The sequence below is a fragment of the Aedes albopictus genome, chromosome 3, assembly GCF_035046485.1.
Source record: "Aedes albopictus strain Foshan chromosome 3, AalbF5, whole genome shotgun sequence".
Lineage (NCBI taxonomy): Eukaryota > Metazoa > Arthropoda > Insecta > Diptera > Culicidae > Aedes > Aedes albopictus.
The window spans coordinates 284,427,823-285,581,255 of record NC_085138.1 but is presented as its reverse complement, the minus strand read 5'-3'; the positions used below and the strand labels follow the sequence as shown (position 1 = coordinate 285,581,255).

At 40.2% G+C, this 1,153,433-nt stretch overlaps 10 protein-coding genes across 18 annotated transcripts; 7 read left to right on the top strand and 3 right to left on the bottom strand.

Annotated features, from left to right (window-relative positions):
• The first annotated feature begins 209,153 nt into the window (after positions 1-209,153).
• LOC134292209 (uncharacterized) lies at positions 209,154-213,709 on the top strand. 2 transcript variants are annotated; one of them, XM_062861151.1, is made up of 2 exons: positions 209,154-209,870; positions 209,935-213,709. In XM_062861151.1, exon 2 carries the CDS (start codon positions 210,234-210,236, stop codon positions 212,580-212,582), a length of 2,349 nt encoding a protein of 782 aa, XP_062717135.1. In that variant the 5' UTR covers positions 209,154-209,870; positions 209,935-210,233; the 3' UTR covers positions 212,583-213,709. The 2 variants fall into 2 exon arrangements, with proteins under 2 accessions (XP_062717135.1, XP_062717134.1); XM_062861150.1 differs by having other exon boundaries at positions 209,154-210,151; positions 210,216-213,709.
• Positions 213,710-257,142: 43,433 nt separating this feature from the next.
• LOC134290761 (uncharacterized) lies at positions 257,143-257,809 on the top strand. Its single transcript, XM_062857956.1, has 2 exons — positions 257,143-257,397; positions 257,456-257,809. The coding sequence occupies exons 1-2, from the start codon at positions 257,143-257,145 to the stop codon at positions 257,807-257,809; spliced, it is 609 nt and encodes a 202-aa protein (XP_062713940.1).
• An 11,181-nt stretch (positions 257,810-268,990) lies between these two features.
• LOC109405805 (A disintegrin and metalloproteinase with thrombospondin motifs like) lies at positions 268,991-796,100 on the top strand. 4 transcript variants are annotated; one of them, XM_062861142.1, is made up of 15 exons: positions 268,992-269,637; positions 270,931-271,409; positions 367,297-367,383; positions 433,306-433,956; positions 528,313-528,414; positions 655,880-656,015; positions 664,405-664,664; positions 772,873-773,015; positions 774,372-774,427; positions 783,358-783,484; positions 783,575-783,739; positions 783,866-784,097; positions 784,193-784,293; positions 784,510-784,712; positions 794,081-796,100. In XM_062861142.1, the coding sequence occupies exons 3-15, from the start codon at positions 367,312-367,314 to the stop codon at positions 794,191-794,193; spliced, it is 2,361 nt and encodes a 786-aa protein (XP_062717126.1). In that variant the 5' UTR covers positions 268,992-269,637; positions 270,931-271,409; positions 367,297-367,311; the 3' UTR covers positions 794,194-796,100. The 4 variants fall into 4 exon arrangements, with proteins under 4 accessions (XP_062717127.1, XP_062717126.1, XP_062717128.1 ...); XM_062861143.1 differs by lacking the exon at positions 774,372-774,427 and adding an exon at positions 773,622-773,674 and having other exon boundaries at positions 268,991-271,409; XM_062861144.1 differs by having other exon boundaries at positions 269,041-271,409; positions 784,510-784,700.
• LOC109418818 (homologous-pairing protein 2 homolog) lies at positions 693,541-1,068,791 on the bottom strand. Of its 3 annotated transcripts, XM_062861149.1 has the most exons (7): positions 1,068,636-1,068,791; positions 1,034,085-1,035,245; positions 1,015,785-1,015,813; positions 774,036-774,168; positions 697,467-697,620; positions 697,262-697,358; positions 693,541-696,777 (listed from the first exon to the last, which is right to left on the bottom strand). In XM_062861149.1, the coding sequence occupies exons 5-7, from the start codon at positions 697,586-697,588 to the stop codon at positions 696,346-696,348; spliced, it is 651 nt and encodes a 216-aa protein (XP_062717133.1). In that variant the 5' UTR covers positions 697,589-697,620; positions 774,036-774,168; positions 1,015,785-1,015,813; positions 1,034,085-1,035,245; positions 1,068,636-1,068,791; the 3' UTR covers positions 693,541-696,345. The 3 variants fall into 3 exon arrangements, with proteins under 3 accessions (XP_062717133.1, XP_062717131.1, XP_062717132.1); XM_062861147.1 differs by lacking the exon at positions 1,034,085-1,035,245; XM_062861148.1 differs by lacking the exon at positions 1,068,636-1,068,791 and having other exon boundaries at positions 1,034,085-1,041,535.
• On the top strand, positions 821,887-828,108 carry LOC109408785 (uncharacterized). The gene has a single exon (XM_062857954.1). The coding sequence runs from the start codon at positions 821,887-821,889 to the stop codon at positions 828,106-828,108; it is 6,222 nt and encodes a 2,073-aa protein (XP_062713938.1).
• LOC109405806 (fatty acyl-CoA reductase wat) lies at positions 889,072-1,057,310 on the top strand. 2 transcript variants are annotated; one of them, XM_062861146.1, is made up of 9 exons: positions 889,072-889,545; positions 965,236-965,976; positions 993,816-993,931; positions 994,013-994,407; positions 1,007,079-1,007,188; positions 1,050,424-1,050,622; positions 1,050,693-1,050,944; positions 1,056,058-1,056,315; positions 1,056,390-1,057,310. In XM_062861146.1, the coding sequence occupies exons 2-9, from the start codon at positions 965,802-965,804 to the stop codon at positions 1,056,475-1,056,477; spliced, it is 1,593 nt and encodes a 530-aa protein (XP_062717130.1). In that variant the 5' UTR covers positions 889,072-889,545; positions 965,236-965,801; the 3' UTR covers positions 1,056,478-1,057,310. The 2 variants fall into 2 exon arrangements, with proteins under 2 accessions (XP_062717130.1, XP_019534410.1); XM_019678865.3 differs by lacking the exon at positions 889,072-889,545 and adding an exon at positions 944,489-945,243.
• LOC109418819 (transmembrane protein 14 homolog) lies at positions 1,067,826-1,068,498 on the bottom strand. Its single transcript, XM_019693048.3, has 2 exons — positions 1,068,300-1,068,498; positions 1,067,826-1,068,195 (listed from the first exon to the last, which is right to left on the bottom strand). Exons 1-2 carry the CDS (start codon positions 1,068,373-1,068,375, stop codon positions 1,067,936-1,067,938), a joined length of 336 nt encoding a protein of 111 aa, XP_019548593.1. The 5' UTR covers positions 1,068,376-1,068,498; the 3' UTR covers positions 1,067,826-1,067,935.
• A 1,514-nt stretch (positions 1,068,792-1,070,305) lies between the features above and the next one.
• On the bottom strand, positions 1,070,306-1,088,655 carry LOC109418820 (palmitoyltransferase Hip14). 2 transcript variants are annotated; one of them, XM_019693049.3, is made up of 4 exons: positions 1,086,976-1,088,655; positions 1,073,063-1,073,225; positions 1,072,749-1,072,868; positions 1,070,306-1,072,680 (listed from the first exon to the last, which is right to left on the bottom strand). In XM_019693049.3, exons 1-4 carry the CDS (start codon positions 1,088,191-1,088,193, stop codon positions 1,072,310-1,072,312), a joined length of 1,872 nt encoding a protein of 623 aa, XP_019548594.2. In that variant the 5' UTR covers positions 1,088,194-1,088,655; the 3' UTR covers positions 1,070,306-1,072,309. The 2 variants fall into 2 exon arrangements, with proteins under 2 accessions (XP_019548594.2, XP_019534413.2); XM_019678868.3 differs by having other exon boundaries at positions 1,070,306-1,072,671; positions 1,086,976-1,088,653.
• A 14,523-nt stretch (positions 1,088,656-1,103,178) lies between these two features.
• Positions 1,103,179-1,106,834, top strand: LOC109405808 (DNA polymerase delta catalytic subunit). The gene is made up of 3 exons (XM_019678866.3): positions 1,103,179-1,103,386; positions 1,103,452-1,103,707; positions 1,103,768-1,106,834. The coding sequence occupies exons 1-3, from the start codon at positions 1,103,334-1,103,336 to the stop codon at positions 1,106,738-1,106,740; spliced, it is 3,282 nt and encodes a 1,093-aa protein (XP_019534411.3). The 5' UTR covers positions 1,103,179-1,103,333; the 3' UTR covers positions 1,106,741-1,106,834.
• A 22,016-nt stretch (positions 1,106,835-1,128,850) lies between these two features.
• Positions 1,128,851-1,144,261, top strand: LOC109418824 (ADP-ribosylation factor-like protein 1). Its single transcript, XM_019693053.3, has 4 exons — positions 1,128,851-1,129,091; positions 1,129,316-1,129,532; positions 1,129,591-1,129,702; positions 1,143,483-1,144,261. Exons 1-4 carry the CDS (start codon positions 1,129,088-1,129,090, stop codon positions 1,143,690-1,143,692), a joined length of 543 nt encoding a protein of 180 aa, XP_019548598.1. The 5' UTR covers positions 1,128,851-1,129,087; the 3' UTR covers positions 1,143,693-1,144,261.
• The last annotated feature ends 9,172 nt before the right edge of the window (positions 1,144,262-1,153,433 follow it).

Below are 1,153,433 nucleotides of genomic sequence, written 5' to 3'. Positions count from 1 at the left end.
AAATCATTGTTTATTTTGTATTGAGTCGCTACAATTAACATATTTTAAATTTTTCCCGAATCATTCTATCCTTGTTTATTAGTTTAAGGGAATCGAATACACTCTAAAATTATTTTCCTTAAAATTACACGGAAAATAAAATTATCTGTGAAAAAAATTTAAAATAATAATAATTTAACAATAATCATAAAATCTCAAAATGTTTTCATCTCAAAAAATCCGTTTCCCAAATTGGCTTCCAGGAAAAATATAAAAGTGTGGGGATGTTCAAAAATAAAAATTAGAAAAATCAAAAACTGAAATTCACGAAATCGATAATTAAAAAGAATCATCTTCCAAAACATGTTTAAATCGATTTTAGATGACGAAAAATGATATTTAGATAGAAATAAAAAATTTCGGTATTAGAGGGTTAATGGACTTTCTAACGTCCACCACAGGTAGCTGAACTAAAGCTATCTGTGTCCCTGCTGATCCCTTCCGTAGCCTAACGGTTGCGGCGGTCACCTGCACATCGCACTGTTGCCGCAGTGCTGTAACAAGCTCTTTCACTTCGGTAATCTCGTCAATGTGTTTGACCTTCAGAGTCGCCTCATGTGTAAGAGCTCTCACATCCTCACCAAGGACCTCTTCTGCCAGCCTCTTGTAGGCGGTGCCCTTGTGTTCCTTCTCGCGCTTCAGCTCCAGGGTCATCTCGCCCGTACGAGTACGGTTAATACTGCGTACGTCGGCTCCAAGACCCTCAAGCTTGGCGTCGCTTCGCATCGCCTTCAAGACGTCCGAGTGCTTGGACTGTTCCGTCTTGATGACGAGCGCGTCGCCTTTCTCACGCTTGGCACGTACCCTCGTACGCCTTGGCTTGGCGTCCTGTACTTCTACCGGCGGATTCTTCTTCTTCCGCTCTACCTTCGTTCAAGGAGAGTCCTCGTCTTGGTTCGCCCTACTCTGTGGCTGCTTAGGGCCCGTTAACGGTCGCAACTCCTCGGTCCCATCGTTCCGGGATGGGCCAGCCTTTTCAGGCACACCCTTCCCAGTTTTCCGGGAACCCTGGCTGGGGTCCGACCTTCCGGCATTGTTACCGACCGTCGGGGTAATTATGCGCCTGGCTTTGCGTGCACCGCCAGACAGCTCCTCGCATGACGGCTGCCTCGCTCGCTTCTGCGAGTGCTTGTCCCGTTTGTCGCGAGCAGTCGCTTCTACTTTTTTTGGACTTCCTGCGAAGGAGAAGGCCTTCGTTTGTGTAAACTTTGGCACTTTCTCCTTTGCCGGTTCCGCCGCTGCAGCAGCCAGCAACGCGAGTACCGCGTGCTCCTGCTTGGCACCCTAAGTCGAAGCAAGGCCGTTTTCAGGTCCTTGCTTATGTTCGACTTGATTCGACTTTGCACCACCGTGTGGGTGCCCAGGACTTAAGGGCGAAACTGGATCCATTTCCTCACTTTTTGGTTTTTGATTTTTTATTGAATAACGAAGCAATATTTTCAAAATCGGTTTTCGTGCACCTGTTGAGTATGGATCAAGGTATCTCCTGATTTTTTTTCGTGGTGGAAAATGTTTTTCGTTTTTGCAGAAACCATTTTTGAATATAATTTCACAAAAAATGGTTTCTGCAAAAATGGAAAACTTTTTCCACCACAAAAAATTTAGAAGATACCTTGATCCATGCTCTACATGTGCACGAAAATCGATTTTAAAAATATTGTTTCGATATTTAATAAAAAATCAAAAACCAAAACAATGGGGAAATGCTTCCAGTTTCGCCTTAAGGTAAGTAAGTAAGGAAGTCAAGGAAATTTATTTTACGAAAAGTTAGATGACCGACTGGGTCAGCATGGCCGGCGCTTACTGCATCGGCTATACTGGCACTCAAAGCGAACATGTAATTTTAAAACCACGATATCCCGCATGCTCTGCTGTTTGAATTGTTTGAATCGTTACATTTTTCTGAATTCCCTCAATCTCCAGCTCTATGTCATCTAGAAGTCTGACGTAATTTATGGACCCTCTCTAATCGACATGTACTTTCACATGTCAATCGAGTTTGGAGCCTTTTCTGACGCAATAAGATTAATCGTCATTCCGCACAGACCGGATGCATACCGAGCGCCAAACCTGCCGGCTGTCTATTTGCAGATTATCAAGACAAACTACCGCACCATGGCAAATAAGAAAAAAATCCTTTATTCGTAAATTTGTAGCCACAAGGCAGTCAGTCAGTAACCCGTAAAGCACGACGACAACGACTCGCGATAAACTTCCATCAGTACGGTGAACTATCAGTACCGCAAGTAGTCTCGTAAAAATGGTTAGACTTAATCCCCCGGGCCAGGCACGACTATACGGCAGCCAGCTATGGTACTTGACTGACTGAATTCCGCCGCACATATCTTAGGGATACCCACATATACTCGTAAAATGCTCGGTCAGCTTTGCATGTACACATTCCCCCCTTGCCGGTTGAACCGAGAGCCGTACTCTCGCCGGCTTGCGGTCTGTCAGAGGCGAGGTGCAAACCGAAATAAGAAAATTATATGTGTAACGAAATTTTTTCGTGGCAATAAATTAGCCAGATTAAAACAGTTATTTAACGAGAAACGCCCACGAGCCATTTCTCCGTCGTCATCGTTTTGCTGCACTTAGCCAACCAACAACATAACAAACTAGTGTACGCCAGCAACGTCGCTGTTGTTCATTTGTACGTTAATACCATTCTTGAGTGGCGGGCCTGGGTGCCCGACTCATGATGCCAATGCAATGCAAGCTCGGGTAATGAGATAAATTCCATCTGTAAACAGCTTTTCCTGACTAGGTAATTAATCCCATATATACACAAAACAAATCTCTAGTGCATATGTGGCGGTAGCGTTTAGTTGACTTGATAGATAGCAAATCGTACCAAGTATCTTTTGTCAAATAGCTTTTTCTTCTTTTTATTTTCGCCGCAATGTCCCAATTGAAACAACCAGCTTTTCAGCGTAGTGATCTATAAGCACTTCAACGGTTATTGCGGACTTCCTTTGCCAATTGATCTCCGTACAACTTGATTAGTAGGAGGCAATCAGTGAAGTACTAGATTGAAAGTAGTGAGCTGGATTTTAGTATGGTGAGATAATCAATTCTCCATTTTAGCTATGAAATGGAGAAAACAGCGTGGGTTATATGATTTCATGTCCAATTTTATGCTGTTTGAGCAAAAGTTTAGGTAACTGTGCTGTTGAAGTTGCAAGAAATAAATAATACAACATCACAGTTACCCAAACTTTTGCTCAAATAGCATCAAATTAGTCAAGAAATTATATAACCCACGCTGTTGGCTCCATTTCATTGCAGAAATGGAGAATTGATTATCTCACCATACTAAAATCCAGCTCACTACTTTCAATCTAGTACTTCACTGATTGCTTCCTGTTGATCGTACTTTTAGAACGAACTGACTGTGTTCTAAAGAAGGAAGCATTTCCTCAATGTGATTTTTCAAATCTATGCATGGTTGCTTTCCGGCATTCTTGCAACATGTCTTGCCCACCGTATTCTTTCTGAATTGGCAACCTTCTGGATACTGGGTTCGCCATAGAGCGCAGCGAGCTCGTGGTTCATTCTTCACCGCCACACTCCTGCATCACCGTTATCCTGCACGCTGCCCTGCCCATCTATCGTTACACTGAAGCCAAAGCCAGTCCTGCCTTGCTTAGTCTCTTCTACCAGCATGTAGGGGAAGGTGGGTAAGATGCAGTTTTTCAAACTTTCATCGTTTTCAATGATAAATAGCCTCATTTGTTAGACATTCAAAGTGGTAACAGAAACTAAACAATATTTGCTTGATACTTCAGCGGAAATATTTACGAAACTAATGTATTTTCATCGATTTTTAGCTATTTTAAAAGTTGGTTGGAGCCATGGGGTAAGACGCCACTTCATGAAAACATTCAAAAATTACTTTCATCATTTTTCGGGCATTTCGGACTTCCTCCTCTGTCTCGCCTTTTCCGTATACTCAATACATGGAATGTCACCTCCTCCCCGCTAAATAATGGTCGTCATATTTGAATAGCCCCTAAAATGGATAGCGTAGACATCAACCACCATGCGTCTCCACGTGTTTGTCAATCTCCTTGGTAACACATGGCTGGTAATAAAATCACCAGACAACCTTAATTGCTTGCACGAAAAACCAGAAGTTTTAATTTTTCATTGGGAAATCAAAAGATTTTGTATGGGTTTGACGGCCTAGCTTCTAGAAGAATGTTTTATGAAAACATATATTGACACCATTCACCTATTCCAAATCCCAATTTGGAATGATTTTATGAGTTGGGCCGTTTTAACCCATCTTGACATTTTGAACTTTACCCCTACCTCGTTTTTGGCGCATTCATCACTAGTCCGACATTTGCTGCTTCGCGTTTCCCGTGGATATACAGCTCTTGCACAGCTTAAAATGTTTTGCCGGTGATATCCATACATACATACATACATACATTTATTTGTTCAACATCACATTTAAGACAAGACATAATCAACAATAGTACGCCACAATACTCGGTTTCTGGCTGCCGCTCTCCATCCTCGGTCGCTCCCAATGCTCGCCAGGTCACGCTCCACCTGGTCCGCCCATCGTGCTCTCTGCGCTCCACGCCTTCTTGTGCCAACCGCATCAGTTGCAAACACTAGCTTTGCAGGGTTGTTGTCCGGCATTCTTGCAACATGCCCTGCCCACCGTATCCTTCCGGCTTTGGCCACCTTCTGGATGCTGGGTTCGCCGTAAAGTGCAGCGAGCTCGTGGTTCATTTTTCTCCGCCACACACCGTTCTCCTGCAGGCCGCCGAAGATCGTCCTTAGCACGCGTCGCTCGAAAACTCCGAGTGCTTGCAGGTCCTCCTCGAGCATGGTCCATGTCTCGTGCCCGTAGAGGACCACTGGTCTTATTAGCGTTTTGTACATGGTGCATTTGGTGCGTGGGTGAATCTTTTTCGACCGCTTTTTCTTCTGGAGCCCGTAGTAGGCCCGACTTCCGCAGATGATGCGCCTCCGAATTTCACGGCTGACGTTGTTGTCAGTCGTTAGTAAGGATCCGAGGTAGACGAATTCCTCCACCACCTCGAAAGTATCCCCGTCTATCGTAACATTACTACCCAGACGGATCCGGTCGTTTTCGGTTCTGCCTACCAGCATGTACTTTGTTTTTGAGGCATTCACCACCAGTCCGACCTTTGCTGCTTCGCGTTTCAGGCGGGTGTACAACTCTGCCACCGTTCCAAATGCTCTGGCAATAATGTCCATGTCGTCCGCAAAGCACACAAATTGACCGGATTTCGTGAAAATCGTTCCCCGGCTGTTGAGCCCGGCTCGTCGCATCACACTTTCCAGAGCGATGTTGAAGAGTAGGCATGAGAGTCCGTCATCTTGTCTCAGTCCTCGGCGAGATTCGAATGAACTGGATAGTTCACCCGAAACCCTTACGCAGTTTTGCACACCGTTCATCGTTGCTTTAATCAGTCTAGTAAGCTTCCCAGGAAAGCCGTTATCGTCCATGATTCTCCATAGCTCTGCGCGGTCGATACTGTCGTGTGCCGCTTTGAAGTCGATGAACAGGTGATGCGTTGAGAGCTGGTATTCACGGCATTTCTGGAGGATTTGCCGTACGGTAAAGATCTGGTCCGTTGTCGACCGGCCGTCGATGAAGCCGGCTTGATAACTTCCCACGAACTCATTCGTTTTAGGTGAAAGACGACGGAAGATGATCTGGGATAGCACTTTGTAGGCAGCATTCAAAATAGTGATCGCCCTGAAGTTCTCACATTCCAAATGGTCGCCTTTCTTGTGAATGGAGCAGATTACCCCTTCCTTCCACTCCTCCGGTAGCTGTTCGGTTTCCCAGATCCTGACTATCAGCCGATGCAGACAGGTGGCCAACTTTTCTGGGCCTTTCTTGATGAGTTCAGCTGCGATACCATCTTTACCAGCTGCTTTGTTGGTTTTGAGCTGGTGAATGGCATGCTTAACTTCCCTCAGCGTGGGAGTTGGTTCATGTCCGTCCTCCGCTGCACTGGCGTCGTCGTTTCCTCCGTTGTCGTGGGCTCCCGTGCCTACGTTCTCCACGCCGTTCAGGTGCTGATCGAAGTGCTGCTTCCACCTTTCGATCACCTCACGTCCGTCCGTCAAGAGGCCACCGTCTTTATCCCTGCAGATTTCGGCTCGCGGCACGAAGCCATTGCGGGATGCGTTGAGTTTCTGATAGAACTTCCGTGTTTCTTGGGAACGGCACAGACAGCAGTTCCATTTCTTCACACTCCGCTTCTTCCAGGCGGCGCTTTTTTTCTCGAAAGAGGCGGGTCTGCTGTTTCCGCTTCTGTTCATAACGTTCCTTGTTCTGTCGAGTCCCTTGCTGCAGCATTACCGCCCTAGCTGCGTTCTTCTCCTCCAAAACCGTTCTACACTCTTCGTCGAACCATTCGTTCCGTCGATTCCGTTCCACGTACCCGATGGTGTTCTCGGCTGCGTCGTTGATGGCTGCTTTCACTGTACTCCAGCAGTCCTCTAGAGGGGCCTCATCGAGCTCGCCCTCGTCTGGCAACGCGGCCTCGAGATTCTGCGCGTATGCTGAAGCGACATCCGGTTGCTTCAGTCGCTCTAGGTTGTACCGTGGCGGTCGCCGGTACCGTGCATTGTTGATGACGGAGAGTTTTGGGCGCAGTTTGACCATCACTAGATAGTGGTCGGAGTCGACGTTGGCGCCACGATAGGTCCAGACGTCGATAATGTCGGAGAAGTGCAGTCCGTCAATCAGAACGTGGTCGATTTGAGATTCCGTCTGCTGTGGTGATCTCCAGGTGTAACGATAAGGGTGGCTGTGTTGGAAAAAGGTGCTACGTATGGCCATATTTTTGGAGGCGGCGAAATCAATGAGTCGTAGGTCGTTTTCGTTCGTCTGCTGGTGGGCGCTGAACTTACCAATGGTCTGTCTGAATTCCTCCTCCTGGCCTACCTGAGCGTTCAAATCTCCTATGATGATCTTGACGTCGTGGCTTGGGCAGCGATCGTACTCGCGTTCGAACTGCGCGTAAAACGCGTCCTTGTCATCATCAGTACTTCCGGAGTGTGGGCTGTGCACGGTGATATCCATGTCGTCAGCAAAACAAACACATTGCCGCACTTTGCTGCACTCAACTTTCCGCATGACACCCTCTAGCGTTATGTTAAACATCAGATACGAAAGCTTCCTGATAAAGGAAGGTTATGTCATTATCATGCATTGATGAGGAGAATAAGTAGCTACTTATACATTTCTACAGAAAGCTTAACATAGAGTTCTAACTACGAACATATACAGCTACAGGGATAGTTTAACGTTACAAATGTTCTTTTATTGTTTATTAGAAGCTGTGCAGTCGAACGGTTGAGTTTTCTGTCACACTTTTTCCGGATTTACGATGGAGTTTGTTTTTCATGAAAAATCGTGTAAAAATCGCTGAATAATGAACATAAAGCGTTCATTCATTGTGAAACTGTTCAAGTTTTGCGTGTTTAGCCTGGTGTGTTAGCGCATTGGGAAGCTGTAGCAGCTGGAGAAAGATTTCGTTTGGATTGGGTTTGTTGTTGTTAGAAGTGGAAATGAATGCCCATTGGAATGTGAACAAGGAGCTATACGGCGAAGCCAAACGGTGTTTCCCCAGTCTAAGATTTTCCAGTTTGTCGACAATAATCGTCAACGGTGGTAAAACCTGGATGAAATCGAGCGCCTCCGCAATCGGGTCCCACAGCAGCTCCAGTAATATCAGGATCTGATGGACGTCAAGATCTCACTGAACAAGCTGCAGTCGTCCGAAGAAGTCTGTATGATCATCACCCCCGGAAGCCAGATCATCATTTTTCAGACATCCTCGAGTAGCTGAGCGAGCTGCGTAATACACCGCGGCATGCAGCCGCCAAACGCAAGCGTACCAAGCTGGAGGAATCTGACGAGTGGAGTTTGTCGCTCTTCTTAGGCGAATCATCCGCCAAGGGAGACATCATATCAAACAAGAAATTTGGTGAGTTCGTTCTGGTTTGATCTATTAATCATGATCATGGTAATTTCTTTGGAACCACCAAACCCAACAATAATAGTCGCTTTACTTACGTATAGTGAATCCTTGACCATTCCCTTACCAAAACTCCAACTCCTCTCTACTTTCGAGGACGTCGGTGAGTCGCTGACCTCTCGTTAAATAGATGTCCTCCCTTCTTAGCTATCCCTTCCCATCGTCTCAGGAAGCATCAATTGTGTTTCTTTTCGTTTCAGAGAGCGACCAATGGCGCTTTAGCCTAGGCTTGTAGCCAGGACACAGTGAAAATGACTGTGCCCCATCCCTGAAGCAAAATGGCCCATGGAGTGACAACATCTCTTAACTACGTCACACCCAACGTTCGTGTTTAAATATAAACATAAAACATGATCTACTCAAATACACTTACACAATCACTCGCTTATAGTGAATCCCAAATTAACCCTTTCCAAATATCCAAACTCCTTGACACCTATGGGGACGTCGGTGAGTCGCTGACCTCACCTAAAGTAGTTGTCATATCATCACATCCTTTCCTATCCTCGTAACGGAGAATATGGGCGTGGCCGTCAATGGAAGTTTTCATGTCTTTTTTACTTCAACCTCTGATTGGATAGCTGTAAGCTGTAAGGTTGACTCTGTCTTTAAGCAGCCTTGAAATCTATAAAGAGACGATGCGTGAAAACTGGTATTCACGACTTTTCTGGATGATCTGCCGTACGGTAAAGATCTGATTCGTTGACGGCCTTTGACGAAGCCGGCTTGATAAGCTTTTCACAAACTCATTCGTGATAGACGACGGAAGATGATCTGGGATAGCACTTTGTTGGTAGGTTCTCTCTATATAGCTGTTACGTTTTCCAGATCTTGACAGTCAGCAGGTGCAAAAAAGTGGCCAACTTTTCCAGGCCTTTTAAGATGAGTTCAGCTGCAATACCATCCTTTCCAACTGCCTCATTGTTCTTGAACTGTTGAACGTCATCCTTTATTTTATCCAACGAGAGACAGACATAGTTGGTTCCCATCTTCCGCCTTGATTCCGCATGATTCGTCAAGAGGCTGTCGTTCTTTTCCCGGTAATGTCGGAGAAATGCACCTCCTGCTGTGTTATGGTACCGATTCCACGCCACAGTCCTTAAGTACATCGGCGAGTATGCAGGTCCTCCCGATGAAATTGAAAGATCGTCTGTTCCACGTACCGAGTTTCAAATCGTAAGGTCCTATCCGTTATTGCAATTGGATCTGGTTCGTATTCTTTTCGTGCCCTTGCACACTCAATCCTGAATTGACTGTTCGGTACTTTGTTGACGAAATTAGAAGAGCAGAACTATTACGGTAGCTTCAGTAATACCGAAGCTCAGTACATCAACTGTCAAAATGTGTGCAAAAGGTGAACAAAAACTTTTCAGAAGTATATAAGGGACTGAGTACGGGGCGTTTGTGTACAGAAAGGTGCAAAAAACGCAAGAGATATTTCAAGGAGGTCCAAAGGATGTTAAAGGGGATTTAAGACGATTTTCCGAGGCTTAGGATAGTTTCAGAGAAACTTCTGGGGTCATCTGTAGATAACAGAGCAATTTTATACAGCCCCAACGACTATAAAACATTCCATGACACATTTTTTATTTCAATGCTGTATGAATTCTGATTCCAATGTTCCAGTACTCGACAATCCATTGCCGCAAATCGCCCGTCCGTGATATGTCGCCGTTTAACATGCTGAACGAAACGCACTCCATATATGATTCTGAATATCCCTCAAGATCGATCATACCTGAACTCCAGGGTCCTAGAGCATGTACTTCTCATCCGAACAATTCAACAATGTAGCTCACTAGCCCACGAATCGTTTAAATATGGTCATCCTTAAGGCTCATTCAACCAATGGCATGAAGTATCATGTTCGATCGCGTCCACAATAGACTCACAATGTGTCGCGCTGGTCAACGGGCTGATTTATGACCACACATAGGAACGCACCCCAGTACCACAGCACCGCCCGTGAGGCTCTATCTCACAAGAGATCCCCGCGCAAGAAATGCTCCATCAATATAAGCCGATCACAATGTTTGGGCTCACTCACGCGCCAAGACCTAGACCTTGGTCAATCTCAATACCACCCTGACTATGTAGCTTTGGCGCGATCTTTCCTCTATTTGGATTGAACTGGCCAGCTTTTACCCTCTTACTGACTGACTGACTGCTGGCCTGAAAGACCTTTCAACTTGAACTTCAAAATTATTTTTGTCGATTAGTTTCCTCCGGTGTCCGTGTGCTGGCGAAAAAAAAACATACATATGCTGGTTGCGATGGCGGCTGGCAAATGTAGTTCTGAAGTGCAGACATGAGTGCCTGCCCTTGACAAAGAAATACAAACGCTGCTGTAAGAATTGAAAGGCGTTTCAAATCGAGACACCAACAGCTGATCGATCGACTTTTTCGGGGGTATGTACTGAATTCCTGAACTCGAACAGGGCAGCCAGATTTTATTTAGGCATACAGTTCTCATTATTTCAGATGTTCTTAATGCCAAACGTCCTTAAACTGTCTCACCATCAGCCTGGTCCTGTGTCCGGTAGAGGTTGATTCTTCATCTTGATATCTGACATAAGTTCTTCTCAACCATTTGTTTTGTAACCCAAAAAAACTTCAGGCAAGCATGTTACAGATAAAATTATGTCATATGGATAAAATGTACATCTGGCAGCACTGGTGGTATGCAGTGCTAAGATCAACCTGTAATGCAGACTCAATTTCGACTGAAGGCCTATTGATTTCAACAAGCCCCTTATGGACACGCGGTTCGATATTTGATTAGATGACATGCTCGTTACCCATATGCACACGTCCGGCAGCCAGCGTGACGGGAGGGGAGCCAAAAAAGGGTGGTTTCATTTTTTCACTAAGGTAATAAACACCCGTCTGTCCGTTTGGCTCGGCGCGGCGGCAGGAATGACTCGTCAAGTGCCTGCTACCACCACGATCAAGTGCAGGAACGCGTGCTGCACATGGACAAGTGAAACGCGATCAGAGCAACATGAAAGGATCCGAATTCGTCCCACTCACAATGGCGCTGTGCGCAATCTATTTGATCAGTTGCGTAACCATTCATCATCACACACTGACTGTGGTCAGCACAACGTCCCGTCGTGGTGGTACTTGACCCTGGCCGTGACAAGCCACGACCATTTGTTTGCCGGGAGACCATCATGTTTCGCGCCTACATATGCAACTAGTAAGTATTAAATTAACATTTATAGCTTTGTTAAATCAGATTGAATTTGAATGAATAGTTTCAGGCATATCAAGGGACACCAATTCCAATTCTCCTTTACTTTGTCGACAAGTTCTCAAAAGAAGATAGGTTGGTGGTCGAATAACTACCGCTTCTACTTGGCAATCAGAAAGTCATAAGTCAGATCCCAAGCATGTCTATTTCATTTGCACTCACAATGTATACCACCCATACAAGCAATAACATAATATAAATTCATGACAGTTTCTTCAATTTCAATACTCTTGTCCATCTAGTCACAGCTGTAAAGGCGTCCTGAGCAGAGGGAAAAAGCTCAATAATAGCATATTTTGATATGGAGAACAAAAAGTGATATTTGTTTGTTTGAGATGAGAGGTAAAAGTACTGAAAATAATATCTCAATTTTACTCCTGGAGCATCATCATCATAGCACATTTAGCTCTTGGTAAGATCTAACCAATAGCTGTGAACTATTTGATTGATATTCAAATATCATATTTTGCTATTGGTTAGATGGTTCAAGAACAAATTTTTGCTATTTCTTTCAGTACTTTTACCTCTTATCTCAAACAAACCAATATGACATTTTGATCGTCAGTACTTGAACTCTGCCTGGGGTGGGTACCCGAGCAGAGTAAAATTGCTCAATAATAGCATATTTTGATACGGAGATCAAAAAGTGATATTTGTTTGTTTGAGATAAGAGGTAAAAGTACTAAAAATAATATCTCAATTTTACTCCTGGAACATTATCATCATAGCTCATTTAGCTCTTGGTAAGATCTAACCAAAAGCAGTGAGCTATTTGATTGGTCTTCAAATATCAAATTTTGCTATTGGTTAGATGGTTCAAGAACAAATTTTTGCTATTTCTTTCAGTACTTTTACCTCTTATCTCAAACAAACCAATATCATATTTTGATCGTCAGTACTTGACCTTTGCTCGGGTATCCAGCATGTCCTTTAGAGTGGGTCAACGTTGTATGGAGAAAATTTAAATTTGATCGCATCAACCCGGAACAAAGCTACTTCAATCTATAGGGGCTGTCCATAAACCACGTGGTCATGGGGGGGTCGGCCAATGACCATTTTGTATGGACAAATAAAAAATTTTGTATGGACTAATGACCACGCGAGGGGGGGGGGGGGGGGGTGGGTTTGAAAATCCCAAAAAAATGACCACGTGGTTTATGGACAGCCCCATATTAGCGACCAAAACAACCGTGCAATATTTGGATGCGATTGAAATTTGTATGGAATTTAGTATGGGAAAACGTAGTTTTTTTTTTTGCATTTTACTTATAAGTTGTATTCTTTTGTCTAATACCATGTAACTAATGAAGTTGAAATATAGCCTAGGATATGCCGAAAAACTTTGCCGAAGACCGCAAAGTGATCACAGAAACAACCGGTACGACAGGTAATGTTGAACAGTTGAAAAACGAGATGAATGCTGCATGGGCGAGAATGTTGCAGCACCGTACGAGGGCGAATGAGGCGCGGAACAGACAGAGGAAGAAGCGCCAGCAGGAAGAACGAGATCGCGAAGAGATAGAAGAGCTCTATAGACAGCGCTAAGGATACACGAACGTTCTACGAGAAGCTGAACCGCTTGCGCAGAGGCTTCGTACCACAAGCCGACGGGAATCTTCACGCGTGCGAGCGTGAGGTGATCGAAAGGTGGCGACAGCATTACGATGAGCACCTAAAGGGCGACATTGCAGGAATCGAAAGAGGCTAGGTAACTGATCTTGGAGTAAGTGCAGAGGATGAAATACGTCCGACTACTGATCTGCAGAAGATTGAGGAGAAAGTTGGGCGGTTGAAAAGCCGCTGGGGCAGATCGATTACCAAACGAGCTTCTAAAATACGGTGGGGAAGCACTGAAAGGGGACTGCACTGGTCATTACACCAAGATTTGGGAGGAGGAGATATTACCGGAAGAATGGATGAAAGGTTCGTGTGTCCCAACTACAAAAAGGGCGACAAGTTAGATTGCGGGAACTATCGTGCGATCACATTACTGAGCGCTTCCTACAAGATACTCTCTCAAATTTTTATGCCACCGTCATTGGCGTAGCTAGAGGAGGCCCCCCCTCAGAAATTTTTGATGACTTTATATATGGAAAATAGAAAAAATCTGAAAACCACTGTCGTGGTGACAAACATAGATCTATAATAGACATTTATATGGCATAATATGTGTTCAAATTGGCAGTTATTGGAGACTATTCTCAACTTGTCACTCTTTACAAGATCATTGTTCGAAATGGTCTATGTAATTAGTTAGTTTTGATTTCCAAACATTATATATCCAAAATTATATAAATAACAATGCTTTGTTAGTCTTCTTTTTTGAATCGCTGAGAAATTAAATCTAAATGATAATTTCCAGGAATTCTTCGATGAGTATCCTTAAGAATCTTTAAATTTTCTAGCAGCAAAATATGGTTAAGTGCTTCTTTGTGGAATTCAAGTATCATGTGGGAAAAAAATCTGGTTGAATTTGCAATGGAATTCCAGCAAAAGTTTTTGAATTCCTAGTGAGAATAGATGTTACATAATAAGAAATGATCCATGTAGCTCAAGCGTAAACGCGAGTGTATTCTTTAAAACCATGTTGGAGGTGATTTCTAGTCGGTCACTAATATATTTTATTTCGTGAGCCAGGGGTATTTGTGCGTCTATCAAACAATGCACACATTCAAAAGGCCATTGATGAAATTTTAATATATTTAAAAGCTTTTGCTGCAAGGGGTTATCTTGAAAGTATTCATGATTGGATTCCTTAAAGATTTCTCAGAGATAATTGGGTTTTTAAATTAAGAAAAATGTATCGATTTTTTTTATTTTATTCGAAAGGGCACCTTTTTCTGAGCCACTAGGATTTTTTTCAGATTTTTAGAACTTTGTTTGGCACCTAAAATCAATTTCAAAGATAGTTTTTGAAATCACCTTTTGACAGCTGGGTAACTGTTTGACAGTTCCACCCAGTACAAAATGTGACGAGGAGTGATTCAACAAATCCCTCCCATACAAACTTCAAGTTGATTTTTAAATAGGTTCCTGGGCACCAAAATTCATGAAAATTTGGATTTCGGCTCAGTTTTGCATGCAGATTCAGAATATGAAATTATCTCAACAACGCTAAAGAAGCCAATTGTGAAAGAACTCCTGGATGACTTGGAGAATTTCTTGGCTTCTGTGTCCCTCTAAAATTATTCAAAAGAATTCCAATACAAATCGCTGGAGGAATTCCTCTAGAAATCCTTCAAATTATTCAAAAAATCTACAAGTCATCCTAAAAAAACCCTGGAGTGAATCCGTGATAAAGATTATGAACGGATTACTGAAATTTTTGAACTTATCGCTGAATAAATTTTTGAAAAAATCCAGAGAGAAATTTCGGAAGAAATCATTACAGGAATTCTCGGAGCAAAACCTGCAGGAATCCCTGGAGAAATTTCTGAAAGTATACCTGGAGAAATTCCTGGATGAATTCCTGGAGGAATCCAAAGAGCAATTGTGCGAGAATTTCAGGAAAAAAAAATCTGAAGAATCCGCATCACAAATCTCTGTAGAAATTACTAGAAAAAAATTTAGATGAATCCTTGGAGGAATTTCTGGACGCATTCCTGGAGGAATCTTTGGAGGAATTCTTCGAAAAATCACAGGAGGAATGCCTAGATGTATTTCTGGAGGAAATCCTGGACAACCTTCTGGACAAATTCTATGCGGAATCCCTGAAGAAGTTCCTGGACTAATGCCTGGAGCATTAGGGTTTTTTTATTGTTGTGCAAATTGGTACGAAATCCTGGAGAATTTTCTGGACAAATTCCTGGCGTAATCCCTGGAGAAGTTAATGAAGAAATTTCTGAAGGAGGCATCCCTGGAGAAGTTCCTGGAGTAATGCCTCGGCTATATGGGCCCTTTCTAGAGGAATCTCTGGAGTTGAAATTCATGGATTTATTCCTGGAGGAAACCTGCAAGAATTTCCGGAGGAATCCCTTGGAAAAAATCCTATAAAATTTCCTAAAGAATATCTGAAATAATCTCTGAAGGAGTTCGTGCAGAAATACTTGAAGGAATGCTGTAGGAATTTCCGAAGAAATTCCTGGAGGGATTCCTGGATCAATTTCTGAAGAAATTCCTGTAGGAATTTCTGAAGAAATACCTAGGGTATAAATTCACAGAGAAATTTCTGGGGGAATTTCTGAAGGAATCATTGGAGGATTTCTTAGAGAATTCCCGAAAAAATCCTTGAAAGAATTCCTAGAGGTATCTCAGAAGGAATTCATGCCGGAACCCCTGGAGGAATTCTTGGGTTAATTCCTGTAAAAACTCCGGGAGGATTTTCTGGGGGAATTTCTTAAGGAGCCCCTGGAGAAATTGCGGTAGTAATTTCTGAAGGCATTCCTTTAGGAATTCCTGAATGAATTCCTATATGAATTCCTGGAGGACTTTCTGAAGGAATGCCTTGGGCATTTCTGAAGAATCCTCTTAAGGAATTCCTGGAAAAATTCTTAGATAAATTTCTACAGAAATTCTTGGAAGAATCCTTGGGGGAGTTCATGGAAAGAACCCTGAAGGAATCCCTGAAACAAATTTCTGGAGGAACCTCAGAAGGCATTCCTGGAGGAACTTCCGGACAACTTCCAGGCGGAAACCCAGGAGGAATTCCTGGAGAAATCTCTATAGGAAATCGTGGGGAAATTCCATGGAACTATTCATGGAAGAATTCCAGGAGGAATCCCTAAATCAATTCTTTGAAAAATCCTTCAAAGAATTCCTGGAAGAATCCGTAGAGGAATTCTGGAAGGAATCCATGGAGAAATTTCTGAAGAATTTCCTAGAGGAATTCTAATAGGAATTTCTGGTGGAGTTCCAGGAGAAATTTGAAGAGGAATTCTTGGAGGAATTCCTGGAGCAATTTCAGAAGGAATTTCTGGAAGAATTACTGGAGGAAGCATCGGTGGAATTTCTGGAGGAATCCATGAAATAATTCCTAGAGGAATGTGTAGAGGAAACCGAGGAAAAGAAATTCCTGGATTAAATTTTAAAGATAATCCTGGAAGGATTTCTGGAGGAATTCCTGGAAGAACTCCTGAAGCAATTGCTGTACGAATTTCCGAAGAAATGCCTGGAGAAATTCCTGGATCCATTCCTGAATAAATTTGCGGAGGTATTCCTGAAGAAATACCTGGGGTAATTCCGGTGAAATTCGTGGTAGAAATGCCTGGATGAAATTCTGGAAGAATGCCAGGGACAATACCTGGGACAATTCTTAAATGAATTCCGGAAAGAATTTTTGGGGAAATTTTTAAAAGAATCCCTTGAGGATTTCCTGGAGGATTCCTGAGCAAATATTTGAAGGAATTCCTAGAGAAATCTCAGAAGAAATTCATGCAGGAATCCCAGAAGAAATTATTGGAATAATTCTTGGATAAACTCTGGGCGGAATTCTTGAGGAAATTTCTTAATGAATCCCAGGAGGATTTTATCCAGCTTTTTACGCTGTAGTGAGGGGTGATTCATTTTTGACGGATCTTGCCGACAGCCCTTGAAGCATCACAGCAACCGAAAATTTCAGTTTACTGCTCCACATTTGTCAAATGTTTTCATATGGTGTTACCATTGTTACCATCACAACAAATATCGAAAGGATTGCTCCGGAAAAAATGGACAACAGATTCTCGAATGGATCTCATGGAGGATTGTTCGGAATGAAGTGTTCAAAGATTCCCCAAAAGCAATTTCTGACGGATACTCTGACATAGGAAGATTCTCCAAAATTAATTGTTAAAGGATTTCTTGGTTCATTGGTAGTGGGAGGAATTACCAGAGGACTTACGGAAGGAGCTACACTGTCGGATGAAATGATAAACTGAGGATTTTTGATTCCTCCAGCACGTAGTTACAGCGATTTAGCCCCCTCAACTCCAAAGTTGTGCGCTGGCTGTAGTACATAACAAGCGGGCACGACATTGGGGCTGAGGGGGCAAATGCGCTGTACTTACGCGCATGTCCTCCAACAGTTCCTTTTGGGAATTCCTCCCGAAACTCCCACCGGAGATCCTCCAGGAATTCTCACTGAAGATTCCTTCAGGAATGCCCACCGGGGATTGCTCTATTAGGTCGTACCGAGGGGGGGGGGGGCGATTCCGGTGGGAATTCCTGGAGCAATCTTCGGTGAAGCATTCCTATACGGACGGCGTGGTGAAACACTCCTGAGTTGGATAGGGGACTCACCCACACCAACACGACCCACAATCTGTTGAGGAAAAGGGTAATTCATAGCTTCAGACGGAAACTGAGGGAAATTTCAGGTTTTGGAAGGAAACCTGGTCGATTGGGAAGCGAAGGTGTTCCGGGTTCGCATAGTGATCCCGATGAACAAATCATGCCAGGCAGCTAAGAGTCCTTCGTGTTACTCCGGTCGGTGAAACCACTCCACGAGGGCCAAATGAAGGTTACGACGGTCCGGCTGAAGATCAGCACTAAGCAGCATCATCAGGGTCCCACCTGACATGAGTTACCCGTAATTACGCTTGTAGTAGGGCATAAATCAAGTAAATATGGTCGAATAGACGATGGGAGTTTCCTTATAAAACCCGTCAATCGCAATTCATTTTTTTCTCCCTTCTTACGAAGCCTCGGCGAAAAATGCCGACTCTGAGCGGGCTGGTAGTCCTGGCTGAGCGGCTGGTGGTAAATCCTGATTACAATTCCTCGGTGTCAACTGGTTCTGCAGCTAAAGGTGGCGGACAACGATCATAAACCTAAAAAGAAATCAATTTTAAATCATAACAAATGTTTCCACTAGCTGAAAATTTTTGACAACTCAGGAGCGATGAACTGAAATTTTCGGTTACTGTGTTGCTGCATGGGCTGTCGGCAAGATCTGTCAAAAATGCATCACCCCTTATCAAGCGTAAAAAGCTGGATAAATAAATTCTTGGAGAAATTGCGGTAGTAATTTCTGAAGGAATCTTGGAATGCCTGGAGGAATCCCTATAGAAATCTCTAAAGAAACTTTTGAAGGAATGCCTGGAGGAATCCCTGGATAAATTTCTGGAGACATTCCTGTATCAATTGCTGGAAGAGTATCTCGAGAAATTCCTTAAGAAATCCTTTGAAGAAACCCTGGAGAATTTCCTTCAAGAATCCCTGAAGAAATTCCTGGACTAATGCCTGGAGCAATCTCTGGATAAATTCCTAGATGAATTGGCTTCTTTAGCGTTGTTGAGATAATTTCATATTCTGAATCTGCATGCAAAACTGAGCCGAAATCCAAATTTTCATGAATTTTGGTGCCCGGGAACCTATTTAAAAATCAGTTTGAAGTTTGTATGGGAACGATTTGTCGAATCACCCCTCGATGCATTTTGTACTGGGCGGAGCTGTCAAGCAGTTGCCCAGCTGTCAAAAGGTAATTTCGAAACATTTCTTCGAAATTGATTTAAGGTACCAAAATAATGTTCTAAAAATCTGAAAAAACTCATAGTGAAGAAAAAGGTGCTCTTTCGTATAAAATCAAAAAATCAATACATTTTTCTTAAATTAAAAACCCAATTCCTGGTGGAGTTTTTAGAAGAATTCTGGGAGGGACCTCTAGAAGAACTTCCGGAGCAATCTCTAGATGAATTCCTAGAGAAATCCTGAGATGAGTCCATGGAGAAACTCCCAGGAGAAATTTCTTAAGGAACCTCTTGAGAAATTCCCAGAGGAATCCTTGGAAAAATTTCTAGAGAAATTCTTGGAATAATTCCTGGGAAAATTCTTGGAAAAATCCCAGGAGGAATCCCTGGAGGAATCCCTGAAGCAATTTCTGGAGGAACCTCAGGAGGAATGCCTGGAAAGTTCTGGACAAATTCCTGCAGGAAGTTCTGGACAAACTCCTTGCGAAATCCCAGGAAGAATTCCTGGATAAATTTGTAATGGAATTTTCGGGGAAATTCCGAGGTACTATTCCTGGAGGAATCTCGAGATAAATTTTGGAAGCAATTACTGGAGGAATTTCAGAAGAAATTCCAAGATAAATTTCTGAAGAAATTCCAAGATAAATTTCTGAAGAAATTCCAAGATAAATTTCTGAACAAACTCCAAGATAAATTTCTTAAGAAATCCCAAAAGAAATTTCTGAATAAATTCCAATAGAAATTTGTAGAGTAATTCCCAGAGCTATTTTTGGAGGAATTCCTGGAGGAATTGCGGTAGTAATTTATGAAGGGATTCCTGTGGAAGTTCCTGGATCAATTCCTGGAGGACTTTCTGAAGAGATTCTTGGGGTAATTCTAAAGAAACCTCTTGATAAATTCCTGGAGGCATCCTTAAAAAATTCTAGAGAATTACTTGGAAGAATCCCCGGGGGAATTCTTGGAAATAAACCTGGAGGAATCCCTGAAACAATTTCTGGAGGAACCTCAGGAGGAATTCATGAACAAATCTCTATAGGAAATCTTGGAGAAATTCCGTGGAACTTTTAATGAAAGAACTCCATGAGGAATCCCTAAACGAATTCCTTGAAGAACCTCTAGAGGAATTCTGGTAGAAATCCATGGAGAAATTTCTGAAGGAATTCCTGGAGGAATTCTGAAAGGAATTTCCGGTGGAGTTCCTGGAGGAATTTCCAGAGGAATTTCTGGAGGAATTCCAGGATGAATTCCAGAAGGATTTTCGGGAGGAATTTCTGCAGGAATCATCGGTGGAATTTCTGGAGGGATCCATGAAATAATTCCTGGAGGAATGAGTAGAAGAAACCCTAGAGAACAAATTCCTGGATTAATTCTTGGAGGAAACCCTGGAAGAATTCCTGGATCCATTCTAGAATAAATTCCCGGGGGAATTCCTGAGGAAATACCTGGGGTAATTCCTGTAGAAATTCTTGGTAGAACTCTTGCAGAAGTCCCTGGAGAAATGCCTGAATAAAATCCTAGAGGATTGTCAGGAGGAATACCTGGAATAGTTCTTGAAAAAAAAATCCGGGAGGAATTTCCGAAGGAATCCCTTGAGGAGTTTCTGGAGGAATCTCAAGATTTATGATGAAATACAAACTTCGATTTCTGAGAGAATTCCAGGAGGAGTTTCTGATGAATTCTTGGAAGAAATACTGAAGAAACCGCTAAAATTCCTGAGGAAATCCTGAAACCCTGGATTAAATCCTGGGGGAGTTTCTGAAGGAATCCCAACAAGAGCTCTTGCAGGAATTTTTAAAATAATCCCGGAATTCGTTTTTGAAAGAATAACAGAAGAAATTTCTGGTGAATCCCTGGAGGAACTCGAAGTAATTTCTGAAGAAACCCGATGAGCAACCCCGGAAGCAACCCCATGAGGAACTCTATGGAATCTCAGGAGAGCTTTCTTAGCGAATACCTGGTAGAATTTTTGTAGGAATATTCCTGGATAAAAAAAAACTGAAGCAATCAATGTCTGCAGTAATTGTTGAAGGAATACTAGGATCGCTAAAGGTTTTTCTGTACAATTTTTTCAAACAATTCTTGGAGTATTTTTTAGTAATCTCTAAGTAAAATTTTCTCAAAGATTTTCTGGAGTACATTCTTGCAGAAATACTTCGAATCATTCCAGATGTAATTATTGGAGCAATCACTAGTGGAATTCTGGAAGGCAAATATGGAGAAATCCCTGTAGAAATCTCTGAATACCTGCAGAAATACCTTAAAGGATCTCTGGAGAAATTCCTAAAGGAAACCTCGAAAAAAGCACTGGAACAGTTGCTGGAGGATCCTCTAAAGATATCCCAAAACAAATCCCCGAAAAAATGTTTAGTGGAATTCCTAGATGAATTCTTAATTGAATTTCTGGAAGAAGCCATGATGGAATCACTGAAGCAAGCTATGAAAAAAAAATCTTGGAGGAATTGTTCGTACTCATATAGTTTACGAAACTATGAATAAATCTAAAACAGTCATTTTGATTACTCAAAACTACAATACCAATTTGCATATTCACATATCGGACGCCCATCCCGCCTAAAATTCATCTCAAGTCAGCCCCCCTCCCCCACCCCCCCCCCCCCCCTGGGCCCCCTCCAGGAAAAAAATCCTAGCTACGCCAATGGCCGCCGTTTATCACTGATTGCAATAGAGTTCGTGGGGCAATATCAGACTGGGTTCATGGATGAACGCGCTACAACGGACCAGATGTTCGCTAGTACGGATTCCCGGATAAACTGATACGATTGATCAAGGCGACGATGGATCGAGTGATGTGCGTAGTTCGAGTATCAGGGACAATATCGAGTCCTTTCGAATCGCGCAGAGGGTTACGGCAAGGTGATGGCCTTTCGTGCTTGCTGTTCAACATTGCTTCAGAGGGTGTAATAAGGAGAGCGGGGATAAACACGAGTGGAACGATTTTCACGAAGTCCGTTCAGCTGCTTGGTTTCGCTGATGATATTGATATTACATCCTCTCTCCTCTCTCCTCTTCTTGGCGTAACGTCCTCACTGGGACAAAGCCTGCTTCTCAGCTTAGTGTTCTATGAGCACTTCCACAGTTATTAACTGAGAGCTTCCTCTGCCAATGACCATTTTGCATGTGTATATCGTGTGGCAGGCACGAAGATACTCTATGCCCAAGGAAGTCAAGGAAATTTCCTTTACGAAAAGATCCTGGACCGACTGGGAATCGAACCCGTCACCCTCAGCATGGTCATGCTGAATACCCGTGCGTTTACCGCTTCGGCTATATGGGCCCTTATTGATATTACATACATACATTTATTTGTTCAACAGCACATTTAAGATCAGGGAATGAAATTATCAGCAAATTGAGACGAAAATGGGCGTTTTCCGAGCAACCAAACAATTCAACGGTTCTTTTTCCAGCGAGAAATGTTTATCGGTCGCTGCTGTTGTCCACGATCAAAGATAGCCGAAAACTGAAAATCGCTCTTGCCATTTTTGCTATCCAACTTTATCGCCTTGCCGGTTATCGCGATAATTATCAGAAGGCAAATAACAAAAATTGTGCCGCCAACGGGATTCGAACCTAGACCCTCCACAAAAATGTTTCTTATCGCGCACCATAACCACGTGGCCACACAAGCTGCTCGAGAGGTGGGTGAAATTTGATGCATGAAAGCTACCTTTGGTGGCGACGGCAAAACGGAAAGGCGAACAAAGAGCAGAGAGTAAACCAGTCGGCTTTTCATTGCTGGTGATAATCCATTTTCGGCGCTGCGGGACGAGCGAGAACAAATTATCGGGAGAAATCCGAGTCTGAATTTATCGCATGTCTTTTTTCGCCGATAATGCGTGTGTGCGAGTTTTCTATTATCGCGATCGTGATCGATAATTTCATTCCCTGACTTAAGATAAGACGTAATCAACAATAGTACGTCATAATACTCGGTTTGTGGCTGCCGCTCTCCATCCTTGGTCTGCGCTCCACGCCTTATTGATATTATAGCTCGTAAATTTGAGACGATGCGATGGCGGAAATGTACATCCGACCAAAAAGTGAAGCCGGGCGAATATCATTAATGTGTCGAAGACAAAGTACATGTTGGCAAAGGGTCCAGGGAGAAACCACCAGGGAGGGATTCGTGTACTTGGACTCACTGGTGACTGCCGACAACGACACCAGCCGAGAAATTCAGAGACGCATTGTGGCAGGAAATCGAGCTTACTTTGGACTCCGCAGAACTCTACGATCGAATAAAGTTCACCGTCACACGAAGTTAACTATCTACAAAACACTGATTAGACCGGTAGTCCTTAATGGGCACGATGCATAAACCCTACGTACAGAGGATCAACGCGCCCTTGGAGTTTTTGAACGGAAGGTGCTGCGTACCATCTACGGCGGAGTGCAGATGGATGACGGGACATAGAGAAGGCGAATGAACCACGAGCTGCATCAGCTGCTGAGAGAACCAACCAACGTCCACACCGCAAAAATCGGGTGGCTACGGTGCGCGGGTCACGTCATCAGGATGTGGAGGACAATCTGCGGACCATTCGAAGAGTGCGGAACTGGAGACACACAGCCATGGACCCAGTAGAATGGAGACGGCTACTTTGTACAGCAGAGGCCACCCAGGCCTTAGTCTATGGTATGGTAAGTAAACATGGTGGCCTCAAAATTGAATCATCAACGCGAAGCTTTTTCGTCAATATTATCTAAAACCGATGACATCAGCAATTCGGTAGCTAATGTCGAGGTAGCTAAGGGACCATTCATAAACCACGTAGACTTTTTGGGGGGAGGGGGTTGTTTGGCCAAAGTCTACGCTTCATACAAATATCAATTTTTTAGTATGGACGAAAGTCTACGAGGGTGGAGGGGGGGTCTGATATGGCCAAAATTTGGTCTACGTGGTTTATGAACAGCCCCTAAGCCACACTCTACTCTCGGGGCGAGAACGAAATCTGCAAGCAAGCGTTAAGCCTGGAACACATAGCGTCCGTTCCGTCGAGGTTTGCGTTTTTTGACAGTTTTCCTATAGGAAATGTGTCAAACTACTGTCACGCACACGCAAACGTATGCATTGTTTTGGGCACTTTAGACTGAAACCCAGCAGAACATCATAGTAGAAGCTGGTTCAGAGCCTGATGACGGTGCAGCCTCAACAATGAACTAAGAGGAGTCGACAGTAATTTGATCTGATTGGCGAGTAATATTTATCCTAGGATATATATCGTTTACTTCGGATATCTGCACCACAATGGGTGCTCAGCATTGGAAATAGTAGCTGAGCTGCTAGTCATGTTCTGGGAGACGGAACTAAACTACAACAGGAGGAGTGGAAGCTAGATTTTTAAAGAGCTAAATGAAGTCCGGTTGTAGCCAAGCATACTCATACGAAAAGTTATTGGTGATTTGCATGACTCATATGTTTTCCTATTTGAAGCATAATTTTTTACCGCCGTAAAAAGCGCACGCCGCACTTTCCAGTCTAATAATCCCATTGCTATTTGTCAGCGTCAATTAACTTCACCCAAGCCTCATGCATGGCGCGGAATGGCTCGCGTTGCACTGATTCTTGTACGTCGGCACATTATTGGACAGTAATATGTTCAACCTGAAGGGAGGAAATAACGGAGCAAAAAATCAACCCAGCAAACTCCCGAACCACCATGGGAAAACCTTTATTGAAATTACTTTTCAGCTTTTTAGATCATTAAGAAATTTATGCATAGCGTTTGCCTTCTTGGCTCCCTTCGCAGCGGCGACTTATGCAATTCGTAACCGAAACGAAAGCACCTTATGGTGTCCTACCTACCTACCGGGCCAACCGACCACCGAGAGTTGATCCAGTTCGACGGCGACATACCTAGGTACCTTGTCATGTCCAAGTCACAATCCAGCAGCGGCGTCCATCGCCGCGTGAAAAGCTTTCCTTCTGTCGCAGTGGAGCAGTCAGTGCGGGCCTATGTCGAACGGCTCACTCACAGCTAGTGCGCATAAGGAACTATGGGAAATTTATTTTCCGAACTAATGAGATAGAAATTCCCTTCCTAAAATAGACACTTCACAGCTCGTTTGCGGTGTGCTTGATTTTGTTTTTTGAAGAAATTGAAAACTGGAGCATTTGAGGGTGGTCAGCTGAACGATAAACGATCGGTGGTCAACGGTTTCTTCCGTATTTTTATAAAGGATCGGGGCTAGGATGCCGTTGAATTAGGTTTGTACAAATGATCTTTGCTACATTTTTATGGTAAGTTGATTATACGTCCGTTCTACGTATAATTGTCCATATTATTTGCGAATCCATATGAATATTGTATTGGAAGGTTATTCGTAGAACGGCAGTATAGTGTGAATTACATAAATACAAAGGCTTTAAGATTTTATTAATAGTAGTTTTTAATCACTTCTTGCCACATCCATGTAATAGTAAAACTATCTAATTTTGTAAAATATACAATTTTGAGCTGAATCCGTAGTGTTGTTGCACCACTGGACTTAAATTTTCATCATTTTCTTTGAGAACAAAACAAATTACTATATCAAGCTGAATAATGAGTGGTGAATCAACTGACCAACTATTAAGCTCTATCTTTAGAAGAATACAGCCGGGTCTGCTACCCACTTTACGCTCACCACGTTTTCCAGGCTGTCTTAGAACCAGTTTAGGGTAACGGTCGAATTTTGGATCCCTAGAGGACATTAGTTTAAATTTAAGCCAAAATCTAACAGATTTAAAGGGTATAACACACAATGATGATGTAGGATCGTAAAAGCCTGAACTGTCCGTTAAAAATATCCACAGAGTCGTTTCTGGTTGAAAATTTGATGTAAATAATTGATTTTTGAAGCATCAGTTTTCACTATCTTGGGCACCCCAATCAGTTTTAGACACTCTTAAGTATATATTTTGGACACCCGGTGTTTAAACCCGTTTAAAACTATTTTCGAAGTTTCTGCCCCTTGAATATGCTAGATCACAACCTAATTATATGATTGATCGGAAGAACTTTGCGAATTTATTACCCAGGGGGTCCAAAATATATGGGGGTCCAAATTATATTGGTTACATAACTAAACGCAACATGATAAGATTGAGCATATTTTATTATTTTATATATTTTACAAGCATTATTTAACCCTTCAGCAGTCAGTGACCAATTTATGGAAGATTTATGATTTTTCTATACACGTGCATTATTTATTTGGGCTCATTTTTTAAAAAGTTTAATCCACAAAACTTTCGTAAGAAATCATAGCTAAACTCTTTTGGAAATTGCGAACTCTTTTTTGAACTGACCTAGAATTTTGTTCATAATTTACTTCAACAGTTCTTTAGTAGGACATTTCAGAGCATAATCCTGTAGAAATGTCGTTTGATGTATTTCTGGAAAGATCCTTGGAAGAATTCTTAAAGGTATTCTCGTGAATGCCTTGAAACTATCACTGGAGAAAACCCTCGAGGTATCCCAGCAAGAACCCCTTGAAATGCTTGAATAATTTTATGGAGGTATTTCCAGAGAACTCTCAAATAATGCAGTTCTAGGAAACATCTGGAATTCACCTGGAGAAATTCATGCACAAAATCGCTGGAATGTATTCAAAAAGAAATGTCTGGAGGAATTTTAGAAGGAATTCCAAGAGAAATTCATGATGCATTTCCTACAGAAATTCCCGGAGGAAATCCTGGGAGAATTCCAAAAGAGTCTTCCCTAGGTGAGTTCTCTAAAGAAATGTCTGAATGCGCTTCTAGCATGTTAGAACTAATTTGTTCAAATTAAGCCACAATGACTTCTGCGCAACCAAAACCTGCGTTGTAGAACTTATTGTAAAAAATCCTGATGAAATCTCTGATTGAACTCCTGAAGAAAATGCTAGAGGGATTCCTGAAGGAGTCCCTGGAAAATGTTTAGGAAACTCCTTGGAGAAATTCCAAGAGAAATTCTGGAGAAATCTTTACATTATTCGGAAGGAAATCTTTGATAATATTCCTGAAGAAATCCTAAAACAATCGATGAAGGAAACTTTTGAGGCATTCCCGAGGGAATTTCTAAAGGAGTCTCTTGGTATTTTTTTGGAAGAATGTCTGAAGGGCTATCTAAAGAAACACTTTCAAAACATCCCTGGAAAAACTCCTAGAGAAATCTCTACAGGAGTTTCTGAAAAAATCAATGAATAACTTCTTGGAGGGTTTCTTGGAGTAAAAAAAGAATATCAGGATATATTCCTAAAAGAATCGCAGAAAGAATTTCTGAAGGAATGCCTATGCAGGAGTTGCAGGGGGTATTGAAGAAATTCATAAATGGATTCCTGAACAAATCCGTGGATGAACTCCTAGGACATTATTTGGAGATAATTCCTGGTTCCTGTATGATTTTATCTAAAACTATCTTAAAGAATTATAATTCTTATCGCAGGAAGAGTTCCTCGAAATCTTCAGGTAATCCTGGAGATATTCTTGGGTGCATCCCTGAAAAAGATGATGGAAAGATTTCTGAAATTTCTGAAGGAACCCCTGAATATTTTTTTAAAGAAATCCCGTGAGTTTCTGAAAGCATCACCGAAGGAATTCTTGCAGTAATCCATGGAAGAGTTCCCGGAGCAATCTTTGGAAAACCCTTGGAGAAATCTCAGGTGGAATTCCTGAAGAACTGCCTAGAGGAATTCTTGGAGGAATTCTCGGAGCAATCCCTGGGTGAATTGCTTGAGAAACTTCTGGAGGAATTCCAGGAAGAAATCCTGAAGCAATTTTTGGAAAGTCTCAGGAAGAATCCTCGGAGGAATTCATGAATGAATTCTCGGAGGAAGTCATATGGTGATTCTTGGAGTAATCTCTGCAAAAAAAAAATCTGGAGGATTTCCTGAAGAAACTCCTGGATGAATTACTGTACGAATTTTGGAGCGAATTCCTGGAGGAATTACTTAAAACATTTCTGAAGATATCCCTGACGGAGTTCCTGCAGCAATCTCTGGAGGAGATCTTATTCCTAGAGGAATTCCTGGGAGGGTTTCTGGATAAATTCCGGAAGGAATACCTGGGGAAAATTCTGAAGGAATCGCTGGAGAATTTCTTGGAGAATTTACTGCAGAAATTCATAGAGAAATTTCTGGAGGAATTCCTGGAAGAATTCCTTGATCAATTTCTAGAGGGATTTCGGAAGGTATCCCTGGAGGAATTACTGGGGTAATTCCTCGATAAATTCTTAAGGGAGTCAATTCCTGGAGGATTACCTGATGGAATGCTTGAAGGTAAGCCCAGAGAAATTCCTGAAGAAATCCACATAGAAATCTCAATAGAAATCCCTGGAGGAATTCTTGGAGGAACTCCTGGAAGAATGCCTGGAGGTATTCCTAGAGGAGTTCTGAGCCCAATTCCCAAAGGTTTTCCTACAGGAATTCATGAAAGAATTCATAGAAGAATGCCGGTAACAATTCCTGAAAGATGTACTGGAGACATGCCTGTAGGAATTCCTGAAGAAATCTGTAGACAAATTCTTGGAGGAAACTCTATAGGAATTCGTGGAGGAATCCCTGCATATATTTTCTGCATGGGATTTCTTGAAGATTCACTGGTATTTCAAGGAGGAATCCCTGGAGGAATTCTTTGAAAAATCCCTGAAGATATTCCTGGACTAAGGCCTGGAGGAATTCCTGGAGGAATCACTAAAAGAATTTCTAAAGTATTTTCTATTGGAATTCCTGAAGGAATTTTCAGAGCAATCCCTACAAAAATTCCCTTAAGAATTCATGGGAGAATTCTTAAATTTGCGGAGGTATTCCTAGAGTATTTCTTGGAGAAACCTGGAGAAATTTCTGGAGGTATCCCAGAAAAAATTCATGAGGAAATTCCAAGAGAAGTTTCCGAAGAATTCCCAGGAGGAGGAACTGAAGAAATCACAGAAGGAATTCTCGGAGAAACCCTGATGGAATCCTTAGAAGAGTTCGCGAAGGAACTCCTGTAGGCATCCTTACAGCAGTTCCTTAAGGAATACCTGGAGGAATTCCTGAAGAAATCTCAGGTGAAAACCCGGAAGCAATCCCAAGAGGAATTTCTAAGGGAATCTCGAAACAGTTCATGGAGGAAGTCACGGAGTAATTATTCCTGGTGCAGTTCTTGAATGAATTCCAGGAGGAATTCCTCAAAAAATTCCAGCAAGAGTTCTTGGAGGAATTCGTTAAAATTATTCCAGATGTTGTTCTTGAAAAAAATACAGAAGGAATTCTCGAGTGAATCTCTGGAGAAATTCTTGAATGAATACTTGGAGGAATTCCTGAAGAAATTCCTTGACGGATACCGGAAGCAATACCATGAAAAATTCCTAAGGAAATTCTAGGAGAGCTTTCTTAACGAAGAAATACCTAGAAAAGGAATCCATGTCTGCAATGATTTTTTTAACGAATCATCGAAAGAATCCTTAGATGAATTTCTAGAGTATTATTTTTTTGTACATTTTTTAAAGGAATTCTTGAATTGATTTTTAAATAATTTCTGGTAAAATTTCGTGAAAAAAAAATCATGGAAGAAACTCTTACAAAAATTTCGAAAAATTCCATATGGAATTATTTTAGCAATTATATGGGAAAATCCGTGTATAAATCTCAGAAGAAATACTTGCAGAAAACCCTAAATGGATCTCTGGTGAAATTCCTGCAGCAGCTGCTTTCATCGTACTACAGCAGTCCGCGAGAGAGGCTTTATTGTGCACGCCCTCGTCTGGCAGTTACTCCGGAGTATCAAGAGCTTTCGGTACCGTCGGTACCGTACGTTGTTAGTCACGGAAAGCTTCTGGGGCATTCTTATTACCACCAGATAGTGGTCAGAGCCGATGTTAGCGTCACGATAGGTCCTGACATCGATAATGTAGGCAGGAGTGCCGTCCGTCAATCAGGACGTGGTTGATTTAGGATTTCATATGTTGTGGTGATCTCCAGGATCTTACCTAAGGCTGCTTATATCCCGTTCCTTACTACGTGGAGGTAGGGATCGAAGTTGCATGGTAAGAGACTGAAGGACCTTACTAGAGGTCTGAATCGCATTGCCAGCCTTTACTGTGCCGATCATTCAGAAAGCCGATCTCTATAGGTATATTTTATACCAGATGTAGATTGAAAATACCTTTTCCAATCATCGATAGTTTTCCTTTATGTCAAGTGTACCTACGGAACTGTCCCATTTGTTGCCACCAACAACAGTTGCTTATGAAACTGCAAGATCATTATCGCTCCAATCGCGGAATTCGATGCAGATATTGCTACAGGCACATAACATATGTGTATATAAGCTAAGTTTTGGGAGTTCGGGTTTGTGTTTTTAAAAAACTAACACTCAAACTTGACTCTAGAACTACTGACAAAACAATGACGCATTCTTTATTCCGTCTTCCTTATTTATAACCTATCCAGAAAATACTTATCGTTATGTCCTACGCTATCTTACCATTCCCTTACTGGCTCCCTTCGTTGGAAAGTTCCGTTGTCCCTTCGATGTGGTCCATGGGGTGCCAGCCTGTACTATCATACCGCGTCGTGTTGTCCATGTCGTCGGCTTATCAGGTTCTGCTGTGCAATGGTTCGCCCATTGCCTTTATGCTAATCGCGTTCCTCTCGTACCATGCAGAGTCTTCGTTATCGGGTACGTTTGTTGGTCGAGTACGGAAATCCTTTTCGTAACTGCTCCCTCCTTCAGATCGAAGCGTCCCGATTCGATGGTTTGGATGTTGTTTGCTTTTGGTTTCCCTTTTATGGCTTGATAGGTTGTCGCTCGTAGTTGTGTTACTTCCGCCTTTTCCTTATCGCATTGCGTAGCAGGAAGGCTGCTCCTAAAAAGAAACCAACGAAAAGCAGTCCAATACTCGCGTTCCTTCGGGTTGACTTGATCTCCTCCATTTCTTCTAGGTTTTTCAGTTGGAACTCGTGTAACCTTTCCAGGGATATCAAGGGTTCCACACTCTCTTGCTTTATCTCTAGTCCATCCAGTGGAATGATGAACGATGGAGAACTTTGGTGGTGTTCCAGGCTACTGAAAGACTTGTTGTTTATTGAAACAGAGCAGTTGTTGAAAAATATTAGAAATGTTCCCGACAGCATCCGATCGGACATATGGCAATCTGTCGTAAGGACCGCTGATTTCGCATTCTTAACGGCAATATGATTATCGGTGATTCTCTTAACCGTCGTCTCGTTAAGAGTTTCTACCATATTACAGTTTCCTGATAATCCATGAAGCAGTTTCGAGTAGCATTTGTCGTCCGAGACGTCCATTAGGTCTTTTGCGTCGCAGAGTACATTGGCATTGATAGTTTGGCAATTACCTATGACGAAATACGTTGTTCCCGGGCTGGTTATGGCGTGTGTTGCTGGTATCTTCAGTGCTGCTCCGTTGATGGGGAGTGGTTCCAATAGAAGGTGCTTGTAGATCCTATTCTCAATTTGTGGAATCAAAATAATAAAGTATATTTTGGATTTTTTGTAAAGTGCCTTGATTCCTAAAAATTCATAAGCCTGATCCGCGCTAAGCAAAGTAATGTTTTGTTCTTGCAATCTATCTGTGACGAATTTTAATTCCTCTGGTTCCAGAAAGGTTTTAGATATCAAATTGAGGCGGGCTAGTTGGATTGTTTCGAAAACTGTATCTAAATGGGTTTTCAATAGTTCTATATGATGCGAGATTTTAAACACCTGAGTAAGAGCAGTGAAATTTTGATTTATTCTGTTATGATTCATCATTTCCTCTCTAGCTTTGATTATTTGTTTTGTGATTATTGATTGTTGTTCGTTAACCACCCTGATTACCTCGTTTATTCTATTCTGGAGTTGTTTATTTATTTCAATTTGCTGGTTATTTGCCCTGACAAGTTTGTTATTGCCTGCTCTCAAATCGTTTAAATCATTATTGATTTGGACAAGGTCGTTGTCATCAAGATTGCCAGTAATAAGCTTTATCCCAGATCCAATAATATTAAACAATCCCCTCTTTCCCCTGTGTTTGGGATAAAGATTATTATATAGGTTAAATACCGTAATGTACCTGTCCTGTAGTAAGTCTGTCACGTCTTTAAAGTTCGGGAAAATTTTTAGTCCGTTGATGATGGTCTGAATCTTATTAAGTACTGGAGCGTACTTGTCCAAGTCGATCTCATGATAAATCCTATGATGTCCGTCTTTTATCATGCTGCTTCCTATTTGCATCGATAGGAGTCCAGGATTTTGGGAAAGGTCGTGGATCTGTATGGTTTGGGATAGGCATTGTGGGATGATAAATAGTAGGGATACAGTAAAGAGCGCCATAGTCCTATAGGAGTAGAAAAATAAGCATGTTAGAATTATATAGATGTTGAGAAAAAAAAATGGAGAGACGTGTTCTATTTTCTAACGCGGCGCAAATTGCTTTTATGAAGTTTGCGTCTTGAGTCATCTACATATGTTTGATGACGATCGGTTGCTACTTTCACGTTATCGAACAATTCTCTCGTTTTCTTTCGTATTCCTTGGCGCTTGTTCTGAACGCTCTGGCCTGGATCTAGAGGAGGTGGATCCTCTCTATTTTTGTTATGCCAGGTAAGTTGTTTTTGTTGGCTTGCAGTCATGTTTAAAATTACTTCGTCATAGAGACAATCTCTGGCTTCGATAATTTTTTCGATTTCTAATGGTCTTTCCTCGCCATCTTTCAGCCCGATATGTATCTCCCTTGGCTTCAATTTCGTGGAGGTGTGTATCGCGTCGTTATACATCATGCATGCCAATAAAAACTTCTCTTTCTGGGGTATATTTTCAAATTTGTGTTGATTACAGCGAAAAATTTCGCTCACTGTTGAATGAAACCTTTCAACCATGCCGTTACTTTGACTATGATTGGCAGGAGTAAAATATTGTTGTACATGAAGGTCATTTAGTAGACCTCGCACTTCAATAGATTTGATTGCTGGTTCGTTGTCCGATACCAACAATTTCGGTCGTCCGTGCATACAGAAATATTTTATCAGCCCTTTTTTGACATGTGGTATTGATCTTGACTTGATAGGTATAAGTGTTCCGAATCTGGAAAATTTATCTATGAATGATAAAAAGATGTTTGGTTGGGCAATAAAAATATCCGTATGAACTATTTCCAGTGGGGCATTTGGTAAGGGTGTTTCGCCGTACTTGATTTGGTAGGGCTTCCTCTCATATTTGTTGCGGTTGCAGATGTCGCACAAGATTACGAAACGCCTTATCTTTCTTTTCATGTTCGGGAAGTAATATCTCCTGACAATCTCGTCGTAGTTTTCTCTAATTCCTCTGTGAGCGAGCTCGTGTGTTTGCTCGATCATGACATCCTGTTCTTCCTCAGAGGTTAGGTCTGCGAGTTGTTTCTGGGATATGACAACTTTAAAGTTTTTATGTCTACTGAAATAATTGCGGTAGACAATCTGAAGAGACTGTATAACTCTTTCTGGGCACATTATACAGTTGACTCTTTTGGGGTTGGTGTAATCCCTTAAAATTTTTATCAATAATGGTACTCCGAAATTTATTCTAGTGATGACTCGTCGAAATACTCTCGGAAAAATTTCATTGAAGTAGTCTTCGTCCTCACTCCCAATCTGTAGAATAATTTGATTAGAAAAGAAGTTTACTGGTTGCTCAGTACATTTGATTAAATCAGTAATATCTGAATCTGCAGAATGTACTGATGAAGAGTCCGATGAGTCTGTTATGTCTTCGTTAATGTTGAGCTCCAAACCTTCTGAAGGTATCCTGGAAAGCGCATCGGCAACAACGTTCTGTTTACCGGGTTTGTATATGGGAGTAAAATTAAACTCAGATAATCGAAGCCTCCATTTCACCAGTTTTGAATTTGGAGTCTTCAAATTCAATGCGAATGTTAGAGGTTGATGGTCTGTATACAAGGTAAATTTCTTTCCGAATAAATAAGGCCTAAAATGCCTGGTAGCCCAATCTATTGCCAAGAGCTCCTTTTCAATTGCTGAGTAATTTTCCTCGGACTTACTCAGAGTGCGGGAGGCATACGCAACTGGCCTGTCTTTTCCCACAGTACCTTGCGATAACACGGCACCTATTGCAAAGTTGCTCGCGTCTGTAGTTAAAATGAATGGCGCGGACATATCCGGGTACTGTAGTACATCGCTACTGGTGAGCAAATGCTTGCAAATATCGAATGTTTTTAGGAATTGGGAAGTGTGTTCAACGTCTTCTCCTTTTCTCAGTTGGGCAGTGAGAGGTTTGGTGATTTTTGCGAAATCTCTGATAAACCTTCGATAGTAACCTAATAGTCCTAGAAAAGCCTTCAAATCTTTTTGATTTTTAGGGATTGGCCAATTTTCTATAACTCTAATTTTATCCGGGTTAGGTTTTACACCTTTATCCGTCACAATATGACCAAGAAAAGCAACTTCTTTTCTCAAAAACTCGCTTTTGTCTAGTTGAATTTTTAAATTTACCTTTTCAAGTGCCTGCAGAACTTTGGAAAGGTTGACTAAATGTTCTTGTAGGGAGGCCGAGAATATTATAATGTCATCCATATAGACAAGACAACATTTTCCTATTAGGTCCTTCAAAACATGATCCATTACCCTCTGAAAGGTAGCAGGGGCATTTTTTAGTCCAAAAGGCATTCGCACGAACTCGTACAGTCCATGATCTACCGAAAATGCGGTCTTTTGTACATCATCTGGATGAACTTCTATTTGGTGAAAACCCGAGGCGAGATCCAATGTGGTAAAGTATTGGCAACGCCCAAGTTTATCCAGGATTTCGGTAATGTTCGGTATGGGATACCGATCATCGATGGTCTTTAGATTCAGTTTTCTGTAATCTATGACCAACCGCCATTTTTTATTCCCCGAAGCATCCTCCTTTTTTGGAACAATCCAAATTGGAGATGCCCATGGAGATGTGCTAGGCTTTATGATTCCCTGTTCGAGCATCTTTGATATCTGTCTCTGCACTTCGTCTTTATGACAGAATGGATAACGATAACTCTTTGTATAACAGGGTAGGTCATCGGCCGTTCTTATTCGATGTTTAATTACGTTTGTGAAGCTGAGATCAGCTCCTTCTTGGTAAAAAGTGCTCTCATGTTTATGAAGTATTTTCATCAAACCGGATCTTTCCTCCTGATTGAGGTGATCTAGCCTTAATTGTTCATAGAACTGGGTACCTATTTTCGGCAGTACACTCGGCGGTACAATTTCCTCGAAGTTGTGTATTTCCAAAGGAATACTTTCAAGGTCTAATGAAACTGTTCGCAATTCCGAATCGGTATTTACCAATGGGAAAACTGCTTGATAATTTTCTGCTCGGTATATTCCGGATGGTATTTTGATTCCTGGGGAAATTTCTACATCTCTATCAATATAGAAATCTCCACTTTCGATGGGAGTTCTTATGGATTTATTTAAGAACGATTCCTGAAAATTACATTCAGTCATTCTTGGAAACCTTTTCTGCATCTGAATTTTTTGGTTGTTGATAAGAAGGGAATTCTCCGCTGTATCGATAATAGCTTCCAGGTTACGTAGAGTTTCGTACCCTATAAGTCCATCAAAGAAAGTGTGGAACTGGAAAATATAAAAAAGTTGTTTTGGCAGAATTTGATTTTTCAAAAGAATTTCGAATGGGTTCCATTCGACATACTCGTTTATATTGAAAATACCATTAATGTTCTTAACTTGGTGAGATATAATTTTCCTTCGAAATTTTTGTTCCACAAGACGTGGTGAAATATAGTTCTTGTTTGCACCTGTGTCAATGAGAAGTCGCACTTTCCCAATAATGGTATCAAACTCGAGATATGGTAAAAAGTTATTATCTAGGTTTGTTGACTTGGTTCTGAAGCCATGGAAAAATTTGCTTCTTGTTCTACTGTTTCATAATCTAAGGTTGAATGTGCGGCTTCTGTACTAGCACACTGATGGGTGCTTTCTTCATTTATGTGACTGTCGTCCTGAACATACTCATGCTGCGCAGGAGGTAAAGGGTAAGGAGGATAGCCGTAATAATCATAAAATTGCTCATGCATATTTATCGTTGAGCGATTTCTGGGAAAAGGTCTGAACCCGGTTTGAGATCTAGGCTCCTGTTTTATTGCCATTTGTGTGTTGGAATGATTTGGTGCATTTGGACCAGGTGGAGTAAATCTCTGAAATGGTCGGGAATGCGAAGGGGTGAATGGTCTTTGTTGAGGCATCTGTGAAAAGTAAGGCGGTCGACTGTGGACCGCAGGGGCGTACGCAAACGGCCTGTTTTGTTGATAGCCTGTATTTGCATTTAGTGGTTTTGTTTTCGGTGCTTCTTTAATCTGTTTAGAATCCCTTTCCTTTCTCCTACGTATTGCTGCCTCCTGTTCGGATGCAACTCGATAGGCGTCTGTCAATGATTGTGGGCGTGTGGATCTTGTTAAATCCGACATCGAGTCGTGCAGACCGTCGACGAAGGCGTTTATCATAAGGGTCTCATAGGTACCCATAACTGCCTTTGCTTCGATTGGTGTGCTATTATTAATCAGTATCTTTGCATTAATCTCCGCTAGGAGAGATTTGCATTCCTGATAAAATTCGAGAACTGATTGGGAACCTTGTCGCAGGTTCGTCAATCTCGACACAAGAGAGGACAGGTCAGATTTGTCCCCAAAATACTCAATCAATGTTGACTTTATTGCGTTCCACTCTAAAGGAGTGTAACTGGTGGAAAGAGCGTCATTAGCTTTTTCCGTTATTTTGTCTCGGATTATTCCAAGCCAGATGGGTAGAACCCTATCGTATTCATCGATAGAAACAAACTTTTTTGATTCTTCCAGTTTTTGCTCTACTGATTCGATCCACCTAGGTAGATTTTGCGGGTTGCCGTTAAATTCTGGCACCATCCTAATCAAGTCAGGAATTCTAGGGCAATTAGCCGGTGCACTAGGCGCTACGGCTAAGGGAGAAACTATGGAAGATGTTTCAGATGCTGTTCTAAGGGCAGCGATCCGTTCTTCCGCCTCCTGGGTTTTTTGGCTCTGAAGTTTCATAGCTTCTATGAGATCGTCGATTTGTTTCTGCAAATCGTTGATAGACATCGCTCTAGTAGCCATGTTTTGAAAGAAACACTGTTTCACAAGATTCTAAATAATATAATGACACTGTTTCGTATAAAATAAGCACTGGTTTTTTTTTTTTTTTTTTTTTTTTTTTTTTAATGCACTATTAATTCGATTGATTCGCGATAGGAATGATTCACTATGTATTACCTAGATTTCTTAATCTATGGACTCACCGTTATCGTATTCTCCGATTCGATGTGTCCGTGGAACGTGGATCGATCACCTAGGAGAGATTGTGTTCCAGCGCTGTCGTCTCCCGATATGCCCTCGGGGTGCTGCTTCCGATGAGATAGTATGATTCACTCACGCAAACCGCTAATATTCACTTAACGGCGGTTACAACCTAACTACTTGCACTGGTACCTAATCCACTCGAAGACGATCCTACCAAGGCTGCGCCAGCTAAGTTTTGGGAGTTCGGGTTTGTGTTTTTAAAAAACTAACACTCAAACTTGACTCTAGAACTACTGACAAAACAATGACGCATTCTTTATTCCGTCTTCCTTATTTATAACCTATCCAGAAAATACTTATCGTTATGTCCTACGCTATCTTACCATTCCCTTACTGGCTCCCTTCGTTGGAAAGTTCCGTTGTCCCTTCGATGTGGTCCATGGGGTGCCAGCCTGTACTATCATACCGCGTCGTGTTGTCCATGTCGTCGGCTTATCAGGTTCTGCTGTGCAATGGTTCGCCCATTGCCTTTATGCTAATCGCGTTCCTCTCGTACCATGCAGAGTCTTCGTTATCGGGTACGTTTGTTGGTCGAGTACGGAAATCCTTTTCGTAACTTATATGTGTAGGTATATTCCAACCAAATTGAATCGATTGTTTGAGCTGTAAACTAGAGCTGCTGTCCGGTGGCGAGTGAAAATGGAAACCAATTTGGCCTGGCCGCTTAAGGCGAAACTGGAAGCTTTTTCTCATTTTTTCGGTTTTTGATTTTTTAACAAATAACAAAGCAATATTTTCAAAATCGGTTTTCGTGCACATATAGAGCATGAATCAAGGTATCTTCCGAATTTTTTTGAGGTGGAAAATGTTAACCATTTTTGCAGAAACCATTTTTTCGTGAAATTTTGTTCAAAAATGGTTTCTGCAAAAACGAAAAACATTTTTCACTACTAAAAAAATCAAAAGATACCTTGATCCATACTCTACATGTGCACGAAAACCGATTTTGAAAATATTGCTTCGTTATTTAATAAAAAATCAAAAACCAAAAAGTGAGGAAATGCATCCAGTTTCGCCTTAATTGACCAACAGAGTTTGCTTTTTTTTGTGCGACATACATCCAAGTGACGACGATGAAGACGTGTGACATTGGACTCGTTCCTTTCTGAAAAGCGAAAATCGATGCATGGGGAGAGTTGGGTAAAACGTATCTGCGGAAATAAGATAATCTGGTAGTATACAATACCATTCGAAGATGTGTTCCAAGAAAAAAAAAGATTCTCAAATTTAAGGACGCCATTTTTTTCTCAATACGCAATAGTTTGTAAGGTGTGGTAAGGATTTTCAGTGTCTGTTCATTAATATAATATTTATTTTATGTTTTTCTTCTTTATTTGAAGTGTTACCAAGGCAGCTGTTTTTAAGTGTAGGATGAAAGTGCTAAATGTCATAGATATATTATAAAATTATACTAAATTATTATAAAATTATACTAAAAGATCTTGCTGCCGGAGGATAAGATTTGAATGAGATTTAAAGGTCCGACCCACGCGATTGAAGTACAGTTTTAGGAGAAGCAATAATGGCTTAATTTCCCCCTTCCCCCCTATCATCGGCGGCAGTGAAACGCGTGATCTTGGCCATCATCATACACAGCAGCAGCAGCGGCAGCCGACAGCAGCTGCAGTCTCACTCAGCGCCAATGAAGTGTGTCGCTTATGTCGGCTTTGATGGGACGACAATTTGTTTATTATGAGAACAATTAAAACTGATTGTTGTGCAGTAATGTTGGTCACCACAAGCAAGATTTATTGGTGAGGGGGATTGAATTTGGGACATGTGACGGGCATATTGTATCATGTGTAAGATTTTCTTATGCCAATGTTAAGACAATGAAAGTTGTTAAAAAAAGTCTTGTTTTTGAGAAGGTTAATCTTGAGCTATAACTAAAAGTATTAATTGTATCAATATATTCGTAACTATCATTGCAGTATAATGCGACCAATTGATAGTGTAGAGGGATAAAATAATGAAATCTCAGCGGTTACATTATAAAGGGTGATACGGTCAAAATTTGGTCACACAATTTGTTTGATAACTTGAGACTGCGTGCACCAAAACAGCTGATTTTTGTACCAGTAATGGTACATTATATGTAGCTTATAACATAAAATTTTCATCAAAATCGGTTCAGTATTTGCGGAGATATTGTGAATGCTGAAAACTGCAATTTGAAAATTTTGTACAAAGAGGATTAAAAAATAAGAACACATTTTTACTCTTTTATTTATAGAGCCAGAAATACTGGACCAATTTAAATGAAAATTTTTCTGTATGTAAAGTATACATATCAAAATGCTGTGTAAAAATTTCATTCAATTTGATCCAGCCGTTACAAAGTTATATTTGTTTAGGTGGTCAAATTTGGTCAAATTTTTTCAAGTCAAGTCAAAATTTGGTCACACAATTTTTTTCATAACTTCAGATTTCGTACACCAAAACAGCTGATTTTTGGATCAGTAATGGTACATTATATATAGCTTGTACCATAAAATTTTCATCAAAATCGGTCTAGTATTTGCGGAGATATTTTTGAACCCTGAGATCTACAATTTTAAAATTTTGTGAAAAAAGGATTCACACATTTTTACTGTTTTATTTATAGAGCCAGAGATACTAAATCGATTTCAATGAAAATTTTTCTGTATGTGGAGTATGCATATCAAAATCTTGTGTAAAAATTTCATTCAATTTGATCCAGCCGTTACAAAGTTATATTTGCTTAAGTGGCACCCGGTCAGTTTTTTTTCATAATTAAACTGCTACAACTTTGAAAGTATTCATACAAAATGGCTCAAAATTTTACTAAGAACATATTTTCATAATAGTACTATACTGTAAAATTTTGATAAAAATCGGAGCAGTATTGGTAGTTCTATAATCAAAATTGTGTTTTACTGCCTTAAATTTCCGAAAATTTACTATGAGGCGCCTTTGTACAAAATTTTAAAAAGGTAGGTCGATGGTTTTATCTATATATCAACCAATACTCAATCGATTTTGATGAAAATTTTATGGTATAAGCTACATATAATGTAGCATTACTGGTACAAAAATCAGCTGTTTTGGTGTACGCAGTCTAAAGTTATGAAAAAATTGTGTGACCAAATTTTGACCGTATCACCCTTTAGTGGCATTATTTAAATCGTATGTATTGAATAACGACTTTAATTATGTTTTCGTTTCTGTTCGGATGAGCCACTGCATAGTATTTAGATCTTATGTGGCACCCATATCTTTAGTATTTGCTGCATGTCGTTTTACTCCATTGTCATTGAGAGGCAATGAAGCATCGATTTCTGTACAGTTCTTGTTTTGTTACCTCAGAAGTTCGACATATCGAATATAATGAAAAAGTACCATTTTCATAGGGATATAAATCCCAGCGGAAGTGCACCCCTAATCACACATAATCGATTCTACTTCTGAGAAAAAACATAACGGTAGAACTAATATTTGTCCATGCATCGGGACTCTGGCACCATCCATGTCTTGCTTCTTGTTTAGTCCCAGGAAAACATAAAAAAACCGGGGCTTTAGGCTAGTTGCTAAATTAGAGAATGTGGTCGGTAATAAAACTCTCCGCGAATCCTTGTCACTAGTAACAAGGGCTTTTTACTATGAATACTTATTACTAAAACGCATTAACCTAGTTTAACAAGTTGGATGTCACCAGGGTTCAGTTTGGTAGATCTTACTCAGTAACGCAACCCAAAAAGGTGATCTACCCACGTTACGAGCTCCGTTAAAGATTGAGCATGTTTTAAACCCCCTCAACCATTCATCCCTCAGCACGGATCGCCTGACACCTTGGATTGGGATTCCCTGTTTGGTGGACTTTTACCCCGGAACAGGGGGTCCGTAGTGCTGTTCTAAGTCGACAACTACACGGACATTAGTTAAGTTACGTTACTACATGAAATCAAAATACTCCACTTTTCAAACATGCAGTTTTGCAGGATTTTCCCCATCTATAGTAACACTGGAGCTGCCGACTGTCGTTCGCAATTCCTTTTGCCAGCATGTACTTCGCTTTTGACGCGTTCATCTTCAGTCAAACTTTTGCTGCTTCACGTTTCAAGCGCCTGAACAGTTCTGCCGCCGTTTCAAAGAGACGAACCAGCCAAGGGCTGAAAGTCTCTTTAATAAAAACAAATCAATCAATCAACCGTTTCAAAAATGTCATGTTCACCCGTCAAAAGGCTCTGGGTCTGATATTTCCACTTCTGTTTGTATCGTTGAACATTCTGCTGGTTTCAATGCTGCAGAATTGGGTTTTTGAATTAAAAAAAATGTATCGATTTTCTCATTTTATACGAAAGAGCACCTTTTTCTGAGCCACTATGATTTTTTCAGATTTTTAGAAATTTATTTTGGTGCCAAAAACCAGTTTCAGAGATTTTTTGAAATCACCTTTTGACAGTTGGGCAACTGTTTGACAGCTCCACCCAGTACAAACTGCGACGAGGGGTGATTCGACAAATCGCTCCCATACAAACTTCAAATTGATTTTTAAATAGGTTCCCAGGCACCGAAACTCATGAAAATTTGGATTTCGGCTCAGTTTGACATGCAGATTCAGAATATCGAATAATCTCATCTCAACACCGTTAAAGAAGCCAATTATCGCCCGCGTCACGTAGCCGACTGCGCTTTCGGTTGCGTCGCTTATGGTTGCTTTTACAGTTCTCCAGTATAATATAGTCCTTTAGAATGGGTCTCCAATTAGCCTAGTGGTTAAGGCTATGGATCGCCAATCCGGAGACGGCGGGTTCGATTCCCGTTCCGATCGGGAAAATTTTCTCGACTCCCTGGGCATAGTGTATCATTGTACTTGCCTCACAATATACAAATTCATGCAATGGCAGGCAAAGGAAGCCCTTCAATTAATAACCTGGCTATCGATCGACTATAAGGATTAATCTTATGATTTTCGGCAACGCAGTCTTTATTGTGTATTAAGCGAAATTTAAGCTATCTGCCCAACGTTTCGACACTGGATTGGTGTCATCTCCAGTGTCGAAACGTCGGGCAGATAGCTTAAATTTCGCTTAATACAATAAAGACTGCGTTGCCGAAAATCATAAGATCAATTAATAACTGTGGAAGTGCTCAAAGAACACTAAGTGGAAGCGAGGCCGGCCAAGTCCCAGTGGGGACGTAGAGCCATAAAGAAGAAGAATAAGTCCTTTAGAAAGGCCACTTCAAGCTCGCCCTCGTCCATCAATGGTGCCTCGAGATTCTGGGCGAATGCGCTGAGGTGATATTCAGTTACTTTAACCATGGCGATCGCCGGTACCATACATTGTAGATGGCGGTAAGTTTTGGGCGTAGTTTGATCACCCGGTACTGGCCGAAGTCGATTCTAGCACCACGATATGTCGGAGAAGTACCGTCCATTAACCAAAACGTGATCGATTTGTTATTCCGTCTGCTGTGGTGATCTATCTCCAGGTGTAATGATAAGGACGGCTGTGTTGACCTTGTAGGGCCATGTTTTCGGGAGCGGTGGAATCGAAAAATCGTAGACCGTTTTCGATCGTCAGCTGGTGGGCACTGAACTCTCCAATCGTCGGTCTGAACTCCTCCTTCTGGCCTACCTGAGCGTTTAGGTCTCCTACGATGGTCTTCTTGGCGTCGTGCCCAAGCAGTCACACACGCGTTCGAGCTGCACGTAGAATATGGTTTTGTTTTCATTAGCCGGAGTGAGGACTGTGCACCTTACTTATGCTTAAGAATCGTCCCTTGATCCTCAATCGGCACATTCTTTCGTCGATCGGCAATTAACAGATGACGCGCATATCATCCATCGCGATGAAAGCTGTTCCCGACTCCCGTGTGTTACCCCAGCTCTGGTAGATGCTATGAATCAGCTACATATATGTACTTCTAAACAGTCGCATGGATGGATCGTGTCCAAAGCTAATGCAGCGCTACAATGCCGAAGGACCCTGGTTCAGTAGATCGGAGAGTATGCGGGTGCTCCAAATGAAGTTGATTGATCGGCAGAGTTCCACGTACAGTGTTTCTGATCGAAAGTCCTTTTTGTTCTCTGAGGTAGTCTCGTTGGTCTAGGTTGGTACACGCAGTAAAAACTATGTTAAAAACAAAAATATTTGAGGTTAATTCAAATAAATTGTCAATTTGTTCAGGCCACAAAAATAAAACTGTTTGGAGCAAGTCGAATGCCACATTTGAAGCGAATGCAATCCATGTTTGAAACAAACATGCATCTTCTGACAGATTATGTTAGAAATATATGTAATAATTTTTGTTTTTGTGGCAGGCTGGCCCTACGGAAATATTTGTTTTCCCATTAAACTTATAAAGCCATTTCCTTCGCTGGAAAAACCCACCTTCCGTGTAACCCTTCCAATGCCATTCATTCATTTATTTAGTTAACATCAAATTCATGACAATACTGAATCAACAATTTGCCGTCATAATACTCGATTTGCAGCTGCAGCTCTCCAACGTCGGTCACGCCCAACACTCGCCAGATCACGCTCCATCTGGTCCACCCATCGTGCTCTCTGCGTTCCAAGCCTTCTTGTACCAACCGGATGGTTAGCAAACACCAACTTTGCAGGGTTGTTGTCCGGCATTCTTGCAACATGCCCTGCCCATCGTATCCTTCCGGCTTTGGCCACTTTCTGGATGCTGGGTTCGCCGTAAAGAGCAGCGAACTCGTGGTTCATCCTTCTCCGCCACACACCGTTCTCCTGCACGCCGCCAAAGATCGTCCTTAGCACCCGTCGCTCGAAAACTCCGAGTGCTTGCAGGTCCTCCTCGAGCATCGTCCATGTCTCGTGTCCGTAGAGAACCACCGGTCTTATTAACGTCAATGCCAACATAATGTAAATAACATACGCTCCCGAAAACAACGGGATTTGGCGGAATTTTTTGTGAAACTTGCCTTTTTTTGCAGGAGGAAATCTGCAGCTGGAACTTGTGAGTTTTGTTTATGTTCTCGAAGACGAAACGGGGGGCTCCTCAATGTGTATTGTCAAAATCAATATGTAATTGAGTTAGTTTTAAAAAAATAAATTTTGGTTTTAAACATTTTATCAGTTTACCGAATAAACATGAATATTTTTGTTTCAAACTAATGAAACTTTTCTCCGTGTATCATTCTGTTGTTGATTTTCCATTACAATGCTTTTTTATGTACAGCTGGCTCGTAGAGCCGCAAACCAAACCCCTTCTTTCCGGAGAATCATAGTGAACAATTGTGCTTGGAGTTCTTCCCTGGTATTCGGACATCGATCGACCGTTCCTAACATGGGGATCAGATGCCGTTGTGAGCCACTCTTCCTGGAGAACAGACGTTCAGGTTTTCAAAATAATAGTGACTTCACATTTCCAATGTTCTGATGTTAATCAGCGCAATAAATGTCCCAAGCTAGGTAAGAAAGTGACTAGAAACTCACTCTTCCACCACCGAACGCGTGAAATGTAGTCCTATCGCTTCGGGCCATAAATCAGATGGTTGCCTACTTCCGGAACGGAATAAACGACGACGACGAGGAAATTCAATAAATTGCAATTCATTTTCCAGCCTATTCAACTATCGCCGTCGTTGCGGAACGTAAACGTGTAGGCGTCAGAATAGGAGCAGTTGTGCCCTGCTGTAATTGTGATTGCATGTTAGGTACGGGCTTGACTAGCCACCGCGGATAGATGGTGCCAATCCGTTTGGTCAATTTATGAAGGAGCAATAAAGCGAGATAAAAGGGCAATCAGCAGCGAGTGAAAGGAATTGTTCGGCGGATCGGTAGCCCAGGTCAGACGGATGTCTTTTTATGGATTGTTTGTTATCTTAGACTTGAACAGAGTTCAAACGTCGACGAGTTGAAGTGGCTTTTTCCCATAGGTATATCTTATTGGGATTTGATTCGTGATCCTGCTCCCTCTAAGCTTCTAAGTATCTGATCACGCAGGCACCCCAATTACAAGGGGTCAAGTTTGTGTGTAAAAATAAACACCGAACGCGCATTCCAAGCTTGCCGAGTATTGATTGCAGTGGCACGGTCTGGCCGCGACAGGCGGTAGTTCGAATTGGTCTAGGTCACGAATGAGGAAGCATTTGCGCATTACACACCCGCCGAGACTATAGTCAAGTGAACATCAACCTGTCTGTTGATGAGCAGAGCACCCAACCAAGAGTATCATCGTCATCATCGATTCTTCTGTATCTACGTGTAGACTGTAGAATGTAGATAAATGATCGCTTACGGGGCTCGGGGTGTCAATCAGGGTCAGCTGATATTATTTTATGAGTTTGTTTTAAAATATGAATGATTAAACTTTTGCGTGATCGCAGCATTGTAGTATGATGGTGGCATGATGGGATGATATCACAATGCGATTAATTCTGTTGTGTTCCTTTTCTTTATTTATTGTTTGAATTCAGCTACATATATGCTGTGCGTGTCTCATCGCGTACCAAAAAGTCAGTGAAATAAAATTGTCCGAGTCATATTTATGCTGTATAGAGCAGAAGATGCTTAAAATAGGATCCCCTGCCCAAACGAACCCACACCCTATACCATCAGAAAACCTTAAGAGAAAATCCCTCGCAGAGCAAAGAATAAAAATTCTTTCCGGGCCATTTTCTTTAGAAATAGTATCTTCCGTAGGTGATGTCATTCGGTCATTTGGCGTAGAATCAACAGGTTCTTCGCTTTCACTCCTCCCCAAGGTAGCCGTCTCATTTTGGTACATACAGGTGGAGACGACCACTGCTGGCTGGTGCGCTAGCGATATATCCATACAACATATGGGAATACTAAACTATAAAAGAGTTTATCCTCATAATTTGCATAATTCTTCTACATTTTCTCGAGTTCGGACTGAAGCAGTTTTATTTTAGACTAGGGTCGGCTAACTTGGCTCTATGTGTGTGAAGCAGTGGCGTAGCAAGGGGGGTGCGGAGGTGCGGTCCGCACCGGGCCCCCGAATTCAAGGGGCCTCCTAATCAGTGAAGGTTTCTTACACTAGTTTGAATGAAGTTCTTTAAATAGCGAAAGTTTGCTACAAGTATAAGTTCAATACTTGCAGATCTGCTGATAGGTATGTAGGGGCCCCTTCGTGAAATTTTGGAATGGGCACACAGATGACTTATTTGAAGTCCTATCATTAACAATTCGATGATTGCTCTTTGAACCTACAGGGATCCAAAAATACAAGAAAAAATGTGCTAGAAATCCAAATATTATTTTACGAAATTCAGTACCGATATGGAAGTAAAATTCATGAGCATAATGAAAATGTCATAATAAGTATCATCCCAACTACAGGACTAAACATAGCTGTTCACTTAGCTTAAGGTAGCAGTTGAAATTCAGGGATCTCATTTATTAAAGTTAAGATCTGAACACATGTCACGTCAAAACTGTAATAACAACAGTTTGTTGATAAGTTTTACTCTCGTATAAAAAATGCAATCAACGTATTCCAACTATTTCATCGAGTATTTCTTTCTACATATTCCTTGAAGGGTTTCTGTGGGAATTCCTTCAGTTAAGGTCCTTGTCTCTGGGTGTTGCGGGAGGTGTTTCTTGGGACTAAACCGACTCTTACAGCAAACACGACATGTACTGTCTTAGTTAGCTAAAAAGCTAAACATAAAATTTATTAGTATAAATAAATACATTTACCTTATAATACACTAACAATTTCGGTGACCTATCACGGGAACACCTCCAGGCTATACTGAAAATCCCTATTCAGTTTTATTATTTTGCTCGTCAAGTGTATGGCACTGAACCCCAGTGGTTCTCAAGTATAACTGAGGTAGCCTTAAAATTTAAGGTACGCAACTTTGCGTAACATGGTTCGCAAACTATATTCTTACGTAACACTGAGGATATCTTTTACGATTTATCTAACTCCTGGAGTTCTACAAAAAAATCCTCTAAGATTAACTTCAGAACTTTTTTCAGGGATTACTTCAGAAATTCCTCTAAGCATTGATTTTGGAAAGCTTACAATAATGCATTCTTTCAGGAACTCCTCCAAGCATTCCTACAGAAACTTCTCAAGAAATCCTTCAGGAATTCCTTCAAGGATTTTTTCCGGCATTTCTTCAAACATTCGTTCAGGACTACCTCTTCGAATTTCTTCATAAAATCCTACAAGGATTATGTCATGAAGTCCTTCAAGGAATCCCTCAGATGAACCTTAAGGAATTTCTAATAGGATTCCTTAAGATATTTATCCAAATCTTGTAGGAGTTCCTCATGGGATTGATTTTTCATGAATTTCGGAGATCACGCTTGGAGCCATACCTGAATGGTCCTTGGAAGATTTTCTAAAGGAATTGTGGAGGTATTCCCGAAGGAATTTTTGTAGAAATGTTTGCAAGAATTTTTGGAGGAATTTTTAATGGAATCTTCGTCTTGATGAATTCCAAGACGTATTCGGAAAGAATCATTGGGTTGAGTTTGCAGGTATCTTTGATGACATTCTTGAAGGATTACTACAGTACTATGTAGTAGTACTAGAAGTACAATGAGTACATTGAGGATTTAGGTAAAGAGTTCCTGAAGAAATTTTGAAAGCAAAGAGATTTTTGGAAGAACTAATGATGATATGCCTATTATTTCTCAAAGAAATCAATGGCGGATACCTCAATGAATTCCTCTGAAATTCTTTGGAGCAAATCGAAAAACAAAAAAGATCCTGTATATTTGGAGGAATTTATGCAGGAGGCCTTGGGGCAAATTCTGTATATTCAAATCCTTTGGGGACGAATGTGTTCATACTTGTAGGATTATCTTGTGCGGCTCCGTGGTCGTGTGGCTAGGGTCACCAAGCTCTTAGTCGCATCGTGCTGAGGAGCGCGGGTTCGATTCCCGCCGCAGCTGTCAGGAAAAGTTTTCGGCTGTGCCACTGGGCGTTGCATGCTAGTCCGTTGTCTAGTGTCGTGTTTCCTTCAAAGAGCGAAAAGCTCACTGGAAGCATTGAACGTGTCCGTGTCTTTTATCTGGAGAAAAATTTTAAAAAATCCTTGAACGAATCTTTGTATTGTAGCTTGAAAAAAAAATCCTTGAAGAAAAGATCAAATCTTCACTGAACTTCCATAAAGGATTATTGAACGAATTGTGAAAAAGAACTTGAAAAATCGCATAAGGAATTTTTGGTCGATTTCCTACAGCAATTATTGAAGGAGTTCTGACGAAATCCCTGCAGGTATAACTAAAGAAATGCTTGAACAAATTCTTTAGAAATCCTTTGAAGAACTTCAAGAAAAACCGTTTGAGGCATTGCAAAAAGAAATTCTTGAAGATTTAAAAAAAAAAAGAATTCCTAAAGGATTCAAGAAAAACCGTTTGAGGCATTGCAAAAAGAACTTGGAGATTTTTTTTAAAAAAGAATTCCTAAAGGACTCTTCTCCAAAATTGCTGAAGTGATTATTTGAGGTAGCCCCAAAAAAATCATTTGTGGAAATCTTAAAAAAAAACTTTTGATGGAATTTATGGGCATACATACAGGGTGTTAGGTTCGTGAGTGCAAACTTTTTAAGGGGCGATAGAGGATCAAAAATGGTGAAAAAAAAATTGTTCTACGCATATGGCAAATCTCAACCGTAACGTAGTTTACATTTTTTGACTATTATTGCCTTAAACTGGCTATAACTTTAAAATGGTCAAACTTTTCTCAATTTGTTATCCCCTTATTCGAAAGATTATTGAATTTTCTATCAAATCACATCTTTGGATCGATTGGTTTAGTTAAATAAATAAGTTTTCTAGAGCAAATAGCTCGAAAGTAGTGTGTGTTTAATTTGTTTTTGTCAATTATCTTTGAAAAAAAAGCATAATAATTTTAAATTCTGACTTAGGCAAAGTTGTGGCCCTTGTTCCACTCTACAGTTCGTTTTTTGACACCAAACTTCTAGCTCTTATCGTTTCCCGACTAGAAGATTCTAACAAAAATATAACATAATTATAACAAACCATGATATGTATAACTCATTGTGATATAATCATGTTTAACATCTTTGGTGTTTAAAAATATTATAACTCAATTGTATCATATTGTGTTATAAATGTTGTTCAATAACTCATTGTGAAATAATTTAGTTTTGATTCCTTGACATTCAGAACATCATTTCACACAATTGTATCAAAATATGATAGAAACTAGTTTTCTTGAAGCTAAAATTTATATCATATTGTGTTAGAATTTTGATCTGATTATAACAAAATAGGTTATTATTTTGATTAGACCGGTGTACTTTTTGTTACGATTTTAGTTATTTTAACATCATCCTGCATCTAGTTTATAACATAATGAGTTATAGAAAAAAATCATAACATCATAACACAATGTGTTATAAACTTGATATATTTTTCTAGTCGGGTTTCTTGCAATTTTGATTTAAATGTGCGGCACAGTGAGCAAAAAAGAGCTTACCTTGACAGTAGCAAATTTATGATCTAGAATGCGATCTTTTAATCGAAATTGCAAGAAAACGATAAGAGATAGAAGTTTGATGTCAAAATATGAATTGTAGAGTGGAACAGGGGCCACAATTTTGCCTAAGAAAGAATTTAAAATTATTACGCATTTTTCAAAGATAATTGACAAAAACAAATTAAAACACACTACTTTTAGGATATTTGCTCTAGAAAACTTAGTTATTTAACTAAACCAATCAATCCAAAGATGTGATTTGATAAAAAATTCTATAATCTTTTAAATAAGAGTATAAAAATTGCAATAAGTTTGACAATTTTCAAGTTATAGCCAATTTAAGGCAATAATAGTCAAAAAATGTAAAGTTCAATAACTACGTAACGGTTGAGATTTGACCATATGTGTAGAACAATTTTTTTCACCATTTTTGATCTTCTATCGCCCCTTACAAAGTTTGCACTCATGAACCTAACACCCTGTATAATTGAAGAAATTGTTTCAGAAACGCATGGAGGAGTTTGTAGCAACTTTCGAAGGAAATCTTAGAGAAATTTGTAAAGAAGTCCTTGAAGTAATTCCTAGATATGTCGTAAAATATATTCAAGAAAAAGTTCTTGGGGTTCCTCACTTGGAACAAATGCTTCATGAAATCGTAATAATCATTTTTTAAGTTTCGTGAAAGGAATCCGGACGAAACTGGTGTTCCTGATGGAAACCTTGTAAGAATACCTGAAGGATTCATTGAAAGAATCACAGTAGAATTTTCTGGAGGAATTTCTGCGAGAATTCTTGAAGGAAATTTATTTTTTTTTTTTATTAGAATTTCTGATGTATTTCTTCGGAAATTTCTTTTGGATTTTTTCACCAATTACTTTGAAAATCCGTGCAGCAATTCGTTAAGGAATATCTTGATCCCTTCAGCAAATACTCTAAACAATTTCTTCGGAAATTCCTTTGGGAATTCCCTAAGGTTTTTCTGTCTGATTTAATTCTGCATTATTTCTAGAAAATTTCTGTGGCTATTATTTTGGAAACTGTTTTAAGATCTCTGTTAGAAGTATCATTGAAAATTTCGGCGGCAAATCTTTTGAGAAATTGTTAGGCAATTCCTTTGAAAACTTCTTTGATGAACTCTCGGCAATGCTTCAGCAATGACTTCACGAACTTCAATTTTTTATTTCTACGAAAACTTCTTTAAAAATTGTGGCTGTTTTTTTACTATTCATTTGAAAAATCATCTGATAATTACTTTGGGAATAACTTTAACACTCTTCTGGAAACTTCTTCGCCAATTCATATGGAAATTGATTGGTTAATTCAATTGGCATTTTTTTCGGCAATCCCTTTGGATTTTGTTTTGGTAGCTCTTTTGATAATTTCTCGGCAATAATATTCGAAATTGATTTTAGTTATTATTTTTGAAGTTTCGATATTCTTTGGGCAATTGCTTTGGAAATTTATCAGGAAACTCTTACGGGATTTCAGCAATTTCATTGAAAGTTACACCGGCAGTCCCTTTGCTAATATACCTGAAATTTACGTTTGTTTTTATTTCAATAGTTCCTTTAGAAATTCATTCGATAGCTACTTATAATTTAATTTAATTCAATTTAATTTAATTTGATAATTCCTTTCCTTTGGTAATTCCTCTGGATTTTTATTCATAATTCTTTACAGAATTACGTCTGTTATGCAGCTGGTTTTTGTCTGGTTTTGCAGTTCTATGAGATACACTCTTGCGAATTAAAAAAAAACCCAAGAGTTTAAAACGGAACGGCCGAAGAAATTCGCAAAGGAATTTCCAAAAAAATAAGGTGATTACCAGAGAAGTTTACAAACAATTTCCTAAGAAAATCACAAAGCAATTTCTAAAAATGTTTTTTTTATTTATTGAAAAAAAAAATCTTATGTTTTTTTTAAATTTCTCATGAAGAGTTCTTGAATCCTTGAATAAATTACACAAGTTTACAAAATAAAACGAAAGTCGTGAACTTCTGTCAACGACCAACATTTTTGAAGCACAATTTAGTGCTGATTTCGAAATCGACCTTCAAAAATTTTTAAGTAGAACAGTTTTTGAGTTTTAGCTCAATATCGAGTTTTGCAACTTTTCAAAATATGTAATTTACTAAAATTCAAATATATTGCGTTTTGTTCAACCAATTTTAAATCTTTTTCCATAAATTAAGAGCTGAATACAATACCATTCGATCATCTGAGTACAGGTTTTGCGTCAGATTGATGAAATTCAAAATATTAGCGAGTTTTAGGGACGATCTCCTTAAATTTTAGTACAATTCCCAAAATTTTTTGAAGAAATGTATTTTTTTCAATAAGAAAAACCCAATTTAAAAATTCTCTCTCGACGTTTATTTGACATATCATATGTAGGCGAGTTACAGTAAAAATTTCAGATCAATCGGAGCATTGATAACGGAAAAGGAGATGTTTGAAGTGAGCGACTTTGCTTAAAAATAGAACAAAAATCGATTTCAAATCATCAACCTTGTATGGAAAGTCGAAAAATTTTCCGCTCTACTGTAATTTTTTTCTTTCGCGTTTTCGAACTCAGGGCATGATTCTACACCAAAAATGATCATCAGCTTACCGAGTTCAAAAATGCTGTAAACTAGTGTTATTAGAGGAATTTCTTAAGCATTTCTAGCAAAAACACTCAAATCCTCTGGAGGAATTTGTGTAATAGTCTTCAAAAATCTTGCTGAAGTAATTATATAAATACATGAAGAAATCCTTGCATGAAGAATGCCCGAAAGATTTGTTGGAAAAAAAATAATTTGTGAAATACTTGGGGACATCAGTTTAACCCTTCAGGACGCGCGCCGTTGTAAAAAGTACAACAATGCCGAAAAAAAAACCTCGCTCGTCGTATACAGCGCAAGCACAGAGCATTTTTAGGCTCGAGCAGGCGCGCGTTCTGAAAGTTTAAGTAAGAATGAATGAAATCAATTGAGGAAATTAATAAATATTGAACGAATCTTTGGAGGAATCGTAAGAGCATTTATTGGATGAACTACTAAAGACATCTTTAGAAAAAAATCCTGAAGAAACTTTGGGAGGGATTTCCACAGGCCTCTTTGAAGGAATTTCTTTAAAATTTTGAATAAAACCTTGGAAGAAGTCCTGGAAAAATCCCGAGTCCTGGAAAAGTCCCAAGAGTAATCCTCGATAGAATTCTTGGAGAAATTGTTAATTAAATTAAACATGGAAAGCTTTATCCGATTGATGAAACCCTTGCAGTAGTTTCTAACAAGATCCTTGAAGGAATTCTGAAAGAATTTTTTGGTAAAAGAAGGTCTCGAAAGAACTTTGAAGGAGTCTTATGAAAAATCACAATAGATTTTTTTTAAATAGTTCCCAGAGAAATGTTAGCAAAAATTCCTGCAGGAATCCTTGGAAAATGTCCTTGAGTTGATGGATATTAAAGAATTCGTTGGAGGAATTCCAGAAGGATTTTTCGAAAGAATTTCTACAAAACTCTTACGAAGCTCCTCTGAGATTCTGAAGGAATCTTTGGAGTTCTTCTGAGCATAACGTGATTTTATTGCGTTCCAATTCCTTTGTGTTGCCGGTTAAATTAACTAAACAGTTTTAATTTCCGTGGATAGAATGACAATTTAATCGATAAAATGACAGTTCGCTCGAACAAAAAAAAATCCCCATACAATCTTTAAATGGATTTTAAAAATAGTTCCTGGACACCAAAAATGATGAAATTTTGGACTTCGACTATTTTTTGGACGGAGATTCCGATTATGAAATAATCTGGATACCCCTACAGAACCCGATTTCAATTTTATTTTTTCGGAAGAATATGTGGTTCCAACAAATCTTTGGATAATTTTTGTAGCAATTTTTTTCTGGAATCTTCTAAATGAATCCTCAGAGATATTATTGATAGAAACCCTGGTGGACTTCCTGAACAAATGTTTCGAGAAATACTTGATGAAGGCTTTGCAAGAATCTTTTGAAGTACTTTGAAGTATTTCTGAAAACATTTATCATTGTAAAATATGTACATCTGTCATTTTCATGGGGGCCCACGAATTTTGTTCCGCACCGGGCCCCCAAATTCCTAGCTACGCCACTGGTGTGAAGCTATTATAGGGTAATGCTTCTCGCTCATTTTTTATTCGAAGAACATGCAGCTTATTATTATGTGTTATGATGAACATATGATAGAACATAAATATTACAGAATTGTTGTATTTGAATGGTGATTAAAACAAATCAACCCAATATACAAATTATTTGATTCTTTCATAGTATTAAAAGTTGATTCTCAAATCTGTGAAGAACTAAATTTTTATAAGCAGTAGTATTTATACAGATTAACGTTCAAGATCTCTGCATTTAAATAATCGACATCGTCAAAAATATTATTTGTGTGCTTCGCGGACGACATGGACATTATCGCCAGAACATTTGGAACAGAAGCACCCGCCTGGAACGCGAAGCAGCAAATGTCGGACTGGTGGTGAGTGCCTCAAAAACAATGTACATGCTGGTAGGCGGAACCGAAGACGACCGGATCCGTCTGGGTAGTACAATGTTACGATAGGCGGGGATACTTTTGAGGTGGTGGAAGAATTCGTCTACCTCGGATCCTTACTGACGACTGGGCCTTTTTTCCATTACCGTACGGGATTGGGGTCCCAGGTTTTAATAAAACTTTTTTCACAGGCAGGGCTCATGGATATATGAACAAAAAATGGAGAAAAATTCAGTGTCGCCTATTTTACCGGAAAACTAAGGTGGAAATTCTTACTTAAACATTTTTTTTTTTTAGAAAATGAAAGCAAATTTTCTCAGAAATCCAAAAAATATGAACTGAAAAAAGTTTTCCACAAAATTTTCCACAGTTGAGAAAATTCGTAAAATTTGAGAAGGTTATTCCATAAGCTTTGATCGCTGAAAATTTTGGAATGCACTTTTTTTTGTTTTTGAGTTATGGCCAATTTTGTTGAAAAATGTCCAAATGTGTCATTTAAGCCTTTTCTTTGAAAAATCATAACTCAAGAATGAAGCATCGTAGAAACAATGTTTTTTTTTTAGAAAATGAAAGCAAATTTTCTCAGGAATCCAAAAAAATATAAAAAAGGAAAAAAAGTTTTCCACAAAATTTTCACCGTTTAGGAAATTCATAAAGAAAAACCGAAAAAAACTATGCCCGAACACACGCGAAATTTTCAAAAAAAAAACTATTTTTGAGAAGGAAGTTTCATAAGCTTATGAAATTATCTATTAATTTTCTGCTAGTTCCGGAATTGTTTTTCCGGCTTTTCTTTTTCAATTTTCTCAACAATGGAAAATTTTGTAAAAATCTTTTTTCACTTCATATTTTTTTTGATTCCTGAGAAAATTTGCTTTCATTTTCATTAAAAAACTTTGTTTCTACAATGCTTTGTTCTTGAGTTATGATTTTTCAAAGATAAGGCTTATTTGATACATTTGGACATTTTTCAACAAAATTGGCCATAACTCAAAAACGAATAAAAAAAATCATTCCAAAAAATTTCAGCGATTAAAGCTTATATGTTTTTGAAAATTTTCCACGAGTTCGGGCATTGTTTTTCCGGCTTTTCTTTACGAATTTTCTCAAATATGGAAAGGTTTGTGGAAAACTTTTCCCGTACATATTTTTTTTGATTTTTGAGAAAATTTGCTTTCATTACCTAAAAAAAACTTTGTTTCTATGATGCTTCGTTCTTGAGTTATGATTTTTCAAAGTAAGTAGTGTCAAAGGAAAACAAAGAATTTCCATTTGAGTTTTCCAGGAAAATATGCGACCCTGACTTTTTCTCAATTTTTTTTGTTCATGAGTCCAGCTTGTGGAAACATTTTCATGAAAATCTGAGACCCTTCGGCGCAATTTGTACGATAAAAAAAAATGCCCGGCTGACAACAACAACGGATTATTTCATCAGCACATCCTTCAGATGTTGTTACGGATTTTTTTGCTAATCATTTTGGGAATTTCTCAAGCATTTTTTGTTCAGCAGTTCTTTTGAATTTTTTTGCTCTGTTTTTTTTCTTAACCTTCCGTAACTCGCGCGGTTGACTACCTGCGTCAGCACCACGCTAATGCTGAGTACAAAAAGCGAGACTTTTTCATCGTGTTGTACAAAATACAACAGCGCGATCGCTCGAGGGTTAATTATACGTTTGGAGTTCACCACGCAATCCTTCCGGCAATCCGGCAATGAGAATTTCTTCAGTGATGCCTTCAGAAATTAATTCGGCAATGCTTTTGGGAAATTTTGTCGCAAATTGTTTGGTTTTTTTTTCGTTTTCTTTTAAATTCCGGAAGCTATTGTGTCGGGAATATATTTTGTAAATCTTTTGTTAATTTTCAAATAAATTCCTATCGTTGTCAATTTCTCTGAGGAATCTTTCGTTAATCTCTTTAAAAAATTCTTGCGGAAGGTGTTGATTGATTAATTGATTGATTGATTTATTTTTATTTTAAAGACTTTCAGCCCTTGGTTGGTTCGTCTCTTAATACTTAATATTCTTAATAACTCTTTGTGAATTCCTTCTGCAATTTCTATGATTTTTTTGAGACAATTTCTTCGTAAATGTGATACTTTTACAATTTTTTACGAGAGTTTCTTTGATAATGTCTTCGGCAATTCCTTTCGGACTTACTTTGCTTTCGAAACTTTGTTTAGAAATGTCGATGTTCCTTTACAGTTTGCTCGCAAATATCTTTGAGGTTTTTTTTCAGGAATTTCTTTGAAAAAAAAAACTACGGTTATTCTTTTTGGATTCTTTTGACATTTTCTTCAGAAATTGCTTCGGAAATTCATTCGTCATTTCCTTCTCAAATTCTTTTGAAAATGCCTTAATTCTTTTGAGGAGTCATTTATAAAATCGTTCGAAAATTACTTTTTATTTTCTCGAGCAATTCTTTCGGGAAGTTTTTCCGAAGTTCCTTCAGCGTATTATTAGGAACGTCTTTCAGAAATTCCTTTGTGAATGCTTGAAAAAAATTCAATCGAAGTTTTTTTGACACGATATATTTTTTTACAATTTTGATTTGGAAATATCTTCGAATTTCTCACGCAGTTTTTCGAAAGTGTCTTCGGATTTTTTGTGGCTGTTTCTATGAAAATCCATTGTAAATTATTATGGAAATTACATTTTCAGATTCTTTTCTGCCTAGCGATCATAAATTCTCTCTAAATTTAAAATGTTCTTTTTAAGGACGCGTAGCCCGTCATCAGCATCTTTGAATTCTCACTCGAAATTTAAAAGTGATAAAACTTAGTCACCAAAGCGCATATTTGTATGAAAATAAATCATCTTATATGCTACCTTGTGGTGAGTGTGGTGATACTTTTTTATCACTTCAAAAACGCGAGGCAAAAAATCATTGAAAACCAAAAAGTCAACGATTCCTATGAAAATTCTGCGATGCACCAAGTCACCTTATAAACTACCGAAGGATTAAAAAAAAAACGAATCGGTAGAAATTAATTAAGAAGTTTCCCACGGAATCCCTGTTTCCCTGTTACAAGTATTATTGAAGCGATTCATCGACATTTTTTTTGAAGAATCTTCCAAATAGTTTTCCAAAGAAATTATCGAGGAAATCATCAAAGGAATTGTTGAAGCAGTTTTCAGAGGAATGATTATACCACAAAGAAACAGGCGTCACACTCTGTTCGCTGCCCATCGATCATTTTTTAACGGTTTATTCAAATATAGTAGGTCGATTGGCCACTCGCGGCGCTGGCATCGTTATTGCTCCTGTTTGACGTTTGCTTACTACCGAAGCACAGTATATTTAGCATTGGGCGATTGCATTTTTGTGACGATCTTTTTTATTGAAATTTGTTCTAAGTGTTACGCATGTTTCTCTGTGATTATAATTTCAATAAAATTCAAATGCATTACAGAAGGAGACTCAATGAATGTGCCAAGGAAATTCTCAATGACGTTGTAAATAAAATCCAATGCAATTTCCACTTGATTTTACATTAGAATAACTACTATCAATAAAATTACCATTGAAAACTATATTTTTTGTGAAATTAAATTTACTTGCTTGTTCCAAAGAAATAAAAATTTCAATGCTTACAGAATTGCAATTAAATTACTGAAGAAATTCTCACTTCTTTGCCAAAGGTTTTTTTTTTAAATTAATATCCGAAAGAGTTACCAATGAAATTCCCAAGGAAATAAACGAAGGAGTTTCGAAAGAATTGCGGACTAAGTCTGGAAATTTCTTTTTAAAAAATTCTCAAAGAAATTAACGAACAAATTCCAAATACATTATACTTGAAAAATTCACCAAAGAATTAAAAAAAAAAATGCCGAAGGAATCCCAAAAGGAATTGTTAAGGGATTTTTCCATAGGAATAACCAAGCAATTATTATTATTATTATTATTATTTATTTTAACTTCAAATTTTGAAAGAGGGAAAAACCCCTTTGAGTGATTTCAAAATTCCAAAAACGAAATCTTTCTCAAAAAGGCACAAAACCTCTTCTTCTTTTCTCAAAACATTATAATGATCACTTAAAAATAAAGGCTCACACGGAAGTGAACCATAGCAGAGCCGTAGTCTTGAAAAAGGGAAGCAACCCAAATCACGAATCGTCAATCTTCTCCAGAAATCCAGAAGGTAGGTGGGGTCAGGGGGACATCAAATTTCGGGTCAAAGCTGAAAATAAAAATACCAAAAGGAAACCGAACAGTATCAAACAAAATAGGAGATCTCATTTAAAAATTTGAATAAATGCTTTAATATAGGTTCATATTTTAAGCCCAAAATATCCCGAATAGATATTGGAATTGGAAGACCTAATGCAATTATGCTATCAAATAATGTTATCCTTGGAGCGATAAATCGAGAACAATTTAATATTATGTGATCAATGTCTTCATAAGCAACACCACATTCACATAAATTAGAATCTTGTATGTTAATGCGATACAAATGACTATTACAAATATAATGATTGGACATCAATCTTGAAAAAGTACAAATGAAATTTTTACTCCCAGATAAATTTCTAAACCAAGGAAAATTATTGACTTTGGGGCATATTGAATGACACCATCGTCCTTTATCACTAGAATTCCAATTAGATTGCCATGTACCTAGAGAATGACTTTTCAGATTAGGATAATATTCAGAAGGAAATATATCACGATTATAGGTTTTACCACGAGTAACCCCAAATTTAGCAAGTAAATCTGCCTGTTCATTGCCATAAATATTACAATGAGCAGGAACCCAAACTAATTTCACAACAAATCCTTCAGCATGCAAATCAAATAATATTTTTTTTAACATCAACATGATATGATGTGATTTGAAATTAAATTTAAGAGTATTCAGAGCACTCAGACAACTGAAACTATCAGAGCATATCACATATAAGTTTGGAGGGCAATCTTTGATTAAGTTACATGTAAAATACAGAGCAATCAGTTCAGCTATAAATATAGAACATGGAGATTTCAATTTATGAAAATGAGCTGAAAATAAGTTATATACTCCAAAACCTGCCATACCATCAATCAAAGATCCATCTGTGAAATAAAACTGCGTAGGATTAATTCCATCAAATTTTCGTTTAAATAGTAAATTTGCAAATTGTGAATGTTGAAACTTTGGTATTTGTTGCAATTCATGATATAAGGACAAGTCAATCAATGGTTCATATGTATGAATCATTAATTTGTGAACATAGAAAGCATTGGAATGCACAGGTAAAATATTTTGATTCAAACAATGAATAAAAGGATTCAATATTCTATTCGTAGGATTTATTTGGTACAACGACTCTAACGTGCTTATGATTTGATGATTATTTGCCAAACAATTAATCAAAAATTTACAATTTAACTCCTGAAAACGAATTTTAAGTGGAATAATACCAGCAAGTACTTCTATGGATTGAGTATGAGTGGAATTCATTAATTTTAAACAAATCCTTAAACAACGGAATTGTATTTTTTCAAGTTTGGTAAAATAAGTTTTCACAGCACTACCAAAAGTAAAACAACCATATTCCATTACTGAACGAATAGTGGTTTTATAAAGTGTAATCAAATCAGAAGGATTTGCACCCCACCAAGTACCCGTAATAGTGCGAAGAAAATTTATTCTTCTTGAACAAACTTTCTGAATGTATATAATATGAGTGTTCCAATTTAATTTAGAATCAAACCAAATGCCAAGATATTTATATTCACAAATTTGTTCTATTTCAATACCATTGAGATATAAATTAACACTTATGTGGCCGGCAGGGTACCCGGGTACCTTTTTCAATTTCAAATCTCGATATTTTAATGGTTATTGAGACTAGGATGTTGGAACTCTGTTAGATCTTAGAACTCGTGAATATACATCTATTACTGGGGTTGACCAAATTTTAAAGTGAGGAGGGGCAGGGGGAGGGGCTCCTGCATTTTTTTATTACGTGGAAGGCCGGCAGGGTACCCGGGTACCCACGAAATTGAAATGATCATATCTCCGTCAATTTCTCATCGATTTTGGAAATTTTTAGCTCATTCAATTCAGAAACTCATCATCTATCGGGAAAATATTTGGTTAGACCGATCTAATCACCGTGGTTTTCGGAAAATCCATATTTTTGGGAGCATGTCCTTATACCATATTGAAACCCACATTGTTAAGGCTAGGATACCTTAAAGTGTTTATGGTCAACCATGGCCTCACGGGAAGCGGGTTCCGAAATCACAGTTTCAAAGTCAACACGTTTTATGATTCCCTGCCGGTCAGATACAATATGCCAAAGCAATTTTACGATGCTTGGTACCGAAATTGCTACTAACCTACCGAAAATCCCGTATATTCTATTGTATAAAAACACGGATCCGGAAATCCGGATTTTCCGGTACCTATGGTGATCGGACCGGTCCAACCAAATACGATCTCGATAGATAATGAGTTTCTGAGTTGAATGAGGCAAAAACTTTTAAAATCGGTGGAAAAATCGCTGAGATATGATCATTTCCATTGCGTGGGTACCCGGGTACCCTGCCGGCCTTCTACGGGTGTTTTTTTTTGCTGGCCACACTACGGTTAATACTTATGGGAGAATGCTTTCTCGAAAATATACAGTGACCCCACACCGATGAATCACCTTAATTTTGTACACTATTTATGAATCACCATGTTGATCAAATGAGTGATCCATAAACTGTGGGCATTTTTGGTGATTCAAAAATTGTGGGGTCACTGTCATGAATTTTGTTTTATGAACTGCAAATGAAAATCCATTTTCATGTGCCCACATATCCAAATTATCCAAGGTACATTGCATAAAATGTTCAAGAACGTCTCTGTTTTTTCCACAAACAGAAAGAACATTATCATCTGCAAATTGAAGTAAATAACATCCATTGGGAATAATGGATTCGATGTCACTAGTAAATAAATTGTACAAAAAAGGGCTCAAGCATGAACCCTGCGGAAGACCAAAATAACTATACCTTATTGTTTTTGAAGAACCATTGTGATAAAAATGCATTATTTTGAATGAAAATAAATTATATATAAAATTTGCAATGATATTTGGAATTTTCAAATTGTTCATTTTTCTGAACAACAAATCAATAAGCACAGAATCATAAGCTCCAGAGACATCAAGAAAAGTAGATACTACGTCTTGCTTCTTATTAAATGCAAGTTGAACTTGAGAAGCTAAAAGTGAAACACAGTCACGGGTTCCACGACCTCTTCTAAATCCAAATTGAGAGGTAGAAAAAATGCTATTTCCTTCAGCCCAAAATTCAAGACGATTTAAAATCATTCGCTCCATAAGTTTACGTAAACATGATAGCAAACTAATAGGTCTTCTGCTATCAGCTAATGAAGGATCTTTACCAGGCTTAAGAATACTTATTACTTTAATGGAACGCCATTCAGAAGGAATGATATTTTGAGACAAGAAGTGTTGTATATTGAAAGTAAATGAAGTTTCCCTTCATCGGGTAATTTGTTTAAAACAATAAATTTAATGTTATCAATACCAGGAGCTGTATTTAAACCAAGCAATTCAAATTACCGAAAAAAATGTACAAAAGGAATGAAAAAGATTTGCTGAAAAAAGTTCAAAAGAACTCACAATGTTTGAAATAATCGCTGAACAAAATTATGTGATTGTTGCCAAACAATTTAAAGAGGAAGCTACTATGAACGTTGTGTTCCCACGAAAAATACTGTTTTCCTGTATTATACGTAATTTTGTCAAGATATTTTAGTTCTAATTCAACCTTCTCACAATCATTCTGGAAAATCATTCTTATATACCCAAGATTATTTGCAGGCAATTATACAAAGAGGTTGTCATGTCACGATGGACACTGAGCTCGGAAAGGAAATACAAATTTCTTGTTTTATACTTAATCTTGTGAAAATTTTACAGTTCTAAGTGTTCAAACTTATCGCTGTTATTCTGGAAAAGTACGATTATAAACCCTTGATTGTTCTAAAAAAAACACGTAGTATAGTTCAAACCGTATATACAATTGTCCAGAAGTTCAACCAGTAAAAACCGATTTCTTGTATTGTCACGTAATTTTGCTTAATCAAGAGAAAGCCGATTTCTACCTCTGGTGGTAAACCATTTACATATTTCCAAATAAATAAATAAAAAAAAAATAACTAAAATTCAACGCAGTGATAAATGCCCTTGTCCATTGAAAGGGCACCACAGGTGAAAAAACTAATAAAATATTCCTTGCAAATGCATGTAACCTAACGACAGACAACAGTACATAAGGTTGACCTACAGAGCAACTTTAGTCTATGATTAGTCCATTTGAAAAGATCAATGCCCCTATGTAGGAATCTACTCTCCAAATCTGATAAGTACTTTTCACCGGACTAGGTCAAACACAAACTTAGGAGAACGTGCCTCTGGAGCCGACCTACTGATGTCCAAAAAACAAACTCTGTACCATTTGGTCACGATATCACCGGGCGTGTGGGTACAGATAACGAGAAAACGCAGCACTTCGTCGATTCCTTGCCAACAAAATCCTATTGGTCACGTGCCAGCACAGTCTTTCCATATAGCATCGTCGGCTGCTGCCTGCTAGCTATTTGGTGTCCTATGAGATTAGATCTGCTGCATGACCCAACTGTACGTATCCACCTTTCAGATGGTAGCGCGATACCACACCGGCGTGTCCAATTGATTTGTAATACATTTTGACAGGAGTTTTGTTGCCCGGTCACACTTTCAATTATAGACTTAGCCTAATTTGCGTCGCATTAGAGGCGTTATTGTCCCTATTTGGGTTTCCCAATCGAGGAGCAGAAAGAAAGACTTTGGAGGAGCGCATGTTGCGTCATTTGTGTGCCTACAGTTGAAAAGTTAGGGTCCAAAATGTCATTTGTAGTAACTGACACTATGGAGTAACAGCAGCAGCAGCTCCACACTTATAATGAGAATGTCGGTGAAATATATGGGCATGGGCATTCACGACTCTAATGGGGGAGGCTTCTGGGTTTAAAATATGAACCCACAACGTGCCAGAGTGTCGACTAGACAAATTGTAATACTTTCTCATCAATCATGTCCAGTGGAGGTGAATGTGCAACAGTTCGGTATGAGCCGGGTACAACCTAACGTCACGCAGACCCTTCTCTAGGAGTGGATCACTGATTTGATGAAAATGAGCAAGATCTCTTCAGAGTACCAAAATGAAATGGTGCCAAGTGGAAGTAAGACCAATTCAAGTGGCATTGGTCGTTAGTTGTAATAGCAGTACGTTGATACATATTCTAAATAAAATAATTTAGCAATTAAATCACCGGAACGAACACGCTACTGTATTAAGTATGTAGCCTAAACATTAAATCACTATACCATGTGTATACTATACATAAATTCAGATCGCCACCATTGATAGGTGTTTTATGGCCATCTGATCAGCGATTTCAATTACCTCCTCCGGTTGCCGACTATTGGACAGACTGCATCAATTCAATAAAGGAAAAGACCAAAAACGGGCGTACCGCACCCGTCGAATTTCAAGCGGCGCTGTACAGAAAAAACGCTGAAAAGCAACGACAGCTAAATAAATAACCATTAATCTGCCGGTAATCTGCCTGGGCGCTCTGAAAGCCAGATTTGCGATCGGACTCGAAGGCTTTGCGCGATTTGTAGCTTTGGCTTTCGGTGGCATTCTGGCTTCTTGTATCCAATTTGCTACTTCATCAAACGTCCAGTCAGAGCGCGTACTAATGCTTGATGAAGCTACTACTTCTTGCTTAGTGCTTTTAACATTTCAACAATCGTCTCGAGGGAGGCGGCGACTATGGCTATGGATCATCGCAACAGGATGATGATGACGATGCTAGTACCTACAGTTTCCTTTGACTTAACGATGATCATATCGTACCTATTGACCATCGCTCTGGGGATGATGTTACACGGCGCGGTGGTGTATTACATTGAGAGCCCTATGGCGAGCCGTTACGTAAGAGGATCATTTCTTCTGACTTGGTCATGTAAGGTTAATGGTTCAATGGGTTTTGTGTTTCGCTCGTGTAGGGCTTAGCCCCCCTCATGGGTGAAAGGGCTTGATCCTGGAACGTGCTTTGAAGATGATTGTCGGCTGTGAAGAAAAGGCGGCCGCCGAGGTGAAACCACAGCTTGGTCACGATTCTTGTGGTGCGGTAGTTTTTTTTAGCGCTTTTTCATTCTTGTTCAGTGCTGATGGTTCAGGCGGTTACCTCATATTAGGAATCCGCCCTCTTGCAATGCATTATTGTATGGTAGAGTAGAAGATGTTGTGCTTCACAATTTAAGTGCAATAATAGATTAAATCTCATCTGCCAATTCATCGTCTCAACAATTATGTTAGGTGGTAATGAGAGCGATTTTTGCTTACTGTTTGCATTTCAATCAATAGCTTTTCAGTGAACATCGTGGTCGTTCGATCTTGGATTTCAATGAGCTTATTAAGACTTCTCATGGTTGCTATTGTAAAAAATAAGTTTTGAGATTTATTGAGCGAACATGGTTATTAGTCTGGGTCAACAAGTTTCATTTTATGGAACAAATCTTTTATCGTTTCATTTTACCGTCCAAAACGTACAAAATTTGAGTGAAATCGAGTCGCATCTCCTTACTCTGCATTGCGAATAAAATTTGTATGGTATTTAGTATGGACAAAAGCAAATTTTAGGCATTTTCTCAAAAGTATAAAAACAAAATATTTAAAACCATGTGACGTTACCAAAAATCGATCAAATCAAATCTGACTATACATGTCAATGGTTGCTACTCCGTGATTGATCTGAGCTGGTACCAATTGCACTGAGATCCAAATGAATAAGGGCAGGGACACTCCACTTTATTCTCAAAGTGCAATTCTAGCAGCTCATACATTTTGGATCAATAACGGCGCCGGCCACGTCCTTATAGTCAGTTGGGAAGGGAAAGAAATGTTAGAGTGCGCTGGTTGTTGCTACTAAAGACCGAGATCACCTCTGCATCCCCACAACCAGCACGGACTGGGGTATTTGTTAGACGGAAAGGATGGCAAATCTGGGAGTCACCGTTGGGTCGGTGATGCGATCCATGGATAGGGGGTTATTTATAGTGTTCGTTAGGTGATAGATTATGTGGTGAATGAGGTGAATAAGGTCAAGCGGCACAGCACGCTTTGGTTGCATAAATATAGTTTTTTATTGCAACTGTTGATTTATTTGTGGAAATTCTTACATTTTTCATTGCTAGAAAATCAATTATTTATGGGAAGTTTCGATTTAGTTTTCGCTTTTTGAATTGTTTATGGAACTTTTCTAGTTTATTATTGCTTCCACCCCTAGTTATTTATTGGTAATTTTCGAATTATGTATGGAAACTTTTTAATTTATTATGGGACGATTAATTGGCTGCCTAAAACTTTAACACTCCTAGGGCCAATTTCTTCACCTCGGCTTAACCGGTAAGCCAGGCTTACCCATACAGTTAAACCTGGCTTAACGCTTAAGCCAGGGTGAAGAAATCGCCCCCTAATCTAATTGCTTATGGAATGCTATTTGGGAAGGAACAGCTATCCAATTAGAGGTTGAAGTAAAAAAGACATGAAAATTTCCATTGCCGGCCACGCCCATCTTCTCCGTTACGAGGATAGGAAAAGATGTGATGATATGACGCCTACTTTAGGTGAGGTCAGCGACTCACCGACGCCCCCATAGGTGTCAAGGAGTTGGATATTTGGAAAGGGTTGATTGGGGATTCACTATAAGCGAGTGATACGGCAAGATTCAGATTGTGTAAGTGTATTTGAGTTGATCATGTAGATGTGTTGATGTGAGTGTAAGTGATTTTTTTGAACACCAACGTTGGGAGTGACATAGCTAAGAAATTTGTCACTCCATGGGCCTTTTTGCTTCCGGGATGGGGCACAGGCATTTGGACCATGTGTCCTGGCTAACAAGCCTAGGCTTAGCGCCATTGATCGCTCTCTGAAACGATAAGAAACACGTAATGTGGATTGGAAGGGATAGTTGGGAAAGGATATTATCTATTTATCGAGATGCCAGCGACTCACCGACGCCCTCGTAAATAGAAAAGAGATGGGATTTTGATACGGGAATAGTCGGGAGCTATGCGGTAAGATTATTATGAAATTATATATGTTGTTTTATATATTTAAACATGGTCGCTTAAAATACAGTGTACGATCACACAAAAACTGATCAATTTGCGCTGTAAATAAGAACTTTCTCACCCATTTAGCATCTGCTAGCAAGGAACTTCGTCTTCAGCTAATTACTCGCTTGTTTCTGCCGGGGAAGCATCTTGGGGAGCCAAGCTGTGGTCGTTCACTACATTCCCCACGACGTCGTACACCGAAACACTCACACTTCTGCGACATATTTTTGGTTTTTTCTTATCGCTCTCACTCATTTTTCAATGCTCACTCCAACACCATTCTATTGATGGAATTTACGCCAGCTAGTTTGTCTCCGTTTCACAAGTTCTTTTATTCGCAAACCATCACTTCATAATCTTTAAAATTCTCTTAATCAACTGCAATTGATCTGAATCACAAAATTACTTCAATTCCTTCTTTTCAAATATATATCATTTACATAAATATGAAAAAATCTTTGAAAAAGACGCAAAAACTTGACAGCAACAAAATCTCCGACCGGTCGCAACCACCGCACAGTTCGATCACTGTTGGTGATCTTCTATTTTAGGCGACAATCAGGTCAGGTTGCAGGTCAATGTGGGGAAGGGGAAGAAAGTGATGATTGCAATCATGTGTACCCACAGCAGACCGAATATACCTCAGCGCCTGCACAAATTTATGCGGATGTCGGAGTGTTGGTGGGATATGGTTGGCAAAGGGTTCATACTTTGGGGCGTGGATGCCAGGCATAAGGCGAAAGATTAGTGTGTTTATTATTACTCTGAAGATAATACGACACAGTTTGCGTAGATTGACACAGTGCTGTGAAAGTTGGAAGAAAGGGATACGGCTTTTACAACTCGTTTCTGTTTTAGCGATGGTTATGATGAACCTTTGCATATACATGAGTTGAATATGTAAAGCGGAGGAGAAAGTATATAGAAAGATACAAAGTAGGAGGAAAGGGACTGGCCAGCGATTGAACCCAGGACCTTCTGCATACGAATCAGAAGCGACGAGAAGCACAAGGGTAGGGGGGGGGGGAGGGGGAGGGCGGTAGAGTGTTGGACCCCTTCTATTACTGACGCTCCATACACTAGGCGTCCCTCCGCTTTTTGCCGAAATTGTGAAAAACCCCTCCCTTGGCGCCACTTCTGTGCACGGGCCTGCTGGGATTCCTCCACGAAAACTGATAAGGAGTTATCCATTGATTTAGTCCTGGAATCCTTTGAGGATTTCGCCAGGGTTTCCGTTTTCTTGTGATTTTTCATGTTATTTTCATAAGGATTTCTCCAGATGTTTTTCTAGGGATTTCTTCAGCAATTTCTCAAGAGATTCCTTTGGAAATATTCCAGCAATTATTCTAGAGACTTTGATATCTCTAGGGATTAAACCCAAGGGATTTCTATAAGAACTTATCCTTGAGTTATCCCAGAGATGTCGTCATGAATTCCTCCTAGGGCTTATTCAGGGTTATATTCGATAAAACTCTAGGTAGGTACTATCCTAATGGATACCTTCAATAACATGGCAATCATTCTTCAAAACTTTTAAATACTGCATTACCAATGCAATGTTCCATTCACGTGTACCCAGTTGCAAGTCACACATTGTTGCAATCCTACAAATGCAAACCAAGCATAATAAGTAGATATCGTACCATAAATCACCGTCCTCCACTTCTCGATCTGCTACAATCCCGGTAATTACCGGATCTCAATGAACCCATAAGTGCATTAGGGTTCAATCACAGCGACTCACGCGACATTACTCTTTGCCGGGGATACACAGGCTGGACCTGGAAGGCGAACTGCAACGGGCTCAAAGTAACCTCGATCGATCAATCAATAATGTTTGAATAAAATTACAATCCATCTTACATAATGCATCCGTGAGTGAGTACACCGCACCGCATCGGCCGACCACCGTGCCACTGACTGACTGTGTTCAACCGTCGACATATCCATGCCCCTACTGAAAGCTGCAAAACGGACGAATGCTTTCCAAACAAATTAGTTAATCGAAACAACTCTCGATCGGATTCGGATAGCACAAGAAACTAGGAATCAGCAAAAACGGCAGCCACTGTTGATCATCAATGGAGCAAACTCTCCCCCACAAAGCGCGGCAAACTTGTATTGTGGTTTATTTTCGTCGACATTTTATTTTGTTTGTTTTATTGGGGACTCGGAAAGTGATCCATCGAGGTTCTCGTGTCGACGGTTGGCTGGCGGCATTGGGTGCCGTACTGGGATATTTATGTATTTGGGACACGACCGCCCTCGAATGGCAACTCGATGAAAAGACCTATGACATCGCGGATCCTTTTCGGCGGTCGTGTGTCCGACTTTGCCGAATGAAATCATTATGATACGAGATGGAGGGTGGAGAAAGAGTGACTTATTTAACCGGCAGCTTTGCTTTTATTTTCGAAAGAGGTTGGGTTTATTGAGCTTTTGACCCCGTAATGTTTGAACATATTATATTGGTATGATAATGACAGAGAAATAATTAATAGTATACCCAACCAACATATGCCAGATTTTGATACACTAAAACCTTTTTTTAAGGATGCATGTTATTTTTATGATTTTTCTATTTATGCACCTTTTGCAAAGCCTGCATTAAAAGAGGGAAAGCTACATATGTATAACCAATATTGAGCATCAGACAATTTGATAATGGCGGTAACTACAGCAACGACGGACAGGAGGTGCTTATATGTAGGGGAGAGCAATAGGAGGTGGCATGGTAGTTTCAGGTGGGACCCTCTGAAGTTAGAGGATTTTCGAGTAGATCTTGAGGGGGCTTCGGAGACATTTTTTGGAAGTCTCAGAGCATTTTAGGTTGGTTGCAGTAGCGTTGCGGGGGCGTTTTAGGGGTTTTGGATGGTCTCAGGTGCGTTACATGGGGTCCGAGGGGATTTTAGATGCATTTTCAGCGCGATTCTAAGACGTTACGGAAGCGTTTCCGGGGGTTTAGAAGAGTCTGATGTGCGTCACATGAGATCCGAGGAGGTCTTAGAGTATCTTTGAGGCATTCCAGGAAGCATTCAGAGCATTTTTGGCGGGATTCAGAGGCGTTACGGAGACGTTTTCGGGGGTTTCGGAGGGTCTCAGGTGCATTACATGGGTTTCATGTGAGTTTTAGTGGGATTTCGGGGGCATTTCAGGAAGTTTCAGAGGATTTTCGGGGACCCCATCACCATATTTTTTGAAACGCCTCTGAAATGCTCTTTGATTCAAGGGCGTTTTTGAAACCCCTGAAACGAAATGCGTCGAAACGCCCCTGAAACCTCTGCAATTCCATTGAAACGTCCTTGAAATCATCATAATCAATTTGAAATGCCTCTGAAATCCTTTTAAGCGCTTTTAATAGGCGCCAGAAATCCCCTGGATCGCACCTGAAACCCCCCCAAATATCTCAGAAACCAGTAGAGATATCGCAATTTTGAGCACAAATTTGGCCGAATTGGGTTCTAGAATCACCGATTTAGTCTAGAAATGTTATGTTTGAAAATAAAATTTGAAATTGTTTTCGAAAGTTTGTTCTAGCAAAAAAATCACTTAAACCCTTTGCGCCACCCCTAAATATCAACCGAAATCGCTCATTTTTGTACAGCTAACTAATTTCGACTAGTAGATCACTTTCCACTTGGGAAATCATATATCGGAGAGATTTTTTGAAATCAGCCCCACCCTACTTCTACAGCCGTGGCACGTAAATTAGAAAGTGGAAATGTGTTGTGGTTCTAGCATCACTCATCTCTCTTAGCTGTTTCATAGCAATAATGTAGCAGTTATGATGCCTGTTGCCCAAAACATTCCGTGCATTTGAAATGCTGTGAAACTGCTGTCAGATTTTAAGTAGCATTTGAATTGTTATTATAGGGCAGTTTAGCAGTCGAACTGCTATGATGCGGCAGTAAGCAGGCCAAATGCAGATATAAAACAGAAATACGGCTTATTCAAATGCTTATTGGTTACCTGGGTACTTTCTTCCCACTTTCTTACTGCCTATCTCCTACCTCTTTCTTGCTACATCTTCACTCCAAGCGGAGCCCCTTTCATCTTGCCACGCTAATACATCCATTGGCGCCAACTTAGCATGGTTTTGCCCCCCAATAATTGACGATTTTTAAATTTTCCCATACAAAAAATCAGTAAAAACAGGTTTTGCCCCCCCCCCATTTTTTGACCAAGTTGGCGCCCCTGACTACACCTTCTCTTCTGTCTCTCCTGTGGTGTCCTTCGCTGCTTCTTGTCTTCCGTTCGGTGCAGTCCGAGTCGCGACGGTTGGCTGAGCGCGTGATCTCCAGGACACGCTTCCAAAATGGCCGCGCCGCTATTGTCTGGCGTTTGACTGGCCAACGGTGGTCTATTTGGTCGACGGAGCGGCGCACTTGACGGCGGGGCCAACTCCGGACCTTGATTGCTTCTCACAGAGCTCGATGAACTTGACGGAATTCTCCGGGCCCTTTGGAGGGTAGCACAGGTAAGAACCGGCTTTTAAACTTTAGCACAGGGCAACGCCCAGGTAAGCCCTAGGGGTCCTGTAGGGGGGGATTTTGGCGGTTAATGATGGGCTTGGTCGTAATTTGGTAGGCCTTGGATTACCTGGATGCTATTTTGCCATCGCTTCTTCTACTTCCACTTTCGCTCGATTTAAAAAAAATGGCCCCCTTTACACCACCCATCATGGCCGCCCAACATGTCCTTCTGCGACGCCTGGTGGTGAGTAGCGGAACTATTTGCTACTTTACATCACAGTGGGTGTTGGGTAGTGTCCAGATGTAATATTTAAGCACTTCCTTGGATATATTTTACGCAACAACGATACACAAAATCACGACAATCTCACAAATCTTGGACACTTCACACACCACTGGTTACAATGCTGAGGAGCAGCGGACAATCAATGCTGCCTTTTTTTTCCTTCTAAACCATAGGGGGATAATCTGCTCAACAGACACCCTAACAGAAGGTTAGGGTAGTGTAGGTCTGAGACCGTCTTCTACAACAAAAGTAAAAGCCAGGACTACTCTCTCCTCGTACCCACTAAACCATTCCTATGGTCGCCAAACCCTACGTCTCTCCGGAACCACCAAGAAGGTATTGCTTCAGAGAGGGGCTAGTGCACATCGCACCCTCAAGGTTAGCTGCGTAGCCTAGCAGCAGCGAACATCGATGACTCGCTCTGGAGAGTCCATCACGGTAACATGCTGGCGCCTAGCCAGTTTCCCGAGTGGTCCTCGCCACTCCCTTTGTCCTCGGAAGGCGGGCAGGGTCAAACTCGCCCGCGTCCAACTGCTTTGCAGACATCAAGAACTGATGCCCACGTGCAACCCGATCTGACCTGCTGAAGGCAAGGGTATCACTACCCTTCAGGCCCTATCAGCTGCACCAGAAGTTTGCTGACAGCACGGTCTCCACCTGCCCCGACCCTTGCCGGGGACCCCTTTCCAACCACGGGCTCGGATCCAACCCAGTAGACCGACGCCACGACAGCGCCGCTACCGGGACTTCCTCTCCGCGGCCACTTAATCGCTGTAAGGGTCGATCTCGACCGCAGGGCACCGGTATGACCTACGAAGCCGACTCCGAACCCCTGGACCACCACTTGTACTGTATCTGGACTAGCCACTCTCCGAGTCCATGCGCCACCTCCTCTGTAGCTCCCAGACGATATGGGTGATAGCCGTTGAAAAGGCGTTCCAGCCAAACTCATCCCTACACATCCTCTGGACCAAGTTGTCCGGGTTTGTGTCCTCCCCGCATGTGGCAAGCATGCGGTCACGCATTGTGCGAAAACGCGGGCACACGAACAAAACGCGTTCCGTCGTTTCCTCTAAACCATTGCACACTGGGCATTCGGGAGAATCCGCATGCCCGAAACGGTGTAGATACTGTCGGAAGCAACCATGACCTGTAAGGACCTGTGTCAGGTGGAATGTAACTTCCCCATGGCGCCTATTAATCCAACTATCTACCCTCGGTATCAACCTATGGGTCCACCTTCCTTTGGTGGAACTGTCCCACGCGCGCTGCCATTTGACCATAGAGGCCATCCTGGCAGTCCTGCGGATGCCTCTTGTGCCGCGCATTTCGAAGCACTCCATGTCCTCACTGATAAGAATGCTGATAGGCACCATGCCAGTAATGACGCAGAGAGCGTCGTGTGACACGGTACGGTACGCGCTCGCAATCCTCAGGCACATAAGCCTGTAAGTACTTTCCAGCTTCCGTCGGTAGCATTTGGTACTTAGCGCGGTGCCCCACGCCGGGCCGCCATACATAAGTATGGACGTAGCAACACTAGCCAGAAGCTTGTGCTTACTGGTGTACACCGCAGAGCTATTGGACATCATCCGGGACAGTGCCGCAATAGCTATGGAGGCTCTTTTACAGGCATAATCGACGTGGCTACCGAAGGTAAGCTTATTAAAAAAAAATCCACGCATCCACGCCTCCACAACCTTGATCGAGTGGTCGGTAGTCAACTTCAAATCCTCGATCGTTTCACCGTAGACTTCCAGCGTAATGTCGTCGGCAAATTCGACAATCTCCACTCCCACTGGGTATTCTAACCTCAACACCTCATCGTGCATTCCATAACACCGGACCCAGGATGAAACCGTGAAAGCACTTCCGACCCACCTCCGTGTCGTAGACTAGTACACGATTCTGAAAGTAAGTTTCGAGAATCTCATACAGGTACTCCGGTATCCCCAGACGCAAGAGCGCAACGGCAATAGCAGACCAGCTGGCGCTATTAAACACATTCCTTACATCCAGAGTCGCTACCGCGCAGAAGCGAATTCCTCTCCTCTTAGGCTCGATTGCTTTCTCGGCGGTTTTTGTAACCGACAAGATAGCGTCTACGGTGGACCTCCCCTTCCGGAAGCCATACTGGTTGCTCGAAAGACCATTTTCGCCCTCGGTGAACCTCAACATTCTATTGAGGATGATCTTTTCGAGCACCTTCCCCGCCGTGTCAATCAAGCATATTGGTCTATATGCCGACTGGTCTCCGGGTGGTTTCCCTGCCTTTGGCAATAGTACCGTAATCCGGGGTCAAATTGATCACTTTAAAACAATTTTTGCGCATAACATCAGTGGCAATTCAAATATTGACAAAAGAATTTCTGGAAAACCAGTACCCAGTGGATCTCCATGGAACCATGTTTTAGAATTTTGTTCAACAAATTTAAACTTTAAGTTAAGCAACTCCAAAAATCAAAAAATGGAAGTGCCACGTGGGGCGAAATTAATCAATATAAAATTAAGCATCGGTTGGAAAGAAAAATTTCCTTCTCCGCTTAATTTTGCTCTTCTAAAACCGAATAAAGCGTTTAAAATCTTATAACTAGTGAATTTAATACCTAAAATGCAAAATTAAATTTCAAAATTTCCACATAAACGCCTAAAGGTAGGCGATTTCATTTGAAATAAGTGATTTCTGTCACAATAAATAGCTATTTCATCATAATTTTTTTTTTAGAACTATTTCATGTTCAGAATAGCTACATAACTTCCCAACTTAGGCTCCACGAAAATGTTAAAACAGAGAATTTACGGGAAGTCCTATTAGCAATCGATTGTTTAGTAGCAATGATTTCAGCTAAATGAGAAATACATTGCAAATTCTTTTAAAATAAGGCAAAACCAACTTTTTTCTAAAAAAAATAAAAGCCTACACTCATCTCTAGACATCTAACGGGTGGCCACTAAATAACGGGAATGCTTTTAGCAGCTGATTAAAAACAATAGAAGCGTCCACCATAGAGTAAACATTTTTTAGACAAAACCATCGTCTATCTATCCACAAAGTCAGCGTATTTTTTATTTTGTGTCAACTTATTCTGTTCTGCAGAAAACGACATTGAAACAAGAAGCACTACCAAAACGCCTTGGACGGCTCTACTGATTGCTCAAAACAACCGTAAAAAAAGTTAATAGTAAACCATTATAAAACTAGAACCCGCCCGGTTTTGAATGAATTCCATATTTCGGCATCCCAAGAAACAGATCCTGAAGGAAATAGAGGAAAACTAGCAAAACCAATAAGCATGATATCATTTCACATAATCAAATCTTCTTTTGTGACATGGGCTGGATAAATCAATAGAATGCCTTGTTAAATAACAAATATTTACATCAAATCACATTTACACATTGAACAACATGTAAATGGTTCGTTATAAAAAAATAGCACAAAAAAGTTCAACAATGAACCGCAGTGCACAAATTACATCGACACGTTTTGGTGATACAGAAAAATAACATTTTTTGGAAATTTCTATAAATGTCATTTACGGGAAAAGGCTACAACCAAAGCAAAAAAAAAAAACAAGTCAGTATCCCCATTTTTTCTTATTACTGTTTGAGTGTGTAGATGCTAAAGGTAGCTGAGAAACCATTTATTTTGATCAACGATTTCACAGACGCAGAAAATGCGTGAAAGTAAACTCTGAAAAGTCGTACAAAGCAGTTGCTCCAACATCACTGCAAAAAAATACTGTACAAATTACTACGTTCAACTTTCTTAAATTTTATATTTTCCATGGACGTACATTGTTAAACCTTTATGATAGTAAAATTCAGATTGCCATTTTTAAAGATCATATATTTTTAAGAGCACATTCAAAGCATTCCCGTTATTTAGTGACCACCCGTTACGAACCAGATGACGTAAAAAGTTTAAAATCATTTCGACGCTTAAGAGTTCCTAGTATGAAATTACAACGTAGTACCCGAATGATCAATTTCACCCCGCTGATCAATTTGACCCCGGTTTACGGTACCAGGCTCTGCCTCTTCCAAGCTTCTGGGAAAACTCCCTCGTCCAGGCATTTCTGCATAGCAGACCTGATCATCTCGGGAGCCTCTGCAATAGCTACTTTTAAGGCCAGGTTCGGAGCTCCGTCCGGACCTGGGGCCTTACCTATGTACACTAAGGGACTTAGCTATCCCCGCAAGTTCCACATCGGTAACCCTCTCCTCATCGCTAGCCCCAGTTCCCGGCTGTCCTACGAAAGCAGGCCAAGAACTAGGATCATGACGCGGAAAAAGTCCTCCAATGATCCCCTCCAACATCTCTGGAGATTGCTCTGTAGGAGCCATCACACCTCTCGTCTTGGCCATAACGATCCTGTAGGCGTCACCCCACGGGTTCGTACTGGCAGACAATGTTGCATTGTAGGAAATCCTCTGTAAAACACGCTTTTGCCACGCCGCGTTTTGACTCGAATAGCTCCGGGCATATCAGATTGCAGCGGCTTTCGTTACTTGGCAAATTTAACTGATGCCTCCAACTGAGGTGACGAAAGGCGAAAAGGACGAACTTACGCTGGACGGCCTCAATCTGTTGAATTTCGTTCCTATAGTATGTTACCAAAACCATGGCAACAATACTACGGGACAAACGCAATAGATTGAGGGCCTTTATTAGGAAACAAATCCTATGTAGCTTTGGAATAGTGTGAGAGAAAACAATAGGAAATTGTTAAATGTCATTCTACAAATTAGAACAAGATAGGCAGCGTATAAATCCCTCGTAGCTGTCTCAGGGCCCATATAGCCGAGGCGGTAAACGCCTGACCATGCTGAGGGTGACGGGTTCGATTCCCGGTCGGTCCAGGGTCTTTTCGTAAAGGAAATTTCCTTGACTTCCTTGGGCATAGAGTATCGTCGTGCCTGCCACACGATATACGTATGCAAAATGGTCATTGGCAGAGGAAGCTCTCAGTTAATAACTGTGGAAGTGCTTATAGAACACTAAGCTGAGAAGCAGGCTTTGTCCCAATGAGGACGTTACGCCAAGAAGAAGAAGCTGTCTCACTTCTCAGAATATCATCTCCTGTATTTTAATATGTGTATCGTCAAAGTTGTCATACCAATGCATTAATGTACTTCAGGATGAATCGAGAAAAAGAGAGATGGAACAAACGGAGGAGAAAGTGATTGGGAAAGAGCACAGAAGGCAGAAAGTTTTGCCCAACGAGATAGTTCGGACGTGGAAGAAAGGTTTCTATTTATCTACAAAACGTGTTCGCTGGGAATAAGTCTCTAGAAGATTGTTTCCGATATCACCGGACCACACTGGGAGCTGGATAACGTCGACGACTAATTCCCGGTATTAGGAATTTTCCCCGGAAGAGCTCTGCCGAGTTAGAAAAGTAAGGAATTGCTCCGTGAACCTCCGTCGGGAAAACAGCCGGATATCCTATCCTACGAATAGTTGCTGCTGTTTCCTTGGGACCGCTGGCGAGCTCCCATCGCTATTTCGCCGCGCCATACGTGGCGTGAGTGTGGCAACCGCCGCCTTAGGTGAGAGTCCCTGCTCTCGGGAGTACTCAACACCCGATTTGCTGTCACCGCGTACATGAGTCTATGGGACGTCATCAAACAGAACAAAGTCTACGTTTCTTAACCTCACCGGAGAAAAAGGCGGACGAATCGAACCACGACCAAGATCAGGACATCCCTCGGAAAGTTCCTCCGGGGTATCCAATCACCTTCAATCAACCACCAACTCCTCAATCGCCAGTAGAGGAAGGCCCACCCGACTAGGAGTCCGGCAGGAGAGCCACGGAAACCGTACAACTAGGTGGTCCCTATCAGGTTGCAGCTTGGGCAAGCACACTCAAAATCTTCCAACGTTTGGCATGGCGCAACGATATAACCCCCCCCCCCCCCCCCCATCCCATGAATTAATAAGAATAACAATGTTTAACCCCAGGACAAACTTTTTATTTTTGATCGGCTGATACTCAAAATCTGTAAAATATAAAAATAAGCGGTTTTCAGTATGATCGATGGGAAGAGTTGTACTTCATGCGAGGGTAGTTGTCAAACCGGAAATCCATGTTTGAACCTGATTTTGCACCGGAAATAAGTGTTCCCTGGTGCTATGTTTGGCGATATGTTCTACAGCTGCCTTTAGGCTATTTTTCAATAATTAGTTGTTAATTCTCGATAGATCAATCAAGGTGGAATCTCAATCAGGTCTTAAATTTCTTAGCGAAGTGTGTTTTTACAAATTGGAATCAATTTTGTAAATTGGGACAGAAACCGATAAACGCCTAAAAGTATGCAATGATCTAGTAATAATTCGTTGGCTAAAAGTATGGTCCGTGTTTGAATTTTAGATGGATTAATCACATGAGTGATACTTTTAAAAGAAGGGCTCAAATATACGAAACAAATTCTTCATAGACACCAAACTTCTAAAATCATCTTTTCTGGTGCAAAACTATTATGATCACGAAATTGGGTCTTAGGGAGTCCTACCGGAAGTACACTCCTGGAACCAAGTTTCAGATGCATCTCATGCCAGAAAGCAGCCCCAGCATTGTGTTCTTGCGTTGGCCTACCGTTTCAAGTTGTTAAAGATTTCAGAATTATTATAAAATACCAGATTCATAGACGACTCGCCAAAACATTGCCCCAGGGAACACTTATTTCCGGTGTAAAAACAGGTTCAAACATGGACTTCCGGCTTGACAACTACTCTTACATGAAGTACAACTCTTTCCATCCATCATAGTGAAAACTGCTTATTTTTATATTTTACAGATCCTGAGTATCAGACGATTAAAAAAAAGAAGTTTGTCCTGGGGCTTTGAGGGTTAAGCTAAGTTTTGTGCAGCGTTTTTTCATTTATTTAGAAAGAAGGGCTTGAGTTTCCTGTGTTGTCCTCCTCCGTTGTTGACTGGTGTGTGTGTTGTGAGTACTCCCGTAGGAAGTGGCCCAAGATGACAGTTCTATTAGGAATGCTAGATCCTCCATTGCATCAGTGATTATAAATAGTTTTGTACAGACCTCAAATGGGGTTTCATAACTATTTATCATGGGTGGAAAAATATGGCGATCTAGCATACCTTAGAGCTGTCATCTATCCAGCTTTTTACGCTAGTGTGCCATAAACTGTGAATGACATTTCTTGCCGACACTATAAATCCCATTATGGTTAAATCAAAGTAAGCTTTGGGGAAAATTTTCAATGTTGACAAAGTGGAACGTCAAGAATTTTCACGCCTCCGGAAACAAGAGAAATTTAATTTCAATGTTTTATGGTTTTCAATTCGTTTCTTACATTTTTTACTATTCTAGCTTGACAAAAAATGCTGACGATAACTAGCAGGAAGGAAATATGGAATCAGTCGTAAGTTTCAAAATGGCTTTACCATAAATATTTATGTACAACTAGGAGATACTACACCGAACTGTGTTCGCACGAGTCAACACCTGTGTCGACCATCCAGTTGAGCCAGGTTTAGGCTTTTTTTTACTGAACATGACCTAGAAGGACCGAGATCAAGCGAGATTTGACGGGTTGCACTCTTTGCTTTTGCCCGAAATTACTTCACTTATGGCTTCACTTATACCCGCTCTCGGTGTAGCCTGGTGTAGCGCGATCAATCGACTTTGTTTAACGCCAGTTGCTCAAAAACATGGCTGATTAACACCAAATAATCCCTCTAATTTACCACCTTGCGTTTTGGAGACATGAGACGTTTCTGGTTTTGTAGTCAGGCTTATTCTGCGAAGCGTGTGAGGTGACTAATACAAATCAAACGGGATTGAGCCGATTTTTGTCACCTAATTCGACTCGTCTCATTTTAGAGGACGCGCAGAATAAGCCTGAGTGTATACTTCTCTACCTTTAATCAATCACCAATTGAGTCTGATCAAAACCCAATTGCAGTTGGAAGTGGGGAGGCAACTATCGCTTTAGGATTGTAAATATATGTTTGTTCTTGTATAAAGTGCGGCACGAAAAGCAACATAAGATAAATAATCATAAAACAAAGTGTAAGCCGCGCAAAGCCGCGTAATGTACACTGTTCGTTGTGATTTCAGTAGTCATTCTCATTCCTCAGCTCCTTGTAACTAAGCCCTTTTTCATTTTTGCAGCCCTCGGATGCCTAAAATAGTATAAAAATCAATTAAAAATTTAATTTAATGTGTTACGCAAGAGAGGTTTGAAAAAACGGTGACCTCCAAACAGTGAAAATTTTTGACAGATGAGTCAACAAATCTGAATACCCTGCCTACTAAGATCAAGCTATAAAAACTGTCGGCAAGAATTGTCAAAAACGAATCACCCCCCGTTGTTTTATAGCCAGCGTAAAAAGCTGGATACTTGGGTAAGTGGCAGCCGACGCAGAGAGGAGCTAGAGCGTTATTACAAGTATGGCGACCATAACGCACAATCGAGTAATACAAAGCTTTCAAGCAGTACACGTTCGTGAACTTTTTACAGAGTGAAACAGTAATATGTAGAAATGCAATAGGAAGCGTTTACGGACGAGTGAAATTACCGAGCATTTTGACACATTAAGCGACATTCGGTTGACACGGCACCATCGAGCGAAAATTTTCAACCGTTGTTGCAGGAAAGACGCTCACTACGTACTACAGCTTTAGATCATCAGCATACAAGAATTTCAGACAATCCAACTCAAGATTGACATCGTTCGTGTAGAGCAGGATCAATAATGGACCAAGGTGGCTGCCTTGAGGAACGCCAGGCCAGTCCGAGAAAGGCATCGAAATGCCCCTGAATTTCCCGTAAACCTATTAAAACACCAACAAAACCTGACAGAACGTTCTTAAAAGGCTCCTAAAACCCTTAAATGCCCCCCGAACCCTCTTTTTTTGGCTCTCCGGGAATTTTCTGGAAACCCCCTTAGCCCCACTTCAAATGCACGGGAGCAGGACCTGTTCTAGCAAACTAGATTCTTTCATTGAAGCCCAAGCCTATTTATGTACAAATTTCCCTTTTTTATGCCTTTTTGCAACCCCAGCTATCTAAAAAAATGAGTTTTTTTTATCTGTGTTAACCTTCACGTACCCGACCCCCAACATCTCATTTTCAAAATGCTGGCATTTCGTCAATTTTCATCCAAATTTTTTGAAGTCGCCCTCAATCGATCATAAATTGGTGCTTGTTTATTACACCCAAGCGGCCATGCAATATCCGGAACCATTCCGGAGATATTTCGGATTGAACTGGGGTCAGGGAGGGTGCCGAAATGGCAAAAAATGATTTTTTCATGTGTTATGGTATTTGAACCATCGATTTTGAGCGGAATTTTCATTGCGAACAATGAAACACATCTGCGATAATCAGATTTGAATAAGTTGACCATGAAGTTGACCCATCCGGATCACCGTGACAGGTTCCGCGGGGGCCTCATTGGAGACACTTCTGGTTTTCATCCAAAACATGTCGTGCGACATATCAAATTTCATGATTTCGAATGACTGAGTCAGAAATTATACCCTGAAGTCTGTATCAACTAATATGGCCACCGCAGAACATCTAGCATAGGTTCCATGGGGGTGACATCAAGGACATTTCTGGTTTGCAACCAAAACATGCCGTGCGACGTATCAAACTTCATGATTTCAAGAGAACGGGGCAGAAAAAAGTGACTGAAGTATAAAGTAACTGATAAGGCCGCTCCAGAACACCTGAAACAGCTTCCGCGAGGGCCTCTCAAACACAATAACACACGAAATAACCACTTTTAGTCATTTGGCAAAACAGACCCCTCCCCCACCCCCTGACCCCAGTACAATCCGGAATATCTCTGGAATGGTTCCGGATGTTACATGACCACTTGAGTTTAATAAACTAGCACCGATTTATGATCGATTAAGGGCGACTTAAAAAAAACGGATGAAAATTAACGAAATGCCAGCTTTTTCAAAATGAGTTGTCGGGGGTCGGGTATGTGAAAGTTAACCTTCACATCCCGCCCCCCTACAACTCATTTTCAAAATGCTGGCATTTCGTCAATTTTCATCCGATTTTTTTAAGGGGCCCTTAATCGATCATAAATTGGTGCAAGTTTATTACACCCAAGTGGTCATGTAATATCCGGAACCATTCCGGAGATATTCCGGATTATACTGTGGTCAGGGGGTGGTGGAGGGGTCTGTTTTGTCAAATGGCTAAAAGTGATTATTTCGTGTGTTACTGTGTTGTAGAGGCTCCCGCGGAACCTGTTTCAGGCCGCTCCGGAACGGCCATATCAGTTGGTACATACTTCGGTCAATTTTTTCTGCCCCTTTCTCTTGATATCATAAAGTTTGATACGTCGCACGGCATGTTTTGGATGCAAACCAGAAATGTCCCCGAGCATTTGAAAATGAGATGTTGGGGGTCGGGTACGTGAAGGTTAACGAGATTTTTAGCCCTAGGCTAGTTCATCTCGGGACCTACGCTTTAGTTCCCTTCCGAAGGAAGACCTTACATTGTTGCAAGTTTGTGTATACTTATTAGTGTGGGTCATCAGAACCGTTTTCTCAGATCAAAGCTTTTTTGGATCCGTTTCGGGTCCTGAGTATCTGTGCAAAATTTGAGCACGATCGGTTGCGTCTACACTTTGCGCATTGCAATTGAAATTTGTATGGGATTTTGTATGAGAAAACTTACTTTTTTGCTTTTTAGCCATAAGTCGAAAAGTTTTGTCTGAAACTTTTCAACCGATACTGTAAAATGGTAGCCTATGATGTTCTGAAGAACTTTGTTGAAGACCGCAAAGCGATCCGATGCTTGTGAAAATAGTTATAACCAACGAACCGCATGCATGTGTTTATGTTCTAACATGTAAAGGAATAACAATAGCAACAAAATCATGATGTTTCGCCAAGCAATGCCAACGCTATAACTTTATTTATAAGCATTAGATCACTTCGCGGTCTTCGACAAAGTTTTTCAGGATACCCTAGGCTATGTTTTCACTTTAACGGTTACACGGTTTTAGAAAAAATCGAGCTTGTTATGAGAGAAATGCAAAAAAGTGTGTTTTCCCATGTAAAATCCCATACAAACTACAAACGCGATGCGCAAAACGTAGACATAACCGATCGTGCCCAAATTTTGCACACTTATTTGGGTCCTGAAATGGGATCAAAAAAGCTTTGATATGATGGGATACCATTGAATTTTTCACATTTCCATATAAACGATGACCCACTCTAATACTTATGCTAGGTCTATCCCAGGTTATTATCATGCGCGTAGCCGGCTGTCGAAATTTCAATGATGACGATTATATCATCGCTATCGACAACTTTTTCAACCATAGCAGGCTATAACTTTTTGAGCACTCTTTCGTCGGCAAATTGGGCACTGCATGAAATTCTCTCCTTCTCTTTCACTCTAACAGAAATTTTGTAAACAACAAGGCCACGAAACGTCAAAATCTCATACAAATTCAAAACAGTGCGGTGCCCTATTGAAGGCTGGTTTTCGTGAGAGCCGACGAATCTTTTATTCCACTGCTTTTTTGGCTTTTCTAAACACTTGGCTCCTCTTTCGTCCTTATCTTTTCCGAGTTTATCAACGAAAATGAATGAGACAAATGAAAACACTGTGTATGCTACTGCAACAAACTAATTGAATCGTAAAATGGAAAACACTCACCGACTTCACTGAAATCTTAAATGAATCAAAATCAGATACGATACAGCCAAATTGAACATTTTTTTTCTACACAAAAAGTCAAGATTGCTTTCTTGATAGAAAAAAAGACTGTATGCTCTACGTTCAATGTTCCCAAAAAAAAACGAAAGTAAACGCCAACGCTAAGCTGCCCGTTCGAATCGCAAGTCTTATAGGATCTAATTGATCAATTCGCTCAACATCTACGCGGTCAGTCAGTCAGAGCCTCCGGTGTTAAACTTCGCCAACGACAGCTAGGAAAGGATAAACCCAATTTAGCGAGTCGCACTGGAGGTACATGTTTACCGGCAGAATTAAGATCAAATCACGGCTGTCTCTAGCTAGATCGATGTGTTGTGGTACGTGTGGAGTTTGGAGGTACCTACTACTCTCACTCACATGTGATACGCGATATAATAAAGTTTAATATTCTCCTTCATCCACGGCCTGTCGACTAGCCTGATTCCCGAGATAGAAGTCTACCGACCGTCCGGACTGCTGGCGATGTCTTTACATAACTTACTCTCTTTCGATCGTGGCAGCGGCGTTATGTTTCTGCATTATTTTTTTTTCTGATCGTTTGCGGTCGCATCTGGTTTGGTGTTTTGATTTTGGACTTACATTAATCGCCCGGTAGAGAACCATGACGAAGGAGAAGCCGCCACCACCGGTACTGCTGCCTGGCTGGCTGACTGGGTGCCGGGCTGCTGTATACCTTCTCGCTATGTAGGGGAGAGCAGGTAATAATGGAAAAGATTTGATTTTTTTTGTAATTACTTTGTAAAAAAGCCCACATCAATTGCTGAAATGGTCTACTTTCCACCACTGATACAAGTGTATTGAAAAGCACTTTTTATCGGCACCTTTGCCAGCAAACACTTATTGCTAATTTCCGTGTTTTCCATAGATTGCTGATTTTAAATCCACTGACCATCTTGAAATCGAATCTGGACGATTTTTAGTGGATAACTGACACTAAGGAAGATTACAAGTGGTAGTCAAAATACCAACCTTCCTAAAAATCCCAGAAACATCAACGAAAATCGATTCTGAATACCGACAGAGAAATTTTGTGTTATTGACTCGATTTTGGTTTGTTTCGACGCAGGATTTTTTTTCATAGATTTTAAAGATTAAGAACACCGTAGACTTGTTTTTCCATATTGATATAAATTCCTCAAAAATTACCTCCATTTTTAGTATTTTCGCTTCCCAATCTTCAAATTACTATTTTTCGCTTGCTTGGACCTGGTTTTCGCCCCCTAGTGGGTGATTTTGCCCACAATGGGAATCTCTGTTTAAAGAGAAGATACTCGCATCCGTTTGTTTTTATGCATGATTTTATGACGCTGCGTAATGGTTCCATGACTCAGTGGCAAATGAATTAAAGATTGGGTTAGGAGCATCGCCTTTGGCAACCATGACATTTTTTTATGCATACATTACATACATTTATTTGTTCAACATCATTAAGATAAGACATAATCAACAATTGTATGCCACAATACTCGGTTTGTGGCTGCCGCTCTCCATCCTCGGCCGCGCCCAATGCTCGCCAGGTCACGCTCCACTTGGTCCGCCCATCGTGCTCTCTGTGCTCCACGCCTCCTTGTGCCAACCGGATCAGTTGCAAACACCAGCTTTGCAGGGTTGTTGTCCGGCATTCTTGCAACATGCCCAGCCCACCGTATCCTTCCGGCTTTGGCCACCTTCTGGATGCTGGGTTCGCCGTAAAGTGCAACGAGCTCGTGGTTCATCCTTCTCCGCCACACATATTTTTATGCAAAAAGGTTTGAAATATTTATTGTCGTTAACCTCATGATATCATGACTCGTAGTTATGATATCATTAAATGCAGCATTTCGTAATTTCATGTTTCGTCACAGATTTGGATACGGATTTTTCCCATTCTGTTTTCTTGGTCACTCTAAAAACACACGAGAAAGCGCGTGACGGAAGGGAGGGAGATGGCATCTTCCTCCATTCTCCCTCGTATTTCTTTAGGAGAGTTATAAAAAAAGAAAAAAAACTGCAATCAAGCTCAGCGTAAGCCCACAAAAGGTTATACTGAAGAATGTGCCTACAATTTATTTCTCAGGTCAATTTCATTGGTGATCTTTTTTTTGGTCAAATCTATAACAGTTCTAAAAATATGGAATGCTAAAATTTGATCAAATTCTGTTCAGTTTCACTGGTGTTTGTTTCAAATCAAAATAACGCATGTCTCGAAAACGTTGATTTGAAAGAGAAGGGATTTTTCCTTTGGAATAAATTGAATTCATGAAGATACCGGAGGGTTCTGAAGGTAGACCATTGTTATGGAAAGAATCTAAGGATTCCAGAAAATCTAACAATTCCTGGTGTATTGATAATGGATAATGTTCACGAGTTTCAAGAAAGTACGAGTAATTACAAAAAAATGTTCGGGTAATTACCGTTAGAGAGGGATTTTCTCCAGCAGCTTTTTAAAAAATTCCTCCGTAGGCTTAATCAGGAACTCCTCTGGGAAGTCCTGTAGAAGTTCCTCCGCAAATTCGTACAAGAGTTCTACTTCGAATTTCTCTAGGATTTCCACTAGAAAATCGTCCAGAATTTTCTCTGCGAATTCCTCTTGCAGTTTCCACTGCCACGAGCTCCCCTGTGGAGTTTTAATTAGAATTCTTTTAGAACTTCCACTGGGAATTAAGGAAGTACATAGTTTGACTGGGAACTCTTCTATAATTTCAGTAGGGATTTCACTGGGAATTTCTCTATGAGTATGTACCACTGGGAATTTGATCAGGATTTTCACTGAAAGTTCCATTAGGAATTTGAATGTGAAATATTCCAGGATTTCAAAAGTTACTCCAGGAATTCTACCGGAAGTTTACTGTGAGTTTTATTTCAAATGTTTATCAATGAAATTCTCAGAAAAGTGTGACGACCCTTATTAAAATTTTAGAGGTCTCATACAAAAAGTGTGTCATAGGGGGGAGGGGGGGGGGGGGGGGGGGTTGAAAATGGGCAATTTTTGCGTGACGTAATTTATGGACGTTCCCTAAATGAGTGCCCCGAGGGCAATCGAATAGTACGTAAGAATAAATGTTTAAGTTTTGTCTCGTGCTTTAAACTATCAACATCGTGTCCGGTTATTTCTAAGTACTATCTGAAATACAGAAGTGAATATATAACAAGTGTCGACGAGGTAAAAGATTTTTTTTATTCGCATGTGAAAAAAAATTTAACTAAGCAATTAAGCGAAATATACTCCAAAAAGTATAACTGTGGAGTTGATCCACAGGAGTGAATTTTACGAAAAGTGCCATTTTGTGGAAAAAAATTAACGTGCCGTGAAAAGCCATTTTGGAGAGGCAATTATTACAATTGTGACAAAAGGCTATTCTACGTTTAAGAATACAAAGGAAGATAACTGACCTTGGAAAGGTTAACAGCTTCTAAATCTGAAGTTTTTTTTTTAACTGATAGTGTTCGTGAAATCATTTCTTTGGATTAAAAAAAATAATAATAAAAAAAAAGTGTGACGTTTTCCAATTTCCAGTTTCTTCTTCAACATTAACAGCTGAGCCAAGGCAAGAGTGCTGAAAGAAAATTCGAGCAATTCAACAAATGAGATCCACCTAAGAAGTGTTAGAAATCTAGTACGAAGAAGAGAGTGAGTGATTCCGTGGAAAATCATAAGTTTCTATAGGAAAGATACGAGTGCATGGTCTATTACGGTGAGAGTCAAAATTACGCTCAACACCCTTAAACGAAAGTACACAGCGAATGAGTAACTTGCGAAAAGACATAGGATTTTTTCACTCATATTTGCGTACGACTGGATCAGCACAAAAAAATGTGCTGATCCGGTATTACACAAATTTGCGTAAAATTTCACACAAGTTTGCATGAAATCTTTTGTCTTTTCGATTGCTGCGTGAAAGTTACTCCTTGGCCTGTGTACATCGATCTTTCCGTGTAGTGTGCTTTAAAACGAGCGAATAATTGGGAAGTGTCTGGCTGAGAGAGAACAGCACCGAAAGCATTTCAGTGAGAGCGGCAAGCTTTGAGTGAGAAGTTGTAAATGGTGAAGCATCTCATTGGTGAGAGAGAGCTGCTTGGCCATCCTGATTGTTCAGCCGGGGTGAGAGGTAAACTACAAGATCGGTGAGTCGCAATATTGTTTCCAAAATTCAATAGTTCTTACTTTGTTTTGATTCCTCGTTTGTGTTTTTTTACTGCATAGACATGACTACCACTAATTTGGTCGGTGTAATTGAACCGTACGTTGTTGGCAATTCTTTTACCGAATATGCGGAACGGTTTGAAGATTTTTTTGAATTCAATCAAATCGATGATAACAGAAAAAGGTCTACCTTTTGCACCCTTAGTGGCCCAACTATTTACTCTGAAATCAAATGATTGTTTCCAGAGAAAAGGGTTAAGGAATTGTCTTATACAGAAATAATTCAAAAATTAAAATCTCGTTACGATAAAATTGATTCTGACGTGATACAATGTTTTAAATTCAATACACGTATGCAAAGAGCTGATGAAACAACAGAAAGTTTCATAATAGACCTGAAATTGCAAGCATCTCTTTGCGATTTTGGAACATACAAAGATAAAGCTATAAGAGACCGGATTTTAGTAGGAGTGTATGACAAGAATTTGCAAAAACAACTATTGAAAGAAGAGAAACTGACATTAGCGGATGCTGAGAGAATCATTACAAACTACGAACTTGCAAATACGCGTGCTGCTGCAATCAATGGACTTATCCACCGATGAACCGAATTCATCGCGGTCCGAGAATTTTGACACTAGAGCGGGACCGTTTCCAATCAGAATTGGACGATTCTGATTGGAACAGACCCCGCTCTAGTGGTAATCACGTTCAAATGTATGCGTGCCTTTTTTATAGATGTAGTGGCGAAACTGCGAGGAAAATATTTGCACTCTTGCCCCGGACGTTGGTTTTATCATTATTTACCCGTTTTACCCAAATCGATTGGGTAATATTTGTATATGCAATCTGAGTAGCCTTTCAATCGGCGTGCACTTTTGTGTGAGGAAAAATTTGCGCTAGTGTTCGTGTGTTGAAATGTCACTTATCTCTCTAGTGTCAAAATTTTCGGACTGCGATGAATTCGGTTCATCGGAGGATAAGTCCATACGGAAGGTCACCAGGTAGCATCAGTACGGGAGCGCCTGGGTCGAAGAGCAACTTATGATCACCGCACCTGTACCAGAAGTGCAAGCTACCAGAGGAGAGTGACATGGAGTGACGAAGGAAGGAAACGGGATCAACAAAACCATTATGCGAACTATTATTGCAACAATTGTGGTAAAAAAGGCCACATCAAACGTCAATGTAGAAGCAGAGAGGGTACAAATTCAAAAACCACATACAAGGTTCAAAGCGTAGTTATTCCTTGTGAGGGTGTACAATACACCTTGAAGCAAGCGATGAACCGGTTAAAAATGGAAATGAGTGACGAATCTGGCGATGATTTCTCAGGTGAATACATTTCACAATGGGTCCAGAGCCGTATTTACGAAGACAAAAATGTTTGTGTCTAAACCTTAAGTTTTAGATACATGGTGTCTTTAGGAAAGTTTCATCTTATTTTTCGACCTTTTTTCTCATTATTGTGAAATTAGGGTGGTCCCTCTATTTTAGCTGATCCAAACATCTGCTTTTTAATAGTTTTATGTGCGTATACAAAATGTTCTACAAAGTTGTAAAAGAACTTATTTGGAGCAAGTTTGCCGAAGAAACCATTATTCTATCTCTTATGGTTTCTAGCTTATATTTTTTTAAAAGATTCTTGTTAGGGTGATCCGTGAAATTCAGTTTTCTGGAAATAACTTTTAATTCGTTCGTTTAGAACTATCAACGACGCATATTTTTTCCGAGGAGCTCAATGTTCTAACTCTCATGGTTAAAAAGATATTGACATTTTACTTCGAAAAATCACATTTATTCAAAAAGTCATATATCAAAAAGAAGCAAATGGTTTTTCATTCTCTCGGTTGCATTGGAAAGATCGTACTCTGTTCTATTCATGGTGAAAAAACTACAGGTACCTTTTTTGTTTGAAGCTTTTTATTGAATTTTGAAGGTACGATTTTTTTCATAGAAAAGCAGTTGTAACTTTGAAAATCGATGAGATACGAACAAGTCGTCTCGACAAAATTGTGAGTTTTTGGCTGCTCTAAAAGTGCCTAGAACAAAGAATTGCGAAAAAATCAACACATAAAATTATATTGAGTAAAAACAGGATTTCATATGAAAATCGACATACTTCAAGCAAATTCAAGTGGAATAGGATGGCCACTAATGGGATGCGTACACTATATACAAAAGTGCAGATAACTTTTGATTGGAAAAAGATACATCTCTTAATTTTTTATATGTTGTGTAAAAATGTCCCCGCTTTCGATTGACGCAAAAATTTTGAAAATCGGCGGTTGCCAACATGGTGAAAAAACAGTTTTGGTATAAAAATCCAAGATGGCGGCCAAAATCAATATGGCCGACCCTAGGGCCGACCTAACTTTTTATAACTGTAAATAGTAGCCCTATCTTTCCTCTTTTCAACAACATTTTGTTATGAGGTGGTTTTTGGAAAACTTTTGAGCTATAACGGTTTAAATGAGCAAACAATTGATCAAAATCGAGCGATCCGCAAAAATGGTATTGGCTCTAACTAACGGGGGATCCATCAAATTGATAAACCATATGCATTTTTCTTGCTTTTTTGGGGGGACTTTCAGAAAATCGCCACCTTAAACATTTTTGAAGAAATGGTGTAAATAGTGGGACGGTCTCAGCGAGAGTTACCCTCATGTGATCAACGGTATGGAGAAACCAATATGCTTCACATCGTTTTCTTTGAACGAAGCCCAGAAAAAATACCAAATTTTACATTTGGAGGCGTTAGCTCTTGTTTGTAGCATTAAAAAATTTCATAAATTTGTTTATGGGCAGAAATTCACAGTTTTCACTGACCATAAACCGTTAGTAGGGATATTCGGCAAAGAAGGAGGTAATTCCATACAGTGATGGAAACCAGTGAGGAATGCAGCTGAACAGACACAAACGCAAAGCTATCTTACTCGTGAACAACAGAAGCCTGAATATATTCGCACTTCCTTCACTCGCGAGCTAACGAAGCTGGTCGCACTCGTGATTGATTCGCAAAGCTCTGAACATTTTTCAATTTTGTGAAAATACGAATTTACACGGTCGACAGATCTACTTTTCAGGAACAATGAAGCACAAATCACTACTATCCGACGGATAATTACTTGTTTTGCTATTAAAATCGCACTAAAATACAATTCCCGCATCTCCACTTGTTCTTCGCGGATAAAAGTTCATGAGTGTTTTTGTTTTTGTTTTGCTTCATACTCATGAAGCAAGCGGGTGCGAATAAACTCACACAAGGCTTACTCTCGGCACCGTGAGTAAACCGTTTGTTGGTTTTTCACTTGCGAGTTGATTCACGATGAGAGTGTTTCCATCTCTGAATTCCATATACGTTACACGTTTGCAACGATATGTATTAGAGTTGTCAATTTACGATTCCGATATTATATATCGTCCATCGGCTAAAATGGGAAATGCAGATTTCTGCTCGCGTTTCCCATTATTACAAAAAGTGCCTAAAGAGTGCGATGTAGAATACATCAAGAGTCTCAACCTTACCAATGAACTACTGATGAATTTTTCTAAGATTGCTAAGGAAACAGCAAGTGATGCTTTCACGCAAAAACTTATAACATCACTTCAAAATGGTTTCTGGCCAACTAGACAAATTATTCCTAAACATACACGCAAATCAGTATGATCTTGAAATAGTTGAAGGATGTGTAATGTTTCAGGATCGTGTAATGATCCCGTTTAATTTAACCCTTCAGCGCGCGCGCTGTTGTAGAAAGTACAACACTACCAAAAAACCTCGCTTTTCGTATACAGCGCGAGCGCGGTGCAGTTTCGGTTGCTCGATAGCGCGCGTCCTGGAAGGTTAAGAAAACCAGTTCTTAGGATGTTGCATGTAAACCATTCGGGAATCGTTAAGATGAAACAGTTTGCGAGACGCACCGTTTACTGGCCAGGGGTGAATAAAGATATAGAAGATTACGTGAGAAATTGTGATACCTGTACAAAAATGTCGGATGTACCCAAACCTAGCTCAAACACATAGTGGATACGACGCGGCCATTTAGCAGATTACACGCAGACTTTTTCCATTTGGAGCATAAAGTCTTCTTGCTCATTGCGGATAACCATTCTAAATGGCTGGAAATAGAGTGGATGAGGAATGGCACAGATGCTTCTAGAGTTATTCGGAAATTTACGAAGATGTTTTCCTGTTTTGGATTACCTGACGTGGTAGTGACTGATGGATGACCACCTTTCAATTCCACATTATTTGTATCCTTTCTTGAACGACAAGGAATTAAAGTATTTAAAAGTCCTCCTTACAATCCGTCCAGTAATGGGCAAGCTGAAAGGATGGTGAGGTTGGTGAAAGATGTCTTCAAGAAGTTTTTGCTTGAGCCAGAAGTCCGCCATTGGAACACAGAGGATCAAATTGACTAATTAACCACCGAAATACTTGCGTGACGAAAGATGGATCTATACCATCTGAGAAAATCTATAACTACAAGCCAAAGATATTGATCGACCTAATTAACCCCAAAATGCATTATTCAAGACAACTGGTGGAAAACCCTGTATGTTTCAAGAACCAGCAAAAACCATTGACAACTTCAAAACAAACGTTAGTAAACATCGATCCATTTGACAGTTTAATGCCAGGAGAAAAAATATGGTTAAAGAATAATAAAATTCGTAACGTCTTTCCATCATTTTTTTTTCAGGTGGCACTTGGAAACGTAACAACAAACGCGCATCGCAATCAACTGAAGATTTCGAAGACTAAAGCTTCCACCATGAACGTAATGGTCCTGGTAACCTCTACGAAGAGAAACCGTTACCGGTGGCAGAGGAAGAAGCTCCAACAACATCAGGATCGTTTCAATCTGAACAGACGAACTCGCAGCTTCCAATCAATCCAGAAGTAATCCTTCTAACGTTACGACGATCATCGAGAAACAAACGAAGAAAAATAAACGAAGATTTTGTGTACACGTAAAACCTATCTTGAATTATGCATGAATTTTAAATTGAATAAGTGTTAAATAATGAATTAGTTTTCTTTCGAATTGTTTGCGTATACTATTGTTATATCTAAGTCTGAATTGTCAATGAATTATATGTTATAGTTACTTAAGGGGAAAGAACTATAGTATCCGTGAATTCGACTTCAGAGCGAATTGCCTTACGATTGTATTCTCGAAGTTCATCGTAAATGAGTGCCCCGAGGGCAATCGAATAGTCCGTAAGAATAAATGTTTCAGTTTTGTCTCGTGCCTTAAACTATCAACATCGTGTCCGGTTATTTCTAAGTACTATCCGAAATACAGAAGTGAATATATAACAGATGTCTTTTGGAAATTTTCTAAAAAAATCTTCCACTAATTCATTTGAAAGTTCCTACGGGAACTCTCGTACAAGATTCTCTGGACATTCTTTCAAAATAACAATTTCGACGAAAATTTAAATTGGAAACTCCATTCGATTGTATTTTTCAAAGATTCTTCGGAATTTTTGTTGAAAGTTGACACGGGAGTTTTCCAGAAGGTCCTTTTGGAATTCTTTCGCAAGTTTTCCGTGCAATTTTTCTGAGATTCATTGAGACAAATTCTTGTGGGTGTTTTGTTGGATTTGTTCCAGTTTATTCGATAAAAATTCCAGTGAATTATGCATGGTGTACTCCAGGAGCTCCACCGAAGTTTTTATATCGGTACCGTGATTTCGGGTAAAATTGATCACTTTTCGTAGTTTTTGGCGAATAATTTTTGATACTTATCGATATGGTTAAATTGAATGCTTTAAAACAAGTACGACCATGGTATTCATCAGTCAACGAGGTTCTACTGCAAATTATTTTATTACAAAAAATATCATTTGAAATAAAAAATCATAATTTTTAATTTCGGGATGAAATTGATCAGTCAGCGAAATGTTTTTGTTAGTGCTGAAAATATTTTTTCCTCCTAGATTAACCACTCCGGAATGCGAAAAGCTAGGCAAAATTTTTACAAGTTTAGTAAATTTTTAAATATTTATGTTTAAAGTTTACTAAATCTTAACAAACCGCCTGCAAGCATGCTATTTCCGTACTAAATATGTTATTACTTCCGGAAAAGTACAATTTATTGCATAAATTTCTATATATTTATGGAACTTATATGACGAAATCGGGTTTAGCGCATACTTGGCAGCTAGAAACATTCATTCGAATATTCATTACATTTGCGATACAGTTACGGTAACAAAAGTTTAAAAGTGTGTTTAAATTTCGCCTGACAGGCAGTTTCGGAAAATATTGCATTTTATACAGAAATATGTGACTAATTGGTTGTAAAACTTGTAAACTCATCAATCATCATTTAATAACCCTTGGGTCAGATGATCCAAGTTTAAAGCGTTTAAAGCGTTATTTTTAACAAATAAAAATGGCCCTCTCGTCGATCAATTTCACCCCACTGATCAATTTCACCCGAAATCACGGTAATTCTTACATGACTTCCTCCAGTTCTTCTTCCGAGAATTTTTGTGGTAGCTACTCGAAAATTCCACCTGGGATTTCTCCAGGTGCTTGAACTGGACTTCTTTCTGTTTTTTTTTCCTGGGATTACTCCCGAATTGTTTTTAGTAGATTTTCCTGGGAATTCTTCCGTAGCTTCCACTTTAACAGGGAAAACTCTGTGAAAGCTCTAGAGATCCACAAGCATTCTTGAGAAAATCAACGTTCCCAATAAAAAAGCTCGGAAGAAATTCTTCAAGAATCAATAAAATGCAGAATATCTCAAACACGAGAAAAAATGTGTTTGCAGGAATTTCTCGGCCGATCTGGCTGCATGGGATACCCCTTGCCTGAATCACAAGAAGAAATGACAATTGAAATAGTTGTCACTGTAGATAATCTGCAGCCATTGTTCTGGGATATTTTTTTTAAACTTTCCGAAGAAGTGACACAGGGAGACTTAGGAAGGGTATTTACTCAATGTAGTAAAAGTAAGGTGAAGAGATCATTTCATGTACTACAAAAGCATTTGCTTGTGTTAGTGCACAGTTTGTGTTGTTACATAGCAACCCCTAACCTCCCCTTACCGATTGCCGCTCTCTGACGTCATACGAGTTGTTATCAAAGTTTCCTTCACGCTGAACATTGTTATGTCAAAACAGTTCATAATTTTACACAATAATTTTTAAGTTAAATTCTTTCACCCTGTGTATCCATTCTTTCAAATACAGTTTTAATAGCATTTATTCCAAAAAGTAATTTAAAATACATATGGGATTATAAAAACTTATTTCAATACAAACTTTTATATCTATTCAAAAGTGCCATTTTCATATGAATGAACACAAATATGTGATAACGATCTTTAGCGTGCAGTGCATTGCAAGCACTGCCCCAGTTTCACCCAAGGGTAACTAGGACATTGTTATCCAAATAGAAACAAGGAAAATTTTTCACGGCGGTGAGTAATGATGTTTCAAGTCATTAATATTGTTTTTTCGTTTTATTCTTCAGGTTTCGGGATTTCAAGCCACATAGAACCGAAGATCCTTCAGTTAGAAATTTGGCACACACAAAATTGGAAAGATTAGCCGAAACTCTCAGGCTAAAATGATTCTCGTTTGAAGGCAGTTCCGAAGAGAGTGCATAGGAAGTGCTACGACTGGCAACGTTTCTCTTGCAAGCTCTTGAAAAACACAAAAACACTTATTTTGTGTGCCGATTTTGGGCTGGATTTGCAATCTTTATGCTAATATTTGCCATGTCTAAGAATATTTTCGAGGTTTATCGACAAAACCGACAAAAAACAGTTGTAAAACGAATAATTTCATTGTAAAGACATACTGGTGACGTTCTATTGTTGAAACCGTATGCCTTCCCCTTAAATTTTGTTTATATTTTAGACTCACTTACACAATCAAAAGCTGACTTCCTCCACACCTTATATAAATCACATTGGTATTTACTGTTTTCTCGCTTTATTTTTCATTTTTTGTCGGTCCAAGAAGCCTGAAACTTGACCGTATAATTCAGTTTGGAAGGGAAAGTTTTCAGGCCAACGATAAGTTCAACCGGTTTTAGAAAACACCCCATGACGAAGAAAAAGAATCTGCCGAAAATAATATAAGTTTCTCGACTTTTCAGGGAATCCTTATACATTTACGTTTAGATCTCTGAATTAATTCTTGATTAAATTTCAATGGGAATCCCAAATACTCTAGAAGGTGTTTCTGATAATGACTTTAGGAATTCCTACAAATAGCTCTAAATATTACATTGAATAAATCTCAGGTTTTTCTGGGGAATCTGTAACCGACGGTTACAAATATCAATTGTAGCTCCACCACAATTACCCAACTCCCACAGTCCTTCCCGGATTCTCTAACCATTAAGCCCTTTTAAAAGAATACCCTCATAAACATTGGAACAGCGGCACTCATTTGTGAGCTTGGCGATGAGTGAGCCTGAACCACTCTCATGTTCCACTGTGTCAGAAGTGACAGGATTTATGTCGAGCAGTTTGAACCGGAAAGGCAAAATATTACCAAGCCCAATCAACAGATGGAGCGCACGTAAACTGATTAGGGTGTGCATCAGATGAACAACATAAATGTCAAATATCATTATATTGAAATTATTGTTACATATCATGATATTCGGCATTTAGACCGATCACCTATAAATAACGGGTAGTGAGAATAAAAATTCCTCTTCTTCGCTTGTGACCCCAGACCGACTAGTAGTGCGCGCGGTTATAATTAATTTATCGAAAAATTTGTGTATAAAACGCATTCAAAATGTTAGTAAAACATGCAAATAATGTTAGTACAAAAGTAAACTAAAAGCAATGTGCGATAATGTACAGCTTAACCTAAAAGTGAAAACTAGGAAGAATTGATATCGAAAACCAACAAGAAAAAGCAAAATTCGGTGCACAAGTGGTCCAATCGCCCGCCTTTGACAAGCGAGAAGAATTCTAAAACGAGCTCGGGTGCAAATACGTTTTGCAATGCTACCGACGCTACTAGCCGCCATCTTCAGTAGCAAAGCTCTGTCGAGCAGTCCAGCGGCCGTCTTTGCTATAAACTCCATCGAGAGCATCAGCCGATGCATCAATACAGCCACCATCCCAGTTGGCGAGAACGTCGCCAACCATAGCAACAATCACTACAGTCAGCATCTCGTCTAGCGAGAACATCGCTCACCATGGCAACACCACTACAAACAACCCTGATCTTGATCCAACGAAATGCGCAAGTACCCTGTAAATCATGACGTCACCAATAAATTTTGTATATAGTATGCCTTAACACCTTTGTTGCAACTTGGCATTAGAAAATACCCTGAGTGTTAGTGTTTCCCCTTTGTTTTGTGTTTGTTCCGTTTTGCCGGACCCATAAAGGGGTCTCCAACCCTCGTCGCTCTTGCGGTCCCTCGAAAAGTGGTGAATTTTAGATTCGAGCACCCGGTTTGATGTTTCACCTTATTTCTTTGTGCGTCATTTGTTGATATTCGTTCCATTTCGATATGTCCCTGCTCAAGTAATTGCCTTCTGCTGACCAGGGGAGAGAGAACAAGCAAAAAAATCCACTTCAACGACCCTGTAGATGAAAAACCTTAATCCCTGAGCTGGCGAGTTACAAATCCGAGGCGTACCCGAATTATGGGACGCTTCTGTAGAAATTTAGGAAAAACTGTTTTGTAGTTTCCGACCCCGTGAAGTGATTCCCAAATAATTCCTTAAGAACACGGTTGTTAGAATCCGAATATTTCTGCACAATGGCCGCTTTGTTATTAATCCAAACTTTCAAGAGCACACATATGCTTATATAGCAGTGTAACAAGATTGAAAACACTAATTGTTGCTTGCTCACTCGCAAAGAAAATTGGGCTCGCAACAACGTGAGGCAATTACCTTATTTAGAATATATACCCATGAGCCTTAATGAATTCCTGGTGGGACTCATGAAACAAGTGTCTTGTTCAGAGTTTTTTTCTAGTTTTTTTTTATTCATGAATTTTAACTTATGATAATTTTTCACACAATTGCCAGAGAATCTTAAGAAGAGACTTGTGGGAGGAAATTTCTAAGTAATTTTCGGCGACACATTTTATGCATATTACAGCGAAACTATGGAGATATTCATGGAGGAAGTCCGGATTTATTTATTGGAGGATGTCTTGGTGAAACTATTAAAAAACGCCACTTTCGTTAAGACTGAATCAATTCTCAAAAAAAAAAAAAACCTGATGGAACTGCTGTATTAATTTCTATGGAAAATAACAGTAGGATTTTCCAAAGCAATTTCCAATTGCAGGCACACCGGTGGTGATCGATTGGTTCATAAAAAAAATCTGATGATGGCAGAAGTTCAGTAGGCCGAAACGTTATGAACATCGAGTTTTAGTGTGTGTTATCACCGAAAATAATCAATAACCGAAATATATAAGATTAGATGGTGACCTAAACTCCTTAAGAAATAAGTGAATGCCTGTTAGAGGCATTTACAAAATAATTTCAGAAAAGTTGCCGAAAAAATGCCCAAAAAAAGCCGGAACAATTTTCGAAATGATTTCCGATGGAATTCCCAAAATAATTACAGAAACAATTCGTAAAGAATTTACCGAAGAAATTTCCATTCGGATTGCCGATGGAATTTCCAAAGGTATTATAAGAGGAATTTTCAGACCAAAGAATTTTCAAATTAACCGAAAAAATTGTGGAATAACTCATTAAAGGAATTGTAGAGGGAATTATTAAAGAATTTTCTTAAGATATTACTGAAGAAAATTCCAAACTTTTAAAAATCAAACGTGGAAGAACTTGTGGTGCAACTTCTAGAAGAACTACATGTGGAATATCTGGAGTAATTTTCTAGACAAATTTCGGAGGAACTTCTGGAGAAATTTGCGAAGCAACTCCTAGAAGCACGTATACAAAAAATTTTGGAGAAACTCTCGTGCATCTATTCAATGTTCAATTCTTCACCAGTCTCCCCTACAGCTCGCGGGATGGAAAGCGGGTGTTTTGGCGCAACAACGCAGACGGTCCACCGCAGACAGTGAGTCGGTTATTGGATCACCAGGGCGCTCCGATGTCGATGCATAATAATCAAACAGGGCAGGCAAAACTATCAATTTCTCACGTTTTGTAAACAGATTTCAATTTTTGCTTACCACCACCGCTTCTGCTGCGGTGCCACCGTGCCACCCATCGCTCGCCATCTCCATCCGCATCACGCGGCCGGCGAAAAGGCGAAAATAGGTAGGTAGGTTAAGGTAGGTATGTTATGGAAGTCCCCTCCTGATGGTGACTGGTGCTTTCACGCGCTCTCGACATGTGAGGGCACGATTTCCACCATGTGCTTCTCAGTGGCGGATTATACATGGAACAGTCACTTTTCCATAAGGGTAATTATAGTAATTCAATCAAAAGCGGCCAAATTGATCGTATCGAGATCTATTGATGGTTATTCATGCCAGTTTCCAGGGCAAATGGAGAAAAATGTTTTGACTGCGGCTGGGATGAAAACATATATTAGCGGGGTATTACATATTGAGCTGTGAAACGTTTAGGGCTAAAGTGTGTTGACATTTGGAGAAATCATTGATTTCATTTGAATATTCCCTCTTTTAGATCTAACCAACAGGCGTGAACAGGCGTTATTATCTAAATTTGTGCTTGAAATATCGAAGTGCGGAGAACAGTTCAAGTCTCATCGTAAATATTGTGTGTTTGTCAACTGGAAAAGGATCTCCGTCGTAGATATGTTTTGACGGAAGTAGAAATAAGGTCTGGGTGGTTACAATTAAGTTATTATTAGTCACGATCTCCGTTATTTACAATAAAGAAGCAATTGTTCAGACAGTTGTTGATCGAATAGTTAGAACCGAATAATCAAAGGTAATCGGTTAACTCCATTATTTGTGTCCAAGTTAACAGACGTGTTTATACAACGAATTAGACAACGATTACGCTTCCAATTGGAGACCACGAATCAATCAAATCAACAACCTATTAATCAAAATTAGTTGAGATATCCTGAGGAGACGGACACTAGAATAACTATAATCATCGCCCTATGCGCAGAATCACGCTCCGGTTGAAAACCTTCGAGAAATTACGTATTACGGGTCCATCGGAACTGCTCTACAATTATGTTTGAGGGCAGACAGAAGTGTCTTCACATATAAAAGCGTTCGCACGATTAGCGGCACCCAGCTGGTGCGACACGGAAGTTGTTCCGATCTGAATGCCCCTAGGGCCAAGCGATCCGTTCCTCGTGGGTCGTCCAAACCTTGAACGGGCGGATGGTGCTTCTCTCGTTTAAATATGGACCTAGACAATAGGCTCGAAGATTAAGTCGTACCTCAACGCCGCCGACGTGTGTGACCTCATCTATCAAATTATCAAGCAATTTGTGCTATTTATAAAAGCGGTTGGACGACTGGCATGCGCCCTCAAGCTCCGAAGTAACCGAGAAACCCATTGACATAGTCATTCATCCTGTGCTAAATCATCTATTTCATGGAGTAGTGACGACGACGACGCCGACGACTGCGAATCCACTTGACCATGTCAAAGTGTTTTTAATTTGATCAACCTTTTCACGTCGCTATCCTTAAACTAAAGAGCATCGGGTCTTCCAACGCCGCCGCCGGCTCAATCAGGTGAGTAGATCAACTTGGTAAATAGGGATGTGCGCCGACTCACAACGGAATGAAATTTTGGAATGAGATTAGAAAGTAACATTTGAAATTCTATTTGGTTTTGTTACTCGTAGTTGTCGGCTATTTAGTCATGCGAATTCAAACGGTAGTTAGTTAATTGTCCGTCGTTTTTGCTGTGTTTGGCCGCCTTCTTTTAGGCTAAATAAGGCTGCCAATGTCAAACACAGCCGAAACGTCCACTTAGTCTATCGGCTTGCCTTATACCACAAAGGTAATATCATCGGCAAAACCGACCAGCTTTACGCCCGGTGAAAGTTTGATCCTCAATACGACATCATACGCCGCGTTCCATAGTATAAGGCCCAGGATACCCCTACGGTGATATCCTAGGTCCTCTCGCCTTCCTCGGTGTCATAGATTAGCACTCTATTCTGGAAGTATCTTTCCAGCATCCGGCATAGGTTAACCGGGGCTCCTAGGTGGTGTATGGCGCACTCGTCTCGATGGTGGCCCAGCTGACGCTATTGAACGCATTACGTCCAGCGTGACGACCGCGCAACAGCGGGTTCCTGTTTGCTTCTTTTGGAGCGCCATCTTGACCGTGTTGGTTACAGCCCTAATAGTATCCACCGTCGATCGACCTTTCCGGAAGTCGAACTGGTTATCCGAGATCTATGACCTCCATCGGGTTTCTCGGTATAGACCACCAGCTTCGATAGAATAATTCGTTCCAACAGTTTTCCGGCGGTGTCTAGAAGGCAGGTAGGTCTGTATACCGACGGGTCGCCAGGCAGCTTTCCGGGTTTTGACAGTAGAACCAATCTTTGTCTTTTCCACCTCTCTGGAAATTCGCCTCTGTCTGGGCACATCTGCATAGCAATTCAGAACATGTGAGGGGCCAGCCACGATGGCCGTCTTGATGGCTACTCTCGGGATACCGTCCGGACCCGGAGCCTTCGTCGTTCGTCGCCGGGGCGACCACGCTATGGCCGGTTTGGCCATAGACGGGGCACATGGCCTTGTATCGTGGCATGAGAACAACGTTTCCACGATCTCCTACAGCATCTCGGGGGTGCGTTCTGGGATTGCTGACATGCCATTCGTTTTGACCTTGACTATTCTGTATGCATCACCCCAAGGGGTCGTGTTGGCTGCCGGGCAGACATTTTCGAAGCACGCCCGCTTACGCGCATCATCTTATCGATCAGGCTAAGGCCGGGGTGGCCTCTGCTGTACATAGTAGCCGTCTCCATTCCACTCGGTCCATGGCTGTTTGTCTCCAGTTCCGCACTCTGCGTAGGGTCCGCAGATCGTCCTCCATTTGGTCGACCCACCTAGCTCGCTGCGCTCCACGTCGTCTTGTACCGGTCGGATGACTCTCGAGAACTATTTTAGTCGGGCTGCTATCCGACATCCTGATGACGTGACCCGCCCACCGTAGCCTCCCGATTTTCGCGGTATGGACGATGGTTGGTTCTCTTAGCAGCTGATGCAGCTCGTGGTTCATTCGCCTTCTCCAAGTCCCGGCTTCCATCTGCACTTCGCCATAGATGGTACGCAACACCTTCCGTTCGAAAACTCCAAGGGCGCGTTGGTCCTCTGCACGTAGGGTCCATTTTTCGTGCCCATAGAGGACGACCGGTTTAATCAGCGTTTTGTAGATAGTTAACTTCGTGTTACGGCGAACTTTATTCGATCGTAGAGTTCTGCGGAGTCCAAAGTAAGCACGATTTCCTGCCACAATGCGCCTTTGAATTTCTCTGCTGGTGTCGTTGTCGGCGGTCACCAGTGAGCCCAAGCATACGAATTCTTCAACCGCCTCGATTTCATCACTGTCGATAGAAATTCGGGGTGGCGGGCACGGTGATTCCTCCCTGGAGCCCTTTGTCATCATGTACTTTGTCTTCGACACATTAATGACTAGTCCGATTCGCCAGGCTTCACTTTTTAGTCGGATGTACGTTTCCGCCATCGTCTCAAATTTACTTATTGCTCGTAAATCAATATCATCAGCGAAACCAAGCAGCTGAATGGACGCTTACGCGCTTTAATCTCTTTGTTCAGTGCCAGTTTAGCCACCCTGTAGGCCTCACACCCGTCGGTGCAAGCGCTTTGCATCCTTTTTCTAGCTCTTAGGTAGGATGCGCGGCCTTCACCGATGACCACGGGACTCAATCCCACTAGTGCACTTGTTAGCGAATCCAGCATAGACGAGAATGGGTCTGTCGGCCATTTGGGAGGGGCATAACAACTGCAATAGTACACCCTGTTGATCTTCGTTCGTTCGGGTAACCAACCCCGGTGGGAACTTTGGTCGTAGGCTGACAGGGAAGGGGGGGGGGGCTTGCTTCGGCAAACCTGAGCGTCTGTTCTCCAAGAGAAGCGGCTCACAACAGCGTCTGATCCTCATGTTAGGGGCGGCTGATCTACGTCCGAGTTCCAAGGAAGGACTCTAAGCTCAACTGTGCACTATGGTCGTCCGGAAAGTAGGGGGTTGGTGTCAGGCCCTACGAGCCAGTCGTAAAAAAGCATTATAACGAAAAATCAGCAGAATAATACGAACCGATACCAACGGTCACGACCCCAGCGACCAGAAAGGACTGCCGATCTCTCAACTTCATTGGGAGCACCCACATACTCGCCGATCTACTGAAGGACCGCGGGTTCGGCATCGTAGCGCTGCAGGAGGTGTGTTGGACAGGATCCATGGTGCGAACGTTTAGAGGTAATCATACCATCTACCAGAGCTGCGGCAACACACGCGAGCTGGGAACAGCTTTCATCGTGATGGGTGATATGCAGAGGCGCGTGATCGGTTGGTGGCCGATCGATGAAAGAATGTGCAAGTTTTGGATCAATGGCCGATTCTTCAACTTCAGCATAATAAACGTGCACAGCCCACACTCCGGAAGTACTGATGATAACAAGGACGCATTTTACGCGCAGCTCAAACGCGAGTACGATCGCTGCCTAGCCACGACGTCAAGATCATCATAGGTGATTTGAACGCTCAGGTAGGCCAGGAGGGGGAATTCAGACCGACGAATGGAAAGTTCAGCGCCCACCAGCAGACAAACGAAAACGGCCTACGACTCATTGATTTCGCCGCCTCCAAAAATATGGCCATACGTAGCACCTTTTTCCAACACAGCCTCCCTTATCGTTACACCTGGAGATCACCACAGCAGACGGGATCGCAAATCGACCACGTTCTGATTGACGGACGGCACTTCTCCGACATTATCGACGTCAGGACCTATCGTGGCGCCAACATCGACTCCGACCACTATCTGGTGATGGTCAAGCTGCGCCCAAAACTCTCCGTCATCAACAATGTACGATACCGGTTACCGCCACGGTACAACCTAGAGCGACTGAAGCAACCAGATGTCGCCTCAGCATACGCGCAGAATCTCGAGGCCGTGTTGCCAGACGAGGGCGAGCTCGATGAGGCCCCTCTAGAGGACTGCTGGAGTACAGTGAAAGCAGCCATCAACGACGCAGCCTGGAGCACCATCGGGTACGTGGAACGGAATCGACGGAACGAATGGTTCGACGAAGAGTGCAGAACGGTTTTGGAGGAGAAGAATGCAGCGAGGGCGGTAATGCTGCAGCAAGGGACTCGACAGAACGTGGAACGTTACAAACAGAAGCGGAAACAGCAGACCCGCCTCTTTCGGGAGAAAAAGCGCCGCCTGGAAGAAGCGGAGTGTGAAGAAATGGAACTGCTGTGCCGTTCCCAAGAAACACGGGAGTTCTATCAGAAGCTCAACGCATCCCGCAACGCCTTCGTGCCGCGAGCCGAAATATGCAGGGATAAAGACGGAGGCCTCTTGACGGATGCCCGTGAGGTGATCGAAAGGTGGAAGCAGCACTTCGATCAGCACCTGAACGGCGTAGAGAACGTAGGTACGGCAACGGAAGAAACGACGACGCCAGGACAGCGGAGGACGGAAATGAACCAACTCCCACGCTGAGGGAAGTTAAGGATGCCATTCACCAGCTCAAAACCAACAAAGCAGCTGGTAAGGATGATATTGCAGCTGAACTCATCAAGATGGGCCCAGAAAAGTTGGCCACCTGTCTGCACCGGCTGATAGTCAGGATCTGGGAAACCGAACAGCTACCGGAGGAGTGGAACGAAGGGGTTATCTTCCCCATTCACAAGAAAGGTGACCATTTGGAATGTGAGAACTTCAGGACGATCACTATTTTGAATGCTGCCTGCAAAGTGCTATCCCAGATCATCTTCTGTCGTCTTTCACCTAAAACGAATGAGTTCGTGGGAAGTTATCAGGCTGGCTTCATCGACGGCCGGTCGACAACGGACCAGATCTTTACCGTACGACAAATCCTCCAGAAATGCCGTGAATACCAGGTCCCAACGCATCACCTGTTCATCGACTTCAAAGCGGTATACGACAGTATCGACCGCGCAGAGCTATGGAGAATCATGGACGAAAACGGCTTTCCTGGGAAGCTGACTAGACTGATTAAAGCAACGATGAACGGTGTGAAAAACTGCGTAAGGGTTTCGGATGAACTATCCAGTTCATTCGAATCTCGCCGGGGACTGAGACAAGGTGACGGACTCTCATGCCTACTCTTCAACATCGCTCTGGAAGGTGTGATGCGACGAGCCGGGCTCAACAGCCGGGGAACGATTTTCACAAAATCCGACAATTTGTGTGCTTTGCGGACGACATGGACATTATTGTCAGAACATTTGGAACGGTGGCAGAGCTGTACACCCGCCTGAAACGCGAAGCAGCAAAGGTTGGACTGGTGGTGAATGCCTCAAAAACAAAGTACATGCTGGTAGGCGGAATCGAAAACGACCGGATCCGTCTGGGTAGTAATGTTACGATAGACGGGGATGCTTTCGAGGTGGTGGAGGAATTCGTCTACCTCGGATCCTTACTGACGGCTGACAACAACGTGAGTCGTGAAATTCGGAGGCGCATCATAAGCGGTAGTCGGGCCTACTACGGGCTCCAGAAGAAACTGCGGTCGAAAAAGATTCACCCACGCACCAAATGCACCATGTACAAAACGCTAATAAGACCGGTGGTCCTCTACGGGCACGGGACATGGACCATGCTCGACGAGGACCTGCAAGCACTCGGAGTTTTCGAGCGATGCGTGCTAAGGACGATCTTCGGTGGTGTGCAGGAGAACGGTGTGTGGCGGAGAAGAATGAACCACGAGCTCGCTGCACTTTACGGCGAACCCAGCATCCAGAAGGTGGCCAAAGCCGGAAAGATACGGTGGGCAGGGCATGTTGCAAGAATGCCGGACAACAACCCTGCAAAGCTGGTGTTTGCAACTGATCCGGTTGGCACAAGAAGGCGTGGAGCGCAGAGAGCACGATGGACGGACCAGGTGTAGCGTGACCTGGCGAGCATTGGGCGCGACCGAGGATGGAGAGCGGCAGCCACAAACCGAGTATTGTGGCGTACTATTGTTGATTATGTCTTGTCTTAAATGTGATGCTGAACAAATAAATGTAGCAGCATAGTTTTAATGCGGTGTAAGAAAACAAGAAGACCATAACAGCCCCCTGGCGCTACCATCTAGCTTGTGCACAATTACCTTAGTGTGTACCATATCAGTTACCAATTAGGTGCCGTCCACAAATTACGTAACGCTCTAGGGGGAGTTCGGCCGAGCGTTACGGCCCATACAAAAATTTTGGGATTCTCATACAAAAAAGCGTTACGTAGGGGAGAGGGGGTAGAAAAATGACAATTTTAGCGTTACGTAATAAATGGATGCTGCCTTACAAAGCATGACCAGAATACTACCATAATCATGAACTTGCTGGTGTCGTTCCTAAAGTGCCCGAGGTACTCCTAGCTAGGCTGTGACTCTTTGGAAGCGGTGCCATGTTGCTTGTGCAGAGTTGCTCACGGATGTGTGGAATTTCTGAAGAGGTCCAGTAGAGCCCGCTGTTGGCCCCCGCCACGCTTAGGCTTAATGTCTCAGGGCTTAATCCGCTTGAGCAATCCGTATGCCCCGGTACTCAGTCACCTCCCGGTGCCAAAGGTGGTAAGTCCACACTGGTGTGTAGATATTGGGCCGTTCCTAATTTTGCTAACATCGGTAAAGTTAAAAGTTCGTTGGTGGAAAATGATAATAGATCCGTATCTAAAGGCTAAGTGGTCCCTCAAGAGTCCTTAAGTTGTCAAAAATTGTATGGGGTTAAAAAACATGAACTTTTTTTCGTCGAGAAAATACGCTGTTCTACTGAAATTTATGTTTTTGTGCTTAGAATTGCGATATCTCCACTCATTTTTGAGTAATTGACAATACATTACTTAAAAATCAGCATTATTGATCTTATTTTTAGATCTCGAAGGAAACTTTCACTATTTTGCGCAATATTTTGAACGAATGGAGATATCGCAATTCTGAACACATTTTTGGCACTCTAGGGTCCTAAAACCATTCGTTTTAATTTTAGTTACCCGATCATTCCTTAACTAAAACGGTGATTTCCTACAAACTCTATCTTAAAATTTCCAATTTTGCAAAATAAGGGACGGCCTAGGGGATATGGTTCACTTAGAAAAAAAAATCTTAGGCTCCCACCCACATATGGAAACGCGGACCAAAATAAAATGACATGAAAAAGAATGACCCATAATGCACGCATGCAATAACTCCCATATACGCCGCCACCGGTAAAATATTCATCGGCGCCCAGCTCTGCTCGGCACATGGTCGATTGAATTGATACGGATGAACTGTCGTGTTCTACAAAATTGCATCGAATAGTTGTCCCCTCGGGGGGTTTGTCCATAGTTGTGATCAGGAAGATTCGCAGCAATTTCGGGGACATTTAAGACGTGACCAAGATATCAGCACTGTGATATGATGAGCGTGAAAATGCAAGGATAGCGGCCGATCGCTTTACGCAGTTCAATTGTAGAAAATCGGCGGACCAACGGTCAAGGCTCGCCTTTGGAGCATCCATATTCGCGTGGTTTTCGGCGCCTCATATATGGGGCTGTCCATAAACCACGTGGTCATTTTTTTGGGACTTTTCAAACCCCTCCCCCCCCGCGTGGTCATTAGTCCATACAAAATTTTTTATTTGTTCATACAAAATGGTCATTGGACGACCCCCCACCCCCCCACCCCCCCCCCCCCCCGATGACCACGTGGTTTATGGACAGCCCCTATGGTAAGAATTGCGGCGATGATTGAGGCTCTACCAAATAACCAGTTCAAAACCATGCGGAGCGTGTGGTTTGCGTTAAGTGGGTAATCGCGGCGCGCCAACCAACGCCATCCAATTATGATGGGTACATGCGGATGATGGAACGCAAACCTCATAGGCGCTCAGCACACACGCGGCGCTTCTCGTGGGCTCGCTTTATTGAATTGTTGTGCTAGGTTAAGAGTATTCCCCACATTGGGGTGGTCAGTAGGTCTCTGCTACAAGGCCAAAATGTCTCGTTTCATGAACACTTAAAGTGAGCCTGCTGCCGTGCCGGTCGCGTTTGGACTACCGCGATAGAATCGTCAGAGGATAATTGTTTTCGGTAGGCTTGGCTCACCTGCCTGCCTGCCACGCTGCCAGTGCAGCGAGCCATCGGGTAAATTTGACGTGTTCAAACGATAGGTACTCAGATTGCGCACATGAAGTTATGCTTGAAAACTGTGACTGCGCGGTCCATTTAGTCCAACATCGTGTCGAAACCTTTGTTTGCGATCGATAACATCAATTGTTTTCTTGTTTCCCACTGTCAAAGGAGGGCCGGTTTGAATTCAATCACGATTTCGATGGCTAGGCAGGAGGTCGATTGAACAGTGGAATTTCGGAAACACCTCCTGCTGGCCAACTGACCCTGACCATGATAATGAAAAATTAAAAGGAAGTGTTTTGGCTTTTTGTTTCACACATAGGCTTACAGTACGACTTTAACTTACCTAGCCGATGACGATGTTTGATTTCAATTCGAACGTGTTGCAGATGTTTCAAAATATCAATAAAATTGTCTATGGTCCGGGCAAAACTATGATCACAGCCATGTCTGTGCTATGATTGTTATACGCTAGCTACGCGCATTCTACCTAGTGAGAGAAACCCACCGCACTGCCCATAATCGCATAGTTGACGAAACCACCATTGACAATGACAGCACTCACAAGCTAATATCTATCAAATGTGCATAATTGTGACTAGTTTTATTCAATAGAGCACAAGATCTAATCACTAGCTAGATATCAACGTGAAAAAATCATAATCTTTTCATTAATCATTGTTAAAATTTCAAAAGTTTGTTGGAAACTTCAGTGGCGCATACGTCAACTATGTGATTATTGGCAGTGCATGACACCTAGATTCTGTCTTAGATAAGAATAATCGTGCCCTACATCTCACGGAAAACAATTTTGTTATAGGTTCTACCGAATCCATGGTAAAATTAGGAACAGCGCCAACAATTTTCAACCGAATACAAAATTCAGTTAAATACAGGGTGTTGGGTTCCTTACCCAGAATATTTCAGGGGGTGATTAAGGATGATATTTGATGAAAAAAATTGTTCTACGCATATGGTCAAATCTCAACCATTACGGAGTTATTGAACTTTTCACGATTTTGACAATGCTTTTAATAAAACGACAATAACATGAAAACGGTTTAACTTATTCAAGATCTCTCAGCACCGTTTGAAAGATTATGAAATTTGCTATTGAACGTCATCTTCGAACATGCAAGTTTTTGTTACTTACACACTTTTTAAGAGCAAATAAGTGAAAAGTAAGTGAATTTTTAACTGTTTTTGTCGATTTATTCTAAAAAATGCGTAATTAACTTATTTTCTTCCTTAGACAAAGTTGAGCGCCTTAAAATGCCCTACAATTTGTTCTTTGACACCAAACTCCTAACTCTTGTCATTTTTCTGCAATTTTGATTTGAATGCACAGTTTTGCATCATAAATTTGCTTCAGCAAGTGCATTAGAATTTAGTTCTCTTGACCCCACTGTGACAGCGAAACTAGCGTCATGTTTACTTCGCGCACAGGGCTACTTGATTCCCCGCGCCGAACAACAACAGCATGGCGCGCTGGCGCATGAGTGAAAAGAACGACGCCGCTCGCTGTGTGTTCGGCAAGGTGTTCAGTTGAATCAGTTGAATGCTTTTTGTAGTCCCGATGATTCTGGGAAGCTCATGATAATTTCGGGACGAGTGTTGGATTTTGGTAGACAGTAACTGAGAGGCTTGGTTAGGCTGTGTTATTATTCCAGCATCCTCTTGGAGGATGAGAAACATCAGAATAAAACTGTTTCAATACCTGGAGGTTCGCGATGATTTTAATAGTGAGCTGGTGATCCCGGAAGGAACCTTGTTAGCTATAAAGTAACTTTACTCCAGCTTTGAGCGCATAGTACAGCACAATCTTCGTCGGTCTTGGACGCTGTTGCTCCTGTTTCCCCGAACATTTAATAATTCTCAGGTCTTTTTCAACCACGTGTAGCCAGCACGTTCGTAGACGTCCGTGTAGTCACCGACCATTACCTGGTTCCATGCTGAATATTGTTTTTGTTAATATTCTTTCTTTTGACATTCGCACTACGTGCCCAGCCCACTGAAGTCTGCCGTAATTTATTCGTTTCTCAATACTCCGTTTTGATGAAGTAGGTTGATCTTGATCGAAGTTGCTGCTTCCTGCTCTAACTCATTCGTCAAACAAATAGGTAAGAGCAGGATGTAGCATCTTCGATCATATTCAATCTATCTCATTAAACATGATTAATATTCGCAGCATTTTGTGCTCTGTCTCTACTCGGGACCTTGTAGTTTTGGTCAAGTTTCAAAAGCAACTAAGCAATGCTCATTTAGAATTTCGGAATGAATTTAAGATTTTGGGAGTATTTCGAGAAACTCGAAGTGGAAAATTACTGATTTTGGTTGTATTGAATGAAGTGCTTGCAGAAATTTCTCGATTTCTTTCAGAAGAATTTGTGCAGATCATAGTCTGAGAGTGTTTACCAAACTTATTTATGAGCTGCTCTGCGAACATTGGTTTAGACCTCTCTCAAGTATTCACAGTCGCAATTGAGGTTGAGCTAATGGTTGGAAAATTCTGTAGGGGATCTTTCAGTAATTCTAACAGGAGTTCTTTTAACGATTTTTCCAGCAGTTTCTTCGAGAATTCATCCAAAAATTACTTAGGAATTTTTGTAAGGGATTTTAAGAGGTTCCACAAAGAATTATTCCGTGAGTTCATTTGAAGTTTAGTCAGGATTTCTTGTTTAAGAACATTTTTCAGGAAAATCATTTGGATGTTCATCTGTGAATTCTTGTAGAAGGAATTAGGAATTTCTTGCAGAACATCCTTCGGATTTGTTTTTTAAGAGTTTTTAGACAATTTATCCTGAAATCATTTGATAAATTCTGCAGAAGCTTCTCCGAAAGTATCTACAAAAATTCAATTAGGGATAATTTTATTAGCATCTTTGGAGGAATTCCCACAGGAGTTTCTCCGGAAATTCTTTCAGGGATTCCTCCAAAAGATAGCTCCAGGTATTCCCTCAGAGATACCTCTACAATAACTTCGAAGATTGTTCCAGATTTCCTCCAGAGATTCCTCCAGAAACTTCTCCAGAGATGCCTCTAGGGATTCCTCCAAGAATTTCTCAAAGGACTCCAAAGGACCAGCAATTTCTCTAGGGATCACTACAGGAATTCCTGAAGAATTTTCTCCAGGAATTACTGCAAAATTTTCTCCAGAAATACGTTTAGGGATTCCTCCAGAATTCCACTGAAAGCTTCCGCCGGAATGCCTCTACAGATTCCTCCAAGAATTTCTCCAGGGATTCTATGAGTTTTTTTTTATCCAGGGCTTAGTCCAGGAATTCCTGCAGAATTTCCTCCAGAAATTCCTGCAAAACTTCCTCCAGGAATTCCTCCAGGATTCCCTTGAAGATTCCTTCAGGAAATTTTCTAGGAATTCCGCAGAGGATTCCTCCAGCAATTTCTTTAGGGATTACTACATGGATTCTTTCAAGAATTCCTCTAGGAGTTTCAGCAAAATTTCGTGCAGGAATTCTTCTAGGGATTTCTCCAGAATTCCCCTTAAAGTTCCTCTAGGAATGCCTCTAGGAATCCGCCAGAAATTCTTCCAGGAACTCCTCCAGGAATTCCTTCAAGGATTCCTCCAGAAACTTCGTAAGTGATATATCCAGGACCTGTATGAATTCTTCAGAAATTTCTCTAAGGACTTCTTCAAGGATTGCCCCAGAAATTCAACAGTATTTTTTCAGCAATTCTGACATCAATTTCTCCAATGATGCCTCCAGGTATTCCTCCAGGGGTTTCTCCAGAGATTTAGTCAGTAATTGATGCAGGCATTTTTAAAGTAATTCCTTTTTAAATATCTCTAGGAACTTTTCCAGGGATTACTTCAGGAGTTCGCTCAGAAATTCCTCCGATGGTTTCTTTAAGAATTTCTCTAAAAAATTTCTCCAGGAATTCTTGGATTGCTTAAGGAATTCCTTCGGAATTTCCTCCAGAAATTTATCCAGGGATTCCTCCGGGAATTCCTCTAGGGATTCCTACGAAAATTTTTCCTCCAGGGATTTTATCAGGATGCTTCGAGGTATTCCTCCAGAGATTGCTCCAGAGATTTTGTCAGTAACTCTTCCAAGCATTCTTCTGAAAATTCCTTAAAAGATTTTTCCAGCAACTCTCCTAGGGATTACTTCAGGAGTTCCCTCAGGAATTCTTTTGACGATTTCTATGGGAATTTCTCTAAGAATTTCCCCAGGAGTTTCTCTTGGGATTTCTAAGGGAATTTCTCCAGAGATTTCTACGGAAATTCCTCCTCCAACGATCCTTCACTAATTTTTCCATGAATCTCTCAAGGAAATCTTCTAGGAATTCCTCCAGGGATTCAATGAGGAATTTCTCCAATTCACACTTCCACAGTTATCCCTGAAAGAATTCCTAGAGAAATCCCAAGAGAAGTTCTTTGAGTTATCCCTGGAGGAAACTCTGGAGGAGTTCCTTGAGGACTCTTTGAAGGAATTCCTGGAAGAATCTCTTCTGGAGGAATAACCGAAGTAATCTAGTAATCTCTAAAGCACTTTCTGGAAGAATCCCTCGAAAAACTCCTGAAGGAAACTCAGAAGGAATGCCTGAAATTACCCGGAAAAATATTAGAAGGAATCCCTGGACAAATCTCTGAAGAAATGCTTGGAAGAATCCCTGAAAAAAAAAATCCCTGGTGAAATTCCTAGAAGAGCCTCTGGCGAAATAGATAACATAATTCCTAGAGGATTTTTTTTTTTGGAATCTTTGGAAGAATGCGTGGAAGAGCATCTGTAATTCCAGAAAAGAAAATCCTGAAGTAGACCCTGGAGCTCACTCTGCAGGAGTCTCTGGAGGAATTCATGCAGTAATCTCTGTTACAATCCTTGGAAGAATTCTGGAGAAATCCTTGAAGGAAATCTAGAAGCAATCCCTGGAGAAGTTTTTGGGGGAATCCCTGGAGGAACTTGTGAGGACAAATTTGGAGGAAACCTTGGAAGAATCCCTGGAGTAAAAACAGGAAGAATGTCTAAAAAAAAATCTCTGAAAGAATTCCTAGAGGAATTCCTGAAGGCATGCCTAGAGGGATCCAGAAGTAATACATGGAGCATTCTTTGAAGGAATACTTGGAGGATTCCATGAAGGAATTCCTAGAAAAATTCCTGATGGATTTCCTAGAGGAATCCCTGGAGGAATCTCTGCAGGAATCCGTGGAGGGATTTATGCAGGAATTCGTGGAGGAATTCTTGAAGGAATCTTAGGTGAAATTTCTGGAGGCATCTAAGGTAGGAAATTACTGAAGGAAAACCTGTAGGTAATAACCAAGAAATCCAGGGAGGAAACCTGGAAACATCCCTGAAGAACCTTCTAGAGGAAACCCTGAAGAAATTCTTGGACAAATTCCTGGGGGAATTTGTGAAGAAAATTTTGGAGGAAAATTATAAAGAATCCCTGTAGGAATTTATGGTGTAATCACTGGAGAAATGCATGGAGAAATCCTGGAAGGAATGCCTTGAGAATTCCTTGACGGAATTCTTAGAAGAATCCATGGAGGAATCTGTGGAGGGAATCCTGGAGGTATTCCTGGAGGAATTCGTGAAGAAAGCCTTAGGAGAATTCGTGCAGGAAACTTTGGAATTCCTATAGAAATTCCTGGAGAACTCCCTGAAGGATTCTCAGGAGGCATCCCTGGTGGAATTTCTGGAGGAATTCTGGATGAATTACTGGAGAAACCCCTGAAGGAATGAATCAAGGCATCCAGGGAGGAAACATGGAGAAATCTCTGGAGCACTTTCTGGAGGAATCCCTGAAGGAATTCTTGAAGAAATTACTGAAGGAATTTGTAAAGGAAACGTTCGAGGAATTTCTGGAGAAATCCCAGGAGAAGTTCTCTGAGGTATTCCTGGAGGAAATTTCGAAGAAGTTCCTAAAGGAATTTCTGAAAGAATTCCTAGAATAATTTCTGTTGATGAATTGTAAAGTTATCACTGGTGCATCTCCTGGAAGAATCTCTAGAGGAACTCCTGAACGAAATTTTGAAGGAGTTCCTGTAGAAAGTCTTGGAGAAATTCTGGAGGAAATTTTGGAAAAATCCCTGGAGAAGTCTTTGGAAGAGTTTCCGATAGAATTTCTTCAGGGAATTCCTGGGGAAACCCCTGAAGAAATTCCTGGAGGAATCTCTAAAGGAATTGCTGAAGGAGTCCGTGGAGGAATTCCTGAAGGAATCTCTAATGGATTTGCTGAAGTAATTCCAGGTGGAATTTCTGAAGAAAACCCAGGAGAAGTTTCTGAAGGATTCGAGGAATTCGTGGAGGAATCACTGGAGGATTTTATGGAACAATTTCAGGAATTCCAGGAATTTCTTCAGGGATTCCTCCGGGAATTCCTCCAGGGTTTCCTACGAAAATTCTTCCTCCAGAGATTCTATCAGGAATACCTTCAAGATATTCCTTCACTAGTATTCTATGGATCCCTCAAAGAAATCCTTCAGGAATTTATCCAGAGAATCTCTGGGAATCTCTGAAGGGATTCCTGGAATAATCTTTGCTGGAAGAATAACTGAAGTAATCCCTGGTGCAGTTTCTGGAAGAATATCTGGAAAAACTCCTGAAGTAATCCCCGGAGAAAACCTGGCGAATTCCCTGAAGGAATCCCAAGAGTAATCCCTTGAAGAATTTGAGAACCTTCCTAATGAATCGCGTTGGGAACAACTCGCTGATGTAGTGTTTGGGGTCAATAATACCCAATGCACAACGAGGAAAGAATCTCTTGAGGAATCCTTGGAGGAATTCAAGTAGTAATTTCTGGTGTAATTACTGGAGGAATGCTTCGAAAAATCCCTGGAGGAATTCCTGGATGAATCTCCGGAGAAATTACTGGAAAAATTTCTGAAGTTATCTTTGGAGGAAATCTGAAGAATTCCTTAAGGAATTCTCGAGAGTAATCCCTGGAAGAATTTGTCAGCCTTCCTTCTGAACTTCAGAAAGAATTAATCGAAGAATCCCTGGAGGACACCTAGAGAAAACCCTGGAAGAATCCCTGAAAGAATTCATGGAGCAATCCCTTGAAGAATTGCTGGAAGAATTCCTGGTGGAATCTTATAGAGAATTCCAGAAGGAATGCATGAAGGAATCCTTGGAGAAATCCCTGGAGAGATCCCTGGACGAATTTGTGGAGAATTCCTTGAAATAAATCCCGAAGGAATTTATACGAATACCTAGAGGATTATTTCAGAAAGAATCCCTGAAGCACTTTGTGGAGAAATGCCTGGAGAAATTCGAGGAAAAATCTCTGGAGGAATTTATGGATGAATCACTGAAGAAATTCCTTATAGGAATGCACGGAGGAATCCCTGGAGATATTCCTAGAATTATTCCTGGAGAAATTTCTAGAGAAATCGTCAGAGATTTTTTTAGAATATTATCTTTGAGGAATTTCTGTAGGATTCTCTGAAGGATATTCCTTGAGAAGCTCCTAGAGGAATCCCTGTAGAATTGGCTGTCAGAATTCTTTGAGAAATTTTGGAGGAATCCAGAGATTTACTCTGGAAGAATTCTTGAAGCAATCTTTGGAGGAATTTCTGGAGGAATCTCTGGAGAAATTTTCGGAGGAACTCCTGCAGGAGTTTCCAAAGATGCTAATGAAGTTATTCCTAATTGAACTTTTGTAGATATTTTCGGAGACACTTTTATAAAATTTTTCGAATAAAAATCCTACAAGTACCTATTTGTATAAATTCTTCAAAGATTTTTTCAAGAATTCCTTCAGAAAATCCACTAGCGCTTTTTTAACAAATTCCTGAAGGAAATCTTCCAGATTTTTGTTCCAAGTATTTCTCCAGGGATTTCTCCAAGGATTGTTCCAGGGATTTCTCAAGGGATTCTTCCAGGAAATTCTCCGGAATTTTCCCTAATGATTGCTCCAGGAATTTCTCCAGAAATTTCTTTTTAAATTTTTCCAGGGATTCCCCCAGGAATTTGTCCAAGAATTTCTTCAGGGTTTCCTCTAGAAGGTTCTCCAGGGATTTTTCCAGGTTTCCTTCACGGATTTCTTGGTTATTACCTACAGGTTTTTCTACAGTAATTTCCTAAATTAGATGCCTCCAGAAATTCCACCTGGGATTCCTTCAAGAATTCCTCCACGGATTCCTGCAGAGATTCCTCCAGGGATTCCTCTAGGAATTCCATCAGGAATTTTTCTAGGAATTCCTTCATGGAATCCTCCAAGTATTCTTTCAAAGAATGCTCCATGTATTACTTCAGGAATTCCTCTAGGAATTCTTTCAGAGATATTTTTTAGACATTCCTCCTGTTTTTATTCCAGGGATTCTTCCAAGGTTTCCTTCAAATTTGTCCTCACAAGTTCCTCCAGGGATTCCCCCAAAAATTTATCCAGGGATTGCTTCTAGATTTCCTTCAAGGATTTCTCCAGAATTCCTCCAAGGATTGTAACAGAGATTACTGCATGAATTCCTCCAGAGACTCCTGTAGAGTGAGCCCCAGGGTCTACTTCAGGATTTTTTTCCTGGAATTACAGATGTTCTTCCACGCATTCTTCCAAAGATTCCCAAAAAAATCCTCTAGGAATTATGTTATCTATTTCGCCAGAGGCTCTTCTAGGAATTTCACCAGGGATTTTTTTTCAGGGATTCTTCCAAACATTTCTCCATAGATTCGTCCAGGGATTCCTTCTAGTATTTTTCCAGGAAAATTTTCAGGCATTCCTTCTGAGTTTGCTTCAGGAGTTTTCCAGGGATTCTTCCAGAAAGTGCTTTAGAGATTACTAGATTACTTCGGTTATTCCTCCAGAAGAGATTCTTCCAGGAGTTCTTTCAAAGAGTCCTCAAGGAACTCCTCCAGAGTTCCCTCCAGGGATAACTCAAAGAACTTCTCTTGGGATTTCTCCAGGAATTCTTTCAGGGATAACTGTGGAAGTGTGAATTGGAGAAATTCCTCATTGAATCCCTGGACGAATTCCTAGAAGATTTCCTTGAGAGATTCATGAAAAAATTAGTGAAGGATCGTTGGAGGAGGAATTTCCGTAGAAATCTCTGGAGAAATTCCCTTAGAAATCCAAGAGAAACTCCTGGAGAAATTCTTAGAGAAATTCCCATAGAAATAGTCAAAAGAATTCCTGAGGGAACTCCTGAAGTAATCCCTAGGAGAGTTGCTGGAGAAATCTTTTAAGGAATTTTCAGAAGAATGCTTGGAAGAGTTACTGACAAAATCTCTGGAGCAATCTCTGGAGGAATACCTCGAAGCATCACTGTAGAAATTGATGTAGGAATTGCTTAAAAATCACTGTTAAAATTCTGAGGCAATCCTTGCAGGAGCCTTTAGAGACATTTTCAATGGATTCCTGGGAAGGGAATTTCTCGAAAAAAAATTATGCAGGTATTCCTGGAGGAATCTCTTACGAAATTTCTGGAGGAATCCTCGAAGGAATTCCTGGAGGAGTCCCTGGATGAATTTCTGGAGGATTCCCTAGAGGCATTCCTGGAGGAACTTTAAGGGAAATTCTGGAAGTACCCCTAGAGAAATTCCTTTACAAAATTCTGCCGGAACTTTTGGAGGAATATCAGAAGGAATTCATGTTGAAATCTCCATAGAAATTGCTAGAGGAATGCTTGGAGGAATTCCTAGAGGCATTCCTGAAAGAGCTTTTAGACTATTTCTGGAGGAATCCGTAGACGCATTTCTGGAGGAACTTCTGCAGCAATTCCTGGAAAAAATCTGCAGGAATTCCCGGAGGAAATTCTGCAGGAATTACAAGAAAAATTTCTGCAGGAATTCCTGTTGCAATTTTTGTAGAAATTGCTCCTTTGGAGTTCTTCGAGAACTCTCTAGAGGAAAATGTAAAGAATCCCTGTAGGAATTTCTGGTGTAATCACTGGCGAAATGCCTGGAGAAACCCTTGAAGGAATACCTGGAGAATTCCCGGGAATTCTTAAAAGAATCCATGGAGGAATCGGTGGAGGAAACCCAGGTGGTATTCCTAGAGGAATTCGTGAAGAAAGCCTTGGGAGAATTTGTGGAGGAAACTTTGGAATTCCTGTAGGAACTCCTAAAGGAATCTCAGGAGGCATCCTTGGTGGAATTTCTGGAGGAATCCTTGCACGAATTATTCGAAAAACTCGTGAGGAAATCTCTGGACGAATTACTGGAGAAACCCCTAAAGGTATGAATCAAGGAATCTAGGGAGTAAACTTGGAGAAACCTCTGAAGCACTTTCTGGAGAAATTCCTGAAGGAATTCTTGAAGAAATTACTGGAGGAATTTGTAAAGGAAACTTTGAGGGAATTTCTGAAGGAATCCCAGGAGAAGTTCTCTGAGGTATTCCTGTAGGAAACTTTGGACAAGTTCCTAAAGGAATCTCTGAAAGAATTCTTAGAATAAATTCTGTTGGTAAAAAGCTGAAGTAATCTCTGGAGCAGCTCGTGGAAAAATCTCTGGAGGAACTCCTGAACAAAATGTAAGAAATTTTGAATTCTTTGAGAAATTACTGAAGCAATTTCTGGAGGAAACTTAAAAAAAACCCTGGAGAAATCCTTGGGAGAATCTCTGATAGAATCCCTGCAGGAAATCCTGGGGAAATCTCTGATGAAATTCCTGGAAAATCTCTAAAGGAATTGCTGAAGAAATCCCTGAAGGATTTCCTGGAGGTTGCTTTGTGGAATCCATGGAATAATAGTGAAGGAATCTCTTGAAGGTATTCCTGATAAAATCCCTGGAGGAAAAATTTTCGTAGGAATCCCTGGAGGAATTCCCGGAGGAATCCCTGGATAAATTTCTGGAGGAAATTCTGAAGGAATTCCTTAAGCAATCCAAGAATTCCTGGAGAAATTTTTTAGAGAAATTCTTAAAGAACCCATCGGAGGAATTTCTGAGCGAACTCCTGAAGTAATCCCTGGAAAAGTTCCTAGAGATATTTAAAAAGGAATTACTTTAAAAATGCCTGCATCAATTACTGACTAAATCTCTGGAGAAACCCCTGGAGGAATACCTGGAGGCATCATTGGAGAAATTGATGTCAGAATTGCTGAAAAAATACTGTTGAATTTCTGGGGCAATCCTTGAAGAAGTCCTTAGAGAAATTTCTGAAGAATTCATACAGGTCCTGGATATATCACTTACGAAGTTTCTGGAGGAATCCTTGAAGGAATTCCTGGAGGAGTTCCTGGAAGAATTTCTGGCGGATTCCTAGAGGCATTCCTAGAGGAACTTTAAGGGGAATTCTGGAGAAATCCCTAGAAGAATTCCTGCACGAAATTTTGCTGAAACTCCTAGAGGAATTCTTGAAAGAATCCATGTAGTAATCCCTAAAGAAATTGCTGGAGGAATCCTCTGCGGAATTCCTAGAAAATTTCCTGAAGGAATCTTCAAGGGAATCCTGGAGGAATTCCTGGAGGAAGTTTTGCAGGAATTTCTGGAGGAAATTCTGCAGGAATTCCTGGACTAAGCCCTGGATAAAAAAAAACTCATAGAATCCCTGGAGAAATTCTTGGAGGAATCTCTAGAGGCATTCCGGCGGAAGCTTTCAGTGGAATTCTGGAGGAATCCCTAAACGTATTTCTGGAGAAAATTTTGCAGTAATTCCTGGAGAAAATTCTTCAGGAATTCCTGTAGTGATCCCTAGAGAAATTGCTGGTCCTTTGGAGTCCTTTGAGAAATTCTTGGAGGAATCCCTAGAGGTATCTCTGGAGAAGTTTCTGGAGGAATCTCTGGAGGAAATCTGGAACAATCTTCGAAGTTATTGTAGAGGTATCTCTGAGGGAATACCTGGAGCTATCTTTTGGAGGAATCCCTGAAAGAATTTCCGGAGAAACTCCTGTGGGAATTCCTCCAAAGATGCTAATAAAATTATCCCTAATTGAATTTTTGTAGATACTTTCGGAGAAGCTTCTGCAGAATTTATCAAATGATTTCAGGATAAATTGTCTAAAAACTCTTAAAAAACAAATCCGAAGGATGTTCTGCAAGAAATTCCTAATTCCTTCTACAAGAATTCACAGATGAACATCCAAATGATTTTCCTGAAAAATGTTCTTAGACAAGAAATCCTGACTAAACTTCAAATGAACTCACGGAATAATTCTTTGTGGAACCTCTTAAAATCCCTTACAAAAATTCCTAAGTAATTTTTGGATGAATTCTCGAAGAAACTGCTGGAAAAATCGTTAAAAGAACTCCTGTTAGAATTACTGAAAGATCCCCTACAGAATTTTCCAACCATTAGCTCAACCTCAATTGCGACTGTGAATACTTGAGAGAGGTCTAAACCAATGTTCGCAGAGCAGCTCATAAATAAGTTTGGTAAACACTCTCAGACTATGATCTGCACAAATTCTTCTGAAAGAAATCGAGAAATTTCTGCAAGCACTTCATTCAATACAACCAAAATCAGTAATTTTCCACTTCGAGTTTCTCGAAATACTCCCAAAATCTTAAATTCATTCCGAAATTCTAAATGAGCATTGCTTAGTTGCTTTTGAAACTTGACCAAAACCAAGGTTGCAACCATTCATTTGCAAAGATTTACATTCATTTGCTATTATCTCAGTTCAGAAGCATGCTATCGAAAAACAATGTATGCATGAATTTAACCTTGTAGTTTTATCTGAAAGTTTACCGAATAACATTGGGGTCGCACACGCATTCCAAAGTCGTGAGCGAGCTGTGAAGGCAACTTTCCACAGCGTGAATGAAATTTACATTCACCGCGTGGAGAGTTGCCTTAACAGCTCGCTCACGACATTTGTATACGTTTGCGACCCCAATGTTATTCGGCAAACTTTCAGATGAAACTACAAGGTTAAATTCATCCATACATTGTTTTTCGATAGCATGCTTCTGAACTGAGATAATAGCAAATGAATGTAAATCTTTGCAAATGAATGGTCGCAACCTTGACCAAAACTACAAGGTCCCGAGTAGAGACAGAGCACAAAATGCTGCGAATATTAATCATGTTTAATGAGATAGATTGAATATGATCGAAGATGCTACATCCTGCTCTTACCTATTTGTTTGACGAATGAGTTAGAGCAGGAAGCAGCAACTTCGATCAAGATCAACCTACTTCATCAAAACGGAGTATTGAGAAACGAATAAATTACGGCAGACTTCAGTGGGCTGGGCACGTAGTGCGAATGTCAAAAGAAAGAATATTAACAAAAACAATATTCAGCATGGAACCAGGTAATGGTCGGTGACTACACGGACGTCTACGAACGTGCTGGCTACACGTGGTTGAAAAAGACCTGAGAATTATTAAATGTTCGGGGAAACAGGAGCAACAGCGTCCAAGACCGACGAAGATTGTGCTGTACTATGCGCTCAAAGCTGGAGTAAAGTTACTTTATAGCTAACAAGGTTCCTTCCGGGATCACCAGCTCACTATTAAAATCATCGCGAACCTCCAGGTATTGAAACAGTTTTATTCTGATGTTTCTCATCCTCCAAGAGGATGCTGGAATAATAACACAGCCTAACCAAGCCTCTCAGTTACTGTCTACCAAAATCCAACACTCGTCCCGAAATTATCATGAGCTTCCCAGAATCATCGGGACTACAAAAAGCATTCAACTGATTCAACTGAACACCTTGCCGAACACACAGCGAGCGGCGTCGTTCTTTTCACTCATGCGCCAGCGCGCCATGCTGTTGTTGTTCGGCGCGGGGAATCAAGTAGCCCTGTGCGCGAAGTAAACATGACGCTAGTTTCGCTGTCACAGTGGGGTCAAGAGAACTAAATTCTAATGCACTTGCTGAAGCAAATTTATGATGCAAAACTGTGCATTCAAATCAAAATTGCAGAAAAATGACAAGAGTTAGGAGTTTGGTGTCAAAGAACAAATTGTAGGGCATTTTAAGGCGCTCAACTTTGTCTAAGGAAGAAAATAAGTTAATTACGCATTTTTTAGAATAAATCGACAAAAACAGTTAAAAATTCACTTACTTTTCACTTATTTGCTCTTAAAAAGTGTGTAAGTAACAAAAACTTGCATGTTCGAAGATGACGTTCAATAGCAAATTTCATAATCTTTCAAACGGTGCTGAGAGATCTTGAATAAGTTAAACCGTTTTCATGTTATTGTCGTTTTATTAAAAGCATTGTCAAAATCGTGAAAAGTTCAATAACTCCGTAATGGTTGAGATTTGACCATATGCGTAGAACAATTTTTTTCATCAAATATCATCCTTAATCACCCCCTGAAATATTCTGGGTAAGGAACCCAACACCCTGTATACTGAAACATTTAGATGCAATGTTTCGGTATACCAATCCGCGTGCTTAATTTTGATTTTCAAAATTACGTGTATATATTCAGACGGATATAATATTGGTGGAATTATGAAAAAATAGTCACAGCTCAGGTTCGTTGTATGCACCCCGCTTTCCTTATGGCATAAATGGTACCAGCGTATAATTGCAGCAGTTTCATTGGTGAGGACACTTATTTGAGAAGGTTTTGTTTGCGTGGTTGTAGGCTTTAGAGATTCTCCAGTGAATTTCACGAAAGTTTCATGGGAATTTCAGAGCGTTTCAAACCATTTCAAAACGTTTCAAGGTGTTTTAATGCGTTTCAGGGCATTTCTAGAGAGGCGTTTTAAGGGGCTCCAAAGGTTCTCAGGTGCATTTCACGGACATTTCGTGGGATGATTTAAAAGCCTTTCAATGCGTTTTTGGAGGTTTATGAGTGGTTTTATAGGGCTTCCGACACTCTCAGGGGAAATTCACAGAGGCGTTTCAAGGCGTTTCTGGAGGTTTCAGGGGGCTTCAGAGGCTCTTAGGTGAATTGTACGGAGGTTTCAAGGAGTTTTAGAGGCTTAACGAAACGTTTCAGAACATTTCAGGAGGTTTCAGGGGTGTTTAACCGTTATGTGTCCGACATTTTTTTTTTGCTTTTTCTACACCGTGATTTTTACCCGGGTACCCTGTCGGCCACATAAGGGTTAAGGGGGCCTCAGAGGCTTGCAGGTGAACTTCACGGTTTTAGTGGGCTGCACAGGCCCTCAGGTGAATTTCATGGAGATTTCATGTGAGTTCAAGAGACGTTTCAAAGCGTTTCAGGGCGTATAAATGTGTTTAAGGGGGCATCCATTTAGTACGTCACGCAAAATTTGGGAATTTCAGACCCTTCCGCCTCCTTTCGTACGGGTTTTTCGTATACCTAATGCATTACTTGTCACACTTTCCTGAACCCCCCCTCCCCCCTATGAGCGTGACGTACTTAATGGATCCCCCCCAAAGGCGTTCTTATGCGTCTCAGGGCTTTTCACGAGGTTTCCAGTGGGCCTAAGGAGACTTGCTCTCAGGTGAATTTTACGGAAATTTATAGGGGTTCCAGAAGCGTTTCAAAAGGCTCTTACAGACAACCAAATGCGCTGGTAGATCCCAAGACATACACTCAAGGAAGTTCTTGGAGATCCTCGAATGAACTCACCACTTGACAGCACATAGTTGCATGAGGCTGTGTAAGCGTGAATTTCATTTTTAATGCTGCATGAGATCACTGATTAATTGAGGCGATAAGAAGAGCGTCCAACATAGCTCTGGTCCTCACAATTTCCTACCTCATGCTTCCACGGGTCAAGCGATGATGAAGACCACCAACTAAGAGTTGTGTGCCTAGCTGGTAGTGCAGCTTGATGGGTACTGTTGTCCTTCTGACTTCAGCTAGATTGAGGAGGTACGACCCGCACGTCTGTTCACCTAGGAAATGTGGCTCAAACAGCATCTGTTCTGGCATCCAGCGGCTGAGTAAGAAACGGTGCATCCATTGGCGTAGCTAGGGGGGGTTCCAGGGGTGCCTGGCACCCCCTAGAACAAATTTGGCACCCCCTAGAATTTTTCCTTCACAGTTACCAAAAATTTAAAACTTTACACAATAATTCCAATATTTATTATTGGCACATTTCAACAAAACTTAAGCACACCTGGAATTACTTATATAACTGTTGTACGTTTTGGCGTTTTGGATATTGGTAAGAACAATCAACAGACTTCTCCACAGATTCCTCCAGAAATACCTCTATCTATTCGTACAGTGATTTCTCTAGCCTTTCTCTATGGATTCCTCCCGATGTTTCTACAATAAACTTCCCTTAGGATACTCCAGGCAGTCCTGATGGGGTTGTACATACTAGAAATTTCGGCAGAGATTGATCCAGTAAATTCTGCTAGGATTTCTTTGGAAATTCTTACTATGAATTTTCTTGGAATTCTTCTAAGGCTCCTTCTAAAAATTTCTATTAGGATTTCTTCAGGAATTTCTGGTGGAATTATACAAGCAATCTTCCTGGGATCCTTTCAGAAGCTCCTCCGGTGATTCTTCCAGGAATTCCTTCAGAGATTTCATCAAGGATTTCATTCAGAGATTCTTCCAGAAATTTCTCATGGAATTCCTCCAGGCGCTTATATTGGCCTTCATCCGAGAATTGTGGCTAGGATTTCTCAAGCAACTGCTGCTGCAATTCTTCCAGCGATTTCTCTTCTTCTCTAAAAATTCTCACTGTGATTCCTTCTGGAATTCTACTAGGAAAGTTCATCCGGAAGATCTCCCTGAGATTTTTATATAAAATCCCTTCATTGATTCTTCCATACATTTCTTCAAGGACATATCCAGGACTTTCTACAGAGGTTATTCCAGAAATTCTACAGGGGATTTCCCCAAGAACTTCTATTGACCTTCTTTCATGAATTTAAGCTGGAATTCTTCAAGCAATTCCCATTAGGACTCCTTCAGAAATACTTCTAGGGATTTCTCCTAGCATACTTACTTGCAGCAATACTTTCGGGAAATCTTCCTGAGATTCCTCCAGAAAGTCCTCCTGCGATTCCATCAAGGATTCCTCCAGTACCTATACTTCTACCGATTCTTTCAAGGAGAACTGTAGGTATTCCTCCAGGAATTTGTTAGAGGAACTTCTCTTAAGATAACCCATGCATTGATTATTCTAGGATTTCTCTAGAAATTACTTCTATGATAGCTCCCAGAATTCTAGGAATTCCTCCAGATATTCCAGTTGTGACTGCTCAAGCAATTCATGCGGTTCTTGCAGCTATCCTTTTTCCAGAAATTCTAACTGTGGTACTTCAGAAATTATGCTACGGATTCTTCTAGACCTTTCTCCTGGCTTTTTTGCAGAGATCTTTCCAGGCAATCTTTCTGTTTTTTTTATGCAGAAATTCCTTTGGTTGCTCCACCAGGGATTTCTCCAAGGACTAACCCAGGAATTCATCCAGAGATTTTATCCAAATATTCCGCCAGAAAACCCTCATGGAATTCCTGCAGAAACTGTTTTTGGCCTTTCTCCAAAAATACCTCAAGCAACTCCTCATGTGATTCTTCCAGCAATTCCTCCACAAATTCTTTATTCGAATTTATCCTAGCATTATGGCTGGAATTCTTCATGAGATTCTTTCAGAAAATCTTCCTGCGATTCCTTCAGGGCCTTCTGAATAGATTCTTCCAGAATACCTTTACCGGTTCTTGTAGGGACTTCTCTAGGTATTCCAAGGATTTTTTCTCTGGATTCCCCTGGTATTCCTAATGGGGTTTCTCTAGAAATTCCTGTACAGTTTTCTCCAGAAATTCCATCTAGGATTTCAGCTGAGGTTTCTTCAGTGATACATCCCGGAATCCTTCTAAGTATACCTCCTGAGATTTTTCCTGCGGTTTCTTCAGAAACTCTCCGGTGATTCCTCTAGGAATTTTTATCCAAGATATTTTGCCCACGGATTCTCTCATAAATTCCCCATGGGATTCCTACAGGAACTCCTCTTGGCCTTCATCCAGAAATTTCAACTGGATTTCTCAAGCTATTCCTGCTGTGGTTCTTCCAGCAATTCCTCCTAGGACTCCTCCAGTCATTCTTACTGTAATACCTCCCAGAATTCTTCTAGGAATTCTTCTAATAATGTCTCCAGGGATTCCTTCAAAAACTTGCTGGGATCTCCTAGGAGTCTTGCAGAAGTACTTCCGGTGTGTCCTCCTGGAAGTCCTAAAAAATATCTTCAGGAACTCCTCTTGACTTTCATCCAGGAACTCCTCCTAGGATTCCATAAGCGATTTCTGCTGCTTCTAATGTTTCAGGAATGCTTCCTAGGTCTCCTCAAGAAATTTTTTCAGTGATACCTGCAGGAATTCCTCTAGAGATTTGTTCTGGAATTCTTGCCGGGATTCTTCTAGGCAGTTTTCCTACGATACTTCCATAAATGCCTTTGATTCTTCCAGGGATTTTTCTAAAGACTCATCCAGGAATTCATGGATAACTCTGGAAACTAATCATGGTATTACACCTGGAACTCCTCTTGGCCTTCTTCAAGGAATTCTAGCTGAAGGAATCCCACTAGAAATCTAAAGAAATCCCTGAACGAATTTCGAGAATAGTAGGAATTTCTAGAAATATCATAAAAGGTATTACTAGAGAAATCTCTAGTGAAATCTCATAGAATGTACGGGAAAAATTTGTAATTAATAAGAAGGCACAGAATGTTGCTAATTGAATAAATGAGAAATGAATTTGTGGAATAAAATCGCGTTCTGGTGGAAATCGAGAACACACGGCTCCGTATTTGCTAAACCGCAGTATGGCCATTTCTTTGAAGGTCCCTTAGGCATGGTTGTTTTTTTTTTATTTCTACGGTAGTTTCATTGGAACCCAACAAACATTTTAGCTTTTTAGGAGAGGAACAAACCATTCTTAAGAAAACTATAGTTTAAGAAATTGATATTTAGCTAATTACGTTTCTTGGGAATGTAATCAACAATTTCTTTGATATTTTTTTCATATTTCAATGGTTATTCCACCGTAATTATTTTAACAATTTCTTTTTCAGTTATTTTGAAAATTCCTCAGGCAATTTTATTGTGATTACTTTTGTAATTCTTTAGGATTTTATTGTATTTAAATTCCGAAAAATGCTGGACTGGAAATTCAGAAATCCTCAAATGGACTTGCTTAACCCTTTGGAGCCGGATAATTTCGCCACTGCTGCCGCAACTTCGCTGGCCTCGAATACGTTTGTTATGCTTGGTTTCATCACCGGGGTCACATTGACCCCTCCGGCTCAAAAGGGTTAAAGAAAATCCTATGAAATTCACGAAAAATTTCCTGGAAAAATCCCAAAGAAATTGCCGGGAAATATCCATCAAAATTATCTTAGAGCTTTCAAAGTAGTTGCCAAGAGAATTCATATAAGAACTACCAGAGGAATTCCTGATGAAAATGGTAAGGCTTTTAAAATAAATTGGCCGAATCCAATCTCACAGTAAATTGCCAAAATATATTCTCTAAAAAAATCCACAAACATTCACAAAAAAAAATCGAAGAAATTCTGAAAGAATTTTCCGAAATCATCAAAGGAATTTCTGAAAAAAATTTAGAAAGAATTCCATAAGTAATTGCAGTAACAGATTTTTTAAAGAACCACCAGAGTTTTTTTACCAAAGAAATTCCCGAAGGAAAACTCTTAAAATATTGCCTAATTAATTTCTAAAGGAATTACCGAAGAAGTTCTTGAAGTAATAATAGAAGTTTCCAATTCCCAAATAAATGTTCAATGCAAGTAATACCGGAAATGCCGAAGGTGTTCCAAAATCATCTGCTGCAGGAATTCCTTACATAATTACTGAAGAAATCTAGAAGGTGAATACATACCTAATAGCATAGATAATGGAAGTCCAAAAAATCGATGAAAATCTAGAAAAAAAGTAGAAATGATTTGCCGAAGACATTTACAAAAAAAAAAAAAAAATGAGGTGAAGTTCCCAGAGTCAATGTCGAATGAATTACCAAAGGCTTTACTAAAAGAATTCCCGGAGGAATTGCCAGAAATGTATTTGGAGAGTTTTAAAAAGCAAATATCAATAGAATTATTGACATTAATAAAACATCGCTTGAAAGACTACTGAAAAATTGGCGAAGGTACTCCCGAGAAAACATTTCAAAAGATTTGCCAATGGAATAAAAAAAAAAGCCAAATAAACTCCTAGTGGAGTTTCCAAAGAAATTTCCAACGTAATTTTCGATGATTTTTTTAAAAAATGTCTAAAAAGTGTTTAGTATCAAATTCCAGACATATTACCAAATAAATTCTTAAAGAAATTGTCGAAGAAATTTGCCAGAGATTAAAAAAAAGTCCTAATTAAAATAAATTGCACAACAATTTTCAAATAAATTGTCCGGGAATATTCCCTGAGGAATTACCGAAACAATGTTTTGCCGAAAACACAAATTGCTCTGAAAATGTATTCCTAATCTATGTACCGTGGAGGGCCCATATTCTGCGCACCTGAGACTTTTTCAATTTCAATCAGCTGTAATAAATTCCGAATGGAACCGATTTGGCTGAATTTTTGACCACGCATAGTTATTAGCCTTGTAATTAGGGGAAAAATATATTTTTTATACAAAACACTCATTTTTAATGTAAAATCATGGAATTTCTAAAGTGTGTCTATATTCCTAATTCTGCGCACCCTTTTTTGGAATGTTCCTAATTCTGCGCACATGGAAAAAACTCTAAAAAGATAACATAATGTAATGAAAACATGATTCATAGATCAAATTCAATTGAATTCTTAATTTTCAACTTTCATGCGACGTTACGACCGTATTGGAACCTTGCATGTTCCCAACATTGATACTACCAACTTTGGTTACTAAGCAAAGTGAATTTTAATCATGTTTTACAAACGGATTTGGTAGCATTACCGAATACTACTATGTAAAGCTTTTTTAGTTATCCGCGTAATATGTACAATCATTACATTTTAGTAAAATTTACTTTCATTTCTTAAAGCAATGTAAACTTTTTCGCCATGAAAAGGTGGCACATTCTTTGCTTGCAAATTGAGACTTCTTTCTTGTTAAACTACAGGGTTTCCTCTGTGTAAGCAAATTTCATGTAAACTCACATCATATGTCCCATTTGATGTATGCTTGCATGAATACATAAATTTTCTCCCGAGGTTGATAGCAAATGTTTTAAAACAAGTGGTTAGTCCGGTCGAACTATCAGATCAAAAATGCAAGATTCGTAAACTAGCCTTTAAAATTTATAAGCTAACTTGTTGAAACGTAATTACATTCTCCGGATTGCTAGAAACATAGAAGATCCTAGTTATAATTATGGTGGCATTTATATGATGCTTGTTTATTAATTAAATGTGCAAAACTTAGTGTTGAAATGTCTGCGCAGAATTAGGACCACCATTCAATTCCGGTTCCTAATTCTGCGCACCTAAGAAAAACAAGAAGATTAAGAAAAGAAGAAGAAAACTCAATTGTTTTTTGCCGATTCTGATTCCTCGAAGACAGCAGTACGGGATGCGCATGGAAAAGCAGACATTCTCTTCATTATTTATGTCGCAAAATGCTTCAGCTCATGAGGCAACTTTTACGCAGCTTCTCTAACGGACACAGATCTCAGGCAATTTCAAGTACTTGCAACACCATTTTATTTTTTTTACAAAATAATGGTTATTAGTTTGAAAAATTTTTCTTCACAAACTTTTTCGCTACTATTGAAACAATATTCAAAAAATATATTTGAAGCTAATATTGAACTAGTGTCCATGATTTTGTGGTACATTCGAGAAAGTGCGCCAAATTAGGGACTGCGCAGAATTAGGGCCGGTCACGGTATTCAATCCACAAAACAAAGGGATTGTAAAGTTCAAACTGAAAATACAAATTCCATGTATGATTACGTATAATGTTATCAAGTTCTCAAACCTCACATGACGGGGAGATTGTTTATTCAGTACAACGGGTCGGATTAAAAAAAAACTGTTCTTTAAAATATAGCGCGTTTAAATTTTCGTGCTAATTTGTCCCGCGACGCAGTATATCATTGTACTAAGAAGTTGAAGGTGGATCGGTATCTCTTTTTACAAATAAAAAGCATAAAAACCTGGAAGCCACTGAAACTGGCACCCCCCAGGCACCCCCTAGGAAAAAATCCTAGATACGCCAATGGGTGCATCACGCCCAGCTAGATCGAAGGTGGTAGCCCCATTAGCGTGGTCGTCCCAGTGTTGGTTGGGAAGTTAAACAGAACTGGCACGATGGCCCTCCGGCGAGACAGGAGTGTTGGCGTAGGCCCAATAAGCCACCCGTAAAAATCCACATTGCGAATAACATAGGAGAAAATACGACTCGATACAATCGGCATAGACCCACGCGACGAAATAAGGACTACGATTGGAAGCTTGAAACATGGAATTGCAAGTTACTAGGTTTCGCAGGATGTGACATAATAATTTACGACGAACTACATCCCCGCAACTTCGACATCGTGGCTTTACCGGAGCTTTGTTGGACTGTACAGAAAGTGTGGAAAAGCGGGCATCGAGCGGCTACCTTCTACCAAAGCTGTGACACCACCAATGAATTGGGAACAGCATTTATAGTGTTGGGCAAGATGCGACAACGTGTAATCGGGTGGCAGCCGATCAACGCAAGGATGTACATGTTAAGAGTTAAGGGCCGTTTCTTCAACTACAGCATCATCAACATCCACTCCCCCGCAAGGATATCCACAAAGCCACCTGGAGATCATCCGACCTCGTTCGACGGTAAATTCTTCTCGGATATAACAATGTCCGCACATACCGCAGTGCGAATATAGATTTGGATCACTACTTAGTCGCTGTATGCATGCGCTCAAAACTTTCGACAGTTATCACCACGCGTCGAAGTCGAACGCCGCGGCTCAACATCGAGCAACTTCGTAACGTAGAAGTGGCTCAAGACTACGCGCAGTAGTTAGCAGTGGCCCTACCAACGGAAGAGCAGCTTGGCGCAGCTACACTTGAAGATGGCTGGAGGGATATCCGATCCGCCATAGGTAGTACCTCGGCTACAGCACTAGGCTTCGCGACTCCGAATTACAGAAACAACTGGTACGACGGCACATGTGAACAGTTGAAAAACGAGGAGAATGCAGCATGGGCGAGCGAATGCTGCAACACCGTACGAGAGCGAATGAGGCACGTTACAGACAGGCGCGGAACAGGCAGAACTCAGTCTTCCGGATGAAGAAGCGCCAGCAGGAAGAACGAGATCGCGAAACGATGGAAGAGCTGTACCGCGCTAAGGACACACGAAAGTTCTACGAGAAGCTGAACCGCTTGCGCAGAGGTTTTGTGCCACAAGCCGACATGTGCCGAGATAATCACGGGAATATTCTCACGAGCGAACGTGAGGTGGTCGAGAGGTGGCGGCAGCATAACGATGAGCACCTCAATGGTGACGTTGAAAGTACTGAAGGTGGCATGGTAACAGATCTAGGAGTATGTGCACAGGACAAAAGACTTCCGGCTCCTGACCTCCAAGAGATTGAGGAGGAGGTTGGCCGGGTGAAAAACAAGAAATCCGCTGGAGCAGATCAACTACCAAGCGAGCTTCTAAAAATACGGTTGAGAAGCACTGGTGAGAGCACTGCACTGGGACCCTACGTGCAGAGGACCAACGCGCCCTTGGAGTTTTCGAACGGAAGGTGTTGCGTACCATCTACGGTGGAGTGCAGATGGAAGACGGGAGTTGGAGAAGGCGAATGAACCACGAACTGCATCAGCTGCTGAGAGAACCAACCATCGTTCATACAGCGAAAATCATCAGGATGTCGGATAGCAATCCGACTAAATTGGTTCTCAAGAGTCATCCGACCGGTACAAGAAGACGTGGAGCGCAGCGAGCTAGGTGGGTCGACCAAGTGGAGGAGGATCTGCGGATCCTACACAGAGTGCGGAACTGGAGACTAAACAACAGCCATGGACCGAGTGGAATAGAGATGGTTACTATGTACAGTAGAGGCCACCCCGGCCTTAGCCTGATCGGTAGGGTAAGTAGAACACTGATTACGCCAGTAGATAAGATGGCCTAAACTCCAGGGAGTTCTCGGATAGTCCTATACAATCATAGAACCCATCACTTGATAGAACATAGTCGCCTGAGGCTGTGGCATTCATATGTTTTGTAGATACAACTAGTAGCTCTCGTACACACTAAACGCTTTCAGCAATATTTTGCTGAATTTCGCCGAGCTGAAGGGTCCAGCAAAATTTTTTGCTGAACTTTCAGCAAAGTTTGCTGAATTTCAGCAAAACATTACTGGTGATCAGCAGAGTTTACTGAACAAATCAGCAAAATTTTGCTGAATTTTAGCAAAATTTTTGCTGAAGCCTCCAGCTCGGCAAAATTCAGCAAAATTTTGCTGAAACCCTCAATCGATTTTTGGTGTGTAGGTTCGATGACATTCACTCAAGGGAGTTCTTGGAGGTCCTTAAAGAATCATCGAACTCATCATTTGGTAGACCATATCTACCTGAGGCTTTGTGAGTATGTACCTTAGTCGTGAAGCACCTAAAATTCTAATCCTTCATCCCTAAAGTTTTTTACCGATTTTTTTAAAGCAGCTCAAAAACAGCAAGACCTACCAACAAGTTATGCAGATTTTATACCGACTTTTCGAACCCTCTAAGCAGAATACCCTCTTCGAATGAGTGTAATCAGTTTCGTACCTTTTAATTCCGCCCTATGTTGCTTATCCTTTGACGCGTATTTCGACTACCACTTGTAATCTTCCTCAGTGTCAGTTATCTGGATAACTGACACTTAGGAAGATTACAAGTGGTAGTCGAAATACGCGTATCTGTCAAAGGATAAGCAACATAGGGTGGAATTAAAAGATACTAAACTGATTACACTCATTCGAAGTTATGCATAGGTGACTTTTAGGAAATTGTCTTAACTTTCATGTAAGAACAAAATAAAAAAAAAAACAATATCTACACGCTAAAAATATTTAAAAATGTAATTTCAATTTGCAAAATTGCATACCCAAGTAGCACACATGTTCTACAACAATACTAACAACTCTTGTACGACTGGATATGGTCATGTAAGAGTTGAACACACTTTTGTAGAGCATATGTGCTACTGAGCTAGTTTCTTTAAAATACAAAGTCTGCTTACTTACAAAGTTTCATTGGATTCTGAAGGGGTGCTGCCAATCCCAAAGACGAGTTGGTATGAATTTCGCCTAAATTAGATTCTTAGCATAATAACAATAAAAAAACACAGACAAATTTAACTTAACCCTTCAGGACGCACGCCGTTGCAAAAAGTACAACACCACAAAAAAACTTAGCTCGTCGTCTACAGCGAGAGCGCGATGAAATTTTAGGTTCAATTAAGCGCGCGTTCTGAAGGGTTAGGAGCTGTCCATAAACCACGTGGTCATGAGGGGGGGGGTTCGGCCAATGACCGTTTTGTATGGACGAATAAAAAAATTTGTATGAACTAATGACCACGCGGGGGGGGGGGGGGGGGGGGGGCGGGGGGGGGGGTTTGGGGGTTGAGAAGTCCCAAAAAAATGACCACGTGGTTTATGGACAGCCCCTTAACGTATTTTTGCTTATGCATTTTGAACATGACAGTTTTTTTTCATTGAATTAGAAACTGTGAAGATCATAGGCTTCATAAGATTTTATAGTGTTATTTAGAATAAGTTTATCAATTTATGCACAATATTATGCACATTGGCAGTGCTCGATCATTAGGGAATTGCGTCAGTCTTGTCTAAGAGTCAGAGATTAGTCCTAAATCTTTATGTTTTGGTTTGAACGGGAAGGAGGCAACCCTCAACACAGCGGTCGGTCTAGGACTGTACCACCTACGAATTTTTGTGACACGCTTAATGCTAATGCTAATGCTAATATTCTACACATTGGCACCGCACAGAGCGACAAACTGATCATAAGAGAAAACTGCCTGAGACATAGTTGATACATTAACCGAGTGAAAGTAACAAACTCCTCGTGAAAACTAAATCACTTGTAAGGTCCGGTTCAAGCTCCAATCTTATGTTCGTCAACGAGATTGGATGAGGTACATATTCAGTTTCGCCCTGTGACCAACACCAAAGTCACGTGCTCGTGATTTACTGGATTTTTCCACAGCTTACTCCAACAACGGAACTCCATCGAGTAGTAACCAAATAAATTCCCAATTCACTTTCCGGAACGGTCATTTACAAATACAAACCGTTAGTGCTTGCTTTGGAAGCATTGTAACTTTCTTCCAACATACCGGTTATTTCAAGTTAAGGCTCTTTTTTGGCAAAACATTGGAATTACGATGCAGCTATTAAGCTGCAGTAAAATCACAACCTTTAAGTCGGGAGAAAATTGAAATTTTCATTCAATGTAAACTGATAAACGTTGACAGATTTCCAAAGAACCATTTTTCCCAACGAAACTGCACCCACAACAAATCACATAATCGGTGCATTCGACCACTTTTATTTTTACACCACTGACTGCGGCGGTACTGCACGCTAGGGTAACGCGTTGTCGAACCGTCCGAAAGAACAGACATTTACAGCTTGTACCCCAGGCAGTCACACTTAATCAACCAGTTTGGTTCGGTGGCACCAAGTTTCGCGATCACATTTAGGGTAAGGTGGGGCAACAGTTAAGATTTAGCGAAGCTATGTTGTTGTTTTCGAACTTGAATGAATCTCTTTTCGTCACGTAGATAGTTTGAGACCTACAAAAAAACATAATTCAAGTGATAAAGTTTCAACAGGCCCTATCTGCTAAAGAGAAGATTCTTCCTTTTTTATTTTAAGATATCATTGTATGACAGTTTTGCAAGGTAACAACATTGGCAAGGAAAAGCTTTTTTTTAATTTCCATACACAATAGATCACTTATGATTTGTTTCATTGTTTTGAGCTTTTGGAAGAATCTGATTCATCAAACTATGAAGAATTTTACCCCAACGTACACTAAGTGTCCAAACCGCAACACTTTCTTCCATGTGACTTACTTGCGCTCGTCCAGCTCAGCAGCTCCAAATGCGATCAGATCATTGCGCTGTGCTGAACCGAAGGAACGCGACCATTGTTATTGGCTGCCCGGTTGTAGCTGAAAATGGGCTACTGTTTGCGAGCGTGCATTATTTGAATTCGTTACTTAACCGTTCGTTCCTTTGGTGGTTACTCAGGTTTTAGTTTCAGTAACATTCGTGTGATACTTATTTTTCCGGGTTTATAGGGCAAATTTTTACATTCAGGGTACACACAAAAAGCAATTTCGAAGTCCCATTCATCTCCTTTTATTACATTGGCACGATTTATTAGTCACCTTTGCTCTGACAACGGCTTGACTTGAATGGGCTTTATTTCAGTCTTCAGCATTAATCACAAAAAGCTACCTTCAATAACAAACAGGGCACATAAATTCACAGCATAGCTTGAGACGTCCGAGAATCGAGCCCCCGCGATCATGGTACAATCATCACACTGCTATGTAATCCGGCAGTTCCCAAAATTTCAACAATCTCTTTCCTAGCCACTAAATCGTTGCAGCCCACGCCCAGACACCTCCCGGTTAGCTAACTGAGACAACATCACCTAATACGGGGCACTTCACCTGTAGGTACTGGTGGTGACACCCTGCGCGCGATCCACACACAGCCAGTGTCTCTTGAGAATTCCCATTCAGCTGCGATCGTTTGATCGTTCAGTTTGGGGACGAAAGTCAATCAAGTCTGTGACTGGGTACGAAAAACGCACCCTCCAGTTATGTCAACATGGCAAATGATGTGGAGGAAAAAATCTACGAAAACAAGACAAACCATCCCAACTTGGTCCTTTCCCATGCTCGAGGGGAGACTTTGCCAGGTAGTATTTCACAAGGTTTGACCGACATTTGTGACAATTGAGCTATGTGGACCCAAGCTTTATTTCCCATAACAGTTTAGTAGAAAGACTCTTTTGCATCAGAAGCTACTGGTCAAGATAATAACATTATTTTTATGATGATCTTGAACCGTCGTTGAAAAACTGGTATCCACTGGTATCCAACTGGTAACCTACCATACCAATCCAATTGGTGGTATGGTAGGTTACAATACTTACCTTACCGATCAGGCTAAGGCCGGGGTGGCCTCTGCTGTACATAGTAGCCTCCTCCGTTCCACTCGGTCCATGGCTGTTTGTCTCCAGTTCCGCACTCTGCGTAGGGTCCGCAGATCGTCCTCCACTTGGTCGACCCATCTAGCTCGCTGCGCTCCACGTCTTCTTGTACCGGTCGGATGACTATCGAAAACCATTTTAGTCGGGTTGCTATCCGACATCCTGATGACGTGACCCGCCCACCGTAGCCTCCCGATTTTCGCGGTATGGACGATGGTTGGTTCTCTTAGCAGCTGATGCAGCTCGTGGTTCATTCGCCTTCTCCAAGTCCTGTCTTCCATCTGCACTCCACCGTAGATGGTACGCAACACCTTCCGTTGGAAAATTCCAAGGGCGCGTTGGTCCTCTGCACGTAGGGTCCATGTTTCGTGCCCATAGAGAACGACCGGTCTAATCAGCGTTTTGTAGATAGTCAACTTCGTGTTACGGCGAACTTTATTCGATCGTAGAGCTCTGCGGAGTCCAAAGTAAGCACGATTTCCTGCCACAATGTGCCTCTGAATTTCTCTGCTGGTGTCGTTGTTGTCCCAGATACTCGAACTACGCACATCACTCGATCCATCGTCGCTTTGATCAATCGTATCAGTTTATCCGGGAATCCGTATTCGTGCATAATCTGCCATAGCTGTTCTCGATCGATTGTATCATACGCCGATTTGAAATCGATGAACAAGTGATGCGTGGGCACGTTGTATTCGCGGCATTTCTGCAACACCTGGCGGATGGCGAACATCTGGCCCATTGTAGCGCGTTCACCCATGAATCCAGCCTGATATTGCCCCACGAACTCTCTTGCAATTGGTGATAGTCGGCGGCATAAAATTTGAGAGAGTATCTTGTAGGCAGCGCTCAGTAGTGTGATTGCGCGGTAGTTCCCGCAATCCAACTTGTCGCCCTTTTTGTAGATGGGGCACATGATACCTTCCATCCATTCCTCCGGTAATACTTCCTCCTCCCAAATCTTGGTAATGACCCAGTGTAGTGCTCTCACCAGTGCTTCTCCACCGTATTTTAGAAGCTCGCTTGGTAGTTGATCTGCTCCAGCGGCTTTGTTGTTTTTCAACCGGCCAACCTCCTCCTCAATCTCTTGAAGGTCAGGGGCCGGAAGTCTTTCGTCCTGTGCACATACTCCTAGATCTGTTACCACGCCTCCTTCGGTACTTACAACGTCGCCATTGAGGTGCTCATCGTAATGCTGTTGCCACCTCTCGACCACCTCACGCTCGCCCGTGAGAATATTCCCGTGATTATCTCGGCACATGTCGGCTTGTGGCACAAAGCCTCTGTGGAGCGGTTCAGCTTCTCGTGGAACTTTCGTGTGTCCTTAGCGCGGTACTGCTCTTCCATCGCTTCGCGATCTCGTTCTTCCTGCTGGCGCTTCTTCATCCGGAAGACTGAGTTCTGCCTGTTCCGCGCCTGTTTGTAACGTGCCTCATTCGCCCTCGTACGGTGTTGCAGCATTCTCGCCCATGCTGCATTCTTCTCGTTTTTCAACTGTTCACATTCGCCGTCGTACCAGTCGTTTCTGTGATTCGGAGTCGCGAAGCCTAGTGCTGTAGCCGAGGTACTACCTATGGCGGATCGGATGTCCCTCCAGCCATCTTCAAGTGTAGCTGCGCCAAGCTGCTCTTCCGTTGGTAGGGCCACTGCTAACTGCTGCGCGTAGTCTTGAGCCACTTCTACGTTACGCAGCTGCTCGATGTTGAGCCGCGGCGTTCGACTTCGACGTGTGGTGATAACTGTCGAAAGTTTTGAGCGCATGCATACAGCGACTAAGTAGTGATCCGAATCTATATTCGCACTGCGGTATGTGCGGACATTTGTTATATCCGAGAAGAATTTACAGTCGATTAGAACGTGGTCGATTTGATTTTCTGTTTGTTGGTCGGGTGATCTCCAGGTGGCTTTGTGGATATCTCTGCGGGGAAAGAAGGTGCTTCGGACTACCATACCACGGGAGGCTGCAAAGTTTACGCATCGCTGGCCGTTATCATTCGATACGGCGTGCAGGCTGTTTCGCCCGATTACCGGTCTGTACATTTCCTCCCTTCCTACCTGCGCGTTCATGTCGCCGACAACGATTTTCACGTCACGCGGCGAGCAACCATCGTATGTTTGCTCTAACTGCGCGTAGAACGCTTAATGGACGTTAATGATGCTGTAGTTGAAGAAACGGCCCTTAACTCTCAACATGCACATCCTTGCGTTGATCGGCTGCCACCCGATCACACGTTGTCGCATCTTGCCCAACACTATAAATCCTGTTCCCAGTTCATTGGTGGTGCCACAGCTTTGGTAGAAGGTAGCCGCTCGATGCCCGCTTTTCCACACTTTATGTCCAGTCCAACAAAGTTCCTGCAACGCCACGATGTCGAAGTTTCGGGGATGTAGTTCGTCGTAGATTATCCTGTCACATCCTGCGAAACCTAGTGACTTGCAATTCCATGTTCCAAGTTTCCAATCGTAGTCCTTATTTCGTCGCGTGGGTCTATGCCGATTGTATCGAGTCGTATATTCTCCTATGTTATTCGCAATGGGGATTTTTACGGGTGGCTTATTGGGCCTACGCCAACACTCCTGTCTCGCCGGAGGGCCATCGTGCCAGTTCTGTTTAACGTCCCAACCAACACTAGAACGACCACGCTGATGGGGCTACCACCTTGGATCTAGCTGGGCGTGGTGCAGCGTTTCTTACTCAGCCGCTGGATGCCAGAACAGACGCTGTTTGAGCCGCACCTCCTTGGTGAACAGACGCTCGGGTCGTACCTCCTCAATCTAGCTGAAGTCAGAAGGACAACAGTGCCCAGGCTGCACTACCAGATAAGCACACAACTCTTAGCTGGCGGTCTTTGTCATCGCTAGACCCGTGGAAGCATGAGGTAGGAACTTGTGAGGAACAGAGCTATGTTGGACGCTCTCCTTATCGACTCACCGTTTTGCAGCCCATGGTAGGTTACAAAGCGCTCCGTTTATTCTAGGCACTAAGTCACTGGACTTAGTTCTGGACCAATAGCTTGCAGACCTCTGGACGGTGAGTGGTCTTAGATCCTCTTCAATGGCAAACAGCATCTCCCTGACTCTCTGATCGAATATTTGCTCAAAAAAGTTCAAAATCAGTGGAAAGTTCACGGAGATATGATTATTTCAAGGGTGAAACGAGGAAATGGATGAGGCTCCAGAGACCCACCAAAAAACCTCTGAATCTGCCTAGCAGTGACCCCCAACCCACCGTGACAAATTCTGGGAGTGTTAAGAAAGGCAACAAACGTTCACCTCCTGGATTCAAAATCGAAGATGAGCGAGACTTTCCTTCGCTCCCGGGAACATAAAAAAACCCAGATGTCCCAATTTTTTCGACTTCTCAGCCAGAGGGACAGCATTCGGAGAACCAGGAACAAACCCTTGGTGCTCCGATGTTTACGCTTTCTGGCATCGTAGACATCATCCTAAACTTCTTTAATGCTTCCGACTCAGTGAAGAGCATTGCACAGTGGTCCACGAATCAGATTTACGAGGAAAGATGCATGCAGCGCCTTCAAATGATATTTTAGACAAATATGGTCTTCTACAAAGTTGTTCCTAAAAATAAGGCCATTTTTTCAATATACATGAAAATTAGGGTGGTCCATATTTTCAAAGAAATTGGTAACCAAACTTTTTTATTTGCAAGAATAACTGTATACATTATTCGGGAAAGTTGTAGATCTATCAATTTTGAGCAAGTTTGCTGAAGACACTTTTTATGTAGCTTTAAAATTGACCGATCTAGAGGTATTTTTCTGAATAAGCTTAGGGTGGTTCAAGAAAAACCGGTTTTCTGGCGTTAACTTTTTCAGTTTCGATTTTTCATTAAAGTCGCTCAAGAAACACTTGTAGAGCATTTAAAGACGCGTCGTTTCGTGCGCTGAGATGATCGTTATCTCTTTTGGTTCAAAAGTTATAGGCATTTTTCGTAAAAAATCATAGTTTTTTAAAAAGGTGTTAAGACGGGTTGGGGCAAACATAAAAAATATCTTTTGCCCGCATTCAAAAGAAGAAATGTTGTTATAAAACATATCAAAAAATTAGAGGGGTGTTATTTTTGTAACTCAAGCGAAAAATACTTGGAAAGTGCCTATTTTTTCTAGAAAATCATCAATATCTTTTGAACGGAATGACGTAGCAACATTTTCAGCGCACGAAAATGCGCGTTTTTGGAAGCTCTAAAAGTGGTTCTTAGGCGACTTTAACGAGAAATTTGAAACAAAAAAGATAAAGCAATAAAACGATTTGTTCTAGCGTCACCCTATGAAAACTATGGGAAAATGCTCCAAATTTGGTCAAAACAGTTTAAACCCTTTATCTTTTTTGTTTCAAATTTCTCATCAAAGTTGTCTAAGAACCAGTTTTAGAGCTTTAAAAAACGCACATTTTCGTGCGCTGAAAATGTTGCTACGTCATTCCGTTCAAAAGATATTGATGATTTTCTAGAAAAAAATAAGCACTTTTCAAGTATTTTTCACTTGAGTTACAAAAATAACACCCCTCTAATTTTTTGATATGTTTTATAACAACATTTCTTCTTTTGAATGCGGGCAAAAGATATTTTTTATGTTTGCCCCAACCAGTCTTAACACCTTTTTAAAAAACTATGATTTTTCACGAAAAATGCCTATAACTTTTGAACCAAAAGAGATAACGATCATCTCAGCGCACGAAACGACGCGTCTTCAAATGCTCTACAAGTGTTTCTTGGGCGACTTTGATGAAAAATCGAAACTGAAAAAGTTAACGCCAGAAAACCGGTTTTTCTTGAACCACCCTAAGCTTATTCAGAAAAATGCCTCTTGATCGGTCAATTTTAAAGCTACATAAAAAGTGTCTTCGGCAAACTTGCTCAAAATTGATAGATCTACAACTTTCCCGAAGAATGTATACAGTTATTCTTGCAAATAAAAAAGTTTGATTACCAATTTATTTGAAAATATGGACCACCCTAATTTTCATGTATATTGAAAAAAGGGCCTTATTTTAAGGAACAACTTTGTAGAAGACCATATTTGTCTAAAAAATCATTTGAAGGCGCTGCATGCATCTTTCCTCATAAATCTGGTTCGTGGACCATTGTGCATTGTCAAAGCACTTCTTCCTTGTGTGTTCCCTCTTTTGAAGCAGTTGGCTTCTAAAATGCCCCTCCTTGCGACAATCGTATCTTTCGATGGCTAATTTAACCATCGAGATCGAATATATGATTTCTATGCTACATTGGAGCTGTCGTAGTATCGTACCAAAATAAGACGCTTTCAAATTTTTAATTAACAATTTACAATGCGATGTTTTTGCGCTATCCGAAACATGGCTGACACCTGATGTAACCTTACCTTTTTCCGATTTCAACATTATCCGTCTTGATCGGACCGACTCGTACGGAGGGGTGCTTTTAGGGATCAAAAAGCAGCACTCATTTTACAGAGTCGATTTTCATTCGTTGACAAGTATCGAAGCCGTCGCATGTGAGGTGACTATCCGAGGTAAAACCCTCAGTGTTGCCTCCATACATCTTCCACCGAGAACTGCGATGTTTCACAGGGATCTCGCCCACATCTGCTCGGTTATGCCTGAGCCACGGCTGCTCATGGTAGATTTCAACTCCCATGGTACAGGCTGGGGGGAACTGTACGATGACAGCCGTTCAAATTTGATATATGACCTCTGCGACGACTTCAACATGACAATTTTGAACACGGGAGAAGCTACGCGAGTGGCACCTCTAGCTAAAGATTCGCAGGAAACCCCCCGTGGTGGGATAGCGAGTGTACAGAAATCTATCGCGGGAAATCCGCTGCGTTCAAAGAATTTCGGAAACGTGGTGTAGAGAATAAGGTGTTGTACTTTATAATAGGAAGCAATCAGTGAAGTACTAGATTGAAAGTAGTGAGCTGGATTTTTGTATGGTGAGATGATCTAGAGTGGGTCATCGTTTATATGGAAAAGTGAAAAATTCAATGGTATCCCATCAGATCAAAGCTTTTTCGATCCCATTTCAGGACCCAAATAAGTGTGCAAAATTTGGGCACGATCGGTTATGTCTACGTTTTGCGCATCGCGTTTGAAATTTGTATGGGGTTTTACATGGGAAAACACACTTTTTTGCACTTCTCTCATAACAAGCTCGAATTTCTCTAAAACCGTGTAACCGTTAAAGTGAAAACATAGCCTAGGGTGTCCTGAAAAACTTTGTCAAAGACCGCGAAGTGATCTGATGCTTATGAAAAAAGTTATAGCGTCGGCATTGCTTGGCGAAACATCATGATTTTGTTGCAATTGTTATTCCTTTACATGTTAAAACATAAACACATGCATGCGGTTCGTTGGTTATAACTATTTTCACAAGCATCGGATCGCTTTGCGGTCTTCAACAAAGTTCTTCAGAACATCCTAGGCTATCATTTTACAGTGTCGGTTAAAAAGTTTCAGACAAAAATTCTCAACTTATGGCTAAAATGCAAAAAAGTATGTTTTCCCATACTAAATCCCATACAAATTTCAATTGCAATGCGCAAAGTGTAGACGCAACCGATCGTGCTCAAATTTTGCACAGATACTCAGGACCCGAAACGGAACCAAAAAAGTTTTGATCTGAGAAAACGCTTCCGATGACCCACACTAGATCAGTTCTCCATTTCTGTAATGAAACGGTACAAACAGCGTGGGTTATATGATTTCTTGACTAATTTGATGCTATTTGAGAAAAAGTTTGAGTAACTTTGTTGTTGTAATATTTATTTCTTGCAACTTCAACAACACAGTTTACCAAACTTTTGCTCAAACAGCATTAAATTAGGCAAGAAACCATATAATCCACGCTGTTTGCACCATTTCATTGCAGAAATGGAGAACTGATCATCTCACCATACAAAAATCCAGCTCACTACTTTCAATCTAGTACTTCACTGATTGCTTCCTATTGATTAGAAAATGTTGAGCGTATCTCTGGTCAGTACTAGAATGGACGTGACAGGCACTGATGATGATGATGATGATGATGATGATGATGATGATGATGATGATGATAACATTGTATGCGTGCGCAGCGTGCGCTTGCTTCGTTCTGGCATCCTGGAGGCCGATGAATGGAAGGGGAGAATTTGAAAGAGGCCGAAAAGAGAAAAGGGTACCAAGCGACCGAGTGCCAAGGGATAAAGTGTGTCTGCGAGTTTTGAACGGGAGAGACAGAGAAAGATAGTAACGGAGAATGGAATGCGTTGGCTATGTGAGAGGAGGTGTGTGCGTGTGAGTGCAAGACTGTGAATGAGGTTTCTGGTATTCTGTTGACGAAGTTTGCGGGTATCGGACGCGTGTACAATTTTGAGAAAAATAATTCGATCGGAAAAAATGTCGGGCGTGTGTAATTTGGATAAAATAAAATTTTTTCGAAAGAAAAACTATGGGATATACTACACGCGGTTCGGTCGAAAACTTTAAGCGGTACGTTTCTCTTGAAAGCAAGTCCAAGAACTTGATCAAGGCGAAGAAAAGCGGTTAATGGCGTAGGTTCGTCGAGGGTTATCAATGAGAACATCAATGAGAACATCAATGAGACATCAATGAGAACTCTTTGGAACGTCGGGAGAAGAATGCGTAACGCGTCACCGGTAAACGAGGACCGAGAAAGCTCTTCTCGGTGGATTCTCAAGTTCGCAAAAAAAGTTTGTCCAGATTCCGTACCCGTGGAGCGAATAATTCGTGATGTTTCCGAGGATAGGGACGACATGGATAGGCCGTTTTCGATTATTAAATTCTCACTTGCTCTTCTTTCATGTAACAATTCCGCTCCAGGAATGGATCGAATTAAGTTCAGCTTGCTTAAAAACCTCCCCGACGTCGCTAAGAGGCTCTTGTTAAACTTGTTCAATCAGTTCCTGGATAACAAAATCGTTCCGAATGATTGGAGGCAAGTGAGAGTAATAGCTGTTCAAAAACCCGGGAAACCCGCGTCGGATCATAATTCGTACCGTCCAATCGCGATGTTATCTTGCCTGCGGAAGTTGTTGGAGAAGATGGTTCTCTTTCGACTGGACAAATGGGCTGAATCGAATGGCATGTTGTCCGCTACACAATTTGGTTTCCGCAGAGGCAAAGGAACGAATGACTGTCTTGCGTTGCTTGCTTCAGCAATTCAGCTTACCTTTGCTCAAAAGCAGCAAAAGGGCTCAGTGTTTTTGGATATTAAGGGTGCTTTTGATTCAGTTTGTGTTGATGTTCTTTCCGACAAACTACACGAAAGTGGCCTTTCACCAATTCTGAACAACTTTTTGTATAATTTACTGTTTGAGAATCAGATGAGTTTCGCTCATGGCGACTTGACAGTTTCACGAATTAGCTACATGGGCCTCCCCCAGGGTTCATGTCTAAGCCCCCTTCTTCACAATTTTTATGTTGTGGAACGGACCTGGTGTGATGGTTAGAATACTTGACTATCACGCCGAGGACCTGGGATTGCATCCCACTCCCGACAAACTCGCAAATTGTGAGTTCTTCCTTCGGAAGGGAAGTAAAGCGTGGGTCCCGAGATGAACTAGCCTACTTTTATGTTAGAGACATGGATGATTGTCTCAAGGAAAATTGCACGTTAAGACAGCTTGCGGATGACTGTGTTGTTTCTATAACGGGATCAATAGCAGTCGATCTGCAAGGACCACTACAGGATACTTTGGACAATTTGTCTACTTGGACTCTCAAGCTGGGTATCGAATTTTCTCCGGAGAAAACTGAGATGGTTGTCTTTTCTAAAAAAACACAAACCGACAAAGTTTCCGCTCCATCTGATGGGTAAGACAATCACTCATAGCATTTCTTCTCAATATCTCGGCGTCTGGTTCGAATCCAAATGCACATGGGGGAAACTCATTGTGTATTTGATACAGAAATGCCAGAAACGAATCAACTTTATGCGAACTATAACCGGAACATGGTGGGGGGCACACCCGGAAGATCTGATGAGGCTGTACCAAACAACCATTCTGTCGGTCTCAGAATACGGTAGCTTCTGTTTTCAATCCGCGGCAAAAACACACTAGCTGAAGCTTCAACGGGTTCAGTACCGTTGTCTTCGGATCGCGTTAGGTTGCATGAACTCGACTCCCTCTATGAGTTTAGAGGTACTTGCTGGGGTACAACCTCTGACAGACCGCTTTGCGGAGTTATCGTTCCAGTTCGTCACCGGATGCGAGGTTGTGAATCCATTGGTCAAAGAAAATTTCGAAAAGCTGCTCGAACAGAACCCTCAAGCTCGTACTACTGGTACATGACGCTGGAGGTAGGCCCATCTCCGGTTAACACCAATCGTGACAACTTCTCAAACTTCGACAGATGCTCTGTGGATTTTGATCTGTCCATGAAGGATAAGATCACCGGAATACCAGAATCTTTTCGTTCCGTGTGTATTCCACAAATTTTTGCAAGTAAGTTCAGGCATGTTAGCGGGGACAGACAGTTCTTCACAGACGGTTCGAAAACCGATGATTCGACTGGTTTCGGTGTCTACAACGAATTTTATAGCGCCACCTTCATGCTTCAAAAGCCATGCTCGGTATACATTGCTGAGCTAGCAGCTATATACTAACCTTAGAGTACATTCGCACTCTCCCACCTGAGCACTATTTCATTTTTACCGACAGTCTAAGCTCTCTGGAGGCTGTTCGATCAATGAAACCGATGAAGCACTCAGCGTACTTCCTAAATGGAATACGCCAAGTCTTGAGTGCTTTGTCCAAACGCTTATACATCATCACCATAGCTTGGGTCCCTTCACATTGTTCAATTCCGGGCAATGAGAAAGCGGACTCTCTGGCTAAGGTGGGCGCTAGCGAAGGCGATATTTACGAGCGTCAAATCGCCTTCGACGAATGTTTTGCATTGGTCCGTCAGGAGACCTTGATCAGCTGGCAACACAAATGGGGAGATGGGTACATGGTTACACTCCATTATTCCACAGGTGTCGAAGAAGCCTTGGTTCAAAGGGTTGGATTTAGACCGCGATTTCATTCGTGCGATGTGTCGGCTGATGTCCAACCACTATTTGTTGAACGCAAATACCTTCCGTATTGGGCTCTCAGAAAGCAATCTCTGTGTCTGTGGCGTGGCTTACCAGGATATCGAACATGTCGTGTGGGGATCGCGAGGTCAGATCTGAACTGCATGAAATTCTCCGGGTCCGAGGAGAACAACAGATACCCGTTAGAGAAGTGTTGGCAGGACTTGATTTGGAATACATGAACCTGATTTTCCAGTTTTTGAAACGTGTTGATGTCAGAGTTTGATGTAGTACGTTCCTTGTTTTCGTTGTCCGCCTTTTGGTTTTGTTGTTCGCTCCTGTCTGTCGTCGCCCCCCTTCCATTTGTCCTCTTATTGTCGTTGTCTACCGATAAAGTCCTTTCTTTTTGGTTCCGTTACAGATATGGACAATTTGTCCCATCAATGTTTTTAGTATAAGTTAGCAAATAATTTAGTTTTAAACCCATAAATCCGTCCTTCCCAATTTTATTTTATTCTTTTTTTTTTCTTCAATCCTTAACCTCGAAACAGCCGCGAGTACCAGGGATGCCAGATGGTTTTTTCAAAAATCTGTATCAGGATTTTGAAAAATCTGTATTTATCTGTATTTTTGAAATATACTTTTTGTGTCACTCATTTTGCATGAAAATTGCTTTTTATGATACATTTTCACTAAATGGTGTAACTAGCGTTGCGATATGATCGGCAAACATTTATAATTCGAAAACTCTACTTGATGCACCCAAATATGTTGCCTCCTAATCAGAGGGTGCGATTAACATGCGTGTTGCCAGCTACTCCATATGTGGGGTAACTTGCAACACACAGGGATGCCAGATGATTTTTTCAAAAATCTGTATCAGGATTTTAGAAAATCTGTATTTGGCTGTATTTAGAAACTGTGACTGAAAACCAAAAAAATACCTGTCAGACCCCGTTAGAAATCTGTGGGTTCAACATGTAAACAACATGTTTGTGTCCCGAATTTTGCACGAACATTTCTATTTGTAGTAAGTTTTCACTAAACGGTGTAAATAGCAGAACGTTATGGTTTTGAATAGTAAAATAAATATGTCTATTCTTAATAATTCTGAACTTTTACATCACTGGATTTCTGTGAAAATTTCTCCAGGGATTCTTCCAAGAATTTTCCCTGGGACTTTCCTGGGAGTTTCTCAAAAAATATCCTGAAACGGGTTTCCGCAGAAATTCTTTTCGAAAATTCTCATGGGATTCTTTAAAGGATTAAAGAGAAAATTCCTTCAGGGATTGCTACATAAGCTATGCTTGTATTTCTTAATATATATTTTTTTTAATATTTTTGGGGAAATTCCTCCAAATTTTTTTCAGGAGTTTTTCTATAGCATTTCTCTGAAAATTTATCAATGAATTTCTCCAGGGGTTTCTCCATTAATTTCTTTTTTCGTATGTTGAAAAATGCAATTCTAGGAGATATTTTTCTTTAACAAACATTCAGAGATTCTATAAGAAATTTAAAAACTTTAAGTTTGTATGAAGAACTAGCATAAGTTAAAATACACAAAAATAGAGAGAGTATAAAAAATAATCTTCAAGAACCATTCCAGAAATTTTTGCTTGAATTTCTTTCTAAAGGATTACTCCATTTTTTTAGAAATTTTCTCGGGATTTTGTTAGAAAATCCTCTATAAATTCTCGGAAAGATTTTTCTGTAAAGTTCCTCCAGGAGTTTATCCAATAGTTCCTTGAAGTATTCCTCTAGGCAATGCTTTGGATTTGTTCAGACCTTTCTTCAGGGATTTTTTTTTTCATTTTTTTTTCCAAAAGATTTTCTTAACAATTAGTACTGCAGCAATTGTTGGGAGAATCCTTTGGAACTACTTATAAACTTTATTCAAATATTTTTTTCTAGAAATGTTTCAAAGTATATTTGTAGAGGGTTCTCCAGTTCTTGTAGGTTTCTCAAAGATTCCTTGAAAAATCACTTTTTTTATTTCTTTATTGGTTCTCTAAATTATTCTTCCAAGAAATCTCTTCATAAACTGCACGAGTTTTTTTTTCGATAAATCCTTCAGAAGTACCTCCAACAGTTCTTCCAAGGATTCCTTCAGAAAATCCTCCAGGGAATCTTTAGAAACTCAAGGAATTCTTAAAAAAAAAACCACAAGTACCTTTGTCTGCAAAGTCTGCATTTTTTTAAAAGATTTCTTTAGAAATTCCTCCACCGATTTTCCAGGAATCACTGCAGAAATTTCTCAAGGATTCTTGCATTGATAGAGTTACTCCAGAAGTCTATCGAGATTTTTTTCATTTTTTCTAAAAAAAACATGAAGGAGTTTCTGCAGGAATCACTGATCGAATTTCTCAAAAAATCTTGGAGATCCCTGTGAAGAGTTTCCGAACAAATTTCTTTAGGATTTGTGAATAATTTACTTGAATTGCAAAATTTTTATTTTTTCAAGTATACTCCATGATGGAACTTCTAAATTTTGAAATCTTGATGAAATCTCTGGAGATAAATATATCTTCACATACGAATTTCTAAAGAAATCTAAGCAGAAAATTCTGAAAGAAAGCTAACTCTTAAGTAAAGTAAAGTTAGTGGTAATTAAAAAGAAAATCGGGTTAAGTACTGTGCCTTTGAATTCCACTAAGAATTTGCATCCTTTGGCAGATACGTATTTCGACCTCAACTGTAAGGTCGTCTTCGGTATCTCGTACTTGACTCGACTTCAGTCAAGTCCAGTCGAGTCAAGTGCGAGACACTTAAGACGACCTTACAGTTGAGGTCGAAATACGTATCTGTCAAGGGATGCAAATTCTTAGTGGAATTGAAAGGAACAGTACTTAACCCGAATTTCTTTTTTTACATCATAGAAGAAGTACCTGGAGAAACATTTCGGGAAATCCTTGGTGGAACGCATTACAAAACATTTGCAAAGATCACAGAAATAAATTCTTCAGGTATTTCTTGAAACATTTTCGTAGAAATTCTTTGGAAATATTTCTGAATGAATTTCTCAAAGAATCCGTGGAGATATCAATGGAGTTATCCGTCGAAAAAAATTTTTCGATGACTTCTTAAACAAATCTCCAGAAGAGTGTGTAAAGTTTTTCTTGCTGAAGTTTAAGAAGGAACCCATAGAAATCTATTCCAAAGAATTCCTGGAGAAATTAATCAAGGAATATCTTAAGATTGCCCTCTAGAAATTTCTCAAGGAATCCCTGCAAGAATTTCTTAAAAAAAACCCATCCCATTACCGGTGTTCCATACACTAGACGCCTCTCCGCCTTTTACCGAAAATAGAAAAAAACCTCCCATGCCGCCTTCTCTGTTCTTCAACAGGCTTAGATGGGCAAAATTACTAGGGCGTGATATTCACACCCAAGGGACCTGAGTTCAATTCGCGTTCGCAATTCTTTTCTTTTCATCTGCAAGGTAACGTTGAGAATGTTCGAATATTTTCATCGCATATGAAGTGTTCCTTTTGCTACATTCGGTGCATCATATTTTTACAGGTTGTATTCGTACTCTGTAGTTTCCAAAAGCTCTATCGATTTTTTTATCTTCAACATAATTTTATAGTTGTTTGAAAATGTGTGTACTGGCTATTTCTTCTCAGGTTCGATTCGATATTATTATTTAAAAAATAAAAAACTGTCATTGTTTTCAATTTTTAACGAAAACATTATTCGTAAGTTTACTCATTATTTTCATTCAACAAATAAAAATGAAAAGCATAAAGAAAACCAGGTCGTTTGCTTAGCAAAGTTTCCAACTTTTATTTCATTTTTCATGTACTGAAGCTTAAATTTTCCTTACATCTAAATATTTCACTGGAAATTCGCGACTCTTGCAAATTGTCAAGCAAACAACAATACACATAAAAAAAATCAGCAAAGATATAGTTTATTCGATTTTTCCTTATACAGTGATAGACATTCGTTTAGCCGAGGCCAAAAAAAATCAAAAACAGTGTCAGGAAACTCATACAAAAGATTTTATGATAATTTTTTTATCGAAGTGAAAGTATATCTAGTACTGTTTTATAAAAATATGATACATCACACTTACATGTACACTGAAACGAAAACGAAGGTAAAAATCCTTCAAATGTCATTTTTTGCCTAGACATTCGTTTAGCCGAATTGTACAATTTATTGAATTCCATAATAAAAAACTAACAAATTTCGAAAAATATCCAACAAAATCATTTTGTTCGGTGACCTGTTTTATAGATCGACTTGTAAATCATGAATTAGATCGTTTTTGGAAGTGTTGCCATATCAATTTTACATGCATCTCGTATAAATATGTCATAATATTGTAAATGTTTCCAAATTGAGATTTGATGTAGTTATTTTTATCGGAAGTGTTTCAAAAGAATCTAATGAAAGTTACATGACGAGTGCAGGTTGAAAATTTACGAAAAACAATGTTTTTAACAGAAAAAATAACGCAAACCATCAAAAAATCACGTATTTAAGTATTGTTGCCTTTCTCGTACACTAAGTGTACTGGAAAGGCTATATGTTCACTCCAAAAATGCCTTTTTGATTGAAGGCCCGGAGGGTCAAATCACATATACCAATCGACTCAGCTCGACGAATTGAGGTGATGTCTGTGTGTGTGTATGTGTGTGTGTATGTGTGTGCGTGTGTGTGTGTGTGTGTCTGTATGTGTGTGTACAAAAAAACTCACATCACTTTTTTACAGTAAACCTTATCCGATTTCAATGACCGACGGTTCATTCGACGCGGAATCTGGTCCCATTGTTTCCTATTGAAAATGGTTTGGATCGGTTCAGCCGTTCCGGAGATATGGCCATTTAGGTGTTCCGGAACGGTACCCCAGGAAGGGACCAGATATGAAAATGCATCAAACCTATGCATGCGACACATCAAACCACGGCATTTTCGATGACCTGATGGATAATGAGCAGGAAAATCATCTCAGACCATATCTGAACCGGTAGTGTTCCGGAACCGGTTCTAGTCGTCCCGCTGGAAGTGGTCAAATATACAATTGAACCAAACCCATGCATGCGGCACATCAAACCACGCCATTTTCGATAACCTGATGAATAATGAGCAGGAAAGTCATCTCAGACTATATCTGAACCGGTAGTGTTCCGGAACCGGTTCTTGGCGTCCCGCTGGAAGTGGCCAGATATACAATTGAACCAAACCCATGCATGCGGCACATCAAACCACGGCATTTTCGATGACCTGATGAATAATGAGCAGGAAAATCATCTCAGACCATATCTGAATCGGTAGTGTTCCGGAACCAGTTCTAGTCGTCCCGCTGGAAGTGGCCAAATATACAAGTGAACCAAACCCATGCATGCGACACATCAAAATAGTCTCATGTCATATCTGAACCGGTAGTGTTCCGGAACCGGTTCTAGGCGTCCCGCTGGAAGTGGCCAAATATACAATTGAACCAAACCCATACATGCGGCACATCAAACCACGGCATTTTCGATGACCTGATGAACAATGAGCAGGAAAACCATCTCAGACCATATCTGAACCACTAGTGTTCCGGAATCCGTTCCGGGGTTCCCGCCGAAGTGGTTAAATCTGAAAGAGAAACAAACCCGTACATGCGTCACATCAAATAGCGGCTTTTTAGATTACCTAATGAACGGCCAGCAAGTGTTTCGGAATCGGTTTTGAGTGGCCGGAAGATGCCAAATGTAAAAGTAAACTAAATCCAGGCATGTGATACATCAAATCGTGGCTTTTGCGATAACCTGATGAACAGTTAGCTAGAAAATAGCCTGACGTCACACTAAAGACAACTGGTAGTGTTCCGGAATTGGTTCCGAGAGTCCCGTCGAAATGGTCAAACCCCGCATGTGACACCTTCAATTTGCAACGTTTTTGGTTAACCGATGAGCAGTTAACAAGACAATAATGTTAGACCATATTTGGTTCAGCCGGTAGTTACCCGGAATCAGATCCGGGTAGTAAAATGTAAAATTTAACCAAACCCATGGATGCGGTACATCAAATCACGACAAGTCTTGTAAACATTCGACACTTTTTACTACCTTCATTTCGTTGCCGCAGTCGGGTGTCAGTCGGCTTTGTTACATTCGTGCGCTATCGTTACCTCTTACCTACACACAACACGAGCAGTAGAATAAAGATCAATAAACATAAGAAAGGGTCAAATAAATGTCATCTGACACGATGACATGTGTCTAATTCTAGCTTTACGCATAGATTTTCAGCCAATTCCGATTATGAATGTTAATATTAGTTTGTTATTGCATGTTGCATTGAATACGACACACAGATGGGCAACATAGCTCTTATTATGGAAGAAGACAGGAATAACAAAAGCCGAACCGTCTCCCGAAGCCGCTATCGTGGTGAAGTGCATTCGTTTGACATTTTTGTTTCGAACAGTAGTTTGATTACTTTTGTTGCGAATGTCGGAGACAAAGGAGGCCGAATATCGACGAAAAGGTTCAAATGACTGTGATCTCTAACAAGACTGATCACGACTTATCGACAAAATAGGGTCAGACCACATTAGATTCCCGGTAGTGTTGCGGGTTGAGCTGTGGCTTCGAAAGTGGTTAGAAGTAAAAGTGAAGCAAACCCATTCATGCGATATATCAATTCGCGGTGATTAGGTAAAGGTGAACAAATAGCAATAAAATATTCTCAGACCATAATTGGGACAACCGGTAGTGTCATGGTCCATGACTCATGGAATCAGATCCGGCTATCCCACCGGAAATTACCAAATATAAAAATGAACCAAGCCCATACATACGACACATCAGATCGCAGATTTTTTGATAATCTAATGAACGGTTAGCAAGAAAATAGCCTTAGATCACATTAAAGACTAGCTGTTGTGTAGCAGAACCAACGCTCATGTGAAAAATTAAATCGTGGCTTTGTTTAATGGCCTGATAAACATTAGGTATGAACAACAGTGACGAATAGGTCTAAGTTCTCATATATGAGAACAAAATATAGACAAAACTAAAGTGATCTCATCAAATCGTACCATTTCAGATTCCTAAGGTGTAAATTTATAGCAGGATGGGTCAACGTTGAATGGAAAAATAAGAATTTGATCGCGTCAACAGAAGATGGTGGCTGTTTTAAGGAATTTTGAGCTCTAAAACTATGTAAAATAAGTGTATTTGGTATGGGAAATGTGTTCGGAGTCCATCAGAGCATCCAAGATAGCGGTCCAAAGTCCAAGATAATGGCCCAGTATTCAAGTTAGTGCCTATTTTATAGGATTTTTAATTCTTGCATTATGGACATATTTTGTATGGAAATATGTCTAGAATTCAAAATTTGTAATCAGAAAACCCAAGCTGTGCGCTGTTTCACAAGGTCTGCAATATGGCTATAGTTTGAATGGGGAAGAATGCCGGTCTTCGTCCAAAACTGGTAACCAGAAAATCATAAACGACATGCCAAAAATCAATACGGCGACTATTTTATGTAATTTTAGGTGCAGAGTTCAAAAATGAATACCAGAACATCCAAGATGGTGTCTCAATGTTCAATATGGCGGTTAGTTTAGTTGGGGTACATATCCGGAGTCATAAAATGATGACCGGAAAATCTAAAATGACGTTTCAAAATTTTGCGGCTTCATGACACATGTTTGGTTTGAGTATTGGATCGTTGTCTTATATTTTCTGAATATTGGATGTTATGCTCAAATAAAATGTATCCATATTGAGTAGATTTAGCAAGCAGTTTTCATTTTGTATTTATGCCAATGTCATCAACATGTCGCTCGAGTTTTGTTGAAAGGATATTTTAAAGCACGAGAAAGGCACCATCACCGCTAGGTGGATTAATTAGGGTTTTTTGATGAAATATGATAGTTTCACTTGCATAAATCACAGCGTTTACTACTATTACGTCTTCTAATAGCTCCCAATATCTTCTAGACTGTATTCTGGCTGAAATAACATACATTGGACGGCTCACTTTTCGAGAAATGGCACCGAAAGTATTCAAATTTCTAGCATGAACTACTTGTTTCATAAATTAAACGTTCTTTTCAAATAATTCATGTTAAAAATGAATGTGGTTCACAACTAAGACTCATTTATAATATATTTCTTCAGATTGAATGAAATAATCCAATGTTTGACCATATCTTGCATTTTTGTATGAGCATCTGCTTTTAAATAAACAGGGTACAAAAATTCTGATACTTCTTGAAGTTCTTTCACTTAGTAGTCTTCTAACTCATTTAGTAATGCTAGTATCAAACAGGTATACTCCACAGGCATTGGGGCACGTCTTTATTTCAACGCAGAACTATTTATTTTAGCTTTTATCAATACCATTTTAAGGTTTAACCAACCAAAAACCAATATACATAATTTTTTCATGACATTTTATGCAATAATTTGAACATTTCTAACAATAATTCTGTGCCATATTTTCAAAACTGCTAATCCTGCTTACGTTTGAGTGTTTACAGAAATAATTTTCCTCAACAAATTTGTTTATCATCGCTTCTCCTTTTCGGGACATTTTTTTATAATATTTCTCTGAATTTCACAAATAAATAAACTTTTAAGGTCAATTATCTTGCTAACACGTCATAAACTAAATGCCTTGGGGTATATCCTCGAAATATACTCACGAAATTGCAAAAAAATCTATTGAAAACCATTTTTTCATTAACCTCGGCTAAACGAATGTCTAGGCAAAAAATGACATTTGAAGGGTTTTTACCCTCGTTTTTGCTTCAGTGTATATGTAAGTGTGATGTATCACATTTTTATAAAACAGTACTAGATATACTATCACTTCGATAAACAAGTTTTATCATAAAATCTTTTGTATGAGTTTCCTGACACTTTTTTGGAAATTTTTTGGTCTCGGCTAAACGAATGTCTATCACTGTACAAACATACTCTTTGAAAACTTGCTAAAAACTTCATTTTGGGCGAAGGTTAAAAAGTTTTATTTATTTTATTTTACTTATTTGACTATGTCTTCAACAGTAGCTGTACAGACTGAGTAATTATCCTATTATCTAATACTAGCTTTAAACCTATTTCTACTTATTACAAAATCAAACGATTCAACAGTGTTCAACAATTTAAAACATTTCTCTTAAGGATTGTGCTGACCAAAGATTAAGATTTCATTACAAGATTAAGATTTCAACGTCATAAAAACATAAAAAACGCCCTTAACGTATGCTTATTACATATCTAGGACATTTTATGTTTTGTAATATTTGTTTTATTAAATTCAATTCCAGAGAAAAATTTCCTGTAATGAAATGATTGAAAATTGAGGTCAAATGTGAAAAATATAGATAATTTAATGGGTTTGTACTCTCATTTTTTTTTCATTTTATTCTCCATCTTGCATGAATGTATGAGGAAAAAAAATATGTGGAGGAAAAATCTGTATCAAGATCATAAAATCTGTATTTTTTCTGTACTCTGTATCCTGTCTGTATCAACCTCTAAAAATCTGTATAATACAGAAAAATCTGTATATCTGGCATCTCTGGCGAGTACTTCGGCTAACCAATATAGTTTTAAGGCAGTAATAAATTGTAAAATGTAAAATCATTGTAAAAACAAAAGATGGCGCCCGAGCCTTCCAAATAAACGAATAAGTAAAAAAATATGATTATTTCAATTCTGTGGATACCAGGTATCCTTACGGAATTCCACGGGTGCTATTAGGCCAGTTGAGTGAGTACCATTTATAACAATGTTAATCCCAACTAACAAAAGTAGCTGCATAAGAGCTTATAGAACAAACGCTTATGTAAAAGTGGTTGATTAAGCTCTTATGCAGCAAAAATGTTAGTTGGGATATTAATCAATAAGAAAAATGAAGATAGGAGAAAGTACCAAACCAAACCCACTTATATTTTATTACAAATCCAACATTAAAATTACGATTGTGATCGCTGAAACATTTTCAGATCATGATGTCATAAAATCCTTACTAAATGACTACCCTCTAAAAGCAGTACTCGTTTGAAGTAAATTGATTATCGAACTTTGCGCCTTCTGAGAGTTTTCCCTAGATACCATAACTTAGGTTGGCATGGTGCACTTCTAAATAGATGGATGCTTTCACATCTCGCGTGGCGGTTATGATTGAACGAGCATTAATACTTTTTGCAGCTCAATTTTCTCCGATTGATCGGTTTATTGGCAATTGGCGTGTCGCATAGACCGATAGCAGTTAGCTTGTGGGTATTGGATCAAAACCCACGCACAGCTAAACGTACTGGCCGTAGGTACCGACAGTTTTGTTGCAGTCAGCCAATACCTACACTTCGCACCCGGGGTGGTCTATGGCAAATGGACGGGCGGGCGGGTGTTATGTAAAGAAAAGGGTACGCCCGTTATAATATTTCACAAACATAATTTGCCAGGGCTCAAATCAATCAGCATCGAGTGCCTAATAGAGCCTGACACTCAGCTAATTCTAATCATAGCGTGTGGTGGTGGTGGCCTCACGCGCCGCTTACGCCTTCCACCGTTTAAAATATGAACTGTGGGGAAATTATCAATCATTTGACTCCGACGGTCGACGATCGACATACACACGCGCGTGACTCGTTCAATCCGCAGCATGGCCGGAGGATGAAATTGCTTTCATTCAGCCGATACGAAAATCACTGTGGAGTATTTAGCAAATTTGGATGACCAAAACTTACTCATTCTCCATTACCACTTAGAGGGGGTGGCCAAAATGTTTGGGATAGGCAACTTTTTTTTTCTCTCACTAAAAAGTTCAACATGATATAACTTTTCATTAAGTGCATCAAAAAATCTCAAATTTTGACTGTTTGTCAACCTATTATATGTGCATCATTTGGGGCTCGATTGAATGATGTTTCGCAAAGTTAGAACCGTTCGGGTAAAACACTATTATTTAGACAACTCATTTTTGAGCTGTCATATCTCGGAAACGAGTGAACCGAATTGAATGAAATTTTGAACGTACACTATATTCCTGGAGAAATCCCTGGAAAAAATCCTGGAGAAATTGCTGGAGAAATTCATTGAAGAATTTCTCACGAAATCCCTATGGGATTTCCTGGAGAAATTTCTGGAGGAATTCCTGCAGGAATTTTGCCAGCAGGAATTCCTGGATCAACTCCTGGATGACTTTTTGGGGAAATTTCTGAACGAATCCCTGAAGAAATTCTTGGAGTAATGCTTAAACGAATTCCTGGAGAATTGCCTAGAGGAACTACTAAAAGATTCCTTGGAGGAATCCCTGGAGGAATCCCTGAAGGAATCCCTAGAGGAATTCCTGGAGAAATACAGAAATACAGAATATAGAATGCCTGGAGGAATTCTTATAGACATTCTTGGAGGAATTCCTTGGGGATTTCCTGGAGGAATTCTTGGGGAAGTTACTTAATGAATTCCTAGATAAATGCCAGGACGAATTGCTGAAAAATTTCAAGACAAATTCCGGGAGGATTTCCTAGGGGAATTTCTGAAGCAATACCTGGAAGATTTACTGCAGAAATTGCTGTAGGAGATTCTGGAGGAACTTTTGAAAGAATTCTTGGGATAATACCTGCAGGAACTCTTGAAGGAATTCCTGGATTAAAACTTGGTAGAATGCCAGGAGGAATTCATAGAGGAATTTCCGGAGGAAACCTTGGAGACATTTCTGGAGGAATCTTTAGAGGAACTCTTGGAGGTATATTTGGCGGAGATCTTAGAGTAATTTTTGCAGGAATTCTCAGAGGAATCTCAAGAGGAATCCCTGGAGGAATTTTTGAAGGAACCCCTGGAGGAATCCCAGGAAGTATTCATGAAGAAATCTCTGGAGAAACTCCTGAGGGAATCCCAGGAGGAGTTTCTGAAGAGATCCCAGGAGTATGTACCGAAGAAATCACTGAAGAGATTCTTGAAGAAATCCTGAAGGAATTCTCAGAGGAGTTCGTGGAGGAACTCCTGGAAGGATCTCTGTAGCAGTTCCTGAAGATATCCCTGGAGGAATTTCTGAAAAATAAACATGAGGAATTCCGTGAATCTAAACATTTTCTGGAGAAAGTTCTGGATTGGTTCCTGGAAGACTTCCTAAAAAAATCCAGGAGGAATTCCTCAATCAATCCCAAGAAGAGTTCCTCGAGGAGTCCTTGGAGGAAATTTTGAAAAAAAAAATCCCTGGATTTGTTACTGGAACAATCACAGAAGGTATTCTCAAGTGAATCCCTGGAGGAATTATCAAAAGAAAACTAAAAAAATCCCAAATAAACCACATGAGGGATCCCGAAAGGATTTCCATGAGGAATTTCTTAGGAAATTCTAGATAATTCTTAACGAAATTTTTTGAAATGATTCTTGGAAGAAATTCCTGAAGAAATACTTAGAAAAGTATGGAGAAAGAGAAATTCGTGAAGGAAACTCTGGAGGACTTCATGGAGGAATCACTGAAAGAACCTATAGGAAAATGGCCCCCTCTGGCTACGCCTTATGACTGTAGAATAGAATATGGGATAGGATTGAAATGAAAGCAAAACCTTCTACCTTACCTTATCGTTAAAAACAAACCATTTAATACATTTTGGCCAGTAAATACTGTTTGTCCTATGGTGGTGTGTTAGATATCGGCACGGGCTGGTCGTGCCGGCAAAATTGATTGCTTATGGCATCGCAGCCATGCGTTAGAGTATTGGAAAGGTAGAATTTTGAAAAATTATCTCAGCTCATAGTCATTGATCCTAATGAAAGAAACTGCACTCTTATTATAGACATTTGTTTATGAAATTGCTTTTTCAATTTTTAATTATTTTATAATAGTACAACCACAGAGGAAACTCGTAGAATAAAATAGCAATGGGATATGTTCTATTATTTGCTTGATTTATCTGAATACTTTTTGCTTCGTGAGGTTTAAGCAATCTCATTGTTAAATAAAAAATACCCAGTCAGATTGGCACCACCGATCCTGCTGTAATCAGCACGACACAATCTCGCTTCCTTAATTAAATCTCTTAGGCCACTTTGGCTCTCAGCGGACCAATCAAAGACATTTCAATAAAAATTGCACAGCTCGATGCTAATCACCTTCTGTCAGAAATGATCTTTCATTCATTAAATCTCAATTGACGGCGGTCAGTTCCATTCATGCGATCGCGCATGATGGTCTGCCTGCCTATTCGATGGTATACCACCCGCTTAATACCTATAGTGTATCCAGCTGTCTCGAACGCCCGCTGACACAATAATGAAAAACCGCATCGTTATTGGTTGTAGGTAATCACGAAAAATGCGCCATGCTTAGAAAATGCTTGACTTTGGCTTTAAAGTGTATTAACAAATCTTGTTTTGAATTCTATTACAGGAAGGTGGAACATGCTATCTTCTAGAACTGACAACACCAAATATAATTTGTATGATTTTATGAGGCTCGATATCCTAGTGTCCATTTTACACCAAAGGCACGTTTCATACCTCTTCCCCCTGAACCTACACCTTGTACAAACATTCAATCGAATCGCACATCTTGTGAGATATGATCACTCTTATCGGATGCGATTGCATTGGGGGATGGGGCGTAAGTGCCCTTCGTAAATTGCGATTATCGCAGCGTACCGTACCTGGCAGCCGCGATGGGAGATCATTTTACAAAAGAACCATTCTCTGAGATCGCCGCCGTCGCCGCCTTCTGACCGCAGTCGGTTGAGCAACGCTCACTATGCCACAGTCAGGCTAAGCAGACGATCTAGACAGCTCAGAGGCTAGATGATGAACACTGATAGCCATTGAGGCGTCGTCCAAGTTGAGCACACAATTGGTCAAAGGCCATAAATCATAGCAGATTTAATTTTTATCGCCGTATGGAATAGTGATAATTTGCCTATTATTGGTGATAATAAAATAGAAAACCTGTCCCTGCGTTGAGAAGGGAAACTACACATGTGAATGAACCAGGAGTGACCTTCGAACAAGGGAGCTAGATGATCTTTACAGGTGAAATAATGAAAATACTCAAACACAATGCAATGCAATGCTTATTATACTCTGTTACGTATTTTGCGTCCCCAAATCTCCCAAAAAATGACCACGTGGCTTATGGACAGCCTCATACTAGATTGACCAAAACTTTGAAGTCGATTTTTTCACTTCAGACAAGGGGCGCAGCACTGTGCGCTGTACTCCTGCACACCGCCAAAGATGGTCTCAAGCACCCGCCTTGAACGCTTTGAGTGCATGTCCTTCTCGAGTCCAGGTCTCGTGCCTGTGCTTGAGAAACTACTTTCATAGCCACAGACAAGGATCGGTATATTCGCCTCACTCCATTCATATTCACTCCTCTTTGCTGAAGCGAATCGAGAAAGATGCAGCAAACGGATCGTCGTGATCAAACACGCAACCCCATCACCAGTGGGAAGCGATGAGCCAGCTGCTTGACATGAATATTCGTTGCCATTCGTCGCAGTTTGGATCGCAAGCGAATGAATGAATGGCGAATGGTGAAGAATGCTGGTGAGCGATCGAAGCGGCTATTATCATAAGTAGAAGGGAATTTCTGCATGTAATGCATACATTTTTACTGTATTCTTGTTGAAATTCTAGATTAGCAAAGAAAATAATTCGAAAACATCAAAAATTCGTATGCACAATGTCAATCGCATCACTCACGAATCGCATTCGTTTGCGAAGCGAATGTGGACGAATGAGTAATTTCCAAGTGTGGCTTCCCACCGTTCGCCGGAGTTTGCTGTCGTCGCTGACAAGCATATACACGAACTAAAGCGACAACCGTTCGCTGATGACTGTCTTCGAATGTGGAAGAAGATAAAAAGGGGAAATCAGGAACCCTGGCCACAGATGTTTAAGAACTGAGCTCCAGAACACTTAGGATGACCCAGAAAACCCAAAAGTTTCTAAGAATACCTTGTGACCTAAAACTATTCAGTGAACATGATTGATTATGTAAGGTTATTCTATGTAGCGGGTAAGAATTTTGATACAAACGTTAACTGGAAGTTCATAATTGTAGGGAAAATTAGTAATCTTGAAATAGCTCAAAGGTATTCTGGGATGAGTTTCACAGAAGTTCACGGATCTGGGTAGGTTAGACTAGGTAACGTAACTTTGCATCGCAAGTGTAGATATAAAGTTGTGTACCTACTTCATGAATGATTGGATGACCAAAATTATCACAAAACTAGAATTGAGTGTCCTATGAAAGTAAAGAGGTTCATGGATCCTAAATATTTGGTTGCAATGAGAGTTTAATGAAGGTGTGGAAGAGATACTTCGTGTGCGTGAGATCCGTGTCTGGTGCAAAACATGTCACTACTACAAGCAAAGCGAGCTCCCATAAGAACGCGTGTCAAATAGTGACGTCACTATTTGTGTTTACATTTTTCTTTGCTTACTAATACATAGCCATCTCTTCTTCTTCCTCACCTGTAATATACTCTCATTGATTTGGTTGTGTAAGGTTACTCTCAAAAACGAAACCATCAGCGGTTGTTTTTATCAACCAAGCTCCATAACAGTAACCCATAATATCCCAAAAATATATAACAACGCTCAATGTTCCACGAACTACTTAGGCAAATACAGTTGGTTATGTAACACCGCAGAGAACAGACGTTTAAGATCGAACAAAAATACGTCGAAATCGTGTGTAGAGGATTTAACCCTCGAGCGATCGCGCTGTTGTATTTTGTACAACACGTTGAAAAAATCTCGTTTTTTGTACTAAGCATTAGCGTGATGCTGACGCAGGTAGTCAACCGCGCGAGTTACGGAAGGTTAAGTGCACCTCAACGCCATCAACAGAGACTGCCCCACTTAATAACTCAATTTGATCACACGATGGCAGTGTTCATCCTTAAAACACACTAGCCCACAAAGCGATACGAGCGCTCAAATGCCAAAAACAGTGAACACTGGAAACAACACTGACAACACGACAGTGTCACCGGGGCCCGTGGCGTAGTGGCTACACATTTGCTTTACAAGCAGATGGTCATGGGTTCGATCCCAGCCTCGGTACTTTTCGTCAGCTGCTCTTCCCCCCTGAGAGCAGCTGACATTGACGCTCTTCTGAGCCCATGGCTCAAACGGACCCGGATACTTGGACATCGGCGAAATGTAACTTATAATGGACCCCCAATCGGACTGGAAAAGGTACAAGAGCCACATATCAACACCCTCGTGCTCATCATTCTACCATGATAGGGTAGAAAAAAAAATGAAAGCAGTGCAACGGCAACCAGTTCGATATAGTACAATTAGAATAGAATACATTTAGGCGCTGTACAAAGTGTAAGTACAGCTTCCAATTGGAATTGCCGTAGTGGTTAATGGAGCTGTAAATTAGGTTAAGTGATTGAAGAGCATAACCACATACTCTGACATGACCGTTACAAAGTTTTACACAAGGCAGAAAGCAAAGATAGACGTCTGTTCTCTGTGATAACACTACGTAACGCAGGGGCAAAAGCTATTATCACAAGTGTAGACCTGAAGCTATGGTCTCCGGAGTAGTTTGGTTGATCTGGAATATGTGACAGTTCATTGTGAGAATAACTACTGCTACTGTTCAAAGATGAACTTCAGAACAGTTTGGATGACTCTGAATGTCCCAAAGGTGTATAATAATGTGTAGTAGACTTTAGGTTGGTCCAGTAACCGCGATTGATTATGCAAAGTTATTCCAGATTAGCTAATCTGGAATATCCCTATAGTGTCTCTAAATGACATTTAGGATTTCAAGAGCTTCACCGATCCAAGCAGATTATGCAATGCTGTTATTTATGGTGAAAACGCATATAACCGTTATTGTCGATTTGACGGATTTCATTATAGGAAGTTTAGACGACCCTGATTGTCCCAATGGTTTATAATAATATCGATTATACTTCAGATTGGGATGATTAGGTAACATTACTCAGTATAACAGATATGGCTACCGTTACGAAGTTCTGAACTCCAAGGTAGTTTAGCTAGCCTGAAATACCCCTATAGTATCTCTAAATGACATTTGATATTTCAAGAGCTTCACAGATCCCACCAGATCATGCAATGCTATTGTTTACGGTGAAACGCATCAAGTTATTCTTGTAGATTTGAAGGATTTCATTATTAGACAGTTTGGACGGCCGGACGTCCCTGAATGTCCCAAAGGTTTAAAATAATATCCAGGTACTTCAGATTGGTCCAGAAACTACGAATGATTATGCAACTTTACTCAGTATAACATATATGGCTACTGTTACGCTGAGGTTCTGAACTCCAAGGTAGTTTGGCTGACCTGGAATATTCTTATTGTGGCTTCGTGGTCGTGCGGCTAAGGTCACCAAGCCTTTAGTCGCATCGTGCTAAGGAGCGCGGGTTCGATTCCCGCCGCAGCTGTCAGGAAAAGTTTTCGGCTGTGCCACTGGGCGTTGCATGCTAGTCCGTTGTCTAGTGTCGTGCTACCTTCAAAGAGCAAATAGCTCACTGGAAGCATTAAACGTGTCCATGTCTATATATGGCATTATGGTCTTCAAGAGCTTCACGGAACCCAGTTTATTATGCAATGCTATTATTTATGGAGAGAACACATAAAATTATTCTTGTAGATTTGAAGGATTTCACTACAGGACAGTTTGGAACACATAGAACATCCCAGAAAATAAAAGACCTTTTGATAATCTTGACGAAGGTTAAATGAATACATTCGAACGTTACCCATATCCAAATTCAGCCTCCAAACATCATGGTGTTCAGGATGTTCTAGGTTGTCAATAAAGTCTCAACTAAAAATAATCCCCTTTTCCTTAATAGAGGACTAAATTTCCAACAACTTTGCCGAAGACAGTGTTCTGTTTTGTTAAATGTGTGAATTTATACAGCCGTGTGTGAATTTATACATAGAAGCGTTGGGGCCATATATGACCCCTCCGGCTCCAAAGCGTTAAGGTATTGCTTATTGGATTGATCCATGTAATCAAAAAGGGACTTTTTTCAAGACTTCATTTTGAATGTCCCAGGAATTACTCCCGGGACTCCGACAGAAGTTTCTTCAGGTAATCGCCCAGAAATTCCTTCTGACTCATTGGACGACTGTGTTCAGGATTTCTCCAGGAGTTTCTCTCTGGACTTCTCCAGGAGGCTTCTTTAATACTTTTTACAGTTCTTTCTAGTATTAGTTCCCGGAATTTCTGCTTTGTTTTCTGCAATATATAAAATCATCCCATGAACTCCATCCGGTTCCATGAATCCTCTAGCAATTTCTTCCGGTATGATCCTAGTATTGCTTCAGGGATCCCATAAAGAAATGCATACAGAAATCCTTCAGAAGTTTCATCAATTCTGAAGGAATCTCGGAGGAACTTCTGGAGAAATCCCGTAATGAAAACCTGCAGGAAAGGAATTCCGAAAAGAACTCCAGGAGGAATCCTGAAAGGAACTCCTCAGAGATTACCAGAAGGAACTCCTGGAGGAACACAGGAGCGAGTCTCTGGAGGAATCCCGAAAAGATCTCCTGGAGAAATATATATCGGAAGGAACTACTGGAGGCATACTACCAGGAATGATTCCTGGAGGAATCCCAAAATAAACTATTGTGGGAATCTTTAAAGCAGCTCCTGTGTGAACTTCTGCATGAATCCCGGAAAATCCATCTGCAGGAATCTAGATTTGGAAAAAAATGTGTTTAATACAATGCCGTTGACACCATTGCGTTGCGTTCTCATTGTGAGGAATTGTTCGGAGCTCCATACATTAGAAATTTGCGATTCCGCTCTTATTGTGATTACCCAAGTAACACAACAATCTATATAAGTGTTTAAAGTTCACTATTCATACAAAACGTAGTGTATTTTTCTTGTATTATTTACTTAATTTTGAACACTTGTACAATCAAAACAGCGCAAAAAATGGCGGCTTATAAAACATCTTACATGTAATATAAGTTGTATCTCAACACATTTATATCGCTTGAACTAATGATGTAGAACATACCATCCATCTCCCAAATATGTATCCAAAATTCCAAATATTTATCAATAATATCACTTGCAAAATACACATATAAAACAATTACATTCATAAGCTCAAATTATACATTTTGGTAGTAATATAACTTGTAAACAACATTTATATTACACATTATTTGCACAGGTTGGATTTAAGCTATCCCAAAGCTATATAACTGGTACAAAGCTTTTATACTACAAACATAATATATCCAACAATATGTGTTGCATAAAATAAACTGTCAAAACACAGAAAAACAAAATAAATTTAATTATAAATATATTTGGCTTCTTCAACCACATGAATGCATGGATTTTGAAAAATGTTCTGAATTCAATAATGGTTGTTGATTATTTGAATAGCCAACTAAGACATGGTTTATGCTCAATGATGGTAGCGCTATTTTACATGCGAATTGAAATTTATGGTGGAACTGTCGATTTTGCTCACCCAGATTTCAAGCGCTGCAGAGTTCAATTCAAAAAGTCTACCATAACCATTAAAATTTTCCACCCAAATTGTGCTGTTCTTTTAGTTTATTGACTCCACATGAAGAATCAATATGGCTGAATGTCTATGAAGCTTACAGTGCCGTACAAAATATGTAAACAACTATTAAAGTTATGATAATAATTGTTTTTGGGCCTAAGATTTATCTCTGTTCAGAACACACGTGAGATTAGAGTGATATGAAATCAATAAATAGTTTTGTTTCGAAATTTATAATGAATTGAAGGAAAAATATATTTCCAATTGGTTTCCATATTTATATTGGTACATGCACATTTTTGACAGGTACTGTAATTTGGATGAATTTGCTTTGGAGAAAACGATATATCTGGAGACCTTGCGTTAAAATTGCGTTAGCAATACATACTTAAAACATTCTTACTACAAACGTTTTATTGAGCTATAATAATGTTTTGAGTTCTAAATTTAAACTTTTAAAAAACTACATTATAACTTAGCTTCAGCATAGTTGAATCTGTCAAAATGTAATCGAAAACATTATTATTGTTATCTCCGCTCTGCTGTTGGTGCTGAATCTGAGTCGTTTTTGGATATTTGAGAATTAAACTAATCGCTTTTTGATTCGGGATGATACCAGCTGCTGCCGAGAGGTCTTAGGATGATGCTTGGTGATATCCAGAAAAAATATGTGAGTAGCTACTATTCGGCCGTACACAAGATTTCGAGTAGCATCGCGAAATTCAAGAGTCAACTTGCTCAGATCAAACTTGTCCGTTGTCGTAGTCATCGTCTTCGACGCTCTGTATAAAGACAGTCAAAACAAATCTACTTCAACATCATCATTTTCGTCGGAGATCTTTCTGTCCACTACCGACCAAAATATGGGCCATGAAAACTATGCTTCCGATTGAATTGTGCTGTTATGAAAATTGGGCTGACCGAAAATAAGGCGCTTCCGTAAAATAAAAATATTGTTGCTTTTATGAGTGATTTGCATGATGCTCTATTATTGTTATGTATTAGTAAAATGTTCTTATTTAATACTTGGTGCAACCTATGATATTTTTCTGCTGTTTGTAATCGGCTAACATTATTAAAGCCTAAAAATAACACAACATGCTTCCAGATACACTTATATTACAGATAGGGGTGATCGGGGCAATATGGGCCACCTAAGGAAATCGTTCTGAAATGCACAGAAAATCTCAATAAATAATTATTTTAATGTAATTGAACCATGATTAGGAGTGTTTCTCTTCATATTGCGTTGATAAATTATGAAAAAAACTTTTTGTTAATTGTTGGGATATACTTTTGAAAACCATTGATTTTTATGTGTTTCCCAGCTATACGGGGCAATATGAGCCACCAGGCGGGGCAATATGAGCCACCATTTAAAACTCTTGTTTTTTTTTGGACAATGTTTCGTAACAAATGAGAAATAGAACAATATGATAATTTAACAACAATTTAGTGTATTTTATAAAAGTTTGATTGTTTTCGTTTCAAAATAATAAAGAAACATAAGCAGATTTCATCGCATTTTACAAACGCAACATTTGGTTCAACGTAGGCATATGTTTTTCATCACAGGCTAGAATCCAAGAATGGCATCGATGGCATTGGTTCCATTCCTCACATTCTGAGGATGAACGGACGAAGGGAGACACAGTAAGGGAGCACTTACAAATTACGTACCATTTTTGGCCAATTTTCTATAGTCCCTCCCCATCTGTAATTTGTTTTCACATACCTAATGCATGGCTCGTAACAATATCAAGAACTCTTCCCTCCCCCTCCAATGCTACGTCATTTATGGACGGTTCCTAAAACAACCTTCCTTGGCCGTTGCCAGAGAGGATATCGTTCCAAGCGAAGACCGCAAATATCCGGTTTCATTCAACGTTTGAGATTGGGATGTAATCTGTAGTGGCGCCTGTGTCTTGGCGGCGTTCAGGCTGCTATGTGACCTATTTTTTCGTTCCGATCGCCGCTTGTAACCTCACACCATGGTGTGCAGTGATGAACCATGGTTCTGCAGATAATGTTCATGTTTTGACAGCAAAATTTTGAGGTTAGGTTACAAAATAAAACCGATCATGTTGGTCCGAGCAAGTATGACCATATTGCCCCGTAGAGACTAGTTTCGGAAAATTCATGTTTTATTGTAATTTCAGTTTCGAAAAAAAATGCAGACTTGTTCACAAACTGCTCAGTAATAGTAGGAGTATAAACTGTAATGGAATATTTACCTGGGTAGTAGGGAGTTATCTGTTAAAAGCTTATTTTGGAGTATTAAATCTTATAACATTTTTGCGTTCGTAGCAAAAAATTACATTTTCATTAATATTTGCATTTCAGAATCGAATTTCGGTACGATTTTTACAGTGAGACATGATTGAAGCACTCTATAAAAGATCCTAAGGCTTTGAACAGAACAAAACTTGATAATATGGCCAAATTCAGGGTGGCTCATATTGCCCCGTATGGTCATATTGCCCCTACTACCCCTATAATACATCTTTTGAAGTTTTGATTTTGAAAGATGTTTTCTGTGTTACTTGGGTAGGCTCTAAGTAACAATATTTTCTCGGCCATCCCATTCGCACTTTGGTTAGTTTGATGTTTTCTTTGAATTGGCAAATCATATTTTTATCGCGTTTTTTTTGCACACAAAATGCTTCTGATGGTTTTACGGTAGTTCCTTAGTATGGGTGTGAATTGGAATAAGAAAATAAAAATAAATATTCTTGCTATTCTGCGTCCGAGTTTGACTGTTTATGTTTATGCATTTTTTTCATGAAAAAGGGACAGTTTTTGTCAAAGGATGACGATAGTGCGGATGCATCGTAATTTAATATGAAATTTCAAGAAAAAAAAACTCTACAAAAATCATTGCTTAAGAACCAGTACAATAAACCGTTTTGACGTTTCGGAAAGGCCCAAGCCTATAACGCGGAGTAATAATTTACAACTGGTTCGTAGAACTCACCGGCCAAACTCTTCCAAGAATCTCCTTCCATTCACAGCTTCCATTCATAATTCCACTAAGCAAATTTCTGTAATAAATTCAACCGGTCGGCAAACTACGTCTCCAAGGAAGCAAACACACATTGTGCTTTATTGACAGCATGTGAGTATAGTTGATGACGTGACCGACTCATTTGCCACCAAATAAACTAATAAAATGCTGCCCATCTTTCCTGGAAATATAATCGCTACTTGGCTGTTTACAATGGGCTTCAACGGTCGGCACGCTTCCTTTGAGGTGGATTGAAAAACACTCAACCCTGTTTGCGGTGACTTCAAATTGCATGTCCGCGGAGTTCAACCCCCAGATTCATAGCTATCGAAATCCTCCTTTGTTTTCGAGACAAGTGCAATACTCCACTTCTGTTTTCTGAAGCATCCCGAGAATGGACCCAAAAAAAATCGCACACACCGACACGCAGCGCAACCTGTCGCGTGTGATATCGTTAGGCTCCGGAGCCGGTCTGGGATCGAAGAACTTGGCCCCGCAAACACCTGGACCGGAAAAACCTGCTCTGCCCGCTGGACCACTACTGACTGGACCAAACTGGCCCATCCAACAACGGACGACGACGATGAGACGAAACCATCTGGTTCACACAACGACATTTTTAACGCAAAAATCCCGAAAAATATGCTAATTTATGCCGAAATAATCATCGTGTGCTACACAGGTTTTATCAACGAAATAAAAAAGGAGGTTCGATGGAGTGCTATGCGTTGCTGCTGGAATACCAAGAGAGTAGTACAAATAAACGATGGGTAAAATTGTTTGTTCAGTCGATCAACCTACTAAATTCGTTTAATTGAATGCTTTGATCAATGATTTCATAAAACTTATCGTTTCTGGTTCGTATACCGAAGGTCTTGGGTTGAATCCGCAACTCATTCCTTTACTCAAATTTTGTATGTTTCTATTTACTTTCTGCATCTTCTCTACATATTCTATACATCCAGACTGCGACAATATGGTTGCTTTTTTGGCACAAAGCCATTCCTTCTAGTGTCCAAAATAACTGTGAAAAATTTGGGTGATATTGATTGTATCCCCGTATTCGATATGGCAATTGAAATTTCTATGGGATTTATTGCGACATTTGCACCCAGTTAGAATCGGCCCGAAATCATTATTATCACAGTTAAATTTCACACGCGACTTCACATCAGAAGCACGTCATCATGAACTGATATCGCGAGACATGGTCAAGCCGATTGATTCGCAATGCTAATTGTAAGTTAACATCATTCTATTGATTGGATTGAATTTCGCATAGTTTGTACGATGATGACCAACTGCAAATATGTTTCTTTGAGAGATTTCGTCGCTTTGTGGCATTTGTCTCTATAGCTTTATTGTAAATATGTTTCGATTTCTTAATTGTCGAGTTTAAGTCAAGTCTGACTTTACCATCCTTTAACAGATCTAGGAGTACGCACGGTGTCAAAATTTCGATTATTATCGAACATTCATGTACCTCGGATTTTTCTTCGAAAATGAATAGTATTTCGGCTATATATTCATAATCGGAAAACTAGAAAATATTTCATCGGCGAAAATTCTTCCATACATTTTGTATGGGACGTTTTTTGGGCTGAAATAGTAATTATTGATTTTTAGTATGGAAAATAATCATCTAACTCATCTAACTCAAATTTTCCCCGATAGAATATTTTCAAATTTTGCATTTATACATTATAGCCGATATTCTAACATTCTATGAAGAAAAATCCGAGGTACATGAAAGTTCGATAATAATCGAAATTTTGACACCGTGGTACGTGCGCAGGATGAAAGTTTTCCAGCCCCTAACCTCCAAGAGATTGAAGAGGAGGTGAGCCGGTTAAAACGCAACAGAGCTGCAGGAGCAGATCAACTATCAAGCGAGTTACTAAAATACGGTGGAGATGCACTGGTGAGAGCACTACACTGAGTCATTACCAAGATTTTGGAGAAGGCAGTATTACCGGAGGAGTGGATGGAAGGTATCGTGTGTTGCATCTACAAAAAGGGCGACAAGTTGGATTGCGGGAACTATCGCGGCGATCACACTGCTGAGCACTGCCTACAAGATACTCTCTCAAACTTTATGCCGCCGTCTATCACCGAATGCAAGAGAGTTCGTGGGGCAATATCAGGCTGGATTCATGGGTGAACGCGCTACAACGGATCAGATGTTCGCCATCCACCTACACTAAGACTAAGACACTAACACTAAGACCGCTCAGCACCTAGAATGTGTAAAACCTACTCATAAGTGCATAATTGCCAGACCGCACAAAAATGTGTTGCAGTTACACATTCACAAAAACAGTTCGTACACTCCTCTAGATGCGAAATGTCGATATTTTTTGTTTACCAAGGTCACTAGTAAACCTAGCTAGACTGCCGTCTAAAATTGTTTGCGAATTTCACGATTTTGTGGACGCAGGAGCTGATTTTGTGAATGTGCAAGGGTTACACATTTTTGGTGTAGTCTGGAAATTATGCACTTTAGTGCTGAGCAGCTTTAGCGTGAGGTGTTGCAGAAATGCCGCGAATGTAACGTGATCATTTTTTTTTGTAGGGTTACTTATCACTGCGACCATTTCTCTGAAACGTGATCATAGCTCATCGATTTTAAACCGGCGTCTGACAAAATCGATCCATCTGCCAACTATGGCAGATTATGCATGAATACGGATTCCCGGATAAACTGATACGATTAATCAAGTGATGTGCGTAGTTCGAGTATCAGGGACACTTTCGAGTCCCTTCGAATCTCGCAGAGGGTTATAGAGTGGAGCCAAGTGAATCGAATTAGTCATTAATGTGTCGAAGACAAAGCACATGATGGCAGAGGGCTCCAGGGAGGAATCACCACGCCTACCACCCCGAATTTCTATCGACGGTGATGAAATCGAAGCGGTGATGAATTCATGTACTTGGGCTTACTGAGGACTGCCGACATCGACACCAGCAGAGAAATTCAGAGACGCATTGTGGCAGGAAATCTAGCTTACTTTGGACTCCGCAGAACTCTACGATCGAATAAAGTTCGCGCTAAACACGAAGTTAACTATCTACAAAACGCTGATTAGACCGGTAGTCCACGGTATGGGCACGAAACATGGACCCTACGTGCAGAGGACCAACGCGCCTTTGGAGTTTTCGAACGGAAGGTGTTGCGTACCATCTGCGGCGGAGTGCAGATGGAAGACGGGACGTGGAGAAGACGATTGAACCACAAGCTGCATCAGTTGCTGAGAGAACTATCCATCGTCCACATCGTGAAAATAGGGAGGCTACGGTGAGCGGGTCACGTCATCAGGATGTCAGATAGCAACCCGACTAAAATGGTTCTCGAGAGTCATCCGACCGTGGTGCGCAGCGAGCAAGGTGGGTCGTAGATCGCTACTAGGTACAGCAGAGCCCACTCAGGCCTTAGCCTGACCGGTAAGGTAAGTAACTTTACCAAACACCGTATCTAACAAAATCTACGAACGGAAAAAATCGAAGGGGAAGTTCGCTGTTCCTAGTGAAACTTATATATTGAGCATTTTTGAAACGTGAAAAATCAGGGTAATTATGTAATTTGATTTTTTGTATAGTGTTGCATACTGTGCGTATCTCACCGTGTACAAAAAATAAAGTTGTTGGGTATAAAATTGACTTAGTTATAGCGGCACTCTCATGCCTACTATTCAACATCGCTCTGGAAGATGTTATGCGACGAGCCGGGCTCAACAGCCGGGGAACGATTTTCACAAAATCTGGTCAATTTGTGTGCTTTGCGGACGACATGGACATTATCGCTAGAACATTTGGTACGGTGGCAGACTGTACTCCCGCCTGAAACGCGAAGCAGCAAAGGCCGGACTGGTGGTGAATGCCTCAAAAACAAAGTACATGCTGGTAGGCGGAACCGAACACGACCGAATCCGTCTAGGTAGTAATGTTACGATAGACGGGGATACTTTCGAGGTGGTAGAGGAATTCGTCTACCTCGGATCCTTACTGACGGCTGACAACAACGTGAGCCGTGAAATTCGGAGGCGCATCATCAGCGGAAGTTGGGCCTACTACGGGCAGCAGTAGAAACTGCGGTCGAAAAAGATTCACCCACGCACCAAATGCACCGTGTACAAAACGCTAATAAGACCGGTGATCCTCTACGAGCACGAGACATGGACCATGCTCGAGGACCTGCAAGCACTCGGAGTTTTTGAGCGACGCGTGCTAAGAACGATCTTCGGTGGTGTGCAGGAGAACGGTGTGTGGCGGAGAAGGATGAACCACGAGCTCGCTGCACTTTACGGCGTACTCAGCATCAAGAAGGTGGCCAAAGTCAGAAGGATACGGTGGGCAGGGCATGTTGCAAGAATGCCGGCCAATAACCCTGCAAAGCTGGTGTTTGCAACTGATCCAGTTGGCACAAGAAGGCGTGGAGTGCAGAGAGCAAGATGGGCGGAGCATTGGGCGCGACCGAGGATGGAGAGCGGCAGCCACAAACCGAGTATTGTGGCGTACTATTGTTGATTATGTCTTGTCTTAATGATGTTGAACAAATAAATGTATGTATGTATTCATATACAGTGGCGCTTTTGTTTACATGCGGTGAATGCTAGAAAAGTTCGATCCATTATCGTATGAATTCAATCCAGATTGGCATCCTTTATATCCAGCGGTTTTCAGATCGTGCACCGCGGTGCACTTGGTGCACCGCAAAGTCTCGACAAGTGCACCGCAAGACATATCAAAAGTCCTGCCATTACTTTAACGAACAATTTTCGAAAATACTTTGTCCACTGCAAAACGAAGATTCGAACGATCGCTATATGAATCTTCAAGGTTCTTGCTGAGGGAGAGTTTTGATTTACCCTTGATTTATCAAATATGTCGAGAGAAATGTAAGAATGATTTTTGCCTTTCTCGTACACTAAGTGTACTGGAAAGGCTATATGTTCACTCCAAAAATGACTTTTTGATAGAAGGCCCGGAGGGTCAAATCACATATACCAATCGACTCAGCTCGACGAATTGAGGTGATGTCTGTGTGTGTGTATGTGTGTGTGTATGTGTGTGCGTGTGTGTGTGTGTCTGTATGTGTGTGTACAAAAAAACTCACATCACTTTTTGGCAGTAAACCTCATCCGATTTCAATGACCGACGGTTCATTCGACGCGGAATCTGGTCCCATTGTTTCCTATTGAAAATGGTTCGGATCGGTTCAGCCGTTCCGGAGATATGGCCATTTAGGTGTTCCTGAACGGTACCCCAGGAAGGGACCAGATATGAAAATGCATCAAACCTATGCATGCGACACATCAAACCACGGAATTTTCGATAACCTGATGAGCGGTAAGCAGAAAAATAGTCTCAGACCATATCTGAACCGGTAGTGTTCCGGAACCGGTTCCGGGAGTCCCGCCGGAAGTGGAAAATATCAAAGTGTACCAAACCCATGCATGAGACACACCAAACCACGGCATTTTCGATAACCTGATGAGCGGTAAGCAGGAAAATAGTCTCAGACCATATCTGAACCGGTAGTGTTCCCGAACCGGTTCTGGGCGACCCGCTGGAAGTGGCCAAATATACAATTGTACCAAACCCATGCAAGCGACACATCAAACCACGGCATTTTAGATGACCTGATGGACAATGAGCAGGAAAATCATCTCAGACCATATCTGAACCGGTAGTGTTCCCGAACCGTTTCTGGGCGTCCCGCTGGAAGTGGCCAAATATACAAGTGAACCAAACCCATGCATGCGACACATCAAACCCCGGCATTTTCGATAACCTGATGAGCGGTAAGCAGGAAAATAGTCTCAGATCATATCTGACCCGTTAGTGTTCCGAAACCGGTTCTAGGCGTCCCGCTGGAAGTGGCCAAATATGCAATTGAACCAAACCCATACATGCGACACATCAAACCACGGCATTTTCGATGACTTGATGGACAATGAGCAGGAAAACCATCTCAGACCATATCTGAACCAGTAGTGTTCCGGAACCCGTTCCGGGGTTCCCGCCGAAGTGGTTAAATCTGAAAGAGAAACAAACCCGTACATGTGTCACATCAAATAGCGGCTTTTTAGATTACCTAATGAACGGCCAGCAAGTGTTTCGGAATCGGTTTTGAGTGGCCGGAAGAGGTCAAATGTAAAAGTAAACCAAATCCAGGCATGTGACACATCAAACCGTGGCTTTTGCGATAACCTGATGAACAGTTAGCTAGAAAATAGCATTACGTCACACTAAAGACAACTGGTAGTGTTCCGGAATTGGTTCCGAGAGTCCCGTCGAAATTGTCAAACCCTGCCTGTGACACCTTCAATTTGCAGCGTTTTTGGTTAACCGATGAGCAGTTTACAAGACAATAATGTTAGACCATATTTGGTTCAGCCGGTATTTACCCGGAATCAGATCCGGGTAGTAAAATGTAAAATTTAACCAAACCCATGGACAGGGTTCCTGATTTCCACTTTTCATCTTCTTCCCCACTCGAATACAGTCAGCAGCGAACGGTTGTCGCTTTAGTTTGTGTGTTTGCTTGTCAGCGACGACAGCAAACACCGGCGAACGGTGGGAAGCCATACATGGAATTTAAACATTCGTCCACAATCGCATCGCAAGCGATGGAGAGGTGATGCGATTCGTGAGTGAATTGCGCGTACGAATATTTGAAGTTTTCAAAAAATGTTTATTATTTTCTTTGCTAATCTAGCATTTCAACAACAATACACTAAAAACGTATGCATTACATGCAGAAATTCTCTTCTAGTTATGATAATAGCCGCTCCGATCGCTCACCAGCATTCGTCACCATTCGCCATTCATTCATTCGCTTGCGATCCAAACTGCGACGATCGGCCACGAATATCCATGTCAACCAGCTTGCGCATCGCTTCTCACTGGTGATGGGGTTGCGTGTTTGTTCATGACTATCCGTTTGCTGCATCATTCTCGATTCGCTTCAGCAAAGAGGAGTGAATATGAATGGAGTGAGGCGAATTTACCGATCCTTGCCCATGGATGCGGTACATCAAATCACGACCAGTCTTGTAAACATTCGACACTTTTTACTACCTTCATTTCGTTGCCGCAGTCGGGTGTCAGTCGGCTTTATTACATTCGTTACATTTGTTACCTCTTACCTACACACAACACGAGCAGTAGAACGAAGATCAATAAACATAAGAAAGGGTCAAATCAATGTCATCTGACACGATGACATGTGTCTAATTCTAGCTTTACGCATAGCTTTTCAGCCAATCCCGATTATGAATCTTAATATTAGTTTATTATTTCATGTTGCATTGAATACGACACACATCGGCAACATAGCTCTTATTATGGAAGAAGACAGGAATAGCAAAAGCCGAACCGTCTCCCGAAGCCGCTATCGTGGTGAAGTGCATTCGTTTGACATTTTTGTTTCGAACAGTTGTTTGATTGCTTGTGTTGCGAATGTCGGAGACAAAGGAGGCCGAATATCGACGAAAAGGTTCAAATGACTGTGATCTCTAACAAGACTGATCACGACTTATCGACAACCTGATGGAAAAATAGGGTCAGACCACATTAGATTCCCGGTAGTGTTGCGGGTTCAGCTGTGGCTTCGAAAGTGGTTAGAAGTAAAAGTGAAGCAAACCCATTCATGCGATATATCAATTCGCGGTGATTAGGTGAAGGTGAATAAATAGCAATAAAATATTCTCAGACCATAATTGGGACAACCGGTAGTGACATGGTCCATGACTCATGGAATCAGATCCGGCTATCCCACCGGAAATTACCAAATATAAAAATGAACCAAACCCATACATACGACACATCAGATCGCAGATTTTTTGATAATCTAATGAACGGTTAGCAAGAAAATAGCCTTAGATCACATTAGAGACTAGCTGTTGTGTAGCAGAACCAACGTTCATGTGAAAAATTAAATCGTGGCTTTGTTTAATGGCCTGATAAACATAAGGTATGAACAACAGTGACGAATAGGTCTAAGTTCATGTAATTTTAGGTGCAGAGTCCAAAAATGAATACCAGAACATCCAAGATGGTGTCTCAATGTTCAAGATGGCGGTTAGTTTAGTTGGGGTAGATATCCGGAGTCATAAAATGATGACCGGAAAATCTAAAATGACGTTTCAAAATTTTTCGGCTTCATGACACTTGTTTGGTTTGAGTTTTGGATCGTTGTCTTATATTTTCTGAATATTGGATGTTATGCTAATATAAAATGTATCCATATTGAGCAGTTATCATTTTGTATTTATGTCAATGTCATCAACATGTCGCTCGAGTTTTGTTTAAAGGATATTTTAAAGCACGAGAAAGGCACCATCACCGCTAGGTGGATTAATTAGGGTTTTTTTTAATAAATCCGGCCATCATTTTTTTTACAAGGAATCTATAGTGCATCTTCAAAAACTTCGCTGGAAATCTCAAAAGAAATTCAACCTGTATTGCTACGAATTCTCGTATGACCTGGGAAAGGGTCTCGCAAACAGCTTTCTAGAATTTCTCTCAATTTTCCATTGCTTTTCGTATTTTGATTGTTTTTGTATTACCTTCAAATTTCCTTATGAATCGGCCAGAAAACAAGGATGAAATTATATGTCAATTATAATAAATTTGCCAGGTATCTTACGAGAATCCAGTTATAATTGAAAAATTCTGAAAAATGATTCAAGGGTAAACGCAGCAATTCGTCGAGGTTCTTGTTAACTTGTTAGGAACCCACCGGAGATTATTGTTGTCCGAAAATTTTCAAGAATACCGTCAACAACAGAAAAAAATGTTTCAGGTTCATCAACAAGTTTACTCGTAGTAAGCTTCGACAAGTTACAAAAAAAAAGCTAACCAATGTTATGCCGTCTACCCCTGTTAGTTTGACCGCATCTTATCTGAACACTTTTTAATTTGACCCCCGTAAAACTGCACAACGTTCAAACTGAAAATGATTCAAACGTCATGAGCAGAATATGAAATGGAGTGAAACAGAACGCAGGATTAAAACAAAACAGCAAACCGCCCTTCGGATTACTAGAAGTTCAAATTAAGGTTCAAATTAAAAACTGGTTGGTTTGCATGAGGAGTTGTTCAAACAACGGGGGTTGACGGTTATCATATCAATGAAAAAAGTTTTTCACCATATATCGTCGCACCAGGAAGACACCCTCAAATCGGATTCTTTGGCTATAATGAACAGGTGCACCGCGAAGCAACTCATTTCCCAAAAGTGCACCGCGAGCCAAAAGGGCTGAAAACCCCTGCTTTATATCTATTAAATTACATATACGTGTTAAGTGCGTCTATTCATGCATACTATTACCATGAAAATTAACACTTATTCTGAAATTCATTATAGATTGTAGCCATTGATCATTACCATATCCTGATCGATAACCTTCCAGTACATTTAGACAGTCATGATTTACTGCAGTAAGCCTTTTGTTTTACGTATTTTGGTTAAATGCCATTAATGATTTGTATATTGATAGATTAATTACAGTTACGATTGTAGAATCTCATTGTTTGAGGACACTTGATTAGGCTTTACTGTTGCACTGAATTTGTAAGTTATTATGATTGTGATCAAAGTTTAATAAACTCTTTTAGCTTAAAGCTTTCGCTAGAAAGAATCAGTAGCGTTTCACTTGTTTCCCAACAATCTATCTGAAGTCAGAAGGACAACAGTACCCAGGTTGCACTGCCAGCTAAACACACAACAGTTGTGTTACTCTTAGCTGGTGGTCTTTGTCATCGATTCACCGTGGAAGCATGGGACTTGAGAGGACGCTCCGGGGTGTCAACACATTATTTTGTACAGTGGTTTTAGACGCCAAATTAGACCATAAAAAATGTATAACGTTGACGCAACCTACTACTACCAATAACCATACAATGGTATTTTCACAGAATAACGGATCATATAATCACATCATATATATTTCAAGTTATATAGAACACCCATAGTTTTCCATAGATCATCATAGTTTATAAATCAAATTCATATTAGTTCTCGCTAATCGTCATCAATTAACAATCAAAAGGCCATCTGAAGCATCAATCTCACACTCGCCAACAGAATATCACCCCAGACAAACATCCCTAACCTTACGCTAATAAGGAACTGAATAGAACACGCTCCTTGAACTCATCGCAAGTGGCGTGATCAGTAGAGATTCTCCTTAAATCCTTCAACTTACATGCAGCCGGATGTTCCACCTTACGGATTGCCATCGTATCGCTTTGACATTCAGGTCACATCACACGCTCCAGCCAGTCAGCCAGCCAGCCAGCCAACGCCGTATAGACACTGGACTAACCCATTAATCATCTCTCCGCAAAGCACGGTCGCCATCACGTATACCGGCCAAGTGTCAAGATAGTCATCATCCAGCAGCCTAGGGATATGGGAGGTGAAATTAGCCCAACCATTCAGAGAGGAACAACCGGTGTACGCCTGAGCGATCTCAGATTTGGAGGTCAAACACCTATTGAAAACTGTAGCCTCTCGGCGGATGGTGACCGGCGCGGCGGTGCGTCTCTCTGTCAGATCAGAATGGAATACATCGGGCGGGAGATGACCACCGCCGCCACCGGTCAGTCAGTCAATTGAGGAAATTTCAATGGATTTGCTAATGCTATTGCAAATAAATCATTTTGCACGCTAGGTGATTTCAATTACCATTGGCAATCTCGCGATACTCGTTCTTCTCGCAACGCAACGCAACGGTACGAGATGGTGTCAATACGAGGTGGCCCGGTCTGGCGTCTCCATATTGAAAGCTATTAAGAAATGTTAGGATGAACGGTCAGCGTTACTCGGCCTGCAAATTGAATGGGCGTTTTTGACCGTCGCCATCAATAAAAGTGTAATTACAGAGGAAAGTTTGTAGATCAATTGTATTAGAATAAGTACGATTATGATGTTACTTTATGGAGAAGGCCTTGCGTGATTTGACTGAATCCACAAAAGGGTCACAAAGTAAATCAAGAAAGGGCGCATACTGAATGGGCAAAACAATGCTGAGGGTGATGGGTCCAATTCCCGGTCAGTTCAGGAACTTTTCGTAATGTAAACTTCCTTATTTTTGTTTGGGTATAGAATCTCTTCGTACCTGCCACACATGCACAGTAGTCTATGGCAGAGGCAGCTCTCAGTTAATAACTGTGGAATTGAACATTACTGAGAAGCAAACCCTTTCCCAGTTTGGACGTAACACCAAGAAGAAGAGAATGTAAATCTTGGATGTAGCAATAGCGAAAGTATATGGGAGAAAATATTGGGAAATATATGTAGGCTTAAGCATTTTGAATATTGAAGAAGATAGAAAATAAAATAAATCAGATTAAAAACAAAAAAAAATGAAGAAAATGAAAGAAAAACATGAAACGAACCTGGGGTGATGGTTAGAACTCTTGACTATCACGCCGAGGACCTGGGATCGAATCCCACTCTCGACAAACTCACAAAATGTGAGTTCATCCTTCGAGAGGAAAGCAAAGCGTGGGTCCCGAGAGGAACTAGCCTAGGGCTAAAAATCTCGTTAATACAGATAAAAAAAAACAATTTTACGTTTTACTGATATGAACGTTCGTTGTGAGTATTTTTATCTGAGTTATTCGTCAAACTGACTGACTACTTCAGATTACGTAATGCATTTATGATGCATAACACAAAACTCACAACAACCGAGAAATACGCCCGATGATATCGACGTTTCATGATATTCATTCTGACCTCTGTAGCCAGACATAGGATCAAGGAAACTCATCGACGCCGACCCATTCACGACTTTCAATGAAATATTTTCGATCCTGCCATCGTTCCCCGACCATCCATGAAACTTGGACGGAAATGCGACCCGCGTAATCGATCTGATAAACGTTTCACTCCCAACCTCTCCGTACATCCTCTCAACTCTGTCATCTCCACCTCTGGTACTTAGCCCCGACTCTAAAAGGGTCGATCGTGGCACGCAAAAAGAAGCCGCGGTGATCGATGAGTGCCGCAAGGTTTTGCACTAAACGACATCTTTATCGTCGATTTGAGACTGCGCACGCGTGCATCCTACCACGAGTGGCCGTGGCTCTTGCACCGCACTGAGCTGCAATAAGGGAAGAATGTCTCGAGTGGCTGTCATTTCCTTCTCATAATAATAGCAATAAAGATGATAGAGGATGGCATCTTGTACTGAGGGGATGACTTTTTATGATCGTGAAGATGAGCAATGCGCTCATGAACATTGTAATTGTAGCTGCGCCTCCCTTATTTGTGAGGTGACGAATTCGTGATCGATATGAACTTTTGGACCAGGTATGTATTTATGGTACTATTCTCTTCCGGGTTGATGGTGCTTAGAAGGCTCATTGGAAACAATTATTCTACTAAAATATACAGATAAATGCGGGTATATCATCTAGTTCTAAGATTATCTGATATATCTTTTTCTGATGTATAGTTGAAACATTTGGTCAAAAGGGCATTTTTGTTTCTGTTCGAAAGAGCCACTGCGACCATTATTTAGATATTTTGTGGTAAAACCCGTGTCCTTCAGTGCACTTTGTATTACGTATCGCCGTATCCCGGGATAATTGAAGAGAAAAACAGTGTTTCTATTTTTCTGGATTCGGGTGCAATTTTTTTATGCACGCTGCCACCTATTGGACGATCGCGTGAGATATAGCGCATTTAGTTCAAGAGTGCGAAAACGTAAATGACGGATTTCGCGCCAACTCGAACAAATGTTGGCAGAACTCTCTCAGATCACAATGAAACTTTCTGGGTGTGTACATCTTGACTAGATAAGCCACTTTGCATACTTAGTTTCTTCAAAAATTATCTAGACTAACATTGGGCAAATCTGACTGAGACATCGATTTTTGTGAATCGATTCGAATCGGATCAGCAGGATCGATTCACCGATTTAATCGAATGCTTTGAATCGATGTTTTCACATCGATTCAATATTATAAAATTTTACAAAACTATAAAATGATTCGTTAACTGCATTTGAACTAGGTACATGATATGTTTTATTTGTCTAAAATAATTCAATATCAAAATTTGAGATTGCACATCACATTTCGCGACTCTGATTCGAAAATGGATATAATGTTGAGATTGCATTCTAAAAAAATGAAATTTAATATGTTTGAACTGAAAGAAAAACTCTGAGATTCCTAAGAACCTTCTCAGAGTTCTTCCCATATAGTACTGAGATAAATTCCCGCAGACTGCTGAGATAAATTCTCCTATAATCTTTAAAGAGACTCCTCCAGAACTCTGAAAGGAGTTCCTCTAGAATTTGAGGGAATTTTCTTCAGAATGCTGAAAATGATTACGCCAGAATCCTAAGCGACATTATCTAGAAAAGAAAACAAGACTCTTCCGGTATCTTGGTAGGAATACTCTCTGAATTCTATTAAGGATTTTCCTAGAATTCTGAGACAGATTACTCTATATCTATGAGATGGATTGTATCAGAGTCCCTAGAGGAATTCTTCCAGAAAATTTTGATAGATTGTCTCAGAACCCTAAGAGAAGCTTTCCCTTGGGATTCTCAAAAATGTTCCAGAATCCTAAGAGAAGTTTCAAGAGCGATTCTTTCACATTCTTTAGATAAATTCATCTAGAATATACTGAGAGAGATTCTCACAAAAATAATGGAATTCTCAGATGCATTCCTCAAGAAACTTTAAAGAAATGACCCAGAATCCTGAAAAGGGTAGCTTCTAAAGATTCTAAGGAGGATTAATGCAAAATCCTGAGAAAGGTTTTATTAAAATACTGGGGGGATTTCCAAAGAAACCTGAGATATACTCTCACAGAATTCTGGGTGATAGGAATTCCCCAGAATCCTGAGGAGAATTCCTCCAGAATCCTTTTAAATATCGACCCAGAATTCCCTTAGAATCCTGGGTCCTTTTTAATGCTGAGAATTATTCTGCCAGAATCCCGTGAGATATTCCCCAGAATTCCAGATAAGGATCATAAGAGGGGTTCTTCCAGATTCTTGAGAAAAATATATCTAAAAACCTAAGAGGGCCTTTTCTGAAAATCTGGAAGATTCTCCCTGGAAGGAATTACGAAAACTTCTAGAATTGATTTCCCAGCATTCTGAGAAAGATTCTCTGGAGTTCTAAGTATTCCCACATAAAACAGAAAAATGACTCAAGATGTCTTCCAGGAATTCCACCAGAATCTTTGAAAGGACTCCCCTAAATTACTGAAAGTGATTGTCCCGGAATTCTGAGAGTGATTTCTCTAGAAACTAGAATACTTTAAATTATGACACCAGAATCTAAAGAGAATTTTCCCATAATCTTATCATTGATTATCCCTGATTACTAAGAGGGATTCTCCCAGAATTCTGAAAGAGATTTCTGGGAGCAACTGTCCAGAACACAGGAAACAGAATTCTACTGGAATTCTCGTAGAATGCTGAGAAGGATTTCTTCCGAACCCTAAGAGGAATCACAAAATTTATGTGAGAGATGCTCCAAAATACAAATTTCTCTAGAGAATTCTGTCCAGAATCTCGTGAGAGATTCTTCAAGAAATAATAATACTGAAAAAGTGCCCTAAAATCTTAAAAAATAAAACCCCGGAATCCCAAGGATTTCCCCAGAATCATGAGACAAATTCTCAGAATCTTGAGAGAAATGGCCCCAGAATCCTGGCGGGGATTACTCCAGAAAGCCGAACTCAGTGATATTCCCCCAGAATCTTAGAAGGAACTTACGCAGAATCCTGAGAAAGGTACCACTAGAATCTTATGTGGGATTCCCCAGAATCCTGAGAAATATTCCTCCGAAATTCTGGAAGGAATTTCACCACAATTCTGAGAATGCTGAGTATGATTCTCCAATAAGTCTGAGAGGAGTTTCTGAGAATGCTAAGATAGATTGTCACAGAGTGTAAGGGTCTTCCAGAATCCTTAGAGGAAACCACCAGATCATCCAGAGAATTCTTAGAATCCTGAAAAGGACTTCACCATTGGTAGGGAATACCCCAAAATCCTGAAATGAATTTCCTTAGAATCCAGAGATTCTCTAGAATATCAATAGGTATTCCTTATATAATGCTGTCGAGAAAAATTCCTCCAGAGTTTTTAAAGGGGCTTCTCCATAATTCTGAGGATTCTGTGAGAGATTCCTTCAAATTGCTGAAAATTATCACACCAGCATCCCGAGAGACCACATCCGAGAAAAGAGAGAAAGACTCTTCCAATAGTAATTCTCCCTGAATTATATTAACGATTTGCCTAGAATCCTGCAAAAGATTGCTCCAGTTTTCTGAGATGGATTTTCTCAGAATCTTTAGAGGAATTCTTCCAGATTCCCGAGATAGATTCTCCCTGAATCCCTCGGGATTTTCCCAGAATGCTTAGACGGCCAGAACTCCCAGAACTCCCTGGCGGATTCTTCCAGAATCCTGAGAGAAATTCTCCTGTAGTATTGAAAAACATCCCATTAGAATCCTGAAAGAGAATACCCCAGAACCCTGAAAGGGATCCTAAGAGGAGATCTTCCACATTATTAAAAATAATCATCTAGATTCCTGAGAGGGATTCTAAAAAAAATCGGAATCCAAAGTAGGACTGACCTCGACTCCTGAGAAGGATGCGCTAAAACCCTGAAAGGGACTCTCTGGATCATAAGGAGGATTCCTTCAGAATCCTGAGAATGATTCACTTAAACTCCTGGAAGGGATCGCCCAAGAAATCTGAGATATAAAGTATACCTCGTTTTAGTGGACCCTAGATTATACAGAACCTCGATTTCATGTATATTTTTTAATGGTTAAACTCTGCTGTGCATTCTGAAAAAAAAAACAAATTGAATATTTTTGAATCGAAAGATAAATCGAATGTAAAAAATCGATTCGGTCGATTTCGTGGGGCTTCAACATCGATTCAAAAAATCGATTAATAGGAACAAAAACATCGATGTTGCGAACATCGATTCAAAATTGCCCAACGCTAATCTAGACTATCTTTTGAAAAGGGCGAAACTTTTTTTACCGATTTTTTCAAATGTGTTTAATAAAAAAATGACTACTCCTACAAAAAAGTGTTGTATGAGTGATTGTGACTAAATACGTCAAGTTTCAAGAAAAAAATATTGACAAAATTTCAAATTGAGCCCTACACTGAAAAAAAAAATAATTTGAAAAATTCAAAGTCGATTTACAACAAAACACCATCTTCGATTTCGATGAAATTTTGTCTCCAGATAGGTAAATGTATTCCCTACCAACCGTCCATACACTACAAGATGGGCACTTTTAAGGGAAAAAGGTTTTTTTGACAAAAACTTTTTCATGTCCAAATGATTTTTTTTCAGTGTCTTTTGTTATCAAAAACTAAACCAGTGAAGGTCGTAATCATCACAGAATCCGAACAAACACAATTTGTTAGGAAATTGTGTCTCATTTATTCAAGCAGATTTTGCCTTATTCATTCAATCAATTCGTTTTTTTATATTTTCAAATAAATACTGTATTACAAATGGTTTCTCCTAGGAAATGGCGAATTTCGTCCTAACTCGTATTTGGAGTTAGCAGCTTCCTCTCAGATTACAATGAAACTTGCTGAATATGTAAACCTTGACTAGATAAGCCACTTTGCATACTTGGTTGTATACATCTAGACTGTCTTTTGAAAAGGGCTAACTCTTTTTTTTATCGATTTTTTGCAAATGCGTTTATTAAAAAAAATGACTACTATTAAAAAATATTAGTAACTAGCAGTCCCGGCAAACGTCGTCCTGCCTGCCCACTCTGTTTTTTGACATCCGGTTCCATGAAGAAATGCCCCTCAAAATGGAATTTCAGATTTTCCCGTTTTTCTTGCCTTCCCGGTCACTTTTTCTAATTATTTTTTCGTACGAACACGTCGGAGCCCTGCAACAGTGAAAGAATCATGCCGATCTGTTGACCCGTTCCCGAGCCTATTCGTGACATACAAACACCATTCCATTTTTATTTATATAGATTCGTAACACAAAATAAGTCAAGTTTTAAGAAAAAATATTGGAAAAATCCAAATTGAACCCTAGAATGAAAAAGTAATTTTTAAAATTCAAAGTCGATTCAAAAACAAAAACACCATTTTTTTGAGGCAAACCTTTTTACTTAAAAGTGCCCGTCTTGTGGTGTATTTTGCTTCTAACCCCCTCAATTAAAAAAAACTACTTAAACGTGACTACTGCAACGTGCATTTAATGTTGAATTCATGACGAACTTTTATTTTTATTTAAATTGTAACTTTCATCAAAATCAATACAATATCTGATTCAACCGATAGGTAAACTTAAACTGTCCATTCTCTTTTTCCGATAGTCCGTTCTCTCCATAACATTGGATGCCGCAGCTATCGGAGACGTAATGGTTTCATGCTTTTCTCTGAGTACTCTGCAGCTGGATTTGATGAGAGATGGTTCGAATTTGGTGACGACATCAATGTGCTCATTACACTACTAGCGTGGGTCATCGGAACCGTATGAAAAACTGAGAATAGCGGGCGCTAAAATATAGTTTTCTTGATCGATCTTGAATTTTGCACAGTGGATATGGGGCCAAAATGTAATTTAAAAAGTATACAGAAGCTAGAGTTTTTGCATTTTTTTTATATTTTCAGATATAAACCGTGACCCAGGCTAATGTACAACCACTTAATATGGTTTCTAAAACGATGTTTTATGGCAATGCAGAAGTAGTCTACATCTGTCTGTTTCAGACTACTTCATAGAAAATCATGAAATACCAATAAAATTAATGTGCTGTTCCAAAAACTCCTAACATTTCCATACTTAAATTTATAACATTTACATACTTTGGTTTCTTGATGTATTTTGAAACCGACGAAGTCGACAGTAAGATTAAGTATATGCAAAATGTAGCAATCGTGGAACACCCAGAAATATGGAAATCATTTGTCAACCCTGAAAGATGACCTGTTTTTCATTGAACATCCCGGCATTTCACTAAGGACTGTATCGGAAATTAACTATAAACGTTCACAATTGCCTAAAAAATAATCTGTTCGAAATAAACAAAACTTTATTTTTGGAGATACTATATAAATCTCTTAAATAAAGAATGGCAGTTCTGATTTTCAAAAAATAATCATTTAACTTGGACTTTTATCTCAAAGATTGCACACATGTTTTTAAAATTTTGGACACCTCCTAAAAATTTCAAATTGCGAATACTGTGGGAAAATATTCAATTTTTTCTCTTATTTTTGCGCAAATATATTCTTCTCCAGAATGCTCATGATATAGGAAAATTATTTTTATCAAGAAAAATTCCCTCCGGAGTTTAGGGCAATTTTTAAAAATGGAAAAAGGCCATTTTTCGAGGAACACTTTTTTTTATGCGTCATCAAAAAACGATTACGCAAATAAAAAATACATTAAGTTGAAAATTTGCATTTTTTCCGATTGGGTATGTATTTAAATCTATTGAAGAGGTAGTTTTTCCAGAGAACGGAATTTTATAACCTCTAAAGATATTTAAAACAGAGCGTCAAAGTTCGGCCAAAAAGTAGGTTTTTTTTTGGGATAGTCCATATTCTTAATGTTGGAGGTTTTTCTATCCAAAATAAGAATTTTAAAAGTCTATTTTAGTGATATGTATTGTGTACGTAACTGCGAGTAATAATCATTATTTTCCAGATTTTTCCCCGTAGAATTTTTTTTCGCAAAAAATATTTGAAACGTTAAAAAAATTTAAAAATAATGCAGTTTGTACAGATTGTTATTTTGTGTGGTATACTCATAGAACCATATTTTCAATAATACTAAACAATTTTCAAATTTCTTCAAGCTGTTCTAAACTTAACTATATTGTGAAGATTTCATAGAAGAACCGGAATGAAAATACCAACCGTGCGTCGAGATAGAGTATTTTGAATGTTTATAGTTAATTTCCGATACAGTCCTTATGGAGTCCTACATTTGACGTCAAACCAAGTCTTTACGAATCTAAAAATATATGAAACTCGTAAAGTTAAAAATAGATTTAGATACTGGTCTGCTGCTCGATCGAATAACAGCGGAACCCCAGCCAAGATTGACAAAGCTGGTTGCAGTTTTAAGTTTGGTTAGACCCATGCTCTGGCCGAGAGCCTCTCGATATACCTATGCCTGAAACTGATCCCGGTGTGGCATTTTAAATGACAAGTTTATACAATAGCTAAACTCGATGCACATCACCCGAGGGGCGACAGTCGGTAAATCATCCGGAGCATCCCAGCACCGAGAGGTGTATAGAATTATCACCCATTACGGGTGGTGGATCGAAAATCCTGTAAACCTTGGGGTTAATCGGCAGTGCCATCAATTTCGCCGACTGTCGACCGACCGTAGTCAGGGGCGCACTTTTGAACTTGAATTTCACTTACCTTCGCGTGTCGTCGCGTGATGGAGTCTATCAGCCAGCAGCAACAGTTACCTATAGGTACCGCAGCCGCACTATCACAGATCGCCGAGAGAGATGAGCCGAGTCGATGCAATCGATTTGCATATTGATTGTACATGGGGGACAACGTGTAAAACAAAGAGTCCTCTCGGGCCGTGATGGGGCGGCAAGTGGAGATGAAGCTGGACAACTGATTGCAGTCATTAAATTTGAATGATTTATCACCACTGGCGAAACAGGAAGACCACTAAGCGAGGCAAGTCATTTCACTTAAGGATGAGAGGTGAGGTGTTTTGAAGGTGAAGTCTAAACAAAGCGGATGTTAGTTGCAAACATGTATTGTCAAGGAAACAAACTCTATGATGATTTTTGAGGCATATTACAATAACGAGGCCCGGATTGGATTAAGGACAGACTCTTTGGAATCCCAGGATGACCGCCACAATGGCCGTGTTTCTCACCTTATCACGGTTTTAGGCGTACAAGTCTCATAAAAACTAAACCAGGACTCAAGAATTTTTAATTTTAAACTTATTACAAATGAGCAAGAATAAAATAAATAAATTCGCTATCATTAGAAGTTTACTTCTTGAGATTTGTGCGTCTGCATGGACAGAAATGTTGTATGTTCGATAGGCGCCGTTTACAAATTACGTAACGCTCTAGGGGGAGGGGGGGAGTCTGGTCGAGCGTTACGGCCCATACAGAAATTTTAGGGTTTTCATACAAAAAAGCGTTACGGAGGGGGGAGGGGGGGTCAAAAAATGTCGATTTCAGCGTTACGTAATAAATGGATGCTGCCATATAACTTTTCCTATTTTTCTCTCAAACTTCGAAGATATTCTTGGTATAAGTGTTTCAAATGGTTGATTCACAATGATTTGAGGCCCACATCAAGCATAAGTTTCGTTAAAATCAACATCATTGCACATGCACACCAACCATCAAATGGTAAGGCCGGGCATATATGTCGTTACGTGAACTCTGCTTGAGCCCGTGTTGACGAGCCTCCAGACTGCTGTCTTCTCAGTTTTTGGTTAGCATCGTGGGAGCAGCGACGGTAGTTCAAAATGACTACGGCGATGTTGTATTGTATTGATTTTAAATAACACGGTCCGACAATTTTTTTGCCCAGCTCCAAATTTCACTTTTTCTGATTGCTCCCGACTAGAAACTGAAACTAAATCTGAACTTTTGTCCCTCCCCCTCCTGGGAGAGGGATGGGAAGCAAAACTGGGTTCTCAAGGTAACCTATACAAAAGTTACCCTACGAAAATGATCTTTTTGAAGAAGAGCCACTTGGGCTCCACTCGCTTTTTACGCTGAAAATTGATCTGAGGTTTCCTAGCCGTAGCCACAACGCAAACTAGACAGGATTACACTCTTCACAATCACAGCACAAAAAGGAAACATCAACGATAAACCAAATCTGTGTCTATTGAAAAACGCAATGGCGAAAACGCATTAAGCGCATTGAGGTAGTAATGTAAGCTGATTTACAATATTTGAATAATCTCGCCCTTATTTAGCCTTCAAATTGAGACTTAAGAAGGGCAACCAATTATATCTCGGAGAAACGCAAGGTCCACTGCACCGTTGCTCCGGTTAGCGCAGTAAGGGCATAATACTGTGGAGGGCGCCCTAATTCTCCGCAGGCTCCGTTTGTGGTTAGGTTTTTATTAGACACCCCTCTAATCATTCATTCCTTGGCACGGTATGCATAAAGCCGCATAACACCATGAATTAGGGGTCACCTGTTTAGTGGACTCTTACCACTGGATCAGGCGATCCGTAGTGTTATTCTTAGCCAATTGAGACAACCACTACCGACACTTCACAGCTATCTAGGCTGATCGGGAAAATAAGTTATCATTGATGGTCAACTTCCAAACGAGCACGAATAGCCTACAATCATCACATGAATGGAGTTCGGTTCCCTTCTACATTTGATCACTTCCGGTAGGACACCCGGAACCGATTCCAGGATATTACTAGTTTTCCCAAGTATGATCAGAGATTTTTTTTCTTGTTCACTTTATCAGGATACCGTAAAATGGGGTAACTTTGATAGCTTTTCCGCGAATTTTCTGAATATTTTTTCATGTAACAGTATTTTCCCCAGTTTTATATTTTTAAAACAAGTACTGGGGTATCAGTTATCAATTGCAATTGAAAGATTCGATAATCTGAAATATTTTGGATGACTTTTAGTAGTCCATATGAGCGAGAATCAGATTATCATTTTGGGGTAACTTTGATAATTCCCTGAAATTGATGTGTTTTAAAAAATAATCACAGATTGGAATCTTAGGAGTATGAACATGAAGAGAGAAGCCTTGTGGAATATATCAGATAGATTTTTCATATCAAAACTTTGATTTTTACCAAATTCTGCATATAAAAATGTGTTTGTGGAGTACTGAGTGAAAAACACAGTGAATTTAAAAATATATGTTTAACGGTACATCATCATGTAATTACATGTTATTCATGGTGAATTCTCTTAATTTTTGGGTTGTTTTTAATGTTTTATTAACAAGTTTTAAAAAACACAGATTTATCTACATGATAATACAAGGGAATTGCATACTTTTAGGCGTTTATCAATGTATGGAGATTTATGACACAATTTACAAAATTGCTTTCATTTCGAAAAAAACACACTTCGTTAAGAGATTCAAGGCCAGATTTAGAATCTACTATGATGATTCTAACGAGAATAAGAGTCCATTCATTGGAAAAATATTTGCAACGAAGTAATATAGGAGATTGTTTGAAGGGCTTGACAAATGATAAAAATATTAACAATTTTTATTTTTTGTCCAAAAAGTTGCATTCAAACTAGTTTTTAATGAAAATATATCTAAGATGAACTTTCATATGTATAGAATTGATCTACGTTTGCCTTTTTCTTAACTGAATGAAGGAATCATAGTTGTAAGATAAACTATAGGGGAGACTGGGGAGACTTGATCCCTTTTTCTTAATTTACCTGAAACTTTAAGAAAAAACACAAAACTAGATCCGATTTCCGTACAAAATGGCAGGTAAACATCTATTGCAAGTTAATACACAACAGAAGGCCTTTAAATTATTGTTAAAGTTTTCAAAACTGTGTTTTTATGGAGGCATGTCTTATGATATATTTTTCAAAAATGGGTGACACTTGATCCCCCTTCGAGCACATGGTTTATTTTAAGGGACAATAATTCCAGAGTTTTCCTATTCATTTTCTTTTCGAGTTATCTTGTATTTTCGATGAATATGGAGTGTTTGAAATTGTAATATTTCCTTAAATTTTTAAGGATATGCCGTATTTTCAAAATGGGGAGACTTGATCCCCCTTTTCTTGGTTTGTACTAAAGTTATAATTATCCGACACATTTTATCGTTGAACAGACTATAATTCCTAGTAAATAGATGCTTCCGAATAGAATTTTATTTTTCACATGTATAATGTGTGTGTAATCCTCGAGGGATCAAGTCTCCCCATGTCACTGTTGTGCATACTAAGCTGAATAATTTAAAATATCTTAACAACAGCCTTATTTGGATAAATAAGTTTGAAAGTATTTTATTTAAACTATGTGCTGTAAAATTTTGATAGGATTTGGTTCAATTTTCACAAAGTTATTGAGATTTTTTGGAATCGCCTAAAAGATTTCTGAAGGACTGAAAACAAACCATCAGCCGTTAAAAAATAATGCAATGTACAATCGAAATCACTAGTAGCCAAAACATAGTCGTATGTCCAGGAGTAGTTTTGGAAAAATTATGCTAGAAGAAAAATGTTTTTGATTCCGAGCAAATATGGGGGGAACAAGTCTCCCCAGGGATCAAGTCTCCTCAGTCTCCCCTACAATGCCTGTCGAACTATCAAAGTTACCCGCATTATCAAAGATACCCCATTTTACGGTACCTAAAAAGTCATTTGATGTGTCGCGAATATTGGTTTAGTTCTTTATAGGGTATGTGTGCCATCAGTAATCTCATGCTCCCATTTTCATCCTATTCGAAAACAAGCGATTACGGCACCGATTGACTTCGTTCTTTTTGTTTTCATGGGTGCTCACTTCTAACAAAAAATACAAAAATAAGAAACAAAACAAACAGCGCATCAATCCTTTGTTTTTCGTGGGATGAAAATGGGAGCCACATGCTTAATAAGGGAACCAATACCCTACATAGTATTCGGCCACTTTGAGCGAGACATCCGGAACCGGTTCCAAAACACTACCAGTTGTCCCAAATATGGTCTGCAACTATTTACAGTCGAGTCTCTTACTAAACGAATTCCTATTAAACGAACTCCATACTAGACAGGGGTGAGCGTTATAGGAGACTAAGAGCTTATGGGATTTTGGGGGTGTGGCCTATTATCTCGGGTGTGTTAAGAGTTAACGCAATACTTTCTTCGGCAAAGTTTTAGGGCTTGATAAGATCTACAATTTAGAATTTTGGTTCATATGATTAGTTGGCAATTTTGCCGCTAGAGGGACCATCAACAATTTGATGCTAAATTGCACTACAGGAACCATATCAGGTTGTCTAGCAAACGTTATGATATGCGACAGCTCAAGACCCTGACAATTTGGAAGGATAGTGTCTTCGGGAAAGTGTTTGAGTACGCCAATAACTTACTGACGATGAGTTGCGAAGTTCGAAATTCCTCCACTGGGCGGCGCTAGTGAGCAAGTAAATTTTCAAAACCACATATCTCAGAATCCTGATAACTTAGGACGATGGTGTCTTCGGCAAAGTTGATCAGTATGACATAAACTTACATAAAAATAAACACTTGTTTCGCAATTCTGCCACTAGGAGGCGCTAGTGAACATGCAAATTTTAGAAATCTCATAGCTCAGAATCCCGATAACTTAGAAAGTAGGTGTCTTCGGCAAAGTTAATCAGTATGACATAAACTTACATAAAAATAAACACTTGTTTCAAAACTGCCACTAGGAGGCGCTAGTGAAGTTGCAAATTTTAGAAATCTTATAGCTCAGAACTTAGAAAGTTGGTGTCTTCGGCAAAGTTAATCAGTATGGCATAAACTTACATAAAAATAAACACTTGTTTCAAAACTGCCACTAGGAGGTGCTAGTGAAGTTGCAAATTTTAGAAATCTCATAGCTCAGAATTCTGATAACATAGGAAGTTGGTGTTTTCGGCAAAGTTGATCAGTATGACATAAACTTACATAAAAGTAAACATTTGTTTCGCATTTCTGCCACTAGGCGGCGTTTACCGATTTTTTTCGCCTTTTTTCGACTTTTTTGGCCGTTTTTTGGCTTGGCAAAACTAGTGTCGCTCCCCCCGATAACTTAGAAAGTTGGTGTCTTTGGAAAAGTTGATCAGAGTGACATAAACTTACATAAAAATAAACACTTGTTTCGCAATTCTGCCACTAGGCGGCGCTAGTGAACATACAAATTTTAGAAATCTCATAGCTCGGAATCCTGATAACTTAGAAAGTTGGTGTCTTCGGCAAAGTTGATCAGCATGACATAAACTTACATAAAAATAAACATTTGTTTCGCAATTCTGCCACTAGGCGGCGTTTACAGGGTTGTTTCGTCTTTTTTCGATAATTTTGGCGGTTTTTCGGCTTGACAAAACTAGTGTCGCTCCCCCCGATAACTTAGAAAGTTGGTGTCTTCGGAAAAGTTGTTCAGAATGACATGAACTTACATAAAAATAATCACTTGTTTCAAAATTCTGCCACTAGGAGGCGCTAGTGAACTTGCAAATTTTAGAAATCTCATAGCTCAGAATCCTGATAACTTAGGAAGTTGGTGTTTTCGGCAAAGTTGATCAGTATGACATAAACTTACATACAAATAAAGACTTGTTTCAAAATTCTGCACTAAGCGGCGTTTATTGCTTTTTTTCGTATTTTTTCGACTTTTTTGGGGGTTTTCGGCTCAGCAAAACTAGTGTCGCTCCCCCCGATAACTTAGAAAGATGTGTCTTTGGCAAAGTTGATCAGAATGACATAAACTTACATAAAATTAAACAATTGTTTCGCAATTCTTTAATTTTTTAATTGTTTTAATTCGTCTTGTAGTTTCAGCTGGCATGCTCTTAAACATTCCACGGAGGATTCCTTTCGATTCCGACTGACATCAAGGTATACAACAAATAAAATATGCATGCTGCCCAGGGGCAGAATTTCAACCTAAGTATCTCATCAATGAAGAAGTGTTTATTTATGTAAGTTTATGTCACTCTGACCAACTTTTCCAAAGACAGCAACTTTCTAAGTTATCGGGATTCTGAAATATGAGGTTTTAAAAATTGCGAAAGAAGTGTTTATTTTTATGTAAGTTTATGTCATACTGATCAACTTTGCCGAAGACACCAACTTTCTAAGTTATCAGGATTCTGAGCTATGAGATTTCTAAAATTTGTATGTTCACTACCGCCGCCTAGTGGCAGAATTGCGAAGCAAGTGTTTATTTAAATGTAAGTTTATGTCACTCTGATCAACTTTTTCAAAGACACCAACTTTCTAAGTTATCGGGGGGAGCGACACTAGTTTTGCCAAGCCGAAAAACCGCCAAAAAAGTCGAAAAAAGGTGAAAGAACCCGGTAAACGCCGCCTAGTGGCAGAATTGCGAAACAAATGTTTATTTTTATGTAAGTTCATGTCATACTGATCAACTTTGCCGAAGACACCAACTTTCTAAGTTATCGGGATTCTGAGATATGTGGTTTTGAAAATTTACTTGCTCACTAGCGCCGCCCAGTGGAGGAATTTCGAACTTCGCAACTCATCGTCGGTAAGTTATTGGCGTACCCAACAACTTTCCCGAAGACACTATCCTTTTAAATTATCAGGGTCTTGAGCTGTCGCATATCATAACGTTTGCTTGACAACCTGATATGGTTCCTGTAGTGCAATTTAGCATCAAATTGTTGATGGTCCCTCTAGCGGCCAAATTGCCAACTAATCATATGAACCAAAGTTCTAAATGGTAGACCTTATCAAGCCCTAAATCTTTGCCGAAGAAAGTATTGCGTTAACTCTTAACACACCCGAGATAATAGGCCACACCCCCAAAATGCCGAAATCCCATAAGCTCTTAGTCTCCTATTAAGCGGATTCCTATTGCGCCCCCCGACCAGTGATCTTATAAGAGTCTCGACTGTATTGCCAACTGTTATCGGGTTATCTAAACAGCCGCGAATTCACGTGTCGCATGCATGGTTTTGGTTCACTATTATATCTGGACGCCTCCGGCGGGACATCCGGAACCTTACCGGTTTCGATATGGTATGACCCGAATAACACAGATGTTGTAGATGAGTCTATATGACTCCTATATGCCCAAATTTGGTCACATTAGAGTCATACCGACTCATGTATGACATGTGTGCTACTAGGGGATACTATTTACTTGTCAATTTCATTAGCCTATCTAAACAACAGCGAAAGAACTTCTGGAACAATATCCTAGATGAATTAATAGTGGAATCTCTGAGTGTAGCGCTGCGACAAATCTCTGGAGTTGGGAGTTGCAGCAGGAAATCTACCGCATAAGCTTCAGCATAAATTCCTGTAATAATTTCAGTAAAAGGTCGTTTATAAGCAGCGTTGACCAAATTTTGGTAATTTCAAACACCCCCACCTTTACCCTCGTTCATACGACAATTTTCAACAGACAACTCTCCCTCTCTTTCCTAAAAGTCTACGTGGTTTATGAATGTCCTCGAAGTATTCGTGGAGGAATCCCTGGAGAATCTCTTGTACAAAGAAACAATTTTTGCATTTTTTTTCATATTGGGACGGGATTTGATTAAAAAGGTGCTATCCCAGCGTCTCATGTTTGGGGGTGTCTAACATCAACAGGCAACATATGGGTTTGTTCTTTTCAAGAGGTTACCAAAAAAGAGAGTCTTTCAGCAATTAGAAACAATAATTGTTTAAAAGGGTGGTCAGAATTACGCCATGTTAGATGCCAATGTAGCAGCAATCGGTACCAACATTTCAAAAGAGCGTAACTGCTTTTGCAACCAATGCCTTCTTATAAAGCTGTGGACCGTATCTAATCCCTCCCGAGTAATCCACTAGCACAAATAGAAAGATAAAATCCTCCTCTTTCGTTTAATGGGTGTGAATTGCGTAAGATAAATGATATACGATGCACAGCTCTGTGAGAAGTTATTGGTTGTAAAAGCAGTTACGCCCTTTTGAAATGTTGATGCCACAATGTGTTAGTTCACAAAAAAATGACGTAATTTATAAGTGACGCCAAAATACATTAATTAAATGGTAATGCAGACTGAAAAACACTGCTATTTTACTTGTTAAAAAAGCTAATAAAATTCGAGGTAGGTAGAACTGGGGGCTGACAAAATCGACTCATCATTTTTGTTTGTTCGTGTAAAGAACTAGCACAAGATTAAAATTCACCAAAATAAAAAGATTTAAATAAAATTGGTCCGAGCAATATGTAACAGTAACAATGCTAAAGTTTCGTCGGCTAATTTCCATTGAAATCTTTCGTTACCATCTAATGCAGTTTTCCTTGAATCAAATGAGCACTTATGAGTTACAGCTTCCCAAAATAGTCATCTGCTCGTTGGCGTTTGTTAAATTGCTTTCAACGGTTTCACGTGCTAAAATTCTATCACCATAAATCACCGATTGAAGCAGTTATGAAAGAACAAAAACTAATTATCACTTTCCGCTGGACAGTTCGAACGTTTTGCAATTTTGACAGCATCCGCTCACGCTGTTCGTGCCAAACAACCTGTACCCAAATCCCCAACTCATGACCCGACCCGACCACGTAATAAATCCTAAGCTAGCAGCCATCAAGTCTAATCAGTTCTCGAAAATCCCACAATGACTCTTCCACCACACCCGAACGACGCGGCGACGCCTATCTCCCCCTACAGCAAAGCCAGTTTCCATTCATGAACAGCCGAAAAGAAGATGATCCGTCCATGCGCGCACATTACACATGCCGCGGTTGACAGTTGTCTGTCCAAACATTAGCACCAACAACCACGCCAATTTCGATCTATGGCGTGCAACAAAGTCTGCCTGTTAATATTTCTTCAAATGGACAGAAACGATGCCACGCCACACCAACAACCGGGGCGGCCGGCAGTAATGGTGATGCTGCGATCGGTGATGATGGAAAATGTGCGGCAAACAAAATCACTTTGATCCGAAAAAATTTACATACAGTCTGTCTAACTTATTCAGTGGACTTCAACCTAGAATTAATTGTACTGCCAAGAGGAAATTTTAACAATCAAAGAGATAAGTAAATCACAAAACAGCTTGAGATCGAAGGCTAAAAATGTTTGTTCGTATTGCTACGTGTTTTATTTTACAGAAAATAAGAAAGAATACTCGACTTTTTAAAATTTGACCAATATTTTGAAAATTTTGTTTGCTATGAAAATGATATTTAAAAAATATTATAGGTAAACATATGATACGAGAAAAGTTTCAAACCTCTGGTCCAAACACCAATTTTTATGGAAATAGTGGCTGTGAACACCAAAATGGAAGAACACGAGAGGCACGAAATGGAAATGTGTCGCGTCTGAATCAACATGGAAAACGAGTTTTGCTGTTCTTTTCAGAATCCAAAATTAGAGAAGGAAGATTTGCAGATCTATAGCTGAAGCATCTCACCAGTTGGCGGGAGATGTTTTCGGTTGTTCAGAATGATGCTGATGGGGAGTCGAGAACACACAGGTCTATGGTTTGTGTATCTGTACCGTACGGGCTAAATTTCAGAATAAATATTTGCCTAAATTGATGTGCAAATTGATGCCAGTTTGGTATGAGTATGATTTCTATGGGACACCGAAGTTGTGGTGGTTCATTATAGATCAAACTGAGTAGATTTTAGTCCTAGACACTACACAATGAAGTGATGGACTCTCTGTAGGAGCGATGACCGATCGCATGCAAGATCAGCATACTGATTAGTGACATTTAGTCGTCAGTTTTCAGCAAATTATGAATAGTTGAATAATATTATAAACATGTTTGCAATCTTGATAACTGGAAGAATGTTATGAGATATTAGGATCGTTAGTCATAACAACTGTATCTATCGAAACATAAATGATGGACAATAGCGTTTCTTCCATCCTATACTTCACGTACCTTGATACTTACTGAAAGTAGGTTGGGAACCCCTGTCCCATATAAAACCAATGGAGCAGTGGTTGTCAACCTGCTTTTCTCAGGGTCGTTTACGGTGGTTCTCCCGGACAATCTTCCCGTGTATATTTGGTGGCAAGGCGGACAAATACAATTCAAAATGGCGGAACAAGATTCTTTACATGGAAAATAATCTTAAACAAAGAACAGTTGAGGTTAAGAAGGCCATACACAACATTTATTAAAAAACAAGAAACGGAAAACTCTATTTGACGTTTTTTTACTTTATTAACTTTTAGCGCTCACCGTTGCGGCCGATCGTTGACTTCGTTGGCATGCATGGTCGACGACTCCGGAACATCGTTCAGCGGGCACAAAGGGGAACTTTCTTTCTTCTTTCTCCTTCTACACTTCCAATTTCTTCTCCTCTTCTCTCTTCTTCTTGGGGCTTGGGGTTTTCACTGTGGTTTCCAAACGTTTCGAAAAACCCGGTCGCGTGTCGGTAAGGCCGATTGTAACGGTGGCCAATGTCCCAGTCCGGGGAGTGGTACTAAAGAGCGCGCGTTTGTGGCCGATCAAGCGAGCATGCACCAATAACCGGACAACCACAGGTTTGACGAAATGCCATTGTTCACGGGTCTTCCACAATATGTCCGGTTGGCCACAATAACACTATTCACAAATAACTGCAGTTCATTGTTCACCACTGGCTCGCTTGATCACATGGCGTACGTTAACGATCACCGAAAATCTAGCGCGGTTAAAACTAACTAAATTGTCTGGGGTGCACTTTTTTTAACCGTTAGTGGTGAGTTTCCGGTGATCCGTACAACTTTTAATTTGTTTTAGATGTTTAACTTTTAGGGCATTTTAACTGTGGATTTTGGTTTTACATCTATTATTCGTAGTTTTAATGTAGGTTCTTATTAAAAACTTCTAGGCTCTAAAGGCACTTCCTACACACTGTAACGGAACTACGAGGGACTACCGCGGTCAGTATGGTGACGGACTAACTCGCGGACCGACACTATCACGTCACTCCTCCGGACTTTTAAAAATTACTAGAGGCCTGGCTCTATTCCGCGGCAACTATTTATAGCTCCCATGAGCCAGCACATAAACCCCAAACATACCCTATCATAACTCATAGCTGACGATCATACTTCCATGACGACGATGACGATGATAGCAGACACGATGATGGACGAAGTTTGACGGTTCGGGAACACAGGCAGAACAAAACTTACACACTAGAATGGTTGATGTCCCATACTACTTTAAAATTTACTCCGACAAATTGGCTGCATGCTTAGCCTTAACAAATGAAAAGTCCCTATATACTTGTTCCGCATATATTATTAAATTTTGTAAATAAATATGAAAAAAACTATGAAAAATAAAAAATCGGAATAAATAAATAAACAAATAAATAAATAAATAAATAAATAAATAAATAAACTAACTCAAAAATAAATAAATAAGAAAATAAATAAATATATGAATAAATAAATAAATAAGAAAATAAATAAATATATGAATAAATAAATAAATAAGTAAATAAATAGAAAAATAAATAAACTACTGTCGGAATAAACACAAAACAAAAAATATATTTCAGAAAGACATCAACCATGGGGCTACTAAATGACAAAATAGACGTCACTCAAACACTAATAAGAGTGGAGACAGACGAATATTTTGACATTTAGACATTTAGAGTTTGACAACACGAACATAAATAACAATATTTTTATTTCTTTTCTCAACCTTCAACTGGCCTTGCCACCAAATATTTTATTGTGACGATTGAACGGTCACAACCTATAAAAGAATTAATTGAAATGAAACATTTCATGTCGGATTTATGAATACTATGAAAAGTAAAAGTGAAACACACATTGAGGGTAAAAAATGACTCACAACCTTGCACATAACTTAGAGGCGCTCACAAAATCACATTTCTGATCCGATTTTCGTTCTTTTGACCTTAAACGAAAGATATAAGCTTCAACAACGTAAATCTGAAATTAAACTTGAGAATGTCAAACGTCGTTCCAAGAGCAAAACACCTGGGAATTCTTCCAGAGACACCTCCACAAAATTCCTCCAGATTCATTAATTTCTTCAGGGATTCCTCCTGGATTTTTTAAGGAACTCCTCCAAGAATTTTTACTTCGTTGATTACTCCATGGATGTCTTTCAGGGTTCCTATTGTGATTGTTCTAGAGCTTGTTTTGAGAATTCTTTCAATTATTCCTTTAGAAATGTCTTTGGATGTCTTTGAATGTTCGTCGAGTTATGGTCTCCCTCAACAGTTTCTCCAGCATTCCTAAATTAATTTCACCACTAGTCCCTTTAGAGGTTTCTCCAGTGATTTCTCCATGTGTTCCTTCAAGAGCTCCGCTACAGATGTCTTCAATAACTCCATCTGGAACTGTTTTTTGAATTTCTGCATGAATTTCTCCCAGAATTTTTTTTTAAAGAAATTCTACCAGTGATTCTTATAAAATTGATCCAGGGATTTTTTACAAAAATCTTTCTGGAATTGCTTCTGGGTTTCCTCCTAGGGTTCTAGGGATTTCTCCAGAAATTTTTCCAGAAACTCCCTCAGAAATTCCTCCAGAGATTCCCTCTGCAATGCAGTCTGGAATGCTTTCAGGAATTTTCCCTCTTCTTCTCTTCTTGAGATTCCTTAATGAATTCCCCCTGGGATTATTTCAGGGATTCCTCTTAGGATTCCTCCAGAAATTTCACCTGAGATTTGTTCAGAACTGCTTATTTTCAGGATTTCTCTCTTTCTTTTTTTTGAAAGGCTTTCAGCATTTGGCTGGTTTGTCTTTATTTTCAGGTATTCTTCCTCTTCTTTTTGGCGTAGCATCCCCACTGGGACATAGCCTGCTTCTTAGTTGAGTGTTGAATGATCACTTCCACAGTTATTAACTGAGAGCTTTCTCTGCCAATTTTGCATGTGTATAACGTGTGGCAGGCACGAAGATATTATATGCCCAGGAAAGTTAAGGAAATTTCCTTTATGAAAAGTTTTTGAACCGATCGGGAATCGAACCTCAGCATGGTCATGCTGAATATCTGCGCTATTACAGCTGTGGCTATGGGGTCCTTCAGGAATTCTTCAGTGATTTCTATTTAATTTCTGTGGTTCTTCCAGAAATTTTCCATGGGAATTCATCTTGGATTTCTCCAGGAATTCATCTAGGAATCCATCCAGGAATTATTTCAGGAATTCCCCATGGAATTCCTTCAAGAATTGCTCCAGCAACTCCTCCAGAAATTTCTACAGGCCTTCTCCCAGAAATACCCTAATGAGTTGTTCTGGGAATTCCACCAGGAGTTCTCCTATAAATTCCACCAGGAACTTCCGCCAAGAAATGTTTCAATCATTCTGTCAAAAACTGCTCCACAAACTCTTGGATTTCCTTCAGGAATTTCTTCAAGGTTTTTTCACGAATTCTTCCACAAATTCTTCATGAATTCCTCGTGGAATTCCTGCAGAGATTTCTTCAGGAATTCATCCAGGAATTCAGAAATTCATTTGGAGGTTGCTTCATAAATTTCAGAAATCCTTCCATCATCTTTTCCAGGGATGCACCCAAGAAGTTCCCCAAGAATGCTCCCAAAATACCTGCGGATCTGAAAAAAATCTTTCAAAGATTTCTAGAGGAATTCTTCCAGTGATTTATCTTGGTATTCTTCAGGAACAGGGATGCATTCAGGAGCTTGACCAACAAATTCTCCGAGAGTTCATACAGAAACTCTTTCAAAATTGCCTTCAAAAAATACTTTATAAGTTCATCCGTTCAGGTTTCTGCACTCCCCCCCCCCCTCATCATCTACTAATGAATCATGAATACTCCCAGTAACTCATGTGAGGAATTCCTTCGGAAATTCGTTTTGCTATTCCTCCAGGAATACATCCAGAGATCCTTTTTTTCTCCTAGACATCCTTCGAGAAGGTATCCGCGAATTTCCTCCAACGATTGTTCTTTTTTTTATCTGTATTAACGAGATTTTTAGCCCTAGACTAGTTCATCGCTTTACTTCCCTTCCGAAGGAAGAACCTACATATTGTGAGTTTGTTGGGAGTGGGATCCGATCACAGGTCCTCGGCCTCCAACGATTGTTTTGCGGCTTATCCGAGGATTCTTTCAAGAATTCCTCCCGGGATTTCCGTCTGAAATTTTTGATGGGATTCCTCTTGAAATTTATCCAATAATTCCTCTTAGAATTGCTCCAAAGAATACCCTAAAACTTTTCAAGGAATCCATTGGCAATACCTCTAGCAGTTTCTTCAGGAATTTACTCAAGGATTCCGTCAGAAATTCGTTCAATAATTCATCTTCTTTCAGACATTTCTTCAGGGAGAAGTTCTCCCCGGGATTCCTCCCAAAATTTCCCCTGGTGGAATGCACCAGGAATTCTTCTAAAGATTCCTTCATGAAATCCTCCAGAAATTTCGAATACATTCAGCGATTGGTCCAGCAATTCTTCCAAGTTTTGCAAATGGAGTTCTTCTGGGCTTTCTTTGGATTTTTCCAAGAATTCATTTACTTGATAGTTCTCCGAGAATGCCTCCAAAGATTTCCTTAAGGAATTCCTCCGGTGATAGTTTCGCACCTTTTACGAGAATAACTTGAGGAATTCCTCCTAGGATCCTTCGGGAATACGCCAAGAATTTCTCCTGGGACTTTTGCCCCAGAATTATCCAGGAATGTATATTTCTTCATTGATTTCATTGAATTGGTAATTTTATATGGTGGTTTATGAATTCGAACTATTTTACTTCCTGCTGATGTAGTTTCCCAACGGCATTCCTTCAGAAATTGGAAAAAAGTCCCGGACACGTTTAATGCTTCCGGTGAGCTGATTGCTCCTTGAAGGAAGCACGACACTGGACAACGGACTAGCATGCAACGCCCAGTGACACAAGCGAAAACTTTTCCTGACAGCTGCGGCGGGAATCGAACCCGCGCTTCTCAGCACTATACAACTAATGCTTGGTGACCTTAACCACACGACCACAAAGCCAAATTCTTACGATTTTTTTTCCGAATTTCATCTTAACATTTCTTTAGCAATTCTAGAAATGTCTTTATGGTTGCCTTAAAAAATCTCCAGGGATTCTTTCAGTTAAAGCTCGACTGTCGTAGATTTTCTCAGATTTTTTTCAGAAATTCTTCCAGGGATTTTATAACAGATTCCTCCAGAGATTCATTCATAAAATTTTCAAGGGAGAAATTGCTCAAGTGATTCTTTCAGAATCTCAGAAAGACTTCAAGAACCTTCAAGATTCCTTACGGAAATCTTTCCTTTTTACAGAAAATCTTCCTAAAATTTCTTCAGAAATGCGTTCAAAATTATTGCCATGACTCCTCTAGGAAATTTCCCAAAAAATCCTTCATGTACACACTTAATTTTGATTACCGAGTTCGGTAATTTTTTGATGAGATTAAAACTGCTGAGCACCGAACTCGTTCAGCAACAATGCATTGTTTACCTTTTCCATACGATTTTGACAGTTGTTTTACTGAACCTAAGTAAAATCGATTACCGAAACTACCGAGATCTTACTGCTGTTATAACCTCGTCAAAAAAGTACCGAACAGGCAATTCAGAAATAAGTGTGTATACTTTCAAAAATCGTTGTAGAGCTTCCATCCGAAATGTATGGAATGAGTCGTTCAGAGAACGTAAAATTGATTTCTCTTGAAATTCATCTATGGGTTCCAGGGGTTCCTTCAGAAATTCCTCCAGAGGGGATTGCAGGAAGTTTTCCAGGGATTTTTTTTTGTAATAGTCAGATGGTTTCTTCGGAACTTTCTTCAGAAATTTCATTATAAAATTGTCCATGAGCTCCTCAACAATTTCCACCAAAAATTCTTTCTCAAATCTTCCCGGAATTCAATTAGAATTTTTTTAACGAATTTTTTGAAAAATTCTCTAAAGATTTCTTCAGAAATTTCTCAAGGGATTGCTTCAAAAATCTTGCTTCCTTCACTTTCAGAAATCCCTCCGAGGATTCTTTCAGACAAATCTTCCATATAATCTCTCCAGCGATTTCTTAAAAAAAATAAAAATTCATCATTCTGAATGATTCCCTGAGAAATTTCTCCTTAAATTCCTTCTACCAAAATGGCTTCACGGATCCAGTTAAAACAATTCTCTTTCAGAAAATATTGCACGGAACTCTTCAGAAATTACTTCAGGAATTATTTATAAAACCTTTCAAATATCTCTTCAGGAATTCATTAAGCGGATCCCTTAGACAATTCACACCGCCTTCAGCCAGAGGCTGCACAGACTGAACACATTACTTATACTAAACAACGGACAACACAGAACATGCACCCAGTGCCCCCCAGTGATGAATTTTTCGTTTGACGAAAAGTTTACACCGTCTGAAGTGGGAATCGAACCCACACTCCGAGGCTTACGATACGCCTAGAGAAATTTCTTCAGAGATCCCTTCAGATATTTTTTCTCAAGGGATTTCTTCCAAGAATACTTACGGAAATACATTCAGATGTTTCTTCAGCTGTTCTTCCAAAGATTCCAAGGATTTATACAGTGATTCCATTGGACATTTTTGTAGTAATGTCTCCAGAAATTCCTACAGAAAATCCTTGATGGATTCTGATATGTGATTAGTGACACGAACAGGAATTCCTTCAACAATTTCAGCAGAAATTAATATTTCACACTCTGTGTAAATAAGTCTAGGATTTCCTTCAAGGATGCACTAAGAATTTCAGACCAAACATGTCCAAAGGCCCTATCTGCAGAAGTGAGGCTCTCTTTGGTTTCCCTCTCTTTCGTTAATTTCTTAGCTGTTTATTTGTATTACGATTGTCTCTTTGCATTGAATGATGGTCAAAACAATCGTCTTTTGGTTTGTACTGCAAAAATAGTTGAAAAGTGTACCATTACATTGCAATAATTGAAAGAGAAAGTGAACAAAGAGAGCCTCTCAAATGCAGATAGGACCTATTGAAATGTTTGGGCTGGTTTTTGCTCGTTGTTTTAATTCTATTTAAACTTTTTTCCGAGCTTTGGAGAAAACTTCAGAAATTTTTGCTCGGACTTTTTTTTTTGAAAATGTACACTCCCGTTCAAAAGTTTGGGGTCACCCCCTCAAAAACATGTCATTTTTTTAGGCCCATATCTCCGCCAATTTGCGTCCGATTTCAAAACCCTAGGTTTCATACAAAAGATAATAAGTCAAAGAAACTTTGAACATGATTTAAAAGAAACTTTTTCAAAAAAATTTGTATGTAAACTTAACCCAAAGTTGTCAAATTTTCTAAAAAATGAATATAAACTTACGGCAGTGTCGCTGGGAATTGGGTCGACCAAATCTTAAGTGATTTGGTGATATCTTCGTCATCTATAGTTCAATTTTAATTATTTTTGGCTCATTTCAAAGATAATTAACTAAATTCACGTTTGATGTCTTTAACTTAACGTATTTAACGATTTTTGTTTATAAAAATGTTATGTAAAGTTAGTACATTTCACCACGCTTCAAAAAATGAGGCAACTTTACGTTAAGTTTTACTATGTAAATTTCAACAAATATGTGTGGTTCAATGTCTATGCAGTAAGTACCATTCATTTTGTTTGAAATAAGCCAAGAAGAATTAAAATTGAATGAAAGATGACAAAGATATCAACAAATTACTTTTCCATGTTTTACGATAGTGACCCCAAACTTTTGGCCGATGACATCAAGGATTAATTTACTTAATAACTTTTTTTCTAGATTTTTAAGCTAAGTTCTGTAAAAACCACTTGAAAGCTAATAGAAAATGTGTTATATTACCGCTCTCATCTTAAAATTTGGTCGACCCAATTCCCAGCGACACTGCCGTAAGTTTATATTCATTTTTTAGAAAATTTGACAACTTTGGGTTAAGTTTACATACAAAATTTTTTGAAAAAGTTTCTTTTAAATTATGTTCAAAGTTTCTTTGACTTATTATCTTCTGAATAAAACCAAGGGTTTTGAAATCGGACGCAAATTGGCGGAGATATGAGCCTAAAAAAATGACATGTTTTTAAGGGGGTGACCCCAAACTTTTGAACGGGAGTGTATGTACATTTCTTCCCTGACCTTATAATTTCTACAGAAATTCTTAAAGAATTTCCTCAAAAGATTTATTCAGGCGTTCCAGGTGTTTTCCCAATTACAAATATCTTCAAAAAATCCTTCAGAAATACATTCAAGTGTTTTTGCAGAAGTTCCATAGGAAAATCTTTCAGTCAGTAATTTTATTAGGAGTTTATCCAGAAATTCTTCTTGAAATTTCGGAAAAAAATCTTCTAGAAATTTCACTAGTAGGGTAAATCGCCAATCATTGCATACCTTAAAAACCCACCAATTGTTGCACACTACATGCTTTTCTTATGGGGTGTGCAACAATTGGTGAGTTTTTAAGGTGTGCAATAATTGGCGATTTACCCCAATTTCCAAAAGCGTTCCAGGTGGTATTCTTGCGAAATCCTTCTTTGTATACTATCAGAAATGTTTGTTAAATTCTTTCCAGATATTCCTCCACAGATTTCTACAAGAATGCATACCGAGACTTTTTAGAATTTCGTTTGGGAATTTATTTGAAAATTCCTTCGGAGATTCTAAAATACTCCAGGAACTCCTTCAGATATATCTTCAAAGGCTCATTCGGTGCAGTGCAACCATACTTGCATCTTGTCACTTTAACTTGAAAATGAGAAGGACATTTCTTTTATGACAAGGGATTTATGTATATTAACAATCAACACATTTTTTTCATGAGATTGCTATAAGCATAGTGCACCATAATTTGGCTAAATCGAAATGTACCGCCTCCGCAAGGCGGAGGTAGCGGCAATCTTTCGGATGCTCTTTGGTTGGGTCATCTTTTCGTTTGTCGTTCCACTGCAGCAACAGCAGCCACACGCATCACACCGCATCGTTTTGCCTTTTAAGCGGTGAGAAAAATAGCAGATGAAACCCCATTTCGGGTGCGCAGCACATGGCCACGCATGCATCACGACGACAGAGCGGTTCTCATTAGCGTGTAGAAGAAAATATTGCAAGCTTTTAATTGGCAATCGCACCAAATTGCCATCTTGTCTCGCTCGACAGACGAACCTAGATATGGGGAAAGATGACGATGATATCTGATGCGCGATGTTATGGTAAGAGCTTGGACGGACGGCCTGCGGCGGCGGTGACGATGATGATGATGGTGATCAGGGCAATTTCTAATGGCATGAGAAAACACCGACTGACCCACGAACGATGGATGCGATGCGATGCGATGGACGGATGGATGGAACAAACGCTGCCCATGTCACTCGTTGACATAGTGACCTTTCGGTGTGCATTGGGTGATGTTGTCGGGCGACGAAAGTGATGAGCTTTTGATTTTTTTTCCTTGGAGTGCGCCCTGTGATTATGCGAAATGCATCTTGTGGTAGGGTTTCGAAATTGGGGAATACCCTGTCATTACGACGTACAAAAACCTATGATTGTTCACTCAGCTATTGACGGGTTAGGAAACACTACAGTTGAAGACATAGGGGTCAGCCCAAATGTTGAACTACGATGCCAGTTTGGAAAAACGACATTCGAATGCATTTCACAGAGTAAAAATGTCGACGACCTCAAATTTCGCAAACTAAAAATAATTGCACGGGAATTGGGTCAGCGTTTTTATGCGCTAACTACTGTTTTCTTCTTTATTGAAATTGAAAAGTGATTTAAACAAGAGATTATTTGTATGGAACAAATGCAGTTGCACTGTGCCTAAATTAAAACGATTATTCTAAGTAGAGAGTCCTCGTGAATATGCATTCGTAAATCAAATCACAATACGAATGGTAAAATGACAATATCCAAGAGGCCAACCCTCAGTTTTTATTTGCGAAAGCACCAATTGAATACTAAGGGGCTGTCCATAAACCACGTGGTCGTGAGGGGGGGGAGGGGGGTTCGGCCAATGACCATTTTGTATGGACGAAAAAAATTTTTTGTATGGACTAATGACCACGCGGGGGGGGGCGGTTGAGAAGTCCCAAAAAAATGACCACGTGGTTTATGGACAGCCCCTAAGACTCTCAGTAAGGCTGTAATATTAACAATAAAATAAGAAAACCATTGATCAGTTACAAATAAGAACTTTTTTCCCGGAGTTCGTCGCCTGGGAATGAAATCCAAAAACGATTTATCGACTAAATGCCCCCAAGGTCAAACGATCCGAATATCGATTGCTTATTGATGGGTGTCTCTGATAAATAAAAATATTTGGCAATTTACTAATCTCCAGAATACCGGTATTCCGCAATCAACCATCATTCGATCGCATGTGTTGCTGTAACCCGACACCTTGCTGGGAAAGCATAATTTAACATAAATTGCATATCATATCAGGCATTTTGTTTGCTTAACATGTTTATAATGATAGGCTTCTCTTTTCCCGCGTTTAACAGATTATCAATGGGGCTGACGGTGACGATCCCATGATGGTGACGAAGAATTGTCTGATTTCAACGGAATATTATATTTCGGATTTTATGAAGGGTCAGAAGACACACACATTGTATGAATCATTATAAAGTCCTGACTTGTAAATTTGGAAAACCTTTGATGAATTATTTTGCCGATTATTCTTATTATCATTGTTAATATAGCGCCTTGGAAATTCTCAGCAAAATGCTGGGAACTTGCCGAAGGGTGTTAGGCTCAGTAGCTCTCATAACCCGGTTTTTGCTTATTACATACTCTAATGAGTCAGAATTTGTATGTTCTATATAATGTCATCGGGATTACTCTATGTTTCTCACTGAGTAAAAAGCTCCTGAAATAAAGAAAACGTTACTAGAAAAACTACACAAAAAATATTTAAGATAATCTGGCATAGCTTGCTTCTGAAATACCTTCATGAATTTCAGAAATCTTTTAGTTATTACTCCAGAAGCAATCTCTCAAGCTCCAGAAATTTATCGAAGGATCCATTTAGAACTACATCCATGAATATTTTCAGAAATTCATCCATGGATTCCTGTAAAAAATCCACCTGGTATGTATTCAGAAGTTTCTCCAGCTTTTTCTTCTGAAAGTTTTCCAGGGAATTTTCAAGAAATTCTGCCAGACATTGCTTTGCAGAGATTTCCCTGAGAATTCTTCTAGAGGTTCCTTGTTGTGGCTCTAACAAACGAGGGGTCCATCAATTTGAGAAACCAAATCCATTTTCTTTACTTTTTTGGTGAGGACTTTCTGAAAATCGCCACCTAAAACATTTTTAAAGACAAAGTGTAAATAGTGGGCCCGTCTAAGCGAGACTTACTCCTCTAAGGATAACTGAAGGAATTAGCTCTGGAGCCTTCATCCTGACCTGTTGGAATACGTTTAAGAGAGTTCATTTACTACTCAAAAAAACTGAATCAAAACTCAAACACCACTCAACAATCCGTTGACCATTTCCAACAACGCTCCCGTTTAAAACATGAGCAAGGCTCATTGAATCACCGATACCAGCCAGTTTCAACACCAGGATGCACGCCTGCAAGCCTCATGGGAGCCCCTAATCCCCTCGTCACAGTCGAGCCCTTCCTGCCAGCGATCCGCAGCCATCCCGGTCCTGTGTACGAGTGTGGAGAGGGGGTCTTCCAAGCTCCGTTTACAGTTAGTAGTAGTTAGTACAGGGGATAGACAAAATGATCGGGACAGGCAAAATGTTGCCTTCTCAAAAAATATTCAAATAGCTGTAACTTTTCGAAAAGTGCATCAAATATTTTCAAATTTTTACTGGAAGTGGATCAACTCGTTGTGTATCAGTGGACAAAATTTGAAAAGATCGGGCTATTCTGCACGAAGTTAAAAAGATTCTAGAAAAAGGTATATTTAGCCGATAGCCAATTTTGAGCTGTTATATCTCCGGATTCAATGAACCGAATGCAATGAAATTTTGACCATTTACGACTTATATAATGAGCTCTTAAAAACGTTTGACTCAATTTGAAATTATTCACAAGAAAAAAAAATATAGCGATTTCATTTATTTTATGATTTTTTAGTAAATTGGCTTTTTTTTAATATGCATCCCATTACTTTTTCAATGAATTGCCGGCTATGCTGTTACTTTCTTTCAAAACATATTGTTCGCATACGCGAAGAGGAGTTCTGCGCCATCTATATGTGAAGTGGCAATCATCGACAACACCAACCATCGTCATTCGTCGATCATGGTGCTTTGCAGAGACAAACAACTTGATTCATCTCACTCTATCCGGTCAACCATGTTTTTGATGGAGCGACCCATTATAAAAGCCGAAGAGGATTCGTGTTCGGTCTCTTTTCCGACGACAACTCGACACCGTCACGATCGTCATCATCAGTGATCGCTACCACCCACCCGAGGTGAATTCTAATAATTTGAAATGTAACGAGAAATTAGTAGTTTATTGAATATAGAATAGTTAGAAGTAGAATTGATTAACCGAATAAAGTGTAGATGTTAGTGAAATGAACTTACCTGTAATGTGAAGAATCCCTGAGTGCCTGAAAAGAAGAGAAAGAAGAAATAAACGTGATACTTACCTTACTCTATGAACTGTGTCTCCGTTGTGCGGTGTGGTGAGAAAGAATCGAGCACAGAAAAACGTTTCAAACTGAGTTAATCGAACATTTGGTCCTTCGAGCCGGATATCGGCCGTCGAACTCCGTCCGTTCCGGTGCTCCCCGCGGTGAGCCGAACCGCCATTGCTACTACTACACCGTTCTGTACCGCTCCGCCATCGTGAGGATCACGTAGTCACGGGATTCCGCCATAGTTAAAATACGAGTACAAGGCATTCTACCGCCTTGAATAAGGTAATTAGCGCTCCATCCAACCATCTACCTTCTCGTTTGAGCTACGCGGTCTTTCGTTTTACAGACCGAGCTCGCCTTTCCGTGATCCATTGCACTACTCTAGCTGCCGTTCCATCTGGAGTACCCGAAGACATTCCCGCCACAAATTAGTGATCTACTTCTACTACTTCAACGTCCATTCCGTCCGAAGAACGTCTGGAACAACTCCTGTAACCCGCAGTAACTGTCTTCAAGAGTGCCAACAATTCCAATTTTACAAGGCATAAATTGCCTTTTCAAAGGTAATTAGATTTCCATCTCTCTCTATTCTTCCTCGTGTGATCTGCGCGGTCTTACGCTTTACAGACCACTCCAACGATCATCATGTCCACGGAACGTCGCATCAAGGGGCTCAAAGGCAGACTGAAGAGTCTCCTTGCCTCCTTCAATATCATCAAGGATTTTGCCGATAAATACCAGGAAGAAACGGGTGCAAATGAAGTTCCAGTGCGCCTGGAGAACCTCAACAAGTTGTGGGCAGACATCCAAAGGACCCAAACCGAACTTGAATCCGCCGACGAAGCATCCATCGACGAACAGATAAAGGATCGAGTTGACTTCGAGACATCCTACTACCGTGTGAAAGGCATACTCTTAGCAGCGAATAACTCCTTCGATAATCCGTCCGTCCCCGCATCACCTACTACAAACCCACAAGGCACTGTCCAGTCGTCACACGTACGTTTACCCGACGTCAAGCTTCCTGTATTTAGTGGAAACATCGACAGCTGGTTGAATTTCCACGATCTCTTTGTCTCACTAGTGCACTCTGCAGTCGAGTTGTCGAACATTCAAAAGTTCTATTACCTCCGCTCTTCCTTGTCCGGAGAAGCACTGAAGCTGGTTCAGTCAATTACCATTAGCGCTAACAACTACCTCGTCGCCTGGAATTTGCTGGTAGATCACTACCAAAACCCCTCGCGCCTAAAGCAGACCTACCTAGACTCCCTCTTCGAATTCACCACCCTGAAGCGTGAGTCAGCAGCAGATCTCCATTCGCTAGTGGAGAATTTCGAAGCCAACGTGAAGGTTCTGAAGCAACTCGGTGAGAAGACCCAGTTCTGGGATGTCATCCTGATTCGCATGCTCAGTGTCCGCCTAGATCCCACTACTCGCAGGGACTGGGAGGAATTTTCATCCAGTCAACAAGCCACGACCTTCAAAGACCTCACTACCTTCATTCAAAGAAGAGTTTCAGTGCTACAGACTATCCAGAGAAATGTTGTCGACACTCCAGCATTCCCTCAGCAACCCAAGAAATCTGTCCAGCGTCCGCTTACTTGTAATACCGCCAACCAGTATCTACATCAACGAAAATGCGTACTCTGTTCCGACCACCATCCACTGTACATGTGCGAAACCTTTTCCCAACTCACGCTAGAGGACAAGGAAGCCGAGGTCCGTCGTCATCAGCTTTGTGGCAATTGCTTGCGAAAGGGTCATCTTTCCAAGGATTGTTCGTCGTCATCCAACTGCCGCCGTTGTCAAGCTCGGCACCATACCCAGCTGTGCCCAAGTACTTCCACATCGTCAGCGTCTCAACACGTTAGTTCTCAACCGGCAAGATCGATGATACTTCCTTCAACGAGCGGTACTACAATAACCTCTGCAACCGCAACGATCACAGAGGTAGTCAGCTGTGCTTCATCTGGTCAAACCCCAAAGAGAGTCCTCCTCGCCACTGCAACTGTCTTCATCATCGACGACGATGGTACGAAACACATTGCTCGAGCCCTTCTCGACTCGGGAAGTGAATGCTCATTCATAACCGAGCGATTTGCACAGGATCTCAAAGCACAACGAAGAAGAATTTGCCTACCGATCAGTGGAATTGGTCAGACTACCACCAAAGCAACAACGAAGTTTCTCGCCTGCATGCGCTCTCGAGTTGGCGACTTCTCTACCAACGTCGAATTCGTCGTCCTACCGAAAGTCACCATCGATCTTCCTGCCACCTGCATTGATATTTCATCCTGGAATATGCCGCCCGGAATACACTTAGCCGACCCATCGTTCTGCAAAACCAGCCAAGTGGACATCGTCATCGGAGCTGAAATCTTTTTCGAACTCTTCCGCGTCCCTGGTCACATTCCGCTCGGTGACAATCTACCAGTGCTGGTGAATTCTGCCCTTGGATGGGTAGTATGTGGAAAAGCAGATGTCAACTCTTCAACGCCTGTCGTAGTTCATTTTGCAACCACCACATCGCGCCCACTCCCTGAAGCAATTCGCGAGGACGCTTTCCAAACTGCCCAGGACGGAAACTCACGATTTTCGTATCGCCAATTTCGCAACGACCTTCATCCACCCAAATCATCTTCGCCTTCGGAAACGCAGCAGTTAGTTTCTACACCAACGAAAGGGGAAAGTTCATCTCATGCACTCGGAGTCAACATTCACCGTATCAATCATCTCGCCCAGCGAACGGAGCTGGCACCTCGTCCCAACATCAACAACAAGCAACTCAACCACCTACGCCCGTCAACGTCATCGGTTACAACGAAAAGCTACATCGCTGCATCTACAACAACACTCGAGTCGTCTAATGCTTCGATGAACCAACCATCATCCTCAAGCGCTCTGTTGGCTGAATCAAAATGCCGATGTTGTGCTCTAATTAGTTTCCGAAATCCATTGTCACCTCAACCGAATCACTTCACTCGCCAATCCTGAAGTCAGCTCACAGGGGCCAGATCGAACAAACCAATCGTCCCATTGATGTCTGGTCTAGTAACATCGACGGGAAAATCATCAATGAGCCACCACCTTTTCGGAAGTCCAATTGTGCAACATCATCGTCGATCTAATCCAGCATTGGTCATCAACGTCAAAATTCGCATCGCTTTCGCTTCGCCACTTGCATCCAAATCAGAATACGCTGCCATCGACTTTCGAACCAATCTACTATCCGAACTCTCATATCCAAACATCGCTCGAAGACACCAACTATAACATTCTCCGCTAGAAACCAATATTCCTTCTGCTGATCCATTCCGGCTGTACCTAAAATGAATTTAAAGGCTTTTATTATTAGAAGATCAGGTAAGAACCTGTCCAATCTCATAATTTGCGTCGTAACCCGCTACCGGGTCTTATCTTGTTCCATGTTTACTATCGTCACCGTCGTCAATCATCGAGATCGATACCGAACCGAGACGAGAGGCAACGAATGTTGACAACCATTGATTCCGAAACGTCACCATTTCATCGACATGACCGAAACCATCTTGGGCGAATCAACTGCCAGAAATGCTATTTCTGAGGGGCCAGTATGTTCGCATACGCGAAGAGGAGTTCTGCGCCATCTATATGTGAAGTGGCAATCATCGACAACACCAACCATCGTCATTCGTCGATCATGGTGCTTTGCAGAGACAAACAACTTGATTCATCTCACTCTATCCGGTCAACCATGTTTTTGATGGAGCGACCCATTATAAAAGCCGAAGAGGATTCGTGTTCGGTCTCTTTTCCGACGACAACTCGACACCGTCACGATCGTCATCATCAGTGATCGCTACCACCCACCCGAGGTGAATTCTAATAATTTGAAATGTAACGAGAAATTAGTAGTTTATTGAATATAGAATAGTTAGAAGTAGAATTGATTAACCGAATAAAGTGTAGATGTTAGTGAAATGAACTTACCTGTAATGTGAAGAATCCCTGAGTGCCTGAAAAGAAGAGAAAGAAGAAATAAACGTGATACTTACCTTACTCTATGAACTGTGTCTCCGTTGTGCGGTGTGGTGAGAAAGAATCGAGCACAGAAAAACGTTTCAAACTGAGTTAATCGAACACATATTTATATTCAAGACAATTAGAGGGAATATAAATGAACTATAATTAGCATCTTGAATTTTGAAACGATGTTGAAATTTAAGAAAATTTGGTGATTTATTAGAAAAATAATCTAATCGTTATAATTTTCTTCCGTGCTAAGAATTTTAAGTTAAGTTAAAAGTTTTCCAAAGCTCATTATATAAGTCATATATGGTCAAAATTTCATTGCATTCAGTTCATTGAATCCGGAGATATAACAGCTCAAAGTTGGCTATCGGATAAATATACCTTTTTCTAGAATCTTTATAACTTCGTGCAGAATAGCCCGATCTTTACCAAATTTTGTCCACTGATACACAACTAGTTGATCCTCTTTCAGTAAAAATTTGAGAATATTTGATGCACTTTTCGAAAAGTTACAGCTATTTGAATATTTTTTGAGAAGGGAAAATTTTGCCTGTCCCGATCATTTTGTCTATCCCCTGTAGTTATTCACAAATAGAGCGCGAAACTCGTTCGTTTTTTTTATTAAATATCGGTCACAGAAGTGGGAAGAATCCAGAATAGATTAAATGCATTGGTCAATTACCTTCTGGAAAAACGAAGTTGCGGGAAATGAGATACACAATTATTTTGGATATCTTGTTTCAAATTCGTCACTTGGACAGAGTGGCTATGTTAGAGAATATTAATTTTCAACAACCTAAACCCCATGTATGTACCTAATTAGAACTAGAGAAAAATTCGTTCCAATGTTGTAGGACTTCACTACAAATAACTATATTGTACTGAAATTTCATGTGGAATACTGATTCGGATATAAATCATTAATATTTATTTAAGACTGACTGATTCGGAAGGAGAACGATACCAGGAATAAAAATCTATCAAGAATTTAAAAAGGTCACCAAGCCAGAGCCAAGTTTACAGAATGTGTTTGTTGCTGAGCAAGTTGAGGTTGCTGATGACAAAGTTGTGACCATTGGTACAAAATCATTCGGGTTTTCGACGTCGTCTGCATTTTCCATTCCTTTTGTTTCGTCATTACAAATAATGGCGGCTATCATGTACCTAAAATTCAAGAAAATGCTGTAAAATATTAAATTTGTACTAAAAAGCTGAAGGAAAAACTTGAAAACATCAACAGTGAAAATTTTTGACATTCTAGTGGCGTTGAACTGAAATTTTTGGCTACTCTGATGACCTCTGATGCTGCAAGGGCTGTCGGCAAGAATTGTCAGAATGGAATCACCCCTCATCATAGCGTAAAAAGCTCGATACTACCTAGCAACATCCGACGGCTGCTACGATGTTGTAGTACTGACCGAAACCTGGCTTGATCCCCGAACCACATCCAGTTCGGTCCCGATTGCGAAGTATTTCGCTGCGACCGGAGCCCCAGAAACAGCCGCAAACTACGATGAGGGGTGATTCATTTTTGACAGATCTTGTCGACAGCCCATACAGCATCAAAGCAGCCAAAAATTTCAGTTCAATGCTCACAAGATGTCAAAAATTTTCACCTTGAACTTTCGCAAAGCTTGTTATTTGAATATATTTAACATTAAATGGAATTATAAAATTATTTCTTTTTTAGGCTGTGATCGTGTTCCATCTAGGTGTAACAAATAATCACGAGTGAACATTGAGCAGCTGGTATAATGGTTGTAAATGTTTCAAAACATTTCCTGCCTCAGTTCCGGAGCCTGTAATGGACCAAGCTCGGTTCAGAGTTCATAATTTTTGAAGTTTTAACTCATAAAATCCAAAACATTATGCAAGCCATCCACTTTACGGATTGATATCAATATTTCTGACAAAATAATGGTTATTCATTTCGATCTTAGTTGGATTTCCGTGGGAGTCCTTCAAGTGCTTCCTGATGGAAATTATAAAAATGGTCACGAATTAGCTCCTCCCGTTTTACCACCCAACTTCACATAAGGACTCGTCCATAAATTTAATGAGCCGGCGGTGGTGGTTCTGACATAGGTTCTTGACTAATTTCGGAAACATGATGGTATGGACAAACGCGTACAATGGAAAGAGGGGGAGGGGGGGTTCATAGATTACCCAAAATGACCTCTGTCTAAGATGGCACATTCGCCACACCTAATTGACTAATGAAATTAGATTTATTGGATCATAATTCCCTACTTTTGGAATAAAAGATTAAAGTTGTCCGGGGTGTCCGGGGGTCATGGAACTCAATGACGAAAACACTTGAAAGGGTTTTTCACTGTGATAAGAGGTAGAATTGATCGGTTTTCAATATCAATCCCCAATGTCTCAAGATCCTCTGACATTACTGAACCGTTATATTGAGTTATTTCCTTCCTGCAAAGAATAAAATGCATTAAAAATTCCAAATAACACTAAAACCCCAAAAACTGTTGCATTTCTTACAACAATAACGACGGTTACAATGGTAACGTTGCTATGTGAAAACTTTTGACAATTCGAGAGCAGTGAACTGAAATTTTCAGCTACTGTGATGCTGCAAGGGCTGTCGGCAAGATCTGTCAAATATGAATCACCCCTCATCGTAGCGTAAAAAGCTGGATACGGTGCTTTCAAACTCCTCGATTGTTACAGTACCGCTACGCTAAGACAGATTAATCAAGTGACTAATGAAAACAATCGCTGCTTGGATTTATGTTTCGTTAGCGCTCAAGACGAAGCTCCAGTTATTATCGAGGCTCCGTCACCTTTGGTCAAGGATGTCAATCACCACAAAGCGTTAGTTATCACACTCCATGATCACCAGATTAGCTTGGCGCAATCGATTAGTTCGGTTTTTTACGATTTTCGTAAAGCCGACCATCCGAGCATTACCGAATACCTGGCAGCTATTGACTGGAATGATGTTCTCAATGAACGTGACGTGGACATTGCAGCGCGGACTCTCTCGCACATTCTGGGACATATCGTCGATAGACATGTACCTAAAAAGATTCGCGCCAACAATGACCATCCATGGATAACTCGCGATCTGCGCAGGATGAAGACAACAAAACGAGTAGCACTTAAGCGTTATTCGAAATACCGGACCTTCTCTCTCCGTGAGCACTATACCAGATTGAACTCGGCGTACAAGGTCGCTAGTCGTCTGTGTTTTAATCGATATCATCGCAAAATTCAGCAAAATCTGAAGTCCAAACCGCAGGAGTTTTGGAGGTTCGTGAATGAGAAGAGGAAAGAATCTGGTCTTCCTACGACGATGACTTTGGACGAAAAGGTGGCATCCACACCAGACACTATTTGCCAGCTTTTTGCAGAAAAATTCTCCAGCATTTTCTGCAATGAAACTCTTCCGGCAGCGCGTGTTGCTGAGGCAGCAAATAATGTTCCTTTGGTAGAGGACACTTGGGCCAACTTTGTTGTCGATGCGACAATGATTTGCGATGCGGTTGCGCGGTTAAAAACATCCACGAAACCCGGGCCGGATGAAATTCCTTCTGATTTTCTGAAAAAGCACATTGAAAGTTTGCTGATTCCCATACTGCACGTGTTTAATCTCTCGTTGTCCAATGGAGTGTTCCCATCAATTTGGAAGACGTCTACGATGTTTCCTGTGTATAAGAAAGACGACCGGCAAAATGTCAACAACTATCGGGGTATTTCGTGTCTATGCGCAATCTCTAAACTGTTTGAATTAGTTTTGATGGACCCACTGCTGTCTCATTGTAAACAATACCTGAACGAAACGCAACACGGATTCATCCCGGGCAGATCCACCACTACTAATCTCCTGTGCCTTACATCTGATATTGCTGACAGCTTTGCCGACAAAATCACAGACAGATATTATCTATACTGACTTGTCCGCGGCCTTCGACAAAATTAACCACGCCATCGCAACCGCTAAATTAGAGAGACTCGGCTTAACCGGCAACCTTCTGCGTTGGTTTGAATCGTATCTTACTATGCGTAAACCAAGCGTCTCCGTAGGCGATTGCCAATCCACCGAGTTCTTGGCAACAACCGGAATTCCCCAAGGAAGTCACCTAGGGCCTCTGATTTTCCTACTCTATTTTAATGACGTGAACCGCATGCTGCGATGTCCTCGGCTGTCATACGTGGACGATATGAAGCTTTACCATTTAATCCGTTCCATCTCATGGTGCGCATTAAATCGGATGGTTGTGAAACCAAGTAAATGTTCGGTGACCTCGTTCTCCCGAATAAGCCAACCAATTCAGTTCAACTACAAGCTCCGTGACGCAACAATCCAACGCATCGATCAAGTGAAAGATCTTCGAGTAATCCTGGATACTAAGCTTACGTTTAAGCACCATGTCGCATATATCGTTGACAAAGCGTCTAGGACCTTAGGATTCATTTTTCGCATCGCCAAGGACTTCACCGACGTTTACTGTTTAAAATCCCTGTATTGCTCCTTGGTCCGTTTAACCCTCGAATACTGCTCTGCTGTTTGGTATCCGCATTATCAGAATGGTTCTGACCGAATCGAATCAGTGCAGCATCGTTTCATCCGCTATGCGCTCCGTCTGCTTCCATGGCGTGATCCGCTCCGGTTACCAAGCTACAGCAATCGATGTCAGTTGATTCGACTCGAAACTCTCCAATCGCGCAGGGATATGGCAAAGGCTATGCTTATTGCCGACACTTTGCAGGGAAGAGTCGATTGCCCTGCCATTCTGGAAGCGGTTGACTTGAACGTTCGTCCTAGGGCCCTTTGGAGCAACGCGATGCTTAGATTGCCTTTCCGACGAACCAATTACGGTCAACACACGTCGCTGATTGGATTGGAACGTGCGTTCAACAGAGTTGGCCACCTTTTCGACTTCCACATATCCCGCCAAACGATGCACCAAATATTCCGCAGATATTTTACGAACAATAACGAACTGTGATTTTATATGTTTTTTGTTACGGCATTTGACTTTTTCGCATTTTTGTTCGTATTTCAAATGCAGTTTTGTTTTTAGTTTTTATAGTTATGTATTAGTTATAAGAGGCCATAATTGGGGCATAAGATGTTTGTTGATGTTAATAATAAATAAATAAATAAATAAATAAATAACTCCCATGAATTGGATCAAAAATTCTTTCAGGAATTAATTCAGAAATATTTCCTAGGCATTTCCACAAAACTTCCTTTAGCAATAACTCGAGAGTTTTTTTATAAGGATCTTTACAGAAGCTTATCTAGACGTAGACATGTCTTCCAGAATTCCTTTTAAAATATGTCCAGAGGACGCTCCAGGAATACTTTATGACAATCTTCCCTGATATTTTTTTTCTACATGAATTTATCTGAGGTTTTTATCCTGTAAACGAAATTTCTCCAGGAAGTACCTTTAAAATTCCCCAATTAACTTTTCTGGGAATTCCCAAGCGTTTTTCAAGGAGTTTTTTTTTCAAATTTTTCTTCGGGAAGATTTTTAGAAATTCTTTCCGGGATTTCTTTAAAAATTTTCTCCGGAGATTCTTACTTCGGAACTTTTACATGGATAGTACTTGAAATTTCTTCATGGATTCTATCAGAAATTCATTCTCGCATTTCTTCTGAAATCCCATAAAAAATACAGAAGCTCCGAATCTTCGTGAAAAATCTCTTGGAATTCTATCTTTTCAAGAAATCTTTGGTGCCAGGACCCGTGGCGCAAGTTTTTAAGCAAATGGTCATGAGTTAGATCCCAGCCTCGGCACTTTCGCCATTTGTTTTTTTCTCCTTTAGAGCAGCTGAAACTGACCCTTTTCTGAGTCCATGGCTTAAACGACACGGCTATTTGGACATCGCCGAACTGCAGCTCATAATGGACCCCCAATTGGACTGGAAAAGGAACAACCAACAGCCACACTTCAACATCCTTGTGCTCATCATTCTACCATGATAGGGTACAGTGAAAGCAGCGCGAAAGCAATCAATTCGATAGTAGAACGATAGAATACATTAAGGCGCTGTACAAAAGTGGAAGTGCAGCAGCCAATTGAAATCGCTCACGTAGTGCCCTAGAGCATAGACGACCGTACAATTCATAGTTGCTACTCCGTGATTGACCAGAACAATCGAAATTGCACAACGAACTAACAAACGGAGCTTGGGAATAGCTACCGCTCTAAATGTGTTCGAGAATTCCAAACTTTATTAGGTCAATACCGGCACCGGCCACGTCCTTACGGTCATCGAGGAAGAGAATAAGGAATGTAAGTGTGACGTACGTTGCTACTAGAGACCGAGATCACCTCATCTTCTCCACGATTGTCACGGGAGGAGTTTTTGTTAGTGGGGAAGGAAAAGTCACATGATCTGGATTCACTTTGTGTTTCATGCAACTTTTTAGCTTAGCTGTAGACTAAGGTGGCCCACACTTATATGAAAAACAAAAATTTCGAAAAATGCCAAGTCTTACCTCCTAAATCAGTTGTTTTGGACTCTCAGAAGCTACGTTCAAAATTTGAGCAAACTTGGTTGGCCCTAAGGGAGCGCTCAAAACGCTTGAAGTTTGTATAGGAAAACTGGACCAAATGTATGCAGAAATTTTAGGTTTTCGAATTTTGCCGCTAGGTGGCGCTGTAAGCGTTCAATAAATAAACCCTTTGGCATTATTGTAGGTGACTATATGTCAAAGAACTTTGTCGAAGATCGCAAAGTAATCCAACGTCTGTGAAAAAAGTTATACCCTAGGACGATGTCCATGTCCGCCTTCTAATCGCAAACACAGTTCCGTACATTATGAAGTTGGATTTTTTCTAACCTGTACGTGAGCTCTTCGCAAATGCTGGTACTCCAGGCGTTCTAGGTAAAATACTGAAATCTATTACTTAAGTGTTTTCCCTTTTTCTGCTCATATTATGAAAAATGAATGAAGAAAGAAACGCGTCCATATTGTGCAAGCTGACTGTCAACTGATGATGCTGAAGTTGAAAAACCGGCTCTTGACCCACAACCAGCACATTCTAGGGATAGAAGTTACTTGGCAGATGCTATGACGGTAGTGTTCTCAATGGGATCTGAATTTTGCCGTGCCACAAGACCATGGCCGTGCGCTAAAAGGGAGAGGGGTTAACACAACCCGCATCCTCGCTTTCTGCGTACGAGAAGGCACTCTCACCACTAGTGGATTCTGGGTTTTTCCTTTGAAAATGTGTTAAACATAGTATACCGCATTTAGTTCACCACTGGACTGCGAACTGCGACTTCATAAGTGCGAAAACGTAAATAAAAGTGCGCGATTGCATCAAATTAGGTTGATGTCTTCAGCGCACTATTTCTTCAATCTATGGTGAACAAGTGCTCTGAAGACACCGAGTTGATTTGATGCAATCGCGCACTTTTATTAGCGTTTTCGCACTCGTGAAAACTAGTGCGATAGTCCAGTGGTGAACTAAATGCGCTATATTACTAATGACAATCATCTCTATTTCATATGGCAGATAAGTTGTTCGTTTGAGTCGATCTGCCGGCCAAATCGGACGTTTTGATTATTCCATTAATTTGTAAATCTATAATTAGTAGGTCGTTAAGCAGCGTGATAATTTTCTGCCTTTTTCAACTATCTCCCATCCAACTTTCTGCATCGAAAACCAGCTCCAGCTGGGTGGTCTTCGGTTTAGAACAGTACAGCCCAATACCGATACTAGCTAGGTTAGTAACCTTTTGTTTCCTTATGCCAGCAGATGTTCTTCTCACCAGTCAGCCCCCAAAGCGAACAAAGACATCTCTCACGACGACCTTTAGTTCTGCCCCAATAAGCATTCGGCTTCGCGGATTATCGACAATTAATCGTCCCCATAAACCACATTTTACGAGCGCGGTACCCAGTGGGATCTGTTCTCCGACCTACGCGAAGTGCTTCCCAGTTCCAAGCATCCAGCTGTTTCCACTTGATCGGAGCGGATTATGTTCTCGGAAAAGGTAATGTCAAAGCACGTAGAACAGAACGTACCGCACAGATTTGGAATAAATTTTACTCGCAGTTGGGCGGAGAAAAACGTGACCAAGGAACGCTAAGACGCATCTCAGATTTTTGACAATGGCACTCTTGCGCACCTGACGGGAATAAGTGATGTCGGTGGAGTCTGCGGTTTGCTTTCAAGTGAAGAGAGAGATTATCGTTTAAGTTCAGTTCTTATCCCATTTAGGTTGTTCTTAGCTGAGTCATAGCTTTCAGTGCAGGTCACGTCGTCGCGTCGTCTTGTCGCCACTAAGGGACGATTTATTGGTGACAGACTCATTATTTCGCGGGGAACGTGGACTGGACATGAATATAATTGGATTCATGTGGAGATGAGTAGAAAACTGGCAGTAGGAGGGATTGGGATAATTGGTTGAACTCGTCTTTTGTCTTTGGATTCTATTGAACACAGCAGTGTCACCAGGTTTTCATGTTAGGACAGAATCTATAGCCTATACAGGAATAAGCTTGAGCTTAATTGACTACTAAGAGCTGCTACTGACGGATTTCGCGCCAACTCGAACAAATGTTGGCAGCACCCTCTCAGATTACAACGAAACTTTCTTGGTGTGTAGACCTTGCCCAGATAAGCCACTTTGCATACTCATTTTTCTAATTTTTTTTCTCGACTGACTTTTGAAAAGGGCTAAACTTTTTGTATGGATTTTTTTAAAAATGTTTTAATCAAAAAATGACTACTCCTACAAAAAAGTGTTGTATGGGTGATTATCACAAAATAAGTCAAATTTTAAGAAAAAAATACTGAAAAAAATCCAAAATGAGCCCTACACTGAAAAAAATCATTTCTAAAAATTCAAAGTTGATTTTAAAAAAAAACACCATTTTTGATTTTGAAGAAATTTTGTCTCAAGACAGGTAATTATGTTCCCTACCAACCGTCCATACATCACAAGATGGGCACTTTTAAGGAAAAAAAAGTTTTTCTAACAAAAACTTTTTCTTGTTCGAATGATTTTTTTTCCAGTGTATTTTGTTATCAACAATAAAACCAGTGAAGGCCATAACAATCCCAGAATCCAATGAAACTCAATTTTCTAGGAGATTTTGTGTTATTTATTCAATCATTTGGAAGGGTTTTTCTATACATAAAAAACTTCAAAATATTACAAATGTATTTTCTTAGGAAATGTAATGTTTGATCGCAATATGTATTGAAGTGCACTTTTAAATATACAATCTATATATATAAAAATGAATTTCTGTCTGTCTGTCTGTCTGTCTGTCTGTCTGTCTGTCTGTCTGTCTGTCTGTCTGTCTGTCTGACCGCTATGGATTTGAAAACTACTGGACCGATCGGTTTAAAATTTTGTATGTGGGTATTTTCGGAGCCGGGGAAGGTTCTTAGCTTGGTGCGGGACCTCTCCGGTCTCTGGAACGGGGGGCTCCCATACAGATGACTTCGCCGGGGACGTCCCTATGGAGCTGCATGACAAAAACACAGTAGGCAGGCAGTACGACGTTTGCCGGGACAGCTAGTTATTTATAATTATGAATTTTTCAAATATATATATATGTGTCTTAGAGCCAATTTCAAACATGTTCTTTTCTATTTTTTTCCGATCATACTAAATATTTTTGGTTCATCTTCTGAATTAGAATACCTGTTTGCCTTTACTTTGTCGCCAGGAATAGGCAAAAAACTATGGAATTTCTGAGTGCCTGGTATTGTTTTGGCGTTATTATATGTTTCTTCGAGATCTTCTGACATTTTAATGTACTGTTCAGTGAATACGTAACAGGAATTTAATTTAGTTATGTTTTTATCTGTCTGTACAACTGCCCAGTTATATAACTCTCGTGGAGTTGTTATGGTATTTCCATAATCTCGAGCAAGACTTGCTCTCTTTGCCATTCGCTTGAGAGTGCCACCAATAGCATCACATGGACCTTTACCGTGGGACGTTGCAAAAAAAAAAATGCCATTCTGCTCTTAATGCATGCTTTGACTGGAATCTACACAGACTAGCAAAGTTCTTCTTATTTTTGTATTGTGATGCTGCCCCATCAGACATAAAATAAATTTTAGAAAAGTTCGTTAATTGTTTCATAAAATCTATCATTTTTGAGATGAACAACTGGACCGCAACTGTATCGTGAGCCATTACTTCCGATATGATAATGAAGCTAACATTTACAAGTTTATTATCTTTCATATAGTAAATTTCAAATGGGTGTATTGTTGCTTGCGAGTTGTTCCAATGATATCCTTGAGCAGCGTTTTGAATTATGAAAGAATAGTTTTCAGAGAAATCACAAATCGCAAGAATTTCATCATCCTTTAATGTATCTTTTTTATTTCTGAGAAATGATGATTGTTGTTTATGAATAAAGTCGTGTGTTATAAGTTTGTCAATTTTATCAACAAGATACGGAACAAATTCATCAACAGGTTTAATAATCGTTTCTAAATTACAGCGATCAGTATTCAACCACTGCTGAAATATAATCTCTTCTTTGTCATTTGATTCTAATATCAATGTAAGTTCCTCTTCAATGTGTTCATTACAAGCACACTTTTCACAAGCACGGAAAAAGCTGCTATAACAACATTCCATCCTCTCTCGATGTACAATAGTATTCGGTCATCATCTACATCCGATCCAAACCTAGCTACAGTGTTTCCAAAAAAACAGTGTTCCGCCGACAGAATTAGACCATACTCATACAAGATTCGTACCAAACCACCCCCACATGATATGCACCATCCAACCAGCTGTAACCCTCTCGAAACTGACACACCGAAACAAGATTTTCATTTTTTGAACAAAGTTGATTAGAATCGAGCCCTGAAGAAGGTCCGATCCAAGGACCGAAACGTCGGCGAAGATTAAGTAGAATCAACGCTTTCATTCAAGACTGCACAGCCGAAAAAACAAATTTCATTATTGAAAATATGAACACCCCTTTAAATCATATCAGTGACATTATTGTGCAGTAGTTCAGTAAAGACATTTAGGAGCTAGCGAGAAGGTACCTTCAGTAAATGAGCAAATCGTGCTCACTAATTTTATCAACGAATTTGTAAGTTAATTATTGTATACAGGGTGACTGGTAATTCGTGTTACACCCGAAAGGAGGTGAAAGTAGACCATATTTGCAGCAAAAAATTGTTCTACAGGTAGGTCCGGAAATCACTGCTAAGTGAGTTATTCAAAATTTAGTGTTATTAAATTACCCCATCTTTAAACACCTCTAACTCAGAAACTATGAACCGTATCATCAATCTTAGCGCATGGATAGAAAGCTTAAAGCTTTGTCTTTTAATGCTCTTTGGGCAGGTAAATGATAAAAAGTCATTTAAGTGCAGAAATTTTGACTTTTATGTAAAAAAGTGCCTAAAAATGTACCCCATTTTCACCTTTTTTGATAGTTTACTCGTGAAAAACGTGATAAATGTGAGGAATGTTCTTCTACAAAACATTCGATACGCTACCAAACTGTCCTTTGGAGCAACATTGTATCTTTCATAGTTTTGTCACAATCTTGAATTCAAAATTTTATGAAATTAATCAATGTTTTTATTGCAATACTGTCTGGCAACCCTACACGTTTACTTGCTGTTGGTCGTCGTGCGCATGGCAACGAAGTCCAGCGTCGCGGCGGCGGTCATCGTTTGACAGAGGCAACAGTGAACGGCAAATTGCGCGCAATGTTTATGAATCAATCTCAAGGCATCCTTTTCTGTGGGTGAAGATTCAATTCGCCTAGATGCCATGGCATGCATACACCCACACCCACTCACTGGTGGAATTTAGCGAGATCATACCGCTGGGTGGCACCGTTTTAAGGGATATTCAAACCTACGGGCCGGGACTGGGTCCTGGCAGGGGTCGCGGCCGAGACTCGATAGGGCTTTTGTCGCTTCGTTCGCACTGCACACAATGCTCACCGGGCTATAGCGCCTGCACACCAGCAATTTATGTTGCGCGAACGCACGCACAGTACGAAGCGGTTGTCATTTATTTTTGTTTTTGTTTCTTTGCACTGTCTCCAGTGTGTGTGATGTACATTCATCAAGAATTTTCTTTTGTAATTTCTACAGGAACCTGGGATTCCTCCAGCTTTTGTATGATTTCCCTTGGAGTGCTTTTTGGGATTCTCCCGTAGTTCTTTCTGGAAAACCTCTAATGAGATTCATCTAGGAGTCCTTCCTGGCATTTCTCCAGCTACTCCGTCTGGGTTTTTGTCCTGGAGTTCTACTAAAATTTCTTCTGGGATACTTTCAAGAACTGGTTTAGATTTTTTCTCCAGAAATTCCTCCAGGAGTAGCTTCCCACAGTTTATTTATTTTCAGTTCAACGGGAAGCCCTCCTGAAGTTCCTGAGAGTGAGTCCAGGAGCTCCCCAGGCATTCCTCCAGGGCACCCCCAAAAAATACCAAGGGAATTTCTTAAGAATTAGCCCAAGAATTCCTCCAGCATTTGTCGTAGAATTCCCCTAGGATTTTACTGGGAATTTCTCCATTATAACTCTGGAAATTAATGCAGGAGCTGATCATAAGTTCGCCAGCAATAATGCATGCTTCTCTTCAGGATTTTTCCCTAAAATTACTGAAGCACTCAAGGGATTTCTCCAGAAATTCCTGCATTAATACCACCAGGACTTCCTCAAGGGATTCCTCCAAAAAATCCTCCACGATGTCAACTAAAAATTCTTCCAGTAGTTCTTCCAGGAATAACTCCAGAACTTCATCTCGAAATTCCTACAGGAATTTCTCTTCAGGAATTGTAGAAGGCATTCCATCAGGAATTCTTCCAGGGATTTCACAGAACAATTTTTCAATAAATTGCTCCAAGACTTTCTCTACGAATTCCTGCAAGGATTCATCTAGGAATGCCTCTGACGATTTCTCTAGAAATTTTTCCACGGTGTCCCCCAAGAATTCTTCCAGTTATTCCTCCATGAGTTCCTGCAGGAATTTATCCCAAAATTCTACCAGGAAATACTGCAGGGATTCCTCCAGGAATTCCTCCAGGAATTCCTCCAGGAATTCCTCCAGAAAATCCTCATGGGATTCCTTCAAGGAATTCCCCCGTAAATCATCCAGAGATGCTTCCAGGAATTCCTTCAAGGGTTCATTCAGGAATTCCTCCTGGGATTCCACCATAAATTCCTCCTGTAATTGCTGCAGGTGATTCTCTAGAGATTCCTCCAAGGATTAATCTAAAATTCCTTCCAGAAATTCTCCCAGGAAATCATCAAGAAATTCATCCAGGAATTCCTTCAGTAATGCCTCACAGAATTCCTCTAGGAATTTCTACAGGGATTTCTTCAAAAATTTCTCCAGAAAGTACTCCATGCATTTCTCCAAGAATTGCATGAATTTCCTCCAGAAATTATTCCAGGAATTCCTCCTGAAATTACTTCAGGTACTACTCCAGGAGTTCCTCCAGAAATTTCTCCGGAAATTCCTCAAGGAATACCTCCAGAAATTTCATCAGGTATTTTTCCAGGAAGTCTTCTTGGAAATACTCCAGGCATAACTCCAAGAATTTCTCCGTGAATTTCTCCAGATATTCTTACAGGATTCCTACAGGTGTTTATTCAGGAACTACTGCAAGATGTCCTCCAAATTTTTCCCCAGGAATTCCTCCAGTGATTCTTTCATAAATTTCTCCAGTAAATGCTCCAGAAAATTCTTTAGAGATTCCTCCAGAATTTCTTCCTGAATTTCCTCCAGGAAATCGTCTAGAAATTCCTCTAAGAATTCCCCCAGCAATTCCTTTAAGAATTTCGCCAGTGATTCGTTAAATAAATCTTCTAGGAATTCCTACAGAATATCCACCAGAAATTCATCCAGGCATTCCTCCAGCAATTTCTCCAGAAAATACTCCTCGAAATCCTCCAGGAATTCCACCAGGAATTACTCCAAGAATTTCTTCAGGAATTCTTCCATAAAGTCTTCCAGGAAATACTCCATTAATTACTCCAAGAATTGCTTCAGGAATAACTCTAGGAAATTCTCCAAGAATTGCTCGAGGAATGACTTCAGGGATTCCTATGGGATTTTTTCCAGAAACTTCTTCCGAATATCCTCAAAAAAATCCTCCAGGAATTCTACAAGGAAATACTTACGGGATTCCTCCACGAATGACTCCAGGAATTCCTCTAGGATCTACTCCAGGGATTCCTGCACGAATTCTTTCCGATATTTATCCAGGACTCCTCCAGGAAAGACGTCAATAATTCCTCCTGGAAACAATCCGAGAATTCCCATAATTTCTCTTTGAATTACTCCAGGAATTCGTAAAAAAAAATCCTTCCGGAATTTTTCCAGAATTCCTCCCAGAATTCCTTTTAGAATACATCAAGGAAATGCTTCAAGAATTTCTTCAGAAATTCTTTAAAGAGCTGCTCCAGAAGTGGCTCCAATCTTTTAGGAATTCCTTCACGAATTATTTCAGGAATTCCTCCAGATATTGCTTACGAATATCTCCAGGAATTTGTCTTGAAAAACTATTCCAGAACCTACTCTAGGAATGACTCCAGGATTTCCTCAAAAAATGTCTCTAGAACTTCCTCCAAGAATTTCTTCGGTTAACTTTCCAGGAATTCCTCCCGGAATTATCTCAGGTACAGTATACTACAGGGATTCCAGGAATAGCTCCAGAAACTCCGTTAGAATTTACTCCAAGAATTCCTCAAGGTAGGATGTCATCCAGGAATTTCTGTAGGAATTCTTGGAAAAAAATTTGAACGGATTCTTGATTGAAATCTTGGAAGAATTCTTGGGGGAGTTCCCGTAGCAGTTTCTGGAATAATTTCTGGAGGATTTTCAGGGAGAATTCTGGAGTGATTTTTGGGGAAGATCCTATAGGAATTTCAGGAGGATTTCCTGGGAGAAGTCCTAAAGAAAATTATTTAGGAATTCCTCCCAGACTTCCGCCAAGAATTGCTTCAAGAATCCCTCTATGAATTTCTCCAAAAATCCCTCGAACAGTTCTATATGGGATTTTGAAGGAATTTATTCAGGAATTACTTAACAAACTCCTCCAGGAATTCCTTCACAAATTCCTCCAAGTATTTCTCCATGAATTCCACCAGGAAATCCTCCAAAAATAACTTTTGAGATAGCTCCAGGGATTCCTCCTTGAATTCCTCCAGGTATTCCTCCAGTGACTCTTTCGAAAACTCCTTCAAGGCTTACTTCAGGTATTTGTCTAGGGATTCCTAATGAAATTTCTCCAAGAAAATCCCCCAGGAATTCTTCCAGGACTCCCTCCAGGTCTTTCTTCAAAAATTCCTCCAGGGATTATTTTAATAGTTCCTCCAAGGATTCCACCAGGGATTCTTCCAGGGAGTAATTCCTGAAAGAAACTCTGAAGGAATTCCTGGGAGGAATTCTAAGATAAATTCCCGGATAACATCCTACCTAGAGGAATTACTGGAGTGATTCCTGGAGGAATTCTTGAAGTAAGTTCTAACGGAGTTTCTGGAGCTATTCCTGAAAAAAAAATATGAAGCGCTTCCCAGAGGAATCCCGGGAGTAGCTCTTTAAGGAATTCCTGTACCTGAGATAATTCCGGGAGGAATTTCTGGAAGATTACCCGAAGGAATTCTTGGATAAAATTCTAGACACATTTCTTGAGGAAATCCTGGAGTAATTCTGGAGTAGGTTCTGGAAAAGATTTTGGAGAAAGCCTTGACTTTATGGAAGAATTCCTGAAGCAATTCTTGGAGTAATTAATGGTATATTTCCTGGAAGACTTTATGGAAGAATTCCTGAAGAAATTCTTGGAGTAATTCCTGGTGGAATTCCTGGATGATTTCGAGGATTATTTTCTGGAGAAATTGCTGGAGGAATGCCTGGATGAATTTCTGGTGGATATTCTGTAGGAATTCCTAGAAGATTTATTTAACGAATCACTGGCGAAATTTTTAGATGAAATTGCTGGGGAAATTCTTAGAGGAATTTCTAGACGATTTCCTGGAGGAAATTCAGGAAGGAATTCTGGAGGAATCTCTAAAGAATTTTCTGGAGCATTTACTGGAGAAATTTATGAAAGAATCACTGGAGGAATTCCTGGGGAAAAATTTGGAGGACATCTTGCAGTAGTTCCTGAATAAACACCTGTAGGAATCCTGTAGGAATATCTGGAGAAATTCACGGAGAAATTCTTGGAGTTATGCCTGGAGTATTTCCAAGAAGACTTCCTGGAAAAATACCTGATGAAATTTCTGGAGGTATTCCTTGAGGAATTTCCGGAGAAATTTCTGGTGGAACTCCTGGAGTAGTACCTGAAGTAATTTCAGGAGGAATTCCTGGAATAATTTCTGGAGGAAATTCATGCAATTCTTGGAGAAATGCATGGAGTACTTTCTGGAGAAATTTTTGAAGAAATCCCTGTAGAAATTCCTAGAGGAATTCTGTGAGGCATTACTGAAGGAATTCCTGGATGAATTTCTTGATGATTTCCTGGGAGAATTTCTGGAAGGAATTTTAGATTAATCCTTGGAGGAATCTCTAGAGAATCACCTGCAGCAATTACAGGAGGAATTTATGGTGGAATCCCAGGAGGAATTCCTGAATGAACCCTTGAAGGAATTCCTGGAAGCATCTCTGGATGATTTACGGGGGAATTCCTTGAAGGAATCCCATGAGGATTTTCTGGAGGAATTCCTGGAGGAATTCCTGGAGGAATTCCTGGAGGAATTCCTGGAGGAATTCCTGGAGGAATCCCTGCAGTATTTCCTGGTAGAATTTTGGGATAAATTCCTGCAGGAACTCATGGAGGAATAACTGGAAGAATTCTTGGGGGACACCGTGGAAAAATTTCTAGAGAAATCGTCAGAGGCATTCCTAGATGAATCCTTGCAGGAATTCGTAGAGAAAGTCTTGGAGCAATTTATTGAAAAATTGTTCTGTGAAATCCCTGGAAGAATTCCTGATGGAATGCCTTCTACAATTCCTGAAGAGAAATTCCTGTAGGAATTTCGAGATGAAGTTCTGGAGTTATTCCTGGAAGAACTACTGGAAGAATTTTTAGTTGACATCGTGGAGGATTTTTTGGAGGAATCCCTTGAGGAAGTCCTGGTGGTATTAATGCAGGAATTTCTGGAGAAATCCCTTGAGTGCTTCAGTAATTTTAGGGAAAAATCCTGAAGAGAAGCATGCATTATTGCTGGCGAACTTATGATCAGCTCCTCCTGATTTCCAGAGTTATAATGGAGAAATTCCCAGTAAAATCCTAGGGGAATTCTACGACAAATGCTGGAGGAATTCTTGGGCTAATTCTTAAGAAATTCCCTTGGTATTTTTTGGGGGTGCCCTGGAGGAATGCCTGGGGAGCTCCTGGACTCACTCTCAGGAACTTCAGGAGGGCTTCCCGTTGAACTGAAAATAAATAAACTGTGGGAAGCTACTCCTGGAGGAATTTCTGGAGAAAAAATCTAAACCAGTTCTTGAAAGTATCCCAGAAGAAATTTTAGTAGAACTCCAGGACAAAAACCCAGACGGAGTAGCTGGAGAAATGCCAGGAAGGACTCCTAGATGAATCTCATTAGAGGTTTTCCAGAAAGAACTACGGGAGAATCCCAAAAAGCACTCCAAGGGAAATCATACAAAAGCTGGAGGAATCCCAGGTTCCTGTAGAAATTACAAAAGAAAATTCTTGATGAATGTACATCACACACACTGGAGACAGTGCAAAGAAACAAAAACAAAAATAAATGACAACCGCTTCGTACTGTGCGTGCGTTCGCGCAACATAAATTGCTGGTGTGCAGGCGCTATAGCCCGGTGAGCATTGTGTGCAGTGCGAACGAAGCGACAAAAGCCCTATCGAGTCTCGGCCGCGACCCCTGCCAGGACCCAGTCCCGGCCCGTAGGTTTGAATATCCCTTAAAACGGTGCCACCCAGCGGTATGATCTCGCTAAATTCCACCAGTGAGTGGGTGTGGGTGTATGCATGCCATGGCATCTAGGCGAATTGAATCTTCTTCTTCTTCTTCTTCTTATTTCTGGCGAGCCGACACCGTTCGGCATCAGCTCTAGTTTAACGTCCGCCTATTTCTGGTACTAAGCCTAAACACGGACGGTCAGGGAGACATCCACACACACCTGACACCCTACATATCGAACCCATCAACACATGGGCCGGGACCTACGGCTTTACTTCCTATCCGAGGGAAGGCGTGATCAGATATTTTTGTCTCAGAAATACCGACGGCGTCGACTAGGATTGAACCTAGACCGACTGGGGTGAGAGGCAACCACGCTTACCACTACACCACCGACGCCGCTAATTGAATCTTCACCCACAGAAAAGGATGCCTTGAGATTGATTCATAAACATTGCGCGCAATTTGCCGTTCACTGTTGCCTCTGTCAAACGATGACCGCCGCCGCGACGCTGGACTTCGTTGCCATGCGCACGACGACCAACAGCAAGTAAACGTGTAGGGTTGCCAGACAGTATTGCAATAAAAACATTGATTAATTTCATAAAATTTTGAATTCAAGATTGTGACAAAACTATGAAAGATACAATGTTGCTCCAAAGGACAGTTTGGTAGCGTATCAAAAAATGAATGTTTTGTAGAAGAACATTCCTCACATTTATCACGTTTTTCACGAGTAAACTATCAAAAAAGGTGAAAATGGGGTACATTTTTAGGCACTTTTTTACATAAAAGTCAAAATTTCTGCACTTAAATGACTTTTTATCATTTACCTGCCCAAAGAGCATTAAAAGACAAAGCTTTAAGCTTTCTATCCATGCGCTAAGATTGATGATACGGTTCATAGTTTCTGAGTTAGAGGTGTTTAAAGATGGGGTAATTTAATAACACTAAATTTTGAATAACTCACTTAGCAGTGATTTCCGGACCTACCTGTAGAACAATTTTTTGCTGCAAATATGGTCTACTTTCACCTCCTTTCGGGTGTAACACGAATTACCAGTCACCCTGTATTTGAACTTATAATTTAATAAATATGAGTTTGCAGCTATGTAGCTGATCATGACAAATACCTGTCTAATTTCTGCTGAAAGAGTCGGTGGTATCGAGCACCTCCCGCAACAACCGGTTCAGATGTCTTATTATCTGGATTTATTGGCAATTATCGTTGACAAATAACGGAAGCAGCTTGTTTGGCGTGACGCTTTTCGACCTGCTATTCTTCGGTCTGCATCAGATGCCTTCAGCTGGATTCACCACTTCGACTCCGTCAATATAAGCGGTTCAGATATGATCTGAAACTATTTTCCTGCTAAAAGCCCAGTTTCATGTTCGAAAGGAATCGCTCAAGAAATTTCTTGATCGATTCCTGGCAGAAACTTTCTATAATGACTGCCATTGGAACTGTCATTTCTTCTCAACTGCGTACTGCAATCGAAGAAAAACGATTTCTTGAGTGATTCAGGCAAGGAATTTCCCATGCATTAAGATAGGGTGAGAAATTCCTTCCGAACTGCAAACAGCTCTTTACCGTTCATCTGGTTATCGAAAAAGCCGCTAGTTGATGTGTCACATGCATGGGTTTGGTTCACTTTCTTAATGTGCCACTTCCGGCGAGACCTCTGGAACCGGTTCTGGAACACAATCGGTTCAGATATGGTCTGAAACTATTTTCCTGCTAAACATTCACCTGATTATCTAAAAACTCGCTATTTGATGTGCCGCAGGCCTGGGTTTGGTTCAGTTTTTTAATTGGCCACTTCCGGTGGGACACTTGGGCCCGATTCCGGAACACAACCGGTTCAGATATAGTCTGGAACTATTTTCCCACTAACCGTTCATCTGGTTATCGAAAAAGCTGCTCTTAGATGTGCCACATGTCTGGGTTTGGTTCACTTTTTTAATTGGCCACTTCCAGCGGGACACGCGGAACCGGTTCCGGAACACTACCGGTTCAGATATGATCTGAAACTATTTTGCTGCCTACCGTTTATCTGTTTATCGAAAAAGCCGCTATTTGATGTGTCGCATGTATGTGTTTAGTTTACTTTTATATTTGGCCACTTCCGGAAGGGCACCAGGAACCGGTTCCGGAACATTACCGAATCAAATATAGTCTGAAACTATTTTGCTGCTTACCGTTCATCAGGTTATCGAAAATGCCGCGGTTTGATGGGTCGCATGCATGGGTTTGTAACATTTTCATATCTGGCCCCTTCCTGGGGTACCGGTCTTGAACACCTAAATGGCCATAACTCCGGAACGGCTGGACCGATCCAAACCATTTTCAATAGGAAACAATGGGACCAGATTCCGCGTCGAATGAACCGTCGGTCATTAAAATCGTTTGAGGTATACTGCCAAAAAGTGATGTGAGTTTTTGTGTACACATTAGCCTGGTACACGGTTTATATGGGAAAATACAAAAAATGGAAAAACTCAAGTTCCTGTATACTTTTTGAGTTCCACTTTGGTCCCATATCAACTGTGCAAAATTTCAGATCGATCGGAAAAACTATATTTTAGCGCCCGCCATTCTTAGTTTTTCATACGATTTACTATGGGGAAATTTTACTCCTGCAAAGAAAAATCGCTAGGAGTCACCCCTGGATCCCTAAAAATAAGTCGACGAATGATTTCTGTAGAATACTTTACTAGGAATCAGACCTTCGAAGACAGCAAATCGATGCGACGTTCGAGGAAAAAGTTATAAGGCCTCACCCGATCGATAAAATAACGAGATTTTATTATTTATTGTTATTCCTTACATGTTAAACAGCGTTTGCATGCCATTCGGATTTCAATCAATAACTTTTTCCACATGCCTCAGATCGCTTTTCGGTCTTCGGAGGGTTGGTTCCTCGTAAAATTTCCGACATAAATCATTCATCGATTTATTTTTAGGGGTTAAGGGGCAACCTATGGCGATTTTTCTTTGAAAAAGTGATTTTCCCCATACTAAATCGTATGAAAACTTAAAATGGCTGGCGCTAAAATATAGTTTCTCCGATCGATCTGAAATTTTGCACAGTTGATATGGGACCAAAATGGAACTCAAAAAGTGTACAGGAGTAAAATGTCTTTTTGTGTCCCACGCTAGTACACATACACACACACAGACATCACCTCAATTCGTCGAGCTGAGTCGATTGGTATATAAGACTTGACCCCTCCGGAGGCTTTATCAAATTTTCATTTTTGGAGTGAACATATAGCCTTTCGGTACACCTTGGTGTACGAGAAAGGCAAAAATTCATAAAAAAAAAAGTTTAGCCCTTTTCAAAAGTCAGTCCAGATAAATTTTGAAGAAACTAAGTATGTGCAAAGTGGCTTATCTAGTCTTGGTGTACATACCCAGAAAGTTTCATTGTAATCTGAGAGGGGGTGCCAACTCCGAATACGATTTGGGGCGAAATTCGTCTACTGAAGTATGTGATAATGGCGCCTGCAAAAAGAAAAGTGATGATACAATCGCTTCCCCTTGGCAGACCTTATGTGCAAGTTTATAGGTACAAACTACACAGTAATCAGTTACAATTTCTCTCTTCAATACCATACACATATTAATCCGTTCTAGTTTTGGCCGTCTCAACAATATTTCAAGTTAATTTTCCCATTATCAGTTCATTAGGCCATCATCACTCGCATGATCTCCAGTCTCTCTCTCTACCATCTGAAGCGGAAACCCCAATCACCAAGCAGTTGCGGAACAAACCTTCGCGTGGGAGTGCACGAGAATGCGATCAGGTTACTCTAATAACCCTCATCCGCCCCCTAGTGAGCGCGCCAAGACGGCAGAAAGTAAAACGCGATTGCATAATCTCATTTAACACAACAGGCATCGCGCCGCGCCAACTTGCCAGCCCCCAAACGGTCCAAGACGTTGAGGACGACGACGCCACCGCCGCCGCTCCGCTGGTAGATACTTTTTGCTACAGCCTCAGTAGTGGCGTGCATTCAAAGAATTAGCTCAAACAACCCAAAACAAGCCTGCTCCGAAGCTCATATTGGTTGCACATTGCAATTCAAAGTCTCGTGAGAAGCTCACGAGAAACAAAAAACTGGAAAAAGAAAAGTGCAATTTATGGGCATGGAGTTTAGCTGAATCCGACACCTCATTTGACTGGTTTTTGGTGGAAAGGTATTGACTTCAGAAACAAGTGTATGAGTCGTTCATTCCTACATGTCACACAAGCTCCGTGGGACCGTTGATATTCTACACCTTTTCGTGTAAGAAGTTATAAATTATACTAAAATGACCGCCCATGCATCTCAATCAGCCTAGATAAGTATGGATTATCGAATGCAGGTTGTGGCTAAGATACGGGGAGCTTAGCTTGTTCATCAGCATGAAAGAGTAGCAACCAACTACATTTTCAAACATATGCGAAAGGTTACATCCCAATGTGTTTTGCTCGAGAACTTTGCCTCTTACCTGGCTACCTTGTGAGCCAGGTTCATTTTATTTACAGGAAAAATAAAATGAAAAACTTTCGTGTCATGCATCGAGCATGTATGCTTGTCAACAACGTACACTCCCCACAGTGGCCGGAAGCCGGACAAAACCTCAAAAATCGACTTCAATATTTTATTTATCTAATATTTTTCATCCAATATAGATACTTCAACTAAGAAAACCCCAAATTTTCAAGTCATTTGGTCATAAATTGAGTCTTGTAGATTTTTTCAAAGTTGAGGTTTTGTGTGGTACTTTATCAGGGATTATTGTCTTTATTTTATGAGCTTTCTTCATGACCTCGTTGTAAAACTTAGGAAGATTTGGATAATGTGACAATATTATTGGTGTTTTTGGGTATGAATGACCATACCATTTCAGGGTTTGTTTGGAATCAGATCACAAAATTATTATGTTTTTACAACATGCAAAAATATTGTCTTTTATGAAATTTTGGAGAAAAACTTCTTATTAAAGAGATCCAGTACTTGTTTAGGAAACATAAGAAAACAACACCATATCCCGGATCTGACGTACAATTTTGTCTAGTTTTTGGCTATATAGGTCACTATTTGCGCATTTTTGCGTTAAGCGCGAAATTTTTTTTTTCCTATTATGGCACAATGGAGCCGCATGGTTGTGGAGGAAGTGATATTGTTTGAAGTTTATATTTAATCTTAACATAATTCAAATTGACATCCGAATACTAACAATTTAATGTAAACCTCAATCTAGTAAGAGACCTTCACTAAGTAAAGTGGTCATAAGCGGAGGGGGAGGAGGTGTTTGAAAACTGGATGGCCACAGCTCTAACATTTTTTTTATTTTTTTTAATTTTATTTATTTATTTATTTATTTATTTTTGACAGAAAAACACAAGATGGAGCGTGCTCCAGTTGAAAAGAGTGAGCTGAAGAGAAGGGGAGTGATGACTAAGAATGATTAAGCCTTTATTCACTTAGACGCTACCTACATCCCGCATTATTAAAGACCACCAATTATAACTAACTCTTTGATCTTCAAAAATAAAGACGAAAAACAATCGTGAAAAAAATGTAACAATAACTACATACCATTGCTCATTGGTTTTCTTAAACTGATCGTTTTTTGATTCCTCTCCTCTAGTTAGAATTGCTCAAAAAGCTTAGAAGCGATCTCTTCAAGAACTTCTATCGTAGTTTCAATATATAGTGACACAAATTCGTCGACACCTACGCACTTCTTTTCTACACGCACATCGTTACAGTTTATAGCAGTAGTCATCTATAAAATATGGAAGGAATACACTAAACGGCGTAAAACACTACGTTCTGCGTAAGCGTCGCGATCACCAAGCCAATCTTTAATTATTTTTCTCGTTTTTTTATTTTATTCAAAAACTTGAAGTTTTATTGTATGTTATTCATGCATTTTCTTTGAAAACATTTCTACTGAACGACACACAGAGTGATATAGATTTTGAAAATATTTGCTGGTGCTCTACTGTTTATCAATAATATTACCGATCTCTTATGATCGTTTATCAACAACTCCCTTCAATACATGTAAAGCCTAAACTCGGAGAAGCATATATGAAGTCGTTGAAACGAGATTTATGAAAAGCAGTTCAAATTTAATGCAGTTCACTATATGAGACTATCTGAACCCATTTTATATCGTTAATTTACCTCCGTGTACCCACCATAAAACTTCACGTGGTCTAGAGAGGGTCCCTGAGAATAGACCACGTCTTTTCAGCCAACATTGTGTGTATCTGAATTGATCCATTGACAGAAAACATAGATAATCGAAGTTTTCTAATGATTTATATGATTTTAAAGATTTTGGACCACCCTAACAGCAAAAAATACACAATTATAGGTAATTTCAATGCCAATACATGATATAGGAACCCTCAAATAGAAAGGTTGATCAAAATCTACGTTCAAAAAACGCATCGTGTTAGCTTATTATCGATAACTTTTTACATGCCTTCCATAATCAGCAGATTTCAAAATTTTGAATCACCCTAATATAGTAAAATCAAATATGAATAGTTCCATATCAGAAATAGGTTTAGGGCACTTAAATCATCATAACCAATGAATTTTAGCCATTTCGGTTAACATTTGAGGTTTTGTCCGACCTTTGTATGGAGGCCCGCCACTGTGCTCCCGTGCAAAAGTTTGGGGTCACCCCTTCAAAAACATGGAAATGTTTTTCGGTCATATCTCAGTCATCTTTCATTTAATCCACTCGTTCTTAGACTCTATCGAAAGATAAAGAGTTAGATTAGATTTGTAGGTTCTTTTCACAAATTGTATATGCAATTTTTAGTATAAAAAGTTTACCTAAACTCACCCGTTTTTCCTAAATCTGTAAGAAAAATTGTTTTTCGTGTAATTCGAAATTAGGCCGACCAAATTTCAAAATTAAAGTTGCATTAGAACCCTATTTCTATCCTCTTTGAGAGCCATTCATAAGATTTTAGCGGAAAAATTTATACATAATATAATTTAAATTATCGAGTTAGGTTTGCAAGTCACCGTGCAAAAGTTTGGGGTCACATTAAAATGAAGTCTAAGTCGGATTTTTATCCAAATCGTCATTTTTTTTGGTGCAACTTCAATTCCTTCTTTGATAGTTGAATGGCAATACAAATAAATGGTTATGTAATGTTCTTAAACTAAGTTTTAGACTAAGTTAAAGTAGAAAATGGTAAATAAAATCCATATAAAATCAGCTAAGTACGCTATATAAAGTGCGAAAGAAGATGGAAGTCAGATGAAAATGCCTGCTTCGTGAATTCTACCCTATATAACTGTAAGTGTTATAACCACAAACATACCATTGCCCCAAAATCCACAAGTTTCAGGAATGTTACACATTTAAATTTAAATGGCATTTTCATCAAAAAGTTATCCCTTTGCTTTGCACCAAAACCCAAAATCTCGAATGTGATAGTACATTCGGAGAAATGACATTCGTTGTAATGGTTTTTGGGGTAATGGTGTATTTGTGGTTTCAACACTTACAGTTATATAGGGTAGAATTCACGAATTAGTCATTGTTATCTCACTTATATCCTCTTTCGCACTTTATATAACGAACATTGTATGGATTTTGTATGGATTTTATATACTATTTTCTACCTTAACTTAGTTTAGAACTTAGTTTATGAACATTTCATAACCATTTCTGTGACTTGCCATTCAACTATCATAGAAGGAATTGGAGTTGCACCAAAAAAATGACGATTTGGATAAAAATCCGACTCAGACTTCATTTGGAAGGTGACCCCAAACTTTTGCATGATGCAGCATCCTAAGGGGTGACCCCAAACTTTTGCACGGTGACGTGTAAACCTAATTCGATTATTTAAATTATGTTATGAATTTTTCCACTGAAATCTAATGAATGGCTCTCAAAGAGGATAGAAATAGGGTTCTAATGCAACTTTAATTTTAAAATTTGTTCGACCCAATTTCGAATTACACGGAAAACAATTTTTCGTACAGATTTAGGAAAAACATGTAAGTTTAGGTAAACTTTTTATATTAAAAATTTCAAAAGAAATTTGTGAAAAGTACCTACGAATCAAATCTAACTTTTTATCTTTCGATAGATTCTAAGAACGAGTGGATTAAATGAAAGATGACTGAGATATGACCGAAAAACATTTCCATGTTTTTGAGGGGGTGACCCCAAACTTTTGCACGGGAGTGTAATTGTAGCTGCGATCATTTCTGAACTAACTACACATAGCAATTGACGTATACTTTTGTTGAAAACCACAACAGGAAATTCTTCTTTTGATCGGATTAATTACCACTTGACGAACAGTCCAGAATTTATGCTTACAAGCCAAGCAAGTACACTTCAAAGGTTCCCGTAACGTGGGTAGATCACCTTATAATGGTGCGTTACGGCGTAAGATCTACCATAACAAATTTTGATCTTGTATTTTTTTAGCTTTGTTAATTTAAATGCAGAAAAATTCCAAGATCACGATTTGCTCTACTTTTTTTTTCTTTTACATGTTATGTTTTTCATTGTTAATAAACCATTTCTTTCAGGAGGATTCAGGTAATTTGTAATTATGTAACTGTTGTGAACCTATCACCATTTAAAAATCTATAATTTTACTTTTTATTTCAGATTTGGAATCGAACACCCAACAAGGAATCAGGAAAGGAACCAGGCATCAACCAAAAATATTGCGTGCACCTGAACGTTGACCAAACGTTTCCTTTGAACTTTACCCTTCCACTAACATCCAAATTCCCGTGATGCCTAGGCCTGAAAGAATGTAGAGGTCTCTATGTACTTTTATAGGTGTCCAACTAATCTTCCTTCCCCATCCCTCAGCTGTCGCAAGGACGTGGCCAGGACAGCACTCGACCGTTGGAGGATTGCGTCAATCTTGTCTAAGAGTCAGAGATTAGTCCCAAATCTTTGTGCTTTGATAACGGACAGGAAAGATGCAACCCTCATAACAGCGATCCAGGGCTGTACCACCTACGAATTTGTGCGACTTGCTTAATGCTAATGCTAATGCTAATGCTAATGCTAACAAGCAAGTACACTTCAAAGGTTTTCTACCAATTGCCAAAAGTGATGTTAATACTAATCAATTCATCTGGGTCAGTACTTATAGGCATCGACATGCGAGCTTCTATTTTGAAGAACTACTTCAGTAGTTCAAGTTTAGATTCGATCAGACTAAGGCTTTTGCATCGTCTGCTGTACGTAACAATCGTTTCCATTCGCCTGGGTCCTAGAGCCCTTTAAAGCCTGTATCCGCAATAATCGGGACACAGAAGTACGTCAGTAGCTCTGTAATGAATCGGTAAAATTGGCCAAATAATTGACTGGGAACTCTTTGGTGTATGTTTATTATTTGTGCCAAATTTCATAAAAATCGATGCATTACTTTTAACTGTGGATGAAAAACAAACAGACGTAGTTTTAAGCATTTTGTACAATCATGACCAATTTTCATTCGCATAGTAGATGGTTCTTTTACGCTACAGTTCAAAGTTCTGTGATGATAATTATGAAATTTCGTAAGCAGTTATGATACTTATAGAGACACTTTCTTGCAAAATTTCATCAACTTTGATCAATTGGTTTGAAAGCTACTGGTGTTGATAGGGGTGAGTGTTAGTGAAAATGTTTCGTGTTTTTCATGTGCGATTTTTGCCTATTCATAACTTTTGAATTTCTCTGCCAATTGTTATGAAATTTTCACAGAAGTTAGTTTATTATGTGTATATTATGCCTGCAAAATTTTATGATTATTGGTATAGTACTTTCAATAGTACAATCGAAACAATAAAGGGTGCTTACTAATTGCTGTCTGAGAGGCTAAAATCACGTTCAGTCCCAAAACATGTTTCAACTATGAAATTGTTGATAGTGCGTCGATTTTTTTGAAATTTTGCCCATGCAACAAATGTAGATTGAGAGGTTTGTGTTCAAAATTTCAGCAATTTCCTTTGCCAAATTCAAAAGTTACAGCGCTGACAAGCAAAACTAGGGGCTGTACAAAATTCAGAGGCGCACATTTTACTCTTTCGTTGCTACAACAAAAAGTACTGCATTGATTCACATAAAATTTTGTCGGTGAAATGAACACATCTTAAGATGTTATTAGACAAAATTTCAGCAATTTTAATGTATCTATTGCAGAGTTACAGCTGTGTTTCTGTGTCCCGAATATTGTGGATACAGGCTTTATCATCATGTATTTTGACTACGACACATTAACGACTAAAGTGGTACAGAACTTTAACTAATCAACATGGGCGGTAGTATAGCCTCCGTATTTGATAGATAAGGACTGCTAAGGCGTTATTATCTGTCCAAGCAGAATACTCTCTAACACAGAGGAGGGCCGCAGCAAGTCCCTCTGTCTGTAAGCGGATAGGACCTAATTGCGGGGTGCAGTACAGAGGGAAGCAGGCAATCCGTGAGAACCACAAGAATACCCTTTTCAAGGAGTTCTGATACGACTAAGCTTTCAAAATGGAGGCCTAAGTATGAACATGGTGAAATTGACCAGAGACTTGCTTTCACTGGAAATCCCCGCAAATCTATTCCAAAGTAGAATTTTCAAGCCAAATTGAATAGAAGATGTTCCTAGAACTCTCATAAAACCAAAATAAAAGTGTAAGGTTTTATGGCGGTTCTCAAAACCTCACAAGACTAATTGATCTTCAAAATAGTGCCACTAAAACTGGCAACCAACCTAAAACTGGCACTAAATGGCAACCAAACGTGAACATGATCCCCAAATGTTTGACGGAGTGCTTCGAGGTGATCGCCTGCCCTAATCACACCCTGTTGCTTAAACTTGCGCTTGTTCATAACAACCATCTTAGTTTTGTGACGATAAAATACCTTAGAGCTTATCCACTTCTACACAACCATGATCGATTAGGCAGTAATCAACTCATTACCTTCGTACCTATGATTCACCGTGGACATTTAGCAGACTTTGACGGCTTCTCTCGAGATAACCGTCGCAAGCCTCCTGACAGTCACAGCGTACTGACTCCTACCGAGTGGGATACGGTATTAATCCATGAGGCCGCTGATTGCCACATCCCAAAGGCATACAATCATGATGACTGAAAAAGAGTACCATGCAGGAATACCGAGGTCTACCGGGCTAATAAACTTAAGCGCAAGCACTTAAGAGCCCTGCGTAGTCTGCGTAGTTAGTTGAAAAAGTTTCAACTTGCGCGTGCCAAGGCCAGAAGAATCATCTGGGGAGGCCATAGAGGGCACCCCAGACAACCAGGAGTCGCATAAGAAACCACGCTGTACATCGTATATAGTACTATTTTAAGTCACTATCGCATATCCATATGTATGGCAGACGGACAATTTTCATCGCATATGATGTTATTTTTTGAACTTATTACGATGTATCAGGTAAAGTCATATAAGAATACAAATCAACTTTTTCGTGGTATGAGTACTTCGTAGTTGATGATATTTTTATGCTTTATTGCGATGAACTTTACTTATTCGCAATAGCGTGCGAGCGAACTCGTAAAGAGTCAAATGAATTCGCATAATTGCGAACTGCGATGATTATACGACTTCGCTTGGTGCGTTTCATATTGCGTCAGTTTAACTCGCATTGATGCATGGATGAAATCGCATAAAAGTACAAATGAACTCGTTAAAGTGTGCATACAAACTCGCATAAGCTAGAAGCGTTTTTGTTGACATAATGCGATTTGATATGTGGTAACAATTGAAGATTTGCTGTCGGACTGTAGATGAAGTGCCAAGAAAGTGAACAGTCATAATTATGATTACAAAATCATCATTATTTGTTTTGTTGGCGTGGTAATCAACAATGGGAGGCGTTAGCCAGAGAAGGGCAGTGAAATCTGTGCGGGAAATGGTGTTTCGTCGTTTTTAGCCTGCCAAACACGCACAGCACAAGTGAACCAAGTACATTCGAACAAACACTGAGGTGAGTTAGAATATCATGATAATTAACCAGCTTGTTTCATAAGTAGAGTTTAGTGTTGAGTGTGAAGTGTGGCTCGACAATCCAGAGGTCATTAGTTCGATATCGAGCTGACAATAATTGTTTGTTTTGTTTAATTATTAAGTCGCATAAGATGCTGAATTACGTCGCAATAGGGTACACGGTACATCGCATAAGATATCGCTTCAAGTCATATAGCTTTATTATTGTTCCGGCAATGCACGTATAGCGCCTCCACTTTTGTACGCAAAAGGCACTTTTATTGCATCTTATGCGATGTAACTTTAACGCATAAAAGCACGTATAACATGAACATAAACTTTATTATACGTGCAAATTGGTTGTCTGGGACGTGCACTGACTTCACAGTGAAGTTCACTGAGACCAGTAGTTCAGCGGAACTATGGAGGAAGGTCAAAGCTGTCTGTAGTGGTAAGAACAAACACGTGGTAAAAGTCATAAGAGTGGAGGACACCAATAATTCACCAATGCTTCATCAATGATGCAAGTACGCTCGCTGAGGCCCTTGCTGACCAGTTTGCCAAGCTGTCGGCAAACAACAATTTCAGTGAATTCTTGCTGCACGCCAAGTCATTGACAGAAGCCAAGTTCTGCTTCACACTTGAAGATGAAAGCGGCCTTAGTATAGAAATATACTACAGTAAGGATTTCAGTTTAACCCTTTGGGGACGGATGGGTCATATGTGCCCAGCCGAGAAAATCGACCATCACAAACGTGTTCTAGATCAACGAGGTTGCATCCAGGAAGGTGAAAATTCCGTCTCCAAAGGGTTAAACGAGCTGAACTAGGCCCTCAGCCATGGCACTGGAAAGGCTGCGGCTCCCGACGATATTGGATATATTTTATCTTTCGCGTTGACGGAGTGATATAGACCTATAACCTTGCTTAGTTGCATAAGGGAAACATTCTAGCGGATGATTAACCGTCATCTCCTGTCAACAGAACTGAAAAAATAAATATAAAAAAATAAATAAATAAATAAATATAACTTGATCGTCTTTGGGAAAAGCGTCGAGTGAGGACCTCTACGTAGATGTAGTTTCACTTGACCTTTCTAAGGACTATGTCATGACATAGAAACTTTCTATCCTGATTACCCTCAAGATGTGGGATATCCAAGAACGTATCCTTAATTCCGTAGCTAAGTTACTACGTAACCGTAGTTTTTGACAGGTTTGAACGCAGGAGCCACCTCCTTCCCGAGGTTGCTCGAGAATAGCATTTCGCTAGGGTCTGGCATCTTAGTCATGCTGTTTCTCATTGCGATGAACTAAGTCTTTGAACGAATAGCCTCAGGAGTGCACCCCATTGAGTGCGCCGACGGTATGACTCTAGGATATAAGCAGTTGATTGTAGGGTGGAATAGGCATATAGTGTAGGCTTTGGCCGAATGCTGTATGGCCAAAAAATGATTGAAGAACTTAAGTGACCATGCCACAATTCCCTGCACCACTCGAAAGAACAGACTATGACTCAAAAAATAAAATATCTCTGATAAAATATTGACAGTTTCAAAGCCATCTAATCTCTGAATGTCAGAACTAGTAAAAATAGCATATCATTAAAAGAAGGGTCATCAAATTGGTAGTTAGGTCAAAAACTTCCTCTGAATTCGTTTGATCTTATTCGTCCAAACGACCCATTCGGCCAGGTGGCATTTGGCCAAATGACGTTCGGCCAAACGACATTTGGCCAAACGACATTCAGCCAAATGGACGGACACCGGCCTTAAGATATCTCCCGAAAAGTCGAACCTACAGTTCTGCTTCGACTAAGCACACAGGCCGGCATTGCTACCCGTCAGCATCGCCGTGCGTGAGACGAAACTACTTGACTTCCTAATTGATAATAAGCTAATCATTATCAATCACGCCAAGCAAGTGGACGAGAGACTCAGATTCAATATCAAGTTGAGCATTCTTTGAGCTAAAGTGTAATACGAGTCCTTAGCTCACTTAACGGATCCGAACTGTGGATCAGAGGTAGCACAGCGGTGCTAAATATTCCAGAACCTCAATACAATGAGAGTGTTATAATCTCAGGGCCGGATCTAAGGGGGGGGGACGGTGGGCCAAGGTCCCAGGCCCCCACATTCTAGGGCCCCCTACAAAAACCGATTATGCTTGCTAAACATTAACTTTATTTTTCATTTTGCTCAAGTACTGTTCAAATACAAAGAAAAACTTTTTTACCCATCGCATTTGTACCTCCGAGGGGCTTCCACATTCGCTCCAGCCCCCACAATCCTTAATCCGGGTCTGTATAATCTGCTGAGTCGCTTTCAAGACTTCATCGGTAGCTTTTTACTGGTGGAGCTATCACTGGTGCATCTGGTAGCGGAGAACCTAGCTACTAAGGCTGCGCGAGTCTTAAAAAGGGATCATCTTTATGGTGGGATGCCTGTAATCCAGCGTGCCTCGAGTCAATGGCACGATCTTACGTCAACGAACCGCCCTTTGTAAGCCACTAGGCGTCGCCTATAGCATTTGACATGGGGTGTAGCCGTCCTTAAAATTGTCTGGTGTGTGACTGAAGCAGGCAGGGATGGTGCCAACCCTGAAGTGATTATTTTCAGCAAGGTTGCAGCTTCGTATGCGGATTGACTACACTATTTCACTGATGGCCCATTAGTACAAGAGGAATTATAGGTTATGAAGTGTCTGGGAAGGCCATAAGCCGCTGCGGCCGATTACCCGGCTTCTATGGTAACTTCTCAGTGGAAGCCCATGCATGTAAGCATGTAGGCGTGCAAACGGGTCTCGGGCTGTGGTTTCCTCAGATTCCGCGAGTTATCTCTCTGCTGTAGAGCAAGGAAAGGTTGAACACCCGTGGCTGATTGACGTACATGAGTACACTAACATAACCGTCGTATGGGTACCTGGACACGCAGGCATCCCAGGCAATGAGGTTTCTGACATTCTAAAAAATCAAGGCATCATACTCCGCAGGAGGTAACTGATTCCTCTCTGTCACGTAGCTCGCTGGATCAGACGGACCTCAAGGGAAACGTGGTATACAGCCTGGAACTACGGGATGCGTTCTTCCGCGGGATTTTAAAAGGCAAACAAGAGTAAAGAGATGTGTCAAGTTCTCGAGATCAGAAGACAGGGGTTTGGGACTCTATATATGTCACAGTGAAAGAATTTTTGAAAAATATTGGAACGGGACTTATGACCGAAGTTTGTATGGAGCACTTGGGATGTTCAATTGATAGAACGTGCTGTGCATATATTTAGGCGTTAGAAAATAACGAAACAAACCTAAAACCGAAAACGCCTAAATATATGCACGGCACGTTCTGATGCGCATAGCAATTGAACATCCCAAGTGCTCCATACAAACTCCTATTCAAGTCTCGTTCCAATATTTTTCAAAAATTCTTTCATTGTGACATATCTACACGGAGAGACGAAACTACCCAAAAGTGAGTTCATTCCACCCAACTTCGGGGTTGCGTGCGTCAAGCCAATTTTGAGTTGATGGAATCGATGTTTTTGTTGGGTTGTTCCCGCTTGCTTCCATATGAAAAAAATACCTAATTTTAAGTTTTTTCCACCCAACCGAAATTTTGACTAGGTTGTATTCACTCAAATTTGAGTACTACGCTAGAAACTCAAAATTGGCTTGACGCACGGAACTGCAAAAGTTGGGGTGTTTCTCTCTTCACTCTCTGACAACAATAGAAAGAGCGCATGAAAAGGGAGATGAAAAAGAACTCAAAATTGAGTTTAAAAGTACCTAATTTTGAGTTTTTCAGTTTCTCCGTGTAGGGTCCCAAACCCCTGTTCTTTGTTTCTCATCCCATAACGCGAACATTTTTACAATTTTGTCGAGCAGTGTTACCAGCAAAACTAAAAACTTGTGTGTAAGAAAAGCCCATTCTCACTTCATATCGCGGCATATGTTCTAACAACCTACATTTGTTTTGATGAGCTTGAACTCGTACGCCAGCTCCGCACTTAGGACTCACCCTTTACCATCCCATCGTCAGCAAGCCCACCGGCTGCGGCTGAAATTGAAGTAGGAGGTACCTGCATACGAGCAGTTGCGTTCATTCTGCATTTCAGTTTCAATTTCTCATGTTCCCATCTTTTCTCAACCAATTACAATAAATTGACTATTTTATAGGTAGTTTTTTTTTTCGCTCTCTTTCACAACACCAGTCGCAGTCAGACCGATTCTCAAAGGCTAGAAATCCAATTCCCGCTGCTGATGGAGCGAAGCGATGAGCAATTGGTGTGGCTAGAGAGCGGCAAAAGCTGGGGTTTAACTACTGTTCGTTCTGTCGAGACGACCGACGACGACGCACCGTGCGCCGCCAGCTAGGCCCTGTCGGTAGACGTGTGGTTAGCAAGCAGTTTAGGTCGATGAAGTTTGGCAAAGATGGGGGAAAAGTGATGCGAAATTGCGATTTTTTTTCTTCAAATTGCAACAGTAAATGAGCGATGTACCTACAGTACTGCAGTGGTGTTTGATGGGAAATGCAAACGACTTCATACCAGATTTAGGCACGCACGTTTCGCCCATGAACGGACGCTCATCTTTTATGGAGGTTAGGAGATAATTGCAATGCTTTTGGAAATTGACTGTTGTAATGTGATGTCAATGTGAAAACAAATAATACACGAGTTATGAAACGGTCGTGTGTTGGAACTTTTTTGATCGTAATATTGAGGCTATACAGAGATTGCCATAAACATGCGTCACTTGAATACCTCACGTGCTTCCTTTTCAACCGCTGAAACACGGTACATGTAGACTGAGAAAGATTATCCCTCTTTACACAGTAACTGTTGTGTTTTACAGTTTTGAACTTGTGCCCGGTGCAGATATATTTCCAGGCCCACCTTAATGAGGTCATCTAAGACCAAGCCCACTCATGGGCTCAATCAAGCGTTTTAACGTTAAGTAGAGCCCCGAACAAAGAAGCGAACCGCACCGGTCGCTGCTAAGTAGGGCTCGAAAGCGAAAAGTTTACGTACGGTTCGTAGCAGGGCTTAGAATATAGAGACACGCAAAGTACGGTCTCTATCCGTAGGCTCGTGCGCTCTCTCGCGTTTAGCTCTCTGGGTAGCGTAAAGAGGAGACGAAAGAACATGAGTATGGATTTGTTTCCAGGCATATAGTTTCTAGAGAATGATTTTCTTGTTTTGTATAGGTAGGAATTTATTTTAGTTTGCAGCAAATATTTAAAATTTTTATTTTTACTTGCTTTGAAATCTTCAACCAAACAATATCATAGATCGAATAACACAACAAATTGTCTGACATACAATTGTGATAGAGTGACAATACAAACGCAGAAAAATAATAGGTTTAAATTGACAAGCTTTGCTTAAGTATGTTATGAATAAAGTTTTCCCTTCTTCGCCAATTTTAGGATCATGCATAACGAAAATGTATTGATTTTCTTATAAAAATAGTTACGATTGTTCATAATCACACCTTTAGTTTTTGATTCGGCCGATCGTTTTGAAACTAATATTTGAATAAATGTATAGTGATTCAGTGAGTTTTGCTATTTTAACACGTACATGTTTGAGCCGGGGTTGCTACGCAGCAAGTAAAGTTTAGTTTCGCACATTTAGAAAAATGTCCAAATAAATAACTCGCGAAGTTCGTTCCGACAAGTTCCAAAATTATCGTCATCCGTCGCAGATTCCGGTGAGAAGATGTGCGTATTTTCTAACCCGGAAAGATACCATTTGACGGTAATATGTGACCACAAGGTTTTCTTTCTTCACTTTCCGGGATGAGATCCCCCGCTTTGAAAGAGCTGTGCCTCGCCTTTCGTTTTGTCGTGAATATTTCGAAAAAGGCAAAGGAGTTTTGGTTTGATTGCTGTTTTTGAAAATGGTGGTCGTCAGTGGGTGGTTTATTAAATATAAATTTAAAAATATAAATTAAATAAACGAGACATTAGGAAGAAAGTGTGCGAAATGGGTAACTTCACCCTTGTAGTAACAATAAGGCAAAGCAGAAAAAAAAATCTGCGAAGACCCCATGTGAATAACACCGATCATACAGAATAGGAGGTTCGACATTAGATCTATAAAAACAACCCAACAATTGGGGAGATCTTTCCAATATTACACATTTATTCACAGGTCTTTTATCCACATTTTCATATATTTAAAACATATTTATCAACATGTTATCTGGATCGTTTGGTACAATATGTCCACGCATCCTTCCTCCCCTGTAAATTCGAGAAGTACCTTGCCGAAAGAAAATATTCTGTACTCCAAGTATTTATTTCGAAGAATCATCTTTGCGCGTAAATACAACGCAGTAGACCTGGCCGCTTTGATACATGTGTCATATCTATGATTTGCTGCAAGCATCAAAATTGACAGGAAAAGTAACACGATTGCTTTCCAGGGTGATTCCAGGGTGATTCCGTACTGGCTGCGTATGTATAAGATTAGATAAGAGTAGTTACGATTTTTCAAAGATGCTTTGACTGTACCTAACTCAATTCAGATATCATAGAAACACTTCAGTATTTTTTTTTTGTAAAATCAAACTTTAATCATACCGATAATAATCTAAAAAAAATGTAGTCGAGCTGCCAAGTTTCATCAATTAAAATAGGCGGTGTGCAGGACTGCCATATTGTAGGTTCCTCGTTATAGAAAAAGCAAGGTGTTGGATGTTAAAATACATCAATTGTTGTATGAAGTGCCAACAAGGAGAGTGGGCTCATTATGTACTTTGACAAATACGCAGTCTACTTCAAGCGCATAGAATCTGCGTCCAACAAAATATTCATATACCAGCATCCAAAGGATCTCCATATATATATTAAGATTTCCGATTGATGCTTTGTAACTAAAAGGTTGTGACTGAGTATAGAATAAGCTGAAGTTAAAATACACGTTAATGAAAAAAGGTTGCGCAAACTTATCGCAGACTGTTAGAAGACTACTATGACCAGGATTCAAAAATCTTGACCTACGCGAAGTTGTAAAGGAGACAACTACGTTATAAATGTGTTGGGAATGCAAGGGATATAATTATTCAATAAACCTAATTATTAAAAAGATGCTCAAAATCTCAAATTCAGATAAATTTCTTGCGAGAAAGGCAACATGGATATCGAAGAGATGGATATTATTTTAGATAAAAATTCAACCTACAAGTCATGCAGTAAGCAACAAGCACATAATTTAAAAAAGATTGCTTGAATTCCGAGATTAAATACAATCATACATTATTGAGAAAATAATATCTTTAAACGCACCAAAACTGGTACAAATTTCCAAGGGAATTATTTATTTGAGCTCAATTTTTACTAACTGTTTTCAGTTTTATCCAAAACCCCTTCTTTCAAAATATGAGCACAGATTATTATACTGAATAAGATTTGCAATAACACCATAGAAATACACAAATTATTGCAATGATTTACAGAAGTGCAAAAAACCGATGGTACGGATAGAATAGAGACCACCGGTGCGCAAAGGCGACCGATCATTACTTTACTCACATGGAAACGAACGACCGGTGCGAAAATGGGTGGATAACGAAATTAAAAATCGTTAACGACGTGCTGTTGCGTGTGTAGTGTTAAGCCCACGAGTGGGCTTGGTCTAAGGAATCATCCATATCACCTGTTTTGTTATTTTAGATCTAGTGAATGGCATCACACTGTCCTCAATGAAGCACAGTACGGTGAATTCTCGTGTAGAGTACTGTACAACGGTCCGTTCTCATCCGGGTCGTCGATAAAGGCAAGGATGTTTACTACCACCGCAATTGTTCCCCGCATCGTATAATTGATGAAGTCTTGACGGTTGACCGAGAACTAAATCGTGCATTGCTGTGGCAACCCATTACCATGGAGTATCCAAAGTACTTTGAACTGGTTGTTGACGTTGCCCCTTGCTTGCCCTCTCAGTTCAACGACACTACGATATGCAGAGTAAGCTCGATGATCTTGACCATCGCTCCTCGGCTGCATGTCTTATCTTGAACATCAGCAAGACCAAATTGTTGGATAACCACGATTTCGGTCTTTCAGCTTTCGGTAGCTGGGCAAGCAGTAGAGCATATTGAAAGCTATCAATATATTGGTAACCAAATAGTGGAACTATGATTAACATAGGCCCACGGATCAGATAGGTAAGGGTTGCTGTGGCTAAGAATAGAACTATGGATGACCTGTTCCGGTGGTAGGAGTTCACCAAACGGGGTAACCCCATTTCAAAGTGTCTAGTCAAGCGACCCTTACCAAGGAACGCATGATATTTATTATGAGGGACGCCATCATAGCGAATCCATACCGAGTACTTCTGCCGGTAACGGCAACTGGAACGCGCATGAGTACAAAATGGCGGCAATATCGACGACGGGAAAATAAGGCCAAACATGTCTAAAGGTTCTACACGGTTACAGAAGTTACACAGATTTGTGTACTACTAGATCAGCCTCACCGCTGTGTCAAATGTACACAGATACTTTTCCGGCTCCAGCGCTGGCATGAAAACAAAATTAACAATTGTTTTTGCACTGATCGATTCCTGATAATGCATGTCATCGTTCAGAGAAAATTAGTTATGAACTTTGCTCCCATACCAGCGCTAGAGCCAGAAAAGTGACTGTGTACATTTGACACAGGGGTGGAGGCTGATCTAGTAGTACACAAATCTGTGTACATTGTACACAAGCCTGTGTACATTGTACACAAGCCTGTGTTGTTTCATTTTAGGGTGTATCTGCAGAAGAGAGGCTCTCTTTGGTTTCCCTCTCTTTCGTTAATATCTCAGCTGTTAATTGTATTGAACGATGGTCAGAACAATCGTCCTTTCATTTGTACTGCAAAAATAGTTGAAAAGTGTACCATTATATTGCAATAATTGAAAGCAATTGAAATGCAGACCTATTGAAATGTTTGGCCTATAAATATCCTGTTCAGAAGAAGGCGTTTACATGTTACGAGGTGTTTTAGTCGCCAAAGTGAACGGGATCTTCTTCTGTAGCATCTACGCACCTTCTCAATAGTGGTCGTACGGGTCGAACAGATAACGCAGATGCTAAAGCTAGACTGTATGCATAAAACAGAGCGAGAGCTGATGGTAATAGCGGATGACTTCAATGTTGTTGGGTACAACATTAACGCGGATAACCCCTACCTAAGCCGCCGCCCTTGGACTCGCGGACGACTAAACAAGCTGTCACCATTTTGATGTCAATACAGCGCATACATGCATTTACGTTAATGTGAATGAATGTCTTCCCGGAATGTCGGATAGGAAGTAAAGCCGTAGGTCCCGGCCCATGTGTTGATGGGTTCGATATGTAGGTTCCCAGGTATGGTGGCTGTCTTTCTAGGCGTCGGAATTTAAGGCTTAGCTCCTAGACCCTTCTCGGTACGCAAGTTTTTCCACCACGTATGGACGCGGGATACAGAAGTGGCGACTTCGGGAGTGGTTAATATTGTGAAAAATCATTAATTAATTAGCCACCGTGTCACTCACTGCGAAGAATGAGGGATGGTAGTGCTGGTCAAATCCCGTCTCAAAATGGGAACCAGCAGCCTCCGACGAACGTGCAGCAGCTGTTTCAATTGCCGCCGGTAGTGAATGTGCCCCCTTCAAGTGCGAGTTTTCCTCCGCCCGGACAAATGGACCCGTACTTATTGTGGTTCCAGCAGCAGCAGCAAAGTTTTGTTGCTGAACTTTTCCGGCAGCAGCAGGAGGCGATGCAACAGCAGCAGCAATCGTTCATGGCCCAGCAGGAACGATCCCAGGTCCTCGGCGTGATAGTCAAGTGTTCTAACCATCACACCAGGTCCGCTCCACATCACTAATTCTGCTTTTATATCTTGGTTTGTTATTATTAACTTATTGAGGCATTACTTTTCCATAACATGTTTTGTTGGACAAACTTATTTTGTTATGATCGTGCTATTAATATATTTTCTCTAAGCAACATTTCAATAACATGTTTTGCTGTAGAACAAGTTCAGTTATTATTGATTATTTGGGACTTTTCAAATATTTGATCATCAATCAAAACTACACCATTCGAGATTGACGTTGTTCACAGCATTTCGCAAGGAACTGTTGAGAAAACCATGTTTTCTGGTCAGTTACTCTTCCTCTTCTTTCTGACATTACATTCTAACTGTGTCAGTAGGGAGCATCCGTTGAGTACGTCACGCTAAAATTGGGGATTTTCGTCTCCCCTCTCCACTTCGTACGGGGTTTTCCTTTACTTAACACATTGCTTGTCACATTTTCACAAACCCCTCTTTCTCCTTAGACCTTATAAGATCTTATAACTCATTTTGTTTTAAAATTGTTATCAATAACTTGTTAATTTCAAAATTTGTTATTGAAATATTGCACAAATTCACTGTTAAGTATTAAGTTGTTATTGAAACCAACAAAACCTGTTATTCAACTGGTCTTCCAGGAACATATTTTTGTTATGATTTTTGTTATTTTGCCGCTTATGATATGTTATGTTAATAACACAAAAATAACTCTTTCCGTTTCTCAGTTATTTTCTCAAAATAACATATTTTGTTATGCTGTAGATATTCTCTACTGCTCGGGTTGCTGTTTGGTACAGTCGGTATGAGGACCTGTTCGAGAAGGATGCCAGCCGACTGAATGGAGAAGCGGAAGTGAGATTGCTGATGCGGAAGCTGGGAATATCGGAACACGAAAGGTATGTGAGCCTCATTCTGCCGAAAGCACCGCAAGAGTTCGACTTTCCGACGACGGTGAAAAAAATAAGTGTTTTGTTCGGTGCTGCCGAGTCCGTCATCATTCGGAGATGTCGTTGCAGATTTCGAAGCAGCCGCAGGAGGAATACGTGTCGTACGCGTACCACACGTGTTTATGACAAATCATGTGTGGAGTTCGAGTTGTCCAAGCTCTCGGAGGAGCAGTTCAAGTGCCTCGTGTTTGTGTGTGGACTGAGTCGGGCAAAGATGCGGAAGTGCGGCTGCGGCTATTGTCGAAGATCGAGAAGCAGAACGATGTGACGTTGGAGCAGCTGTACGAAGAGTGTCAACGATTGCTGAATTTGCGACACGTTACGACGATGATCGAGGAGCACTCGACCGCCGCGAATGCCCTGAGGACGAATCAGCAGCGGTTCAAGAGTGGATCACCACCGAAATTCCGCCAGTCTGGTGGGGAGAAAAATGGTTCCGGATCAAGTAGCGGCAAGGCAAGTCCGTTGGCTCTGCGAAGGAATGCACTATGCCAGATAGTACAGCTACAAGTGCAGCGATTGTGTCAAGATTGGCCATAAAACTGGTCACTGTAGGAGAGCAGCGAAGGTCAAGCTCCGCTGCAACGACGAAGGTAGTGACCATCAATTCGTGCAGTGTACAGCAGCGTCGGAAGTACGTGCCGGTCGGGATCAAAGAATCGCCAGTGCGTCACCAAATCGATAGGGTAAACACAGAGCCGTAGCGTGGTTCCCCGGCGCCCTTGGCAAGCACCCAGATTTGCGCCCCATAGTAATGTCTATTGTTTTTATAATATCTCAATACATTGATCTGTTTGTTTCATTCAGTTTTTTATATCACCTTTCAACACAATTTAAATAGCTTTTTTTACAACATACTTCCTAAAGTTTATAACTATCCTGGAGTCCTCTAAGAAGCCTTAAACGATCCATTTTTATATTTTCCGTGGAAAGTTCATTCAGTTTTGTACTTACCATAGATGCTTTATGAAATTTTCAAGAAATTAAATCGAAATATTTCATAAGTAGATCTGTAGTAGTTAATTGTAAGAACAATTGAAATTGGTAAGGGATGATTTTCTAAATTAGTTGCTCCAATAACAAAATCTATCTTACCAATCTTAACTTTCATCAACTTTAGTAAATTTGGGGGCTTGGACTTTGAGTAGAACGCTTAGCAAAAAAAATTGAAGGAACATAACTAAGATAAACAACTTGTAGCCATAAAGCTAGATTTTCACAAGAACCATATTCATTGGCGAGAACAAGTATTATAATTTAATGCTCAAGATTTTTTTAAAATCTGTTTTTGCGAATTGGTCGAAAAAATATTTGGAAGATAACTTGAGACACAGTGAGAATGCTGATGGATTTTATAAAACTTCCACAGAAATTGGGAATTTTTGAAAATTTACACAAAGCTTCGTTCCTGTTTTATTTCATTTGATTAAATTGGGAAAAAATATATATTATTGTCTTGAAAAGGGTATGAATTCCCAGGAAAAACTGTTGTAAACATGCAAAAGAAACTCTGAACAAATCTGTATATAGAAAAATGCAACAACAACAAAAACACGATAACTGTGGGGTGTGAACATAGAATAGTCATTCCCCTTGGCCTTGTGTGTTTCTGAGATACAGTACATTAGTTTGAATCCTGTTAAAAACACCATCTCATCCCTTCCAACGTTTGGCTAATTTGGCGCCCCTCTGAGGCTGGCGCCCTTGGCGGGGGCCAACCTGGCCAACCCCACGCTACGGCTCTGGGTAAACAAGTATAATATGCCCCCAGTGAATCAAAATTCTACCATCGCGCAAAAATACGACAATGTCGCAACCTGAATTTGTTGCGACATTCTACCCAAAGCGAAATACGTTTGTCCCAACTTAAACAGATTAGAACAAAGATCGTGCACCACGAGTTAAGAGATTTTCAAGCCTTGCATTATGATTTTCGAGCGGGTACTTCGAGTTAGTAAACACTGCAACGCTGCTGATTTCTCACCGAAAAAAATCAACAAACAAGGAATATAAAACTCAACGGTGACCGAAACCCCATAAAGTGAAACTCATTAGTATCCATTACCTCTGCTGCAGGACATCTTCGCCAATCTTGCAAACAGGACGGTCTTCAGTTAGATTGACCTGACGAATGCGTGGAGCTGGACGAAGACTCTAGTAACCTCCTGGCGATCATCACGCATCGTGGACTGTACCGCTACAAGCGCCTTTTGTCGGGAGTAAAAACTGCACCCGGAGCATTTCAACAACTGATCGACACGATGTTGGTCGAATTGAAAGGGGTGAGCGGCTACCTGGATGACATTGTTGTTGGCGGCGTCGACTAAGAAGACCACAACAGGAATCTTTGTGCGGTGCAGCAGCGGATCCAGGAGTTTGAATTCGCCATCCGAGCGGAGATGTGTAGTTTAGGGAAGAGCCAAATCCGCAATCTGGGGCATTCTGTGATCGACACGGAATACGGCCAGCCTCGGGAAATATCGAAGCGATCCAGATGCTGCCTGCCAAAGGACGTCAGCGGAGTTCGTTCTTTTTTGGGCGCAATACATTATTACGGAAAGTTCATACCCAATATGCGCACGCCGAGGCACACGCTTCGATTCCCGCTCGACGAGCTGCTGAAGGTAAAAGGAGAGATCCGTTGGACCACTGAGTGTCAGCGTTCCTTCGACCGGTTCAAGGTGATCCTTGGTTCCGACCTTCTGTTGACCCACTAACATCTGCGACGAGGGATCATCGTTTCGGCGGATGCGTCATCGATTGGCGTCGGTGTGACTATCAGCCATAGGTTCCCCGACGGTTCAGTGAAGGTGGTTCAGCACGCGACACGAACGCCTACGAAGACGGAGATGGGCTGCAGCCAGCCAGATTGCAAAGGACTGTCAGAGGTGTTTGTTGGAACTCCACAACATGATTTTTGGCAGGAAGTTTCGTTTGCAGACCGTCCACACACCTTTGGTCCGGATCTTCGGCTCATGGAAGGGTATTCCGGTGTACACGGCGAACCATCTTCAGCGCTGGGCGCTGACGTTGCTATTGTACGACTTCACCATCGAGTATGTGCAAACGGAGAAGTTCGGGAATGCCGATGTCGTGTCGAGGCTGATCAACAACCACGCCAAGCCTGACGAGGATTGCGAGCGTGATTCTGGAGGAGGATTTGCGGTTTATGGTGGATGAAGCAGTAAGCTACCTTCCGCTCAGTTTCAAATCGGTGAAACAGGAGACGCAATCCGATGAACAGATGTACCGGTACCTTCGAGAAGGCTGGCTGGAAGAGGCGAAGATCGTGGATCCAGAAATACGTCGGCTCAATGGAAGACGAGATTCACTGTGCACCGTTGGGAAGTGCATCATTTTCGGAGAACGCTTGGTGATTTCCGAGAAGCATCGGCAACGATGTCTGCGACAGTTACACCAGGGACACCCCGGAATTCTACGAATGAAAGCATTGGCGAGGAGCTACGTATATTGGCTATCGATAGACGAGGAGATCGCCCAGTACGTGAAGGCATGCAAGTACTGCGCTTCCGTAGCTAGAAGTCCACCGAAAGAAGCACCGGGGACTTTGGCCTGACCCTCCCCCCTAAGAGTTTACGTAATTTATGGTCAGGCCCCTAACAAGTACGTTAAAGTAAAGAAGCTTAAAGTTGGCGTCAGTATGTCAACTGACACGTTCTTTGAGGTGGCGAATCATCGCTTTTTCCCGGGAGCTTGTTGAACTCTCCAGTCGGCCTAAACTCCTTCTTTTGGCCTACCTGAGGTATCCTATAACAATCTTGATATCGTAATTTGTAATTGGTAAGTATTTTAAATGAGGATTTTTTATGAGTATAATCTTCATCTTATCGTTTATCATTTTAGAATCATCACAATTCAATTGGGTCGACTTTGATGACAATGAGAGATGTAATTTTAAATTATAGCTATCGTGATACTCAAGAAATTATTATCACGTCGTAAGACCCCTCGGCAGAACCAAACTCTCAATTGCTCTCCCAACTATTTGTGGTGAATATAACTATCGAGTTTGGTGAGTCAGGCGATGCCTGCTTCAGTCAAACTAAGATCTCTTACCGAGTAGGTCACGTTCAATCTGTGCATTGCTACGTCAAAATTAAGATCGTTGGATACATGTCAGGCGAAGTTAATGTTTTGGTCGATTCAATAAAATAGTTTTCTCCTAGTTGATTCTATTCTCTTGGGACGCCAAAATGACACAGTGTGTACAAAGGCTGTCCGAAGCCTTTCATTCCGATCGAATGTGGCTGACCTAGTCTAGTTGAAATTAAATTAGCGTGTACCATCCAATGCCTACGATACTCACCACGATTATCTCTCACCGTGCCATCGCTCCACTCTCAGCGCTCAGTTCGCATGGTTTAACTCTTTCATTCCGTACTTCTTCAATAAAGGTGTTTTTACTTTCGATTGAACCTATTACTAGCTACCTGCCTGCAGCATGTGGTCTCTCCACTTTCTGGTATCTACTGGTTTTCTTCGTGTTGCATAGCTCTATCGTGAGCATAGACAGGCCTGGGTATGAATCGGTGTAGCGGGCGAGCGCAATCACTTTCGCTCTCGCGTGGAATGTGGTTGCTCGCTGCGCGCAAAGACTACACCCTAAAATGAAACAACACAGGCTTGTGTACAATGTACACAGGCTTGTGTACAATGTACACAGATTTGTGTACTACTAGATCAGCCTCCACCCCTGTGTCAAATGTACACAGTCACTTTTCTGGCTCTAGCGCTGGTATGGGAGCAAAGTTCATAACTAATTTTCTCTGAACGATGACATGCATTATCAGGAATCGATCAGTGCAAAAACAATTGTTAATTTTGTTTTCATGCCAGCGCTGGAGCCGGAAAAGTATCTGTGTACATTTGACACAGCGGTGAGGCTGATCTAGTAGTACACAAATCTGTGTAACTTCTGTAACCGTGTAGCAGCGGTGGTAAGATATCGGTGGGTAGTTGATCATTTACGATTGCAGAGCGGCGCAATGCTGCGCTGAGATGGGTGGGTGATGCAATAGGTAATGGGCAAAACTTGTTTCGTTCGTTGCTTGGTTGATGGCAGGAGCTTTTGCAGTGATTTTGAAGCTGGAGCTTTTTGGGAGTGATGTTTTATGTTGTGTTACGAATGTTGCATAGCGTTGCCGTAGAGTATGACAGCGGCGGTGCGAGCAAATGATTGGTATAAAGAGAGAATGTAGGTTTTTTTATTTGACAGGAGAGAGCTGCAATCTATTGGTTTTAAAACGCCAATTCAATATCGATTTCAAAGGGTTGTAAAAGTATTAGCTAGGTATGATATTACGTTTCTTAGTAAGAAGGTAATCGAAAAGTATTTGAATGCAGGCTTATTGAAGAGTTATGCACACCAGCTGACGAACACGAACAATCAACGACTAGTTGATTTCGACGCGACTAAAATATGCCCATTCGTTGCACCTCCTTCCAAAACATCCTGCCTTGTCGTTGAACATGGAGATAATGCTTTATGACCATGAGTCAATTACGATGAAGAACAGTAGCGGTGATAGTATTCATTCTTGCTCCACTCCAGCAACGACCCGGATAGGATCGGACAAGACACCGTTGTGCAGTTTTCTGCACGAAAATGCCCTATACTGTGCTTCAATGAGGCCGATGATTTTCTCAGGGACACCCTTGCGCCTGAGGATTCTCCACATGAATTCGTGATTAAGACGGTCGAAAGTTTTTTCGCAATCAATGAACACCCGGTAGAAATATTCTTGGAATTCATTGATTTGCTCCAAGATGATACGGAGCGTAACAATATGGTTCACACAGGATCGTCCAGCACGGAATCCTACTTGCTGCCGCCGAAGAGTTGCGTCAATCTTCTGCTGTATCCGGTTAATGATCACTTTGCAGAGGACTTTGAGAACGATGCACAGTAACATGATATCCCGCCCATTATTATCGCATACAGTCAGGTCGCTCTTTTTGGGCACCTTTACTAAGACGCTTTGCCTCCGGTCGACCGGAAATGTCGCAGCTTCCCATATGTTTGCAGAATAATTGATGCAGTTGTGCAGATACTTCGGAATCAGCTTTGAGCATCTCTACTGATATGCGATCGACCCACGGGGCCCTGTTTGATTTCATGCTACGGATGGATGTTTCTACCTCATGCAATGATGAAGCTTCGGTGTTGACACGGGTAATGCGTCGAACCCTTGGCGGAACATGCTGAGGTTTTGGTGGCGTGGACGACACTTGACACTTGCGGGTATTTGCGTCTTTCTCGCTTTCGTTGGCTAGGGAGTCCGCCCACACTCTTTTGCCTCGCCTCTGCAAACAGGTCACCGTTCTCGCTCATTCCTTCGAAACCATGGCGTTCCATGACGTTCTCATAGCCCGAGTTGTCGGAACCAACCTTCGCGTTGAAGTCGCCCATGAGGATCTTTTGGAATCTTATCCATGATAATAGCATTCAATTGACTGTAAAAGTTCTCTTTGTCTTGCAATTCGGCAGCATCGGTTGGCGCGTAAAATTGGATCATGGTAAGGATTCGAAGCCTACAATTATCCTCCCATTAACAGGTTTCCTTTTCATGTGAGCTGCGTGGGCGTGAGCGCTGAGCAGGAAACCAACTCCACGGTGACGAGGATCGTGTTCACCTCGTAGGTCAGAGTATAGCATAATTTGACCCTACACCAATCTGTGTTCTCCAAAGTTCAGTCAATGGACTTCGCTCAGTTCTAGGATCTCAAGTTTCACACGGCATGGCGCATTGGCTAGTCGTGGCACACTCTTAGAAAAAATCATGTACCGTCAAGGCACCATTCACCGTGGATCTAAGAGGATTCGGGGCAAATAAGGGCTGTCATTTGACACCAGTCTTATAAACATTGTTGGTGCCGCTTTTAATTGCCTTCATTATAGGTTAAAATTAAAGCAATATCCACAGAAGTAGAAAAATTTTCACAAAATTTGGTGATATAGTACAATTAGTAAAAAGTAGTAGGGTCGCTCAATTCCGTGGTAGGTCACCATTCACCGTGGTAGTAGGGACCCATTCACCGTGTATGAGAAATTTTATTCTACTTTGTTTAAAAATGGTCAAAACAACCCAGCCAAGGGAATTTTCTTCGTTTAAATTCATTTCAAGTAATAACTTGCAAGATTTTATTAGAAAAACGAATGTTGAAATTTACGATTTTTTCTAGATATACACTCCCGTTCAAAAGTTTGGGGTCACCCCCTTAAAAACATGTCATTTTTTTAGACCCATATCTCCGCCAATTTGCGTCCGATTTCAAACCCCTAGGTTTCATTCAAAAGATAATAAGTCAAAGAAACTTTGAACATGATTTAAAAAAAAAATTTCAAAAAATTTTGTATGTAAACTTAACCCAAAGTTGCCAAATTGTCTAAAAAATGAATATAAACTTACGGCAGTGTCGCTGGAAGTTGGGTCGACCAAATTTTAAGATGAGAGCGGTAATATGACCCATTTTCTATTAGCTTTCAACTGCTTTTTACAGAACTTAGCTAAAAAATCTGGAAAAAAAGTTTTTAAGTAAATTAATCCTTGATGTCATCGACCAAAAGTTTGGGGTCACCCCTCAATATGATGTATCGGCCAAAAGTTTGGGGTTACTTTCGTAAAACATGGAAAAGTGATTTGGTGATATCTTCGTCATCTATAGTTCAATTTTAATTCTTTTTGGCTCATTTCAAAGATAATTAACTAAATTTACGTTTGATGTCTTCAACTTAACGTATTTAACGATTTTTGTATATAAAAATGTTATGTAAAGTTATCACATTTTACCACGCTTCAAAAAATGAGGCAACTTTACGTTAAGTTTTAGTATGTAAATTTCAACAAATATGTGTGGTTCAATGTCTATGCAGTAAGTATCATTCATTTTGTTTTAAATAAGCCAAGAAGAATTAAAATTGAATGAAAGATGACAAAGATATCAACAAATCACTTTTCCATGTTTTACGATAGTGACCCCAAACTTTTGGCCGATACAGCATTTTGAGGGGTGACCCCAAACTTTTGGTCGATGACATCAAGGATTGATTTACTTAATAACTTTTTTTCTAGATTTTTTAGCTAAGTTCTGTGAAAAGCAGTTGAAAGCTAATAGAAAATGGGTCATATTACCGCTCTCATCATAAAATTTGGTCGAACCAATTTCCAGCGACACTGCCGTAAGTTTATATTCATTTTTTTAGAAAATTTGGCAACTTTGGGTTAAGTTTACATACAAAATTTTTTGAAAAAGTTTCTTTTAAATCATGTTCAAAGTTTCTTTGAATTATTATCTTTTGAATGAAACCTAGGGTTTTGAAATCGGACGCAAATTGGCGGAGATATGGGCCTAAAAAAAAGACATGTTTTTGAGGGGGTGACCCCAAACTTTTGAACGGGAGTGTATGGGACAATATGGGGCACGGTGAATGGATACCATTGATTTCTAGGGTACCCATTTACCGTGCCTTTTTGTTTCAACTAAAAAGTACGAGTAATCGTACTTTCTTGTTAAACTTACTTCGGTAATGCAAAATACATACCTGATATGTGAATTTAATTGCTTCTTGGTAGAATTAAAACGTTACTACATTTAGTTTATCGCTTAAATCACCTTAGCGCAGTTTTCGTTTTTTCACTATGAATGCAATGAACGAGCAGAAACCCGCTTCATGTAAACACACTTTAGTGTCAAAATGATACTTTTAAATGTTTTTAATGAGCGTTTTGACATGATAACAATACATTAGTGTTATATTGGTGAAATTGAAGGGAAATTGCCATATCATTCAATCATAATATGGAAATAATGAAAAAATATTCGAAGGCACACGGTGAATGGAGCCCCCACGGTGAATGGCGCCTTGACGGTAAATGTAAGTTCACTTGGATGGGGATCGCAGCAAGCTGCGGGGTCGGACGGTTGAGTCGTTGAGTTTTATGTCACGCTTTTTTCTCCAAATTTACGGAGTGAGTTTTTTTCATGAAAAATCGTGTAAAACCCGCTGAAAAGTGAACATAAAGCGTTCATTCTGTGAAACTGTTCAAGTTTTGTGTGTCAGCCCTGGTGTATTAGCGTATTTGGAAGCTGTAGCAGCTGGAAAATAAAATTTCGTTTGGATTGGGTTTGTTATAATAACAGTGGAAAGGACTGCCTGGATGTGAACAAGGAGCTACACGGCGAAGCCAAACGGTGTTTCTCCAGTCGAAAATTTTCAGTTTGTCGACAATAACCGTCAACGGAGGTAAAACCTAGGTGATATCGAGCGCCTCCGCCATCGGGTCCCTCAGCAGCTCCAGGAATATCAGGATCTGATGGACATCAAGATCTCACTGAACAAGCTGCAGTCGTCCGCGGAAGTCTGTATGAACACCACCCCCGGAAGCCAGACCATCATTTTTCAGACATCTTTGACATCGAGTAGCATTTGTGCGGCCTGAACGAGCGCGCTGCGTAATACACCGTAGCATGCCGCCCCCAAACGCAAGCGTACCAAGCTGGAGGAATTGGACGAGTGCAGTGTGTCGCATTTCTCAGTCAATTCGTCCGCCAAGGGAGACATCATATCAAACAAGAAATTTGGTGAGTTCGTTCTGGTTTGATCTATTAATCATGATCATGGTGATTTCTTTGGAACCACCAAACCCAACATCGCATTACTCACGTAAAGTAAACCCTATACCATTTCCTTACCAAAAATCCAACTCCTTGCTATTTACGAGGGCGTCGGTGAGTCGCTGGCCTCTCGGTAAATAGATGTCCTTCCATCCTAACTAACATTTCCCACCGTCAGGTAGCATCAATTGTGTTTCTTTTCGTTTCAGAGAGCGATCAATGGCGCTTAAACCTAGGCTTGTTAGCCAGGACACAGTGAAAATGCCTGTGCCCCATCCCCGGAAGCAAAAAGGCCAATGGAGTGACAAAATCTTTTAGCTACGTCACTCCCAACGTTGGTGTTATACTAAAACACTCACACTCACACTAACACATCTGCATGATCTACTCAAATACACTTATACAATCTGAATATTGTCGCTTCACTCGCTTATAGTTAATTCCAAATTAACCCATTCCAAATATCCAACTCCTTGACACCTATGGGAGGTCGGTGAGTCGCTGACCTCACCTTAAGTAGGTGTCATATCATCACATCCTTTCCTATCCTCGTAACGGAGAAGATGGGCGTGGCCGACAATGGAAGTTTTCATGTATTTTTTACTTCAACCTCTGATTGGATAGCTGTTCCTTCCCAAACAGCATTCCATAAGCAATTAGAATAGAAGTATTAAAGATTTAACATGACAACTTTCAGTATGCAATCTACGAATTACTCCGTTACCACGCAACGCAACGCAACGCAACGCAAATGTAAGTTCACTTGGATGCACATAAAAGGAGCGGCCAGTTTGACACAAATTTACGTCTTCTATCACAAATAAAGTCGAGCTAGCAATCGCTAGAGCCGAAGTTGTAGAAGGCTAGTCCACCATGACCATCCATGCCATGGTGGACTAGCCTCCTACAGGTTATGGGCCCAGGAGCGTGTTCCACAGCACGTATCGACTGGGAGAAGGATCGGCCGCATAAGTCGCAGCACGGGATCCTTGGGCGGATGGATTGGCTGCAACGGAGGACAGAATCCATGGGAATGTTGGCGATACGGGTCAACTGGATGACTGCTGGCTGATCACGAACGGAGCTCGAGGATTGTTGATTTGGATCGGATGCAGCTCGGTAGTCGCACCTGGACGAAGAGGTTGGCGACAGGAGGAGTGATACGGAAGACAACATGAAGGTGGAGCTCGAAATGGAACTGGCTGGTGCAAGCGTCGGAGTTGGGCCACTTGCAAGCGTTGGAGTGAGGAGGAGCTTCGAGCCAGGAGGAGGGGATCTTGTTCGAAGGTTGCGACGCTAAGGAGCGTCGAACCTTCAGGTACGAGTTTGGAGTGTTGGAGTGAGGTAGATTTGTTGGCGTAGGTATGTTGTTATTAAAGAAGATAGTCAAATTGTATATACCTGGAATGAATAAAGAGTGTGACGGTTGCTGATTGAGGTATCAGTCGGCAGCCGTCTAGTTTGATGGAAGTTGTCTTGCGTTCTATTTTCATTGTAATTTAGAAACAGGCATCGACGGAGCTAGCCTCGCTATGGCCTGCGTGGTCATGGTGGACTAGACTCCAACAGAAGGGAGAGTAAAACATGTGTAAGAAAAATAATGAACTGGATTCGAACTCTGGTCCGCTGATTGAGAGGCACGTATTATACCTCTCGGCTGTATCACCGAGTTGTGAGACAAATGATAAATGTAAAACTGTTTCTACCTATCTGGTCAGATACGTTTGTTGAGATCTAGTGCAACCAATTCGAACTTACATGATGGATGTAAAATTCAGTGAAATTTGCCATTCAGTAATGAAATGTTTACGTACGTTGATGGTTTACGTCACGTGTAAGTTCCTAATTTTTTAAGAGTGTAAGCACACAACTTTTAGTTGGCGATCTTTGTCATCGATTGACCCGTGAAAGCATGAGGAAGGGTCTTGTGAGGACCAGAGATATGTTGTACGCTGTCCTTTTAACTCACCGCTTTGCAGCTCTTTCTAATCAATGTTGATTTTTTTTTTTGCATCGGCCGCGGGCATTCTCGTTGCAGCCACAAATTGGCTGGCAAATTGGCCAGATGTCGACTCAGCGAGCTGTACCTCAGCCTTCAATCCGAAAGGACTCGGCAGTTATGGATTCAGCGGATAATTAAGTACGTCACTGCGAAGTCCCTGGTAACGAAACTGCAGACCACTTAGTAGAGTCATGTGAATCCGACTCGTACAGTGCCATCGATTGACGCTAAACTGTGGCGCTGGATTTGCTCAGTATTACACGATGCTTGACAGAAGTACCCCGTAACGTGGGTAGATCACCTCAGAATGGTGCGCGGCGGTGTAAGATCTACCAAATCAAAATTTGATCTTGATGTATACCGTTTTTATAAATATTCCAAAATCAAAGTTTGATGCACTTTTTTGTGTTTTGAAGTATTTTTGATGAACGAGACAATTTTTCGGCAATAGCAGTCTGAGTGGTAAGCAAACACAGTTGTTGCTCCTGTGTCCGACGTTTCGGTTCTTTATTGAACCTTCTTCAAGGGGATCTAAAAATTTGGTGTTCAAATAGACGTTGATTTCCGATTCTTTCTCTCAATTTGCCCCACTTTTCCCTACTTACAGGAGTTTGTATTTTTGTAAACATGTGTAGTGGCCTTCATTTGGTTGTCTGTAAGGTGTCTGTAGATGGTTTGTAATGGCGTCTTTGGTGCCTAAAACATAGGGGTTTTTCTAATTTTATCATTTTAATTTGGTTTTGAAAATCACTTACTGCAAGTGTGTCGATTGGCACCTACACTCTATGCATTCGATACTGATATTGACGTTTTCAAACTTGTGTGAGTGGTGATTCGGCTATGTTGTGTGTATGTGTATTATCCGTGTTTTTTGTGAGTCCGTGTATGTTTACATTTTCTGTGTTTTTCGCGAGAACCCAACTATTGTAGTCCTGAAGTCGGGGCAAAGGGAACAAGACGGTATTGATGGAGACACAGGACTACAAGACCAAGATGCTAGGACTACTACAAGATCGCAGTACGTACGATCCCATCTCAAGACCCCACATCACGCTACCAGCAACAGAACAACAGCCTGGTCAACCGACTCAGGAATCTGGGTCTCATCGACAGAAAAACAGCTAGTAGGTAAACCGCATATACAGCGGTATGCCCTAGAATCTACAGTCAACCAAAGGCTCACAAACCCGGCCTTCCTCTGAGACCTGTGGTACCAAATATGATAGCACCGTCGTACCACCTTTCGAAGTTCGTTGGGAGCATCCTCCAGAAGTCACTGGTAAGTGAATACAACATTAAGGACTCCTACACTTTTTGTGAGTTCATCAACAACGTAACACTACCGGAATACTACGTGTTGATATCACTCGATGTAAAAGCTCTCTTCACATCAATTCCGAAATCGCTGGTCTTGAACAACATCATAAAGAGGTGGGACGAGATAAAACCCAACACGAATATAAACCTAGATCTGTTCTTAGCCATCTTCCAGGTAACCATTTTAAAGCAGCCTTCATTTGAACAAAATCTGAGCACAAGATGTACAATCCTTCATTCAGCCCCTAAACATCTAATTTTGGTGATTTTATCCAACCTTAAACTGGTTTGAGGTTCATTGAAAGGCTGATTTAAGGCTTAATAGGCGTTTAGTCAGCAATCAACGAAATGTATTGAATTTGAGTAAAAATTTAAAAAAAAACTTATTTTCTCCATTTGCGGCTTTCTATTTCCAGAAGAAATGCTTCGGAATGTATAAATTAATCTATGGGGAAACTGGGAATTGAACTCGGAATTCCTGATTTATAGTCACTTAACTTATCACCTACGCACATACAAATGTATACATATCCTCGAAAACGAGAGCAATGCTGGTTGTATCTGAATAATCAAGAACATAAGTAGAACTAAAGTTGCATTGAGGCTGAAGAACCTATGCGGACTCTTTGAAAACACTGCTCCAGTCAGCTGTCAAACATTATTTGATTAAAGGGTGAACAACAGTGAACTGCATATTGGTGTACGTTTCAAAGCTGGATATGAATAATTCTCTATTCAACTTGATGTTCAGCTATCTATGTATTGCTGATCAAAGAGATTGAACTTGCAATACTTCAGACCAATATTCAGCTGTTATTGTATTAAGCCACTGCCACCATTAATCAGCCCATGTTCAGATTATACTCTCACTGTTCAGCATTCATTGTTACTTGGGTAGCAGAACTTATTAGAAGAACATAAAGTCCATGGCCAGTACATGAAGAATCAGATGATCATATTTAGACTGCAAAAGCGGCACACTAGGATGTCCCATGGTTTCGGAGGCGTTTCTTTCCATCGGATCTGTGAAATTTGCGGAGTCAACAACTCTGCTGAGCACATCGTCTGTATCTGTCAAGCATACGCGGGCCCACCGAAGCTGTATGTACGGGACCCTTCTTTATGGTTTAGATTTGCCTCTTCAATGCTCCATTGTTTTTAGTTTTATGCTTCCTCTTCGTACTGCAACGTGTTCTCTTTTTTGTTTCATCTATTATCAAATTTTCGGATTTCGACTGCTTTTGAAATACATCGGACAAGGAGTTCTGGGAAAGAAACCGACTTTTTTATGAGTATTCGGTATAAATTAGATTAGAGGTGACGCAACAGTTTATAAACCAAATATAGGCGATTTAATATATTCGCCGAAGGAAATAATAATAAAAATAAATGGGAAAGAAAATTTACTTCGACTGCTACCTCATACGATCGCTGAATTTCTCCACGGTGTGCAAATCACGATCACATTGCGATATTACCTCATACAGCTCAATACCAACCCACCTCATTGCATAGGCTCCGTCAAACTCAACCCCCGATTGTTGGGGGCAAAGAGAGACGTATGCAATCCATACGCAAAACAAGTTACACATTCAAAGCGTGGGTTGTTGCATCGCACCAAAAGTTCACCACGCGATCTCTCTCACCTCACTTGATCCGCGCCGGATCAAACCCGTGAGAGAGAATGCAGTGACGGTGGTGGGAAAGATCGCGACGCGAGCTTTTCCTTTCATTCCATTGAATGTTGGTTGCTGCAACTGATCGTGTGCCCAGTGACCTCTGAACGGTCGCATCGCACACGCCGTGTCGCACTCGTGGAGCGATCGAGTCGCGCAACATTGGCAACCGTCCATCCGTAGAACAAAACTGCAATCGATTCTCGCTCTCTCGCTCTCGGCGACAGCAGCAGAAGCAGCAACAGCATCGGCAAAACCGTCTCAGAAGTCTCAGTGTTACGTGTTACGCGTCCGATCGGGTATACTACGCGAAGTGGTGTAGTTGTGTGCGGTGTACGTGTGCACGGCAGCGATCACGATCGACGACGACGACGGTGTGGCGAGGAGACGGCCCAAGGCGCGCGCGACCGATCGCTTAGTAGACTGTTGCGAGCGTTCGCGAATCGATCTCGCGCAACTTGCCTCGTCCGACAGCGCCGAAAAAAAAGTTTGTAGAGGAGTTTTTTTTTGCGCGCGGCCAAGAAGCAAAGGTGTCTCCGCTCGGGTTCAGATTTTTTCGGATTAGTTAGCGTTTAACCGTCACACCGATAACAAGCTCCGAGAGGTTCTGGTTCTTGAAGTGGCACAGCGTGTGCGGTACTGTTGTGTGGAACGTTGCACCAGCTTTGGTGGTTGCAACGAACTTAAGTTGTTCTTGATTGTAGAGTGTTCGGTGTTCGGTTCTACTGTTTTGACGACGTCGTTCAGATCGGCATTGGAACAGTTTGACGAAAGGTAGAAGTGGTTTTTGTGTTTCTGTCCGTTAAGTGAGGCGTGACATTGATCGTGATCGAGATCCGTCCAGTTCTGGGGACTGAATAGTGAAGCAATAGCGTGCGGTAACCCCAGAGGGAGAAAGTGAATCGATTTTCCTCTCGACGGAGCTTCTCGATAAATAAAACAAAGTGAGTGTGTATGTTTTACCTCTAAAACTCATCAACGCGGATCGCTACGAGTGGCACCTTTTGCCTCTCCAGCGTAGGCCCCTAACCAGTGGCCAGCAATACGGTTTACAATTAAAAGTGAAGTTGAGCACTTTTTCTTCGCGGCCAGTGAAGGCAAAATAAAATCATAATAATAACATACAGCTGAGCCGTACGAACGGACGTAAAGTCGTGCTTTTTTGCAGTGTGCACAACGACCACGGGACGGACAAACTAACGAACGAAACGATTGGACGACCGACGAAACGGGCAGGTTCCAGTAAAACCAGCTAAGGCTGACCGCGCGCGCCGTTCGCGAAACAAGTTACTCAGTACCCGCATGGTGCCAACAGTTTTTTTCCTCTCGCCTCTAGAAAAATCAACCAACATCAACAAACACTTAAGAAATTGCCCGAATCGCAGAAATTTCACCCTCTGATCCGACCAATAAAAAACCCAAAAGAAACCCAATTTGAAAATTTCTCAGCATACTCGCACTGACTGGGGCGACGAGGAAAACTTCGACATCTCGGACACATTCGAACGTTACTTAACCGAATTATAAGGCACGCAAGTGAATCTCCACCACGCGCGAAGCTGTGACGAACGACGCGCCGAAAACGCCGAAGAAGACAACCTCCAAAAAACAAAAATACCAAGAAACAGTGAAGTGAATCAATTAAAACTCGAACAAACAAAAGTAGCCTATTCATTCGGCGGAGAGGCCTTGGGAGCCTGTGTGCCGTGTTTCTGCCTGCGTGCCTGCCTGTGTGTGGTAGTGAAGATCGCACCGTGTGCATTGTTTTCGACGCGCGCGGGCGCGATCGCGATCGCCTCAATTCAGGCGATTCTTTTATGTAATTCGTGAATTTGAGTCGTTTCGGTGCCAGAAGCATTAGCGGAGGTGCCCGACGACGGGAGGACCCACTCAAGACTCCATACCAACAAACGACGCCGGAGAAAGAAGCAATGGGAAGCTCTTAATTAGTGGAAAATTAGATAAAGTTTTCGAAAAACCCTAAACAGGCTACCAGCCAGCAGCCACTCACAAAGAGGCGTGAAGGTTGGGAGGAAACCGGAAAAGTAATCAAAACTACTTTCATAGGTGCAGTAGACAGTCGGAGTGAAATAATAACTCGATCATAAGTGAAAACGCAAGGGTTAGAGATCCGATCGGATCTGGTTAGGAACCTTAGCAGCACAGTCAGTGGTGAGAACGAAAGCGCGAAAGAGAACCCGAGTGGAAGTGATTATCATCAATTGAATTGAAGTTGGTGCGCTACTCTAAGCGAGTGAGTGTGGTGTAATTTCAGAATAAAAGCCATCGACGAAAACCGAAAGTGATTGAGATTTCAGTCCGTCCGGAATGATTTTGATGATGATTGTAATCATGTTGGAGTGAAACGAAGCAAACAAAAACGGGTGGAAGAATTTTGAGTGAAGACGAGCGTGAAAAAGGAGTTGCGGTGATCAAGTGACGAAAGATTTCGACGCCAGGGAGGAGAGCAAGAAACGCCAATACCAGCGAAAGATTGACTGCGCCCTCAATGAGCATCATCGTGCTTCGGAACGATTAAGAGAAATGTAAGTTTTATTTTTGGGGTGGTGATTTGGAAAACAATGACCGGCTAATAAGCGGGATTATTTATGTTTGTTAGTCTAGTGGACGGTTTGCAGTTACGAAACAAGCAAGCAAGTTCGTCATGCGTGGAACGGAACAATAACAACAGAGATAGTGTTATGAAGTGTTTTGCTTTATTTTAATGGCGTTCATGACGTTACGTGAGGTTTGCATTACAGGTTTATATGAGCTAAAATGTGCTAGAATTGTTAAGAAATTGACATTTTTGCTGTTTTTTTTCGCTTTTTGCCCCTTCAATGTTATTAGTCTTAGTAAGACTTGATAACTGATTTAACAACAAGATAATACCTCGTGGGCATTTCCTGTAGTATTATAAAAACTAGTCTAAATTCCTCCGAATATCGCTCCACAACACTACGAAAATGAGCTCTACCACAAATGTTTTTCAATACTTTCAAACTCTAATTCCGTCAGGTATTTCTTTAGAAATAATTTTAGAAATCGTTTACTCATTCATTCGTATTTCATTTCCGAGTATGAAGATGCGAAACTTCTGGTAAGATTGTGATAGAAATGTTGGAAGCGTATTTGGAGAACAGATATTAAAAAAAAGTGGATAAGATTCTAAATTTTGAATTTGTGGTGAATTCTTGAAGTGGCTTTCGAGAGTTGAAAAAAATTAAAGCTTTGAAATTTAATTTAAAATTGAATTGTTGCAATGTAGAGATTCTCTGATGTATTTCTCGTAAACACGTTTGATTTTTGGGAAAAAATTAAGGCACGTTTGAAGATCCTTGCGAAATTGTTCAGAGCCCAAAGGTATACCTTTTTCCTCACGGTGCACATTTAGATTTGAAATTATTGAGCAGTCCATCGGTTCATCGTTTGGAGAAAATTTAATCTTGGCAAAACGTTAAGTAGATCATTAAGCGATTACAAGAAAATAGTGATTGCAACTCATGTTTGGGAATATTCTTCCATGAATGTTTTCAAGTTCTCGTGGTATTTTTGATGGATTTCTTCGTATGCCTTGTGATATTTTTGTTTAGTCTGCAAGAATAGATTTTTTACGGATTCTAAGAAAAATCATCGGAAACTTCAAAGTTTAACTATTGCCCGATTACAGCTGAAAACTTTTGATGTAATTTCTGCTAGAACACTGCAAAACGCTGTGAGAATCATAACGAGAATCTGATTGTCTAATATCTAGGTCCATGTAAAAACTAACCACCAATTTCAACAAGAATATTCCATTGATGTTATGCCTTGTTTTTCCTTCGGAGTTAATATTTTAACTAAACTTGATAATAAAAGAGAGTTTCTTTGTAGAATTTCTAAATTATCGCAAATTTTCCATTTTTAGAATTGGGTACTCAGAAAATGGTTTTCTTCTGTAAGTTTTCCAGTTGATTGAAAAACATTATTATCCTTAAAAAAGTTCGTTTTCACTATACTACAAAACAAAGTATGTAATAGAACCTTTTTCGAAATTTCAAGTTTTTTAATCTATCTATATATATTTATATAAATGAATTTCTGTCTGTCTGTCTGTCTGTCTGTCTGACCGTTATGCATTCGGAAACTACTGAACCGATCGGTATGAAATTTTGTATGTGGGTATTTTGGGGACCGGGGAAGGTTCTTAGCTTGGTGTGAGACCTCTCCGGTCTCTGGAACGGGGGGCTCCCATATAAATACCTTAAGAAATTCCTTATTCCTCTTACAGGAATCATAGTTTCTTCTTTGATTCCTTTGGTTTTTTTTATACAATTATTTTATGTAATCTTCAATGATACATCCAGAAAATCAAGAAAAGCTTCATCCAGGAATTGCTCCTGGAGTTTCTCCTGGGATTCCTGCAGGAAATTCTCGGATTCCATCTAAAAAAAACCTTGGCTTCATTCTTCCTCCTCTTCTTGGCGTAACGTCATCACTGGGACAAAGCCTGCTGATCAGCTTAGTGTTCTATGAGCACTTCCACAGTTTTTAACTGAGAGCTTCCTCTGCCAATAACCATTTTGCATGTGTATATCGTGTGGCAGGCACAAAGATACTCTATGCCCAAGTAAGTCAAGGAAATTTCCTTTACGAAAAGATCCTGGACCGACCGGGAATCGAACCCGTCACCCTCAGCATGGTCATGCTGAATACCCGTGCGTTTACCGCCTCGGCTATAGGGGCCCTTGGCTTCATTTTTGGATTCAGCTATTAGCTTCAGCTGGATTCTCTTCAGAAGCGTTTTTCAAATATCTTCAAGAACTCCTTCTGGAAATACATCAAGAGTTCTTTTCGCTATAAGTGCTTCTAAATCGCTCTAAGAGCTACTTTCTGGTGTCCACCAGGATTTTGTTTTAAGATTATAGCAATTCCACAATTCCAATCAAAAAATTATTTAGAATTTGTTTCAGAAAAGCTTACGGAAATTTCTTTTAGAAGGTTCCCTACAGTTCTCCCTGGAAATCTTCCAGAAGTTCATTTAAAAAAAATCCTCTTGGATTTTTTGTAGGGATCGTTCACCATTTCATCCTGGAATCTTCCAGGATATCTATCTAGGTACTCTTAAGAACCCTAAACTCGAGTTCCTTTTCCCTTCTGACTCGAGTTCCTTTTAAGGATCATCCAATATTTCTCTTTGGGGTTCCTCCAGGGGTACTTTTTGAACATCCTCTTGAGAATCTTTCAGGATTTTTCTTGAAAAATCATGTAGGAGCTCCTTCTAGGAATCTTTCAAGAGTTTTTGGGATAGAAACCCCAAAAGGAATTTCTGGAAGAATCCAGAGATTGAGTTTTTGGAGAATCACACAGAAGAAGGGTCTGAGGAAATCCCTAAATAGATGGATTTTCTGGAGGAATCTGCGGTAAAATTTTCAAAAGGTATCTTCAGAAATGCCATTTCCTGAAAAAAATCTGCAGATGAGATTGCTGGAGTAATCCTTAGAATAAATTGCTAAAGCAATCTCCAGATGTAACTCCAGAAGGAATCTCCACTAGGAGTTGTTGGAACAATATCCTGGAAGAATTACCTTTCTCGGAGGAAACCTTGTCAAAAATCTTAGAGAAATCGCTAGCAGTATTTCTGGGGAATCCACAAATGGAGTTCTTGGAAGAATTTTTACAAGAAATTTGAGATTCTGAGTTTCGCGCGGGTCTTTATAATTTTTGCAGAAAAAAAATCAAATGTGCATTTATTCAAATGATTATTTTGAACTTCCGTTGGACTTCAAATGGAAAATCGCCGGTTAGTTATTCCACATACCAATGGTATTCAGTATCAATGAATCAATGAGATTCAGTGACGACGTTTTTAACCATATTTACCGGTAATTGTAGGAGATATTGAGCTAGTTCTCCAAGAGTCATATTTATTTCCAAATGTAATATTTACATATTACCAATGGAATTTTAGGGTATTATTCTGGATAATAATCTTAAGTTTAGTTAAGATTGATATACTTTCCGAATCGATTACAAACAGTAATTTCATGGACGCACTTAAAAAAATACATTATGTATACATACAATAATGATTGTAGCTCGAAATCAAAGCTCATCATATTCGACAAAAGTCGTTCATACATACTTGTTCAATTCTCGCACATTTCATCAGTAATAAATGGAGTTAAATCTGTATCTTGGAATCAAAATGGCCTGAGAAGCATGAATTGACGAAATTCTTGGAGTTGAAATACCCATGCAATAGTCATGTCTTATTTTCAAGACGAACCCCGTCGAACCGAAGGAAAATGTTGTGGAAATACTTGATTTTACATATATCTGCGGAAATTTAGGAATCCCATATAGTTGTTCCCTCACATTTTCTATTCAGTGTCTGTAAGAATTTTTGGTCGGTTTCAAACAAGTTCCTGCACATATTTAAAGAGGTATATATTTGAAGATCTGATGTCCGATGGAATTTCCAAAAATAAGTTTTAAAAAGTTGTTTTTCAGGCAATTCCCAGTTATTACTTTAAACAAAATTTCTGAAAAAAATCTGAAAAGTGAAAACATTAGAGTAAAAAGACACGGACACGTTCAATGCTTCCAGTGAGCTATTCGCTCTTTGAAGGAAGCATCCCAGACAACCACTGGTTGATCTGGTTGACTGGGATGACACTAGACAACGGACTAGCATGCAACGCCCAGTGGCACAGCCGAAAACTTTTCCTGACAGCTGCGGCGGGAATCGAACCCGCGATCCTTAGCACGATGCGACTAAGTGCTTGGTGACACTAGCCGCACGACCACGAAGCCACATAATTGAGTAAATAATTAACAGATTTTACAAATAAATCAACAGGTTTAATTTCTTTCAAAATAACTTTTTTTTTTAATTCCTGTAAGAAATGTTGTATACACTCTTAAATTTTCTAATGTACTTCTGAAAGAATTCCAAAACAATTTTCCAAATCTTTACATAAATATACATGATTCGCCAAGAAATTTATTTAAGTGTACCATCCGAAATGAAATTCACATTTTTTTTATTTTTGTCTTTTGAAATTAGGTTGTTTGTTTGTTTATTACCAGGGATTTTAACCTTTTATGGGTCATTCATCCCGTTTTGAAATTAGGTATTGTATTTTTTAAATTTTCTACTTGAAACCGTTGTTTTGGAGAAAACGAAATTTGTTGCATGTTACAAAAATTAAAGAAATTTAATTATTATAAAGTATCAACACATCACAAAATATGGAACATTACAAATGTACAAATAAGCGACATTACAGACTAACACAACACGACACAAAACATAAATGTGCCCGGTTATCCAGATGGAAGATATTTTCCGATCACAGGATGACGAGGTTTCATGTATTGGTTTCGGTCCATCAGTCATTGTATTTAAGTTGGCAGTTTTCCTTTTAGTACACAGTCTTTGTTTCTGTGTTCATAGCTTGGTTTTGTCTAGGAAAACTAATCCTAATCGGGCATCTGAGCAAAACTGAGTTAAGAAATGGAATGTGAGCGGCCGAATAAAAAAAGAAGGTCAAGATCAATGTTTTAAAAATGTTCAACATTTTGGAACATACTTGTTTTGAATATAGTCAGAACTTCATTTGAAGCTTTGGGAAAAATTATAATCATTTCGTAAAGCTGTGAATGTAACTCCAATCATTGAACTCTTTTGAAATTTGAAAAACATTTCAAAAATCACCTATCATTATGGTGGATCCACAACGTAACATACAGGTGATAAACGCTCGACATATGAGAAAAATATATGCTACCCGAGCAGGGAATGAGAACTAATTGAAAACAAATTGAGTTATTTAGATATCACAAATTTTCATAACAAAGTGAGTTTTCATTTTGTTTGACTTAAGTGTTAACATAACAAAAAATTATAACAATATTATATACTGGACTGTCTAATTGAAAAAACAGAATGAGTTCTCTTTGATAACATATTGATATCTCATTTTGTTATCCACATTTTACGACTTGATATCATATGCAGTTCTCAGGGAGTTATCAAATCTCTAGGGTAATAATTAAAAATTTAAAATGATAACAAAATGATATCTCAATTTGATATTAAAATAAAACAATTCGGAACAAAGACTTGTTTTGATTTCATTGTGTTATCAATAACAAAATGAATTATCAATTTGTTATAGGTTTGTTCTCATTCCCTGCTCGGGTATTATACCTTTGTAGGTGTAGGTTACAAAATGTTATGATTAAAGCGATTCCCTTCGATTTTCTCCGTTCGTGGATTTTTACGGTGTTTGGTAAAGTTAGGCTTGAATAGGAAGCAATCAGTGAAGTACTAGATTGAAAGTTGTGAGCTGGATTTTTGTATGGTGAGATGATCAGTTCTCCATTTCTGTAATGAAATGGTACAAACAGCGTGGGTTATATGATTTTTTGACTAATTTGATGCTATTTGAGCAAAAGTTTGGGTAACTGTGTTGTTGTATTATTTATTTCTTGCAACTTCAACAACACAGTTACCCAAAGTTTTGCTCAAACAGCATCAAATTGGGCAAGAAATCATATAACCCACGCTGTTTGCAGCATTTCTTTGCAGAAACGGAGAATTGATCATCTCACCATACAAAAATCCAGCTCACTACTTTCAATCTAGTACTTCACTGATTGCTTCCTATTCAGACTTGATACAGAGTAAACTATACTCCTTAATTTACTCGTTGAGGTTGAATGCTTCTCTACGATGCATTCGTTTCGAAGGTAATTTTCCTTCTCATCCAATTAATAAAAATTAATGTTGAATTTCATACTGCCATAATGGAATATATCATCGAGACACATCCTATTCATTAAAAACTCAGTTGGAGGGTGCACTTTGGTGATCACTGAGCTAAAGTTTTATTGATTGCCAGTTGATTTACAACCGTTCGAGAGTCTGATACTGCAGCGGAGTAAAAAAACAGAACGTTTTCTGCAAAAAAGAAAACTTCAAAAGGGTGTGGGATCGTGGCATGGATCCTATGTTGGGATCTTTCCGCTGGAATTCAGTTAACTTCATATTAACTGACTTGATTTTTTTTGTGCATCATGTGATACTTTCAGTAGCTAGTCGAGTTACAAACTCAAATTCTTTATATTTGTAGCGGAAAGTTAACTTAAATCCTTTGATATCTACTCATTTTTTTTATTCTCACCTAAATGTCAATTTTTTTTGTCATCTCAAATTAATTTAAACATGTTTTGAACGACGATTCCTTTTGCCTTTCTCGTTCACAAAAGTGAACTGAAAGACTATATGTTCACATTAAAAAAACGAATTTCGATAGAAGGCTCGAAGGGGCAAGTCACATATACCAATCAACTCAGTTTGATGAATTGAGATGATGTCTGTATGTGTGTCTGTGCGCAAAAAAAGTTCACTTACTTTTAAGGCACTTCCCATTGACTGATTTGCTATTTAAAATAGTCCGGATCGGTCAAGGCGTTCCGGAGTTATGGCCATTTTAGTGACCCGGAGCAGCACCGGTAGTGCTGACCGTATATAAAACTGAACCAAGCCTCATCATGCGACACATCAAACTGAAGCAAACTTTGAAATCTTTAGCATGGTTGACGAACTTCCACGATGTCTGCTCAAAATTCAAGATGGCAGCCTAACATTCAAGATGGCGGATCCAAATTTAAGATGGCGGCTGTTTAATAGAGTTTTAGGTTCTAAAACCATGCAATATGGGGTATATTTGGTATGGGGAAAATGTTAAGAGTCCAAAAATGGAGACCAGAATATCCAAGATGGCAGTCTCAAATCCAAGATGGCGGTCTTAAATCCAAGATGGTGGCTTAAAATTCAAGATGGTTTATTAGAGTTTTAGGTCCTAAAATCATGCAATATGGGTATATTTGGTATAAGGAAGATGTCCGCAGTCAAAAAAATGGCGACCAGAATATCCAAGATAGCGGTCTAAAATCCAAGATGGCGGCTCCAAATTCAATATGGCGGCTGTTTAATGGAGTTTTAGACCCTAAAACCATGCAATATTGATATATTTGGTAAAGGGAATTTGTTTGGACTCCAAAAATGGTGACCACAATATTCAAGATGGCAATCTAAAATCCAAGATGGTGGCGCCTAATTCAAGATGACGGCTGTTTAATGGAGTTTTAGGCTCTAAAATCATGCAATGTAGGTATATTTGGTATAGGGAAGATGTCTGGACTTCAAAAATGGCGACTAGAACATCCAAAATGGCGATCTAACATCAAAGATGGTGGCTGTTCAATGGAGTCGAAGGCCCTAAGACTATGCAATATGGGCTTGAATATGGATATATTTGGTATAGGGAAAATGTCTAGACTACAAAAATGGTGAGCAGAATATCCATTATGACGATCTAAAATCCAAGATGGCGCCTCCAAATTCAATATAGGGGCTGTTTAAAGGAGTTTTAGGCTATAAAACCTTGCAATATGGGAATATTTGGTATGAACACAGAGAACAGACATCCAAGTCCAATTCCAAAACTGTGTAAGGAATTTAACGGTCATTTGAAATGGTAATACATGTGGCAATATCGTGGTGGCGCTACCATAGCAAAGTTCCCACGCTGTTGTCAGTGGTGAATATAGAACTTATCTAGATATGCATACTAGTATGGGACAAATATCAAATCCTCGCTCCAGTCGACTTTTTAGATCCCATTTAGGTCCCATATGAACTGTGCAAAATTTCAGCGCAATCGGTGAAACTATAATTTAGCGCAAGCGATTCAAAGTTTTCATAGGATTTACTATGGGAAAAGTTACACTTTCAGATAAAAAATCCCAGAGGTCGGCTGAACGGCTTTTTGTTTTGTTTTATTAGCAGCACTGTAGCTGCTGCCTTGGCTGCTGCTGTTTCTGGGGGTGGTGATGCCACCCGCCACCCCATGCAACAACGGCAGCAGCAGTGCTGCTAATAAAACAAAACAAAAAGCCGTTCGTTGGATCACTAATCGGTAATAAATCAATAACTTTTTCCACAAGCATCCAATTGTTTTGCGGTCTTCGAAGGAAAGTTTCATATTTGATTTTTCTACAAGAAACATTGATCGATTGGAATTAAGGAGACAAGGGACGACCTCTGGGATTTTTTATCTGAAAGTGTAACTTTTTCCATAGTAAATCCTATGAAAACTTTGAACCGCTTGCGCTAAATTATAGTTTCACCGATTGCGCTGAAATTTTGTACAGTTCAAATGGGACCCAAATGGAATCGAAAAAGTCAACTGGAGCAAGGATTTATTTTTTTCCATACAAGCGTGTACCATACTAATGCATACTCATCACTGACTGTAGCAACTTGCCGCATAGGTGACGCTAGTGTAGTCAACGCTGAAAATATGATTCCTTACACAGCTTTCGAGAAAATTTTTCATAGGCTTGGATGTCTGTTCTCTGTGGTATGGTAAAGATAACCGAAGTTAAGGCGTCTCAAATTTCAAAACGGTGGCTGTTTAATGGTTGTTTGGGCTCTGAAATCATGAAATATGGATATATTTGAAATGTAGAAGGAGTCCGGAGTCCAAAAATGGCGATCGGAATATCCAAGTTGGCGGTCTAAAATACAAGATGACGGCCATAATTCAATATGGCGGCCGTTTAATGGAATTTTAGGATCTAAACCCTTGCAATATTGGTATATTTTGTATGGGGAAAAGCCTGGAGTCCAAAATTAACGACCAGTATATAAAATTTGATGGACTTAAATCCAAAATGGCGGTTAAAAATTCAAGATAACGGCTTCTTCTTAACAGTTTAACGCTTAAACATCAAACACCAGATAAACAATATGATTTCTGGTGCCATAAAATGAATTTTTGTTAAACGTATGAATGTGAGATGCAGGTAATCTTTGATATAACAAACCTCGATATAGCGAATACGATATAACGTACATTTTGCTTCGATATAACGTACAACATTGAATTTTTTTCCAGTAATAACCCCCAGACAAACTACGAAGTCACTCGAATCAATGTTTTGTTGCATCATTACCCTGTCACCCAGAATTTGTGCAAATTGGGAATAACATTAGTGTAAGCTATATCGAAACCCTGATCGAAACACAAAAAACGAAATAACTTTATCGTGAAAACTCATGTCGAATTCATCAACATGTCACTTGAGTTTTGTTGAAATGGGGTTTCCGAAGACACGAGAAAGGCACCATCACCGCTGGGTGGATTAACTAGGGTTTGCATTCATGGAATTGTGAATTTCAGGTTTTGATTTTTCTTATTTTTATATTTGTAGTAGGGATTTTTTAAATAAAATATTGTGAGATTTCAAATTTGGAATTTTGGATTTTTAGGCTTTCTTAGAAAAAAAAGACATATTCCGTGTGTGTAACTTTTTGGAAAATTTTGTTGGAGTGTATTTTTTTACAATGATGTCATGGTTGGGGAAAATTTAGAAAAAAGAAATTTGTTGCAAATCAATACAGTAACAATTAAGCAATGTTTGGACCATAAAGTTTGTAAACGACGTTCTTATGAGATGCATCATACTTATTCAATGAGATTATTTCAATTTTGTATTCAAGATTTGTCCAAAAAACCTATTATAAACAATTATTTTGTTTAGAGACGAAAGCCTCTTCAGGGCAGTCTCTCGGAACAAAAAAATTACCATTTTTTGCTCTTTTGCACCGATAGTGGTGGTTGTGATCCTAGAGTGGTAGGCCCCCTAAGAATTCAACAGGAAACGCCACTTTAGAAATTACAGTTAGGTTTTATCTACATAACAGGAACCGTGTACCTAAAGTTGAAGCAAGTGATTTATTAAAAAAAAAACTGGAATAAACGATGGTAGTTGCATGTTTCCTATCCAATATATCCAATTTGAATGAAAAACTACCTCTTAACGTTTTCAGATTTTATTTATCAATTTCATTCAATTATTTTATTACAAAGATTTACTAATGCACCACTATTTTGAAGACTATTCTAAAGGGTCTAAAATCGTGAAAAATAATAATTCTAAGATCCAGATGCTATCTGCTGAATTGTTTCAATATTTTAATTTGCCTCATTTTTTTCCGAACCGCATTCTTCCTCTTTGGAAAAATTCCACAATTCCAACCCCCAGATGACATACGGGTATCGATCGTTCTAAGATCAAGCCTGATATGTTCGACACCCCGTCCTATCGCGAATCTGTTAAAAGTCATCACCCCATGACTGTAGTCACGTCGTGTTGGCCAAACCACCAAGTGTCCAAATGATGACGGAAGCAATATGCTAAGCATTCCGTCAAATTGTACGATTTTTTCTCGGTTTTCAGAAATTTTGGCGCTTGGTTTGATCAAAATTCCTCACCCCCCTATTTATGAGTCTGGTTCGCGATTATTAGCATAATTTCGGCAAACTGTCGTTCCAGCATGCGCTGCGGCGGCAGCGGTGGTCGACAGCCGTTATTACCCTGCTCTGCTCTAAAACTTTGTATTGGTGCAAGCAACAGCAGCTCGTGGTGGCGGCAGGTCTTTGTTTTTACGACGCGAAAACGAAAACTCCTGAGTTCCGTATTGGACGGTTTCCAAACAGGTGCCACCACCGCGCACCGGATCTTTTTTCGAAGTCTATTTCTAACTCCGCGCCATCACCCCCTTGTTAAGCGTTCCATGGGGTTCGGTTCCCAGTAGGTAGTCGTCGATAGAGCACGTTCACTCCGTTTTTTGGCGTGTCAATTTCTGCCGACTTGTGTCGTCGGGTGGACGTGACTTCCATTTGGACAAATCTGTTAGCTGGCGTCAAAACATCTCGAAGGTGAGATAGCCGATCGGTCGGAACTGTGTATGAGACGTTTGCGTTCGTAGTTACGCGGTAATTAGGGAAGGTTGAGTTGAAGACTGACGGTGTACTGACTTACTCGCTGAACAACACCAGTCTGGTGACTCAACGTAGTAATTAAAAGTAATTGAGTGTTACTTGGTGATTATTTGCTTCCGTGGAACGTATTTGAATACCAGTTGAAGTCTGAGATCCACACGTTCAAGAATTGCTAAAAGCTGAGCCTTATTACTACAACTTATAGTTGCTTTTCCGTGATTGACTGGAACAGTAGAAATTTCACAGAGAATCAATGAATGTACTTTTCTATAACTTATCATTCTCAATGTGCACAATCTAAGTGAACATGTTTCATACAGTCATTGAAAGCGCTGGCAACGTCTTCATAATCATCTATGAATATAGAAATGCTAGTCCAACGATTTTGGTTCCCATTTCACCTCTGAATCTCCACAGTTCTTTTGGGAATCATCTATTGCTAGTGCAATAATGTAATTCTGGAGTGTTTCTGAAGATCATCATAAAACTTATGTCAATGCATGTTGATTTTATGGTAGTTCAAAGTACCTCCTCAAATCTTGTAGACTGGATACTTTTACTCGGACATGGTAGTCCCCTAAAATTACGTCAGCACTATTGTTAACCCTGTAAGATACTTTAGAATTAAACCAATATAAATGCACTGTAGCTGCTGTTTCTACTTCTGAATTTATCAAACACTACTTCAATGCTTAAAAGAAAATACCAACTTAGTCATAAAAATAGCCATAATCTAAACGCCAAACGTCATTCACATAGTTGCATTCACTGTAGAAGCGGCCGGTGCGGCGCTCTACCTGTATTTGCATGTGCCGATGGCTGCTGACTGGAAGTAATATTTAAATATTATGAGACAAACCGATCAGAGCTGCAACAGCAACAGCAAGAAAACAACTTTCACTCAATCGAGAAGTGGTGCACCGGGACCACGCGACGGCGACGACGATGATCATCGCCACAATCATCACCCAACTTATAGCGAATGCCCAAGTGTTGTAGAGATTCCGAGATAACTGGGACATCGAAAACTGGCAAGAACTATTAGAGGAAATAACGCGTTAAATTATTTAACACAATCAACGAAACTATTTTTCGCTTACTTTGGGACACAACCTTGGGTAACGAACGATCTCCGTTTGTTTCAGGAACGAGACAGAAAACGCTGCTGTCTCTGGCATTCGACCAGCCAACTCAGCTAATCAAATTATATCTGAACGGTTAGGATGCTGATGCTAATTTTGGGATGAGCGAATAGTGGTTGACGTAATCTCGGGTGAAATCTGGGGTTTTAGTGGTGGATGGAAACCAATGAACGGTGGTAGCAGCAACGAGATTTTTTACCTGCGTTACGAAAAGAAAGACTTATTTTGAAATATTGAACTAAATATAATGATTTTACTTAAGAGAGTTCGACTGATATGTATGATCTAGCTACTTTATCGGCGCTGCAGTCTTGGGGAATCAAAACGACTGTTTTAGAATTGTCCCGACGTTTTGACTCTGTTTCCCTTTGAAGAAGACTCGAAACAGAGTCGAAACGTCGGGACAAATCTAAAACAGTCGTTTTGATTCCCCAAGACTGCAGCGCCGGTAAAGTAGCTAGATATAACGATTTTATGTGATTCTCCTTCATTCTGGTAAGAAATAGCGTTATAAAAAAACATAACTCGTTTGTTTGCCAGCAACCTCATTGCAATAGGCAACACGATTCGTTTGAAGACATTTTGACCCTGTCACTTCTCCACTACACTGCTGGAGGGACGTTATTTGAACGATGATTGGTCGGACTTGTGTGAAGTTCTTCCAGTTTCCCCGAATAGTTAGGGTTCCCAGAAAGTTTCCGAACTTCAATGTTTTCGTTATTCTCTGTTCTGACGTTACACAAAGCTGCCGGATTTTATTTTTTTTTTTGAATTTTAGAAGAACTATCGTTGTTAGAAATCCTACCTTAATAGTTACAAGTACGATTGATGGTCTTGTTCATCTGCCGGGCACATTATTCAACAACTTTTTATAGGAAATTCAATCAAGCAATTTAAAAATTTCATTTTCTGGTATCTTCCTTAACCGGAAAATTGATCTTACCACGAGTACTTTTAACCGTTATGTGTCCGACAAACTTTTTGCTTTTTTCTACACCGTGCTTTTTAAATGGGCGCTGGGTACCCGGGTACCCTGTCGGCCCAATAAGGGTTAAATACAATTCATGTTTCATTTCGTGATCCCTATCTTGGCATTTGCGGCGGTGATGATTCATTTCATTTATTTAGTTAACATCAAATTCATGATAATACTGAATCAACAATTTGCCGCCATAATACTCGATTTGCAGCTGCAGCTCTCCAACGTCGGTCACGCCCAACACTCACCAGATCACGCTCCACCTGGTCCGCCCATCGTGCTCTCTGCGCTCCACGCCTTCTTGTACCATCCGGATGGTTAGCAAACACCAATTTTGCAAGGTTGTTGTCCGGCATTCTTGCAACATGCCCTGCCCACCATATCCTTCCGGCTTAGGCCACTTTTTGGATGCTGGGTTCGCCGTTAATAGCAGCGAGCTCGTGGTTCATCCTTTTCCGCCACATACCGTTCTCCTGCACGCCGCGGAAGATCGTCCTTAGCACCCGTTGCTCGAAAACTCCGAGTGCTTTGGTCCTCCTCGAGCATCGTCCATGTCTCGTGTCCGTAGAGAACCACCGGTCTTATTAACGTCTTGTACATGGTACATTTGGTGCGGGGTGAATCTTTTTTGACCGCAGTTTCTTCTGGAGCCCATAGTAGGCACGACTTCCACTGATGATGCGCCTTCGTATTTCACGGCTCACGTTAATTGTCAGCCGTTAGCAAGGAACCGAGGTAGACGAATTCTTCTACCACCTCGAAAGTATCCCCATCTATCGTAACATTGCTGCCAAGGCTTGTCCTGTCTCGCTCAGTCCCACCTACCAGCATGTACTTTGTCTTAGCCGCATTCACCACCAGTCCGACCTTTGCTGCTTCACGTTTCAGGTGGGTGTACTGTTCTGTCACCGTTCCAAATATTCTAGCAATAATATCCATGTCATCCGCAAAACAAGGCGCAAGAGGTGGGCTCTGAATCACGTAGACATTTCCGTCAAGTCGGGGATGTCGAAATCTAAATTCCTGGTAGACGTGGATGAATTTGGAAGATAAAATTTATCCAGAAATTCTGTCGAGGATTCTTTCTGAACTCTTACCTACCTCCCTTCCAGCATTTTTTTCAACGATCACTCTTTGTGAATCTTCCTGAATTACTGAACCCTTATCGATTTTACTTGGAGTGTTTCACAGGGATGTTGCAGAGTTGCTTTCCAGAAGCAACAAAAGATTTTGTCAGGACATTTCTCAGAATTCGCAGGATTTCTCTTAGAATTTCTCCCGAGATTCTTCTTGAAATGCTTTCCGGCGATTATCGAAGGTGGTGCTACCCGGGATTTCTCCCTGAGTTTCTTCAGAAGTTTTCCTGAGACTTCTAATAACGTTCCTTCCAGAATTTCTTCAGGAACGGTTTATTTTTTTCGGAGTTGCTCTCGGGATTTATTTTACTGCCCGGTTTTTCTGGTACTGCCCCGGGGTCCCTCGCAGGATTTCTCCAAACAATTATCGTCAGCATTCTTCTAGAACTATGTACGAAATTTCTACAGGTCTTTCTCCCAGTAATAGTTTTCGCGAAATTCTTCTAGAGGTTTCATCTAAGCTCCTCCCGGAACATCTCTTAGAATATTTTTCCTGATTGTGCTCCCAAATTGTCTCTCAGAGCTTTTTTAGGACCCATACTGAACTCCCAAATCTTCTTATTGTTGATATTTTTCATGTAGTTATTGCTGTGATTTCTTCCAGAGTTTTTTTTCCAGAATTTTTCTAGTAGTTGTTCTAGTAGTTCTAGTGATGTTCCTGTGATTTCGTTAAAAGATTTTCCCGAGATTACTTCCAGTATCCGTACCGAAAATTGTCCTAGGATTCCTGGAGTTTTTTGCCGTGAATCTCGTAAAACACTGCGTGACTACTGCAAAAATAACGAGAGGAATCGGCAGAAATCCCAAGAATAACTGGAATCTCTCAGAAGAAAAATATGAGACGACAACAAAATTAATTTTATAATGCTTTTGAAATATTCTTCAACACCTGTGCTTTAAAACCATGCATAAACCAAATTGCTCTGTAAAACAACATCAACTCAACCATAAACCCGCCATAAGACCAAAGAGGCCCATCCCAAGATGATCTTGGAGAGTTGTTTTTGAATTTCTCTTAAAACTTGTTGTATTTCCCAAGTTGTCCTCAAGGCGAATTACTCTCTCCTTGTAGAATTCTTCAAGTGCACGATAAAACGATAATAAATTTGTCAGTGTTATTGCTGATGCACCTCTTATGTCGACAGAAAAGTTTGATGAAATAAATTGAAAAAAAAAATACACAATGAAAATGACACATTATTGTAATTGGGATTAATTTATTACACAAATTGGAAATATTTCCGTGATGTAACAATGATGCCAAATGCCAAACAAAATTCATCGTATAATTGTTGCAAGATACTTCCAAAAATTGCAACGCGCTTCCATTATAATGCACTAATAAAATATTCAAACATATTATTCCTGGTCTTGAGAACATTGTTCATGAGTTTTCTCAACATGGCTTCCATTGAAATCTAGGCCGGTGGTCGGTCCATTATCGATGGTTTTAATCAACATCACCATAAGATCGTCTTAAACTTCTTTCAACTCATGCCAGAGCAAAAAGCATAACTCAAGAATACTAGGATTTATAACGTTCTCAATGCAGCCTGGTTGGTCTCCATCAAGAACGTCTTAAATTTATTTCATCTTAAGCAAGGGTGAGAAGTATTTCTCAAGAGTACTCAGGTTTATAACGTTCTTTATGTAGGTTTATGCCGAGAACGTAATAAATCATGTACGCCAAATTGTAAACAATAAATTATCGCACCGCGGTGGATTTTGTGAATCTCGTCCGATTAATTTTATCATCAGCCCGGTACTGTTGCCAACCAGGCAGACCAGAATCTCTCAGAAGAAAAATATGAGACGAGCTTGGTGGTCTAGTAGCTACCGCTTCTGATTCATATGCAGAAGGTCCTGGGTTCAATCCCTGGCTCGTCCCTTTCCTCCTACTTTGTATCTTTCTATCTACTTTCTCTCTCACTCTCTCTCTCTTTCCCCTACATACACACCTCATGTATATTCGTATGTTCGTAGCGATCGCTAGAACCAGAAACGGATTGAATAAAAGCCGTTTCCCTTCCTTCCAACTTTCATCATAGGGGCTGTCCATAAACCACGTGGTCATTTTTTTGGGACTTTTCAACCCTCCCCCCGCGTGGTCGTTTGTCCATACAAAATTTTTAATTCGTCCATACAAAATTGTCATTGGCCAAACCCCCCCCCCCCCCCCGCCCAATGAATACGTGGTTTATGGACAGCCAGCGCAGTGTCAATCTATCATATAACGCCTTCAAGTTATGCAACCAAGCGGACTGTGCCGCTTCACAGTAATCTTCACACAATCTATCGCTTTACGCCTGGCATCCTTGCACCAATGCATGATCCATGTGCCAAAAATAAATATTTCCCACCAACACACCAACATCCGCATGACCTTGTGCAGAAGCAGAGGATTCAACGGCCTGATGTGGGCAAGCGATTGCAATAATCACTTCCCTCCCCTTCCCCATTGACCTGCAACCTGACGCAGCAGGCGTCATTGTCGCCTAAAAATACAAGACCACCAACGCTCACACACTGAAGATGCCTGTTAGTCCCAAGCAGCTACCTCATTGGTTCCTTGTGTGAGAGTAGCTGATCTGGCGATACTGGAGTAGCAACTGCGGGTGGTCAATCAAGCTCAAGCTCAATTTCTCAGAAGAAACATATGGGAGTATTCTCGAGTGGAATTCCGAGAGGAACTCTGATAACCGTTGAGCGAAATATCCGGTGGAATACCGCGTGAAGTATTGAAATACATCTCTGAAAATGTTTGTCGTAAATTTCTGAAAGAGAAGATTGCGGTAAGTTATCCCGGCGAACCCTCGACACTAAGAGAAATCACTGACTAAACTTTGGAAAAACTTGGTTAGCACCTCTCATATGATTCTCTCGAAAAATTCTGGGAGTTATACCGGCAAAACCTCAGTAAAAAGTCCTGGGAGGTACTCGTGCAAAAAACCCATGAAAAACTCCTACATGAATCCAGGGGCGTTCCAATTCAAGAGGTATTTCAAATGGTCTCGGTGGTTTTCAAGGTGTTTCAGGGTCGTTCCAAGGGATTTCAGCAACGTTCAGGAGCTTTCGAGGGGTTTAAAGAGTGTTTCAGGGGTGCCACGGGATTTCAAGAGGTTCTCAAGGGTTCTCAGGGGTAGGGGAACAAAGCCCAAAATGCCAAGATGGGGTAAAATGGCCCAACTCATAAAATCATTCCTCGATGTGATTTGACCATTAATATAGGTGAATGGTGTCAATATGTTTACATAAAACATTCTTGTAGAAGCTAGGCCGCCATACCCATGGAAAATCTTTTGATTTTCCAATGAAAACTGGCAACTTCCGGTTTTTCGTGCTTGCAATTAGGGTTTTCTGGTGATTTTATTACCAGCCAATTGTTTCCAAGCAGATTGAGACACACATGAAGACGCATGGTTGTTGATGTCTACGCTTTTCATATTAGGGGTCATTCAAATATAACGACCATCGTTTAGCGAGGAGAGGGGTGACACTCCATGTATTGAGCATACGAAAAAAGTGGACCAGAGGACAAAGGGAGTCAGAAATGCCCGAAAAATGACGGACGTAATTTTTGAACGTTTTCATGAAGTGGCATCTTACCCCATGGCAGATGGACTTTTTGCACCACTTCCGTTTTACGAACCAGTTTTTGAAATCGCTATAAATCGATGAAAATGCATTTGTTTAGTGAATATTTTTGCTGAAGTATCGAGCAAATATTGTCTAGTTGCTGTTAACACTTTGAAAGCCTAATATATGAAGCTTTTTTCATTGAAAACGATGAAAGTTTGAAAAATGGCATCTTACCCCACTTTCTCCTAATACGTGGGATTGAGGAGCGTTTAAAAGTTTCAGGAGCATTGCAGGGGTGTTCCAGGGGATTTCAGGGGTGTTCCAAGGGGTTTCAAGGGTCCTTTTAGGGCGTTCATGAGAATGTAAGAGGCATTCCAGGGTTTTCCAAGAGCTTTACATGGGTTTTTGAAGGTTTTCAGAGAAGGGTCAGAGGCTTCACGGGCGTTCCAGCGTTCTCAAGCAGTTTCACGGGCGTTCCAGGGGTTTCAAAGGCGTTCCAGTGATTTTCAAAAAGTTTTAGGGTTATTCCAGTTGTGTTTCAGGGGGTTTAATGGAAGTTCAATGCGTTCCAAGGCGTTTCAAAGGGTTTCAGGGACGTTCAAGGGGACTTCAGAAACGTGTAGGAGCTTTCGAGAGGTTTCAAGATTGTTTCAGGGGCGTAACGGGGTTCCAAGAGATTCTCAAGGGTTCTTAGGGGTAATACAGGGAATTTGGAACGTTTAAACAGTTTCAGGAGCATTGCAGAGGTGTTCCAGGGGATTTCAGGGGGTGTTCCAGAGGATTAAAAGGATTGGGGCGTTTATTGGGATTTAAGAGACTTTCCAGGGGTTTTCAACAGCTTTAGATGGGTTTTCAAAGGGTTTCAGGGAAGGGTCAGGGTCTTCAGTTTAAGGGACGTTCCATGAGTTTCAGAGGCGTTCCAGTGGTTTTCAAGGGATTTAAGGGTTGTTCCAGGGAGTTTCAGGGGTGTACCAGGGGTTTTAAAGCGGTTTCAGAGACATTCAATGAGTTTTCAGGGATGTTTCAGAAGGGAGGAGTTTCAGAGATGTTCCTGGAAATTTCAATGACGTTTCAGGGTTATCAGGAGCGACCCAGGTGATTTCAGCGTTCGGCGTTCCAGGGTATGTCATGGACGTTTCAGAGGTTTTCGAGGGGATTCAGATGCTTCCTATGGGATTTCAGCTTCATTTAGAGTGATTCCAGGGTTGTTCTTGAGTTTTCATTGTCGTTCCAATAGTTTCAGGAAGTTTTTAACGGGTATCAAGGGCGTTCTATGGGAATTTCAAAAACCCCTGAATTTCAAAGAATTTCAAGAATGTTCCTGGGCGTTTCAGAGGTGTTACAGAAGGGTTCAGGTATTGTCGCGGGGTTTCAGGAGATTTCCAGGGGGTTCCAATATCGTTTCAAGGGTTTTAAAAAGGTTTGAGGGACGTTCCACGGGACTTAAGTGACGTTGTTTGGGCTTAGGGGGCGTTCCACACGCAGAAAAACATATTGTATACTCAACAAAATGTTGGGTCAAATTCGACAAACTTGTTTGTCATCTGAAGGCTCACAAACATTTTTGTTGAATTCAACCCAAAATGTTTGTTGGTTCGACAAACCTGATAGTAAGCGCCAAATATAAACATGTTTGTCATTTCAACAATCATCTGGGTATGATCAACTATCTGGTTTGTCAAACTGACAGCTGGGCTTATTTTCTGTTTTTTTACTTATATTGAAAAATATTATCTTTGGCTGTTTATTCGTTTATATTTTCGCTGAATAATAAAATAATCGAAGTATAATTCACATTCATGTTTTAAATCATGTTTTAACATCTGGTAAAATAGTTATGTGATCCTTCAAAAGGTTTCGGATCTAGTGATAACACCTTCTGCGAGGTCGAATGATAACAGCATTATTTGCTGAAAAAAGAAACAAAAAAGACATGATATTGCTGTTTTCGAAGATTATCTGTATCAATAATTACTGAAGGGCTTTTGTTAAGCTTAAGAAGGACGAACAAAGCGGCTGTATCAGAGCGTGTCGAAGATGCTTCCGGATGTGGAATTGTTTCGGCCTGTTTGCCTCCTGACATAATACATATGGAACAGATATGTTGCGTGGAGGAAAAACCGAGGAAAAACATTACATTTCATAAGTAAAGCAAACCGACAAAAGAAGAAGGCTTACCGAAATATATAGATGTTGAAAAATCACTTTAAACATCTTTGTTGCTAAATTGCACTTTCCGTTGACGAGCTCACCATCGAATGACTGAAAACGGTACACTCTACATTTTTGGGCACGCTGAACTTAAGATACACATTTTCAACAAAACAGTTTGTTATGCTTAACAATATGTTTGTTGGTTCAACAAAATGTGATTGTTTGTGCAACAAAATATGATGTTTGACTTAACAAGCCTGTTGGTTTGAATCCAACAAACCGATTTGTAGATTCAACCTGACCAATTTTCTGTGCATGCATGGTAATTCCAGGGGATTTAATGGGTTTCAAGGGGGCCATATAGCCGAGGCGGTAAACGCACGGGTATTCAGCATGACCATACTGAGGGTGACGGGTTCGATTCCCGGTCGGTCCAGGATCTTTTCGTAAAGGAAATTTCCTTGACTTCCTTGGGCATAGAGTATCTTCGTGCCTGCCACACGCTATACACATGCAAAAATGGTCGTTGGCAGAGGAAGCTCTCAGTTAATAACTGTGGAAGTGCTCATAGAACACTAAGCTGAGAAGCAGGCTTTGTCCCAGTGAGGACGTTACGCCAAGAAGAAGAAGAAGAAGAAGTAATGGGTTTCAAATGGATATCAGGTGTATTTCAGGGTCTACAGGGGTTTCATGGACGTTCATGGGGCGTTTCAGGGGATTTCAACGGAATTGCAGAGGGTTCAGGGGGGTTTCAGGGAGTTTCAGGGAGACTCAGGGGCTTTCCAGGGGGCTTCAGGAGCTATGCAGGTATTCCAGGGCGCTACAGGGGATTTGGAGGCGTCCCAGGTATTTCAAGGGGTTGATACACCTCTGAAACATACCGGAAACCCCCCTTTATGCTTCCTAAATCCTCCGGGAACTCCTCCGAAACCGCAATTGAAACTTGAAGAAGAAAATCTGACATATTTTTAGTAGATACATTGCAATTTCAACTACGACAGTGTGAACCGTTCAACACTTATCGAGAATCGGTCAACATTGGCATGAGGAAGCGTTCAACATTTGGGCTCAAGATTTCCGTTGCAAATGCCAATTTTCTTTAAAAATGAAGTTTGTCGGAATTCAAATTTAAAAGTAGAGGCCGATTTCGTTTACAAACTCGAAATTTAAAAGAGTTGTTCCAAGGGTGCAGGGGGCAGATCTGGGTCCGAATCCTACCGTACCCATGAATGAAAGAAACCCTCATCGAGTACCTAGTTTTGCACCTAGTTTTAAAGGGTGCATACAACTCGGACCATCCACCAACCGTGGAAGGAGGTGTAGGATGTACAATTTTCTTGCATGACTCACTTCGTGATCGATCAACCGTATTCACGACGACGGTGCAGCGGGTCGCGAAATCGCTCAAACACAACTGAACCCGCGTTACGGCGTCTAACGACGGTGGTGTGGTGGTATGCCCTATGGGTCTAGTTCCGAGGCACTTCTACTAGCTCACCGCCAACAACATCGACCGACCGACCAACCGACCGCTAGGTTGTCGTTTTTTGTGTAAGGTCCCCCCTTAGGGCATGTGGAATGCCTCGAATGGATTGAGCTGGGTTTGCACTGTCGATGGCAACATCAATGTTTGTGCACTTTTGTAACGTGATTGGTTTTGTTTATTTACTTTTCCAAGTGGATTACTGGTTGGCTGGCTAGCTGGTGGGCTCGTGAGTTAGTAGCTCTTCCTCGATCACCCTGCGGTTCAGGGGGCAGTAGAGTGAGAGGGGCCGGCCCCGACCGATTGCATCGTGATGGCTTCAATTTCGCAGTATAATTTTGTGAAAGATGGTTCAATTTCCATGGCAATTTGAGCAATTGTGTTGATACAGGTATGCCTCGCTAGATAGGTAATTGTTGTTTGGACCTTCGAATTGAAGTTTCCGGCAACTTTGTAATCGATAAAGCACAAACGCATAGAGAATAAAAGTGTTTTTTCGTAATTAACAGATTTACGTTATTGTTCAAAGCTTTAGTCAAAGCTAAGTTTGACCTCAGTTCAGCTGATAGTGTTGCAATGCTGTTTTTTTATCAGTTTTTTTTTATTTAATCCTATAGTATATAGGACTTTATTTGTGTAAAAGTCGTTGATCTTTCTATTTTTAGGCAAGAATGGCGCCTGCTACGTGATGATTGTAATCGTTTGCCCACGACAGACCATTGTGTCCTCTGCGTCTGCATAAGTTTATGCTAGGATGTCGGAGTGTTTGGGAAGGCTGTATTAGAGCGTGGATTCCCTTTGGTAGACGTGCTATGTTATTTTATACTTGTTATACTCTGAGTTAGAAGGTAGGAAAACAGAAAGTAGATAGAAAGATATAAATTAGGAAGAATGGGACACGCCAAGGATTGAATCTATGACATTCTGTATACAAATCAAAAGCGATTGCCATGAGACCACCAAGCCCGTCTCTCGCTATTATTAGAAATCGATAAATACTACATCGCAAGATACAATGGCTGGAATAATGTTCTTCACGCAAGATTGTGAATAAATATTCAAAAAAACCTAAAATAATCCTATAAACCTCAACAAAGCATAACGTATTGGTCACAAAAGAAACACCCAGAGATGGGAAAAGACTGATTTCGCCAACGATCTGCATATCTCACACGCGCACTTCCAAATGAGAACACCTGGAAGAAAAATACAAATAAAAAACCGTTGAATCGAGCGTATTTTGCACCACTCCAATTTAGCAACCCAAATTTGCCCATATTATGACGAACGTCACATAAATTTTCCGCTGATACAATCGTGTTCGTCCGTTGCTCGTTTTTGTCCGGTGTCAACAAACACTTTCACGGTCACACTTGATCCGGCGTTTTCAACCTGCCGTCGATTACCCTATCAGTGACAACCGTTTGATCGTCGTCCGATCATCGATTTGAAATTGATGGTTGACGAACAGTTTATATTTACCTTCTGGTGGCAGGTGGGATCGGGGTGGAATGCGTTCTTCAGGGAAATGCCTTGAGTTTGTTTAGATATTTAAGAAGTTCAATACATCGAACAACGAACGAAGAAGGTTGATAAAAGTCGGACCCTATCAGCTCACTAGATAAGTGTTGAGGTGGGTCGTTATTCTCATTGCTCCCCCGTACCATAGATCCGGCTTGACAACGCTCATCACTGCTAGTTCAGATGAAAAAAAAGTCAAATCAACTGGTTTTCTTCTGAGTTGTTTGATCGATCGTCACATGGTCGACATGGTGGCGGCACCGGTCGGTCAGTCCGAAAGTTAAATTTTCGGTTGATAACCTGTCGATGATCGCGATTCGGCTCGGGGGAAAACCTTGGACGGATTTTTAAAAGCTTTCTGGTGGTAACACCCCATGATGATGGGAGCTGGGTTCATTAAGTATTGTTCTGATTGTTGTGGCGAGCATTATTGTGGTCTGAAGCTTCTGAGGAACTGGTTTTTGGGCTAACTGGTCGGGGTGATTTTATTGCACCGGATTAGTTGATAACATTTGCTCCTTCTAGGGTTGACACGGTTGGAAATTGACTGGCTTTGCGTTTTTTTTTTAAGATTATGATTAAGATGAAGTTTTTTTTTGCGTTGAAGCGTATACATGAATGTGAAGTGAATTTGATATTCACAATGGTATATTTTATATAATGAAATTTGCATTCTTAGAGATTTTCGATACACATTTTATAATGACAAAAGTGACGAAACGCCGATTTCTCTGCTGTTAAAGGATTGGATCTGTTTCCTTTAAAATTCGATGCTGATAAATGGGTGACAAAACAAGCAATAATAATGAAAAGGCTAAGCAAAGAGATGAATTTGGATAAAAATTTACTTTATCATATGCACTAATTCCCGTCACATCAGACGGAAAATAATCAATTACTTTGTATATTTCTACTTACCTTTGCCAATGATGAAATGGATAGAATTATAACTATCACTATCAATAACCAGCCTCTATAGCAATGGAAATCGAATAAATATCCTTAATTTCACATTTAAATTGCACTCCACTAACGAGTTGACGTTTTCCTCCTGATTTGCATTTGTCGAAGAAAACCGCGAGAAAAGTGCCCAACTAGGTATTGGGTTTCTCATTAATGTTTAGACTACTGTGATAAATTGAGAATCCACTGAATCATCATTTCCCAGCGAAAATTGACACTAATCAAAATTATTTTGTTTACCTGTTGTGCATCCGACTCCCCTATCATGAACTCAACCGAACTTGTGTATGCCAGCCGCTGCGAAGTCGTGTGCGAAATTCGACTGTGATGATAATGAATTTCGGCCGAGTCTAAATGGGTGCAAATGTCGCAATACCCAAAATACCGGCCACTGTCCAAGTAGTTCGCTATCGGCTATCCCAGCTTAAATTTTACTAATATAAAGAGAGGAACAAGGCTCGAATCTGACCAGTCATCCACCAAGTTATCCAAGCATCTATTACATCAAACAACTCTACGGGACTTGTCCGGAGTTTTTTATCATGAAATGTTTCGAATTCTTCGGGAAGAAGCCGTCTGGTTCCTAATTTTTCCTGCGAAATGCATCTTCGATGGAATTCGACAAGGATCACGTTAGACATGGGCAAAAGCTTCTCATAACCAGCTTTGTTTAAAATGATTTTTGGATGTTCATCAATATCTTTAATCAGATCGGCCACAGGTTTATTACATTACTTCAAACCAGCATATCTTCATTTAGAAGATAACTGTTTTATACCAAAACTCCCAGAACTAAATAGGGTCTTGTGTCATTTGGGCAGGTGTACCTATTTTGGGCACTTGTCGCTATAACTATGTCAATTGCAAACAGATTGATTTAAATTTTTGTATAGAGTTGGCATGTACAGTATCTTACTCTACACAGAAAGAAATTCTGAAAACTACACGTGACGTAAATATTAAAACGTTTAAATTTCCATTTCATTTCATTCGATTTTACATAAAATAATTTCTTGCACGCAAAGTTGTAAGCAAGCTCCATACTGCAGATCACTTGTAATTTTAAAATCCGATGGGGAATTGTTTGAAAGCGATGGAGGTCAATTTGTTACAGCGAACTCGATGTAACAATTTTTAACTGTGTATACAAAAACTCAAATCAATCGGTTTGAAATTGACTTAGTTATAGTGACAAGTGCCCAAAATAGGTACACCTGCCCAAATGGTACAAGACCCTAGTTAATTTGATGAAATTCACTTAGAAAATTATATCCAAAACACGTTTTTCTTTTTTTATACGAATGCTTACATCAATTCAAAAGCGTTTGAAATGAGGGCATGCCACAATTGCTACCGCTGGCGCTGAATGAGTTCTATTTATTTGTCGGGAACTCACAAAGTTATCCCAATACTACTCAAAAATTGCCTTGGCCATATCCTTACAACGCGGAAAACAATTTTAACCAATTTAAAAAAATTAATAAAAATAGATGACAGAACTTTCTAAGAAATTCACAAAAATATTTCTTGTCAACAAGTCGGTAAAATACTTAGAAATTGATGACAAAGTTGAGAAGGAAGCTTCTAGCAAAAAAGATAAAAATTATCCTGGATATATTTAAAAAGAGTTCGACGGCATTTAAAGGCAACAAAAAAGTCCCTCATTCGATGAAATTCATAAAGCAGTTGGTATCACTTCACATTGGTGGTAATGCGCAAATTCTAAAAGAATTGATGGTCCATACTGTCTGGATGGTTCGTGTATCTTTTTGGTAAAGTGTTCACAGATTTCAACTCAATTTGCTTTATAACGAATAACAGAAAACACCCTGAGCAAAGTGCTTTTTCAGGTTTGGAAAATACTCCAATTGTTCCTTTACCAAGAATGACTCAAGAACTTGGGATGACCCTTGACGTTATGAACTTTTCAATATTTTTCGGAAAACTATACGAAAACTATCGTTTAGCTTTGTATAAAATATTGATTTATTTAATAGACTTCCATTAATTTTAATGATATGGAATGAGTCCACCGACTTGGATGCTTGGACATCGGCGAACTGCAACCATAATAGACCCTCAATCGGACCGAAAAAAGAACAGCAGCCAGTGCCTGTCTGCCACATATTAACATCATTGTGCTCGTTATTCTACCACAGACAGAGTAGAGGAGTGAAAGCAGTACAAAAGGCAACCCATTCAATGTAGTAGAATAGAATGCATTTAGGCGGATTATGATGGATGATCAATCTGCGCATTGAGAATATGAGACAAATTCCTGAAATACAGCCCAATGTCAAAACCCGATAATCTTACAGGATGTCTACTACCTGGAAAAACCTGGAAAACCGGGAAACCTAAGGACTTTTGTTATTATTTAACAGGGAAACACCTAGAATATTAAGGGAATTTTCACATCGATAAAAAAAAACATTGGTTGGTATCTTGGTTGGTATCAAGGTTGGTATGAATAACAAGTATGTAGTGAACTTTTCTAATTGTAGATCTACTCAGAAGTAAATAGGGTCCACAGAGATTACTACATTGAATGAATCTGGTAGTTGAAATTAATCTAAATACTGTAACAAGGATTTTTTCCAGAATTTTCGTCAGGGTTTCTTTCTGGAACTACTTTAGAAATACCCCACACAGGATTTCTTCCGTATTTTTCCATGTCAATTTTTCACGGTAGAATGATGAGCACGACGATGCTGGTGGTTGGCTGCTGTTCCTTTTCCAGTCCAATTGGGGGTCGTCGATTATGAGTTGCGGTTCGCCGATATCCAAATTCCGGGTCCGTTAGAGCTATATGCTCTGAAGGTCAGGTGCCAGCTGCTCTCGGGGGGAAGAGCAACTGACGAAAAATTGCAAGTGCCGGGGCTGGGTTCGAACCCATGACCATCCGCTTATGAAGCGAACTTGTGGACCACTGCGCCACGGGCCCCGACGCGACACTAGTTTAGCCAAGCCGAAATATAAAAAAAAGAAGCCGAAAAAAGACAAAAAAACGGTAAAACCCACAAAAGATTTACCGGGTTTTTCGTCTATTTTCGTTTTTTTTATTTCGGCTTGGCAAAACTAGTATCGCCCCTTTCCTGTATTTTCCCTAAATTTTGCCCAATGAAATTTTCGCGGGATTTCTTCCATGATTAGTTGCAAGATCTCCACAAGAGCCTCTCTCAAGATATATCGCAGGTGTTTTCATAGATTTTCTCCTAAAGTTTCTCTCAGGGATCCTCTTGAAGATTTTCTGCTATTTCTTCCAGTGTTTGTCACAACAATTAATCAGAACATCTCCCCGAGGTTTCCGCTAAAGTTGCTGCAGGAGTTATTGCAGGGTCTTCTACAAATTTTCTTCCTGTTCCTCCAGGGATTCTTCTGAAGTTTCTCCTGCAAGTTCTTCTGGAAATTTTCGTGAGCTTTCTGATCCTGGATTTCTACAGGAGTTCAGCTGTTTTTTTTTCTTAAAATGTCTGCGGAATTTTTTAAGCTATCTGAGATTTCTGTTGGAGTTTCTTCCGGTACTCCTCTCAGAAAATTCCTTCGAGCGTTGGACCTCGGATGTCTCACAGCGTTTTTCAGAATTTATCCTAGACTTTCTCCTATTTTTTCAGTGCATTTGGGATTTCTGCAGGAGCTTGTGATGATATTTCTTGTGGAGTTCTTTCCGTGATTTTTTTCGGAGCTTTTCAGGGTGTTTCCTCGTAGTTGTTTACCGCATTTCTTGCAGGATCCACATGAGATTATTTTTACAGCTTTTATTGCAATTATTCCCAGAAATTTTCTCGAAAATCTCTACCTGAAATCGTTCCCTGCCTCAGGAGTTCTTTAACGATTTTTTCCGAGAATTTTTCTCGGAATGTCTCCTAAGATAATTTACAAAATTCTTTGTGGGAAATTCTCGGAAAAATATCAGAAGGAATCCTAGTGAAAACTTGCGAGAAAACCTTAAAGATTTCTTGGAAAAACTCGAGAGGTAGTTTGGAAGAAATTCTGAGAAAAACTGGTACATCTCGGAAAATAAATTTTAGGAGTAATCCCGGTAGGAAATATAAAGACAATTCAAGCAGAAACCCTAAAAACATTTAAGAGAAATCCTAAGAGGAATTGCGGGCGAAATTCTGCAAGGATTTCAAAGAAAAACATCGGAAAGCTTTCTAGAAGAAATCCCTGGAAGAGCTACTGCAACAGTCTATCAAAAATCCTGAGAAAAAACTGTTAAGAAGCTAAACCGGTTGCTTAAATTTGTCTGATTATGCTAACAACCACTAAGAGTATTTTCTGAAGGAACTTTGCATGTGTTTCGGAATGATCTCCGAAAGCAATCCAGCGAGAAACTTAAGAAAACCTTTGAAAAAGATCCCAGCAGAGACTTCGTGATGGTTTCTGTACTGTTTTTGAAAAGAATACAAATTTAACTTAAACTTGGAATTATTTTTTTTCGAAAGATTGTAATCAGTTTCGTACTTTTTAATTCCGCCCAATGTTGCTTATCCTTTGACAGATACGCGTATTTCGACTACCATTTGTAATCTTCCTCAGTGTCAGTTTTCCACTGAGGAAGATTACAAGTGGTAGTCGAAATACGCGTATCTGTCAAAGGGTAAGCAACATAGGGCGGAATTAAAAAGTACAAAACTGATTACACTCATTCGAAGAGGGTATTCTCCTTAGAGGGATCGAAAAGTCGGTACAAGATTGGATTTTTTTTTTAAATATAACATTTTCAAAATTTCCGCTGGAACAACCTGGAAAACTCAGGGATTTTTATTTTGTCTTCAGAGTAGGCACCCTGTTTTAAGGATGCGATTTATGGTTGTCTTGACAAGACCAGTGGAGAATGTCCAAAACACGGCGCTAAGATAGATTTCGGTAACGCCCAGGTCGAAAGAGAGAACTTTTTCTGTCCATTCATCGGTACAAAGAGCCTTCACTAACGATATGGGCCATAGGTTAACCAACTTTGCTCTTGCCAGAGGGATGGCCATTAGTAGCACCAACTTTGCAGAAACCGGCGATCAATACTTTCAATATCCCGCGTTTTCCAGCAGACAGTATGGTAGCTGATTATCACCAGAAGCTGGACGAGCGGATAAGTGAGAGCAACGAGAGCAATAATCTCAACAATCTATGGGAGTCTATCTACGGAGCGATGAGTATGACAGCGCGGGAAGTGATAAGCACTGCTCAAAGACGACCTACAAACGGGTGGTTCTCTAAAATTTATAGAGGGTAACTGATGAGAAGAATGCTGCTAGAAGCCGGATACTGGTGTCATGGATCTGGCAGAGCAGCGAGTAAAATAGGGAAACAAGAATGGCCGAAAAACGAATGCACCGCGAACAGAAAATAGAGCATGTGAAAAATGTGCGTGCTCAGGCGCAAGATCGTACACCCTTAAATGAAACAACACAGCACACGAGTAACTTTCACGCAGCGACCGAAAAGACAAAAGAATTTTCACGCAGATTTGTGTAACACCGGATCAGCACATTTTTTGTGTTGATCCAGTGTTACACAAATCTGCGTGAAAATTCTTTTGTCTTTTCGGTCGCTGCGTGAAAGTTACTCGTTCCGCTGTGTACATCGAGTTCTGCGTGTATACGAGAGTATACAAGAGAGTACGAAAAAAAACAGCACCTGCTCCCGTCACGTGCAACGACCGTGATGGAAACTTGCTGACAGATAAAACAATGATGGTTGCCAGGTGGAGAGAGCATTTCAATGCATTGTTGAACGATGAGAATGCAAGAGCGACATACAGGCCGTTGAACTTGCAACGGTAGACGATGTCCTGAACGTGCTTCTTAAGCAAGGTAGTGAGCAGCTGTATCAACTCTTACACGTAGGTATTATATTGAAGGTATACAAAGAGGAAGGACTGCTAGTGGGTTGAATGGTCTCATTTGCTCTATATAAAAAATGACATCGATTGGGCTGCGTCCTAACACTTCTCAATTCAGCGTACATGATTTTGTCCGGAATACTTTTTAACAAGCTGGGACCAATTAAGAAGTTCTTTCGCGAGGGCCGATCAACCACTGATCAAATGTTGATTCTGGGGCATAGTTTCGATGAATTTCGGGAGTACAACTTGCAGACCCATCATTTGTTTATTGATTTCATGGTGGTTTACGATTCAGTGAAGAGAAACGAGCTATAGCAGATTATGATCGAACATGGTTTTCCGGCTAAACTGATTAGATAGATTCGTGCGACGCGCATGACGGATCGAAATCAAGTGTATGGGTTGCGGATGAAATTTTCTCATCGTTCGTGAACTTAGACGGACTGGAGCAGGGCGATGCTCTTTGGAACTTACTGTTCAACATAGCACTGGAAGGAGCGATACCGAGCGGGACCACTCTCACGTGGTCGCATATGCCCTCGAAATAATCGGGATCGGCCGTCGGGCCGTGAACGAGGCATTTATAACTTTTAAGAGGGAGACTGTGAGGATAGAACTTACGATTAGCACCACAAAGTCCAAGTACATGATTGCTGGTGGCCCACGGCGGTCCGCAGTGGTGTCAGGTGTTGAAAAGTTTGATGTTGCGGACGAATTTGTTCATCTTGGTACTCTAGTGATGGACGATAATGATGTTACCGCGAGGTAAGAAGTTGGATTGTAGCTGCGATTCGGACCTTTTATGGTCTGCGAAATCAGCTGAATTCCCGTAGTCTGCGAACGAAAACCAAACTTGTTTTGTACAAGAGTCTGATTCTTCCGGTCATACGACCATGCATCTTGGACGTTAAAGAAGTTGATCGGAGAGCCTTTGAATCCTTCAAACGTAAAGTGCTTATAATAATACTCGGCGCTAAACTGAAGAACGGCATCTGCCGAGTCGCAGCAACTTCGAATGGTAACGAAGCGTATAAATAAGGCAGGCTGCGTTAGGCTGAAGACATAGCTTGTGTGCCGGAGGAACAACAAGCTTAAATTATAGGTATTTAGCAGAGAACCAGGAATGGGCCGTCGTTTTCGTGGAAGCCGCACTCACGTTGTTGAGGAGGATCTAAGGACGATACACGTTCAGGGTGACTGGAAGCGATTGGCCCAGGATCGAGATCAGTTATGCCAGTCAAGTTAACCGCTATGAGTCATCATGTAAATATTTAGATCAAAATGAGGCAATGCTTAGCACTTAACAACTCTTCTTTCCTTCAGTTGTCCGTGGGACACCTTTCCCAGCGGGTTGTTTGCACTTCTTTCGCAATTCCACTTTAATCTTAGATAGATTCACTCCCCCGGGGAACTGTACGAGCGGACGAGAGTAATCCCTTCGCAAATGGTAATTTTCCGGACACCACAGAACCGGAATACGTGTAAACGCGGCGGGATGCGAAATTCAACTGTTAATTGTTTTGTCTCTTATACTGCTATTTACATGAAGGTTTTTTACACAGTGTGTTAGTGTGGACTTATTTGGGTGGTAAATTCAATGTGTTTTTATGTGATTAGTGTGTTAAAAATGTATAAGGAAATTTCATTCTAAAATTATGTTAGTTTTAAACAGGCATATTTTTGTAAATTAGACCCAAACACTTCTTCTTCTAACCAAGGGCTGAAAGTCTCTTAATAAAGACAATCTTCTTCTTCTTGGCTTAACGTCATCGCAATTGAACAACATGGTGCTTCAGAAACAACTTACTCATACAGTATCGGACCATAAAAATGCACCAAAGCCGTTTTCCCATACAAACTATTCAACTTTTGATTGCCATATCTCAGTTATCTCTCAACCGATCGTTTTCAATTTTCTGTGACAAACTATAAAACATGTCAATTCTTAAAAGAGATGGAAAAAGTTCGGGAATAACTTTTGATACTAAAGTTACAGATAGGTTGAATTTTGACAATAAAAATGCACCAAGACCAAAAAATAATAGCAAAAAATGCTGAAATCAAATCATGTTGGTCTCTCCAGTAAATTTATTCCTCATAACAGAAGAAACATATTTGCCGAAGACACCATAATGTTATGACGTAGCCATTTTATGTATGCTATTAAATTTTTTATCTTGGTGCATTTTTATTGTCAAAAATCAACCTATCTGTTACTTTTGTATCAATAGTTGGCCGGGGTTCTGCTAAACCGAACTAAGCGCCAAAAAGTGTATTCCGAGATAATTAAGTTTAAAGTTCAACAACTCACAAATAAACAACAGCTAAGATAATTTGAAACTTTTCTGCACACATGTAACTTCCAACCATCAGAGATGAAGAATACATGTAAATTATTTGAAATCATTGATATAATTACATTTAATTTCTCAGTACTTTGCACTCAGTCCACACTGGCTGAACAAAAACATTGGAATATGGTATATAGTTCAGTGTGGCTGACTGTGTTTCTTTGTTTCAGAGAAAACCAGTCGGATTCTGACAAAAAATCTCGATTTTTCGATATCACTCACAATCCTGAACATGAATCAGAGAGGACGCGTACAGTATAGTAGAACGGAGGTCTCAAAATAGTTTGAAATATGAACGGCGGAAGCCCTCCCAGCACAGCAATTGCCACCCATGTTTTTTTTTTCATAGGCCATGCATTGTGCAGGCACAGAGCAAGAGTGATGATGTCAAATGATGTCCTTGCATGCCCTGAGATCCTGAGATGTGAAAGTGGAGCAATTTGTGTACTTCAAATTTATACTGGTCGAAGAAAACCATGAAAATGTTGTGCCAAAGTGAACCAAAACATAACAAATTTCAAAAATAAGAAAGAGATTCGAACTTGGTTTATTTGAGTGATAACCAAGCGCGTTACCTCTAGGTCATTTTACCTAGCTGAAGGTCAGTCGTTAAGTCAGAATCAACTTCTAAACATTCTTCTGAAGGATGGTTTTCGTGAAAACGCCATTCTTCGATCAGCCAAAGCGAACCAAGTGTTTGATTTTTTTTTCAACCTTTATTATTCTTATTATCCTTGTTGTTCAATGACGGATCCTGTGTAAAAGTATCAGTATAAGGTGTATCGAAATAACGCAGGTATTCAAAACCAGTTGATTTTTGAATTGTTGAGAATAAATTGATTCTAAAATGCAGTGGATTTGGTTCACTCTGGCTGAATATGATTTGGAAAAACGGCGATCAGGTTCATCGACATATAATTGGATCCTCCAACACCCGTATTTCTAATTATGTGTTCAATTCTCTCACAGATTGTTACTATGACTCGGTTAGAAGTTAGAAATCTGACGGCGATGAGGAAAACTTGAAATGTGCATCATCTAGATCAATACTAAAACATTTCGCTGATTCTATGAAATGGTTCACAGTTCACTCTGGCTGGGTGGAATTTTATTTTTTGTATGTTCTGCCAAACAGAAATTTTGAATTTACTCCACGAAGAGCTGTAAGAATTACTGGATTTTACACTGAAGGTAGATCATCATATTCTTCATCTAATGGTTAAGAAAACTCATTTTTTTTTTTCAAAAAATGGTCTTTGGTTCGGTTTAGCAGAACCCCGACCAGTTATCCCCAAACCTTTTCAATAATTTTCAAGAATTGACATGTTTTGTAGTTCGTTATAGAAAAATTAAAACAATCGGTTGCGAAATAACTGAGGTATGGCAATCGAAAGTTGACGAGTTTGTATGGGAAAACGGCTTTGGTGCATTTTTATTGTCCGATACTGTAAACCTTATTGGTGAATGTGAACATTTTATTTATATATAGTAATATATTACTTGCACCACCATCAGAAAAAAAGTTCAGCTGCATTCTCCCAAACAGCTTCGAACCTCAACAAAGTTCTTTAGCCTTCCAACCAGTGGAAAATCCTAAGATCATTGACGACGAGGGAAATAATAAACACCGCATGTACAGTATGGACCAAGCCTTCTTACGGCGGCGTGATCTCCGTTCCCATGTAAGCAAGTACATACGACGGCAGCGGCTGTGGCGCCACCTAGACTACAGTCAAATGTTGGCATTTTTGCGCAAAAAGCACAATACCCACCCCCCAATTTCGTACATACTTCGTTGAATCCACCGGCGATGCTGCTGCTGGTGGTATGGCACCAGCAGACGAAGGGCGGTGGATAATCAAGATTCCGAAAGGTGGGTGGGTTGCAGCTATATACTCCGGCTACATACCGCGGCGTGGCGCGCGCGACTGACACTGAAGTATGCACAACATATAGATTCAATTCTGAGACGACGACGACGACGACGATGGATGGCGCAAAAGGGTGTATTTCGAAGGACCGAAAGAGCACTGCATTCAAGTTAATTTGAGTGCAAAAAGTTGTTGGATTTGCTCTGGTGGTGTTGGTGTAAGATAGAACGTGATCCGGCGGCGAGACATTGCGCTAGACTACAGCCGGGCCGACGACGACATGAACTTTAGCTGAACTCTAGCAGCTCGAGTCAGGGTGCGGCAACCCTTTGCTTTTACGCTTTGGTTGACGCGATTCAGATTTCAGAGCCGCGCGCCACCCATGAAACCGTTGCACACACTCTCAATTAGTCCCGGAAAGATTCCTCAAAGTCATGTTGGACAACAATTCGACAATTTCCGCACACGTTTTGAAGACCCCCTAATTTGTCATTGTTAGGTATAAGCTACTTCAAAGTTCAGTCAAAGTTCATTGCTGGGGCTTGGGTGGAAGACGACGCAAAGTTCAAATTGTTGGATTGTCTTGACGCAAGGAAGGATGGGCCACTTCAAGTCGGCGTTCCGCGAGAATGACGATCGACAAATGCCAAATGTTCACTAATTGATGCGCGGCGTTGTCGGTTTGATGCTGAAGATCACTTTACACACTGATCGTTTTGAAGACTCCGCGTGTGAGACAACAGCGCAGCGTCGAGAGGTGCTGACATAGCCATTGTGTTCTTGGGTTACAGATCGCGTCGGAAGGACTGTCGATGGCTTGTTAAGTGTTAGGTGGAGATTCTCAGGTGCGAGTGTTTGAAGTATCATCGTGTTATTGTCGGAACCTCGATGAGTGTAAGAAACATCAATTCGCAATGATATTTCAATTAGGGATACTGCAAGATATCAAAAAACTGCTTCACTAAGCAGTTAACGATGTAACACTTTAACTGATGAAATGCAATTCGCAACAGTTTAATAAATCGAATCAATTACGGAACAACGACTGTTTTTTTCTGCTCCTCATCGATTATCAATTAAAGAAGCCAATAAAAAAACTAGGCTGAAACGCTCACAAATCAAAATAAACAGAAATCGGCGTCTCAATTGGCCTCCAAAACCCACTCGTTCGATCCGAATTGGAAGACCCGTGCCCATATACAAATGCTGTAACCTAACCGTCTCAACATTTCTGTTTGTATATGCAGATCGCCTATCACCAATAAGGAAAAGCACCAAGCCGAAGAAAAATAACTGCAACTTGGTACGCTCCACTCTAGTTGATATTACACATGCGTTTGGACCACATACTAAACGCTGTACCAGGCCAACAGCACACCAATACACCCCCAACGGCAGCACCAACAACGCGCTGAGCTAGCTCGCTCACGCTTAGAAAACGAGCGCTCACGCGATCGCCACCTATCGGCGCCGCGATCACGTTATATGGCAAACTCGCGCAAAAATTAAAAGCAAAAATCCGCTGAAAATGAAAGTAAAGTCCACCAGCGAGCGCGATCGCCGCCGCGGCACTGTGACGTCACACACCTAGTATCTCTCCACTAGTTGGTTGGTAGTGGTTCAGTTGTTACGGAGTTGCGCGATCCGATTACATACGACGACGGCGGACGATCGATCCCGATAGATGCGAGGGCGGTGGTGGGTGGCGGCGTGGCACGATGCCGTACCGCTGGCTGTTGGTTCGCAATCGATCCATCCGTTCCGTTGTCCGATCCGATCGATGGAAGTGAGTGTAATGTTAAATGTGCAAGCCAGTAAAAAGGGAAAACATTCGCGCAGTTGATTGAGCCATGGCGCTGCCGCGCGATTGACAGACAGAGTCGTCGTCATCGTCGTTGTTGTTGTTTGTGGTGTTGGTGCGAGTGAGCGATCGATCGATCGATCACGACGACGATCATCAAATTGAGGAAATCGAAGGAAATTGACTTTTCGGTTGGGCAAGACCCAGACGGTCGCTACGAGAGAGAATCAAGGTAAGCAGCTAGCCACGGATTTTTTGCTGCTGCTGCTGTTGTTGAAGAAACTTTCGATTTTTTTTTGTTTTTGCTCAGAACGAGATCGGTTTGGATTGGGAAATTTGAAGTGGACTGTGGTTTCACACTGCACTGGTTGTATTATTGATGCAATTCAACGGTTTGGTTTGCATATATGACCATTTCGGTGACCAAGGTTTTACCATGTTCTTTACACACGATTGGTAATTAAAGCAACAAGTATTCTTCTGCACTGATTTTTTTTTACTTTAATTGTTTTTTTTTTAATGCGTTATATGCGGCATATACGCAGTTTCCATTGACTAGAAAGTACGGAAATCAAACTTTGGAAATGCTTTCAAAATTATAACATTGAACAGCAGTTTTAAACATATAATATTTAGGACGATGTCATAACAATCAATTTGATAAAATCCATGAAGGGTTTTGGTTTGTCCGAACGCCATTTGGCTAAATGGGCCACACGGCATGGGTCATATTGCCGTATTGTTATCAAAGAATTCAGAGGAACTTTTTGTCATTGTAGCTGCCAATTTGATAATCGGAAATATTTCTTTATAGGGTATTATTTCTAGTTTTATCATTCGGGGATAAGTTGGCGCTGAAACTACTAATAATTTATAAACGATTTATCCTTTCTTAACCCTTTGGAGTCGGATTATCTTGCCACCGCTGCCGCAACTTCGCTGCCCTTGCACGCACAAGTTTGTAATGATAGTTTTCAACGTCGGGGTCAATATGATCTCTTCGGCTCCAATGGGTTCAGAAATAAGCGGTTTTTCCGAGTTATAATGATGTGGAGAACAGTAGTTTGATCACTTAAATTCATCACTCCCTTTTCCGCCAAACAAACCAAATTGCGTTCGATCAAATGATAATTTCGGCCAAATGACCTGGAGCAGTTCATATAAGTGATCCAACTATCCGTTAGGTATTAGGTACCGTGAGTCGTTATCCTTTTCATTAGATGGATTGCTCGGATGTGGATCAGTGTTAAGTGACGATTTGCGCTAGCTGTTTTGAAAATTTTTTATCCAAGCAGTAAACTGAACCAATGAGTACCTATCTACCTATCAAGAGAGAGTGCAGTCATAAAGACATCAAGATCCTAGCTCTTTTAAGCTTTGGCGGACTACGAATTTTTGACAGGGCGTGCACTACGAAAAAAAAAATCATTAGTCCGTCCGTGAAATTCTAAGGGGTTGCACCCCCGATAGTTTAAGATGTTAGGTATTAAACTTCAAAAATCTTTTAGATCATGTTTCTAACCACTCTTCTTGAATTTCGCTTGTTTTTGCATCTAATACTCATTGATTTTCTTTTATCTCTTTGCAGGTAAGCCAAACTGAACGACTCTTAAGAGAATGTTTGACAGTAACATAGACAGTAAGGTTAAGTAATCAATATAACAGCAACATTGCATTGATTGTAGCCGATTGTGGATTCTATCTTGAATTTAATCCTAAAAGTTTCCATATAATTATCAGTTGAGCAAGAGCATGACCGTTCCCAATGCTTAAAAATCGAAGTTTCACAAGGAACCAACAAACAGAGCTTAGCATTAGCTTACCGTTCCCAATGTACACATTCCAGAATTATAAAATTTCTCGATTCAATGGTGACGCAGCACAGTGTTTTCAAGGGTCGATACCACGATCAAATTGAATAACTTCAAAATTATTGAATGTGGAAATTAGGTGTCTTCGGTGAAGTTTCTTGATATGATAACGCGCATACTTTGCCATAATAAGTTTTGTGATTTATACACCTAAAAGTGAGATCAAAAAATATTTTTGCAAAAACTCAAATTAGACACAAAGTTTTTTTTAAGAAAAGTTGTAGACATTTTTTTTACAAGGAACTTTGCTAAAAACACCAAAATGTTGGAATTTAGAACGTTTTCATTTACAACCCCTTAAAACTATAGTTTTCTTAGTATAGCTTTTGCACAGTATTTTTTTAAATACGAAATTATAAGGAATGCAAAGGTCCTACCTCTCAAATAAAAAAAATATTGTGGGTTTTCTGAATATTTTAGGTAAACTTTCCCTCTAATTTGTTCAGTTCTACGCAAATCCACGCAGCTGGGATTTTGGCAGCTGAAGCTTACATGCTTCCTCTATCACGTGATGGTAATAACTATTGTCCGTTTTTGTGCAAATGGTATGTTTTTTTTTTACAAAACAAACATCTTATGTTATTTCACTTATATTTAATAATCATTTTATTCTACTTGCAATATCAATAATAATAAAATATTTTTTTTTATTTACATAGCTAAATTTTGTAAATAGATATTCACATTTTCTGAGGGTGAAACAAGGGGTGAGAATTGTTTAAATTTTCTTCTACGCTGAGAATGAGTGCGTTCTGGCGCTCTTATTCAAAGATTATCCAAATTATAAAATGTTGCTTTCGACTTGGAAAAACAGAAAGTGTTTGGATAACTTTTAAACATGCTATGCCATACATATTACGTTTAACAGCTACTCAATAAATATAAAAATAAATTTCTGTCTGACTGTCTGACCATTATGGATTCGGAAACTACTGAACCGATCGGTGTGAAATTTTGTATGTGGGTATTTTTGGGACCAGGGAAGGTTCTTAGCTTGGAGTGAGACCTCTCCGGTCGCTGGAACAGGGGGGCTCCCATACAGAAGACTTTGTGGGTGACGTTCCTGTACATCTGCATGTCAGAAGACACAGTAGGCAGGCAGTACAACGTTTGCCGGGACAGCTAGTAGTAACTATATAAATTAGAAATAAAATAAACAATAATTCCGGAAAAATATTGAAAAATTCAAAAATACCGTTCAAAAGTTATACCGCAAAATTTAGTATGAAGGGGTTGCTCATGAAAAACGTTATAAATTCCAACATTTTGAGTATATTATAGAGCTTTGATGTCTTCAGCAAAGCTTCTTATAATAAAACTATCTACAACTTTTCTAAAGTAACTTAGTGTCTAATATTATTTTATTTTTTTTATCAAAAATAATTTTTCGATTCCACTTTTAGGTGGATTAATCACCAAACTCATTTTGACAAAATATGCGCGTTACCATATCAAGAAACTTCACCAAAGACTCCTAAAATCCAAATTCAATAGTTTTGAGTTATTCAATTTTGACCATATAAAACACTATGCGCCAGTGACGTCCTTACGTTAATGGGGGGGGGGAGAGAATATTAGTATTCCTTTCGTTGCTTCTAAAGAACGAGATAACCTCTGTATTTTCACGGCTGTCACGGGAAGGAAACATAGATCGGGAATACGCTGAAATTTCGATTACCATCATAGGTTTTTACAAATTCAACCAAACCAAGTTATCATTCATATAATCTTGTTGGTGAAGTGGCAAAAACAAAATTAAAAAAAATCACCCTCGAAGTCTACCCACCATCATCCAAAATCAGGTAAACTCCTAACAAACAACACGAATGAATCACAACACGTAAGAGATAACAGACACAAAACTTGCAGACAAACCACAAAACCCATTCCGACAGCCCACAGCCCAGCAAAGGGCGATGAAACGCAAGGGGTACGCTTAAAATACAAACCATAATCCCAATATAATGAATAAACACAATTTTAGACCTCCCTGATGAAGGCCCAAACCAAGGGCCGAAACGTTGGAAGCTATTAAGTAATTCCCCCTAAAACCAAAGGCCGGAAACAGCCAATAACAGACAGACAGTTCATAGGTAATCTTACATAAACACCACCCCAGAGAACACTGCCGCATGATATTAGCTATTTAGCACTAGGAAATGTAGGAAATGTCAATGAAGAACCCGTAGCTTCCTGGAAGTTAAGCCCAGGCTCCTGGATTAGTGGGTTGATGTCAGGCCCTGTGAGCCAGCCGTATGGCAACGACCTCAGTGACAAAACAGATCTTGCGATTGTGTGTTATGCAGGATCTGCGCTAGTTTAGAAGAAATCATACCATCTACCAGAGCTGTAGCAACACACGTGAGCTGAGGACAACTTTTATGGTGACAATGAGCAACATTCGGAGGTGCGTGATCGGTTGGTGATCGATCGATGAAAGTATGCGCAGGTTTAGGTTCAAGGGCCGAACATACGCATAATGAACTTAATTATTAAATATGCCAGGCAGAGGAATTCAGGTCGACGGCTGGAAAGTCCAGCGTTTATTAGCTGGCAAACGAAAGCATCATACGACTGACTGACTTCACCATCTCCAAGAATATTTGGGGTATTACCTTAATATTAGCACCTTCTGCCAGCGCAGCCGCTTTCATCGTTACACCTGGAGATGATTACAGCAAACGAAATTCGCAAATCAACCACGTTCTGATCGATGTACGGCACTTCTCCGACATCATCGACGTGAGTATATATCGTGGCGTAAACATCGACACTGACCACTATCTGGTGATAATGAAGCTGCTCCCCAAAACGCTCCGTTGGTATTAATGTACGGTACCGGCGGCCGCCTCTGTTCCACCTTGGACGAGATTGGAATCCCGAGGCAGCGTAGCCGGACGAGGGTGTGCTCGATGTGTCCCACTGGAGGACTGCAGCCATCAACAACGTAGTCCAGAGCACTATTGGCTTCGTGGAACAAAGTTTTTCGGAACGATTGGTACGAAGAGAAGTTCAGAGTGGGTTTGAAGGAGAAAAACACTGCGGCATTGAATCCGAAGAATGTTGAGCGATACAGACTGAAGATGAAGCAGGGATGAGCCGCAGAACGTCGCCTGCAAGAAGCAGAGTACGAGAAAATGGAACTACAGTGCCATTATCAGAGTAAACATAAGTACTGCCAGAGACTCTATGCATCCAATAAGGGCTTTGTGACGCAAACTGAAATACCGAAAAACAGTTATCGGATGATGATGAATCTGGGCGTGTTAGTGAAATACCTGTAAGTAAAAAGGGGCTATTCATAAACCACGTAGACCAAAATTTGGTCATCTCAGACCACCCCCCCCCCCCCTCGTAGACTTTCATCCATACAAATTTGTATGAAGCGTAGACTTTGACCCCCCCAAAGTCTACGTGGTTTATGAACGGCCCCAAAGGAAAATCGGGTTAAGTACTGTTCCTTTTAATTCCGCTAAGAATTTCCATCCTTTGACAGATACGTATTTCGACCTAAACTGTAAGGTCGTCTTCAGTGTTTTGTACTTGACTCGAGTAGAATTGTGTAAACAAATCGAAAAACACAATTTCGTTTCATGTTTCGGGTAGGATCTTATTTTAACTATATTGCGAGAAATTCCAACTAGATAACTAACTGAAGTCGTTATACTAGAAAACCGATGTGATTTAGGATTCTTTGTCTAGTCTAGTCTGGACATACGCAGTCATTCATTGAAAGAATCCAGGAAGAAACGAGTACTTCTATAATTTTTCTTGACAATATTGATCCCAAGCAGCACACAAGTCAAAAAGAAGTGTCGGCTGCGCAGATCTTTGGTTGTACAGAAGTTACATTCATGTAATTCTAATTCAAAGGAAGAATAACTTGAAAATGACTCACGTCCAATCAAAAATCTGCGCTGTCGTCATTCCTTTGTGGCTTGCGTGCTGATTGGGATGCTTGCGGTACATCAGATATGTATTACACACATTATATCGGTCAGGCCTACTGTGCAGCGTGATTATTCTACAACTAGCTGTTCCGGCCAACGTCGTACTGGCTGCCTACTGCATTTTTTGACATGTATGTAGTTCTGTAGGGAAATTCCCCGGAAAAGGTAATTTAAGATTTTCCCGTTTTTCTTTCTTTTCCGATTATTTTTTCCAATTATTTTTTATACAACCTCATCGGAGTTCTAGCCAAACACAACAGTGAAAGATATTTTCAAATACATTGACCTGTTGCACAGTGAAAAAAAATTGGTATACAACGCGAATAAATTAAATATCTGCTCGGAGTGGATAGATTCGAATGAATTTTTGACACAAACTGCAAAAATCTTTACAGTTTGAGATAAGGAGGTTGTCATTTGCCGCACGATGCTAAAAATCAGTGCATTGAACTCGTTTTGGTACGGCAAATCTTGACATACAAACACCATACTATTTTCAGTTATATTTATAGAAAATAAAATCATAGAGTGGGTACATGTCGTACCAACCGTTCCGTTTTGTATGAGATATAAAAACGATACAGAACGTTGGGAGTGACTTTGCTAAGAAGTTTAATGTTACTCAGTTGATGCTCTTCTTCCTGGAAAGGGACATAAGAATTTCCACCTTATGTCCAGGCCAGGAAAACTAGACTTAAGCGCCATTACTTGCTCTCTAAAACGGGGAATGGTTTGTACTTTAAACACGTGTTTCTGTTGGTTGCATGAATGCCAAAGCATTTATCGTTGTAATTTCTATTTGGCTTGGTTAACCTAAACAAAAATCGAGAAATTGACATATTTCTTCTATAGTGCGCGCTCTAGATGGAAACCAGAGAAAGGTACCCAAACTTCTTCCAGCAGAATCCACTATAACATTCCCTTTGATAAGCGGCTTTTCCATCTATTTGAGGCCAAATATCCAGACTGATGAACGTTTCTTCCGTGGTTATCACATTATGTTGCCCCGAGGCGAACCAGCCTAGGGCTGAAAGCCTCGCAAATAAAGCTAATAATAATAACATTAGGGGGATTCACATAACAGCGTTAGCTGATTAAACTGATTAAACGTCGCGATCACCAAGGCAATCTTCGATTATTTCATTCGCAAAATCATGAAACATTTCAAATAAGCAGAAAATCATGGCTTACGCAGCAATTTAATCTGTTTAGTGAATACCCCTATTATGTTGCTGTTCAATCGTGGTTTGGTGTTCTACTTTGTTTTGGTTAACAATTTATCAATATGTTGCCAATAAACTTCGTCATATATGCATGCCAACCTTGGCATTCCTCTTTCTCTTTTACTTTTGCAGTGATCTGAAGGAAATTTCACCATTTAGCAGTTTGATGTGTTTGTTTAAGAATCATGTATGCCTTAAGGGTCTCCAGTTAGTCTAGTGGTTAAGGCTATGGATCGCCAATCCGGATACGGCGGGTTCGATTCCCGTTCCGGTCGGGAAAATTTTCTCGACTCCTTGGGCATAGAGTATCATTGTACTTGCCTTACAATATACAAATTCATGCAATGGCAGGCAAAGAAAGCCCTTCAATTAATAACTGTGGAAGTGCTCAATGAACACTAAGTTGAAGCGAGGCAGGCCAAGTCCCAGTTGGATCGTAGAGCCATAAAGAAGAAGAAGAAGAATTATGCCTTACGATATGATAATTCGACGAAAAAGACTAGATCTATTTCATAGTTCATCATCATTATCATCATCATCATCATCATCATAGTTTAAGTAACAGTACACTCGGGTTATTCAACTTGGCAATTTGTAAGTTACCCAAAAGCCGATATTAACGATAAAAAAAAAAATAAAATAAAATAAAATAAAAATAAAGAAAAAAAAAAGATGATGTATACCTTTTCCATGCTTAAAGGGCGAACACGATGAAATTGCCACACAGAAAATATTGTATAACTTTTGATTGCGTTCGCCAAAATAGCTAATTTTTTTACCATGAATAGTATATTATGTGTAGCTAATACCATAAAATTTTCATTAAAATCGGTTGAGTAATGGCGGAGATATCGTTGAAACAAGGAAATTGCCACTTGAGAATCATGTGCAAACAAACATTTTGGAAAATATCACTTTTTTGCCGTTTCAACGCTGGCGCCAAAAATACTCAACTGATTTTATTGAAAATTTTATAGTATTAGCTACACATAATATACTATTCATGGTCAAAAAATTAGCTATTTTGACGGACGCAATCAAAAGATATACAATATTTTCTGTGTGGCAATTTCATCGTGTTCGCCCTTTATAACTAGAAATCAGCCCAGTCACTATAGCACGTTCCCAAGTCGAAATGTCAATTCAAATCACTTCAATTGGATGCCTCACCTTCTAATGTTGTGTGTACTTCTAAAACCTCCAAAGCCGCTAATGCAAACCTTGATTCCTAGAGCGTTCGTAACCCTTCGTGAAGGAATCATCAACCGTGGCAAAAGCAGCTATTTCGTTGTTTGCAAATAGGAGCAAATACATAATTTAGCATCGAATGCTGAAAAAAACAGCCATTCCTCGCCTTAAAACAAAACATGCCGCCCGCCATCACCAAGTGGTGGTGATTCCATTCATTATGGGGCCGGTTGTCACCATCGCGCGCCGAGTGAGCCAGCGCAGCGTCGATTTCGGTGCGATTTTCAACACTCACACAGAACTTCGCCGCACCGAAATTGATGTTAAGTAATACGCTCCGCGCCGCGTCAACCCAAGAAAACAATTGCCTCAGCCAAACAACAGTGAGCAAAAAATAATACACAATTGAAATCACGGTCGAACTTACCCAGGGTCTTGCAGCAGCAACAGCAACTAGGGTAACGGTTGAATTTTGGACCCCTAGAGGACATTACTTTGAATTTAAGTCAAAATCAAACAGATTCAGAGGGTATTTACATATAATGATGATGTTAGTATGTTCGTTAAAGCCTCCACTGTCCGTTAAAAATACCCACAAGGTCATTTCTGGCTGAAAATTTGATGAAAATAACTGATTTTTGAAGCATCAGTTTCCACTGTTTTGGACACCCCAATTTATTTTGGCCCCTCTTCAGTATATATTTTGGACACCCGGTGTTTAAACTCGTTTGAAACTATTTTGGTAGAATTAGCCGCTTGAATATGCTGGATCACATCCTAATTACTTGATTGACAAAGGCTGATTAGACGAACTTTGCGAATTTAATGCGCTAGAATGATAAACGTTTTTGTTTACATCTGCAAGTTTCCTCAGCACCGCAATCTCTTTTTGTAAGCATAACGCGTCACTCGCACGGATGACGAGATTGGCAAAAATTAATTTCAAGGCAAATAAGGATATTTCCAGTGAGGAAATGATTGCTGCCCGTGCAGAGCAATCTTAATAAGCGAATGATACTAAAAATTTCCTTTATCTCATCATTAAACCTGTATAAGTTGTGATAATACGACCCAGGGGGTCCAAAATATATGGGGGTCCAAATTATATTGGTTACCCTACTAAGACCAACGGTGGCAACCCAGCAAAACAATCAAGCGCTTATAGGCGCTATAAAGCTATTTCAATATGGCAACTCTTTCCTGCTAAATGTCATGCAGCTAGCGCAGCACAGCGACAGCGCAGCGGTTCACATTAGGAGGGCCAGACAGTCAGTCCAGCCAGCCAACCATTCAGCAGCCTCATTTAAAAGTGTTTGCTCAAGTGAGACATGGTTCTAAGCAGTAGACCCCCAGCCGGATCGAGTATGCGTATATGACGGGTATCAGACAAGTGATCAGACGACACAAAGTTCAACCGAGTTCCATCCAACCATGTATGACGTGCGTTAAGTAGTCTTCAGCTACTACTGGGGGGTTGCACTATGGGACAAACTTTGGAATTGTATGGCAATATTCTCACTGGGAGCTTCAGTAGGGTGACAGACGGCAATGTCATTGACGTCTGTCTGAACGATATTATCCAACTGAACGAGCATGATATGTAGCATTAAGGTTTCATGAGATCCAATCAATTTGTTTGCTTCGCGCACTGTTTTCAAATCGCCCTAGACCGCGGAGCATGTCCTTCTCCGACGTTTCTGAAATTCCCGAACATGGATTTAAAAAGCTTTAACGTGAATATCTATATTTAGTTCATAGTGTTCCACTGACTGCACTGCCGTAGGACTTTTGAAGAGGCATGATAATAAATCCACTTAATCCTCCGCGTGCGCGATCGTAATCCTCTATGGTGCCTAATCTACTGCCTGATGCCGGTGCTGTTGCTGCTGCTGCTGTTGGACCCCACGGATCAACGCTGTTGTTGACTTCTTCGATCCGAGGTGGGTGCACTCGTCGTCGTCGTCATTCATTCGGTAGCGTTAGTTTATGTGCGAAGATGACATTCAAAGCGTAGAGAGGAAAATGAAAGTGACTCCAAACGGACTGTTGTCGTCGTTGTCTTCGTCGCCGGTCAGCTGGTTGATGGCCGGTGTTGTCTCTTCCGCCACCACCACGCCGGTAGTGCACTTTATGAATCCCCCCGCCGGCCACCTGATGGAGACGGTCAATTGACCGCCCCGAGCCACCATCGCCATTGCGTGATGATGACGATGAAGATGATGCGTAAGTGCTGATTAGTTTGTGAGTAATCGAGTCTCTGAATGTCATCCATCGCGACGTGACACGACGCTGGCTCGTGTGGCTGTTGCTGGGTCGAGTTCGGACGACAAGTTCAGCAGTTCTGGTGAATGGAGTGGTGGAAAATTCTCAGACTGCGCGAGAAGCTTCAAATGAGATGCCGAGATTCAAAGGATGAACATAAAATTTGATCACCTCGTATATTTTGTCAATAACAAGCGCATGAATTATTCTAATCGGTGCCCTTCGTGGACAGGGTTGCCAGATTGAATTTAACATTTGGCAGTAGAATCGAAAGCTTGAAATGAGTTAGAATCTTATGGTAAGATATTATTTAATTGTTGAACACCAACTTTGTAATCGCCACTCAAGAACAACTTCACGCAACTGTTGAAATTATATATATAAAATCCCAGCGTTGTCTGTCTGTCTGTCCGTAACGTTTTGAAATGTTTCGTTGAAATGTTTCACCATAGTTGTATCAAATTTTTAAAAGGTACGAGTACATTCTGGATGTTTTTTGACTTTCCATAAATAATAAGAAGAACCTTCTGGAATGTTCTGAAACATCAATATTCTAAAAATTCCAAGAGCTTTCTGGAAGTTCCAGAAAATAAATAACGTTCTGGAATGCTTTAAAATATGGAACTTCTTAAATTGTCGAGAGTCCCCTTGAAGTTTCTTGATGGTTTAGAAAGAAGAAGAAGAACAACCTTCTGCAGAATTATGGAACATCTGTTTTTTGGCGTAACGTCCCAACTGGGACAAACCCTGCTTCTCAGCTTAGTGTCTATGATCTCAGTTATTAACTGAGAACTTCGGCTTCTAATAACCACTTCTAAGTTGTTAAACGTTTTAGAAAAGAACCTTCTAGAATGTTTCAGAGAGCACGAAACTTTATTATATTGGGAAAAGGTTATGGACGTTAGGGAACGAGCAAGGAACCAAAAAAGAACCTTCTAGAATGTTCTGGAACACAAAAATCCATAAAATTTCCAGAAACCTCTTGAAAGATACTGAACGTTACAAAAGTAAAACAATCATCTGAGATATTCTGGATATCACACTTCCTCAAATATCGAAAACTGTCTGTGCGTTACTGAACGTTTCAATCGGAGAAAGGAGAAGAACCTTCTGGAATGTTCTGTACACTTTTCATTCTTAATTTCAAGAACTTTCTGGAAGCTAATGAAAGTCCAAGAAAGAAGTAAGTCCAAGAAAGAAGTAAGCCTTCTAAAATGTTCTGGAACACCAAAATTCATTAAATTTCTATTCCTTTCTAGAGATTACTGAATGTTTCAGAAAGAAGAATAATAATCTACGAAAATGTTCTAGATAATCAAAATTCTTAGAACTTTCGAGAAGTTACTGGACAAAAACAAGACAAAGACCTTCTGCAACCTTTTTTAAATTTACGAAAAGTGTCTGAGAGTTTGTGAACGTTCCAGAAAGAATGAAAAGTACCCTTTAAGAAGGTTCTGGAACAACCAAATTCATAAAATGTTTGAGAAATTTCTGGAAGCTACTGAATATTCCAAATGAAAACAGAAAAAATCTCTAGAATATTCGTGAACATTAAACTTCCCAGGTACTTTCCAGAAGTTACTGAATGTTTCAGAAAGAACCAGAAAACTAACCTTCTGGAATTTTCTGGAACAAATTTTTTAATGCCGATTATGTTCGGGGAGTTTGTCAACGTTCAAGAAAAAAAATGTCAAATGGACCTTCTGAAAAGCTCTGGAAAATCAGAATTCATTAAATTTTGAGAACTTTCTGGAGATTACTAAACGTTCAAGAGAGAAGCATTCTGGAGAGAGATTCTGGAATGTTCTCGAAAACAGTTTCATTGAAGAAGTGTAACTGGAATTTTAAAAACAAACTTTTTCTAGCTAACGTGGCTAGCCACGTCGGGTCAGCTAGTCAACTAACATTGAGAGAATTTCACACACAAATATACAAAGTTAAAAAAGTTCGTCATGTTGGAATGGGCACGTAGATACAGAAATATGAGGAAGAATATAATAAGAAAGATTTAAGACACCGTACAGTAAGCGAATTAGGTAAAATTCCAAATCCTTACTTCCAGAATCCCTATTCAAGCTCTGAATTAATGCTTTAGAAAATATCAAGCTACCATAAGTGTCTGCTAACGCTATTCCCGAAAGTTCTTGAATGAACTATCTTAAGATATCCATTTACACTGGGTATACCTGCAGATCTGTAAGCCCAGTATTTCGTTCCAGTTCGTGGATGGCCTATACACAGTACTGCCATAGTAAAATCAGAGCTGGTTATTCAAGGTTTTTAGATTCTAGCGCCCGGCCCCCTTTACTGGTACGCCCCCATGGGAATGACTTCAATATGGCGCTTTATCATGAATAATGCCGGGAAACCCCTGCATAAATTTTCTCACGATTTCTTTCTGCAATTATCGTAGACGTAGCATTCTTGCAGAAATTTTTTTATAAGTTTATCAAAAAATCTTCTAAAGATTCGAGGCTTCTTTTAGAATTTATTCCATCTCATGTACTTTTTTAGAACTTTATTCTGGATAACCAAAAATTCTTTCAGGATGAATCAAAATGTTTATTTTTATTATAGAAGATTCTTGCAGGATTTCCTAGAAGAACTGCAGTAAGAATTCTGCTTAAAAATCCTCCTAAAGTGTCCCTTTAGATTTCAGTCCTGTCCATATATTTCTTATTTTTCTTTGAAAACTTCTTCGAGATTTCTCCAGAGATTCTCGAAAGATTTTCACCGTAAACGTTCCTAGGGCCTTCTTCTGTTTTTTAAAGAGATTTCTCAAAAGATTCATCTTAAAAGTTTTCACGAGGAGTTTCCTCAGAACTCAATATTCTTTAGAAAATTCCTTAAAGGATTGCTGCACAAGTTCGTGCATGTATTCCATCATGTATTCCTTCATGCATTTCTTCAAATATTTTTGAAGGAATTGCTCTAGGTGTTTTCTTTGGAATTTCTTCAGGAATTCTTCTAGAATCTTCTCAAGAAATTCGCCAGTAGACTCTTTGAGAAATTCCTCTTTCCTTCAGAAATTCAGACATTTTCTCAGAACCAAAGCAGCACACATGTCACAAAGGAGTGCCAACAGCGCAAGTTTTTGGTTGTTCAGGAGCAACATTCATGTAATTCTAACCAAAAGGCAAAATAACTTGAAAATGACTCATGTCCAACCAAAACCTGTGCTGCTTGGGAAGGCCTTTCAGAAATTATTTTCTCCAGAGGTTTATGCAGAAATTCCTTCAGGTATTCCACCAGGAATCGGTTAGGATTTACAAAGGCATTTCCTTAGAGTTTCTCTCAGATATGTTTCCGATAAGGCTCATTCAATGATTATTCCAGTAATTCCTGCTGCAGGCGTAGAACGGCAGTGCAAAAGTTACTCTATTTCGTATCATTTTCAACGATTTTTTCAAGAAATAATACATGCAGTTCTTCTCAGTATTCTTCCAGAGCTTTCTTAAAAAATAATTTCTGATGGTACTCTAAAAAAAATCTTCCCAATTTCCTTCGAAAATTGTGTTAGAAATTCTTTTATCAATTCCTCCTGAGATATCTCCAGGAGTTCTTTCAAGGGTTTCTTCAGAAATTACTCCAGGGATCTCTCAGAAATATGTTGAGGGATTTTTCCAAGAACTCCATCAGTACTATTGTACTGGGTCTCCACCTAGCCTAGTGGTTAAGGCTATGGATCGCCAATCCGGAGACACTCTCAGGGCATAGTGTCTTTGCCTCACAATGAACAAATTCATGCAATGGCAGGCAAAGAAAGCCCTTCAATAAATAACTGTGGAAGTGCTCAAAGAACACTAAGTTGAAGCGAGGCAGGCCAAGTCCCAGTAGGGACGTAGTGCCATAAAGAAGAAGAAGAAGAAGAAAATCACTACTATTGTCTGAAATTTCTGCAGTCATATTTTTCATTTAGAGTTTCCTTCAGAATCCTATTAAAGATTTGTTCAGGAATCTCTCTAGAAATTTCCAAAGAAAATAGTTCCGTTTCATTTTGTCTAGAAATTAACAAGGTATCTGAAGGAATTTTTAATGTATTCTCCCAGGCATTCATCAGAGAATTGCTCTAGAAATAGCTTCAACAATTGTTCCCCCCAGAAAATGTTACCGAATTACTTCTGGAATTTCCAAAGGTACCGTCAGAAACTTTTTAAGGGATTCTTTCAGACAATCCTCTACAGATTTTTTTTAGAAATTTCTTCAGAGATTTTTTCAAAAATTCTTCCAATTATTTGTATGCAGTTTGCGGAAGAACTCCTGAAAAAAAATCCTGGAGTTATAACTGAAATAATTTCAGCCGGAATCTCTGAAGAAATTTCACAAGGGATTTTAGAAGGCACCATGTGAAGAATTTCCGAAGGAATCTCTTCTCAAATATTACAGAAGTTTCTGTAAATTGTTTCAGAATCCCTGAAATTCTGAAGAAGTCTCTGGAGATATATTTGAAAGAATTCCTAAAGGAATTTTAAAATAATTTGAGCAGGTATTTCAGAAAGAATTCGATCAGGAATTTCTGAAAAACTCTCTGAAGGATTTCCTGAAGAAATCTTCAGTTGAATCTCTGTGAAATCTCAGGAAGCACACTTGCATGAACTTCTAGAGAAAGATACTGAAGCATTCCCAGGAGGAATTATTATTAAAGATGGATAAACTCCTCGAGAAACCCTTTGTAGAATTCTCTGAAAAAAGTGAATATTTTGGACAATTTCTTAAGATAAAATTGAATTAATTGTTTAAAGTATTTTCTGGAAGTATGCCTGGAGCAATCTGTGGACGTATTTCTGAAGAAATAATAGATAAACTTATGTACAGATCTCTACAAAAAATCTCTTGAGATATTTTCAATTAAATTTCATGTAGAAATTCCTCTAAGAATCCTAGAAGAAATTCTTAGAGTTATCCTCAGAAGGAATGCCAGACTGTGATTTTTGGCTAAATACATAGAGCAATTTCTGGAAAAAATCTTCAAGTTAACGATGTATGAATCCTGTAGATATTTCTGATGGAATTCTTGTCCGAATCACTGAAAGTGATCATGCAAACTTTACCAGCTTGCGATAACTTTTGATTGAAATAATTCCTGAAGGAAGTCTCTTAGAAATAACCGAAGTCATTTCTGGCAGTGTTTTTTTAAATAATCCCTGTGAGATTTTTTGGAACAATTTTTGAAAGAATGCTACTTTTTTTTCAAGAATTCATGGAGGGCTTTTCATGGATGGTTTCCAAAATAAATTCGTCGATATAGTTTTTAAAGGAATCTCTCAAGGATTTCTGCAAGATTTTCTTAAATAATCTTTTGAGAAATTTTGGAGGAATGTCTAACAAAACATCAGAAATATTCCCTTTAAGGAACTGAATTTCTAATTCCTGGAGAAAATTTATGAATGATTCTTTGAAATATTTTTTAAAGAGCGTATAGAGTAATTTTTGGATGAATTTGAGGAATAACGCTTGAGTTGAAATGTGAAGAAATACTGTGACGAATTTCTAAAAAAAATCCTTAATTTTTTTTTTCATTTCTAAAGAGACTGTCAATGGTGTTTTTTACATAAACAGGGGCACAAACCGATTCGTAGGTGGTTTTCTGGCTAGGGCGCTCATAGTGTGAAATAATGCTCTGTTTTTTTGATCTGGTTGTAACTTGGAATAACCTCGATGACACCACTGCCTATAGAAGATCATTCGTCAAACTCAAATCTGTATTCAGCCCAGCTCTCAGCTCGCTTGTACATACGTCTATCATAACATATGAGGTGACAACGGGTAGCACCTTAAGTTACTATGGGCTTTACTCACAGAAGCTCTTGGGTGACCAGAACGTCAACTCCATCTTGCTGGAATCGAACCTGCTTCTAAGCATGAGAATTTGTTTAAGCGTTCACAAAGTTAATAACTGAGAGTTTGTGTGAAACGAATCTTTTGGGGTGGTTAGAACACATGACTATAACTATGTGGGCTCTTCCTTCGGAAGGGAAGTACATGAAGTCGACGGGTCCCGAGACGAATTAGCATCGCGTTTTAAAATCTCGTTAGCAAAAATAAACAAAATTAGAGTTATGTTTGTTCATTAACCATGTTGTATTTGCATATCGTGTGGCAGTTACGTTGATAGATTCTAAACTGGCAGGGAATCGAACTCGCCATCCTCAATGAGGTATTTATGAATACACGCGTTTACTCCTTCCCAATGATTAATCCTGTACAGCTGTGTGAACTTGCTCCTATGTTCTAGGATGGTTTTGTGTAACATGTAACGTACGTATAACTCCTGAAACCCCAGATATACCATAATTTCTATTAAGGTAACGGGCCGAGGGTGCACAAATGAAGTTTTCGCGTAAATAGAATAAATTTACTTCCTTTTGTAATATTTATTTTAGTCCACCCTTGAAAAAGGCCAAAAACAAAGTGCCGAAACGTCCGGCAGAACAAAACTATCCGTTTTGATCTCTTAGGCTGAGAGAGCCAGTAAAAATAAGTTTATTACCCATGTGAATTTCAAAGGCTGCCAGGTAGTCGAAAGAGTGTGAGTGGCAACGGATAATCAAGGCGATGCCATGTGGAATTTCAAGAGGGTTTCAAGTCGTTTCTGACATTACCGGGGAATCAGAAGAGCTTCAAACAGTTTCATTAGGGTTTCGGGGGCTTTCTAGGCGTCTGAAGGCGTTTCAGTTGGTTTTGTGGAATTTGGGAGCTTCAAGGACATTCAGGAGAGCTTCAAAGAGATTTCAAAAGGGTTCAAGGTGCTTTGTAAGGCATTTCTGGGTCTTCATAGATCTTCTGTAGAGTTTACGGGAAATCTATAAGAATCTCAGGGGGTTTGCAAAGGCGTTGCAAGGCATTTCAAGAGGTTTCAAGGAATTCAAGCGTCTTTGGTAGAGTTTTAGAAAAATGTACGGTCGCAGGGGATTTCTGAGGGGTTTTAATGCGTTTTGAATCGTTTCAAATCATTTCAAGACGTTTCAATGCCGTTTCATGCCGTTACAGGGACAAATTGTTGTGGGAAGTTTGGCTTACACTCACTCAAAGTGCAAGTTTACGGTATAACAATCCGTATGGTCAATTATGATTTTCAAATATCTCAGCGTACTTATGTACATATGATTAAATTATTTATGAATTTGGAAAAAAAAACCGCTGCTCAGCTGAGATTTGAACTCACGACACTTATACGCTAGACGCTTTACCAACTGAGCTACCGAACAACTTTGACTCTATGATCAACCATGATCTTTGAAGAACGCTTGACTTAATTTAAAACTGGAAACAAGGAAAAATAAAGCAAATAGGGTAGGTAATCAAAAGTTAAACCAAATTGCGGCTTTCCGAAGTAGAGCAAATTTGGAGTGGTTTTTTCTACCAAATGGAAATATTTTACTACGGCAAAAACTTATGTACATGAAAGCCACGGGTATAAGCTTTATGTTAAGTAGTAAAAAGTTTGTATTTGTACCAAATTTCATTGAAAAATTCGATTATTCGTCAACAATGATTTTAATCTTAATTTGAACCATCGTAATCATAATTTGAACCAATTTCAATCTTAATTTGAACTACTGGCGGCAGCAGCTCGAGCATCTCCCACAACAGCCAATTTCGTGCTGAACAAAAGAAAAACACATGGATCTGCTAATTCCCATAAATATTTTTCATTAGGCAGTGGAATTTCAACTAAGAATGTTCTAGGCACTTGGAAATTAAATTTGGAATTTTTCATCCCCCAAGAGTAAACAAAACAACACTGGAAGCTCGCCCCCGTTTACTAGTTCAAATTTAGATTACAAATGGTTCAACTTAAGATAACATTCTCCAAGTAAGAATTACTTAAATTTGATAATTTTATGACAAATAATGCGGAATATTATTCGGTTGGTCGATTCTACGATAAATAAGCTTTCATTTGACGTGTTCACTTATTGCGTGTGATACAATGCATGAGCTGTACGAGTGCACCGAAAGTGTGCTTTCTCTGGGGGGAAATTGGTGAAATCACAGTGATTTTTCAATTGCCTGTTTTCCATAACAAAAACGCTTTTTTTCAATGCTTTTAAAGTCCATGTTATCAGGTTATATTACGGAAAGCTGTTTAACATCTTTTTCGGGACAACATTTGCCTAAAAAGTACGTCATTTTAATGAATTTCGAAATAGTTCAAATTAAGATTACAAATTGACTAGTTCAAAGTTTGATTTCTTACCCTAATTCACTTTCATTATCAAAAATAAGTCAAAACTATATCATCTTGTTAAAAATCAAGACAATAACCTTAGTTCACTCAAAGGGCCTCTTGTTGACTTCAATATAAATATGTTTTCAACGGCAGCAACAAAACAGCTGGAAATAAATAAATAAAATAATGAGATTCATGTGAAAAGTAGACCAATTTTTCATAAAAAAAATTAAAACACGAATACCGTCAAGGCACCATTCACCGTGGATCTAAGATTATTATTATTATTAATATTTATTAAAGACACTTTACCACTTATGTGGCATTCGTGTCTGGGTGGATCTAAGAGGATTCGGGGCAAATAAGGGCTTTCATTTGACACAAGTCTCATAAACATTGTTGGTGCCGCTTTTAATTGCCTTCATTATAGGTTAAAATTAAAGCAATATCCACAGAAGTAGAAAATGTTTCACAAAATTTGGTGATATAGTACAATTAGTAAAGGGTGGTAGGGTCGCCTAATTCCGTGGTAGGTCACCATTCACCGTGGTAGTAGGGACCCCAAAGGGACCCATTCACCGTGTGTCTGAAATTTTATTCTACTTTGTTTAAAAATGATCAAAACAACCCAACCAAGGGAATTTTCTTCGTTTAAATTCATTTCAAGTAATAACTTGCAAGATTTTATTAGAAAAACGAATGTTTAAATTTTCGATTTTTTTTTCAGATATATTGGACAATATGGGGCATGGTGAATGGAGACCATTGATTTTTAGGGTACAATGGGTACCGTGCCTTCTTGTTTCAATTAAAAAGTACGAGTAATCGTACTTTCTTGTTAACCCTTATGTGGCCGACAGGGTACCCGGGTACCCAGCGCCCATTTAAAAAGCACGGTGTAGAAAAAAGCAAAAAAATTGTCGGACACATAACGGTTAAACTTACTTCGGTAATGCAAAATACACATCTGATTATGTGAATTTAATTGCTTCTTGGTGGGATAAAAACGTTACTACATTTAGTTTATCGCTTAAATCACCTTAGCGCAGTTTTCGTTTCTTCACTATGAATGCAGTGAACGAGCAGAAACCCGCTTTATGTAAACACACTTTAGTGTCAAAATGATACTTTTGACTGGGTCCCTGGGTCCCTGGGTCCCTGGGCATTATGTGTGTTGCCTTCTTTTTGATTGTAGTGCTTGTCCAGTCTTAAAACCTCTGGTGCAAGACTATCTCTCTTTTTTCTAAATCATAAGTTAAAGTGGAGAATATCACGGAGGATAATAATATCCAAAATACGTAACAATTGCAATAAGTTGTAATGATTCCATCCTTGATGGTTATCAGAAAAAATATGTTCAATTCAACAAATCAGGCAACCCTACTTCTTAAGGGACTTACAAACAACTCACGCAAAATTAGATCACTAACCGCTTTTGCGTCACACCCATCGGACCAGACTTCGATGGGCGACAAATTTTATAGCTCGTCGCCTCGTCGTTTGCATAATCCCTTCGCGATCGCTATGGACCTCAACCACATCAGCATCAGCACACATCATTCGATAGTAGTAGGTTAGGTAGAGGTGTGTACCACAAACTTCTGGTTGACCGCACCACCTCAGCAGGAGGTGCTGTGGCGCTTATCTTCTATCACTACACTTGGTTCAGCGCCTTTCGACAATCTGAATGTCTGGATTTTGCGTGTGCCAAGTTGTGTGCGTATGCGGTGATAAAATACGCGCGGGTTGTCAACCAAAAACGCAGCGACCGCGCAGCAGTGCTCTGATTGTGGGGACCTAGTTAAGCGCACTACTCTTGGAGTTGAAGCCAGACACCAAATCAGGTTGCCCTGCCGATCGATCGCGGAGGTTGCTGGCTGGGTATACCTTCGAGTATAGTTTTAAATTGGACCAATAGAAAGGAGATTTAGGGGCCGATCGATGCCGGGTGACGTTGAAGGTAAGTATGGCAAGTGTCTGCTGTTGATAATTATGCAATTCCTGACTGCGATAGTGGACGCAGCAGTCAGTGGTATCGACAAGCCGAAGTGGATTTGCATCTTAATGAATTTTAACTGTTTGCGGTTGGCAAATTTGATAAAGCAGTTGTCGGCACGGCATGGATTGAATTACCTATGTTTGTCTGGGCTGATTACGTATATGTAAAATATTAGTTTGGTTGTAGCTTAGCTATTCGTCGCTCCGTTAGGCTAGCGTCCTTGACAAGCTGACCGTACGCCACGACGCTGAGCTGACGTCACTGCTTAATCTCTGACGTTTAACAACTTCATGAAATAATGTCGAAAAGCTCATAGAACTCAATCATCGTCTTAACTATCTGACTCATCGCTCAAGCGCTAATCAATTCAATTATTCCTCGGACAAATCGGCTCTAATGTCCGGCCATTTTTCAAATTTCGTCGAAGCAGCCCCGGCTAAAACCTCTAACACGTGCCAGCCCATAAATTTGTTCCAGCTTTTTCCTGACACCAACAGACCGGTTGCCATATCGTCATCGAACCTGCTCTCCTCTTTAAAATTCACCAAACCGTGTGCTGCTGCTGGCTCCATCCATATGCCGGCTCCGGTGCGCCGGTGGTATCATCTTTCCTTCGAAAATTATCACCTGAAAGCCGCCACCATCGCCACCAAAAACCGAAAACAGCATTAAAGCAGAACTCTTCCCTCCTCCCTCTCTGGGACTGGCTCGGGATGTCTCCAAAACCCATCTCGTCGTCGTCGTCGTCGTCGTCGCTGTGGAAAACACAGACCAGAGATCCATGTGTGTGCTGCGAGGCGGCAAGCGGCGCAGAAACCTGTTATTCTAGCAAATATTTGAGAAAAACAGAAACGATCTCTGATGATGGTGGGAATGGACGGGAACTGTGACCGCTCCCCGAAAAAAAAAGCAGAACAAATATGAATAAAAATTGAATAAAATCTCAAATTATTGATCTTTCTTATGTCACACGTACAGTCCCAAACGCATACACACGTTCGAGCTTGGAAGCGTGTTGGATGGAAGCTGGTTCTGTGTCGTCCCGTAGCTCTAAGCACCTGTTGAGGTTTTTTGGCTGTTGATATAAAGATACTGGCGAAGATGTTTTGCAAAAATATGTAGGCATTTTGGGGTTCGAACAATGGGGAAAAGATTTTTTTTAGAAAAGTCAGATTTGAAGGACTTACCTATAAGAAGGAAGATTGTGTAAAAATAATGAATCTTAGTCATATGTCTAACACATTAGTATGTATGATTTTTTATGCAGAGATACCTCCATAAACATGGAGAATGTCTTGAAATGGTAAACACTTTAAAATAGCAACAATGGGAATAAATAGTTTTAAAATTAAGGACAGGCTCTGTCAAATGTAAATTGCTTCTGTAATTATTTAGCTACTCCAACCTATAGCGCTTCTGAATGGGTCACCGAAACTGATGTTCGCCGATAAAATTTTACAATGGAAATTTTGGAATTACACTCTTAGAAAAAATCATGTAAATTTAAGTTCACTTGGATGCACATAAAAGGAGCGGCCCGATTGACACAAATTTACGACTTTTATCACAAATAAAGTCGAGCTAGCAAATCACTAGAGCCGAAGCGAGAGATAAAACATATGTAAGTAAAATAATGAACTGGATTTGAACTTTGTTCCGCTGATTGAGAGGCACGCACTACCGTCTACCCCCGTTGGTTTGAACGACACCTCATGCAAACCAACGGGGTTCATTTTTTAATTTGAACTTCTAGTAACCCTGTGGGCATCGGAAAACACACTGATGGCAACCCTTTTTTCTGTTTTGTTTTGATTCTACGTTCCGTTTCACTCCGTTCCATGAGCATAATGACGTTTGAACCATTTTTAGTTTGAACGATGTGCAGATTAGAGGGGGTCAAATTAAAAAGTGTTCAGATTAGATGAGGTCAAACCAACCGGGGTAGACGGTATACCTCTCGACTGTATCACCGAGTTGTTAGACAAACGACAAATGTAAATCTGTTTCTACCTATCTGGTCAAACAGGTTTGTCGACATCTTGTGCAACCAACTCGAACTTACACGATGGATGTAAAAGTAAGTCAAATTTGACATTCGGTCATGAAATGTTTACGTACGTTGATGGTTTACGTCACGTGTAAACTCCTAATTTTTTAATAGTGTAGTAATATTCAACTGTCAAGATCAAGTTAATTCATGACATTTCGAAGAACCGGATCGGGCAACATGAAGTACATTGAACGCATTTAATGCACGCTATATAGAAAGTCGACGATGTATTATAGTTGGACCTGCTGTGGTCAGTACATACTACATAGTTTAAAAAAGAAATAAAATTTGTAAAATAATTCTCAATAAAAAAAAAAATAGAAACCTTTCCAAAATTATTCAGTAGTTTTCCGGAACACAGTGATGACCCGACTTTGTCAGCCCCTGATTGAATTTTGGGCCGACAAAATCGGGACATTTGTTGTTTTGTATTTTTTTTTTCATAAATTTGACCTATTAAACCGGATTTGTGAAAATACAGTGGTTTTTCGATTTTGTCACGACTCTATTTAATCACGCTCCATTATATCACGCTCGATTTTAGCACGGTATTTTTTTCGATTATATCACGCCATAATAATCGCTAGAAAGATTGCCAAGCACATATTCTAAACTAGATAGGACTAATAGAAGCGACCCTAGTGTCATGTTTAAGGCACATAGTTATCAAGCCGATTACCTGAAATCGAACCCCAATTCCCGACAAACTCACAAAATGTAAGTTCTTCCTTCGAAAGGGTCGTAATATCGTGGCTCCCTAGATAAACTAGTCTGGGATAAAATTCCTTTCTACGCATAATTGTCCCATGTTGTATGAGCTTCCCTATTATATGTAGAATTACAGAAATAACCTCGACAATAAAAGAAGAATAAAGGACGTATGCATTGTCATATCATACTCATATTGCACATTAAGATATGGTTTTGTGTACCACCAATGTATGCCGGACGCTGGACTCGATCATACGGAGTCGTGTAGGTATAAACTTCCCAATTAACAAATCTAAACCCCCATCCAACAAATGGAATGCTTTACAAAGCTGAAATTTAGACTGAACACTAACCAGAGAGTTTGTTTGCAAAAATGTTTTAGAAGTTTCAGTGCTCGCTTTGGGTTGAATACGGACTGTATTTGATTTATTTTTAGATCATTGTTACGTTTCTATTTTTGCTAGCTAGCTGAGGGAATAGTTGTACACCTCTCTACAATGCAGCACAAAAAAAGATGACTTCTAGATCTTAAGTCAAGATAATAATGTTCATCAATATAGGGTAAAAGCTCCCTTAGTGGAGGTAGTACCAATAGTGGTGGTAGTGGCAATTTAGCACCATTTTGACCAAAAAGCTTGCAAATTACATTTTTAATAGATGTATCATACCTAAATACTAACATTCATTCAGTTTTGTGTTCAAGATTTGCCGAAAAACCTATTTAAAACAATTATTTTCCTTAATTTTTTTGCTCCTTTGCACCTATAGTGGTGGTAGTGTTCCCATAGTGGTGGGTCCCATAAGAATTCAATGGGATGCGCCACTATAGGAACCAATGTTAAATTTTACCTCCATAATAGGAACCGTGTACCTATAGTTGGTGCAAGTCATTTATTAGCAAAAACTGAAATAAACAATAGTTTTTGCATTTTTTTTAGAAAGTTCATGTGAAAAACTACCGATTAATGTTTTCAGCCTTTTTATTTTGTGGTTTTATCAATTTTATTTAATTATTTTACTACAAGGAGCTACTAATAGCACCACTATTGGTACATTTACCCTATTACCTAACGAGACAGTTCATTTTTTAAAAAGCTACACAGGGCATCGTTTCCCAAACTTGGCTTTCTCAAACACCCGGTTGGTTGTCTTGTCATCTCACTTCGTAAAGAACAACTCAAACGTGCCTCAAGGGGTTGGGGAGTCTTGTAACGAAGTTTTGGAATCTATGGCCTTGGGCAGTTTCGATAAACTGTAATGGAAAAATCATAACAATAAAAGTAATAACCATTACTTAAAACCAACATTTCAATAAGGCATGATAAAGATAAAGATAAAAAAAAATAAAATAAAAAATGAAATAAGATAAAGATATAAAGATGCTTGCCGTATTTTATCACTCCCGTGCATTCCATACCTAATACAGTAGACGTTCGATAACTGCAACATGTTTACGTTTCACTTACCAATAACCGATAACTGCAACAACTGACAGACGTCGAATAATTGTCAGTCGCTGCAGAATGCAGCTAATGTGCATTCAGAAAACATCGCACTGCAACAAAAGTACATGCGAAAAACATCGCATCGCTGTTAACATTTCATTTTGACGGATAGCGGTGCGATAACTGCAAAATTGTTGCACTTAGCGGACTTGCACATAAAAAGCATTACGGTAAAACCATTTGCACCGAGCGAACGTCTACTGTATCGGAAATATAAGGACTTCATCTTTCCATCAAAATTGGTCGATTGCTCGGAAAAGATTAAATTCGGAACACAACTTCAGAAAAAGGTACTTTAGTTACGTCATTTTTAAAGGTCGGTGACTATTTGTTCGGTTTTTGTTTTCGTTTGTTAGAGTCGGGCTTGGTGGTCTAGTGGCTACCGCTTCTGATTCGTATGCAGAAGGTCATGGGTTCAATCCCTGGCCCGTCCTTTTCATCCTACTTTGTATCTTTCTATCCACTTTCTCTCGCTCTCTCTTCTCTACATATACAACTCATGTATACTCATATGTCCATAGCCATCGCTAGAACCAGAAACGAATTGAAAAAAAGTCGTTTCCCTCCCTTCCAACTTCCACTCACAGCACAGTATATATAACGCCTATAAGTTATGCAACCAAAGCGTGCTGTGCCGCTTGACCTTATTCACCACACAATCTATCACGAACACTATGAATAACCCCTATCCATGGATCGCATCACCGACCCAACGGTGACTCCCAGATCTCCCATCCTTTCCGTCTAACAAATACCCCAGTCCGTACGGGTTGTGGGGACGCAGAGTGCTCTCGGTCTCTAGTAGCAACAACCAGTACACTCTAACATTCCTTTCCCTTCCCAGCTTATAAGGACTTGGCCGGCGCCGTTATTGATCAAGAATGCATGAGCTGCTAAAATTGCACTTTGAGAATAAGTGGAGTGTCCCAATTGGATCCCAGTGCATTTAGTACCAGCTCAGATCAATCACGGAGGAGCAACCATTGACTTGTATAGTCAGGTTTGATCGTTTGATCGTTGATCGTTTGATCGATTTTATAAACCACAGTAATTCAGCAACTTAATACAAAGCGTGGCTGCTTCAGAACTTTCATTTATAAATCACCACTGACCAAGTGACCAACCATGCTCCAACCAGTTTGCAGAATCTTCTTGATGTGCTCGCTTCAACCACCACCAATCACCGCTGTTACTAATGGAATAACCATGATCGGCACTCTACCGTGGCGACATTGAACGTTAATGGATCTCGAAAACAATCGCCCAAGTGACCATTTGATTTGTTTTCGAAACGCTGAGAAAAATCGCTTGATTTACGCCACCCAAAATTGGACCCCAGAATAGTTAGATAGGAAACGTTGTGTATGAAATGTAACGCTGAAGAATATCGGGAGAATTTTTCATGGTTGGTACTGTTATTCACTTTTAGAGCAGCTGATCAAAATCATTGTTAGAATGTTACTGTAGGAAAGTGGTTATTTTTCCCAGAGTACGGTAAGAAAAGTCGCTTTTCTCCGTAAGTGTATCGCCAGTCCAATTTTGAAGTTGCTCTCACTGTCCGTCCATTTCCACTCTTTCCTTCCAAACCGTTGTTGACCACCTCCGATCATCCATCGCACTTTCGGGACAAGTTTTCATCCTCCCGCTCATATCTTCCCGACCTCCCCATCACCTTCACCACCCTAATGTGCGGTGACCCAACGCCAACCCCGCCCCATAAAACCCGGCCATTTCTGGTTCTGCCACCGCGGCGCGCCGGTCTATGTTGTTGAAATCGAACCCTCGCTCGCGGGACTGTCGCAGCACCCCGCACAACGAAATGATCGCAAATTTATGCAAAATTTTACAGCACTCTCGCTCGAACGAGAGGAGGCCGAGAAGGTAGGGCCCAGATCCAGAAGTGTGTCGCGCACCGACTGACTGACTGTGATCCAGAGATGTAGATGGTCGGCAGGCTAGCCAGCCGGCTAACACAACCACCTTTGGCCTTTTGGGCGAAATCTTTGAATTTGAAATCGGTAGAATGGGAATAGATCACGCAGTCGTTGGATGGGAATCTGGATAGCGGGGTGGAGGTTTGAAAGTTTTGCGGGATTTTGAGGTGGTGGATTTTGGAAAGACCTTTCGAGAAACTGGATTTCTAGCAAGGGGGACTTGTTTGGTGGTGGTGGTTTGTTTTTACATGCTAGAAGTGAAAATCAGGTGAAGCTTGTGAGAGAACTTAGGTTTAAGATGACTCATTTCGGCTTTTGATATGTAATTTATGGAAATACATGTTGGTGTCTATATAACATTTGAACTGAATGGCCTTTCATACAGTGCGTCAGGCTTTTGGAAGAAAAGTCAGAGGGGGCCGTTAAATTGGACCAATATTTTCAGAGGGCGTAACTACTTTTCGATATATCAGCTTCTTTCAGAATTTTAGATGGTATTTTATATTTTACATTTATTTCACAGATGGATGAATTGCTCTTCTTTCCGATAGTGATGGTGAAATGAGTGGGAGCTATCAAATACTTTCCTTTTATATCCTTCAAAAGATGGATATTAAATATGTTGACAAGTCCAAGGCTTGTGCAGTCTCTTCTGTGTGGTCCAATGACCACCCGTATTTATACTACCTTAGGTAGGCATAATAAATCATACCTAGACATTTAGGTACTGTAATAAATAGTACCTATTTTATGTATGTAGATATCCTATGCACACAACCATTAGGTAGACACTACATTTCCAAAGTTATGGAATAAGGTCCTGTTATATAAAGCAGTTGTGCACGTTTGGCATGTTGATGCTTGTACGAGAATTCACAAATTTAACCTAAAATTATTATTCTGTTGGATTATCCCTGCAGTGTATTGCTGACTAAGGCTAAAATTGGAAATCTTTAAACCTTCTCTTGCTTCGTTGAAGCTATACATTGCATGTCTCGCTGTTTGCAATCCCCTCTTCAACGTTCCAATTGCCGAAGCATACCTATAATGCTGATTAGGATTAATCACCGCGGAATCTTATTGATTTCAGTGGATTGGCTCTTTTCGGTGACGTAATTACGTCACCGAAAAGAGCCAGTCCACTGAAATTAATAAGCATACCTATAATGTTTGTATGATATACATACATCATTTTTAAATGTTCACTAACTATGCAATATATAACTAAGAGCCTTTTATTTTTCTTATTTACAGGTAAGCAAAACTTAACAACTCTTTGAGAGACGACAGGAGTCATTCGATAGCGATATCAAGATAAGTGTGAAATGCAGATGTGAAATTCTTTATTAAGACAGAATTTAATTGAATTAGTTAAAAAATCCATCTATTCGAAATTATTTTAAGAAAATTCGACGGTGTTATCCATCCAATGTTGTGGTTTTACTACATTTTAGATGAGTACTGTGTGCAGTACGATTGTATTGGACCGTAATCAGTCCCCAAGCAACACAGAGCTACGGCAGCGCAGATTTTTGTTGTATAGTAGTAAGTTTTCGTTATTCGTGCGTTATGTTAGAATAACGTCAAATTAACTTCTATACAATCAAAAGTAGCGCTGCCGTAACTCTTATGATTTCCAATTGGATTCATCAAATGCTTAAAATCCGATATCTCTTCTCGACATTTCGTCTATCAGGGGTTAGGAAATTGAGTGTTTGTGGATGCCCCCAAGGCGGAGTCTTGTCACCGCTTTTGTGGGATCTCGTAGCAGATACGCTATTAAGGCAACTCAATAATAGCGGTTTTCCTACTTATGGTTCTGCCGACGACTACCTAACATTATTGTTAGTCGGTATGTGCATCAGCACCCTTTTCGACCTGATGCAAAACGCTCTTCAGGCAGGTAGTTGAGGGTTGGTGTCGCCAATATGGTCTCTCGGTTAATCCGAGTAAAACATCTATTGTTCTTTTTACGGAGAGGCGAAAGCGTAATGGCGTTCGACCTTTGCGCCCCTTTGATTCTGAAATTGATGTGACTGAACTGGTAAAGTACGTTGATGTTATTCTTGATTCCGAGCTTTCCTGGACACCTCACATTGAGTTCGGAATCAAGAAAGCTTGTATGGCCTTCGGGCAATTCCGGCGAACCTTTGGTACAACTTGGGGTCTAAAACCCAAGTACAATCAAATGGATCTACACAACTGTGGTCCGGCCAATATTGGCTTATGGATGTCTTGTGTGGTGGCAAATGGGCGAAGTGAGAACGGTCCAATCAAAATTAGGCCATCTCCAAAGGATGTGCTTAATGGCAATGTCTGGAGCGTTCTCTTCAAGTCCCACGGCAGCGCTAGAAGTTGCCCCACTACACATTCATCTCAAACAAGAAGCACTTTCTTGCACTTACCGTCTACGGGTGCTCGGTCTACTAGAGGAAACTCCTGTGAACCGCACATCAACACACATCTCGTTGTTTCCACTCTTGGTGAATTGGGACAAAGTTGTCCTTGCTCCAAGTGATCTTAAAATTGCTTGTAATTGCCCATATAGGACATTTTCCACGAAATTCCCTTCCCGGGAAGAGTGGACATCTGGATATCTGGAAAGAAAAGTTTCAGACGGCATTGTATGTTACACTGATGGCTCCCTTCTCGAAGGTAGAGCAGGTGCTGGTGTTTATTCTCGTGAGCTAAGGTTGTATCAGTCTTACTCCCTTGGTAGACACTGACTGCACCGTTTTTCAGGCCGAAATCTTTGCTCTTATGTGCGGAGTGCAATCGACACTTCAGCAGTACGTAATGGCAATGGGTAAAGTAATATATTTCTGTTCAGATAGTCAGGCAGCTGTTAAAGCACTTGCTTTGGCCAATTCCAGGTCGAAGATAGTTATCGCTTGTCGAACTCAAATCGAGGAGCTGAATTCAGCAAACGCTGTTCACCTTGTATGGGTGTCTGGCCATTCTTCCATCGCTGGAAATGAATTGGTTGATGAGTAAGCTAGCACTGGAGCATCACATGACTTCATTGGCCCTGAGCCAGCTATTCCGATATCTGAGTGTTGGGTAAAGTTTCAGATTCACACCTTAGCAGCCACTCAACACAGACAATACTGGAATAGTTTGGAGTCATGTCGTCAAACCAAATTGTATTGCACTGAGCCATCTCCAAGGGTGGCGAGGTATCTTACAAATCTGTGAATGCAGAATTGCAACATTCTGGTCAAAGAATTGACAGGCCACTGCCAACTCAGCTATCACATGGCGAATATTCAGCAAGCTGGTTCATTTGTATGTGATGGCTGTGAATCCGATTACGGAACTTCGTATCATTTGATATGTAACTGTCCAGTTTTTGCGCAACTGCGTTTCCGAGTATTCGATTAACACTTATTAAGTAAAACTGATTTCATAAATCCGAATCTTCAGGTTATTGTGTTGTTTTTAACCCGGTGTGGTAAAGAGCTATAGGCTCTCTTTCGATTTATCCGTTAGTACAGTGCTCTGTTCAGGGCGCTGTTTGAAAGAATTGTGATACGCTTATTCGTAATTACCCTAAACCAGTGTCGCGAAGCATCAGCGTACAAGTCACAAAAAAGCTGATAAACACCAAGCTTGTATCACCCTGTCTCTGCGGTTTCTGATTCGCTCTTCCTACAGTCGCTAACACCAGAAAAGACAGAATACCATCATAGTCACCCGGTCACCCTTGTTTTGCTACAATCATCCCTGACTTGGATACGGCTCATGTGAGTGTCATGACTCTCTCCGTCGCCTCAAGCAGATGCACGCACAACAGCATGTAAAACTATGCATGTGTATTATCACAAGCACGGTACTACGTCATAAATCCTATTCGTTTTGCATAGCTCAGTTTGAACGCACACATTGAGCGCACCAAGCAGTTCGCCCTGGCTACGACAAACGCTGTCACTTCGCCCGTTATGCATCGTTATGCATTCTCTCGCAACCCGCCTGAAGCATACTAAGCAACTGCTATCGCTGCAAAGCTGCGAAGGGTGGAACCCACAACATGTTTGTCATTGCAGGCGTGACATGCTTGCTGGTTCGTATCACCTTGGGAAGGGTGACTCCAGAAAGCGGTTCAAGTGATTGTCTCGTGATGGTCGCGATTATTCGCAAGACTGCCCTAAACGCATAAAATAGATCAAATTACGCCCAGTTTCACCGGTAGTTGTTTTAAATTCTAAACTTCGCATGTCGTATCAACGATGTTTTGAAAGTGAAAAAGTTTGTCCTTTGAATTAAATCGAGTATACAAAGATATCAGGGGTTCCTGAAGACAACTGATGTCTGTAGAAAGAATCTACGGACTCCGAAGATTGATGAAAATGCTAGTGATTTTAAAAACATGTTTTTGTCGTGTTCATCTCCAAACGAGATAAAATTTCTCCAGCAACTCTGCTGTGGATTCTTCCAGCAGTTTCGCCAAGAATTCCGCTAGGAGTTCCTCCAGGAACTCTAGAAGGTTCTTCTGGAATTCCGAGAGTTTCCTCCGAGACATCCCCTAGGAGTTTCTCCGGGCGTTGCTACAGAAGTTTCACTGGGACTTTTTCTAGTACTTCCTCTAGAAATTCCTCCAAAAGTTACTCCGGGTATTCTTTTAAAAGAACCTCCGGCAATTCCTCTGGAAGTTCTTCCTGAGAATTCCTCAAGGAGCACCCTCGGGAATTCCTCCTCGAGTTCATCAACGAGTTCATCCGGGAATTTCTTCACGAATTTCTACGGGAATTCCTTTAAGAGTTCATAGAAATTGCACTGGTAAGACCAGAAGTTTGCTCCGATAATTCCGAAGATCTTCCGGGAATTCTTCTGAGAGTTCTTCCTGTAATTTATGTAGCAATTCCTACTGGAATTCTTCCAGAAGTTTCTTTAAGATTTCTTCCTGAAATTCTTCCAGAGGTTTTTCCGGAATGTTCTAGAAGTTCCTGTTCCTCTAGCATTTCCTCCAGAAATTCATCCGTTAATTCCTCCACGAGTTCCTTCGGGGATTCCTTACCGATTTTTTTTTCGGGAATTATACAAAGAGTTTCACCGTGACTGTCTCTAGAAGTTCTTCCGGGAATTCGTCTGGAAGTACTTCTGGGAATTCGAACAGTTCCCCAGACAAGTTCACTACGAGTTGCTCTAAGTTTTATCTAGCAGTTGCACTGGGCATGTCGAAGTTTCCTCCGAGTATTCCTTTAAGAATTCCCCGGAAGTTCCTCTGGAAGTTCTTCCGGAAATTCCTGTGAATTTCCTTCAGTAATTCCTTTAGGAGTTCCTCCGAGAATTCTTCTAAAGAGATCCTTCAAGATATTTTCCGGGAATACATCCAGGAGTTTCCTCAAACGCTCCTCTAGGAGTTCTTCAGCAATTTCTTTAAAAGTATCTCGGGGGATTTCTCTAGATGTTCTTTCGGGAATCCCTTTATGAGTTCATCCGGGAGTTCCTCTAAGAGTTCTTCCGGGATTTTTTTCATGAATTTCCTGGGAATTCTTCTAGAAATTCCATCGAGAATTTCTCTACAACTTCTCTCAGAAATTTATGTGGGAATTCATCCGGGAATTTTTTGGAGTACCTCCGGGAACTCCTCTACGAGTTTCTCTACGACCTCTTCTATGAGTTCCTCAGGGAATTTCTTTATGAATTTCTTCGAGAATTTCTCAAGGAATTCTTCCGAGAATTCTTTTAAGATTTTGTCCGGGAACTCATCTAGGAATACCTCTGCAAGTTTTTGTACGAGTTCTTCCTTGAATTCCTGTCCGAATTTCTTCGGTATTTCCTCTGAAAATTCCTCCGAAAGCTTCTCCGGCAATTTATTTACTAGTTGCTCTAAAAGTATTTCTGAGAGTTGCACAAGGAATGACCAGAGTTTCCTCCGAAAATTCCTCTATGAGTTCCTCCGGTAATTTCTCTAAGAATTCCTCAGGAAATTCCTCTAGGAGTTCTTCCGTGAATTCCACTGAAAGTTCCACCGGCAATTTCTCTAAGAGTTCTTCTAAAATTTGTTTCCGGAATTCTTCCAGGAGTTTATCCAAACGTTCCATTAGGATGTTTTTTTGGAAATTCGTTTAGGAGTTTATCCGGGAATTCCTCTAAGTGTTCCTACGGGAACGCCTGTACGAGTTCCTCCGGGAATTTTTTTAAAAATTTATGTGGAAAATCCTCGAGAAGTTCCACTGGAATTCCTCTAGAATTTCGTTTCACGTCGCCGCAGTCGCCGCCGAAAATGCATTCGGCGTCACGCCGATCACGCCACCGCCGCCGGTTAAAAGAAAATGAAAAAGGCCGCCGCCGAACGATTTAAAATCGGCACACACTTCTAGGCTCAGTGTACCAGTTATGGCTATAGTACCTCAAATTCGCCATAGTTGATTTTCAACCTTTAACGATGCAAATCATCGAGAAAAAAATATGTGAACAATAGATCACGTTCATAAAAGATGATTGTACTCATTCAAATTTCACATTTTGCTCAAATTATGATAGAAATAAATCATTTTCCTTATAATTTCGGCTTCCTTGCACCCTATTTCGCCATAGTGTACCAGTTATGGCAAATCCCATAAGGAATGCATGTAAATAGTGCGAAGTGGAACCGAAATTAAATAGTATGTCCATAACTGGTACAGGGTTCCTATCATTGGCACACGCCGTAATAAATAGTAAAAGTGGGTTTGGCTCAGATTTTATATTTTTCCTGTAAAGTATGAAAACAAATCTATCATTTGACGTATTGACGACATTCGTCGGTCTTCTTCTTATTTTTGTAGAAGTAGTTTTCCTTAGGTAGTGCGATAACTGGTACAGGCACCCTACTTGAATAGGGGTTATTTATAGTGTTCAGAAGGTGATTGATTGTGTAGTGAATTCTATGAAGGTCAAGCGGCACAGTTCGCTTTGGTTGCATAACTTGTAGGCGTTATATACACTTTGCTGTGGAAGTTGGATGGCAGGGAAATGACTTTTTCAATTCGTTTCTGGTTCTAGCGATGGCTATGTACACATGAATATGCATGAGTTGTACATGTAGAGAAGAGAGAAAGGAAGTAGATAGAAAGATACAAAGTAGGAGGAAAGAGACCAGACCAGAAAGAGACAGAAGCTAACCAGTCATCCTCAGTATGGTATTAATGAATACTTGTGCACTTACGACAATAGCTATATTTTTTTGACGTCTTTATTTAGAAAACTACACAGACCGATACCGATACTATTTTTAAGTTTATGAAACATTAATGGCTTTACCTTTGGCGGAGCGACGGGAGAATCTCACTTTCGTATAATTGATCCTGATTTTTATCCTTTTTTGAAGATTCTGTTTTCAAACGAAATCATAGCCTTTCAGCGTCCGATTGCTGTTATAAACAATAACGGCAAAAAGCGAAATTCACGCTCACTTTTCGTACAGCTACGAGTTTCTGTTGTAGCTCGGTATAGGGTAAATCACAACCCCCCTTTCTGATCGCAAGCCGGCTTCAGAGCATACACACCTTTTTTTCGTCAGTCTACAAGTCTACAACGACGCGTCGATGACAATTATCCACGCGGCTGACTAGGAGTGGAACGCGTCTACGCGCGCATGCTCAGCACTGGTATTTGTAAGGTTTGTAACGGTAGCAGAGGGAGAAGTTCAACGCGTGGTGAACGGTTACTGATTGGTACCTAGGTAGGTAACCACAAAAACTTCGAGGAAGAACCTTGACTAGCCGAGGAATGCCGTTACGTTCACCGCGCAATGGACATGGCGCATAGTTTTGTCACACATCCGCGTGGTGAATGATATTGGGGGGATGGGAAACATCACCGAGCTTTTGTAAGTGACTCGGGGAAAATTTCACCATCTCATATTGTTTCATATGCTCCTCCGCTTATGATTGAAACCTAAAAGCGTTTCGGCAACCTTAAAAGCGTTCTTTCAGCATAAATCGCTGCGCACTTCGCATGAACGAACGAACAGTAGTGGCGGCGAAGTCTCCACACCACACATCTGTTTGTTGTGTTCCATCCAAGAGCCAAGTCGGAGACGCGAAGCGAAGAAAGAGCGGCTTTTCGGCGGGGTTCGCAATCTCATTTAGCAAATCCCACAAATAATTGCACTTGATGGTGTGAATGCTCGTCGCGGTGATTATTACTAATGGATTATTGCCTCATCGATGGATGATGATGTGATGTGTGGTTGTTGCGGCTGGCTGGCTGGCGGTCGAGAAGACCGCGACCGGTCCGGCGGATCGGGAAGGCCGCCGCGCCGGTGGCAATACTGACTGCTGCTGCGAATGCTTATTCGTGTGAACCTGATCGCTGCGTCCGCGTCGGGTCAGGACCGTGTGACACCTCAGCCAATCCCAAAATTTATTTCGCCATCGGTGAATATTCTTCGCGATCATTAGAGAATTCTTGGGGTGGCAGCGTGTGGTGATTGTTAGGAAAATTGTCATGTTTCAGTATTTTATTAACCCTTGCCACTCATAACTTTCGGGATCATTGGTCTCGGGCTGAATTGAGGACAGAGGCGATACGATTTGCTACGGATTAAACTAGCTTGCAGCTAATACTGAGTTAGGTTGGCATTTGAACCTTTCAGCGCAGTAATTATACAGAATCTGGTAAAAGGTATGCCTGAAAGGCATATTTATTATTGCATTAGTCATATCAAGTTTAGAGGAATAACCAAAAGAATGTGATGTTATATATATAATATAACAAGTGGAGCTCAGTAAGAAAGATCGAGGATATGTTGGGATAAGGATAAATACAAATTTTGTCTAATCATAATAATTTAGAAAAATAATTCAGAAAATACTATTTTGTTTGTCAGTTTTAATATTTCATTAACCACAGACGCTTGGTAAAATTAGTTAATCGACGTTTAAAATGCATAATTTTTGGTTATGAGCTTGGTAATCTAATGGCAATCGATTTAATCCCTGGCTCTTTTTTCCTAGAGATTTAAGATAATTACCTTTTTTATTCAAAGAATACATTGTCTTACCACAAAATAAAGCCAATCGGAACGGGTATAAACAATCAACAAATGGCTAAATATACAGGTTTGTGTTAAAAGTACAAAGCTCACGCCCGTTTGTTTTGTTGCATTCCTTCATGCCACTGTTTTATGGTTTCATGACGCAGCGGCATGGTTCTATGACTCAGCGTCACAATTTTCCTAAAGGTAAACAAAGTAAAAGTTTTGTCGTAACCATGACTGCAACCATGACTTTTTTTTATGATATTCGCCATGATATTATGACTTACAGTCATGATATCATAAAGCGGCATATTTTATGATTTGATGATTTTTTTCTTCATGTTTTCGGAAACGGATTCTTCCCGTGTAGATGGTAGGGTGAAGGGTTGGGTAGAGAATAGGGTTAAAGGTAGGGTATAGGATTAGGATAGAGGGTTAGGGTACAGGTTAGGGTAAGGGGTGGACTAGACACTAGAGCATATGGTAGAGGATTAGGGTAGAGGGTGGGGGTATACGTTATGGTAAAGTGCTAGGCTAAAGTGTAGGATAGAGAATAGAGTAGAGGTTAGGGTAGAGGGTAGAGTAGAGGGTGGGGTAAAGGGTAGAGATAAGTGTTAGACCCAAGCCCCTCACATGTCATAGAAGAATTACGAAAGCGCAGATTTTGATTGTATTGATATTTTTTTACACTATTCTAGCATTGTGTTAGAATATGAATTAATCGGTGAAGTACTACAATTAAAGTAGTGAGGTGAAATCATTATTTCTTCGTTTCTGCAATGAAATTGTACAAACAGCGTGGGTAATATGATTTCTTGCTAGAGTTGATCCCGTAAGAGCAAAACTTTGAATCACTGTATTGTTGTATTCTCCGTTTCATGCCTCTTTAACAACACAACTCAAAGTTTTGCTCAAACTTGATGCTGTTTGAGGCAAGAATAATTGTTTGCGCCATTTCATTGCAGAAACGGTGAATTAACCAGGTCACCATACAAATATCCGGCTCACTGCTTTCAATCTAGTACTTCACCGATTGCTTCTTGTAATGTCAAATTAACTTCTATACAACCGAAGCTTGCGCTGCCGTAGCTCTTATATGACATGCGTGTTTCTTAGTAGGTTGAGAGGCTGGAGTAGAGGATAGGGTAGAGGGTTAGGTTAGAGGGTTAGGATAGAGGATATGAAAGAGAGTAGGATGGGGGATTGGGGTAGAGGGCAGAATAGGTGGTTACGGTAGAGGCTGGGTAGATGGTAGGGTAGAGAGCTAAAGTAGAGTGGTGGATACACAAGGCGAGGGTGAAGGGTTAGGATAGAAAGTATCGTAGAATGTAGGGTAGACGATAGGGTAAAAGCTAGGGTACAAGGTATAGTGTAGACGGTAGAGTCGAGGATTAGGACATTGAGTTGAGTAAAGGGTTAGGGTAGAGGGTGGGGTGGAGTAAAGGATAGAGGGTTATGGCCCAGGATGTCTCTCAGAGCTCCAGATGTGACATCCGGAATTGCTGTAGAGATTCCTTCCGGGATTCCTTCCTCCAGGAATTTCTGCAAAGGCCATCCTCAAACGATTCTTTTATGGATTCTAGTCGGCATTCTTTCAGGGATTCCTGCTGGAATTCCTACAAAGATTATTTTCGGGATTTCATAAAGGATTCTTTGAAAATTCCTACTAGTATTCTTTCAGGGATTTCTCCCGAAAGGGAATATGAAAGAATATAGATTTCTGATTACTTCAGGCAACCCTAGGCAGATACTTTTAGATATTCGTGCCGTAATTCCTGATTTCTCCAATAATTCCTTTCGAGATTTCTTCTACGTTTTTTCAGGGATTCCTGCTCAAATTCCAGCGTGGATTCCAGAATACAACAATTATATGAAAGTTGTGACAAAATTGAGCATGAAAAAATTATCAGATGTTGCATTGAAGAATTTTAGACATTACAACGTAGGCTTCCAATTTTTTTGGGAAATCGTCTTTAAAATATAAATGCAACTTGACTGTTGATTACACATTTTTATGAAAATTCAAATTGTGAGACACGTTGGTCTTTTACGAGTTAAAATGCAGAATATCCAAAAATGCTAACAATTATCAATTTAGTACCACAACCTTAAACCATTTGAAGTAATTGACGCCTGACTGATCCTCGAAATTTTCAGATTTGAACCCCTTCTCCCGAGTTTCTGGCAAATTTAAAAAGAAATCTACTCTTTGAGAAGCGTTTATGAGAAATGAAGAGAAATTTGAAACATCATTTAATATTAACTCCTGTAGGAGATGTCCGTCATTCTAATCCAGCATTCCTTCAACAATTTAAGTCAAAAAAAGGCACATCTGGCGAAAATAAGGGTTATTTATCAATTTCCATGTACATTTGCCTTTAAGCATATTTTCCTCACGATTTTTTTTTAAGGAAAACTTTCAAATGCATGTCCTTAAAGCAGCCCATTAGGAAATAACATCGTATATACTTCTAGAACTCATACACAATATTGATAGTGAAATTCCTCAAAGATTGTCGCCAGCATTACCTTTTAAAAGCTCACTAGCCATTGCTGAGCTTGAGCTTGAAGCTTGAGCTTGATTGACCGCCCGTGGATGCTACTCCAGTATCGCCAGACCAGCTACACTCACACAAGGACCAATGAGATAACTACCGGGGACTAGCAGGCATCTTCAGTGTGTGAGCGTTGGTGATCTTCTATTTTTAGGCGACAATAGCGCCTGCCACGTCAGGTTGCAGGTCAATGTGGGGAAGGGGTAACGAAGTGATGATTGCAATCGTTTGTATCCACATCTGGCCGAATATGCCTCTGCGCCAGCACAAATTCATGCGGATGTTGGAGTGTTGGTGGGAATTGGTTGGCAGAAGGTTCACACATTGGTATGTGGATACCAGAGGAAGGTGATAGAATTGTGTGTTTTTATTATTTTGAAGGTGTGCGGTACAGCTCGCTTCATTGCATAACTAGGCGTTTTCTAATAGGATTGTGACACTGTGCTGTGAAAGTTTGGAAGGAAGGGAAACGGCTTTTTCAACCCGTTTCTGTTCTAGCGACGGCTATGAACATGTTTAAATACATTAGTTGTACATGTAGAGAGCAGAGAGAAAGTATATAGAAAGATACAAAGTAGGAGGAAAGGGACGGGCCAGGGATTGAACCCAGGACCTTCTGCATATAAATCAGAAGCGGTAGCCACTAGACCACCAAGCCCGTCAAAAGGCCACTAGCAATGACTTTAAATACTAAAAACCAAAAAAAAACTGACTCACAAAGTAATGGTTCAGGTGGAGCGGACCTGGTGTGATGGTTAGAACACTTGACTATCACGCCGAGGACCTGGGATCGAATCGCACTCCCGACAAACTTGCAAAATGTGAGTTCTTCCTTCGGAAGGGAAGTAAAGCGTGGGTCCCGAGATAAACTAGCCTAGGGCTAAAAATCTCGTTGATACAGATAAAAAATAATGGTCCAGCACACACAGATCTTTTCAATCAAAAAATTTCAATTGAATTGTATTCAAACAACTATAAAAGTCGAAAGCCCCGTCAACAATCTAGTAGGGCCTACCCGTCCCGAATCTTTTCATGCATTTTAATAAGGCTGCAACTGCCTACGTTCAACGAAACACTCTCACAGATGAACTTTACTGATTTGTTAACCCGATTAAGCGAGATTGCCATGGACAACAGCGGTTTCAACAACGCGTAAAATAACGACAGCCTCGATCTTGAAGTTGATTGTTTTAACCTGAGAAAGAAATTATCGTCCACTCTGTTCCAACACCACACCATCACACTAGATTGGATATGCTCGGCTCTATCCTACCGTTGCCGCGTATCGGACACGGATGCACTGCCATCAGTCAACCTTACAGCCTGGAAGGCTGGAAGCCACCACGACGCGATGGCTATCGCCGGTTGACTCTCGGTGACGAAACACGGATGGACAACCGGTGAAATTACTCTCACTTTCGATGGAGAGACTGTCGGCTGGTTACTCACGAGTTGAGCCGGCTCGCCACTAGGTACAACGCAACGTAAGCTGGGGTACCTACCAACAAGCGGAAGCCAGAGAGGTCACACCATCGATATGTGCGATAACTTCATACAGGTATACCTCGATTTAGTGGACCCTCGATTATATAGACCCTCGATTTTATGTACTTCGATTTTATGTACATTTTACCTCGATTTTATGTACAATTTTTTTAATGGTCAAATTTTTAATATTCAATCAGTTTGAAACTTGCAGTTTGTATCATGATGACTTAAAATGCAGGGGTTTTTAGTCTGACACGCGGAGCACTTCAAACGTGACAGTACTAGATTTGTAGTAATGAGCTATGTGTATGGGAGAAGGTTAATTCTCCGTATCTGTAAGGAAATGGTACAAAAAAGCGTGGGTATTATGATTCTTCGTCTAGTTTGGTGCCTGCTGATTGAATTCCAAAATTTTTAGCAAACTCCATAAAAAGGTCATTGTAATACTTCGGAAGATTACAAGATATGTGATAAATTATTTCTAGTGCTGCTCATGGTAGAATCAGTGCTAATTAGTCAAGGTTTCCCGATTTCAGCGTCCCTTCACTGGTACATCCATAAGGATGAATTCCTGGAGGAATCTTTGAAGGAACCGCTTGAGTAATTCCTGAAGGAACTGCTGGAATATCTTGTGAAAGAATTCATGGAAGAACTTCTAAAGAAATCCCTGCCGAAATTTCTGAAGTAATTCTAGCAATATTGAAGAAGTCTCTAAAGATATTTCCGAAAGTATCGCAGAAGAAATTTAAGGAGAAATTAAAAAAAAAATCTAAAGAAAATTATAAATAAATTCTTGAAGGAATTCCTTATAAAGAAGGAATATTTTCAGAATCCATAGAAGAATTTTCTGAAGAAATTCTGGAAGGAGTATCTTTAAACTCCTAATGACAAAACCTCTTAAGATATTTTTGAAAAAAAAAATCCTGGAAAAAATCCCAAATGGAAATCCTTAACAATTTTTTAATGTACTCATGGAGAAATCCATAGAGATATTCTTAGAGGTACGCTTGGTGGAAATCCAGGAGGAATTTCTGAGAAAATACATACAGCAATACCCGGCGGAATTTCTGATGAAATCTCTTTATCAATTTCTGCAGGAATCTCTGCATGAATGTCTTCCTTTTCAAAGCAATCCTCTGAAGAAGTCTGCGAAATCTGTAGAAACATTTCTGAAGTAATCCTTAGAGGATTTCCTAAGACATTCTTAAGAAACCCTCGGAGCAATTTCCGGATGAGAAATGTCTTGAAAGAATATCTAAAGGAACATTAAGAAATTTTGGGAATTTCCTTAATATTCTCATAATGTAGAATTCCTAAAGCAATCTTAGGAGAACTCATCGAAAGGAGAACTCACATTCTGTGAGTTTGTCGGGAGTGGGATTCGATCCCAGGTCCTCGGCGTGATAGTCACGTATTCTAACCATCACACCAGGTCCGCACTATCTCCATTTTGGAGATAGTTTTTTAGGAAGCATCTGAGAAAAATTTGAAGGAGTTTTGAGCTTCTGATACTCAATATATCCATGAATCAAATTCTAAACAAAAGTTTATGGAGTATTTTTGAGAAAGTTCATGGAAGGTATTCTAGACGAATGCTTTGAAAAAAATCTGGAGTAATCTTTATTAAAAAATCTGAAGAAATTCGTTGATGAATTTCAGGAACAATCTATGCAAGATTTTTCGAATCCATGCAACATTTCTGGAAACTGTCCGTGCAAGTTTTTTTAGGAGTTCTTGGAGAAATTTCTAAATGACATTCTAAAGCCGAAAGGAATGCCTAGAAGATATTGTGCAAAAAATTCTAACTGAATTTCTTTAAAAAAATCCTGGAAGATTTTTTTAGGAACTCGTGAACGATTTTTTTTTAAATTAATCGTAGGATGGATTTCAGCAAATGGTTCATGAAAGAATTATCGAAAAATCTGTAGAAGTTTTTTCAAAGTAATTCTTGGAGAAATTTGTCGAATTCATTATAAAAGCCACTGGAAATTTTCCGAGAGAACCTTTCGAGAAAATTGTGAAGGAACCCCCTGAGTAGTTTCTATAGGGCTCCTTGCAGAAAATTCCCGAATGGACCTCACATTTTTTTGAAGAGTTCCTGGAGGAATTCCTAGAGAAATCCCAGAACGTTTTTCGGACAGAAATTTAGATTAAAAAAATCTCTGGAGCAATTTCTAAAGCAAACCCCGGAGAATGTTTTGGAATAAATCTTTGGAGGATCATTTGAGAAAATGGTTAAAGGAATTTTGGTAGGATTTCTCGGGAAAAAATCTTAAAGAGTCTCGAAAAATAGGTAAATCTCTGAAGGATTTTCTGAAGAAATCCCTGGAGAAATTTCTACAAAAAAATCATACACAACTTTTGCTGAAACTTCTGGAGAGATCCCCAGTGGAATTTCTGAAGGAATCTCTGAACGCATTTTTGTAAGAATCCCTAGAAGAATTTCTACTCATATTCAAGGATATTTTTTTGGAGAAAAAAATGAGGAATTTCAGAAGTAAATGATGAAAAGTGCTTTGAAACAATTCATTGTGAAATGTATAGAATAAAAGGAATTTCTAAACAAAACTCTGAAGAAAATTAACGACTGAATCCATGGAAGGTTTTTTAAAAGAATCCGTGAAGGATGTTTTGGGCGAATCCTCGGACAAGTTTCCGCAAACAAAAAAAGACGCTTTAGAAGAATTTCTGAAGAAACTTTTGGTAGATTTTCTAAAGAAACCTTCAAAGGATTTTCCAAACGAATGCCTAGGGAAATTTATGAATAAATAACTTGAGGAATTTCTGAAGTAATCGCTGGGTGAATTACTTTGAAAAAACCTCTGAAATGATTTGTGAAAAATCACGGAGGAATTGGTGAAGCAGTTCTTGCCAAATTTCGTTAAATAATTCTTGGTGTCTCTTCTGGAAGAACACATCGAAGATTTTCTGAAATATTCTGCAACATAATGATTTGATGTGGAAAGTTTTATTTACATCTCAGAATTGCAACAAAAGGCGACCGAGCAGATAGCGGCACAAACCTACACTGCTTATACAGAAAGATCGTTCGGCAAACACAGCACAACCAGTAACCACGCTCTATCAAGTGCTTGTCACGAGCCTCTTTATTTTCGAAGGAACCCCTTGAGGAATTCCAGATGGGATCCCTTATGAAGCAATTCGTACAGAAAATCCAGGGTAAATAAATTCTCGGAGACATTTACAAGGAATGCCTGAATAAATTTCTGAACTTTTTAAATGTTTTGGGACATTTATGCAAATAACGTTATTGTGTACGTCAATTGCTGAAAATATTGGCTTTTTAATCAACCATACATAGTTTTGATGACAGAAGATTTCGATAGTAACAAAAAAGTGAGATAGTGGTTTATTCGTTATTTTGCGAAAATTACAAATATATACCAAAAATTCCGAGCCTTTTATCGAAAACTCAAATTTCATGCAATTTTTGTATGTTTTGGTACAATTTGGTACATATAAAATTTAAATAAAAAAAAATAAAAAATTGTGCTTCGATTTTATGTAAAATTCGATTTTATAGACAGTTCAAAAACTGAATTGTCCACTAAATCGAGGTATACCTGTACTCGGAGGAAGCAAACGAGCATCAGCTGTTGAACGATGCGATGATACGTTAAAAGTGAGTCTTAACGGAAAACAACAAATCATTAATGCATAATAACTACTCGACGAAGCAGACATGTGGCAACCGGCTCTGCAATTCGGTCTGGCAGTGAAGTGAACGAGTAAATTATGAGACTTAGCGCATAAACATAGCCACGCGTTGTTTGATTAGACCTTGTCAGATTTAGTTGCTAAATCATCGTAAACGCAGTGCAATTGGCTCGATGCATCTTATCAAATTGCTGTCAAGGTCCTCCAACATTCAATTATACGATCGCTCTAACAGTAAACAAATTGCTGGGAAAAAAGTTCAATGCCGAGACCAGCATCTTCAATCGCCTCCCTGGACCAAACCAGTCGATGACTGACGCCGCACCAAAGCCATATTACAAAAAACTCAATCACTTGGACCCGCTCAAACCCGCCAATTACAAACTGTTTCGCGTATCAGTTCGCATCGTACTCTTGTGCTGTGCGGACGTAAGCTCTCTCTGCTGCAGGAAGTTTTACTACCTAAAGCAATTCAACAGTACTTCTCAGTACTACCCACAATAGCACTTTTCAGCGCTAAATTTATACCTACTGATTCCTTTTCGATCCTTGCCTGGACCCGTGCCTTCGATTATTCGTTGGACCCGTTTACGGAAGTCAAATTCCGTGAAACGGTGGTAATCCTACTTGGACACCGATTAGGGAAAAAACCTCCTGGAAGGTCGCTTTTAATTAAACCATGGTTGCATCATCGAACAAAAGGAAGGGTGAATCCTTGAATTCACCGCTTCCTTCCAAAAAAGTCGGTTTCAAAACTGTCGCTAAACGCGGCAAAGTTAGAAGGAAAGGAGAACTTTCAGCTTCTCCGCTTCCTTCTACTAAAACAATTGTTTCGGATGAAAATTTCGTTGAAATGAGTAATCCTTATGAAACGCTGAACAATTTTTCGGAACAGCAAATTGAGGATGCCTCTAGCCCAGGTACTTCAATTTCTGCTAAAAAACAACGGGTGCCGCCAATCGTGGTCAGCGTCTGTGAATTTGCTGGTTTTAGGCAGGAGATCTTGAACTCCATAAGGGGAATCAAGGTTTCCTTCCAAATTGCCAGGAAAGGAGACTGCCGCGTATTGCCGGAAACCCTGAAAGATCGGGATCTTCTTCTCAAGTACCTTACTGAGAAGAAGCATAAATTTTTCACATATGACGACAGGTCTGCACGCTTGTTCAAAGTCGTATTAAAAGGTCTCTCTAGTGATGATAAATCACCTGATGAGATCAAAACTGAACTCAACTTATTACTTGGATTCACTCCAGTCCAAGTAATAAAAATGAAAAAGAGAACCCGCTCTGAGAATCCTCGGCAGGGTATCTCTCAAGAATTTTATTTAGTTCACTTCAACAAAAGTGATCTAAATAACTTGAAATATTTGGAAAAGGCGAAGAAAATGTTTCTTGTCCAAGTGACATGGGAACATTTTCGTAAGCCTGGGGGAAATTTCCAGAACCCAACTCAGTGCCGTCAGTGCCAAGGTTGGGGGCACGGAACGAAACATTGCCACATGGATGCTAAATGCATGATTTGTGGAGGTTCTTCTCACGCCAAGGACGACTGTCCGGTAAGGGAAGATACCAGAAAATTTAAATGTACGAATTGCGGTGGCAACCATAAGTCAAACTTTTGGGATTGCCCTATCCGCAAAAAAGTTGTTGAATCACGTGCCCGGCAGATGAATGGGAACGCTAGTCGTACCCGAAACTCTGCAGGTAGAATTTCTAACAACACAAATTCTTCCATCAACGATCGGTTGAATAATTTTCATACCGCTCGTACCTATTCGCCGGAGGTAGTTAACCACCAAACAAACATTCGAGCGAATAATCTACCCTCCAGCAGTGGAGTGAGTAATATTTCTAATTTTGTTCAAACGAATCGAGCTACCTATGCCCATGTAGCTGCGGGTAAGCAAAATTCAAATAATTCCTATCACCAAACATCAAATTCGGAAAATGCACGTGATTCAGGCATGTCTGCTTCCGATTTTGACTTTTTATCTGAACAATTGCAACAAATGATTGATGCAATGTTCAAAACTCAAACTATGGCTGAAGCAGTCCAGGTTGGAGTTAAATTTACAAATAAAATAGTAATTGGATTACGTTTTGGTAATGGATCCAAATAAATTTTTGAACATTTTAAATTGGAATGCTCGTTCTCTAAATGGCAAAGAGGATGAGCTATTCCATTTTTTAACAGTTAATAATGTGCATATTGCAGTTATTACTGAAACTTATCTAAAACCTGGGTCTTCAATCAAACGAAACCCAAACTATTTTATTTATAGAAATGATCGCCTAGATGGAGCATGTGGTGGAGTTGCTATCATCGTTGACAGGCGCATCCAGCACCAAATTTTTTCATCATTCGAAACCAAAGTTTTTGAAACTTTGGGTGTTTCTGTTGAAACAAACTTTGGTAAACATACTTTCATTGCGGCCTACTTGCCTTTTCAATGCACTGGCCAGCAAATAGATTTTCTTAAATCTGATTTGCGAAAATTAACTCGCAACAGGACCAAATTTTTCATAATTGGTGATTTTAATGCGAAACACCGTTCGTGGAATAATCTTCAGTCCAATTCAAACGGCAGGATTTTATTTGATCAGTGCTCTTCAGGATATTTTTCTATTCTATATCCCGATAGCCCCACTTGTTTTTCTTCTGCTAGAAATCCCTCAACAATTGATTTGGTCTTAACTGACTCAAGTCAGCATTGTAGCCAATTGATTACTCATGCTGACTTTGATTCTGACCATCTTCCTGTAACATTTCAAATTTCCCATGAAGCGATTTTTAATCCCATCAGCTCTACTTTCAATTATCACAGAGCTGACTGGGATACATATAAAACATACATCGATAGCCATTTAGATGTTAATGTTTCATTGGAAACACATTTTGATATTGACAATGCCCTCGAAACTTTGACTAGTACTATAGTCGAAGCTAGAAGCGCATCAATACCAAAGTGTGAAGTCAAATTCGACTCAGTTATTATTGACGACGATCTGAAACTTCTGATCCGTCTTAAAAACGTGAGAAGAAGACAATTTCAACGAACTCGAGATCCTGCTTTGAAAGTAATCTGGCAGGATCTTCAGAAGGAAATTAAAAAACGTTTTACTGAATTGAGAAACAAAAATTTTGCAAATAAAGTTTCTCAATTAAACCCCGGCTCTAAGCCGTTTTGGAAATTGACAAAAATTTTGAAAAAACCTCAGAAGCCTATTCCTGCGCTGAAAGAGGATAACAAAATATTATTAACTAATTCTGAAAAAGCACAAAAACTTGCCAAACAGTTTGAAAGTGCGCATAATTTCAGTATACAGGGGATAGACAAAATGATCGGGACAGGCAAAATTTTCACTTTCCAAAAAATGTTCAACTAGCTGTAACTTTTCGAAAAGTGCATCAAATATTCTCAAATTTTTACTGTAAGTTCTTCAACTAGTTGTGTATCAGTGGACAAAATTTGGAAAAGATCGGACAATTCTTCACGAAGTTATAAAGATTTTTGGAAAAGATAAAATTATCCGATAGCCTACTTTGAGCTGTTATATCTCCGGATTCAATGAACCGATTGCAATGAAATTTTGACCATTCATGACTTATATAATGAACTCTGGAAAACATTTAACTTAACTTGAAATTTTTAACAAGCGAAAAAGTTATAGCGATTTTATTTTTTTCACGATTTTTTAGTAAATTGGTCTATTTTTAATATGCATCCCATTACTTTTTCAATTTATTGGCGGCTATGTTGTTACTTTCCTTCAAAACGCATTTATATATAAGTCAATTAGAGGGAAACTAAATGAACTATAATTTGCATCTTGAATTTTGGAACGATGTTGATGTTTTGGATAATTTTGTGTTTTTTTTAGAAAAATAATCTAATCGTTATAACTTTCTTCCGTGTTAAGAATATTAAGTTAAGTCAATGGTTTTTCATAGCTCATTACATAAGTCATAAATGGACAAAATTTCATTGCATTCGGTTCATTAAATCCAGAGATATAACAGCTCAAAGTTGGCTATCGGATAATTTTACCTTATTCAAAAATCTTTATAACTTTATGAAAAATTGTCCGATCTTTCCCAAATTTTGTTCACTGATACACAACTAGTTGAGGAACTTACAGTAAAAAATTGAAAATATTTGATGCACTTTTTGAAAAGTTACAGCTAATTGAACATTTTTTGAAAAGTGAAAATTTTGCCTGTCCCGATCATTTTGTCTATCCCCTGTAGGTCTCACTAGTCCAATAGAACATCAGGTTGCCCGCGAATTCGAAAACATTCTCAATCATGAGAACATTTTCGACAATTCATTGGGCACTGATTTGGACGAAGTGAGATCTATTATAAAGAAGTTTAAGAATATGAAAGCTCCGGGTGATGACGGAATTTTCTATATTCTCATCAAAAAACTTCCAGAAAGTTGCTTATCATTTTTGGTTAATATATTTAACAAATGTTTTCAGTTAGCATATTTTCCTGAAAAATGGAAAAATGCTAAAGTTGTTCCAATTTTGAAGCCTGACAAAAATCCTGCCGAAGCTTCTAGTTATCGTCCAATTAGCTTACTGTCATCTATCAGTAAACTTTTTGAAAAGCTTATTTTAAATAGAATGATGATTCATATTGATGAAAATTCTATTTTTGCCAATGAGCAGTTCGGATTCCGCCATGGACATTCGACTACTCATCAACTTTTACGGGTAACGAATTTCATTCGTGCCAATAAATCTGAAGGTTACTCCACTGGTGTAGCACTTCTTGACATAGAAAAAGCATTCGATAGTGTTTGGCACGAAGGCTTGATCGTAAAATTGAAACATTTTAATTTTCCACTATATATTATTAAAATTATTCAAAACTATTTATCGGATCGAACACTTCAGGTAAACTATCAAAATTCCAAGTCAGATAGATTACCTGTAAGAGCTGGTGTTCCACAAGGCAGCATACTGGGACCAATCTTATACAATATTTTTACCTCCGACTTACCTGATTTGCCACAGGGATGTCAAAAATCGTTATTTGCAGATGACACGGGTATCTCAGCCAAGGGGCGAAGTTTGCGTGTCATTTGTAGTAGATTGCAAAAAAGTTTAGATATTTTTTCTTCTTATTTGCAAAAATGGAAGATTTCTCCAAATGCTTCCAAAACTCAACTTATCATATTCCCACATAAGCCAAGAGCTCTTTATTTGAAACCCTCAAGTAGACATGTTGTCACTATGAGGGGAACTCCAATAAATTGGTCGGAAGAAGTTAAGTATCTAGGGCTCTTACTAGATAAAAACTTAACTTTTAAAAACCACATAGAAAGTATTCAAACAAAGTGCAATAAATACGTTAAGTGTTTATACCCACTTATTAATAGAAAATCAAAACTTTGTCGCAAAAACAAATTTTTGATTTATAAACAAATTTTCAGACCGGCCATGTTGTACGCTGTCCCAATATGGTCGAGCTGTTGCAATACCAGAAAGAAGCAACTTCAGAGGATTCAAAATAAAATTTTGAAAATGATTCTGAAGTTGCCTCCCTGGTATAGCACTAATGAGTTGCATCAAATTTCTAATATTGAAACATTGGAACAGATGTCAACTAAAATCATTGCCAACTTTCGTCAAAAATCGTTGCAGTCTTCTATTGCTACGATTAGTTATTTGTATAATTAGTTTAAGTTGGGTTAGGGTTAGGATAAGTTAAAAAAAATGTATTTCTGACACGCAGGTGAAAAATAAAGCCTGCAAAAAATCTTAACAGCTACAGCAAATGAAATGTAATGTGTTATTAATTGGTATTGATAATAGCTTAAATTTATTTCACCAAATTAGGATGATAGTGTGTTATAATACACAGAACACCTAGATTGAGTTGAAGAATGTAAAAATTGATTGAGATACTAACAAAGATTATTAAAAAAAAAAAAAAAAAAAAAAAAAAAAAAAAAAAAAAAAAAAAAAAAAAAAAAAAAAAAAAAAACTGTTTCGCGTATGATTATCAAAAATTGATTTTTGCCATAAATGTCGGACCACAATTGAAAAAAAAACTCATAATTTAAGACGGCTTGTCAACAGCGTTTTATGCACTCTAATTGGGTCCAACCGGGTGGCTGCTGCAGCGGCCTCGACGAAAGGTGGGCGCACCGACCGCGCGCAAAAAAAGACAAGAATCAATTTTCTCCAAACAATTTCCCACGTCGTCGCGTCGCTGACCATCCTTCTGGCTCAAAGTGCAATCTGCTACTGCATGGCACATCGAGAGATTGCTTGCATAAAAGTGGTCAAAGTCAAAACAGTGTTTGGGTTCGTTTTTTTGTCAATTCCAAGGGAATCCACCTGGAGTTACATTTATTTATTGTAACAGACACTTATGCGAAACATTCGGTACACAAATGTTTGAAAGGGTGAAGATATGACGAAGCCACATATGAAATTTTCAAGAGCATCAGCAATTATCATTAGAAACTATCAGGATTCAATCCAAATTTAGCTACGCTACTCTTGCAGCAAACAGAGGCTTTTCTAACAATCACTGAAATCCATCTTTCCATGCTTATAGAGGATGGCAAATAATGCTGACTTCAAACCTTTGGCAACTTGAGTTATAACATGGAAAGAGCTCACCAATTTCCTTGTATCAAACCATCGCTCCATCGCTGTCAGACTTGAGTTTTAAATAAAAGTTGTTACCTACCGGATCTAACGAAGTCAAAAATTTAGCAAAAAATATTAGACACATACTTCACGAAGACATCTGGTTGAATCTCTTGAAACATATTTGGTGGAGTTTTTTAATGAAATTTGAGCAGTGTAACTCTAAAGAACGAGCTGACTAGTCTAGTAACTTTTCGAAGAGTTTGCAGTTTGACCGTCAAACAACTCTACATCAATATAGTGGTATAATTTGGAAGACCAGAAGAAGTGAAACTATAGTATGACGCCATTTACGCCAAGCATCTGGGATTACATTCCACTCCCGACAAACTCGAAAAAGTGAGATCTTCCTTCGGAAGGTAAAACGTGGATTCCATGAAGAGCTCAGATAGGCAAAATATTATCTCCTGGGCGCCCATTAAAAACACCACCCCCGGCGAAGACTGGCGCTCGAGCCTAGCTATTTAGCACTGTAGTTGGAGGAAATGTCAATGCAGAACCCGTAGCTTCCGGGAAGGTAAGCCCAGCTCCCTGGGTTAGTGGATTGGTATCAGGCCCTGCGAGCTAGCCGTAAAAAAGATTAGCACCGGAAAATCAACAAGAGAAGAATGCGAACCGATACCAATGGCGACGACAACAGCGACGAAAAGGGACTTGCGATTGGAAGCTCGGTACGTGGAACTGCAGATCTCTCAACTTCATCGGGAGCATCCGCATACTCGCCGATATACTAAAGGATCGCTGGTTCGGAATCGTAGCGCTGCAGGAGGTGTGTTGGACAGGATCTATGGTGCGAACGTTTAAAGGTAATCATACTATCTACCAGAGTTGCGGCAACACACGTGAGCTGGGAACAGATTTTATAGTGATGGGCGACATGCAAGAGGCGCGTGATCGGTGGCCGATCGACGAAAGAATGTGCAGGTTGAGGATCAAGGGCCGATTCTTCAACTTCAGCATAATAAAAGGGGAACAGCTCACACTCCGGAAGTACTGATGATGACAAGAACGCGTTTTACGCGCAGCTCGAACACGAGTACGATCGCTGCCCAAGCCACGACGTCAAGATCATCATAGGTGATTTGAACGCTCAGGTAGGCCAGGAGGAGGAATTCAGACCGACGATTGATAAGTTCAGCGCCCACCAGCTGACGAACGAAAATGGCCTACGCCTCATCGATTTCGCCGCCTTCAAGAACATGGCCATGCGTAGCACCTTCTTCCATCACAGCCTCCCGTATCGTTACACCTGGAGATCACCACAACAAATGGAATCGCAAATCGACCACGTTCTGATTGATGGACTTCTCCGACATTATCGACGTCAGGACCTATAGTGGCGCTAATATCGACTCTGATCACTACCTGGTGATGGTTAAACTGCGCCCAAAACTCTCCGTTATTAACAATGTACAGTACCGGCGGCCGCCCCGGTACGATCTAGAGCGACTGAAGTAACCGGATGTCGCCACCGCATACGCGCAGAATCTCGAGGCAGCGTTGCCGGACGAGGGTGTGCTCGATGTGGCCCCTCTAGAGGACTGCTGGAGTACAGTCAAAGCAGCCATCAACAACGCAGCCGAGAGCACTATCGGGTACGTAGAACGGAGTCGACGAAACGATTGGTTCGACGAGGAGTGCAGAGCGGTTCTGGAGAAGAAGGATGCAGCGCGGGCGGTAATGCTGCAGCATGGAACCCGACAGAATGTGGAGCGATACAGACAGAAGCGAAAGCAGCAGACCCGGGAGAAAAAGCGCCGCCTGGAAGAAGCGGTGTGCGAGGAAATGAAACTGCTGTGCCGCTCACAAGAAACACGTAAGTTCTACCAGAAGCTCAATGCATCCCGCAAAGGCTACGTGCCGCGAGCCGAAATCTGCAGGGATAAGGACGGGAGCCTCCTGACGGACAACCGTGAGGTGATCGAAAGGTGGATGCAGCACTTCGACGAGCACCTGAATGGCGAAGAGAATGTAGGCACGGAGGACCAAGGCAGCGGAGGAAATGACTATGTTGGTGCAGCAGAGGACGAGAACGAACCAACTCTCACGCTGAGGGAAGTTAAGGATGCCATCTACCAGCTCAAAAACAGCAAAGCGGCTGGTAAGGACGGTATCGCAGCAGAACTCATCAAGATGGGCCCGGAAAAGTTGGCCACCTGTCTGCACCAGTTAGTAGTCAAGATCTGGGAAACCGAACAGCTACCGGAGGAGTGGAAGGAAGGGATAATCTGTTCCATTCACAAGAAAGGCGACAAGTTAATGTGTGAGAACTTTCGAGCGATCACCATTTTGAATGCCGCCTACAAAGTGCTATCCCAGATCATCTTCCGTCGTCTTTCACCTAAAGTAAATGAGTTCGTGGGAAGTTACCAAGCTGGTTTTATCGACAGCCGATCTGCAACGGACCAGATCTTCACCGTACGGCAAATACTCCAGAAATGCCATGAATACCAGGTCCCAACGCACCACCTGTTCATCGACATCAAAGCGGCATACGACAGTATCGACCGCACAGAGCTATGGAAAATCATGGACGAGAACAGCTTTCCCGGGAAGCTTACCAGACTGATAAGAGCAACGATGGACGGTGTGCAGAAAAGCGTAAGGATTTCGGGTGAACTATCCAGTTCATTCGAATCTCGACAGGGACTACGACAAGGTGATGGACTTTCCTGGCTACTATTCAACATCGCCCTTGAAGTTGTTATGCGACGAGCCGGGCTCAATGATCTTCAAGAAATCCGACGAATTTGCCTGTTTTGCGGATGTCATGGATATTATTGCTAAAACATTTGTAACGGTGGCAGAACTGTTCACCCGCCTGAAACGTGAAGCATTAGCATTACTTTTGAAGTTAGAAAAAGACATCTCCAATTTTTTGATTTGTTAGGTATGTATAAGTGTCTCAGCTTTCAATTGAAGCAACAATTTTGAAAATCGGTGGTTGCCATCATGGTGAAAAAAAAATGTTTTGGTATAAAAATTAAAGATGGCGGCCAAAATCAATATGGCCGACCCAACTTTTTATTAATGTAAATAGTAGCTCTATCTTTTCTGTTTTCAACAACAATTCGTTTTGAGGTGGGTTTTGGCAAAACTTTCGAGATATAACGGTTTAAATGAGCCACCATTTGATCAAAATCGAGAGGTCTGCAAAAAATGTTGTGGCTCTAACTAACGGGGGGTCCATCAATTTGAGTAACCAAATGCGTTTTTCTTACTTGTTTAGCGAAGACTTTCAGAAAATGGCCACCTTTAACATTTTTGAAGACAAGGTGTAAATAGTGGGCCGGTCTCAGCGAGAATTACCCATCTATAGATTCAAATTTCATACTGCTTTATTGTTTAGTTAGAATACTGCTCTATGAAATGGTTTGCGGAGGTTGCAAAGATGTTTCGTGGGGTCCCAAGGGGTTTCAGCGAGGTACCAGGAGATTTCAGGAGTGTTTGTGGGGATCCCAGGAGGTTTCAGAAGCGTTCAGGAGAGTTTCAAGGTCCTCTTAAGAAGCCCCAGCAGATTTCAGAAGATCTCTGTGGCATTTCAAGGGGTCTCAAAGGTGTTCCAGGGGGCTTCATGTGCGCTTCTAGGGGTCCAGGAGGTTCCAAGTGACCTCAAGAGGGTCTCAGGGGCGTCTCAGGAGATATCATGTGCTTATGGTTTCAGGAGTAGGAGTAGTTTAGGGAGCTTCCAGAGGGTCTCTGGGTTAATTCAGGGCCTCAGAAGCGTTTCAGGAGGTCTCAGGGATGATTCAGGGAGTCTCTGGAGCGTTTGAAGAGGTGTTAGGGGCGATTCAGGGTACCCAAGGGGGTTTCACGGGGGTATCTGGTGGTCTCAGTGGAGTTTCAGAGGGTTTCAGGAGCGCTTCAGGACTTTCATTATGTTTAAAGCAAAACAAAATGACCGTAATGTAATGTAGATCAGGTTCCCGTTGTTCCTAATTAGAATGTTGTTTTGGGGTTTTCGAAGGCATTGTAGGGATTTCAGAGGATTTTAGACGGGTTTCAGTAGCGTTATGGAGGCGTTTACGGTAATTTCGGAGGGTTTCAGGTGCGTTACAAGGAGTCCGTAAGATAAGCAGGCTTTTGAGGACTTTTCAGGAATTTTTGGATGGTTTTCAGAAACCCCTTCACAAAAACTCTCCATTTTCAATGCCTCTGGAATACTTTGGATTTAAGGGCGTTTCCGAAACGACCTGAAATTCCTAATTTGAATTATGCCAATTCCTGGAAGAGTAATTTAAAACTAGAAACTCTCTGAAACTACTCTGAATCGCCCTTGAGATCCCCTGTAACGCCTTTTAAAGGCTAAGTCTCCCCTGAATCGCCCTCAAAGCCCTTTGAAACGTCCCTGAAACCCCCGTAATTTCATTAAAAACGAAAGGCACTTGATAGGCTCCTCAAATCCCTTGGAACAACCACCTGAAACGCCCCTGATGCCCTTTGGAATCCCTTTTTTAAGGATTTTCTGGAAACTTCTTGGAAACTCACTTGACCCCAAAATGTTCAGTCTTAATTTTCTTTAGATCGCTAAGAGTTTTTTTTTTTCAAATAGTAATAAGGCTGATACAAATTTAATTTTGACTTTTTCTCTCCCCCCCCCCTTCAAAAATTTTTGGTTGGATTTTGCATTTTCAGTGGGAAGATAAAATATATTTTTCAAAATGTCGGGCTTTGTAGAAAATTCTTTAACAAATCCGATGAATTTTTAATATTTTTCAAATTAATTTTATTTTTATCCCCCCCTCCGCGACCAGCCAAAGAGCGGTGGGACAAAAAGTGAAATAAATATTTGTAACGGCCTAAATGTAAAAAAGCATCGCAATTCAGATCACAAATTTGCAACTGTCAAGGTAAGAACTTTTTTGCAAAATGTGCCGCACATTTAAATCAAAATTGCAAGAACACGATAAGAACTAGAAGTTTGGTGTCAAAAAACGAATTGTAGAGTGAAACAAGGGCCACAACTTTGCCTAAGAAAGAATTTTAAATTATTACGATTTTTTCAAAGATAATTGACAAAAACATATTAAAACAAACTACTTTTGAGCTATTTGCTTTAGAAAACTTAGTTATTTAACTAAACCATTCGATTAAAAGATGTCATTTGATAGAAAATTTAATAATCTTTCGAATAAGGGTAAAAATAACTGCGATAAGGCGCTGTCCATAAACTACGTAGACTCAATTTTGTCAATTCCCCCCCCCCCCCCCCCCCCGTAGACTTTCGTCCATACAAACTTTTCGAAATTTGTAAGGACCGTAGACTTTGGCTAGACCCCCCCGTCCCCCCTCAGGGTCTACGTAGCTTATGGACAACCCCTAAGTTTGACCATTTTAAAGTTATAGCCAGTTAAGGCAATAATAATCAAAAACATGGAATGTTCAATAACTACGTAACGGTTGAGATTTGACCATATCATCCTCTAAAAAGTTTGCACTAAAACACCCTGTATATTATACTTTATCGATCTTGTTGCCGTCCTTTTCATGCTCATATTACATCTGTCAAAATGACCTGAGAGTTATCAGTCATTTTGAGGTTAGGTTCGTTGGTGTAATGAAGAATATTTGAAACTTAGTAACTGTCTCAGTAAACGCTGTATTGCCACTATAGCTTGTAGCAGTACGGACTTTTTTGACATTTTTTACTCTATCGAGCAAATTTCTTAAAAATGTAAATATGACTGGAGTTTTTCTTCATAACTAGTTAGCTACAACAGCGAGCTTTGGATTGAGCATAAGTGTTTAACATTTCTGTTAAGTTTTTATTTATTTCTAATCTCATGTTGAGCAAACATGCGAAAAACGCTGAGCACCACTGACGTAAAATGTAAGGTACACCGGGGCAAGTTGAAACGGGTGGGGCAAGATGAAACAGCGGGTTATAATGATGTTTTCTAATGATTATAAACAATTTTATTGCCATGACTCATAGTTTTTGATTCAAACAATTTTTTAGCGAAGGATAAATTTCCAAATTGTATTCAAATCTATTTCATAACTTCACGTTTCATCTTGCCCCGGTGTACCTTATATATTTAAAGTTGAACAAAAATATGAAAAATTTGATCTGATGAATTTGATCGAATTCTTGAAATTCTTCTTCTTCTTTGTGGCTCAACGTTCCCACTGGAACTAGGCCTGCCTCACTTCAATTTAGTGTTCTTTATGCATTTCCACAGTTATTAATTGAAGGGCTTTCTTTGCCTGCCATTGCATGAATTTGTGGCAAGGACAATGATACACTATGCCCAGGGAAGTGGAGAAAAGTTCCCGACCGGAACGGGAATCGAACCCACCGGCTCCGCATTGACGATCCATAGCCTTAACCACTAGGCTAATTGGAGACCCCTCCTGAATGCTTGAATTCCTGAATTTACAGTGCTCGATTAAGGAGTAATGATACTCAATATTGTCGATAACTTAATTATTTTCATAAAAATTAAATAAACTTTCCAAATTTCAGAAATAGTTTCAGAAGGAAGTAGAATTTATATTTCTTTAAAAATACATATTACATAAATACATATTTTGCCTAATTTTGGGGGCTACCTGAAATTTGGTTAGTAAGTTTGTATATAATAAGCCATTCTGAAACTTCTGTCAAAACTAAGGTTGAATAGATCAGGATTGGTTCAACTTCAGGTTTGATTATTTTCGGTTATTCCCTGAAAGCAAAATAATATCAACTAGAATGACTTTCGGTTTTATCGGAAGGCTTGTTTTCTTCATGAAAGGTTTTTGTCGGCCAAATTTCCTGAAACATGACGAAGATGACAAAACAGCTAAAAATACGTGATTTCCCCTAGGTGATTTAATAAACACACCAATGCATGCAAAATCTGAGTGGCATGTTTTCCCGTCATATTTTTATTATGGGCATTTGGGCGTTAAAATCTTTTACATAAGCCAAGAAGCAGCCCAAATTTCAACTTTTGACCTCCTGCAATCCCATTGTGCACTGACAACAACTCCGAAGGCGAACAGATGTCCATCGAGAGCGCACAAACCACCATCATATCAGGTGCTTTGGTGGCCGGTCAATGTTGGGTTGACCCGAGTTTTTTGCAGAAGAAGACAGCATCACTTATCGATGTTCAGAGTTGAGAGACACGGGGCATTGGCTGACTCACTATTTACTACTGCCTACTGGACCATCCATACACGGGGGAGGGCGGAGGTGAACGAGATGAAATATGACCATTAAGGCATTAAAACGCTCGTTCGATTACCATAATTCGGCCGTTGCCGTTGATTGGTGTACCACCCGGCCGGGCCGACCTGAGTGGCGGAGGAAGCCTCATCGTGTTTGTTGGCGCGTTTTTGTGGGTGATACCAGACATGTGTGCTTGCGCACTCTAAATTATGCAAAATGTAGTGGAGCAATTTTTTTTCGGTGTCCAAAGATGATTCTCATTACGCTGCTGTCGAGTTAGTTTTGAGTGTCAGTAAGACGTGAAATTTACCGATTCAGGAAGTCATTGGGCCATCTCTAGCTCTTATGGCAAAATGAAACTACTCCGGTGATATGGAGAGCGAATTTCAATCACCGACCAGAAATCGAGTGCACATTGTTCCCCAAGAAACCCTACAATAACAATTCAATTATCGATTTCGAATGCGAAGTCGTGATATAGATTGCCCCAATCTGATAACCACTTATGATCGAAGCGCGTGATTCAATTTAGGGCAGGTACCCTTTCTCGTCCCATATCCATGAAATCGCGACATATTTTCAAGAAATTCGATCCAAACGCGGAGTAGCAACCCTAAGCCGGCTTACCAGGAGATCGTCGTCAAGCACTCCTCCTTCTCGTATTATGAAGGCGGCGCAAACTTTCGCCTTCCTCCTTTCGAGTGATTTATGGGTGCAAACACCTGTGCGGCTCCATTTACTGAATCAACTTTGTAGGTTTACAGGTACATACATATTAGATTTTTCTGTGGTGTGCGTGACTGACCGATCACCACAGTGAGTCAGGTGTGTACCAGCTTTGGAACACTTACTGGCCAGGAGGAGTGATAGTTCCGTTAGTCAGATGCTGCACCCTTTTGGCGGGGACTATCCTAGACATTGTGATCAACAGCAGCGCGGTGCGGTCGCTCGCTGCCTGTCATTCTTAGCGCTAGGTGAAATACTGGAGTAAACTGTAGATTGGATTGTCTATACGCTCGCCGCGCTATTGCCTTTAAAGTGGATGTGTTTCGAAATAGTTCAACAAACCTTCTTTCCAGACCTCGCTGGCGGTGTCGCGTCACATACCTGCAGGCATGGATCGAGGTAAAGGTAGTTGTTGTTTGTAGCTATGAACACATATCTAAGTCGGTATACTCAAACTATGAAGCAGCCTGAGTTCTAGCAGAGACGTTCTTCCAGAATAAAGTGTAAGAATGAATAATGATAGTATGAAAGGCTGTCTACGCGCTGCCAGGCTGTCAGGCGCATTGCAGCTCGAACGAGAGTACGGCCGCTGCCTAAGCCACGACGTCAAGATCATCATAGGAGATTTAAACACTCAGGTAGGCCAGGAGGAGGAATTCAGACCGACGATTGGTAAGTTCAGCGCCCACCAACAGACGAACGAAAGCGTCCTACGACTCATTGATTTCGCCGCCTCCAAAAATATGGCCATATGTAGCACTTTTTATTTCCAACACAGCCTCCCTTATCGTTACACCTGGAGATCACCACAGAAGACGGAATCTCAAGTCGACCACGTTCTGATTGACGGACGGCACTTCTCCGATATTATCGACGTCAGGACCTATCGTGGCGCCAACATCGACTCCGACCACTATCTGGTGATGGTCAAACTGCGCCCAAAGCTCTCTGTCATCAACAATGTACGGTGCCGGCGACCGCCACGGTACAACCTAGAGCGACTGAAATAACCGGATGTCGCCTCAGCATACGCGCAGAATCTCGATTCCGCGTTGCCAGACGAGGGCGAGCTCGATGAAGCCTCTCTTGAGGACTTCTGGAGAACAGTGAAAGCAGCCATCAGCGACGCAGTCGAGAGCACCATCGGGTACGTGGAACGGAATCGTCGGAACGAATGGTTCGACGAAGAGTGCAGAAAGGTTTTTGGAAGAGAAGAACGCAGCGCGGGCGGTAATGCTGCAGCCAGGGACCCGACAGAACGTGGAACGTTACAAACAGAAGCGGAAACAGCAGACCCGCCGAAAAATCACCGCCTGGAAGAAGCGGAGTGCGATGAAATGGAACTGCTGTGCCCTTCCCAAGAAACACGGAAGTTCTATCAGAAGCTCAACGCATCCCGCAACGGCTTCGTGCCGCGAGCCGAAATATGCAGGGATAAGGACGGAGGCCTCTTGACGGACGAACGTGAGGTGATCGAAATTTTTTTTCACGATTTGCCCATTTGCAAATTAGTTAAAACCTCGTAAAAAGTCGGGTAGCTTCAGGAAAAAATCGTGCGAAAAAGGAATTTAGTGATAAGCCAAATCATAATTCTAATTTCCCGCATCTTGTACTTTGAACCCATTCTAATCTCGACTCTCCAATCTCTATCTCCCTTTTCAGACCCACCCCGCCAAGATGACGCGACTTGGCCTGTATATAGCGGCGTCATGGACGTTATTTTGCACCTACAGCGTTGCTATGCCAGACGTAAGTATTCGTAAATCTCCCTTTGCTTTAGCCTATGATCGAAGCGCTGGCTGCTGCCGTAGTAATAGAACAAACATTCCTCAACAAACATCTTTAGAAGTTAGTACACGACGCCGGCTGCGGCTACGGCTACTGCTGCTGTCCGGCACAGCCTTAGAACCGTGTTTAGTAGCAACTAATAACTATGATCACACCGTGCACTCAAGTGCCTACTGTCCGCGAGCTTCTAATTAAAATATCTTATCCATCAGAGATCGAGACGGTTGGAGAACGACGGCGATCAAACGAAAGTGTGTGCACTCAATGTTTAGCAGTTTGCTGATCGGGGCTTAAAGTTTTTACAGCAATCTAAGATTTCATATATGTATTAGAATATGAAGGGTTCTGTTGATTTTTTTTTTCTCTTCAAACCAAACAATTCGTTCCACGAGAAAACTGTTAAAAACGATGAAAAATTTTGATCATCGCTTTTAGATATTTTCCTCCATAAATCAAAGTTCTGTAAATTATTACAAAAATAGTTCAATGATCAATGTAGAGAATGCTCTCTTTTATGTGATACACTTGGTGTATTCTATTGGTAACTTAGGAATCCTACTTTCTTAAACAGTATAGTGGCTTTGAGAGTCGATATCGCTCCATTCAGTTTACTGTGCACTAGAGTGCATAGCCGTCAATCAGTATCTGTGCAGCGTAATTACAATCGGCGTGCCGTGAGAATTTCCTCCCCGGTCGTCGTTGCCGGTGAGAGATTGCCTACTTATGAGCGATATAGATATGCAGTAAGAACTGCGAAAAAAAAAAACTCGATCACTACACTAAGTAGTCTCAGTCTAAGTAGCGAGCAATTGCTAAAGCGCGAGGGCTTTGCGGTGGGCATTAGTCTACCCCCTTGCATATCATTATTGGAAAATCTATACTTGCACGTACACCGACCCTCCATCAAACCCTCCCAGCCTTCGTTCACCGCCCGAATTAAATCGAAGCAAATTGCAGCAAAACTCAGAACAAAAACCACATAACTCACTTATGAGCGTGGCTTGGCGTGGCGTGGCCCGCAAACCAAGTGCGTTTCTACGTGGTGGTGGTGGTGGTTGTGGTTGTTCGTGAAACTGCAACAACAACAAGGCAACCCTTTTTATCAGATTGCATAATCTGTGCGCGCAGTTTCGGCACGGCTACTCAATCTCTTTGCTCCGGCTCCCATGCTTTGCCGGCGGAGGTTCTCAACCGAAGAAATTCAGAGTGCCATCAGCTTGTGCCTAACACACTCGTGACGACTCTTGTGAAATAAGAAAAGATCATGGATGAGACAAAAAACATTGGATTTTTCAAAAACTTTCGACACTTTCTGGGGAATTTCGAACTTACTTTTGCCATGCTTTTTCTACTGGTCGATTGATCCCATTTATTAGGTACCGACTGCCTAAGGAACTTTGTCCGCTTTTGATTCTCTATTCGACTCAATTTCGACTATATCACTTTTTACTTACTGTCGAGTTATTGTCAACTCACATTCAGCTCAATCTCAACTCCCTCAACTCATACACGCTCTCAGTTTACTGTTTCTTCTTGGTTAACTCTCGGTCCGCACTCATCTCACCATCAACTCAATTTCGATTCATATTTGACCTATCTACTTAGTTTCAATTCTGTCTCACTCTAAATCCACGCATAAGACACTTTCAACTTATTCGACGTTTTGTTATTCTGAAAATTTGCAATGGGGTTTCTTGATGTTTCACCTTAAACCCGTGTTTTTTTTATTTCGTAATAAGGATGATCAATTTTAACCCTTAAAAGATGTGGACAACTTTTTTGCATAGTTATACTTATAGCTTTTGACCCAGTGGGTGGATTTTCATAACCAAAATGTTTTTATCAAGGGCATTAGTTGTGCTATTATATGCATATATGGAGATTATGTTAGGCTAGAACATTTTGGAGATATAGCTGTAAATGTAGTGTACACCATTTGTTATTCGCTCGATTTCGGGTAATATTTTTATGCAAATGTAATATATATTGGTGAAAATTTCCCTAAACTCCTTGTTTGGGTTGTAGCTGCTAGATAGAAATGAGTTATGTCCTTATACAGATGTTACATACATAGATGTCCAGGTTATCCAAAACGTCCAGAAGTTTTGAACTCTGTCTACTGAATACAAATAGTTTTGTTTACTTTTTAAATCACTTGAACTTGAAGAATTACATTCAAATATACATTTTAAAACATGAAATGATGGTAATCATGACCTGGTGATTTAAAACATATTTCTCAACTTCAGAATAGTTCGGATGATCCAGGATGCCTCTATGATGTGTATACAAGTATCATATGATTCAACTGATCTTCTATGACTACCAATACGCACTATACTAAGTTTGAAATGCAACCGATGCGTTATTACCGGTGTAGATGTAAAGGCCTTAACTCCAGAATGATTTGGATGGCTTAAGGTATCGCCATTGATGTGCAGTTAGTCCTTCATACTCTGATTTACATGTATGGATCTAATGAAATCAGTTCTGACATGCATACATTATTTTGATATACTATTACAGGTAAAGGCTTTACAATCATAACTTCAGAGCTTTTTTAAGTTGCCCAGAATATCACCAGGTCATGATTATCATCATTTCATGTTTTAAAATTTTTATTGGATTGTAATTCTTCAAGTTCAAATGATTTAAAAAGTAAACATTACTATTTGTATTCAGTAGACGGAGTTCAAAACTTCTGGACATTTTGGATAACCTGGAGATCTATGCTACATATATCACATTTGCATAGAAATATTACCCGAAATCGAGCGTATAACAAGTGGTGTACACTACATTTACAGCTATATCTCCAAAATGTTCTAGCATAACATAATCTCCATATATGCATATGATAGCACAACTAATCCCCTTGATAAAAACTTTTTGGTTCTGAAAATCCACCCACTGGGTCAAAAGCTATAAGTATAACTATGCAAAAAAGTTGTCCACATCTTTTAAGGATTAAGAAAAGGTAAACCATGACTTTTGAACCAGTTGGTTGATTTCACCGTTCAACACTAAATTTTGTTATGGGATAAGAAAAAAAAAATAACAGGGGTTTGGGATCCGAGAAGTGTCATAGTGAAAGAATTTTTGAAAAATATTGGACCGGACCTTCACAGTTCAAAACCGAAGTTTGTATGGAGAACTTGGGGTGTTCAATTGATATGTGCATTAGAACGCGCTGTGCATATATTTAGGCGTTAGGCAATAACGAAACTAACCCAATTACCGAAAACGCCTAAAAATATGCATGGCACGTTCTAATGCGCATATCAATTGAACACCTCAAGTACTCCATACAAGCTTCGGTTTTGAACTGTGAAGGCCTGGTCCAATATTTTTCAAAAATTCTTTCACTATGACACTTCTAGGGTCCCAAACCGCTGTTATTTTTTATTCTCATCCCATAACACAAATTTTGTAAAATTTTGTCGAGTAGTGTTTTTTTTTTGAATTATAACTTTAATGAAAAATACGTGGATACCCAAATATCAATGAATACTGAACAGTGAGAGTAATAGCTGAACATTGGCTGATTAATGGTGTCATTGGCTGAACATCTCTTGTTCAACCTTTAATCAAATATTGTTTGCATCTCTTGTTCAACCTTTAATCAAATATTGTTTGCCAGCTGACCCAAACAAGTTTTCGTAAAGTCCACATCGCTTCTTCAGCCTCAATACAGGCTTAGATCAACTTATGCTCTTGATTATTCAAACACAACAGGTAATGCTTCCGTTTTCGATGATTCGCATGAAACTGTGTGTTGTTGCTAAGGTGAGTGACTATAAATCAACAGATCAGCAGATCCAAGCTCAATTCCCAATTTTTCAAAAGATTAATTTATACAATTTAATCAACTCTTTTTTAAACAGAAAGCGGCCTTTCAATGAACCTCAAATCACCTAAAGGTTTATTAGAATCATCAAAATTAGAAGTTTAGGAACTGAATAAAGGATTGTATCTCTCATATTCAAATTTACTAGATTTTTTCGTTTTTTTATGGTTTTGGAACCAAAAGAATGCACTGGATTTATATTATTATCAGAAAAACCAGAAAATTCGGCATAACATATAACAAAATTAAAGATATATGATTTTTCAGTTTTTAGGATATGCTTTAAAAAGAAATATTATTTTTTTGTTTGTTTGAAAGATATCAGGTTGAAGTTTTTAGTAAAAATACGACGAAAGGGCCAAACTGTGTTTGGGTGCAAAAACTGTGTAGTTTGTTCGCGTTTTCATGTTTTAGTGACCAAAGGCGTATCCTGTTTTCATATTTTTGTTTTTGGAAATTTGTCTTAACATACAGACGCATATAAGTCTTTACAAAGAAACAAATAAGTCGATAAGGGTCACCAAGCTTCTTAGTCTAGTCTAGTCTAGTCTAGTCTAGTCTAGTCTAGTCTAGTCTAGTCTAGTCTAGTCTAGTCTAGTCTAGTCTAGTCTAGTCTAGTCTAGTCTAGTCTAGTCTAGTCTAGTCTAGTCTAGTCTAGTCTAGTCTAGTCTAGTCTAGTCTAGTCTAGTCTAGTCTAGTCTAGTCTAGTCTAGTCTAGTCTAGTCTAGTCTAGTCTAGTCTAGTCTAGTCTAGTCTAGTCTAGTCTAGTCTAGTCTAGTCTAGTCTAGTCTAGTCTAGTCTAGTCTAGTCTAGTCTAGTCTAGTCTAGTCTAGTCTAGTCTAGTCTAGTCTAGTCTAGTCTAGTCTAGTCTAGTCTAGTCTAGTCTAGTCTAGTCTAGTCTAGTCTAGTCTAGTCTAGTCTAGTCTAGTCTAGTCTAGTCTAGTCTAGTCTAGTCTAGTCTAGTCTAGTCTAGTCTAGTCTAGTCTAGTCTAGTCTAGTCTAGTCTAGTCTAGTCTAGTCTAGTCTAGTCTAGTCTAGTCTAGTCTAGTCTAGTCTAGTCTAGTCTAGTCTAGTCTAGTCTAGTCTAGTCTAGTCTAGTCTAGTCTAGTCTAGTCTAGTCTAGTCTAGTCTAGTCTAGTCTAGTCTAGTCTAGTCTAGTCTAGTCTAGTCTAGTCTAGTCTAGTCTAGTCTAGTCTAGTCTAGTCTAGTCTAGTCTAGTCTAGTCTAGTCTAGTCTAGTCTAGTCTAGTCTAGTCTAGTCTAGTCTAGTCTAGTCTAGTCTAGTCTAGTCTAGTCTAGTCTAGTCTAGTCTAGTCTAGTCTAGTCTAGTCTAGTCTAGTCTAGTCTAGTCTAGTCTAGTCTAGTCTAGTCTAGTCTAGTCTAGTCTAGTCTAGTCTAGTCTAGTCTAGTCTAGTCTAGTCTAGTCTAGTCTAGTCTAGTCTAGTCTAGTCTAGTCTAGTCTAGTCTAGTCTAGTCTAGTCTAGTCTAGTCTAGTCTAGTCTAGTCTAGTCTAGTCTAGTCTAGTCTAGTCTAGTCTAGTCTAGTCTAGTCTAGTCTAGTCTAGTCTAGTCTAGTCTAGTCTCGTCTAGTCTAGTCTAGTCTAGTCTAGTCTAGTCTAGTCTAGTCTAGTCTAGTCTAGTCTAGTCTAGTCTAGTCTAGTCTAGTCTAGTCTAGTCTAGTCTAGTCTAGTCTAGTCTAGTCTAGTCTCGTCTAGTCTAGTCTAGTCTAGTCTAGTCTAGTCTAGTCTAGTCTAGTCTAGTCTTGCACGCAAAGTTGCAAGCAAGCTCCATACTTAAGACAATTTTACAATCTGATAGAGAATTGTGTTGAGAGCGATGAAGGTCATTTTGTTACAGTGAACTTTATGTAATAATTTTGAACTAAGTAGAAACTCTTGCTTGGATTCCTCCAGCAATTCGTGCTGTAATTTATTCATTGATTTCTACCAAAATTTAGTATTTCCACTGGGAATCCTCTGTTATTGCTCCAGGACTGCTACTGGGATTTCTCTGGACATTTCTGGTAGGAATCCTTTAGTATTGTTTTCTGGGATTCCGATATAATACTTGCAGGGAATGCTCCAGGTATTCCTGGAGGACTTTTGAGAGAAGTAGTTGCTTGAGAAATCTCAGCAAAAATTCCAGAAGAAATTCTTGTAGGAGTTCCTGAAGTAATCCCAACTGTAATTACTCGATATTTTTCAAGATGACCCCCTGGATGAATCCATGGAGAGAACCTCTGGAAAAATCTTAGCAGAATTCCTGGAGGAACGGCAAGGGAACTTTCTTGAGGAGTTCCAAGAGAAAACCCTGGAGGGATCCTAAAAGGAATTTCCACAGGATCCCTAGCAGGCATCTAAAGAGGAATCCCAAGAGCAACAGCTGGAGAAATCTTTTGAGAAATCCTCCTGGAGTTCTTTCAGGAATGTCTAATGGAATTTTTTTAGAACGTTTGGCTGGGATTACTCCAAGAATTTCGTGAAAAAATCCTACTGAATTTGCGCCGATGATTCCTTTAGAAATTTTTAAAGAGGAATTTGGGAAGAAATCATTTTAAAAATCCCTTTAGAAATCACAGAATGAACTTCTGCTGGAATCCCAGTGATCTTACTCAAATGATTTTCAAGAGGAATTACTGAAGGAACTCTTGAAGAAATCAGTAAAGAATGCCAGGAGGAACTCTGAGAGGAATTCATCTTTGAAAAAAAAAAAATCCTCTTGGAATTCCTCCACAAATGCCTGTTGGGATTTAGAAATTCTTGCTGAGACGGCTCCAAGTATTCCTTGCAATACCATAAAAAATCCTGCTAGAATTCCTTCGGATAATTTCCACTAAGATTTCTTCAGGAATTCCTGCTGAGATTTCTCAATCAGTTTCAGCTGGATGTCCTCAAGTAATTGCTCTAAGTAGTTCTTCATGTATTTCTGGGGGATTGCTAGCCGGAATTGCCTGAGATATCCCAGTGAGACCTCCTGGTGGATCATAGCAAAGATTTTAAAATAAATCCCAGCCAAATCTCTGCATCTATCCCCATAAAAAAATACCAGGTGGATTTCCAACACAAATCACTGGATTAATTCAAAGAAAGAATTCTGAAGGCCTCCTTGTAGGAGTTCCTGAAGAAATCACAGCAGAAAATTTTGGTGAAATATGAAGAAATATTATTGCAAGGAATCCCAGCAATAATTTCTTGAGAAGTACTAGTATAACTTCATGAGTTTTTTCAAGGTTCGTCCTGTGATTTTCCTGGGATTTCCCTGCAAATGTTTTTGATATTTCTTCAGTTAAGATGCGGGCTTTGTTCCACTGTATTTCATACTAACGAACAACTTTGTACAACACACGAAAATTCACAAAAATCACTTGCTCTTAAATCTCCACAGTGCGGTTCTTTTCTAGCTACATCAATAGGACTCCTTGAAATAAAGTCCTGCAGATTTATTTGATCAAATCTTCTCAAACTTATTTCAGGAGGAAACCAAGCAGAAATTGCCTATAGAAACCCTGAAGGATTCTTTGAAGGAATCTCTGTAGAAATCTCAAGTACTTCTGACTGAATCTCTGGAAGGATATCCGAAAAAATCCCAAGGAAATTTTTGAAAGAATCCTTTAAGGATTTCTGGAGAAATACCTGGAGAAACCTCTCAGGAATCCCTAGATGGAGTTCCTAGAAAAAAAATAGCGTGGGATATATAAGAAATTTCAGGAGAAATACTTTAATAAAATTCTTGGAGTATTTTCTGAAAGTATTCCTGGAGAAATCCTCCAGAAATTCCTTCAGGTATTACTCCATTTACTCAGGAATTTTTTCGGGCATTTATTTGGAAATTCCTGAAGAAATTCTTTAGAGATTCTTCTGGAGTTCTTCCAGGGATTTCTCCAATAGATTCTTTGGGTATTTTTGTTCAGGAATTCTTCAAAAAAAAAATTCCAAGTTTTTTTTTCTTGGATTTTTTTAGGAGTTTTTAACGGATTTCTCAGAAATTCCTTCCTAGAAAAATTGTCAGTAATATTCGTGCAGTTCCTGGAAGAATTCCTGAAAAGTCCCAGGGGGAATATACTTACTAAACTAAAACTGGAACTAAAATAATACCTGGAGTTGTTTTTGATGGAACTGCAAGAGCATTTTCTAAAAATAATCCTTGCAGGAACTTCTGCAGGAATCACTGAAGGAATTTTTCTGGAGAAACCCTGGGAAAAACTTGCAAAACAATTTGTGTAGGATTTGTAAATATTTATTTGAAGATTTTTTAAAAACTCCATGGAAGATCAGTCCAAGAAATCCGTTGCTGCAATTCCAGACAAATTCACTAAAATTTTGAAAAAATCTCTGGACATACAATATTTTCACCAGGAGAAATCCAGGCAGGTATTTCTGAACCAAAACGGAACTTCTGACTGAATCTCTGGAAGGATATCCAAAGAATCGCCAAGGAAATTCTTGAAGGAATTCTTGGAGGTGTCCTAGAGAATACTTGGAGTTGCTTTTCGGGAATCCCTTGGTGGAATTTCAAGAAAAATATATTTCGGGACTTATGGGAAATACTTTAATAAAGTTCTTGGAGCATTTTTTGAAAATATTCCTAGAGAAATCCGCCAAAGGTTTCTTTAGCTATTGCTCTATTCATTCTATTTTCTCGAGCATAAATTTGGAAATTCCTGAAGAAATTTTTAAGAGATCCTTCTGGAAGTTTTCGCAGTGGTTTCTCCAATGCAATTTCTGGAGAAACTCTTGAAAATCCCGGGAGGAGTATCTGAGCAAACTCTGCAGGTATCCCAGGAGATATTTTTAATTAACCTGCAAGAGCAATTTCTTGAAAATCTTTGCGGGAATCACAGAAGGAATTTTTCAAAGAACTTTTGGAGAAACTCTGGGAAGATCCTGCGAGGTTTTTCTGTTGGATTTGTAAATATTTTTTTTAAAAACTCTATGGAAGAACTTTTGGAAGGGATTCCTGATAAAATCTCTTAAATTTTGGAGAAATCTGTGAGGATAAAAATAACTTCTCAAGGTATTTTCAGAAGGAATCTGTGAGGATAAAAATATCTTCTCAAAGTATTTTCAGAAGGAATCTAAGAATTTCTGCAAGAAACCCTGAAGGAGTTTTTGAAGAAGTCTTCGGTAGAATCCCGGTATAAATCCTAGGTACTTCTGACTGAATCTTTGGAAGGATATCCGAAGAAATCCCAAGGAAATTCTTGAAAGAATCTTTGTAGGAATAACTGAAGAAACTTCTCGGGGATGCCTTGATTGCCTTGAATTCCTACAAGAAATAATAGAAGAAAAACTTTAACAAAGTTCTTAAAGAATTTTCTAAAAGTATTCCTGCAGAAATCCTCCAGAGGTTCCGTCAGGTATTACTCCATATATTCAGCGATTTTCTCGGGCATTTACATGGAAATTCCTGGAAGTTCTTCCAGGGGTTTCTCCAATAGTTCCTTCAGGTATTGAAATTAAGTCCTGCAGATTTAGATGGAAATTCTCACAATTGATTTCACCGTTGCATGTTCTAAGAGTTATTTTTCATCAGTTTTTCAGCTTTGCGATTATCTAAAAAATTTCCATACCTTCCTACCACCTGCACAGAAAAAAATATTCATGTAAAATTCAGCGAAAAATCATACACATAAAGGGAATGCTAGAGTTAGTGCATGTTTACATGAGAGATCATGTAAAATTACGTTACGTTCGTGTCAATTTCCGCTAATAGTCGTGTACCCGGTTGGATTCCATAATGGTTTACGCGATGGTTGGCGGAAATTTACACGATGGTAATGTAATTTTACATTATATCTCATGTAAAAGTGTACTAACTCCAGCATTCCCTTTATGTGCACACAGTTAAAATTTTCGTGTAATTTTGCGTTTATTTCGATGCATATATTTGGAGCATCGAAATAAACGCAAAATTAAGTGATGTTTTATAAATACACGGCCTGTAAATTGAGTCGTGTAAAATAAAATTCGTTTAAATTTAAACGATGGGTTCATAAACCACGTAGGTGTATTTTTACAGCTTTGGATTGCATCCCACCAGTACCCATGATTTCCTAATGATGCCTTCTTGTCAAGAATTCGGTCCCTTTACAAAGGTTTGCTCTGTTTTACCATAAACTGCGCCATGAATGTTGTTGTCGATGCGAAGCGCATCGCAAAACGGAGCACTGGAAGATACGCGGGGGCTGCTGTTGGAGGCGCCATTGCCGATTATTTTCGCTGTTTTTGTCAATACTGTGATCCACACTCGACGCCACGCACTCGTTTGACTTATGGTTTTCTTGTATTTGCGTACTCAATAACTCAAGAACACGAAACAAAACTTAGAAACAGCACATCCTCCGGTGCTTTCCGTAAGAACAACTCTTGCGATCGCCAGCAAAACAAAAGTAAACCCAGGGACGCCATTTGTATTTTGAGTTTTAAACGAGTGATCGTGTAAATTTACACGTTAGTTGAAATTTCTAGCTTCGTCAACGGGAAATCGGATGCTTTTCAATTTATTTATAAACGCAAACATGAAAATGCAATGCGGTGCAATATTAAGATAATAAAAATGTAAAACTGAGTGTTTTTAATGCTCAAAATGTGCATCTATTTCAACTCAATTTTCAATCGTTTATTTGTTTGAACTGGTGAGAATTCACAGTTACTACGATTTACATGTCGTTTAAATTTAGTTATCTTTTCCTGTGATGATTTCTCGCTGAATTTGAATTACATTTTTTTTCTGTGTGGCGCAAGTTTATGATATATTCGCATATTATCAAATAGAACTAGATTACGTTAAATCTTGAGTAAAAGGCATTTCCAGATTCTCTTAAAACTCCACAAAGTTAATGGCTTAAGATGTTCGTTGGTTTCTAACGATCTGATGGACGCTATTAAGTTTGATGTTTAGGGAGTTCTTGCACAGAAAAAAATATTCGTGTAAAATTCAGCGAAAAATCATGCACATAAAGGGAATGCTAGAGTTAGTGCATATTTACATGAGGTATCATGTAAAATTACGTTACGTTCGTGGAAATTTCCGCTAATAGTCGCGTAACCGATTGGTGTCCATGATGGTTTACGCGATGGTTGGCGGAAATTTACACGACGGTAATGTAATTTTACATTATTTTTCATGCAAAAGTGTTCTAACTCCAGCATTCCCTTTATGTGCATGATTTCTCGCCGAATTTTAATAACATATTTTTTTCTGTGTGGTCCACAAACAACACAAGCTGTAATTCAATTGACTATCTCAATTTCTAGCAAGTTTACATGTTTTCCACGCAATTATGAAAAATCTCTGATGTTGATTCGGTATGAGCCAACTCCGATCATTCAAGCTTTTGAGAACCCCTGGCGCCATAAGCATGGTGCAAGAATGAAACCTCTCGCTTGCCCAGCGCCGTCGCACAACTTAGTGTAAGCAAAGCGTTCATTCAGTTTAACCCACTGCTGCTGCTCAATATGGGTGCATTGTTTGCCCACCCAAGAGACGCCGGTCTCCTCGAGGGAGCTCAAATAATTTGTATATTCAGCCACTTTGACTTGACTGTGGCAATGCTGTTGTTGTTGCTGCTGCTACTGCTACCACAGCTGCACGACCAACCAACACCCAACACAGCACACACGTGGAAGTTTGTGTAAGTGGTGCACTGTTACCAGTTGCATGCAATTGAAGCCGCCGCCGCCGCCCACCCCTCATTGAAGTGCTGTAATTTGGGCTTGTGAACATGGTTTGCATACCTTGGCACCGAGGACGACGACGACGACTATGGCGGCGTCGACGACGGCAGCCGCGACCATGAGGTTTTTATTATTGCTGCTGAATGGAATGGATCAATCGATTTAGCAAAATTGATATCTAGAGCGAGGAATATTACCGTACTCAGTGAAACGTGCTTCCTGGCCGTTGTTGTCGTTGTTGAATGTTGGCGGATCGGAAGCACACAATAGGTGCTGCGAGTGAGGCAATCAACGTTTATGTGTGCCGGTATTTTTGCTTCTCATCGGGGTGCTAATTATTTCCTAATGGAATTTGAAGAATGTTGTAAAAACTGAAATGGCCACGGGTGTTCCTACAAGCTGGAAAATTTTGACCTAGTGTAACTGAAATTGCAATATGTGGATATTCAAAATTGACTGAGTTTTTGCAGAAAAGCGCCCAAAATAGATGCCCTGCCGAGATGGTTCCACTTTCCTTTTTATTCTAATTTATTCTTTTTAAATTTATTCTTTGTTTGGATCTGTGGTTTTGCTTTGGGTACTTTATGGCCTAATATTCCCATTCGTCAGAGAAATCAAGGTGTACATATGAACGTGCTTCATAACTAGAGCAACTATTGAATTGGTGAGCTCGTTCTATATTTAATCGAATTTATATTTTGTGTATAGCTTTTTCCAATTGATTTTACAAATTACCCATGTGTAATGCGTATGTGTTATTCCAAGTAATTGCCTCAGAAAACCTTTCCTCCACTTTTGGTGTTGCAACCTTCAATATTAAATCAATTTACCTTGAAAATTACTCCATCGTGTGTAGCAGCCATTACCGTACACTGTTCATTAAGCCGATACACCTCTGATTACGCACTCGATCCGAGACTCGGCAGCCCCTTTTGCCCTCGGGGCTGTCGACGACGGCTTGACGGATGGCATAATAATCCCTCTCAATTACCACCACGATCATTTTCCCCCCGGTGAAGGCAAAGGAGATTCATCAGCTTCACTCACCATTGATTGCACTGGCTGACTGGGAGAAAGATGATATCAGGAAGAGCGTCGTTAAAACACAACTTTGTTCATCGCCCGATAAGACCAGATAAGGGAAGGCGTCAGTTACTGGCAGGCGGCAGCAACAACCGAACTTCCACCTTCTCCGGCTAATTTCTTGCCGTTTACATAATTCCTTAGATGAGGATGGTGACGACGGCGGTAGTCAGTGTGCAGTGCAATGTGGTAGGTAATAAGCTCCCATTAGGGCAACTTCGTTGCTTTCATCAGCGACTCAAGTGGTGCGCCGGCCGCGCAGATCATCTCCCGCACTATAGAGGTTGTCGAGGCACACGAAGATCAAGGTGTGCACGTACAGCTCATTTGCATCGATAAAGAAGAGTGAGTGTGAGGTGGGTTTGCAATTAGCAGGTACTAAACGAGATTGAAGTTTTTAAGTTTGCTCACGAATGTAGGTGTTTTGGAGTAACTCCACTAGTGGATAGAATGTTGACACCATATTCAGTGGATTCAGTTGTTCAGATTATATGCCGAATATCAGACTAATTCAGTTTCAATCGAACGCTGCGGGAACTACAGCTATTAGACATGCTTCCACTCACTATTTAGTTCTATGATTTTTCGTTATTCGATCCCTATTTTTCTAGTGGCTATCATATTGCCTCTACAACCTTTCAATCATAGTATTAGGATATTTATCTTGATCATGCTAACGATTAGTTGAAATTTATCCCGGTATTTGTAGTAAAGATACTAAGGGCCGTTCCTAAACCCACATTGGTTTGGGATAATAAAAGATTTCAAACTTTTCGTCGTAGACTTTTGCCCCTTCAAAATGTTGAGCATTAACCAGAACCTCAAAAAATTTACTTGGTGTCTGTTGGGAACCACTGTACCTTCCTTTAATCTTCGATAGCTACCACCTTGTAGCTCTCCAACACTCGGTAGAAAATCCAATTTTCCGGGCGACGATAATTTCGTGGACTTCGGGCTACCTTCTCAGCCAAATAATAACACTCGCGATTTAACACTACATGAAACAGTTTATTGGACACCTAACAACACAACTTTATTAAAAACACTACGAACATTTTATTTCTTACATTCTAACATTTCTCTTAAGGCTAACACACAAAAACGAATTAAAATATTGCGCGCCGCAGGCTCCACGCACGGTCGGTGGTCTGTTGGAATCTGGCCCATATATTTCCTACTGATCATCATCTAACCCTAGCTCACTCCATGCGATGAATTTAGCAGTACCTAGATATTCTCCCATCTGCTCTGAGGATTCTCCCGTTAACGGCATCACAGATAATCACCACTGCAAAACCTAATGACAATATACATGGAGCACTGGTGATACAAGTCAATTTCTCTCGAAGCTCTCATCACCGTCCACGTCTGACCTTCTGCCTTGCACCTCTTCAGCTGTATCCTTCCATCGCCCATCGACTCGACTGCTGCCACGGTACAATATTAGGTAGACAATAGATGTTTGTTGCATTTTCGTAGTAGGCCAACTGCAGTATCAAACACGGATACAGGGTTGAAGTCTGACAGGGGTTGATGTAAGTACCAGACATTCTCACCCACCCAGAAATAACTCATTTCTGAAAAGAAAGAATCCTCTACTGATTGGGAAAGGGAAATGGGAGGGTTTCGCAAACTATTTGTCTGACTGTTGATTCTGGTCATCCACGGGTATAGGCAGAAAGCAAAGTTTTTCAACTGCTCTCTTCATCAACCCGGTTGAGGTCCTTAAGGTAACAACGCGCACTATTCCATCATCTCCAGGATGTAGTTGTAGAATCCGACCCATTTTCCATTTCATCGGAGGTGAATTGTCATCTCGAATAACTACTAACTTGCCAACTTCCACTTTAATTGGCGGCTTCCAGCGCTTAGTTCGACCTTGTAACTGGCAGAGATATTCCCTTCGCCACCTTTTCCAGAAATCTTGCAATATTCGCTGTACCAACTGATATTGGGATAGACGATTTGTTGGAATTTCTCCAAGATCTGGTTCAGGTAGGGATTGTAAGGAGGAACCAACTAAAAAATGGCCTGGTGTTAGAGGTTCAAGATCGTTTGGGTCGTCTGACATCGGGGTTAAAGGTCTCGAATTCAGGCAACCTTCAACTTGTATAAGGAGTGTGTTGAAATCCTCGGGCGAAAATGAAGTTTCTCCGACAATCTTCATCAGATGGTTCTTAGCCGAGCGGACAGCTGCCTCCCACAATCCTCCAAAGTGAGGTGCACTGGGCGGACTAAAGTGCCATTGTATGCCCTTTCCAGCGCATTCGTTCGTGACTATTACCCGATGCTCTGGATCTTTCAGCAGCCTTACGAAATCCTTCATCTTGTTCCTTGCTCCTACGAAATTCGTTCCGTTGTCGGAGTAAATATCACGGCATATACCTCTCCTAGCAATAAACCGATGCAGAGCTTGCAAGAATCGATCCGTACTTAGATCGGACACTAGTTCTAAATGAACCGCCTTTGTACAGAGACATATGAAAACCGATACATAGACCTTAACTGTAGGTCTTCTTGGAGCTGGTCTTACATGAAACGGCCCAAAATAATCTACGCCGGTCTGTGAAAATGGCCTAGATACGGTGACTCTTGGTGCAGGTAACTCTCCCATGAACTGCTGGATCGGTGAAGGTTTACTACGAAAGCATTTTAAGCAACGATGAACGATGTTCCTTGCAACGCTACGTCCACCCAACGGCCAAAAACGTAAACGGACAACTCCAAGTAGCAACTGCGGTCCAGCATGTAATAGTTGTAGATGGTAATGTTCCAAAATCATTCGGGTGAGCCTATGTCTAGCAGGCAGGATCATCGGATGTTTGACATCTTCTCGCTCAGCAGAATGACTTAGTCGTCCTCCAACTCGAATAATTTGATCCTCAGAAATATATGGATTGTACCATCGAAGTGGAGATCGTCGTGGTACGCTATCTCCTTTAGCAAGTGCTTTCCACTCTTCAGCAAAGGACTCCTGTTGGACACGTCGGACGATGGTAAACTCGGCATTCCTAAGTTCCTCTGTTGATAGGAACGCTGCAGGCCTCCTGTTCTGTGGTTCCGTTCGCAGAAGTTGTATCAGCCGCAGCCATATCGCAGTTTTCCGGATGAGATCTGAATAGGCCGAAAACTTCCCTAAATACCATTCGTTGAAGTCAATGCCCACTGATGCTGTACACATTGCCGTTCGTCGTTTTTCATTTTCGGCCTCTTCTGATGGTAACTCATTAGGAGAAATTGGCCAGCAGTCCTGATTTTTCTTCAACCAATTCGGTCCCTCCCACCAGAACGTGTTATTGACGATGTCTGCTGGGGATATTCCTCTGGAGATTAAATCTGCTGGATTCTCCTTTCCAGATACATGTCGCCATTGCAAGGATTCTGCGATAGCCTGAATTTTCGTTACCCGATTCGCAACGAACGTGGTCCACACATTCGGAGATGCTTGTATCCACCGTAGAACGCAAGTTGAATCGACCCAGAAATATGATCGAGCAGGAATCCTTAGAGAATTACGAACCTTCTCATACAATTGCGCTGTCAGCAACGCACCACACAGCTCTAACCTGGGTATGGACTGTGTCTTCAAGGGTGCCACCTTGGATTTAGAAGACAATAGACGGACTAGCAGTTTTCCTTCTGAATCTTGACTACGTATATAGATGCATCCGCCAAATGCCTTACTTGATGCGTCGGAAAAGCAATGAATTTCGATCACTGTTGCTTCAGGAACTACGACACAACGATCAATGCGAATGTTGTTCAAAAGATGAAGCTCCTCGTAGTATTTTCTCCAAAGCTCACCCACCGTCGAAGGAAGTGTTTGATCCCAGTCCAACGCTTGTCCTTCGTCATTCCGTGTTTTCCACAAAAGTTGCATAATGATCTTGGCTGTTGTTATTGTAGCACCGGGGAGTCCTAGGGGATCGAATAAACTGGCAATCACCGAAAGAACTTGTCGCTTTGTTGGTTGGTGAGTTGAATTCCAATCCGGAATGGTGAACTGAAACTTCAGTTGATCGGTGATAGGCAACCACGTCAGCCCCAGAGTTTTCACAGCTGGATCTCGGTCGAGTGTAATCCCTTCCGAAACTCGAATAGCCAGACAATCCTCAGAAACACCATCCAACACTTCCGGCAAGTTTGATACCCATTTCCGGAGTTTGAAACCTCCCTTCGATGTCATCTCGTCGAGTTGCTTGCATAACCCTTGTGCGGCTTCCATCGTATCCGCTCCGGTGATAACATCGTCCATATACGTATCCTCCTTGATTGCCCTTGCAGCCATTGGATACTGTGCTCCCTCGTCCTCTGCGAGTTGGTTTAACGTGCGTGTTGCCAGGTAAGGAGCCGGCTTTGTTCCGTATGTGACAGTATCAAGCTCGTACACATCTACGCTGTCTTCCGAATTGAAGCGCCACAAAATGCACTGGAGCGGCCTATCCTCCTGTAGTACGAAGATTTGCCGGAACATCTTCTCTACATCGGCCACTAACATGATTTGCCTTACGCGGCTCCGAAGCATGATCGATCGTAAGTCATCCTGCACAATTGGTCCAACCAGTAGAGCGTCGTTTAGCGAAACCCCGGACGACGTCTTGCACGACGCGTCAAATACCACTCGTACTTTGGTCGTTGTGCTCGCTTCCTTAATAACGGGATGATGCGGCAAGTAGCAACGTTTTGCTAGATCAGTTGTTCCTTCTACCTTTGTCATATGCCCCAATTGAACATATTCCGCCATGAACTGATGGTATTGTTCACGCAGATCAGCATCCCTCGCCAATCTACGTTCCGTGCCTAGAAACCTCCGGAATGCGATGTCCCGTGACTCGCCCAACTTCCAAATTATGTCCTCATCCTTAGGCAACGAAACAGAGTACCGACCATCGGATTCTCTGCGAACCGACTTCAGGAAGATGTCCTCACATTTCTTTTCTTCCGACGAAAGTACTTTGGAAACACCTATTTCTTCACTAGCCCAAAACCGCGAGACTAGTTCTTCCAATCCTTGTGTAGTTGCCGTACTACAATTGATATGAAGACCTTGAGAAGTGTTTGTCTGACCTCCACAGACTACCCAGCCGAACACAGATGCATTGAGTGTCGGCAGCTGATCTCCGAGGGGAATTCTTCGGCCAGATTCGAAGAAATCGAAAAAATGTTCGATGCCCAACACCATATCCACTGCACTTGGATTGAAGAAGGTGGGATCTGCCAGGTTGATCCCGTCAGGCACTGTCCAGCCTTGTGTATTCACCTTAGCCGTAGGTAAATTCACCGTAACCTTTGGTAGAACTAGGAATCTCATGTTCTGCGAGAAAGCCGAAACTCGTGAACGGACCATTGCTGTAATCTGATGTTTCACTTTCGTTGCTGTATGACCAATACCAAGCACCGATACATCCACCTTCGCTCGTTGTATCCTAAGACGTTGACTCAACCGTTCTGCAATAAAATTGCTCTCGGAGCCGGAATCCAACAGAGCACGAGCCGTGAATTGACTACCCTCGTCATCTTCCACGATAACGACCGCAGTAGCCAATAAAACCTTGGAGGAGAAATGTTGAGTAGTCCCAGAAACTATTGTTTCGGCGGCTGCCATGTTGACCACCTGGGAGGATGTTGAAGGAGTTGGTTCATCAGATTCCGTTTGTGGAGGAGGATTATTGTTCCCAACCGCAGCAGCGACCTTCGCTGCACCAGCCTTGTCCTGCTTGAAGCATACCAACGTATGGTGACGACCTTTGCAGGTACGGCAGAAATACTTCGATGGACAGTCCCTCGCTAGATGGCCCGATCTGAAGCAATTTCTGCACAGAGAGTTCGACCTCAGCACCGCTTCTCTTTCACGTACCGATAACCGTTGGAAGGAAGAACAGTGGTAGAGTTGATGGTTCTCCTTGCACATTGCACATCGTACTCCAGACGACTGCACAGAGCCGTAGCTGGCCTTCACAGCTGACGACTTCTGTCTTGATGGTTGTGGTTGAAAAGTCCTGGAATCCGTAGCCTTCGTTGGAAGTGACTCCAGAATCCGGATCCTACGGTGCAGGAAATCCGTGAGGTTCGCTAACGTATCATGATCGTTGGTAGAAGAATGTTCTTCCCACCCACGCCGAGTTACAGGATCCAATCGCGTTGAGAGTAGGGTGACGAGCAAAAGATCCTTATAATCCTCAGGTTTGATTACCTGGTCCAGGTTCTGCACGACTCTCTCGAAACCATCGATAAGAGAATGTAGATCGGTCACCGATTCCTTGGACATGGTTGGCAAATTGAACAAAGCTTGAACCTGCCGCTTTTTCAATAGCTTGCTGTTGTCGTATCGCTTTAACAGCATGTCCCACGCGATCTGGTAATTTGTCCGTGTGATCTTCAAGGAATCAATAAGGCCTTTTGGTTCCCCTTGAAGACATCCCTTGAGATAGTGGAACTTCTCGACCTCTGGCAAGTCCGTTTTCCTGTGTATGAGTGAAGTGAACAAATCACGGAAGCTAATCCACTCATCGATATCCCCATTGAAAACCTGGAGCTTGATTTGGGGTAACCGCACATGATCGAGAGTACCGTGTCCTTGCACCAGCGTCTCGTTCGCTCGTACTGAATGATCAGCTTCTTCCGGTCCTTGCAGTTCCCTAATCTTATCCATCAAGAATGCCTTACAATGGTAATAACTATCGCTATATGCTAACCTAGTCTTGTCTATCGTTTCATCCTTGGCTTCAAAGTCGTCATGACCCTGAATGTCTACCAAAACTTCTGCATATCTTTCCCACATTTCATCGAGACTGTCCATGCGAATCTTGACCTGGCTGACAGTAACGGTCGGCTGGTCAGCTTCCACAAATCTCCGGATGTCGTCCATGGATGTCTGGATGTTCTTGAGCTGCACCATCAACAGCTTGAGTGCTGGCTTCTTCTTGCGGGATGGCGCCATGGTATGTATACGTCACTCAAAATCGGCAAATAAAATTTGATGATGTAGAGATCCGAAACGTCCAAGGCTTCGACTGGCATATACTGTTGAAGCCTACCTGACAGAACAGGAAGTTGTACTACGATCCGCTACACTCATCCAGGGAGGTTGTAGAACCACTGTTGTGACGTCATACACCGTTTACTTCCATCCAATTCGAGTCCATTTGAATTCGGGAGAGAGGGAATAGAACCAACTGTAGTATCCAAAATGTGGCTTCGGTGGACATATACTGTTGTAGCTCACCTATGAGGATGGACAACAGCAGCAGCCTCGATTGCAAATCTTGTTGTTCCCGCACACGAAAACCAATTTCCGTACAGTCAGCTCGTCAGACAATTTTAGTTCAGGTTGGGATCCAAAGAAGAGGGAGGAGTGCATGTAGTATTCAAGTATAAAGCTTCGGCAGAACATATACTGCTCAAACTAACCCGTGCAACCAGTAACTGCACCAATCCATATCCAAAACGACCAGAAAATCCGTCCAAAAATATCCAAATGTTGCGGCAGAATGAGACAATTGTTCTGATAACGAACAGATTTGCTCAGGGATTGCGTGGCAAATGAAGAGGATTCAAAATTTCATTTAAAATGCGTGTATTATCTGAAACCTGCTTCGGGGACATATACGTTCTTGGCACTCACCACACAAAACAGCAATCCATACAGCCTCTTCATGTCACGCATAGAACCGCTTCCTCGCAGATGATCTTGTTGCTTCGTCACAAATCGCTTCCTCGCTCATTCGGGTTGATAGGCTCGGAGGGATGTCAGCCCTAATACAACTCGCACTCGCCTCAGAAATGCTGGCCGGAATGGTGAAGTAACATCGTCTTCAAGAAATGGCCTTTCCGTCTCGATCGAATGGGGAATCCAGAGAAGAACGACGAATATGGTGTTAGAATCACAAAATCACTAGCTACGACCGGACATACACTGATCTAAAGTATATTTACCTGGAAAAGTAAATCCGATGCTGGATCAGTTGTCCACGCTAGCTGTAGATCACGGTCTCCTTTGAATAGTTGATGGGTTGATATCACGGTAGAATCCAGATTCCGACGTCCAATAGCCCTGGCATGCGAGCGCAGAATACCTCGTCCAAGAAGTCCAGTTGAGATTACGAAACAAATTTCCAAAAGGTTGTGTGTTAGGATGGCGTATTTTCCTAGCTTCGAATGGACATATAGGTCTTTGTTCCAACTCACTTATGGAAACAATCCAGTTGATGGATGCCCAAACGAAGCTACAGTGTCCATTATCCTCCAATGTCCTTTTGTGCGGTAATGTAGTGATGGCGCGATGTGTTTTATCTCCAGGTGTGATGGCTGCACAATGATTGTTCAGGGAGAACTATGGCGAGTCCACTTTCATCCTCGTTCGATGGCGCTGACCTCAGGTCTATTGCACGCGACCAGCTCTCGGTCAATCCAAATTCGTCCTTTCCAAATCCTCACCGGGATCCAACCATCCGGCTCGAAGGACCAAAATGTTGGGAACCACTGTACCTTCCTTTAATCTTCGATAGCTACCACCTTGTAGCTCTCCAACACTCGGTAGAAAATCCAATTTTCCGGGCGACGATAATTTCGTGGACTTCGGGCTACCTTCTCAGCCAAATAATAACACTCGCGATTTAACACTACATGAAACAGTTTATTGGACACCTAACAACACAACTTTATTAAAAACACTACGAACATTTTATTTCTTACATTCTAACATTTCTCTTAAGGCTAACACACAAAAACGAATTAAAATATTGCGCGCCGCAGGCTCCACGCACGGTCGGTGGTCTGTTGGAATCTGGCCCATATATTTCCTACTGATCATCATCTAACCCTAGCTCACTCCATGCGATGAATTTAGCAGTACCTAGATATTCTCCCATCTGCTCTGAGGATTCTCCCGTTAACGGCATCACAGATAATCACCACTGCAAAACCTAATGACAATATACATGGAGCACTGGTGATACAAGTCAATTTCTCTCGAAGCTCTCATCACCGTCCACGTCTGACCTTCTGCCTTGCACCTCTTCAGCTGTATCCTTCCATCGCCCATCGACTCGACTGCTGCCACGGTACAATATTAGGTAGACAATAGATGTTTGTTGCATTTTCGTAGTAGGCCAACTGCAGTATCAAACACGGATACAGGGTTGAAGTCTGACAGGGGTTGATGTAAGTACCAGACAGTGTCCAAAGTTTCACTGCTGATAACATTCGAGCTGGTAACTCAAGGTTTCAAAATTTCAGCGCCCCTATACTGGTACACATCAAGGAATTGACTCTGTGCCTTGAAAGTCATTAAGTGTCGGCAAAACCCTTCCATGAATTATTATACCACGACTTTTTGTCTGTTATTATCGCGAAAAGGACATTCTTGCTGCAATTTATTTTATAAGTTTAGCAAGAACACTTCATAAATTTTTGGAAAATTCTTCAGGGAAACAACACCAGAAATTATTTTGAGGATTTTTTTATGATTTATCCAAAACTTTTCTGGAACGTTTGCAGTAGGTAGGTTTTTACAGAATTCTCATAGGTTCTTAGATTATTCTTGGTAATCATTTATCTAAAGGTTTCCATAAGTATCCTTTTAGAATGTATCCCTTTCCACGAATTTCTTTTGAAAATTTTCCAGGGATTCCTCCAGAGATTATTTTTTACCAGGGATTTCTTGGGGAGTTTCTCAAAAGATTAATCTTGAAATGGGTCCACGAGTATCCTCATAAATCTTTTCCGAAATTTCTCCTGCGATTCCTTAAGAAAATCTATTGAGTATTCAACCAAGGATTGTCTTATAAATCCAAGCTTTCAGGAAAAAAATATGTCAATTTTATCAGCAGCTTTCTTTGGGGTTTCCACCGAAAATTCTTTGAGCAGTTTCTCCAGGAACTCATCCACCACACGTTTCTTCAGAAATTATAACGAGAACTTCTCCAGTGGTTCTTTTAGACATAACTCCATTTATTCAGGGATTGTATCGGGCATTTATTCAAAAACTCTTGAAGAAATTCCCATAAGATTCTTCCAGAGGTTACTCCAATAGTTCTTTCGGGTATTTCGTCCGAAGTTCTGTTCGAAATTGCTTCTAAAAAATATTCATTAATGTCTTCTCGGAGTTCTCAAAGGCTTCTCCTCGAGTTTTATAAGGTTTCTTGAAAGAATTCTCTTGGAATTACTTAGAAAATCGTCAGTTATGTTTGAGCAGTTTTTGAAGGAACTCCTGAATAATCCCAGGAGCAATATCTGAACAAATTCTGCAGGAATCTTTAAATATAGGAGATATTTTTGATGAAACTGCAAGAGAAATTGCAAAAAAATCCTTGCAGGAATTTCTGTAGGTAAAACTGATGGATTTTTTCGAGAAACCCTGGGAAAAACTTGCAAAGCAATCCCTGTAGGATTTGTCAATATTTCTTGAAGATTTTTTTTAAAGACTCACTGAAAAACTTTTGAAGAACTTTTTGCTGCAATTCCAGACAAATACGGTAAAATTTTAAAGAAATCGCTGAAAAAAAATATGAAAAAAAAAACCGGAGGAATTTTTGAAAAAAAATCTTCAATAGAATTCCATATGTACTTCTGACTGAATATCTGGAAGAATACCCGAAGAAATCCCTAGGAAATTCTTGAAGGAATCCTTGGAGGATTTTTGGAGAAATATCTGGAGAAACTTCTCGGGAAAGCCTCTGTGGAATTCTTAGGACAAATATTTAGGAATTTATCTTAAATTTCCGGAGAAATATTTTATTAAAATTTTTGAAGGGTTTTCTGATAGTTTTGCTGGAAAAATACTCCATAGGTTCCTTCAGGTATTACTCCATTTAATCAGGGGTTTTCTTGGGCAATTATTTGGAAATTCTTGAAATTCTCAAGAGATTCTTCTGTAAGTTCTTCCAGATGATTCTTCAATAGTTCCTTCGGGTATTTTCGTCCTGGAATTTTGTTCGAAGTCCATTCCTTCCAAAAACTTCCAATAATTTGTTCTAGGAGTTCTCAAAGGATTCTCCTGAAGTTTTATGGCGTTTCTTGAATCAATCCTCCTGAGATTTCTTAGAAAATCGTCAGTAATGATTGTGAAATTTATAGAGGAACTGCTGAAAAAACCCCGGAAAGAATATTCTTTAAATACATCCCTGGATTTTCTAAATATAAACTCCTTGCAAGAATTTCTGTAGGAATTACTGAAAGAATACTTGGAGAAAACCTGGGGAAAAATTGCGAAGCCATTTCTGTAGGATTTATAAATATTTTTTGAAGATTTTTTGTAAAACTGCATGGAAGAGCTTTCGAAGAAATCCCTGGCTGCAATTCCAGACGAAATCCCTAAAATTTTGATGAAATCTTTGGCGATAAAATATCTTATCAAAGTAATATCAGGATGAATCCAGGCAGGAATGAAATGAAAAGAAAACTTCAGTGAAATCTCTCTAGAAATCTAGGTACAACTGACTGCTTCTCTGGAAGGATATCCAGAAAAATCCCAGGGAAATTTTTGAAAGAATTCTCGGAAGATTCTTGGATAAATACCCGAAAAACTTCTCGGTAAAGGGATTTATTGGATTTATAGGAAACTTCCTGAAGAAATGCTTGTCAAAATTCCTGGAGGATTTTCTGCTGTGGAAGAATTTCTGAAAAATAAATCCATGCTTCCAGGAAAAAATATATCTGGACAAACGCATAGGTAAGGGTTCGCAAATAGAAAAACAAAAATTCTTGAGATATTTCTAAATTTTTGTAGAAATTCCCAGGGATTATTTTTGAATAAATTTCTTTAAGAATTGGTGGAGGAATTATTGGAGAATTATTGCTTGGAGGGAACTCCGGATAAATTTCTGTAGTAATTCGTAAGGGAATATCTGGAGGAATTTCGACCTGACTCACTGAAAGTAGTAATGCAAGAATTCTGGAGGAATTCCTGCATGAATTTCTGGATGAATCTCTAAAGAAATTTCTCGACAAATTCATGTGGTAATTTTCAATGCTGGAGGATTTTTTTAAATAAAACTTGATAGATTTCAAGACTGAGTCCCCGGGGTAATTCCAGACGGAAACTGAATCTGAAATAAATCCATAGAAGATTTCCTTGCACAAATTAATGAAAGAATCTAATTAGTAATATTTAAATTAATCTCCAGGGAATTTCTTAAGTTTGTAACGGATATCTTCAGAAATTCATCCAAAAATCCTGCAGGTACTTCTTCAGAAATTGCTCCAGGGATTTCTTCAGATCATCTAGGGAGTGTTCAAGAAGTTCTGCCATAAATGCCTTTGCAGAGTTCTTTGAGAAATTTTCAGAAATATCTCGAAGAAAATTCTAGAGATTTCTTGAAAATTTTCTAGAATCCTGGACATATTTGTTTACAAAACCTTCCCTGGATTTCCTCCAATATTGCTTTATGGATTCCATAGGATAACTCTCCAGGAATTCCTTATGGAAAGTCTTCCGTGGATTTCTTTTGAAAGTTCCTTAGATCATATTCCATAGATCATCGCTTCAGAATTTGCTGCAGAATTTCCTCGGTTTTTTTGTTAGATGATCCTCCAGAAATGTCTCCAAAAAATCCTCTAAAAAGATTTTGAAGAGTTTCTTTAAAAATACTCCCATTGTTTTTTTTTTTAGGAACCCGTACGAAAATTCAGGAAATCATCCACGGATTTCTTCACGAATTTGCTTCATTTTTTATAAAATATGCTTCACACATGTTTCCAACACTGAATCAAGAACTCCACAGTTTTTTCAGTTTACAAAGTCCTTCGAAAACAACTTTTTTAAATTGGATGCAGATGCTAGATGAACTCCATCGATCGATAATACTTCCTAAAATTTGAAGTTCTACCGGGCATTTTTTTTTCAATATCTTTCAGCTCTCAGGAACATTCACAAATGATTACAGAAAACTTGGCAAAAGTTATATAATTTACTAGATTTATACCATGAAAATTTCATTAAAATCAATTAAGTGTTAGCAGAGATATCGTCGAAACTAAAGACTTACCATTTGATAACATTTAGCAAACAAGCACTTTAAAAAATATCACTTTTTACCTAAAACTTTAGAGCAAAAAACACTGAACCGATTTCAATGAAAAATGTTCTGTACGTAAAGTATATATGTTGAAGTATTGCGTCAACATATCATTCAATTTGATCTAACCGTTAAAAAGTTGAAGCCATATATGTAGCACTATTTCACAATATGCATTTGTGGTTTTTGGTATAGTGAAATTCAAACTGTTCTAACTTTGAAAGTATTCTACCAAAATAACTGAATTTTCACTGAAAACAGTGTAACACAACAATTTGTGGATCCTCGTAGCCGTGCGGTTAGGGTTACCAAGCTTCTAATTGCACCATGCTGTGGGGTGAGGGTTCGATTCCCGCTCCGGGCAATGAAACTTTTCGTGAGAATAGTTTCTTCCCCGTATCCACTGGTGCATGCTCCGTGTGTCCGTTAAGTGTGTTAAGTTTCGTTCAGTCTGTACAGCTTCTGGCTGAAGACGGTGTCCGTGTCTTTTTTTAACACTGTCAAAGTTTTATAAAAATGGGAACATTGTTGCCAGTTATACAGTCAAAATAGTGCACACTGATTTTAATTTTTTTTTAAAGTGTCCAATATTAAAAAAATCTGTTTAAAAAAGTACTGAACCGATTACGATGAAATTTTCTCCACTTATTTTACCTTTCTTGGAGAACTAACAGTCAAATTTTTGGACGTTTTGATGAGCTAGCAACACAGTTGTAGCATAAACAATTTTTAAAATGAATTCTCAAAGTTTACAAAATATGAACCACTGAAAAGTCTATCAAGATAAGTTTGAAAAATTTCCTAGCTTATTTCTCGGTAATTTCAACAAAAAACTTTTCCAAATGCTCTATCCTTTTACTCCTACTTTGAACATCTCTATCTACTTGCCACATTATCTTCTTAGTAAACAACGTGCAACCCTTCATCTTACGTCTAGCATCTGCGTGTAATCAGTTTTGTACCTTTTAATTCCGACCTATTGAAAAAAAGGTACAAAACTGATTTCACTCATTCGAAGAGGGTATTCTGCTTAGAGGGTTGGAAAAGTCGGTACAAGATCATGAATGCTATGCCACACAACCATTTCCTTAAAATATCCCAGCATGAACTGCGCAGATGCAGTAAGCAAGTGAATTGCGACATTGCTTCTCCTTCCTTTCCTACATTGACCTGTTACACGACGTAGCAGACACCATTTTTGTCTAAAAATAGAAGATCACTGACAATCACATGCTAAAGATGTCTGCTAGCTCTACGCAGTTATCTCGCTGGTTATGTAGGGTAAACATTTACTTCGTCGTTTGCGCTAATTCCCGTCACATCCAAAGGAACATAGCCATTCATTACAGGTATTCCGATTTATCGAATAGTTGCACTGAATTTCACGTTTCAATTTCACTCCACTTACGAGTTGACATTTTTACTCGTTTTGCGTACGACCAAGGCAACCGCACCAAAGCAGCAGCCAGCCGAATCATTCTTCATCACTGTTCAATTTTCACTTCGCCAAATTAACTTGTTAAATCAACCTTCAATTCACACCACGCCACAAAAGTTCTATGGCACTTAAAGGTTGGAATGGATATCACTGCTTCAGAATGCAGCAAAAGCTGATCAATTGCTTATTGCCGTCGGTAAAATGTTTGTTTACAGCTGTCTTAGCCTAGGTAGGATGTAAGCAAATGTGTGGATTTTCTGCATACGAAACATCGTATTTCACAACGAAAACAATAGATGCGCGGGTGTTTAGTGTTCAGTATTGTGTTGAGTATTGTGTTGTTTTTTACAGAGAAGAACATTAATCAATACAATTAGATGATCGGCATTGAACCACAAAAACCCCACAACAATTGGTGAGATCTTTCCAATATTATTTATTTATTTATAAATAATTCTACTTCAGTATATTTATTTTATAACTGCATATAAGTTGAAAATTCGCTATTTTCAACATCCTTTCATCTATTGGAAGATGCTTCAGTTCTGGGCTCTTTCTAAGTTGATGAAGGGATTTATAAATGCTTGCAAGGACTTGGCCAGGTGTGTGGAGCTGAGTGAATCTATGACATTGTAGATAGTAGCGACCCCAAGTAACACACATGTTATATAAAAGTTACGACAGCGCAAGTTTTGGTTGTATATAAGTTTATTTTACGTTATTTCAACACAATGTTAGAATTACGTAAAATAAACTTCTATACAACCAAAACTTGCGCTGTCGTAACTTTTATATAACATGTGTGTTACTTGGGACATCAGCAATGTCAATGGAAATCCAACTTTGCAACTCCATCCAAGATTTGTGCAAGTATTCATGCTATGCTATGCTATGCTATGCTATGCTATGCTACGAAACATCGTATTTCACAACCACAGAGAAAGATTTCTTCATTGTGATGGCGTTTTATGCTCTGGTGGGCAAACATATTTATTGTAATATTTTGGTCGTTATTCTAAAGCTACATCACAGAGAAGACATTCAAGTCAAAATCTGAAATTGTGTAAGGAATATTTCATCGGCAACCTAAGTGGCAATAGCGTGATGCTACAATCGGTTGATTTCCCATACTAATTTAATTCACCATTTGAAATGTTTCAATTCACCACTGGCTGTGGCAATATGGTGTTTAGCAGCGTTAGTGCTGTCATCGTGTATTGGTTTGCAACCTTAATCAAGTGAAGATTCAACACAACTTTCTGAATAAAATTTGTTCCATCCTGGATGTCTGTTCTCTGTGGCTACATTCATCTCAATTTAAAACTTTCTGCTGAATCGTACTTTGAATACATGATTTGATTTGGATTGCGAAGAATTTAACCAACTACGGTCAAAGAATATTTTTTGACCATCCTATGTACCATAGCGCCACATGGAAGGTGTACAGGCATAGAGAACAGACATCCAAGTCCAGTTCCGAAACTGTGTAAGGAATTTAACGACCATTTTAAATGGGCAACACAAGTGGCAATAGCGTGGCGCTGCAATCGGTTAATTTCCCATACTAATTTAATTCACCACTTGAAATGTTTCAATTCACCACTGACTGTGGCAATATGGTGTTTGGCGGCGTTAGTGTTGTCATCGTGTATTGGTTTGCAACCTTACTCAAGTAAAGATTCAAATCCTTACACAGCTTCCCGAATGAAATTTGTTCTAGCCTGGATGTCTGTTCTCTGTGGTACAGGGAATTGAATTCAGGTTGTGCCCAGAATAGACGTGGACTAGACGAAAACAGAATTCGAAGGACAATTATTCAATCTGAGTGTTTTAAGGAAATGTAGGTTCTTTTAAAATATGTTTTTACATGATATGGAAGCTAACTTATAAATTCGTAATTGCTATCAAATCCAGCATGAGGCGTTAGGCGAAGTGCAAATAAATTTGATCATTATTGGTCGATGCTTAGATAGACGGGAATTAGATAAAAACCTTATGTGAGTGTAGCTGATCTGGCGACTAGCAACAGGACTCACACAGGAAGTATCATCTACGGGTGATCAAATGAATTGTTCCTACAAATATTTCTCCAAGGATTCTGTATGAGAATCATCCACATATTCGAGCATGACTTCTACCGGTCATTTTGTTTGACAATCTAATTTCAGGATTTCCCTGACACGTTTTCCTTACTGCATACTTCATCTGGATCTTTAATAGGTATAAATAGTTTCTAATGTTTTCATGAAATTGTACAGAAAAGTTTTTTTCTAAAGCTTCCAAAATTATTCAGAAAAGGATGTTGAGAGAACTTTTCATTAATCCTTTTTTTGTTGTGAAACTTGTAGGCCTTTTCTTCTAGTAGTGACACTAGAGTATCACACATTTTGGTGAACCGGAATAAGAGTGATCCTATCTAATGCACATTTATGTAGAAGAGATGGCCGACATCCAAGTCTGCCGTCGTCAGTTATCCATAAACTTAACCAAAACTACAACCTTTCCGCCGCGGCATGTTGGTATGTACACAATTACGAAAGAGCAAATATGTGGGTAATTAGCCTGTACTCGAGCAAGAGGTGGTGAGATGCCAACACAGAGTCAGTTTCTCACCAACCAACAACATCCGAGATTCGTCTGCCTCTGTCTGCTGCGCGGTTAGGCAGGCCGACCGCGAGGAGGTGGGCTCCACACCTGAGGAAGCAAACACCTGTCCTGCTAGTAGTGCGTGGTTGGTGGTGATGGTATCGTCGTCTATGATGGCGACGACGACGACGACGACGATGACGACGGCGGTAGCATTTCTTTCCGGTATGAACGTTCGTGGTGAAGTGACTGCTGTCGAGGCGCAGTCAGGCAAATTTCGTGTTTTGTTTTTATCGCGTTCACTCTCGAGCTCCCGAGGTGCTTGGTGGAATGGAAGTTGTTGATGTTCGTTGCTGTTGCCGTTGCGTTTACGCGCACGTTGAATGTTGTTTCGTTATTTTCGCGCGAGGTTACGTTTAGTTCCGCACTAATAGATGGGTGGCGGAGAGAAAAATTACATGTGTGAGGCATGTATGGAATTTCTTGCTGTGAACTCTCTTTAATGGGTTGGTGCGCCGGCCGGGGACCTCGAGCAAGCGTTGTGGTGGATGGCGACGGCGGAGAGTTTTGAAGCTCTAAGGTCACCAAGACGAGAAATTAACTGATGTATGGCTAATTAATGAAGTTTGGGTCTTGTCTGTACACAAAAGATTGTGTCTCGAAGATTACCAATAGACCTTCTGGTTGATGATGCATTGTTCAACAACTGAAGGCAGTTCCGATTGAAATATAATTCCCAAACCAAAAGAACATATTTCCCGTCTACAATCTAGTTCACGCCAGTACTGAACTCAACATTCAACAAACATCTCGCCTACCCACTGATCCAATAATGATCCAATTTTCCATTTCCAGTCATTCCATGCAGGCAGCGTGCAGCTTCGATTCGATCCGATCGAGTCGATAAGCTCCACCAACAATAAATTGTTCTATTCCATAAACAGAGCAGCGATATCTATCGCAAGATCGGTGCTAGGTGGTTCTAGCTAGCTCACGCTGCTCGATCGTTCATTCTAACTCGAATCAGCCGGCACGGCGTGATGATGGAAGTAAGAATGAATTGCATCGAAGTCCGATCAAAACATTTCTTCACATCACGCCGAGCCGTGGTGGTTGTCATCATCACCGCCGTAATCCAATTCTCGCGGGATAGTTGCAATCTGACACCGTCCGTCGCTGGGGAGAGAACACAAGTAGAAATACCTACACATGAGTGTCAAGATCAGCTTCGGACGGAATTAACAAGAATTTAAAAGCGATATAAATTTTACTCATTCTCGTACGTTACAGATTCTGACTCCCCGAAGATCGAAGATACCGCTCGCGTTCTACGGCGGGGTTTTCTTGAATCGATCGTTTGTGTGCGGCTGTGATGCAGTGTAGCCGCAGTCGGTGGTGCAGCAGTCACCATATCAGTTGGGTGGTCTCCCCGGTGATACCTTGTAGGCTTGGTATGCTCTAGAGATCGCATACATAGCAAGGGCTAAATCTGTGCGTTTTCGGATAGAACGAATTTTGGAAGTCAAAGATTTTCTTACTTTAATTATTTCTTAATATCACGATCTTTGATCAGAGTTTCCCATTGCTCATGTGTACATAAGGGGCTGTCCATAAACCACGTGGTCATTTTTTTGGGACTTTTCAACACCCCCCCCCCCCCCCCCCCCCCGGTGGTCATTAGTCCATACAAATGTTTTTATTTGTCCATACAAAATGGTCATTGGCCGAACCCCCCCCCCCCCTCATGACCACGTGGTTTATGGACAGCCCCTAAGTGATAGCGAGCCTCCCACCAAACTGTCTCCTAGCTCTTCAAAATCTCAGTGTACTGTGCTGCTAGGAGGCTCACGAAAATCTGGTGGGTGCGAGCTAGGACCACAGCTCCCGGGGAGTTCGTCTCATGCGTTGCGTGAGCTGTTGGTATCTAAGGTGAAACGAAGAACCTCAACAACTTGTTTCCGTACACAACTGAAATGTATGGTTGGTCTATGCGATATGACTAGGGACTCTCAATTCCAAGGTTAAGGTTTCAATTCTCAGTCATTTAGTAAGTTTTGTCGTGAAATTTTCCAATTTAATCAGCGCATGAGACAAAGCTCATGAGACACATCTTGAGAAAAATGAGGCGCACAACCTTCAGTCTCAAAAGGCACAGTGCTCCTAGGAGCTCGCTTGCAATGTGGCTCCCGTACATGGGACTACAGCACACGTGTACATCATCTCTGTTTTTATACCTTGATATTTGCATTGTAGCTTTACTCCAGCGCTGAGCGCTGAGTCATCGATCTTGGACCTTTTTTATTAAGTTTCCCGAACCTTAAGAGGGCCCCCACAAAACCGATTCTGCTTGCTAAACATTGACTTAATGTTTTTTTTTTTCATTTTGCTCAAGTATTGTTCAAAAACAAAAAAAAAAATGCTCATCGCATTTGTACCTTCGAAAGACCTCCATATCCGCTCCGGCCCTGGGCCCCCACAATCCTTAATCCGACCCTGACTGCATCATAAGCTGCTTTAAAATCAAAGAACAGATAGTAAGTTTGCAAATAGTACATAGTATGATCGAAATTTGTCTAGTATCATCCGCAAGTTGAATATTTGATCCGTCGTTGATCGGCCCTCACGAAATCCAGCCTGGTATCCGCCAAGGAAGGACTGTTCAAGAGGTCTCAGTCAGTCAAACAGGACACGTAACAGTACCTTGTAAGCCGGATTTATAAAGGTAATTTCTCTATCATTGACGCACTCTAGTTTGTTGTTTTTTTTGTAGATTAGACACGCGAGGCCATCCAACCAGTTGTTGGGCCACCTCCCATGTCTTTATAAGAATATGATGGATTGATTCATGTAGCTACTCACTTCAGTGCCTAAAAAAATTCTCTCGTTTCCCAGCAACCTTGTTGTTTCGAGCTTCTTTAGGCGACCTGTGTTTGGTGGTTCTTGCTTGACCGTTACCTACTAAGCAAATTCTGCTCCTAGCTGCTCACTCTTTGCTTGAATCCAAGTGAATATGAAAAATACCCGAGAGAGATGAGACAGCTGGCTTCGATTGCGAGCTACATAATGTCAAGGAAGATGCTCATTAGGAAGATGGTCATTAGGCCGAATTGTAATTTAACAGTTATTCAACTAGAAACGGATCTGGGTTTTTATTTACCTTTTCCAACAATTATTGCCACTAACTATTTGAACAATGAAACTAGAATGAAAACTCTATGCTAAAAAGAACAAAAAAAAATGATTTGAATATCAGCAGTTTCGACGCCTTTTTTTGCAATGATACTAGAAAGAATAGCCCATGTTTGAAAGAAGAAAAAAAAAATCATTGGTAAAATTTCAGTTGATTGAGCATTAATAGCTATTAACTATAGTTATTAGATACTGCTTTAATGGAGAGAAGGAAAAGTATACTAAATTACCTATAGATCCCATATATTACAGAAGCAATAATGAAAATGAAGAGTAATCTATGCTAACAAAAGGAAATGTGGAAGTACTGAAGCTGAGAAGCAGGCTTTGTCTTAGTGGGGACGTAGCGGCAATAAGAAAACCCCATGACCATTCGGCCTAGTACCCATTAGGCCTAATGACCTTTTCGGCCTAATAACCTTCGGCCGAATGGACTCGTGCCGTCAAGGAGGACCTGTCACCGCGAAACGAGCTGTAAATTGCACATTGTAGTAATTTGCATGATGTGGACTGGTCAAATGTGCAAACAATTTTATTGAAACTTCGCCCCGTTTGTTGTAATTGAACAAAATAAAATAACGTTTACCAGTTGGTTTTAACCAGCACAACGAATCCTTCAATTTAACGTGCTCTGTCTCAGCGAACTCAATATTCAAATTACTTTTGACCAATATAACATTTTTAAACCATTGTGCAGCGCACGAAATCGAGAAAATATGTGAGAAGAAGAAGTCTAAACAAAGTGGCTGTCAGTGAACTGTCTGCTCTCTCTCAGAAAAATACGATCAGTTACCAGCACCAACCACCACTACGAACGAACACGCACAGGGAACAAAAAGAAACCTAACCAACTTCGACCGCTGTTCCTCATCGGTCCGTTGGCTGGTGAAGCAAACTGACTGGAGACAATTCGCTCTGAATGCTGAACAAGCTGAATCATCGTTCCTCACTCTCAGTAATGATTTTTATTACTCATGCTCTCACTTACTTCTGAAGCATGCTAGCCAATGAAGGCATCTACCACCTTGGGTTAAAAAGTGTCGGTCAAAGAAGAGCTAATTTTGCTTCGTTAGAGAAAAAACGCTTCAGTTTTCAAGCACTGGTTATCATACAACATATCTGTGAAGTACTCCCACCACCTGTTTTGTCTATTAGCAAGTTTTCTTCTCGGTCATTACACATGGCGGGCACTGGGTGCAGTCTTATGCTGTGTTTCAGTGACAAATGTATAAAACCTCCGCATGTCGTTCCGATCCATGCTTTCATGCGCTTCAGCAATCACAATCTTTTCATTGGGTCAGTAACATTTGACTTCTGGCGACATCTCGTTTGGCTATCGTTGGCTGGTACTCCTCGTAGAAACAATTATTGTGTTGACGTTGTTAAAAGGTACCCTTCACCTTGTGTGCTGCTGTGGTAACTGTTTCATGGAGAAGCTCCCATAAACTGTTGATATCGCCAGTTACATACATTTATTTTTCTTTTGCTGACGATCTTCGTCTTGGTATCTTCGCTGGCTATTTTTACCAACTTCGAGGTTCTAGTTTATCACCGTCGCTGTAGTAGGTGCATCATACTAAACATTCCTACTGGAAACTGTAGTTCCGTGAAGAAGCTGCAGATTTCCTGGGATGATTATTCTAAAAACAAGTTCAATTCACAAGGACTTGACTGTGAACGTACTGAAATAGGAAAGTACTTAAGGCGAAACTGGAAGCATTTCCTCACTTTTTGGTTTTTGATTTTTTATTAAATAACGAAAACTTTTTTTTTTTAAGTCGGTTTTCGTGCACATGTAGAGTATGGATCAAGGTATCTCCTGATTTTTTTTTTTTGTAGTGGAAAATGTTTTTCGTTTTTGCAGAAAACATTTTTGAACAAAATTTCACAAAAAAAAATGGTTTCTGCAAAAATGGAAAACATTTTCCACCTCAAAAAAAAAATCAGAAGATACCTTGATCCATACTCTACATGTGCACGAAAACCGATTTTGAAAATATTGCTTCGTTATTTAATAAAAAATCTAAAACCGAAAAAATGAGAAAATGCTTCCAGTTTCGCCTTAAATCACTTAGACATTTCAGGAAAGCTGATGGTTCCGATAAAACGCTCATCTTTCAGGTGGATTCTACAAGCATTTCTTCATAAAATTTGTCAGGGATTCTTTCTGGAATTCCTTCAGAGTTACCTCTTGATATGCCTCCGTATTTAACCCTCGAGCAGTCGTGTCTTCGGGCACTCTCAGCGACGCCACGCACACTATGTGTACCTCAAGCGAGCTTTTACCATGGTGCGTGTAATAAGTACACGACGCGACCGCTCCCGGTTTTATGGAGCCTCGTGACCGTGCGGTTAGCGTCACCAATCGTATAAACATACCACGCCATGGGGTGAGGGTTCGAAACCGCTCCGAGTGATGTAGCTTTTCGCAAGAAAGATACGATTCCTCGTATCCATTGGTGCTCGTAATGTGTGTCGTGTCCGTTGTCTAGTGTTAAGTTTCGTTCAGTCTGTACGCCTCTGGCTGAAGACGGTGTCCGTGTCTTTTAATAATTGATTTCTCCAAGTATTCCTCCCAGAAATTCTTCCGGTTGCCTATCGGATTTTTTTTTTCAAAATTCCAGTAGTTCTTTTCGTGATCCCGCCTTGAGAGTCTTGTAGAACTTTAAGGGTCCATACACAAATTACGTCACGCTCTTAGGGGGAGGGGGGTTTTGCAGAACGTGATGGCAAAAACAGATGAGGTCCAATACAAAAAATGTGACAAAGGGGGGAGGGGGGTTGAAAATTGTCGATTTTTGCGTGACATAATTTGTGTATCACCCCAATACCTGAATACTGCCAGCTGAATTGTTCGTTAGAGAATGTGTACGTTGTCAAATTGGTGTCAGGTGTAGATCTTGGTAATGGATATGATCTGTTATATTTTTCCATTGTAGTAGATAATCCTTCTCAGATGCAATGATCAGCTTATTGTAAATACCCGAGACTCTGAGAGGTGTGAATCAGTGGAAAACAGTGATCATCTGCCTAGTCCTATTCAGCTTGTTGAGGGAAACAAATTTCACCACCTGATGGCGAAGCTTTGTTTTCCTTGGCATCTGTCCTAGGTTTCCTGCCTCGCCACCGTCGTGTTCGACAGTAGAGGGTTCCCGAGCAAAGGCGGATTACTAAGTGATATGTATCACTTTAATAATAAACTGTGTTATCGGTGTAATCATTTTGTTATTTTTGTTATCATCTTTTTCAATTGATGATAATCAGATGATAACAAATTTAGTCATCAATAATTTTGGTCTATCACGATAACATAAAAATACTAAATGATAACAAAATATGTTATCAATTTCCAAACGCACATTTCAAAGTTTCCCCAAAACTGAGGGTCTGGTGGACCTCGAATCTAAAAATAGATTCCGCTTTCCATCTTCAATGCGACTGCAGTACGAAAGCGTAGCCTCCAACCAATCTCCCTCTCACTGATTCCCGTTAGAATAGGGATTATCGGCTGCGACCGATAATCACTCGATCAGGGTTCGAGACCCACTGGGCGCAATAGCTGAAAACATGGGTTATAGTTATAAGACACTTTTTTCAACTGCTAATCATATCGGTAAAGAAGATTTTTCTGTTTTAGTTGATGAAATAACTCGGAATAATAACTTAATGATAACAAAATCTGTTATCAATCAGCTTTACTTTTCATGTTGATAACTAAATGTAATATTGAATAAAATATTGTATAACACGATTTGTTATCATTTTGGTATTTTGGTATTCGTGGAGTAAATTTGAGTTGTCATTTTTGTTATGTTGGCTCTTAATTCAACCTAAATGGTAACAAACTCAATTATCAAACGAATGATAACCAGGTAACAGAACTTGTTATGATTTTGATATCCGCATTTGCTAGGATTCGCTACAAGGAACTTTCCGTCGAATTGACGTTGTTTTTCGGCTGTCTAGCGAAAGCTCATCATCGGCTGTGAGCAAGGAGTGAACATTGATGAGATTTTGGTTATCACGGGTATATGGAAACCACTGGATATGTTGTTTCGTTTAACCTTCTTCAACTGAGGGCTGGTTTTGAATCTATTGCGAGATAAGGACTTCTTATTCCTCTTCCTCTTAAACGTGCACGATCGTCAAATGTTCACACAGGAAACATATAGTTTCGGCACTCGCCATATGCCTTTCCAAGGCTAGCATAGAGCTCATCCTTCAAATCATCGCATTTATCGTTCGTTAGAGCATAGATGCTGTTAGAGCATAAATGCTTCCAATCAACATGATCAAAACTGCACGTTCTACTCTATCGTCACCGCCGTAGTAGATGTGGTAGCTAATGAAGTGCTGGTGATGGGACCGCATCGCTCGGAATTTGCGCTCTTCAGTTTGAGCCGGCGTATTTCGCGAGCAGATGCTACTTTCGCGCCAACACTATGCAGTTCACGAGCCCAACACGTGTAGGTTAATTCCAAGTTCTCACGTTCCAATTGATTGATTGATTGATTTGTCTTTATTAGAGAGACTTTCAGCCCTTGGCTGTCTCACGTTCCAAGCTGACGTGGTTCATTACAGTGAGCTGAATTTCAGGAAGATTCAGTAATTTAAATCTTGTGGGAGAACTTTTGCCAGAACCCAATATATTTGGCTTCATCTTTCTCTGGTTATGCTTAGTATTATTATGTATTCAATGACATTCATCTAACGTTTATTATTGATAGCTAATAATCTTTTGGATTACTTTGTAAAATTGATTTCACGTGCCTAGTCGTAGAGGATGATCTCTGCCAAAGAAGTTGCTTTGTCATTCGATTGTCCAATTCAAAATTTCTTAAAATAAGACTTAAATAAGCACTATGGTCAGCCATAATCTTTATATCAAAAGAGCCGTTTGTCATACTTATCTGCTTCCTATGGCATGTGAACCGACTTAATATGCTTCACGCTTATCCGGCCACGCTGCAGTCGGGTCCATTCATCAGAGCAAAGATTGCAGCAGCGAAGCGGAAAGCTGTACTGCGGTGAACCGCTCCCCCGTAATCCGGCCACACATGGTTGGTCGGTCGGTCGATAAAGTCGGTACGTGCGTGTGTGGTTTGTTCTGTCCTGCCTGTTCTGTTCTGACGTTTGTTGTTGCTGGTTGTTGATAGGTTGGTTACTCGATCAAATCGGATCTAATCAAGAATCGTAAACATGCACCGCCGCGCCGGACATGGCTGGTGATGTGCGAGATAGGTTCAACTTGATTAAAGAAAACCGAGACGACCGGGCGGAGACTTCGGTCATCTGCCATGTACGCACGCGCTGTACTTCACCCCGGTTACGAACACGGTGTGTTGTTCTGATCTTGCGTTGTACGCGCGATCTGTCGTTACGATCGCAGATTTCTGCTCGTAATTTATGTTGGAGCAACTTTTCGCCAATTGCCTGTCGCGTTTCCAAATTCGATGAAGGATACAAGCCACCCTACCGTGTGTGTGGTTTCCCTCCTGCAAGGTTGTTACGGACCGCTGCGCTGCGCAGGTATGGCAGAGCGTAGAACAGGTTCACGCAAGCGCAAGGATGCCCAGTTCTCGACACGCCGTGGCGAGCGAGTAGGCCTAGGTCTAGGCTGTCGCTGTTCGAAATAATTCAATGTCGCGCGTCCTTATAGTTGTGTTGAATTGGGGAGTGGTAATTGGGACCGAGAGTGTCCAAAGCAATTAGCACTTTTGGCAGAACGAATGACAATTACTTCGGTAAATTGAGTAATGAGGCATGTGTCAAACGCTATAGCTGGTAAACACAGAAAACCATTATGTAACATCTTCGTTCAAGTACAACCGGTACCTTGTCTTGACTGCGTTGGTATTGTCATCCGAGCGTGTCATGTAAATGGCTAGGCTCCAAAAAAGAACTACGCACAATTTGTAGATTGCTTCACGCTTTCAAGAGGCAATGACAGTAACCGATGTTAAACGGGCTGTTTATGTGTACACATTGATGTATGGTTGTATTGTTTACTTACTAATTGTGTTTGATACTCTCAAATATGATATGAGCGTAGCTGTAGCCACTCTGCTGTTCACATAAATCGACATTCCGAATGAAACATTCGTTTCAGCAGTCAAACATTGAGCGAAGTTTTAAATAGGCATTCTAGTATTGTCGGTGTGGAAATTCAACATTGCTAATTCCCAAAAATTTAAAACTATTAAAACCAGAATTCTGTTGTTGAACAATGAAGACTAGGAAAAATAGCCAATGTTTGAAAAAAGGAAAGATTTATGATTTGAGTTTGAGTATCGACAGTTTCAGTGCAATAAAACTCTTTAAGAATAACAAAGAACAGTATATACTTAAAAAAAGGAAAAAATCACTTTAAAATTCACATTGAACTACCTTAACGTGTCATACACAAGTTGTCTACTACCTGGAAAACCCGGGAAACCTCAGGGAATTTTATTCAACAGGAAAAAACCTGGAAGACTCAGGGAATATCTTGAATACTCAGGGAAAGTTTATTTCGATAAAAAAAAAACATTGGGTGGTGTGAATAACAAGTAGCAAACTTCGATTGAGCCATAAATAAACGAACTAGATAAAAAAGTAGCAAATTTTCTGGAGGATCGACTGAGGATTTTAATCTACGATTTGAACGGCTACGCAGGAAAACGAGGTTTATTATTTGCCCGACGTATCGACCACGGGGGTTTTGTGTCATCTTCAGAAGATGACACACAGGATGAGTCCACAGGATTTACTACATTGTTGATATGAATCTGATTTTTGAAATTATTCTAAAAATACCGTTACAAAGATGTTTCCAGAAATTCCGTCAGGATTTTTGTCTTACACTTTTTTAGAAATATTTCCTGGAATGCCTCCCAGGATTTCTTGCAGGATTCCTTCCATATTTTTCAGTGCCATTTTTCCTTTTTTTTAATCAATTTCTTCCGAGGATTCCTCCGGATCCCTACTGGAATTTTTCGAAGATTCGAATTATTTCCTGGATTATTCCATGAGAATCTTCCGAGATTCCTGATTTTTTACCGTTTTCTGCTGGAACTTTTCACGGGAATTCCACAAAAAATCCATAGGTTCTTTGGTATAGCTCCCAGAGTCCTCGTGGGATTTTCTCAAAGTTCCTCCTGCGTTTTGCCCGAAGAAAATTTCGTGAGGTTTGATTATATCCAAAATTTCCTCAAGAGTTTTTCCTCAAGATATGTTGCAGGTGTTCCCACAGAATTTCTCCGAAAGTTTATCTCGGGATTCCTCTATCAGATTTTTCCCAATTTCTTCCTGTATTTCTAATGAAACTTCTGCAGCAGATTTTCCCGGGATTTCTTCCAGAGTTGCTGCAGTAGTTATTTATTGGATTTCTAGTGGAGCTCCTGCAAGGATTTCTCAAGAAGTTTTTCACGATATTTTTGCAGGAGCTCTAACCGAGATTTCTTCCCAAGTTTCTCCTGCAATTTCTTCAAGAAATTTCAATGAGCCTTACTCGAAGTTTTGCTCTGCATTTGTACTGGAGTTTCAGCTGGAATATTTATTAAAAGTTCTTACGGGATTTTTCTAAGTTTCTTCTAAACTTTTTCTCGGAATTTTTCCCGGTACTTTTCTCAGAAGATTCCTTCTGGCATTGGTCCTGGGATGTCTTTCAGTGTTTTACTGAAATTATCCTGGACTATCTCCTAAGTTTTTAAGTGCCTTTTTGGATTTCTCATGGAGTTCTTCCCGTAGTTTCTTTCATAGATTTTTTAAGGCTTTCCTTGTATTATTCGCAGAGATTTTCTTGACATCCTTACCGAAAATCGTTCCAAAATTCTCCAAGAATTCCTCCAAATGTTACTCTAGGAATTCCTCAAAGAATTTCTCCAGAAACCTGCAGGGAATCGTCTAGAAATTATTCCAAAAAATACTTAAGGGATTCATCCTAGATTACTTTCAGGCATTTCTCCAGAAATTCTTCCAGGATTTCGTGGAGATTTTTTTCCAGGAATTCCAACAGAAATTACTTCAGGAAATCCTCCAGGAACTACTTCAGGAATTCCTCGAAGAAATCTTCCATAAATTCCTATAGGGATTTTTTAGAATTTTTTTTTCAAGTATTCCGTCAGAAATCCCTCCATGAATACCACCAGGGTCCTTCAGAAAACCTTTAGTAATTCCACAAGAAAATGCACCTGGGATTACCCAAAGAATTCGTCCGAGAATTCCTTCAGGGCTTTCCTCAGAAATTCCCCCAAAAATTGGTATGGAATTTCGCCAAAAATTCCTCTCAAAATTACTCCGGGAAATCCTCCAGGAACTCTTTCAGGAATTTCTTAATAAATTCTTCTTGGAATTCCACCAGGAAGTTCCTTCAGGTAATTCTTCAGGAACTGCTCCGAGACTTCTTCCCAGAATTCCTTCATGAATCCCATCATAAATTTCTTCAAAAATTCGTCCAACATTTTTTCCAAGAATTTGTCCAGTTATTCTTCAAAAACTTCTGCTAAGAATTCCTCCAGGAATCCGTCTAGGAACAACTCAAGGATAAACTCCAGGATGTATTCCAGAAATTCGTCCAGAAAGTACTCCAGTAATTCCTTCAGGAATATCTCTCCAGGAATTACTGTACGAATTCCTCCTGGAATTACTACAGGAATCCTTCTAGGAATTGATCCTGGAAATATTCCAGGAATTCCCACAAGAAATATTCCAGGAAATACTTTAAAAATTCCTCCAGACTTTCCCTTGCAATTTCTCCAGGAATTCCTCCAGGATTTCCGCCAAGAATAATTCCACTAGAAAGTTCCTTCAAGTAATTCTCCAGGAACTGCCCCGAGACTTCTTGCCAGAATTCCTCCAAAAATCCCATCATGAATTTCTCCAAAAATTCCTCCAGCATTTTTTCCAAGAATTTCTCCAGTTATTCCTCAAAAACTTCTGCTAAGAATTCCTTCAAGAATCCGACCAGGAATACCACAAGGATATACTCCAGGATGTATTCTAGAAATTCATCTAGAAAGTACTCCAGTAATTCCTTCAGGAATTCCTTCAGGAATATCTGTCCAGGAATTACTCTACGAATTCCTCCTGGAATTACTACAGGAATCCTTCTAGGAATTGATCCTGGAAATACTCTAGGAATTCCCACAAGAAATATTCCAGGAAATACTCCAAAAATTCCTCCAGAATTTCTCCAGAAATTTCTCCAGGAATTCCTCCAGGATTTCCGCCAAGAATTATTCCAGGAATTCCAACAAGGAAGATCCATGCAATACCTCCAAGAATTACTCCAGAAAATAAAAATTAAAAATAACTTCAAAAATAAGAAGTTCCTCCAGGAATTCCTCCAGAAGTTCCTGCAGGAACTCCTCAAGGAAATCCTTCAGGAATTCCTTTATGAATTCCCCCAGGATATTCTTTTAAAATTTCTACTCAGATTACTATATGAATTCTTCTAGAAAGTACTCCAGGAATTCCTCCTGGATTTTGTCCAGAAATTTCTTTAAAAAATTCTTGAAGAAATTTCTGGAAGAATTCTTGTAGGAGTTCTTTAAGGAATACCTGACAGAACTTTCAAGGAATTCCCGGAGAAATTCCTAGTAGGATTCTTGGTTGAATTCTTGAAAGAAGTCTTGAAGTAATTCGAAAAATAATTCATGGAAGGAAATTCTGGATGAAATTCTGGATTGTTGGAGGAATTCTTGTCGGATGTCTTGGAGGAATCCCTTGAATAATTTTTGACAGAAGCATTGGAGCAGGTCTTGTAGAAATTCTTATCAGAGTTCCTGCACGGATTCTTGGAAGAATTCTTAGTAGAAGTTTTGGAGGAATAACTGGAAAAAATCCTGGAGGAAGTTTGGGAGAAATCCCTGATGGGATACTTGGAGGAATACTTAATAGAATTATTGGAATAAATTCCTGGAGAAATTCTTGGAGGTATTCTGGGAAGATGTCTCGGAGCAGTTTCTGGGGAATTACCTGAAGGAATTCTCGGAGGAATCCCTGGAATTGTCCCAGGAGTATTTTCTTGAGGAATTTCTGGAGGATTCCTGAAGAATCTTGGAGGTGTTCATGAAGTAATCTCTGGAAGATTTTTGATGAATAAGTTTCGACTAGATGATGGTTGACTCTTTGGAATTTCCAACTCTCAGTCTAATAAATTGCGTTGATTACTCTTCTATCATCACCGACGTTTCGGTCTGGCTATTGGGCCATCTTCAGGGCCAAATTATTTATTGAAGTTGACACAAATTAACATCAAACATATAAAATTACATAACACAAACTCACTTGATACACAAATCAACAGGTCACACCAATTTAGCAAATATTCAAAATGTCGGGTTGTAAAAGGTCACCAGTACCAGACGGACACTTTTGGGCCATTCGTTCCGGTTTGGTTTGGGGAATCCCTAGCGTGGAGAAGATAAGGTGATCTCCGTCTCTAGTAGCAACGCACGTCACAGGGAAGGAATGTCTTCCTCGATGACCGTAAGGACGTTGCCGGCGCCGTTATTGACTTATAAAGTTGGAATTCTCGAACTGTACACATTGAGAGCGGTAGCTACTCCCAAGCTCCGTTTGTAGGTTCCTTGTGCAATTTCGATTGTTCTGGTCAATCACGGAGTAGCAACTACGAATTGTACGGTCATCTATGCTCATGCTCAAATTCTTGGAGGAATACCTACAAAGGGGCCGTCCATATACCACATATATGGACAGCTTGGAGGGGGGAGGGGGTTAGCGAAAAGTCCACGCTTGTCCACGGAGAGGGGGGTGGGGGTTCGTCAAATGTCCACGTGGACAACATTGACATATAAATTAGGAAACAAGAATCTACAAACGAAACTAATTATGTCGCATTATTGATGAGATTCTCTTCAACAGTTCTTTCATACATTTTATTTTATTATACATTGTATTTTAGTTGTAAGTTACTTCTTCAAGGACAAAATCATGGTATTGATGCACAGACTAATTCTGGAACTCGATTTGAATAGGTTGTATGTGCTTTTGTCGATATAATATTCGATTAGTTGGATTCGCTTCTTATAGCGGAAATTGTTGAAATTTTACAAAATCAATACAGGTAATCTTCGATATAACGTACCCTCGATATAGCGTACCCTCGATATAGCGAATTCGATATAACGTACATTTTGCTTCGATATAACGTACAACATAGAACATTTAAATTTTTCCCGTGAAAAACCCTCAGATAAGCTACGAAATCACTCAAATCAGTGTATTCTTGCAGTTTTAGCTTTGTTAACAAAAATTAGCTCAAATTGAGGAATTTTTTGTGTACGTTATATCGAAGCAAAATGTACGTTATATCGAAGCACAAAAAACGAAATTACTTTTTCATGAAAACTCATGTTTTTCAATAATGTTTTTGTGTATTTCACCGAAATCATTATCTGGGTTTAATTTCACGTCGAATTCATCATAACTAACATAAAAAATATTAAAATTTTCTCTGCTTCGATATAACGTACACTTCGATATAACGTACAAAGAGAAAACTTTTTTGTACGTTATATCGAAGAGTACCTGTACATACAACCGATTCCTTACAAAATAGGCTTTCCGTTTTATCATTAACAGCCACCGAAATATCATCCATATTTCTACTATCGATGAAAGCACATACGACCTTTTCAAATCGAGTTCCAGAATTTGTTTTAAATTATCAGAATTTTTATTTACTTAGTTTTCTTCATCGAGAAATATTGTGGAGATTTAAAATGGAGTGTACACCATGCAAATGTTGATGTTTCAGTCAGAAAATTTTCATTGCAGTTCTTTATGGATTTTTCGATGTTTCATATAAAATTTTTAAACTACTTCAAAGTTTCAAAATACATGTAGGAATTTGCAGGCTAACCTCAACAACTTTTTTTTGTAGGTTCCTTTAAAATTTAAGATGTTTCTAATGGATATTAAAGTCTTAACCTCAGCAATACAATTTAGTTGCTGTAATTCTTGTTTTTTGTAAGAATCTAAGAAATATAATCTTATCTCAACAAAAATCTAGGATTTAAAATTAACTTATCTCAACGAAGCAATCAGACAATCATAGATTGAACAAACATTTTAAAAACATCGTCTTCAACCAGAGGCTGTACAGACTAAACATTGAACAATTGCTAACCTTAGACGATGGGCATTACAAAAAAAAAACACCCAGTGAAGAATTTTCCGTTTGACGAAAATTTTCACCAAATGGAGCAAGAATCGAACCTACACTCTCACAAACATGAAGCTGAATTAAAAACAATGTTGAAAACTTGTAGGTACCTATTTTGTGCTACCTACTTGTTTGTATTCTATGTGAAGCTATAGAATATTTGTATTTTATAAAGTTTTCAATGTTTAAGACATTGTTTACGAAGAAAAAAAAACAATATTTAAAAACAAAACTTTTCAAAATCACTTTTTCCATTAATTTTGGAAATATGAAAAAAAAATCTTTTTTTTTTCGGATGTCCACGTGGATATTGGGGGAGGGGGGTAGGGGTCAATGAAAAGTCCACGCTTGTCCACGGGGAGGGGGGAGGGGGTCAAAAACCATGAATTTTCTGTCCACGTGGTATATGGACGGCCCCAAAGATTCTTTGAGAAGTTTGTGGCGAAAGTCTTGGAGGAATTCATGAAGGATTTTTTGGAGGAACTACACCGATAAAGTACAGAGAAACAAAAGTAGAGCTCGCAGAGCTTGAAAGTCTTATATCTAGAATAGTTTGGATGACATATCACCAAGTGGATGTTGCTATGTTATCAGAATTGCATTCCGAGGCTCTGAGAGTATTGTAGGTTATATTTCGCGAGCGTACGCTACAATAAAAATATCCTAAGACTTACAGATATTGCGACCCATACTTCAAAATGCATTGGGTTCATTTGTATGCCAGTGGAAACCCAAATAGAAACACATAGAGACACTCGTAATATTATGAGGTGAAACAGACACAATCGTGAAAGAATTATGCTGATAGGGTGAACAGAAACATGAGTAGAGCCTGTAGACCTTGAAGGTCCTAACTCCAGAATAGTGTTTTGGAGGCCATTTGCATTTCACGGATTGTCAATATCGAGTTGCTCCCAGCATTGCAAGGTCTAATGGACATCAACGTGATTAAATTTCTTGAACATAGTGAACACAACACAAATGATGGTAAATGTTGTAGATCTTAACCTTCCGTTAATCGTGCTGTTGTACTTTGTACAACACATGAGAATTATCGACTATTACTTTGAAACCATCTTTTCTATCGATGTCAACCCCAAATGTATTCTACAGGAATCTTATTTGGAATATTATAAGACCTTTTTCGAAAACAGTATAACTCCTTATAATGCGGAAAATTGAAAATCGCAATATGAAGAACGTACTATATTTAAGATAAGATAGACAGTTGAATGTGAATTAGTGTATTTCACAATCTAAATGATCTAGAAATATGGTGTCTTCGGCAAAGTTACTTGGGATATCAAGGGCCTTCGCGAGGTGATCTGAGAAATTCAGATTTCAACCGATAGGCGGCGCTAATAACATGTATTTTTTCTATCCCATATAACTCAGGATCCTGAGTACTTAGAAAGATGGTGTCTTCGGCAAAGTTGTTTGGTTGGTTGAACACTAACTGATGGAGAGCCGTTTGGTTTGAAACTCCACATCTAGGTGGCGCTAGTGGGCATTGAAATTTTATAACTCATACATCTCAGGACCCTGATTACTTAAAAAGATGGTGTCTTCTGCAAAGTTGTTTAGTAGATCAAACACTATCTGATGAAGACAAGTATGAAGTGGAATTCCACATCCAGGTGGCGCAAGTGAACACTCTAATATTATAACTCATATATCTCGAGATCCTTATTACTTAGAAAGATGATGTCTTCAGCTAAGTTGTTCAGTAGATCGAACACTAACTGATGGAGAGCCGTTTGTTTTGAAACTTCACATCTAGGTGGCGCTAGTGGGTATTCAAATTGTATAACTCATGTGTCTCAGGACCCTGATTACTTAGAAAGATGGTGTCTTTTGAAAAGTTGTTTAGTAGATCAAACACTAACTGATGAAGACAAATATGACGTGCAATTTCACATCCAGGTGGCACTAGTGAGCATCCCCATTTTATACCTCATATATCTCAAGATCCTGATTACTTAGAAAGATGATGTCTTCGACATTGTTGTTTGATGGATAAAGGATGGATGTACTTATCCCGTGACATTGACAACCTTAAGATAGAGTATACTGAAATACGATGGTCAGATATTGAATATTTTACTAAGCGCTTTAACTTCGTGTAAAATTAATCAATCAAGTGCAAATTTAAACAAATTATAATCAACTAAGGACTGTTCAATTTATAAAACGGACAACTTTACAAGGCTATAAAAAGAAGACGCGTAGTTCAAATTTAAACACCCTTGTTTTGTTGTTCAGTACATCATCTGTCATTATAGTAATGATTTTTGAATCGGATAATAATAGTTTTATTTCATAGAAAATCGGCCAGATGTTAAATGAGGTGAATTTTACGATTGCTGAAAATTGAAAATATACACAAAATTACTGTTCACATATGGTATATCGTTTTGATTATCAGAAAAGTATGTGCCATGCTGCAGCAGCATGAGTAATAAACATTTTGGCGAAGTTTAAACTCAATTGGAAAATTAGTTGTTGAAATATTAAAGTCTCAAGTGAGATTCGATTTTTTGATTAAAATTTCATTGTAAAGCAAAAACGGCATGAACATATTCAATAAACAATTTTTTTATACATCCAGTCGAAAGTAGGAATGATGTGGTTTCAAATGCAGAAAACTGCTTCGTAATAGCATTGCTGGTTTGGTTACTGTGTGCCATTACAAGCACAGTAATCGAATCAGTTTCGGTCTTTGGAGGTTCTTCCAAATAACAATGCAACCTAATGCAAATTTTACATAACAATGATGTTGAAAATATAAAATTTTACATCTGATTGTTATTGAATAAGGCATACAATAACATAGAATCAACTTTGTTGAAAATAAATAATAACAAGATTCGCTAGAGTCGAAAATCGCCATCAATGGAGCAAAAAGTATGCAGTTTTTACTATGACCATCTTTATGGATTAAATTTTTGATGAAGAATGCAATTAAAAGTAAATTTTTCTTCTGTATCATCTAGAAAGCAGTATTCTGCTGCTCTGGAAAATTTTTGAGCCGAATCCGTTGTGCTATTGCATCACAGGACTAAAATAAATATTTTTTAATAATTTCTTTGTAAACAAGGCAACTTACTGTATCAAGCTGGAGGCTGCTTGGTGCGTTATTACTTACCAACTATTGAGCTTTACCTTTAGTAGAGTAGTATAAGATTCCAATACATTAAAAATTTCATGAAAATATGCATGTTTGGTATGTGGAAAGTTATGTCGAATTTTGAGAAATGGGTTTTTATTGATGTTTTACGAAAACCGCTTCAGTTAGACAAAAAAGGACATTCTGTCTAATGTTATATTTTTCCTACATTTGAGAATAACTATAGAAAGTTATGCAAAAAACTGATAATTATTTTATTGAAAAATAAAAAAGATATCGCACAAGCAAGTTGTCCGTTTTATAAATTGAACAGTCCTTAATTGTGTAATTTTCAAATTTTGAAAACTTTCGGAAGTATAAAAATTTACAGCTCGTTGATTTTTTTTCTAGACGAACACGTGCATGCTTTTGCAAATTTACAACTAGCGTCTTCTGGTGGCAGAAGCACGAATCAAATGGTCAATCAACTGAAAGCCCTTGATCTACCAACCAACCTTGCCAAAGATATCAACTTCCCAGGTAATCAGACTCGGAGATATCTATATCTATATATATAAAAATGAGTTTGAAGTTCCTTTGAGGCAACAAAACTCAAGAACGGGTGGACCGATTAGCATGACTCTTGCATGGTTCGATTCGTATTCGTGGTGGCTGTGTTTATATGTACAAAAAAGTTACGGAAATCAACTTTAAAGGAGAGCAATTGTAAAATTACTAAATTTCTTATCAGCGGGGAAGAATATCAAAGCGATCGCAATAAACCAATCTAGAGTGCGGTGCCAAAATGAGACCATAGTTGTCAAACAATCAAAATCAAAATGGCAGTACAACGTCTGCCGGGACAGCTAGTCTATATATGAGTCTATAAATGAGTTTGAAGTTCCTTTGAGGCAACAAAACTCACGAACGGGTGAACCGCTCAGCATGATTCTTGCATGGTTCGATTCGTATTCATAGTGGCTGTGTTTATAAGTATTAAAAATTACAAAAAAAAAAAAACTGGAAAAGTAAAAAAAAATGACAAATTACAGATTTTTCATGAGCTGGGAAGGAAATCAACACGATCTAAATGAAACCAATCTAGAGTGCGGTGCTATTTTGAGCTTGACAGTTGTCAAACCTCCACAAGACGGCAAGACAAGGTTTGCCGGGCCAGCTAGTAAGATATAAAATTTGCATACTCATTAGCACCACTCACTGGTGAAATATTGATTTCAACCACAGAGAACAGACATTTAAGCTCGAACAAAAATACGTCGAAATCGTGTGTAAAGGATTTAAGTGTACCTCAACGCCACCAACGGAGACAGCCCCACTTATAAGGGAGCATCCATTAAGTACGTCACGCTAAAATTGAGAATTTTCGACCCCCCCTCCCCCCTTCGTACGGGGTTTTCCTATACTTAATACATTGCTTGTCACACTTTCACAAACCCCCCCTCCCCCCTAGTACAGTGACGTACTTAATGGATAGCCCCTAAAGTCGATTTGACCCCACGATGGCAGTGTTCATCGTTAAAACACACTAGCCCACAAAGCGACACGAGTGCCAAACGACCAAAAACGGTGAGCACTGGAAACAATAATGACAACACAACAATGTAAGTGATGGGACGCTAGCGCCACGCAACGGGGACGGTTGTCCCCCATTTCCCGGAAAACCATTTCCCGGAAAACCGTTTCCCGGAAAGACGTTTCCCGGAAATCCATTTCCAGGAATGGACCATTTCCCGGAAATCCATTTCCCGGAATGGACCATTTCCCGGAAATCCATTTCCCGGAATGTACCATTTCCCGGAAAAAATATTTAAAATTAATTTTCCGTTTGTGTTCTCTAAATAATGGCAGTGAATTATAATTGTATAATGTTTGACAGTATTGATATTCAAGGAGCAGTAATCGATAAGAAGGACACAAAATCATTTACTACAGAATACATAAGGGACCGTAATTTTTACAATTATTGTAATTCTCAAAAATAGTAAACTTCTCCTTATTTCAAAGGCTATTCATTTGAGTTTTTTTTTTTTGTAACAATTGGTGGCGGCATCAAACCACCGATGAAATTAAACATTTTTTTTTTTACATATTTATGTATATGTTTATATATATGTTTTTATCACATATTTTCCCTTCTTCCAAGCATAGGCTGTTCCTTCTAGTTAAATTGCTAAAATAGTTGTTGACATTTAGCTTGGCGGCCAGCTCCTAATAATTTCATAGGATATTTTGGATGTATACCGTTTCGCCAAACACCATTTCGCGTAATTTTTTTTCGCAGTGTAACATTTACCGGAATGAATCATTTCGCCGAATATCATTTCGCAGAATGACTTTTCGCGGAATGTACTCTTTCGCGGAATACCATTTCGCGGAATACTTTTTCGCGGAATTTAATATTTTACAAACGATAGAAGAATCAACAGTATAATTTCCGCATGGCTTGATCAGGCAAAGCTAAATCAAGGAATTAACATTTGACAATAAAAGAATGATAAATTATTTTCTCTGCTTAACTTTAACTCTGCTGAACCTTAGCTCTCCGATTATATTAATTGATTGTAAATCTAATACCTTCCTGAATAAAAATTTGCCTTGTTTGATTCGTAATCTGTTCTCAAGAATTTCGAACGCAAGGGCAAAGTCCATTAGGCCAAACGTCGTCAGGACGAATGGGCATTATGCGTAATAATCAATAAGCAATCGTTGTCACATAGATTGTACTTTTAAGCGCTTATATAGAGCTTGCTGACGTTTATTCACCTCTCTCTTTCAAGCATGCAGGCGGGATAGGATTTGTTTTCATCGGGAAACCTTTCCTGATGACAACAAATCCTATTCCGCCTGCATGTTTGAAAGAGAAAGGTGAATAAACGTCAGAAAGCTCTATTGGTAACTCCATCAGAGATTCTTCCTTCTTTCAAATAAAGCTGTTCTTTCCAGCAAAATATCGAATTGCTAAATGTTCCACAATTTGTCTTCTTCGTCAAAGACTGTATAGGGTATTTATTCCCTTAAGCATGTGGCTCCCATTTTCATCCTACGAAAAACAACCAATTGAAGCGCTGTTTGTTTTGTTTTTTTTCTTATTTTTGTATTTTATGTTAGAAGTGAGCACGCATGAAAACAAAAAAAAACGGAATCAATCGGTGCCGTAATCGCTTGTTTTCGAATAGGATGAATATGGGAGCGTGAGGTTACTGATGGCACACATACCCTATGTGTTGTTAAGTTTGCGGCGATGAAATCCGGCGCTCTATAGAAGATTTCACCTTCTTTTGATAATAGGCTGTTCTTTCAAGTTACACTGTTGAAAATTTTGGCCAGCGACCAAACTGCTAATCAAATAGGCTGTTTTTTAGAGTTACACTATTAGTGTGTTTTTTGGTGGCCAGGCTGCTGACCCTACCATCAGAGATGTATCCTTCTCTAAATCGAGGTTTTTTTTTTCGAGTTGCACAGTTATGTTGTTTATTGGTGGTCCACTGCTAACTCCGTAGGAGGTTTGTCCTTCTTTTTAAATGTGGTCTCCTTTCAAATAATGACCAAACTGATATCTACATTTAAAAATTTTCCTTCTTTAAAGAATAAGTTGTTAAATTATAAGTTGCAGTGCTACAGTATTATTTAGTAAACCAGCAACTAACTCATTCTTATGAGATTTTTCTTTCTTTTAATAATAGGCAGATCTTTCAATCCAATTGGTCTAACATCTGTTTAGCCCAGTGATTAATCGCCTCATTCAGTTGAGCTTAATCTCCCAGCATCATAATTTTCGCACTGAGCCTACTTCTCAGCTTCTACACGTTCGCGCTTATTGACTGAAAGCATTAGATTTTAAAATGTTGCTTTTTGTAAACCACGTGACCGCGTAACCCTTAATTCAAGTAACACTCCTTAGGGATAACTTGATCGGCTTTCTCTTTTTTTGATGTTCCAACTAGCTTGTACTGTTATAAAAGAAATCAAAACAAATCTCATTTTTGTATCAGAGGATTTCCTACCTATCAAACATACGCTGTTTTTTACAGATATGCTATTATTTAGATATCAGACATCAGCCCTTCTTCTCAACAAAGGCTGTTATTTGATAAATATTATGCGTTATGCTGATTTTAGAATAACAACTGCTGAATTAATATTATCGAAGAATTTTCCTTCTTTCATACATAAGCTGTTCTTTCGAAGTATACCCTCACAAAAATTTAATTGTGGATATGAAATATTTCATACTTCACTTGCTGTAGAGTTTTGAATCTTAGATCTTATCATGATTTAAATTTAAATCATGATAAATTTTTGTATCATATTAACGATTTTCCGCAAAACGATTTTCCGAAATGTTCCACCGCGAATAAGAATTCCGCGTAATGGTTTTCGGCGAAATTTTAAACAATCTGTATTTTCCCTTCTTTTACACCTAGGCTGTTCTTCCGAGTTATCTTTCAAAATAGTTGTCGGTATTAACCTGTCCATGTTTTCATTAAATATTGTCCCTTCTTTCAAACATAGGTTGTTCTTTCTAGTTACACCTAGAACAGTTGTTGGCATTAAGCTAGCAATATTTCCATATGATATGTTCCCTTCTTTTACGCATATGCCGTACTTTCGTGTTTATCGAGATCAAACTGCTAACTATTTCATCGAATATTTACCCTTCTTTTAAACATAGGCTGTTCTTTAAAGTTATACTGCTATAATAGTTATTTGAAACAAACTTTAGTTTTCAAAGAAGAGGAACGCAATACTTTTGACAAATACTTAGGCTACCAACAAGGAGTCTTTGATATTCATAAGATCAAAATACTGGAAAAGAGACAATGGCAATGTTCTTGTCCCTCCGATTAGCTGTGGAGGCATACCGTAATTTAGAGCTTTCAATTATTCATAATACTCGTCATAAAAAAATAAAACAAATTGAGAGTAGTACATAATTTTATTATTTTTATGCAAATACCGTCTACCCCCGTTGGTTTGAACGACACCTCATGCAAACCAACGTGGTTCATTTTTTTAATTTGAACTTCTAGTAACCCTGTGGGCATCGAAAAACACACTGATGGTAACCCTTTTTGCTGTTTTGTTTTGATTCTGCGTTCCGTTTCACCCTGTTCCATGAGCAGAATGACGTTTGAACCATTTTTAGTTTGAACGATGTGCAGATTAGCGGGGGTCAAATTAAAAAGTGTTCAGATTAGATGCGGTCACACCAACGAGGGTAGACGGTACATATTTACAAAATAATGAAAATAATAGAAATGTTGTTTTTTGATATTGAATATGTTTTCCGGGAAATGGTCATTCCGGGAAATGGTTTTCCGGGAAATGGTACATTCCGGGAAATGGTTTTCCGGGAGATGCTACATTCCGGGAAATGGCTTTCCGGGAAACGGGTTTCCGGGAAATGGTTTTCCGGGAAACGACGTACAATCAACGGGGACATAACCACATACTCTGATATGACCGTTATAAAGTTTTACACAAGGTAAAATGCGAAGATAGACGTCTGTTCTCTGTGTTTCAACGACCCAACAACCAAATGCACTTAACCTATTTGACAACTTTGCCGAAACCGCCATCTCTCTTCTAGTAACCAAGATCCTGAGAACTATTGCATATACATTTTTTATGTTCACTAGCGTCATCTAGGGGCTGTCCATTAATTACGTAAGGGTTTATGGGGGGAGGGGGGGTTTGAGAAATCTTACGCGCCATACAAAAATATTTGGGTTCTCATACAAAAAATCTTACAAGGGAGGGTGGGGGTGTCGAAAAATCGTTAAATTTCCCTTACGTAATTAATGGACAGCCCCCTAGTGGTGAAATTACTATTCAAACGGACAACTATCTGTAAATTTTCGATCTTTTAGAAGGTTGGCACGAGAGGTAATTTTTCCTTTATTTGGTCTTTGATCTACCAAACAACTTTGCCGAAGACACCATCTTTCTGAGTAAAGTGGAGCTTCGTGGCCGTTCGGTTAGCGTTACCAAGCGTGTAACCGCACCATGCTATCCACTGATGCATGTGATGTATGTCGTGTCCATGGTCTAGTGTTAAGTTCTGTTCAGTCTGTTCAGCCTCTGGCTGAAGACGGTGTCCCGCGCCTTTTTAATCGAGATCCTGAGCTACATGAGATTAGAAATTTACATGCTCACTAGCGCAACTATCACTCATCTATAAGCCCTTGATATACCAAACATCTTTGTCGAAGACACTATCTTTCTAAGTAATAAGGGTCCAGAGATACATAATATATAATGTTTACGTGCTCACTAGCGCCGCCAAGTGATGAAATTTCAAATTAAACTGCGAATCATCCGTAAGTACTTGACCTACCAAACAACTTTGTCGAAGACACCATCTTTCTAAGCTATCAGGTTCCCGAGATACATAGGATACAAAGTTTATTTGCTCACTAGCGCCGCCTAGTGGTGGAATTTCCAATTAAATGGCCAATAATCTGTAAGCCGTTTACCAACCAAACAACTTTGCCGAAGACATCATCTTTCTAAGACATCAGGATCCTGAGATATAAGATATAACATGAAATTGCTCACTAGCGCCGCCTAGTGGTGAAATTTCAAATTAAACTGCGAATCATCCGTAAGTCCTTGATCTACCAAACAACTTTGTCAAAGACACCATCTTTCTAAGTAATCAGGATTCCGAGATACATAGAATATAAAGTTTATTTGCTCACTAGCGCTGCCTAGTGGTGGAATTTCCAATTAAACGGCCAATAATCTGTAAGCCGTTGACATACCAAACAACTTTGCCGAAGACACCATCTTTCTAAGATATCAAGATCCTGAGATATAAGATATAACATGATATTGCTCACTAGCGCCGCCTAGTGGACGTACAGGGGATGGCCAAAATGTTTGGGATAGGCAACTTTTTTTCTCCCACAAAAAATTCAACATGCTGTAACTTTTTATAGAGTGCATCAAAAAATCCCAAATTTTGAATGTTTGTCAACCTACTATATGTGCATCATTGGTACAAATTTGGGCTCGATTAATTAATTTTTCGCGAAGTTAGAACCGTTCGGGTAAAACACTATTATTTAGACAACTAATTTTTGAACTGTCATATCTCGGAAACCAGTCAACCGAATTGAAAGAATTTTTTAACGTTTATCAACAATATATTGATACTTAATACGACGTTATAAAATGTTATATTTCCTCACGGCGAATTAAGTTATACCGGATTGAAATTTTTACCCATATAGAGGAAAATAAGTCAAATTTACAATACCACACAAAAATTACTAAATGTGTTCTTCCTTCAATCTAAATAGGCTCTAATATATCTGATTAGAGATAACTTGAGAACAGAAGTGGAAAATCTTTGGATATCAACACTAAAATTTATTGACAATGATGTAAAAAAAATACATTTTTTCGAGAAAAAATCCAAAAAGTGTAAATCCATGATTAATTTTTTCAACGTTTAAAAAATACTTATATTTATATAGTTTGTGAAGCATTTACATATTGTTAGTGTACGTTCAAAATTTTATTAAATTCGGTTCACTGGTTTCCGAGATATGACACCTCAAAAATGAGATGTCTGAAAAATAGTGTTTTATCCGAACGGTTCTAACTTTGCGAAATATTATTCAATCGAGCCCAAATTTGTACCAATGATGCACACATAATAGGTTGACAAACAGTCAAAATTCGAGATTTTTTGATGCACTCTATGAAAAGTTACAGCATGTTGAATTTTTTTGTGGGAGAAAAAAAGTTGCCTATCCCAAACATTTTGGCCATCCCCTGTATTACGAATCAACTTTGTCAGCATCAAGTAGTCCATGAAATTTACAACAACTTTGCCAAAGGCAGTCCTCCTCTAAACAATCAGGATCCTTAGATATTTCAGAATGTATGGGTGTTGTACAAAGTACAACGCGCGACTGCTCGCGTTACAAAAATTGGCGCGAGTACTGAAAGGTTAAGAAAATGAATTTCAGAGTAGTTTGGATGACCTAGATCACCCAATTCATGTACCATGAACTTTCTAGAAGTGAGTGCTTTGAGGCTTTCTGAGTATCGTAGACTATGTTCTGCGATGATTCATCGTGTATAAAATTTGGTATAGGATGTTGGAGGTATGACACAAACTTAGGAGTACTTTGGAGGACTTAGGATAGCTCTGGGCTCAAAACTTCAACCGAGGTACATCCAAAGCAGACTCATTTTTGTAAAAGTAATAAGCAGCTTATGCGGTTCACTAGGTTCTTGGGTTAAATTAGATAAATAAATCTTATCTAGGTTTAAGAATCATGTGCATCTATTGAAGAAATAGGTCACATCTATTACTAAAACGTTATTCTATAGTGACCATTCTGAGTAATTGATAGGGGTTGTTCTCTGTTATTTACAGATATTTAAATGCTGCCCTCACACACACACACACACACACACACACACACACACACACACACACACACACACACACACACACACACACACACACACACACACACACACACACACACACACACACACACACACACTAAAACTCTACTTTAAGATTTATATATCAAAATTGTCCCTAATAAAGCCCCTTTTCCATTTCTCAACCTACTCCAAAACGGTTCAACAGCTCTATCGCACCTCAGTAGCTGCAGCAGCATCTTCTACTCTTCGAATTGTGCAACCCCCTCTCGACATCGTCGGTAGCTCCGACTCCGAGTCCGCAACTCGGACGGATGCATATATCAACGTGGATTCCACACGCAAGGCCTCAAGTGGCGATTGCAATCCCTTAGACTTCAACCGGGTCAGTTCCACTCGGCACAATCACTCGCATTGACCGTTCATCCAGTCCAGTCGGTAGGCAGTAGCAAGCGAGTCTATCCATCTCGCGTGTGTAGAAGCGTTACCTAGATATGAAACCCTAAAACAAACGATTCGTTTGTTTTGCCAACTACGGCGGACGACGGTCGACAACGATGACCGTGTGTCGTCATCAGCGCTCCGCGCGATGAGGGCTATCTTGCGCCGAATCGTTAAGGGGCGTCACACTCCACTATACTGCCGAAGTCACGCAGCCGCCGCCAGCAGCCTAGAGCGCACCGAACCCGCGGGTTGAGGGAAGTCTCATTCAATCGGATCGATCAGCTAATTAGACCCCGCCGCTTCGTCTCGAGTAGGTCGCGTCCCGCACTCCGCGCCTTACGATTCGTGTTTCGAAAGCCAACGACTAACCCTGCGAAGATTAAAAAAAAAACTGGCCACCAGCCAGCAGCGGGGATTAGCTCGGGTATACCCTTTGCGATTACGAACCGAACTATGATGAGAATATGGATGGTGCGGCGGCGCGCGGTTTGGTCGCCGTTTGACTGGAAGCCAGTTTTGGGGTCCGGATTACACAATGCGGCGAGTCAACTTCCGCTGTGACCTTGCCACCATTTCGGCTCGTCACCTGTCACTTGTGGAGCTGGGTTGCGTTCGCGGTTCGCCGTTGCACTACTGTTGGTTGCCTGTGGTCAGTGAATTGGCAGAATGTCATGCACGCGAGCCATGATGGTAAAAGGTTATCTCCTCCATCGGAGTTCGATAATGATAGTGATTGGGATCTCACGAGCGTGCGCCGAGCTGCGATCATAAACTGATCGTCGTCGTGATTCGGAAAGAGCAACAACATTCTAACGATGAGCACCGTATGCTCGTTCCTAAGTAGGATCTCCAACGTTGTTGACACCACATAAAACCATACGGGCCGTTATTAGCTAATTTCAATAATCTCGACAAGCGACAAGCATCTATCACAACATGATAAATGCTTCCATAATGTGTGCAGTAAATATTCATCACGAAAGTGCAGTTCCCATGGATTCGATCCGGAGTCAGAGGACTTAATTACGCCAACGAAGCGGCAATGCTTAGTGGAGGTGACAAGATAATTAATGGTTGTGATTTATCTGCAAACGATGGTGTTTGTTTGTAGTCTGGGGGAGCTTCTTCTCCACAAAGTTCCCCTTTTTAATACGTTCCTTGCTACAAAGATAATCGTTCTAATGAACTTTCAGATTGGCTGTGCGGAGTCTAGACAAAAACGTGACAGAAATACATAGTTGAGAGTCAATAAGAAACATTTTTTATGTCAGAGGTGGCGATATGTGAAATCGGTGGACGTTCTGTATCGCATAGCAATCTAATATATGCTACGTGATCGAAGATTCAAATGCTTAAAATTATAGAAAACCAGATATAACTGCCATCTATTATGCATTCCGTGCATAATCTGAAATGTGCATCAACAATCAACTAACCTGAACACATTGCATTGTTTTTTTTAACTTTTTCATTTTTTGAAATATCAGAATATCAGTTTTTTTTTCTTCTTGGCGTAACGTTCCTACTAAGACACACAAAATCCTAAGAGGATTCTCCACAGAATCCTGAGGGGATTCTCCACAAAATCCGGAGAGGATTCTCCACAGAATCCTGAGAGGATTCTCCACAGAATCCAGAGAGGATTCTCCACAGAATCCGGAGAGGATTCTCCACAGAATCCGGAGAGGATTCTCCACAGAATCCGGAGAGGATTCTCCACAGAATCCGGAGAGGATTCTCCACAGAATCCGGAGAGGATTCTCCACAGAATCTGGAGAGGATTCTCCACAGAATCCGGAGAATCCTGAGAGGATTCTCCACAGAATCTTGAGAGGATTCTCGTCAGAATCCTGAGAGGATTCTCGTCAGTATCCTGAGAGGATTCTCGTCAGAATCCTGAGAGGATGCTCGTCAGAATCCTGAGAGGATTCTCGTCAGAATCCTGAGAGGATTCCCGTCAGAATCCTGAGAGGATTCCCGTCAGAATCCTGAGAGGATTCCCGTCAGAATCCTGAGAGGATTCCCATCAGAATCCTGAGAGGATTCCCGTCAGAATCCTGAGAGGATTCCCGTCAGAATCCTGAGAGGATTCCCGTCAGAATCCTGAGAGGATTCCCGTCAGAATCCTGAGAGGATTCCCGTCAGAATCCTGAGAGGATTCCCGTCAGAATCCTGAGAGGATTCCCGTCAGAATCCTGAGAGGATTCCCGTCAGAATCCTGAGAGGATTCCCGTCAGAATCCTGAGAGGATTCCCGTCAGAATCCTGAGAGGATTCCCGTCAGAATCCTGAGAGGATTCCCGTCAGAATCCTGAGAGGATTCCCGTCAGAATCCTGAGAGGATTCTCGTCAGAATCCTGAGAGGATTCCCGTCAGAATCCTGAGAGGATTCCCGTCAGAATCCTGAAAGGATTCCCGGCCGAATCCTGAGAGGATTCCCGTCAGAATCCTGAGTGGATTCTCCTCAGAATCCTGAGAGGATTCTCCTCAGAATCCTGAAAGGATTTTACTCAGAATCCTGAGAGGATTCTCCTCAGAATCCTGAGAGAATTCTCCTCAGAATCCTGAGAGGATTCTCCTCAGAATCCTAAGAGGATTCTCCTCAGAATCCTGAGAGGATTCTCCTCAGAATCCTGAGAGGATTCTCCACAGAATCCTGAGAAGATTCTCCACAGAATCCTGAGAGGATTCTCCTCAGAATCCTGAGAGGATTCTCCTCAGAATCCTGAGAGGATTCTCCTCAGAATCCTGAGAATATTCTCCACAGAATTCTGAGAGGATTCTCCTCAGAATCCTGAGAGGATTCTCCTCAGAATCCTGAGAGGATTCTCCTCAGAATCGTGAGAGAATTCTCCTCAGAATCGTGAGAGGACTCTTCTCAGAATCTTGAGAGGATTCTCGTCAGAATCCTGAGACGATTCTCCTCAGAATCCTGAGACGATTCTCCTCAGAATCCTGAGAGGATTCTCCTCAGAATCCTGAGAGGATTCTCCTCAGAATCCTCAGAGGATTCTCCTCAGAATCCTGAGAGGATTCTCCTCAGAATCCTGAGAGGATTCTCCTCAGAATCCTGAGAGGATTCTCCTCAGAATCCTGAGAGGATTCTCCTCAGAATCCTGAGAGGATTCTCCTCAGAATCCTGAGAGGATTCTTCTCAGAATCCTGAGAGGATTCTCCTCAGAATCCTGAGAGGATTCTCCTCAGAATCCTGAGAGGATTCTCCTCAGAATCCTGAGAAGATTCTCCACAGAATCCTGAAAGGATTCTCCACAGAATCCTGAGAGGATTCTCCTCAGAATCCAGAGAGACTTCTCCACAGAATCCAGAGAGGATTCTCCACAGAATCCTGAGGAGAGGATTCTCCACAGAATCCTGAGGAGAGGATTCTCCACAGAATCCTGAGGAGAGGATTCTCCACAGAATCCGGAGAGGATTCTCCACAGAATCCGGAGAGGATTCTCCACAGAATCCGGAGAGGATTCTCCACAGAATCCGGAGAGGATTCTCCACGGAATCCGGAGAGGATTCTCCACAGAATCCGGAGAATCCTGAGAGGATTCCCATCAGAATCTTGAGAGGATTCTCGTCAGTATCCTGAGAGGATTCTCGTCAGTATCCTGAGAGGATTCTCGTCAGAATCCTGAGGGGATTCTCGTCAGAATCCTGAGAGGATTCTCGTCAGAATCCTGAGAGGATTCTCGTCAGAATCCTGAGAGGATTCCCGTCAGAATCCTGAAAGGATTCCCGTCAGAATCCTGAGAGGATTCCCATCAGAATCCTGAGAGGATTCCCGTCAGAATCCTGAGAGGATTCCCGTCAGAATCCTGAGAGGATTCCCGTCAGAATACTGAGAGGATTCCCGTCAGAACCCTGAGAGGATTCCCGTCAGAATCCTGAGAGGATTCCCGTCAGAATCCTGAGAGGATTCCCGTCAGAATCCTGAGAGGATTCCCGTCAGAATCCTGAGAGGATTCCCGTCAGAATCCTGAGAGGATTCCCGTCAGAATCCTGAGAGGATTCCCGTCAGAATCCTGAGAGGATTCCCGTCAGAATCCTGAGAGGATTCCCGTCAGAATCCTGAGAGGATTCCCGTCAGAATCCTGAGAGGATTCCCGTCAGAATCCTGAGAGGATTCCCGTCAGAATCCTGAGAGGATTCCCGTCAGAATCCTGAGAGGATTCCCGTCAGAATCCTGAGAGGATTCCCGTCCGAATCCTGAGAGGATTCCCGTCCGAATCCTGAGTGGATTCTCCTCAGAATCCTGAGAGGATTCTCCTCAGAATCCTGAAAGGATTTTACTCAGAATCCTGAGAGGATTCTCCTCAGAATCCTGAGAGGATTCTCCTCAGAATCCTGAGAGGATTCTCCTCAGAATCCTGAGAGGATTCTCCTCAGAATCCTGAGAGGATTCTCCACAGAATCCTGAGAGGATTCTCCACAGAATCCTGAGAGGATTCTCCACAGAATCCTGAGAGGATTCTCCACAGAATCCTGAGAGGATTCTCCACAGAATCCTGAGAGGATTCTCCACAGAATCCTGAGAGGATTCTCCACAGAATATTGAGAGGATTCTCCACAGAATCCTGAGAGGATTCTCAACAGAATCCTGAGAGGATTCTCAACAGAATCCTGAGAGGATTCTCCACAGAATCCTAAGCGGATTCTCCTCAGAATCCTGAGAGGATTCTCCACAGAATCCTGAGAGGATTCTCCACAGAATCCTGAGAGGATTCTCCACAGAATCCTGAGAGGATTCTCCACAGAATCCTGAGAGGATTCTCCTCAGAATCCTGAGAGGATTCTCCTCAGAATCCTGAGAGGATTCTCCTCAGAATCCTGAGAGGATTCTCCTCAGAATCCTGAGAGGATTCTCCTCAGAATCCTGAGAGGATTCTCCTCAGAATCCTGAGAGGATTCTCCTCAGAATCCTGAGAGGATTCTCCTCAGAATCCTGAGAGGATTCTCCTCAGAATCCTGAGAGGATTCTCCTCAGAATCCTGAGAAGATTCTCCTCAGAATCCTGAGAGGATTCTCCTCAGAATCCTGAGAGGATTCTCCTCAGAATCCTGAGAGGATTCTCCTCAGAATCCTGAGAGGATTCTCCTCAGAATCCTGAGAGGATTCTCCTCAGAATCCTGAGAGGATTCTCCTCAGAATCCTGAGAGGATTCTCCTCAGAATCCTGAGAGGATTCTCCTCAGAATCCTGAGAGGATTCTCCTCAGAATCCTGAGAGGATTCTCCTCAGAATCCTGAGAGGATTCTCCTCAGAATCCTGAGAGGATTCTCCTCAGAATCCTGAGAAGATTCTCCTCAGAATCCTGAGAGGATTCTCCTCAGAATCCTGAGAGGATTCTCCTCAGAATCCTGAGAGGATTCTCCTCAGAATCCTGAGAGGATTCTCCACAGAATCCTGAGAGGATTCTCCACAGAATCCTGAGAGGATTCTCCACAGAATCCTGAGAGGATTCTCCACAGAATCCTGAGAGGATTCTCCACAGAATCCAGAGAGGATTCTCCACAGAATCCTGAGAGGATTCTCCACAGAATCCTGAGAGGATTCTCCACAGAATCCTGAGAGGATTCTCCACAGAATCCTGAGAGGATTCTCCACAGAATCCTGAGAGGATTCTCCACAGAATCCTGAGAGGATTCTCCACAGAATCCTGAGAGGATTCTCCACAGAATCCTGAGAGGATTCTCCACAGAATCCTGAGAGGATTCTCCACAGAATCCTGAGAGGATTCTCCACAGAATCCTGAGAGGATTCTCCACAGAATCCTGAGAGGATTCTCCACAGAATCCTGAGAGGATTCTCCACAGAATCCTGAGAGGATTCTCCACAGAATCCTGAGAGGATTCTCCACAGAATCCTGAGAGGATTCTCCACAGAATCCTGAGAGGATTCTCCACAGAATATTGAGAGGATTCTCCACAGAATCCTGAGAGGATTCTCAACAGAATCCTGAGAGGATTCTCCACAGAATCCTAAGCGGATTCTCCTCAGAATCCTGAGAGGATTCTCCACAGAATCCTGAGAGGATTTTCCTCTGAATGCTGAGAAGATTCTCCACAGAATCCTGAGAGGATTCTCTACAGAATCCGGAAAGGATTCTCCTCAGAATCCTGAAAGGATTCTCCTCAGAATCCTGAAAGGATTCTCCTCAGAATCCTGAAAGGATTCTCCTCAGAATCCTGAAAGGATTCTCCTCAGAATCCTGAAAGGATTCTCCTCAGAATCCTGAAAGGATTCTCCTCAGAATCCTGAAAGGATTCTCCTCAGAATCCTGAAAGGATTCTCCTCAGAATCCTGGAAGGATTCTCCTCAGAATCCTGAAAGGATTCTCCTCAGAATCCTGAAAGGATTCTCCTCAGAATCCTGAAAGGATTCTCCTCAGAATCCTGAAAGGATTCTCCTCAGAATCCTGAAAGGATTCTCCTCAGAATCCTGAAAGGATTCTCCTCAGAATCCTGAAAGGATTCTCCTCAGAATCCTGAAAGGATTCTCCTCAGAATCCTGAAAGGATTCTCCTCAGAATCCTGAAAGGATTCTTCTCAGAATCCTGAAAGGATTCTCCTCAGAATCCTGAAAGGATTCTCCTCAGAATCCTGAAAAGATTCTCCTCAGAATCCTGAAAGGATTCTCCTCAGAATCCTGAAAGGATTCTCCTCAGAATCCTGAAAGGATTCTCCTCAGAATCCTGAAAGGATTCTCCTCAGAATCCTGAAAGGATTCTCCTCAGAATCCTGAAAGGATTCTCTTCAGAATCCTGAGAGGATTCTCCTCAGAATCCTGAAAGGATTCTCCTCAGAATCCTGAAAGGATTCTCCTCAGAATCCTGAAAGGATTCTCCTCAGAATCCTGAAAGGATTCTCCTCAGAATCCTGAAAGGATTCTCCTCAGAATCCTGAAAGGATTCTCCTCAGAATCCTGAAAGGATTCTCCTCAGAATCCTGAAAGGATTCTCCTCAGAATCCTGAAAGGATTCTCCTCAGAACCCTGAAAGGTTTCTCCTCAGAATCCTGAAAGGTTTCTCCTCAGAATCCTGATAGGATTCTTCTTAGAATCCTGATACGATTCTTCTCAGAATCCTGATACGATTCTTCTCAGAATCCTAATAGGATTCTTTTCAGAATCCTGATAGGATTCTTCTCAGAATCCAGATAGGATTCTTCTCAGAATCCTGAGAGGATTCTTCTCAGAATCCTGAGAGGATTCTTCTCAGAATCCTGAGAGGATTCTTCTCAGAATCCTGAGAGGATTCTTCTCAGAATCCTGAGAGGATTCTTCTCAGAATCCTGAGAGGATTCTTCTCAGAATCCTGAGAGGATTCTTCTCAGAATCCTGAGAGGATTCTTTTCAGAATCCTGAGAGGATTCTTCTCAGAATCCTGAGAGGATTCTTCTCAGAATCCTGAGACGATTCTTCTCAGAATCCTGATAGGATTCTTCTCAGAATCCTGAGAGGATTTTTCTCAGAATCCTGAGAGGATTCCTCTCAGAATCCTGAGAAGATTCTTCTCAGAATCCTGAGAGGGTTCTATTCAGCATCCTGAGAGGATTCTCCACCGAATCCTGAGAGGATCCTTTTCTGAATCCTGAGAGGACTCTTCTCAGAAGCCTGAGGAAATTCTTCTCAGAATCTTATAAGGATTCTTCTCAGAACCTTGTAAGGATTCTTCTCAGAATGCTGAGAGAATTCTTCTCAGAACTCTGAGAGGATTCTTCTCAGGATCCTGAGAAGATTCTTTTCAGAAACCTGAGAGGTTTCTCATTAGAATCTTGAGAGGATTCGTTTCAAAATCATGGGAGGATTCTTTTCAAAATCTTGATAAGTTTCTTCTCAGAACGCTCAGCATCCTGAGTGGATTCTAATACAATTCCGAGAGAATTCTCCTTTGAATCCTGAGAGGATGCTCTTCAGAATCCTGAGAGGATTCTCCTCAGAATTCTGAGAGGATTCTCCTTAGAATCCTGAGTGGATTCTTGTCAGAACTCTGAGAAGATTCTCATCAGAATCCTGAATGGATTTTCGTCTGAATCCTGTGAGAATTCTCGTCTGAATCCAGAGAGGATTTTTCTCAGAATCCTGAGAGGATTTTTCTCAGAATCATGAGTGGCTTTTCATCTGAATCCTGAGAGAATGCGTGCCTGGATCCTGAGAGGATTCTCATCTGATTCCTGAGAGGATTCTTTTCAGAATCCTGAGATGATTTATCTCAGAATTATGAGAAGATTCTTCTCAGAATCCTAACAGATTCTCCAAATAATCTTGAGAACAATCTCTCCACAATCCTGAGAAGATTCTCGTTAGAATCCTTAGAGAAATCTTGCCAGTCTTAAGAAGATTATCAACAAAATCCTGAGAGGAGTGCCCTCTGAATCCTCTGCATTCAGTTGATATGTTATTTAACTATTACATATATACTTCACTGTATGATAACAAACAAGAATAATTTGCAATTATATTCTAAGCAAAACAAATTATAGAAAAATATCCATAGCTTAAAAATTCCCTAAGGATTGCCATCTCTTAACGATCATCTCTTTGAATCGCTCAAACAGACCGCGTCTCACCAACCTGTGTCACTCGTCAACCAGAGTCACCTTCATGACAGCATGACACTTGTCCATCTCCGTCGGCCCTTTACTTCTTGATGGGCTTACGCAACAGCCAGCACTCTCGCGTTGAAAATCACAAAAACTGCATCTTGCCAGCAATCAAAATTCCCATGTCACCGCATGTTGCAATTAGTGCCTCCCGCGGTGACACCGACAAGATGAAAGATCAATTAAGCCACTTCGATTATTGAAAGACACCACCGCGTCGATCACTTCTGAACACCATGACCAATTAAACCCTCACAAATGTAATTAATCAAACTCTTCACTTCATTCCGTTCGCAGATCCACCGGCAGATGAGCTCGGCCCAGCTGCAGGAGGTGTTCCACGTGGACCACCCGGACTCCGTCCCGCACTACGAGCTGATCCAGCTGACGCACCACACGAACCAACCTTCGTTTCACTATCGGCGCAAAAGAAGCATAGAGACAGCACCCAGCCCCAAGGGCGGAAGTGGTAGCAGCAGCAACAGTCTACTCCCCGGTGGCGGTAACCACCATGTGAAGAAAGATTTGAGCAAAGTGAAGTTCAGTGAGAAAGCAAGTGAGAGCCAAGTTCCGGCCAAGAAGAGCACCGCCGCGAAAGAGGTTTTCATTTCGTCGACGACCACAACGACGACTCCGAGGGTCGTCGCCGAAGCCGAGCAGGAACCGATCCTGCCAGAAATGCAACCTCAACAACAACAACAGCGACAGCCAAACAGTGGCGATGTGAATGAAAGTGATAGTGATAGCTATAGTAAGATTAGTGGTGCCAGCATACGGGACATCGCCCAGCACCGGGTGTCTTTTAGCGCGTTCGGTGAGAATTTGAACCTAACGTTGGAGAAGACCGAGGGGCTGTTCCGCGGTGGGCCGCACTCGTTGCGCATGTGGAACGTGCGGGTGGACCCGAACGCCACCCAGGGTCTCGTGTACGAGGAGATACATGAAGAGGTGAGTACCCCGGTCTATGGGAATATTCTGGTCCTTAGCAGTTACTAGAAAACTTATAGTCCTCATCATTCATCAATATTTGGACGTGGGGTGACGATGCGAAACATTTGTGTCTATTTGCAATTAAAGCACAGCTACGGCAATTTACATCGACCAGCACAAAACTCGATTTGAATTTTATTCAAATTATTCAAATCCCAGTTCCAATCAACGACTATGACGACGCTCGACATAAATTGTAGCACAGTCATGTCGGTGTCAGAAAGTGCTCGCGGTAGCAAGGGTCCGCGTTCATGACTGCTCTCTACGGATTCTCGGTCCGGGGCACCCTTCTCTCCTGTCCATGGTCGTTACCCATGTTTAGTTGGACATTAAGATATATGGACTGGTGCAGCTACTGCACCGTCGCCATCATCCGACGCTAGTTATGGTTGAAGACCTGATTCTTGGATGTCTTGAAGGTTCTTGATTTGCTTGCTCATTGACACTGAAGGTCAGTCACTCACTCACTAACTCACTTAGTATGGTTGCTCCTGGAGGTGGATTAATGTTTCAATTCCGCACCATAATAAAGCGATGACGGAGGCGATTCTGAGGAACCACTCTTGAACAGGTGCCCGAGCAGCAAACCATTCTGGAGTGACCAAGATTTACAACGATTGTGCTAAACGGTGCCGCCGCTCGCGTTTACCTCATTTGAATAAATATTTAGACCTTACGGATCAACCGTGTGCATCTAAATAATAACACACTCGTTCGATGGCATGTCGTCCGTCGGTGTAAAAACAAAAACCTCAAACGGACAGCTCAGCCCCCTGAGAGGTCTGGTCTAGTCCAACGCAGTGGGTACAAGTGTGCGGGGTCGCGCGGGAGTGACAAGTGAAACTAAATGGTAATTCGGTGTCGTGTCGGACGTTTTTTTGTCTGCACCAATTCGCAACATATATGTGAGCAGGAGAGCAACGGCTCTAATGAGTTGACATGCGATACTCTGCCCGAGCGTCAATTGATTGCGCTTGGACAATGCGCAGGTGCTTTTTGCGCTGTGTCGCGTCTTGCTAATTCAATGCATCTAGGGCAATTTGGCTGCGTATTGAAATTTGAAGTGGCATGCATTTTTCATGAACTCCGTGGGATTGGTCAAAGGCTAGTGAAAATGACCTTTCGGAAATTCTAGGTTTGTTCAGAATGTAATGGAAAACTTTCACTTGACAGGTACATATTCCACATTTCAATAATCTGTATGAATGTTGACTGATATATAAATTACGGACATAATCGACAGATTATTGACTTCAATTACATGTCTATGTTTTGTGTTTGTTTTTTTTTTCTCACGTTTTGTATATGCAGTAAAGAAACGGTGAAAATCAAATCACCAGATCTATTATGGAACTTTATGACAACATATACATTTACAAGTAACATTGTCAACTAGATACAGCTATACTGTAAGCACCTGCCTAGCTCTATTTTACCACCCAAGATGAATCCACCATGTGAATTTTTGTGATAAGATCCAACATACGTGCAAAATACTTTTTACGTCATTCGCTTGGAATTTTGTACCACTCGAAGCTAAAAAAAACTATAATCAGCAGAAACTTAATCGCAAAAACTTTTAAATCTAGTCAATTTCGCATTCGTTTCGTTTCACCTTTTTCTCTGCTACTATAACAGGTTTCCTTTGCAAAATGACCGACCAACAATCATTTGACAAACAACGCATGGTTCCATTTTTGATTCAATCCACCAAGTTTGTTTGGGAGACGCAGCCAACAGATAGTTTGGATGATGTTCATGCTGTTTTTATTTTTTGGGTTTGGGAATTATACTTGTCAACTTTCGAACTATGTTTTAAGTTTTTAATACACTACTTGCAAGGTGATTACAGTTTGAATTTCCTTAAATTTCATTTTCTAAGAGAAATTTGAAGATGTGTACTGGAAGTCTGAAACCCAAACATTGAACGCTTCCTTAACCCGGGAGCGGTCGCGTCGTGTACTGAGTACACGCACCATGAAAAATGCTTGCATGTGGTACACAGCGTGAGCGGAGCGTCGCTGCAGTAGCATTGGGCAATTTTGGCTGAGACTTCGATTTTTGTGAATCGATTCGAATCGGACCAGCAGAATCAATTCACCGATTTGATCAAATGCTTTGATTCGATGTTTTCAAATCTATTTGATATTATTAAATGCTGCAAATCGATAAAAAATTTGCACCATGGAGTACAATTTAATGGGATGTTTTAATTGTCTAAATAAATTTAATATCAATAATTGCACATCGAACCGTCTCTGGAGGAATTCCTGGATGGATCCTTGGAAAATCCCTGCAGGAAAACCCGAAGGAAACTCTGAAGGAATCTCTGGAGGAATTCCAGCAAAATTTCCTGGATGACTCCCTGGAGAAATTCTTGGATGAATGCCTGGAGCATATTCTGGAAGAGATCTTGAAGAAATCTGTTTTTTTTTTTAATATTTATTCGTGAATTTTCACTTCATTCATTCTTCACATCTTGAAGGACTGAGATGAGCCAGCCTCGGGCTAAAAATCTTATAAATAAAGACATAAAAAAATCTTGAAGGAATCCCTGAATGAACTCCTAGAGGAATCCTTGGAGAAGAAACATCTTGAGGAATTTTTGGAGGAGTCCTTAGAGAAATTTCTGGAGAAAATTTTGGAAGAACTCCTGGAGGCAGTGCCGGATTTAGACTTCGGGAGGCCCGGGGCAAACCCTATAAAGTGGGCCCCCAAAAACAACTTTTTGGAGAAATATATTTAAATTTTTTTTAAATCCTGTGTTTTATCCGTATTTTTTCAATTACACAAATGTTTTGTTCATTAAAATAACCAAATTTTTATTTGTTTTCAATTATATTTTTTGTATTATTGATGTTGAAAATATTCAGGCCAAATATGAAATCATTCTGAAGTCTTTTTTAAAAAAAAAAGCTTTCCCAATACTGCAATCCTTCAAAATTTCGACAAATTATTTAAGGACAGACTTGTTAGAATCCCAAAATGGCCCCCACAATGGCCGCCTTTGGCATCTACTCTCGATTTCGAGGTCACAAATCTCTTCGTTAACAAAACTATCGCACCTGATCTTTTTATATTAAGCTTATTACAAGTCAGCAAGTATAGAATAATAAAATGCACTGTTGTTTGAAGCTTGCTTCTTGAGACTTGTGCGTCTGAAGTTCTGATGCACTGTTGAAGCGGGATTTCAAGACGTTTATCCTTAAATAGATGAAAAAATTATCGTTTTTTATGTTTTGATTTAAAATAAAAAAAAACCTTCAGATTTGCAACGTAAATGTCATATTGTTTGGAAAAACTTTTATCCAAATTTATGCAAGTTTTCGAACTTAGCGTTAAGTTGAAAACCTAAATACGTAAATAGTTTTATTAGGATTTGCAAAATTGTACGATTATTCCATGATTCAGATTGAATACAGATAGGTTTCTTAGAGGCAACTGTAGCTTTAAATACCAAAAACTTCTGTAAAACCCAACATAAAGTTACGTAAAATGAAATGTTCCGAGATGTTTTTGGATATAGTTTTCAAATTTCCCCAAAATTCCAAATATCACCAGGAATCATTATATTCTGTTGCCCATAATAGCATCTCTGTCCTCAGCTAACTGATGCAGATGGGTGTTGAACAGTAGTTTCAAAATATAATCGTATAATCGACAAACGTTTGTATAGTCATTATAAAATTAGTGGAGGTTTTTGGTTCCGACTGTGATGAAATGTAATGTCAAATGAATTTTTCAGTCTCTACAAAATACAAATGCTGCTATTTAATCTTGTCCGACGTTTCAGTCTCATTTGAGACCTTCCTCAGAGACCCCACCAATCATTATTTTAACTTTATCTTTCTCGTACTCTATAGAGACGCTTCTGTGTAGTAATTTCAAGTTATTGCACTCAAAAATGTGTAGTTGTCTAATACTACACCATGAATCATAAATTTTTGTTTTCGATTTATTCTCAAGTGAAAATTTAGATAATTGTCAACCAATAATCTGGGTTTCCTTTAAGAACCCAATTATAACTACTACAGGACATGTATAAAATATAAACGTCTATTATAGTGCGCTTCGTGTGGTTTCGTTGAAAACAAATATATAGTACTTCAAGATTTTCGGGGGGCCCCTCATTGGGGGGCCCGGGGCACTTGCCCCCTTTGCCCCCCCCCCTAAATCCGGGCCTGTCTGGAGGACTTTTTGAAAAAATCGCTGGAGGAATCCCTGAAGCAATTTCTGGAGGAACCTCAGGAGGATTGCCTGGAGGATTTTCTGGACAAATTCCTGGCAGCTTCCCAGGTGGAGCTCCTGGAGAAACTCCTTGAGGTATTCTTGAAGAAATCCCTGATTTCTTGAAATCAACTTTAGAGGAATTCTGGGAAGAATCCCTGAATAAATTTCTGTAGAAATTCCTAGAGGAAATTCTGGAGGGTTCGTCGGAGAAATTTCTGGAGGAATCTCTGGAAAAAACCTAAGAGGAATTGCTGGAGAAATTTCTGAAGAAATTCCTAGAGGAGTTCCCAGAGGAATGCCTGCATGAAACCCTGGAATGAATTCCAGAAAGAATTTCTGAAGGAATTCATGGAGAATTACCTGGAGGAATTACTGTAGGAATTTCCGAAATTCCTGGAGAATTTCCAGGAGGATTCCTGAACAAATCCTTGAAGGAATTCCTAGAAAAATCTTAGAAAGAATTTATGCAGGAATTGCCGGAGAAACTCTTGGAATAATTCGTGGATAACCTCCGGGAGGAATTCCTGAAGAAATTTCTAAAGGAATTCCTCGAGGATTTTTTGGAGAAATTATGGAGGCATCGTGGAGGCGTTCCTAAAGGAGGCTTAGAGCAATTCCAAGGTATTTAGCAATCCCAAGAAATTTCTGGAGACTTGCCTGTAGGAATTCTTGGACGAATCTCTAAAGAAATTTCTTAAGATATCTCTAGAGGGGAATCCCTGCATACATCCTGGAGAAATCCTTAGAGAAGTCCCTGGAAAAAATCCTGGAGAATTTCCTTGAAGAACTAATGGAGTACTTTCAGGAGGAATTCCTGGAGGAATCTCTAGAGGAATTCCTTAAGGTATCTCAAGAGGAACACCCGTAAGAATCTCTGGAAAAATTCAGAGAGGAATCTCCAGAGGAATCTTGCAGGAATCGCTTGAGGAATTCTTGGAGGAATCCCAGGAAGAATTCCTGATGAAATCTAGGGATCAATTTGTTAGGGGATTCGAGGAGGAGTTTCTGAAGAAATCCCAGGAGGAAGTACTGAAGAAATCACTGAAATTCCAGAGGAAATCCTGAAGGAACCCTAAAACCCTAAAAAGAGTACACAGTAGAACTTTTGGAGCAATCACTGAAAGAACCCCTGGAGGAGTTACTGAATATTCCACAGGAGGAAGCTTGAAAGCAATCCCAAGAGGAATTTCTAAGGGAATCTCTAAACAGAAAGGAATCCCAAAGAGAGTTCTCGGTGGCATTTTCAAAATAATCCTGGAAGTTGTTCCCGAAAGAATCACAGAAGGAATTCCCGGGTGAATCCCTGGAGGAACCTAGGGGTAATTTGTGTGGAAACCCCATGATGAATCCCGGCAGGAAACCCCATGATGAATCCCTTAGGCAGGGAATCTCACGAGAGCTTTCTTAGCGAATTCCTGGAAGAATTTATGTAGGAATCCCTGGAAAAAAATGAAGAAATCCGTGTCTGCAGTAATTTCTGGACGAATTATTGAAGGAATACTTGGATGGACTCTCAATGGATTTTTTTTAAATATTCCTGGATTAATTTTTGAATAACCTCTAGTGAAATTTTCTGAAAAAATATCTGAAAGACATTCCTGCAGAAATACTTCGATTAATTCCAAATGGAATTATTGGAGCAATCTCCTGCGAAATTCTGGAAGAAATATATCTAGAAATCCTTGAAGATATCTCTGAAGGAACATCTGCAGGAATACCTGAAAGGAACTCTGGAGAAATTCCTGAAGGAAACCTCGAAAACAGCACTTGCAAAATCGTTTCGTAAACTATATGGAATTGATCATACTCATATAGTTTACGAAACTAGAAATAAATCTAAAACAGTCATTTTGATTCCTTAAAACTGCAATGCCATTTGCATATCCACGCCCATGCCGCATGAAAGTCATCTCAAATCAGCTCCCCTTCTGTCCCCCTTCCAGAAAAAATCCTAGCTACACCAATGATTTTACGACTTTGTGTCGAAAATTGATATAACGTTGAGTCAATGCATTATGAAGAAAAATGAAAATTTTATATTTTTGAATCGAAAGAATAATCGAATGTAAAAAATCGTTTCGGTCGATTTTGTGGGGCTTCAACATCGATTCAAAAAATCAAATTTTCGAAACAAAAACATCGATGTTGCGAACATCGAGTTAAAATTGCCCAACGCTGCTGCAGGTAGTCAAAGATGCGACTGCTCGAGGGTTATTTATTTTTTATTTATTTATTTGTATTAATTCATGTAACGTAGGGACAACCCTTTTCTTATGTGTTACACTGTGGTGAAATATAGCTCGTATCTATTAAATCTTACATATCTAATTCGTGTTCCTGACTTTGACAATTTGACTCTTTTACTGCATGCTTACAATCTCAATGAGTAGACCCTTTCTAAAACGGGTAGTTGAAGATGCTGACTTGAGCAATGGAGACAGAAGGTTCCAATTGTGAATGCCTCTCACAAACAACGATTGGCCGTAATAAGGTGATGAATGCTGAGGTATAATAAGGCTCAAAGTTCTTCTATTCTGCATAAACTGAAGTTTACTGTAGAGATAGCGAGGTGTTTTGGTTTTAATAATTTTATATATATTAACGCAAGTTCTAAAATTGTAAAAGGTTGTGAATGGGCACCCTAACAATTTATTTTGTAAATGTGAAACGTGCTCAAACCTGTTGAGACTAAACACATATCTGACGCAAGAATTCAGAGCAACTCGCAGTCTATTTAATGCAAAAGCGGAAGCGTTGCTATATATAAAATCACCATAAGTGAAGTGGGGAAATATTAAAGACTTAAATAGTTTAAGTTTCATTGGGGTATCCAGGTGTCTACTAATCATGTTCAATTTTTTTAGCGTTCGATAAATTTTTCCACACTGGCTTATGATAAATACATCCCATGATAAATTTTCAGTAAATATTAAGCCAAGATTGTCCAGGCGATCAAAAAACTGTATGATCTGTCCATCAAATAAGATCGTTGGGGGACTAGGAGGATTTTTTCTCCTGCATATAAGCATAGCTTTTGTTTTTGATGGATTTACTTCTAGTAAGTTATTACGGGACCATCTAAGAATATTGTTGAGGTCCTGGTTGATTTTTCTGCCAAGATCATTCATGTCAATGATACCAGAAGCACAGATATATATTTGAACATCGTCGGCAAACATATGTATGCTACAAAAGTCCAGCATTCCAGGTAGGTCATTTATGAAAAGAGAAAATAGTAAGGGACCAAGTACCGATCCCTGTGGTACACCTGATTTGATTGAACTGAACGTAGATAAAACACCATTATGGAAAACAGCTTGCTGCCTTTCACTCAGATAAGACTCAATTAGATGAGATGCGGATTGTGAAAAGCTAAACTTAAACGCCAATTTTTTCACCAACTTTGCATGCGAAACACGATCAAATGCTTTTGCGAAGTCGATGAGGAGTAAAATAGCTACACCTCTTTTGTCTATTACGCGTGAAATATCGTCGTGAACTTTTAACAAGGCCGAATTCGTGCTATGGTTGCGACGGAACCCTGATTGATAGGGATGCAAGAGATCGTTGTTGTCTATAAACCTACTAATTTGATTTTTGATTAGTTTTTCAAATACTTTTGACAATGAACAAAGTATGCTGATTGGACGCAAATTAGTGATGGCCGAGCTTTTGCCCTTCTTTTTGATCGGAATTATTTTGGAATTTTTCCAACCACGAGGGAACACTGATGTTTTGATAATGGAATCGAATAGATGTTTATAGATTGGAAGAGCCAAAGGTAATAAGATCTTAAGAAACCTTATAGGAATATTATCCAAACCAACTGCATTGGATTTAACTGAAAAAATGCTATTAATGATGTCGTGCTCAAGAAACTCTTCAAACTTAAAACCTTCAGAAGAATCAATCGGAGGGCATACAGAATTATCATTAGAAAAATTCGAGATGAAATAGTCGTTAATTTCATTTGCACTAAAATCATTTTGATCAAGAATTCTGGAGTCTTTGAAAATTCCTAATTGATTGATGTGTTTCCATAATTGTTTGCTAGGTAAATCAACTTTCAGTTTTTGCCTATCATAGTTAGTTTTGGCTTTAGTTATTACTTCATTGGCTTTATTCCTTAGCCTTTTGTAGGAGTTTCTGTCATTTTCCGTCTTGGACCTTTTCCACCTTTGGTAGGCCAAATTTCTTTCCACTAACGCACGGGAAACGTCACTGTTGAACCAAGGGTTTATACTTTCTTTTTTACGTCGTAGTGGTATACACTGATCATGTAATTCAAGTAAATGGAAATTCAAAAACTCTAACATTTCATGTGGGTTATCCATGCAAAAAAACAAATTCCAATCAATCGCATGAAAAGCATCAAATAGCATTCTAGAATCGAAGTTCACGTAGTCGCGATAGTGAACGATATCATCGTGTCTATTAGAGGAGTAGCGAAGAGAGCAAAAAATCAAATCATGGTTTGAAATTCCAGGCAAAGAGATCTGATCTTGTTTTACAACTGTAGTTGGTGCATCTGTGATAAGAAGGTCGAGCAAGGAAGCCCCCGAACGATGAAAAAAAGTTGGCTCGGAGTTAATACATTTAAAGGATAAAGCTTCAAGCATTTCACCAAATTTGCGTGGCCGACCAGAAGATTTAAGTAGATTTGTGTTGAAGTCGCCTATGAAAAACGATCCACTGTAGCTGATCGCACAATTCTCTAACATTTCATTCAGAGTTTCAGTACAATCAATAGTAGGAGGATTGTAAATTACGCCCAATAGAATTTTGTCATTTCCAACATTTATTTCAGTAGTTAAATGTTCAGTACCACAGAAATCTGGATCAGAGCTAGGAGACATCGATACAACTTTAGCTAATAGACTATTTCTCAGGTAAATACAAATACCCCCACCATGCCTATTTCTATCATTTCTGATGAGTTTATAACCATCAATGCTAATCATCGCATCGTCGATGGAGCTATTTAACCATGTTTCTGTGAAACAAACTGCGTCCACCTTGCTATCAATAAAGTTCAACTTCAGTTCATGGAATTTGGAAAAATTTCGAGCTGCTAAACTTTGGACATTGATGTGACAAATGTTTAAAAATTCCTTTTTCAATGCAGTGTTGAGGATAATTTTAGGTATATTTATGTGAGGAGAGGCATTAAAAACTGGAGAGTCAGCCATTGTCAATGGAAGTGCACAAAGTTTGCTTTAGAGAGAATCCACCCATGAGACCAGAAAAGCACGCAATATCAGAGTCAGACAAAACGACATTCTTAACTACTAACATATTCATAATAAATTCATCAATGGTCTAAGTTCAATTGACAACGAGTTGTAGACATCATAGTATTAAATATGTAAAAACAAAAGAGTAGAATTGAATATGATTCGAGTTCGAGATCAAGGTCGTGATCTATTGAAGTGTAAGCCACCATCAGTGAAAGAAAACCGTTTTAAAGACAGTGTCTATGAAAAAAGACATCGGTGACAGCAACAACAGCAGCAGCATCACAGGTAGCTAATTCGTCTCCAACAGCACCAGCAGCAGCAACAGCATCAACAACAGCTCACGTTGATTGATTGCCCCAGATGACTTCGGCAGCTAACTTTCAGGAGTGGACGGAATCATGGGATAACAAGGAAGGATACACGGATTGCGTTGGGGAGGAGTAGAGAAAGCAATTGGATAGGTTTAACAGTGATCTATTGTATGTGTTTGACTTTCAGGAATGGATGGAAGCATGGAATTAAACGTGAAGGGATACACGGAATAATAAGTGAAGGAAAAAGAAAAACTATCAGGAAAGGTTCAACGATGATGCAGCTTTTAGGTAGTTAATATCGGTGATCGGCTCTGCTTCGGATCCTTCTCTGCGCTGAATATAAACGACTCCGTTGCGAGAAAAAACCTTGAGCAGTACCCCATCCTTCTTCATTTTGATTGCCTCCGTTCGAATGTTTCTGGCATGCGGCGTTAGATTTTCATTAATGTAAACCCTTTGATCGCTATCGAATCCAACATTGCGAAGAGAAAGATTCCTAGTTTTGAGATACCGTCTGAAGAATTCGTCCCTAGCGTTTCTGATAGCGAACTGACAAACAATCGGTGGGGAGGATCCAGTTGTGATTGGTAGGCGGCTCAGTCTTCTCAAGTCCACCAACGGCATATCTGTATCGCTATAGGCTAGGCACGTACTCAGGTTCCGGAACAATTGCTGGAGACTTTCATTGGCAACGTAGGGAACTCCAGAGATCAGGAGATCGTACGATTTTTCAAGTCTATCCAATCGTTGTGCAGTAGAGGTGAGGCCAACGCGGACTTCAGTAACTGCGGCTGCTAGCTTGTTAATGTTATTTGTGCAGTCCAGTCGAAAACTTGAAAATTGTTTTTCTACGCAAGTGATCCGCTGCTCCACCCTCGATATGCTAGCGTCGATCTTGGCCTCAATTTTCGCGTTGGAAGCCTCGAACATTTGCTGAATTTTGTTCAGCATCTCGGAATTTTCACTAAAGTCAGCAGAAGCGGCTGTTTCATCCCTGGGTCGTTTAGATGAATTTCCGTCATGCACCGACGATGTTGACACCGAACGAGTCATAGGTTTGTTTTGCTGCATCTTTCAGTTTGCTTTTGTTCGCAGCTGACAGGGAACTACACACAAGCACAGTTCGAAAGAAAACTTCTGAAGGGAGATTATGACGAGTGGTGCTATCGATGAGATATTTGCAAAATTTTTGGTGAAAGATATTTTATCCACCAGTTAAGTGGAAGTAATTTCTGTGTGCTCGCACTTAAGAACACTGGTCTGCCTATTATTTTGAGACACTCGGAGATAGCTACAGGCCGTAAGCAGGCAAAAAACGTCAATAGAACTCAGACCACTTTCACTTTCACACGATAGCGTTCATCCCTTCAGGAACCACGGTTAGGCTTGTCGAATGTTGACCGATTCTCGCGTATTGTTGGACGGTTACTGGAAGTTAAAATTTTAATTTAATTTTTATGTTCCGAATATGAAAGATTTTCATTATTAAATTTCATTGGAGTTTCAGAAGGGTTTCGGAGGGGTTCCCAGGACTTACAGGGAGCATCTAGGTATCCAGAGGCGTATCAAAGCTTTGCAAGGTATTTCAGGCGAGAACTGCAAGGATTTCCGTTCTCTGCAAACTCCTGAGACCCCTAGAAAATTCCTGGAATGCCCCCGAAATCTGCGGAACTCCGTGAAACACCTCTGGAACTCTTCTGAAATCCCTCAAAAACTCATGGAATGCCTCTGAAATCCACAAGAACACCATTGGCACACCCCTGAATCTCCCTGAAAACCCCTGAAATTCCCTGGAACACCTCTGAAACTCCTTGAAACCCCTTGAACGCCAGTGAAATCACCTGGAACGTTACTGAAATCCCTTGAAAGCCCTTGAAGCTTTCCTGAAAACTCCTCGAGTGTCCCTAACACTGAACTGACATGCCCCTGAAACCCCATGTAACATCTCTGAAGCCCCTGAGGTACAGCTGAAATACCCTGGAATGCTCTTGAAACTCCCTGTTACGCCATGGAAAATCAGAAAAAAACATGTTCTTAGGAATTACATGAAAGCGTTCTGGCGGATGGATTTCTGGCGAATGACCTTTCTGGCGAATGATCTTTCTGGCGAATGGTCTATTCGGGCAATTGCCTTCCCGGGTGTTTATTTTTCAGTTCAATCATTGACGGCCGAATGTGAAAGCCCTTGAAAAGCCCTCGAAGTTTCCTAGAACATCTCTGAAACCGACGTAAAAAACTTGAGAGATTAATTTGTGAAAAAATACCACTTGTTTTGATCAGATTCGAACCCACGACTTCCTATTGGTGGGCTTCGTGGCCGAGTGGTTAGCGGCGTCAATCGTTTAGGTGTCTCGTAAGCCTCGGAGTGTGGGTTCGATTCCCGCTCCAGTCGGGGAAAACTTTTCGTCAAACGGAAAATTCTCCTCTGGGCCACTGGGTGTTATGTGTTGTCCGTTGTCGAATGTTTGTACTGTTCAATCTGTAGAGGCCGTAAGGTCGGTAATTGCCTTTTAATTGCTAGTCCGGCGTTTTAAACAACTAAGCCGTAGACTTTACCATACCGGTCAGACTAAAACCTGAGTGTCCTCTGCAGTGCATAAGGGTCGTGTCCATTCTACTCGGTCCATGGCTGTGTGCCTCCAGTTCCGTACTCTTTGAAGAGTCCGCAAATCGTCCTCCACTTGATCGACCCACCTAGCTCACTGCGCACCATGTCGGATAACTCTCGAGATCCATTTTATTCGGTTTGCTATCCGACATCCTGGTGACGTGACCACAAAGTCCCGTTTTGTCGTTAAGGGCCTGTAGCATAGGCACCCTTGTCAACTTATGTTCCGACAATTTGCCCACTTTGTTCAAGCCGTGGGCTGATTTTCGGTGGTGGACTGATTTTTCGGAAATCGATCCGGCTCGCAGAAATGAGGTGCAGTCTGCTTAGCGCCACTTTCACACTTGTTCTCCTTCTAACAAGTGTGAAAGTGGCGCGAAACAGACTGCACCTCATTTCTGCGAGCCGGATCGATTTCCGAAAAATCAGTCCACCACCGAAAATCAGCCCACGGCTTGAACAAAGTGGGCAAATTGTCGGAACATAAGTTGACAAGGATGCCTATGCTACAGGCCCTTAACGACAAAACGGGACTTTGTCAATTCCTAAGAAGAAGGCACAATAAATGTGTCCGAAACGTCGGATGAAAACATAAGAATCCGTTTTGAATTGCCACAGACTGAAAGCCATTACCCCGAATCAACATATCACAGTCGTATCTATAAGAAAGCTATGGTAAACAACAAGCACGAAAGACCATCACCTTGCCGTAACCCTCTGTGAGATTCGAAGGGACTCGTGAGCAAGGATGGAAATCTAGTGATCATGATAGGATCCCAAACGTGTCGCGGTTGGAAGGCATCGCGCGATCATAGCAACAACGATAGAATTTTGTCGTCAAGCATTCATAACAACCCATGCTCCGCGAATAATGAATCACTCGGCATGTGCGGCCGCGATGCGATCGTTATCATGAAGTCGAAATGATAAATTTCGATTTTCGATCACTTTTTGTGCATTCTTATTGCTGAAGCTTGACGATCTGCATATGAATGTAATATTCCAGATCAAGAATTTTGGTTCCGGATGCAAAAGTGGCCATAATCGTGATGAATAAAGTTTATCACGACTTGTAACATGATCCGATAACGATGGATCCAGCGATAAAGCGAGCATCAGATGTTTGATTGCTCTGTGAAACGAGCACAGCGCGAGGGTGTCGCATCATGCTACCGCAAGAGCAACGGCTATCTTTGATTGTTCGTATGGTGTATCATTTATCGTTAGAAGTGATTTTCTTCCATCCTTGCTCGTGAGTGTCCCTGATACTCGAACTACGCGCATCACTCGATCCATCGTCGCCTTGATAAATCGTATCAGTTTATCCAGGAATCCGTATTCGTGCATAATCTGCCATAACTGGTCTCGGTCGATTATATCATACGCCAATCTAACAACAAGTGATGAACAAGTGATATATGGACACGTTGCATTCGCGGCATTTCTGCAATACATGGCGGATGGCGAACATCTGGTCCGTTGTAGCGTATTCATCCATGAATCCTGCCTGATATTGTCCCACGAACTCTCTTGCAATCGGTGAAAGACGGCAGCATAAAATTTAAGAGAGTATCTTGTAGGCACAGTAGTGTGATCGCGCGGTAGTTCCCGCAATCCAACTTGTCGCCCTTTTTGTTGATGGGACACACGATACCTTCCATCCTCCTCCGGTATTTAATACTTCCTCCTCCCAAATCTTGGAAATGACCACCAGTGCTTCTCCACCGTATTTTAGAAGCTCGCTTGGTAGTTGATCTGCTCCAGCGACTTTGTTGTTTTCATACCGGCCAACCTCCTCCTCAATCTTTTGGAAGTCAGGGGCCGGCAGTCTTTCGTCCTGTGCACATACTCCTCGATCTGTTACCACGCCACCTTCGGTACTTGCAACGTCGCCATAGAGGTGCTCATCGTAATGCTGCCGCCACCCCTCGATCACCTCACGCTCGCTCGTGAGAATATTCCCGTGATTATCTCGGCACATGTCGGCTTGTGGCACAAAGCCTCTGCGCGAGCGGTTCAGCTTCTCGTAGAACTTTCGTGTGTCCTTAGCGCGGTACAGCTCTTCCATCGCTTCGCGATCTCGTTTTTCCTGCTAGCGCTTCTTCATCCGGAAGACTGAGTTCTGCCTGTTCCGCGCCTGTCTGTCAGGTGCAGAGATGCCAGATATACAGATTTTTCTGTATTATACAGATTTTTGACTCTCTATGCAGACGAGATACAGAGTACAGAAAAATACAGATTTTTAAAATGTGATACAGATTTCTACAGAAAGCATAAAATTTTAAGTTATTTTCAATAACTTCAATGTTTACTTTATAAAATACTGCTCAAACTAAAAAATAATTCATGAAAATTTGTTCATTTTCACACATGTTTTAGAAAAAAAATAACCAATAAAAATTAAACACCGTCAAAAAACAGGACATTTTTTTTAGTTTCTATTGAAATCTAGGTCTCTCGGTGGCTGCTATACCCTTAAATACGGCGATACAGAAAAATCTGTATTGATACAGATTTTTGATAAAAATAATCTGGCATCTCTGGTCAGGTGTCTCATTCGCTCTCGTACGATGTTACAGCATTCTCGCCCATGCTGCATTCTTCTCGTTTTTCAACTGTTCACATTCGCCGTCGTACCAGTCGTTTCTGTGATTCGGAGTCGCGAAGCTTAGTGCTGCAGCCGAGGTACTACCTATGGCGGATCGGATGTCCCTCCAGCCATCTTCAAGTGTGGCTGCGCCAAGCTGCTCTTCCGTTGGTAGGGCCACTGCTAACTGCTGCGCGTAGTCTTGAGCCACATCTATGTTACGCAGCTGCTCGATGTTGAGTCGCGGCGTTCGACTTCGACGCGTGGTGATAACTGTCGAAAGTTATGAGCGCATGCATACAGAGACTAAGTAGTGATCCGAACGTGGTCGATTTGGTTTTCTGTTTGATGGTTGGGTGATCTCCAGGTGGCTTTGTGGATATTTTTGCGGGGGAAGAAGATGCTTCGGACTATCATACCACGGGAGGCTGCAAAGTTTACGCATCGCTGACCGTTATCATTCGATACGGCGTGCAGGCTGTTTCGCCCGATTACCGGTCTGTACATTTCCTCCCTTCCTACCTGCGCGTTCATGTCGCCGACAACGATTTTCACGTCACGCGGCACGCAACCATCGTATGTTTGCTCTAACTGCGCGTAGAACGCTTCTTTCTCGTCATCAGGTCTCCCTTCGTGGGGGCAGTGGATGTTGATGATGATGTAGTTGAAGAAACGGCCCTTTACTCTCAACATGCACATCCTTGTGTTGATCGGCTGCCACCCGATCACACGTTGTTGCATCTTTTCCAACACTATAAATCCTGTTTCCAGTTCATTGGTGGTGCTACAGCTTTGGTAGAAGATAGCCGCTCGATGCCCGCTTTTCCACATTTTCTGTCCAGTTCAACAAAGTTCCTGCAACGCCACGATGTCAAAGTAGCGGGGATGTAATTCATCGTAGATTATCCTGTCACATCCTGCGAAACCAAGTGACTTACAATTCCATGTACCAAATTTCCAATCGTAGTCCTTATTTCGTCGCGTGGTTCTTTGCCGATCGTATCGAGTCGTTTTTTTTTTTTCCTATGTTATTCGCAATGGGGATTTTTACGGGTGGCTTATGGGGCCTAGGCCAACATTCCTGTCTCGCCGGAGGGCTATCGTGCCAGTTCTGTTTAACGTCTCAACCGACACTGGGACGACCACGCTGATGGGGCTACCACCTTGGACCTAGCTGGGCGTGGTGCAGCGTTTCTTACTCAGCCGCTGAATGCCAGAACAGACGCTGAGCTACACCTCCTTGGTGAACAGATGCTCGGGTCGTACCTCCTCAATCTAGCTGAAGTCATAAGGACAACAGTGCCCAGGCTGCACTACCAGCTAAGCACACAACTCTTAGCTGGCGGTCTTTGCCATCGCTTGACCCGTGGAAGCATGAGGTAGGAACTCGTGAGGACCAGAGCTATGTTGGACGCTCTCCTTATCGACTCACCGTTTTGCAGTCCATGTTCCGAGTTAATGTTGTATTAATGAAAACATGTCGAAAAACAAAACAGGAAGATGCTAAAAGGAGGAAAAGTAGTTCTTTCTTCTAGGAAATATTAGGAACGTGTAAACATCCCTCGTAACGATGTGATAATCTGATGTCAGCAAAAAAGTTACAACAGCATAAATGTTGATGTACCAAGAATTGCGGAAGCTCGCATTCAAATCTGAAAAATACAGCTTAAGCAACACGTATGCTGACAACTTTCTATTCCTGGAACGTGTTCTGTTGAACCGGTGCAATAGGGACACTTTTTTATGCAACTGCACCTAAGTTTGGCGATTCTGGACATTTTTCCACGAATCAGGAAACCTTACTCAACAAGTTATTTATCGCTCAGCCCAAGACAAAAAAAGAAAACGTGTGAAAGTGCAGTGCATTGAGTGTTGAACGTGAGATATGGACGCAGCTTTTTTGGTGGGTGCATAAGTGCAACGAGTACAGCATTCTTAGTAGCATTGCAAAAACTGTGCTTCCGGTTACGTGTGTTTTTAACTTCTCCAAGGAAGGACAGTTATTTCTCATGATGATAAAATGTGGAGATATTTGTGTATAAAAACGAACATGAGTGTCCTAATAATCCACTTGTTGTAAAAGACAACATTCTGACAAGATAACATAAACACACGTGGATTTCAATGCAATGTGTGTGTGCTAATTTATGCTAATGACTTGCCTCATAGCTCATAGGCTCGTTGGTCGAAAACCCAGACATCGATTGTCGACGGCTTGTTGTTTGATAGCCGCTGGCTACGCATGAATGATCCCGGGGAGTGTGTGAAACTCGCTTCGAAACGTACGTTGTTTTACCATGAGGTTGAATGGCAGACTTCGATTCGGTTTCGTCGGAAGGTCCTTGAGTATGATGGATTGATATTGATCTTTAAATTCCAACTGGATTGAGCGATTCAATATTGTAATTTCTCGTTAATTGTTTCTATGGTTTTCTGTTCTGATTGACAGGTGTATGTCGTAGGGCTGAGTTTGAGCAAAGTTTAATCAATTCTCATCCATACCCGAAGTTTCCATGAACTCGATAACCTGTAAACAACCCTTCAATCACTTCCTGAGTTCTCCAAATCCGATTCTAACATTCCAGCAAGTTTTCGCACCCATGCTCGTGCAAATCAAATCAACCCAATCAACTAGTTTTGTTGCATCGCCCGGCAAACCGAATTTCCCACAATTAAATCCCACCGACTACTGCCGCCCGGAGATAAACTTGCAAAACATTTCCCTCTACCTGCTGCCATTTTTCATTCACCTGTCTAGCTCAGAGAGCGATCTTACTAGCTGACTGACTGACTGACTGAGATAGTTTGTTTTCCCACCCTGAACGTCGTCGTCGTCGTCAGCGATCTCCACCGCCACGCGATTGCTACACCATATTAGCGACCTTCCCTAACTGCTGAACAGCCGACTACTTATAGCTGAGCATACAACTTGGCTACAACCAAACAAAAACAACTTTTCCACAGTGTAATCGCTTCCTCCATCAGCTTTTGCGCGCGCTTCTTGTTTCTCCGTTCCCAGTGGGCCTGGGGGGCAGGTTCGCGATTTTTACCTCGATGAGCTTTTCCTATCGCTTTTTTCCGCATCATTATTTCCACTTCCCATCGTTGCCCATATAAATGCTAGACATCCACATTTTAGTCCGCCGATGGGTGATGTAGACGAATGGCATAAAATATGGGTTTCTTGGGCGGATTTCAAAACAGTCTATTACCACATTACACACCTTCAAATGAACTACTTATCATCACCCCGCGAGCGAGATGGCCCACAGATGCATGTAGGTCGAATTTCGCAACGCGTCTCTGTAATGACCGCAATCATCTCGCGCACAATGGCCCTACGCCATCTACGGCGATCCAATCCGAGCTAGCCCGCGCCCCGCCGCAAAGAGTGCTAGATATACGGCGAATTGTTCGTGACCCATTGAACGTATCTCCGGTTGATACCAACAACGCCCCGCCGTGCCGTGGCAGGTCATTCGCGTAAGAACAGCAGTCGTAATCTTAAGCTTCCGGTCAGCACGTGGTCCGTCGAGCGCTTATCGGTTGCAGCAGAACTGCTGCAGTTGCCATGCATACTAATTAGATAAGTTCCATTCTTGCAAGTTGGTAAATGTCAGCCCACTTGGTGGGGGGGTGGGCGTTCGCTTCACGGAACATTGGTTCCCTCTGGTAAATTCACTCTTCGGAAAAGACCTGAGCCACCCTCTCGAGCTAACTACGGGCTGGGTACATAGAAGTATGAATGAATGAATGAACCATTGGCGAACGACACTTGTTGGCTACCTTGAAGAGCTTAGTAGATTGTTGGTAGTTCTATCGGCCGACCAATTGGGCTTCTGGTGTATAATTAAAGTTTGAAGGCTGAACCCAACGGCAACCGCTCGGTCACTACTCTGTCAGTGGACTCTCTAACTAGTGGTTTAAATGCTCCAGTTACGATTGATACCTATAAATCGATTAACATATGTCTCTGAATGGGTGGATGTGGCGTTTGTTTCCGATTTCAAATCAAACTGGAGAAGTGGTAATTAGCATAGAAGCCTAGACAGACAGACAGCTACCCGTTCTCAAACAAGTGACTTGATATATTTAATTCCAATTATTTGCCGTTTTGAAAGTAGATCAACCTTGAATGACTTAGCGATGTCCTTGATCTGACTTTATTCTATGATTATTTTAAAGTGTTGATCACGGGTATTTAAAATACTGCTTTTCTTTACGAGGTTGTTATCAAGCTTGCCCTCCAAACATTATCATTTTCCCCTGAAATTAATCTTTATAAAATAAAATCCCTGTATAAATTGTTGAAGGGAGATCATCCGTAATTTCTAGTATAATTCTTATAATATGTACATCTATAGGATTTGATTGAATATTTCTAGCAGTGATGTCAAGGTATAGTCAGAGCTGGTTAGTCAAGGTTTCCAAATTTCAGCTTCAATATCGCGCCCCAAGAATATTATATGGATGATTTTTCCTAGCCTTGCAGATAGTTCTTAAACCCTCCTAAGTTGTTTTCTATAGATGTTTTCTATAGTTATTTCAGAAGAGGCGCTTTTGCAGAAGTTCCATGAAAATAACTTAAGCACCGAAACCTCGGATCAAGAAAACATATAATTGTTCTGTTTCTCCCAGAAGACCGAAAAGTCAGCAACATAACTAAAAAAGACATCCAGAAATCCTTTTAAAATGCATTCTTTTCCATATATTCATGAAGACTTATAACCCTCAAGATTAAATCCTGTAAAAACTGCTACTTTTGCCGGGATGCTTTGAGAATTTTCCGATTTTTTTTTCAGGATGCTCCAGATATTCCTTCAGAATATTTCTTCATGAATTTCTGATGGAGTTCTTTCAGAAACTTCTACAAGAATTTTTCTTAGAGAGTTTCGCAATAAATCTTTCAAAAAAAAATCTGGGAACTAGTCTTCCAATTTCTTTCGGAATTTTTCCAAATTTTTTTTCGAAATTTCATACATGTATATAAAATTCCTCATTTTCATTGGACTTTTTCCGGCACTTTTCATCTATGAATTCCATTATTGGTTTCTCCATAAATTCATCCCAAGATTCTAGCAGGAACTCACGTAGGGATTCACATTTTTATCGATAATTCATTCACAATTTCTTGTTGAAGTTTCTTCAGATGTTCTTCCAAGCATTCACGCATACAGTCTGCTAAGAATAACCTCGAGGCTTCCTTGGTAGTTCTACTGAAACCGGAAGTTCTCAAGGAATTGCTTAATAACTTCCTACTGTGATTTAAAAAGACACTACACCGTCTTCAACCAGAGGTTGTACAGACTGAACAAGCACTAACATATGACAACGGACAACACACATAACACCCAGTGGCCCAGTGGAGAATTTAACGTTTGACGAAAAGTTTTCCCCGACTGGAGCGGGAATCGAACCCACACTCCGAAGCTTACGAAACGTCTAGATGACTGACGCCTCTAGCCGCACGGCCACGAAGCCCGCAATTTAGTTAGACTTTTCTTCGGGAACCTTTCATTTTTTCTAGTGAGTATTCATAATAATCGTAAGAAATTGTCCCGGGAATTTTTTGAGAAATAACTCCATTATTAATTTTTTAACATTTCTCTGAGAATCTTCGAGCAATTCTTATTGGAATACCTGGTGAGGATTCCCCAGATCTTTCAAGGAATTCATTAAGATGCTCAGATTTCTTAAAAAAAATCAAAAATTGATATTTTACGATTCCTACGAAGTTTCCTTGTTTTTCAAGGAATAACTTCAGAAAATTCAGAAACTCAAAAAGAAATTCATATAAAAAGTTCGATCGCGTAATATTCGAGGCATTCATCCAGGAATTTCTCCAGAGATTATTTCAGAAATTATTACAAGGAACTTTGTCCAGAAATCCTTCCCAAAAAAATAAAAAAAAAAACACTCCTGTGAATCTCCAGAGGTATCTCTAGCAGTTCTTGCAGGGATTCCATCAAAAAACTTTTAGGAATGCCAGCTTAGGATGCATGCATGGTTTGTCACCATATCCCATTTTTGACGATTATCCCATACAAACAAATATAACAAAAACAGGATTTGGCTTTGTTGCCCCTAATAATATGACTAAGTTGGTGCTGCTTCCAGGGATTCTTTCAGAAATTCCTCCAGCGATCTGCCTGAAAACCCTCTAGTATTTTCCCATGGAATTTCTGGAAAAACTTCAGAAAAATCCCTGAAGGATGACTGAAACAAAAACTTTTGAATGTCTGGATGAATCCCAAAGAAGAACTTCTAGAGGAGTTTCTGAAGAAAATTATGGAGAAATTTCTGAGAAGAAGATTTTTAGAAAGAATTCGTTGTTATTTGAAAATTCTATAATCTGAAAAGAATTCATGGATGGTTTTCCAAATAAATCTTTAAACTAATTTCTCGAGGTTGTTCTTAAAGGATTTCGAAGGTAATTTTTGGAGGAATTTCTAAGGCAATTCAGGCAAGATTTTCTTAAAGAATCCGTGAGGAAATTTCGAACGATTAACTAGTGGAACTTCTGTAAAAATCCCTGGGTGAAGCAATTCCTGAAAAAAAAATTTGAATAATGTAGGCAGTAAAGTAGGTATCCGCATATCCCGTGTTCCCAAATCTACTTCTCTAACGGCATTAAATACACAGTGAGATAAAAACAAAAAAATAAAAACACGACAATCAACCGTGAGATGTACATAGGATCAGACAAATTGATTCATTTCGAGTAAGTGCAGTCTAGATGTAGTTTGTAAAACCTTCCTTAAAAATAAACAAATAAACCGCAAGCCCTGAAGAAGATCCCAACATCTGGATCGAAACGTTGGCGATGAGATGAGAAAATCAACGCTTTTCTTTGACTGAAAGCCAAAATCTCCTGAGAAATGAGTCAACTTTCCAATCGAACCTCTACAAGTTTCTGAATACTCTGAATATTGATTCTGCCAACACCTATAAAATTTTCTTTGATTGGAAGGGACGAAAAAGAAGATTTTTTTTTTTTTGAGAAAAAAATCCCAATTAAAGAAAGGGATTTTTTCTTATAAATATGGGAACAATGGAAAAAAATCTCGTAGGTCACTCTTCATATGATGATGATGGAGTCGAGTCAAGTATGAGATACTGAAGAAGACTACCTTACAGTGGAGGTCGAAATACGTAAATGATGCAAATTCTTAGTGGAATTAAAAAAACAATACTTAATAATTCGATTTTCTCTTTTTTAATTTTTCATATACATATTTGCAAGGTCTTGCGTACTCAGAAATATCTGACAGGTAATTTTATTTAAACTAGAATGCCTTTTTATTTGTTAAGAAGGACGAAAATAAAATGTTCAATTTTTTTTTTGTTTATAGAGACTTTACCCTGAAGGGGCATTCGTCTCTAACGCATATTATATTTAGCAAATATGTTTAGTCTAATACTTCACAATTCACGTGCACTTGTAAATACCAATTTTCTTCGTAAAACTAATTAGTTTAGCTTCGATACTTTGACTATTACAAAGAATTTTTTGGAGTTCATTACTAATTCCTAATTCTAGACGCGCTGTATTATGTAACGGACATGAAGCTAGCACATGATGTACGGATAGGTTCCTATTACATTGGTTGCACTTTTCGGGAGGTTTCTTCTCAAAAAGATGGCATTTAGTAAACCAGGCATGCCCAATTCGTAGTCTAGTCAAAACTATTTGCTCTTTCCTATTTTGCCGATCAATCCATCTGCTCACAGTTGGCCTAATTATCCTCAGGTTGTTCCGAGGTGCTTGGTCCCAGGTTCTTTGGTGTGCACACCAAATTTCCTTTTCAGCCCATTTGCTAATATCCTACGTCGGTACATCATCTAGAACGGTTGGTTTGTCTCTACCGCGGTTTGCGGCATTGTCTGCCAATTCGTTTCCTGGGATTCCTGAATGCCCTGGTATCCAGCAAAACCGCAGATCTTTCGTTTTCGCCACCTTCTCGATCCTTTGTATATATGAGTTCCTTGATTTACCTGATTCCAGCGCTTGAAGGCAGCTGGCGGAGTCACTGAATATCACTGATTTGTCTTCAGCACGATGAGCAGCTTGAGCCAAAGCTACAGCCTCGGCAGTGAAAACTGAACATTGATTGAGAAGACTTTCCTCGATTCTAATTTCAGGTCCAATCACTCCGAATCCTACTTTTCCTTCTGCAAGTGAGCCATCTGTATACCAGTGATGGTAGTTTTGGTAACATTCCGAAATAAGTTGGCGGAAAGCCTCTTTTGCCAAGTAAGGGGTTTGTCCAGCTTTTACTTTTCTTTTAATGGTCCAGTCAACAGATGGAATTTTCTCGTCCCATGCCCTGTGGAAAACGGTCTGCAACTTGCATATTTTTGGTAGTTGATGCCCAGTCAGCATTTGGAAAGCAGCATTAGCTTTATGCCAAAGTTGATTGCTGTCCTCTGCAGACTTTTCTAAAGTTGCACATGCTTTTCTCTTAATTGCTAAAGTAGCTCTATGTTCGAATGGAAGGCATCCACATTCAAGTACAAGAGATAATATTGGAGATGTTCTAAGAGCTCCTGATGCTGTTCTAATGACTTGATTATAAATTGGAGCAAGTTTCATTATATTATCTTTTCTCAGAAGCTCCAATCCGTAGAAAAGTTTTGAGATAACAACTGAGTTTCCGATATAAAGCAATGTTTTGCGGTCTGCTCCTCCTGATATTACCTTCAAAAAGTTCAGTCGGCTTTTGCAGTCTTCTTTCAAATGTTTCGTGTGTGCATTGAAGGTACATTTCCTATCAAAAAGAACGCCAAGTATTCTTTTCAGTTTTGGTTTCTCTAGCTCCGTATCGTTCAAAAGAATTTTGGCTCCCTCTAGGTGCCATCTGTGATGGCGGTTTAGCTTGCAGCAGTGCATAGTAGATGACTTGGATGGTGATAACACAAACCCGATACTACTGGCCCATTTTTCTACCAAGGAGACAGCTTTTTGAAGTCTGTTTCTTAGGTATCCAACACGTTTTCATGTAGCTATGTAGCTACAAGTATTATGTCGTCGGCGTAAAGGAAGACGTGTACATGTTTCGGAACAACTGAAAACAGGGAATTCATGGCTAAAAAGAAGAGCGATACTGACAATACAGAGCCCTGAGGGACTCCATTCTGCAGTTGTTTCGATTTCGATAAAACGCCGGCGAAACTGACCCTTGCTGATCGATGCTGTAGAAAGCTATTAACGAATCTGTTTATTCTGGTTCCAAGATTACTCTCTATAATCGTCTCTAAGATGTTCCTATGCCAGACTTGGTCAAATGCCTTTTTAATGTCTAAGGTTACAATTTCGCAGTGCTGTCCCATTTTTGCGGCATTTGTGATGATTCCATCGAGTTCCGCAAAATAGCTAGTGGTCCCTTTTCCTTTACGGAACGCGAACTGCCGTGGATGCAGTTTTCCTTTGCTTTCGAGGAAGTCCATTAACCGACGGTTGACCATTCTTTCCATTGTTTTTGAGACACAGCTAGTCAATGAGATGGAGCGAAATCCGTTTGCGTCGTTGGTAGACTCTCCTGGCTTCGGGATAGGGATTATAATGCTTTCTTTCCAACTCAGTGGTATGTCTCCAGTAGTCCAAATATAGTTGAAAGCCTCAAGGAGAGTCACTTTGCAGTGGAAAGGGAGATGCTTTATCATAGGATAGCCTATGTTGTCCGCGCCGGTTGATGTTCCGTTCGCACTTTCCAGTGCACGAAATAGCTTTTGCATGGAAAAAGGTTGATCCAGAGGGGAAGCTTCCTTTGATTCAAGGTTCAGCTCAATATCTTCTCTAACTCGTTTTTTTCGCAGAAATTCCTCGGAGTATCTGACAGGTGATTTTATTTAAACTAGAATGCCTTTTTATTTGTTAAGAAGGACGAAAATAAAATGTTCAATATCTTCGTTGATATATTCTCAATCCCAGTGGAGGAGGAGTGGGGCAAAACAACTTTTAAAAACAGAAAAGTGATTTTCTTTCAATTAGGGTTATAAATTATGAAAAATAAGAAGATGATATGTATAGATCGATGAGATTTGAATTACCTTATGACAACTAAGTTGCCGGGTCATTAATTGGCTCGGTAGCTTAGTTGGTAAAGCAATTGTCTAGCGATTAAGGGTCGTGAGTTCAAATCTCACCTGAGCTGTGATTTTTTTTCCAATTCAACCAATAATTTACCCATCTGTTCATATGTACGTTGAGTTATTTGAAATTCATAATTGACCACACGGATTGGTATTATCGAAAATTTGCACTTTGAGTGAGTAGAATAATGCAAGTTTGGTTTTTATCGGCTTTGATGTGTCTAGTACGGTGACAATTTACGGCACCGAAACCCCTTCAAACCTACGCAAACGCCCTCAATCACCTTGAAGCCATTTTGAAAGTTCCTGAAACGCCCTTGAAGCCCACCTGGAAGCCTGTGAGAACCCCCAAACCTTGGCAACCTATCCTAGTCTCCCTCAAACGCTCTGAAACGATTTGAAATCCTACGAAACACCCCTAATAACCTATGCTCTAAAACCGGGAGACCCTATTGAACCCTCAGCGCCTCTTGAATCCTTCTAAATCTCGTCTGAAACCTGTAAATCACCTTTATAACCCCTCCGGAACGCTCTGAAACGGATAAAAATACTCTGAAACGCCACTGATATTTCCCTGGAACTCACCTAAAGGCCTGTGAAGCCCACCTAAAGTTTCTGAGAACCACTCTGAAGTTCCCTGGCACGGTTTGAAATTAAAATGCCTCTGGACCACCCCTGAAGATGAAGCCTGAAAGCCAGTAAAGCTCCCTCAAATCCCTCTGCATACCTCCTTGGAATGCTCTTCAAGCTAACGTATACGTCTGTGAAACCCTCTGAATCCTACTGAAACGCCTCTGAACACCCAGAAACCCTTCTGAAGCTCACCTGGAAGCCACTCTTGAACGTTATGAAGCCCTGAAGTACCTTGAAACGCCTCTGAGATGTTCTGAAGCTCGTCTGTATGCTTTGTAGCCCCCTAAAACCCTACTCAATAAACGTATTTTAGTCTACAGGGTGTGGCAGGAAAAAATGCGAAAAGTTCAAGGCACTATTACACGCTAAATATGGGATTTATATGACTAATTTTTCATGACAGTGTATCAGTCAATGTCTAAATTCTAGCACTGAAAAATAAATATGAACATATTTGATGTTAAACATGTGATAATGTAAGCCTAATAAGCGGGTATCAATAAACTGCGCGCCCAATGGTCATTAAACAATATGACTATAACAGTAATAAAATTAGCTTAAATTCGATGAACAACCAGACCACACTGATCCAGAGCCATGTAGTTTCACATACTAGATGAAATAAGTACATATATTTGATGATATTGTAGAGAAAATTAAAAATTATGTTTTACCAGATACGAAATTTAGCGACCTGTGTACTTTTCTGTGGTTTGAAAATTCTGATTGTCTTCAGCTTCAGGCGCCGCCCTGTAAAGGTTAGTGACCAAAATAGGAAAATTTTCAATTAACTTTTCAGAAACTTTCAGAAACTAGCCTGTTAGAGACCATGGAACGTTGATACATAGATTGGTTAACGTCAAATGGACGAACACGAGGTTTGAAGTTGAAAAACACTTTCGCATTTTTTCCTGCCGTATACTGTACTATACTAAAAGAGCTTCTTACAACCATCATAAAACCAACATATAGGGTATAAGGTTTTACGCTGGTTGTCAAAACAGCTACAAAACTGATTGGTCATTAAAATGTTACTTGGGTAGGGAACCTCTGCGAAACCCGCCTAGAAATTCCTTGAATCCCTGAAAGGCTTGGAAACGACTTGAAACTGCTTTCAAACTTTTCTGAAACTCTCCCGCAGAGAATCTTTCCAAAACCTCCAGAAGCTCCTTGGGGAATTTTCTGCTAGAAGTTTCAGATGCTTTCCAAGCTCATTCTAGTAAACGCTTGTGTGTTGTTTTCTAAAGAAAATTGCGGCGTGGCTTCTGAATGGTTTAAAAGTATTCATGTCATTGAAAAATTTCCTTGGAAAAGTCTAATTTCAATTAAAGCTAAACCTTTGGTAGAATTTGTGGTTAATTGAGGATAGTTTTTTTTGTAAATCATCCGGAATTTTCCCTGTGGAATTTCTTAGTAGTGTTCAGCGAAACTCATGAGGGTTTTCTAATCACGTTCATTAGACAAAAGATTTCCAATTTTGCCGAATATGTTCCTAAAGAAATTACTGGTTGAGTTTCAGCAGGCTTTATGAACAATTTCCTGAAAGCTAAACTGTTCAAGAGAGCGAATGGAATAATCTTAGAATTCCTGGAAGACTATCTAGGTGAACTTTTAAGAAAATTGAAATTCCATTTCCTAGAAGAAGGAAATTATGAAATAATAAAGAAATTACAGAAAAGTTTTTAGTTATATTCCAAAAGTAACTTTAAACATAATTCAGAAGACAATTTATAGAAGCATTTCCTAGGTAAATTTCAGGAGAAACTTTCAAGAGTATTACTGAAACTGAGATTATTGTTTTGGAGGAACTCTTAAGTAAAATCCCAGTTCTATTGGCTGCTTTATATAAAATTTTAGGATTGCTTCATTTATTCATTCAAACGCATTGATACCATGGTAGCTCCCACCACGCTCTTTCTTTGCAAATCTCCTGAGCAGAAAACACCCAAGTCGTTCCGTCACAAAGTTATGTCACTCACTGCTGGATGACTGTCATTCATTACACAGCGTAACAAAAATTTACTTTTTGTCTGTCTCAAAAGTAAACTTATGTGTCTCCGAAGGATTTTGGGCCGCTGAATCCGAATCCGGGCTCAGATTTGCTCTAACACATCACAATTTTGAGCTATACCTCAATTTATAGGGCAAAATATGCGATTTTGGGTTTTTTTTGACAGCAAGCCATTAAGCAAGAAAATATTTTTCTAAGCAATCAAAAGTTTGATTGTTCAATTAACATCTAGATTAACGACTCATGCAAAATATTTCGTTTTACCAAATCGAATTTGATAGTTTTAAGCGATTTATGTTAGGTACGATATTTCCCATACAAGTCACCCTCCAAAAGTTGCATGCAAGTTTTCATACTAACATGAAATGCTTAAATCTATCAAATTTGATTAGGTAAAACGAAATATTTTGCATGAGTCGTTAATTTAGATGTTAATTCACCAATTAACCCTTTGATTGCTTAAAAAAAATATTTCTAAGCTTAATGACTTGCAGTCAAAAAAGCCTGAAATCGCATATTTTGCCCTATAAATTGAGGTATAGCTCAAAATTGTGACGTGTTGGAGCAAATCTTAGCCCAGATTCGGATTCAGCGGCCCAAAATCCTTCGGAGACACATAAGTTTGCTCTTGAGACAAAAACATGTTGCGCTGTGTTAGGGATGAGATGAAGGTTACTTACAATTACAAACATAACACGCCGTAAGAATATGAATGTAAGGCGTAGATCAGAAATTCTTGCAGTCACAGATTCATGTTTTATCGTGTCGCTGCTGTTGGATGTAGTTGATTCTGAATTTAACAGGAGCGCGCTTGAGTTGTTTTAATCATGACTGAAGTTGAACTGCATATTTACGTGTATCAATAATTTTCTAGTTTGGGTTAAAACTAAAAGGCTGGTACTTCATAAATGCATCAAGTTTTACAAATATGTTCATGTTCAACTTGAAGTATGGAGTTGCAGAAAGTCAATTCACAGTGCTCATGCTCCTGCAGCTGTTTATTTGACGGCCTTCTTATAATAAACGGGTTGCTGAAAGCTTGTCCTATAAACTTAATTAAAAGACTGTTTTATTGTCATCGTAAGCACTACTTTTACAATAAGAATCGTATGGGGCTTAACCTTCCGCTAATCGCGCGTTTATCCACGCGAATGCTGAGTACAAATATCGAGATTTTTTCTACGTGTTGTGCAAAATACAACAGCGCGAGCACTCGAGGGTTAATACCAACAGTGGTAACAAGCTATTAATTTATTAGAATAGTGAGTTGAAACCTATGCGGTGAGAACATTCCACATATCCTTCGCTAGATTTCCAGTGTAATTGAAATCTATATGGAAATAAATTCCAACACTTCAAGTTCTGAGATAACATGCGATGTCAATCTACCAAGAGGTTTCACCCAAATGATATTACATGGGGCAATTACAGCCACCACACACGATCCACCCATCGCATCGGGGCGATGGGGCGGTAATTGGCCGACATCATTACAGACAGCCCGGACAGTCCGGATTGATTTATACACGACCCCACTCGGTACCTGTTCTCTTCTATCCAATCTGTATATACGGTGGTTCTAATTGATCAAGTCGCGTGGCACCAATTTGCATTTCATTCGATGTTTACCTCGCCGAAACTTAACATATCTAAGTACATACGATACCAAGACGACTATCACTTGACCAGAAATCTAAAATCGATTTTTCCTTCTTTCTCTTTTTTTCAGGTTGGTGTCGATCGATCGATTGATGACGTATTAGCTAGCTAGCTAGTAAGTAAGTGTAAGCATGCGGGCTCAGGTGCTCGGACTGACGACAAGCTGATTTCCATCTCCCTGATCGCCGAACAAGTCCGCGGACATGAATGATTCATGTTCAGCGATCGGGGCGGCCGCGGCCAATAGCACAGATCGAAATTGGGTTGGTTGGAGTGCATTTCCGCATTAGTAAGCGCGATAGCATCTCGCCACCGCACCGCCGACGAGCCATCAGAGTCACGGTGTTAGTAGGTGTATAGGGGTTGCACAACACTCGGTATGCCTACTGAAATGTGGAAAGAAGCCCGAAGAAGGTAATGGTACCAATGTGCCAATGGGAACAAGTGCAACGTTGCTGGCTGTATGGATATCAGATATCGGAATCGGAGAAACAGCCACCTACAGTGTTGCCATAACGAGATGGGTGATCCCAATAACTCTCGATTTCATTCAGTTCCTCCTATAGAGTTCCAATTGGGTTTGTGCACCGTGGTGGGAGGGGACTAGGAAGCTAGGTTTTTATGTTCAGCGGTATTATTATTGCATTTGTCGTCGTCGTCGTTGATCTGAAACTCGATCACTACGGGTGACGCTCTATTAAGGTACCTGTGAGATCATAAAGAGCGTATACAAGCCTACGAGGACGGTAGAATGCAGGCTGTGATCACAGAAAGTGCCTCCTACTGTAGTTTTGGTTTCTTTTTGTTATTACGTCCCTAGTCGGATGTGTTTGCATCTCAGCTTGATGCTTTATAAGCGCTTCATCATTCCTTTTGATTTTATGTTTATGCCTTGGATCAAACATGAATAAAATCAATTTTCTAGGATAGTCAGATTATCTCCTTCAAGCTTTTTGATCCATTAAAAATTCGAACCCAGCTGCTACCAGTATATGCTTGCAGTAAAATACAACGTCTGATCTAAGCAGGACTTTAAAATCTTACTGGTAAATGTTGATCATGATTGCTTTCAAGACTAACCCACACGAAGTTGTGTGCTGTCTGTCTGCTCTTTATGCCAGCTTTGAGCATTCCGACAAAAAGCATCACAAGAAGGAAATGAAAAATAGGCATTACAACATTGTACATGAGAAACGATGTTTTCCTCCTAAATATAGCTAGTTTTTACTAGCATCATGAAAAAAAAAAAACAACATAGCATTAGGAAGTTCTTCAGTCGAAAACGGATTTACGAAAAGAGAAGATAAAAGATGCAAATGCCATAAAAGAAGAAAAAATCTGAATAGAATGATTGATAGAATTTGCTGATTTATGTCTTTTGGTGGTATCCCTCCAGGAGCCCCTTCGGTGGTTTCACATGAACTCGTTCCGAGATTCCCCAATGAAATCCTTTCGTGGTAATTAGATTTCTCCAAGATTTTCTGTCCTCCTGAAATTGTCAATGTCTCTGGTGATTCGCTCCCCGTTTATTACAGGATTCCTTTACAAGTTCCTTCTGCAATTCCTCAGGGAGCTCCCTCTGAGTTCTTCTTGGGGCCCCAGAAGTTCCCTCAAAACTTTTTACAGAATTGCTTTGGAGATTCCTTTTGGGACTTCATGGTGCTCCTTTCTTGCGAGATTCGAGTTTCTTCTGAGGTTCTCGAAATATTGTTTTTATGAATGTCTTCAGCTTTTTGTGGGATTTACAAACGAATTTCCTGGAAAAATGGAATCCCGGAAAGAACTATTGGAGAATACACGGGCTGGATGGTCTATTGGCTACCACTTCTGATTCGTATGCAGAAGGTCGTGGATTCAATCCCTGGCGCGTGCTTTTCCTCCTAATTTGTATCTTTCTATCTACTTTCTCTTTTTCTCTTCTCTACATATACAACTCATATACATCATAAGTTCATAGCCATCGCTAGAACAGAAACTGGTTGAAAATGCCAACATTCCCATCAGAAAACGCCTACAAGTTATGCAATCATGCGAACTGGGCCGCTTTATCTTCACATTCATCTTTCACCTTCCTCCTGGCAACCACACACCAATGTGTGAACCCTCTGCCAGCTATATCTCACCAACACTCCGCCATCCGCATGAATTTGTTCAGACGCAGAGGTATATTTGATCTTCTTTGGATACAAACAATGACGTGACAGGTGCATCTTTATGCCTGCTTAGTCCCCGGCAGATTGTGTGAGTCTAGCTGGTCTGGCGATACTGGAGTAGCATCCACTGGTGCTCAATCAAGCTCAAGCAGCAAGATCAAGCTCCCGGAAAAAACTGTTGGATAAAACACAGAAGGCATTCCGAGAGAATTCCTTACAATACTGATGAAGAGATTTCTTAAGAAATAGTTGGAGGAATTTCGTCCCAGCAACATATGAGAGGATTTCAGAATGGACTTCCGGAAGAATTCCAGAAGGATCTGAAGTAGTACTAGAAGGAGCTTTTAGAGGAACTCAGAAAGAGTTTCTTAAGGATTCTTGGATCAAACCGGAACCTGTTTCTGAAAGAATCCTGAAGGCGTTTTCGGAGGAATCCCGGAAAGAGTTCCCGAAATAATCCCATTGTGAGATTCTGTAACATTCTCTAAAGAAGTTTTTGAAGGATCTCCAAAGATCCTGAGGAATCGTGGAAAAATTCCCGAAAGAATCCTGTAAGAAGTTCCAGGAGGAATTCTGGAAGAGGTTCTTGGAAGATTCTCGGAAGAGGTTCTTGAAGCAATCTCGGAAGTAGAAGAATCCCGGAGCGACTTCCCAGAGGAATCCCGGAAGTGGTTCTTGGAAGGAAAACAGGAGTAGTTCTTGGAAGGATTACCGGAAGAAGTTTTCAAAAGGAATCCCGGAAGGAACTCCAAGGAGTTTAAGAGGAATCCAGAAAACAGATTTCCTGAAGGAGTTCCCGTAGGAATCCCGGAAAAAATTCCCGGAGGAATCACGGAAGGAATTCTTGAAGTAGTCTTGGTAAAATGTCATGAAAGAATCCCGGAGCTCCTGTAGGAATCCCGAAAGATGTTTTGGAGGATTTCCTAGATCAATCTGAGAATTCCTAAAGAATTTCCTGAAAATCTCCTGCATGAAACCCCGAAAAAACTCTAAGAGCAATTTAGCACGGAATCCCAAAATAAAATCCCTGCTGAAATTTTGAAATAGTCCAGTCGTTTCTGAAGGAATTTCGAACAGTTCAGGAGGGAACTACTGCAGAAATCCCGGAAGAAATATCGGTTGAAATTACTGGAAACCCTGGTGTAAATCTCTGTGGAATTCCAGAAAGAACAATGGCACGGACCCGTAAGGGAAAACCTTGGAACTATTGGGAGGAACTTCACATGGAATTTGTTAAGCAATCCTGGAAGGAATCTCTGGAGGAATCCCGGGATAAAGCCTGAGAGGACTTGCTGGAGGAATCTCGGATGGATAGGAATTACAGAAAAAAAAATAATTGGATGAGTTCAAGGAGGAACTGCTGAAGGAATCCCAAATATTTCCCCAAAAGAATCCCGTTCCAGTGTGTAAATGCCTTGTGTCGAAAAGTTGTCCTGTCCACTGCCACGGACGCGGATCGCGGATATCTTGACCTACATACGATGCCTCTCGCAGAGATTTATCTATGAACTTTTGTAGCATTCTCTCTTAATAATTTTGATTTTTACAAAGATTCCTAGCAGGACTCATCTTGTAACACCTCCAGAGAATACTGTAGGAACTCGATCCGGGATTTTACCTATTTTATCTCATAATTCTTCATTTGATTCGTTCAAGTATTACTCTAAGGATTTACCTGGCAGTTCCTCATGAATTTCTTTCAGGGAGCTATGAAATTTTAAAAAGATTCCTACAGGATTTTGCCAAGAATATCTCTACGATTTTTTTCTGGAAATCTGTTGGAAGTTTCTCCCGAGAATCTTGCATGGATTCCTTATAAGATTTATTCTGGAACAATACCTAGATTCTAGCTGCATTTTCGTCATTTGTTTTTAGCGGGTTTCTTTTGGGAATTTCTCTCTAGGTTCGTATTGGGAATTTTCAAGAATAATTCTGGCGATTTCTTAAGAAATGCAACCCGGGATTTCATTTATTTTCCCAGAAATTCAGAAATTTGTCCAGAAATAATCCCTAGAAACTTCTGCACTTTCTTCGGAAATTTTTCATGGGATTTTCTATCAGACTTTACAGAAGCTGACATAGTTTGCTAGGCAATTCTCCATGAATTCTTTGTAAAACATTCAGGATTCCTTCATATTTTCAGAAACTAAGTGGTGAAGGGATTTTTTAATGAATTTCCTTTGCAGAATTTCATCAAAAATTCTTTCATGGATATTTTTCCAGATACTCATCCAGAAATTTTCTCAAAAATTCTTCAGTGATTATATCGGAAAATCTTCCAAAGAAATCTCTGGAGATACCTCTGGAGCAGGGATGGGAACACTCACTTGCAAAGAGTTACACTCACTTGCTATTTTCTCAGCTTAGAAGCGTGCAATCAAGAAACGATGTATGGACGACTTTTGCCGCGGGGTTTTGTCTTAAACTTTAGAGTAGGGGTCACACACGAAACCCAAAGTCGTGACAGAGCTGTAAAAGCAACTCTCCACGAGGTGAGCGTAAATTACATTCACCTCGTGGAGAGTTGCATTCGCAGCTCCCTCATGGCATCGGTATGCGTGTGCGATCCCTACTCTATTCGGCAAACTTTTAAACAAAACCACAAGACTAAAATCGTTCATACATCGTTTCTTGATTGCACACTTCTGAGCTGAGAAAACTGCAAGTGTGTGTAACTCTTTGCAAGTTAGTGTTCCCATTTCTGCTCTGGAGATTCCAAAACATTTTTTTTTTAATTTCTTGGGAAGACTCCCGAACGAAATTCTCTGAAGCAATATCTGAATCTCAGTTCTTTTTATTTCTGTGTAGGGTATTTAAGCCAATAGTGGACCCTAAAGCTTTAGTGGACCCCAAGCAATGATTCTCAAATTTCTTGCTCAAACCTGCATCTACTGGTAAACTTCCACCGGGAGACCATAGCTCATGTTCCTAGACCGCGCGGGATCCACTATAGGATAATTTGATTAAGATTTAAAATGATTATTTTATGCGAAATATAAGGTGTTTTGCTCGGTTTTTATGTGCAATATGTAGGAAAGATATAGAACTTTTTGCGCAACCATTGGTAAAGACAATTTAATTATTATATCATAATGTTTTTATGATCAAAGCAAGTTTCAGCTACTAAGGGGTCCACTATTGGTTAAATTTTATTATTTTAGTTTAGACTTATTAATACCTTCAAAAAAGGAGTTTTTTTGCGATATTCCTGAATAAATGCCGAGAAATATATCCGGAAGTAATTTCTGAAGGAATTTCGGAAAAAATCTATAAAGTGATTCCTGAAAAGTCTCCGGGAAACTTTCGGAAAGACACCATGATGTTTTTAAAATAATCTGCGGAACTTCTGGGAAACCCCCTGGAGAAACTACAAGAAAAATGTCCTGAGAATTTTCTAGAGGAATTCAAAAAAGACACAGACACTAGCGTGGTTCAAAAAAAATGTTTTTGCTCCACACTGCTTATTCGATTCTAAGCCTTCTCCCAAAATTTGAGCTGATGTCATTTTCCCATAGTAATTCCCATACATACTTTAAAGGGCTTGTGCACTCTCAATTTTGAACCAAATCAGCTTAATTTTTGGGAGAAGGCTTAGAATCTGGTTACAAATTTAAGAACAACGCTAACAGACACGTTCAATGACTCCAGAGAGCTTTTTCGCTCTTTGAAGGAAGCACGGCACTAGACAACGGACTAGCATGCAATGCCCAGTAGGGCATCCGAAAACTTTCCCTGACAGCTGCGGTGGGAATCGAACCGCATGATGCTACTATGAGCTTGGTGACACTAGCTGCACGACCACGGAGCCGCACTAACTTTTCAATCAATGCTGTCCACGTGGCCATTTGACAGACCCTTTCGCTCTTCTAAGTTGTCCACGTACATTGGTTCATTGAATTTTTTTTTCTCAATTTTAATTTTCAAAAGACGCGAACACCGTTTTCAGCCAGAGGCTGCACAGACTGAATGAAACTTAATACTAGACAAAGGACACACGGAGCATGAACCAGTTGGACACGGAGAACAAACTATTCTCACGAAAAGTTTCATTGCCCGGAGCGGGAATCGAACTCTCACACCATAATATGGTGCGATTAGAAGCTTGGTGACCCTAACCACACGCCTACGAGGCTGGAAGTGCTTGTAGAATATTAGCTAAAAAGCATGCTAGCTAAGCCATAATAAAGATGTTGCATTCAGGAGTAGAACAACATGAAGAATGATTCCGGTCATCTCTACCCATGACACACATTTTTTCAGGCCAAGAAAATCATTAAACCATTCGATGTTCATCATCGATTGTGCCAAATCCCTTTTATCTCCTGTATTAGTCATAAAAATGTTTCAACAACAAACAACTCGCCGAAGAGTCAAATTTGCAACTAGCTGCTTAAACCGGAGGTCATCCTATTTCATTAGTGTCACCGTGTCAACATGAAGGTTATCGTTGTTTTTATTGCCTCAACTCCGTGTGACACACACGTTTTCAATTAGAATTTGATTTATGATGTTTTTGACGAAAACCACCTCCCCATTAGCGAAAGAGTGAGTCTACTACAGGTAGATGCCAGTCTCAATCTCATAGTAACCCAATTCTTCAACATCCATCCATACGAGCGACGTTTGCAACACTGCACTTCGATGCGAATTATTGTACAAAGAATTTCGATTGCACCCTCCGAGCACCACCCAAGACAATGCAGTAATGGAGGGCGACATTATGCAACACTGACTGGTAGCAGAGCTTACAAAGCGCAGCAACTGACTGCAACCGTGTGCATTGACCTAGCTTCTGACGGTGAAGCTGCTTGCCGCAGCGAGGTACTTCACTTAGTACCGACAACGGCGCGACGTCTGAGAAGCAAAACAAACCCAACACCTCGTTCGGGCGTCGTCGCCATTTTTTGCGAGCTTTGGAAAAACACAGACCTTAATTAGCGTCGGAGGCGTTCATGTTTTGCATGTGTTCCAAGCTGCTGCTGAAGGCCCTAAAAGGTCCAAAGGAAAAAACAAACTGGGGGATCAAACATGTGGACTTTTAGTTAATACTGGGGAGCTCGCCACCACCCGCCCGCTGCCTGCCAGAACATATCGATGGTTTTAGGTTGGAATGTTTGACGTTCGGTGCGATCGATGTCGATCTTGAATAGTTGCTTGTTCGCACGCAATCGGGCAATTACCGAGTCAGGGCAGTCCAGTTTTGTGGTCGTAAAGAACGAGATTGGGAATTAGCTAAATGTTACAGCGTACTGGATGGGTGGATGTAATTGCACATTTTAAGATTGTGGGATGTTATTGGTACTAAGGCAAGCTTAGCTTGAAATGTTGTTCACTTGGGCAATCCGCTTGTTCTCTAATTTTTATTTTGTTATTTTTTTTTCTTTACCAACAAGGTTTGAAGCCCTGGGCTAGTGCGTCTAAAAACCTACGTTTTCACATTTTTTTTTTTTTGAGATTGTTTGAAGGAAGACTTAATCCCAGGTCATTGGCATGGAGCATTCCGGCCCAAGACACGAAAAATTGCCATTTTGACATGATATTTTTTCTCATCTATCTTTTGAAAAGGGCATATGAAAAAACCTAATTATCTTCTTCAAAAAAAATATAGCTCTAAAACGGTTTGTTGGATTGGAATGATGTATTGGAAGATATTAAGGTTATTTAAAGGACTTGTAGAAAAAAAAATACACTGAGTAATATTCATTGTGTATTCTTCCAGTTTGTAAAGGTATGTCTCGAAAAAATTCCACAAGGTCCATTTTTTTCTTTCTTGAATTTGCTGTTACTTAAGGCGAAACTGGAAGCATTTTCTCATTTTTTTGGTTTTTGATTTTTCATTAAATAACAAAGCAAAATTTTAAAAATCGGTTTTCGTTTACATGTAGAGTATGGATCAAGATATCTCCTGAATTTTTCTCTGGTGGAATATGTTTTTCGTTTTTGGAGAAACCATTTTTTTGTGGAATTTAGTTTAAAAATGGTTTGTGCAAAAACGAAAAACATTTTCCATCAGGCAAAAAGTCAGGAGATACCTTGATCCATACTCTACATGTGCACGAAAACCGATTTTGAAAATTTTGCTTCGTTTTTTAATGAAAAATCAAAAACCAAAAAGTGAGAAAAATGATCCAGTTTCGCCTTAAAACCCTACTTAAGGGATGTAGGGAAAAAATATGAATATTTTTTTCATTGGAACTTGTATTTGATATAAAAAATCTCAAAAAGTGTGTCCTTGTACTTGATTCAGAAATCGGTGGAAAGTAAAAATTTAAGAAAAAAATAGTTAAAACCATAAGACCATCCTGGGCTACTTGACATCTTTTGAGCCTGAAAGTTGTCTTTCTACAGAAATAAAAATTGCAATCCAACAAACCGATTTCGAGTTGTGATTTTTTGAAGAAGTAAAATCAGTATTTTCCTTTGGCCCTATTTAAAAGTTGGGTGAAGAAAAATGGTAATGTGTCAATGCAAAAGTAAATGATTCACGAAATTCAGCGCATGAACAAAATCTTATCCAAATTGAAAATTATCGAGTCAAAAACGGCTATTTTTACCGGCTGGAAGTGCTCTTGCACAAAAATTTATAAACGTAAATTTCTTCTATCATTCCATTGAAGTGAAAGAGTTTAAGGGAATTGAATACACTCTAAAAGTATTTTCTTTCAAATTAAACGAAAAATAAAATTTTGCGGGCAAAAAATTTGAAATAAAAATATTTTTACAATTATTATTAAATCTGAAAATGTTCTCGTCTGAAAAAATCGGTGTCCCATAAAATGTTCATCCTTAAATATGTCTTAAGAATAATTTATTATTATAACCGTTAGAGTTCATGGAACTGATTCTAGTGCCTGATGGATTCCAACATATTCAACTGAATCTTTAAAATAAATGTTGACAAGTAGGTATGATAATGAAAAACTGTGGGATATTCTGTAAAAGTTTTAAAAATCATTGTATTGATATTCTTTCTATAAATGCAATCGTTTCCAAGACGTTTCAAAAAACAAGTAAGATATTGTAAACGAGAAAAGAAAACTTAGTAGCATTTAGGAACTGAGTTTTTTCTGGAATATTTTTGGTTTCTAGCGCAGGACGCAGTTGTTGAGAGAGTTTTATATTAAATGTAGATTTTACTTTGAAATGGAAAATGTAAATTTTTAATAATTTCAACCCTCAAATGGATACCTGGGGTCCATTAGACCCCAGAGCCACTTACAAGTTGTCGCAAACAAGTTTGGATTGACATATCGGCCCAATTTTTACAGTACCTTCAAACTACACCGCGATGAGTTATTTGTGCAAAAAATACCAATAGTTGCATCGCGTACTGTAGATTATTCTTGATGTCAAAGTTGAACCGGGCGATTTTGTACCCCTGGGGTCCATTGAACTCCACGGCACAAAGGATTGTATCTTTTGATCATGACTTCCTAGAATAATGCTATCTTCGACAAAATTTTTCTGCACATCCAGGGCAATCTTATGATAAATTAATTGAATCGAAGTTAGCCCAGTAGATGGCGCTAGTGTGCATTCAAATTACAGATTGAAAGCTTGAATATCTTGATATTCCAAAAGCATAGAATGTTAGTGTCTTCGGCAAAAGTGTTTAATACATCAAAATCTATTTGATAATAAAAATTATGCTAATGTTTTTCTGCAAGCTTACGCTAATAGATACATATTTGCTCAACATCCTAGACTCCCTGAATGATAAACGTCCAAAAAAGTAAACTTCTTTTGAGCTGAATGTCTTGATGCAATATAATGACAAACAATACCAATACTGATGGATAATTTACTTCAGAATTGACTCACCAGGTGGCGAAAGTATAGCTTCAAAGATTACATATGGATAAGACTTTCGAACCACATTTCAAAAATGTAATATACATTTGTTAGGTACTTGATATCTCGATCTAGAGAAAATATTCTAAGTTCATGACTTCAGCAGATTTATTTATATGAACGTTATTTTTCAATTTCAATAATCTCTGATTTGAAATCATCTCACTAGATGGCGCTCCTGCACAATCAATTTATTTTGCTGATATCTCAGTTCAACGAAAATATATAATTCTGGTATTTTCTGTAAAGATGTTCGTCTGACTAAGCGTTACCCGTTAATGTAGTTATTAGTGATTAATACTCCTACCGGGTGGCAATGGGATATATTTTACTGATAATTTTGACCCAGTGAAAACATACAAAGTCGGCATCTTTGAAAGCCAGCTTATCTGAAAAAAAAAACATGTTCGAAAACACCTCACTTGATGCCTTCCAAGGTTTCTTCAGGTATTGTTCTACGAATTCCTTTGGGAATCCGGGTTGTTTTCAGGGATTCTCGCAGGATGTCTTTATGATGTTCCAGTAATTGCATCAGGGGTTCTACAAAATTGTCACCAATAATTCCATCGATAATTGCTCCAGGGATTCTCATACAAATACCTTCAGGAATTTCTTCCGGAATTTCTGAAGGAACTCCTCCTGGGATTTTTTTTTTAAATAAATACAGGGATTCTTCCAGTGATTCTTGCCAAGGTTCCTCCAGGACTTTACTAGGAGATCGAATAATCCTCCGGATTTTTTTTCAGGAATTCCTCCAAGGACTGCTTTAGAAACTCCGCCAGCGATTCAACTAAAAAATCACAGAAGAATTCCTCCCGGTATTCCTCCTGGAATTCCTCCCATGATGCAAGAATTTTTCCTGGTAGTCCTCCAGGAATTGCTTCCGGGATTTCTCTAGGATATAAAATTTAAATGCTAACTAGCACCACTATGTCTGGGTTGTGCGACATCATAATCTATTGGTGTACTTTAAATTTTGAATGTTTACTCTACTGAACAACTTCAAAGACACCAGCTTTCTGGGAAATCAGGATCCTTAGATATATGAGATATAATATTTGTATGCTCACTAGCGCCGCCTTGTGGGGAAGTATCAAATCAAACGGTTCATCATCTGTAAGCCCTTGCCCAAGCAAACAACTTTGCCGAAGACACCAACTCTACTAGTAGTCAGGAGCTGACTGAGATGATAATTTCTTCAGTGTTACATCTGTTTGTCTGTGATATCTCTTTGGGTTCATTCAAATAATACGTAACGCTAAATTTTAAAATTTTAGAACGCCTCTCTACCCTACGTAACAACTTTTGTTTGTGAAATTTTGAAATTTTGTTTAAAACGTAACACAGCGCTTGATCCCCCCCCCCCCCCCCCCCGTTACGTAATATTTGGACGACCCCTTTTGAGCCACAGGACATGTATGCCTACCCATCTACAGAAGAGCGATTTACCTTATTGTTTGAACGTCTTGTCCGCTTGCTAGGTACGTTTCGTCCTATTGATTGGGAGCACCTTGGAATGCTCTCTAGCGCCACCTAGCGGTAATTTCATGTACTAAATTGTTTATCACTAGATAGGCCTTGACATACATAAAAACTTTGCTGGAAACATCACCCTTTTAAAAAGTAAGGATCACGAGATATACGAGAATATATGTTAAAATCCAATGGACCCCAGGGTCCCAAAACGGACCTTCATTTAAGGTATCCATTTGAGGGTTAATATTTCCTTCATGAACTCTTGACTTGAACATCGCAGCAGAAGCAGACCCAGAGGCTCATAGCGGCGCAGCCTCCACAAACTTGAGCTGAGCTAGAGCTTGATTGACCGCCCGTAGATGCTACTCCAGAATCACCAGACCAGCTACACTCACACAAGGAACCAATGAGATTATCTGCCGGGGACTAGCAGGCATCTTCAGTGTGTGAGCGTTGGTGATCTTCTATTTTTAGGCGACAATGGCGCCCGCCACGTCAGGTTGCAGGTCAATGTGGGGAAGGGGAAGGAAGTGATGATTGCAATCGTTTGTATCCACATCAGACCGAATATACCTCTGCGTCTGCACAAACTCATGCGGATGTCGGAGTGTTGGTGGGATATAGTTGGCAGAGGGTTCACACATTACTATGAAGCTAAAGCGGCACAGTTAGTGTGGCTGCATAACTTGTAGGCGTTATCTGATAGACAGACAATGTGCAGTGAAAGTTGGAAGGATGGAAACGGCTTTTCAACCGTTTCTGGTTTAAGCGATGTTTATGAACATATGAATATACATGACTTGTATATAGAGAGGAGAGCATAGATAAAGTTGATAGAAAGATACAAAGTAGAAAGAAAGGGACGGGCCAGGGATTATACCCAGGTCCTTCTGCATATCAATCAGAAGCAGTAGCCACTAGACCAACTATAACGGCGCGGCCTCCACAAAAATAAAGTCAACAGAAATTTGACCTGGTTACAGGTCAAGGCGATGGCGGCCAATCGCCCAGGATGGAGATCTTTCAATTCGACCCTCTGCACCAATATGGGTGCTCAGGACTGAAACTACTAACTACTCATGAATTCTCCGTAAGAAGTCTGTTACGAGTTGTACTGCAGGTAGTTTTCCTTGAATTTATTCAGAAATTCATTCATAAACCTATCTTTCCAATGGTTAAGTGAGTTTCATTACAAAATCTCGTCAATGTGAAACTACAACTGATATCATTAACCTTTCTCAAACTAATTGAGCAACTCCGCAAAAAAAACGTGATTTTCTTCATCCACTGCGTCTGGGATAAATTTGTTTTTAGAAATTTTCAGATAATGCAAAATAACTGTTCAAGAATTGTTGCCAGAAATTTACCCAAATTTTCAGTAATAAACACATCTGATACTCCTTTTTGATTAAAGTAAAAAAGTCTTCTTGATTTTACCAACAATTATTTACTATTTATACCAAAACACTCGTAAGGAATTCCACACAATCTCACTTTGTAATGATTTTAAGAATTTCTTAAAAATTCGAGAAATTTATAGAATCATTCTTTTTATAGTTTTAAGAATTTTCTAAGGGGAAGGGAAGATTCTAACAGAAACTGCTTTAACCCTTTGTAGACGGAATTTTCGCCTTTCTGGATGCAACCTTGCTAGTCTAGAACACGTTTGTAAGGGTCGGTTTTCTCTGCTGGTATGATGTGTTCCATTCGTCTCTAAAGGGTTTAAACATAACAGCTTGTCACACAAATTATACCATGGTATTTGCAGAATTTTCGACGGACGTCTAACCAAAAATTTGCCAAAACTTCATGCATGTGTACCTCTTCGGGTTTCTTCTGAAGTTCCCTCAGAAACATCTTCAAGAACTGCTTTTTTTTTAAACTGAATTGAAAGTCACATTTTTTAGAAGCCTTGAAAATTTGGTAAACATCTTTAGGCTTTTTTAAAAGTGTTGAAATTAACATGGGTCTATGAGGCTATTTAAATTAAGCTTTGATTTTTTTTTTAATTTTATTACAGTTAAAAACATAATTTTAAAAGTTTATTCTGAGCCACTATGATTTTCTTAAAGATTAAAATTAGCAATTAAATCAGCCATTTATTCAAATATCAGCAAAGTTTTATCAGTGGTTTGGAAAGTATGGTAAAAAAATGTTAAGAGTTTTGTAAATGGCAATTCATGTATGTCTGTCAATATACGTTATCAATATTTTTTTATAAACCTAAATGTCATCCCCAAACATTCATTATTGAATCAGTGTCAGCAAATGTTAGACATTCTGCTTAAGCCCCAAAGCTTTGAAAACACATTAGTAAATAAAATGTACATTTTAGCAAAATAAAAATCATCACGATCTCAACAGACTCCAACATTTCGGTGATTTCTTGTTTTTATCTCAAAAATGCCATTTTTAAAGGAAAATTCAAGAAATTATTTGATTTCTAAAGTCTTTCGGTTCTTGGTGAGTTTTTTTTCATAAAGTTCAGTACAGAAAATACCTATGCCTTTCCATCGGAAGCATCGGATATAAAACCGTCAATCAGTGCAAACATCGACATCGCCGAATCGAAAATCTCAATCAAAACAAGTCTGCATTGTCGCGATATGATAATGCTAGAATGATGGCTAGAACGGCGAAATGTGTCTGTGCATTTCATAACCGTTAGGACCCTGACACCAAAAACTGTTGTTCCAAAAAGCACCTTAGCTTCACTCTAAAGACGAATAGCTCCGAATTTTTCTGAGTGGGCGTCGGAGAAAGAGAGATGCTCCGCCACGCCAATTTCGCATTCAATTTTCAAGGATTTGATGGCACCTTGTTCGATGTGAAACGGTTTGAGACGACTGGCGGCATTCGGCATTGTCATCGCATTATTGACAATGATAAATCAAACTACGCGGAGCGTGATAGGGATGGCCGCCGACGATTGGTTTGGCTCCAAAGGCAGACAGATGGCCCGCGGGCGCTGCTCGAAAATTCGTTCCGCTGAACGGTAATCAGCTTAGGCGAGGGAAATAGATTACCGGTTATGATGGCGCAATTGGATGAGAATCGAGTGGAATTTTGGGGAAAATTGATTCCCCCGTTGCGATGGCTTCATTAATCCATGTTGCTAGAAGTCATCCTGAAATATGGGAGTAGATTTGTTTTTCGTTTAGTTGGATTAGCTACGGAGTGGCTTGATTGTTTTTCTCATGAAAGCTTGCAGGCTGTTCACATACACTTCGAAATAGCGTGCTAAAGGTCAACTGACACGCGAGCTAGTCAATTGGGAGTCGTTCACCTTTAGAACTTGTCCGAATACAAATAAGTTAGATTAAAGTTCAACTGATATAGATGCTCCTCAGGCTTCATAAAGATTCTCAAATATCTCAACAATCAAGATATGCTGATTTTATTGTGAGTCATCTTATGTCTGAATCAAAATTGTTGCCTAATGAAGCTGCTTTGATGGAGCCATTAAGGATGCAACAATCGCTCATCAATCAGCGAACACTTGTACACCGGCGTTGATCAATCATTACAGAACTTCCTAGTTTGTAGCACGAGTTTCCAACACTTATCGACACCTCATTAGCACCATCTACCGACACACAGACCCCGCAGAATTTCTAATCAATTTACAACACGCTGTTGATTAATAGCTTCATTGCTTATCGACCGACTAAGGCGGCTTTTCTATGCACCAACGCGCGCCGTCCACCGCTAAGCCAACCACATTGCATCTTATCGCAATGTCTATTGTACCGTAGGCGTCTTATCCACGCTCTAATCCTAAACGCTACATGCGCGCCGGCTACGACTCACGAAGCCCGCAAATCCCGGTCGTTTTTCCATTTTCGTTCACCCCGATAGGCAAATCGATGAATAATACATCATCATCATCATCATCGCGACCACACTGCAACTGGGTAGACCCGCAGGGTCCATTGTTCTCCCGACCGTCGAATTATTGAAATCCAGAACCCGAAGCCTTCTACACGGTGTAACCAGACCAGAACACGTTGACGAATGATATCACGTCGCGCGCTCTACCAACAATGCTGCTGATTGATTTAATTGCCTGGTCGCTGCTGTTTGCGTGTTTGTTACGGTGGCTGTGGACTGTGGCGGCGGCCACTCGAGCTGATTAGAAAGGGCCAGTCGGTTATAGGTGTTGAACACCGCGCCCAAGTCCAAGGTCGCGCGCACAATTACGTAACGATTGCCTGGGCATCGGTGTGCCCCGCTGATAGAATGAATCAAAAGGACACAAGTGGACTCTGGAGAGACTTAAACATAGATTTCTGAGAGGGATTTTCGCTTTCAGTATTTTTCAGTTTGGAATCCTTTAGATCCCCTTCGGAAACTTCTTCAGAAATGTCTGCTAAGAATCCTTCGGTGCATTCTTTGAAAAATATCGATTATTTTGGAAACTGCTTAGGCAGTTCCTTCAGGAAGAGACGAGCCAGCCAAGGGCTGAAAGTCTCTGAAATAAAGACAAATCAATCAATCAATTCTTCAGGAGTTAACCAGGTATTTTTTTAGCATCTTTATCAGCAAACCCTTTCGAATCTGCTGTGAGAGTTTGTTTTGCCAATTATTTTGAGAATTTCTCAAGCATTATTTTCTTGCTACAGCAGTGCTTTTGAAAATTTTCTTTGCAATTGTTTAGGTCTATTAATTTTCTGGAATTTACCCAGCAATGCCTTCAGCAATCCCTTATTAAATACAATGGGTAATGCCTTTAAAAATCAAGTCGGCAATGCTTCTGGAAATTTGTACGGAAATTTCTGTGGGATTTATTTTCGAAAACTTCTTTGGAATTCCCTCGGCAATATTTTCTGACATATTTTCTGTAAATCGTTTGGTAATTTCTACCTCAATGCCTATCGGAGTTTCACAAAATTCTTTCATGGATTTCTGTTGCAATCCCCATGATCTTTTTTTCACAATTTGATTGTCAATTCTTCAGTGATGCTTTTGGAAGTTTCTGCGACAGCTTCTATGAGATGTCTTCAGAAATTCTTTTGAGGAATTCTTCAGCAACTGCTTTAGAAATTTCTTCTGCATTGTCTTTGAAAAACTGTAACGAAATTACGTCTTAATTCCTCGAGCAACTCTTTTAAGAATCCTTTTTAAAATTGCTTCAGCATAATCATTCAGAGGTCCTTCAGAAATTTCAAAGTGGAAAATTTCTATAACTACACCTCCCTTGTAATCTTTTTTCAAAGTTCCTTTGAGCATTGTTTTGGCAATTCTCATTTTTTTTAGTATGTCTTCGGCAACCTCTTCGAAAATTTTTTCGGCTTTTTCTCTGACAGTTCCAATAAGAGCTCCGTATGAAATTGATTTAGCAATTTCATTTTCAGGTTCATGTAGCTATTTATTTGGAAATCACAAATGGTTTGTGGATTCCGTAAAAAAAATCTTTGGAAATTCCTTTAGCAATTAAAATTGGAAACTTCTGAATTGCTAAAGTGTGTATGAAAATTTGCCATAGTAATTCACAATGAAACAGCCGAAGGAATGAGAAAAAATGTTTGGAAGAATTGTAAAAGGATTTTCTAACAAAATTGCTTGTGCAATTTCCAAATAAATGAAAAAAAAAAATACTTTCTGGACCTAGTTAAATTGCCGTAGATGCTGCCTGTTAAATTTACGAAAAACAATGTCTAGTTTTAAAAAAAAAGGTAAAAAAATTATAACGGGTTTACAGTAGAAATTTACAAAGTACTAGTTGTATATATTTTTTTTAAGAATTTTAAAAACAATTCACATAAACATTTTTTAAGAAATTTCCAAAAAAAAACTTTCTCAAGAAATTGCCGAAGGAATCCCTAAAGGAATTTTCGATGCAGTTTTAAGAGAAACAAATATAACCACATTAATACACAAATAAACAACAGAAGGAATCTAATTAAAATTGCGACGGAAATTATCCAAGGCATTGCAATAATTATTCTACGGGAATTGCTACGTGATTTTTCAATGAAATTGCTGAAAAAATATCAAAGACATTGCCGTCGACATTTTCAAAGAAATTCCCAAAGAAATGCTAAGCAAAAACCAATTGAACTACCGAGGAAAATTTCATTTATTTGCCGGAATTATTATCAGAAAAGTCGCTGAACCAATATCCGAAACAATGTTTTGACAATGAAATTCTCAAAACAAATTGCGAAGAAGTTCCATATTGCCTACAAAGTTTCTGAATATATTTTTGAAAATTGTCAGAGAAATTGACGCACAAATTTCAAATGCGTTACTGGAAAAATTCACAAAGGAATTTCCATACGAATTGAAAAGAAAAACGAATGAATCTCCAAGGGACTTGGTCAGGTATTTTTTGTGGGAATATCTGAAACAATTTATAAATAACCTAACGAATTTAAAATCAAATGCATTCACGGAAGTATGGGAAAATTTCCCGAAAAGCTTCCATAAGAATCAAAATAATTGCCAAAAAAAAAATACAAAATTCTTGTATTATATGTAATTTAGCAAAAAATTTGTAGTTCAAGGTCAAACTGCGAACCATTTTGTTTTTAAATATTTTTCCTTGTTAATATTAGACAGATGTTTTGAGGCATATTATCTAACATCGATGATTCTGTCCTGTGATTGTTCGAAGAAAACGTTTTGGAGAATTTACTACAATTGATGAAATTCAAACAATGAATTTATTACTGGTAAAATTTCTTGGTTCTTGTCGTTATCAACTTTCCAAGAACAAAAAAAACCAGTGAGACCTAATGTTTTCTTATGTTTGATCTTGTTGTTCCTAAAGGGAGAAGTTTGTGAAGGAATGTTTATGTTATTTTAAAGATAGTTGATTCAACAAACCTTAAATTAAACAGGATTTTTTTGCAGGTCTCACGGTGAATCTCGTGAACTTTCCCTGCGCTCTACTGAAGTTCCTTGGGATCCCCAGAAGCCTCTTGAATTAAAATGCCCTGGATCACCTCAAAACTCCTAAACAACCATGGGGAATCCATAGAATCCCCTTAAACTTTAATGAAGCCCCAATTAAAAACCCAGAAGTTTCCTAAAGTCAACTAAAACACTTTAAAATACCTTAGGATTTCTACTGAACGTCCCTGAAGCTCCATAGAAACCATTCTAAAACCTTCTGAAGCATCCTGATGCACCGAAAACTTCTCTGAAACGCCAGAAAACGCCCCATTAAACCCCTAGAACCAACAACCCCCAAAACTCTACTGAAGCTTCTTGAAACTTCCAGAAGCCCCTTAATTCCGTGTAAAGAAAAACTATTGAAATGGTGAAATTCAAGAAAATAGAAAGTATGAAAAATGCCTAAAAATGCCTTGAAATATTTTGAAACGTCCGAAACGTCTCTTCTCGGTGATACGGGGGTCACATGGATCCCATGAGATACAAGGTCCTCCTTTACACTGTAATGGAGCCCCCAGAAATCCCCTGAAGCTCACTGAAATGCCCAGAATCCTCTCAGGAAACCCCTTTGAGGTCCCTACAGGTATCTCTCAAACTCTATTGAAACTCCTTAAACCTTTAGAAATGTCTTGAAACGACTTGTAAGGTCTTGAAGCGCTTTGAAACCCCTTAAAAGGACTCCTTACATCTCCTTGTTGACCCCCAAATATTCCCGAAATTCTACGAAACCTACTGAGACGCCTTGAAATTCATCTGAAATCTTCTGGAGATCTCCTGGAAGCCCCTAAGGTCTCCTGCCACTTCAGGGAACCCTACCGAAACTCTCGGAAATGACTTGAACCATCCATTAACTCTCCGTGATATTAACCTGAAAGCGCTTTCTGTAACCCCCCATGGCACCACCTCTGAGGGAATTCTTGAAACTGCATTGAGGAATATCTGAAGCAATTAAAGAAAAACTCGCGAAGGAATTTTTGAAGTATTTCTTGGAAGAATTCATGGTGCTTAGGATAACATTGATGGAACTCCTAGAGCAATCTCTTGAATATTTTTGGAAGAAATCTAGAAAGAATTCCTAAACTCTAAAGGAGTCTGGACGAATACTGAAAAATCCATGGAGAAACACATGGGCAAGATATTTCATAATAAATAAATCCCCGGAGAAATGCCTTGAGAAATCCCTATATGAATTTCTGCAGGATTTTTTTTTGTATGAATCTTTGCCGAATTTTGTGAAGACATTCCTTCAGCAAGTTCCAATGTAAACCAAAATTTTTAAAGGAATTCCTGAAACAATTCGTGCTCTTCTATAATTTCCCGGAAAAATTTCAATAGAAACCGCTGGAGGAATTTTTGAAAGCATCCTGGAATGGTTTTATGAAAGAATGCTTGGAGATATATATAAAAACGTGAGGGAGATTTTCAAAGGTATTCAAAGAGCAATATTGTATTCATGGAAGCTTTTTAAAAGGAATCCATCATGAAAAAACTGAAGGAATCTCTAGAGGTTTCCCTGAGATTCCCTCAGAACAAATTTCTAAAAAAATGGAGAATTTCTTAATGAATCGCTGAAGGAATGGAAGATATATGGGCTATCTAAAATTCGAGAAAGCTCTGACGAAGTTTGGAAAATGTTTTTTAGAAACTACATAATTTCTGAAGGAAACTCTGGATGAAATTCTGAAGACATCATGTAGAATTTTTTATTTTGTGAAAATCAGTGTATTTTTTAAGGAATCCATGTCGCAATTTCTGAAACAAGCCATGTAAGACTTTCTTAAGTAATTCTTGAAGAAATTTCTGGAGGAAGCTCTGGAAGAATTTCAGAAGGAATCTCTAAGGCATTTTTTAAAGAAATCCCTGGAAACATTTCTAAGAGGAATTTCTAAAATAATTCTAGAACAATTTTTTTTTAAGGAATTCGTAGAAGGAAGCGCCCAACGAAATTACTCTTGGTTCGAGAGAAAAAAAAATCGCGAAAGACTTTTCAGAAGAATTTCTAAAGAGATTTCTGAAGCAATCCTTAGATGATTTTCAAAAGTCATCCACGGAAGAACTACTGCGAAAATCTATGGAAGATTTTCTGAAAACATCTTCAAGAAATTTCAGCAGGAGTCTTCAGAAGAATTTCTAATGGACTCTCGGGAGTAATCTTTGAAAAATTCGAGAAGGAATTTCAGATGGAATCCATTCAAATATGCCTGGAAAAAATTGAATGATTCCTTGGAAGTTTTTTTGCCAAGAATAAACCCTACAGGAATCCTTAAAGGAATTGTTTAGAAATGTTTTGAAGCTTTTTTTTTCAAACCCTCCGAAAAGTTTCTTATGAAATCTCTGAAGCATTTTCTAAAGAAATCCCTGGAGAAACTTTTGAAAAAATATCTAGATGAATGCCCGCAGAATATCCCTGGAAAATTTCTTGAAGAACCGATGGAGGAAATTCTGAAAGTGTCCTTAAATGGTTTTATGAAGAAATCCTGGAGAAATTTCAGAGAAAAAATCTGACAGATACTCTGAACGAATCCCTGAAGGAATTTCCTAAAAAAATTATGGAATAATTTTGTATTCACGGCAGATTTTCTAATGAATCCATTATTACATTACTGCAATATTCTCTCAACCCTAGTCGTGCATTAGGGTCATTATGATCCAGGTAGACATGCTCTGCGTGAACTACTTCAGCAGGGCGAACGTCAGCTAATGCACGAAGAAGTTAACCTTCTTCCCAGAAAAAGTGTATGGAAGATACTTTGGAGGAATATCCCAATGAATCCCTGTATGAATGGAATATATTCTGAAAGAATCTCCGAAGAGGCATTTGAAAGAATCAATGGAGGAATTTCCGAGGAAGTCCATAGAAGCCAAGAGTTACTATTGGAAAAAGTTCTGAAGGAAACTTTAGATAATTTCCATAGGAAACTCTGGAAAAAATCGTGAAGAAATTCATGGAGAAATTTCTGAAGCAATCCATGATGAAACTTTTGTAAGAATCTGTGGGAGATGTCCTGAATGATCCCTAGGCGATTTCCTAGCAATTTTGGAAACAAGCCAGGGAAGATTTTCTGAAAGGGTTCTTAAAGAAACTTCCTAAGGATGCTCTGGAAGAATTTATGTGGGAATTCTTGGAAAAATTTAAAAGAAAGCTCTGAAATCATCTTGTTACGGGACGGACGGGTTTAGAAAAATATTTCTCCAGACAAACTCGCCTTTTTGGTCGAGTGAGCTTCAAGCTTTAAATTTTTATTTAATTATTGCATGGATTTTAACAATTTTAGGTTAGCTTACAACTTTTGGTTTTCTTCGTGACTGTCCGTCGTTTGTTACGTTATTCTTCAATGTTTAATGTTTAGCTGTAGGTAATTTTAATTTAAGTTTACAATATAGTTAAAGAAATTCACTTTACTTACTATTTTAAGGTAATTTTAGGGAAAAACAATTTTCAACAAATTCAGCACTAAATAATTCAGTGTTCGTTTTGTGGCTTTCTGTTCTGTTGTGTCAGAAGATTTGGTGACAGCGGTAGATTTGTTGTAGTGTCGGTAGTTGGTAGTGCATCTACATGGGCGGTACTGAACGCCATGGATTTGGTCGCGTACACATCTCTTAGAGGAGTTTTTAAAGGAATTTCTTAAAGAAATTCATATAGATTCCATAAAAAAAACTTTTGTAAGGAAATGCTTAAAAAAATCTGAAGGAATTTGCGAAGACTTTCCAAAAGAATCCCTGAAGGGATTTGAGAAGCAGTCAAGATTTTTTAAGAAAATTCCAGGATATTTTTTTATGAAATTCGTGACAGAGTTTGTGAAGTAATCTATGCATTTTGTAGATTTTTTTGTAAATTTCTGGATTAATTCCTAGGGTCATTTCCTGTAAGCATTTCTTAAGCAATCACTGGAAAAATTTGAATGATCCCTTGGAAGATTATTAAAAAAAAAATACTGGATGAATTTCTGCAGTTTTTTTTTATCTCTGTATTCGGGGATTTTCTGCCGTAGGCCGTAGGATTTCTGCAGTATTCCTGCAAGAATTGCCGAAGAAATCATTTGAAGTTTATTTTTCTTAACCCTTCCGAATAGATTCCTGAAGAAATCTATGAAGGATTTTCTAAAGGAATTGCTGAAGAAAAATGCCTAGAGGAATGCTTGAAAAAAAAATCCTTGGGCGGATTTTTGACGAAATTCCTGGAAATAAATTCAAAGGTTTTTCTTGTTTTTTTCTTAATCTCTAAAAGAAGCATCGCTTATAGAGAACTTTGCAACTTTTAACTTCTATTTAGCCCAGTCTAGGGTCTCCAGTTAGCCTAGTGCTTAAGGCTATGGATCGCCAATCCGGAGACGGCGGGTTCGATTCCCGTTCCGGTCGGGAAAATTTTCTCGACTCCCTGGGCATAGTGTATCATTGTCCTTGCCTCAGAATATACAAACTCATGCAATGGCAGGCTAAGAAATCATTTCAATTAATAACTGTGGAAGTGCTCTAAGAACACTTAGTTGAAGAAAGGCAGGTCAAGTTCCAATGCGAACGTCGAGCCATAAAGAAGAAGAAGAAGAACTTTAATTTACATGTGTGGGAGTAAAAAATAAAAAAAAATCTAGGAAATTTTAGTATTTTCCAACTAAAATACAAGGAACCAATAAAACCAGTGATTGGGACAGTACGTCAAAGCAAGTAATCTACCATTTTTTAGGTAAAAATGACGTCTATCAGGTCAGATAGAAAAGGGACAGTAATGTTGATGCAATCGCTCGCCCACTGTGGACCTTATTCCCCGCTGCATATACTTTCATGGAAGGTTTATTATTGCTGTGTTGTGGAGAAGGAAGGATGGGAAAATGGTCGACCGATTCTGTCTCTGTCAAAATATGCACAAGAGTTGTATCTTTTGTAAAGTGATACAAAGTAGATAGAATTATTTAAAGCAACAAAAGGAGGACAGGTCTGTAATTGAGCCCAGGACCTTCTATGAACGATTATGAGCGGTAGCCATGAAACTATGTTCTACTCAATCATGTTCACGAAAAAATAGTTAAACAGCAAAAAAAAATAGAAAAACAGTCTGCATACCTAAGCTTCTTCTGATTTTTTTTTTTCGAAAATCCCTTACTGTATGGTTTACTGGCAACCCTACAACCTCTCGACTCGGAACCCCACAGAGAATCATTCTAGCTACGCCAATGTCGCTTGTTTATGTTCGGTCATCACCGATCGTAAAAACCCTTTTTACGACTCGATTCGAAAGGGTTCTTGGCGCTTGACGCTTGACACTTGGGCGTCGCGTCGTCGTTCTGAAATCTGAAAGCTACACCACTTTAGCACACCTTCAAGGTCAACCGAGTTCGATCCCCGAAACCTATCGGGTGCCTGTTAATCATTTATGCAAATCGTCCCATCGCGCACCGCACCCCGTGTCGTGAGATTATGGCCTTTTTTCGTCTGCGTCCTAATGCTGGACACATGTAGAACAAAATGTTTCTCTAATGCCGATGCCGCCGCCGGCCGCCCACGATACCTAAACCGTCGTCGTCGTCGCCGTTGGCTCAGGTGGTTCTAAAGGTGGCGATGGGGCATCGTACAACCGAATGGAATGCTAAAAGTGATAAATTTTTGCTTGCTTGGCGTTCTTTTCCTTCTGGGATGCAAATCAGAGGCAGCAGCATTCATTCTGCCGACAGATATCTTTCTGTTTCCATCCGCGCGCAGATAAATAGTAGAATTGTACCTATGTCGGACCGGACACGGGTGACTGCCAGTCACCAGCAACTAGTTTAGAAACGACCTTCGCGACCTCGACATGGTTAGGCGTCTCTATACCTACTGGTTGGTAGGTAGAGGTTCGTTTGTTCTATTCTGGTTCTTGGAACATGTTGTCGTCGTCGTCAGCTAGCTGCGTCAGGGGAAATAAGACTACTCCGGCGGTGTGATATGCAGCTGAGCTAGAAATAGTTGACGTAAATGGTCGTTGCGATAAAGGTGGACATGGTGGACACGGTGACATGAGAGATTGAGATATGGTGCACTTGTTTCCCTATAGTAGTGGTTAGATCGCGGTTATGGAACGATACAAGTGTTGTGATTGTTGACTGTTTGATTGTAGAATAATGTATGATGTAAAACATAGGAAAGAATTTTATTCGCAGATAGGGTTTTCTTGATATTTAACATCACTTAGCAAGGACTGACCATGAATTGATTCTTCATGATTGATCAAAAGCAGTGCGGATTGTACCTTAATCCAAAACCAGCGTGACGGATACGGTTCCCGGTAGGTCCAGGAACTCAAAATGATCATTGGCAGAGAACTCTCTCATTGCGTGTGTTGATTTATCTCTGAGAAGCCGGCTTGTCACAGTTAAGACCTCACGCCAATAAAAATAATTGGAATCCTTCACTCATTCTCAAAGTGAAATATTTGCAGTTCAAACAGTTCTGATCAATAACGTCGTCGGCTAAGTTCCAACAGTAAGAATCTGAGAATACCTCTGCATTTCCACAACACCAGTATCACAGAGCAGGGCTAGTATCAATTGACAGATAGTCTTGTCTACTCTAGCCTAGTCCAGACTACCCAAGTGATATTTTAGAAACGGTTCTTAGAACCATCATAGAACCAAAAAAGAAGATATAAGGTTTTATGACGGTTCTCAAAACTTCTACAAGAGTAATTGGCCATCAAAATATTACTTGTGAGTAGTCTACACAACATCCTCTCCTCATCCAATCATTGAAAGAATCTTGTAAAAAAATGCAATCATCTACTTCTATCATCATTGCTTACAATGATTAATGCTTGTAGTACATCGAAGATGCAAAACAAGCATTAAGGCGGTTCACTGTTTAGCGCCATTGATTCCACAACAAATCATTGAGTGGGAGCATCTCGTACCAACCGCTCATTTGATTCAAAAAAAAAATCAAAGAACACAGTATTTTTCTTTTTGCCGAAGCATTTGTGCCTGGATTCAAACAATTTAACTGGCTTTCACGGATTAGTGTCAATTAACAATTTGACAAACAGATGTTGATGTCATGGCTGAAAATTCACCCCACGACCCTCCGCTTTACAAGCGAAAGTGCAGCCTTTGGGGCAATAATAATCACCACTATCAAGTCTAATGAAAGTGCATTATAACCCTAGTAGGATGCTGGGGTCTATATGACCCAGACAGGTAGGCTGAACGCGCACTACACCTATCGTGGTGCGTCTAGCGTAACATCCTAGGAGGGTTAAATCTTCATAGATTCTCCCATGTATTCTTCTTTAAATCCGTTTTCATTATTTATTGTAGTATTCAAGTTACTAATCAAACGTCTTTTTATTCGTTACAGGTAAGCAAAACTGAGTGACTGTTACAAGGATCGTTTGCAGTACCAGATATAAGTAATTAGAAAGATGGCTCCAAAGGTACGTTATCGGATATTTATGTGGTGGTTAACGCCAATTTTAGCCAATTCTGACTGTAAAATAGGCTCACAGTTTGTTCGAGCAGTTGTATCCATTTTTTATTAGTGTAGCGTTGTAATAAGATACACAAAACAGAAAAGCAATAGCCCATGACCATTTTATGTAACTTCGGGGACATTTCGGGTTTCCCGCCAAATTATATGACTATAAAAAACCATCAGATACTCCAGTAGCACAACATTAGTATAAGAAAAACTGTAGTAAAATGTCCTTTATAAATTTGACCAGAAGATAAACGATCCGTGTTACCTGTATAGTAATAATAAAGTGCTTCGTTACTGTACCTGTTCAACTGCTGTAAATTGTTTTAATCAGTGATAGTCCCCGGAACTGACCAACATAGCACCGGCTTCAGAAGTAGCAAAGCAGCAAATAAATATGCTTTCAACACGTGTTCGAAGTATTCAAATCCCGTTCAAAGCAAACTATTTCATATGCCCCATCTGATCTTGGAGATTTGAAAAGCGCAAAGTAATTTAGTGACCATTTAATTGATTCTATAAATTACTACAATTCTGTGTGAATTTCACGATTTTTTCATGACTTCCCGGGAGCAATGATTAAGAATATTCGACAACCACTTTACGACTTTTTATTCTGCAGAGTTTTGAGTTCCGTACTGAATTCATTTATAAGTTCCTCCAGAATTCAGGAAATTATTTGGTTAAATATCTTGAGCAATTGCAAAAAAAAAACCTACCAGATCAAATGGAAACAAAGTGATAACAAGTTCTTCAGAAAGTTGGGAATCTCATGAACATTCAAACACGCAGTGCTGAAAATATTTATCCAAATATTATCCTGAATTATGAAGGAACTTAAGAATGAATTCATTAAGGAATCCATCATTCAGCAGAATAAAAAGTCGTAAAGTGTCTGCTGAATATTCCTAATCATTCCTCCCGGAAATTCATGAAATTCGATAATTAAAACGCGAAACTCATACAGAAGTGAAGGAATTTATAGAATCAATCAAATTGTCACATAATAGCTTTGCTCCTTTCATATCTCCAAGATCAGATGAAGGATTTAACCCTTTGGAGTCGAATTGTTTCGCCACTGTGGGCGCAACCTGGCTGGTCTGTTTGCAAACTGACTTTGAAGCCACATCATAAACACTCCTTTTTTCACACAAATCCACTTCTCTTTCGGCTTAGATGCCAATGCACAACACACTCGCTTTATATTCTGCAGAATCATTACTTGCTCTGTGGCTTAGCTGCTTAAAGCGCCGGTCTAGCGAATACGGAGTCGTGGGTTCAAATCCCACTATAACGCATTTTTTTTCTCGCAAATTTCATCTCTGAATTCTTCAATTAGCAACAGTTCGCGCCTTCTATTTACAAGTTTTTCCACTATGATTCCTCTGACATTTCATCAAAAATTATTTGAAAAATTCTTTGAGGATTTTTTACAGCAGTTCATGCATGTTTTCCGTCATATCATGTCTTCAAACATTTCTTAAGTAATATTCTCCAGGAATATTACGAGAACATCCTATAAGAGTATTTTTCAGGAACGATAGAATTTTTTTGAATAATTTATTTAGGAAGTTCCTTACTGAGTGTATTGTAGGAACTTATCTGAAGATTTGTTCAGGTTTTATTCCGTTCATTGAGGCATTTATTTAGAAGCTCCTCTAGTCAATTCTTAACAGCATTCTTCTAAAAGTTACCCAAGGGGTTCTCTTGTAGTTGCTCCAGTTACTCCTCCAGGGATTGCTTAGGGTTTATTCAAACCTTTCTCAAGCAATTTTTTCAGAAATTTTACCGGTGATGCTTCAAAAATTTCTACAATTTTTTTTCAGAAATTTATTCTTTAGCATTTTTTCTACTAGTTGTCCAAGAAATTCCCCTGAGTTACTATAAAAGGAACTGGAGTTATTTTTTCAATAGGAATGTTTTTTTTATCAATTTATCTGGTACGCGTTTCAAGAATTCTTCTAGGATTTATTTTTTTTCGCAGAATTTCTTTCCGAAAATTCTCCAGATACTTTTTTGTATACTAATCTCTTCAGAAGTTGTGTAAGAAGTTCACCTTAGAGTTCCTCCAGAGGTATCTCCGGACCCAGACTTCTTCCAAGGTTTTTCTTTTCGGAAAATCTTCAAAAATTCTTATCAGATATTTATTTCTCAAAGTATTTTTCATTAGAATTATTTCCAAAGATTCTCTAGAAGTTTGCCATGATTTTTTTTGTAGGTGTTGAATAGTTATCTTGAGGATGTTCTTCAGGTGTTCTTGGAATTCCTCCACAGGTAACTTGAGAGATAGAGACGAATGCCGCATAGCGGTAAAGTTTCTCAAAAAAAAAAAAAAAAAAACTTAGGAAATTGTTGTCCAGGAATCCCTCCTGAAAAAAATCAAGTATTTCTAATGGGGATCTAAAAAGGTATCATCAGACTTTTTTAAGGAGTGTAGAATAAGCTTAAGTTAAAAGACACAACAATAAAAAAAAAACTTTTTTAAGGAGATTCTTTGGATAATTATCCAAAGATATCATTAGTAATTTTTAATTTTTTTCTTCCTGTAAGTTTTAGTGTTTTTTTTTTCTTTCTTTCTGGAAGACCATCTGAGAAACTCGTTGAGAAATATCTGAAACAAATCCTGCAGGAATCTCTGAAGAAATTCCACAAGATATTACTCGCGAAACAGCAGGAGCAATTTAAAAAAAAAACCTCATTGTATTTTCTGCAGAATTCGCCAATGCAATTTCTCCAAATAATTCTTAGAAGAACTCTTGGCAGAATTTCTGAAATAATCTATGTAGGATTTTTAAAAACATTTTCAGAGAATTTCTGATGAACTCAATGGAAGAGTTATGCTTAAACACTTACTGAAATTCCTGAGGAAAATTGTAGTTGAAATCAATGATGATGTGATTGAAGCAATTGCAGAAGGCATACGAGCGGGAATTTCTGGAAAAAAAAAAACTCTTGAGAATCTGAAGAAGAATTCCCATCCAAAGGAAATTTTTAAAGGTATTCCAGAAGAAATTTCCGAAAAACTTTTTGGAGGTACTCTTCGGAAAACTCTCAGTGAAACACCTGCAGAATTTTATGAAGAACTTTTATGGGAATTCTTGGAGATATGCCTTATAAAAATTATTGCGGAATTTGGTAAAAATATTAACCCGGAAAGTTTTTTATTTATTTTTCCAGTAATTCTTCAAGAAATTCTTCAATATAGAGTATTTCCGGCTACGCAGTCTTTAATAAGCTAACGACGTTTGTTGTTATCCCAACGTTTCGACGCTTGGTGGGCGTCTTCCTCAGGGGGTACTAAAATTTAAATTTATTATTTGTTCGAATTAGTTATGAGTGGGAATGTTTGGTTTGTGTGACTTACAATACTTGTGTCGTTGAGGAAGACGCCCACCAAGCGTCGAAACGTTGGGATAACAACAAACGTCGTTAGCTTATTAAAGACTGCGTAGCCGGAAATACTCTAAATTAACCCTACAGTCGTTCAATTACCAATTCTTCAATATTTCATTTGGGAACATCTCCCCAGGTTTCTACAATATTCAGATTTTTTTTTCGAAATTCCTCTTGGAGTTAGCTTTAGAAATTCAGACATTTTTCCTGAGACTCTTTCGCATTATATTTAGGAATTTATGTAAAAGTTTCTTCAGATATCATTCCATATTTTCAGGAACTCTCTGAGGCATTTATTTAGAAATTCATCTAGAAATTTCTCCAGGTACTCCTCCAGGGATTGCTTAAGGTTTATCAGACCTTTCTTCAGGAATTCCAGAAAATTTTCGGTGGTGCTTCAAAAATTTCGCCAATGATTTTCTCAGCAATTCCTGCAGGAATTACTCCAGAATGTATTCCTTAGCATCTTACAACACATTTTTCAAGAAATTATTCTATAAGTTTAAGTTAAAAAAAAAAACACTACACCATCTTCAGCCAAAGGTTGCACAGACTAACAATCACAAACATGAAACAACGACAACACACGAAACACCCAGTGGTCCAGTGGAGAATTTTCCGTTTGACGAAAAGTTTTCACCGACTGGAGGGGGACTCGGAGTGTGGAGGCTTACGCTACGCCTAGACGGCTGACGCCACTAATCACATGGCCACGAAACCCACATTCTAGGTATTCTTTCGAAGATTCATTAGAAAATCCTTGAAAATTATTATCAGAAATTTATTGAAGAATTTTCCTTCGATAATGCAAATTACACGCCTCGGAAAACTGTTGGTGAAACACTAGCATAAGCCTATCGAAGAAATTTTAGGGAAATTCCCAAAGAAATTCTTAATAAAATTCTTGACGGATTTTTGGAAAGTATTCATGGAGCAATCTAATGAATAGATTCGAATGCCATAAATTTAACCTTCCGTTTAAATTCCAATGATAAAAATCAAACTAAGGAATGTTTCTTACCCTATTTTTTTTTTCACATTTTTATGGATGAAGGAAAATTTTGTGGATCATTGAAATGCGAGACTCGAGGCCATACTTAAAGCAGATATCCGCAATAATCGGGACACAGAAGTACGACTGTAGCTCTGTAATGAATCGATAAAATACGCTCAATAATTATTTTTTTATTTGTGCAAAATTTCATAAAAATCGATGCATTACTTTCAATTGTGGATGTATCAATAAGACGTGGTCTAAAGCATTTTGTACAATCATGAACAATTTTCATTGGATCTTTTGCGCTAAATTTCAAAGTTCTGTGATGATAATTATGAAATTTCGTTAGCAGTTATGATACCTATAGAGACACTTTCTTGTAAAATTTCATCAATTTTGATCAATTGGTTTGAAAGCTACTGGTGTTGATAGAGGTGAGTGTTAGTGAAAATGTTTCGTGTTTTTTTATGTGCGATGTTTGCCTATTTATAACTTTTGAATTTCTCTGTCAATTTTCATGAAATTTTCTCGGAAGGTAGTTGATTATGTATATATTATGCCTGAAAAATTTGATGATTACAGGTCGGACTCGATTATCCGGAGTCGGGTTCTGGCGCTTCCCAAAATAATAGCTCGCAAATGGAATGCTGTAACAAGCTGAAATTTTTACTGATCACTACTCAAAGTTGGCTCGATAAAATGTCAAAATTTCAGATTTATAGAGCATTCCGTTCCTTAGATATATGTTTGAGAAGTATCAGAGCTTGACTCCGGATAATCGAGTCCGACCTTTATTGGTATAGTACTTTCAATAGTACAATCGAAACAATGAATTGCTGTCTGAGAGGCTAAAATCACGTTCAGTCCCAATACACGTTTCGACTATAAAATTGTTGAGGGTGTATCAATGTTTTTTTTTTTTTTAATTTTGCCTATGCAACAAATGTAGATTAAGATGTTTGTGTTCAAAATTTCAGCCATTTCCTTTGCCAAATTCAAAAGTTACAGCGCTGACAAGCAAAACTAGGGGCTGTACAAAATTCAAAAGCGCACATTCTACTCATTCATTTCTACTACAAAAAGTACTGCACCGATTCACATGAAATTGTGTAGGTGAAATGAACACATCTTAAGATGTTATTAGGCCAAATTTGTATAATTTTAATGTATGATGCATATTATCGCGAATGCTCAATTAACTTATCAACTGTATTTTTGATCGCTAGCGATTGAACTGTACACTGCTCAGCGATGACCAGAGGCAAAGAGGTGGCAAAACGAACATGATGTAACTCACAAACGTTTTGCACACATCTGTCAGTGCCGTCACATTGTTACCAGTTTTATTTTTCTGTTGCATGTTCGATTTTAACTTGTGAATATTCTCACAATTTTAATGTGCATTTATAAGGTTCTTCCATAACTCAGGAGAAAAAATAGCCCTAGCAACCAAAGCGGTTGCATACTTCCAGGTCATTTCTAACGATAAATGACTGCAAGACAGGCAAACGGTTCCTAGCACGGACATCAAAATGCAGCCGTCTTGCATTGAAACCCGATTCGGGATGGCCAAGTAGGATTAGTTTTCCTAGACAAAATTAAGCTATGAACACAGAACAAAGACTGTTAACAAGAATGCAGATCAGGCATGCAAAACACAAACTCCAGGATGACTGATGGACCTAGAACAAATATGAAACCTCCTCATCCTGTGATCGTAAATAGTTGCCCATTAGGGTAGCAGGCCAAATTTTATGTTTAGTGTTGTATTGCATGAAAATTTATGTTTTGTGTGTGTCAATTTGTGAAATCGTGCATTATTGTGCATTTGTAGTGTTCTGAGTTATTTTTCTCAGGGCCAAGTGAAAAATAAAATAGAACATTTGTAGGGTTATATGTTATTTCACGTAACATGGCGCCCAACTGAAAAATCCACTGTGCTGTCCTTATAGTAACACAGATATTGAAGATGCGATTGCTTATTTGTAGATTATTTTAGGTTAATTAGATAGGCGTTAAAGATAGTCTCTTGATGATTTGTCACCTTAATTGGTGTGGCTTGAGCTTCTTTATTATTTTGATGCAGTTACCGTACCGTTACCGTTAAGTAAAAATAAGTCAGGTTAAGTTAGGCTAGAAGTTAATCAGCCTTTTCAATATCTTACCTACAAACAGCCTTACGAAATTTTTGTGGATGCTTTGCAATCATCCACAAAAATTTCGTTCTCCGTTGGTGAAGGTTGTGTTACCAGTTTTATTTTTCTGTTGCATGTTCGATTTTAACTTGTGAATATTCTCACAATTTTAATGTGCATTTATAGGGTTCTTCCATAACTCAGGAGAAAAATAGCCCTAGCAACCAAAGCGGTTGCATACTTCCAGGTCATTTCTAACGATAAATGACTGCAAGACAGGCAAACGGTTCCTAGCACGGACATCAAAATGCAGCCGTCTTGCATTGAAACCCGATTCGGGATGGCCAAGTAGGATTAGTTTTCCTAGACAAAATTAAGCTATGAACACAGAACAAAGACTGTTAACAAGAATGCAGATCAGGCATGCAAAACACAAACTCCAGGATGACTGATGGACCTAGAACAAATATGAAACCTCCTCATCCTGTGATCGTAAATAGTTGCCCATTAGGGTAGCAGGCCAAATTTTATGTTTAGTGTTGTATTGCATGAAAATTTATGTTTTGTGTGTGTCAATTTGTGAAATCATGCATTATTGTGCATTTGTAGTGTTCTGAGTTATTTTTCTCAGGGCCAAGTGAAAAATAAAATAGAACATTTGTAGGGTTATATGTTATTTCACGTAACAACATGCTCACCCGAACAGCCGAACAACACCGAATGGGTTGGTTTTAGAAGCTACGGCACGAACGCTCGACACGCACACAGAAGCAACATTTGCATGTACCGACACCACACCAATAACGTTTCCAGCCTACGCACATTGGTCGGGCTCCATACAAAGGGGCGGCCAAAACTCACAAAAAACGAAATTGATGTTTTTAAACTTTATTTCACCTTATAACAAGGATAATGTATTGTAGTTTTATGATTCTTAATTAAAAGCATACCAGCTTTTGTATTTCAATGACATTTTCACTGCCAAAGTGACCTAAGTCATAAAATTGAAAAATGAATTATTCGAAAAAAGTAAAATAATAATATTTTGAGAATGGAATATATGTTTTATGTTATCCAGCATATGAAAGCTTGTTATTGGACTGCTTGAATGCACGTATGGTGCAAAATTAATATGTCACAAAACTTTTCAAATTTTCATATATTGTACCTTAGGAATTTTGGCAATTTTTAAGGTAAAAAACGGTTCATGTCGTCACGTGTCGCCGCAATTTCGAATAGTACATCTTAAACATCATGCTTAGGGCTGCATAAAAACGTTTAAATATTTTGCAGAAATTTGCAATTTTTTAAATTAGAGCTATTTAAAAAAGTCATGTTTTTTCATATATTTTACGTTAATTTTCCATTTTTGACTGAAATAAAATTTATCTTCCCACATTTTTAACACGTTTTGAACACACTTGATTGGATTTGATCGAAAGATGATCATTTAATTAAATTCAAATTGTTTTTCTAACAAAAAAACGCAAAAAAAGGGGTTTACCGATTTTTACCGTTTTTGAAATTATTGAAGTTACGTAATTTTTGAATACCCCTTTTTAAACACTAAAAATACTATATAACATATCTAGACAACCTATAACTTCGATAAAACACATAAAAAGAGTTTTGGCCGAACTTTATCTTTTTCCGACCATTGTGCTACGATGCGTCGCGATAAGCTGATCGAAAAGCATCGAAAGCGATGAAAAGACAGGCTTGGCTGGAACGCAACAGCTCAACGGCAAAAAGGAGCAGACAACAATGCTGATCAGCGTCGAGTCTGTTCGTGTGCTATTCGTACGGGAGGTTGGTTTGACAAAGCGAGGAAGGGTGAAAACGTATTCGTTTTCGAAAGCAAATCGCATCATTTCGCGAATATTTTCATCAAATAGCAAGCTTGAATGTATCTATTGCAGAGTTACAGTTGTATTTCTGTGTCCCGATTATTTTGGATACAGACATTAAAACTAGTAGAGCTTAAAACTAGATTGTTGTTTAACAATTTTGTTTTGAAATTATCGTAGAAATGGCACACAGAAACGCAGAAAGTTGATTCATAGAATAAATAGAGGAAATATAATCATAGAATAATATGAAACGAGCTCACCAATTTCTCTGGGCTCACAAACGAATGATTCATGTGGTTAAAACGTCCATAATGAAAAAAAAATATTTGGGAATAGCCGACGACTAGATTATTTTTTTATCTGTTTAACGAGATTTTTAGCCCTACCCAGACAACCAATAATGTTGCATAAGATAATAAAGTGAAGGCCATATGCGTGCATGCCTCCATTCAGGTGCATGTAAAATGTACGCATATCGCCTCCACTTTAACATCTTAATCAACATCTTATACGATCACTGGTTGACTGGGTAGGCTAGTCCATCTAGGGGACCACGCTTTACTTCCATTCCGAAGGAAGAACTCACATTTTGTGAGTTTGTCGGGACTGGGATTCGATCCCAGGTCCTCGGCGTGATAGTCACGTGCTTTAACCATCACATCAAACCCACCGCTCCACAGACTAGATTATAACAAATTATTATAAAGTTATCCAATAATGTACCTGAATTTTAGGAAAACGGAAAAACTTCAGGATTGAGAATAAACTGTTCTTCCTATCGCAAATTTTGCACAGAGCCCACCGTAAGACATTTTCCGAAACAGGTGCCGTCGTCGTTAGTGCAACCAGCACTGCTGAGCAGCAACAATCTGCACTAAACGACTAGCAAGAGCTAGATAGGTTGGTGGGTGGTTTTCCAGCAAAGAGTTGGTTCCTCTGGCAAACGAGATAATTGAAAGCCTATTACGCGATAGGTAAGTTGAAACAAACCTCACGGCTGCGCTCACTTTTACTTTCTTTCGGTTCAATGGGAAGAGAATCGGTATGAGATGGAACTTTTAGGAAAACTTTCACAAATATTGTTTTGGTGAAAACATCTTAAATCGATGTGTCCCTTCAAACTGTAAGTTATTTGTAGTTGACCTACATGGCGATGTTTAACCTGCAATCTTAATTCTCACAAATTTAGTTGAATTATTCGCTGTTTTCAATGATTGAGAAATGTTTTAATGGTTTGTTTCTTTCACGTAATTCAAGTATCTGTCTTCGCAGAAGTCCCATTTCACCCCAACCTCCCCAACAAACCATCATCCACTTTCATTGCGTTGGTGGGATTTGTCGGTCGGTCCCTCCGGTGAAATTTATAACTCACGACGGCGGCGACGACGCGCCATCAACGCCGATAACTTCATGCGAAGCTTGGAGCTTTCGACACAGATTGTGTTCTCAAATCGAGTGCACAATGCAGCAACAGCAACAGCAGCCATGTGAACCCGGCAGCAACGGTTGTCTCCACCTCCCGCTTACCTTCTCCGAATTTGACGACTTTGAAGGTCTTTCTTCCGGCTTCAATTGAATTTGGTTCGATTCGATTTTATTTTTCTTTTTTTTTTTTCAATTCAGCAGGGGGAGGAGGACTTGAAGGCTTGAGGGCTTGAGGGTTGATCCGCATGAAAGCGTAAAAGCCATTGATACGGCCGAGCGACCTAACCGCGGGGGCATGTCGCGACTAACGAACCAGATGAAGTTCGGAATCGGATTATGCAACCAAAAACCACCATCATCGGATCGTTAAAGGGTAATCGCGACTGCTAGCTGCGTTGAGCTGGCGGGCGGCGTACAAAGTTCAAATTGAGCGGTGAGGTTTCCCAGAGCTTGTTGAGAGTTTAGGCTTCGCCGAAGAAGATGAGCGATGATGATGCAAACGGAATCGAAACCTGTTCCAAGGGAATGAATCCATCCATCAAGCGCCAGATTTGATTTGATTTAGAGAATAGACTGATTCCAAATTTAATATTTAAGCGTAATTCACAAATTCGTGGCATAATACCAGGTAGGGTGCGGGAGCCGGTTTTGGCCAGTCTAAGGGAAATTATTTTTATAAAAATAACTAATAATCCAATGTAAACTACCAATGTGTTAAATGAAAGGTTTCGATTTATACTTTATAAGAAAAATGCAGAAATCAAGCTAATACTTGATTTTTGTATTAAAAGTGGCACTGGCCAAAATAGAAGCATTGCCGCAGTTTTGGCCATATTATCAGCTTTGGTTTCTATTTTGGCCAGTCACGTGTATTTCTTATGGGAGTGGTCAAATTAGAAGCACCCTGGCCAAAATAGATATATGGGAGCTGATTTTTTTTAAGGAAAATTATTTTTTCTCACAGTTTTTAACCGAAATGTATGGTTTTCACAGCTGTAATCATCATATTATATTAGAATCTACTAGTAAAAAATAAATTTCTACCGATTTAGATCGTAACAGGCTGAATACCGCACTATGGCCAAAACTCCGGGCTGACCAAAACTGAAGCATCTGACCTACATGCTGTCCTTAGTAACACACTTGTCACAGAGAGTCACAGTGGCGGCGCAGGTTTTTGTTGCGCAGAAGTCACTGTGACTTACTTCTAAAAAAAATAATAGTTACTTGGTAAGCTGCTAGTACACAGGGTCAATTGTCCAAAAAGATACAAATGTTCAAACATCTTGTTTGACTCGATCAAATTTTCACTAGTGTCAAACTGATGTTGTTTCTTGAGTTCTTTCCTCGTCAAATATTTGATCCTGTCCTGTGTATTTCAGGCCTAAGAAGTAAGTTTCAGTAACTTCTGCGCAACAAAAACCTGCACCGCCGTGACTCTTCTGTGCCAAGTGTGTTACTTATGTTGTTTTTTGACGCATTCAACATCTGGTTGAGCTTTGATGATCTGCGTTTCATGCGGATGTACAGTTCTACCACCGCTTAAAATATTCTGGCAAAGCAATCAAATTAACCAGGGTTCGTAAAATTCGAACATCGATTGCTGAGACCGGTTCGTCGTATGCAGCCTTAAGAGTGATTTCGCAAGGCAGGCTTGAGAGTCCACCACCTTGCCCTAGTCCACAGCATAATTCGAATGTACTTGATAGTTATCCCAAACCCTAATTAAGTTTTGTACACTATCCATCCACTTAAATCAGCCTGCTCATACTTCCAAGAAAGCCGTTTTCGTCCATAATTTTGCATAGTTCTATGCAGTCGATACCTTGCCACCTTGCTCTATGCAGTTGATATGTGTCACCTTAGGGACAGGCAATGAGTTGGAATGACATTTTTTTTTGCAAATTGGTTGTTGTCGACCAGTTGTTGATGATGCCAGCTTCTACTTCTCGACGTTCGCATTGGAACTAAGTCTGCCTCTCTTCAATTTGGTGTTCTTAGAGCACTTCCACAGTTATAAATTGAAGGGCTTTCTTTGCCTGACATTGCATGAGTTTTGTAACATTGTGTGGCAAGTACAATGGTACTCTATGCCCAGGGAGTTGAGAAAATTGTCTCGACCGGTACGGGAATCGAACCCGCCGTCTAAGGATTGACGATCCATAGTCTTAACTACTAGGCTATATGAAGCCAGCTTATAACATCCCAATTAGTTAATTTGTTTAGGTAACAGACGATGAAAGATGATTGTTTGTGGCAGTGGCTCTTCCTCTCTGGAGCCGCCATATGTTGGCGTCAGCATAATCTCCCAATTGGCAGCATGATTGGTGTTGTATTTCTCTTGCGGTGGAACTAGACCAAATACTTACTGAATCCAGCAGCACTCTTGCAGAACAGATGGAAAGATGGAAACATGACCAAATCGATGCGATTAGAACAATCTCAAGGATTCCAGTTCGAATCTGAATCTGAAAGAAAAAACGGAAACAGCTTTGGATTCTTGGATAGAAACGAATCGAAAATAATGTAAACATGGGAGCAAACTTTTTTTTCTTTTTTTTTCTACTCTTACTTTTGACAACTTTTCCACCAAAGACTCGGTACGATTATTTTAACAAGGCCATGAACAAGGCCGTATATCAGCCGAAAGTGGCTTTCTATTAGAAGATGTAGAATTAGCTGTTAGCTATGTTCTATACCCGACTGTAGCCATTTTAATGGTTTAATGGTTACTTAAGTAGTAAATCCCCAGCATAAATCTTGTAAATTTCTTGTGTATTATTTATTAGGAGATTTTTAGCTCATGAGTAGTTTATCTACCTTAACTCTTGGTCCTGTGAACCCATGGTGGTGCAAATAACTTAAGTAAAAGATCTCCAACGGCTGGCGATCCTAACTGTTTCTTAGATGCTATTGCTATTCTTACTCCACTTCTCATATCGGTCTAACAAGCTGCACGGCGTTCGGCCATGTGACGAGTTGTGCGCCAGCCAAAATAGCTTCCTCTTTTTTCCACGACCCTGCTGGAACTTGGCCTGCCACTTTGCACTTTGTGATGTTATAGTTCTCCCACATTTATTGAATGAAGAGCACTTTTCTACTGTCATTGAACGAAAATCAAATTAAGATGTTTCTTTTACGATTTTCAATATTCCTTTTGAACTTCTCGCTCCGGAAAATATTTCAGAAGTTCCTTCGATATTATTTCGGGAGTTCCTTTGGGATTTGCAATACAAGTTCCACCAGAACTCCTACATTTGGCATAGCTTTAGGAAATCTTGTAGATATTTTTTGTGATAAAAGGCAATCTTAGTTAAAAGTTTGTTTTTAGTGAAACTCTATACAATCTCTTGAAATTCTTGCAGAACTACTTAGGGTCCTTCTGGGATTCCCCTAAATAGTCTCGTACGATTCCGCATGGTGACCTCTTGGAATTCTATTGGAAAATTTTAATTGAATACCTAAAAAGATTGGTACTTCGTCAAGAGTTCCATCTAGCGAATAACCAGTAGCGTGGTTCAAAAAATCATTTTTGCTCCACACCGCTTTCTCGATTCCTTGCCAGATTATATGCCTTCTCCCAAAATTTGAGCTAATTTGGTTGAAAATTGAGACTGCACAAGCCCTTCAAAGTTTGTATGGGAATTACTATGGGAAAACGATGTTTTTCATTCAATCCACCGTATCATTTTCCCAAGTGCCCTAGTGGGTTAGTTGACCTTTGGTAATCCTAGGCTACTCTATCAGCTACAACTTTGCCGAAGACCGCATTCTAATCGGACGCCTCATTAATTAGTTACCGATTTTTATCCAGAATCGAAATCTTTACTTATGATGGTTAAACTATTCGGTGGGCATCACTGCATTTTGCAGTTAAATATAGTAGCCATGATTTCAGTGTGCTATCTTTGGCGCCATATGCAGCAATGTTGCCTGCTGGGGAGCTGGAGGAGCACTGTTAAAGTTTGTCCAGTCGGATACAAATCGATAACCAATTAATGAGGCGTCCGATTAGAATGCGGTCTTCGGCAAAGTTGTAGCTGATAGAGAAGCCTAGGATTATCAAGGGTCAACTAACCCACTAGGGCACTTGGGAAAATGATACGGTGGATTGAATGAAAAACATCGTTTTCCCATAGTAATTCCCATACAAACTTTGAAGGGCTTGTGCAGTCTCAATTTTCAACCAAATTAGCTCAAATTTTGGGAGAAGGCATATAATCTGGCTAGGAATCGAGAAAGCGGTGTGGAGCAAAAATGATTTTTTGAACCACGCTAATAACCAGATGTCCCTTTTGAAATTCTCCGTGGTGATACGACGGGCATTCTTTCAGAAGTTTCACCAGGAATCGGATTTCCTTAAGAATTCCATTCTGAACTTTATTCAAGATTCAAAATCCTTTCGAGATTCTATTACAAGTTTTATTTTTGTGTTAAATGTGCTATTTTATCTTGTAAATATTCCCCTGGCATTATTGCACATTTATAGGGCTCTGACAGAATAGAGGCCCGCAATCTTATTTCGATTGCAAACATTCAGGCCAGGATTGACTGATGGACCAACAAAATTTATGAAACCTCGTCATCCTGACATCGGAAATTGTTATCCAAAAGGGTAACAGGGCAGAATATATGTTCTGTATTGTATATGTCCTTGTGTAATGTCCTAGTTTATTACGCATTTGTAGTGTTCCACTACAAGATGTTGTATTTTAATATGCATTTGTAATGCTTCATTATTATTTCGTAATAATTCATCCAAAATCGTTTTTTTTAGAAAATTTCCAAGATTTTCTACTAGGTATCCTCCAAAAGTTTCTCCAGGGAATCCTTCAGGAGATCCTTCTGGGAACCCTTCAAGGATTCTTTCTGTAACTTCTCCTGAAGTTCCTTCTGTAAATTCTCTAGAAATTTTGTCTATGAACCCCCTGGAGTTCACTATGTTAATCTTCCACGAGTTCTTTATGGAAGTTAGTTATACATATCCTGTAGAAGTTTTGTGTTGGGGTGATTTAGAAGTTCCAACAATTCTTTCTAGGAATCATCCTGGAATTCTTTTTGAGACTCCTCTTCTTTCTTATGAGAATTATTCAAATTTCCTTCCTATAACGATTCCTTCTAAACATTCCTTCTAAAATTTTTTGAAAAGTTCCTTCAGAAAATTCGCCAGAAGTTCTTATGGAAATCATAAAGAAGTGCCTTCTGCCTTCCTGGAATTCATTCTGGAAATTGTCCAGTAGTTCCTGCTGGGATTACTCTACAAGCTCCTTCCAAAAACCCTCCAGGAGTTCCTTTCTGGATTCCCTCAGAAAATTCTTCTTGGAAACTTAAAGTTTTTGCTTGGAATCCTCCAGGAGTTTTTTTCTGAGATTTCTCCATGAGTGTTTTTGTGAGTGTCTTCCATGAGTTTTCTCTAGGGATTCTGCAGGAGTTACTACTGGGAATTTTTCAGAAGTTTCTTTTCCAGGGGCTCCTCAAATTGAATCCTTTAGGAGTTCTCTGCATCAAATTGCTTAATTATTCGTCAAAATAACTTCTCTTAGTAATTCCAGACAAACTTCTTGTAGGAATCACCTTAAGTGCTAAGGTGGTGGATTTAGTTGAAGCTATGATTTGCAATCCACAGCTTTGAAAGAAGATTTTATGTCAAAAAGCAGATAAGAGCCAAAAAGCAATGGTGATTGATCAAGTGCCGAGTATTGAATTCCAGTTTAGCTTGAAAAAAAGCTATTCTGCGGTTAGGGTTACAACGACTCCATCCAATTTTGCGATGGAGTATGTACACGGAGTCATTTTGAAAGAAAATATTAGGTTAATTTTTTAATAGAAACTCTAAACCGATGACATTTAGGTGTTCCAGATAACCACACTGGACGAAAATCTGTTAAAATCGGTAAAAATTATTAACTTTTTAATGTTTAAAAAATTGTCTCATTGGTTAAATAAATAATGTGTAAGAGTCCCAGAAAAAGGTCTCAAACGGACCGAAGATAAAATAGCAGTATTATTTTTTTTTATTTTTGTTAAGACTGAAAAGTATGGTGGCCCACACTTATATGAAAAACAAAAACAAATCGGAAAATGCCATGTCTTACCTCTTGAATAAGTTGTTTTGGAACCCTAGAAGCTACGTTCGAAATTTGAGTAAAATCGATCAAGCCTAAGGGGGCGCTCAACACGCTTGAAGTTTGTATGAGAAAACTTGACTAAATGTATGCAGAAATCTTAAGTTTTCCAATTTTGCCGCTAGGTGACGCTGAAATTGCTCAATAATTAAACCCTTTGTTATTATCGACAAACAACTTTGTCGAAGGCTGCAAAGTGATCCAACGTCTGTGGAAAAAGTTATACCCTAGGCAAAGCTAGCTTAGTGGTTAAGACTCTGGATCACCAATCCGGAGACGGCGGGTTCAATTCCCGTTCCGGTCGGGAAAATTTTCTCGACTCCCTGGGCATAGTGTATCATTTTACTTGCCTCACAATATACTAATCCATGCAATGGCAGGCAAAGAAATCCCTTCAATTAGTAACTGTGGAAGATCTCAAATAACACATAGCTGAAGCAAGGTAGGCCAACTCCCAGTGAGGACGTAGAGCCATAAAGAAGAAGAAGCCACGACAATGGCTATTGACTTTGTGGTCGCTTTTTGGCTTTGAAATCGCAGTCAAACACTAGCTCTTTCATTGTTATCACATACTCAATCGTATTATGTCAACATAAACGATTATCTCTTATACGATTTTGTATCTCATTTCTAACGAGTTTGCATTTACGCGAGTTCATTTATACACAAATGCGAGTTAAACTGACATAATAAGTAGCAACCAAGTGAAATTTGCACATAATTGGTTTTATCCATAATTAATCAACGTTATGGACTGATGATGCGAACGAACCGAAATTTACACCGAAAGTGGTGTAAATAGAAAAATGTCATGACATTTTTTTTCATGACATTCTGCGACATTTTCCATCCCTGGCCTAGAGTTATTAATTATCATAATGGCTTCTATTCCCAAACTTCACTGCGCTATGATGAATCAATCTAATCAACGGAATAACCAAATGCCCTCCTGGAATAACCAAATGCTCGCCGGCCACTATCTCAGATCAAGCAGCAGATTCACTTTCATTAGTTCGTGACTTGCCTTCGGGAGTCTTCATAGCGGAGAGTTCATACCAGCCATCAGTCCCTCCCCACAGGTATCGGCAGGCAGACAGACGGAGGTATCACTTCCAATCAGCTGATCGTCCGCGCCTCTTTGAGGAAGCAGCGGCGGCGGTTTCAATCTCTTCTCGCCCCTTTCGCACTCGCGCAATTAATCTTCTTCGGCCGCGGCCCAGCCGCACGTCAATCTTCATTAGATGGTTAGAGGAGCAGCAGTCGGGGAGTGCTGGAGGAAGCGCGTGATACGATACTCCGCCCGCCACGGTCACGCAGCGAGGGCGGCTTAAGTCCGAAGCAGTCAGCCCGGCGCTTAGCTTGGACGTTTCAAAATGAAAACGAAAGTTTTGACGAGTTTTCAATACCTATGAGTTGGATAACGAATTGCAACAGTGCGCAAAAAGTTTGTAGGTAGCTACCAAGTTCAACCTAATCGGCTTCACGTTTTTGTTTCATTTCTGCCAACCCGAAGTCTACGTTAGCTGTCGACAGTAATGAACCAATTCCGTCGTGGTTTCCCCAAAACCATTCAGTTGATTATGCGCACGGACATCGATCATTCGGAATCGAACCGGTACGCAGGCGGCGCGGCAGCGGTAATAAATAAAACCAATCACAACTTAATCGCGCCGACGCATTTTTCAAATAACTTCAAGATCACGGCTGCTGGCAGACTTCAAGCCGCGGCCGGCTGTCCAATTATTATTTCAGCATTTTAGCAAAAGCGGCATGCAGCCACCTGTTTTACGAAACAATACCATACTACTGACTGTGTGATGGTTGATTCAAAGTCAACCGATTTCGCAATTGGAACTCATATATGCGACTACGCGATCGATCAAGATCAAGACTAAGCAAGGCCTGAACTAAACCACATACACCCAAATCACTGCCTCAGTGTCTCCCCTGCCATGCGATCGCGCTGATCGGATTGACCTTAACATCTCTGCTGAATACCACCAGTCAGACTCAGAAATCGCTTTATTTATGCGAAATGGAGACCACAAGTTCCATTATTATTAGATATATTAGAACAGGTCGCAATTTCTTCACTTCTGATATCGGAAGACAGGAATTGCCGCGGTGCGGTTGGTGTTGCTCCATTTGCGTGGTGACTAGAGATCATAAATCTTGATCACCGCACCGCTGCTGGTCGCGGCGGCTTAGGTTACGCTTGGGCGAGCGAGCTCCGATAGGTACCCACAATTTCCATGTGAGAACAATGCGGTTGGTCAGTTTATGATGGTGGTGGCACATTGATGTTGACACGATTGGCATTGAATGGATGCAGGCAGTGTTGGGAATACTCACTTGCGAAAAGTTATACTCACTTGCTTCTATCTCAGTCCAGAAGCATGCTATCAAAAAATGATGTTTGAAGGGCTTTTAGATTGTAGCTTAATCTAAAAGTTTGCCGAATAAAGTAAAGGTCGCAGACGCATACCAAATCCGTGAGAGAGCTGTGAGCACAAGGTGAGTATGAATTACACGAATTTTACTCACTTCGTACTCACAGCTCTCTCACAACTTTGGTATGCGTCTGCGACCTTTATCTTATTCGGCAAACTTTTAGATTACACTACAATCTAAAAGCCCTTCAAACATCATTTTTTGATAGCATGCTTCTGGACTGAGATAGAAGCAAGTGAGTATCACTCTTGCAAGTGAGTATTCTCAACACTGGATGCAGGTGTCCGTCGTCGTACGCGTCAAAGTTCGCACCCCCACGTTGAGTGCAGCCAACTTTCACAATTCTTCGTCGCATTTCATTCGAAATCGATTAAGTAACGCCAGTAGCTTGAACCAGCAGCAGCGTTTTCACCAGTCACGACTTTGTTGATAATAGTGATGAGATGACCGCGGTCAGCTGACTGAGCTACTAGCGAACTAACTATCGACCAGTCCTTCAAAATGCGAAATGCTTGTCACATGCATGGGCGTAGCTAGGCGGATGGATGGGTGGTACGATCCTCTGTTCAACGATGTATTGAAAAAGTGTTTTAAAGTTGTTTTAAGGCATTATCGAAAATTTGAACTTACGCGGAAAGAAATTCTGAAAGCTACACTTTACGTAAATATTAGAACGAGATTGATGCCGGATAGGTAGGTACGATCTTCGGCAAAGTTCTTAGGGACTACGAGCACTTCTATGAAGAAAATACAGGGGATAGACAAAATGATCGGGACAGGCAAAATTTTCACTTTTCAAAAAAGTGTTCAACTAGCTGTAACTTTTCGAAAAGTGCATCAAATATTTTCAAATTTTTACTGTAAGTTTATCAACTACATGTGTATCAGTGGTCCAAAATTAGAAAGGATCGGGCCATTCTCCACGAAGTTATAAAGATTCTTGAAAAAGGTAAAATTATTCGATAGCCAACTTTGAGCTGTTATATCTCCGGATTCAATGAACCGATTGAAATGAAATTTTGACCATTTATGACTTATATAATGAACTCTGGAAAACATTTGACTTAACTTGAAATTTTTAACAAAAAAATTGAGAATATTTGATGCACTTTTCGAAAAGTTACAGCTAGTTAAACATTTTTTGAAAAGTGAAAACTTTGCTTGTCCCGATCATTTTGTCTATCCCCTGTAGTTCTGAATTTCACCACCACGTGGCGCTAGTGTACATATTTACTTCCGGTGCGACTTTGGTGAGATATTTTACGAGATTGAAGTCAGATAGAAGAGTTCGAACCCAGCCTTCAAGTTCAAGGATCATTTTGGGAACACTTTAAGAGTATTCCCCATAAATATCTACAGCAGCGTTTCTCAAACTATGGGCCGCGACCCACTGGTGGGTCGCAGGCTGATTTTTGGTGAATCGCGAAGTCTTTATTAACTTATGTCGAATGTTATTGCTAGTCATTTTCTAATTTTCAAATATTCCCTTGGAGAATCCTTTTCTAGAAGATTTATTTCTAGAATTTTGGTTTCTCCTTGATTCAATTCAAAATTTTGTTTTAGGAGTCTTGTCTGGAGTACATTGAATATTGAAACAACTGTCTGCGTTCTGAAATCGATTCTAAAGCTATGAGTTTTCAATTGAAAATTTTAAGATTAGAGTAAAATTTCAGATTTTACTTGTATTTGTATTCTGTATTTTGTAATCTTGGAAAAGCTCATGTTGTTATTTGCAGTTAGCATTTTCTGTTAGACTTACACGCCAATTTAAGCAGATTAGCCAGTTTTACATCGAAAAAAAAATAGAAATACAATACAAAAATTCAGCAAAAAAATACAACTTCGGCTAGAACCCTTACCTTTACTGAACCTCTGTATAGCTGATAGCTGAACTTCTGTGAAATTCAGATGAATGTCGATTACGAAACAGCTGAAAAGTGATTCAAATAAAAATGGAAATTAAATAATTGTGTATAAAAGATATCATTAAAAAAAACACCACTGGTTAAATATATTAGAAACTAGGGGCAAGACAGATACAGCGAGAGTAACTCTGTTATCGAAGTGTTGCTCAAAATTCCTCTGAATTGCTCTGGATCACTCTGTTTTTCTCGAAGTGTTGCCTGATACCAGTGAAAAATCGAGCAGTCTTGCCCGATTTCCCGCTTCGTAGCGACGTTTATGAATGGATTCGAGCAAAAAGAGTTACTCGGGATTGCTCAAAGTTGCTCCGGATTTCACGGTGTCTTGCCCCTAGATAAGAAACTTGGACTATTATCTCACTTTTTAAAGACTAAGGGGTGATGCTGCAAACTTGAGCACCTTAACCTTACCTTCACTATGAATAAATAAAAAACAAAACTCTTTTTTTATTTGAGGGCTACGTAACATAAGTTTATCACAACCTATGAAAGTGATAAAATGTATTCATTTAGTAAAGCAGTTCAAATTTACAAAAAAAAAAGACTTATTTTATAACTTCTTGTGCTGGTGGGTCGCCGAATTCTTTGAAAATCAAAAGTGGGTCGCAAGCTGAAAAAGTTTGAGAACCCCTGATCTACAGAAATACTATCCACTAGAGTGACTGGAAGGGAGAGTGGCGTCTTGTTCCAATTTTGACAGGTCTTCTGCTCGTTTGGAACGGGAATTTGTATGGATTTGACAGATGATTGCTATTCCAATTTTGACATTGACGCCACTCTTCCTTCCAGTCACTCTACTATCCACGAATGCCCAAGGAGTTTCTCTAAGCGATTCAGTCCTAGTTGAATGAATGTTTCAGCGTAAAAGCTTCGTGGATCTCATGGCAGATTTTTGTTTTCATGAAAAATTAAAACGTCAGAAAGATATTCTCATGAAGATGATTCACACAAGTTCAAGCAAAGAAATTCAATTTCATATTTATTAGTTATCCAGAATCATAAATCAGAAGCAGGGAATCAAACCCATGACCATCCGTTAATTAAGCGAACGTGCGATCAACTGCGCCATGGGTTCCGCCACTCTGGAGAGGAGTGGAATGAATCACTGCATAAACTTCTGAAGTAATCTTTAGATGAATCGAAGAAGAAAGCTCTGGAGTGATTTGAAATGAATTCACGGAAGTCTTCAAGCTTCAAAGGAATTCCTCAAGAAATCCTTGGAGAAAGAAAGCGCTAGGAACCCCTAAAAAACTCTTGAATCCCTGGAAAGATTTGCAAAAAAATATTGAAGGATCCCTAATGGAACCACCAAAGGAATTCCCGAAAGAGCTCTTGGATATGTTTTAATTGGGAACGATAAAGCAATTCCCAAAAAAAAAGCACTGGGGAAATTTCAGATATAATCCTTGGAAGATCTTGGCAAATAAATTGCTGTAGAATGGATCTTCGAAGGAATCTTTGCAGACATTACCGAAGCAATATCTAAAAAAAAATAATCCCAAAAGAATTATTGGTGGAATTTCGAAAAAAATTTCGAGTATCTTATCTATTTCTTGAAAAATCCCTGGAAGAATATTTCAAGGAATCCCTACAGCAATTCACGAAGAGATCACAGGTGCAAAATTCAAAAAAAAAATCCTGGAGGAGCAAGCGAAGGACACCCTGGAGAAATTCCAGAAGCAATCCCTGATGAGTTCTAGAAAAACGAAAAATTCACGATGTTAATCACTGGGAGAATTCCTAAATAAATCGCTAGTGGAATAACCAAAGAATTCTGGATGAATATTTTCAGGAATCCTTGACTATATTTTGAGGAATTTTGAGAATCTCTTTGAAAAATTTCCGGAGGAATTTCTAAAGACATAATGAATAGGTGGTTAAATCCAGAAGGAGTTACTGGAGAAATGCTTGAATAAATTTCTGAAGAAATTCCAGAAGGAATCTCTGGAACAAAACCCTAATAAAATTCTCGAATTTCATTTGCATATCTCAGCAAAATCGTACCTGAGGTTACTTTGTACACTATCACAACGTGGTGATGAATTTCGAAACCCGGTAGTGCACGTAGTTCTGTAGTTCGTGCAATATCTCACCAAATTCGTACCAAAAGTAGGTGTTCACATAGCGCTACGTGGTGGTCACTGGAAGTACTCGTAGTCCTGAATAAGTTTGCCGAAGATCGTACCTTCCTATTTGGTGTCAATCTCGTGCTATATCTCACCAAAGTCGTACCGGAAGTCACTATGTACACTAGCGCCACGTAGTAGCGAAATTCGGAACTATGAAAACCATCACCAGGAAGTGGTTGTTGTTCTGAACAACTTTGCCGAAGACAGAATGATGTCATCTTGTCGAGGTTCCGAGAAAACTCGCTACAAGGACATGGGAACAAACGGAACCGGAAGATGTTAAAAATGTGGAACTAATGTATTCGCCTGGTTTTCACCGCAAGCTGCATGAAATTCCAATCGGCTTTCACTACACCTTTCTAGGATGGTGCAGGATTCCGATAATGTAAAAATATTGAAATTCGGATCAATAACTACTGAGAAAAAATAGTTCCACGTTTTTAAGTCTTTTAAGGGCATTTCAAAGCATTTTAAGGGCAATTCAGCAGGGATGTCAGGAGCCTTTGAAGGAGGCTACAAAGGGTTTCCGGCAATTCAAGGCATTTCAAGGCATTTAAGAGGCATTTCAGGGGTTTCAGGAACGTTTTAAGGGTGCTTCGAGAGGTTTCTGGTTGATAGTATTTTGAAGGCACTTCAAGGGGTTTCAGAATTTCAAATTATTTCAAGGGCGTTACAATGGAATTATGGAGGTTTCTGGTGCATACCAAGACATTTCCGGGGCCTTCAGAGGGGTTGATGAAAAAGCGGGGCTGATGAGGGTTGATGAAAAATTTATCTTCAACAGATCACACAGAAAGCAATTTGCTTCCTTGATCATATCAGGAGACATAATCTGCTCTGACATCTCTATACATTATCTGCTTTAGGATTACGGGTTCCAATTAAACCATCCAGAGATGTCACTTCCAGGCGATAGGAAGTTGAGTTCTAAGCTGACATTTCTCACTAATTCTGGCAAAAATGGCAGGATTGATTCACAATTTTTGCAAAAAACTTTTCTGACGCTTCTTTTTCGCTGCATATGGTTTTACGGCGGCCCAAAAACCTGACATCCTATAGAGAACTGGGCTTGCCCTTGCAAACCTTTTTTACAGGCTCTGCATTAGCATTTTCAAAAAAAAAAGATGTCCAAAAGCCAGTCTTTCCCGGAAGTGTTACTTTTGAAGGGAGCCGGGGAGAAGCTACTAACAAACTAGTTTCATCGCATCACACAACATGGCTCTACGAGGCGGTCAAAACTGTTTCATGATTATTTGTATGGGAACATTAAGAAATCGTCAAATATCGAGGATGCCAAACCATGCATCCCCTCCTCAGTTGGCGACTATACTGCCTGCCATTTTAGTATTTCACTTGTAGCAGTAGTGGCACGGGTGTAACAGACATCCGTGAAGCATTTTTCACCAAAAATAATCGCTGGTAGATCCCTAACTATGCACTTGAACGCAGGGATTCAATCTTGGGAAAGAATCTCATGCAATGGAAAATGAAAAATGAGTTTGCGTCAAAGTCATGCGGATTACTGAGATTTGGTATCCAGGTACCCTCTAAGACCCCACAACAACCTCTAACAATCCTAAGAGCCCCAGAAGTGCGCCCACCTGAAATTCCACGAAGAGACCCCCCGGGACCCCCACAACGTCCCTGAGATCCCACAGTGGTTCCGCCATAGGTCATTAATCCAAAAATTTGACCTCAATGAAACTGTGATATCATTGCGGAAACATCAAGTTCAATGCTTTAATAACTAGGGATAATCATTACTTTTATCAAATGTATGCCGAAACTTTTCCACAGAGCTCATGAAAGTAGATGTTCTTGAGTAGATATTTTATTTGATTTTTTCTTATTTCAGTCGTACGCATTTATCACTCTATTAAAAAGTCTTATCCATTCGACATGTATTTGGTTGATTGTGTTCGATTCTTACATAATTCAAATCGATGTTTATCACAAATTTAGATGCCATACTTCATCATTTTATTTGAATAAGTGTGACTGAATTAGATGCTTTTTCCACAAAGTATAAAAAACTGAAAATTTTCAACAAGCCGAAAAAAATGTTTCCCCTTCCGATCCCTTCGGACGTTCTTCTATAAAACTTCCCTATAATCTTAAACAATGATTTACTGGCGAATTTAGCTGCGACCGTTTGCGACCAGATTGGTGGTAGTACCTTAAGTGTCGTACTTTCAATTTACTCAAAAACTAACAAATATCTCTCGCATTGCATTGCACGGAACACTTGTTTCCAACTTTCATCCTCAGTTGACAGCCGAAGCTTGCACTAACCGGACGCGTCCCTTTCATTCGATCGATTTCGTCATAAAATGAGTGCAAAACGCGAAAACACGTTAGTGGTAGACTTCAGTGTTTTACCCAGAACACCTGAAGTACCAGCAGTTCATAAATTCATATGCGAGGAACTAAAGTTGGACATTAAGCACATCCGAAATGTCCAGCTTCATAATGTGCGAAACTGTGTTTGCGTCGAGATGGTAGACATGGACATCGCCAAGCACTACCAAGATACTCGTCACTTGCAGCACAAAATTAAATGTGGTGAAAACGAGTACAAAATCCCCGTGTACGTTGAGGACGGTGCTATCAATGTGCGGGTGCACGATTTGCCACCAAATACGCCTTCCTCGGTGATTGTCGAACACCTTCGCAAATATGGAACCGTTCTTTCCATTTCCAGGGAAAGGTGGAAACACTATTTTCCTGGGCTCTACAACGGGGTTCGAGTAGTGAGAATTCAACTCACTCATCCAATCCCGTCGTATGTGACCATCGGCGATGACGTCACGATGGTCACGTATCCGAGTCAACCAAAGACGAAAAAACCTCATCCACGAAACTTTAACATCACACCGCAAGCCAACGCGATAAAGACCGGCAAAACATACGCTCTTGCAGAAGCCGACTTCCCCCCGCTGGATGCTCCGCAGCCACAACGTTCATCGTTTAAGAACAATGATAGCTCCAAACGAATGCCGAAAAGTACTGGAGGTACAATACCCACACAACCCGAACACGTAGATGCTCATAACAACACAGACAATAGCGAGCCTGAATCAACCGACAGTGAATCCGACGAACAAGTGGCAAGCAAGCGACGGCTGTCATCTGATAGGAAAGAGAACACTCCAAAACGTAAAATGCGGAACCAGAGTTGCCAGATTGACGGATCAGAGGATAGTGTAGCGAGTGAGGATATCGATATTACGGCAGTTCAATCAACCGATTTTTCTCCGGTGCAAACACGGAGTAAGAAAAACAAATTAGGTAAAAATAAATAAAATTATGTACTGTATGTTAAAATTCAAGAGATGAACCAGCCTAGGGCTGAAAATCTCTATAATAAAGACATAAAAAAAAAAAAAAAACTTTCATCCTCTTTATCCATTATAGAATGTGTATTTCACTATTCTTGAGCAGTTTTGACTACCATGAACCGCCAAAAATGATTTTAGTGTATCCAAATCAGTTGGTAACCAAAACTGCAAAATAATGAATTTCGGCTCCGTAAAGCCAAAAACTCGATTGAGCCTATTTTGATTAAACAATACAAAAACGCATTTGGAATGCAAATATGCATCAAATTCAGCGGGGTCATCATAAAATTCGATAAAATCATATTTATGGCCGCCCTCATATGGGGCTGGAACCACTGTGGATCCCCTCGAGCCCCCTAGAGGCCTCCTAAAGTGCTCTTGAAACCCATAGAACGCCCTACAAACCCTCTGGAACGACCTCGAGACCCCCTGGAGCACCCTGAGATCCTCAAACTTCCCTGGGGCCTATTGGTACGCTCTGGTACGCCACCTTGGACCCAGTTGAAACGTCCCTGAGATCTCCTGGTACTCCCTAAAACACCCGAGAAACATTCTGAAACGTTCCTGCAATCCTTGAAGTGCCCCCTGGAACCCCCCTCCCACTTGAGACACTCTGAAGTGTCCATGAGACCTTCTGGAGTTCCACGGAACCTCCAGTAACTTCCTGAAGTCACCTGAGACAACCCTGAGACTCCCGAAAGCGCCCATGAGACCCCTGGAGACCCCTGAAACGCCCCTGATTTGCTCTACCTATAGGGCACTCCATACAGTGGTTGCTACGATAACCTTTTCTAAGTCTCTAACGTTTCTTGGCCAACAAGGTCAACAAGTTTACGATAAGGACTTCGAAAAATTTTGCAAGCTTTTCATGAATAATTTGATTTAATTCAACTTGTGGGGTTTGGGAGCGTGGGAAAGTGTGCTTATTTATGACCTGGCACAGTGGACCCCTCCTAGAGGTTTTTCTGTGATTCAACAGGAATTCTCTCCGGGATTTCTCCAAGAAATTCTTCGCGGTTTTTCAACAAATTTTTTTCATGGCTCCTGCAGGAGTTTCTTGTGCGATTCCCAGAGGGTTCTTGATGATATTCTTTCGGGGGTTCATTGAAGATTTCTTTAGAATCTTCTTCTGGAATTCCTAATTTCTTTTTGAGTTTCCTAAAAGGTTCCATCTGAGATTCCTCCAGGAACTTGGAGGGAACCCAGAAGGAATTTGCCTGAGTATTTCTTCAAATAAATCATGCAGGAACTTCATGAGGAATGTTATAAAAAAATGCAGGAAATGTTGCTCAAAATATTCCCTAAAGACCTTTTGGAGGATGTTCATTAGAAACATCTGATAGAATTCCAGAAGGACCTTGTAGGAATTCTTGTAGGAAACCAAATAAGAGTTCCTAAATGAATCCTGGACAGAAATCCTGAAGAAATCTCGGAAGCAGTTTCTGAAAGGTTTCGAGAAGAACTTCTTGGAATAATCCCGATGAAAATTCCCAAAAGAATCCCGGAAGAAGTTTCCGAAAGAACCCGCGAGGGAGCACCTGAAGAAATTCCAAAAGCAAAGCCCAGGAGAAGTTTCCGTAAAAGCAATCCTAGAAATAGTTATCGAAAGAATCCCGGAAAAAGCTCCTGGGAGAATCCCGGAGAAATTTTTGGAGGAATGCTAAAACAAGTTCTTGTAGGGTGCCTGGAAGGATTTCAGAAAGAATTCCTGAAAAAAATCCAGAAGGAGCTTCGAGAGGAATCTCGCATGAAATTCTTGGAAGGAATCCCTGACAGAATTTGGAGGGAGTTTCTGTAGAAATCTTGGAAGGAATTCCTGAAGCAATACCCGAGAGCAATACTGGAGGAATTCCGGAAAATATCCCGGGTGAAATTGATACCATCTGGAAGTAAAAACGAACTTCTGAAGGCAATCCAAAAGAAAATATGGAGAATTTAGGATGGAATTCCTGGAGGATTCCCTGAACTTCTGTAGAAATTCCTAAAGAAGTCTCATGAATTTCAAGAAGTAACATTTGATAGAATCCTGAAAAGATCCGGAAGAGGTTCTTTAGAAAACCGAAACAATCTCAGATGTAGCTCCCTGAGAAATCACAGAGAGAAATCCTACAATAAATTTATGAAGAAACCATGAAAGAAATTCTCGGAAAAATCTCAGGAAAAAATACTGGGAAAATCCTAGAAGGAATTTCTGGAGGAATTTCGAAATTAATTGCTATAAAAATTTTGGAAGGTATTTTGAATGAATTTGGGATCTCCTGAAGTAATCTCAGCAGGTATTTCTTAAGAAATCCCAGAAAAATTCTCTACAAGAATCATGGGAATACTACCTGGTGAATCCTGGCAAGAGCTTGAAGGAATACCAGACGGAACCTCTTTAGGAGTCTCAGCCCAAGCAACATTTTTAATCAAATAGGCTAGAAGAGGTTCTTAGAGCCATTATAAAACCAAAATAAAGGGTATAAGGTTTTATGAAGGTTCTCAAAACCTCTACAAGTGTAATTGATCATCAAAATGTTACTTGGGAGGAGAAACTTCTGGAAGAACTCCAGAGGGAACTTCCAAAGAAACCCTCAATAAACCCTTGGAAGAATCACGTCAAGAACACCCTGGGAATGTCACGAGAAACTCATGGAGGAGCCCTGGAACAAATTTGTAGAAAGATAAATTCAATAAAAAAGGTGCATTAATTAAAAGTGTATAAAAATCACCTGCATAAAAAAGGTATTAGTGAAATGTTCTTCACTTTGGCTAAAAAAGTTCAAGTAGTAGAATTTGTAAGCCTCAATCAAATTTGCAGCAGATAAAATTCTTCTATGTCTGGCTATGCCTCAGTCGGCTTCTCCACGAACTTATTACATGACACATCACAAATTGTCACCGCGAATAGCCGTGGACCTCGACTTCTTCCGATAGCGGATAGCATATCTGCATAGCCTAGGTACATGCATTTCCTTTCTGCTCGGTTGAGAGCGCAGTTTCGCGGTAGCGCGAAAAAACGTTACAACATGACACTTTTCACGGCAGCATCAGCAGTAGCAGTGCAGTGGTTGCGGTGACGGACTGTCATGGTCACATTACTATCGCGCAGGACATAGGCGGATGTGTTTATTAAAAGACCATGATCGTCGTCGTCAACGTCGCGTCGTAGGTGAGCGGAAAACTGCGGAACCGTTCCACTCCATACTGTAGTTGGGTGTCACTCCTAGACATCGACCGACACGACGACACGGTATTTGCTCAGATGGATAACCAGGTGACACGACGACGACGGTGGCAATGATGGACATGAGTGTCCTCCGCGTTGCTCTCGCCGCTGCCGCCGCTGTCAGGTGTGACATCATAAAAGAAAATTCGCACTATCTCCTCCTCCTCGTCGGATGGGGTTGTTACGGATATTATTGTTGGCCTCGTTTGTGCTGAATCAGAGCGCGCACACCGCAGCGCACCGCATGGATCGATGAAGTAATCGGCGGCTGCTGGCACGGCGGCAGCCGCCGTCAATGCGGTGATTGGGATTGTTAGAGATGTATGAATGATAATAGGGTAAGTGTGACAGAGCTTATGCTGCTGTGGGTGTCCGGGTTTGTAATTGTCTTACCTTTGATTGGGCTGAGCGGCGTTGGAAATGATGACTAGGTCATTGTTGCATCTGTACATATTGTGTGGTTGATGGGATCTTGAATAGCATAATATGGCTATGATTTGTAGTGGACAGAAGCTTTTATGGAATTGCAGAAACAGAATTGATTATCATGATCAGGAAACCGGAAGCATAGGAAAAGCTGTGCACATAATATTACTTAGTATCAAACGATGGAGCGGACCTGGTGTGATGGTTAAAGCATGTGACTATCACGCCGAAGACCTGGGATCGAATCCCACTCCCGACAAACTCGCAAAATGTGAGTTCTTCCTTCGGAAGGGAAGTACAGCGTGGGTCCCGAGATGATCTAGCCTAGGGATAAAAATCTCGATATTACAGATCAAAAAAAGTATCAAACGATGATATTATCAGTTGTATCATAGCCATTAATGTTTATTGTGTTTTTTTTAACGCTGTTTCAACCTTTTATAGCCGGAGTTGTAAATAACCCACTTCATAAAAGTGAACTATGTCTTCGGTCATGTTATTGCAAATCTTTTTTTTTTTTTTTTTGAGGCAGAAACTAAGTATTGGGATTTAAAACTCAATTGAGATCCTATATAATTCTGAACACCAAGAAATTAGAAGAATCAATATAATTGATAGACCAGTAATAGCGTTAAATACTGCCTCGGCAAGCCTCGTTGGATAAATGTACGACTCATGCTGAAAAAATCAACTTTTTGCAACTCGTTACATAAATAACTATTGGAACACTCAAGATCGTCCAAACTGACCTCGAGTTTATTCCTTGAAATCTGTTTTGCCATGAACTGTTACATTGCTTATCCAGATATGATCACTTTTTTAGTTTTTATAAACAATAATTCCTTCAGAACTGGGTTCTTTAGGGGTATCCGGATTATTTTATAATCGGATTCTCAACCCAAAAATAAGTCGAAATCTAAAATTTCATATTTTTTGGAGTACGGGAAATGGTTTTAAAATGTATTTAAAGTTTGGGAAAATGTTTTTGTTCGGGTCAAAATGTTATTTTATCGATTGAACTGTCATTCTATCCATTTATTTACTAAACAACCAAATTGTACGAACCCTACAAAAACTATTTTGTTATAGTTCAGAGCTCAGACAAATCAACCTACTCCGCAGAGCAGATCTTCAGATCTTCCTCTGTGAAAGTACAGTCTAGACTTTTACTACACTCAAACCTCTATTTAGGTAAAATCTATTTAGGTCCCTCCATTTAGGAAAATGGAATTTGATTGTGTTCAGATCAGTTGGAGTACTTAAGAGTAGGTATAAGATTGGTTTATTTGAAAGAAGTAGTGAGTGGTGTTAGGGGGTGGGTATGAGGGGAGGGGGGGACTGCAATGTTGCCCCCTAAACACCCCCCCCCCCCCCATGCAGTGTTGAAAAGTGTCAGTATCCAGCGTCATTTCCAGCTGAAATTGAGATAATCAACCATCCTTCCATCATTCCATTGATTCAGCTCCAGCATTGATGACGTCAAACCCGACATCAACGTATCATTCACCTGTTTTTATTTTGGTCACCAAACCCAACATAGACTCAACAGTTGTTCGATGTTGGTCCAACAATGGCCCAACATACGATAAAAATTGACCCGACTTTGACCCGACATTCAATAATTTTTCGGCCTGGCGGAATTTTTCAGGGTTTTTCGCAAGGTTTTTCGTGTTTACTGCCCAGCTAATCATTTGAATGACAATTCTGTTCTGAGACCCTCCAAAACCCCCGAAAACGCCCCTGAATCCCCTCCCCTCCTGAAACTCCTTGAAAGCTATCTGAAACTGCGCATGATCTCCTTTAAATCTGCTAGTAACTCTCCCCTGTTGAATTTGAACAACCTTGTAATCCATTTAGGTAATGAATCCATTTAGGTAAAAATTCTATTTAGGCAGTCCCGACTCATTGCCTAAATGGAGGTTTTGGTGTACACGTTTGGTTCGAGGATACAGAAGAAATCCGTGTTGTAGGAATCCCAGAGCTTATGGGATTTTGCCTAATTGGGGGTGTGAGCGAATATCTCTGGCGTATTACAAGATTGCACCATTCTTTCTTTGGCAAAGTTGTAGTACTAGAATAGATCTATCACACAATGCCAACTAACATCCAGTTAGTTGGCAATTACGCCGCTAGAGGTGCTATGTACAAGTGGTTGCTATGTAGACTCTGGAACGCGAGCTAGAAAAGTTAAAAATTTTACTTGACAATTAGCGTCACCTATCGACGAAATCACAAACTAATTGGTGAATCACCAGATTTTTTTGACCTACTGAACAACTTTGTCGAAGTCAGCATTATTACAAATAAAGTAGATCTTGAGATATCGCATGTAAAAACTTATGAGTGCTTCTACTGGCGAGTGTAGGACCGTGCAGACGTAAGCCGTGTAGTAGGAGTCTTGACTGTAGCTGTAACTTCTACTTTTTCTTCTTGACGTAGCGTCTTGATTGAGACAAAGTCCGCTTCTCAGATTAGTGTTCTGAGAGCACATTCATGCTTCCTCTTCTAATAACCATTTTGTATTGTGTATATCGTGTGGCAAGGAAGTCAATAAAATTTCTATCACGAACTGTACCGACCGGGAATTAAAATGGAGGAAAACGTGCCTCTGGAGCCGAACGGGAATCGAACCAGTCGTCCCCTTCAGGATGGTGATGCTGAATACTAACGCCTCAGCAATTTTGGCTCTTTTCCTGCTTTTGTGGAGCGCACCTGGTGTGATGGTGAGAACACTTGACTATCACGCCGAGGACCTGGGATCGAATCCCACTTAACTTAACTTAGCTAGCTTAGCTTAGACTGACTACACATATCTATGGTTGCTACTCCGTGATCGACCTGGGATCGCTAAATGTGAGTTCTTCCTTCGAAAGGGAAGTAAAGCGTGGGTCCCGAGATGAACTAGCCTACACACTTAAAAAATCTGAAAATTACACGAGACTATCATTAAAAAACGTTAACATGTTCAAGACTGAATCACGAATTGGACACAATTTTACGCGCATCATGTAATTAGGTTAGATGTCAACAAATCCATTTCACCAGAAACGTAGAATCAGTATCATATTCATCAGCCGCCTTCTAACTTGGTGAGATTGCCGAGAGGTAAGTGATATGCTTCGCAACCAGCTGATCTAAGTTCGAATCCATGCGTGCCAAAATTTTACTTTTATTTGTTTAATCGGTCGAACTGGTTCTAGCGATTGCTAGACGCTAAGAACAAATAAGTTATTTTGTGGTGTCCTAAAAGATGTAAATTTACATTATTTGACCTTTTAATTTGTGTCTTTGAAGATGCTCGTATATGTCAGGTTCAATACACCTAAAATTACATGACTTTTTCTTGGTGTATAGGACTAAAAATCTCGTTAATACAGATAAAAAAAATCCTGCTTTTTAGCTACACTAAGTGAATTCAATAACCCACCATCTGTTTTTTTAGAGAACAATACATAGTCGTTTTTATGATTTTTAAATTTTATGTGTCAACTGTACTGTACTGTACTAAATTTGCCATCATAATAATACATAGTTGATTTAACTAAACAAAGCACTTAACAGTACACATAACAAAAAAACATAGCTATGCAGCCATTTCATAGAAAATCGATATAGTGCAACTCCGTATGGTACAAAATACCAAAGATTTGCAACCCAAAAAATCTTTTTTTTTTTTTTAAATTGTTAGTTTTGGAAAACTAACTTTTGACCCAGTTGGCCGATTTTATTTATTTATGTATATTTTTTTCTGGAAAAATTAAGTTTTCAGGAAAAAATTGGAAGGACACTAAATTGTGTTTAACTGCAAAATATTTTAGTTTTTTTTTTGCGTTTTCATGGTTTCGGGATGAAAGAGTGTTTCATATTCTTATAAAAAGAATCAGAAAATTAAGCGTAACGTATAAAAATAATAGGGATGAATTTTAAAGTTTCTGACATGATATACACACCTAGAAAATGTTATGTAATTTTAAGTGTCCTGAACCTGGCATATACGAGCATCTTTAAAAACCCAAATTTAGAGGTTATAACATGTAAATTTACGTCTTTCAAGACACCTCAAAATAAAACTTATTTTTTTCTTAGTGTCTAGCAATCGCTAGAACAGATTTGACAGATATAACATAGAAAAGTAAAATATTTTCATGCATGGGATTCGAACACTGGACCTGCTGACCGTGAGCCACATCTCTTACCTCTCGGCTATTTTTCACCGAGTTAGAAGATGGCTGATGAACGTGATACTGATTCTACGTTTCTGGTGAAACGGATTTGTTGACATCCAACGCAACCAACCAGCACTTACATGATGCGCGTAAAATTGAGTCCAATTTATGATTCAGTTTTGAAAACGTTTACGTTTTTTTGGTGATTCCGTTTCGTGGAAATTTCAGAATTTCTAAGTGTGTATATTTTTTTTTTTTTTTGAAAATAAGAGATGATAATTTCTTATACAAGACACTTTTTTTAAGCCGGGGCCCGTGGCGTAGTGGCTATACGTTTGCTTCATAAGCAGATGGTCATGGTTTCGATCCCAGCCCCGGCACTTTCGTCAGTTGCTCTGTCCCCTGAGAGCAGCTGACACTTGACCCTCTTCTGAGCGGATGGCTCAAATGGACCCGGATACTTTGACATCGGCGAACGGCAACTCATAATGGACCCCCAATCGGACTGGAAACAGGAACAACAAACAGCCACACAACAGCTTCCTTGTGCTCATTATTCTACCATGATAGGGTAGTAAGTGAAAGCAGTGCAACGGCAGCCAGTTAGTTGGATATAGTAGAATTAGAATAGAATACATTAAACGCTGTACAAATTGTAAGTACAGCTTCCAATTGGAATCGCTCACGCAGTGCCCTAGTGGACGAAAGAGCTGTAAATTAGGTTAAAAAAAATAAAAGAAACTTTTTCAAATTTTATGATTTGAAACACAAGCCAATGCTTCAACAGCTAGCTTCTAAAATATGTGGCTTTCTATTTAAAAAAAAAATCAAAAACAGAAAAACATGCATTTCTCGTTTTTGTAATATGTTACGCCGAGTTTTCTGAATTTACCGATATAAATATAAAACCAGGGTACTCCCTTTGTCGTGAGGCTATGAAAACATGAAAAAAAAAACTAAAAAATATGCTTATTTTTGTGCCTACATACATTGTTTCAATTTCATCATATTTTCACTGAAAACTTCCTTTCGAACAAAATAAAATTATAATTGACCAACTGGTTCAGTTATGATTATTTTTTCTTAGTTTGAAACTCCTCGATTTTTCTTGACCACCCTAATGATGAAATAAATAATTGCGGATGTAATTAATGATGAACTACAAACGCACAAATATCACGACATCCGGAGATCCACTACCGATTTCCTATATGAGGTGTGAAGAATTAGCAAAAAATTATAAATCATCAATAAAAAATGTATGGGATAACCTGTATAAAGCACAGATCTCCGAAAAAAAAAGTTTCCGGAATGTTGTTGTACTTTGATGGAAGTCTGATTGTTTTTGCGTAATGTCCGAAATGTCGGAATTCAATTAAAACAATTCCTGAAACTTGGAGACATGATTTGCTGTGAAATGTTAGTAAGAATTAGTAGCCGATTTATTGTAGATAACTTAGCTAAGATTTATTAAATTGTATTTTTTTTTCCAGAGAGTTATAGGAGAAATATCTTGAGAGAGAGAAATGTATTGCTGTTTAATTTCAAATAAAAGTACCTAATAAAGAAGAAGTTTCTTTGAATTCCAACTTTGTAGAATTATCTGGAAATATTCCCTTGAAGAGTTTCTTCGTTGTTATTTGGTTGAATTCACAAGACATTTTTGGCAACATTTCTTTTGCAGAGGAATGCAATTTTTTGAAGACCTTTGTACAAATACGAAAATACTACATCGGATATAGATAGGAGAACGGAACCCATTTCCGGTAAAGTGCTACCATTTTCGACCTAACGAAATCAAAGTTAATATGCGCTGTTTGATTTATTTTCTTTTTTTTGTATTTTCGTTAGGATTCAGCATGCAGGATAACAAACAGAACGGAAACAATCGATGCTTGAATCATCTGGTTCTTCAATAGGATGAATAGATAATTATAGATACATTATATTTTACGAATATTTTGAATATAAAATATACCGCGTACAAGAAATTCATTTAAGAATGCTTGTTATTATAAAAAGGTACCTTGAAAATAACGACCTTCAATCGAATTTAAATAGGATGAGTTTAGCAAAGTAAACTGTATTGGAAAGCTGAGTTACTGTCTTAATTTACTTATATAAATCTTTCATTCTAAAAAAAACATACTTAATATCATTTTGGAGCTTTATTTGCTGTAGATTGACATTTGAATGCATTTTTTTTACTTTCAGTAAAATAATGACATTTATATGACAGAATAAAGTACGCATTCATCGATTTTCACAAAAAATGTTTATGTTTGTAGTTTCAAATATCAACTTATAGTGTACAGATTTACTTAAGATTTTAATGACTTAACATTGAACTTTTGTAGAAGTTAAGCTTTATATGAAAGATTTGTACAGTTATCAAAAATCTTGCATTTCGAGAAAAAATGAAAAATTTTGATTTTGGAATATTTCCGAAAGTTGGATGTTTAGACAAATATGTTCTTCTACAAAGTTGATCAGTCTAACGAAACAAATAACTTTTCTAAACAAGATGTTACCTTAAAACAGTTCGTTCACAAAATATTTGAAAAATCCAAATTTTGCTTTTTTTCCTAAAAGAGATGAACTAGCCTAGTGCTGAAAATCTGTATAATGAAAAAATAATAAAAAATTTTCTTTCCTAAAATTGAAGTTTTGTGGTATTTTAAAAAGTTTTGCTTGAGATTGTCTTATGTGCTTTCACAGTTCAAAATTGTTCATAATATTGTTCAATCGGTATACTAGAAGCTGAATCTCAAACTCCTTAACTTGAGCATTTTGTATGAAAAATAGACAATGCGCACTTTATTCTGTTCAGTACTGCATGAGCGACATGTGCAGGTAGGTAGCGTAGAAACATTAATTATCAAATTTATTAACTATATTTTTGAAAATATGATTTCGAGATTGTAATTTATATTTTACTGACCGGGAAAATTCTACATCTGCACAATTATGCGTGTAAGCAAATCCAAATATCCAATCATTTCTCTGTAATAACGATTCATGACCATAAAAGACAAGGCGAAAAATAAACTTCTGATAGATCTCCTATCCCAGCCAACTCATGCTGCAACTTCCAATACTTACGTTTTTTGAAAATTTGCTGATAATCTTTTACGAAAACCTTTAAGAAGAATTTGGAGGTTTCAGGCGGATTAAGGGAAGTTTCTAAGAATGGATTGGAAGGATATCCATGCATTTCAAAATGCTTTAGCGGGTTTCTGGAGACTGTAAGTTCCAATAAGTTCCTGGAAGTCTTCGGATGATCAAGAGTGAAACCCCTCGCGTTTGAAGAGCTTCTAGAGAGGTTTATGACATTTCAGGGAGTTTTGGGATACTTCAGTAGAGTTTACGAAAAGTTTAAAAGAGTCTCAAAGATTTTAAAAAGGGGGTTTCAGGTACCCGAGCAGAAAAGTATAACAATCGCATAACAAAATTCATTATTTTGGCAAAATAACTGATTAATGAAATCTGTTATTTTAATGTTATTAACATAAACATACACTGAAGTTTTTTTTACGACGGTAATGGTCCCGCGTAAAAAAAAACCGCGTAAAAAAACCGCGTTATTTCAAGACCCGTCGTAAAAAAACCGCGTTGTTTAAAAAAACGTCGTAAAAAAAGTCAAGTCACGTTAGATGTGGTGCTGACTATTTTACGCGTGTTTTTGAAAAAACGCGGATTTTTTTACGACGGTTTTTGAAATAACGCGGTTTTTTTTACGACGGGTCTTGAAATAACGCGGTTTTTTTTAGGACGGACCGCGTAAAAAAACCGCGTAAAAAAACGCGTAAAAAAAACTTCAGTGTATTATGTTATAAACTTGCGTGTCATAAGCGGCAAAATAACAAATATCATAACAAAAAAATGTTCCTGGAAGACCAATTTAATAACATGTTTTGTTTGTGTCAATCACAACTTAATAACAATGAATTTGGAAAATATTTGAATAACATAGTTATTTTGATCTTCAAAAGTTATTGATAACAAACCAAAAGCAAATTTTTTTGGACCACCCTTTAGATAGAGCTATCTTAATTGCGAATTATAACATATGAGTCTAACTATTTCCGAGGAACTACTAATCTACCAAGTATGTATTACAATATTTTGAGATATTCTATGGAATGGATACAACTATATGTAACTGGATACAAAAAATGATAAAAAAACAGGACATAATGGTCGGAGTGTTCATAAAATATTAGACTGACAAGATAATATGTACGGAATGCTGTAAAGAACGTAAATCTCCAATGTTGTAGTTACAATTTAAAAACTTGCTATTGTTGTGATATTGTTTATCAAATATTTGTACACTCTCAATATCACAATAATAACTTAGTTTGCTCTATAACAAAACATGTTATTAAAATGTTGTTTAATGGGTGCATATCAATTGCTGAATTATAACAAAATAAGATTACCCAACTAAACATGTATGGAAAAGTATTTCCTTGATAAGTTAATAATAACAAAACAAGATATAAAAACAGGTTATGTTATTTTGTAGTTATTATTTTGCTATTCTCTTCTGCTCGGATATGATTTAAAGAGGTTTCATGGCGTATTGTTAGTGTTGAATATTGAACTCTTAAAGTAAATTTAATCTAAATCTCTTACTGTGCAAAATGAATATTAAATGGACAAGAAAAACCGTTTAGCATAAGGATAACGAATGAGTTTTCGGTACATTTTCCATTGAATAAGATCAACGTATTAAAGGGGAATTTAATGAATACAGCTCTCTATTACATTCCAATCCTCAGCCTTTCATCACTGATCGAAAGAAGTTTTATCCAGTTCGCGTTCGCCTCTCGTCTCACATAGTTGATCGCTGCCTACCGTAGTTTGAAAGAGTTTCATGTGGTTTAAAAAAAGCGTGAGAGAAGTTTATGGGGATCCCAAGTTAACCCCTAAGAGGTTCAGATGGGTTCAAGGTTTCAAGGGGTGTTCTCAGAAGCTTGAGAGAAGCTCCGGTGGGTTTAGGAGGGATGACAATGTGTTTCATAGTATGGCAGGGAAACATAAGGGGATATGACATTATAATAAACTCACTCACTTATTGGTTCCCGGATGTTATGCTTGTTGTATTCTCCATGAGTCGATGATCGTTATTTAGAAAATATCATGTTTTCGAAAATATAACAAATTATGATGGAATTATGATGATCAACGCAAATTGTTAGGACCGAAAGCCGAAATTTTCCATCAAAATCAACAACCATCCAGTCGAAACCTATAAACATAACCAATTATAAACACAATAATCTTATCTATCAGCCGATTTCATTCTGTCCTATGGTAAAATTCCATGGGCGACTGGCTAAACTTCCTCTAATTGTTCCTCAAACAATATGTACTTAGTAATTGCAGCTTTGAATATATTTCCAAATTTCCGCACAAACAAGTTCATCGGAGAATTCTAAAAATAGCGGAATGATAAATTACCAAACAATGCCAAATCAGTCTCCAATAAATCAAGATCGTATCGAATTAATTCACTAACGTCCAATTCTTTCCCTCTCCCTCTCTCGTTTCAGAATCCCGCCGAAGAAGACTCATTTGGTAACATTTACCAAGATCAGCAGAACATGGCTGCCGTGCTGATGCGAAAGCATCTGGAAAGCGGCGATCTAATGATGGTGAGCTTTTGTTTCTATCTCGTAACTAAAAATAAAAAAAATAAAAAAATAAACAACTTCAGCACGCAACTCTGGGAATCAGCGTCCGTCATCAGGGATGGGAGGCATTAATAAATCACTTGCCCTCTCATCTGAACCGATTTATTAATTTGAACCCATCAAGGAACTTCATGTCCAATTATTCAAACGGCGCGACGACGTGCTTCCTTATTCGTGGGCCTCTGTCAGAACGTGTGAACCCCGAGCAGAGATTGTTAGGTGGTTTACATTCAAGACTTTCGTCATTAGAAAAAAAAAGGATTCGTCGATCCTAGATGTCCGATAAACTTAAGTTAACACACCTAGATCACCTTAGGGCCTCCAATACATTATGGAATTGAAGTCATATGCTCTGTATGCGCCTGAATGTAGTCAATGCCTTTGCAATTCAACGAGAAGTCATTTTTGTGGTAGTTGGACATTGTAAGGTTTGCTGAAGTCCTGATGCGCAGGACTTTCAAGTTCTATCAAATCTACCACAATCGTCATTCAATCCACGTTTGCGGTTTTGCTCTATGATATCCATAATGCTCCACAATTTAACCATAATATGGTAATTATTATTGAAATGATTTTGACATAAAATATGATGTTTATGACAACTCAAAAATATTTGCTGAACTACAAAAAAAGAAAGAATTTGATAATTTCTGTTTATTGTTGAGTCCATTTTAGTTCGGGCTCCCACAGTGTACTATCGAGGAAATCCATCATATGGTTATTCACTAATTAATTAAGTTAGTTCTGCTTTGTGCAGGAAAACGCTCATTACAAGTTTTGATACTTCGTCAATATGATGCTCTCCAGCATAGCCGTAAGCACAGTGAATCGACGAAAAAAAAATCTTCAAAACAGACAGACAATCGCACGCGCAGAACGCAGATTGCTCGAAGGGAGGGAGGTTTGTTTTCGTTATTACCGATTGTATAGATTACCGTGTAAAAAGGGAAGAGAAAATTGCTGTTTCATCCCGTTGCGTTGTTGGCTGTCTGTCTGTCTGTCTATCTGACTATCGACCTTCTTGAGCCCCCACGAGGCTTTCCTCCAGAACTAACGATGACGACGAGACAATGGGTGATTTAAAGTGCGTGTGTTTTTTCCTTCGGTTCCGCTTGTTACAGATTAAGACGCACATCCAGATGAAGTCGTCTTCGTTCGATGCCTCACTGATGCTGGCTTACTGTTCAAGAAGAAAACCCATGCGTGTAAGATCAAGAGTTGAAGGTTGTCGTTAGCATTGTAGCCGGCCGTCATCACCTGAAGGGATCGAACCCTTTTTGTGGTCACGCGATGCCACTCCGCGGCCGTAGCCGCAACCGGGCCTTGATCCAGATGTGTGTGGGATTGTGGGTTTAATGGGCGCGGGTTGAGATGATGACGGTGATGATGAAGAAGGGCTGTTTCGATTTTAATGGTTTGTTTTCTCGAATTGATAGTCGTAAAAATTATAGGGGTAGAGTTAGCAAAGAGGATCACTTTGGGTATCCGGTTCAGGTCGTTTGGATGATGAATTATTCATCGCAAACACGTTTCGAGCCTTGGTTTCGGCCCAAATTATTATTTTACGATTAATAGAAACGCTTCCTAACACAAATTAGCTAGAATTTGAAAAATGGTGTGAAAGTCATTATAATCAACCACTCTTTACCAAAACCTTCAAATGATCCTTTAGATTAGGAAGGACATTGATAGGAAGTCTGGTATTCGGTTCTGGAAGTAACTTCCGAGAATCTTGTACAGGTGCCCGGGTATCCCCAGGCGCAGGAGCGTATCGGCAATAGCCGGCCAACTGGTGCTATTGAACGCATTCCTTACATCCAGAGTCACTACTGCACATTAGCAAATCTTTCTTCTCTTACGTTGGAGCGCTATCCCGGCGGTTTTTGTAACCAACAGGATGGCGTCTACGGTTGACCTCCCCTTCCGGAGGCCGTACTAGCTACTCGAAAGACCTTTTCTATTGAGGATGATATTTTCGAACACCTTCCCCGCCGTGTCGATCAAGCATATTGGTCTACATATATGCCGACGGGTCTCCGGGTAGTTTCCCCGCCTTTGTCCACAGAATCAGGCAATGCCTCTTCCAAAGCTCTGGGAAAACTCCCTCGTCCAGGCATTTCTGCATAGCAGACCTGAACATCTCGGGAGCCTCTGCAATAGCTACTTTTAAGGCCAGGTTCAGAACTCCGTCCGGACATGGGACCTTACCTACGCTAAGGGGCTTTGCTACCCCTGCAAGTTCCACATCGGTGACCCTCTTCTCATCGCCAGCCCCAGTCCCCAACGGTCCTACGGAAGGTGGCCAAGGACTAGGATCATAACGTCCCAAGTAACACAGAAAACATCTTTGAAAATTTCAGTTTCAAAAGATGGTTTATAAAAGCCTTATAAGCGTATCAGACAACATGTTATGTAATAATTGAGATATATTTGTGTTGGCTGATAAACACAATTCAACAGAGTGCAATTGGCTTTATCATTTTTGAAATGCAATGATTCTACAAATATAAAACATTTATAGAGCATCCACAACTAATAACTATCTCGTCAAAACGACAACCAATGTTTACCTTTTTGCTTTATTATATTTTGTGATTATCATGGCATCTTTGCGCCATTTGTGATTTTCTTCTGTGATATCTACCAGCGACTCTACCTCAATGATTCCCTCAAAATGTCATCACTAAAGCTAACCAATGCTCACTACCAACTAATCACGGGTAGGATCGAGCTCCGGTAGAATTAAAACGAGACCGTTCGCGTGATTCTCAGCTGAGCGCCTAGAAAATATCTGCTGAGTCCTATTGCAAGCAGTGGTGTAGCAGTCGAGTCAGACGGTTTCACTTACTCGTCAATTTCCCGGTATGGCGTTTACCAAGCAGCCTCCGTTTTTCATTTTAACGTCCAGTCCAAAATAGAGTAAACACTTCCCGGCAAGGATCTGGTGCGCTTATTCCGAACTCTGATAAAATTAAACAGACGATTTACGCTGTGTGCTCAGAATCCCGCGAGAACTGCAAAACAATGACAAACCTCTGCCTGTTATTTGTGTTTACTATTGAGAATATTTGACATTTTGACAGACGTAAACAAGGCAAGCAATAAGTTGTAATTCAGTTATTTTGGCGCTTGGATAACTATCATAAAACTAAATTATAAGTTACAAATGAGTTTGTTGAATAAACGTTATCTAGATGTATTCAAAGCGTTAAAATAAGTTGTTATAAAATCTGTTGTATCTGTTGCTCGATAAATGTAATTAAATGGTGATTTCAACAGTCTACCGAATCTATTAAAAGCTCACTAAAATGTATTCTATTTCTCATTAGAAAAAAATGATGTTTACAGTTCCGAAGAAAAATATTAGTACACAAATAATTAATTAAAAGCATTCCCATATACTTTGTTTTCTTATTACAATACAAAAACTAGCAGTTGTGATTAGTAAACAATTCCATTGATTTGATTGCGCAATAATCAGACAATAATTAATCATGCACGCAGTTATGGCATTTATTGATTTATTGAAATTGTTAATGGTTCAATATTTTTGTACGGCACTCTGGGCTTCATGGATTGTCTACCATATTGCTTTTTTGTGTAAATATATGAAACAAATCTCACAAAACTGCATTACATGACTGGTTTATGCTAAATTTTTAGCTTATTTCAGAGGCGCATGAGTTATGGATGAGTAAAAGTGGATGTTTCACGATAAATCATGAAGCGCAGATCAAACAGCATAGCACTCCACTGAGCAAAATCTATTATAAAGTTTGTTATTCGAATATGTAAAAATAATGGACTTCATCATTAGAAGCAATTCTTATGCTGATGAAGCTTGCTGTATCTAGTAAAATAAATATTTTTGTTGACGCTTTTCTTCTTGTCAGTTTAAACAGTGTAAATTCGAGTATCTGAAGAGCTTGTTATATAAATGGATTTTCCAAGCTATGTAACGTCCAAAAATCTTCTTCATAAAAATTGAGATAGTCATGTACCATAAATGTTTTATGCAGGTTATATCACCAGAACAAAGCATAACTTCAACCAATGAGTGTGATTGCAGTATATTCGTATTCTGCATGATCTTATAATTGATAAACAACTTGATTACAACTAATAAATTTTCAAGAGAAGGTGGGAACGTACCATTTTAGTTCAAAATGCGTATTGGAATACATCTTATATAACCTACAAGATGTTTTATAAGCCGCCATTTTTTGCGCTGTTTTGATTATATAAGTGTTTGATATTAAGTTGATAATACACGAAAAAATCATGCGACTTTGTATGAATAGTGAATTTTAAACACATATACAACAAGTTGTGTTACTTGGGGTGGAAAGAGGCCCTCGATGATCCCCTCCAATATCTCAGATACAGATTGCTCTGTAGGAGCCTTTGCACCTTTCGTCTTGGCCATCACGATCCTGTAGGCATCACCGCACGAATTCGCATTGGCACTCTGACATCCGCCGCCTAGTCCGTAGGCAGGTGCGGTGCAGGTCCGCAATCGCTTGAGTATACTAGTGATCCGGTGGCCTCACATTTCTAGGATGGACTCGTCCAGGCATGGTCGCATCGCACGCACGTGAGAGCACTGCAACCACCTCGTCGCCGTCCAAACCAAGCAGGTTTCGCTCACGGCGGAATGCCTCCCTAAATACCCCTTCATCGAAGTATGAAGTCTTCCTTCTGCAAGGGCTTGGCCTTGACCTAGCCGGTTCTTCCTCAACCCGCTGCCTGCTGTTGTTGTAACCGATACTGTAGCGAACCGTCAGGTGATCGCTACTCTCCAGTTCGAACTACTTGTTAGGCCAAAACAACAAACGTCAATAAATCGACTCCGCACCGTTCCGACCTGGGTTCCGACTAAAGGCATCTTGGTACTGACATTAGTCAGGTTGACAACTAGTTTGGTCACTGGTCAGTGTCTCTAACAGGATCTGACCCCACTGGTTCGTGAATCGGCTTCCCCATTCCACGGCTCAGGCATTAAAGTCACCAGCTATTTCTACCGGCCTTCCCGCTGTTAAAACGGTCATCATACAATCCAGGATCTGCGTGAACTGCTCGATCGGCCACCACAGAGGTGCATAGCAGCTACAGAAGACCCCATTTCCTTAGGCTACCACGAAGCCCTCATAGGTAGTAGACACCAATTCCTGGACGAGGTATTTACCCGTCCTCCTTATCGTCGCCATTTTTCTGGACCCATTCGCGACCCAATTGCTGTTGCCGGCGGGTACTCGATATGGGTCCGCTATGATGGCGATATACGTCCCCCACTCAGAAACCGCATGACAAAGCATTTGCTGAGCTACGTCACAGTGGTTCAGGTCCAGATGCGTTACATGCACTGTGATTTGTTCACTGCGGCTTGCTAGAAGGCCGAGCACCTTGGACCACTCGTCGGATGCCTGTTGTTCTCGAATTTCCTACTACAAATCAGACAAATGGGTAGACTCGTGCAGGCTTGCGCCTTATGGCCCTCGGCGCCGTATCTCCTAAACAGTTTGCTCCTGTCAGGGCCTTTGCAGTCCCGTGACTTGTGTCCTGGTTCCAGACACTTGAATCAAACCTCCGGTGGCTCGTGGAATGTCAAATGACATATGCACCAGCCTAACTTGATTTTCCCTACTTTAACGGACTTTTTTTTATCGTCTGCCACAGGTAGCTGAACCAAAGCCACCTGCCCCTCGCAGTGTTGCCGCAGTGCCGTGACGAACTCTTCCTATTCGGTGACCTCGTCTAGGTTTTCCACCTTCAGAGTCGCCTCTTATGTAAGGGCTCTCACCTCTACCCCTTCACCAAGCACCTCTTCCACCAAACTTTTGTAGGCGGCACCCCGTACGAGTACGTCCGATACTGCGCGCGTCGCCTCCGAGATCCACAAGCTTGGCGTCGCTTCGCATCGCCTTCAAATCATTCGAGTACTTAGACTGTTTGGTCTTGATGACGAGCGCGTCGCTTTACTAGCGTCGCTCAGCACCTACTCTTTTACGCCTTCTTGGTTTGGCGTCCTTAACTTCCTCTACTTGCGTCCTTCGTCCAAGAGGGGTCCTCCCTTGGGTCCTCCCCTTGGTTCACCCTACTCTGTGGTTGTTAAGGGCCTTACATCGGTCACAACCCCCTGTTCCCTTCCATCGGAAACGGACCAGCCTTTTCAGTCCTACCCTTCACAGCTTTCCGGGACACCTAGCTGGGGTCCGACTTGCCGGCATTACTGCTGACCTTCGGGGTTAGTGTCATCCTGGCCTTGCGGGCACCGCCACACCTTTTGGAATTCATTCGAAAGCGAAGACCTCCGTCTGGGTAGACTTCGTAACCTTTACTTTCCACTGATTCCGCCACAGCTGCAGTCTTCACGAGTCGAGTCTGTCCAGAGGATGCGTAGGGATGAGTTTGGCTGGAATGCTGTTTCAACGACTATTACCCGCATCATCTTGGAGCTACAGAGGAGGTGGCGCGTGGACTCGGAGAATGGCTAGTGCAGACGCTATACAAAAGGTGTTCGGAGTTGGCTACATAGGTCATACCGCACCGGTGCCCTGTGGTCGAAATCGACCCTTACAGCGATTTAGTGTCCCGGGGAGAACATCCTGGTGTCGTTACTGTCGTGGCGTCAGACCATCGAGTGTCGGTCAGATTTCAACCCATCTTTGAAAAGTGGTCCCCGGCAAAAAAGTCAGGATGGGTGGAAGTCCCATGTCGGCACGTCCTTCTGTGTGCTGGTTGATAGGGTCTTACTTGTGGGAAGGTCAAAGTGCACGCGATATCAGTTCATGATACTTACTGTGCAGTTGAAAGCAGGCGTGGCGTTGACCTTGTCTGCCTTTCGAGGACAAAGGGAGTGATAAGGACCACTCGATAAACTGGTTAAGCGCTAGCATGCTACCTTGGTGGACTCCCCAAAAGCGAGTCATCGATGTTCGCTGCTGCAGCCTACGCAGCTAGCCTTGAGGGTGCGATGTGCACTAGCCCCTCTCTGAAGCAATGCCTTCCTGGTAATTTCGGAGAGGTGAAGGGTTTTGCAACCATGAAAATGTTGTCTAGTGGGTCGAGGAGAGAGTCCTGGCTTTAAATTTTGTTGTAGAAGACGGCCTTAGCCCCACACTAACTGGACCTTCCTGTTCAGGTGTCTGTTGATTAGTTTATCCCCCATGGTATAGTGTATTCTCATGCTTGCCAAACTATGGAAGTACTCAAATAACAAGATAGAGGCCAAGTTCCAGTGAGGGCGTAGAACCAGAAAGTCTAAGAAGAATCACTATTGAAATCACCCACAAAAACACACTTCTTAAAAGTCATAAACGAAAGTGAAAAAAAAATACGCGGGTCTAAACTTAACACCTCTTTACCCACACCTTTCACGCTTCATCCCACTAAAGCCCAAAAAGCATCTCAAACAATAACGGTGGTGTTATGCTGCATTCACTCGAACACGGTGCAAAAGTTGGACCCCGATGGGCATGGGGTCGTCCACCACAGTCAGCCGGCCGGCCTCGCCGGTCAACCAGATGACGACAAAGGGGACCACGCCACCATGATGCATGCTCGTAATGCTGATGCGGCACAAACTTGATATTGACAGTGAAAGTTCAGAGTCACTACTGCGCTTTTGCTTCTTACTGACTGACGCGACTGACGGGCAAGTTCGGGGCTCGCTCGTGCCCGCGGGAGGGTCAAGCTATTTTTTGACACAGGTTCAAGCCTTTCTTCGGATCTCTCATACCGACCTACCGATCAGCAGCGGGTTCACGCACGGTTGGAAGAAGAGACTTGCTTTATGGCAGTTTTTATTTTCTATGAATTATTCAATTTTTTCGGTTTGCGTTTCGGTGCGTAGCGTCGGAAAGTGCATTGTTGGGATGTTTTACGTAAGCGTCGTCCGTTGGCGCTATTGAAGTTGACGGTGAGGTGTGATGATGGTGGTGGTGCTGGTTGTTTGGACGGAGGTGAGGAAGACCGGAACGGCTTTAACTGACGTCCGGTCTGTTGGTGCTAGTCTGGCGATTGAGCCGTGGTAGAGCGCCATTGACTCGATCGGTGAGTTTAGCTATGACGGGGTAATAATCGAGACGAGTTTATGATCTGCAACTGGTTTCTTGGCGCAGAGCACATGCGTGGTTGACGACGCAGGAGAAGCTGACGATGGAGAGGCCTGGAGCAGAGAAAATCATGTAATCCTATTAATCTTGTCCGATTGCGATGAGGCCGATGTTAACGACAGATGATGGGAGCCATTACCGACTCCACACAGGCTGAGGTTGAGGTCAAACGGCCTTCCTCGATGTTTTGATACTAAGCATTCGAACTTGGAGAGATGTATCATCAGGATGCTCTTGAGTTGCAGTCAGTGCTGTAGCCAGGGGGAGCAATTCGCATCAGGCCCTATTTTAGTGCTACAAATTTGAAGATTTGTCTGCAATTCAATCAAATAGGATGAATCTTAAATGATCTTGAGTGATCATAATGAATCTTCAGTTGACTTCACTTAACTTCGTAGACATTGGCAAATCCAAGAGGATCATTTTTGTGAGCATTTCAAAACTTCAACGAGTACTAATTACATATGTAACTCTTAACCCTAGTAGGATGTTGAAGTCAATATGACTGAAATAGGCACGCAGAACGTACACTACGCTATCGTGGTACGAAAAAAACCAATATCTTAGGAGGGTTAAGGATTATTAAATCCTTAGAAGTACTATAACATTCACGCAGCTCAAAACAGTATTGCACTTACTGGTTAGAGCGTTTCAGGGCTTGTACCAGATTTTAGAAGGTTTTAAGCCAACTAGTTATGTATGCTTGTAGAGATCCAAATATCTTCATTTCATTGTAATTTGATAGTAGTACTGTGCTGTTTCGGGTTGGTTAACGCTTACTGTCAGGTGAGGGCAAAATAACGAACATCGACCATCAAAACACAGACGAATCATGGAAAACGTTGGATTGAGGAGTCGAATCAGAGATCAGTTATAATATTCAAATGTTACGAAAATTCCAACTTCGACACTGGGGAGGTGCAAAGTTCGTATCGTATTCCTCGGTCGCCAGGAAGTGGTTTTTGATCGTCGGAAAGGCTTAATATGTTCGATGCAAATATAAATGTTGATCAATAAATCTTGTGTTGCTGAATGGGACTTGGAGAGGAAGTTTCATCCACAGTTCACAGGATGTGATTTTAATTGGTGATCATGTTCAGTTCGACCTTACACATGTTCCAAACATTGTGCAAACTGGGATGGGAACGAATCATGTCGGTCATAATTTACAGGGTTGAAACAGTGCGTGGAACGAGATGTGCCATGATGGAGCAATAAGAACTTCAAGTCAAAAGTGCCCGTTTATGCTATCAACTCACGTCGTCTTTGCAAACACTAAGCCTGATTGAGAATCAGAAGCAGTCGACAGAGCCAGCTAATCCATCTCCGGCCGTCAACACACAAGCACAATACCAACAACACAAAAAGAATCCGTTGATCCACGTTGATTGATTGCCGATTGCGTAATCGCAGCATCAGTCAACTCGCGATCGGATGCTTGACGATGGGGAGCACGTGAGCGACATCCGTCAAGATTACTCAGCGCAGCTGCATCAACAAATCGACCAACCTCGGATGGTGTAGAATTGTAAAATTGGATTAACCGACTTTGGATCGACTTTTAACAACGACAACAACAACACCATCACACGGCTCATTAACACGTGCTTTTGGACCTGCGCGGCGACCGAGGAGACCGCACGCATTCTGTCGGACAGAGCTCGGACACCCCTCGAGAATCCAACGTGACATTGACTTGATGTAGTCCAAGAATTCTCGATGCACGCCACCGCGCCGCACCAATAAAAGAGCGTCGATCCGAAACCTTGAATCGATGATGGCAGGAATTGCATAATGAGATCGATTTCGATTCCATCCATAATGAAACTCCAATGACGACGACAGATTGACTGCTGCTGCTGCTGCTGCGGTGAGATTCTTGCGCCCCGAGGTACATACATAAAAGTGCGTTTACGAAAGACGCAGTGGTGCGGATTCCGTTTCTCAGATCGGATGGTCAATAATTAGCTGCAAAGTGGTGATCTAATTTGATAATTGATCAATCAATTAGTTATAGGCCACTGACTGTATATGAAATAGAGATTCAGATGGTTTCGTTTATGCCAGAAACTGCTTAGGAATCAAAATAAATACTCGAGCGATTGGAAACTGTTTCGACCTTGTGCTCAAATGCAGACATCTTTATGATGAAGGAAGTAAAGGATGCAACTCTGCAGCTCAAAAACGACACCAGCTGAGTCCGACAACACTTACTTTCATTAATTTCATTTATTGAACGTAACGTTACAATTATAATAAAACTGAATTAGGGTGCGTTTACCAGTTATCGCACTACCTAAGAAAAACTATTTCTACAAAAATAAGAAGAAGACCAACGAATGTAAACAATAAGTCAAATGATTGATTAGTTTCCATACTTTAGGATGCACAGGAAAAATATAAAACCGGAGCCAAAACTACTTTTAGTATTTATTACGGCGTGTGCCAATAATGATAGGAACCCTGTACCAGTTATGGATACATTTGTTAATTTGGGTTCCACTTCGCACTATTTACATGCATGGGATTTGCCATAACTGGTACACTATGGCGAAATAGGGTGCAAGGAGGCCGAAAAGTTAAGGAAAATGATTTATTTCTACCATAATTTGAGCAAATTGTGAAGTTTGAATGATTGCAATCATCTTTTGTGATCGTGATCTATTGTTCACGATTTTTTTTTTCTTGTTGATTTGTATCTTTAAAGGTTGAAAATCAACTATGGCGAATTTGAGGTACTATAGCTATAACTGGTACACTGAGCCTAACAGTTCTTCGTCTCAACGTCAACATTCGGTTCGTGGCTGCAGTCCTCCATCCTCGACCTCGTCCCACATTTGCCAGATCGTTCTGCACGCTGTCCTCCAGGTCTTCTTGTACATCCAGATCTCTTGCGAAAACTAACTTCGCCGTAGAGCACAGCGAGCTCGTGGTTCATCCTTCTCTACCACACACCTTTCTCCTGCAGTCCACCAAAGATAGTCTTAAGCACTCGACGCTCGAAAACTTCAAGTACTTGCATGTCCTTCTTTAGCATTTTCCAGGTATGGTGACCGGAGAGAACCACCAGTCTTATCAGCGCTGTACATGCTACATTTGGTGCGAGGGTGAATCTTTTTTGACCGCAAATTCTTGTAGAGCCCATGGTCGGCCCGACCAATCCGACCTGTGCTGCTTCACGTATCAGACGTGTGTACAGTTCTGCCACCTTTCCAAATGTTCTAGCAATAATATCCATGTTGTTCAAAAATCAAACAAAAAAGCTAAATATCTTGGAAATCGTGCCTTGGCTGTTAAGCCCGTCTCGTTGCACTATACCGTCCTGGGCGATGTTTAACAGCAGACATGAGAATCCATCGCTTTGTCGTAGTCCAACGAGATTAGAACGAACTTAGACAGATCGCCCGAAACACTTACGCATTTTTTAACACCGTCCATCGTTGCTTTAATCAGTCTACAGTATGCGGCAGGAAAAAATGCGAAAGTGTTTTTCAACTTCAAACCTCATTTTCGTCCATTTGACATTAACCAATCTATGTTTCAACGTTCCATGATCTATAATAGGCTAGTTTTCTGAAAAGTTAATTAAAAAAATTCCCATTTTGGTCACTAACCTTTACAGGGTGGCGCCTGAAGATGAAGACAACCAGAATTTTCAAACCGCAGAAAATCGCACAGGTCGCTAAATTTCGCATCTGATAAAACAAAATTTTTGATTTTCTCTACAATATCATCAAATATATGTACTTATTTCATCTGGTATGTGAAACTACATGGCTCTGGATCAGTGTGGTCTGATTGTTCATCAAATTTGAGCTAATTTTGTTACTGTTATAGTCATTTTGTTTAATGACCATTGGGCGCGCAGTTTATTGATATCCGCTTATTAGGCCTACATTACCACATGTTAAACATCAAATATGTTCATTTTTATTTTTCAGTGCTAGAATATAGACATTGACTGAAACACTGTCATGAAAAAATAGTCATATATATCCCATATTTAGCGTGTAATAGTGCCTTGAACTTTTCGCATTTTTTCCTGCCGCACCCTGTAGTAAGCTGCCCGGAGAAGCCATTTTTGTCCATGATTTTCCATAGCTCTGTGCGGTCGATAAGGTCGTACGCCACATTGAAATCGACGAATAGGTGGTGGGTGTTGAAACCTGATATTCGCGGTCTTTTTGGAGAATTTTCCGCACCGTGAAGGTCTGGTCCTCTGTCGAGCGGCCGTCAACGAAGCCGGCTTGATAACTTCTCACAAACTGAAAGCGAAAAGTGGAAGATGACGGAAGTTGATAGCATTTCTAGAGAACATTCAGAATTGTGATTACTCAGAAGTTCTCATATTCCAACTTGTCACCTCTCTTGTAGGTGGAGCATTTGACCCATTCCTTCCACCCCTACCCAGGTAACCACTAAGCATTTAAACAAGCCGTATTTCAGCATTATATCTTCATTCCACCTGCTTTCTGCTCTATCATAGCAGTTCAACTGCTAAACTGTACTAAATTAGCAACTGAACTGCTACTGAAAATGTGACAGCTGTTGCGTAGCATTTCAAATGCACGATCTTTTGGGGTCTTCTAGCATAAAAATACTGCCCAGCACATTCGAAATTGCATGAATTACCTCTTTTGGAAGCGCAAAGTGAAGAAAAGAGAAATGGGAGAGAGATAGAAAAGACGGCGAGATAAGAAGTGTGGAATTATACACATATTTTCGTTTTCATTTTCGATAGTCTGAGAGATAAGCATTAAATCAGCCGTATATTGGGCCAAAACCTGCATTTAAGCTGCACTTATGGCGCATATACGACTTATTTCCATTTTTTGACCTGCTGTAAAGGCGCATTTCAACTGCTTACTGGTTACCTGGGTACAGTTGCAGTTCAGTCTACCAGATCCTGACTATTAGTCGATGCAGGCAGGTGGCCAACTTTTCTGGGCCCATTTCGAAGAGTCCAGCAGGCTTATTGTTCTTGAGCTTCTGGATAGCATCCTTAGCTTCCCTCAACGTAGAAGTAGGCTCGTTGGTGCTACCAGCTGTAATGACGTAGTCAATTCTCTCGCTGCCTTGGACTTCAATGTCTGCGCTCTCTACACCATTCAGGTGCTCATCAAAGTGCAACTTCCAGCTTTCGATCACTTCACGTCCGTCAGAAGGCTCCCATCCTTATCCATTTATGTTGCGGCGCGCCGCACGAAGCCGTTGCGGGATGAGATAAGCTTCTGGTAGAACTTCCGTCAGAGTTTGGAATTCCTTCGCGAGTCACTGAGTAGTCTATATTCGGCTTGTGCTACACTCGCTCGCACTTGCTCGGAAACGCTTCCCGAAATGTGCAATTCATTCTCTTGTCCGGTTCAGTACGAGAGTGCAACCAAGAGAGAAGACGCTCAGCGACGCTAATGGAGGTGATGCATTCAGCAAGAATATTTTATTGTCATAACTCTTGATTATTATGGCAACACAACCTGCAACAATAAATACAATTAAATTATATAGTTTTTAACGTTTTAGATTGAAAATACGTTAACCAATAATGAAGATAACGTATATTCACAATTGTTTCAAGCCAACGATGAGAGAGCATCAGAAAGTGTTACACTTGGCGATTGCCCGCTCATGACTCGACGAGAGAACATAAACACGCTTGGTAATTAAAACAGAATTAACAAAATGGAAGAAAAACTGCAGAATGGCTCACTGGTTTATTTATTTATCTATAGGGCCCATTGAGCTCTTCCTTGTCTGGCAACGCTGCTTCGAGATACTGAGCGTATGCTGAGGCGACATCTGGTTACTTCAATCGCTCGAGGTTGTCCCGTAGCGGTCGCCGATACTGGACATTGTTGATGTTGATGACGGAAAGTTTAGGCGCTGTTTGATCATCACCAGGTAGTGGTTAAGGTCTATGATAGCGCCACGATAGGTCCTGACATCGTATAAGCCTCATAAGTTACATCGAAAAACCATATTCTGAAAAAGGGTCAAATACATGAAAAAAAAGTAAATTTGATTGTACTACATTATTATTAACTAATACTACTTTTTTATCAGTATTAACGAAGTTTTCAGCCCTAGGCTAATTCATCTCGGGATACACGCTTCACTTCCCTTCCGAAGGAAGAACTCACATTGTGTGAGTTTGTCGGGAGTGGGACTCGATTCCAGGTCCTCGGCATGATAGTCAGATGGTTTAACCTTCACACCAGTCCGAGATAGGTTCAAAGATTTTCAGAATTCCTTTGCAAATACATCCAAGATGCCTTTTTGAATTTCCATTGTCATTTCTCCTTGAAACCTGCCTTTGTGCCTTTAAGGTTCTCCGAGATTTTCCAAAGCATTTCTTCTTGGATTTCAGGGCTTTCTGTCAGTTCCAAGAAGAATTTCTTCAAGTGGTTACCCTAGATTCCAATTGTTTCTTTTCCTAGTTCCACTTTGAGAAAGAACCGGTTTCTCCTAGGGTTTCTACATGAGGTTCTATCGAGATTTTTATCAGAAATTCTCACGAGATTACCCGTATGCTTTTTCAGTTTTTTTTTCTGATAATTCTGCGTATTTGCGGGGTTTCTCTCAGATGTTCGAATTCCTCCCATTGTTCTTCTCAGGATGTCCCTTATCGATTTTCCAGAAATTGTCTGCACTCTTTCAGCAGAAGATTCTCCCTGGATGTTTTCCAGAGGTTCTTCTGAGAATTCTTACGAGTCTTGTCCCGGGATTTCTTCCCAAAAGTTTTTCCTATAATACTTCTTGCCCAAGCAACACACATGTCATATAACAGCTACGGCATCGCAGGTTTTGGTTTGTTGTTCTAGCATTGTTTTAATTTGACGTTATTAAATTAACTTCAACACAACCAAAACTTGCGTTGCCGTATCTTTTATACGACATGCGTGTTGCTTGGGTGAGCTGGTGACCCTCTCAGAAATAATTTTCAGGAGTATTCCTATTTCAGGGATACCCAAGAGTTCCTGCCTAGATTTCTCCTGTAGTTTTTCCCAAGATTCCACCCTGAGATTCTACCGGACTTTCTTCTAGAATTACTCTAGGAATTTCATTTTGGTTATCACTTGCGATACCTTTCAGAGTTGCTCCCGATATTCCATCCTGAGGTTATTCCACGATGAACTTCTGAGGAAAACTTTTGGGATAACCGTGGCATAAACCCTTGTAGGCAAACCGACAAGAACTGCCCATATATCTCGGAAGGCACATCTGGAGTAATGAGATTGCAACCTCTCAGGAAGAAAGAATTGAGCATTTTATTTCACGAAAATCTCTTCAAGAAATTCCAAGAAGAACTGGAGCAGTAATCCCGCGAGTAACTCTGGGTGCAATTCTGGGAAAATCTTGAAACAAATCTCAGAGTTCAGAAAGGAAATCTGGTAGATTTCCAAGTAGAAATCTTGGGAAAAATGAAGGGTAGAATGCCTGGCGAAATTTTAAAATAAATCCTGTTAAGCGTCTCGAAAAACACTCCAAGAGAAATTCAAGCTGTCCCGAGCAGAAGAAAATATCAACAGCATAATAAAAGATGTTATTTTGGCTTAATAACTGTATAATGGAATCAGTAATTTTTATGTTATTAGCATAACATGTTATGTTATAAACTTGTCTGTCATAAGCGGCAAAATAACAAATATCATAACAAAAAAATGTTCCTGGAAGACTTATTCAATAACAAGTTTTGTTAGATCAGTTACAACTTAATAACAGGAAATTTGTGAACTTATTATTGCTGTGTTATTGCTCGTCACATATTCGTACATTCTCATGGTAGAAAATAACTAAACTTGTTCTACAACAAAATTTCCCGAGCAGAAGGGAATAACAACAGCATAAGAAAATGTGTTATTTTGGCAAAATAACTGAGTAATGAAATACGTTATTTTCATGTTATAAACATAACAAATTATGTTATAAACTTAGCTGTCATAAGCGGCACAATAACAAAAATCATAACAAAAAAATGTTCCTGGAAGACCAATTTAATAACATGTTTTGTTAGTTCGATAACAACATAATAACAATGGATTTGAGAAATATTTCAATAACAAATGTTGTTATTTGAAAGTTATTGATAACAATCCGAAAGCAAAATTAGTTATGATTAGTTTGATGTCACATAGTAAAAGTTCGGACAGCGGTACGCGTGTAAATTAAAGGGATACCGCTGTCCGATCACTTTTGCACATTTTTCAACGCCTTGTCACGCCCAGGCCTGTGAACGAAAACATTTTGTACTTTGTACACGTAAAATTCTGCATATTAGTAGTTCCGTGTCAAAAATTCAGCTCAATCCATCAAAGCAAACCATAGTTACAGCATCTCAAACATGGCCATTTTGTATGAAAATCGGCGTTCGTCCGATCAATTATGCACTACAGTGTGCGTAACTAAATACTAAAAAAGGAACATAAAACAGGTCATAATTATCGAAGTGTTTATAAAATAATGAACTGAAATGCTCGTTCAGTCCTAATTAGAGGAACTAATTAGATCATACACACGGTATGCTGTAAACAATGGGTTGTAAACAAAATCTTGAATAATGTAGTTTCAATTTCAAAACTTGTTATTGTTGTGCTATTGTTTATTAAATATTTGTACACTCTCAATAGTATAATAATAAAATTTGTTCCATAACAAAATATATGATTAAAATATTATTTTATGGGTGTATATGATTAGCTTGATCATAACAAAATAGCACACGCTATGTCTGAACCAGCAGATTATAAAAATTGAATGTACATTGGGTTTCTTTCCATAAAACATCAGTATTCAAGCTATATTTTCATTTGCAGAAGGTTTCAAAATATTCTATCGGGGAAATTTTGATTTTTCCATCTTTTTAGCCGTTTTTCATACAAATTTGCTTGAAATCCTCATTTTCGATCAATTTCTCTCACATACAAAATGTATGGAAAAATTTTCACCGATAGAATATTTTGAAACCTTCTGCAAATGAAAATATAGCTTGAATACTGATGTTTTATGGAAAGAAACCCGATGTACATTCAATTTTTATAATCTGCTGGTTCAGACATAGCGTGTAGCATTGTCAAACAAAACATGTTATGGAAAACTTATGCCTTGATAAGTTTATAATAACAAAACAAGATATAAAAACATATTATGTGATTTGATAGTTATTAGTTTGATATTCCCCTCTGCTCGGGATATTATTGAAATGCTATCTTGTGGATATATCTCAATAACTTGAACATAGCAAAAAAGGATTGCCTAAAAAAAACATGTTATCAAAATGATACACTTTGATAAGTTAACAATAACAAATTATGGTATAAAAACAGGCTATGTGATTCTGTTGTTATAAATTTGCTATACTCCTCTGCTCGAGAAAACCGAGATTAACTTTCAAAGTCTAACAAGGGATCTTTCCCAAAATTCTACTCAAGATATTTTAACAAATTTCTATCCTGTTTTCATGTTCCCTCTTGATTTCATTCTTGGAGTTTCTTCCGGGATTTGTACAAAAATTTCTTCCGAACTTCTCCCAAAGGTTTTCTGGACTTGCTATCCGTTCCTCACGGAATTTCTCATAGCCTTTTTCATGAGATTCCAATGTTCGTCCAGGAATTCTCTAGTAGTCCCTCCCGGAATTCATCCTAGAGTTTCTGCAGAAGTTTCTAACCATTTTTCTCCAGAAGTTCTCACGCGTTATCCTGGAGTTTCTCCCAGAAGTTCGTCAGTTTTTTTCTGAGAACTCTCCCGGTGTTCCTGCAGGAATTCTCCTTCAAGAAATCCCGACAGAAACATTTCGCTACCAGGATTTGCAAACAATTTCTTTTGGAATATCAAGTTTTTAACCGGAGACTCTTTTCACTCACGATGCAGAGATTGTTCCAGGAATCCTCACGGCGCTCATATCAGGGTTTATTTCACAGGTTTCCGTGATATTAATTTCAAACATCTTCTCAGAATGTCTGTAAAAAGTCACAAGAGAACCTCTGAGGACGGTATGCTTGAGTGTAGCTCCTGTAGAAATTTTGAGAAAAAGATTGAAAAATATTCTGCGAAAATTTCTTTAGAATAATCCTCGGAACAATCCAGGATGAACTGAGAGAAATGCCGCGAAAGGTCTCGTAAGTGTGTTGTATTACAAGCTGCTGGTGGTCTTCAATCTTCAAGATGGATTATTTTAAACCACACATTTTCTGAATCCAGAGGTCCAAAAATATGGTTCTAGTGAATAAATTTTGAGGCACATTCACTTTTCATAATACTTCCTTTTGGACATGGCGTGTGCCGTCATCAACTATGTTATTCCTGTTCTCTGGTACACCTTTGTTGTTACTATTCAACACATCTTCCAAATGCATTTCTATCTGGCTCCATTGTTTGGCCTATCTGAAAATTCTCTTCTCAGCTATTGCACAAAGAGGCGTAGTCTAGAGTCACGTACCATTGCCAGTTACTTAAAACGCCGCATATCGTTCCGATTCATGCATTCTTGCGATTTTGTAATCACACTCTTCTCGTGCTGCCATATCTAGCTGCGGTGGTCTTGTTTCTCTTCTGTATTTGCAACCTGTACCCCGACTCTGTTGAGTGGTGTCACTGGCTAGTGTACCTACCTGCCACTTGTAGTGTTGTTACTGTTTCATTAACTATTGCAATTACCCGATTTGTTGATCTCTCTTATCTTCTCGTCTATTACTTCCAATGGTAATGTGCAGGAACCGCCTGAGCAAAGTTTATGCTCATCTCCATGTGAAGATTGATCAATCATGCATGCTTTCGATAAACTTAACCTTGCTGCCTACATACACGTCACATACTGCACCCATTTGATGAGCTATACGCGTATTATCATCCATTCAACACCTAATCTACAAGCCTTTTTACCAAACGTTTATTCCCCTAAAATGTTTGTTTTCATTTTCCCCGAAAAATTATGCAATTCTCCACACAGCCAACCATTGCTCGTTTGCCTTTTCACTCCTACTGAAATCGCTGAAATCGCATTGATGCGGTTGCTTTTCTCCGCCATTCATAAGCCTCACCAACCAGTCAGCCAGTCAGCCAGTCAATCTCGCAACCTTGAGTGTGCATGTGAATTGAGTTACGTCCTCGGGGCTACGACGACGGCTGTCAAGGTAATTTTATGCTTTCTTCATTCGGCTGGCTGGCCTGGCTGGCTGCTAACTTGATCATCGCACAATGGTCGGAAAAATATAAAGTTCGGCCAAAACTCTTTTTATGTGTTAAATCGAAGTTATAGGTTGTCTAGACATGTTATATAGTATTTTTAGTGTTAAAAAAGGGGTATTCAAAAATTACGTAACTTCAATAATTTCAAAAACGGTAAAAATCAGCAAACCCCACATTTTTTTCGTTTTTTGTTAGAAAATCAATTTGAATTTAATTAAATGATCATCTTTCGATCAAACCCAATCAAGGTTGTTCAAAACGTGTGAAAAATGTGGGAAGATAAATTTTATTTCAGTCAAAAATGGAAAAATAACGTAAAACATATGAAAAAACATGACTTTTTAAGCTCTAATTTGAAAAACTGCAAATTTCTGCAAAAAGTTTAAACGTTTTTATGCAGCCCTAAGCATGATGTTTAAGATGTACTATTCGAAATTGCGGCGACACGTGACGACACGAACCGTTTTTTAACTTAAAAATTACCAAAATTCCTAAGGTACAATATATGAAAATTTGAAAAATTTTGTGACATATTAATTTTGCACCATACGTGCATTCAAACAGTCCAATAACAAGCTTTCATATGCTGGATAACATAAAACATATATTCCATTCTCAAAATATTATTATTTTACTTTTTTCGAATAATTCATTTTTCACTTTTATGACTAAGGCCACTTTGGCAGTGAAAATGTCATTGAAATACAAAAACTGGTATGCTTTTAATTAAGAATCATAAAACTACAATACATTATCTTTGTTATAAAGCGAAAAAAAGTTTAAAAATATCAATTCCGTTTTTTGAGAGTTTTGGCCGCCCCTTTGTATGGAGCCCGACCAATGTGCATCGTCGGTCGGTCGGTTGAACGGTTGGACGATCGGATCGCTTTCGTGCATTGTTTACTCGGCCATTATCGGAGAGGGCGGCATTGTGAGATGCTAATCGCAATCAGTGTTGCGAATACTCACTTGCAAGAATGATACTCATTTGCTTCTATCTCAGTCCAGAAGCATGCTATCAAAAAATGATGTGTGAAGGGCTTTTAGATTGTTGTTTAATCTAAAACTTTGCCGAATAAAGTAAAGGTCGCAGACGCATACCAAAGTCGTGAGAGAGCTGTGAGTACAAGGTGAGTAAAATTCGTGTAATTTATACTCACCATGTACTCACAGCTCTCTCACGGTTTTGGTATGCATCTGCGACCTTTACTTTATTCGGCAAACTTTTAGATTAAACTACAATCTAAAACCCCTTCAAACATCATTTTTTGATAGCATGCTTCTGGACTGAGATAGAAGCAGGTGAGTATAATTTTTTGCTAGTGAGTATTCGCAACACTGATCGCAATTGATCGCGAGTGACCACATACCAGCGTACGAGCGAAGATGATAATGCGTATGGGAGAGTTTTTTTTGTTGTTGATTGTGAGCAGTGAATGTCGATTACATGGTGTGAACTTTATGACCAAATCGTGAGAATTTCGCGTTTCTTTTTTTCACTTTTATTGAAGTGATGGGATTGATCGACGATACATTGAAGCCCAAAATTGATTTATACCTACATACAACATATTGGGCGAAAAAAAAACCTTCTGCAACGATGTTTGGGATGAGATTCAATCCCAGGTCCATGGGGCGAAGGACGCGTACTTTAAACACTACACCAACTCCGTTTTCATTTGTACAGCTGATCTGCTAGCTTGAACATAACTTACATAATCTGTGTTGAACAGAACGATCCTCAAAATTACTTTTATTACCAGACTGAAATTATACCGGATTTTGACAATTCTCCAACAGGTTTTCGTAGAATTTCCGACCGAGGTGTGAAATCTCGCGCAGAACAAAAGAACTCTTCAGCAGTTCTATCCAGTCACGACCTGAACCCACCTCAAACGATTTGACATTCTCCCTCACCTCACCCAATCGATACCTACCTAGTTCATGTGTCGTTGGCTCTAATCACACCTGTCCAAACTTATCGCACGTTTCCGATCTTGTAGCTAAGCTAGGCAGCAAGCGTTCTGTAGTTGTTCAAACACGTATTTCCCATTTTGACGGACAACTTCCTCTCGTCGTCTGTCGTCGAGCATTTCCCATTTGCTGTGTTGCGTTGTGTTCGGCAAACATTATCGCATTGTGTTGTTGTGCGGCCAGGAACCACTTTGCATCGCGTTGACCCCCTCGGCCCGGTTCAGGGCATGGAGAGCTCGAGCCAGCAGCACTCGCATGATTGATCGTTTTCGGAGCTATGGAGCTACGTAGCGGCCAGGCAAAGATGTATGATGCAGCACATGCGGATACTTTGTATGACTCATGTGAGATAATGCGGACATAGATAAGGGGAAGTGTCCTACATTTCAATATCTATATTTTAGATATTTTTCAAGAATAATGAAAAAAATCAAATAAAACAGAACTTAAACAAGGAAATTTATAAGAAAAAGAAATTTGAAATCAAGAGAAGAAAGAAAGAAGTAAAAACCAAAACGTTGAAAGCTAGATGCAATAAGCTTGTAAAAGCTCAAAACAAGAAGCTTGAATCTAAATTCAATAATCTATAAACTCAAGAATAAACCAAAAGCCATGAACTGCATGCTAAAAGCTCGAAGCTGAAAGCCAGACTGAAAGCTAGAAGTTAAAAGCTAGAATCCGAAAGCTAGAAGCTGAAGCTTCGAAGCTGACACCTCGAAGCTGAAAGCTGAATGCTGGAAGCTGAGAGCTAGATGCTGAAAGCTAGAAGCTTAATGGGATAAGATAAAAGCTAGCAGCAGAAAGCTAGAAGCTGAAAGCTGGAAGCTGATAGCAGGAAGCTGAAAGCTAGAAGCTGAAAGCTAGGAGCTAAAAGCTAGAAGCTGAAAGCTGGAAGCTGGATGATAAAAGCTGAAAGCTGAAAGCTATAAGCTGAAAGCTGAAAGCTAGAAGCTGAAAGCTGAAAGCTAGAAGCTGAAAGCTGAAAGCTGAAAGCTGAAAGCTAAAAGCTGAAAGCTGAAAGCTGAAAGCTGAAAGCTAAAAGCTGAAAGCTGAAAGCTAGAAGCTGAAAGCTGAAAGCTAGAAGCTGAAAGCTAGACGCTGAAAACTAGACGCTGAAAGCTAGAAGCTGAAATGGTAGAAACTGAAAGCAAGAATCTGTACGCTAGAAGCTAAGAAGCTGAGAGCTAAAGCTGAATGCTCGAAGCTGTACGCTAGAAGCCAAAAGCTAAAAACTGAGAGCTAGAAGCTGAAAGCTATAAACTGAAAGCTAGAAGCTGTACGCTAGAAGTTGAAAGCAGGAAACGGAAACTAGAAGCCAAAAGCTGAAAACTAGAAGCTGAAGGCTGAAAGCAAGAAACTGAAAACTGAAAGCGAAAAGCTGAAAACTAGAATCCGAAAGCTAGAAGCTGAAAGCTTGATCTGGAATCTGAAAGCTAGAAGATGGAAGCTGAAAACTAGCAGCTGAAAACTGGAATGTGAGAGTTAGAAGTTTAAAGCTGGTTGCTAAAGGGTGAAAACTTGAAACTGTAAGCTAGAAGCTGGAAGCTATAAGCTGAAAGCTGAATGCGAGAAACTGAAAGCTAGAACTGAGAGCTAGACGCTGAAAGCAAGAATCTTAAATCTGTAAGCTGAAAGATAAAAGTTGAAAGCTAGAACCTGAAAGCTAGAAGCTGAAAGCTAGAAGCTGAAAGCTAGAAGCTGAAAGCTAGAAGCTGAAAGCTAGAAGCTGAAAGCTAGAAGCTGAAAACTAGAAGCTGAAAGCAAAAAGCTGAAAGCTAGAAGCTGAAAGCTAAAAGCTAGAAGCTACAAGCTAGAAGTTGAAAACAAAAAGCTAAAAGCTAGAAGTTGAAATCTTGAAGCGGAAAGCTTGAAGCCGAAAGCTAGAAGCGGAAAGCTTCAAAGTTTAAAACTGGAAGTAGAAAACAATAATATAATAGTTTAAAGCTGAAAGCTAGAAGCAATAGCTATATGGTGAAAGATAGAAGCAGAAAGAAAGAAGCTGAAAGCTAGAAGCTGAATGCTAGAAGCTGAAAACTAGAAGCTGAAAGCAAGAAACGGAAAGCACGAAGCTGAAATCTGAAAGCTAATCAGTACTGGAAGCTAGAAGTTGAATGCTAAAAGCTAAAATCTCGTGTCTGAGAGCCTAAAGCTGAAAGCTAGAAGCTGAACGCAAAAAACTGAAAGCTAGAAGCTGGTAGCTAGATCTGAGAGTTAAAAGCTGAAAGTTGAAAACTGCAAACTAGAAGTTGATAACTAAAAGCTAAAAGGAAGATGCTGAACTCTGAAAGCTGAAAGCAGAAGCTTAAAGCTAGAATCTGAGAACTCAAGGGTGAAAGCTTGAAGTTTAAAGCTAGAAACTGAACGCTAAATGTTGAAGGCTAAAATCTGAAACTTGAAAGCTAGATGGTGAAAGATAGAAGCTGAAATCTGAAAGCTAGTGGATGAAAGCTTAAAGCTGAATGCTGGATGCTGATAGCTAGTAACTGCAAGCCAGAAGCTGAAAGCTAGAAGCTGAAAGCTAGAAGCTGAAAGCTAGCCGCTGAAAGTTAGAATCTGAGAGCTAAAAGGTGAAATTTAGAAGCTGAGCGCAAAAAGCTGAAAAACATAAGCTGAAAACATGAAGCTGAAGCAAGAAGCTTAAATCTGAAAGCTAGAAGCTGAAAGCGAGAAACTGAAAGCTAGAAACTGAAAGCTAGAAGCTGAGAGGTAGAAGCTGAAAGCTAGAAGCTGAAAGCTAGAAGCTGAATGCTAGAAACTGAAAGCTAAAAACTGAAAGCTGGAAGAAGAGACCTGAAAACTGAGAGCTAGATGCTGAAAGATATAAGCTTAATGCTAAAAACTGAAAGCTAGATCCTAGAATCTGAAAGCTAGAAGCTAAAGTCTGAAAGTTAGAAAAAGAGAGTTGGAAGATGAGAGCTAGATGCTGGTAGATAGAAGCTGGATGCTAAAAGCTGAAAGCTAGATCCTAGAAGCTGAAAGCTAGAAGCTGAAAGCTAGAAGCTGAAAGCTAGAAGCTGAAAGCTAGAAGCTGAAAGCTAGAAGCTGAAAGCTAGAAGCTGAAAGCTAGAAGCTGAAAGCTAGAAGCTGAAAGCTAGAAGCTGAAAGCTACAAGCTGAAAGTTAGAATCTGAGAGCTAAAAGGTGAAATTTAGAAGCTGAGCGCAAAAAGCTGAAAAACAAAAGCTGAAAACATGAAGCTGAAGCAAGAAGCTTTAATCTGAAAGCTAGAAGCTGAAAGCTAGAAGCTGAAAGCTAGAAACTGAAAGCTAGAAGCTGAGAGGTAGAAGCTGAAAGCTAGAAGCTGAATGCTAGAAACTGAAAGCTAGAAACTGAAAGCTGGAAGAAGAGACCTGAAAACTGAGAGCTAGATGCTGAAAGATATAAGCTTAATGCTAAAAACTGAAAGCTAGATCCTAGAATCTGAAAGCTAGAAGCTGAAGTCTGAAAGTTAGAAAAAGAGAGTTGGAAGATGAGAGCTAGATGCTGGTAGATAGAAGCTGGATGCTAAAAGCTGAAAGCTAGATCCTAGAAGCTGAATGTTAGAAGCTAAAAAAATAAAAGCTAGAAGCTGAAACTTACAAGCTGAATGGTGGCATCTAGAAGTTGAAACCAAAAAGCTGAAAACTAGAAGCTGAAAGCTACAAGATGAAAGCTGAGATCTCTAAACTAAAAGCTAGAAACTGAAATCTAGAAGCTGAATGCTAGAAGATTAAAGCTAGAATTTGAGAGCTGAAAGCTGAAAGCTAGAAGCTGAACGCAAAAGCTGAAATCTAGAAGCTAAAAGCTAGAAGATGAATGCTAGAATTTTGGAACTTAAAACCATATTCTGAAAGGTTGAAGATGACAGATGAGATCTATTAGCTAAAACCTAGATGCTGAAATGTGCAAGCTGAAAGTTCGAAACTGAAAGTTAGAAACTGAAAGCTAGAAGCTGAGAGCTAAATGTTGAAAGTTAGAGGCTGAATGCTAGAAGCTGAAAGCCAGAAGCTGAAAGCTAGATGCTTAAAGCTAAAAGCTCAAAGCTAGAACCCAGAGTTTGGAATTTTATCGTGAGCCACTGAGTGGTCTATGCTCAGCTTGTGCTACACTCGACGAGTATAACACATCGTAAAGCGACGTGCTCGGTAACGCTTCCCGAAATGTGCTGTTCATTCTCTTGAACGGTTCAATACGAGAGCGCAATCAAGAGAGAAGATGTTCGGCGATGCTAATGTAAGTGATGCATTCGGAAAGAATATTTTATTGTCATTACTCTTGATAATTATGGCAACACAACCTGAAACATCATGAATACAATTAATTAATAAAGTATGTTACGTTTTGAAGGCGAAAATTTGTTAAATAATGATGAAAATAACGTATATTCATGTTGTTTACGTCAACGATGAGCGAACATCAGAAAGTGATACACTTAGCGATGCCCGCTCATCGCTTGCGCTTGTCTATATTGGATTATCTTCTTTGTATTCGTTCGTGAACCATGCGACTCGGCGAGAGAACATAGACACGCTTGGTAATTGAAACAGAGCCAACGAAAGGGAAGAAAAACTGCTGTGTGGTTCACTTATCACTTCGGCTGCCAAACACTGCTAGAACCTCAATGCTAGAAACTGAAAATTGAAAACAGGAAGCTGAAAGCTAGAAGCTGAAAGCTAGAAGCTGAGAGCTAAATGTTGAAAGTTAGAGGCTGAATGCTAGAAGCTGAAAGCCAGAAGCTGAAAGCTAGATGCTTAAAGCTAAACTGAAATTTGAAAACAGGAAGCTGAAAGCTAGAAACTAAAAGCTAGAAGCTGAAAGCTAGAAGTTGAAAGCTGAAAGCTAGAAGCTGAAAGCTAGAAGCTGAAAGCTAGAAGCTGAAAGCTACAAGCTGAAAGCTACAAGCTGAAAGCTACAAGCTGAAAGCTACAAGCTGAAAGCTACAAGCTGAAAGCTACAAGCTGAAAGCTACAAGCTGAAAGCTAGAAGCTGAAAGCTAGAAGCTGAAAGCTAGAAGCTGAAAGCTAGAAGCTGAAAGCTAGAAGCTGAAAGCTAGAAGCTGAAAGCTAGAAGCTGAAAGCTAGAAGCTGAAAGCTAGAAGCTGAAAGCTAGAAGCTGAAAGCTAGAAGCTGAAAGCTAGAAGCTGAAAGCTAGAAGCTGAAAGCTAGAAGCTGAAAGCTAGAAGCTGAATGCTAGAAGCTGAAAGCTAGAAGCTGAAAGCTAGAAGCTGAAAGCTAAAAGCTCAAAGCTAGAACCTCAATGCTAGAAACTGAAATTTGAAAACAGGAAGCTGAAAACTAGAAGCTGAAAGCTAGAAACTGAAAGCTAGAAGCTGAAAGCTAGATGCTAGAAGCTGAAAGCTACAAGCTGAAAGCTACAAGCTGGAAGCTACAAGCTGAAAGCTACAAGCTGGAAGCTACAAGCTGAAAGCTACAAGCTGGAAGCTACAAGCTGAAAGCTACAAGCTGAAAGCTACAAGCTGAAAGCTACAAGCTGAAAACTACAAGCTGAAAGCTACAAGCTGAAAGCTACAAGCTGAAAGCTACAAGCTGAAAGCTACAAGCTGAAAGCTACAAGCTGAAAGCTACAAGCTGAAAGCTACAAGCTGAAAGCTACAAGCTGAAAGCTACAAGCTGAAAGCTACAAGCTGAAAGCTACAAGCTGAAAGCTACAAGCTGAAAGCTACAAGCTGAAAGCTAGAAGCTGAAAGCTAGAAGCTGAAAGCTAGAAGCTGAAAACTAGAAGCTGAAAACTAGAAGCTGAAAGCTAGAAGCTGAAAGCTAGAAGCTGAAAACTAGAAGCTGAAAACTAGAAGATAGTAACTGCAATCTAGATGGTTAAAGCTAAAACTAATCTAGTAGCCAATACCTAAAACTAGGAACTAAAAACAGAAAGTAGAAGATCGAATATCTAAGAGTCTGTCCCACTATTGACCTGCATCCCCTACCGCTCTACGTCCAACATTACTACAGCGACCACTATCCAGCCAGCGAGGCAGCGTGACATTGACCTCCATTAATCATGGGTGTTCGGTTTCACTTTCGTTGGAAACGAGTTGTCCCATTTCCGTTCTTTGGCCGTCCCATTTTGCGCACGACCACTACTGCCACCGCAACCCTCCATTTGCGAATGTCCCAGCGAAATTTAATGATTAATGAGATTCGATCTGTGGCTGCGACTGGGACCCGCCGCGCGCTGTCCTGTCATCATCGCCGATCGCCTGCCTGCTAGCCTGCTGGCCTGCTGGTCTGACCTTCGGTCGTGACCTTTTAAGGAAATTTCACTCTCCGTCGTTGTCATCGTCGTCCGACGTCTTCGCCGTCCGGAGTTTGTCGTGCCGCGCAGCAGTTCCCTTGATTTACGGAGCGTGATTTTATTTATTTTCATATAAATTGAACCATCCGAGCGTGTAATAATAGGTATTGATGGCAACGATAATATCGCCGTCGCGCGGGTCTTCGATGGGTAGGTACTTCAATGCCGATGAGTCTTGAGACTCGAGCGTTCTTGGAAGAGAATACCGTGGAATGCGGTGAAATTGACCAACTTTTATGTGGCTCATTATATTGTTTTGTTTACTACTAAATCAGACCATCTAGATTATGTTTAAGGTGAACGCAATCGTGTATATTTATTGGTGAGCTCGTTCCACACTACTAAAAAAAAGTCAACCAAAGGAATTTATGGTTTCTAGTGACAACAATCGTTAATTTAGCATTCAAAAATAATTTTCTGATTAGTTTGAGTCTAAAGATGCATTTCTTAGAATATTTTTGAAAAAAATGAGCATACTAAATGGTCATGCAACCAACTCAACCCTAGCCCACGGTACCTTTCATCAGACGCGGATTATCGATGGTAGGTACATCGATGAGCTCGTTGAAGATAAGCCGAAGCTCTTCTGTTCGAAGAAAATGAAATTATCGTCGTTGTCGTTGCAACCTATAATCATTTCCTGTCTGTGTCAATGGCGAAGTGATGCGCGTCATTGAGTTCCTCGTTCGGTTGTTGGTCGCATGGGGTTCGTCGCTTACGCGCCGCCACTACCTAGGTACAAGTCTTTTGATCTTGCGTTCGTTTGAACGAAGTTTCCGAGTCACTTACTACCAACCAACCTACAATAAAGTTGTAAAACTGATTTGTGAAGTCGTAAATGTCACGCATTCATTGAACGAACGGATTATGGTTCTCTCCAAACAGATGGCAGTCAGTCAGTGTGGTATTCCAAGTGGGGGTAATTCTGCTTTATTAGTTCAATACCGCGGGCTTTTGTTTCCCACGCATCTATCCAGGTGCAATGAGAGCTGGGAATTTTACTTGCAGCTGATGAGGCGACCTGAGGCGTCCAGTCATAAATGTTAATTATTTGGGAATTATAGAATAAATTGAAGTGTCCCGCTTGGCACTTTCATGGCGGATGCATGTCCAATGACAGATTTTCCCAAGGCTTTTCGGTGGACAAACTAGAATAGAAGAAATGAATTCAGTTCAATGTGCTAATATAATAAGTTTAATTAGAGCTGAAATTTATACCCTTAACAGCTGCCAATAGTTGTGGGCCTACTATGGAGTCTTAATGGGGGTATCAATTCGTCTTTGAGCGAATTTAAAATGGCTTCCGGAGGGATTCAAAACGCTTCAAAGTTAGTTTCGAGGGGCATGATGGGACTTATAGGGACTGTTCAGAAGGCTTAGGGGGTTTCGGGAAGTTCAAAGGGGTTTCCGGGAGCTTCAAATATGTTCAAGGTGTTTCAAGGGGGGTTCAGAATGGTTTCAGAGAAGTTCAAGGGGGTTTCAGAAGATTTTAGATGTATTTCAGGAGGTTGCATGGGATCTTAAGAGGACGTTTGAGGGAGTTCCAATGGTTTTCAGAGGGTTTTAAATGATTTTGAGATCGTTTCTAGGGTAGTCAAGGAACTACAAGGAGTTTCAGGTACGTTTCATTTCAAGGGATTCAGGCAAATTCAGCGTTTCAGAGGGATTTTTCAAAACGGAGTTTGGGTGGGTATCAGAAGGTCTAAGGAACATTTCGGGTACGTTTCTTGAGCATTTCAGGGAGTCTTAGAAAGATTCAAGAGGATTCAAGCGACGTTTTTGGTAGTTTCAGGGCTGCTTCAGCCCCTTGGAGACGGTATTTTAGACATTCTGAATGCAGCCTCGCTAGAACAGATTTGTTAAGGTCGGTTTTCTCGGCTGGGCCAATATGACACATCCGTCTCCAAAGGGTTAAGGGAGAAAAAAATACAGATTCAATGAGCTTCCAGAGCAATTTCAAAGGTGTTTTACAGGGGTTTTAGAGGGTTTCAGAGCGTTTCAGGGTGTTTCTCAGCTCTAAAGGAGCTTTAAGCCCTCAAACTGAATTGAAACACTCCTTAAACCTCCCATGAATACTCCTGAAATTCTTCCAAATTTCCGTGAAATGACTGCAATCCCTTTTACATTCTCCTGGAATCCTTTTGAGACGTCCCTGATGAAGGATACGGCTGAAAAAAATCACTAGGGTTGTTGAGGCTCCGCAGTGCCTCAAACGCGAGGCGTGGTTCGTCGGCTCCATTTCGGATGGCCTAATCTGTATTCTCGGGATAAAGCCAGATCCTACGGGCCAGAGAACTTCTCCTGAGCAGACTCTGGGTACTTCAAGACTGCCACTGGCACAGTCTCGACATGACGTAGCTGCACGAAATTAGTCGGCTTGAAATGCTTCCTCTGAATGTATCCCAGAAGACTAACGAATGTCATAGAATGAACGATTCCACAAATGGAAGTTTGGAGAGCTTATTCTTAGCGGTGTCAGTGATCTACATTTCGCAGACGACCAGGTGTAGCTGACTCCGACTTCATGGTATGACCGGAGTGTTCCACCCGAGTGAACTCTTCTTCTACTTCTTATTCTTCTTCTTCTTCTTCTTCTTCTTCTTCTTTATAGCTCTACATCCCCACTGGGGCAGCGTGGGGCCTGCCTCGCTTCAACTTAGTGTTCTTTAAGGACATAGTTGCAGGGATTACAAAATGGCAGCGAGTATGGCCGCCACTCTCTCCCTTTTACCTCCCTCCCCTCACCATAGTCTTCGAGAAGCGCGGAAGTTAGCGAACAATTTCTCAAAATTATACTTGCTTACCTTCTCAAATTGCACTCAGGTTGCTACTTGTGGTAGACAACTATTGTAATAAAAACTGTTTCGCAGTTCGGGATTTTCCGCAAAACTCGACTGGAAAGATAGTTTATTAAACAAAGCGAATTCATTGATAAATTTAAGCTACTTACAAATTAGTTTCCTCACTATATGAAAATCCAATAAGAATTCCTGCTGCCGTTTATGAAGGTTACGTAAGCTATTAGATTAAGATTTCAATTAGATATTGCATAAGAGTATAGCATTCCGTACTTACATATCCGTACTAATTAGGTTACAATTAAGGAATTTAGATAGTTTGTAGTTATAATACTGATTTTAAGCTGTAATTTTAAGAACTGATTATCATACATGTGGGCATGTTTTGTTGTAGTGTTATTTGCATGAAATTCAATTAATTACACGAACTTTGAACACTACAAACCTTTTAGTCTCATAAGCTTAGAATAACAAATGCATTACTACGTTTTCAAAAGAGGTAGAACGAAATATTTAGATTTTAATTAATTTAGCTTAACCATTAGCTCTTCGCTTGCACAAGGTTGTTTATCATTATCTTCTATTTCGCTGATGTCATCCTTGAGTCATCTGCCAACGACGTGTCAACGATGACATTTTACCGCAGCGCGTCGTCTATCGTACGCGCCGCTTCAGTGTAGATCCGATCCAAAGGGCCTATCGGGCGCAATCCGTAACAACTATATTTTTCATCCGTCAGGAAGTACTGCTTTGCAATTTTCATGCCAAAATGTAGCACACACTGCACTTTTTTTCTTCGACAAGCGCTTCACCCTTATTTTCAAATCACTTTTTAACAGTCTTCTACACGACACAGCACTGTAATAAGTTGATCGATTACGTGAAATTGTCCGCACTTTCGCCTGACCTACCGTTTATCGCGAAAAACTTACGCGTTTTCCACTTTTGTGGCCGAAAACCCGGATCAATTTACATCGCGGTTCGCTAAAACGGAAAAGCGTACCGTTAAACTGAGTGGTATTGTTCAAACTACGGTGAAATTGATTAAACCGCAGTTCATGTTTATCACGAAACAAGGCTGTTATTTTGTTAATCTTTTTAACTACTTTAAATATCATACTGCCAATGTGATTTCAATAGATAACAGAACAATCGTTCGCTGTTTATGAGTTGAAATTACATCAATTAATGTCACCCCATAACACGGTAGTTTTCTACGGTCAGAGAGAAAAAGTACGAGAGAAGAGACGAGAGAGTTGTCAACAAAAACGTAAATAAAGTGGTGCACAATGGGATAATTGGTGAAAATATTGGGCAAAGTAGGGATTTAAATAAATTTAAAAATATTTTATAAGAACAAATTGTGTTGGTGGGCATATGCAATAAATCATATGTGTGTCAAAATTCAAAGGTACAACTGCTATTTTAATACAGCTCATTTTGGAACGTTTTTGTTAGATTATTTGACCAAGTCACACTACACTGTGCGCCGTCTGATTTGTTTGTTTTGAGTGGGTGGTTGAGAGGGTTATTAGAGCGGGAGCCAAGCTTATTATTATGATCTCGAGCAACCTTCACCTTAAGCACTTCCACAGATATTAATTGAAGGGCTTTCTGGCTTTCTTTGTCTGCCATTGCATGAATTTGTATATTGTGAGGCAAGCACAATGATACACTATGCCCAGGGAATCGAGAAAATTTTTCCGACCGGAACGGGAATCGAACCCGCCGTTTCCGGATTGGTGATCCATAGCCTTAACCACTAGGCTAACTTGAGAGCGGACTCCGATTTGCGATGATTCCGGACTGTTCCGGACACTTACCGGCTTGCAGTGCTCCTTCAGAGCGTTCCTCGATTAGTGTTCTGATAGCACTCTCTGAGTCGATGGTACTACCTTGGATATACCGTACAACTCCTTGCGAACTACCTTCGACTGGTGGAGAGGTCGCCATTTCTCGCTAGTTGGTTGAGTTACCTGTAAGGACATCCCTGTGCCATTTGATAACAGCTCACCGCTCACAGGGCCGATTGAATGGCTTCGTGGATGTAAACTCTGCATGAAGGTGAGTCCGCTTCCATTCCGTGTGTTACCAATCACACTTCGGTATGCAGCCGGTCGAAGCCTTCCTGGTGAAGGTTGGTCAGGAGTAGTCCAGGTCCATCTTCTTCTCATATGCTCGCAGAAGCGTTGCTCTAACCTTTGATGGATCGTGATTTGCTTCCTCCAGGTTCCCGATGACGTGCCGCATCTTCCACGTAACCTGTTCACGGAGATGGATAAGCCGCTGTGTCTCACCCATGACGAGTTCGTCAAATTCCGGTGGACAGGGCCACATATCTGCACCCAATTTGAAGCATTCGTCAGCACACTTCGATGATTGGTGGTTCACACTGAGGAAAATTACAAGTGGTAGTCGAAATACGCGTATCTGTCAAAGAATAAGCACACACAGAAAAAAATATTCCTGTAAAATTCAGCGAGAAATCATGCACATAAAGGGAATGCTAGAGTTAGTGCATATTTACATGAAATATCATGTAAAGTTACGTTACGTTCGTGTAAATTCCGCTAATAGTCGCGTGACCGGTTGGTGTCCATGATGGTTTACGCGATGGTTGACGGAAATTCACATGATGATACTGTAATTTTACATTATATCTCATGTAAAAGTGCACTAGCATTCCCTTTATGTGCATGATTTCTCGCTGAATTTTAATTACATATTTTTTTCTGTGCAATAGGGCGGAATTGTAAGATTCATAACTGGTTGCACTCACTCGGAGAGGGTATTCTGCTACCGAAAAGTCGGTATAAGATCACTTTTTATATTTTTTATTTAAAATTTTTCATTTTTTTATAGTTACAATAATTTTAATGAATATGTAAACAGATACAGCTCACCTTTAACTTACAAACACTAACTCTTATCAATTATTTTGTTTTCTTTTCAGGTAAGCTTTGTGGCATTATTACAGAATATTTATCTGCGGTTGATTATCACTTAGGTGAGTGCTTGGGTGATTTTCGTGTGATATCATATTTTGCAAGTTTTGTACTGAAACTCTAGGAATCGGAAACACTTCTGGTCAGTTATGTAAATATTTGATTGCTAACTGATGAACTGGGTGGTTTGAATAGATGTCAAGGCGATCCATATCAATATTAGAAAAGCTTAAACGGCCATTAACATAATTCGAAAAAGCAACAATGTTTTGGATCATATGATTTAAAAAAAAATAAAATATATTTCTCGAGTTTCAAATCGGGATAATCGGGATGATGATCGGGAAGCAAAACTACAACTCAACTCAGTATGACGAAAAAAATGTTTCCTTATTAAAACTGGAGTTCATAACATCATGATTATTGTTCATGATATCATGACGAAATGGAGCTATATACCCGTTTCCATGTGAAAAAGTAATGACTGCCAACAGGGTTGTGACCGTTCTCATAATTTAAACATCGTAACGCTGAGTCATGGAATCAAAATCATGTCATGACACTATTGTCTTTTGAGTCATGAATATATAACTGAAATACTGTGCTTGTAGTCAGGTTAGTTCAACAAGTGAATCTGGCGCAGTAAAATTTGAACGGTGGTGAGGAACAGTTCGGCTAGCTGAATTCATCGTACACAAAACGAGAAAAAAATGTCAACTTGTAGGTGGAGTGCAATTGAAACGTGAAATTTAGTAGAATTCTTCGATTTCCAGTGCTTAAGCGGCTGATTTATCGATAGTCTACATCTTTGCGCTTCCATCTAATGAAGAATTGGCAAACGTAAGTCACAATATCTGTAATGATTGGCTATCTTCCGTCTTTTGTGACGGGAATCAGCGTATATGACGAAGTAAATTTTCAACCTATGCAAATATGGCAAATATAGTTTATACTATGTATTTTACTGGCACTCCGAATAAGCTACCGCTGGCTGTCGTTGATCTAATCTTTTAATATGAGAAAATATTCTATCCGGATCACACGTAGTAGTTGCGTTAAGTTCAATGTCGCGGGGAAACACGTCTCTGCTGTTGGATGAGGGAGAGGGATGGCTAATGATGTCCAAGACATTTTTATACATGGGTTAAATTTCAAGATCACGTTTAATGCTGACTGCAGTAGTGGCGACGACGGCGGCGTCGGCAATGGATGTGACGGCCGTTACGCATGATCGATCATACTTCGGCAAGTTGAGTAAGTGATCGATACAGTAACTTTCAGCGGCCGTTCGGTTGGTGCCGCCGCCTTGGTAATTATTCATGTAATGAGCCGTGGCCACGTTGTTGTTGAGAGGCAGAAAATTGAGTCGCTGGTGGTGCAGCGGGATGGCAGAGTTGTGTGAGTCATGAGTAGACCAAAGACCAAAGTAGACAGCCAGCGTGTAAATCTTGTTTGGCAAGATTGCATGTCCAAAAATGGACAATCAAGGATTTGCGCTGATCGGTGAGCTTCAAAGCAATGGTATCCTTGAGGGAAGAAGCTCTCAGAAGAGGGAACTTGTGATTATCGCGTGATCTAGGAAGAAAAAATCATTAAAGTATGCTGACTTTTGGTTGATTAGTGAAGAGTTGGACCATTTGGTCAGCGGTTCTGTTTTGGGCAACCTCAGTCATTTTCAAACCAATACACTTGATTGTATGGCATTTGATATTTGGATTTGTCTGGTAGCAAAAAATCCAATTTTTTTACGCTACAACTTAGTATAAATCAAAATAAAACTACCATTACACCTACTTCGGAAATCCAGATGACCATCATTACCATATTATTCTCCATTTGAGCCACCGTACTGTCATTTTGTGTAATATAAATTTTCACCAACAATTGAGCATGAGCATATTTAGATGACCGCACAAGCTGCTACTCCGTGATTGACCGGTGCCATCGGAATTGTCCAGAGAGCAAATGAATGGAACTTGGGACTAGCTAGTCATCCTCAATGTTAATAGTTCGAGAACTCTCAATGATAGTAAGGCCAATAACGGCGCTGACCACGGCAAACTCGTCAATGAAATCCCTAATGAAACTGGTGGAGAAAACTCCTGTTCGTGTTCACGGATTAATTTTTATTTCTCCCTGAAACTCTGATTAGTTTGTTATGGTGCAAAACAGTCTTAAATTTGTAACATAAAGCTTCTGCCCTTACCTACGGTGCCAACGATAGTTAGTTCCTAAGGCACCTGGATCGGATTCAAAACCTCATTCTTTAATGCAGAAGGCCTCAATGTGAGATTGGAACGATTCTGTCATTCTCATCAGCAGGTGGTCCAAAAACCTGACAATTTGGATGATTATCTTCCCATCATACGCAACGCTTCTATCGGCATGTGAAACACCATTAACATTTCGTATGCCCATCGTCGCCGTCACTGCCAATGATGCCTGCAGCCAGCAGGGGGTTGATCTTCCCATCCTCCTCAACCCCATCTGTTCACGTGTGGAAGTGATTGACAATTACAGCCAGTCCGTCAGTCGGACCAAGACCGCGAACCAGTCAGTCGTCATCGTAAATCATTTTGCATATTGGACGGATGTGTGGCGCTTAGCTAGCTTGTTCTTGTTACAATAAGCAAATGTCAACCTGATGGGTGCGCTCTGCTCTGCAGTCAGTGTGCCAGCGCAGCTCGTGAGAAGTGATCTAATTTCGATGAGTTATGAGCAATTTATCACTTTAGTTGGGCGCAAGATCTTTGATCTTGAAATATGATGGGAGAATATGGGTCACCACCATGGCATTAGGAAACACTACCAAGCGATGTCAAATGGGGTAATGATGCGTGTGGATCGTGTCACAGCAATGCTTTGGTAGGAATGTGAAACGGAAACCAATCTGACAATTTGATCTTCATTCAGGGACAATTATGCTGTCGTGATTGCAACTTATTAGATATTCTCAAGGCAATACTAAATGGATTTTTAAAGCTACTACATATGTGGCAGCTGTCTGTTGTTAGCTCAGACGAGAAAGGTTTAACAACAATTACTATATTTGATTCTTGGAACGTTTCAGAATGTAATGTTCTCGTGTCTGTCCCATAAAAAAATGCTTGAGCTAGTGCTTGGGCTTGGGCATCTTAAGATTCTACTCCACTATCGCCAGAACAATTACTCTTAGCCTTCCGTAACTTGCGCGGTTGATCACCACCACCAGCACCACGCTAATGTTGAGTACAAAAAGCGAGATTTTTTCAACGTGTTTATCAAAATACAACAGCGCGATCACTCGAGGCCGAGAGTTAAACAAGGAACCAATGAGAAAACTGCTTGGGACCAACAAACACCTTCAGTGTGTAAGTGTTGGCAACCTTTAGTTTTACGGAGAGGATACCCAGTCAACCAGTGATCGTATAAGATGTTGCATAACATGTTAAAGTGGAGGCGATATGCGTACATTTTACATGCGCCTAAATGGAGGCATGCACGCATATCTTGAGCAGAAGGACATACCTTACAAAAGCCATGCGAAGCCCAACATGTGCTCTAATACAGTGATAGACATTCGTTTAGCCGAGACCAAAAAATTTTCAAAAAAGTGTCAGAAAACTCATACAAAAGATTTTATGATAAAACTTTTTTATCGTAGTGATAGTATATCTTATAAAACAGTATAAAAATGTGATACATCACACTTACATATACACTGAAACAAAAACGAGGGTAAAAACCCTTCAAATGTAATTTTTTGCCTAGACATTCGTTTAGCCGAGGTAAATGAAAAATGGTTTTCAATAGATTTTTTTGCAATTTCGTGAGTATATTTCGAGGATATACCCCAAGACATTTAGTTTATGACGTGTTAGCAAGATAATTGACCTCAAAAGTTTATTTATTTGTGAAATTCAGAGAAATATTACAAAAAAATTTCTCGATAAGGAGAGGCGATGATAAACAAATTTGTTTATGAAAAATGATTTCTGTAAACACTCAAACGTAAGCTAGATTAGCAGTTTTGAAAATATGGCAAAGAATTATTGTTATAAATGTTCAAATTATTGCATAAATATAATGAAAAAATTAGGTATATTGGTTTCTGGTTGGTTAAACCTTAAAATGGGATTGATAAAAGCTAAAATAAATAGTTCTGCGTTGAAATAAAGACGTGACCTTATGCCTGTGAAGTATACCTGTTTGCATTACTAAATGAGTTGGAAAACTGCTAAGTGAAAGAACTGCAAGAAGAGTCAGAATTTTTGTACTCTGTTTATTTAAAAACAGATGCTCATACAAAATTGCAAGATATGGTCAAACAATTGGGTTATTTCATTCAATCTGTAGAATTATATTTTAAATGAGTCTTAGTTGTGAACCACATTCATTTTTTACATGATTTATTTGAAAAGAACGTCTAAATTATGAAACAAGTAGTGCTAGAAACTTGAATACTATCGGTGCCATTTCTCGAAATGTGAGCCGTTCAATGTATGTTATTTCAGCCAGAATACAGTCTAAAAGATATTGGGAGCTATGAGAAGACGTAATAGTAGTAAACGCTCTGATTTACGTAGTAGTAAATTTACTGTGATTTACCCATATTTCATCAAAACAATACTTGAATACGTGATTTTTTATGGTTTGCGTTATTTTTTTCTGTTAAAAACATTGTTTTTCGTAAATTTTCAACCTGCACTCGTCATGAAACTTTTATTAGATTCTTTTGAAACACTTTCGATAAAAATAACTACATCAAATCTCAATTCAGAATCATTTACAATATTATGACATATTTATTTGAGATGCATGTAAATTTAATATGGCAACACTTCCAAAAACGATCTAATTCATGATTTACAAGTCGATCTATACAGCAGGTCACCATACAAAATGATTTTGTTGAATATTTTTCGAAATTTGTTAGTTTTTTATTGTGAAATTCTAAAAAATTGTACAATTCGGCTAAACGAATGTCTAGGCAAAAAATGACATTTGAAGGGTTTTTACCCTCGTTTTTGTTTCAGTGTATATGTAAGTGTGATGTATCACATTTTTATAACACAGTATGTACTAGATATACTATCACTACGACAAAAAAGTTTTATCATAAAATCTTTTGTATGAGTTTTCTGACACTTTTTTGAAATTTTTTTGGCCTCGGCTAAACGAATGTCTATCACTGTACCTAAAATTGTTATTGCTGCGTTATTCTACGAAATGTTGAGAACATCACAACTCACAGTTGGAGGTATTTGAGCAGAGTTTGGTATTGATGTAGTATTTGTTGGTTTAGTCGTGAAAATAACCGAAGAACAAGATTTGTTATTACATCATGAAGTCATCGAACAAATGAAACGTTTAATAACAAGAAATGTTATGAGTTTGTTATTCAATAACTTTGGGATAACAAATACAGCACTTGAAATTTTGGGTATGCATTGGTTATTGAAATAACAAGACTTGTTATTTTCTAGGTGTTATTTATTCAAAAATTTGGTATTCGTTTTTGTTATTTTGCCTCTTATTACCACCTAATGAAGGGCATATCAAGGTATGGTAGTATTTAAGATAAATACCTTGCTATGGTATTCTCTTGTTATTTTCTTCTGCTCGGGATGGCCTCCACTTTATCATCTTATTCAACATCTTATACGATTACTGGTTGTCTGGGTAGCAACTGCTATGACACTTTCCTAATCAATAATGTAGAAAAGGAGGGAGAAGTGATAAAGCAATCGGCTACCCATGAATTCTTAGATACTTGATGGACTTCAACTCGTTCCGTTGATTCTACGCCGAATAAAGCATCCTTCTGTACTGAACCCGATCCTGATCTAACCGCTTCAAGTCCGTCTGGTCGTTTAGTTCTCTTCAATCGCAATATGTGCGGCCTACCAGGGAATCATCTGCCTCTCCCTGGTTCTTTATTGAATATGTGTAAGATGCCTTTCAACTTCGCGGGTAAAATCTTTATCGCACGTCACTAGAGTTCCAAGCTACGCAATTTCTTCGACTAGTTCAAATAATTTACCACCTAGCACCACTTCACTACTAAAATTACTATTGATCTCATGCTGTCTTCCAGCGAACATGTATCTTGATATACAGGGTGCGGCAGGAAAAAATGCGAAAAGTTCAAGGCACTATTACACGCTAAATATGGGATATATATGACTATTTTTTCATGACAGTGTTTCAGTCAATGTCTATATTCTAGCACTGAAAAATAAAAATGAACATATTTGATGTTTAACATGTGGTAATGTAGGCCTAATAAGCGGATATCAATAAACTGCGCGCCCAATGGTCATTAAACAAAATGACTATAACAGTAACAAAATTAGCTCAAATTTGATGAACAATCAGACCACACTGATCCAGAGCCATGTAGTTTCACATACCAGATGAAATAAGTACATATATTTGATGATATTGTAGAGAAAATCAAAAATTTTGTTTTATCAGATGCGAAATTTAGCGACCTGTGCGATTTTCTGCGGTTTGAAAATTCTGGTTGTCTTCATCTTCAGGCGCCACCCTGTAAAGGTTAGTGACCAAAATGGGAATTTTTTTAATTAACTTTTCAGAAAACTAGCCTATTATAGATCATGGAACGTTGAAACATAGATTGGTTAATGTCAAATGGACGAAAATGAGGTTTGAAGTTGAAAAACACTTTCGCATTTTTTCCTGCCGCATACTGTAGTGTGTCTCTTCCGCGGTCGATGGTCAATTCCGGCGATATCGATATCGTCTGCAAAACCTCGGTGGATGCACGTCCGTGTGATGATGATACCGTTACTTTGTACGTCAGCTCTCTTTATGACTCTTTAGGGAGCGATATTGAACAACAAGTTATTTACCGATACGAGGCTAAAGCAAGTTTGACCGCGTATCAAAGCAGGGTGTTTGATCCGTCTAAGGTTACGCAGGACGAAAAAATCTCATCCGCAATTCGTAGTCTTGATTTCGATCGATTGCACGAATCAGTTTTGTCAGAAAATCATGTTCTACTTTCATTTGCCATAATTTCCTTCGTTTCACTGGCCCTCATGGTATTCGCCGAAGGAACACTCCTCCAAGTGGCATAACTTTACACATCGATTTGAGAAGTGTTATTCCTCGGTAGTTGACGCACTCTAGTCTGTGTTACGTTTTTGTAAAGAGTGCAAATGAGTACCTCTAGTCAGTTAGTATATCTTCAACATAGGGTCTTGTACCATTTGGGCAGGTGTACCTATTTTGGGCACTTGCCGCTATAGCTAAGTCAATTTCAAAACGATTGACTTGAAATTTTGAATAGAGTTAGGCACGTACAGTATCTAGCTCTGTACAAAAATTCAAATCAATCGGTTTGAAATTGACTTAGTTATAGCGACAAGTGCCCAAAATAGGTTCACCTGCCCAAATGGTACAAGACCCTAGTACATATGATGGAGTATTTCTAGTAGCTGCGCACTACCGTGCTTGTTAAGTTCAGCTAGAAGCTCGTCTCTTCCTGAAGAGTTGGGAGCTCAATGCCTTGTCCATCGGATACATAACCCCAGGAGAATATTGAGGTCAATATGACCCAGACAGGCTCGATGAACGTGCACTACGCTATCGTGGTGCGTCTAGCGTAACATCTTAGGAGTTCTGTACCGACTTTTCGAACCCTCTATGCCGAATACCCTCTTCGAATCAGTGTCATCAGTTTTGTACCTTTTAATTCCACCCTTTTTTGCTTATCGTTTGACAGATACGCAGATTTGCGTATCTGTCAACGGATAAGCAAACGAAAGTGGAATTAAATGGTATAAAACTGATTACACTTATTCGAATCTTAGGAGTGTTAATATGTCCGTCGATGCGTTAATATACAACAAAGTCCCGAAACGTTTTTTTTTTCCTGACAGTACCATAGTCAGCAAGTTACTTTCAGGGTTATTGCACATGACGGAAGACGGTGCTGTTTTTTCCGCATGCCATTGACAGTTTCGTAAATCTTCTGCATATCATTTCGTTTCGTACTGTTTTGCGCCTCAGTAGTCCCACTCTCTTTATACTATTTCTTTTTCTGCGGTGAATTTATTGCTTGGCTGCTCTTGCTTCTTTGAACCGATCTCCATTCTACCGGGCACCAGACATTAACATCTGGCTTCTGGCAGTGTTGGTAAAAACTCAAATTCTCAAATCTCATGGTTGAGTTGTTTCACGCGCGATTCTTGACTAGCCAAACTCACCGCCAAAAAAATCATGCATGAGTTGACTCGCGATTTCACTCATTGCTTTATTTCTTGACGTTCTTATTATTTATATCAAAGTTTTTAGGATTATATGATAGAATAAAAGCAAATCTAGCATACAATAACATTGAATGCCGTTCAAATTGATTTGGATACGTTTTACAAGCGAACGAGATTTCGGCGCTTGACTCGTGAGAGCGAGATTTTGCATGAAAATCTCGCACGTGAGAAAACGATTCAGAATCGCGCGCGAGTTTGCTCACGCAGGAGCGGTTCATGAGTCTGCTTTGAGTGTGATTTTACCAACACTGGCTTCTGGTAATGCTCTTCTCATCCATCACTTTCTGGTGTGCCATCGAACTTCCCATCTCCTGGTCGTCTCACTTTCTACGCTACTACGTTCACTGCTCCGCGGGTTGATTTCCATAGATTATTGAGGTTATCTTCTTCGCTGATTTCTTTGAATCCGCTTATCAAGCTTCTGAAGGCACTCATTCGCCACACATTCTGCTAAAAAGCGTTGGATATTTAAATGCAACGTTCACCACGGATGATAAGCAGTCTCGAATCTTACTGACTGCGAGATAGGGATCAGAGTCAATGATTGATCTTCACAACAATAACATCCGAGAAGTGTCGGTTGTACACCAAGACATTGTTTACTTTACTGCAACTTTCGCCATTTTAGGTGCTGCTGATGACCATCTCTCGTTTTGCCTTTCTCGTACATTAAATGTACTGGAAAGGCTATATGTTCACGATTTTTTTAGGAATGTTCTTAAGATCATTTCGCATATATCAATCAAATCAGCTCGACAAATTGAGATGATGTCTGTATGTGTGTATGTATGTATGTCTGTGCGCAAAACAAATTCACTCACTTTTAAGGAATTTTTCATTGGCCGATTTCACGGATTTTAGCACAAATAGAACCAAAATTTAGCCACAATATTTGCTATTAGAAATGGTCTGCATAGATCAAGGCATTTCGGAGGTATGGCAATGTTAGTGCTCCGGACCAGCATCAGTAGAACTGTTCATATATAAATCTGAACCAAGCCCCATCATGCAATTTGCGCTGATTTTATAACCTTTAGCATGGTTGACGACATTTTGTGCGGGAATCATGAATAGAGACCAAACAATCCACGATGTTGGCCAAAAATCCAAGATGGCAATCTAAAATCAAAGATGGGAAACTACAATCCAAGATGGCGGCTTACAATTAAAAATGCGTCTATTTTATGCAGTTTTCAACTTTAAAGCCATGTTATATGGGTATATTTGGCAAGGAGAAGATATCCGGAGTTCAAAAATGGGGATCATAAAATCCAAGATAGTGGCCTAAAATCGAACATGGCGGCCCATAAACCAAAATGGCTACTATATTAAGGAGTTTAAAACTTCAAGCCCATTCAATATTGATATAATGGGAATGGAGCAGATGTTCGGAGAAATGGCAACCAGCAAATTCAAGCTGGCGGCCTATAATTTAATATGGTGGCTGTTACAAGGAGTTTTAAGCTTCAAAACCATGCAGTATGGGAATATTTGATATGAAGAAGATGTCCAGAGTCCAAAAATGAGAACCGGAACATCCTCGAAAGCGGCCCAAAATCCACTGCAAGGCGTCTACGCAAGTTTATGCGATTGTCGGAGTGTTTAGCAAATGACTGTTTGGCAGAGGTTCACGCTGGTACATGGCAGCGCCGTTTGGTAAACGTTAAGTGATAGAATGTATATTTTGACCAATGTTAACGGTTCGTGGCTTGCCGATGACTATACACAATGCTGTGAAGTTTCATGGAAAGAGAATGATTTATTTAAGCCGTTTCTGATTTTAACAGCTAACAAATACATAAGCTATATATGAGTAACTCTCGCTGAGACACTGGTTTACTGTCTTTAAAAACGATTCAGGTGGTAATTTTCTGTAAGCTCTCGCCAAAAAAGAAATAAATTATACGCTATTTTTGCCGAAATTGTTGGATATACCGCTAGTTAGAGCCACAATCATTTCTGATGACCCCTCAATTTTTGTTAATTGTTAGCTCATTTAAACTATTTTAACTCGTAAGAAAATGTCTTTGTTAACTTTTGTGATTGTACTTTCTCTTAGAACAGCTGAGAAGCCGGCCCTAAACTATTTTTTCATATCTTAGAACGACGTTTTCAACTCGAGGATAATTCATCTCGGGACGCCCGGCTTTACTTTCCTTCCAAAGAAAAAAAATGGCTTCCCATTTATGGGAGTTTGTCGGGAGTTGGATTCGATTCCTGGTTCTCGGCGTGGCAGACATGTGCTCTCACCATGTCAACAGGTCCGCTTCACATTTCTGAATCCATTTTTACACACCAGAAATAGAAATAGCTTCCCAAGAAAGCATTTACTTTAAGTGAAGATTCAATTTGTGAAATCCTCCGAATTTGGCATAAAATTCAATCAATCATCACTTGCTTTAGGGCAAATATGGTAAAATACACCCATAACCCGTTTTAGCCGCCGTCATCATGAATTAACGCTAATTTTCACATCAACGCATCATAAATCACAAACAGTGGTGTGGTGTGGTGTGGGATGAACAAATTTCTTCGCATTTTCGTTTCATATATTTATTGACACGACTAACGTTTACCAGCAATACCATAACGACAAGTGGTAAGTTTACCGGAGGCAGTCTGCTGAAAACCGAGCCAAGACAGACTGAAGACAAGCCGCTCCATCGTCTGTCTTCGTCTTCGCCGACGACCGCGAACATACAATTTCAGTTGAATAATTGATGAACTTGAAAGCGGTGTATACGCGGCGCGGCGCAAGCACTTTGTTACACACGGGCTTTTCGAAACCGAAAGTTTGCGGTTTTGCTACTCGCTTGTGTACCTGCGTACCTATGGTACCTCCTATACACGCGTAATTCAATTGACTGGGTAATTTGAATAACCTTCAATTGTCGAAATTGATGTGTGCCATTGTTGCTACAAGACGACGACGGTGGAGGATAATAATTTCGTTGTGATTGCAGTCCGACCAGACCACCTGACGAATCTGGTTTGCCACAATTGGAATATTACAAGCCATTGATCAAAAATGGCGGTGTACCTGCGCTAAGATGTCTTAATTTGATATAGAAACGTTAACCATACCGTGGGGTAATTGGGTGGTCAATAATTTACCGTTCATAAAGATGTGAAACAATAAAACATTGAATTGGCGGGTTGCATGCAGCCAATGTTTCCTCTCTTTCCGTATGTTTGTTTCCACATGTATTACTGTAGAGATCTGATTTTCGGGTTGGCCTTCCAAGCAGGTTCAATCATCAATATTACCTGTTTAACATATCATCATGTACAAACAATAATTTTGCATTCAAATAATTGGGAAGCCTTCGTTTTTTTTCCTACTATATACTTAATCAATCGTATGAACTTCGATGTTAAAACGCAAATTGCAAGACATTGAATCAGTTTCAATCTGTTAGCATTCAATCACATTTAACATTAACAAATCATCTAGCTTTCCACGTGCCTTTTCATTTGCAATTTTCGCGAGATTTGGTATTGGTTTTTCACTCCTTTGATGATTTGGACTGATTCCACGACAAATCGCTTTTTCTTTATGCCGTAACGTCCTCACTGGGATAAAGTCTGCTTTTCAGCTTGAAGTTCTATTAGAACTTCCACAGTTATTAACTGGAAGCTTCCTCTGCCAATGGCCGTTTTACATTTGTACATCGTGAGGCAAGTGCGAAGATAATCTATGCTCCAAAGAAATCAAGGAAATTTGCATTACCTGGAGCAGACCCGTACACAGAAAAGGCGACAAGGGAGGGGTTTTCCCTAATTTTGGCGATGGGTGGAGGGGTGCTTAGTGTATGGAACATCGACAATAGAAGGGGTTTAACCCCCAAAACCCCTCCCTTTTGCACGGGCTTGATCTGGGCACACCGTGAGTCAAACCCTCAGAATGTTCTTGTACTTGTTCTTGTACCCACGCCTTCACAGCTACGGTTATCTGGGCCCCAACGAGAAATCGCTAGATTTCAGCAAGTTCTCATATAGTTCTCTTGATTTAGTCAGTGTCGGATTAGAGAAAAGGAGGCTCTGACGGTTTCGTACGGTCTGAATCATTGAGGATATTAAAAATTTTGATTGGATGACGTAGAAAATTGTAATATCTGCGGGAGAAATTACCATTTTCCGTAGTGGGGAAGAACTTCAAGAATTTCGAAGCCCCTGACCATTTTGTTAGTTGTTTTCGAATCAATGATGCAATCGCGTCAGGACTTCGAAGGGATCATGCTGCTTACTGAGACTTTTAAACTTTTAATCCAAAGGCATATCCAAAGGCATATGTAGAAAAAAATATTGATTTCCAATAAAAAGATTACTGAGTGAATACATCGAAATACTTTTAATTGGTTCATCAAGGAACTGCTAGCCAATGTGTGTGTGTCTAAGATTGTGAATCTTGAAGATTCCAGAGTTCAGACATTTCTGATCCTTGAAATAAGATACGGTTCTGTTGAATGTTTTCCTGGTGGAATTCGTTGATTGAGCTTGATTGACCGCCCATAGATGCTACTCCTGTATCGCCAGATCAGATGAGAAGTAACCAATGAGATAACTGCTTGGTGCTAACAGGCCTCTTCAGTGAGTGTGTGTTGGTGATCTTCTATTTTTGGGCTTGAATGACGCCTGCTAGGTCAAATTGCAGGTCAATATGGGAAAGGGGAAGCAAGTGATGATTGCTTTTACATGTCCACAGAAGAACCACTGGGCCTAACGTTTTTCGGCCTAATGCACAGTGGCGGACTTTGACGTTTCTGCAACGTCTCTGAAACCCGCCGGAAATCTTCTGAAGCTTCTTGAAATGGCTCAGAAATCCCCCAAAAACTCCACCAGACCCCATATCACGCACCTGAATCCCTCCCAAAGTCCTCAAAACGCCTATGTAACGTCTCGGTAACCCGTCGAAAATCGTCTGAAGCTGCTTGAAATGCCTCCGAAATCCCCATAAAACCCCCTTGGATCCCATGTAAACACTGAAACCTTTCGAAAATCATGCAAACGCCTATGGAACGTCTCTGCAATTCGTCGAAAATCCTCTGCGACTTCTGCAAATGCCTCTGAATTCCCCCAAATCCCACACCGGACCCCAGTACTGAATTTGAACGCGATCAATTTACATTCATGTTCAAATTCGGCGCGTTGCAATCAAACATAAGGTGACTTAGAGTATTATTGGCAGGTTTGTTCTCCACTTCAAGGGGGTTTTTTGTTGGCTAAATTGCTTGAAACTGCACAATTCAGCTTGGTTGGAAAAGATTTGACAACAAATTTAATTTCAATAGGTTTCAAAAATCTCCCAATGAGAAAGAGATCAAAGCTGTCGATTATACGTCAGTTCCCCTATTTGAACATTGATCAGTTCAAAGTTTGTAACGCTAGCGAGCTTTAAATTGAACACATATCGAATAAACCAAGACCAACATTTGTAAAGGTCGCATCAACATTTTGTAAACAAATATGTTTCTACCGACTTAGGGCCTTCTGAGCTGGTGGTGAGATGCGTGGGTGGAGTCCAGAAGGCTCTAAGTGTTAAGAAATGTGTTTGATAACGCAATGTTGATGCGGCCTTTCCAATTGTTGGAATTGAAATAGCAAGAACTGCACCCGTAGCATGGACACATGGTACCCTGGTACCCGGTAGTCTGAAATGGTCATATCCCAAGTAACAATTCCGTTGCTGATTGGTTTTGTTTGATTTTTTATTAATGTTTTATTACAGCCATACCCAAAACTCGCAGTTTTATGACTACTTTCATGAAAACCATTGATGATAGTATACTTGAAGATATCCATAAAGCATAAACAAAACTCTTCGATATGTAATTCTTCTGGCATTTATTATTACCACAATAAAACTGTTCAAACTCTCAACAGATGGCGGTCCGTTCAATTAGTAACGACATCTGTTGATGGAACAGCAGAAACTAGGTTTATTGTGGTCATCATAAAAGTAAACTTGCTTTCTTTTTATTTTCGTCAATTATGGTCGCCGCCATATTGAAGAGTTAGTTAATGTGAATGGAAAATAGCTTATTTTGCTAAAATTAGCAATGAATTGATAGATGCCGCTTTTCTGCATCTTGAGCCGTCATAGTTTTTGTTAAAAAAAACAACAACAATTATCATAACCTGTTTTCGAGTATGGAAAATTTTTCAACTAGGTTTTAAAACAGCTTTATTGCTACGCTTAAAACGGTTTGCAAAACCTCTCCGAGAGTGGTCCACTTAGCCGGAAGGTGCTCTTAAAGATGTCATCAAGAGGTTGATGTATGAATCAGTTTTATTGCAATTTGTATAAAATTGGTCATGAAAATCTCTTATAGAGCCGAACGAAACTTAAAATGTTACTTGGGTATTTCAGCCATATGTTCACCTATTCTAGCAATCTTGGGCTCATTAGATTTAGAGAATCGCCTTGTATTGAGAGAGGGAACCGGTCCGGTCGCCGTAGATTGCAGAAAACCGGGATTTCGGTGCAAAAGCATAATGCTCGATACCACAATGTCCCAGAGGTCTTTATGGCGCATTTTTCGTGAAACAACACATACAGTATGTAGTGCGTCACTACATACTGTCCTAGGAAAGAACGCACATAGGATTTGATGACGCATCCAAACTTTTCGACGTTATTTCACTTAAAACGCGTCCTGATGATCAAACCTTTGGGGCCCCGGATGCTATGAATCGCTCCTTCTCAACCCCGCAATGTATGTATCAGTATAGCAGAGCGCCAGGTTTCTTGAAATCCGAACTGTCCGGGCCCTGGGTGACCAGACTGATTTATTTGCATGACGACATATCTATGGAATAGTGCATAAGGACCTGAGAATAAGAACATTGAGGCAAATGGAACATTTTAGGAATGTAACGTACCTGAAAACCTCCGAAACCCCTGAAAACGCCTATATAACGCCTCTGTTACGACTCAGACACCGGTCCAGTATCCTCTAAAGCTTCTTGAAATGACTCCAAAATCTCCCAAAACGACCGACCCCCTGTAACGCACCTGAAAACCTCCGAAACTCTTAAAAAAAACTATGTAACGCCTCTGATACGCAACTGCAACGTCCTGTAACTTCATGAAACGCCCCTATGACGTCTCAAAAAGCTCCTCTAAATCATCCTGGACCAAGTGAAATCTTGTTGAACCCCCTGAAACGCCTCTGAAACCTCCCTATTGTGTCCTATAAAGCCCTAAAATGCCCCTTAAGGTGAAACATCAAGAAATCCCATTGCATTTTTGCATACAAACTTTGGAGGCACAAATCTGACGAACGAAGTATCGAATCAAGCTGCACTTGTTTATCCTGGCATTGCTCACTTGCAAAAAGAGGCAGCTTTTCCAAATTGAGCGCATTTGTTAACGATTTTTTAAGATTGGTGCTCTTAAAATCGTGAGTAGGGGTTCAAGTCAGCCATTGTGGCAGCCATATTTGTTTCCTCTAAAGTTTGTCCTTAAAGTCCGTATTTGTTTTTTAATAACGCGGTTTTTAACGCTTTATTTTACACGGTTATTTAACGCATTATTTTACACGGTACCATAGCCGTCGTAAAAAAACTTCAGTAAAAAGTTTTCAAAAAAGTGCACCAAGGAAAATAATCTCTGAAAACGCCTGATGGGATATCAATCAGGTAATCAGCGATTTTTCGTAAGCATGTTGCTCAAATGACTCATTTGAGAAATGTTCTGTAGAGAAAATCTTCAAATCTTGTAAGGTAGGTACACCGGGACAAGTTGAAGCGGATGGGGTAAGATGAAACAGCGAGTTATCATAATGTTTTCTAATCAATTTGAATGTTAACACATAGTTTATTTTTTTTGAATAAAACTGTGTGTTGTCCATATTGTATTGAAATATCTTTCAAAACTTCGCGTTTCATCTTGCCCCACCCGTTTTAACTTGCCTCGCTATACCATACTGACTTTCCAAACCCCCTAAAGCAGATTGACCCTTTTTGCTTGATTGTTATCAGTTTTATACCTTTTATTGCCTCCCTCTTGAGCTTATCCTTTGACAGATACTCGTATTTCTACAAGCACTGACTGGCAGTCATTCTCAGAGATAACTGACACTGATGAAGACTGCAAGCGTTAGTCGAAAAACACGTATCAGTAAATGGACAAGCATCAGTGGGCGGAATTAAAAGGTAAAACTGATTACTCTCAATCAAAGGATTCAAGTGGTGTTAGGGAGTAATAGGGGCGTTTTAGGTGAATTCCAGGGAAGATTTTGAAGGGGTTGCAGGGGAATTCAGGAGGCTCCAGATTCTTTTTGCGATATCAAAAATGTTCCAAAGGTTTACAATCCAAGCATCATTTTGAGAGCCAATTAGTGTTGTAGAGGTTTTTAGAACCGTAATAAAATCTATTACCCTTGATTTTGACTTTATGGTCGTTCAACAAACCTCTTCCAGACTATTTAACTAAAAATGATTCTTGGGAGGGAGGTTTCAGGAAGTCTGAGGGGCTTCTGTACTAAAAGGATTTTGATGGGGCATTTGAGGGAGCTTGAGTGTGGCTTCAGAGGGGGTTTGTAGGGTCCCTTCATATCAGGGTCGGTTCATGACAGTACAAAGCAGTTTTGTGCTCCCTGGGCCTGTCGCCCCTGAAGGGGTTTTCACCATTTAAATTTCTTGAAGGTCCATGGTACGTTTACAATCCCGTGGGACCCTCTGAATTTCTGTAAGACTTCATGGAAAACCCCATGGATCTTCCGTGAACTTCCTGAAACGTCCATGAAACCTCCTAAGGCCCCTGAAATTTTCTTTAACCCTCGGAAATGCCCTGGAACTCCTTGAAATACCATTTTTATTCTTTTTATTTTTGTGATTTTCAGCTTTATGCTATAGTTCGACACAAAAACTCTTGAAATATTCTAAAAAAAACTCTTAAAACATCCCTGCAAACCTCCTGAAATTCTGGTCGCCATTTTTGGACTCCAGACTTCTTTCCTATACCAAATATGCCCATATTGAATGGTTTTAGAGTCCAAAACTCAATTAAACAGCCGCAATCATGAACGTTGAGATGCCATCTTGAATGTTCTGGTAGCCATTTTTGAACTCCGGTGGTCTTCCCCATACCAAATATACCCAAATTGAATGGTTTTAGAGCCTAAATCTCCATTAGACAGCCACCATCTTGAATTTTGGGACGCCATCTTGAATACATATTTTAATCGTAATTTTTGGACTCCAGACATCTTCCTCATACCAAATATACCGATAGTGCATGATTTAAGATTATGAAAAACCATTGAATAGCCGCCATCATGAATATGTAGTCGCCATCTTGGGTTTAAGACTGCCATCTTGGATATTCTGGTAGCCATGTTTGGAATCTAGAATTCCTTTTTTTTAATCACTTAACCTAATTTACAGCTCTTTTGTCCACTAGGGCACTGCGTGAGCGAATCCAATTGGAGACTGTATTTACAATTTATACAGCGCCTTAATATATTCTATTCCAATTCTACTATATCCAACTGGTGGCCGTAGCGCTGCTTTTACTTACTACCCTATCATGGTAGAATGATAAGCACAAGGAAGCTGATGTGTGGCTGTTGGTTGTTCCTGCTTCCAGTCCGATCGGGGGTTCATTATGAGTTGCCGGTTCGCCGATGTTCAACTATCCGGGTTCGTTTGAGCCATGGGCTCAGAAGAGGGTCAGTGTCAGCTGCTCTCAGGCAGCAGCAACTGACGAAAGTGCCGGGGCTGGGATCGAACCCATGACCATCTGCTTAGGAAGCAAACGTGTAGCCACTACGCCACGGGCCCCGGCTCCATACTTCTTCTTCATACCAAATATACCCATATTGCATGGTTATAGGCTCTAAAACACCATTAAACAAATAAATAAAAGAAAATCGCGTTAAGTACTGTTCCTTTGAATTCCACTAAGAATTTGCATCCTTTGACAGATACGTATTTCAACCTCAACTGTAAGGTCGTCTTCAGTGTCTTGTACTTGACTCGACTCGAGTCAAGTACAAGACACTGAAGACGACCTTACAGTTGAGGTCGAAATACGTATCTGTCAAAGGATGCAAATTCTTAGTGGAATTCAAAGGAACAGTACTTAACGCGATTTTCTTTTATTTACAGATATTCCCCTAACAAGCCCAGGTTAATCATCATCACCATTAAACAGCCGCCATGTTGAATTTGAAGCCGCCATCTTGAATATTTGGCTGCCGTCTTGTATTTTGGGCCGACATCGTGAAATTTTTGGCCTCCAGTGTTGATTTAAAATTCGTCAACTACGCTAAAGGTAACAAAAATCGCCGCGGCCAGTTATACCGGTGCTGGTCCGGATCACTGAAATGGTCATAACTTCGGAACGCCATGACCGATCCGGACCATTTTCAATAGCAAACAGTGTGGTAAAATTCCGGTTCGATTCGAGCTATAATCCAAAAAATCGGCCAATGGTAAGTGCCTTAAAAGTGAGTGAACTTTTTTTGCGCACAGACATACATACATACACACATACAGACATCATTTCAATTCGTCCAACTGAGTTGATTGATATACTTATGTGACTTGACCCTCCGAGCCTTCTATCGAAAATTAGTTTTTTGAGTGAACATATAGCCTTTCAGTACACTTCGGTGAACGAGAAAGGCAAAAAGAAAGAAAAATAAGCTAAAAGTTTAATGGTAATTGGTGAAACCATACTAATTTAAATAACATCTTTCATTTGAAATAAATATCGCAAGTCAGTTGTGAACCCGTTTTCAGAAGATTTGATATTCATTAGAAGGTCAAGATAATTCGAGTAAACTATTACCTCCTTTTTAAACATCTTATGACTCAGGTTACACTCGTTTGAGAATTCTTTCCCAGCTTGCAAACGCAGCACCGATGGAAAACGGGCAACAATAATTGCCCAATAAATATACACTTTATAAGCCCAAAGCCCAGTAGTAGTAGAACACAAAACGACCGCAACCAAGTCATTCATAACCAGCACCTGCCTGCGTGCGTGCTTGCTTATTGAGACTTATCTGTTGAGCTTGAGCTTGAGCTATTCGACTCCGCGCTGCGGACAGCTGCTGAGTCATAAAAATAACCATTGTTTGTGAATGCATTTAACTGCACGGTGCCGCGCCGTGGCTGCACGCGACGCACGAGAACCGCCCGCCGAGAGAAGCGACCGGCAGCTCGGCGGCGATTGTGATTGACAACGACAACGAAATCCGGAGTTTCCTGCCATCTAAAAAGGTGCTAAATTGGCGCCACTTTAGCAGCCACTTGGGATAAGCCACACTCTTGATCCGCGCTCCGCGATCAACCCGCTTTGTTGGGGACTTAACCTTGCACCTGTACGGTTGGTGGTAGTTGGTGTCCTGCAGGCGCTGAAGGGCTGAAGGGGACGCAGTCCAAAAAGTAGTTCAAGTTCAACCGTTCGTTTGTGGTAGATCGCGCTAGAATGAAAACTCGTTTACCCTTGTTAGATCCTTGCGCGCGCGCTGGCTGTATTGTGGTTCTGGCGTGCTGGCTCGGTTGCACTAATGGGGTGAAATATGGGAACATTAATGGGGGTTTCCCATTTGGCATGTAGCTCGGAACGAATCTATCTCTTCAGATCTATCTAAGAACAAGAATCGCTGGAAGCTCAATCGGGGGCAGCTCGTTAATCCGAATGGGCGCTTACACTCTAACAACAAGAAGGTTGATCCGCACAGACCTTCCGTAGATTGGTGTGTTGCCCAAGGGGAGGTCGATCGGTTCTCGTAGTCAGTGAACAAGGAAAATTGTATCGATGTAAAACCAAGTTTCCATGCAAGAGCAGCGATGGACACCGAGGGGTTCTCCCCGCACTCACGCTTTAATTGTAACACAATGTACACAGAGAACATTGTTGGTACACACTGAATTGACGATGGTGGTCGTCGGTACATCGACCAATAGCAGCCATGGCGTCGAGGTAGCAAATAAGGTCTTTCGAAAATCGAAGGCAAACAAATTGGCTCGGTGGCCCAAGCTATCCATGAGAAAAAATGCAATTCTGTATAAGTGTTGCAAACGCGAACAAATGGATGTACATACAATGGTACTCGGGGTAAGTGTCTGCTTGACTTGTACCGGGTTGCAGTACTCATAGGCCGATTGTTAGCTAGTTCTTTGAGAAGCAAAATACTTAACCGGTTCGTTTACTCTATGGGAAAGAAAAGAGAAAGAATGAAGTCTGAGCGTTGCACATGTAGAACATCATGAGTTTACGGCAAATTAATTTGCAATAGATTGATCGTGTTCTACAAGCTAATTCATTTTATTGCTGCTTGTGAGAACTGTCTAATGGAAGAAGCTACTGTTTAATTCTCCTTAGTTATAAGTATGCGTTAGTGTTATTTTTAGCATCGGAATAAAACTAATCTAAACAATTACAAAGCGTGGCTTATGTAACTTTGCTTTTCCAGGCACTTGGCAACTACAAGATCTGATTATTGCAATAACAGATATTGTAAACAATGATTCGATTTATAAGGGAAGGCAAACAAAATCTGGATATTACAAGTTGAAGTTGATGTTAGGTACTCTCTGCATTTATAAATAATTCAAAGTTATTTTATTTTCACTTAACATTAACAATATTAACAACACAACAATACTAGTTATTATGTTGTTCCAAATTGTAAAATTACAGTAATTGCAATACAACATATTTAACCCTAGTAGGATGTTAGGGTCAATATGGCCCAGACAGGCTCGCTCGACATACACTACGCTATCGTGGTGCACCTGGCCTAACATCTTAGGAAGGTTAAAATTGCACATAATCAACAATTGTACGCAAAGTACTTGATCCATCTTCGAGTATCTCCTTCTGTCGTGACATTACCTCCTAAACGAATCCTGTCGTGTTCACATCCACCTACCAACATTAACTCTTACCCCAAGCAACACAAATGTCATATAAGAGTTACAATAGCGCAAGTTTTGGTTGTATAGAAGTTAGTTCAACGTAATTCTAGCATGTGTTAAAATTTCGTCAAATTTACTTCTATACAACCAAAACTTGCGCTGTTGTAACTCTATATGAGATGCTTGGGAAACTACTTGTCAGACTTTTCTGTTTCACGTTTTATGGTACGACTCGGCCACAGTTTGAAATGTTCTGGTGATAATGCCCATGTCGACCGTCAAGCACACAAATTGACCGGGTTCCGTGAAAACCGTAACCCGTCTGTTGAGCACTCCTGATCGCATCACACCTTCCAGGGAGTCCTTGTCGCAGACAGCGGTAAAATCCAAATAACTGGGTTGTTTACACGAAATCTTCATGCAGTTAGTGTCCGGTCCATCGATGATTTGATCGATCGTGTAAGCGAGAAATCCGTTCTCTTCTGTGATTTTTTAAGGCTAAGCGTGGTCGATAATGTCGTATGTTGCCTTGGAATATATAAACAAATGATGCATTGGGACCACGGATTTCTGAAGGATTTGCCGTACGAAAAAGATCTGGTCCGTCTTCGAGCGGTCTTCGACGAAGCCAGTTTTATAACCTCATACGAACTAACATATTTGTTATGGGTGAAAGACTGATGAAAATGATCTCGAATAGCACTTTGTAAGCAGCATTCAGAATGGTGATCGGTAGGAACATCTCAAACTCTAACTTGTCGCATTTCTTGAAGACAGGGCACTTTTTTCCCTGTTCTCCGGTAGTTATACCATTTCCCATATTCTTACAATACGCCGGTGCAGACAAATGTAATGTTCATGATGTGGGCTCGGGTTCAGCTGGGCTTTCTATTCCGCAGAATCATTACCTGTTCTGTGGCTTAGTTGGTTAAAGCGCCGGTCTAGCGAATACGGAGTCGTGGGTTCGAATCCCACCAGAACGCGATTTTTTTTCACATATTCCTCATGCAACATTCTATGCCTTCTTACCACAAGTTTTTCTGTATCTTCTGGGAACGCCCAAAATATTTTGCTTTTGTAATTCTTCCAGTAGTTCCTTCAGGAGCTCCTCAAGTCGTTTCTTCAGGGATTTCTACAATAGTTCCTTTTGAGATTCTTGCAGAAGCACTTTCTGAGTTTTCTCCTAAAGTTCTCCCAGAATTCCTTCATGTGATACTTCTGAGAATTGATTTCAAAATTGTCGCAAGCAGCTCCTCAAGAATTCATAAGAGTTTTCCGGAAACTCATCCATAATAACCCTGAGAATTCATTCAAAATCTACACAGAACTTCTGCCAGAAGTACCCCAGGAAGTCCTTCAGGAGTTTCACGAGATTTCCTCTAGGAGTTCCTAGAAAACTCCTACAGGAGCCTTCGGGAATACCTACTTGGCTTCCCCGGAAATATTTCTAGAAATTTCCCAAAAAAATCCTCCAGAGTTTTTGCCCAAACCCCTACAGGATTTTCCAGGGAATTCCTCTACTATATTTCATTCATAAATGATCATAACATTCTCTCTAGGATGTCCAAGAAATTTGTTTTAGGAGTTCAAGATTTCTCCAAAAAGTCCTCTAGCCCTCTAGTCCTCTAAAAAAACTCACGGGAATTCTTCCAGGAGTTTCCCGAGAACTCCTCAATGTCCTGACTCCTTACCTTTAGGAGTCCGTCGGCAATTCTTACAGGAGCTACCCGGAATTTGCCGGGAATACCTCCAGGAGGTCCAATGCATTTTTTCCTGGAGCTTCCCAGGACTTTCTCCAGGATTCCCTGAGAATTGCTTCATGAATTTCATAGGAATTCCCCCATAAATTCTCCGAGAATTTTTCCAGGAAGTCACTAGGAATTCTTTTTCATAAGTTCCTAGGAAATTGTTTCATAATTTCCTCCGAAATTCCTCTTCAAGATTTTCCTAGGAAGTTCTCTGGGAATTTCTCAAGGAGTTCCTCGGGAATACCTTCAGGAGTTCCCGGCCGTTCCTCTAGATTTCATGTAGAAAATGCTTTGGAAGTTCTCCACGAGTTGCTTGGGAAATCCAGGAGTTCCTCGGGAAATCCTCCAGGAGTTTCTCGGAAATTCCACCAGAAACCCGTCGGAAATTCCTCCAGGAGTTCTTCGGGAATACTTCCAGAAAATCCCCGGGAAATCCTCGAGAATTCCTCAGGAATTCCTCCAACAGTTTCTCGAAGATTCCCTAAGAAATTCCTCCAAGAGTTCTCCTGGAAGAATTTGTTCAGGAACTCCTGGAGATAATTCTCGAGGAACTCCTGAATGAATTCATGTAGAACTTCTGCTAATGCAACTCACGAAGAACTTCCAAAGCATTTTCTTAAGTTAATCCAAGGGAACTCCTGAGGGAACACCCGAGGAACTCCTGAAGGTATTCCCGAGGAACCGCATTAGAAATTCTCAGGGAACTTCCTAGGGAAATCTTGAAGAGGCATTGCGGAGGCAATTATGAAACAATTTCCTAAGAACTTCTGGATAAGTCGCCTGGTATCTCCTGAAAACATTGCCGAGGAGCTCCTGGAGATATTCCCGAGGAAGTCCTACAGATTTTTCTGAGGAATTTCAGAAGATTTCCTAAAGGTGTTCCCGTGAAACTCCTGGAGGAATTCCCGAGGAGCTTTTGGGAAAATTTCCGAGGAATTCTTGAAGGAATTCTCTTGGAAATTCTTGAAGTATTCCCGAGGAGCTCCTGGAGAAATTTCTGAGGAACACCTTGAAGAATTCACATGGAACTCTTGACGGAGCTCCTGTGAAACTTCTTGATACATTGCCGGAAAACTTCTGCAGAATTACCCATGGAAATCCTGAATGAATTTCCTGTGAAGTCCTAAAAAAACTACCGGGATCTCCTACCTATGAAAATTGCCGAGCAACTCCGGAAGGAATTCGCAAAGTTCTGGAGGAATTTCGTGGAAAAGGTTACGAGGATTTTCTGGTAGAACTGCTGGAAGAATTCTCGAAGAACTTTTGCAGACATTCGCTTGGAACTCCTGCAGAAATTCGCTTGGAACTCCTGGAGAAATTTCCTGGGAATTCGTGTAAAATTTTTCGAGGAAGCCCTGAAGCAATTCACAAGAAACTTCAGAAAAAAAAATGTCAAGGAACACCTGAAAAAAAAAGCCGAAGAAACTCCTTGAGGAATTCCAATGGAGCTCCTGGAGGTATATCCGAGGAACTCCTGGAGATTCTTCTGAAAAAAACACCTGGAAGAATTCTATAGAAGAAGTCCCGGATAAATTCCCAAGGAACTTCTGCAGAAATTCCCGGGCAACTCCTGGAAGCATTTCCTGGGAACTTCTAGATAGTTTCTCAGGACACTCCTGGAATAAATGCCGTAGAACTCCTGAAGAAATTTCCGAGGAACTTCTGAAGGAGATCCCGAGGAACTTCTGGAGCAATTACCGTGGACTTCCTGGTGGTTCTCCTGAGGAACTGTAATAGGAATTTTCGAGAAGCTCCTTGAAGAATTCCCGTGGCAATCTTGGAGGAATTCTAGGTTCCTGCAAGAATTTTCGATCAACTCCCGGAAAAAAAACCCGAAGAAACTCCTGCATGACTTTCCGAGGAGCTCCTGGAGGAATTCCCGAGGAACTCCTGGAGAAATTCCCGAGGAATTCCTGGAGAAATTTCCGAGAAACTCCTTGAGGATTTCCCATGGACGTATTGGATGAATTCCCAAGGAACTTCTGGAGAAATCCCCGAAGAACTTCAGGAGGAATTTCAGAGGAATTCCTGGAGATATTCCCAGGAAAAGCATGGATGAATTCCTTAGTAACTCCTGGTGAAATTTTCCTAAAACTCCGGAAGCATAAAGATACTTTTGAAGTAGCATTTGAAAGATTCTACTAATAAAAATTTCCTTACATATTCTAAAAACTGTGAAGGAATTCTCAGTCTTCAGAAACATAGAGGATCTTCTGGAAAAATCTTTACCCGGCACCTCACGAATACATTAGTTCATTCTTGTAATGTTCTGACTGTTACCACGCCAATTTGGTCCCGGTAAATAAACGCATATCATCCCACTATACTGCCGAGAATCGCATATCAGTCCCATCTTTGCTGGATTTCCTATGCAAATGGGACAGATATGTGATTCACGGCAGTATACAGAATGAAATCCCCACTATACAGAAACCTTAGATTTCTATCAGAGCATTTGGTTATGTTCCAGGTTCCTCCAGCATCCTCATATTTTTCTGCCACCTCTAGCTTTCTTTGAAGCTTTCCAGAATTACCAAATTCTTTCCCGTGTTGGTATTACAGATTCTCCTCGGAATCAAAAACCTACTCACAAAACATTCTCAGTTAACTGAAATTGTTTTGAAATTTACCGCAAAAAAACCGCGCTCATCGCGTTTTTCCGCAGCGGCAGCTTCGGGGAATTGGCCGGCCCAAAGTCTTTGGTGCGAAAGGAAAAACAAAAAAAAATAGAGAAATGTCACTTTTACTCACGGACTTACTCATCGATATATTATTCCGTACGGAAAATGAACAACATGACTGGACAGCATCGCAAGATAGTGCCATCTAGGAGGCAAATCATTTCGGCTGCGAATTACTCATCAACTGCAAACGCCAAAGTAGTTTGGGTTGCAAAAGTTGTACGTAGTCATTACTTGTCCTGTCTTTTACACAGTAGTTACCTAAAGACACGAAATCTGATGATTGTTGCTGGTGATGATGATTCCCGTATGATGCTGCCGAGCAATGCATTTGAAGCGCATTTGACAGGTCTCGTGCTCGATTGGAATGACATTGACAGTAAATTTGGAATTTCAATTGGAACACTTCGTGTCTTTTTACTTACCAAGTGGAAACTAGCCTTACATTTATTTTGGCTTGCGCTTGAACAAACATGCTTTACTAGGGTGACCATATGGTATCCTAAAGGAGGACATGTCCTTCTTTTTGATCAAAAACCGAATGTCCTCCTTTTCGAACATGTATCTTACATAAAATGAATAGCCGATACATATGTTTGTTCAGCTACTACATATAATTCAAATGTTACTGTTAAGCTATGATAAGCATCAAATACGTTTCCAATGGATAACTAGAAGTTATGCTTTCAATGCAAAATTATTGAAAGTTCGTGTCATTTGAAAACGAACTCTCAATCCTTAGATCCTTACTGCCACTTAGGAGGAGTGAAATATACCGATGTTTCATATAAAAATACATTGAAGAGGTTTTGCAACAGAGCCACAAGAAAGCTTTCCCAATTTAATCCAAGTTCCCTAAGCTTATTTAAAAGTGTACTTTTTATGAGAACTACACAATTTCAGTCAAATAAATAACAAGTTGAAATTTCCATGGTAAGAATGATACCAGATTTCAATTCATTTTCTTGTGGAGTTATGCCCTTGAAGAGTTCAATTGACGCATACAACCCATAAAAGTGCCAATTTGTAATTTTTTTTTGTATTTTCGTCCTATTTAAAAAAAATGTCCACTTTTTCATACAGATGCCCTCCTTTTTTAATTGAATTTGGTCAGAATGTCTTCCTTTGTTTCATTTCCATATGGTCACCCTATGTTTTACTTATTGGGTATTCTGTTCGAAGTTGGATTATCCCGACTGTTTGTGAAACTGTTTACAACAGTCGTCGAATATCGCATGGGTTCTCGATGTATTACAGAAACCGGTTAATCAGCAAATTGGTTCGAGCACATCATTATTTCAAACTTATAGGTTTTCTGAACAACAAACATTATCAATTATCCTGGAAATTATATAAATTTCATGTTTTAAACCTTTCTTTAGAACATTTAAAACATTTATCGCGGAAAGACATATGAAACGTGTTGAAAGATAAACATTGCATATAACCATCCTCCGACTTCCGCGCCAAAAAGCTGGTGGCTTGGCTGCTGGCTGATCAGCTGATCGCCAATTGCTTCACCAATTGAGTGTTTTCGAATACGCGTTTGCGCGCGAGATCTTCCTCGCTCATTTCTGCTGTCGAACCCGTCAACGACCGTTTCACAGATCGTTTGAAATTGAACGGTCAACCCAACTAACAATCACTCATTTAACAAACACCCTCATGATGAATTAATTCAGCATGATGCTGAATAGCATTCGGATGGTTTTCAGGCACAAACTTTGTTCGTGTTTTTACACAAATTTGGAGAAATTATAAAGCATAGTGTTGTGTACTAACTGAACTATTTGTTGTTAAAAGTATTTTAGAAATATATAGTAAAGCTGTTATTCAGCTTTAGCAAAAATGATTACAAAAAATCATTTTTTTTTCAGTTCTACGAGAGTTTATGATTGACACTTATGGTATGAACATTGAACAACTATTATCCCTCGAGCAGTTGCGTGTCCAGCCCCTACCCCCCTCAGCGACATAACGCACACTATATGTAGAACAAGCGTGCTTTTTCATGGTCAGTACACGACGTGACCGCTCCCGGGTAATGAAATAATAACTACACATATATTTACCTAAATCAAGATCCGAACTCGAGACCCGTCGATTGCCAGCCGCATGTCTTCCATCTACGCCATCCTAGAGGTTATGAATTGAAGCACTCAAATCAAAACATAAACTTCCCAATGTTATCATTCAATTCGACTCCTATTCAGCAGTGGTGAATTAGCACAGAACCACAGAACATTATGGTTAACAAACTGAGCAACATACTAGTTCAGTTGCTGTTCAGTAAAAACACGTATTTTTCATCCTGAACTCGAAGTACTCCTGAGTCGGAGTATGATGAAACAAAAGCGCTTGGGAAAAATACATTAGGGAGCATCCATTAAGTACATCACGCTAAAATTGGGAATTTTCGAACCCCCTCCGTACGGGTTTTTCGTATATCTAATACACTGCCGTCGGACGTATAAATGTCACATGTTACATTTTGACATTTTTGAGGTTTTTATGACAAACGTCATGTTTTGATACGTATTTTTGAAATATGTTGTCAATATAAAAATGTTTCGATAGTTAAATTGCTTGGAAGCCAATCAAATGCAACAATAGCCAAAGTTTATTTCAACACTTCAAATGCGTTTTTCTCTTGTTTTTCTATTGTAATATGTGACATTTATGAGTCCTAGGACAGTACATTGCTTGTCACACTTTCACCATCCCCCCCTCCCCCTAGAACCGTCACGTACTCAATGGATTACCTTTTATACAGATATATGTCCTAATTGTACTTTAACTAAACAAGAAGCAGAAAAAGGTCTTGGTTAACTATTTTGTAAAGGAATTACTACTAGTCGAATGGTAAGCTTATTAAACCCTTGAAAGGTTTTTTTTTTAAATTATCATTGTTAATACCGATACGAAAAGTTGAACATTGGCTACAATTTCAATTGAAAAATCATTTGTACAGTTATGTGCACAGCACAATTTTAGTTCAGCTATCATTAGTATTATAAAGCAACAATTTAGCATGCATGCTTGGGTCATATTAGCCCAGCCGAGAAAATTGGCCATCACAAACGTGATCTAGACCAGCGAGCTTGCATCCAGAATGGTGAAATTTCCATCTAAAGGGTTAAGGAAAACAAGTCGTAGGACGAGTTTAAGGGGAGGTCGTGCGGGTTTTTAAGGGAAAACAAGGGACACCTAGAGTGGTTTCTGGGTGGGAGTTAAAGTGGGTCAAATGGCTACAAAGAGGGTTTTTTTGTGGCACGTTTGGGTAGTGAATTCACCACTTTACGGGAGATAGGCTGTCTGTGCATGCATGAGCTTTGTTCATTATTTTTGAAATGATTACTATAGTACACTTGTGTACTATAGCTACACTTGTGGATTCGATAACTACTCATGGGAGTTCTTGGGGATCTTCTCCTTCTCGCCTCTCTAGCAGGGAATGAAATTATCAGCAAATTGAGACGAAAAACGGCGTTTTTCGAGCAACCGATTTTTTCTGTTTTTACTTTTTCTGTGAGAAATGTTTATCGGTCGTTGCTTTTTGTCCCCGATCAAAGATAGCCGAAAACTGGAAATCGCTCTTTTCATTTTCGCTATCCAACTTTATCGCCCGCAAAGTTATCGCGATAATTATCAGAAGGCAAATAACAAAAATTTGCCGCTAACGGGGTTCGAACCTAGACCCTCCACAAAAATGTATATGTGCGCGCACCATAACCACTCGACCACACAAGCTGCTCGAGAGAGGGCAGAAATGTTATACATAAAAGCTACGACGGTGACGACGAGACTACAGAAAGGCGAACAAAAAGCAGAAAGCAAACCAGTCAACTTTTCATTGCTGATGATAATCGATTTTCGGCGCTGCGGAACGAGCGAAAACACATTCTCAGGAGAAACCCGGGTCTGAATTTATCGCACGTCTTTTTTCGCCGATAATGCGTGTGGGAGAGTTTTTTACTATCGCGATCGTGATCGATAATTTCATTCCCTGCGCTCTAGTCATATTGTCACCCTTTTCCGTAAGCCCTCCTTTCCACACTCTTATCCATCTGCTCTAAATATGATCGAATTCCTTTCGAAGCGTTTATATACGATCCCAGAGTGATGAAACCGAGCATAACAAATGTTCGCCTCAAGGTTGTGACAGCAGCGATGAACTAATCGAGCTTCAAAAGCTTTTATAAAGTTACCTTAATTCACTACTTAGGTAAAAGCGCGAGTTTAACCCGTCTGTAATAAGTACACTCTAGTATGTGTTCTTTTTGTGGATTGAGGTCATCAACCACCTGGTTGACAATTGTTCAACATACTTAGTGTAGCGTAATGAGGTGCCACGCATAACCGAAATTTATACAACGGCACGAAATTTATATAATCGGCAACGATTATTTGATCAATGATGCTAGGACATCACTTGCTTGCTTCAAAATCGAAGTGAAAAGATTCTCACAATCGTCATTATAAAAACACCGATAATGGATTTCATAACAATTCTTCATCAATCCTGTCATCGATTGCAATTTCACTTTCAAACACTTACGTCCAATGTACAACCTAGGCCAATAAAACAAGTACCTCGGCTTAATAAAACTTGATTATATCACCCCTTTATCCTCCACTTTTTTATTTTATGTTCCTCCTATCTACCACCCATTATCTCAACCTGTTCCTCCGAACCTTCTACGGAAGAGAGAGAGACCATATAAAACAACTGAGAAACAAGTGTAATCCATCTGTGTAATATCAGTTGTACTACCCCAATGATTGTGCTCAGCCTGCCTTCCCTCAAACTGGAGCATTCCACTGCGGCTGACTACATGGTTGAACCGACTGACTGACTGACTGCCCGACTAAGTCTGCTACATACATCGCACAGGCAGGTACCATTGGCTCACTTCTTCTTGCGGCGATCGCTTAAGCTTAAGTTGAACCAGTTTCTGACAACTACCTACCTACTACGACAAGACAACAACATTTCTTGCTCTCGTACAAGCAATTCAAAATGAGACTTACTCCACACAGCTTCTGTGGCAAGGCAACACTGACCAACCCCGACATGAAGTCATCTACGAGTGTCTTATAGGCATTTATCACAATATGCTCTTCAATCTCGATGGCGAAGATTGTTTTACTAATTTTTTACTGGTTTGCCCAGCGAAGTGACGACAGCTACCAACTTCATCGTGAAGTATCAACTAGTTTTGTAGTAATCCCCGCGCGTCCAAGGGAGAAATGTAACGCTTCGAACGAAAGTGAAATGAGTTCCAATCAGACTGTATGTCTTTGCTGCGCCCGCGCGAAGACAAGTGTTAATTACCTACCTCTCTGCTGGTTTATATTTTCGTGGATCTAGCCGAATGTCCATCGAGATAGATTGGGTGTGTAATTAGGCTTGGCGATGCGATGTTGTAACCGATTGTGACTGGGCGATCAACGCGACGATGTGATAGTTGGAAAGTAGTTGGACAAATGTGTCATAAATTTTGTTATAGCGAGAAAGTGCGTGCGAACGATGATGGCGACGATGGCTCTAGCGATAAACGAAACTAGTGCTGCTGTAAAGTAGAGCACACCGTCCAGAAAGAAGGTGTCGAGCGTTGAGCTCTTAGCTTCAATCCTGAAAGCTGTGCGTACGCTACGTATGGAAACACTACTCGTTCGGATCGATAAGAGAGCGTTAATTGCATGGTTTTGTTGCGTAAGTGCGTGGCAATTAATGCACATTGTAGATTGAATAATGGCAGGGGCTGGGGCGTTGAATGAGTGTTTTATGACATTTTTGTCACTAGGTGATGTGATTGACACTGGTTATGTTATTAGCTGTTTATGGTGGAGACAAGCGTGACTTTTACCGCGCTGTAATCATGATCAGTTATTAGCTGTCATCTGGTTTCTTGTATTCACTAGCTCAAAACCAACAAGGCAGCTAGTAAGGATGGAATCGCAGCTGAACTCATCAAAATGGGCCCAGAAAACTTCCCCATCTACCTGCACCGATTGATAGTCAGGATCTGGGAAACCGAACAGCTACCGGAGAAGTGGAATGAAGGGGTAATCTGCCCGATTCACAAGAAAGGCTTCTATTTAGAATGTGCCCCCTCCCTGGCCACCAGATTTTTTTTTAATTCGAGCCGACTCAAAGATTATCAATAATTCAAAGAGTTCCAGAAAAAAATATTTAAAAACTATTCTCTAGACTATTCTAATAATTGAGGTTTTTATCCACATTCATCAAACCTTTTTTTCTTGAGAATCACAGGAAATTTCGCCAAGTATTTCTCCAAGAGATCCACTTGAATCTTATCATAGAATTTAACCAAATAACAAGTTTGGTTGAATGGTTAAATTTTGTGATGTTTATTCATGGAATACAAAAACAGCATGCCCAGTAGAGTGGGTCAACGTTGCATGGAGAAACTTTAAATTTGAACGTATCAACCCGGAACAAAGCTTTTTCAATCTATATTAGCGTCCAAAACAACTGTGCAAAATTTGGGAGCGATTGCTTGCGTCCCCGTATTCCGCATAGCGATTGAAATTTGTATGGAAGTTAGTATGGAAAAACGTACTTTTTTGCATTTTACTCATAAGTTGAATTCTTTTGTCTAATACCATGTTACTAATGATGTTATAGTATAGCCTAGGATATACCGAAAAACTTTTCCGAAGACCGCGAAGTGATCCGACGCTTATGAAAAAAGTTATTCGCCTGGTAACTTAGGCCAAAAATTGAGATTTTATTATTGATATTATTCCTTTACCTGTTAAATTTTAAGCAGCACCGAGCAATCTGTACGTTATAACTTTTTTCACAGGTGTCGGATCACTTTGCGGTCTTCGGCAAAGTTTTTCGGCATATCCTAGGCTATACTTCAACGTCATTAGTTAGATCGTTTTAGACGAAAAATTTCATTTTGTGGGAAAAATGCAAAAAAGCACGTTTTCCCATACTAAATTCCATACAAAATTCAATTGCAATGCGGAATACGGGGAAGCAACCAATCGCTCCCAAATTTTGCACAATTGTTTCGGACGCTAAAAGGAATCGAAAAAGCTTTGTTCCGAAAAATCGACTTTGTTGACCCAGTCTAATGCCCAGTTTCCGAAGGAAAAACTTTGTAGAATTATATGCTGCTATAGAATGCAGTTATGTGCTACTGCTACACGAATTTTCACTTGTATTCAATTCAAACAAACTTCATGCTAAGAGAATAATACCCAGGGATTTCTTTACAAATACTTTTAAGGACATCTCCAGAAAATCCTTTGGGCATTTATTCAGGAACTTCTCCAGGGATTCATTTTGAAATTCCTCAAGGGACATGTTCAGAAGTTTCTCTTTCGTCAATTCTTTCATGGATATCTTGCAAGATTCAGATTTTTTTACAGGGTTTGTTCCAAGAAATGCTTCAAGAATTCCTCCCACGATTCCTTCAGATTTTTTTACAGATATTTCTGCAAGGATACATCGATTAATTCCTTCAGGAATTTTCCATAGCTTCCTTCAATAATTCCAGCATGGATTACTTCAGAGAGTTTTTGAAGAATTCCTCTATGGGTTTCATCAGACATTCCTCCGGGAATTTCTCCTGGGATATCTTTAGAAGTTCCTCCAGTGATTGTTCCAGTGCTTTTTTGATGATTCCTCCAGGAATTTCAAGGAGTTTCTTAAATCATTGTACAAAACACTTTTTTGGGAGTCCATCCAAAGATTCCAACAATAATTCGTCCAAAAATTGGACGTGGATGGATGCCAGACATGGATGCCTTCATTTTTTCCCACAGAAATTCTTCCAGGAATTTGTTAAGAAAGCTTTCCTGGGATTTCCTAAGGAATTCCTCATGGGATTGCTTCTGGGATTCCTCCAGGTTTTCCTTAAAGCATTCCTCCAAGGATTCACCCGGGAATATCTTCTGTGTTTCTTTCAGAAACAACTCCAAGAATTATTTTAAACAATCCTCCAAGGGTTCCTCCAGGAACACTTTTTAGAACTCCTTCAGGATTCTTCTTGGAGCTCTTTCAGGAACTCCTCCAAAAATTAATGCTTCCTCCAGGAATTGTTTAGGAATTCTCTAAGGAATGCCTCTAGAAATTGCTTCCAGGATTTCTACTGGGGTTTCTTTAGGAACTGCTAAAGGGATTCCTCAAGGAGTTCTTCCACGAACTCTTCTTAGAATTCCTTCAGGATTTCTCCAAGGTTTCCATCTGAAATTTCTTCAGATATTTTTACTGGGATTCCTCCATGAATTTCTTAAGAGATTTCTCTAAGAATTATTCCAGGGATCCTCCAAGGATTAATTCAGAAATACGTATAGAGATTTCTCCAGAAATTCCTCCAGGAATTCTTCTAGAGATTTCTCCAAGAGTATTGCTAGAGATTTGTCCGGTAATCTCTACGGTTATTTTTCTAGGATATGCTCCAGGGATTCTTCCAAGAATTTCTGCAGGGCTTAACTCGGGACTTCCTTCTGTGATTCTCTCTGGAGCAACTTATTTTAAAACATCCTCCAGGAGCTCTTTTTAGGGTCCCTCCAGCAATTCCTCATTGTCTTTTTTAAGGAACTTTTCCAGGAATTGATTCAGCACTTCCTCCAGGAACCGCTTGCTTAGGGATTCCCTTAGTAAATCATCTTGAAATTGCTTCCGGGATTCCTTTTGGAGTTTCTTCATAAACTCTTTTAAGGATTCCTCTCGAATTTGTTCAAGTACTCTATCTGCGATTTCTTCAGGAATTATTTCTGGTATTCCTATACGATTTCCCTAAGAGATTCATCCACGAATTTCTTCAGGAATTCCTCTAGGAATTACTCCAGGAAATCCTTCAGGAATTCCTTTTGAAATTCTTCCAGGATTTTTTCTAGGAATACCTTCTGGAATTTTCCCAGAAATTCCGCCAATAATCTTCCAGTATTCCCTCCAGGAATTGCTATAGGCATTCCTCCAGGAATTGTACTAACAACTCCTCCAGGAACTTTTTTAGTGATTTTTCCAGGGGTTTCTTCAGAAATTTGTTCGAGAATCTCTCCAGGAATTCCTCCGGAGATTTCTCTAGAAATCCCTCCGGGAATTTCTCAGGGGATTTTTTCTGAAATTTCTCCCAAAGCTCCTTTAGAGATTCCCCCAAACATTCATCCAGAAATTGTTGAAGAAATTCCTACAGATATTCCTCCTGGAATTCCTTCATGGATTCCGCCAGCATTTCCCAAAGGAGAACCTTCAGCAATTCCTCCAGGCGTTCCTCCAGGATTTTATCCAGGAATTTCTTCAAGAACTATTCCAGGAAATTCTCCAGGAATTACCCCAAGAATTTCTTCAGGAATTCCTCCAGCAATTTCTCTAGGAATTGATCCAGGAATTGCTCCTGGACATCCTTCAGAAATTATGTCAACAATTTCTTCAGGTATTTTTTCCAGAAAATCTTCTGGGGATTTTTTTTTTTAATTCTTCCAGGAAATTCTCCAGGAATATCTTCAGGAATTTTTCAGGGATTCCTCCAGGAAATCCTCCAAATATTGCTGCAGGAAATCCTCCTAAGATTGCTCTAGGTAATCCTCCAGAAGTTCCTCCAAGCATTCTTCCTGGAAATCCTCTAGAGATTTCTTCAGAAAATCTTCCAGGAAATTCCTGGAAGAACAACATCAGAAATTTTTCAGGTGTTCCCCCAGGGATTTCTTTACAAACTTCTTCTAGGATTCCCCCAAGGATTTCTTCAGGAATTCCTTTGAGGATTCATCCAAGAATTCCTCCAGAAATTCCGCTAGAAATTCATCAATTTTTTTTCAGAAATAGAAAAATAATAGAATAGAAATCCCCCAGAATTTCTCTAGAAATTTATCCAGTAATTCTTCCGGAAATTCTCAAAGGAATACCTCTAGGAATTGCTCCAGGCATTCCTCCAGGGTGTTTTTCAGGAATTTCTCTCGGAACTTCTCTAGGAATTACCTTCAGGAATTTTTCAGGGATTCCTCCAGGAATTACACCAGGAATTAATCAAGCCATCATAAATTATGTCAGCAATTCATCCAGGAGTTACTCCAGGAAACCCTTCAAGGATTCCTTCCAGAAATTCCGTCAAGAAATCTTCCAGTTTTCCCTCCAAAAGTCACTACAGATATTTATCTAGGAATTCCTCTAAAGACTCGTCCAGGTTTTTTTTCAGGGATTTTTCCACGAATTTCTTGAGAAATTCGTTCGTGGATTTCTCCAGGAATTCCTCCAGAGATTTCTCTTGAAATCCCTCCGGTAATTTCTCCAGGAATTTTTTCAGAAATTTCTCCCAGAGCTCCTCTATAGATTCCCCCAGAAATTCATCCAGAAGTTGTTGCAGGAATTCCTCCAGAAATTTCTTCAAGGATTCCGTCAGCAATTCCCAAATGAGAACCACCAAGAACTCCTCCAGAAAACTCTCCAGGAATTACCTCAAGAATTTTTTCAGGAATTCCTCCAGCAATTTCTCTAGGAATTGCTCCTGGACATCCTTCAGAAATTATGCCAACAATTTCTCCAGGAATTTTTTCCTGAAATTCTCGAGATTTTTTTCAAGGATTCCTCCAGGCAATCCTCCGAAGATTACTCCAGGAAATCCTCCAGAAGTTCCTCTAAGGATTCTTCCTGGAAATCCTCTAGGGATTGCTTCGTAAATTCTTCCAGGAAATTCCTGGAGGAATACAATTAGTAATTTTCCAGCGATTCCCTCAGGAACTTCTTTACAAACTTCTTCTAGGATTCCCCAGAGATTCCATCAGGCAGTCCTTCGAGGATTTATTAAAGAATTCCTCCAGAAATTCCTCCAGGATTTTTTTCAGAAATAGAAAAATAATAGAATAGAAATAGAAATCTCAAAGAATTTCTCTAAAAATTCATCCAGCAATTCTTCCAAAAAGTTCTTTTAGAGATTCCTCCAGAAATACCCAAAGAAATACCTCTAGTAATTCCTCCAGGTAATTTCTTCAGGAATTTCTTCAGGAATTCCCCCATGAATTTCTCCAGGAATTGCTCCTGGACATCTTTCAGAAATTATGTCAGCAATTCTCTAGGTATTTCTCCTGGCATTTCTCGCGAGATCTTCATTAGGAATTGCTTAAGGGATTCCTCCAGAGATTTCTCCACGAAAAATCTCTTCAAGAAATTCTTAGAAGATTCCTTCAGGTAACCCTTCAGAAGTTTCTCCAAGAATTCTTTCAGGAATTTTTTTAACGGGTTTCTCCAGAAATTCTTCTAGAATATTCTCCAGGAATACCCTCAGGAATTTTTCAGGGATTCCTCCAGGTATTCCACCAGGGATCCCTCCAGAGATTCATCCTGGGACTTCTTCACAATTTTTTTCATGGAAACCCCAGGGATTCCTTCAGGAATTCCTTCGAGAATTTCTCCAGGAACTCCATCAGCAATTCCGCTAGAAATTCCTACAGGAATCTCTCCAGGGATTCTTTCAGAAATAGAAAAAAAATACAGAAATAGGAACAAAAATCTATCAGAATTCTTCTGCCGCTAGGAACTCCACCATTTATTCCTCCAGGATTTTATCTATGAATTTCCCCAGGAACTTTTCCAGGAATACCTCCAGAAAATACTCCAGGATATTCTTCCGGAATTCCTTCCGGAATACTCCTGGCATCCTTCAGGAATTATGCCAGCAATTCGTCCAAGAATTTCTCCTGGAAATCCTCTAGGGATTTCTTTAGAGATTGTTCCAGGAAATTCTCCAGGAATACTTTCAGGAAATTTTCAGGGATTCCTCCAGATATTCCTCCAGGAATTACTTCAGGGTTTTCTCCGCGAATTTTTCGAGGGATATTCCCAGAGATTCCACCAGGGAATCCTCCAGAAATTCCTCCAAAGTTTTTTCAGGAAATCCTCCTGGAATTTCTCAATGGATTTTTTTTTTTTCAGAAATTTCTCCAGCATTTCCTCCCAGAATTGCTCTGGAGATTTCTTCCGGAATTTCTCCCTGAATTCTCCCAGGGATTGCTCCAAGTATTCACCCAAAAAAAAATGTTCAAGGAATTTCTCCAGGAATTACGCCAGGAATTTGCTCAGAAGTTTCTACAGGCATTCCTCCACTCCTCCAGGGATTCCTTCACAAATTTCTCTAAGATTTCCTCTAGGAATTTTTAAAGAGATTTTTTATGAAATTTTACTAGGGATTCCGCCCAGAATTCCTCCAGGAATTTCTCCAGAATTTTCTCCAAGGAATCCTCCAGAAATTTATCTAGGATTCCTACTATAGGATTTCCTTATTAGATCTCTTCAGAAATCTCACTAGGTATTTCTCCCATAATTTATCCAGGAATTTGTACAGTTTTATTTTTTGAAATTCTTACAGGGATTACTTCAGGAATTCAAAAATTCTAAAAATTCTTGAGATTTTTTTCCAGCGAATAGTACTGGAAGATAATTCAAAATGGACACATACAGAAACCAAGAAATTCTAGGTTAGTCCTCAAAAGAGCTTGTAATTTCCAAAAGAGTCAGCTATAATTTCTGATGAATGTTTTGTAGACATTGACAAAAAAAATCAGAGCAAAATAATGCACGAGTAAATAACAATCCATAATCTTCCAGAAATTGGTCACCGCGAGCAGGCGAGCTTTTTTTGTATTGTACAAAATACAACAGCGTGGCTGCTGAAGGGTTAAATAAAGCTTTTAGAATATAATGTTATTATATTCAATTTCATCGTGTTGCGCTTAGTTATAAAAACTAGTAGGTACATATTTACTAAGGGTGCCTGCCCCCCCCTGACCGAAAAGCTGGCTACGCCCTTGTTGGTCACCCAACATAAAGTGGGAAGTTATCAAGCCAGCTCCATCGACGGGCGATCGACAACGGATCAGATCTTCACCTTACTGCAAATTCTTCGACTTCATGGTGACATACATGAAAGGCATGATTTGTCCTACTGAGGACGTTACGCCAAGAGAAGGAGGAGGTACAAAAACCCATCCGCCACAGATACATAGATTGAATAACCTGAACCAATCATTAAAATTCAAAATAAGCTAGTAACGTAAATAAGTGTAGCAAAGAAATGTGTCAGTTGTATGCTGCCACTTCCAACTGGCGTAATATTGTAGAATAGAAAAAGCTTTATCATTACGACTGCATACCATACCTACTTGTTGTAAATGTTATGACACAGCAATCGTTCACCATTAATCTCAACCCGTTTATTTACGATACCCATAATCCCTTAACCTAGATTTCCGAACATTCCTTGCTCTCGTAGCTACATGTCTGCAGCGAAAAATCACTCATCCAAGGTTTATCACGCCCAATCACCCTTCCCGCCAATCTGCACCAAACAACTTATCCCTCAACCAGCTAAACGCTTATCCATCGAAACCATTTGGTTGCTCCTCTCAACCAACCACCCCTCAAACGAACACCAGATCAGACCTTCTCGGAGGAAAGACTAACTAAACTGCTACCATTAGGTGGTATTGACTTCAACTACTGGCGCAGGCGCAGTAATCGCTCCCCGCAGTCAGTTTGATTAATTTCAATTAATCCTTCATAATTGCCGTCCGTCCAAATTATGGCACACCGCACCCGTCGGCGTCGTCGCGTCGTTGCCGGTGTTGCTGCCGGCCGACCTAAGTTGTTGATTCATTTTCTAGCTGCACACAGTCATCGGGTTTGCTGCACTTGACCTGCAGCTCCGACGTCGCGTCGGTCGGGGTGGTGCTACTCTGGAAATGATGCTTTTAACTCTCAACCACACAAGTGATGAAGTGGGAAAATCATCGGCTCGAGCATTAATTTGAGCACCGCGTGCTACTATCAGTCGAAGTCTGGCACGCAGCGCAATGAAATGTTTTAAATGCGTCTGTTGTTCAAGCTAGTAGCTAGAACTATGCCTTCCAAGTCCCAAATGAGGCAATCGGACAGGTATGTCTAATGTGTATATGCGCACTTTGCAATAAATTACTTAATTATTTATTGTTTTTCTCATTCGGTAAGGCAGCTAAATGCAGCGGTTGCACTTGATCTCCCAGAACAAACACAGCAGCTTTACTGTTCGATGAATCGTCCGTCTAGTAGATGGTGTGAAGTGGGCTTGCGTGAGTCGCTACTCACAATGTGGTGTAGCTAAAATTTCTTTGAAGGGGTTCAAGTTTGCTGTTCAATTAAAGCAAATATAAATGAATACAAGCATTTGTGTGTAGCTATTACAGCCAATGCAGAGAGTGCACAGCAAGACCATGGAGAGGGTGGCTGGTTCGATTCCCGGTCGGTCCAGGAAGTAATGAAAATTTTCTTGACTTCCTGAAGCTCTCAGTTAATACTTAACTGTGAAATTACTTACAGCACCGTAAGCTGAGGAGCAGGATTTATCCCAGCTGTAACGTTATGCTCAAAAGAAAACGAAGAAAAAAAGCATTTATTTGTCCTTAGGACCGTCTTCGATCTGCCGTTATAACTTCCAACATTCTCAGTTGCTTTATGTGACAGCCAACAGAAGATGTTCTTAGGTAGCACTTTGTAGACGGCATTCATAACGATGATCGCTCGGAAGCACATTCCAAACGGTTACCTTTCTTGTGAGTGGGACAAATTACCTCTTTTTAAACTCCTTCTCCTCCTTCTTACCATTGATTTGTGCTGGTGGATGACATCCAGTAGCTTTTCCAGCAAACATGTGGGTCTGTCTGTATTCTAATGATGCCGGCAGTCACTCGAAGTTTTTGAGCGACTCGTACTAAGGACGATCTTTGTGGTCGTGCAAGAGAACGGTGAGTAGTGGCGAAGAAAGAACCATGAGCTCGCTGCGCTCTACAGCGAACCCAGTATTCTAATGGTTGCCAAAGCCGGAAGGACACGTTGGGCAGGGCATGTTGTATGATCCTAGATAATAACTTTGATAAGAATGTATTTGCAAGAAATCCGGATGGTACAAGACGACGTTCATCACATCGGACAAGGTGCGGGCTGACCAGGTCGGTACAATACGGCTTCCGCAAATCCATCTGAACTTTCCTTCTGTATGGGAAATAGACTTTATCGAAACATTTCCGAACCAAGAGCTTCTTTGTCTTCAGACCCTTCACAACTACTCTGAGTTCTTGGTTGGAGACCCATCAGTCTCTCTATACATCGTCTTCCTTTTTAATACGGCAAATGCAGCCACAACGTTGAGTCATGGTGAGGAAATTGATCTTCCACGATCATCTTCACGAAAGCCGCCGGGCTCTTCAACTTCTCCATCACGATTCGATACGTTGACCACATGAATTTGCATCGGCTTCTCCGTGTAGCTATTTGAAACAGTTCATCATGATCAGTCAATTCTTCCATTTGTGAACCTCGCGTACTCCATAAAACACGAGCTTCCATTCTTTCTTTTCAGTCCTTTTCAGGAAAGTTATTCAGTATTCCGTCTGAGCTTCGAGATCCCAGGCTTTCCTGAAGAAGGAATTGGCCGATCACCTCTGGCATTCCGAGGAGGAATTGGCCGCCCCAGCAGGGATCCTCCAACAGAGAGGATTGCCCTCATCATCGAGTGTCCGTGATCGGACACCGGTTGCACCAGGATCCCAATTTTCTCGCCATTGATGCGTCACAGGGCTTTGATCCTCGAAGTTCTGTGTCTTCCACGTTCGTTTAAGAGTTCTCGTTCGTATTGTTTCCATTGAAGCTCGCCAGCAGATGTTATAGATGATTGCTTGGTAATTATAGTGGAAGTACTCTATGCTGACTCTGCAATTCATGTTCTCTACAAGCGACAAACTACAGAACGTGACATCTATATTAGATTCACGGGTATCTCTGTGGACTGTATCATCGGTTCCGTTTGGCCAATTGCTGTTTGACAGAAAAATAAATGATGAACATATGGGGCTATGCCACTGTTTTCCGTATCAGTGCAACACGAAAGAACAGCCTATGATTCAAAGAAGGAAAAATCTGCGATAAAATATTGGCAGTTTCATTGCCAACTAATCTCTCAATGGCAAAACTAGAAAGAATAGCCAATGATTAAAAGAAGGAAAAATGTATTTCTGATGAACTTCCTCTGAGTTCTTCTGATCAGTCACGACAAACGTGTTCTTGTTTTCATTTATCAAAAACTATGACTCTCAGTCATAGTTTTTTGCCGCTGAGTCATAAAATCACAAATCATCGCCTTAAAATTGTGCATCAATACAAACGAGATTTCTTACTCGTTACATAAACCTGTGAAGTCATTGATTGTGTACGCTCTTTCTGATCGATGGTGTTTCGAGGCAATACAACTAAGTATTCTTTATTTTTCAACCGATGGAACCAAAATCATAAAAGACAAATGCTAGTTTCATGAATAAGACTTATGGTTTCATAAATGTTCTTCGTGATTCAGAATGAATGTGGCATGATTTCATGCCGCAAATTATCCTTTCTAGCTCCTAACATGGAAAATATAATGTAGAGGTTATGTAACGGCAAAACGAGTCATGATATTATGCTGTTTTTTTCATAACATAAACACACACATAGTTACGGATTTTTCCAGTGTTACCTGCCTTCGGCTTGTTTAAGCCACCCGTCTTATGGTCGTTTCCGTCCTCCAGTTTCCACAGCATGCACTTGGGTTGACTCCTGCAATCCCGAGCAACGTGGATGTTTTCACCGCGACTGCAGCGTCGTACAAGCCTGTCAGAACCCTTGCATCTCGCCTGGTGACAAAAAATCAGGCATTTGAAACATCGTGACTTGGAGAGTCAGTCTAAGCGAGCACACCGACCACCCGACTTTGATTTTGCCTAATTTTTTTGGCAGCATCCACAGGCAATTGCCGCCGTCTTGGTACCTTCATACGATTTCCTTATCCGAATTGCTAGCAGACCTTCTCCACTACTCGGTCAATGCCTGCCTCAGCTCTTCTTCGGTTCTGATTTCATGCGGATTCTTGATCTCAACCATAGCCTTCTGTTATAACGCTCTCACGTTGGCCTCGCTTATCAGAAAGCTTTCTGACCGATCATCGGATCCTTCTCAAGCTCGAACAACATCCCCCCTGTTGAATACGTTTTGTCTTTACCGCGTCCTGGCCCAACTCCTACAACTCCAGCTCCAGGTCCTCTCCTACTCTTGGTCTACTTTTCTTCCTTTTCCTTTCTCTTTTTCTTCTAAGCCCGTTGACTCTCCGCAGTACAACATTCACCATCTCTCCGATTGCTGATCGCTGCTGCTCGATTTGTTGTTTCTTCGGGAGTATTCTATCATCAGAGGCGCACGTTGTGTTTGTCTGAGACAAACTTGTAGCGCTTGTTCACTTTTCTCGTCACACGACTCTTCAGCTGTACCGCTGACTGAGGAACGATAACTCTCGTAGGCTTCTTTGGGACTCGCTCCGTATCGTGCTACCTCGCGCCCTTGCAACGGTTCATCCCACTTCTTCTGAACATGTCTGCGTTTTCTCCAGCTGCGTCGTTTTTGGATGTTGTTTCCAAGGGTCCGTATATTCGCTTCATTTCTTACATATTCATTGTTCTTTGCTGAAGCGGCTCGAGAAAGAGCGAACGAGTTGCCCTGAACGATCATGCAGTCACATACCGGTGTATGTGATGCTATACGCTAAATTTTTAAATTTTAAATTTTTTCGTGGAATTTCGTGGAAGGATTTATCCGGAGATCTCCACAAGTGTTTCTCTTAGAATATCTTTCAGCTATTGTCGTGAAAGTTCTCCTGGATTTGATCTCGGGTTCCTCTTGGAAATTTTCTGCGATTCCATCCAGTGTTTCTCTTGGGATTTCCCCAGGAAACTTTCCGGGGATTTCTCCCAGAGTTTCTACAGGAGTTATTCCTGGGATTTCCACTAGAGCTCCCCCAAGGATTTATTAAGGAATTTTCAACGAATTTTCTGCAGGAGTTCATCCCGGGATTTCTTCCAAAGTTTCTTTTGTAATTTTTTCAGGAACTTTCCGCGAACTTTCTTGTAGAGTTTCTCTCGGTATGTCTACAGGTATTTCAGCCGGGAATTCTTCTAGAGTTTCATTTTAGACTTCTCTTGGAGTTTCATCCGATTCTCTCAGAAGATTCCTTCCGTTGTTGGCCCTGGGATATCTCTCAGAGTTTTCTTAACTTTCTTAAAGAATTTTCTCCGGGTTGGCTTTTGGGAGTCTTGCTGATATTTCTCATAAAGTTCTTCAAATGATTTTTTTTTTCAAAGCTTTTTATAAGCATTACCTCGTAGCTGTTCACAGAATTTCTTGCAGTAATACTCTTAAGATTATTTTTCATACAGATTTTCTCGGGATTATTCTCAGAACTCTTTTCGTAATCTCTAACGGAGATTGTCCCAAGATTCTGGGTGTTCTTTTTGGGATTTCTTTAACAGTTGTTCCCAGAGTTTTTACAGGGATTTTTTCTCGAAATGTCTCTTGGGATAGCTTAGTAAGAATTTCCAGGAGAAACACGGAAAAAAAATCCAAGTAAAATCTTGCTAAAACCTCCACAAGACATACCGGAGAAATCTCAAGAGGAACTTCGGAATTAAACCTAGAAGAAACTGGGATTTATCAGAAAAAAAAATCTGGGACGGGATTACTCCCGAGAAATATTAAAGGAATTCAGAAGGAAACGCTTAGAAAACCTCTTGGTGAAATTCAGGGAGGAACTAAAAACAAGATCCCGAAATAAATTTCAAGAGAAATATCGGAAATTTCTGTAATAACTTCTGGATAATGCCAAAATTACTGAAGGAGCTTTAGATAAAGGAGGAACCAAGCGAGAAATCTCAGGAGGTACTCTTACAGAGATCCTATGAAAAGGTCCTGCTCAAATCCTAGGAGTAATTCTGGTAGAAATTCCAGGCAAAACTTTCAGAAATCTTGAACGAACGAATCTCGGAAGGATCTATTATACTTTATCTCAACATCACTGCACCAGCAGCACAGAGAAGTGTTCCTAAATGTGTGACAAGCAATGTATCAAATATAAGAAAACCTCATGAAAAATAACATTATTTTGCCATTTGGCAAAGGTTACGCCCACAATCGTATTTTATAAATGCAATGCTTTGAAACTAAAAATTCCTTCAGAAATTCCATCCTGAATGCAGACACAGAGCTTCACGGTTGTCTCTAAAAATAACACCGAATAACGCTCAAGATATCGTTGAAGGAGTTCTGACATAAACTTGAAAACACTAGGAGGCACCATGCGCCACGCCTAGCTACGCCAACGGCGATGTACTCTCGTTAGTATACTTCAGACTAAATATAACAAGTTGAATTTCTTCAGATCCGCTATTACTCGCACGTGGTCTGCAGTTCACCTTCACCCCGAGTACTGCGACATAATCATATGTTCTTTTTTTTACAATTAATCACCAAAGTAATTTCTTGCGTATGACGTAATACACAATTTCCTCTTAAAACCAAAAATAATAATTCCCAATCCTTTCTCTTTCCAGGTGAGTGCCTTTGGCCCTACAATACGGCATGCCGAAACTATTCAAAAAAAAAAACTGTTTCGTGAGTACAGAGAGGGCTTCATTCCGTAATCAACTCGGCTGCTGTTGTAACCGGCATCGGCCCTAATTGTCGTCAATCATTTGCATGTTAAACAGAAATGAAATGGTCCTCCAATTAAAGCCCCCAAAACGCATCCATCCATTCATCCAACGGCAATAATCCGCCCAACAAAACGACCCAAACAACACAAATTAGTACCCCTCGGCGTCGTCACATGCCATAAAGTTTGTCCTCCTCCGCGGCTAGTTACGTACCCCCCAACAACGTACATCGCAAATGGGAAAATTAAAACAAATTATGCCGAAAAACAACAAAAAACATTACACTTTGCACCTTATAAAAACCCCCGCCCAGTCAGTGCCATCTTGTGTTCGTGTGTCAGAGACAATTTAAATCACGAAAACTGATGGTGGCGGCGCCCGAATCGAATGGACGACTGACGGGACGGTGGACACCTACTTTGTCGTTTCGTCGACCGACCCACCGACACTGACCGAGTCTCTGACGAGACGAGGGACATTACCAGACCAACGTCAGCCACCAGTTACCCACTTTTTGCTCCCATTTCCTTTCTCGGTTACTGTGTCTCTTGTGGGTCTGCTGCTGCTGCTGCTGTTGTGGTCCGTCGATTACCCACCATCACCAGGCCAGCCAGCGTCAAGAGGAGGAGGTGGACGTACGTACGTGTTGTCATGTCTTGTCGCTCGGTCGGACGGTCGGTAGCAGATGCGAAAATGTGACCTTCTCCTTTCCTGGTTCGGTGCACTGGCGGCGGCGCGGCGGCTGTGGTTTGCTGTCACCAATCTCTATGAGGTTTACTGTCAGTCGTCGTCATTTCGCGGTTTATAGATATGGGATTTATAGCATCTTGGATGCGGTACCGCAGACGATGGTGTCGTGGAAGTCCGTTTGGCTTTCCCTTTCAACTGTGAGGTAACCAGATTACGGCATCGGAATTGCTGGTAATAAGGATTATTAACGCGATGATGTTGTTATTGTTTTAATCAGGCCGATGCAAATATTATTTTTCTTTTGTATCAGAGACCTGTCATCGAGTAGGAGGAATGGGGGGACAAAAATAAATAAGGAACAATCAAATTAAAACAAAAATAACTTGAAACTGTGAAGTTTATCGACACTATACCTGCTTAAAACTGTACAGCAAGTATCAAGAACTGATACCGCGTGCACAGCGATTCGACCTTCCCGCAAGTAAGGCCCTATAAGCCAGTACACAGAAGGAAGTGCCGACATGGGGCCTCTACCTGCCCCAGCCGGTGATCCCTTTCTAACCGAAGGCTCGAATCCAACGCCATGACAGCAACGCTATCAGGATGTACTCCTAGCGCTCACTTAACCTTTCAGGACGCGCGCCATCACGCAGCCGAAACTGCACCGCGTTGGCTCTGTATACGACGAGCGGGGAAGTGTTGTACTTTTTACAACGGCGCGCGTGCTGAAGGGTTAATCACTGTAAGGGTCGATTTCTACCATAAGGCACGAATAAATCGTGTTCGCCGTTTCCTCTAAACCAGCACAAACCGGACTTTCGGAAGAACCCGCATGACCGAAAATTTATAGTAGATACTGTCAGAAGCAACCATGGTTCGAAAGGACCTGAGTTAGGTGGAATGTTAATACCCCATGGCGCCTGTTAACCCAACTATCTACCTTCGGGATTGATCTGTGGGTCCACCTTCCTTTGATTGAACTGTCCCACGCGCTTTGTCATTTGACCATGGGGGCCAACCTGGTAGCCCTGCGTGTACCTCTTGTGCCGAGCATTTCGAAGCACTCTATGTCCTCACCGGACCCAGGATGGAACGATTCTGGACTTCTGTGGTTATGTGAGAGCACTTCCGACCCACCTCTGTGTCGTAAACTAGTACTCGATTCTGTAAGTAACTTCCGAGGATCTTGTACAGGTATCCGGGTTTCCCCAGACGCAGAAGCGCTTCGGCAATAACCGCCCAACTAGCGCTATTGAACGCATTCATTACATCCAGAGTCACTACTGCACAGTAACGAATCCTCCTCCTCTTACGCTGGAGCGTTATCTCGGCGGTCTTTGTAACCGACAAGATAGCGTCTACGGTCGAACTCCCTTTCCGAAAGCTGAACTGGTTGCTCGAGAGATCATTTAAAGCCCTCGATGTGCCTCAACATTCTGTTGAGGATGAACTTTTCGAGCACCTTCCCCGCCGTGTCAATCAAACCCATTGGCCTATATGCCTACGGGTCTCCGGGTGGCAGTGTTTGGACGAAAAAGTGATAAGTGAACCACTCGACAGTTTCTCTTCCCTTCTGCTGGTTCTGTTTCAATTACCAAGCGGTGTATGTTGTCTCGTCGAGTCGCATGGTTCACGAAGGAACACAAAGAAGATACTCCGATATAGACAAGCTGCGGCGTTGAGCGGGCATCGCTAACTGTAACACTTACCGATGATCTCTCATCGTTGGCTTGGGACAACTGTAAATAACCGTTGTTTTTATCAGTATTTGATGCGTTTTCACTTTAAAAACGTGAACTACTTTTTAATTTAACTGTATTCATGACGTTGCAGATTGTGTAGTCACAATAAAAAATAATTATGACAATAAAATATTCTTACCGAATGCATCGCTATTATTAGCGTCATCGAGCATCTTCTCTCTTGATTGCGCTCTCGTATCGAACCGGACAAGAGAATGAGCAGCATTTCGAGGAGCGTTCCCAAGCATGTTGGTTCACGGAATGTTACATTCGCGAATGTATCACTTGCTGAGTATGGCCCGTTCAGTGGATCGCGATAAAAATCCACACACTGCCGGGTGGTTTCTCCGCCTTTGGCTGTAGAACCAGGCGCTGCCGCTTCCAAACCTCTAGGGAAACTCCTTCGTCCAAGAATTTCTGCATAGCAGACCTAAATATCCAGGGAGCCTCTGCAAGGCCAAGTTCTGAACTCCGTCCGGACCTGGAGCCTTACTTACGCCAAGGGACTCTGCTATTCCCGCAAGTTAGTCATCAGCAACACTCTTCTCATCGCCAGGCCCAGTCCCCAGCTGTCCTACGAAAGGAGACCAAGGACTAGGATCATGACGTGGAAAAAACCTCTCAATCGATTGAGTCCACGGGGTCTCCCATTTATAAGGTGGACTTGCCTAGGCATGGCCGCGTCGCATGCACGCGAGAGCACCGCTACCAGCTTGTCACCGCTTAAACCGAGTAGGTTTCGCCTCCCGGAATACCTCGTCGTTGAAGTATGATGTCTTCCATCTGCGAGGGCTTGGCCTTGGCCTGGCCACCTTTTACTCAACCCGCTGCCTGCTGTTGTGGTATACGGTACTGTAGCGAACCGGCAGGTGATCGCTGTGAGTGTATTCGACTACGTACCGTTCCGACTAAAGACATTCGTGGCACTGACATCAATCAGATCAACATCTAGAATGGCCAGTGTATCCAGCAGGATCTAGCAGGACTGGCATTACTTTCCAGACTCGTCCGCCGTGACCCAATTGCCGTTGCCGAGGGGTCCGTCCCACCACTTTGAAAGCGCCTGACAAAGCAGTTGCTGAGCTACGTCACAGTCATTCAGGTTCAGCTGCGTTACCTGAACTGTGATTTGTTCATAACGGCCTTTTTGGCACCTTCCTTGGACCACCCGTTGTGGACCTGTTGTTCACGGAATTCTCGGAACAAATCACTTCCAGACACCTGAAGCAAACCTTCAGTGGATCATGCAAGGTCAGGTACTGACCAGCCCACCTTTAGCCTCCCTACTTCAACGGATTTGCGTTTGCCACAGGTAGCAGAACTAAGGCTACCTGTGTCCCTGCCGGGCCCTTCCGTAGCCGAACGGCTGCGGTAGCTACCAGCACCTCGCACTGTTACCACATTGCCGTGACGATCTCTTCCGCTTCGGTGATCTCACCTAGGTTCTTTACCTCCAGAGTCGCCTCCGCTGTAAGAGCCCTCACCTCGACCCCTTCGCCAAGCATTCCACCAGACTTTTGTAGGTGGCGCTCTTGCGCTTTTTGTCGTAGCGTGTAAATACATTGGAAAGACATTCACCTAATTGTAAATCTTGTCCGCTCACACAGATTCCGCATATTAAGATTAAGATGGGATGGTAACATAAGGCAGAACCTCAAAAGGGTGAATGTACAAAAGGCTGAAAACGAAATTAAGAAAGTGATCAAAGAGCTGAAATTACAAAAATCTGGTAATTGAAAAGGTTAAAAACAAGAAAATGCATAAATAAAATATTGCACTTCTTCCCTTTTCAGGCGTACGGCCCAACTGAAATGAAGTCTGCTTTTCAGATCGAATACTTTCATTACGCAAATGATCCTGAGTGAAAGTTTTTTTCAATCGTCCATGGCTTTTTAAATCGTCCAGATAATATCGTAATGAGTTAGATCGTCACTCATGTGAGGGAAGGAAGAATTGGATGCCTGGGCAGGACGATAGTCAATGCTCAAAGATATCAAGGCAATGTATATAATGAAAAGTTTCTGGCACGAACGCGAATCGAAAGCGTCACTCTCAGTACCTGAGCTGAAGGGAATAACAGCATAAGGAGCTGTGTTATTTTGGTAAAATAACTGAGTAATAGAATCGATGATTTTTATGTTATTAACATAACATATTATGATATAAACTTGTCTGTCATAAGCTGCAAAATAACAAATACCATAACGAAAAAATGTTCTTGCAAAACCATTTTAATAACTTGTATTGTTAGTTTTAATAACAACTTAATAACAGTGAAATTGGAGAATATTTCAGTAACAAATTTAGATATTAATATGTTATTGATAAAAATCGGAAACCAACATTTGCTATGGTATCAAAATCGTTGAGAATTTATCCAGAAGTTTTTTCCAAAGAATTCTGCAGAAGTTTTTCGAAGGATTTTGTCAAGAATTCTAATAATTGCTCAGAAGAATTACTTTTGGAATTTCTACGAAGTACGGAGATTGCGCCAGGAGTTCTTTTGAAGACTTGTCCAGGGTATCGAAGGGTTCCTCCAGAACTTCGAAGTGTTCGAAAAATGGAACAAAACAAAAATACAGCTAATTGTTATCGAATTGTAGCTTTGATTTCAAAGCTTGTTACTGTTGTGCTATTGTTGACAAGTTGATAAATAGTACATCAATAACAAAAGTTGTAGTTCAACAAAATATGTTATTGAAATGTACCTTAGTGATCAATAGCTTGATTATAACAAAATGAGATTGTCCAACAAAATTTGTTATTGAAAAGCTATGCCTTGATAATTAAATAATATCAAAACAAGGTATAAAAACAGGATATGTGATTTTTTAGTTATTAATTTGATATTTTCCTCTGCTCGGGTATGGTCTTACTGATTAACCGTGCGCTCACCGCATTAGCTATATGGGCTTAAGTTAATTTTTCCTTCGTCAAACACAAGCTGTTTTTTTTTTTCAAGTCATGTTGTTTTGGAAATTGCTGTCATTACAGCTGCTAACAATCGAAGACTACTTTATCAAGAAGACATGCCAGGCCAAACCAGGCCAAACATGTCTGAAGGTCCTAACTGCAGAAGAGAGGCACTCTTTGGTTTCCCTCTCTTTCTTTAACCCTCTAATACCCAATCCCGCCTTTAGACGGGGTATAGTTTGAGCATTTTTGTAATTTTTGTTTCGTTGAAAATCATTTTTTTTATATTTTTGGCTGATATTTAGGACTGTTCTGTATATCTCAAAATGGTTTTTGGTGTATTTTAAAACGTATTTACATTTTTTTTAAATCATTGAAAATTTGATGTTTTAGTCATCTTTTAGAAGCCATTGTTTATTTTGTATTGAATCGCTACAATTAACATATTTTAAATTTTTCCCAAATCATTCTATCCTTGTTTAATAGTTTTAGGGAATCGAATACACTCTAAAATTATTTTCCCTCAAATTACACGGAAAATAAAATTTTCTGCGAAAAAAATTAAAATAATAATATTTCAACAATAATCGTAAAATCTCAAAATGTTTTCATCTCAAAAAATCCGTTCCCCAAATAGGCTTCCAGGAAAAATATAAAAGTGTGGGGATGTTCAAAAATAAAAATTTGAAAAATCAAAATCTGAAATTCACGTAATCGAGAATTAAAAAGAATCATCTTCCAAAACATGTTTAAATCGATTTTAGATGACGAAAAATGATATTTAGATCAAAATCAAAAATTTGGGTATTAGAGGGTTAATATCTCAACTGTTTATTTGTATTATGATTGTCTCCTTGCATTGAACGATGGTCAAAACAATCGTCTTTTGATTTTTACTGCAAAAATAGTTGAAAAGTGCACCATTATATTGTAGTAATTGAAAGAGAAAGTGAACAAAGAGAGACTCTCAAATGCAAATAGGACCTATTGAAATGTTTGGCCTGATGCAACTCTGTTATTTTCCCATACTAACGGCGAGCGTCACTGACGGCACCGCCGCCTGATGAGCTAAGGTGGTACCTTTGTGTAAAAGTGTAAGAGCGTATTGGTGCGCGTATGAAGATTTACACACACTATTGAGACATTTGCACCCATTTAGACTTGGCCCAAATTCATTATTATCACAGTCGAATTTCGCACACGACTTCGCAGCGCCTGTACGTTAGGCAAGTTTGCTTGAGTTCAATGCAGGGTCGTCGGATGCACAACAGGTAAACAAAACAAGTTTGATAAGTGTGAAATGTCATAGTTATGTAGCCGTTCAATAATGCATAGTACGGTATTGGATTTGCGAGCAAACAGTCGTGAAACTTTCGAATTCAAAACATAGTAACGGAAACAGGTTCCCCCAAAATGACTCCGACTAATCGACCGGATAATCGACCAGCAAGCAAATTTGCAAATAGACCGTAAAATCAGTGTATGATGGGAATCATGAGAGTATTACATTCGTTTATCTGGTTTGTTAGTATTGCACACCTAGAAAATATCATATAATTTTACGTGTCCTGAACCTGACGTATAGGGTGTCCCAGAAAGTATGGGCACAACTTTGCAGCTCTGCCATTTGTGAATGGATGCATGAACAAGCTTTATTTTCATATATATCCTGCTCTAATATATTAACATCAAATGCCAATTATTAAAATTTGCATTTAACATTTCATTTTATTACAGTAGAACATTCCCTAAAAGACCTTTAAAGCTTCTGCACAAATTGCTATATTTTTCATACAAACTTACATCTCCCAGGACACCCCAAAATAAAACTTGAACCAGTGCTTACATGATGCGCGTACAATTGAGTCCAATCTGTGATTCAGTCATGAAAATGTTTAAGTTATTTGATGGGGTGATCTTTAGAATTAGTATGTTTTTCAGCCTTCCGATGCATTCAGCCTTTTGTAATTCCAGCCTTTCTTGATCCAGCCGTTTGTACGATAACATAAGAATGGATCACAAAAGATTGAATGCATAAAAGGCTGAATTCGAAAGGCCGAAACTATTGAATCGTAACATAAAGCTGAAAAAAAGACTGAAAGTACATAAACGCATTATGAGTTATAAGTTTGGCGTTAGTCAAAAAAGTAACTATGTATACCAAAATAACTAATCCTCTCCTTCTTGGCGTAACGTCTCAACTAGAACGAGGCCCACTATTCACTGTTTGCCGCTTGTCGGATTGTTCTAGGACCACTTCTGCAATTATTACCTGAGAGCTTTCTTCGCCATTGATCATTTTGCATTTTATGTCACGCTGTATGTTCAACAAAGCCAAGACAATTTTCATCAAGAAAAGTTTCTGGACTGACCGAGAATGGAACCAGTCACCCTAAGCATGGTCTTCCTAAATTCCTGGGCACTTACCGCTTCGGCTATCTGAGTCACACATTTACACAAAATGTGACTTCAATAGGTAATTTCTTTTCTTCCGAGATATGCTGTTGTAGTGATTGTTAGCATTATAGTTGCCAACAATATTATCAGATATTTTCTCTTCCTCTGAAAGTAGGCTATTGTTTTGAGAAATATTGCTATAATTATGTGACTAATAAAAAAAAGCATATAATGGCTTGTTATGATCTTGAGAATGGCTGCTTTTGAATTGACGGCGTCGAATTATCATTTTTTTTTCTTCAATCACTTAAGGACAAGGTATTTGGAGTACATAGCTCAAATTTTCTAGAGCACCGTTTTTAAGAACCGATGAACAGATTTGGATCAAAATGCATCATGCTGATTGTTCAGTGGTTGTCATCAGCGTGATGCATTTTGATTCAATTCCGTTCAACGGTTCAAAAATCGGTGCTCTAGAAAATTTGAGCTATGTACTCCAAATACCTTGTCCTTAAGGTGAAATGGGAGCGCGTCCAGGTGCATTTTTGGCTCGCGTTTTTGAGAGCACCGAACACGTCAACCACAAAATGCCCGAAAACGAAAATGCTACTCAATATTTACCGCGAGTGAGCATGGCTACTGATTGCTTTTTCAGCTCTGTTTGTTGCTTGGGTGACGAGATCCGTGCTTTCGGTATTTGCAAGGCAGCCATTGTGACGGCCATCTTTGGATTCGCTCATATATGTCCCTAACCTAATTTACAGCTCTATTGTTCACTAGGGCACTGCGTGAGCGATTCCAATTGAATGCTGTACATACACTTTGTTCAGCGCCTAAATGTATTCTATTTTAATTGTACTATATCGAATTGGTTCCATTGCATTGCTTTCACTTTCTACCCTATCATGGTAGAATGATGAGCACGAGGATGTTGATGTGTGGCTGTTGGTTGTTCCTGTTTCCAGTCCGATTGGGGGTCCATTATGGGTGGCCGTTCGTCAATGTCCAAGTATCCGGGTTCATTTGAGCCATGGGCTCAGAAGAGGGTCAGTGTCAGCTGATATCAGGGGGAAAGAGCAACTGACGAAAATGCCGGGGCTGGGATCGAACCCATGACCATCTGCTTATGAAGCAAACGTGTAGTCACTACGCCACGGGCCCCGGCGAATTATCATTTTAGTCGTTTGTGATTTCAGCCTTTTGATATTTTCAGCCTTTTGTTTTTTTTTCAGCCTTTTGTACGTAAGCCGACTTCGCCACTTGACAGCACGCTATGCATTAGGGTGTACAGGAATGAATTTCACTCAAACATACAAAGTTATGGCTTTCAGTTTTGGGAGGAATAACTCAAAAACGGATTCTTAAGTTTTCATGGAGGCTAACCTCCAAACATAAGCATCAACAGTCGAATCCTCAAGAAACATACAAGATTGACATGTGAATGCGATGGTTTGTGTTTAAGAAAAAATTTAGGGATTCTTAAATAATTCCAACTGCCGCCTTTTCACCCCTGCCTGAACACACCCTACATTTTCCTTTACTCCATTCGCTGCTTATTTTCCGTAAAAAAACCCTACCTTAAGGCGAAACTGGAAGCATTTTCCCATTTTTTCGGTTTTTGATTTTTTTATTAAATAACGAAGCAATAATTTCAAAATCGGTTTTCGTGCACATGTAGAGTATGGATCAAGGTATCTTCTGAATTTTTTTGAGTTGGAAAATATTTTCCATTTTTGCAGAAACCATTTTTTTGTGGAATTTTGTTCAAAAATGGTTTCTGCAAAAACGAAAAAAATTTTCCACTACAAAAAAAAATCAGAAGATACCTTGATCCATACTCTACATGTGCACGAAAACCGTTTTTGAAAATATTGCTTCGTTATTTAATAAAAAATCAAAAACCAAAAAGTGAGGAAATGCTTCCAGTTTCGCCTTAAGGTGAAACCTCAAGAAATCCTATTGCAATTTTGCAAACAAACTTTAGAGGCACAAATCTGACGAACGAAGCATCGAACCAAGCAGCACTTGTTTATCCTGGCTTTGCTTACTTGCAAAAAGAGGCAGCTTTTTCAAATCGAGCGCATTTGTTTGCGATTTCTTAAGATTAGTGCTTTTGAAATCGTGAGTAGGGGTTCAAGTCGGCCATTGTGGCAGCCATATTTGTATCCTCTGAAGTTTCTCCTTAAGTACTCCAACTGCTCAGAACACAATCAAATCCCATTTAGGAAGCGTTACGATAATAATGACGGCATCTTCCTGAATATATTCAACCTAAATAGGGGTTCTAATGTATGATTATTTGGAAATTATCCTTTTGCCAAATATACTATATTAACAATATAGGTCACTTCGTGTTTTCACATACAACGACATGGAGACGCCGTTTACGAATGATTACAGCACCACCTGCTGTCAGAAAAAGTCAATAATTGTATTTTGATCAATTTTTGTTTACCGTGCAAGGTGACATTTCTGAAAAAAAGATGTTAGGGGTGTCAAAGTTTTTTGTTCCAAAATAATCGAATAAATAATCGATTTATAATATACATAAACAAAATAATATTGCGCATTTATTTCATCACTGAACTGCGCACTCGGTCTGTATAAGTGCGAAAACGTTAATAAAAGTGCGCGATTGCATCAAATCCAGTTGATGTCTTCAGCGCACTATTTCTTTGATTTATGATGAATAAGTGCTCTGAACACACCGAGTTGATTTGTTGCAATCGCGCACTTTAATTTACGTTTTCGCACTCATGAAAACTCGTGTGATAGTCCAGTGGTGAACTCAATGCGCTATATTTCATTAGATGAAATCTACGAGTACATCTGTAGAAGAATTTGAATGCTCCCTCATTGTACACTGAAAATAATCAAAACGTCTCATCCATGTTCTTTTACACGTTAATTTATCGTTTAAAACAGCAAGCTATATTAACGTGTAATTATTTTTAAACAGATGTTGAATAGTTTAGGTTCTGAACCACTGTCTTTTACACATGATTTGATCGTGTTTGACAGTGTGTTTATGTATCGATAATGGAAATGATTCGCCTTCAACTTAATGCACATCACCGAACTCGCTCGCGTTAGGTATGTATTAGCATGCTTCATTTTTGGAGTACAGGAACCCAAAGCTGGGTGCCTTTTACTAATATTCTGAAGAAAATTGACATTAATGATGTCATATTAACGTGTTTTACACATGATTTCGAAAAGTATATCTACGACTGGTTTGACACGTTAAATTCAATTGTTTTATAACTAGTGAAAATTCATGTGTGAAACGTGTGAATCGAACGTGTAGAATATTTTCAGTGTAACGTCATCGAAATCGTTTTAAAATTTTCACCCTCAAAATTAACTTATATTTTGCCCAGGTGGTTGCTATTTTCCTTTGACAATGGCTTTTAATATCATCTTTCTTAATGTCCACGCTAACGAAGATCACCAACCAAATACACGTCAAATTTCTTGTGGCAGAGTGCAAGACATTGAATTCAAGGGTGCACAAGCTAATGGGCAGATGCGCGAAATTTCAACGTTTGAGCGTTCCGTGCTTACAAAAAATGAGCTCCGGGACCGGACCTGAGAATATAACCCGTCAAACTTAATTTCGATTAATTTCGTTGTTCTTCCGAAGTGAACTGTGAGTTTATTCGAATACTGGTTGTTTTATTCCGGACTAATCTGTTTCCTTTGTTGTTGGATGTGTGAACATTGTGCTGTCAAAGATTGAACATTTACACGATCGTCGCGAAATCCTTGCAAAGCTTATTTTTAAATATAAGTCATGGGCTTCAGGGTGAACTTCAGTTAGTAAAAATATTCTAGCAAATTCGCCTGCTGCAGGAGTGATAATCCTCTATAAATTTATTCAGGCATTCCTTCAGATGTTCCTTCTGAATTCCTTCTGATTTTCCAACGGAAGATTCTTCTCAGTTTTTTCGTTTCCTTTGCTAACCGGAAAAAATCCGTTGTTGTTTATCCGTTGCTAACCATCGTTAATCGCGTCTTACTACACCTGCGGCGCGACGGTTAGGAACGGATACATGCGGATTTTCCCATTAGAAAAGGATATGTCATTCCCGGTCATTCCCCTTGGTTTCCTTCTAGTTTTTTTTTCTGAGATTCATTCAGTAGCTCTTTTTGAAATTCCTCCAGGAGTGCCTTCAGAGATTGATTTGAAGTTTTTTTTTCTTAAATTTCTCCAGAGGTTCCTACGAGGAACCCCCAGGAGTTCCTACTGAAATTACTCCAGCAATTTCTTCTGATGTTCCTTCAAGAATTAATTCTAGGAATCCTCAAGAATTCTCTTCTAGGATTCGTCAAGAAGTTCCTTATAGGAATTCCTTATAGGAGTTTCTTGGAGTTTTTTTTTGGATTCCTGCAGAAGCTCAGCTCCTTCAACAATTCCCTCAGGAGTTTTTTTTCTGGAATTCCTCCAAAATTTTCCAAGAACGACCAGGAGTTGTTTCAAGGATTTATCCAAGAGCTCCTTCAAAAATTCCTCCTTCTGGGAATTTCAACTGGGATTTCTACCAGTATTCCTCCAAAAGTTCCTTCTGGAATTCACTCCGTCATTTAAGGATTTCCACCGAGTCTTCTGGGATTTTTCAAGGAATTTCTTTTGAAATTTCGGAGAAATTCCAAAGTGACTTTGTAAATCACCAACGCGATTTTATGTGAACAATTTAATTAATATTTTTCGAGGGATCTTTCCAGGATTCCTGTCCTTCAGAAGGTCCCTCTTTGAAGTATCAGAAATCCTCCTGCGCCTAGTTTGATGCTGCTTGAGCAAAACTTTGGGGAAATATGTTGTTGAAGTTGCATTAAATGAGAATATAACAACACAGTTTTGCTCAAACAGCATCAAATCCCGCAAGCAGTCATAAAACCCTTGCTTTTTTGTTACCATTATTGTAGTTACCATTTTATTGCAACGGAGAATTTACTTTCTCATTATACAAATCATGATACTACAAATCTAGTACTTCACTGATTGCGTTTTATTCATGGAGATATGTAATCCCAGATAAAAAAAAATGTTCGAGGATGGAGGAGGAACGCTGGAACGCTTTCCCTGAGCAATTACGAAAGGAGTTCCTAAAATAATTCCAGAATAATTTCTAGGAGGAATCCCCCGAGAGCTTCAGGAGGAATCTTGGAGAAAAAAAAACCAGGGTGCAAATCTTAAAGGGATCCCACAAGAAAATTCTGGTGTAATTTCCGGAGAAAATACCGTTCATCGCTCGCTAACGGAAAGTTCGATTTGGGTCGTCTGTGTTATAGTCTGTTATGTACGTTTATCGGTTCAAATTTACTTCTCATCTGCAACTTCGCATATCGCAGCTTCTATTTGGTGCTGCGACGATAATATACGCCAGAAATTGTTCAAGAAGAGAGAATAAAATTTGTTCTAATTTGAGTAGTTGAAAAAAATCGATTAATGTTTAATCGATTTTTTCAGAAGAAATGGGCATCCCTACCATGCAATGACAGTTCGACGGAATAAACGTCATTCGGATAGCGCATGCATTTAGTGTGTAGTAGTACCTCTTCTGACGCTTGGTGGCGCCACATTCACTAAAAAGGTGTCGCCAAAAAATCGTAAGAGTGACCTATATTGTTAATATAGTATATTTGCTTTTGCTCTTGCCTCTGGGGAAAACCTTTTCTGTATTCAGGAGCAAACCTCTCAAAAATTTAAGGTCAATGTTCAGCTTTTCACGATTTGTTTATACGATTTCAGGGATGGAAGTATGATACAACCCAAATCAATTTTGCTGAATTTTAATGAGCTGAAAATTCCAGCAAATAATTAGCTGAAATTCATCAATTTCGTGCGGCTTCCTGGTCGTGCGGCTAGTGTCACCAAGCATTTAGTCGTATCGTGCTGAGGGGCTCGGGTTCGATTCCCACCGCAGCTGTCATGAAAAGTTTTCGGCTGTGCCACTGGGCGTTGCATGCTAGTCCGTTGTCTAGTGTCGTACTTCCTTCAAAGAGTAAATAGCTCACTGGAAGCATTGAACGTGCCCGCATCTGTTAAGAAAACAAAATCCGAAAGTTTGGGCAAAATTTAGCAAATCATTGCAGGAGCGTACGGTATGTAGTGAAGAAGCGAACTTAAGGGCGAACTTCACTAACTTTCACTAAATAGTTCGAAACGCTAACTCTGTTCAGAATTTCTAAGTGTGACCCTGAGGTCAGCTTTGCGAATAGTTTCAAAATCAATTCCACTTAATTGCTGCTTCGTACTCCCACCAAGATTTGCTTAAAATCCGAATATGCTTCAATTTTTGTATCTTAAATCATGAAACTGTACTAAAGCCTGAGGTTACAGTGGAATCTTTAACAATATTATGTAAAAAAGGATAAAAAATGGGTTCTACATTACACATCAATATAAATACATATGTATTGTCAATCTTTGTTGCGCAATGAACGATGTTTCAGTAGTTGCAAGCTATTCCCACCGAATGGTGAAATTACCACATGCACAATTCACCTAATAACTGCTTCAATAATAGTGGCGCCAACCTGCTAAATTCATTCCTATAATCCCCTGAAACGACTCCATCGAGATGGTAATAGTCATTTAAAAAGCGATGACAATTCGTTTTGAAAGACCCTCCGAGCCATCGCAAAAGATGTAATTCAGTGAGGCGATAAGCCTCGTTTGTTTAAATTATTATGCCCATGATTATGCGTATGCCGGAGACGAGTCGCACTCCGATCGACCTTGAACCTTTTCCCAGACCATCCACTGCTATAGGTGTAACCGTCCGTCGTGTCGTCGGACAAGCGACAACGCAACGACCGACAATGCCGCCGGGGGGAATTAACCCAAAAACCCGTCCTGTCGTAGTTATAGTCATCACCGTCGTCGTCATCGCCTAGAGTCCGAAACGATCGGTCAATTTGCCAATCAATCCGAATTGCGACCTTGACGTGGATGCAACTCTCCGACGAATCCTACGACTAGGTCTGGGTCCGGCCGTTATCTAGAGCATCCAAAATAAACATATGCATTGGTGTCAGTCAGCTGCATGTGCCCGAGACCCCTGCGAGAGTAGCCCACTCACTATTGCCACCAGCCAGCCAGCTCTAGGCGATTTGTACCTACTAGGTATCAAAGAAACGTAAGCTGAGACACCGCCCGCCCGACAACGGCGACGAGACGCGAAACGACTCACCCCGAAACTCGGAAAACTTGTTTCTTGAGTTTTGAATCGGCGTAGATCAATGGGCACGGGCGTGCGCGCGCCCAGCTAAGCCCAAATCGATAAGGTAACCCACCACGCCCGCGACCAATCAATTGCGGGTGTGTGACGGATTTTCGGGGGTGACTGCCAGAGAAACAAGTTTGGCTGTTGGTTGGTTGCGAATAGCCAGCCGCCTCAAGTGTCTTTCACCGAACTTTGACTGCATGCGTACCAACGACTACTGCTGGCTGATAGATCGGTTGATGTCAAAATGCCAAATGCGATGATTTCGTCATCTGTTTGCGCTTTTTTTTCTTCTTGGGTGTGACATCGGGAGATTGTGTGACGAATGTTTTTTTTTCTTGTTTTGTCAGAGAAGCAACTGACTTTCAACCTAAGAGCTAGGGCGTGAGTTCGCGCTCCTGTCCAGGTTTTGTAGTGCGATGTAGTTTTCGAGATAAGTGCGCGGTGCTTAAGATTGGTGAATTGATGTTTGGAGACAGTTTTATTTGGGGAATGGGTTTAGTTGGAGTTTTTTTTTTTATTGCTAAAATGGGAGTTATGCAACCGCAATTTGCTTACACAACTAATCCAGAAGGCGTAATGTCATGTACATTGTAGACAGAGGAAACCGTCACATTTTTATCAATTCATGAGATGGAGATTTAGCAAACTCAAGTCGTGACGGTAAATTGGATTCACGGCTTTCTAAACAAGTCCAATCAGTAGCAAATTCATGAACTAGTATGTTAAAATAACAAACAATCTTTTGGCCATCATTGCTCTGAGACATAACGTTATTTGAACATGTTATGGTCGTCATGTAGTGGAAAAATTTTTTGGGGAAGGCCTTGGACTCGTTTGAAATCTACATCCCTAGATTGTGATATTGTGTGTCCTTCCATTCCAAGCGCTCCGTCTATAAAAAAAATCTCGTTTTAAAGTACATAACATGATTCTAATGGAATTATGATCAGGATACTGCTGCAATCCAGAGCAGGATTCTTTCAGGATCCTGACCAGCACTCTGCTAAAATCCCGAGCAAGCATCTACTAGAATTCCTGAAGAATCCTGGATTCAGTTCGAATTCTGCTGGAATCCTTACAAGGATTCTGCTGAAACCCTGGCCCGAGTTCTGCTGGAATGCTGACAAGGATTCTGCTGGAATTATTATTAGATTTCTGCAAGAATCCTTATCAGGATTCTGCAGCAATCCTTACCAGTGTTCAGCAGGAATCCTGAGCAGGATTCTGCTGGAATCCTGACCAGGATTCAGATGGAATCTTGACCAGGATTCTGCTGGAATCCACTGGAATCCTGAAATCCTGACCAGGATTCCGCTGGAATCCTGACCACGATTATTCTGATTTCTGACCAGGATTCTTCTGGGATCCTGACTAGGATTCTGCTGGGATCCTGACCAAAATTCTTCTGGAATCCTGAATAGGATTCTGCTGGAATTCTGACCAAGATTCTGCTGGAATTATTATCAGGATGCTGCTGGAGTCCTGACCAGGATTCTGCTGGAATCCTGACTTGATTCTGCTGAAACCCTGACTTGGATTCTGCTGGAATTCTGATCAGGATTTTTCTGGAAACCTGACCAGAATTCTGCTGGAATCCTAACCAGGATTCTGCTGGAATCCTGACCAAGATTCTCCCGGAATCCTGACCAGGATTCTCCCGGAACCCTGACCAGGAGTCTGCCAGAATACTGACCAGAATTCTGCCAGAAAACTGACCAGGATTCTGCCAGAATACTGACCAGGATTCTGCCAGAATACTGACCAGGATTCCGCCGGAATCCTGACCAGGATTCAGCCGGAATCCTGACCAGCATTCTGCCGGAATCCTGACCAGGATTCTGCCGGAATCCTGACCAGGATTCTGCCGGAATCCTGACCATGATTCTGCCGGAATCCTGAGCAGGATTCTGCCGGAATCCTGACCAGGAATCTGCCGCAATCCTGACCAGGATTCTGCTGGAATCCTGACCCGAGTTCTGCTGGAATTCTGACAAGGATTCTGCTGGAATGCTGACCAGGATCCTGCTGGAATCCTGACCAGGATGCTGCTGGAATTCTGACCTTGATTCTGGTGAAACCCTGACTTGGATTCTGCTGGAATTCTGATCAGGATTTTTCTGGAAACCTGACCAGAATTCTGCTGAAATCCTGACCAGGATTCTGCTGGAATCCTGACCAAGATTCTGCTGGAATCCTGACCAAGATTCTCCCGGAATCCTGACCAGGATTCTCCCGGAACCCTGACCAGGATTCTGCCACAATCCTGACCAGGATTCTGCCTGGATACTGACCAGAATTCTGCCAGAATACTGACCAGGATTCTGCTGGAATCCTGAACAGGATTCTGCTGGAATGCTGACCAGGATCCTGCTGGAATCCTGACCAGGATGCTGCTGGAATTCTGACCTTGATTCTGGTGAAACCCTGACTTGGATTCTGCTGGAATTCTGATCAGGATTTTTCTGGAAACCTGACCAGAATTCTGCTGAAATCCTGACCAGGATTCTGCTGGAATCCTGACCAAGATTCTGCTGGAATCCTGACCAAGATTCTCCCGGAATCCTGACCAGGATTCTCCCGGAACCCTGACCAGGATTCTGCCAGAATCCTGACCAGGATTCTGCCTGGATACTGACCAGAATTCTGCCAGAATCCTGACCAGGATTCTGCCTGGATACTGACCAGGATTCTGCCGGAATCCTGACCAGGATTCTGCTGGAATCCTGAACAGGATTCTGCTGGAATGCTGACCAGGATTCTGCTGAAATCCTGACCAAGATTCTGCTGGAATCCTGAGCAGAGTTCTGCTGGAATGCTGACAAGGATTCTGTTGGAATCCTGACCAGCATTCTGCTGGAATCCTGACCAGGATTCTGCCGGAATCCTGACCAGGATTCTGCCGGAATCCTGACCAGGATTCTGCCAGAACACTGACCAGGATTCTGCCGGAATCCTGAGCAGGATTCTGCCGGAATCCTGAGCAGGATTCTGCCGGAATCCTGACCAGGAAACTGCCGCAATCCTGACCAGGATTCTGCTGGAATCCTGACCCGAGTTCTGCTGGAATGCTGACAAGGATTCTGCTGGAATGCTGACCAGGATCCTGCTGGAATCCTGACCAGGATGCTGCTGGAATTCTGACCTTGATTCTGGTGAAACCCTGACTTGGATTCTGCTGGAATTCTGATCAGGATTTTGCTGGAAACCTGACCAGAATTATGCTGAAATCCTGACCAGGATTCTGCTGGAATCCTGACCAAGATTCTGCTGGAATCCTGACCAAGATTCTCCCGGAATCCTGACCAGGATTCTCCCGGAACCCTGACCAGGATTCTGCCTGAATACTGACCAGAATTCTGCCAGAATACTGACCAGGATTCTATCAGAATACTGACCAGGATTCTGCCGGAATCCTGATCAGGATTCTGCCGGAATCCTGACCAGGATTTTGCTGGAATCCTGACCCGAGTTCTGCTGGAATGCTGACAAGGATTCTGCTGGAATCCTGACCAGGATGCTGCTTTAATTCTGACCAAGATTTTGCTGGAATTATTATCAGGGTTCTGCCGGAATCCTGACCAGGATTCTGCCGGAATCCTGACCAGGATTCTGCTGGAATCCTGAACAGGATTCTGCTGGAATGCTGACCAGGATTCTGCTGAAATCCTGACCAAGATTCTGCTGGAATCCTGAGCAGAGTTCTGCTGGAATGCTGACAAGGATTCTGTTGGAATCCTGACCAGCATTCTGCTGGAATCCTGACCAGGATTCTGCCGGAATCCTGACCAGGATTTTGCCGGAATCCTGACCAGAGTTCTGCTGGAATCCTGACTAGGATTCTGCTGGAATCCTGAGAAGAGTTCTGCTGGAGTGCTGACAAGGGTTCTGTTGGAATCCTGACCAGGATGCTGCTTTAATTCTGACCAAGATTTTGCTGGAATTATTATCAGGGTTCTGCCGGAATCCTGACCAGGATTCTGCCGGAATCCTGACCAGGATTCTGCTGGAATCCTGAACAGGATTCTGCTGGAATCCTGACCAGGATTCTGCTGAAATCCTGACCAGGATTCTGCTGGAATCCTGAGCAGAGTTCTGCTGGAATGCTGACAAGGATTCTGTTGGAATCCTGACCAGCATTCTGCTGGAATCCTGACCAGGATTCTGCCAGAATCCAGACCAGGATTCTGCCGGAATCCTGACCAGAGTTCTGCTGGAATCCTGACTAGGATTCTGCTGGAATCCCGAGAAGAGTTCTGCTGGAGTGCTGACAAGGATTCTGTTGGAATCCTGACCAGGATTCTGCCGGAATCCTGACCAGGATCCTGCTGGAATCCTGACTAGGATTCTGCTGGAATCCTGACCAGAGTTCTGCTGGGATGCTGACAAGGATTCTGTAGAAATCCTGACCAGGATTCTGCCGGAATCCTGACCAGGATTCTGCTGGAATGCTGACAAGGATTCTGCCGGAATCCTGACCAGGATTCTGCCGGAATCCTGACCAGGATTCTGCTGGAATCCTGACCAGGATTCTGCCGGAATCCTGACCAGGATTCTGCCGGAATCCTGACCAGGATTCTGCTGGAATCCTGACCAGGATTCTGCTGGAATCCTGACCAGGATTCTGCTGGAATCCTGACTAGGATTCTGCTGGAATCCTGAGAAGAGTTCTGCTGGAATGCTGACAAGGATTCTGTTGGAATCCTGACCAGCATTCTGCTGGAATCCTGACCAGGATTCTGCCGGAATCCTGACCAGGATTCTGCTGGAATCCTGACCAGGATTTTGCTGGATCCTGACCAGAGTTCTGCTGGGATGCTGACAAGGATTCTGTAGGAATCCTGACCAGGATTCTGCCGGAATCCTGACCAGGATTCTGCTGAAATGCTGACCAGGATTCTGCCGGAATCCTGACCAGGATTCTGCCGGAATCCTGACCAGGATTCTGCCGGAATCCTGACCAGGATTCTGCCGGAATCCTGACCAGGATTCTGCTGGAATCCTGAACAGGGTTCTGCTGGAATCCTGACCAGGATTCTGCTGGAATCCTGAACAGGGTTCTGCTGGAATCCTGACCAGGATTCTGCTGGAATCCTGACTAGGATTCTGCTGGAATCCTGACTAGGATTCTGCTGGAATCCTGACTAGGATTCTGCTGGAATCCTGAGAAGAGTTCTGCTGGAATGCTGTCAAGGATTCTGTTGGAATCCTGACCTGGGTGCTGCTGGAATCCTGACCAGGATTCTGCTGGATTCCTGACCAGGATTCTGCTGGATTCCTGACCAGGATTCTGCTGGAGTCCTGACCAGAGTTCTGCTGGTATGCTGACAAGGTTTCTGCTAGAATCCTGAACAGAATTCTGCTGGAATGTTGACTATGAGTCTGCTGGAATCCTGACCAGAGTTCTGCTGGAATACTGACAAGGATTCTGCTGGAATCCTGACCAGAGTTCTGCTGGAATGCTGACCAGGATTCTGCTGGAATCCTGAACAGAATTCTGCTGGAATCCTGACCAGGATTCTGCTGGAATCCTGACCAGGATTCTGCTGGAATCCTGACCAGGATTCTGCTGGAATCCTGACCAGGATTCTGCTGGAATCCTGACCAGGATTCTGCTGGAATCCTGACCAGGATTCTGCTGGAATCCTGACCAGGATTCTGCTGGAATCCTGACCAGGATTCTGCTGGAATCCTGACCAGGTTTCTGCTGGAATCCTGACCAGGATTCTGCTGGAATCCTGACCAGGATTCTGCTGGAATCCTGACCAGGATTCTGCTGGAATCCTGACCAGGATTCTGCTGGAATCCTGACCAGGATTCTGCTGGAATCCTGACCAGGATTCTGCTGGAATCCTGACCAGGATTCTGCTGGAATCCTGACCAGGATTCTGCTGGAATCCTGACCAGGATTCTGCTGGAATCCTGACCAGGATTCTGCTGGAATCCTGTCCAGGATTCTGCTGAAATCCTGACAAGGATTTTGCTGGAATCCTGACAGGGATTCTGCTGAAATCCTGACCAGGATTCCATTCTAGATGAATTCTTGATGAGATTTTAGCAGAATGCTGCAGAATACTGCATAATCCTTGTCAGCTTTTCAGCGGCATCCTGGTTAGGTTTCCAGAAGAATCCTGATAAGGATTTCAGCAAATCCCTGATAATTCCAGCAAAAGCCTGGTCAAAATTCTTGCTGAATCCAGGATTCTTCAGGAATCCTGACCAGGTTTCTTCTGGAATTCTGAGCAGGATTCAAGGAGGAGAAAATTTTTGCTAAAACCCTGACCAGGATTCTGCTAGAATCCTGAACAGGATTCTATTTTAATCCTGAACTGGATTCTGCTGGAATCTTGACCAGAGTTTTTCTGGAATCCTGACTAGAACTCTGCTGGAGTTCTGACCAATCTGTTGGAATCGTGATCAGGATTCTGCTGGAACTCTGACCAGGGTTCTAATAGAATCCTGATCACGATTCTGCTAAAATCCTCTCCAGGATTCAACTAGAATCCTGACAAGGATACTGATATAATGCTGACTACGATTCTGTTACAACCCTGGATTCTACTGGAATCCCGAAAAAGTTTCTGCTAGAATCCTCACCAGGATTTTTCGGGAATCGTGATTCGAAATCTGCTGCAATTCTTACCTGAACTTTGCTGAAATCTTGACTTTGATTCTTCTGAAGCATGATTTTTCTACATTCCTAACACTGAAAACTGCCGGAATTCTGAGAAAGATTATTTCGAAATCGTTCAGATCGTTCAAACTCTATCACCTAAACCACTTTTATTCTATGCGGCTTTTCCTGTTTCTCATTTCAGCATTTTTCGTCGTGGTATGGTCGACAACCGACCACCATCCGTTTCAGATTGACTGCAACCAATTTAATGGTCGTAGTTAACATTCTTCCCCTGTAAAGCTGGTCATGCTCAATGGTTGATCGTATATCCGCGTGAGGGGTGGCCAACTTTTAAGGAGATAATGTCGCACCGAAGCTGATCCGTAGCAGCCCTGTTGTAAATCCCAATCAGGTAACCGTCGTCGTCTTGATCGTGGTATGTCGTCGACGATGTGCGAAGTGATGCTTGGTCATGGAACAACAGCCACCACTGTGACTGCGACCCAGAAGGAAGCAAAAAGATCTCCACGACCATTATTAAAACCTTATCGATTGGCCTCAATTTTCTTGCTTTTCACTCTTTTTTTTTCTTGCTGCATTGCGAACCGTGTTATGTAACCGCGCGGTGCATGCTGAGTACAACAGTGGTCAAGTTACGTCACAGAGAGGATCGAGTTCCTGTTTTGGTGTCGGAAAAGTGCGGTTAAACTCCACGCGAGTTTGAGCAGCACGACAAAAGGAGTGATCTTGAATTTGGCACGATTTTGATAGTTGAAGTGTGGTGTCATATTTTTGTCTTCTGTTGCCAATGAGCTAAATAGACGGTGATCAAAGGACAATAATAAGTTCACGGTGCTGATGACCTTCGATGGTACCGTTTATTAAACATTCATAGAATCCCACGGGATCGAGTGGAATTTCAAGATCACTCGTGACACCAGCAGTTGTAATTAGACGTCGTTTCGGATCAAGGTCTGGTCAACAGACGTAAACTTTGGCATCATCGAAAACCGACCTATTTGGCCTTTTGCGGAGATCACGGCCCCACAATTTTCAGCGCAGACACAAAACAGTCATCAGGGTAATTATAGACCAAAGTGGATGAGACTGTAGATGGGAGTGATCTTACCGTTTAAAATGTCGAACCTAAGACAACTCAAAGCGCAGTTTGCTTTCAAAGTATGGTCATGCACAGGATCAAATCGATGAACAGATGCGATTTGATGCCACCTATTGAACTGCGCTAAGCTGTTCATTGTTAGGATCGTTGATCAAAGAAAAGTTGTTATAACAATTGAGATCGATATCGTGAAACGATCAGAGATGTACTCTAAAATCTAATGCCACAGCGATCACTGAAGTAAATAGTATGATCTTTAGCATTTGTATTGGAAGGTGAAATTTTCTTACCACATGACCTTCATGTACCTGCAAAGTTCATTGTCGTTTTAACGTGGTGAGTGTATGAGTGTGAGGAATTAATTGTTGCGCGCAAATGCACCCTTTTAACGAGATGGTGGGAAGGTAATCAGTACGTAGTTATGGTCATTAAATGAATAAACTACCTTGCTATGCCTTGCCAGTAGAAGCAGTAATCGGATGAAGCTTACACGCGATTGGCAGTCTATTTGTTTGCGCAATGTACCGGTTATGGGTAGTTTTTACACATGTATTTATCCATGTAGTAGCTGATGTTCAGATGCTGGTTGATATTGCGTGATCAATACGCCTGAGTGTAGTTCATTAGGATTAGATTAATAACAGGAAATCAAAATAACACACGGGTTGACTTATAATTTTGCTTCTGCACCATCCACAAAGTCACAATCTAAATTTTCATTCAAATGATTATTGCAGTCGTTTTGTAAGTATCATATAAAGAAGAACTTAAAATTCAATGGAACAAGACTCAATTGGAAAAATCAGGCAAACTACAAAAACGCGTTGTTGTATGGAAGTGTTGAACCAGAGACTTAGTTGATGCTAGAACGACACCCTAACCTGCTACACCAAGAGACAACTTACGATTCTAAGGGATAGTATGTTATTAAAGGTCTTTCAAAACGTTTGAATCCTGTTCAGGATTCCAGTAGAACTCTTACCGCGATTGCAACGAATTTCTAGTAGGGATTCCAGCAGAATCCTGGTTAGGATTGCAGTAGAATCCTGGTCAGGATTCCAGACGATTCCTGAGCAGTTTTCCAGCAGAATCCTGGTCATGATTTGATCAGAATCCTGGTTAGGATTCCAGCAGATTCATTCACAGGTGTTCAGCAGAATCCTAGTCAGGATTCCATCACCATCCTAGTCAGGAGGCCACCAGAGTACTTGCCAGGATTTAACACAATGCTGATCAGGATTCCACCAGAATGCTTAGCAGGATTTCATCAAAATCTCAGGATTATAGCACAATCCTGGTCAGGACTCCAACAGAATTCTGGGCACAAATGCAGCAGAATGTCTGTGCGACCTCTGGTGCAGATGCTTTAAAGAATTCTGGTCAAGATTCCAGCAGAATCCTGGTAAGAATTACAGCCGAATCTTGGTGAGGATTTCAGCAGAATCATGGTGAGGATTTCAGCAGAAACGTGGTCAGGATTCCACCAGAATCCTGGTCAGGATTCCACCAGAATCCTGGTCAGGATTCCACCAGAATCCTGGTCAGGATTCCACCAGAATCCTGGTCAGGATTCCACCAGAATCCTGGTTAGGGTTCCATCAGAATCCTGGTTAGGATTCCACCAGAATCCTGGTCAGGATTTCACCAGAATCCTGATCAGGATTCCACCAGAATCCTGATCAGGATTCCACCAGAATCCTGGTAAAGATTCCACCAGAATCCTGGTCAGGATTCCAACAGAGTCCTGGTCATGATTCCACCAGAATCCTGGTCAAGATTCCACCAGAATCCTGGTCAGGATTCCACCAGAATCCTGGTCAGGATTCCACCAGAATCCTGGTCAGGATTCCGCCAGAATCCTGGTCAGGATTCCGCCAGAATCCTGGTCAGGATTCCACCAGAATCCTGGTCAGGATTCCACCAGAATGTTTGTCAGGATTCCACCAGAATCCTTGTCAGAATTCCACCAGAAACATTTTCAGGATTCCATCAGAATCCTTTTCAGAATTCCAACATAGTCCTTTTCAAGATTCTGCCAGAATCCTTGTTAGGATTTCACCAGAATCCTTGTTAGGATTTCAGCAGAATCCTGGTTCTGATTCCATCAAAATCTTGGTCATGTTTCCAGCAGAACCTTGCCAAAGATTCCGTTAGAATTCTGGCCTGGATTGTAGCAGATTTATGGTCAAGGTTGAAGCAAAATCCTGGTCAGGATTCTTGCAAAAACCTGGTCACGATTCCAGCAGATTCCTACTCAGGATTCCAACCGAATTCTGGTCAGGATTTCAGCAAAATGTGGGCTTCGTGGCCGTGCGGCTAGAGGCGTCAGTCATCTAGACGTTTCGTAAGCCTCGGAGTGTGAGTTCGATTCCCGCTCCAGTCGGGGAAAACTTTTCGTCAAACGGAAAATTCTCCACTGGGCCACTGGGTGTTATGTGTGTTGTCCGTTGTCATATGTTAGTGCTTGTTCAGTCTGTACAACCTCTGGTTGAAGACGGTGTAGTGTCTTTCTTTTCTTTTTAAAAATTCTGCTCAGGATTCCGGAATAATGCTTCTAAAGATTCCGGCAGATTCCTACTCAGGTTTCCAGCAGAATCTTGCTCAAGATTTTGGCAGATTGCAACTCAGGCTTCCGGCAGAATCCTGTTCAGGATTCTAGCAGATATCTGATTAGGATTCCAGCTGAATCTTTTTCACAATTCCAGCAGAATCCTGGTCAAAATTCCAAAGTGTCTTAATTAGGATTTCAAAATCACTGCAGAATCCTTGTCAGGATTTCAGCGAAATCGTGATCAGGACCCCAACAGAATATTTGTCAGGATTCCAGTAGAATCCTGCTCAGATTTCTAAAAGAATTGTTGCCACAATTCAAGCAGAATATCATATTTGCAGATCCAGATGTCTATGTTTCAAAGTAAAACCAATGGTTTTCTGACATAATATATCCATATAATTGAACAATAATGAATATTTTTCGAAAACCTTTGATCGACAATAGTTTTGTTTTGCATAGCAAAGAATTTGCTGTGCTATGTTATTAAAAATATTGTTATTAGCGCGAAACGTTTTAAAGGGAGTCATAAGAAAACCAAAAATCAAATAGAGCTTTTAAAACTCTTTATTTGCCATTAACATGAATGCAGGATATGGGTGAAAATGAAGTTTCATCCACCCATTTTCAAATGGCAGATCTTCGAAGGTGTGTCCATATTTTCTGGGACACCCCATACATGTGCTCAATAAGACCGAGAATGACACGAATAAATATTGCATCTTACTTATCTGATGTCTCTCTAATGACCGCATCCATCTTGGGTAATCCGTTTCACAGCGGGGTGTGAATTGCGATCGTGTCACTTCCGTTTGCATTTTACGTTACGCTTTTGGCACTGGAGAGCTGCTGTTGCAATTTGTTTCGATTCCACAAGTGGCAAGTCATCGGATAGACTTGGATGCTGCGGTCCATGGTGGTGGGTAAATTAGCGCAGCGTCCATCAACAAGCAATACAAACAGGTAGCTCTGGTTGCGGGAGATTAGATCTCACTAATTCAGCGGCAGACCTTCCGGATGTAGGTGCAAAATCAATGCAAATTAAATGTTTCCGCTGACACCAGAGGCTGCTCGGAAGATTTTATGGTGAACGGATGTGGATCGTAAAAATTCAATCTTGAGACTCAGGTTATTTTTGGATGGGCTGTTGTGGCTGCTATGGTTCATTGAGTTCAATTCTCCAGCTTGGGTTGGGTCATTGTTCAGAATTCTTGGAGGCCTCCGATTGAAGGTCGTCGAGTCTTTTATGGCTGTGGTGGTCGCACGGAAGTCAAAATGTGGAAAAATATACAAGTTACCAAAAGCAACGCGGATTGCACAAAATTCATTCGTCACGATGCGTCTAGTAATTAGCAACTGAATCGACACCTCCAATGATGCGATAAAAATCATCACAACAGTGGGGTTGCATTCCCGAGCAAAGTCCGACAACAAAATTATAGCAAATTAAAAACATGATTTGTATTCAGCAACAAATTGATATCACATTATGATATCAGTTTATCTTTAACTAATTTGATTTCAAGTTTTGTTTTCGGTTTGCTGTTATGTTAAATTAATGTAAATATTTGGTGTTAGAATAGTTTTAAAACTTTTAGTAAACTATGTAAAGGATATATCATTAGTGCAATGGTATTATTGCATTTGTAATTTGATATCAACCGAAAAACTCTACATTTGAAGATTTTTCGTTTTTCTTGCGCTGATAACAAAAACAGTTATCAATTTGCTATCATCGATAGCAGGAATTGTTTTCAATTTGCTGTCACAGGAACATTTTTCTGCTCTCATTTTTGATGTGTTAACCGTTAAAACGACCAAAACGACAACAACCTGAGTTATCAAAATTTGCAATATCACAACATCAAAATTAGTTTTCAATTTGCTATCAGACTTTGCTCAGGTTGCAACTCAGTTTCAAAATACAACTTCTCAGCTGTTGAAACTACCGATCGATGCTTGTTTGCGACAGCTCCGTCGAAAGTTGCTACGCCCAAACACTCCTGCTGAACTAGATGGGCAGTAGGTCAACCATAGGTAAACACACCATCGAACGGCTACTGCAATTTACACGGTGAACACTAGATTAGCCATAGCCATAGAGTATGCGTCCTTTGAGGTCGAGCCCCTGATAGCATTTCGAGAAGAGTGTCAACCACCCGAAATAGCGTCGCTGGCCAGCATCGAAGCATGAAGGTGAAGTAGAAAAGGGCTAACGAACTGTCGAAATGTTTCACATCCAATTAATAGTACCAGCGCTAGCCAGTAGCGGGGTGCTAAGGATGGAGCAGTCCAGATTCGACAGGCTGCGCTGGCTGACCGAAACATGTTTGTCTCCAAATTTATCGGAACGTGCTTGCAAGCAAGCGCATACTCTGGTTGACCGTGAAACAGTGGGAATTGGATTGTGATATGGTGTGGCGACAGCAATAGCGGAGCAACAGTTTCATTATCGACCCTTGGTTGTTTCACAGTTGGACGTGTGGGACGAGTAGTTTCGATTGAACTAGTGACATGGATTAGCATCTTGGAGAAGCGTTGTTGTGTTTTGGATTTGGGTATCCATTACAGCAGCCCTTGAAATGATATGGGGTTTCGATATTAGGAGCTGTCACGATTATCAGGTTGTTGATTTTGTTTATTGGTAGGATCTGCAGTAAGCTTAATGATTAATTATACGCGTTTTTTTGAAATCGAGCATTGCTTGAAGGAATCTGGTATCCTAAAAATCCAGGGATAAATCCTAAAATAAATATAAAATAAATCATCGAACAATCCTCAAAGAATTCCAGCAGAAGTATCTGGAGAAATCTCAGGACAATTACCGGAAGGAATCCATGGAGTCATTTCTGAAGGAATCCCAGGAGTAAACCCCCATGAAAGAATACTGAAGTGATCCCTAAATAAAACTCCAGAGGTGTTCTTAAAAAAATCCTGCAAGAATCCCTGAAAGAATCTCGGGAGGAATTCCTTGAAGAATCCCAGAAGAAATCTAGTAAGGAATCTCCGTAGGATACTTTGAAAAATTCTCGGGGAAATTGGGAAAACATTAATGAAGGCATCATGGGAGAAATATCTGAATAAATTTCTGTAAGAATCCAAGAAAAACCCGCAAAGGATTCTCCAAAAGAATCTCGGGAGGAATACTTAAAGAGTGCCGGAAGGAATCTCAGAAGAAATGAATAAGGTAATTAATGAAGGAATTCCAGGAGAAATTCTCTGATGAAATCCCGGGAGGAATCCTTAAAATAATACAAAACTGAAAGAATCTCGGGTGGAATCCCTGAAGATATCCCGGAGAGAATCAATGCAAGAATTCATTGAGGACTCAGTGAGGGAATGCTGGAAAGGATCTATGGAGGAAGCACGGGAGACATCGTTGAAGGAATCCCTGAAACATCTTTGTGTGATTTCAGAAAGAATCTCAAAAGAAATCTTATTGAATATCCTGGAGGAATCTCGGAGGAGATCTTTGCAGAAATGTTTAAGGAATTTCTGAAGGAATTGCTGAATAAGCTCATTACCTCAATGATTCTTTAGACGAATCCCCACAGAAAGTAATTCAGAAATCCCAGTGAAAATATCTAAAGGAATTCCGAGAACACCCAGAAATATTTCTGTTAGAATCCCTGATACAATTTCTGGAATAATCCATGAAAGAATCCCGTGAGAAATCCCTGAAGAAATCACTGAGAAGTGGAGCGGATCTGGTTGGATGGTTAGAACACTTGACTATCACGCCGAGGACCTGGGATCGAATCCCACTCCCGACAAACTCACAAAATGTGAGTTCTTCCTTCGGAAGGGAAGTAAAACGTGGGTCCCGAGATGAACTAGCCCAGGGCTAAAAATCTCGTTAATACAGATAAAAAATAAAAAAAATCACTGAGAACCAGAAAATATTCCCGGAAGGATTTCATGAAAAAATCAATGAAAGAATCCGAGAGAAATCTTAGAAATCTGGAGACATCTTTGATTGAATTCTTGAAGTTTTCCTGAAGGAATTCTAGAAGAAATATTTAAAGAAACTCGGGAACCATCAATTAAGGAATTCCGAGAAAAATGCCGGAAGAAATCTATAACAAAATCTTTGTAGAAATTAATAAAGAAATCACGACAAAAAACTCCCGGAAAATCTGTAATGGAATCTCTGAAAAAAACCAGGACGAATTCCCAAAGGAATTCCTCGTTGAACCTCGGGATCAATTCTTGAGAGAGTGCCAGAAGAAGTCCTGGAAGAAAACCCCAAAAGGATCCCGGGAAAATCAATAGAGGAATGCCAGAAGGAATCCCACGAGAAATCTCTGCAAAAGTGGTGGAAGGAATTTTTGAAAGATTCACTAAATGAATTTTGGGAGCAAACCGAAAAGAAAGCCCTAGAAAATCAATGAAAAAATCCCGGAATAAATCCTTCAAGGAATGCTGTAAAATATCCTTAAAGGAATTCCGGGAGAAATCCTTAGTTGAATCCCGGAGGAATTAATGAAAGAATCCCGGAAGGAATCCCTGATGGAATCGCAGGAAGAACCGTTGAAAGGAAAAAAAAAACTGGAATAATACCAAGAAATATCCGCGAATGAATCCCGGGAGGATTTCCTAAAAAAAATCCCGGGGAGAATCCTGGGTGTATCCTTGACAGAGTTTTGGAAAATCTTTGAAAGAACTCAGGAAATAAGCCCCTTAACGATTTCAAGTGGGAATCGCTGACAGCATTCCGGGAAAAATGCCAGAAAAAATCCCTGAAATAATCCCGGGGAAAACAGTTGATAAAATCCCGGGTGGAAACTCGGAAGAAATCCTGCAAGGAATCCTTGATGGACGCCCAAGAGATATTTTCAAATAAATTCCGAGAGAAATCCCTTGAGAAATCAATGTAATCTTTTAGAGAAACTTGGTATGGATTCCCTTTGGAAACTGCTGAAAGAATGCAGAGAGAAAGTCCGGGACCGCCAGGTTGGAGTCCAAGGAGAATTATCAGGAGGAATTGCTCTTCACTGAGTTTTGATATTAGCAGCAGTAGGGTAAATCGTCAATTGTTGCACAACACAGTGCAACACAGTGTGCAAGAATTGCCGAGTTTTTAAGGTGCGAAATAATTGGCGATTTACCCTAGTTATTTATAGTTGTTTAGCCATTTAATTCGGAACTCTGCCATTAGGTGACACTAGTGAGAAAATACATTTTATATTTGGTGTACACCGAGAAACTTATTATTTGTAGAGAAGGTGTCTACGACAAAATTATTTGGAAGTTTATTGCTCTACAGAATAAAGAAATTATAGAATCTTCAGTCTCCAGGTTTCTAGTTGGCCTAGTGGTTAAGGCTTTGGATCGCCAATCCGGAGACGGCGGGTTCGATTCCCGTTCTGGTCGGGAATGCCTTGATTAAAGATTATGGCTTCTTTCTACACGGTCACCTATTACACGGATTCCTATTACACGGCAGTCCGTGTTGTAGGATTTCCATAGCTTATGAGCTTTCGCCTATTTGGGGGAACGAATATCTTAAGCGTAATCCAAGATAGCGCCATGCTTTCTTTAACAAAGTTGTAGTACTAGAATACATCTACCACACAATACCAACTAACGTCCAATTAGTTGGCAATTTGACCGATAGAGACACTATGTAAAACTAGTTGCTATATACACTCGCCAGTAGAAGCACTAATAAGTAATCACTGGCGATATCTCAGGATCTAGTTTATTTGGAACAATGTTGTCTTCGACAAAGTTGTTCAGTAGCTCAAGAACAATCTAACGATTAGTTTGTGATTTCGTCGTTAGGAGGCGCTAGTTGTCAAGTAAAGTTTGAAACTGCTCTAGCTTGCGGGCCAGAGCAGATAGAAGAGTGTCGTCTACGGCAGAGTTCTACACGAAGTCAAGAGCAATCTGAATCACCATTATCACCACACGCAGTAAAAAATATGCTAAACTCAAAAATATTTGAGGTAAATTCAAATAAATTGTCAATTTGTTCAGGCAACAAAAATAAAACTGTTTGAAGCAAATCGATCGTTACATTTGAAGCGAATGCAATCCATGTTTGAAACAAACATGCATCTTCTGACAGGTTATGTTAGAAACAAATGTAAAAATTTTTAGGGGTACTCACTAGACTGGTCAACAAAGTCGATTTTTTGGAACAAAGCTTTTTCGATTCCTTTTAGCATCCAAAACAACTGTGCAAAATTTGGCAGCGATTGGTTGCTTCCCCGTATTCCGCATTGCGATTGAAATTTGTATGGAATTTAGTATGGGAAAACGTACTTTTTTGCATTTTTCTCATAAATTGAAATTTTTCGTCTAAAACAATCTAACTAATGATGTTGATGTATAGCCTATGATATGCCGAACAACTTTGCCGAAGACTTCAAAGTGATCCGACACTTGTGAAAAAAGTTATAACGTACAGATTGCTCGGTGGTGCTTAACTTTTAACATGTAAAGGAATAACATCAATAATAAAATCTCAAATTTTGGCCCAAGTTACCAGGCCAATAACTTTCTTCACAAGCGTCGGATCACTTTGCGGTCTTCGGCAAAGTTTTTCGGCATATCCTAGGTTATGCTTTAACGTCATTAGTTATATGGTATTAGACAAAAGAATACAACCAATCGATCCCAAATTTTGCACAGTTGTTTTGGGCGCTAATATAGATTGAAAAAGCTTTGTTCTGGGATGATACGATCAAATTTAAAGTTTCTCCATACAACGTTGACCCACTCTAGTACTCACTGAACAGCTTAAAATGCTGCGTAAGCCATGATTTTCTGCTTATTTGAAATGTTTCATGAATTTGCGAATGAAATAATCAAAGATTGCCTGGGTGAACGCGACGTTTAATCAGTTTACGCTGTTAAGTGAATCCCCCTTTTGTTTTTTTTTTTGCGGCAGGTTGGCGGAAATATTTATTTTCCCATTAAATTTCATTTTCTTCGCTGAAAAAACCCATCTCCCGCGTGGCATTTCCAATGCCAACGCCATGTAGATAACATACAATCCCGAAAACAACGGGATTTCGAGGAAACTTCTGGTAAAAGATGAAATCTTGTGTGGAGTGGCAGCTGGAACTTGTGAGTTTTTGTTTATGTTCTCGACGGTGGAACGGGGGGCTCCTCAATTGGTATTGTAGAAATCAATATGTAATAGAGTGTAACTAAAAATTAAAATTATAGTTTTAAAACTTTTTCAGTTTACCGAATAATCATGAATATTTTTGTTTCGAACGAACGAAATTTGTTTCCGTGGACCTGAATTAACATTCGAAAATGCCGTCTTCGGCAAAGTTCACCAGGAAGTCCAAATCTATCTGGTAATTCAACAATTAGTTGATGATTTAGCCATTAGCTGGCGCTAATCGTCAAGCAAAGTTTCAAACTTCTCGATCTCGAAACCAAGAGCTGATAGTAAAGTGTCGTTTTCTACAAAGTTCTTTAGGAAGTCAATAAGCAAATTCACCAATTAGTGAATTAGAAATTGGTGATTTTCCAATTAGTTTGTGGATTCGTCGCTAGGTGGCGCTGGTTACCAAGTGAAGTTTCAAACTTCTCTAGCTCACGATCCAGAGCAGATAGAAAAGTGTCGTCATCGGCAAAGTTCTTAAGGAAGTCAAGAGCAATCTGGTGAGTCTTCAATTAGTTAATGATTTATCCGCTACGTGGCGCTAGCATGCAAGTTAAGTTTTATACTTCTCTATCGCAGGATCCAGAGCAGATAGAAGAGCGTCGTCTTCGACAAAGTTCTTCAAAAAGTCAAGAGCAATCTGAAGATTCAACAGTTATTTGGTGCTTTCGCCGCTAGGTGGTGTCAGTTGGCAAGTATAGTTTCAAACTACGTTATCTCGGGATCCAGAGTAGATGGATAAATGCAGAGAATGAAACAAAACTTACTTCACAAACTACTCATACACCGTGGTTATATGTTTTCTTTGCAGCAACGTTTGCGACATCTAGTGACCCAATTCTGAAGCTAAGTGTTCACCATGTGCCAAGCGTGGATCTACTGAACAACTTCTGCGAAGACAGTATACTGAAATATTGTGTAATTCTCAAGATATTCACTTTGAGCCAGTTCGCGAGAGCCGCAACCCCTTCTTGTATCGATGTGCTCCGATTGAGCTGAAATTTTCAGGGTATGGTTTTCCATATAAAAGATGATATCTGGCCGATTTTCAGATTTTTCCGTTAGGGGGAAGTGGGGTAAAATAGCCATCGAAGATTTCATGTCTAAAAATAGGTAAAATAACTAAAATCGCAATAACTTCCGCAAAAGTTAACGGATTCAGCTGAAATTTTGCATGGACACTCTACTCCCATGGCACTTCCATTTAAGCCAAGCGTTGGATATTCTTTGATATTTAATTTGAAGAAATAGGTTATTTTCATATTTTTTTCGACGATTTTCAGGGCGCCTGTTTTCGTACCAACAGAACTAGGATGAAAAACTGAGTACTACGTTTTGAAGGTTTACCCAAGAGCTTTCATTTGATATGTAACCCAGATGCGCCAACTTAAAAACTTTCGAAAAAAAATTTTTTTTTTGTCGGTGTATGCATTTTACCCCATATTTTTAGCTGTCTAAAGAAGTGTTGTCGCAAATTATGACAACGTTATTTAATTTTCAAGGGTTTTTCTTCAATATTAATTCAACAGAAAAATGATGACTAAGAAATGCAATTATTGTTTTTTTTTCATTTGGGGAAAGTAGGGTAAAACCACGGGTAAAACGGACTAACTCAACCTCTTTTCGAAATAACGTTGCTACGATGTTCTCTGATCGGACTTGAAGTTTCAGAGCTCTTTATTCTATTCAAGAATAGATGCTTTATCACATATTATTTTTTTTCTTGAGAGGATAACGGGGTAAAACAATTCTCAGAAAAAAAAATGTTGATAATAATTTAAATTTCAAAACATACAAATGCTTTGGTAAAACTTGGCGAAATTTCATGAAATTAGAAAAAAAATTCTTAATTTTTATTGCTTATTCAAATGAGCAAGTCGACAACATTTTGACGTCGAGAAATGTCACAGATTAGCATGTGGTGTGTGATTCACCGGATTATTTCTCGATTTTTCTTTTGACATGCTTCTCCGGTTCAATTTTCTCTCTTTTTTTCTCGTGAAAGTTGCAGCAGTGCACAATGGTCCACGAAAAAGATTTACGAGGAAAGATGCATTCAGCGCCTTCAAATGATTTTTTGGACAAATATGGTCTTCTACAAAGTTGTTCCCAAAAATAAGCCCCTCTTTTCAATGTACATAAAAATTAGGGTGGTCCATATTTTCAAAGAAATTGGGAACCAAACATTTTTATTTGCTAGAATAACTGTATACATACTTCGAGAAAGTTGTATATCTATCAATTTTGAGCAAGTTTCCTGAAGACGCTTTTTATGTAGCTTTGAAATTGACCAATCTAGAGATGTTTTTCTGAATAAGCTTAGGGTGTTTCAAGAAAAAATGGTTTTCTGGCGTTAACTTTTTCAGTTTCGATTTTTCATCAAAGTCGCCCAAGAAACACTTGTAGAACATTTGAAGACGCGTCGTTCATACGCTGAAATGGTCTTTATCTCTTTTAGTTCAACAGGTGTTTTTCCTAAAAAAACATATTTTTTTTGAAAAAGTGATATGTCCGATTGGTATGTGGAAAATACTTGAAAAGTGTCTATTTTTTCTAGAAAATCATCAATATATTTTGAACGGAATGACGAAGCAACATTCCCAGCGCACGAAAATGTGCGTTATTTTTGAGTTCTCAAAATGATTCTTAGACAACTTTGATGTGAAATTTGAAACAACAAAGATAAAGGTTGACGCTAGAACAAATCGTTTTATTGCTTTATCTTTTTTGTTTAAAATTTCTCGTCTAAGTCTCGTAAGAACCACTTTTACAGCTTCCAAAAAAGCAAAAAGCGCATTTTCGTTCGCTGAGAATGTTGCTAAGTCATTCCGTTCATAAGTTATTGATGATTATCTAGAAAAATGAGCACTTTTCAAGTATTTTTCACTTGAGTTACAAAAAAACACCCTTCTAATTTTTTGATATGTTTTATAACTACGTTTCTTTATTTGAATGCGGGCAAAAGATAATTTTTAAGATTGCCCCAACCCGTCTTAACACTTTTTCAAAAAACTATGCTCTACAAGTGTTTCTTGGGTGACTTTGATGAAAAATCGAAACTGAAACAGTTAACACCAGAAAATCGATTTTTCTTGAACCACCCTAAGCTTATTCAGAAAAATATCTCTAGATTGGTCAATTTTAAAGCTACATAAAAAGCGTCTTCAGGAAACTTGCTCAAAATTGATAGATCTATAACTTTCCCGAAGAACGTATATAGTTATTCTTGCAAATAAAAAAGTTTGGTTCCCAATTTCTTTGAAAATATGAGCCACCCTAATTTTTATGTACATTTAAAAGAGGGCCTTATTTTTGGGAACAACTTTGTAGAAGACCATATTTGTCCAAAAAATCATTTGAAGGCGCTGAATGCATCTTTCCTCGTAAGTCTTTTTCGTGGACCATTGTGCACTGCTACAACTTTCACGAGAAAAAAAGAGAGAAAATTGAACCGGAGATGCATATCAAAAGAAAAATCGAGAAATAATCCGGTGAATCACACACCACATGCTAATATGTGACATTTCTCGACGTCAAAATGTTGTCAGACTTGCTCATTTGAATAAGCAATAAAAATTAAGAATTTTTTTCTAATTTCATGAAATTTCGCCAAGTTTTACCAAAGCATTTGTATGTTTTGAAATTTTGATTATTTTCAACATTTTTTTTTCTGAGAATTGTTTAACCCCGTTATCCTCTCAAGAAAAAAAATAATATGTGATAAAGCATCTATTCTTGAATAGAATAAAGAGCTCTGAAACTTCAAGTCCGATCAGAGAACATCGTAGCAACGTTATTTCGAAAAGAGGTTGAGTTAGTCCGTTTTACCCTACTTTCCCCAAATGAAAAAAAAACAATAATTGCATTTCTTAGTCATCATTTTTCTGTTGAATTAATATTGAAGAAAAGCCCTTGAAAATTAAATAACGTTGTCATAATTTGCGACAACACTTCTTTAGACACCTAAAAATATGGGGTAAAATGTATACCCCGAGAAAAAAAATTTTTTTTTCGAAAGTTTTTAAGTTGGCGCATCTGAGTTACATATCAAATGAAAGCTCTTGGGTAAACCTTCAAAACGTAGTACTCAGTTTTTCATCCTAGTTCTGTTGGTACGACAACAGGCGCCCTGAAAATCGTCGAAAAAAATATGAAAATAACCTATTTCTTCAAATTAAATATCAAAGAATATCCAACGCTTGGCTTAAATGGAAGTGCCATGGGAGTAGAGTGTCCATGCCAAATTTCAGCTGAATCCGTTAACTTTTGCGGAAGTTATTGCGATTTTAGTTATTTTACCTATTTTTAGACATGAAATCTTCGAGGGCTGTTTTACCCCACTTCCCCCTAACGGAAAAATCTGAAAATCGGCCAGATATCATCTTTTATATGGAAAACCATATCCTGAAAATTTCAGCTCAATCGGAGAACATCGATTCCACTTCCCTTGGAAAGGGGGTCGCGGTTCTCGCGAACTGGCTCTTAAAAGTTCTGTCCCATAAATAGGACGCTGTGCGGTCATGAGGTAAACCTTCAGGAAGCAAGTCGTAGTAAAAACTATAACACTTTAAAAAAATAATTTTGCTCGTCGAGTGTCGTGCAGATTTGAGATCGATCAGACGTGCGTCTTGAGAGGTTAAGAGGTTAACAATGATCGTTGTTGGAGCTTTTGTAAGAAATTTCAATTGAACGTGAGCCTCTTATGCAGCTTGAAAGCTGCTTTGGATATTCCTTCCAACTTTATAGAACCTAAACAATCACGCGAGCATACTTTGACTTTTGCCATAGGGGAACTTACGTATTTTCGGCAGTTTTGTTCTCTTCGTCATGGAGGGTTTTTTGAAACCTGTTGATCTCAAAATTTGCCTCAAATCTTCCCCAATCAAGCTGAGTTATGTGCCCAAATTTCAGGCAATTTGGCCCACAAAACCCCCCCTTGACGAAGAGGACAAACCTGCCGATAATACCCTTTGTCACCCTACTTAGCCAGAAAGTATCATTTGGAACTTTATCTCAACTTTGTAGAACATTGTATATTTTGTCGTGGGAATCACAACTTTACTTTGGCAATGCAACGTAATTTGAAAAAGCTAAGGACCCCAACCTAACGAATTGCAACAAACAGTTATTCCTACACGCCGCCTTCGCCGAATGATGCCTGACAACACCGCAACTGGTCTGGGTGTCCTTGTAAGATTCAACACGACAACGCTGAACAGAGGCACCACACCGCACCAGCTACTTATACCTCGAAGCTCACTGCATATTTAGTAAATAGTTAATGCATGATTAGTTTTTCTCCTTCTCTTCTGTTTGTTTCCAACTAATCGCCCATCCAAACACATTGTCTGTCCATCCGTTGGCGACGAGCGCGACTTCGTCGTCGCTGTCTCCGTCAACGTCGAATATAGCCATATACCTGCCTGCGACTGCGACGACCACAATGCATAATTAATAGCCGTTTTGCGACCAGGTATTGCTTGCCCCAACGATGAAACAATGCATTCTTCGAGTTCCTTGTTTGGTTTCTATGATGATTGTGTGTGCAGCAGCAATCCCCAACAGTCGTTATTCTTTTTCTCCGAACGAATGATAAATGGGTTTCTGATGGATTTCCTTCGTAATCCAGCCAAAACGAAACGAGCTGCTCGCCGGCCTCCACAGGCTGGCTGTGGACGACCGGCTGATTCGATAATAACTGTTTACATTTTTCATAATCTAACCGCCGGCCGATACCGCTAGCGTACCGTTTGCTTCGAATAAGGGATGCTAAGGATTACTTAATCGGATGCTGCAGCAATCAGCCGGCGCGCAATGCAGCCTAGAACGTGACTCGTTTAGGACCGCTGCGCTGGCGCTGGTGGTGAGGCAGTGGTGATTATGTATGATGGATGCGCTGGATGCCGCCGACCGCCGGATCGGTGGATGACCGATTGGTATCGAATGTGAGATTGCAAGCTACGATGAAGCAATCTCGCGGCTCCCAATGCTAATGAATGGGATTTATCGTCTAGGCGACGCGTGTCTAGTCGTGCTAAACATTAGAGATGGTGGGGACTCCTTTGTTGGTTGGCAAAGCGGATTGTTATTCATTCGGTGTACTGTACATTTAAATCAGGTGATCGTTACTCGCATTAACAAGCGACAGATTTAAAATTGGTTCCTTATTGCTTTCCCGAATTTCAGTGATGATGCAGTTTTATCTGGCCATGTTCTATTTATAGGACGGCTTGTTTGCAGACTTTGATACTGCACCATTGTAGGACCATTTGGGTCACGTTGACAATGGAGTCCACCTTAGAGATTCCGTTTTGAGGTCACCGTGCACGATTTGTATACAGCAGGCATTTGTTGGTGAGAACCTGCGGCCACTGATTGTTCTCCTATGATACATACTAGGTTTCACTAGCATACAGCAACAATGAATCGACTAAACTACATAACTGTTTGTCTATACATAACTTACATTTCTTCAAATCGCTTAAGCAGCTCTTGCCTTCTTGATCCGTGTACCTGTATCAATGTCGATATTGGTGTCACCACCGGCGTCACCAAGAAGCAGGCAAGAACCGTTCGAAATTCTCTGCTACCGTAAAGCTGGATCTTATTGACGGACAAGACGCCATTGGACACTACTCTGCATGAAAATGCCTCGTACTGTGCTTCAATGAGGCTGATGCTTTCCTTCGGGACGCTCTTGCTTGAGAAGGTCGACAGCTTTTTCGTAATTAACGAACGCTAACGCAATGGTGTGGCACGGTAAAGCCTGGGTATGCTGCGCAATTCAGATCCCATTGTGATCCACTAGTCTCTGCCCAGCAACTCCTATCCCTACCTCCACGCGGTACCGGCCGGAAACTATGAGCAACCTTAGGGAAGATCGGGTAACCAACCCCGGTGGTTTGCTTGGGCAAACCTGAGCGTCTGTTCTCAAGGAGGAGCGGCTCACAACAGCGTCTGATCCCCATGCACAGTGCTCCACGAACCAGATTTACGAGGAAAGATGCATTCAACGCCTTCAAATGATTTTCTAGATTAATATGGTCTTCTACAAAGTTGTTCCTAGAAATAAGGCCCTCTTTTCAATATACATTAAAATTAGGGTGGTCCATATTTTCAAAGAAATTGGGAACCAAACTTTTTTATTTACAAGAATAACTGTATACATTTTTTGGAAAAGTTGTAGATCTACCAATTTTGAGCAAGTTTGCTGAAGACACTTTTTATGTAGCTTTAAAATTGACCGATCTAGAGGTATTTTTCTGAATAAGCTTAGGGTGGTTCAAGAAAAACCGGTTTTCTGGCGTTAACTTTTTCAGTTTCGATTTTTCATCAAAGACGCCCAAGAAACACATGTAGAGCATTTGAAGACGCGTCGTTTCGTGCGCTGAGATGGTCGATATCTCTTTTGGTTCAAAAGTTACAGGCGTTTTTCTTAAAAAATCATAGTTCTTTAAAAAGGTGTTATGACGGGTTGGGGCAAACATAAAAAATATCTTTTGCCCACATTCGAAAGAAGAAATATTGTTATAAAAAATATCAAAAAATTAGAGGGGTAGGGGTGTTATTTTTGTAGCTCAAGTGCAAAATACTTGAAAAGTGCCTATTTTTTTTCTAAAAAATCATCAATATCTTTTGAACGGAATGACGTAGCAAGCAACATTCTCAGCGCACGAAAATGCGGGTTTTTGGAAGCTCTAAAAGTGGTTCTTAGGCGACTTTGACGAGAAATTTGAAACAAAAAAGATAAAACCATAAAACGATTTGTTCTGGCGTCACCCTATGAAAACTATGGGAAAATGCTCCAAATTTGGTCAAAACAGTTGAAACGCTTTATCTTTTTTGTTTCAAATTCCTCATCAAAGTTGTCTAAAAACCATTTTTGGAGCTTTAAAAAACGCACATTTCCGTGCGCTGAGAATGTTGCTACGTCATTCCGTTCAAAAGATATGGATGATTTTCTAGAAAAAATAGACACTTTTCAAGTATTTTTCACTTGAGTTACAAAAATAACACCCCTCTAATTTTGTGATATGTTTTATAACAATATTTCTTCTTTCGAATGCGGGCAAAAGATATTTATTATGTTTGCCCCAACGCGTCAGAACACCTTTTTAAAGAACTATGATTTTTCAAGAAAAATGCCTGTAACTTTTGAACTAAAAGAGATAACGACCATCTCAGCGCACAAAACGACGCGTTTTTAAATGCTCTACAAGTGTTTCTTGGGCGACTTTGATGACAAATCGAAACTGAAAAAGTTAACGCCAGAAAACCGGTTTTTCTTGAACCACCCTAAGCTTATTCAGAAAAATACCTCTAGATCGGTCAATTTTAAAGCTACATAAAAAGTGTCTTCAGCAAACTTGCTCAAAATTGATAGATCTACAACTTTGCCGAAGAATGTATATAGTTATTCTCGCAAATAAAAAAGGTTGGGTCCCAATTTCTTTGAAAATATGGACCACCCTAATTTTCATGTATTTTGAAAAGAGGGCCTTATTTTAGGAACAACTTTGTAGAAGACCATATTAATCTAGAAAATAATTTGAAGGCGATGAATGCATCTTTCCTCGTAAATCTGTTTCGTGGACCATTGTGCCATGTAAGGGGCGGCTGATCTACGTCCGAGTGCCAGGGAAGGACTCTAAGCTCAACTGTGCACTATGTTCCTCCGGAAATTAGGGGGTTGGTGTCAGGCCCTACGAGCCAGCCGTAAAAAAACCATTGTAATGGAAAATCAGCGACAGAATATTTAATACGAACCGAGACCAACGGCAACGACCCCAGCGAACAAAAAGGACTTGCGATTGGAAACTTGGTACGTAGAACTGCCGATCTCTAAACTTCATTGGGAGGACCCGCCTACTCGCCGATCTACTGAAGGACCGCGGGTTCGGCATCGTAGCGCTGCAGGAGGCGTGTTGGACAGGATCCATGGTGCGAACGTTTAGAGGTAATCATACCATACCATACCATCATCACCGAATGCGACGAATTTTTTCACGCTACAAAACTCCGCTCACATGAACTTGAATCTCGGCAATTCGCAGAACCTATCTAAGCCTTCGATCACGGTATACTACCAAAACGTAAGAGGATTGAGAACGAAAACGAACGAACTCTTCGCCGCTTTGTCTGTCTGCGATTACGACGTCGTAGTGCTTACGGAAACTTGGCTTAATGAGAATGTATTGGATTCCGAGCTGACCGATGAGTATGTGATCTATCGTCGTGATCGAAATGTGCTTACCAGCGAGCGCCTTCGTGGTGGTGGTGTTTTGATTGGTATCAAAAAGAATATTACGAGTAATGTTATCGACTTCGTTGGGGCTGACCGTCTAGAGCAGGTAGCCATACGCGCAACTGTTGAAGATGTGTCTCTCGTAGTTTGTGCAATTTATCTCCCTCCCAACACTGAGCTCGAACTATATGAACAGCATGCTACGTGTATCAATGATCTGTATAGTCAGATAGGTGCTCGCGACAGGGTTGTAGTTCTGGGTGACTACAATTTGCCTTTCCTCAACTGGCACCTCGATGATGACGTCAGTAGTTTTATCCCAGTGAATGCATCCTCCGAACAGGAATTATCGTTGGTGGAAAATGTCATCGCTTCAGGATTGCAACAAGTAAACTGCCTTTCAAACGACAACGGAAGACTGCTCGACTTGGCGTTCGTGAATAATGCCACCGCTTGTGAAATAGTTGAACCTCCTATACCATTGATGAGAGTTGACCCTCATCATAAGCCTTTTGTTATGATCATTGAAGACCTACAAGCCACTTTCGACAACGATATTTCAACTGTGGTTTACGATTTCACTAATTGTGATTTTGATGAGCTGAATGTTGCAATTTCACAAGTCAACTGGCGTGAGAATTTGAATCTGAACAATTTGGACGAAGCTGTGGACAAACTCTATAGTGAATTGGATTCTATTCTTCGACAACACGTTCCTTTGAAAGTGCAATCACGAAAAAGCGGAAGTAGACAACCCTGGTGAAACGGAGAGCTGCGAAATCTTCGGAACCGGCTACGAAAGGCACGGAGACGATTTTTTCGATCGAGAAGTGACGAGAGCAAAGCTGTGGTACGCGAATTAGAATGCCAATTTAGTTCTTTGAACGTATCACGCTTTCAATCGTACATTTATCGCATCGAGGGCAACATGAAGGACAACCCGAAACAGTTCTGGAGTTATCTTCGGAATCGTACTGCTTCCAGTGGAATTCCTCAAACCGTCAACTATCTTGGAGATTCATCGACCTCGCCGTTGGAATCTGCAAGTCTTTTTGCGTCGTTCTTCCAAAGTGTGTTAAGTAATAACTCACCACCTTTGGATGAGTCGTACCTTAATAGACTGCAGAGTTTCGATCTCAACTTGCCGATAGCTGCCTTCGATCAACAAGACGTCCGCATCAAACTACGTGGTATCGACAGCTGCAAGGGTCCTGGTTCAGACGGATTACCTCCGTTGTTCATCAAAGAGTGTTCTTCTTCGTTAGCTGCTCCGGTCGCTCAGCTATTTAATCGTTCACTCCGGGAAAGCACGTTTCCGTCACGGTGGAAAGAGGCGTTGATAACACCCATCCACAAATCCGGAAATGTTCATGACGTCCGAAACTATAGAGGGATTTCGATTCTAAACTGCCTGCCGAAGGTTTTCGAGAGCATGGTGTTGGATTTTCTCTACCCAGCGGTAAAGAATATCATTGACGTGGACCAGCATGGCTTCGTCAAAAAACGATCAACGACCACAAATCTTATGACGTATGTGACCATGCTAACAAACCTCATAGAAAAACGTAAACAGATCGATGCAGTGTACATTGATTTCTCGAAAGCGTTCGACCGAGTACCACACCTACTAGCGGTTGAGAAGTTGAGACGAATGGGATTTCCTGATTGGGTGACTGGTTGGATTGCTTCTTACCTGCAGAATCGTCGTGCTTCTGTTAGATTGGGGGCTGTTAAATCCGAATCTTTTCACATCACGTCCGGTGTGCCTCAAGGCAGTCATCTCGGTCCTCTGCTCTTCATACTCTTCGTGAACGATCTTTGTGGTGAGCTGAAATCATTCAAAAGTATGTATGCGGACGATCTCAAAATCTTTCGAGTAGTGTCATCAGCACTGGATTGCTGCGCACTGCAAGCGGATGTCGAACAAGTGGTGGACTGGTGTCACAGAAATGGGATGGAGGTGAATGTGCAAAAATGCAGCGTTATCACCTTTACTCGACTTTTCTCTCCTATAGTCTTCTCGTACACGTTGCGGAACTGTGCGCTGGAAAGAGTATCGAGCGTCAAAGATCTTGGTATTACTCTGGACACTAAGCTGCGATTTACGGAGCACATATCCTTGGTAGTAGCCAAGGCATACGCAATCCTCGGTCTAGTCAAGCGAAACACTCGGGATTTCAACGATGTTTACTGCTTGAAAGCCATATACGTCAGCCTGATTCGCAGCATTTTGGAATACAGCGTAATTGTTTGGAGTCCATATCATGCTACACACATCAATCGGATTGAACGTGTCCAGAAGGCGTTTGTCAGATTTGCACTTCGAAGACTACCGTGGAGAGACAGGATGAACCTTCCGCCATACGAAAATCGATGTGCACTAATCGACCTCCCGACGTTGGCAACAAGGAGAACGTATCTACAGAGACTCTTTGTTTTCGACCTGCTAGAGAACAACATTGACTGTGCCGAGCTCCTAGCAAGACTTCGCATCAATGCTCCAGTGTGAAGAACGCGGCAAATTGTTTTCTTCAGGCGCGGGACAAATCGCACGCTATACGGCCAGCAAAACCCAATCGATGTGTGCTGTCAGTCCTTTAATGTAGTGTATCATTTGTATGATTTTAACTTGTCCAAAAATGTGTTTAAGACCAGAATTAGTAATTAAGTTTTAGTCTGTACGATTCCATAATCGAAGACTGTAAATAAATAAAATAAAATCATACCATACAGCTTTCATCGTGATGGGTGATATGCAGAGGCGCGTGATCGGTTGGTGGCCGATCAACGGAAGAATGTGCAGGTTGAGGATCAAGGGCCGATTCTTCAACATCAGCATAATAGACGTGCACAGCCCACACTCCGGAAGCACTGATGATGACAAGGACGCATTTTACGCGCAGCTCGAACGCGAGTACGATCGCTGCCCAAGCCACCACGTCAAGATCATCATAGGAGATTTGAACGCTCAGGTAGGCCAGGAGGAGGAATTCAGATCGACGATTGGTAAGTTCAGCACCCACCAGCAGACGAACGAAAACGGCCTACGACTCATTGACTTCGCCGCCTCCAAAAATATGGCCATACGTAGCACCTTTTTTCAACACAGCCTCCCTTATCGTTACACCTGGAGATCACCACAGCAGATGGAATCTCAAATCGACCACGTTCTGATTGACGGACGGCACTTCTTCGACATTATCGACGTCAGGACCTATCGTGGCGCCAACATCGACTCCGTCCACTATCTGGTTATGGTCAAACTGCGCCCAAAACTCTCCGTCATCAACAATGTACGGTACCGGCGATCGCCACGGTACAACCAAGAGCGACTAAAGCAACCGTATGTCGCCACAGCATACGCGCAGAATCTCGAAGTCGCGTTGCCAGACGAGGGCGAGCTCGAAGTGGCCCCTCTAGAGGACTGCTGGAGTGCAGTGAAAGCAGCCGAGAGCACCATCGGGTAAGTGGGACGGAATCGACGGAACGAATGGTTCGACGAAGAGTGCAGAACGGTTTTGGAGGAGAAGAACGCAGCGAGGGCGGTAATGCTGCAGCAAGAGACTCGCCAGAACGTGGAACGTTATAAACAGAAGCGGAAACAGCAGACCCGCCTCTTTCGGGAGAAAAAGCGCCTCCTGGAAGAAGCGGAATGTGAAGAAATGGAACTGCTGTGCCGTTCCCAAGAATCACGGAAGTTCTATCAGAAGCTCAACGCATCCCGCAACGGCTTCGTGCCGCGAGCCAAAATATGCAGGGTAAAGACGGAGGCCTCTTGACGGACGGACGTGAGGTGATCGAAAGGTGGAAGCAGCACTTCGATCAGCACCTGAACGGCGTGGAGAACGTAGGCACGGGAGCCCACGGCAACGGAAGAAACGACGACGCCAGTGCAGTGGAGGACGGAAATGATCCAACTCCCATGCTGAGGGAAGTTAAGGATGCCATTCATCAGCTCAAAACTAACAAAGCAGCTGGTAAGGATGGTATTACAGCTGAACACATCAAGATGGGCCCAGAAAAGTTGGCCACCTGTTTGAATCAGCTGATAATCAGGATCTGGGAAACGGAACAGCTACCGGAGGAGTGGAAGGAAGGGGTAATCTACCTCATTCACAAGAAAGGTGGCCATTTGGAATGTGAGAACTTCAGAGTGATCACTATTTTGAATGCTGCCTACAAAGTGCTATCCCAGATCATCTTCCGTCGTCTGTCACATAAAACGAATGCGTTCGTGGGAAGTTATCAAATTGAGAATCATGAACGAAAACGGCTTACCTGGGAAGCTGACTAGACTGATTAAAGCAACGATGGACGGTGTGCAAAGCTGCGTAAAGGGTTTCGGGTAAACTATCAATTTCATTGGAATGTCGCCGGGAACTGCGACAAGGTGATGGACTCTCATACCTACTCTTCAACATCGCTCTGGAAGGTGTGATGCGACGAGCCGGGCTCAACAGCCGTGGAACGATTTTCACAAAATCCGGTCAATTTTATTGCTTTGCGACATGGACATTTGGAACGGTGGCAGAGCTGTACAGTGTACACCCGCCTGAAATGCGAGGCAGCAAAGGTCGGACTGGTGGTGAATGCTCCAAAAACAAAGTACATGCTGGTAGGCGAAACCGAACACTACCAGAGGATTGAGGAATTCGTCTACCTCGGATCCTTACAGCCGGCTGACAACATCCTTACAGACGGCTGACTAGCCGTGAAATACGAATGCGCATCATCCATTAAAGTCGTGCGTTCTATGGGCTCCAGAAGAAGCTGCGGTCTATAAAGATTCACCCACGCACCAAGGGCACCATGTACAAGACGCTGATTATAAGACCGGTGGTCTGCTACGGAACCGAGACATGGACCATGCTCGAGGAGGACCTGCAAGTACTCGGAGTTTTCGAGCGACGTGTGTTAAGGACGATCTTCGGCGATGTGTAGGAGAATGGTATGTGGCGGAGAAGGATAAACTTCGAGCTAGATGAACTTTACGGCGAATCCAGCATCCAGAAGGTGGCCAAAGCCGGAAGGATACGGTGGACACTGCCTATAAAATTGAAGGAAACATGTGTAATCATCACATTTGTAATCAGAAAAACCTTAAAAAGTTGATTTTTTGATAGATTTCGTTCTGGAACACCCTAATATACGTGATAAGTTGGATATTTCAAAACGGCATCATATTCTCCAATGTTTTTTGGTTATTTGCTTCTTTGACACTAATGCTGTAGGAGTTGAGCAAAAATTACTAAAATTCGTGAAAGCCAAATGTGGCCTAAAAACTAGCTTTTCGGGTGTAATCACGCTTTGGCGCGCAAAAAGTGGCATCGCGTCAGCACTGATATGATAGCCAACACCTGTCATCACGCTTGTTTGTTATCACCCGTAGTAGGGGGTAGCCTAGGCAAACTACAAGGAAGCAAAGCTACTACGTTCAGTACCATTTCGCGCCACAACGTGATTGCCTCCGAAAAGCTAGTTTTTAGGCTACATTTGGCTTTCCCGAATTTTAATATTTTTTGCTCAACTCCTACAGCATTAGTGTCAAAGAAGCAAATAACCCAAAAACATGAGAGAATATGATGCCGTTTTAAAATATCAAACTTATTACGTATATTAGGATATTCCAGAACGAAATCTATTAAAAAATCAACTTTTTAAGGTTTTTCTGATCACAAATGTGATAATTACACATGTTTCCTTCAATTTTATTGGTACACGTTGTTTGGAGAAGTTGTAGCCAACAAGTATAGCTTTCAATTTCTTCCAATAGAATAAAGTTTTGACATGTTTTAGCGTAGTTATGATTTTTTGAAGTTCAAAAATAGTCGAAAAACACAAAATTGATTTGATGCACCTCTTAATTTCAATGGATCTGGCTGAAATTTTGACCAGTTGCTTCTTTCAGGATGCCAATCAAAATATGGGGGTGGACTTGAGAATCAGAGAACATTTTTGAAAAGCTGGACAGGCCTAGTGGACAGGGCATGTTGCAAGGATGCCGGACAACAATCCTGTGTACATCCTGTATACGTCGCGAAGTTGACGTTCGCGACTTATCCGGTTGGAACGAGAAGGCGTAGAGCGCAGAGAGCACGATGGGCGACCAGGTGGAGCGTGACTTAGCCAGCATTGGGCGTTACTGACGATGGAGAGCGGCAGCCACGAACCGTGTATTATGGAGAAACATTGTTGAACCACTTTTATCTTGATTTGATATCATACTATACTCATACTGGTAATCGACGCTTGATTGATGATTGTGTTTATGTATTCTGTCATCGTGCCATTCTTTCTTTACGAGTTCTGTTGCCAATAATTTAAATGCCAATATATAATAATACCAACCACACATAAATAACCCTCACTTAACCTCAAGAATCCAAAAGTCAACCCATCACCTGCATTTCTCACGCTTCCAATTAACCTTTTCGCGCAGAGATCCATTCTTCCGATTGCATCGATTCACCTCCGAAGATATCCATCACCTAATTTGCAAATCTGCTTCACAAAAAATAAAACTCGCAAACGATCGCTAATAGACCATCACCGCACATCACCAGCAACGGTGAGTGATTCAATCAAGATCACGATCTCCCATGCTGCCACATATCGTCGTCATTTCGAGACGCAACCATTTCGCAAGCCCCATCCATCACAGCACTGCCCCCAGTTACCTTCATGTCAATAAATCATTCGGGTTGTCTTGGTCTGGCACGAGATCATCCACCGCGCCACCCCGCAGCCAAGAAATTGATACCGTTTCCATTTAACCGCTGGCTAAATGATGCACACACAAGATCATCTTCCATCCAGCACCTAGAATCGATTTAAACATCCCCCTCTCCAATATGGTAAATGAGTGTTTCAATTTTTCGGTTCGTTGATCTTAGAGTCTCGGAGACGCAGGCAGGCGTCCCAATCGCTAGATATTTCACACACGTCTGACCGCAACTGGCGCGGATCACGCAGCACATCGCATGATCTTTTGGCTTCCTATGAATAGATCCGCAACTTTAAAAAGAAGCGCGAACAGATCTCCCACAGAGCTTGCGAAACCGCTTCGATGAAGTTTGTTCCTCCACACATTCCGCTAATTAAAGAGTGCCGTGATTCTCGATATGCCGTAATCGTGCAAGGACGTCCTGTCACCGTTGTCTGACTAGGGTTAAATAATACAATCTCTTCTACCGGTTCACCGGATTACGTACTATGCTCGCGGAGGGAAAACTGAAGGACACCCATCGCCACTTGACGACCTTGCAATGATTCTTGTTCCCCCCAGTCAGTGCAGAACAGCCGCCACTTTCAGAATGAAGCCTCTCACCGATGATGATCGATTTCGTGGGATTTTTCCACCGCAACTAACGAGGTGCTTTTTTTTTTCTTTCTCATTGCAGGAGGGTAGTATAGGACATGAACTTGTGATAAAACCAGTGCCAACCGACATCTCCCGGGCGGAGGACGGTAGTGTTCATCATGTTATTTATAAGCGAACCGTGTCAGAGGAACACAACGACCATGCGAGCGATTACGGTGAGTTCTACTGTCTAATATTATATTAACGATCGAAAAGCGTGTTTTACGTATTATTGGCACATGATGTCATTTCCCTCAAGAAACTATCTCTGACGTATGAAGGAGTGAAAAACAAGTCAAACGAAAACTACTTTCCTTCCTTCCTTCCTTCCTTCCTTCCTTCCTTCCTTCCTTCCTTTCTTCCTTCCTTCCTTCCTTTCTTCCTTTCTTCCTTCCTTCCTTCCTTCCTTCTTTCCTTCCATTCTATCCACAAATTATAGACATCGTATTGATTTCATTATAGTTTATTGCGTTGCAAACTGGACTGCGACAGAGTGCGGAATCTTAAATAAAAGTGCGATATTGCATCAAATCGTTCCGGTGTCTTCACCGCACTTATTCATCATGAGCTAATGAATAAGTGCGATGAAGACACCGAAACGATCTGACACCAAATCGCACTTTAATTTGAGATTCCGCACTTCATCGTCGCACTTTTAACTGCGCAAAGCGCAATACTGATCTTTTTGTTGATTTATGCGAGATATGCACTTCCAAAGGAATCGCTCAAGTAATTTTTGTTCAGTGCATTATTTTCCGTGACCAGAATAGTCAAAAATTTAACACAGCAAGCCCCATTTGGTTTGCCGTTTCGTTTCAGTTCCGTAGTAGCATCCGGAATAAAGCGACGTTTGCTTAGTTCTTGAGCGATTCCTTGACTGTATTTTACATGCATCGAGATAGCCCAAGAAATTTCTTGCGATCTGCGTACTACCCATAACTTGTTTATTACAAAAGGCTCAGTTCAAAGGGAATATTTTCTTAAGTCTTGCATTGGAGATGTTTTCATTTGTTTATTTCGTGAGCCTTGGATCAGCCATCATAACGCATAATGGAGCCGATGTATGTTGCAACTTTATTGTTAATGGTATTTTAAGGTGTTGTAAAATGAAACATATGTAGCCACTAAGCCGTGCAAGTCTGAGTCAGAACGAACGAACGAAATGATCAGAGATTTCATCGATCTTCATCGATGAGAAAACAACATCAACTGCATTAGCCTTTATCGCAAAATGTACGTTATATCGAAACACAAAAAACGAAATTGCTTTTTCGTGAAAACTCGTGTTTTTCATTATTGGTTTTGTGAATTTCACTGAAATCATTATTTAAGGTTAATTTCACGTGGAATACATCAACACTAGAATAAAAAATATCATTTTTTTTCTCTGCTTCGATATAACGTACACTTCGATATAACGTACAAAGAGAATTATTTTTTGTACGTTATATCGAAGAGTGCCTGTATATGTTTTACAGTTCGGTGTGGATGAATGAGTTTCTTCGTATTAGAAAAAACATTGCTGAAGGAACTCCAGGACGGAATCATGGTGAGTTCCACGGGGAAATGTCTAAAGTAATTGGAGCAATCATTCTTGAAGCGAGTTCATGAAGAATTCCTGCTGAAATCTTTGAAGAAACCCTCTTGGAATTCCTTCAGAAATTCTTGTTAAGATTCCTCCAGAAATTGCTCCTGGGATTCGTCCAGTAATGTTGCTGTGCTTCCTTCAGAAATTCCTACTCAGATTTCCCCAAGTGTTCTTGATAAGACTTTTAAGTATTTCCAGCTGGGATTTATCCAGTACTTGCTTTTGGACGTCCTCCAGCAAGAAGTTCTAATCTCCTCAGCTAAGAATCCTCAATCTTGGCAAAAAGGGGTGACTCCGCCAGAAAATTCCAGAGGAATCCAACAGGAGCAGTATTCTGGAAAAAATTCTATAAGCATCCCTGGAGGAATCACAGGAGGAATTTCAGGAGATCCCTGGAGAAATCTCTAAAGAAATTACGAAAGGAATTTTTTGTTAAATCCCAGTAAGCATTCCTGGAGGACTCTATTGAGAAATTTCTTGAGGAGTCGCAAGAAAAAAAAATCTAAAGGAATCCCAACAGGCATTCTATGAGGTCTATCCAGGTCTATCCAAAAATTCCTCTTGAAACTCTTCCTGTGATTCGTTTATACATTTCTCCAAGGATTTCTCTAGTAATCATAGAAAAAAATCTTTTGAGGAATTTTTGAAGAAATCACAACTGGATTTTCTGGAGGAATTCTTAGAGGAATGGTAAGAAAATCTCTGGGCGAACTACAGGAGCAATTTTCGGATGAATCCCTGCAGAAACTTTTAGAGGAGTGCTAGAAGTACTTCATGGATATATTCTAGAAGCCATCCCTCCAAGAATTTCGGGAGGAATATCTACATAATTCCCTAGGGGAATCACTTCAGTAAATTTTGAAGCAATCTTTAGAGGAATCACAGCAGAAATTAATGGAGGAACCCCCTCGGAGTTCCTCCAGACACTCCTCCAGTGGTTCCTTCAAGAGTGTTTTTCTTCGTATATTATTCGGAAAAAATCTTTTAGAGTTGAGAAACAGGCTCTGCTCCAGTTAGGGCGCTATGCCAAGAAAAAGTAAAGCTTTAAAAAAAAATATTTTTTTTTTATTTTTATTAATGTGTATTTTAACTTAAATGCTAATTCTACACTCAAGCTTTAAAAAGATAAATTGAAGTAAACAGAACAAATTCTTGAAGCCCCCCCTCCCAGATGGCTGATGGACCAGTTCTGGGCCATGATAGGTTCGCTATCCAGCGTACTAACGGGATTGAGTCCCGTGGCATGGTCATCGATAGAGGCTTCAAAGGTGGAACGGGTCTTTCTACAAGTTTTATTTAACCTGTTAATATTTCCCAAGCGAAATTCACATTTGTAGTGCTCTGAAGTAATGGACTACCATGAAATCTCATCATTGTCATGTCGTTGCCGTTGGCCTCCCAACTAACAATATCTCATTCAATAAACAGCATTATGACGAATTAATTCAGCATGATGTTGAATAACATTTGGATAATTTTTCAGGTACAGTCATAGCACAATCATGGGTCATCCACAATTATGGGTCAATTACCTTTAAATAGCATAGTGAAATGACTGACTAATAATTGTGACAGAGTGACCCATAATTGTGCAATGACTGTACAATCTTTGTTCGGGGTTTGTTCACACAAATTTGGAGAAATTATAAAGCATAGTGTTGTGCACCAACTGAACTGTTATCCGGAGTCGGGTTCCGAAGCTTCTCAAACATATATCTGGGGAACTGAATGCTGTATGAAGCTGATATTTTGACATTTTGTCAAGCCAACTTTGATAAGTAATCAGTAAAAATTTCAACTTGCCACAGCATTTCGTTCCCCAGAGAGGTATATGTTTGAGAAGCCTCAGAACCGGCTCCGGATAATATAGTACGACCTGTATATAGTAAAGCTGTTATCCAATTTCAGCAATAATGATTAAAAATAAATAAAATGCATTTTTTTTTCAAATTTCCACGAAATTGGCAGTTTTGTTGTGAACTAGGCTGTGAACTACACATAAATTTACCTAAATCAAGATTCAAGCTCGAGACCCGTCGATTGTAAACCGCATGCTTTACTATCAGCGCCATCCTAGAGATGATGAATTGAAGCACTTAAATCGAAACATAAACTTCCAGTGGTTGAATAATGATCACACTTCGACTCCTATTCAGCAGTGGTGAATTAACACAGAACATTAAGGTTAACAACTGAACAACACATTAATGCAACGGCTGTTCATTTAAAAAACACGTGTTTTTCATCCTGTACTCCTAGCCGAAGTATGATGAAACGAAAATGCTTATTTGACTTGTGAAATACACATTATACAGATACATGTGCTAATTTTTACATGAACTTAACAAGAAGCAGAATGAGGTCTTGTTCAACTATTTAGTACAAGAATTACTGCAAGTCGAATACAAATTTTATTAAACGCTTCAAAAGTGTTTCAAATTATCATTGTTAATACCGATACGAAAGGTTGAACATTTGCTCACAGACAAACAGAAGTATCACTTGGAATAAAATGAATCCGTTAAAAAGGGAAACGATGGGAAGTGAGAAGAGTGAGGTGTCTGTGATCTGCTTCTTTTTCAATTGAAAAAAGCATTTGTACAGTAATGTGTACAGCATAATTTTAGTTCAGCTATCGTTACTATTATAAAGCAACAATTCAACAATTGTTTGCGGTTTTCGATTGTTAGTTGGGCTACTTTCAGGTCATTTCGGGCAATAATAAATCAACTAGAAGACATGTGTAGACCTTTTCCTAACAGGGATATCAAAGTGTAGACCACTCATATTAAAATTCGATTCAGTATGCTCATTAGGTTTAGAAATTCCTACACAGAAAGAAATCATGAAAATTAAACAGCACGTAAGTTAAGCATCGACTGAAAATTATAGGATATGCTACAAAATTACAGCCATTTACCGAGAGATGACACTGTCCGCTCAGTAATCAGCCAATCATGCGTACTGTTGACATTTTTTTGAGACATATTCGCTTGAAATTTACATGCAGTAACGTAAACGAGGACAGCTACGCTCAGTCGTCTGCCTCGCTGCGGAGACTGCTCTCTCGCTCTCTGTGGCCGAAGCGGTACAACAGTTTGTTCCTTTATGGTGGAACATGTTTATCTTTGATTGCCTGCTCTTCAGCTTGGTGAGACAGCCTAGAGGGGTTAGGCATGAACTCTCACTCGGATGATCGGAGTTCGATTCTCGAATAAAGATTTTTTTTTAAGTTTCTCTGAAAAGTCGGTGCTTAATTAACATTTTTCTCTCAGCAATCAGCAGTGTAATTTTAAGATCACACATAAATTTCTATCGAACACGATGGAGGTCAATTTGTTACATTCAGTTCGTCATAAATTTACAGATTTTGTTCGTACTGTGTAGACAAAACTCAAACTTTGAAAGCAATTACGGCGCGAACAAAAAGAGCAACCTGCCAGATAAAACACGGTTTCATACAGGATCGACTGATGATAATAACAGTAATGAAACCTCGTCATCCTGTCATCGGAAATTGTTATCCGCTAGGGGTAACAGGGCAACATTTATGTTCTGAGTTGTGTATGTCCAAATGTAATGTCCTAATTTATTAAGCATTTGTAATATTCCACAACAATATGTCACATTTCAAATATGCATTTGTAGTTTTTCATTATTACCGCATTAATCGCGCCCAACATTGGCCTGGGTATTTGTGGTGTTCCATGTTATATTATGTATTATGGCACCCAACCGCTAATCCCAGCTCGTACTGGAGGGCCGACGATGATTACACGCACAGCAACCATCTGGCGATTCGATACAGGGTAGAATACGGAGGAAGACGGCCATAGCCGAAGGTCATCAACCGTCATCGGGGATGGCTGACCTCGCGCTTCCATAAGCCGGCATTTGTGGAGCGATTGCTTATGGAGGGTAAGACCGACGATCTATACAGCGATGATCTTGTCGGAATCCTAAGTTGTGCATGTGACGCCGCAATGTCTACCCAGAAATAGACGCAAATCGGTATACTGGTAGTATCGAGAAATAGCAGGACTCCGCGCATCTTGCCCTCATGCTGTGCAAAGAGCTCGCATCGATGCATCGCGATGAGAGTAGAATGGAACAAAGTGAGGCCTACAGGGCAGCTATGGCACTGAATAAATTGATTAGGGCGCGTAAGCGGGTGTGAATCGTTGTTCCCGCGCCACGATTCAAGACCATGGGCCTTTGTCCCCTATGGTCAAACCGCCCGAAGTGAGGGCGCGCCGGTGACGAACGACGAGCTCATCGCAATATCGAGGTCGTTTAAATTGAATAAGGCTCCGGATCCGGACGGTATCCCGACAGAAGCCATCAAGACGGCCATCCAGGCTGGACATATTCAGAATGGCTATGATGCAGATGTTCCTAGGCAGAGGTGCATTTCCGGAGAGGTGGAAAAGGCAAAGATTGAATCTACTGCCCAAACCCGGGAAGCCACCTGGCAACCCGTCGGCATACAAACCTAAATATCTGCATGCCTATCTGCCTTCTGGACACCGCCGGAAAACTGTTGGAAAGGATCATTCTGTCAATGCTGATGGTCAATACCGATCAACCAGATTACTCTAGCTTCTCGCATAACCAGTTCGGCTTCCGGAAGTGTCGACCGACGGCGAACGCTATTAGTACTGTAACCAAACCAGTCGACATAGCGCTCCAAAAGAAGCGAACAGTAATCCGCTATTGCGCGGTCGTCACGCTGGACGTAAAGAATGCGGTTAAGAGCGTCAGCTGAACCGCCATCGAGTGTGCCATACACCACCTAGGAGTCCCGGTTAGCCTATGCCGGATACTGGAGAGCTACTTCCAAAATAGGGTGTTAACCTATGACACCAAGGAAAATGAGGAGAGCTACAACATCACCGCGGGGATACCTCAGAGATCCATCCTAGGCCCAGTACTGTGGAACGCGGCGTATGATGGCGTATTGAGACTGAAACTTCCCCCGGGAGTAAAGCTGGTCGGCTTTGCCGATGATATTACCCTCGTGGTATACGGTGAGTCGATAGAGGAAGTGGAACTGACAGCAACGCACGCAATTGGCATAGTGGAGGGCTGGATGAGGTCAAGACAGATGGCAATCGCGCACCACAAAACAGAAGTGGAGATGGTAAACAACCACAAGTCTGAACAACTGGCAGAGGTCACTACAGCCGAGTGCACGGTCACTGGGGCAATTGGGGGTCATGATCGACGATAAGCTGAAATGCGGAAGCCACGTGGAATATGCCTGCAGAAGAGTAAGTATGACGATAATGGCTCCCATTGTCGATGTTCCATTGGTAAGGCACCCCTCCGCCCTTTGCTAAAATTAGGTAAAACTCCTCCCTTCTCGCTTTTTCTGTGTTCGGGTTATGTGGTCTCCATACTACAGAATGGCGCTACCACATGGTCAAGTGCGCTTGTGGTCAACCAAGACGTGAAACGATTCGAGAGTACCCAAAGGCTGATGTGTCTTAGGGTGGTTAGCGCATACCGCACGATTTCAAAGGACGCGGAATATGTGCTAGCGGGCATGATGCCCATAACGCAAATGGTCGCAGAGGATAGGCGAAGAGTGCTTCGAGCAACGCGGCATAAGAGGCGCGAGAAGGATTACCAAAACTTCGATTATGTTGGAGTGGCAGAGGGAATGACCACGGAGCATGTGCTCTTCGGAAGCTTACGCTTCGCGGATGAAAGGTAGAGTATGCAGCAGATATAAGGTAAAATAATTTCTGCGAACAACATTGTTGAAAGGATGTGTACAGGGGTGAACAAGTGGGACTCCGTCATTTCTACGGTCTCTCGAATCATCCAGGGGGGAGAGGACTACTTGGTGGTAGCTGGTGGAACGCTTACCTATAGAGATTACTCATGTAAGAAAGAGAAAGAATGAGATTTTAGTGGGTCGACCCGCACATCACTCTTGGGTCATCAGATTTCCACATTCTGTAAAAAAAGGGTGGAAAGTCGAAAAAAGTCCTAAAATTTACTGTACTGTATTTTTTTTTCTTCGTTTTTTTTCGAACTCAGGGCATGATTCTACAGCAAAAATGATCACCAGCTTACCGAGTTAAAAAATGCTATAAACTACTGTAATTTATAAGACAATAAACTCTTGGTATCTTTTCGGCGTATCAGTCTTCTCGTAAAAATAAAAAAACTAAGGTTTGATTTATTTCTCCAATAAGGATCGAAACGTTGGAGAAAGAAATCAAACTGTAGTTTTTGATTTTTACGAGAAGACTGATACGCCGAAAAGATCCCAAGAGTATAACTGCAACAGTCGTGAATAAAGCAATTAAGACAATAAATTGTCTTACTTGTCCGAATCACTAACGAACGCCAAAAAACCTGGTCTAACTACAAAAGTGATATTTTTGTAATAATATTTAATTGAAAGTGGCTGAGAGCAATTCATCGAAAATTACCCCCGGCATCTATATTTCCAAAGGTTATTATAAGGTTAGAGCTTCGACTATTTTATCCGATAGATAATTTCGAGGATAATCGGATGAAATCAGATGAGCAATGTCTTTAAAATTTCTCATTTTTATTGGTCATACTGTATAGTAGAACATTTCCATAAAAAAAAACATTCTGAGCCGACCGGGAATCGAACCCATCGCCCTCAGCTGAATACCTGCACGTTTACCGCTTCGACTTGTTTTTATGGACCCTTCCTGGTTTTGAATTTGCGACGGCCAAAACTAGTATGAACATCTAGTTATTGTCAATATAATATCTGTTGACCATCGATGCCTACCTACCCCAATAATGCTCTATTAAGTCCAAACTTGTCTTCCAACCGAAACACGCTTTCGATCGCTATCTGAACAATAAATATTACACCTCGCAGCAATTGTTTGCGCACCGCGCACACCCATAATCCTGATCACCTGAACCATTCTCAAACCAAACCTTTCCCTTTTTTGTTTCGATTCTCCCAATCAAAACCCAAACAGCATTCATGGAACCGGACCGGCTGCAGAAGCGATTTCGCTCCAAGCGTCAGGCCTACTACAAATCATCGCGGGCGATCGATACCACCATCTATCCGGAAATCCTGGTCATCGTGGACTACGACGGCTACCGGTTACACGGCGGCGACAACGTCCAGGTCAAGCGGTACTTTGTCTCGTTCTGGAACGGAGTGGACCTGCGCTATCGGTTGCTGAAGGGGCCACGGATTCGCATCAGCATCGCCGGCATCATCATCTCGAGGGTGAGTACCTACCTACCGTTGTTGTGGATGGGGTTTCGTTTAAACTTCTGATGACATCTGCTTTGCTGACAACTCGATTAATAATTTATGGCGCTGGTTAATGTGTGGATAAAGGCTCCCCGATCCGAAGTGAATATTTGTATGGTAGAAGTTGCCATAAACTTGGTAGTGATAAGTGGATATTTGAACACCAGATTTCTATACATGAAGTTCATGTAGAATAATTGTATAACAACCCTAGTCGAATAAGAAGTGTATTATTGGTTTTCTAAGTAATCTATTTTCTAATAGATTTGAAGCATACCGAAAAAAAAAACTTTTTTACTTTTTTACTAGGAATGTTATAGACAACTGTTGTCTATAATATGTTTTGACATGATTTTGTGGTATTTTCATCTGATCGGGTTCCCTGTTGAATCCATCCCATCGTGCAATGTCGATGGGAGATTGTTGTTAGATTGGTGTCGTGATTCGTGACGAACATTGAATCCACACGAATAACTCAGTAGCCGATACCTACAGAATTGGTGTTATTATTGAACGACGAAATCATGATTGGAGATGGGTAATTGTTTTGATAAATGCCGCGAACGAGATTTCTGACTCCCTAATGGGAATTTTGGGGACTAAAAGCGCGACCACGCATAACTAAGCATTTGAAACAAGTTGGGGTAGAAATCTTTTCAAAAAAAAAAAAATATTACCGTGTATTTTAACTTGAAGCTAATTCTACTCTTGCTTTAGTAGACTCATATAAATTTTCGCTTGATTTCAGAATCTTAAAAACAAGAAGGCGCCTATATCAAGACGGTTGATGTGATCCAATTTCATGGCACCAGATAACACATAGTTTCCCAAACTTTCAGGTGCGCAACCCCCTTTTGCCAGCAAACGTATTTTTCGCGACCCACCATAGAAATTCCCTCATTTGATGTCTGTTGCAGTAAAATTTTCAACTGTCCCTCGCGACCCCCTGGAAGAAGGTCGCGACCCACAGTTTGGGAAACCATGTCATAACGTTTATCTGGCATAAGAGGCTTGAGCCTTAAACTCTAAAAAAAGACGCAATTTTGGATTAAGGTCCGTCATCTTTGAAATTCTGATCGCCATTTTCGGACTCCAGATTTCTTCCCTGGTTTCTACCATCAAACAGTCACCATCTTGAATACCCATTGCCCACATTGCAAGGTTTTAGAGTCTAAAATCCCATTAAACAACCGCCATCTTGAATTTGGAGCACCCATCTTAGATTTTAGATCACCATCTTGAAGATCTCGAATTAGCGCGGTGTGTATCCCCCGCATAAATAAAATCCTGGCCGTATATTATTACAGAATAATTATCTATTTAAAAAATGGTGAACTACTGTATTTATTTACTATTTCCAAAGAAAATCCTAGAGGAACTTCTAAGGTTAACATTGCTGTCGGGTGATGAGTTCAACCTACAAAAACCTCCACGAATCCAAAAAAAAACCCTTGAGTATGCATAGGTAATCGAAACAACAGTCTGAATTACAATCAGGCTGAAACGTATTCTAAGCCGTATTGAAACGCCTCTGAAAGCCCCTAACACCGCCGGAGCCTCTCCGAACTTCCATGAATCGTACTGAAACGTCGTGAAACATCTATGGATTACCTCCGAGGCTTTCCTAGAAATCTCCGAATTCCTACTGGAATTCCTACGGAAACACCCTGAATTTGTTGTGAACCCCTGTCTGAAACTGAACCCATGAAACGTCTTGAAGCATACGTTAAAGGCTGGAATGTCCCCTAAAAGTAACGTAAATCCCTGCGGAAATTCCTCTGAAGCTCACGTAAAAACTTGTTAAGTTTGCCAAACCTCAGGGGATCCCTCTGAAATCCCCTCAAGCCTACTGAAATTTCATTGAAATACCTTAAAACTTCTCTTGAACCCCTCCGGATTTTTCCTAAAGCTCTCTTGGAAGCCTCTGTAGCCCTTGAAACCTACGAAAACGCCATGAAACGTATATTTCACAAGTTCTAAGATAAGCTTTAATCTTAAAATGCGTGAAACATTTGTGGAGGAATACCTGGAAGGAATTTTTGGAGTGATTCCTGAAGGGATTTCAGGACGAACTCCTGGAGGAATTCCCGGAGGAAAAACTGTAGGAATCCCTGGAGGAATTCCTGGAAGAATTCCTGGAAGAATTCCTGGAAGAATCCACGGAAGAATTCCTGAAGGAATTTCCGGAGCAAATCCTGGCGAAATTCCTGGAGGAATTCCTGAAGGAATCCCTGAGGGAATTTCTGAAGGAATCCCTGAGCAATTCTTGGAGTAATTCCTGGACGAGTCCCTGAAGGAGTTTCTAACAAAAATCCCTGCAGGTATTCCTGGAGGAATTCATGGAAGAATTCATGGAGGAAGTCCTGGAAGAATCCCTGCAGGTATTGCAGGAGGAATCCCTGGTAAAACTCCTGAAGGAATCGCTGAGGGATTCCTGATGAAATTTCTGGAAGAATCCTTAGAGGAATTCCTGGAGGAATCCGTGAAGGAATTTCTAAAAAAAAAACCCTGGAGGTGTTCCTGGAGGAATTCATGGAGAAACTCCCGGAAGAATCGCTTCAGGCATTGCAGGAGGAATCCCTGGTAAAACTCCTGAAGGAAACCCTGGAAGAATTCCTGATGAAATTTCTGGAAGAATCCTTAGAGGAATTCCTGGAGGAATCCCTGAAGGAATTTCTTAAAGAATTCCAGTAAGAATTCCTGAAAGAATTTCTGGAGAAATCCCTGGAAAAATTCCTGGAGGAATCCCTGGAGAAATTCCCAGAGGAATTTTCGGAGGAATCCCTGAAAGAATTCCTGAAGGAATCCCAGGAGAAATTCCTTGAGGATTCTCTGAAGGAATTACTGGGGCAATCCCTGGAGGAGTTCTTAGAGGAATCCCTGGCGATTTTTTTGGAATTCCTGAAGGAATCCCAGGAGGAGTTCCTTAAAGATTTTCTGGAAGAATTCTTCGAGAAATCTATGGAGAAAGCCCTGGAAGAATTCCTGGAGGAATCCGTGGAAGAATCCCTGGAGGAATTCCTGGAGAAATCCCTGGAGGAATTTCTGAACGAATTGCTGAAGGAATCTCAATAGGAATTCCTATAGAAATCGCAGGAGGAATTCCTATAGGAATCCCAGGAGGTTTTCCTTGACGATTCTCTGGAGGAATTCCTGGTTGAATCCGTGAAGGAATTCTTTGAGGAATCACTGGAGGAATTAATAAAGGAATTCCTGGAGAAATCTCTGGCAAATTTTCTGGAGGAATTCCTAGAGGAATCCCTGGAGGAATTCTTCGAGGAATTCCTGGAGGAGTTCTTGGAGGAATTCTTGGAGGAATTCCTGGAGGAATCCTTGGAGGGATTCCTGATCAAATTTCTGGAAGAATTCTTAGAGGAATTCCTGGAGGAATCCCTGAAGGAATTTCTAAAAAAAATCCCTGGAGGTATTACTGGAGGAATTCCTGGATGAATCCCTGGAGGAATTTCAAAAAAAAAATCCCTGGAGGTATTCCTGGAGGAATTCCTGGATGAATCCCTGAAGGAATTTCTAAGAAAAAATCCCTGGAGGTATTCCTGGAGGAATTCCTGGATGAATCCCTGAAGGAATTTAAAAAAAAAATCCCTGGAGGTATTCCTGGAGGAATTCCTGGATGAATCCCTGGAGGAATTCCTGGAGGAATTTCTGGAGGGATTCCTGATTAAATTTCTGGAAGAATTCTTAGAGGAATTCCTGGAGGATTGGCGATTCTCTGGAGGAATTCCTGGATGCATCCGTGGAGGAATTCTTTGAGGTATCCCTGGAGGAATTAATAAAGGAATTCCTGAGGAGTCTCTGGAAGATTTTCTGGAGGAATTCCTGGAGGAATCCCTGGAGGAATTCCTGGACGAATCCCTTGAGGAGTTCTTGGAGGAATCCCTGGAGGAATTCCTGGAGGAGTTCTTGGAGAAATTCTTGGAGAAATTCCTGGAGGAATCCTTGGCGAATTTTCTGGAGGAATTCATGGAGGAATCCTTGGAGGAATCCCTGGAGGGATTCCTGGAGGAATTTCTGGAGAAATCCCTGGAGGAATTCCTGGATGAATCCCTGAAGGAATTCCTGGAGGAATCCCTGGAAGACTTCCTGGAGGAATCCCTGGAGGAATTCCTGGAGGAATCCCTGGAGGAATCCCTGGAGGAATCCGTGGAGGAATCCGTGGAGGAATCCCTGGAGGAATCCCTGGAGGAATCCCTGGAGGAATCCCTGGAGAAATCCCTGGAGGAATCCCTGGAGGAATCCCTGGAGGAATCCCTGGAGGAAGTCCTGGAGGAATTCCTGGAGGAATCCCTGATGGAATTCCTGGAGGAATTCCTAAAGGAATCCCAGCAGGAGCTCCTAAAGGAATCCCAGGAAGAATCCCTAAAGGAATCCCTGGTGGAATTCCTTGAGGATACTCTGGAGGAATTCTTGGAGGAATTCTAGAAAGAATCCCAGACAAATTTTCTGGAGGAGTTCCTTGAGAAATCCCTGGAAGAATTCCTTGAATACCTGAATACCTGGATAAACTTCTGAAGGAATCTGTGGAGTTGCACGTTTTAATTCCTGGAGGAATTTCTAGATGCATTTCTGGTGGAAACCCTCAAGGATTTCCTGTAGGAATCTCTGAATGAACTTTTGGAGGAATCCCTGGAAAAATACCTGGAGTTGCAAACTAGAATTAATAGAGGAATCCCTGCAGGGATTTCTGATCGATTTCCTAGAGGATTTTTTGAGGAATCCCTGAATGAATATCTGAAGTTGCTTGTTTAAATTCCTGGAAGATTTGTTGAAGTAATTTCAAGAAGATTTCCTGAATGAATCCTAGGAGGTGTTCTTGGAGATCTCAGGAAAAGTCCTGAAGAAATCGCGCAAGGAGTTCCTGAAGAAATTCTGATGGAATCCAAAGAAGTGTCTGCGAAGGAATTCCTTGAAGAATCCCTGCAGCAGTTCCTGAAATAATTCCTGAAAGAACTCCTGTGAAGAAACTCCAGGAAGAATCCCAGGATCAATGCTTCTAAACAATTCCTGGAGGAACTCCTAAAAAAAACTAAGAAGCGTTCGTGGAGGAATTTTGGAGGAATTTTTGAAATTATCTGTTAAGCTATACCTGAAAGAATCTCAGAAGGATGTCTTGGAGGTATTTCTGGGAGACTTCCTGAGGGAATCCTTGGAAGAATTCCGGGAAAAAAATCTTTGAGAAATTCCTAGGAGGAAACCCGGGAGCTATCCCATGAGGAATTCCTAAAGAAATCCCATAAGAGATTTTTAAACGAATTCCTGGAAGAATTTCTGTATGAAACCCTGAAAAAAGTTCTAAAGGAATCCACGTCTGCGATAATTTTTGGACGAATTATTTAAAGAATTATTGGATGAACTCCTAAAAGATTCTTTGTAGAAAATTTTGAAGGAATTCCCGATTTGATTTTACAATCATCTCAGGTAGAGTTTCTCAAAGAATTCCTGATGGAAGTCCCTGCAGAAATACTTCGAATAACTCCAGATGAAATTATTAATGCGGAATTATTGCAGAAATATCTGGAGAAATCTCTGAAGAAATCTGAATACCTGCAGGAATCTATGAAAAAATCTTCAAAACAAAAGCACTGAAAAAGTCACTGGGAGAACCTCTAAAGCCAACCCTGGAGAAATTGTCGAAGGAATGTCTAGTGAAATCCCTATAGGAATTCTTATACGCCCTATAGGAATTCTTGCCGAAATCTCAATAATAATTTCTTAAGGAATTGTGGGAGGTTTTAAGCATTTCTTTGAACAAGCCTTGAAGCAATTACTATCGGACCCTCGCAATTCACGAAGGAGAAATTCTTAGAGACGTTCCTTTGGTATTTCTTGCAGGAATCACTGAAGAAATACCATTTGGAATTTCAGAAGGTGGCTCTGGAGGAATTCATAAAGAAATCCCAGGTTTTTGCCTTCAGATCAGATGATTCAGCATCACAGTACAGACGGGTCTGTTTTACGCGGTTTATATTAACGCGGCCGCGTTAATGAAAACTGAATGTAAGAGACGGAAGAAACTGAGGAGTGCAATGGTTGTTGCCACATGTTGGTCTAGATTGACATAACCTTTCCAATGAAATAATAGCATGGAACGAGCTCACCAATTATGCATCCAGCTTAAAGAAAGCCCATTCGCCCCTTCGCACAGTTCGCAACGTATTGTTCGGCCATCTATCTTTATGCTTGTGTTGTCATGTTTCTTATTGTTAAACGCTTGTCCAGTTCTATTGCTGTAGTTAGGAATAATTTTGTACGGAAACATTATTACTTAATATCCTCGTCACCCATTACCGACTGACCAAATCAAATTCCAATACCCGGACCCCCAGCTGGAATCGATCAACAACGCATCAGTCTCCGCGCATCACCGAATCACCACCAACCAGCCATGCGCGATGAGTTCTCACGACCGCGAAGCCACATCATCAGATAAAACCACTTTTTATGCAAGTAAACAAACGTTGCCGAAGAAAATGTATTCTCAATGTCAACCACTTGTACCACTACTGGCACTGGCACTGGCGACGGTCGTACTGCGCCGGTCATCAATGATTCGTTATCTTCCCGCAGAGTTGCGCCGTCCACCAACGAAGATGATGATTGCCTGGCGCACTGGTCAACAAGGGTGGCGCGAATGGTGGTAGTGTCAGTGGAGGCTGCAAAGCAGATGAAACTTTTACTTTTATCGCACAGTGTGAGCACTAGACTGGTTCACTAAGAAAAATCCGCAAATAGTTTTGAAATTTTTAACAATGCATGTAACGAATGGATTACACTAGTTTACAGCATTTTTGAACTCGGTAAGCTGATGATCATTTTTGGTGTAGAATCATGCCCTGAGTTTGAAAACGCGAAGAAAAAAAATTACAGTAGAGCGGATTTTTTTTTTCGACTTTCCATACAAGGTTGATGATTTGAAATCGACTTTTGTTTTATTTTTGGGCAAAGTCGCTCACTTCACACATCTCATTCTCCGTAATCATTGCTCCGATTGAGCTGAATTTTTTATTGTAACTCGTCTACTATCATATGTAGGTCAAATAAACGTTGAGAAATAATTTTTATAATGTTTTTTTCTTATTGAAAAAAAAAAATACTTTTCTTCATATATTTTTGGAAATTTTGCTAAAATTTAAGAAGATCGTCCCCAAAACTCGCCAATATCTTGAATTTTATCAATCTGACGCAAAACCTGCATTCAGATGATCAAATGGTATTATATTCAGCTTTTAATTTATGGAAAAAGATTTAAAATTGGTTGAACAAAACGAAAGATATTTGAATTTTATTAAATGTCATATTTTAAAAAGTTGTAAAACTTGATATTGAGCTAAAACTTAAAAACTGTTCTACTTTAAATTTTTTGAAGCATGGTTTCGAAATCAGCGCTAAATTATGCTTCAAAAATTTTCGTCGTTGACAGAAGTTCACGACTTTCGTTTTATTTTGTAAACTAGTGTTATCAGATATCATTCAAAAATCTTTGGCATGAAAAAATAAAGTTTTGCAGATAAGTTATTTTGATGAACCGGTCTAAAAAGTACACGATTAAATTTGACCAGTTGCATCTACTCTAACGAATCAGGCCCCTTCGACATTTGGCGAGTTGGCAGCGGCGACGCGACATCCAGCCAGTAACCCGCCAGCACACGACGTTAGTGTACATTTTAAGACCAGACGATTTCAAGTTTTCTGCCTGTTTGGCCTTTATGACTATCTATCTACATATACCTCTACCTGTTGACTCCTCTGCGATGATGGTGAATCTCAGAAATAAAACCACCATCCGATCCCATCACCCGACCGGTGACGGCAGTGCAAGTGATGAACTAGGTGTACGCGCAGCAAAGTGCATCTTCGTCGTGCGTCCCCCTGCAGGGTGCCGTTGCGCCGTAGGGCTTTAACTGGTTGATGGGTTGATTATTTTCGAGGTCGACCGACGGTTGAATGAAAATATGGTTTTATAATCGCGGGTAATTGGACAAGACAAGCGAGTTTGGTGTGATGTGTGGTCATCATTGGTCCGCTAGTGGTTCTGAAGAGAGTGATGTGTAGAACAGCGTCATGTCCCTTCGCCTTATGTGTTAATTTTTTTTTTTACTTTACGAAACTTACATTTTTTTTATGTGTATTAACGAGATTTCCCGGTCGGTCCAGGATCTTTTCGTAAAGGAAATTTCCTTGACTTCCTTGGGCATAGAGTATCTTCGTGCCTGCCACACGATATACACATGCAAAATGGTCATTGGCAGAGGAAGCTCTCAGTTAATAACTGTGGAAGTGCTCATAGAACACTAAGCTGAGAAGCAGGCTTTGTCCCAGTGAGGACGTTACGCCAAGAAGAGGAGAGGAGGAACGAGATTTTTAGCCCTAGGCTAGTTCATCTCGGGACCCACGATTTACTTCCCTTCCGAAGGAAGAACTCACATTTTGCGAGTTTGTCGGGAGTGGGATTTGATCCCAGGTCCTCGGCGTGATAGTCAAGTGTTATAACCATCACACCAGATCCGCTCCACTTACAAATTAGAAAAAATAAAATATTTGGACAATTTGCTTGTGCAGTTTTAATATTTAACCGCTCAACGGACAACCTGTTCGCGGTGAGCGTATTGGTTTTGCATGCTAGTCGTTTTTTTTATATTTTTCGAAGGACAATTCTCTTTGAACTTGGTGGTCCGCATAATCATTACAGAAATCAACACACAGAGTATATCATCTAACGCCTGGTATCCATGCATCAATATATGAACCCCATGCCAATTGTCTTCACAAGGCATATTGAGGCTTATAATATACAAAATTCATGCAATGACAGGTAAAGAAAGCCCTTCATTTAATAACTGTGGAAGTGCTCAAAGAACACTAAGTTGAAGCGAGGCCAAGTCCCAGTGCAGACGTAGAGCCATGAAGAAGAAGAAGATATACAGATTACCTTTAAATTCAAATATAATGAATTTGTTTGTCTTACCCTGGAATATTTATGAAGGTATTTTCAGTAAATTACTTAGAGACAGATTTCAAAATGTTTTAGAGAAATTCCTACAGTATCTATTTTGGAAGAAAATGTTCTGAAACTCCTGCATTACCTGAAGATTTTTCTAATAAAAAAATCTGACATAACTGTGTCACTTGACATCCCGAGCAGAAGGGCATACCTTACAAATACCATGCAGCAAGATGTGCTCTAATACCATAAATTGTTATTGCTGCGTTATTCTACAAAATGTTTTGAGAACATCAAAATAACAATTGGAGATTGTCACACGGGGAAAAACTCCCACTGCCATGAGACAAAAATTGAAAAAATCCTATTTAGTTGAACAAGTGCAGAAGTGCTGTTCTACCAGAAAAAAGCCTGAACAGGTTCGCGGCTTGGCTCAAAAGTTTGCTTAACGATTCTGACCCGTGAAATCACCAGATGAAAAAAAGAATATTGAAATTTTACATGCAAAAACCCCTTTATTAATGCCCCCCAAATCAACTTAATTCTAAATGGTTTTACTTATCTGCTAGGGTTGTGATTGTGAGTGTGTAAAGTGTTGTAGTGTATCCCAACGGCGAAGTCATTGGGCCCCGCCCGGGCGGTGTCCACCGGAGCTAGCCACGTGACGCCACGGCACCACTGCGGTCCACACATGCAGTTTGCCGGCCTTGACCTTCACCGGATCTTCCTCGACGACACACTCGGTGGCATTAACTAATAGGCCTATAGATGGGATCAACGGCTATGTAAGATTCTTGGCCACTTCACTTAGGCTTCTTACCGATCTCATTTCAAGCACTTCTTAACTACTCCATGCTACGCATGCAAAGTTCCTAAAAATAATCTAGATCAACCCCAAAGGGGGCCTTAACTTTCAACACCGCACTTGTTAAAAAAAATACCAACTGGTACACTTTTGCGATCTTAGATGCAGCACGGGTTAATCGGAACTGATCATAGAAAGATTGGTTTCGCAAATTGATCTCAGATCTCATACGGATCGATATTCACCACTGCACGATGAAAATGTTGTTCGGCAATTGGGTGGTATCAGTGGATCCCTTTTAGTACAGAACGATCGATACTGAGTTTTGTGCTCTTTAATATCGGGTTTTCTGGTAGCCAGAATTGTGAGACCGGCCTAATGGTCTGTTATCCCACCGCATAGGCAGATACTACGTAGTTACATTATTGATTACTGCGCCGAAGAACGTTCGGCTATCGACGATGGGTTCTGTGGTTCTGTTGGTGAGTGTTCTGCAGTACAGAAATGAGAACCCCAACATTCTTTTTAATCTGGGATCATCCATTCCATGACGTTATATAAAAAAATCTGTCGCATGCTATTTTGTAGCAGGTGACAAGGTATTTGAGCAGAGTTTGGTACTGATGTAGTATTTGTTGGTTTAGCAGTGAAAATAACCGAATAACAGGATTTGCTATTGCATCATGAAGTCATCGAACAAATGAAACATTTAATAACAAGAAATGTTATTAGTTTGCTATTCAATAACTTTACGATAACAAATACAGCACTTGAAATTTTAGGTATGCATTCATTATTGAAATAACAAGACTTGTTATTTGCTAGGTGTTATTTATACAAAATTTTGGTGTTCGTTTTTGTTATTTTGCCTCTTATTACCACCTAATGAAGGGCATATCAAGGTACGGTAGTATTTAAGATAAATACTTTGATATGTTATTCACTTGTTATTTTCTTCCCCAAGTAACACAACTTGTTACAATAGTGTATATAATACATGCTTCAAACAAATGTTCATGTTTTGTTCCGTATTTGGAAAACGTATTTTCGTACGCTTATATCACCGAAAAAGCGCAAAAAATGGCGGCTTATAAAACATCATTGATGTTACTAAAGATGTTTTTCAATACATACTTATAACATAACATTAAGTATTGAGTATGTTCTCTGCAAACATCGTGAATACATACTTGTTCCTGCCAGGAGAATCATAATTTATCAAACGCACACTGTGCAAATAAAACTGACACCTATCAGACGGTAGCAAGTAATGGCTCAAAGAATGTTCAAGCCTTACATTTTATTGGTAATTTATCACCTCGATGTTTGGTCACTATGCCTCAATTTCATGTGCCATTTAAAATTTATGGTAAAATGAACACACTTACTCCTCATGAATTCATTCGCCATCCATCGGATTGGAGACAAGCTGGAAGGTTTTCATTTTTTTTTTGTGCTTTGTGTGAGATTTTTGAACAAATTTACAGACGTGCAACATGGTGGCTTCTTGCCACAGTACCGTCTGTAAGTTTTGGAATGCTATTTTCAATAATGTTATATTAAGGTGTTCTTTAAGACATTAGAATTTGTATTCGTTATCAGTATGCAAATTATATTATTTGATTAAATGTTTCAACTGTTTTAGATGTATAATTATTGGTGAAAACATCCGTAGATGAACAACATTTATAAAGCAACAGGCTGTATATAGAAGTGGTATTGTGAAACTTTTTAGCAGGCACTGTAATTTGTCTGACCTGATAGGAAAGAACTCAAACTATTAAAAATACGTTTAAATTACAACTGGTGTACATCTCAATAACCTTTTTGTCGAATGCCACTTGAGTTGATTAAAATACATTGAAAAAACATCATAGTAACGTATTTTCAACATTATTTCCAAATAGCACACAACGATGTGAAGTTTGGTTCTGGATAACTTGTTTTCAACATAGATACAACAATAACAAAGTTGGAGTGTATTTCCATAGTTTTTTTTTTTTTTTCTTTGTGGGGTCTGTTGTCAGACACGGCTAAGACCGATAACGGTCCATCTCGCCCATTTCCATAGTTTAATATGAATAAATTGTTTTAGAATGTTTCGCGGCATCAAAATAGTATTAAAATTGTGCTTGTAAGCGAGATTTTGCCACCACGTAAGTACCCACATTGTTTATAGGGTGAGGAGAGGCATCTTAGTGATCAAAGTGAAGTTGTATGGTGTTTTCACTCTTTCGAACCAAGGCAACTGTGGCCTGCATCAAGTTTTCTATAGAGAATATGAATATACCTATATGTTTACCCGTTTAGCATCCTCGTAGCAGGATCAACAAGTGCAAAGCTAAACATAAAAGTGTTGGATGCTATTGTAGTTAAATTGCCTAATATTTTCAAATGGAAACAAGTTCCATAAATAATGGTCAAGTGCTTGAGAAGATATAGTGAACTAATGAACTTGTAAATCAACGTATTTATAACGTAAAAATAACGTCTTCGCAACATGTTCAAGTCCAAAGGTTATAACTATGTGTTGCTGATGTTTCACATATCTTATTCAATTGAAGGAAAATGATGGTTCAAAAATCTTGTGTAATCAACGTTAAATTTACGTTTTTCTAGCTGGTAGTGAGGATGAATAGTTTTTTTAGTAGCTTGTTATTGCCAAACATAGTTAAAACATGATTTCAACACAAGATGTGTACGGATACAGATATAGTGCTGTATTACAACATCTTTTTCAATTTCCATTTTCAAAGATGTTTTCTGTGTTATTGGGTCTGCTCTGGATTGGTGTCACTTTTGTTTTGGTGCCGCTAATACCATTATTTTTTTTTTTTCAATGATCCATTCTAGCAGAATTCCTGTGTTGTGATTATCTCAAATATGTTTTTGCTTGAAGTCCAGAGTAATTTTGAGTTTTTAGCCCAAAAGTTTGCCAATATTGTCAAGTAAAATATCGCTTAAGTTATAGATATGTCCTGATGCTGTAAGCATTATTGTGCCCTTTTTCATAAAATCTATTACAAATGTGTTTAGAAAATAAAATAAAATCTTTACATTTTCCCATAAGATTTTTGAAAGGTTTTTTTAAGTATTCCATTCTTTAGGTATTGGTTGAAGCATTTTTCCAGAGCATTTGCTATAAAATACTCAATGAATTGTATCTAACATTCCCACAAAAATAAGTCTCTAGAAAATTCTTGAGAGCATTCTCCTATTTTTTTTTCTATTTTTATTTATGTATCATAAACTATTTTATTTTTAAAAATTGTCTATTAATAATTTCTGGAATGTTTGTCAAGAAATTTCACGAACCTGTTCAGTTTATTTATATTTAAAACTCGTTTATTATTGTCCGAATAGAGTTCTGATATTCCTTCCAGAAATTCTTTTTTTACAGTTTTGTCGTACCATACCTCCCCAAGCAACACGACTTGTTTCAAAGCCAGTACCAGCAACATCAGTACAATTTTTTCACTGTTTGTATTAAGGACAACAGAACATAATTGCTTCTCCATTGAAACGCAAAAAGCGCAAATTCTAAATCGTTATGCAACTTGAGGTAGTGGGATTGATAAAAAAGAACAAAAAAATGTCCAGACCCGAACCATGGACACCAGGAGTATTAACCACTCACCTAACATAATACACCAGAAACTGTGTGAGAGATTTGCTGCTAAACGCACCATAAAAGCTACTGAAGTTACGCGTTACTTCATTGTATCTTCTTTGTCACAAGTTAGAAAGCTGTCAAAATGAAAAGACGCGCAAGTTTTCCGTAACACATTTGGAACCTAATCTGAACAAACAAACCACAGTAAGATGTTTCATGTGTGTTACATAGTACATTTAATGCAAGCTGACTGTATTGTCACTTGTGAGGAATATGTTAGCTCCGCCTCCATAAATCGATGTCAAATACGATGTTTTTTGTAATTCCTATGAAACAAAGCTGCAACTTAACGATATTCGGAGTTTATATGCAACTCAACTGACAAGATTGAAGTTGCGTGTGCTTTTATTGCAACTCTTTTAGACCAAAGCATAGAAATCCACATTTTGGATGATGTTGCAGGTGCTGCTTGGGTCCATGCTGAATTTCCTGTAAACGTTCCAACGTGAATTTCAAGGTATTATTATTCTCAATTCTAACTGGATCTCGCAGTCTAGGGGATCAAAACGGATAGTTTTGTTCTGCCCGACGTTTCGGCACTTTGTATTTGGCCTTTTTCAAGGGTGTAACTGTCTACCGTTTTTCGTTTTTAGTTCTTGCCGTTTTGTGCATTTGGAGCTTCTTGTATGCAGTTTTAAACATTTATACAATTATTGGTAGAAATTGGGGCGCTAACTATTTCTAACGACCTGCACTACACTGTTCTTAGAGATCTCTAAGGCCAAATACAAAGTGCCGAAACGTCGGGCAGAACAAAACTATCCGTTTTGATCCCCTAGACTGTGAGAGCCAGTTAAAATTGAGAAATCATCCAGCCGAATAATTACGCAATCAGGTATTATAATTGCTAGAACGATTCCAAGAGATGATTTTAGGATTTTTCCTACAAGGACAGAATTCTCAAAGGAGTTCACAATGGCAGATCAAGAAGTATTCTTGTGAAAATTGGAGGACTTGATGAAGTAACACCCAGATCGCAGTATTTAAGGCTTAGAATGTTTAAGGCTTTGAGAACTAATTGTAGCATTTTCTGGGGAAATCCTCTTATGAACTTCAGGAGGGCCGATTTTTCAACAATTTCGCGTAAACAACATTCTTCCTTCCTCAGATAAAATTATGATCAATTTTTTAGATGAAATTCTGGAATAATTCCCACGAAGTTTTTTAGAAATTCTCACCGAAATTTGTAGTGGAACCAAAAGAACTGGAATGAATATTTGGTAGATTTTTTGGAGGAATTTATGAAAAAAAAAACCTAACCTTAAAGTAGTTTCTGGACTAATCCTCGCTGAAATTCTGCAATAGAAATATTAAGAAGAATCCCCCAAAACATTCTGAAGATGGAAGACATTTCTGGAGAATTCGTCGATAAAATTTATGGAAGATTTTTCTGGGAGAAATTCCTTGGATAGACTTCTGAATGAATTCTGGAAAGCAACCTCAGGACCCCTTTGGAAAATCCATTAGGACTTTTTAGATGAAACAGTGAACTTCCAGGAGGATTTTTCGCAAAAACCTCCGGTGAAATTTTTAAAGAAACTCCATAAAAATCATTGAAAACAATCTACAGGAGTCCTTTGAGAAATGTCTGAAGCATATTCTCGGGCAAAAATGTAAATATGCAGAAAAACGATCGCTCGCCTGGGAATTTCTATTGCAATTTTCAAAATAACATGTGGATGAAAACGTAGAGAAATTTTTGGAGAATTTTATGTGGAAATCTTCCAAGGAACTCTTTAAAACAAATCTTTGTTTGGATTTGCGGAAACAATTTCTGGGCATTACCTTGAGCAAACCGCAAAGTGCTTTGATGACTTCTCCTTAGAAAATCCAAGGGCAATTCTTTACTGAATTTCTAGAAAGAGTCTTTATAAGAACTTTTGAAAGAATAAATTGGAGAATCGTCGAAAGAAATGAAAAAGTATTTCTATAGTTATCTTACAGGAAAAACTAGAAAGTGTTCTCGAAAAAATTATTAAAAAAAACCTCGTAGAAATTACAGGAAAAATCTTAGAAAAAAAATTTGATCAAATCTTCGGACAAATTTGTTCAAAGTTCTGGATGAAACTCCTGGATTAATTCTCGGGAAAAAAAACCCAAAGATCATCAAGTAGGAATTTTTGAAGAATCTCGTTCAAGTTTTTTAAAGGAAACAATCATTTTTTTCAAAACTATAAGAGAATACTCAGACTGATTTGTTAAAGAAAACTAAACAAATCTTAAATTAATGTCTTACATACTAGTTTAGTCTACAGGTTGCCCACACTTATATGAAAAACAAAAATGTCGAAGAATGTCGAGTCTTACCTCCTAAATCAGTTGTTTTGGACTCCCAGAAGCTGCGTTCAAAATTTGAGCAAAATCAACTAAGCCTAAGGGGGCGCTCAAAACGCTTGAAGTTTGTATGGGAGAACTTGGCCAAATGTATGCAGAAATTTTAAGTTTTCGAATTTTGCCGCTAGGTGGCGCTGTAAGCGTGCAATAATCAAACCCTTTTGTATTATTGTAGGTGACTATATGCCAAACAACTTTGTCGAAGACCGCGAAGTGATCCGACGGCTGTAAAGTATTCCCAAGTAACAATTTAAATTCCTTTTAGATTTGTTTATTTTTATGGAAGCTTTATCATAGCATGAAGAATTCATGAAACATTTATAGTTGTTTTTATCAAGAGAAAATAATCTCCGTTCGTATGCGGTTTTTAAGTTTTCTTCAAGTTAATTTTGAAAACTCCGCATACAACAACTTGATTCCCTAAGGCATTTGATCTTATTATGAGTTTTAAGACGTATTTGAAGTTATTTTCAACACATAACATCAACAAACTTTATTAAAAGTTTATGCTTCGTTTATTCAAGTACAATTCATCTGAGTTATTCTCCTTTAAAAACTTCTTAAAGCTTTCAATTCTTGAGCTAAAGCCACTAGTCTGGAACAAGAACTAAGCGGAGTAATAAAATCTTATTAATTCAAATAATAAATTATGCAATAAATTGGCTTTTTTGTGCAAATATAAACACTCAAACATTTTTGCTCACTGTTAATTTTGCCGTTTTGGTGCTCAAAAGTAATCATATCGACGAAATATTCATTTTATAGCCAATCAAAAAAGCGAGTAGCTTGCTGAGGTCGTCCAACCTTCAGCCAGTTACTCACACAGGCCACAGCAGCTTGAATCGAAACTAAAATGGGTACTTATTGTGACTCTTCTCGTGCGTATGCTAAATAGTGTAATATGTACTAGTAAGTTTTAGAAATGCACTAATTAAATAGACGAAATTATAATAGAATTGGCAGTTCCTGAAGCAAAATGTACAGAAACAACTTTCTAGCTCCAAAAAGGTAAACAAACAATTGTCAAAGGCTGTTACTCTTGAATAAAACGAATAAGTTTCATTTAAGACGAACAAATCTGCCTTAAGATCATCACTAGTAAAAACAATCTTCAATAAATGCTGTAGATTTCATGCAAGGTGACTTGGTTCCATCATTGTTTTGAGGTGGTTTGGATTAAAGGTAATAACAATTGATGGCGGCTGCATGAGTTTTGTTCGCCTGGAACGGCAGCCATGTTTAGAAAGAATGGAACAAGTGGCGTAGCCTTTTGTTTTTATAGGAAATTTATGTCTTCGTATTATAATGAATGATATTATTTTTGAGGCGCTTTGTTATTTTCGTATGTTTTGGGTGGCATATCAACGACAAAGTGGGTATGGCACGGAAAATTTTGATTCTCTGTCATCAATGATCTGTCAGGCAATTTTGATGCATTAGCCATTTCAATTTGATGAAAATTAATTCGCAGTTCAATTGACATTTCATCCATGAAACAAAACTAGTTCGCATCTGCATAATGCTGAGGTAAAAGATTTCATTCATCATGCACTATTAGCATTTTTGAGAAAGACAGCTAAAAGATCAACATGCTTCAAGCTATTCTTGTTAAAGTTTTATGAAGTTCTTATAACCAATCATCAGTGTTAGTACATAAATACAACTAGTTTCAAAGCAGTCTTCAAAACCAGTCTTGAAGATCTCCTGAAGAGTGGGCCAGATTAGTCTTATGGATAGTTTATACCTATTTTATCTCGAATTTGCAGAACAAAGAGCTTTATAGCTAAGTTTTATTATTCAATCTTAGAAATTACTTCAGGATTGCCACAAAAGTATAATTGTTACTTGGGTTGAGATTTCATTATTGATATTATTCCTTTACATGTATTGGAAAAACAACAATAAAGTTTATCCTCACTTTGCTTAGGATATAACTTTTTTCACAGGCGTTGTATCCCTTTGCGATCTTCGACAAAGTTGTTCGGCATATAGTCACCTACAAAAATACCAAAGGGTTTGATTATTGAACGCTCAGAGCGCCACCTAGCGGCAAAATTCGAAAACTTTAAATTTCTGCATACGTTTGGCCATGTTTTCCCATACAAACTTCAAGCATTTTAAGCGCCCCCTTAGGCTTAGTTGATTTTGCTCAAATTTTGAACGCAGCTTCTGGGAGTCCAAAACAACTGATTTAGGAGGTAAGACTTGGCATTTTTCGAAATTTTCGTTATTCATATAAGTGTGGGCCACCTTACTACACATACACTGTGGTGCATAATTGAAAACCTCAGCATACATCACCTCATTACGGCCAATCGATGTTTGTGAGAGGCATTCATAATTCCATTGCTCAAGTCAGCATCTTCAATTTCCGGTGTTAGAAAGGGTCTATCCATTGAGATTGTAAGCAAGCAGTACACGGAGAAAAATATAAAGTCATGTCAATCATATTACGGTCCCAAACAAGCATATTTGTGCATTAACTTTTATATAATCCTATTTTGAGATTGTATCACGCATAATACAATAGGTCGAAAAATAATGGAAGCTTAAATTAACTAGAATTGAAGCATTAATGCGAGCAAGAAAAATGGTTCATTCAACCATATTATGCTTTCATCAACAATATTTATGGTTGATGGTTTGACAGCTCAATTATTCTCATGGTGGATTCAAGCATGTTTATGTTTGAACTGACCCTCAACTTGAGGGTTGAACTGACTATATCGGATGGTTGGTTTAAGCATACACTGAGCATTCGACCTGTTCACTTTTTTTGACCTACCCGTGTCACATCAAATTATCAATCCACATGCAAAAACAAGTCTTCAGTTCAAAAATGAGCCAAATTGATAAATGTTTAGAGGTGTATCAAATCGATTTTGTGTATTTTTCGAGCATTTTCACGAAAATGTACTCCAATATCCTGAAAATTGCACCGAAATGGTACCGAAAACACCGTTAAGATATAGTTGGAACAATACTCTACAACTTTGCCGAAGACACTACGGTGTTTAAATTGCTTATTTCAAAGTTATTCAACACTTTTTCGTTAAAAAATCGCGAAAAAATACAATATTTTTACGGTTTTACATGTAAAAGTCATGTTAATTTACATTGTTTTTAGTGACTAATTTAATGAGCTATTTCTCCTATGTGTTATGAACATTTCGTCCATACACCAGTTTAGTGTAGGAATTCGTTTTCATTGACTAATTATCAAAAGTATGTCACGTTGATACTAAAAATCGCATAGAGTTGCCAGCACAAAATTAAACAAAGTTACCCATGATTAAAACGTCATTACATTTCTTTGTCGCATCTGCAACAGTTTCAATTTGGTGTAGATGGTTGAGCATGAGACTGCCGATTCAAAGATTCAAGGTTCGAGCCCTGGAATAGGATTTTTTGCGTCTCGATCCAGCTATAGCTTGTTTCGAAACCGTAGAGTGCATAGTAAGAATGAAGTTCCCTTTATCGTGTAGTTGTGTTGCTTGTGGCCTAGATAGATGCAAGTAATCTCCACAGTTGTATGATAAATTTTGCATCCAGAAGCAGTTCCATCATCGTATTGAATTGTTTTACCTAAATTAATCGGTATCAAACAGATGTCCAATATTTCGTCCAGGTGATCTCGTCGACACGATTTCTTGTCCACAAAGAAACTAAATATCTAGCTAGTCCTGGAATGGGCTTAATTGGCAGGTCCTGATCATCATTATTTGGGAGATTGCGTGTAAGTCATGGCAGATTCATCATCCTAACTGCTAAAGAAAGAAAAAAAAAGTTTATTATGAATTTGAGCTTGAACCTGGGACCTTCTGATCCGCAGGCTCGAGCCTTATCATCTGCGCCATTTCTGATACTTGAATCAAAAGACATAAGAATACGATGGCATGACGTCTTAATCATGGGTAACTTTGTTTTAATTCGTGCTGGCAACTCTACGCGATTTTTAGTATCAACGTGACATACTTTTGATAATTAGTCATTGAAAACGAATTCCTACACAAAAACGATGTATGGACGAAATGTTCGTTACACAAAGGAGAAATAGCTAACTAATTTAGTCACGTAAAATAATGTTAAATTACATGACTTTTACATGTAAAATCGTAAAAATATCGTGTTTTTTGTGATTTTTCGACTAAAATAATTGAATAGCTTCGAAATAAGCAATTTAAACACCGTAGTATCTTCGGCAAAGCTGTAGAGTATTGTACTAACTATATACTAACGGTATTTTCGGCACCCTTTCGGAGCAATTCTGGAGCAACATTTGAAAAGGGCATACAAGCATTGGTAAACAATGACTTCAAATGTCGCTCCTGAGCCCCTATCAGCTTATTTACAAAAACTAAGACCGCTATCAGATAGAGCAAACATCGATCTTTCGGATAACGGTGTTCATTTGCGTGGGCGAGCTGCTGTTATGCCCTAAGGAGCGTTTTCGAAAAAAGACACAAGACCTCTTGGGCCCTTTTCAAATGTTGCTCCTGAATTTTCTGTATTTATGAGTAAATTTCTACGAAAACGGTTAAAAAAACACAAAATTGATTTGATACACCTTTAAATTTTTATCAATTTGGCTCAATTTTGGACTGAAGATTTGTTTTTGCATGTGGATTGATAATTTGATGTGTCACGGAGAATCGGAGAAAAAAAGTTTCAAAGTGAACAGGTCTACTGAGCATCGTTCAAATTATGTTTCTTTTTTATTTTTAAAATTATTTAAAGCCTTATATTTTGGATAAACACGAGGATAAATTTATCGTTTATAAAGTACCTATTACGGATAGAGCTTTATTGGCCTGTGATACTCATCAAAGTCCGAGGCAATTCGTTTTCCACTGTAATGCCTGTGTTTGCTTGACATGCTGTAGGCAGTTCTTCGCGCTCAATTTTAAGTCATTAAATTTCATTCCCATTTGCTGAAAACGAAATTCATTGAAATACGATCATAGAAGTATAGCTTTAGTTTTATACATACCCACAGATTTCGAAAGAATTCGATACAATTGAAGTCGTCTCTTAGAACTGCAGCCGCCATGATGAACAAATTTATCAACTTCTTTGTGACTGAGTAGATAGCAGCCAAGATTGTTCAAGTAACGACATATATTCTTGGTTTAAGCATTAGATGGTTGATCTTCAGAGGGGTTGATTCAAACTAAATATATGCTTGGTGCATACATCAAATCATTGTGAAACAATCATTTAAAGCAATTACATCAAGAATATATTTAAAGCTTGGTAGAACTATGGGGAAAGTTATATAAACCAGACAACATTTCTGTCCGTCAAATTCAACCCATTTGAGTTGCATAATGTTCATAATGCAACTCAAACAAGTTGCATTATGAACATTATACAACTATTTTTCATTATGCAACTCATTTCAGTTGCATAATGAGCCAGTTCGGAAAAATTGACCATTATGATATCAAAATGAGATATATAAAATGTAAATTATCATACTGAATTGCATAAATTAGGTTAGGTCATTGTAGAATATAAAAGAGTAAATTGGTCAATGAACATCTAAATTAACGACTCATGCAAAAATATTATGTTTTACAAAACCGAATTTGATAGTTTTAAGCGATTTATTATGATATTTCCCATGCAAGTCACCCTCCAAATGTTGCATGCAAATTTACTTACTAACTTAAATTAAGCATTTTAGCAAATTTGATTTGGTTCAATGAAATATTTTGTATGAGTCGTTAATTTAGATGTTGATTGACCAATTTTCCCTTCGAATGCTTAAAAATATATTGCCATGCTTAATGGCTTGCAGTCGAAAAGCCCAAAATCACATATTTTACCCTATAAATTGAGGTGTAGCTCAAAATTGTGACGTGCTGGAGCAAATCTAAGCCCTGATCGGGATTCAGCTACCCAAAATCTAAAAGAGAGACATAAGCTTGGGGCCGTCCATAAACCACGTGGTCATTGTGGAGGGGGTTAGGGGAAATATCATGATCCATACAAAATTATTATTTTTGTATGAACAAAAAACCACGGAGGGGAGGGGGAGGTGATCAAAATATTCAGAAAAATGACCACGTTGTTCATGAACAGCCCCTTTGCTCTTGAGACAAAAAAAAATGTAGGACTGTGTTCTGTGTGAATTGCATGAATCTTACATGAATGTCATTTTCAAACTATTGGATGATCCACGCAGCCTCTGAGATGTATATACAAGTATCACGTGATTCGATTGAAGTCTGAAAAAAATTCTTCCATGCTTTTCATTACATGTTCTGATATTTGTACACTTCTATTGAAAGGCCATTTCAAATCTGTACCATATATCTCAACTTCAGAATAGTTCAGAGGATCCAGATAGATAAATGCATTAACAAGAAATGAAACTCGAGCTATACTGCCCATGATCGCATATCAGTCCCATCTTTGCTGGGTTTCCTATTCATATGGGACAATTATGCGATCATAGGCAGTATACTGCAGTTCCAACCTAGAATCAATAGTAGATTAGCAGATATATTATTATTATTATTATTAATATTTATTAAAGACACTTTACCACTTATGTGGCATTCGTGTCTGAGCAGATATAGTTATATAAATAAATATTCTTGCAACAGCAGTTACCAGCACAATTGTATTAAAAAAATAATCAGCTGATGTGCAAATGCCTTTGACGCAATCCGATATGAAAAGTATTAACTTGATGCTGTATTTCCCATAAATGTCCATCCGCCGTCGCCAGTTAGCGACGACCCCAGGGCATTAATACGTTTTGAAACCTAAAACAAGTTAAGCTAGAATTTTATTTCCATTACGTTTTTTTACTAGCGATTTTATGAGTGCTAATGAAAGAACGCCCTCATCAGCACTTAAAGCAAGTTACGGTTGCTTCACAGAGCCTCATCATCCCAAACATCTAACACTATGAGGAGCGCAGAATAGGGGTCATCTACCGAATGATTTATCACCGCCGTCACTAAACTTGTAGAATTGCGTAGATCGCCACCACCATCGAGGTGGCGCTCCTCTTTTCCTAACCTCGTAGTACAAGTCGTTGTCGTCAGACACGGTGGCCACCCTTTAACGACCCGTTTGAATTGCACACTGATTCGCGTCTTCACGGACCCAGGGCTCGTTACATTATAGAAGGTGGCGTGAATCGCGTATCCCATAGAGACATCCATAATCTCGACTTGATACGGAACGAGCAGCGGATGATCAAGTCTGACCGAAGAGACTGCGCAGGCGGATGACATACTGGACTATTGCAACAGATAGAAGAATTCAAGAGACAGGCGGCTCGGTTGGTCAGTCGGTCAATCTCCGGGTTGTGTTGGGTTGATGGGCTGCAGGCAGCAGATGATGCACTTTTCATCCACCAGTTGGTCGTTCACTGCAAGGCACTAGGGGGACACATGAATTATTTCATAATGTGAGGAGAGTGGATAATACATGGAGTGTATTGCTTAAACCGGACAAATTGTGAAGCGAATGGTGCTGTAGGTTTGCGGTGAACCAAGCGCCGAAAGCCAAAACTACATCTTCATGCTAAATGTCATGCCTTATTCGATGGCAGCAGTTTGTGTGGATTAAACGCATGATGCATGGCTTTTGAATTATCTGTTGTTGGCTGATGCTTGGGTCATGCTGAACATAGTGAGTTAAACTAATTGTACGTGGGGAATGGATTGAAATGAATAATCGAGGGTCAATAACTTGGACTTGATGATTATTTTGCATAAATGTTAAAAATACAAATAACCAATGTTGAAAAGGTAGAAATTTGAATAATTTATTTTTCATGTGAGAATTCTGCTTGACCAAACATGTGCCAAACTGATATGCCATTACCGCAAACAATAATGTTCTCCTCTTGTGAGAATTGAGCAAAAGATAAATGTAGCTGACCGAGTGCCTGCCATTGATTTTTTTTTAATATGAAAACATCTCAGGAGACAATGCTTCAATAATAATGGAGCGGACATGGTGTGGTGGTTAGAACACAAGACTATCACGCCAAGGACCTGGGATAGAATCACACTCCCGACAAACTCACAAATTGTGAGTTCTTCCTTCGGAAGGGAAGTAAGGCGTGGGTCCGCGGGATGAACTATAGCTAAAACTATAGCTAGCACTAGGGCTAAAAATCTTGTTAATACAGATGAAAAAATCCAATAATATTTGCATTTAACTTCTAGAAGTGTTACGGATACGATTGATTTATCTGCCGGGTACTTGGTCCAACAAGTTGTTTTATTGATTTTTGCTTGTCACCACAATTCTTAAATAAATTTTTTACTTTTTTTACTGGACAGACGTAGGGTAATTTGCCAATTGTTGCACGGCTAAAAACTCGCCTATTGTTGCACACTCCATGCTTTTCTTATGGGGTGTGCAATAATTGGCGAATTTTTAGCCATGCAACAATTGGCGATTTACTCTACTTTGCGTGAGAAGTATCACCATAAATCATGTATTTAAAATCCTTGTAACAATTCCTGCACAATTATGACAAGTATTAACATTGAAAACTGCAAAATCGTTACAAAATAACAGGTAATGCAGGAAATTTGTATTTGTATTGAAAGCAACATTGAGAATTTTCCCGACAACTTTGGAAATTCTATTGTGAACGTCAATTTATTTTGAAATATCTCCAGAAAATTCCTTGGAGAAAAAATCATTTGGAAATTTAAGCAGCTTTGACGTTGAGAATTTCTTCATGAATTTATTTTAAAATTTCTTCGACAATTCCTTTGGACTTCCTTGGGCAATTTCTTTGAGAATTTCTTCGGTAGTGCGTTTAGAAATATTTTTAAAGCTCTTTCGGCACATATTTTTTAAATTCAATTGGAAACTGCTTCCGACGTTTCTTAAAGGAATATATTTGGTAATTGTTTAGTAAATAAAAAAGAAAATCTGGTTAAGTACTGTTCCTTTGAATTCCACTAAGAATTTGCATCCTTTGACAGATACGTATTTCGACCTCAACTGTAAGGTCGTCTTCAGTGTCTTGTACTTGACTCGACTTTTTTATTAGTATTTAGTACCTGCATATATTATTTCAAAATCCTTTGGAATTTTTTCGGGAACTTTTCCTCAAATCCCACTAGACATTTCTCAACTTTTTCATTAACTTTAATAATTACTTTGTTTGCCTTTTCCTCCGGCAATTGATTTCGGAATTCCATCGGGAAGGCATTTGGATTCATTTGGAATGATTTTTGGAATATTCGCACAAATTTCTTTGGAAGTGTCTACGGCAATTCCCTCTGAAGATTTTCTTCGGAAACTTCTGCGGTAATTTGAAAGTTTCTAAGTCAATTTGTTTGGAAAGTTTTCAAAGGTATTGAAAATTGCTTCGTATATATTTGTGAATTTATTTGGTAATACAAATTCACGTTGCGAATAAGAGCAATTTCTTCTTGAATTCTTCCATCGCGGATTTAGGAATTCATGCAGCAGTTTCATTTGGAATGGCTTTGGACTGGCTACTAAAATTTATTTAGGAGTTTCATTTGCAAGTTTTTTGAAAATTTATCTGACAAATCTATTGAAATCTACTTTGGGAAAAACTTCAACAGTTCCATCGTCAAATTTCTTGAAGAGTTTTTACGGCAATGTTTTTTTTTTTCTTGTAAAATGATTCGTTAATTCTTTAAAAAATTCTTCGAAAATCTCTTCGGTAATTGTTTGGAAATTTCTTCGGCAATGCCAGTGTGAAAAACTGGCAGGTATCAAAGTTAATATTCTAGCACCAATTTAAATATGGGTCATATCACAATATTCCTAAATAATGGACGCAGTGGTTAAAATGCTCTACAGATGAGGAAAAAAAAAGTTTGGCAATTTCTTGGAGATTTTTTTTTTTTGTAAAACGCTATCCGAATTTTTTAGGTTACCTCCTTTTTGGGAATTTCTTCTTATATGAATTTCATCTACAATTCCTATGATGATTTGAGAACTAGGACAATTTCTTCGACAATTCTTCATTAATGATTTTAAGAGCTCATGCAACAGTTTCTTTTCGAATCTCTTCGGCAATTTCTTTAAAACTGGAAACGAAAAATTATTTTAGAGATACAATTCTTTCATTTCTTTTGAAAATTCCTCAAACAAATCGACAATGATTTTTCATAAGGGTCTAACAGATTTGATCGATTTCTCTTCGTCGACTCTCTTTTGCGCTAATAACTTGATCAAAACAAACAAAATCATCATTCTTTTTGTTTCTATAGCAACATGTAGTCGTATTCTTTGCATTTCAACCAAAAAATCTTTGGAAAACTCAATACACATTCTGTGATAACACAAAGAGAGGATCGATAAAGAGAACTCGAAAATGTCAGTTAGGCCCAAATGAAAAATCAGTGTCGAAATCATTTAAAAACTTTTTTGGAAAACTCATCGAAACTTCCATTGACAAATTGCTCAAAGTTTTCGTGTATTTTTTTTTTCGATTCCTTCGGTAATTGCTTAGAAATTCCTTCGGCAGCCCCAGTGTGCAGAACAATCAAGTAAGTTAACATTTATAAAAAAAAAGTCAAAGAACAGCAAATCTTTGGATTTTTTTTCTAAAATTTTTTTCAGGAATTCTCCAGCAAGCATTTTAAAAATTCCTTCTTTCTTATTTTCCTGCTGTAATTCTTATGAGAATTTGCAAATTAAGATAATTCCTTCAAGAATTCTTCTGTAATGATTTAAGGAGTTCTGGATGTAGCTTCTCTCGCAATGCCTTTGGCATTTTTTTTTGGTACTGGCTTTGATTTATTTAGGAATTTCTTCCAAAATTATATTATCAAATTTCTTAATGATGTTTTACTGTGATTTATTATGGTGAATTTTTCATGGTTTTTCAGATTTCTTTCAACATCTTTTTTGGAAATTGGGTTGTTTAGTGAATAAAATATTGCTATTTTCTATAGCCTAATCGAAAGTGCTCATTTTTCTGAGTATAACGTGATTTTATTGGATTTCAATACCTTTGTTTTGATGGTTAAATTAACAAAACAGTTTTAATTTTCGTGGATAGAATGACAGTTCAATCGATAAAATGACAGTTCGACCCGAACAAAAAATTTTCCCCATATAAACTTTAAATGAATTTTAAAAATAGTTCCCGGGATCAAAAAATTATGAAATTTTGGATTTCGTCTAATTTTTGGGCGGAGAATTTTATTGTGAAATAATCTGGATACCCCTAAAGAACCCAATTGTTTGGATATTCCTTCGGCAGTCCCTTGGGAAATTCTTTCGCACTTTCGCAAATTGTCGACAAACGAATTGTCCTAGAAATAGTTAAGGAATTCTTAAACAAGTTTGCAGAGGCATTTAAAGAAAATTCCTGGGCAATTCTAATCTAATCTAATCTAACGCATACGCAGCCAGTACAAGAAAGCATCCTGGAAAATAATCGGGTTAGATTACGCCCAATTATTTTTCTTGTCAATATTGATGCTTGCAGCATATCAAGGATATGACACAAGCGTCAAAGCGGCCAGGCCTACTGCGTAGCGTTTACCGCAGAGATGATTCTTTGAAATTCTTCGATTATAATAAACTTTCGTTTAACATCGAATCACTTCTTGAATCTACAGGGGAGGAAGGAAGCGTGGACATACCGTACCAAACGCTCCGAGATATTTGCAATAATATGATTCAAAATATACAATATACAATAGAGAAACAAGAAGCATGAAACGTTCTCACCAAGATTGACATTTTATATCCATTTGACGATCGTCTTTTCTGAGCCAGGTTCCTTTTGATGTGGGATGCTGCTTGAAAAATGTCACGCCACAAAAACGATCAACACTCGCGCACTTAGTTGTTGTACGAATTTTCTCAATGTTTTCTGGAAAGCACAAGTCATTACACTAACACACTGTTCTGATTTAAAAATTTTACACCAAGAATATGTATAAAGCTTAACAGCATCGGCAAAAGCACACGATGCGGCATGCAAAGTCGGTGTCCGCCAGTTCGCGACGTATCACCAAATCAGTCACTAACGGAATAACGATATCAAGTCCTCCCGGCAGCTATCACAACACGAAAATCTTCAATTTGAAGCTAAGAGCTTCAAAGATGCAACACAACCAATGTGCCAAACGGATTCCGCAAATGATACGCTTAATACTTCCGGGTGGCATAGCTCTTCTTATCACAAAGGCCACACAAAACATCTAAAGAAAATTCCTGGGCAATTTTACATAAACTGCCGAAGCAGTTACTGTTAAAGCAAACTCCTTTGTGATGTGAAACTTCCAAAAATAATTGACGAAAGAGTTGCAAAGGAGCTTCGAATATATATTTCTAAATATCCGATCCATGAAATACTGGTCCTCGAAAAGTCGTATCTGGACATTAATAATAATTAATCTAGCAACGAATTGGCTATCATTTCATTTTTGAAAAACTTCACCTCTTCTTACATTTAACCATCACAAAAAACTTTGAACCAAGCAACTTTTGGTTCAAGGTCATTTTTCAACTAGCAGCTGAAAGATGAAAAAAATAATCCCGATTTTTTTTTTTTTTTTGAATAATCCAGAAAATCTCCGGGCGAATTTCCAGAGGCGGGCCTCTCGAAAAATTCACCATAGAAGCTTTTGGAGCATTTTTGAAAGAATCTCTAGAGTACATAATGCCTAGAGAAATTTATGGAAAAATCTCTACGGGAAATGGACGAATTTCTAGAATGTTTGTAGAAATTTCTAAATCTTGATATGGTTTGGATCACCGCTTACTTAATCTTGTTCGTTTTGGATTGGTGTTTCTCGGTGATATCTTAATTAGACTCGTAATTTTAGTTTATGTTTCAACCTACTTTTATTTTTTCGGTCATCATCAGAACTATATAAAAGAACATAAATAAACAAATTTTCACAATATTAACACATAATTACAAACATTTTCAATTAATTTGAAAATTTGAAAATGTTTGTAATTATGTGTTAATATTGTGAAAATTTGTTTATTTATGTTCTTTAATATAGTTCTGATGATGACCGAAAAAATAAAAGTAGGTTGAAACGTAAACTAAAATTACGAGTCTAATTAAGATATCACCGAGAAACACCAATCCAAAACGAACAAGAGAAATTTCTAAAGTAATCTCTTGAGAAATCCCTGGAAAAATCTCTAACGCAATCCTTGGAATGATCAGTGAATTATAATGTATTTCACTATTACTTTTTGCAGATCTTTTTCACATGAAACACTAGTTAAAATTAGAAAATACTTCACTTTTGCATAATAAGGCCGTTACAAATATTTATTTCACTTTTTGTCCCACCATTCTTTGGTTGGTCGAGCATTTATTCTGAAAAATATTAAAAACTCATCGGATTTGTTAAAGAATTTTCAGCAAGACCCGATATTTTGATAAATATTTTTCATCTGCCCCCTCAAAATGCGAAATCCAGCCAAAAATTTGTGAAGGGGGGGGGAGAGAAAAAGTCAAAAATAAATTTGTATCAGCCTAAAAACTAAAAAAAATGATTTTTTTGAAAATTTCAAAGAAAAACTAGAAAGGACGTGCACGTTTCTTTCAATTCCACTACTTTACTCATCTTCGAACAGATAGGCCTATTTCGTCGGCGACTTACAGACTTTTTCAGTGTCGAGTGCACGTGAAAGTAATCCTCGCATTAGTTATGGTAACGTCCTTCTAGTTTTTCTTTGAAAGTTTTTTTTTGCGAAACTGAAGAAAAGATATAACTATTGGAATGTCAGGAGAAACTTCTGTTCAATCCGTAGCAGGAATTGATTGAAAAGTCCCGGCAAAAATTGCAGGAGAAATTTCAAGAGGGATTTATGGAGGAATTCCATAAGAAATCTTAATACCTTTTCCTGGAAGAACCCTAGGATTTAATTTCTTGGAAAAATCTTTGAAGAAATCCGTAAAAGTGCTCCTGGAGAAGTTTCTGAAGCATTCGTTGGAGACATCTCTATAAAAACCTCTAGATGAAATATCTAAAGAAGTACCTATACGAATTTCGAAAGAAAACCCTGTCGAATTTTCTAGAATCTTGTCTTGAGAAATCTCAGGAGAAATTTCTGGAATATTCGCGGCGGTGAGTTTGCAAAAGAATCCCAACATAAAGACATCTAGAACTCTCAGCATACATTACTGGAGCTATCCCAGTAGAAATTCCTGGAGGAAGCCCAAGAGGAATACCAAATGAAATTGTTGAATAGATTCTTAGAAGTGTCCTTGCAGAAATGCCTGGAGGAATCTCCTAAGGGGTGCGTAGAACAATTTCTGGAAGAATTCCTGAAATAATTACAAGAACAATTATCGGAGAAATTATGAAGGAATTCCAGCATAAATTTAAGTATTTAATCACGAAATTCTTTAATAAATCCCAGCATAAATACCTGGTGAATTCTACAAGAAAACTCTGGAAGAACCCATGGGCTCATGCCTGAAGAAATCCCTGGAGGAATTTCTGGAAGAATTGTTGAAGGAGTCAAAGTCGCAATTTTTGGAGGAATCTCACCAGGAATTCTCAGATGAATTCCTGGAGGATTCGTTGGAGTAACCCCAGTTTGAATGTATGCAGAATTTCCCATCAGAAATTCCTTGAACAAACTCAGCAGAAATCCCTTGAGAAATACCAAAAGGTTTACAAAGAAGAATTTCATGTCGAATTTCTGGATGAATCCCTTGATAAAATAAATGTAGGGATCCTGAAAGAATTCCTGCAGGAACTACAACCGAGACAGTTTCAAAGGTTTCAGTAGACATTCCTGTAAGAATCTCAGAATGGATATCTGGACTGATGGACCTCGTTGGATAAATGTACAACTCGTGCTGTATAAAGCATAATTTTGCACTTTGTAGCATAAATAACTGTTATTAATACATTAAAACAAAAAAAAAATATTTACAACTTAGATGATTTCTCCACATACAAGTTTCATATGCGCCCATTCTGAGCCTTGTTTTTACTAATTCTATTGTGTGGCATATTTGACAAACCGAGACTGACAAAGAACACACAGTATAAACAATCATATGTTTAAACCAGTCTTGCGAATAATCGCGACCATCACGAGACAATCACTTGAACCGCTTTCTGGAGTCACCCTTCCCAACGTGATACGAACCAGATAGCATGTCATGCCTGGAATGACATACATGTTGTGGGTTCCACCCTTCGCAGCTTTGCAGCGATAGCAGTTGCTGAGTATGCTTCAGGCGGGTTGCTAGAGAATCAATCTCTCTGAGCAACGATGCATAACGGGCGAAGTGAGAGCGTTTGCCGTAGCCAGGGCGAACTGCGTGGTGCGCTCAATGTGTGCGTTTAAACTGAGCTATACAAAACGAATAGGATTTATGACGTAGTACCGTGCTTGTGATAATACACATGCATAGTTTTACATGCTGTTGCGCGTGCATCTGCTTGAGGCGACGGAGAGAGTCATGACACTCACCATGAGTCGTATCCAAGTCAGGATGATTGTAGCAAAACAGGGGTGACCGGGTGACTATGATGGGATTCTGTCTTTTCTGGTGTTAGCGACTGTAGAGAGAGCGAATCAGAAACCGCAGAGACAGGGTGATACAAGTTTGATGTTTATCAGCTTTTTTGTGATTTGTACGCTGATGCTTCGCGACACTGGTTTAAACAGTTAAATCCGACAGTGCACAGGGGTTCGCAAACTATGTTCTCACGTAACAGGCCGAGTAACAGCAAGTTGATATGTATTACCTTTCTTACTGTTTGGGAGTCTACTAATGATTTATTTTCAAGATAAAGTTTTTAATGAAATACATAATAACTTCAAATGCAACTATTTCTTCTTGTGCGCCACCCCTGAGTCCTTATACCGTCTTTTCTCGTCGCCCAAAATGTCCCAGTGGCCCCAGCCACCTCTTCAATCAATTCTCCGCAAGCCTCCATCCAACCGCCTCGTCCGTCTCCACGCCAATGTCCTCGAGCAGGTGCTGTTTGCTCTTCGGGTAGCCTTCCATGATGTGTCCGATCATTTCGGTGCAGATCCGCTTGCGTTTGCGGTAAGCCGACAAATACAGGTTGTACTTCTTCTCCAGCGCATCCTTGTCCATCGGTTGCTCCGCGATTACCGCAGTGTGGGAGGTCGATGCCTGAACCTGCTCCTCCTCTAGCTCCCGCTCCAACCGCCGGATCTCACCCTCCAACGTCCCAATCTCCTCCAGGGCTTCTCCGACTGTCATCTGCGAGGACGCCGTGGCAAGCGAGACTTCCAGCGAGCGGATCTGCTGCTGGCGCTGGGTCAGTTCTTCGCGCAGGCGAGCACAATCCCCGTCCAGTTTGCGACCGAGCTCGGCGTGCTGGGAAAACAACACCAGAGACAGAATTACATACGTGTAGATTCAATAAAAACTGTAATTACTTGTGATAGGTTCGGACAAGCGAGTGGAAACGGTAGCTCGGGGGCAGCTAAGCTAGTACATGGATTTTTGCCGCGCTCGGACATTGGCGCGACTGTGGGATGTACTTTATCAGTTCAAGTTCAGTGAGTTCGCTTAATTTATTGGTAAATGCCAGAAGGTGGCTTTCGTAATTAGGTTTGATGTTGGTTATTGGCATGGGAATTGTACCGTCTTGGGTACAGGTATCGATTGAATTGCGACATGGAATGGAATGCGAGCGATGGAAGGCGTTCTAACAGATGTTTAGCTTGTTCAATAGATTAATCCCGTTGAGGGTTTTTAAATGAACGCGTTTTGTAATGCGAAATGTAGGCATCAAAATCTGATACATTCTCATTTTAAAGATAAATCCTTCTCGATATGTACTTCGATCCAAACTCACCTCCGGCCCCTCATCATCCTGGGCGATGCAGTAGATCCTCTGTTTACCGTACACCTTCTCGATGATCTTACCACGACGCACCAAACTGTCCAGGGCTCTGCGAGAGTGAACCGGCACATGTCCGAAATAAACAAACAGTGAACTCCGTTTAATTATGTTTGCAATTCAAAACAAGATTTCGACGACGATGTCGGGCTTAACTCACTTTTGAACGGTCGACTTTCCCAGTTCCTTGACCTTCTCGGATATGTCGGACAGCGAGAAAGGGCGCTGCTGTTCGTCGAGCAGCTTCAGAATGGCCGCCTTCGTGGAATCCGATGATGACATTTTGGCTAAGTGTGCACCGAAACCGATCTGATCTGTAAACAAAAGGGATACAAAAAATCTCAGTCAATGGTGGACACTCTCCAAACAAAGTCCCACTTGACCGTAATTTACCTACCTACAGTCAAGTGAACGGGTGATTAATTGAAATGCGAATGAAATCAATTCCGACGCGGTAGGGCGTCCCAGCAGCAGTCAGTCTGGCAACCGAGCAAGCAAGCAGTGGTAAACGCAACGAATCAGAAATCAATTCATGACGCCACGTGATTAAATGGGGTTAGGCTAGATTTACCACGGGGCTGTCGACACACTACTGGCTGCTGAGTAGCACCCACCAACACTGGAGGGATTAGGGTAGGATACCTAGTGAGTTTCTGGGTTGTTTCGTGGTGAAGTTCTATACGCGGTTACTGTCAACAAAAACTGCGGGTGGTCAAAACGCAATCTTTGCTGATGGTGATCAATTTTAATAATGTGTACTCGTTTCGGAATGACCTCCTGGAACGTCACGCGAAGTGAGATGTCATTGATAAAGTTATGTGGGATTTTTTTTATCTGGGCAAAGGCGTAATATCCCTTTCGTGACGAACCTGCACAATTGTGCTGATGAGCGGTAACAGTTTTGCATACTTTTTCATCTGTTTATATTTTATTTTATGTGATGTAAACTGTTTCAATAATTCAGCCATCACATATACTTGTATGTGTGCAAACAAACTTTTGTTTACGTTGCCTGTGAGATTTACCACAACGAGGTAAACAAAAAGTGGACAAAAACCGTAAAACATGAAAAAGTTTTATCTGTCGCATATTTTTTTATTTCCGATTTATCTAGGAATCGCGCCACTTGGGCGATGGCTTCTATATTCGTCTGTTTTCCACTATAACTCAGTCAAATATGAACCAATTGACACAACTTTTGGAATGTGGTGAGATAGGTATAGTATCTACCCGTGTACAACATTTCAAGTCAATTGGTTCAAAATTGACTGAGTTATAGTGGCAAACAGACGAATATAGAAGCCACCGCACAAGTGGCGCGATACCCTAGTTAAAGCTAGAAATCGAAAGATAAAGAATAGATCTTTTAAATGAGGAAAAATAATAGCTGTTTTGATAGAAAATCTAAGAGTACGGGAAAGCGAAAGTTGAGTCATTTGTATGGAGATTAATTTTTTTTGCGCTCCGTCCCGAAAGGGATATGGCACATTAGCGTGGTTCAAAAAATCATTTTTGCTCCACACCGCTTATTCGATTCCTATACAGATTATATGCCTTTTCTCAAAATTTGAGCTCATTTGGTTGAAAACTGAAACTGCACAAGCCCTTCAAAGTTTGTATGGGAATTACTATGGGAAAACGATGTTTTTCATTTAATCGACCGTAGCATTTCCCCAAGTGCCCTAGTATGTTATTCAACCCTTGGTAATCCTAGGCTACTCTATCAGCTACAACTTTGTCGATGACTGGACAAACTTTAACAGTGATCCTCCAGCTTCCCAGCAAGCAACATTGCTGCATAAGGCGCCAAAGATAGTACACTGAAATCCTGGCTACTATGTTTCACTGCAAAATGCAGTGATGCCCACCGAATAGTTTAACCAGCGGCGTCATGGTCGCGATTTTTTCCGCAGTCAAGTTCGCATATTGTGAACAATCCTTGGTACTCACTTACGCAATTTATGTTTAGTCCCTTACTGTCAGAGCTGTCAGATCGGTGTAACACGCTAAATATAATTTACACAAAAGGCAATTTACACGGAAAAAAATACACGGTAATGAATATTTATTGGGTACCGGACTGGACACAGAAAATTTAATGGTTTTCTTTGGTACATCGAGGTCTTGAAATTAGTCTATGGTTTAACCATCATGAGTAAAGATTTCGATTCTGGATAAAAATCGGTAACTAATTAATGAGGCTTCCGATTTGAATGCGGTCTTCGGCAAAGTTGTAGCTGATAGAGTAGCCTAGGATTACCAAGGGTCAACTAATCCACTAGGGCACTTGGGGAAATGCTACGGTGGATTGAATGAAAAACATCGTTTTCCCATAGTAATTCCCATACAAACTTTGAAGGGTTTGTGCAGTCTCAGTTTTCAACCAAATGAGCTCAAATTTTGGGAGAAGGCATATAACCTGGATAGGAATCGAATAAGCGGTGTGGGGCAAAAACGATTTTTTGAACCACGCTAATGGCACATAGCATTGCCAGTCTTTAAGCCAGTTTTAATGCCTAAGGTGTCTCACAATTACAATCATACAAATTTGTTATCAAATTTCACGAAAAAAATGATGTCTATGGTTTAGTTTCGAAAGTAATATTCAATGTGGGTCCTCAACATCTGATTTATTTTTCAAGTTCTGCTCTGCACAACTTTTATACTCTCGTTGCATTCTGATCGCTATAGATCCAATGCATCTATAATGAGTGAAATATTTATATTTTTAATTCGAGAGGAAATCCTTAAGGAATCATAGCAGGAATCCCGGAAGGAATCTTTGAAGTTATTCCAGCACAAATCCCTGAAGGAATGCCGAAAAGAATACCTAAAAGATTTATTTCAAGATTTTCTAAAGCAATCCCTGCTGAAATCCTTGAAAAGATCTCGGAAGCAACCCCTACCAGAATTCCGGAAGAAACATATGGAAGAATCCCGCAAGGAATCCTGGGAAGATTCTCAAGAGTAATACCTGAAGAAATATCGGAAAGAATTTCAGAAGATGTCTCGAGAAAATCTCATCTCATCTCATACCTTCACCCAACTCGCTACCCTAAACCTCTACATTTTACCTTACCATCTTCCTAACCTACTATCCCAACCCTCTATCCTACGCTCTGTCCTAGCCCTCTACCCTACTCTCTACCCTATCCTCTGCCCTACCCTTCACCACAACCCTCTACCCTAACGTCTCCTCTTCCCTTTCTACCTGTCAAAATCAATTGATAGATACCCATATTGCATGGTATCACAGCTCAAATCATTTTGTGGTAGCCATCTTGGATTTCAAAATGACGTCAAAATGTCATTCTTTTCTAACTAAAATGAAACAAACATTTTATTCAAATTAATTTGTTTGACACTTGCTATCTGCAGAGCTCCATGAAGTTTTATCATATTGTATAAACAGTTACAAAATATTTTTATAGAGCTATCCCGTATCATTCCAATGCCTATCAGTTTTAATTTCTGATAAGCTTCAGAGATGCATTCAATAGCTAAAAGCCAGTAACGCTTTCAAAGTTAGAATCATGAAAGTAACTGCCGTCACTTGAGATCGAACTCCCGATCTTCATGCCCACAGCTCTAGACGCTGTCCTCTCTGACACACAGTCATTTTTAAGGAACAAATATCCAGATTTGTTTTTATTATTCTTCAATCACTTAACCTAATTTACAGCTCTTTTGTCCACTAGGGCACTGCGTGAGCGATTCTAATGGATTACCGGCATGGAGTGCGTTCAATGCTGGTCAGCAGGAGTAAAAACATTTTATTTTGTATGGCGAAAAGCATCTAAACTCGAATTTCTCGAAATGAAAAGCTTTTATCGAAAAATATTTGGTAGGCACCAAACCGGTCATCATTGTGCACAACCGCTACAAAATATTTTTTCGAATAATGTGTTCCACTTCGAGAAATACGCCTTTAGATGCTATTCGCCATACAATATTTTTGCGATTTACTTTTAGCGATTTTTCGCGCATAGAAGCTAGCGCCTCATTGGTCGATGCGGAGAGTAGGAAAACAGCCAAAACATTTAATCCATTGGAAGCTGTACTTACACTGAAAGACGGCTTGCGGTTGAAATTACTCTTCTGAGGGTCAACATAAATGCACAACACCACTGGATTTGTGCAGACTGAGTTTCGTTTCAATTCAACAGATTAATGTTTTTAATTTTACCATGGACCCGATTTACAATTAAAAAATGTTTCTGTTGGCAACCGCATTCAAACCAAGAACCTTGAGATAACCAGGCTCGCACGCTACCACTCGGCTATCGAACCGGTTGATTTGAGAGAAAACAAAATGCACACAAAAAGCGTTTGTGGGTTGATGATTATGTTTTGCCATAGTAAATTTGAAAACATTTTTGTGCTTGTCATTACCGCAAGCCGTCTTTCAGTGTACACTTTGTACAGCGCCTAAATTTATTCTATTCTAATTTTTCTATATATCGAACTGGTTGCCGTTGCGCTGCTTTCACTTTCTACCCTATCATGGTAGAATGTAGATTTGTTTTAAACAAATAATTTGAAAAAAAAAAACTTTGCAATGTCATGGCCTAATCTTATTTAAAAGCTACCATGCTTATTTTTTTTTATTTTTAATGATTGTGCATTTACTTAAGCTAATTCTACACTTACCTTGCTTAATCAAGATAGCACATTTGAATGAGAACAGTCCATTTTACGAGCCAATTTAATAAATAAAAAAAAATTGACAGAATGCGGCGCACTAGCATGTAAATATCAATACACAGCGCAACATTTTTTTGTCTCAGGAGCAAGCTTATGTGTCTCTGACAGATTTTGGGTCGCTGAATCAATCAAAGGATAAATTGCTCAATTAACATCTAAATTATTGACTCATGCAAAATATTTCGTTTAACCAAATCAAATTTGATATATTTACGCATTTTATGTCAGTATGTAAACTTGCATACAACTTTTGGAGAGTGACTTGTATGGGAAATATCGTAGCAAACATAAATCGCTTAAAACTATCAAATTTGAGTTGGTAAAACGAAACATTTGGCATGAGTCGTTAATTTAGATGTTAATTGAGCAATCTATCCTTTGACTGCTTAAAAATTATATTTCCATGCTTAATGGCTTGCGGTCAAAAAAGCTCAAAATCGCATGTTTTGCCCTATAAATTGAGGTATAGCTCAAAATAGTGACGTGCTAGAGAAAATCTGAGCTCGGATTCGGATTCAGCGGGTCAAAATCTATCAGAGACACATAAGTTTGCTCTTGAAACAGACCAAAAGTTTGTTTTTGTTGCGCTGTGATATCATTATAAACAATATTATTGTCGGTTCCAAAATTCTCTTTTTCGAAAATAGCTTATGAAAAATATGTTTTCCAATTATTACTACTTTGTTAAACGCGCTCCTTTGGTCGGAACAAATCTCATTTTCTTCTTTTGTAACAGTGCTCGTTGACTCGTCAAAGAGGAAGAACGTTAAAAAGTAAATGTTAAATGTATCGATGAAAAAAAATACCTAAAAAATTAGGCAAAACCGTTAGACTCGGATTGAACGATTTTTCAAGCAACTCAACGTACATATGTACAGAAGGATACATTTAGTGAAATTACGAAAAAAAATCCACAGCTCAGGGGAGATATGAACTCGCGACCCTTATACGCTAGACAAGTGCTTTTCCAATTAAGCTACTGAGCCAATCAATGACACGAAATGTTGGTTGTTACAAGTTAATTCAAATCTCATGTATGGAACATGCTTCATCGTCACCTTAACAGCACCGGAAATTTTTCCATCCCTCCTTCGGATTTTCTGTGCGTTTATAATTTCACCTTAAAATTAAAAAAAAATGAATAATTTATTTGTGCCCCCTTCAAAATGTTGGATTCTGACCAAAATTTTTCAGGAGGGGGGGGGGGGGGGTGTTGTGGAAGACGTTCAATGCTTCCAGTGAGCTTTTCGCTCTTTGAAGGAAGCACGACACTAGACAACGGACTAGCATGCAACGCCCAGTGGCACAGCCGAAAACTTTTCCTGACAGCTGCGGCGGGAATCGAACCCGCGCTCCTCAGCACCATGTGACTAAGAGCTTGGTGACCCTAGCCACACGACCACAGAGCAGCACAAATGTTTTTAAATGTTCTCCTTCGCATTATCTCCATATGGTCATCCTACTCATATTGCATATTGGCCGAAACCGCATTGTCGTTAACTAGCATAAAATCTGGAGTTTTGGCCGCCATCTTGGAATCCAATACACATATAACCATCCCCAAAACCTCAGCCATGTGTAAACTAAATTTGGTTGAAATTGGTTGAGGCATACCAGAGTTATGTCGCGAAACACATACAATCATACGTACATACATCCAAAACAACTTGTATAGATGTTAAGTACGTTCGATCAAAACTTGATATTAGTTTGGTTGATATAATAAATAAAAGAACTAAAAATAATATCTTAAAAAAATACTGGAACATCTGAACAATATCAAAATCTGATATTTGAAGATCAAACTTGATGGCTAGATTTTACAAGAGCTAAATATGATATGATGATGATGTTCCAGGAGTTAAAATAGATTATTTATTTTTATTTCTCTTTTATTTCTTATATCAAACTAATATCACTTGTCAATCTGCTATTGTTGAGATCTTTTTATCTATTCGGTAAGAAATCCTACCAACAATTCGAAACAATATGATACAGTTTCTGTACCAAAACAATACAAGAAATGTGTAGAATCATCGTCAGCTCGCTGTATTGAGAAACGCTACATGGTTCTACACCACTACACACAAGCACATCTTCCGACTCCGAGCCAATATAAACCAGGTCGCGTCCAAAAAAAAACTTTTGCTTTGCTTTAGGAACGACGCGCTGGGATTCATGGGCTATAGAGTTTTGCATCGAAATTTAACCTCAATTTTCTCCCCGGGGGAGAAAAGAACGGCAACGAATGGGAATCAAAACAAACCACCGGAAAATGTCAAAATTCGTGTGAGAGAGAAAATGGAGGAACGAACGAGAATGAACCAAACGTTCATTCGTGACGTCATCTTGCAGTATCCTATTGTCTCGTGGTATTTTTTTTTTTTTCAAACAGCACACAGAGAGGTGCTTGTTGCCGTTGTGCAGCATGGCCACTTTGCGTGTGGTAACTTTTGTGTTGTTTATTATGACTTTCAGACTCTCGTTCATCCGTGCTGGTTAGAGCACAGGGTAATGAATACTAGTCTGGTAAATTCTCGGTTGATGATGCCGCCACAGCTATCAAGGCCAGTCTTTTAAAATAGAACGGATAAAGAGAGACCAGTGCGACAAGGCACACGCATACATGCGAAGTTTCCCTTCTCCAGATTCCAGAAAGCCAATACAATTTCTGGTATACTGCAACCTAGCAATTTTTCTATACCTTTCGGTTCGTTATAGGGTATATGTACCATTCCTTGGCCTAATTTGCAAGCCGCCTTGACAATTTTGACCATAACTCATGAATTAATAGCACTAGAAATAATATGTCGACCCTATTACACACTCTAGGCAATGCATGTTTCACCAATTGGAAGTAAACTAACGTAAATATTCAAGAATTTACTTAATTAAGTTGAAAAGATTCGATGCGATGGTATGCAACGTTGGTCTATAGTACAAAAATTGGCCTATTAGTGGATACAACGTTGGCCTATTGCTTTCCATGCACTAGAACCACTAATTATCTCATTTTTTCAATATTTCTGCTGAAGTATTATCTCTGTTTGTTCACCAATCTTACTTTTAAACTACATTTTCGGAGCCAAATTTTCAAAAAACTGTAAATAAATTACTTGAACTAAAGTTCTTCCTTAGTTTATGAACGAAAACAACGCAACCCTATTATTGCGTTATATTTTTACAGTCACCGTACACAAAATCTTTCTTCCTGATCGTTCTTTTTGGTTCTTACGCAAGCAATGTGTTGACGTCACTTTATCGGTGTTATTGACGTCACTTTACTGATGGGCCAAGATTTGGGTACATAGTGAAAAAAATGTCCTCAATATTCGGCCCACATTCAATTTGTAAAATAGTTATTATTCGTTGAAAACAAATACACAAGTTCAAAATAGCGTCTTTGACCGTCGCATCAAATGTTCAGTTATTGAAAAGTCAATTGAAAATGTTCCAGAATCATGCCATTTATGATCATGTGTATAGATTACCCACTAAGCCGAAGAATCATGGCGTCTACAAAAGCTAAACAAAGTGACATTTTCATTCAATTTTAATGTTCCAAAGTGCTAAAATTGAAACGAAATGTTACAGTTGTTTGGCGCATAGCTTTTCCGATATCCAGTTGTGCGTGTTTGTTTGAGTTTTTGGTTTACATTGAGATAGGCCGAACGAGGGGACTATGCCAACGAAGCATCCCGATACCCTATATGTTTTATATAGCATTATATTAGAATCTGTCAATCTCTGGTTGCGTGTATAAATATTCAAACATATTAACATACAAGCATATGAACATAATTCATACATTGACTTTTATATACATAGATTACCAACGCTACCGAAGACATGAGCTACAAATTATTGAGCGACTTCGAATACTATAACCCATTCTCATTCCCTCTGAGGGTGGGTGTTAAGTGAGAATGTAGCTTGTGAACCCCTGTGCAGTGTCGGAGTTGATTGTCTATACATGTGTATTGTTTTATACTTAATGTTCTCTGTCGGTCCCGCTCTCTAAAAAAAAAGCTCTCATTTTTGAGTAACACCCATGCCGCACATGGACTGTGTTGGAAACACACATTTTTTAAAATTGCTCGTACGCTCACATTGTTGCAAAATATCAATATTTTTCGGTATTTGAAGGTGGTTTATAAACCTAGTGAGGTTGCCATGTCGAAATTATTGCAAAATACATGTTCATGTGGCCGTACGAGCAATTTTAAAAAAATGTGTGTTTCCAACACAGTCATGTGCGGCATGGATGTTTACTAAAAATGTGCAGGCCGAACACATTTTTGAGCGTAGCCGTTTTTGCATGCGTTCTGTCACACAATAGAATCAGGCACATGCAGAATGGGCGCGTATAGATTAATAGAATTTGTATGTGGAGAAATCACCGAAGTTGTAGGTGTTTCAAAAGTTTTCATGATTTAAGAAAATAATAAAATACAATTATAGCATTGTAGCGTGTGGCAAACGGTACAACAACTTAGCGTTTTATTTGCCCTGCTAAAAGGTCGGTGGCATACATGCTTTGTTCTCAACAGGTGAGATTGGGTTATTTTTTAATCATGTGTAGTTTCGTAAAATAAAAAAAACTTTCTTACCAAACAATCATTACAACACAGAAAAGCATAACAAATAAAAAATATTCTAACTGCAATCGCATTTGTTATCTAACAAATATCTTTGAGTATGCTATTTTTGACCCATTCTCACCCCAACGACGGTATCTGAAAGCCAATGCAATGACCATTTTGCCTTTGCATATCGTGTGGTAGGCATCTTTTTGCTTCTAACACAAAGAAGTCAAGGAAATGTCCATTACGATCCTTGTCGCGGATCCTTCGATTCACAATTCTTTCCGGTCTTACTCTCAGAGATGTCCGTTGAATTTCTCCCAGAGTTTGTACGGGAGATATTCCTAGGAGTTCCTCATAGAGTTTCTTTAGGAAGTTTTCACAGTTTTTTTCTACAGAAGTCTCTCCCAGGATTTATTTCAGAGGGTTTTACCGGAATTACATCCCGAGTCACTCGCGGATTTTATCCGAAGTTCCTTCTGTAATTTCATCAAAAACATTTTCCCTGTACTATATGTTACTCTGTTCCTCTGGATTGGATGTTCCATTCAAGACCCAAAATAGTTACTTCCAGAGTAGCTGCCGAGATTTTTCCAGCAGTTATTGTCAAAAATCTAAGACATTCCTTGTTTGAAATTTCTGGAGGATGAATGAAGAGAATATCCTAACGAATCTCGTGAAGAGTCTCAGAAATAACCATTGGAGAAATCTAGAAAGCAACTGAGAAATTCCGTGGAAAACCAAACAATCCCCCAGAGATAATGTTAAACAGAAAAAAAAATACTACACAGGTCGTCTTCAGCCAATGGATGTACAGAACTGTACTGAACTGTACTTACATAACTTACACAAAACAACGGAAAGCATATAAGAAACCCAGTGGAGGAATTCCACGGAGTCATGTCAGTCGATCCTGAGCGACCATTTCAAAAATATCTGAAACTTTGCACAGTTTTTCAATTTCATCTAAATCGCCAATTTTCGATATTAAACCTTCATATTCACTCACGACTAACTTTTCAAAAGGGTGTATGCGAAAATAGTTCAAAAATATTCTGTAAGCTGTACAGCAAAAACGGATTGTTCGATTGTTATGAATTTTTCAGCAAAGTTAGATAACTAAATGATGATTCCTTAGAAAATATACACTGTAAAAAATTTCTTTTTTTACTTTAAAAAAATATGATCTTTGTCACAAAAACTCAAATATCTCAAAACCCTATCTTTTTACCAACGTCAATTTTTTAGGGGAAATGGCCCATTATATCAGCTATCTACCATAAAATTTTGGTGATGGTAAACTGATAAACAAAAAAGTTATGACATTTCAAACATTTCACAATTTTCACATTTAGTAACAAAAAAAAAATTTTTTTTCTGTGTAAATTATTTCGAGATTTATATTTTGATGCTGATTTTATTGTTAAGGCTACCGCCTGGATTGAACAAGTTGTTTTCATGTTATTTTTGTTTGATTATTTATAATTACAATAGTATCTATTTGAAACTTAGACGCGATCCAGTGTTGTGATCAAAAATATTGAGAGTGTCATACTTTTTATTGTACGTGACTGGTGAAAAAATCCCTTGTTAGTGTTGAAAAGCTGTTGATTATAAGAAAAATGGAATTAAACTTATTTTTAAGACAAAAGCTGTATAATAAAAGTTTTATATACGCGTGTACGTCTAGTTTATCTGCAAAAAAAATACCTCTTAGCAGTGGCGATTCCCTAACCTCAAATCCACCTGTTCAACAAACGTAAATTACTGTACTTTCTCATCAAATTAGTTTGTAACTTGTAGAAAATGACGAGAATTGTACTTTCCGTCCATTTTCAATTTGATGCTGATCCTGAATTCTCCACAAATTCAAGTTTTAGAGTCGTTGAACAGGTAAAAAGTGAGGTTACGAGACGCCATTGCCTCTTAGAGAACAGACTTTATGATCGGAAGAATGCGAGTAACTTCAACAACAACAAATGCATGAGAGGTACATACCACAGACAAACAGACGAAACGCCTAGAACAATTTTCGTGAAAATCCATCGCCCAGTTCACACTACCACCATCTGGTGGAAATGTTTCACCATACGCGCCAACTTGATCAAATTATTGGGGGGTAAAGCCTGGTTTTTCTGATTATTTGTATGGGAAAATCCAAAATTCGTCAAATATTGGGGGGCGAAACTATGCTTGCCCCCCCTAAGTTGGCGCCTATGTGTTTCACGAAGCACTGCGTTGTGCAATATCGTCATCAGAAGGTGCTAGTGTGAAACGTCAAACGCAAAGAAAAACGATGGGCGCTCTTCTGGTTATGAAAATCACAACCAAGATTTAAAATGATCGCTAAAGGTGTGGTCAATGAAAATTTCGTCAGTGTTACGTTTGTTTGTCTGTATACATACCATGACAATGCTCACGAAAAAGCAAAAAAATACTACCGCTATGGATATTAAAATTTTTATAGTAAATTTTTTCTTCAGCCAAGCAAACAACACCAAACTAGTCAGTTAAAACTAATAAGAGATTTTGTTTATTATAATCTAACGAATGAAATGAACAGTAAATTAATGAATAAACGACTAATGCGCGGAGGGCGTGATAAAATCGGAACATTACTGTACATATGATATACATAATACATAATAAAAACAGTTTGTTTTACTCACGCAAGGCCATTAAGAATAAAATCAGCATCAAACTGCGATTTCCGACCGAAATAATTTACACTAAAAAAAATTCCCAAGTAACCACGGTGTTGAAGCCTTATTGCATGCAGATATACGGTGTACTTAGAGCAATCATTACTTTACATGCAAACTTAAAGTTGATTTAAAGTGGAAATGGGCAATTATGCGACTGCTTCAAGATTATACCAGTATAATCGTAATTTGATTCTATAATTGCCCACTTCCACTTTAAATCAACCTTAAGTTTGTATGTAAAGTAATGATTGCACTAAATACACCGTATATCTGCATGCAATAAGGCTTCAGCACTGTGGTTACTTGGGTTATTACTAAATGTGAAAATTGTGAAATGTTTGAATTGTCATAACTTTTTTGTTTATTGGTTTATCATCACCAAATTTGTATGGTAGATTGCTAATACAATGGACTGTTTTCCCTAAAAAATTACGTTGGTTAAAAGATAGGGTTTTGAGATATTTGAGTTTTTGTGACAAAAATGATATTTTTTAATGTTAAAAAAATATTTTTTCCACAGTGTATATTTTCTTAGGAATCACCATTTAGTTATCTTACTTTGCTGAACAATGAATTCAGCATCAAACTGCGATTTCTGACCGAAATAATTTACACAGAAAAAATATTTACCAAATGTGAAAATGGTGAAATGTTTGAAATGTTATAACTTTTTTGTTTATTGGTTTATCATCACCAAATTTTTATGGTGGATTGCTAATACAATGGACCGTCTTCCCTAAAAAAAATACGTTGGTAAAAAGATAGGGTTTTGAGTTATTTGAGTTTTTGTGACAAAAATTATATTTTTTCATGTTAAAAAAAGATTTTTTTCACAGTGTATATTTTCTTAGGAATCACCATTTAGTAATCTAACTTTGCTGAAAAATTCATAACAATCGAACGAACCATTTTATCTGTACAGATTTTTGAATATTTTTGAACCATTTTCACATACACCCTTTTGAAAAGTTTGTCGTGATTCAAAATAAAAATTTGATATCGAAAAATGGCGATTTAGATGGAACTGAAAAACTGTGCAAAGTTTCAGTTCAATAGAAAATCATGAATTAAAAAATTTCCTTAATTTTGATGCTGTTGCTTGGAATCGCTCAGTGGTTCAATGGAGAATTTCCTCTGGTTGAAATGGGAATCGAATTCTCACTCTGTGGTTTCCAATACATCTAAATGACTGGCGCCACTAACCACACGGCCTCGAAGCCCATGTTAGGGACATTTCGGGGGTGCTCTGAAAACCCATAAGGAAATTCTGCAAGGAACTACGAGAAATCCCGGAAAATTCTTTGGAATAATTTACTGGAAGAACTTCTGCAGAAGTCCAGGAAAAAATGTGGAAGAACCTGTTAGAAATCTATCGCAATAAACCACTAAGAAAACCCTTGAACGAGCCTCTGGAGGAACTTTTGGATTTTTTTTGGAAGGATCTCAGTAAGAAATTTATCGAGAAACTCTCAAGAACCCTTAAAGAAATCTCGTAAGATAGTCCTGCAAAAACTCATAGAAAACTTTTGCAAATAGGGTATGTGTGTCATCAGTAATCTCACACTCCCATATTCATCCTATTCGAAAACAAGCGATTACGGCACCGATTGATTCCGTTCTTTTTGTTTTCATGGGTGCTCAATTCTAACAAAAAAAAATACAAACATAAGAAATAAAACAAACAGCGTAGGATGAAAATGAGAGCCACTTGCTTAATAAGGGGACCAATTCCCTAGCCTGAGAAGAGCTCTGATAGAAATCACAGGAACAAGTCTCACAAATTCCGGAAGCAACACCGGAAAAAATCCGAAAGAGGAACTCCAGGTGCTGGAAATAACTCTGGCTGGAACCTTGGGAGAAATTCAGAAAGAAACAGCAGCAAACCTCTCACAATGTTAACCTTCCTAATGACTACGTTGGGAACAGCTCGCTGGCGTAGTGTACGAGATGGGTCAAACGTGACCCTAATGCACAAGGAGGGTTAAAAGAACTGCGGACTCTGATTTCCTGCACATTATATATCATTGTGAATTGCACAAAATGACAGCAAAAGAAAAATCAAAGCTTGTAGTAAATATATAATTCGTCTGGATGATTGAAGTTGAAATATTAAGTGATTCCACTCAGCGAAACTAAGTGAAAACATCACATTTCACCGAAACAACACTAGCGTGCTTGCTTCCGTTAAGTATCTTCGGCTTATTTTTATGGAAATGATATTGATTCACGTAGAATGAATTAGCAAGATATGTACCTACACATTTCCACAATAATCATTCATTAAGCAGCATTTGAATGCAATGGTAAATAGGTAAATCGATGTCATTTTTATATCATTTTATCCAATTTGTCACTTTTCAAGAATATTTGTAAGATTCTATAAATTGGCCTCCTAAAGTGAGGTTATGTTTTGTGAAATCCCATTTCGTATTTAAGTGATTCAGTCGTTCCAGATAATCTTTTCTGGGGGAACCGGGTAAAAAAAATCGTTTTATCGGTAAATTTACGAAAGCATGATGATTCAGCTGATAGGGAACTGGTATTCCCCCTTCAAACTTCCAAATTTTCACGACATAACTTCTACTTTGAATCGCCAATTGTAGTTGATTTTTATTGGAACCTAATATGACAGATATTTGTTATGGTTTTAATCCAAAATTTTATATCTTGTAATATATCAAACAAGTTCCTCCCTTTGCTCATTTATCTTAGTTAATTAAACAATTTTACAAATAGCCTCGATTACTCATATACCGGTTAATATAACACCAACAACTGAATAATCTTCCAAAACGATAAAATCTCCACTATCGGTCCGGCAGAATCAATCTTCGATCCGGAAAACATCCATTACTATTGTCGTCTAATGGCCTATCACGAAACACCAGACACCATTCAAACCGCAGCGATTTTATCGCATTCCTAATGCGCGCCCAATTAAGATCTGCACCAACGATTAGGACCGCGCATCTCGCTCGCCACACAAACAAACAAACAAACAAACATTCCGTTCCAATCGATTTCCTCTCTAACGCCCTATTGAAAACCCTGACTCTTCAGACGTACATGTTTCATCAGGAAGTATCTAATGTTTTACCAATCAAAACAAACAGTCCGAGTTCCGCACCCTTCCGCGGGTGGTTCCATTCGTCAAAAACCTCCGCAGCTACGTTGGTCGTTGTCGAGGTTGTTCGATCAGCTCGTCTACAACCCCGCGGAGGGAGATGGATATAAGGGCGGAGATGATCTCGTGTAAACATCTCATCAACGCCTTGCGTCAACATCTTCAAGATTATGGGCAGACATGGGTTTGCACACATAATGGTCGGACGTGGCCGCCGTCAAGCCGTGCGCACGCATCGTGATCGGCAGTTGTTTGTCGGTAGACGACGATTGATTGAAACATCCATCAATCGACCCGAATAAAAATAAACCTCTTGAAGCAGTTGGCAGGGAAGGAATGGTCAAGGACCTTTTCGGGAACAGTCTGGTGATTTTGGATAAACACCGTACTGCCACTGTGACGATTGATTATGTTTAAGCAATATGAAATACGCAGCTTGTTGGTTAATTGTGAAGCGTGTGGAATGACGTGTGGAATTCTGGTATTCGGTGTTTCTGGTGGTCATTTTTATCTCATACATAGAGAATTATATTTGTAGATTTCTGTTAAGAAACTATGAATAAATGTTTGAAAAATTTCGATTTATTTCAGGATCGTTTTTTGGTGAAACCTAAAAGTTGAGGTGAACCTTTCGAACCTCCAGTTGAATTTCTTCCAGTTCTGATTCCTGATGGATTTTTTATGCAATTTGAAAATAGATTTCTAAGATGCTTCATCTTTTTTTTATTTTTCAATCACTTAACCTAATTTTCAGGTCCACTCGGGCACTGCGTGAGCGATTCCAATTGGAAGCTGTACTTACACGTTGTACAACACCTAAATGCATTATATTCTAATTCTACTGTATCGAACAGGTTGCCGTTGCGCTGCTTTCACTTCATACCCTATCATGGTTGAATGATGAGCACGAGGATGTTGATGTGCGGCTGCTGGTTATGTTCTTTTTTCCAGTCCGATTGGGGGTCCATTATGAGTTGTCGTTTGCCGATGTCCAAGTATCCGGGTCCATTTGAGCCATGGGCTCAAAAGAGCGTCAGTGTCAGCTGCTTTCAGGGGGAAAGAGCAACTGACAAAAGTACCGGGGCTGGGACCAAACCCATGACCATCTGCTTATGATGCAAACGTGTGACCAATTGCGCCACGGGCCCCGGCAAGATGCTTCATCTTAAGTGTGTCCTTTTTTCAATTTTTTGTATTAGGCATCGTTTATTGTCTCGTGTGCTTTTTAAAAAGTTGAGAGAACCAGAAACCATTGTCGTCGAATCAGCAATTATCAAGAATTCGAAACCATATCTCTGGCCAAATGATGTACCCAGAAATATGCATCACTGTGACTACTTACACAACTTTTTTTTTGAAACCCATACTAAAGCACAAATTTTAACCATGGCTTCTGTTCATTTTCTAATTTCAGGTAAGCATAAAGGCAGTAGCCAAACGATGATGACTTCTACATTAGTAAGTACGTAAATAGACTTCATTGCTCCCAAAAAACGGTGGAATTTTATTGTATTCAGAAACTTTATTTGCCTTTGAATTAGATAATTCAATTTCAACTGTAATCAATGACACGTTAAAGATTTGTAACCATGACAAGCCATTATTGTCATGGGTTTTTCAAGTTAACTGGATTTTCAAGTTTTATAAAAGAAAAAACTGGGTTATTTATTATAAAGCAAAATTAAATTTTGAATATATAGTCGTACAGTTCCACAAATTAACATCCCAGCTCTCAGCTGTTGAGATCCGCCTTAAACACATTATTTGACAATCCCTCAGCTCGGTAATGAATACAGCAGTAAAAATAACCGGATTATAAACGTTCATTTCCTTCATTTTACATTCATAGAGGAGGAAATTGCATTTGCAGCAATGGGTACTCTCCCTCCATTAGGTAGGTGCTACAAAACCGCTGCACTGCGCTGCGCTGTTTGCATCCCCATGTGCGCGTGCTTGCTCAACCCATGCCATAAAAACGAGCAACTTACGTCGAGATAAATCAAAACAAACAATTAGCACATTGTTCATCAATGAATGCTGACGACGACGTACCGCGGCGTTGTCATTGCGTACTTACCAGCAAGTACCTGTTCAAGATGAGCACAATTCTATTTCTCGGGATTGATTGAAAATCTGTTTCCTGATGTCGGATTCTTCTGACGTCGCGAGAAAACAACGACATCCGATGTATGATAGTGAAACTAGGCAAAACAAGTGTTTGTCTCATCTGAAAGCACGTGTTTTACGTGAAGGAGGTTCGTCATTTGTCGGTACGTTTAAAGCAACAACAAAATGATAGATCGCACACTTGATGTGAGGAACTATGTACTTGTCCACGATCATCAACAAGAATTTTAAAAACAAAAACATTAGAAAAGTTAGCTTAAACTCCTTGGTATTACATCACCATTTTTCGTATTTTTCAAATCACCAAGCGCTAACACCCATGTACTCATCATTGATAAATAATGAAAACGCGTGGTCGCTAGTAGTTCCCCAAAGAGGGTCAATTGCATGAAATTGTCCATTGCTTCATCCTGAAGAAGCTCCTTGAGCACAATAGACATTGATTCCACTTTTTTTTTTATTCTTCCATCACTTAACCTTATTTACAGCTCTTTTGTCCACTAGGGCAGTGCTTCCCAAACTGTGCGCCGCGAACCTTTCCCAGGTGCGCCGTAGGATTTTTGCTTTTGTGACGAAACAAAAAAAAAAACAAACTCTTTATTTATATTGCGGAACACTTTTATTATTATTTTTTTTTATTAGTAAAACTAGTGTCACTCACATTTTTTTAATCTTTCCTGGCTCTTCGATTGTTCCATAGGATTTCTGGTATCCTATTTAAACATATAAATTTAAACCACATTTTAAAATTTCAAGTTTTTGAAATTGTTTTTGGAATTCTTAAGTATAAGCTTAGCTTTTGATTTTACTATATATTGTCCAAAGTTTTAATTTCATGAACATTATTTACGTTCTTTTCAGAATAATTAAAAGGTCTTCGGAACAGCTTAGCGGCATGCAGGTTTTCCGATCTGGTAGTGTGAAGAGCTAGCTTTGACCTTTTTGAACCGGACTGTTTCATCAGTATTGCCGCAACATCGCTGAACTCGTTATGCTCGGTTTCATAAATGGGGTTATATATGGCCAATCCAGGACCAAAGGGTTAAGTTCAATCAAAGCCCACCTGGCAGGTCCTTACAATCTCTTCATGTGTCCCAGTTTGCCGAAATTTTCCAAAATAATAAAAGTGTTGCTTTGCAATTTCCGCAAAAAGTTGAAGCTTTGGTCAAGCTCTGTGTAGTCATTTTCATTCAATAAGAATTCTTTAATTATTGCAAACGCTTTAGAATTTTTGACTGAATTTTGGAAATTCAGCAGCTTGTTTTACCTGTACATCTGAGTGTCTTCTTTTTTTTAAACTTCTATGATGAAATCAACATGATTTTTGGAATCTTACAAATATTTAAACTATCTTTGAGAAATTAATTTAAAAATAGTTTTCCAAATATTGAGTTCTGAAAACATGATATAAGAGAAGTGTTTCACGATTTTGTCTTGCACAATGTAAAGTGAAAGTTGCCCAAAATTTAAAAAAATGTTAAAAACTTTGGTGCGCTGCGACATTTTTGGAAATGTCAAAGGGCGCCGCGATAGCAAAAAGTTTGGAAACCTCTGCACTAGGGTACTGCGTGAGCGATTCCAATTGAAAGCTGTACTTACACTTTGTACAGCGCCTAAATGTATTCTAATCTAATTCTACTATATCAAACTGGTTTCACTTTCTACCCTATCATGGTAGAATGATGAGCACGAGGATGTTGATGTGTGGCTGTGTGTTGTTCCTTTTTGCAGTCCGATTGGGGGTCTATTATGAGTTGCCGTTCGCCGACGTCCAAGTATCCGGGTCCGTTTGAGCCTTGGGCTCAGAAGAGGGTCATTGTTAGCTGCTCTCAGGTGGAAGAGCAACTGACGAAAGTGCCGGGACTGGGATCGAACCCATGACCAGACCATCTGCTTATGAAGCAAACATGTGACCAATTGCGCCACATGCCCCGGCTAATTGATCCCACCTTCTACGGATTGGAAATCCTTCATAAACCCATACATTCTGTACGAATTTTTCAAAAGGGCGTAAATGATTTTCGAAATATAATTTCAATGTGAATCGGATTACATTCTTCCCATAAAATTGACCGCCTTCATCAGAAAAAGGGGCGTTTCTTCTGCCTAGCAGCCAACTAAAAATAACTTAGTACAACAAGACTTTGCAAGATTAGTTTTACGTACAATTCAAATAAGTACAGATTGAGTAAACAGCCCGATGAGCCAATTTTACGGTTCAATCAGCATAACAAGATAAAATGGGTGCAAAACATGACCCGACAGATTTGTAACAAATTTAAACTATCTAATAGAAGTGAAGGCGTTCACCGCTTCTACCGCGCATTTCGTATAGTCGATATTTCTGGCTAAAACTTGGTAAGCCATGTTACGCTTGTTCATCCGTAGCGTTTCGGTTGTTAGCTAACCTGCACCCTCGCCTACTGGTGGTGGCAGGTGCTTGTGAAATTGTCCTATGTATTTGTGTTGAAATAGGCTGCCTGGCGACGTTCGGTGCTACCATCCAGTTTACAAATAATGGTAAAAATGTGAATATCTTTCTGCAAGCTTCTCAGCTCATAGCATAACGATGCACAACACGGGGCGTAAGCAATACAAAACGATGATGGCGCTAGTCATTCAATTGATTTAAAGACGAAGAAATAAGGCGGTTCGGGTCAAGTTCATGGTTAAGATGTTGTTCGGATGTTTTACAGAAATATAGGTTTGTTGAAACAGCTCAAAGCTGGAATTGAATTATTTTTAATTTAAAGAATTAACTTTATGCTATTAGAACACATGAACATAGGGTATGTGTGCCATCAGTAATCTCACGCTCCCATATTCATCCTATTCGAAAACAAGCGATTCGGTGCCGCGATTGATTCCGTTCTTTTTGTTTTTTTTTGTTTTTTTTTGTTTGTTTTGTTTTTTCTTCTAACAAAAAATACAAAAATAATAAACAAAACAAACATTGCTTCAATCCATCGTTTTTCGTAGGATGAAAATGGGAGCCACATGGCTAATAAGGGAATCAATACCCTAGTTGTGTAGCTGCCGGCTTAGAACAGCACTACGGACCACCTGTTCCGGGGGTAAAAGACCACCAAACAGGTAATTTCAATCCAAGGTGTCAGGCGACCCGTGCTGAGGGATGAATGGTTGAGGGGGTTTAAAACATGCTCGATCTTCAACCGAGCCCGTAACGTGGGTAGATCTCCCTTTTGGGTTGCGTTACGGAGTAAGATCTACCAAACTGCACCCTGGTGACATCCAGCTTGTTAAGCGTTTTGGTGATAAGGATTCATGGTACAAAGCCCTTGTTACTAGTGACAGTTTCTAAAATTGCATTTATTTTGCCTTACGGATAGTTAAAGACCCGGTTTGTCCTCGCCGAGACTACACTTGATGTAAGGAAAAGAAACATGCTTTGGCGTATCTAATTGCGTAATAACCTACTAAGAACTGATAAGTACTGGTGATACAAGGACTCACGTGAATGCTTATTACCGAACACATTCTCTAATTTGACAAGTCTAAAGCCCCGGGTTTTTCAATGTTGTCCTGGGACTAAACTAGAAGCAAGACACGGATGAAGCCAGAGTTCCGATGCATAGACAAATATCAGTTCTACCGTTTTGTTTTTCAGGAATAGAATCGATTATGTGTGATTAAGGGCGCACTTTCGCCGGGATTTATTTCCCTGTGAAAACGGTACTTTTTCATCACTTTCGATTTCTCAAACCTCTGAGGTAACAAAACAAGATCTGTACAGAAATCGATGCTCCATTGCCTCTCAATGACAATGGAGTAGTACGACATGCACTAAATACTAAGGATACGGGTATTGCCACAAAAGTGGGCTCCGTGGCCGTGCGGTTAGCGGCGTCAGTCGTTTAGGCGTATTGTGAGTGCCACGGAGTGAGGGTTCGATTCCCGCTCCAGTCGGAGGAAACTTTTCGTCAGACGAAAAATCCTTCATTGGTTCACTGGGTGTTCCGTGTTGTCCGTTGCCTAATGTTAGTGATTGTTCAGTCTGTGCAACCTCTGGTTGATGACGGTGTAGTGTCTTTTTTTTTATAAAAAAAGATCTAAATACTGGTCGCAGTGGCTCATCCGAACAGAAAAAAAAAATAGCCTGAACCCAGCACTTTCGGTTTTCATCATCGACAATATGCACAACCTCAGAAAGTCCACGTTGGTAGTGCTCTGTGCTACTTTGGCAGCATTCGCTTCCAAAACCGTTCGGAAAGTACCTATGATCTTTTGTAACTGTTTTGTATGGCCCCAGCATAGGGCATAGAGTATCTTCGTGCCTGCCACACGATATACGCATGCAAAAAAATGGTCATTGGCAGAGGAAGCTCTCAGTTAATAACTGTGGAAGTGCTCACAGAACACTAAGCTGAGAAGCAGGCTTTGTCCCAATGAGGACTTTACGCCAAGAAGAGAGAGAGAGAGCTACCCAGCTCCTGAGGTACGTACGTTAGTGGCCGAAAATTGACTAGATCATGGTTTCCCAAACTGTGGGTCGCGACCCCCCATGGGGGTCGCCAGCCTTCATCCAGGGGGTCGCGAGGGACAGTAAAATATTTTACTGTAACAGACAATAAATGAGGAAATTTCTATGGTGGGTCGCGAAAACTACGTCTGCTGGCAAAAGGGGGTCGCGCGACCTAAAAGTTTGGGAACCTATGGTCTAGATCCTTTGCTTCAGCTAAAGTGGCCAACAAAATGTAGTCAGTCAGCTTCCTTCCATCGTCTAAAACCTTCATTGCTTGACTAGTTGTTCTCATATGCCACCGAAATGAGGTGTAGAGAACGCAGTCAAGTTCCACTGCGTCTGCGAACTCGTCAACGATTCTGAACATTTGGTTTTGATCTTCTTTACAACGTCCTCCTTGTTTGAACCGACAATATGGATACCGCTGTAGGAAAAAAGTTCTACTGGAACTCCTCGTCGGCAGACACACCTTTGTATGGGCATCAGCCACGTTGGCTGTGAACAACTTTCAGGTTGATTTCCCGAGCAAGATCTTGTCCCAACGTACGTAAACAACGTAAAGTAATTTGCCAATTGTTGCACGGCTAAAAATTCACCAATTATTGCACACCCCATAAGAAAAGCATGGAGTGTGCAACAATAGGCGAGTTTTTAGCCGTGCAATAATTAGCAAATTACCCTAAATCTTTTTTCCTTGTGTTGCCCAACGATGACGTTGATCGGAGCAAAAATGTCCACGCCGGTGTAGCTGAATGGGCGCATAAACGGTGGTGTTCTTTGCACTGGAAGTGACGCCATCCTAAGAACTATTGGCATACACTTGTGCACCTTGCACTAGCAACCCTTTCTACTTAGCCGGGGCCCGTGGCGTAGTGGCTGCACATTCACTTCATAAGTGGATGGTCATGCGTTCGATCCCAGCCCCGGCACTTGCAATATTTCGTCAGTTGCTCTCCCCCCGAGAGCGGCTGACACGTTACCCTCATCTGAGCATATGAGCAAATGCTCAGACGGACCCGCAAACATGGATATCGGCTAAACGGTAACTCATAATGGACTCCCAATCGGACTGGAAAAGGAACAAGAGCCACACATCAACATCCTCGTGCTCATCCTTCTACCATCAACAGGGTAGACAAATGACAGCAGCGCAAAGGAAACCAGTTCGATATAGTAGAATTAGAATAGAATACATTTAGGCGCAGAACAAAGTGTAAATGCAGCCGCCAATTGGAATCGCTCACGTAGTTCCCTAGTGAACAAAAAGACCTGTAAATTAGGTTGAGTGATTGAAAAAAAACAACCTTTCTACTTTTCTGCGAACGGCAGAGGTATAGAAAACGCTGCCTTACATGATTGACTACTGTCTCCCTATTGGCATATCCAAACATCTGGCGGTAGTATTGGATCTTGGTTGTTAAGTACAGGATGCCTGGTTCACAAAATCATTGAAAACTGCAAATGGTAAACATTCATTTACGTGCACTCTTTCGTCCATCCGCAGCGCGTTATCTTCATCTAACACTGAACACAACTTAAGCGGATTGCTATACCTCTCAATCTTGTCCGGCTTCCGTTCTTTGCATCTACGTGAAAACAATAGCTAGACCTTTGCCGATTTTTGAACCTTTCGAACTGCTAAGTCCACTAGCTTGATCGTCAATCGTCGCTGCTTCTGGCGAATATTGGAGATGAATTACAGAATACAAGCCATCGTTCGGGCTTGTTAATGTTCATGCAAAATTCATGTAATGTAAAATTGTTTTTCTCAAGTTTTTTTACAATATTGCTTCCAAAACATGTGTTTAAGATCTTTAATTGTTTTTTTTTTAATGACACATTATACCAGTGCTAATGGGCACTTCAAAATTTTGAGGAGGCAGTTAAGTTCAGCTTTTTTATTTTTTTAAAGAATGAGTCAGCAGATATTGGAATTATCAAATATGTTTCTACGACAATAAAAATATTTCACTCTATACACAATGAAGCTGGTGCATTACTTTCACTTATATGTAAATTAAATTGTATAGTATGCTCTAGTACAAATGTCACGACTTGTTTCGGCTATTGTTTGTTTTCGATTGGATCGATTTAAATTTCAGGCTCAAAAGTCTACATTTAAAACTAAAATTATTGCTTGACTCGACTCAAGTACAAGACACTGAAGACGACCTTACTTTACCTTACTTAAACCGATTTTCTTCTTTAAATTAAATTTGTTTTCAGTTTGGATGAATAAACAGGCAACAAAACAAACGTGATAACAACCAACTCTACCCATGGTATCATTAAAATATCTCATTATATTATCTTCAAGGGTATCCTGATAACAACTTTTGTAAAACATTTGATTTAATATGATTGAAAACTAATCTTGTTATCGTGGAGATATTTGCTAGGTCATTGTCGATGATGATACTTCAGAGTTTGACAGACATGGTTGCATGAAGTATCGAGGTGATAATACAAAATTGATAAATAAATTATGGATCGAGTCAGGGATGGGAACACTCAAAGTTGTGACAGAGCTGTAAAAGCGACTCTCCACGAGGTGAGTGTAATTTACATTCACCTCGTGGAGAGTTGCCTTCGCAGCTCCCTCACAACTTCGGTATGCGTGTGCGACCCCTACTCTATTCGGCAAACTTTTAGACAAAACCACCAGGCAAAAGTCGTCCATACATCGTTTTTTGATTGCACGCTTCTGAGCTGAGAAAACTGCAAGTGAGTGTAACTCTTTGCAAGTGAGTGTTCCCATCCTTGGATCGAGTACTGGTTATCGTTTTGTTATTGGGCTGTTATTACTCTGCTCGAAAAAAGAACAGAAACCAAGGCCGTCTTTGTCGTACTTATGTAGCACTGTCAGAATCCAGAATGCTTTCTCGTACTGGTTGTGTGTATGTTTTATTAGATTGGATTAGATAAAATTAGATTAGAAATTAAGTTCACTTTGAGTTTTTTTTGTGTGCAAAATGTTCAAGCATTAGTTTCAACATGTTCATTTTATCTGTTACCTTCAATAGGTACTTTTGAGATGTTTTCAATTTCTTTCATTTTGTGGAGCGGACCTGGTGTGATGGTTAGAACACTTGACTATCACGCCGAGGACCTGGGATCGATGCCCACTCCCGACAAACTCGCAAAATGTGAGTTCTTCCTTCGCAAGGGAAGTAAAGCGTGGGTCCCGAGATGAACTAGGATAAAAATCTGGTTAATACAGATAAAAAAATCTTTAATTTATTTAATTAGTCTTGCTAAAATAAAAAAAAATCTTTAATTTATTTAATTGTCTCTATTAAACGTTGGATTTCTTCATATAACGATTAATATTTTCCACGGATGAATAAATACACAACTAAACGTTGCACGCCTTTCATAAGTAATAAACAAATTGATTACGCATATTGCAGACACTATCATTAAGACCCATCGAAACAACATCATCCCCGCCCGGATAAAACACGAAAACATTCATCACCCGCCGCCGGGCCCCATTTGGGCAATTGTGTGCGAGCACGCAGTTTAGTCATTTCGAATCACTACTCGAATAATTTATGCAAATAATGGGTCCATTACTCACCCTGACACCTACCATATATGTGTGCACCTATACGCACATAATTTTATGATACGGCGAACGCCAGAGGAAAACTGCGTGCAAAATGATTCCAGATTTCGGACTCCACCATCACCAGTCCAGTCTGCCAGATTTTCTATACGTCGGGAAATGACATCATCCACCACGACGCACATGAACATTGGGATCCCTGCTTCTTTGATCTGACGAAGAAGAAAAAACCACCCGGGGCCGCGCACACCGCCCTACATTTATATGTAAATAAAGTGCCCATAAAGGGGTCCATAAAAGTACATAAATTAGCAATTATTATTGAGAAACGTGAGAATATCTGCTGGTTGTTTGCCCTCAGTCAGAAGAAGAAGCGACCGCCGCGTCGCATCGCTCGGCGATGATTGACGCAGTTATACCTACTGCAAAGCATGGTCTATCGATTGGAACTAGTTTTCGGTATCTATATAAGATGTCACTTCAGTGGAAACAGGTGGGACTTGATTTAACAATATATATCAGTAAACAAATTAGCAGTTTCCAATCGCATATTTGTCACTTGACAACGAGCTTCGAGTTGCGTTGGTTAGGTTAGGTCTAGAACATTGGAGACTATTTCGGAGATGGTGTGGAAAATAAACATAATGAAGGAACCACCAATAGTGTTTTTGGGTGGGCGCGATTTGACAGACTGTGACAGCTGAATAACTTTGTAATGGCGGATTGATTGTGATATGTCACTAGGTGTACTAATATGCCATAAAGATGGCATCTTTATCTTATATGTATGTTTTCATGAATGAGGACGAATGACAGAATCCAGACATATTTGTTTGTTGGTGATGAATGGTAGTTGTATATGGGCCCATGCAGCCGCAGCGGAAAACGCTGCGCAGCAATATCATACTGAGAGTGATAGGTTCGATTATCGGTCGATCCAGGAACTTTTTATAATGGAAAGTTTCTTGACATCCATTAGCATTGAGTATCTTTTTTTTTTTTATTCCTGTTCGGGTTTGTCACTGCAACCAGTTTTTAGATCTATCGTGACATTACCCGTATCCTTAGTGTAGTGCATGTCGCATTACTCAATTGCCATTGAGGGGCAATAAAGTATCGATTTTGATACAGTTTTTGTTTTGTTTTGTTAGAAAACAAAACAAGAGTACTGATATTGGCCATGCATCGGAAACCTAGCATCACCCTTGTTTTACTGCTAAATTCTCCCCAGGTTTAGGATCCGGGTTTTAACATTAGCAGCAATATCATTCCAATAATGGGACATGTGTTCAGAAATAAGGATTCTAGTATGTTCCTTGCGTACTAGCACTTTCCAGTCTTCGAAGAGTTAGTACATACATGGATCCCTAACCCAATTTGATTTCCTTTGCATTGAGTTTAGCCTCAGATGGTGAGGTTTTTAACTATATGAAAAGTAAAGCTGGTAAACTCAGTTTTATTCAAAAACTGGAAGTCTCCAAAACACCAGTAGTAAGGACTAAATACTATAATTCCTTGAATTACCAGAACACATATTCCAAAATTGAAAAATAGGACGACACTAGATTTCGGTTTGGTAGATCTATCACCGCAACGCAACCCAAAAAGGCGATCTACCCACGCTACGGGCGTGATTGAGATCTTTTAAACCCCCTCAACCATTCATCCCTCAGCACGGGTCGCCTGACACCTTGGATTGGGGTTACCTGTTTGGTGGACTTTTACCCCCGGAACAGGTGGTCCGTAGTGCTATTCTGAGCCGGCAGCTACACGGGCAATAGAGTATCTTCGTGTCTATCACACATTATACATATGCATGCAAAACGGTTATTGGCACAGGAATCTCTCAGTTAATAACTGGAAGCGCTCATAGAGCATTTAACTGAGAAGTACGCTTTGTCCCAGTGAGAACATAACGCCAAGAAGAGGAAAAGAAGAGGAGCTGGTTTATATCTGCTCACCTTGTATGCCCAAGTAACCATATAGCCAGAGACGTAACACTTCGCACATTTTTCGATTCAAATCATAGTCACGGAAACATATTCGCCCAATGCTAAAAAGACTATGTTTAGCCGACCACCAACTAGGTGGCGGTAGTGGGGAAACGTCAAACTCGAACAAAAAGTATGCGAGCGCCACGGTTGGGCAGTTGGCCAACTATCAAATTTTGCAAAAGACCGTTAAATCGGTGTACAATGGGCATTAGCAGAGTGCTACGTCTGTTTGTCTGTAATATAGCAGTATTATTCGCCTTGCATGCCAATACATGCTAGTATAGAACTGATCTGCTCTATATTGGTCGTATAATAGCCATACAAGGCCGAAAAGGCGAAATATGGTGCTTATGGTTACTTGGGTGGTAATCTTCGACTTTTCTGTTGATTGAATACTCGAGCGATTTAACAAAGATCTTGATTGATTTGAAACACTTATATTTTCTCCCTTCTATTAGTCGGATAAAGCGGAGAGCCGACTGTAATCAGGTCTAAGCTTGGGTGGACGGTGTACAGTCCTCAAGAAGGACAGCAAACAGGCGCTCTGCGTACAGCAAACTTCGGTCATCATGCATGTACTGGAGTATCGAACCAAGAATTGTATGATTCTTTGAAGTCACACTACGTGTAAGAAGTGGCCCGAGTTTCGGTATAAGTGCTTCCGAAGTCTGCGGAATAGGGCAGATAATACTTTTTTTAGGATTCTGAAATCATTAAAAACTACAAAAGCTATGCATATGTCGAAATGCTGTTGCAATTCTGTAGAAATGCGTGTCACTGCATCACCCCATTATTAGTAAATAGAACAACGATTACATTAAGATACTTTGTATTTTAAAAATCGTGTTACAGCACTTGATAGAGTGTAGTTATAGGTTGTGCTGTATTTGCCGAACGATCTTTCTGTATGAATAGTGTAGGTTTGTACCGCTATCTGCTCGGTCGCCTTTTGTTGCATTTCTGCGGTGTTAAATAAAAGTGAGTGAATCCAGAATTTTCAACTTTATTACGTGCGACGGTCTCTGAAAAAAAAAATCCGAAATCAAATCATCATGCTACAGATTATTTTAGAAAATCTTTCATATGTACCTCCAGAAGTAACACAAAGAATTATTTTACGAAATCTGGCATGAATTGCTTCAGCAATCACTCCATGATTTTTCACAAATAATTTCAAAGAAAAAAAAAATCACCCAGGGATTACTTCAAAAAAAATCTTTGGATATTTATTCCGAAATTTCTCTAGGCATTCGTTTGGAGAATCTATTGGAGATTCCTTTAGAAAATCTTCAAAAATTTCGTCGATAGTTTTACAATTTTTTCTAAAAAATATTCGGACTAATTTCCGTTCGAGTATTTGTTCAAAAATTCCCTCCTGGATTCGAATCTTGCATGCAAAAATCTTTCATGGATTCATTCTGGAATTTTCTTCAGGGATTGGCTTAGAAATTCCTCCACAAATAATTCTATCAAATTATCTCACACGATTTACGTCTGAAATTCCTCCATTGTTTTCCAAACAGGTTTCCATGAATTTAAACAGGAATTCCTCCAGGGATTCTTTCGTTCAAAAATTCCTTCAGAAATTTCTTAGGACATTTATTTAGACATTTCTCCAAAAAATCCTTTAATAAAACGTACAGTGATGACTTCAAAACTTCAAATGTTTCAAAGGTTCATTCGAAAAGTTTTACTGGAGCTACTTTTGAAATTTTTTCAACTATTTTACCAGATATTCCCATAGCAACTCCCATTTTTATTCAGCAATTCCACTAGAGAGTCCTCCAGAAGTTCGACAAAGAATTGTGTTAGAAAGTTGTGTTCCACAGAAATTTCTCCAGAGATTTCTTTAAAATCTATCATATTTTGTGGGGTTTTTTCTAGATTTTTTTTTTCGAAAAATCTTTTGAAAACTCGTTTAAACGTTCTCTGAAAGGATCTTCCCAGAATTTATTCCAAAACTTCCTCCGGGGTTTATGCAGGAATTGATATAGGTTTTTTTTGAAAATTTTCCTATGATTTCTTCAGAAATTCCTCAAGGTGCTCTTTTAAAAAATCCAATCGGGAATTTTCTGTAAGGATTCCTATAGAAACTGCCCCAGGGATTCCTTCACAATTTTGTCGAGGAATTCATTAAGAAAATCTCCCATGGCTTTTATTATTATAAATTCGTCTAATCATTTCTTCAGAAATATCTCCAAATTGACAAATTTCTCCAAGGATTACTGTGCAAAAACTTCCACAGATTTTTCGTTTTAATTCTTTCGTGGACCCTTGCAGAAATCCATCCTAGGATTCAGTTAGAAAATCTTTAAAGAGTTCCGAAAAACATCTCTCAGGAATTCTTAAAGAAATTCTTTCAGGGACTCTTTTGGAAACTCCTCGTAGATTTACTTTAAAAAAATCATCCAGAAAATCCTGAAGAAATTCAGTTCAGATATTTTTTCCATAAAAACTGCTAGGAATTCCTTTGGGCTTTAGAATCCTCCAAAAATTTCTCCAAAAACTACTTAAGAAAGTCTTGCACGGATGCTTTCAAAAATGTTGCATGGATTCCTTTAGAAAACACTTCAAGAATTCCTTTCAAAACTCTTGCATAGATTGTTAGATCGTTCCAGAGATTCATCTATAAATTTCTTCAGATTTTTTTTTCATAGATGTTTTTTCATAAATTTTCCAAAACTTTTATTACAATACTCCATGGTTTTTTGTTGTAAAAAATGATCCAAGGATACAGTTGAGTCTCCTATTAGACGCTGCCACTCACTTTACGCCCATCGCATTTTCTCAGCTGTCTTGCATCCAATCCAGCTGATTTTTTAGAGCAGTTAGTGCTTATTATAGACGCATCACATACAAAAAATGAACTAAATTGAATAGAAGACAGCTTAGAAAACGCGATGGGCGTAAAGTGGGTGGCAGCGTCTAATACGAGACCCGACTGTATATTAGTCCGTCCCTTATTTTGCAAAAATTAGAAATGTTATAAGTTCGTTAGTGGAAAATGATCGTTTTAGCTATCAGTAGGTCGGCTCAAGAGGCACGTTCTCCTATCGTTTAGCTAAGAAATGATCGTGTCAAAATTTGAAGTCCATATCTCAAGGCTAAGTGATCCCTCAAGGGGCCTGAAGTTGTCAAAAATGGGACCAAAAAAACATGAAATTTTTTTCGACAAAAAAAAATGCGCTATTCTACTAAAACCGGTGATTTTAGGGCCCTAAAGGGCCAAAAATGTGCTTAGATTTGCGATAACTCTACTCGTTTCTGAGTTATTGACAAAAAAAAACAACCAAAAAATCAGCATTTCTGACCATTTTTTTTAGATCCAGTAGGAAACCTACCCTATTTCGTTCAATAACTCAAAAACGAGTAGAGATATCGCAAATCTAAGCACATTTTCGGCCCTTTAATATCCTAAAATCACTGGTTTCAGTAGAATAGCAAAAAAATGTTTTTTGGTCTTATACCATTTTTGACAACTTTAGGCCCCTTGAGGGACCGCTTAGCCTTGAGATATGGACTTCAAATTTTGACACGATTATTTCTTAGCTAAAACGATCATTTTTCACTAACGAACTTATAACATTTCCAATTTTTACAAAACCAGGGACGGCCTACTGTACATTGAGAATCAGAAATTCAGAACTCTTTCTAAATTTCCTCGAAATTCCTAAGATTTTTCAAATTCGTTTAGATATTCTTTCAGAACATTTCTATTTCAGAAATTGCAAGATTTGCAGTTTTAAAACATCCTTCAAAGATTCCTTTAGAAATTTATCTAAAAACTCTTTCAGAGATTCTTATAAGAATATTTATGAAAGAGCTGAAAGACATTCTTGCAGAGATTCCTGCAGAGATTAACACAGACGTTTCATCAGAAATGCGCTGGGTATACCTCTATGTTTCGTCTCAAAAAATCCTCTAGAATTTCCTCCGAGCGTATCTCTAGGAATTTCTCTATGGATTCCTCCAGGAATTGATTATAAAATTGTTTTTGATTTTTATTAGCGGTTTTTTTCTGGATTTTTTTTTTTCAAAAATTTCTCCAAGGTTTTGTTAGATATTCCATCAGGGGTTTCCAGGTGTTTCTTCAGGTTTTCCTTCTGGAAGTTCTTCAGAAAATCCATTTATGGATTCTAAAAATATTTATGTTTTTTTTAGAAACTCTTTCAGGCATTCATTTAGATTTTTTTTTTCTTCGTTTTTTTATTTCTTCAGCGATACTTGAAATATCTTTAGAGACTTTTTGAATCTTCTTCTTTTTATGGCTCTACGTTCTTACTGGAACTGGACCTCTCTTCAACATAGTGAGCATTTCCGCAGTTATTAATTGAAGAGCATCACACTTGCTTTACCTGCCATTGCATGAATTTGTATATTGTGAGGCAAGCACAATGATACACTATGCCCAGGCAGTCGAGAAAAGTTTCCCGACCGGAACAGGAATCCAACTTGTCGTCTTCGGATTGGTGATCCATAACCTTAACTACTAGGCTAACAGGAGACCCCAGACTTCTAGGATATTCCTAGAATTACTTAAGCAATTTCAGCAGAGCTTTATTCAAAAGTTGTTCCATGGATTTGAGGTATACTTTGGCGTTATTATGGGTACTCCAAAAAACAATGTATTGAAATAAAGTGCTCCACGTGTCAAAAGGCTGAAAACCCCTGCTTTATAAGTCTTCATATTAACTGCAACAGCAACTGCAAACTGCAACTGGATATTAAAAGAAATTTCCATTCAAAATGCGCATAAAATCTAAGGTACCGTAAAATGGGGTGTTAAGAACTCGTGGGGTGTTAACGGATTTATCTTCACATACTACTTTGAAAAATCGCCAAACCGTATCAACATTGATTTACTAATTCCAAATTCGCCTAAAATGTGTGTTGGAAATAAAGGCATACTAAAAGGATTACGACTCATGAAAATACGTTTTTAACTGGACACTAGACATCAAAAATAGAACGACATTGCTTGCTCTCAATTTCGACCCTTGAAACATTCATTTGTGAGGTCAGAAATATTATTAGGAAAAATATGTGAGTAAACGTAAGATGTTCTACAACTAATTTCAAACGAAACTAGGGTAAAATATTTGATGTTACTAAGGTAGTTTTCGAACACCAACAATTTTTGAGAACAAAGTCTAGTTTCATAAACTGGTGTTAAGGGATGAAATTTCTTATATAACTTTTTTATTTGTATCACGAAGTTTTGAGGCAATTGATCCATTGTATAACAGTAACTTTTCTGAATGACATATTACGGAATTCATTTTGGGTCATAAGCGTCCCAACAGTTGCTATGGATGATAAATTCAACTAATACAATCAGGGTTCCTGATTTCCACTTTTCATCTTCTTCCACATTCGAAGACAGTCAGCAGCGAACGGTTGTCGCTTTAGTTCGTGTGTATGCTTGTCAGCGACGATAGCAAACTCCGGCGAACGGTGGGAAGCCATACTTGGAAACTACTCATTCGTCCACATTCGCATCGCAAGCGAATGCGATTCGTGAGTGATGCGATTGATATTGTGCATACGAATTTTTGATGTTTTCGAATTATTTTCTTTGCTAATCTAGCATTTCAGCAACAATACAGTAAAAATGTATGCATTACATGCAGAAATTCTCTTCTACTTATAATAATAGCCGCTTCGATCGCTCACCAGCATTCTTCACCATTCGCCATTCATTCATTCGCTTGCGATCCAAACTGCGACGAATGGCAACGAATATTCATGTCAAGCGGCTGGCTCATCGCTTCCCACTGATGATGGGGTTGCGTGTTTGATCACGACGATCCGTTTGCTGCATCTTTCTCGATTCGCTTCAGCAAAGAGGAGTGAATATGAATGGAGTGAGGCGAATATACCGATCCTTGAATACAATATAGATCTTTAAAAACAAGTGTTAGATTGATACATATAATTAGACAATTGATCAAATGTTTATACTCAATGCCGCTGTAGTCCCCTCTTTACAGAAGTTTGTGTTCTTTACGTGTTATGCTATGTTTTAACGGAGGCGTATTCTTCAAAATAGATTTTCTATCTGTTTTCTTGTTTAAATAACATTAATTATTGGCGTTAAAACGTGACAGCCTTTTGAAAATGTTAATTATGCGCACTTGTTCCATATATAATGTTAACCAGACTGTCACTAACTCTTGCAAAAGCAAGTATTTACGAAGATGACGCATGGCTGCTAAAATATCTCAACATCTAAAATATGACCTATCAGCGATGCTCCAGAGTACAAATATCAGCATTGAATACACAGTTTACACATTGGGCCATTTAATGATGCTTGCATATAAAACTTTTCAATATAAAAAAACTTTTTAAGTGAACAAAAAACTGCTAATACACATCCTTAGTTTACAATCTGTTGATCAGTCTGAACTCTTCAATTTGGTTACTCTGAATAGTAACTGTGCATAATGTGTTTGTTAAATATTGAAGCCATTCAGGTACAATTGACGGTATTTTTTTTCAAATTTCGAGGCTCAACAAAAAAAAAACACATATACAAAGGTAGATGACAATGAAACTCTTGCTGCTTCTTAAGGACTATGATAATCTTTTTCGGCGATGTTCAACAAATATTACAGTCACTGTTTACAATTAATCAATTATTATCTTTCTTTGAAATATAAGAACTTTTACATTTATCCCCTTAAGTTCCTTAACACCCCATTTTAATATTTTCTAAAAATTCGCACATTTTGTTAAATATCTTCAATTCCTCAAAAAAATCGTCAATTTTTGTAATCTATATGCGTAGCAGGCAGCAAGACAATGATCGAATCGCATTTCCAGATAGTTTTAAGAAGTAGAACCCATGCATTAACGAGGACGAAAAATTTTTCCGTCCCTTTACACCCCATTTTACGGTACATAAAATTGAGGGTCTACTAAATCGAAGTATACCTGTATTCCCCAATGACATTGAAACCAATTAGAAATGCATTTTTTCGTGCACTCGTGCACTCGAGTCGTCAAACTCTATTTGCCCTCCATCCGTTCAACAAGCATGTTTTCAAGATGTTGTAATCCTCGTTCTAAGAACCGCTACGTGACCTTATGTTGTCAATCAGTACGGATCAACGCAACGAACCAACTCTCTCGTTCTCGACATAATTATCCTCGAATTTGAAAGCCCCTTTCGCTCCAAACTTAGCCCCAGTGACCCAAGAGGCGGCATCACACTTTAATTGGGCACCACCAACAAAGGATCCATTTCAGCCTGGATCCGTCAAAACACCGGGCGCTCATCTCTCAGCAACAAATTCACGGAGCGGCGGCACGGCGGGGTGTTCACACGAACCTGAACTTCAAGGTTCGGTGTTCAACTGTCAATAAACTCTTGAACCTTTCGCGACATACGAGAGCATGTACGAGAGTCTTCGCAAATTGGAGGCTCGAACTTGACTCTGGTGGACAAGAGACGCCGCCGTGACCGCCACTCGGTATTAAGACACTGCCAATAATTGTTTCACATTTTCGTTAACGAACTGGAGCAGACTAATGTCTCAAACAACGAGAGTGCAGCAGCAGCAGGCCAGCAGTGAAGCAATAATGCGGCTTCCTTTCCAAAACGGCATCCCCGTCGCCATATATAACGGATTGGATGGCATAGGGGGCTTCGCGCGCCACAGGAATGAATGGTTTTGATTGATGAAAACGTGACAAAGACTTGGAAATGACATGTGAAAACCAATGCGAGGTTGTGCGCTCTGTTCAACGACCTGTTTAAGTCGTCATTTTTGTCGCGACGACGTTTGAACAAGTGAAGTCTCTATTTACAACGGAGGCTTTTTGTCCCATCTCCTTTGAGTACTGTAACGTGGTGTGGCTTTCAATTGCTTTGGTGACATTCATTTATGCATTAGGTGAAGTATTGATTTCTATGAGTTTTCAATGTCATTCCGAAACATCTTAGATCACAGATATTGAAGTCTACAAACGTATCGATGCATTATAACAATTAAACATTATTATTTTTATTATACTTTATTATGAAGATTTTCAGCCCCAGGTTAGTTTACCTCCTGTCAACTAATGAGTAAAAACGCGACACATATCCAAAAATTCTCAAAATTTTCGGTACTCGTGTTTCCTTAGATGCAACCTTTGGGAAATACAACAGACTGGGGCTGAAAATCTTTATAATAAAGAAATAATAATAACAAAAACAGTTATCGACAATACCAAGGGTGTATGTTTCAAGTTGATATTTGAACCAAGTCTGAATGTATATCTGAGAGCCTATCCTTCCAGAATTTCAATGATATCAATGTTTGTTTATTAAACATCTTCGGATATACGACGCACCACAGGTGTCAGCTATGTATCACCAAATTCTCTGAGTATAAATCGTGTAAAAGTTTCTCGATTTCAACTGCAGAAAGTCTCTTCAAAAAATTCTTGAACAGGCTGAAACATTCTACCACTATTAAAACCACCCCGTTTCACGGTACCATCTTTGCAAAACCCTAACAACGGTAGCGGCGACATGTGCTGGACGGACAAAAGTTCAATGGATTTATTATTATGCAACTTTATACAAATGGACTGAAAACATTTGTCTCCCGACGACGCGACATGTATGACGCCGATTGGCGACATCGCCGGCCGAACATATGTAGAGATGCAGTTCTGAAAAGTTCAATCTGATCCCAGAAGCTGAAGTGGCTTAGGACCCAAGTCGGTGGCGCTTTATGCGCCGTGATGGACAAATTACCACGTTTCATGAGCATGGAGTTGACCTTTTGTTGGGAACATTGATTCACTTCATCGGTCCCCTAGTTTGCGGTTGATGCAAATGGAGATGACGATAATTACGGCTTATAATGTTGTAATCGTAAATTGGCCGGTTTGCTTGCGCTGTACGTCCATCAATCATCGAGTGTGTGACTGTTTGGACACAGTTTCAATAAATTTTCATGGTGCGTAAACATTTAGAGAACCTTCTGAATCATCTGTGATCAATGTGATGAAGTATTCCAGAAAAGTGAAAATAAATCAACATTAGAATCAATCAGCCGAAATTGAAATCGAAAATCGAAAGGAATCGAAATCGAATCGAAATCGAATCGAAATCGAATCGAAATCGAATCGAAATCGAATCGAAATCGAATCGAAATCGAATCGAAATCGAATCGAAATCGAATCGAAATCGAATCGAAATCGAATCGAAATCGAATCGAAATCGAATCGAAATCGAATCGAAATCGAATCGAAATCGAATCGAAATCGAATCGAAATCGAATCGAAATCGAATCGAAATCGAATCGAAATCGAATCGAAATCGAATCGAAATCGAATCGAAATCGAATCGAAATCGAATCGAAATCGAATCGAAATCGAATCGAAATCGAATCGAAATCGAATCGAAATCGAATCGAAATCGAATCGAAATCGAATCGAAATCGAATCGAAATCGAATCGAAATCGAATCGAAATCGAATCGAAATCGAATCGAAATCGAATCGAAATCGAATCGAAATCGAATCGAAATCGAATCGAAATCGAATCGAAATCGAATCGAAATCGAATCGAAATCGAATCGAAATCGAATCGAAATCGAATCGAAATCGAATCGAAATCGAATCGAAATCGAATCGAATCGAAATCGAATCGAATTCGAATCAAAATCGAATCGAAATCGAATCGAAATCGAATCGAAATCGAATCGAAATCGAATCGAAATCGAATCGAAATCGAATCGAAATCGAATCGAAATCGAATCGAAATCGAATCGAAATCGAATCGAAATCGAATCGAAATCGAATCGAAATCGAATCGAAATCGAATCGAAATCGAATCGAAATCGAATCGAAATCGAATCGAAATCGAATCGAAATCGAATCGAAATCGAATCGAAATCGAATCGAAATCGAATCGAAATCGAATCGAAATCGAATCGAAATCGAATCGAAATCGAATCGAAATCGAATCGAAATCGAATCGAAATCGAATCGAAATCGAATCGAAATCGAATCGAAATCGAATCGAAATCGAATCGAAATCGAATCGAAATCGAATCGAAATCGAATCGAAATCGAATCGAAATCGAATCGAAATCGAATCGAAATCGAATCGAAATCGAATCGAAATCGAATCGAAATCGAATCGAAATCGAATCGAAATCGAATCGAAATCGAATCGAAATCGAATCGAAATCGAATCGAAATCGAATCGAAATCGAATCGAAATCGAATCGAAATCGAATCGAAATCGAATCGAAATCGAATCGAAATCGAATCGAAATCGAATCGAAATCGAATCGAAATCGAATCGAATCGAAATCGAAATCGAATCGAAATCGAATCGAAATCGAATCGAAATCGAATCGAAATCGAATCGAAATCGAATCGAAATCGAATCGAAATCGAATCGAAATCGAATCGAAATCGAATCGAAATCGAATCGAAATCGAATCGAAATCGAAATCGAATCGAAATCACAATCGAATCAAAATCATATTGGAACACACTCAGGATTTTCGAATTCCACCTAGTGAACCTTGACCACTTTTGTTCCGGCTGAGGAACTATTTGCAAGGAAACTCAGTGAGCCTCATAATTTATAGCACCCGGTGAGCACGGTTGCTTTTAAATAGCCTATTATGGTAAATTTTGCCAATCGTAAATCTTCGTCGGTCTTGGAAAGGTGGAGGAGATATCACCTCGGCGGAGGTCTGTCAAACCTAATTAGCTCACCGTGTGCTGCCGTCATTGAAACTGAAAAATTGTCATAAAATTAGCAGCAAAAAAAAAACCGTTGAAATGGTTCCGCGAACCTCGACAGCGATACGGATGTGTTCTTACGTAAGTGACGAACTCTTCATGTTACCTTTGAACTCGGGTTCGTCGCTTGGCACGTTCCACCGGACGTTGATGTCGTCTTTAACTCAGTTTGCGTTTTTTTATGGTTTGCTCGAGTTTGACGACAATATTTGTCTGCTTTCTGGCATGGCAATAACAAACGATATCCAGGCGAGACTCATGAACAAACGAAAAAACTAAACGAAGTATAAACGACGAACCCTGAAACTGGGGTTCGTTACACTTTGTCGAGGCGGTGAACTGATTCTCCATCTGCATACCTCTCCTACCTTTTTCGTTTTGCTGTGACAACCGATAATTGATTTATAGGACAACACAGCAAAACTGTCAATTCAGCTTTTTCGAACACACACCTTTGGTGCGAAAAGGGACGAGAACCTAGCACTCGAAGTCCTTGAAGATTTTCTGATAAATATGGGAACTTCTCGCCGTTCTGCTTCATCCGCAGCTCCACCCTCCAGACGAAGACCACGGCAAATGAAGATTTACGAGGAAGAGTTGCAACAATGTCAGCGGGTAATGCTATCGATAAATTTCATCTGCCAGCGGCGGCGGCGCGGCCGTGACTTCAACGTCTGACCGACGACACACAGAGTAAGACGACTTCGGCCCCAACCACAAGTCGAGTCGTAATAAGATAAAGAAGAGGAGTTTCTTCGGCGCTTCGGGTGACCTCCCGCGGGCCGCCACTCCCTCATTCACAGGTTCGAAGGAGTGGTACCGAGGCGGTGCGGTGGTGGTGTTCTATAGCTGAAAATGAGGAACTTTGTTTGTTCTACGGTGGTGATGCGAGACTAGTGTAAATACACCACCGCACCATCCGGTGGAGCGGTGTGAAGAACATCAGTGATCTTGGCACCTCAAGCGTACCAGTCAGGTGAAGTGTTTGAGCTCATTTGAAGAATGATGCTAATTTGCGTATTGTGAGCAAGAGGTCAATGTTCTCCCGGGTTTGGGAGTTCCCCTGCTGCTGGGTGACTCGAAACGACAGATGTTCGTTATACAACTGTACTTCTTGATTTCATAACGTCAGGTTGGACAATAGCAAAAATTTGCATCCGTTTATGGAGCACTCCATTGACCGAAACTGCGGAAGGCATAATAGTTTCTGTAGAAATAATGCAACAACAATTTATTCCGAGAATATCTTTTCACGTTTTTCTCTTTACAGACAGGACCTTCTTGAAAGAATTTCTAGAGGAATATCTAAGGGAACTGTGAAAAAAAATCTGAGTTCAACAGGAGTTCCAAAAAAAGATTCCTACAAGTATTTCTTCATATGTATTTCTTTCCATGTATTTTACTGGCTGCGCAAGCACTAGAATAGAATAGAATATGTACAGGGGATGGCCAAAATGTTTCGGATAGGCCACTTTTTTTTCTCCCGCAATAAAATTCAACATGCTGTAACTTTTCATAGAGTGCATCAAAAAATCTCAAATTTTGACTGTTTGTCAACCTGTTATATGTGCATCAATGGTACAAATTTTTGCTCGATTGATTATTCTATCGCAAAGTTAGAACCGTTCAGTTAAAACACTATTTTTTTTTTATTCCTGTTCGGGTTTGTCACTGCGACCAGTTTTTAGATCTATTGTGACAACAACTATTATTTAGACAACTAATTTTTGAACTGTCATATCTCGGAAACCAATGAACCGAATTGAATGATTTTTTTAACGTTAGTATCAATATATTGATACTTAATACTACGTTATAAAATGTAATATTTTCTCACGGCGAATTAAGTTATACCAGGTTGAAATTTTTACCCATATAGAGGAAAATAAGGGGTCATGCATAAATTACTTCACGCTTTTAGGGGGGAGGGGGGGTTTTGCATAACGTGACGACCCATACAAAAAATGTTGAGGTCTCATACAAAAAGTGTGACTTGGGGGGGGGGGGGTGTTGAAAAAGGTCAATTTTTGCGTGACATAATTTGTGTATCACCCCAAGTCAAATTTACAATACCACACAAAAATTACTAAATGTGTTCTTCCTTTAATCTAAATAGGTTCTAATATATCTGATTAGAGATTGTCATGACAACTTTTTTCAACGTTTAAAAAGTACCTATTTTTTTATTAGTTTGTGGAGTATTTATATATTGTAAGTGTACGATCAAAATTTCATTCAATTCGGTTCACTGGTTTCCGAGATATGACAGCTCAAAAATGAGATGTCTAAAAAATAGTGTTTACCCGAACGGTTCTAACTTTGCGAAACATTAATCAATCGAGCACAAATTTGTAGCAATGATGCACATATAATAGGTTGACAAACGAACAAAATTTGAGATTTTTTGATGCGCTCTATGAAAAGTTATATGTAGCATGTTGAACTTTTTTGTGAGAGACAAAAAGTTTCCTATCCCAAACATTTTGGCCATCCCCTGTATGTCTTTCCATTTATTTTCTAGAAGTTTCTTTGAGAATATCTCCAAAGATTCTTTCATGACTTCATCCAGAGTTTTTTCCATGGATTTTTCAAGAATTCCTCTAGACATTTTTCAAAAGATTCCTCTAGGCACTCATCCCAGGAATTCCTTAAACAATTTGAACTTAAACAACTGATTTTTTTTTCTGTAAAGTTTAGCAGGAGCTGCTTCAGGGATTCCTCTAGATATATCGAAATAGATTACTTTAGAAGTTCCATCAGAATTTCATCCAGGAATCCCTCCAAATATTCTTTCAAAAAATTCAACCAGGTATTTTTCCATGAAATACTCCTAAATTGTCTCTATGAATTCCATCAGAAATCCCACCAAGAATTGCGATTTTTCAAGAATTCTTCTATACATTTCGTCAAAGATTTTCCTAGGAATTCTTCTTCAAGGTTTTTTTTCCTTGATTTTCTCTAGGTATTCCTGGAGTTCCTTCGGAAACTTCTTCTGACAATCTTTCAGAAATTCCTTCGCAGATTCCATTTGAGATTTCTCCAGCGATTCCTGCAGGATATTTCATAGAACTCATTCAAGATTGTTTTTCCTTAATATTTCATCAATCATTCATCTACAAATTTCACAAGAAATGTTTCAGTAATTTCTCCAAGAATATCCGTAGAAGTTCCTCCAGGGCTTTTTCAGGAATAAAATTCTTCAGGAATTCCTTCTAAAATTCTTACTAAAATTCCTCCAGTGGTTCATCCAGGAAATCCTCAGGAATTTCTCCATAGAATGGATACTCTTAGGAATTAATGCACAAATTTCTCCAAGAATCCAGATTTTTTTCAAGAAACTCTTCGTAGAGTTCTTTCGGAGTGTGTTCTTCCAGGATTTCTTTTATGGATTACTTCAGAAACTTCTACATGGATTACAGAGGATTTATAAGCGGACTAAAAAGTGTTTAACAGAAATTTCTCCAGGAAATACTTCGCAAATTCAAATCTTCCAAAAGTTTCTAAAGAAATTCTTCTTAAAATTCTTTCCGAGATGTCTCCAGGAGTAGACGAAAAACTCAAACTTTTTTGAATACACAGTATGTGTTGATTTGACAAATAGACAGATAAATTTGTGAAGAAAATTACCACTTCTTTTGGGATTCGAACCCACGACTCCGTATCGCTAGCCCGGCGCTTTAACCAACGAGACCATAGAACAAGTTACGATTATGGAAATTCTATTCTATTCTATTCTCTGTTCTAGTGCTTGCACAGCCAGTGTTGAAAAGCATCCAGGGAATACCGGAATTTCTTCCGATATTTTCTTGTCAGCATTAATATTTGTGGCATATCAGCGAGATGACACAAAGATTAAAACGGCCAGGCCCACTGTACAGGCTAATGGGTTTGAAGACAATTCAAACAATGACGGCGATCGGGTTATCCACTTATGAATTACATGATTGACGCATATTTTTGAATTTGATAATTGAAGAAACGGGGACAACCGTACCAACCGTTTCATTTTTAGGGGAACGAGTGTTGTACGTTGAATCGGTGGGAGTGACGTGGCTAAGAAAGTGAATGCACACTCAATATCAGCGCAATTTACTGGGAAGGGACAAGTTACGATTATGTGAAATAGAAAGTCAAACTGGATTCGAAGCACCACCCTGACCGGGTCCGTCTTTCAAAACTTTATCTCTCTTTCGGCTTAGATGCCAATCTAAGCGCCGTTGCGCCTTCGAAATGACTCTGCGGACATGCCTAGGAATTTCTGAAAGTATCCCTGAAGAAGTTTCTGATGGAACCTCTGGAAGAAACTTTGATTGAGTTTCTGTAAGAATCCTCCACGGATACTTTCAGAAAATCATTCAGGCAAACATTTTTTCCAAAGATTTTCGAATTTAAGACTTCTTCCGGAGATTCCTGCAGAAATCACTTCATGCATCCGTACAAGAATTTCTGAAGCGATACTTTTAGTTCTAGGGATTCCTTCAGGGATTCTTACAAGAATTCCTTTCAGGATTTTTGCAGAAATAGCTTCAAAGACACCTGCAAGAATTCTTTCAAAGATTCCTGTGGTAATTTCTACGGAGATTTCTGCAAGAATTCTTGCACATACGCCTGAGGGGGTTTCCTCCAAAGATTACAGCACCAATTTCTCCAAAGATTCCTGCATCACTTCCTCCAGAGATTCTCACAGGAGTTCTTTTAGAGATTCCTCCGGGAATTCGTCTTAAAATGTTTCCAGAAATTCCTTCCGAGATTATTGCAGGAATCCTTCCAGGTTTCCTCAATCTGTTCTATATCCAAAGATTCCTGCAGGAATTTCTCCAAAGATTGTTACAGGAAGTCTTTCTGAAATTCCTTCGGGTTTATGAAGAACTAAAGATTAAAATTCAAAAAAATTTAAACATATAAAAAATCCTTTGCGCTTCTCTAGAAGCTCCTCTATGAATATTTCAAGAATTCATTTAAAAATTATTCAATAAATAAGGTCTTGGCATTTCTTTGAGAATTCCTTTTAAAAATTCTTTGTATTAAAATTCATCTATCGCGAAACCAATATAATTCCCAAGAGATTGCTTCAAAAATTCCTCCGCGGACCTTTTCAACGTTTTTCTCAAAAATTTACATTAGAAATTCCTCGAAAAAATATTCCTTACATTTCCCCCAAGAATCCAGAAATTTGTAAAAAAATCGTCTAGGAATTCTTAAATTTCTTGAAAAATTCTCACAAGGATTCCTAATTGAGATATCTCGATTAGTTCTTCCAGGTATTCCTTCAGTGTTTTCTACATAAAACCCAGAAGGAATTCAAAAATTTCTTGAAGGATTCTTTCAAGAGTTCTTTCAGTTATTCAGGAAATTATTTGGTAAATCGTAAAATTTTGCAAGTACAGGTCGGACTCGATTATCAGTGTTAAAGTCCACAGAATTCCTGAAGAAATTCCTGCATGAATCTTTGGATATGGTGCAAATTGAGGAAAACCTGAAAGAATTCCAGCATTCTTCGAAGGAGTCTCTAGAGCAGTGATTCCCAAAGTGGGCGAAATCGTCCCCTTGGGGGCGAAAATCAGGCCCAGGGGGGCGAAAATTTAAAAAATCAAAATTGGGGGGCGAAAATACTAAAAAGGGGGGCGATATTTTCAATGATTGGAAACCATTAATAGCATTGAACTACAAGTCGAGAATGTCAACTGAAACATAAAAATTCCCAGACGTTCAAGCGTAAAGTTTAAGTTTTGTCTAGGATTATGGATAGAATACTTTCACTATTAAATTTAAACATCGACTTAATTTTTCAGAATTATTAGTATTTATGTGGACTAATTGGTAAAATTGCTAGAAAAAAGACTGCTACACGTGTTTCAGAAGGGTTTCTGTTATTCTGGAAATCTAAAAATATATACTTTTAATCTCCTATAACGAACATTCGTTTATCATGATTGATTTTGCCAAAATTATGAAAAGAACAGAGTTTTTTTTTTGCAAATTGATGAACAAAATTGGTTTTTAACTCGTAAGCATAAGATTCAGACGAGTTTCAGAACACTTTTCTGATGAAATTCGTAACACAGTTTTTATGTGAAGTTGCACACAGTGTTGGAAATTTTCTCGGAGGAATTCCAAATTTTACTGGCAGTTAATTTGAAAACATTAAAAAAAAATCTGCGTAAAATTCTGTTCAAAACTAATCATGAATGCTTCATATTAACTTATTTGACAATTTATTTTAAACACAGGAAGCATTCAAATTCCAAAAAAAGCTCGTTGATTTGGATCTGGATTTGGATTTAGAGAAAAGCAACTACATTTGAAAATACACCGTACTTTTTTCATAAATTTTTGTAATTGTTTTCAAATTCTCCACCAGTCTTATTTGACTACTTGTGAACATTGACTCTTGGTTGTTGGAAAACTCCCTTTAAGGCAAAACTGGAAGCATTTTCTCATTTTTTCGGTTTTTGATTTTTTATTGAATAACGAAGCAATATTTTCAAAATCGGTTTTCGTGCACATGTAGAGTATGGGTCAAGGTATCTTCTGAATTTTTTTGAGGTGGAAAATGTTTTCCATTTTTGCAGAAACCATGTTTTCGTGAAATTTTGTTCAAAAATGGTTTTTGCAAAAACGAAAAACATTTTCCACTACAAAAAAAATCAGAAGATACCTTGATCCAACTCTACATGTGCACGAAGACCGATTTTGAAAATATTGCTTCGTTATTTAATAAAAAATCAAAAACCAAAAAGTGAGGAAATGCTTCCAGTTTCGCCTTAAGAACAATGGTTAAACATCTGGTTGGGAACATCGAGTGCTCATAGGTGTTTACATTCCGTTCTATTTTGATAAATGAATGCTCAATCAACAACGGTTTGAGTAGTAGGCATAAGCACGATATCATTATTTATGTAAGCATGGTTAAAATTCAGTATATTTTTCCAAACGCGGAAAATCACCGCATTCACCAAACAATTAAATGAAAATGAGAGTGGCACAGATTGGGATACATTAAATGACACTACTAGCTTTGCCACAGTAGCGCTTTTAAAGGCTTTAGCTAAGCATATTTTCCACCTTCTACTATAGAAAAATTAAATCTCACATAGGGGGGCGAAAATATTTTTTTGAAGCTCTAAGGGGGCGATAGCTTCTAAAAGTTTGGGAAACATTGCTCTAGAGGAATTCTTGCAACAGTCTCCGGCGAAATTGGTGCTGGAATCTCTGGAGTCTGTGCAAAAATCTCCGGAGAAATTACAGCAGCAATCTTAAAAATTATTCCTGCTGACTTCTACGGAGCTATCCTTGCAAAAACCTTGAGAAAAATTCTTCGAATTTCCACATCTGGAATAATTTCTTCAAGAATTACTGGAGGTATGCATAAAGGAATTGCTGCAGGATGTTTTGAAAGCATCCCAGATGGAAAGAAATTCTGCCTGAAGGATTTCCTAAAAGTATCCGTGGAGGAATTTTCAAAATAAAAACATTTATCCTGAAATTTCCATAGGAATTCATGCAGAAACTCAATCCAATGCAGTGGTTACTTCTGAAATTTTTTAGGGACACTTTGAGGAATTTCTTAAAGCATGTGTGCAGAAATTCTTGCAGGAATTTCACCGCTCAATGCCAAAGGGAATCAAGAAACATTGCATAATGAAAAGTTCTTGGCCCAAACACGTAACCCTCAGCATAGACCTTAGTTTGGAAACTGAGCTTGGTGAAGAGGCTAATGATGCATACCAACGAACACAGAAAGGAACTGATAATGTTTATATTGTTAATTTTCCCTTCTTTAAACATGGGTTATTTTTTCTAGTCATGTTGTTTCGGAGATTGTTGTCCTTATGGATACTTACAATTTCATACAAGATTTTCCTTTTTTTGAAATGTATGCTATTCTTTTGAAACATATTGTCTTAGTAATGTAGGTGTTCAAGAATGCATATCATTATGACCAGTCGTAAAACTTTCCGATTCAGAACATAGGAACTGAAGCATGCTCCCCAAAAATGGCTTAGTTTGTCAATCATGAACTAGGGGCGATAGGACGGCCAAACGTCAAGCTCAAGCAAAACCAATGCGAGTGCCACGGCAGGGTAACCGACCAACAAGCCAAATTTTAAATATACCGTAAAATCAGTGTATGTGTTTGATTATTCCCAATTAGAGTGATACGCCTGTTTGTCTGAGTTGTTAGTGTTAGTGTTAGTGTTGGTTTTTTGGCTGGTGCGTTTGAAAACTAGTCGAATCACTATTTCAGCCTTATGTTATTTCAGCCTTTTGATGCATTCAACCTTTTGTAATTTCAGCCTTTTGTGTTTCAGCCTTTTGTTACTTCAGCCTTTCGTAATTCAGCGTTTTGTACGTAACCCACTGGAATAATTACTAGATTTTTTTCTGTGATATTTATAGATTATTCATTTCAAGAATCAAAAGAAAAAATCCTGGATGAATTTCATGCAAAATTCCTGCAGGATTCGCTGAAGACAACTCTTCAAAATATAGAGTCATTTGCTCTTTCGTTTCTTTTACCCTTTTTTTGGGGCTAGAGCATCTGCATCTGTGTTGCTTACGTAAATTCATCCAGAAACTTCTACTGGAGATCATTTAAGGAATGTAATCTGCAATACTCACATTAATTCTTGCTACGGATTCCTTCAAGTAGTTATTCTAGATGGATTCCTAGAAATAACTCCTTGAAGATTTCAAGAAGAATCTCAGAGAGTACTCTCAGAAGGAACTTATGGAGGATTTTTAGAAAGGAATCCTGAAAAATTTCCTGATGGAACTTCTGAAAAAATTGCAAGGATTCGCATCTAAATATTTCACTCCCAAACTCGTGAAGGATTCACAGGATGAATTCTTAAATAAAACCCGGTAAAAAAAATACTAAAGAATTTTAAAGAACGATTCTGGGAGGATTCCAGTGAAAACTTTCACAGAAATGCCTCCAGGCCTCTTGGAGAAATGCAAGTATGAAGTCATCGATGAAGTCCAGAAGAAACTCCTGCAGGCATCCTAAAGCAAGCTCTTGGTGGAATTCCGAAGGTTTTCTTGGAAGAACGTCAGAAGGAGTTCATTAAAGATTCTCAGAAGGAATTTGTGGTTTTTCGAAGGAATGTCTGGTAGAATTTCAATTAAAAATCTCAGAAGAATTACCGTACGAAGTTTCGAAAAAAAACGATAAAACACCTGGAGGATCCTAGATCCTGGATTCCTTAGAGGATCTTTTGGATAAAATTCAGAACAAATTCCTCAAAGAATTCCAATTCCTGGTAAAATCAATGCAGAAATCTCCGCAGAAACTACAGTAAGAATTTAAAATCTGAAATCTGGGCAGTTCGCAAAGAAACTCCTGAGCAAATCCCAGAAAAAAAAACTCCTGAAGAAAAGACTGGTGTCAGTAGCTCTTTTATATATCTAAGCTAAAATTGCTAATCTAATTCTAAAAGTTTTCCATCCGGAATCGTACAAGAATGCCAAAACAAATCCCTGAAGCGTAATTGAAGGAATCTCAAAAGGAATCCCTTAAAGAGACCTAAAAGTAGTTCTTGACATACCTCAAGTCAAGAGATTACATGAGATTTCCTAGAAGTATCCTAAATAGAACAAACTGCTACAGAAATCCGTGAAGGAGTGCCTGTAGGAACTATCAGAAGAAACTTATGGAGGAATTCCAGGCGGGACTTTTTTTTATGGAAATCCCAGAGGAATCCTGAAGAATCCCTCCTGATGGATTTCCTGGATTAACTCCTGAAGAAGTAAGTCACAGTGACTTCTGCGCAACAAAAACCTGCGCCGCCGTGACTCGTCGGTGACAAGTGTGTTACTTGGGTATATGTTCACTCCAAAAACGAAAATATGATAGAGCCTCCGGAGGGGTCAAGTGTTATATACCAATCGACTCAGTTCGACGAGTTGAGATGATGTCTGTGTGTATGTATGTGTGTGTATGTGTACAAAAATGTCACCTTATTTTTAGATAGTAAATATGAACCGATTTCAACGACCGATGATTCATTTGACGCGGCATCTGGTCCCATTGTTTCCTATTGAAAATGGTTCAGATCGATCCAGCCGTTTCGGAGTTATGGCCATTTAGGTGTTCCAGACCGGTACTCCAGGAAGGGGCCAGATATGAAAATGCAAAAAACCCATGCATGCGATCCATCAAACCACGGCATTTTCGATTGTCTGATGAACGGAAAGCAGGAAAATAGTCTCAGACTATATCTGAACCGGTTCCGGGTGTCCCACCGGAAGTGGCCAAATATGAAAGTGAACATAAACCATGCATGCTACACGTCAAATAGTGGCTTTTTCGATAACCAGTTGAATGGTAAGCAGGAAAATAGTTTCAGACCATATCTGAACCGGTTGTGTTCTGGAACCGGTTCCAGGTGTCCCGTCGGAAGTGGTAAATTAAAAAAATGAACCAAACCCATGCATGCGAAACATCAAATCATCAAAAATGTTCGATAACCAGATAAACGGACAGCAAGAAAATCGTTTGTGACCACACTTAAGATACCGGCAGTGTTGCAGAATCAGGATTACATGCATCGCAAAAATTACGAGAGTGAACAAAATCGATGCAAGCGATAAATATGCGTAGAAGAATAAAATCTTGATAAAAATTCAAGGACAAGGTATTTGGAGTACATAGCTTAAATTTTTTAGAGCACCGTTTTTTAGAACCGTTGTTACGTTTGTAAAGTAGTTGTGACGTATGTAATTTAGTTTTAGGAATTTTCCATGAATTGGAGAATGCAATTCATGGAAAATTCTTCGATTGTTGCATGGAGTGTGTTACGTTTGTAAATTGTTGTGAACATTTAGTCAGTTTATTTTGTATGTTATACCAAGGTTTGTACATCTGTCCCTGAATTTTAATGTGCATTTGCAGTGCTCCAAACATTTTAGGAGTGATACAGTACAAAACACACAAGCCGTCCCCTAACACGGACATCAAATTGTAGACGGTCTTGTGGTGTTGCCCGAATCTAGATGCCCCTTTAGGATTAGAAATTCCTAGACCAAAACAAGCTATGAATGCCGCAACAGATGCTGCGAACTAAAAGGCGAACTGCCAGAAAAAATACGATTACAGGATTGACTGATGGACCAAGAACAAAAATGAAACCTCGTCAACCTGGGTTCGGTCTTAGTTATCTATTTGGATAACTGGGCACAATTTATGTTATGTGTTGCATGTTTGTGTTTTGTGCATTTGTAATGTTCCATTTTATTTTGCGTATCTAAGTTCCCAGACGTGGGGCCCGATACGGAAAATAAAATGTGCATTTGTAAGGTTCCAATGTATACGTTATATTTTACTTTTCGTATCCCACTAGCTTCAAAATGTGGGGCCCGATGTGGAAAATAAAATGCGCATTTGTAGGGTTCTTTTAGCAGTTGTTTACATTGTGGTACCCATCGGGAGCACAATGCATTTGTAGTGTGTCGCAAAAATTTTTTTTGTTACATTGGCGCCCAACGTGGGGCATTGTGCATTATAAGGTTCCAATGCATTTTCCGTTACATTGGCGCCCAACGTGGGGCCCAATACGCAAAAGAAAATGTGCATTTATAAGGTTTTAATGTACTATTCGTTACACCGTTGAATGGATTTGAATCAAAACGCATCACGCTGATGACAACCACTGAGCAATGAGCATGATGCATTTTGATCCAAAACCGTTAACCGGTTCATAAAAACGGTGCTCTAGAAAATTTGAGCTATGTACTCCAAATACCTTGTCCTTAAACCCATTCAAATTTCAACCGTGTTACAGAGCGCGAGGGCTCAACCAGTTGCATCAAAATTGTGCGCAGTAATTTTAGATGCAAAAGGTGATTGATGCTATAAAATTATAATTTTCCCATACAACGTTGATCCATCCTACTGTATAATTAAGCCTCAGGAATATGAAATGGTTTGATGTGACAAGATCCCTTAATTATGGGATATTTCACTTGCTTGCACTTTTGTTTTGTTAATTTTTTCATGAATCGTATAACAAATGATAATAAAATAAAGACTTAAGTATGCAGAAAAAAAAATTGCCGCAATGTCTTGATAATGATCGGCATCCAGTGCACTAAGGGCCAGAATCGCAATCTAGCGGAACAAAATTAATTACTCCAAAACGAAGCATTTCCGACACATGGTATCTTCGACAAAGTTGCTTGACATCAGCAGGGGCATCTATTGCTAAGAACGTAGTAGTTCGAAACTCGTCCGCATAGGTGGCGCCACCATCTAACTTCTTTGTTTTACGTTCTAGAGGCTTGGCGTCTTCGGCAAAGTTGTTCATTTTGGCAAAATAAACAACACTCTCTCAGACGTCAAAATTCCACAGCCTACTGTTTTCGAGTTATTTTAAAAATAAAATACATTCAATGAAAAACCAGTTTTTTGAGCTTATTTTGACATTTTTACTAGAAACCATGTGAGTTTAATTTTTTTCCCAATGCAAATATGTCAAACCAAACACATTCTATGGAAATATATTCAATATTATCATTAAAAAATTTAAATTAAAATACAAATTCGAAAAAATAGTGTGAATTTCAAGCCTTAATATCTCACAAAGCGCAAAAAATCACAACTTCAAATTTTCAGCAAATACGAAGCAATACTAGGTGAACATACTGTAAAAAATTTGGAGAGGTATTTTTTAGTGTTTTTGAGATAATAGCTTTTTAGTAACACCATAAATATAAGTAGTGCCAGCGTGTAACTTTTTACTGTTACACATTAGAGAGTTTATATCTTCGAGAAAGTTGTTCATTTTGACTAACTGAACAACTGTTTCTTAGACGTCAAAATTCCACGGCCCACTGTTTTCGAGTTATTGTGTATTAACTAGATTTTATTGATAAAATTTGTCAATAAAACACATTTTGATGCAATAGTATGAACTATTTTTTATTGTTTTTGATTTTACGATACAAAGTAGGTCATGAAAATGTCAGTTTCGTGGAGCTGCAGTTTCACAATCTCTAGAGATTGATCAACGTCCTTTCCATCCAGGAACAAATCCACGAGCTCTCAGCAAGATATTTCGCGTTCTAAAATTTGAAATGATTGACAAAAAAGGTTAAGCTTAAAACATTTGGAAAATAACATGCAAAAAACTAAAAGTTACTTTGAGCCATGCTGACAATAGTATACGGACATTTTCATGACCTACTATGTATCGTAAAAATTAAAACAATAAAAAATAGTTCATACTATTGCATCAAAATGTGTTTTATTGACAAATTTTATCAATAAAATCTAGTTAATACAGAATAACTCGAAAACAGTGGGCCGTGGAATTTTGACGTCTAAGAAACAGTTGTTCAGTTAGTCAAAATGAACAACTTTCTCGAAGACATAAACTCTCTAATGTGCAACAGTAAAAAGTTACACACTGGCATTACTTATATTTATGGTGTTACTAAAAAGCTATTATCTCAAAAACACCAAAAAATACCTCTCCAATTTTTTTACAGTATGTTCACCTAGTATTGATTCGTATTTGCTGAAAATTTGAAGTTGCGATTTTTTGCGCTTTGTGAGATATTAAGGCTTGAAATTCACACTATTTTTTCGAATTTGTATTTTAATTTAAAATTTTTAATGATAATATTGAATATATTTCCATAGAATGTGTTTGGTTTGACATATTTGCATTGGGAAAAAAATTAAACTCACATGGTTTCTAGTAAAAATGTCAAAATAAGCTCAAAAAACTGGTTTTTCATTGAATGTATTTTATTTTTAAAATAACTCGAAAACAGTAGGCTGTGGAATTTTGACGTCTGAGAGAGTGTTGTTTATTTTGCCAAAATGAACAACTTTGCCGAAGACGCCAAGTCTCTAGAACGTAAAACAAAGAAGTTAGATGGTGGCGCAACCCATGCGGACGATTTGCGAACTACTACGTTCTTAGCAATAGATGCCCCTGCTGATGTCAAGCAACTTTGTCGAAGATACCATGTGCCGGAAATGCTTCGTTTTGGAGTAATTAATTTTGTTCCGCTAGATTGCGATTCTGGCCGTTAGTGCAGTGCTAGTGAAGGTGGTCAAGCAGTCAACTGAGATGTTTTTCAGCTCTGTCTATTACGTTTACATAAAGCCGGAATCTGAGCCTCATAAGTTTCCAAATTCGATTCTGGTCCTTGGAAAATTTTGGTCGGAATTCAACATTTTGAGGTAGGGCACAAATAAATAACCCAATATTTTTTTAAATTTTAAAGTGAAATTAGAGTCCTCCAGAAAATTTCTTACCAAATCCGATGAGTTTAGGTTAGGTTTGCTTAATTGTTTGGGTATTTTTTTATCAAATACATTTATTGTTTATCAAACCTTCAATGGTTTTTCGTAACTTATTATATAAGTCATATATGATCAAAATTTCAATACATTAGGTTCATTGAATCCGGAGATATAACAGCTCAAAGTTGCCTATCTGATAATTTCATCTTTTTCAATAATCTCTATACCTTCGTGGAGAACGGCCCGATCTTTCTAAATTTGGGCCACTGATACATAACTAGTTGATGAAGTTACAGTAAAAAATTGAGAATATTTGATGCACTTTTCGAAAAGTTACAGCAAGTTGAACATTTTTTGAAAAGTGAAACTTTTGCCTGTCCCGATAATTTTGTCTATCCCCTGTATCTGTAAAACATGCTCAAACCGTTAGTTTAAAAAAATGTATTTCTGTTTTGCAAAACATATCACACTACAATTTGTCTAGTCTTAAAATCTGCCGTATGTCACATGAAACGGTTTTAAAATTTTAACATCACTTAATCGCTAGTGTATCGGATATCTCCCTTAAACTCGTTGACAGCCCCCCGATGATCGATGTTGTTGTTGTTGTCGTTGAAGTCACTGCTTTATCTCAAATCTCAGGATCAACGATCCGGTTGATAAATGATCGACACGTCGTCGTTGATTTACAATTTGTGATCCAGTCCCTAATCCGCGCTCACCGCTGTCAAAACACACTCTCCAGGCCCCGGATAGGGTGGCGACTTCTCCTCATCTAGTAGAGGGGACATATGACCTAATTCCCTAACAAGTACGTGCCACCGCCATCACCACCACCTATGATGACCGTAGTAGGTCTAGGTACGTATTGATTGGTATCCAGTTGAGAGCGTTTCAATTAAAACTTCATCACGACGATACCACTCAATTAGTGATTCATATTCCATCCGCTTTTTTTCTCGTTGCCGACGTCGGACGCCGGACCCCGCAGAGCTTTACGAGCGGATTTAATCCTCCTCGCGCACTAATTCATACCAATTAGCTTCGGTAAGGCACCACCGACCGGCTTTGTCTAGTACCTACCTAGTAGCATCGCCGCGTGTGTGCACTTGTAAAAGTATCTACACCACACAGCACACAAGTAAGATCTCGCTCGCGACAAATTGCGATTGTGCAATAAAACATTAGCAAAACAATAAAGTAGCATTTACGACGATGACGGCGGTGGCGGCGGCGACGACTATTTCTGCCGCGGTGACGAACGAACCGGTTTACGGGGAAAATGGGTGGAGAATCTGTTCGCGCACCCCCGGGGGTGTTGGACTATAACGAAGGAGATGCGGCCGGATAAGAGCAATTTCAGTTGTTTGCGAAATGGTACAGCACAGGAGTTGCTATGAATTATCGCTGAGATTACGCTATGGCAAATAATGCGACACAGTAGAAGAAATTTACGAAGGGTCTTGTACCATTTGGGCAGGTGTACTTATTTTAGGCACTTGCCGCTATAACTAAGTCAATTTCAAACCGATTGATTTGAAATTCTGTATAGAGTTAGGCACGTACAGTATCTAACTCTGTACAAAAATTCAAATCAATCGGTTTGAAATTGACTTAGCTATAGCGGCAAGTGTCCAAAATAGGTACACCTACCCAAATGATACAAGACCCTATTCTAAATTTTTCCGGGAGGAATGGACTTTTGTAATCTAAAAAGATAATTACACCGTCTTCGACCTTGTGACCACTACAGACTGAACATTACAACATTAGACAACGGACAACACATATAACACCCAGTGGCCCAGTGGAGAATTTTCCGTTTGACGAAAAGTTTTCCCCGACTGGAGCGGGAATCGAACCCACACTCCGAGGCTTACGAGACACCTAAACGACTGACGCCGCTAACCGCTCGGCCACGAAGCCCACGATCTAGATCTAATCCTACCATTTTGTGAAAATCCTTAATTTATTCATGGTTAAATGTACGTACATTCAGTGAACATTGTCGAAAATATATTCATGCTTCTTCTTCTGTTTTTGGCGTAGCTCGGGACAACTGGGACAAAGTCTGCTTCTTAGTTTCAACGAGAAACTTTGAAAGTATAGCAGTTTTTTGAGCATTTCCACAATTATTAACTAAGAGCTTCCTCTACCAATAATCATTTTGTGAAAAGTTCCTGGACCGACCTTAAATCGAACCCGCTACCTTCAGTATGGTCTTGCTGTATTCTCGGTTACAGCATCGGTCATATGGGTCCTCTAAGTTATTACTCACTGAACCTTATATCCTCTTCGAGCCACCATCAAATCAGTTCCAAATTAGCTGAAAAAATTATCATATTTGTTGGACTTCAGACTTTCACATTAAATAAGCAAATCGCATTAGGACATAATGTAAAACCCCATTCTAATTTCTACTCCACAGATCCACATTCCTAACTTTGAAACTATTACGCTAGCTACTTTGAATTAGCTTATTGATGCTGTAACACCTCTTACCTTGCAATTACCAAACCCATGTACTTCCGCGACCATAAACTTAAACACTCCTTAATCAGAGTCTCGTAACTCATACCCAGAAAACCCCTAACCAACCGCATACTATTCATCATACAGAAGCCACAATTTTATGCCACAAATTAGCAGGGGCACGTAAATGTTACTCCACTCTCTCACAACAGTAGTGTGGCACGACGCAGCTAAGCAACCCCGGTCTCGGCGGCTAAAGGGCGCGAATTAGATCGTTAATCGCGCGAGCGCGCAATCCTTACATTCACCAATTTCAACTCGGAAGAAGCGCTCCATTACCTACTAGGTACTTCACGAGGGGAATCCGAGTCAGTGAGTCGGTCGGTCAAAACCACAGTACCACCCATTCGTAGTACCAACCAAACGAGACACCAAATGAGGCAAGAGTCTCTAATGATGCTCAACCACCGTTTGTAGTCACTCGACTTCGAGGGTGCCTCTATGCCAGTCAGCCAAACAGGTAGCCTCTGCAGTCTGCACTGGATGATGAGTCGAACGGCGTCGAACGCGTCGCATCATCTATTGCCGGGGTTTTCAAACTTTTTGTCTCTTGGAGCACATTTTAGTAACAAATTTCGTTATGGAGATTATTTAAGTTTAAGGGATGCTGGAAAGATTTAATCACAAGCAATATTACTAATGTGCTTGTTTAACCCTTTGAAGGCGGAGGGGTCATATATAACCCCAACATAGAAACGGCTGTATACATTCACACATTCAATAAAACAAAATAGGATCTGGGCTTATTTGAGCAGGAGCACCTATTTTGGGCACTTGCTGCTATATCTCAGTCAATTGTTAATGAAATTTTGTACATAGCTAGAAATTGGCGTATCTTACCGTATTCCAAAAATCAAGTCAATTGGCTGAAAATTGACTGAATTACAGCAGCAAGTGCCAAAATAGGTGCTCCTGCCTAAATGGTCCCGGACCCTACTGTCTTGGCAAAGATGTTGAAAATTGAGTCCTTTATAAAGGAAAAATGAGAATATTTGTATTTGATACTTTACTGACAATCTAAAACATCTTGAACACCTTGAAATTTAGATAACCGAAATAATTTACATACCAGTTGTTATAAAAGCTAAACTTGGATATGGGTTAGGTTCATATGTATTCATTTAACCTTCGTCAAAAATATTTAAAAGTGTTTTATATTCTGGGATATTCTAGGTGCTCCAAACTGTCCTGTAGTAGAGTCCTTCAAATCTACAAGAATAATTGTCATATCTGCTATACTAAGTAACGTTGCATAATCAACCGCGGTTGCTGGACCAATCTGAAGTCTGCTTGATATTACTATACACCTTTGGGACATTCTGGGTCTTCTAAACTATCCTATGATGAAGTTCTTCAAATCAACAAGAATAACTTTACGTGTTTGCGCCATTAATAATAGCATTGCATAATTTGCTGGGATCCGTGAAGCTCTTGAGATCTCAAATATTCTTTAAAGTATATTCCAAGTCAGCCAAACCACCTTGGAGTTCAGAACATTAGGTTTACATTCGTAACAGCAACCATATCTGTTATACTGAATAACGTTGCGTAATCAATCGAGGTTACTGGACCAACATAAAGTCTACTATATATTATTATGATTTTTTTTATCTGTATTAACGAGATTTTTAGCCCTAGGCTAGTTCATCTCGGGACCCACGCTTTACTTCCCTTCCGAAGGAAGAACTCACATTTTGCAAGTTTGTCGGGAGTAGGATTCGATCCCAGGTCCTCGGCGTGATAGTCAAGTGTTCTAACCATCACACCAGGTCCGCTCCACCATTATTATGAATCTTCAGGACATTCAGGGTCTTCCAAACTGTCCTGAAGTTTAGCTCTTCACAGTAACAATAGTTATTCCCACAATCAACTGTAATTTGTAACCCCCCTGGCATTGCATGAGTCATTCCGAAATAGTTTTGAGATACTCCAGATCAACCAAACTACTTTGGACACCATAACTTAAGGTCTACACTTGTGACAATACCTTCCGCCAACACGTTAAGTGGTGTTACATCCACTGTATTTACCAAAGTAGTTCGAGGAACAATAAGCGTTGTTATATATTTTTGGGATATTATGAGCCATCCTTACTATTATAGAGTTAGGTTGATAAAAACAATCACTGTATTTAAGGTTGCTCAAACTTTTATGAAACTCATTTTTTGAAATCTGCATTCGTTGTAGTCATATTTTTATCTGTATTAACGAGATATTTAGCTCTAGGAAGGAAGGAACGAAGAACTCACATTTTGCGAGTTTGTCGGGAGTGGGATTCCATCCCAGGTACTCGGCGTGATAGTTACGTGCTTTAATCACCACACCAGATCCGCTCCACGTTGTAGTAATTATTTTTGCTATAAAAAGATACGTTATCTCAACATACTTTTGATATACTCAAGGATTACTAAACTTTCCTACAACTAAGAACTTCCATCTAAGGTGAAGATATGACGTAGCCACATCTCGAGCACAAATCTGAAGGCAAATGTGTGACACGACCGATGATAAGGACTGCAGCCACGAACCGATGTTGTTAAGTATTGTTTGAATGACCTAGGATATCCCGACTGATCTGATACTGTCTATTGAACTTGAAGAAGATTTACTGGACATGATACATTACAAATCGAGCTTTGTATAATAAGAAAAAAGTAACTGTTACACCTGTAGACTTTAGGATTCAAACTCAAGAATAGTTTGGATGACCTAGGACATTCTGACTGACCTGATACTGTCTATTGAACTTTCAGGAGATAACTGTACATGATAGAATACAAATCTTAGCTTTGTATAATGAAAAAAGTTACTGTTACACCCTTAGACCTTAGGATCTAAACTCAAGAATAGTTCTGATGACCTAGGATATCTCAACTAACCTGATACTGTGTTTTGAACTTTCAAAAGACTTACTGGACATGATAGATTACAAAACGTAGCTTTGTATAATGAAAGAAGTTACCCTTACATTCGTAGACTTTAGGATCTAAAATTAAGAATAGTTTGGATGACCTAGGATATCTAGAAAATATATTCTGCATCATATCCTACCCTTTTCATGCTGTTGAGCACCAAAACCATAGAAATTCGTAGAAAAAATCTACAATAACGCTTAGAAAAAATCCGGCTTCAAAGAGTTAAGGTTAGTTTAAGGACCTTCTCGAACTAATCGATGTAGGAATGTGTCACGAGATAAGCCACATATCGAAAGGATCTTTAGTAAATTTCGTTAGCATTGTCGGTTAGGGGTATATTACAGTGCTTTGAGAATCAGTGCTGTGTTTTCAAAAATTAAATATTTCATCGGTCTTCCTCTTGAATAATTGCAAATTGCACGGTAAATAAATTACAAAAAGATCATCAAATGGGGTAAAAGTACTACATTTTCCCTAAGAACTATGTTCTCATCTTCACATAGGGCAGGCCTTTGTGTAAAAGGGAGGGGATTTCGGGTTTAAAGCCCAAACCACTTCGCCTCTACACACGGCCATGCAGGGGGTTTCAGGGGCATTACAGGAAGTTTCAGAGGATTTCAGTAGATTTTCGAAGCCATTCCAGTTGTTCATAATATTTTCAGTGGGGTTCAGGGGTTTTCAGGGATGTTTAAAGGAGTTTCATAGTCGTTTCAGGGGGGCTGCAGAGCGATTCAGGGAGGACCTTAATGACCCTGAAATTTCATTTAGCCTCGTGTACCGGTCCTTAAATCTTAAAAGCCCCCAAAACGCCTTTTCAACCTCATGAAGCCAGATTCTGTCTTCATACCAGATTCCCGACAGATTTTTTAACAGAAGTTACAAGATAAAAGATAAATTAGAGTATAAAAATATATAATAGTTAATGTTCTTAGCATACTTCGTTTCGTGACTCTCAAAACACGTGCCTACTCGCATTTATTATTGGGGAGTCGCGTGACTATATTTTGGGAAATAATACTCAAAGAAAAGCTTGAAGTACTACCAAGCAGTGCTGAAAAATTCATTTCGTCATATCAAAATTCAACCACCAACAGCTCGTTTTAGAAGCTGAACCTGGGAATATGGTTTATGGAAAACTTGTGCGGCTAGACCAGTTCTGCAAGAAAGTCACGGAAAAACTGCTATTTTTCGAATATTTAAGGTAAATGTCACGGACTACTTTCGAAAAATGCCAAATGATATTCACCGTGAATATCATTGGGATTTTTCGATGGTAGTCCGTGACATTTACCTTAAATATTCGAAAAATAGCAGTTTTTCCGTGACTTTCTTGCAGAACTGGTCTAGCTGTACAAGTTTTTCATATACCATATTCTCAGGTTCAGCTTCTAAAATGAGCTGTAGGTGATTGAATTTAGATGTGACGAAATGAATTTTTCAACACTGCTACCAAGAGATATCTTTTGGAAATTATCTTTACTAGGGGTAGGCGGGGCAATATGGACACCCGGGGCAGAATGGACACCCTCGATATTTTGAAATATGCGAACTTTTTTGAACTTTTAATGAATGGAGAATATAGTCTATTTGTCTAAAACGTAGTTTCAGGAAAGAAACATTCGAAATTAAAATTATACTTGATTTTACACGAAAAAGTTGCGTCCTCCGTTTTTTGTGCATGGAAATTATAATTTTCACACCATCTAAAATAAGATTTAGTGATTAATTAATTTCAGGTCGATTAAAACCTGATATTTCTAGAACACATGCAAGTTGTTTTGCTGTATCTACATGCTTAACATGTTAATATTTTCTTCTTTATTGTATCAAAAATCAAGTTTGGAAATATCTTCTGCTGCCGGGGCAAAATGGACACTCACCTTTTTGAAAAAAGCGGCAAGAGAAAAATATAACCTAAATCACAAACCAACCAAATTCTTCGATTTCAGTATATTTTCGGTTAAATGTTCACTATAGTAGACATAGGGTGAAACAAATTGGTCAAAAAACGACAGCAGTGGAAAATAGTTGTTCTAGGCACAGCTGTACATGCCGACAAAAACGAAGCTTTATCCAAACCGCCTGAATTTAAATTAACTGAACAAAAATAAACTACTTCGGCGTATTATTCATCCGTAATAGTTGTTTTGTAATGAAATGACTTCATAGGTGTAAATAATGTACGAAATTGGTAAAAGTCTGATGGTGTCCATATTGGCCCATAGGGGTGTCCATTCTGCCCCGTATGCTTGAAGACGGTCATGAAAAACTAACATTTTTCATAACATTTTTTGAAGTGGATAAATCATTTATAGACTTTAAAAGGATACATGTATCAAAAAACTAAACTTTTTTTGACATCTTGCCAGGTAAAGTTGGCAAAAACCTTAGGGTAGATATTACCCCGCCTACCCCTATAATTTTTAATTTTTCAATAGTGTTTTTGATTTTTTTTTTTGTGCCATATTTATTTTTGAGAAGTCTCGGAAATAAAAGGAAAATAATATTTACATCGACATTAGTGTGCTCCAGATGCGTGGTATGTCGTAGGCCGTCAAAATATCTTCTGAAAGTTCAAAAACAGATCTAACCATCATTTACGAAAGATTTTTGAATTTCAATCTACTGACCCATTCGGCTTACCGTACTTCAGCCTAATGACCTGATGCCGCACTCTATCGCATAAAAAGGGTCCAGCGTGCGATGAAAATTGATGTTGAAGTTGGTTGTTCCAATACCTACCTATACATTGAGAATCTCAGTAAAGTAAAAACTCAAGTTATTTTTTGAAACTTCAAACCCAATTGTGAGTACAACACGTTTACGGAATGCAGCACTTAATGCAAATCTCAATTTGCATTGTTTACATTTGTTGCATACGGTGTTGGCTAGAGTTAGAATTGAATCATCCTGATAATTCGTCTGAAAGTGAATTCAAATTTACTCTAGAAAACTTTCGAAAAGGATTTAAACAAGGGTTGTTTCAAAAGCGCTGCTCAAAACTGATCGAAGATAACTTGTCCATACAAATGCCAAAATGTCCAAAAGGAATTGGGATCTATTTGGCATTTTGGAATTCATATCCCGGGTAGAGGAAAAGAGCTCGATAATAGCATGTTTTGATATTGAGATCAAAATGTGATATTGGTTTGATTGATATAAGAGATAAAAGATCTGAAAATAATATCTAAAATTTACTCCTGGAACACCATCATCAGATCATAATTAGATCTTGTAAGATCCAACCAACAGCAGCAAGCTATTCGCTTGATCTTGGAGTATCAAATTTTGATATTGTTCAGATGCTCCAGGAACATTTTTCAGATATTATTTTCAGATCTTTTATCTCTTATATCAATCAAATCAATATCACGTTTTGATCGTCAGTGTTTCACCTCTACCCGGGATGGTTTTTTTTCCTAGGATCTCTTTTAAATTTTACAATTCAGACCGTTGAAAGCTTCTTTGGATTTTTCGTCTGAAATTCTCATTCCGGCTGTAGATTTATTTTAATAATAACGATCTGAATCATTTTTAAATATGTATACAGTTACCCAACACAAATTATGCAATAATATTTGATAGATAATATAATACTGAACGCATGTTTTATTAATTTTGCATACCTTCCAAAAAAGTTGAAATTGTGTGAAATGTGCAATAATGTGCGAACATTTTTGTTTTGCGTAAATATATTTTTTCCACAGAGTGCTCCTTGTAAAGACAAAAGAAAAATTTTCCATTGCATTTTAGCGCAACTCATAAAATCTAAATAGGCCATTAAACACCCTTTTGCATCACGTTGGGAACAGCTCGCTGACGTAGTGTACGGTTTGGGTCGATAATGACCCTAATGCCAAAGGAGGGTTTAAAACCCCCTTTTTTCATGCTCCTCCAAATCATATTTTCGTAGATAAAAAATACATAAAGATTAAAATTCACATTTTTTTCAATTAGGTATGTTTTTAAATTAATTGACGATGTACCGTCTACCCCCGTTGGTTTGAACGACACCTCATGCAATCCAACGCGGTTTATTTTTAATTTGAACGTCTAGCAACTCTGTTAGCATCGAAAACCACACTACTGGCAACCTGATTTGGTGTTTTGTTTTGGTTCTGCGTTCAGTTTCACATCGTTCCATTAGCAGAATGACGTTTGAACCATTTTTAGTTTGAACGATGTGCAGATTAGAGGGGGTCAAACTAAAAAGTGTTCAGATTACATACGGTCAAACCAACGAGGGTGGACGGTAATCACAGCAGAGAACGGTAGCTTTAAAGATGTATAAAACAAAGCGTCAAAAATGAAAATACTGCTACTTTATCTTGTCCGACGTTTAGGTCCGCTTGAGACCTTCTTCTGGGACTCTAAAAGATTATTAAAAGAAAATGTATTGAAAAGAGTTTACAATTTTCACCGATTTTTACAGATTTTCTGTCCAGGTGGTTTTGTGGGGTACGTCTAAATGTCATCGGCCCAGAGATTCTATTAATAAGCAAATTTTAAAAATGTCGGACAAGATAAAAAATCAGAATTTTGTTTATTTATGTCAAGACTGGAAAGCCATTTCGTGTAGTACAATCATACAGTCGAAAACCAGTTATAGTTTTTTTGGGGTTGACCATTTTGTAAATTTTAAGGATTTTTCTGTCGGAAACAAGAACTTTTAAAGTCGGTATTGAATGATAAACTTGTAACTGCTGACAAGAATCAATGATTTCCAGATTTTTTATTCGTTACAGGTTATTAAAATTCGGATTTTTTTTAACAAAATTGCGTTTTGTGCAAATTTTTGTTTTTTAGGTGTTCTTATTCAATCATATTTTCAATAATACTAAATATTAGTCAAATTTCTTTATGTAGTTTTAAACTTGTCTATATTGGTAATATTTCGTAGAAAAAATGAATAGACCAACCGAACTTCAAGATAGGGCATCCTGAACATTTTCAACTACTTTTGGATAAACTCCTATCTTTCGTCCTAAAATAGTAACTGATACTTGTTGTGAAGAAACAGGCTTCGGACCATACAGAATAAAATTCCATGAAGATTGGTGCCTTTCATAATCTATTCATACTTCCAAGATATTTTCAAGACAACACAGAAAAATAAAAGGAATTCTTTCGAGCAGTTTTTAGATTTTTTTTTTGAAAATTCACTAAAAACTCCATTTTTAGTTTTAGTGGGAATCTCCAATGCTTAATCAGCATCTGAAGTAGGAGTTTTTAAATCAAGAATTTTTTATTGTTTCTACCACTTATTACATCCACGGTTTACATCATATATTTTATAGATGAATCTCTCTTAAAGTTTGTGAAATTGAAATAATGTCTTCTTTGAGAATATCTGAAGGATTTTTAGAGAAAAATACTCTGAGAGTAATATGCATCGCAGATCTGTTAGAAATCAATTAATTCAATTCCTCATGAACCTTACTCTTCGATTATATTCTTTTTCTGTAGAAAGCTGACTTCCAGCCTTAAAATTTGCCAGACCGGAATGGTCAAATGCTGCCAACTATTTCTTCTGGATTTTTTTATTCATCGATTTTCAAAACGATCAAAAGGAAATACCTACTTTTTGGGATTTTTATATCATAAAAAGATTCTACGTGCAGGTTCCATTGGAAAAGCAATGCATATTTTTTTTCCTACATAGGGTGACGATGGATATTATCGGTAGACTTGTTATCTTCGTCATGGGGGGGGGGGGGAGGTTGGTGGTTTTGTCGGCTAAATTTCCTGAAACTTTGTCGTATAATTCGGCTTGGTTGGGAAGCATTTGAGGTAAACTCTGAGTTCAAAAGCTTTCATAAGAAACCATGACGAAGTTGAAAAAAAACTGCCGAAAATACACAATTTCCCCTTCTTCCGCTAGAGCAAATTAAAAAATATAAGAATTTAAAAAAATGAACCTTGGTAAATATGCTTCGAGACGGTCTGAAAATTCACATAGGGTGCGGACACCGGTTTTGGCCAGTCTAAGGGAAATCATTTTTATAAAAATAACCAATAATCCAATGAAAACTACCAATGTGTCAAATGAAAGGTTTCGACCTGTACTTTATTAGAAAAATGCAGAAATCAAGCTAATACTTGTATTAAAAATGGCACTGACCAAAATAGAAGCATTGCATTGCCTTAGTTTTGGCCATATTCTCAGCTTTGGTTTCTATTTTGGCCAATCACGTGTATTTCATATGACAATGGCCAAATTAGAAGCACCCTGGCCAAAATAGATATATAGGAGCTGATTTTTTTAAGGAAAATTATTTTTTTCTTCCAGTTTTTAATCAAAATGTATGGTTTTCACAGCTGTAATCATCATATTATATTAGAATCTACTAGTAAAAAATAAATTTATGCCGATTTAGATCGTAACGGACTGAATACCGCACTATGGCCAAAACTCCGGGCTGGCCAAAACTGAATCTTCTACCGTATCTGAGAAAAAAAAGGTATTTTGAAAAAAAAAACTGCAAAACAGTAAAGGAATCTCAATTTTATTCAGTTTTTTTTTCTTTTCTCAATTCGCTGTAACTTAGGTATGATTAGATGTTGGAAAAAATATATACATAGTATTATTATTAAAACTTGTACGTAGAAGGAAGGAAGTTTTGATATAAAAAATCTCAAAAATTATTTGCTTTTGCTTGTTTTAAAAAGAGATGCAAAAATTAAAATTCAAAAAAAATATAGTCAGAAGCATACGTTACTTAGTAAATTTTGAGGCTGGAAATATCTTTCTACAGAAAAATAACAAAAAAATTTAAGTGTAAGGTTTTTGAGAAATTTAATTTATATGACATCTAACACGGTCCGACAATAAATATTACTCTCAGTGTTTTTTTTTTCTATTTTTTCAAATTTCTTCAAACATCTACGAAGGCATCATTTCAATCCAACAAAATGTTTTTGAGTTAAAATTTGAAGAAGAAAATGAGAAATTTTTTTTATATGCCTTTGCACAGAAATAAAAATTTAAAAAAATTGTATGCCCTTTTCAAAAGTTAGGTAAGTAAAAAATCCTCACCTCTTTGCAAATGCTGAAATTCTTTAAACATTTCTGGAGGAATATAGAATTGATGTTGTTCGTAATCAAAAATCCAACAAAGTTTATTGTTTAGACATAATTTTTGAACAGTATCGCTGAAGACAATTTTAAAGAAGACCCAAAATGATTCGCGGAACACGATCAGAAAACCGATGCTCTAGTAGACCATCATCAGTTGAATAGAAGATCGAAGCAGGGGTAATAACGTGTGGTTGCGGGCCGGTGCAAAATGGCAATTTGATAGCCTAATAGCAATTACTTTCACTTCCTCGATAACAGAAGGGGTGCGGGTCCACCGTACAGAGTAGCACCACCACCAAGGGATTCCACGTTTGGTCCTATCCTATCCGGTGTCTGGCTTGTCGTCTCCGTCGTCGGCGTCATCGGAAAGTCGTCTCGGCGTCTGAGACTTGTGCGGTTTGTTCTTCCGCACTGAGCCCATTGGTCACGTGCCATGCGAGACGGGTCTTTCTTTTTCGGTTTGAAACCAATCAACAGCAGCAGCAGCAGTGCAGTCAGTAGTGGTCAGATTAGATGCGGTGATTGCCGGTTGTCCTGGTTGGAATGCACTCTTGGACGGACAGATAGTTGAGTGCAATGTGGTGTTTTTCTGCTGATAATATGTGTCAGTAAGGCGAGAAAAGATAGATGAGGTTTCCGAGTGGTTTCGTTCAAGGCGAGAAACGGACTTGTTGCGGTTAGAAAGATCGTTTATAGAAGGTAAAGTTGCTTTCCACAACCGCGCATATGACGTAACAAACGGGAAAAGAGGAAAAGAATTTGATGTTTTTTTCAGTGATGGCTGTAGAAGTGACCGATAATTGAATCCTATTATGTAACGGTAGGAAGCGAAGCGTTGTGATTCATTATTGCAATTGCAAAGAAAGAGCCGCTTGATGTAGTTCATCAATTTACACTATTTGTCGCATACTCATATTTTTTAGGTTTGGAAGGATAACTATTCTAATCCAGTGCCAGTCATAAATGCATATATAGTGAGTTATTATAACCGCAACACCAAATTTCAAAAAACAATAGTTTTTGAGCGTTTCTTTATAGCTTATTCTGAAACTACTGTAATCAGAAGTTTTTAAATTATTCGTAGTTATCCGGTTTTGTTGAACTTTTCTTTATCTAAATTAAGTAGTTAAAGGTTAGTATTTATGCAAATTTATCGAACATTATTGGGCCCATAATTTGATCTTGCCCGGCGTGTACAGGTGTGTTTAATCCCTTGTCCAATTCAAACTTCTTGTTTAAATGCATGTACGATCATTCATTAATGAATTATTCAGCAGAAGAAAATACGAAACTGCGTACAGGAAATCGATGTCTCCTTGTAGTATGTCAGCAGGTTATTAATTGACTGAACACCAGCCATCCGGTATCGTACCAAACTGCATCGCGAATCAAACCTGACGCGAGGAGACCTGACTGCAGCTGAGCTTAATCCGCAGATTGGTAATTAAATCTCGAGTTTAAAATCTTGTTGCCTCGTTTCCGTCCCAACACAACGCCAACGGTGGCCGGTATCGAAAAACCGTTTACACTAATCCCTTAATCCCACCCGGTTCTACCAGCCGAACGTGAATTGATCCAGTCGATAAAACAAGGGTTTATCAACGGAGGAAAGTTTGCGCAAACACCTCCCCATTGCCAAAGGCAACTGGTGTGAACAAACAACCAACGATTGCCCTGGCCTGTGCAGAGCTCGGTAATTTATCACTCAAAAATTCACAGCTGATAGCCGATGCAAATTATGGACTCGAGCTCATTAGTCTTCGACAATGTAGGCCGCTGCCCAAAACAAAAAAAATGGCACAAGCAACGCTACCTCTCTACGGTATAATCAGCATGCTCCGCTTCCAAGATAGGTTGTTATCGTTTCGGCCCTCTGTCGTCAGCGAGTCTGCAGCACATAAAATCCATTAATTTAACACATATTAAATTTCGATCGCCTAAAATCCATAACAACACCCTTTGGCTGTTGGGCCCCTGCCTGCTAGTATTGAGTGCTCCTCGCACAGGGGTCAGTTTGTACACGCATAAATTTGATGTTGTCAACGCAGCGCGACTAAAATGAAGTTAGCTGCAGCCCCCAATCGTATTAGCAAGCTCTCCAGCTATAGCGTGGTGAGGGATTTTGGGGTGAAGTGGGCCCTATATACTCTGCATTCCTTGAAGTTGTATTTCGTCCCAACCTCCCCTAAGCTGATTTTGGATCTTCTGAGAAAGGTAAGCTTTGACCAGTGCGATTGGGTCATTCAACGCTGTGGAAGGACCCCAGTAAGCTTGTACCCTTTTCTCCCGCTCCTTCTTGCAAGTGCGCCGACTTTGGCGAAGCTGCCCAAATCAAAAATCTCACGTCGTTGCGTAAGGATCCTGCGGCGAGGCGTGATTCGATACATGCAGTCAATTATACAATTAAGGTCACACGCTGCTGCTTTTGTAGCAGAGAAGGAAGATACCTCTACCTACAAGTAATGAACTGACTGCGACGGCGACGTCCTTATGGGGATTCCGTCGTCGTCGTAGTCGGTGACGTGTGGAGGGATCATCCGAGGTTTGCAAAATTGTGGCGAATGATAAATGATGTCTTCTTTTAGAGTTTCATTAGTTGTTGAAGTTAGGATTGGTTCACAGTTGGCAACTACATGCTTTGATTATTACTACCTTCTAGTGGTTTCTTTCAGTTTATTTATGTATTTCTTACATAAACTGATTCCTGCTTCTCACTTTCTAGTTTACGTCTCTACTTTACTAAGGTTTTTTTTTCTTTCTTTTTTTAGGTTAGTACTGTATTACGGCGAGTATTGAGTCGTCCCCAAAGCCTGTTTACTCGTGAAACATACAATACGAGTTACAACAATATTTTAAAATTTTTCATGCAAATATTATGATGATAATATGTTGGTATGAATCCTATTTCAATGCATTTCAAACAACACTATTCAGCCATTCCATAGAAAAACGATATAGTGCATCTCCGATTGTCGTGAAACTTGGTGGACTTGTAGTTCTTCGGAAATAATTAGACCCGTATTTTTTTTATTTCGTCATTAGGGTGACCAATTTTCATATAGGGTGGTCCAAAAAATCAAGGTTTTTCAAAACTAAAAATTTTCAAAAAATCGTAACTTTTGAACCATTTGACCGATTTTAAACTTCTTTTTTTTTTTGTTTGAAGCTATTGTAGTTTTTAGGAAAAATACGTTAAAGGGGCTAAAATGTAAAGAGTACTATAAAATATGCAAAAAATATTAGTTTTTTTCACGTTTCCATGATCTCGGGACCAAAGAGGTACACTGGTTTTATATTTTTATCAGAAAATTCAGGAAATTTGGCGTAACATATCAAAAAATCAGAAATGTATGTTGTTTTGTTTTTGAGATATGGTTTTCTGAATATAGAGAGCCATATATTTTAGTACTAGCTACTCTAAAATTGCTTGAAATTGCAAATTCTAATAAAACTATGCATAGTATTGCTTTTTAAAGTGATTCCTGGTGGTTTTGGTATCCATAATATTATAAGGAATCAAAATATAATCAAATTTAAAAAAGTGTCTTGTATGGGAAAATTTGACTTTTTATTTTCAAAAACTCATATCTCAAAAACTAAGAAAACCTACATCTCTGATTTTTTGATATGTTGCGCCAAATTTCCTGAATTTTCTGATAAAAATATAAAACCAGGGTACCTCTTTGGCCCCGAGACCATGAAAACGTGAAAAAAACTAATATATTTGCATATTTTATAGTACTCTTTACATTTTAGCCCCTCTAACGTATTTTTCCTGAAAACTACAATTCAATAGCTTTCAAACAAAAAAAAGTTTAAAATCGGTCAAATGGTTCAAAAGTTACGATTTTTTGAAAATTTTTAGTTTTGAAAAACCTTCACGCCGCTCAACACTGAAGTGCATAATTTCCAGACTACACCAAAAATGTGTAACCCTTGCACATTCACAAAATCAGCTCCTGTGTCCGCAAAATCGTTAAATTCGCAAATTTTTTTGTACAGCAATCTAGCTAGGTTTACTAGTGACCTTGGAAATCAAAAAAAATATCGACATTTCGCATCTAGACGAGTGTATGAGCTGTTTTTGAAAATGTGTAACTGTAACACATTTTTGTGTGGTCTGGAAAATATGCACTTATGAGTAGGGCTTACACATTTTAGTGCTGAGCGGTTTTACTGTGTTGATTTTTTGGACCACCTTATATGAAAATTGGTCACCCTAATGACGAAATAAAAAAAATACGGGTCTAATTATTTCCGAAGAACTACAAGCCCACCAAGTTTCACGACAATCGGAGATGCACTATATCGTTTTTCTATGAAATGGCTGTATTTTTATATCTTTATTAACTCTCAGGTGATGGTGCATAAAATTACACAGCGAAAAAAAAAATTAACCATTGGTCTGTCTAAAGAGCAAACTTATATATCTCCGGAGGATTCTGGGCAGCTCGATCCGAATCCGGGCACAGATTTGCTCTAGCATGTCACAATTTTGAACTACACTCATTGCACAATTATGGGTCACTCAAGGAACAATCATTTCATAATATGAATCGTTTTTCATACAAAAATATCATTTTCATTATTTTTATTTTATAGTCTCTTCAAACTCCTTTTTATTGTTTTATTTAAAAATCTGCTTTTAAAATTCACTTTAGGAGGTGAAAATTACTAAAATGTTGATGATTAAAGAAAACCACAATAATGGGTCAAAATTGGCTATGTAACAATTATGGGTCAATTTGGGAATCGGCTCAACAATAATGTATTGTCTATTTTTTTTCAATGAACGATAACTTATTCTCGATAGATCAACTATAGTAGAATCTAAAACTGGCCTCAAACCTCTTAACGAAGCGTGTTTTCACGATTTGGAATCAATTTTTCAAAATTGCGACAAAATCTCCAACACAACCACCGATAAACGCCTAAAAGTATGCCATGTCCCTGTACGCAGAACTCTCAATATTATGCTGCACAAAAAGTGAACCATAATTGTGTGATTTTCGTTGTTACTTGGCACAATAATGAGTCACTTAAATTTTGCCTGAAATAAGCTTTAATTAGCTGTAGTCACATGAATTTCTACATTTAGAACGTAAATTATACCTTTGTTCTGGCGCTTATACCATTTCGCACTTGAAAATCATTAAAGCTCGCTTTTACAGAGCTTACGAAAGCAGCGCACGTACTTTACCATATTCATAATCGACTTACTTTGACAGATGGTTTTGCGCCGAACAAAAAAAAATATTGAAAATATGTATGTTTTGACGTATAAACCTGTGTGCGATACGTATAGTGACACAAAACAAATAGAAACATATCGAAACAAACGAAAAATGATAATGGTTAACAAGAGCTTGAAATTAATTATTATTTATCTATTAAAGTGGACAGTAACTAATAATTGTGTGGGACCCATAATTGTGCAATGAGTGTATACCTAAATTTACAGGGCAAAATATGCGATTTTAGGCTTTTTTAATAGCAAGCCATTAGGCAAGGAAATGTTTTTTGTAGTAATTTTTTCTTTGGTCAAAGTTTTTTGGTCAATTAACATCTAAATCAAAGACTCATGTAAAATATTTCGTTTTACCAAATCAAATTTGATTGTTTTAAGCAATTTATATTAGATACGATATTTTCCATACAAGCCACCTTCCAAAAGTTGCATGCACCCATTTATGTGTATTCGTCAAACATATAAAACAAATATCAGCGCCGCTTTGCAAGCAAATTATGATCTTTTTTCACAGTTAAAATCTTCAGGTGGAGTACAAATCATGGGCGGGGCTAGGAAAAATAGTAATAGAGTAAAGTGGGGCAAAAGTTCGAGTGGGGCAAGAGTTTCTTTTAAAGTTTTTGAGCTCAATTCAAATCATTTCTTTTGGGTGTCAAGGTTGTTCGAAGCCTTTTTGAAAAAGAGTCTTTCACTCCAAAAATTATGAAAATTGATTAATATTTCGAAAAGTTATGACAAAATGTTGGTTTTTGACCAAAAAATTGTAATATGCGATGATCCTTTCAACGCATGGAATGGAATTGTAATGAAATCGAATTCGATATTTTATTTTGGGGCGTAACTTTGCCCCGTAACTATTTTATTTTGGGGCGTATATTTTGAAGAAGCTTTAGCATGGATAAGTTTTTGCAAAAAAGATTTGGAAATCATATTTTACACATAGTGGGGCAAAAGTTCGAATTGTGGGGCAAAAGTTCGAGTCATGTGGCAACTTCAGGTATAAACCTAAAATTGTGCAAAATGTACATATTATCTCTAAAAATGATGGAATTAGTGAGAAAAATTGATCAAAGTTGAAAAAAAAGTTTTTTTTATCTTAATTTGGCGGAAAACTACTAATTTTTGGTGTAGTAAATTTAACCCTGATTTGGGTAAAATCCAGATCGAACTTTAATGTGTATTCCAGTTTCAACATCAAATATTAATTGGTTTTAGGTATTCCTATTACCAAAGTGTCAAAATAGTGTGCTACGGTTAGCGAAATTCCACAAACACAAAATTCTAACTTTTGCCCCAGTGGTGGGGCAAGAGTTCGAATAAGACACACACATACAAAAAATCTTGTAACTCAAAATTGAAAAGACATTTGGCACAACTTTTTTCAGCATAATTTTAACTTATGGATAGTAGAATCACCACACGGGTTTCATTTATTTTAATCTGCTTCGATTTTTTGAGAAAAATTGAATTTTTAAGTAGGGTCGAACTTTTGCCCCACCTTACTCTAAGGGACAGTTTATAGCAAAATACACACGATTCAGAAAGCCATAACTCTGCAATAAAGCAAGAAATTCTCAGCTTTCCTTCACAAATAAAAAGTTCAGAATTTTTAGAGAATTTTTGAGAAAAATATCACACATGATCGTAGCTATGATACTTAAAAAAACATTTTTTTTCCTTTCGTGGTTAAGATGGGATAATACACAATTGAATGAATTCTTTAATAAAATTCATCCTTTAGGAAAATTCCTAAATAAAATTCTGATAGAATCCTCGAAGCATTCCTTAAACTATTCTTGAATGGTGTTCTCAGAGAAACCCTTACAGAAACTCTTGTTGGAATCAATTGCCTATGAAATCCGTGGGTGAAACTCTGAAGGAATCACTACAAGAATTCTTCAACAAATCCATTAAAAAATCCACTATGAATTTCTGGAGAAATCGCTCATAGAATCTTAAAAGAATTTCTTGATAGACTTTCTGTAAGAGTTCTCGATGGTATCCCAGGAGAAATACGGTTAGGAGGATCTGTCGAACAATTTAAGATGGATTTTTTTTAGAAATGTCGCATGGCTTGAGGGAGAGATTTTTCAACGACTGCATGAAAGAATTCCTCAAGGATTCTTTGATGGTATCCCCCAACGGATACCTCAAAAAAATCACTACGGTATTCCAAGGGTAATTGCCTATGCAATCTCTACAAAAACATGCAATAAAATAAATGGAGATGTGAACAAATCAATTATTGGGAAAATCAAAGGGAACATTCTCCAAAGATTCGTCAAGTTCCAGGAAGAATTATCTAAAAATGTTTCAACTCCTCCTCTTCTTGGCGTAACGTCCTCACTGGGACCAAGCCTGCTTCTCAGCTTAGTGTTCAATGAGCACTTCCACAGTTTTTAACTGAGAGCTTCCTCTGCCAATGACCATTTTGCATGTGTATATCGTGTGGCAGGCACGAAGATACTCTATGCCCAAGGAAGTCAAGGAAATTTCCTTTACGAAAAGATCCTGGACCGACCGGGAATCGAACCCGTCACCCTCAGCATGGTCATGCTGAATACCCGTGCGTTTACCGCCTCGGCTATATCGAAATACTTCCTCCAGGTATTTCTTCAGGGACTTTTTATGGATTCCTCCAGGACCTCCTCTTTCGATTCTTACAGTGACTTCTCTAGGTATTCCTTTACGGATTCCTCCCGATATTTCTACAATGAACTTCTCTTAGGATATCTCCAGGCATTCCTGATGGGTTTTCTTAGATCTTTCATAATTTAGATTCATCATTTTCTTAGATCTAATCATAGATATTCCTGCAGAATTTCTTCCAGCAATCCCTACTAGAATTTCTCTTGAAATTCCTACTATGACACCTCCTGGAATTATTCTAGAGATTTTTCTTGATTTAGAGATTTTTATTGGGATTTTTTCAGGAATTATTGGTGAGATCATTCAAGACAATATCCCTGGGATTCTTCAAGAAGTTTCTCCGGCGATTGTTCCAGGAATTCCATGAGCGATTTTAGCAAGGGATTCCTCGAGAAATTCCTCAAGCTATTCTTCCTGCGTTTTTTCAGCTATTCTTGCTAGGACTCCTCCAGTAATCCTAACTGTGATACTTCAAAAGTTCTGCTAGGGGTCCTTCTAGAGCTTTCTCCTTGCTATTTGCTGGGATCCTTCCTGACAATCTTCCCGGCTTTCTGCAGAAATTCCTTCGGTTGTTCTTCCATAGAAAGTCCTTCAGAGATGTTATTCAAACATTCCTCCACAAATTCCTCATGTAATTCCTGCAGAAACTCTTTTCGGCCTTTCTCCAATGATTTCTCAAACAACTCCCTCTTGCGGTACTTCCAGCAATTCTTGTGTCCCTCTCCTCTTCTTGGCGTAACGTCCTCACTGGGACAAAGCCTGCTTCTCAGCTTAGTGTTCTATGAGCACTTCCACAGTTTTTAACTGAGAGCTTCCTCTGCCAATGACCATTTTGCATGTGTATATCGTGTGGCAGGCACGAAGATACTCTATGCCCAAGGAAGTCAAGGAAATTTCCATTACGAAAAGATCCTGGACCGACCGGGAATCGAACCCGTCACCCTCAGCATGGTCATGCTGAATACCCGTGCGTTTACCGCCTCGGCTATATGGGCCCATCTTCAAGCAAGTATGTAATGTAATCATTTGTTAGAAGTAAGACACAATGACTTTTGCTCAACAAAAACCTGCGCCGCCGTGACTCTTCTGTGACAAGTTTTTTCTTGTCTGTATTAACGAGATTTTTAACCCTAGGCTAGTTCTCCAGATAGCCTAGTGGTTAAGGCTATGGATCGCCAATCCGGAGATGGCAGGTTCGATTCCCGTTTCGGTCGGGCAAAGTTTCTCGACTCCCTGGGCATAGAGTATCATTGTACTTGCCACACAATGTACAAATTCATGCAGTGGCAGGCAAAAAAAGCCCTTCAATTAATAACTGTGGAAGTGCTCTAAGAAAGAACACTAAGTTAAAGAAAGGCAGGCCAAGTACCAGTGCGAACGTCGAGCCATAAAGAAGAAGAAGAAGAAGAAGAAGAAGAAGAAGAAGCTAGTTCATCTCGGGACCCACGCCTTACTTCCCTTCCGAAGGAAGAACCCACATTTTGTGAGTGTGTCGGGAGTGGGATTCGATCCCAGGGCCTCGGCGTGATAGTCTTGTGTTCTAACCACCACAACAGGTCCGCTTCACTTTTGTGACAAGTGTGTTACTTGGGTATCTGTAGATCGAACTGGATAAGTAGAAGTTAAAAATCGATATAATATATTTGACACCATTTTGAAATCCAAGATGGTGGCCACGAAATGGTGGTTTGAGGTATGATACCATGCAATATAGGTATCTGTTGATGAGTCTTGATCAGAAGAAATCAAAACCCGTTGTTTGACGCCATTTTAAACCCAAGATGGTGGATCATAATCCAAAATTGAACCAGGATCTCCGTGAACTGAGATCTTTTCAGGCATTTTGTAGGAATTGCTTTAGAAAATCTTGGAAGGATTGTTTTAGGTATTCTATTCGGCATTCCTGCTGTGATTCCTTAAGGGATTCCTCCCGAAAATAAATATGAAAGTACATATATATAGATTCAGGCACTCCTGGATACTTCATGTATTCGCAACAGAATTTCTAATGGGATTACTTCGAGAAAGCTTTCCCAGTTTTTCAAGGGTTTCTTCTATAATTCCCTCCGGGATTGCTTCTATAATTCTTTCAGGGGAAAGGTGAACCAGCGTCTGGCTGAAAGCCTCTTTAAGGCCGGAACAAATCTGATTTTCTTCTTTTGTCACTTTGCCCGTTGACTCGTCAAGGGGGGATGTATTTGATGAGAAATTACCCAAACAATTAGGCAAAATTGTCAAACTCATCGGATTTGTTAAGAAATTTTCTCGACGACTCTAATTTCACTTTAAAATTTTTAAATTTCCTAAATATTTTATTTGTGCCCCCCTCAAAATGTGTCAGCCTAATAAAGAAAAAAAATCTTTCAGGGATTGCTCTTTCACTCTTAGTCGATGCATTCCAATCTTTTTTTTCGGTAATTGACAATTCCCCAAAGTACCTTAATAATAAAGTATACAAAACATCTATTCACACAAAATGAATTTACATACAAAAATTATCGCAATCTCTTTAGAGTTATCTTAATTCAACATGTTTAGTTTTGGTTTAAAAATTATATTTTTTATTTTTTGGTTTTATCATAGTTTTGAAGGAATGTTTGATTTTGAAACTTATTTGAAATGATGCTAAGAACCGTTACATTTTCTCGAGTCACTGCAATTTACAAAAGCATAGTGCACGAGGAGCTCTTCCTCCATAATTGTGAACTGCGATGAACACTGCATACGCCTCCGATCTCAGTCGTACACTGCAAATTGAGAGCAAAACAAAATTTCAGCAACGCAACGTAAATAATCGTAATCAATGACACATTACTGACCCCCGTCCCATCTCCTCTCATTTCAGGGTCGCGATGCCACTCCGTACCTGGAGCGAAACCGCGTGGGACGTGATGCGATCGATTCGGCCGCCGCCCTCACCGACATGGGCAAGTATCTGTTCCGAGAGCGAAGACTGCCGGTGTACGACATTGCCGTTGCCATCACGAAGTAAGTATGAGTCGGTCCGAACCGTACCGAATCGAATCAACGCTAAAAAAAAAGTGAAACGACGACGACGCGTAGAAGCAGAGAAAGCAGAAGAGATCACCTCTCCAGCAGGAGGACCAGGGCTGCAGTGCAGTGTGTGTGGACAATCCAGTAGTGGGAAGGACTCGCGCCCCCCTCACAGAAGTGTCCAGGGGAGCCTCTCTGTCTGAATCTCTATCTTCTTCTGCAGAAGGACGATGACAAATTGTGCACAAGTTAGGAACTCAGTCACATCACACCAGTACCCTCGGACTCAGCACACGTTCCGGACGCAGACCGGGGGTTGAACGAACCGTACCATTGAACCGAGACATGTCTGACTGATTTGACCATAACCAAAACTCTTTTTTTAACGTCATCAACGCCATTCAAATACTCACGACTAATACTTGCCCTACTTTGTTTCCAAATTCCCACTTTTTTCCAAACCGTACATCATCCCCATCATGAACTAGTCTCAGTACTGTGTTTTGACCTATTCAACGCCCACCCACATCAGTTCCCCATAAATGTACCGAACCTTTTGTCGGAATTTGTTTGATTAACTATAATTGAGATCTTCCACAGGTATGATATGTGCCGAAGAAGGAAAGGCGGTCGTTGTACGAAAGGCACAGCTGGTAATCAAACTTGTTTCATTCTTCTTCTTTTCTTCTATTCCTCTCTATTGCATAACTGCCGCAAACAAAAGCAGACCATTTCCTGTATCATCTAAGGCATCCTTCTCTCACTCACTAATTCCGTATATCTTAATCGCATTATATCCTCTAATCGGTTGAAGTATTGTTTCGCTTGGAACTCAGTATCACAGAGATGATGGAAACTTTCCTGAAAGTTGATCGGTTAACTACTTCAAATTAACGAGAAAGTTTCCATCAGCACTATCGGCTTTGTTCGGTCCCAAATTAATTCCACCCACCCCAGTTTCATCCAGATAGGGTTATCTAACCTAGTGAGTACGATGTTACGATAACGGCTTACCTGGACAAGTACTAACCCCGCCAAACCGTAAATCCAGAGTAAAGCGCGACGTCCAGCTGCACACCAACTGCGTGTGTATGTGCGAGCAAGTCCGAGTTGTGATCCCTTCTACCTGAATCCTCTCTTGCTACGCCTGAAACGAGAACAACCACAAAAATACACACGTAAGAGAGTCAGTAGGACGCAAATCACAACAACCCGACACCTCACGAACTACAACGAACGAAAACGAACCCCACGAATTTATATCACAGAAAAACCACTCCTTCAAACACCCAAAATCACCCGTGTTCTGTTTTGTATTAAACGCTGGAAATTATTACCTATATTTTACAGACTAGATATGTGTAGAAGACAGTATGCAAATGACGCGTGTAATCGCGGTACCGCAGGTAATTATCGGCCCTCAAGTCGGCAACAATTTCCTTCCACTGTTTTTTCTCTTCTCTTGATTTCTCTTCATGCTATTGTTCTGTCCACCGCAACCCCAACTACACACACACAAACACGTCCACTTCCCCTCAGTAGAGCACCAACAACTTCAAGCGCTCCCCCACTCTCTATCTATCTCGCTCTTTGTGCAGTCCTCTGCGTTGCCTTCGAGTTCTAGCAAACTCTTCTCACAAGCGTCTCCTAGATTTCTATTGTTCTAATACCATCTCGTCAAGCTCTGACAACCCCTTCATTCTATCTGCCTCGCAAATTGTACGCCTCCTTCGTACAAAACCTGTTTCTAACGAACTTCTTCAAATAACTTCTATCGAAAAAAAGCGAACCTCTGTTCCACAAATTCGAGAAAACTCTCTGCACTAAACCATCGCAATTGTCTTACACTTCATAAACACACTTCCGCCCCACAATCTGACTTCTAAAAGTTCACAACACACCACTGTATACAGCCCACGTTCACTTCGGTTTTGTTTTCTGTGTGTTCACAATTCAACCAACGAAAAAAAAAACAATCTGCACTTCTTTGTGTGTGAGTGTGTGTTTTCATGTGTAAATTAGTCATCCGAATTGGCGCGACATTTTTTTTCTACACATTTTCTGTACAAAATTTCTTCGATCATTGTGTAAAAATTCGGAACATCTGTGGATAAACCGTTAAAACTTGTGCATAAAACACTGGTGAATTTGTTTGCACAATCTAGAACGGACAAATGGACAATTGTGTAAATTATAAGCGTGACTTTTTGGTTGTAACCGGTTTGACTTATCGTCATCGGTTGTTTGAAACCGTTGAAAACTCATCGCTCAATTCATTAATCACTTCATTCAACGTGTTTTTTCTTCACCTTGTGTACAAAATTTTTCGAATCATTGTATAAAAGTTTTGATAATCTGAAATGAAGAAAACCATTTGTGTATAAAAATGTTGATTAATTTCACACTCTGAACTATTGCTGAAAACGTCATTTCGACATATCTAGATTTAATCTGTAGCAGATCATTACAGAAGTTGAACCTGAAATGTGAATGAAAAACTTGTGCGATTAGACCAGGTATACAGGAAAGTCACGGAAAAACTGCTCGATCTCCATCATTAAAGGATAACGTCAACCTTTGAAAATTCCAATTGATATTCGTTCTGAAATATGCTATAGGGACTACAGTGTAGGCCAGATGTGTCTAAATTACATTTTCAGCACTGCTCAACAATAACAACGACTATGATGTATGTAGACAAACAGACACTCAAAGGAAATTTCATAGAGAAACAGATGTGACACATTGGTAAATTCAACATATACACTCACGATCAAAAGTTTGGGATCACCCCCTCAAAAACATGTCATTTTTTTAGGCCCATATCTCCGCAAATTCGCATCCGATTTCAAAACCCTAGGTCTCATTCAAAAGATAGTAAGTCAAAGAAACTTTGAACATGATTTAGAAGAAACTTTTTCGAAAAAAAATTGCATGTAAACTTAACCCAAAGTTGCCAAAATTTTTAAAAAATGAATATAAACTTACGGCAGTGTCGCTGGGAATTGGGTCGACCAAATTTTAAGATGAGAGCGGTAATATAACCCATTTTCTATTAGCTTTCAACTGCTTTTTACAGAACTTAGCCAAACAATCTAGAAAAAAGTTATTAAGTAAATTAACTCTTCATGTCATCGACCAAAAGTTTGGGGTCACCCCTCAAAATGATGTATCAGCCAAAAGTGTGGGGTCACTATCGTAAAACACGGAAAAGTGATTTGGTGATATCTTCGTCATCTATAGTTGAATTTTCATTCTTTTTGGCTCATTTCAAAGATAATTATCTAAATTTACGTTTGATGTCTTTAACTTAACGTATTTAACGATTTTTGTATATAAAAAAGTTATGTAAAGTTAACACATTTCACCACATTTAAAAAAATGAGGCAACTTTACGTTAAGTCTCTCTCTCTCTCTCTTCTTGGCGTTACGTCCTCATTGGGACAAAGCCTGCTTCTCAGCTTAGTGTTCTATGAGCACTTCCACAGTTATTAACTGAGAGCTTCCTCTGCCAATGACCATTTTGCATGCGTATATCGTGTGGCAGGCACGAAGATACTCTATGCCCAAGGAAGTCAAGGAAATTTCCTTTACGAAAAGATCCTGGACCGACCGGGAATCGAACCCGTCACCCTCAGCATGGTCATGCTGAATACCCGTGCGTTTACCGCCTCGGCTATATGGGCCCTTTACGTTAAGTTTTTGTATGAAAATTTAAACAAATATGTGTGGTTCAATGTCCATGCAGTAAGTATCATTCATTTTGTTTCAAATAAGCCAAGAAGAATTAAAATTGGATGAAGGATGACAAAGATATCTACAAATCAATTTTTCATGTTTTACGATAGTGACCCCAAACTTTTGGCCGATACACCTTTTTGAGGGGTGACCCCAAACTTTTGGTCGATGACATCAAGGGTTAATTTACTTAAAAACTTTTTTTCTAGATTTTTTAGCTAAGTTCTGTAAAAAGCAGTTGAAAGCTAATAGAAAAAAGGTTATAGTACCGCTCTCATCTTAAAATTTGGTCGACCCAAATTCCAGCGACACTGTCGTAAGTTGATATTCATTTTTTTAAAAAAATTGGCAACTTTGGATTAAGTTTACATACAATTTTTTTTGAAAAAGGTTCTTTTAAATCATGTTCAAAGTTTCTTTGACTTATTATCTTCTGAATGAAATCTAGGGTTTTGAAATCGGACGCAAATTGCCGGAGATATGGGCTTTAAAAAATGACATGTTTTTGAGGGACTGACCCCAAACTTTTGATCGGGAGTGTAGATTAACTTTTAAAAAAAGGCTAATGTTTTTGACCGTTTTTTTACATCAGTGTTGCTAAAAAATAGCAAGACCTACACAAAGTGACTTTAAGGAAACTATTTAAACTTTCATGTTAGAAATTAAAAAAAAAGATTTGTACACGTTAAAAATAGCCAATTTGCAAAAAAAATGATGATGATAGTCTACCTGATAACTTGCTGTAGCAGGGTTCACTGGAGACCTTCGAAAAACAACATGATTATTTCGAAAAACAACATTGTTATTTTGCGACATAAACCTTGCCACCCTACGAACATTTGCCCGGAAACCAGTTCATTTAGCTTTTGGGGATTTTTTTTATTATTGTACAAATTGGTGCGAAGGTTCTCAGAATTTGATGAAATTTTTTTCATAGTATTTCCACAAAATTGGTCATAACTCAGAAACGTTAAAAAAACAAAACTTGAAAATTTTACAGAATATAGCTTAGAAAATTACATTTTAAAATTATTGTTTTGGGAGTTTTTCCGGACTTTGAAAATAATTTTTCCGACTTTCCCAACCGATTTTGAAAATTTTGTGGTATTTTTTTTAATTGCTGAGAAAATTTGCTTACGATTTCACTAAAAAACATTGTGTCAACGGTGCTTCGTTCTTAAGTTTTGATTTTTTAAAGATAACGGCTCATATATCACATCTGGAAAATTTTCACAAAATTGGTCATAACTCAGGAAAGAAAAACCACATCTTGAAAATTGTACAGAATACAGCTTATAAAATTTTCTTCCAAGCATATTTTTTTGGGATTTTTTCCGGACTTCAAAAATAGTTTTTCCGATTTTTCAACCGATTATCCTCAACAATAAAAAAAATTTGTGGAAAATAATTTTTATTTTGTGTTTTTTTTTTGAATCGCTGAGAAAATTTGCTAATGATTTCACTAAAAAACATTGTGTCTACGATGCTTCGTTCCTAAGTTATGATTTTTCAAAGATAACAGCTCACTCATATAGCACATCTGGACAATTTCCACAAAATTGGTCATAACTCAGGAACGAAGAAAACCCACATCTTGAAAATTGTACAGAATATAGCTTATAAAATTTCCATTCAAAACTACTTTATTGTGGATTTTTTCCGGACTTCTAAAATAGTTTTTCCAACTTTTTCAACAAAATTTCCTCACTAGTGGAAAATTTTGTGGAAAACCATTTTTATTTTACGGTTCCTTTGAATTCCACTAAGAATTTGCATCCTTTGACAGATACGTATTTCGACCTCAACTGTAAGGTCGTCTTCAGTGTCTTGCATGTACTTGACTCGACTCAAGTACAAGACACTGAAGACGACCTTACAGTTGAGGTCGAAATACGTATCTGTCAAAGGATGCAAATTCATAGTGGAATTCAAAGGAACCGTACTTAACCCGATTTTCTTTTTATTTACAGATATTCCCCTAACAAGCCCAGGTTAATCATCATCATTTTTATTTTGATTTTTTTTGAGTCGCTGAAAAAATTCGCTTATTATTTCAATAAAATCCAACAATTCTTATAGAGTCCTACACTGAAAAAATAAATGTGTGCCATATAAGCCTTTTTTAAATCATAACTCAAGAACGAAGCTTCGCAGAAACAAAGTTTTTTTTTAGACAATGAAAGCAAATTTTCTCAGAAATCAAAAAAAAATATGATGTGGAAAAAATTTTCCACAAAATTGTCCACCGTTAAGAAAATTCATAAAGGAAAACCTGAAAAACTATGCCCGAATTCGTGGAAAATTAAAAAAAAATATATTTTTGAGAAGGTGATTTTATAAGCTTAGATCGCTGAAATTTTTGGAATGCACTTCTTTTTTTCTTTCCTGAGTTATGACCAATTTAGTGAAAAGTAACCATGTAAGCCTATATTATATGGTAATTTTTCACAAAATTGGCCATAACTCAGGAATGAAAAAAAGTGCATTCAGCAATCAAAGCTTGTTCAATTTCTTTCTTAAAATATTTTTTCTAAAATTTTCCGCGAGTTCGGACATAGTGTTTGCAGATTTTCTGTATGAATTTTCTCAACGATGGACAATTTTGTGGAAAACTTTTCCCACATCATATTTTTTTAGATTCCTGAGAAAATTGCTTTTATTTTCTAAAAAAAAACTGTGTTTCTACGATGCTTTGTTCTTGAGTTACGATTTTTCAAAAAAAAAGGCTTATAAGGTACATTTAAGCATTTTTGAACAAAATTGGCCATACCCAGAAACGAAAAAAAAGTGCATTCCAAAAACTTCATCAATTAAAGCTTATGAAATAACCTTCATAAAAATATTTTTTTTCTAAATTTCCGCGAATTCGGACATAGTTTTTCCGGCTTTTCTTTACGAATTTTCTCAACTGTGGAAAATTTTGTGGAAAACTTTGTCCATTTATTATATTTTTTTTTGGATTTCTGAGAAAATTTGCTTTCATTTTCTTAAAAAAAACTTTGTTTCTACGATGCTTCGTTCTTGAGTTACGATTTTTCAAAGTAAGTAGTGTCAGGAGAAAACAAGAAATTTCCATCTGATTTTTCCGGGAAAATAGGCGACCCTGAATTTTTCTCATTTCATTTTTGTTCATGTATCTATGAGCCCTGCCTGTGGAAAAAGTTTCATGAAAATCTGAGACCCTTCGGCCCAAACCCGTACGGTAATAAAAAAAAATCTCGAGCTGAAAGATCACCCGAAGAAAGGTCGAAAACTGCCATTAACTCAATTTTTTCCCAAAATTCAGATGAGACTAACTTGCGATTCACGGCAGTAAAGGCGATATACAAATAATAAAAGATTTTCCGATTATTCCACCTATGTTCCCTCAACTGTTAAATTCGATTTCTTTTATGGTATTTTTCAAAAATTTGTGAAGATCGCTCAACATTTTTATTATAAGTTTTCAATTTTCATCTATATGTAAACAAAAAAAAACAATTCGCACTAGTTTTGCAAAGCAAAAATATTAATAAAAAAAAAGAAAAAAGGAGAAAAAAATCGGATAACTCCACAAAAGTGTTACGGGATTAACCGGTTTTTTGGCGGTTCTTTTTTTGGGATATTTCGGAGGTCGGAAGCAACTCCATTTGCAGTCGCGTTAGTACTTTTTATGCTCCTACAAAAAAGTACTCGTAATCGACCTGCAACTTCTACGAAAACTGCTTCAAGGATTCCACTAGAAGTTGTCTTTGGAGCTTTCGCTATAATGTTTTCTATAAAGTTTCGAAGATTTCTGCTTCAAATTTATGTGGAGAATTTCTCAAGTATTCAAATGCCACAAATACACACGCGAAAAGCGCGTTTTACTTTTTAAAACTCCTTTCAATATCGCCCTAGAAATTCAAAACTGGATCACTGTTATGAATAAATTTGAGTGGGCACTAAAGGATTCTAGTTATATTAACCCTCTAATACCCAACCCCGCCTTTAGACGGGGTATAGTTTGAGCATTTTTGTAATTTTTGTTTCGTGGACAATCAAAATTTTTATATTTTTGGCTGACATTTAGGACTGTTCTGTATATCTTAAAATGGTTTTTGGTGTCTTTTAAAGCGTATTTACAAATTGATGTTTTAGTCACCTTTCAGTAGTCATTGTTTATTTTGTATTGAACCGTTACAAATCACATATTTTAAATTTTTCCCAAATCATTCTATCATATTTAAATAGTTTAAGGGAGTCAAATGCACTCTAAAATTATTTTCCTTAAAATTATACGGAAAATAAATTTTTCCATGAAAAAAAATTAAAATAAAAATATTTCAACAATAGTCATAAAATCTTAAAATGTTTTTGTCTCAAAAAATCCCCATCCCGAAAAGGGTTCCAGGAAAAATATAAAAGTGGGGGGATGTTCAAAAATAAAAATTGGAAAAATCAAAAACCGAAATTTACAAAATCGAGAGTTAAAAAGAATCATCTTCCAAAACATGCTTAAATCGATTTTAGATGACAAAAAATGATATTTATATCAAAATCAAAAATTTGGGTATTAGAGGGTTAATTCAAGGAGTTCTTACACAACGAGATAAGTACTTTTTTGTAAGAACTGTTAATATTTTTTCTCGATTTCTGAGCAAAAATTTATTCCCTAAAAGAGGCGCCCACAACACTGTGGCTCCGGGCCCCCACATTTTTAAATCTGGCCCTAGAAATATGAGAGAGTGTGATCAACTCTTAATACAAAATGATGCGAGATGCGTCATCCACAAAAGTCATCAAAAATTACTCAAATAAAAGTATTGTAAGAAAATAAAAAAAACATTCCACAACATGAATAGTATACGCTATACTTGCAACAGACGCATTTCAAAACAAAACAAAACTTTGAAATGACGAAAAATAAAAATTAAGTGTTAACATTTTATAATCAAAATTCCCCAGTTACGCCAGAAGATAGCGATAAACATTGTCGAAACGTAGCACGAATTAAAACCGTTGTCGTGCTAAGGAGTTTGTTGACTACATAGCCAAAAAAATCAGCATTAAGTTTCTCTCCATAGCTTCATGTTTCCACTAAAACTTGGCATGCCTCTTTTAAACTTAGTTTTTAAACACATCCACAGTTACTAATTGAAGCTTTCTTTGCCTGCCATTGCATGAATTTGTATATTATGGGGCAAGCAAATAATTTTACATTTCTTGATAATCGGGAAACTCAAAGAGAACTTTTTAAAGCTGAGAAAGCTGAGAAAGATAAAATCCAATCGAGAGGGTCACAATCTTAAGTTATGCTAATATTGGGTGATGAAGTTTTCAGAAAATATTTTATAAAATGAACAATGGATTAAGCATACAAAGTTAAAAAGCAAAGTTGCGATTCATACCTATACTAAGGTTTCCAATAACCATTTTCCAAAGACAGGTCCATGGTCGGCAAGCATCGTCAGGATCATGCTAATGCTGTGTATATCAAGCGAGTTTTATTCACCGTGTTGCATAAAATATAATTACAGACGGGTGAAACATCATCATAAAACTAAAAGTGCCAAAATAAGGTTTACACGGATCTAAGAACCTCATAGAAAAAATGAACTTTGAATTGTTGTTTATCACAGATTCAAAGTAAATGTACACTGCGTGGAATTGCTCCCATTCATTTCTTATCTACAACATGTGCAATCTTCTATTTTTCCTTTTTCAAATATAGCCAACAACTCCAATTTTTCTGATTCTTCTTCTCAAATTTCTAACGTATTTAAAAAACCAACATCTCTAAACAGCAAAACCAACAATTTCCAGCTTCGACTTCCACTACAATTCTTCTACCAAACTTCAAACTAAAAAAAACTGCTCTGAACCTACGCATGTATACTTCCGACTATCTTTTTACACGAACTGACAACCTACGATTGAATGTTAACTTTCCTGATTACTTCCAACCGTAAGCTGACAAAAACTTAACTGCACGTCGTTGTTTACTAAACATACTTAAGTAGCGTAGAGATACTCAAATATCATAAGCTCACAAAACAAAAACTGTAAATTAACACTTGGTTTAGTCATTTTCAAAGTAGATGTAGATAACATAATGCTTATTCCTAGTAATGTCGATTGGGCCACGAAACGTCGAATGTCAAAACGTCGAAAAGGCATTCGACGTTCTGCCCTTAAACCATAACGCTACGTTACTTCAGTTGCATTGTTGCTAATTAAACATGTTAAATTGTGTACTTCATTGGTCGCCTACAACATAACGGGATGCATCTACTGCAACCGAAAATCTTATCTTTATGAATAACCGCAGACCCATAAATTTCACACTAAACCTCAGTTCTCGTTCTACTCATTGTCGCTTGCATGTTATCACCCTATTCGTAGAAAATAAGTTGTTGGTTTTTGTTAGTTACGTTTTAATGTGTGATTCCTATTTATTCACTCCCCCTTCCTAATACCCGGAATCCCCAAATCCCTAATCAATCCCGTTTCCAATGTCCCCGCCCCCAAACTCGTGTGTACATATTGCTCGGAAATCGAAAGCCACTAACATCGATTGTTCAATTTGTTCCTGCTCGTTCTCGTTTTGTGGTGGTGTTTGTTCAATCCCAATGTGAAGGATTCGCATACGTCGGAGGAGCCTGCGTCGTGAACAAGCGACTGGAGAAGGTCAACAGCGTGGCCATCATCGAGGACACCGGTGGCTTCAGCGGTATCATTGTGGCAGCCCACGAAGTCGGCCATCTGTAAGACTAGTTCCAATCTGGTTTCGTTTAGTTTGTAGTCCAAAGTGGTGGAAAAAATGCTAAAATTTTACGTTTTGCGGTATGTTTTAGGCTGGGAGCAGTTCACGATGGATCTCCCCCACCTAGCTACCTCGGAGGACCGGGAGCGGAGAAGTGCCGCTGGGAGGACGGCTACATCATGTCCGATCTGCGACACACCGAGCGGGGCTTCCGGTGGTCACCGTGCAGTGTTCAAAGTTTCCATCATTTCCTCAAGTGAGTATTCGGCTGGTAGTTCCATGTGTGTTCACCTCTGGCGTTCAGAGAGAATTTGTAGGCCACATAGCACGAGAGTACGATTCGAACTATCAACTGATGACCCTTTCATTCTCCCTTTTCCAGTGGTGACACCGCCAGTTGCCTGCACAACCCTCCTCACGAGGACGAAGCCCTGGGCCGGACCCTGCCCGGGACGCTCCTCTCGCTGGACGCCCAGTGCCGGCGGGATCGGGGGACGTCCGCCTGCTTCAAGGACGAACGCGTCTGCGCTCAGCTGTTCTGCTTCGACTCGGCCAGCGGGTACTGTGTGGCGTACCGACCGGCCGCCGAAGGATCCACCTGCGGCGATGGACAAGTAAGATTCTTCGGGCCGGATTTGAGATGAATTCTGCGACTTCCCTGTTTTTTGTTTCATGAGTGAACGTTATTTAATTCTTCGTCTCATTTTAGCACTGTTTGGATGGTAGATGCGTTGCCGAACATGAGAACATAATTCCCGACTATTCACAGCACACACCGTCGTACGCGCGGTTCAACCAACAACCAGTCAAGTATGTATAGTTTTGCATTTTCGTTTCGGTAGATGATTCTTTGTATCAGTGAAACAACTAGTGTTCAGTCATTGTGTTGAATTTGTCAGTCATTACAATAGCGATTGCATTACATTCGTTAGCGATCATCAAACGTAGATATTGATGATGTTGTTGTTGTATATATCTCAAGAAAAATTGATGTACGATCATATTTTAACGGATCAACTTCTCTAGATATAACTACGACGACAAGTCAGGTCAGCAGGATGAATATTATGAACCATCAAGTAGCACGTCGTCCACAAGTACAACCACCTCCACCACCACCACAACGACAACAACCACCACCACCACACCACCACCACCACCGCCGCCACCGACATCGACGAGGAATTATTACCAATATTTCAACCACAAGTCCACGAGTACATATCATAGTAATTTCCATTCTACTAGCTCTAGTTATAATGGTAACAGTAATCACTATAACCACAACAATAACGATAATCAACAACAATCGACGACCGAATCTGACTACTACCGCACGAAAGCGACCAAGACCCCGTACGTGTTCAGCAAATACACATTCAGCTCGACCAAGAGCCCGTACACTTACAGTCAGTTCACGGCGAGTAGTACGACACCGTCCACCACAAGCACTAGCACCGCACATTCCCCGTACTGGGATGATCACTACAACAATCAGCACCAGCAACAAAGCCACGGTGATGGTGCTTTCAATAATGGTCACACGACCACCACGACAGCCAAACCCAAGTCCACGTACCACCCGGTGTTCGACGTGTACTTCAATCGGATCGCTCAGACGACGACGCGAAATCCGTACAACTTTAGCTTCTACGTCAAACGCACGACCAAGAGTCCGAACTATGCGTTGAACTACGTAGGGGCCAACAGCCAAATCAGCTCCAACCGGGCGCCGCCCAACAGTAGTAGTGGTGGAAGCGCAACTGTTAGTGGATAGTAGAAGCACACACGCGGTCCGCAGCAAACGCACCGGGGTTCGATACCCGCTCAAGCCAACAGAACACATTTTTTACACATATGAAAAATATCAAACGCGCCTGGCAGCGTCGCCATTGTTCTGTTAAACGCTAATGCACAAAAATTTAAAACAAGTTGGAACCATGATTTCCCTCATTTCTATCTATTTGTTTGTGTGTTCACTTCTGCTTTCCTGTCTCTTCTTTTCCTTTTTCTGAGTTCTGTTTTTGTTGAACTTTTTATTTGTTTTGTTAAAATGCATTGTTATTTGTTTCTATGAAATTCGTGTTCAATGTTATTTTGTTCTACACGTTCTGAAAATGTACTAACCACTCACTTTTTTTTAGAAGAAATTCTATTCTAACATTTAAGGTCCATAATCTACTGAGCACACATTCGTCCTTTGAAACAAAAAAAAAAAGAAAAAGTCTGCCATCTATTTAAATTATACTTTAGAAAAGTAAGAGAAAGAGAGAGTGCACTCCTTCATAGAAGAAGCATATTTTTCGCTGGATTACGAAAAATATAGCTTTCATATACACATTATCCACACATGTAAGAGAATGACACACGCGCGATACATTACGACTTCTACCACTACATCTATGACGCACAAGCGCCTCACGGGTAAGAAATTGCACTTTGCTACATTTAAGCATACCACCGAGAATTACATGCTGTCTCTTTTAGCACCATTTCGAAACATTTTTCCTCTTCACGAGGGTGTGACTTTCTGGCACTCCTCTCTAATAAAGCTCTCTATTGTTTCTCACATTCGAGTTACCTGTAGAAACTACATCGAACAATCACATCTTCTTGTAGATTTGAAGCCATTCTCTACCGAATATTCTACTCAATCCGATATTGCCTTCAAAACACTTCATCGTTTCGTTCTAGAAGCAGACTCTGTCTAATGATCCTGCCCTGTCAAACCCAAGCTGACACTTTTTCACAAACAACTTCCAAACTAGCACTTCAATTGACGAATATACCTAAAACCTAAAAATAAAATGAAAAAAATCTACTCTTCCTCATTCGACTAAACCACTCGATACCACTTAGAACCTTACATTACACTACCAAACTGTAAACTATTTTCCACTGACCGTATACTTTACTACTGACTAACCACCCAATGTTTTCAAATATGTAAGTCTAACACACCAACAATAATCGCACTCACGCTTCTTTGATTCAATTTGCACTAACTTTCCGTCAAAAAAAGAAAAGAAAATGATAACACACCGCTTCCTAACGCCCACTAGATGCCACTAAATGTAACCCACTGTGTAAACACACTTTTTCCAAAGCTGTACAGTTATATTAAGTGTAAAAATCGATCGACGCTGAAATGTACAAACGTGTTCAATGCCAGAAGTACCGAAGGCTACAACTGAAACACTGCCAGAATCAGAACACGCCAACAACGCGGAAATTACGTCCTTTGTACACAGTCGGAGTTTGAATTGGATCAACTTGCATGAAAATTGTGGAACACGGAACACAAATACACACACGGTGGACAAATCCGGAAGCGTAGCAAATCTGCTGTACATAGAACGTGCACTGTAAATGTTGTACATATTTTAGTGTTAAGATAGTTTTAAGAATAGGTTACCAAGGTTTATAAACTTTTCACTGTATCGCGATAGGTTTGAAGCTGTTTGAAACAGTACAAGTCTTCAGTGTCGAAATAGTTCTCTAGGATCACGCAGATCATTCGTCCAAAATCATTACAAATCCACAGGCGACAACAACGCAGTTGTGATTTACATTTACTACACTTATTTTATCGTTGTCTACTTCTGATGGTTTAAAAAGATCTGCACATTGGTACACCGATTTCTGATCAGATTCGCTTAAGTACATGCTCCTCCTCGGAGCCACCATTCTGGTTGTTCCTCCCAAGGGGCCGGACACCTATTTTAACCTACAATTTTCCGGTTAATATATTAAGGTATATTAATGAAAACTTTTTAATCACAGTAACCGGTCTTTGGATGAACTGGTAAACAATCATTTGACAATTGCGATTCATGTTGTGTTCTTTTCCGAGTGCTATCCTTTTTCTCAATTCTAGAAATACCAGGCTTTCTACACGTCATTTATTATATTAATTCTTTAAAATCAAAACTGTGTATTTTAAAATGCAATTCATTGACAAAGGGAATAATCACATTAGCAAAGGTGATCTCGAATGTGTTATTCATAGTCTCTCGGAATATGTACTGGGCACTGTTTGTTCAGATTCTAAATGTATACAGAAGTTAATAGTTTCAACCAAGGTCTACCAAAGCTTATGTTGCTTCTGGTTAATCCTAATTGCAGCTTTTTACCAACAGGTTCTAGGCATTCTATAGTACCCTTAAACATGCTTGGACTGGGCTTTTTAAGCAATAAAGGGACAATGTTTTGATGTTCTGGGTCAAGCATAGAGGTTTTTCTTGGTCAAGGTATGAGTATTTTATTTGGCATATTAAATGATTTATCGTTGAAAACGGAGTCGGATAATAGTGCTCGGAGCGTGGTTCGGAGCCATAATGTCCCGATTACGATGCTGCGTCGTTCTCCGAAAAGATAATGTTTGCGTAAATCAACGACGCCGCCGTTTAACCATCGTATCGATTTCAATGATGATCTAGCTCATAATTGCCTAAAATAAAGCATTATTTAAAAGATCATCGTTTGTGGTAATCACAATCACAAACCTACCTGCATGGGAGCAAAAATCTACTTTTTCCAATCAACCTGAACATGAACAACATGCAATATTTCAACAATCTGTCAAGGTAAATTGAACTTGTTTGTTTTGGTGATATGACCTGCTTTGATGGTGTTATTTGAATTTATTGTTGATTAATATAGGTTAATATACAATTTTATTTCGAAGTATACTAAATACGCTAATATTGTCTAGCCCCTTGGTTCCTCCTGACTAGCCACTTTGCCCAGGTGCTTGGAGGCTCTATCCGCTTGTCAGATTATTTTCCTAACAGTTGAATACGGATTTTGGGGAACACGCCAAACGTTGGCCTCCATTTTGCTTCGATGAATCTACGCAGATCCAGTTCTTTAGATTGTTGAGTTTCCTTAGGCTCTTCTCAATTGCAAACAGCCATAGTATCTGCAGTTTTACACGGGCTACTAACATTTTCGCAGTCTTCTACTCTCCGTCAACCCGACAGTTAGACGGTCCACCATCTGCGAGAGCTGCTCTGTCAATCATGGAGGAGGTGCATAACAGCTGCAGAAGAACCTCTTAAGTCCTCGTAAGATATTGACACTGTCTCTTGCACTGGACTTATATTCATCGCCCATACTGCCGCGATTTAAAACCTATTCCTGACCTAGTATCCGTTATCTAAGGGTATGCGATAAAAATCCACCGTGATGGCAGCAACCGTGATGGTCACTCTGAATCTGCACACCGAACTCCGATCAGATGTATTCGTCTCCACTCTCCTCCTTGGAGTCACGATTGCTCTTTCTGTCACCAACCTCTTTGTCTAGGTGTAGGTGCAGCCTTCGAGCATTATCCGATTATCGTTTCCTGGCTTCCTTTTAACGTTCTTCGCGCATTAGCTGAGGTTCACCTCGCTGACGTAGTGCACGCTCAGCGTACCTTTCTACATATGCACGACTAGGGTTAAATTGTTCAGCCACAGACCGTTCAGTCTTTGTTTTAACCGATCTACCTACCTAAGTATCTTATTTTAAGACTCTGCAGCTTGTTCGCCTAGTTCTTCAACAAGTCTAACAGAAGGCCGGCTCAAGAGCCATGTTATTCGTCATTTGGTACATTTGGGATTATTATGGTCGAACAGACTTAACATTTCGCTCTGATGAATCTACATTGTCTCAGTTTTTTTGGGCATTAAGTTCCCTCATGTCCTACTCAATTGCAAGCCACCATCGTCACTAACATTTTCCTAATCCTCTACTCTCCATCTCATCTTTACTGTTATACGGTCAACTATCTGTCAACCATCGAGGAGATGAATGAAAGCTGCAGAAGAGTTCCTCTTTTACCTACCATGGCTACTACAAGCTCTTAACTGAAGACATCCGCGATCTAATTTCTGTTCCCAGAGGATCTACGATATGGATGCACTATGATGGCAACTTCCGTCGACCACTAAGCAATTTTTTATCACAGACACTGCTTAGCTAGTTCGCAGTGATTCAGGTTCAACCAAAGGATCATCTGTGAACTGTGATTTGCCCGATGAAACTGGATCAAAGGCCGGGTGGAACGGTGGATCTCCAGTCACGAGTTTGTTGTTTACGGATTTTACCAATCATTCTTTAGGTGGTCAGGCACAGTATCATGCCATGTGGCCTTCATCTACTCATCTCATGCACAGCTTGGTTCTGTCTAGGTCTTTACAGTCCCATGATTTGTTCTTCAGAATAAGGCACTTATGCAAGCAACCAAGACGGTAATCCCTCAAAGAGCAGACCGACCATTCCATCTTTAGCTTACCCAATCCTATGGGCGTCTCGGCGTCTGTCAGCGATAGTCTGCAACCAGTTACCCGAGAGTGTGGGGATGGCGGAAGACTAACGAACTAAAACCTCATCCTATCTCTTCCTTTGCTTAGCGGTACGCCCGTTAGGAATGACTTTGAGAAGAGGGGACCGTGCATGAGCAATCTCTTTGGTAAGTTGTCTTTAGCTCAGTACTATGAAATTCCCGTTGTACTCAAGCTGGCCACCATAAGCCACTTCAACCTGTGGGTAATCTCAAGTCACTCCACATGCCGGTTGAACGCTAGCGCGCTCGATCGCGCATTGGCATCATATTGTAGTATAGATACCATATCTATCAAAAGCAGCCTACGCTTGCTCGAACCTAAGCTGAGCTGTTTGGTATGATCTTCGGCAAACAACGCCATGATCGCCGTACTTGTCTTGTCGCAGGCGTGAGAGCTGGTTGTGCAGCCGCCCGTTGCTCGAACTTGTGATTGTTCAGCACCAGCATTTCCGTTTTGTGGTGGGCGATTTCCAGCTGTCACCAGCTGACAGTTGTCACATCAAAACTCGATCACATCCAATCCCCAACTATGTCGATTATATGCGCATTGCGCCTCCGTCAGCTCCACTTCCTCTATCGACTAACCCAAGCACTCATCGTATACCACAAGCGTAATGTCGTCGGTAAAGCCAACCAGTTGGCTACCGTTGGTAGTGTACGCCTCAATACACCCGCCGTCGTACACCGCTCCATAGTATCGGGTCGCAAGTTGACTCCTGGGGTATCCCCACGGTGATGTTGTAGCTCATTCCTTTTTCCTCGGTATCGTAGAGTAGCACCATGTTCTGGAAGCGGCATTCTAGAAGCCAAAGATGGATTTTCGGGGTTCCTAGTTGACGTACGACCCTCTCAACAGCACCCCAGCTAATACTGCACAATTATTGAACGCCTTCTTCGCGTCTAGTTTGACAACCACGCAATAGCGGATTCCCCATTACTGCTTTTGGAGCGCTATCTCGGCCATTTTGGTCACTTGCCGGCTTGCCGGATAGCATCCATCATTGGCTTTTGCGGAAGCAAAATTGGTTATCTGAGAGCCAAGAGTCATCTCTGACCACTCGGCAGAGACCGTCAGCCATGGCAGAATAATCCACTCCAACAGCGCAGCGGTTTAGCCTTATCTGCTACCCAGTTTCCGGTGTCCGTGTCTGACTCGGGAGAGATATGGTTTGGGTCCGCTGGTATTTAGATCGATAAGCCCAAAAGCAACTGTTGTGCTGCCCAACAGTGGTTTAGGTTCAGCTAAGTAACCTGCATTATCGTCAGCTGTTGTGTCCTCCACGTTAACCCAGGCATTTAGGCCCACCTATCATCAGGCATTATGGCTGGGTTGCACTCTCTGGCAATGTGGCTGTCCAATCTGCACTTCCTGCAGAATTTACTTCTGTTGGGACATTTACATGCCAACAACTTGTCTCCTTGCTCGAAACACTTGAAGCATGCCTTTGGCGGCTCAGACTCGGTCCGTGGCTTCAAAGGGTCAGCCTTTTGGGGCTTACTTTTGTCACGGTCTCCCCTAGTACACTTGGCAGCCGGCTCAGACACCTGGATACTCGTGCTGGCCATGAAGTCATGTTGGCTCCCATTAGAGCCGTTAACCTTCTCTGCCAATTAAGTAGTGTCCTATGACCCTAGTGATTATCCACGCAAGCAGGGAGGGTACCCGAGAGATGGAACAGGCCCTGAGCTCGGACCCAATTAATTGCCTAAGCTGAATACAGGTCGAGAACATAGTTTAAGGCCTCGCTGCGGTTTTATGGGGCGAAAAAGGTCATCCGAGTACTAGTTCTGCATGCAGAGACTTCCACGAGTGCACAGCACACTTCCTTCACTACCAGCCCAACCTTGAAACGCCTTCACATCAGTATAGAAACTGTCAAGATAATCATGGACAGCTTTCTCCGATTCGTGTTCCTACGCGTAACCTTACCTTGCCGGTCAGACTAAGGCCTGACTAAGCCTCTGCTGTAGGTAAGAGTCGTCTCCAGTCTACTCGGTCCATTGCTTTGTGTCACCAACTCCGCACTCTACGAAGGGTCCCCAATTCGTCCTCCACTTGACCCGCCTAGCTCGCTGCACACCACATCTTCTTGTATCGGTTGGATGACTCTCGAGAACCATTTTAGTCGGGTTGCTATCCGACATCCTGATGACGTGACCCGCCCACCCTAGCCTCCCGATTTTTGCGGTGTTGACGATGGTTGGTTCTCTCAGCAGCTGATGCCGTTCGTGTTTCATTCGCCATCTCCAAGTCCCGTCTTCCATCTGCACTCCACGCAACACCTTTCGTTCCAAAATTCTAAGGGTGCGTTGGTCCTCTGCACGTAGAGTCCATGCTTCGTACCCAGCCCAAAGCGGACTACCGGTTGAATCAGAATTTTGTAGATAGCTAATTTCGTGTGACGGTGAACTTGGTTCGATCGAAGAGTTCTGCGGAGTCCAAAGTAAGCTGCCACAATGCGACTCTGAATGTCTCTGCTGGTTTCGTTGTCGATGGTCACCAGTTAGCCCAAGTATACGAATTCTTCTACCGCCTCGATTCCATCACCGTCGATAGAAATTCGGGGTGGCGGGAGTGGTGATTCCTCCCTGGAGCCCTTTGCCATCATGTACTTTTTCTTCGGCACATCATTGACTAATTCGATTCGCCTGGCTTCACTTTTTAGTCGGATGTACGTTTTCGCCATCGTCTACAATTTATGAATTATTCAATATCATCAGTGAAAAGGCAGCCGAACGGACTTCGTGAAAATCGTTCCACTCGTGTTTATTCCCGCTCTCCTTATTACACCCTCTAGAGCAACGTTGAACAGCATGCAACAAAGACTATCACCTTGCCGTAACCCTCTGCGTGATTCGAAGGGACTCGAAAGTGTTCCTGATACTCGAACTACGCACATCACTCGATCCATCGTCGCCTTGATCAATCATATCAGTTTATTCGGGAATCCGTATTCGTGCATAATCTGCCATAGCTGGTCTCGATCGATTGTATCAAACGCCGATTTAAAATCGATAAACAAGTGATGTGTGGGCACGTTGTATTCGCGGCATTTCTGCAACACCTGGCGGATGGCGACCATCTTGTCCGTTGTAGGGCGTTCACCCATGAATGCAGCCTGATATTGCCCCACGAACTGTCTTGCAATCGGTGATAGACGACGGCTTAAAAATTGAGAGAGTATCTTGTAGGCTGCGCTCAGTAGCGTGATCGCGCGATTGTTCCCGCAATCCAACTTGTTGCCCTTTTTGTAGATGGGACACACGATACCTTCTATCCATTTTTTCCGGCAGTTCTTCCGCCTCCCAAATCTTGGTAAACACCCAGTGTAGTGCTCAGTGCTTCTCCACCGTATTTTAGAAGCTCGCTGGGTAGTTGATATGCTCCAGCGGCTTTGTTGTATTTCAATCGATGTTTATTTGAATAAAAAACATTTGGTAAATCTGCTGTTTGTAATCTCGGAGGTCATCTGAGATTTGTCACACGGTTGATTAGTTGTGAGACAAGCTTGGTGTTTGCAAGGACAAAGAGTTTCTCCAGCGATCGCAATTTGCTAAATATACTACGTGACATGAATTCATAAATCGTGGAAAAACCCGAGGCTGTGAAGCAAGTTAATCACTGACTAGAGCCAACTAGTTTTGTTTCAAGTCAGTTTATGTGTATGCCATGTCGAACATTTATTGTAAATATAAGTATGTAAATAAAAGTAAGCGCAAACTATGTATATTTAAGATATAATTATAAGTTACCTTATAAACCTTATACATGCATGATACTGTATTTAGCTGCAATAATAATGTATAGAACGTTCTTTCTCTATCAAAAGTACTTTCAAAGTAGTTTTTTCAGTTATCTACACTTAGACCCAAATAAACTTCTTCGCTTCTAGTTCGAACTCTTTGACACATCAAATACACCTTAAGTAGAACTTAGTAGTAGTCAATTGGCAAACATTTACTGAAATGCCACACATACACTGTTGTACTTCTATAGTAGCTATCCTCCTACACCCAACTTCTTCCCAGTAGGAATCAGTCTCGTAGCATCTGAACAGCATAACAGTTGAATCTTTACAAAAGCTACCTTTTCTCTCATTGTAATATCGCCATGTAATCTATTCGCTCGTTTTGCGCCGCTATTAAAACCAGCATTTACTCTCATTTAGTGGAACCCAGAGCCACCCATCGGCCGTCGATTTTACTAATCATTTCTTTTCTCTCTTTCTATTTTTTTCGTTTCGCCCCTTTTCAACCAAAAAACAGTGGATGATGAGGACAGACGATACAAGAATTTCATGAATGCCATCAAACGAAAGCGATTACAACACCTAAAGGAGCAACTGCAGCAGCAGGAAATCGTCAGCAATCAGCAGTAGTAAAATAGGCAGTAGTTAAAGTAGCAGATAACCCCCCAGAGACCAATAGAATTCTGTTTATCTTCTGTACCATGAAGAACACAAGTTGGGAAGCACACGGATTTAGTAGGCAGCGCAGCGCATCATGTCCATAGAAACAGACCGCTAACTATCGCAGCAGCAGGCAACAAAACCTTCCAACTGTTTGGGAAAATACGCACGACCACCTTTTACCCAAAGCAACATGCATTATAATGCATTAGTTTCCTTGTTTTTGTATTTTCTTTTTCTACGAAGAAAATTACACCAAATCATTTGCAAACTATCGAATCTTCAGTCACATTACAACGTCCATCGATGCGAATACTACAACAGCAAATGCGCGAAAGGCACACAACCACAACGAAGCCAGGCTACACTAACCGTTAACTTATACAGAGAGCAGAATCTATATTCAAAATACAATTGTGATATAAAATTGTGCAAATAGGCGAAAGAAACTATTTACTTCTACAGAATAGTTGTTTCATATTATTTTTTGTAGTTATTAGGCGAAGTGACACAGTTTTTGAGAAATTGTGTTCACATTTCATTGTAGTTTTAGGAGTCAAGAGAACAAGTCTACGATAACTGCGATTTGATCGCACAACTGACGTACGTAGCAAAACATTTCCAACAACCAGCAACCGTATCGAACAAATTTACACGAAAAGTGTGACGAAGTGTAATTATTACAACCAACTAGCCACCGTCGAAAGATGAGCTCCAAAATGTATAACAATCTGTGATTTTGATAATTTCGGAATACATCCGAAGAAATTCAACGAATTCAAATGTTTTTGACCAATACCCACGCAAGTTTCTCGGTCCAAACTCATCTTTCCTCTGTTGCCAACAACCTGACCGTGTCATTCAAGAATAATAAATGTAAAAATCGTTTACGATTGCCCTTGCTTCTCCAAAGCGTAGCACGATCGTAGCAAGCATTGCCATAACTCGTAAAATTCAACCAGAAAAGTCTGCCGCTTTACGCGATGGCCTACTGTGATTTTACATCGAACGCAAACAAACGAACAAAGAGCCCCAATCTTAGCCCAAACCCCCCTTGACAGATCTCACCACTGGAACGTGATCGTCACGCCTCACTGTAGGCAACCCACAGTGCACCGACACTTCAAAACCAAACGTACCATAGCCACCATAGCAAATTTTGTTACTGCGTTGGACTAGAACACCACCGAACAATTCCAAACGGCACTTGACCCATTTATGGAGTCATTTTCTCAACTGAAAACTGCCCTCAACATTGATTTCGGTTTTATTTTGTTGTAAAAAAAGAGTACGGATCGTTTAAGTATACTAACGTAACTGCTAAACTGCCCGCCAAACGAAAACAAACACATACACACACACAAACAACGACAAAATCTTCAAGAACCCGATCGTTAACTCGTGAAATCTTGTTATTTTTTGTACTTAAAAAAACTATCGGAACAACAAAACCCCTTGTAAATATGTAACAATTGTTAGTGATTATAATTTTATTGAAAAAAAAAATACAAGTGAAACTAAACAAATCGACCACTATGCTAGGATCAGAGCAACAGAATTAGGAAAAAAAAACAAACGAAAACAACGAAAAAAGTCTGCACAAAAAACATAACAAATTAGGAAAAGCAAACCCCAAACCAAACCCATGTTGATGCATGTGGCTCCTAAAGAAAGAAAATGGGCACATTTGTTGCCCCTTCAAGGTGAAGATGCGTATTTTTGTAAATCTTGAAAAGACGAAAACACTCCTACACCCCCCACACAAGACACCCTAGAACCTCCCCCATCCCCTCCACTATACCTTAGATAGATATCTTTAATTTATCACTTTTAAGCGCTGTTAGTTGTTAGAGACAAGAGTAGGAAGAAACTCTACTTACACAAACAAACAAAGATGTGTTATTTCGAGAGGTTGTCTCCTCGCGAGAATGGGGTCTCTTCCCCGGGAGTGCCGGAACATACAAAATACAAGAACCATGAATGAAACTAGGAAGAACGAAGGAAAAAAGGATGTGCAAACAAGCGCATACAAACAAGAGGTAGAGCAGAACCCGTGAATGCAACACGGGCACATTTTAGTTGAAGGGAAAATCTTGTATCGTTTCAATGTAAAATATATTCACAAATAAAGAAACGAAAATTGAAAACAGGAGTATTTCAAAGTGAAGATCTGAGCTGTTGGCATAATTGATCTTGAAACTATCCGAAATCATTACTCTTTTTATTGTTTTTTTTTTATGAACACCTACTTTGCATGATTGTTGTCCGGTATTCTTGCAACCTGCTCTGTCTATTGTATTCATCCGAATTCAGCCACCTTCTGGATGGTGGGTTCGCCATAGACTGCAGCGAGCTCGTGGTTAATCGTTCTATAAACTGGATAGTTCACCCGGAACTCTTACGCAGTACTAAATCTATGTAACAACTTCCAAAGTGATTTTGAAAAGTGGGAATAATGATCCGCCACCTTGTTGCAGTTCCGGAACAATTGGTGATGCGTTGGGACTTGGGTTTTCGCGGCATTTCTGGAGGATGTGCCGCACGGTGAATATCTGGCCCGTTGTCGACCAGCCGTCGATGAGGCCGACTCGATAATTTTTCACGAACTCATTTGTTTTAGATGATAGAGAAAGGAAGGTGATCTGCCATAGCACTTTGTAGGCAGTATTAAAAAGGTGGTCGCTCTGAAGTTCTCAAATGCTAAGTGGTCGCCTTTCTTGTGAATGGGACACTGCTGCACTAACGTAGCCATTTCCTTCATTGTCTCTCGTGCAAACATTCTCCACGGCATTTAGATGCTCATCGAAGTGCTGCTTCCACCTTTCGATCACCTCAAGTCTGTTCGTCAGGAGGCTCCCATCCTTATTCCAGCAGGTTTCTGCTCACGGCACGAACCCGTTCCGGGATGCGTTGAACCTCTGGTAGAACTTGATTCATGGGAACGGCACAGCAGTTCCATTTCCTCGCACTCATCTTCTTCCAGGCGGCATTTTCCCCCGAAAGAGGCGGGTCTGCTGCTTCCACTTCTATTTGTAATGTTACACGTTCTGCCGGGTTCCTTGCTGCAACATTACCGCATGTGTGCTGCGTTCTTCTCCTCCAAAATCGCTCTACACTCCTCGTCGAACCCTTCGTTTCTGTAGTGGGTTATAAAAATAGCAAAGTATTTTGGAAAAATATAAATAATGTATATTCTAAAGAGTATTTTAATCATGATTTATTAATGTCACGCAATTCCTCTTTGACCGTTCACAAATGTTGAGCAATATAATGCCGATATCTCCACGCGTATCATTGTTCGTGGACCGGGAGGGGAAATTCTACTTCACACGCTAGCGAGGCGTGGCAAACAGGTACGAAAATGTATTTGTCCGATTCGTCATTCGCTAGTATAAAACTAGCACGATGCGGAGGGCACGAGTCATTCGATTGGCGAAATTCGGCACGCGAGCATCGGTCGAGAGGAACCGAACAGCAGCAGCAAGCGAGTGGTCCGGCTGCGCATCCAACAACGTGCCCGGTGTCGAGCTGGCATTGTGTAGCTATAAGACAGGCACACCAGCGAAGGGAAGCTCATTCAGTCGGCGACATTCAGCGAGCGCGGATCGGCAGCAGAAAGCAGCGACAGCAACACAAGCGTGAGCGGAAAACCATCGGAACGAGCGTGTGGTCTCGTGAGCGTAGCAGCCAGCATACCGTGTAGTCGGTCACCGAGGCGAGCATTCTACTCGCACGTTTGCTGGCGGTGGTGAGACACCAGAACACCGATTCGAGCGAAAGGCCTCGATAGTTTAACAGTGCTCACTCATCGGGTTCCTGGTCGCACCCTTCGACGTCGAGCCATGTTGAATTACGACAGTTTCGTCGACTTCTTTCCACGTATCCAATAGTGCTCTCAGCTGCGTCGTTGATGGTTGCTTTAACTGTTCTCAAGCAGTCCTCAAGAGGGGGCACAACGAGCTCGTCCTCGTCTGGCAACGCTGCCTCGAGATTCTGCGCGTATGCTGAGGCGACATCCGCTTGCTTCAGTTGCTCAAGGTCGTATCGTGGCGGTCTTACCTTACCTTACCGATCAGGCTAAGGCCGGGGTGGCCTCTGCTGTTCATAGTAGCCGTCTCCATTCCACTCGGTCCATGGCTATTTGTCTCCAGTTCCGCAGTCTGCGTAGGGTCCGCAGATCGTCCTCCACTTGGTCGACCCACCTAGCTCGCTGCGCTCCACGTCTTCTTGTACCAGTCGGATGACTCTCGAGAACCATTTTAGTCGGGTTGCTATCCGACATCCTGATGACGTGACCCGCCCACCGTAGCCTCCCGATTTTCGTGGTATGGACGACGGTTGATTCTCTCAGCAGCTGATGCAGCTCGTGGTTCATTCGCTTTCTCCAAGTCCCGTCTTTCATCTGCACTCCGCCGTAGATGGTACGCAACACCTTCCGTTCGAAAACTCCAAGGGCGCGTTGGTCCTCTGCACGTAGGGTCCATGTTTCGTGCCCATAGAGGACGACCGGTCTAATCAGCGTTTTGAAGATGGTTAACTTCGTGTTACGGCGAACTTTATTCGATCGTAGAGTTCTGCGGAGTCCAAAGTAAGAACGATTTCCTGCTACAATGCGCCTCTAAATTTCTCTGCTGGTGTCGTTGTCGGCGGTCACCAGTGAGCCCAAGTACACGAATTCTTCAACCGCCTCGATTTTATCACCGTCGATATGAATTCGGGGTGGCGGGCGCGGTGATTCCTCCCTAGAGCCCTTTGCCATCATGTACTTTGTCTTCGACACATTAATGACTAATCCGATTCGCCTGGCTTCACTCTTTAGTCGGATGTACGTTTCCGCCATCGTCTCAAATTTACGAGCAATAATATCAATATCATCGGCGAAACCAAGCAGCTGAACGGACTTCGTGAAAATCGTCCCACTCGTGTTTATCCCCGCTCTTCTTATTACACCCTCCAAAGCAATGTTGAACAGCAAGCACGAAAGACCATCACCTTGCCGTAACCCTCTTCGAAGGGACTCGAGAGTGTTCCTGATACTCGAACTACGCACATCACTCGATCCATCGTCGCCTTGATCAACAGTATCAGTTTATCCGGGAATCCGTATTCGTGCATAATTTGCCATAGCTGTTCTCAATCGATTGTATCATATGCCGATTTTAAATCGATGAACAAGTGATGTGTGGGCACGTTGTATTCGCGGCATTTCTGCAACACCTGGCGGATGGCGAACATCTGGTCCGTTGTAGCATGTTTGCCCATAAATCCAGCCTGATATTGCCCCACGAACTCTCTTGCAATCGGTGATAGACGGCGGCATAAAATTTTAGAGAGTATCTTGTAGGCAGCGCTCAGTAGTGTGTTCACGCGATAGTTCCCGCAATCCAACTTGTCGCCCTTTCTGTTGATGGGACACACGATACCTTCCATCCATTCCTCCGGTAATACTTCCTCCTCCCAAATCTTGGTAATGACCCAGTGCAGTGCTCTCACCAGTGCTTCTCCACCGTATTTTAGAAGCTCGTTTGATTGTTGATCTGCTCCAGCGGCTTTGTTGTTTCTCAACCGGCCAACCTCCTCCTCAATCTCTTGAAGGTCAGGGGCCGGAATTCTTTCGTCATGTGCACATACTCCTAGATCTGTTACCACGCCACCTTCGGTACTTGCAACGTCACCATTGAGGTGCTCATCGTAATGCTGTCGCCACCTATCGACCACTTCACGCTCGCTCGTGAGAATATTCCCGTGATTATCTCGGCACATGTCGGCTTGTGGCACAAAGCCTCTGCGCGAGCGGTTCAGCTTCTGGTAGAAATTTCGTGTGTCCTTAGCGCGGTACAGCTCTTCCATCGTTTCGCGATCTCGTTCTTCCTGTTGGCGCTTCTTCATCCGGAAGACTGAATTCTGCCTGTTCCGCGCCTGTTTGTAACGTGCCTCATTCGCTCTCGTACGGTGTTCATGCCGCATTCTTCTTGTTTGTCAACTCGACAATGATTTTTCATAAGGGCCTAACTGACTTGATCGATTTCTCTTCGTTGACTCTTGATCAAAACAAACAAAATCCTTATTCTTTTTGTTTCTATAGCAACATGTAATCATCTTCTTCGCATTTCAACCAAAAAATCTTTGGAAAACTCAATACACATTCTGTGATAACACAAAGAGAGGATCGATGAAGAGAACTCGAAAATGTCAGTTAGGCCCAAATGAAAAATCAGTGTCGCAGTTACTGCTCACATTCGCCGTCGTACCAGTCGTTTCTGTGATTCGGAGTCGCGAACCCTAGTGCTGTAGCCGAGGTACTACCTATGGCGGATCGGATGTCCCTCCAGCCATCTTCAAGTGTAGCTGCGTCAAGCTGCTCTTCTGTTGGCAGGGCCACTGCTAACTGCTGCGCGTAGTCTTGAGCCACTTCTACGTTACGCAGCTGCTCGATGTTGAGTCGCGGCGTTCGACTTCGACGCGTGGTGATAACTGTCAAAAGTTTTGAGCGCATGCATACAGCGACCAAGTAGTGTTCCGAATCTATATTCGCACTGCGGTATGTGCGGACATTGGTTATATCCGAGAAGAATTTACCGTCGATTAGAACGTGGTCGATTTGATTTTCTGTTTGATGGTCGGGTGATCTCCAAGTGGCTTTGTGGATATCTTTGCGGGGGAAGAAGGTGCTTCGGACTACCATACCACGGGAGGCTGCAAAGTTTACGCATCGCTGGCCGTTATCATTCGATACGGCGTGCAGGCTGTTTCGCCCAATTACCGGTCTGTACATTTCCTCCCTACCTACCTGCGCGTTGGGGTGGTGGGGGTAAAGTGGACAGGTGGGGTAAAATGAACAGGGTACAGTTTCATGGCTTTTATTGTTTTTCAAAATGTTTCAACGATTGAAGCTAATGCCTAAGCATGAATCATTATACTTTTGCTGATCTTGAACATTAAAATCAAATAAACCTCTTCAAGATGACGAAAACTTTAAAAATCACGTGAAAAATAGGAAATGATGTAAAATCTGCTTATAATTGCTAAGGTTTTCTCGTAATTTATTTTCAAATTATTACAAGTTTTACACCCTAAACCAATAAAGTCCACGTAGAAGAATATATTTGACCGAAAAAAAAAATTAAGTTTTGGATAGAAAAAAAAGTTTTGTAATTTTTTTAACAAAATCAGACCGTGGGGGTAAAATGGACAATCGGTTCAAATTTCACCAAAATTTCATTTTTCTTTTTGCAAACTTCAGAATCATCAGCCGTCATACCTATCGTGAGATAGTTGAAGTAAAAAGTTATAAAAAAAATATATTATATCAACAAAATATAATTTTCATTCAAAACAGTGCTTGGTTTTTACACTATTTTTACAATAATTATTTAAGTGTGTTTCAAAGTTTGTATTAAAAGTTTAAAAACAACAAAATAAAGGTATCGTATGAAATTTGATAGTTTGTATTTAAAAACATAGCAACAATATGCTGTTACATAACTTTTAACGACTTGTTCATTTTACCCCATCGATTGTCCATTTTACCCCCACCAATTTTTTTCACGCTATTTTGATGCACGATTTGGTGAAGAAAATAATCAAAGAAAACAATATTTTTTAAATGCAACCCCTTACAAGATTTCTTCATTACCTGCCATGTTACTCGGAAAAGCAGATGGATTTTGCCGCATTTCCGTGGGAAACGACCAAAATGCTTAGGTTGTCCACTTTACCCCCACCACCCCTTAATGTCGCCGACAACGATTTTCATGTCACGCGGCGAGCAACCATCGTTTGCTTGCTCTAGCTGCGCGTAGAACGCTTCTTTATCGTCATCAGGTCTCCCTTCGTGTGGGCAGTGGACGTTGATGATGCTGTAGTTGAAGAATCGGTCCTTAACTCTTAACATGCACATCCTTGCGTTGATCGACTGCCACCCGATCACACGTTGTCGCATCTTGCCCATCAATATAAATCCTGTTCCCAGTTCATTGGTGGTGCCACAGCTTTGGTAGAAGGTAGCTGCTCGATGCCCGCTTTTCCACACTTTCTGTCCAGTCCAAAAGAGCTCCTGCAACGCCACGATGTCGAAGTTGCGGGGATGTAGTTCGTCGTAAATTATCCTGTAACATCCTGCAAAACAGACGCTGTTTGAGCCGCACCTCCTTGGTTAACAGACGCTCGGATCGTACCTCCTCAATCTAGCTGAAGTCAGAAGGACAACAGTGCCCAGGCTGCACTACCAGCTATGCACACAACTCTTAGCTGGCGGTCTTTGTCATCGCTTGACCCGTGGAAGCATGAGGTAGGAACTTGTGAGGACCAGAGCCATGTTGGACGCTCTCCTTATCAACTCACCGTTTTGCAGCCGTGGCGGTCGTCGGTAACAAATTTCTGAAGCAACTCCTTTGCAAGAGTTGTAGCTGTAGCAAGAGTATTCTTGGCGCAATTCATGAATGGATTCTTGAATAAATCTATGGATGAACTACTAAAAGATTTTTTGGATCTAATTGTAAAATAATTCCTGGATGACTTCTTGGAGAATTTGCTGGCCTATCCCTCTAAAATTATCTTGACAAATTCCAATAAAACTCGCTCGAGAAATTCCCATAGAAACCTATCAAGTAATTCAAAAGTTTTCAGGTAATCCTGGAAAAAGTCTTCGGTGAATCCCTGGAAAAGGGGCCGTCCATATACCACGTGGACAGCTTGGAGGGGGGAGGGGGTTAGCGATAAGTCCACGCTTGTCCACGGAGAGGGGGGTGGGGGTTCGTCAAATGTCCACGTGGACAACATTAACATATAAATTAGGAAACAAGAATCAACAAACGAAACAAATTATGTCGCATTATTGATGAGATTCTCTTCAACAGTTCTTTCATGCATTTTATTTTATTATACAAAAAAAAAATATGGTACTGATTCACAGACTAATTTGTTTTAAATTATCAGAATTTCTATTTACTTAGTTTTCTTCATCGAGGAATATACTGGAGATTTAAAATGGAGTGTAGACCATGCTAATGTTGGTGTTTCAGTCAGACAATTTTCTTTGAAGTTCTGTATGAATTTTTATAAGTTTCATATCAATTTTTAAGCTACTTCAAAGTTTCAAAATACAAGTAGGGATTTGCAGGCTTATCTCAAAAACTTTTTTTTTGTAGGTTCCTTTAAAATTTAAGATTTTTCTAATGGATATTGAAGTCTAAGCCTCACCAATACAATTTAGTTGCTGTAAATTTTGGTTTTTGTGAGAATCTGAGAAATATAATCTTATCTCAACAAAAATCTAAGATTTTAAATTACCTTATCTCAACAAAACAATCAGACAATCATAGATTGAATAAATATTCTAAAAAACACCGTCTTCAACCAGAGGCTGTACAGACTAAACATTAAACAATCACTAACATTTGGCAATAGACATTTACACGAAAAACACCCAATGAAGAATTTTCGTGTGACGAAAATTTTTCACCAACTGGAGCAAGAATCGAACCCACACGCTCACAAACATTAAGCTGAATTAAAAACAATGTTGAAAACTTGTAGATACCTATTTTGTGCTACTTGTTTGTATTCTATGTAAAGCTATAGAATATTTGTATTTTATAAAGTTTTGAATTATATTTAAAACATGATTTACGAAAAAAAAAGAACTGTTCAAAATCACTTTTTCTATTTTTTTAGATTAACTTTTTTTCTGATGTCCACGTGGACAATGGGGGAGGGGGGTAGGGGTCAATGAAAAATCCACGGTTGTCCACGGGGAGGGGGGAGGGGGTAAAAAACCATGAATTTTCTGTCCACGTGGTATATGGACGGCCCCAAAGATGATGGACGTATTTCTGAAATTTGAGACCGAACCCCTGAATATTTTAAAAGATTTCGAAAGGATTTTCTGAAGGAATTCTTGGCAGCGATCTCTGAAAGAACTTCCGGAGCAATCCCTGGCGGAATCCCTGGAAAAATCCCTAGAAGAATTCCTGCCCAAGCAGCACACATGTCACAAAGGAATGTCGACAGCGCAGGTTTTTGGTTGGACACGAGTCATTTCCAAGTAATGCTGCTTTTGGGTTAGAATTGCATAAATGTAGCTCCAGGAATCCCTGGAAAAAATTCTGAAAGAATATTTGGAGGAATTTCTGGATGAATTCCTGGAGGAATCCCTAGAGGAATTCTTGGAGAAACCCCTGAAGCAATTTCTAAAAAAATCTCTCTAGAGAACCCTGGAGGAACTTCTGGAAAAATTACTGGGAGGAATTTCTGAAGAATACCTGAAGAAATTCCTGGAGATAAATAGAAGAATTATTGGAGAAATCTCTGGAGGTATTTCTGAAAAAATAACTGGAGGAATTCCTGGAGCCATCCTTGGGAAAATTCCTGGTCAACATCCTGGAGCAATGCCTGGATGAATTCGTAGATGAATTCCTTTTGGAATCTCTAGAGGAATTCTGGAAGAAACCTATGGCATAATTCTTATATAAATTCCTAAAGAAATCACTGGAAGAATTCCTGGATGTATTTGCGAAAGGATTTTTCAAGGAATTGCTGCAAGAATACCTGGAGGAATCGCTGGTGGGATTCCAGGAGAAATTCCAGGAGAACTTCATGGAGAAATTCCTTGATGAATTTCTGGAACAAATCCTGAAGGAATCCTTGGATGAATTTCAGGAGAATTCCCTAGAGGAATTCAAGGAGGATTCCCTAGAGGAATTCTAGGAGGATTCCCTAGAGGAATTCTAGGAGGAGTTCTTGGAAGAATTGGACAAATTTCTGGAGAAATTCTTGGAAGAATCTCTGGAAGAATTTCTGGCGGATTCCCTGATGCAATTTTTGGAGGAACCTTAGGGCGAATGCCTGGAGGAACTTCTGGATAAATTTCTGGCGCAATCCTAGGAGGAACTCCTGAAGAAATTTCTAGAAAAATTCTTGGGGAAGTTCCGTGGAACTATCCCTGGCCAAATTCCTGGAGGAATCTCTGAATTTATTCCAGGAGGAATCTCTAGAGGAATTCTGGGAGGAATCTGTGGAGAAATTTTTCTAGAGGAACTCCCAGAAGAAGAATTTCTGGAGGAATTCTTAGAGGAAATTCTGGAGGAATCTCTGGAAGAATCCTTAGATTAATCCCTGAATGAATTTCTGGTAATCTAGAGGAATTTCCGGTGGAATTTATAGAGGAATCCCTGGAAATCTTTGGATGAATTTCTGGAGAACAAATAAATACCTGGAGAAAAACTGTCCAAAAGAATTCTTGAAAAAAAATCTGGAGGAATCCTTGAAGAATTTTATGAAAGAATTTCTGAAGGAATCCCTGGAGAGTTACAGGACACGTATTCCAGAACACACCTCTCGATAAATTCTCAGAGAAATACTGGAGGAATTTTCAAAGATACCATACTACCTCAGTTCTTCTCTTCTTCTTCTTGGCGTAACATCCTCACTGGGACAAAGCCTGCTTTTCAGCTTAGTGTTCTATGAGCACTTCCACAGTTATTAACTGAGAGCTTCCTCTGCCAATGACCATTTTGCATGTATATATCGTGTGGCAGGCACGAAGATACTATATGCCTAAGGAAGTCAAGGAAATTTCCTTTACGAAAAGATCCTGGACCAACCGGGAATCGAACCCGTCACCCTCAGCATGGTCATGCTGAATACCCGTGCGTTTACCGCCTCGGCTATATGGGCCCTACCTCAGTATCTCCTACGAAAATTCCTCAGGCCAAACAGTTTCCAAAGCTTCGACTATTTATACAGGAAATCCTCCTAAAAACATCTTTAAAAATTTTTCTGGAATATTGTTCATGAATGCATTTGGACGACCTTGGAAACTTTCTTTCAAAACATAAGAAATTTATCCGGCTATTCTTCTAGAAACTTCTCGGAAATGTCTTGAGGGCTTCTTGAATGAATTTACGGATGAGTTCTTGAAGATGTTGTCGGATTTTTATATAACTTTACTATAGAGATCTTCAGCATATAACTAGTTCATGTTCAAGACAATATAATTGCACAGAATAATTGCTTCAGATATTGCTGGATGAATTCCTAAATGGATCGCCGGATTCCTAAATACATTAAAAATTGCGAAAGTTCTTTTCATGCAAAATTTCTTGAAGAATTTCCGAAAAAATACCAAGCATACTCTTGAAGAAATTACGATGGACATTTCTGAAAGAATTTTTGACTCATTTCCGAAAGAAAAGCCTGAAATTGGTCCCGGATAACTCCAAAAGTAATTGCTTGAAAACTTCATATTTAAATTGCCCGAAAAGCTTCTGGAGAAATTTCGAATTCCTCAAGGAAGTTCCAGAAAAAATCCTGAAGAAATTATTAAAAGAATTTATAAAGAACTTGCCGGGAAAAATTCCAAAGGGATTGCTAGAAGCATTTCCATTCCCATGCCTAAACATTTCCTAGAGAACATTTCAGAGAAGTCAAAATCACTTAAGGATCTCCCATATAAATTACCACAGGAGTTCCTAAAGGTGTTCTTTTAAAAATTTAATTGCCTGAAGAATTTCAAAATAAGTTGCGAAAGGAATTTATAAATAAATTGCCGGGTGCGTTCTTGAAGGTAATACCAGGGAAATTGGCAAAGGAATAGCCGGGAGAATGTTTAACATGTTTTTTAAGAACTTGTGAAGGAAAAACAATGGAAATTTCAATAGGAACTTCTAAAGATTTACAGGAGGAATTCTTGAAGAAATTAGCAGAGACATTTCAAAGGAGTAGTCGTAGGATTTAATCTTACTAAATTGCATCAGGAACTGCATTCCCGACACAAAAGAATATCCGACGTAGTTTATAAGGGAGTTTTTGAAGAAATGCCTAAAAGAATTGCAGTTGGAATTTCTAAGAAAATTTCCAAAACAATGCCTAATAAGTTTACAGATGAAATCCCTTAAAAAAAGTTGAATGAGTTGAAAAAGTGATTACTAGGAAACCGAGCCACTTGGGAAGTGGCTTCAATTTTGGACCAATTGACATAATTTTTGGAACGCGATGAGGTATACTGCCGTGAATCTCATATTTGTCCCATTTGCAAAGGAAATCCAACAAAGATGGGACTGATATGCGATTCACGGTGTTACCAGTTCTACAATCAAAATAGTGCACGCGGAACTAAAAATGGTCAAAAAGTACCTAAAATTTACCTTGAAGCGATTTGAGCTTTCGATATTTACTAGAAAAAGTACTGAACCGATTTCGATCAAATTTCTACCACTTAATTGATACAATGTTAAGAAGATCGAGTAAAATTTTCAAACGTTTTGATGAGGTAACAAAAAAGTTACAGCCTAAGCAATTTTTTGAAATGGGTGCCCAAATTTTCTAAAATCTCATTTTATGATATCGACAGTATCTGCGCCAATACTCAACCGATTTTAATGAAAATTTTATGGTATTATGTAGCTACACATAATATACTATTCATGGTCAAAAAATTAGCTATTTTGGCCAACACAATCAAAAGTTATACAATATTTTATGTGTGCCAATTTCATCGTGGACACCCTTTATCTAGCCGTGTACAAAGCAAGTCAATTGGTTTAAAATTGACTGAGTTATAGCGGAAAAGTGCCCAAAATAGAAGCCACTGTCCAAGTGAATCGATACCCTATGTATGAAGAACAGACTCTGAAAAAAAAATATTACTGCCACTAACCTAATTTATAGATCTTTGTCCACTAGGGCACAATGGACAACTGCTTTTACACTTCTTACAGCTTTTAAATACAATCTGTTTTACTACTTCCAACTGGTTGTTGGAAAACAAAAAAAAATCTTCCCGGAGAACTTGGTATAAGCAGTGTCAGAGAAATTTTCAAAGACAGACTGAGGAACTCCTCAAATGAATGCCAGAAAAAATCCTCAAAAAATTTCAGGAGAAATTTCGTAAGACATTTTTGGAAGCATTTCTAAGAACGAAGAAAATTCTAAAAGAATAGATGGAAAAATTGTCTAAGGAAATTTTTAGCACAAATCCTAAAGAAATATACACAGGAAATCCTGAAGACATTGTTGAAGGAGATAATGCTAGAAGAATGGCTAACGAATTTGTCAAACGATTTTTACGGAAATTATCTCAATCATTATCTGAATAAATTTCCTGAGGAGAGTCTAAGATACTTAAAAAATATTTTTCATTACATAACAAAAGTCCTTCCAAACAAATTAATCCTTGTGATCAGGGAAACAGTTGTGATGAATTATCTTCGAGTTAAAATTGACAATAATAAAAAGATTATAAAAAGTTGTGTGCAACTTTTCCATTTGTTGACGATTACATTGAAAGTTTCTATGAGCTTTATTCGATCTCTTCGATTCGATGCTTCACGATTGTTTCCGCTAGATGGAAGCACTATGATAGTAATAAACAAGCCAACAGCGGAGCAACAACTTCAAACGACTTAAACGCAACATAAAAGCGCCAAGCACTCTTGCTGAAAGCATGCATCCAAGACAAGTATTGGACATACGCGCGTACGGGTAAGTCAAGGCTAAAAAACGATTCTCACACCTCGCTTGTCCATTAATGGATCCAAAATAAATCGATTTCAGTTTGCGAAAAAGAAAAAAAGTGTGAATGAGATCATGGTACGTGAGAGCAACCGCCAGTCAGTATTGGATGACAAGAAAAAGAACGGCCATACAAATTGAAAGAAGTTCAATGCGATACATATATCAGAGCAGAGCGGCAATGAGCTAAACGCACGTCGTGCCAGTCGTCGGTGCCGCCGGCCGTCATCGATAGTACCAATCGGCCGGCGTGGCGGGTGTGTACTTGTGCGCGCGTGAGATGGGAGCATACCGATCGATGACGATTTACATAACAGCAACTCGGTATTGAGCCCATTGTACTGACAGTAGTGTGCCTCCCTCTACTCATGGGACTGGATCACGATCCGGGTGCTTCTCTGTTCAGGGGTCTCTTAGGCCGGCAAACAGTAGAAGTCCAAACGTTTCACGTGCTCTCGATTAGTTGAATCAGTGAAGTCGATTCTTTTGATGACTATGCTACTGATCGGTAACTGAACGTGATGTATGACTTGGAGATTTATATTGCTGTTTGGCGAACCAGAACCGTTTTTTGGCAAAACTGCTCTTCATCCTTTTACGTAAAACTCAAACAAATGCAACTAACCGTGAAACTGCGACTTTTCAAAAGGGGTTTCCCAGATAGCACTAAAAAGTTCACTGAGTCTTTTACAACTTCAGAAGTAACGACATTAGAACGCCAAGAATGTTAGCGTGAAAGAATTATCTCATTACTTTTCCTTGATCTATTTTTGGTTATCCTAAAATATAAAATTACTAAAAAATATAATTTGTGTTGTATCTGTATTGCCACTTCTTCTTATTCGTATTCTTCTTTTTCTTCTTCTTCTTATTCTTCTTCTTCTTCTTCTTCTTCATATTCTTCTTCTTTGTGGCTCTACGTTCTCACTGGAACTTGGCCTGCCTTATCTTCAACTTAGTGTTTTTAAGCACTTCCACAGTTATTAATTGAAGGGCTTTCTTTGTCTGCCATTGCATGAATTTGTATATTGTGGGGCAATCACAATAATACACTATGCCCATGGAAGTCAAGTTTTACGACCAGGACGGGAATTGAACCGTCTCTGGATTGGTAATCCAAAGCCTTATCCACAAGGCTAACTGGATTGCTATGTCATAAGCAACTACAGAAGGCATACCAGAAGCATCTGCTGAAGAGATGCCAGACGAAAATTCTAGAGAATTCCTAGAAAGGTCCGTGTAGCTGCCGGCTTAGAATAGCACTACGGACCTCTCCTTCCGTGGGTAAAAGTGCTTTACGTATCTTATTGCCGCACGGTAAAGGCTGGGTATGCTGCGCAATTCAGATCCCATTGTGATCCACTAGCCTCTGCCCAGCACTCCTATCCCTACCTCCACGCGGTACCGGCCGGAAACTATGAGCAACCTTAGGGAAGATCGGGTAACCAACCCCGGTGGGAACTTTGGTCGTAGGCTGACAGGGAAGGGCGGGGAGGGGGGGGGGTGTGCTTCGGCAAACCTGAGCGTCTGTTCTCCAGGAGGAGCGGCTCACAACAGCCTCTGATCCCCATGTTAGGGGCGGCTGATCTACGTCCGAGTGCCAGGGAATGACTCTAAGCTCAACTGTGCACTACGGCCCTCCGGAAAGTAGGGGGTTGGTGTCAGGCCCTACGAGCCATCCGTAAAAAAACATTGTAACGGAAAATCAGCAACAGAATAATACGAACCGAGACCAACGGCAACGACCCCAGCGAACAAAAAGGACTTGCGATTGGAAACTCGGTACGTGGAACTGCCGATCTCTCAACTTCATTGGGAGCACCCGCATACTCGCCGATCTACTGAAGGACCGCGGGTTCGGCATCGTAGCGCTGAAGGAGGGGTGTTGGACAGGATCCATGTTGCGAACGTTTAGAGGTAATCATACCATCTACCTGAGTTGCGGTAACACACGCGAGCTGGGAACAGCTTTCATCGTGATGGGTGATATGCAGAGGCGCGTGATCGGTTGGTGGCCGATCGACGAAAGAATGTGCAGGTTGAGGATCAAGGGCCGATTCTTCAACTTCAGCATAATAAACGTGCACAGCCCACACTCCGGAAGTTCTGATGATGACAAGGACGCATTTTACGCGCAGCTCGAACGCGAGTACGACCGCTGCCCAAGCCACGACGTCAAGATCATCATAGGAGATTTGAACGCTCAGGTAGGCCAGGAGGACGAATTCAGACCGACGATTGGTAAGTTCAGCGCCCACCAGCAGACGAACGAAAACGGCCTACGACTCATTGATTTCGGCGCCTCCAAAAATATGGCCATACGTAGCACCTTTTTCCAACACAGCCTCCCTTATCGTTACACCTGGAGATCACCACAGCAGACGGAATCTCAAATCGACCACGTTCTGATTGACGGACGGCACTTCTCCGACCCATATAGCCGAGGCGGTAAACGCACGGGTATTCAGCATGACCATGCTGAGGGTGACGGGTTCGATTCCCGGTCGGTTCAGGATCTTTTCGTAAAGGAAATTTCCTTGACTTCCTTGGGCATAGAGTATCTTCGTGCCTGCCACACGATATACACATGCAAAATGGTCATTGGCAGAGGAAGCTCTCAGTTAATAACTGTGGAAGTGCTCATAGAACACTAAGCTGAGAAGCAGGCTTTGTCCCAATGAGAACGTTACGCCAAGAAGAGAGAGAGAGAGACTTCTCCGACATTATCGACGTCAGGACCTATCGTGGCGCCAACATCGACTCCGACCACTATCTGGTGATGGTCAAACTGAGCCCAAAACTCTCCGTCATCAACAATGTACGATACCGGCGACCGCCACGGTACAACCTAGAGCGACTGAAGCAATCGGATGTCGCCTCAGCATATGCGCAGAATCTCGAAGCCGCGTTGCCAGACGAGGGCGAGCTCGATGAGGCCCCTCTAGAGGACTGCTGGAGTACAGTGAAAGCAGCCATCAACGACACAGCAGAGAGCACCATCGGGTACGTGGAATGGAATCGACGCAACGAATGGTTCGACGAAGAGTGCAGAACGGTTTTGGAGGAGAAGAACGCAGCGAGGGCGGTAATGCTGCAGCAAGGGACTCGACAGAACGTGGAACGTTACAAACAGAAGCGGAAACAGCAGACCTGCCTCTTTCGGGAGAAAAAGCGCCGCCTGGAAGAAGCGGAGTGTGAAGAAATGGAACTGATGTACCGTTCCCAAAAAACATGGAAGTTCTATCAGAAGCTCAACGCATCCCGCAACGGCTTCGTGCCGCGAGCCGAAATATTCAGGGATAAAGACGGAGGCCTCTTGACGGACGGACGTGAGGTGATCGAAAGGTGGAAGCAGCACTTCGATCAGCACCTGAACGGCGTGGCGAACGTAGGCACGGGAGCCCACGGCAACGGAGAGAACGACGACGACAGTGCAGCGGCGGACGGAAATGACCAAACTGCCACGCTTTTTTTTTTTTTTTTTCCTTCTAAACCATAGGGGGATAATCTGCTCAACAGACACCCTAACAGAAGGTTAGGGTAGTGTAGGTCTGACAGGCTGTCTTCTACAACAAAAGTAAAATCCAGGACTACTCTCTCCTCGTACCCACTAAACCATTCCTATGGTCGCCAAACCCTACGTCTCTCCGGAACCACCAAGAAGGTATTGCTTCAGAGAGGGGCTAGTGCACATCGCACCCACAAGGTTAGCTGCGTAGCCTGCAGCAACGAACATCGATGACTCGCTTTGGAGAGTCCATCACGGTAGCATGCTGGCGCTTAGCCAGCTTCCCGAGTGGTCCTCGCCACTCCCTTTGTCCTCGGAAGGCGGGCAGGGTCAACCCCGCCCGCGCCCTACTGCTGAGCGGACATCAAGAACTGATGCCCACGTGCAACCCGATCTGACCTGCCCGCAAGGAAGGGTATCACTACCCTTCAGGCCCTATCAGATGCACCCGTAGGTTGCAGACAGCAGGATCTCACCTACCCCGACCCTTGCCGGGGACCCCTTTCCAACCGCGGGCTCGGATCCAACCCAGTAGACCGACGCCACGACAGCACCGCTACCGGGACTTCCTCTCCGCGGCCACTTAATCGTTGTAAGGGTCGATCTCGACCGCAGGGCACCGGTATGACCTACGAAGCCGACTCCGAACCCCTGGACCACCTCTTGTACTGCATCTGGACTAGCCATTCTCCGAGTCCACGCGCCACCTCCTCTGTAGCTCCCAGACGATGTGGGTAATAGCCGTTGAAACGGCGTTCCAGCCAAACTCATCCCTACACATCCTCTGGACCAAGTTGTCCGGAGTTGTGTCTTCCCCGCATGTGGCAAGCATGCGGTCACGCATTGTGCGAAAACGCGGGCACACGAACAAAACGTGTTCCGCCGTTTCCTCTAAACCATTGCCCACTGGGCATTCGGGAGAATCCGCATGCCCGAAACGGTGTAGATACTGTCGGAAGCAACCATGACCTGTAAGGACCTGTGTCAGGTGGAATGTGACTTCCCCATGGCGCCTATTAATCCAACTATCTACCCTCGGTATCAACCTATAGGTCCACCTTCTTTTGGTGGAGCTGTCCCACGCGCGCTGCCATTTGACCATAGAGGCCATCCTGACAGTCCTGCGTATGCCTCTTGTGCCGCGCATTTCGAAGCACTCCATGTCCTCACTGATAAGAATGCTGATAGGCACCATACCAGTAATGACGCAGAGAGCGTCGTGTGACACGGTACGGTACGCGCTCGCAACCCTCAGGCACATAAGCCTGTAAGTACTTTCCAGCTTCCGTCGGTAGCATTTAGTACTTAGCGCGGTGCCCCACGCCGGGCCGCCATACCTAAGTATGGATGTAGCAACACTAGCCAGAAGCTTGCGCTTACTGGCGTACACCGCAGAGCTATTGGACATCATCCGGGACAGTGCCGCAATAGCTGTGGAGGCTCTTTTACAGGCATAATCGACGTGGCTACCGAAAGTAAGCTTATCGTCGATTATCACGCCCAAGTGTTTGACGGAGCGCTTTGACAGGATAGTACAGTCTCCTACACTGATCTCCGTCTGCTGCTCCGACTTCAGGTTGTTAACAACCGTCACCTCTGTCTTGTGGTGAGCCAGCTCCAGTTTCCTGGACCGCATCCACGCCTCCACAACCTTGATCGAGTGGTTGGTAGTCAACTTTACCTCCTCGATCGTTTCACCGTAGACTTCGAGCGTAATGTCGTCGGCAAATCCGACAATCACCACTCCCACTGGATACTCTAACCTCAACACCTCGTCGTACATGACATTCCATAACACCGGACCCAGGATGGAACCTTGCGGGACTCCTGAGGTTATGTGAAAGCACTTCCGACCCACCTCCGTGTCGTAGACTAGTACACGATTCTGAAAGTAACTTCCGAGAATCTTGTACAGGTACTCCGGTATCCCCAGACGTAAGAGCGCATCGGCAATAGCAGACCAGCTGGCGCTATTAAACGCATTCCTTACATCCAGAGTCACTACCGCGCAAAAGCGAATTCCCCTCCTCTTAGGCTCGAGTGCTTTCTCGGCGGTTTTTGTAACCGACAAGATAGCGTCTACGGTGGACCTCCCCTTCCGGAAGCCGTACTGGTTACTCGAAAGACCATTTTCGCCCTCGGTGAACCGCAACATTCTATTGAGGATGATCTTTTCGAGCACCTTCCCCGCCGTGTCAATCAAGCATATTGGTCTATATGCCGACGGGTCTCCGGGTGGTTTCCCCGCCTTTGGCAATAGTACCAGGCTCTGCCTCTTCCAAGCTTCTGGGAAAACTCCCTCGTCCAGGCATTTCTGCATAGCAGACCTGAACATCTCGGGAGCCTCTGCAATAGCTACTTTTAAGGCCAGGTTCGGAACTCCGTCCGGACCTGGGGCCTTACCTACGCTAAGGGACTTAGCTATCCCCGCAAGTTCCACATCGGTGACCCTCTCCTCATCGCCAGCCCCAGTCCCCGGCTGTCCTACGAAAGGAGGCCAAGGACTAGGATCATGACGCGGAAAAAGTCCTCCAATGATCCCCTCCAACATCTCTGGAGATTGCTCTGTAGGAGCCATCACACCTCTCGTCTTGGCCATAACGATCCTGTAGGCGTCACCCCACGGGTTCGTATTGGCACTCTGACAGAGACCCTCAAAGCAGGCCTTTTTGCTTGCTCTTATCTCGGTCTTAAGCGCGGCTTTTGCAGCGGCGAACACCACCCGCCGTTCGTTTCGCTCTTCCTCTGATCGTGCTCGCTGCATCCGCCGCCTAGCCCTTAGGCAGGCGCGGCGCAGGTCCGCAATCGCGTCGGTCCACCAGTAAGCCGGTGGCCTCCCATTTCTAGGGTGGACTCGCCTAGGCATGGTCGCATCACACGCACGTGAGAGCACCGCTACCAGCTCGTCGCCGTCTAAACCGATTAAGTTTCGCTCACGGCGGAGCGCCTCCCTAAATACCCCTTCGTCGAAGTATGATGTCTTCCACCTGCGAGGGCTTGGCCTTGACCTAGCCGCCTCTTCTTCTATCCGCTGTCTGCTGTTATTGTAGTCGATACTGTAGCGAACCGCCAGGTGGTCGCTGTGAGTGTAGCCATCATCTACTCTCCAGTTCGAACTACTTGTTAGGCCAGGACTGCAAAAGGTCACGTCAATAATTGACTCCGCTCCATTCCGACTAAAGGTACTCTTGGTACCGACATTAGCCAAGTCGACATCTAAGATGGCCAGTGTTTCTAGCAGGATCTGACCCCGCTGGTTCGTGAAACGGCTTCCCCATTCCACGGCCCAGGCATTAAAGTCGCCCGCTATTACCACCGGCCTTCGCCCTGTTAGCACGGTCGTTAAGCGGTCCAGCATTTGCGTGAACTGCTCGATCGGCCACCGCGGAGGCGCATAACAGCTACAGAAGAAGACCCCGTTTACTTTGGCGACCACGAAGCCCTCATAGGTAGTAGACACCAACTCCTGAACGGGGTATTTACCCGTCGTCCATATCGCCGCCATTTTTCTGGTCCCATCCGCGACCCAGTTGCCGTTGCCGGCGGGTACTCGGTATGGGTCCGATATGATGGCGATATCCGTCTCCCACTCAGAAACTGCCTGACAAAGCAGTTGCTAAGCCGCATCACAGTGGTTCAGGTTCAGCTGCGTTACCTGCACTGTGATTTGTTGTTCACTGCGGCTTTCTTGAAGGCCGGGCACCTTGGACCACCCATCGGATGTCTGTTGTTCGAGGATTTCCCGGTACAGATCATGCAGATGGGCGGACTCGTGCAGCTTTGGGCCTTATGACCTTCAGCGCCGCATCGCCTGCACAGTTTGCGCCTGTCGGGGCCTTTGCAGTCCCACGACTTGTGTCCTGGTTCCAGACACCTGAAGCAAACCTCTGGTGGCTCGTGGAATGTCAGGTGACATACACACCAACCCACCTTTATGCTACCTACTTTAACGGACTTTTTGACGTCCGCCACAGGTAGCTGAACCAAAGCTACCTGTGTCCCTGCTGGCCCTTTCCGTAGCTTAACGGCTGCGGCGGCCACCTGCACATCGCACTGTTGCCGCAATGCCGTGACGAGCTCTTCCACTTCGGTGATCTCATCGATGTCCTTGACCTTCAGAGTCGCCTCATGTGTCAAAGCCCTCACCTGCACACCCTCACCAAGGACCTCTTCTGCCAGCCTCTTATAGGCGGCGCCCTTGTGCTCCTTCTGGCGCTTCAGCTCCAGGATCATCTCGCCCGTACGAGTACGTCTAATACTGCGTACGTCGGCTCCAAGACCCTCAAGCTTGGCGTCGCTTCGCATCATCTTCAAGACGTCCGAGTACTTGGACTGTTCCGTCTTGATGACGATAGCGTCGCCTTTCTCGCGCTTGGCACCTGCCCTCCTACGCCTTGGCTTGGCGTCCTGCGCTACTACCTGCGGATTCGCCTTCTTCTTCTTCCGCTCTACCTTCGTCCAAGGGGGGTCCTCCCCTTGGATCGCCCTACTATGTGGCTGTTGAGGGCCCACTAGCGGTCGCAACCCCTTGTTCCCATCGTTCCGGGACGGGCCAGCCTTTTCAGGCCCACCCTTCCCAGCTTTCCGGGAACCCTGGCTGGGGTCCGACCTTCCGGCATTATTACCGACTTTCGGGGTAATGATTCGCCTGGCCTTGCGGGCACCGCCAGACGGCTCCTCGCCTGACGGTTGCCTCGCCCGCTTCTGCGATTGCTTGCCCCGTTTGTCGCGAGCAGTCGCTTCCGCCTTATTTGGACTTCCTGCGAAGGAGAAGGCCTCCGTTTGGGTAAACTTCGGCACTTTCTCATTTGCAGGCTCCGCTGCTGCAGCAGTCAGCAACGCGAGTGCCGCGTGCTCCTGCTTGGCATCGTCGATCGACGCCCTAAGTCGAAGCAAGGCCGTTTTCAGGTCCTTGCTTATGTTCGACTTAGTGGACGCAAAGTCGATGATTTTGCCAAGCTGCTGCTCAGCCACCTCTATTGCGGACCGTCCTTTGGATCCTCGGTTGACGGCCCTCAACAACCACGCTCCGTCCATAACCTCCACCGGCTGGCTTGCCGGGAAGTGGACTGGAGCACCCACGCTTGAGCTGCGTACGCAACTCCCAGCGCCTATCTCCTCACTTCTCCTTGTCGGAGATCTCATCAACCCGCTTCTTGCGAAGGGGTTGATCCCACCACTACTTCCACCTGAATTTTGATTGCTTGATTTGTTTGATTTCATGATTAATCCCACGAGTCGCACGGGAAAGAATGTCCACCACGCCAGAGCCCTGCATTAACGCGGTAAGGGACAGCTTACTGTGGGGGGTGCCCAGGTACCCCACAGGCTCCGTTAAAGATCGAGCATCTTTTTCACCCCCTCGATCACTCATTCCTCAGCACGGGTCGCTTGACACCTTGAATTGGGGTTAGTAGTCCTATTCTTAGCCGGCGACTACGCGGCTGACTCGCAAGCGGGGGGGTGCGTCAGGCCCCAGGACTTTCGTCCCTGCTGCCCCAAAACTGCCACGCTGAGGGAAGTTAAGGATGCCATCCACCAGCTCAAAACCAACAAAGCAGATGGTAAGGATGGTATTGCAGCTGAACTCATCAAGATGGGCCCAGAAAAGTTGGCCACCTGTCTGCATCGGCTGATAGTCAGGATCTGGGAAGCCGAACAGCTACCGGAGGAGTGGAAGGAAGGGGTAATCTGCCCCATTCACAAGAAAGGCGACCATTTGGAATGTGAGAACTTCAGGGCGATCACTATTTTGAATGCTGCCTATAAAGTGCTATTCCAGATCATCCTCCGTCGTCTTTCACCTAAAACGAATGAGTTCGTGGGAAGTTATCAGGCTGGCTTCATCGACGGCCGGTCGACAACGGACCAGATCTCTACCGTACGGCAAATCCAAATGCCGTGAGTACCCCCGAGCAGAGGAGAATATCAAATTAATAACTACGAAATAACATAACCTGTTTTTATATCTTGTTTTGTTATTGTTAACTTATCAAAGCATTGCTTCTCCATACCATATTTTGTTGGACAATCTAATTTTGTTATGATCATGGTATTAGTATACGTTCATGAAATTATATCTGAATAATATATTTTGTTGGAAAACATGTTAAGTTATTAATGTTTTATCATGATTGGTCAAATATTTGATCATCAATAGCATGACAACAACAAGCTTTGATATCAAAACTGCATCATTCAAGATTTGCGTTGTTTGCAGCATTTCGTGATGGAAAGCTAGTGCATATTTACTCATCAGTTTCGCTGCCTTTTCCTGGCATTACATCCCAACTGCAAATGAGTCTAAATCTCAACTGAGTGTTTCATAATAATTTCGACAGTAACAGTAACTAGAAAAAATAAAGTGCGCATTGATTGTTTGAGGGTTGAATCTCAGCTTCTTGGGTAGTGATCGATCTCAATTTTTGTCTGGTTATTTATAATAATTTGAATTTGATCGGTGACAAAATTTTTCTGAGAATTTTTTTTTTAAATACACCTCGTCCTTTTTTTACGTCCATGCTTGGCTAAGCGACAAAAAAATGTACCACCAAGACAATGAGCAAATTCAACATTTTTATATTTTTTAAAACATCTCCGTGATTAGGAGAAGTGTACAAAAATATAAAAATGTCTATTTTGATTATTATTTTGGCAGTAGAATTTTATTTCGCTAAGGCAAAAGTGGACGTAAAACAAGGTTTGGGTGTATCGCAAAACGTTCATTTCCATAAAAATAGCAAAATTGCCATTTTCCAATTGTTTTACCCAAACGAGTTACACCTAAACCTCATTTTACGTCCACTATTGGCTTAGCGAAATAAAATTCTACTGCCAAAATAATAATTAAAATAGACATTTTTATATTTTTGTACACTTCTCCTAATCACGGAGATGTTTTAAAAAATATAAAAATGTTGAGTTTGCTCATTTTCTTGGCGGCAGAATTTGTTGTCGCTAAGTCATGCATGGACGTAAAAAAAGGACAAGGTGTATTTAGGAAAGTAGTGTGTTTCGTTAGACTGATTAACTTTGCAGAAGAACTTGCTAATCATTTCAGAGTTATTCCAAAATGAAATCTTTTCGTTTTTACTCGAAATAAGTAGATTGCGATAGCTATGAAAATTTTGAAGTCAATATGTGCACTAGAAGCTGAGATTCAGAGATTCCAAACTTAAACATGTTGAATGAAATCGGTCAATGCGTATTTTATTCTGCCCAGTACTGTATTACCTGTACATCATAACAAGTTTTGATTTTAGATTATTATTAATAACATTTCAAGTTCAAAATTTGTTATTGACGCATTTTCCAAATTCAATATTATTATGTTGTTATTAAAACGAACAAAACATGTTATTAAATTGGTCTGCCAGGAACATTTTTTTGTTATGGTATTTGTTATTTTGCCGCTTATGACACGCAAGTCTATAACATAATATGTTATGTTAATAACATAAAAATAACAGATTCATTTATGCAGTTATTTTGTCAAAATAACGCATTGTATTATGCTGTTGTTATTCCCTTCTGCTCGGGCCAGGTCCCAATGCATCACCTGTTCATCGACTTCAAAGCGGCATACGACACTATCGACCGCGCAGAGCTATGGAGAATCATGGACGAAAACGGCTTTCCTGGGAAGCTGACTAGACTGATTAAAGCAACGATGGACGGTGTGCAAAACTGCGTAAGGGTTTCGGGTGAACTATCCGGTTCATTCGAATCTCTCCGGGGACTGCGACAAGGTGACGGACTCTCATGCCTACTCTTCAACATCGCTCTGGAAGGTGTGATGCGACGAGCCGGGCTCAACGGAACGGTCGGAACGGTCCGAATAAGGGGGTATGCTAAAGAGGGAAAATTTTCGCCATTACCAAAAAACCGTTAAACTGAAAGTGATTCCGAAGTCATGTACCAAAAGCGACACAAAAAGGGACAGTTACAGTTAGACAAAACAATTGACAAAAAACGATAGTAATTATTTTCCCCCTGAGGAAGACACTATCGCCGTGTCGAAACGTCGGGTGAATAAAACAACTCGTTTTTTAAATCCCAAGACTGCGTAGCCGTTAATCGAGAGAGTCAACCATACAGTCGTATTTCAATAGCTAAAATCAGTGTCGGAGGCCACAAAAATGGATAATGAATGTGAATCCCAATATACAGAATGCAGCAGGTACCTTCGGAGATTATGTCCGGTGGCCACGTCCGCTAGTTACTAAACGGTCCAAAACTGTTTATCTCTCTCTCTCTCTTCTTGGCGTAACGTCCTCACTGGGATAAAGCCTGCTTCTCAGCTTAGTGTTCTATGAGCACATCCACAGTTTTTAACTGAGAGCTTCATCTGCCAATGACCATTTTGCATGTGTATAGCGTGTGGCAGGCACGAAGATACTCTATGCCCAAGGAAGTCAAGGAAATTTCCTTTACGAAAAGATCATGGACCGACCGGGAATCGAACCCGTCACCCTCAGCATGGTCATGCTGAATACCCGTGCGTTTACCGCCTTGGCTATATGGGCCCTATAAACTATCAACATGTGAGAAGCAAAATACAATTATAACAAGTTTATCAAGATCGAGCCCTGAGGAAGATCCCAACCCAAGGACCGAAACGTTGGCAATGTTATAAAATTATCAACGATTTTCCTGTGACTGGAAGCCGATTGTATCAGTCTTCCGACAACGTGCAAAAAATAAGTAGAAAAGCTTAACAATAAAGTAAAACACAAAGCTCTTTACTCCCGATTGGTTCATTCATAACACACAAAAATAATCGATGCTAGAAAATTGCAGAGTCCAAACTCCAAGACCTACCACTAGAAACCCACTGCCGCCGCAGATCGCCCCTCTCGTGTAGCATCTCACCGTAAATGACTCAATCTATGGAAGCTTCGAGCATTTTTCTCTCGACCCACCTCGGCACGTATTAATCAGCCAGCATTACGCGTTGTCTACGCCGCACACCACGCCACATTCGTTTCTGCATCGCTGCTGCTGCGGCTGCTGTCGGCAAATTGCGAATCTGTTAATTGCGTTGATTGAAATTGTATAGGAAAGCTGCAAGTGATTTTCGGATTGGCCATGGGTGGTGATGCTGGTGCAGGAACGTGCCGACAACGACGACGACGATGCTAAAGAACCCAACGACCCACCTCAACAATGCTGCACTGCTACATTGGCACTGCACTGCACTGATTGGCAAATGGCAATTAGAAACTGTTGGTACTGCGCTCGACTGTTCGCAGTCCCCTTGATCTCGTAACGGAGAGACGAGGAAGAAAGTGAGAACCCTATCGCCGCATCACAACAATGAGAGTCGAGTAGCAGAATTGTCAGTGGGAGATGAACAAAAGAGTTGTTGATAGTTCTTAAAAACGTGCTTAACAAATATTGTATTGTAGCAGTAAAATAATATTGAATTGTGCTTAAAAACTATTAAAATTTGCTTAAACACTAAATGTGAGTACCTAAACCTAATATTTACATGCAACTTAAACTAATGAATAAAAATTTACAGCTTAAAGCTAATTAATAACGCTAAAAAGAGGTGTTTTGATTCCTACCCTAGTTGCAGTGGCAACATACTTTAAGATTTACGGAATCAAGCGGATTCGATAGTTAGCACCGTTCCGACGAAGATGTCGAGGAATGAATCGTCCCGCCCTCTGACCTGCGGCCTCTGCTCGGATCCAGAAAATGATCAAATGGTGGCGTGTGATCTTTGCGATAAATGGTACCACTATAAATGTGTACATGTAGGAGACTCTATTGCAGATCAGTCGTGGTCGTGTCCCGGCTGTAGGAATGAACTTCTAGCCGCTAGCACGCCGGTGGGACAACCCGCCAAATCCATTGGGTCTCGACGTTCCGGGATAAGCTCATCGTCATCTATCCGTGCGGCAAGAGCCGCCCTAGAGCTGCAGCAGCTCGAAGAACGCAAGCAGCTAGAGATGAAACGGGTTGTGGAAGAAGAAGAGCGCCGTAAACAAGAAGCGGAGCTCGAGAAGTCGCGGATTGAACAACTGCGACTGCACCGTGAGAAGGAAGCGGACCTGGAACGGAAGAAATTGGAAAGCCAACGACGACAGCTCGAAGAAGAGCAGGCGCTTGCGAAGAAGAAGCTCGAAGAAGAGAAGTCTCGAGCAGATTTGCTTCGACAATTGGAGGATAAATACCTGGCAGAGAAATACCGGATTCTGAATTCTCAGCTAGAAGGTGCATCGATTAGCCCCAGTTCGGGAAGCAGCGTATCCTCGGTGCGTACGTCGAAGAGTGCGAAAGTGTTGCCGAACGCGAAACAGCGGAAGCCGGTCAACCTTCCAAGAGGTGCCGAAGAACTACGTAGTCAACAGGTGGGTCTGCGAATGCCGAAGGGAATTGAGGAAGATCGGGAGCGGCTGAACCAGATGCGTCACGAAGAGGACAAACGTAGAGAAGAATCGCGCAAAATGTTGGAACAGATGGGATTTGCGGAGAAGCACAACGTGCTTTACGCGCCACGAATGCAGAACGCCGCGGAGTGGGCGATGAATCTTCCAGATGAAGAATCCGCCCCAGGTGGAATGCCGACCTTTCCTGTGCCGATGAGTAAACCCGGCCAGGAGAGATACACTGGTGCGTATCCAAAACCGAAAAAACAGGTAAGCGAAGATCCAGGAGAGCCTGTTCCTACAATCCCCTGCGCGAATAGAGTCGGTGGCCCAAACACCCAGATCGACGGGTCGGGATTTGGCATCGACCGCTTCATCAGACGGGCAGCTCCGTCGTTCAACTTGCCACTTCAGCCATCGCACCTGCCCACAGTTCCTGAGGAAAACCCTCCGTCAACGTATCCTGCTCCGGTGGACCTGAGGAGGGGCTCAAATCCAAGGCCAGCTCAAGTTGCCACGCAAAATAATCCAGGCTCATCTGGCCTGACGAACTCACAATTGGCAGCTCGACAGGTGCTACCGAAGGATTTGCCAGTTTTTTCCGGTAACCCGGAGGACTGGCCAGTTTTCATTAGTAATTATGAGAATTCCACCAATGAATGCGGTTACTCTAATGCGGAAAACCTCATCCGCCTACAGCGTTGCCTACGAGGAGACGCATTAGGAGCAGTCCGGAGCCGTCTTCTACTTCCGGCGTCGGTACCAAGCGTGATCGAGACGTTGAGAATGCTATTTGGCCGGCCTGAAGTTTTAATACATTCACTTTTGGCCCAAATTCGGAATACGCCAGCTCCCCGTGAAGGAAGGTTGGACACACTCATTGCATATGGTATGGCGGTACAGAACTACTGCGACCATTTAGTGGCAGCGAGACAAGAAGCACATCTTTCTAACCCGACGATGTTACACGAATTGGTCGAAAAGCTTCCATCAGAGATCAAGCTGAAATGGGTGGACTTCAAAGAGATGGTTCCAGTAGTGACCCTCGATACCTTTGGAATGTTCATGGCGCAGATGGTTCGGAAAGCCAGTGAGGTGACAACGTTTCGACCAGCATCATCGATGAAGGCTCTGAAAGAGGAAACACGAAAGGTCGGTTCTTCCAAAGCAAGAGGATATGTGAACCATCACAGCGATCACCGACCGTCTGGTGATGACAAGATGAAACAGTTACCGAAAATGTGTCCAGTCTGCAGTAAGTTGGGGCATGCGTTGGATGGTTGTAGTTCGTTTAAACTTCTTCCTGCGGATGATCGCTGGAGGGTGGTTAGAATGAATAATTTGTGCAGAACGTGCTTGAAAAATCACATACCGTTTCCCTGCCGACGACCGAAAGATTGTCCAGTCAATGGATGTAGGCTACGTCATCACCCTCTTCTTCACACCCTACCGTCCGAATCTAAGCCCAGTCCACAAAACTACCACTCGGGCTGCCACGGCATCTTGTACCGGATTATACCTGTCACGGTGTATGGTGCAATAGGTTCCGTTAGCACCTTCGCTCTACTAGACGAGGCTTCGGAGGTAACAATGATTGAGAAGAGTCTAGCTGACAGTCTAGGATTGAAAGGGTCTCCAGACCCGCTGCACCTTCGCTGGACTGGGAATGTGACCCGAGTAGAAGAACAATCCTGCGTTGTGAAACTGGAGGTATCCGGTACAGGGGCCAACCGACGGTTCAACCTGGTTAATGCACGCACCGTCGAATCCATGGAACTTCCTGTTCAATCGATTAAACTAGATGATTTAGTCGAAAACTTTCCATACCTTAAAGGACTACCAATTGAAGGGTACGAAAAAGCTCGTCCGCAATTGCTAATTGGATTGGAAAATCTGTATTTAGCCGCTCCGCTGAAGATTAGAGAGGGGCACCGTGGTCAACCAATTGCCACTAAAACGAGGTTGGGATGGTGCGTGTATGGTGGAGTGCCGACGAAGCAAGGGAAGTCACCAGGGGTTTTCCATGTCAGCCATTCGAGTGAAGATCAGCAGCTACATAAACTGGTGAAAGAACACTTCCTGATGGACAATCTCGGGGTGTCTCCATTGGGTACCAAGCTCGAGTCGACAGAAAACAAAAGGGCAAGACAGATTCTAGAATCAACTACTCGGCGTGTGGCTGAGGGTTTCGAAACCGGACTTCTTTGGAGGAGGGATGATATTAGCTTTCCAAACAGTTACGCCATGGCTTTCAGCCGCTTGAAAAGCATTGAACGGAAGATCCAGAAATCACCGGGACTAGCAGAGCGAGTGAACGATCTAGTGGACGCATACTTGGAAAAAGGCTACGCACGAGTAGCCACGCAGGACGATTTTACAGCAGATCAAGCTCGAATATGGTACTTGCCATTAGGACTTGTGATCAACCCGAAGAAGCCGCAGAAACTACGCCTAATTTGGGATGCCGCCGCTCAGGTGAATGGTGTGTCATTTAACTCGATGATACTGCCAGGTCCAGACCTCTTGGTGCCTCTGACGAGTGTTCAGTACCGATTCCGACAGCGACGAGTGGCGATAACTGGGGACATCAAGGAAATGTACCACCAGTTCAAAATTATAGACCGAGACCAGAAGTCACAGATGTTTTTGTACCGCAAAGATCCGTCAGAAGAGCCTACTATCTACGTGATGACTGTGGGAATTTTTGGAGCCGCTTGTTCGCCATGCTCGGCTCAGTTTATAAAAAACCTAAATGCGAAGGAGTACGAGCACACTTTTCCAGAAGCAGCGGAAGCAATTATAAAAGGTCATTATGTCGACGATTTTCTAGACAGTAAGGATTCCATAGAGGAGGCTCTTCGTCTGGCAGAGGAAGTGAGATACGTCCACCTACAGGGTGGTTTTGAAATAAGGAACTTTCTATCCAATTGCCCGGAAGTAATCGATGGTCTGGGAGAACGGAGTACGACTACTGATAAAATGTGGAGTTCAGAGGTAGAAGCAGCGGAATCGGTGCTGGGAATTCGCTGGCTGCCTCGGTCCGACGAATTAACCTTCTCTGTGTACATGCCGACCACAGTGGAGAATCTACTAGATGGCTCCATTCGTCCAACGAAGCGACAAGTGTTAAGAACCGTCATGAGTCTATATGATCCTCTTGGCTTTCTCGCAACTTACGTGATCCAAGGTAAGATGATCATCCAAGAACTTTGGCGTATCAGTTGCGGCTGGGATGAACAGGTAGACGATCAAGTTTTCAACGACTGGAAGCGATGGGTTACGCTTCTGCCCAGGCTCAACGACATTAGAGTTCCGAGGGCGTATTTCGGATCGGCTATACCAGAACAATGCCAACCAATTCAGCTGCATACATTCGTCGATGGGAGCAGTACTGCATATGCTTGTGTAGTATACATCCGCTTCGTCCACGCTGGTCAACCGCGGTGCGCATTAGTGGGAGCAAAAGCTAAGGTAGCGCCCATTAAAACACTATCGATCCCACGACTAGAACTGCAAGCGGCTACACTGGGGACCAGATACGCACAGTTTATTCTGGAGAATCACCAAATACCAATTCGGCAACAGTTTTATTGGACTGATTCATCAACTGTTCTTCATTGGATCAACTCTGATTCTCGGAAATATCGGCCGTACGTCGCATGCAGAATTGGGGAAATTGTGACGACTACAAATCCATCGGAATGGATGAAAGTACCATCGGCGGAGAATGTGGCGGACAAGGCGACGAAGTGGGGCAACGGCCCATGTTTTGATGCTGAAGATCCTTGGTTTCGAGGTCCGAAGTTCTTGTGGAACCCAGAGGAATGGTGGCCTGCACAAAATTGGAGGGGAAAAGAAGCAGCAGAGGAACTACATACCGTTCTGGTCAACCATCGTGTGGTCAACGAAGCAGTGATTGATGTGGCCCGTTTTTCAAAGTGGGAACGGTTGCTGCGTACCATGGCATACATTCTAAAGTTCGGAAGTACAACGGAAAATAGGCCGTCATCGGAGTTATTGGTCAATTCAGATCTCCTGCGCAGAGCGGAAGTGAAGCTGTGGAAGATTGTCCAATCAGAAGCGTTTCCTGGAGAGATTGCAGCGTTGCAGAACCCAAGTTCAACAAAGCCTTCGGGAGCGGTGCCGGTATCGAGCAAGTTACACAAGTTATCTGCTTTCCTGGATGAGGAAGGATTGGTTCGAATGGATGGTCGTATCGGCACCGCTCCCAACCTGCCGAACGAAGCTAAGTATCCTGTGATACTGGCTCAGAACCATCCAATAACCTTTCTTTTCGTAGATTTTTATCACCGCCAATACAATCATCGAAATCAGGAGACGGTTGTCAACGAACTTCGACAGGTCGTCTACGTTCCAGGCCTTCGACGTCTGGTCCGCAAAGTAGCTTCAAGATGCCAGATGTGTAAAGTGTACAATGCATCGCTGAGTTCCCCTAAAATGGGACCGCTTCCCAGGGCCAGAGTTGAGGGGTTTGTCCGACCCTTCACCTACACCGGGTTGGATTATTTCGGCCCGGTGCTCGTTAAAGCCGGACGCAGTCATGTGAAGAGGTGGGTGGCCTTATTCACGTGCATGACGACCCGGGCTATTCACATGGAAGTGGCTCATAGTATGTCGACGGATTCCTGCAAGATGTGTATTCGACGGTTCATTGCGAGGAGAGGTGCGCCAGCCGAATTGTATTCCGATAACGGCACCAATTTTCGTGGTGCCGCAAGTGAGCTCCAGAAGCAGATCCAGAAGACCAATCAAGACTGCGCTGAGACGTTTACGAACACCGTGACTAAATGGTATTTCAACCCACCAGCTGCACCTCACATGGGTGGGGTGTGGGAACGACTTGTGCGATCAGTAAAAGTTGCTCTACAGTCAATGAACTTCGCTCCGAGAGTTCCTGATGATGAAACCTTTGAAACGATGATCCTAGAAGCTGAGAGTATGATCAACTCAAGGCCTCTTACCTATGTTACACTGGATTGGGCCAGCCAAGAAGCCCTAACTCCCAACCACTTCTTGTTGGGTAGTTCGAATGGAGTTAAGCAACCGCCAGCAGAACCGACGACGCCATCCGAATGTCTACGCAGCAGCTGGAACTTGATGAGACATATCTTGGACGGATTCTGGACGAGATGGCTACGCGAGTATTTACCAACAATTACAAGGCGTACGAAATGGTTCAGAGATACAAAACCAATTGAGGTTGGTGATCTGGTCTTCATCGCCAACGAACAGAAGCGGAACACTTGGGTTAGAGGTCAGGTCGTTGAAGTCATCAGGGGAAAGGACGGAATAACCAGGCAGGCACTGGTGCGAACGGAAGCTGGAGTCATCCGACGTCCCGCTGTGAAGCTCGCCGTTATCGAGGTAGCTGAAAACGGTAAGGTAGCAGCCTGCCAACCAGGAGAACAGACTCAACCTTACGGGTCGGGGGATGTTGGTACTGCGCTCGACTGTTCGCAGTCCCCTTGATCTCGTAACGGAGAGACGAGGAAGAAAGTGAGAACCCTATCGCCGCATCACAACAATGAGAGTCGAGTAGCAGAATTGTCAGTGGGAGATGAACAAAAGAGTTGTTGATAGTTCTTAAAAACGTGCTTAACAAATATTGTATTGTAGCAGTAAAATAATATTGAATTGTGCTTAAAAACTATTAAAATTTGCTTAAACACTAAATGTGAGTACCTAAACCTAATATTTACATGCAACTTAAACTAATGAATAAAAATTTACAGCTTAAAGCTAATTAATAACGCTAAAAAGAGGTGTTTTGATTCCTACCCTAGTTGCAGTGGCAACAGAAACCATCTTTGTACTCACAAGATTCATTCTGTTCAATATATGGTGATGACAAAATCCTACCATGTCTGGTGCAGCAATGTTGTGCTTCGGAATGTTTTACGAGATGTTGTACGGTGTGAAGGAAACTTTGTTCAATGGTCCGAGACAATGAATCTTCATATTTTTTATTAGCTATTTCTACGATTCCCTTGGAACTTGGCTTGATTCTCTTAGAGTTCTTCTGAGATATTCACATTTCCGCCTTTAAGGTTCAGAGATGAACAAGCCACGGGCTGAAAGATTCTTTAATAAAGATAATAAAAAATAAGCATGAGCATGAGCATTGGTGACCGTACACTTCGTAGTTACTTACTTACCTTACCGGTCAGGCTAAGGCCGGGGTGGCCTCTGCTGTACATAGTAGCCGCTTCCATTCCACTTGGTCCATGGCTGTTTGCCTCCAGTTCCGCACTCTGCGTAGGGTCCGCAGATCGTCCTCCACTTGGTCGACCCACCTAGCTCGCTGCGCTCCACGTCTTCTTGTACCGGTCGGATGACTCTCGAGAACCATTTTAGTCGGGTTGCTGTCCGACATCCTGATGACGTGACCCGCCCACCGAAGCCTCCCGATTTCCGTGGTATGGACGATGGTTGGTTCTCCCAGCAGCTGAAGCAGCTCGTGGTTCATTCGCCTTCTCCAAGTCCCGTCTTCCATCTGCACTCCTCCGTAGATGGTACGCAACACCTTCCGTTCGAAAACTCCAAGGGCGCGTTGGTCCTCTGCACGTAGGGTCCATGTTTCGTGCCCATAGAGGACGACCGGTCTAATCAACGTTTTGTAGATGGTTAACTTCGTGTTACGGCGAACTTTATTCGATCGTAGAGTTCTGCGGAGTCCAAAGTAGGTACGATTTCCTGCCACAATGCGCCTCTGAATTTCTCTGCTGGTGTCGTTGTCGGCGGTCACCAGTGAGCCCAAGTACACAAATTCTTCAACCGCCTCGATTTCATCACCGTCGATATGAATTCGGCGTGGCGGGCTCGATGATTCCTCCCTGGAGCCCTTTGCCATCATGTACTTTGTCTTCGACACATTAATGACTAATCTGATCCGCCTGGCTTCACTCTTTAGTCGGATGTACGTTTCCGCCATCGTCTCAAATTTACGAGCAATAATATCAATATCATCGGCGAAACCAAGCAGCTGAACGGACTTCGTGAAAATCGTCCCACTCGTGTTTATCCCCGCTCTTATTATTACACCCTCCAAAGCAATGTTGAACAGCAAGCACGAAAGACCATCACCTTGCCGTAACCCTCTGCGAGATTCGAAGGGACTCGAGAGTGTCCCTGATACTCGAACTACGCACATCACTCGATCCATCGTCGCCTTGATCAACCGTATCAGTTTATCCGGGAATCCGTATTCGTGCATAATCTGCCATAGCTGTTCTCGATCGATTGTATCATACGCCGATTTGAAATCGATGAACAAGTGATGTGTGGGCACGTTGTATTCGCGGCATTTCTGCAACACCTGGCGGATGGCGAACATCTGGTCCGTTGTAGTGCGTTCACCCATAAATCCAGCCTGATATTGTCCCACGAACTCTCTTGCAATCGGTGATAGACGACGGCATAAAATTTGAGAGAGTATCTTGTAGGCAGCGCTCAGTAGTGTGATCGCGCGGTAGTTCCCGCAATCCAACTTGTCGCCCTTTTTGTAGATGGGACACACGATACCTTCCATCCATTCCTCCGGTAATACTTCCTCCTCCCAAATCTTGGTAATGACCCAGTGTAGTGCTCTCACCAGTGCTTCTCCACCGTATTTTAGAAGCTCGCTTGGTAGTTGATCTGCTCCCGCGGCTTTGTTGTTTTTCAACCGGCCAACCTTTTCCTCAATCTCTTGAAGGTCAGGGGCCGGAAGTCTTTCGTCCTGTACACATACTCCTAGATCTGTTACCACGCCACCTTCAGTACTTGCAACGTCACCATTGAGGTGCTCATCGTAATGCTGCCGCCACCTCTCGATCACCTCACGCTCGCTCGTGAGAATAATCCCGTGATTATCTCGGCACATGTCGGCTTGTGGCACAAAGCCGAGCGGTTCAGCTTCTCGTAGAACTATCGTGTGTCCTTAGCGCGGTACTTCGTAGTTGCTACTCCGTGATTTATCAAAGCTAGTGGAGTTGCACAGAGATGGGGCTTGGGATTAGCACAACAACGTCAATGTACACGCTTCGAAAACTCAAACATTAATGGTTTGATAACTGCGCCGGCCACGTCTTTACAGTCAACCGGGGAAGAGAAAGAAAAAATATAATAAAAAAGTAAGGTTGAAAAATTCGTCATAGGTATCATTGTCTTAATTAGGTTTTCGAAAACAGTTTTCTCGTTCTAAACCCAAATGTTTGTCATGAAAATGTAGTCACCATTCTCCATCTGAATACAATGGATTCATTTTTTAAAAGTAACATTAATAAAATTTCCAATTAACCCGGAGATATCCTGATTATTTGTGAATATTTCAGTTGTGAGAGCCATGTAGTGAACCAAACCAGCTCTAATCGATAATAAGGAATGTATCGGAAATTAACTATAAATGTTCACAACAGCCTTAAAAATAATCAACTCAAAATAAACATAACTTTATTTTTGGAGATGCTATATAAATCTTTGAAAAAAAAAAACGATTGGCAGTTCTGATTGTCTAATAATAGCCATTTAATTTGGACTTTTATCTCAATGATTACAAGTAAGTATTTAAATTTTTGTACAACACCTCCTAAAAATTTGAAATTGCGAAAACTGTGGGAAAATGTTCAATTTTTTTGTATCGTTTAATTCCGTCCTAATTGCTTATCCTTAGACAGATACGCGTATTTCGACTACCACACGTAATCTACCTCAGTGTCAGTGTCAGTTTATTTTTGTTTCTTATTTTTGCGCAATTATGTTATTTTCCATAATGCTGATAATATAGGAAAATTATATGTTTTCAAGAAAAAAGATCCTCCGCATTATAGCGCAATTCTTAAAAATGAAAAACAGGCCATTTTTTGAGGAATGTTTCTTTATGCGTCTCCAAAGAACGAATACGCAAATAAAAATGCATGAAGTTGAGCATTCGTATTTTTTTTTTCAATTGGGTACCCGAGCAGAAGAAAATAACAAGAAAATAACATATCAAGGTATTTATCTTAAATACTACCATACCTTAATAAGCCCTTCATTAGGTGGTAATAAGAGGCAAAATAACAAAAACGAATACCAAAATTTTGTACAAAAAACACCTAGAAAATGACAAGTCTTGTTATTTCAATAATGCAAGAATACCTAAAATTTCAAGTTCTGTATTTATTATCCCAAAGTTATTAAATAACAAACTAATAACATTTCTTGTTATTGAATGTTTCATTTGTTCGATGACTTCATGATGCAATAGCAAATCTTGTTCTTCAATTATATTCATTGCTAAACCAACCAATACTACATGAATGCCAAACTCTGCTCAAATACCTCCAACTGTTATTGTGATGATCTCATAACATTTTGTTGAATAACGCAGCAATAACAATTTTAGGTATTAGAGCACATGTTGCTCTTCGCAAGGTATTTGTAAGGTATGCCCTTCTGCTCGGGTAAATATTTAAATATATTGAAGAGGTAGTTTTACCAGAGAACGAACTTCATAACTTTAAACAAACTTTAATCTGGCTTGCAGTCCTAATAAATTGGCCTACAAATTCATTTTCTTGGCTCCAACGTTTCGATCCCAATTTGGATCTTCATCAGGGATCTATTTTTATTTGTTTGACAGACAGAAACATAAATTATTAATAGTCGTTAACATAAACTAACAAAGAATTATTCGTAGCTGTCCAAAAATATTCAACCTGTAGTGTTGTCTTAATTTTGTCGTTGGGAAGTTCTATAAAAAGTTTCTATTTGTAGTGTCATACTATGTGGTTTGCGTTCGAATTTACTTACGGTTTGGTAATACAGTACTACCATCTGTACGGCTCCACTGTCCTATGTTTTTCGCCCACAATTCAATATAACACTTACTAACTATCAAGCTCTTTAACTTTAATCGTTTTTATTGTCTACGTTAGGCAGCATCCATGTATTACGTAACGCTAAAATCGACAAATTTTTGAATTTTGTGTTGTTATTATAATATCTTAAAGGTATCATTTGATGTAGTTTCACTATTTACAAACATCCTACTGGAATTGATAAGGAAAGAAATCCTGAACCAGTGGAACAATATTTTTTCACGGCGAATAAGGTTACACCGGGTTGAAATTTTTACCCATATAGAAGAAAATAAGTCAAATTTACAATACCACGCAAAAATTGCTAAATGTGTTCTTCCTTCAATCTTAATAGGCTCTAATATATCTAATTAGAGATAACTTGAGAACAAAAGTGGAAAATCTTTGGATATCAACACTAAAATTAATTGACAAAAACTACATTTTTTCGAAAAAAAAATCAAAAATATGTCAATCCATGATAACTTTTTTCAACGTTCAAAAAAGACCTATGTTTTAATAGTTCGTGAAGCATTTGTATATTGCTAGTGTACGTTCAAAATTTCATTCAATTCGGTTCACTGGTTTTCGAGATATGACAGCTCAAAAATGAGTTGTCTAAAAAATAGTGTTTTACCCGAACGGTCCTAGATTTGCGAAAGATTGCACCAATGATGCACATATAATAGGCTGACATACCGTCAAAATTTGAGATTTGTTTATGCATTCTATGAAAAGTTATTGCATGTTAAACTTTTTTGTGAGGGAAAAAAAAGTTTCCTATCCCAAACATTTTGGTCATCCCCTGTATATGTTAAGTTCTTAAAAAAATCACAATTATTGACCATACGGATTGGTATACCAAAGACTTTACCCTTAAGTCATCAGGACGAGACTCAGCTTGAAAAAATGCATTATTTCGTAAATGAAATATTTTAAGTAAATGGTTTGTTCATATAATTTGTGTGTTACGTTTTGTAACCGTCCGTCGTATCTGCCAATGAGAAATGCCGCAAACGCAGTGGCTTATGCGCCACTCTCTAGATGAGAGACCACTGGTCGTGTATTAAGTTGCCCGACTAAGCTTTTAACAGCATGAGTGCAATCTACTAGGGAGGAATGCTCGAACGGTACCTAGGTATATAACGCAGAAACTAGGTTGCCAAAACTCAAAGTGAATTAACCTGAAGCGAACGCACCGAAGCAGTAAAGTGAACGTATAACGCAAACGTGCTCAACAGACACGTGACTCAAGACTTTCCTGGGTGGACAAAGTTACCTCAGGGCTCGGTAGAAAATGAACGGAGAAACGCAAAGTAATTTAGATTGAATTCATTTGTATTGTCTTCATTTTTTCAGAAGATTCATTTATGTGTAACGTGAAAGTGTATGTGTTGTAGTGTGTGTGACATGGCCATGCTTAACAACATACCTGATCAGGGATTTTATGCTGATGCTGGCAGCTGCTCGAACCGTCAGGGGTGGGTCGACGCTGCGTGACGTCCAGCGGCCGGGGTACCGGCTACAGCGGGTGTCCGAACCTTTTGTTCCAGGGATCACCAGAGCTCCTCGGCAGAAGCGTCGCCGGGAGGGACACACGTGCGTAAGGGGCCGAAACAACGTTGCGGGAATGGGCTGTGGCTGATGGTCCGATACTCTACCGTCTCCTCTCGTCCGGAAGGCCAACGTGCCTCCAACTGGTTCTCGCCTGTGGGACTACTCAACCACCGTGACGTAATGAAACCTTCCCTCGAAGACTCTCGGCAGGTCGGATGGCCTCTATTCCCGTTTAGCTACCGTAATGGCGGGCCCGCACGGTCCGGAATGGCACTTCGTGGAACGTAGCTGGCCAACGAAGGCCGTAGAGCTTTCAAGCCCGTACAAAAAGCGTCAATCGGACGCTGCTGTCCGATTTGAATCTTTGATTAATTTCTTACAATTAAAGGAATTCAATAAACAATTACCTTTTGTACTATACAAGAATGCACGAGAGCAGAACCTCTGTTCCTCGTGATAGAATACAACTCAAACTATTGTTCGTTGAAAAAGAATAGAATAAAACATTTAAATAAATTACGGTTCACTTTACTGCACTAAATATTCTTCTAATAACTTTTCAATAATTTTAATAATTCACTTTGAACTTTTACACACCTTGGATTATAAAAAAGAAATAATAGATATCACTGAACTGGCTTCTACTCTTCAGCCAAGACTAATTTGGAATGAAACAGTAGTCGCAAAAGGAATATGTCATGCCCTAAAATGCTTAGTCATTTTGCAATACATTCAATATTAACGCATACTTTTATATAAACATTAGACGAAATTATTTCATTTACAGGTCATCTATGTCTAAGTTCTACTACTAACAAGCTTTTATCCTGATAAAGCTTCAAAATTTATGGCTAGAAATTTCAAATTTGCGGCTGATATATCAATGGTTCTTAAAATTATCAAAAGATGCTATAAATTTATAGCACATCTAAAAAATAGCAACAATTAATTTTGAAACGTTTTTTGATAACAGTAACTGTAACTTTACTATAAAATATAAGGTAAAAAAAAGGAAATTTTAACAGAAAGACGAACAACGTTACATCACACCACGCAATTTTATGAAAATTTGATCAATTTGAGATTGATCAAATTTTCATAACCCTAGAAAAATACTCAAATATATATAACAAGTCGATGGTCCAATTGTTGAATACTGAAACAGGTTACTCTATAAAACTAACGCCTAGTTGAACACATACTGTCTTGTTGCCGATATTATAATTCAAAAAAAAAAATATCTACAACATTGGAAACTTCCAACCCATCCGTAGATTCATCTTTAAAACGAAAAGATTCCATAAAACATAAAACCCTCACATGCAGTGTCTACCCCATCGATCATAAACCGACTACTCGTAAACACTTTACACATGATTAGAACTTGCTTCAGATCAACAGCATCAACCCAAAGTTGACTATTTGTTGATTCCAGCACTTGAAACGTAAACGTAAATAAACAAGGGTTCATAATTTTCTACGACATCAACCTTGTGTTGACCAATACTATAAAAAATTATGCTATCAAAATAGCCCTGTGACTGATTTCAAAAATACGGAGAAAAACATCGTAAGCAACTGACAGCATCGTGTTCAACCCTGCGCTGGATATGACAGAGCGATGATAACGCAAATGTCAAAACGACAAAAGCATCAGAAGAAGAATAGTGAAGAACGCGTTTTACTCTGGAGCTGCATGAAAATCTTTGAAAACTGGCAAAATTACTTGAAAAACCGGGAAGTATTTCCTACAATTATTATTTAAACATTATCTAAACTATTTCCTTTTATTTACAGGTGAAAACGAGAATGGAAAATCCTTAACTCTAAAGAATCATTAACGCCTGGTTTGGACGCAAACGTGAAATATGTCTACCTATACCGAGAACAATATGATGAACCTCTATGATATGTTTACATCTTTCTACCTGGAATTCATTATGCTTCAACTCTATCCCAGCAAAAGTGAAAGTGCTCTTCATTTGTATTAGTGAAAGTGAAAGTGTATTTACATATGGAGTACAGAGAAACCAGATATGAATGCTGGAAAATCTACCTGGATGTGTTTATTTTTATACCGTTTTCCTGATACCGAACCTGAGACGTATTTTCGTGGGCGTTTTCTACCTTTTTGTGCTTTCCGTATTGAAAGTTCATAGCTTTAACACTTATTTTGCTTCTCTAAAACTTTTTAAGAAAGGTCGCGTGAAAGATTCCTATGCGTTTACCAGTGTTATCCGCCAATTCATAGCTGTCCCCCAGTACATTTGTAACTGTAGCTTCCGTATATTTAGGAGCCAGTTTTGCACAAAAATCTTTCCCCTTATCAGACATAAAGGTACCTTTCTTGAGAACTCGTTCTCCAATCTGGTATTTTGGTGCTTTTGAGCTGGATCTTAAATTATAAAACTTGGCTTGCTTTTGATACGCAGCTTGGAGGTTTCTGCGCACCTGTTCATACAACAACTCCCTCTCCCCGGGGGTTATTGTGTGCTCGTTTTTGCAGTTGCTATTGAGCGTTTCATATTCCCGACCATCGGATATAATGTTTCGTCCAAACGTTAGGAAATATGGCGTGTGTTTCGTGGACTCATGCGAGGCATTCCTGATAGCATTGGCTATGTTCTGAATGTTGTCCGCCCATGTTTTATGATTGGACTTTATCGTGGCTCTGATTGCGGATGTTATCACCCTGTTAACTCGTTCAGAGTTATTCACCTGTGGGTGATAGAATGGTGTCAGCCAATGTGTAACACCGTAATGCTCTAGTAGATTCTTGAAAATCTTGGAAGTAAACTGGCTTCCATTATCTGTGAGAATGGTTTGAGGTACACCGAACAGTAAGAATATGGATTGTTCAATGAATTTGACCAGAGAGGAGGATGTGGCTTGTTTAAATGGTTGGATGAGTACAAACTTCGTGAACACATCGGTGACGACAAGAAGGCAAGTGCTTTGTGCCTTCCCCGATGGTGGAAAAGGACCAAGGTAATCTAAGGTCAAAAATTGCCATGGTTGGTCGCAGTTTTGCTTTTGTGATCCCATTGGAGGGACACTATTGACATTGGTGCTTTTCGAGATTTTGCAAGGTAGGCATGACTTACAAAACTGTTTAGTTTCCACTGCCATTCCAGGCCAAAAAAACTTCTCCTTCAACTTTGAAAGGGTTTTATCGTATCCAAAATGACCAGGTTCATGAGCCACTCTAATGAGTTCAGCTCGTTCCTGTTTTGGGGGGTAGTACTTCCACAAAAACCTTTTATCTTCAATTTTGGCAGTGTTTTGTACAAATTTAAAGATCTTATCGCCCACTATCTTAAATTCTCTGTACTTCTCAGGGTCGGAAGTAATCTGATTACGTAAGTTTAAATACTCTCCATCAACAATCTGAACAGTTTCAATTCGTGAAAGACAGTCAGCGAGCACGTTGTCCTTGCCTTTCCTGTACTGTATGCTAAAGTCATACGACTGCAGCTTGAGAGCCCAGCGAAGCAAACGAGAATTACTGTTGGCCGCCGTAATTGTGAAAAGCCACGTAATACTTTTTGCGTCGGTAATGACCTTAAAGTTTGTGCCCTCAACGTAATGACGAAAATTTTCTATTGCTAGTAACACCGCGAGGCACTCTTTCTCTGTTGCGGCATACTTGCGCTGCGTACTAGACAGTTTCTTACTGTAATACGCAATAATACGTTTGCCCTCAGGGTGGTCCTGCAGCAGGGCTGCACCCACAGCGAGCTGAGATGCGTCCGTTTCGATTACGAATGGAAGGTCGTACCGCGGGTTCGCTAAAACTGGTGAGGATGTTAATACAGATTTCAGTTGCTCTAAAGCCTGTTCGGCTTCCGTAGTCCATTTAAATTTCTTTGACTTTTTTAATAGGTCCGTTATCGGTGTGGTAATGTGGCTGTAATTATTGACAAATTTCTGATAAAACCCGATAAGTCCCATGAGTCTTCTTACGTCCCTGATGGATTTAGGCCTTGGGTAATTCAGTATGGGTTCCAATTTGGACCCATCTATCGCTAGGCCGTTTTCGGTTAAAAGGTAGCCTAAATATTTCACTTGACGCCTACAGAAACGACTTTTTTGAACTGAAATTGTCAAACCAGCCTTGGCTAAACGTTTGGCCACCTCTTTCAGGAGGCGAAAATGATCTTCAAGGGTCTCAGTTGCTATCACTATATCATCGAGGTATATAAATACGTATGGCTCAAGGTCAAAACCCATTGCCTTGTTCATGAGCCGGCTCATTGTAAATGGAGCATTTTTTAAACCGAATGGGACAACCTTAAATCTGAAGAGACCTTTAGGCGTCCTGAATGCTGTATAATTCCTAGAGTTCTCTTTTAAAGGGACTTGAAAGTAAGCATCCTTTAAGTCAATTATACTAAAATATTTAGCCTTTTGAAGCCTGTGGAAAATTTCATTCATATTGCGCATTGGGTATGCATCCTTTTTGGTTACCGAATTGATTTTCCTAGAGTCCAAGCATACACGAATTTTTCCGTTTGATTTTTTAACAGGAACTAAAGGGCTAGCAAATTCACTAGTGCACTCTTCAATCACATCTAATTTCTCATACCTTTCCAACTCTTTTTCTATGCTCTCCCACACCCTGGGTGAGTACCTGTACATGGGAAGATCTCTCATTTTAGCACCTTCTATTATCTCGATCTCATGTTCAATTAAATTAGTTCTTCCTAGTTTATTCTCACTAGTACACTGGAAACATTTAAGTGCCTCTCTAAGTTGTAATTTTTCGGATTCGGTTAACTCATGTTCTGTTTCTATCGTGTCAAGTTCTAGTTCTGGGTCCTTTTCTAGTTCTAACGTTGGTAGATCTAAGGAATCATCATCTTCTGGTATAGCCTTATGGGTGAGAATGGTTTCATTTTCTGTCAATTCTAACGAGCAAATTTTAAGGCAAATTTCTGGTTCATTATCAGGTGGACTTAATTGAAGGTGGTATTCTGGAGTGATATGACTAACCATAGGTTGGCCATCAATATCCAATAAATCCACCTCTGATACCTGATTTTTGCATTTGATCATTGGCTTTATCCCGAAGGCGTGCCAAAAATCCATTCCTAGAATTAATGTCTTTGAGAGTTGGGGAACAATTATAGTTGGAATAACTTTAGTTGTCCCTGCAAACGTGTAGGGAACATTCGCGTATCCAATACACTCATGTTCCGTATTATCGGCTGTGCTAATAACAACCGCAGCTTTGAATATTTTCAGTCCATGTTTTTCAACAATCTTAGTAGAATTCAGTACGCTTATGCTTGCGCCCGAGTCTAGCAAAGCTATGATATCAGTGTTAAAAATAGAGACACGTATTTTGGGACATATGTTAGGGTTCACCCTAATATGAAGGGTCTTCTGATATTTTTCGAAATTTTCAGAGTTTTTGGGTCCTGGAACCACTTTGATCGGTTGCGAGATGGACGGGTTCCCAACGGTACACCCCGCGTCTAGTTTAACGATTGTGAATTACTAGAATTTTGATTTGAAAAGTTCAACTGCGGATGATTGCGTTCGCATGTTCTAGTCGTTCGACCAAGGTTCCCACACGCGTAGCAAAAAATCAATTTAGTTTCTTTACAGGTTCGCCAATGATGTCCTGTTTTTTGACAATTCCAGCATTTTACCGCGGAAGTGTCGGTCGATGGCAGTATTTGAGTGTTCGATGGAGCATTTGACTTTTGAGCATCTTTCACAAATTTCGGTTTACGTTGAAGTGCATTTATTACATGTTCTTCAACTGACGAATTGTCACCCTCGGAATAACTCTGAGCCTCAATGTTGTGAATATCATTTCGCATATTACTACTCGATCTATAAAGGCTTAGATCTGTCGCATCTATTCGATGGTTAAGATCCAATAAATGCTCTAAATTACGCACGCGCGTTGTCGCTAACTTCGACCTGTAATGGGGTCGCATGTTCTCCCACACAATTTCAAAGACTGTGCGTGAAGAATGGGGGTGTTTAAGGCATTGATTTAACTTCTCAACTTCTGTAACAAAGGCCACAAATGTTTCTCCTCGTTTTTGTCGCAATTCCCTTAACTGGGCTCGAATTCCTCGGTCTCGGTTAGGATTCCCGAACCTGAACCGAATTTCATTCTCGAATTTCTCCCACGAGGTACAGTGATGCTCTCTGGTGAACCACCAGTCGCTAGCTTCTCCTTTCAGTTTATAGTGTATTTTGTCAAGCAGCTCTTTTTTCTCTACTCGCTCATGCTTCGCTAATTTCTTTACCCTATTTAAAAAATCTTCTACCTGCATTGACCTAGAATCTCCAGTAAATATAATATCCCAATTTTCGACTCTTGATCGCGATGACCGATACAAGTCATCGCGGTAACTTCTGGCACGTCTAGGAGGCGTTACTGATCTTCGTGCAGAATCGCGGTGTCTTCCCCATCTTCCTAGTTCCTCCTCTTCCTCTGTACTACTAGAACTTGTTGAGGTCAAAAAAGACCTCCCTCTCGATCTACGACTTGTCTTTGCATTTTTCTTCTTCCAGCTATCTTCTGTCTTTTCACTTTCGTCGGAGTCTGAATCCTCTGTTGCAGAATAGGTGGACCTAGTTCTTCTATAGTCTTTCTTGTGTTTACTCCTTGTATTATGATTTCTTTCATCGTTTTTATGTGTTGGTGTGTTGTTGGTCTTTTCTCCATGTTTCTCTTTTTTCCTTAAAGGTGTGGGATCTACCCGCTTCTTCCCTATTTCGATCTCCTTTGTTCCATCACTGTGGTGTAATGACTTGTCTGAATAGAAACCTCTACCTTTTTCCTCTTTTCCTTTCAACTCTTTTGGCCACGTACCGGTTCTACTTCTATTGATTTTGCCTTCAACAATACTGCGATTTAAATTTGCAGTTTGAACTAATGCTTGCGGGTTGGGGTTCCTCCAGGAGTCTTTCAATGCTTTAGCTCCTTCACCTAAATCCTGATCTGTTTCGTCATTTGAGTGTTCTGGATCATAAGTTACTCGTTGCCTGTGGGCCCGCATAATTTCTTCTATTTCCTTGCAGTACTCCATTTTCAACTCTTTTTCTTCTTCATTCGCTGCGCTTGCAGAGGACAGTCTAATTAAATAATGTCTGAGTCTGGAAACGATGACATAATCAAAAGTTTCCCTCAAAGATTTCTTTAATGCTTTTATTGTTTTTTCAAGATTTTTCGCTTCGTCAATTATTGAAAGGCCCGTATCGTAAAGTTTTGGGTCTACTCGCTCCGTCTTATATGCGTATCTCAATGCTCTTGTCTTTTCCTCTAGTTTTGCATCTATTGCAACTTGAACATTTCTAAGAGTAAGTTCAAAATTCAATTCATCTTCGGTCAAATGGTCCGCATTAGGCAAAATATAAAACCTCACCATTTTGACTACGATCAAAAATACTAACTTTCTACTACCAACAATCCAAAATGAATAACAATTACAAATTTCAAAGGATTGTAGTTGTAAAATTCAATAAAATTCAATAAAAACAAAAAAAATACGAAATAAAAATAGTAATAATTATGTAAATCTATATTCAATTCTAAAATACAAAACAACAAAAGGAATATAAAAAAAATAATAGAAAAAGAAAAAAAAATAAACAAAGATAGATTTGATAATGTTAATTCAGATTTAAAGAAAGAATGAAAAAAAAAACGGTTTCAGAATAAATTCAGTATCCTTACTTTTAAACAATTCTAATTTAGATTAATCTAATTCTAATTCAAATCAATTCCAAATTCTAATACTAGACAATGAAAAAAATAATTAAATCAGGGAAAACAATATCAATGCTATTCCGAAAAAAGAAATAATCGGCAATAAACAAAAAAAAACTAAAAGCAAATAAAAAAAAAATATCAATTCAAGGAAAAAAGTGTAATTCACTTTAAATAATTTATAGAGTGTTGACCTTGTCAAGCATTCAATTCAAGATTTAAGTAAAAATAAGAGAAAAAAAAAAGGAAAAAAAATAAGAAAACTAATTTCAAAATAATTTAAAACTAAAGAAATTCAAAGTATTTTAATTTATTAACAATTGGACCTTTTAATTTTGCGTTGGGCGCCAATGTAACCGTCCGTCGTATCTGCCAATGAGAAATGCCGCAAACGCAGTGGCTTATGCGCCACTCTCTAGATGAGAGACCACTGGTCGTGTATTAAGTTGCCCGACTAAGCTTTTAACAGCATGAGTGCAATCTACTAGGGAGGAATGCTCGAACGGTACCTAGGTATATAACGCAGAAACTAGGTTGCCAAAACTCAAAGTGAATTAACCTGAAGCGAACGCACCGAAGCAGTAAAGTGAACGTATAACGCAAACGTGCTCAACAGACACGTGACTCAAGACTTTCCTGGGTGGACAAAGTTACCTCAGGGCTCGGTAGAAAATGAACGGAGAAACGCAAAGTAATTTAGATTGAATTCATTTGTATTGTCTTCATTTTTTCAGAAGATTCATTTATGTGTAACGTGAAAGTGTATGTGTTGTAGTGTGTGTGACATGGCCATGCTTAACAACATACCTGATCAGGGATTTTATGCTGATGCTGGCAGCTGCTCGAACCGTCAGGGGTGGGTCGACGCTGCGTGACGTCCAGCGGCCGGGGTACCGGCTACAGCGGGTGTCCGAACCTTTTGTTCCAGGGATCACCAGAGCTCCTCGGCAGAAGCGTCGCCGGGAGGGACACACGTGCGTAAGGGGCCGAAACAACGTTGCGGGAATGGGCTGTGGCTGATGGTCCGATACTCTACCGTCTCCTCTCGTCCGGAAGGCCAACGTGCCTCCAACTGGTTCTCGCCTGTGGGACTACTCAACCACCGTGACGTAATGAAACCTTCCCTCGAAGACTCTCGGCAGGTCGGATGGCCTCTATTCCCGTTTAGCTACCGTAATGGCGGGCCCGCACGGTCCGGAATGGCACTTCGTGGAACGTAGCTGGCCAACGAAGGCCGTAGAGCTTTCAAGCCCGTACAAAAAGCGTCAATCGGACGCTGCTGTCCGATTTGAATCTTTGATTAATTTCTTACAATTAAAGGAATTCAATAAACAATTACCTTTTGTACTATACAAGAATGCACGAGAGCAGAACCTCTGTTCCTCGTGATAGAATACAACTCAAACTATTGTTCGTTGAAAAAGAATAGAATAAAACATTTAAATAAATTACGGTTCACTTTACTGCACTAAATATTCTTCTAATAACTTTTCAATAATTTTAATAATTCACTTTGAACTTTTACACACCTTGGATTATAAAAAAGAAATAATAGATATCACTGAACTGGCTTCTACTCTTCAGCCAAGACTAATTTGGAATGAAACAGTAGTCGCAAAAGGAATATGTCATGCCCTAAAATGCTTAGTCATTTTGCAATACATTCAATATTAACGCATACTTTTATATAAACATTAGACGAAATTATTTCATTTACAGGTCATCTATGTCTAAGTTCTACTACTAACAAGCTTTTATCCTGATGAAGCTTCAAAATTTATGGCTAGAAATTTCAAATTTGCGGCTGATATATCAATGGTTCTTAAAATTATCAAAAGATGCTATAAATTTATAGCACATCTAAAAAATAGCAACAATTAATTTTGAAACGTTTTTTGATAACAGTAACTGTAACTTTACTATAAAATATAAGGTAAAAAAAAGGAAATTTTAACAGAAAGACGAACAACGTTACAGTTTGACTGACAAACTTTGCAGAAGAACATATTTATCTAAGTATTGAAATTTCGGAATGATTCCTTAATCAAAAATTATCATTTTTTCTCGAAATGAGAGATTTGGGAGAACTTTAAAAATCTTGCATGTAATAGTCTAATTTTTTAGCAAGTTAAATTTCAATCTACTAAGAGTGTCCATGGGTTAAATCATTTGAACTGATGTCTATAAGGACTGTTCACTTTATAGAGAGGACACCTTGTTTATGCAATATCTTTTTCAGTTTTCAAAAAAATAATTTTCAGTTTTTAGCATAGCTTTCAACAATTATTCTACAATGTAGGAAAAATGTAACATTAACCAAAATGTTTATTATTATGCAACTGAAGCGGTATACGTTAAACGTCAATAAAAACTCCATTCCCAAGATTCTATATAATTTTTCACGTAGTTAACAATTAAATTTTCATCAATTTTTCAATGTATTGGAATCTAATACTATTCTACCAAAGATATAGTTCAATAGTTGGTCAGTAGTACTGCACCAAACAGCATCCAGCTTGATATACTAAGTTTTCTTGTTTTCATAGAGATTTATAAAAAAAAACTATTTATTGAAGCACAGTGATGTAATAACACAACGGATTCGGTTCAAAATTTGTCCAGTGCATGAGAGAATTGCTTTCTAAATTACACAGAAGAAAGGTATGCTTTTAAGTGCATTCTTCAACATCAACTTAATCCGTAATGATGATCATAGTGAAAAATGCCATACTTTCAGCTACATTATTGCAAATTTTCGACTCTAGAGAAACTTATTATTGTTTATTTTCAATTCTTATGTCGTTATACTTCTTATTTGAGAATAACTAAATGTAAAATTTTATTTCCGACGTCAATGTTATGTTGAATTTGCAATGGTTTCCATCGTTGTTTTGTTTTTATCTTTAGTTTTTGCCAATCAAAAAATTGACCATTCCAAACACTTTGCCCCATTTCTATGAAGTTCAACTATTTGACCTCAATTTAATTATGACTATTATCTGTTAATATAATCTACAGTCAGCCAACCAAGGCTAGTCAAATTTGTACTACGCCTTTTCTTTTTATAGTGTTGCAAAACTGTCCTCTTTATAAAGTGAACAGTCCTTAAACATGAACCATCGTCTCCAGGCGGAATTTCGTCAGTTGAAACAGATTTGAGCAGGAAATTTAAGAAAAACTTAAACCTCCTTTGGCATTAGGGTCATTTTTGTCCCAAACTGTACACTGTGTCAGCGAGCAGCTCCCAACATGATGCAAAAGCAAGGTTAAAGGGGTCCACCATTGGTTAAATATCGATCCGTGACATAGTCAAGTGTTTGTTATTAACCCTTCAGGACGCGCGCTGTTGTAAAAAGTACAATACTACGGTGCAGTTTCGGTTGCTTGATGGGGCGCGTCCTTGAAGGTTAAGCAGTTGCTTACTTTTCAAATTTCGCGTCGACTAACTAATTCTTGACAAGTGAACTGCTGAATCTTCCGCACACATTCTTTTACTCTTTCGCCGACAAGCCAACTCCCAGTAAGCAATTCGCAAGGATTCGCTGGTTAGATCACGACTGCGCCCCAATTGAAAAAAAAAACTTTCAAACTAATAAGGGAAATTACCTATTCTCGGCCGTTTTGTTCTTTTCGTCTTTGGGTTTTTTTTTTTGAAACCTACTAAACTCAGGGTTGATCTTAACCCTTCAGCGCGCGCGCTGTTGTAAAAAGTACAACACTACCAAAAAACCTCGTTTTTCGTATACAGTGCGAGCACGGTGCAGTTTCGGTGGCTTGATGGCGCGCGTCCTGGAAGGTTAAATCCTTCCCAACTATGCTGAATTATATGGCCAAGTTTCAGGCAATGACGAAGAGAACAAACCTGCCGATAATACCCATTATCACCCTATAACAAAACAGGTTAAATTTTGCAAGGAAGTTTTAATAAGAATATTCATCATTTTATTCTTTATGTTATATACTCAAAAAAGTTGATGGACCTAGTTGTTTTAAGAGAGCAGGAAAAAATCGAAAGAAAAACGTGAAACCGAGCTTGAATCAAGTTTTTTAAAAACTTTTTTTTTTCAAAAATCACAAGTTTTTAACCAGTTGACCGATTTTAAACAATTAAACAATTTTTATTAAAAAAATCAGGAAATTTGGCGTAACATATAAAAAATAGAGATGTATGTTTTTTTTTTAAGTTTTTGTGATATGATTTTTTGAAAATAAAAGGCCAAATTTTCTCACACAAAGCATTTTTGAAAATTCGGTTATATTTTCAGTCTTTGTAAAACTATGGCTACCAAAAACATCAGGAATCACTCAAAAAGCAATACAAGGCATAGTTATACAAATATTTACAATATCAGGCAGCTAGCATTAAAATAGATGATTCTCCATATTCAAAAACTCATATCTCATAAATGGAGGCGAATGAATTTATATTAATAAATTTAAAACCTCAAAAAAAAAATACATATCTCAAAAACTAAAAACATACGTGTGAATTTTCTGATAAAAATATAAAACCAGGGTACCCCTTTGGTCCCAAGACCATGTAAACGTGAAAAAACTAAAATAATTGCATATTTTTTTTTCTCAAAAACATAATTTGGCCTCTTCAACTTATTCTTTATTAAAACTACAATTCAACAACAAAACATCCAAATAAAAAGAAATTTAAAGTCGGTCAACTGGGTCGAAAGTTATGATTTTTTTAAATTTTAGTTTTTAAATCCTCGATTTTCAGAACCTATCTGAAAATTGGTCACCCTAATGACGAAATAAAAAAATACGAGTCTAATTATTTTCGATAAACTATAAACCCACCAAGTTGTACGATAATCGAAGTTGCACTTTATCGTTTTTCTATGGAATGGCTGAGTGATTAAAACGACTAGTGATCAAATCGAAAAACTACTACATATAGTGAGTCTTCCTATAATCCCGTGCATGGGTTTCTCCTGTAATTCTCACATGAATTTTTTCTGCTATATTTGTATAAGTTCCCTCTGATATTCATACATAGATTTCAGTTGAAATTCTTACAGGGATGCTTTCTGTAATTCTCTCCTCCGTGAAATACTACAGAAGCTCCTTTTGTAATTTTATAGAAACTATCCTAGGATTTATATTGTAAAATCCCTCCAGAATCCATACAAGTAACGCTAAGAAATTCAAAAAAAAAATTGGGAAATGAAATTCAGAATGATAGACTTGTATCAATTCTTTCGTTTAAGCTATTTCGAAAGATTTTTTGGAATCTCACAGAAGAGTTTTTTTTTCTTAGAACTGTAATTTTATTTATAATTGCAATTTATTGAAGATCAATTTAAAACAGCAATTATATGAAAAAGTTTGAAGAGATAAGTTTGGCGTTACCTGGTTTTGTACAAGTCATCTAAAGGTTTTGTTCAGAATCTTGCTGCTCTGCTTTGGATTAAAATTATGCAAAAATTAGGATTCAAAATAGTTATTTATCCATTTTTGAAAAATGCCAAAGTCTCACGGTAAGCAACACACATTAATATTTCGACACTGATTTTTCATTTGGGCCCAACTGACATGTTCGAGTTCTCTTCATCGATCCTCTCTTTGTGTTATCACAGAATGTGTATTGAGTTTTCTGAAGATTTTATGGTTGAAATGCGAAGAAGACGACTACATGTTACTATAGAGACAAAAAGAATAATGATTTTGTTTGTTTTGATCAAGTTAGCAAAAAAGAGAATTGACGAAGAGAAATGGATCAAGTCAATTAGGCCCTTATGAAAAATTATTGTCGATTTCTTCTACGTTGGACAAAATAAAATACAATTCCGCATAATACCAAAACAAACAAATCTTTGCAAAAAAACAGCAAGATGTCCCACTTACAATCAATTCGCATCGTTTGAAGTTGAAGTACATGTACGTACAGAAAACACGCTGCTCCGGTCAGCGCATATCCCTTTCGTGACGAACCAACACAATTGTGCTGTTGAGCGGTAGCAGTTTTGCATATTTTTTTTCATCTGTTTAGACTTTGTTTTATGTGATGTAAACTGTTTCAATAATTCAGCCATTACTCATACTCGTTTGTGTGTAAACAAACTTTTGTTTACGTTGCCTGTGAGCACACAGCAAGGTAAACAAAAAGTGGACAAAAACCGTAAAACATGAAAAAGTTTTGTCTGTCGCATAATTTTTATTTCCGGTTTGTCTAGCTAGGTAGTCAAAGCAAGAAATCGAAAGATAAAGAGTAGTTCTTCCAAATGAGGTAAAATAATTGTTGTTTTGTTGGAAAATTTAGATTTTCCAAGTTCTGGAGAGCCAAAGTTGAGCCATTTGTATGGAGATTTCAATTTTTGCGCTCCGTCACGAAAGGGATATAGCCGCCTGCATTTGATCTCTAGCACCCCGCACAGTTCACGGTAGGCGAAGTTCAAAATCGGCAAACAAAAAGAAAGAAGGCAATCTTCGCTCATTACGTCGCGCAGACATGTGTCATAACACATCTTTCAACTTGTGAATCAACCAGCCAGCGCACCACGCCACCGACCACCCGACCGTTTGGAAGACGCTTATAATCTATTTACTCGGCCCGTGGTCACTCCACCGTTGACTTACCGGATCGCTCGCTCGACGGCTTTAGTTTTATCTTCATTTTGCAATTGAAGGCTACTGCTTTCATACGAAACGATCCAACGGCGCAGATGAGAAGGTGATAAACGAAAAGTTCGCACACCTCCGGGTGTGGCTGGCAGTGGCCTATTCTCCGGCGTGCCAAATATTATATCTCTTCGGCGGTAACCTTCAAAAAGGCGGTTGACACCATAACCCATGTCGTCGTCGTCGTCGTCGTCATCGTCGAGCATGAACCGCTCACTCGGACGAGATTCACACAGACCATCGCGCACACCTCGAAAACCCTAGTTCGGTCGCGGACCCGTTGACAGTCCGGCTTGCAGCTATCACATCAATTAGCACCAACGACGACGCCACCGACGCACCGCCATAAAGCGATCGGACCAGTGAAATTGCAGCGGATTGAAGTTTGTCAATGTGTTGAACGAAATAAAATGTGAATTTGTCTCTGGATATCCCTACTCCTCACATTCATTGGCTTTTAAATCGACTCAACCAGCAGTTTCTCTCGGAGTGGAACCGACCGACGCACAGTGTTGAGTTCCCTTCGACTCGATCTGAGAGGTTCCTTGAAATACTTGAAGCATATGGTAATGTTCTCTTTCTCCTTCGACGTGTTGCTGTTTAGTAATACATACCACGTTCATGGTCGGTTTCTTATCATGATCTGATGTAGCATTATCGACTTTTAATTTGACTACTTGATATGACGTATCTGAACGCAATAAATGTTGGTTATGGCCTGATTAGAATATGTAGTAAGGCAGATATAATTACTGAATTATGACGGATGCCTTTACTTCAATGTTGTGTTGAACAAATAAATGCATGTGTGTAGTTCCAAAGAAAACTTCTGTAGATATTCCAGAAAGAATCACTCTAAAGATTCGATAGAAAACCCCTGCAGAATTTCAAAAGGAAATGCTGGTGATAATATGGCAGAGAAGTCATTAGCCAGAGTAAACGTACATATGTTGGCATGTCACAACTTTTAAAATGAAATTGAAAATAGAGTTAAGTTATTGAAGTTTTTTTTATTATATAGTAATTTGGTTTCATCTAGGGTTTGATTTTCCAAGGCAAGCATTTCGTTGAATCAAGCGTGACTTATTCTACAGCTTTCAAAACATGTATGTGACAAGCCAGTGCTCAAAGGAGAAGTTCTTAGAATATAACGCTTCTCATTACCCAACAGCCTTAGACTAGGTGCGCCTATGCCATTATAATGCGTTCAGTCACTTTCTTTATTACATCTTGCTTGTACACAGTATGTACTGTGAAAAATTTGATAAATACAAACTAATATGTATATAAATACTAGCTGTCCCGGCAAACTTTGTCTTGTCCGGTTGTGGTGATTTGACAACTGTTGAGGTCATTGCAGCACCGCACTCTAGATTGATTTTATTTCGATCGTGTCAAATTTCGTCCCAACTCATAAAAAATCAGTTATTTCCAGGCTTGGAATTGATCACCGTTCAAAGTCGTATTCAAACGACTATGAACAATAATACGACCGCAGTGTCAAGCGATCGCAGAAGGCTCATTAAGTCAGGTTCGGTCTTGGTCGCGAGCTCTTCAGGCAACGAACTTACATTGAATGATTGTATCTGGTTACCATGGAAGGAGTCAATGAATATTTTCTAACCTTTGACCGTCATTCACCACTGAATCGACGGTCATGAAGTTTGCAGTGGGAAGGTATATAAACCAACATTTACTAATATTTTCTTCGAACGGTAGTGCGTAAAACATACTGGAGTGTACAATTGATATGAATACATTAGAACTTCTGTGACCAGTTCTTATATTGTACAGTTGCATCTATTCTACAGGAAAATTTGCTTGTGGTTTGCTACATACCTACATAATGTAAAACTCCAGTGCATTTGATATCATGCTTTCGCCAATAACTGTTCCTAACATTTGTTAATGCATAAATGCGCTTATTCAGTGTACTATCTGAAGTCTTGGTTTAATAGAGTTTCGAGAACGTGCTACTGAAACGATACTAGCGAAGTAACATAAAACTGGAAGGGATATTTCGTTGTAAATTTGTCTGAATAATTGTTAAGTCTTGTTCAATCTAACGATTTTTAAACCGGCACTAATTTTACGGCTTATTGGTGAAGATATCAATGAATATACCAGTTTAAATATTGGATATTGATTTAATTTTTTGCCAATTTCTTAGCAAATGGTAATAATCAACGGAATTTTTGGGGAATGCATAGTTTGGTTACCCCCTTCCCTTCTTCTACCCGCCCATTTCTTATCATTTTCTAGTTTTTGAACGCGGTTGAAATGCGGGCCGTTGGTTCCAACGGTCCAATCTCGGGTTCACAAGTGGATAATCAAACCCGAATATCATCTTCAATTTATACAATTCCGCTAAAGGCATGCCCCACTCCCTTGAAGTTTCCGAATTGAAAACTCAACCAGTTGTCACTGCAAGTACTCATCTGCAATAGAAATTTAAGGTATTTAAATGAAAATTGTTATTACCAAGCGAACACCTTGCAAATCAAACCTTTAATTTCAAGATCTGCACTACCGGTCATGACGGTCAATCTGTCCGATGGTCTAGGGTGATGATGGTTGAATAACGAAAAAAATCGTTATGGTTACCTTTGGCTTCTTGGTTGCGTCGTTGCGCTTTGCGTTCGCGATGTATGGTTGCTAACATCATGTTCGTTGGCGACGCATCATATGAGTAGAACCGTAGCTTGCTTGTGAACATCGCGACCAATGCCAAGCCTGGTTATTTCACACTTTTTCTACTTTTTTAGTAGATTTCCGTAACTTTTTGTGCATATAAACACAGTCACCACGAATATGATACGAACCGTGCAAGAGTCATTCTGATCGGTTCATCCATTCGTGAGTTTTGTTGCCTCAAAGGGACTTCAAACTCATTTTTATATATATAGATTGCAAAACCTTGTTGAAGTGGGGGCTTGTCCAGCAAAATGGAGAGATGTTGATTGGCACAATGGACCGACGACGTACACAATGAACTAGTACGTCGTCGTAGTAAAACGTATCTGCCAAACAATTTCGGACAAATCCACTGAAGGAAATTATAATAATTGAATAATATTTTGTCTGTGTCAGCCCATGATGATGATATCTCATGCGGCAGCTATGCAACCGAACCATCATCGGCTATTTCGTTTTACTATACCCGTGCTTCCGTGCCATTCAGTTGTCCAGATGAATAGTGATTTAGTTCGTTTCAGCCATTCAGAAACGAGGGAATGATGCTGGCGCGGTGGAAGGCGCAGAGAGTGTTAGTATTTTGGGCCGTTTGATATGGACTGCAGTACCGTAATCCGGGGTCAAATTGATCACTTTAAAACAACTTTTGCGGATAACATCAGTGCCTGTTCAAATGTTGCCAAAAGAATATGTGTAAAACCAGTACCCTGTGGATCTCCATGGAACCACGTGACAGAATTTTGTTCAACAAATTTAAACTTTAAGTTAAATAACTCCAAATAGCAAAATATTGGAAAAGCCAATTTGGGGCGAAATTGATCAGTATACAATTGAGCATCGGTTGGAAAGGAGAATTTCCTTCCCCGCTTAATTTTGCTCCTCTAAAACCGAATAACGCGTCTAAAATCTTACAACTAGTGAGTTCAATACTTTAAATGCAAAATTAATTTTTGAAATTTCCCCTTAAACGCCTTTAGGTAGGCAATTTCATATGAAACAAGTGATTTTTATCACAATAAATGACTATTTCCTCATAAAATGAACTTTTTATAACTATTTCATGTTCTGATTAGCTGCATAACACCCCAACCAAGGCTCCACAAAAATGTTAAAACAGAGAATTTACGGGAAGTCCTATTAGCAATTGATTGTTTAGTAGCAATGATTTCAGCTAAATGAGAAATACATTGCCAATTCCTTAAAAAAATAAGGCAAAACTAACTGTTTTCTAAAAAATTTAAAGTTTACACTCATCTCTAGACCACTACAAATCAGATGACGTAAGAAGTTTAAGTTCATTACGGCGCTTAAGAGCTCCTAGTATGAAATTACAATGTAGTACCCGAGTGATCAATTTCACCCCGCTGATCAATTTGACCCCGGTTTACGGTACGCAGTGTTTACGCTGCCTATATTCACATGCGTGCATCACCCATAAATTGTAATGTCGTAAAGCGAGGATTACACACAGCAGCCGCCTTGTATGGATCTGAATGAAGAAAAAAAAAATAGGGAATGACCCTTTGATTTGGAACAATTTGATCTTATTATCTACCCTTCACACCGAGTGTTTTGGCGGTACGGTGTGAAGTTTACTCCATTTACGAGAATTGCTATATGATTTTAGGTAATACGTTATGTGTCCCTGAACCCTGTCCTGAACATACATCAAATAAATTTCTACTTTGCACACAACATCAAATATACTCTGAATAGAAATACATTACGTTCTTAACCCGTGTAGGCCTGTGTTTATGTCTGAGTCAGCGCAAATAAATTTTAACCGTTCAACGAATACCCTACGGATTTGAACAATTTTATACAGTGAGTATACTCGCACACATTTCTAGTTTTTAGTTTTAGTGAACCGCGATCTACGGGATGGTCTTAGTTGCCGGAGTTATTCCGATGGGTCACTGGGTTAGATTCTAATGAAACGTGTCTATCTGACCTTTGAAGGTCATTATGCATTCGGAAACTACTGAACCGATCGGTGTGAAATTTTGAATGTTGGTATTTTTGGGGCCGGGGAAGGTTCTTAGCTTGGTGTGAGACCTCTCCGGTCTTTGGAACGGGGGGCACCCATACAGATGACTCTGCGGGGACGTCCCTATTAGAGCTGTATGTCAAAAAATCACAGTAGGCAGGCAGTGCGACGTTTGCCAGGACAGTTAGTGTTCTATAAAGTTGTTCCATTGGAATGTTCCCCGCAAAGTCATCAGTATGGGAACCCCCCTGTCCAGAGACTGGAGAGGTCTCACATCAAGCTAAGAACATTCCCCAACTCCAGAAATAGCCACATACAAAATTTCACACCGATCGGTTCAGTAGTTTCCGAATGCATAAGGGTCAGACCAGACAGACAAACAGACAGACAGACAGACAGACTACCGCTTCCAAAGTGCCTTAGCCCAAACACCCGGAGTGCCAACCGGCACATCAGGATTGATGCCATAAAAATCCTGATTATGGCATACTGGTAAACGCTAACGACAACGGACTACGGATTATAGATTGGATGGCGACGATGGGCTGACATTCGTGCTATTCTTCTCCCTGGGTAAAGTTGGGTGACACCAATTTGAAACGGCGAGTGGGCTAATGGTACGTTTGCCTCCGTCCCGGTAACACCTTGGCAGGCCTCCGGATACGTTCATCATCTGTCCATCACGTTGATGGGTACAAGGCTCGGATGTAACATTCCCGACTTACGCTGATCTGGCTTTGGACACGGACCCCATGAAGAAGCGTGTTCAACCCTCGCTTGGCCTCCCTGTTTCATAGACAACCAAGAGATCACGAAAGCAACTAGATACAACGCCACAGTGGGAAAAATTGGACCCAAAATCGCAACTTTTAGAAGCCGCTGATTTGGAAAAGCATCAAATACCTGTTTCTATGTAAAAAATGACAAGGAATCGAATGGTGGTGGCAGGCTTGTCCCGCACTGAACGCAAAAAATTCTGCTCTTTGAATTTACACCACCTTAATGATCATAAACTTGCAATGTTTATTGCTTAACCAATAGAAGGATATTTGAATATCCTAAATGTCATTTCGAACTGTCAAAAAACCGCACCGCAGAGCCGCACGGAGCGATCAAAGTGAAATACACTAGAGTGCGCGCACTCAAGTGTAATTCTCTTTGCGCACGCCAGCGCGGCACTACGGTGCGGTTTTTTGACAGTTCGAAATGACATTTAGGATATTTAAATATCCTTCTATTGGTTAAGCAATAAACATTGGAAGTTTGTGATCACTAAGGTGGTGTAAATTCAAAGAGCAGAAATTTTATGCGTTCAGTGCGGGACAAGCCTGGGTGGTGGTCTAGTTTTGTGCAGACCACGGAAAAGGTCCCATTTCGCCCCATTTTGCCCTTTTTTGCACTATTTTAATGCAAAACATAACAAAGTAGCACAGATAAACCTCTGCCGCCGACATATAACTCGGGAAAACGTTAAATACTATAGTAGAGGTTGATCTCAATTGAAATGGAACATTTCCGTGCTGACCAGATCACTATAACGCCCCATTTTGCCCCACACTACTTATTAATTATGAAAAAACTAGTTTTATCCATGGATTTTCAAGCAGTTTTCGATGTTTCCATTCAAATCATAGCAATAATGATGCAAATACTCTTAAACAACTGGATAGAGTTGATTTCCACCATGGCAGAGCACGAGTTGTGGCTAACTTTGCCCCAATTCTCTCTTATTTTCATGTTTCGGTGCTAAATTTTACCAAAAAGCATATGTAGATCTCTGCTAACGATCTGTATCTATAAAAAAAAGTTCAACATTTCAGCGAAAATGATCCACAATGAGGGTGGAACATTTTCATGTTGCCCATATCACTATAATGTCCCATTTTGCCCCATATTCCTTAAAATCTATTAAAATGAGTTTTTTTTAGTTTTCATAATGTATTCGAAGCTTCCATGCAAATCATAGCAATCATGATGCAAATACCCTTTAAAAAAAACTAGATAGTTGTTTTTTATCATAATAGCACGAGATGTGACCTATTTTGCCCCAATTCACTCTAATTTTGATGTTTCGGTGCCAAATATGTCCAGAAAGCATATGAAGATCTCCGCTGATGATCTACATCCATGAAAAACGTTCAATATTTTAGCAAAGATTATCCACCACGAGGGTGGAGCATTTTCAAGTTGCCCATATCACGATAATGTTCCATTTTGCCCCATATTCCTTCAAAACTATGAAAAATAGTTTTTTCATATATTTTCAAGCTGTTTTCGAAGTTTTCATGCAATAACATACAATTATGATGCAAATACTCTTAAATAAAACTAGATAGAGTTTATTTTTACCATGGATGAGCAAGGGATGTGACCTATATTACCCCAATGCATTCTAATTTTCATGTTTCGTTGCCAAATTTAAACATTTTCATGCTTCATCAACCAAGAAACATATGATAAACTCTTCTTTACATTATTTACAAATATGGTATAAAATTCTTACACATTACCTTATATACCAGACATTTAAGAATGAAATTTAAGAAATATGTTTAAACAAAAAATACATGATCTGTTGATTCTCGATTGCTACAGATTTAGAAAGAGCACCATGCTGTCCCTGTTGTTTATAGAATATCGAGATGCCTGTTTTTATTATAGAATATCGAGGATTCAATTCAGTTAATTCCGCATGTATGTAGCAGATAGAAAAATATATCATATGCATTTGCACCGAAAGATGAAACTTAGGGTGAATTGGAGTAAAATAGATCACACTTCGTGCTTTGCCATGGTGGAAATCAAGTCTATCTAGGACATAAACGTGGCGACGCGAATCAAGGAAACGTGTGCATGCAATTGAGTTGTTCAGGGATTTTTTTTTCTTTTTTTGGTGAGAGACTGCATAAGCCTTGGACTTATTAATATCTTTATTATTCTTTATTTGAAGAATATAAAAGTAGGTCTAACAGCTTTGGAGAAACATAAATTTTCATCAACTTGATGATTTTGTGGCTATATCGGTCTCTTTCTACTCATGAGTATAAGGGAGTAGAGATCAAAGTGGATAATGAAATGATAGATATGATAGAATTCGCTAGGTAGCGAACAAGTGTGAAAATTTTATAGAAGGTGAAATTAGGCAAGTAGGCCATGTATTGAACGAATACATCGAATGCGTGAAACTTCTGTCGTGCGACCTGTGCTTTTAAACAGATCGGCTTGGTTGGTAGTTCATACCACCTTACCAAGACTGGCAAAAGTTTCAGGCACCCGACTGCCTATGTATTGTTCTGTTTTCATCACAAATTCTATCGATCGGTAGCTTTTTCGGAATTCGCACTCCGTTCATAGAGGTATGCCTATATCGCGGCGTGTTCTTCCTATTAGCTTTTTTCGATCTTTTTGGATAGAACACTTTTCTTTTTGAGCCAAACTTTTCGTATCATGTACTGATTTATCGACCGTATTCTATAATTAACTTGACGATTTTGTGGCTAATAAACTCTATCTAGTTTTATTTAAGAGTATTTGCATCATAACTGCATGTTATTGCATGAAAACTTCGAAAACAGCTTGAAAATATATGAAAAAACTATTTTTCATAGTTTTGAAGGAATATGGGGCAAAATGGAACATTATCGTGATATGGGCAACTTGAAAATGCTCCACCCTCGTGGTGGATAATCTTTGCTAAAATATTGAACGTTTTTCATGGATGTAGATCATCAGCGGAGATCTTCATATGCTTTCTGGGCATATTTGGCACCGAAACATCAAAATTAGAGTGAATTGGGGCAAAATAGGTCACATCTCGTGCTATTATGATAAAAAAAAACAACTATCTAGTTTTTTTAAAGGGTATTTGCATCATGATTGCTATGATTTGCATGGAAGCTTCGAATACATCATGAAAACTAAAAAAACTCATTTTAATAGATTTTAAGGTATATGGGGCAAAATGGGACATTATAGTGATATGGGCAACATGAAAATGTTCCACCCTCATTGTGGATCATTTTCGCTGAAATGTTGAACTTTTTTTATACAGATCGTTAGCGGAGATCTACATATGCTTTTTGGTAAAATTTAGCACCGAAACATGAAAATAAGGGAGAATTGGGGCAAAGTAAGCCACAACTCGTGCTCTGCCATGGTGGAAATCAACTCTATCCAGTTGTTTAAGAGTATTTACATCATTATTGCTATGATTTGAATGGAAACATCGAAAACTGCTTGAAAATCCATGGATAAAACTAGTTTTTTCATAATTAATAAGTAGTGTGGGGCAAAATGGGGCGTTATAGTGATCTGGTCAGCACGGAAATGTTCCATTTCAATTGAGATCAACCTCTACTATAGTATTTAACGTTTTCCCGAGTTATATGTCGGCGGCAGAGGTTTATCTGTGCTACTTTGTTATGTTTTGCATTAAAATAGTGCAAAAAAGGGCAAAATGGGGCGAAATGGGACCTTTTCCGTGGTCTGCACAAAACTAGACCACCACCATTCGATTCCTTGTCATTTTTTACATAGAAATAGGTATTTGATGCTTTTCCAAATCAGCGGCTTCTAAAAGTTGCGATTTTGGGTCCATTTTTTCCCACTGTGCAACGGATGGTGATAGCGGTGCGGAGGGGGACCCAATAGAATGGAGACATCAAATTATACCGAAGTAGTTGGAGAGAACGCGGAGTGGTGCAGCGATCACCAGTGACGCCGCTGGAAACAGCAGCGAGAACGAGTAGTAGCGCGTTACGAAGCGAGCCCCTAGGAAGCCAACGGAAGCTAGCATTCCTGAATCAGCGAGTGCTCACACCGAACTCGAACAGCAGCAAGTCTGGCGTTACAGTTGGGGAGCGCGATCAGAAGGCGCTCAAACTAAGAGCGGAAACTGCCGAGAAGTCTCTGGCGCAAGCCACGGATCGAGCTACGGTTGAAAACATGGAGACGCCGAAGAGCCACCGGAATACTCGCTCAGAAAAACGAGGGAGGGACACGCCAGGAGAAGAGAAAGTTCCGAAGAAACAGAGAAGTGAATAGGAGCGTGCCAGCAATCGGGGCGATGATGGATGGCGCACTGTGGAGAAACAGCAGGCGAAGAAAAAGAAGAAGCGAAAGGAGAAAGAAGAAAAGAAGAAGGGACAAAAGAAGAAAGAAAACCACCGGGCCCCCTAGGAAGAGGTAAAAGGTCGATGCATTGATCGCCGAGGCGAACGACAAGACGACGGAAGTTGAAGGAGGACCCGGAGTTGAAGGAGTTGGGCGAAAGCGTGGTGAAGACCAGACACACCCAAACAGGAGAGATGCTGTTCGAGCTCAAGAAGGACCCGGGGATTAAGAGCTCGGAGTTCAGGGGGCTCGTTGCCAAATCCAATGCCAAACAATGATTGAGATAACTCAAATCAACCTGAATCATTGCGACGTCGCACAGCAACTGTTGTGGCAGTCGGCAACAGAGACTAAGTGCGATGTTGCAATCATCGCAGAGCCGTATCGGGTGCCCCCTGAGAATGGCAATTGGGTGACGGACAGATCCCAGATAGCGGCCATACAGGTGATAAGTAGATTCCCCATTCAAGAAGTGGTCGAGTGTTCATACGAAGCCTTTGTGGTGGACAAAATTAATGGAGTCTTCGTTTGTAGTTGCTACGCATCTCCAAGGTGGTCGGATGAACAACAGGATGTTGGATGCACTCACGGACACGCTGAACTAACGGAAGCGATTGTTACGGCATGCGACATAGCAATGCCGAGGAAGATAGAGCCCAGAAACAGAAGACGGCCAGCGTATTGGTGGATTGCGACGATCAGTACCCTCCGCGCTGCTTGCCTCCGTGCTAGGAGACGCACCCAGAGTGCCAGAAATGAAGCTGAGAGAGAAGAAAGGCGAACCGTTACAACTGCTACAAAGAGTTGTGTCGAGAAGCCGACGCCAACCCCTGGGGCAACGCGTACCGAATAGTGGACGATGGTTGGTTCTCTCAACAGTGTTTGTTTGTTCATCTGCTTCAATCTCTTGGAGGATAGGGGCTGGAAATCTTGTAATCTTTTCAAGTAAAATAAAGTTTGAATTCAGTTGGATAAATTTGGATAAATATGATTTTTTATAAATTTCTTAGAATTTTAATTCAAAGTTCGCTTCTTTAAATTGTTACAATTTTAGTTAATTTGTAGCTTTTTAAGTTTTTATCTTTTTTAAATAAAATCTCATTTGAATTGGATTCGTTGAATTTGACTTTCAGTTTAACCGTTTCGTACAGATTATCCGTTTCATATAAGGTTTGTGTCTAGGCTAAGCTAATGACGAACCATGTTACGTGTCTTATAGGGTTTTCTCAATGGCGCAAAACAGTTTGTGGCCATGTGCGATTGAATTTGGCGCACTTGTAAATAATAGCTTGTAGATTGAATAGACGACTGTTTCAATAGCAGGAAATTTACTTGACTAGAGTATTGGACTTGATTCCATCACTTTATAGTTAAGTCGGCTGGAGAGCAGAAGTGACCATCTCCCAGTTTGTAGTTGTTTAAGGTGTGTAGTGTTTCTTAGAGTTGTAGTTTAGTAAATTTGTGTTGTTTGAAGTGAGTTTAATTTGAATTGCCTTTGATTTCGTCTTGTAGCGTTTGAAAATTGGATTTTGTCGCCAGGGGCAGACACTCTGCTTCCTGAGCATTAGTTTAATTTTCCAAAAGGTAATTGTATAGTTGAATTTGTTTAAGTGTAATTTGTATACGTCTTTGGACCTCCAAAAAGACGCTTTTTATTTTGGGCTTCAAGCCACCTTCCGTGCTCTATCGGTGCTTTACCTCACCCGCCAACAAATGGCAGTCAAACGGAGTGAGGACATACTTCCGGCCTACCTGCGTGCCGTACACGTACGATCGGGTTGAATACCGGACCGCCGACACCCCCTCCGCAACGTTAATTCGGCGAGTAGTTAGAAGAGCACACCGAAGTCGACGATTGGCCAAGAGAATCACTGACAACGGAAAAAACCTGCGCAGGTACATCAATCATGGCCATGATCCCACACACACACATACACAAACACACAACACTTTTAACTAACATCTGTGAAAATAAAATATGCTGAAATGAATTCTGTTGATTGTTGTTCTTGTTTTCATTGTTTTGCCTTTCTTTAAATTACCTTAAATGAATTCACTTCAAATACGTTATTTCGTTTGTTTATTCAGTATTCTTAGTTCCGTTTTTTGTGTAAGTTTCCGTTATTGTTTCAGTACGTACGTTTGTGTATTAGATTTGATACGTTTATGGGATTTATTTCGGCCAGCGACCATGAGCCCTTGAGATAGGAGTCGTTCAAGTCGGGCAAACTTTGATATGAACCGGTGGTCTCTCGTTCGAGAGAGTGGCGCAAAAGCCACCGCGTTTTGACAATCTCTTGAACAAACTCGAGGAACGGTTACAATCTTTCGTCCTACGCACGTACTCATACATAGATCTGTTACCGCGCCACCATCGGTGCTTGCAACGTCGCCATTGAGGTGCTCATCGTAATGCTGCCGCTACCTCTCGACCACCTCACGCTCGCTCGTGAGAATATTCCCGTGATTATCTCGGCACATGTCGGCTTGTGGCACAAAGCCTCTGCGCGAGCGGTTCAGCTTCTCGTAGAACTTTCGTGTGTCCTTAGCGTGGTACAACTCTTCCATCGCTTCGCTATCTCGTACTTCCTGCTGGCGCTTCTTCATCCGGAAGACTGAGTTCTGCCAGTTCTACGCCTGTACATTCGCAAGTGGATTCGATCGAAAACAAGAATGAGGGTGTATATTTACGAAGGGACACCCTTGCGCCTGAGGGCTCCCCACATATTTTCTGGATTGAGATGGTCAAAAACTTTTTTGTAATCTATGAACACCAGGTAGAAAAACTCTTGGAATTCACTGATTTGCACCAAGATGATACGGAGCGTGACAATATGGTCCACACATGATCCTCCGGCGCCGAATCCTGCTATCTGCCATAGTTGCCATAGAGTTGCGTCAATCTTCTCCTGTATCCGGTTAAGGAATACTTTGCAGGAGACTTCAAGAACGATGCACAGTAAAATGATACCCCGTCAATTATCCATTACAGTCAGGTCACCCTTTTTGGGCATCTTTAGTAAGACGCCTTGCATCCAGTCGACCGGAAATGTCGCAGTTTCCCTTATGTTGCAGAATCATTCATGCAGCAGTTGTGCAGATACTACGGGGTCAGCTCACAGATACATCGGAGGGTCGTATCACACCTTCAATTAAGGTTCCTTCTTTGATAGTAGGCATATTTATTGTTTGATATACTTTCATCCCCAAAACAGGTGGTGTGGAGTGTTTTTTTAGCCGTTAGCTACACGGCTTATGAACTCATGAAGAAAATAGTTCAACCCTCCAAAGATTTGCGGTGCAGTTAAGGGAAAGATGAAGCATGATCGATGAGATTAGAATTACCTTGTACCAACAAAAAAGCCGTGTCAATAATTGGCTAGGTAGCTTAGTTAGAAAAGCACTGGTCTAGCGTATAAGGGTCGTTAGTTCAAATCTCACCTGAGCTGTGGGTTTTTTCGCAATGTTACTAATAATATGTATATTCATCTGTACATATGCACGTTTAGTTCATTAAAAACCTCCGAAGATGTTAGACTAAACGTACCAAGATGGCGTAGTGCACGTTTAGCGAGCCTATCTGGGTCATATTGGGTTAAAAACAAATTAGCTAAATCCGCAATAACATTCTCAAAGAAAGGTTTCACTAAAATGGGAGTGCTCATAGAATACTATGGCATATCAATTCCAAGAATCACCTTCTCTTTGCAACTGCCCAAAATAGTGAAACGAAATCGTTCGGCTGAATCTACCAGCAATCGGATAAACTAAAGAGTACTGCCGCAACATGGTTATGACTCTTTGATCATTTTTTTTGCCGCTGATCGAACATAAATTTGCCAATCCTGTTCGACAACACGGGTATCATAAACTGCCCCCTAGCAAGAGTGAGTCAAGAGAGATGGCAAAAAAAATCCGCATTGTAGGTCATTGTTTTTCGGTCCCCGATATTTTGATGCGAAACCAGCAGCGGGTGGTATTTTAAAACTTACGCAACCATAATACACACAGAGGGCACTGAGCTGCGTATTAGAGTTTATTACTGACTTATCGGCTGAGTCGGCCAGGGGTCGATTGCTGGGTCACAGCGTGGCTGTTGATTGAATCCACTTCGTCCTCTTCAAACCTCAGTAGCAGCAGCAGTGGTTGAGCTGCTTTGCGCGCGTGTGTGGGTCTGACAGAAGTCAACATTGGATCAACACACGGAGTGCCACAAAACGATCTGCACACAGAGTTGGCAATTATGAGAACCAACAACCAACTGACGACCGGTAGGTATATGGCATTGCTGAAATCTGACGAAAACGAAAAAAGCCACTGCCATTGCAACATATTCACTGTGCTGGTGGTCACTGACGACGACGACGACGACGATGCCTTGCAGTGCGCCGCACCACTCTCAGTACGCTCTGGCTGGCGGACTGCTGAAAGCCTCTGGCCTTCTTACTTTCAAGAGTGGCATAAACGCACCATAACTAGGATCTTGCGGCAGGGTTGCTGGCGGTTGTGTTATTTTGCAAGTGTTCGCGAATCGTCGAGAAAATTACTTCACCGTTACAATATTGTAATGTTGTGAATGGACGATCTGACGAATTCAATATTTGTTAGTATAATACTTACAATGGTAATCAACATGAAACATATCAGTTTCAAGAAATTTATGAGTACATAAGAATTGTAAAAATGAGTGATTTCACAAAATCACCAAAAACAAATCAAACATACATATTTCTTCTTATTTGTAGTGACATTTCGTTCTTAAGATTTGTGCTCTTGAAAATTTGAGGTGTTACTTCGTCATATCTTCACCTTATGAGATAATTTTTAACTGAGAGCATTCTTTGTCAGATGATAATATTGAATATTATAATATTAATAATAATTTTGCATTTCTATAGGTACCGTCAAATGGGGTAACTTGCAACACTTTTCGACTTTGAAGCAATATCATTGAAAATCTAAACATTTGAAACATCCTGTGAAGCTACGTGTACGCTAATTACCCTGAGAAGAATACTATGCAGCACTTGGTTTACCAAAATACGTTGCCACCTAATGAGGAGGTGCGAAATACATGCTTGTTGCAAGTTTCCCCATCTGTGGGGTAACTTGCAACATAGGACATGAAGCCAAGTTAGCTATCATTAAACAGCACTAACATTCTAGTATATAGTCGTATTGTAAATTTTTGATGTTATGCATGAAACATACCATGAAAAGATGTACACTAACCAATTGACATATAATTTTTCATGAAAGGATTGATAGTTATTGCAAGCGAGAGTATATCGTTTAGCAACAGGTCTCACGTCCCTCAAACACAAAATATATATATGATTCTCGTGACTTAGCACTCATTACAAAATGTCAACAATGGTTATTGTCATTTCTTGAAAAGGTAGAGTCAGTCATCTTCAAGTAGTTTTTAGTTTGAAGTGGTGTTTGGCAATTTCAGCTAAATTAACATGATTGAAACACACCTATTCTACTTTGTAAATGTCAAACTCGCTAATTTGGGTATTAAACTGAAATAATTTACTCCATCCATTCAGAATTGATGTTGATGATTGCTTTACAGTGTTCATAAACAAAAATTGAACTTTTAACATGATGAAACATGAATGAAACTTCAAAATGTGGTATTTTCTAACAATGTTTGAAGATCACGTGCAAAAAATGTAAAAAAATGAATTGTCATTAGAAAATAACCGCGTTACGTAATCAATAAATGATCCATTTCGGTTATTTCTGTCAAATATATCGTGAAATGAAGATAAATAATAGAAGGTTTCGTCAAATAGGACACTGCATGGAATTCTCTCCTTCTCTTTCACTCTTACAGAAATGTTGTAAACAACAAGGCCAAGAAACTTCAAAATCCCATACAAAATCAAAACAATGCAGTGCCATATTAAACTGTTGCAAGTTACCCCACAGTGGTTGTCGAATATAATAATGATTTTTTGCATTACTTAGTCGATAAGTTTATCAAACTTTTATCGTTTAGCTAAGCTTACTATTAGGTACCCTAACTGCAAGCAAGGTCATCAGACTTATCGCACTTACCATAAGGGAGAGGTCAAGCACGATTCTCATACTTGTTTTTATGGCATAAAATAAGCAATCCGTTTTAACAGTGTAGCTAAACCATAAACAAAGAAACAAAACTAATTTTTCTACTAAATCAATCTTTGATACACATAATCTCTATAACCGAAATAGTAGGGCATACTACCCAGGTAACCAATAAGCATTTGAATAAACCGTATTTCTGTTTCATATCTGCATTCGGCCTGCTTACTGCAGTATCATAGCAGTTCGACTGCTAAACTGCCCTACATTAACAATTCAAATGCTACTTAAAATCTGACAGCAGTTTCGTAGCATTTCAAATGCACAGTATGTTTTGGTCAACAGGCATCATAACTGCCAATTTATTGCCATGAAACTGCTATGAGAGATGAGTGATGCTAAAACCACAACACATTTCCACTTTCTAACTTACGTGCCACGGCTATAGAAGCCATCATTATTGGCATGTCTAGTCAATCATAGGTAACAACAAATAATATAAATGTGAAACATGCTTTGACAAATTAGTCCCATGGTTGGTTTCCTATGATTGATTTTATTATCAGCACCTGCCGAGCTCATAACATTACGAAGCAATTGCTGGTGTAATATTTAGTCATGCCTTAAATAGATCAAAAATTCAACGCGCTTTATCTGATCATCTATAACTTACCCTGTAGCGCGGTTTAGCACCATCGTCAACCCGAGGATCGAGGGATCGAATCCCAATTTGGCCGAAAGCAGCAAAAAAACAGCAACAGCAGTTCAGAACGTGCCCCCAGCCTCAAAAGTTCCACAGGAGAGTGAGAAAAATGAAGAGAACGGGAAGTCGTAAAATGGGCAGGGGAAAATATTTATTTTTATTTTCGACAATCTGGGGGATAGGAGATATATGCATTTATTCAGCCGTATATTGGGCCAAAACCTGCATTTAAATAGCATTAATGGCGCATATACGGCAGATTAGCATTTAATGACCTGCTGTAAAGGCGCATATAGTGCCGAGTTAATTACATTTTAACTGCTTATTGGTTACCTGGGTAGTTTTCATTATTATTAGAAAAAGCTTCACATTTAGTGTATGTCATCGTGTTGCAAGTTACACCGCTGTTGCAAGTAACCCCGTTTGACGGTATATCATTGCAGGCTTGAAAATACTATATGACGTTGCTAAAAAATATTACACCGCATAGGGAATTGAACACAGATATCTACAACACATTATTGCTGAAAACTGCGGTTATTCAGAGAAATCGAGAGAATAGTTATTTGTCAGTCAATCGCATATAAAATTTGACTTCACATATCGGTAATAAGACTATGGAGCACGCAGCACTGCTCACATTGCCCAAAAACTCCAACGCACTGCGAATGGCCTGTCACACTGAGCCATATTGGAACCGGCCAGCAGCTCCTTTCACCATTCACCCTCAGCAGCCCTTCGTAGGCCGACCTCACTCACCGAGGCTGGGCTGACAGAGGCATATCACGACTATTTAGCTGCGCTGCGCTACCCCAGGTACAGGGGATAGACAAAATGATCGGGACAGGCAAAATTTTCACTTTTCAAAAAATGTCCAATTAGCTGTAACTGTTCGAAAAGTGCATCAAATATTCTCAAATTTTCACTGTGAGTTGATCAACTAGTTGTGTATCAGTGGACAAAATTTGGAAAAGATCGGGCTACTTTGCACGAAGCTACATGCATTAAAAAAAAAAGGTAGAATTATCCGATATCCAACTTTGAGCTGTTATATCTCCGGATTCAATGAACCGAATGCAATGAAATTTTGTCCATTTATGACTCATATAATGAACTCTGGAAAACGTTTGACTAAACTTGAAATTATTAACAAGAGAAATAGTTATAACGATTCCATTAATTTTATGATATTTTAGTAAATTGGTCTATTTTGAATATGCATCCCATTACTTTTTCAATGAATTGCCGTCTATGTTGTTATTTTCTTTCAAAACATATCTGTAATCAAGACAATCGGAGGGAATTTAAATGAACTATAATTAGCATCTTGAATTTTGAAACGATGTTGAAATTTAAGAAAATTTAGTGTTTTATTAGAAAAATAATCTAATCGTTATAATTTTCTTCCGTGTTAAAAATTTAAAATTATGTCAAAAGTTTTTCAAAGCTCATTATATAAGTCATAAATGGTCAAAATTTCATTGCATTCGGTTCATTGAATCCGGAGATATAACAGCTCAAAGTTGGCTATCGGATAATTCTACCTTGTTTTAGAATCTTTATAACTTCGTGCAGAATAGTTCGATCTTTTCCAAATTTTGTCCACTGATACACAAATAGTTGATGAACTTACAGTAAAAGTTTGAGAATATTTGATGCACTTTTCGAAAAGTTACAACTATTTGGAATTTTTTTGAGAAAGGAAAATTTTGCCTGTCCCGATCATTTTGTCTATCCCCTGTATGTCTCCATTCATCCCACAACTATGCCACCTTCGTTGCCGGCGTCACCACGCCAACAACTCCCGAGCCACAAGGGGTAGTACCCAGACAACCAGTACTCGTATAATATGTTGCATAAGATGGTAAAGTGGAGGCCATATGCGTGCATGCCTCAATTTAGGCGCATGTAAAATGTACGTATATCGCCTCCACTTTAACATCTTATGCAACATCTTATACGATCACTGGTTGACTGGGTAGTAGCATACGGCTGCAATTTCACAGAGTGCTGCTTTCTTGCGAATGCTTCTTGGTTTTGGGGCGACTGGGAAGGATCGGTACAAAATGTATCATTATGCGAAATCAAACTTCAGTTATTGTTATTATTATTATTATTAATATAAATAGTATAGAGTTTTGGCACTTCTCAGCAAAAATTGCTGGGAACTTTCACCTACCCCGGGCAATCGGAATGCCAAAGGGGATTAGGCTCTGTGGATCTCATTAGCCGGTTTGCTTATATCCTAATGAGTCTGCTTCGGATGTCAGTTGTTATGATTCAGGAACCGCCTAACTGTACTACAGGTTCCAAGAATCACCGCTTTCAGGATGCTGTTCAGGTCCTTCTTCAATTTCAGCTCGTCCAGGGGCCTTAGATAATATTTAGAGGGACTACTCCGGTTGCCGAGAGGACAACCGGAACTATACGGGCGTCCTCCAGGTGCCACATCTGCTTCAACTCCTCTGCTAGGTCGTGGTACTGGGTTATCTTGCCGGAGAAATTGATTGAACATCATGGTCTAACGATACAGCGATGTCGATGAGGGTTACTCGTAAACCACAATGTCGGGCCGGTTAGCACGAATAAGGACGTCCGTAATAATCTCGCGATCCCAGTACAGCTTTATGCATCTATTTTCTAGAACCGGGTCCGGCTGATACTTGTAGTAGGGTACAAATCTGTCGACCAGGTTGTGCTTTAAAGCAAGCTGTTGTTGCACAATCTTGGCAACTTCGTTGTGACGATCGAGGGAGGCAGATCCAGCTAACACTGAACAGCTTGCAACGACATGCTCGATCGTTTCTCCTACTGAATTGCACTTCCTGTAGCGGTCCTCCAGGTCTTCGTGCAATATGTACCACCGATAGTTCTTCGTCGCAATTAGGTACCCGGTCCTGGATGGCTACCATGAAACCTTCTGTTTCCGAAAAGAGTTGCAATAAAAGCGCACGCAACTTCCATCTTGTCAGTTGAGTTGCATTTAAACTCCGAATATCGTTAAATTGCAGCTTTGTTTCATAGGAATTACAAATAACATCATATTTAAGGCTCAAATGAGAATCTCATATTATCCAAAACTGAAAAAGCACTTTTCTCCAGAATGACGAAAAAGCGAACAAAACCAGCGTGTCCGATTGTTTATTTGGTCAATTATGACAATCGGACACGCTGGTTTTGTTCGTTTGTTCGTCATTCTTGAGAAAAGTGCTTTTTCAGTTGTGGATAATATGCGATTCTCATTTGAGCCTTAACATCGATTTATGGAGGCGGAGCTTTCATATTCCTCACAAGTGGCAATACAGTCAGCTTGCATTAAATGTGCTATGTAACACACATGAAACATCTTACTCTGGTTTGTTTGTTCAGATTAGGTTCCAAATGTGTTGCGGAAAACTTGCGCGTCTTCTCATTTTGACAGCTTTCTAACTTGGGGCAAAGACGGTACAATGAAGTAACGCGTAACTTCAGTAGCTTTTATGGTGCATTGAGCAGCAAATCTTTCACAGAGCTTCTGGTGTAGTGTGTAAGGTGAGTGGTTAATACTCCTGGTGTCCATGGTTCGAGTCTGAATACAGTAAGGACCCGATTTTGTCAGCCCCTGGTAGCATTTTGGGCTGACAAAATCGGGTACCTGACAAAATCGGGACATTTTTTAAAATCATTTTTTTATTCATGAAAAATTGTTCTGAGCACGTCAGAGACGGAGATAAATGTGGAGGGTCGTTCAAATATTACGTAACGGCAATGAGGGGGGGGGGGGGGTGTGGGTGTCACGCTTTTTACATTTTTTTAAATTCTCTTTCAAAAATAGTTACGCGCTGGAGGGATGGCGGATAGGAACTAAAATTGCCAAATTTTGCGTTACGTAATATTTGAACGCACCTTTTGTGGTAAAAAAAATCGAAAGGGTGTTAAGGGTACAGAAAAAATGGTATTTGGCAAAGTTAACAATCAGTGCTTTTTGGCAGCAGAACTATTGAATCTTTTATTTCTTTTTCTTCTAGTCATAACATCCCTACTGGAACACAGCCTTCTCCTAGCTTAGCAATTGTGGTTTACAGAAGACGGTTGACACTGGTTATCGCAGTTTAAATCACAACATCTAACTTTAGCTGTCAACGAATGAAAATGAACCAACATATCTGATTGACACTCATATTGTCCGAATTGGCTACGTTTCCGCTTCCTTTCAACTTTAATTTCCAGAGCCTTATCTTCAAAGAATCTCTGGAGAAATCTTTGAAGAAATGATCGAGGAAATTATTTAGAGAAACTACCCGAGGATATACGGAACGTAACCCTCAAGACATCGCCGAAGGGATCCCGTAAGTAGTTTCTGCAAAAACCTTCACAGGAGCTCCGGATAAATCTCTTAAGTAATTTCTGAAAGAATCCTTAATGCAATCTCCGTAAAAACTCTAGAGACATTTCTTTAGCATTTTCTAAAAAATCAATAAAAGAATCACTATTGCAACCTTTGAAGAAATCTCCTTGAGAAATCAATGGAGGAATTCCTGGAAAAAAGTACTGGGGAAATATCTGGAGCAGTTTAAGGAGAAACCATAGCAGAAATGAATTGTTAAATTCTAGCATGAATTTCAGAAGAGTTTCCAACAAAATTTTCTAAAGGAATTTCAGAAGCAATACCAAGGGATTTTCGTAAAGAAATACCAAGAGGTAACCCTGGAAAAATCTGAAGCGGGACCCTCGGGGAAATTCATAGAGGATGCCCCATTGGGAAATCTAACAGAGGAATCATAGTGAAATCTCTAGAGCAATTCTTGTATGAGTAATTACTGAAGGCATTAATAGAGGAACATTTTACGAAATTCTTAGAAGGATCCCTGAAAGAATCCTAAGAGGAATTCTTGAGAAAAAATCCTAGGAAAATCGCTAGATTTATTCATCAGTTGGTAGGCTCCTCAGGGGCACGTTCTCTTCCATTTGAAAAATGTGTGCCTTCCATAGATTTATTCATGGACTAAAGCACGCAGTAATTCATATAGAAATTATTGCAGAAGTATCTACAGAATTCTCTGAATACATCAGTAGAGGAGTTCCTGTAGAAATTAATGGATTAGGTCCTACAGGAATACCAGCATGAATTCCTGAAGGAATCTCAACAGGAGTTCGTCAACCTGGGGGTATCATAGAAAGAATGCATGAACATTTTTTAGGGAAATATCTGAAAGGGTTCTTATATAAATTTCCAGAAAATTTCTTGGAGGTACTCCAGCAGAAGTTTCAGGACTATCCAAACAGATATGTATGGAGATATGCCAGCAGGATGTCTTGAAAGCATCGCTAGGAAAATCCCTGGATAAATCCACGTAGCAAGTGTAGGAGGAATTATTGGAAAAATGCTTGGAGAAAACCCTGGATACATCGCTGTAGGAGTGCATGTAGAAAATTTTTGAGAAAAAGTGCTGTCAGAATATCAGCAAAACTTTTGGAGGAATCCTAGCAGGAGTTCCAGAACAAGTCTCAAGAAAAGCTTCTGGGGAAATCATAGGAGGAATACCTGAGGAAATCTTAAAGAGACACAGTTTAATGAATCGTTATAAAATTCCCGGAACAATTCCTTCAAAAAATTTCCGGCGGAATTCTTGGAGAAGTTCTAGCAAAAAAGCTCAGAAGGAAGGGAGAATCGAAAATTTGAAATGGTTTTTGCGCTCTTTTCAAATGTTAACCTACCTGGATCAATCCAAATAAGTAAACCTAGAGGAATCCCAGAGATGCCGGAAAGAAGTAAATGGATTGACTTGTAATCACACAACAACAGGCAGCGTTTATTGTTTGTTCTGTTCCAGAGGAAATTAGGAAGAATAGTCTTTAAGCCCCGAAAAAGCGCCGCCTGGAAGAAGCGGAGTGTGAAGAAATGGAACTGCTGTGCCGTTCCCAAGAAACACGGAAGTTCTATCAGAAGCTCAACGCATCCCGCAACGGCTTCGTGCCGCGAGCCGAAATATGCAAGGATAAAGACGGAAGCCTTTTGACGGACGGACGTGAAGTGATCGAAAGGTGGAAGCAGCACTTCGATCAGCACCTGAACGGCGTGGAGAACGTAGGCACGGGAGCCCACGGCAACGGAGGAAACGAAGACGCCAGTGCAGCGGAAGACGGAAATGAACCAACTCCCATGCTGAGGGAAGTTAAGGATGCCATTCACCAGCTCAAAACCAACAAAGCAGCTGGTAAGGATGGTATCGCAGCTGAACTCATCAAGATGGGCCCAGAATAGTTGGCCACCTGTCTGCATCGGCTGATAGTCAGGATCTGGGAAACCGAACAGCTACCGGAGGAGTGGAAGGAAGGGGTAATCTGCCCCATTCACAAGAAAGGCGACCATTTGGAATGTGAGAACTTCAGGGCGATCACCATTTTGAATGCTGCCTACAAAGTGCTATCCCAGATCATCTTCCGTCGTCTGTCACCTAAAACAAATGAGTTCGTGGGAAGTTATCAAGCCGGCTTCATCGACGGCCGGTCGACAACGGACCAGTTCTTTACCGTACGGCAAATCCTCCAAAAATGCCGCGAATACCAGGTCCCAACGCATCACCTGTTCATCGACTTCAAAGCAGCATACGACAGTATCGACCTCGCAGAGCTATGGATAATCATGGACGAAAACGGCTTTCCTGGGAAGCTGACTAGACTGATTAAAGCAACGATGGACGGTGTGCAAAACTGCGTAAGGGTTTCGGGTGAACTATCTAGTTCATTCGGATCTCGCCGGGGACTGCGACAAGGTGATGGACTCTCATGCCTACCCTTCAACATCGCTCTGAAAGGTGTGATGCGACGAGCCGGGCTCAACAGCCGGGGAACGATTTTCACAAAATCCGGACAATTTGTGTGCTTTGCGGACGACATGGACATTATTGCCAGAACATTTGGAACGGTGGCAGAGCTGTACACCCGCCTGAAACGCGAAGCAGCAAAGGTCGGACTGGTGGTGAATGCCTCAAAAACAAAGTACATGCTGGTAGGCGGAACCGAAAACGACCGGATCCGTCTGGGTAGTAACGTTACGATAGACGGGGATACTTTCGAGGTGGTGGAGGAATTCGTCTACCTCGGATCCTTACTGACGGCTGACAACAACGTGAACCGAGAAATTCGGAGGCGCATCATCAGCGGAAGTCGGGCCTACTACGGGCTCCAGAAGAAACTGCGATCGAAAAAGATTCACCCACGCACCAAATGCACCATGTACAAAACGCTAATAAGACCGGTGATCCTCTACGGGCACGAGACATGGACGATGCTCGAGAAGGACCTGCAAGCACTCGGAGTTTTCGAACGACGGGTGCTAAAGACGATCTTCGGCGGTGTGCAGGAGAACGGTGTGTGGCGGAAAAGAATGAACAACGAGCTCGCTGCACTTTACGGCGAACCCAGCATCCAGAAGGTTGCCAAAGCCGGAAGGATACGGTGGGCAGGGCATGTTGCAAGAATGCCGGACAACAACCCTGCAAAGCTGGTGTTTGCAACTGATCCGGTTGGCACAAGAAGGCGTGGAGCGCAGAGAGCACGATGGGCGGACCAGGTGGAGCGTGACTTGGCGAGCATCGGGCGCGACCGAGGATGGAGAGCGGCAGCCACGAACCGTGTATTATGGAGAAATATTGTTGATTCAGTTTTATCTTGAATTTGATGTTATACTAAATAAATGAAATGAATGAGTCTTTTAGCCCATATAGCCGATGTGGTAAGCGCACGTGCAATCAGCAAAACCATGCTGAGGATGACGAGTTTGATTCCCGGTTAGCTCAGAATCCATTTTATAATCGTCATTTTCTTAACTACCTTGTATATCTCTGCATGACAACCACACGATATATGTACAAATGCAAAATAATCATTGGCTGTGGGAGATCTCAGTGAAAAATTGTAAAAGTTCCCATAATATACTAAGCTGAGGAGCAGGCTGTGTCTCAGTTGGAACATTACGCCAAAAAGAGAGAGAGAGCTGGAATCTTTTAGCAATTTAAAACAATATTGGATTAAAACATTGGCGAGAGTTGGGTGCTAAATTTGCCTCTATGTGTTAGTTTCCAAAAAAAATTTGGCCGTTTTCAAAAGTTACACGAGTTTTGTTCATTGCGTAATTTTTTTATGACGCCTAAAGACATCAACTGCATTTATAATGATTATAAAATGGAAATTCTGAATGAAAAACAAATTTATTTTTTACTTCAAAATAGGCTGACAAAATCGGGTCAATAAGCTGACAAAATCGGGAGCAGTCTTTCAAGAGCATCCTTCTACTCCATGATTCAAATAAGCATGCTTTGAAATGATCCTTAATGCCAGGATCGATTTGGATCATGATTTTTTCCAATCCCAGCGTGCGGGATTTGTGCATGAGATTCAATCCCAAGATTCAATCCCTACGTTCAAGTGCACTAGTGCGCTGAATAGGTTAATTGTTTGGTTTGACAGTGTTTTTATTTTTGGAGAAAAAAATCCTCTTCGGGGTCATTCAAATATGACGTCCATCGATTAGAGGGAGGGGGAGTCTGAGAAAGTGTGACTCGGTGTATATGTTTACGAAAAAAGCGTGACAGAGAGGGGAGGGAATGTCTAAAAATCTAGAAGAATGAAGGACGCCGTATTTGAATCGGCTCTTCGGGTGTCTGTTACCCGTTACCCGTTCCACTGCAATACGGGTGAAATACTAATTGGTAGCTATTGGTAGTAGTACATACCGTACATAGACGAACCCTGTTATTGAACGCAAATGTTTAACATTTATCGCATTTTGATTTGTGTAGGAGGATCTTCACAAGATGAGCCCCCTCTTGTGTGTTAACTGTAGACCCATTTGTGTTAAAAAGGTAGCGTAAGCACAGGAAAATTGTCTTTCAAAAGCACCATCTCCCGCAAAGCTGGCGTTTGAGTCCAGCTATTTGGCACTTATCATGAAGAAAACACCAATGCAAAACCTATAGCTACCGCGAAGGTCAGCCCAGTTTCCTGGGTAAAACTGTTGGTGACAGGCCCTGCGAGCCATCCGTAAAACCACAAAACGTCAGCCTAGATCTTTACGTTCTCCCGTCTCGAAACACTTCTGTGGGTGTTTTTTTTACAACAGTTTCCATGTAGGAACTTGTAATCTCAAAGCAGATTACAGAGACCATTCTGCTGATATGGTCAAGGAATCAAAAATGACTTCCCGTCTAAGATAAATTTTCCATCAACACTCAAATGAAATATCTATGGCACCGCGATGCATTTTTTTTGCTGTAGAAATCAATCAAGGATTGAATCATGGGATTCAATCCTCCCATACATGAGGCAAGATTCATTGCATGCCTGGATTGAAACGAAATAAGCGCGTCGAATTGATCATGCTCCTGTGGTTTTGAATCCCAGCAGCTCTTGGAGTGAGATTTTTCGAAGACTGATCGGGAGTAGACAAAATCGGGGGTAGACAAAATCGGGGGCTGACAAAATCGGGTCCCCACTGTATATTTTTTGCCTTTCTCGTACACTAAGTGTACTGGAAAGGCTATATGTTCACTCCAAAAATGACTTTTTGATAGAAGGCCCGGAGGGTCGAGTCACATATACCAATCAACTCAGCTCGACGAATTGAGGTGATGTCTGTGTGTGTGTTTTTTTTTTTTTTTTTTTTTTATTCTAGGAGTCCAAAAATCTTCTAAAGACGCTGTGTGGGATTCGAATGTGCGCCTACCCACTAAAAACACTCTACTAGTTCACCTCCACCTTAAATTCCCCTCCGGTACCACCATGCAGTATTTCTTCGGAGGGGAGGCGTTATGTGCCTTGTGCACCATCACCAATTCGTTATCCTAGTTTTCTTCATGCTATGCGCACCGCTTCATTAGTATGCTGTTAATATTACAGTATCGCCACTAAGCGACATACATGCTATTTTTCAAATTTGTTATTCTAATTCGTTCTTAGCCTTTCGGCTCCTGTTAGCTTGTTATTGCTTAGCGTACCGCCATTGAGCGGCAAACTCTATGTTAGTACCACAAATTTGTTATTCTAAAGCCACGCTGAGTTCATCGGCTCCTACTGATGTGCCCCGAAGAACGATGCCCTCCCGGTGCCGCCCGAGTGCCAATCAGCACTCGAGGCTTCCGCGCACGACTCAGATAGTCCCCGACGGTGGATATATCCTACCCGACGAAGAGTTTCCCGACACTGAAACTTCTCCCGCAACCGACTTCCCGGGCAGATGCCAAGGTCAGTCCTGCGATTCCGGTTGGAGACGGCTTCCGGTTCACAGGCGCCCTGACGACCATGCTCCGGTGCTTCTTCCCGATCGCTCTACTCTGACAGTCCCCGGCGGTGGATCTGTATTACTCCGACAGAGAAGTCCCCGACGAAAGACGTTCTCCCGTTACCGCCCGTGTGCCATTGAGCACAATGACTTCACGCGCACTACTCGGATACTCCCCGGCAGTGGATCTATCCTACTCCGACAGAGAGTTCCCCGACGTAGGAAGTTCTCCCGAATACCGACCGAGAGCCAGTAAGCTCCACACCTTAATCGCTCACGACACCGGTAGTCCCCGACGGCGGATCTACCACACGCGGACGGAACTACTACGCTTGCCCCGGATTGTCTCTACGATCATTCATTTGCTGCTCTCGCCATTTCCGCTGGAGAAACGACATTATCTTTACCACCGCAGCATTCACCGCGTTCCAGCAGGCTTCGTCGCGGCACATTCTAGTCACAATGTTGTCGGCCCTTATACCAGCACCGCAGATTGCTGTCATCTCGCTGCGCTCCACAGTGAAACGTGGACACTCGAAAACAACGTGTTCCGGCGATTCCTCGACATCTCCGCACTCAGGGCAGAACGGCGACCCTGCGTGTCCGAACCGGTGCAGGTATTTCTTGAAGCAGCCATGACCTGACAAGAACTGCGTCAAATGGAAATTCACTTCCCCATGATCTCTGTTTACCCATTCTACCAAATTTGGAATAAGCCGGTGGGTCCACCTTCCCTTCGCTGTGGTATTCCACTCGTGTTGCCACTTCGCCATCGTGACGACTCGCGCTGCCTTCCGAGCTCCTCTAGCGCCCCTGGCCTCGTAGCACTCTTTGTCCTCTTCCAGAACGAAGACGATAGGGACCATTCCGGCGATCACGCACACCGCATCCGATGATATCGTGCGATAGGCGCTCGCCACTCTCATAGCCATCAGTCTGTGCGTGCTGCAGAGCTGAACGCGATTCCTCCTAGTTTTTGTTGCGGTCGCCCAAGCCGGACCAGCGTACCTTAGGATCGATGTGGACACGTTAGCTAGTAACCGCCTCTTGCTACTGCTGATTGCCGAGTTGTTCGGCATGATCCTCGACAATGCTGTGATCACCTTTGCTGCTTTTCCGCAGGCATAATCGACGTGGCAATTGAAATTTAACCGGTCGTCGATCATAACGCCGAGATGCTTCAATTCCCGCTTGGAGTCTATGGCATGTTCCCCGACTATGATTGCAGCCTTCTGCACCACCTTGCAGTTGCTGATCAGCACCAGCTCCGTTTTCTGGTGGGCTATGGATAGTTTCTTCCTCTGCATCCAGCTCTCAACAGCATCTACCGCCTCCGTAGCAAGTATCTCCACTGCTTCTAGGGACTCGCCAACTACCACCAACGTGATATCGTCCGCGAATCCGACGATTTTGACGCCTGTCGGTAGCTGCAGTGTCAGCACCCCGTTGTACATTGCGTTCCACAACGTCGGACCTAGGATAGACCCCTGTGGGACGCCTGCACTTATCGTGACGTTCTTTTGCCCTGCACTAGTATGGTAGCACAGAGTCCGGTTTTCGAAGTAGCTACTGAGAATCCTGCAGAGGTAGTCCGGAACCTTCATCTCGTGCAGCGCTGTAGCGATGGCTTCCCAGCTTGCGCTGTTAAATGCATTCTTCACATCGATCGTGACGACGGCACAGAAGCGGTTACCCCGTCGTTTTTTCGCCCTTGCTTTGTCGGCTGTAGCAACAACCGCCTGGATAGCATCTATCGTTGACTTCCCTCTTCGGAATCCGAATTGCATCCCCGACAGACCATGCTCTCCTTCCGTGAAAGTTGTCAGCCTATTGAGGATGACTCTTTCTAGCAGCTTGCCGAGCGTATCCAGCAAGCATATCGGCCGGAATGAACCTGGTTCACCGGGTGGCTTGCCTGGTTTCGGTAGCAGTACCAGTTTTTGCCTTTTCCACTGAGACGGGAAACAACCCTCATCTAGGCAGATCTGCAGAGATGTCCGGAACATATCTGGGTTGGCCTCGACAGCTGTTCTCAACGCTATGTTGGGGATACCATCCGGGCCGGGCGCTTTCTTCGCTTTCATTTTCTTGGCCGCTGCTATCAGCTCGTCGTTGGTGATACTCACTCTCTCCTCGCCTGTATGGCCGTATGGAGTCGGTGGCCATATCGTAGGCTCGTGTTGAGGGAACAACCCTTCGACGATAACTTGCAGCTTCTCTGGGCATGTCTCAGCGGGTACCGCTGGGCCTCTGATTTTGGCCATCGCCACTCTGTATGCATCTCCCCATGGGTTTGCATCAGCATCCCGGCACAACTCCTTAAAGCTTGTTTTCTTGCTCCGCTTGATCTCCTCCTTCAGAGCAGCTTTTGCGGCTCGCAGCACTACTCTACGTTCTTCTCTCTCGCCGTCGGTTCTAGCTCTTTGCATTCGTCTCCTGGCTTTGAGGCAGGCTTTCCTGAGGTCCCGAAGCGCTTCATTCCACCAGTATGCCGGACGACGTCTATGGTTCGGCTCGAACTTTCTAGGCATGGTTGTGTCGCACGCACGCACCAGCGCTGCCGTTAGCTCCTCCGGCCTTAGATTCGACCCCGGATCTTCTCTTCTGAGAGCTTCGACGAACAGCTCCTTGTTGAACTGCTTCGTCTTCCACATTCGATCGCGAGGTTGACTGCCAGTTAGTGTACTCCCTGGCCGTGATCCAATACTATACCGGACCTCCTGGTGGTCGCTGTGAGTGTATCCGTCGCAAACTCTCCAGTTCATGTTTCGCGCCAGCACGGGACTACAGAAGGTGATGTCGATTATTGATTCTCGACCATCCCTTCGGTAGGTGCTGGTGCTTCCTACGTTGGCCAAGTCCACGTCGAGCTTTGCTAGCGCTTCTAGCAGAACACGCCCTCTTGGGTTGGTGAGGCGGCTGCCCCACTCAATCGCCCAGGCATTAAAGTCACCGGCGATTACGACTGGTCTCCGGTCGGCTAGCTTGTCGGTTATCTCGTCTAGCATCTGGTTGAACCGTTCTGTAGTCCACCGAGGAGGTGCGTAGCAGCTACAAACAAAAACTCCGTTAATTTTGGCGATCACGAAGCCTTCGTTTGCCTGGTACACTACTTCCTGGATGGGATACTTCCCCATCGTCCATATAGCAGCTGTCTTCGCCTTATCTGCGGTCCAGTTACCGTCTCCAGCTGGTATACGATACGGCTCAGAAAGGATAGCCACATCGCACTTCGACTCCGATACGGATTGCCACAGCAACTGTTGTGCTGTGTCGCAATGGTTGAGGTTTAGTTGAGTTACCTCCACTGCGGTTTAGTACCTCTCGCCTGCTTAAAGGCCGCACATCTAGGGCCTCCCGTCGCGTGTCTGTTGCGACTTTTGTCGACACAAAACAGACATCTTTGCTCGTTGTTGCAGTCTTGCGCCTTGTGACCTTCCTGACCGCACCACCTGCACAGCTTACTCCTGTCGATTCCTTTGCAGTTCCGCGCCAGGTGACCGTATTCCAGACACCTGTAGCACCCTTCCGGTCGCTGGGAGAACCTCAGTGGGCAAACTGAACAACCGACTTTGATTTTGCCGATTGTCATCGCTTTGTTGGCTGCGTCTACTGGAAGCTTTATCGACGCTGCCTGCGTTCCAAACGGTCCTCTTCTCAAGCGTACCGTCATTTCCACGCCTTCCAAGTTACATTGATCCCTCATGGCGAGTCGCACTTCCTCCTCGGTAGTGATCTCGTCCAAATCCTTGCATTGGAGCGTCGCTTCGGGACACATGGCTTTCACGTGCACCTTTTCGCCCATTACTCTCTCTGTAAGTTCTTTATACGCTGAGCTTCTGTTTTTCGAGTCTCTTTTCAACTCGAAGATCATGTCTCCTGCTTGGGTTCGTCTGATCTTCTGGACGTCATCACCAAACTCCTTGAGTTGCGGATCCGTTCTCATGGCCCGCAAGACGTCGGCGTACGTGTCTTCGCTGGTTTTTACGATGACCGCTTCACCTTTCTTCCTCCTCCTGATAGGTTTTTGCGTTTTAGCGCTATCCTTTTTGTTTCTGTCCTTCCTGTTCCGGACCTCGCGCCAGGGGGAATCACCCTTTCCGCCGCTAATCACTTCGTTCGTCGGTCTTGCATCCGCATTCTTTTGTTTTTTGGGTGCTGCGAGCCTTTCATCTCCAGGTGATGATCTGGTTCTCTTTGGGGTGAATGCTGGTGTGCTATCCATCCCCAATGGCTTTCCTTTCGTCTTGGTACCTCTATCGGGGGCTGTTCCGGTTTTCGCCTGTTGTAGTACCGCTGCTGCCAGGGCGTTCTTAGTCGCCGCCAACTCGGATTCAGCAGCTTCCGCTCTCTGTATCAGCCTCCTCCAGTCTTTGATGGCTGACCCAAGGCTACCTTGGATCCTTGCAACGAGGTCCTTGATATCCTTGTGCACGTTGTGCCTTTTGTCAACGAACTCACGGAGTTCGTCCGCTACAGTTTTCGCAGCTTCCACCTTTGATTGTTTTGGAAGCACATTCCATGCGCTTCGCAGCTGCCGTTGCTGCTGCTTCTCGTTCTGTTCTTGTTCGCGCTGCTGTTGGTCACACAGCTCCTGCTCTCGCTTCTGCTGCTCGTGCAGCTCTTGTTCCCGATCCTGTTGCTCCAGCTGCTGTTGTTGCATCTGCTGGTTCTGTTCTGTCGGCGACCTCGCCAGACCGCTTCTTGCGAACGGATTCTCCGCACCTTTGCCGTTGATGTTGTTGTTGTCGTTATCTTTATCCATGCTTTTCGGGTCCCCCCTCCGAGCCGCTATCTCCACTCGTCGTAAGTAGTCGTCTATTGATCTCATGGTTGTCTATGTAGCAGGGAGGCCATGATAAGGTTGTCACGGTCCTTCATGGGGTACCGTGATCAGAGCCGATCGACGCTAGTCAGGAATCTTCAACTGAGCCTACTTTCCACCAGCTAAGGTGGCGAGTTTTGAACGTACTAGGAGGCCTGCCACGGTTTTAACGGGACGGGGGCAAACGTACCATTAGCCCAAATGCCGTTTCAGAACGGTGTCACCCATTCTTAGTAAGGAAGTGGAATAATACGCAAACCAGCTCCATAGCGTCGTGTTAATTAAATCCTTGTGAAATCCTCGTCTTTGCAGCCAGTATACCGTAATTAGGACCTAACTGGTATCGGTCCTAATGTGCTCAGCGGCACGCCTTCTTTTGAGCCACCTATGGAGTTAGGCGCTCGGTCACTTTTCCACCTCCTAGAGGGTGTAGGGGGCAGAGAAAGTGCCAACTGGTGGTTTTTCATTGGCGCTAGGGAACAAGCCCCTAGCTCCCACCTCCATGTCTGTGTGTGTGTATGTATGTGTGTGTGTGTGTATGTGTGTGTGTGAGTATGTGTGTGTACAAAATAAACTCACATCACTTTTTGGCAGTAAACCTCAACCGATTTTTATGACCGACGGTTCATTCGACGCGGAATGTGGTCCCATTGTTTCCTATTGAAAATGGTTCAAATCGGTTCAGCCGTTCCGGAGTTATGGCCATTTATGTGTTCCGGATCGGTACCCCAGGGAGGGGCCAGATATGTAAATTCTACAAAACCATGCATGCGGCATATTAGACCGCGGCTTTTTTGGTAACCTGACGAACGGTAAGCAGGAAAATACTCTCAGTCCATATCTGAACCAGTAGTATTCCGGAATCGGTTCCGGATGTCCCGACAGAGGTGGCCAAATATAGAAGTGAGCCAAATCCATGCATGCGACACATCAAATAGCGGCTTTTTCGATAACCTGATGAACAGTGAGCAGGAAAATAGCCTTTGACCCAGCAGAGACTACTGATAGTGTTCCGGAACCGATTCCGGGTGCCCCGCCGGAATATAAAATTGAACCAAACCCATGCATGCGACACATCAAATCGCGTCTCCATTGATAACCTGATGAATGGTTAGCAATAAAATGGAATCAGACTATATTTAGGAAAACCAGTAGTATTCCGGAACCGGTTCCGTGTGTCCCGCCGGAAGTAGTCAAATGTAGATGGGAACCATACTCATGCATGCGACACATTAAATAGTAGCTTTTTCGATAACCTGAAGAACGGTAAGCAGGAGAATAGCTTTAGATCACAGCAGAGACTACCGGTAGTGTTCCGGAACCGACTCCGGATGTCCCGCCGGAAGTGGTCAAATGTAGATAGGAAATAAACCCATGCATACGACACATTAAAATGCAGCTTTTTCAAAAACCTGAAGAACGGTTAGCAGGAAAATAGCCTTAAATCACAGCAGAGACTACCGGTAGTGCTCTAGAACCAGTTCCGGATGTCCCGCCGGAAGTGGTCAAATGTAAAAGTGAACCAAATCCATACATGCAACACATCAAATCGCAGCTCTTTAGATAACTTGATGAACGGTTAACAAGGCATGCACTTTTCAAAAAACCTGTTGAACAGTTAGCAAGAGGCTAGTCTTAGACCATATTTGAGACAATAGGTACAGTCTTGGAACCGGTTCCGGATATCTCACAGGAAGTGGTATAAACAGTGAAAATAATCAATGCAAGCGATAAATATGTGTAAAAGAACAAAATCTTGACAAAACTGATGCAGGCTCATCAAATCACATTTTCTCATATTCCTGAGGTGTAAATATACAGTAGAATGGGGGTTCCATGAGAAAATTGAAATTTAATCGCATCAACCTCGAGCAAAGTTTTTTAATCCCCTTTTGCTTCTAAAATTGCTGCTCAAAATTTTGATCCAACTGATATCTCCTCGCGCTCTGTGATATGGTTCTAATTTGAATTGGATTTAGTACTAAAAATTTCACTTGCTTCCATTTTTTGGTCAATTTTTTTGAATCTAGTAACCAATGATACTGAAATATAGCCTGAAGTGTACAGGAAAAAGTTTATCGAAGACTGTAAAGTGATTTTTGGTTGTGAAATAAATTATATTTTAGCTTGTTATTATCGTCTTGGTATTGATGGTGTTCCAGTAATAGTAAAGGTGGTCACCCACTCAACTAAGAGATCTGATATTTTTCAGCTCTGCTTATACATTGAACATAACACCGGAAATATGTGCCATCAGCCACTCGATGATGGCTTGGATTCTTGCTTTTATAAATAAATTATTCACAGGATTCAGGATGCTTACGTCGACGGAAATATCATGAGTACATATTCGACGAGAAAGGCACTATCACCACTAGGTGGATTAATCCGGGTTTTTCATTTTTTTATCATTCCCCTAGCTCAAGTTGCACAACGATTTAAAATTTGCACTTTTTGCGTTTCAAAGAAGAAGCAATTGTGTTCTGTTGTCCTTAATTTGAACAGTGAATAAATTTCACTGATGTTGCTGGTACTGACTTTGAAACAAGTCGTGTTGCTTGGGAAAGTTGTCCCTAATAATAAGGCCATCTTTCCAATGTGCATGAAAATTAGGGTGGTCCATATCTTCAAAGAAATTGGTAACCAAACTTTTTTATTTGCAAGAATAACTATATACAATCTCCGAGAAAGTTGTAGATCTATCAATTTCGAGCAAGTTTACAGAAGACATTTTTTATGTAGCTTTAAAATTGACCGATCTAGAGGCATTTTTCTAAAAAAGCTTAGGGTGGTTCAAGAATAACCGGTTTTCTGGCGTTAACTTTTTCAGTTTCGATTTTTCATCAAAGTCGCCCAAGAAACACTTGTAGAGCATTTGCAGACGCGTCGTTTCGTGCACTGAGATGCTCGTTATCTCTTTTGGTTCAAAAGTTACAGGCGTTTTTCTTAAAAGTTTTTCAAAAAGGTGTTATGACGGGTTGGGGCAAACATAAAAAATATCATTTGCCCGCATTCGAAAGAAGAAATGTTGTTATAAAACATATCAAAAAATTAGAGGGGTGTTATTTTTGTAACTCAAGTGAAAAATACTTGAAAAGTGCCTAATTTTTCTAGAAAATCATCAATATCTTTTGAACTGAAAGACGTAGCAACCTTTTCAGCGCACGAAAATGCGCGTTTTTGGAAGCTCTAAAAGTGGTTTTTAGGCGACTTTGACGAGAAATTTGAAACAAAAAAGATAAAGCAATAAAACGATTTGTTCTAGCGTCATCCTATCAAAACTATGGGAAAATGCTCCAAATTTGGTCAAAACAGGTTAAACGCTGTATCTTTTTTGTTTCAAATTTCTCATCAAAGATGTCTAAGAACCATTTTTAGAGCTTTGAAAAACGCACATTTTCGTGCGCTGAAAATGTTGCTACGTTATTCCGTTCAAAAGATAATGGTGATTTTCTGGAAAAAATAGGCACTTTTCAAGTATTTTTCACTTGAGCTACAAAAATAACACCCCTCCAATTTTTTGATATGTTTTATAACAACATTTCTTCTTTCGAATGCGGGCAAAAGATATTTTTTTATGTTTGCCCCAACCCGTCATAACACCTTTTTGAAAAATTATGATTTTTTTAAGAAAAACGCCTGTAACTTTTGAACCAAAAGAGATAACGACCATCTCAGTGCACGAAACGACGCGTCTGCAAATGCTCTCCAAGTGTTTCTTGGGCGATTTTGATGAAAAATCGAAACTGAAAAAGTAAACGCCAGAAAACCGGTTATTCTTGAACCACCCTAAGCTTATTTAGAAAAATACCTCTAGATCGGTCAATTTTAAAGCTACATAAAAATGTCTTCAGCAAACTTGGTCAAAATTGATAGATCTACAACTTTTTCGAAGAATGTATATAGTTATTCTTGCAAATAAAAAAGTTTGGTTCCGAATTACTTTGAAAATATGGACCACCCTAAATTTCATGTGTATTGAAAAGAGGGCCTTACTTTTAGGAACAACTTTGTAGAAGACCATATCAATCTAGATAATCATTTGAAAGCGCTGAATGCATCTTTCCTCGTAAATCTGTTTCGTGGACCATTGTGCAATGCTCGCCAAGTCACGCTCCACCTGATCCACCCATCGTGCTCTCTGTGCTCCACGCCTTCTTGTACCAACCGGATCAGTTGCAAACACCAGCTTTGTAGGGTTGTTGTCCGGCATTCTTGCACACCGTATCCTTCCGGCTTTGGACACCTTATGGATGCTGGGTTCGCCTTAAAGTGCAGCGAGCTCGTGGTTTATTCTTCTCCGCCACACACCGTTCTCCTGCACACCAACGAAGATCGTCCTTAGCACGCGTCGCTCGAAAACTCCAAGTGCTTGCAGGTCCTCCTCGAGCATCGTTCATGTCTCGTGCCCGTAGAGGACCACCGGTCTTATTAGCGTTTTGTACATGGTGCATTTGGTGCGTGGGTGAATCTTTTTCGACCGCAGTTTCTTCTGGAGCCCGTAGTAGGCCCGACTTCCGCTGATGATGCGCCTCCGAATTTCACGGCTCCCGTTGTTGTCAGCCGTCAGTAAGGATCCGAGGTAGACGAATTCTTTTACCACCTCGAAAGTATCCCCGTCTATCGTAACATTGCTGCCAAGGCTTGTCCTGTCTCGCTCAGTCCCACCTACCAGCATGTACTTTGTCTTAGCCGCATTCACTACCAGTCCGACCTTTGCTGCTTCACGTTTCAGGCGGGTGTACTGTTCTGCCACCGTTCCAAATGTTCTAGCAATAATATCCATGTCATCCGCAATACAGACAAATTGGCTGGATTTCGTGAAGATCGTACCCCGGCTGTTGAGCCCGGCTCGTCACATAACACCTTCCAGGGCGATGTTGAATAGTAGGCAGGAAAGTCCATCACCTTGTCGTAGTCCCCGTCGAGATTCGAATGAACTGGATAGTTCACCCGAAATCCTTACGCTGTTCTGCACACCGTCCATCGTTGCTCTTATCAGTCTAGTCAGCTTCCCGGGAAAGCTGTTCTTGTCCATAATTTTCCATAGCTCTGTGCGGTCGATACTGTCGTATGCCGCTTTGAAGTCGATGAACAGGTGATGCGTTGGGACCTGGTATTCACGGCATTTCTTGAGGATGTGCCGTACGGTGAAGATCTGGTCCGTTGTCGACCGGCCGTCGATGAAACCGGCCTGGTAACTTCCCACGAACTCATTTACTTTAGGTGAAAGACGACGGAAGATGATCTGGGATAGCACTTTGTAGGCGGCATTCAAAATGGTGATCGCTCGAAAGTTCTCACACATTAACTTGTCGCCTTTCTTATGGACGGGACAGATTATCCCTTCCTTCCACTCCTCCGGTAGCTGTTCGGTTTCCCAGATCTTGACTACTAACTGGTGCAGACAGGTGGCCAACTTTTCCGGGCCCATCTTGATGAGTTCTGCTGCGATACCGTCTTTACCAGCCGCTTTGTTGTTTTTGAGCTGGTGGATGGCATCCTTAACTTCCCTCAGCGTGGGAGTTGATTCGTTCCCGTCCTCTGCTGCACCAACATAGTCATTTCCTCCGCTGCCTTGGTCCTCCGTGTCTACATTCTCTTTGCCATTCAGGTGCTCGTCGAAGTGCTGCTTCCACCTTTCGATCACCTCACGTTTGTCCGTCAGGAGGCTCCCGTCCTTATCCCTGCAGATTTCGGCTTGCGGCACGTAGCCTTTGCGGGATGCGTTGAGCTTCTGATAGAACTTACGTGTTTCCTGTGAACGGCACAGCAGTTCCATTTCCTCGCACTCCGCTTCTTCCAGGCGGCGCTTTTTCTCCCGGAAGAGACGGGTCTGCTGTTTCCGCTTCTGTCTGTATCGCTCCACATTCTGTCGGGTTCCATGCTGCAGCATTACCGCCCGCGCTGAATCCTTCTCCTCCAGAACCGCTCTACACTCGTCGAACCAATCGTTTCGTCGACTCCGTTCCACGTACCCGATAGTGCTCTCGGCTGCGTTGTTGATGGCTGCTTTGACTGTACTCCAGCAGTCCTCTAGAGGGGCCACATCGAGCACACCCTCGTCCGGCAACGCTGCCTCGAGATTCTGCGCGTATGCGGTGGCGACATCCGGTTGCTTCAGTCGCTCTAGATCGTACCGGAGCGGCCGCCGATAATGTACGTTGTTAATAACGGAGAGTTTTGGGCGCAGTTTAATCATCACCAGGTAGTGATCAGAGTCGATATTAGCGCCACGATAGGTCCTGACGTCGATAATGTCGGAGAAATGTCGTCCATCAATCAGAACGTGGTCGATTTGCGATTCCGTTTGTTGTGGTGATCTCCAGGTGTAACGATACGGGAGGCTGTGCTGGAAGAAGGTGCTACGAATGGCCATGTTCTTGGAGGCGGCGAAATCGATGAGGCGTAGGCCATTTTCGTTCGTCAGCTGGTGGGCGCTGAACTTTCCAATCGTCGGTCTGAATTCCTCCTCCTGGCCTACCTGAGCGTTTAGATCCCCTATGATGATCTTGACGTCGTGGTTTGGGCAGCGGTCGTACTCGCGTTCGAGCTGCGCGTAAAATGTGTCTTTGTCATCATCAGTGCTTCCGGAGTGAGGGCTGTGCACGTTTATTATGCTAATGTTGAAGAATCGGCCCTTGATCCTCAACCTGCACATTCTTTCGTCGATCGGCTACCAACCGATCACGCGCCTCTGCATGTCGCCCATCACTATAAAAGCTGTTCCCAGCTCACGTGTGTTGCCGCAACTCTGGTAGATGGTATGATTACCTCTAGACGTTCGCACCATAGATCCTGTCCAACACACCTCCTGCAGCGCTACGATTCCGAACCCGCGGTCCTTCAGTAGATCGGCGAGTATGCGGGTACTCCCGATGAAGTTGAAGGATCTGCAGTTCCACGTACCGAGCTTCCAATCGCAAGTCCCTTTTCGTCGCTGTGGTCGTCGCCATTGGTATCGGTTCGCATTCTTCTCTTGTTGATTTTCCGGTGCTAGTCTTTTTTACGGCTGGCTCGCAGGGCCTGACACCAACCCACTAACCCAGGGAGCTGGGCTTACCTTCCCGGAAGCTACGGGTTCTGCATTGGCATTTCCTCCAACTACAGTGCTAAATAGCTAGGCTCGAGCGCCAGTCTTCGCCGGGGGTGGTGTTTTTAATGGGCGCCCAGGAGATAATATTTTACCTGAGCTTCCACCCCCCCCCCCCCCCCCCCCCGATTCCCCTGCTTGTACTGTGTTAATCGACCATTCTTAGTCCGCAATGTAGCGATGAAACCTCGCATCTACGCGGGATCGATCAAGCGCAAGGTATCAAGTTCCAGAGCGGTAAAATTCCGGAAGCGCTTTTCCACAGTTACCGAATCCCAACCGTTAACTGCTGGGCGGGAAAACTCTATCCGTCCGACAATAATTGTTCGATAAAACAACACCGGACGAAAAATCGGCAAAAATTTAGTCTCTGAGGAAGGTCTTAGATGTGACCGAAACGTTGGACGAGATTTAATAGCTTGACATGGACATGGTACTTACTTGATACTTGATGAGCTACAACTCGTAGCGGTGAGTCTACGCCGAATGAAGTATCCGCCTCCACTGGCCTCGGTCCTGGGCCAATCGCTTCCAGTCGCCCTGAACGTTTAGAGTCCTTAGGTCCTCCTCAACTGTAAAAATCCAACGTGTGCGCGGCCTCCCACGAAGCCGACGACCCCTTCCTGGTTCTCTGTTGAATATAATTTTAGCTTGTCGTTCCTCCGGCATACGAGCTACGTGTCCAGCCCACCGCAGCCTGCCGTGTTGTATTCGCTTCACTATATCCATCTCTTTATATACCTGGTACAATTCGTAGTTCATGCGACGCCGCCAGATGCCGTCCTCCAGTTTACCGCCGAGTATTGTTCACAGCACTTTACGTTCGAAGACTCCAAAGGCTCTCCGATCAACTTCTTTTAACGTCCATGTTTCATGACCGTATACAGCGACCAGGAGAGTCAGAGACTTGTACAACGCGAGTTTTGTCTTCGTTTGCAGCCTGCGGGACCTCAGATGGTTTCGCAGACCGAAAAAGGCCCGATTTGCAGCCGCAATCCGTTTTTTTACCTCGCGGGTGACATCATTATCCGACGTCACTAGAGTACCAAGATAAACAAATTCATCCACAACTTCAAACTTTTCCCCACCTAGCACCACTTCGTCACCACTACCACGGCCGGACCGACGTTGAACACCAGCAATCATGTACTTAGTCTTTGTGGTGTTGATCGTAAGTCCAATCCTCGCAGTCTCCCTCTTAAAAGGTACGAACGCCTCTTTCACGGCCCGACGGTCGATTCCGATGATGTCGATATCGTCCGCGAAGCCCAGGAGCATATGCGACTTCGTGACAATGGTTCCGCTCCTGTGCACACCAGCTCTCCTTATCGCTCCTTCCAGTGCTATGTTGAACTGTAAGTTCGAAAGAGCATCGCCCTGCTTCAGTCCGTCAAAGGTTACGAACGATGACGAAATTTCATCCGCAACCCGTACACTTGATTTCGATCCGTCAAGCGTCGCCCGAATCAGTCTAATCAGCTTCGCCGGAAAACCATGCTCGATCATAATCTGCCATAACTCGTTTCTCTTCACTGAATCGTACGCCGCCTTGAAATCAATAAACAGATGATGGGTCTGCAAGTTGTACTCTCGAAATTTATCAAGAATCTGCCACAGGGTGAACATCTGGTCCGTCGTTGATAGGCCCCCACGAAATCCCGCCTGATATTCGCCGACGAAGCACTCCTCAATTGGCCTCATGGACATGGACATGGACATGGACGTGTAACTTAATACACTGAGCGCCTAACTAAACGTCACGAGAATACGGGTTTTCAGAGACATGAAGATAAATACATATTCTGAATCTGCCCGCAAAACTAAGTCGAAATCAGAGCTTTCATAGTTTTGAAGATATTTTTAAAATTGTTGCATTGTGTAACTGAAGATTTTTTTTTTCCTCACAGGGCGCATTTTACCCCGCATGCTACCAACTGTCTGCTAGTTGCACTAAACACTTGGCTAGTCCACTTATGCGCACACGAAGAAAAGTTGACACCACCCTCCGTCGCCACCACCTCTGCTGTCGCCGCATGCATTACTGGCCATTCCCCGGCTGTCGAATTTTCGCGCTCTGGACCTCAACCGGGTCGACCCGAGTCAGTCGAAAGTTTCCTTCGTCGCGGTGCGGACGCGTGCTCTCGTAACCCCCAACCTCTGCTCAGTGTCTTCTTGTGCTCTGGCAGTCTGAGTTCTGCAGTTTTCTGTCGTCGAAGCAAAACAACATAATTTGTCCCCGAAATAGTTTTCGGTTATCACGCGTGCCGTGTTGGTGTTGCGTTTGTGCGTTTCTTCGCGTGAAAAGTGATTGCAGACGAGCGGACGTCTAGCCACACGTGGAGGAAGAACTGTGTACAGTGCTTCGAGACTATCCGGCTAATCGATTGTGCAGTGTCTGCGTATTTGCCTACCACACAGTGTAAGAGCCCTTTTCTGGATGTAACCTCAGTATATCTAGTGAATGACGATTATTATGGGTCACAACGGGTATAAACCTGTCTGCAGTTGCAAACTACTTTCGGAAGTGTGGTTGGTGCTTTATGGAAATGGTCAATGAGTGTGTCTACTGGAAATAAGTGTAACAGGTTCTTCCAGGCAAGCCTATTATATGTGATCGATTCAGACATAATGTGAAATGTCAAACTAGAAATTACCAATTGAACGGTACATGCATTCTTCAGAATGATTAGTAAGACCTGGTACAACTTTCACCATAACGATGACCATATCACATGATTCTGATTTAATTACATGTTTTTTGTGGAGTATTCTTTTCGTTCAACCATGTTTACCTAATACAAATAATGAATAATGGTTTTGATTCCAAGGCTAGAAATAAAAATAGTTTGCTCTTTTTATTTTTGTAAGATTCCGTTCCTTCCGGAGTAGGAACATTTTGTGTTGGTATTTCCTTTGTTCAGCGAAATCATTGATTATCTGCCGCACGATGTGCAAACGCAATTTCTCATAGAACTTTGAACAAACGGAAGATGTAAGTCAGTTAATAACAAAAAAAATAACTCAAATTTTGGGAAATCCCCATTCGCAAAATATGAAAACATTCTGAAAAACAACCTGATCACTGCATACCTTCGATCGCTGGTCACGAGGTGGTGAACCGATAACATCGTGACTTGATTTGTGTGAACAAAGATGGGTTCAATTTCATTATTTTCCCGCAGGTGCTAACTTTCCAACTGCATAATTAATTAACACCTTTCCGGAATATTTCAAGGCCATCAACGGTGGGTTGATGAAACGAATTGTATTTATATCCACATGCATATGGATTTGCCAATGATCTTGAACATTTCGAACGGAGCATTACCTGTAATCAAAATAATACCACTAATTTAATTACAACAAGAGATGTTACTTATTAAACGTGTATAACCCTTTTCAAGCCTTTCATTGAACTGAAATAAGTTTTGAGAATACTTGACTACTCCTCAACCTCGTTTTACGATCATCGTTGGCTAAGCAAGAAAAATCCTACCAACAAGATAATAAACAAACCTAAAAAATTAATAACTTTGTAGGGGAACGGGACCCATCTTCAGCATACTGCTCCTATTTTCATCCTATCGAAAACAAAGCGAATAAGCACTACTTGTTTTGTTTTTTATTGGTTAGGAATGAGCATGCATGACAAAAGAAAGAATACAAACAATTGGTGCTTAAATCGTTTGTTCTTGGAATAGGATGAACATGGGGATATAGGCTGATGAAGGGTGCATACAGTATTGTCAATTGTGAAGAGCTTCAGCTTGATTGACCACCCGTGGATGCTACTCCAGTATCGCCAGACCAGCTACACTCACACAAGGAATAAATGAGGTAGCTACTTGGGACCAACAGGTATCTTCAGTGTGTGAGTGTTGAGAATCTTCTTTTTTTGGCGACAATGACGCCTGCCACGTAAGTTTGTAGGTCAATGTGGAAGAGGGGAAGGAAGTAATGATTGCAATCGTTTGTATCCACAGCAAACCAAATATAAGTCTGTTTAGGGGGCGGGGTCTAATAAAAACCTAACCGTTAACGGAGCTTTTGGAGTACCAGAGCACCCTCCACAGTATTTTGCCCTTACTACGCGAACCTGAGCAAAATAGCGCAGTAGATCTTATGTTTCTCAGAGACATTCAGCAGCCTTTCTTTAGTATCAAACTTGAGGCTAAATAAGGTCGGAATTATGAAGATGTTATTAATTAGTTTAAATTGTCAGCTATATGGGTTCGCATTATACGATTTACACAGTGTATTCTGTGTGGTTCTATAACATTTACCCGAAAACCATTTACCCGAAAGACATTTACCCGAATGACATTTACCCGAACGTCATTTACCCGAATGCGACAAATACCCGAATGCGACAAATACCCGAATGCGACATTTACCCGAATGCGACATTTACCCGAATACGACATTTACCCGAATGCGACACTTACCCGAAAAATAAAAAAAATGTGTACTTTATCCCCATATGATTTGTCAATAATAAATATGTTATGGCCCGGTATCATATAGCAGGCTTTGTTAGACCTAATAATCTGAGTGATCATCAAGCACCCTGGTACAGGACTAACTGGCTGTCACAATGCTATTTTGATCAAAGGATTTTTGTTGATATTCTGTTCTTTTACGGCTCCATCCAATTAGCCCGAACGTCAATCCGAATCAATCAGGAGGTCGCCCAAAAAATGCAAAATTAGCTACTTATATACACGATCACAAACTGGCAGCCATACCGCAAGTATTATCCACTTCTTCTAAGTTTGCCTTCTTTTTAAAATAGGCTGTTCTTTCGAATTTACATTGTCCACCCGTAAACTGTTGATGAGTTGGTCGGCTGGTACTGGCTAAACTGGTAATTTCTCCATATAATGTGTTCATTCTTTCCATAAGAGGCTACTTTTGCGAGTTGGAGTTGAAATGTTATTTAGTTTGTTGCGGACGAACTACTAACTCCATAGGAGACCCGTGAATCCATCTTTCCATCTATATCCTTTAGGGAACTATTATACATATCTATCGGGGTGATGACCCATTCGGGGAAATGGCTTTTGTAATAATGTCCTATTCGAGGTTATGATGGCATTCGGGGTAAGGGGGTAGAGTTTCTTTAACAGACATGGTGTCACTGTGTTGATTGGTGGCCAAACTATTACCTATCCTTCGGAGATTTTCCCTTCTTCTCTTCAAAGGCTGTTCTTACGAGTTGCACTGCTGCATATTTTGTTGGCGTTCGAACTACTAACTGCACAACAAACATAGTTGCTGTACAATAGAAGAATAAGTCAATCATAAGCTTAATTTTTGAAATTTTGATTGAATAAGCTGTTATTCAGCTACCATTATTGTTAGTTGGGATGCATGTAAGTTTTGTCCTTGTTTCGATTATATGATGTTCTTTTGAATTACACTCTTACATGATTGAGTGATGGATTCCAAGTCTACATCTAAGATTTTTTCCTTCTTTTAATAATGGGATGTTCTGTTTGGTGAACAATCTGCAAACTTTTCTGTCAAATATTATTTTCTAATGATATGTTGATTTTCCGAGGGCTGTTTCTAATCGTTTCGAACTAATGACACCTTGGCCTACAAACAGAGATTTCCCCTTCTTTAAATCATAAACTGTTCTTTTCTTATCAAAAGAACAGCATATGAATCAAAGAAGGGTAAATATCTAGAGTGAACGCTAACAGCGTGAACATAACAAATGTAAGCTGCAGTTATGAGTTTTATTCAAGCATATGCCCTGTGAATTCCTATCGCGGATCATTTCAGGGAAAATTTGATAAAATGGGTTCTTGAGGAATATCAAAATGCTTTTCTGATCCACAATACAAAATAATACATGCACTTTTTGAATAGAACAAAATAAGTGAACTTTATTCTCAAAATCATAATTTGTGCATAGTAATAAACTATTCGGGTAAATGTCGCATTCGGGTAAGTGTCGCATTCGGGTAAATGTCGCATTCGGGTAAACGTCGCATTCGGGTATTTGGCATTCGGGTATATGTTACATTCGGGTAAATGGTTTTCGGGTAAATGTCTTTCGGGTAAATGGTTTTCGGGTAAATGTTATAGAATCATTCTGTGTATCCTCGCCTTTTGGGTTTTCCAATCGATACCGATCTGGTTTTTATTCTCTATTGTGCTGTGATTGCAAAGAGTTCAATCTTGCCTAGATTGGGTAGCGGCTACGGTTAGGATAGCTCAGATCAATCTTCAGCATAAAAGAACAGTAACGATCAATCTTTGCAGACTTATGTAAAATTGTACAGCCCAAGTGACTATACTCCAAGAACCTCACCTTCGTAAGTGGAAATTCTATCTAGGAAACCTTGGGAACCCGGTGTTTGCTACTTTCAGTGAAAATGAAATGGCAAACTCGTGTTTCATGCCGTGGGCAGGGATGGGAACACTCACTTGCAAAGAGTTACACTCACTTGCTATTTTCTCAGCTCAAAAGCATGCAATCAAGAAATGATGTATGGACGACTTTTACCTTGTGGTTTTGTCTAAAACTTTGCCGAATGGAGTAGGGATCGCAAACGAATTCCAGAGTCGTGACAGAGCTGCGAATGCGACTCTCCACGAGGTGAGTGTAATTTACATTCAGCTCGTGGAGAGTTGCCTTCGCAGCTTCCTTACGACTTCGGTATGCGTGTGCGACCCCTACTCCATTCGGCAAAGATTTAGACAAAACTACTTGGAAGAAGTCGTCCATACATCGTTTCTTGATTACACGCTTATGAGCTAAGAAAACTGCAAGTGAGTGTAACTCTTTGCAAGTGAGTGTTCCCATCCTTGGCCGTGGGGATGTGTGCTTGTCAACAACGCAATCTTTGCTACTCTCATCTCTAAACTAACCACCAGAGATGTATGTGCTATCACAATTTATGTAGCTGTTGGAAACCTCAACAGGAAAACATCCCCTACGGATGCTTTCTAACGAGTCATCGCATAATGCACTTCAAAAGGCCTTCCGCTTATTGTTGGCAGTGATGCTAATGCTCACCATATCATCTGGGGCAGCTCAGACATTAACTTGGGAGGCTCCAGTTTGATGGAGTACTTAAGTAGTACAGATTTTTTGACTGCTTAACATAGGCAACCGCCCAACCTTCATGGTATCCACCAGAGAAGAAGTGTTAGACATAACGCTTTGCTCTAGCTCTAGCAGAATTAGTTACGAGCTGACCAATTGGCATGTGTCAGATGAAAAATCTTTATCTGGCCATCGCTATATCTTTTTTGAGCAATTAAATGTTACTTCGCAAACTTTGCGTTTCAGAAATTCCCGATCAACCTACTGGGATCTCTTTACTGATTTGCTTGTGGCCAAATTTCATAGATACTCACCATCTATTGACACTCCAAGTGAGTTAGATGATGCCGTTGATACTACAACGAGTTTCATCATCTGCGGTCTGTGAAGACTACAAGAGGAACCTCTTGACGGAACTCTGATCTGACGAAGCTCAGGAAACAATGTAGAAAGAGTCGGCTCGCAAGGCCTACAAGAAAGCTCTCCGATCTGCTGAATGATCCGGCTGGAAAAACCTTCCAGGTCAGTAGGTCGGCTCCAGAGGCACGTTCTCCTCCATTTGGGAAATTCGTGCCACAGTCGGTCGGTTAAACAAAATCCTTGCAAAATCTAAGGATTTTCGAGTGAACGAACTTCGTTTGCCAAATGGCGATTTCACTTGCTCTGATGAGGAAGTTCTGGGATGCTTATTTAGCACATATTTCCCCGGATATTACATCTTCGGATGAACCTTGTCTTTTCTTGTAGTAATGATTTTTTGGCTTCGGCCCGGAGTATTGTACTAAAGAATCGATTGAGTGGGCTCTAAATAGTTTTGCTCCTTTCAAATCTCCTTGTTCAGATGGAATTTATCCTATTTTGTTTAGAAGAAGTTTGATTATTTCATTATAAAGTTTATTCCGAAAGTGGGTTGTGTTGCGTATGAAGAAGCAAAGACCTATCAGTTTGACCTCTTTTCTTCTGAAATGTTTAGAATGCATTGTGGATCATCACATCCGTGATGTCCATCTGGCTGATGTGCCTCTTCATGTGAACCAACATGCCTACCAATCTGGTAAGTCCAATGTGACTCTTTTACACAAGGTTGTTTACGTTATTGAGAAAGCATTCTCTCAAAAGCAATCTTGTTTGGATGTTTTGTTAGATATCAAGGGTGTCTTTGACAACGTGCCTTTCGAAGTCATATTGAAAGCCACACGGGGTCATGGTATTGCTGTGTGCGTTCAGGATGCAAATGGTGTCCAAATGCGCTTCAAACGCGGTAACACAGTGTTACCAAAGGCAACGTAGCAACCATAGTCAATATCACCGCCAACCTAGGATTCAAAAGCTTCCGCTGGCATCGGGTTACTTGTTAGAAAATCTTACCGCATTTTTTGCTACCGCATTTGATATTTGCATTTTGAATGCACACAGCAATATATCTCCAATCATTTCCAATTGGATTCACCAAATGCTTCAAAATCGACATCTCTTTTCGACACTGCGTCAAGCAGCGATTAGGAAATTGAGTGTTTGTGGATGCCCCCAAGGGGGAGTCTTACCACTACTTTTGTGGAATCTTGTAGCAGATACGCTATTGAGGCAACTCAATAATAGCGAGTTTCCTACTTATGGTTTTGCCGACGACTACCTAACATTATTAGTTGGTATGTGCATCAGTACCCTTTTCGACCTGATGCAAAGCGCTCTTCAGGTAGTTGAGGGGTGATGTCGGCAATATGGCCTTTCCGTAAATCCAAGTATCTACATGTATTTATTGTTCTTCTCACGAAAAGGCGAATCCATAACGGCGTTTCCGCCTCTTTGGTTCTGAAATCAATGTGACTGATCAGGTAAAGTACGTTGGAGTAATTCTTGATTCCAAGCTGCGGTCAAAAAAGATTCACCCCCGCACCAAATGTACCATGTACAAGACGTTAATAAGACCGGTGGTTCTCTACGGACACGAGACATGGACGATGCTCGAGGAGGACCTGCAAGCACTCGGAGTTTTCGAGCGACGGGTGCTAAGGACGATCTTCGGCGGCGTGCAGGAGAACGGTGTGTGGCGGAGAAGGATGAACCACGAGCTCGCTGCACTTTACGGCGAACCCAGCATCCACAAAGTGGCCAAAGCCGGAAGGATACGATGGGCAGGGCATGTTGCAAGAATGCCGGACAACAACCCTGCAAAGTTGGTGTTTGCTAACCATCCGGTACAAGAAGGCGTGGAGCGCAGAGAGCACGATGGGCGGACCAGGTGGAGCGTGACTTGACGAGCATCGGGCGCGACCGAGGATGGAGAGCGGCAGCCACCAGTGATGCAAAAATTCAATTCATTCATTTGAACACTAACCAACCAATCTGTTCAGTCATCTTTCCTTCTAGTTATGTTCAAAACAATTTCATTCAATCAGAGCACCTATCAAATGAGAAGCGAATCCTTGTCAATTGAATAAATTGTCACTCGAATGAGTAGCTTAACTCGAAACACGAAAAACCACGCAAAATTCCGCCAGACTGAAAAAATGTCGAATGTCGGGTCAAAGTCGAGTCAATTTTTATCGAATGTTGGGCCACTGTTGGACCAACATTGATCAACTATTGGGTCTAAGTTGGGTTTGGTGGCCAAAATAAAAATAGGTGAATGGTAGGTTGATGTCGGGTTTGACGTCATCAACGATGGTAAAAGCTTTGAACCTACAACACCACACATTTATGCTTCCTAGCTGGGGCTCAATTGAATGATATGTGCCTTGACTGAGGCTGGAGCTGATGTCAATTGAATGATCAGAGGCTATTCAATTGATATTCCGATAGTAAATGGAAAAATGAGTGGTTACCATTCTCAATTTCAGCTTTAAATGTCGGTTAATACTGACACTTCGCACCACTGGCAGCCACAAACCGAGTATTGTGGCGTACTATTGTTGATTATGTTTGATGATGTTGAACAAATAAATGTGTGTATGTATGGGTACCCGTGTACCCTGTCGGCCACATAAGGGTTAACGAAAAGATCCTGGATCCACTGAGAATCAAGCCCGTCACTTCCAGCATGTAGAATGATCTTGTTGAATCCTCGCACGATTACTGGGTTTTACCATATGGACCTCATATAATTTAGATTTTTTCTAATCTAGGATTAGTAACTGTACGGTAATTTTCATGTTCATGCTCAAAATATTGCTTACCATATTTATTTGTCTGCAACAACTGCAAATCGAGTTCACACAGTACCGCGCTCATGGAATGGCAAAGAGGGTGGCGGCAACATCGCCGAGGTACGCGACTAGGGTCCACTTCGATTATGTAATAGACCTGATCGCGCGCCCACAATCAATGAACGAACAAAAAGTCCGACGAGTCGCGAGTCATACCTACCTCCCTACATCGCATCGATCGCTCTTGGGATGCTTGGGGAAGGTGAAGGTGGCTGCGACGACGCGACGTCACATTAGCCTGCTGGTGTCAAAGAAACGCTCTGGGTCGTCGTCGCCGCCCGTCGTGGTCAACATGTTTGTGATTGTTGTTGGGGGTTCACCACTGATGCGTTCGTTGGGTGGCGCAGCCAGAAGATTGTTTTGTTTGTGTATATGACACTACATGTATGCGACTGTTTACAGCTGGACGGACACAAATATGCGCATATTTCGCTGATGTTGACCCAAATATTATTCATCGAAATATGCACCATGTTGCTGAAGAAGAATGGAATTGGTTGGAGGTGGAATGCGACGACGACGCGTCGTTCGGTTTTGAATGCCACGGGGCTGCTGGTGGTGTTGGTGGTTTGTTGTTTGTCTACTGATGACGCGGGATCTGTGATGTGCAACACGATTTGGGTATGGGGACCTTGACGGATGAGGTAATTTCTTTGTAGAGGAGAACTGATTGATTGTTTAAATGACAAATCAATTATGAAATTACACTCATCGCTGAAAAACTTGGCCAACAAGTACATATATGAAGTATCCACAAATTTGATGTATGAACTGTTTAACTATTAAGATTGTTAACGGTAGAAGTAATAAAATTCTCTCATTTGAAAAGTGTCTATAAAGTAATTATTTCACCAATTTGAGTACATTGAAGTCATGGGCGTAGCCAGAGGGGGGCAGGGGGGGCCGAACCCCGCCCCCTTCCTGGCCACCTGATTTATTTATTTTTAATCGAGCCAACTCAAAGATTATCAATAACTTAGAATTCCAGAAAACATATCTGAAAACACTATTTTAATAATTAAAGTTTTTATCCACACTTATCAAACCTTTTTGACTCGAGAACCACAGGAAATTTCGCCATTAGAGAACCACTTCAATCTTATCATATAATTTTGCCAAATAACAAGCTTGGTTGAATGGCTAAATTTTGTGATGTTGATTTATGTAATACAAAAACAGAATTTTACAGATAGGCCGGAACCGGTTGCGGTAGGGGAAAAGAAAGACTTTGTAGAACCATATGCTGCTATAGAGTGCAGTTATGTGCTACTGCTACACGAATTTGCACTAGTATTCAATTCAAACAAACGTTATTCTAAGAGCAAAATACCTGGGATTTCTTAACGTTTTTTTTCAAGGACACCTTCAGAAATTCCTTTATGCATTTATTCAGGAACTTCTTCAGGGATTCTTTCAGAAATTCCACAAGGGGCTTCTCCAGGAGTTTCTCCTTCGTGAAATCTTGCGTGGGCCTCTTGCAGGGTTCCGATAGTGATTGTTTCGGGCTTTGTTCCAGGAAATGCTTCAAGAATTCCTACCATGATTCCTTTAGAATTTTTTACAGATATTTCTGCAAGGATGCATCGACGAATTCCTTCTGGAATTTGTGCATAGCTTCGTTCAGTGATTTCATCATGGATTGCTCCTGGGATATCTAAGGAGGTTCCTCCAGTGATTGATCCAGTGCATATATTCCTTCTAGAATTCCACTAGAGATTGTTCCAATAATTCAATCTGAAATTCGAAGTATTCCAGCAGGAATATCTTCCAGAAACCCTAACAGGAAATTTTACCAGAGATTGACTTAGAAATTAATCCAGGAGTTCCTTAAAACATTGTACAAAACGTTCTTTTGGGAGTCCATCCAAAGATTCCAACAATAATTCGTCAAAAAAAAATTGCAGACATGGATATTTTTTCCTACAGATACTCTTCCAGGAATATGATACAAAAGAATTCCTGGGATTTCCAAAGGAATTCCTCATGGGATTGCTTCCGGTTTTCCTCATGGGATTTCTTTAGCAATTCCTCCAGGATTTCCTTCAGGAATTCCTTTAGGGATTCACCCAGGAATTTCTTCTGTGTTTCTGTCAGAAACAACTTCAGAGATTATTTTAAAAATTCCTCCAAGGATTCCCCCAGGAACACTTTTGAGAATTCCTTCAGGAGTTCCTCTTGGAATTCTTTCAGGAACTCAGGAAGAAATTAACCCAGTACTTCCTCCAGGGACTGTTTAGGGATTTACTTAGGAATGCCTCTAGAAACCTCTTCCGGGATTCCTCCTGGGATTTCTTTAGGAACTCCTGCAGGGCTTCTTTCAGGAACTGCTACAGGGATTCCTCAAAAAGTTCCTCCACGAACTCTTCTTGGTATTCCTTCAGGATATCTCCAAGGATTCCATCTGCAATTTCTTCAGGAATTATTCCTGGGATTTTTTCAGGAATTTCTCAAAGGATTCCTCCACGACTTTCTGCAGAGATTGCTCTAGGAATTATTCCAAGGATTCCTTCAGAAATGTCTCTAGAGAATCTTCCAGATATTCCTCCGTTAATCACTTCAGGTATTCCTCTAGGATATCCTTCAGGGATTACTCCATGGATTCCTCCAATAATGTCTGCAGGGCATAACTCGGGAATTTCTTCTGTACACTGTTGAAAATGCTTTGACTTCCATGTGCACAACAGAACATGTGCTCGATGAACAAATTGAGATTTGAATTATGAAAAGAAATCCAAGTACTCCGGTGAGACTCGAACTCACGTCTCCCATTTCGCTAGACGGGCGCTTCTATTCCTTAAAGCTACGGAGTCACTCGACTATCTCCGTCGCCAGCAGGCCTAGAACAACAGTATAATTACACTGTTGAAAATGCTTTGACATCCATGTGCACAACAGAACACGTGCTCGATGAACAAATTGAGATTTGAAATTATGAAAAGAAATCCACGTACTCCGGTGAGACTCGAACTCACGACTCCCAATTCGCTAGACGGGCGCTTCTATTCCTTCAAGCTACGGAGTCACTCGACTATCTCCGTCGCCAGCAGGCCTAGAACTGAACTCGATTCCACAATCGCACATGGTTATCTTCTTTTCACAATCCAAACCCCCTTCGGATGGGATTAGATGAACATCTAACACATTGTCTGTTGTGCACATGTATATCAAAGCGAGAGAGGAAGTTATTTTTAATTGTCGAGAGCTTCGGGCACTGCCTCCCGTCTAGCGAATTGGGAGTCGTGAGTTCGAGTCTCACCGGAGTACGTGGATTTCTTTTCATAATTTCAAATCTCAATTTGTTCATCGAGCACGTGTTCTGTTGTGCACATGGATGTCAAAGCATTTTCAACAGTGTAATTTCCCACATGGCTTGGTCAGCCAAAGCAAAATCAAGAAATTGACATTTGTAAGGTGCTACGGTCACCCTTACCGTATTCGGTCGGCCGAGGACCGACCCGTCGAGAGTCCGACTGCACACTAATTGCCATAAAAATAAGTGATTGGGAGGCAGTGCCCGAAGCTCTCGACAATTAAAAATAACTTCCTCTCTCGCTTTGACATACATGTGCACAACAGACAATGTGTTAGATGTTCATCTAATCCCATCCGAAGGGGGTTTGGATTGTGAAAAGAAGATAATCATGTGCGATTGTGGAATCGAGTTCAGTTCTAGGCCTGCTGGCGACGGAGATAGTCGAGTGACTCCGTAGCTTGAAGGAATAGAAGCGCCCGTCTAGCGAATTGGGAGTCGTGAGTTCGAGTCTCACCGGAGTACGTGGATTTCTTTTCATAATTTCAAATCTCAATTTGTTCATCGAGCACGTGTTCTGTTGTGCACATGGATGTCAAAGCATTTTCAACAGTGTAATTTCCCACATGGTTTGGTCAGCCAAAGCAAAATCAAGAAATTAACAGTATAATTTCCCACATGGCTTGGTTAGCCAAAGCAAAATCAAGAAATTGACAAATTTCTTCTATGTTTCTTTCTGGAACAACTTATTATAAATATTCCTCCCAAGAGCCTCCCAGGAATTCTTCTTAGGATTCCTGCAGAAATTCTTCCTTGCATACTTTAAGCAACTCCTTCAGAACTTAATTCAGTACTTCCTTCAGGGACTGTTTAGAGATTCCCTTAAGAATTCCCCTTCCGGGATTACTTCTGGAGTTTCTTCAGGAACTCTTCTAAGGATTCTTCTAGAATTTCTCAAAGAAGTACACCTTCGATTTCTTCCGGAATTATTTCTGGTATTCTTTTACGAATTTACGAGATTCATCCACTAATTTCTTCAGAAATTATTTTTTCAGGGATTTTTCTTGCAAAAAAAAATTCTTGCAGGGATTTCTCTAAAAAAATCCTTCAGGAATTCATCTAGAGATTCCTCCAGGAATTCCGCCAGAAATTCCTCTAGGCAATTCCAACAGGCATTCCTCTAGTAAATCTTCCAGGGATCTCTCCAAGAAACCCTCCAGGGTTTCTTTAATGTATTCCTTCAGGACTTCAGGAGATTCGTCCAGTAATTGCTTCCGGCATTCTTCCACGAATTCCACTTGGAGTTCGTACAAAAAAATTATCCAGGAAATCTTCAAGGGATTTTTTCCAGAGACTCCTACAGGAATTCCTTGAAAGATTTATCCAGGAATTCCTCCAAAAATTCCACCAGGGATTCTCCTAGGCATTCTTCCAGGAAATTTTCCAGGAATTCTTCCAGGGATTCCTGCTTGGATTCTTGCAGAGATTCCTCCAAGAATGGCTTCAGAGACTCCTTCAGGAGTTTCTCCTGAGATTTTTTCAGGAATTCTTCCTGAGGAATGTACGCATTCCTTCAAGATATAATCCAGGAATTTCTCCAGAGTCTCCTCGAGGAATTTCTCCAGGAATTTCTTAAAAGATTTTTCCTGGAACTCCACCAGGAAATTATCGAGGAATTGTATCATAAATTACGTCAACAATTCATCCAGGAATTTCTCCAGGAAATTCTTCAAAAGTTCTTCCAGGATTATCTAGATTTCTAGATTTTTTTCAGGAATTGCTCCAAGAATTCCTCCAGATTTTCCTCCAGGAATTGCTGCAGGGATTCCTCTAGGAATTCTGCTAAAAATACTTCAAGGAACTTCTTCAGGGATTTCTCCATAAATTTCTCCAAAGATTCTCCCTGGGATTCCTTCAGACATTCCTTTGAAGATTTCTGCAGGAATTCCTCCAGAAATTTCTCTAGAAATTGCTCCAGGTTTTTTTCCAGAAAATCTTCTGGGGATTTTTTCAGAAATTCTTCCAGGTATATTTTCAGGAATTTTTCAGAGATTCCTCCAGGCATTTCTCTACGAATTTCTCCTGAGATTCCTTCATGAATTGCTTCAGAGATTTTTCCAGGGATTTCTCCTCGAATTTCTCCAGGAATTTTCCCAGGGGTTCCTCCAGAAGTTTCTCTAAGGATTCTTCCAGCAAATCCTTTAGGGATTTCTTCAGAAATTCTTCCAGGAAATTCTCCAGGAATACATTAAGCAATTTTTCAGGGATTCCACTAGAGATTTCCCCAGGGATTTCTTCACAAATTTTGAAGGATTCCCCCAGGGATTCCATCAGAAATTTCTCAAGGAATTCCTTCAGAAATTCCACTAGAAATTCCTCCAGTGTTTTCTTAAGGGTTTTTTTTTCAGAAATAGAAAAATAATCGAAATCCCCTAGAACTCCTCTAGAGATGCTTCTAAACATGTATCCAGTAAATATTTCAAGAATTCCTCCAAGAATCATGCCTTCCTCCTGCGATTCCCACAGGAATACTTCTAGGAATTCCTTCAGGCATTCCTCCAGGATTTATCCAGGAATTTCTCCACATATTTCTTCAAGGATTCCCTCAGGGATTCCTTCAGGAATTCCTTCGAGGACTTCTCCAGAAATTCCTCCAGAAATTTCTTCCAGGGATTTCTCCACGAATTTCTCCAGGGATTTTTCTCTAGAAATTCCTCCAAGAGTTCTTCCAGGAATTTCTCAAGGGATTTTTTCAGAAATTTCTCCAACGATTGCTCCCAGAATTCCTCTGGAGATGTCTGGATCCAGGATTTTTCCCAGGGATTGCTCCATGAATTTATCCGAGAAATTTCTTAAAGAATTCGTGCTGGATCTTATCTAAGAATTCTTCCAGGAATTACGCCAGGAATTTGTTCAGAAGTTTCTCCAGGCATTCCCCCAGGGTTCTCTCTTAAGATTTTCCCAGAAAATGCTCCAGGGATCCCTCCAACAATTCCTGCAGAGATGTCTCCACGAATTCCTCCAAGGATTCCTTCTGAAATTTCTCAAAAATTTCCTCCAGGAATTCCTCAAGAGATTTCATCTGAATTTTTTTTTCTAGGGATTCCTCTCAGAATTCCTCCATGAATTTTCTCCAAGGAATGCTCCAGAAATTTATCTAGGATTTCCTCATGAGATTTCTTCAGATATTTCTCTAGGTATTCCTAGCATAATTTATACAAAAATTCCTCCAGGTAGACTTCCACAAATTCTTCCAGGGATTCCTTCGGGAATTCATCCAGAGATTCTACAGCTGTATTCCTTTAGGAATTGCTCCAGGGATTCATCCAGGTGATTCTTTAGGGATTTATCCAGGAAATCTTCTAGGGATTGTTCCGGGAATTCTTCCAGGGATTGCTCCAGGAGTTCTTTAAATGATTTCTTCAGAAATTCCTCTGAGGTTCTCTTCACAAATTCATTCAGGTGTTCCTTTGGAAATTTTATTAATCCTTCAATCATCTTTTCAGGGATGTACCCAAGAACTTCTCCAGGATTACCTGATGATTTTTTTTAAATTATTACAAGAATTTCTGGAGGAATTCCTCCAGCGAAAAGTATTGGAAGACATTTTAAAAGGTCTCATACTGGAACCAGGAAATTCTAGGTTAGTCCTCAAAAGAGTTCGTTATTTCCAAAAGAGTTCAGCTATAATTTCTTATGAACGTTTTGTAGACATTATCAAAAAATAGAGCCAAATTATCCACGAGTGAATAAAAATCCTTAATCTTCCAGAAATTGGTCACCGCTACTATCAACACGTTGATTTATGTAGATCAGACGAGCTTTTATTTACGTATTGTACAAAATACAACAGCGTGACTGATAAAGGGCCAAATAATGCTTTTAAAATACAATTTGATCGTATTGCATTTAGTTATAAAAGCTAGTAGGTACAAAATTGCTACGGGTACTTGCCCCTCCCTGACCAAAAAGCCGGTTATGCCCTTAATTGAAGTTATGGTTTTTCATTATTTCAAGTACATATGAACAGATGGATAAGTTATGTGCGAAATTATAAAAAAAAACACAGCTCAGGTGAGATTTGAACTCACGACTCTAGTACGCTAGACGAGTGCTAAGACAACCAAGCTAGCGAGCAAATTAATTGACACGACACCCTAGTTATTGCATGGAAAATCAAACCCAATCGGTTTGGGTCACGCTTTATCTTCCCCTAACCACAAATAAATCCACCTCCCTCATGATTTGTTCATCTTTACATATGTACGTTGAGTTTAAAAGAAACCATAACTGGAATTCTACGCCAATAGTCAGGTCAACTATCAGTAAAAATTTATTAAACTTAATTTCTAGATGGGATTTGAGCAAACTCATTTCCCATTTACTGCAGCCTCCAGACAACTTGTAAAATAAAAACTAGGGGTGGGTAATGTCTGAGACATAACCGCATTGTTGACGTAGGACAAAGGCTAGAATGAGGTTCCGACTTTTATATATTGAAATGGGCCCTTTAATTTGAAGTCTTAAATCAGCTGATTTTTCGTGTCATTGTTGTCCGACCTTCGTAAATAAATGCATAACGAATTTATCACATAACGTCGGTTTCCTGCAATAGGGGCACAACTCAAAATATGTCATTTTTGAGATTTTGATGGCAAATGATGAAAAACTATGTAAAATTTCATCTCACAAAGACCCGTTCCAAAATTCGATGAGAAACTCGAGATTTGGGCATTTTCACCAATTTTCCGCAGTAAGGGCACAACTCAAAATCAGTCAATTTTTTCAATAGTCGTTGAAAAATAGTTGTCAAAAATTCATGAAACAGATAGTCCTTCAGCCCCTTTCAATGATACAACAATCAAAATTTGTTTACTTTTGTCAAATGATGAGAGAAATAAGTGAATTTGCAGGAGGTGCTTCATGATTGCCAAATTTCAAACGCATATTCTGAAAATTCACATTTTTTGAGTTGTGCCCTTATTGCAGGAAACCGACGATAAAAGGCCTACACAATGTATGCTGGCAAAATTCAAATCGGCGGAGTGATGTGTTGATTAAAGTTGTTACCTATGTGATCCATTTCACTGAACGCATTCATGAGATGTTAATTAGTTAAACCTTCCGTAACTCGCGCGGTTGGCCATCAGGCAGCGTCCATTTATTACGTAACGCTAAAATCGACAATTTTCGACCCCCCCTCCCCCCTCCATAACGCTGTTTTGTATGAAAACCCGGAAATTTTTGTATGGGCCGTAACGCTCGACCATACTCCCCCCCTCCCCCTAGAGCGTTACGTAATTTGTGGACGGCGCCTCACTTGAGGGTTGAGTATTATTTTATTTTGAAGATAAATGTTCAACCGTTGTTTGAAAGAATTTTCGTCGAAAGGAAAGAATGATTATAATATTGAAAGGCGTTAAGCCATAGCTTCCCAAACATCATATTGCGATCGCAACAATCATTAAAATAACTAAAATTGCCGCTATGAAATTAACAGATGGAGCCACCGTAGCCATGTGTATTTGACACAACTCAATTGCTAGATTCAACAATACGTTGTACAGTTACGCGAACAACAATTAGAGGCCGGCTATACTGTTGCTAAGTTTTCAGTCTGTCGCTTTTAATTATCCGATTCATAACTCTGGAGGAATAATTTTCACTGGTCCTGAAAAGAACCTTTTAAATAACAGGAGATTTCGGCAAGACAATTGAAAATTATCCGCACTGAATGCTGGAAGCCATCGAAAACTGCCATCGCTTACTGCCGTGGATGAGATTCCTGGTTCTTCTTCTTCTTCTTCTTGGCGTAACGTCCTCACTGGGACAAAGCCTGCTTCTCAGCTTAGTGTTCTATGAGCACTTCCAAAGTAATTAACTGAGAGCTTCCTCTGCCAATGACCATTTTGCATGTGCATATCGTGTGGCAGGCACGAAGATACTCTATGCCCAAGGAAGTCAAGGAAATTTCCTTTACGAAAAGATCCTGGACCGACCGGGAATCGAACCCGTTACCCTCAGCATGGTCATGCTGAATACCCGTGCGTTTACCGCCTCGGCTATATGGGCCTTGTTCCATATAGCCTGAGATTCCTGGTTCCAGATTCTAGAGATTCCTGGTTCTATCAGCTAAATAGCCGAGAGTCATCGCAGGATTGGTGCGCAGCTGCGGAGGTGACATCCATTCCCTTTGATTGATTCAACGAAAATGACGGAAATGACGAAAATGACTGCTTTTATTCCCCTTGATTAGTAGATTAGGCTCCTCCCATTTGGCTGGCTTTCCAGTTTATTTCGTTTGCATGACCCGCCCCGAATGCTCCAGACGCATCAAGCAACTAACCAGCCGAGAAATGAGCAAACCACCAGCGGGTAACCAAACGATCAACTTTTAAGCGCAAACCGACATTCGGTTCTTCAGATTTGTGCTCTAGAAAATTCTAGGTGTGGCTTCGTCATATATTCACCTTCGAACATTTTCGAAAAATGTTTTAACTTAATTTTAATTAAACAATGTTTCACGCAAAATAGTTCGGATAGAATAATGCGTTGTTAAATTCCGGGTGGAACCATTAGGCCATAAGTGACCGGCTTCATCATTATTGCTGGGCCACCAAGTATTCAATCTTTCACTTCTCAATTGTACCACACTTTTCTCGTTCGATGGAATGAAATTATCTGATTCACAACTCTTGAGGAATTATTTTTGGTGTTTCTGTAAAGGACCGTTTGATTAATTGACGCAAGGCGTGTTGGTTTTCTCAGTGCTGAATGATGGACGCCACCTTAAACTGCCCCGCCGCTTGCTGCCGTGGATAAGATTAATGACCGGCTTCACTCTTGCTGGCAACGAAGTACACCTTTCTCGATCGAGGGTGGAAATTTCTTCAATTAACTCTTGAGGAATCACTTTCGATGGTCCTGAAAAAGACCGTTTGAATTTGATGAATTCATCATGCCACGCAATGCGTGTTGGGTTTCTCCGCGCTCAATCCACTTATCCGCGAGCGGTAATGGTGGCGGCGGGCATAACTAACCGATTCGAATTTTGACGTTTAGTGGGGATCGCAATCGGTTGGCGCCACCGATCGGAGAGTGAAGGGGTGAGGAGGAGAATGAAACTGTTTTGACTTTCCCCCAAGAAACATCAAAATCCGAACCGGTTGGTTATGCCCGCCGCCGCCGTTACCGCTCGCGGATAAGTGGATATTAGGCGCTGCCGAAAACTGGCCCGCCGCTTGCTGCCGTGGATGAGATTCCTGGTGCTATCAGCCGAGAGTCATCGCAGTCGATATGTGGCTGCTTGGGGGCCGTCCATTAATTACGTAAGGGTTTATGGAGGGAGGGGGGGTACGCTCCATACAAAAATATTTGAGCTTCCATACAAAAAATCTTACAAGGGGGGGGTGGGGGTATCGGAAAATGGCAAAAAATGCCGTACGTAATAAATGGACAGCCCCTTGCTGGAGATGACATCCTACCTCCTTGGCCGATCCAACGAAAATGAAAACAGAAAACAGAGGGCACCGCTTTTATACCCCTAGATTAGCATATGAAGCTCCTCCCATTCGGCTGGCTTTTCAGTTAATTCCGTTTGCATGACCCGCCCCTTATGCTCCAGACGCATCAAACGATTAATCAACCGAGAAATGAGAAAATTTCCATTGAACGGATAATGTAACCAAAATATTAGATGATTTAAAATGAAAATGTTGGAAAATGTTAGAATTGAAACATTTTTCACGCAAAATGGTCCGGATATGATAATGCGTTGCCAAAGTCCGGGTGGAACAATTAGGCGTCATAATTGTTGCTGGTTGAGTCACCAAGCATTCAATCATTCACTTTTCGGTTGTACTACACTTTTCCCGTTCGTTGGAATGAAATTATCCGATTCACAGCTTTTGAAAAATCATTTTCGATGGTCCTTAAAAGGGCCGTTTGGGTAATGAATAATTTTAGGAAGAAAATTAATGAATTCACTATGCCACTATGCGTGTTTGTTTTCTCCGCACTTAATGCTGAACGCCGCCGAAAACTGGCCCGCCGCTTGCTGCCGTGGATGCGATTAATGACCGGCTTTGCTTTTCCTGAGAAACGGCGCTCTGTCCTTGATTGCACTACACCTTTCTCGATCGAGGGTGGAAATTTAACCAATTAACTCTTGTGAAATCATTTTCGATGGTCCTGAAAAGAACCGTTTGAATAATGGACGATTTTGATGAATTTACAATGCCACGCAATTCGTGTTGGTTTTCTCCGCGCTCAACGCTAGACGCAATCGAAAACTGGCCCGCCGTTTGCTGCCGTGAATGAGATTCCTGGTGCTATCAGTACAATAGCCAAGTGTCGTCGCTGAGTCGATGTGCCGCTGCCCAGCTCGAGGTGTCACCTCGACGGTGGTCGAAATGGAACTGACGATCAGCTCTCGCATGATCGCATTCCTTCCTGCATCGTAGTTGCCCCCACGATGCGCACCAATCAGAGAGCGTTGGTATACTGAACGAGAAAATTTGTCCGCTACCCATATTTATAGATTTCAGCGATTTCAATGTCTAACTTTAAAACAACTTTTTAACTATTTATCAATGATTTTTAGGTTCACCGAATATTACAAATTGAACGCGGGAGTTTCATCTCTCAAATAACGGGATTTGTTTATCATTTCGTTCAGTGGGAAAGGTACTGTGAGCGTTTAAAATCTTTCACTCAAACGTAACGCTCTTGGTTTCATAAATTTTGAAATGACACCGGGAATAGAAAACAGAGACGTAGTCCTACGTCAAAAAAATCCCTTAAATTACATCCATCTTCACATACTGCGACCTTCGGTACGTTCAGTACGCAGTAGTTGATTAAGAAACAATCAGATTAAACTTTTTTTTTAGTTAGATGTAAATAACCTTCAAGATAAATTGGTTTCTAAAGCTAGTATCCCAGAGCAAGGGACTTTTTGCGACGTCTTCATGTTGTATACCGCAGTTTGCTCAGATTTACGTACTAAAACAGCCATTGAACGTTGATTATTCGTGGCCCCAAACAACGTACGTTTCCAATCGATGAAGGTGTGAAATCGTAAATAATGGCGCATGAAGATGTAATCAAACACAGCATGACTTACGCCGGTTTTGAGACCTACTTGGAAAACCCCCTCAAAATACTCGGTTTCGTTCGGCGTGATTTTGTGCTATCTCATCTGGTTTTGGCACAATTGGTGGTAAGTCAGGTTTCATCTGCAATTATCCTCTTCGAGGTATATCCTAATAATCAGTTCTGTTCGATACAAAATTGCTTTCGGATATGTTGACGCACTACCTGCTTACATTAGCAGCGACCTTTGTACACACCACGCCGAGCTTATTCTGCACCACCAATCAAGCAAATAATTTGCGCATTCTGAACGAAAAAAATGAGATAATTGATCCAGTATGTGTGCATTTTGCGTCCAATGAACTGGCCCACGAGGAGACGAAGTTCCGCTTCTGCTTTTATTGCTGCAAGTGGAACTGGCTTAGACCGCAAATCACGATGAGTTGCAATTTTTGCTGGTTTTCTTTGTTTGTTTTTGTCGCTGGTTCGTCTCAAAAATTTTAAGTTCCACTCGTAACCATGACTAATTAGTTAACTGACACGAGAATGTCGGAGCACAGTTTTCACCTGTATTTGGAAACAAAAAAGGCTGTGTCACGATTTATAAAAGTTTTATTATATGATCGAGAAAATAATAACTTTCAATGGGCGATTCTTTCTGTACTTTGACGATCACACTTAAATTCAGAAATTGATCTCGGTAAACGATTTACCGAGAATCCAACAGCTGATATCTCGGTAAAATATTTACTGATTCTCGGTAAATTTTTTACCGAGATTTCGGTAAACCATTACCGAGTCTCGGTGAACTTTGCCGAGATCTCGGTAAAAAGTTGGATTACCGAGATCTCGGCAAAGTTTTAACGACATCTCGGTAAAACTTTTACCGAGATTCAGTCAAAATTATTACCAGATTCTCGGCTGTTGGATTCTCGGCAATCCGTTTGCTGAGGTCGGCGATTTAATTTAAGTGTGATAGACCTAATATTGTCTGACGTGACGTCGTCACTGAGATAGAGCTTGCTACTTAGCATGAGATTCTACAAGCACGTCTTGCTATTGAATAAATGATTTCGTTGGTTATTGCCTAGTCTGGCAATGCCACAAATATCCCAAATTTAGGATAATGTGCCCCTGGAGCCAGTATTCTAATATAAATAAATATAAACCGCGTTAAAAACATGACTGTAACTGTTTTGTAAAACGTCGCGATTTTATCATCGATTTATCAAACTGTTTTTACTCAGAACGCTTCGTTTATTTTCAACATTCCTAATTTCGAAAAGTGAAAACAATCTTCATCAAACTCTTGTGACTAGCGCTGTGCGCTATGTCCTAGAGAAATCTGCGTTACCGAAGATATGATTGTAGCCACATAGTAGTAGGGTCTTGTACCATTTGGGCAGGTGGACCTATTTTGGTCACTTGCCGCTATAACTAAGTCAATTTCAAACAAATTGATTTGAAATTTTGTATAGAGTTAGGTACGTACCAGTATCTAACTCTACACAAAAACTCAAATCCATCGATTTGAAAATGACTTAGTTATTTATTGCGGCAAGTGCCCAAAATAGGCACACCTGCCCAATTGGTACAAGACCCTATGTGGCTTCTTTCTTTGAGCTTTGTGACGCTTCTGCATGTGTGAACGTTAAGCCCAGAGATGCCAGATATACAGATTTTGTATTATACTATTTTTTTTAAAAGGTAAACATAGATAGGATACGGTGTCCACGTCCAGCCATTTGACTGAATGCCGTTTGGACGAATTATGTTAAAAAGAATCCAGAGGAACTAACTGTAATATGATCATCGGTAGTATTTTATTATTTTAGGCAGCTATATTATCGCTCAATTAAAAATTAGAAATTATCAATAAACTTGATCAAAATCGCCTAACACTTTGTATGGGTGAAGCAATACAAATTTCGGTTTTTGTTGCATAACTGGCAATCCTATGGATATTTTTCAATAGTTTTTTGTGCAGATGATAAAAAGAAGGAACATCTCTCTGCTATCGAAGACTTTGATAATTTTAAATATTTTTTCTGTGAGATATTGGCTATTGATAATTTTTGCCGTTCCAGTGCGCGTTAATATTTTAGTCATTATTTTAATCATTAACTATTCCACAGATAACAGATGTTTATCCTAGACCAAAAATTAACTCAAAACCTGTGTAAAACTGTAAAGTCAAATACCTACGTTGCTCACTGCTTCCATCTGTACAACGAATTGCTGCAGTAGTTGCTATCTGACAGGGATTATTTGCGTTTGCCATTTGCATTCAAGCGATATGAATGCCATCGTTGTGCCAGTTAGGTTTTCTTATGGAAATGGCGGTTGAAAGGGTTTACACACATTTTGTATGCTAGAATAAACGTCTGTTATGTGTGACTATTCTTTATAGTTTTGCAATTTAGGGATTTGACTTTAAAACTGTCACTATTTTACCAGACATTTTTCCTTCTTTAAAATATAGGCTGTACTTTAGAATTATACTGAAGTGGAAAATAACCACCGGCAAAGGATCAAAAATTAATATTTTTAAATGAAATTTTGAGGTTTACTTCATTAATATTGTTTTTCCCAAATCATTCCATTATTAAAATAGTTAAGAATACATTCTAAAATTATTTTCCTTAAAACTACCCGGAAAATAAAATTGTACATGAAAATAAGTTAAAATAAAAATAGATCAAAAATAATCAAAAAATCTCAACATGTTTTCATCTTAAAAAATCGGTATCACAAAAGGTTTGCAGGAAAAATATAAAAGTGTAGGGATGTCTATAAATAATAATTAGAAAAATCATAAATCAAAATTGACAAAATCGTAAAATAAAAATAATCACCTTCCAAAACATGTTTAAATCGATTCATCGAATGATATTCAGATCTATTTAAAAATTTGAGCATTAGATGCAAGATTAGATGGTTATGTTCATTATTCCTCCTTCGACGTAACGGTATTTTACCAAACATCGTTTGGCCAAATGACTCTTTCGGCCAAATGGCGTTCAGTCAAACGGAATCCGGCCAAATGAACCGGAACGAATTTATGACAAAAGGTCGAAAGACATAAGGTCGAAGGACAAAAGTCGAATGGACAAAAGGTCGAAGGGACAAAAGGTCGAATGGGACAAAAGGTAAAAAAGACAAAAGACAAATTTGAAGACTTGAAAAAAAAATCCAATCATTACAGCGATTTAACCCCCCTAAGATGCCAGGTTTTTCGCGCCACGATGGCGTTTTGCGTTCAGTGTGATTGTTTGGGCTGAGTCATATCAACCCCAACATTCTACTAGGGTAAATAAAGCCAATAGTCTATGAATTAGAGAAGGACAAATCTCTCTGGGTATTATATGAGCCAACAAATTGAAATTATTTACCTAGGAAAAATTTCCTATGGAAATGTCAGTGGCTGAATTGCATATGATTTCTATAACAGCACTACATATAATGTTCTATTAATGAGCAACAAGACGCATCATTTTTTTTTCTTATAAGTGAGGCACACCAGCTGGTAACTTGGTCTACTAAATTTTTTGTTCATCCGACCTTTTGTCCATTCGATCTTTTTTCCCTTTGACCTTTTGTCTATTCGACCATTTGTCCTTCGACCTTCTGTCCTAAAGCCTTGCGGACCAATACCCCAAGATGGGGCCAGATATGAATATGCTACAAACCCATGCATGTGACACATCAAACCGCGGCATTTTCGATAACCTGATCAACGGTGAGCAGGAAAATAGTCTGAGACCATATCTGAACTGGTAGTGTTCCGGAACCTGTTCTAGGTGTTCCGCCGGAAGTGGTCAAATATAAAAACGAACAAAACCCATGCATGCGACACATAAAATAGTGGGGTTTTCGATGACCTGATGAACGGTCTACAAGAAAATAGCCTCAGATCCCATCAGAGACTACCGGTAGTGCTCCAGAATCGGTTCCGGGTGTCTCGCCTGAATTGATCAAATGTAAAAATGAATCAAATCCAGACATCAACTCAAGGCTTTTTAGGAAACATGATGCATAGTTATCTAGGAACTAGTCTCAGACTTTGATTTTTCGATAAACTGATGAACGGTTAGTAAGAAAATAGTCTCAGACCATATTTGGGACAACCGATAGTGTTCCAGGTGTCCTGTCGGAAGTGACCAAATGTTCAAGTGAAATAAACCTATGCATGAGACACATCAAATTGCGACTTTTTCGATAACCTGATGAATAGTAAGCATGCAAATGGGCTCAAACTACATTTAAGACTACCGGTAGTGGTCCGGAATCGGTCCCAGGTGGCCTGCCAAAAAAGGCCAAATATCAAAAGTGCATGCGACACATGATACCGCGATTTTTTTTTGATAACCTGATAAACGATTAGTAAAACAATAGGCTTGCCTTGGCACAAATTTCCCGAATTGAGGAGAACGTGCCTCTAGAGCCGACCTACTGAAAACAATAGGCTTAGACCCCATTAGAAACTACCAGTAGTGTTGCAGAACCAGCATTGGGTTTACAGAACCAGCATTGGGCACTTTTAGAGCATCCAAAAACTCACATTTTTGTCGAAGACGCCAAGTTTTCATTTAATCGACTTTCAGAGTTAAAACTGCTTTTTCATAAACAAAATCGTATTTTCAAAATTCAATAAAAAGCTTCAAGCAAAAAAGGCACCCGCACCTTTTCCACCATAAATAGAACAGAGTACGATCTTTCCAATGCAACCAAGTGATTTAAAATCCATTTGCTTCTTTTGATATGATTTACAAATAGTTTTTTTTATTATCTTTATTAAAGAGACTTTCAGCCCGTGGCTGGTTCATCTCTGTATTTACAGATAGTGATTTTTCGAATAAAAATATCTTTTTAACTTTTGGAGATAAAACTTTGAGCTCTTTGGAAAAAAAATATGCGTCGTTGATAGTTCTAAAAGTGTTGGGAACAAAGCTTTCACGAGAAACCAATCAATTAAAAGTTATTGTTCTTCTTTTTCTTCTTTATGGCTCTACGTTCCCACTAGGACTTGGCCTGCCTCGCTCCAACTTAGTGTTCTTTGAGCATTTCCACAGTTATTAATTGAAGGGCTTACTTTGCCTGCCATTGCATGAATTTGTATAAAGGGTGATACGGTCAAAATTTGGTCACACAATTTGTTTCATAACTTGTGACTGCGTACACCAAAACAGCTGATTTTTGGACCAGTAATGGTACATTATATGTAGCTTATACCATAAAATTTTCATCAAAATTGGTTTAGTATTTGCGGAGATATTGTGAATCCTGAAAACTGCAATTTTAAAAGTTTGTACAAAGAGGATTAAAAAATAAGAACACATTTTTACTCTTTTATTTATAGAGCCAGAAATACTGAATAGAAAAATTTCTGTATGTAAAGTATACATATCAAAATGTTGAGTAAAAATTTTATGCAATTTGATCCAGCCGTTACAAAGTTATATTTGTTTAGGTGGTCAAATTTTGTCAAATTTTGTCAAGTCAAGTCAAATTTTGGTCACACAATTTTTTTCATAACTTTAGACTGTGTACACCAAAACAGCTGATTTTTGGATCAGTAATGGTACATTATATGTAGCTTGTACCATAAAATTTTCATCAAAATCGGTCTAGTATTTGCGGACATATTGTTGAACCCTGAGATCTGCAATTTTAAATTTTTTTGCAAAGCGGATTCACACATTTTTACTGTTTTATTTATAGAGCCAGAGATACTTAACCGATTTCAATGAAAATTTTTCTGTATGTGAAGTATGCATATCAAAATGTTGTGTAAAAATTTCATTCAATTTGATCCAGCCATTACAAAGTTATATTTGCTTAAGTGGCACCCGGTCAGTTTTTTTCATACTGCTACAACTTTGAAAGTATTCATACAAAATGGCTCAAAATTTTACTAAAAACATATTTTCATAATGGTATTATACTGTAAAATTTTGATAAAAATCGGAGCAGTATTGGTAGTTCTATAATCAAAATTGTGCTTTACTGACATTAAATTTCCGAAAATTTACTATGGAGCGCCTTTGTACAAAACTTTAAAAAGGTAGGTCGATGGTTTTATCTACATATATATCAACCAATACTTAATCGATTTTGATGAAAATTTTATGGTATAAGCTACATATAATGTAGCATTACTGGTCCAAAAATCAGCTGTTTTGGTGTACGCAGTCTAAAAAATTGTGTGACCAAATTTTGACCGTATCACCCTTTATTAAGATGCAAGTACAATGATACACTATCCCCAGGGAGTCGAGAAAATTTTCCCGACCGGAACGTGAATCGAACCCGCCGTCCCCGGATTGGCAATCCATAGCCTTAACCACTGGGCTAACTGGAGACCCAAAAGTTATTGTAAGAAAACTGAATTTCATGGATCACCCTAATATGATTTTAAAAAAAAAATATAAGTTGGGAATTATAAAAGATAGAACGTAGGTTTTTGTCTAGCTTTTGTCAGTGTTTTCTCCTGCATTTTAGTATATTTTAGCTTCACTTTGTTCTTAAGCCTTAATCTTTATAACAATTTAATTAAATTTTAGAATTAATAATGGTTTTATTCGTGAATCCCTTCAAAGGAGCGAATGCTCCACTGGGATTCCACATAAGTTTTTTAATTCTTAGTTTCTTAATCTCCGCGTTTTGTTTTACTTCGTTAGTTGACCCCACAACCAGGAAGCTCCGCGCGAGCTTTTTGGTGTGGGGGTCAGTGGAGGGTAAATAAAAAATAATAATAATTATTTCTTCGGCAAACCTGTTCCAAATAAGTTCGTTTTGTAAACGCATATAAGATGGAGGCAAATTTAATTGATTGAGTGCTTTTCAATTTTGTTGAACATTTTGTTGCTCTATATGGTAACAAAGAAAAATTTACATTTTGATCTTGAAAACCATTTGGAACACACTAATTTCACATTATAGGTAACCTTCGATGTAACGTACCCTCGATAAAGCGAATTCGACATAACGTACAATATTGAAAAAAAAACTTTTTTTTTCCTGTAATAACCCCCAGATTAATTACGAAATCACTTTCTATCCAAAATTAAGGTTAAAGGATTCGTCATCGATATAATCGTAATCATTGAAATTCAAAAAGCAGTTTTCTCGTTCAAAACACAAATGTTCGTTATGAAAATGTATTCACCGCGTTCCAGATGGAAAATGGAATGCAGTGAATACATTTTCATAACGAATATTTGTGTTGTGCACGAGAAAACTGCTTTCGAAATTTCAATGATGACGATAATATCAATGACGAATCCTTCAACCTTAACGCAAATTGGAAAAAATAGTGTACGTTATATCGAAGCACAAAAACGAAAGGATTTTTTCGTGAAAACTCATATTTTTCATTACTGATTTTGTAAATTTCACCGAAATCATTATTTGGGGTTAGAGTAATGCGGGGCAAAAGTTCGCAGCTAACGCAGACTTCACAAAATAACTATTGAACGAAAAGAAAACAATATCGTTTTTCTTCGTTGAACGGGTCCCTATCATGTTGCCTTCAAAACGTAGTACTAGATATTTTCGCGTTCAGTTTGTAGTTTTAGTAATACAATTTTTAAAACAAGTACTCCAATGCGAACTTTTGCCCCATAGTGGGGGGTAAAAGTTCGCATTATGCGGGACAAAAGTTCGCACATTGTACAGGGTAGTTTATTGATGTGATGTTAATTTATTTTATCTTAATTCATATTCGTCTTTTCACTCTAGCCATGAAATTTGTTTCTTTCTGTTCTTAGAATTACGGCCCAACTGGAATACGACCTGGTGTTCAGCTTTTGTATAGAGTGTGTTTTATGAAGACTTCCACAACTATTAACTAAGAGCTGTCCTTTACAGCGTTACTGAAGCTGTCAAAACACATTGTGGGGTATGATACGTGTTGCACAAAATACATGAAAAAAAATCAAATATGCAACAAAACTGTTGAACGGGACCATAATCGAATCTTATCCCCGTCAGTATGGTGATGAAATATAACTGTTAATTTACAAACTAAGCTATGAAAGACCCCGGTAAAGTAGATGAACATAAGGCCTTCAGAAACGTAAGAAAAGACACGACGAGGATGACGAAGAAAATGTCTCACTTAAAGTGCAAATTTTCGGTAATATCAATCCGTGTGGTCAATTATGAAATTTCAAATAACTCAACGTACATTAGCGTGGGACACGAAAACACATTTTACTCCTGTACACTTTTTGAGTTCCATTTTGGTCCCATATCAACTGTGCAAAATTTCAGCTCGATCGAAGAAACTATATTTTAGCGCCAGCCGTTTTAAATTTTCATACGAATTACTATGGGGAAAAATCGACACAGGTTGCTCCTTAACCCCTAAAAATATATCGATGAATGGTTTCTGTTGGAAATTTTACGAGGAACAAACCCTCTGAAGACCGCAAAGCGATTTAAGGCATGTGGAAAAAGTTATTGACTGAAAACCGAATGGCATGCCAATGCTGTTTAACATGTAAAGAATAACAATAAATAATAAAATCTCGTCATTTTATCGAACGGGAAAAGCTTAATAACTTTTTACACAAATGTCGCATCGCTTTGCGGTCTGTGGAGGTTTGATTCCTCGTGAAGTCATCTACAGAAATCATTCAACGACTTATTTTTAGGGATCAATGGGTGACCTCAAGCGATTTTTCTTCGAAGAAGTAAATGTTCCCCATAGTAAATCGTATGAAAAACTAAGAATGGCGGGCGCTAAAATATAGTTTCTTCCATCGATCTGAAATTTTTCACAGTTGATATGGGATCAAAATGGAACTCGAAAAGTATACAGGAGTTGGAGTTTTTCCATTTTTTATATTTTCCCATATAAACTGTGTACCAGGCTAACGTACATATGCAGGCCCGGATTTAAGGGGGGGGGGCAATGGGGGCAAGTGCCCCGGGGCCCCCGATTGAGGGCCACACCCCCCCCCCCCCCCCCCCCCAAGAATCCCGAAGCACTATATATATTTTGTTCAACGAACTTATACAAAATACAGTTGTCCTAGAGTAGTTGTAATTGGGTTAATTCAGAGATTATTTCATAATCTGAAATTTGACTTGAGAATAAATCGAAATCCTAAACTTCATGATTTTTGGTGCACTGGCACTATTTTTAGAATGGATTTACAATTTTTGTGGGATATTTTCTTCAATATGAGCTGCCATTCTAAAACCATAAAACTGTCTTGTCAATTTATTGATAAATGCAAAACAATTGAAATTAAAAAAAAAACAACTAAACGATTCAATTGTTTCTCCAGAGAGGTATACCATATTCATCAATTGGATAAAAAGAAGTTTCTTGTTTATTTTGGTGTACACGAGTTTCTCTAAAACCTCTTGAAAGTTTTTATTGAGTTCAGTAGAAAAATTAAAAACGTTTCTTAACAAAACCAAAGATTAATGTTTTCATAGTAAATTAAACGATGGTTGTGTATCAAAAGAAATATCATTTCATTGATAGTTGAACAATTCAATCACTTATTTGACAATGTTTGTGCATGTTTCTGTTGATTATACGATTATACGATTATATTTTTACACCTATACCTATTAATACCCATCTGGCTCAGTGTGTTGAGGACAGATGTTTTTATGGGAAAGATATGATAATTATTAAAAGAGATATTTAGGAAATTCGGATCAATTTTGGAAACCTAGCTTCCTAAAACATGTCGGAGCAGTGGTTTTACATATCTATATATTGGGCTTCACCCACGTTTTCGAGAATTTATTGCTACAGTTGCCCCCTAAGGACCTAACTTTTTTCAGTCTAAGTCTTGAAGTACTCGTAAAATATTGCTATCGCAAAAAACCAGTAAAAATTAAAAAAAAAAAAAGAATCACACAACATTGCCAAAAAAATGAATATAAGGTTTACGTCTTTGAAATCTTGCTTTTGGGGGCCTATTCTAAAAAGTTTGCCCCGGGTCCCCCGAAGCCTAAATCCGGCACTGTACATATGTACAGATGGGTAAATTATTGGTTAAATTGGGAAAAAAATCCACAGCTCAGGTGAGATTTGAACTCTCGACCCTTATTCGCTAGACAAGTGCTTTACCAACTAAGCTACCGAGCCAATTAATGACCCGGCAACCTAGTTGTCATAAGGTTCAATTCTAATCTCATCGATCTATATCATCTTCCCCTAAACCGCAAATATAACCATCTCTGTTGTATATATCTACGAAGAGCGAAAGCGATTTGTTTATTGTTTGAAACTGTTTACCTATCGTACAGGCAACGCTTCCTCAACCACTTGTAGAGGAAGAACAATGCTACCAGGAAGGCGATCAAACGCGTCGCTCGCATTCTGTTTGATACGACGGATAACTACGTAGAGGTAGATGCTCGAAACGACTCACTCAAAGTGTAAATTTTCGGTAATACCAATCCGTGTGGTCAATTATGAAATTTCAAATAACTCAACGTACATATGTACAGATGGGTAAATTATTGGTTAAATTGGGAAAAATCCACAGGTGAGATTTGAATTCACGACCCTTATTCGCTAGACAAGTGCTTGGTAGCATTGTTCTTCGTCTACAAGTGGTTGAGGAAGCGTTGCCTGTACGATAGGCAAACAGTTTCAAACAATAAACAAATCGCTTTCGCTCTTCGTACATGTGTACAACAGAGATGGTTATATTTGCGGTTTAGGGGAAGATGATATAGATTGATGAGATTAGAATTGAACCTTATGACAACTAGGTTGCCGGGTCATTAATTGGCTCGGTAGCTTTGTTGGTAAAGCACTTGTCTAGCGAATAAGAATCGAGAGTTCAAATCTCACCTGAGCTGTGGATTTTTTCTCAATTTAACCAATAATTTACCCATCTGTACATATGTACGTTGAGTTATTTGAAATTTCATAGAAGAAAATGTGTTAAAATGTTTTTTAGCCATTTTTCATTTATTGATTTAAATGGGTGAACATAATGTTTGCCTTACAATCTATCTTCTTACAAAACTAAGTTCAAACCATCTGCCGCGACGATTTCAGGGCACATACTTTACATATTACGCATATCCCGGGTAGAGGTGAAATACTGACGATCAAAACGTGATATTGGTTTGATTGATATAAAGAGATAAAAGATCTGAAAATAATATCTCAAAAATGTTCCTGGAACATCTCAACAATATCAAAATTTGATATTATAAGATCAAACCAATAGCTCGCTGCTATTGGTCAGATCTTACAAAATCTAAATCTGATATGATGATGATGTTCCAGGAGAAAATTTTTGATTTTATTTTTAGATCTTTTATCTCTTATATCAATCAAATCCATATCACTTTTTGATCTCCATATCAAAATATGCTATTATTGAGCTCTTTTCCTCTACTCGGGTATATAGTAGTTTCTATACCAAATTATCACTGCTTCAAAGATTTTTTAATTATATTGATGTACTAGACTTAGAAATCTAGTGCGAAATTTTGCCCCACAGCTACTGCGAACTTTTGCCCCACTGTCGAGATTTTAACAACGTCCTTTTCTGCAAGAAGCACTAGTTAGTAGTCAATTGTTTATTCGAGAGCACCTCTAGAAATACTATGGAATAACGATTCTCCGACATCAAGAGGTTATGGGATTCTTCTTCCTGTTACTACAAATTCTTATTCCAAAAAGTCCAAAAATTATATCAAAACACCTAAAAACACATTTTTTCGCATAACTCTGCCAAACCATAACGAAATCGTTCCAATTTTTATTGACGAGTAGCTGACCTGATTATGTGTCGAACCCATACAGATTTGTTTGGGTTCTTAACTGCTCAGAAAAAGACCCACTGCGAACTTTTGCCCCGCATTACTCTACCCCAAACATCGATAACATCAAGTGTTAATTTACTTAATAACCTTTTTCTAGATTTTTTTAGCTATTATGACTTATTATCTTCTGAATGAGACCTAAGGTTTTGAAGTCGGACGCAAGTTGGCGAGGATAATATCATATTATGTTCCTAAAAATGTAATGTTTTTTTAGGGAGTGTTGTGGTTCAACCACACTCACGGCACTGTGTTTTAGAGCAGACCAAAATACCTTATTTTTGTTGATCAGCTTGAACTGAAAAGATAAACTTTATTTCGCAAACTTACAATAAATTTAATATAATCACTCACAATTATCAGTGCATTGATATACTTTTAATTTAGTTTCAAACCGTTCCACTTTGATTAAGTATTCTATAATTTGCTTTGCTTGCGCCGACTGAAAGCACCTATCAGCCTGACTTTCACTTTTGTATTGATATTCTATTAGGTTCAACAGCTATTGCTTTCTCATAGGGTGACTTGCTCTTACTGTCGCGGTAACAGGGGGAGACCCTAAACTTTTGATCGGGAGTGTATGTCTAGAGTAATCGAGAAATACTCCAGTACGTAAATATTCCTGACCATACCGGGGATCGAACCCAGGTAACTTTAATAAGGCCTTGCTTAGTAACCTTTTATTGGCTTAAGTATTTAGCGCACTTTTCTTGTTTGTACTTTGCCCATTCCAATCAACAACTCAATTTGATACTAATTATCCAACGATCCAAACCGAACGATCGACCGACATAGTAACGGTGATTCAGCCTAACGATCTGCAAAAATGCACAATTCTAGAACTCTCTTTCTGCTTCCACCGTGGCGTGTCTACGTGACCTTATGCGTATCACCGCTGGAAAGGGTACGTCGAACCGAAAAAGAAATCCGTCGTCGTCATCGTCATCACCGTCGTCGTCGTTGTCGGCTTTGCATTAGTAGCGCAGAACCAGTTTTCTCGCCTAATAACCACCTGTCACCGAAGGTTGTTGCAGGGCATAGAACTTGTTGCAAAGTAAAATGTGCAATGTCCAACATACTTAGAACTTTGAGCGAATTAGAATGCGTGCCATTACGCGCAGAAATGTACGAAGGTTCATAGTCCAGATCGATTACGGTGCAAAGCTCACAGTAAGATTGGTCGGTCAGCAAGCAAGCAAGCAGCAAAGCCAAGGTCGACGAGGCTCAAGTGCGTTTTGGTCAAACGGATATTTCGACAGAAGCAATTGGATTGACCTTTGAAGCAGGCGGCATTGCATTCGCGGGTAATGGTTTGAACTTGTTAAACCAGAGTTTTGAAGGGTAGCACTGAGTGCTGTTACAATTGAAACTGCGTATATCTGGTAGAGGTAATGACATTTGACTAACAGGCCATTCACCAGTGACTGTTCAATCCTACTAAATTTATGTAGGAATACTGATGTTCTAACGTATGTTTGTCTCTAATTTATTAATTATCACTATGACTTGCTTCAAAAGGTAAAGCCATTGAAACATTTACGAAGTTATGGAATTATCTATGTGAGTAGTTGTGCAAGCAGACTAACATAGTTCATTACCCTGGCTATGTCTGAAGATGATGCATTATGCAATGAAAGTTAACATCATTTTTTTTGGTTTTTCGTAAGTTCATGTTCACAATGATCAGTGTTTCAACTCGATAGACATTATCTATCTGTTTAGGTGAACTTTCAAATAATTTAGAACATGCCAGAAAGTATGAAAGCCAACTAATTTATTAAAGTAGTATCCAAAATAATGCAACATTATCTTGACTGTTTTTGAGTATATTTTACTCACTAGTTAAGTTAGAATCTCAGGAACTCTGCTATCGGGATCACTAAAGCCCAACTAAGACACCTTAGAAATTCCAAAGCCAATCCTTCAATGTGTAAAGAGATGGGTATGAGGTTGTGCATTGTGCTATCAAATCGAGGGCATAAAGTAAATAGATATAGTGGATCAAGTCGGGGCCCGTGGCGTAGTTGGTCACACGTTCGCTTCATATGCGGATGGTCATGGGTTTGATTCCCAGCCCCGGCACATGCAATTTTTCGTCAGTTGCTCTTCACCGAGAGCGGCTGACACTGACCCTCTTCTGAGCCCCATGGCTCAAACGGACCCGGATACCTGGATATCGGCGAACTGCTACTTATAATGGACCCCCAATCGGACTGGAAAGGAACAACGGCCATCCATCATCCTTGTGCTCATCATTCTACTATGTATAGAGTAGAAAGTGAAAGCAGCAGAAAGGCAACCAGTTCGATAAAGTATAATAATAGAACACACCTAGGCACTGTACAATACTGTAGATGCAGCTGTCAATTGCAATCGCTCACGTAGTGCCCTAGTGGACAATAGAGCTGTAAATTAGGTTAAGTGATTAAGAATAAAATAGTGGATCAAAGCTTTCACATTTTAGTTACGTGTTCGCCACATGACTGCGTTCAAAATTATCAACAGTTCTTTGAAAAGAGACCAAAAGATTCATAAAATCATCTCTTCTAAATCAGATGAATCCCGGAAGTGGACAATTGTTTACCAAGCCCCGAACCACATCTATCTAAAGATGTCTCCCTCAGTCATAAATGTTTGTTTATCGACCAACGAGCGCCACAGCATCGTGAGCTTCCACCTTTTCCTCTGCGGTCGCCATCACATTCACATCACGATCATTTGGAAACGCCATCCGTAGATCATCGCATCAAACATCTACCACCCCCAACATATCCGCCCGCGCGCCCCATCCGTCCCCCCAATATGTCGGCTAAGAAAATGATCGACTCAGCAACTTCGTTCGGCTTCACGATCAGCTGTGCGCTCTCGCCAGAGCATAGCGCAACAACTCAACAACGTGCTTCAAGGATCGACCGATCGATCGCGCTATGGAACTCACTCTCTCTATTTCGAACTGTTGTTGCCATCACGTTGTCCGGTCGCTATAGATCACACAAAGATGTGAATCGTTATCGGGCTATTCGTTGTCAACACTTGATAAGAATGCCAAGCGACAACAGCTGCTAGATCGTTTAGTTGGAAATCTATATGTACCTACTAGATTTCAAGTCCAAAAATATCTTGAATATGTGTACAAATGAACAAGTAGCTTGTACAATGACTGATCCCCACGTGAGATTATATATCCATGTGGTCTGAATGGGTAAAACGTGGATAAAAAGAACTCGCCTCTCTGTTATTGACCATCTGCGCGCGCAAGTTTCCACTCTCTGTCCCTCACATGGATGGTATCCGATCCGGAGGCCCGTATGCATCGAGTTGTACCTACTTTATTTATGTTTCACCAAAAGTTCTTCAGAGCATTTTAACGTGAACATTGCACAGTGGTCCAGAACCCAGATCTACGAGGGAAGATGCATTCAGCATCTTCAAATGCTTCTTTCTTTCTTTCTTTTTTATGGCTCTACGTTCCCACTGGAACTTGGCCTGCCTCACTTCAACTTAGTGTTCTTTGAGCACTTCCACAGTTATTAATTGAAGGGCTTCCTTTGCCTGCCATTGCATGAAGTTGTATATTGTGAGGCAAGTACAATGATACACTATGCCCAGGAAGTCGAGAAAATTTTCCCGACCGGAACGGGAATCGAACCCGCCGTCTCCGGATTGGCGATCCATAGCCTTAACCACTAGGCTAACTGGAGACCCAAATCTTCAAATGCTTTTTGGGCAAATATCAATTTCAAGAAATTGGAAACCAAAAAAAATTATATGTAATAAAAATTCAGCGAGAAATCATGCACATAAAGGGAATGCTAGAGTTAGTGCACTTTTGCATGAGATATAATGCAAAATTACATTACCATCGTGTAAATTTCCGCCAACCATCACGTAAACCATCATGGACTCCAACCGGTTACGTGACTATTAGCGGAAATTTACACGATTGTAACGTAATTTTACATGATATATCATGTGAATATGTACCAACTCTAGCATTCCCTTTATGTGCATGATTTCTCGCTGAACTTTACATGTATTTTTTTTGTGTGGTGCATTTTTATTGTCATGTTACATACATATCTGTAACTTTTGTATCAATTGTTGTCACCGAAGTTTTTTCAATACTTTAAAAAAAATGAAATGTTTTGTAGATCATCACAAAAAAAATAAAATAAAAAATGGTTAAGAAATAACTGAGTTATCCCAGCTAACAAACTTAATCCACAAAAAAGCACGCATGCCGAATGGTTGCTTTATTATAGTAACGATAGCTGAACTAAAATTATGCTGTTCATATTACTGTACAAATTATTTTTTCAATTGAAAAAAGCCAATGTGCAACCTTTCGTGTCGATTTTTGTATGTGTGTGTCTAATTCGAACTCTTGCCTCACCACTGGGGCAAAAGTTCGAATCTAGTGTTTTTGGTATTTTGCTAATCGTAGCACACTATTTCGACACTTTGGTAATTGGAATATCTAAAACCAATTAATATTTGATGTTGGAACTGGAATACACTTTAAAGTTCGACCTGAATTTTACCCAAATCAGGGTTAAATTTACTTCACCAAAAATTACAATTCCATTCCATGCGTTGGAAGGATCATCGCATATTACATTTTTTATATCAAAAACCAACATTTTGTCATAACTTTTTGAAATATTGATCAATTTTCATAATTTTTGGAGTGAAAGACTCTTTTTCAAAACGGCTTCGAACAACCTTGACACCCGAAAGAAATATTTTGAATTAAGCTCAAAAACTTCAAAAGAAACTCCTACCCCACTCGAACTTTTGCCCCCACTTTACTCTATAATGTGTTTTTCACAAGTCATATTAGCGATTTCCTTTCATCAAACTTCGACTCAGAATACAGAATGCAAAAAACGTGTTTTTTTTTACTGAACAGCAGCTGAATCAATGTGTTGTTCAGTTGTTAACCATAATGTTGTGCTAATTCACCACTGCTGAATAAGAGTCGAAGTGTGGTTATTATTAAACCACGAGAAGTTTTGATTTTAGTGTTTCAATTCATCATCTCTAAGATGGCGCAGATAGGAAGGCATACGGCTGGCAATCGACGGGTCTTGAGTTCGAATCTTGATTTAGGTAAATTCATGTGTAGTTATTATTTCATAATAGTTGTTCATAGCCAAACATAAATTATCGTTGAAATTAATTTATTTTTAACCATTTTTACTGGAGCTTTACTATATGATTGTCAAACGCTTTTAACAACAAACAGTTCAGTTGGTACACAACACTATACTTTAAAATTTCTCCAAATTTGGGTGAACAAACCCCGAACAAAGGTTGTACCTGAAAATTATCCAAATATTATTCAGCATCACGCTGCATTTATTTGTCATAAAGGTGCTTGTTAAATGAGTGATTGTTAGTTGGGGTGTTTTTCCTATAACTCAAGATAAAAAAAAGTTGTCTATTTTTTCTAGTAAATCATCACAATCATCAATATCTTTTGAACAGAATTACGTCGTAACATTCTCTGCACACGAAAATGTGCGTTTTTTAAAGCTCTAAAAGTGGTTCTCTGACGACTTTGATAAGAGATTGGGAACAAAAAGATAGGGCGATAAAACGAATCGTTCTAGCACCACCCTATGGAAACTATGGTCAAAACAATGTTATCGCTATATATTTTTGTATTTCAAATTTCTCAGCAAAGAACCACTTTTAGAGCTTTTAAAAACGCACATTGCGCGGAAATAGTTATTTATGCAACAAGCTGCAAAATGATGATTTTTTCGGCACGAGTCGTACGTTTATCCAACGAGGCTTGCCGAGTTGGATAAATACGACGAGTGCAGAAAAAATCGAGTTTTGCAACGAGTTGCATACAACATTTTTTGTAATTACGAAAAATACCTATCTAGTATAATATATTCTCACAACACAATCATGTATCATTAGGAACCACGTGCGAGCATCCATGCTCATCAGTGTAGTTTTATTATTCGATCAGGTAGGCTATGGTGTAGCATTTGATCGAGCTCCCGTTGTCAAACAGTTGTTTGTTGGTAAAGGCAGAAGTCGCTAAAGTACCTCCACCAGCTTCTTTCTCACCCGTACTGCCATCGGAATCAGAATAAAAGTCGTCTAGATTCATATAACTGCTGGAGAGTGGATGTAGAATCATCAGCTGAATCTACGGGTAACACGAAATTCAGTGCAAAGTGTGTGCTGGCAAAAGTGCCGAAAAGTGTTACTTTTCGGCACCTTTAAGAGTGCCGAAAAGTAGTACTTTTCGGCACACTTGCATCAGGAGAGAAAAGTAGGCCTTTTCATGACCTTTCAGCCAACTGAAAAGTGAAGTTTTTCAGAACGTAATTACAAAAATGTTATTACGTCATTCCGTTTAAAAGATATAGATGATTTTCTAGGAAAAAAAGGCAATTATTTTTATATTGGGTTACAAGATTAACGCTTTTCTAAGATTTTGATATGTTGTACAACAATATGATTTCTTTTAAATTCTGGCAAAAGATATTTTTTAACATTTGCCCCAATTCGTAATATTTTTTGAATATACTAATAAAAGAAAAATGAAGAAAAACTATGTGAAACTACATAAATACTTCACAGTTCGATTTTCAATTTCTTTAAAAAAATTTCAGGTACAAATGAAAGAGGGCCTTATTATCAGTTTAGTAACAACTTTGTAGAAGACAAAATTTCTCTAAAAATCATTTAAAGACGCCGGATGCATCTTTCCTTGAAAATCGGGGTCCTGTAAGCAATTGTAAGCAATTCCATTCACAATTACTTAGGAGGAAAACGCTAAAAAAATGTAAAAAAAATATATTACCTAATTCTGCAAATGGTGCACCCGCTGCTGCTGACTTTGGTTTCGGCGTGGATGGAATTTTGCCCAAATGCGGCTGGCAACGACGTTCACTCGTTCTCCCAATCATTTGATCCAAATCAAACATTTTCATTCAGTAAGACGATGCGAAGAGTGCCTGGGTTCGATTCTTGTTTGGTTCAGGATCTATACGCAGAGCAGGAGTTCCCAACCTTTTTGAGGTGGCGAACCCCTTTAAGAATTGTCAAAACATCTGGGGCCCAATGAAAATGTTTAGAAAAAAAATATGAATTTAAATGAGTTTTTTGGGTACATTGACATAGCCAGAAATTTACTGTGGGAGGGATTTTCGACGATCAATGATCCTTTTTTTTTATTCAACACTCATCTTTCGTAAACAATAATGTCATGTACATTCAATTTAAGTTGTAGTAAAAAAATGAAGGCGTTTTATACTGAAAATTTGTTCATCAAATTGTGGCTTTTGGAGGTTGCGGAATACAAAATTGAAAATTGGTATAATTTGAACAAAATAGAATAACAATTTTACAATTTTTTGGTAACATCTCGACCCCCTCGAACTGGCTTCACAGCCCCCAGGGAGCCGCGGACCACCGATTGGGAACCCGTGACGTAGAGGATAACACAAAAACGACTATGCATTTTTTATTGAATTTAAGACATTCTGCTGCCCCTTGGTCTAGTAATTGATACATGACTCGTTGATTTATCCACGGGTTTCGTACAAAAGGCTGAAATACATAAGGCTGGAGTAACAAAAGGCTGAATAACAACAGGCTGTCAAGTCAATACTATGTTTAAAAGAATAACCTGAGTTTCAAAGAAGAGAAAATCTCTGATGATATTGTTAGCAACTATAATGCCAACAATCACCATAAAAGCATTACTCGAAAGAAAAGTTCTTGTTTAAATATGACGAATTACCGATTAGAATAATGTCACATTTTGTGGACTTGTGTGGCCCATATAGCCAAAACGGTAAGTGCGCGGCGATTCAACAAGACCATGTTGAGGGTGATCGGTTCCATTCCCGATCAGTACCCAAACTTACAACTCATCCATGCTTTTATGAATTTTCATGTTTTCATCCTTTTGTGGTTTCAGTCTTATGTTAGCAACCCGAATCCCCTTCACAAACACCTTCCCCACAACCAAAGCAGGAATTCCGGTAACATTATCTGGAGCAGTCCAGATACATCCCGAGGGAAACGCTAGTGGGAGTAATCCCTAAAGAAATTCCTGGAAGAATTCTGGGAGAAAATCCAGGAGGAAGCCCGGGAGGAATCCTTGAAGAAATCTCTGGAGAAGTCCCCAAATCAATCCAGGAGGAATCCCAGTAGAAATCCCTAAAGGAATCCCGGGAGTAATCCCTGAAAGAATCTCATAAGAAGTCGTGGAGGAATCCCTAAAATATTCAAAAGGATATCTTGAAAATAAATTCTAAAAAAATCCGTGTGCTATCAATGAAGCCATCGCGGGAGAATCATCTGAAGTAAACCCCAAAGAATTATTTAGAGGAAGAACTAAAAAAATGCCGGAAGGAATCCCGCTGAGAATGCCCCAAAAAAATAATCGAAATTGCTGAAAGAATCATTAAAAGAAATCCCGAAGGAATCTTTGGAGGAATCCTCAAAGGAAATCTGTAAATAATTAACGAAAGAATAGCAGGAATAATTGATTTCAGAATCCTGTAAAAAAGTTTCGGAAGGAATTCATGAAAAGTCCTAGTACGAGTTATTCCAGAGTAATTTCCTAAACGAATCCCGGGTGAAATTCCTGAAGTATTCTCGGCAGAATTTCTAAAAGAAATGCTCAAAAAATCTGGGAGAAACACTTGAAAGAATCTGAAAAACAGATCTTTTCAATATCCTACAGGAATTCCAGAAAGAATCTTGGGAGAGTTCTTCGAAAGAGCTATGAAGGAACCACTGAAATAATCCCAGCAGAAATCGCTGAAGCGATCATCTAAGTAATTTCTAAAGGAATACCTAGAAAAATTAATGCAGAAATCCCCAGAGAAATCTCTTAAAGAATTCCGGATAGCATCCCCACAGAAATCTCGGGAGGAACCCTTGAAGGAATCCCGTAAGAAAATAATCCCAGGTGAAATCTCTAATGGAATCCTGAGAAGAACCATTCAGTATCACGAAGTGTTTGTGATAGTTTTTAGTTTTTAAGATATGGCGATCACCGTAACTCCAGTTAGCCTAGTGGCTAAGGCTAAGGATCACCAATCCGGAGACGGCGGGTTCGATTCCCGTTCCGGTCGGGAAAATTTTCTCGACTCCCTGGGCATTGTGTATCATTGTACTTGCCTCACTATATACAAATTCATGCAATGGCAAGCAAAGAAGGCCCTTCAATTAATAACTGTGGAAATGCTCAAAGAATACTAAATAAGTTGAAGCGAGGCAGGCCAAGTCGCAGTGGAGACGTAGAGCCGTAAAGAAAAAGAAGAAGATCATCTTCGAATGAGTATAATCAGTTTCGTACCATTTATTTCCGCCCTGTTATAACAAGGTGGAATTAAAAGGTACACAACTGATTACACTCATTCGAAGAAAGCATTCTGCCTAGTGGGTTCGAAAAGACGTTTTTTTTCTACTGCAAGCGTTTTATACTAGAAATTTGTTTCTCACTTTGTGGCTCTTGGGGGTTTGGTGGTTGTTATACCTAAAAAATAGAAAGGGGGTTTAACGAATGTCTCGCTAAATTCCGGTGTTTTCTTTAGATAAGAAAAAAAACGTAATTCACCTGGAAACTTAGTCTGAAATATCCACAAAACTAGTTTGACGATCTACAACAGAACTCATGTTTATTTTTGGGATGGTGAATTTTACCAAAAATGGAGTGTTCCAACCAATACTACCATAAATTTGTTCTGAAAAAAATCTACCTATAAATAAAAAACAACATTTTCTTATCAAGTCAGAAAAAACTGTCTTTCTTTTACAATTTCAGTAAAAATGTATCATACATATTTACTAAAAATATTTTAAATCAAACCGATTAAACACTTTTTAATAGATTTTTAGATTATCGAGTTCCAAAATGTTGTTGGTCTCCAGAAACACATACAAACATTGTTTCCATAAATGTACCAACTTCAAATTCAGTATATTATGTTGATTTCTGAGATGTTTCTGATGAGCATTTTTTTAGTCCCGAAAAAAAATCCTAGTAATATTAGGAATGTAATCTTCATGAATGATTAAACATCTGGACGCGTTGCTTAAAACTACTGAAAAAATCGTAGCTTCTGCAGTATTTTCACCCCCCCCCCCCCCCTTCGATCCGATTTCCGCTCACTCTGGGTATCACTGGTTTGTACCAATATCTGTACCGTCGTTGGGGGTGAGAATGGGTCAAAAAAGGACACTCAAAGATTGTTAAATAACAAGGGGCCGTCCATATACCACGTGGACAACTTGGAGGGGGGAGGGGGTTCGAGAAAAGTCCACGCTTGTCCACGGAGAGGGGGGTGGGGGTTCGTCAAATGTCCACGTGGACAAGATTTACAAACGAAATTAGTTATGTCGCATTATTGATAAGATTTTCTTCAATAACATTTCTTCTAATTTTATTTTTTTATACATTGTTTTTTAGTTAGTCGTGACTTCTTCAAGGAAAAAAAAAATCATGGTACCGTAATCCGGGGTCAAATTGATCACTTTAAAACAACTTTTGCGGATAACATGAGTGACAATTCAAATATTGTCAAAAGAATTTCTGTAAAATCAGTACCCAGTGGATCTTTATCAAACCATGTGACAGAATTTTGTTCAACAAGTTTAAACTTTAAGTTAAATTATTTCAAAAATCAAAAAATTGAGGATGCCACTTTGGGGCGAAATTGATCAGTATACAATTAAGCATCGGTTTAAAAGATAAAAATCCTTATCCACCTAATTTTGCTCCTCTAAACCCGAATAACGCGTCAAAACTCTTACAACTAGCGAATTTCACACTTAAAATGCAAAATTAAAATTTGAAATTTCCCCCTTAACGCCTAAAGGTAGGCAATTTCCTTTGAAATAAGTGTTTTTTATTACAATAAATGACTTTTTCGTCAAAAAAAGAACTTTTTTTAACTTATTCAAATTCAGAATAGCTTCATAACTTTCCAACCAAGGCTCCACAAAAATGTTAAATCAAAAAAATTACGGGAAGTCCTAGTGGCAATCGATTGTTTAGAAGCAATGATTTCAGCTAAGTGAGAAATACATCGCAAATTCCTAAAAAAATAAGGCAAAACTAATATTTTTCTAAACAAATAAAAGTCTTAACTCATCTCAAGACATCTATGAATTAGATGAGGTAAGAAATTTGAGATCATTGCGACGCTTAGAAGTTCCTGGTATGCAATTACAATGTAGTAACCAAATGATCAATTCCACCCCGCTGATCAATTTGACCCCGGTTTACGGTATTGATTCATCGACTAATTTGTTTTAAGTTATCATAACTTCTGATTACTTACTTTTTTCATCAATTTCGGAGATTTAAAATGGATTGTAGACCATGTAAATGTTGGTGTTTCAGTCAGAAAGTTTGCATTGAAGTTCTATGTGGATTTCTAGAAGTTTCACATTGAATTTTGTGAACTACTTCGAAGTTTCAAAATAAAAGTGATTTGCTGGTTTATCTCAAGCATTTTTTTTTGAACTTCCTTTCAAATTTAAGATGTTTCTATAGGTTATTGAAGTCTAAATCTCAGCAATATAATTAAGTTTCGACTATTCGCTATGCATTTTTGAAAAGTTGCTGTAATTTTTGTTTTTGTAAGATACTGAGAAATATAATCTTATCTCAACAAAAATCTAAAAAAAAAACTTTATCTTAAGTTAAGTTAATTTAAGTTCAGTTAAGTTAAGATTCAAAACATCTTAAAAAACACCGTCTTCAACCAGAGATTGAACAGACTGAGCAATCACTAACATTAGGCGATGGACATCACACGAAACACCCAATGATCCAGTGGGGAATTTTCCGATTGACGAAAATATTTCACCGACAGGAGCGGGAATCGAACCCACACTCCCACAAATATTAAGCAAAATTAAAAACAATATTAAAAACTTGTAGCTACCTATTTTGTTTTTCTTTGAGAAAGACTTTAAAATGAAGTCCATCAAAAAGTTTTCTTCCTGTTTTTATTTTATTTTTTTGTTAACAATAATAAATAATAACTTGTTTGTATTTTATATAACTCTATAGAATATTTGTTAAAGTAATCAATTAAAGGTATTTAAGGCAATGTTTACGAAGAAAAAATAAACATTATTCGAAAGAACTTTTTAAAATAAATTTTCCGTTTATTTTAGAAATATATAAAAAAATCATTTTTTTAAGTCCACGTGGACATTGGGGGAGGGGGGTAGGGGTTAATGAAAAGTCCACGCTTGTCCACGGGGAGGGGGTCAAAAACCATGAATTTTTTGTCCACGTGGTATATGGACGGTCCCCAAATGCAATTAAAGTCGGAATAACTTTTTATTTGGTATGTTTACTCTTCTAAGTGGTAATGATAGTTTAGCAAGAAAGTATCACATTATATGAATTGTCTACTAAACTACAAATGATTGAAAATTGACCCAATCTCACCCCTTAGAGGGGGTGAGAATGGGTCAAAGTATTAGAAGTCGCCTATCTAAGAATACAAGTTAATTTTATTGATCATATCTAGTAAACCTACTTAAAATACAATGTAACCATGACGAATAAAAACTTAGGTAATTTTAAAAGATGATTAATCCACCTAAAAGGGCTAATACAATCGAAAAAATGGTTGAAATTTGATAAAATAAAGTTTGTATGTTATATCGCCATTTTTAGCCACTCGTTTTGCGTATGTCGAAGGTACATAACTGCTTGTACCGACTTTTCGAACCCACTAGGCAGAATGCTTTCTTCGAATGAGTATAATCAGTTTCGTACCATTTATTTCCGCCCTGTTATAACAAGGTGGAAAAAACAAAATAGGTAGCTACAAGTTTTTAATATTGTTTTTAATTTTGCTTAATATTTGTGGGAGTGTGGGTTCGATTCCCGCTCCTGTCGGTGAAATATTTTCGTCAATCGGAAAATTCCCCACTGGATCATTGGGTGTTTCGTGTGATGTCCATCGCCTAATGTTAGTGATTGCTCAGTCTGTTCAATCTCTGGTTGAAGACGGTGTTTTTTAAGATGTTTTGAATCTTAACTGAACTTAAATTAACTTAACTTAAGATAAAGTTTTTTTTTAGATTTTTGTTGAGATAAGATTATATTTCTCAGTATCTTACAAAAACAAAAATTACAGCAACTTTTCAAAAATGCATAGCGAATAGTCGAAACTTAATTATATTGCTGAGATTTAGACTTCAATAACCTATAGAAACATCTTAAATTTGAAAGGAAGTTCAAAAAAAAATGCTTGAGATAAACCAGCAAATCACTTTTATTTTGAAACTTCGAAGTAGTTCACAAAATTCAATGTGAAACTTCTAGAAATCCACATAGAACTTCAATGCAAACTTTCTGACTGAAACACCAACATTTACATGGTCTACAATCCATTTTAAATCTCCGAAATTGATGAAAAAAGTAAGTAATCAGAAGTTATGATAACTTAAAACAAATTAGTCGATGAATCAATACCGTAAACCGGGGTCAAATTGATCAGGGGTGGAATTGATCATTTGGTTACTACATTGTAATTGCATACCAGGAACTTCTAAGCGTCGCAATGATCTCAAATTTCTTACCTCATCTAATTCATAGATGTCTTGAGATGAGTTAAGACTTTTATTTGTTTAGAAAAATATTAGTTTTGCCTTATTTTTTTAGGAATTTGCGATGTATTTCTCACTTAGCTGAAATCATTGCTTCTAAACAATCGATTGCCACTAGGACTTCCCGTAATTTTTTTGATTTAACATTTTTGTGGAGCCTTGGTTGGAAAGTTATGAAGCTATTCTGAATTTGAATAAGTTAAAAAAAGTTCTTTTTTTGACGAAAAAGTCATTTATTGTAATAAAAAACACTTATTTCAAAGGAAATTGCCTACCTTTAGGCGTTAAGGGGGAAATTTCAAATTTTAATTTTGCATTTTAAGTGTGAAATTCGCTAGTTGTAAGAGTTTTGACGCGTTATTCGGGTTTAGAGGAGCAAAATTAGGTGGATAAGGATTTTTATCTTTTAAACCGATGCTTAATTGTATACTGATCAATTTCGCCCCAAAGTGGCATCCTCAATTTTTTGATTTTTGAAATAATTTAACTTAAAGTTTAAACTTGTTGAACAAAATTCTGTCACAGGGTTTGATAAAGATCCACTGGGTACTGATTTTACAGAAATTCTTTTGACAATATTTGAATTGTCACTCATGTTATCCGCAAAAGTTGTTTTAAAGTGATCAATTTGACCCCGGATTACGGTACCATGATTTTTTTTTCCTTGAAGAAGTCACGTCTAACTAAAAAACAATGTATAAAAAAATAAAATTAGAAGAAATGTTATTGAAGAAAATCTTATCAATAATGCGACATAACTAATTTCGTTTGTAAATCTTGTCCACGTGGACATTTGACGAACCCCCACCCCCCTCTCCGTGGACAAGCGTGGACTTTTCTCGAACCCCCTCCCCCCTCCAAGTTGTCCACGTGGTATATGGACGGCCCCTTGTTATTTAACAATCTTTGAGTGTCCTTTTTTGACCCATTCTCACCCCCAACGACGGCACAGATATTGGTACAAACCAGTGATACCCAGAGTGAGCGGAAATCGGATCGAAGGGGGGGGGGTGAAAATACTGCAGAAGCTACGATTTTTTCAGTAGTTTTAAGCAACGCGTCCAGATGTTTAATCATTCATGAAGATTACATTCCTAATATTACTAGGATTTTTTTTCGGGACTAAAAAAATGCTCATCAGAAACATCTCAGAAATCAACATAATATACTGAATTTGAAGTTGGTACATTTATGGAAACAATGTTTGTATGTGTTTCTGGAGACCAACAACATTTTGGAACTCGATAATCTAAAAATCTATTAAAAAGTGTTTAATCGGTTTGATTTAAAATATTTTTAGTAAATATGTATGATACATTTTTACTGAAATTGTAAAAGAAAGACAGTTTTTTCTGACTTGATAAGAAAATGTTGTTTTTTATTTATAGGTAGATTTTTTTCAGAACAAATTTATGGTAGTATTGGTTGGAACACTCCATTTTTGGTAAAATTCACCATCCCAAAAAAAAACATGAGTTCTGTTGTAGATCGTCAAACTAGTTTTGTGGATATTTCAGACTAAGTTTCCAGGTGAATTACGTTTTTTTTCTTATCTAAAGAAAACACCGGAATTTAGCGAGACATTCGTTAAACCCCCTTTCTATTTTTTAGGTATAACAACCACCAAACCCCCAAGAGCCACAAAGTGAGAAACAAATTTCTAGTATAAAACGCTTGCAGTAGAAAAAAAACGTCGGCTGCGCCGCTATTTTAACACTACGACTCAAATTGAATGTACAAGACATTATTGTTTATGAAATGTGAGTGTCAAATAAAAAAAGTATCTTTGATCGTCAAAAATCCCTCACACTACTGCACCTAAATAACTCGGTTTCGTTTATTTAATTCATATTTTTTTCTAAAAATTTTCATTGGGCCTCAGATATTTTGACAATTCCTTAAGGGGGTCGCCACCTCAAAAAGTTTGGGAGCCCCTGATGTAGGGAGCAGAGTTGCTCTCTGTCACTATCAATGGTAGGCAAACTACCGATTTTGATAGGCTGAATGCGATCCAAGTCAGCGTGTGCTCTGTTGAGTCACCGCGTCACCGTCACTTTTCTTTTCCCATCACAACTGGACTGATTGCGATGGCGGGTAGATATCACTGATAGACCATCTTTAAAAACCGTTTAACCCTTCACCGCGCGCGCTGTTGTAAAAAGTACAACACTACCAAAAAAAAAACTCGTTTTTCGTATATAGCGCGAGCGCGGTGCAGTTTCGGTTGCTCGATGGCGCCCGTCCTGGAAGGTTAAAAATCAAAATAAACACTTAAAGTGATGAAATTTAAATATGTGGTACAGAATAAAAAGTTTCATATGATGGTCACAAAACATTTTGAGTTTTGGCTAAAATCGCAAAAATATCAGTTCAGTTGCTATGATAGTGCTCTGGAGTGTGGGTCAGTATCAAGTCGTTGCCGGTCACTATCGTTTTGATATTGATCGGCCTACAGTGATAGTGACGATGGTGCAAAATTAGTAGTCAACTGACATGACTGATATTTGGCAACTCTGTGTAGGGAGTGGTTGTTGAAGGTCTACATTTATTTTTTTTTTTTTATCTAGTTCATTTATTTGGGGCTCAATCGCGTATAACGCTTTACGGAGCCGAGGATCTTTCTTTGTACTTAATAGTATACATTATACAGAGTAATAACTTTTTAATGATATCTGTTAGTAATGGGTGGAAGCCAGGGTACTCGTGGCAGCTCGAGGTTAGAAGGTCACATTTTGAGGGATGGACAGGGTAAGGATTGGGTCAAAGGTTTCACTGCTGCTCATCCGGTGGTGAATCGCATCTTGCTAGCGTATTCGGTGCCTTGTGGTGTTGGTACCAACTTGTTCTGGGACTTGGTCTTCCGGATGGCCAGGAGCAGCTTGGTAACACAAAGAGGACAAAACAGAGAAAAAAAAAAAAAACTGGAGAAGAAAACACAAGCGAATTAAACTTTTATACCAGCAGAGCGAAGAAAGTCGAAAATACATCCCATGTATGTGACATCGCGGGTCCCCAACACATCTCTCACAAGAACAAAGGGTTGTCTACCTCGGGCCTCAAGGGTATCCAATAGTAGCGCTCTGGAGGCGTCATTATCCGGGCATTGCCAAACTACGTGGTCGATGTCATCATAACCGGAACCGCACTTAGTACAAACATTGCTCAACGCGAGGTTAATCCTGTGTAAATGCGCGTCTAGCGAGTAATGGTTGGACATAAGTCTTGACATCACGCGAATAAAATTGCGACTTACATCCAAACCATACCACCACACTCGCAAAGAAACATTAGGAATAATGGAATGTAACCACCGTCCCAGCTGGCCATCTCGCCAATCATTTTGCCAACTTTGAAGAGAACTCTGGCGAACAAAATGGAAAAATTCATCATGTGAAATTCTTCTATCATAGATCTCACCTTCCTGTGCGCCCACCTTTGCGAGAGAGTCCGCCTTCTCATTGCCATAAATTGAGCAATGTGAGGGGACCCATACAAAGGTAATCTTGTATGATCTTTCGACCAGTGCACCCATCTGCTCCCTTATTTTTGTAAGAAAGTAAGATGAATGTTTTACAGGTTTCATCGACCGGAGTGCCTCAATCGAACTAAGGCTATCCGAGAAGATGAAGAAATGGTCTACGGGCATGTTGGAAATCATCCCCAAAGCGAAGTTGATTGCTGCCAGCTCAGCAACATAAACCGAACAAGGTTCCTGAAGTTTGCGGAAGGCAGTGAAATTTTCATTGAAGACACCGAAACCAGTGGATCCATTTATGCGAGACCCATCAGTGAAGAATCTCTTACAGGAATTGACATTTTGGTACTTTTCGTTAAAAATGCGAGGAATAGATATACATCGAAGTTGATCTGGTATTCCATGAATAGCTTGTTTCATGGACAGATCGTATTTAACAGAGGAACTGTCATTAGTGAAGTGTACACGAGGAGGATTATAACCTGGGAGGCTTATATCAGATGACATGTAGAAAAGATAGATTCTCATGAATTTTGACTGAGTGTTCAGATTGAGCATTTCTTCGAAGTTTTCAATAACAAGTGTGTTGCTCACTCCACACTTGATAAGTAACCTTAACGAGAGCTCCCAGAATCGGTTCTGGAGAGGTTTCACCCCTGCCAGGACCTCTAGGCTCGCATTATGCGTTGAGTGCATGCAACCGAGGGCAATACGCAGACAACGATATTGAATTCGTTCCAGCTTCATTAGGTGGCAGTTTGCTGCTGAGTGGAAGCAGAAAGAGCCATACTCAATAACAGAGAGAATAGTCGTTTTGTAAAGTTTTATGAGGTCTTCCGGGTGAGCACCCCACCATGTTCCGGTAATTGTGCGTAGAAAATTGATCCTTTGTTGACATTTTTGCACCAAATACTTGATTTGGGTACCCCAAGTGCCTTTTGAATCAAACCAGACCCCAAGGTATTTCGAAGTCAAAGATTGGTCGATTTCTATTCCCAAAAGATTGAGTTTCAGTTGGGCTGGGTTCCGCTTTCTAGAAAACACAACCAATTGAGCTTTTTGCGGAGCAAACTCGATCCCTAAATCTCTTGCCCAGATTGACAGATTATTTAGAGAATTTTGCAATGGTCTTTGCAACATTTCTGCATGTGGGCCTTTTAGAGAAACCACAGCATCATCTGCAAGTTGTCTTAGCGTGCATTGTCCTTCCAAGCAACTATCAATGTCTTTCACGTAAAAATTATAAAGCAAGGGACTTAAACATGAGCCTTGGGGTAGGCCCATGTAACTAATTCTGGAAGTTGTCAGTTGTCCGAGATTGAAACTCATATGTTTTTCTGACAACAAATTATACAAGAAATTATTTAAAATTCCTGGAAGTCCACTATTGTGCAGTTTTTCTGACAATATTCCTATGGAAACTGAATCAAAGGCGCCCTTAATATCCAAGAAAACTGAAGCCAGTTGCTCCTTTTCCGCAAAGGCCAGTTGAATATCTGTTGAAAGCAACGCTAGACAATCGTTTGTTCCTTTGCCCTTGCGAAACCCGAACTGTGTATTTGAAAGCAAGTTATTCGATTCGACCCAATGGTCGAGTCGTGATAGGATCATTTTTTCCAACAATTTCCTTAAACATGATAACATAGCAATTGGACGGTATGAATTATGATCAGACGCTGGTTTACCAGGCTTTTGAATAGCTATTACTTTGACCTGTCTCCATTCATGCGGAACGATGTTGTTCTCCATGAATGAGTTGAACAGGTCCAGTAATCGTCTTTTCGCGATATCTGGGAGATTCTTTAGAAGATTGAACTTGATCATATCGCTTCCCGGAGCGGAATTGTTTGATGAAAGAAGAGCCATAGAAAGTTCCAGCATAGTGAAGGGTCTGTCCAGAGAACCGTCTCTTGGGGATGTTTCCCAAGAAATCGGTTGTGCTGGGACTGAGTCTGGGCAGACCTTTTTCGCGAAGCTGAATATCCAACGGTTGGAGTATTCGTCACTCTCATTAGAAGAAGAGCGGTTTCGCATGTTGCGAGCCACTCTCCAAAGCGTTGTCATTGAAGTTTCTCTTGAGAGACCCTCAATAAAGTGTCGCCGATAACTACGCTTCTTCGCTTTCAGCAGGTTTCTCAGCTGTCTTTCGAGCTTTGCGTACTCTTGATAAAGATCTGAGGTACCGTGCCTACGAAAAGTTTTGAAAGCATCAGATTTTTTAAGATACAACTGGGTGCAATCATCATCCCAGCCTAGTGTGGCTGGTCTTCTTTTGAAGGTTGCACTTGGAACACGTCGTTTTTGTGATTCTAATGCACTCTTATATATCAGTTCAGACAGGAATCGATACTCATCCAAAGGTGGGAGGGGATTGAATGATTCGATGCCAAAAGATACCGCTTCTGCATACTTTTGCCAATCGATATTCCTTGTGAGGTCAAAAGGAACCTGAATTGGATGGTCTGACCTTTCACTATTATGCTTTATGGTGGTTATAATGGGTAAGTGATCACTACCATGAGGATCCTCGATTACCTTCCACAAGCAATCGAATGATAGTGAACTTGACCCCAGTGATAGGTCGAGACGACTTTCTTTGCCGTCAGATGCAATACGTGTCACTTCACCTGTATTTAAAATGTTCAAATTGAAATCGTCGCACAAATCATAGAAAACGGCCGCTCTATTATCGTCATATGGTTCGCCCCACCCTGTACCATGCGCGTTCATATCACCCAGAATTAAAACTGGATGTGATAGTGCAGAAACCGCATTCCAAAGATGACGGCGGTTAATTGAAATTCTTGGAGGAATGTAAACGGAAGCTACGCAAAGTTCTTTACCCTTTACGTTTATTTGGCAAGCGACGATTTCTACGCCAGGATGAGTCGCGATTGGAATTCTATAAAATGTGTAAGTCTTTTTGATCCCCAAAAGAACTCCCCCATAATGGTCATCTCTATCCTGGCGTATAATGTTAAAATCGTGGAAGTTGAGTTCATCTTCAGAAGAAAGCCATGTTTCACAAAGGGCAAATATATCACAATCAGAGTTGTGAATCAAAAACTTAAACTGGTCTAATTTAGGTTTTAGACTATGACAGTTCCACTGTAGCACAGTGATCATATCTTGTACCTCACTTGATGAATTATCCATCGAAAGATATGATCGCAGCAAGGAGGGGCCATGATTGTGTCAGATTCCGAAGATATTCTTCTACTGTAGGTATAAACATATCAATAATGCCTCTAAATGTTTCTGGAAGGCTGAGGGCATCATATAAGCGATCCACGAGAACCCTAAAAGTAAACAGTCCTCGCTTGGGTCTAGGAGGCTTGCTTGAATTGCGAGGAACTTTGGTAGCTTTTTTCTTGCTACCTTGTCGATTATTTCTCTTTGAAGTGTATTTAACAGGCGGAGACGGGGGTGACAGGTTCTTGCTACAACATGGATCTGAAGCTAGAGGAACCTGATTCTTCGGAGTTTTTAAGTTTACCCCGTCCCCTTTGACATTAGGCAAACTTTTGAGGGAAGACTTCAAAAAGACCTTTCGGCGCAATCCCGGGGAAGATGATGACTTCCTTTTTCCAGGTGCGTGTACCTCCGAAAGAGATCCACCCTCATCAGTTTCGCCATCGTCCTGATCATCGGAAGACAACTCCTGATAGGGATTTTCAACTGGGACAGCTGATTCAGACACGGAATCTGGTGTTTTAAAAGATTTCACCATCTCCGCATAGGTCTGCTTGGAGCGCCTTATAATAGAGCGACTCTCATTTCGAATGCGTCTTTTGTAAGCCGGGCAAACTTGCAAGTCGTGTGGATCTCCGCCACAGTAGCTACATTTTTCCGCTTCCTGTGTGCAAGAGTCCTCCAAATGAGCTTGGTTGCATTTGCCACAACGGGGCTTGTTGTCGCAAAAGCTATCACTGTGACCAAACTGCTTGCATTTGGTACAATTAAAAACCTTCGGCCTAAAAAGATGCACTGGGTAAAAACCACCATCAATTACAACAAATTCCGGGGGGACGGAACCTGGAAAAGTCACTCGAAAAAACGCTGAAGGCGAGTACACCTTTTTATTTCCTTCCATGGAAACCTTAGATAAGCGTTTACAGTCTAGGATAGCCACATCAGGAATTGACCTATTTTTGAATCGACCAAAGCCGGTCTTGATGTCCTCACATGTCAGCATTTCGTCGAGGATCTTCCCCTCCACCTCCACTTCTCGTGCTGGCACATAGACGGCGTATTCAACAGTAAACGCTTCGTGTTGAGCAATTTCATTTGCTGCTTTGTAGCTAGGTGCGGTAACACGCAGCTTGGATGCTTTCACTTGGTGAATAACGGTCCCAGGATACTTACGCGTCAGCTCTCGAGAAATCGAAAGCATATTCAATGGTTTGCATTTGCGCCGGAAATAGACAACCCAAGGTCCAGGCGAAGATGGCTGATAAAACCGCGTACGAGCAATGATATCATTAGGAGGCGTTTCGCCTCCAATCGAATCGTCCATGTGGAAACAAATTTATGGAAAATAACTCAAAAGTGCAAAAGAGGAAGAGAAAAACCCTAAAGTATTTACAGTGCACTTTCTTCCTTAGGACGACAACTGTTTGGTTTGTAAACCAAACAATGTTAATAATATATAGAAAAAAAAAATAAAGCAAAAAAAAAAAAAAACTTGAACTAATAATATACGAATTCAATTCTTATGTTTATTTTAGCGCACCCTGTAGGATGCAAAAAAACGGTATTGAAAAAAAAAAAAAAAAAAGAAAAAATAGCTAATAAAAAAAACAAAAAAAAATGGTCCGTTATTTACAGTTTGTACACCCTTACCCGTATACAGTAGTTTGGGAACCACTGTTATGGATGTCAAAAAAAAAACACGTGGTCGAATGTGGACTGGGGATACAATAGACAAAAGCGATCAAAACAAATTGGGCGGACAAAAGAGTGTATCGAAAGAGTGATACTTATCTGACCGAAGCAGGTAGATATTTATCACAGGCAGGTCGATGGTAAAGCTGTCCGTCGCGTCTGCCTTCGCACCCGTCGCCGCCGTCCTCTTCGATGACGGAGGGGCTGATGATGGCGATAAAGATGACTTTCTTGGATGCGATGCTTCTTCTTTGATGTACGATGATGCAAGCACCTCGCTTCCCGGGTTGCGCTGGATACCACCTTGCGACACTACACTTCGCACAAGCAGGAAAACGTACGATATAAAAAACCTTCCGCACTTGCGGGGGAAAAAACTCCACTTATACGAGGTCTATCGCGTGGTGAGATACGGAGCACACGTCCGACTCGTCCAAATGCACAACTGGGAATGAAGGTCTACATTTACTTCACTCTGATGAGCAAAGATGGCAAAGATAAGTTGGAATATCTGTAATTATCGGCTCTTTTTCGTCTAATATGATGGGAATTAGCGCATAAGATGAAGTAGAATTCTACCATAATAATGTTTACTATACTGTATGAATCATACGTTAAATGTATCTGATCCTATTAGTAGTAGCTATTAGTAGCTATTAGTAGTAAAATCGAAATATAAAAGTAAACCCCAAACATTGAAAGAGTACATTAAACTTTGATTCTGGAATATTTCTAAATTACTGCTTGTTCTTACGTCGTAACGCATCATACTAAGGTGATCTATCCACGTTACGGGACTACTTTGATGAAAGTGATAATAATAGATTTTGCCAAAGTTATTGAAGCAGGAACCCAACTCTCTTCTCTTTACATGGCGATACTAACTCGGATGAAATCTAGCCATCCCTAACCCGTAGTACAACCACTGTGAGCACTACGCCGAAAATCGCCATGCGATCGGCATCGGAACCAACAACTGTCCACCAACTTCGTGCACCAAAAGACCACGCACGCGCGCACGGATTCTCAACTCTCCGAGACCGGTGCCGTGCGGTGCGCAAACCGTGCAGAGCAGTGCGACCAGCTGTTTTTGTCGTCCGTCCGCGGTCGCCAATCAGTTTCCAACCAACTGTCGATCAGATCGTCTCAGCGATTCGCGCGCTCCCAGTCCCAGAGTCTCAGTCTTCTTAGCAGCAGCAGCAGCAGCAGCAGCAGCAACAGTCCCAAACACTTCCGTCGTCCGTCCGTCCGTGGTGAAGCGTTTTCGCGGTTCGATTGATCGTGCGTACCTACATACAGCAGCAGCAGCGCAGCGTGCTGGTTGAGAGTTGCGTCAGAGATCTGAGACCGCGTGCGCGCGTGTGAAGTGTATATCGATCTACTACAACACCACAAGTATAAGATCCGGTGAGCGGTTGTCCGTTCTAGACAGTTGCGGTCTAGCGGTGAAGCAAGCAGCTCTCGTTTTGCAAAATTCGGAAGTGTGATCAATTTGTCGCGCGTGTGCGGGTGATTTGATTTGGTGTGATCGATTTACGATTTTCTTTTGGGTGGAAATTCTGACGATTGGATAATCCTCATAAGTAGGAAAAGGGCTTGATCCCATCAGTGTTACCGTTTGTTGGTGCGAACAGTTGTGGAAAAGATAAACGGCTATTCTACTGAAAGTGAGACAATTGACATTGGAAGTGCGACAGTTGGTGAATCATCAATATCAATCAAAAGTAAGAAAATTGAATGGTGTTGGAGAAAAGTGATAATTATTCTTCATTTTCAAAACTTACTGGCGTTACTTATACTTGAATAAGAAAAGACAAGAAAAATAAATGAAACATGATGTTGTTGCGATTTTTCGGCTCGAAATATTAGTGCTGCACGAACACGATTATTGTGCTAAGTGATGAAAACATAAACAACGCAACATTTTGATGAACAACAAATATGACGTATTAAGAAAGAAAAAAAAAACAAAAAGAATACAAAAGTTCATTCAATTATTTTTTTGTTATTTCTTCGATTATTAGGTTGGATCAGGTGATGTTTTTTTTCTAATCTATACTTTTTCGATTTCACTAGGAAATCTTAAAAACTATGCAACATTTGGACGCGATTGCTCATTTGTGATTGGAATATGTACTGACTTTAGTGAGCAAAAATTGTGTGTTCATTTTGTGAAAGACTTATGAATAATATCCTAACCAATCTTGCAGCAACTTTTGGAATCCTCTAAGCAGAAACCTATCTTCCATTCGGTAAATTTAGTTTGTAAACTTTCTAATTCTGTCTCTATTTATTTTTCAACCAATTTAAAAGTGCAGGTGCCAACAAACGGGGTAACTTAACTTTTTTTTATTAGTAATAGGCTGATCGTAACAGAATTAAAATCTACTCTTCTATACCATAGGAAAATGTATTCAGATGGAGTTTTTCATTCATAGTAAAATACCTGAAAGCATCTAAAAGTATGCGATAACTACAGGTAGTTTGATCCGTCGATTTAAAAGTGGACTATTTTTAATATTTTCAATGATAACTTGATTAATAATTATCTTAATTATTAACAATTATCTTTTTTTGAAAAAATGCCATATTTTACAATGAAACTGTTTTTTTTAATACGTAATGCAGACATCAATGCAATGCATGCTTCGTTACAGTTCTTTCATTAGAGTTCATTAGTACACTGGCACACATTTGTTGAGCGATATATTTGAGAAACCTATTTTTTATCATCTTATTCACAAGCATAATTATTCCTAAGCATAAATTTAGTGGGGTTGCACATTCTTAGAATAAAAACAAAAAACACTATCAATTTTCAGAACCAATTCAAGACAAGCGTTTCTTTACGGCAACCTACATTGTTGATAAATCATAATTCCTAAATTTGCTCGTCTCAAAAGTGTTGTCATAATAATTCTTGTGTATTACATAGAAATACGTCGTTTGATTGAAACTGTTTCTGAAGAGACCCGCTGGTGTTCGTATATAAAGTTCTCTTAAGAATTTCACTAAGAATAAAATAAATAGTGCTGGTTGGAATTTCATCGAAAAAGTTACTCCAAACATCTTAAAACTTGTTAGAACTCGTGCATCAAAGTGTTGATAAAACATGGTCGCTTTATCATGTTTTCTAAAAGCTTTCCCAATCATATATTTTTTGGGAATTGTAACATAGAGCAAGTTCTTCTCAGCTTTTCCAAGCTCTCCAATATCGTTTAGATTTTATTGTATAAATAAAATCTATCAATTTTCGCTTTTCGAATATACTACACCATGATTGAAATCCGCGAAACTAGGAACTGTTGGGAACCATATTCCGCAGTTCATTTGTAACGCCTGTCTAACCAAGCACATGATCGGGATCAGTATCATAAATACGTAATTTTGGTTCTAACAGTTAACAGAAGGGTTGCTTACGGTAACAACAACTTTGTTTACGTTCGTGTTCAGGTTATTGTGATTTGAATCATGGCAACTGGAACACACTTCATGGTCTGCTTCCATTGGAAAGGCACTCGTTTTTTACACTGTGGATACATTCTTGAAGGCTCTTTTCATCTGTTTTATCCCTCTAAATTTGCTCAATCAGAACTCTGGAACAGTTTCATTTGATGAAAAAACAAATTTGAATGCTTTGTCACGCTCAGACCTGTGAACATTTTATACTTTGAATACGTAAAGTTCACCATATTTCTAGTTACTGAGATGCTGGCTATTTTGTATGAAAATCGGCGTTTGTGCAATTAGTTATGAAATTGAATAAAGTAGGTAAAAAAATCTCATGTAACAGGTTAACTACGTAACATATGTCTGCTCTTTTAGCACCTAATCTGCCCCTATTCACATAAGAGTTTCATGTTTGCTGGGTTTCGTATACATATGGGACTGTTGTGCGAATGGGGGCAGTAATCCTGTCCAAATTTTCAAAGCCATTACAATTGCAAAAGTGATCGGACAGCGGCACGCGTGTAAATCAAAGGGGTACCCGCTGTTCGATCACTTTTGCAATATTTTCAACGCCTTGCCACGCCCAGACCTGTGAACGAAAACATTTTATACTTTGTATACACAAAATTCAGCATATTTGTAGTTCCGTGTCAACAATTGAGCTCAATCCAATAAAGCAAACCATAGTTACAGCATCTTAAACTTGGTCATTTTGTATGAAAATCGGCGTTTGTCCGATCAATTACACTAGTTTACAGCATTTTTGAACTCGGTAAGCTGATGATCATTTTTGGTGTAGAATCATGCCCTGAGTTCGAAAACGCGAAGGAAAAAAATTACAGTAGAGCGGAATTTTTTTCGACTTTCCATACAAGGTTGATGATTTGAAATCGATATTTGTTCTATTTTTAAGCAATGTCGCTCACTTCACACATCTCATTCTCCGTAATCAATACTCCGATTGAGCTGAATTTTTTACTGTAACTCGCCTACATATGATATGTCAAATAAACGTTGAGAAAGAATTTTTAAATTGTTTTTTTCTTATTGAAAAAAATACATTTCTTCATATATTTTTGGAAATTTGGCTAAAATTTAAGGAGATCATCCCTAAAACTCGCCAATATCTTGAATTTCATCAATCTGACGCAGAACCTGTGTTCAGATGATCGAATGGTATTGTATTCAGCTTTTAATTTATGGAAAAAGGTTTAAGATTGGTTGAACAAAACGCATTATAATTGGATTTTAATAAATTACATATTTTGAAAAGTTGCAAAAATCGATATCGAGCTAAAACTCAAAAACTGTTCTACTTAAAAATTTTTGAAGGTCGGTTTCGAAATCAGCACTAAATTGTGCTTCAAAAATGTTGGTCGTTGACAGAAGTTCACGACTTTCATTTTATTTTGTAAACTTGTGTTATGCACCACAGTGTACTTTAAATCACCGCAAAAATTGTGTAAAGAAGTTAATTAGAATACGAACCATTTGCTCTATTGGTTCATTAAGTCGAATTGTGCGTCTGTTAACAGAAATTAAATGTCCAATTTCATTTTCGACATGCAAGAAAATATTCATGACAGAGAATTGAATGAAAAAAGAGAGGATTCAGCTGACAATGAATGTGGCCAGACGCGAATGAAAAAAATTAGAATGTCAATCTTCATTTTGAATCTTCGAAATTTTACACTCTGGTATTTACATTGATTTCACATTTTACAGAGGGGAAACGTGAAAGTGATACACTAGTTTGGGAGCCATACGTTGCCATTCATGTTATTGCATTGCAAACAAGTGTGCTTGGGGAAACGGGATCTAAGATATGGGGTTTTTAAGATACAAAAGATTCACGGATTGACTCTGAAGAATATTTCCGACAGGGTTGCCAGATCTCGCGTTCTGCTCAAAACGCACGCTACTCAAAACATTTTTTTTTTCGGACGAAATTTTTTTTACTTTGGAAGCGTCTCTGAATAAACAAAATGATTGTGTGTATACAGCAAGTCTTCGTGAAATTCCTGCCTACAAACGAGAGGTTCAACGATATCGAAGTGCTGCAGCGGTGATGTTTGGGGCGCCATATCAACAAAAAGTCAATTACCATTGTTGTTCATCGACAGGGGCATAAAAATCAACAAAGAATACTTTTTACAACACGTCATCAAAGATCACCTATTCCCCAGTGCCAAAAAACTGTTTGAAAAAAAAGTTTTTGTTTCCAGCAGGACTCAGTACCGACGCATATGGCAGAAGTTGTTGAGCAGCGATGCAAGCAAAATTTACCATACTTCATCAGCTCATCGGAATAGCTGGTTTCGTCTCCCGATTTGAACCCACTGGACTTTTGTACACGGGAATACATGCTAGGGAACCTGGGCGACACGAAGAACTTGGTTTTGGATACCTTTAAAAACCGTTTGGTAAAAATTTGGGATGAAATGCCGGACGAAAAGGTGCGTGCGACTTGTAATAACTTCGAGAAGCGTCTGCGGGCCGTAATTCGAAACAAAGGGGAATGATTCTAATTGAACTAAATACTTTGTAAGTTTATTCGTTTGTGGTGTTATTAAAAGTGAATTTACAGAAAAATATATTCCTGTTTGAATTTTGCATCAGTTTTCGAGTGTATCATTTCTACGTTGCCACCCTGTACAGTTTATTACTGCCCTTATACTATCTTAGTTTGGGAAGCCGAAGTACTAGCGGCTGTTTCGAGATTAAGGATTAAAGAAAAATAGAAAGGAGGGATTTATGGGTTTAAAAATAAATTATTTGCTAACTTATACTAAAAACATTGATGGGACAATTGTCCAGATCTGTAACGAAACAAAAAAGAAAGGACTTTAAGGACTGTATCAGAAATTAACTATAAACGTTCACAATTGCCTAAAAAATAATCTATTCGCAATAAACATAACTTTATTTTTGGAGATGCTATTAAAATTTTTTAAATAAAGAATGGCAGTTCGGATTTTCAAAAATTAATCATTAAACTTGGACTTTAATCTCAAAGATTGCACATATGTTTTTAAAATTTTGGACAACTCCTAAAACTTTAAAATTGCGAAAACTGTGGGAAAATATTCAATTTTTTCTCTTATTTTTGCGCAAATATATTCTTTTGCAGAATACTCATGACATAGGAACATTATTTTTATCAAGAAAAATTCACTCCGCAGTTTAGGGCAATTCTCAAAAATGAAAAAAGGCCATTTTTCGAGGAACTCGTTTTTTATGCGTCTTTAAAGAACGATTACGCAAATAAAAAATACATAAAGTTGAAAATTTGCATTTTTTTTCAATTGGGCATGTATTCAAATTCATTGAAGAGGTAGTTTTACCATTGAAGGGAATTTCAGAACCTCTGAAGATATTCAAAACAGAGCGTCAAAGTTTGACCAAAAAGTAGGTGTTTTTTGGGATAGACCATATTCAAAATGTTGGAGGTTTTTCTATCCAAAATATGAATTTTAAAAGTCGGTATTAAGTGATATGTTATGTGTTAGTAATAATCATAACTTTCCAGATTTTTGCCCGTACAATTTTTTTTTCGCTACAAATTATTGAAACGTTGAAAAAAATAAAAAAAATGCAGTTTGTACAAATTGTTATTTTGTGTGGTGCACTCATATAACCATATTTTTAATAATACCAAACATTTGCCAAAATTCTTCAAGCTGTTCTAAACTTAACTATATTGTGAAGATTTCATAGAAGAACCGGAATAAAAAGACCAACCGTGCTTCGAGATAGAACATTTTGAACGTTTATAGTTAATTTCCGATACAGTCCTTATCGGTAGACAGCGAAAAGAAGAGGACAAACGCAAAAGGGACGACGACAGACAGGGGCGAACAACAAAACCAAATGGCGGACAACGAAAACAAGGAACGTACAAACTCTGACATCAACACGTTTCAAAAACTGATACATGAGATTCATGTAGGTATTCCAAATCAAAGCCTGCCAACACTTCTCTAACGGGTTTCTGTTGTTTCCTCGGACCCGGAGAATATCATGCAGCTCGGATCTGACCTCACGATACTCATCGCATCCCCACACGACATGTTCGATATCCTGGTAAGCCACGCCACAGACACAGATATTGCTTTCGGAGAGCCCGATACGAAAGGTATATGCGTTCAACAAATAGTGGTTGGACATCAGCCGACACAGCACACGAATGAAATCGCGCACTAATTTCAAACCTTTGAAAGCCATGGTTTCTTCGACATCTGGGAGTTGATAGAGTGCAACCGTCTACCCATCTCTCCATTTGTGCTGCCAGCTGATTAAAGTCTCCTACCGAGCCAATGCAAATAAACTAGTCGAAGGCGATTTGACGCTCGTAAATATCGTTTTCGCTAGCGCCCACATTAGCCAAAGAGTCCGCTTACTCATTGCCCGGAATCGAGCAATGTGACGGGACCCAAGCTATGGTGATGGTGCTGAGTGCTTCGTCAGTTTCATTGACCGAACAGCCTCCACAGAGCTTAGACTTTCGTCGGTAGAAATGAAGCAGTGCTCAGGTGTAAGAGTGCTAATGTACACTAAGGTGTAGTATATAGCCGCTAGCTCAGCAACGTATACCGAACAGGGCTTTTGAAGCATGAAGGCGGCGCAATGAAAATTGTTGTAGACACCAAAACCAGTTGAATCATTTGTCTTTGAACCATCTGTGAGGAACTGTCTGTCCCCGCCTTTATGCCCTAACTTACTTGCAAAGATTGGCGGAATGTACATGGATCAAAAAGATTCTGGTATTCCATGGACCTCATCATTCATGGACAGATCAAAATCCACAGAGGAACCGTCGAAGTTTGAGAAGTTGTCACAATTGGTGTTAACCGGAGATGGGCTTATCTCCAGCGTCATGTACCAGTAGTACGCACTCATAAAACGAGTTTGAGGGTTCTGTTCGAGCTGCTTTTCGAAATTTCTATGACCAATAGATTCACAACCTCTCATCGGATGAGGAACCGGAACGACAACTCCGCAAAGCGATCTGTCAAAGGTACCAGCATCAAGTACCTATGAACTCATTGTGTGAGTCGAGTTCATGTAACCTAACGTGATCCGAAGGCAACGGTCCTGAACCCATTGAAGCGTCAGCAAGTGTGTTTTCGCCGCGGATTGAAAACAAAAGCTGCCGTATTCTGAAACTGACAGAATGGTTGTTAGGTACAGCCTGATCAGATCTTCCGGATGCGCATCCCACCAGTTCGCATAAAATTGATTCGCATTTGGCATTTTTGTATCATTTACACAATGTGCTTTTCCCAGGTGCATTTGGAGTCGAACCAGACGTCGAGATATTGAGAAGACATGCTATGAGTGATTGTCTTACCCATCAGATGGAGCGGAAACTTAGCCGGTTTGTGTTCTTTTTAGAAAAGACAACCATCTCAGTTTTCTCCGGAGAGAATTCGATACCCAGCTTGAGAGCCCAAGTAGACAAACTGTCCAAAGTATCCTGTAGTGGTCCTTGCAGATCAACTGCTATTGATCCCGTTACAGAAACAACACAGCCATCCGCAAGCTGTCTTAACGTGCAATTTTCCATGAGACATTCATCTATGTCTCTGACATAAAAATTGTAAAGAAGAGGGCTTAAACAGGAACCCCGGGGGAAACCCATGTAGCTAATTTGTGAAAACCGTCAAGTCACCATGAGCAAAACTCATCTGCTTCTCAAACAGCAAATTATACAAAACGTTGTTCAAAATTGGTGAAAAGCCACTTTCGTGGAGTTTGTCGGAAAGAACATCGACACAAACTGAATCAAAAGCCCCCTTAATATACAAAACCACTGAGCCCATTCGCTGTTCGTTCCTTTGCCTCTGCGGAGACCAAATTATGTATCTGACAACATGCCACTCGATTCAACCCATTTGTCCAGTCGAAAGAGAATCATCTTCTTCAACAACTTCCGTAGGCAAGACAACATCGCGATAGGACGGTACGAGTTATGATCCGACGCAGGTTTCTCGGGTTTTTGAATAGCTATTACTCTCATTTGCCTCCAATCATCCGGAACGATGTTGTTTTCCAGGAACTGATTGAATAAGTTCAACAAGCGCCTCTTAGCGACGGCAGGGAGATTTTTAAGCAAGTAAGTTGAACTTAATTCGATCCATTCCTGGAACGGAATTGTTACATGAAAGAAAAGCAAGTGAGAATTCAACCATCTAAAACGGCCAATCGATGTCGTCTCTGCCTTCGGAAACATCCACGGGTACGGAGTCTGGACAAACTTTTTTTTTGCGAACTTGAGAATCCGCCGAGCAGAGCTTTCTCGATTCTCGTTAACCGACGACGACGCGTTACGCATTCTTCTGCCGACGTTCCAAAGAGTTCTCATCGAAGTCTCGCGTGACAAACCCTCGACGAACCGACGCCAATAACCGCTTTTCTAGGCCTTGACCAAGTTTTTAAACTTGCTTTCAAGGGAAAAGTACCGCTTGAAGTTTTCGATCGAACCGCGTTTCCGAAACACTTTGAACGCTGCGGATTTCTCGCGATAGATTTCTGTACACTCGCTATCCCACCGCGGATTAGGGGGTTTCCTGCGAACCGACTGGTCTACGTTGTGCCTGAAGCGCGCTACTGATGGTCAGTTCTGAAAGAAACTGATACTCTTCCCGCGGTGGAAGGACTTCTATCGATTCCTCACCGTCGCGTCGATGATTACTTCCGCGTACTTCCCCCAGTCAATGTGTTTCGTGAGGTCGTAGGAAATGTCGATAGATGGAGGTTGATGTGAACCATTGGAAATAGAAACAACGATCGGAAGATGATCACTACCATGGGGATCGTGGATAACCCTTCATGTGCACTCCAGCGATAGTGAGCTCGAACAGATTGAGAGGTCTAATCGGCTGTCTTTAGGACTGTCATCTTTTGGCTGGAGGTGCAACTCGCGTAACTTCTCCGGTGTTCAAAATTGTCATGTTGAAGTCACTGCTGTAGAGGTTTCTACAGATATTAGTTACAGAATTCCCTAAGGGATTCCGGTAGGATTTTTTCCTGTAATTCCTCAGGTAATTTCTCTAGAAATTTTTCACAGTCCGTCAGCAATTTCATCTGGAATTTCACCAAGGATTTCTCTAAGCAGTTTTAGAGGTTTTTTTATGATTTTATTTTTCATAGAGATACGTTCAAAGATTTTTCCAATGATTCCTTTTTTAATATTTCCAAGGATTTCTTCAGGCATTGAGTTTGCTGTTATGATTATAATACTTTCTCGTTAGGCCGTGTTCATAAACAACGTAGACTTATTTTTGGTCATCTCAGAACTTCCCCCTCCTACCTCGTAGACTGTTTTCCATACATTTTTTTTGAAATTTGTGTGAAGAGTAGACTTTGACTAGAACCCGCTCTCGCTAAGATTCTTAGTAGTTTATGGACAGACCCTGATTGATGTAATCGCTCCCACTAATACCCCATATCCGCCCAGAGTCCTATTTATAGGACAGATGCACCGAACGCCCAGTGTCCTATAAATAGGACAGTCCTTTTGATGTGAATATCTCCAGAATTATGCAAAATTTTAGAATGATTTCTTCAGAGAAGATGTGCTGAAATAGAACTTGAGAGAATTACCAGATATTGAGGACCTACAATGAAGAATTTTTTTTGAGACTACACCATAGACTTCCATTTTTTTTTTCATCAAATCATGCTTATTTTATAGGAACTTGACTTTTGATAACAAACTTATTTAAAGATTTAGATTGTGAGACACCTTGGGCGTTAACGGGTTAAAAGTGTTTCATGGACACGCGGCAGGGGATGTTTCCGGCTTAGAACGGATAGGAAATTAGAGCGGAAATACAACGAAAACAGAGCCCGCTGCGCTAATCGATTCCACTTTTTTTGAATACCGTAGACCACTATTAGTGGTCTTTTTTGAGCACATCCACAGTTCTTGAGGAAAGACTTGCCTTGTCTGCCATGGCTCTGCTGGGACGTGGTATTTTTTCACCTTAAAAGTTATAATAACTTTTAGTTAATTCAATATCACAAAATAAAAACACCAACACAGTATCCAGGACCGAAGTATAGAGTACAAGTTCCGATGAAAAGAACGCCAAGTTTACAGAGCTCGTGGTGATATTGTGATTGATTGCACGCGAGACTGCTCTTCCGACAGTTGATACGCTAAAGCAAGACAATATCATCCCAAAATTAACTGGCGATAGGTACGTGAAAAAAAAATCCACATTTGTACAGAATTAAACAGCCATAAGAATCAAAATGATTAATTACAAAACCAGTATTTCTAGGAATATGTACTTCGACAGTTGACGGGGCGTGGATAATAAAACAATCTCCACGGGCGTCTTCATAACTCCGCAGGACGTTGTACTCCCAGCGAGGTCGCGTGGTCAAGTGCCGTGCGGCGATGGTCTTTTCCATTCGATAATAATTTGAGAATCCGCTCCGATCAATAGCCATTTATACTATCCACATCCTGGATCGAGTTTTAGGCAGCAACGTCAATGGTGTAGATGCGGCCCGGCCACGGTTGGTAATCACTTTTTACCGACATTGAAGGTTAGCAACTTTAGCAAAGTAAGAAGAACGAAAATGTTATGGTTGTTTGTGGATTTGGGGTCGCTCCTGGCAGGAGGGGATGAAGTGTAATAAATCGCAATTACACGCACTGACATGTGCTAAAAACCAGAAGAAGGAAGCGATTGCAGATGGGTTGTCCATGATCAGTGGAAAGGCTGTACGGTCAGTTTGCTTTTTTTTTCATTGTCATTCTAGCTTTGGCATCGGCAATAATTATATTGCAGTATGTACGGTGCTCTCCCAAATAAAATAATAAACTGCTAATTTTGCGCATCCGATGACGATCGGCGAGGTTGTTTTAAATTATTACGTGTCTTATTCAAGATTTAAAGCAAAAAGCGTTCAAATATAACATATAGTTTGCTTTGAACATTAGGGCCCTTTTTGAACTTTTGATTTGTTTTTTTTTTAACGTTTGCTTTGCAATCTGCAATCTAAACATCCGTCTGTTCTTTCATCGATATTTTTTTTTCAATATTCTGTAATTCGATCCATGTCCATTGATTTGATCATAGTTTATTCAATGATATGTTATCTAGAATGTTTGACTTCTCAAATAAACGCAAACATCCACCAATCCATATGTAAGGTTTTCTTGCTACACTCAAACAAATGTATTTGTGTGCACCTGACAGTCACCTTTCGTCACATTCGATTGCATTCGTACATTCTGACTTGACCGAACGACCACGAAGCCGGCAGGCCTCGAACACCTAGATTGTCGTCAGGCAAGATCAGACCAGGCCATGCACCGCAAAATATCGGTTATGTAAAAATTGCAAACATCAACACCACAACACCGTTGTTGGTTGTCACCGTCTCTGTCTCCGTACGACCTGTGCTAAGTAGCTGGGACAACAATCCACCACTGACTGATCTAAGTACTTCGAACCCTCCTCTATGCTGTCGAAAGTGGTCAGCACAACACCGCCGGGGCAGCACAGCGTTTGACGGTCGTCGGACTATGAACTCGTTAAGTACCATCAAGAAAGCAAAGACCAGGATTGGATTGTGCTAGAAGTGGTACAAAACTGAAAAAATAGAAATGTATGCATTTCGTCAAGCTGACACGAAATTAAGTAATTGCATCTAAAACATAGGAAAAAAATGTCAATATGGAATTCGGTTTTTAGAAGGCTTCGTCATAAGAACGAACCCACAATAAGGTAACAATCGAAGCTTAGAAGCAACTACAACATATCAAGCTTGTTGTGATCGATATCATCAGGGTTTCCAGATGTTCAAGCTGATAATGAACCTTTCAAAGATATAGCTATTACTGTACATTTTTGTTAGTCCATATTTATGAAGAATAATGTAAATAGGAACCAGTCAAGAACATGCAACTTTTTCTTCTATTTCTTGACACCTTTCATTAGACCTGTTTATCTGTTAACTCGAACAAAGATTGTTATCAAATCCTGTTACCTGATTAACATCTATTTGATAATTTAGGTTATAATAATTTTGTTTGAATCAGTCAGCATATCGAAATTTACGAATCCACAAAATCTAGATGCATAACGCTGGTACCAGTCTTTTGCACGCCAGCTCTTCTAATGGCCCCTGCAAGTGTAATCTTAAACAACAAGTACGACAGAGCATCACCCACTTTCAATTCGTCTGGGATAACGAAGGACGTCTAAACCCTATCCGTGACCCGTACACTTGATTTCGATCCATCAAGTGTTGCACGAATCAACCTAATCAGTTTCGTCGGAAAACCATGTTCAACCATTACCTGACATAACTCATTTCCTTTCCTGAATCGGGGCAAAGTGCCCCCTCTATTGTCTGTTTCTTTCGCGTGTTTGTTTACGAGAGTGAGTGAGAAAAAAGAAAAAGCTGCGCACACTAGAGATCTTCAACAGACTATGGTGAAATATTTCGTGCAGCTGCTCACTACCGTGTTTGAAAAGTTCAGCCTATCCAGCAGCATCACTACTTTTCAGTTTCTTGATAGCCTTTTTTCATCTTTTAGCGCCGGTGGCTCCACAGCATAATCTGTTCGTTGGCGCGTTTTCTCTTCATTTCTTAACGCTCTTTGCACATGACAGAAGACGGTGCTGTTTTTATCCGCTCGCCGTTGATAGAATCATAAAATCTCCGCATGTCATGTTGTTCCATACTATTCTGAACCTCTGTAATGATAAAATGAGGAAAAATAATTTCCTCTCCCGCTTTGACACACATGTACACAACAGTGTATGTGTTAGATGTTCATCTAATCCCATCCGAAGGAGGTTTGGATTGTGAATGGAAGATAACCAGTTCTAGGCCTGCTGGCGATGGAGATAGTCGAGTGACTCCGTAGCTTGAAGGAATAGAAACGCCGGTCTAGCGAATTGGGAGTCGTGAGTTCGAATCTCACCGGAGTACGTGGATTTCTTTTTATAAATCAAATCTCAATTTGTTCATCGAGCACATGTTCTGTTGTGCACATGAATGTCAAAGCATTTTAAACAGTGTAATTTCCCACATGGCTTGGTCAGCCAAAGCAAAATCAGGAAATTGACTCTGTAAAAATATTCTTTTCATATTGCTTCTTCTGTCTACAATGTCTCGTCTGAGTACCAAACACTAACATCTGTGCTCTGGTAGCGTTCTTCTCACCCTTCACTCCTGAGTCCTGGCACTCCTAACACTCCTCATCGAATCAATTATTTCTGAGTCGTCTTTAAGCACACTGTACCATGTATAGAATCCCACAGATATGTGAGAATGTCGCATACTTAGATTCCCCGTATCTGCTTATCAAGCTTCTGTGGGTACTAATTAGCAACACTTTTTGCTGAGAAGGGTTAAATCTTAAATAAGATGGTAGTGATAAGATGCAGAAAAACAAAAACGAACCCCATTATTTTGAATGAATAGCACCTAGAAAATAACAAGTATTGTTATTTCAATAATAAATGCATACACAAATTTTGTTTTGTGATGCATTTATTATCCAAAAGGCATTGAATAACAACCCAGGTAACCAATAAGCATTTGAATAAGCCGTATTCCTGTTTTATATCTGCATTTGACCTGCTTACTGCCGTATGATAGCAAGTTTGACTGCTAAACTGCCCTATATTAGCAACTGAAATGCTACTTAAAATCTGACAGCAGATATGTAGCATTTCAGATGCATGGTATGTTTTGGTCAACAAGCAGCATAACTGCTACATTAGTGCCATAAAACTGCTAAGTGGGATGAGTGATGCTGAACCCACAACACATTTCCACTTTTTAATTTACGTGCCCCGGCCTTGTCCTGTCATTTATAGAGTAGCAACTAAGAAAACATGCTTTGGCAAATAAATTCCATGGTTTTGGCCAGTGAATCAAAATTCAACCATCGCGCAACAATAATGACAATGTCGCAACCTGTATTTGTTGCGACAATCCACCCAATGCGACATAACGACACCAACATTTCAAAAGGGCTTAACTGCTTTTGGAATCATCACCTTCTTTTAAAGCTGTGGATCATGTGTTATGATTTCCATGTTTTTCACAACAAGTACCAGATGGGAAAAACTCTCCTCTTTCCGACAACCACGGTGGTTTGAGTGTAAGGGAGGCAGTACGACCTACAGCTTTGGAAGAAGGTATTACTTCCAAATGCAGTTACGCCCTTTTGAAATGTTGGTGCCGATAAGTTTGTCCCAACTTGAAAATAATAGGATAAACATCGTGCACCACGAGTTTAGAGATTTTTGAGCCTTGCATTGCGATTTTCGAACGGTAACTTCGAGTCGGTAAACACTGCAACTCTGCTGAAGATCTATCATCAAAAAGTTTCGCCTTTGAGTTAGTAATAATTGATTATTCACGAGTTGAAAAGTACGCAACAAATTCAGCTTCCGTTTTGTCTGTAACAAAAATGTTCGAGATCATATCATTATCTGTTACCAGTAGGGATAAAGAGTAATCGCCGCGCCTTCTTTGTTGCTTGTTTTGTGCCTCTTTTGTCTGACAATTCTCTTCACTGGTTTTGGCTACTTTCCAATGCTCGAATTAATTATCAGCACATGCCGGGCACATAGCATACCTGACGACGCAACTGCCGGTGTAATATTGAAGCTTTAAGTTGATCAAAAAACCAACGCACATTATCTAATCATATCTATAGCTTACATCGTAGCGAAGTTCAACACCAACGTCAACTCGAGGATCGAGGGATCAAATCCCAATTCGCCGAAATCAGCAAAAAAAAAACAACAACAACATTTCAAAACGTGCCCCCAAGCACAGGAGAGTGAGGATAAAAATAGAAGAGAAAGGGAAGCCGTAAAATGGGCAGGGGAAATATTTTGTTTTTATTTTTGACAATCTGGGAGGACATTTAAGCATTTAAGCAGCACTTATGGCGCATATAGGGCAAATAAGCATTTAATGACCTGCTGTAAAGGCGCAATTAGTGCCGAATTAATACCATTTTGACTGCTTATTGGTTACCTGGGTATCCCTAAATACGATGCTTAGGTTTTAAGTAAAAACTTGCAAAAAAAATATCATAAACTCCAATTTTACATGTTTTAAGGCATGTTTTGACAGTTTTTGGTGAAAAATTTCACAGGAATAATATTCTTACGAATAGTTTCTTCAGGACAAAGATAGGCACATCATTCTTAGACAACAACAATATCTAAGTCGCTAATAGATTTGAAATTTGTCAATGCACTAAGGGGATTCAGGTGGCCAAAAATCGAAAATTGACTTTATTATATACCCTAGAATATAAGTTTGCTAATCCCTATACTTATCGAGATATTGGCAGCAGAATGAGACCATTGCCAATTTTTGGTAAAATTAATGAAATGTTCAACTTTGCATATCTTCGGCTTAAATGAAAAATGTCAAACTTTTAAAGTAGTTTCTAAAAGCTTGCTTATAAACCTTTCGAATGACATATCAGGCGTAGAAATGTTGATTGTTAAACTATTAAATGATGCCACATCAAAAAATTTAAAAAAAATCCCATGCAAACCGTGTCATACAAAAAAAGTTTCGCTGAGTTTCGCTTCGGGACTATTTCTATGTCTTTGTTTAGGATCCCTGGGAGGCATTGAAATCAAATTTGGCTGCTACTAGCTGCCATTCTGCAATTCCAATCAAGTTGTCGGCGATGATTGAGATATTGCTACATTAAATCACCCTATTGGCCATTAAATATCTCTGAGGAAACATTTGGTCGTCATGGCCACTTTTATCGGTAGATCAATCATAGTGCAGTCTAAATCTGGTCTTGGATCTCTTAGCGAAGCGTGTTTTTACGAATTGGAATCCATTTTGTAAATAGGAACAGAAATCCTTAAATGCCTAAAAGTAGGCAATGCCCTTGTAATTTCATGCTGTTTGAAACTGTCGTGTTGAAACAACCTGTTCAACATGTTTTTCATGATGATGATTAACCTGGGCTTGTTAGGGGAATATCTGTAAATAAAAAGAAAATCGCGTTAAGTACTGTTCCTTTGAATTCCACTAAGAATTTGCATCCTTTGACAGATACGTATTTCGACCTCAACTGTAAGGTCGTCTTCAGTGTCTTGTACTTGACTCGACTCAAGTCAAGTACAAGACACTGAAGACGACCTTACAGTTGAGGTCGAAATACGTATCTGTCAAAGGATACAAATTCTTAGTGGAATTCAAAGGAACAGTACTTAACGCGATTTTCTTTTTATTTATGTTTTTCATGTTTTTCAGGCATAAACCCTACGAATAGGAGCAAGACATTATAAAAATGACGCGAAAATATTTTTGGCTACCTGTTTGTATGGAGCCGCCCCATAGTGCAATGGTCAGTTGGTCGAATTGGTCAGTTAAAAAAATATTGGATCCCAAAGTTAAACATTTCGCGCAAAAGAATTGATTGATTGATTGATTTGTCTTTATTAAAGAGACTTTCAGCCCTTGGCTGGTTCGTCTCTATTTTGGCCAAAAGAAGAAATAAAAAATAAATAAAATCTTTAAAAACTCATATTTTTCGTGACTTTGGAAAGTTTAAATACTCTACAAGTTTAATCAAAATTTAATTTGTGAGATTCATAAAAAAAAGATTGAAAAAAACGGTTCAAAATTGAAAAAGTTATGGTACTTGAAGTGATAATACGTTTTTATTACTCGATTTATTGGCGATTGTGACACCTCTAAATCCCAATATTTCTGGGTTCAAACGCAGAGGTTTCTCTTTCGTATGTCATTTGAATCCAGAAAAGCAACTTTTCAAAAATAAGCCGCAGCCTACTCAACAGCTTTTCCATCGTCACTGATGCTTAATCTGTTCGTTGGCGCTAAACATTGTTCTTCATTCTTTGACGCTCATTACACATGACGGGAGACGGTGCTGTTTTTCTCCGCACGCCGCCGTTGCCAGTTTCATAAAATCTTCGCATATCATTTTGTTCCATACTGTTCTGAACCTATATAATGATATTCTTTTCATTTTGCTTCTTCTTTCTACGATGAATTCTGTTCTCACTTTCTCGTACGTGCTTCGAATGTCTTTACGTTCAAATTCGAGCAAAAAAGAAAAACAACTAAAAATATATCAAGGTGTTAATCATAAACAAGATAGTAAAAACAAAAAACGCAATCCATTATTTTGAATGAATAGCACCTAGAAAATAACAAGTATAGTTATTGCAATAACAAATGCATACACAAAATTGTAAATGATGCATTTCTTATGCAAACGGCAAATAACAAAGTAGTAACAATTCTTACCGCTTTTGATAGCTTTATGGTGTAATAGCCCAACTTGCCCTTCAATAATTGTCTATGCTAAATCAATAAATCATAAAGACCACACCAATACCAAAGTCTGCTCGAAAACCTCCAGTAGCTATTTCAATTCATTCTATCAATGTTTATTGACTGTTATGAAACCCACATTTTAAGGAAGTGTTGAATATATACATTGCCCTTTCCATTTCCTTAACGAGTCTGAATCACCAGATAGGACAAATAGATAGGAAATAGTTTGTTATTTTGCTATACTACACGGTATAAACAGAAATAACTCATGTCATAAAGACTTGTACAATATCTTCGTTAACAATAAATCGAGTGGAACATAATGACACTATTATTTTTGATAAACCTTTGGGAAGTATTCCACTAGCTTCATCCTGTTCCGCATATTTTAGCAGAATTACTGAAACATAATTTGAAATTTTTCATAGATGAATTTTTAGAATGCTACTGACAAAAATTCTAAAGAAAAGTATGGACTAACTTACTGATAGAATGTTCAATCGAGTTCCAGTAGAAGTTCAATGATAATTTTGAATAAAATGCTTAATCAATGCTTGATGTTGTTATCTTTTTCGGTTTATACACATGCTTCAAAATATGACACCTGTTTCTGTTTCCACAATACCATATACCTGAAAGATTTCTATGATCCGCACACGAATGACTTCCATTCAGTTAAAGGGTCCTTAAAATAAATTAATAATCAATAAGGCGCTGTCCATAAACTACGTCGACTTTTTTTCGGCCATCTTAGACCCCCCCCCCCTCCCCCTCGTAGACTTTTGTTCATACAAAATTTTCGAAATTTGTATGGAGCGTAGACTTTGGCCAACCCCCCCCCCCGTCCCCCCTAAGAGTCTACGTAGTTTATGGACAGGCCCTAATGGTTTCTATGATAGTTGTTGGCGAACCCTTAACTTCCTGAATTCCGACTTAATTAAATTGAAGGAATGTATTACATTTCAAAAATTAAAAAACGCATGCAGCGACTTCTTATCTGTGAAACGGGAATAGAATACTTCTTGCGCATTGGGGTAATTGGGGTAATTTCGCCAATGCTTTTTCAAGAGGACTCCTGGAGTCTGTCTTCTTCTTCTGTATGGCTCGACGTTCTCACTGGAACTTGGCCTGCCTCTCTCCAACTTAGTGTTCTTTGAGCACTTCCACAGTTATTAATTGGAGGGCTTTATTTGCCAGCCATTGCATGAATTTGTATATTGTGAGGCAAGCACAATGATACACTATGCCCAGGGAGTCGAGAAAATTTTCCCGACCGGAACGGGAATCGAACCCGCCGTCTCCGGATTGGCGATCCATAGCCTTAACCACTAGGCTAACTGGAGACCCCTGGAGTCTGTAATATCTGCAAATAAATCTTGTAGCTCTGGTGCTGACCTAATATTGAAGCGATAAAAATGTTCGCAATTCACAACAATCATTGAGCAAATTGAAAATAATTGGCTTAATTACCTCAACGGCTGTCGATCACAGGTAACACATGAAACTACTCTTAGAAAAATATATAATTCGAAAATAGCTATCAAGGCATGAAAGTTGATTCTCCGTATACTCTAAGTTCAATACTGTGAGAAGCGCGCGGCTATTTTCGTGAGGCGGTCGGTTTTCTCGGTAGGGAGATAGTGTCGCGAATATTGAATGCGAAATCAGAAGCGCGCGATAACTTTCGTGGGACAGTCGGGTTTCACGGTCAAGTAAACGATCAATGTGGTGACGCGTTTAATATTGAATGATCGTTGACGTATATGACCCTTACTATCGCGACCAAATAAATTATAATCGAGATGAAGACCGTGTCGTGTATTTTCATATAACTAGTGAATCATATCACCTACCAAAGGTGGCTCAAAGATCCACGCCTTACCCTACCCTACTAGCAAATACTGCTTCCCGACACAACTGTGGGGATGCTGTGGATTCCACGGTTTCTAGTAACAACGGTTGTCCAACTAACATTCCTTTCCTTTCCCGATTACCGTAAGGACGTGGCCGGTGCCGTTATTGACTTCAAAATATTGAACTCTCGAATTGTGCACATTGAGAGTGCGGGAGTGCGTGTAGCTAGTCCCAAGCACCAATGATGTTTTCGATCACCTGGCAATCATTTGACTCATTTATCCATAGCTTAGTTGAGAAGCATAATATTGAAATGAGATGTTCGGCAAACTTGTAGATAAGTGTTTATCCTACAATTATCACCAAGGACGCCATATCCTAACTCTCATATATACGGCGTGAGAGCGCTACTAACACCTACTCATACTAAACGATCTAAGAACTCGATCGTTTAGTATGAGTAGGTGGTACTAACACTTTTACGTTGTATATATAAGAGTTAGAATATGGCGTGCTTGGTGATAATTGTAGGAATAACAATAGTCTATAAGTTTGTCGAACATCACATTTTAATATTAGGCTTCTGAACTGAGATATAGACAAATGAGTCAAATGATTGCCAGATGATCGAAAACATCCCTGCCAAGCACCATTCATTGATTCTCTGTACAATTTCGATTGTTCTGGTCAATCACGGAGTAGAAACTACGATGTGTACGATTATCTTTGCTTTTCTTTGTAACGATACACACGGGATAAAGCCAGTTTCTCAGCTCATGCTTATAAATATATGAATCATCCCTGGAAAAAAAAATCCTCGCTTGAATCGGGAATCAAGAACAGACACTCAACCTGATATTGGTTGGTTAACCGCCCCGGCAATATATCCATAAATATAGCAATATTTTTATTTGAGAAATTGTGAACAAAACTAAAACCAATAGTGTTCAGAGAACAGGACACATCATGACCAAGTACCAGCCGATTGAGCCAACTCAAGTGTTAAGCCATAAACCGCCCCACACACAGCTTGAGCACAGTCATTAAAAAGCCATTGTAACATATTTAATTTTCCTCTTCAACAGCGACAACGGCAACAGCAGCAGCAGCAGGAGGACACAACACCTCAACAGGCGGCAACAGCAACCGCAATAATCCAGCAACACCCGAGGCACACGACCCTCCCACACCGGTCACCCCTTGCTCTCGTTCGCAGAGAAGGAGCAAAGGAAAACTCCGTGGTGTCGGAATCGTTGATGTGGTCGCCGCCGTCGGTGCAGTGAGAAATGCTAACACGAAGAAAATCGCTGCAATTATAACTCGAGTGGTGAATTAGTGAAGCGCAACGCAGTGCAAGAGTTGAAAGTTTATCCAAGAGTGCGCGACTTTACTACACACGTACCTACGTACGTACGACGAATTTTCGAAACCTTCGCTCAGTGTTGAAGCAATCGTGGTGCGCGCGCAAAAAAAGATTGTGCGCCAAGAAGACGACTAAACAGAAAAATATTTATTAGTCCCCGTGGTTGACCCATCGCATCGTCATACAGTAGTGAAACCGTGAAAAGTGCCAATTCGCGCGAAAAGTAGAGGGGGTGAAAGGCAGAAAAGGCAGAAGAAGCACGCAAAAGTACACACATTTACAGCAGCAATGACCGTGGCGGCGTATCAGGATGTGGCGGCGGCGTCCAAACTGCAACCCACGACAGTGGACCCAACCGTCGTTACCAATGCGGAGCAGATCGAGCAAAAACTGACCGAAATTCAGCAGTTCTACGAACGGACCAGTGTTTTCATCACCGGCGGAACTGGATTTCTGGGGAAAAGTAAGTAGTTACTGAGATAGACAAAATTCTAGACGAATTGACCAAATTTCAATTGTTTCTTGTATTGATCCTTCATACTTAATAATTATCTTAGGGCTGTTTTGCCAAATTCTAAGGAAATTTTAAATTGTGTCCGGAATTCGAACCCTGCCGCATTATCATGCCTTTACTTTGCAGTCACGGACTTTACCATACGGCAAAAAAGGTCCTTAATTCGTTTTATTCGAATACTGAAGACCAAACCTGAAATTAATTTGTTTCTTTTGTAATGTTGCCAACTCATGCATGTCCAACAAATGTTCAACATTATAAAAAATGGTCTCAATCATTTGTCTCAGAGTGAGTAGGATTAATTCTTGCACGACGAGTAAAATAACGTTGATTGACCGGATCAGAATTTGTGCACAAAATGATATATAGAATGAGCGGTACAATTTGGCGTATACAATGCGTTCCCGAATCTTAACAAGACAAGAAGTTCTTAACTTCAAATGTCCTCTCGAGTTGCCAATCAAGAAACGTGTTAATTGTACTAACTAGTTTGGGCGAACGGTCCAACTAGTGGCTTATTGTCTCGTCACCAGCCCCGCCCGACAGTCGTCATTTGGCAAAACAACTACCTCTGTCGTCAAACTGTCTTGTCCCGTCTGGTTAACAGATTCATTCCGAACCGGTTCTTCCGTGGGTTGATAGAAGCACAAAGTTTTATTTCCGCACAAGCGGAACCATCCAATCGAAAACGAAAACGCGTTCCTCTTCGATGGGAACGAGTGTCACATTAGGTTGTGCTAATTGAACAAAGTGCATAATTTCCATATATGTGTTCGTACACTATGGTTCTAAGAATTACCTCAACGGGATAATGAGAGGCTATAATGATGGTTCGAAGCTGAAAACTAATTTGTGATTTCCCTTCCTGAAAATGCAAATCTACAAGCCTTGAGAATGAATTTACACTTCTTAATAATAACCAGAAACAGGCAATGATGCGGCACGTGCAAACAGTTTTTAACTGGAAGGGTAATGACCGAACCGACCCACGCCATACTGGTCCAAGCATGTATGCTAATAAAAGGCAAATTTATTAAGAACCACTTAGATCACTGCTGTTGTCTTCCGTGTTACCATCCCTTCGAGAATTCAAAAAATGTCTTGATCTTCGGTGAGAACAACGTGTTTATACGAATTATACGAGATGGTCGTCTCATCTGGAACACAATCAGACTAGAACGAAAATCCACATAATGAACCCCACAGTGGAAACTGTGACACTTTACGCCAATGAAACCTGGTGTGTATCATGACAGATTTAAAGCAAACATTTATTAGATCTAGGTTAAGAGATAGCAGATACCTGTAAATCAGGCGTATAAAATTCGCAATTTGATCTCTAACACTATTTTCTAGATCATTTATTTCATTCGTTTGTTTAGTAATACATCAAATTCAATAAGGGGATTCACTAAACAGTTTAAACTGATTAAATTGATTAAACGTCGCGATCACCAAGGCAATCTATGATTATTTCATTCGCAAAATCATGAAACATTTCAAATAAGCAGAAAATCATGGCTTACGCAGCAATTTAATCTGTTTAGTGAGTTCCCCTAATATGAAAATGAATCAACAATGTTTCTCCATAATACACGGTTTGTGGCTGCCGTTCTCCATCCCCGGTCACGTCCAATGCTCGCCAAGTCACGAACCATCTGGTCCGCCCATCGTACTGGCGCTCCACGCCATCTTGTACCAACCGGATCAGTCGCAAACACCAACTTTGCAGGGTTGTTGTCCGACATTCCTTAAACATGCCCTGCCCACCATATCCTTCCGACTTTGGTCACCTTCTGGATGCTGGATTCGCTGTAAAGTGCATCGACCTCGTGGTTCATCCTTCTCCGCCACACACCATTCTCCTACACACCGACGAAGGTCGTCCTTAATACGCGTCGCTCGAAAAATCCGAGTGCTTGCAGGTCCTCCTCAAGCATGGTCTATGTCTCGTGTACGTAGAGGACCACCGATCTTATCAGCGTCTTGGGGTCAGTCCACAAATTACGTAACGCTCTAGGTTGAGGGAGGGGAGGAGTATGACCAAGCGTTACGGTCCATACAAAAATTTGAGGGTTTTCATACAAAAAAAGCGTTACGGAGGAGGGAGGGGGTTCAAAAAATCTCGATTTTAACGTTACGTAATAAATGGATGTCTTGTACATGGTGCACTTGGTGTGTGGGTGAATCTTTTTAGATCGCAGCTTCTTTTGGAGTCACGACTTCCACTGATGATGATGCGCCTTCGTATTTTACGGCAAGCATTGTTGTCTGCCGTCAGTAAGGATCCGAGGTAGGCGAATTCCTCCATTACCTCGGAGGTGTCCCGGTCTATCATCATATTACTACCTAAACGGACCCGGTCGTGTTCGGTTCCGCCTGCCAGCCTGTACGTGGTTTTGGACACCAACACTCCGACCTTTCTGCTTCGTGGCGGGTGTGCTGCTCTGCCACCGTTTCAAATTTTCTAGCGATAGTGTCCATGTCGTCCGAAAGGAACAAATTGAACGGATTTTGTGAAAATCGTTCCCCGGTTGTTGAGCCCGGCTCGTCGCATCACACCTTCCAGAGCGATGTTGAAGAGTAGGCATGAAAGTCCATCACCTTGTCGCAGTCCCCGGCGAGATTCGAATGAACTTGATAGTTCACCACGAACCCTTACGCAGTTTTGCACACCGTCCATCGTTGCTTCAATCAGTCTAGTCAGCTTCCCAGGAAAGCCGTTTTCGTCCATTATTCTCCATAGTTCTGCGCGGTCGATACTGTCGTCGTATGCCGCTTTGAAGTCGATGAATAGGTGATGCGTTGGGACCTGATATTCACGGCATTTCTGGAGGATTTGCCGTACGGTGAAGATCTGGTCCGTTGTCGACCGGCCGTCGGCTTGATAACTTCCCACGAACTCATTCGTTTTAGGTGACAGACGACGGAAGATGATCTGGGATAGCACTTTGTAGGCAGAATTCAAAATAATGATCGCCCTGAAGTTCTCACATTCCAAATGGTCGCCTTTCTTGTGAATGGGGCAGATTACCCCTTCCTTTCACTCCTCCGGTAGCTGTTCGGTTTCCCAGATCCTGACTATCAACCGATGCAGACGGGTGACCAACTTTTCTGGGCACATCTTGATGAGTTCAGCTGCGATACCATCCTTACCAGCTGCTTTGTTGGTTTTGAGCTGGTGAATGGCATCCTTAACTTCCCTCAGCGTGGGAGTTTGTTCATTTCCTCCGTCGCCGTGGTCTCCCGTGCCTAGGTTCTCCACGCCATTTAGGTGGAGATCGAAGTGCTGATTCCACCTTTCGATCACCTCACGTCCGTCCGTCAAGAGGCATCCGTCCTTATCCCTGCATATTTCGGCTCGCGGCACGAAGCCGTTGCGGGATGCGTTGAGCTTCTGATAGAACTTTCGTGTTTCTTGGGAACGGCACAGCAGTTCCATTTCTTCACACTCCGCTTCTTCCAGGCGGCGCTTTTTCTCCCGAAAGAGGCGGGTCTGCTGTTTCCGCTTCTGTTTATAACGTTCTACGTTCTGTCGAGCCACTTGCTGCAGCATTATCGCCCTCGCTGCGTTCTTCTCCAAAACCGTTCTGCACTCTTCGTCGAACCATTCGTTCCGTCGTTTCCTTTCACGTACCCGATGGTGCTCTCGGCTGCGTCGTTGATGGCTGCTTTCACTGTACTCCAGCAGTCCTCTAGAGAGTCATCATCGAGCTCGCTCTCGACTGGCAACGCGGTCTCGAGATTCTGCGCGTATGCTGAGGCGACATCCGGTTGCTTCAGTCGCTCTAGGTTGTACCGTGGCGGTCGCCGGTATCGTACATTGGTTGATGACGGAGAGTTTTGGGCGCAGTTTGGCCATCACCAGATAGTGGTCGGAGTCGATGTTGGCGCCACGATAGGTCCTGACGTCGATAATGTCGAAGAAGTGCCGTCCGTCAATCAGAACGTGGTCGATTTGCGATTCCGTCTGCTGTGGTGATCTCCAGGTGTAACGATAAGGGAGGCTGTGTTGGAAAAAGGTGTTACGTATGGCCATATTTTTGGAGGTGGCGAAATCAATGAGTCGTAGGCCGTTTTCGTTCGTCTGCTGGTGAGCGCTGAACTTACCAATCGTCGGTCTGAATTCCTCCTCCTGGCTTACCTGAGCGTTTAAATCTCCTATGATGATCTTGACGTCGTGGCTTGGGCAGCGATCGTGCTCGCGTTCGAGCTACGCGTAAAATGCGTCCTTGTCATCATCAGTGCTTCCGGAGTGTGGGCTGTGCACGTTTATTATGCTGAAGTTGAAGAATCGGCTCTTGATCCTCAACCTGCACATTCTTTCGTCGATCGGCCACCAACCGATCACGCGCCTCTGCATATCACCCATCACGATGAAAGCTGTTCCCAGCTCGCGTGTGTTGCCGCAGCTCTGGTGGATGGCATGGTTACCTCTAAACGTTCGCACCATGGATCCTGTCCAACACACCTCCTGCAGCGCTACGATGCCGAACCCCCAGTCCTTCAGTAGATCGGCGAGTATGCGGGTGCTCCCAATGAAGTTGAGAGATCGGCAAGTCCTTTTTGTTCGCTGGGGTCGTTGCCGTTGGTCTCGGTTCGTATTATTCTGTTGCTGATTTTCCGTTACAATGTTTTTTTTACAGCTGCAGGAGGTCCTTAGAAATTAATCTAGGAGTTCCTACAGGGATTCCTTCTGAAGTTCCTTTAGAAATTCTTACGGGAGTTCTTACAGAAATGAGTACAGGAGTTCCTTCAGAGACTCTTGCAGGTGTTAAATCAAAGATTCCTCCTAAATTTCCTCAGGGAACTACAGAAGTTTCTTCAGAAATCCCTTCAAGATTTGCTTCAGAGAATTTGGCAGGAGGATCCAAGGATACCTCCATGAGAATTCAGGGATTCCTCTAGAAGTTTATTCAGGGATCCTTATAGAAGTGCTCTTTCTAAGATTTCTTCAGGATAATCCTTAAGAGATTCCTCAAGAAGTTCCTTCAGGTGTTCTTCCAGGAATTCTTCCAGGGATCACTCCTGGGGTTCTTTAAGATTTTTTTCCAGGAGAACTCACGGATGCCTCCAGGAGTTACATCAGAGATTTTTCCAGAAGCTCATTCTGGAATTCCTACAGGAGTTCCTTCAGAGATTCCTGTAAGATCTCCTTCAATAATTTCCTTAGGATTATAATCAGCCATACCTCAAGGATGTTCTTGAGGGATCTTTCATGGAGTTTCTACAAAAATTTCTCTAGGATTTTCTTCTGGAATTTCTCCAGGAATACCTTCCCGCAGCCCGGGAAAATTCCCTGTGGGAAATTCCGCTGAAAATCCTTCGGGTATTCTCCCTCGAATTCCTGCAGGGATTTATCCTGTAATTTCATAGGGGATTCCTCCTTGACTTAGTTCTGGGATTCCTCAGGACTTCTTTCATAGATTCCTCCTGGAATTTCTTCGGGAATTCCTTCTGGAATTTCTTCGGAAATTCATCGTAGAATTCCTACAGGAATTCATCATTTCTCTTAGAATTCTTTTAGGGATACGTCCTATTTTTTGTGGTTTCCTTCTTTCATTCGAGAATTCCGTCGTAGGTCCCTCCTGGAATTCCTTCGCGGTTTCCCCCAGGAATTCCTTTGATAATTTCTCTTAGAATTCCTTCGGTGATTCCTCCTGGAATTACTTTAGGAATTCTTCATGGACATTCCTCCGGAGTTTTCTGGACTTTCTTCAGAGATACCTCCTGGACTTCTTTCGGGCATTCCTCCTGGAATTCTTTCTGGAATTTCTCCTGGACTTCCTTTATGGATTCTTCCTTATTTTTTTCGGGGATTTCTCCTGATATTCTGTCATGGGTTTCTCCTGAAATTCCTTCGGAGTTTCCTCCAGGAATGTCTTTGATGATTCCTTTTAGAAGAAACAAATCTCCTAGACTTCTTGCAGGTATTTCTCCTGTAATTTCATAGGGGATTCATCCTGGACTTAATTCAGGGGTTCCCCAGGACTCTCTTCTAGAATTCCTCCTGGAATTCCTTCGGAAATTCCTCCTGGAAATCCTTCGGGAATTCCTCCTGGAATTCCTTCGGAGTTTCCTCTTGGAGTTCCTCGGGAATTAATCCTAGATATCTTTCGGGGATTTCTCTAGGAATACCTTTGAGGATTTTTCCTAGAATTCCCTCAGGAATTTATCCTGGAACTCCTTCAGAGATTCCTTCTGAATATTTTATTTTGATTCCTCCCTTTGCAGACTGAACTGATTGGCACTTGGATTCGCACTACTGTTCTTCTTCTTCTTCTTCTCGGCGTAACGTCCTCACTGGGACAAAGCCTGCTTCTCAACTTAGTGTTCTATGAGCACTTCCACAGTTATTAACTGAGAGCTTCCTCTGCCAATGACCATTTTGCATGTGTATATCGTGTGGCAGGCACGAAGATACTCTATGCCCAAGGAAGTCAAGAAAATTTCCTTTACGTAAAGGTCCTGGACCGACCGGGAATCGAACCCGTCACCCTCAGCATGGTCATGTTGAATACCCGTGCGTTTACCGCCTCGGCTATATGGGCCCTTTGGGGATTCTTTCTCAAATTCGCACAGGAACTCTTTTGAGGATTCCTGCTAGAATTTCTTTGTGGATTACTGCTGGAATTCCTTTGAGATTCATGCTGCGACGATTTCACCCAGAGTTATTTCAGGGGTTCGAAGATTCGTACTAGAAATCCTTTGGGGATTTGTTTTCTAATTCCTTTGACTTTTTTTTCTGGGATTCCTTTTGGGATTCCTCGTGGACTTTCTTCAGGGATTTGTTATGAAATTCTTTCGAGGATCCCTCTTTATTCTCCTTCGTAGATTCCTCCTGGAATTCATTCGGGGTTTCCTCCTGGAATCCTTTGGGTATTCCTCTTGGAATTCCTTCGGAGTTTTCTGCTGAAATTCCTTCAGAAATTCCTCGTGATTCCTTCTAGATTTCTGGATTTCTGGATTCCTTCTGGAATTCCTTCTAGATTTTCTCCTAGAATTCATTCGGAAATTCCTCTTGGAATTTTTTCGGTGATTCCTCCTAGAGTTCCTTCGGGATTCCTCCTAGTAGAGTTCGGGTATTCCTTCTGAAATTTCTTCGGAGATTCCTCCTGGATTTCCTATGGGGATTTCTCTTGGAATTCCTTCGGAAATGCCTCCCAGAAATCCTTCGGTGGTTCCCCCGGGGATTCCTGCTGGGATTTCTCCTGTAGTTTTTTCGGGGGTTTCTCCTGGGGTTGCTTCAGGGATTCCTTCTAGAATTTCTTCGGAGAATTCACCTAGAATTCTTTCGGGGTCTCCTTATGGAATTCCTTCGAGTATTTCTCCTTTGAGGATTCCTCCTAAAATTCCTTCTGGGATTCCTTCTGGAATACTCATGGCATTCCTCCGGGGATTCCTCATGGAATGTCTTCGAGAGTTTCTCCTGGAATTCTGTCGGGAATTCCTCTTGAAATTCCTTCGGGGATTCCTCCTAGAGTTTCTTCGGGAAATCCTTCTAGAATTCCTTCAGGGGTTTCTTCTGGGGGATTTTCCTTCCGGGATTTCTCCTTATATTTCGTCGGTGATTCCTTCTGGAGTTCCTTCGTGATTTTCTCTTGGAATTCCTTTGGTGAATTCTCTCAAATTTCTTAGAATCCCTTCGTGGAATCCTGCTGGAATTTCTTCAAAGACTCGGAAATTCGGAAAATCTTCCTAGATGTTACCTGAATTGCTTGAGAGATTCCTCCTGGATATTTTTTGTTGAGCCATCCTAATAATCCTTTAGGGACTCTTTTTCAAGTTCTCTTAGAAATCCCCACTGGAATTTTTTAGAGGATTCCTTCTGGAAATCCTTTGGGGATTCCTGCTTGCATTTCTTTGAGATTCCTCCTGAAATTTTTTGGGGACCCTTTCTAAAATTCCAATTAGGATTTTTTTTTTCAAAAGTTTTCAATGTATTCTTCTAAGAGAGCGATTCTTGAACCACCAGAGATTCCTGCAGAATTTTCTGCAGGGTTTCATACAGCAGTTTCTGCTGAGTCCAGAAGTTTCTTCAAATATTCCTCGAGGAGTTGACATTATGGTGAATTTTTGGTCACGCATATTCACTCCGCCGCCGCCGCCGCCGAATGCTGCCACCGGCGTGACGCCGATGACGCCGCCGCCGCCGGCCTCAATTGGCCCTTACGCCGCTGCCGAGCAAAATATAGTCGGCGCACAGGTCTAGTTCCAAGGCTTTGCCTATCTAGGCTTATCAGTCTTCATCGAACTACTAGTCCCCAGTTGAACGATCTAGTTAAGAGGCCAGGAAGTTAGGCAAAAAGATGTTCGTTGTTATTATGTTGTTCAACAATAGCCCTCTATTAATTTAAATTTCTGTTTTGCTTTTCTCGTCTCTCAGATGTGATTCTATCCATCGTATTCCTTTATTAGTAGCACTAGATTCACCAATAAGCGCCTATAAAAGTTAATCATTTGTCAAAGTAATTCTTTTACTTATACCAAATGACATAGACCTGAAATATTCGTGTTGACTTATTGAGCAGGCCACTGTGGTTTCTATTGCTGGTATACCTATTGTTCAGGCGCTGTCGTAGACTCATTTTTGGCCATCTTAGAATCCCCACTCCCCTACCCCTTCTTGGCCAGACCCCCCGTCCCATCCTCAGAGTCTACGTTGTTTATGAAGAGCAGGCTGGGATACGGTTCTCGTTCCAGTATACTTTTAGGGTTCCATTTTGACCCCATATTAACTGTACAAAATTTTAGCTCGACCGAAGAAACTGTATTTTAGCGCCAGCCTTTTTTTTTAATTTTCATACGATCTAGTATGGGATGATATTCGGTTCTTCTTCAATAACTTTTTGCACATACCTTAAATCGCTTTGCGGTCTTCGGAGGGTTGGTTCCTCATAAAATTTCCAACAGAAATCATTCACCTATTTATTTTTAGGGATCAAGGGGCAACCTGTGGCGGTTTATCTTTGAAAAGGTGATTTTCTCCATAGTCAATCATATGAAATCTTAAAACGGATGGCGCTAAAATATAGCTTCTCCAATTGAGCTGAAACATTAAACAGTTAAAAAGGGGCCAAAATGGAACTCGAAAAGTATACAGGACTACAGGAGTGAAATGTCTTTTTTCTGTCCCATGCTAATGGACAGTCCGAGAAAAATTTTTGCTGTGCAAAAGTCGAACAAACCCCTCTTAAGTGAACTTCAGCTTAAGAAACTGTTATGCAGCTAGTTATGTTACTGGCGAGGCCCTCAGGATATTTTCGTAATATACACACCTAGAAAATATCACGTAATTTTAAGTGTCCTGAACCTGACATATACTAGCATTTTCAAAAACACAAATTTAGAGGTTAAATTATGTAAATTTACGTCTTTCAAGACACCCCAAAAAGAGACGAACCAGCCAAGGGCTGAAAGTCTCTTTAATAAAGACAAATCAATCAATCAACACCCCAAAATAAAACTTATTTTTTCTTAGCATCTAGCAATCGCTAGAACCGATTTGACAGATAAAACATAAAAAAGTAAAATATTGTCAAGCATGGATTCGATCACCGGATCTGTTGATCGTGAGCCACATCTCTTACCTCTCTGCTATATCCCTGATTTAGAAGGTGGCTGACGGGATATTGGTTCTACGTTTCTGGTGAAACGGATTTGTTGACATCTAACTCAACCAACCAGCATTTACATGATGCGCGTAATATTGAGTCCAATTTGTGATTCAGTCTTGAAAACGTTTACGTTGTTTGGTGATTCCGTTTCGTGCGAATTTCAGAATTTCTTTCCCTGCACAGATCAAAAGACATATAAAATTGTCTGCGACGATGCACATAATTAGTAAGTAGGAGAACAAAATTTGTCCCAATTACTGAGTTTATTACTAGAGACATTGTTGCGATTAAAATGGAGGTCCCAACATTCCAGGGAAAAACTGAGGTATGCATTGCTTCTGCATATTTTCCGGGAGACGTTGATGATGTGCCTTCATCTTTGGTCGTAAGTTTTGTTAATTATTGCAAAAAAATAAACGCCCAATTTGTAATAGGGTGCGATGCAAATGCCCACCATACCATATGGAGCAGTACAGATATTAATAAAAGAGGTGAGGATCTCCTGAATTACATTTCGTCTAATAACATAGACATTTGCAATAAAGGGAATTCTCCATTTTTTGTTAATGCTATTCGACAGGAAGTTTTAGATCTTACGCTTTGTAGCTATCTGCTATCAGATAAGATCGCGAACTGGCATGTTTCTGATGAGGAATCATTGTCAGATCACAAACATATCAGGTTCGATTATAAAGCCGGATCAAATTTAATTGAAAGCTATAGAAACCCAAAGAAAACTAATTGGGACCTCTACAGCTTTTATTTAATGGATGTGGAGCGGACCTGGTGTGGTGGTTAGAACACTTGACTATCACGCCGAGGACCTGGGATCGAATCCCACTCCCGACATACTCACAATATGTGGGTTCTTCCTTCGGAAGGGAAGTAAAACGTGGGTCCCGAGATGAACTAGCCTAAGGTTAAAAATCTCGTTAATACAGACAAAAAAAAAAAAAAAAATTTATTTAATGAATGGAAATTCATATAAGGGTGAGCAGATCTTGTCTGTTTCACAGTTGGAAAATGCCTCTGATGAGATTATTGATAAAATGATTGCATCATATCATGCTAGTTGCCCAATCCGACAGAGGTCATCCAACAGGGATGTCCCTTGGTGGAATGATAAGCTGGCAGATCTGAGGAAGAAATCAAGACGGTTGTTCAATAGAGCAAAAGTTACATCTGATTGGGTTCAGTATAAACAAGCCCTTACAGAATACAACAGAGAATTGAGACTAGCCAAACGCAAGGACTGGAGACGGGTATGTGAAGAGATCAATAACGCTCCTACGGCTGCAAGGCTTCATAAAGTCCTTTCGAAAGACCATTCAAATGGTCTTGGAAGTCTTAAAAAGGAAGATGGCAGTTTTACTGTTGATTCTTCTGAAACATTGGAAGTAATGATGAGAACTCACTTCCCAGGATCGATTCCTTATTCGGATGAAGAACAGGACTCGGATAAGGCAAGACATGCGTGGTCGACCAATGCCTATCAAAAAGCTTGTGAAATCTTCACACCGTCGAGGGTCGAATGGGCATTGAGTTCTTTTCAACCTTTCAAATCTGCCGGGAAAGATGGAATTTTCCCAGCTTTACTTCAACATGGAAAAGAGGCGATTTGTCCGCTCTTAACCGAAATATTCAGAGCCAGTATTACTTTAGCTTACATACCTAAGGCATGGCGGAAGGTTCGTGTTGTTTTTATCCCAAAAGCTGGCAAGCGGGACAAAACAACTCCAAAAGCCTTCAGACCCATAAGCCTTTCATGTGTTCTGTTAAAGACCATGGAGAAAATAGTGGATGACTTTGTCAAGTCTACCAGCTTAGTAGAAATGCCTCTAAGCAAGTTTCAATTTGCTTATCAAACAGGCAAATCTACTATAACAGCGCTACAGTCGCTAGTCGGCAAAATTGAGAAATCGTTTCAAGCCAAGGAAATAGCCGTGGTTGCTTTTCTCGACATTGAAGGAGCATTCGATAACGCATCCTACAGCTCAATGCGTTCTGCAATGGAAGCAAGGGGCTTGGATAAATGCATTATTGAATGGATAATATCGATGCTTAGAGATCGAGAGATCTCTTCCGTTCTTGGAGGTGCGCAACTATCAGTAAGATCTGTGAAGGGCTGTCCTCAAGGAGGAGTACTATCGCCCTTATTGTGGTCTTTGGTAGTGGACGAACTCCTTAAAAAACTCATCAATCAAGGCTTTGAGGTTATTGGATACGCAGATGATGTAGCTATTCTGATACGTGGAAAATATGACGACACGATATCTAGCCGGCTACAATCTGCGTTGAATGTTACCATCAAATGGTGCCGAGAGGAGGGATTAAACGTAAACCCTTCAAAAACTGTAATTGTACCTTTTACTAGAAGGTTAAAAATAAATCTTACTGAACCTTCTTTAGATGGAGTTCAAATTCAGTTCTCAGAAGAAGTTAAACATCTTGGGGTAACTTTGGACAAAAGACTGAATTGGAATTCTCATTTAAACAATGTTTTAACCAAGGGTACCAATGCCCTTTGGGTTTGCAGCAAAGCCTTAGGAAAAACCTGGGGTCTTAGACCTAACATGATTCACTGGATCTATGCTGCAATAGTCCGACCTAAGATTACTTATGCTTCACTTGTTTGGTGGCCCAAAACAAATGAGGTAACCTGTCAAAAGAAGCTAAGTAAGTTACAAAGACTTGCATGTATATCTATGACAGGAGCAATGAAAAGCACTCCATCAGTTGCTTTGGATGCCCTTCTTAATTTACTGCCATTGCATCAATTTGTTAAACTACAAGCGGCAAAAAGTGCCCTGCAGTTTATACGTTACAATAAAGTCCTAGACGGGGATCTTGCTGGACATTTGAGGATCATCAAAGACTTCAAATTAAACATGGACATAAAAACAGTAGAAGATTGGATGATAACGAAGACCAAGTATGATGTTCCCTTCAAAGTGGTAAAACCATGTCGCTATGTTTGGGATGCTGGTGGGCCAAGTTTACGTCCAGGTTCTATTGTATTTTATACTGATGAGTCCAAGATGGGAGAAAATACTGGAGCTGGTGTTTTTGGCCCCGGTATCAGTAAGGCTATACCAATGGGATGCAGTCCCACTGTATTTCAAGCGGAAGTTCAAGTCATTCTCGAGTGTGCCAACATTTGTCTGAAAAGAAATTATAGGTTTGCCAAGATCTGTATTTTTTCGGACAGTCAGGCGGCTCTAAATGCGCTAAAAGCTTTCACGTGTCAATCAAAGCTAGTGTGGGAATGCATTATTTCTCTGAAGCAATTGGCCAGTAGGAACGAGGTAACTTTATACTGGGTGCCCGGTCATTGTGGAATTCTGGGAAATGAAAACGCCGACAATTTAGCTAGACAGGGTGCGGCATCAAGCTTTGTAGGCCCTGAACCTTTCTGTGGAGTTCCTGAGTGTGCTCTTCGGATGAAACTAAAAACTTGGGAAATGTCCACGGTAGAATCTAATTGGAATGCCACGGATACATCCAAGCAAGCAAAAAGGTTCATAAAACCCAGTGCAGAAAAAGCCAGGTCCATACTGAATCTTTTTTTTTTTTTATCTGTATTAACGAGATTTTTAGCCCTTGGCTAGTTCATCTCGGGACCCACGCTTTACTTCCCTTCCGAAGGAAGTACTCACATTATGTGAGTTTGTCGGGAGTGGGATTCGATCCCAGGTCCTCGGCGTGATAGTCAAGTATTCTAACCATCACACCAGGTCCACTCCACGTATACTGAATCTAAACAAAAGAGATCTCAGGGTAATTACTGGTCTGATGACTGGCCACTGCCCGAGTAAATGTCATCTAAGTAAGATTGGAAAAATCCAATCCTCCGAGTGTCGTTTCTGTCAAACGGAAAACGAAACTGCCGAGCATTTACTCTGCAACTGCGGAGTGCTGTACCATCACAGATTGGCGATATTTGGTAAAGGGTTTCTAGAGCCCTTGGAAATTTGGAGAAGTAATCCCAACAGGGTAATAAACTTTATAAAACGAGTTGTGCCTAGTTGGGATCAGGTGTTACATCAACCATTGTCCATCACAGCTCAATTGTGACAGGATACTTGACTAGCACCAAATTAAATATGGGTCATACCACAATATTCCTAAATAATGGACGCAGTGGTTAAAAGGCTCTACAGATGAGGGATAATGCACATAATTGGAGCGTAGCCCAGATGTTTACGTGACATGTCAGTCAAAAGTCAAGCTTCCAGTAAATAATTATGGCAGAGCGTGCGATTTTGAAGATGGACACTTTTACATTATTTCAAACAAATACTTTGAAGACAATCTGCTGACAAGTTGCAACATCCACTAACTGGGGTGACCGCAGGAAATTCTGAGATTTCGATGACATCGCTTAGTGGACCAAGCTAACGATCATAAATCTTCACAAACTGCAAATATTGATGTTTGATAATGGGCAGCTATTAGTTGACGAACTGAATACAAACTGCGATTAAATTCTATTCATCTACAATAGCTTCACCATTCCAAGCCGGCCAACGCCGTACCGGTCTCCGTAGTCAAAACTCATCGACACTTGGTGAGGAATCATAAACAAAGCAACGAGAACTGTTTGTTTTGGTTTCCCGCTTTATTTGGCATTCAATTTCCAACCGTAAACGATTTATGTAGGTATACTTTGTCTTGATGGGAATACTGACCGTCAAAGCTCGAGAGTTTGCGCGAAATGGACGCGATCGAATGAGAAACTGGAGCGACCCTTCGGTTCTCCAGTACTGGTCTGAATTCCCGCGAAGAAAAAAATGTAAATATTTTGTGCTGCACTTAAGAAACGAAGAGATGTTGGTAAAGAAGATAATCAATATTCATCAGATCTGAGAAGTTCTTCATTTCAAGATCTGCCAGATTACCACCCGTCAAAGTGCCTTCCAATTAATATCTTTGCAGAAGTTTGTATCTCTGCCGAACCGGTTAAACCCTACCATCAGTCACGTACCGAAATCAATATCAAAAATCATTGCGAAGACCTTGACAGCACTGACTGGATTGAAAATTTATTATTATCGTGTGAATCGTTGGCGACAACAATCTTTTTCCTCTACCATCGCCGATGCTGGACGGATGGCGGTGGGGCAGGCGACGGCAGTGCCTGGCCATGCCAGTTCAGGGTCAGTGTCGAAAAAATGAGAGAAGGTATCTTCTTACGTTTGCATGTGCTTTGGGCATGCACCACCAAACCGCTTTATTTGTAAATACCAAACCGCCAAACCTGGTGCACGTTTGTCATCTATCCATTTTTGTGGGTTAAGGTGAAGAGGAAACCACGCATCGCTCCGTCGCCGTCGTCGTCGTTGTTGCATGGCTTTCGTAACGTGTTTCGCACATCACATCACCCCTGCCGGGTCCGATCGACGGACCGCTAATTTGCACAGACAAGTGCTTGAAGCTTGAGCCAACGGATTTTCTTCGAGATTTTGGCGTGTGACGAGCTTTGTTAAAGTCAAATTTGCGAGGGTCTTTCTGAAATGGCTTAACGACGCGTAGTGCGTCATCAGCATCATTGAAATCTCGCTCGAAATTTCAAAGTGATAAAACTCAGTTACCAAAGCGCAAATTCGGATGAAAATGTATCATCCCATATGCTCACTCGTGGTGAGTGTGATGATACTTTTTCTACTGCGTGACTGCAAAATTTCCCGCTTTTTATCACTTCAAAAACGCGAGGCAAACAATCATTGAAAATTAAAAAGTCAATGATTCCTATGAAAATTCTGTGATGCACCAAGTCACCTTAAGGCGAATCGATATGAAATGAGTCAAGGGAGAAAAAAGAAATGACTTTTTCAACCCACTAGCACCTAGCGATCTCTTTTGAGATCTGAAGCATCGAATAATCAATTTTAAAGAGATATTAATATCATTTTTTGATAGCTGAACAACTGATTGAAATTTGAATTTTGTCCCAGTTTGACGTGCAAATTTAGAATCTTGAATTAACTCGACACCGTTAAGCGGCAATTTCTCCGTCGTCAAAGCGCATTAAGCCCAGATCGCCCTACACATGGCGAAATGAGACGAGTACACCTGAATCCGATAGCCCTCGTTCGCTAATGAGCGCGGGGTGCAGTTAACTTTCTGCCCAAGGTCGGCTTTGGCGCGGCCGGTTTATGACTTGGACGGACCCAACGACTCGGTCGAAGGTGAGCGTACAAGTCAAACTGGATCGGTGCTGGTGCTTTACGACACCAACAACACGGCGATCGTGCGCACAACAATCGCAATACCTAATGGCGATCGAAAAAAAAAATTTGGAACCTCGTTTGACACCCCGTCAAAGTTAATCCAGTAGTGCTGCATATGTGTGGGTTGTAAGGGTTCGCGTTATGCATGGTAGGAGCTAAAAATCGATAGGGGCGGCATGATGTATGGTTAATGACCTGCGTTGACGGGCCGCGGAACTTTCCACTGACCTTCGGGCTGGTTTGCTATCTTGCTTTTTGAGAAATATTAGGAAATGTCCAGAAACGATCAAACAGGTGTTTTTCAGCATATGAAGTTGTGTATAACAGACCCCTTCTGTTGTGTATTTTGGACACGCCAAGGAACATACTCAACAGAGCCTTACTGGATCACGAATAATGCCAATAATAGGCAATAACTGGTGTTTCGCCTTCGTATTTCAAGACTCTTGTGGCTGTTAGTTATTAACAAGGATCTAGAAGAATTCTTTAAAGTATCCCCGTCTATCGTAACACTGCTTCCTACACTGAGCCAAACTCCCATTCCGAAATCGACTGAGGAGCTCCCAAGTAACACAGAAAACATCTTTGAAAATAAAAATTTTGGAAGATGTATTACAAATGTATTATTAGCGTATGATAAAACATCTTGTGTTATTATCAAGTTCCAATTGTGTTGGCCAATAACAAACAGAAAAATAAAGGTTCAATCACTTATTGGAATTTTTCTTGGCATTGTCATGTAAAGAATACGTTGAATATGCACCTATAAATCGTTCCTGTAGCATCAAAAACGCTAGTTGATTTTACGGATTTTATGGAGAAAACTTGTTCATAAATGCTGAAAGATTTATCCAGCAGTCCTTTATGTCGTCTAATTCCCAAGGAAGAACACTCACAGCAATGCGCTAGGAGCTTCTACTCACCAGTATGGCCGAACCGGGAGTCATAACTTTGGCAGAGCTCAATCTAGCGGTCCACCCGCATGAAACGTTCGTACATCTGGAGCTATCCGATCTCCAACAAGAGCTGCAATCCAATTCAACTCAGAAAATTTGCTGGCCACTTCTAACAGCTGTTGGTACCTCAAGGCATCAATCTCCGGTAGATTTTAGCACCACCGGGAACCTGCACATCTCTACATGAACCTTTGTTGTTTTGATTGATGATGCAGCATCATTTGATTGAAGCCCCAACTTTTATTAATGTGTGCCTAAATTCGTCAACCGTCCAATCACGTATTTTTTAAAATTATGGCCAAATAAATCATCGACAATCGTGGAATAAAAATCTGGTAGAGGTAGAGAAAACAACGCGATTTTCAATAAACATATTTTGACATCTGACATTCTGACAGGTTAAGTCCCACTCAGATCTCTGTTGTAATTTAGTATTTTTGGAGTTGTATTATAGTTGTAGATTTTAATTGACACTCATAATGTTAACAACACGTTGAAGAGACGTATAATAAATGTTTAAAATAAATTCTTCGGTAAAATATTATTGTGTTGCTTTTAAGACGTAGTTCTGACATAATTCCAACGTATTTTCAAATCAAGGCATTAGATTTGTGGATCAGTTTAAATAAGAAAAACTATTTAGATTACAGTACCGCTCAAAATTATTAATACATAGGCAAATATATGAAACTAATTTACATTTTTCTACATATAATCATTATAAAAAAAATAGTTAAACAACGGGTCGTCGAATATAAAATGTTGTGAAGGGACTGTTCATAAACCACGTAGACGTGGAGGGGTAGGTGGGATTGGTCATGCCAAAGTCTACGCACTACATACATTTCAAAATTTTTGTATGGATAACAGTCTACGAGGGGGAGGGGGGTGATCTGAGATGACCAAATTTGTGTTTACGTGGTTCATGAATAAACCCGAATAAATAATACTGTATGAGAAAATTGAATAGTGTTAGAAGTTCAGATAATTCCAAGGAATATTCTTCACTTTTTTGAACGGCACTGTAAGTTTCATGAAGCTTGCGCCATGTTGTTTGATCTTGTGGACCGAAAAACAAAAATGATAAAACAGCATTTTTCGGGTGGTTCATGCTACAATATAGGTTTATCTCAGTGGCGCTTGAATTATGGTTAAATAAAATTAAAAGTTCCACGATAAATTTTTAAGCGCAGATAAAATATCGCTACCGGCAATAAGTAAAGGCCCATGTAAAAATATATTATCCGGATAATTAACAATTTCTGACTCCATCACGTTGACATAATTTTTCGCGTTGAACTAGGTGAACATTATTATTAATTTTATTTTAATGTGCTTTTTATTAGTTTTTGTCCAGATTTTTGTTTTCACGTGTTGGGCATCTTATTTGTCTGTTATAAAAATGGTTTATGCAAGCCATATTACCTTCATATAGCTGAATTTCAACCTATGCATATGACATGTAATATATATGCTTTCTTAAAGTCGCAATATCTAAAAATAGCTTATTTGCAACCAATGGATGTCTTTGTATGATATAAGCATTTTTCTAGTTCATTTTACTAAAGAATAACTTGATTGTAAAACATGCCGTTTTAAAAGTTAGATGGATGTATAATCATTAGTACGACAAGTGTATTCAAATACATCTTATACAACTAGTTAGATGTTGTATAAGACGCCATTTTTGCGCTGTTTTCAATATATAGGTGTCCGGAGTGCAGTCAATAATACAGTAAAAATACAATCGACTATGTATGAAACATGCATATTTAACTACTATATAACTAGCAGTGTTACTTGGGATATATGGTCACATCCTTGTTCAATACGTAATCGGAAACTGTATGGCTCTACATCGGCACTGTATCATAACATCAGAGGCTTTAACTTCCCAGGACTTTATGGCGCATTTTTCCGTGGCATAACGACCGAACACGCAGATTCGCCACGGAGTCAAAGAAAGGAAGGCACATTGAATATTATGACGCATGCAAACTTTTGGACGATATTTCGTAAAAAAAAAAAATGCGACTTAATGGACAGTCGGACGATGTGATCCAGCCCCTACTCAACAACCATTCGTCTCTATGTGTGCCTCAATCTCTTTGAAACACATGGCTGGCAATAAAATCACCAGAAAACCTTAATTGCATGTACGAATCCGGAAGTTGCCAATTTTCATTGGGTTTGGGTTTCCGTGGGTTTGGCGGCTTAGCTTCTAGAAGAATGTTTAATGAAAACATATCTTGACACCATTCACCTATAGTAATGATCAAATCACATTCAGGAATGATTTTATGAGTTGTTCCCCTACTGTGCTCCTGCTTATTACAAGTGATGCTACAGAAATTACAGCTCCGGTATAGAGCTTTCCGAGAAAGCATACTAGTGATTGATTTCCATACCTGTATACGGTCGATGCTGTCTATGCTGCTATGAAGTCAATCATCAGGTGATGCTGTGGAACCTCGAAATTCCGACGTTTCTGAAGACCGACCGTCGACTAAACCGGGTAATCTTAAGACATCATTTGTTTTTGGGTGATAGACGGCGGGAGATGATCATAGATAGAACTTTGTAGGCAGAATATGAAGTAATGATCGCTTGAATGTTTGCACATTTCGGATGGCTGTATTTCTTGTAAACGACGCAGATTTCATGCCCCTGGGGAACACCAGCATGGCTGGTGCTTGAAAAAATTGTGAAGCCCATCACCACAGAATCAAAACCTCCAAATTTTGCAACACTACATTTTTTGTAGTGCACACTCAGTTGAGCTCGGCTAATTTCAATTCTTTTGCCGAGATTCGCACAGCCGAGCGCTCAGCAATCGCAATTTAACTGAGATATCAGCAAAAAGTCAAGTTTATTCATAGCAGCACCCATGAGTACCGCTGGCAACAAACATTAAACGTCAAGCGTTTAGCCGAGATTTCAGCAAATGAACTTTAACCGAGATTTGCACAGCCGATCTCGGCATTCTGTTTTAAGTGTGTGCTGCTCAAAGCGAACTATCCGAAAAGTATTTTCACTTTTTCCAAACACTTGAGAATCTTGTGAAATTCGCATAGCCCGTCACACCAAATTGGGAAACACTGAGCTTTGCAACACCACGAATACATGTTGTGGACAGTGCTCCATGACACCCGCAGTCATGCACTTCTTACTAGCATTTTCGATTCTTCAGGAAATTTCGTGGTCCGTCGCACGCAATTGGGAACCACTGAATTTTCAACTGTGCAGGTGGCAGTGGTCCTAAAAACGGACAATTTAAGAAACGCGGTCCAATTATATGCATGTGATATGTTAATTATCCCCGAATATCTATATTCAAATCTATGGTCATGAGAGTTATTTGAGGGAGCGTTGTTTGGTAAACAGTGCGTAAACGGGGAGCGTCAATTGAGCATGGATTGAGCCTTTTTTAAGAATTTACTAAAAATTCTATAAAAAAAAAACATTTTGTAATTTTAATTTTACCAACATGTGCTACAAAAACTTTTTTCCAGAAATGCCACTGATTCCATAAGATTTCTTTAAGAAATTGGTTGGGGGTTGCGGCAACAAATACCACTGTAAGGAATGAATCGAAAATTGACTATAAACGTTCAAAATGCTCTATCTCGAAGCACGGTTGGTCCCGGTTCTTCTATGAAATCTTCCCAATATAGTTAAGTTTGGAACAGCTAGAAGAATTTTGAAAATGTTTAGTATAATTGAAAATATTGTTCTATGAGTACACCACACAAAGTAACAATCTGTACAAAATGTATTTTTTTTTTATTTTTTTATATTCCAATAACACTAGTTTACAGCATTTTTGAACTCGGTAAGCTGATGATCATTTTTGGTGTAGAATCATGCCCTGAGTTCGAAAACGCGAAGGAAAAAAATTACAGTAGAGCGGAAATTTTTTCGACTTTTCATACAAGGTTGATGATTTGAAATCGATTTTTGTTCTATTTTTAAGCAAAGTCGCTCACTTCACAAATCTCATTCTTCGTAATCAATGCACCGATTGAGCTGAATTTTTTACTGTAACTTGCCTACATATGATATGTCAAATAAACGTTGAGAAATATTTTTTAGATTATTTTTTTCTTATTGGAAAAAATACATTTCTTCATATATTTTTGGAAATTTGGCTACAATTTAGAAAGATCGTCCCTAAAACTCGCCTGTATCTTGAATTCCATCAATCTGACGCAAAACCTGCATTCAGGTGATCAAATGGTATTGAATTCAGCTTTTAATTTATGGAAAAAGATTTGAAATTGGTTCAACAAAACGCAAGATATTTGAATTTTAGTAAATTCCATATTTTTAAAAGTTGTAAAACTCGATATTGAGCTAAAACTCGAAAACTGGTCTACTTTAAAATTTTTAAAGCACGGTTTCGAAATCAGCACCAAATTGTGCTTCAAAAATTTTGGTCGTTGACAGAAGTTCACGACTTTCATTTTATTTTGTAAACTAGTGTAATTTGTAGCGAAAAAATCTGGAAAATAATAATTATTACTAGCAGTTATGTACACATAACATATCACTCAATACCAACTTTTAAAATTCTTATTTTGGATAGAAAAACCTCCAACATGATTTTCTACGTTGCAATCGCGCACTTTTATTCAAGTTTTCGCACTCTTGAAAACTCGTGAGATAATCCAATGGTGAACTAAATGCGCTAAGCAACAATAAAATATATACAAGTCGTGCCCGACTCTTCATTAAAAGTGTTAATGTTAGCAAAAAATGTGATAAAAATGCAAGCAACACGGACAGAAAAGCGTTCACATTGAAACTAAAATAACGTTTGTTGAATTAACACATTGAAATTCTTTTGAAAATGTGAGAACTATTATAGTTTCAAACAGATTTGCTAATTTAAAATCCATGTGAAATTATGTTTGATTTCACAATCCAGTGTTTTATGGCGACTCTTGTGAAAATTAACATATTTCTACTTTGTTTCTAAGTCAATTCAACTGACCGATCCCTCGGCGTCGAATAGGATTGTAAAAAGCACAATATTGAACATTAAATCAAGCAGAGTATTTTGATGCAAATGTTTCACTGATCGATCCCTCGGTCACTTCTGTCAAACCAAGCAGAATGTTTTGTTTTGCAAAACATTCACTACTTTGCTAATGCTGAAAAAGGGATAGTTTTCAAGCTATGCAATGCTGTTGTAAATGAAAAGCATAAGCAAAATTACCTTTAGTTAGTGCGGCAAGCGGAATACAAGGTAAGACATTTTTGAAAAGTTTGAATTTGATTAGTCAGGAGATTCCCTGATTTTTCTGTAAGAATCTTTCTTTTATATAAATAAAAACAACCCAGAGAAAAAACAAGCATGTTGTTTTCCAATGAATTTATTATTGAAAGTATTGCGGATTTTTTGAAAAATTTCTACTCTGCGGTAGCCGCCGAGTTCTACCGCAGCTGTCAAAGTCCTACCGCAGTTATGAAAATGATCGTATCATTGAAAAGTTTGGTCAAATCAAAGCATGCTTGCAAAGTGAAATGTTCTGAAACGCAATAACAAACAATGATCATCGGCGTCGTATCCAAGGCTCGATCCAAGGTATCCTTGGACTGATTGATGATACATTGGTGAAAATCATCAGTCTGACAGCTGCGGTAGCTTTTAAATCTTCCGTAAAGTGGAAAATTTTCTCTGAATTAGCAATAAAAGAAAACTATTTTTGAAACTACCATAATATTGTAGATGTCAAGCTTGTCAACCCGCGTCAAAAGCCTGAAACTATTGTTATTTCAATCAGATTTCCGATTGAGGAACAATAATACAGGATTGTAGAAACAATCATACATTCTCATTGCGGCCAAAACAATGTCAAATTTCTTTTGACTTTACGTCGAATATAGTTATTTTTACCGTAGATTTTTCTGCTTGAAAGTGTGAAATAGATTTTGATGTTTTCGCGAATTTCCTTAATTATGCTCATATCAATCTGCGGAGCAGAAGCTGGTCGCAAAAATCGTTTGGGGAACGAGAGAAACATGTTCTTGAACAGCGCAGCTGCTGATCCGCGATACGGCTGGGCTGGTATTTGCACAGAGTTGCCCTTGCAGCTGCCAGCAGGAAATTCAGGTAGGTGAATGTAATGAACTCGCTTGCATCTGTACTTATTTGATTTAAATGATGCGCCAAGCGAAATATTTCCGAAAAACACTTACTTTTCATCATCCACTGGCTCTCCAATTAGATACCCCTCACCGTATAATTTAATTTTTACAAAAATGGGCTCATACACTCCCGTTCAAAAGTTTTGGGTCACCCTTTCAAAAACATGTCATATTTTTAGGCCCATATCTCCGCCAAATTGCGTCCGATTTCAAAACCCTAGGTTTCATTCAAAAGATAATAAGTCTAAGAAACTTTGAACATGATTTAAAAGAAACTTTTTCAAAAAAATTTGTATGTAAACTTAACCCAAAGTTGCCAAATTTTCTAAAAAAATGAATATAAACTTACGGCAGTGTCGCTGGAAGTTGGGTCGACCAAATTTTAAGATGAGGCCGGTAATATGACCCATTTTCTATTAGCTTTCAACTGCTTTTTACAGAACTTAGCTAAAAAATCTAGAAAAAAAGTTATTAAGTAAATTATTCCTTGATGTCATCGACCAAAAGTTTGGGGTCACCCCTCAATATGATGTATCGGCCAAAAGTTTGGGGTCACTTTCGTAAAACGTGGAAAAGTGATTTGGTGATATCTTCGTCATCTATAGTTCAATTTTAATAATTTTAAACTAAATTTACGTTTGATGTCTTCAACTTAACGTATTTAACGATTTTTGTATATAAAAATGTTATGTAAAGTTAGCACATTTTACCACGCTTCAAAAAATGTAAATTTCAACAAATATGTGTGGTTCAATGTCTATGCAGTAAGTATCATTCATTTTGTTTCAAATAAGCCAAGAAGAATTAAAATTGAATGAAAAATGACAAAGATATCAACAAATCACTTTTCCATGTTTTACGATAGTGACCCCAAACTTTTGGCCGATACATCATATTGGGGGGTGACCCCAAACTTTTGGTCGATGACATCAAGGATTAATTTACTTTATAACTTTTTTTCTAGATTTTTTAGCTAAGTTCTGTAAAAAGCAGTTGATAGCTAATAGAAAATGGGTCATATTACCGGCCTCATCTTAAAATTTGGTCGACCCAACTTCCAGCGACACTGCCGTAAGTTTATATTCATTTTTTAGAAAATTTGGCAACTTTGGGTTAAGTTTACATACAAATTTTTTGAAAAAGTTTCTTTTAAATCATGTTCAAAGTTCCTTTGAATTTTTATCTTTTGAATGAAACCTAGGGTTTTGAAATCGGACGCAAATTGGCGGAGATATGGGCCTAAAAAAATGACATGTTTTTGAGGGGGTGACCCCAAACTTTTGAACGGGAGTGTATATAATCTTGCATTTAAGATTACAATTGAGTCGCAACAAGTGCATTCGAAGTTGTTGAAGAATGTCAACTTGAAGTTGTATACATGTTCACGCAAAGTTGAAGTTACTAAATGAAATCGGATAAAATTGTGGGAACCGTATACGATTTCTCCTAATCTGTTACTGCACATTAAACAGGGCGTTAGGTTCCTGAATGCAAACTTTTTGAAGGATGATAGAGGACAATAAATGGTGAAAAAATTGTTCTACGCATATAGTCAAATCTCAACCGTTACTTCCCTTGTTTTTTTACTCTTATAGCTTTAACTGGCTATAACTTGAAAATGGTCAAACTTATCTCAGCTTTTTTACCCTTATTCGCAAGATTATTGAATTTTCTATCAAATGGCATCTTTGAATCTATTGGTTAAGGTCAATAACTAAGTTTTGTAGAGAAAATAGCTCAAAAGTAGGGTGTTTTAATTTGTTTTTGTCAATTATCTTTGAAGCACCCTGAAACCCTCTGAGACAACCTTGAAACCCCTTAGGAACGTCTTAGAAACGCGTTAAACGCGGGAAGTTTAAACGGCTGAAACTCCCTGAAACTCCCCGAGACTCCCTAAAATAGCCTCTAAGTTGCCTGACACCCCTCTGAAATTTCTCTGGAACCTTCTTGAAACCCTTTCTACTTCTCTTAAACATTCCAGAAACGTTACGAATCGCCCCATACACGACCTTGAAGGCTCCTAACACTCTCTCAAACGGCTCTGCATAAGAGTAACGGCAGCGAAAGTATTGGTTATATAGAAGTTAATTTGACGTAATTTCAACATTGTGTTAGATTTACGTCAAATTAACTTCTATACAACCAAAACTTGCGCTGCCGAAACTCTTATATGACATGTGTGTTGCTTGGGGAAACAGCCTTTAAAATCATTGAAAACGTCCCATAAAACCCTTAAATCATTCCTGAAACCACCTAAAACCTCGGAAAATCCCTAAAACATCCCTAGAAACCCCGTGAAGCGTCCATTAACGCCTCTTACAACCTACTGAAAGCTCCTGAGAACCCCTAAAACTTCTTGAGATCCCTGAAACACCCATGAAATCTCCTGAATCCCCATGAAACGCCCCTGAAAACCCCGTGAAACTTCTTGAAATGCACCTAAAAAATCCCTGAAACCACAAGAAATGCCATGAAACCCTTTTGAAACGTTCTGAAATTTCCTGAAACGCTTTGAATGCCCCTAAAACACTGCTGAGCCTTGAACCGCTTGAAACGCCCTGGAGCTTGCAGGAAATGCGCTGAAACTCTCTTAAAACGTCCTAATTGCCTTCTGATTGATTTTATTATTTGCAATATCCCAGTATGTATGAATTGATCACTCTTGTGTTCAGTCACGTATAATAAACTACATTTTTTTTTCAATAAAAATGTCAGCGGACATGTACATACGAATAATTAATTAACCAAAAAATTTAACAGCACGAAACTCGATTTATTTTTCATACTTGGGATGCTCATGTTCTTCAGACTACATTACTGACCTGAACGTTCTGAGTTCTGCGACAATGTTTACAATGAACAAATACAGATTTAGTTAGACTCCGTGTATCAGTTATAACTATAGCACCCCAAATTGGATGTAGTCGATTTTCAACCTCTAACGATGCAAAACAACATGAAACATTTTGTGAATAAAAGGTAACATTCATAAAAGATAGTTGCACTAATTGAAACTCAACAATTTGTTAAAATCATGATAGAAATAAATCATTTTCCTTCCACCATTTTTCGCCATAGTGTACCAGTTAAGACTAATACATGCAAGTAGTGCGAAATGGAACCGACATAAGACAGCAATTGGGTTGTTTAGTAAATAAAATATTGCTATTTTCTATTGACGATCAAACGCAAAGCTAAATTGCGCAGGTGGCGCTTTTCTAAAACGGTGAACTACGAACCCTAGACTGATTCACTAATGATACAAATGGAAGAAAAGTGAAATTATTGCAGATTCTCATAACTTTCCTGCAATGTATTGACCATAAATATGTTATTTTTGCTTCCAAAGTTGAAAACTTTGCGTTACCTAACCTCACATTTGTTCGCCAATATCCTAATCGAAAGAGCTCATTTTTCTGAGTAAAACGTGATTTTATTGCGATCCAATTCCTTTGTTTTGATGGTTAAATAAACAAAACAAATTTAATTTCTGTGGATAGAATGACAGTTCATTCGATAAAATGACAGTTCGCCCCGAACAAAAAAAAAAATCCCCATACAAACTTTGAATGCATTTTAAAAATAGTTCCCGGCCACCAAAAACAATGAAATTTTGGATATCGACTAATTTTTAGACGGAGAATCCGATTATGGAATAATCTGAATACCCCTAAAGAAACAAATTTGTACAGGGTTCCTTTCTTATCATTGGCACCGCCGTAATTAATAAAAAAAAAGTTGCTTTGACTCCGTTTTTACCATTTTCCTGTACACTATGGGAAACTAATTTATCATTATTTGACATATCGACGACATTCGTCGGTCTTTTCGTTATTTTTGTAGAAATATTTTTTCTTAGGTAGCACTATGACTGGTACATTCACCCTAGTAAAACTGTAGTAGAAGAATTCGAACTAAAGTCAAAAGATGGAGAATGACAGAATGTAGGAAACATATTTATCTATTTGAGTTTATTTTCAACTGACTTGTCACGTTGTAAATATACATTTCTTTTCTGAGAGATTTCTCCGATAGCTGAATTTGTGCAAAACATTATACTATTCTTCATTGAAAACTTTGCAAAAAGACTGGTTTGGTTTGATCACGTGATTCTATTACATTAAATAAAAATAATATACATAGCGTCTCAAAAGTCAAAATTGGACATTAAATTCCAAATTTTCTCAAATGAAATGGATCCCTACAATACTAATCAGGTGTGTGCGCTTCGACCACCTTAGATGCCACACCTTTTGACATTTTCAAGTGTCGAACTGATCCTACTGAAAGAAAAAAAAAACGATGACCATAATTTGATTCCGGATGGATAGATTGGATACCTAACTCACCACTGCTGAAGGAGACCTTACCAGGAAGATCATTCAACTTTTTTGCCGAATGTGTTCCCATAGCAAATCCCTGTTTTACAACAAGTTTAGCTCACGTCGTGATCGCTAATGTATGCAAATTTGATTCCAGCGGAGCATGCTTGTAAAACGTGATTTCTATCTATGCAGAAATCATTTCAAATTCAAGGGCAAATATGATATGATATTATAAAAAAGCTGTAAAAATGTTTACGGGATCAAAATCATCGCAAATTTTGAACGTTCTGAAAGTTTGTCACAAAAAAGACACACTGTCTGAAATGTTACGTTTCGGACATTATTATGATCCGTACCAGCCAAACGACCAAGCGGATTGGAAACTTGTCGGTTTCTTTTTAACCTAAATCAAATCCAAAAGACGGTTTGCGAATCGTGACGTTTGTAGAATTATAAATTATGTAAATGTGTATATTCTAAAGTATCGCTTTTCGTTCTTCCTTATTTCAGCACTGATCTACAAACTGCTCACAAGTTGTCCCGGCATCGAAAACATCTTCCTGCTGGTACGGACTAAACGCGGGAAAGATATATTTTCACGAGTAGAAGAAATCTTCGATGATGCCGTAAGTTTCTAAACCACGCCCATAAATCACCAAAACCCAAAATTCACACATCGTTCACTGCTTCCCTTCCCAAATCTCTAGATGTTCGACAAAATGAAACTAGCCTGCCCAAAGTACGACCATAAAATCCGAGCCATCGCGGGCGACTGCATGCTGCCCAACCTCGGCATCAGCCCGTCCGATCGGGAAATTCTGGTCGAAAGTGTGAACATCGTCTTCCATTTGGCGGCCACCGTCCGGTTCGACGAAAAAATGAAAACCGCCATGCAGATCAACGTCAAAGCCTGCCGGGACATTCTGGACCTGTGCTACGAGATGAAACACCTCAAATCGGTCATCTACGTGTCGACGGCATACACCCAGTGCCCCCAGAAGGTGGTGGACGAACGGTTCTACGAGCCACCGATCGACTCCACCAAGATGATCTCGCTCACCGATTGCGTCAGCGATACCATGATGGAAAACATCACACCCATGTGAGTATGCTCTTTTAGTAGAAGGAAGTTTCTATTTAGCACGACACGTGTTTCGTAAAGGCATTCGGGTATAAGTACGTATACGACGTGTATGCTAGGGTGAATTTGAGTTAGAATCCGAAAAGCGTCGTCACAATTTCACAGTTTGTTGCTAATTTTACACGGATTGTTAGCTCGGTTGGAAACAGCGATTGAGTGGTGCCACGCGTTCTAGGCACACATGTGAACTGAACCTGCCGTGTATAAGATATTAAAATCCCATGCGATGATCGCTGTGCCAGCTCATGCGATAATATCGTCCAAGTAAAGGTGGAAGATACTGTTTCGGTCGAAGATAACATTCATCGACTACATCGTTTTGAAGATAAAGCATTAAGTTTTCGGCCACATAAATCGAATACAACTTGCGTGGAATATTGGAAATGGTTCTCATCTGTAACCTATGGTTATTACTGATTTACTGCGTAACTAGTCGGCGTTCAGTCAGAGTGGACTACGCGATTTTTCGGGCAGGTAAAGATAAGCTGAGGAATTCGTTAAACCTAAAATTTTCGACGTTTGCAGATGTGCCATTACATAAAAGAATCATAGTATTTCTGAAAATTATGCCAGAGGTTTCAAATTTCAAGTGCTTGCAGGACATTTTCACGAAATCATTGAAAAACAGATGGTCCGGTCTGACTTAACGCCGCCCAACTGTACTGTTTGGCAAGCCTCATCGCCAACAGTGCGATTGCCTTCCGAGAGCCCAATACGTGGTTGAACTCGGAAATGAATCGCATTTTAAGCCCATCCCTGTAATCAAAGTCTCTTCGATATCTATGAGAATAAGATGATAGTTTATAACAAACCCGAGCAGAAGGGCATACCTTACAAATACCATGCGAAGAGCAACATGTGCTCTATGTATGTATGTTTGTATATACAATCTATCTCCCACTGGCCGGCAGTGCTTTTATGGAAGTAAAACGTCTGCGTCTATTTTCAGACAAAAACTTTTATCCATAGACGCAAACAGTTTTGGTCCTGGAGATGGAAGGTGATAGCTCTACTGCACATCCAACGACTCATTTCAAGTATGACAGGACTTCCACGTACATCTTGAGGTCGTTTTTTGAAACACTAAGCCCCGCATTGATGCATCCAGATATCAATTGGGTATCTGAAATGCATTAACACTTCCTGAATCAAAAATTTTAATTTTTGTTTCTGGCACGTATTTGGTTTGATAAATATTCCATGTAAATAACGATTTTAATTAGAAAGATCTCACCAGATTCTTCATAGTCTGCAGAGATAAAGTTGTACGCTCATTTCTCCATCGGTGCACCGACGACCGAAAAAGGGTTGATTTTATCACATTCCACATGATCACATTATAACAAAAGATAATTCTTCACAACCAACTTCCGATGCCCTCCAAATTGAAATCTCTAGCCCACCAAATGATTACACAATATGCAACGAAACACGCAACACAGCCACATTCAATACGCGGGCAGCATCCGAACTGCCATTATAATCACACAAATCTCCAGGAAACAATTCTATCACTATAAGGAATTCGGAGTTGGTTCACTTTTGTTAGCGGAAAACTCTACTGGTGGCGTAACTCCGAACGACCAACAACCGGAAGATTTCGAAGAGCAACATGTGCTCTAATACCTAAAATTGTTATTGCTGCGTTATTCTACGAAATGTTATGAGAACATCACAATAACAGTTGGAGGTGTTTGAGCAGAGTTTGGTATTGATGTAGTATTTGTTGGTGTAGCAGTGAAAATAACCAAAGAACTAGATTTGCTATTACATCATGAAGTCATCGAACAAATGAAACATTCAATAACAAGAAATGTTATTAGTTTGTTATTCAATAACTTTGGAATAACAAATAAAGCACTTGAAATTTTAGGTATGCATTCATTATTGAAATAACAAGACTTGTTATTTTCTAGGTGTTATTTATACAAAATTTTGGTATTCATTTTTGTTATTTTGCCTCTTATTACTACCTAATGAAGGGCATATCAAGGTATGGTAGTATTTAAGATAAATAGCTTGATATGTTATTCACTTGTTATTTTCTTCTGCTCGGGAATCCATCCACTCGTATATTGCGAGTTGCGACATATGCACCCATTCAGACTCGACCCGAATTAATTATTATCACAGTCGAATTTCGCACACGACTTCGCAGCGACTAGCGTACACAAATCCCATTGAGTTCATGTCAAAGGCGTCGGCTGCGCAACATGTCAACAAAATAAATTTGATTAGTGGAAAATTATCGCTGGAAAATGAGGATTTAGTAGATTCTCAAATTATCACAATAGTATAAATGTGAGTTAAATCGAGTTTTATTGAAGCAATTGTCGATAAACAATATTTAATGAAATGGGATTTCCTTTAGTAATAACACTTCACGCGGAGCAACACTGTAGCTCGTTCGGTTGCTATGGGATCTCGCGGTACACTGTTCGTATCTCTCTTCTTGGGTCGATCTCCTCGGACGGATCACTCGTTGTCCGTCTCTCTTCCTCTTACATCTCGGTCATCCTGAGAGGGATCTGGACTCCAGACCCGATACATCTTCATATGGGACGCAGCAGTCGTGGTCCGCTTCGGTCCCTCGCCACTTACCTTCTCGACATCGTATCGGTTGTTCGCTTTCGCCGTCACGATTTTGTATGGTCCTAGGTACTCCGACGCATACTTCTTCCCGGCTCCGAATTGGGTTCGCTTGATAGCCACGACGTCACCTACCTTGTAGTCCGTCGCCGGCTTTGCACGGAGATTGTACGCTGTCCGCTGCTCATCCTGCGCCTTTTCGATTGCAGCCCTCGCCTTCTCCCGGATCTCGCGCCGCTGGTCGTCAAATTGGGCAATCTTTACTTCCTCGAGAAGCTCGCTCAGTCGAATATCGCCTTCATGCCGCATTTGGACACCAAACAGGGCTTCGAATGGTGACACACTCGTACTTTGATGCACACTAGCGTTAATCCAGCGTTGGATGTTACCGACATGTTTGTACCACTTGGTTTTATCGTCTACACTTAGCTTCGTCAACATGGCCACAATCACCTGATTGACGCGTTCGACTTGGCCATTTCCTCTGGGAACTCCTGTGGTTATCTCGATGTGCTCCACGTTCTGTTCGGCGCAATAGTCCTTAAAGTCGTGGGACGTAAATGCCGCCCCTTTGTCACTCACGATACGCCTAGGATTTCCGAACAACTCACTCTGATGTCGCAATCGTTGGATCACCTCGGCCGCATTCGTCGTCTTGGTTGGATAAATCCACACGTATTTCGTAAAAGCGTCCACCACCACAAACAGGTACTTGTAGAGCTTCTCCGTCGCGTCCATAGGACCCACATGGTCCACATGATAGGTATCGAAAGGAACATCGCCCTTCGGGATCGGCGACAAGAGTCCTTCCGTTTTTCCCCGTTTCCGCTCAGCAAGGATACACTTCACGCAGCATTCAATTTGCCTCTTGATTTTTGCACTGAGATGCGGAATGTAGTAGTCACGCTTGATAATGTCTTCAAGTTTTTTCACACCAAAATGTCCATTGTCATGTGCACGTCGGATCACTTCACACTGTAGTTCTGCCGGCACGACAACCACTTCACGTCCTTCCACAACTTTCATCAACATATCACTTGTCACAACATAGTCCTCAAATGGTTGCGTTTTGAGCAGCTCACAAATCACTCGTAGTCTTTCGTCACGTCCTTGAGCACTTTTGATCAACTCCACCAGCGGATCGCCAGTCGTAATCATCACCGGCGCCCGGCTCAACGCATCGACATGTTGCATACGATTGCCGGGTCGATGTTCCACGGTGTACGTGTACTCTTCGAGCAACAATGCCCATCTGGCCACTCGCGGACTGAGATGCTTCCCTTTCAGCGTATGCTGGAAAGCAGCACAGTCGGTCACAATTTTAAACGGTATCCCGAGCAGGTACACTCGGAACCGTTGCACTGCATTCACCACCGCAAGCACTTCGAGATGAAAAGCACTATAGTTTTTCTCGGCACACTTCGTTTTCTGGCTCATGTAATAAACGGGATGGAATTTTCCGTCCTGATCCCGCTGGAGTAACACTGCACCATATCCTTCCTTGCTCGCGTCGGTGTGCACCTCCGTCTCAGCAGCAGCATCATAGATTTTCAGCACCGGATCTGACACCAAGCTATCTTTCAGCTGCTCGAAACTCGCACTTTGCTTCTCACCGAACACAAACGACATGTCCTTCTTCAAAAGATCGGTCAGCGGTTTCGCAATTACCGCATAGCCCGGCACAAATTTGCGAAAATAACTGGTCAGTCCCAAGAACCGTTGCAGTTCTTTCGTGTTACACGGCACTCGGAAGCTCTTCACTGCGCGGATCTTCTCGGGAGACAGTCGATACTTCCCTTCACTGATCAAGTAGCCCAGGTACTCGACCTCACTTTTCAGGAACTGCGACTTTTCCCAGTTGAACTGGAGGCCGTTTTCACTGGCCACCTCTAGCACTCGTCGCAACGCCGCAATATTCTCTTCGGGTGTGTCAGACGCAATAATCGCGTCGTCGACGTAAATGATCAACACCCCGCTTCTAATCAAATCGCGAAAAACGTCCGCCACGAATCGGCTGAAACTCGCGGGACTGTTACACAGTCCGAACGGAGTTTTGAGAAACTCATATTGTCCCATATGCGTCACAAAGCTGGTGTATTTTTGGCTGGAAGCCTCCACCGGCACGTGGAAGAATGAATTCTTCAAGTCAAGGGTAGTAAACACTTTTGCACTTTTCAGTTTGTCGATCTGGTCCTCAATGTTCCGCATGGGGAAACAATCTTTCACTACCTACTTTTCTGTTCAGTTGGCGGTAATCGACGCACACGCGCAACGAACCGTTCTTCTTCGGGGCCAGTGTCACTGGACTGGCATATTCACTAACACTTTCGCGCACAATTCCCGCCTGCAGCCACTTATCGACAGTTTTCTCCAACACTTCTTTTTCCTTTGGTGCAAACCGCCGCGGAGCCGAATGAACGGGTTCGTCGTCGGTCAAGATGATCTTCGTTTCAACTCGACTGTGCACCTCACTTTTCGGGTGGTAATTATCGATCATGTCCTTCACCACCTCAGCGTACGGGGGATCGACGTCGATGGTTTCCCGTTCGCCCGCACTCAAAATCTGCATCATCTCGCTCTCCTCCGTCACATCACTTTCGATCGCTTTCTTCTTAATGTTCACACCCTTCTGGTTCACTTCTACGTCCATGTACTGCAGCGCACTCATACCAAGTATGGCGTGGTATTTCATGCATCCCGCCGGGACGACATAGAACGTCATCGTCGGAAATTTATTCGCTCCCACACACACATCGACCTCCACCGTCCCACGCGCTGGCGTTTTTGCAGCACCGAACCCACTGAAGCTCATCATGGTTGGGTGCAACTGCGGCTTTCCCACTCTCGCGTACACACTCTCACACAGCAAGTTATAGCGGCTCCCAGTGTCGAACAATGTGCGAAGAGCGACGCCATCCACTTGAATCTCGCACACCGGCATGCCGTCGGAGAGCGTGTTCACTTCGGCCTTCTTTTTCTCTCGATCACAGTCTTTGGCTCGATGCCCGTGCTCACCACAGCCAAAGCACTTCGGACTAAAGTGTCTCGAGTATACCAAAGTGGCGAATCCTTGTTGTTTTGACAGGTCTCCTGCTCGATTGGAACTATGGGGATGACAGAAAATTGACTGTTCCAATTTTGACGTTTCTCCTCTTTGTTTAATCCAGGCTCGTTACTTCGGACCACGCGATTTTGTGTCGCAGTCATTCGCGTAGTGGCCCCGATTGCCGCAATTGTAGCAGCGCACACTGTCACTCTTGCTGGCTGTGTTTGAGGAATCTTTCACACTTGCTTTTGATTCCTTCTTCTCGCGGTCACTTGTGTTGGTGTTCTTCGGCGTACGGGTGTTCTGCTCACGCATTTGGCACTTCATTTTTTCATACTGCTTCACACGTTCTTTCAATTCGGCAACGGTTTTCGCACCATACAGGCAAACTTTGTTTACCGACACATCGTCCACTCCGTTTGCCACATATTCACAGACGGCTTCTTCTTCAATACGGCCTCGTTTTGCAATATTTTGCATATGGTAAATGTACTGAAGAAACGATTCGTCGTTCTTCTTCTTCCTGTTCCGCAGGAGCTCGTGGATCTCGGCACTAGACACTTTATCACCAAATTCCGCTTCGAGGGCAGTTTTCAATTTCTTCCAACTGTTTAGGCCACTCGAGCTGTTCACGAAAAGTTTAGCCGTGCCCTTCAAAAGACGGCGGCTGTACACAAACTTGTGTGCGTCACTCCAACCAAAGTTTTCACTGGTTTGTTCAAACTCGTCCAGCCAGTCGCGGATGTCTCTGTCGGTGCGCTCTCCAGAAAATCGTTCGAGGGAGTCACCAATATCATTGAACGTGAACTGCGGCGCACGCACACTGCCTCTCGACACTACACTTTCATCATCACTCGAAAGTCCAAAATCCGAAGCTTGATCACCACCCTTCGGAGTGGGTGTCGCCATCGTCTCTCTCGCAGAGTGCAACACTGTTCCCTCTTGGCTGTTCTCACTGACACTCAACAATCGCCGAATCAATTTTTCCTTTTTGCCGGTCGTGGGCAAGTTCTTTGCCGAACAAAACTCGCGGAGCTGCGGGTTTGTCAGCCTCGTTAGCACTTCCCGCACGAACATCGCGACGCGTCTCTCACTCGATGGAAACTGTACTTCCCCGATTCACAAACACAGTAGCAAACGCTCTCGTTTGCAGCGTTGTGGAGACTACTCTCCAATCTCACAGAAGCCACACTGAAAGTTCTCTATGGTGTGGAGATTCTTCTCTATCTCCGACACCTCACACAGACTCTGATGCTAGGATTGGTCTCGATCCCGGCATGGGTTTTCGGACGCCATTTGCAGAAAATTGCAGAATTGGCTTCCAACGCAGAATTCTCGCTCAAACCGACTCAAAACATGAGGGAAATCCCGGTTGAGCCCCCATGTGAGTTAAATCGAGTTTTATTGAAGCAATTGTCGATAAACAATATTTAATGAAATGGGATTTCCTTTAGTAATAACACTTCACGCGGAGCAACACTGTAGCTCGTTCGGTTGCTATGGGATCTCGCGGTACACTGTTCGTATCTCTCTTCTTGGGTCGATCTCCTCGGACGGATCACTCGTTGTCCGTCTCTCTTCCTCTTACATAAATACTAATGAAAAACCCAATATCTATCCCTCCATTTGTGTGATCAGCGCCCTACACAGTCGAAACAAAAACAGGACGCCGAAAGCGAGATCAATCAGCATCTTTGGGCCTATAACGCCGATGACGAGAACACTCACAACAACATCCAAGCACATCGCTTCATCCGTCCTTCTTTCGACTTTCATCGACGCAACGATGGGATTCGAGTCATTTTCACATCGACTGGGTTTCAATTGAAATTTTCAAATTGTCCAAAATGCATGTTTGCTACATTTTTTATGGGTTATAGATTAATTTAGTAAAATATACAAAGCATACATTACCATTAGACAAATTCGTCGGCTATTATATTCTAATCAACCCAAGCAACACACAAGTCACAAAGGAGTGTCGACAGCGCAGGTTTTTGGTTGGACACGAGTCATTTTCAAGTTATTCTGCCTTTGAGTTAGAATTACATGAATGCAGCTCCTGTGCAACCAAAAACCTGCGCTGTCGACACTCCTTTGTGACTTGTGTGCTGCTTGGGAAGTTAGAACAGAGGAATTCATTTGATATTGTATGGGCGTGCGTGAGTGTGTAAGTGCGAAACAAAGTGGCAATGAAATTCGAACAAGGTGACACCGACGGGGTCTTGTTTCCATTGTTGACGTTTGAAAACATTATTAACATACTTCTTCTGAAAGTTTCAATTGAAATTAAAAATGTAGGGTCATGGCTGTGATCCAATAGGTTTCCTGACAGCCCTCTTTAGCGTCCGTTTTCTCATTGCCCAAGATCGAGCAATGTGAAGAGACCCAAGTCACGGTGAACAATGCAGACATCCAAAAACGAACTGCTGACGATTAAGGCGTACAAAAACTAATAGACTGTAATCTCTTTTTAAGTCATGGGGCTGAGGGTGCATTAACTAAAAAGGCCCCCTGCGATCCCCTTTTTTGGGCTCTCTGGAAACACCCAGAGGCGTTTGAAGGGGTTGTTTCAGGGGATTTCGGGATCTTTTTGAGGGTCAGTGAGATTATGGCGATTTCAAGCACGTTTCAAAGGGGTTTAAGCATGGGCGAAACTACCGAGGTGTCGGGTGTGCCCCCTAGAATTTGAATGAATTGCTGTGAGATACGGGGCGATGAATGATGAATGGATGAACTAATGCATATTTGTTTGTAGTGCACCTCTTGACAAAGTTCGTAGCTTCGCCCATGGTTTTAAGGGTGATTAGTAGTGGTCTCAAGACCCTTCAAAGAGATTACAAGGGATTTCAGTGGCGTTTCAGAGGCATCTCATGCAGCCTGTTAATGGTGTTTCAGGCGGTTTCAGGGCCATTTCAAATTGATCACGGAGATTTCAATGGCGTTTCAATGAGATTATGGAGGTTTTAGGTGCGTTTCTAGGCATTTCAGAACCCCCTTAAAGCCCTTGGGTTTTCCTCTTGGAATGCTCCTGGAACCTCCACTAAACCTAATGGGGCCCATTAAAATGCTTTTGAGACCTTCCGGTACATCTCTGAGACGGCTTTAGAACGATTCCCCGAATTTCATTACCCCATAATTGGGTAATCAACGGTACACCAAGTAGTTTACAACATTTTCAACAAAAAAATCCTTTGTGAGCATTGATTCGTTATTCTTTCTGACCTTACAACTAAAGCACATTTTGGCATTCTAACTGCCTATGTATCCTTTTTTCAAACAGTTTAGGAATTCGAAAAACTGGTAATATTTTTATTCGAGATTTTTCCTTCTTTTAATCATAGGCTGTTCTTTTATGTTATAAGTTTTATAAATCAACATGACATGATTTAGGAAAAAAAATAATCATAATTGAAAGAAAAAACACTATTCGAGTTCGAGGTAATGGTCATTCGGAATTCGAGTTCGAGGTAATGGAATTCGGAACAATGTCATCCGAGGAATGGAATTCGGGGAAATGTTGTAGAGTCTTCTAAGAACCTCTGGAACCCCCTAAAACGCTCCTGGGATTACCTGGAACGCCCCTGAGACCCTCTGAAGTGCCACAGACTCCCTGGAATCCCAATGAACCCAAACCCAGTGAAACCGCCTAAAATGCCCTTGCGATCCTCTGAGATCCCTTTAACGCCTCTAAGACACCTTGAAGTATCCCTGTGAATCCTTGGAACCCTGAAGTCCCCTGAGATACCCTAAAACGACCCTGAGACTCTCTGGAACACCCCTGCGTCTCTTGAAGCGCCCCTAAGATCCCCTGGAATCCTCCTGAAACCTTCTGGCACACCCTGAAACGCCCCTCAAACTTTCTGAGACTCATCTGAGACCTCCTGGAACGTCTTTGAGACCCCTAGAATGCCTCCAAGAACTCTAGAAGTACTACTGTGAATCCTTGGCACCATGCTTGGAACCCCCTGAAACTCCCTGAGTCTCAAAAACGTCCCTGAGGCTCTCTTGAACTCTCTTGAGAAAACTCAAAGCGCCCCTGAGATCCCATGGAATCCCCCAGGAGCCCCCTAGCATCCCCTGAAACACCTTTGAGAGCCTTTAAGACCCTTCTGAGATTTCCTAGAATGCCCCTGACACCTGAAGCACCATTGAGCCTTGTGACTCGCCTTTGAGACTCCCTTAAAATCCATTGAGGCGTCCTGGTACTCGCTAAAACCCCCTTAAAACACCCCTGAGATCTCCTGGTACTCCCTAAAACCCACGAAACGCCCCTGAAACCCTCCGAAACTCTCATGGAACATCCAGAAATTCTTGAAGCGCCCCTGACACCTCCTATAACCTTCTTGAGGTCCCCTGAAGCGCCCATGGGACGCCTTGGAACCAACAGCCTTTTTGCAACAAGATTCCATGAACTACATCGCGTCACCAGTCAATATACATCTTTTTCATCAATTTGCTTATTTCGTCATTCGAACCCTCAAATGCACCTGAGACCACGAGGTACCTCCTGAAACCCAATCAAACCCCTTGAAACGCCCCTGAGACTAACTGAAGCACTCCTGAGGCCTTCTAAATCTCCTCTAAGATCTGCTGAGACACCCTGAAACGCCCCTTACAACTTCTGAAATGTTCCTGAGACCCCCGGAGCCCCCCTGAGACCTCCTGAAGCGCCCCTGAGTAAATTCTCTTTTACCGTGAAATTCCTCTAAAAACCCCTGAGACCACCTGGATTCCTCTGAGACCCCTGAAACATATATCAAGCCCCCTAGAACTCCCTCGGACCATCAGGGACCCCGTGAAACGCTCCAGAGACCCCTTTTTTTATTCCTTGTTGGGTATCTAAGACACTGCGACCAGTTGTTAGATCTATCGTGACATATGCCCCAGTTTTATTTAGCTATGTCAAGTTGACGTATTACTATTGGTGTTAGCAATAATCAAACCTTGACTGTAAGCCTGATTCCAACACGGTGCGACAGTTCAGATGAACTGTACTACCGCATTGGGGTTTGTTCTCCATGCATCAAGGGGTTCTATTAGCCCCTTGTCGAAGAACTTAATTCTTTCAGCAGAAATTGTCGGACAACGGCACAACAAATGTTCCGAGTCTTCCTTATCCATGTCGCAAAAGCGACATACATCATCCTGAAATTTTCCAATTAGCTTCAGATGATAACGGCTTCGACAATGGTCTGTTAGAAAGCCTGTAAAAATACTTAGATATCTATTTGGCAGCTCTAAGATTGTCTGCTTCCACTCGCATAACAATCCCATATGAATAGGAAACCGAGCAAAGATGGGACTGTTATGCGAGTGGGGGCAGTTTTGCGAGTGTTCACAATATGTGGCTTTAAAAAACGTTTGGACTGTCTCGCAAAAGTGGTGTTTCCTCAGTTGGATTTTATTTTCTTATGTTTCCATGTTTTAAACTCCATTCTGAGAAAACAACCAGATACAGCACAAAACGGTTCTAGTTCTATGAATTGGTGAGACGAACCAAGTCTTGCTAGCATATCGGCTTGTTCATTTCCATCAATTCCACAGTGCCCTGGAACCCAAAACAGCTTCATCTGATTACGGCGAGCTAATTGTTGAAGTGAATTAAATAATACATTCCCAAACATGTTTAGAGGTGCATGTAGCTGATTTCAAAGCATTTAGAGCTACTTGGCTATCAGACATAATGTAAATATTTGAATATCTGTAATTTCTGCGTAAGCAGACTCCCTGAACTCCTTCTGAGACCCCCTGAAAACCCCTGAAGCACCCCTGAAACCCCTTTGAAGACACCTGGGACCCTCTGAAACCCCTTTGAAACCCGCTGGTGTGACTCTGCGACCCGCTGGAATTCCAAGTGATGGCCTTAAAACGCCCCTGAGATCTCCTGACTGCCGTTGCCATAGTTATTCACGCCCCCCGGAACTCCCTGAGACCATCAGGGACCCCAAGAAATGTTCCAGAGACCCCCTGAAATCCTCCTGAGGCCCTCTGCAAACCCCTGAAACCTCTTTGCAGACCCCTGGGATCCTCTGAAACCCCTTTGAAACCCGCTGGTGTGCCTCTGCGACCCCCATGGAACTCCATGGGATGGCCTTGAAACACCCCTGAGATCTTTTGACCGCCGTTGCCATAGTTACCATCAATTTCTTATGCACAATGTTGGTTCTGAATAGCTCTCCCACTTTTAATAAAAATAACCTGCATAGGAAGAGGTTTCAGAGTACTCTTTCCACGATGGGAGAAGTTTTACCGATTGCAACCAATTGAGGTCGTGAAGTGATCGAATTCATGATAACACTGCATCACCCATTTGCTACCATGAAAATCGATTTGCAGCTGCAGCTCTTCAGCGTCGGTCACGCCTATTACAAATACCAACTTTGCAGGGTAAGAACAGGCAGGAAACTCCATCACCTTGTCACAGCAGTCCCCTTCGAGATTCGAATGAACTAGACACTTCAACCGAAATCCTTACGCAATTTTGTACACCTTTCATCGTTGCTCTTATCAATCTGGTAAACTTCCTAGATTTGTCAATGATTTGTCCATCTGTGTAGTGGGTACTGTCGTATGCCGCCTTGAAGCCGATAAACAGGTGATGGGTTGGGACTTGGTATTCATGGCATATAACTTCCCACAAACTCATTACTTTTGGTGATAGACGACCGAAGATGATCTGTAATAGCACTTTTGCAAAAACTGCGGCATTCAAAATGGTGATCGCTCTGAAGTTCTAACACACTAACTTATCATCATTTTTGTGGATGGGTTAGATTTTCATTTCCATTCACTCCTCTGGTAGCTGTTCTGTTTCTCAAATCCTAAGATTATTGCAAAAACGCAAGAAATTTCTTATAGAACATATTGAGTGAACTCTTACAGAAATTTATCGATAGATTTCCAAAAGAAATTCCGGAAAATATGAAATTGATTAAATATAATAAAAAGTAGTACAAACAGATACCTAACAATCGCTCTTTTTCTTTTTCAACAGATTGCTGGACAAATGGCCAAATACCTACACATTCACAAAGGCTATCGCCGAGGATGTAGTACGACAGAACAGTAGGGGTATGCCGATAGGCATGTTCCGACCGGGCATCGGTAAGCACATACCCTGTTTTTCTTTTTCAACCAGTACACAGCCTGACCGTATGACCATGTATTGCAAATCCAGAAGAAAATGTACGCAACCTTGCAAGAACTAGCCGGCGTACCAAACAGCCTTGCATTTGCTTGCCAGCAAAGCCCACGACACCACAACAGATCGGATCATTAACCCAATATCTCATACCCAAGCCCCTCGTACTCGCACATGGGATGTTTGTTCCCGCGCTTTTAATTTAGTTCAGTATCGATCACGGCGAATGCGTATCGCCATCATCAACAACTACTATTGAGGAGAAACGAGTTTTTCTCCCCCAGTACCATGCTTGGGCTTGGGAAATTCCCACAGAGAACAACTTTCGGTTTCCACAGATGGAGACCGCACAGACACGTACCGTTTAGAGCCTGATTGCGGATAATTCTTGTGCCAGAAAAACTATTTTTGAAAAATTTAGAACATTCAGAAAAAAAAACTGATATTGAATTTGATAATGTCTGCTCTAAGCGACGTTCAGGAATACAATCACCCAAAGACAATAAATTATCTTTTTTAAAATACCATGGAACTATATCCGGCACCAGCCTCAGCACGGTAAGAAGGTACGTGCCGTGCCGGGTGTCGATTTCGTTCGATGATCTTTCATGCTTAGCAGCGTGTCAACCGACCCGGGCCATTAGAGTAGTGGCGAGCGGCACGGCAGCACCACATTCAGAACGGAGAAACCAGTTTGCAATAGTAAAATTCGCAATCCACGTAATCGATTTTTTCTCTTCTGGAGGTGTTGAAACCCGAGTCATGCCTGCCTATGCTGCGCATTCATTAATAACTAGATGTGCATGGGGAGGACCTTTCTCTGTGGGGTCTTCATTGTCGTGACCAGGTGCGTCTGTCTCCCATTTGCATACCGTTATGAATGAGGTTGGATGGCCACTGGCCAGCTGATGCTAGAAACAAGCTTTGGGTTACTATGCCACACTTTCGACTTTGATCGAGACCTCGGCATGAAAGTCAAACCTAGATCCGGTTCGGTGACTATCGGGAAGCCTAGATGCCGTGATTGTAGTCACGTGCCTGCATTTTTGCATATCGGACCTGTTGCTGCCCGGAGAACTATGTTGTAATCGGAAAGATTTGGCAGTTTGCAGATTTTGGCTGTGAATAATTTGAATAGAGATTCGTCAAATATTTCGCAAGCTAGAGAAAGATTATTTGCAAGCTCCAAAATGCATAAATTTGCACATTTTAATTTATTTTATGTCACCTTATTTCCTTATTGAGGTAGCACTGGAAGGAGCCTCCGGGCCTACCACTGCTGTGATGTCCTACTGGGTTTCAATCTTTCCATTCCAGCGACCCACCTCCAGTTTTTCTCTTGAATTCTCTATCGGCTTTTGGTGACATCGACGGTGGAGCTTAATGTCTGAGATCTAGTTCTAGTTCGAATAACTTATATGCCTCAGACATCTGTTTATGAAGACCTGCAACCGATGAGTGTTTTCCCCTACTAAATATCACGTTTGACTGGCGTATAGCAGCACAGATTTTATGTTACAGCTACGATGATGTTCCACCTTAAATATTTAATTTTGAGGGCGCCATGCAAGAACGGTATACTTCAGACATCTTTTGATGCAGATCATTGATTGTTTGCCACTGATACATACCAGGTTTCACTGACGTACAGTAACACAGATTTCACGTTTGAGTTTTTTTTTTTTTTTCTTCTAAACAATGGGGATATAAGAAGGGGTAGAGCATTTCCGACCCATCTTTATTTCGTAAACTAGTATTCGATTCTGGAAGTAATTTCCGAGAATCTTGTACAGGTACCCGAGTATCACCAGGCGCAGAAGCGCATCGGCAATAGCCGGCTAACTGACGCTACTGAACGAGTTCCTTACATCCAGAGTCACTACTGCACAGTAGTGAATCTCCCTTCTCTTACGCTGGAGCGCTATCTTAGCGGTTTTTTTAACCGACAGGATAGCGTCTACGGTCGACCTCCCCTTCCGGAAGCCGAGTTGCTCGAGAGACCATTTACACCGACGGGTCTCCGTGCGGTTTCCCCGCCCAAGCAACACACATGTTATAATAGAGTAACGGCAGCGCAAGTTTTGGTTGTATAGAAGTTTATTTGACGTAATTCTAACATTGTGTTGAAATAACGTAAAATAAACTTCTATACAACCAAAACTTGCGCTGTCGTAACTTTTATATAACATGTGTGTTGCTTGGGCGTCGTTGGCAATATAACCATACTCTGCCTCTTCCAAATTTCTGGAAAATTCCCTCGTCCAGGCATTTCTGCATAGTAGACCTGAACATCTCGGTAGCCTCTGCAATAGCTACTTTTAAGACCAGGTTCGAAACTCCGTCCGGATCTGGCGCCTAACCTACGTTAAGGAACTTTGCTATCCCCGCAAGTTACACATCGGTGACCTTCTCCTTATCTCCGGCTATCCTACGAAAGGAGACTAAGAACTAGGGCCATGGCGCGGAAAAAAGCACCTCGATGATTCCCTCCAACATCTCTGTAGATTGCTCTGTAGGAGTCATTACACCTCTCGTCTTGACCATCACGATCCTGTAGGCGTAATCCCACGGATTCGCATTGGCACTCTGACAAAGGCCCTCAAAGCAGGCCTTTTTGCTTGCCCTTATCTTAGTCTTTAACGCGGCTTTAGCAGCGGCGAACACTACCCGTCGTTCGTTTCGCTCTTCCTCAGATCCTGCTCGCTACATCCGCCGCCTAGCCCGTAAGCAGGATGACACAGCTCCGCAATCACTTGAGCCCACCAGTAAGCCGGTGGTCTCCCATTTCTAGGGTGGACACGCCCTACGCACGCGAGAGCACTGCCACCAGCTCGTCACCGTCTTAACCAAGTAAGTTTCGCTCACGGCGGAGCGCCTCCCTAAACGCCCCTTCTTCGAAGTATGAGTTGGCCTTGGCCTAGCCGCCTTTTCCTTCACGCGCTGTTGTTGTACTTAGTCAATGCTGTAGCGAACTGCCAGGTGATCGCTGTGAGTGTAGCCTTCGTCTACTTTCCAGTTCGAATTACTTATTGGGCCAGGACAACAAAATGTAACGTCAATAATCGACACCGCGCCGTTCCCACTAAAGGTACTCTTGGTACCGACATTAACCAAGTCGACATCTAGCATGGCAAGTGTCTCTGGCAGGAACTGACCCCGCTGATTCGTAAAACGGCTTCCCCATTCTACGGCACAGGCATTGAAGTCATCTGCTATTACAACCGGCCTACGCCCACTGAGCACGGTCATCATACAGTCCAGCATCTTCATGATCTGCTGGATCGACCACCGTAGAGGTGCATAGCAACTACAGAAAAAAACCCGTTTACTTTGCCGACCACGAAGCCCTCATAGCTAGAGGTACCAATTTCTGGACGGGGTATTAATTTACCCATCGTCCATTTTTTCGGACCCACTCGCGACCCAACTGCCGTTGCCGGCTGGTACTCGGTATGGGTCCGCTGTAATGGCTATATCCGTCCCCCACTCAGAAACTGCCTGACAAATCAATTGCTGAGCTGCGTCACAGTTATTCAGGTTCAGCTGCGCTACCTGCACTGTGATTTGTTCGCTACAGGTTTCTTGAAGGCCGGGCACCTTGGACCTCCCGGCTGGGTGCTTGTTGTTCACGAATTGCCCGGAACAAATCAAGCACGTGCAACCTTGTGCCTTATTGCCTTCGGCGCCGCATCGCCTGCACTGCCAGCCTGCTCCTGTCAAGGCCTTTACAGTCCCATGACTCGTGTCCAGGTTCCAGACATCTGAAGAAAACCTCAGATGGCTCATGCAAGGTCAGTTCAGCTTCCCTACTTTAGCGGACTAGTTTGCTTCTGCCACAGGGAACTGAACCAAGGCTACCTGTGTCCCAGCCGATCTATTCCACTTCGATGATCTCGTCTAGGTTCTTCACCCTTTCGCCTCCGCTATAAGAGCTCTCAACTCGACCCCTTCGCCAAGGGCCTCTACCAGCAGACTTTTGTTGGGCGACAAGAACGCCGGCCCTTGCGCTCCTTGTCGCGCTTGAGCTCTAGGATAATTTCGCCCGTACGATTTCGTCTAATACTGCGCACCCAGATCCACGAGCTTGGCGTCGCTTCGCATCGCCTTCAAGACGTCCGAGTACTTCGACTGTTTGGTTTTGATGATGAGCGCGTTGCCTACTTTGTGGTTACTGAGGGCCTAACAACGGTCGTAGCCCTGTGTTCCCTAACATCCGGGACGGGCCGGCTATCGGGGTCAGTAACCGTCTAGCCTTGCGGGCACCGCCAGACCGTTCCTCACCTGACGGCTGCCTCATCCGCCTCTGCGAGAGCGAAGGCCTCCGTCTAGGTGTAGACGCCGTAACCTTTGCTTTCGCCGCTGCAGTTTTCACAAGTCTCTCGCTATCTTTCTTGGCATCGTCCATCGACTTTCGAAGTCGCAACAGTGCCGTTTTAAGGTCCTTGCTTACGTTGGACTTCGAGGACGCAAAATCGATGATTTTACCAAGCTGCTGCACAGCCACCTTCATTTCAGACAGCCCGTCTCGATTTTGGATGATGGTTCTCATCGCTCCGTACACTATCTCCCCCCGGTAGTCTAGCCGGGGAATGAATTGGAGTTCCAACGCTGGCATTGCGTCCACAGCTTCCTGATTCTACCACCATTCTAGTCTTCTTAACGGAGCCCTAGTCAACACACCTCTAGCGAAGTGGTTAGTCTCGCCACTACTTCCACCACTAGATTTTCAATTTTGATTTTTGAAACTTATTTTTGGATCCCACGAGTAGTGCGGAAAAGAAGGTCTACCACGACAGAGCCCTGTATCAACGCGGTAAGGGACGAATTACTATGGGGTTGTCCAACCAACGAGCATCATTTTTACCCCTTGATCACTCATTCCTCGGCACGGATCACTTGACACCATGAATTGCGATTAGTAGTCTATTCTTAGTCAGTGACTACGCGGCTGACTCGCAAGCGAGGGGGTTAATCAGGCTTACTTACCTTACCGATCAGGCTAAGGCCGGGGTGGCCTCTGCTGTACATAGTAGCCGTCCCCATTCCACTCGGTCCATGGCTGTTTGTCTCCAGTTCCGCACTCTGCGTAGGGTCCGCAGATCGTCCTCCACATGGTCGACCCACCTAGCTCGCTGCACACCACGTCTTCTTGTACCGGTCGGATGACTCTCGTGAACCATTTTAGTCGGGTTGCTATCCGACATCCTGATGACGTGACTCATCTACCGTAGCCTCCAGATTTTTGCGGTATGGACGATGGATGGTTCTTTCAGCTACTGATGCAGCTCGTGATTCATTCGCCTTCTCCAATTTCGTCTTCCATCTGCACTCCGCAGTAGATGGTACGCAACACCTTCCGTTCGAAAACTCCTAGGGCGCGTTGGTCCTCTGCACGTAGGGTCCATGTTCCGTGCCCATAGAGAACTACCGGTCTAATCAGCGTTTTGTATATAGTTAACTTCGTGTAGTTCTGCGAAGTCCAAAGTAAGCACGATTTCCTGCCACAATGCGCCTCTGAATTTCTCTGCTGGTGTCGTTGTCGGCGGTCAAAAATGAGCCCAAGTACACGAATTCTTCAACCGGCTCGATTTCATCACCGTCGATATAAATTCGGGGTGACGGGTGCGGTGATTACTCCCTGGAGCCCTTTGCCCTCATGTTCTTTATCTTCGACACATTAATGACTAATCCGATTCGCCTGGCTTCACTATTTAGTCGGATGTACGTTTCCGCCATCGTCTCAAATTTGCTCATCGTCTCATCAGCGATACCAAGCAGCTGAACGAACTTTGTGAAAATCGTTCCACTCGTGTTTATCCCCGCTCTCCTTATTACACCTTCCAACGCAATGTTGAACAGCAAGCACGAAAGATCATCAGCTTGCCGTAACCCTCTGCGAGATTCGAAGGGACTCGAAAGTGTCCCTAATACTCGAACTACGCACATCATTCGATCCATCGTCGCCTTGATCAATCCTATCAGTTTATCCGGGAATCAGTATTCGTGCATAATCGGCTATAGCTGTTCTCGATCGATTGTATCATACGCCGATTTGAAATCGATGAACAAGTGATGTGTGGGCACGTTGTATTCGCGGCATTTCAGCAACACCTGGCGGATGGCGAACATCTGGTCCGTTGTAGCGCGTTCACCCATAAATTCAGCCTGATATTGTCCCACGAACTCTCTTGCAATCGGTGATAGACGGCGGCAGAAAATTTGAGAGAGTACCTTGTAGGCAGCGCTCAGTAGTGTTATCGCGTGATAGTTCCCGCAATCCAACTTGTCGCCCTTTTTGTAGATGGAGCACACGATACCTTCCATCCACTTTTCCGGTTCATCAGACCCTGGGACTGTAATCCCAGCTGCCCCATGTCGTGGTATTTGGCGTTAGTTATTCAACCCGTAACCCCATCTCTCCACCTACACCATACCGGAGTCGCGGTGCAGCATTTCGAGCATATGCGCTTGATACCAGAACTATTAGACAAAAAATTCTAATCCAAATAGGCAAATATTAGAACCAATGTTGGATCTTACAGGACTCATTGCGCACCACTATCGCATGTTGGATTGCCAACCCCTTTATTCAATAGTAATTGTAAACCAATTTTGGAATGTTCCACACTTTGAACACTTTTTAAGGGTAAGCCAAGAGCCAAACAAATTACAACGAACATTTAACAAACAGCCTCTTTTGCTCAACTTGACCGATATTGTAAGAACTAGCCGCAATCACCGCACTGAGATCACATTAATCAACCGCAAACAACCAACTTGACGAGCGCTGGTGGTAAGCCACAAGCAAGCATAAAAAGCCCCAAGTACCGACAGCTCCTTCGGATGACGTTGCACAATGAACGTCCGCGCTTCACTTTTTCAGCCGTCAGCTCGGCCGAGCAAGCGGTGTGTCTGCATCGTCGTCATCGCCGTCACAGAAAAAGTGCAATTAAAACCAGCGTGGTCAGTCAAATTGATATTGAGCCACTTGTGGCACCCGTGCCAAACAAACCCGCTGCGCCGCCACCGGCCGCTAACCACACAAGCATAACACCGCACCACCTCAGTTCGAAGAGAGGTGAGGCAGGCAGCAAAAAACTGTTGCATATTTTCACACAAAGTCGTCAAACAATTTCGTTGCCGGTTGATGTTCAAGGTCACATTTGTGGTAAATCGGCAAATAACGGTCAATGAAATCAAGGCCACATTGGACAAGAAAGTGACCGCAGCATCACCAGTCTCGTATGTATGTAATCAGCTGAACACGAATTGAAGTGGTTAACAGCGAGGCAGGCTATCCTAGGTCTCCTTCTAATACCTCACCGGCTACAACACGTGGCCAAACCCTATCATCAATTAAAGGATCTTCCGAAACTAGTTAACTGTTTACTTTTTGCGCCGGTCTATGCACTTCCGGCAAATAATTTTCCGAAACTGTGAAACTAAATTGAGTGAGTCAGAACAGAATCCCCAAAACAGGACCCCCGTCCAAATGTTACCACACCTCCACAGTTATCAACTGATAGCTTTTTCTGCCAAAGACCATTTTGCATGTCTTTATCATGTGAAGATATTTATGTCCAAGGAAATCTAGAAAATTTCCCACCCACAACGACCGGGTATCAAATTCGTCACCCTCAGCATGGCCTTGGTGAATACCCGTACGTCTACCGCTCTGACCTGTCGTCCATGTTACTGTTATATCGTTATCAAGAATAGAGTTAAAAAACTATAGAGGACGAATGTCGCTGTTGTTCCCTTTGTTCTCGTTCGCAAACATCCCGGGTACCTATCTGTCAAACTGCATACTTTTTCGCTTTGACACTTATATCCCTGCCTATCCCCGCCAGCAAAAGATGTTGCGGCAGCGACGCCAGCGACATTCTTCCTCTATAGTTTATTACCTCTATTTTATCAAGAGTGGTGAGCTCCTTCTTTTTAATTACATATGTTTCATTCCCATGGTGGTGATCTCAAAGCTACCATGAACGGGTGCTGAACAGTAGCCATAAATACCGGATTTCTGCAACTCATGCTTCTGAGACAGAAAAGCCGCCTTCGATAAAAACTGTTGTTGTAACGCAGCAACCACTACCTACTGCTTTTTGTCGTGCGACCGTTTCGTCGCGTGGATCCATTCACTTTCGGCTCTTTTTTCGCTCTCTTGAACCGGGCGGTAGGTGTATGGAAACCACTTAAAATTTGTGACTAGATGATCGGATCGATTTTGGCGGTGGCGGGGGCGGCGGCAGTGGCATAGTACCTAGTGCATAACACACCACACATATCTCCTGGCGCATATGAGAAGGAGGAGGAGGCGGACAACGACCTTGAGCACTTGTGATAACCGGTTTTCGGCATATGTCGCGTCGTTGTCGTTGGTTGAGATGAGAAAGAGTGCCTGCCGGTTTTTTCGTCCGATGTTTTTCGTCCTTGAAAACACGAAATTCGGTCAATACGACTCGGCGGCCGAGTATCAGTATCATCGCTTCACCGCACCGTTACCAAAAAAGGACAATGAACTAGTTCCCCTTGTGGAAATCCGTAACTGCTGCTTACCTTTCAAAGTTGGTTACCGTTCCAGAAATCTGTGAATGAAATTTAAAAAAAACATAAATTTACAGAACAATCAGCGCAAATAATAAATGAATATTATGAAAATTATTGGCCTAGGCAGTATTCCATCTGGGTAGCGAACCTTGTGTGATGATTAAAACACGTGATTATCACGCCGTGGGGAGCTTGGGGATCAAACGTCGAAAGATAAAACATCGAATGTCAAAACGTCGAGTGCCAAAAGATCGAATGACAAAACGTCGAAAACGAGTAACATAAGCAAATAGTAAGTTCTTTAATCTTTCAAAGGAAACCCATTCTTTCACTTTTCGATGTTTTGTCCTTTCGACGTATTGTCACCACCATTTGTCATTTTTAGGAATCCAACATCTTGTATGTAAACATTTGTGTATCCACAAAGCATTCCATAAGGCTATCTGACGTATGTTCATGTTCACCTTTCTCTTGTTGGCTCCCGGTCCCGAGGAGCATCGGTTTGTGTTCATACGGAAACGACTCTATGACATTTCCCCGAATTCCATTACCCCTAATGACCCATTACCCCGAATATTTTTTATAATAATAATAATAATAATAATAATAAATTTTCTATTTGCTGAAAGCCATGCCGTTAGCCCCGGAATGAACTAGCTTGGATGATAATATTTCATTCTGCCTTTTAGAGAACTAAATCACTTAGAGGAGAGAATATTCAAATCTTGGAACACCAAAGAACAGCCAAAAGCCAAAAGAAGGGAAAATCATTATTGAACTATCGGTTTCAGATCATATGATCGAAGAATAACAATGAATAATAAGAATAATAAACTAGTGGTCATGTCACTATTCTATATGACAGTACACCTTGAAAGAACAGCCTATGATTAAAAGAAGAATAAATCTCTGATAAAAGTATCACCAATTGAAACGCCAACAAATTCCTTGAAAGAATAACTAGAAAGAATAGCCTATGTTTGAAAGAAGGATACATATTTGATGATCGCATTAGCAGTTGGAATGCCAAAAATTTCCTCAGTAGTATGGCTAGAAAGAACAACATATGCGCAAAGAAGGAAATTCTTTGTTGAAAATATGGCCATCAACTTGGAGCACCGTTCGTTATACAGACCAGGTCTTCAGATAGGCTTACGGATAAATCATTCGGGGTAATGAGTCATTCGGGGTAATGGAATTCGGGGAAATGTCCTAAAGCCACTGTGATAATGCTTCCTTAAAAATAATCTAATCAAAAAGAATTGCAATTGTAACTTGGGATGGCTGGGTTAGTTTCTCAAAATCTTTACTGATCTTTTTAAGAGATGGATGGCATATTCCATACAAGGTCCTTAGCAGAATTATTTTTAAATACTTTGGCACATTACTGAAAAGATTTTTCCTCTCAAAATCTTATAAGCAATTTATATGGAGATTGGAAGAACTTTTCTCATAAATAAAAAAAAAAATACTGAAAGATTCTTGGTCAATTTCTTGCAAGACCAATGATAGATTTCTTTCCCAGGTCCTATGAAACTTTTTGGATTGCTACATGGATTTTCAGCAAAGTGCTTGAAAACACATTACGTATTCGTTATGGAGGTTTATGTGTGTTGAGAACATCCTTGAGGAATTCCTCAGAAAATTGTTTTAATATTTGCGACGGGAGATTTTTCCTGCGACGTGTATCAAAGGAAGTACCCTCTCATTTTAGATATAGTACGATTTTTTTTTATTCTAACATGTTCGCAACTAGGGGAGCGGACCTGGTGTGATGGTTAGAACACTTGACTATCACGCCGAGAACCTGGGATCGTATCCCACTCCCGACAAACTCGCAAAATGTGAGTTCTTCCTTCGGAAGGGAAGTAAAGCGTGGGTCCCGAGATGAACTAGCCTAGGTCTAAACATCTCGTTAATACAGATAAAAAAAAATGTTCGCAACTCAGGTGATATATTTTAGATTGGTGACAAAACTTTCGAAGTGTCGCGGTGCATTTGTCAAGGCCTCGCGATGCACCACATGCACCGCGGTGCACGATCTAAAACCCATGATTTAAGGAATTCCGTAACGAATCATTAAAAAAAAATCAAAAGCTGATTTCTCAAACGAAATCCAGAAGAAATTCTCATATCCCCGAAGGAATTTGTTATATTAACATTCATCACATGAATTCCTGAAAAAAAACTCTGGAAGAACTCTGCAGAAGTTTCACCAAAGAATCCCAAAAAAAAAAATGGAAATCCCTGATGGAATTCCGCTTGCCTCGAAGAAATTTTACAAAGCAACTGCTGAGAAACTTCCAATGAAATGAATCTCTGGGGGAATTGTCTATGATTTTCTGAAAGAATTTTCAAAAGAGTACCTGGAGGAAACTCTCGAAATAACTCTCAGAATGATTCCCATGAGAATTGTAAAATTTCATCTGGAATCCCTGAATTATGTCTTTGGAGAAATTTCGATGGATACCTTGAGAAATCTGAATGAACTCCTAAAATAAAGTCTGCAAGAATTCTCCAATAAATTCATACAGAAGTTTCCCATAAGTAGTAGACTCTAATGCATCACTTGATTTAGGCAATCCTGGCACATGGCTGGGGGTGCATAAATTAAAAATGTGCATAAACTATAAAAGGCATAAAATGAGGGAAAGTGCATAAATTAAGTTAGGGCTTCAATGAGGGAATCTAGTTTGTGAGAACAGGTCTTGCTTTTGGGCATTTGAGGAGGGGCTAAGGAGGTTTCCATAAAGTTCCCAGAGAACCCAGAAAATGGGGTTATAAGGGGCTTCAGGGGCGTTTCAGGGGGTTGTTTCAGGGGATTTGGGGCGCCCTTAAACGTTCTGTCAGGTTTTGATGGTGTTTACATGAGATTACAGGAAATTCAGGAGCATTTCAATAGAATTTAGGGGGTTTCAGGGACATTTCAAGGTACTTTAAGGGCAACTCAGGGGATCTCAGGAGCCTTTAAAAGGCGTAACAAGGGGTTTGAGAGGCGTTTCACGGCATTTCAGAGTACTTTCAGAGAATTTCAGGGGATTTCAGGAGCATTTTAAGCGCGTTCCTAGATATTTAAAGGGCGTATGATAGCATTTTAGGGGCGTTTCGAGGTTTTTCAGGTCAGGGTCGTATCAGGGGGTTTCAAGAACATCAGGGGCGTTTCAACGGATTTTGGGATGGGGTCTTTCAAAATCCTCTGCAACTTCCTCAAACGCCACTGTTGGCGCGAGTTTCCTCAGGATTAATGAAACACATATCGAGAGAGGCGTTTACGACAAATGAAACTCGCGCCAACAGCCACGAAATTCCCCCTAATCCCACTCAGACCCCATGTCATGCACTGAGCGTAGAATTAGCATTAGTTAAAATACACAAAAATAAAAATTTTAAAAAATAAAAAGCTTCCGTAACGCCTCTGGATCTCACCGGAAATGCTCTGAAACTTCCTGAAATGCCTTCAAAATCCCTCTCAAATTCCCTCGGACCCAATATAACGCATCTGAACCCCCAAAAACGCCTATCTAGCGCCTTCGAATCCCTTTAAGACCCACTTGGACCCATGTAACGCACGTGAGACCCTCGGAAACCCCCGAAAACGTACCTGTAACGCCTCCGAAACCCGTCCGAAATTGTCTGAAACACTCTGCAATGCTTTCGAAAACCCCCTCAGACCCCCCTGAGATCTCCTCTTACCCCGCGGTAACGCTTTGGGACCCCCTAAAACTCTCCTGTGACTTCCATTTGCTCATCCCTATAAACACCCCCTGGCCGCCGTTGCAATAGTTACCTTCATTATTCAATATTCTTATGCACAATATTGGTTCTGAATAGCTTTCCTCTTTTTATGCGGGACATAAAAAGAGGTGCATAAATTAAAAGTGCATAAAAATAACATGCATTAATTGAGGTTATAGTGTAATAAATTTTCAGTGAATTGTTGAAGAAGTTCCAGATGCAATTCTTGGAAGAATGCCCAGAGAAGTTCCTGGAGGAACAGAGAACAGACATCCAGGCTAGAACACAGAGAACAGACATCCAGGCACAGAGAACAGACATCCAGGGTAGAACAAATTTCATTCGGAAAGCTGTGTAAGGATTTGAATATTTACTTGAGTAAGGTTGCAAACCAATACACGATGACAACACTAACGCCACCAAACACCATATTGCCACAGTCAGTGGTGAATTGAAACATTTCAAGTGGTGAATTAAATTAGTATGGGAAATTAATCGATTGCAGCGCCACGCTATTGCCACTTGTGTTGCCGATTTCAAATGGCCGTTAAATTCCTTACACAGTTTCGGATCTGGACTTGGATGTCTGTTCTCTGTGATCCAGGCTAGAACAAATTTGATTCAGAAAGTTGTGTAAGGATTTGAATCTTCACTTGAGTAAGGTTGCAAACCAATACACGATGAAAACACTAACGCCGCCAAACACCATATTGCCACAGCCAGTGGTGAATTGAAACATTTCAAGTGGTGAATTGAATTAGTATGGGAAATTAACCCTCTAATACCCAAATTTTTGATTTTGATCTAAATATCATTTTTCGTCATCTAAAATCGATTTAAACATGTTTTGGAAGATGATTCTTTTTAATTCTCGATTTCGTGAATTTCAGTTTTTGATTTTTCCAATTTTTATTTTTGGACATCCCCACACTTTTATATTTTTCCTGGAAGCCTATTTGGGGTACGGATTTTTTGGGATGAAAACATTTTGAGATTTTATGATTATTGTTGAAATATATTTATTTTAATTTTTTTCATATAAAATTTTATTTTTCGTGTAATTTTAAGGAAAATAATTTTAGAGTGTATTCGATCGTCTTAAACTATTAAACAATGATAGAATGGTTTGGGAAAAAATTAAAATATGTTGATTGTAGAGATTCAATGCAAAATAAACAATGACTTCTAAAAGGTGACCAAAACATAAATTTTTCAATGATTTTTAAAAAATGTAAATACGCTTTAAAACACACGAAACAAAAATTACAAAAATGCTCAAACTATACCCCGTCTGAAGGCGGGGTTGGGTATTAAAGGGTTAACCAATTGCAGCGCCACGATATTGCCACTTGTGTTGCCGATTTTAAATGGTCGGTAAATTCCTTACACAGTTTCGGAACTGGACTTGGATGTCTGTTCTCTGTGCTGGAGGAATTCATTAAAGACTCATTGAAAAAAAAAAAAAATTAAAAAACCTTGAGAAATTTCCGAAATAGTCCATTTTACGAGCCGATTTTATGAATGAATTTTGACAGGAGATGGCGTCCAATAACCCGTGAAAATCAACATCATCATCAACATTGTTGTCACTTCGTAAAATGGCTCATTTCCAATTGACAAGTAAGACTAGAAAGAAAATACATTATGAGCAATCCCGATGTCCATATTTTCCCTATTTCTCCTACTTAATGGAAATTTTTCAATAATTGAATATAACTTCGCTTGCGGTTGAGATATGAGACTGTTTGTTATCAGCCACAGGAATCATAAACAACTCCTCCGACATTCCACTTTCAAGACCAAACGTCGCACGAGCGAAATTCAAGTCCAAAAACCAAGGCCAATAAACTCGTTACGCGACGCGTTGTGACAACGACGCGACGCGGTAGCTACCCTCATCGCCACCGTTGTTGCGTCGTCGTCGTCTCCATATGCATCACATGTGCAGCAGTAGGTAGGTACCTGAATTTGAACTATGTTCGTCTTTCGCCCAAATCGGAGAAAGTTGTTAAGACACAAGAGAGTGGGTGTGTCGGTCGCCGTTTTGGTCGAGACACACGTTCCGTATTGTTTGCGAAGTGAAAAATATCACTTCCTCTTTATTGTCACAATATAACTTTCGCCAATGAATCGTTTTATGTCGTGCTGCGCTAGCGGCCAAGGTTCTCCTTAGCGATAATGGCGAGGACGACGGTCGCGACCGGTCGGTGATGATGATGCATGGGCAATGGGCATTCCAAAGTGTTTAGCGCCAACGATCTTTAGGATATTTATTTGTTGACACATTTCAGCTGGGGGGTACGACTTAACCATCAGACACACGATATGTCAACTATGTCAAGTGTGTGATGTTTGACTAAGTACGAGCAGATGATCGTCGTTTTCTGCGAACCACCGATGATGAATAGGCACCTCTTATAAACGAGATTAAACAAATGCGAGTTGCGAAAAAAGCAACGACCTGCGCTGGACTTCCCATTACGCGCAGAAGATACAATAACCTTACGGATTCGATGTCATCGCAGTGGACGCGCGCTGTTTCACTAAAAGGCAATATTCCGCTGTTTACCGTGAGCAAGCAAAACCGAGGATGTGTGTACTTTTCGTTCGAGTAATGTGGTGATTGTCAAGTATGGGAAACCTTGTCCAGCTGGGATTTTTGAACCGAAATACGGATTGTTATTACCGATCAATGAGTAATGCTTAACATCTTGGGAAAAACTGGTGAAATTTGTTTAGAGGTTTGACTTATCCATTCACAAAATTATTATATTTTTTTTATTCTTGATCACTTAACCTAATTTACAGCTCTATTGTCCACTAGGGCACTACGTGAGCGATTTCAATTGACAGCTGTACCTACAGTATTGTACAGAGCCTAGCTGTTATCTATTATACTTTATCGAACTGGTTGCCTTTCTGCTGCTTTCACTTTTTCTACTTTATACCTAGTAGAATGATGAGCACAAGGATGATGATGGATGGCCGTTGTTCCTTTCCAGTCCGATTGGGGGTCCATTATGAGTAGCAGTTCGCCGATGTCCAGGTTTCCGGGTTCGTTTGAGCCATGGGGCTCAGAAGAGGCTCAGTGTCAGTTGCTCTCGGGGGAAAAGCAACTGACGAAAAATTGCAAGTGCCGGGGCTGGGAATCAAACCCATGACCATCCGCATATGAAGCGAACGTGTGACCAACTACGCCACGGGCCCCGGCGTCAAAATTATTATATATATTAGCTAAACTTGCTTACTCACATAGTTGTTTATCAGTAGATGCTACAATTTTCATCTTTATTCTGACATGTGCCTGTATTTATTCCTTGAAGGAAATTTTTCGAAAAACGTTCTAAGAAATATCCTTAGGAATCCGTGAAGAATTTTGTTCCAAAAACCTCAGATGTAAGATTAGGGAGACTGCCAAAAATGAATTCCAGATGGATCGCCATGCGAAATCCCTGCAGTAGAAACTACTTGGGGTTCCCATGAAAAACTCTTTTGAAAATCTGAGATCTTTTGGAGGCGTTCCTGGAAAAATCTCTGAAGGAGCTGCAGGATGCTTACCAGAAGAAAGCCCAGAAAAAATCTTGAGAAACCTTAGAAGACCTTCTAGAGAAATCGCGGAAAAAAAGGAATCTCAAAGGGAATTTTTTTTTAACTCCAGGAAGTGCAGCTTCTGAAATTATTTCAGACGGCCTGATTGGACCCTGATCAAATTTAGGGGGCACCAGGCTGCAATAAGATCAAGAAATGTAATCATAAATGGTATGGTCGAAATATCATTTCAATAATTTTGTTTTCATAAAGCCTTCTTCTTCTTCTGTATGGCTCTACGTCCTCACTGGGACTTGGCCTGTCTCGCTTCAACTTAGTGTTCTTTGAGCACTGTTGTTAATTGAAGGACTTTCTTTGCCTGCCACTGCATGAATTTGTATATTGTGAGGCAAGTACAATGATACACTATGCCCAGGGAATCGAGAAAATTTTCCCGACTGGAATGGGAAGCTGACTAGACTGATTAAAGCAACGATGGACGGTGTGCAAAACTGCGTAAGGATTTCGGGTGAACTATCCAGTTCATTCGAATCTCGCCGGGGACTGCGACAAGGTGACGGACTCTCATTCCTACTCTTCAACATCGCTCGTACGAAAAAAATAATTAGAAAAAGTGACCGGTAAGGCAAGAAAAACGTGAAAATCTGAAATTCCATTTTGAGGGGCATGGAACCGGATGTCAAAAAACAGAGTAGGCAGGCAGGACGACGTTTGCCGGGACTGCTAGTTTCAAATAAATAAATTAAAATAATGAGTTAGAAAAACTGACTACAGCGCCATTGGAATTCTAGTATATTTCTATTGTGGTACTATATACGCCGGCAATATGTACCGCCGGTTGTTCTTCGTCGCAACTTTTCGGACCTGGATGCATAACATGAAACCTTCCACGAAAAGGTCACGCCGCACCAAACACGCGTTCAACGCCGCCTTACCGATGTATGGTAAGTGGGGGCAGGATGGGTCACCTAAGAAATGGACCCCTATAACTGTCTGAATATAAATCGCATTTCTCTGTATTCTACCACGACTCTCAGATACACTAGTCAGCTATGATATAAAAGTATAGAAAGGTTATAAAGTTTGAGACCTGCTTCTTGACAAGCAATTTTCAAAACATGATCCATCTTGCCCCACCTCATTTTTACGGGGGCAAGATGGGTCAGCTATCAGAAAACTCGATTTTTCTCCAACAAAAAATACTATATCTTCTATTTTTTCTCTATACATCTAAGCTTCACAGATGTACAGATTACATGAAAAAAGTGTTGAAACATATCGGTAGATTATTCTCAGAACTAGAAGATTTTTGTTCAGGTAGCCATGAACGGACTTTGAATACTTATATTTTTTGTAGGAAAATTTCAAAAATAGTTTCACAAACTCTCAGTGCTCTAATTGCTTCGATAATAGCCTTTCAATAAAGAATAAAACATTTTCAAAAACTATGCAAACATACCGAAAAATTAGGGTAACCCATCTTGCCCCGTTTACACAATACACGTAGTTATATGGAATATAGCATAAGGAGTATAACGAAAAAATATTTTATTTTTTTCTGTGCAAGGAACGTAAAGAATTTTGAAAACAATATATCACTTTTTTGTGTATCCACGTCGTTCATCTGGGAAAATTATTGAAAGGTTCAAAAAATATATAGTTCGGTTGAAAACGGTACTGAACCATCTTGCCCCCTGACCCATCTTGCCCCCACATACCATACTCGAGCTCCAGTTGAGGGTGGTGCGTTCCATGCAACTCCTTCCTGTTTCTACTTCACGATCATCTCGTCGATGATCTTGATGTCGCAGATCAGTTGGTAATTCTCCTGCGCTATATGCAGGGCGCTGTAACCGTCAGCTTCGCGTAGACTGCGGTACGTTTCGTGACGGTTATGGCTTTCTACGAAATATTCCCGTAATTGCTGGATGAGGGAGACACATAGTGCCTAAGTATCGGTAACGCCTGTTCCTCCGTCTGCACGTGGCAGGGTGACTCTGGTGACTGTCTCGATGGACGACTTTAGGTGGTACATTCGGTGCGTGGTGAACACCACTCGTACTGTTCGTTCTAGCGCCTCGAGGTCAGTCTTGGTCCACTTTAACATTCCAAAGCTGTAGGTCAACATGGACACAGCAAACGTGTTGATCGACTTCACCTTGTTGCCAACTGAAAGAAAGCTCGTCAGAACACATTTGACACGATGCAAGAACTTGCCCTGCAGCTCATTCTTGATCACTGTGTGACGAATATCTCTAAGTCATAGGAAGCTGAAGTTCGCCTTCGATCATATTTCGAATTTCTTCCTGTTTGTTGACGTGGAAATCGCTGGCATCCACTACTTGAGCCCGGTGAAGATGGACTGCTCGACATTTGTCAATTACTCACTATATCTGGATTCCGATGCTGAACACCGTCACAACAGTTGATGCAGCCTCTGATGTAACGATCCCGCAAACAGCTTCCAAGCAGAACCATAACGGACTAAAGGTTTCACCTTGGAGATACCCTTCTGATGTTGAGAGCTCTGGATCGCCACACAGCTGTTTTGTCAGAAATTTGTAGGGATATTTTTAACATCATTAAACTACTACTTCAATCATGTTGCCCTAAGGTAGTCCTACAAATTCATATACCAGAAAAACCACGAATCATAATAGGACAAATCGGTGAAGTACTAGATTTGTAGTAATGAGCTGAATTTTTGTATGGTGAGAAGGTCAATTCTCCGTTTCTGCAATGAAATGGTTCAAAAAGAGTGGTTGCCTAATTTGATGCTGTTTGAGCAAAACTTTGGGCAACAGTTTTGTTGTTTGCTTTATTTCTTGCAACATAAACAACATAGTTATCCAAAGTTTTGCTCAAACAGCATCAAATTAAACAAGGAATCATAATACCTACGCTTTTTGCACTATTTCATTGCAGAAACGGAGAATTGACCTTCTCACCATACTAAAATTCAGCTCATTACTACAAATCTAGTACTACACCGAACGTGCCCCATTAGCGTTATAAATATACCACAGTGAGACCACCTAAACCGGTTTTGTATGTAATTTAATCAGCGTCTAACCATAAATGATTTCCGCTTATCCCTTCTATAAACCAGATGCGACCCTTTGGGTTCCGCCTTGTCAATAATTTAAAAATATCTTCGGCTTCGGTCGATTTACAAATTTAGGAAACCTGTTCGCCCGGTTCGATTAGATGCGTAATATATGTAAAAGTACTTCATCGTGTCGAGCCTTTTCCGAGCGAGCGAAGTTCAAAGGCTGATCTTGAACTTTACCAAACTTGCCTCAGTAAGACAACAATAACAGCTCCTTCACCTTGGGGTCTCATCAGGTGTTATGATCATTCATCGCACTGCTCGATGTGAATATATTTTGCACCATATGTTCCGCACTACACCACCGCACGGGTACACTAGTCACGTAACTATCCCAGCATTAACATTTTTTCGGACTCACTCGAAACTCGGATGTCAAATTCATCTCGCGCACGTGATCGCTGCAGCAGCATGTTTCTTTTCACTGCCAACAACAAGTGCCATCGACTGACTTTGACGCGATTGTCGAGAAGAGGGGCCTTCGTTGACTGTCATGTACCATGTACCTATGCGCAGCATCCCATCACACGGGTCTATTTATGAAGGCAGATCGTGAGAGGTGCGCGTGAAGGATTTCCATAATCAATTATGGTACTTTATGTACGTGCTACGTGCCGACAGAGTTACACCTTTTTTGCTGAACGGTAACCCACAAGCTACCACTTCTGGTAATTTATCTTCCGTTTTTTTACCAATCCGGAATATAAACATCCGGAGGCTACGACTGGAAGTCATTTAACACGTCAATTAAACAACACATTTCTAATTGAGAAGACAATCCACAATACACTAGATGCAGAGAAAAACGCAGAAGGACACCAAGCATTACAACAACGAGCTCTTCAGTGCTTCGATGCTTCTAGATGCATCTGTGATGCACAATTATTATTTATTTTACGCACAAGGTGATGGCTGCAAACAACAACGTCTTCTCCAGTAAACATATGCTCGCGTATTTTGCTAGTGGTGAATGGAGAAGAAATTAAAAGCAGCAATAAATCTGCGAGGAAGTGCGATGAATGGATCGATCAGTCGTCTGGTCCCTCTGCTTATTGTACGAGGACATTCAGTTGCACCCGGTTTCGCGAAGAGTCGCACAATGCGGCATATTTAATAATAGTTGTGGCAGATTACTTCCTGATGTTTTAAAAAGCATGATAATCGACAAAAAAGTGAGGTTCTTTGAAGCCGAACTCAGCGTTCACGTCATTATTTCAATATAAACAATGGACTGAGTAACTTTTTTCAAGGTTTAAAAAGTACCTATGTTTTGAAGAATTTTCAAGTATTAATATATTGTTGATAATCGCTCAAAATTTCATTCAATTCGGTTCACTGGTCTTCAAGATATGACAGTTCAAAAATTAGTTGTCCAAAAAATAGTGTTTTACGAGAACGGTTCTAGCTTCGCGAAAGATTAACCAATCGAGCTCAAATTTGTACCAATGATGCACATATAATAGGTCGACAAACAGTCAAAATTTGAGAATTTTTGACGCACTCTATGAAAAGTTACAGCATGTTGAACTTTTTTATGAGAGGAAAAAAGTTGCCTATCCCAAACATTTTGGCCATCCCCTTTATTTACATACCAAAGTATAACAGATAATAACAGGTTTTTTTTTCAGAGCTGCCCTCGGGAATCAACCAAGAATTCATCTTGGAATTCCTAAAGCAATTGCTGCTGGAATTTTAGGCATTCCACCAGAGATATTTTTAGGGATTCTTCCATGAACTTCATATAAAAAAAATTGCTGGGATTCCTCAAGCAATCTCGGCTGTAATCTCTGCAGCATTTTCTCCAGTATTTTTTCCTAGAGGATTTTAACAGATATTCTACATGGGAATCCTCCAAATTTAAAAACTGGAACTCCTGAAGTTTTTCCTAAAATTCTCCCGGGAATTCTTCCAAGAAAACCATTGATGTTTCGCCCAAAGATACCTCTATGGATTTCATTAGAGATTTCTCTAGAAAATCCTTCAGGGATTTATCCACAAATTCATCTAGAGATTTCTCCAGCAGTTCCACCAAGGATTCCTCTAGGGATTTCCCTGAAGATTTCTTCAGAGATTCTTGTTTTTCTCACGGATTTTTTTTTGTATCAGGTATTCCCCGGGAATTTCTCCAGGTTTTTTACCAGGAACTCCACCTGGGATTACTCCAAAAATTTCTGTTGACTACTACTCTACTTTTTTTCCGGAAATTCCTCCAGAATTCTATCGGGGACTCTTTCGGTGATACCTCCAAAGAATCATCTACAGATTTTTTCAAAGATTTCTGTAGAAACTCCTCACGCTAAAACCACTCAGCACCTAGAATGTGTAAGCCCTACTCATAAGTGCATAATTTCCAGACCACACAAAAATGTGTAACAGTTACACATTCTCAAAAACAGCTCGTACGTAAACTCGTTTAGATGCGAAATGTCGATATTTTGTTTTGTTTCCCAAGGTCACTAGTAAACCTAGCTAGATTGCTATACAATTTTTTTTGCGAATTTAATGATTTTGCGGACACAGGAGCTGATTTTGTGAATGTGCAAGGGTTACACATTTTTGGTGTAGTCTGGAAATTATGCACTTTAGTGCTGAGCGGCGTTAGCGTGCTTCGGGGATTTATCCACGAATTCATCTAAGGATTCCTCAAAGAGTTCTTCCAAGTATTCTTCTAGATTCTAGAGATTTCTTTAGAGATTCCTTAAGTAATTCCTCTTGGTATTTCTATTTGGATTCAATCAATAGGAATTCCACCAAAAATGTAGGATAAAAGTCCTCCAGGATTATTATTCTGAAATTCATCCAAGAATTCACGGGGTCTCTTGCAAGAAAACCTTCTATGATCCCTCCAAAATTTGATTTACATATTTCTTCAGAGATTTATCTAAAAACTCGTCCAGAAATGTATCCTCGAATTCACCTAGGGATGTCTGAAGGATTTCCTTCAAAGATATCCATAGGAAACTTTTAAGTGATTGTTCTTTCCCGAGAAATTCCTCTACCTATTCCTTCATAAATTCTAGCTGGAATACCTCCAGGAATACTTCGGGGATTCCTCCAGGAATTGCACCAGATATTCTCTCAGGATTTTTAACTGGAATTCCTGCAAAAAATCCTCCAGTATTTTTACCGAATATTCTTCCAACAGTCCTCTCGGGAATTCTTCCTGCGAAACCTTCCAACAATTCTGGTACGGATTTTTCTAGAGTTTTTTTTTCTGGAAACTCCTAAGAGGATTTATTCACGATTTCTTAAGTGATTTTTCAAGGATTGTTCAAAAGATTTCTTCGGAGATTCCTTGAGTAATTGATCTTGGTATTCCTCCATGAATTCCTAAATTCTCCAGAAACTCTGGCTGGAATTCCTGCATACTAACTCTTACGGCTATATCCATGCATTTCCCGGGGATTCCTTCAGGAAATATTCCAGATGTTTCCCCAGGATTTCACCAGGAATTCCATTTTGGAATTCCTCCAGAAATACCTGATGAAACTTTTCCAAAAAATGTTTCCGAAATCTCTCCAAGAATCTCCTAGGTCACCTGGTTTTCTCTAAAGGTTTCTCTTGAACCTCCACCTGGGATCCCTCCAGGGGTTTAAACATGAATTGACCTAGCAATTTCACACGAGATTTAGGGTGACATTGGCGTAGCTAGAGGAAACGCCTTCTAGAGAAATTCTTGGAGAAATCCCTGGAAGAATTTCTGGAAAAATCCCTGGAGCAATTCCTAGAGCAATCTCTGAAGGAAATTTTGAAGGAACTTCTGGATAAATTCCATGCGGAATCCCGAAATGCGGAAGTATACCTTTAGCAATTCCTGAAGAAACCGCTAGACTAGAGGAATTCTAGGAGAAACCCCTAATGGAATTTCTGAAGGAATAATTGGAGGATTTTTTGGAGGCATCCCTGGAGAAATTCGTGGACGTATACCTGGAGTATTCCTTGGTTAAATTCCTAGAGAATTCCCTGGATGAAGCCGTGGAGGAATTCTTGCAGGAATACCTGAAGGAATCCCTGGAAGAATTCCAGGAGAAAATCCTGGAGAACTTACTGCCTGGGTGAAATTCTAAATGAATCCCTGGATGAGTTTGTGAAGGATTCTCTCAATTCTGGGAGGAATTCCTAGAGAAATTTCTGAAGAAACCTCTTGAGAAATTTCAGGAGGAATCTCTAGAGAAATATCTGGAGAAATTCGCGGAAGAATCCCTAGAGAGAATTTTTGGAAAAATCCCAAGAGGAATTTCTGGAGGAATCCTCGGAGGAATCCCTGAAGTAATTTCTGGACGAACCTCAGGAGGAATACCTGGAGGAACTTCTGAACAATTTCCTGGAGGAACTTCAGGAGGAATTCCTGGAGAAATCCATAGAAGAATTCTTGGGGTATTTCCGAGAAACTATCCCTGGAAGATTTCCTGCACGAGTCCTTGAATGGAATTCTGGAGGAATCTCTAGAGGGATTCTGGGAGGAATCGCTATAAAAATTTCTGAAGAAATTCCTAAAGGAATTCCCAGGGGAATTCCTGGAGGAATATTACTAATTAAATCATCGAAAGAATTCCTGGAGGAATCTCTGGAAGAATCTTTAGAGGAATCCCTGAAGGAATTCCAGGTAAATTCGTGTAGGAATTCCTGGAGAAATTCTTGCAGGAGAAATTCCTGGGATAATATTTGCAGGAAGTCCTGGGGTAATTCCTGGTGATATTCATGAAGGTATTCCTGAAGGAATTCCAGGATCAATTTGTGGAGGAACTTCTGCAAGAATTCCTAGGATAATTTCTACAGAAGTTCCTGGAGAAATTCCTGAGAAAATTCCTGGTGGAATTCTTGAAGGAAGGAGAATCTGAATGAAATCCTGGAGTAATGCCTGGATGAATACCTGAGAGGAACTCCTGAAGGAATGCCTGAAGGAGCCATTTTAAAAATTCCTGGATGAATCTCTAGGAAATTCCTTGAGAAATCTCCCGACGAACTCCTGTAGTAAGCCCTGGAGGAATACGTAGAGAAATCCCTGGAATATTTTCTGGAGGATTTTCTTGAAGAATCACTGGAGAACTTGCGGTTATAATCCCTGGAGGAATTCCTGAAGGAATCCCTGAAAGAATTCCTGGAGGAATTCTTGGAGGAATCGCTGGTGGAATCTCTAGAGGAATTTCTTGTGATATCTCTATAGTAATTTTTAGAGGAATTCCTGAACGAATCGCTGTAGGAATTCACAGAGGAATCCTGGAACAATTCCTGAAGGAATTTTTGGAGGAATTCCTGGAGAAATCCGAGGTAGAAATCTAAGGGCCAATTTCTGAGGAAATTCCAGTAGCTGTTCCTGAAGGAATGCCTGGTCTAGTTTTTCTTTTTCCAATTTTTTTATTTCTTTAAATTTTCTGTTATTTAAGAACATTTCGATGTAGGACAAAATATGTATACTTTTTTATGGGAAATTGTATGGAGAAATCTATTTTTGGTATAAAAATATCAAATATTGTTTTGCTTCTGCTTGTTAATTCAAAACTCGAAAAAAATAGAAGAATTTGCCCTAGAAATCAGCTTTCTACAGAAATATAATTTAAAAAAAAATCAAGAGATAGAGAGATTTATATTGCAATTTCTTCAGGAATTCCACTAGGCATTTCTTCAGAAATATCTCTAGGGATTTCTCCAGCAACTCCTCCAGATCTTTTTTTTCTGGCAATGTCTCCGGAAATTTCAGCTGAAATTCCTCCAGAAAATGTTGTGTCGTAGGGATGTCATGTTAAAAAAAAAGAAAATTTGCGAGTTCTGCTGTAAAGAGCCAAAGATTACCCTATTATAAATGTTACTTTAACATGACTTTTTTTGTAGAAACTGCAAGTGTAGAAAATTAATAAACATCTCATTGAATTCCAACAGCATTAAATCTCTAGTGATATACATTGAAAACAAAATATTGTAGAATCTCAGCCTTTTTATCTGGATGAATGCATGAACAATTCTCTGCTAAGTGCTATAATGCCCTGGAGCAAATTCTAATATTAATAGGTGTGTGGATTCATGGACTGGACATTCAAAATGAGCTTAAGATTTTGGAAATAAAACTATTCTTCTCTTATTTAATTTATACTACAAACATCTAATGATCTTTTGTGGTACTGTTCAGGTTTGACCTGAACGCGTTTCAAGAGAAACCCCGGAGATTTTCGGGAAAAAATCCGGAAAGCAAATTCCGGGAAAAGTATCTGAAGCACATGAAAGTATGTTGGGAGGAATATTTGGTGTAATTCCGGAATCCAGCTTTTCATGAATTCTGGGGGATCTTGAGTAGAATCACTAGAGCCTAGGAATCTGTGTAATTATTCAGTGAGAAACTCCTATCGGAAAGAATCGCGGGAAAACCACTACTGAGAACTTTTGATGGAATCCCCGTTGGAAACCTTGAGAAATCCTGGGAGAAATCGCTAGAGAAACAACAGGAAAAATCCTTAGAGTTATTCCGGCCCCTAGAGAAATTAAGGGAAGAATAGCGGAAAAAATCACAGAACCCGAGCTCTAGCAGTAGGGAATACCATGAAAAGAGCAATCTGTGCTCTAAACCTAAAATTGTTGTTTTTATGTTAATTTACCAAATGTTATGGGAGCATCTTAATAACAATTGAAGATACTTGAGCAGAGTTTGGTATTGATGTGGTATTTGTTGATTTAGAAGTGGATAAAGCTGAAGAACAATTTTGGCTATTACATCATTGAGCTTTCGAACAAATGTACAATGTAATAGTAAGAAATTTTGTGATTTGATTATTAAATACCTTTTGGATAACGAATACAGCACTTTTAAGTTAAGGTATACATTCATTATTAAAATAAAAAGTCTCTCTCGTTATACACAGCAGCAACGACATAAACTCTTAAGCTCAAATTAGCATGCGTCTTGAAGGCTTTAAAACCCTTCAGTGGAACCGTTAGTTGAACCTATCCAGGAAGAAACCACAGATTTGTGATAGATTGCTTGTCAATAGAAGAATCACGCATCAAATCAACTCGTCATAAAGCATCGCCGAACGAGAATTGTTTAGACTGAACCTGATTCCTACCGGTAGTTAACCAGAACCGGCAAGCGTCCGTCCTTGATATTGACGCGGGTAATCCTGGTATGGTTCCGTCCTGTCGCGTTCAACTGGTTCATTCATTTGGATCTACCTGATTGGAGATTCAACACCACGAGTGAGCGGTACAGTTTATTAGGTTCAAAATAACCGGGTGAGCAGGTCAGGTTTGCTTGCTTCCTGGTGACCATGAAGAATCTCTTACTTATACAGTTTGATCTGAGTAGTCCCACGTTCTGTCCACAACAGTCATTATGCAAGTTTTGCGGAGGCTGAATCGTTACAAACTAGCGAATGCTCTGCACTTTTCAAAAGTTTCGTTGCACGGCGTCGATCCATCGCGAGCGAACCAGTTCAAGTTCATCCGAAACGTCTTTCACTTTCGATCGCGGTGGTCTGACCGCGGCAATTCATAAAAGGGGAATCAACCTTGAATGCTTACAGCGCCCATTTTGCCGGTAATTTCCTCGCTAAGTTGTTTTGTCCCGAGCGCGCGGCGGGTAGGTGCTGATATATTGAATGAACGAATCGTCGGTAAACGATTTATAATGAGGTGATTTGGATAGTCCTATAAAAAACCTCATGCGTGTACGAATGGCGTCCCCAAAGTTAAATCAGCTAAGAATCTCTGTCGCACATTCCTGCCGTCGCCGGTCGTCGTGGTGTGGGGAATGAGATAATGCGTGAAAATATTATTGTTTGTTTTTACTTCGCGTTTGGTCTATATTTACAAACCGCCAATGTCAATGTCTTTTGTCGGTGACATAATCATCGTCGTCCATCCCATGCCTCTGACGTAACCGTTGGCCATCAACATCCGCAAAGTCAGAAGAAGGCAGTACATACCTTTAGAAACACCAGCAATATGCGCAGATCAACATCGATGTCTGCATTTTTCACTCACTTCAACCGGTTTGGGATGCATCTCACTTACTACAACCAATGCTTCTTTTCACTTTCCTCTTCTCCTTTCACGGTATGAACTTGAACTTTCGTCAGCGTGTTTCGACCTGAAGCAATCTGCGCGCTGCTGTTGGATGGTGGACATTCCGTTCCGTAACACACAAACCTACTTTGCACTTGCATCACACTCCTGCGCCTCCGCCACCGCCACAATAGGCCAAGGTGGAGCATCCTCCCAGAGGTAGCATTGGATTGGTCAGAAGCGTGAATCGCGACTCGCGACTGTAGAGTCTAGAAGCGTATTGGCCCTTTGTATAAGTAGATCAGATTGGACAACCCTGTCATGAATGGATCGACAGTGTGTACAAGTCAGATTCGGGAGAACGAAGCGAGGGTTGTGAGACGTCGATAGCGTGTGTCTGGGAGAGTGAAAATATAAAGTGTAGTACTTGAAGAATGTGTTTTAATTATAGGATATATAATGTCCTCGATCCTACATTTTGGCGACGAGGACAAAAAAGCACAGTTAGTGAAGAGTAATAAAGAAAAAGTGATCCAAATTAGTGAAAACGATAAATTGTGAATGGGCTTCGAATTCGGCCGATTGTCAGCATTTGACCGACTGCCTGCTGGGATCGCTGCTGGTGGTTCTGCTGCTCAGAAGGTAAAAGGTTGTCTATGTTGCTGCGGCGGTGAGTACCAAAAAAAAAAAACAAACTTTGTTAAGAGAAGAAGGAAGTAGGGAGCGCACGAAGGAGCATCCTTCGCGGTTATGCAATGGTTTTATTGAATTTTGTTCCGACGTTGTTGATGGGAGTAGCAGGATGGTGCAAGCAGCAAGAAATGCAAATCTTTTTGTAAGTGTTTGATGTTGGCTGGAAATTCCTTTTATGCGTGGTTGAGTTTGTTGTGTTCTTCTTTTCTGGTCGCGGCCATCAGCTGTCAGTCGCTGGTGTGTAGGGCTAGTTGCGTTGACTATATGCCCATCAGTTGGTTGTGCTGCCGTCTGACATGGCCGCGGTTTTGTTTTGTATTGTTTGGTCGGACTCGTTCGATGATGGGTAGGCGTAATTTGTGCGATGGTAGGTGGGCGTAGGTCCCTCTCTGGATGCAAAGTGAAAAAGACAAAAACTCACAGTGGGGTAAATGTTATTTTTATGACACAATTATTGACTGTTTCGAAAACAAATTTTATGTGAGTTGTGATAAAATGATTGGGTTTGTTCACGCTTGAAGTCTATGTCGCTTGAAGTGACAATTGATGTAAAAGGTTATGTATCTGTATATTTACTATGAGACAATGCATTCATTATTAATGCCCTATAAAGTCACATTCATTAAAATGTGTATGTATCATGATTTAGTACCAAACGGGATAAATTGATAACAAAACAGAGATGTTTTCATACCAAATGTGTAGTGGTTTTATACCAATAAAGAAATAGTTTTGCATTCAATGCGAAATGGTTTTGTTTCATAAAAGAAATGATGTCGTACCAAATGTGAAAAAATTTGTATCAAAAGTGAAATGCGTTTGTACCAACAGAGAAATGGTTTTGTACCAAATGTGAAATGGTGATGTACTAAATGTGAAATGGTTTTGTACCATATGTGAAATGGTTATGTACTAAATGTGCAATGGTTTTGTACCAAAAGAGGAATAGTTTTGTACCAAATGTGAAATGGTTTTGTACCAAATGTGAAATGGTTATGTACCAAATGTGAAATGGTTTTGTACCAAAAGAAAAATGATTTTGTACCAATTGTGAAATGGTTTTGTCCGAAAGAAAAATAGCTATATATCAAAAGTGAAATGGTTTTGTACCATAAGGGAAATGATTTTGTTTTAAATGTGAAATGTTTTGTACCAAATAAATATGGGTTTATACCAAATGTTGAGCGGTTTTGTATGTAAAGAATAATGTGTGAGAACGTTTATTAGTTAGTATTGTACCAAAAGATAAAAATGCAGATGGTTTTGTACCAAAAGAGAGATAGTTGTCTGATGTTTGTCAGACCGTATTCAGATGGGTTAGTACCATATGTGAATCGTTTTTATACCATATATCAAATGGTTTTGTTCGAAAAAAAAAAGAAATGGTTCTGTACCAATGTGATGTGTTGAATCGTATAATAATTTTGTACTGAACGAAAGTTGGGTTGTATCAAAAGAGGACTACAATGCAGAGATCTGTCAGACCGTACTTTTTGTATCAAATGTTAATTGTTTCTAAATCAAAATTAAAATGGTTTTTGTACCAAAGGAGATATTATTTCGTTTAGAGTTTTAATGGTTTTGTGTAAGCATAGAGATTGGATGATCAACACTTTAGATGAGTTTTCCAAAAAAAGAAGGTGAGTTTTGTGTCGTAATGCACTTTGGGTTTGTACCAAAACACTATTTTAAATTGAATGATTTCGGAAGCAAACTAATTTGTATTGTTTCCTGATAGCCAAGTAGTAGCTCAATGTGGAGAGTAGCAAGATTAACCCTAAATATAATGCAATGAAGTTGGATAAGGAATCAATGAAATAGTTGAGTTTCAAAACGAAAAGATATGAGTTCAACGTCATAATACTATCAATAGCTGGTTATCTATGGTTGTGTACCGTGTTGTGTACCCATTTTAGAACGGTTGTGTATCACAAAAAATGTGGTTTTCTACCAAGAGAGAAATGCCTGTGCATTAGAAACATAGTTCTTTTAAGGTTATGCATGAGGTGAATATGAGTTATTAATCATCCACATTACATGGGCATTGTGATTAAATACTTGAACAATTATTACGAGCCGTTCCGTCGTGAAACATATCAAAGACATCATTTACATCAAAAAGTTCAGCGTTTGTAAATGAGTGAATCGTTAAATGGATTGTTGCTCCAAAAATTCGCGAAATTACTACAAAAAGACCCATATTGCTGACGCAAAGTAGGTGAGGGTGTGCGGTGGAACCATTCTGAGACTAACGAGTTAGATTTTCAGTCGGTCAAGGAATGTTTCGTGGTATGGGTTTTCTAGACTTTTTTTTTAAGCAAAGAGTATTTTCATGACACCAAAGGATAATAAGATGGATTGAGGCGTGGAAGAAAATAAAGAACCCTGGGAAGAATCTTTTCATCGTTCAAGGAAATTAAAAATTCACATTTCATAAATATCAAATGAAAATCAAATAATAACACAAAATCAATGTTACGGATTTGGCTCAGAACGTTTCGCAGAGATTATGATTTAGGAGTGAGATAAGCACAGTCACAGATAGTGCAGGTATAGGTAAGACTAATACTAAATATAGCTGTTTGGTAAATGTTTGGGTTACATGAATGACTCTGTAAAATTCTCACAGATCGACATCAGAAATGCCTATCACTAGATAAAGATCTCATAGCTTTCGTGAGAAAGAGAGAGAGAGAGAGAAAGAGAGAGAGAGGAGCTTTCGTGACCGTAACAACTTTTAAAACAAAACATGACATGTTTAAGATATAAGCTATCAATATTTGGACTAAACTACACCTGAGTTGTTGCAGAAGGTTATGTGTAGAATACAGACTTGGACTTCGGCCGACATTTGTTGTCGATGGTAGAACTCGAAATGAGCACGATACTATACCATGTTACTATATTACATAACATGTCGTTGTGCGAGTTTTGGAAAAAAAAATCGTCAAAAATGTTGAATGTATAGGATTTTTTAAGCTAGTAGGTTATAAGTTTTCTGTGTCATGGTCTGCAGTGTTGGAAAGGTTATGCCAAGTGTTCGCTATAAACCAGATCTTTCTGAAACCATTCCAAGTGGCCAAGTAAAAAAAAATGAACTGTATCTGCAAGCAGTCACATCTACAATTCTTGCCAAGCCGAACGAAGCAACACCGAATAATTTTGATTAGGCCGTAGTGGGATGTATACATGAATAGGAGTTAATTGTACCATCTAGAAGCATATACAAGGCAACGTAATTTGGAACGATACGGAATTTAGAGAAATAAAACTGACACTAATCAGATATTGCAGTAAATGTAATGTAATGTATAACCACCGTTACTTCATCAGCTTCGTTGAAACTGTTTTCATGCTGCAGACTGTACGGAAACGTATGAGAGGGCTTTGCACAAGACGTTCAAGTCGAATAATGGACCACTAGTTACGAAGGAACAAAGAGGTATTGTTAATTTTCCACCTTATCGAATGCGACGATATGAATCCGTCGCAGGTGAAAGCATCGCCAACCATTAAGCAAGCAGGTTCTAACACAAGCACGAGTAGAGGCATTTGGATTGGTCAGTGCCTGATTCGTCGCGATAATCTTGGATCTCCTCTGGAAGTTGGTGGCCCATTTTGTTGTGAAAGCATCATACAATATTGCAAGGACTAGAGGATCTACTCAGAACTACGATAAAGCAAATGGAGAAATTGAATTGAACAACAAGTACATGCTTAAGCTGCAGCAAGATTCTGACAGTTTCTACTCGGTCTGGGACTAGAGATCCTTTCTGCTGACATCTGCATCGCACGTACAACTGGAGTTGTATTCGTGGTCCCTTCGTTATAAGCTGTCATATTGAACGAAACATCTGTATGAAAAAAGTGGAGGAGCTACACGATAACCGACCGGGAGAAGAATTAAATTAAAACTATTTTTAGCTGAGGGGAATGTATACTGTTGGTTTTGAGCGAATAATTGAACCAAACAAACCTGGGTGAACATTCGCTCCTGAAGAATTTAATACGGTTGAACGTATGGTTGCAGTGGGTCTGTACCCTGGAAGAAGACGAAGCTCAACGGAATCCGTCGGAGACGTAGCTCACTGTAGCAAGTGGAAAGGAGCACAATAACGGAGGCATTGTGAGGAACGTCATCGAGTCATCTCAACAATGACGATCAACAGGATTCTTATCATTTGATATAACTGGATTCAACGTAGTTAATGTCGTTAATGTAAAGGGGGGATGTAGAGTCTAGAAGCGTATTGGCCCTTTGTATAAGTAGATCAGATTGGACAACCCTGTCATGAATGGATCGACAGTGTGTACAAGTCAGATTCGGGAGAACGAAGCGAGGGTTGTGAGACGTCGATAGCGTGTGTCTGGGAGAGTGAAAATATAAAGTGTAGTACTTGAAGAATGTGTTTTAATTATAGGATATAGAATGTCCTCGATCCTACAGCGACCATATGAGCATATTCCCCTCAGTCACAGTCGGTTGTCGGACGAAGCCAACCAGTTAAGCAGTTAGCATCTTTTACATAATCTCCTCATCTCACCTACAACGGCATGGCATGAACTTGCTGGCTCGTCTAGTAGCGTATGAGGTAGAAGAATAAGCTGATATTTTTTATAAATTGCTTGGATTCCTACATACAGAGGATAATCACAATTGGGACAACACATATGGTCCGATCATCGTGCTCTCTGCGCTCCAAGCCTCCTTGTGCCAACCGGATCAGTAGCATACACCAACTCTGCAGATTTGTTGTGCGGCATTCTTGAAACAGATCCTGCTCATTGTATCCTCCCGGCTATGGTCACCTTCTGGATGCTGGGTTTGGCGTAGAGTGCAGCGAGCTCATGGTTCGTCCTTCTCCGCCACGCACCGTTCTACAGCACACCGCCGAAGATCATCCTTAGCATGTGTCGATTGAAAACTCCGAGTGCTTGTAGATCCTCCTCAAACATGGTCCGTGTCTCGTGTCCGTAGAGGATCACCGGTCTTATAAGCATTTTGTACATTGTGCATTTGAAGCGGAGAAGAATCATTTTGACCGCAGATCCAGATACTGTCTATTAACCTTTCAGAAGACACACTGGACATGATAGATTACAAATCGTAGCTTTGTATAATGAAAGAAGTTACCGTTAGACCCGTAGACTTTAGGATCTAAACTCAAGAACTGTTTGGATGACCTAGGATATCCATACCGTTTTTATGCTAGTGACTACCAAAACTGCAGAAAAACGTAGAAAAAACTCCATAAAAACGCTTTGAAAAAACCCGGCTTTAAAGGGTTAAAATAGGGAGGGTTAAAGTAAGCTGACGCGTATGTCATCCGGCATTCCACAAGCCACCGGAGGTTTGTTTTAGGTGTCTGGAACCAGCACACAAGTCATAAGACTGCAAAGGCCCTGACAGGAGCAAACTGTGTAAGAGATGCGGCGCCGATCGGGTTAAGGTAGTTGACTGAAAGCCGTCCGGAAGATAATGTTAGCAATGAAACAGGAAGGCGCATCATCATTGGAAGTCATGCTATCCCGGGGTCCATCGTTACACTACCATAATAAATCTGGTATCAGTAGTATCTGATCAGTCGAGATATCCTACGTCAGTCATCCAAACTGTTCTTGATGGGTGTAACGGTAACTTCTTTCTTTATACAAAGCTACGATATGTAATCTATCATATCTGAAAGGTTAATAGACAATATCAGATCAGTCGGAATATCCTAGGTCATCCAAACCAAGGATGTTTTCGATCACCTGGCAATCGTTGGACTCATTTGTCCTTAACTCAGTTCAGAAGCCTAATATTGAAACGTTGTGTTTGGTAAAGTTGTAGATTAGTGTTTTTTTTTCTATAATTATCACCAAGGACGCCATATTCTAACTCTAATATTTACGGCGTAAAAGTGTTAGTACCACCTACTCTCACTAAACGATAGGATTTTTCGATCGTTTAGTATGAGTAGGTAGTACTAGCGCTCTAGCGCCGTATATATGACAGTTAGAATATGGCTTCCTTAGTAATAATTATAGGAAAAACACTAATCTATAACTTTGCCGAACACAACATTTCAATGTTAGGCTTCTGAACTGAGTTATGGACAAATGAGTCAAACGATTGCCAGGTGATCGAAAACATCCCTGATCCAAACTGTTCTTGAGTTTCGATCCTAAAGTCTACGGGTCTAACGGTAACTTCTTTCAGTGTAGTGGCAAAAGCTATTATCACAAGTGTAGACCTGAAGCTATGGTCTCCGGAGTAGTTTTGTTAATCTGCAATATCTCAAAACTATCTTGAAATGACTCATGATATGCCAGGGGGTTTACAGATTACAGTTCAAAGTTCATTGTGAGAATAACTACTGTTATTATCAAGAGCTAAACTTCAAAATATTTTGGACGATCCTAAATGTCCCAAAGGTAGACTTCAGATTGCTCCAGTAATTGCGGTTAATTATGGAGCGTTACTCAGTATAAAAGATAAAGATACTTTTACGAGACACTGAACTCCAAGGTAGTTTTGTTGACCTGGAATATCCCTATAGTGTCTCCAAATGACATTTGAGATGTCAAGAGCTTCGCGGATCCCAGCAGATTATGCAATACTATTATTTATGGCGAAAACACCTAAAGTTTTTCTTGTAGATTTGAAGCACTTCATTATAAAACAGTTTGGACGACCCTAAATGTCCCAAAGGTTTATAATAAGCTAGTAGACTTCAGATTACAGAAGTAACTGCGGCTGATTATGCAGCATTACTCAGTATAACGAGTGTAGACCTGAAGTTCTGAACTCCAAAGTTATTTGGATGACCTGGAATATCCCTGTAGTTTCTCTAAATGACATTTGAGATTTCAAGAGCTTCACGGATTACAGCAAATTATGCAATACCATTATTTATGGTGTAAACACATAAAGTTAGTCTTGTAGATTTGAAGGACCTCATTATAAAACAGTTTGGACGTTCCTGAATGTCCCAAAGGTTTATAATAAGCTAGAAGACTTCAGATTGATCCAGTAGCTGCGGTTAATTATGCAACGTTACTCAGTATAACAGATATGGCTACTGTTACGAGTGTAGACCTGAAGTTCTGAACCCCAAGGTAGTTTGGCTGACCTGGAATATCCCTATAGTGTCTGTAAATGACATTGTTTTGTAGATGTCAAGAGCTTCACGGATCCCAATAGGTTATGCAATGCTATTTTTTGTGGCGAAAATACATAAAAATGTTCTTGTAGATTTGAAGGACTTCTCTATAGGACAGTTTGGAACACCTAGAACATCCCAGAATATAAAACACCTTTTGATATTTTTGGAGAAGGCCAAATGAATACATATAAACGTAACCCACATCCAAGTTCAGCTTCTAGAACAACTGGTATGTCAATTATTTCGTTTTTACAAATTTCATGGTGGTCAGGATATTCTAGATGATCAATGAAGTCCCATATACAGCCGTTTCTATGTTGTTCATTTTTAAGTAATTTCGGAACTTGAAAGTTCACACAAGGAAGATTGTTAGCCTTCTAAGCAGCTTCTGATGAAACTTTATAAAAATGAATGTAAAAACAAAAATGCACTTTTCAGGTTCACCACAGCCTGTGTTAATTTGTTTTTATTTCGTGAAGCATGACCTACCTTACCGTATATCTAGGTGTCGACAAAGCATTGGTTCAAATCAGATTCCACCCGCCTTGTACTTAATCATAATTGTGGTGTTGGGGTAGAGTGTAGGGCTTTCACGTACCGACTTCCAATTCAAATCCGGTGGGCGTCGCATTTTGTTTTTTATTTTATTTTCATTTCAATAAATTATTTTGTAAATTGAAAATTTTCGCAGAAAGTGTTTTTTTTTGCTAAAATGAAAAAACATCTTTAGCCCAACACTGAAATGAACTTCTATGAACTTTAAAGTTCAAACAAAGTTCCGAGTAGCATCTTTAGCAGCTTTCAAGCAGCTTAAGAGGCTAACAATAAGCCTTGCCCGAACTTGTGTGTGAAGCATGGTGTGAAGTTCCTGCAAGGCTCATTCTTAGCCTCTTCAGAAGCCAGAAAGTTCCCTTCTGAACTTCGCGGAACTTGAAAGTGCATTTCAACATGGGGAGCGAAACTTTTGGTAACTTGGGATATGACCCCTTCGGTTCCAAAGGGTTAACGAACTTTTTTACGTCCGCCACAGCCCACAGGTAGCTGAACCCTCGGCTGAACCAAATCTACCTGTGTCCCTGCCGGCCTCTTCCGTAGCCTAACGTCTGCGGCGGCCACCTACACCTCGCACTGTTGCCGAAGTGCCGTGTGAGCTCATCCACTTCGGTGACCTCGTCCAGTCACCTCTTGTGTGAGAGCCCTCACCTCGACCCCTTCGCCAAGGGCCTCTTCCGTCAAACTTTCGTAGGCGGAGTCGAGTGTGGTCGATTCCATCTGCTGAATTGATCTCCAAGTGTAGTGATAAGGGAGGCTGAGTCGGAAAAAGGTGTATGTATGGCCATGTTCTTGGAGGCGGTGGAATCGATAAGTCATATGCCATTTTCGTTCAGCAATCAGCTGGTGGGTGCTAAACTTTCCAATCTGAATTCCTCCTCCTGGCCTACCTGAGCGTTTAGATCTCTTATGATGACCATGACGTCGTTCACTTGTGCAGCAGTCGTAATCACGTTCGAGTGCACGTAGAATGCGTTTTTGTCATCATCAGTGCTTCCGGAGTACAGGCTATGCGTTCACGTTCTTTCGTTGATCGGCGAGCAAAAGATCACGCACTTTTTCATATTGATCCTGTGCAACATTATTCTTGCAGCGCTACGATGCCAAATGCACTGTTCTTCAGTAGATTGGCGAGTAAGCGGGTGTTCCCGACGGAGCTGAGGGACTGCAGTTCCACATACTGAGTTTCCAATCGCAAGTCCTGCAAGTCGCAAGTTTGCAGAAGCAAAAACAGCATTTAATTGTCTGGTGACGAAGACACTTTTAATGGGGAAAATTCCCCATTAAAGTAATCAAATTCAATCATCAAAACAGTTTTGTTGACCATCACACGATAATCCCAAGAAATGGTGTAGAACGACTTTGGAAATGCATGATTGAATAATAACTTCTTCAACGACTTGTTAAAGAACATCTTCAGTACATCGTAAAAAGACAATCGAATACTCTATTACTACCATCTTTCTTCACCGTCCCCTAATTTCAAACTCCAACCACGTTAATCATTAGAAATTGTCATGACCAATCGTGACGTGATTTCCATATCTACGCCTCGAAATCCCCAAACAGCTTCGCCCAATCGGCACTCTAGAGGTAGTCAGTCGTTATCACCGACCGAGCTATCTCCGCTTCCAATTGCATTCCACGCACTCCTACCGGCAGCGCAGCACATCCGAAAGCCGTAAATTTGCGCCAGCAAGCAACCAGCCAACGAACGCCAGCAGCGTAGGCAAAAGTCAAGTTTACAATTTAACGCCCATGACTCAATTCCAGGCATGGTCAAACACGTCTCTTCGCGGGCCGTCGCTGTCCGCGACCGCCAAACCAAACCCGGCGGCGGCCTGGGCCGCAGTACAGTTCAGGCAACGGCAACGGCCTTTGGTTGGAACTGAGGGGCTGGCTGAGCTTCGTACTTCGACGTCCGAATTCGGATGAACGAAGAACGGTCGCGCACGGTGGATTACGACAGCGGACGTGCTCTCTATAGGTTTAGGTAGCGAGTGCGACGTGGTTGCGCACCCGGGGTCCAAAAGTAATGCACGAACGGACACAACGCGTCTAAATGGCATCGTGATGATTCCCGTGATTTGAATTTTGATTGTAGGTGAGGGAGTATTACAATGTTAATCCGTTTCACTTTTGAAATTCGAGTAATGTTTAAAGACTCATTTCAATAATTCAATTTTCAAAGTGCAATTTTAGCAGCCCATACATATCTGGTCACAGGGCCCGTACAGCCGAAGCTGTAAACGCGCCGGTATGTAGTAGGACCATGACAGGTTTCGATTCTGGTTGGTAGAGTATTTTTTCTAACGGATTTTTTTTTCTTTTGACGTAGGACTACGTCTCTCTTTTCTACACCGGGTGTCATTCTAAATTTTCAGAAATCGGCCGCGTTACGTTTAAAGTGGAGATTTTGAGCGTTAATAACTCAGTCATTTCTTGTTGAATCTTCAAAATTTTGGCACCAATCGATTGCAAATCTTTACACCAATTATGTCCAATAATAATATTTGCTATTTTTCAATAACAAACTATTGAAAAATTGGAAAAAGTGAACCCATGTTTATTCCAGCCAATCACGATCGAGCACATTTTGGATGCTCCCGTCGAATATAAAAGCTACTGCTTCTTGGCATCTTCCCTCATTTGCCTTTGTCGTCTCGAGGTGAACGCATCGAACGAGAGCTGCCCACTTTCTTCGTTTTCGCTCATTCTTCTTTGGCGGCCGTGTCGGCTCGGTATCGATGGTTGTCGGCAAGGGTGTGTTGCACATTCACCTTCTAACCGTCTAACGCGGCAGACCAGGGAAATGTTTCGAAAATTGGATTGATCGACGGTGGTGGCAGAGGCAGCAGCAAAATCCACAGAAAGACCCGCCGTGACGGACGAATTTGCGAGTTGCGTCGCTTTTCTTTCCTCGGGGCCTCGATTTGGATTGAGTGACAGCGGCGCATTGCTGATAGCATCAGGATTCGCATCCACGGCAGCAAGCGGCAGGCCAATTTTCGACGGCGTTCAGCATTCAACAAGGAATAAACCAACACGCATTGCGTGGCATGATGAATTCATGTCATTTTCTGCTCAAAATCGTTCAATATTTAAACGGTTCTTTTCAGGACCATCGAAAATTATTCCTCAAGAGTTGTGAATCAGATAATTATTTCATTCCATCGAGCAGGAAAAGTGTGGTGTGACCGAAAAGTGAAAAATTGAATGCTTGATGGCCCCGCAACAATGATGATGCCGGCCACCATTGGTTCCATCCGGAATTTAGCAACGCTTTATCCTATCCGGACCATTTTTAGTGGAACATTGTTTAATTATAGCATTTTCGAGTTAAAATGATCTGAATCTTCCAATATTTTGGTTACTTTATTCGTTACATGAAACTTTTCTCATTTCTCGGTTGATAAATCGTTTCAAGCGTCTGGTGCATGTGGGGCGGGGCATGCAAACGAAATAAACTGGAAGCCAGCCAAATGGGAGGAGCTTCATCTGCTAATCTAGGGGTATAAAAGCTTTGTCCTCGGTTTTCTTTTGTCATTTTCGTTGGATCAGTCAAGGAGGTTGGTGGCGCCTCCAGTACGACAGCAGCACACACCAACCCAGCGACGGCTCGGCTCGGCTGGAAATCTCATCGTAACGTCCTAACTGGTACTGGGACAAAATCTGCTTCTCAGTTTCTATGAGTGTACTATGAACACTTCCATAGTTAATAACTGAGAGCTAATGACCGTATTGCATTTGTGTACCTTGTGGCTGGTACGAATGCCCATGCCCAAGGAAAAAACTAGGGGTGGGTAATGTCTGAGACATAACCGCAAAGTTGACGTAGGACAAAGGCTGGAATGAAGTTCTGATTTTTATATATTAAAATGGGCCCTTTCATTTGAAGTCTTACATCAGCTGATTTTTCGGGTCATTGTTGTCCGACCTTCGTAAATAAATGCCTAACGGATTTATCACATAAAAGGCCTATACAATGTATACTGGCAAAATTAAAATCGGTGGAGTGATGTGTTGATTAAAGTTGTTATATCGTCGGTTTCCTGCAATAGGGGCACAACTCAAAATTTGTAATTTTTGAGATTTTGATGGCAAATAATGAAAAACTATGCAAACTTTCATCTCACAAAGACTCGTTCCGAAATTCGTTGAGAAACTCAGGATTTTTGCATTTTCACCAATTTTCCGCAATAAAGGCACAACTCAAAATCAGTCAACTTTTTCAATAGTCGTTGAAAAATAATAATCAAAAATTCATTAAACCGATAGTCCTTCAGTCCCCCTCCATGATACAACAGTCGAAATTTGTTTACTTTTATAGAATAATGAGATAAATAAGTGAACTTGTAGGAGGTGCTTCAAGGTTGCCAATTTCAAAACGCTCATTCTGAAAATTCACATTTTTTGAGTTGTGCCCCTATTGCAGGAAACCGACGATATGATTCATTTCACTGAACGCATTCATAAGATGTTAATTATGCCGTTTTCGTTTTTGTGGCGGTGCTACACCGCTTCGTGCTACACTTTTCACTACAAAAACGAACATTTTCGGTGCAGTTGCATTGGTGTGTGTGAATAAAAACCAAAATATTTACAACTTTGCAAACGTTGATTGATAGACACGGTGTACACCCGCTACACTCTCGAATTTTTGAGTGCTGCACTATCTTGAGCGGTGCAGAAAAAGTGCTACACCGGTGCAGCACGAAAATCAAAAACGAACACTTTCAGTGCAAAAGTGCTACACCGGTGTAGCTCCACCGCAAAAACGAAAACGACATTAGTTAAACCTTCCGTAACTCACGTGGTTGGCCATCACTTGAGGGTTGAGCATTATTTCATTTTGAAGATAAATGTTCAACCGTTGTTTGAAAGAATTTTCGTCGAAAGGATAAAATGATTATAATATTGAAAGGCGTTAAGCCATAGCTTCCCAAACATCATATTGCGATCGTGGATTAGAATAATGACCAGTTTCACTATTGCTGGCAACGATGCTCTGTCTTTTGCTTTTTGGTTGCACTACATCTCGATCGATGTTGGAAATTATCTAATTAACTCTTGAGGATTCATTTTCGATGGTCCTGAAAAGAACCGGTTTGAATAATGGACGATTATGTTGCATTCACCATGCCACGTATTGCGTGTTGGTTTTCTCTGCGGAGAATGCTGGACGCCGTCGAAAATTGGCCCACCGCTCCGCTGCCATGGATGCGATTCCTGGTGCTATCATTAGCACGATAGCCGAAAGTAGTCGCTGAGTTGGTGTGCTGCTGTCTTGCTGGAGGTGACATCCACCTCCAACCTTCTTGACTGAACCAACGAAAATGACGAAAGAAAACAGAGAACACTGCTTTTATACTCCTAGATTAGCAGATAAAGCTCCTCCCATTTGGCCGGCTTTGCAGTTCATTCCGTTTGCATGACCCGTCCCGCATGCTCCAGACACATCAAACGATTAATCAACCAAAAAAGAGAAAATTTTCATTGAACGGATAATGTAACCAAAATATTAGATGATTTAGATCATTTTAATTAGAAAAATGTTAGAATTGAAAAACTTTTCACGCAAAATGGTCCGGATATGATAATGCGTTGCCAAAGTTCACTGCCGGTCAAACTCATAACTCTTTTGGAAAGATTTTATTTGGTCCTGAAAAGGACCGTTTATATTATGGACGATTTTGATGAATTCATCACGCCACGCAATGCGTGTTGGTTTTCTCCATGCTGAATGCTGGAAGCCGTCGTAAACTGACCCGCCGCTTGCTGCCTTAGATGAGATTTCCAGCCGAGCCGAGCCGTCGCTGGGTTGGTGTGTGCTGCTGTCGTACTGGAGGCGCCACCAACCTCCTTGACTGATCCAACGAAAATGACAAAAGAAAACCGAGGACAAAGCTTTTATACCCCTAGATTAGCAGATGAAGCTCCTCCCATTTGGCTGGCTTCCAGTTTATTTCGTTTGCATGCCCCGCCCCACATCCACCAGACGCTTGAAACGATTTATCAACCGAGAAATGAGAAAAGTTTCATGTAACGAATAAAGTAACCAAAATATTGGAAGATTCAGATCATTTTAACTCGAAAATGCTATAATTAAACAATGTTCCACTAAAAATGGTCCGGATAGGATAAAGCGTTGCTAAATTCCGGATGGAACCAATGGTGGCCGGCATCATCATTGTTGCGGGGCCATCAAGCATTCAATTTTTCACTTTTCGGTCACACCACACTTTTCCTGCTCGATGGAATGAAATAATTATCTGATTCACAACTCTTGAGGAATAATTTTCGATGGTCCTGAAAAGAACCGTTTAAATATTGAACGATTTTGAGCAGAAAATGACATGAATTCATCATGCCACGCAATGCGTGTTGGTTTATTCCTTGTTGAATGCTGAACGCCGTCGAAAATTGGCCTGCCGCTTGCTGCCGTGGATGCGAATCCTGATGCTATCAGCAATGCGCCGCTGTCACTCAATCCAAATCGAGGCCCCGAGGAAAGAAAAGCGACGCAACTCGCAAATTCGTCCGTCACGGCGGGTCTTTCTGTGGATTTTGCTGCTGCCTCTGCCACCACCGTCGATCAATCCAATTTTCGAAACATTTCCCTGGTCTGCCGCGTTAGACGGTTAGAAGGTGAATGTGCAACACACCCTTGCCGACAACCATCGATACCGAGCCGACACGGCCGCCAAAGAAGAATGAGCGAAAACGAAGAAAGTGGGCAGCTCTCGTTCGATGCGTTCACCTCGAGACGACAAAGGCAAATGAGGGAAGATGCCAAGAAGCAGTAGCTTTTATATTCGACGGGAGCATCCAAAATGTGCTCGATCGTGATTGGCTGGAATAAACATGGGTTCACTTTTTCCAATTTTTCAATAGTTTGTTATTGAAAAATAGCAAATATTATTATTGGACATAATTGGTGTAAAGATTTGCAATCGATTGGTGCCAAAATTTTGAAGATTCAACAAGAAATGACTGAGTTATTAACGCTCAAAATCTCCACTTTAAACGTAACGCGGCCGATTTCTGAAAATTTAGAATGACACCCGGTGTAGAAAAGAGAGACGTAGTCCTACGTCAAAAAAAAGAACATTTCCGATCAACAACGGCCCGGCCACACATCCAGTTGGAAAGAGGAGAGGAAGGGAATGTTACAGTGATAATTCTTGCTACTACATAACTTGAATACCTCTGCATCTACACAAGAAACATCTCCAATCTGGTGAAGAGGAAAATCGACAATGTAATTATTGTTTTCCCAATGACTGTGAATATTTTGCATTCAGGAGGATAAACCCAGAAATACCCTAAAACATTCGACAACATTGGAAATACCTCTTGTTATGGCAGTGATTTAGCTTGTATTGCAAATAAGATCAAAAATGTTTCTGCCCAGAATGTGTGACACATTAAGAACTGAATCTTCAACTACAAACGCCCAATTAGCAGTTGCCTCACGAATCGACAAAACTTGTTTCGGAACAGCCCAAGTCATGAATGTCGTGCATTTATGGCCAGTATAGTAGCCATCATCGCCTTGCTACTTTTTTTTCGAATGCGCATCAACAACGATTGAAAGAAAATAAATAACTTGCGCGTGAGTTTCACCCTCCGCCTCCACCTCCAATACTGACTGGGACGTGATCCAACCGTCTGTCAAGCTCAGTCATACGCGCATTGTGATTCAACCCCGAAGTGACGATGCGCGACAGCTGATAATATGGTCAGGCCGTGTGCTGACGATACGCGTACTGAAAGTGAATTTCTACTGAAAGTTGTTACTCGAAACAATTATAGGTTATAACCGCGATTAATATCGAAAAATTTCGTTTTCTCTTTCTTTGTGCAGTCATCGCCACCTACCAAGAGCCGGTACCGGGATGGATCGACAATTTCTACGGACCGACGGGAGTGATAGCCGGCGCTGGAACCGGTGTGCTGCGAACGCTCCGAGCTGATCCCACCAAGGTGGCCAACATGGTCCCAGTGGATCTGTGCGTCAACGGTATCATTTCGGCAGCTTGGGACATTGCCGAACGGTTTCGCACGTAAGTGTCCCCCCAACTGTGCCCCTGATTCTCAACCTATCCAAGTTAACATGTCCCATCCCACCCCTAGAGAAATCATGCCGGACCCGGACATTCCAGTGTACAACTTCTGCACGGAGCGGAGCAACTGCATCACCTGGGGTGATTTCACCTACACCACAATCAAGTTCGGCTCGATGTATCCCACCCTCAAGTCGATCTGGTACCTGTGCTACACGAGCAACCCGAACAAAGTCATGCACTACCTGTCGATACTGTTCCTGCACTACGCTCCGGCGATATTCTTCGACGTCATAGCGCTCTTCATCGGACGGAAACCAAGGTTCGTATGAGGGAATAGGTGAAAAAATACATGAAAAATAAGGAAATGTTCTAAGAAGAGTCTGATCATCTGGAATTCAAAATACAAGAATCGTAAGGCTCCTCACTACTTATGAATAAAATAACAACTACTAGGGAAGTGGAACCATCTCAGCAGGGCTTCTGTTTTGGGCACTTTTCTGCTATAAATCAGTCATTTTTGAATAAATTGACAGCTTTTTTGGAACGCGGTGACATACGTATAGCATCTATAGCCGTGTACAAAAGTTCAAGTCAATTGGTTTGGAATTGACTGAGTTTTAGCAGAAAAGTGACCAAAATACCAGCCACTGCACAAGTGGCCCTCTACCCTATTTGATAATACCCAATTTTCGTACTGTAATCTGGGGGTAGTTGATCGGCAGGGCGAAGTTAATCCACGTCCTGGATCCTGGATATTTTTTGACGTAAATCAATTGTGTGAATATATTTGATGCATTTTTATACCAATTGTGACAGATTTTATATAAAAAGATCGACTTTTTTCAGATGTGTGTTACAAACTCGGTGAAAAGGCCTACCATCAACGTCTTGTATATCAAATGACTCGCAAAATATTTTTATTTATTCATCGTAGCCTTATTGAAAAAAGCTTCAAGCTAAAATCGATGATAACATATAAGTTTTATTTGAAAATAGCATATTTTTGCGAAAGAAAGACGATTTTTTTAAGAAATTGCCTACCTTTAGGCGCTTCATGTGGGTCATTCTGTAACTTACTAAACTTTATTTTATTTGTATCATGCAAAATACACCATTTGTAGGAATTTGAAAAAAAATGTTCAGATTCAGCATATTGAAATACAGTTTGTTCAATAATTTTCCATTCTTAGCAAGTTATGTCATTGGTTGATCAACTTCACCCCAGATTGGAAGTTTTTAAATTTAGCTATTTGAGTATTTTTTACAAAATGTAGCAGTGTTTTGTAAGAATTTCGTTTACGGAGCTTTGAACAGATGCACTCAGTACATGTTTTAAAAATATTGGTTTGGAGTCATATGCATTGTACTTGATTTTATCCAAAATAATAGAGGAAAAGGGATCAACTTTCCCCCATATTACGGTACCCAGCACAAACACGGAAGTTATAGAAGTAAATATGATTAAACGAGTTCAACACGCGTCGCATCTAACATGTTGTTTTGTATTTTCCAACAGCCAGATAAACATTGCGTGCATTTTATCGCATTTAATCTAGCAGATACAGCTTGCGTAGTAACTTGGCGTGTGGCACTTGGAAACAATGTTCACGTGCCGAAGACTTAATGATTAAACGTTTGAATGATTAGGTACCAAGTTAGGTACTGTTGTTCTAGGAATGAACGCTTTAATGTATAATTATTTCTAGAATTGTGACGAACTTTCCAGAATGCAAGCACATATCAGATATTTTTGAAAAAGGGGAAATTGTGTATTTTCGGCAGTTTTGTTCCCTTCGTCATGGGTTTTTTTAAGCTTTTGAACTCAGAGTTGGCCTTAAGCTTGAATCCTTCCCAACCAAGCTAAATTATACGACCAAGTTCCAGGAAATTTGACCGATACCCCCCCATTACGAAGACAACAAAACTGCTGCCGATAATACCAATCGTTACTCTATCTATTCTATTCTTGAGCTTACACAGCTAATATTGAAACGTGAATTTGAACATTTACGGTAATTTCTTGTCATTATCAATTTTTGCAGCATATCCGGTATAATATGATATAAATATTGAAACAGCCAGGCCCACTGTACTGACTAATATACCACTTATTATCCACTTATGATTAGCATAATTCACACAAGTTTTCAAAATTCATGAGTAACGAAACTGGGACAACCATTCCAACCATTTCGGTATCAGGGGAATAAGATTTAGGTACACAATCGTTGGGAGTGGTGATGCTAAGAAGGTAAATTTACTTGTTGATTAGTTATCATTTGACAAAAACTATTAAACATTGTTGAAAATGTCACTACCAGACATATGTTTTGGGTCTTTGGGAAAATTCTGCTAAAATTCAATCAATTTCATGCCAACAGGGCACGATCGGTGAAGTACTAGATTTGTAGTAATAAGCTGAATTATTATATGGCGAGAAGGTGAGTTCTCCGTTTCTGTAAGGAAATGGGACCAAAAGCGTGGGCATTATGATTCCTAGTCTAGTATAATGCTGTTTGAGCATAACATTGGAAAACTGTGTTGTTTTCTCCATTTCTTGTCTCTGAAACAGCATAGTTTTTCAAAGTTTTGCTCAAACAGCATCAAATTGGACAAGGAATCATAATACCCACGTTTTTCATCCCATTTCCTTAGAAACGGAGAACTTACCTTCTCACCATACAAAAATTCAGCTCATTACTTAAAATCTAGTACTTCACCGATCGTGCCCTATAGGAGGCAATCAGTGAAGTACTAGATTGAAAGTAGTGAGCTGGATTTTTGTATGGTGAGATGATCAATTCTCCATTTCTGCAATGAAATAGTGCAAACAGCGTGGGTTATATGATTTCATGTCCTATTTTATGCTGTTTGAGAAAAAGTTCAGGTAACTGTGTTGTTGAAGTTGCAAGAAATAAATAATACAACATCACAGTTACCCAAACTTTTGCTCAAATAGCATCAAATTAGTCAAGAAATCATATAACCCACGCTGTTTGCTCCATTTCATTGCAGAAATGGAGAATTGATCATCTCACCATACAAAAATCCAGCTCACTACTTTCAATCTAGTACTTCACTGATTGCCTCCTATTGTCTTCAATCATTGTACACCGCTCGATACTCAAGTCAATAGGACAGATCGGTGAAGTACTAGATTTGTAGTAATGAGTTGAATTTTAGTATGGTGAGAAGGTCAATTCTCCGTTTCTGCAGTAAAACGGTGCAAAAAGCGTGGGTATTATGATTCCTTGCCTAATTTGATGCTGTTTGAGCAAAACTTTGAGCAACAGTGTTGTTGTTTTCTCCATTTTTTGCAGCATAAACAACATAGTTATACAAAGTTTTACTCAAACAGCATCAAATTAGGCAAGGAATCATAATACCCACACTTTTTGTACCATTTCATTGCAGAAACAGAGAACTGACCTTCTCACCATACTAAAATTCAGCTCATTACTACAAATCTAGTACTACACCGAGCGTGCCCTATTGGTGCATACACTCCCGTTCAAAAGTTTGGGGTCACCTCCTCAAAAACATGTCATTTTTTTAGGCCCATATCTCCGCCAATTTGCGTACGATTTCAAAACCCTAGGTTTCATTCAAAAGATAATAAGTCAAAGAAACTTTAAACATGATTTAAAAGAAACTTTTTCAAACAAATTTGTATGTAAACGTAACCCAAAGTTGCCAAATTTTCTAAAAAATGAATATAAACTTACGGCAGTGTCGCTGGAAGTTGGGTCGACCAAATTTTAAGATGAGAGCGGTAATATGACCCATTTTCTCTTAGCTATCAACTGCTTTTTACAGAACTTAGCTAAAAAATCTAGAAAAAAAGCTATTAAGTTAATTAATCCATGATGTCATCGACCAAAAGTTTGGGGTCACCCCTCAATATGATGTATCGGCCAAAAGTTTGGGGTCACTATCGTAAAACATGGAAAAGTGATTAAGCCATGCATTACAATTTTCGAGAGGCAACTTCGAGTTGGTAAACATTGAACACAGTTGAATTTTGAGCCTAGGTAAAAATATACGCTGCAAGTTTAGCGTATGTTTTGTCACAGGCACACATTTTCGAGATATTGTCATGAGATATTGTGCGAGTTGTGAAGAAGAATAATTGTCGCGTCATCATTGTCGTCGTTTGTTTTGCGGTTTTTTATCCAACAATTTACTTCACTGCCCGAGCATTCACCGCTTCGGCTAAACGGTCCTCAGCAATACTTAGGGTCGATTTCTTCACCCTGGCTTAGGCGTTAAGCCAGGTTTAACTATATGGGTAAGCCTGGCTTACGGGTTAAGCCGAGGTGAAGAAATCGGCCCTTAAACAAATACGACGTTGCAAGAACACATTTTAAGTTTCACTCCAGCTCAGAGTAATAAATCGAAATTCTTCCTTCTACACTTTTGCTAATCTTCTTATAACTGTAAATCAAAAAGTCGCAAACTCACCTTGCTGAAATTTATTCGATTTTGCTGAAATTTATCATTTTATGACTGATCAATCAACTCAGAAATTTGATCATAAAAAAGTGATCGGACTAAAACGAATTAATGTTCGTTTGAAGAAACATTTTTCGACCGGCACGGATATAACCATCACAACAAGAATTGCAAAGAAACCCCTTAGTTTCTTCAACGTTTCCGGATAAGCTTCGATTCTGATGCGATGATTCAATAGATAGAGTGTAGGCAGACAATGCAAACGCAATCTTCAAGATATTACGTCGCAAGTGAACTGAAAGTTTTCCATTACTAGAAACTATAGTATACTGCTAGATGATTGATATAGAAACTCATTCATTACTTGATCGCATGCTAGCTGCAGTCATAATTTATTGCGTGAAGTGTAGATTATCAGGTGACAATAGGAAGCAATCAGTGAAGTACTAGATTGAAAGTAGTGAGCTGGATTTTTGTATGGTGAGATGATCAGTTCTCCGTTTTTGCAATGAAATGGTGCAAACAGCGTGGGTTATATGATTTCTTGCCTAATTTGATGCTGTTTGAGCAAAAGTTTGGGTAACTGCGTTGTTGTATTATTTATTTCTTGCAACTTCAACAACACAGTTACCCAAACTTTTGCTCAAACAGCATCAAATTAGGCAAGGAATCATATAACCCACGCTGTTTGCACCATTTCATTGCAAAAACGGAGAACTGATCATCTCACCATACAAAAATCCAGCTCACTACTTTCAATCTAGTACTTCACTGATTGCTTCCTATTATCACACCATAACAGTTAGGAGTTATGTGGGTACCATGTTCGTATAATAGCAAGGCACGCATTTCAATTAAAGATCCGCACGCAATGCTATTTGTTTGCGGTTAAGCCGATTAAGCTGATCATGCATGAATAAAATTGAATCTCAAATAGAATACTAAGAACAACAACTTGATTTGATCCACTTTTTTTTCAGGCTCATGCGTACCTACAAGAAGATTCACCGCTTCATGGACGTGATCGAGTACTTCTCCATGCGCCAGTGGGACTTCAAGATGGACAACATCAACGCACTGTGGCGAAAGTTGTCCCGAGGCGACCAGAAGGTGTTCTTCTTCGACATGCGCCAAATCAACTGGGACTTCTTCCTGGAGCAATACTTCTGCGGCATTCGGCAATACCTGCTGAATGACCCGATGGAAACCGTTCCGGAAGCTCTCGTCCGATGGAATCGGTAAGTTCTGTAGATCTAGTGGTTTGAATATTCTGATTACTAACTGATTTTCTTGCATTTCTCTCTCGTTACAGTTTATACTGGCTGCACCAAGCTGTCAAGGTGATTGCGCTTCTAGTGGTGTACAAGCTGGTCTTTACGATTTGGGGCTTCTTCAGCTAAGCGCCAACGTACTCTTAGTTTCGAAGGATCGTGTCATCAATCCATGCACAAACGCACCCGCTCACCTGCACCCTATCCAACCGCGATAGTAGTGATCAACTTCATCCAAATCATTCCCATACCGCGACTAGATCATCCCCTATGAATTAGGTCTTCGTCTAGGTGGAAACCAGCCGAAGAGATCCACACATCATCTCGACTCTCATCACAAACGGAGGAGAAGACACTCCGACACAAGGAAACCCATGCAAAGATTCACATTTTTTTCTAGCTTTAGTACCATTTTTTCAGCGGTAAGGATAAATGTTTGTTCTAGTGGTTGACCGAATTGTTCATGATAAGCTATTGCGTGACAATATATTTTCGTTGTCTTTTCTCGGGATTAATGTAAAAAGCTCTCGCCAAGGAGGAACCCAAAAGTTCATGATTCGACTTTTTGTTTCTCGAATTGTTATCCGTGTCATTCCAACTAAATTTAAGCTGCAAGTTAAGTTCTACACCGAGATAAGGCAAATTTCACCATTTGACAAAACCTCCAGGAAGCGTTCATCATTTGGATGATTGCTTCTGATGAAAGCACCATTGCTTTCAGGTGGTTCTATGCTTTGAACAATAGTGTTAGCTGTAAACGATAAGCATAAACAGAGTTACCCATTAGGAAAGTAACAAACCTGGTGAAAAGATTTGAACCAACCTATATGGACCACGAACAATCTATACCAAGTAAGCGTACAACAAATTTGAATAGTCGTTCCGGTTTTTTGAACGAGATATTTTTTTGTAATAAAAAGTGTATTTTTAAGGAAAATGACCAATAAAGTTTATTTAGAGAATCGCGGCCGTTTTTTGCGATTGTATCCGAAATTCTGACTACTCCCAGGTTATTAACATGTTTCTGTAACAATTCCTTCTTTTTCTTGGCGTAACGTCCTCACTGGGACAAAGCCTGCTTCTCCGCTTAGAGTTTTATGAGCACATTCACGGTTATTAACTGAGACTTCCTAGGGCTATAGGGCCCATATAGCCGAGGCGGTAAACGCACGGGTATTCAGCATGACCATGCTGAGGGTGACGGGTTCGATTCTCGGTCGGTCCAGGATCTTTTCGTAAAGGAAACTTCCTTGACTTCCTTGGGCATAGAGTATCTTCGTGCCTGCCACACGATATACACATGCAAAATGGTCATTGGCAGAGGAAGCTCTCAGTTAAAATCTGTGGAAGTGCTCATTGAACACTAAGCTGAGAAGCAGGCTTTGTCCCAGTGAGGACGTTACGCCAATAAGAAGAGGAGGAACTGAGACTTCCTCTACCAATGACCATTTTGATTGGGTTTATTGTGTGGCAGACATTGTAACGTTTTGACGTTTTTTATCTTTTTAAGCAAAATAAAGTTGGGATTCAGGTAAATTGAATTTTTACATTATTTGAATATTTGAAATGTTTATTTTGAAATTGTTTTTATTATTATTATTGTTGATGATTATTTTAGTTAATTTGTAGCTTTTGACGTTTTTATCTTTTCAAGTGAAATCCAATTGGAATTTCTTCAACTTTGAATTTGAACATTTGAGAATATCGTTCGTGTATGGTTTGTGTCCTGACTAAGTTATGTAACGTATATATAAGAAACGTAGCTTATAAGATATTTTGTGATACCAATTCGCCTAACGAAAAATGTAAATAGTATTTCGGCCTCGTGAAGCTTTTGGGCGTATAGCAATGAGAGTATATTACAGGTGGGGAAGAAGAAGAGATGGCTATGTATTAGTAAGCAAAGAAAAATGTAAACACAAATAGTGACGTCACTATTTGACACGCGTTCTTATGGGAGCTCGCTTTGCTTGTAGTAGTGACATGTTTTGCACCAGACACGGATCTCACGCACACGAAGTGTCTTCTTCCACACCTCTATTATACTCTCATTGGGCGTATAGGCCTGCTAAATAAAGTTTGTAAAAAAAAAAGATATTTTGATGGCGCGGAATATTCTTCGCGGCCATCTGAGATCAGTTGGCGCGATTTTTAATAATACTTGACTAATCGAATAGAATTCATGTTGAAAAGAGGCAGTTTCTTGGACGAAGCGCAACTTCGACTCTGCCATTTCGCTGCGGGATCGGCTGGAAAGCAGAAGTGCGCGAATTAAGAAAAAGTTTAGTTCCGTTTGATTTGAGTTTGAGTTTTATGTTGAATTTCTGCATTTTTGATAAAAAGTTTATTGCAAATAGTGTTAAACGTTTCTTTTTGTTTTTTTTGTACATAGAGGACTGAGGTCCGTTTTTATTCGCGTATTCTGCCAGTTTTATTGTATTTTTGTATAAATATCGAAAAAAGGTAACTATAAATAAATGAATGAGCTCGACTTCTAAGTTTTAATGTGATTTCGCGTTGGACATTCCAGCGCTGTGGCGCTTTTTTCGTACGGCTGGATTTTTGTGCGTTCTACGGCGGTCATCATCGCCGAAATCGAGTTCCGTTGGCGGAGTGAACCGCCATTCTAGTTCGAGGATCGTGACCCGTGTGCCCAGCTAAGGCCCGCCTGTATAGGGTAGCCAAACGGAGGCGAGAGTGAAGTCGCTCGATCTTTCTTGTAGCGAAGTTCTCCCGTCGGTCGCTAATCGCCGAAGGTAAGGTCCCGTCCGTCATTTCCCGTGAACCGGAGCACGAGAGTCGGTTCGTCTTTGCGTGTCGTCAAATGCACGCCACGAACCAGATCCGAAATCGGAAGATAGGAAGTGTAGCATTCCCCGCTCGGCCATAGCAGGAATCTTAGTGCGCGAAGCCGGGTCGCTGGACTCTGTTGCCTTCCTGTCGACCGAAAGAGGATCTTCCCGGGATTCGACAACTCTCGGAGTTTAAAATCGGAAGCTTTCGTCCAGCCGCCACTTCCTCCGCACCGATACTTCGGCCATACCGCGCACGGTCCATTCGTGTTCGTCCCCGGACACGCCGATGGCCGATATCAAGCCACCGCCATCGCCGAAGCCTTCTATCGCCATCTTCGAGTCAGCGAAGCTTCATTCCCGCCAGCATCGAGGTTCATCGAGTAAAACCTGCGCAGGTACGTCATTTTGTGTTCATGGCCATGAAACTTTTCCTTTCCGTACGTTTTTGTATGTGTCCAACCCGAATGAATGTTTATAGTTTCTTTTAAATAAATTGTGTAATTTTAAAGTTTAATTAGGTTTGAATTCCATTGCGTTTACTTCAGTTTTTTTTAAATAAATTTACTCACTATGTTTTATTACGTGTATTCCGTTTAGTTTGGTTGTTTTTATTCGGTTTTCCCTAAGATTTTGTGGTATTTTGATAGAGATTGAGTTTGGGTTTCGTCTTTAAAGAAGTTCTGCCGATTTTCCGTAAACCGTTACAAAATCCTCTGAGATACTAGTCTCTTGCAAAAGTCGGGCAAATCAAACACGACCGGTGGTCTCTCTTTGAGAGTGGCGCGAAAGCCACCGCGTTTAGATTCTCTCGTGCTTATTCGACGAACGGTTACAACATGAAGATACTTTATACCGAACGAAGTCAAGCAAATATCTATTAGGAAAAGCTACTGGACCGACCTTCAAAACCAATTCGACACGATAGCTGAAGTACTAGAATTGAAGTAATTAACTAAATTGTTGTATGGTGAGATGGTATATTATACATTATGCTAGAACTCCTGAACGAATCCCTGGGTAAAATCTTTGAGAGAATTCCTGGAGGAATAATTTGAGGAACTTCTGGAAGAACCTTAGGAAGATGTCCTTGAATGACTCCAGGAATTCTAAAATAATTCCTGATAATATCATAGTATGAATTTCTAGAAAAATCCTAGGGTAAATTGCTGAAAGAATCTCCATAAGGTACTCCTGGAAGAATACAAAGATAATACAAAGAGAAGTTCCTTGAATGAATACCAGAAGGAATCATGGAAGGAATACCTACAGAAATCCCTGGAAGAATTGGAAGAGGTATTCTGGAGGAATCCATGAAAGAGCCCCTCCAAGAAATCGTAGGAGGAATTTCTGTAAGAGTCCCAGGATGATTTCCCGGAAGACTTCCAGCACTGTCAGACTGTCAGGAGAAATACTTAGATGAATTCATGGAGGTAGGGCAGTTAGAATTTTGGTGGGATTCCTAGCAAGAACAGTTGAAAGTACCGCAAGAGGAATTGCTTGAGGAATCCTAGCTGGAATTCCTAGAGAATGGCCAAAAGAAAAAAAAATCAGCAAAAATTCTAGAAAAATTTCTCACAGGAATCCCTTAAAGAATTCCTGAAGGAATTACAGTAAGAACATTCTGGCGAAGGAGGAAATACTTGAAGAACCACAGCAGTAATGGCTAGAGAAAATCCTGCTGGAATTGCAGGAGTAAAGCCAAGAGAAGTTTCTGAAGGAATTCCATGAGGAATTTTTGGAAGAATCCTGGATAAAATATGTGAAGAAAATCCAGGAGGAATCATCGGCGAAACGAATCCTAGAAAAATTTCCTTACATAGGGTAGCGAGCCACTTGGGCAGTGGTCGGTATTTTGGGCACCTGTCGCTATAACTTAGTCATTTCCAAACTAATTGATCTGAAATTTTGTACACGGCTAGATACTATACGTATCTCACCGCGTTCCAAAAATGTTGTCAATTGGTTCAAAATCGGCTGAGTTATAGCAAAAAAGTGCCTAAAATAGGACCTCTGCCGAGATGGTTCCACTTCCCTAATTCCAGCAAGAATTCCTGAAGTAAAGCCTGGAGCACATAGCGTCCGTTCCGTCGAGGTTTGCGTTTTTTGACAGTTTTCCCATAGGAAATGTGTCAAACTACTGTCACGCACACGCAAACGTATGCATTGTGTGGGGCACTTAATACCTGGAAGAATCCGTAGAAGAATTTCCGGAGGCATCATAGTAAGAATGTCTAGTGAAATTCTAGAAGAAATTGCTTTCGGAATCTTTACAGGAATTTTTAGAGAAACTGCATCAGCAGTACACGGAGGAATCGTAAGAGAAGTAAATAAATAAAACCTGGAAGACTATTTGAAGAAATCTCTGGAAGAATTGGTAGAAGTATTGTGGAGGAACCAATGGATAGTCCCTGAATGAGTCACAGAAAGAGAAATCCCAGGAAGTTGGCCTTGAGTAATCCCAGCTAGATATGTAGAGAATCCCTAGAAGAATTCCAGGAGGAAGATGAATTTTCCAAAGAAATCCTAGTAGGAATCTCTACAGAAATGTCTAGACAAACCCCATCAAGAATGCCTGGGGGAATACCTGAAAAAATCACTGTAAGAGTTGTTAAGATATTCTGTAGTCCCTGAAGGGATCGCAGGAGGAATTTCTGGAGGAATCTTAAGAAGATTCCCCGGAATAATTCAAGCATGGATTCCAGAAGAAATCTCTAGAGGGAAGCGTTCTAAAACGAACTGCAGGAGAAATTACTTGAGGAATCCCAGCAGGAATTTCTAGAGGAAGACCAAGATAAGTTCCCAAATGAATCTCTTGAGGAATTTCTGGAGGAATGTTTGGATAAAATCTCTGGAGGAATTCCTGGATGAGTCGTTGGAGATGAATTTCTGGAAGAATCCCAGCAAGAATTCTCGTAGAAATCGCCAGAAGAATTCTAGGGGGCACCGATACCGCTGTTGGAATGTTAGGAGGAGTCCAAGGATAAATTGCTGGAAGAACAGAACGGCAAAATGCTTGAGAAATCCCAGATAGAATTCCTGGAAGAAGGCCAAAAGGAGCACCTACAGGAATCCCATGAAGAATTTCTGGCGAAATCCCTGGAGAAAATTTCTAAAGCAATTCCTTTAGGAAGTGTCGGGAAGAATCCCAGGAAGATAGACTTAAATAATCCCTAGCTGGAATTCTTGAAGGAATCTCCGGAAGAATTCTTGGAGGTGAGTTCTAGGAGACATTTCTGGAAGATCCACAGAAATAATTGTTTGAGGAGTTCCAGCTGAAATTTTTGGAGGAAGGCCGAGAGAAGTTACTGTAGGAATGCTTCTAGAAATTCCTCTTAAGACTCCTCCGGAAATACTTAATGTAATACCTTCTATAGGTATTCATCTAGGGATTTCTCCTGAGATTCCTTCAGGAAATCTTGTTGAGATTATTCAAGGCTGTCTTCCTGGGTTTCTTCCAGAAGTTTCTGCAGTTTTTCAGTGTTTGATTTAGGATTTCTTCAGACATTCCTCTTGGTCTTCCTTCAGGAAATTGAGCTGGGATTTCTCAAGTAATTTCTGTTGTGGGTTTTCCATCAATTTCTCCTAGGACTCTTCCAGAAACTGTACTGCCCCCACTCGCATAACAGTCCCATTTGCAAAAAGTAGGAATTGAGAAAACGGCATTTGAAGTTTGAAAACTTTTTTTTTTTTTTTGAAAGGTTCCTAGCGGCACGCCGAGGGACGTAGAAACCTCTCCCATCACTGTGTGCACAATCGTCTCACGTCTATATGGAAGAGCACGATGCGTTTGCGCGGACAACGACAGTTCACTAGGCCTTTGGATAGGATAGAGAACGTATTCCTTCAGAAGCAGTTCACCAGCCGTGCACGGACATGTCGTCCAGTAAGACACTGTTGCGTACTGATTCAGAAGGTTACGGTAGAAGGTGTGAAAGTTTCGGTTTATTGTCATTTGGTCGATTTTGTATTTGTGTTTTATTTTTTTGTCATGTCTAGGTTTAAATAATGTTATTGTTCAAATTTATGGTCTGCCATATAGTTCAGTAATCTTTGGTGTGCCTATGATCTGTTAGATGGTCGATGTGTTTGTTATGTCCATTTTTGTTGATCCTTATTTTAGTACTGTTTTTTTTTATCTTTGCAAGTTGTATTTCGTCCACATCCCTAGCACTATCAGAAAGGTCCAAATAGGTCAAAATTAAAGAAAACCTTCCATACAGCCGAAAAATGTAAAAAAATCTAATTTGTCATAAATAGTCTACGTTAGTCAAAGTCAAAGTAGTCAGTTTTTGTCGATTTCGTCTTGATCACACGTTATCTTCGAATCTATAAGCATGCACTATTAAATGCTGCACTTCCCACTATTAGTTTTTTGATTATTTTGAATTGATATCGCAAGAAAATATCATTAAGCACTAGGCATGAAACATATTAGGGTTTACTCACAAAACTATCAGATATAAAAATAATTAAAGAGAAAATTAAATCACGAATGCACATCAAATGTTGAGACCTATGTATTAGCAAATTGAATACACGAGATACTACTAATTATTTCATATTTGAATTGAATTTTTTAGTGTATTTATTAAAATTAACCAAATAGTGGGAAGCCCATGCAACAGTTCAAAGTCTGCTGACTCAAAAAAGATTCCGAAACCCGTCACAAAACACAAATATTTTCATTGTGATCCACAACGACTCTCGGTACCCTCCTAGACTCAATCTACCGGAACTGTTTCCTGGGTATAGAAACTACTAAGCCCCAGCAGGTTTCTCCTGTATATCGAGCATTTCTGATAAATCAGCCATACTCCATCTGTAGCAACCGGTTCGCAATGAATCGTTGGAGGCGCATTAAATTGTTAAAGGTGATATTTTCATTACAAGAATTACAATTAACATCCTTCACTTTAATACCGTCAAACCCTGTGATCTTGGCAGGGAGCCACCCACAAAACGATCTCCTACAAATACTAAGAATGGAAATGTTACCAAGTTTCAAGAACTGTGTGTGTGTGTGTGTGTGTGTGTGTGTGTGTGTGTGTGTGTGTGTTTGTGTGTTTGAAAAACTAACGGTATCAATTATTGCATATTTTTCAAATGAAACTAATAGTGTTTGTCTATATCAACCGAATAGTTTAGAACAATAAATAATCCCAAGTCTAAAAACATCTATATAGCTTTCATAACCCTTCCATATATGATGAAAAATGAAATCAAATGTACTTAGCTTTGATTAATTCGATGTCCTGGTGTCCGACTCAATACTCGGACGTGGGATTTGATGTACATGAAAAGATAGAAAAAATATTATTAGTGTTTTGGTGATACTTTCACTACGGCCATTCAGAATGGTTCAACGGATGCAGATGAGAAGATCATTCCTGCTGTCTTAACAGCGATCATCAAACTCAGTGGTAGATAAACTTGAAATACACGAACGCGAAAGAAAAACAACAAATGAACGAACGCGAATATTCTAAAAGAGAGAATGATCTTCCATCCGATCTTCAAGTGGGGTCTGGTACGTTTGGCATAAGGCCGTTTGGCATAAGGACATTTGGCATAAGGACGTTTGGCATAAAGGACATTTGGCATAAAGGACGTTTGGCATAAAGAACATTTGGCATAAGGGACGTTTGGCATAAAGGACGTTTGGCATAAAGAATATGTGAAATATATTTTCCCTCTGGAGAAAAATTAAAGAACAGCCTTCAAGGGAAAGAAGGCAAACTTGTTGTTGGTGCATTATATTGGATCTCTTATTTTCGAAATAACCTTTTGCTTCCATGAATATGATTTTTTTTCGGAAGGGGAATGTTCCTTCTTTTGTATATAGGCTGTTCTTCATCGATACAAGCAATTTAGATTCCGGTAATGGTTCTTGTCTGCATATTATATCCATAAAAAATAATGCATTATAATGTATTGTCCTTCTTTAGAATACTTATCCTTCTTTTACGTTAAGTATGTAGTTCACTTTTTACTGAAATCATTTTATGCCAAACGTACTTTATGCCAAATGTCCATTATGCCAAACGTCCTTTATGCCAAATGTCCTTTATGCCAAGTGTCCTTTATGCCAAACGTCCTTATGCCAAATGGCATTATGCCAAACGGCATTATGCCAAACGTACCAGACCCCTTCAAGTGATCCTAACAAGCGACATATTTCGTTCAGGCACTTTTGAATGTCCGTATGGAACTTGTTCACACAAGAAATCTGCCTCGACCAAGTTGGCAGAACGCGCCCATACCCCTTTCTGAATCGAAGGGCAGGGCAGGCATTTGAAGTTTGAAAACTTGTTTCCATATAAAACTTTGAAAAAGCGCCGAAATTTGAAAAATATTTCGATCATCTCGAAACTTTCACAGATTGCTTTACACATGAATATATAACTGTAAAAAATATAACAATCACTACAAATTTGTTCAGTTTTGTGTTACGTAACACGAAAATTCATGATGGGACTGATATGGGACGCTCATAACTTGGTATTTTTTCACACATTGACATAAAAATTCGTAATTTTTATTGTTATTTTTGGAAGTACATAAAAAATGATGACTATTCATAACGTTAACTCAAAAGTGATGAAAAGTCAAATGGGAGTGTTATGCGAGTGGGGGCAGTGTAATTGGGTTTTTAAATTAAGAAAAATGAAGTGATTTTTTGATTTTATACAAAAGAGCACCTTTTTCTGAGCCTCTGATTTTTTTCAGATTTTTAGAACTTTATGTTGGTACCTAAAACCATTTTCAAAGCGATTTTTTGAAATCACCTTTTGACAGTTGGGCAACTGTTTGACAGCTCCGTCCAGTATAAACTGCGACGAGGGGTGATTCGACAAATCGCTCCCATACAAACTTCAAATTGATTTTTAAATAGGTTCCCGGGCTTTAGTGAATTTTAGTATTCATGAAAATTTGGATTTCGGCTCAGTTTGACATGCAGATTCAGAATATCAAGTTATCTCAATACCTTAGCTTAGGCCGTTCGCAATGCTGTTTTATTTTGTATGGCGAGTTTTAAAAATTTTAAAACTCGCCATACAAAATAAAACAGCATTGCGAACGGTCTTAGCTTAGCTTAGACTGACTGCACATATCTATGGTTGCTACTCCGTGATTGACCCGAACTAATGACAGTTGCACAATGAATCAACTGAATAATTGACTGGGAGTGGTCAACATTCTCACTGTGCACGCTTCAGAGGCTCTCTTTAACGGTACAATAACGGCGCCGGCCACGTCCTTGCAGTCAGGTTGGAAGAGGGAAGGAATGTTAATAGCAACCTTTGTTATGTGAAAGTTGGCGTGTACCGCACGTCTCCACCAAAGGCTGCAGGAAGGAGTGATTGTTAGTAGGGAAGGTATCGTTGGGTCAGGATTAACTTTGATAAGTGATAAGACCTTTTGAAGTTGAAGCATGCCGTGCAGACTGCAGTGATGTTGTTCGCTTTACGCGGAAAGCAAACAACCAACCACCCACGTCAGGTGATCGTATAATATTTACAATTAAAGACGCGACAACATATACAAACTTAAGCACTATTGCTCACTCCGCGCGGAAAACAAACAATCAGCCACCCGCGTCAGGTGGACACTCAAGATTTATAACAAAAGACGTGACAGAACATGCCATCTGATGCGCTATTGCTCGCTTCACGCGGAAACCAAACAATCTACCACCCACGTAAGGTGATTGCTCAATATTTATTCAAAAAAATACAGACAACAAATATACATAGACAGATACATAGAAAAACAGTATGTCGTTAGGAGATTGCACAAAAAAAAAATTCAAGGAAAATAAACAATCTGTAAGATGCCATCCCGAACAGTGACAAAACGGAACAAAAATCCAAGTCGACACTCATGGTGACGAACTATACAAAGTCAATGAAAAAAGTATTTAAAAAGAGGATATTATAAACATATGGATTACAAACTATCACCTATGGTATAAAATTGAATTAATATAATAATTGATATAGAATCCATAGAAAGAGAATAACAAGGAACAAACTCACCGGATAATCGCCTGCCATCAATCGAACTAAAAATGCGAAAGAAAAAAAAAGCAATATCAAGTTATCTCAATACCGTTAAAGAAGCCAATTCCTCCTGGAATGCTTCTAGGGATCCCTTCAGAAAGTCTTGCTGAGATTATTCATGCTAATTTTTCTGAGATTTTTGTAGAAGTTCCGGTGATTCTTGCAGGAATTACTTAAGAGATTTTATCCCTCCTCTAGAAAAGAAAACTGTGGTACCTCCATGAATTAACCTATGGATATCTCCTGACATTTTTGCTGGAATTCTTCCAGGCAGAGGCAATCTTCCTGGGATTCCTACGGAAATTCCTCCTGAGATACTTTCAAGGACTTCTCCATGGATTCCTCCAGAATACCTCTACCGATTTTTCGAAGGATTTATCTAGGTACATTCCTTTGGGGATTCGTCAAGGTATTTTTTTTTTTTGAGGATGTCCTCTTAGGATTCTTCCAGGATTGCCTGATAATAGGATTTAGTCAAGGAACGATTCAAAGACTAATCATCGTAGGAAAGAGGCCATGACGAGCTATTTTTATCGGCTACATGTTAAATTATTAAAAATAAATACTAGGAAACAAAGATAAGGAATTTCTTTCAAAAGCAAACACAAAATCCAGCGCAGTCTTATAAATCTAAAATTTGTATCATCTTATTCCTTACTATAGAATACCTTCACCCATAATGCATTAGAATAATGTCGTATCAACATGGAACCCCGTTCCACCTATATCCCTCTAATCGCTCTTACCGATCAACGGCAGATAACGATTGTGATACAGCAGACCTCGAGCCAAGATGGCACAGGACAACACGCACACAATGCCCGGTGGCATGAACTTTCCGGACCGTGCCCACCTGGCTCCCATCATTCCGGCCAACACCAGCGATGTGCCAACCTGCAGCAGCGGACGGGGCGGTTCCTGCGAAGTCAGGAATGCACCCACACCCAAAATGGCCCCGAATGTCACACCGGCAGCCAGCGACGGGACGGAACCTTCGGCGGCGATTAGCATCATGTACAGAGATAAGTGAAAGTTAGGTGGCTGACTGGGTAATCAAGGGCTTATGCGATAAAAATACGGACGGCTATCTAATTACCTGCTTTTACGTAGCCGAGAATGCCACCGGCAGCCACCGTCGCGGCATAGGCAAATCCCAAGATATCAGCCGGCATTTTATCGATTTTGTTTAACACTCAAATTACACAATCAACAAACCAAAAAACAAGACTTTCGGCAGCGATTCAGCGACAAAAGACAACGCGATAAGAAAACGATTCGAAACTGCACTTGCACTTGATGGAAGTAAACACGCAACTTGACAGCGAGAATTGTCAAAACAAAGCAGAAATGCATCCACATGGGAACGGATGGAAAACGGAACAAGAGCGTGATTTTCAAACTACCCAAACAGAAAAATTATCAAAATACTTACGGTTTACGATGAAGATTTAAGGAATTCTGTCAGGAAATTGTAGAGTAGAGTAATTTTTACTAATTTCCATACACAAATCTAATGAACACACTTCACAGCACTACCTTTTGATTAAAATGTTTTTGTTAAACTTCTCAAAATTATTGCGCGCAACTTTAAAATTACACACTGAACTAGAATTAAGCGTTATTGTTTGACGAACATTTAACATCGTACACTGAAACAAAAGCTAGCGTTAGAGTTGATCAGCATCAATTGGGAAAGTTTTAATGCACTCCCAAACTTATTACACAGACAAACAGACGTCTCACTCTACTTACTTCCCATCGTTTGCCTTTTTAAGGGATTATTCAAATATTCTGTAGTTCGCAAACCGTCCGCTCTTGGCGCTCTCATCGTTTTCGCTCCTGTTTGACGTTTGCTCACTACCCCCGTCTACCCCCGTTGGTTTGTACGACACCTCATGCAAACCAACGGGGTTCATTTTTTAATTTGAACTTCTAGTAACCCTGTGGACATCGAAAAACACACTAATGGTAACCGTTTTTGCTGTTTTGTTTTGATTTTGCGTTCCGTTTCATCCCGTTCCATGTGCAGAATGACGTTTGAACCATTTTTAGTTTGAACGATGTGCAGATTAGAGGGGTCAGATTAAAAAGTGTTCAGATTAGATAAGGTCAAACCAACGGGGGTATACGGTGTCGGCGTCGGTGGTGTAGTGGTAAGCGTGGTTGCCTCTCACCCCAGTCGGTCGGGGTTCAATTCCCGTCGACGCCGATGGGATTTTCTGAGACATAAAATCCGTGATCACGCCTTCCCTCGGATAGGAAGTAAAACCGTAGGTCCCGGCCCATGTGTTGATGGGTTCGATATGTAGGGTCCTCAGGTGTGGTGGCTGTCTCCCTGGGGCGTCGGAATTTAAGGCTTAGCTCCTAGACCCAGCCGACATAAAACACAACTAGCGCCGAACGGTGCTAGTTGGCCAGAAAAAAGAAGAAGAAGAAGAAGGGGGTAGACGGTACTCAGTGGGTTTGCAAACCACATCATAATTAGCATTGGGCGATTATGTTTTCGTGACGATGATTTTTATCGCATTTTGTTCCAAGTCATAAGTCTGTTTGTCTGCGCTTATTAATTGAGAGCTGAGATCTGGAAACAGTCCAAGAAAAGTAATGATATTTTTACGAAAATTAAGCAGTAAAAATCAAGGGGAATGACATATGCTTTTCTAATCGGAAAATCCGCATTTATCCGTTTCTAACCGTCCGCTAATCGCAGCTAACTGAGCAGCAGTTCAACGTCATCCTACTCACGGAACGGGGTAAAACAAAACGCAGAATCAAAATAAAACAGAAAAAAGGGTCACTATGTGTGTTTTTCGATGCCCGTTGGTTTGCATCGGGTGTCGTTCAAACCAACGGGGGTATAGCCAAAATTATGACCCCGACAAAACCTACGATGACCCCAAGAAGTATACAAGGGCAAGAACCGGAATAGCAAAAGCGACGTTCTCATCTTAGAATCACATCTGGACTCTAAATTTTTCAATTGAAATGTAGCATATATCGTTGTCAGCTCCGTTTCTCCCTGGTTTTTAACCAGATTTTTAATTAAAAATTAAAATTTGTTATTGAATGCGATTTCTCAATTCAATGAAACACAACAAAAACTATATTTTTCACTTTTATTTAACTTATACACATACGCGTGTGCAATCAATGTGCGGATAGAAGTGTAGAACTTTGTATTTATATGTTTCTCTCTGTGATGAGTTCACTTTCTATATCTATTATAGTTGAAATTGTGGACTTGCAGTCGGGAATTCAATTCTATTGTTTTTTTTTATACATATATACTGGGAGTAAAGAGAATGTTGTTTGCTTTCATTGTTGTAATGATATATGTATACCTTTCCGAATCAAGTGCTGTTCGTATTCGTTGAGTTGAGTGGTGTTATCTGGATCGTTTTCATGTTTACTTTTTGTAAGATTTTTCTCAGGACACATGTTATACTAAGTTAAAGTTTTTTCATAGATATTCTGATCATTGATGTGTTTTTGATCTTTTTTATTATCAGTTTTAGTGATAAAAATCTGGGTGGGGATTACCATGATCTATTGTACCGACAATTTCAGTATACAAATTAGCAAAGGATCTCATCGATGGTTGCCTGTATATTTTTCCAATCCATCTAACGCACACTCGCATCTACAGTGTAAAACTTACATACATGACTAGACTGTGTAACGTTGGACAAAGTGGCTTCGCGATTTTATTTGCTTTCCAAAATAACTGTAAATGCGACCTCTCAACAGTATGCAGTGCATCTATTTTCTACCACTTGTCTAGTACTATTTGCATAACGGCGTCACATCTTGCTTGAGTTTTTGCTAAACTAATAATCCAAATAAATGTTCAAAAACTAGAGTGAATTTAATGCCAGTCTATTGATTGTCGAACGGCACCGATTACGCTTTGTTCTGAACGTATTTTTTTTTGTATTTTGACAAAATAGCGAAATTATTAATCAATTTTGCATTTCTAACATTCAACATGGACTAATTGCAGCATTCGATAATACGTATAGAGTTCTGGTGACCAAAGTGCTAATCGGTATTTGCTGTTCTTTTAACGCTCTACGATACGGAAGAGTTGGATTTTCCATTCTTTTCAGCTGTTCCTGGCATTTGGGAATAAATGTGCTTCGCTAAGCACAACGGCTCATGATTAAGATACAGCAACAGTTTAGGTCTCCTTACATTCTAAAAATAGAAGCATGGATAAACACTTAATTCCTATTATTTTATGGGTGCAAGGTGGTGTTTAAGGAATTTGTTTCAATCACGCAAATGTTCACGAATGGAGGAAATTTTACCCCAAGCCAAAGCAACTATCAGTCTGTAATAAAAATTAAAATTTTGACGCATTTTTTTCATAAATACTAAACAAAAAGTTAAGTCAATTGACTGTTGCTTCGGCTTCTTAAGCAGATTCACACATGCATATTGCGTTAATTATTCAGGTTGGTGTTCGTATAATCCGGGAAAGGTATCTATATGTCGGCTTCTACTTTTTAATACACATCAAATGGGTAGCACGATGATAAGTTTTGAAAAAATGAATAAAAATGTGTCCTCCTATATCTCCGTTATAACTATTTTTTGGGGAAACATTTACAATCTATCTAACGCACTATAACTGCATTTCTATTGCTTAAACATCTGTACTATCCATTCGCAATAAATATATACCAAATATATATTTCGTGTCTTTTGCCCACTTTGTTGGTTGATCAACCATTTTACAACACAGGATTCTACACATTTAAGCACATTCAACTATCATTACCTTAACATGCCTATCTAAAGCCTTTCTTTGTTCTTTCTTTCACCTGATACAACTTAAAATCACATTCCGAAAAGGGAAACCTAGCAGCGAGTAGCAATCTTGAACGAAAAGTAAAACGAAAACCGGGCGCTTCTACACCCTCAAACCATGGCTATCCCATCAGCAACAGCAATCGTCAGATCAGTTTGCTCTTCAAACCGTTCTGGAGCATCCTCTCGATCACCTGTCGTTTCAGATCCGACTCCAAGTCCAGTTCCAGGGGCGATTTCTTCTTTTGTTTTCTCTTCGGTTTCATTCTCTCCCGCTGCAGTTTCCGTCTGCTTTCTTCAGACATACTGAAAGTTGTCCGGTCGAAGTAATGGTTCATGTTCCACGTGCTTATCAAAGTCGAAATACTGCATCCAGTCCGTTTTCAACGGTTTCACCAACCCAAAGCAGCTACATTCCATAAAATCGAACAGATTTTTAATGGGACCACGAGAGAACGGACTCTTGCCACCCTTGGCCTGGAAGTGGCGATAACGTCCTCGATTCATTCGTTCGTTCGTTGTCATTCCCAGACACACGACCTGATAGGTCTGGCAAATTGTCAGCACAGTCACCCAGGACATGTGAAGAAGGGCATTGGCCATCACCCAGCCGACCCATGGATTGCAGGACCCGATCGCAACGATTGCATTCCACAGACCTGACAAAACTTCAAACGATAAATCTCTCAACTCATTCAAAATTAATACAAAAAAATGAGGCAATGCCCCAACCTACCTTCATCCATGTTAATACTGCAAGCCTGTACGTAGAAGTTTGCGCCTCCGTACAACATCCAGCAGCACATGACCATCAACATCCAGAGGAATCCCATAAAGTATTTGTGATTTTTGGCGCCTAAAATTTTGAAATAAACATCGAGACATCCTTTGAAACTTCTTAACCTACTCGCCTCAGTGTACAGTGATTCACTTTCCATTTCAATGTGAACACCAAATCACACGTTGAATAAAAATGCTCAAATTGAACAGAAAATGCAGAAAATCGACAAACACCTGGCAAAACAATCCGATTGAAACGGTACAACTTACCGATACAGTTGCCAACCCAAGGGCAGTGATGATCGAACCGGGCAACGCAGCGATCGCACACGGAACAGTGCTTCGATCGAACCGGACGGCGTACCAAGCAGGCGGAGCAGAAAGCAGACGGTTCGAAACCACCGCCACCGCGTTCCGACAGTTCGATAATGGTCTGAAACGAGTGGGAGTAAGAAAATTGGACGATACATAATTACATACACTCAGGCAAATAACCGAAAGGAATAGTAGCATCAAGAATGTTTTCAGTTCAGTCAGTACGGCACGCATGGTAATATCATAGACTTAATTTCCTGTGGCGGTAGATTGGGATCGACCTTCATGGGTCTGCCCACTAAAAAATCTAAGCCTGCGGCTCCTAAAGTCTTATCGGGATTCTTGTTTTAAACCACAATGTATAGTTCAAGAGTACATATTTACTCATTTTTTTGCGTTTTTATTAACCGTAGTTGTATAATTCAAGCATAATTTTTCAAATCGACGTATCTAAGTTTTTCACTGATCTCAGTAAATTCATGGTCAATGTTGACGACCATTTCACTAAAATAGTTTTTTATAAAAAGACTTTTCATAAGTTTTTTCGTGCTTAACATCACCAGGGATATAGCACGCACTAGGCAAGAAACAAAATCTACTCATTCCATATCATTTTCACAATTAATTTTGACAAAAATACACATACACCGGGTTGGTTCGAGATACGTCATGCCAGATACGTCGCTTTTGTATGGTGCCAGTTTGGTGTATCTGTTACTTTTGATTTTGGCTAGTTACGTCGTTTGGTTTTCTCATATATCAAAACGGTGTATCTATCAGTAAAGTTGTAAACATCAAAATAGTTAGATACGTCGTTTTGAACAATATACTTAGTTAAACAAATTAAGCAATAAATCATCAAACAGTGATATGGGTTCTTCAATTTGCTTTATGAATCATGCATGCAGCAGTTAACCCGGATTTGTTTACATTCTCGAGTTACGTCGGATTGAAAAGTTATGCTTGAATTGTATAAAGCCTTTTGTCTCGTCCCTAGCTTATAACACATACTTTGAGTGATTTTTTTTCACCGTGTATGTCAGATAGGAACATTTTTGAAATCCCAGTGCGAAAAATGTCGAGCTCAGTCACACAAGGTTGACCTCAAATGTCAAAGTAGAACTATTTACCATTTTACTTATTTCGAATTTTCTCATTATTCCTTTGTTTTTCAAGTTCGAGTAAAGTACAATTCCGATTAGAATGCCATGCTTGATCGTATTGTTCAATGTAAGCGAGATTTCGTCTTTAATTTTAGGACCCTAATAATTCAAAACCGAAAGAGAATAAACGATGGTTTTTGTTTTCGTCGTGATATGTAAATAAACAACCGTTTTTCTCTCTTGCCATGCCCGCATAGAAAAATACGATCAATGCAATCGTTCATATTATAAGATATTTGTTCGTTGAATGATTACAACAAAGGTTATAATAGTTTAATGATTGGACGATTGAAGTTGAAAATTTGGCATTATTTAGTATGTTTCAAGTATCATACTACTTTTCATGATGATTCATCCAATGATTAATTAATAATTTTTAATAATATGGTTTTTGTAAGCTCGGCAAATAACAATAGTTTTGGCGAGTTTTTTCAGCATTCAATCCGAGATTCAATCACTGCCACACTTTCAAAACGGTTTAAACTGTCTATTTGTGTTCCATGTGTCGTTATAATCGTCGGAAATCAGCACTTTTGAGTTCAAGCTTTTCGATCGCTATAGTAAGAAACAGCTACTTTTAGCGACCGCCGTGCACTAGCCGTTGACTAATAACAATTTCATTCGAGAATTCTCATGAAAACTCACCTTCATTGGCTGCCACAGCATGCGAGGGGACCAAAAGAAGATCGGTCGTTGATACTGGACGGTTTCTTACTACTCTTAGGAATTATCTTACCGCAGCTTCTATTATTTTAATCTCACCTACCCACTTCTCCAGATGAAGAACTTTCACGCATTTGAGCCACCCGCGAGCACTGATCCGATTTAGAGTAAGTAAACACCGCGCGAGAAGCAGTTGAAGCAACCTCGGAAATCACACGGTTCGATTCCCAATTGAAGAAATTTGGCACAAAAAACACAAAAGTAAATATGATTCACGTAATCGTAGACAAATTTGACAGTGCCCGACAAATGCCCGCAGGGGTGTGCTTTTTTCTCAGTCGGTAAAACAGATTTGGTGAAATATTTCCGTTTTGTTTTTATTATTCGCTGTATCATAATGTTGATGATAAAGCGATCATAACATGTATGATTCCACAAATTTTTTGTTCGAGAAAAATGGCATTTTCGAATGGTAACGATACTTAACAACCCATTCGGTCTATCATCGAAACACCGAAAATGATAACTGCTATCATGAATAAGATATGTCGTATCATCTATGTATCATCCAGTTTACGATAACACGAATGATCAGAAAATGATACACTGTTGAATTGATGTATGATACCATTTTATTCGGGTGGTCACTTAATTGGCGGACTCAGTCTTGCTTCGATGAGAAAGGGCGAAGCAAACTGACATTAAAAGCGTGGCGTCAAAAACACCAGGATTGGGCGATTTCACTGGGGGAACGACTGGCGTCACAAAAAATTCGCCAGCATCGTATTGATTGTTGGTAATATTGACAATGCTTCAGTACAATAATTGATTGACAGAATTTTGCATTCGGTTGAAAATCGTTGGTTCAGTTCTTAATTTTACCATGGATTCGGTAGTAACTACAGAACAAGACCCCGATTACTTTGGCGACACGAAGCCCTCGTAGGTAGTGGACACCAACTCCTGTAATCCGGGAGATTTAAAAATAAATCCACCCTAATACGTGAGCTCTAATATCCACGAGCTTAGCGTCACTCGTCATCGCTTTCAAGACTTCTGAGTACTTATAAGTACACTTAATCTCCAAATTTGGTCTAGGTAAAGTAACGAACTCAATCGGTAAAGCGAGTTTTTGCTGAAATGTCGTTAAGAATTGACAATCCATAAAAAAAAATATGACATTTAAATTACCAAAATTCAGTAATTCTCGGCAATATATTTTGCAATATCGATCGACAATCGGACTATTTTGCTGAGTTTCGATAAACTGCAATTGTTAAAAACTTAGAACAACACGCGCTGTTCAAAAGTGGGTGCCATCGTTGAAGAAGAAACGAAAAAAAGGGAGCAACCCGTTTTCATCGCTGGAAGAACAGTCTTGGTATAATGCAACCGCGTATTCTTTCATTCAATAAATTATAAATGCTGATAATGGTGTTAACTAAAGACAGAGTATCTTTAGTGTTGACAAATATGTGTTGTGGCTCTTCTCGTTTTTTTTTCAATTTGTCATTTTTGTGAGGAGAAACGCTACGCTCAGACCGCCGGATTCCTGACTGCACCTCAAGATGCAGTTCTTTTGCCTCCTATGCAGGCTTCGCATCGCACTTGTGTTTCACGAGAATAAGCATGGAGTCTGTGTATTTAGAATGTCTTTCATCATTTTTTTTTTTGTATGAATTAAAAAAAAGAAAATAAAGTTATCTAATTTATTTTGTTTTCTTATTTTTAGTAATTCAAATCCGTATAATAATTTACTGAACTTCGGTATTATTGGGTGCCGAAATTCTCGGTAATGCATTCGTGTTCGTCAAAGTTTGACAGCTTAATTTTTCCTTCTTTTGCAGGTCAGTCGGCAATTTGAACTTTTACCGAAATTTTTATCGAGCTCTCAACTGTTGGATTCTCGGCAATTTAATTTGCTTACTTCGGCGATCAGCTGATCGCTCATTCCATTATTGCGCGTTTCGCCGTAAATTATTGCGAAAAAATGTTCAAAATCGTTCATAGATCGTCGCACAAGTTGTACAAAAAACGCTAATAGATATGCGCGGTTGCATTTAATCGTTTTGGTGTTTTCTGCGCGGTCAATCTTCAGCTGATTTCCGCACTTATTGTAGAAGATACGAACAGAATATGATGTACTGGCGATGATCTATGATCGATTTTGAACATTTTTCGCGATAATTTACGGCGAAATGCGATTGATTGATTGATTTGTCTTTATTAAAGAGACTTTCAGGCAAAATGCGCAATAATGAACTTTAAGGAAAAAACGCAAGATCCGTTCATTCTTTGCTTAAGGAGAAGCTCATTAAAATCTCAAGATGGCCGCCACAATGGCTGACTTTTGCACTCACGATTATAAGCGCACCAATCTCATAATAAACTAAATTAGCGCTTTAAATTTTATTTTAAGCTTTTTACATGTGAAGAACAAAATAAAAATTACATTTCCGTTCTTGAGATTTGAACAGCTCACACTTAATTTTGAATACCGAAAACGGTAATTTTTTAAATAGAATAACTGAACACAGCAAACATGGATTGTTTACATTTTGTTCGTGTTTTTTGTCAATTGGTGTACTGAATCTCAGTAAAATCGATTGCCGAAACTTACCGAAACAGTTCTATCATAGACTAATTGTTCTATTTTTGTCAAAAAAGAAACCGAACAGGCAATTCAGGATTGAGTATGTGGAGCTCTGGTGTAAAGTTAAACTGGGACTCCAAGACGATTGTCCTTAAATAAATTCGCACTTCGCACAAAGAACGGTTGACTAATATTGCTAGATTTTTCTCACAGTTCTTTTGTATTGCAGGAAATTGTAGACAGTGCTGAAAATGTCATTTCGACATAACTAAATTCAACCACATCCAACTCATTTTAGAAGCTCAACCAGAGAATAAATGGTATACGAAAAACTTGTGTGGCTAGATCAGTTCTACAAGAAAGTCACGGAGAACCCGCTCTATTTTGAATATTTGAGGTAATTGTCAAGGGTTACCTTCGAAAAATGCTAATAAGCATTAATAAATATCAATTATTGATATTCACCCTGAATATCATTGGCATTATTTTTCGAAGGTAGTCCATGACATTTATCTTAAATATTCGAAAAAGATCGGTTTTTCCGTGACTTTCTTGTACAGCTGGTCTAGCCGCACAAGTTTTCACTGGTTTAATATGGGATTTATATGACTGTTTTTCCATGATAGTGTTTCCGTCAATGTCTATACACGGAGAGACGAAACTACCAAAAAGTGAGTTCTTTCCACCCAACATCGGGGTTGCGTGCGTCAAGCCAATTTTGAGTTGATGGAATCGATGTATTTGTTCCCGCTTGCTTCCATGTGAAAAAAATACCTAATTTTAAGTTTTTTGCACCCAACCGAAATTTTGACTAGGTTCACGCAGAAAAAAATATATTGAACTCAAAAATAAAGTGCTTTGAATCAAAGAAAATAAACCATTGAACCACGGCCTAATACCTTTTTTGCTTTGAATCAAAAATATTTGGCATTAGTTTCAAAGCATTCATTTCATTTTTTCTAAAATCAAGCTTCGTGGCGTTGACTTTAGTTTCAAATACTTCTTCACTTTGAATCTATAACATTATTGCTTTGAAACTAAGCAATTTTGTGATTTCAAAGTCTATATTTTTTAGAAACAAATATCAATCGACTTTGATTCAAAAACAAAATATTTTTGTTAAAAAGTTGTAACGAAATGAAAAAAAGCATGCGAGAATCGAACACGAGTACTGTTATAATATGCATCACCCAGAGCGAGCTATCGTTCACGACCAGATCTGCTCTTGAAAACCTGAGGGTAAAACTGAATCATCTTGCTCATTATTGGCTATATGCATTCTCCGATATTGAAATCAAAGATAATATTTTTTTGATTCAATAAACCCCGCGACTTAGAAATGAAGTCTCTTTGAATTTGGTTCTAATATGTGTTATTTTTCTGCGTGTTGTATTCACTCAAATTTGAGTACTGTGCTAGAAACTCAGTGTTGGCTTGACGCACGGAACTGCAAAAGTTGGGCTGTTTCTCTCTTCACTCTCTGACAACAACAGAAAGAGCGCATGAAAAGGGAGATGAAAAAGAACTCAAAATTGAGTTTGAAAGTACCTAATTTTGAGTTTTTCAGTTTCTCCGTGTATATTATATTGATTGATGCACCAAGCGAAAAGAAAATAGAGGTAATAAACTATAGAGGAAGAATGTCGCTGGCGTCGCTGCCGAAACATCTCTTGCTGGCGGAGATAGGCTGGGCTATAAGTGTCAAAGCGAAAAAGTATGCAGTTTGACAGATAGATACCCGACATGTTTGCGAGCGAGAACAAAGGGAACAGCAGCGACATTCGTCCTCTATAGTTTATTAACTCTATTGAAAAGAAGAAGCAGTTTTGACATCCAAGCGGTGTGCCGTCGATGAGATCCTCGTCGCTGATTGGTCGATGGATGTAAACGGCACACCGCTTGGATGTCAAAACTGCTTCTTCTTATCGCTTGGTGCATCAATCAATAGACATTGACGGAAACACTGTCATGGAAAAACAGTCATATAAATCCCATATTAAGCCAGTGATAGCACCTTGAAATTTTCGTATTTCTTCCTGCCGCACCCTGTATGAGTTGCTCTATAAGTTTTTTTTTCTAGAAGTTGCACTGGGTATGCCAGGAGTTTCCTCCGAAAATTCCTTTAAGAATTCCCCTGGAATTCCTCTACGACCCGGATAAAAACCAACCATAGGGTGTATGGTGAAAACCATTCCTGAACATAACTTTTTTACAGCCGTCGGATCACTTCGCGGTCTTCGACAAAGTTCTTTGGCATATACACCGTGTCCAATAAGTTCTCATACAAAATCAAATTGAATTCATTTCACATCTGTAATTAGGATTTTCAAAGTAAATTTATTTTTTGAAAGGCCAACTAACATACACCAAATACAGCTTATGTTTCAGAACTAACTGTCCTTTATCCTTGTCTGCTGATCGCTTATGTGTCGTAAGTCCATTTCAGCTGGCACGCACGCCATTTCATTGATATTTCATCGTATTTTAACGAGTAATGGTTTTAAGTTGGAAGAAATTAGGTTCCTGTCTTCCCCATTCCTAGTAGCAACTATGACCAGAAGAGAAAAAATATCAGCTCTTATATTGATGGAGTACGGAGCCGTTTTATTTTGTACAAAATAAAACGTAAATTAAACAAAAATGTGCATTTACTCATTTCAATGGGATTTGTTGTGTTAAAGAAGCATGGGTGCATTTTATCTGGTTGATTCACACCATTCTCACTTATAAAACATGCTTGCATCCCTATCGTGGTAAAATGTGTCCAAAGCTTACGTTTTATGATGTTTATCTTTGATATAACGGTTATTTTTATGAAAATCAGCCCAAGTTGAGCTTACTTGCAAATTTCTTACCATATCATCAATAAAATTGTATTATTTTTGCCTTAGTATATCTATTTGGTACATAACTTGGGGTATTAACTCAAAATTTATCCTTATGGACTATATTTCGCTACTGTACAATGAAAAACTTTTCGAAGATTTTCTTGCGTGCCGGAGAAAACGGATTTCAGAAAACGGAAGTGTACTGCTAGGCTTATAAAAGCAAATACAAAATAAAGTTATTCTAAACCGTATGCTTTATTTAATCAGTATTGTGTGGCCTTTCAATACACGTATTCATTTTGAAAATATGAATCACCAATGTGAAATAAAATTATATTTTCTAAATTTGTATTTTGTATGAGAACTTATTGGACACGGTGTAGTCACCTACAATAATACCAAAGGGTTTGATTATTGAACGTTTACAGCGCCACCTAGCGGCAAAACTCGAAAACTTAAAATTTCCGCATACATTTGGCAAAGTTTTCCCATACAAACTTCAAGCGTTTTGAGCGCCCCCTTAGGCTCAACCGATTTTGCTCAAATTTTGAACGTAGCTTCTAGGAGTCCAAAACAACTAATTTAGGAGGTAAGACTTGGCATTTTTCGAAATTTTGGTTTTTCATATAAGTGTGGGCCACCCTAGTGTATAGGTAAATCCAATGGAAGCTAACGATCCCTCCGCATCTGGTGGCAGGAATGAGAACCCTATGAAAAACGTGGCTCCTCCAAAATTTCACATGGCGCAGCATAGGCAAAGTGCACTTTTTTCACTTTTTCATATCGAATTCCGCATCGTAGAGAAACAAACGAGCACTTTTTGGAAAGAAAATTTAATTATCTTTCAGGTGCGCTAAGATCCGGTAGGTACTTATGAACCATTTATGTGATTAATTTGAGGAGCTCTTGCTATGCCTCCGGCGGGCGATCTTCCGGATTTTTTGTTAGCTGGCTAATCCCGTGTCTGTCGGCATGGGCATCAAGAATGATGATAATGGAAGCCATTGCAAATGAAAAATAGCAACTTCTAGAGCAAAAAATGAGTAAAATTTGACGACAAAAAATTGACTTTTTTATGTAAACAAACGATTTTCTCCTTATCTCACCAAGTGCCTCTACAGTTGGGGGTCATCTGGATTAGCCTATTGTAATGGAATGGTTCGAAAAAAGCTTTGCAAATTGCAGCTACTATACATTTACATACGGGCCCATATAGCCGAGGCGGTAAACGCACGGGTATTCAGCATGACCATGCTGAGGGTGACGGGTTCGATTCCCGGTCGGTCCAGGATCTTTTCGTAAAGGAAATTTCCTTGACTTCCTTGGGCATAGAGTATCTTCGTGCCTGCCACACGATATACACATGCAAAATGGTCATTGGCAGAGGAAGCTCTCAGTTAATAACTGTGGAAGTGCTCATAGAACACTAAGCTGAGAAGCAGGCTTTGTCCCAGTGAGGACGTTACGCCAAGAAGAGAGAGAGAGATACATTTACATCCGATCTTTATGTAACAATATATCATACTGTTTTTCTTACGTTTGAACCATTCACTTTTCCGAAATACAGCCTGGATTCGCTGGTTGTGTCACGATTGCGCCCCGATTAGCGAATCGGGGGCGTTCGTTGGGGCAACTGACATCTGATCAAAATGCTCTAGACACACACGAGTGACGAGAAATACGTCACGAAACACTCGCATACTTTCACAAACGTTCTGTATACAGGAGCTCCGATGCAACGACGGTCAGACGTCAAACTCGATTTTGACATCTATCTTGACATTGACAGTGCTTTTTAATTGGGTTTTGCCTAGAAATCCTCTACATAGAGATGAGCGGAAGTTACATACGTCGATTCGGCAACGCTGTTTGTTTTGTTTACTACAGCTGCCAACACTTGTAGATGTTCAAACTTTGTGCGTGACTTCGTTGTGGTTCAAGTTGTTTTGTTTACATTTTCTAGTTATGGTAGATTTTTTTTCAAAATTTTGTTGAAATAGCGGAGCAATCGAAGAAATCTGAAATTCATTGCAAAAGTGTTACGGGCGGTGCTACACCGCTTCGTGCTACACTTTTCACTACAAAAACGAACATTTTCGGTGCAGTTGCATTGGTGTGCGTGAATAAAAACCAAAATATTTACAACTTTGAAAAACTTGGATTTGAATCGAACTTGACAGTTTTCTCATGAGTTGTTATGTATTTCAAGCTTTAGTCAAACTGGAGCCTCAATATAGCAATAACGGTTAAGCACGCTGTAATGATGTACCTCGTCACCCACTTCATGCAACTACATTAGTGGTCTAATAATACTTAGCGCGCTCGGCATCGTTCCATCATGCCGCTCAAAATGTTGCCACAAATAATGCTTAGTTGGCAAAACCCAGTTATCTGGCTGGTGGGGCATGGGAGCCTGAGCTTCAACTGTTAATGCAATCAGAGACTACTCAGACCTTGACTCAGACTTAGACGTGGGCGATCCTATATATGAAGGGTTGTCTAAGACGCTCTGGAGAATTTCCAAAGCGCATTCTAATAATGTTGAACTTGATAGGTTCTAGTCTGCACTATCAAAGATAGTTCTATTTAACATTGTTTTCAGGTTATTTTGGCTAGAAAGCCTAAGATGCAATCAGTGTTGGTAAACTCACACTCAAAGCACACTCATGAACCGCTCTTGCGTGAGCAAACTCGCGCGCGATTCTGAATCATTTTCTCACGCGCGAGTTTTTCATGCAAAATCTCGCTCTCACGAGTCAAGCGCCGAAATCTCGTTTGCCTATAAAACAAATTCAAATCAATTTGAACGACATTCAGTGTTGTTGTACGCTAGATTTGCTTTTGTTCTATCATGCAATCCTAAAAACTTAGATGTAAATAGTAATAACACCAAGAAATAAAGCAATGAGTGAAATCACGAGTCAACTCATGCATGATTTTTTCGGCGGTGAGTTTGGCGAGTCAAGAATCGCGCGTGAAACAACTCATCCATGAGATTTGAGAATTTGAGTTTTTACCAACACTGGATGCAATTAACAGGTGCAACATGACAACAGATAATATATCATTATATGGTTTATGTAATGTAAAACAATACAACATAACAAAAGAGAACCATTCCAAAACCATTTGATTAAATGTATAGCCAGTAGTGAAATTACAAATTTAAAGAATATATTTACATTACATTTTATTGTTTGAAACCATACATGTACCATACAATGTACGGTATATTGAAACCCACGTATTAATATTTCATTTACAATAATATGTATGGTTTTTTATATGAAGGTAAATATTTTTTTGTATTGTTACGATACTTAACAACCTGTATAATATGTTGTAAAAATCTTATTTACAATTCACTGTATGGTGTCTACATTACATGTTATTGTTTTTGAATTTTTATTTTTACAGTGGTGTCTATTTTTTTTGCATAGTGATTACGGCGGTAGCACACTGTGCTTATGTTCTGTGGTGTCTATTGTAAAAATATAATTCTTAATAGTACTGTTACAATACAACGTTCGGCTTTTCTGCCGTATTTTTTATTCGGGGAGTTCTTCCGGAAATTTCTTCACGAAATTCTTGGGAATTCTTCTAGGAGTTCCATCAAGAATTTTTCTAGACCTTCGCTCAGGAATTTATGTGGGAGTTTATCCGGGAATTTCTTTAGGAATACCTCTGGGAATTCCTCTACGAATTCCTCTATGAGTTCCTCAGGGAATTTCTTTAGGCATTTCTTCGGGAATTGCTCTAGAAATTGTTCCGAAAATTCCTTTAAGGGTTCCTCCGGGAACTCATCTAGGAAATTACCGTGGGGTGCCCTAATTTCGTGCGGGCCCAAACTTCGTTAACTTCTGACATCTGAGAGCATTATTATCTAATTAACAGCGGAATCATCCAAAATTTGCTATAACCTCAAAACTGCATTTCATCTCAATACAATTCACAAAAGAATAAATGAAAAATTTAATGTATGTCAAAGATTCAAAAATAAATTGCAAATGTATATAAATAGCAGATGCCATATTCAGAGATACGAATCAACACTCACGGAAGTGAAGAAGTATTTCGATCTCTAGCAAGAGTAAATATTCCAATTTATGTTTGATTATTTCAATTCAATATGTTTTATTATGATACGCAATAAAATTACTTAAAAATGTTGTTTTCTTATGGTGTTTCAACATTTATGTTGTTGTTATGTTGTTTATGGTGTTCAACATTTATGTAGCTTACAGCCGCTATAGCCGCTGTAGCTATAGTTTCATTCAAGCAAATTATTGCCGTCAGCCTTATTGCCAGAACACAAATTTGAAAGATGACACTTCAATAGAACTAACCTCACGAGGAATGTGCCTATTAACCCTAAAAGGGATACCTGGGGTCCATTTGGACCCCAGGCGCTTTCAGAGCTCGTCTTTGATGGAACACACTCAGCGAGGTGGCGAAACTGAGGCCATGAAGGTATCCCTTTTAGGGTTAATGACACATAAATGATGTGACATAATAGAAAGATAAAAAGCTACAATTAGGTACAAAAATAAATTGATTCCACATTACTGACCATCAGTAAAGTTAGTGAACATTTGATTCAAACAATATATTGTTTGATTAAGATGTCCATTAAAGAGCAAAACAAACGTCAAAAATAATAACTTTTAAAACTACAGAAGGATTTTTGGAAATCTTAATGTAAACATCCGGGACGAACATGGGAAACAGCAAATATTCACTCATATTTCGTCACAGGCATCGATTTTATCTCCACGTTATGGTTTCTTGGGTATTGTTAGAGTATGCTACCTTTTGAAAATTAACACATTTAGGTGATTTCTACGTCTTCTAGAGTGAGCGAAATTTGGACCCATTTTGAACGAAATCTGGAACCCGTGCACAAAATTTGGCAGTTTCAAACAAATCAAAACTAATGCTGTAACTATCTTGTATAATGTGAAGTTGCCTAATTTTCTATTTTTCTTGAGAGCTACAGTGCCAGCACTAAATATTATTGAAGAAAATAATCTAATATAGGTACTTTATGGTAAAATTTCAGCAGTTTATCAAACTTTGAGAATTCTTAAGTGCACGAAATATGGGCACCTCACGGTACTTTACTTGTATTTCTGGGTGTTGCACAAAGAATGCTCGATGTTTCCTCCGAGAATTCTTCTATGGATTCCTCCGTAAACTCCACTGAGAGTTTCTCCGGCAATTTCTCTAAGAGTCCTTCTAAGATAATGTTTCCGGATTTCTTCCAGGAGTTTCTCCAAACGTTCCTCTAAGAGTTCATCAGGGGATTCTTTTAAATGTTCTTTTGGAAATTCATTTAAGAGTTCATCCGGGAATTCCTCTAGGTATAGCTACGGGAATGCCTCTATAAGTTCCTCCGGGAATTCCTTAAAGAGTTTATTTGGAAATTCATCTAGAAGTTTCGCCGGAAATTTCTCTAGAATTTGAGCAGCTGATTGGTGATTCACCATAACAATTATTTCAATAAATTTTCAAAAAAACATGTGAAAATATAAAAAAATAACTAAACCGTAACTATAAACATGTCATTGCATCTTCAACATGATGAGTTACTAAAAAATAATACACTTGAGAATTAATTGCTAACATATGGTCTGTGGGCAGCGCTGAAAATGTCATTTCGACATATCTAAATTCATAAAGGTGTGCGCCGATTTAAAATCTGTCGACGGCGGCGTTTCGCACTTTTTTGAACGGCGGCGGCGACGTGATCGGCGTGACGCCGAATGAATTTTCGACGGCGACCTAAAACGGCGTGGTCATAATTTTTATTTATTTTTTTCAAATCCGTTAAAACACAGTTTTGAAACTGGATTTTAATGCATGTTCGCTGTGCTGGTGATGTGGTAGTGTTGCGATTTTGTTGAAAATCCGATGAAAAACTTGAAATTACGATAGCATATCAAAAATTTTGGAAAAAATGGGTGGTTATCGACAATTTTTGCTCTTCCGACGAAATGTGTTTGGAAATTTATGAAAAATTTGTTTGCTTTGAGGATTTTTCTTGTAATGATATCCATGATTATTCCTTAAATTTCTTCCGGGCTTGTTCGTTAGATTTCTATTGTAATTCCTTCTTTAAATTCTTTTGCAGTTTCCCACCATTTGACCAAAATCGAGGGGTCCGCGAAAATTGTTCTGGCTGTATCTAACGGGGGTCCATCTTTTTGAGTAACCAATCGCATTTTTTTTTTTGCTTTTTTTGGCGAACACTTAGTGGGCCGATCTCAGTGAGAAATTATTTATTACAAAAATTACTGACTGGTAATTAAACCCGGCCACGTTAGCATGGTATTTTTGAATACCTCCGCGTTCACATCTCTACATCCCTAACAGAAAAATATGATAGGTACAACGTGCTTAACAACCCTTTCGCCCAATCGCCAGTGTAATAATGCATTTTTATTAGGGATAACGCTTGATTCAACTGGTCAGTTGAAAATGAGCAGAAGTTTCACGAATAGATTTTACCTTGCCTTATTTAGTTTCAATTTAGTCAATTCCAATGCTTTTTAAGTAACAAACGGAGCTCAGGAAGGTTCTTACAAAGGGAAACGCTCGATAGAACTCAGCATATTTACTCACCCTGAATCGCTGCTCCTGTGTAGGTTGGATAACGCCCGGGTCGCCTCGCCAGGACTTCAGGAAGCACACCCACAGCCCGGCGCTGCAAGTCAGGAACGAAACCGACGCCAGGAATGACACCGTCGGAGCAATGTAGGTCAACCAGGTCACGTAGAACCACGCCTTGGTGGCCATGTAGACGCTTAGGGGAAGCAGCGCCATCAACGTTTCGTCGAACAGCGTCTGACCAATGGTGTGGGACAAGGCGTACAGGCAACCCAGCAGGAACACTTTGATGATGATCAAGGTTTCCGCGCAAAAGATCAGCCCGGCCAGGTAGAACACTAGGAACGGGGTTGCGATCATGCTCCACCAGCGGAAGCGCTTATCCAGAGTAAAGCGAACGAGCAGGTTGCGACGTTGGGACTGTTGCGTAAGATCCCGGATCTTCTCCGACACTTTGGATCCGATCCAGATGGAGCCCAGGTGCGGTTGGAGCATCGTCAGCGGAGTGTCCCCTCTCAGGTTCGGAACTTCCAAACTGGCTTTTCCCTTAAGGATCAAGGTACTGACGACGGTGGCATTGCGAGCAAGTATGGCCCAATGCAGGGCGGTATTCCCGTGAGTGTGATCCGCGAGGCTGGGATTTGCTCCGAGGGTCAGCAGCAATCGAACCGGATCCAATGCGGAGATCTTCCAGGCAGCCCACATCAATGCAGTCATGCCTCCTCGATCCTGTAGATCCGGATTGACTCCCCGAGCTATGAAATATGCCACCAGGGCAGTGTGTCCAAACTGTGCGGCCAAGTGAATACAGGAACAACCTTCCGCATCTCGTAAACTCGGATCGGCTCCAGCTGCCAGCAGCAAAACTACCGCTCCCAAATGACCCTGTCTCGTGGCCCAATGCAGTGGTGTGGCATTAAGTTCTCCACCCACGGCATCCACAATTGCGCCTTTGTCCAGGAAATACTTAATAATGTCCTTCCGGTTGTTGATGGCCGCCCAGTGCAAAAGTGTCACCGTTTCACTATCCGGTTGATTGACATCCCACCCAGCTTCTATCAGTTCCTTCACTCGACCAATGGCACCGTACTGCGTCGCTTTCACGATATCGAATCCACTGTAGTCATGTTCCACCGGGGCGACCGCCGATTCGTGCGTTATCAGTCCATCCCGATCGGTTCGTTCCGGTTCCGCGCAGCCACCGGCAGCGGCACTGCAGGCGCTCTGATACATTTTCACCGACTACTTTCCCGTCCTCCAATTAGCCCAGTCTTTTCCGGGTGAAACTGTCCCCCACCTTGCACCGATTTTCGCGACGGAGAAAATCCCGAAAAATCACTCCCCAAAACAAAAACTCAATTCATTACACACACACCATCCGTGCCCCACTGGCTGCGAACTGATGGGTTCGATCGAAATCGGGTCTTGTTTTTTCTCTCACCGAAGCGCAACGATACGCACAATTACGACATGTAATTGTCCCGTGGCCGTCAACAGCCAGCGCGTTTAGCAATGACTTCAATTAGATTTTCGTTCCGTAATGGACACTCGCGGAAACCCGTGCTGCGGACCCACAGCCACAATAAAATAGCGTTTTATCAATCTCGCGAAAAACTTCGATTTTTTTTTCTCTGCTCCCCCACTTCTCGCTATAGACTGATCCGACTGCGGACGATGATGGATGACAAACCACCAGCAGCAGCAGCGCGATGAGTGACAGACCGCGGAGCAGTCATCAGTGAAAAGTTTTCCGTCATCATCAAGCGCGCGATGATGGAAAATTTAAGCGCGAGGGGTTAACCAACACCTAGTTGACCTAAACCTAAACCACCGACGGAACGACGTGACAACCTGTATAAAAACGAACAATTGGGTTGTTTAGTGAATAAAATATTGCTATATTCTATTGAATTTTGCAAGGTGACGTCACGAATGAACGTTTGGTTCATTCCCGTTCTTCCCTTCCTTTTCCCTCTCACACGAATTTTGACATTTTCCGGTGGTTTGTTTTGATTCCCATTCGTTGCCGTTCTTTTCTCTCTCGCAGAGAAAATTGAGGTTAAATTTCGATGCAAAACTCTATAGCCTATTCGAAAGAGCTTATTTTTCTGAGTATAACGTGATTTTATTGGATTCCAATACCTTTGTTTTGATGGTTAAATTAACAAAACAGTTTTAATTTTCGTGGATAGAATGACAGTTCAATCGATAAAGTGACAGTTCGACCCGAACAAAAAATTTTCCCCATACAAACTTTAAATGCATTTTAAAAATAGTTCCCGGACTTCAAAAATTATGAAATATTGAATTTCGGATAATTTTTGGGCGGAGAATCCGATTATGAAATAATCCGGGTACCCCAAAGAACCCAATTAAGGCTATGGGCACAACAATTGAAAAACAATAGATTTTTACGTTAACATTGCTTTGTATATTTTAAAATTTGATTCTTTATAATGATTACAAATGGTTCACATTAGATTTCATTGTTACATAGGAGGCCGTTCATAAACCACGTAGACTTATTGGGGGGAGGGGGGGGTCTGACCAAAGTCTACGCTCCATACAAATTTCAAAAATTTTGTATGGACAAAAGTCTACGAGGGGGGAGGGGGGGTTTGAGATGGCCAAATTTTGGTCTACGTGGTTTATGAACAGCCCCTAGACAAATAATAGATTAACATTTGAATTCATTGTTACTTTTGGATTCAGCGTTCAAACCATTGGTTTACAATAGAATGTATCAGCTACATTGAAATGTACCGTTTTTTCAATGGTCTGAACCTTTAAAAAAACCCTGCTTTTAAGTAATTTCGAAACAGTGTGTATCGATGACAGCCAAGTTTTTTTGTTATCAGTTTGGTCGTCGGCGGTAAAATTTTTCGAAGTGCAGGTTCGTCTGCGGAAAATGTGGAAAATTCACGCTCAACTGCGTGAATTTTCCGCACGGGGGTGATTATAGTGTGCGGTGCAGTGTAAAAGCATACAACAGTAGCAGCATTTCAACAGGTTTGTATAGGGCACTGCATGAAATGCTCTCCTTCTCTTTCACTCTTACAGAAATTTTGTAAACAACAAGGCCAAGAAACGTCAAAATCCCATACAAAATCAAAACAGTGCAGTGCCCTATATTATTTTGTTTGCACTTTTGCGGGGAGTTGAGTTGGCAGGGCAGGGCTGGTAGCAAATCACACTTTTACAGACAAGTTCACAGGGTTGGTTCGACCACAGATAACAGACGTTTATGCTTATATTGGCAATGTGTGTAAAAATGCTCAACTGCCATTTTGTATGTAACGAGCAGCTGAAACTCATGTGGCAATCATTTAGAGATGGCGCAGTGATCGATAGTCAGTGATCGCTTTCAAGATTGCATGCACTACGCAATTTTACATTCAAGATTGTATTCGATCTTGAATGAAAGTGGAACTTTGAACTATTCTTGCATTCAAGTTAGATGTAATGTCGCAATCAGTTGAGTAGATGGCGGTAGTGAGCCAACGTATATCGTTTTGAACATTTACACAGGATTCTGCGAAAAATTTGAACTAGCACAAGGGGAATGACATATCCTTTTCTAACCGGAATATCCGCATTTATCCGTTTCTAACCGTCGCTAACCGTGTCTAACCGCTGCTCACTTAGCAGCTCGCTTAGCAACGGTTAGCGACGGTTAGAAACGGATAAATGCGGATATTCCGGTTAGAAAAGGATATGTCATTCCCCTTGTACTAGCATAAACATCTGTTATCTGTGGTTCGACCTTTTTTTTTGTTTTATAATGAAATCATCTAAAAGAGTTTTTGACCCAGTTTTTAGACATTTCTTTTGTTTTCTAAACTAACATTTGAAAAGGGTTTATTTTATTGTACCAATATTTAAAAAAAAAGTATAATGGAGAAAACAAGAAAGTGTTGTCTAAATCCTTGTCTAAATCCCCCTTTCTTTAATAAAATTGCAATTGTTTCATTAACTAATACCCAATGGTATCCAAATAACTATTCTTTCCTATCACTTTAGGAGTCGCAAGGGCATGAAGCCTGTGTAGGAGCAGTTAGCTCACAGCTTGTTCGATCGCATTTCAACCGGAATGCGCACGATTAGGACTGATCGCTGCATGGACGAGAACTAGGAGCGCTGAGAAGAGAACGGGGATGCGGAATCTCAAGGATCAAGGATCAAGGAACTTTGTGGTTTTATTTTGAAAGCACCGATCGGTTCAGTAGTTTCCGAGTCTATTAGGGTCAGACAAACAGACATACATTAGTAACTCATTTTTATATATAAAGATAGATAGATGGATACCAGGATAGATAGATATTTCAATTTTACCATTCTAATTTGACTGCATTTTTTCCTTTACATCAAACTCGTTCAGTGAAACATGTTATTTTTGTGTTAATTTTTTTAAATATTGGTTCGCTCTTCAAACCTGGAACGCATGTATAGTTTATTATCAAATGTGACGAAATTGCAGGCAATCATTCGTAAATAACAAACGACTCACAAATGTACCATTTGAACGCTTCTTTGAATTTGAACGATCTTCTAATATAGGTTCAAGCCAAGGGGTTGGAAACTCTGACACCTTGTGTTAAACACCCGTTTCACCTCGTTTCACACACCAAAAACACCTTTTGACACACTTCGACACCTTTCAGATGTGCTACCAGGATATTTTTTTATTTTTCTGGCATCATTGGCCTGCCCTCGGGCCTGCCGATGTTTTTGTTTTGTTGATTTAAATTCGCAGTCGCAGTGCAGAACACGAAAGTGCTCGCAATATTGTGCGCGTTCGAAGAAATACGTTCATCTGCCTCCAAATCACATGGGATCGGGACAAATTGTCGTTGGATTGCTCGGAACCGGGAAGAGGCAGCAACGGAAGACCGGATGAGTTTACACTGGAGAGCTTCGACCCACCCAGCTTAAAAGATTCGATACAGCTGGTAGACGAAATCCTGTGTCAACACCATCATTGACCGGATGACGAAACTCGACTACTCTGCCGCCGCCGCCGCCGCAGCCCAAGACCAAAATAAAGGAGGCCGACTGCCAGAAGTTTAACACCGGTGACCAAGATTTTCAAGGAGCAGCAAGTGAGGAAGCCGGAAAAGGTCTTGACCAGGAGAGCGTAGCAATCAGGATGAAACGAGGATCCTGAGGGCCTGCCGGGGTCAACCACCGGTGGGTAACCGGTACGGAAGTGGTGCTGGTATGGATGCTGACAACGGTGGACAATCGGCGACGCTTCAGTCGTTGCCCGTCGTACAGCCGGACGGCTTGATCAAGGGGAATGACATATCCTTTTCTAACCGGAATATCCGCATTTATCCGTTTCTAACCGTCGCTAACCGTTGCTAAGCGAGCTGCTAAGTGAGCAGCGGTTAGACACGGTTAGCGACGGTTAGAAACGGATAAATGCGGATATTCCGGTTAGAAAAGGATATGTCATTCCCCTTGGGCTTGATCGAAGTTGACCGATACATACAAAGTCAAGTTCACCAGCGCCGTGATCAGTCATGATTTCCGTGTGACGGATCGTCCGAAACGATTGAGACCACCGGAACTGTTTGACCAACGTATGTGTGAAGTCACAAAAGTTCATCTTGAGCTGTTTCCAGACATGATCAGCAGCTTCTCTTGGAGCAGCAAGTGAAAACGCCGGAACACGATCAACCACCGAGTAACCGGTACGGAAGTGGTGGTGGAAGGGATGCTCATAACGGTGGACAATCGCGCCCGGATACGCATCAGTTTACTACCGAAAGCAACAGCGAGGAATGTAAATTGTAGTCGTATTGAGAAAGTATTCTTTTCTGTTTTTGGACGGGTTTTTACTTTCAGTTCGAGTTTTAGTTTAACGTTAATAGTGAGTGTGAGATAGATTTTGTGATTTAATACGAGCACTATTCACACTTACAATCAGAAAAAAATGGAACTAATATGCCAACAATAAATTGTATTGAAAGTAAAGTAAACAGTGTATTAAAAGTGAAGTACGAAAGTCTAATCCGCTCTTGACATCCAAATTGTGCTGAAAAATCATGTAAATGATGTAATGTGGATTCAAGAAAGCTATGCTTCATCTTATATTTCGCATTGAAATCGGCAAAGTTAGTTCTTGCTTCTGGTGTAAATTCCTCACTAAAAACTCCTTCCTAAACCAGCAGTGATCCCTCCCAAGACGTCGGATTGATTAGATTCTATCTTGCTCTGAACGAAACTAGCGCTTCTTCGAGAACCAAGGGGAATGACATATCCTTTTCTAACCGGAATATCCGCATTTATCCGTTTCTAACCGTCGCTAACCGTGTCTAACCGCTGCTCACTTAGCAGCTCGCTTAGCAACGGTTAGCGACGGTTAGAAACGGATAAATGCGGATATTCCGGTTAGAAAAGGATATGTCATTCCCCTTGTCGAGAACTGACTTCCGAAAAACCAATATTTTTATTTTAATAATAATTCAATCTTGTTATAATTACAATTCCACCTTCCACCTTCATCCATGTTTCCCTTCAGCTCGGTGTGCTTGATCGTTAGCGCGGCACTTCAGTCGTTGCCCGTGGTACAGCTGGACGGCTTAATCGAAGTTGACCGATGCATGCAGTCACGTTCACCATCGCTATGATCAGTTTCATAGTGGCCATGATTGCCGTGTGACGGATCGTTCAAAGTGATTGAGTGCACCGGAACTGTTTGACCAACGCCTGTGTGAAGTCACAAAAGAGATCTTGAGCTGTTTCCTTGGTTGATCTCGTCAAACTACTCAGACTCGGACATCGTCCGGATGCTCACTGTTGCAGCTCTGTGGTAATTTGGCCTATTAGAACTAGTTCATCAGCGTAGTCAATACCGATTGGGATTCGAATCCTTTCAGGATGTATTTCTCGATCCAGCCGTCCACGATTGTGGTGATAGCCGACTTCGAGTATCTCCGAATAAAATACATTTTTGACCCATCCGTTGCATTTTCCAATCCGTCACCACCACTAGCAGATGAGCGCGAACACATTTCTTGGATGAACTACCATCAAAACAAACAACTGATGAGGAGAATCTCGAAAAGCGTTGCCAGTAAATTGAAAAAGAATGACGTCTATCACATGAGCTGTCAAAAACATCATTGAACTGCTCATTAGACCGGCCCACATTTGTATGAAGCGAAAAAAAAGTTTTCAAAATTCATGGGGCACCCTCTAGAATCGTGCCTTTGGATGAGAAGAACAATCTGTGAAAGATTCAGCTCAATCGGTTGAAAACTGAGCTGGCGCAAACGAGTTGACGATTTGTATGGGATGTTCAGTTCAAATATATGGGAAATTGGATGACCTCCAGTCTCTAATACAGCACGCCGGTTTGGCGAGTTCGATTTGGCTCAGAATTGAAAGAATAGCAGTTGATACCCTAATGAACAACTTTGTAGAAGACCATATCATGATAAAATTTAATTTAGTTGCGGTTTTAGTCAACAAAACCAGGATTAGGACATCTTCTCCCGTTTACTCTCGGTTGTTATATGCAGCACGTGTTTGCCGCTCGAAATTTGCCCACTACATCATAGGCGGCTATGTTGTCCTTCATTTCCATTGCTCACGCATGTTGGTGAATATCGAAACAATGTAAAATTACATAGCTGCCTATGATGTAGCGCGCAAGCTACGGTCGACCAACACGTGCTGTATATAACAACCGAGAGTAAACGGGAGAAGATGTCCTCATCCTGGTTTATTTGGTTAAAACCGTAACTAAATTAAGTTTTATCATGACATGGTCTTCTACAAAGTTGTTCATTAGGACACAGACAAACAGACGTAACTCTTAGAGGTAATTCATCTAAGACTTTTGTCCGGTGTCATTTTCATGAGCACACTGCCACCTGTTGGTAGAACCGCGCGCGACACTGTCGATTTCGATTTGACGTTTTGCTGACACGCACACTACTACACAAATTGCCTGTAATTATCGTTTGCATCATTCAGCAAAGTGTACACCGGCAAACGTCAAAGCGATCGAACACTAGCGCCTCTGGTGCAACGATCACGCAAATCGGGTTAAATTTGAATTGGTCGTTAAATGCATGTGTCAAGCAGTTTTGAAGAGTGTCATGTCTGTTTGTCTGTGATTAGGATATCAACTGCTATTCTTTCAATTCTGAGCCAAATCGAACTCGCCAAACCGGCGTGCTGCATGAGAGACTGGAGGTCATCCAATTTCCCATATATTTGGACTGAACATCCCATACAAACCTTCAACTCATTTGCGCCAGCTCAGTTTTCAACCGATTAAGCTGAATTTTTCACAGATTGATCTTCTCATCCAAAGGCACGATTCTAGAGGGTGCCCCGTGGAATTTTTCGACATTTTTGTATTTGGGCCAGTCTACTGCTCATGCACCGAGAAACACCCAAAAACACCCGATCAGCACACTTCAGCACATTCCAGGGTGTCAGAGTTTCCAACCCCTTGGTGCCTAGAAATTGTAATAGGCCTCGCAAAATGCAATAATTTGTTGAATACTTGATTGCTTTAGGCCACCCATAGTCATTGTAGTAGCGTGTGGCTCAGTAAGTAAGTTTCAAAATAATATCTCCTAGCTTAGCTAAATGTTAGTTCAATTCCCAATATAAGAAATGTTAACAAAAAATCATAAACATGCACAGGAAGGGTGGGTGGTGACGGTGAGGTGGCTGTTGTTTTTAACTTTTTGGATCCTCCGCCAGTCGATCGATAAAGCAGAACCCACTGTTTTTATTATCGATGTATCGTTAAACATATTTATCAATCGATATTGAAGTGACTTTGTTTTTATTTAGATTTCTTCAAGAAACGATGACGATCGCTATCGATTTTTGATATGAACGTCTTTAAAGGTCTTCATAAAGAAATGCAAAGATATTTAAAGAAATGGTTGACCGGGATATAATTTGAACGATGTGCAGATTAGAGGGGGTCAAATTAAAAAGTGTTCTGATTAGATGCGGTCAAACTAACAGGGGTAGACGGTAAAATCTAAGCTAAATTTCATGGGAATGAGCCATTTTACGAAGTAACAACAATGTTGATGATGATATTGATTTTCACGGGATATTGGACGCTACCTGCAGTCAAAATTCATTTATAAAATCGGCTCGTAAAATATACTATAGGCCTCAGAAGACGTATTTGGAATCAGCTGATTTTGGGGGCCTTTGACAGTTCTCCTATGAAAAGACAGTTCAGCGTTTGCGCTTTTGTTCGGCAGTTGAAAACAATAGCATACGCGGGCCTGTCAGCTGAAAAGGCCTATAATAGTAACAAATTTTGAAAACGACGTATAATCAATGCTACACCATTGATTTTACGTCGTTTTCAAAATTTGTTACTGCACTGAAATAAATTTTGTTGTGGAAACTACCAATTCCATAGTAAAATTACTAACCGTACCTATGATTCTCAACTATTGACGCAGTAGGCAATCGCCCTAATGCCCCACCCTGGTTACGCCCTTGGTGACCAACCACTGTTATTTTTTCCTAACAGTTATTCACAAGCCAGACCTCAAGTCATACAGACGTGTTTCCGTAATAAACTATTTTCGTTTGTTAACCTTCGTCGTTATTCGTTACTCGAGTCGTCCCTTAAAAGGTTATGGGCACCCACGCGCGAGAAACGGCACACGGAATTCCACAATTCGATGGCGGACCAGGATTCCAGAACTGGAGCTACAGGGTACGGATGTTCCTGGATTCCGCTGGTGTGTTGAAGACTCTCACGGAGAACCCTCCGGCGACTGCAGCAGAGAGAATGAAGTTTGACGAAGCGGATCGTAAAGCCAAGGCCCATATTGTGAGTTTCTTGGCCAACGAGGTACTGGAGGTTGTACGTGAACAGAACTCTGCCAAGGACATGTGGAAGGCGCTTGAAAATACTTTTGCGAAGAAGTCTATCGGCACCCAGAATCTACTCCGGAAGCAGCTGAACCGTTTGAAGCTAGAAGAAGGAAAGTCCATGCGAGCTCATCTGATGGCGTTTGAGGATCTCATCCGACAACTGAAGACGGCTGGCGCAAAAATCGATGAAGCGGATTCGGTGATTTCCTTGTTCCAGACCCTTCCGGACAGGTATGATCCACTGGTGACCGCTCTAGAGAATATCCCGGAAGAAAACCTGACTCTGGAGATGGTCAAGCAACGTTTATTGGCGGAGGAGCTGAAGTACACGGAACGACAGGAAGACGGTGGAAGAACCAACACGGCAGCGTTTGCGGGAGAGAAGTCCGGGAAACCCAAGAAAGACCCGAAGAAGTTTCAGGGAAGATGCCATAAATGCGGAAAGCGTGGACATTTCAAGCGAGACTGCAGGTCGAAGCGGGACAACGAAGCAAACGTGGCAACGAAGAACGCGGTAGTATTCATGGCAGATCGGTCAAGCAAGAAGACAAGTACGAGCAAGGTAACCTTTAAACTTGATTCTGGTGCGAGCGACCATCTGGTCAACCGTCAAGATGTGTTCTCGGCCTTCAAGAGGCTAAGGCAGTCGGTTGTCATCGACGTGGCTAAGGACGGAGAGACGTTGGAAGCGAAGATTGCCGGAACAATCACTGGATGTAGCAACCGAGGAACACCACTTCGAATGGAGGACGTCCTACTGGTATCGGAATTGCGCGACAACCTCATGTCGGTCAAAAAGCTTGCCAGCGCAGGTGTGGAAGTAACGTTTTCCGGATCAGTGGCGCTGCTCAAGAAAGAAGGGAAGGTCATTGCTACAGCGCAGATGAGAGGTGGACTGTACGAGATAGAAGTGAAGCTGGAGAAATCATCAGCAAGAATGAGTGCTACGACTTCGAATGACCTGTGGCACCGAAGGTTGGGCCACTTGAGCCAGCGAGGAATGGACACGATGATGAGGAACGGCCTGGTGACTGGTATCAGCTGTAACCCAGATAAGGTGAGTTTCTGTGATGTATGCGTTCAAGCAAAGCAGTGTCGTGATCCCTTCAATGGCACCCGAGAGAGAGCAACAAGGCCCCTAGAGCGAATCCATTCAGATGTCTGTGGACCGGTGGATCCCCCAGCGTACGATGGTTCAAGATACTTCATTTCGTTCATTGATGATCATACACACTTCGCCGTAATATACCTGCTCAAGCGGAAGAGTGAAGCCTTTGCCAAGTTCCGTGAGTATGAAGCGATGGCGTCCAGTATATTCGGAATGAAGATTTCAAAGCTGAGGATTGACCAGGGACGTGAGTATTTATCGAATGCCCAAAAGCAACACTATACACGGAACGGGATTCAAGTCGAGACCACAGTGGCGTACACGCCCCAACAAAACGGAGTGGCAGAACGGTTCAACCGAACCGTTGTTGAGAAGATACGAGCGATGCTGTTTGATTCCAAGGTACCAAAGTCCATGTGGTCGGAAGCAGCGTTGACGGCAGTCTACTTGATTAATCGAAGTCCAACTGCGGCGCTTCCGAAGTCAGTGAGTCCAGCTGAATGTTGGTACAAGCAGAAGCCATCCGTGGAGAAGCTCAGAGTTTTTGGCTGCAAAGCTTACGCCTGGATTCCTAGTCAACACAGAGGAAAACTGGATCCCAGAGGACGTGAAACCGTTATGATTGGATATGCTGCCAATGGTTACCGGTTGTGGGATAAGATTTCAAGACGAATTGTTATCGCTCGTGATGTCAAATTTGATGAATCGTGTTACCCGTACAACGTGGACTCTGAAGGACCTGCTGATGCTCCTCTAGTAATTCTACCACCCGATGAGCAAGAGGGGGAATGTTCCCATGCGATGACGAATGAAGATACCGATCAACCTGAGGTAGATGACGAGAATCCCGGAGGCGCAAGATTTGAACTCACTGATGACGAAGAAGAGGTCCAAGATGAAGATCTAGATGAACACGACTCGAATGGATCAACACCAGGCGCGCTCCCTTCGCAACCAGAACAGCACGAGCCCGAAAGGGATGTCGTGCTGAGGCGCAGTGAACGGGAGCGCAAGCTCCCTGGTAAGTTCCTAAATTTCTTCACCGGATATAGAGCAACTTCTGCTGGCCCGTTATCCACAGATCCCCCTGAATGCTATTCCGACATCCCATCGAGAGACGACCGTGAGCAGTGGTTACGTGCTGTGAAGGACGAATTGAAATCCATGGATGTCAACGGCGTTTGGAAGATTGTGCGATGCCCTCCTGGAGTCCGGTGCTTGAAATCAAAGTGGGTGTTTCGAATCAAAGAGGACGAAAATGGCCAGCCGGTGAAGTACAAAGCGCGTCTCGTGGCAAAGGGATTCCTTCAGCGCGCTGGGATCGACTTTGAAGAAACCTACGCTCCTGTTGCCAAGCTACCGACCATCAGAACAGTTCTCGCCGTTGGAGTCCATGAACAATTCGTATTCCACCAAATGGACGTAAGGACGGCCTTTTTGCACGGCGACCTAAAAGAAGACATCTACATGGAGATTCCAGACGGTGTACGCGCTGAGAAAGGGAAAGTCTGCAAGCTACTGAAGTCCTTGTATGGTTTAAAGCAGTCTCCACGCTGCTGGAACGAAAAGTTCAATGGAGAACTTATCAAGCTTGGATTTACCAGATCAAGACACGACTACTGCTTATATACAAGATGTGATGAAGGTGATGAAATTTATATTATCCTGTACGTAGACGATTTGCTGATAGCAGGAAGAAGACTTGCATCCGTGATGAAGTTGAAGAAGCAATTGTCCTCCATTTTTGACATGACCGATTGTGGAGAAGCTAACCATTTCCTGGGCATGAAGCTGGATTACAACAGGCAGTCCGGTGTCCTCAAGATCTCACAGAAGGCACAAGTGGACAGGATTCTTCAACGCTTCGGGATGATTGACTGCAATGCTACGAAAACACCAATGGAGAAAGGTTTACAACTGAACCGCCTTGGACAACCTACTCAAGAACCGTACCGGGAATTGCTCGGAAGTTTAATGTACGTAATGCTTTGTGTTCGTCCCGATATTTGTTTTTCCATAGGCTACATGGGTCGCTACCAACAAGCTCCTACCGATGACCATTGGAATTGTTTGAAACGGATCATTCGATACCTAAAAGGAACCTCCGAGATGACCCTGGAATTCAAGAAGAACAATTCAGACGTTCCCCTGGAAGGATTTGCTGATTCTGACTGGGCGTATGACACAGAGGACCGAAAGTCAGTGAGTGGCTTCACCTTCAAGGTATTCGGATCAACTGTATCGTGGTCCAGCAAAAAGCAAGCAACGGTGGCCGTCTCATCAAGCGAAGCAGAATACATAGCTCTGAGCGGTGCAACAGCTGAAGCTCTTTGGTTATCTGGATTACTGGAAGATATGAAGATTACCCGTCCTGGAACATCGGTTGTGATACGAGAAGACAATCGTGGCTGTATAGGAATGGCCACTAACCTGGAAACTAAGCGAAGCAAACATATAGATGTCAGGCATCACTTTATCCGGGACAACGTTGCCTCTGGTCGAATCAAAATTGAACCGATCGAGACTGAAAATCAAGTTGCCGATATTTTCACGAAAGCTTTGGACTTCAACCGCTTCAGGACGCTTCGTAGGACTCTTGGACTATCCGATTGATGAGTTACCGGAGGATCACCAAACGGACGATTGAGAGGGGGTATTGACGCAGTAGGCAATCGCCCTAATGCCCCACCCTGGTTACGCCCTTGGTGACCAACCACTGTTATTTTTTCCTAACAGTTATTCACAAGCCAGACCTCAAGTCATACAGACGTGTTTCCGTAATAAACTATTTTCGTTTGTTAACCTTCGTCGTTATTCGTTACTCGAGTCGTCCCTTAAAATCAACCGACAACAATTTTATGTTAATTCCACTAAAACACTGTCAACTTAACTAGCAGTGCTGTTAACCTCGCTGTTAACATTACCACAAATAGTCTTAATTTAACAAATGAGCATTGTATTTTTAACTATACTGCCCAACAAACAATCACTCATTTAACAGGCACCATTATGACGAGATAATTCAGCATAATGTTGAATAATATTTGAATTATTTTCACGTGCAACCTATGTTCGGGTTTTGTTCACACAAATTTGGAGAAGTCTCGGGAGAAGTTATAAAGCATCATGTTGTGCACCAACTTATTTTTTGTTGTTAAAACGTTTAACAAATATACAGGAAAGCTTTTATTTAGCTGTGACAAAAATGAATCAAAATAAATTAAATGCAAAAATGTTGAACTCTCACGAGAGTAATTATTTCCTCTCATGTTGAGAACACCTATTATGAAACAAGAACTACATATAAAATTACCTAAATCCGGATTAGAATTCGAGACCTGTCGATTGCCAGCCGCATGCCTTCCTATCTGCGCCACCCTAGAGATGGTGAGATGCAGCGCCCAAAGCAAAACATAATCTTCCCATGACTCAATAATGATCACTCCTGAACTTGTGTTCAGCAGTGGTGAATTGGGTTTTTAAATTAAGAAAAATTCAACGATTTTCTACTTTTAAACGAAAGAGCACCTTTTTCTGAGCCGCTATGATTTTTTTCAGATTTTTAGAACTTTATTTTGGTATCTAAAATCAATTTCAAAGAGATTTTTTGAAATCACCTTTTGACAGCTGGGCAACTGCTTGACAGCTCCGCTCAGTACAAAATGCGACGAGGGGTGATTCGACAAATTGCTCCCATACAAATTTCAAATTGATTTTTAAATAGGTTCCCGTGCACCAAAATTGATGAAAATTTGGATTTCGGCTCAGTTTGGCATGCAGATTCAGAATATGGAATTATCTCAACACCATTAAAGAAGCCAATTAGCACAGCACGTGGTAATCAACTGAACAACGCCTTATACTTAACAGCTGTTCAGCCCAAAACACGTGTTTTCCATTCTGATTTCGCTGTCAGTATTTTTATCACACGGTGGGAAACTTGTATCGAATGCGGCCAAAAAGTGTTGGTCCGTATTGAAGATATTGCTTCCAGACGTACTAATTGCGATATGAATATGTTTTTATTTTTATTATAAAATATCGATCTTTAAATATGTATGACAATATGTGGTGCGATATGATCTTGGACATGGTGCATTCACAGCATCTGTTTAGGTAATCTACTCATGCTCAGTCGAAGATCCGTTAAGCATTTTTTTATTTATGCTTTTGTCATGGAATCTTGATATTATGTTTAATAAACAGTGCATAAGGCTGTTTAAGGATACTTGAAATGTGTCGATTTCTGAATGCTGTTTGGTTATCTAAGTGACGGTGGGAACAATATTCAGTAAACACGACAGCACTGAAATGACAAATACATCGATCCAAGCGTCTCGTACAATCGAACTGCTGCGGAAGATAAAAAAAATCAAGGTACAAGATATCTTGTTACAGACAAATAACAATAAATAAATGCCACATTTTTACGTTGATTACGTCTCTTGGCACTTAATGTAAACTACATGTAAACTACATAATTCTATTCTGTTTTATTTTATGTGATTCGTTTAAAATATTGGTTCTTTAATAACTTGATTGTCGAAACAGTTTTAGCCATGATTTATCCCATAATCCGAACAAAGTTCCGAGTCAAACTATGACGGGCTGAAGGCGTTTATTTGACAAGTGAAAAGCACATTGTTCAGGAACATATGCTTATCGATACATCAGCTTAATAAGATGCAGACAAATGTTTTGTTAAACTCTTTTGTTAAGGAATCAATGATTGTCGAATAAATTTCTGGTTAAACTTTTGAAAAGTGTTTTAGTTTGACATTGTTGATACCGATGAGGAAAGTCGAACATTGACTACTTTCTCAATTGAAGAATCATTTAAACAGTAATGTGTAGAGCATAATTTTTGTTCAGCAATAATTACCATTATTAAGCAACAATTCGGCAAGCGTGCTTGTTTGTGACTTTCAATTGTTAGTTGGGTGTGTTGTAAAATGCGTGTCCTGGAAAAATTAACAATCTTTTGTTGTTGAGACGACTACGCTTTTAGTTGAATTTACTACAATGCATTGTAATTTCAAGCATATTTCCGTTACCCTAACAGATTTTGTTGTCGGTTGAGAATCATAGGTACGGTTAGTAATTTTACTATGGAATCGGTAGTTTCCACAACAAAATTTATTTCAGTGTGTATTCACCTCCTAAGTTTGTGTCCCGTTTTACCTTAACATTGATTAGTTGTCGTTTCACAAAGTTGACCTACGGCTGAGACCCGTTGTTTGTTTTGGTTATTCCGGCATCGGAGTTGTTTGGGCGCGAGAAATGAGATTTTCCCACTTCAAACGCGAAGCGAAGATTGTCGGTCGCTAATGTGGTTTCGTTGATTTTATACCAAAATTCCGTAAAAGTAAGCAGATAAATACCTAAAAGCAACATGAATACCAAACGCAAACCCAACGAACCTTCCGGATTTAACAAGAAGTTCAGGTAAGCACTGGGATATTGATTTGAAACGCATCGACTTGAATTGTTTCGCTTCTGTCTGGCATCAGGGGCGATGAGGACGAGGAGGACTTTGACCAGCCGGATTTCGATGCGGAAATGGCCGCCCTGGAGGCGGAAGAGGCCGGAGTGGACGGTGGTGCCGCCGTCCCGATTGGCCAAGGGCCAGAAGCGGAAAACACCTGTGCCCGGTGGAGCCGGCCACAGCCCCGGGAATACCGTCCCGACGAGGACCGGCTGGTGTTCCAGCAGATCGACATTGACCACTATGTGGGCAAACCGTTGCCGGGGATGCCTGGGGCGCAGGTTAGTGCGGAATTATCTATCGTGGAATGGGAAGTGAGTTGATTTTCTTTTTTCTCATAGATTGAACCGGTTCCGGTGATGCGGATGTTCGGGATCACGGAGGAAGGGAATTCGGTGTGTGCGCACGTGCACGGCTTTGCACCGTATCTGTACGTGGCGGCGCCTCGGGGATTCAAGAAGTGCCATCTGAGCGAGTTCCGGAAGGCGTTGGACAAATCGGTGATGAACGACATGCGATCCAATCGGGAAAATGTTCAGGAAGCGGTTCTGGATGTGGAACTGGTGGACCGGCAGTCGATTTTGGGGTACAACGGGGAGGAGAAGTCCACGTTCATCAAGGTGACGATGGCACTTCCCAGATTGCTGGCGGCGGGGAAACGATTGCTGGAGAAGGAACAAATGATGCCGACGATGGACTTTCAGGATTGCCGTGTTTACGAGAGTAATATCGACTTCGACATCCGGTTCATGGTGGACACTGGGGTGGTTGGATGTAGCTGGATTGAGCTTCCGGCCGGGACCTGGAGGAGAAGGCAGAAGGGGAAGACTCCGGCGCCGGAGACTCGCTGTCAGATTGAGGTGGATGTGGCCTATAATAACTTCATTGCTCATGAACCGGAAGGAGAATGGAGCAAAGTGGCGCCGTTCCGGATTTTGAGTTTCGATATCGAGTGCGCCGGAAGGAAAGGAATATTCCCGGAGCCACAGCATGACCCGGTGATTCAAATAGCAAACATGGTGATCCGGCAGGGAGATCAGGAACCATTTCTGAGAAATGTCTTCACGTTGAATACTTGCGCTCCGATTGTCGGTTCCCAAGTACTGAGCTACAAAACCGAACAAGAACTGTTGGACAAATGGGCCAGTTTCGTCCGGGAGTTGGATCCCGACATCCTGACAGGTTATAACATCAACAACTTCGACATTCCGTATCTCCTGAACCGAGCCAGCCACTTGAAAGTAAAGAACTTTGAATACTTGGGACGCATCACAAACATCCGCTCGGTTGTAAAGGAAACGGTCATTCAGTCTAAGCAGATGGGCAAGCGGGAGAACAAATACGTCAACTTCGAAGGCCGAGTTCCGTTCGATCTGCTGTTCGTTCTTCTCAGAGACTACAAGTTGCGATCTTACACGTTGAACGCCGTCAGTTACCATTTCCTACAGGAGCAAAAAGAAGACGTTCATCACAGTATTATTACGGATCTTCAGAACGAGAATGAACAAACCCGTCGCAGATTGGCCATGTACTGTCTGAAAGACGCCTATCTCCCGGTCCGGTTGTTGAACAAGCTGATGTGCGTCGTGAACTACATGGAGATGGCCCGTGTCACCGGAGTTCCTCTGAGCTGTCTCCTGACCCGAGGCCAACAGATTAAGGTAATGAGTCAGCTTCTGCGAAAATCAAAGGCCTGTGGCTATCTCATCCCATCGTATCATGGTTCCGGCTCGGACGAGCAGTACGAAGGCGCCACGGTCATTGAACCCAAAAGAGGCTACTACGCGGATCCGATCTCGACGTTGGATTTCGCTTCCCTGTATCCAAGTATCATGATGGCCCACAATCTTTGCTACACGACGCTCCTTCAGCCAGCAAACAAGAATCAGCTCGACCTCACGGATGACCAGATTACCAGGACACCGGCCAACAACCTGTTCGTCAAATCCTCCGTTCGTAAAGGCATCCTTCCGGAAATTCTAGAATCTCTTCTGGCGGCTCGTAAACGGGCCAAAGCCGATCTTAAAGTCGAGAAGGATCCGTTCAAACGTTCCGTCTTGGACGGCCGTCAATTGGCTCTGAAAATCTCCGCCAACTCCGTGTACGGATTCACCGGCGCACAAGTCGGTAAACTTCCCTGCCTAGAAATCTCCGGTTCCGTCACGGCCTACGGTAGAACCATGATCGAGCAAACCAAGCAGGAAGTCGAACAACGCTACACCGTGGAAAACGGATACGAGAATGATGCTGTGGTCATCTACGGTGACACCGATTCCGTCATGGTCAACTTCGGCGTCAAAACACTCGAGCGCAGCATGGAACTGGGCCGCGAAGCAGCCGAATTCGTCAGCAACAAGTTCGTGAAGCCGATCAAGCTGGAATTCGAAAAGGTATACTATCCCTACCTGCTGATCAACAAGAAACGCTACGCCGGCCTCTACTTCACCCGTCCGGACAAGTACGACAAGATGGACTGCAAGGGAATCGAAACTGTCCGCCGGGACAACTCACCCCTGGTCGCCAACCTGATGAACTCCTGCCTCCAGAAGCTCCTGATCGAGCGCAACCCGGATGGCGCCGTCGAGTTCGCCAAACAAACTATCGCCGACCTGCTGTGCAACCGCATCGACATTTCCCAGCTGGTCATCACAAAGGAACTGGCCAAAAGCGATTATGCCGCCAAACAGGCCCACGTCGAGCTGGCCAACAAGATGAAGAAACGCGATCCCGGCAGTGCCCCTAAACTGGGCGATCGCGTCCCCTACGTCATCATCAACGCGGCCAAAAACACTCCGGCCTACCAGAAAGCCGAGGACCCCATCTACGTCCTCGAGAACTGCGTCCCCATCGATTCCAAATACTATCTGGAAAACCAACTTTCGAAACCCCTGCTCCGTATCTTCGAGCCCATCCTCGGCGACAAGGCGGAATCGATTCTTCTCCGCGGAGATCATACCCGAACGCGCTCGGTTGTCACCTCCAAAGTCGGTGCTCTGGCCGCCTTCACCAAGAAGCGTGACGCTTGCCTCGGATGCAAGGCTCTGCTTCCCCCGGGCCACGAAAGCCAAGCCCTCTGTCCCCACTGCAAACCTCGCGAAGCGGTGCTCTATCAGAACGAACTAACCGCTCAGTGCTCCCTGGAGGATCGGTTCTGTCGCTTGTGGACTCAGTGCCAGCGCTGCCAGGGATCGCTCCACGAGGAGGTCATCTGCACCAGCCGGGATTGTCCGATTTTCTACATGCGCACCAAGATCAAGATGGAACTGGACACGCAGCAGAAGCGGGTGGCGCGGTTCGGAGTGCCTTCTTGGTAAGTGACTGTTTAGATGTTTAGTGGTTGAGTTAGAGGTAGAGTATGTTTTTTTTTCATCGTTAATAAAGCAACAATTTTTCATGTGTCGAATATTTACAGACATTTTACTTTTAGAGAAATTCATAACTGATGAGGCAATACAAAATTATGTTCGCAATTTAACGATTTTTGAATCTATCAAACATTTCTGCTGGCGGGCACATAACTACCTGGGATTAGGTAATGTCACGGCACAGTCGACTCTCCAAATCTAGACCAACATGTGAAACAGGCGGTATTCCATATATAAGGAATCGAAAAAATCGCTTGCGAAGTTTTTCGATCGAAAATTTATTCCCATTTAAAAACTGATTATTTATTTCCTTACTTTATTAATAATCTACAAAGGAAAGACTGCCTTCTTGATAATCTAACGTTAATTGGGGTTTTAAATTAAGAAAAAATCAATGATACCTATTCTAAGAGCACCTTTTTCTGAGCCACCATGATTTTTTGCAGATTTTTAGAACTTTATTTTCATACCTAGGTATAATCAATTTCAAAGAGATTTTTTGAAATCACCTTTTGGCAGCTGGGCAACTGTGAAGCGCCCTGTACCGTCCAGGGGCAGCATTAAACACTACACGGAATGTGATATCTTTCATTTCATTACAGTCCGACACAGTTTTAATAAACTATATTGTAGTATCACAAACCATCACTTATATTACAACGATTCACTTGTTCTTATATTACCTTAACATTTTCAGTATTTCTTCACCGAACTAGGGTAAATCGGGGTAATTTGGCCACCTTAAGCAAAAGTCGATTGAAGATGCAGAAAACAACGTTTAATCTCTCGTACATCGTATGGTCAGAATGTTTCTGATATTACTATACTAGTTGCATAAAAATATCATAGTCTAATCGTGTTTAAATGCCAAAAAATGATTTTTGAAAAAAGTGTTGTTTTTAGGTCGATTTTGAACCGTCGGGGTAATATGAGCACCCTAATTTCAATAAATAATTTATATCGCCTAATGCAATACAAACTTAATATGCTTCGCTTGATGTTGAATCATATAGTATCAACTTAAAGTGTCCAGAAAACAAACTATTTTTAAAGTTATTTAAGGTATTTAAACAAGAGAAGTCTTATGAGATGTTTTTGTTCAGCCCTCGTCGGGGTAATTTGGCCAACAATTTTAAATTTTATTTTTCTAATTTACTATGAGACTAAATTACTTCGTTCTAATGTTTCAATCGTTTCAATATAAGGCCAGTATTGGAGCTCCTAGGTAGATTTTCAAAAAATACTAGATTTTAGGTGATTTTTCAGTGGTGCTCAAAGTGCCCCATTGGCCAAATTACCCCGACTACCCCTACTAGAGACACTTCCAGCTTCTTCTTGACCCGACTACTACGTCCTACCTACAGCCTTTATTTGGACAGTATCTAGAGGTGTCCCACATGGGAGCTCAAGACTTATCCGATGTGCTGCCTGCGTTAACGTTGTCACCGAACTCTCCGACTACTGGCCCCGACTGAAGCCAAAGCCTCCGTATTTATAGCCTAAATTTCCTAGCAATACCCGAACCAGCTTGGGCGTGTCTAAAATTCCTACGATCATTCTCGTCTTGCCGAAGATGTCATGATAATTCCTAGCAATGCCCGAACCAACTTGGGCGTATCCAAAACCCTACCAAATGAAAATACTAATAAGTCCAAAACCTAGACCTCTACCTATCCTACTTGTCCTCATCGTGATTAAAATCCTTCTCTTCTTGAAAACATTACGACTCTTCTATTTTGGGCGTATCCCAAGCCCTACCAAGAATATTAATGCCAACGGAAAACTTAAATCTCCTAACCACGCCTGACTTGGGCGTGTTCGCACAAAACCTACTGAGAATCTTTACACCAAGGCCTACATCTTCTAGCCCCGCCTCACTTGAGCGTATACAAGGCTTGGGTGTGTGAAAGAATTGAACCCCACCATCGACGTCATTATCATTCTCCCCATCATCCTCATCGTCTTTCGGACTTGGCACCCAATTCTTCAAAACAAAGCAACCGCCTTGTTATTGAAATGTACCCTTGCTTGGGCACAATGAACCCTAGCCGGGCCCCGGCCACGGATGTTGGTTGAAATTATACCCCCACATTCTTTTCTTTCAGTTTACTCGAAGTCAAAACAAATCGAATGCAAAACAAGTCCGGCGCCGTATGCCGCCAATCGAAACAAAAATAAACAATCTTTGTTCCAGCGCGATCAATAGGATGTCGCGGTTCCATATCATTCTTTCGGGTTCATTACCCATCGTTGTCCCAAGCGTAATTGAAATTGCATCACACCGACCGGACCCAACGTGTACGATCATGAACAACGTATCGTTGCGCGATCGTTGCCCCGGCCGACCATCCGTCCGTCGTCACATGAAAGCGATGATTCATAAAACCAGGTCAGTAATGTATGGTGCGATTTTTCTAGCTGCCGAAATTTTGCGCGTTAGTTGCGATGGGCATTGATATTGGCGTAAATTAAAATTCAAGCACCCGGGCAGCCGTTCTTATGGGAGTGTGGGGTGAAATGCACTTTTATCATTTGAATTAAATTTTAATATCGGAGTGTGTGGGATATTTAGGTCTATGCAACTGCTTGATAGCTCCGCTCAGTACAAAATGCGACAAGGGCCTGTCCATAAACTACGTAGACTCTTAGGGGGGGACGGGGGGGTCTGGCCAAAGTCTACGTTCCATACAAATTTCAAAAATTTTGTATGAACAAAAGTCTACGAGGGGGGAGGGGGGGTTCTGAGATGGCCAAAAAAAGTCTACGTAGTTTATGGACAGCGCCCAAGGGGTGATTCGACAAATTGCTCCCACACTGAAATAAATTTTGTTGTGGAAACTACCGATTCCATAGTAAAATTACTAACCGTACCTATGATTCTCAACCGACAACAAAATCTGTTAAGGTAGCTGAAATATGCTTGAAATTACAATGCATTGTAGTAAATTCAACTAAAAGCATAGGCGTCTCAACAACAAAACATTGTTAATTTTTCCAGGACACGCATTTTACAACACAGTATGGTAAAAAATACAATGCTCATTTGTTAAATTAGGATTATTTTTGGTAATGTTAACTGCACTGCTAGTTAAGTTGACAGTGTTTTAGTGGAATTAACTGGAAAATGTTGTCGGTTGAGAATCATAGGTACGGTTAGTAATTTTACTATGGAATCGGTAGTTTCCACAACAAAATTTATTTCAGTGCATACAAATTTCAAATTGATTTTTAAATAGGTTTCCGGGCACCAAATTAGATGAAAATTTTGGATTTCGGCTCAGTTTGGCATGCAGATTCAGAATATGGAATTATCTCAACACCACTAAAGAAGCCAATTACTCAAAAAGAAGCACACATTTTGAAGAAAATTTAATCTCGATGTTCTACATCTCGATATCTCTATCTCTCCCTATCTTGATGGATTGATCGGTCCCTTGAGTCTGAGTCTGCATACATTTTTCCTCTCTATAGAGGATGCCGATACATGTATGTGCCTAACTCCCTATCTCGATGCGATCTCGTTCGTTTTTGTTCTAGAATTTCTCTACTTTAAATATTTACTACAGGTTACTACACCTCGTGTTCTCTAGGTGCAAAACATTCAGGAATGTTGGCGATACTCGCTTTGCCGTGTCTCGAAGGACTTTCTTCGCTAGCTAATACCTAGCTTGCAACGAAACGCACTTAAAACCGCGATCGTTGCACCTAAGTACAGAAAATCACGAGCAGGGATGAGAAATGTACTGGAAAAAACGGTTACCGGCTGTACATTTGACATTTTCCACACAAACATCATAGGCCCAGCCAAACTCAAACTGTTCGAAAAATAAATGTCATAACATTTTTTTTCCTGCAGCCTTCTTCCTCGAAACGGTTTCCAAGCGCGAGAGCGCCAGTACTCGAGCACAACGACGACAAAAATTTCTGTCTCTCCCGTTTTCGCATTTTTCTGCGTTTCAAACCGCTTCCAGACAAACTTCTTTACATGCATCACAAAGCTAGGAGTGTGCTCTAGCTATTTGTACAAATCGATTTAAATTATTTATTAAAACAAGTGAGTTATTAGCAGTTGAAAATATTTGACATTTTTCGCAATCACCCGCCTCAGCATGAATGCTCATAAATGTTTTCCTGGGGAAGCGAAAACCATCAAGCGTCTGCTTGACTGCCGTCGGCGCGGCGTCTGATGGTATAGGTGCTGCCGCTGATTTGTTTTTATTTTACTGCCAGTATCGATGAACGGAAAAGAGAAAAAAGTATTTTTGCCATCCCTGATCACGAGTCCTTTTTTACGGGGGGACTTTGCCGTTTTCTGTTTCGACCGTAGATCACACGCGGCGAGGTTAACGCACTTTGATACGTGTCATCGACCGACCAGAGAAATTGACCGAGAAAAAGACCGAGCGTACTGTCCAGTTCAATGTATATTTTGTTACTGATTGCTAGTTACAATTTTTGCTGCTTGGATAGCGTTGTCGCTTGGCTTGACCATCGCCTATCTTCGTGGTCACTTATTCTCTCGCTCATTTATAGGGAGCGAGGGATAATGGGGTTATTTAGACAATTTGATATTCTATATTTAGACTATGGCCATCTCCAACAAGGGATGGCGAATTGGATTTTTAAATTTGGAAACATGTATTGATTTTTGATTTTATACGAAAGAGCACCTTTTTCTGAACCACTATGATATTTTTCAGATTTTTAGAACATTATTTTGGTACCTAAAATAAATTTCGAAGATATGTTTCGAAATCACCTTTTGACAGCTGGGCAACTGCTTGACAGCTCCGCCCAGTACAAAATGCGACGAGGGGTGTGTAGTGTCTACCTAATGGTTGTGTGCATAGAATACCCAAGTAATCACAAGCATTATATCATTGCACGAATTAGACTGATTATCAACCTTTGCAATGCGAAATGCAGTAACTCCACACTTGTCATGCAATGATCCTTTAAATTGGCATTATCAATGTAATGATGCATTACATTTTTCTTCACATTCGGGTGTATTAAAAGCTGATATACGATAGTTCAATAATTCAACACTGCAAAAACTGAATAAATGCAATGTACAAACTAGCAAAGGTTGCTCTAACCATACAATTATAAAAGCTTGACTCTAATGGTAAACAAATGAAATCAAGAAGAGTGAACAACTTTACTCTAACGGTCATCAACACTTCTGGTTTGACTCCCGACCAACTTAATCCCTGTTTGAACCACCGATCGAAGGCTTTTTTCAGAAAAACCTTTTTAAAGATTACCTTTTCTCTTGCCATGCCAATAATGATGGAAACCTCAATTAGCATGTGAGCAGTGTGCGAAGGGTGTTTTAATTTTCTTATATTGATTAAATATCTTCTAAAATGCATTATGTATTTATCAGTGATTTATCAGAATGTGATTACAGGATTTCTATTACATATGACATAGTCGTTTTGCCCTCTACTGCAATGATTGAGACCGAAGAACAGTTTCCTTTTAGTTAATGAAATATCTGTTGTTTTCACTGCAGCAGAAACGGTCCAAGGTGCCAGCGCGTATGGAACTCATCTAGTGGTCATAAACAAATCTGGTTCGACTCCCGATCCGGCGACAAAAAATAATGGTTAAAACATCCATGTGTGGGGGCATTAGTACCGTCGATAATGAAGTGGTGCTAAAAATAGATTTTTGTTTTGGTTTTTCGTGTTGCACGTATTTAGCATGTGTAAATGCATATGTACAGCACATGCATTTATGTTACTTTAGCAATGGCTGTCAACGTGCTGCAATATGTGGCATTAATTTGATTTTAGTGGGGCCCTTTTCGACTTTAATATTGCTTCAATGAGGTGTTTAAAGTAATGCAGCATTATATGCACAATTTTAAATATAAATATATAGCAAAATTGATGCACTTATATACGGCTTCGTGGTTACTTGGGTGTGCAGTCTCTTCTGTGTGGTCCAATGACCACCCGTATTTATACTACCTTAGGTAGACATAATGAATCATACCTAGACATTTAGGCACTGTAATGAATAGTATTTCATGTAGGTAGATACCCAAGTAACCACGAAGCCGTATATAAGTGCATCAATTTTGCTATATATTTATATTGTTCGTGCAGTTGAAAATCGGAATTTTGGACACGCGAAAATCGATTTTTCTCCTAAACCGTGTGTCGGACGTACGTCGGGCACAATGCGCTGGATAGAGGACCAGATCCGCTGTCCAGCGCACTACGCCTGACGTTAGGTTTCACGTAAGGATTTTGAGAAAATTCCATTGTCGGGTGTGCGGAAACTTCGGGTTTCAACCGCGACGACAATATTTAAAATTGTGCATATAATGCTGCATTACTTTAAACACCTCATTGAAGCAATATTAAAGTCGAAAAGGGCCCCACTAAAATCAAATTAATGCCACATATTGCAGCACGTTGACAGCCATTGCTAAAGTAACATAAATGCATGTGCTGTACATATGCATTTACACATGCTAAATACGTGCAACACGAAAAACCAAAACAAAAATCTATTTTTAGCACCACTTCATTATCGACGGTACTAATGCCCCCACACATGGATGTTTTAACCATTATTTTTTGTCGCCGGATCGGGAGTCGAACCAGATTTGTTTATGACCACTAGATGAGTTCCATACGCGCTGGCACCTTGGACCGTTTCTGCTGCAGTGAAAACAACAGATATTTCATTAACTAAAAGGAAACTGTTCTTCGGTCTCAATCATTGCAGTAGAGGGCAAAACGACTATGTCATATGTAATAGAAACCCTGTAATCACATTCTGATAAATCACTGATAAATACATAATGCATTTTAGAAGATATTTAATCAATATAAGAAAATTAAAACACCCTTCGCACACTGCTCACATGCTAATTGAGGTTTCCATCATTATTGGCATGGCAAGAGAAAAGGTAATCTTTAAAAAGGTTTTTCTGAAAAAAGCCTTCGATCGGTGGTTCAAACGGGGATTAAGTTGGTCGGGAGTCAAACCAGAAGTGTTGATGACCGCTAGAGTAAAGTTGTTCACTCTTCTTGATTTCATTTGTTTACCATTAGAGTCAAGCTTTTATAATTGTATGGTTAGAGCAACCTTTGCTAGTTTGTACATTGCATTTATTCAGTTTTTGCAGTGTTGAATTATTGAACTATCGTATATCAGCTTTTAATACACCCGAATGTGAAGAAAAATGTAATGCATCATTACATTGATAATGCCAATTTAAAGGATCATTGCATGACAAGTGTGGAGTTACTGCATTTCGCATTGCAAAGGTTGATAGTCAGTCTAATTCGTGCAATGATATAATGCTTGTGGTTACTTGGGCAGGCCTTGGACTTGTCAACAACTTTATTATTCTTCTTTTGAAGGATATAACAGGATGATTCGACAAATCGTTCCCATACAAACTTCAAACTGATTTTTAAATAGGTTCCCGGGCACCAAAATTCATGAAAATTTGGATTTCGGCTCAGTTTTGCATGCAGATTCAGAATATGAAATTATCTCAACAACGCTAAAGAAGCCAATTGGCATCTGTTTGTTGTCAGATACGGAGTTTTTTTTCCAATCTAGTGTGCATTACAAATTGATTCTGCAATTCGATAATATCTCCCTATCTCGATGGTTCCTTCAATATTGAGACCTGGAGAGTATTAGAAAAATAACCACCAGAATGTCAATGTCGCGGCCGTTCGTGTGACTAACATCTAGTGGGCCACGTTCTAACAGCGTTAGTACTGCCGTTATAAGCATAGTTGTCCCATGTTACTTTTTGACGATTTTGACTTTTTTGCACCAGGCGCTCTATTTGTACGTATATTTTCATATAACATCAAAAAATAACATACTTTGTTCGAAGACTCAATGAAAAGCATGTCAAGTCAAATTGTCCCACTGTTGAATTTCTACGCATGTCTGTCCCACAACTGAAATTCTACGCATAACAGTCCCACTATAAAATTTTTACGTAATACCGATACATTAAGCATTTTTAGTAACTTACTTCACCTAATAGCATGGCTATTTCAATACTGCATGGTATAAACTCTTCTTTTACGTTGGTATTACGCTCCAGCTGGAACGAAACTTGTTTTCCAGTTAAACAAAAACTGTTATTTCTTCGGAACTTGCAGTTTCAATCTAAATTCAAATATTGCTGCAATGCGCGTTGAGCTCATAAACCAAACATAAACATTTTAACTTAATTAAGAGGCTCAAATGTCGTGAAGCATGACGAAGCCGATCCAATATAATGACAAAGAGGTTGCTGAATTGAATGACTGGTATATTTGAAAATTTTCAGAATTTAAGCAAGCTTGAAATATTGTTGATAAGTGAGTTGATGCGTTTCACTTTTCTATTTCAATATGTTATCCCAATAATTTAGAAAATAAAAAGAACACTTTTGGGTTAAACCCAAATCGAAGATGAACTACTGGAGGTACTGAACAAGCAATCAATATATCAATTGAGGAGAGATCAACCGAGTAAGTGAATTGAAGAGTAGGTGAGTGACTTGGTGAGCGAGATTTTGTAAGTGTGTGGGTTGATTTGTAAATGAGTAAGATGATAAGCGAGTGATTTATTAATGGCATGATGGGTAAGTGAGTGGCTGTTTTGAATGAATGTTTTAATGAGTTATTGAATAACTTGATAAACAAGTGTCCTAGACGCTCAGAGACTTGATGAGTAAGTGAATTCTTGAGTAAACTGTTGTTAGTAAGTTGTGTCCTATATAAGCGGCCTTATGTGTATATGTAAAATAAATGATAGTGCCCAAAGGCATTCTTATTGTATTTGTATTAAAACTGAACATTGTACTGTAACTGCTTGTTTTCGAATAGGATAAATATAGAACCGTATCATTACCAATGGCATTCTGACCCTTCATATTTAAATAAAGATACATGAAGCATGAAGCCTCTAATGGCAAATAACTCGCAATCTTTGCTTGGGCTCCTATTCAAATGACCCAGCAGAGGAAGGCATGGTGCAGAAGGTTTTGGAAACTTCAGCTGTTGTATTTCTAAACATATTTTATTTCAATGATATGTATGTACATATTTCTTGTCATTTAAAATTAATACAAAAGCTTAATCAGTTATGCTTTGTTGGTCATTAGGCAGAATAGGCCATTAGGCCGAAAAGGTCATTAGGCCGAAAAATTCATTAGGCCGAATAGGTAATTAGCCCTTAAAGGCGCACGACAATAAAAAACTGATTTAAAAAATAAATTAATAATTAATAATAAAAGTGAAGGTCAATTATTTTGGAGCGATTTAAGGTATGTTGTTTTAAAACAACATTGTGCATTTAAGGGTTAGGCTAAAAAGGACGTTAGGACCGGATAATTCAGGCATAGGACAAGGTCATTTCGCCAAGATCTGGCCAAAATACCATTTCGGCCAAAATACCTAAAGACCTTTTCGGCCTAAAGACCTTGTCGGCCTAAAGACCTTTTCGCCCTAAAGACCTTTTCGGCCTAAAGACCTTTTCGGCCTAAAGACCTTTTCGGCCTAAAGACCTTTTCGGCCTAAAGACCTTTTCGGCCTAAAGACCTTTTCGGCCTAAAGACCTTTTCGGCCTAAAGACCTTTTCGGCCTAAAGACCTTTTCGGCCTAAAGACCTTTTCGTCCTAAAGACATTTTTGGCCTAATCACCTTTTCGACTTCATGACCAATCAATACGCCTGAATGGCTGGCGCTGCTAATCGCACGGCCACGAAACCCATACTTTATAACTCACTTACTAACTCACTAATTCACTAATTCACTTACTAATGCATTCACTCATACGGAACAGATCTCACATACTCATAAACCAACAAACTTACTCACCATGTCACTCACTGACTCACTAACTCATATACTTACTATCCCACACACTCTCACCAATTTAACAATTATCTTACCAACACATTAAAATTAACGGGGCAACTCTCTGTACGCTGTAACTTTCCTAATTCATAACTGACTCACTCACCAACTCACTTAACCTTGGAGTACCTCACATTCATCCTCTCATCAATTCACTTATCAACTTCTTATTCACCAACTCACTCACCCACTCACCTTGTTCCTACTTACCCGATTATGAAGAAAGTGCTAAAATGCGAGGCTCCGTTGTGCCTCGAGACATTTGAGCCTTATGCATGAGAGTCTTATAATGTTATGAGAGAAGCTCACATAGTTTGTTATTAAAAAAATATAACAAAAAACCCAGATTAATCCACCTAGTGGTGATAGTGCCTTTCTCGTCGAATAAGTAATCAGTATTTATCCGTCGACGTTAGCCAAAGTGTTCCTGAATCCTGAGGATACTCTAGAACAGAACAAATCCCTTTCTCTTTCTTTTGTCACAGTGCTCATTGACTTGCCAATGGGGAGATGATAAATAATAAATGTATTTGATGAAAAAATACCCAATCAATTAAGCAAAATCTAGTTGAGCGATTTCTTGAGAAATTTTATGGAGAACTCCTTTTCACCTTAAAATTTAAAAATTTCTTGATTCATTTCTTTGTGCCCTTCCTCAAAATTTTGAATTCCGACTAAACTTTTCCAAGAGGGGGAGGGGTTAACATAGGAGAAAATCGAAATTTGTGTCAGCCGTATTCAGAAAAGCAAGAGTTTCATCAAAGCCATAATCAAATTTGGAAACTTATTATACTCTCAGTTGACTGCTTGACCGCCTTCACTAGCACTGGATGCCGATCATTATCAAGACAATTCGATATTTTTTTTCTGCACACTTCAGTCTATATTTTATTATCGTTGAATATAAGATTCTTATAAAATTTGTCGGAAAAAAGGCAAACACGTGAATGAAACCCATTCCATTTAACCAACCAGTTGCATCAATTTTAAACGCAAAAGGGGATTGATGCGATAAAATTTAAACTTTCACTTTCGTAATTTCAGCGAAGCAATCAGGATTGCCGATAATCTTAGGTGTGGTCAGAGACTATTTTCTTGCTGACCGTTTATCTCCGGGACACCTGGAGCCGGTTCCGGAACACAACCGGTGTTACGCAAAGATGCGTAGCTCATCATATCAGTGACATTATTGTGCAGTAGTTCAGTAAAGACATTTAGTAGCTGGCGAGAAGGTACCTTTAGTAAATGAGCAAATCGTGCTCCCTAATTTTATCAACGAATTTGTAAGTTAATTATTGTATATTTGTACTTATAATTTAATAAATATGAGTTTGCAGCTATGTAGCTGATCATGACAAATACCTGTCTAATTTCTGCTGAAAGAGTCGGTGGTATCGAGCACCCCCCCGCAACAACCGGTTCAGATATCTTATTATCTTGATTTATTGGCAATTATCGTAGACAAATAACGGAAGCAGCTTGTTTGGCGTGACGCTTTTCGACCTGCTATTCTTCGGTCTGCATCAGATGCCTTCAGCTGGATTCACCACTTCGACTCCGTCAGTATAAGCGGTTCAGATATGATCTGAAACTATTTTCCTGCTAAAAGCCCAGTTTCATGTTCGAAAGGAATCGCTCAAGAAATTTCTTGTCCGATTCCTGGCAGAAACTTTCTATAATGACTGCCATTGGAACTGTCATTTCTTCTCAACTGCGTACTGCAATCGAAGAAAAACGATTTCTTGAGTGATTCAGGCAAGGAATTTCCCATGCATTAAGATAGGGTGAGAAATTCCTTCCGAATTGCAAACAGCTCTTTACCGTTCATCTGGTTATCGAAAAACCCGCTATTTGATGTGTCACATGCATGGGTTTGGTTCACTTTCTTAATGTGCCACTTCCGGCGGGACCCCTGGACCGGTTCTGGAACACAATCGATTCAGATATGGTCTGAAACTATTTTCCTGCTAAACATTCACCTGATTATCTAAAAACTTGCTATTAGATGTGCCGCATGCCTGGGTTTGATTCAGTTTTTTAATTGGCCACTTCCGGTGGGACACTTGGGCCCGATTCCGGAACACAACCGGTTCAGATATAGTCTGGAACTATTTTTCCACTTACCGTTCATCTGGTTATCGAAAAAGCAGCTCTTAGATGTGCCACATGCCTGGGTTTGGTTCACTTTTTTTAATTGGCCACTTCCAGCGGGACACGCGGAACCGGTTCCGGAACACTACCGGTTCAGATATGGTCTGAAACTTTTTTGCTGCCTACCGTTTATCCGTTTATCGAAAAAGCTGCTATTTGATGTGTCGCATGTATGTGTTTAGCTTACTTTTATATTTGGCCACTTCCGGAGGGGCACCAGGAACCGGTTCCGGAACATTACCGGTTCAGATATAGTCGTTTGCTGCTTACCGTTCATCAGGTTATCGAAAATGCCGCGGTTTGATTGGTCGCATGCATGGGTTTGTAATATTTTCATATCTGGCCCCTTCCTGGGGTACCGGTCCGGAACACCTAAATGGCCATAACTGGCTAAGCGCCAGCATGCTACCGTGATGGACTCTCTAAAGCGAGTCATCGATGTTCGTTGCTGCAGGTTACGCAGCTAACCTTGTGGGTGCGATGTGCACTAGCCCCTCTCTGAAGCAATACCTTCTTTTCCGGTTCCGGAGAGACGTAGGGTTTGGCGACCATAGGAATGGTTTAGTGGGTACGAGGAGAGAGTAGTCCTGGATTTTACTTTTGTTGTAGAAGACGGCCTGTCAGACCTACACTACCCTAACCTTCTGTTAGGGTGTCTGTTGAGCAGATTATCCCCCTATGGTTTAGAAGGAAAAAAAATGGCCATAACTCCGGAACGGCTGGACCGATCCGAACCATTTGCAATAGGAAACAATGGGACCAGATTCCGCGTCGAATGAACCGTCGGTCATTAAAATCGGTTGAGGTTTACTGCCAAAAAGTGATGTGAGTTTTTTTTTGTACACATACACACATACACACATACACACACACATACATACACACACACAGACATCACCTCAATTCGTCGAGCTGAGTCGATTGGTATATAAGACTTGACCCCTCCGGAGGCTCTATCAAATTTTCATTTTTGGAGTGAACATATAGCCTTTCGGTACACCTTGGTGTACGAGAAAGGCAAAAAGTACAGAACAGACCACATCTAGCGTGAAAAGAGATGACTAATTACCGTGGGACAGATATGCGTAGAAATTTTGCCAACAGGACCACATTTCTAGGCATAACAGTCCCACTAATCATTTTTTTGCTAAAAACACTATATTTTTAAAAATATTTGATTGGAAAAACTTCAGGCTTGAAAATATTAGCGCTTTCTAACGATACTATGAAAACTTAAATCCGATTTGTTGCACCATTTGGCCAAAAAACATAAAAAACCTGTTTGAAACTTCAATCGCGATTTTCTCAGCTTTAAGTTTTTCAACATGGGACAACTATGCGTAAAACGGCAGTAGAAGTGTCAAATCAATTTTTACGACCAAAACAAAACATAAACTACAACATACGTGTATATCGAAATAAGGAATAATTACATCTAAGGTATGAAATATATTTAATTGAATTATTGTCAACAGCGCCATTAGCGATGTAATTTCTCGTTTATCTATTTGGAGAGTCGACTGAAATTAGTTTCACTTTATCATACTTCCCAGATAACCACTAAGCACTGTTGTAAGCGTTGAAATAGCCGTCAAACAGCTTTTAATTTCCAATAAGCTCAAGTATAGATCTATACTAGTTTTTCAAATGCTTCTAAACACTATACATCGAAAGTCTTGAAATAGGTCGTGTATAGGTACATAAGGCTATGTTGTAGTGCCTGTAAACTTTGTGCGTATAGGCCCAATACGAGGGCTGTCAATGCCGTTTGAATGCTTGTCGTACATGACGTTTGTATCGATAATCAAACAACCAAAACAAGAACCGATGAACGACAAAAAAAACTCAGCAAGAATTGGCATTGGATTATGGAAGACTCGATATATTTCCCGGTGAACAAAACAATGTTTAGAATTGTTGTAGCTATCCCCTTTCTGTAAGTTTTTCGTATAAACGAACCTTAGCTTTAGTTTAACTCTATTTTGAAACGGTACGGAACAGATTTGTGAGGCCACAAACCTCCGGACCTTTCCTGCTTGGTTCTGTTACAATTTTATCTCAGTTTCTGAGTTTTTCTCTCGGTTTTTCTCACCTGCATTTTGACCCCCCAACATCGTAAATTCATCCTAGTCCATTGTTTTAGAACCTTAGTTGAATCTCAATTTCTGATGATACACTTCTGATCACAGAAAAAATTGATGCTGCTTCACGTTATCGATTTAAATATGGGTTTGAGCATATTGAATTTATGATGCACAGGTGGAGTAGACGGGAACATGACGGACATCTGCTTGAGAAGAGAAACCCCGAAGGACTTCAGTTGAAATCTGGATCAGGCAGCAAAAAAAAATCAACGCTGATGGAAGTCTAAGAAGCGAGGGAAGAATAGAAGAGATAAACGAAACTTTTTTTTATATTTTTCCTTCGTTCCACTTTTGACAACCCGGTCAACCATTCCGCAAACTTCGTTAAAGTTCTTTACCAATATATAAAGATTAACGTCGACTTAACTTTACAGATTATTTCGTTACATATATTCAAAAAACTTCATCGATCGATACTTACACATGAAAAACTTTCTTTATCGGTCATGTGATAGACATCTTTACCGAATGATAACTAAATTTCGTTTAACATAATGTTGTCGCCAGAACTCTTATTTTCTTCACGAGTATTTATCGGAATATATTCAATTTTCGATACCAACGTAACGTTGCGCATTGGTATCGAAACACAAAGATTGATCACGAGACACCTTTATCGTTCTGTTCGGTATCGATGGGTAAAGCTGAACAAAGGTTTCGCGATATCGCATATGACAGCCCAATGTTTTGGTTTTCGACGAAAACTTCCAAGGATTGGAACTGTTGCAACCGAAAAAGAATGTCGGTCGTTTATTTGAGAGATTTCTCCTTAACTCTATCACCAGAGACTCGGTACGAACGGTTGGAATTAGCCGCTCATCAGCCGAATTTCGCCAAAAGTGGCTTTTCAGCAGCCCTATTATAATATGTAGTTCCACAGACAAACAGACATAACACTCTTCAAAACTGCTTGACACATGCATTTAACGACCAATTCAAATTTAACCCGATTTGCGTGATCGTTGCACCAGAGGCGCTAGTGTTCGATCGCTTTGACGTTTGCCGGTGTACACTTTGCTCAATGATGCAAACGATAATTACAGGCAATTTGTGTAGTAGTGTGCGTGTCAGCAAAACGTCAAATCGAAATCGACAGTGTCGCGCGCGGTTCTACCAACAGGTGGCAGTGTGCTCATGAAAATGACACCGGACAAAAGTCTTAGATGAATTACCTCTAAGAGTTACGTCTGTTTGTCTGTGGTAGTTCCTAATAGCCCTGTCAACCATGTTCTTTATACGCATATAGAGCCGACTTGGTACCATTTTTACTGCCTAACGGTTACTTGGGATGTATTTACCATAATATAGTTGAGAGTTCTCGATCTGTATACATTGAGAATGCTGTGCTAGTCCCAAGCCCCATTCATTGGTACTCTGTGCAATTTCGATTGCTCCGGTGAATCACGGAGTAGCAACTACGAATTGTGAGGTTAACTACAATCTGAAAAAGTGGTTAAACACACATTATTTGCGCTCAGTATTATGCAAATAGTAGCAGTACTTACCAGGATCTGTAAAGCGGATTTCCCTTTATTCCGCCAACAGCAGCGTTAGATATTAGACTGGCCCAAATACAAAAATGTCGAAAAATTCCACGGGGCACCCTCTAGAATCGTGCCTTTGGATGAGAAGATCAATCTGTGAAAAATTCAGCTTAATCGGTTGAAAACTGAGCTGGCGCAAATGAGTTGAAGGTTTGTATGGTATGTTCAGTCCAAATATATGGGAAATTGGATGACCTCCAGTCTCTCATACAGCACGCCGGTTTGGCGAGTTCGATTTGGCTCAGAATTGAAAGAATAGCAGTTGATATCCTAATGAACAACTTTGTAGAAGACCATGTCATGATAAAACTTAATTTAGTTACGGTTTTAACCAAATAAACCAGGATGAGGACATCTTCTCCCGTTTACTCTCGGTTGTTATATACAGCACGTGTTGGTCGACCGTAGCTTGCGCGCTACATCATAGGCAGCTATGTAATTTTACATTGTTTCGATATTCACCAGCATGCGTGAGCAATGGAAATGAAGGACAACATAGCCGCCTATGATGTAGTGGGCAAATTTCGAACGGCAAACACGTGCTGCATATAACAACCGAGAGTAAACGGGAGAAGATGTCCTAATCCTGGTTTTGTTGACTAAAACCGCAACTAAATTAAATTTTATCATGATATGGTCTTCTACAAAGTTGTTCATTAGGGTATCAACTGCTATTCTTTCAATTCTGAGCCAAATCGAACTCGCCAAACCGGCGTGCTGTATTAGAGACTGGAGGTCATTCAATTTCCCATATATTTGAACTGAACATCCCATACAAATCGTCAACTCGTTTGCGCCAGCTCAGTTTTCAACCGATTGAGCTGAATCTTTCACAGATTGTTCTTCTCATCCAAAGGCACGATTCTAGAGGGTGCCCCATGAATTTTGAAAACTTTTTTTTCGCTTCATACAAATGTGGGCCGGTCTATTAAATATGCATAAAACATCGTAATTATAAACTTTCACTGAAACTGATCAGTATCAAGAAAACAAACATGGCTGACCAAATGTTGAGCGCAGCGCGACGTTGAACCGAGTTTTCTCGGTATATGCCAACCGAAGTCGTTTATTTCTGACACAACCGTCTTATTCGGTAGATTTGACATATTAATTTGTCATTTGAATGTCATTTTCAACGAACAGTCGGTTTCAAATAACATAATTTCATAATTATACCGAAGTGCTCGGGTTTTGATCTACAACCGACGGAATTCGTTTAAAAATCAAACCGAGTTCGGTAATAGAAACTAAGCGTGTATGCTCACGCTCATGCTCATTTCGGTATCATAATGGTTAACTTTTCCGTACTGGTTCATTATGCAACTCATTTCAATATTTTTTGTAAGGGTCGTCACGTTCTGCAAAACCCCCCTAAAAGCGTATAATTTGTGTACGACCCCTATTATATAACTCATTTTTGTATCATAATGGCCAATTTATCCGAACTAATTCATTATGCAACTATAATGGGTTGCATTATGAAAAATAGTTGTATTGTCGTCGCGGTTGAAACCCGAAGTTACCCCACACCCGACAATCGAATTTTCTCAAAATCCATTCGTGAAACTTAACGTCGGACGTAGTGCGCTGGACAGCGGACCAGGCCCTTTATCCAGCGCACTGTGCCCGACGTACGTCCGACACACGGTTTAGGAGAAAAATCGATTTTCGCGTGTCAAAAATTCCGATTTTCAACTGCACGAACAATATAATGTTCATAATGCAACTCATTTGAGTTTCATTATGAACATTATGCAACTCAAATGGATTGCATTATAAAAAAATCATTGCATAAAATTTTGTATGAAACTCGTTGCAAAACACGATTTTTTCAGCACTCTTCGTATTTATCCAACTCGTCAAGCCTCGTTGGATAAATGTACGACTCGTGCTGAAAAAATCAACTTCTTGCAACTCGTTACATAAATAACTATTTTAAATATCTATATATACAGGGTGCTAAGTTCCTGAGTGCAAACTTTCTAAAGGGTGATAGAGGACCATAAATGGTGAAAAAATTGTTCTACGCGTATGGTCAAATCTCAACCGTTACGTAGTTATTGAACTTCCCATGTTTTTGACTCTTATTGCCTTAACTGGCAATAACTTGAAAATGGTCAAACTTATCGAAGTTTTTTACCCTTATTTGAAAGATTATTGAATTTTTTATCAAATTGCATCTTTTAATCGATTGGTTTAGTTAAATAACTAAGTTTTCTAGAGCAAAATAGCTAAAAATAGTGTATTTTTAATGGTTTTTGTCAATTATCTTTGAAACATGCGTAATAAATTAAAATTCTTTCTTTGAAAAAGTTGTGGCCCCTGTTCCACTCTACAATTCGTTCTTTGACGTCAAACTTCTAGCTCTTATCGTTTTCTTGCAATTTTGAATTAAATGTGCGGCACCATGCGCAAAAAGGTGCTTTCCATGACAGTTGCAAATTTATGATAAGAAATGCGATGTTTAAATCAAAATTGCAACAAAACGATAAGAGATAGAAGTTTTATGTCGAAGAACGAAATGTAGAGTGAAACAGGGGCCACAACTTTGCCAAAGAAAGAATTTTAAATTATTACGCATTTTTCAAAGATAATTGACAAAAATAAATTAAAACACACTACTTTTGAGCTATTTGCTCTAGAAAACTTAGTTATTTAACTAAACTAATCGCCTCAAAGATGCCATTTGATAGAAAATTCAATAATCTTTCGAATAAGGGTCAAAAAACTTCGATAAGTTTGACCATTTTCAAGTTATTGCCAGTTTAGGCAATAAGAGTCAAAAACATGGGAAGTTCAATAACTACGTAACGGTTGAGATTTGACCATATGCGTAGAAAAATTTTTTTCTCCATTTATGGTCCTCTAACACCCTTTAAAAAGTTTGCACTCAGGAACCTAACACCCTGTATAAAAATGAATTTCTGTCTGTCTGTCTGACCGCTATGGATTCGAAAACTACTGGACCGATCGGTGTGGAATTTTGTATGCGAGTATTTTAGGGGCCGGGGAAGGTTCTTAGCTTGGTGCGGGACCTCTCCGGTCTCTGGAACGGGGGGCTCCCATACAGATGACTTCGCCGGGGACGTCCCTATGGAGCTGCATGTCAAAAAACATAGTAGGCAGGCAGAACGACGTTTGCCGGGACAGCTAGTTGTATATAAAAATACTGTAAAATTTACATCAAGATTTACATATATAAATATTGACGATCTTGCGCCAAATACGACGCACAGGCAAACAAAATTGTCCCACCACAAAATATGCACACCGGTTTCAGCATACATTGGTTGATGTCGCAGCTACAGTTTTCCAGTAACGGAGCGTTATTTTGAGGTGGTGTTTCGACTAATCGGTTTGTTTATGCACTGTTTCCTTTGTTGTTGGCAAGGAGAATACATTTTACTAAGGTGGCGCAGATAAACATTGCAAACCACTGGTTGTCTCTTCCATTCTTCTGGTGTTCTTATGGAACTGAAATAGTGACGTCACTATTTTAGTTGCATAAGAACACCAGAAGAGTGGAAGAGACAACCAGTGGTTTGCAATGTTTATCTGCGCCACCTTAGTAAAATGTATTCTCCTTGTGTTGTTGGATGTGTGAGCATTGTGTTGTCAAAGATTGAACATTTCTAGATTGAGTTTAAATAAGGGCGATAGTAACATGAGAGAGTTCTCTTCATCGACTCTCTCTTCTGCAAATTAAAGTGACAAGATGCAAATTCAATCGAACTTTTTTACACTTAGACGCTAGATTGCATCGCAACCTAGCGATTCATGACCAAAAAGTTTAACCATACTTGCATCTTGTCACTTTAATTTGAAGAAGAGAGAGTCGATGAAGAGAACTCTCTCATGTTACTTTCGCCCTTATTTAAACTCAATCTAAATTTGCACGATCGTCGCGAAATCCTTGCAAAGCTCAATAAAAATAATGAAAAAAGATTTTCATTAAAATTTTTGATTTGCTCAGACCATTTTCAAATGTTGCGGAAAATTGATTGCCAAAATCGTCAACAAAGAAATCGCACAGCTCTAGACTAACTTTCTGAAAGACTTTAAAATGTGTAGGGTCTGGGACCATTTGGGCAGGAGCACCTATTTTGGGCACTTGCTGCTATAACTCAGTCAATTTTTAACCGATTGACTTGATTTTTGAGACACGATCAGATACGCACAGTATCTAGCCATGTACAAAAATTCAAGTCAATCGGTTTGAAATTGACTGAGTTATGGCAGCAAGTGCCCAAAATAGGTGCTCCTGCCCAAATGGTCCCAGACCCTATTTGGAAAATTTGTTCTAGATTGAGTTTAAATAAGGGCGATAGTAACATGAGAGAGTTCTCTTCATCGACTCTCTCTTCTGCAAATTAAAGTGACAAGATGCAAATTCAATCGAACTTTTTTACACTTAGACGCTAGATTGCATCGCAACCTAGCGATTTATGACCAAACAAATCAACAATACTTGCATCTTGTCACTTTAATTTGCAGAAGAGAGAGTCGATGAAGAGAACTCTCTCATGTTACTTTCGCCCTTATTTAAACTCAATCTAGAAATGCAATTAATATACTTCCATTTAATTGAAATACATATTATCCGTATTTTTCCATTTATGTATTATATTTTTATCATATTGCGCGTTATGTTCTACACAACCCCCCCACTACTTGACAGATGAGCTCAGTTTCGCGTACCTACTTGCAAATCGCAGATGTCGCTACCGTACGTAAACAACGGGTCCATCCTTCACTGACGCAACAATTTTTGTCCATGCGAAAACATCTTTTTGTTTCGTGGTGAGTGGATGCCAACAAGAGGCTAGCGTTTCGTATGAAAAGGACGTATTCAACAGAAGCGCAAAAATTAGTGTTAATTAAATTCAAATCAATTTGATTTGATGCTGTAAGAAATGTAACAAAAGCACTTGTTTAAACGGTTTTGCATATTAATTTGTAACTGCGCATGCTAGACTAAACCGAGGATCAAACTAAAAAAAATCTGATCTGATAATTTTTAACTTCCATTTTGGATTTGCCACCAGATATGCAGCTGTAAAATGTTAGCATAAGTAGTAATTTATTACTGGCATGTGCATAATAACCGCACCAGAGAAAAACATGAGTTTCTGATTAATAGTATGAAAGTCGACTATTTTGCCTTCAGCCGTTTTATAGATATAATTTTCACTTCTAGTAAACAATTTCATCATACCGTACTTAAATTGCTTTTCCCTGTGCTAGAAAAGCAGAAACAACACATTAAGATTCTTGTTGAATATTTTAATATGTTTTGAGTGGTTTGTTATTCTTGGTTTTCGTCATTTTCAAAAGTAGCGCTTGCCGCTTTGAATCTGACAGTACCACCCGGACCAAAATTTTTAGGTACGCTGACGTTGTTCGGCAGCTGTCAAGAAGCTCCCGGGTTGGTTCTACACAACCCGGGAGCTACTTGACAGCTGCCGAACAACGTCAGCGTACCTAAAAATTTTGGTCCGTGTGGTACTGTCAGATTCAAAGCGGCAAGCGCTACTTTTGAAAAGGACGAAAACCGACAATAACAAACCGCATAAAAAATATTAAAACATTATACTGAAACCTTAATTTGTTGTTTCCGATTTTTTGTGGTAGATAAATGCAAATTAAGTGCGGCATGATGAATTTGTTTACTAGAAGCGAACATTATATCTATTAAACGGGTAAAGGCAAAATAGTCGACTTTCATAAAATTAATAAGAAACTTATGTTTTCTTCTAGTGCGGTTATTAAGCACCAGCAAGTAATAAATTAGGTTAATTATGCTAACATTTTACAGCTAAATATCTGACGGCAAAGCCAAAATGGAAATTAAAAATAATCTTTTGCAGATGTTTTTTTTCGAGTTTGATCTTCGGTTTGGTCTAGTATGCGCAGTCACCAATTAATATGCAAGACCGTTTAAACATGTGCTTTTAATACATTTCTTAGAACAACAAAAAGAAAAATCAAAATAATTTCAATTTAATGAACATTAGTTTTTGCGCTTCTGTTGAATACGTCCTTTTGATACGAAACGCTAGCCTCTTGTTGGCTTCCACTCACCACGAAACAAAAAGATGTTTTTGCATGGACAAAAATTGTTGCGTCAGTGAAGGATGGACCCGTTGTTTACGAACAGTAGCGACATCTGCGATTTGCAAGTAGGTACGTGAAACTGAGCTCATCTGTCAAGTTACGGGGGGGTTGGTTCTACATTATGGCTTTAATTATAATATAATTAACATTTATTTTTACCGACACTTGTCAATGGAACCCTTTCCAAGTGTTTGACCATCATTTTTTGAACACGTCAAAAGCTGTCAAAAGTTTCCCCCGAGCGCAGTTGCAGTCGCAGGATTTTCGTCATTAGTTTTTCTTTCCAGCCGTTCGGTGGCGATTTTCCGCGGATTTTTCCACCAAATTACCTGATTGGGAACAGCGAACGGGAGTCGGATCTCGGTACGGATCAGTACGGTTCAAATACGGTCGATTCAGTGGCAGAAACTAGAGTGAAGTGCATTTAGGGAGCTATCGAAGCAGGGAAATATGGGTGAGTAATGTTTACAACTCGTCAGTCCGATGTCCGAAGTGCGGCGATGGAAAGTGTCTGATGGAGCCGTCGCGGTGGTGGGGCTTTCTCCACCTAACGCTGGCTGGGACTTGGGAGCATCGTTTATGCTGACGACAGTTTACAAGAGTAAATCATCGCTCTCGGATGATATCGTGGAGGCCAATTACCGAATCTGTTATGAATGTTTTGCTTACGGTTTACAGGAGGATTATTTAGCTACTTCCGTGGCCTTCTGGGGAACCGCGAGATGCGTATTTTGATCCTGGGACTGGACGGCGCCGGCAAGACGACTATCCTGTATCGATTGCAGGTGGGCGAAGTGGTCACGACGATTCCCACAATCGGCTTCAACGTCGAGCAGGTCACATACAAAAACCTCAAGTTCCAGGTTTGGGATCTGGGCGGACAGACCAGTATAAGGTGAGTTTGGGTAAAATTAGCTAGGATGGTTGATAAATGAGTTCCTTCTTTATTTCAGGCCATATTGGCGATGTTATTACAGCAACACAGATGCTATTATCTACGTAGTGGATTCAGCAGATAAGGATAGGATAGGGATTTCTAAGGACGAACTTTTGTACATGCTAAGGGTAAGTACATAACTTATCTATATCTATGAAAATGATTACAAGGTTCAAACTACTCTGATTTCCACTGATCTTTACACTTTTGACTATTTTTAGTCAAAGATACATCGGTTTTTTAAATAAAAACCGAAAGTTCATATGATTCAGTCTCTTGGTGTTAGAAGTTAACCCTCGAGCAGTCGCGTCTTCGGCCACTCTCAGCGACACCGCGCACGCGCTGTATACCACAAACGAGCTTTTTTCATGGTTCGTGTACTCAGTACACGACGCGACCGCTCCCGGGTTAAGGAATTCAGTAAAAATTTCTCTTTTATAACTAGTAAAGCAGGGTTGATTGTCGGCAAACGTTTATACGAAATGTCGTCTTTCGAGTTTCAGTCTTATAAAGGGATTTTTCTAATTGAGTGGTTTCTAGACTCTTGGAGATCATTGAATAGAATAACATAATGTAGGCATCTGTAGGCATTATTTTAGGTTTACATGGCAGTTAAATCGCTCCAGTTCGTCATAAGTGAGATTCTTTTCATCCTATCCCAACAAACTACACCCGTTTTTTTTGCACGGACTGTTTTTTTAAAGTCTAGTTTTCATGTGAATTTAAAATGTGTACACCGAGAGATACTGTTTGTATTATTCGTTTACGAAAAATCGAGTCATTAGTGCAGAATGGAAATGGTTGTTTCTGAATTGGATTGAAGCATCCATAAAGAAATAGAGGATGTCGGGAATTGACTCCTATCCTTTTACAGCTCACGCATCGAAGTTTCCTGATTTTTTTTTCTTTTTTTTTTATTCTGGGATTTTCTGCCGTAGGCAGGTTCATCCCGGCAAAGTTTCCTGATGAAAACATGGTTTCATCAGTAAACTCTTCAATGCGTGAGCTAGACAAAGAGAGGTGGCAACCATCAGAAAACTTTTAGTAGGAATAGCAACACGGAAATCTATTGCGTTGTATTTCGGAAAAATATTCTTCACGTTACGCGTTTATTCCGAGAAATTTTGAAGTTTTACAACCGATGCATTGCATTTCCTTAGCTATTGTTCATTGTTAGACAGACAGATTTTCAGTCAAAAGCTTATGAAGAGAGAGATTTAATATGGAATTGTTTTGCAGTTAGCCCACAAGTCATTTTCAGATTTAACCAGAAATTTTCCCAGAACATTTTACTCTTGTTGTGATTTTCTTTTCTGGGATTTCTTCAGGAGTTCAGCCACAAATTTCAACAAACGTTTGATTACTGAATCTTCTTCTTCATTTCTTTAATTTCGTATTTCATTATAACTTAAACAAATTTTAAATTTCTACATAGTGCAACACTCTTTTGCGAACTCCAGTTATGATAAGCGATTTCAGCTAGATTGAGGAGGTACGTACAGAGCGTCTGTTCACGCTACAAACTCCCATTTTTAACATACTTTTCTAATTGAAACAAACTGTTCAATAGATCATACTTATTGGAAATTTTACAAGGAATCCGAATACGCAAAAGTATTTGAGGGGTTAACGATCAAATTTACGAGTTATAGTAAAAAAAACTGACCAAAGAGGCGTCAAAACGTTGTAACGTCACGGTAGAATGTGTCAGTTATTAAGATAGGGATGTTTACGCTAACAACAAAATTTCAAACAAAATTCAGGGGATGATAATAGCAAAATTGCACCATTGTCAATAGTCCGTTAGAAGTTATAACAAGCCAACTAAGTGTAAGGATATCTGTTTTCCATAAAATTTATCAGAACAGACTAGAAACTAGACAAAAATAATAACGACAATAATTTTACAGCGTGTAGCACCAAACAAAAAAACAGTTATAGTTAGACGAAACATAAGACCAAAACGACCAAATTATTGTAAGTTACCGTGACAAAATTATGTAGCAGACCAATTAGTATACACTACCCGCCTGTTGGGATAGATTTCACGGAGTTCCTCGTAGCAATAGTTGGCCCAAAGTTGGGTGGTAATAAGCTCAAAGCTAAAAAAATGTTTATTTAAGTTTAGTATAAGTCTAGTCATAATGTTCGTGTGTACTTACAATTTAGTGTCCGTACTATTTCTGTCTAATTTATCTCAAATTTACGTTGCGTTTAAGGTTTTTATAATAGCCTGTAAGTTCAATTCGTAAGTATTCTAAGTGAGTTCAATAAGCAACAAATTACCTTTATATAATTCAAATAGAAAACTTTTCCAACAAAAAAACTAATTAAATTTCGCCCGATCTGTTTTCCTATCAAAACAATTGCCGTAGTCATACGTTCAATATTGCCCGTCATCGCTGTTGACTGATGGTGCCTCCCGGATCGCCCGTTGTATACATTGTGGCGCATGAGTTACCGACAGTGGGCTGTGCGGAGAACACCGCCAATAATATGGAATCGTTGTAATACTCAGTATTGCAGCACCCATAATAAGGAGGAAAAATGGAGTAAACCTAGAACCAAGTGGGTACGAGTTCCTTTTTCAAAGAGAATTAGGGGTTATGAATTATTTGAGGCACTCAAAGACCTGAAATACCGTGCCAAGCCCTAATACCGTGACCTTAAGAATGCTTTTCACTTCAAACAGCTACGTAAAATCGAATTAACATTGTGGAAGATCACTAAGGCGCTTTTCCTCTAGAAAAGGCTCAACTTCTGGCAAGAAGCTTTGCTCGTGCACATACGAACCAGATGCCAGACGATCCAGACACTGCTGCAGCTGTGAACGAGTCGGTTGTCCTCATCGATCAGACGCATCTAACTGGAGATCACCCGTGGCTGATTCGTTCAAAGGAAGTAATATGTGCTCAAATCCAAAAAGTCTCCTGGGGGAGATAAAATACGGAACTGCGTGATCAAAAAACTTCCGAGAGGGGCCCACATTTTTCTCGCCAAAATCTTCTCTGCCTGCATTCGTTTAGGATACTTCCCGACCAGCTGGAAGCACGTCGTGGTCATCGCCATCCCGAAACCCAATAAGGACTCCTCGATTCCGTCGAACTATAGGCCAATCAGTTTGCTATCCTCGTTCAGTAAGCTACCGGAGCGTGTGATCCTCAATCGTGTTGAACAACATTTGGAAGGCCCACGGATTGTTCCCGATGAGCAGTTTGGGTTCAAAAGAGGCCATTCCACCAATCACCAGCTGGCTCGGCTAGTCAGGGACGTAAAAACCAGCTTCACACGAGCTAAGTCCTCTGGGATGGTACTTCTAGATGTCGAGAAGGCATACGATTCAGTTTGGCAGGAGGCAATTCTGCACAAGATGCTACTTGGAAGTTTTCCAATGTACATAGTGAAGATTATCCGCTTCTTTTTGTTAAACCGCTCCTACCTAGTGTCTGTCAAAGGGCATTCGTCCGATCGCCACGAAATACCCTACGGTGTCCCACAAGGTGCTGTGCTGAGCCCCACGCTCTACAACATCTTCACCGCTGACCTGGTGATGCTAGATGATGTCCAGTACTATCTCTTTGCTGACGTTACTGGCTTTATTGCATCAGACTCTGATCCGGTTATTGTGGGAACCAAGCTACAAGCGGCCCAAAACGCCATCGAGAGGTACCAAAGAAAATGGAAGATAAAGACTAATGCGGACAAATCCCAGGCGATTTTCTTCACTCGGAAACGAAGTCCACAAAAACTACCGCAAAGTGAGATCTCTGTTTGGGGACGCCAACTACCATGGTCGGACGACGTAGGATATCTGGGCTTAACCTTGGACCGGAAGCTAACATTTGCTGTCCACATTAAAAACACTTTAAGTAAGTGCGACAAGCTTACGAGAATGCTGTATCCTCTGATCAATCGACGGTCGCACTTGGACACAAATTCGTAACTTTTGCTGTACAAGACTGTATTCAGTGATGACATATGGTTTTCCCGCGTGGTTTCACTGTGCAGCTACCGACAGGAAAAAGCTTCAGGTGAAGCAAAATCGGATTCTGAAAATGATAATGAATTTAGATCCATTCCACCCTACTGAAGATGTCCATTTCACTGCAAGGATGGAGCAAATCAACGAGTGGTTCCAACGTGCGTGCTTCCAAAGTTTTGGATGGGATGCGCCACATCAGCAAATCCGCTGCTGCAACGTTTACCGCATAGACTGTGATATTAGGTTTAAGTTAACTTTTCCCTCTAACTATCCCAACAACCTTTTATGCTATTTCAAAGGTTTTTTTACGCTTTTTCCTTTATCTTTAAATTAACTTAATGAACTAGTTCTCCAATTTGTATAGATTGTTTTACTAGAATTATATAGCTGTTGAAAGGAAAGCCATATCTCAGCTTATGGAAACAAATTGCACACTAAACCACACTAAACAGATTTAATATTGAACAAATAAAATGAAATGAAAAAAAAAAATGAATTAACATTTTTTTTTTTCAATCGCTTTATTATTGCTTATTGTATGTATTATTTACAATAAATAAGATTTGTGGAATTGATTAAAATTAAAATGATAAAACATAGCATTACTCCCAAGGATGGAAGAAAATCACTTCTAATGATTAATGATACACCATATGAAAAATCAAAAGATAGCCGTTGCTCTTGCAGTAGCATGATGCAACATCCTCGCGCTGTGTTCGTATCACAGAGCAATCAAACATCTGATGCACGCTTTATCGCGAGATAAACAGACGTAACTCTTAAAGGAAATTCATCAAAAATGTTTGCCCGGTGTCTTTTGTATGAGCACACTGCCACCTGTTGGTATAACCGCGCGAGACACTCCCAACTTACATTTATTGTGAATGTAAACGTCAACAAAGCGTCCTCAATACGGCTTGATGCTGAGTTACTGTGTTGTACATATGTAGGAAGCTTCTATGCAAGCCCTATACCAATGAATCTGGCGAACTTAATCCACTTGTACATGCTGTGCGATCAGCTTCTATGCCACCGAGTCATAGCTCTTTTCTCGGCTCCTATGTAACCACTAACTGAATAACATCTTGAGAAAGCGCTTTTTCAGCCTATTCGCAGTTGTTAAATAATAGTTTTACGGCATCCCCAAATTAAACGATTAAATATAATTAGGTATCAATATCCATACGTGACGCAACACATGTGGAACTGGAATTATCACTTTTAAAATTGAATTATTAAAGTACTTGCCGCTACTTGGAATCGAACTCCCGATCTCCGTATCCACTGGTCCCGATGATGTCCTCGCTGCCACACTGCTATGTATAAATAACATAGAAAATAGCCCGTTTTGTTTTACTCCAGACAAGGCTTCATAATTGTGCCACAAGAAACCTTACCCAACTTCATCTTGCTGCAAAAGCTTGTGAAACGTCAAACGCAATAATGTTTACGTTGAACAAGCTGTGTGGTTGCGCCAACAGATTCTTCTTCACAGCTTCTAGCTGAAAGAGTGTTCTTTAAACGGCTACGAAGCGCTGCTGTTGTGTGTTTTGGCAACATTACAAAACGTACTGTATAAAAGCAGCTGTTTTAGTGGCTGGGACTCTTACTCGATTTGCACATCTTCCGGCAAATCTTCCGGCATTGAATTAAAGTGCAATAAAAGCAACCCAAATCGACCCAACCCAACCCAAGCAATGAAATCGCATAACGGCCTTTAAAGCGCTGCTGGTTTGGGGATTCGTCAGCATAACGAATTGTACTGTATAGTAGCAGCTGTTTTGTTAGTGGGGACTCCTATTCGATGTGTTCAAGTTTTCACATCTTCCGGGAAATCTCCCGGAGTGGAGTTAGAATAGAGTGGAGTAAAGGCAGCCCCAGTGACAAGCAATGGATTTCTGAAAACCGAGTTTGGTAGCTGTATGGTGCTTGTTTTGCAGTCGTGTATTAGCTTATGATTTATATTTGACTAGCTTTCCTTTTATTCAGCGTTAACTGCTTTTATACGATGGTTACACAACAGAAAGCAAATGACTGAAGCTTATAGCGCTGAAAATGTTAGTTGGGTTGACTTTTGAGCGGTGACGACACCGCTCAAACGTCAAATTTTCTTTGGGAGTGGGCGGGCCAGCCCAAGTTCGTGCAGTGGACCATACTTTAACACTTTATTGACGTCAATGCGTTCGACATGACATTTTGGACACAAACTGATTGTTTCTAAGCTGAAGGACGTAACTTTTGTATGACTAGGAGAGAAAATGACATGGTTTATCTAGGTAGGACCGATAGGACAAATGAACGTATTGGCTCTGTTTTAATAGTTAGGTTGTTTTCGTATCTCGTATCATTGGAAGCTCATGACATGTTCAAAACTAGTGTCTATCATTGGGGATGGCGCCAGTGCTGTAGGTGGCTACCAACATAGGTGTTATCGCAGTAAAGGTTTCTTCAATTGGTATTTGACCGTAATTGATTCGATTATACATTTTACATAATATTTCTTGGGGATAGCATAGGCACAGTTGTCAACATAGACAGCATTTTGTGTTATGTTATTTCCAAGAAGTAATAGCAAGGGTATAAACATTCCTGGTGCTTCAGCTTCCGCGGGTAAAGATTTATTCTGATAGCTTCATAGACTTCACATGACTGAGGACGGACATGACTAATACATCTACGGGAGGAATAGAGGTAATAAACTACATATAGAGGACGAATGTCGCTGACGTCGCTGCCGAAACATCTCTTGCTGGCGGAGATAGGCCGGGCTATAAGTGTCAAAGCGAAAAAGTATGCAGTTTGACAGATAGATACCCGACATGTTTGCGAACGAGAACAAAGGGAACAGCAGCGACTTTCGTACTCTATAGTTTATTAACTCTATCACGGGAGGGAAAATGCAAAATTTTGATTAAAACTACTTCGGCACAATGTAAACACTAGTGTTAAATTGGGCAACATAGCCTATTCCGTCTAAACATTGGCCTTTGTAGAGATGTAATTTGAATAATGGGTTCAGCCTTGACAAACAAGCTGTCACGGAGTACCAACTGAAAACCCATAAAAAAAAGAACATTTTTACAAACTAATTATTTAAGTTTCAAATTTAAAGTTAGCTGGAAAAAATCTACTTAACCCTCTAATACCCAATCCCGCCTTTAGACGGGGTATAGTTTGAGCATTTTTGTAATTTTTGTTTCGTGAAAAATCTTTTTTTTATATTTTTGGTTGATATTCAGGACTGTTATGCATATCTCAAAATGGTTTTTGGTGTATTTTAAAGCGTATTTACATTTTTAAAAAATCATTGAAAAATTGATGTTTTAGTTACCTTTTAGAAGTCATTGTTTATTTTGTATTGAATCGCTACAATTAACATATTTTTAATTTTTCCCAAATCATTCTATCCTTGTTTAATAGTTCAAGGGAATCGAATGCACTCTAAAATTCTGCATTAACATGTCTAAAGGGTCTAACTCGTTTTGTAAACAAACATTAATTAAATTAATTAATTATCGATTTTTGCGGCTTAACCAGCCGAATGGAAGTTTTACTTTATTCCAAAAGCTAGACTTTACATATACTGGCGTGAGTGAGAAATGGACAAATTGAGGTGAAATTTGCGAAAAGGTTACTCGTCCTCTCGGTGAGACTCGAAGTAGGAGTCGTGAGTTCGAGTCTCACCGAGAGGACGAGTAACTTTTTCGCAAATTTCACCTCAATTTGTCCATTTCTCACTCACGCCAGTATATGTAAAGTCTAGCTTTTGGAATAAAACAAACATTGTTTCTGCCGCTGTAGGGCCTATCTCGATCCACCCACGCATGTCGACACCCTTAACAGGAAGAGCGAAGATAGATCTTTCTGATAACGGCCCCCAGATGCGTGGGTGGATCGAGATAGACCCTACAGCGGCAGAAACAATGTTTGTTTACAAAACGAGTTAGACCCTTTAGACATGTTAATGCCAGTGGGGTGACACAGCTGTCAAACTCGGTACATCGCCGCCTCACCCATCATCGTTTTTGGTACGGCGCGTTTTGGTACCCACTTTCTGGACAGTTTACCCTAACTTGCTCCTGATTTTCGGGTGTGTGGCTCGTGTGTTGCTAGTGCTTATTTCGGAAATTACACATTTCAAGCGAAATTGTTGTTTTTGATTATTGTTTCTCTTTCTTTATCACTTTGCACGATATTATATGTAGCAGCAAAGCAGTGTCGATGTTTCCAGCTCATTTTTCCATGAATTAAGCAATCAAAACAAAAACATTGGACGCCATGTTGAATCGAATGTTGGGTTCCTGATTTTGGCCCTTCGTCATCCCCCTGGTTAATGCAGAATTATTTTCCATAAAATTACACGGAAAATAAAATTTTATGTGAAAAAAACTTAAAATAAAAACTTAAAATAATATTTCAACAATAATCATAAAATCTCAAAATGTTTTCATCTCAAAAAATCCGTTCCCCAAATTGGCTTCCAGGAAAAATATAAAAGTTTCGGGATGTTCAAAAATAAAAATTAGAAAAATCAAAAACTGAAATTCACGAAATCAAGAATTAAAAAGAATCATCTTCCAAAACATGTTTAAATCGATTTTAGATGACGAAAAATGATATTTAGATCAATATCAAAAATTTGGGTATTAGAGGGTTAAGGTTTCCAGTAGGATTTCAGTGAATTTTTCGCTCAGTGTATGAATGATTGAAAAAATAAGGCTCAATTAAGTTTGAACATATAATCATCATCTTCAAAGGCAGTTGTGCTATTGAAAGCTGAAATATGTATTTACAACGAACATGTGTTCACTGTGTCCAAGGTAGAAAATAGAAAAGAGTGAACAAATTTTGCTGCAAATAGTTCAACGTTTCATAAACAAATTGTTCTCAGTCCAAAAAGAAAGCATATGCTTACCTAGGTGTTATGTGAATGAATTCTTTTTATGTCTTTTATAAAATACTGCTGAGAAATCACTTTTTTTTGTTTATTTAAATTTATTAATTTAAACTTATTTAAACAATCTGTATTCAAAACCGCAAGATCCTAAGTTTCGCAAATAAGGAAAGTAAATCAAGCAAACTGTTATTCAATGATACAGATAGCACAGCGCAACATTTTTTTGTCTCAAGAGCAAACTTATGTGTCTCCGAACACACTAAGAATAAATCACCGAATTCTGTGAAATTTCACCGAAATCTCAACAGCAGATTTTTCGGTGAACTGTTCGGTGATTTTTTGATTCATCGAACTACTGTGAAGAATGAAAATGCTCATCTGTCAAATTCACCGAATATTTCGGTGAAATATTTTGCAGATTTTCTGTAGTTGGATGGTTTGTTTGTGTGGGTTTCGCAGAACTTTCGGTGATTTATTCACAAGTTTACGGTGCTTTTCCAATTGAACTATTTGCGGTTCACTAAACTGTATATTTTACAGTTTACTCAAATCAAAACCAATTAATATTAGCTTCTATTAGATTTATTACAAAATGTATTAATCATTGAGTTGAACATCTCACAAATTAACAGAACCTAACTAGTGGATTTTGCACAAGCGTTCGGGATGTTGCAATGCGATGTTATGTTCGAGTACTTCGACCCGGCAGCTTGCCCGGCAGAAACAGCAGACTGCAAGAAAAAACAAAAGTTATTAATGTGCAATAAGTACTTATCAAAAATACCAACCAGCATCTCGTGTTTTTGTAGGAAATCGTACAATTTTCCCAGTTTTTGTTTTCATTCTGCTGTTTTTTACTTTACCGATGACCATCACAGAATAACAATAAAAAAGTATCAATTTTCGATAACCCGCGTTTGGCAATATGGCCGACTACTGGTTTTACAGAAATTTGGTAAAAATTGCAGTTTACGGTGAAAACGAAAATGTTCGCCGAACCGTAATGTAAAAATTTCACAGAATTTGGTAATTTTGTCTACTTTACTGAATTTTCGGTGAAATTTTGACAGTTTGATTGGAAAACCTCGATTTCACAGAAATATTTGTAAAATCATATTTTACCGATTAGTTTCGGTGTAATCTTTCACAGAATTCTGTGATATATTCTTAGTGTGAAGGATTTTGGGCCGCTGAATCCGAATCCGGGCTCAGATTTGCTCCAACACGTCACAATTTTGAATTATACCTCAATTTATAGGGCAAAATATGCGATTTTGGGCTTTTTTGTCTGCAAGCCATTAAGCATGGAAATATTTTTTTAAGCAATCAAAAGGTTAATGGTCAATTAACATCTAAATTAACGACTCATGCAAAATATTTTGCTTTACCTAATCAAATTTGATAGATTTAAGCATTTTATTTCAGTATGAAAACTTGCATGCAACTTTTGGATGCTGTCTTGTATGGGAAATATCGTACCTAACATAAATCGCTTAAATCAATCAAATTCGATTTGGTAAAACAAAATATTTTGCATGAGTCGTTAATTTAGATGTTAATTGACAAATTAACCTTTTGATAGCTTAAAAAAATATTTCCATGCTTAATGGTTTGCAGTCAAAAAAGCCTAAAATTGCATATTTTGCCCTAAAAATTGAGGTACAGGTATGTTCCGTTTTTGTCAACACGGTCCGCGATTTTCAGTTGACAAAAACGGAATAGTGATAAAAACGGAATAATTTTCTTTGACACAATATTTTGCAACATTTCAATATGAATTGGAAGTTTTACTGTAGAACACATTCCAAAAGTAAAAACATGCAGTTTACTATGAAATTTTCTTGTTTTTTATGTATTTTGGCACATCTTGGTTGCACAGTTCAAATAACATTTTTAAATGTGATGCCGACAAGAGGTTTTTACCACATGTGTGACCACATTTTTGGAATCTTCCAGTTCCAGTACTCGGATCGACGTTTTAAAATATGACATACTTCCAGGAATGATCAATCTCCAGGAACGTAATTTCGATATCCTTACAAAAAGGATATGTTGACTTGCCTTTCTCCACGATTATCATCTTCACAGATTCCTAGAAATATTTCGTCTAGGATACTTTTAGGAAATATCTTCAGGAATCTTTTTTTTTTGAAGTTCCTCCATAACTCTTCTAGGTTACCTTGTACCATGCCGAGTGTTTATCTTTTTGAATTCGATAATGCTTTTTAGAGAAAAGAGGTTCTGCCCCTTATGATTTCTTCAGAAATTTCTCCTCGGATCAACCTAGATGTCTCTTTTTAAATTTCTCCTGGAGTTTCTTTGAAGATCCCTTCAAATATTTTACCAGGAATTGGAGTTTATTAACCTTCCTTATGCATTATGTTGGGAACAGCTCGCTGGCGTAGTGTACGGTTTGGGTCTAGAATTACCCTAATGCACAAGGTGGGCTAAGAAAATCATTCTGGGATTTAACCTGTTGAAATTCATCCAAGAGTTGCTCTAGAGGTTCACCAGAATTTTACTTTTGAAATACAGGTCGGACTCGATTATCCGGAGTCGTGTTTTGGAGCTTCCCAAAAATATATCTTGCAAACGGTATGCTGAAAGAAGCTGAAATATGAACTGATTGCTTATCAATGTTGCCTTGACAAAATGTCCATATTTCAGCTTTTTAGAGCATGCCGTTCCCCAGATACGTGTTTGAAAAACACCAGATCCCGGCTCTGGATAATCGAGTCCGACCTGTATAGAAGTTTCTCCATTTCTTTAGAATTTCCTACGGGAATTCTTTCAAGGTTACTTTCTGAAATCCCTCCAGAAATTTTTTCTGGTATTTTTCCAAAGGCTCTTTCTGGAGTTCATCCAGAATTTCTTTCTGGGATTCGTTCAACAGTTTTTCTAGAATTTCATAAGAAGTTCTTTCTTCTTATTATCTTATTTGTTGTCTGTTACAGTAAAATATTCGACTATCCCTCGCGACCCCCTGGATGAAGGCCGGCGATCCCCTTGGGGGGGGGGGGTCGCGATCCACAGTTTGGGTAACCATGCTTTAAAGGATTCCTACATGGCTTTGTTTTGTCATTTATGCGTAGTAGAAACACCTACACCTACTGGAACTTTTATAAGGAATACTTCCCAGAGATTTTCCAAGAGGATTCCTTCTTTCATCTTTGTTATTTCCCCATGACTGCTAGATGCTTTGGACTGAAAATCTCGTAAATAAAAATAATATAATAATAAAAATTCTTCCTGATTTCTTACTGCGTTTACTGGGAATCTCCCAGAAGCTTAGTCTAGTTATCTTCCAGGAATTTTCTCAAATCCTCCAGAAGTTTCTTCAGGGAGTCCTCCTGATGTTATGTATAGAAATCTCGGGGGAGTTATTCCTAAAAAACCTCCAGATGATCCTTGTGGGAATCCTTGAGAAATTCCTTCTAGGAATCTAAGTTCTTTCAAGAAATCATCCAATTGTCCTTCGAAGGATACTTTCAGCACTGATAGGATTAATTTGGATTTTTTTGGAAATACTTAGTTTCTTCTGGGAACCCTTCAGAAGTTGCTGGAGAAATCCCCAGATTGTTTTCCAAGATTCAAGACTCCTCTTTCATAGAAAAACTTATTTCTGAAAGACTAATTCACCTAAAGGAATTTCTGATTTTTTTTCCTGACGGTTTCTCAGAAGAAATCCATTAAGAAATCTGGAAGAATACATGGTAGAATTCCTAGTAGGAATTACTAAAGGAAATTAAGGATAACAAGAGAGATCTCCGGTAAAAAATTAAGCCCCGTCGGAAAGAACTAGCGACCAGGAGAGAAGAATTCAGCACATCGCGTAGTTTAAAGAAAATCGTGTAAAAAATCGCGTGAAATTTATTTCACTTTTCAAAAGTCTTGTAAAAAAGATTGTAGTGTAAAAATTCAGGCAATGACAGGCAAAAAAAAGCCTTAAACTGTTAAATTTTCCGAATAACACTTGAAGAGGCAGGCCAAGTTCCGGTTGATACGTGGAGCCGTAAAGATGAAGAAGAAGAAAGGAGAAGAAGGATCTTCAGAAGGAAGTTCTTGGAGGAATACCCAGATGGGACATCAATTAAGGTGCCTTAAACAATAGGCTAATGAAAAAAAAAGTTCGATTATCCAGGGTGATTTTTGTCCTATTGCCGGATAGTCAAGTCCGTCCGTGTTGATGATGATTTTGATATTCACGTGTTACCTCCTGCCACCTCCTGTCAGGTTTTCATTAAATAAATTGGCTCGTGAAAATTATGCGTGAGACAAAGCATGAATTAACATTCACATTATTTACAGCTGATTTTGAAATGTGTTGAAAGCTACTGTGGCGTATATGTACATCTTCTATGCCATCATTGGTGGTTGCTTCTAATTCATTCATGGATGCATTGCCTCAAGATTAATGTTAAACTATAAATAACTCGTGTTCGAGAAAACAAATTTGACCAAAAAATTAGTGTTGACAAAAACGGAACGAAATGTTGACGAAATCGGATAGTGACAAAAACGGATAGTGATAAAAACGAATAGTGACAAAAACGGAACATACCTGTATAGCTCAAAATTGTGACGTGTTGGAGCAAATCTGAGCCCGGATTCGGATTCAGCGGCTTAAAATCTGTCAGAGACACATCAGTTTACTCTTGATACAGACCAAAAGTTAATTTTTGTTGCGCTGTGTAGTGGGCACGAACAGGAGTGTGTTGTGGATTGACATCTAAGCCGACAGAGAGATGAGTTTGTGAAATAGGAGTGTTCACGGTGCGGCTTCGGAGTCATTTTGGCTTTCTATTCCGCAGAACCATTACCTGTTCTATGGCTTAGTTGGTTAAAGCGCCGGTCTAGCGAATAGGAAGTCGTGGGTTCGAATCCCACCAGAACGCGATTTTTTTTCAGAAATTTCATCTCTCAATTTGTCAATTAGCAACATTTCGTGCCTTCTAATTACAAGTTTTTCCAGTAAACTGTTATTCAACTTATAGTATACCTATTTTCCCCCCTAAACTTCTACCAACAGGAAGACGAACTAGCCGGAGCAATTTTGGTAGTGCTAGCGAACAAACAGGACATGGAGGGATGCATGAGTGTGGCCGAAGTGCACCAAGCCCTCGGACTGGAAGCGCTAAAGAACCGAACGTTTCAAATTTTCAAAACATCAGCTACCAAAGGCGAGGGACTGGACCAGGCAATGGATTGGCTAGCGAATGCGTTACAATCGCGAAAATAGTTTGGTAAATGAGAGATTTATCTTCCTCCTCCAAAAAAACAAAACAAGAAGCAACAAAAAGTAAATGGAAAATGTCGTTTCCATTCCAACAACGCTACCAACCCCCTTCAGAGAATTGTGTGTGCACGTGCAAAGGTATGGCTATAAAGCGAAACAACAAACCAGCATTGAGTAATTTAAGGCAGAATTTATTGTCCCCGGTCTATGTAAGTCCCGTTTCGTATGAAGACATTCATAATCGATTATCACCCGAAAAACAAAAGGAAATGATAAGTGTAGTGAGGGACCCAAGCAAACCGTTAGCTATTTTTCTTCGTTATTTTTTCGTTGTACATCCTTGTGATTTTCCCATAAACAAAGCGATCCATTATTTAATTGGAAAAATGCCCAATTTTCTTTTTTAATCGAATCGAAACAAAAAAAAAAGCTCTGTGTCCTTCGCGAGCTGCATCGTGAGAGGGATGAATGTATGTAACAAACAACAACGCGTGGTGCAGCTTGCATAGGTAACGATGATTCTTGTCGCATTAATTTAAATTATCGTAAATAAAGTAGAACATATATACAGATGTGATGCTTGATATTAGATACGTCATATGATGAACAGTCCCTGTTTGATTTTGAATGTCTGTTACGGTATGAGCGTGAACTCGGTATTGACCAGCGTGACGTTGAACCACCTCTACCCCGACGATCTCTACACACGACTGATTCGATCACCGGATATCACATCGCATTTCAGAATCCGTACTCGACGTGGGACTAGCTTGATGAGTAGGTATCAGTAGGCCGGCTCCAGAGGCACGTTCTCCTCCATTTGGGAAATTTGTGCCATCTTGATGAGTAGAATGCCAGGTCGTTAAAACGTTGGACCTCGAGGCACCTAGGCCTCACCGAACAAGTGAGAGTTGCGTCAATCTTCTCCTGTATCCGGTTAAGGATCACTTTGCAGAGGACTTTGGAACGATACATAGTAACATGATGCCCCGCCAATTATCGCATACAGTTAGGTCACCCTTTTTGGGTACCTTTACTAAGACGCCTTGCATCCAGTTGTGCAGATAATACGGGGTCAGCTTTGAGCATCTCAGCTGATATGCGATCGACCCCCGAGGCTCTGCTCGATTACATGCTACGGATGGCTGTTTCTATCTCCTGCACTGCACTGATGGAGCTTCGGTGATTTTTTTATAGAAAGAGGAAATCTGTTGTTTGGCAACACTCTAGAAAAACCTCATTCTGCCACTACCTTACCTTGCCTCCGCGGTACACCCGTTACGGATGACTTCGTAGAGGGAGGGGGATCGTACTTGCGCACTTCCACTGCCAAACGTCAGTCATCACATTGTCTTCAAGGGGGCCAGCTCGACTAACTGTTGGTCGGTCCGCCATTTCCTCTGGGAGGTGAAGCACGATTGTGGATACCGTGGCCGACACGCCGTTCCACTCGTCCACCCCCGTACACATCCTCTCTACTATGTTATCGGGAGTAGTATATCCCTACCGCATACCTCCCACATGCTCGACCTCTGCTTTGCGGAGCGCGGGCGTTCGAAGAGCACGTGTTCCGCCGTCTCCGCCCTATTTGCACACTCCGGACATGAGGGCGAATCTGCATGCCCGAACCTGTGCAAGTACCACCTAAAGCACCCATGGTCCAACAGGAATTGTGTCAGGTGAAAGTTCACTTCGCCATGGGGCCTACACGTCCACCGGGACACGCTCGGTATGAGCCTGTGTGTCCACCTACCCTTGTCGAAGAGTCCCAGACTCTCTGCCATTTCATCATGGGCGAAATTCTGGTGTTAAGTCGCGCACCTCTTTCTTCGTAGCACTCAACATCCTCGGCCAGCATTAGAGCTATCGGCACCATGCCAGCTAGCACGCATACATACCTCGTGTCCGATATGCACTGGCCACCCTAAGGCACATTAGCCTGTGTGTGCTTTCTAGTCTCTCTACATTCCGCTTCACTTTGAGCGCATTCGACCATGCAGCGGCGCCATACCGTAGTATGGACACCGCTACTGACGGTAGTGCCAGGCTCGCCCTCTTACAGGCATACTCGGCATGACTACTGAAGTTCAACTTGTCGCCGACCATGGCTCTAAGAAGCTTCAGTGAGCGACTCGATTCGATCGAGCACCCGCCAAGGCACCCGCCCGTGGTGACCACTGCATGTTGTGCAGACTTGCGGTTGTTTACCACCACCACCTCCCTCTTGTGGTGTGCGAGTGTCAGTTGCCGCGACCTCATCCAGCATGTGACTATGTCTATCGCATGCGCTGCCGTCAACTCAACCTCTTCAACCAACTCTCCGTATACCACCAGGGTGATGTCGCCAGCAAAGCCAACCAACTTTACTCTCGGTGGCAGCCTCAATACGCCGTCGCATGCCGCGTTCCACAGTACCGGGCCCAAGATTGATCCTTGTGGTGCCCTCGCGGTGACATTGTACTGTTTTGGCCCTCCTCGGTGTCATAAATCAGCACCCTGTTCTGGAAGTAGCTTTCCAGAATTCGCCTTAGGTGAGCCGGGACTTTTAAGCGAGATATGGCGCTCTCTTTGGCATCCCAGCTAACACTATTAAAAGCGTTCCTAACGTCTACCGTGACGATCGAGCAGTACCGTATGCCTCTCCCCTTTTTCTGCAACGCAACTTGGGCCATTCCAGTCACTGACATAATGGCATCCACTGTCGATCTGCCCTTTCGAGCTTCGGTGTTGGCACGGGTAATGCGTCGAACTGTCTTTCACAGGCATCGTTGCATTCATCTTAGTCCCGCTAAGGCGACGTGAAACATCGTAGAGGAGACGGATGTCGTCGGTGTTTCTCGTCATTGTCGGCTAGGAAGTCCGTCCACGTTTTTTGTTCCGTCTACATGAGCGTTTCATTTCCTTCTCGAGAGTCAAATAGCGCTGACGGGCTACGGCTTTGGCTCCTCGTGTTTTCGCTCTCTGTATCGCGACTTTGGCGTTCCTTCGCTCCTCTATCTTCCTCCAGGTGTAATCTGTACTTCACTGCTTTCTCCGAGTAGATAGCTCACCCTAATTATTCTCGCCGGTGGCGAAGAAAGCGTTCTTGATGGTTCTCCTTTTTTTGTCTGTATTAACGAGATTTTTAACCCTAGGCTAGTTCATCTCGGGACCCACGCCTTACTTCCCTTCCGAAGGAAGACCCCACATTTTGTGAGTATGTCGGGAGTTGGATTCGATCCCAGGTCCTCGGCGTGATAGTCTTGTGTTCTAACCACCACACCAGGTCCGCTCCACTTGATGGTTCTTCATTCTCTGATCTCCTACCCTTCTACCTTCCGAAATATCCGCAGATCTTTTCACTGCAGCGTCTTCTAGTCTGCGTGTGTTGAACCGGTGCCCAATTTTCTCCTCCTGTACATGGATCCTCGCAATGCGCAGCCAGATCCCGCTTATTAGGAGATGATGGTTGGACGTAAATGTTGGCGCTATATTTGTCCCGCACATCAAGGAGGCTCCGCCTCCATTTTCAGCTGATTCAGATGTGGTCGATTTGATAATCCGTGACGTCATCACGGAAAACCCATGTCACTTTGTGCACTGGTCGATGAGGAAAGAGCGATCCCCCAGTCACCATGTCATTGTTTTCACAAAAAACTCTACAAACTGCTCTCTGTTCTTGTTCATTTCTCCGAGACTATGGCGTCTCATATCCGAGTTATAGAAACCAACCTTCGCGTTGAAATCACTCATGAAGATCTTGACATCACCTTTCGGAATCTTGTCTTGACATTCAGTTGACTGTAAAAGTTTTCTTTGCCTTGCATTTCAGCAGCATTGGTTGGCGCGTAACATTGTATCATGATAAGGTTGCGAATCCGTTTTCTGAATCTGGCTACAATTATCCTCACATTAATAGGTTCCCACTTCATGAGCGCTGCGTCGGTGTGAGTGCTGAGCAGGAAACCAACTCCTCGGTGGCGAGGAGCGTATTCACCTCGTAGGCTAGGGTATAACCGAATTTGATCCGACGCCAATCTGTGTTCTCCAAAGTTAGGCAAACGGACTTCGCTCAGTCCTAGGATCTCAAGGATACGGTATGCCTCATTGACTATTTGTACCAGTTTACTCTGCTGGGCTAGGGTTAATACATTCCAAGTTCTAATTCTTGTCCGTTGTTGTTGTTTCGCGCTATAAGTCGTTGCCGTCGAATCAATTCGTAATCTTTCATTTTCGGTTTCTGTAACGGTTTTTGGGTTTCGGAAACAGTAGGTTGTTGGCCTAAGATCAACTATCCGCCGTGGTGGGGCTGCCACCTTATAGGTATAGCTTCTGGTGGAGGAGCATTGCATACTCAGCCGTTGGATGCCAGAACAAACGCTGATTGAGCCTGTTTGGGACGTACATACTCAATCTAGCTGAGTTCAGAAGGACAACAGTGCCCAGACTGCACTACCAGCTAAGTGCACAACTCTTAGCTGGCGATCAAAACCACCTGGAACCCTGGAACCCTCTAAATCCTAAATCTAATCGCCTTGTAATGCCCCTAAGAAACACGTTGTATTCCCTTAAAACTTGTTGAAGTCTTTTGAAAACCCCTGACATCCATTGAAATATTTTACGGTGCTATTGATTCAATATGCCGAAGATACCACACCACGTGTAACGGTGTGCAGTTAACCACCATCGCTTCCCAATCAAGGATTGAAGAATATTAAAAAGGAACCCCAAAGCAAGGAAGGCAAAATCAATTAATAACATGATTTTTATGAATACGGAATAAGTTTGTCTGTCGAGCGTTGTTTACGAGAGGGTTCTGTTACTTTTATCGCCGTCTACTTTACGCACCCATATCACAATTGAAAGTGGAAACAGTGGTGGACGAAAATATATCTGATCTGATCGTTTCTTGTGAACCCAGTTCTGGATATTTTCCGGTGACCTTGAATGCATATCATGATGCAATGGTGTATTGGGAAGTTGTTTAGAGAAAACAAATTTTCAAGACATAATGCGGAATTACAACTTTATCTTGATATGGGCATTAAGTTTTATGTCTATTTTATGCAAAGAAACCACACGATACAAACTGATTTGACCCTCACTGTAATATTATACCAACTCGAAAAAAATGCGTACGTCGTGATTTGCAACCACCAACTGGAAAAGTGTCGACCCGTGGTCGTTTGTATAAATATCATTGAGTTAAAAGCCTAACATACGAGTGGATAAAAACTAGGGTGGGCTAAGTTTTAATTTTGTGCGAAATTTATTCACAGAGTACATTAGAGAAATAATAACCTTTACCTACAGCTACACCTCTAAAGTCAAGGCAAAATTATAAAAAAAAAAACATAAATCTTGCAAAAATAAACCAGGAAAGTAGAAACAGTAATCAGTTTTTAAATAAAAGTGAAAAGTGCAGGAAGAGAAGAATAAATAAATGAGAAAAGTAAATTCCAAGTTATTGAACTAGGTCAGGAAATGAATAAAATATCTAAAATACATTCCAAAGACAGGTAAGCACTTCTTGAACTAACATTCCTACCCTCTCTCGTACTGCTCATTGTACTAGCCTTAAAAATACTTTTAGTATACACATAGCATATGCTTTATATTAGGTGTGTATCACCCTAACGCACATATGCGAAGCGGAGAGTCGATGGGGCACATTCCATCGCATTATGGGTCCCAACCGAAGACGACGACGAATGGCCAGACGACCATTGGTCAACAGATCTCTATAACGCGAAGGGACGATGGAAAATACTTTATTGGATTTCTGCTGCCCTCTGCCTGCCTGCATTATTGTTGTCCACGCGGGGCTCTTCGTCCTCGTGAAAGAGAAAAGAGAGGAAAGTTTTGTAAATTTTGTTATATTCGTCATCTCAATGCAGAAAGGGGTCCCCATCCGCGAACGGTTGAATGCAGTACATTCCTGCGTTCGTGGTCATCGTCGTCCACGTCCACGTCCAAGTCCAGGCGATGCCGATGGCTGGACGCATTGGAAGTGGTTAGCCATGTTAGCAAAAGCTCATTTGCGTTGACAAGAACGAGCAGCCATGTAAAATATGGTTGAAATTCGGCGCGCGGGGTGAGTATTTATGGCAACGTGGCTGCCCACAAACGGCATGTTCCGTTGCCATATTTTACATTACCATTTTTTGATATACACATCTGACCCATTTTCGGGCTGAACAACTTGAATGAGAGTGAATGTTTGCTCATTAAATCAACGCAAAATTGCCGAGGTTCAAAATGCTGGTCACTTGAAAATGATACATAAATTTACTATTCACAGAAATTTTGATTTTCGATTTTGGTTATTTTTTTTAATTGAGTTTTCAAGGTAGATTTTCTAAATTGTTGAACTATTGCGATAGGTGGTTACGACTCGTAACTTACGAGTTTACTCAGTAAAGTAAATATTAGAACTTATAAATGTACGCTTTAGATTTGGATCGAAATTGAATTGGATGTGAATTGGGATTGCTTTGGGTTTTGATTGGATTTGGATTGAATTTGGATTGGATTTGGATTGGATTAGATTCGGATTGGATTTGGATTGGATTTGGATTGGATTTGGATTGGATTTGGATTGGATTTGGATTGGATTTGGATTGGATTTGGATTGGATTTGGATTGGATTTGGATTGGATTTGGATTTGGATTGGATTTGGATTAAATTGGATTGGATTTGGATTGGATTTGGATTGGATTAGATTCGGATTGGATTTGGATTGGATTTGGATTGGATTTGGATTGAATTTGGATTGGATTTGGATTGGATTAGATTCGGATTGGATTTTGATTGGATTTGGATTGGATTTGGATTGGATTTGGATTGGATTTGGATTGGATTTGGATTGGATTTGGATTGGATTTGGATTGGATTTGGATTGGATTTGGATTGGATTTGGATTGGATTTGGATTGGATTTGGATTGGATTTGGATTGGATTTGGATTGGATTTGGATTAGATTTGGATTGGATTTGGATTGGATTTGGATTGGATTTGGATTGGATTTGGATTGGATTTGGATTGGATTTGGATTGGATTTGGATTGGATTTGGATTGGATTTGGATTGGATTTGGATTGGATTTGGATTGGATTTGGATTGGATTTGGATTGGATTTGGATTGGATTTGGATTTGGATTGGATTTGGATTGGATTTGGATTGGATTTGGATTGGATTTGGATTGGATTTAGATTGGATTTGGATTGGATTTGGATTGGATTTGGATTGGATTTGGATTGGATTTGGATTGGATTTGGATTGGATTTGGATTGGATTTGGATTGGATTTGGATTTGGATTGGATCGGATTTGGATTGGATTTGGATTGAATTTGGATTGGATTTAGATTGGACTTGGATTGGATTTGGATTGGATTTGGATCGGATTTGGATTGGATTTGGATTTGGATTGGATCGGATTTGGATTGGATTTGGATTGGATTGGATTTGGATTGGTTTTGGATTGGATTTGGATTGGATTTGGATTGGATTTGGATTAGATTTGGATTGGATTTGGATTGGATTTGGATTGGATTTGGATTTGATTGGATTTGGATTGGTTTTGGATTGGATTTGGATTGGATTTGGATTGGATTGGATTTGGATTGGTTTTGGATTGGATTTGGATTGGATTTGGATTAGATTTGGATTGGATTTGGATTGGATTTGGATTGGATTTGGATTTGGATTGGATTGGATTTGGATTGGATTTGGATTGAATTTGGATTGGATTTGGATTGGATTTGGATTGGATTTGGATTGGATTTGGATTGGATTTGGATTGGATTTGGATTGGATTTGGATTGGATTGGATTTGGATTGGATTTGGATTGGATTTGGATTGGATTTGGATTGGATTTGGATTGGATTTGGATTGGATTTGGATTGGATTTGGATTGGATTTGGATTGGATTTGGATTGGATTTGGATTGGATTTGGATTGGATTTGGATTGGATTTGGATTGGATTTGGATTGGATTTGGATTGGATTTGGATTGGATTGGATTTGGATTGGATTTGGATTTGGATTTGATTTGGATTTGATTTGGATTGGATTTGGATTGGATTTGGATTGAATTTGGATTGGATTTGGATTGGATTAGATTCGGATTGGATTAGATTCGGCTTGGATTTGGATTGGATTTGGATTGGATTTGGATTGGATTTGGATTGGATTTGGATTGGATTTGGATTGGATTTGGATTGGATTTGGATTGGATTTGGATTGGATTTGGATTGGATTTGGATTGGATTTGGATTGGATTTGGATTGGATTTGGATTGGATTTGGATTGGATTTGGATTGGATTTGGATTGGATTTGGATTGGATTTGGATTGGATTTGGATTGGATTTGGATTGGATTTGGATTGGATTTGGATTGGATTTGGATTGGATTTGGATTGGATTTGAAATGGATTTGCATTGGATTTGGATTTGGATTGGATTTGGATTGGATTTGGATTGGATTTGGATTGGATTTGGATTGGATTTGGATTGGATTTGGATTGGATTTGGATTGGATTTGGATTGGATTTGGATTGGATTTGGATTGGATTTGGATTGGATTTGGATTGGATTTGGATTGGATTTGGATTGGATTTGGATTGGATTTGGATTGGATTTGGATTGGATTTGGATTGGATTTGGATTGGATTTGGATTTGGATTGGATCGAATTTGGATTGGATTTGGATTGGATTTGGATTGGATTTGGATTGGATTTGGATTGGATTTGGATTGGATTTGGATTGGATTTGGATTGGATTTGGATTAGATTTGGATTGGATTTGGATTGGATTTGGATTGGATTTGGATTGGATTTGGATTGGATTTGGATTTGGATTGGATCGGATTTGGATTGGATTTGGATTGAATTTGGATTGGATTTGGATTGGATTTGGATTGGATTTGGATTGGATTTGGATTGGATTTGGATTGGATTTGGATTGGATTTGGATTGGATTTGGATTGGATTTGGATTGGATTTGGATTGGATTTGGATTGGATTTGGATTGGATTTGGATTGGATTTGGATTGGATTTGGATTGGATTTGGATAGGATTAGGATTGGATTTAGATTGGATTTGGATTGGATTTGGATTGAATTCGGATTGAATTTGGATTAGGTTGGTTTGGATTTGGATGGGATTTAGATTGGGTTTGAATTGAATTTTGTATGGATTTTGATTGGATTGTATTTAGATTGGATTGGATTTGGATTGGATTTTGTTTGAGTTTGAATGTGATTTGGATGGTTGATGGTGCAGTTAAGTTTCGTTCAATTTTGTAGAATTGTTTTATCATTGAATATATTAATTCAGCAATTCGCTAATTCACCAACCACCCCATTGAGTAGCTTATTTCCTCATCAACTCATTCACGTACCCTTTTACCTAACAACTTACTCACTTTCTCACCAGCTCACTTATTTTCTTACCATCTCATTCTCACATAACTTTTCTTACTCATTAAGGTGCTCTCTAATTCATTCATTACTACATATATCACTAGGCAACTCACATTCAACTGTCTTACATCTCAGCTATTCACTACTTACTTAGTAACCCACTTACCTAACAACTCATTCAATCACTAATTCACTTACAAATCTACTCACTCACCAACTCAATCGCTGATCAATTCAAATACTTCCAAACACCCTTTCTCATCCACACACTCACACACACCCACACACATCCACACATCAACTCATTAGTCCATCATTTCACTCAATAAACAACTCACC

What these genes read in the sequence shown, in the direction of transcription:
- LOC109405806 (XM_062861146.1), top strand. Translation starts at nt 965,802, where the DNA reads ATGACCGTGGCGGCGTATCAGGATGTGGCGGCGGCGTCCAAACTGCAA. An exon ending in CATGTTCCGACCGGGCATCG is followed by an intron (nt 1,007,189 to 1,050,423) that starts GTAAGCACATAC and finishes TTCTTTGTGCAG; the next exon opens with TCATCGCCACCTACCAAGAG. An exon ending in TTCATCGGACGGAAACCAAG is followed by an intron (nt 1,050,945 to 1,056,057) that starts GTTCGTATGAGG and finishes CTTTTTTTTCAG; the next exon opens with GCTCATGCGTACCTACAAGA.
- LOC134292209 (XM_062861151.1), top strand. Translation starts at nt 210,234, where the DNA reads ATGTCCACGGAACGTCGCATCAAGGGGCTCAAAGGCAGACTGAAGAGT.
- LOC134290761 (XM_062857956.1), top strand. Translation starts at nt 257,143, where the DNA reads ATGATTTTTGGCAGGAAGTTTCGTTTGCAGACCGTCCACACACCTTTG. An exon ending in ATTCTGGAGGAGGATTTGCG is followed by an intron (nt 257,398 to 257,455) that starts GTTTATGGTGGA and finishes TCGGTGAAACAG; the next exon opens with GAGACGCAATCCGATGAACA.
- LOC109418824 (XM_019693053.3), top strand. An exon ending in GGCGGACAGACCAGTATAAG is followed by an intron (nt 1,129,533 to 1,129,590) that starts GTGAGTTTGGGT and finishes TCTTTATTTCAG; the next exon opens with GCCATATTGGCGATGTTATT. An exon ending in AACTTTTGTACATGCTAAGG is followed by an intron (nt 1,129,703 to 1,143,482) that starts GTAAGTACATAA and finishes TTCTACCAACAG; the next exon opens with GAAGACGAACTAGCCGGAGC.
- LOC109405805 (XM_062861142.1), top strand. Translation starts at nt 367,312, where the DNA reads ATGACGCGACTTGGCCTGTATATAGCGGCGTCATGGACGTTATTTTGC. An exon ending in AAAGCGGCGATCTAATGATG is followed by an intron (nt 528,415 to 655,879) that starts GTGAGCTTTTGT and finishes TTCTCATTGCAG; the next exon opens with GAGGGTAGTATAGGACATGA. An exon ending in TTCAACCAACAACCAGTCAA is followed by an intron (nt 784,294 to 784,509) that starts GTATGTATAGTT and finishes CAACTTCTCTAG; the next exon opens with ATATAACTACGACGACAAGT.
- LOC109408785 (XM_062857954.1), top strand. Translation starts at nt 821,887, where the DNA reads ATGTCGAGGAATGAATCGTCCCGCCCTCTGACCTGCGGCCTCTGCTCG.
- LOC109418818 (XM_062861149.1), bottom strand. Translation starts at nt 697,588, where the DNA reads ATGTCATCATCGGATTCCACGAAGGCGGCCATTCTGAAGCTGCTCGAC. An exon ending in GGAAAGTCGACCGTTCAAAA is followed by an intron (nt 697,359 to 697,466) that starts GTGAGTTAAGCC and finishes TCACTCTCGCAG; the next exon opens with AGCCCTGGACAGTTTGGTGC. An exon ending in AGGATGATGAGGGGCCGGAG is followed by an intron (nt 696,778 to 697,261) that starts GTGAGTTTGGAT and finishes TTGTTTTCCCAG; the next exon opens with CACGCCGAGCTCGGTCGCAA.
- LOC109418820 (XM_019693049.3), bottom strand. Translation starts at nt 1,088,193, where the DNA reads ATGTATCAGAGCGCCTGCAGTGCCGCTGCCGGTGGCTGCGCGGAACCG. An exon ending in CACAGGAGCAGCGATTCAGG is followed by an intron (nt 1,073,226 to 1,086,975) that starts GTGAGTAAATAT and finishes CACTCGTTTCAG; the next exon opens with ACCATTATCGAACTGTCGGA. An exon ending in CAGTATTAACATGGATGAAG is followed by an intron (nt 1,072,681 to 1,072,748) that starts GTAGGTTGGGGC and finishes TATCGTTTGAAG; the next exon opens with TTTTGTCAGGTCTGTGGAAT.
- LOC109418819 (XM_019693048.3), bottom strand. Translation starts at nt 1,068,375, where the DNA reads ATGCCGGCTGATATCTTGGGATTTGCCTATGCCGCGACGGTGGCTGCC. An exon ending in TCTCGGCTACGTAAAAGCAG is followed by an intron (nt 1,068,196 to 1,068,299) that starts GTAATTAGATAG and finishes TCGCCGCCGAAG; the next exon opens with GTTCCGTCCCGTCGCTGGCT.
- LOC109405808 (XM_019678866.3), top strand. Translation starts at nt 1,103,334, where the DNA reads ATGAATACCAAACGCAAACCCAACGAACCTTCCGGATTTAACAAGAAG. An exon ending in GGATTTAACAAGAAGTTCAG is followed by an intron (nt 1,103,387 to 1,103,451) that starts GTAAGCACTGGG and finishes GTCTGGCATCAG; the next exon opens with GGGCGATGAGGACGAGGAGG. An exon ending in CGGGGATGCCTGGGGCGCAG is followed by an intron (nt 1,103,708 to 1,103,767) that starts GTTAGTGCGGAA and finishes TTTTTCTCATAG; the next exon opens with ATTGAACCGGTTCCGGTGAT.